The 954,531-nt window shown below is 49.4% G+C and overlaps 371 protein-coding genes across 371 annotated transcripts; 181 read left to right on the forward strand and 190 right to left on the reverse strand.

Annotated features, from left to right (window-relative positions):
- Positions 1-2,219: 2,219 nt before the first annotated feature.
- On the forward strand, positions 2,220-4,595 carry N7525_010167 (uncharacterized protein; the record flags this gene model as incomplete). Its single annotated transcript, XM_002556621.1, has 4 exons — positions 2,220-3,131; positions 3,193-4,063; positions 4,121-4,491; positions 4,548-4,595. 4 exons carry the CDS (start codon positions 2,220-2,222, stop codon positions 4,593-4,595), a joined length of 2,202 nt encoding a protein of 733 aa, XP_002556667.1.
- Positions 4,596-6,429: 1,834 nt separating this feature from the next.
- N7525_010168 (uncharacterized protein) lies at positions 6,430-9,534 on the reverse strand (the record flags this gene model as incomplete). The annotated part of the gene is made up of 10 exons (XM_061214996.1): positions 6,430-6,675; positions 6,721-6,825; positions 6,874-7,566; positions 7,619-7,690; positions 7,741-8,032; positions 8,086-8,156; positions 8,204-8,274; positions 8,324-8,554; positions 8,898-9,147; positions 9,262-9,534. 10 exons carry the CDS (start codon positions 9,532-9,534, stop codon positions 6,430-6,432), a joined length of 2,304 nt encoding a protein of 767 aa, XP_061067508.1.
- A 463-nt stretch (positions 9,535-9,997) lies between these two features.
- N7525_010169 (GNAT family N-acetyltransferase) lies at positions 9,998-10,790 on the forward strand (the record flags this gene model as incomplete). The annotated part of the gene is made up of 3 exons (XM_002556624.1): positions 9,998-10,043; positions 10,096-10,436; positions 10,485-10,790. The coding sequence occupies 3 exons, from the start codon at positions 9,998-10,000 to the stop codon at positions 10,788-10,790; spliced, it is 693 nt and encodes a 230-aa protein (XP_002556670.1).
- Positions 10,791-11,432: 642 nt separating this feature from the next.
- Positions 11,433-13,238, forward strand: N7525_010170 (uncharacterized protein; the record flags this gene model as incomplete). Its single annotated transcript, XM_002556625.2, has 2 exons — positions 11,433-11,626; positions 11,681-13,238. The coding sequence occupies 2 exons, from the start codon at positions 11,433-11,435 to the stop codon at positions 13,236-13,238; spliced, it is 1,752 nt and encodes a 583-aa protein (XP_002556671.2).
- Positions 13,239-13,343: 105 nt separating this feature from the next.
- Positions 13,344-14,944, reverse strand: N7525_010171 (Zn(II)2Cys6 transcription factor; the record flags this gene model as incomplete). The annotated part of the gene is made up of 4 exons (XM_061214997.1): positions 13,344-14,117; positions 14,172-14,437; positions 14,485-14,861; positions 14,922-14,944. 4 exons carry the CDS (start codon positions 14,942-14,944, stop codon positions 13,344-13,346), a joined length of 1,440 nt encoding a protein of 479 aa, XP_061067509.1.
- Positions 14,945-15,516: 572 nt separating this feature from the next.
- N7525_010172 (uncharacterized protein) lies at positions 15,517-15,828 on the forward strand (the record flags this gene model as incomplete). The annotated part of the gene is made up of 1 exon (XM_061214998.1): positions 15,517-15,828. One exon carries the CDS (start codon positions 15,517-15,519, stop codon positions 15,826-15,828), a length of 312 nt encoding a protein of 103 aa, XP_061067510.1.
- Positions 15,829-17,498: 1,670 nt separating this feature from the next.
- Positions 17,499-20,784, reverse strand: N7525_010173 (glycoside hydrolase family 35 protein; the record flags this gene model as incomplete). The annotated part of the gene is made up of 5 exons (XM_061214999.1): positions 17,499-18,288; positions 18,345-18,504; positions 18,558-18,851; positions 18,904-19,900; positions 19,984-20,784. 5 exons carry the CDS (start codon positions 20,782-20,784, stop codon positions 17,499-17,501), a joined length of 3,042 nt encoding a protein of 1,013 aa, XP_061067511.1.
- Positions 20,785-21,404: 620 nt separating this feature from the next.
- On the reverse strand, positions 21,405-23,103 carry N7525_010174 (elongation of very long chain fatty acids protein; the record flags this gene model as incomplete). The annotated part of the gene is made up of 2 exons (XM_002556629.1): positions 21,405-22,247; positions 22,315-23,103. 2 exons carry the CDS (start codon positions 23,101-23,103, stop codon positions 21,405-21,407), a joined length of 1,632 nt encoding a protein of 543 aa, XP_002556675.1.
- A 1,092-nt stretch (positions 23,104-24,195) lies between these two features.
- On the reverse strand, positions 24,196-25,856 carry N7525_010175 (uncharacterized protein; the record flags this gene model as incomplete). The annotated part of the gene is made up of 3 exons (XM_061215000.1): positions 24,196-25,539; positions 25,602-25,688; positions 25,755-25,856. The coding sequence occupies 3 exons, from the start codon at positions 25,854-25,856 to the stop codon at positions 24,196-24,198; spliced, it is 1,533 nt and encodes a 510-aa protein (XP_061067512.1).
- Positions 25,857-26,971: 1,115 nt separating this feature from the next.
- Positions 26,972-28,441, reverse strand: N7525_010176 (uncharacterized protein; the record flags this gene model as incomplete). The annotated part of the gene is made up of 2 exons (XM_061215001.1): positions 26,972-28,208; positions 28,287-28,441. 2 exons carry the CDS (start codon positions 28,439-28,441, stop codon positions 26,972-26,974), a joined length of 1,392 nt encoding a protein of 463 aa, XP_061067513.1.
- A 754-nt stretch (positions 28,442-29,195) lies between these two features.
- Positions 29,196-31,083, reverse strand: N7525_010177 (cation:proton antiporter; the record flags this gene model as incomplete). The annotated part of the gene is made up of 7 exons (XM_061215002.1): positions 29,196-29,639; positions 29,697-30,231; positions 30,296-30,416; positions 30,467-30,517; positions 30,568-30,693; positions 30,778-30,984; positions 31,047-31,083. The coding sequence occupies 7 exons, from the start codon at positions 31,081-31,083 to the stop codon at positions 29,196-29,198; spliced, it is 1,521 nt and encodes a 506-aa protein (XP_061067514.1).
- Positions 31,084-32,097: 1,014 nt separating this feature from the next.
- Positions 32,098-33,173, reverse strand: N7525_010178 (glycoside hydrolase family 43 protein; the record flags this gene model as incomplete). Its single annotated transcript, XM_002556633.1, has 2 exons — positions 32,098-32,723; positions 32,822-33,173. 2 exons carry the CDS (start codon positions 33,171-33,173, stop codon positions 32,098-32,100), a joined length of 978 nt encoding a protein of 325 aa, XP_002556679.1.
- Positions 33,174-37,798: 4,625 nt separating this feature from the next.
- N7525_010179 (GATA-like domain-containing protein) lies at positions 37,799-38,059 on the forward strand (the record flags this gene model as incomplete). The annotated part of the gene is made up of 1 exon (XM_061215003.1): positions 37,799-38,059. One exon carries the CDS (start codon positions 37,799-37,801, stop codon positions 38,057-38,059), a length of 261 nt encoding a protein of 86 aa, XP_061067515.1.
- An 867-nt stretch (positions 38,060-38,926) lies between these two features.
- On the reverse strand, positions 38,927-39,725 carry N7525_010180 (uncharacterized protein; the record flags this gene model as incomplete). The annotated part of the gene is made up of 2 exons (XM_061215004.1): positions 38,927-39,232; positions 39,297-39,725. 2 exons carry the CDS (start codon positions 39,723-39,725, stop codon positions 38,927-38,929), a joined length of 735 nt encoding a protein of 244 aa, XP_061067516.1.
- Positions 39,726-40,306: 581 nt separating this feature from the next.
- On the reverse strand, positions 40,307-40,798 carry N7525_010181 (Hsp20/alpha crystallin family protein; the record flags this gene model as incomplete). The annotated part of the gene is made up of 1 exon (XM_002556635.1): positions 40,307-40,798. The coding sequence occupies one exon, from the start codon at positions 40,796-40,798 to the stop codon at positions 40,307-40,309; it is 492 nt and encodes a 163-aa protein (XP_002556681.1).
- Positions 40,799-43,786: 2,988 nt separating this feature from the next.
- Positions 43,787-45,001, forward strand: N7525_010182 (uncharacterized protein; the record flags this gene model as incomplete). Its single annotated transcript, XM_002556636.1, has 1 exon — positions 43,787-45,001. One exon carries the CDS (start codon positions 43,787-43,789, stop codon positions 44,999-45,001), a length of 1,215 nt encoding a protein of 404 aa, XP_002556682.1.
- Positions 45,002-45,268: 267 nt separating this feature from the next.
- Positions 45,269-47,512, reverse strand: N7525_010183 (pseudouridine synthase PUS7; the record flags this gene model as incomplete). The annotated part of the gene is made up of 2 exons (XM_002556637.2): positions 45,269-47,252; positions 47,304-47,512. 2 exons carry the CDS (start codon positions 47,510-47,512, stop codon positions 45,269-45,271), a joined length of 2,193 nt encoding a protein of 730 aa, XP_002556683.1.
- A 1,347-nt stretch (positions 47,513-48,859) lies between these two features.
- On the forward strand, positions 48,860-49,158 carry N7525_010184 (uncharacterized protein; the record flags this gene model as incomplete). Its single annotated transcript, XM_061215005.1, has 2 exons — positions 48,860-48,923; positions 48,992-49,158. The coding sequence occupies 2 exons, from the start codon at positions 48,860-48,862 to the stop codon at positions 49,156-49,158; spliced, it is 231 nt and encodes a 76-aa protein (XP_061067517.1).
- A 362-nt stretch (positions 49,159-49,520) lies between these two features.
- Positions 49,521-52,493, reverse strand: N7525_010185 (Hsp70 family protein; the record flags this gene model as incomplete). The annotated part of the gene is made up of 1 exon (XM_002556638.2): positions 49,521-52,493. One exon carries the CDS (start codon positions 52,491-52,493, stop codon positions 49,521-49,523), a length of 2,973 nt encoding a protein of 990 aa, XP_002556684.2.
- A 798-nt stretch (positions 52,494-53,291) lies between these two features.
- N7525_010186 (uncharacterized protein) lies at positions 53,292-54,820 on the reverse strand (the record flags this gene model as incomplete). The annotated part of the gene is made up of 2 exons (XM_002556639.1): positions 53,292-53,653; positions 53,704-54,820. The coding sequence occupies 2 exons, from the start codon at positions 54,818-54,820 to the stop codon at positions 53,292-53,294; spliced, it is 1,479 nt and encodes a 492-aa protein (XP_002556685.1).
- Positions 54,821-56,889: 2,069 nt separating this feature from the next.
- Positions 56,890-58,533, reverse strand: N7525_010187 (uncharacterized protein; the record flags this gene model as incomplete). Its single annotated transcript, XM_002556641.2, has 4 exons — positions 56,890-57,151; positions 57,225-57,745; positions 57,816-58,254; positions 58,304-58,533. 4 exons carry the CDS (start codon positions 58,531-58,533, stop codon positions 56,890-56,892), a joined length of 1,452 nt encoding a protein of 483 aa, XP_002556687.2.
- A 434-nt stretch (positions 58,534-58,967) lies between these two features.
- N7525_010188 (uncharacterized protein) lies at positions 58,968-61,017 on the forward strand (the record flags this gene model as incomplete). Its single annotated transcript, XM_061215006.1, has 2 exons — positions 58,968-60,431; positions 60,490-61,017. The coding sequence occupies 2 exons, from the start codon at positions 58,968-58,970 to the stop codon at positions 61,015-61,017; spliced, it is 1,992 nt and encodes a 663-aa protein (XP_061067518.1).
- Positions 61,018-61,502: 485 nt separating this feature from the next.
- On the reverse strand, positions 61,503-63,678 carry N7525_010189 (uncharacterized protein; the record flags this gene model as incomplete). The annotated part of the gene is given in 7 exon segments (XM_061215007.1): positions 61,503-62,641; positions 62,691-62,837; positions 62,849-63,039; positions 63,099-63,266; positions 63,320-63,389; positions 63,459-63,493; positions 63,569-63,678. 7 exon segments carry the CDS (start codon positions 63,676-63,678, stop codon positions 61,503-61,505), a joined length of 1,860 nt encoding a protein of 619 aa, XP_061067519.1.
- Positions 63,679-64,099: 421 nt separating this feature from the next.
- Positions 64,100-64,366, forward strand: N7525_010190 (CAZyme family AA5; the record flags this gene model as incomplete). Its single annotated transcript, XM_061215008.1, has 1 exon — positions 64,100-64,366. One exon carries the CDS (start codon positions 64,100-64,102, stop codon positions 64,364-64,366), a length of 267 nt encoding a protein of 88 aa, XP_061067520.1.
- A 131-nt stretch (positions 64,367-64,497) lies between these two features.
- N7525_010191 (uncharacterized protein) lies at positions 64,498-64,905 on the forward strand (the record flags this gene model as incomplete). The annotated part of the gene is made up of 1 exon (XM_061215009.1): positions 64,498-64,905. One exon carries the CDS (start codon positions 64,498-64,500, stop codon positions 64,903-64,905), a length of 408 nt encoding a protein of 135 aa, XP_061067521.1.
- A 1,221-nt stretch (positions 64,906-66,126) lies between these two features.
- N7525_010192 (uncharacterized protein) lies at positions 66,127-66,324 on the forward strand (the record flags this gene model as incomplete). Its single annotated transcript, XM_061215010.1, has 1 exon — positions 66,127-66,324. The coding sequence occupies one exon, from the start codon at positions 66,127-66,129 to the stop codon at positions 66,322-66,324; it is 198 nt and encodes a 65-aa protein (XP_061067522.1).
- Positions 66,325-66,536: 212 nt separating this feature from the next.
- On the forward strand, positions 66,537-66,887 carry N7525_010193 (uncharacterized protein; the record flags this gene model as incomplete). Its single annotated transcript, XM_061215011.1, has 1 exon — positions 66,537-66,887. One exon carries the CDS (start codon positions 66,537-66,539, stop codon positions 66,885-66,887), a length of 351 nt encoding a protein of 116 aa, XP_061067523.1.
- Positions 66,888-67,508: 621 nt separating this feature from the next.
- Positions 67,509-68,498, reverse strand: N7525_010194 (uncharacterized protein; the record flags this gene model as incomplete). The annotated part of the gene is made up of 1 exon (XM_061215012.1): positions 67,509-68,498. One exon carries the CDS (start codon positions 68,496-68,498, stop codon positions 67,509-67,511), a length of 990 nt encoding a protein of 329 aa, XP_061067524.1.
- A 1,316-nt stretch (positions 68,499-69,814) lies between these two features.
- Positions 69,815-70,672, forward strand: N7525_010195 (SDR family NAD(P)-dependent oxidoreductase; the record flags this gene model as incomplete). Its single annotated transcript, XM_061215013.1, has 2 exons — positions 69,815-69,945; positions 70,018-70,672. 2 exons carry the CDS (start codon positions 69,815-69,817, stop codon positions 70,670-70,672), a joined length of 786 nt encoding a protein of 261 aa, XP_061067525.1.
- Positions 70,673-71,987: 1,315 nt separating this feature from the next.
- On the forward strand, positions 71,988-72,836 carry N7525_010196 (EXPERA domain-containing protein; the record flags this gene model as incomplete). The annotated part of the gene is made up of 4 exons (XM_002556644.1): positions 71,988-72,192; positions 72,259-72,422; positions 72,479-72,713; positions 72,766-72,836. 4 exons carry the CDS (start codon positions 71,988-71,990, stop codon positions 72,834-72,836), a joined length of 675 nt encoding a protein of 224 aa, XP_002556690.1.
- A 761-nt stretch (positions 72,837-73,597) lies between these two features.
- Positions 73,598-78,775, forward strand: N7525_010197 (uncharacterized protein; the record flags this gene model as incomplete). The annotated part of the gene is made up of 1 exon (XM_002556646.2): positions 73,598-78,775. One exon carries the CDS (start codon positions 73,598-73,600, stop codon positions 78,773-78,775), a length of 5,178 nt encoding a protein of 1,725 aa, XP_002556692.2.
- Positions 78,776-79,244: 469 nt separating this feature from the next.
- Positions 79,245-82,250, reverse strand: N7525_010198 (DEAD/DEAH box helicase; the record flags this gene model as incomplete). The annotated part of the gene is made up of 1 exon (XM_061215014.1): positions 79,245-82,250. The coding sequence occupies one exon, from the start codon at positions 82,248-82,250 to the stop codon at positions 79,245-79,247; it is 3,006 nt and encodes a 1,001-aa protein (XP_061067526.1).
- A 401-nt stretch (positions 82,251-82,651) lies between these two features.
- N7525_010199 (uncharacterized protein) lies at positions 82,652-84,370 on the reverse strand (the record flags this gene model as incomplete). The annotated part of the gene is made up of 3 exons (XM_061215015.1): positions 82,652-83,411; positions 83,468-84,043; positions 84,096-84,370. 3 exons carry the CDS (start codon positions 84,368-84,370, stop codon positions 82,652-82,654), a joined length of 1,611 nt encoding a protein of 536 aa, XP_061067527.1.
- Positions 84,371-86,767: 2,397 nt separating this feature from the next.
- On the forward strand, positions 86,768-88,052 carry N7525_010200 (uncharacterized protein; the record flags this gene model as incomplete). The annotated part of the gene is made up of 3 exons (XM_002556649.1): positions 86,768-86,859; positions 86,920-87,201; positions 87,254-88,052. The coding sequence occupies 3 exons, from the start codon at positions 86,768-86,770 to the stop codon at positions 88,050-88,052; spliced, it is 1,173 nt and encodes a 390-aa protein (XP_002556695.1).
- A 3,249-nt stretch (positions 88,053-91,301) lies between these two features.
- Positions 91,302-92,234, reverse strand: N7525_010201 (ankyrin repeat domain-containing protein; the record flags this gene model as incomplete). Its single annotated transcript, XM_002556651.2, has 2 exons — positions 91,302-92,090; positions 92,169-92,234. The coding sequence occupies 2 exons, from the start codon at positions 92,232-92,234 to the stop codon at positions 91,302-91,304; spliced, it is 855 nt and encodes a 284-aa protein (XP_002556697.2).
- A 289-nt stretch (positions 92,235-92,523) lies between these two features.
- On the reverse strand, positions 92,524-94,770 carry N7525_010202 (uncharacterized protein; the record flags this gene model as incomplete). The annotated part of the gene is made up of 1 exon (XM_061215016.1): positions 92,524-94,770. The coding sequence occupies one exon, from the start codon at positions 94,768-94,770 to the stop codon at positions 92,524-92,526; it is 2,247 nt and encodes a 748-aa protein (XP_061067528.1).
- A 1,005-nt stretch (positions 94,771-95,775) lies between these two features.
- Positions 95,776-98,577, reverse strand: N7525_010203 (ATP-dependent Clp protease ATP-binding subunit; the record flags this gene model as incomplete). The annotated part of the gene is made up of 1 exon (XM_002556652.1): positions 95,776-98,577. The coding sequence occupies one exon, from the start codon at positions 98,575-98,577 to the stop codon at positions 95,776-95,778; it is 2,802 nt and encodes a 933-aa protein (XP_002556698.1).
- Positions 98,578-100,696: 2,119 nt separating this feature from the next.
- On the forward strand, positions 100,697-102,358 carry N7525_010204 (uncharacterized protein; the record flags this gene model as incomplete). The annotated part of the gene is made up of 4 exons (XM_002556654.1): positions 100,697-100,759; positions 100,823-101,011; positions 101,303-102,136; positions 102,215-102,358. The coding sequence occupies 4 exons, from the start codon at positions 100,697-100,699 to the stop codon at positions 102,356-102,358; spliced, it is 1,230 nt and encodes a 409-aa protein (XP_002556700.1).
- Positions 102,359-103,251: 893 nt separating this feature from the next.
- Positions 103,252-105,273, reverse strand: N7525_010205 (uncharacterized protein; the record flags this gene model as incomplete). Its single annotated transcript, XM_002556656.1, has 1 exon — positions 103,252-105,273. The coding sequence occupies one exon, from the start codon at positions 105,271-105,273 to the stop codon at positions 103,252-103,254; it is 2,022 nt and encodes a 673-aa protein (XP_002556702.1).
- Positions 105,274-106,231: 958 nt separating this feature from the next.
- On the reverse strand, positions 106,232-106,582 carry N7525_010206 (uncharacterized protein; the record flags this gene model as incomplete). The annotated part of the gene is made up of 1 exon (XM_061215017.1): positions 106,232-106,582. One exon carries the CDS (start codon positions 106,580-106,582, stop codon positions 106,232-106,234), a length of 351 nt encoding a protein of 116 aa, XP_061067529.1.
- Positions 106,583-109,737: 3,155 nt separating this feature from the next.
- On the reverse strand, positions 109,738-110,872 carry N7525_010207 (autophagy-related protein 27; the record flags this gene model as incomplete). The annotated part of the gene is made up of 3 exons (XM_002556658.1): positions 109,738-109,933; positions 110,018-110,525; positions 110,608-110,872. 3 exons carry the CDS (start codon positions 110,870-110,872, stop codon positions 109,738-109,740), a joined length of 969 nt encoding a protein of 322 aa, XP_002556704.1.
- Positions 110,873-111,588: 716 nt separating this feature from the next.
- N7525_010208 (tubulin-binding prefolding complex subunit GIM3) lies at positions 111,589-112,309 on the forward strand (the record flags this gene model as incomplete). Its single annotated transcript, XM_061215018.1, has 4 exons — positions 111,589-111,606; positions 111,684-111,815; positions 111,886-111,953; positions 112,117-112,309. The coding sequence occupies 4 exons, from the start codon at positions 111,589-111,591 to the stop codon at positions 112,307-112,309; spliced, it is 411 nt and encodes a 136-aa protein (XP_061067530.1).
- A 610-nt stretch (positions 112,310-112,919) lies between these two features.
- Positions 112,920-114,979, reverse strand: N7525_010209 (Hsp70 family protein; the record flags this gene model as incomplete). The annotated part of the gene is made up of 4 exons (XM_002556660.2): positions 112,920-113,119; positions 113,172-113,610; positions 113,659-114,591; positions 114,653-114,979. The coding sequence occupies 4 exons, from the start codon at positions 114,977-114,979 to the stop codon at positions 112,920-112,922; spliced, it is 1,899 nt and encodes a 632-aa protein (XP_002556706.2).
- An 810-nt stretch (positions 114,980-115,789) lies between these two features.
- On the reverse strand, positions 115,790-117,134 carry N7525_010210 (uncharacterized protein; the record flags this gene model as incomplete). Its single annotated transcript, XM_002556661.1, has 2 exons — positions 115,790-116,903; positions 117,013-117,134. 2 exons carry the CDS (start codon positions 117,132-117,134, stop codon positions 115,790-115,792), a joined length of 1,236 nt encoding a protein of 411 aa, XP_002556707.1.
- A 773-nt stretch (positions 117,135-117,907) lies between these two features.
- N7525_010211 (proteasome assembly chaperone 4 family protein) lies at positions 117,908-118,699 on the forward strand (the record flags this gene model as incomplete). Its single annotated transcript, XM_002556662.1, has 2 exons — positions 117,908-118,132; positions 118,451-118,699. 2 exons carry the CDS (start codon positions 117,908-117,910, stop codon positions 118,697-118,699), a joined length of 474 nt encoding a protein of 157 aa, XP_002556708.1.
- A 3,771-nt stretch (positions 118,700-122,470) lies between these two features.
- N7525_010212 (transcription factor domain-containing protein) lies at positions 122,471-124,822 on the forward strand (the record flags this gene model as incomplete). The annotated part of the gene is made up of 1 exon (XM_002556663.1): positions 122,471-124,822. The coding sequence occupies one exon, from the start codon at positions 122,471-122,473 to the stop codon at positions 124,820-124,822; it is 2,352 nt and encodes a 783-aa protein (XP_002556709.1).
- A 2,332-nt stretch (positions 124,823-127,154) lies between these two features.
- On the reverse strand, positions 127,155-129,343 carry N7525_010213 (uncharacterized protein; the record flags this gene model as incomplete). The annotated part of the gene is made up of 4 exons (XM_002556665.1): positions 127,155-127,345; positions 127,424-127,500; positions 127,571-128,592; positions 128,672-129,343. The coding sequence occupies 4 exons, from the start codon at positions 129,341-129,343 to the stop codon at positions 127,155-127,157; spliced, it is 1,962 nt and encodes a 653-aa protein (XP_002556711.1).
- A 2,430-nt stretch (positions 129,344-131,773) lies between these two features.
- On the forward strand, positions 131,774-132,541 carry N7525_010214 (uncharacterized protein; the record flags this gene model as incomplete). The annotated part of the gene is made up of 3 exons (XM_061215019.1): positions 131,774-131,883; positions 131,959-132,129; positions 132,193-132,541. 3 exons carry the CDS (start codon positions 131,774-131,776, stop codon positions 132,539-132,541), a joined length of 630 nt encoding a protein of 209 aa, XP_061067531.1.
- A 290-nt stretch (positions 132,542-132,831) lies between these two features.
- N7525_010215 (uncharacterized protein) lies at positions 132,832-134,111 on the forward strand (the record flags this gene model as incomplete). The annotated part of the gene is made up of 4 exons (XM_002556667.2): positions 132,832-132,933; positions 132,995-133,424; positions 133,487-134,007; positions 134,064-134,111. The coding sequence occupies 4 exons, from the start codon at positions 132,832-132,834 to the stop codon at positions 134,109-134,111; spliced, it is 1,101 nt and encodes a 366-aa protein (XP_002556713.2).
- Positions 134,112-134,460: 349 nt separating this feature from the next.
- On the reverse strand, positions 134,461-135,557 carry N7525_010216 (heme-dependent oxidative N-demethylase family protein; the record flags this gene model as incomplete). The annotated part of the gene is made up of 3 exons (XM_002556668.2): positions 134,461-134,878; positions 134,955-135,077; positions 135,130-135,557. 3 exons carry the CDS (start codon positions 135,555-135,557, stop codon positions 134,461-134,463), a joined length of 969 nt encoding a protein of 322 aa, XP_002556714.2.
- Positions 135,558-138,439: 2,882 nt separating this feature from the next.
- Positions 138,440-140,501, reverse strand: N7525_010217 (MFS transporter; the record flags this gene model as incomplete). The annotated part of the gene is made up of 6 exons (XM_002556670.1): positions 138,440-139,095; positions 139,162-139,209; positions 139,270-139,645; positions 139,705-140,118; positions 140,180-140,370; positions 140,447-140,501. 6 exons carry the CDS (start codon positions 140,499-140,501, stop codon positions 138,440-138,442), a joined length of 1,740 nt encoding a protein of 579 aa, XP_002556716.1.
- Positions 140,502-142,477: 1,976 nt separating this feature from the next.
- Positions 142,478-145,057, reverse strand: N7525_010218 (alpha-amylase; the record flags this gene model as incomplete). Its single annotated transcript, XM_061215020.1, has 9 exons — positions 142,478-142,556; positions 142,939-143,191; positions 143,241-143,463; positions 143,532-143,552; positions 143,604-143,627; positions 143,683-143,991; positions 144,087-144,277; positions 144,339-144,752; positions 145,039-145,057. 9 exons carry the CDS (start codon positions 145,055-145,057, stop codon positions 142,478-142,480), a joined length of 1,533 nt encoding a protein of 510 aa, XP_061067532.1.
- A 761-nt stretch (positions 145,058-145,818) lies between these two features.
- Positions 145,819-146,598, reverse strand: N7525_010219 (DUF3632 domain-containing protein; the record flags this gene model as incomplete). The annotated part of the gene is made up of 1 exon (XM_061215021.1): positions 145,819-146,598. One exon carries the CDS (start codon positions 146,596-146,598, stop codon positions 145,819-145,821), a length of 780 nt encoding a protein of 259 aa, XP_061067533.1.
- Positions 146,599-147,718: 1,120 nt separating this feature from the next.
- Positions 147,719-148,835, forward strand: N7525_010220 (putative mitochondrial phosphate carrier protein (Mir1); the record flags this gene model as incomplete). Its single annotated transcript, XM_002556674.1, has 4 exons — positions 147,719-147,766; positions 147,827-147,897; positions 147,963-148,382; positions 148,451-148,835. The coding sequence occupies 4 exons, from the start codon at positions 147,719-147,721 to the stop codon at positions 148,833-148,835; spliced, it is 924 nt and encodes a 307-aa protein (XP_002556720.1).
- A 1,683-nt stretch (positions 148,836-150,518) lies between these two features.
- On the forward strand, positions 150,519-151,631 carry N7525_010221 (zinc-binding dehydrogenase; the record flags this gene model as incomplete). Its single annotated transcript, XM_061215022.1, has 2 exons — positions 150,519-150,782; positions 150,804-151,631. 2 exons carry the CDS (start codon positions 150,519-150,521, stop codon positions 151,629-151,631), a joined length of 1,092 nt encoding a protein of 363 aa, XP_061067534.1.
- A 544-nt stretch (positions 151,632-152,175) lies between these two features.
- N7525_010222 (DUF3237 domain-containing protein) lies at positions 152,176-152,718 on the reverse strand (the record flags this gene model as incomplete). The annotated part of the gene is made up of 1 exon (XM_061215023.1): positions 152,176-152,718. The coding sequence occupies one exon, from the start codon at positions 152,716-152,718 to the stop codon at positions 152,176-152,178; it is 543 nt and encodes a 180-aa protein (XP_061067535.1).
- Positions 152,719-153,158: 440 nt separating this feature from the next.
- On the forward strand, positions 153,159-155,157 carry N7525_010223 (uncharacterized protein; the record flags this gene model as incomplete). Its single annotated transcript, XM_061215024.1, is given in 8 exon segments — positions 153,159-153,179; positions 153,254-153,322; positions 153,348-153,472; positions 153,536-153,619; positions 153,631-153,842; positions 153,883-154,059; positions 154,110-154,471; positions 154,534-155,157. The coding sequence occupies 8 exon segments, from the start codon at positions 153,159-153,161 to the stop codon at positions 155,155-155,157; spliced, it is 1,674 nt and encodes a 557-aa protein (XP_061067536.1).
- Positions 155,158-155,813: 656 nt separating this feature from the next.
- N7525_010224 (SDR family oxidoreductase) lies at positions 155,814-157,227 on the reverse strand (the record flags this gene model as incomplete). Its single annotated transcript, XM_061215025.1, has 5 exons — positions 155,814-156,143; positions 156,205-156,479; positions 156,534-156,717; positions 156,785-157,067; positions 157,124-157,227. The coding sequence occupies 5 exons, from the start codon at positions 157,225-157,227 to the stop codon at positions 155,814-155,816; spliced, it is 1,176 nt and encodes a 391-aa protein (XP_061067537.1).
- A 691-nt stretch (positions 157,228-157,918) lies between these two features.
- On the reverse strand, positions 157,919-159,867 carry N7525_010225 (uncharacterized protein; the record flags this gene model as incomplete). Its single annotated transcript, XM_061215026.1, has 7 exons — positions 157,919-158,171; positions 158,241-158,430; positions 158,478-158,723; positions 158,830-158,899; positions 158,990-159,409; positions 159,473-159,553; positions 159,628-159,867. The coding sequence occupies 7 exons, from the start codon at positions 159,865-159,867 to the stop codon at positions 157,919-157,921; spliced, it is 1,500 nt and encodes a 499-aa protein (XP_061067538.1).
- A 421-nt stretch (positions 159,868-160,288) lies between these two features.
- Positions 160,289-162,342, reverse strand: N7525_010226 (flavin-containing monooxygenase; the record flags this gene model as incomplete). The annotated part of the gene is made up of 7 exons (XM_061215027.1): positions 160,289-160,419; positions 160,463-160,653; positions 160,710-160,797; positions 160,856-161,304; positions 161,377-161,634; positions 161,688-161,756; positions 161,813-162,342. The coding sequence occupies 7 exons, from the start codon at positions 162,340-162,342 to the stop codon at positions 160,289-160,291; spliced, it is 1,716 nt and encodes a 571-aa protein (XP_061067539.1).
- Positions 162,343-162,976: 634 nt separating this feature from the next.
- On the forward strand, positions 162,977-164,926 carry N7525_010227 (acyl-CoA dehydrogenase family protein; the record flags this gene model as incomplete). Its single annotated transcript, XM_061215028.1, has 11 exons — positions 162,977-163,120; positions 163,222-163,427; positions 163,497-163,524; positions 163,580-163,632; positions 163,695-163,717; positions 163,748-163,839; positions 163,921-164,163; positions 164,228-164,289; positions 164,375-164,421; positions 164,492-164,556; positions 164,618-164,926. The coding sequence occupies 11 exons, from the start codon at positions 162,977-162,979 to the stop codon at positions 164,924-164,926; spliced, it is 1,272 nt and encodes a 423-aa protein (XP_061067540.1).
- A 253-nt stretch (positions 164,927-165,179) lies between these two features.
- On the reverse strand, positions 165,180-167,976 carry N7525_010228 (Zn(II)2Cys6 transcription factor; the record flags this gene model as incomplete). The annotated part of the gene is made up of 6 exons (XM_002556680.1): positions 165,180-166,022; positions 166,090-166,692; positions 166,753-167,509; positions 167,566-167,723; positions 167,790-167,817; positions 167,891-167,976. The coding sequence occupies 6 exons, from the start codon at positions 167,974-167,976 to the stop codon at positions 165,180-165,182; spliced, it is 2,475 nt and encodes an 824-aa protein (XP_002556726.1).
- A 536-nt stretch (positions 167,977-168,512) lies between these two features.
- Positions 168,513-170,459, reverse strand: N7525_010229 (uncharacterized protein; the record flags this gene model as incomplete). Its single annotated transcript, XM_061215029.1, has 5 exons — positions 168,513-168,684; positions 168,751-169,401; positions 169,474-169,655; positions 169,714-169,803; positions 170,031-170,459. 5 exons carry the CDS (start codon positions 170,457-170,459, stop codon positions 168,513-168,515), a joined length of 1,524 nt encoding a protein of 507 aa, XP_061067541.1.
- Positions 170,460-171,706: 1,247 nt separating this feature from the next.
- N7525_010230 (uncharacterized protein) lies at positions 171,707-173,029 on the reverse strand (the record flags this gene model as incomplete). Its single annotated transcript, XM_061215030.1, has 1 exon — positions 171,707-173,029. One exon carries the CDS (start codon positions 173,027-173,029, stop codon positions 171,707-171,709), a length of 1,323 nt encoding a protein of 440 aa, XP_061067542.1.
- A 981-nt stretch (positions 173,030-174,010) lies between these two features.
- N7525_010231 (alpha/beta fold hydrolase) lies at positions 174,011-175,430 on the forward strand (the record flags this gene model as incomplete). Its single annotated transcript, XM_061215031.1, has 8 exons — positions 174,011-174,332; positions 174,418-174,520; positions 174,579-174,713; positions 174,777-174,852; positions 174,903-174,977; positions 175,033-175,224; positions 175,285-175,312; positions 175,363-175,430. The coding sequence occupies 8 exons, from the start codon at positions 174,011-174,013 to the stop codon at positions 175,428-175,430; spliced, it is 999 nt and encodes a 332-aa protein (XP_061067543.1).
- Positions 175,431-176,327: 897 nt separating this feature from the next.
- N7525_010232 (terpene cyclase/mutase family protein) lies at positions 176,328-178,604 on the reverse strand (the record flags this gene model as incomplete). Its single annotated transcript, XM_061215032.1, has 6 exons — positions 176,328-176,612; positions 176,684-177,321; positions 177,377-177,645; positions 177,712-177,842; positions 177,895-178,398; positions 178,458-178,604. The coding sequence occupies 6 exons, from the start codon at positions 178,602-178,604 to the stop codon at positions 176,328-176,330; spliced, it is 1,974 nt and encodes a 657-aa protein (XP_061067544.1).
- A 3,254-nt stretch (positions 178,605-181,858) lies between these two features.
- Positions 181,859-184,122, reverse strand: N7525_010233 (polynucleotide adenylyltransferase; the record flags this gene model as incomplete). Its single annotated transcript, XM_002556685.2, has 8 exons — positions 181,859-181,912; positions 182,055-182,172; positions 182,227-182,341; positions 182,391-183,012; positions 183,062-183,273; positions 183,331-183,705; positions 183,765-183,913; positions 183,974-184,122. The coding sequence occupies 8 exons, from the start codon at positions 184,120-184,122 to the stop codon at positions 181,859-181,861; spliced, it is 1,794 nt and encodes a 597-aa protein (XP_002556731.2).
- Positions 184,123-184,607: 485 nt separating this feature from the next.
- N7525_010234 (homoserine acetyltransferase family protein) lies at positions 184,608-185,959 on the reverse strand (the record flags this gene model as incomplete). The annotated part of the gene is made up of 6 exons (XM_002556686.1): positions 184,608-184,690; positions 184,744-184,823; positions 184,892-185,039; positions 185,096-185,205; positions 185,263-185,758; positions 185,815-185,959. The coding sequence occupies 6 exons, from the start codon at positions 185,957-185,959 to the stop codon at positions 184,608-184,610; spliced, it is 1,062 nt and encodes a 353-aa protein (XP_002556732.1).
- A 612-nt stretch (positions 185,960-186,571) lies between these two features.
- N7525_010235 (flavin reductase family protein) lies at positions 186,572-187,618 on the reverse strand (the record flags this gene model as incomplete). Its single annotated transcript, XM_002556687.2, has 2 exons — positions 186,572-187,433; positions 187,560-187,618. The coding sequence occupies 2 exons, from the start codon at positions 187,616-187,618 to the stop codon at positions 186,572-186,574; spliced, it is 921 nt and encodes a 306-aa protein (XP_002556733.2).
- Positions 187,619-189,180: 1,562 nt separating this feature from the next.
- On the forward strand, positions 189,181-192,480 carry N7525_010236 (Zn(II)2Cys6 transcription factor; the record flags this gene model as incomplete). Its single annotated transcript, XM_002556688.1, has 4 exons — positions 189,181-189,296; positions 189,365-189,414; positions 189,459-191,705; positions 191,765-192,480. The coding sequence occupies 4 exons, from the start codon at positions 189,181-189,183 to the stop codon at positions 192,478-192,480; spliced, it is 3,129 nt and encodes a 1,042-aa protein (XP_002556734.1).
- Positions 192,481-192,764: 284 nt separating this feature from the next.
- Positions 192,765-195,421, forward strand: N7525_010237 (uncharacterized protein; the record flags this gene model as incomplete). Its single annotated transcript, XM_061215033.1, has 2 exons — positions 192,765-192,854; positions 192,956-195,421. The coding sequence occupies 2 exons, from the start codon at positions 192,765-192,767 to the stop codon at positions 195,419-195,421; spliced, it is 2,556 nt and encodes an 851-aa protein (XP_061067545.1).
- Positions 195,422-196,142: 721 nt separating this feature from the next.
- Positions 196,143-196,890, reverse strand: N7525_010238 (RNA recognition motif domain-containing protein; the record flags this gene model as incomplete). The annotated part of the gene is made up of 4 exons (XM_002556690.2): positions 196,819-196,890; positions 196,690-196,762; positions 196,521-196,627; positions 196,143-196,365 (listed from the first exon to the last, which is right to left on the reverse strand). The coding sequence occupies exons 1-4, from the start codon at positions 196,836-196,838 to the stop codon at positions 196,143-196,145; spliced, it is 423 nt and encodes a 140-aa protein (XP_002556736.1). The 5' UTR covers positions 196,839-196,890.
- A 540-nt stretch (positions 196,891-197,430) lies between these two features.
- N7525_010239 (thioredoxin family protein) lies at positions 197,431-197,801 on the forward strand (the record flags this gene model as incomplete). The annotated part of the gene is made up of 2 exons (XM_002556691.2): positions 197,431-197,453; positions 197,504-197,801. 2 exons carry the CDS (start codon positions 197,431-197,433, stop codon positions 197,799-197,801), a joined length of 321 nt encoding a protein of 106 aa, XP_002556737.2.
- A 396-nt stretch (positions 197,802-198,197) lies between these two features.
- N7525_010240 (multicopper oxidase) lies at positions 198,198-200,109 on the reverse strand (the record flags this gene model as incomplete). Its single annotated transcript, XM_002556692.2, has 3 exons — positions 198,198-199,254; positions 199,332-199,809; positions 199,866-200,109. The coding sequence occupies 3 exons, from the start codon at positions 200,107-200,109 to the stop codon at positions 198,198-198,200; spliced, it is 1,779 nt and encodes a 592-aa protein (XP_002556738.2).
- Positions 200,110-201,276: 1,167 nt separating this feature from the next.
- Positions 201,277-203,817, reverse strand: N7525_010241 (putative homeobox and C2H2 transcription factor; the record flags this gene model as incomplete). The annotated part of the gene is made up of 1 exon (XM_002556693.1): positions 201,277-203,817. The coding sequence occupies one exon, from the start codon at positions 203,815-203,817 to the stop codon at positions 201,277-201,279; it is 2,541 nt and encodes an 846-aa protein (XP_002556739.1).
- Positions 203,818-206,783: 2,966 nt separating this feature from the next.
- On the forward strand, positions 206,784-209,708 carry N7525_010242 (sugar porter family MFS transporter; the record flags this gene model as incomplete). Its single annotated transcript, XM_002556694.2, has 10 exons — positions 206,784-206,856; positions 206,906-207,010; positions 207,066-207,294; positions 207,348-207,398; positions 207,451-207,771; positions 207,820-207,891; positions 207,939-208,387; positions 208,436-208,577; positions 209,048-209,555; positions 209,607-209,708. 10 exons carry the CDS (start codon positions 206,784-206,786, stop codon positions 209,706-209,708), a joined length of 2,052 nt encoding a protein of 683 aa, XP_002556740.2.
- Positions 209,709-209,813: 105 nt separating this feature from the next.
- On the forward strand, positions 209,814-210,068 carry N7525_010243 (glycoside hydrolase family 3 protein; the record flags this gene model as incomplete). The annotated part of the gene is made up of 1 exon (XM_061215034.1): positions 209,814-210,068. One exon carries the CDS (start codon positions 209,814-209,816, stop codon positions 210,066-210,068), a length of 255 nt encoding a protein of 84 aa, XP_061067546.1.
- Positions 210,069-210,091: 23 nt separating this feature from the next.
- N7525_010244 (uncharacterized protein) lies at positions 210,092-210,472 on the forward strand (the record flags this gene model as incomplete). Its single annotated transcript, XM_002556695.1, has 1 exon — positions 210,092-210,472. One exon carries the CDS (start codon positions 210,092-210,094, stop codon positions 210,470-210,472), a length of 381 nt encoding a protein of 126 aa, XP_002556741.1.
- Positions 210,473-210,891: 419 nt separating this feature from the next.
- On the forward strand, positions 210,892-212,326 carry N7525_010245 (putative oxalate/formate antiporter; the record flags this gene model as incomplete). The annotated part of the gene is made up of 3 exons (XM_002556696.1): positions 210,892-211,162; positions 211,220-211,312; positions 211,410-212,326. The coding sequence occupies 3 exons, from the start codon at positions 210,892-210,894 to the stop codon at positions 212,324-212,326; spliced, it is 1,281 nt and encodes a 426-aa protein (XP_002556742.1).
- Positions 212,327-213,954: 1,628 nt separating this feature from the next.
- Positions 213,955-214,918, reverse strand: N7525_010246 (uncharacterized protein; the record flags this gene model as incomplete). The annotated part of the gene is made up of 3 exons (XM_061215035.1): positions 213,955-214,074; positions 214,156-214,637; positions 214,714-214,918. Coding segments are annotated over 3 exons (807 nt in total), but the record flags the coding sequence as incomplete, so codon positions are not given.
- A 486-nt stretch (positions 214,919-215,404) lies between these two features.
- Positions 215,405-216,758, forward strand: N7525_010247 (Zn(II)2Cys6 transcription factor domain-containing protein; the record flags this gene model as incomplete). Its single annotated transcript, XM_002556698.2, has 2 exons — positions 215,405-215,566; positions 215,616-216,758. Coding segments are annotated over 2 exons (1,305 nt in total), but the record flags the coding sequence as incomplete, so codon positions are not given.
- A 262-nt stretch (positions 216,759-217,020) lies between these two features.
- On the reverse strand, positions 217,021-218,449 carry N7525_010248 (uncharacterized protein; the record flags this gene model as incomplete). The annotated part of the gene is made up of 2 exons (XM_002556699.1): positions 217,021-218,229; positions 218,279-218,449. 2 exons carry the CDS (start codon positions 218,447-218,449, stop codon positions 217,021-217,023), a joined length of 1,380 nt encoding a protein of 459 aa, XP_002556745.1.
- Positions 218,450-219,749: 1,300 nt separating this feature from the next.
- N7525_010249 (threonine/serine dehydratase) lies at positions 219,750-220,949 on the reverse strand (the record flags this gene model as incomplete). Its single annotated transcript, XM_002556700.1, has 2 exons — positions 219,750-220,558; positions 220,616-220,949. 2 exons carry the CDS (start codon positions 220,947-220,949, stop codon positions 219,750-219,752), a joined length of 1,143 nt encoding a protein of 380 aa, XP_002556746.1.
- A 588-nt stretch (positions 220,950-221,537) lies between these two features.
- N7525_010250 (carbon-nitrogen hydrolase family protein) lies at positions 221,538-222,475 on the forward strand (the record flags this gene model as incomplete). Its single annotated transcript, XM_002556701.1, has 2 exons — positions 221,538-221,604; positions 221,658-222,475. 2 exons carry the CDS (start codon positions 221,538-221,540, stop codon positions 222,473-222,475), a joined length of 885 nt encoding a protein of 294 aa, XP_002556747.1.
- A 765-nt stretch (positions 222,476-223,240) lies between these two features.
- Positions 223,241-226,523, forward strand: N7525_010251 (uncharacterized protein; the record flags this gene model as incomplete). The annotated part of the gene is made up of 5 exons (XM_002556702.2): positions 223,241-223,670; positions 223,726-223,943; positions 223,999-224,318; positions 224,524-224,713; positions 224,769-226,523. The coding sequence occupies 5 exons, from the start codon at positions 223,241-223,243 to the stop codon at positions 226,521-226,523; spliced, it is 2,913 nt and encodes a 970-aa protein (XP_002556748.2).
- Positions 226,524-226,861: 338 nt separating this feature from the next.
- Positions 226,862-227,382, reverse strand: N7525_010252 (uncharacterized protein; the record flags this gene model as incomplete). Its single annotated transcript, XM_002556704.1, has 3 exons — positions 226,862-226,928; positions 226,993-227,150; positions 227,224-227,382. The coding sequence occupies 3 exons, from the start codon at positions 227,380-227,382 to the stop codon at positions 226,862-226,864; spliced, it is 384 nt and encodes a 127-aa protein (XP_002556750.1).
- Positions 227,383-228,143: 761 nt separating this feature from the next.
- N7525_010253 (aminoglycoside phosphotransferase family protein) lies at positions 228,144-228,944 on the forward strand (the record flags this gene model as incomplete). Its single annotated transcript, XM_002556705.1, has 1 exon — positions 228,144-228,944. One exon carries the CDS (start codon positions 228,144-228,146, stop codon positions 228,942-228,944), a length of 801 nt encoding a protein of 266 aa, XP_002556751.1.
- Positions 228,945-230,493: 1,549 nt separating this feature from the next.
- On the forward strand, positions 230,494-232,264 carry N7525_010254 (putative MFS maltose transporter; the record flags this gene model as incomplete). Its single annotated transcript, XM_002556707.1, has 4 exons — positions 230,494-230,712; positions 230,762-231,240; positions 231,296-231,633; positions 231,684-232,264. 4 exons carry the CDS (start codon positions 230,494-230,496, stop codon positions 232,262-232,264), a joined length of 1,617 nt encoding a protein of 538 aa, XP_002556753.1.
- A 423-nt stretch (positions 232,265-232,687) lies between these two features.
- Positions 232,688-234,311, reverse strand: N7525_010255 (MFS transporter; the record flags this gene model as incomplete). The annotated part of the gene is made up of 7 exons (XM_061215036.1): positions 232,688-233,206; positions 233,263-233,429; positions 233,498-233,592; positions 233,650-233,935; positions 233,989-234,048; positions 234,108-234,162; positions 234,219-234,311. The coding sequence occupies 7 exons, from the start codon at positions 234,309-234,311 to the stop codon at positions 232,688-232,690; spliced, it is 1,275 nt and encodes a 424-aa protein (XP_061067548.1).
- Positions 234,312-234,659: 348 nt separating this feature from the next.
- Positions 234,660-235,523, reverse strand: N7525_010256 (class I SAM-dependent methyltransferase; the record flags this gene model as incomplete). The annotated part of the gene is made up of 1 exon (XM_002556709.2): positions 234,660-235,523. One exon carries the CDS (start codon positions 235,521-235,523, stop codon positions 234,660-234,662), a length of 864 nt encoding a protein of 287 aa, XP_002556755.2.
- A 634-nt stretch (positions 235,524-236,157) lies between these two features.
- Positions 236,158-237,007, reverse strand: N7525_010257 (sulfotransferase family protein; the record flags this gene model as incomplete). The annotated part of the gene is made up of 2 exons (XM_002556710.2): positions 236,158-236,864; positions 236,917-237,007. 2 exons carry the CDS (start codon positions 237,005-237,007, stop codon positions 236,158-236,160), a joined length of 798 nt encoding a protein of 265 aa, XP_002556756.1.
- A 446-nt stretch (positions 237,008-237,453) lies between these two features.
- N7525_010258 (cytochrome P450) lies at positions 237,454-239,104 on the forward strand (the record flags this gene model as incomplete). Its single annotated transcript, XM_061215037.1, has 4 exons — positions 237,454-237,492; positions 237,553-238,668; positions 238,721-238,887; positions 238,945-239,104. 4 exons carry the CDS (start codon positions 237,454-237,456, stop codon positions 239,102-239,104), a joined length of 1,482 nt encoding a protein of 493 aa, XP_061067549.1.
- A 483-nt stretch (positions 239,105-239,587) lies between these two features.
- Positions 239,588-240,732, forward strand: N7525_010259 (NmrA/HSCARG family protein; the record flags this gene model as incomplete). The annotated part of the gene is made up of 3 exons (XM_002556712.2): positions 239,588-239,836; positions 239,894-240,047; positions 240,107-240,732. The coding sequence occupies 3 exons, from the start codon at positions 239,588-239,590 to the stop codon at positions 240,730-240,732; spliced, it is 1,029 nt and encodes a 342-aa protein (XP_002556758.2).
- A 973-nt stretch (positions 240,733-241,705) lies between these two features.
- N7525_010260 (uncharacterized protein) lies at positions 241,706-244,782 on the forward strand (the record flags this gene model as incomplete). Its single annotated transcript, XM_061215038.1, has 2 exons — positions 241,706-244,022; positions 244,106-244,782. The coding sequence occupies 2 exons, from the start codon at positions 241,706-241,708 to the stop codon at positions 244,780-244,782; spliced, it is 2,994 nt and encodes a 997-aa protein (XP_061067550.1).
- A 2,394-nt stretch (positions 244,783-247,176) lies between these two features.
- Positions 247,177-248,460, forward strand: N7525_010261 (uncharacterized protein; the record flags this gene model as incomplete). Its single annotated transcript, XM_061215039.1, has 1 exon — positions 247,177-248,460. The coding sequence occupies one exon, from the start codon at positions 247,177-247,179 to the stop codon at positions 248,458-248,460; it is 1,284 nt and encodes a 427-aa protein (XP_061067551.1).
- A 465-nt stretch (positions 248,461-248,925) lies between these two features.
- On the forward strand, positions 248,926-249,951 carry N7525_010262 (uncharacterized protein; the record flags this gene model as incomplete). The annotated part of the gene is made up of 2 exons (XM_002556715.1): positions 248,926-249,253; positions 249,329-249,951. The coding sequence occupies 2 exons, from the start codon at positions 248,926-248,928 to the stop codon at positions 249,949-249,951; spliced, it is 951 nt and encodes a 316-aa protein (XP_002556761.1).
- Positions 249,952-250,061: 110 nt separating this feature from the next.
- N7525_010263 (aspartate/glutamate racemase family protein) lies at positions 250,062-250,742 on the reverse strand (the record flags this gene model as incomplete). The annotated part of the gene is made up of 1 exon (XM_002556716.1): positions 250,062-250,742. The coding sequence occupies one exon, from the start codon at positions 250,740-250,742 to the stop codon at positions 250,062-250,064; it is 681 nt and encodes a 226-aa protein (XP_002556762.1).
- Positions 250,743-251,117: 375 nt separating this feature from the next.
- Positions 251,118-252,274, forward strand: N7525_010264 (putative ubiquitin-conjugating enzyme; the record flags this gene model as incomplete). Its single annotated transcript, XM_002556717.1, has 4 exons — positions 251,118-251,179; positions 251,231-251,325; positions 251,381-252,138; positions 252,194-252,274. The coding sequence occupies 4 exons, from the start codon at positions 251,118-251,120 to the stop codon at positions 252,272-252,274; spliced, it is 996 nt and encodes a 331-aa protein (XP_002556763.1).
- Positions 252,275-252,490: 216 nt separating this feature from the next.
- N7525_010265 (uncharacterized protein) lies at positions 252,491-252,808 on the forward strand (the record flags this gene model as incomplete). Its single annotated transcript, XM_061215040.1, has 1 exon — positions 252,491-252,808. The coding sequence occupies one exon, from the start codon at positions 252,491-252,493 to the stop codon at positions 252,806-252,808; it is 318 nt and encodes a 105-aa protein (XP_061067552.1).
- A 13-nt stretch (positions 252,809-252,821) lies between these two features.
- Positions 252,822-254,660, forward strand: N7525_010266 (uncharacterized protein; the record flags this gene model as incomplete). The annotated part of the gene is made up of 3 exons (XM_002556718.1): positions 252,822-253,136; positions 253,189-253,619; positions 253,676-254,660. 3 exons carry the CDS (start codon positions 252,822-252,824, stop codon positions 254,658-254,660), a joined length of 1,731 nt encoding a protein of 576 aa, XP_002556764.1.
- A 283-nt stretch (positions 254,661-254,943) lies between these two features.
- On the reverse strand, positions 254,944-256,989 carry N7525_010267 (GMC family oxidoreductase; the record flags this gene model as incomplete). Its single annotated transcript, XM_002556719.1, has 6 exons — positions 254,944-255,176; positions 255,233-255,836; positions 255,902-256,438; positions 256,509-256,725; positions 256,775-256,894; positions 256,946-256,989. The coding sequence occupies 6 exons, from the start codon at positions 256,987-256,989 to the stop codon at positions 254,944-254,946; spliced, it is 1,755 nt and encodes a 584-aa protein (XP_002556765.1).
- A 461-nt stretch (positions 256,990-257,450) lies between these two features.
- N7525_010268 (putative CUE domain protein) lies at positions 257,451-258,887 on the reverse strand (the record flags this gene model as incomplete). The annotated part of the gene is made up of 1 exon (XM_002556720.1): positions 257,451-258,887. One exon carries the CDS (start codon positions 258,885-258,887, stop codon positions 257,451-257,453), a length of 1,437 nt encoding a protein of 478 aa, XP_002556766.1.
- A 763-nt stretch (positions 258,888-259,650) lies between these two features.
- On the reverse strand, positions 259,651-260,433 carry N7525_010269 (uncharacterized protein; the record flags this gene model as incomplete). The annotated part of the gene is made up of 1 exon (XM_061215041.1): positions 259,651-260,433. One exon carries the CDS (start codon positions 260,431-260,433, stop codon positions 259,651-259,653), a length of 783 nt encoding a protein of 260 aa, XP_061067553.1.
- Positions 260,434-261,194: 761 nt separating this feature from the next.
- pex7 (putative peroxisome biosynthesis protein (Peroxine-7)) lies at positions 261,195-262,383 on the forward strand (the record flags this gene model as incomplete). Its single annotated transcript, XM_002556722.2, has 2 exons — positions 261,195-261,395; positions 261,495-262,383. The coding sequence occupies exons 1-2, from the start codon at positions 261,232-261,234 to the stop codon at positions 262,381-262,383; spliced, it is 1,053 nt and encodes a 350-aa protein (XP_002556768.1). The 5' UTR covers positions 261,195-261,231.
- A 501-nt stretch (positions 262,384-262,884) lies between these two features.
- On the reverse strand, positions 262,885-263,713 carry N7525_010271 (DUF1014 domain protein; the record flags this gene model as incomplete). The annotated part of the gene is made up of 3 exons (XM_002556723.1): positions 262,885-263,398; positions 263,467-263,567; positions 263,657-263,713. The coding sequence occupies 3 exons, from the start codon at positions 263,711-263,713 to the stop codon at positions 262,885-262,887; spliced, it is 672 nt and encodes a 223-aa protein (XP_002556769.1).
- Positions 263,714-264,111: 398 nt separating this feature from the next.
- Positions 264,112-265,308, forward strand: N7525_010272 (GPI-anchored transamidase; the record flags this gene model as incomplete). The annotated part of the gene is made up of 1 exon (XM_002556724.2): positions 264,112-265,308. One exon carries the CDS (start codon positions 264,112-264,114, stop codon positions 265,306-265,308), a length of 1,197 nt encoding a protein of 398 aa, XP_002556770.2.
- Positions 265,309-266,167: 859 nt separating this feature from the next.
- On the forward strand, positions 266,168-268,767 carry N7525_010273 (cell division control 45 family protein; the record flags this gene model as incomplete). The annotated part of the gene is made up of 2 exons (XM_002556725.1): positions 266,168-266,920; positions 266,971-268,767. The coding sequence occupies 2 exons, from the start codon at positions 266,168-266,170 to the stop codon at positions 268,765-268,767; spliced, it is 2,550 nt and encodes an 849-aa protein (XP_002556771.1).
- A 405-nt stretch (positions 268,768-269,172) lies between these two features.
- N7525_010274 (uncharacterized protein) lies at positions 269,173-270,752 on the forward strand (the record flags this gene model as incomplete). Its single annotated transcript, XM_002556726.1, has 3 exons — positions 269,173-269,950; positions 270,021-270,484; positions 270,552-270,752. 3 exons carry the CDS (start codon positions 269,173-269,175, stop codon positions 270,750-270,752), a joined length of 1,443 nt encoding a protein of 480 aa, XP_002556772.1.
- A 395-nt stretch (positions 270,753-271,147) lies between these two features.
- N7525_010275 (putative JmjC domain protein) lies at positions 271,148-272,761 on the reverse strand (the record flags this gene model as incomplete). The annotated part of the gene is made up of 1 exon (XM_002556727.1): positions 271,148-272,761. One exon carries the CDS (start codon positions 272,759-272,761, stop codon positions 271,148-271,150), a length of 1,614 nt encoding a protein of 537 aa, XP_002556773.1.
- A 579-nt stretch (positions 272,762-273,340) lies between these two features.
- N7525_010276 (GTP-binding protein Obg) lies at positions 273,341-275,077 on the reverse strand (the record flags this gene model as incomplete). The annotated part of the gene is made up of 1 exon (XM_002556728.1): positions 273,341-275,077. One exon carries the CDS (start codon positions 275,075-275,077, stop codon positions 273,341-273,343), a length of 1,737 nt encoding a protein of 578 aa, XP_002556774.1.
- Positions 275,078-276,111: 1,034 nt separating this feature from the next.
- N7525_010277 (uncharacterized protein) lies at positions 276,112-276,759 on the forward strand (the record flags this gene model as incomplete). Its single annotated transcript, XM_061215042.1, has 1 exon — positions 276,112-276,759. The coding sequence occupies one exon, from the start codon at positions 276,112-276,114 to the stop codon at positions 276,757-276,759; it is 648 nt and encodes a 215-aa protein (XP_061067554.1).
- Positions 276,760-285,023: 8,264 nt separating this feature from the next.
- On the forward strand, positions 285,024-287,024 carry N7525_010278 (MFS transporter; the record flags this gene model as incomplete). The annotated part of the gene is made up of 3 exons (XM_061215043.1): positions 285,024-285,120; positions 285,206-286,109; positions 286,202-287,024. The coding sequence occupies 3 exons, from the start codon at positions 285,024-285,026 to the stop codon at positions 287,022-287,024; spliced, it is 1,824 nt and encodes a 607-aa protein (XP_061067555.1).
- A 1,263-nt stretch (positions 287,025-288,287) lies between these two features.
- On the forward strand, positions 288,288-291,517 carry N7525_010279 (Zn(II)2Cys6 transcription factor; the record flags this gene model as incomplete). The annotated part of the gene is made up of 4 exons (XM_061215044.1): positions 288,288-289,118; positions 289,187-290,468; positions 290,523-290,575; positions 290,636-291,517. 4 exons carry the CDS (start codon positions 288,288-288,290, stop codon positions 291,515-291,517), a joined length of 3,048 nt encoding a protein of 1,015 aa, XP_061067556.1.
- A 969-nt stretch (positions 291,518-292,486) lies between these two features.
- On the forward strand, positions 292,487-295,384 carry N7525_010280 (uncharacterized protein; the record flags this gene model as incomplete). The annotated part of the gene is made up of 2 exons (XM_061215045.1): positions 292,487-292,583; positions 292,641-295,384. 2 exons carry the CDS (start codon positions 292,487-292,489, stop codon positions 295,382-295,384), a joined length of 2,841 nt encoding a protein of 946 aa, XP_061067557.1.
- Positions 295,385-296,174: 790 nt separating this feature from the next.
- On the reverse strand, positions 296,175-296,834 carry N7525_010281 (LURP-one-related/scramblase family protein; the record flags this gene model as incomplete). Its single annotated transcript, XM_002556735.2, has 2 exons — positions 296,175-296,452; positions 296,504-296,834. 2 exons carry the CDS (start codon positions 296,832-296,834, stop codon positions 296,175-296,177), a joined length of 609 nt encoding a protein of 202 aa, XP_002556781.2.
- A 1,123-nt stretch (positions 296,835-297,957) lies between these two features.
- On the forward strand, positions 297,958-299,592 carry adB (adenylosuccinate synthase ADE12; the record flags this gene model as incomplete). Its single annotated transcript, XM_002556736.2, has 4 exons — positions 297,958-298,055; positions 298,112-298,180; positions 298,296-298,747; positions 298,882-299,592. The coding sequence occupies exons 1-4, from the start codon at positions 298,016-298,018 to the stop codon at positions 299,590-299,592; spliced, it is 1,272 nt and encodes a 423-aa protein (XP_002556782.1). The 5' UTR covers positions 297,958-298,015.
- Positions 299,593-300,150: 558 nt separating this feature from the next.
- On the reverse strand, positions 300,151-302,302 carry helA (putative DEAD box RNA helicase HelA; the record flags this gene model as incomplete). Its single annotated transcript, XM_002556737.2, has 2 exons — positions 300,151-301,864; positions 301,932-302,302. 2 exons carry the CDS (start codon positions 302,300-302,302, stop codon positions 300,151-300,153), a joined length of 2,085 nt encoding a protein of 694 aa, XP_002556783.2.
- A 2,532-nt stretch (positions 302,303-304,834) lies between these two features.
- On the forward strand, positions 304,835-306,007 carry N7525_010284 (NAD(P)/FAD-dependent oxidoreductase; the record flags this gene model as incomplete). The annotated part of the gene is made up of 1 exon (XM_002556738.1): positions 304,835-306,007. The coding sequence occupies one exon, from the start codon at positions 304,835-304,837 to the stop codon at positions 306,005-306,007; it is 1,173 nt and encodes a 390-aa protein (XP_002556784.1).
- A 727-nt stretch (positions 306,008-306,734) lies between these two features.
- N7525_010285 (MDR family NADP-dependent oxidoreductase) lies at positions 306,735-307,769 on the forward strand (the record flags this gene model as incomplete). Its single annotated transcript, XM_002556739.1, has 1 exon — positions 306,735-307,769. The coding sequence occupies one exon, from the start codon at positions 306,735-306,737 to the stop codon at positions 307,767-307,769; it is 1,035 nt and encodes a 344-aa protein (XP_002556785.1).
- A 432-nt stretch (positions 307,770-308,201) lies between these two features.
- N7525_010286 (CybS family protein) lies at positions 308,202-309,175 on the forward strand (the record flags this gene model as incomplete). The annotated part of the gene is made up of 5 exons (XM_002556740.2): positions 308,202-308,340; positions 308,443-308,460; positions 308,635-308,701; positions 308,801-308,920; positions 309,010-309,175. 5 exons carry the CDS (start codon positions 308,202-308,204, stop codon positions 309,173-309,175), a joined length of 510 nt encoding a protein of 169 aa, XP_002556786.1.
- A 495-nt stretch (positions 309,176-309,670) lies between these two features.
- Positions 309,671-310,498, reverse strand: N7525_010287 (nucleotide diphosphatase; the record flags this gene model as incomplete). The annotated part of the gene is made up of 1 exon (XM_002556741.1): positions 309,671-310,498. One exon carries the CDS (start codon positions 310,496-310,498, stop codon positions 309,671-309,673), a length of 828 nt encoding a protein of 275 aa, XP_002556787.1.
- Positions 310,499-311,570: 1,072 nt separating this feature from the next.
- Positions 311,571-311,906, reverse strand: N7525_010288 (uncharacterized protein; the record flags this gene model as incomplete). Its single annotated transcript, XM_002556742.1, has 1 exon — positions 311,571-311,906. One exon carries the CDS (start codon positions 311,904-311,906, stop codon positions 311,571-311,573), a length of 336 nt encoding a protein of 111 aa, XP_002556788.1.
- Positions 311,907-312,442: 536 nt separating this feature from the next.
- Positions 312,443-313,302, forward strand: N7525_010289 (uncharacterized protein; the record flags this gene model as incomplete). Its single annotated transcript, XM_002556743.2, has 2 exons — positions 312,443-312,560; positions 312,614-313,302. The coding sequence occupies 2 exons, from the start codon at positions 312,443-312,445 to the stop codon at positions 313,300-313,302; spliced, it is 807 nt and encodes a 268-aa protein (XP_002556789.1).
- An 821-nt stretch (positions 313,303-314,123) lies between these two features.
- N7525_010290 (Zn(II)2Cys6 transcription factor) lies at positions 314,124-315,882 on the forward strand (the record flags this gene model as incomplete). Its single annotated transcript, XM_002556744.2, has 3 exons — positions 314,124-314,816; positions 314,872-315,015; positions 315,064-315,882. 3 exons carry the CDS (start codon positions 314,124-314,126, stop codon positions 315,880-315,882), a joined length of 1,656 nt encoding a protein of 551 aa, XP_002556790.1.
- Positions 315,883-316,854: 972 nt separating this feature from the next.
- Positions 316,855-317,916, forward strand: N7525_010291 (uncharacterized protein; the record flags this gene model as incomplete). The annotated part of the gene is made up of 1 exon (XM_002556745.1): positions 316,855-317,916. One exon carries the CDS (start codon positions 316,855-316,857, stop codon positions 317,914-317,916), a length of 1,062 nt encoding a protein of 353 aa, XP_002556791.1.
- Positions 317,917-319,299: 1,383 nt separating this feature from the next.
- N7525_010292 (uncharacterized protein) lies at positions 319,300-321,244 on the forward strand (the record flags this gene model as incomplete). Its single annotated transcript, XM_002556746.2, has 3 exons — positions 319,300-319,331; positions 319,384-319,588; positions 319,640-321,244. The coding sequence occupies 3 exons, from the start codon at positions 319,300-319,302 to the stop codon at positions 321,242-321,244; spliced, it is 1,842 nt and encodes a 613-aa protein (XP_002556792.2).
- Positions 321,245-321,649: 405 nt separating this feature from the next.
- N7525_010293 (uncharacterized protein) lies at positions 321,650-324,567 on the forward strand (the record flags this gene model as incomplete). Its single annotated transcript, XM_061215046.1, has 6 exons — positions 321,650-321,893; positions 322,007-322,932; positions 322,982-323,725; positions 323,781-323,847; positions 323,901-324,050; positions 324,128-324,567. The coding sequence occupies 6 exons, from the start codon at positions 321,650-321,652 to the stop codon at positions 324,565-324,567; spliced, it is 2,571 nt and encodes an 856-aa protein (XP_061067558.1).
- Positions 324,568-324,787: 220 nt separating this feature from the next.
- N7525_010294 (uncharacterized protein) lies at positions 324,788-326,031 on the reverse strand (the record flags this gene model as incomplete). The annotated part of the gene is made up of 5 exons (XM_061215047.1): positions 324,788-325,345; positions 325,406-325,700; positions 325,760-325,807; positions 325,853-325,871; positions 325,929-326,031. The coding sequence occupies 5 exons, from the start codon at positions 326,029-326,031 to the stop codon at positions 324,788-324,790; spliced, it is 1,023 nt and encodes a 340-aa protein (XP_061067559.1).
- A 650-nt stretch (positions 326,032-326,681) lies between these two features.
- N7525_010295 (NmrA-like family protein) lies at positions 326,682-327,638 on the forward strand (the record flags this gene model as incomplete). The annotated part of the gene is made up of 1 exon (XM_002556749.2): positions 326,682-327,638. One exon carries the CDS (start codon positions 326,682-326,684, stop codon positions 327,636-327,638), a length of 957 nt encoding a protein of 318 aa, XP_002556795.2.
- A 17,128-nt stretch (positions 327,639-344,766) lies between these two features.
- N7525_010296 (putative GPI anchored protein) lies at positions 344,767-346,004 on the reverse strand (the record flags this gene model as incomplete). Its single annotated transcript, XM_002561731.1, has 2 exons — positions 344,767-345,067; positions 345,124-346,004. 2 exons carry the CDS (start codon positions 346,002-346,004, stop codon positions 344,767-344,769), a joined length of 1,182 nt encoding a protein of 393 aa, XP_002561777.1.
- Positions 346,005-346,973: 969 nt separating this feature from the next.
- Positions 346,974-348,104, reverse strand: N7525_010297 (intradiol ring-cleavage dioxygenase; the record flags this gene model as incomplete). Its single annotated transcript, XM_061215048.1, has 3 exons — positions 346,974-347,244; positions 347,308-347,789; positions 347,868-348,104. The coding sequence occupies 3 exons, from the start codon at positions 348,102-348,104 to the stop codon at positions 346,974-346,976; spliced, it is 990 nt and encodes a 329-aa protein (XP_061067560.1).
- Positions 348,105-348,783: 679 nt separating this feature from the next.
- On the reverse strand, positions 348,784-349,940 carry N7525_010298 (maleylacetate reductase; the record flags this gene model as incomplete). The annotated part of the gene is made up of 2 exons (XM_002561729.1): positions 348,784-349,331; positions 349,415-349,940. 2 exons carry the CDS (start codon positions 349,938-349,940, stop codon positions 348,784-348,786), a joined length of 1,074 nt encoding a protein of 357 aa, XP_002561775.1.
- Positions 349,941-350,374: 434 nt separating this feature from the next.
- Positions 350,375-352,675, forward strand: N7525_010299 (putative phenol monooxygenase; the record flags this gene model as incomplete). The annotated part of the gene is made up of 5 exons (XM_002561728.2): positions 350,375-350,503; positions 350,635-351,601; positions 351,659-351,681; positions 351,741-352,194; positions 352,287-352,675. The coding sequence occupies 5 exons, from the start codon at positions 350,375-350,377 to the stop codon at positions 352,673-352,675; spliced, it is 1,962 nt and encodes a 653-aa protein (XP_002561774.2).
- Positions 352,676-354,539: 1,864 nt separating this feature from the next.
- Positions 354,540-357,527, forward strand: N7525_010300 (karyopherin beta; the record flags this gene model as incomplete). The annotated part of the gene is made up of 7 exons (XM_002561727.1): positions 354,540-354,638; positions 354,731-355,537; positions 355,601-356,226; positions 356,282-356,831; positions 356,891-357,128; positions 357,187-357,295; positions 357,347-357,527. The coding sequence occupies 7 exons, from the start codon at positions 354,540-354,542 to the stop codon at positions 357,525-357,527; spliced, it is 2,610 nt and encodes an 869-aa protein (XP_002561773.1).
- A 1,384-nt stretch (positions 357,528-358,911) lies between these two features.
- Positions 358,912-359,650, forward strand: N7525_010301 (40S ribosomal protein uS8; the record flags this gene model as incomplete). The annotated part of the gene is made up of 3 exons (XM_002561725.1): positions 358,912-359,044; positions 359,330-359,399; positions 359,461-359,650. The coding sequence occupies 3 exons, from the start codon at positions 358,912-358,914 to the stop codon at positions 359,648-359,650; spliced, it is 393 nt and encodes a 130-aa protein (XP_002561771.1).
- A 176-nt stretch (positions 359,651-359,826) lies between these two features.
- On the forward strand, positions 359,827-361,293 carry N7525_010302 (uncharacterized protein; the record flags this gene model as incomplete). Its single annotated transcript, XM_002561724.2, has 4 exons — positions 359,827-360,039; positions 360,093-360,421; positions 360,548-361,135; positions 361,206-361,293. The coding sequence occupies 4 exons, from the start codon at positions 359,827-359,829 to the stop codon at positions 361,291-361,293; spliced, it is 1,218 nt and encodes a 405-aa protein (XP_002561770.2).
- Positions 361,294-361,765: 472 nt separating this feature from the next.
- On the reverse strand, positions 361,766-363,497 carry N7525_010303 (uncharacterized protein; the record flags this gene model as incomplete). The annotated part of the gene is made up of 2 exons (XM_002561723.2): positions 361,766-363,163; positions 363,231-363,497. The coding sequence occupies 2 exons, from the start codon at positions 363,495-363,497 to the stop codon at positions 361,766-361,768; spliced, it is 1,665 nt and encodes a 554-aa protein (XP_002561769.1).
- Positions 363,498-363,868: 371 nt separating this feature from the next.
- Positions 363,869-365,500, forward strand: N7525_010304 (phosphatidylserine decarboxylase 1; the record flags this gene model as incomplete). Its single annotated transcript, XM_002561722.1, has 1 exon — positions 363,869-365,500. The coding sequence occupies one exon, from the start codon at positions 363,869-363,871 to the stop codon at positions 365,498-365,500; it is 1,632 nt and encodes a 543-aa protein (XP_002561768.1).
- Positions 365,501-366,102: 602 nt separating this feature from the next.
- N7525_010305 (Auxin Efflux Carrier superfamily) lies at positions 366,103-368,040 on the forward strand (the record flags this gene model as incomplete). Its single annotated transcript, XM_002561721.1, has 4 exons — positions 366,103-366,364; positions 366,419-366,585; positions 366,649-367,877; positions 367,971-368,040. The coding sequence occupies 4 exons, from the start codon at positions 366,103-366,105 to the stop codon at positions 368,038-368,040; spliced, it is 1,728 nt and encodes a 575-aa protein (XP_002561767.1).
- A 396-nt stretch (positions 368,041-368,436) lies between these two features.
- On the forward strand, positions 368,437-368,919 carry N7525_010306 (uncharacterized protein; the record flags this gene model as incomplete). Its single annotated transcript, XM_002561720.2, has 1 exon — positions 368,437-368,919. One exon carries the CDS (start codon positions 368,437-368,439, stop codon positions 368,917-368,919), a length of 483 nt encoding a protein of 160 aa, XP_002561766.2.
- Positions 368,920-369,591: 672 nt separating this feature from the next.
- N7525_010307 (uncharacterized protein) lies at positions 369,592-371,514 on the reverse strand (the record flags this gene model as incomplete). Its single annotated transcript, XM_002561719.1, has 2 exons — positions 369,592-369,643; positions 369,698-371,514. The coding sequence occupies 2 exons, from the start codon at positions 371,512-371,514 to the stop codon at positions 369,592-369,594; spliced, it is 1,869 nt and encodes a 622-aa protein (XP_002561765.1).
- Positions 371,515-372,299: 785 nt separating this feature from the next.
- Positions 372,300-374,600, reverse strand: N7525_010308 (uncharacterized protein; the record flags this gene model as incomplete). Its single annotated transcript, XM_002561718.2, has 7 exons — positions 372,300-372,686; positions 372,748-373,144; positions 373,205-373,408; positions 373,463-373,620; positions 373,676-374,007; positions 374,064-374,180; positions 374,240-374,600. The coding sequence occupies 7 exons, from the start codon at positions 374,598-374,600 to the stop codon at positions 372,300-372,302; spliced, it is 1,956 nt and encodes a 651-aa protein (XP_002561764.2).
- An 819-nt stretch (positions 374,601-375,419) lies between these two features.
- On the forward strand, positions 375,420-377,574 carry N7525_010309 (nonhemolytic phospholipases C family protein; the record flags this gene model as incomplete). The annotated part of the gene is made up of 5 exons (XM_061215049.1): positions 375,420-375,548; positions 375,601-375,683; positions 375,742-376,006; positions 376,062-376,185; positions 376,277-377,574. 5 exons carry the CDS (start codon positions 375,420-375,422, stop codon positions 377,572-377,574), a joined length of 1,899 nt encoding a protein of 632 aa, XP_061067561.1.
- Positions 377,575-377,842: 268 nt separating this feature from the next.
- Positions 377,843-378,488, reverse strand: N7525_010310 (uncharacterized protein; the record flags this gene model as incomplete). The annotated part of the gene is made up of 3 exons (XM_002561716.1): positions 377,843-377,893; positions 378,008-378,354; positions 378,419-378,488. 3 exons carry the CDS (start codon positions 378,486-378,488, stop codon positions 377,843-377,845), a joined length of 468 nt encoding a protein of 155 aa, XP_002561762.1.
- A 990-nt stretch (positions 378,489-379,478) lies between these two features.
- On the reverse strand, positions 379,479-381,152 carry N7525_010311 (cytochrome P450; the record flags this gene model as incomplete). Its single annotated transcript, XM_002561715.2, has 3 exons — positions 379,479-380,648; positions 380,702-380,919; positions 380,972-381,152. The coding sequence occupies 3 exons, from the start codon at positions 381,150-381,152 to the stop codon at positions 379,479-379,481; spliced, it is 1,569 nt and encodes a 522-aa protein (XP_002561761.2).
- A 1,802-nt stretch (positions 381,153-382,954) lies between these two features.
- On the forward strand, positions 382,955-385,168 carry N7525_010312 (uncharacterized protein; the record flags this gene model as incomplete). The annotated part of the gene is made up of 4 exons (XM_061215050.1): positions 382,955-383,715; positions 383,770-384,289; positions 384,347-384,490; positions 384,548-385,168. 4 exons carry the CDS (start codon positions 382,955-382,957, stop codon positions 385,166-385,168), a joined length of 2,046 nt encoding a protein of 681 aa, XP_061067562.1.
- A 263-nt stretch (positions 385,169-385,431) lies between these two features.
- N7525_010313 (putative 26S proteasome-associated ubiquitin C-terminal hydrolase) lies at positions 385,432-386,544 on the reverse strand (the record flags this gene model as incomplete). The annotated part of the gene is made up of 3 exons (XM_002561713.2): positions 386,495-386,544; positions 386,351-386,445; positions 385,432-386,251 (listed from the first exon to the last, which is right to left on the reverse strand). The coding sequence occupies exons 1-3, from the start codon at positions 386,534-386,536 to the stop codon at positions 385,432-385,434; spliced, it is 957 nt and encodes a 318-aa protein (XP_002561759.2). The 5' UTR covers positions 386,537-386,544.
- A 2,024-nt stretch (positions 386,545-388,568) lies between these two features.
- N7525_010314 (putative C6 transcription factor RosA-like) lies at positions 388,569-390,477 on the reverse strand (the record flags this gene model as incomplete). Its single annotated transcript, XM_002561712.2, has 4 exons — positions 388,569-389,676; positions 389,730-389,957; positions 390,014-390,319; positions 390,368-390,477. The coding sequence occupies 4 exons, from the start codon at positions 390,475-390,477 to the stop codon at positions 388,569-388,571; spliced, it is 1,752 nt and encodes a 583-aa protein (XP_002561758.1).
- Positions 390,478-394,301: 3,824 nt separating this feature from the next.
- N7525_010315 (CVNH domain-containing protein) lies at positions 394,302-394,724 on the forward strand (the record flags this gene model as incomplete). Its single annotated transcript, XM_061215051.1, has 2 exons — positions 394,302-394,434; positions 394,528-394,724. 2 exons carry the CDS (start codon positions 394,302-394,304, stop codon positions 394,722-394,724), a joined length of 330 nt encoding a protein of 109 aa, XP_061067563.1.
- Positions 394,725-396,940: 2,216 nt separating this feature from the next.
- On the reverse strand, positions 396,941-399,943 carry N7525_010316 (putative importin beta-2 subunit; the record flags this gene model as incomplete). The annotated part of the gene is made up of 3 exons (XM_002561709.2): positions 396,941-397,042; positions 397,102-399,714; positions 399,842-399,943. 3 exons carry the CDS (start codon positions 399,941-399,943, stop codon positions 396,941-396,943), a joined length of 2,817 nt encoding a protein of 938 aa, XP_002561755.2.
- An 822-nt stretch (positions 399,944-400,765) lies between these two features.
- Positions 400,766-403,752, reverse strand: N7525_010317 (uncharacterized protein; the record flags this gene model as incomplete). The annotated part of the gene is made up of 3 exons (XM_002561708.1): positions 400,766-402,691; positions 402,757-403,475; positions 403,539-403,752. 3 exons carry the CDS (start codon positions 403,750-403,752, stop codon positions 400,766-400,768), a joined length of 2,859 nt encoding a protein of 952 aa, XP_002561754.1.
- Positions 403,753-404,603: 851 nt separating this feature from the next.
- On the reverse strand, positions 404,604-406,196 carry N7525_010318 (DUF803 domain membrane protein; the record flags this gene model as incomplete). Its single annotated transcript, XM_061215052.1, has 7 exons — positions 404,604-405,054; positions 405,112-405,403; positions 405,461-405,621; positions 405,673-405,763; positions 405,817-405,907; positions 406,032-406,101; positions 406,183-406,196. 7 exons carry the CDS (start codon positions 406,194-406,196, stop codon positions 404,604-404,606), a joined length of 1,170 nt encoding a protein of 389 aa, XP_061067564.1.
- Positions 406,197-407,786: 1,590 nt separating this feature from the next.
- Positions 407,787-410,355, reverse strand: N7525_010319 (uncharacterized protein; the record flags this gene model as incomplete). Its single annotated transcript, XM_002561706.2, has 2 exons — positions 407,787-409,217; positions 409,273-410,355. 2 exons carry the CDS (start codon positions 410,353-410,355, stop codon positions 407,787-407,789), a joined length of 2,514 nt encoding a protein of 837 aa, XP_002561752.2.
- A 428-nt stretch (positions 410,356-410,783) lies between these two features.
- N7525_010320 (coatomer subunit delta) lies at positions 410,784-412,508 on the forward strand (the record flags this gene model as incomplete). The annotated part of the gene is made up of 4 exons (XM_061215053.1): positions 410,784-410,786; positions 410,844-411,287; positions 411,341-411,537; positions 411,605-412,508. 4 exons carry the CDS (start codon positions 410,784-410,786, stop codon positions 412,506-412,508), a joined length of 1,548 nt encoding a protein of 515 aa, XP_061067565.1.
- Positions 412,509-413,832: 1,324 nt separating this feature from the next.
- N7525_010321 (CeGAL family transcription factor) lies at positions 413,833-416,803 on the forward strand (the record flags this gene model as incomplete). The annotated part of the gene is made up of 5 exons (XM_002561704.2): positions 413,833-413,925; positions 413,981-414,240; positions 414,309-414,420; positions 414,479-415,254; positions 415,312-416,803. 5 exons carry the CDS (start codon positions 413,833-413,835, stop codon positions 416,801-416,803), a joined length of 2,733 nt encoding a protein of 910 aa, XP_002561750.1.
- Positions 416,804-417,927: 1,124 nt separating this feature from the next.
- Positions 417,928-419,531, reverse strand: N7525_010322 (uncharacterized protein; the record flags this gene model as incomplete). The annotated part of the gene is made up of 2 exons (XM_002561703.1): positions 417,928-418,694; positions 418,751-419,531. The coding sequence occupies 2 exons, from the start codon at positions 419,529-419,531 to the stop codon at positions 417,928-417,930; spliced, it is 1,548 nt and encodes a 515-aa protein (XP_002561749.1).
- Positions 419,532-420,469: 938 nt separating this feature from the next.
- On the reverse strand, positions 420,470-421,726 carry N7525_010323 (uncharacterized protein; the record flags this gene model as incomplete). The annotated part of the gene is made up of 1 exon (XM_002561702.1): positions 420,470-421,726. One exon carries the CDS (start codon positions 421,724-421,726, stop codon positions 420,470-420,472), a length of 1,257 nt encoding a protein of 418 aa, XP_002561748.1.
- A 2,430-nt stretch (positions 421,727-424,156) lies between these two features.
- On the forward strand, positions 424,157-425,350 carry N7525_010324 (fatty acid alpha-hydroxylase; the record flags this gene model as incomplete). Its single annotated transcript, XM_002561700.1, has 2 exons — positions 424,157-425,145; positions 425,197-425,350. 2 exons carry the CDS (start codon positions 424,157-424,159, stop codon positions 425,348-425,350), a joined length of 1,143 nt encoding a protein of 380 aa, XP_002561746.1.
- Positions 425,351-426,255: 905 nt separating this feature from the next.
- N7525_010325 (putative RNA splicing factor (Pad-1)) lies at positions 426,256-428,102 on the forward strand (the record flags this gene model as incomplete). The annotated part of the gene is made up of 4 exons (XM_002561699.1): positions 426,256-426,899; positions 426,956-427,264; positions 427,315-427,791; positions 427,844-428,102. 4 exons carry the CDS (start codon positions 426,256-426,258, stop codon positions 428,100-428,102), a joined length of 1,689 nt encoding a protein of 562 aa, XP_002561745.1.
- Positions 428,103-428,751: 649 nt separating this feature from the next.
- ptcA (type 2C protein phosphatase PTC6) lies at positions 428,752-430,491 on the forward strand (the record flags this gene model as incomplete). Its single annotated transcript, XM_061215054.1, has 2 exons — positions 428,752-428,812; positions 428,885-430,491. The coding sequence occupies 2 exons, from the start codon at positions 428,752-428,754 to the stop codon at positions 430,489-430,491; spliced, it is 1,668 nt and encodes a 555-aa protein (XP_061067566.1).
- Positions 430,492-431,126: 635 nt separating this feature from the next.
- N7525_010327 (CDP-diacylglycerol--inositol 3-phosphatidyltransferase) lies at positions 431,127-432,185 on the forward strand (the record flags this gene model as incomplete). Its single annotated transcript, XM_002561697.1, has 3 exons — positions 431,127-431,313; positions 431,377-431,753; positions 431,817-432,185. 3 exons carry the CDS (start codon positions 431,127-431,129, stop codon positions 432,183-432,185), a joined length of 933 nt encoding a protein of 310 aa, XP_002561743.1.
- A 1,821-nt stretch (positions 432,186-434,006) lies between these two features.
- Positions 434,007-435,821, reverse strand: N7525_010328 (sugar porter family MFS transporter; the record flags this gene model as incomplete). Its single annotated transcript, XM_002561695.1, has 4 exons — positions 434,007-434,279; positions 434,335-434,776; positions 434,835-435,286; positions 435,354-435,821. The coding sequence occupies 4 exons, from the start codon at positions 435,819-435,821 to the stop codon at positions 434,007-434,009; spliced, it is 1,635 nt and encodes a 544-aa protein (XP_002561741.1).
- Positions 435,822-437,928: 2,107 nt separating this feature from the next.
- N7525_010329 (uncharacterized protein) lies at positions 437,929-438,399 on the reverse strand (the record flags this gene model as incomplete). The annotated part of the gene is made up of 1 exon (XM_002561694.1): positions 437,929-438,399. One exon carries the CDS (start codon positions 438,397-438,399, stop codon positions 437,929-437,931), a length of 471 nt encoding a protein of 156 aa, XP_002561740.1.
- Positions 438,400-440,821: 2,422 nt separating this feature from the next.
- On the forward strand, positions 440,822-441,721 carry N7525_010330 (uncharacterized protein; the record flags this gene model as incomplete). Its single annotated transcript, XM_061215055.1, has 2 exons — positions 440,822-441,138; positions 441,205-441,721. The coding sequence occupies 2 exons, from the start codon at positions 440,822-440,824 to the stop codon at positions 441,719-441,721; spliced, it is 834 nt and encodes a 277-aa protein (XP_061067567.1).
- A 1,047-nt stretch (positions 441,722-442,768) lies between these two features.
- On the forward strand, positions 442,769-443,224 carry N7525_010331 (uncharacterized protein; the record flags this gene model as incomplete). The annotated part of the gene is made up of 2 exons (XM_002561691.1): positions 442,769-443,139; positions 443,197-443,224. The coding sequence occupies 2 exons, from the start codon at positions 442,769-442,771 to the stop codon at positions 443,222-443,224; spliced, it is 399 nt and encodes a 132-aa protein (XP_002561737.1).
- A 1,114-nt stretch (positions 443,225-444,338) lies between these two features.
- Positions 444,339-446,737, forward strand: N7525_010332 (J domain-containing protein; the record flags this gene model as incomplete). Its single annotated transcript, XM_061215056.1, has 6 exons — positions 444,339-444,368; positions 444,424-444,508; positions 444,569-444,795; positions 444,869-445,526; positions 445,583-446,521; positions 446,589-446,737. The coding sequence occupies 6 exons, from the start codon at positions 444,339-444,341 to the stop codon at positions 446,735-446,737; spliced, it is 2,088 nt and encodes a 695-aa protein (XP_061067568.1).
- A 1,014-nt stretch (positions 446,738-447,751) lies between these two features.
- N7525_010333 (cation-translocating P-type ATPase) lies at positions 447,752-451,061 on the reverse strand (the record flags this gene model as incomplete). The annotated part of the gene is made up of 3 exons (XM_061215057.1): positions 447,752-450,398; positions 450,475-450,740; positions 450,816-451,061. 3 exons carry the CDS (start codon positions 451,059-451,061, stop codon positions 447,752-447,754), a joined length of 3,159 nt encoding a protein of 1,052 aa, XP_061067569.1.
- Positions 451,062-453,963: 2,902 nt separating this feature from the next.
- Positions 453,964-455,747, reverse strand: N7525_010334 (MFS-type transporter sphD; the record flags this gene model as incomplete). The annotated part of the gene is made up of 2 exons (XM_002561688.1): positions 453,964-455,415; positions 455,475-455,747. 2 exons carry the CDS (start codon positions 455,745-455,747, stop codon positions 453,964-453,966), a joined length of 1,725 nt encoding a protein of 574 aa, XP_002561734.1.
- Positions 455,748-456,694: 947 nt separating this feature from the next.
- N7525_010335 (5-aminolevulinate synthase) lies at positions 456,695-456,874 on the reverse strand (the record flags this gene model as incomplete). Its single annotated transcript, XM_061215058.1, has 1 exon — positions 456,695-456,874. The coding sequence occupies one exon, from the start codon at positions 456,872-456,874 to the stop codon at positions 456,695-456,697; it is 180 nt and encodes a 59-aa protein (XP_061067570.1).
- A 248-nt stretch (positions 456,875-457,122) lies between these two features.
- On the forward strand, positions 457,123-457,302 carry N7525_010336 (uncharacterized protein; the record flags this gene model as incomplete). Its single annotated transcript, XM_061215059.1, has 1 exon — positions 457,123-457,302. The coding sequence occupies one exon, from the start codon at positions 457,123-457,125 to the stop codon at positions 457,300-457,302; it is 180 nt and encodes a 59-aa protein (XP_061067571.1).
- Positions 457,303-459,054: 1,752 nt separating this feature from the next.
- N7525_010337 (Zn(II)2Cys6 transcription factor domain-containing protein) lies at positions 459,055-460,251 on the reverse strand (the record flags this gene model as incomplete). Its single annotated transcript, XM_002561686.1, has 3 exons — positions 459,055-459,844; positions 459,911-460,008; positions 460,060-460,251. The coding sequence occupies 3 exons, from the start codon at positions 460,249-460,251 to the stop codon at positions 459,055-459,057; spliced, it is 1,080 nt and encodes a 359-aa protein (XP_002561732.1).
- A 2,191-nt stretch (positions 460,252-462,442) lies between these two features.
- N7525_010338 (D-arabinono-1,4-lactone oxidase) lies at positions 462,443-464,191 on the reverse strand (the record flags this gene model as incomplete). The annotated part of the gene is made up of 1 exon (XM_002561571.1): positions 462,443-464,191. One exon carries the CDS (start codon positions 464,189-464,191, stop codon positions 462,443-462,445), a length of 1,749 nt encoding a protein of 582 aa, XP_002561617.1.
- Positions 464,192-464,647: 456 nt separating this feature from the next.
- N7525_010339 (putative gelsolin repeat protein) lies at positions 464,648-470,227 on the reverse strand (the record flags this gene model as incomplete). The annotated part of the gene is made up of 3 exons (XM_061215060.1): positions 464,648-464,897; positions 464,955-469,971; positions 470,071-470,227. 3 exons carry the CDS (start codon positions 470,225-470,227, stop codon positions 464,648-464,650), a joined length of 5,424 nt encoding a protein of 1,807 aa, XP_061067572.1.
- Positions 470,228-471,066: 839 nt separating this feature from the next.
- N7525_010340 (ADP-ribosylation factor-like protein 2) lies at positions 471,067-471,884 on the reverse strand (the record flags this gene model as incomplete). Its single annotated transcript, XM_002561573.1, has 6 exons — positions 471,067-471,198; positions 471,267-471,347; positions 471,411-471,556; positions 471,603-471,619; positions 471,668-471,778; positions 471,826-471,884. The coding sequence occupies 6 exons, from the start codon at positions 471,882-471,884 to the stop codon at positions 471,067-471,069; spliced, it is 546 nt and encodes a 181-aa protein (XP_002561619.1).
- A 1,075-nt stretch (positions 471,885-472,959) lies between these two features.
- Positions 472,960-474,788, forward strand: N7525_010341 (GNAT family N-acetyltransferase; the record flags this gene model as incomplete). The annotated part of the gene is made up of 2 exons (XM_002561574.1): positions 472,960-474,596; positions 474,659-474,788. The coding sequence occupies 2 exons, from the start codon at positions 472,960-472,962 to the stop codon at positions 474,786-474,788; spliced, it is 1,767 nt and encodes a 588-aa protein (XP_002561620.1).
- A 562-nt stretch (positions 474,789-475,350) lies between these two features.
- On the forward strand, positions 475,351-477,852 carry drs1 (putative ATP-dependent RNA helicase DRS1; the record flags this gene model as incomplete). Its single annotated transcript, XM_002561575.1, has 2 exons — positions 475,351-477,111; positions 477,166-477,852. The coding sequence occupies 2 exons, from the start codon at positions 475,351-475,353 to the stop codon at positions 477,850-477,852; spliced, it is 2,448 nt and encodes an 815-aa protein (XP_002561621.1).
- Positions 477,853-478,192: 340 nt separating this feature from the next.
- On the forward strand, positions 478,193-480,726 carry N7525_010343 (putative C6 transcription factor; the record flags this gene model as incomplete). Its single annotated transcript, XM_061215061.1, has 6 exons — positions 478,193-478,264; positions 478,317-478,387; positions 478,457-478,835; positions 478,896-478,977; positions 479,032-479,818; positions 479,877-480,726. The coding sequence occupies 6 exons, from the start codon at positions 478,193-478,195 to the stop codon at positions 480,724-480,726; spliced, it is 2,241 nt and encodes a 746-aa protein (XP_061067573.1).
- A 667-nt stretch (positions 480,727-481,393) lies between these two features.
- N7525_010344 (uncharacterized protein) lies at positions 481,394-483,219 on the reverse strand (the record flags this gene model as incomplete). The annotated part of the gene is made up of 4 exons (XM_002561577.2): positions 481,394-482,050; positions 482,118-482,536; positions 482,614-483,033; positions 483,135-483,219. 4 exons carry the CDS (start codon positions 483,217-483,219, stop codon positions 481,394-481,396), a joined length of 1,581 nt encoding a protein of 526 aa, XP_002561623.2.
- Positions 483,220-483,959: 740 nt separating this feature from the next.
- N7525_010345 (putative TIM barrel metal-dependent hydrolase) lies at positions 483,960-484,943 on the forward strand (the record flags this gene model as incomplete). The annotated part of the gene is made up of 1 exon (XM_061215062.1): positions 483,960-484,943. One exon carries the CDS (start codon positions 483,960-483,962, stop codon positions 484,941-484,943), a length of 984 nt encoding a protein of 327 aa, XP_061067574.1.
- A 348-nt stretch (positions 484,944-485,291) lies between these two features.
- N7525_010346 (uncharacterized protein) lies at positions 485,292-485,719 on the reverse strand (the record flags this gene model as incomplete). The annotated part of the gene is made up of 3 exons (XM_002561579.1): positions 485,292-485,348; positions 485,421-485,485; positions 485,548-485,719. The coding sequence occupies 3 exons, from the start codon at positions 485,717-485,719 to the stop codon at positions 485,292-485,294; spliced, it is 294 nt and encodes a 97-aa protein (XP_002561625.1).
- A 2,111-nt stretch (positions 485,720-487,830) lies between these two features.
- On the forward strand, positions 487,831-489,598 carry glr1 (glutathione-disulfide reductase GLR1; the record flags this gene model as incomplete). Its single annotated transcript, XM_002561581.2, has 3 exons — positions 487,831-488,210; positions 488,271-489,106; positions 489,162-489,598. 3 exons carry the CDS (start codon positions 487,831-487,833, stop codon positions 489,596-489,598), a joined length of 1,653 nt encoding a protein of 550 aa, XP_002561627.2.
- A 1,353-nt stretch (positions 489,599-490,951) lies between these two features.
- N7525_010348 (cobalamin-independent methionine synthase II family protein) lies at positions 490,952-492,269 on the forward strand (the record flags this gene model as incomplete). Its single annotated transcript, XM_002561582.1, has 2 exons — positions 490,952-491,210; positions 491,302-492,269. 2 exons carry the CDS (start codon positions 490,952-490,954, stop codon positions 492,267-492,269), a joined length of 1,227 nt encoding a protein of 408 aa, XP_002561628.1.
- Positions 492,270-492,860: 591 nt separating this feature from the next.
- pbs2 (mitogen-activated protein kinase kinase PBS2) lies at positions 492,861-494,774 on the reverse strand (the record flags this gene model as incomplete). Its single annotated transcript, XM_061215063.1, has 2 exons — positions 492,861-493,253; positions 493,311-494,774. 2 exons carry the CDS (start codon positions 494,772-494,774, stop codon positions 492,861-492,863), a joined length of 1,857 nt encoding a protein of 618 aa, XP_061067575.1.
- Positions 494,775-496,015: 1,241 nt separating this feature from the next.
- N7525_010350 (uncharacterized protein) lies at positions 496,016-497,071 on the reverse strand (the record flags this gene model as incomplete). Its single annotated transcript, XM_061215064.1, has 5 exons — positions 496,016-496,416; positions 496,472-496,540; positions 496,589-496,672; positions 496,736-496,812; positions 496,872-497,071. The coding sequence occupies 5 exons, from the start codon at positions 497,069-497,071 to the stop codon at positions 496,016-496,018; spliced, it is 831 nt and encodes a 276-aa protein (XP_061067576.1).
- Positions 497,072-498,601: 1,530 nt separating this feature from the next.
- N7525_010351 (alpha-keto acid decarboxylase family protein) lies at positions 498,602-500,554 on the forward strand (the record flags this gene model as incomplete). Its single annotated transcript, XM_061215065.1, has 3 exons — positions 498,602-498,616; positions 498,674-498,809; positions 498,876-500,554. The coding sequence occupies 3 exons, from the start codon at positions 498,602-498,604 to the stop codon at positions 500,552-500,554; spliced, it is 1,830 nt and encodes a 609-aa protein (XP_061067577.1).
- Positions 500,555-501,796: 1,242 nt separating this feature from the next.
- On the forward strand, positions 501,797-502,149 carry N7525_010352 (uncharacterized protein; the record flags this gene model as incomplete). Its single annotated transcript, XM_002561586.1, has 3 exons — positions 501,797-501,931; positions 501,982-502,043; positions 502,101-502,149. 3 exons carry the CDS (start codon positions 501,797-501,799, stop codon positions 502,147-502,149), a joined length of 246 nt encoding a protein of 81 aa, XP_002561632.1.
- Positions 502,150-503,126: 977 nt separating this feature from the next.
- Positions 503,127-504,494, forward strand: N7525_010353 (anaphase promoting complex subunit DOC1; the record flags this gene model as incomplete). Its single annotated transcript, XM_002561587.1, has 2 exons — positions 503,127-503,610; positions 503,677-504,494. 2 exons carry the CDS (start codon positions 503,127-503,129, stop codon positions 504,492-504,494), a joined length of 1,302 nt encoding a protein of 433 aa, XP_002561633.1.
- Positions 504,495-504,757: 263 nt separating this feature from the next.
- Positions 504,758-506,168, reverse strand: leu2A (3-isopropylmalate dehydrogenase LEU2; the record flags this gene model as incomplete). The annotated part of the gene is made up of 6 exons (XM_061215066.1): positions 504,758-504,990; positions 505,061-505,688; positions 505,774-505,869; positions 505,920-505,985; positions 506,038-506,058; positions 506,118-506,168. 6 exons carry the CDS (start codon positions 506,166-506,168, stop codon positions 504,758-504,760), a joined length of 1,095 nt encoding a protein of 364 aa, XP_061067578.1.
- A 2,017-nt stretch (positions 506,169-508,185) lies between these two features.
- N7525_010355 (HIG1 domain-containing protein) lies at positions 508,186-508,476 on the reverse strand (the record flags this gene model as incomplete). Its single annotated transcript, XM_061215067.1, has 1 exon — positions 508,186-508,476. One exon carries the CDS (start codon positions 508,474-508,476, stop codon positions 508,186-508,188), a length of 291 nt encoding a protein of 96 aa, XP_061067579.1.
- A 1,713-nt stretch (positions 508,477-510,189) lies between these two features.
- N7525_010356 (uncharacterized protein) lies at positions 510,190-511,221 on the reverse strand (the record flags this gene model as incomplete). Its single annotated transcript, XM_002561591.2, has 1 exon — positions 510,190-511,221. One exon carries the CDS (start codon positions 511,219-511,221, stop codon positions 510,190-510,192), a length of 1,032 nt encoding a protein of 343 aa, XP_002561637.2.
- Positions 511,222-511,549: 328 nt separating this feature from the next.
- On the reverse strand, positions 511,550-513,182 carry N7525_010357 (aminopeptidase P family protein; the record flags this gene model as incomplete). The annotated part of the gene is made up of 2 exons (XM_061215068.1): positions 511,550-512,925; positions 513,071-513,182. The coding sequence occupies 2 exons, from the start codon at positions 513,180-513,182 to the stop codon at positions 511,550-511,552; spliced, it is 1,488 nt and encodes a 495-aa protein (XP_061067580.1).
- Positions 513,183-513,623: 441 nt separating this feature from the next.
- On the forward strand, positions 513,624-515,358 carry N7525_010358 (SSH4 family protein; the record flags this gene model as incomplete). The annotated part of the gene is made up of 3 exons (XM_002561593.2): positions 513,624-514,107; positions 514,168-514,473; positions 514,529-515,358. The coding sequence occupies 3 exons, from the start codon at positions 513,624-513,626 to the stop codon at positions 515,356-515,358; spliced, it is 1,620 nt and encodes a 539-aa protein (XP_002561639.2).
- Positions 515,359-516,528: 1,170 nt separating this feature from the next.
- On the forward strand, positions 516,529-518,261 carry pdeA (3',5'-cyclic-nucleotide phosphodiesterase PDE1; the record flags this gene model as incomplete). The annotated part of the gene is made up of 3 exons (XM_002561594.2): positions 516,529-516,594; positions 516,775-517,460; positions 517,511-518,261. 3 exons carry the CDS (start codon positions 516,529-516,531, stop codon positions 518,259-518,261), a joined length of 1,503 nt encoding a protein of 500 aa, XP_002561640.2.
- Positions 518,262-518,381: 120 nt separating this feature from the next.
- On the reverse strand, positions 518,382-518,819 carry N7525_010360 (uncharacterized protein; the record flags this gene model as incomplete). Its single annotated transcript, XM_061215069.1, has 2 exons — positions 518,382-518,538; positions 518,572-518,819. The coding sequence occupies 2 exons, from the start codon at positions 518,817-518,819 to the stop codon at positions 518,382-518,384; spliced, it is 405 nt and encodes a 134-aa protein (XP_061067581.1).
- Positions 518,820-518,990: 171 nt separating this feature from the next.
- Positions 518,991-520,229, forward strand: N7525_010361 (uncharacterized protein; the record flags this gene model as incomplete). The annotated part of the gene is made up of 1 exon (XM_002561596.1): positions 518,991-520,229. One exon carries the CDS (start codon positions 518,991-518,993, stop codon positions 520,227-520,229), a length of 1,239 nt encoding a protein of 412 aa, XP_002561642.1.
- A 374-nt stretch (positions 520,230-520,603) lies between these two features.
- Positions 520,604-522,554, reverse strand: N7525_010362 (amidase; the record flags this gene model as incomplete). Its single annotated transcript, XM_002561597.1, has 3 exons — positions 520,604-521,727; positions 521,780-522,363; positions 522,427-522,554. The coding sequence occupies 3 exons, from the start codon at positions 522,552-522,554 to the stop codon at positions 520,604-520,606; spliced, it is 1,836 nt and encodes a 611-aa protein (XP_002561643.1).
- Positions 522,555-522,753: 199 nt separating this feature from the next.
- gwt1 (putative GPI anchor biosynthesis protein Gwt1) lies at positions 522,754-524,303 on the reverse strand (the record flags this gene model as incomplete). The annotated part of the gene is made up of 2 exons (XM_002561598.1): positions 522,754-524,148; positions 524,208-524,303. 2 exons carry the CDS (start codon positions 524,301-524,303, stop codon positions 522,754-522,756), a joined length of 1,491 nt encoding a protein of 496 aa, XP_002561644.1.
- A 416-nt stretch (positions 524,304-524,719) lies between these two features.
- Positions 524,720-526,384, reverse strand: N7525_010364 (DEAD/DEAH box helicase; the record flags this gene model as incomplete). Its single annotated transcript, XM_002561599.2, has 1 exon — positions 524,720-526,384. One exon carries the CDS (start codon positions 526,382-526,384, stop codon positions 524,720-524,722), a length of 1,665 nt encoding a protein of 554 aa, XP_002561645.2.
- Positions 526,385-528,942: 2,558 nt separating this feature from the next.
- On the forward strand, positions 528,943-529,755 carry N7525_010365 (bZIP transcription factor; the record flags this gene model as incomplete). Its single annotated transcript, XM_002561601.2, has 1 exon — positions 528,943-529,755. The coding sequence occupies one exon, from the start codon at positions 528,943-528,945 to the stop codon at positions 529,753-529,755; it is 813 nt and encodes a 270-aa protein (XP_002561647.2).
- A 676-nt stretch (positions 529,756-530,431) lies between these two features.
- Positions 530,432-531,868, reverse strand: N7525_010366 (acyl-CoA dehydrogenase; the record flags this gene model as incomplete). The annotated part of the gene is made up of 3 exons (XM_002561602.1): positions 530,432-530,798; positions 530,860-531,708; positions 531,774-531,868. The coding sequence occupies 3 exons, from the start codon at positions 531,866-531,868 to the stop codon at positions 530,432-530,434; spliced, it is 1,311 nt and encodes a 436-aa protein (XP_002561648.1).
- Positions 531,869-532,154: 286 nt separating this feature from the next.
- N7525_010367 (uncharacterized protein) lies at positions 532,155-533,592 on the reverse strand (the record flags this gene model as incomplete). The annotated part of the gene is made up of 4 exons (XM_002561603.1): positions 532,155-532,624; positions 532,834-532,944; positions 533,000-533,375; positions 533,446-533,592. 4 exons carry the CDS (start codon positions 533,590-533,592, stop codon positions 532,155-532,157), a joined length of 1,104 nt encoding a protein of 367 aa, XP_002561649.1.
- A 1,314-nt stretch (positions 533,593-534,906) lies between these two features.
- On the reverse strand, positions 534,907-536,652 carry N7525_010368 (Major facilitator superfamily domain general substrate transporter; the record flags this gene model as incomplete). The annotated part of the gene is made up of 3 exons (XM_061215070.1): positions 534,907-535,140; positions 535,215-536,305; positions 536,361-536,652. The coding sequence occupies 3 exons, from the start codon at positions 536,650-536,652 to the stop codon at positions 534,907-534,909; spliced, it is 1,617 nt and encodes a 538-aa protein (XP_061067582.1).
- Positions 536,653-537,364: 712 nt separating this feature from the next.
- Positions 537,365-539,493, forward strand: N7525_010369 (uncharacterized protein; the record flags this gene model as incomplete). The annotated part of the gene is made up of 6 exons (XM_002561605.2): positions 537,365-537,497; positions 537,551-537,792; positions 537,857-537,967; positions 538,025-538,485; positions 538,549-538,897; positions 538,963-539,493. 6 exons carry the CDS (start codon positions 537,365-537,367, stop codon positions 539,491-539,493), a joined length of 1,827 nt encoding a protein of 608 aa, XP_002561651.2.
- A 74-nt stretch (positions 539,494-539,567) lies between these two features.
- Positions 539,568-540,019, reverse strand: N7525_010370 (Dabb family protein; the record flags this gene model as incomplete). Its single annotated transcript, XM_002561606.1, has 3 exons — positions 539,568-539,661; positions 539,722-539,950; positions 540,001-540,019. 3 exons carry the CDS (start codon positions 540,017-540,019, stop codon positions 539,568-539,570), a joined length of 342 nt encoding a protein of 113 aa, XP_002561652.1.
- Positions 540,020-540,358: 339 nt separating this feature from the next.
- On the forward strand, positions 540,359-542,551 carry N7525_010371 (fungal specific transcription factor domain-containing protein; the record flags this gene model as incomplete). Its single annotated transcript, XM_061215071.1, has 3 exons — positions 540,359-540,439; positions 541,391-541,543; positions 541,598-542,551. 3 exons carry the CDS (start codon positions 540,359-540,361, stop codon positions 542,549-542,551), a joined length of 1,188 nt encoding a protein of 395 aa, XP_061067583.1.
- A 141-nt stretch (positions 542,552-542,692) lies between these two features.
- Positions 542,693-543,367, reverse strand: N7525_010372 (SIMPL domain-containing protein; the record flags this gene model as incomplete). Its single annotated transcript, XM_002561608.2, has 1 exon — positions 542,693-543,367. The coding sequence occupies one exon, from the start codon at positions 543,365-543,367 to the stop codon at positions 542,693-542,695; it is 675 nt and encodes a 224-aa protein (XP_002561654.2).
- Positions 543,368-543,566: 199 nt separating this feature from the next.
- Positions 543,567-544,568, forward strand: N7525_010373 (uncharacterized protein; the record flags this gene model as incomplete). The annotated part of the gene is made up of 1 exon (XM_002561609.1): positions 543,567-544,568. One exon carries the CDS (start codon positions 543,567-543,569, stop codon positions 544,566-544,568), a length of 1,002 nt encoding a protein of 333 aa, XP_002561655.1.
- A 335-nt stretch (positions 544,569-544,903) lies between these two features.
- On the forward strand, positions 544,904-545,965 carry N7525_010374 (uncharacterized protein; the record flags this gene model as incomplete). The annotated part of the gene is made up of 2 exons (XM_002561610.1): positions 544,904-545,551; positions 545,603-545,965. 2 exons carry the CDS (start codon positions 544,904-544,906, stop codon positions 545,963-545,965), a joined length of 1,011 nt encoding a protein of 336 aa, XP_002561656.1.
- A 153-nt stretch (positions 545,966-546,118) lies between these two features.
- N7525_010375 (fungal specific transcription factor domain-containing protein) lies at positions 546,119-547,291 on the reverse strand (the record flags this gene model as incomplete). The annotated part of the gene is made up of 1 exon (XM_061215072.1): positions 546,119-547,291. One exon carries the CDS (start codon positions 547,289-547,291, stop codon positions 546,119-546,121), a length of 1,173 nt encoding a protein of 390 aa, XP_061067584.1.
- Positions 547,292-548,550: 1,259 nt separating this feature from the next.
- On the forward strand, positions 548,551-549,624 carry N7525_010376 (Ldh family oxidoreductase; the record flags this gene model as incomplete). Its single annotated transcript, XM_002561612.1, has 1 exon — positions 548,551-549,624. The coding sequence occupies one exon, from the start codon at positions 548,551-548,553 to the stop codon at positions 549,622-549,624; it is 1,074 nt and encodes a 357-aa protein (XP_002561658.1).
- Positions 549,625-550,457: 833 nt separating this feature from the next.
- On the reverse strand, positions 550,458-553,718 carry N7525_010377 (serine/threonine-protein kinase; the record flags this gene model as incomplete). The annotated part of the gene is made up of 2 exons (XM_002561613.1): positions 550,458-552,374; positions 552,435-553,718. The coding sequence occupies 2 exons, from the start codon at positions 553,716-553,718 to the stop codon at positions 550,458-550,460; spliced, it is 3,201 nt and encodes a 1,066-aa protein (XP_002561659.1).
- A 2,941-nt stretch (positions 553,719-556,659) lies between these two features.
- On the reverse strand, positions 556,660-558,248 carry N7525_010378 (senescence-associated domain-containing protein; the record flags this gene model as incomplete). Its single annotated transcript, XM_002561614.2, has 2 exons — positions 556,660-557,555; positions 557,612-558,248. The coding sequence occupies 2 exons, from the start codon at positions 558,246-558,248 to the stop codon at positions 556,660-556,662; spliced, it is 1,533 nt and encodes a 510-aa protein (XP_002561660.2).
- Positions 558,249-558,706: 458 nt separating this feature from the next.
- N7525_010379 (Ser/Thr protein phosphatase superfamily) lies at positions 558,707-559,525 on the forward strand (the record flags this gene model as incomplete). Its single annotated transcript, XM_002561615.1, has 1 exon — positions 558,707-559,525. One exon carries the CDS (start codon positions 558,707-558,709, stop codon positions 559,523-559,525), a length of 819 nt encoding a protein of 272 aa, XP_002561661.1.
- An 892-nt stretch (positions 559,526-560,417) lies between these two features.
- N7525_010380 (uncharacterized protein) lies at positions 560,418-561,309 on the reverse strand (the record flags this gene model as incomplete). The annotated part of the gene is made up of 7 exons (XM_061215073.1): positions 560,418-560,489; positions 560,546-560,560; positions 560,623-560,724; positions 560,874-560,906; positions 560,966-561,067; positions 561,191-561,223; positions 561,283-561,309. 7 exons carry the CDS (start codon positions 561,307-561,309, stop codon positions 560,418-560,420), a joined length of 384 nt encoding a protein of 127 aa, XP_061067585.1.
- Positions 561,310-563,390: 2,081 nt separating this feature from the next.
- Positions 563,391-564,132, forward strand: N7525_010381 (uncharacterized protein; the record flags this gene model as incomplete). Its single annotated transcript, XM_061215074.1, has 5 exons — positions 563,391-563,468; positions 563,605-563,706; positions 563,769-563,783; positions 563,876-564,067; positions 564,124-564,132. 5 exons carry the CDS (start codon positions 563,391-563,393, stop codon positions 564,130-564,132), a joined length of 396 nt encoding a protein of 131 aa, XP_061067586.1.
- A 466-nt stretch (positions 564,133-564,598) lies between these two features.
- N7525_010382 (uncharacterized protein) lies at positions 564,599-565,330 on the forward strand (the record flags this gene model as incomplete). The annotated part of the gene is made up of 2 exons (XM_061215075.1): positions 564,599-564,634; positions 565,007-565,330. The coding sequence occupies 2 exons, from the start codon at positions 564,599-564,601 to the stop codon at positions 565,328-565,330; spliced, it is 360 nt and encodes a 119-aa protein (XP_061067587.1).
- Positions 565,331-568,212: 2,882 nt separating this feature from the next.
- On the forward strand, positions 568,213-568,535 carry N7525_010383 (uncharacterized protein; the record flags this gene model as incomplete). Its single annotated transcript, XM_061215076.1, has 2 exons — positions 568,213-568,335; positions 568,404-568,535. 2 exons carry the CDS (start codon positions 568,213-568,215, stop codon positions 568,533-568,535), a joined length of 255 nt encoding a protein of 84 aa, XP_061067588.1.
- A 539-nt stretch (positions 568,536-569,074) lies between these two features.
- On the reverse strand, positions 569,075-570,363 carry N7525_010384 (uncharacterized protein; the record flags this gene model as incomplete). Its single annotated transcript, XM_061215077.1, has 3 exons — positions 569,075-569,539; positions 569,591-570,051; positions 570,087-570,363. The coding sequence occupies 3 exons, from the start codon at positions 570,361-570,363 to the stop codon at positions 569,075-569,077; spliced, it is 1,203 nt and encodes a 400-aa protein (XP_061067589.1).
- Positions 570,364-571,823: 1,460 nt separating this feature from the next.
- On the forward strand, positions 571,824-572,797 carry N7525_010385 (uncharacterized protein; the record flags this gene model as incomplete). Its single annotated transcript, XM_061215078.1, has 5 exons — positions 571,824-571,877; positions 572,040-572,129; positions 572,183-572,194; positions 572,248-572,481; positions 572,789-572,797. 5 exons carry the CDS (start codon positions 571,824-571,826, stop codon positions 572,795-572,797), a joined length of 399 nt encoding a protein of 132 aa, XP_061067590.1.
- A 736-nt stretch (positions 572,798-573,533) lies between these two features.
- On the forward strand, positions 573,534-574,211 carry N7525_010386 (uncharacterized protein; the record flags this gene model as incomplete). Its single annotated transcript, XM_061215079.1, has 4 exons — positions 573,534-573,623; positions 573,802-573,891; positions 573,943-573,951; positions 574,002-574,211. 4 exons carry the CDS (start codon positions 573,534-573,536, stop codon positions 574,209-574,211), a joined length of 399 nt encoding a protein of 132 aa, XP_061067591.1.
- A 661-nt stretch (positions 574,212-574,872) lies between these two features.
- N7525_010387 (uncharacterized protein) lies at positions 574,873-575,913 on the reverse strand (the record flags this gene model as incomplete). Its single annotated transcript, XM_002561623.2, has 3 exons — positions 574,873-574,911; positions 575,065-575,793; positions 575,851-575,913. 3 exons carry the CDS (start codon positions 575,911-575,913, stop codon positions 574,873-574,875), a joined length of 831 nt encoding a protein of 276 aa, XP_002561669.2.
- A 1,041-nt stretch (positions 575,914-576,954) lies between these two features.
- dus3 (tRNA dihydrouridine synthase DUS3) lies at positions 576,955-579,259 on the forward strand (the record flags this gene model as incomplete). The annotated part of the gene is made up of 3 exons (XM_002561625.1): positions 576,955-577,157; positions 577,211-579,115; positions 579,178-579,259. 3 exons carry the CDS (start codon positions 576,955-576,957, stop codon positions 579,257-579,259), a joined length of 2,190 nt encoding a protein of 729 aa, XP_002561671.1.
- Positions 579,260-579,464: 205 nt separating this feature from the next.
- Positions 579,465-580,169, reverse strand: N7525_010389 (M24 family metallopeptidase; the record flags this gene model as incomplete). Its single annotated transcript, XM_002561626.1, has 1 exon — positions 579,465-580,169. One exon carries the CDS (start codon positions 580,167-580,169, stop codon positions 579,465-579,467), a length of 705 nt encoding a protein of 234 aa, XP_002561672.1.
- An 811-nt stretch (positions 580,170-580,980) lies between these two features.
- N7525_010390 (putative BAP31 domain protein) lies at positions 580,981-581,899 on the forward strand (the record flags this gene model as incomplete). The annotated part of the gene is made up of 4 exons (XM_002561627.1): positions 580,981-581,001; positions 581,158-581,292; positions 581,350-581,453; positions 581,509-581,899. 4 exons carry the CDS (start codon positions 580,981-580,983, stop codon positions 581,897-581,899), a joined length of 651 nt encoding a protein of 216 aa, XP_002561673.1.
- Positions 581,900-582,144: 245 nt separating this feature from the next.
- Positions 582,145-583,919, reverse strand: mdm12 (ERMES complex subunit MDM12; the record flags this gene model as incomplete). Its single annotated transcript, XM_002561628.2, has 3 exons — positions 582,145-582,325; positions 582,381-582,455; positions 582,679-583,919. The coding sequence occupies 3 exons, from the start codon at positions 583,917-583,919 to the stop codon at positions 582,145-582,147; spliced, it is 1,497 nt and encodes a 498-aa protein (XP_002561674.2).
- Positions 583,920-586,186: 2,267 nt separating this feature from the next.
- N7525_010392 (uncharacterized protein) lies at positions 586,187-586,478 on the reverse strand (the record flags this gene model as incomplete). The annotated part of the gene is made up of 2 exons (XM_061215080.1): positions 586,187-586,242; positions 586,331-586,478. The coding sequence occupies 2 exons, from the start codon at positions 586,476-586,478 to the stop codon at positions 586,187-586,189; spliced, it is 204 nt and encodes a 67-aa protein (XP_061067592.1).
- A 2,890-nt stretch (positions 586,479-589,368) lies between these two features.
- On the forward strand, positions 589,369-589,677 carry N7525_010393 (uncharacterized protein; the record flags this gene model as incomplete). Its single annotated transcript, XM_002561630.1, has 1 exon — positions 589,369-589,677. One exon carries the CDS (start codon positions 589,369-589,371, stop codon positions 589,675-589,677), a length of 309 nt encoding a protein of 102 aa, XP_002561676.1.
- Positions 589,678-595,656: 5,979 nt separating this feature from the next.
- On the forward strand, positions 595,657-597,538 carry N7525_010394 (zinc-coordinating transcription factor SFP1; the record flags this gene model as incomplete). Its single annotated transcript, XM_002561632.1, has 3 exons — positions 595,657-596,000; positions 596,102-597,161; positions 597,227-597,538. The coding sequence occupies 3 exons, from the start codon at positions 595,657-595,659 to the stop codon at positions 597,536-597,538; spliced, it is 1,716 nt and encodes a 571-aa protein (XP_002561678.1).
- A 1,511-nt stretch (positions 597,539-599,049) lies between these two features.
- N7525_010395 (transcription initiation factor IIA large subunit) lies at positions 599,050-600,631 on the reverse strand (the record flags this gene model as incomplete). Its single annotated transcript, XM_061215081.1, has 4 exons — positions 599,050-599,119; positions 599,167-600,125; positions 600,359-600,460; positions 600,614-600,631. 4 exons carry the CDS (start codon positions 600,629-600,631, stop codon positions 599,080-599,082), a joined length of 1,119 nt encoding a protein of 372 aa, XP_061067593.1. The 3' UTR covers positions 599,050-599,079.
- A 676-nt stretch (positions 600,632-601,307) lies between these two features.
- On the reverse strand, positions 601,308-603,161 carry N7525_010396 (WD40 repeat domain-containing protein; the record flags this gene model as incomplete). The annotated part of the gene is made up of 1 exon (XM_002561634.1): positions 601,308-603,161. One exon carries the CDS (start codon positions 603,159-603,161, stop codon positions 601,308-601,310), a length of 1,854 nt encoding a protein of 617 aa, XP_002561680.1.
- A 606-nt stretch (positions 603,162-603,767) lies between these two features.
- On the forward strand, positions 603,768-606,013 carry N7525_010397 (Kelch motif domain protein; the record flags this gene model as incomplete). The annotated part of the gene is made up of 3 exons (XM_002561635.2): positions 603,768-603,951; positions 604,004-604,084; positions 604,164-606,013. 3 exons carry the CDS (start codon positions 603,768-603,770, stop codon positions 606,011-606,013), a joined length of 2,115 nt encoding a protein of 704 aa, XP_002561681.2.
- Positions 606,014-606,444: 431 nt separating this feature from the next.
- Positions 606,445-608,092, forward strand: N7525_010398 (uncharacterized protein; the record flags this gene model as incomplete). Its single annotated transcript, XM_002561636.2, has 4 exons — positions 606,445-606,698; positions 606,771-607,243; positions 607,302-607,887; positions 607,954-608,092. 4 exons carry the CDS (start codon positions 606,445-606,447, stop codon positions 608,090-608,092), a joined length of 1,452 nt encoding a protein of 483 aa, XP_002561682.2.
- Positions 608,093-609,278: 1,186 nt separating this feature from the next.
- On the forward strand, positions 609,279-609,800 carry N7525_010399 (uncharacterized protein; the record flags this gene model as incomplete). Its single annotated transcript, XM_002561637.1, has 1 exon — positions 609,279-609,800. The coding sequence occupies one exon, from the start codon at positions 609,279-609,281 to the stop codon at positions 609,798-609,800; it is 522 nt and encodes a 173-aa protein (XP_002561683.1).
- Positions 609,801-610,152: 352 nt separating this feature from the next.
- N7525_010400 (uncharacterized protein) lies at positions 610,153-611,418 on the reverse strand (the record flags this gene model as incomplete). Its single annotated transcript, XM_002561638.1, has 2 exons — positions 610,153-610,814; positions 610,875-611,418. The coding sequence occupies 2 exons, from the start codon at positions 611,416-611,418 to the stop codon at positions 610,153-610,155; spliced, it is 1,206 nt and encodes a 401-aa protein (XP_002561684.1).
- Positions 611,419-612,905: 1,487 nt separating this feature from the next.
- N7525_010401 (EthD domain-containing protein) lies at positions 612,906-613,516 on the reverse strand (the record flags this gene model as incomplete). The annotated part of the gene is made up of 2 exons (XM_002561639.2): positions 613,293-613,516; positions 612,906-613,223 (listed from the first exon to the last, which is right to left on the reverse strand). Exons 1-2 carry the CDS (start codon positions 613,440-613,442, stop codon positions 612,906-612,908), a joined length of 468 nt encoding a protein of 155 aa, XP_002561685.1. The 5' UTR covers positions 613,443-613,516.
- A 226-nt stretch (positions 613,517-613,742) lies between these two features.
- Positions 613,743-615,456, reverse strand: N7525_010402 (Zn(II)2Cys6 transcription factor domain-containing protein). Its single transcript, XM_061215082.1, has 2 exons — positions 615,147-615,456; positions 613,743-615,080 (listed from the first exon to the last, which is right to left on the reverse strand). Exons 1-2 carry the CDS (start codon positions 615,422-615,424, stop codon positions 613,919-613,921), a joined length of 1,440 nt encoding a protein of 479 aa, XP_061067594.1. The 5' UTR covers positions 615,425-615,456; the 3' UTR covers positions 613,743-613,918.
- Positions 615,457-617,150: 1,694 nt separating this feature from the next.
- On the forward strand, positions 617,151-618,904 carry N7525_010403 (uncharacterized protein; the record flags this gene model as incomplete). The annotated part of the gene is made up of 3 exons (XM_002561641.1): positions 617,151-617,362; positions 617,432-617,756; positions 617,819-618,904. 3 exons carry the CDS (start codon positions 617,151-617,153, stop codon positions 618,902-618,904), a joined length of 1,623 nt encoding a protein of 540 aa, XP_002561687.1.
- Positions 618,905-619,687: 783 nt separating this feature from the next.
- Positions 619,688-620,962, reverse strand: psoB (hydrolase psoB; the record flags this gene model as incomplete). The annotated part of the gene is made up of 1 exon (XM_002561642.1): positions 619,688-620,962. One exon carries the CDS (start codon positions 620,960-620,962, stop codon positions 619,688-619,690), a length of 1,275 nt encoding a protein of 424 aa, XP_002561688.1.
- Positions 620,963-621,315: 353 nt separating this feature from the next.
- On the forward strand, positions 621,316-621,819 carry N7525_010405 (uncharacterized protein; the record flags this gene model as incomplete). Its single annotated transcript, XM_002561643.1, has 1 exon — positions 621,316-621,819. The coding sequence occupies one exon, from the start codon at positions 621,316-621,318 to the stop codon at positions 621,817-621,819; it is 504 nt and encodes a 167-aa protein (XP_002561689.1).
- A 384-nt stretch (positions 621,820-622,203) lies between these two features.
- On the reverse strand, positions 622,204-623,267 carry N7525_010406 (zinc-binding alcohol dehydrogenase family protein; the record flags this gene model as incomplete). The annotated part of the gene is made up of 2 exons (XM_061215083.1): positions 622,204-623,026; positions 623,092-623,267. The coding sequence occupies 2 exons, from the start codon at positions 623,265-623,267 to the stop codon at positions 622,204-622,206; spliced, it is 999 nt and encodes a 332-aa protein (XP_061067595.1).
- A 570-nt stretch (positions 623,268-623,837) lies between these two features.
- On the forward strand, positions 623,838-635,971 carry nrps14 (PKS-NRPS hybrid synthetase psoA; the record flags this gene model as incomplete). Its single annotated transcript, XM_061215084.1, has 5 exons — positions 623,838-630,256; positions 630,326-630,642; positions 630,701-630,738; positions 630,790-631,396; positions 631,449-635,971. The coding sequence occupies 5 exons, from the start codon at positions 623,838-623,840 to the stop codon at positions 635,969-635,971; spliced, it is 11,904 nt and encodes a 3,967-aa protein (XP_061067596.1).
- A 461-nt stretch (positions 635,972-636,432) lies between these two features.
- On the reverse strand, positions 636,433-637,369 carry N7525_010408 (uncharacterized protein; the record flags this gene model as incomplete). Its single annotated transcript, XM_002561646.1, has 2 exons — positions 636,433-637,041; positions 637,112-637,369. The coding sequence occupies 2 exons, from the start codon at positions 637,367-637,369 to the stop codon at positions 636,433-636,435; spliced, it is 867 nt and encodes a 288-aa protein (XP_002561692.1).
- Positions 637,370-639,259: 1,890 nt separating this feature from the next.
- Positions 639,260-639,475, forward strand: N7525_010409 (uncharacterized protein; the record flags this gene model as incomplete). The annotated part of the gene is made up of 1 exon (XM_061215085.1): positions 639,260-639,475. The coding sequence occupies one exon, from the start codon at positions 639,260-639,262 to the stop codon at positions 639,473-639,475; it is 216 nt and encodes a 71-aa protein (XP_061067597.1).
- A 341-nt stretch (positions 639,476-639,816) lies between these two features.
- Positions 639,817-641,518, reverse strand: N7525_010410 (putative MFS allantoate transporter; the record flags this gene model as incomplete). Its single annotated transcript, XM_002561647.2, has 4 exons — positions 639,817-640,856; positions 640,912-641,196; positions 641,249-641,279; positions 641,339-641,518. 4 exons carry the CDS (start codon positions 641,516-641,518, stop codon positions 639,817-639,819), a joined length of 1,536 nt encoding a protein of 511 aa, XP_002561693.2.
- Positions 641,519-641,858: 340 nt separating this feature from the next.
- N7525_010411 (amidase family protein) lies at positions 641,859-643,895 on the forward strand (the record flags this gene model as incomplete). Its single annotated transcript, XM_002561648.2, has 1 exon — positions 641,859-643,895. One exon carries the CDS (start codon positions 641,859-641,861, stop codon positions 643,893-643,895), a length of 2,037 nt encoding a protein of 678 aa, XP_002561694.2.
- An 87-nt stretch (positions 643,896-643,982) lies between these two features.
- Positions 643,983-647,156, reverse strand: N7525_010412 (putative DNA repair protein Dds20/Mei5; the record flags this gene model as incomplete). The annotated part of the gene is made up of 5 exons (XM_061215086.1): positions 643,983-644,378; positions 644,462-644,872; positions 644,932-645,997; positions 646,357-646,412; positions 646,470-647,156. The coding sequence occupies 5 exons, from the start codon at positions 647,154-647,156 to the stop codon at positions 643,983-643,985; spliced, it is 2,616 nt and encodes an 871-aa protein (XP_061067598.1).
- Positions 647,157-647,326: 170 nt separating this feature from the next.
- On the reverse strand, positions 647,327-650,015 carry N7525_010413 (ubiquitin ligase complex subunit HRD3; the record flags this gene model as incomplete). The annotated part of the gene is made up of 3 exons (XM_002561650.2): positions 647,327-649,725; positions 649,793-649,924; positions 649,979-650,015. The coding sequence occupies 3 exons, from the start codon at positions 650,013-650,015 to the stop codon at positions 647,327-647,329; spliced, it is 2,568 nt and encodes an 855-aa protein (XP_002561696.2).
- An 892-nt stretch (positions 650,016-650,907) lies between these two features.
- N7525_010414 (DNA-directed RNA polymerase II subunit RPB1) lies at positions 650,908-656,349 on the reverse strand (the record flags this gene model as incomplete). The annotated part of the gene is made up of 4 exons (XM_002561651.1): positions 650,908-655,752; positions 655,815-655,885; positions 655,958-656,114; positions 656,221-656,349. The coding sequence occupies 4 exons, from the start codon at positions 656,347-656,349 to the stop codon at positions 650,908-650,910; spliced, it is 5,202 nt and encodes a 1,733-aa protein (XP_002561697.1).
- An 824-nt stretch (positions 656,350-657,173) lies between these two features.
- Positions 657,174-658,870, forward strand: N7525_010415 (Set1-mediated histone H3-K4 methylation subunit Swd1; the record flags this gene model as incomplete). Its single annotated transcript, XM_002561652.1, has 5 exons — positions 657,174-657,243; positions 657,303-657,364; positions 657,434-657,522; positions 657,592-657,732; positions 657,799-658,870. The coding sequence occupies 5 exons, from the start codon at positions 657,174-657,176 to the stop codon at positions 658,868-658,870; spliced, it is 1,434 nt and encodes a 477-aa protein (XP_002561698.1).
- Positions 658,871-660,001: 1,131 nt separating this feature from the next.
- N7525_010416 (class I SAM-dependent methyltransferase) lies at positions 660,002-661,341 on the reverse strand (the record flags this gene model as incomplete). The annotated part of the gene is made up of 2 exons (XM_002561653.1): positions 660,002-660,896; positions 660,953-661,341. 2 exons carry the CDS (start codon positions 661,339-661,341, stop codon positions 660,002-660,004), a joined length of 1,284 nt encoding a protein of 427 aa, XP_002561699.1.
- Positions 661,342-661,365: 24 nt separating this feature from the next.
- Positions 661,366-661,590, forward strand: N7525_010417 (uncharacterized protein; the record flags this gene model as incomplete). The annotated part of the gene is made up of 1 exon (XM_061215087.1): positions 661,366-661,590. One exon carries the CDS (start codon positions 661,366-661,368, stop codon positions 661,588-661,590), a length of 225 nt encoding a protein of 74 aa, XP_061067599.1.
- Positions 661,591-663,373: 1,783 nt separating this feature from the next.
- N7525_010418 (WD40 repeat domain-containing protein) lies at positions 663,374-665,229 on the forward strand (the record flags this gene model as incomplete). The annotated part of the gene is made up of 6 exons (XM_061215088.1): positions 663,374-663,683; positions 663,943-664,042; positions 664,186-664,252; positions 664,308-664,696; positions 664,846-664,972; positions 665,077-665,229. The coding sequence occupies 6 exons, from the start codon at positions 663,374-663,376 to the stop codon at positions 665,227-665,229; spliced, it is 1,146 nt and encodes a 381-aa protein (XP_061067600.1).
- Positions 665,230-665,863: 634 nt separating this feature from the next.
- On the forward strand, positions 665,864-666,649 carry N7525_010419 (uncharacterized protein; the record flags this gene model as incomplete). The annotated part of the gene is made up of 1 exon (XM_002561656.1): positions 665,864-666,649. One exon carries the CDS (start codon positions 665,864-665,866, stop codon positions 666,647-666,649), a length of 786 nt encoding a protein of 261 aa, XP_002561702.1.
- Positions 666,650-666,847: 198 nt separating this feature from the next.
- Positions 666,848-668,267, reverse strand: N7525_010420 (tRNA guanylyltransferase; the record flags this gene model as incomplete). Its single annotated transcript, XM_061215089.1, has 8 exons — positions 666,848-667,060; positions 667,128-667,232; positions 667,284-667,372; positions 667,443-667,618; positions 667,697-667,741; positions 667,796-667,927; positions 668,111-668,200; positions 668,254-668,267. The coding sequence occupies 8 exons, from the start codon at positions 668,265-668,267 to the stop codon at positions 666,848-666,850; spliced, it is 864 nt and encodes a 287-aa protein (XP_061067601.1).
- A 372-nt stretch (positions 668,268-668,639) lies between these two features.
- Positions 668,640-672,176, reverse strand: N7525_010421 (Fibronectin type III domain protein; the record flags this gene model as incomplete). Its single annotated transcript, XM_002561658.2, has 3 exons — positions 668,640-671,563; positions 671,625-671,818; positions 671,875-672,176. The coding sequence occupies 3 exons, from the start codon at positions 672,174-672,176 to the stop codon at positions 668,640-668,642; spliced, it is 3,420 nt and encodes a 1,139-aa protein (XP_002561704.2).
- Positions 672,177-672,652: 476 nt separating this feature from the next.
- Positions 672,653-674,981, forward strand: N7525_010422 (putative lipin Smp2; the record flags this gene model as incomplete). The annotated part of the gene is made up of 2 exons (XM_061215090.1): positions 672,653-673,085; positions 673,147-674,981. 2 exons carry the CDS (start codon positions 672,653-672,655, stop codon positions 674,979-674,981), a joined length of 2,268 nt encoding a protein of 755 aa, XP_061067602.1.
- Positions 674,982-675,741: 760 nt separating this feature from the next.
- N7525_010423 (putative transcription initiation factor TFIID, 31kD subunit) lies at positions 675,742-676,614 on the forward strand (the record flags this gene model as incomplete). Its single annotated transcript, XM_002561660.1, has 1 exon — positions 675,742-676,614. The coding sequence occupies one exon, from the start codon at positions 675,742-675,744 to the stop codon at positions 676,612-676,614; it is 873 nt and encodes a 290-aa protein (XP_002561706.1).
- Positions 676,615-677,389: 775 nt separating this feature from the next.
- Positions 677,390-678,000, reverse strand: N7525_010424 (uncharacterized protein; the record flags this gene model as incomplete). The annotated part of the gene is made up of 2 exons (XM_002561661.1): positions 677,390-677,646; positions 677,832-678,000. The coding sequence occupies 2 exons, from the start codon at positions 677,998-678,000 to the stop codon at positions 677,390-677,392; spliced, it is 426 nt and encodes a 141-aa protein (XP_002561707.1).
- A 411-nt stretch (positions 678,001-678,411) lies between these two features.
- On the forward strand, positions 678,412-679,397 carry N7525_010425 (rRNA-processing protein UTP11; the record flags this gene model as incomplete). The annotated part of the gene is made up of 2 exons (XM_002561662.2): positions 678,412-678,524; positions 678,618-679,397. The coding sequence occupies exons 1-2, from the start codon at positions 678,429-678,431 to the stop codon at positions 679,395-679,397; spliced, it is 876 nt and encodes a 291-aa protein (XP_002561708.1). The 5' UTR covers positions 678,412-678,428.
- Positions 679,398-680,324: 927 nt separating this feature from the next.
- N7525_010426 (uncharacterized protein) lies at positions 680,325-682,547 on the reverse strand (the record flags this gene model as incomplete). The annotated part of the gene is made up of 1 exon (XM_002561663.1): positions 680,325-682,547. One exon carries the CDS (start codon positions 682,545-682,547, stop codon positions 680,325-680,327), a length of 2,223 nt encoding a protein of 740 aa, XP_002561709.1.
- Positions 682,548-682,772: 225 nt separating this feature from the next.
- N7525_010427 (uncharacterized protein) lies at positions 682,773-684,554 on the forward strand (the record flags this gene model as incomplete). The annotated part of the gene is made up of 1 exon (XM_061215091.1): positions 682,773-684,554. The coding sequence occupies one exon, from the start codon at positions 682,773-682,775 to the stop codon at positions 684,552-684,554; it is 1,782 nt and encodes a 593-aa protein (XP_061067603.1).
- Positions 684,555-685,255: 701 nt separating this feature from the next.
- On the forward strand, positions 685,256-686,213 carry N7525_010428 (uncharacterized protein; the record flags this gene model as incomplete). Its single annotated transcript, XM_002561665.2, has 2 exons — positions 685,256-685,826; positions 685,906-686,213. Coding segments are annotated over 2 exons (879 nt in total), but the record flags the coding sequence as incomplete, so codon positions are not given.
- Positions 686,214-686,693: 480 nt separating this feature from the next.
- On the reverse strand, positions 686,694-689,439 carry N7525_010429 (histidine biosynthesis protein HIS4; the record flags this gene model as incomplete). The annotated part of the gene is made up of 3 exons (XM_002561666.1): positions 686,694-686,893; positions 686,965-688,521; positions 688,584-689,439. The coding sequence occupies 3 exons, from the start codon at positions 689,437-689,439 to the stop codon at positions 686,694-686,696; spliced, it is 2,613 nt and encodes an 870-aa protein (XP_002561712.1).
- A 1,546-nt stretch (positions 689,440-690,985) lies between these two features.
- Positions 690,986-691,457, forward strand: N7525_010430 (GFA family protein; the record flags this gene model as incomplete). Its single annotated transcript, XM_002561668.1, has 2 exons — positions 690,986-691,315; positions 691,371-691,457. The coding sequence occupies 2 exons, from the start codon at positions 690,986-690,988 to the stop codon at positions 691,455-691,457; spliced, it is 417 nt and encodes a 138-aa protein (XP_002561714.1).
- Positions 691,458-692,564: 1,107 nt separating this feature from the next.
- N7525_010431 (glycoside hydrolase family 47 protein) lies at positions 692,565-694,265 on the forward strand (the record flags this gene model as incomplete). Its single annotated transcript, XM_002561669.1, has 4 exons — positions 692,565-692,788; positions 692,838-693,885; positions 693,938-694,112; positions 694,180-694,265. 4 exons carry the CDS (start codon positions 692,565-692,567, stop codon positions 694,263-694,265), a joined length of 1,533 nt encoding a protein of 510 aa, XP_002561715.1.
- Positions 694,266-694,639: 374 nt separating this feature from the next.
- On the reverse strand, positions 694,640-695,347 carry N7525_010432 (uncharacterized protein; the record flags this gene model as incomplete). The annotated part of the gene is made up of 3 exons (XM_061215092.1): positions 694,640-694,750; positions 694,925-695,044; positions 695,126-695,347. The coding sequence occupies 3 exons, from the start codon at positions 695,345-695,347 to the stop codon at positions 694,640-694,642; spliced, it is 453 nt and encodes a 150-aa protein (XP_061067604.1).
- A 1,533-nt stretch (positions 695,348-696,880) lies between these two features.
- Positions 696,881-697,228, reverse strand: N7525_010433 (uncharacterized protein; the record flags this gene model as incomplete). The annotated part of the gene is made up of 1 exon (XM_061215093.1): positions 696,881-697,228. The coding sequence occupies one exon, from the start codon at positions 697,226-697,228 to the stop codon at positions 696,881-696,883; it is 348 nt and encodes a 115-aa protein (XP_061067605.1).
- A 1,661-nt stretch (positions 697,229-698,889) lies between these two features.
- N7525_010434 (uncharacterized protein) lies at positions 698,890-699,350 on the reverse strand (the record flags this gene model as incomplete). The annotated part of the gene is given in 2 exon segments (XM_061215094.1): positions 698,890-699,090; positions 699,105-699,350. 2 exon segments carry the CDS (start codon positions 699,348-699,350, stop codon positions 698,890-698,892), a joined length of 447 nt encoding a protein of 148 aa, XP_061067606.1.
- An 845-nt stretch (positions 699,351-700,195) lies between these two features.
- On the reverse strand, positions 700,196-700,444 carry N7525_010435 (uncharacterized protein; the record flags this gene model as incomplete). Its single annotated transcript, XM_061215095.1, has 1 exon — positions 700,196-700,444. One exon carries the CDS (start codon positions 700,442-700,444, stop codon positions 700,196-700,198), a length of 249 nt encoding a protein of 82 aa, XP_061067607.1.
- Positions 700,445-704,073: 3,629 nt separating this feature from the next.
- On the forward strand, positions 704,074-705,057 carry N7525_010436 (uncharacterized protein; the record flags this gene model as incomplete). The annotated part of the gene is made up of 3 exons (XM_061215096.1): positions 704,074-704,314; positions 704,380-704,842; positions 704,868-705,057. The coding sequence occupies 3 exons, from the start codon at positions 704,074-704,076 to the stop codon at positions 705,055-705,057; spliced, it is 894 nt and encodes a 297-aa protein (XP_061067608.1).
- A 671-nt stretch (positions 705,058-705,728) lies between these two features.
- Positions 705,729-707,393, reverse strand: N7525_010437 (uncharacterized protein; the record flags this gene model as incomplete). Its single annotated transcript, XM_002561673.1, has 1 exon — positions 705,729-707,393. The coding sequence occupies one exon, from the start codon at positions 707,391-707,393 to the stop codon at positions 705,729-705,731; it is 1,665 nt and encodes a 554-aa protein (XP_002561719.1).
- A 732-nt stretch (positions 707,394-708,125) lies between these two features.
- N7525_010438 (uncharacterized protein) lies at positions 708,126-708,427 on the forward strand (the record flags this gene model as incomplete). The annotated part of the gene is made up of 2 exons (XM_061215097.1): positions 708,126-708,136; positions 708,196-708,427. The coding sequence occupies 2 exons, from the start codon at positions 708,126-708,128 to the stop codon at positions 708,425-708,427; spliced, it is 243 nt and encodes an 80-aa protein (XP_061067609.1).
- Positions 708,428-708,571: 144 nt separating this feature from the next.
- N7525_010439 (superoxide dismutase) lies at positions 708,572-709,321 on the reverse strand (the record flags this gene model as incomplete). Its single annotated transcript, XM_002561674.1, has 3 exons — positions 708,572-708,679; positions 708,738-709,214; positions 709,274-709,321. 3 exons carry the CDS (start codon positions 709,319-709,321, stop codon positions 708,572-708,574), a joined length of 633 nt encoding a protein of 210 aa, XP_002561720.1.
- Positions 709,322-709,767: 446 nt separating this feature from the next.
- N7525_010440 (uncharacterized protein) lies at positions 709,768-710,174 on the forward strand (the record flags this gene model as incomplete). The annotated part of the gene is made up of 3 exons (XM_061215098.1): positions 709,768-709,862; positions 709,893-710,112; positions 710,136-710,174. 3 exons carry the CDS (start codon positions 709,768-709,770, stop codon positions 710,172-710,174), a joined length of 354 nt encoding a protein of 117 aa, XP_061067610.1.
- A 1,668-nt stretch (positions 710,175-711,842) lies between these two features.
- Positions 711,843-712,816, forward strand: N7525_010441 (oxidoreductase, short-chain dehydrogenase/reductase family; the record flags this gene model as incomplete). Its single annotated transcript, XM_002561675.1, has 3 exons — positions 711,843-711,958; positions 712,030-712,344; positions 712,402-712,816. 3 exons carry the CDS (start codon positions 711,843-711,845, stop codon positions 712,814-712,816), a joined length of 846 nt encoding a protein of 281 aa, XP_002561721.1.
- A 439-nt stretch (positions 712,817-713,255) lies between these two features.
- On the forward strand, positions 713,256-715,139 carry N7525_010442 (putative general amidase; the record flags this gene model as incomplete). Its single annotated transcript, XM_002561676.1, has 3 exons — positions 713,256-713,564; positions 713,625-714,918; positions 714,982-715,139. The coding sequence occupies 3 exons, from the start codon at positions 713,256-713,258 to the stop codon at positions 715,137-715,139; spliced, it is 1,761 nt and encodes a 586-aa protein (XP_002561722.1).
- Positions 715,140-715,674: 535 nt separating this feature from the next.
- Positions 715,675-717,310, forward strand: N7525_010443 (uncharacterized protein; the record flags this gene model as incomplete). Its single annotated transcript, XM_002561677.1, has 5 exons — positions 715,675-715,768; positions 715,820-715,928; positions 715,989-716,104; positions 716,174-716,416; positions 716,472-717,310. 5 exons carry the CDS (start codon positions 715,675-715,677, stop codon positions 717,308-717,310), a joined length of 1,401 nt encoding a protein of 466 aa, XP_002561723.1.
- Positions 717,311-718,072: 762 nt separating this feature from the next.
- On the reverse strand, positions 718,073-718,546 carry N7525_010444 (uncharacterized protein; the record flags this gene model as incomplete). The annotated part of the gene is made up of 1 exon (XM_002561678.1): positions 718,073-718,546. The coding sequence occupies one exon, from the start codon at positions 718,544-718,546 to the stop codon at positions 718,073-718,075; it is 474 nt and encodes a 157-aa protein (XP_002561724.1).
- Positions 718,547-719,351: 805 nt separating this feature from the next.
- On the forward strand, positions 719,352-721,127 carry N7525_010445 (HET domain-containing protein; the record flags this gene model as incomplete). The annotated part of the gene is made up of 1 exon (XM_061215099.1): positions 719,352-721,127. The coding sequence occupies one exon, from the start codon at positions 719,352-719,354 to the stop codon at positions 721,125-721,127; it is 1,776 nt and encodes a 591-aa protein (XP_061067611.1).
- A 1,269-nt stretch (positions 721,128-722,396) lies between these two features.
- Positions 722,397-723,171, forward strand: N7525_010446 (C40 family peptidase; the record flags this gene model as incomplete). Its single annotated transcript, XM_002561680.1, has 2 exons — positions 722,397-723,103; positions 723,162-723,171. 2 exons carry the CDS (start codon positions 722,397-722,399, stop codon positions 723,169-723,171), a joined length of 717 nt encoding a protein of 238 aa, XP_002561726.1.
- A 538-nt stretch (positions 723,172-723,709) lies between these two features.
- Positions 723,710-725,446, reverse strand: N7525_010447 (putative pyridine nucleotide-disulfide oxidoreductase; the record flags this gene model as incomplete). Its single annotated transcript, XM_002561681.2, has 1 exon — positions 723,710-725,446. The coding sequence occupies one exon, from the start codon at positions 725,444-725,446 to the stop codon at positions 723,710-723,712; it is 1,737 nt and encodes a 578-aa protein (XP_002561727.2).
- A 1,399-nt stretch (positions 725,447-726,845) lies between these two features.
- Positions 726,846-728,014, forward strand: N7525_010448 (Hsp20/alpha crystallin family protein; the record flags this gene model as incomplete). Its single annotated transcript, XM_061215100.1, has 2 exons — positions 726,846-727,288; positions 727,333-728,014. 2 exons carry the CDS (start codon positions 726,846-726,848, stop codon positions 728,012-728,014), a joined length of 1,125 nt encoding a protein of 374 aa, XP_061067612.1.
- Positions 728,015-728,257: 243 nt separating this feature from the next.
- On the reverse strand, positions 728,258-730,323 carry N7525_010449 (uncharacterized protein; the record flags this gene model as incomplete). The annotated part of the gene is made up of 7 exons (XM_061215101.1): positions 728,258-728,437; positions 728,493-728,620; positions 728,679-728,753; positions 728,813-729,436; positions 729,511-729,600; positions 729,660-729,973; positions 730,088-730,323. The coding sequence occupies 7 exons, from the start codon at positions 730,321-730,323 to the stop codon at positions 728,258-728,260; spliced, it is 1,647 nt and encodes a 548-aa protein (XP_061067613.1).
- A 1,626-nt stretch (positions 730,324-731,949) lies between these two features.
- On the forward strand, positions 731,950-733,500 carry N7525_010450 (MATE family efflux transporter; the record flags this gene model as incomplete). Its single annotated transcript, XM_061215102.1, has 2 exons — positions 731,950-732,490; positions 732,599-733,500. 2 exons carry the CDS (start codon positions 731,950-731,952, stop codon positions 733,498-733,500), a joined length of 1,443 nt encoding a protein of 480 aa, XP_061067614.1.
- Positions 733,501-734,366: 866 nt separating this feature from the next.
- Positions 734,367-736,009, forward strand: N7525_010451 (agmatinase; the record flags this gene model as incomplete). Its single annotated transcript, XM_061215103.1, has 6 exons — positions 734,367-734,968; positions 735,023-735,244; positions 735,293-735,510; positions 735,571-735,663; positions 735,723-735,873; positions 735,922-736,009. 6 exons carry the CDS (start codon positions 734,367-734,369, stop codon positions 736,007-736,009), a joined length of 1,374 nt encoding a protein of 457 aa, XP_061067615.1.
- Positions 736,010-736,305: 296 nt separating this feature from the next.
- N7525_010452 (Zn(II)2Cys6 transcription factor domain-containing protein) lies at positions 736,306-737,765 on the reverse strand (the record flags this gene model as incomplete). Its single annotated transcript, XM_061215104.1, has 3 exons — positions 736,306-736,783; positions 736,859-737,649; positions 737,697-737,765. The coding sequence occupies 3 exons, from the start codon at positions 737,763-737,765 to the stop codon at positions 736,306-736,308; spliced, it is 1,338 nt and encodes a 445-aa protein (XP_061067616.1).
- Positions 737,766-738,136: 371 nt separating this feature from the next.
- Positions 738,137-739,133, forward strand: N7525_010453 (RTA1 domain-containing protein; the record flags this gene model as incomplete). Its single annotated transcript, XM_002561568.1, has 3 exons — positions 738,137-738,290; positions 738,357-738,599; positions 738,682-739,133. The coding sequence occupies 3 exons, from the start codon at positions 738,137-738,139 to the stop codon at positions 739,131-739,133; spliced, it is 849 nt and encodes a 282-aa protein (XP_002561614.1).
- Positions 739,134-739,338: 205 nt separating this feature from the next.
- Positions 739,339-742,716, reverse strand: N7525_010454 (ankyrin repeat protein; the record flags this gene model as incomplete). Its single annotated transcript, XM_002561567.1, has 1 exon — positions 739,339-742,716. The coding sequence occupies one exon, from the start codon at positions 742,714-742,716 to the stop codon at positions 739,339-739,341; it is 3,378 nt and encodes a 1,125-aa protein (XP_002561613.1).
- A 1,070-nt stretch (positions 742,717-743,786) lies between these two features.
- On the reverse strand, positions 743,787-746,519 carry N7525_010455 (uncharacterized protein; the record flags this gene model as incomplete). The annotated part of the gene is made up of 2 exons (XM_061215105.1): positions 743,787-745,898; positions 745,968-746,519. 2 exons carry the CDS (start codon positions 746,517-746,519, stop codon positions 743,787-743,789), a joined length of 2,664 nt encoding a protein of 887 aa, XP_061067617.1.
- A 1,121-nt stretch (positions 746,520-747,640) lies between these two features.
- Positions 747,641-749,157, forward strand: N7525_010456 (aminotransferase-like domain-containing protein; the record flags this gene model as incomplete). The annotated part of the gene is made up of 3 exons (XM_061215106.1): positions 747,641-748,126; positions 748,171-748,625; positions 748,707-749,157. The coding sequence occupies 3 exons, from the start codon at positions 747,641-747,643 to the stop codon at positions 749,155-749,157; spliced, it is 1,392 nt and encodes a 463-aa protein (XP_061067618.1).
- A 1,574-nt stretch (positions 749,158-750,731) lies between these two features.
- N7525_010457 (glycoside hydrolase family 55 protein) lies at positions 750,732-753,633 on the forward strand (the record flags this gene model as incomplete). The annotated part of the gene is made up of 2 exons (XM_002561563.1): positions 750,732-750,987; positions 751,043-753,633. 2 exons carry the CDS (start codon positions 750,732-750,734, stop codon positions 753,631-753,633), a joined length of 2,847 nt encoding a protein of 948 aa, XP_002561609.1.
- A 1,961-nt stretch (positions 753,634-755,594) lies between these two features.
- On the reverse strand, positions 755,595-757,029 carry N7525_010458 (cation diffusion facilitator family transporter; the record flags this gene model as incomplete). The annotated part of the gene is made up of 2 exons (XM_002561561.1): positions 755,595-755,836; positions 755,898-757,029. The coding sequence occupies 2 exons, from the start codon at positions 757,027-757,029 to the stop codon at positions 755,595-755,597; spliced, it is 1,374 nt and encodes a 457-aa protein (XP_002561607.1).
- Positions 757,030-757,941: 912 nt separating this feature from the next.
- Positions 757,942-759,067, forward strand: N7525_010459 (uncharacterized protein; the record flags this gene model as incomplete). The annotated part of the gene is made up of 3 exons (XM_061215107.1): positions 757,942-758,130; positions 758,294-758,331; positions 758,917-759,067. 3 exons carry the CDS (start codon positions 757,942-757,944, stop codon positions 759,065-759,067), a joined length of 378 nt encoding a protein of 125 aa, XP_061067619.1.
- Positions 759,068-759,621: 554 nt separating this feature from the next.
- On the forward strand, positions 759,622-760,292 carry N7525_010460 (uncharacterized protein; the record flags this gene model as incomplete). Its single annotated transcript, XM_002561559.1, has 4 exons — positions 759,622-759,670; positions 759,718-759,890; positions 759,949-760,080; positions 760,140-760,292. 4 exons carry the CDS (start codon positions 759,622-759,624, stop codon positions 760,290-760,292), a joined length of 507 nt encoding a protein of 168 aa, XP_002561605.1.
- A 267-nt stretch (positions 760,293-760,559) lies between these two features.
- N7525_010461 (uncharacterized protein) lies at positions 760,560-761,348 on the reverse strand (the record flags this gene model as incomplete). Its single annotated transcript, XM_002561558.1, has 1 exon — positions 760,560-761,348. The coding sequence occupies one exon, from the start codon at positions 761,346-761,348 to the stop codon at positions 760,560-760,562; it is 789 nt and encodes a 262-aa protein (XP_002561604.1).
- A 415-nt stretch (positions 761,349-761,763) lies between these two features.
- N7525_010462 (lytic polysaccharide monooxygenase) lies at positions 761,764-762,633 on the reverse strand (the record flags this gene model as incomplete). The annotated part of the gene is made up of 1 exon (XM_002561557.1): positions 761,764-762,633. The coding sequence occupies one exon, from the start codon at positions 762,631-762,633 to the stop codon at positions 761,764-761,766; it is 870 nt and encodes a 289-aa protein (XP_002561603.1).
- Positions 762,634-763,863: 1,230 nt separating this feature from the next.
- N7525_010463 (NADP-dependent oxidoreductase) lies at positions 763,864-764,883 on the reverse strand (the record flags this gene model as incomplete). Its single annotated transcript, XM_002561556.1, has 1 exon — positions 763,864-764,883. The coding sequence occupies one exon, from the start codon at positions 764,881-764,883 to the stop codon at positions 763,864-763,866; it is 1,020 nt and encodes a 339-aa protein (XP_002561602.1).
- A 753-nt stretch (positions 764,884-765,636) lies between these two features.
- N7525_010464 (class I SAM-dependent methyltransferase) lies at positions 765,637-767,176 on the forward strand (the record flags this gene model as incomplete). Its single annotated transcript, XM_002561555.2, has 9 exons — positions 765,637-765,678; positions 765,739-765,785; positions 765,841-765,951; positions 765,987-766,028; positions 766,078-766,191; positions 766,248-766,273; positions 766,329-766,515; positions 766,573-767,001; positions 767,053-767,176. The coding sequence occupies 9 exons, from the start codon at positions 765,637-765,639 to the stop codon at positions 767,174-767,176; spliced, it is 1,122 nt and encodes a 373-aa protein (XP_002561601.2).
- A 687-nt stretch (positions 767,177-767,863) lies between these two features.
- On the reverse strand, positions 767,864-769,402 carry N7525_010465 (VHS and GAT domain-containing protein; the record flags this gene model as incomplete). The annotated part of the gene is made up of 3 exons (XM_061215108.1): positions 767,864-768,640; positions 768,694-769,191; positions 769,244-769,402. The coding sequence occupies 3 exons, from the start codon at positions 769,400-769,402 to the stop codon at positions 767,864-767,866; spliced, it is 1,434 nt and encodes a 477-aa protein (XP_061067620.1).
- Positions 769,403-769,811: 409 nt separating this feature from the next.
- Positions 769,812-770,522, reverse strand: N7525_010466 (putative haloalkanoic acid dehalogenase; the record flags this gene model as incomplete). Its single annotated transcript, XM_002561553.1, has 1 exon — positions 769,812-770,522. The coding sequence occupies one exon, from the start codon at positions 770,520-770,522 to the stop codon at positions 769,812-769,814; it is 711 nt and encodes a 236-aa protein (XP_002561599.1).
- Positions 770,523-771,221: 699 nt separating this feature from the next.
- On the reverse strand, positions 771,222-773,960 carry N7525_010467 (fused D-mandelate dehydrogenase faamily protein/uL22 family ribosomal protein; the record flags this gene model as incomplete). Its single annotated transcript, XM_061215109.1, has 10 exons — positions 771,222-771,371; positions 771,441-771,628; positions 771,872-772,085; positions 772,253-772,342; positions 772,650-772,835; positions 772,914-773,195; positions 773,251-773,360; positions 773,435-773,666; positions 773,721-773,819; positions 773,874-773,960. The coding sequence occupies 10 exons, from the start codon at positions 773,958-773,960 to the stop codon at positions 771,222-771,224; spliced, it is 1,638 nt and encodes a 545-aa protein (XP_061067621.1).
- A 92-nt stretch (positions 773,961-774,052) lies between these two features.
- N7525_010468 (uncharacterized protein) lies at positions 774,053-774,298 on the reverse strand (the record flags this gene model as incomplete). The annotated part of the gene is made up of 2 exons (XM_061215110.1): positions 774,053-774,243; positions 774,280-774,298. The coding sequence occupies 2 exons, from the start codon at positions 774,296-774,298 to the stop codon at positions 774,053-774,055; spliced, it is 210 nt and encodes a 69-aa protein (XP_061067622.1).
- Positions 774,299-774,634: 336 nt separating this feature from the next.
- Positions 774,635-775,920, forward strand: N7525_010469 (NAD(P)-dependent alcohol dehydrogenase; the record flags this gene model as incomplete). Its single annotated transcript, XM_002561550.1, has 2 exons — positions 774,635-774,691; positions 774,748-775,920. The coding sequence occupies 2 exons, from the start codon at positions 774,635-774,637 to the stop codon at positions 775,918-775,920; spliced, it is 1,230 nt and encodes a 409-aa protein (XP_002561596.1).
- A 249-nt stretch (positions 775,921-776,169) lies between these two features.
- Positions 776,170-777,044, reverse strand: N7525_010470 (SDR family NAD(P)-dependent oxidoreductase; the record flags this gene model as incomplete). The annotated part of the gene is made up of 3 exons (XM_002561549.1): positions 776,170-776,441; positions 776,492-776,922; positions 776,989-777,044. 3 exons carry the CDS (start codon positions 777,042-777,044, stop codon positions 776,170-776,172), a joined length of 759 nt encoding a protein of 252 aa, XP_002561595.1.
- Positions 777,045-777,280: 236 nt separating this feature from the next.
- Positions 777,281-779,706, reverse strand: N7525_010471 (uncharacterized protein; the record flags this gene model as incomplete). Its single annotated transcript, XM_002561548.2, has 5 exons — positions 777,281-777,730; positions 777,785-777,818; positions 777,873-778,158; positions 778,224-779,515; positions 779,606-779,706. 5 exons carry the CDS (start codon positions 779,704-779,706, stop codon positions 777,281-777,283), a joined length of 2,163 nt encoding a protein of 720 aa, XP_002561594.2.
- A 474-nt stretch (positions 779,707-780,180) lies between these two features.
- Positions 780,181-781,110, forward strand: N7525_010472 (putative 2-deoxy-D-gluconate 3-dehydrogenase; the record flags this gene model as incomplete). Its single annotated transcript, XM_002561547.1, has 3 exons — positions 780,181-780,309; positions 780,368-780,583; positions 780,661-781,110. 3 exons carry the CDS (start codon positions 780,181-780,183, stop codon positions 781,108-781,110), a joined length of 795 nt encoding a protein of 264 aa, XP_002561593.1.
- Positions 781,111-782,291: 1,181 nt separating this feature from the next.
- Positions 782,292-784,154, forward strand: N7525_010473 (ferric reductase family protein; the record flags this gene model as incomplete). The annotated part of the gene is made up of 1 exon (XM_002561545.1): positions 782,292-784,154. One exon carries the CDS (start codon positions 782,292-782,294, stop codon positions 784,152-784,154), a length of 1,863 nt encoding a protein of 620 aa, XP_002561591.1.
- Positions 784,155-784,675: 521 nt separating this feature from the next.
- On the reverse strand, positions 784,676-789,199 carry N7525_010474 (pleiotropic drug resistance family ABC transporter; the record flags this gene model as incomplete). Its single annotated transcript, XM_002561544.2, has 1 exon — positions 784,676-789,199. The coding sequence occupies one exon, from the start codon at positions 789,197-789,199 to the stop codon at positions 784,676-784,678; it is 4,524 nt and encodes a 1,507-aa protein (XP_002561590.2).
- Positions 789,200-791,201: 2,002 nt separating this feature from the next.
- Positions 791,202-792,038, forward strand: N7525_010475 (uncharacterized protein; the record flags this gene model as incomplete). Its single annotated transcript, XM_002561543.1, has 2 exons — positions 791,202-791,737; positions 791,831-792,038. The coding sequence occupies 2 exons, from the start codon at positions 791,202-791,204 to the stop codon at positions 792,036-792,038; spliced, it is 744 nt and encodes a 247-aa protein (XP_002561589.1).
- Positions 792,039-792,399: 361 nt separating this feature from the next.
- Positions 792,400-794,038, reverse strand: N7525_010476 (clathrin-mediated endocytosis regulator UBX3; the record flags this gene model as incomplete). The annotated part of the gene is made up of 2 exons (XM_061215111.1): positions 792,400-793,839; positions 793,904-794,038. The coding sequence occupies 2 exons, from the start codon at positions 794,036-794,038 to the stop codon at positions 792,400-792,402; spliced, it is 1,575 nt and encodes a 524-aa protein (XP_061067623.1).
- A 554-nt stretch (positions 794,039-794,592) lies between these two features.
- Positions 794,593-797,401, forward strand: N7525_010477 (PAN-complex poly(A)-binding subunit PAN3; the record flags this gene model as incomplete). Its single annotated transcript, XM_061215112.1, has 9 exons — positions 794,593-794,665; positions 794,797-794,862; positions 794,928-794,979; positions 795,046-795,188; positions 795,245-795,342; positions 795,486-795,896; positions 795,962-796,106; positions 796,160-796,315; positions 796,371-797,401. The coding sequence occupies 9 exons, from the start codon at positions 794,593-794,595 to the stop codon at positions 797,399-797,401; spliced, it is 2,175 nt and encodes a 724-aa protein (XP_061067624.1).
- Positions 797,402-797,665: 264 nt separating this feature from the next.
- Positions 797,666-799,511, reverse strand: N7525_010478 (fasciclin domain-containing protein; the record flags this gene model as incomplete). Its single annotated transcript, XM_002561540.2, has 2 exons — positions 797,666-798,352; positions 798,405-799,511. The coding sequence occupies 2 exons, from the start codon at positions 799,509-799,511 to the stop codon at positions 797,666-797,668; spliced, it is 1,794 nt and encodes a 597-aa protein (XP_002561586.2).
- Positions 799,512-800,019: 508 nt separating this feature from the next.
- On the reverse strand, positions 800,020-801,066 carry N7525_010479 (intradiol ring-cleavage dioxygenase; the record flags this gene model as incomplete). The annotated part of the gene is made up of 2 exons (XM_002561539.1): positions 800,020-800,290; positions 800,348-801,066. The coding sequence occupies 2 exons, from the start codon at positions 801,064-801,066 to the stop codon at positions 800,020-800,022; spliced, it is 990 nt and encodes a 329-aa protein (XP_002561585.1).
- Positions 801,067-801,599: 533 nt separating this feature from the next.
- N7525_010480 (uncharacterized protein) lies at positions 801,600-803,608 on the reverse strand (the record flags this gene model as incomplete). Its single annotated transcript, XM_061215113.1, has 2 exons — positions 801,600-802,930; positions 802,996-803,608. 2 exons carry the CDS (start codon positions 803,606-803,608, stop codon positions 801,600-801,602), a joined length of 1,944 nt encoding a protein of 647 aa, XP_061067625.1.
- Positions 803,609-804,773: 1,165 nt separating this feature from the next.
- On the forward strand, positions 804,774-805,361 carry N7525_010481 (U6 snRNA-associated Sm-like protein LSm7; the record flags this gene model as incomplete). Its single annotated transcript, XM_002561537.1, has 3 exons — positions 804,774-804,951; positions 805,094-805,165; positions 805,234-805,361. 3 exons carry the CDS (start codon positions 804,774-804,776, stop codon positions 805,359-805,361), a joined length of 378 nt encoding a protein of 125 aa, XP_002561583.1.
- A 485-nt stretch (positions 805,362-805,846) lies between these two features.
- Positions 805,847-809,711, reverse strand: N7525_010482 (uncharacterized protein; the record flags this gene model as incomplete). Its single annotated transcript, XM_002561536.1, has 3 exons — positions 805,847-806,791; positions 806,846-809,490; positions 809,561-809,711. The coding sequence occupies 3 exons, from the start codon at positions 809,709-809,711 to the stop codon at positions 805,847-805,849; spliced, it is 3,741 nt and encodes a 1,246-aa protein (XP_002561582.1).
- Positions 809,712-810,377: 666 nt separating this feature from the next.
- Positions 810,378-812,707, forward strand: N7525_010483 (CCAAT displacement transcription factor COY1; the record flags this gene model as incomplete). The annotated part of the gene is made up of 2 exons (XM_002561535.2): positions 810,378-810,507; positions 810,555-812,707. The coding sequence occupies 2 exons, from the start codon at positions 810,378-810,380 to the stop codon at positions 812,705-812,707; spliced, it is 2,283 nt and encodes a 760-aa protein (XP_002561581.1).
- Positions 812,708-814,404: 1,697 nt separating this feature from the next.
- Positions 814,405-815,215, forward strand: N7525_010484 (uncharacterized protein; the record flags this gene model as incomplete). The annotated part of the gene is made up of 2 exons (XM_002561534.1): positions 814,405-814,668; positions 814,724-815,215. 2 exons carry the CDS (start codon positions 814,405-814,407, stop codon positions 815,213-815,215), a joined length of 756 nt encoding a protein of 251 aa, XP_002561580.1.
- A 760-nt stretch (positions 815,216-815,975) lies between these two features.
- N7525_010485 (rRNA 2'-O-methyltransferase fibrillarin family protein) lies at positions 815,976-817,278 on the forward strand (the record flags this gene model as incomplete). The annotated part of the gene is made up of 4 exons (XM_002561533.1): positions 815,976-816,042; positions 816,178-816,362; positions 816,431-816,616; positions 816,754-817,278. The coding sequence occupies 4 exons, from the start codon at positions 815,976-815,978 to the stop codon at positions 817,276-817,278; spliced, it is 963 nt and encodes a 320-aa protein (XP_002561579.1).
- Positions 817,279-818,142: 864 nt separating this feature from the next.
- N7525_010486 (SDR family oxidoreductase) lies at positions 818,143-819,111 on the forward strand (the record flags this gene model as incomplete). The annotated part of the gene is made up of 1 exon (XM_002561532.1): positions 818,143-819,111. One exon carries the CDS (start codon positions 818,143-818,145, stop codon positions 819,109-819,111), a length of 969 nt encoding a protein of 322 aa, XP_002561578.1.
- A 358-nt stretch (positions 819,112-819,469) lies between these two features.
- Positions 819,470-821,139, forward strand: N7525_010487 (mitochondrial processing peptidase; the record flags this gene model as incomplete). The annotated part of the gene is made up of 5 exons (XM_002561531.1): positions 819,470-819,619; positions 819,675-819,800; positions 819,857-819,934; positions 819,995-820,689; positions 820,749-821,139. The coding sequence occupies 5 exons, from the start codon at positions 819,470-819,472 to the stop codon at positions 821,137-821,139; spliced, it is 1,440 nt and encodes a 479-aa protein (XP_002561577.1).
- Positions 821,140-821,795: 656 nt separating this feature from the next.
- Positions 821,796-822,722, forward strand: N7525_010488 (2EXR domain-containing protein; the record flags this gene model as incomplete). The annotated part of the gene is made up of 1 exon (XM_002561530.1): positions 821,796-822,722. One exon carries the CDS (start codon positions 821,796-821,798, stop codon positions 822,720-822,722), a length of 927 nt encoding a protein of 308 aa, XP_002561576.1.
- An 83-nt stretch (positions 822,723-822,805) lies between these two features.
- Positions 822,806-825,619, forward strand: N7525_010489 (tRNA (cytosine-C5-)-methyltransferase; the record flags this gene model as incomplete). The annotated part of the gene is made up of 4 exons (XM_061215114.1): positions 822,806-822,829; positions 822,897-823,090; positions 823,173-825,272; positions 825,334-825,619. 4 exons carry the CDS (start codon positions 822,806-822,808, stop codon positions 825,617-825,619), a joined length of 2,604 nt encoding a protein of 867 aa, XP_061067626.1.
- Positions 825,620-826,552: 933 nt separating this feature from the next.
- Positions 826,553-829,914, forward strand: N7525_010490 (glycoside hydrolase family 35 protein; the record flags this gene model as incomplete). Its single annotated transcript, XM_002561528.2, has 7 exons — positions 826,553-826,687; positions 826,744-826,820; positions 826,889-827,191; positions 827,250-827,631; positions 827,686-827,820; positions 827,867-828,539; positions 828,590-829,914. The coding sequence occupies 7 exons, from the start codon at positions 826,553-826,555 to the stop codon at positions 829,912-829,914; spliced, it is 3,030 nt and encodes a 1,009-aa protein (XP_002561574.2).
- A 488-nt stretch (positions 829,915-830,402) lies between these two features.
- Positions 830,403-831,047, forward strand: N7525_010491 (uncharacterized protein; the record flags this gene model as incomplete). Its single annotated transcript, XM_061215115.1, has 1 exon — positions 830,403-831,047. The coding sequence occupies one exon, from the start codon at positions 830,403-830,405 to the stop codon at positions 831,045-831,047; it is 645 nt and encodes a 214-aa protein (XP_061067627.1).
- Positions 831,048-833,627: 2,580 nt separating this feature from the next.
- N7525_010492 (uncharacterized protein) lies at positions 833,628-834,053 on the reverse strand (the record flags this gene model as incomplete). The annotated part of the gene is made up of 1 exon (XM_061215116.1): positions 833,628-834,053. The coding sequence occupies one exon, from the start codon at positions 834,051-834,053 to the stop codon at positions 833,628-833,630; it is 426 nt and encodes a 141-aa protein (XP_061067628.1).
- Positions 834,054-835,085: 1,032 nt separating this feature from the next.
- N7525_010493 (uncharacterized protein) lies at positions 835,086-836,475 on the forward strand (the record flags this gene model as incomplete). Its single annotated transcript, XM_002561524.1, has 2 exons — positions 835,086-835,779; positions 835,859-836,475. 2 exons carry the CDS (start codon positions 835,086-835,088, stop codon positions 836,473-836,475), a joined length of 1,311 nt encoding a protein of 436 aa, XP_002561570.1.
- Positions 836,476-837,600: 1,125 nt separating this feature from the next.
- On the reverse strand, positions 837,601-838,023 carry N7525_010494 (uncharacterized protein; the record flags this gene model as incomplete). The annotated part of the gene is made up of 2 exons (XM_002561523.1): positions 837,601-837,939; positions 838,006-838,023. 2 exons carry the CDS (start codon positions 838,021-838,023, stop codon positions 837,601-837,603), a joined length of 357 nt encoding a protein of 118 aa, XP_002561569.1.
- A 1,215-nt stretch (positions 838,024-839,238) lies between these two features.
- On the reverse strand, positions 839,239-840,149 carry N7525_010495 (DNA-directed RNA polymerase core subunit RPB5; the record flags this gene model as incomplete). Its single annotated transcript, XM_002561522.1, has 3 exons — positions 839,239-839,764; positions 839,885-839,967; positions 840,054-840,149. The coding sequence occupies 3 exons, from the start codon at positions 840,147-840,149 to the stop codon at positions 839,239-839,241; spliced, it is 705 nt and encodes a 234-aa protein (XP_002561568.1).
- A 303-nt stretch (positions 840,150-840,452) lies between these two features.
- Positions 840,453-842,166, forward strand: bfr1 (putative nuclear segregation protein (Bfr1); the record flags this gene model as incomplete). Its single annotated transcript, XM_002561521.1, has 3 exons — positions 840,453-840,563; positions 840,727-841,893; positions 841,951-842,166. The coding sequence occupies 3 exons, from the start codon at positions 840,453-840,455 to the stop codon at positions 842,164-842,166; spliced, it is 1,494 nt and encodes a 497-aa protein (XP_002561567.1).
- A 704-nt stretch (positions 842,167-842,870) lies between these two features.
- N7525_010497 (putative integral membrane protein Pth11-like) lies at positions 842,871-844,559 on the reverse strand (the record flags this gene model as incomplete). The annotated part of the gene is made up of 2 exons (XM_061215117.1): positions 842,871-844,119; positions 844,198-844,559. 2 exons carry the CDS (start codon positions 844,557-844,559, stop codon positions 842,871-842,873), a joined length of 1,611 nt encoding a protein of 536 aa, XP_061067629.1.
- Positions 844,560-845,246: 687 nt separating this feature from the next.
- N7525_010498 (histidinol-phosphate transaminase) lies at positions 845,247-846,661 on the reverse strand (the record flags this gene model as incomplete). Its single annotated transcript, XM_002561519.1, has 3 exons — positions 845,247-846,297; positions 846,360-846,530; positions 846,579-846,661. 3 exons carry the CDS (start codon positions 846,659-846,661, stop codon positions 845,247-845,249), a joined length of 1,305 nt encoding a protein of 434 aa, XP_002561565.1.
- Positions 846,662-847,533: 872 nt separating this feature from the next.
- On the reverse strand, positions 847,534-849,583 carry N7525_010499 (fungal specific transcription factor domain-containing protein; the record flags this gene model as incomplete). The annotated part of the gene is made up of 6 exons (XM_061215118.1): positions 847,534-848,008; positions 848,084-848,337; positions 848,423-848,848; positions 848,898-849,058; positions 849,113-849,247; positions 849,298-849,583. 6 exons carry the CDS (start codon positions 849,581-849,583, stop codon positions 847,534-847,536), a joined length of 1,737 nt encoding a protein of 578 aa, XP_061067630.1.
- A 1,088-nt stretch (positions 849,584-850,671) lies between these two features.
- Positions 850,672-855,328, forward strand: N7525_010500 (putative ABC multidrug transporter; the record flags this gene model as incomplete). Its single annotated transcript, XM_002561517.1, has 5 exons — positions 850,672-851,724; positions 851,787-853,325; positions 853,384-854,331; positions 854,386-854,619; positions 854,681-855,328. The coding sequence occupies 5 exons, from the start codon at positions 850,672-850,674 to the stop codon at positions 855,326-855,328; spliced, it is 4,422 nt and encodes a 1,473-aa protein (XP_002561563.1).
- Positions 855,329-856,758: 1,430 nt separating this feature from the next.
- N7525_010501 (DUF1115 domain protein) lies at positions 856,759-857,637 on the forward strand (the record flags this gene model as incomplete). Its single annotated transcript, XM_002561516.1, has 1 exon — positions 856,759-857,637. The coding sequence occupies one exon, from the start codon at positions 856,759-856,761 to the stop codon at positions 857,635-857,637; it is 879 nt and encodes a 292-aa protein (XP_002561562.1).
- A 545-nt stretch (positions 857,638-858,182) lies between these two features.
- N7525_010502 (phosphatidate cytidylyltransferase) lies at positions 858,183-859,805 on the reverse strand (the record flags this gene model as incomplete). Its single annotated transcript, XM_002561515.1, has 2 exons — positions 858,183-859,736; positions 859,791-859,805. 2 exons carry the CDS (start codon positions 859,803-859,805, stop codon positions 858,183-858,185), a joined length of 1,569 nt encoding a protein of 522 aa, XP_002561561.1.
- A 336-nt stretch (positions 859,806-860,141) lies between these two features.
- Positions 860,142-862,901, forward strand: N7525_010503 (baculoviral IAP repeat-containing protein; the record flags this gene model as incomplete). Its single annotated transcript, XM_002561514.1, has 4 exons — positions 860,142-860,279; positions 860,343-860,639; positions 860,692-860,801; positions 860,852-862,901. The coding sequence occupies 4 exons, from the start codon at positions 860,142-860,144 to the stop codon at positions 862,899-862,901; spliced, it is 2,595 nt and encodes an 864-aa protein (XP_002561560.1).
- Positions 862,902-863,118: 217 nt separating this feature from the next.
- N7525_010504 (U4/U6-U5 snRNP complex subunit SNU23) lies at positions 863,119-863,763 on the reverse strand (the record flags this gene model as incomplete). The annotated part of the gene is made up of 1 exon (XM_002561513.2): positions 863,119-863,763. The coding sequence occupies one exon, from the start codon at positions 863,761-863,763 to the stop codon at positions 863,119-863,121; it is 645 nt and encodes a 214-aa protein (XP_002561559.1).
- Positions 863,764-864,318: 555 nt separating this feature from the next.
- Positions 864,319-864,777, forward strand: N7525_010505 (uncharacterized protein; the record flags this gene model as incomplete). The annotated part of the gene is made up of 1 exon (XM_061215119.1): positions 864,319-864,777. The coding sequence occupies one exon, from the start codon at positions 864,319-864,321 to the stop codon at positions 864,775-864,777; it is 459 nt and encodes a 152-aa protein (XP_061067631.1).
- Positions 864,778-865,496: 719 nt separating this feature from the next.
- On the forward strand, positions 865,497-866,255 carry N7525_010506 (blue light-inducible protein Bli-3; the record flags this gene model as incomplete). Its single annotated transcript, XM_002561511.1, has 3 exons — positions 865,497-865,703; positions 865,759-866,167; positions 866,233-866,255. The coding sequence occupies 3 exons, from the start codon at positions 865,497-865,499 to the stop codon at positions 866,253-866,255; spliced, it is 639 nt and encodes a 212-aa protein (XP_002561557.1).
- Positions 866,256-867,284: 1,029 nt separating this feature from the next.
- On the reverse strand, positions 867,285-868,816 carry N7525_010507 (transcriptional regulator SPT3; the record flags this gene model as incomplete). Its single annotated transcript, XM_061215120.1, has 3 exons — positions 867,285-867,290; positions 867,343-868,170; positions 868,223-868,816. 3 exons carry the CDS (start codon positions 868,814-868,816, stop codon positions 867,285-867,287), a joined length of 1,428 nt encoding a protein of 475 aa, XP_061067632.1.
- Positions 868,817-870,123: 1,307 nt separating this feature from the next.
- On the forward strand, positions 870,124-871,135 carry dph5 (diphthine synthase; the record flags this gene model as incomplete). Its single annotated transcript, XM_002561508.1, has 3 exons — positions 870,124-870,258; positions 870,356-870,480; positions 870,538-871,135. 3 exons carry the CDS (start codon positions 870,124-870,126, stop codon positions 871,133-871,135), a joined length of 858 nt encoding a protein of 285 aa, XP_002561554.1.
- A 534-nt stretch (positions 871,136-871,669) lies between these two features.
- Positions 871,670-873,707, reverse strand: N7525_010509 (putative MFS transporter; the record flags this gene model as incomplete). Its single annotated transcript, XM_002561507.1, has 2 exons — positions 871,670-872,802; positions 872,867-873,707. The coding sequence occupies 2 exons, from the start codon at positions 873,705-873,707 to the stop codon at positions 871,670-871,672; spliced, it is 1,974 nt and encodes a 657-aa protein (XP_002561553.1).
- A 1,600-nt stretch (positions 873,708-875,307) lies between these two features.
- N7525_010510 (uncharacterized protein) lies at positions 875,308-876,000 on the reverse strand (the record flags this gene model as incomplete). Its single annotated transcript, XM_002561506.1, has 1 exon — positions 875,308-876,000. One exon carries the CDS (start codon positions 875,998-876,000, stop codon positions 875,308-875,310), a length of 693 nt encoding a protein of 230 aa, XP_002561552.1.
- Positions 876,001-876,301: 301 nt separating this feature from the next.
- On the reverse strand, positions 876,302-878,201 carry N7525_010511 (uncharacterized protein; the record flags this gene model as incomplete). The annotated part of the gene is made up of 2 exons (XM_002561505.1): positions 876,302-878,002; positions 878,052-878,201. 2 exons carry the CDS (start codon positions 878,199-878,201, stop codon positions 876,302-876,304), a joined length of 1,851 nt encoding a protein of 616 aa, XP_002561551.1.
- Positions 878,202-879,083: 882 nt separating this feature from the next.
- Positions 879,084-881,310, reverse strand: N7525_010512 (arylsulfotransferase family protein; the record flags this gene model as incomplete). The annotated part of the gene is made up of 4 exons (XM_061215121.1): positions 879,084-879,370; positions 879,438-880,932; positions 881,003-881,131; positions 881,194-881,310. 4 exons carry the CDS (start codon positions 881,308-881,310, stop codon positions 879,084-879,086), a joined length of 2,028 nt encoding a protein of 675 aa, XP_061067633.1.
- A 2,601-nt stretch (positions 881,311-883,911) lies between these two features.
- On the reverse strand, positions 883,912-884,930 carry N7525_010513 (sulfotransferase family protein; the record flags this gene model as incomplete). The annotated part of the gene is made up of 3 exons (XM_002561501.1): positions 883,912-884,350; positions 884,421-884,697; positions 884,786-884,930. 3 exons carry the CDS (start codon positions 884,928-884,930, stop codon positions 883,912-883,914), a joined length of 861 nt encoding a protein of 286 aa, XP_002561547.1.
- A 2,284-nt stretch (positions 884,931-887,214) lies between these two features.
- Positions 887,215-889,141, reverse strand: N7525_010514 (AP-2 complex subunit sigma; the record flags this gene model as incomplete). The annotated part of the gene is made up of 6 exons (XM_002561500.2): positions 887,215-887,316; positions 887,430-887,660; positions 887,743-887,772; positions 887,838-887,877; positions 887,932-887,990; positions 888,554-889,141. The coding sequence occupies 6 exons, from the start codon at positions 889,139-889,141 to the stop codon at positions 887,215-887,217; spliced, it is 1,050 nt and encodes a 349-aa protein (XP_002561546.2).
- An 848-nt stretch (positions 889,142-889,989) lies between these two features.
- N7525_010515 (IST1 family protein) lies at positions 889,990-891,389 on the reverse strand (the record flags this gene model as incomplete). Its single annotated transcript, XM_002561498.2, has 2 exons — positions 889,990-891,174; positions 891,369-891,389. 2 exons carry the CDS (start codon positions 891,387-891,389, stop codon positions 889,990-889,992), a joined length of 1,206 nt encoding a protein of 401 aa, XP_002561544.2.
- Positions 891,390-891,544: 155 nt separating this feature from the next.
- N7525_010516 (uncharacterized protein) lies at positions 891,545-891,875 on the reverse strand (the record flags this gene model as incomplete). Its single annotated transcript, XM_061215122.1, has 2 exons — positions 891,545-891,801; positions 891,854-891,875. The coding sequence occupies 2 exons, from the start codon at positions 891,873-891,875 to the stop codon at positions 891,545-891,547; spliced, it is 279 nt and encodes a 92-aa protein (XP_061067634.1).
- Positions 891,876-892,334: 459 nt separating this feature from the next.
- On the forward strand, positions 892,335-893,425 carry N7525_010517 (putative transsulfuration enzyme family protein; the record flags this gene model as incomplete). The annotated part of the gene is made up of 3 exons (XM_061215123.1): positions 892,335-892,487; positions 892,543-893,369; positions 893,410-893,425. 3 exons carry the CDS (start codon positions 892,335-892,337, stop codon positions 893,423-893,425), a joined length of 996 nt encoding a protein of 331 aa, XP_061067635.1.
- Positions 893,417-895,597, reverse strand: N7525_010518 (Zn(II)2Cys6 transcription factor; the record flags this gene model as incomplete). Its single annotated transcript, XM_002561496.2, has 4 exons — positions 893,417-893,484; positions 893,840-894,519; positions 894,582-895,059; positions 895,123-895,597. 4 exons carry the CDS (start codon positions 895,595-895,597, stop codon positions 893,417-893,419), a joined length of 1,701 nt encoding a protein of 566 aa, XP_002561542.2.
- A 1,385-nt stretch (positions 895,598-896,982) lies between these two features.
- On the forward strand, positions 896,983-897,315 carry N7525_010519 (uncharacterized protein; the record flags this gene model as incomplete). Its single annotated transcript, XM_061215124.1, has 1 exon — positions 896,983-897,315. One exon carries the CDS (start codon positions 896,983-896,985, stop codon positions 897,313-897,315), a length of 333 nt encoding a protein of 110 aa, XP_061067636.1.
- A 709-nt stretch (positions 897,316-898,024) lies between these two features.
- On the reverse strand, positions 898,025-899,437 carry N7525_010520 (SUN domain-containing protein; the record flags this gene model as incomplete). The annotated part of the gene is made up of 1 exon (XM_002561494.2): positions 898,025-899,437. One exon carries the CDS (start codon positions 899,435-899,437, stop codon positions 898,025-898,027), a length of 1,413 nt encoding a protein of 470 aa, XP_002561540.1.
- A 1,870-nt stretch (positions 899,438-901,307) lies between these two features.
- On the reverse strand, positions 901,308-903,791 carry ppm1 (protein C-terminal leucine carboxyl O-methyltransferase ppm1; the record flags this gene model as incomplete). The annotated part of the gene is made up of 5 exons (XM_002561492.2): positions 901,308-902,281; positions 902,323-902,604; positions 902,986-903,142; positions 903,205-903,384; positions 903,435-903,791. The coding sequence occupies 5 exons, from the start codon at positions 903,789-903,791 to the stop codon at positions 901,308-901,310; spliced, it is 1,950 nt and encodes a 649-aa protein (XP_002561538.2).
- An 864-nt stretch (positions 903,792-904,655) lies between these two features.
- Positions 904,656-909,926, reverse strand: N7525_010522 (ubiquitin-protein ligase RKR1; the record flags this gene model as incomplete). Its single annotated transcript, XM_061215125.1, has 8 exons — positions 904,656-905,177; positions 905,239-905,538; positions 905,596-905,969; positions 906,019-906,435; positions 906,490-907,337; positions 907,393-909,118; positions 909,176-909,569; positions 909,627-909,926. The coding sequence occupies 8 exons, from the start codon at positions 909,924-909,926 to the stop codon at positions 904,656-904,658; spliced, it is 4,881 nt and encodes a 1,626-aa protein (XP_061067637.1).
- Positions 909,927-910,272: 346 nt separating this feature from the next.
- On the forward strand, positions 910,273-912,819 carry N7525_010523 (TFIIH/NER complex ATP-dependent 5'-3' DNA helicase subunit RAD3; the record flags this gene model as incomplete). The annotated part of the gene is made up of 4 exons (XM_002561490.1): positions 910,273-910,289; positions 910,341-910,797; positions 910,848-910,964; positions 911,023-912,819. The coding sequence occupies 4 exons, from the start codon at positions 910,273-910,275 to the stop codon at positions 912,817-912,819; spliced, it is 2,388 nt and encodes a 795-aa protein (XP_002561536.1).
- A 266-nt stretch (positions 912,820-913,085) lies between these two features.
- Positions 913,086-914,346, reverse strand: N7525_010524 (alcohol dehydrogenase family protein; the record flags this gene model as incomplete). The annotated part of the gene is made up of 5 exons (XM_002561489.1): positions 913,086-913,143; positions 913,195-913,239; positions 913,294-913,345; positions 913,396-914,174; positions 914,228-914,346. The coding sequence occupies 5 exons, from the start codon at positions 914,344-914,346 to the stop codon at positions 913,086-913,088; spliced, it is 1,053 nt and encodes a 350-aa protein (XP_002561535.1).
- Positions 914,347-914,970: 624 nt separating this feature from the next.
- N7525_010525 (DNA-directed RNA polymerase I core subunit RPA190) lies at positions 914,971-920,229 on the reverse strand (the record flags this gene model as incomplete). The annotated part of the gene is made up of 5 exons (XM_061215126.1): positions 919,979-920,229; positions 919,417-919,914; positions 916,681-919,363; positions 916,364-916,585; positions 914,971-916,308 (listed from the first exon to the last, which is right to left on the reverse strand). The coding sequence occupies exons 1-5, from the start codon at positions 920,161-920,163 to the stop codon at positions 914,971-914,973; spliced, it is 4,926 nt and encodes a 1,641-aa protein (XP_061067638.1). The 5' UTR covers positions 920,164-920,229.
- A 212-nt stretch (positions 920,230-920,441) lies between these two features.
- On the forward strand, positions 920,442-922,199 carry N7525_010526 (U4/U6-U5 snRNP complex subunit PRP3; the record flags this gene model as incomplete). Its single annotated transcript, XM_002561487.1, has 1 exon — positions 920,442-922,199. The coding sequence occupies one exon, from the start codon at positions 920,442-920,444 to the stop codon at positions 922,197-922,199; it is 1,758 nt and encodes a 585-aa protein (XP_002561533.1).
- Positions 922,200-922,482: 283 nt separating this feature from the next.
- Positions 922,483-924,498, reverse strand: N7525_010527 (RNA-binding snoRNP assembly protein NAF1; the record flags this gene model as incomplete). Its single annotated transcript, XM_002561486.1, has 1 exon — positions 922,483-924,498. One exon carries the CDS (start codon positions 924,496-924,498, stop codon positions 922,483-922,485), a length of 2,016 nt encoding a protein of 671 aa, XP_002561532.1.
- Positions 924,499-924,678: 180 nt separating this feature from the next.
- Positions 924,679-926,621, forward strand: N7525_010528 (dolichyl-P-Man:Man(6)GlcNAc(2)-PP-dolichol alpha-1,2-mannosyltransferase; the record flags this gene model as incomplete). The annotated part of the gene is made up of 4 exons (XM_002561485.1): positions 924,679-924,734; positions 924,789-925,461; positions 925,512-926,306; positions 926,367-926,621. The coding sequence occupies 4 exons, from the start codon at positions 924,679-924,681 to the stop codon at positions 926,619-926,621; spliced, it is 1,779 nt and encodes a 592-aa protein (XP_002561531.1).
- A 502-nt stretch (positions 926,622-927,123) lies between these two features.
- Positions 927,124-928,630, forward strand: N7525_010529 (heme-dependent oxidative N-demethylase family protein; the record flags this gene model as incomplete). Its single annotated transcript, XM_002561484.1, has 5 exons — positions 927,124-927,319; positions 927,391-927,493; positions 927,553-927,605; positions 927,673-927,796; positions 927,865-928,630. 5 exons carry the CDS (start codon positions 927,124-927,126, stop codon positions 928,628-928,630), a joined length of 1,242 nt encoding a protein of 413 aa, XP_002561530.1.
- A 249-nt stretch (positions 928,631-928,879) lies between these two features.
- Positions 928,880-930,883, reverse strand: N7525_010530 (exonuclease V; the record flags this gene model as incomplete). The annotated part of the gene is made up of 2 exons (XM_002561483.1): positions 928,880-930,315; positions 930,445-930,883. The coding sequence occupies 2 exons, from the start codon at positions 930,881-930,883 to the stop codon at positions 928,880-928,882; spliced, it is 1,875 nt and encodes a 624-aa protein (XP_002561529.1).
- Positions 930,884-931,228: 345 nt separating this feature from the next.
- N7525_010531 (Mpv17/PMP22 family protein) lies at positions 931,229-932,372 on the reverse strand (the record flags this gene model as incomplete). The annotated part of the gene is made up of 2 exons (XM_002561482.1): positions 931,229-931,661; positions 931,783-932,372. 2 exons carry the CDS (start codon positions 932,370-932,372, stop codon positions 931,229-931,231), a joined length of 1,023 nt encoding a protein of 340 aa, XP_002561528.1.
- Positions 932,373-932,920: 548 nt separating this feature from the next.
- N7525_010532 (MFS transporter) lies at positions 932,921-934,823 on the reverse strand (the record flags this gene model as incomplete). Its single annotated transcript, XM_002561481.1, has 2 exons — positions 932,921-934,372; positions 934,458-934,823. The coding sequence occupies 2 exons, from the start codon at positions 934,821-934,823 to the stop codon at positions 932,921-932,923; spliced, it is 1,818 nt and encodes a 605-aa protein (XP_002561527.1).
- Positions 934,824-937,827: 3,004 nt separating this feature from the next.
- Positions 937,828-938,757, reverse strand: hhtA (histone H3). Its single transcript, XM_002561480.2, has 3 exons — positions 938,679-938,757; positions 938,439-938,546; positions 937,828-938,364 (listed from the first exon to the last, which is right to left on the reverse strand). Exons 1-3 carry the CDS (start codon positions 938,701-938,703, stop codon positions 938,087-938,089), a joined length of 411 nt encoding a protein of 136 aa, XP_002561526.1. The 5' UTR covers positions 938,704-938,757; the 3' UTR covers positions 937,828-938,086.
- Positions 938,758-939,452: 695 nt separating this feature from the next.
- N7525_010534 (histone H4) lies at positions 939,453-939,884 on the forward strand (the record flags this gene model as incomplete). Its single annotated transcript, XM_061215127.1, has 3 exons — positions 939,453-939,462; positions 939,528-939,803; positions 939,859-939,884. 3 exons carry the CDS (start codon positions 939,453-939,455, stop codon positions 939,882-939,884), a joined length of 312 nt encoding a protein of 103 aa, XP_061067639.1.
- Positions 939,885-941,766: 1,882 nt separating this feature from the next.
- Positions 941,767-943,237, forward strand: N7525_010535 (BTB/POZ domain-containing protein; the record flags this gene model as incomplete). The annotated part of the gene is made up of 4 exons (XM_061215128.1): positions 941,767-941,831; positions 941,881-942,007; positions 942,072-942,620; positions 943,136-943,237. 4 exons carry the CDS (start codon positions 941,767-941,769, stop codon positions 943,235-943,237), a joined length of 843 nt encoding a protein of 280 aa, XP_061067640.1.
- Positions 943,238-947,701: 4,464 nt separating this feature from the next.
- On the forward strand, positions 947,702-949,841 carry N7525_010536 (stress-regulated transcription factor RPN4; the record flags this gene model as incomplete). The annotated part of the gene is made up of 2 exons (XM_002561476.2): positions 947,702-949,652; positions 949,712-949,841. 2 exons carry the CDS (start codon positions 947,702-947,704, stop codon positions 949,771-949,773), a joined length of 2,013 nt encoding a protein of 670 aa, XP_002561522.2. The 3' UTR covers positions 949,774-949,841.
- A 2,169-nt stretch (positions 949,842-952,010) lies between these two features.
- N7525_010537 (uncharacterized protein) lies at positions 952,011-953,735 on the reverse strand (the record flags this gene model as incomplete). The annotated part of the gene is made up of 1 exon (XM_061215129.1): positions 952,011-953,735. One exon carries the CDS (start codon positions 953,733-953,735, stop codon positions 952,011-952,013), a length of 1,725 nt encoding a protein of 574 aa, XP_061067641.1.
- Between the last annotated feature and the right edge of the window lie 796 nt (positions 953,736-954,531).

Consider the following 954,531-nt stretch of genomic DNA (forward strand, 5'->3'; position numbering starts at 1 on the left):
AGTTGTCTTGTAAGTGGATTGACGGATTGAGTGGTTTGCAGCAAGTGGGGAGGGGAAGCGGGACAAATTGGACGAGATTCCGAATTGTATGAAGTACAGTATAGATAAGATTTGCATAGAGGTGAGTGTGCTGTAAGCACACAGCCTACCTAGGTATCATGAATATCTCCAATCTGAGAGGGGACTTGGATCCTTTGAGATTCAGCCCTGGAGTGGCGCCGTGCCAATAAGCTGAACCGTACGACGCGAACTCCCGTGTCAAAATAGTTGGCCTCGGAAGGCCATTAGAATGCTTCGGCATTGTACGCTTACCGATAAAAGTTGAGCTAAAGCTTATTTGGAGTCGGCGAGGTACCTACCTAGGTAGGTAGGATATATATTCCGCGAAGTAGCAAGAGCACGAAAATATATTTAAGTTCCATGTCCTAATTTTTCGAAGACATAGATATGATCACGCCATGATATACGGCAGAAAGTAGGAACTCGGCCTTAGTAGTGACATTGAATAATGTCTCGGATGTTACCTCCATGTCCATAGGCAATAGGCATGTGGTGATATAAAATGTAAACGAGGTGGATTAGAGTGGACCACCACAAACCATGGAAACAGCTTCCCAAAGTTCGGATTAAGCGGGGAGCTCTTTTTATGAATTTGTCAAATTAGGGCTTTAATCTTTACATAAATTGGAAGAAAATTAGAAGAAAAAGTACGGAGTATAGGATAAGCACAAAGTACTTTTTTTTCTCTCAAGATATTTTGAACGCATGTGGATTGAACAAGCCGACAAGATAGCGTCACACTTTGGTGCAGGCGCAAATCGCGGGACGCGGTGCCAGGCCGATCGGATCCCCAGTCATCTACTTCCGTACTCCGTACGAGTAGGTAATTCCTCCACGTTCTCTGCCAAAGGTTGCCTTGCATCAGTTTTTAGTTTGACACATTTTGTAAGGTACAAAGTACGTACAGAGTATCGAGGACCTTGGAATAAATGTAATATTTTTACTACGGAGTACAGGTTTGGAATATTTTGGCTTAGAATAGAATGACTATGGAGATGTCTAAGAATATCAAAATGGAGCATTAAGGGGAGAACTATGATTGGCACATAAATTTGGAAGTCCCCCCTTTTATCCTTTTATGAACGGCTTCAGGAGATGAATTCAATGTTGAGGTAGTAGAAGAAAAAGTAGAAGTACATAAGATATAGTATAACTAGTATACGTTAAACAGTAAATCGTCAATAAATAATAGATACTATGTACGGAGTATGTAGACATAGTGGATTGTAAGTCATTAAATACATGGAGAATGTTGTACTCCTGTATCATGCAAAGAGACGCATAAGCATAACTTAAGAAATGCAGGTTTTCTCTCTTTCTTTTTTTTTTTTCTCTCTGCCTATTTTATTTAGTATTCTACAACAGTCTACAACATACTATATTGACCCTTTTACCATTTCAATTTTTGATTCAATTCAATTCTCCATTTTGGAGTACCCGGACCTAATCTACCCCGTACCGTCCACGTCCACCATCTCTCCGGAACATCCCCCCCCCTCCTATTTTCCCTTCTCTCATCTTCCCTTTCTCTCTTCCCACTCCTGAAGTGAACACATACCAGTGTTGTCATTTGTAGGGTTCTGGGGTTATTTCTGTTTGCTCTCTCTCTCTCTCTCTCTTTTTTTCTTGTACATGGCTCTCCTATTCTAGAGACGTCTCATCATCCTGGGGATCTCTCCCTCTTTTTTTGCCCATCTTACCTCCTTTCGTTTCTTCGAACTCGCCTGGTTTCGAGTTTCATTCTTCTGGCATCGAGCGTCCTTTTTTTCTTTTTCTTTTAATCGTTGTATCACTATAGCCTATGTCCACGTTACTTTAGAACAGGTATCGTTTACCCCCTGGCTGACGCGGTCCCTTATCCTCCCAACGTGCACGGCAAAAGAAAAAAAAAAAAAAAAAAGCAAAGCACGACCCCTTTCCTTACCAACTCCACCTTTCATACCGCATTGAACGTGAGAGTCCTTATTTTACTTTGTGATGGATAGCTGACAGCTCCTTGGTCACAGCATCCCATTTCGTTCCTCGGATCCCTATTTGACGCGAACACATCTCGGGCTCATATTCTATCTCCTATTTTTTTATTTGCGAGTTGCCTTTGATTACGATCCTGGACAGCTCGTGATTTCTACCCTTTTGACAATTTGCCGGAAAAAAACAATATGGCAGCGTTGGTTCAAACAATCCCGCAACAGAGTGGCACGGTACCGGTGCTTCAGACGCGTCCTTCATCCTCATCAGGCACCTTCTCTTCTCCAACCCAGAACCAAGGCTCTCGTATCCAGACGATGTCTTGGACATCATTCAATGCTGGTAATTCCGGGAGTTATCGAGCAGGCCACCAGGTTGTGGCTCCTTATGCCTACAACCCGAATATGGGCCAATCCACCGTCCAAAATCGGCAGTCTTGGACACCACACCTCCGGCCAGAACATCGCACCTTTTCCGCACCTACTACCCCTCAAGTGCCGGTGAATCCGACATACACCGGTGCCAGCCCCCGATCCCCCCATCTTGCAGCTGGTTCTGTATCAAATTCATCCAACTCTTCCTCCCGTTCCTATGTTTCCAAGGACGATAGCGCACTTCCCTCACGACAGCCGAGGAGCGACCAGCCGCTCCGTCCCCTGTCTACAGCCAACCTTCCCTCCCCCTCCATCATGAACATCTCCTCCCCGAAACCCTCACCGAATCGGTATCGTCGTACCCCTCAACGAGCGGAAGGCGCCGTGCCGTCATCCCCTGCTCCCCCTCCTATTCCGACCGTGATCGTCGATGATTTTGGTGGCCCCCGACCAGCTCGACAAAACGCTCACAACCGGGTATCAAGTGTGGATGATTCATCTCATGTCGATAGGGCCCAGCCTGAACGATATAGACGACGAAGCCTGGGCAATATGGATGCCACAGCGTACCCAAACCTGTCGCTTGATTTCCCAACTCCATCTTCCTCGCCATCTCAATCGGGATCCTACGACTTCATCACATTCGATACCAATCAACGGCCTGCTTCCGCTCACTCTCAGCGGGACAGCGTGGGTAGCGTTCATTCGACACACTCGTCGGCCTCCTCGGTAGGATCATTTACAAGGACCCAGGAAAATAATGCAGGAGCTAACGGTATCTATTTTACAGGCACGAGAAGCGCCGCCATCGGAGTCGAACTCTGTCTCTAGCAAGACCGGCAAGGCAGAAGAAAAACGCACGAGCAAGCCGTCGCCTTTATCGCAGCCCGTGTCGACCGAACCCGAAGCCCCCAAAACCAACCCTCCAGCCGAGACTCAAAAGAAGCAAGCACCGCCTACACTGGATTCCCCCGCCGCGAAGCGTCTCACCGATTTGAAAAATGATACGAAGCGCCCTGGGAAATCACGCTTGAGACGGGCTTTCTCGTTCGGCAGTGCTTCCGAGCTCCTGAAGACATCTGCACAAAGCAATGCTGCCAAGCGGGAAGCCTTTGCTGCTGATCAGGCGCGCCGTGAAGCTCTAAGGGAACAATTGGGCCCAGAACAGGCCGCCATTGCCGAGCAGCAGGAATTGAGCGGACTAGGTGAAAGCATCTACTCCCATCAAGGCCACTTCTTCACCGGTTCCACCGATAACCTGTCAGTATCATCGACCGCTTCGTCGGCGTCGATGATGCTTCGCAAGATGGGCAAGGGCATGAAGCGCTCCACTCGCTCACTGGTTGGCATGTTCCGTCCAAAATCGGTGGCCAGCATCAATTCTATGGAAAATGCGGGCCCCGAAGTTCCACCTCCGCAAATCACCGTGGTGAACGTCGAAGCAGAACGGGAGAGTGTGGCTGTCAACCCCGATCCAGCAGATTTACCCCGTGGGGCTACTGTCTTCCCCAAGGTTGAGGGCAATGCATCGGAGGTCAGACGATCCGCTTCCATTCGGGAACGAGCCGCATCGGAGAACTCCCAGTCGCGTAAGAGCATCGTGGGAGGAGACCGAGAGCGGGCGGAGATCTTGGCGGCGGTCCGGAAGGGCATCTTGAAGAGTGCGTACCTCCACACGAATATATTTAACGTTTTGGCGTATTGACTAACTTTGTTAGAAACTCACTCGGACTTTGGCGTCTCTTCGCCTGCGAATGCATTGACTGGTGGTGACTCGCCGCACTCCAGTGCTCCTCCCACACCCGATGAGTCGGCACGATCTCCAGCTCAGCAAAGTGATTCGGTGAAGATTGCCGGCGAGGACTACTTCCTCTCGAACGCAGGGCGGTTCTCGTCTTCTGAAGCGAAGAGTGCACCCATCACCCCGTCAGCTGTTGGCGGTAGAAATATCGTCTTCAGTCCTCGCATCCAGTTCCACGAAACCTGGCCTAGCGGCGAGTACGATCGACGTGGAGAGATTGCCACTTGCAATCGTCTCACCCCGTTGCTTGCTCAGCAGATTCGGGAGGAGATTAATAACTTTAAGATGGTGAGTTGCTTGCATTTTTTTATACCTCAAGTGTGCCATTACTAACAGCAGTACAGGAGATGGAAGTTCACGAGAATTCCAAGATCTACACACATTTCATTTGAGTTTTGGGCGGGAGTTTCTTGCATCGCTCAGTGGCCTGAAACTGGCCATCTCTGGCCATGGTTCTATCAACTGAGCCTGCATTCTTGTCTAGACATGCATCAATTCCGGCGAAATAAGGTGTTTGATGATTTTTTTTCCATCGCTTGAACAGAAGCTGTGCTGTCCGGGCGGATCTTAATTGATTCTATGGATTGGTGTATGCTCTATTCAGAGCGATTTGACCAATACACGCTTCCGGTGGATATTCCGCCAACCCAAAAACGGTGCGGCTCTCTTTTCGAAAAATCTCGGTCTCTAGACAGGCGCTGCTAGCCCCTGTCCATCAAAAACCTAAGATATCCCTGCACCTCGGGGATCTGTCTTGGGCCTTGATCTAATGAATGTTCCTCCTACCATCTAATCGGTATGGCGGTGCATATTCCTCACTTCTCTGCCGTGATTTTTCTTTCCAACTCTGTTCTTTTTTTTTGCTGCATCTGTGCATCTGAGTCATTGTCATTGAGTATTATGGGAGCGTGGGTTACTGGACTGTTTTGTTCTTTCATTTTATTTTTCTCTTTATTCTCCTGTCCTTCTAGCACATCGTTCCTCATGGTCATCTCTAGGCCCATTTCATATCTATCACTAAGCTCTGAATCCAATGTCTAAGCCTTGTTGCATTCTGTCTTGACATCTCATTTTTGGTATCTCTTCGGCTGCTGTGTTGGTAGCTATGTTTAATGGGCGGTTCTTGTCTGCACAGAGTCAATTCATGTCGTCCTTGTGGTTATACTTCCTTCCACTGTTACTGTAGCTTGTAGGCTGTTCTTGATGACCTGGGAGTAGGAGTAGGCATGCGCTTCGTATTGGTTAAAAGGTAATTGCGAGGATTGCTGGTTGTAATCGTACTAGAAATATAGATGTTCTTTCTCCAACTTCTTGAGATTTTGCTGCTCGCCTGTATGCAGGTGACCTAGCAAGATAATGATACCATCAAAGCAGATATAGAATATACAAGTGTCACTCGAGAAAATTTCTAACCATTTTGGCTTCTCCCATGGACAAATGGTACATTTAATATCAGTTTCTACTAGTAGGAGCCAGAGATGACTTGGCCTTTCACTATCGAGAGCTCAAAACTCACGGATTTTCGAGGTCGTCAGGTTGTCAGGTGGGTTATAAAAGGTGAAATTCTACTAGTAGGCCATACTAATGACTAGTACTTCAGAACTTAAATTTTCTTGCTCACTTGAGATATTATATTTCTAGTAGTTACTAGTAGCTACTAAGAAGACTCACGAGAGTCGCTCTTGAAAATACCTGAACAACGTCTGCTCTTAGTTAGGACAGGATGTACCCTAAGGGCACGACCTTGCAAGTACCATTTTAAATAGTACATTTTATAGTCTTTCTGCATTCTTCAGGCGGGAATGCCTTCTCGGTCCGATATGAAGAACAGATCCCAGAGGAATGAAGGGATCGGGAAACCGAGAATATCGGGATCGGAAGGGTAATTAGTGGAATCTGCCTTCTCATACCATTGATATCATGATAGGAATAGCATACTTCTATTAGAATGCGTGGTCGAATGCAGTGAATCGTGGTTGATATTGGATTCTCCACCTTTGAATCTAATAAACCTCAATATCCGAAGACATTCCTGGAAGTCGTTCAGCTACAATAGCCGTTAGACCTTGGGACCAACCCCTTTTTTTAAACCTATCATGCTGTACCCTGATGGTCCTTCGGAGCAGACTTCAAGTTACAATCCATGGATGTCTTGTATATTGCTTAAAAACTCAGGTTAATCAACAGGGCCCCTCTCAGCTAGGAGTTGCACTCTCGACAATGCTATCAATACCGAGATAGTGCTCTCTCTATGGCCATCTCCTGATACTTATTCGCTGTCTTCTCCCGAAGCTTCTTCCCCCAGATGATCAGTGGGACATGTAGAAACCCCATTGCTGTTGCCCACACCCCCATGACGATACACATGTTCTGCACGCCTTGAGCGTTCATCCATGGAACGATAGCGAAAGAAATGGCGATGCTGAAGCAGTTTCGGATAAATGCCACTCCAATGAACGCCTCTCCAGTAAGCTGAGAGAATTAGATAGGAAGGATGAAGGATCCAGCAAGACTAACCGCTTGATAGCTGTCGATCAGTACACAGAGTGCTACATCACTGACGCCTCCAAGGCCGAACCCGAAGATGGCGCCGCCCACTGACGGGTAGATCCAGTGCATTCCCTAACATCGTCAACACACCATCAAGGCAAACCTGAACAACCAACATACCTTTGAAGCGGTCACTCCGAACATGATAATCCCGCCGCCCATCGACACAGCAGGGAAGTGGTTGAGCTGAAGCCGCATCTCGGGTTCATAGTAACCGTAGTTCCTTCGAGCGAACCAGAAGACAGTTCGGTCAGAAAGCGCACCCCAGACAGATCCAAGGATACATCCGATAAAGACACCAAGACCCATGTTTCCAACGCCAACTGTTCCAAAGTTGTACGGAGGCTGTGTGAACACGATAGAGACGAGAGAAGCCTGTGCAGAGATCCAGCAGAGGCAGAATGCGTATGTGAGGGCCGTGTACATGACAGCCGGGAAGCGGAAGAGAATGAGGATGGAGTTGCAGACAAATTGTAAGAGACTCTCGTCAGACTTTGTGACGAGCCGCATGCGTTGCCGCCAGGTGAGAAGCGGGATCTCTGGGTTGATAGAATGGGTTGCGTTGGTGACTTGAGGCGTGATTGGCTCTACATCCTCAGATGCTGAGCTAGGGTTCATCTTCTTGACTGGGTTTGGGCGTTCTGGAGAGGCCTGGAGAACACGAGCTTCGATACGTGGGATGTACTTGCTCTCTTCAAAGAAGAGACAGAAGTAGAGCAGCAGCACGGCTTCGACGGCGAAGGCTACCCAGTAGCATAATCTCCAGTTGCCATTTGCTGCCATGTATCCAGCAATTATGGGGCTGAGGAAGCTCTGGCTCTACTCAGATAACGCCTCATGTGTCTAGGGATGGACTTGGACTTACTCCGATCATCACCATAACCATGTAAGCTCCGTTCGCTGTTCCACGCTGGTGAACGAAGTACATATCCGCAATCTGACGAGCTAAAGTCAGCAGAGACGACCCAGTAGAGAAGCGTTACCTACCGTCATCTCAACAATAGTTTCGTTTGTCGCACTAGCCAGACCGAAGATCAACTGTGAGATGTACAGTTCAGGAAGACTATTCATGCAAGCTGACCACACGGCAGTAGCGAGGATGAAAGCAGATGATAGAATGTACATCGATCTTCGTCCGTATTTTACCGCTGGAGGGATGAAGAGGAGACAGCCGAGTGCTGTACCGACAAAGTTGATAGCTTGAGCAATGTTGAGTTGCCTGTAGTTCCAGCCAAATTCAGGGATCCAGAGGACCCAGAATATGATAGGCATGGATGTCCTAGAATCATTCTTGGCTAAGGGTCCTGGTGGGAGTCTGAAAGGATCGCTTACTGCGTGAAGATGATGGCTGTAAGAGCCAGTGTTGGAATAAAATTCATCAACTTCCGAGATCGACTCCAATTCTTCAATAGTCAGTTGCTGCTATGGAAAGGCCGTGAAGCTAAATTACCAATGGGTCATTCGGGTCATCAGAGGGCATGGGCTGTGGCAGGAGCTGCGATGCCTCGACCTCGCCATGTTCTGATTTTGCGTCAATCTGTGCCCAAGGGCTGGAAATGGGATCACGGACCTTGAATGAGACGGACGGTGCCAGGGGCTATAGTGAAATCCGGGGGAGGGGGTTGAATGTGTCGAGTCATTGTGCCTGGGGGTAAGAACGACGAGAGATTCTTCTCAATAAGCAGAAAAGGACTGCTCTGTGGTTCCATGGCTTCTAAGTGGTAGCTCTTTTGTAGTTGATTATCGCAAGGTCGATATCTCCAAGACCGATACGCGTCTGAATGGGCGACGGCACGGCCTACTGAATGAAGTTAGCCTTATCATCGGCGTAAGGTTTTTGGCATAGCCAGTTAGGATAGTATGCTTCCAAGGTTACTACTAGGCACGCCTTGGCTTATTACGCATCCTCCCTAACTAATTGATATAGGGTTGACTATGCGGGGAAAGCGGGGGAATCGTGGCAGATCCAGACCTTTGAGACATTCTCCATGCTAGGAGATATCCTACGCGATTGGTATTGGAATGATATTCAAGTTGACACACGGCAGAGATCATTCCAGATTAAACCTTCGCAGTTAGCGGATACGAACTTGATTCAAAACACTAAATCTTCTGTAATACCAGAACCAAATAGTTCTATCTACCCACGTACACGTCCTCGACCTTCTGCCCAGGAAAGTTTGTCAACCGCCAGCAGTCAATAATGGCTGCGTCTCCGTACGATTGCAAGGCCCCAATAGCCACGATCCCGTTCATCCAGTTATAGGGTCCGTTGCCCGCCGCCTCAAACGTGATATGTGTAAAGTACTCCACTTGGTCCTGTGAGTAACTGGCATCCATCGACTCCTCGAAATCAAACGTCACTCCTGGGCCGGGTCTGAAGAGACCGCGGGCCTGGACAAAGATGTGGTTTCGTCTGAGGTCTTAATGCTGTACCTGGCGTCAAGTTTGTAGTAAATCTGTACATGTTTGGTATCGAGTCGTGGAGTTCGAGTGAAGACTGCTTACCTTTTTCGAGTGGATTTGCTGGGCCCAGTCGGCACCGCTATTCTCCATGACGATGCCTTCTATACCGGGTCCTTTAGCGGTGCCGGACTGAACGTGGCCGATAGATCGACTAACTCCAGTACCCATGACATTGGAGATATCGTACCCATCTGTTGGGTGCATCTTGGCAACAAGACGGTACACAAACTCCAGTGACGGTGCTTTCATGGAAGGCACCTCGGGATACAAGGCATTGCCAGGGCTCTCGCGGACCTTGCAGTCTTCTTTCGTCATTTTGTCGACGTCTACCAATGTGTGAGGGTTCTTGCTGTTGGGAGATAAAGATAGGTCAATACCTGCCAGAGCCTTCGGATAACTTTGTCATTTATGTACATTGATACATTGTCAACAGGGAACCCGAATTCCTCCTGTACCTGCTCACTACGATAAGACACAACGTTCATCATTTGAACTAACGCACTCACCAAACTATACGCGTGGCACCACCTTGCAAATCGGGCCTAGTGCCATCCCTCGGAACTAACTTGCCTATTTTGGAAGGTTGTCGCGCGCGGGTCCAGATGCCTGAATCAGTGACCCAGACAGAGGCCTCAAGAGTGAGGTCTTCATGGTTTGGTTTGGAGCAGACTTTATAACACTGAGCGGCAATGGCTGGCAATGAATGGTATTGAACTGAAACTCTTCTTTCCTCCTTCGATCTCTCAACCAAGGCATCAACTCCATTGCCTCACGAATTATGGCTAAATATGCACGGTCGGCACAAATGCGACCTTTGAAGCTCGGTATGCTCACTCACCCTGATAGAAACACTGAAGTCACTGACTGTTCGACAAGACTCCCAGTCAGTATCAGCTGCTGCAAAGACTCTCAGCCTTTCCTTTGCCTCAGATCCTCTCATCCGCTGGCTCAACCGAAACCCCAACGGCCCAGGCTGGGAAAGCCTCGAGACTGCCCTGCAGCAATGGCAAGAGGCGCGGGTTCGCGAGTATGCTGTACGCGGGATTGGGATGGAAGCTGTCACTGGGGATGAAAATCCTATTAGTCTCGGCGTTTGTTTCTTGTTTCCGCCTAAATCGCAATATCGGTGGTTAAACCCTCTGTGGTGGCCCGCCCACTTGAGAGTGCTCTGGGACCAGTACTGGGTGAAACCGAGCGAGCCATTTGCAGATCAAAAGGTAACATGAGATGATAAGTCACGGATATGTCGATTAACTCATTGATAGCGAGTTGAAACCATGATGGACACGCATTATGCATCTGCCAAACAGATAGAAAGCAGATATCCTCCTAACTCGCTCTACTATCTGGAGATTGCAGCAGTCCGTCCTGACACGCAGGGAATGGGAGTGGGCGGGTCGATCATGAGATGGGTGATCGACCAGCTTGGTGATTCGCCTTGTTTTTTGGAATGCACGAACGAGAAGAATATCGGATTTTATGAGAAATACGGGTTCAAGTTGGTGGATGAGAAAAAGCTTATGGATACGACTTCCCCAACAAGTACCACATTTTATTACATGGTGAGGTAAAAAGACAAGTTGATGCTGCTGCAATGATGGTTTGGATTGAATTATATACCGGAAGGGGGGTTGTAAGGTTTACTACTGTTGAGATCATCCCATCCTACAAATATAGCTTGTTATGGTGGCAGACTGAGCGCTTGTTTGCCAGTGTAGGCCTCCATAAAAGGCCCTGCTCCCCTAGTTTGAATACCGAGAGTTTCTTCCTCTATCTCCCTGGTAGCATGTAGCCTCAAAAAGCTACGTACATGTCATATCATGATGATATTGAACAAGGTTCAACTTGTTCCGTGTCCCAAGAGCTCATGTTGTCCCGTAGACAATGTCAGGGACAACCCTTATCTGACTATTATGTTCCCGGTAGGTAAAAGAGCGTCATGCATTTCCCACTCGGCTGATCGACTTGATATATTCTCGGAAGATGCTGGCTTGATCGTCCCTGTGGTTTTGCGCGCTCCTCTGGTTACTGCATTGGGGTTAGCGCTATTCGCCGTAGATCGATTTGGCGATACTGCTACGAGACGAGAAAGAGGGGGGTAAATAACGTATCTAGGTTGGTAGCTATAGATAAGGTGTCATTCACTGCACCATCTTGGCCATTGTATCTTGACCAGACACTCCTGTCCACTGCAGCCATTCAGACTTTTCGCCATGCCAGCCAGCAAAACTCCCACCGGCAAGACAAAGCTCTCGATCGAAGGCCTGGGAATTGTCGAAGGTCTCAGCTTCCCAAACAACGTTCATCAATTCTGCGGCATTCCCTACGCAACATTATCCAAGAGATGGACGCGCTCTCAATTGAACACCTCATGGCCAGGCAACTTCCACGATGGGACAAAGCTAGGGTAATACTACTACCAAAAAGGCTCAAATGCGCAATTATCACTGACAGTTTGCAGATCCAGCGCACCAAATCCACCCGAATACAACGGCCCTGAAGATCCTCTCGTCCCAGTTGCTATTGCGCCCCATTTTGAAGAACCAGTCGAAGATGAGCTCAGCTGTCTTGTCATGAATATCACGACGCCGACAACACATGCAAGCACAAAACTCCCAGTCATGGTCTATATCCACGGGGGCTCGTTCCTCTTCGGCGGTGCAAACAAGGGCGTTTTCGATTGCGTCAACTTTGTCACCCACGCCGCAAATCGTCACACGCCAATCGTCGCCGTCAACTTCAACTACCGTGTTGGCCTGGGAGGCTTTTTGGCTTCTTCTACAATCAAGGCTGACCTAAAACGCGACGGCTTTGAAGGCGTGGGTAACTTTGGCCTCTACGATCAACAGGTTGCCCTCCATTGGGTCAATCGTTACATCGCCTCCTTTGGCGGCGACTCAGGCAACGTCACCATCTACGGAGAGTCCGCCGGAGGCATGAGCGTGTCTCATCAGATAGCTGCAAAGAGCCCGGCGCCTTTCCATCGGGCCATCGCAATGTCTGGTCATCTGAACACCATCCCTACATGGACTTTAAGCCATCACGAGAAGCGCTACTGCGCACTCCTCAAATATCTCCACATTGATCCGGATTCTCCCTCGGCACTTGATCAACTCCGCAACGTCCCCCAGGATGTTGTTTCCCGTGCGACGATTCATGTAGAAGGTATCTTCAACGCAACTGGTAATCCATGCGACGATGGCGTATTCCATGCTGTGACACCATCTTTTAACGCCATCTCCTCACCTGCTTCCTGGCTCAAAGGGTACATGGTTGGAGACACACTCGATGAAGGCATGATCTTCTACGAAAGCTTCTGCGAAGACAGCTTCTCTACTATCCGAGCTGGAATAGCTTCACGGGTTGGCGTAGATGCCGCAGACACCATACTCGAGCTTTACGGAGTGACACCAGATTTGCCCAAGGACGAACTTGTTAAGTGCATGGAAGACATGGCCGGTGATGCGGCATTCAAGGCCCACAACTGGGTGGCAGCTCACCGATCAGACATACCCCAGACATTTGGGTACCACTTCGATCAAGCCTGCGCACATGAGAGTTCCTTCAAAGGGCTCGCATATCACGCCCTCGATCTGCTATACCTGTTCCTTAATTTTGATGAGCACATGACTCAGGGTCAGCGGGAGCTTGCGAGAACGATGGCCAACCACTTTATCGATTTTGCCCACGGTAAAGATCCCTGGCCCCGTGTCAGCAACGGTGCCTCTTGGATACGGTATGGCCAAAATGACATTCATAAAGTCGTGACCGAGGCTGAGGATGAAAGGGTCCGCAAGTACTCCCGAATGCAAAAGATCATGGATATGGGCATCTACCAAGAGTTTACGTTGGCGATAGATGACATTTCAGGCAAGAGACATCGAATGGGCACGTTCGAGTGGAAGCCTGATCAAGCAGGTTATGTAGCAAGGGACATGGAGGTTTTGGATGGCGTGCAGTATGATGTCCGGCCAGTTCTGGGGGGTGAGGTTAGAGCTGGAGAGACAGTTGCAGCTTAGCAGTGTATCCTTGATCAATGTTAAGAAAGACCCAACCCGGCATTACCGGCTCCTACACTTATCAACCTATTACCAATACAACTGTGAGTACAGTATGCTATTAAACTAGTATAAATGGAGTTCTATGTTTAACTCAGCTGCAAACTTTGTAGCCAGTGCAAGCTTCGCCGTCAGACCTTGTCCCTTTCCCGTTTCCCACACATTGGTGACAATATCTAAAGCAACTCTCTCCGTGCTACCATCTATCCGCTCCTGGCTATCGTCCATCAGATGCTGAAAGGCCAAGCGCGTTAGCCTTCGTTGCTGATAATTCTCGGCAAACAAGCCAGCAACGAACAGCGGGTAGAAAATGGCCCGAGCGAGGGGTTGCCGAAAGGTGAATGCCCCTGAATCGACTATTGCTTGGAGGGATGCAAAGATTTTCATGCGAACAACTTCAGATCGGGGCATTGGACTTGCAGCTGGAGGACTTGTGTTCTGGTCATTGCCCAGGAGTGCCCGATTGTGAAGAAGGCCTGCAAATCGAAATGCTTCCCACAGATGGATCTGAATGAACTCTTCACCCAACTCACCCGCCCATCCCAGGAGACCCTCCTCCGCTTCAGGCGATCCTAGACCTGCAAATAGGTTGATCAACGAATACGGCAGGCCCGAAGTCTCCTCAATTCCAACCTGTCCTTTTGAGGCAACATGTAACTTCCATATCTCCATCGATCGAGTGATCCTGTTGAGTGTGAAGGACGGAATGTCTAGGAGAGCAATCACTTCAAGTAGATGGTCTTCTAGGGGAGATCGCTGAGCTGCGACCAGGATGTCCCGGTGTTGGAGAACTCCATAAAGCCCCTTTAGGAGAGGCGTCCAGATGTATAGGGAGTTGATCTAGTTATAAATATTAGCATCAGGGTTGAATCTCTGCTTTAATAGACCACTTACACTAAGACTACAGAGAAGAACTCCAGTTGCAAGTGTCGCATCCAGTTCCAGCTTTTCCGGCGTGTTCAAGTCGTCGAAGTAGTGTGATAGAGCAGACTGCATATATATCGGTGTCAAGCGTACCATCTCAGTATCCAGGCTTGCTTGATACGCGAGACAGACTTGTCTCAAAGAGACACAGCTATTACACAAAGGCAGGATATCCGATTTGAAAAGACCATCCTGCCCATCTCTTCCAGTGAGGGTCTGGTAGCCTGTGGTGGAAACTGTCCACTCCATTAGCTTCATTATGGCAGAGTAAAAGTAAACTCACAGTCCTGCATTAATCGGTTCGATACTTCATCGCTCGGCAAGTTATCAGTGCCAGCTTGACCATTTGATTCGTATTGAAGATATAAAAGATCAAGCTGATCAGGCGAGGGAACCTGATACAAGTCTGATAGTTCCGCGCCAAGGTCAAGCGAGTCATCGGGGAGAACATCGACTACCCTACTACGCCTTAACCTCCGTTGAGGCCGCAACTGCCGAACTGGGTTTAAGACCATGCCAGTCTTTGGAGTTGTCGTGTCAGAAGGGCCCCATATCAAGCGGGTCTCGTATCCTTCGCAGGCCATGCCAGCTTGAGTGCATCTCTCACATACAGGACGGGTCTCGTCACATTTTTTATGACGTCTTTTGCACGTCCAGCAACTAAACCAGTTGAGTATAGGTCCTGAACGAGGTATATCAGGGGGTTTAGGATTCACTTACCCACGACGCGACCGCTGGATCATGGAGGTTTAGCGACAGAGAGTCAATTGAGTCACTCGGTGTTTATCGCGGCCTGTATATTAGTCAATGGATGTTGAGAGCTCCTGAGGAAAGAAGAAGTAGTCAGTGTTGTTCCAAGGCCCCTGGAGGATATCGAGGTCTCGGTGTTATCAAAAGCGGGGGAGTGCGTCGGCACATGGTGTACGGCAGTAGCCGCGCCATATTGTCGTCGACAGAGACAGAATACATTGCATAAGCCTTAGCTATATAGGAAGCTAAATGGCTAATACTACTGCTCCCCGAGCTTCGTATATATAAGCATGCCTTGCTAGATAAGGATAATCGAATATAACTTACCTACTCCGTACCCCGGGTACGTTTCAAAACAGAACCTTGATTATATGAAAATTCAGGCGGGACCCTACTAAGCATTGACCAGTAACCCTACTGAGCACTCAGGACCCCCCCTGGTCTGTGGTCTGGAGGAGGTGGATTGTTTGGATGGAGTGACCAGGTTGGTCATGTGACGTACCTCTATATTTACTGCAACCCCTGTGCATTCTCCAACCTCTCCTGATTACATGGTACCGCCAAAATGTCGCTTTACCTCTGGCACTGTTACTCCGCTGTGCGGGCGGCCTGGAGATTCTGTATTGAAGGGACATTCGCTATTTTATCTGGTGTTTTCCCGTTATTCATCAAAACCTATCCGTCGGACCCTCAGAAACCGAATGATCTTGAGTCTAATAATACTGTCGGCGTGGACTCGAGAACATCTGAACCTGTTACCTATACTGTACGGCCACTATTTCAGTCTAATTTGAAAATAGTGGGCATAGGAGCTTCCGGCCAAGTCTACGAGGTTGACGAGGAGATAGTCCTTAAGAGTTGTCGCATTTTCGAATAACCCGGTAGTGAGGCCTCTGATAGCGACCGATACCACTATGCCTCAGACACCATTTTTCACTCTAGCTTATTGTAAGATGAGCGGTTTGTGTTACGACTACTACAATAGTGGCTATATCCTTATATTGCGGAAGCTATCGACACCGATCAAGTCGAGGGGATTTTTCTCCGCAGATATCAGCCGTTGCCGGAGGGTGAGATACCTATATAACCCACTCGAATTCGATAGTATCGCTATATCGCCGACGCTCTTTGCCACCTTTATAAGCTTGGAATTGCTTATAGAGATGTGCGGATTGACAATGTCCTCTTCGATAATTAGGGCTCGGCTGTTCTTTGTGATTTTAGTGCCGCTAACCTATTTAGTCAACCAAATCTGATTATATCGGATCTTCCGCTTCTAGTCAACGGTCCTTCGCCGATCCTATCCGAGGCAACTGATATGTTCGCAATAGGCTCGCTCCTATTCCAAGTTGAATATAGAATCCGACCTAAGCTTTCCGTTGGAAGGGATGGTGAATTGATTTTGCCTAAAATACAGACTAATCACTAAGGCATTGATGCGGTTATTCGAAACGCTTGGCTTGGACACTATAATAGCACCTCGGAGATGCTAGAGGACCTTCATTTACTTGACGCCCAGATTGGCCAAGGTGTTGATGATACCGAAATACACTCAGAGCCAATTGCTTCACTAAAGGAGCGGGTCAAGGCATAGCGAAAAAGTCGTGAGGACAGTATTAGTAGGAACCTCATACTATCCCTGTTGTTTGATAACTAATATGGTTCATAGGCTGTGTGCTCGATGGTATACCATCAGGAGATCAGCTGCAAGTACTAGCAGATTGCTATGGCCTGGACAAAGATGCCGAACTACGTTTCACTACCTATGATGTACGCTTGCATGGGAACTAATTGTAGGTTTGCCCTCTGCATCGATGGCTCTGTTTGTCTCTTAGAGTGCTCCCACTCTCCGAATCAAGATCCACCTCTTCAATCCAGACGACAAAATGCAAAGGGAACGGCGGTTCCTGGTCGCCAGTCCAAAATAAATAAACGTTAGAGTGCTGGGAAGAGATATTCCAAAAATAGTGCCGGTCCGATAAGGGGCCCCATTGTCGCAGCAGCGTTTCGTTTCCTACCGTTCGTGCTCAATTCTTGGTCCTTCCCGTCGAAGACCGGCTAGAGTTCCTATCCTGGTTGTTCGAGGGTGCTTTATCTTATTATATTTCTACGCCTTTAAGCTCAGAAACCACTATATCAAGATACATCGCAAGCCAAGTTTCAGACATCATATACGACTGTGACTAGCTAAGCGCAAATACCGAACTGGTTGATGCCCAATATACCCTTTATACGAGAAAAGGTTTACCATGGTCTGTGGAAGAAGAGTATCTTTATTGGTGAAGCTTAGGGAAGAACAGAGCGCTATTTCCACGTCACCGCACCGCTATATATTTCTGTCGGCATTAATAATTTCTGCTATTACCGCACCGACTGCACCTTGCTATGTGGCGATGATTCTCATGGTGCCATCTTTCTACTACGGCTATGTTGTCGCTCTCGGCTGGAATATAACCGGAAATGTGTTATATGTGTGCCTCGACTTTCCCATGTATAACATGCGATGCAGACCTAATTTCATCACAACCACCTTTTAAGCTACTGAACTCAGGCATATTTCACCCTCTCCTCAGTCCATCCAGGCCTCAAATCCTTAGTATCCCACGAAGCAACATCCAACGAACTATCAGCCAGATAATTCACCCGCCAGTCAATCCCAATACTAGCCCCCTCCTCACTTTGCGCCCAAACCGCCACACCAATCGTATTCTCCCCCTTGTAATCCAAAATCCCCACAGGAACAGGATAAACAACCTGATTCCCAATATAAGGATTATACCTTCCATACTGGTACCCATTAACAAACAACTGAGCCCGATACTCCGTCGTCGCCCCAGCGGGCGTAGAAAGAACAAAGGAAATAGACACATCAGTGTGCGCAGGAATATCGAGGGGACAGGTAGTACGGAAGAAGCGAACCGTTGCGCCCTCGAAGCTAAGCACAGACGTTGTAGAATCCTTAGCGGATCCCTCTTCTCCCCAGTCTGAGTCGTCAAAGCCGGGTAGATGCCATCCAACACGCTCGGCGAATAGTCCGTCTTCGTTGTACACGCCGCGCACGGGGTCCAGATCTGACTCCCCGCCCGCGGTCCCGGCTAGACGCCAGTGCGTGAAGCCGGAATCCGAGCCGAGAAGTTTTGCATCCATGATGCCGCGCGGGTTGAGGGCGCCGGTTGTTTGGTCGTGGCCTGTGTCGTCGTGGACGATTAGGAGGACGTTTGGTGTGTCGGTGTGTAGGGTTGCGTCTGTGAATGACAGGGAGAGGTTTGCTTGGGATGTGGTTGCGTTGCCGAGGTGGGAGGCGAGGAATTCGCCGTTCAGCCAGGCGGACCAGCCGCTGTAAGTAGTTGGTCAGTATTATATTGGGTTGATGTGGTTGGTTGTGGAACTTACAATGCAGATCCTCCTTGGACGTTGATGAAGGCTCCTGTCGCAGTTCCGTTGAAGTATCCGCGCCACAGACGGACGCCGTTGTGGAAGCCGTATTGGTCGGCGTAGAGGACGGGTAGACTTGTCGGGGTCCTCGGATTTAGAGTCGTCATGTGGTTGGCATCTGCGAAGATCAGCTACTTGTTCTCGTGTGGTGCTTGTATATCAGTAACTTACCAACCCACGCCGCACCAGAATCATCATAATCTGCGAACCGCTCTGGCAGACTGTCCTTAGATTTCCATGAAGCCAAAGCCGGCAGCTTGATAGATTGCGGGGCATCGAGTGAGCCCTTGAGACTGCCGTACTCGGTCGAATGGGTGTCAACCTTCTTCCCATTCCAGGTCACAGACTTGACACCCTTTGGCGCAAAGACGTCCAGTGTTGTTGCGTTGACGACATCGCCGGTTATCGCTAGCTTGGAGCCTGACAGCTTAGCATCGCGGACGAGATACGGGCCCTGGATGAGAACTGCAACGATAATTAGTCTTTTGAGCATGAGAGCATGATAAAGAGAACGTACCACTCTCTGTCTCCGGCACGAATGGATCATTTGTGAGTGCAGGAGCCCAGAAATCATACGCCGACGTTCTATCAAGCAAGATAACTCTAACACCGTCGTCAAATTCAAGAACAGTCATGCCGGCGGATTGCGTGAGCGATGTCGTCAGACCGCCATGTTCTTTGATGAACTTGACCCGCGAACATCCCTGGCATTTCTTGATAGAACCCTTCTTGGCTCCCTTGATAGAGAACTCGCCCGACTCACCAGTCGGGACCCAGAGAACCAGTGTAGGCTTTTTATCAAAGACAGCATACGTGAGAACCTCGGCTGTGGAGTACAGCAGACTCTTCGAGCCGAAGGTGAAGTCCGTCACGATAATCTTCGACTGATGCCCATTCAAGCGAATAGTGCTGGCATATTTAGGGACAGTCAGGACACCCGCCGAGGTATTAACCTTCAAATGGAACGGCTCGTTCGTCGAGATGGAAGTGTTTGAGTGGAAAGTAGCATAGAACGCAGAATTCGTCTCCGGATTCCGGAGCTCATAAGCCCTCACAGCGGGGTTATCAGTGTACTGCGTTCCATTACCCATCAACTCAGTCATGGTAAGATCCTTCGCGGAGCGAGTGAACAATGCCAGCAATTTGGTCTCATGGTATTTCGACCAGATAGACCGGTCCTCTGAGATTGGTGCCGAGTAGTCGTAGCTGGAAGCCGTGACCGGCGCAGCCATGGCACCGGGGTTTTGACCACCAAACATCATGTACAAGGACATTGCTGTCACGCGCTGGCCAATGTTCCAGCGGTAGAATAAGTTTGCAAAGTCGTCGCCGATATCACCGGGACAGCCGCCTTCAGGTCCTCCCCAGGGGTTATACGAGCCGCCCTGGAACTCGGGCATGAAAGCAGGCATGCTGGGCTGGGATTCTTGGAAGTAATCGTGGTATTCCAGGACCTGGAAGGGCACGTATGCGCCATTGGTGGAGGTGCACTGGCTGATATCGCAAGTCCAACACTGATAAACAAGGCAATTAGTATTTGTCTCTCTTCCCTTGTTTCACCGTCTTCTTTTCAACGGATAGACGTAAAGGCACCTACCGAAGGGTAGGAGTCCAAACCAGCAACATCAACGTTCCCACCCGCATCAGACCAATCCTTTCCCCACGAGTGCGTTTTCATATTAGGATCATTTACGGTCAACGGCAGGGTAATACCATTGTCACGAGCATTGGCCTTGAGCAGCTCCATATAAGCAATGGCCGTCTCGTTCGGCACACGCAGGGTAGGATCACCCAGCCACTGATTCCCGTACTCATTCTCTATCTGATAAACGATGGAGTAATGGCCATCAGTCACCTGGTAGCGACTAGTGATCTCCGTGACTTCGGTAAAGTACGGCGTCCAAGCATTTGTATACCGGGTATCGTCATTGCGGAGGGTGCCGTAGTCACCCGTAGTCACCCACAACGGGAAGCCGCCAGCATTGGCTTCAGCGTTGACGTACGGGCCAGGCCGGACGATGATGTACATGCCCAATTCCTTGGCGAGCTCGAAGATTGGGGTGATATCGCGGGCGCCGGTTGTGAAGTCCACCGTTGCATTATTGGGTGCGTGGTATGCCCAGCTGGAGTAGAAGGCGAAGGCTGTGAAGCCGGCTGCTTTGATTTTCTCGAGGATGTCGCGCCATAGTGCTGGGACGGGGATGCGCCAGTAGTGGAATTCGCCGGAGAAGATGAAAATGCGTTGGCCGTTTATTTGGAAGCTGTAGTGGTCCCATTGCACAACCGTGTTTAGGCCGTTATCTTGCAGTGGCCATTGCGTGACGGCTTGATCTTCTGCTTTGGATGAGACTCCGAGACAAGCTAGGAGGACTAGCAGGCAATTGAGGATGCGCGTCATTTTGGGTCGTGGACCGCACTCTGACTACGCGAATGCTTTGCAGCATTCCCGGGGTGACCATGATCAATTTATGTTTCTCAATCACTGAATTTAGAGTGAATGCGGCGTATACGGGGTTCAAGCAATCGGCTGTTAATTTTCCCTTTTCGGTGTGGATTTGTGGTATCTCCGGTGCTTGGCCGGGGGTTTTTCCTCCATTCATGTTGGGGGAATTATTCGAGATGTGGACAGACTCTTGGAGATAACACCATCTTCTCATTAGACAATAAACAGGTCAAGGGCGATAAAATATACAAAGTAATATATGTTCAGAGAGCAAAAAGGCCGAGAATACAAAGACGCTATAAAATCAAATCCACTGCCTCAAGTCACCCCTGGTGTATGTATATAACCCGGATAGCCGAGGCCAAGACCCCGAGAGGAAATATTCCGGAGGGCATTTCCCCGGATATCCCCCATAGCCCGAATGCGGGCCAACACTGAGTGATATATTTGCCAGGAAGTCCCGAACGAGTGAAACACAAGCTATCGAATATCATAGCTGAGCATCTAATCATTTTTTTAAACCCCAAAACTCCAAATTCATGCGGTATAGGAATACTCCACTTTCAAGGTTACATTTAGGCATTGTTATCCAATACCCCAAATGGGTTCTCGCCCTTCGTGTTCGGGCTGGAGGAAGACTCCTTCTCGGCCTTTTGCTTCTTAGCGCCCTTCTTGGTGGGGACCTTAGCAAACCCCTCTTCAGACTCCGACCGATTGACCGAGGCCGAGGCAGTCTTGGCCTTGGAAGCAGCAGCCGAGCGGGTGCGGACTGGGGAGGCAGGGGTGGCGGCCTTCTCGGCGATCTTCTGAGCCTGAGCCTTGATGACCTCATCATCGGTAGTAACCTCGCTGTTTTCGCCCTCAATGGCAGCCTTGCGGATTTCACGGCTCAGACTCTTCAGAGCATCCATGCCGGCCTTCTCAGCGGCCTCCATGTGCGTGGGCTGCTTCACTCCTGGGTCCTTGCGGTTCAGGTAGGAGCGGACGAAGAAGCGCGCGAAGAGGTAGGTGAGGGGAAGAAGGTAGGAGACGTTCAGCCAGATGGCGAATGCCTGTCCGGTGGTGTCCGCACAGGTCACCATCTGCTGGGAGTAGCCGGATTGCTGGACAGGGGCGGCGGTGAAAGAAGTGCCTACGTTCTCGGCAAGTCCTTCTGCGCCCGCAGCGCGGAATGCCAGCTTCTTCAACCAGGAGATCGAACCAGCCTCGGCGGTGGCAGAGGCGGCGGCGGAAGCGGCGTTAGTCAGCTGCTCCAGCGCGGCGCTACCGGACGGGTAGGGGATAGTGTAGTGGACAAATAGGTAGGCGGCGGCCATGTTGGTTCCGAAGACGAACTGGGTGATCTGCATGGTGGTCAAGCTGCGCTTGATAGCGTTGGGGACGCGAATGCGTAGAGCCGTGAGGGTGTAGTAGGTGTACTAAAGCAAGGAAAAACGTTAGTAACTTCGCTTACTAAATTCAAAGCAATGCGATTGTCCGACTTACCATCATGGCGTGAATGGCAGAGTTAACCAGGCAGAAGATCCAAATCGGAGCTGCCATGTAGCGGATACCAGCCCACATGCACATCATAGCTCCTGCGTGGTGGTAGGTCTGTAGGGTGGAGCTCTTCTTTCCCTTAGCCAGAATGATCACGGTGTCCACAACCTCGTAGAACTTGGACAGATAGAAGAACCAGCCGAAGTAAGCCAATCCCTGGTTCCATAGACGGCCGACATCCGTGGGGTCTGGCATGCCGTTGGTGAGGTGGAAGGCAGGGTTGGGAATCGACCACTCGTCAGTAATGGGGCTGTATGTAGCGGCATTGCCATAACCGCGGGGTCCATTGATCTTGCACAGAGAGTCCACAACTCCAACTAGTCCGTTGCGATCGTCGGTATCCGGGAAAGAGCTCCGGAATGCCAGGAACATGCCCACGAAGGTCCATGCGGAGTAAACGGCTAGGAAGACATTGTGGAGAACGACGAACAGCTTGAACAGACGGGTGTTGCTGAACGCATACGGCTTATACCCGCGGCTCTTGTTGATGCGGTTGATCAGAACGACAGTGATCGCATAGACACAGGCGATTGTGATTGGTAGCCGGACGTCCAAAACCTGGTTATAGAGATCGTTCGGGATGTTGAATGGCTGCTTCCATGTCGGAGTGTCAACGTGAGGCGCGGGGATGGTCACTGGAAGCTCCCGAGGAGGGAAGGCGAGGAGAGAGGCGGGAGGGAAGGCAATGCGAACAGTCGCCTCGCCGAACTCGGTAGGCACGTTGATATCGTGCATGGTTATCGCCACGCAGAAGCGTCAATTCAACGCGTCAACTGGGCAAAAGTGATATAGAAAATGATATACAAGAGATAAGTGATTTTAAAGAAGAATAAGGAAAAGCAAAAAAAAAAGAAAGAAAAAGAAAGAAAAGAAACGGTTGAAGTGTTGAAGTCCAGTGGATCCACCAGATAAACTGCCCTTTAAATTTCTCAACAAGGGCAATGACCGACGATCTCGATCCGCCCGCGTTTAGTTTGTTGGGAATTCCAAGGCTTGGCCATCAAACGTGCCGAGGTTAGTATCGCCACTTGCCTATAAGAGTTACATCTTTGAATGTTGTACGGAGTACTTCATATGTACATGTATGGAATAGACATGTAATAGTGAATCAATTCTGTCTCTCAATCCAGATGCAGGAATTGATCTTCGAATATTCCAGCTGGTGGGCGATACTGTAATCGATTTACCTTATAATTAGGATAATTCTTCAATGCTCTTTTTTTTAAAAAGAAGCTAACCGAGAGCTCCGGACTGGTTGTAACATCTGGACACCTCCAGTGTATGCCGTAATTTGCCCTGCAAAGCCCTGCACAGCCTTGTCTCGGGAGAGCTGGGGAAAAACCTGCTGAGTCAGCTGGGCAAAGTTCGCTGTTCCCCGGAACATTGTCACCCAAGGTTTGACCGTGGAAAGTTAAACCGACCGAAAGCTTGGAAGCTCGGAACCTTCCAAAGTTGGAACCTTGGAAGGGATGTGGTGACCTCAGACACTTAGCTATCACTGATCAGCTTCTTGTTGGGGTATTTGAACTAATAACTGTCCCAACAACTCGATATGAAATCGGATATCAAACAGCCGAGTAGGATCACATGCAGCCTCGGTCTTACTGTATATTCAACGTTGAATATGCGTAACCCAAGCATGAGTATAAGACTCACCAGCATAGACAGGGACTATGATGTACAACTATTGCACACCGTACAGATCTGCACATATCGTCATCATGATCAAATTGTTCGATTTCCATCCTGTTTATGTTGTAAAAGAAAAACACGCATCGACGCCAGGAATGCACAACCTACACATATACACGGCTAAAAGTACAGTTCTTAGCGGGGCTTGGTGTTATGGGGAACTGGAGGAGGCCCCAGAGGTGATGGTGACGAAGCGTCAACAGGGGACGCCCGAAATTCAGTCCGCTTGGGTGGAGGTGGGGGAGGGGCCTTCTTGCGTTGGGCTTGAGCCTGAATATCGGGCTCTGTGGGTGACCCCGCTGCAGAGTTCGACTGGGTCATGGAGACGGGACGAGAAGGTGGGCGTGGAACCCGCTTGTTGGCTTCGGCGGAGAACTTACGGTCCTCCACAAATGTGTTAAAGCGTGATGTAACCCCACCCCACTTCTCTTTACCCATATCGATCTTGTCGGCATGGCGTTCACGGAAATCTTGCACAGACGATGTGCCCCGCGCAGGCTCCGCCGGTTCCAAGTTCATACTAGTAGAAGTATTCGACGCGGGCCGGGCCGGTGGGCTAGGCGCTGCTGGAGAAGAGCCAGTGAATCGTGATGCGTAACCGCTCAACTTCTGTTTCCCTGAATCGATTGAGTCCGCGTGACGTTCACGGAAATCACCGTATTTCTGTTTTCCGGAGTCGATGGTATCTGCGTGGCGCTCGCGGAAGTCGCCATATTTCTGTTTGCCGGAATCGATGGTATCTGCATGACGCTCACGGAAATCACCGTACTTCTGTTTCCCCGAATCTATGGTACCTGCATGGCGCTCGCGGAAATTCTGGACAGAAGACGTGCTGCTCGCGGAGTGCGGCTCAATGTTCGCCGAGGCCTGAGTAGGCTGGGTAGGTACTGATGGAGAATCCGAGGTGCCCATCTGGGAGAAGCGCGACTGCAACTTATTGACAGGCGTATGTGCAGGTGACGACGATTTCTCCTGGCCAATCCCAAAGCCAGGAACGGAGACACCCGCGTTTGCTAGGCGGGACGTAGCATCTTGGTTGATATAATCGTGGGAGAGTACCGGGGCAGGGGAATAAGCGGGGGGCGGGTCGGAGACCGGGGATCCATTGCGAGCAGGAAGTCGTGGCGGGGGCTTTGGTGGCTTTGACTTTGAGATTGAGCTTGTCGAGGCGGAACTCGCAGAGTCCAGTCGTCGGACCGGTGGAGGAGGGAGATTGTCTGTAGAAAGCCCGCTTGTGTTGACGCGATACGGGACCGGAGGCGGGGCGGGCTTTTGGAACTGTTCCTCCTCTGCTTCGGCTACCTCCTGTCGATGGGGGTCCTGGATGTTGGCCTGATTTGGCGCAGCAGCTGCTCCGTGGTACTTGGTATGTTTGGGAGGAGGCCCAAAGGCAGACGGGTCTTTCAAGGCTGACAATGGTTGTGAGACATGATTTGAGCGGTCGGAGTTGGACTCATTGCCCTTTCCCATCCAGCCAGCCTAAAAGTGAGAGAAAGTTAATATCGATGGCGTAGTCGTGGATACACGAAGAGTTAGCTTACCACTTGGCCCCTAAGACCCCCTTGAGATGATGAGCCCTGCCCAGAGCTGGAAGAGGAACCCTCTTTGCCCTTTCCCATCCACCCAGCCTAATAGCAAGTCAGCATCAATGGCCGCCCGAGTCGTCCGCAGGAGCGAGAGATGAGTGAGCTTACTACTTGGTTAATGCCTTTGAAATCACCACGCCAGCTCTCCTTCCCACCTTCCTTGCCTTCAGGATGCCAGCCGCCTTTGATAGTATTGCGTAACCCACTCATGTTGTTGCAGACCTTGGGAGTGCGGGGATGCAGATGCTAAGTGGTTGGGGAGCTGTGACGACAATAGTCCCCACTTTGTCACGTGTAAATTGTACCTACATATGTAGTAATTGATTTACATGCATGACCCCTGGCCCCGGGTGGGGGTACCTACGTAGTCTACAACATACGTAAGTGGGGTACCGTAAGCGCGCTCCCTATACTGTACGGCATTGATGAATATATTTGATCATTGAACATTCCGAGAGGAACAATTCTGTTAACAGCTGTTTTCACGTGCTTCAAGTCATCCATGGATTTGATTGTCAATCAAGTAGGCGGTCTAAACAGATTCTGCCAACCTCTTACCAAAAGTGAAGGCGGTATAATTCTGCCAAAACAGGGGGTTATAATGAACTTTAAGGGTAGTCTATTCGCCCTTCGGGGCATATGGTCAACTGAAAATATACAGAGAAGATTAGCATGGCCCCTGCACTAAGGATGACACGCATAATCAAAGAGAAGCTACCTATTTTTTTGTCCTTTACAGATCCAAAATTGAGTTTATAGGGTGTGGGTCCAAATACGGCATATAATTGGGTCTACGGGATTTGGAGATCACGTGAAATGCATATTCATTGGTCAGGGTTCGAAACGCGGGTCCCGCGATTTTGGAATTATTTGGAAGGCGGTCTAGCGGCAGAATATGCAGTGGATATTCATTCCTGTGACATCACCCGTTGCTCGTTACCTCGGTTATGTATACACCTACTAAGTACAACAATGTTAGTTCATCCACCAAGCCGAATCTGTCGTGAATAACAATGGAAGGTATCTTGGTTTCAAGCTACCCGAGCCACAATTCACAGGCCCAGGATTCGCCTACGGATATGAGAATTTGAGAAACATCCAGGAAGTTGGCACCCAAAATGCCTTGAAAGAACTGCAAAGTGAAGGGTGGCTGATTCCCCACACTGCCTAATGGGCAATTGGAGTTTGGCATGTGGTAAAAAAAGTCTATGCTAGGAAGTGGCTAAGTGGCCTTCAGGATGGGGAATTGACTGGGTAGGAAAAGAGAATCTAAGAATCTATTAAGTAAATGTATTTACAGCGGGATCGGAATTGACGAAACAAAATTAGTCAAGACTTTCTTGGAGAAATCGTCGAGTAAGATCATTCTCAATCCATTGCTCAATTAGCCCAACGCTATCGCCGACAAGGTGGTCGTAGTTTGCGCCCTGTGGGATAAACATAGACTGATGCGCCACGACTTCGTCCATGCCCTCCATTAATATCGGTTCCCAATGTGAGTTATCGTTGTGCTTCCAATGATGTGACGGTAAGAGGATAAATTTGCGAAGGTGTTGTTTATTAGGGTCTGAGGACTCCGTGGTCGTGATGGAGCTGTTCTCGGTTGAGAGGGAAATACTTCCTGAGAGAGACTGGTTCTCTATTTGGTCGGTTGAGGGTGAGGGAAGCGGTGCTGGACTTGTATGATCCGCCGGCGGACTATCCTGGTCATCGTTGGCCGTTTGGTCTGACAGGGAAGAATGAGAAGTGGTGGACTTCAATTGATTTCCCTTTATTGTCATGTTGACCATGGAAGTGGTTACTTCAGTTCCTTCGGAAATACTTGGCGTATCTGAGTATTCGTGCGAATGAATTTTCGCTGCATATCCATCCCGATCAATTTCGACCTCCCTTGTGTACTCTTTGTCTTCCTTTGCAGACTTCTTGGCCTCCTTCTTCGCTTTCTTTTCAGCTTCCTTTATAGCCTTCTCAGCTTTCTTCTCGGCTTTCGTCTTGGACTTCCGTGGCTTGCGACCAGTGCTCGTGGTATAGTAATTGACAAAACGTACTCTCCAGGGACTGGACTCAGCAGCTTCCAGCTCCATCAAGTGCCGGTACCGCCGACGAAGCTCAGAGTAATCATTGACACAACCAGCAAATTTGAAAGGCGATACAACGCGATTGAAGATAGATCGTGAGAGATTGTCGGTATTTTTGTTGACAAAATGCATCATCCCATTGAGAAAGCCACGATCAACCAGACGCACATCATTCATAAATGGTGGGTCAAAGTTGGGATTGAAAGGGGCGGGTTTGAAGGCTGATCCCAAGTCCAGAGATTCTTGTTCTGTCGCAAGGTTCTCTTCATCTTCCGGGTCCTTTTTGGGTATTAAGCCCATGGTCCCTGTTGCGATTACGCGGGGATGGATCCCCAGAAAAGGGACATCGAATCCTGCCACACCCAAAATTCGATGCTTTGGTTTCCCGTCTTGTTGTAAGCGTGCAACGTCTGCAGCTAGGATTCCGCCGAGACTATGTCCCAGCAAGATAACATCAAGATCATCTGCCTCATGTGGTGATAGCCTGCAAGTTTACACATTAGCATATGTGGCTAGTTAGCAATGTAGGAAAAAACAGCCTTCCTGCGGCGTGATCACATACCAGGCGCTGAATTGATCCACAGCTATTTGCATCTCGCCTTGAGACTTGTATCTGGGATACATGCGGGTGTAAACCACATGAGATTCAGCCAACGAGACCGTTAACAGATCATGAACATGTAGTGGAAGGTCAAGGAAGCTAGCTTCTGATCCCATGAAGCCATGGATATAAATCAGTAAGAGCCTGCGCTTTTCTGTGGTCTGATATCTTCCGGGGCGAGGCAGAGACAGGGTGGAATGAGAGCCATCGGTGCAAGTACGAATATTCCCCTCCATCTCTATCTCCGTCGCCAAATGAGGCAGGCAAGAGAGAGGCTGAGATAGGAAAACGAAAAACAGAATTCCCTCCTTGGGTATTCCCAGCCTTAGAACCTTCTAAGGTTGAAATGCGGGGGGCTTCCAAGGTTCAAATTGCCACGGAAGCTTACTAAGTCAAACAGTTGGCCGGGGTGGAGGAATCATGCTCATGTCCACATGAATTAGCGCTAGAGAGAGTGAAAATATCGAAGAGTACAAGTTCTTTTTCAGGTTTCCCATGTCTTTCTCATTGTCTCGGGTATTAAAACATCTGCTGCCTATGTACCGACATAGGTTGGCCTCGTACTCGTATTTGTTAACCGTCTAAGCCACAGCAACGCATCCATGGATTGTACAAACAAGCTTAATCTTTACTTCCTCACCTTATCCCCCATCAAACAAGGGTTTACTTCCACGTTTTCAGAGTTTTCAGGGTATTCGGCTTATCATTCACAGATATCAAAACACTATGCATACTGTTCCCCATAGCACGTCCACATTCTATGTACAGCCATATCGGACGGGTAATCTTTTATGTCTCTCCCGTTAGCATGTCCATGTTGTTTGTACAGCCATATCCTTCCGCCTGACATGTACTCTTCGCGCAAAACGTCTAGACCTCTCCCTGCCCACTAACACCATGACACGAGACAGCCAGAGGAACATCCTGCACTCCCCAATCCCCTCCTTTCAGCTCGTGCGCAAAGAATCGAACTAGGAGACCGACGGTAACTGGGCCAATGATGGTGTTCAAAAGAATTGCCCAGACCCCAGTGTAGAAACCTGCGTCGCTAACGTACGGAGTTTCGTTGTGTCCGATTTCGATAATCAGAAGCCCAATCTCACCGCGTGCTACCATGGCAGATCCTAAAAGTGTTGCGGCCAGCCAGGCCCGTTTCCACTTCTTCCCCTTGTCCTGCTCGCTTTGCTGTTCATCGCTTGGATTGTTGCCCTCGACTTTGGGTTCTCCATGTGTTTTCTGCTCTTCGTGTGGCTCTTTGCGAGATTTACCCCCCAAAGTGAATTGCCATACGGGGACCCAGATTCCGACGACACACTGGATAGTCATGTTAGCTCGATTGCTGAGATAAGGCTTTCCATAGTATATGTATACCTTTGCAAATGTCATCAGGAGGGTGTAAACAATCCCTTTCCAAATACGTTCTCCGGTCCACAGCTCCAAGAACGGAATCGCGAACCCGATACTTGAGAAGAACAACGGTTCCATCAAATACTGCTGGGGTCCCAACAGGTATTTCTCAAAGGTATGAATGAAAGTGGGGCTTTTATCCGCCTCGCGCTCGCCTTCCTCGCGGTTCAGGACAACAAATGGTCCCTCGGGGTGCTTGCTCGGTATGTATGTGAGGAATACACCCGCCAAGAAGGCACCGAATAGGACAGATGTGCCAGTAAAGCCAGCAATGGCAATGAAAGCCGAAAGAACGAGGGTCATGAGGATGATGTTGGAGATATGGTCGTAGCGCGCAAAGCGGTGTTCAATGAACTTTCGGAAGAAAGGCGCAAAGACCCATTTTGTGACGATGGGCATTACGAGGGCCATGCCTATCGATGCCACTATGGGTCGCCCAATGAGCCAGCCCAGGTTGACATCGCCGCCTCCTGAAAGTTTGCCCAAATCGCCAATCACACTGTGTAGATATAAGTAGTTAGCTTGACGAATTGACCTCACCTCAGTCCAGATAAGTAACACACCTTAACATAATAAGTCCCACAACATCGTCGATAACAGCCGCGCTCACCAGAACTGACCCTACTCGGGTCTCGGCGAGGTTGACCGATCCAGACGTGGAGCTGATCACAGCAAAGGTGGTCCCTGATATCTATCAGCAATAGTCAACCCAGAGCTTCCGAGGGATAATTTACCGAGCGAAGTAGCGGAAAGGGATGCGCCGATGATGAAGGTCTCAACCGCACCTAGTCTAGGTTAGCTATGTACTATAGAAATTGGGTAGATAAAAACCAACCATATCCAAAGCCAAGGTAGAGCAAAAGGTATGAAAGACCAATAGGGAATACAACACCAGTTGTGGCGCCTATCATACTCAAAGTGAAGTTCTGCTTCAGCAAATCCACACGGGCGCCAAGACCGCCTAGAATGAATGACATCAGTGTCCAAGAAGCCAAGAAGCCAAGAGCCAAGCAATCAAGCAGGCAAGATGAAAATTTTCACTTACCTTCGAAGATAATTAGAATCAGACCAACATATCCAAGAGTGACAAAAGTCTCTTGCCAGTGATGTTCAAGGATATTGGCCAAGGGTACTCCGTAGATGATGCCGACGGCGATCTGACCGATAATTCCGGCCTGAATTACCGCCGCGGACACCCATCTTGCAAGGGAAAGGAAGAAGAAGAAAGAAACGACGATGAGGATGTCGACAGCTGCAAGAGTTGATCAGTGAGGAAATGAGCAGAGATCAATTGGCATATGCTTGGGTACCTACTTCCGGGTTCGTGGTATGGGAGGAAACCACCGGCCATGCTCAAGTTTTGGTTAACCTAGTACCAAGACTGAAGACGATTGAAGAATGAAGAGTGAAGAGAACAAGAATAGACAAGATTAAACAAGAATAAACAAGATTAAAGAAGAGAAGATTGGGGAAGGGAAATTGCCACTAAACTACCTAGGTAAGAGTTAAGAGTGATCCTCATCACTAGTGTAGGCATGGGTGGATTCAAAGAAGCTATTGGATTGCCGGAAACGAGAATTCCTCCACTCAGCCCTACCGAGGTACTCACCTATAATAATCGGTACGGGGTATTACATCGCAGTTACCTCATGCCCGATTTAATTCGTCCGGTACCTTTTATATGTGAGTCACTAACAAAAGGTACATTCTGCATTTGGCAGGTGCAAACGTTTGCATTTGGGCCGCCCAGCAACTTAACCGAAAGGGGATTAGATTGCTTGGCGTCCCTAACACATGGTACCCAGGTATACAGGTATACGGAGCATTTTCTATGTTGTATAGATTAATACTTTTTACATGACAGCCTATTTAAAAAGTCTGGCGAATCTATACAACTAGGTGATTGAGAGAGGGGTATATATATTCTGACTTACACTAACATCATTTTCGATAGTTACTCAGAATATGGCAGCCTTTGTATTTATTTTCATCAGCATTTAGCAGAGTCATTTGTCTTCCTATACGTGCATCCAAACGGCGCCACTAGAGCCAGGAACCCCTGATGGCTTCGAAAGCGCTTTGCGCACAGAGTATTATTCGGGCATGGATATGATACTGATGGTTCCTGTCGAATAGTATCCTTACTTCAAGAGAATTAGCAAAATAGACAACTACATTGTAAGATTTGACGCAAACCTTGCTCATGAGTTGCAAGTTTTTGTTTTTTTTTGTTTTGTTTTATCTTTATTTTTCCATAAAACGACGTGATACCTACATAACAATCAGGGGCACTCTCCACCATGACAACTGCCCAACCCATCCATTCACCTCAGCCAGCCGTAACTTAGGTACTTCTGAGTGCGGACTATGAACTCGGCTCCTCAAGCACCTGCGTCCACGGGGCCGCCTCGCCAAAGTTTGGTGTCCCATCACTATTACTCCCCACCCGCTGCACCATCGTATACCGACTATCATCACACGCCCCTTCACTATTCGTCGTCGCATGGAAGGCAGTCCACACCTCCGTTCCATCCGGACTCTGGAAGAAGCTATTATGTCCCGTGCCGTAGTTCCCGTTGCTCGAGGCCAGTAGACATCCATCCGATTTCGTCCACGCACTCGCCTGGGTGGGGTTCGTCGTGCCATCCCAGGTCAGACTGGCTAGGCAGTAGTATTGTGTCCAGCAGTAGGAGGCGGAGTATACGATCCGCGTCTGACCGTTTGTGTACAACGCCGCGGGACCTTCCTGCACGGGGGTGCCGTGGATTTCGAAGTCTTCGGTTGGTTCCGAGATGACGGTGATGTCGCCCGTAACGGAGATGAAGTCGTCGCCGAGCTTTTGCATGCAGAGCGACTGGTAGGTGACGCCATGGAAGCAGGAGAAGACGAGGAAGTTGCCGTATTCGTTGAAGCGGACGATAGTCGCGTCGATGCCCCATTCTGTTGTTAGCTGGGCGCCGTAGGACCACGAGTCCCAGGGTGTGCTACCTCCTACACCTCACAGTTAGTTATTCAATTCTCCTCTCGTTATATGAAGGAATAGAATTGGTGGTGCGGTCACAGGGAAGGGGCTAGGTGGGTGTCCATACCAGCTAGAACGTGCGACCTCTGCCCATCCAGATTATCCGCATTCCCGGCAGTGTAATAGATGTACCATTTATCGCCGAGATAGTGCAGCTCCGGGGCCCAATTGTTGCAGCATCGCGAGGCCTCCTCGGTCGAATAGACGACCTTCTTCTCGCCGTCCTTCAGACCCTCGATGCTGGTCGCCCGGGTAATTTGCACGTCTGCCCATGATGTCGTCAGGAGGTAGTAGTATCCGCCCGAGTAGACGAGGCTGGGATCGCTGCCTCCGGGGTTTCGGATGGGGTTGGTGAATGCGGAGGCGAGGGCCCCGAAGGAGACGATCGTCTTGATTAGTGAGGAGATGATGCGCACCATTGTCGTAGTCCGGTCCAGTTGGGTTCTCAATGCTGGCTGGATCTATTGATGTAACTATCAATCCCTCCCCCTCTTATATATCTTTCTCCGTGTCTTTCCAAGACTGCCCAGCCATTACAGCGAGCCTTCCCGCAGAAGGCGATGGACCCCGCCGGAAAGTAACCATTCGCATCCATCCGTCCTCACCGTGAGGCGTGGCGTCGCTACATATTCCCCCGCAGACCCTCATCCTCTACCGTATTAAGCCACCACTCAGTACGGTTTTCTTTGGCTGGGGACGTTCTTTCAGCCCCGCTTGGTTTAAGACCCGTCCAAACAGAGTTGCTGATTTGATACAGGTGGTTTCACCGGGGAGACATTTCATTTGGGTTTCTAGTAGGTAGGGAGTCAGCCAAGTCCGGTGGCACGCTCTACGTTTGTGGACCATGCACGCTGGGCTGCGGGGTTATTAAGGGGGACTCTCGACTGTCCACATCGGAGGAACTTCGGTCAATTTATTGGTTGAGAAGTGTTAACTAGCCAGATCATATATACATATCCCAGTACATCCGTTCGACAGGAATGAAAACATCTCAGGCTCGTCGAGGTCCGTTCCGTCCACTGCTGATATTGTATTGAAAAACCACATCACTATTGGGTTTTCCAAACACTCTGCCCGAAATATAAGAGTGCTCTACAACCACTTTCTGGGAACTGCGAAACTAAGGCTGAAAAACAAATCACATTAATGGCCAACCGCCGTTGGTTGGGATTTTATTAATGACGGGGTCTAAGCCACTGCTTCAAAGATAGGAGCCGGTATAAAATCACGCAAAACGAAGGGCTCGATGTATGAGATCCACAAGCAGACTCGAAAAAGAGATTAAAATCGAAGCGACCCGGGGGCTCATAACTAACAGAAATCAGATGTATGGCGACCGTGCCGGAAATTCACAGTGGTAAAACGTTCGATGCCTGAGGCATCAACATATGATAGAACCTACTTAGGTACATGTCTGGTAGCTCTCTCTTTCCTTCTCTTCCTTTTCTTTCTTTTCAATGGTAAGAAGGCCGCATCATCCTGTTTCTTAACATTATGAAATTGTACGTGCTTTTCCGAATGGAGCCAACATATGAAATGGCACCTGTCATGTCCCAGTGGATAATCCTGAGCACAAAGCAACCACTGATGGTATTATATTACAAGATCTGCAAGTCTCACATTTCTGTAGAAACATCGGACCTAACTTTGACGGCGTTGTTTGCCCAGATTTTGAAATAATTATTGCAAAGTTACAATGGAGCTTCGTTCCCGCCGACTCAGACTTTGCACGCAATTAGTGCATCTCCCTCGATCACCACGCTGGAACTATTTTTGTGAAATAGTCGATTTTATTTTCCGACGCCACCTGGATGCACGCTGAGCCCCCTTCGTAAAGTCAGGCTCGATTCTCTGGAGATTTTTGATATCTATCGGCTTCGCGGGTCCATTGAGAACTACTGGAAGTTCAGGTATAGCTGGAGGAGGTAGTAGACTTGGTCCGATCTTAGGATGTCCCGAGGTTGAGTAGGTTGTCGAATTGTCGACTTGGTCTTCCAGAAACGATGTAGAAGATCCGTTCCGACTTTCGATCTGAACACGTGGGCTTGTAATAGAACTATCAACCGTCCATTCTTGGTCGGTATAGATTGTGAACTCTGCTGGATCCAAGCTGTATGGTGCGGACGTCAACGAGGAGTCTCTCCGTCGCTTGAAGTTTGGGCTTCTTTTGAGTCTGACCTGCAAAAGCCGTAAGAAAGTGATTGGATTGAAGACAAGGGATGCGATGGAAGGTACATTTGATAGAGCATGCGACTTCTTCTGTCGTCTCCGAAAAGTTAGACTCCTAGCAGCTGAAATTAAACGAACAAATAGATCCAGAGCCATTGGGTAGGAAAGTGGACGTCTCGTCCGTTGTGCGCGGAATGACAACGGCGATAATTCATCATAGAAAGGTTCTGGCAAGCTTCTACATTATATATTGGATTCTAAAACCTTATGTATAGATCTGCATGACAAGAAAATAAGACGATTCCATTATAAGTCTAACGTTATTTATGTTCTCATCGCGCCCCGTCTTTACTCTTGCCATACCGTAAAGATGCCGTCCCTGGTCTTGGGTGGATTGGCTATAGCAAAATTGAGTGATGTTGGAGCTATTGCTCTAGGAATGTAACTATTCTTCCCCACGCGTAGGGTGTCATATATGAGTCTAATAGCGGCCAATCCGATTGGCTGGGTTTCAGATTTGTCCAAAACTGGATACCGCAGGGGGCTTTTGGCAGGTAACATTTGTCCAATAGAATGTTGTTAAGGGGTGGAAAAATCAGCCGCCAATCAGGGAGCTGGCTCATTTGTCTCTAGCGGGCGATGTGACACATTTGCATACTTCGCACTGCTTGCATATGTTTGACCCATACTAAAGGATACGAGTTTAGCTTGAATGTCGAGGTCAAAATGATCTATCCTAGGAACAGATAGGGTTAACGAGCACGGAGTAGGACAACCCGCCTTGGCCAACGTCGACTTGAATGCTGATCGAACAATTTATTCACACAATTTTGGTCTCTTCCCTTAGGTTATTATTTTTTTTTTCCTGTTTTCCTGTTTTATCCCCCATTTCATTACTTACCTCATCCACATTCTTTAGCGCGGAATTCATATGGCTTATGCCTTTTCTGACGGAATGGTCCCTGATTTTGCCTAGACCACACCGGCTTCCACCAGTTTCATGATGCACATGTTCTGACGATAGATGACTATGTCAGCTTCCGAGTTCAGAGCCGAAACTGGTATCTCAGTGCAAGCGGGTGATACCTGCAGTGGAGTGAAATAGTATTATCTATAGCACTTGTGAAAGTATTGTTCCCTTCAAATTTTGCTCTACATTGCATTTGAATCAAGTATAGTCAGTATCGTATTACTTCCAAGGTTCTTCCAAGACGTAGTATATTACTGTTTGATCTTGATGCCTGTCTTTGTTTTTTAACAAGCTTTGTTTGCCAGTTTCTCAGGGTGTGGTTATCCTGCTTTTTCCATAGATTTAGGAAATAAAGGGAGGATAGAAATTATGGTAGGGCGATATAATGCAAGACAAAACAGTTTTATCCACCATCTGCCTTTACACATTTTCTGACAAAGGCTTTAGGAAAAAGAAAAGTGTAGGCTTCCCTCTCTTCCTGCATATGCTACATTATGGTACACGCGTGTTAGGTGGCTCAGAGGGCACACTTTATATAAGAAAAGCAGTGAAGACAGATAACAATACCCAGAATATCACCCAAATAACAACCACCACAAGTTTCTGGAATATTAAATATGCAATGAAATTGCCCAAAAGACAGATCAGGGTGTTGATCAGCAGAAGAAGAAAAGTCAATTCATGTCTTCTAGGGACGGAAATGTGTGCTTCATCTATCATGTCATCCATCCCAGTGGACGGCTTCTATTACATTTGATTCGTTAGCTTGAAAGAGCCAGGTGATAGTAAAAATTAGTCCGAGGATTTTACCGAGACAGCCCGTGAAGCTCGAAGGGTAATTGATTGTACAACAACCGTCGACTCCAACAGTTCTTGCTCTCTGAGACTTTTTAGGTGAAATCTGTTCTCGATTAAACAGCATACCCAAGTCGCAGCCGGCCCTTTTTCTTCTCACTCTGGGGATTTTAAGCCGTATTTATACTTCGGTTCAGAATTCGACCTAATTATGTATACGCATACCGAGACTCGATATTCTTTTTAAATGCAGCAATTTCCCTCATGATAGAGAACTCAAAGTTATTCAGAGATTTCAAAATGTCCATGATGGTTGACCACAATCGTGCTGCTGACATCGTTTCATGTGCTTCTAGGGCTGTCTAGGCTTGACATAGTAGTTTCTGTCCATTCTTCATATCTAATCCAAGGCTGCCAAGGTTAGTAAGGCCCCAATACTACACAAAATACGCGGCTAAAACCTTATATTTGACAGGTGCATCAAGTACGAAATTCTGGAAATTAGCTAGTCTTCCCACTTCCTTTTTAGCATTTTAGCGGATTGGTTGCCTTCTCTTTTCCAAGCCCTTTCCTGCGAGATATAGACGTTCCGCTTTAAACTCCAAGCATGCTTTCAGCTCAAATATGGCATTGGTATCAAGCTCGGCAATGGTTGGCAATGATCCGATCCCTTCAATATGCCGCAAATGTTTGCTGGAAGCACGGGCATGCTGCGGTGCAATTAAACTTTTCTTTTTCCGGCTGCTTTTTCCCCCTTCGAAGAAGGTGTAAGTCAACTGGCTCTATTATTTACTTTCCAGTCTACGAGATTTCAATGGATACCCCTTGTTCTCCTAACTGGGTAACTAGGGAAGAATGAAGCCAAACCAATGTACCGGCCGATTAGAACATTCTTCGGATAGAAGGCGTCAATGAGAAACACGTTCGTAATCTTATAGTCGACCTTCCGCACCGTTTTCCCCTTGCGTATAGGACCCTGACCCACTCTCCTAAACCGTCTAGGCCCCGTAATACACGTCGTATCCCAGTTTGGGTGAATTAAGCTGTCACCTAGTGCTTAGGCTTAACCTAAGTCTATCACATATTCAAACATGTTAGAAAGTGCCAAACATGACACGAGTCGCCTTCGATGATTCCATGATCACGCACCAAGCCACCCAGAACGTGGACTATTTGTCTCTTGAATGGAAAGACGAGGATATATGGGACACCAGAAAATACATCCGTCGACAAAGGGCTCAGCTCAAGAATTACCGGCGGCTTGAGAACGCCCTCTGGAGAGCATGGGCAAAGCAAGGGAAAGGGCTGCCATATTTCCCATCGCGACTCATTCAATGGTACGGAGCTGTCATTCAACGTTTCGCAAATTAGATCATTCTCGGGCTCACATTTTTCATCTCTCTAGGGATAAAGACACCGATATAACTTGGCTTTTCGGGCCTTGGAAAAGACACGCTGGCTTACAGCCTTTTCTATCTCATTCTCAATTGCAACCAGGGGAACCTCCAAGTGTGTCTCTCCCCAGAACAGATCAAGCTCTTAGCCAGAAGAAGTTTGACCCCAATCCGCCGAAGAGTATTCTAGTTCCTTCAAGGCCGTTGTCAATATGCAACCCACCCAACAAGAAGGTATGTCTTGAATGAGAAGTCTCCGGATAGGACACTGATTAATATCGAAGGCGCAGATTTGTGTATCGCACATGCTTCTAACGAGACCAAAATGTCGCCGAGTTCGATTTAGCCGTGAAGTACAACAAGTCCTCTGTCTCTCACGAGCCTTTCCCTATGATTTCATATCGGGACATAACTTGTCGGACGAGCGGGTATGCTCATCTTCGTTGTTCGAAATCTATAGAAGTTGGCAGAGCCTGTTACCACTGCCACCCGCGTGGTTGAAGCCCCCCGAGGGTCCTTTCCAGCGGTCTTTGTCCTTAAACTCGCCTTCCTTTTGCGAAGGCCAAGAGTAAGTCCAAATCACAAGGCTTTTATGACTCTATCGCGGACTTAACATAGAGCTGACCTTGGCCGTATGCAGGTGCATTTTCGCATCGTGATTTTCTGTTATGCTAGCCTAGCCAGTCATTGCCTATTACCGAGAAAAATGACCATCGTCGCCCAATACCGATCATTCCTATGAAGAAAAGAAATTCTTATTCGTACATCTTTCCGGCAGTCACGCACTATCCAGGTCGGGAAAGAGACAATCTTATACATAAAACAACCGTCCATTACTATAATCTCATGCTCGCTTCCTTTTTTTGGGACCACTTGCGCCCTGCTTGTTCCAGGCAGCCTGGCCAAAAAGCGCGTCAATACTTTGCTGCCCCTTCTCACGCTGATCAGACTTGACTTTCTCACTCGCCACCACAGGAGGCAGCCCCTGAACACGCCGCTCCGCATCCTGCAGTAATTCTATTTCTCTCTGCCGCTGTCCTTTCACCGTAGGAATCGACCAGGATCCCGAGGTCACTGACTTATGCGCCAGTTTATACTTGGAGCCAGTCAGGTGGGTCTCGTAGGTATTAGCGTCGGTTTTACGTACGTGCTGTAGGATGTAGGATGTTCATTAGAAACAGCCGTTCCATCATGTCTAGTCAATATGCTCTTACCTGGTGCCCAACAATCAACCAGTGGTATTCCGTCCCGACAGGTGCACCGCTGCCCTTGGGCGCGTTCCGTGCTCGTCGCTTGTTGGTTTGATAGTCGATCCGCCAGAGATCGGGCTCTTCCTTGGTCTCTTTCCATACACCTGGATCGTAATTCCATGTATGCGAGCCGCCGATTGCCATGCCGGAATATCGCTGTCCCATATGCATCTTCAAGTCGTTATATCTCCCACCGAAGGCGTATGTTTGTTTCGGCGATGATACCACATTCTCAGCTTGCCCGTCCTCTGTCGCGGCATCCTCCTCATCTAGCAAGGCAGGATCCATGGAGTCGAATCCAGTGTTTTGGGAGTCGCTGCCGTCGCCGGGGTCTTGGAGGTTGTCATTTGAATCTTCTGTGAGATCAACATCTTCAATGCTCTTCTCGGACATGTTGGATTTTCTGACTCGCTTCTAGGTATGGGAGTATGAGAATATGGAATGCATATTTTTGATACAAAAAAGACTGATGGTATTGCTGAGCCTTTGATGTTATATTGATGTCACAGGACAAACAATGCTGAATAAGACGACCCTACAGCCCTGGAGCGCCCCCGGAGATGGGGATTGCTTACTCTGCAACGTCAAAAGGTCACAAAACACGTCCAGTGAATACATATACCTTTGGTAGTATCTCGGTAATACGAAATCCGGGGAAAGGAAATTACTGATGCGCATGATATGAATACAGATATGAATAATGAGCTGGTTCGCATGAATACGATTCATTCAAGGAATCGGAATTAGCGTTCACTATATAATATAAACCGCGAGGATAATAATATGTCGATATAAGAATTAATATTAATAATGATTTGCGAAACAAAACTCACATAGCCGAAAATACAGCGTTGAACGACATATCGATCAAAATACAGGATTGCAATGTAACATGGTCAACTTTCGTAGCTCATTGTATTCCATACGACCTCAGTGAAAGATCTCTGAAATAACATGGAAGAAGTTGCGAGAGATTACTCAATGGTAATCTTCTTAGTGACCGAGGTAGAGGCCTTAGGCACAAGAATAGACAGAATGCCATTCTTCAAGCTGGCCTTGACGTTTTCCTGGTCAACACTAACCGGGAAGGAGAAGGTGCGCTGGAATTCTCCGACCGAGCGCTCGCTGGCCCAGAAGCGGTGGGTAGGCTCAGACTTCTGATCGGCCTTCTCGACCTCATTGCCTTGCGCCATCTCTGGGCCATAGTGATACTCGCGCTTAGAGTGACCCTTCACCATTAGAGTCTGGGGGTCAGCGAACTCGATTTCGATATCCTTTCGCTCGAGGCCAGGTAGCTCGCCATCGAGGTGGTAAGAGTCATCGCTTTCGCGGACGTCAAAACTTGGGGAGAATGAACGAGCTGTAGACTGTTTACGGCCGGAGCGGTGGACATCATAGTCGTCGAGAAGACGGAAGAGAGGGGCGAAATCGCCCGCACCTGGGAAGCTAGAGTGCAAGAGAGACATTGTTGATTGGAATAGTATGTTATGGGAACTATAAGCTGTGATTCTTTGCGATCCTTTGCCTTGGTGAATTCAGATTCTGTCAAGCAAGCGCCGCGCTTTTATGATGCTTGTGGCAAACATCAGGCATCGTATCGAAATCTTGGCCCGCCGACTTTTTTATTCTAGATGATTCTCCTAGTGTCAAGTCCTTTCTATAACACGATTTCTTCTCCATTTATGGCTTTGAGATGACGGACGAGTTCCAATGGTTGCATGTCCACGATACCACAGAGAGTGACGTCATCCGAACGGCGGAAATAGTAAACTGGCCGGCACTTCGAGAATGCTCGAGAATAACTGGGAAAAAAATAGCTGAAGTCAGTGTCAAAAGGAATTTATTTTCATTATTCTTTGTACATTTGCCGTTGGACTCTACCCACATTCTGCTCGCACATACAAAGCTAAATGATGGGCCTGGCAACCCCAATATCCAAATAAACATGCTAGGGAAAATATTTCCGTATATCAACTACAAGTATTGTCTCGGTGGGAGATGAAACTTAAGCCGTCGAAATCCTCCCAATTCTATATAGAGATTAATAGGCACTAGGAAAGTCATCCTCAAGCTGATATCGTCTGTTTCACAGATGTCAAAGGATGAAGAATATGTCCGAACTTGAGCCGCGAAATTGTCAAAAAGCTATAGTCATCTAAATAAGCCAGACCATGTGGATTTCGCTGGCTATTTGGAGCTGTTGGGAAAAACCATAGAAATGGAAGTGCGAAGCATGTCATGTTATATGACGCTCCAGCACTGTATAACAGAGGTGGTAACGATCTCTAGTTATATCGGCCAGTCGGAAGTTGACAATGTCGACAGTAGACAGCTGATTTAGAAGCTTGGCCCTTTTGGAAATGTCGGATCTAAAGAACAGGTTTGCTAACCTGCTTGGATGATGGCACAGTAGGGACGTAACCTTGGAATACACCCTAGTACTACGCCACCCTGAGTGTTACGGTAGACGTTACGGTAGGTGGATGACTTATCCAAGGTGCACACAAAACTCATTCCATTCTGCTGAAGCGATGAAGATACGCGAATCTTTTAATCATCCGGGTCCGATCAAATGCGCACTCATATTCCTTCAGCATTCCACAGGCTTCTCTAGATAGTTCAGTTGCGGGCGCTAACTTTCGACATATTGCGCCAAGTCCCGTGGAATTTGAACAGGCTGCGTCGAATTTTGAATCCTCCGGGATGGACATCGTAGGAGGTGTGGGTGGGCTATCACCATTTAGCTCGTTCGTGGGTGGAGATTGATACAGAGTGAATAATTGGGATAGAGGGAATGAAGTGCCCGTTGGGTTGCTATAAGGTAGAATGAACTCAGCGATCAGTATATCATTCAAAGAGATTGCTGGTTTCTAGCTCACTCTTCTTTCTGGTTAGAAGACATGATGCTATTGTTGAAGCAATTGAGTCGACATCAGTCGTGTTTACTACAGTATTCTAGGCCGGGCCACTTCGAGTAGTTATACATTTCAGTTAGGAAGACTTTCGACGACCAACCTTGGAAGAGACCTCGTAACTCAAACCAACGGGAATCAAGATAAATCAAGATTTAACCGATCAAGTGATCACGAGTGAATATTGTACGAACTAACCAGCCAATGAACAAGTCCGCTTTTATCGAGCGTTTATTGTCTTGACATAGACCAATTATTTGGGTCACCTCCTTCAGCTTTGGCGTTTACTGATGAGATCATGGCATGTTCTAGAATCAGCCATTTTGCGATGTTTCTCAGGTAGGGCAGTTGAAGATACGGGATTCCCACGAACCAGCAATATTGGTTTACTTAGGGAAGATCATGAATAAAGACGATGTTGTTTTCCTAGCATACCCAAGGAGACAAAGAAGGGACCGTGAGCGCCTTTATAAAGCGGTGGCATCCCGATCGGGAAATTCAGATCAGATTGAGGGATTTCTACAACTGGGTCACTGAGATGTATATATTCCTGATTCACAGTATAGTCTTAGTTACACTAGTATTGTAGCTGTAAGAATTATTTGAGACTAATATCTACTTTCACAATAGCCTTAGCAGTATGGTCCCAACCCTGGCACCTACTACTTCTATAGTCAGTCCAGTCAGTTCACATCAACATATTCGGCTTAATATAAGTAAATACTTTGTGGCCTGGTAGTTAAGCCATGGCCAAATCGTTGCATAATTTTATGTAGGTTATATATACAGCACCGAAAATAGAATGGAAGCTGTACTCTCGATTCCAGACGAATCCTTGTCAAATCAGCACACTGGAATGCAAAACCGTATATGCTGTCAGCATCGTGTCAAAGCAACGATCCAATAATAAAATTCCCTGTAACATAATGTAGAACCTCCAAACTCCCCCCGCCTAGAAACTAAACAGAAAGCAGTTAGGGCTTGTGTTGATCCTACGTGGCCCCATATTAGCGTGAACGGCGTAAAAATAGAATCTGAGAGCCTCATGGAAAATGAAATTCCAATGGTTTGTACACATCGTAATAATTATTGGTGTTATTGATTTAATATTTTCTTTGAAGGCCGAATATGTCAGTTTCAAAGAGATCAGAATCTGAGTAGTATGGACTTTCATTGACGCCGAGTCTACTGCATGTTGAAGCGCTTCTTTGTTAGAGCGTCTCATCTTGAGGGCAGTGCTTCGACCCCCCACTTTGGGGCTGTTGTCTGTGGTCTGTACACGGTATATTGTCTGTGAATGTTCGCTATTCTTCCGAAGATTGGGATTCTGCATTTCCTGCTGCCTCCAACTTCCCTGCTCTCGAACCTGGCCATATTTAATTATTCTATAAGACATCGGCTTACCTAAAGTGGTTATTCAATGAGAGTATCCTAGCGCCAGCGTCTTTTGTACTATCTTTCGTGGCGGTTCTTTGTCTTCGCTTGGGAGCCTTCACATAAGGCAGTGCCCCGAGTATCCAACTTCAACCCACCATATCTGCCATGAGATTCTTGCCATTTGCAATGTTGGGCACTGGACTGGATGATGCAGATATCTGGGACTCCATTGGATCGGAATATCCGACCTCGCAAGTGGCATCAGTGGACCAGGATCTGGTGGTCACGACAACACCTGGCGGAAACCAGAAGAATGTTGCAGAACCGTCAGGCTGGGTAGATCCAGCAGTACCAGTGACAGGTATCTTTCCTGGAACGGTATCATGGCACTCAGTCAGCGAGTTGACCACATACCCAGCACCGAGTGAGACATCGGCTGTCGATAGTATCAGCCCAGAAGCCAGTCCAACGAGCATACCGGATACAACCTCATATAATCCATCGCCAACACCAACACCCTCGACCACACCGTTAACTTCAAACCTATCTTCTCTCACGTCCACCCAACCAACCACAATCTCAGCCTCAGCCTCAGCCTCAGAATCAACCTCAGCAACCAGCGACCCAACCACTTTCTCCGGCGGCCCATCAAAAACAACAAAAATCGCCATAGCAGTCCCAGTCTCAGTAATCGGCCTAGCTCTAATCCTAGCACTGCTATTCTTCCTCTTCCGCCGACGACGCCGCGAAAAGGAACGCAACGCCCTACCACCACCATACGACATAGCAACAGGCCATCGAAGCGGAGTATCAACACAAGAACTAATGATATCTCCTAAATCCCCAACGCCAGAACCGAGACGTTCAGTCTCGACACCGGCCATGTCTTCGACGGTCACGGCCACGTCCATGCCCACGCCCCTGCCCCGGATCCCGATTATCAGCATCTCGCCCTCGACGGAAAGTCGGGGCCGGACGCCTACCCCCGATCCCAGTCCTGGACCGGGGTCTGTGCACCGCATGTCTATGGCGCATGGCGCTGGTGACTCTGAGGCGGAGATTGGGGTTGCCGTTGCTGTGCCGATGGATCAGAGGCGGAGTGCTACGGAGCAGGATTTGAGGGGTCGGGTTGCGTCTGTTACGTCGTCGAGGGGGCCGTCGCGGTTGGCAAGGATGCCGTTTGAGGATTTTTCGGATGATGAGGTTGGTATTGGTATTGCTGTTGGTGGTTCGGATGATGATGATGATGCTGTTTCTGATGTGTCGGATTTGGAGGGGCGGAGGAGGGAGAGGGATTTTGATCAGGTTTCTGTAGTGTCGTCTTTTGATGAGGTGTCGCCGATAGGTGAGCAGGAGAGGAGGCGATTCCAGGGGGTTTGAGGATGTCCACAAGGTGATATGATATAATGAGGCTAAGCTTGGTCTACAGCCCTCTTTTACGTAGTTTCATCTGGTTCTGGCGTTTTGGGTTAGTTCAATGAGGGTTTCATTGTAATAGCTTCAAGTTGTGTATCTTTGTGTGTATCTCAGACTATGTACTTGAATATGACTGGAATGATATCCGGATCACAGTACTAGTCATGGTATTGGCGCTTTGAGGCCATGTGCAGTGTTAAAATGAACAGTTGGTGCTGGTTCCTGTCCCAATTATCGTCCACCAGCGAAGTCAGCCTTGTGGGCTGTGGCCTTTCCGTGCGTCAATTCCCGAAGAGCCATGGTGGCGTACTGGCTTGATCCCAGTTGGAACTTCAGGATAACAGCCAGCTTATCAGCTGGGGTCTCATCGGCCACGGCGGTATCGGCAGCCTTATCCTCCCCCATCAGCTTTTGCAAATCCGTCTTAACGAACTGCTCATCGTCCTTGGAATAAAGCTTGACGTCGAAGGAGTAGTTGTCGGTCATCATGCGGCTGAAAATCTTGCGGTAACTGCCGCTAAGGCTGATATCCTTCCACTGGCGGCGCATGTTGGATGGGTCAAGGCCGCCACCATGCTCGCTTCCCATGAAGCGACGGTAGAATTCCTTCATTTCGTTTTCCGGGTAGATAATGTCATATCCAGGCTGGGGAAGCACCAGGTCAAAGATGGTATATTTGCCACTGGCCGCCTCTTCCGCTGTCAGGGCACGCGCCCGCATGAACATGTCCTCGGCCGCAACGGCGCTGTCCTCGCCCTGAGGGACAACAATGATTTCACCGTCAGCGTCGACAGTCTCGGCAGCCTCGGCAACAGAGACAGTTTCTTTGTCGCGGTGTTCTTGGATAATGACGAGATCGCCTGCCACCACCCGGTCGCCGTAAAGGCGCCAGCGCTCGCTCGCAGCAAAGTTCCAGACGAGCGACTGGTATGCATGCACGTACATCAATCGCAGGTTACGGGGAATACTCTGCAGCGCACCCAGATAATCCTTCTTGTTCCTGCCGAGGTGGCGGAGTAGATTGTTTTCAGCGGAGAACTTGCGCGGCATCTTTTGCAGAGCGTCCTTGACGTTACCGCCGGTCTGGAAGATATTGATGGCCATGGCGCGATCCTTGTCATCAGAGCCGATGTTAAGAGTGGACATTTTCCCCTCCATTGCTGCCTGAAGAGACTTAGGAGAATACTGCAGAATCGCATCGCATGCGCCCTTGTAATCTCCCTGCAGCATCTTGACACCGACCACGTCCGTACGGGTTGCGAAGGTTCCGAATCGCTGAAGACCGTAGTAGTTGAAGTATCCCCGCTGGTAGAGGTTCTTCAAAGACGTAGCGACAACCTCGGACGCCTTGGCAATCGCAGCCTGAGGTTCACTCAGGCTCACGCCAGGAATTTCAACGTCGCGTAGAGTAATCACGAACTCATTGCCCTGCAAATCACCAAGCTCCAGTCCGTGCTTGCGGTGCTCAAAGTCTGTGATATAAGCATTGCGGAGTTCCGAGTTCACTGCTGCAAGCCGACCGGGGTGAGCGCGCACAGCACAGGCACGCTGCACGGTCACACCCCGCCTATCCTTGGTTCCAGCGAATTGCAAAGACTTGGGGTTCGTCTTCAATGAGCGGGCAATAAAGCCAATGACTTCCATCGTGTCCTTGTTCTCCTTGTAGATGGTGAAATGCAGGTATGGCCCACCGAGTTCTTCCCAGTTGATTCGGTGGCCCTGGGGCCGGCCATTGGCTCGTCCTGCGGTCGCACCGCGCTTGAAACGGTTGTTCGCCGCGGCGATTGACATAGTTCCATCTGCATCGGTAGAAGATTCTAGCTGAGAATTGAAAATGCGACGGATAGCCTGGTGGATATTGGTGCGAAGCTCGCGATCAAACACGGGAAAGGTGACAGTTCCAAATTCACTAGGTCGGCCCTTTGGCTTAGACATAGCAACCTTGTGGATAGAAATGATTTCCGCGGCATTCTGAGCACCAAAGTATTCCTCCAGAAGAGCGTGGTCCTCTTCCGAGACCTTGAACTCACCTGGTGTTTCCACCTCCTCGGCCGGGGCGTCCTCAGTTCTCTGCGCAGCAGTGGTTCCCGCCTCAGGAGCTTTTGGCGCAGGTGTAGGAGGCGTGGACTCGTTGGTCTCGGTGGTCATATCGTTGAGTCGGAGGTGGACAACTTCGCCGGTGGTCATGATCTCGTTGACCATAAAATCCGTGTATCTGCCCATGATTATTAGAGGAATCCTGAAACGAAGGAACATAATAGCTCACCTCTTCTTCAGAATACCTGAGAATCCCTCAGTGTCGTTGCTCACAAACTCCGTGATACCGACTTCGACTTCCTTCAGAGCCTGCGCATCTGCGACTGCGGCGCTCGGGGTTTCGGTCGCGCCATTGACAGCGACAGCGACCTCAGTTGAGCCTGCATCTTCTGTCTTCTGTCGCTTGCGCGGAGACTCCACGATATCTGGTTTCTCCATAATTGTGTAAATCGTTCCTAATGGGTGGGGTTGGATGGAGAAGGTTGAGCTTCAGGAACTTTTCTTTACCGATTGGGTTTAGTGTGACAGGGCCCAGTGTGGGGTAGCCCTACTTACCGCATTGGGACGGAAGACCATTGATTACTTCACTTTCACATTCATCCAGAGCTGCCTACCTCCAGGGCTAGGTAGGTAGCTTACTAGCTCGAGTTATTAATACTACTCCTAAATCAAAAATAGTTGTCCCAAACGAAGCAACATATTCCTGATACATTCAATGCCCCAAATGGGGGATCAACGTATTACAGCAGCGATGTGACAGTTGGCCGTCAGTACACCGTAGAAAGAATCCCAATGAATAATGGAGTAATTGATTGCGAGTTATTGTAATAGTCGCACGTGGACACTTCTCATGCAACTACTACCATGTTGACTGAGTCTCGTGTTAATAACATCCTCAACTAGACCATTGTCACCATGCACATGTCTGTTGCTCCAATTTATGTCTCAGACCATTGGGATAAGGTTAATTGACGAGGAATCTGGCAAGTTGTCCACGATGACTTTTTCCTCGAGTCCATGAAAACTAGTTATATTGGAGACCAACTGTTTCACATGCTCCAGTATCACACCCTAGTTGTAGTGCTAGATATTGTTCCTCTAATATTCTATAGATTAATGGCCACGCCTAAGTCGAGCACGCTACATAATCTTACCTCAGATCGGATCGAGGCTTTTGCAAAGTAGCCAGATGAGTTTTAAAGCAGATATAATTTCTTCTAGGCATCTAGGCAGTGTATTTAGTAACGCTGTGCTAGCTCTGTTTATTAAACAAAGCCGAATATAAACCAGTGAGCAAGACAGGAGAAAACAAGCCCCAGTGTGAAGCGCTGAAGCGTATATTGTATTCAAAACATGCGGCGTCTCTCAAAACCTATAGCATGGCATCACTAAAATATACAGGAGAATCCCCCTCTCCAGGATACTGCTAGAAGGACTACAAGCCAAAACCAGAACACCACGAATTCTAAATCAGACGCTCCGAACAGCGCAAGCGACTGGACGCTGTGTATGCAATAAACCGAAGAAACCCACTCAATCTCCGATCTCAGCTGAGAAGCTTTACTCATCAGACTTGTGCCCTGGAAGTTGAGGTCGAACATCAAGATATAAATTGGTGGTATTCGCCCGCTATTCTGGGTATCAGTTCTACAAGAATCAACCTTCCATCTTCAGCAAGTTTACCTCTAAAGCCATTCGGTGAGACTCACAACTATCTCGCATTCATAGTGTATGATAATTGAGCTAATCACTGACTCTCATTGCCCAATAGCTCGATCTAATACAATGAAGACCAACTTCCTCATCGCATTCTTCAGCTTGGCTCTGGCCGCTGTTGCTGCTCCTACCGGTATGTCATATATCACCAGTCATCCCGGCGATTAACTTGGAACACTTCTAATTGAGTAATCATAATAGGCCCTGGTGGACTTGGTCTTGGCGGCGCTGGTACCGGTTCCTTGGGCGGTGGCGGCGGTGGCGGCGGTTCAATCGGGTCAGGCCTCGGTGGAGGCTTTGGCGGTGGCTTCGGCGCTGGTTCTGGTCTTGGAGCTGGTCTGGGAGCCGGTGCTGGCGATGGGTTCTAAAAGGATCTTTTGGGGCTGAGCTAATGCACTCGGAATTGTGTACTCCGTTGAGGTAGTGTCCTGAGAGGATGATAGGATGATAGAACTGGTAATGACAGTTTCGGCCCTACTTACTGCCATCCATGATATTGGCGAACTCAGTAGAGGTCTTTATTGTAAAACAAAACAGGGGGAGCAGAGATAATGAAACTGCTAACGCTCAGCCCAAACTCCATTGTGATTCCTTTTCTTTTCTATCTGCCAGGATGTGTGTACATGATACATGGGTTGCGTTAGGATGGAGTGCTCTGTACGAGTCAAAGTTGGGAAAAAAAGAAACAAATGTAAAATGCATAGTGAAATGGAACAAGGGGATGTTTATTTTACAGCTCATCTTTGGGAAGATCCTCCTTCTCCTTGGGCTGATCCTTGCCCTTGCCCTTGCTCTTCTCGGACTCGGGCTTCTTCTTTTCCTTAGTTGCCTTCTTACCATTGCTGTTGTTCTTCTTCTGCTGGCCGGCGTTTGCAGTCATCCTCTCGTACATGCGGTTAAGGATGCGCTCGAACTCGCGCAGCCGTGAGTCGACCTCCACAACGGTCAAAGCCGGGTCGTCAGACTCGGAAAGCGTCTCTTGCAGGCTGAGCTGCGTTTCGAGCCAGGGGTTCGTGGACTCGTAGGCCTGAGTGATGGCCGCGAGGTCGGCGGGAGTGAAGAGGGAGTACTTGGGGCCTGTGGGCTTGGCCGGAGCAGCACTCGTAGTAGATGTGGTAGAAGATGAAGAGGCGGAGTATGCGTCTTCATCGAGGTCATCGAGACGCTCGTCAGAAGCGGTTGGGGCCGGGGTCGATGTGCTGGTTTCGGTGCTGGTTTCGGTGGCGGAAGCGCTTGAGGCTGAGAGGGAAGAGGAGTAGATCTGCTCGTCGTTGTCGATCTGGTTCTTGATCAATTCCTTCATGGACTCGGCGTTCTTGAGCATGTCCTTGAGCAACTGCACACGCGCTGGGCGAGAAGAGCTCTCCTTCATCCGCTTCAGTGCAGGGTTGACGATGGCCTTTAGGTCATTGAGCTTCGACTGGAAATCAGCAGTCTTGGCGTTGTCGCCCTCTTCGTAGAGCCAATCGCTGGCCTTAGAGACTCTCTCGGAGAGAACAGTCAGCTGATCCGGCTTTACAGCCTTGACGAACTCTTCGTTATCGGCAAGGTCTCGGCTACGGTAGATGAAAGATTCCAATTCATTAAGAGCTTCTTCGCGCAAGATGCGATCGTGGTCCGAATCATCGAAAGCAAGGAGGCGGCCGTTGATGCGACTGAGCTCAGCGACTGATGGTGCCGGAGTCCCGAGAGCGACGGACTTCAAGCTGATCGGGATAACTTCAAGCTTAACCTGAGGGGTGGCCTTTGCGTCCTTCTTTGCGTCCTTGGTGGATGTGGTGGTCGTCTTGGAACTGGCGGAGGATGCAGTGGAGGACTCCGACTCGGGCTCGAGGGTGATCGATTCACGAGGTTCGCCATCTTCGCCGAGGGGCTCCTGCTCATCCTTCTTGCCGAGGCCGAAGAAACCCTTGACGTCTTCAACGATTCCTTTCTTCTCAGATTCCACCTCGCAGCTAACGGTACCAGCCATAACTTCGGGAAGACCGTCCACAGGGCTGAGGCGGATCGTGAACTTCGTGGTAATGTTTGCAGTAGTGCAGCCAAAGTTATCCTTTAGCTTAGCAACAGACGCAGTAAGGTTCTGGGTCTGGACACCGAGGATGGGCTGTTCCTCATCCTGGGCAAGATGCTGAGCGAAGCTGAATTCGAAATCCTCCAGGTTCTTCACGGTAACTTGCTTCTCGGGACCGACCTGGGAAGTGGCGGTGAACAGCTTCTGGTTTCTCTGCTTGCCGTCTGACTCCCACTTCAATGAGATGGGGTACGTAGCGGCATCACCGGTGCGAATATCCTTAACACGGAAACTAGGGCTGAGAGCAGCTCCCTTAAAGGCAGCACCAAACACAGCCGCCTCATCAGCGTTGACATTGGTTCTGATCTTCTTAGAAGAGCCGGCGAAGTTCTCCAATTGCTTCTGGACGAACGGGGTCCGAATGGCTCCACCGTGAAGCACGACAGATTCAATATCGCTCAATTGAAGCCCGGCCGCCGTCAAAGCCTGCTCCACTGGGGTCCCAATACGGGCGACATGCTCAGCAGCCATCTTCTCAAAATTGGCACGGGTGAGCTTGTACTTGAAGTTGACATTCTCGTCGTACAGTCCCTCGAAGCTTGTCGAAGTCTCGGTGTTGGCGCTCAGAACCTGTCGGAGCTTCTCAGAATCCTTCCAGAGTCTGGACATAGTCTTTCCATGCGCCTTAATTTCAGCTGGAGTAACCTTATCCTTGAGCTTCTTGTCCTCAACCAAGTGGGAGACCATGTCGTTCACAATGAGGTCGTTTAGGGCGTCACCTCCAAGTGATTTGTCCCAACCAGACCCAACAACATGAACTTCCTGGATAGTCTTGTTGAATTTGCCAATATCCTTAACCTTGCGGCTCTGGAACCGTAAAACACTCGCGGTCGTAGATCCAGCACCCATGTCATACACGATGTGGTATTCGGGCTTCTCGCCATCAGAAACGCTGGGGAAGGTACGGCTGGTGGCGTAGTTCAGACCGACAGCCAATCCATCGCTGACAAGAGCCTGAATCCTCAGACCCGCCAGTTCAGCCGCCAACTCGAGGCTGCGCTTCTCCTCCGCGGTGTAGAATACAGGGTAGGTAATGACGACATCGCGGACATCGGATCCCTTTCCAGCCAACGCATCAGCGTTAGCCTTGATCTGCTTCAACTGCATTGCTAGAATCTCCTCAACCAAGAAGGCCTCCTTCTTCTGCGCCTCTCCGAGTCGGTTGCTGCGGAGAGCAACAGACCCACGACCATCAGGGGCGGTCTCCAATTTCAAGGCGGGGAACCTGTTCCAATATGTCTTGACTGCCTCCTCATCGCCATCGTTAAACGGAACACCCAACAGAGTCTTCAAGTTGATGTAAACGTCATCCGGGTACCGAGCGGCGAGGGCGAGCGCATTACCACCATAGAACCGTTCGGGGAAAGGCGCATCGCTCTCTCTTGTAGGCTTGAAAGCGACAGCAGCGGACTCCTTGCGCTTCGAATCTTTAGTGAGGACGATCTCGAGCGGAATGCCAGGTTTCACGAGAGCAGCCTTGAAATATTCCGTGCCGATGTCGATACCCAGGACGGCCGATCCGGCGGCAGAGGCTGGCCCAGCGAAGCTGAGGAGGAATATGAGGAATGGGAGGACCATGAGGGACAGCATTGGCGAGCTGGACAATTGTCGGCGATTTAAGAACGCCATGATCTATGTGTAGGCTCCGGGCTGCGGGAGTCAGCCGAATTGCCGATTCAAGGAGTTGCTCGTAATTTCAACAGGGAATATTTACCCCAGTGCGCACATATATAGACAAATTGACAGATATTCAACGACTCCACCGGTTTGCCGAATAGTGCGTCGGGTTCGGGCTAGCTTTGCGCCAGATGGATGATCGGATGGAGCTATGGGATAGCTCAAGACTGGTGTTGGGTTGGGGTTGAGGAGTGGGGGAGATGAACATGAAAAGAAAATTAGAAAAATGACTCAAAATTAAGCCATTTGAAAGCAAAGGGATACTGTGGCCACTTGGCGGTAACGTAACTTGAAGCCTAAAAGAGCTGTTGGATGAGGACACGGGTCATCATGCAAACACGATGTCTGATGTTTGCACTGCTTATCGTTATCGCATTATGTCACAGCCCTAATTTCGAACAGGGCTGAGTTGTATACCAAACGAGTTGTGAACGTCCTAATTTTATAATCGTGAAGGGAGACGTGGGCTTAATAGAAGTAAGTATGGATTCAGGACTGATGTATATATGACTATAATTAAGGGTCCATAACCATGGACAAGGAGCGTCAAGTCGTGAATAAATCCGTTAATAACCGTCATCCTGGTGCCCTTCAAGACCGGATATGCCCAAAACATTTTTTTTTTCTCTGAATATTCGGGTAATACTCTCTTGTTTCATATGGAACATCCATAGTTCGGTTTCTCACCAGCCACTGCGTAAAGCATTGACATTATATCTGGTCTGACCGATCAACTTCGGCGTAGATCAATTAGAGCAGAGCAAACAGGAGAGCCAGGCCAGGGATGAAGGCCGCAGCAGATTTCTGGAGAACTGGAGCACTGTTGAAAGCAGGTGAGGAGAAAGCAGGGGGAGCGGAGGTGGAAGAAGTGACTGGGCTTGACTGTGCCGGGGCAGTAGGCTCAGTCGCTGGGATATTGGGCTTGGTATCTGGAGGAGGCACCACCACAGAAGTTGTGGGAACAACAGGGGGAACAGTGGCCTTAGTGGGAGTGGTTGTGGGCTGAGTGCAACCCGCAGTGCAGGTGGAAACCGATGTCACGGTGATCGTGCTGGTCTGGGTCACAGGGCGGGTGTAGGTTGATGTGCCGCTTGTGATAGTACTCCAAGTCACTGATATTATTAGCAATTAAAATTGACAGAAGGGTCAGGCTTTTACTTACCCGGGCAGGTGATAGTAGTATATGTGGTGGTCACGGTAACTGGAGGAGGAGTGCCAGTGGGGGTCTCAGTCTCGCAAGAAGTGGTAGAAGTGGGAGGGGGCGCGGTGGGAGTTCGGGTCTCACTAGGCGTGGTGCTAGTAGGAGGGGGCAAGGTAGGAGTGTCGGTCTCACAGGGAGTCGAGCTCGCAGGTGGAGACGAAGTGGAAGTGTCAGTCTCGCAGGGAGTGGAGGTAGGCGTCACAACCGGGGGCGTAGTAGGCGTGTCGGTCTCACACGGGGTGGAGCTCGCGGGAGGAGGAGAAGTGGGAGTATCGGTGGGAGTATCGGTCTCACAAGGGGTCGAGCTCGCAGGGGGAGACGAGGTAGGGGTGTCGGTCTCGCAGGGAGTTGAGCTCGCGGGAGGAGGAGAAGTGGGAGTGTCAGTCTCACAGGGAGTAGAGGTAGGCGTCACAACCGGAGGCGTAGTACGCGTGTCGGTCTCGCAGGGAGTTGAGCTCGCGGGAGGAGGAGAAGTGGGAGTATCGGTGGGAGTATCGGTCTCACAAGGGGTCGAGCTCGCAGGGGGAGACGAGGTAGGGGTGTCGGTCTCGCAGGGAGTTGAGCTCGCGGGAGGAGGAGAAGTGGGAGTGTCAGTGTCGCATGGAGTGGAGGTAGGCGTCACAACCGGAGGAGTACTAGGCGTCACGACTGGGGGAACAGTAGGCGTGTCCGTCTCGACAGGTGGAGTCGTGGTATCAGTTTCACATGGGGTGGAGGTAGGTGTCACACCCGGGGGCGTAGTAGGCGTTACAACCGGGGGAATAGTAGGTGTGTCGGTCTCGCACGGGGTGGAACTCTCGGCAGGCGGAGTAGTCGGTGTCACGACTGGGGGAGCAGTAGGGGTGGACTCAACAGGCGGGGGAGAGGTCTCTGCTGGGGGACCACCGCCACCGTGCCCACCATCTCCATGATCGCCATTTCCGTGGCCCCCATGGCCACCACCCCACCATGGACCACCGCCGTGGTCGTCACCGCCGCCGCGGACAGCGATGCGAGCTTCACCAGCATGTCTCGGAGCAATAACCATCCCGGATACCAAGGTCACGGCGTAGAGCAGAACGATAGGAGTGCCGCGCATCTTGGCTAGCAAACGAATGATTGTTATGTACTGGAATATATAGGGCTGATATGTTCCTGGAAACGAAGGACGATAGGAACCGTAGCGAGAGAGTTCCTAAACAGGCAATATCGACAATTGAAATATTTGCAGGATCGAGGCAGGGTGCAGAGGGGGGAGTAGAGCAAGTTTATATGTGCCTCTGGGATTAGGTCTTCTCAGAGCTCCAATTCCTGTTTGTCTGGCTCAGTCGATAGCTCCATTCTGTTGACGATTAGGCCAGTGTGGACCATCCGGTACCATGTTGGGCACTCAAGATAGACGAAAGTCAGAAAAAGTGGCGCTCATATTCTAACATCAACCAGAACCAGCATAGGCGAGCAGTATTCAGCAGTCGGCCCGGATATTCCCAGCGATGTGGCTGGTCATGGATCTGGATGCAGAGGTCATGACCAGCGCATGTACACGGGCCCAGTTGACTAGACGACCAGGTGCTAGGGTTAAGCCAATGATAACTTGACGAGGTCTCGGATATTGGCGTTTAGCGTTCCGACCTGGAAAACCTGAGTTCAACCATTCCAAAGTCAAAGTATTCAGAGCCCGGTGTATGAGACCACCCAATTGACTCTGATGGTGCAGATCGGTACTTGGCAATGCGGGAGATGGCTGTGATTTTCCGTCATCGTCCACGGGTACTGAGTACACTCCATATTCGGCTATGCTTCTGCTGGTTTCTGTTTTCTTTTGTCCCTTGCCTCTTTTCTTTGTTTCACACTCCATATGGGTAGCGATATAAAGTCTGGTATGAAAGTGTCTCTTGCACACATCATGAGACCGCGCTATAAATAGCTCTTAAGTTCAGCCACAACCACATGTGTCCAGAGAAAAGTGTGGGGAAACCTCACGAATAATAAACGTGGAAATTTGAATGAGGTAGGGAATATGCCCAGATCAAAGTAAGTGATAACTTGGAAACCTCGGAACCCTAGCAAGGCATAAAAAGATCAGAGGGCAGCGCGGTACCGGTAACGCCCGTCTGCCTAGGTGGAAGTCTGGACTTGAGTCATCTGGGTGTATACCAGCCTAGGCGATGATCGTAAGCTTTTGATCAGTGAATGTGAATCTGTGTTAGTGAATGTGAGTCAACTGTGTCGGTGCGGGGATACGGAGCAGTCCCGACGCAGGGATGTGCCCCTGTCTAATGCAGCCCTGGAGGTGACGTTATAGAGTACATCAGTTGAAAGTCTATACGGAGTAGTCCCTGGCCCTTTCTCTAAAATTAGGGATGGCGCATTATGTATACCCAGGTAGTACTTGGTGATGTCAAATGTGTTGTCCTTGTTTTCGCTCTCTTCCTCTTTATTTCCCCCTCTTTCGATATTGATCATTTGTTTTTTTTTAATGATCGTTCCCTACTTTTGAAGTATACAATACCCATGGATATAGCAGAACATTGAATTCGTAGAACTGCCTGTTCTTCCACGGCCTCTATGCACTTGTATTATTTCACGGTAGCCGCACAACTATAGAAGCCTTCATAGACCTCGAAAATATTGCCAGCCTTCTTCCAATGTTTTCTCCAAGGTTTAGAGGAACGAGGGATCCATGGTACGGAGAATGCGGGGGCATTGTCACCAAAGAAATGATATCTGATATGTTTTCAGAGTACTCCGTATCCACGATCAGGATATGTCTTGAACTCTCCAACCCACGGGGTCTTGGAAAAGCATGATCCAGGAAGTCCCTAGTCTTCTCAATTGTGGTTAGTGCGCTGAGGAGGCTACTCCGGTGTCCCTTGCCGTATTCCCGTCCAACCATACCTAGGTGGCGCACATATCCCAGTCGTCACACCCCAACAGACAACAATGAAAGCTTCTACTCCGTACATGTGGGGTTATAATCTATACAATGTGACCTTAAGCCACTAAATCATTCTAGGTCTTTTCCTGCGGAATCATTATACACTGGTGGTATTGCATACTCTGGATATTGGGCCTGTGTAATGGGAGGCAATTATCACCCCAAACCGGCTAGATACCTTGTCATTTTGATTGCGATGATATCAACATGAGTACATACAAGAAGTGTGTTTAGTCGTCATCATCGTCCGAGCCACTGCTCCACCCTGTCTCGTAGTACTCTCGAATCTCCCCAAGTCCATTTACCAAGGCCTCGCGCTCATCGACCGACATCAGGCGAGCGGCAGTTGCCGAGATAGCCTTGATCCTCTGAGCCGTTCGTGTCGAGGCGGTCAATGCGGTAAACACGTTTACTCCAGTACCTACCTCGGGGGCGGGGAACATGTCATGCGGGAAACTGTCAAGGATGGGCATGCTGAGTGGCGTGTGGAAGCTATAATAATGGTATAGAATGTGAGTATCCTGGCTGAGACAGGCAAAGTAAGTGTGCAAAATGGGGAACCTACCTCTGTAGCATCGACTCTGAGTTGTATCTTCTGAGTTTGCGAAGGTGCCCAATGTCGCTGTCCTCGGTGGACTCACTGTCCCTTTCGGGTTCGTCTCCACGAGTTACCTGCACTTGGTTAAAGATATGAGCGCCCTTGTTATACTCGCCGTCATAGGCGAAGTCAATGTCAAATTCAATTGCAGCTTTGGTCGGCCCATCTTCATTGGACGCTTCCTTGGTTTGACCGCCATTGATTTTGATCTTATTAATCGAAGATTGCAATTCGAAGATGGTGTGCGTGCCATCTTCTCCAGCGAGAGAAGCCTCGAAATGCTGATATGGCCGCAATCGAGAGGGCAATGTGACCGTCTCAATAGCTGAGGCTACCAAGGCAGATTTTTGCCATTCTGATTGGCGATCGACATTGAGATAACCGGGCAGCTTATGCGGAACATCGATAATTGGGGAATACAGTGATGCCAGTGGGGCAATGGCGTAAAGTGACCTGGCCTTGTTCGTATCCTTCTTGAACTGGTGATGCTATACAAAGTTCGAAACTTAGCCAACCGAGCTCGCAAGTCTTCAAAAAGGGCATCGCTGTCTCACTTACCCGCTGTGTTTTGGTGCCGTCCTCAATAGCCCACACCCAAATACTTTTCTTTCCGAATTCATCCCTCAGTCTTTCCATATACTGGGCAGCAAATCCGCCCCAGGCATCATCTGACCCAGAGAACAATTGCAGCGCCCGGAAGTGATCACATTCTTCAAGGAGAGGTCTCAGGTCACGGTCTAGAAGGTCATGCTCCTTGTCGAGGTCTTTGAATAACTCTTCCCCGACATTCCAGTCCTCAAAGGGCATGGTCTGGGAGTTTAAGTCGTATTCATTTAGCTGGACAATGGACCTTGGGTGATAATACACTCTATTGTAGTCTGACCAGTAGCGAACGGACTCTGATGTCAGGCGAGGTGCTGGAGTGCCCAAATCCAAGCTTTTCTGATATTCGCTTTGTTGAATTGGAGTTTGTTTCTGGACTATCTCTGCTCCATCCCTGCCATATGTTAATTTGAAGAACGTGTCTACCAATTCTACTGGCATACCATAATCCTTGACCAGCTGTGGAGTCTTCACTCAGCTCGTAAAGTGCATTGTATCTGCGCAATGTTCCGAATCCACCCTTCAGATCATAGATTACTGTGCGTGGAGTGTAAGTCTCAGAGCCATCCGCTCCAACACCTGGTCGAAAGTGAACGTCATGATCAACATCGGACTGTTCTCCTTCGGTATACGTAAAGTATGATTCCTGGTTATATATCAGAACGAAGTTCATATCTCACCGTAGATGACAGTACCTGCAGATTCCAAAAATGTGTTGCTAGATAGTTAGCCCGCTGGCCAAGCTGAAGCGTCACAATTTCATGCATATTGATGGATGCAAACGACCCGTCCAGTGTGGCCCCTCAGTAAATTTTGATATCGACAATGTCTAAGGACGCACAGACGTAGCCAAAACATGACGCTAGGCCTGATGTGGGGGTGTACGGCACGTGAGTGCCTAACCATATTGGGGAAGGTGCAGAGAGTCACCAGGGCAACAGTCACATGATCCTTCCAAAGAGGGCAATAAACATGTTTCTGTGGGTGCGTCACCACACTAACTCCACAACGGTGATTTTCCCTCGTGAATCTCCTTATTCCTGTGATGATTCCTTAACCTTGTGATCTTCATCGGCTGGATTCATCACTTGTTACCAAGCATCTGCGATGGAGTCTCCAACACGTCCCATCCCGAGCCCCTCAAAAGCCCTGCATCCGGTTTCGCCGGAACGCATGAATCAACATAACATACCTGCCTCTCCCTCACTACCTTCCGACCTCCTCACACTACACAACAAGAGCACCCGAGGTGTTTCAGAAGTACAAGCCAAAGTGGCATTTCTAAACGGCCTCTCTCGAGGCAGCCCTGCCAACTCTGCAGGAAACAATGCCGCTCTACAACGCGCTATCCTGGGCCGCGAGGAAGCCGAGTCTGCCCTAGCCACCGCACAAGAAGATTTATCTGAAGCACAGACGCGAGAGCGCCGGATCAGTGAACGCCTCGAGTCCTTGCTGGAAGAGTTACACGGAACGAAGGAACGCCAGGCCCACGAAAGATCAATTTTCGAAAAGGAAATCCGAAAAGCCCGCAAAGAAGCGTTTCGGGCTGGGTCAACGTTGGTAAAACTTCAAGAAGAATTGAAACACTCGAAATCAGAGATCAAAACACTGAAAGAGGAACTGGGAGCAGAACGAGAGGCGAAGGACAAGGCCAAACAGGAGGCATTTGAACGTGCCTACGCTCTGGCTGGTCTTACGGAGGAACTTGAAGTCTTGAAAGAGAAATTCCGCGCGCTTGAAACGGATAACCACTCGAGCACCCTCGAAGTCCGCGCTCATGAGATCCGGAAAGAAGACTTCGGGAGACTGTCAATAGCAGAAGGCGACCTCGCATTTTTGGCCACCCCACGCAGACCGAAACGAGCTGCTGCGGGATCTGCCCGATCCCCAGCTCCGACACGCGACGAAGAGCACGCGGAAGCCACTCCTCCCAAGCGCCCACGTTTGTCGGACTGTGCACCAACGACGGAGAGTGAACGACCCGCATCCGAAACCGCTGTTGAGCAGGACGAGGAGGATTTGTTGGAGGAGATTAAGGACGAGCTAGTTTTTGAGCGTCGTCGCAGAGTGGCAGCCGAAGAAATGGTGCATTTCCTAAACATTGAGTGCCAGTTCGAACGCTGCTCTTGCAGGCTTGCTGAGAGCCAAGGTCGTCGCTACATCTACGACGCTGATTACTATAACAAATTCCAACGACCTCAGATCGAGGCGGAAGAGAAAGCTCGTGCTGAGCAAGCCAGCATTCAGAAAGCTAGTGTGCACCAAGTCCATCCTCACCCAACCAGCACCCCAGAGGCTAGCCCTCCCCCTCCTCCACCTCCTGTCCACCGATCTCCTATTCACCAGGCTACCAGTCCCCAGGTGGGATCTCCTCAACACCGCCAGGAAGAACCCGAGCCAAGTCGTACCCCTCTGGCCGCGCCACCTGTTCCTGTCCACCAACACATTGCGCCTGCTATGAAGGCTGAACCTGCGGACCTCCACAAAATGGAGATGCCAGCCGAGCCCCTGGTTACGTTTTCTCCGGAGACCGGCACATTCACGACATTCCCATCTCCTCTCCGAGACAATGTCAGACCTCCGCGATTGGATTTCTTCAAGGCACCTGATCTCGCTGAACCCCGCCCAGACGTCCACGCTCGTCATATGGACGCCTCTGCATCAACCGATCAACAGGTCGACTCGTCCACCCCCCTCAGGGGAGCCGGCCCTGACCAGGATGGCTCGTCCCACTCCATCAGATGGTGCTGCTGAACACTCACGTGCACCGCTGTCCGTGGAAGCAAGACCGTCGAGACGTTTCGAGAGAGAGCCCCATGGACACCGCCAGCCCATCAATCCCCCAAAGAGAGCTCCTTCCCGACAAGAGCCACAGTCTCAGCGCACTTCGCACCCTGGCGTACCCGATACACCCATCGACCGCGAACAAGCGCTTGCACAGATCAGAGCGCGACGAGGCCGTACCCATAGCAAGCAGCGATCAGTCAGTGCCAGCGAACCTGGCCGCACAGCTAGGGCCTCAGCAGGATCCAACCCAACCCCTGCTCGGGGACCTCGACGCCTTCCTAACCCCAATCTTCGGGCTGATTCGAGAACCGAGAATGAACTTGGTGAGCGTCGAGATATGAGCGCTCCTGTTCGGATGTTCCGACGGTAATGAATGCCCTGGGATGTATGTCTCATGATGCATATTTATGTCTTTCTTTTGCATGGTCTGCTGTCGTTTCCTCTAATACCCCCCGGCGCTGCATCATTTTGTCTTTATTTCATTGCATGGCGATTGGAAGCAATATGTTTTGTCTGTTTTGTGTTTGGATCTTTTAGCTCCGATATCATGAGCCTCAGTATACTATGGATTTAATTTCCCAACTGCCTGTCCTTCATTTGATGCAATCTTGGCTTCAGTGTCTGTCCCTCTTTATACATTTCATATGTCTTACTTTTCTTCTACTGTACATAGATTTCGATTGCTGAGAGTCAATTCTATCTGATCATGGTCACAATGTTTATCCAATCCATATAAAAACATGTATATTGACCTACAATGTATAATATATGCCTAACAAGAAACAAGATCTCACGAAGATCTTCACAAACGAGATCTCAAAGATAAAACAACCCTAGAGAGAACCAGCCTCTTTTTTACAAGACCGAGATCCCGCAGCATCTAATCCTCGCACTATCAACCTTCGCCGCACGACCCCACCACAGAGAAACCAACTCCTCCACAAACACCCGGTCCGTCGCGCTCCACACATCAAGCCCCATCTCCGCCATATCCGCTACGGTGATCGTGACAGTGTCATGGGAACCGCCATCCCGCTGACCAGCTCTCGACCTATGATTCGCAGACCCGCTCACACTTGACCGCTGCCGAAGCAAAGGCGAATTCCCCTCATCGCCGTGGATAGACTGACGAGACATGGACAGCGAAGCATCGGTATCATCGTCTTCATCGATATAAGGCGCATCATTATAGGCGTCATCATCGAGGTCGCTATCATAGCGCGCGATGGCGCCAGCCAACGTAACGAAGATCTGTGACGTCAGGCGGCGGAAGTACGCGACCAGCGCGACTTCGGGCGGTTGCTGATCGTCGTGGACGGGATTACGGGGCGGGTCAGAGTGGGAGGTTGGGTTGTAGGGTGGACGGGCGAGACTCTCGACGCTTGCCAGAAGGCGGGAGTCTTGTTCTATCTGGTGTTCTTCTTCTTCCTCTGACAGGCCGTCGCGGTTCTCGCCGGCGGAGGCCCACCAGATGAAGGATGTGTAGGCGAGCCGGGTCCAGGAGATAGGCTCGACGACGGGGCTGGAGGAGTATGTTGAGTCTGTGTCTGAGGGGTCTTGTTCTGGGGATGTGGGGCGGTCGTTGGAGAGTTGATGGAGTCCGCGGCGGAGCATTGAATAGCGCCGGGCGTCGCGCTGGGTTGCTTTTAGTTGGATCTCTTGGGTTTGATTGGGTTTGCCGCCTGTGTTGTGGATTAGGGAGATTTTGGGGAAGGCTCGCTGGGCTGTCTGTTGTGAATAAGGTGCGGGGAGGGTGACGAGGAGGTCGAAGAGGTCGGGTTTCAGGGTTAAGACGGTGTCGGTAGAGCAGGCGATCCAGCTTGGGTCTGTTTCGGGGTCTATGATGCTGCGCGATGGATCGAAGGAGGAGAGGTAGGGAATATCATGAATGCCAACGTTGAAGAGGGGACGGGGGCGTAGTGGTGGTATGCGATCGGCGGGGAGTAGCTGCAGGAGGGAGTTTGGCAAAGAGGCTAAGAGAGATAGATCATATACTGGAGCTGAATTAGCAGTAGGTCAATTAAAATGCCCATAGACGCGTACCGAAGTTGCAAGATGTGTGTACAGGAGCCTCGCCCATGAACAGAATCCGCTTGCGCAGCAAAGCTGCCCTGTAGAGGGGGAAGATCAAAGGTCCGAAGCACTCCGTGAAACCTGGAAGCGATGAAGCGGGGTGGAAGGGCGTTAAGGCTGGCTTGAACGTTTCCAGTACCATTGCATCGCTGAAGGCGCGGTTGCGGCTCGAGTGACCTGGCCGCTCGCCGGGTCGGAATCGAATACTAAGAGGCGAGTCGAGGGGGAGTCAGGCGCTGAATAATCGGTTCCTCCCACCCTATATGTGTCCCAATAATCACACAGCGGCTGCATATCCAACATGTTCTCGGCGTATTTCCTATCGAGCACCGGTGTCAGTCGGGATCTCGGTCATGGCGCGTGCTTGATGATACGAACAGCGTCAGTTCCTTGAGCCTTGGAGCGTGTCGCCAGCTTTTCCCAAGCCTTCCGGTGCTGAGGGGCACCAGAACTCCGATCGCAAACATCTTCGCGTTGCGTTCGGCCTCCGTAGCGGGATGGTTGAGGAACGCGCTGATACCGGCATACTGTTCATGGACGAAGTACCTAAAGGAGCGCGTCAGCAAGATCGGATCCAAGGCTGCTGAAGACGAACATACACCAGATCTTCAGTGACATTGTGCAGCCCGGAGGGCAGTGACTTGTATTCCACAACCCCTTCAACCTCAACTATTCACTCGGGAGTCAGTACTGCGGGTCGGACTGATTGCAGCCGCGGCTAGAGAATTGATTGCTCACCTCCCGGCGCAGTTCGCTTCCACGAGACTACATATCTATTGTCGCAGAAGGTTAGCGATAGGTTCCTAAGCTTAAGAGCTATGATGCCCAGGGGAAAGAGAAGGGATTACCCGGTCCTGATATCGAAGCTGATGACGAACAAGGCGGCAATGGCTGGTGGCGACTCCATAGTGGAATGTGAGACGTCAATGCCCAGAGGCCTAGGAGATTCAGATACCATTATGAAGAGGAATCATGGGGTGCGACGCCATACAAGCAGTGTCGGGGAATCACGGTAAGTTGAGGGGGCGAGCCTCGCAAAGGGGACCTTGGCTATGCGGAGTTAGTGCCTGAGGCAGCGTATCGGGATCTATAACAATCATTCGCTGTCTGACGCCTCATGGCTTTTCCCTTACAGAAATATACCTCCGCGGTCTCAATGTCGCCCAGGGACCGGTCTTTGAATTGATTGTGGAATTTTAAATTCTAAGTCGGTTTAGTCCCTAACTCAACTTCGATCGCCCCCGGTCTACCATCTCTATAGGACCAATGCCACCATCCATCTTAGCTCTTCCCCACTGGCAGCTTCTTTGCAGATAAGTCGTAATATGCTGAGGTGCACAGGTAACCTGGGATATACTAGAGTTAGTGGACTTCTGAGGATGCTCAAGCTCCGCATAAACCGTCCATCTAGCCAAAGCGTACGAACCTTTTCTTGGGCCACTAATGCCGCCCACATTATCACGATCGGTGAACCGGGCGAGGAACCGAAAGTTGAACCGGCCGGAGGAGGCACTATGCATCGTGAACGTGTGTTCCACACTACGGTCGTTCTCCCCGATGGAAAAGTCGCCTCTTCGGCGGCCAGCAGTTCGGTGTTGCATTCAATGAGGAAACCGTCCAATTTATTCCGGAACACGACCCTGTAACAACACTTTCACGGAGTTGTAGCAGAACAATGTTGTGAGAGTATACCATACTGTATCAATCCTCCTCCTCGATGGCCGGGCCTTGAACGCAGGTGGTGGACTCTGTGGCAATTGCACAGCCAGCCACTACGATGACCAGATCTTCACACCACCCTACCTCCTTACTCAATCCGGTGAGTCTCGACCTCGTCCTGAGATCCTCTCTGGGCTGGAAGATTATGCCATGGTGGGCAGTATCTGAGATTGCAAACCTCCATACTGTCAACGCTGATCAATGTCGCATTCCACTCAAACTCAGGGTTATATCATTCTCCAAGAATATCTACGAAACTACCCTGCCAAAGGATTCGGGTATTCTCATCCCCGGATACTGGATGTTGTTCGTTATGGACGAGGCGGGCGTGCCTAGCGTCTCGAAGATTATGATGATTGGCTTGGACAAAAAGAGGACCATCCAACCTGCACAGGATCCGCTAGGCCTGTTGGAGGCACAGAGCAGCAAGCATGAATCACCCCTGACCTTTCAGAAATCATGGTAACCAACATTAGTTTTACAGACGCCGAGTCATTCATGAGCATCGGGTTGCGGAAACGAAAGTGGTTTTGAAGCAAGCTGGCTATTTTGGACAGGTCGGAAGTTGACATAGCGTCGCTTTAGATCTCTTGCAGTGCTTGACACTTTCGCATAGCTGTAAAGAGTATAGTCTGAAAGAATTCCTCACAACACTGGCCATACTTTAAATGTGGTTTTTTTCTAGCCTTAAGGATAGAGGAAAGATGTTGGGACATAAATAGTCTACCAGGTATGTTTTCCGATATTCTTTCCATGCCATTGCCTCTAATTAGATAGTTATCACAAACTGCAAAAGATTTTGGTTTATCTATGCTAGAGAACCGCGATTATACTCCCAGCCGATAACCCGTACTGTGTTAGGGCGATTGCAACCAGGGCAGGCAGAAGTCAGAAATCAAACGAGGGAGAGCAACGGGATGAGCCATCAGGTTGCTTAGTGAGTATCTCAAGGTCGTAACATTCCAAGTTCCCAAGGTCATTACACCATATTGTATATTGAGCGTAGACTAATTAGATCGAGAGGAGCAGACATTTGAGGAGCTATCCCCCATACTAATTTTGTGAAATGTTCTGCTGGCGAAATACGATATGGCGCACTGGCGGCTACATATACACTGCCGTACCGCCCACATCAAAGGTTATATAGTTATACCTAGGTAGTTATAGAGAAGTCCGTTTCACGAATGTTATGCATGCATGTGGGTCTGCATGTGGGTCCAGGCATCGACCCCTTGTTAGTGTAGATAGTTAGTGTGGGAGCTCGCTTCCTTTCCTCCCAATACAACTCTCTCCTCTCTGCTTTCTTGGCCCTACACAGTAGCGTCCAACAGGTTATTACCCCTCACTTTTCAAGAGCTATCATCTACAAGTAGCAGATTGCATTCAATTTAAATTTCACCTATTCCGTGCAGAGAGAGTCGCGGATAGGAGTGCAGATCCAAAACTGGCGGGTACTTTTTTTGGGCCCCACAACACCCGAACCGACCGAACCAATCAGAGATTTTACCGGGTATTGTACTCCACAACAACCTTTTATCCACCCTTTTTATCCTTTCCGATTCGACGATTAACCCTTTGCTTCGACGAATCACATCGCTTCATTTCATACAACAATCCTCACATTGATCCAAACCAAGCAAAAACAACAACGTCAAAAGATCCGGGAATACTGTCGCAGGACACAAGGATGGAGGACGACAACGACAACGGGGGTGAGGGTCCTGGATGGACCCTCACCCACAACATGAGACTAGCAATCGGACCTGGCGCACCGAACGATCGCAACTGGGATGACTACATGGATGCGATTCACACAGCAGGAGACCAAGGATATAATCTTCCGGCATTGGAAGCTTTGCATTGTACAAGCTGGAACCACAGTTAAAGGACAAGGAGGACTTTGACTATTGGTATGGCGGCGTTGTCAGAATTCTCCGGTGCCATGGTCTCCAGCGTCTGATCGACATAAATGTCGAGAGGCCAATGAGAGACTCTCCAAACGCACAAGCATGGGTGGAGCTGTCAATGCAAGTTGCAACATGGCTTGCACATTGTATTGTTCCGGAAGTTGTCCAAGATATCACTTGTAAGCTCCACATGCGGGGAGAATTCCATGGAGCTCTCAGCGCGGCGATAATACGATTTATCAACACAAAGTGCACGGAGTTTTCGACAGCAGATGAATTCATCGACGCCGTTAAGCAGAGATACAGAACGGCAAACAATCTGAAAGCAGACATCTCTCCGTACGTGGCGACAGTGATCATGGCATCTCAACTGCAGGAGATCCCGGAGCTCCGGATTTTAACTGAGATCCGAGATTACGAGGTGAGAAAGATCAAAGACCCGGCGAAAGAGAGCTCAGCCAACGACTTTTTCAAGTACTGCGCAGACATGCAGGACAAAATCAGACAATTCGGAATTGATAGTGGCATAGGAGCGTTCTGAATTATCGGCATCACCCCTGATGATTTTGCGTGCAAGGTTATTCGGACAGGGCTATGAGGTAGTGCATGGGTCCTTTAGCTTGCATCCGACTGTTGATCATACATAAGGGAATTTGTCTGCGCGGCGACGGAGGATTTCTGGCCCAATGGTAGTTAGTTTTGAATTGCTCTACCGGTGTTGTAAACCACATAGTACCTACAAATAGTGGTCCCACCCATGGATCGACAAACCCTTAGCTCACCCAAGCGCGGCGAGGAGTGAGCATCTTCACTTTTGTCAGTTAACTTATTTAGGAAAGATAGTTGCCTCAGTAATTGATCAGTCTAGTAGCACATGAAGCTTGGTCTGCTCCCAGTGCCTCATGAAATATGTCCTTTTTCTGGTCTTTTTAGATGTCTAGTTATATAGGTATTTTCCTCACACTATCCCGGCGCACATTGCTGGCAAGAACCTCACCAAAAAAACCACTATATGTTGAGGAGCTATCAATAAGAGCGGTACAGACAGGCGGGCCAACAATCTAAGAACAACAAGAAGATACAGTAGTAGCATATCTTAGCACGCGTTCAAACACATGAACGAGGCTGCAGTGACAAGGGATTGTAATTATTCATGTACATATCAGAGAGCACCTTTCTCCGGTGTGGTCTCGAGTAGTTGACTAGAGGCCGCTGGACCTCGGTGAGGATGATCTAGAGGAGTTGTAGAAGACGTTGTTGCCAGACAGCCTTGGTTATAGCCGGTTGATATTTCCGCGTTCGCGATGTTGTCCGGAAGCGGGTCAAGGCCACTGTAGTCTTTCATGCTGAGGTCAATAGACACCATGGCGCCCTGGGTGACCCTGAATATCGTCGAAAATTTACTGCTATAAGAGCCGTCGGTTGAGTGGTACAGAAGGACGCCTGCAGTGACACAGAGCGCAGTGACGCCGAGTGCGGTGCCGTAGGCGGCCCAGAGAACCGATCGGGTGTAGATGTAGATGTTGCGGTAAGAGTTGATGGTCACATTCGTGTCTGGCACTGCCTCCACTGTGTAGTTGGGTCTATTATGCATGTTTAGGGCGCTGGGCAGGCTTAGCATACAGATTGATAGTACATACTGGAACATTTCGGAGCCCATGAGCGAAAACGTGATGTTCTCGAAAAGTGCTTCAAGGGCATTTGATAACCGTGAATAATCTTTCGAAGAATTGACAGATCTCCCCTTCCAATAATCCATGAATGGATTAGGATCAGATGCTGTGGTAGATGAAAAGATATCCATCTCTTCTGTTTCCATCAATGTTGTTGATAAGATGTTGGTGGTCTGCTTCATCGAATTCACAGCGTTCACTTCAATACCAGATTTATTGTACGCGAGATGGGTCATATTGGTACTAATCGATTCAATCAAAAGATTACCAAATGCGTCCATTATAGACTGATAGGACAGATATTCCATGATACGAAAATTGTGGGCGATCGAATTATTCGAAGATACTTCAAGTTCGTCGAAGTTAACAGCACCGTGAAGGTAGGCAACTCCGTTGAGAACTGCTTTATCTGTCACCTGAATCGTCTGGCCACCATTGACGTAGGTAGGGTTGGCCTGATACGACGCATTGTGGAGCATACAGCGTAAAATCATTGGATCTTGTACAGCTCCGGCCACGTTCTCCAGGACTTCACCATGTTCGGGACTTTCTATGGCACGCGGAAAGACAGCAACAAAATATAAAAATCCACTAAGCACGACGATTTGATAGCTGGGGGCTCTATTGGCAGGATTGTACCTTGCGCCGCGACACTATTGACGACCCTTTGAGTTTCCGGCGTAGGGCCCCTATACGCGCTAAGCCACATCTCCTGCCTAATTGGGTCTCTGAATGGACTATTGACCAAAATGAAACTTGCAAAATTCGCGCTCGTGAAATCGACACGAGGGATTCGTTTCAACGCATACTTATTGAAGGGAGCCAAACGCACGCTTAACGTAGCGGGCGATACGATCGACACCACAGGAAGAAGCCAACAAGTTAAAGCAAGAGCCATGCTGATCGGGAAACGCTTTCATAATTGTAGATTGAGAACTGTAAAGGCATTCTTGAGAAGCGAGAGTAGATCATCGATGATACCAATTCGGGTTCTTCTATTTTGAATAGACTTCCAAGCAAATCGGTCAAAGACCGTGGAGACCGACACTCCCAGGGAACTCTTCACTAGGAAAGCAAACAATGTACCGAGAGACAGATAAACTTTCTGGGAGGATACGATTAAAGATGAATTTAACAAAGCGAGGGGCCGGGCGTTTAACACAGGTTTTCCATTCAAACTCTGATAAAAGGTGTCATGCCCAACAGCAAAGGCGACCGCGACCAGAAGTGAGGACACCATCAGAATCACAGCGTAGCATTTCAAGGTGAATGGAAACATCGCCATATTCCGGGGAGCATTTGAAAGAACGGAGAGACAAGATGAGATTGAATGGGCCGATCAGTCTGAGCTTTGCCTAGGTGCTGTGAGCTACTCAGGGTCACTCAGGCGGCGCAGTGACTAACTCACCATCCACCTGCGCAGGGGCTCCGGGAGCCGATCACTTCCCTTGTCAGTTTACCATCACCTACAACTTCTATAGTCAATCGAAGTTACGATGCTACTCCATAGACTTAAGCCGATCGTGGAATGTGGGTCACTTTTTACGCGTTAGCGTGCGAACCTTAGGATGAAGTTGTGGAAGGAAAATGCCAACTATTCATTGTTATCAAAGTCAAGTCAAGGTTAAAAAGAAACGTCGGATTTAAGATTATCACCGAAAACGAGGTCACGCTATATCTTAAACCCCACCATTCGGTGTTACCTGTTTGGCTTCCCTTTATAAACCTCTTTCGACCTGTCATTCAAAAGTGTTCCAAAATCTATTCCTCTTTGACTATCTGTCCTTGAACTGTCATGTCTACCCTCGAGTCTTCTCATCTCCCTCTTCAGGGTAGCACGGCTATCGTAACCGGGGGTTCTCGAGGTATCGGCGCAGGAATTGCAATCGAACTCGGACGACGCGGGGCCGATGTAAGCTCTTTCCCGTATTGAATGTTCCCGATTTGCTATCTGAGCCTAACAGAACTCCATGTCATACTCATATACTCCGCTCCTAGCAGCGAACACTTAGCCCAATGCATCGCGGAGAGGATCACCTCACTCCGTCACCATCCCAGAGCCCTCTGCATCCGCGGTGATCTCGGCGACTGCCAGGCCCCGAGTACTATCATAGATACGGCTATCAACTGGCTCCGAGCGAACGGGAAGGAGGAGAAGATCCACATCCTTGTCAACAACGCAGGGGTGGAACTTGCAAAGTCCTTAGGTGACATCACACCCAGGGATTTCGCCTCGGTATACGATGTGAATGTTCGCGGGACCCTGCTCATGACTCAGGCCGTCTTACCCTACCTGGCGACCAATGGCCGCATCATCAATCTCTCGTCAGTAGGCGCTCGGGCGGCGTTCGCAAACCTCTCAGTATACTGTTCGTCGAAAGCGGCGATCGAGGGGCTGACGAGGTGCTGGGCTGCCGAACTCGGGCACAATGGCACCACCGTTAACGCTGTCAGCCCCGGGCCTGTCCAATCTCAGATGCTGGATAACATCCCGCAGGAGCTGGTGGAGGCGCAGAAGAAGGCGACGCCGGTAGAGCATCGTGTCGGAACTACGGAGGAAGTGGCGGACATTGTGGCGTGGCTGGCAAGCAAGGAAAGTAGATGGGTTACAGGGCAGACGATTAGTGCAAGCGGTGGATGGGCTGTGTACTGAATGATGAATGTGCGAAGGACTATATAATAGCCTATTCAGAGATAGAAGCATGTGAAAAAAAGTACAGAATGCAGCGCTGGAACCATTTAACTAATTTGGAATCTATTAGTACCTCGACTAGTTACCGTTTGTAAACAATTGAGCTACGACTTCGAAACTCAGCATTGGTTCAACTAGATAGAGGTTGAACAGTCCCAGGGCGACGGTGTAATAGTCGTTGACAGCAAACCGCTCTGCTACCAACTATACTATTTATAATGTCTCGATCACGTTGCGGGTATGGGATGCTACTGCCGTAAATGGTAGTATTCCTTGAAATTCACTCGGGCTTGGTTGGAGACGCCATTACAGGTATAATAACTAATGTTCATCTCTCCCCCACCACGTATGTCATTTGTTTGTCTGCTGCTAGATCACTTCTCTTTCTTCCTTCAGGGATAGTTGCCTCGGTACTTAATCAACCTAGTAGCATGCGAAGCTTGACCTGCTCCCAGTGCATCATGAAATATGTATATTTTCTGGTCTTTTTAGATGTCTAGTTATATGGATATTTTCTCCTTCTTCTTAATTTGTTAGATAGATGGTAGAAAAGTGCTATAAAATGGTTAATTTGTGAAAGGGAACCTTCGTATATATAACTTTCGAGATTTCAACTTTATAATATCTCGGTTCATACCGAATCAACTTCTATAGTTCATAAAATACACATATCACACTAGCGTATGAAATGTCCTGCAAGCAACATACGACATGGTGCACTAGCGGCTATACCCAGCGAACCCAAGTTCAGCATGAAGCTACAATTCATGCTACTGAACGTAGGTTTGCGCCCTGGGTTGAGCCATACAGGCATCTTGAGTCCGATTAACCCCCCGTTTCTGGCGGATTGTTAAGAAACCGAGCATATATGATATCTGTGATTATAGTTAACTAACTAGTTACCTAGGTAGTTATTACGGATGTTAAGACATCTAAGGCATGTATTGACGCCTGGGGCACGCAAACACGCGAAAGCAATGCTTAAAGACAGACACGAGATGCAAGCATTTCGAGCTTGTGTAACTCGGTCTTTAATTTTGCCTGATCAAACTAGTTCCCTGATTCTCTTGAAATAATTTCTTAAATGCTTCATCTGTGGATCTAGTTAAACTTCGATGTTAAGCTTGTTATTGGCCGAACTCAAATCCACCCCTTTCAAAAGCCAACACATTCCGACCTCTCATTTTCCATCTCTGTCTACTTTCTATATCTTTTTTTTTTCTAGGTGATATTAACAGTCTAGACCTGGTCAACACTCTCAGGGCCAACTGCAACCATGCCCAGTCCTCCATCCCACCCATACTACCCCCTCGATGCCAATGTTGTGGGTTATGAGCCCAACCAGGCCCCAGTGTTACAGCTTCTCGTCTCTGCCGGTGGGGCATGTACTGTTCTTCTTAGTGTGACTTTCGCGTTGGCCAGCTATGTGAAACCGAAACTGCGCATGGCGGATCGAATCGCCATTCTGTGGTTTGTGCTCTGTAAGACGCCAATCGAGCAAAGATCAATTTGAAGGTTGAATAGTTATTGACAATGGGGATATCTAGCTGGAACTTTGCACTGCTTCTTCGAGGGATATTTTATGGTCCACCATAACCATATGGCTTCTGCCCAAGATCTTTTTGGGCAACTATGGAAAGAATATGCTCTATCGGATTCCCGGTATATGACCTCGGACACGTTGGTGTTATGTATGGAGACAATGACCGTGGTGAGTCCCACAACTATATACAAGACCAACAGGATTCACCGCTGATTCCCACAAAGCTCTTGTGGGGACCATTGTGCTTTGTTGTTGCATACTTGACCGCAACCAGGCATTCTCTGCGCCACCCAATCCAGGTCATTGTGTGCATGAGCCATCTGTACGGCGACATGCTGTATTATGCGACCAGCTTGTTTGACGAGTATGTCCACGGGCGACCATATTCCCGACCGGAGCCGTATTATTTTTGGCTGTATTACTTTTTGATGAACTTCATCTGGATTATTGTCCCCGCGTGTATGTGCACTTCCCGGATGGATGTCCATTGTATGCTGACTTTGTATAATAGACTTTCTCTATCAGAGCATTTCCACCATCTCGGCTGCACTCAAACAGTCGGAAAAGGACAAGACTAAGTAACACCTCTTTCGTCATTCCTGGAATAGTGGCGGGTCGAGGCGCAGTGGAGAATCGGGCTAGAATTGTGTTGGCGCGAAATATTCAGGGAATTTGGTGTTGGGATTGAGGAGATGCGAAGGTCAGAAGGGGAGAACCGGTCAATGTATATATAGTATATAGAATCATATGATAGCCCTACAGAATGACTTGACGAGGATATTTCCAACTAATCCATTCATATTCCAGTAATATCTACTCGGTAGGTGTCGATTTAATATCCCACACCAAGTACTCCGTACCCTATGACGCTTATGCACAAGGGGGGGGCCACCTGACGCGCAACCCGATATTAACCAATATTGTGGTCTCCCAGCAGTGATCTATTTTTCTTTTCATTTTTCCCATGTCATTTCCAATACTCACCAGATCAAATCACGGGGGGTACTTAAATAAGAGCCTACAATATACTCCGTAGGTTGATCCGATCTGGTTTCCCGGCAACCAACTTAGTGCGGGAGGGGGAGGCTTATCGCTGGTCAGCCGCTCAACCTTCCAAGAGGGTCTGACGCATTTGTTTATGATCCCTGAAGGATTTTCCTGCGATCGTCGAAAAAGCAAATGCTCCAAATTTGTTAATTCTTGGGGGCTTTGGTAAGTAACTACTGTGTCCACAGGTCGAAGTCAACAAACCCCCGTGTTTTTCTCGGGTACCTGCTTTGACAACAATACCTCGAGAGAGCTCCCTACTAAATGTCGGCCTCTGGTTTGCTCTCTAGGTACCGATGCCATCTCCTGCGACGACACAACGTCCCTCCAATCGTGGAGGAACTGCGAAGTCCACGTCAAAACCGCTGGATATCGGAGAGCCGCTAGGGCTACACGACACGAACACGGTACGCTCGAGAGTGCGGAAATGGCAACAACAAGGCGGCGGGGTCGTAACGGTAGACGACCCCTACGCTGAGGATGAGGAAAATGACGCGAAGCCAAAACCAAAGCCTGCTAAGGTCAAGGTGGGGAAGCTGGAAAAGCTAGAGAAGCTAGACAAGCTAGAAAAGCCGAAGGACAAACCTCCGACCACAAGGAAGCGCAGTCACAGCACGCCCCGCAAGCGTGTGGTGAGCGACGAGCATTGGAAACGAACGCGAAGTCGAGCCTCAACCCAGTCTTCGTCGCGTAACCTACCTCCACCTAAGCGCATAGCCGAATACACCACAAACGAAGGGCAGCCTAGGTCTTCACGGGGAAGACACGACAAAAACGAACTCGAAGATGAGAAAGGTCGCGATCGTCCTCGATCTCAGGTGAAAGGAGGCGCTGGGATGAGGTCCAAATCTCCGACGCGAGACACCAAGTCCGCGGGTGCACGACAGAACATCGATACCATCACCGAGAGCGACTATGAGACGGACCATCCCGGGTCTGTGGAACCTTCGGAGCTCCCGGACAGACTCAGAACGCACTCCCCTCCTCCTGAGGATGCATGGGCAGCAAGCGAGGCGGACTTCTCTGAGCTGTCAAGGAGACGCAAGCGCGGCCCAGCAAAGCCTCCCAAAGGTGGTATATTCGCACACATGATCGACGAGTCCAGGAAAATGTTTGGGATACCCGAACCCGAGCCGCCGCGACCTACACCTACGCCGACTACGGGCCGTGGAGCCAAAATCGAGGCATGGCTTTCTGACACACCGGATCCTTTTCTGGATGAAGCCGTATCTAAGAGTGATATGCCAGCGCCTCTGGATCTGAAATCAGGCCGAGCCAGACGATCTCAAAAACTTGCAGACGGAGAGCTACAACCTGGGACGGAATCTGAACCATCAACGATCAGCGAGCGCCCGAAGAGCTCCGAGTCACGCCCGAAGAGTGCTGTGAGTAGGCATTCCAAAGGAAAGGACAGCTCTTCTTCAATCGACAAAACACCAAAGGCACAAGATCGCGACATTGCCTCGGAATCAAAGAGGGCTAGCATAGATAAGAGCTCCAAGACATCTGTCAAGAGCAAAGAGGACCACCATGTCGACGACAAGCCTTATGAGGATAGTCTCGCGCCCTCGGAGTCCGATTTACAGCCATTTTCTGACAACGGCTCTGAAGTATCGGGCCTTAATCCGCCTGTACCGCTGGGCCGTAAGAAGCCATTCCCGGCCACCGGATACCATCGTTTATCAACGATTGCTTCCACGGACACGTTGAGCACCACTCTGACAGAGGGAACTGAGCACTTACCCAAGTCTACCCCCACTGAAAAGCCTAAATCGAAACTGTCCGAGGAAGCAGAAGAAGCAGAAAAGGACGACCACTTCGATCCAGACTCGCTACCTGTGGTCTCCTCGCAACTGAAAAGACGACTTACCACTCACAATGACCTCATGTCTGTGCTATCTGTTTCGGCTTCGCGGAGCAGAAGCACCCGGTCGAACCGGAGTATTCGCACCAACAAAAGCCGACTGGCACACGCCACAGTTGAAGATTTGCTCTATGAGCTTTCGGGTGATGAGACGAAGTATATGCGCGAGCTGAAAACACTAGTCGGGGGTGTGATTCCGGTCCTCTTGACTTGCGTGTTGTCCCGTTCTGACTCGGCCATTGCTGCAGGTCTGTTTCGACCGTCTTTGGACCCTGAGGACGATGTGAACTTCTCAAAGCCGATTGTTAATATGGGAGTGGCGATCGAGCGCCTCAAGAACCTGCACAAGCGAATCCCGCAGGATAACGCGGATGCATTGCTTACATGGGCGCAAGGTGCCCAGAGAGTCTACCGCGAGTACTTGAAGGCGTGGCGCCTTGGATTCAAAGATGTCATTGTCAACCTGGCCCCTTTGGAAGAAGATGAAGTCACGAACGATGCCGACACAAAGAGCCTGGATGAAGGCTTGGAGCGAGATGAAAACGGCGACATTGTAGACAGCGACGGGGAGAAGGTCGACGTGGCTTATCTGCTGAAGCGGCCATTAGTACGTCTTAAGTACCTGGCAAAGAGTTTCAAGGGCATCAATATGCTGGAACCGTCCCCAAAGGCTGAAGAAACGGCTGCCGCCTATCAAAGCCTCGTTATCGATGCCCGAAAACGCGTCCGAGATGAAAGAGCGAGGTTGGAAGATGATTCTGCTGCCAGTATCGACCCAACACGCACAAGAGACCCGATGACCTTGGGCGTCCTGCACGGGATCGGCATTGACCAGACTCGCCATGTCCGAGCTCGCGATTTCTTCAATCTATCTTTGTATCACTCAAGTGGACAACTTGTGGATTGTCGAGCCGAGCTATTATACCGAGACAACCCCTCGAGCAAGGGGCCTGGAGGTGATCTTTTGATTTGTGAAATTGATCATTCGGATCGCTGGCTTCTTTTCCCTCCTATGGATCTGAGATGTGTTTCAGCCCGCAAGGGAGAATCGAAGCATGAGATCGTGGTCATGCTGCGCAGCGCTCCTGGAGATGAAACCAAGTACTGGCAAGAATTGATCTCGCTCCGCATTGACGAAGAAGAAGTTGGGGCTGAGTGGGTCTCGTTGCTCGGATCTGACCCTATTCCACCATCAATTTGTCGAAGCCAAAGCTTTATCAGCCGAGCGAAGCAGAACAAGGCTCGGAAGCCCCCTGCCATTGGTTCTCCGCCCAGGCCAAATGATGTTGATGTCCCCATCGGCGAGAAGGCAGCCGGCAAACGACGCTCATGGCCCCCCAAAGAGCACTCGTCTGAGCCGAGTACGGTCGGCTCTGTTACTGATGCTAGGAGCTCTTTGTCCTCAATCGTCACTCGGGAGACTGATTATACCACTGGAGGATCTGAGCTATCCCCAAAGCCAATTCGCCCCGATCTACCCCTTCTGCCTTCTACAGCTCCCAGGAGCTCGCCAAGTAGCCCGGAAAAGACTCCCACCGGACTCAAACGATCCAAGGCGAAGAGACTTTCTCGCTATGGTGACAGCCCGGCTTCTGAGGCTGCCTCGCAGCAGACTGTTGTATCTGATAAAGCACCCGAACACAGCGAACCTGCACTTGCCTCCCCTCAAACCCCAAGTACGCCAACGGGAGGAAGATTTTATGGCGAAAAGGAGGAATCCCCAGCGAGAGCATCACCGAGGGAAAAGTCGCGTTCGAGGATTCCTCAGCCTCAGAAGACGCCTGTCAGGGAACCCGAGCTTGAATCCCCTAGAGTTTCTTCTGTTCCCTCGGCAACTCTTCCGTTGATCCCCAAAATCCGAACTTCTAGCAGCCAAACCCACCTTACTACACCCACAAGCATCGGCCCCGAAGATGAGGAAGATTATCCTCCACTCGAATGCTTGCCCAAGCAAGAAGTTCCAGAGACGCCAACAAGAACTAGGAGAAGGAAGTCTCGAAGACGGCCGAAGGATGACGATAGTCCTCCCCCTCCCCCGCCTCATCGCTCGCCTAGCCCTGCCAATGGCAAGCGCTCAACTCCAGTCTTCACGTCCAGCAGTGGTGGACTCAAGCGACGTGGCTCCTCCCCCCTGAAGCACGAATATGAACCCTCTACAGCTTCAGACTACTCAGAAACCGACTCGGATGCCTCGACAGTCCGCCACTATTCCTACTCATCATCCGAATACTCAAGATCAGGTGGCTTCACTGACTCAGAAGATGATTACTCCTCTATGTCTGAAGATGAAGAATATGTTACTCCCAAGCCAAAAGCACCAGATGCGGATACCGACGCCAGTTCTCTGTCGCCCTCTAATTCTGTGTCGCAGAGCGGCTATCGTTCTGTGCCGGTACAGCCCACCAAGACTAACAAGACCATTGCGTCTGTTTTTGCCTGGTCCGACAAAGGCAGCTGGGAGCCTTTGCTTCCTGACGAATGTAGCATCATTGTTGGCCCTGGCCTGATCGAAGCCTTCGCCTTGGGCTCTGAGCCTGATGAGAACTCGGATTCCGTATCATCAAGGCCCCTCATCTCTCTTGAATTGACACCGCTCGTTCCCATTCGCCGCGGCACCGCCATCGATATCAGTATCCGCTCTCCTCCCACTGAGCGATCCAAGATCACATCTAGCAACAACATCATGTTCCGGTCACGCAACCCTGACGAATGCGACGCCCTATATGGTCTAATCAACCAATCAAGAATTAATAACCCAACATATATCGCGCTCCAAAACGCCCGCGGCCCATTCAACGGCCATGTCTCTACCTTTGAACCTGCCCCCAAATCCGGCGGAGGGCTGTTTGGCTGGCCCCGCCGCAGAAAGAGCTATCGCGCGTCGAGCTCCCCGCGCTCTTTAGCTGAAGGATCCGAAAGCAGCGTGGGAACCATGAGCAGCGCTTTCTCCGCCCTGAAACGCTTCGGGAACAGCAGCAAAATGTTCAACATTGCCCGCTCGACCGTCGAATCCCGCACTGGCCGCGAAGGCAGCATCTACTCGGGCTCCGGTGATTCCGGCAACGGCCCATCCTCTAACTCGGGCATAGGCCGCATCGCCGCAGCAGTCAAAGGCGCCGACGGCATCGGTCTCTCAAACGCCAAGGTCCGTCTGTACGCCCGTGAATCCGCCTCCAAGTGGCGCGACATGGGCGCCGCCCGTATGACCATCATGCCTGCACCACCCAAGAATCCCTCCCGCCCTGGTACTGGCCTCAGCGGCCGCAGCGAAGGCAGCTCCCCACAAGGTGATAATGACAATGCAAGCGGTACTTCACCTCCCGCATCAGGCTCCGCCTCCCCACGGGGCGCCATCTCGACCGAGAAGCGCATAGTCATCCGTGGCAAGACACGCGGCGAGACCCTGCTCGATGTCTGCCTTGGCGAGAACGCCTTTGAGCGTATTGCCCGCACGGGTATTGCAGTCTCCATTCGCGAGGAGAACGAAGACGCCTCCATCGCGCAGAAGGGCGGCGTTGCTACTGGCTCTGGCAAGATATTTATGATTCAAATGAAGAGTGAGGCTGAGGCAGCTTATACCTTCGGGCTTGTTGGCAAGCTCAGGTATTGATGAGTGATGTGATGGATTGATGTTGGGATTGGGACTGGGATTGGGTGTACTTGTGAACGGGGTATGGATATGGGGTATGGGGGGTGTATTGTTGGCTTTTTCTCTCTTTTTACTTTTCCTTTTCTTCTTATTTTTTACATATCTTCAATCACTATTGGTTCTTTCCTTTTGTACATTTAGACTCAACTGAATGATATCCGGGCTGTGGAATAATGCAACCATGTCCAAGCTGCCTCTCTTCTCCGGCCTCTGTTGTGTAGTTATATGTTATGAGATCTATAACTTCAAACATATACCGAGCCCTTCCTTTTGGATACTACTGCTCGACGAATTAGCTCTGCATGTTCGTTTGAGGTCTATTGATGTCATTTTAATCTTATATACATGTATGATATATAGTCCAAGTAAATGAAAATGTATCACAATGCATCGTCCCAGATGTCATTCCAACACTCCAACATAGAGCTGTCTAACTCTTTATTTCCGCCCCATTAGTCTTTTTGAAAACATACCCAACCAAGTTACACTCATCCTTCAGCATAGAAACCAGCACATCGTCATCAATGGCAGCCTCAAGTTCATCATCTTCAACCCCAGCCGCAACATTTGAATCGGATTCACCAGAAAGCAGAGTTGGGTCAATGTGTGAGTACTGAGCCAAAGACTGGTGCATCTTATCTTTTGGACTCTTAGTACCGCCCTCTTTCTTCGTAGCCTTCATTCCCTTCCCAACCATCTTAGCACGAGAAGTGCCGTCACGGATAGACTGCTCTTGTTTCTCCATATCCACCTCGGAAGCTTTAACAAGAGTACAGGGTTTCGGCAGCGAGTCATCCGAATCATAATCGTCATCCCCATCATCAAGATCAGAAGGCGGATCCGATAAATCCTCGATATCAGACCCACCCCCACCATCAACAGTAGCAGGTGTCGCAGCTCCAGACGAAGCCTCAGAACCAGCCTGGACACCCCGTCCACCACAGTGACAACCCAACAATTCATGCGTCTGACAAGCCCTGTCCTCATCAAGTCTGAACAAATCCCTCAGCTCAGCCACCGAGAACTGCGCCCCACCATTACTGCTACTCTTTTCCTGCATAACACTATCCGCCAGACCAAGCTTGGTAACCTGTCTCTGCCAGATCTTCTCCTCGAGACTGCCCTTGAGCAGGATACGGTAGATACGACAGGGTCGTTTCTGGCCGTCGCGGTGGATGCGCGCCATGGCCTGGATATCCGTTGCCGGGTTCCAATCTACATCGAAGAGGATAAGGCGGCTTGCGCCAATCAGGTTGAGACCTGTTCCGCCCGCTTTTGCGGATAGAAGGAAGGCGAAGCAGGAGCTTGCTGGGAGACGGTTGAAGTCGTCTACCAGGCCTTGTCGTTTCTGGGCTGGTGTGCTGCCGTCGAGGCGGAGGTAGGGGAGGCCTAGGGAGGTGAGGAGGGTTGCGAGGAGGGAGAGGGTTGAGGTGTAGTTTGAGACGAGGACTATCTTCTCGTCTGTTTTGCTGCGCATGGTGTCGAGGAGTTGGTCGAGAACGCGGATTTTTGCGCTGGAGGAGGGGGATAGGTGGCGGTGGAGAGGTTGGGGGATGGAGGCGATGAGGGCGGTCATTGTTTCGTTGGGGGTGTCGTCGTTGTTTTTGGCTGTTAGGAGGGAAGGGCTGTTGCTGAGCTTTTTGAGGATTGTTATCAGCTGCAGCGCACTTTCGGCGTTGCCCATTGCGCTTTGGAATATCGGGGAGGCGAGGACAGCTTTGTATATGTTTGCTTGAGGACGGGTGGGTTTGCAGAAGAGGACGTATTCGGTCTTTGGGGGGAGGTATTTGGCCAAGATGTCTGCTGTTCGGCGGAGCATGAATTGCGAGGTGAGTTCTCGAAGCTCTTCGCCTCTGGACTCTCCTTTCTCGATGTCCTTGCTCGTTGCTTCTGGCTGTCTGCTGCGAACGATTGGGGTCTCGAACTCTCGAATGAAGGACTTGAAACTGCCAAGTATCCCTGGGTTAACAAGGTCCACGGCTGCAAAGAACTCTCTCAGATCATTTTGAATTGGCGTGCCAGAGAGGATGACTCTCTTCACGGCACTGAGCGATTGGATCGCTAGGCCACTCTTGTTCTGCAATGTCTTGAGCCTGTGGCCTTCGTCCGCGATAATGATATCAACTCCAGAACTATTAGCCAAAGCTTCCTGGACGGTTCTGAGCTTCTCATATCCAACAATCATAATACTGTAGGCCCGGCCCTTAGTGAAATCCGTAAGACGCTTGCTCTTGTCATCGAAAACAAAAACTCCAATGCGCTCATTTCCGAGCCACTTGCGGAACTCCTTCCGCCAGTTATTGATAAGAGTGACAGGACACACAATCAGTGCCTTCTTAATAACCGGCGGGGCTTCAAAGACAGGATTCTGCTTAAGCAAAGTCCATAGCAGTGCAATAGTCTGCAAAGTCTTTCCCAAACCCATGTCATCCGCAAGAATGGCACCTTCGCCATTAAACGACCGCATTCCCATCACACACTCGTATAAGAACTTCACACCCTCACGCTGATGCGGCCGCAAGTTCTTGGCCAAGAGAGGATCAACGACCACATCCACAACCTGTCTCCCTTTCGGCACAGACTTCGGCCGCGGCATAACCAACGCACCAACGGCCTTAGGGTCATGACGTGGAACGACCTTCCCCACAACCTTGGGAGTAACGGTATTCGAAAGCAGCGGCGCTTTATACGCGGCAAATGTCGCCGGTGCTGTTCCAGGGTTCGCATTGGGGTTGGTAACTAGAGCCAGTGAGCGCTTGAGGGATTGTGTCCGCTCAGCAGCCGTAGGCTTGCGTACGTCACCCTTCTTTCGAGCGGGGAGAGCTTCTTTCTTCGGTGTGGGCACTGGGTCCGACGTAGAGGTAGATGCTGGTTTCGCGCCTTCCAGGAACATTCTGCCGGAGAGATATTCTTTACGCGACATTTCAGAGTCTATTTCGACCTCTTTGCCAGAGATAGACAGTGTTGTTCCCGGCTCGAGGCGGGCTTCGTGCACCTTCCGTCCCATCTCCTTCCCGGCAATGTCTCGTAGGTATACACATTCTCCGCGAGTGGAGAGGATCCCGTCTCCATCCCATGTTTTGTGCTTTTTGGCGCTTGGTTTGCGCCTGGCTGGGTTAGCTGATTCGGTGTAATTGGTACTGGTCCTGTGACGGACCAGAGTTCTGAGGACATACCAGAGAACATTGAAGTATCTTTCATCCGGTGTATCATCTTTGGTCGATTCACTGACTGATGACTGTGTCGTACTGTCTGACCCTCGATTGCTGACTTGGAGCGGCTTTCGACTGGCTATTGGTGTTGATTGCACATCCGTGGATGCTTGTTCGTCTCCGAGGCGCGGCTTTTTGGTAGGACGACTGGGCTCGCTGGTAGTGTCTGTGGAAGAAGTAGCAGGATTCCTAATTAAAGGGGATTTGAAAGGTTTGAAGACCATGATTGAGTTGGTCTTTTTTCCTTGATCAAGATGGCGTTGGGATGAGGACGCGACACGGGCGCGGGACGCGTGGTCACGTGAGTTAATAGATCACTTTCGTACAGAAAGCTGAGTCTAGAACCAGAAACATTTGATTTGGTTTAAATTTAGCATGGATACCGGCATGGGAAGTGTGCATATTAAAAGTTGTTTGGACAAATGAACATGAATTATGTCTTCACAGTAGCTGTCTATGTATAGGTTCGGGAAAAGCCCGACAAGAATAGAAATGTACAAAAGGTGTATATAACATTAAGTCGCATCATAAAAAGAGGATTTTAGATCCGCGCAGCGAAGGAAGAGTCGTGCCAAGCAAAATTGTGTACGGAGAACAATCGTCCTAACATTCCCGCCGAGGAGATTTACCGAGCATCGTCGGCCAGGGCCTTGTCGGTCAACGGGACATGCTTCGGGCCCACATAGGAGCCCTGGTGGATGAACCACCAGATGGTAATGAAGATGGACAGACCGCCAGTCATCAGACTGGCATAGTTCATCGACGCGGCATCAGTAGGGAGAGCGTAAGGGAAGCAGAAGATGATGGCGAAGGCGATGATGTAGGTGCAGGCCAGGGAGTTGACGACGTAGCCAATTTTGTTGTTCATGAAGAAGTATCCAGGGACAAAGGACGAACGGCGGGTCAAGATGTGAGGGAAGATGGCCATGAAGTACGAAAGACTGGACAACTGCACGAAACATCCCACAAAGGCGCTGAAGGCGGTGGTCGAGCCAAGGTAGATGCACGCCAGGATGGTGATAAAACCACCGCAGGTCAGGGTGGCGTTGAAGGGGTTCTTGAACTTCAGGCTGATATGACCAAGCCATCCCGAGAATGGAGTAGCGCCGTCACGAGAAATGGTCCAGAGTGTGCGGCCGGCAGTGATGTAGCAGCCGCAGGCAGTGATCAAGGTGGGTAGAAAAGCGACAACCAGGAGACCGAGAGCGCCGCCACGGGAGCCGGTGGCTTGACGGTAGATCTCAGCCAGGGGGAAGAAGGTGCTCGTGCCGCGCACCGCGTCGAGGTCGTTAACGGCATAGAATATTGCGATCATGTAGCAGATACCAGTGACAAAACCGACACCCATCTGGGCTAGAATAGCCTTGGGGATATTTCGACTCGGCCTGTAAGTTCAAGTCAGCATTGATAATAGATGGGATGTGGAGATAAGGACACTGACTTTGGAATTTCCTCAGCCAAGTGAGACGAGCAGTCAGGGGTGCCAACACTGTAAGCACCGTTGAGCATACCAGCGACAAAAACGAATCCTTGCTGGGTATAACCGGTTCCGTTATCCCAAGTTGCCCACACAAGCTTGTCGGTGGCATATCCAGTGCCGTTCACATGAGGCATCACAACACACACAATGATGGTAACGAACACACCAGCTAGAATGAAGAACATGCCGAGGTTTCCAATGTAAGGGAGGAAGCGGTTCATAAACAGCACAATGCAGCAACAAGTCCAGGTGCAGAGGAGGAAGCTGACAAAGACATTCCATTGTGAGGGCGCGAAGCCGGGATGCATCAATTGATACATAGCCACGGTCTGCTGAGCCAGAATCAGAGACATGGATGCAGCACCGAGCATCCAAGCGAGGCAGTTCCACCATCCAGCGTAGAAGCCGCACACGCGACCGTACTTGCTCCCCGCAGTGACAGTCGCCCAATGGTAGACACCACTAGCTGAGGGCATACCCGACGCCAATTCCGCAATCGATGCGGCGACTAACCAGTAACAAACAGACACAGCCATGCTAAATAAGGGGTTAGCTTTAGTTGGTTAGACGGGTAGGGAGCGCGATATACAATTCATAGATAGTTCCTGCAATTCCACCATTGCTCAAAGCCGTAACAACACTACCACCTTGGGCAATCCATGTGTTTCCGGTGGTCACAGCCACAGCACAGATACTGATTAAGCCAAAGTTGCGCTCGAGTTCCTGGCGATGGCCTGAGGCGTTGACCAACACTCCATCAATTGGGCCATCATCGTTGGAATAATCCGACGTAGGTGCGACTTCCTTCTCAGGGACATATCCGGCCTCCTTCTTCGGCGAATAGCTAATGTCGCTCCCAGACATTTTGGGCGTATTTCGGGGATTTCCCTTTAGGCACACCAGAATACTCCTTGACGACGAGTAATGAGTTCCGATATGCACCTCCCAAGAAAGCACCTCCCAGGCGTATTAAAGAACGATATGGGAAGAATAGGTGAACGCAGATGTTAAGAAAAAGGGAGCAAAAGGCGTGCAGCCCACATTATCATGTTACGGCAAAGCCGATCAAGTCGGCTCGACAATCCATGTATTCCTCCCGACCCCACCCTTACTTTCTCAATCTCCAGCCAATCAGCTTTCATGGGGGCACATCATCCGGTGGCCAACTGGGCCATAGTGGGGCCACCCCAGAGTTTCTATTGGGCGAACCCGGAGGCAAGGATGGACATTGTCCTCCAACGGAAACTCTAGTAAACGCGGCTGCACCTTATGGTTGCATTGCGCTTAACCCAGAAGGGGAGCTTCAGCAGAAAGAATTTTCTATTCCCTTGGTAGGCATTCCATCTTATTCCTTCTATCAAGTTGCTTCTTTTTAGGGCTCTTTGGCGGGTCAATTGACCCCAGACTGCTTAACATCATCCCCTTCATGATACATTACTCTAAATAGGTGTCCATCTGGATCCTTACCTCGGGATCCATGGACGGATATTTTATGGCATGATACAGAATACTTCGTACCCACATACAATATACCCAGGATGCACTACTACTAGAGACTTCCTTCGAGACTCCCCCCTATTGATTCGACATGTTATTTGCAAGTGAGACAAGCCAAAAAGAAACTGGTAATTATACGAGCACTGCATGTGGGCACAAGCAATCTATGTTTGTCAAGCTAGTGCGACCAGGGTATGTCTCATATAGGGCATAAAGCATGCTATATAGGGCTAGAGGTGGCTGTAGTTCAGCCTCTATACCCACTCAAGACCTTGAACCAGACCATCCTCCGGAAGTATAGTCCAGCTGAGTGTGGATAGCACAGACAAGGCGACTCCGATTTTAGCCTCTGATGTACTCCGTACTCCGTAGTGGGCACGGTGATGCATGTAGTAGTAGACTTCGTGGAGTTGATGTTTCGCCTCTAAATTAATTAAGTACTACCTCCCTACCTATATTAATCCGTATGACTAATTAATAAAGTTACAGAATTAGTTTGAAGTATAATGTCCTGTACAGAGTACGAAGTACTCCGTACGATGTTGGCAGTGAAGAAACTAATAAAGCCTCTTGTTCCTTCAGGCTCCCTAGAGTTTAGCGTAGAGTAAATTTATGACACATATCTCCGACCGCCCCGATCCTTCGAACCTGACTATATAAACCAGTTCCCAATATTTCGATCTCTAGATTTCCAGTTCATGCAAGTTCTACTCCGTACGGAGTACTCCGTACAGCATATCTAGAAGTCGCCTCTGGTTCCACCATAAAAATATTAAGGAGACCTCCGTTCCGAGTAAGGATCCACTCCCATCTCCACTTTTCAAAATCCCTCAAAAAGCAAGGCTCAGGGCCAATCAGAACTTCATCCGCGCATGTTGCGGTTTACCCCACTTTTCACGCTTGTAGCTAGTGGCAAACTCAGAATATCTCAATGCCCGATCTAGCAGGTCTTCGTCTGTCTAGTCTCGAGTGAAGTATAGCCGACCGTAAACTCAACTATACGAAGCTCCAATAGGTCTATGTTCTTAGACTTATGCAGGGCTTGGATATTGAGTTACCTAGATACTCTTTAACAAACCTTCAAATGTTGGCATCTTGGTTGATCGCCCTCTCAGCTCCTCCACTGTGGACCTATCCCCCGGATGGAAAGAGCTATGTCTATCTTTCGCTTCGGTGTTTGTCTTGGTGATTGGGCATAACAATATAGATGTACTCATTTGGCGTCTTGCCTAGTCAAGCAGGTAGGGAACAACTAGGTTCATTATGGATCTAAGTGGTAAAAACTCTGCCTACTAAAATTGGCGGGTTAATGGGCTCCTAAACTGTAAATCAGCTAAATTAACAGCGTTTACAGGGATTAGAGGAAATTCCAGAGTGAAGCAAAGTATGGTAAAGTGGACCAATGACAAAAACGGCACAAATTATAAATGCAGCATTGAAATCAATTTCCCAAACTAAGCCCATCCAAGGTACACTCGCCATCAGATACCCCACTGTCCAATCGGTTGTTAGTGCTCTATCTTTGAGTGATTGGGCGTTTCTATTCTTTGCATCTTACCATACTTAACATTCTATCAAAAGGATCGAACACAATTTCCACCCCTGTCGTACCATCGGCATATGCATATGCAGGAATCGGGACTTGGCTGGAACTCTATACATAGTATCGCATATCCCGGCTAATTTCATAAAATGTGAGTGCGCCTCTCAACTCTCGTTTCTCCCTTGGATCCTGTTAACATCTATTCGAACAGGCCAGGGGCAATGTCAGGCTTAGGAGGTCACTTCGCGGTGGAATTCGCCCGTGAAACATGGGCTCTGTATGCCGTCGGCATGTTGGGTGCAGCCTTGCGATGGTACGTATTAACTGAGTATCCCAATATACAAACACCCACTAACTAAATATCTTTCTATAGGCTTGCTCGTATTCGCCGTTTAGGCATTCGCAATCTCCAGATCGATGACTATATTATGCTCTTCGCAGTACTTTGGTATACAATACTATGTGTTGCTTTAAATCAAGTCGCTTCTGGTGGCGGGTCAAATCTCATGACCGAGGAGGACAGGAAATCGTTAACGGATGAAATTATCGGCGAACGAGTGCGCGGTAGCAAATGGGTCTTTGTGTCGGAGCATTCCTTTATTCTTTGCGTCTGGAGTTTGAAAGCATGCATGCTGGTGATCTATGCGCGTATCACGTATGTTGACCCTCGATATCTGGAGCCTGTTCTTTTCGCTAACAACCAACAGTGAAGGGTTGAAGCAGAGACGCTGGATCAACTATCTCGCAATTTACGTTGCACTAGGATTTGTCGTGACTGAACTGTCGCTTTTCCTGCTCTGCCGCCCATTATCAGACTACTGGGCCGTCGTCCCAACACCGGACTACCAATGCTCGTCCTATCAGTACTATGAGATCGTGCAGGGCTGCATCTCAATCTCTGCCGACATATTCATGCTTCTCATCGCCATCCCGATGCTACTCCAAGTCCGGGTCCCGCTCAAGCAAAAGATGATCCTGACTATCCTCTTCGGCATGGGAATCTTCGTCATCGTCGCCGCCATCCTGAACAAGGTGTACTGTCTCGTCCCGTCCCTAATCTCTTACGTCTACATGAACTGGTACTTCCGCGAAGCAACCGTCGCCATCCTGGTCACCAACCTCCCTCTGATCTGGTCACTGCTGCGCGACGTCTTCCCCGCCCTCAAGAGCTGGACCGGAGGCTCCAAGCGCGGCACCGACCGCTACAAGTCCGGGCCCTGGACAAGCAAGGGAGGCTCCAATCTACCTCCCTATGGCCAGCCCAGCCATACCCGATCGGGAGACTTCGGCATGCAAGAGTTCGAGGGCACCACTACAGTTACCCCGCAAAAGGCGACTGCTTCCGATGCCAGTCTCAGCGAGGGGCGCGATGCGAGCAGTGACGATGGCTCGGCTCGCGCTTTGCGCATTCGTCAGGATATTACCGTTACGGTGCAGCGTGACTCGCGGCCGTCGGATTATGACGCGAATACTTCGCAAATTACCCGTGCCCGCGAGGAGGTTTAATCGAGTACTGTTATACTGAGAAAAGTCTCATTCTTTATTATTTGTCTTTTACGAATCCACGAAGTCCCAAGGGCTTGATGCCCGGTCCTGTATTATTGTGTTTCTATTTTGTCTGTACATATTTACTTCCAGACCCTACGTACTTTGGTTTCTCTATTTTTCCCCGGCGATTATGGAGAATACCTGTTTCTTAGACATAGAGTCTTTTCTCCTTGCAAGATATCTTACAATATACTAAAAGTTCAAGTCCATGAATTGCATACGCCACTATAACTACAATCTCCACCGTCATTTCCACAGAGCATCTCATCCCAAAACTAGAGCCTCTGCTCCTATACGCGATGCCCACGGCGAGTGGGTTGACCACTTTTCAGACAGATAGAACCTTGGAAACCATTCCATCACAGCCCGCTGATCTCCCGGTACTTTGCATCAAGAGCTGCCGATCTTATCCAGGGACATTCCAAGCCGGGAAGGGATTGGCCCATGGCATTGTACAGCCGAGCTTAGCCCAGGTTCTTTGGCCCCTGCAGGGAGGGGGTTGGGCGAACCGGCGAACATAGCTCGGGCGCAATGGGACCTTCCCAGAAAATCATGTTGATGTTAATCACCTTATCCTTAGTTCTGACAACAGTGCCTGGGCCGAGCATTATGTGGCGTTGCTGGTCTGCATATGCGATGCACAGCTAACTATGCCGGACGCTCTAAGTTATTTATTATCGTCATCCTCCGTGCGGAGTACTCCGATATACAACATAAGAAGATCGCGCAAAACTATAAAAACATACAGCGTTGGGCACCAACAGCTATGTTGTACAATATAATGTATCATATGTTGGTGACTGTCCCCGAAGACCAGAGTCCGAAATCGGTGAAGTCGCGACCCCAAAAAGGAAAAAAAAAAAAAAAAAAAAAAAAAGACAAACCGTCGTACCAAGCGAACATGGTTCACCATCAAGGTTCCCGCTCCATAACCAGTCGATCGACACATCAGCCTTGGGAAAGCTGGTCAAAGCCGGCTAGAACCTTGGAACCAAGGGAGAGTCCACTTGTGCATCCGCGGATGCTTTGCTGACATTTTACGCTGGTACCGTGGACGCGCACAAGCTCTGTCTGGATCGGTTGGGGTCGGGGCCCGAACATTGCGCTGGATTTTCGCGGGATCTGCGTGGAGAGAGAGATATGACGTGATAAGGGGGGAGCGATTATCAATTGCCGTCGGTCATATCGTACGACTTCATTTATGTTTACTGATGTACTCCATAGCGATGGGAATTGCAATGGATACCTGCAATTTATGTAGGTATTATTAGAAGGCTTTAAGTGTGGAATATCAAATTGTCTCATTTGGAAGACCTCGGGACTAAGCCGCGTAAGTCCATCTGGGCACTAAATCTGAGTTTCAATTGAGTTTCGGCGACCTAGCATCCCATGGTCACCAATCTTGTTCGTACCATGTACGGAGTACCTATGTTGTATAAGCTGGACACCTCGTTCTTCTAGATGTCGCTTAGAAGCAGAACCACGTGTATTCAGTCTCATTTTTGAGTGAATGGACGATCATTTATCCCTATTCCAGTAACTTGCACGGGTAATCCTCGGTTCCTGAAGGATTGATTCACTTAAATGTTAGTCTAACGGGCTCGACTAGGACGGATTATACTCGGTACTCTATACTCCGTACGGCTTACAGAGTACTCCTGCTGTAATTGTACACAGCTGGGTACAGTCATAAAGTGGGCCCTAAGCCGAGCACTATATTGTATACGCATAACACCCACAAGTTCATCTTTTCCCGATAAGGAACCTTGGAAGTAATTTCTTTTCTTTTCCAGCAATTACAATTTCTTGCCTCCGCCGGATTGACCCGCTCGACCCCACTATCAACTCCGAGACCTGCTCTTCGATCGCAGGTATGTTTGTGAACTCTGGGCTAAGGTTTTGGCCCCCACTCTATCTTTGCATACAAAGTATATCCTCTCGCTTAGATGCACTTGTCTAGATAGCTACGGAATGCTCGCCGAAATAGGATTGTTACCCGACACTGTAGTCTTCAGGTACGAAGTACAAAAGTATATATACTTATTTGTTTGGTATATGTTGTGCATATGCAGGACAGGCAAAGGATAGTCAGTGTATACCACAACACACATGGTGGCGAAGTGCAGGGCGATTTGCCTTCGCTCTAGCTGCATCTCGTAGGTACACCGACTGCCACTAGCGGGATGCATGAATAGCCGCTAGGAACGGTGTTTGATTCGCCGTTGCGCGCAGAGTATAATATGAGACATTCGAGAATCACCTTTCGGCAGTCCCTTGCAGGTACGGAGTATATACCCTGTATGGCAGGTTGCATCGCTTGAGGCTAGTACGTAACAAGCTCAGGATGTCTCGGCTCGATTGTTAGCAAAAGATGTCAGTAAATATCATTTTGCATCTATTGGACAATGCCAGATCGTCCAAATCTCCCACTTTCCTTGTCTGCTGGTCAAGATCCAAAGGTTTACGGAGTATATCACGAGCAATTCGCACCCTCAAAAGTACGGAATTTTAATCTCTGTCCCTCGGCAATCCGGAACCTAATGTCGCTTTTATGCAACGCGTACTCCGTACTCGAACTATTGAAGTCTCAAGGTAGTATTTACTTCAGACTTCGGATCCCATGAATGGATCTGGTCCGCACAGGGAGCCCTGGGGACCCTCTTCCCTCGACACAGAAATTACAGGGTCCTTGGGATCTAATGTACTACGGTAGTTGCCAGCGCATTTAGCCAGAGGTCGTACTTTTTCAATCCTGGGTTGCGGTGGATAATAAGGCAAAATACTCGAATTCTTTGTTGGTTCATTCACGTACCATACGACAAAATGTCATATATATCCCAAAGATGCGGGCATCAAATGCAAAACTGACACCTCGGTTGTTATTGCTGGAGCCATGCGGGGATCGATGTTGAGACTACTCGTGCCTTGTCAGCCATCGGGGCTGGGACACTCTAGCTCAACGGTTTCTCTTTCATCTCTTCCAACATATTATCCCCTGCTAACCAGTCATTTGCTCATTCTGGCGTACATCATCTATCTCATTCAACGTAACATCCTCCTCAAAATCAAACAATTGCTCTTCATAGACGCGGAATCCACCTCAGTCCAATCAGAGGACGACAACGGCATAGTGGCAATTTTGCTGAGCCAGCTTGATGGCCCTGATATACTCAATCCGGCCATTCTTCTCGATCAGCACCCCCTCGTTCAAGAGAAGTTGTACCATGTCCAATCGGCATGTTCAGCAGCACCCTCAAGAGCTGTTCTTCCATACCGCTCAGCCCTAGGGGCTTGGACGTTAGCGCCAGCATCGAGTAGCTTGTGGGAAATTTCAATGTAACCCCGAATTGCGGCAAACTGCAATGCCGTCGCCCCTTGGCGAGAAGCTGGGGCCTGGTTCACATTCGCACCGACTTTGAGCAAACGGTCCCAAAGCTCCATGTCCCCTTGCTTTGCAGCAAACTGCAACGCTGTCACCCCTTCGTAAGATGGCGGTGGCTGTTTCGCATTTGCGGCGGCTTTGAGCAATAAGTCCACAAGCTCCATGTTTCCTTGCTTTGCCGCCTGCTGTAACGGTGTAGTGCCGTCACTTTTACATGATGGACTTTTGGCATCTGCACCTGCGGCCAAGACCATATTCACAACTTCCAAATCCCCTCCTTCTACCGCGTGCCATAGAGTAGTATGCCGGTACAGGGATATTCGTACAGAAGGGGTCGTCGCACCAGCTTCTAGAAGCGTCTTCATAACCTCCATGTTTCTCACTTCACCGGCAAGACGTAACGCAGTATCCATAAGTGCCATTCCCTTTGGGTTCGGCAGTCCGTTGTTGATACTGGTGTAGGCTGCCAGGAGGATTTTGAGTTGCTCAATGTTTCCATGCTTGATGAAGAATTCCATATACCCCAATCTGTCGGCATGATTAACAGCACTATCGACCGTCAACACAGTCCGTAATAGTGGAACATCCTGTTCTTCCAAAGCAACCTTCCATGACTGATGAATTTGGACTCATTCCAGCTTCCAGGATTGTTTCAATGGCTTGGAAATCGCAAGACCTGACTGCAATTTTACTGCAATTTCAAATAGTTTCTCTGCAATTGCATCGGCTGTGGCTCCCTTCAGAGATACCAAACTCATGTTCGCGATATTGAGAACCCCCGAGATGCGGAGAAGACCTAGGATGGATTTATCTTTCTTTTTCATTCCTTCGGGATAGAACCTTGTTTGTGATGTGCCAGGAGATTATTGGACGAACGATATGAGTCGACGGAATGAATTCCTCCAGGTCCAACTTCCTATTGTTGCTGACCTGTCAGAAACAATCCGATGCTAGTCGTCAAATTCTTCGGGCATGGTGACTTTCAGTACTCCTGTCACTCGAGAACTGCTCTGAAACAGTTTGAGAGAGCTGGTGGCAATCGTGGGATTACTCCTGTGTCGCCGACCTCAAAGACGGGACATACACCCAGGGCAGGTCAGGAATCCTTGGCGGGGGTATTATCTGACCCGACACAAACGAATGCGCCCTGACGGCTTTCCCCAGCCCGATCCCAATCTTGTGGAACACTCCGTCCTCCAACACCTTGACAAGCAAGCAGCCCGGTCCAGGATGATTATGATACGAGCTTGGGGTCAACGCAACCACTGTGTCATCCGGAGGCTCTGATATGAGTCCGACCTGCGGCTCTGAGTTAGCCATCTGCAGCAATACAACGGCGTGTTTACCCTGATTGACGCCGAGTAGCAGCTGCAGAATGCGGAGTCTTTGCAGTATCGCCTGTGGAAAAAGACGTTTGACTTCCCGAGAGAATTCTTTATCCGCCAGACGCCCGAGTATGGGGGTTGCCCACGAGGGAGCCAGTGACAGGAAAGCAGCATAGGCACCCGGCGAAAAGTCCTTCAAGTCACCGTTTCCCCCCTTTATGCTCTGCGTATGTTCCGGCAGACCCCAGGCAGTTGCCAACCGGAGGTGCGTTTCCATATCCATGTCCTGGAATGGCGTTTGGGTCATCATCCACTCCTTTAGAGCCCCTTCCAAGGCCGTGCACATGACGCCAGTGACACTGCAGACGCGATCGCATCCGACGTCCTTCATCGCCACCCCATCAACCAACTTAAGCCTATGCGTTTCCTTCGGCGCGGTATCGGGTTTCCTCCTCGCTCCTATAGATATAAAGGGCATACCGGCCAGAGGGTCCGCAAACATAGAGTATACCGAAGCCCGCTCGCCGAGATAGAGTAGCGCCGAAAAGTCACTTTCGAGTAGAGCCTGCTCCCACGTCTCGCCCAAGATTTGTCCCGACTCCATGCGGTAGTCCAGTATGGGCCATGTCCGTTGTAGCATCCCGCTAACGCCCATCGCGCGGTCATTTTCGACTGTGCAGGACCGTGACCGCACGGCTTGTGCGATGTGCCAGAACCCGACTTCGTCATGTTGATATAGCTGGCGCAGTTTGAGGATTTTGTAGACTTCGCTGCCGTGCAGCTCGTGTATTACTTCGATTGACTCAATTGCGCCGTTTGAAAGAAGCCGACGCGCAGTTGCCTCAACGAGGCCGACTAGGCGGCATAATGTACTGCAAGATATCATATAGCGCTCCGGTGTACATATCAGAAAGTCCTTTGGAACGACAGCCTCCTGTAGCGTCCAGACACGTCGAAACCATGGCGCGCGTTCGACTTTGCGCACCTTCCGAATCCACCCCAGGGCCTCCGGACCACGCATTTCGTCTGTCGCTTTTCCAACCACTGCACTCGGATCCAGCCCATCAGCCGCACCAGACGCAGAATTCATAGACAAACCGTGCCTATCCATCCTAAAAAAGCCATTAATTCCCTCCAACGAATCTAAAACATCCTTCGGCCAATCCTCATCACACTTCTCAAACGCATCATCCATCCAAACAAGACACCCCGTCGCATTACGGAAATACGGCCCCATTTCCGCAACCTCTGCCTCCCGCTTATGAGGGCTAGGATCATACTGGTCCAGACACAGGATATCCATCCAAACATAGCGTTCACCAACTAGCACGCGTGCAGCTTCGAGCATCCGTATCAGCTTTTCTTCGTACCGGATTGGAATCGAGCCCGGCACGCCGTATGGCGTGCCGTCGAGTTCTATACCTTGGTCACCCCATACGTGTGAGATGGTTGCGTATCGCATCTTTTCTGCTAATTCCGAGAGAGTCGATGTTTCGATGACGCGGCGCGTGACGAGGTCGTAGAGGAAGGTTGGAAGGGAGTATCCTGCGTCGGGCGTCCAATCTGGAGCGAAGATCTTGGGACCTAGAAACTCAGGTGGGAATAAAGTCCCGCTCGCCCATTTTCGACGTGCCTCGCTAACCAACTTGTCGTGCGGCGGGGGCGAGCCCACCCCTGGTGCTAGAGATGTTGTACCATCGTCATCAGTGTAGTCGAAGCAGCACCAGTGTGAGGGATAGTTGGTTATAAGGGCAGGGCTGACTTCAGGGAACTCGTCTTCCTCTTCGTCCGCCTGCGGCGGCTTCGCGTTGGAGGGGTTGGAGTTTGGGGCGCCATCGGGCGTATCATTAGCGGGTGTCTGAGCTGATCCCTGTGGCGGCGGTTGTGGTTGTGGTTGAGATTCAGATTTGTGTCCGGGCGTCTTGAAAATACGCCGAAGCCTATCTTTGATTCCCAGTTGCCCTGCCATCGTGTAATGGAGTTCCACGGCCGCTTCGCTCTGTTACCATAGAGCAGGTCTGTGGTGTTTATAAAGCCTGCGTCCCCCACATCCTGCTCAAAAGCCAAGGCTATACACAGCCCTCAACACGAGAACCTAATGTTCGCTGCCGCCTAATTAGCTGTACTGAGGCCCAAGCCCGGATCCTCTTGGCACCAAGAGACAGGAAAGACTGGAAGCTGCTGGAAGACATCATCTTGGATGTTGTAAATCGAGACTTCACACAGTAGATGATATGTAGGGACGTATACGAAATTAGTTTCGTTTCAATTCAGACGAACAGGCGTCAAATGGGGCTTCATTCTGTGTACATACATGTATACATAATATATATCCTGCTCTTTTCAGGTAACAATCAGAACGTCGTATCGAGAAATACATCGCTGAAGTCCAGAAATATATATCTCAGTGACCAATGTATTATTCAATGTATTATTCCTCTAAATATTAACAAGTGCGTACATACCATATAAAAAGCACCAGGCTACAGGGGGAAACTCATACAGACAACTGTTGTTGAAATATCATGTTGTAATTTATCGCTTCTACTATGTGTTCTGGGCTGCGCAGCTCGTCCGGAAATACGTTAGGCTGGAGAGGGGGGGCGGTTTCCCTATATTAATCCCCTATATTATACAATAAGCTTAAGAGTACCTAGGTATCCATGGATTTGCTTTGGATTTCGGAATAAAAAATAAACTTGTATTAACATGATTCATGCCGAGGATTATAAGCCTTCGACTCAAATATGTAGGGACGTATCCACCCATCAAAGACTACATAAGTACATGAAAGGAGAATGCTCGAAGAATAGCGCTAACGGCGTGCCAAAGTAAGAAAGCAAAACCGGAAAACAAAGCCAGAAAAAGTCGTGGATCATCATATATCATATCATCACTGAGTATGTTCAAATACTTTTTTTTATGTGAGGTTCGCTTTATGACAAAAAGGAAACCTTAGGAAAACCAGATCTGTTTAATCATCATAGAGATCGGGCGAGGCGGGATTATCATCCATCTCAGCATCGAGATCATCCTCATCCATCATCTCATCATCGCTGATGTCACTGTCCTCACCAATATCGTGGTTAGGCAGGACATCGATGCGACTGTCGCGCATGACGACACGGGCGATCTCGCCATCCTTGATACTTCCACGCAAAATGAGCACAGCGAGACGGTTGAGGACTTCGCGCTCGATGAGTCGGCCCAGTGGACGAGCACCGTAGGCTGGGGAATAGCCTGCTGCGCCGAGGTAGTCCTTGACTTCCTCTGTGCACTGGATAGTGACATTGCGCTCGTTGTGATCGAGCCGCTTCTGTACCTCGGCGAGACGCAGGTCCACGATCTTGCGGATCTCCCGTCTGGTGAGACGGTTGAAGATGACAGTGCTGGAGATACGGTTGAGGAATTCCGGCAGGAAGTAGTCGCGCAGTGCGTTCATGACCAACTCGCGAGTGCCGGGGTCGATGCGACCGTCCTTGGTGGTGGGGCGGGCGAGATATTGGGCACCCAGGTTGGACGTCATGACGACGATGCAGTTCTTTGCGTCGACGATGCGGCCCTGGCCGTCGGTGATACGGCCATCATCCATGAGCTGTAGGAGGACAGTGAGGACTTCCTTTGCGGCCTTCTCCACCTCGTCAAAGAGCAAAATCGAGAATGGGCGGCGGCGCAGGTTTTCAGTAAGTTGGCCACCGGCGTCATGGCCAACATATCCAGGGGGTGCACCGATCATACGGCTGAGCGAGTGTCGCTCCTGATACTCGGACATGTCGAACCGGATCATTGCCTTTGGATCGTCGAAGAGGAATTCGGCAAGAGCTTTTGTGAGCAGTGTCTTACCGGTACCGGAGGGGCCACAGAACAAGAAGCTAGGGGGCGCGTTAGGGTTACTGAGGCCTGAGCGCTGCAAGCGAATAGCGTTGGAGACGGAAACAACGGCTTCCTTCTGGCCGACAACGACCTTGCCAAGGTATTTCTCCATGTTGAGCAGCTTGTCCTTTTCGGTGGTCTTGAGTCTCGTGACAGGGATACCGGTCCACCGGCCAACGATTTCATTAATCTGATCAGGACCAACTGCGTCGGCAAGGAGTGCTTCGCCAGCGTCGCCTTGTTGAGCACGACGTTCAGCATCGGCCCTGGCCCGGTCAGCCTCTAGACGCTCGATGAGGGCCTTGGTCTCTGGGATGGCGTAGTATTCGAGGTCAGCAGCTGTCTGGGTGTCGCCCGAACGTTCGGCTTCGTCACGCTTGACCTTGAGAGAGTCGAGCTTGATCTTGGCCTCCTGCACTTCGCGGCTGCGTTGCTTTTCACTTTCGTACTTCTCGCGCATCGGCCGGAGCTCCTCGCCAACATTGGCGGCTTCTTGCTTGGCAGCCTCAAGACGAGCCTTGGATGCGTCGTCCTGCTCACGTGAAAGGGCGTGAATTTCGATCTGAAGCTGGCGAGCCTTTCTCTCCAGTGTGTCGAGAGCTTCTGGCTCAGACTCGCGAGTGACTCGAACTGCAGCTGCAGCCTCATCAATCAAATCGACCGCAGAATCAGGTAGTCGACGTGCCGTCAGGTAGCGAGACGCGAGAGTGGCAGCGGTGACGATCGCGCCATCCAGAATGTTGACACCGTGGTGAGCTTCGTACTTTTCCTTCAGACCACGAAGGATAGAGATAGTCTCTGGGACGGTAGGTTCCTTGACAAGGACCTGTTGGAATCGTCGCTCGAAGGCCTGATCTTTCTCAATGTATTTGCGGTATTCAGAGAGAGTCGTGGCACCAATGCAGTGCAGCTGGCCGCGAGCCAGCATTGGCTTGAGAAGGTTGGCAGCGTCCATACCGCCCTCGCCGCTAGATCCAGCACCCATAAGCAGGTGGATCTCATCGACGAAGAGAACGATGGTATCCTTGGAATCTTCAATTTCCTTGAGAACACCCTTCATACGTTCTTCGAATTCACCGCGGTATTTGCTGCCCGCAACTAGAGAACCAACATCGAGAGAAAGAAGACGGCATTGAGCCAAGTTGGCGGGAATATCGGCGTTGACAATGCGGCGAGCGAGACCTTCGACAATGGTGGTCTTACCCACACCAGGCTCACCGATAAGCACAGGGTTGTTCTTCGTGCGTCGACTGAGAATACGAATGACGCGACGGATTTCCTCCTCTCGGCCAATAACTGGATCAATCTTGCCCTCCCGAGCCAAGGAGGTCATATCAATGGTGAATTTCTTGAGGTTCTCATTCTCGCCTTCCGCATCGGCGGTCTTGGAGTCGACCCGCTTTGTACCACGAATTTGCTGGATAGCAGTGTCGATCAACTTGAGGTTGGGAATATTGGCATCGCCGAGGGCACGTTGAACCTGTGAATCTTGGCAGACAGACTGAATGAGATGATCCACCGCAACGAAGCTGTCCTTTTGGGTCTTTGACAAATCGGTGGCCGATCGAATGACTTTGGAGAGTTGGGGAGAAACACTAGGGTTCTCTGGAGGAGGGTCTTGGCTCGGTAGGCGGACCAATAGCTTCATGAGAGATCGGTCAAGGAGCTGAGCGTCGCCGTGAGCTCGTTCGACCACCTGGCGGAAGAGAGGCGCGGTTGCAGAATCGTGGGAGGAATGGGCACCGGAAGGGGTCTGTTGATCTTCCGACTCATCTGGGGAAGGGTTAAGCAATGCGACTGCGAGGTGAACAGGCATAATCTGGGATTGTGAATATTGCTCGCAGAGGCCGCTGGAGTCCAGCAAGGCCTTGTTGGCCCGATCTGTGAACTGGACGCCGTTCATCTTGAACGGAATAGTGGGGTAATATCAGTAGGTGTAAATGCTGATGCTCGAAAGATGGGATAGTGGCAGTAGTGTAAAGAGCAGAAAGTAATTGAGCAAGTAAATTTGAAGAATATGCAATTTGAAACACGATGATGCAAGTTCATATACTCCTGGCGCGTGGAGTGCCCGAAGCTGCCATTAGGTCCATGTCGTCACTACTGGCTTCCACCGCCTTCCAGAAGCTGCCTGACGTTGCCTGACGTCGCCTGACAGCGCAGAGTATCCGCCCAAGGCGCCGGATAAACCATTACTCCGGGATAACTATGGACCACATACATAGTGTAGCATGTCACTCTCTACTAAGATACAGTCAATGACACTTGCATTCTGCTATACATACATTTAGTATAGCTAGTCTATTACCGACTTATTATTTCAGCTAACAGGTTATTTTCCATGCCACCATTTTATTCAATACGCCTTGTTTAGGGTAACGGAGAGTATCCGCCTTGAGCAGATTGTGACTGACACGTGATATATCCATGTCAAGCCACGTGAAATGAATGTGAACCACGTGACCTTTACCGTTTGCTGACCTAAGCCCTATCCGTTCCGAGATGAGGTCAACAGCCTCGGATTAAATCGCGCAAACCAGCAAACCAGAGCCCTTGGATGGTCAGACTCCCCCACGTTGGAGAAATGATTCGGTGTTGATGCCACTTTGAGCTTGCGTGCCTTGCAGTGGGGCATTGAAAGAACCCACGCTCCTGTTACCCGCAAAAATCAAGATGTGAACAATCTGTGTTGGTGTTTATTATGTGCCACTGACGCCTGCCTAGACGACATTTACATAGCTAGCTCCAGTTACCTTACCTTGAGCTTACCTTCTGCCATCCGTCGCTTCCGTTTTATATCATGTTCCACGATAGCCGACAAAAAATGTTCCCCAGCTAGTCAATGACGTCAGGTGGGACATCCACAGAGCAATGAGAATGCGAAGAAATCGATCTCCAACTTTGCCCAGGATCAGACCCCCTGCAAGTATCTACTCAAATTCGGCCGAGGGATTTTTATATACGATTTATCCGTGCTTTGAAAAGAAATCGCCCACCGTTTAGGAAGCAAACTTTCACCGGGCTGCATGGAAGAGGAGCACCGTCTCAGCCCAGGAGCTAAGAGACGACTGGACCGTGGATTGTGGACACTTGTTCCAGGTCGACGCATCCAGAATTGAAGATCGGTCCACACAACTGTCCACAAGTTGTTTTCCCATTGGTTATCTCCTCACGGGTGGTGGTCTCTGGGCTTTTCTTTTGCTTTTGTTTCGTGTTTCGTAGCTGGTGAGGGGGGGAAGAAAAAAATAGAAGCGGATAGGCTCCTGCGGGGCAGAGAGGGGCAAGAGGCTTTATGGCGTTCATGATCTTGATGTTGCTTTTCCGACCCTTACCTAGGAAGCACGCAGAAGCTGATACTGGACATGGATTCGAGGCTTTTTGGTTTCCATATATACATCGTATACATCGTATGCAGTACTACATGTACTGCATCTATACGGAGTACTACTACAACAATACTACTATGTACTACGAGGAGAGATCATGCTACCATACTATAGCTTATGCATAGAACCATCGGGCTACCTATGCAGGCAATTCGTAGATCTCCGTCTGGCCTGCCGGATACGATATTCATAAATTATTTTTCAATATTTCCTTTCCATGGTTAAGGGTCATAACCAACTCTGGTAACTCTCCGCCTCCCGAGGTTTCCTGAAAAAGAAAAAAGAATAAAATAAAAGTTATTTTAAAACCTGGTGCCTATGTCATTCGTTCATATAAAGAGTTTTAGCCCCCCCTCCTGGATCCTTTTTCATTCTCACGCCATAGTGACTGCAGCTGAGACCTTCAAAAGGCTCTCACATTCGCTGGCATAGGACACTTGTGAAGTGTTGACCCGCCATTCAAAGAAACTTCCTGACAGCTTTATCGGCTGGATTTGAATTATCCTTGCTTTAATTGATCAGAGATTTGATCCACTGCAAGTTTATTTACGATTACCTTTCATCACTTTTCCCTGAGACAAATCTGCAGATCGCAGTTATCTTGGGTTAATATCAAATATTGCACGGCATACAAGGATGTCAGACAAGCCGATCTTTGTGGCTACGCATCCGCGAGCATGCTCGACGGCCTTTGAGCGAGTAAGAACTCCCGAAAGATTCTGATGTCCAATACATTCCAAACACATATCTAACGGACTACAGGTCTTCATGACTCAGCGGGATACTATCCAATGTGTCCATGAACCATTTGGTGATGCATTTTACTACGGTCCGGAGCGCCTCTCTAGCCGATTCGCAGGCGATGAGCATGCACAAGAACGCCTGGACAGTGGATTCGCCAATTCCACATATAATACTGTGATGGAAAGGCTCGAGCGAGAAGTTACTCAGGTCCGACCCTTCTTTCTGCGAAATCTCTCGCGTTCTTACACACCCCCCTCGTAATGCTCCTCGTGTTCTCCCCTGTGGATCGAACACGAGGGAAGATTCCTTGCCTCATTACGTGTTTTTCTTTTTTGGTTTATTCTACACCGCAGATGTAGCCCCAGGCAGTCTGTTCCCCTCCCCCCTTCTCTACAACTGTAGATCACAGACTGGCTTCGAAATATCGAATGATCATGGAGATCCGCGCCGCGGAATGGAATATTTGTTCTTTTCGATGGGATACTTACCTTGTCACAGGGAAAGAGAATCTTCATCAAAGATATCGACCACTACCTGCTTCCACCGAATGGCCAGCCCGCTAGCATCGCCCCGTCTCTACTGCGCGTTAAGCGAGGAGTCGGTACCAACGGCGACTCGCACACGGCCAACGGTGTGAACGGTACCAACGGTACCCACGCCAATGGCCACTGCGCCACGTCAAACGGTCACGCCAACGGGGTCAACGGAGCCTCGAACGGTACCAACGGCGCGGCGAACGGTGTGAACGGTCATCACGAGATGAACGGCCACACTAACGGTGCGACCAACGGCCACACCAATGGGACTTCCAAGGAGCCCTACCCGTACGACACACCCACGGAGCCGGGCAACCCAACCGTGATGCCGCGCGAGCTGCAAGAGCAGTTCCACTGGGCATTCCTAATCCGTGACCCGCACTACAGTGTGCCGTCATACCTGCGGTGCACGATCCCGCCTCTAGACGATGTGACTGGGTTCCACAACTACGACCCGCTGGAGGCCGGGTACGATGAGCTGCGTCGGCACTTCGATTATCTGCGTGACAGTGGATTGGTCGGGCCCCGGGTTGCGACGCGTCCGGACCTGAGCTCCCAGACTAACGCACAGGCGACTACTGGTATTGAGGTTTGTGTCATCGATGCGGATGATATGCTCGACGAGCCGGCCAAGACCATCGAGGCTTTCTGTAACAGTGTTGGTCTCCCGTACCGCCCGGAGATGCTGACGTGGGATACGGAGGAGGAACATGCTGTTGCTCGGAATGCGTTCGAGAAATGGCGTGGATTCCATAATGATGCTATTGAATCGAGCGCTCTGGTGCAGAGAGCTCATGTAAGTTTTTGTGTCATCTTCGTTCCGGTGGAATGGGGATACGAAGGTATTGGCGACTTGCGCTAACACTGTTCATAGAAGCGTGCTGTGAAGACTGAGGAGGAGTTTGACGCCGAGTGGCAGAAGAAGTATGGTGAGAAGCGGGCTGCTCTCATCCGCCAGACAGTTGACGCCAACATGGCCGACTACCTGTATCTAAAGTCATTCGCCGTCAAGGTCTAGAAATGACTGGAATGGGAGGAAAGGAAGGGGAGCCGATGGCACCTACCCCATATTATTTCTTATTGTCTTTGTGAGACACGATAACGATAACGAACTAGTCCGGATGGCGCTATCTCCACGAGGATTGGCTGATGACGATGACGATCTTTGCATGTGTTCTTTCTATTTGTTCTATCTCGTTATTGCTATTTGCGGATTGCTCGAGTGTAGCTGGCTTAAGATGAGTATGTTTCAAGGTGCCGATGTCTTGTTAGCCTGGTGAGGCCGGTGTTTACTTCCCATTCCTTCCTATTTAGGCCATAGCCCAGTAGCCCTTTCCCCATCTTTCCTCCTTCCCCAATATTCCCCCGGAGGTCCGGAAGAATCGACTCGTTTCCACGACAATGCCCCCGAGCAGTTGCTCATGGATATCCACCCGTGGACGACTACCAGCATTTGCCAGTCTGGCTGGAGTGTTATAGGTCCGAAAGGTGATTGAAGTTGATTGGAAGGTCTGCCTCGCTCTTTGAAGAAACCATGGACTATTCACCACTGGTTTCACCTACTACTAGTCTGTTACAGGACGGGAGGGAATCCAGATACTTCCCTTCCCTTTGCCTTGGGCAGCTCCTGTTATTACTTGTTACTAACCATCTATTGGGGAGAAGGTGCCTTAAGCACTACAACTACTCGGTAAGCCCAAGGCCGAGCGATACTCTCTAGACAGGAATGTCGCTACAAGAGCTACAATCCAGACCCTAACATTCATTCGGATATCCACGTTAACAGAAGCATAATATATGAATACACCACTTTACGGCGCAAACATGACTATGGCCTGTTTTTCAAACACCAAAGTTAATAGGTAAAATGCCAAGCCAGTAGCACGGCCGTCTGGGGCAGTTCCACCTGCCCTATTTGTGAACCTTGGAATTAGCCTTGAGGGCACTGTTCGGCACGTACAAAGGCATCGAATCTTCCCAGATAGAATCAGTAAGCACACGCTTATTCGAGCCATCAGCATTCATAACGACGACCTGACCATAAGGTTGGAAAGTATCATCATAGAGAGCACACTCATACTGGAACCCGAACATGCCGGAAGAGAAAGCGATTCGACCGTCCCAAGTCCAGACAGCATGGGCATCATTGGCACCACTGCTCGTGAGAACCCTGACATCAGTTCCATCAGCACGCATTGTGCAGATATCGTAGTTGTAATCACTAGTCTTGCGGGTGAAGACGATTCTCTTTCCATCGGGGGAGAAGGAAGGCAGGTTATCCCACTCGGTGCTCAAGACGGAAGTCTTGCCAGTTTCCAGATCCAGGAGGCGGAGCCCAAGCTGGGATTTGTCGCCCAGAGTGGAGTTTGCTCCCCAAATACGGAAGACGATCTTCTTGCCGTCGTGTGAGAAGCTGGGGAAGCCGGAGTTGATCACGCTGCTGTTGCTGCTTAGGGTTTCGTTACTCTCGGTCAGGACTTCCGAGTACGTGCCATTGGCAGTGGCCCGTACAAGCCAGCCGCCGCCGGTTGCGCGGCCTTGGAACCAGAAGCCTACTCCGAAAGTGAGCCAATTGCCATCGGGCGACCAAGACGGGTTGAAGGCGCCGGCGGTGCCCATGGCAACTGACTTTGCATCAATAAAGCCGGATTCCATGACGTTGTAGACTAGGCCCTCGTTTGTTCCATTGTCGTTGAAGGACACAATGGAGGAGTTTCCAAGCTGCTTCTCGGTCATGGCCATTTTGTTGGTGTTGGAAAGCTGTGGGAAGACGTCTGTAAAGCGGTATTCCCACTCCGAGTCCCAGCTGTACAGCTTCTTGCCCATAGGACGGACAGTCCAGGAGGTCTTCTCATAGACGACCTTCTTGCCATCTGGAGACCAGGCAGGAGAGCGGATCACCTCACTAGAGGTGTTTACATATCCACCGGCAGTGGTGTGGAATCCTTCGACACCGGCACCCTTGGCGAAATAGGCGACAGTGTTGTCAGGGATATATTGAGGGAAAATCTTGACACCCGCTCCTTCAGCTTCCACGCGACGGTCAGCACCTGTGGCAAACTCCACCGAGACAAGGGTAGAGTTGGCAGAGTCGATTGACTCAGGACGGTGAGCGTTCCAGGTATTCTCGCGGGTCATCTCGTAGAAGACAATACGCTCGCCATCGAGCGACCACTTGGGCGAACCGAGACAGTAACCGGGCTTCGACACGACGGAACGGAAATCAGATCCATTAGGGCGGATAGCGTAGATGGACAGCTCCTGTGTATGTTCCCAGCCGGTCACACCTTGGAAGATCGGGTCACCGTGTCCGTACCAGCCCGAGTTACGGTCCGACGAGAAAGCAATCCATTGGCCGTCGGGAGACCACGACGGGCGGAAGTAACCATTAGGAAGAGAATCATCGGCGGCGGTCGTCGCCGTATCAGTGAGGTTCCATTTCTTTCCGCTCTCCAAATCCATGACCCAGATGTTGGCCTTGAAGCCATTGGCGGTGGACACATAAGCGATTTGTCTTCCATTCGGAGACATGACAACTCCGTCTTCCAGTGAGGAGGTTGCTACCAACTCCTCAAGGTCCGATCCGTCTGTCCGGACGCGGTAGATATCCGAATTACCGTCACCGTTCCGCTCCCCGGTAAAGGTGATCCATTCTCCATCGGGAGAAAAGGTGGCATGGTATTCGTAGATAGGGTTTGAGAGGAGAGGTCGTTCATCAGTGCCATCAACATTGGCAACATACAGCTCTGATGTTCCGGGAGCGATGCGGTTCATATAAAAGATACCCTTCTTGTCGGACGGCGCCTTGCGCGGTATGTGCGTGTGCGGTGGCGTGCTTTTCTTTTCCAGGCTCATCTGCTCTGCATATGGACACAGGGCCAAAGCTGACGGCAAGGCAAGGCCTAGCAGCGTAATTGAAGCGGTAAGACGCATGGCGAAAAGGGGTGAGTGCACCAAAACAGTTCAAGGCCTGGGGGTCATTATTTCTGGCATTGCTATACTTATATATGAAAATTCTATAGGGGAAAAGGCCTGAAGGACCGATCGTTTCCCTCCATGGTCGTAGCGCAATTCTTTCGTCCCACAGGCCCACCTTCTTGTAATGAAGTCCGCGTTATTAGCGGGCCTTCATCTTATCTGATGAATCAAGCTAGAGACTGACCACTGAGAAGCCCTGCACAATATTGACTCCTCATCTGATTGGCCTTTTCGAATGAAGCTGCGAGTTGAGAAAGACTTCAAACAAGGCAATGATCGTCGTGGCTTGAGATGGATGGAGAAAGTCTCTTCCGCTGGTTACCGGTGGCATTGTTGTCGTGCCTGTTTGGGACCTGGTAGACCCTGTGTGGACGAGCATCGTTCGCCTGGCGCGTCCATATACACACACAACAATGTCGAACGATGCTGTATGCAAGAACGAGCCGATCCTGCAGTTTCTACGCATAACTGTCAATCCTGGATACGGCAAGTAGGGCTCGGATGTAGGAGCGAGAAACCGAGTGCCAAGTAACTTGGCACGGAGGATATACCTCTGGTCTTGCACCATATCCTGCTGACCCAGGTAACTCCGCTTATTTCGTTAGTCGATGTAAGCCACTGAACGTCCAAGCTCGACGGCCGATGCAATTTCCCGGTATGATTATCTTGAAACATACGGCAAAATACGCCGCTTTCTGCATGTCAAATAGAGTACCTAGGTAGGCTTTAAATCCGTTGGATATACTCGGAGTCCGAAGATCGGTCGGGGCTACCGGATTCAGGGCGTGGAGTGTTGATCAATGGTGGAGCAGTCTTATTGCAGCCTTGGCACAGGGCTTGTGTTTTCGGTCGCCAATACGAACTTGGTTGACGACAAAGTACTCCTGGGCTGTGTAGCGGATTGACAAGGCATTCAACTAAGATCACCAGGATGAGTGAATGAGCCAGATAGCACTGGAGTTCCATCACTCCGCCTAGCTCCATCCTCGTCGGCAAGATTCGGTCGTAGTGCGAATAGGAGTGGAAGGCGGAATCCAGTTCCTTCAGAATCGTATTCGAACCGATTGACCGTTGCAATATATAATCCTAGCAGGATCACCTTCGTTGAATGGCACACCATTCTCGATCCAAAGAACAAACGATGAATTTCTTCGTTGAAACTGATCGTGCGTCTATCATCCGCAGATGCAAAGAGCAGGAATGACGGCACATCCCTGCCCTGGCCTTGGGCATGAAACATCTGACGCGCTGTGAAGGCTTCCATGTCGCGCGGAACCTCCAGGCCGGGGCGCGATTAGCTTAAAACGTGGGTTCCTCGCTCGGGTCAGAAAAGAGCGAATAAAGCACACATTTGGTACTAAGGCCGCGCCGCATCGGGCTCTGCATCGGTAAAAAAAATGGTGCATTCCGGGATATTGGCAAAGGAAACTGCATGCGTGATTCGATCGCGTCCGTGTAGCGGTCCATCGCAGCAACCGTACTATCAATCTGAGCCGCGCAGTATGGGTGCCAACGCCATAATCTAGTTTGGTGTCGCGAATCCGCTTCTTCATCGGACAAGTCTCTCTCACTCCGTGGATCGGCCGCGAATTTTCCCATTCAGAGCATATGGATCCATTGGGTAAGAACCTCTCTAGAGGAAACCACATATCCCAATGTTCAGCAACAGGCTCGATACTTTCTGAATTCTCGATGGTCAATGGAAATGAGGCATGATGGTTCAGCTGGTCGTAGAGGACACTAAGACAGTGGGAGCCTAGATCGGGAGTTGTGTCGTAAATGACCGCAAAACGCTCTTTATCTTCGAAATAGTTGTCTCCGAGGGGGAAGACTCGTCGGCAAGTCCCATTCGAAGCCTGCTCACCCAGTAGAAGAATCCCGGCGTCAAAAAAAAGACCATAGATTGAATCAAGGAATAAGTTTAACGATGGACCCAGCCGAGCGCGAATGGTGTCAATATTCTTGTTCGGCTGGTTGAAGAACCATGGCTCGCTGGCTAGGGAGTCGAGGGTCAAGGATGTGTTCTGGCGTGGTGTTCATGATGAGGGTTGACGGGCAAGGAAACAGACTGTGACACTCACTTAGGACTTCTAACGTTTCATCTTTAGACCCCGTTCACCGAAGAGTAACAGCGTCTCTATCCTCTTCGGGAATCCGGTTTCAATAGGGGTCAACGGCTTCCCTTCGTAGCTTCTAGTCTTAGGACTACCACCTCACTATCGATATTGACCTGTTTAATTGCCTCGACATCTTGCAACATAGTCGACATTCTCGACATCTCACTTTAACAAGAAGTGATCTATATCCGCTTTTATAATAGTGAAATCATACGGAACCTCCAATGCTAAATTCTTAGATCTTGTCCCTCGCCTTAGATGCGAAGCTAACTGGGAATTGTGGAATAACGGATAGAGATTGTATTAAATGGTAAAGACTTTTTGTACTAGGCTGTCCTCATAGGATAAGAAAAACGTCCTACTTCATAGCGACCTAGGTATACACTAGGGTACATATATAAACTATAGACATCCAGATCAACTACCAATAAATACTAGGCACTACACACCCGCATCGTAATACTTATAAACAACTAACTAGGAAATGGTAAAAGGAACTAAGTGTACAACGGGCCCGAGCGATAGAGAAATCATATTTCTGCATTTCCATCTTAAGAATTCTGAGGAGGTTCTTGGTATCGAGTGTGACAACCAAACTCTTGAACTGCGACCTCAGTGGTAAACATTTGAACCCTGGTGCATTCACATTTTGGACCAAGTTGTAAATTAACAATTTACCACGGCGAGCATGAACTTGTTATGATCCGTATCGCGTGCGGAAGGTCGTGAGATCCTCTGCTCCTGGTGTCAAACGGATGGTATGGAAGCCTTGTCGAATGTAACTTAGCCTTGCTAGTGCGCTGTAGAACCTCATCAAGCAAGGGGAGAGGATAGCAGTCTTTCTTTGTGATCGTATTTAGCTTCCGGAAATAAACACAAAAACGGAGGCCGCCACTGGGTTTCTTCGCCATAAGAAACGGGCACGCGTAGGGAGATGCACTCAGTACAATGAAACCTTTGTCTAGGTTCTCAATGATATACTGCTTTGCGGCTTTCAGTCCATCGAGGGATAGTTCACTGCATGATGAGTGCCTCCATCGGGATTGCTCTGCTTAGGCTGTAGGACACATGGGTAAATCGTTCTATAACTGTAACCACCAACCGCCTTTTTCAATTTGGTCATACCAACTCGAAACCTTCCCTCTCCTTCGAAGGTGGGATAACTTCCTACTACCTCAACATGTTATAGAAGATCACTCCACTGTCTGGCAAGTAGCCACAGCCACAAACAGTCCTGATAAGAGTCAGGCTGAAAAAACTCAAGACGCTAGGGAAATATTCAAAATGGCCGACAGCCACCGTTTCAGGTCTGGCCTTTCAAGCCTTCATCACTCCACAGACTGTGGGCGTTGGAAAAAGCAGACGACACCGAGAAGAGTCGCCCACCGGGAGCGCGGCATGCCAGCAACCATGCGTTGCATTATTCATCGCCTATGTAGTGTCCCAACCAGAGCTTGGCTGGGTTTCTGGCAGCTCCAAGCGTTGCGAGGAAGCTGTGTCTTTGAATCGCAAGAGCTCACACAAGCTCGATGATACCGGCGAATGAGCAATATGGAGACCTTGAGTAAAGGTACATATGTAAACATGATGTGGAGATGCTCGTGCCGATCATCGAAATCTGCTGGGTATAATTGTTAGTAAAAGAATGGCAGTGAGGCTGTTGCTTCTGGTGCTGACCTGTTATTGATGTGTGTCTTCGGTTCCCATTAATATAAGACTCTCCCAGACGAGGAAGTGCTTTAGGATAGTGTCATTCATTCTAAGTGAACAACATGGCGAAAAGTACTCTTGAAGTGTGCAAGGAGATAAAAGTGAACAAAGAAGGGAAAGGGATATGTAGACCAAGTATTTATATAGTGACTGATACCATATGTCGTTCGAATGACTAGAAGTACCCTGGAAGGCTTGCAAGGAGGATGAAGCTAAATGGAGAAGGGACTGGTAATGAACACCAGGTATTTATAGGGGACCTGAAAAGCCAGGCTGTAAAACAGCAATGCTCACCTGAAAGACAGACGCAATGTGTCTGAGAAATGATAGAGCGTCCTATCTACCGACATTCTAGGAAGCTCAAACAACTTATAGTGTAAAGGATGCGTAGGTCGTAACAACCGGCCTTGAAATCATATCATTCGTTACGGCCAAGCATATAAACTCCTCCTCTAGCGCCATACAAAACATTTGCAGAATACCTGCAAGGCTTGGAAACCCCGGCCGAAACAGCCCAGTAAGGAAAAGACACTGTATCTTCGTCCAAAAGTACAAAAGACTATAGAAACCAATCTATCGAAGCCAAGTTCCTTCATACCGCACTGTAACCGCCCCGCGAGCCCGCTCCTTGCAGAGTATTGACCACACGACGGAGCCAGTCCTGGAAGATGTAGGGGATATCGCGGATGGTGTCACCATGAGGGAGCAAGTCCCAGCCACGGGCGCCGTAACGGTTGTAGTTGAGCCAGGAGCCGAAGATGAGGTAGGCAGCAATGAAGAGGAAGGCACTGAATAAATTAATTAGCAGGACGTCCCAACACGGAAAAGCAGACACAGGAAAACGAAGCTCCTAGGAGCTAAGGAAAACTCACATGATGATCAACCAGGTAAAGAAACCCCAGCTCTTGGAGCTAGGAGTATCGCCCTTCTCCTTCTCGTACTCATCGCAGGCGTACTTTGTGCGCCAATCCAGTCTCAGGATATAGGTATCGTCATCCGACAGACCAGCACTCTTGATTTGCAGACTACTGCTGCTGTTGCCCGAGGACACACCACCTCCCTCACCTTCCGCTCTCCGTCGTCGCGCCTTCGCTTCCGAATCCTCAATTGTATCCAGGCCCTCCAGTCCAGATCGCTCGTGGTCGCACTGGAACTCAATGATAGCGCCTGCCTTCTTACCCTTCTTGTCTCCGGAATTTTCCTTGTATGTGCCACCTTCCAGCTTAACGCGCAGACCCTCGGTCTCAGGGTCGATGTCCTTCAACCGCTTCAGTTCTGGGCTCTTCGAGGCTTCGCCAGCGGCCTCGAGGTCGACGATCGGGAACGGGAAACTATCAACTCCACCTCCGTCATTCTGGGCTCGGTGCACAAATGCGCAAACTAAAACAATACATCAGTTAGCTGGTCACTCCAAGCAGAAGACCACTTCAACATGGTCGCGTCATCTCAGCCTGGAACGTACTGTTTTTGTTAGTTCCGCAATTGCCGTACTTGTCGTACTGGGCAGAGCTCTTGAGAGTATTGCAAATATTCAATCGGTATGTTGTGCTCGTCACGTTGTCAGGTGTCTTCGCGGTGGTATTCAGTACGTGGACGCCTTTTAGGGGACTGAGATCGTATTTGTGGTCGCCGACATTGATGTTCGCGCAGTCGAAGCCAGACGCGGATGCCAGGCTCGGTAGGAGGGCGGAGAGGAGGAGTGAAACTCCATTTGGTTGTATTCGCATTTTGAGTAATGTGGCGCTGGCTGGGTCGCGAAGGGTACGAAGGACGGATGAAAGCTGGGATAAGGCTTTCGCGCGGGATGGAGCTCGATAGCTCAGGTGGAGATGGTCACGAGGACAGGTTTACACAGGACAAGTGTGACCAGTACAGTTAAAGCGAGATTGGAGAGATCTGGTTATTCGGGTTCGAGGTCCCTGTGGAGGTTGAAAAGTGACGATGACGGGGTTGTCCCTGCGGAGGTGTTTCGTTTCTCCGGTGGCGGTGTTTTGGCACTAAAAGGTGATGCCTACCCCCCAACTCGGAATGAGGATGCCTCGAAGTGCTTAAAGCTATTTCTGGAGTCCTAATGACTTTTATCCAAATGATCTTTTTTATTCCTTCGAGAAAGTAATAGCTATGATGTCACCCAGGTACCCGATGGCGTACCCAACCCGATATATGGCATGTACAGAATAATGCAAGCAAAATAGAAGATCCAATACATCTGAAAAAGAAGCAGAGAGAAGACCTGATGATACTCTTGCTCCGTATATAAATATGTACTGTATAGCTCCCATATATCACCAGCTCATCGCCACGCACGGACCACCCACTCAAACCCGATATCAAACGCGCAAGCCAACCAACCTGCAACGAGGACAAAAACAAAATCCCATACACAAAAGAACAGACAAATTCCCAAAGACCAACCAAATAGCTCCCCACGCAGACAGCCAAGATGGTGCAGCCGCGTATGGTAAGCCAACCCCCACCAAGCTCAAGCGACAAACCCCGCCAAAGCCCACCCAAGCTAACCGGAAAACCAACGCGCAGCTCACAAAGGCGGACGAGGCAACAGCCAATGACGAGAATGAAGTCCGTCGCGAGGATCAGGAGAAGATTAACCGGTTCAGTCGATTGCATCAGCGCGAGACTGTGCTTGAGGAGCAGTTGAAGGGGAAGCAGGTATGGAGTTTTCACGTCTGAGGATTTTGTTTTCCGCTATGTCTTGGATCTCTTGCTAACTGGATTGCAGAAGGATAAGGAGGATTTGGAAGAGGTCTCGATGGAGTTGGAGCTTGCTGATGAAGACGAACTTGTGCCGTAAGCAATACTTTCTTCTCATATGCTATTCTTCTCTTTTTTTTTATCCGTTTTGATATCTATTCTGGGTCTTCTCTGCTGTTTCCCCTTAAGGAGACCTGCGAAGAAACCGAAAACCGAAAAGAAATAAAAGGAAAAAAAGCCATAACTAACAACACCCCAGTTACAAAATCGGCGATTCATTCTTCCAACTACCGCTATCAGATGCGCAGGGAATGCTCTCCACATCAACGGAAAAGATCGACGCAGATGTCTCCAAGCTCGAGGACTCACTTGGCGAGCTGCGTGAGGAAATGCAGCAGCTGAAGGTTGCGCTGTATGCGCGGTTTGGTCGCAGCATTAACCTCGAGACTTGATTGGGATGGATTAGATGTATTACCACCTTACTTTTTCGTCTCTTAGGACTTGTTTCTCATTCCTTTCTATCGTCTATGTGAAAAATGGAGATGGAGGGTTGACAATCTTCAATGTCTAGATTGAATATGCGGAATGGATGAACTTGATGATAGGTCAGATGGCGTGGCATTTTCTTTGTACCTACTCATAATCATGAGTACATGGAGGTGTATATTTGTAGATAAAGCGGGATATTATAAGTCAGATGAGGGCCACAGCTCGTCAATATCATTCAAACGAAACATAGTCAAGAGGTATCTAAGAGGGCGAGAAAGAAAAAGAAAAGATAAAAAGACAAACAGGAACCGCCAAAACAAGTAGGCAAAGACATATGGCTCCACAAACCTGTGGCATATATTTAGGGACGGCGCAGGGCAAGAATCAACACAGATAACGCCTATGCGCCGTAGTGATGCCCAGTCATCCAGCAAGGGGTGATCCAAGACCAATATGAGGGAAATTCAATCAATAAAACTTAAGCTGATAATGTCATGGGCCTCGTCCAGGAGGAATGTATATACGGCGGGCGTATTTGTGTTTTCGTATGTGTTTCCTGTGTATAATAGTAGATCACCGGAACTTGGCACGGCAGCGGCCCATGATCTCGTTTTGGCAGACTAGTTCGGCGCTGAATTCACTCCCGTCTAGCGTCAGGTAGATATCGAAGTAGACACGATAGAAGATGCCCTGGGGTGTGTCCATGCGCTCGAAGTCGGTCTCGAGGTTCTTACGAGACAGATCGGATGTGAGCGTGACGACTTCCTTGATACCTAGGGAAAGTATTAGTACTTGATACAAGGAAAATATCATCCCTTAACTTACGTGGATCCTTGGTGTACTCGGGGCAGACGTCCTCATCACAGGCATACAGCACATCCTCGTACATGAGTGTGGCGCCAGGTGCAACCTGACGGAAGAAGCTGACCTTGACTGGTTCGCCGATTCTGACACGCTCTCCCTTTTGGACGAAGATCTGACGGGTGTACTTGCATCGATCGCGGCCATCCAAACTAGGCACACGGTACTGTTCTGGGTGGTAGCCTTCCTTGAATGGCTGAAGCGTGGCCATAAGGTAGTGCCGACGTGCTACGCGGTGTGTGATGACCCGCTCAGTGATACCTGCAGTGACTGCACCCTTGACTATGGCAGCCACAGAGTCCATCGGGCGGACCACTTTTGTCTGATACTGCGGCGGCACATGGAGCTTGATCTGCTGGAAGAGGTATTCTGAAGCACCAAATCCGCCAACGACCAGAACGTTCTACAAAATGTTAGCTTTGCACTGAAGACTAGGCCGAGATGCTCTTACCTGGAGCAGACGGTTCTGTGCTTGAATAGCGATAATCTGGTTGCGGACCAACTCGAGGATACGGTTCACGACAGGCTCGAAGCACTGAAGAATCTCCTCGTTCATGAAGGTCATGTAGCCTTCCTCAATGCCGGCATCGGGGAAGTCAGCCTCGATACCGACGTCCACTGCCCATTTTTGACCGTTGTTACGGAAGTCGGCCTTGATGCGGTTCTCAAAGTCCATGATACACTTCGCGTAGACCTTGCCCGCGGTCCGAGAGCCATCCGGCAGCTTCATCTTACGGATCTTCGCGCGCAATATGTTACTGAAATTCCGATTCAGTGCTGTTGAACCACACGAATCACCAGACCCGGCAGTGCATTCCATCACACTGAAGGGCTGCTCTTCCTCAACCTCATACGCAATCAAATCCACGGTACCACCACCGCAATCCACAATCAAAATAGCGTCGCCCACCTTCAGGTTCAGCAGACCGCTCTTGGCACAGAACAAAGCCGCTGCCTCGGGCTCTGAGACTAGGGTGAGGCGGTTATCGTTCTCGTCGCGCAGGAATCCAGCCTGGATAGCAGCGGTTCGCGTCGCAGCCTTGCCAGCATCGTTCCAAATAGCCGGTACCGTCAGGTAGTATCGGATATTGCGTTCCTCACGTGTAAACACCTCTCCCAGAGCCTTTTGCAGCTGAGCGCGGATGGCTTGTCGTAGTTTGAAGAGGTAGTCGGCAGCGACATCGATTTCGGACTTGCCCGGGGGGAGGGGAGGCAGGTTGATGGGGTCAATATAGGTGTTTCCGGAGAGCATCAGCTGTAGCTTGAACCACTCAACCTTCTGTACTTGGGGCTTGGGGTATCCGGTCGGGGCAAGAGCGTCGGCGATATCGGGGCCCCATCCTACCACCTTTTGGTATTGGTCGTAGTAGAGGACGGTTGGGATCTAGCAGAGAAACCCGTTGTTAGACTCGAACTCATGAAGTATAGTTATTAGTCACGCTCACCTTTTGTTTTGCGTGGGTTCCGGCCCCGGGCCATTCCGTGATGATATCCTCGCTTGCCTGGTTGTTGGTCGCGAATGCATATGCGACACCCGAGAAGGTTGTGCCGAAGTCAATACCGACAATCAGTTGGGCCTTGCTCCGACCCCCACCCTCGACCTCGGCCGCAGGGTTGCGCCCTGGATACTGAGAATTAGACAGTGAGGGTGCAACACTAGGAGCCATCTGCTGCTGCATGCCATAGCCCGGCGGGCCATTTAAGGGAGCATTTGGGTATTGGAGGTTTGTGGTGATGGGCGGGGGTTGCTGATGTTGTTGACCGTGCACCATTGGGCTGGTTGGTCGGTTTGTGTAACTTGGCGGTCGGCCTAACTGTTGAGGCTGTTGATTCATTGGGAGACTTGTTGTTGATGAACTGTGACCAGATGGGGGTGGGGAGCTAGGGGTGGGAGGGACAATCGGGTTGGAATTAGGAAGAGGTTTTTTGTTCCTAAAGCCAAATGACTTAAATCGGGAACTCATGAGATCCATGTGAGGCGACAAGAAAGGGAAGAGTAAGGAAACTGGAAGGGGGGGGAAAAGATGAAAGAGGGGGAAAGTGAGGCTGAGGTGAATTGTGGAGATCAAAGAATGACAATACTTTCTCCGTTGTATATACAATAATTTACTGATTTAGTAATTTGTTTAGAAAGAAAATTAGAAAATTCACACAAAAAGAAGAACTGATGATTTTAAATTTCCGAGAAAGTGTTTATACGCTATATTTAGATAGATATAGTTCTTGTTTATAAGATATATACTCCGTACGGGGTGGATATAAAATCTCCAAATTACCCAAATTACTATTTTGCCCTTCAATCTCACTGGCTTGGCGCCCAGCTCTCCGCGGGGTAGGAAATACATGTTCTTTGTGAAATACGTAAACTACTATATATGTATGAAGTATGGAGTACGTTGAGGTAGTATATAGATGTTTTCAATGGCTCCCATGTTCGATCCATATTTCTCTGGATCATTAGGCTCCTTCTTTGTTCTGAGTTTTTGGCCCCCAAAAGGTGAAATAAAATTGGAAGAACACAGCCTTGTTGCGGGCACCTGTGTCTCCGACTTACAGGGGTCCGCTTTCCGACCAGCCCCCCTTTAAACTGCCACTTTTCGCATCACCCAGTGGGAAGGCTGATAAAGATTTTGAAGCATGCTGTTGGGGTCCTGGATATAGCCGCAAGCCTTCCGCTCTCCGCGCTTTTCGAGACGGAACCCCATGCGCTCCACAAGGGTCAGCACTTCTTCCTCAGATAACTCGACATTGCCTGGCTCGCCAATCCCGGCCCCCTCGTATTCGGGACTGCTTCCTTTACGGGGGTGACCGTCATCGAAATGCCACAATAGCGGACCCACGTTGATCCAGAGCCCATTTGGTTTGAGGCTGTGTCGGATCGTCTCGATGTACCGAATAAGGTTTGGCGCCGTGTCAATAAAGAAAACAGTCGTCACCGCGTCAAACGCCTCGCGGTTGTTCGGCTGGGTATACAACACGGTGAAATCCGCTGCAGACATGGACATAGTACCTAAGCGACGACCAGAATTGGCAGCCTCCTGCATGGCGAATCCGGGGTGCACGTCGGGGATCATAACTTGCTGGAGTTGCTGTGCCCGTGATTGGAGATTGGAGAAATGCAATGCAAAAGGATGAAGGGCGTGTTTTGCTGGTCCTTCGGTGTGGTTCAGAACCCAGCTACTGGCCAGGAGCTGGTGGTAGGAGATCTCATTTCCCTCGGCGTCATAGCCTGCTATACAGATTTCGAAAACTAAACGGCCGAGGCCAGCGCCAGGGACAAGAACACGGGTTTCCTCTCCACTATCACGCCGTGTCTTGAACTCCTCGTCGAGAGCCTGGAGAACGGGGTCATAGCAGACTTCTCTCTCGGGTCGTCCTTCGAGACTCCAGTCACGATAGAACTGGCGTATAGTTGAGTGAGCTTTGTTGACATCTGATGAAGTTGCTATATCATGCCAATTTTGAGTAGGATCCGTTCTGTCGGGGTTTGCGGGAAGACCAAAGGACTGGAGACCCACCGCCAGAATTGCATCGGCAATATCGGCGTTGGTATCAATGGCATCGTCTACCTTATTGAAGTTATCAAGGATAGAGAATGGAGGCTCCGAGAGCATCTGCCAGTGCGCCGAGGGCAAGGCATAGAACGCTTGCCGTCGACGATGAGTAGTATTCATATGCGCTGTCCGCCGAAATTGTCTGTGGGCGGATTAGCCATTGCAATTGTACGTAGACAAAGGTTTCTATCTGAGGCAGAAGCTACAAGCCCAAAAAGACATGTGTTGGAATCAACTGTCTACCCACATACCTGAATGAGTCAAATGCAGCAAATAGCACCCTACGCTCCTCGGGATCAGCGAAAGGGTTGAAGTCCCCTCCCCAGCTGCTCTCCTCCTCCCCGGCCTGGGGCTTTTGTTGTTCAGATGCCATGCGGAGGTTGTCAGGCTAGCTCCACGTTTAAGGGTAATTGATGCTCAATGCTACAAGGCCACAAGTCCTATGAGGAATTGGCAGCGACGAAGAAGCAATTGTTGAAAAGGAGAGAAGAGAGTGACCAGTGAAAGTATATGGAGGGGCAGACAAAACAAGTTGGGCAATCCTTACAAGGCCAACAACGGTTCCCATTGGGCCAATTGACTTTACCGCCGTGCTGTCCGCCTTTCCTATGTAGATACAATGGGCGTATAGTTAGCTGAAGCCTAATTACATATACCCAGATATAGGGATGTATATATATGTATCTAATCATGAAACGCTACGAGGGCGAGTTAGGTAGTCCTTCATCTGCCTCTATTTGGTAGTTGCAGTGCGTCTTTTTTATATCTATAGACAACGTAGGAGATCTTGAGATATTGCCTATTGATCCACATGGAAGCAAGATCTGTGCAGTACAGAGAAACTAACAGAAAAATGTAATCAAACGAGAGTACTTCCATGAACTATCTATTATATCTCATTGGAAAAAGAAAGAACGAAGAGGCAAAGAGATGACCGACCAGTGATTTTCTGCCAGCAATAACAACTTGGGAGCCAATAGGAATTAAGTCGCAAGTGGCTGTTAGTGCCTACCGTACCCACCCAGGGCGGGGATTCGATGTTGAATATCCCGACTTTCAACACCTTGCCTAAATACAATTCTCGCCTACATTTTCTTTTCAACAACATTCCTATTCCTTACACTGAGGACCGGCAAAACAACAAGTATGGCGTCTGAAGCCGCACCAGCCGGTCCTTCGGCTGAGCTAGCTACTCCTAGCGTCAAGCCTCAAGAGATCTCGTTCACCTTGCCCAAAGCTTTGCATACAACAGCACATGTTCACTTGAACTTCTTGGGTCATTGTGCCATGGTATTTCTGGCTACCTCATCGCCAGGTGATTCGGGCGGCTCTATCAAACCTATGGGAAGTTTCGTCTACGCGATGCCTGATGTAAGTCCTTACCTGCCAACTTTGCAATGCTTTGCCATATTTGAAGTGAAGCAATACCGTTTTCTATGCCATTCTGTATGGATGGAGGCTGGAGTCATTCGCCCCTTTTTTTAACAGCGCAGCTCCCAGGACGGGTCCTTCCTTTGCTGTTCAATACTGCAATCTGCCACACACATCCCAATGTCAAAGCTCTAATTAGGCAGTAGACTTGGGATAAGCTGATATCCCGATCCTCACAATTGCACACTAATATTTTTTTTTCTTTTCTTTTTCAGTAAAACCGTTTGAGATACTAGGACATGGCTGACGTCTTCTTAGCGCACTTCATCCAAGTCGACAATCTCAACAACACTCTACACATCAGCATCTAGCATTGAATACACAAACCGCATAGCCAAGATCCTGGCTCGACGGTTTTCCATCCCGGTCTATGTTGGCTGCAGTATTGACCCACACGGCATGGGATTGGAAATCGCAGAGGAAATGGAAGGCTTGACCAAGATCGTCAACGTGATCATGGAGAATTGGGAAGAGCACAAGCAGAAGAAGGCTGGAAGTGCGAAATAAACGTCTGTCGAACGAAATATGCAACTTATGTTTCAAGCGTCCATCGATCAAAATCACATACCTAATTGAAACCAATCACTCATTCGCCCAGTTTTGACCGAGTTCTTCTTCGTCTTTTTTTTTTTTTTCTCACGCAGACACCTTTTACCGTCACTGTTTGGCTGCGGTCTGGAAGAGTTCATGGTATGAATTAATACCGAGGTCACGGTCGGCAGCAGAATAGGTCATAAATGAGCTTTTACAAATGACCGTGAAGGCGGGAGGCAGCCTCCACTACCTACTTCAACCCAGCTCAACTTCTCATCGATCTCAACCGAAGTCAATATCAACACCGACACTAGCCTTAACAGCAGTCTAGCCCCACAAAAGAACACCACAGACCTCTCGGGTATTGGTCAGTAGATCGTCAGTACGCAAACTGTGCGGGAAAGTTCTTTATCGGCTTGTTGCGGGAGATCCTCGCAGCCCATACGGCCTAGTCCAATTCACGGAAAAGGCACTGGAATATGTACAATGCGATCGTACACCCGTGCCTGCGGGCCTGCGTTCGGTTGGGGAAAGTTGGTTGGACTGACATGACATGGATATAGCTGTGTTCGGTTCATAGGATATTGTGTCAACAGAGCTACGTGCCTATGGGTGGCGTTGACGCCCTCGCGTCTTCCCTCATCTGTGTTTGGTTCCCTTCAGCGCATGCGTTATACCAGCATCAATGAGCATCAGCACATGCATGTTATGATATACTCCGACGGACATCCACAGTTAAAAATCTCACCTGACCTTGTTGAATCTGAGACACCAATATAACTAAGCTTTAACTGAGTCATGTGAGGTTCGCATGCACGTTAACTCCACCGGAAAACTACTATGCACATGTATGTGTGCTTACGGCAGATATTACCGTTGCATCTATTGTGGACATCCATGGATTACAACTGTGCATAACATATAGGCAGTCGCATAGCCTCATATTTCGTTCCCACCAATCCTACAATGAACACACAATGAACAGAAATACTAAAAACAAAATTCTGCCCACGTTACAAAGAAAAGAACATTCAGCATCCCCCGTCTACTCGGTAAACATCCCGAAACATCTCAGATCCAAGCAAACCCCATTTGATCTGAGACAAAACCGCGGACTAGCACACGGAAGACATCGGGAGTCTCGGGTTCACAACCGTGACAGTTGTTCAGCAGAGCAAATCGGAATGGCTCGGTTAACGGGTGTTTCATCTCGATCGTTGTCCCGCTGTGGGGCGTTGAGTCAAGGACACGCGGACGTGAACAATTGTGATCATATTATTTAGATTGTTTTAGATTGTCTACGGAGTATGTACTCCGTAGTTGGAGTTACAATGTTCGTGGACATCACATCATCTGTTTCTTTCCCAACAGAGAGCCACGTGTGCATTGGCTGAAAGTGGGGGGAAAGGGTCAAGGCAATATCGTACTATTGCTCTTTCACCTCGGGACCGGCCGATCTGCGTGTCTTTATCGTATACAGCTAGCGGCTGCGAGCTGAGAGTCGAGTACCGTGACACGTACATGTATACGAAGTATAAAATTAGAATTGGATTGATAGTCGCCACATGGAAGCGTTCCAATTGGAGCCCTCTCGGTAAGAGGAGATCAAATCAAAACGCTGGATAGGCCAACAGTGGAGGAAGTATGGTACACCGCAAGTTCCGAAATCCAGGAAAGACACCAGGAGCTATTGACTAGCTTCAAACTAGCCTTGGACACCAACTGGTATTTTCTGCAGGTATCATTGGGGGGTAGTAATCACCGGCAGGTCAATGCTTTACACGTGCCATTTCATGAGCCCCTGCATACTGTATGGAGAATAGTTCCGGCACGAACCGAGTAAACTTCCTTTAGGGTTAAGCGTTTAGCTGCATGGCACACGGCCCCTGTATTCCTGTATTCAAGGATGGACGTGTCGGTCTTTGTCGGTCTTTGCCGAGTTGGGATGATAGACGGTTTTATTTTATTTATTTCTATTATATTTATTAAATTGACATCCGAATTAAGTTCGTCGGCAAAGTCATGCGAGTTGTATTAGGGTCTCGGAGCGACTTCCTTGAAATCTCTAACCGAGGGGTGTGCGGGGAAATGTCAAGTCGAAGGCGACATTGGGCACAACTAGCGCAGTGCTGATTCTGCAAGGGCCAAGTATCACTGGCGATACCCGGTGAGACTTGAGCCGTGGGATTTCCCTTTCCTCGCTTGGGAATGGTGGAACCCAGGTGGATGTCATCTTGGATTTCACTTTTTTTTGGTAGGCTTTCAGTTGCCCTGTCTCCGAGGGAAACGTTTAAACTTAACTATAAAATTAACTCGGATCGCGGACCTTCCCCGTAGAGTGGAATCATCGGCAAGTTCTGTGAGCGAAGTACGGAGTACGGAGTAATGTAATCCCAATAGTATCCAAAGCAGACCTCACCGGGCAATGATTAACAAAGGACTACGGAACAGCCAAGCGGCTGAGGGCTGTCTGTGCACTATGCCGTACTGAGGCATGATCTTTGCTATTTTTGCTTTTTTAGCTTTCGTCTTTTTCCCCTGCACAGCATTCGCAGTCCACTGTATCCACCAGTAAAACACATGCATGGGAGTAAAGCGCCAGTGCTATTGCGCAGGATATATTCTCCGTATATTCTCCGTACTAAACCCAGATGGGATGGAGCCCCGAACCTGGGATACTGATAATCAAAGAAAGGGCTTGGCAGTATTCCCTGAGGTTGGGCTATTAGTTTGCCTAGGACGTTATGGAGTACCTACGGATATTCCAAGGTTCGGAGTCAAAGCGATAAAGTACTCGGCTAAAGCTCGGAAAAACCAGGGGTTGACAGGCGAAACCATAGAAAAGAACGGCCAAGGATAAAAAGCCGAGTCAAAGGGGAAAAGTCAAGAGCCAAAGAAATCCGGGCCAACGCATCCGATTCCATGTGGTCCCGGTGCACTTCCGAAGTCGATCATCAGGGCTTGTGCAGAGGGGCGAGATCTTCGTGGACCGCGTATCCTCTTTTGGTTTTAGATATCATATCGTATTACTCTATTGACATTACACCATCACTATATATTAGGTGTCCCTACTCCGTATACATTTCCCAGTGGGACTATAGAAGCCAAGTTTCCTAACCTTGGAAATATCTGGACATGTCTTTCTTTCGATCTAACACTGCCGATCCTCTTCTGTATTACCGGTATAGGATATACATGTACTTCTGCACTAAGAGAATATAGTAAAGTCTCGGCTGAGATCCGTTGAAGATTCCTTAAATTCCATATATTCTTATGGGCCACTGATGGAGTTAGGAAGATCGTAATACTCTTCTTCGTCGATCTATAGTTCGCTTCTTTTTTTTCCCTTTTCCTTTTCCTCTTTTTCTTTTTCCTTTCCTTTTCTCTTTTCCTTTTAACGTTGATTTTACATTCCCCAATCTCCCTTTCTTCACAGGATTCTTTGATCTTCATCTTTCCCAACCTCGGCATTTGCATACATCGTCCCGGCCTTCTGGGCTTACTTTCTTTGTTCTTTTTTTTTCCCTCCAATTTTCTTATTTTCCTGATTTTATATTTCCCTTTTCTACTACGAACAATGGCTTTGCAATCTTCATTCGAATAGCACCTTTTGAAGGAAATTCGAAATATTGACGCCTTGAAACCGTGGCGATAACCCTTATCTTACGCCACTAAGATTCTCACCCCGACTCTTAATTTGTTTCCCCCAATATTCCTCCATTTTGCTGGAGGAATAAATACAACATGCAACCTCATTTTCGTGGTAACCAAGGCTATGAACTCCCACCCGTGCAGTCGGTGACGTCGGGCGCGTTCCCGGCTCCCGCCTTGCTTTCCGCTCCGCCGAGCAGACCGGACAGCGGGATGAGAATGTCTCATTTGTTACAGCCTATGCCCACAGCTGCGCCGGCAACATCGCCGTACCAGCGCTTTTATGACTCCGCTTCTGGCTCACCAGGGGAGACTGCACTTCCTGATGCGCCGCCAATAAACTCAGTTCCAGGTCTCTACCAAACCAGCCCCGGACATGGCCAACAGTCCGCCGCGCAGTTACAGCAAAAGCGCGCATATCGCCAGCGTAGAAAGGACCCCAGTTGCGATGCTTGTCGCGAGCGCAAGGTCAAATGCGACGCCTCGGAGTCGTCCAGTTGCACCGAATGTAACAATCGCAGGGTCCGCTGTCAGTTTACCAAAGAGACGAATCGCCGCATGTCATCCATCAAACAGGTCCAGGATCTGGAAAAGCAGTTGCAGAATACAAAGCAGCAATTACAGCACTTGCAGACGGGCATGATGCGGCCGGATCGCATGGTCGATGTTGATGAAGGCGTCTCGCAGCCGATGATTAAATTACCTGAGATCGAATATCGACCTGTGCGCCGTTCGAAGGCGCCTATCGCACAGGATTTCTCTGATGTGCGGTCTAATCTTCGCCATTACGGTCGTGGCATTTTGAAGGTGCCCACCCCATACCGCCAACAGGCTGCAGAGTCAGTGGTGACTGCGGATGCGCCGGAGCTACCGCCGAAGAATCTAGCCGATCATCTACTCGCCCAGTATTTCGGTTGCATTCACTCGGTCCTTCCGGTGCTCCATTGGCCCGCATTCATCGCAGAGTATGAAAAGGTTTATCGGTCGGGGTCGTTGTTGGGTGTCTCGACTGAATGGGCCGCTGTACTGTTTGGTGTATTTGCCTGCGGTGCCATCCACACGAACGAGGCGGATCGGGAGGAGGAAGGCAAGAAATACGTACGCACGTCCTGCGGGATTATTGATGTTTGGCATGACGTCTTCAGTTTGGATCGGGCTCGTGCGGCACTGCTGGCAAGCATATTTCTCTACGAGGTGAATTCGAAGTCGGCTAGCTGGGTGTGGATCGGCTCGGCAGTGCGCGTGGCTCAAGAGATTGGGCTGCACATCGACTCCGGACCGTGGCCTGCTGTGGAAGGGGAAATGCGGAAGCGAGTTTGGTGGGGACTATACGCCTGGGACAGATTACTTGCGCTTGAGATGGGGAAGCCAGTGTTGATCAACGATCAAGACTGCGATATCGATCTCCCATGTCCTGTGGACGAGCAGTACATCACAGAAGGAGGCAAGATCCCAGACAGCCAGCAAACTACGCCCTTGCTTGCTACGATCCACGTCGTCCGGTCCATCGGCCAACTCACACGCACCCTACGCTCAGCAACCATCAGCCCCGCCACCCTCGAGACCTTTGAACTCCACTTCAACACCTGCCTGGCAACATTCCCCTCTCAATTCCACCCCAAGACCGACCAAGACCTCGACCCCCGCTCCCTCGCCCCGGTAATCTATCTCCAAAACGCCCGCCTTCTCCTCCACCGCCACAACATCTCGCCCTTCTGTCCAGATATGGTCCGCACTTCAGCAATGGACTACTGCGTCTCCACAGCCCTCGACACAGCAAACATCCTCTCCCGCTGCATGCGCAACTACCCAACACACCCAGCACCGCCACCCATCAACGATCCCCGCTCCCACTTCGCCTCCTGCGCAAGCTCCCTCCTCTGCACACACATCTGGCGCTGCACGCTCCTCCTCCTCTTCCGCGGCGAATACGCCGCCGCACTCGCATGCGTACAAGCGCTCTCATCAATCGGCGACGTGCGCACCGTGAACGCAGCCTGCGGGCGGTACCTCGCCTTCTTCCTACGACGTCTCCTAGTCCGCATCCGTCCAACCGAGGGCCACGTCCCAGATCTCGACCGCGACGAAGAAATGATGGCGTACGTCTCGGGCGATATGCAAGGGACCAGCGACGGTAGCTGGGTATGGCACGGGTCCGAGACGGGATCCCAATTGGAGGGGATGGGGATCTCGACACCGACACCCTCGAGCCGTCCGACGGAGATGGAGACGGACGCGGAGTGGGCGGGGTGGGAGTGGATCGAGAAGACTGTGCAAGATCTCTTTACCGAGCAGCATCAGCAACGGCAGATGGCTTATGCGCAGCGGGATGTTGCCATGGGGCAGCCGAAGCTGGAGCCGTCTTCTTCTACTCTTGCGCCGGAATCGGCTTCTGAGAGGTCGAGTTCGGCGCAATCACGCATGACGATTGCTAGCATTATTTGAAGCGGGTGTATCCATTTGTGGTTGTGTTGTTTTCTCTTTTTTGCCCTTTTTGTCTCTTGGTTTCATTGCATCAAGCACACGCCGGATTTGCGATGTTTATTTTCTCTTCGTCTCGATCGTCTCACCTAGGTCACCAACTATCGCATACCGCTACGTCGCTCCATCTGGGTTGTGTGTGTATGGCTCTAGACCAGCTCTAGAGGTCCAGACTTTATACGGGCACTGTCACTTGCCTCCGATTCTTCATATCTTCCTTGCAGATATTGCATTGCCGATACCCATGCCCAAGTACTTCAATGTTGTTCATACATAGCCTTTGTCTTTATGTATATATTTCTGAACGGATCGAATTTCGGCCGTTTCAAACTGCATTTGCATATATTTTTTACTTCTTGGATTCCTATCGTGGCCGAACAATATTGTCATAACCCGTCGGCTCGGGAATATAGAAAGCTCTAATGCTGCAGGTCCGTTTCAGTTTTATTTAGGGTGATTTGGTGGCTTTACACATATGAGACATAAGCTGCGTGTCAGCATAGGTCAGTCCAACGGCTGAGCTAAATATGTACACACTATCCAAATCCAGCCTAGTTGGTATATCTGCATGTTTTCCCATGAATCATGTCACTCTGTTCATGGCTAAAAGCCTATTTGAGCAATCAAATCGGGCTTAAATCTCCCCACATCGCATATAAGAATTAAATTTATTGATCCATTCAGAGTAAAGGTATTTCCCTGATAGACACAAGGTACGCCGCAGCGCAATATCAAAAGCCCTATCTAATACATCTAATACACCCACCAAACCAAGAGTCCGTACACCGAGCACCAGGCAACCCTACATGTCTAGACCCGACCAACCTGGGTTGCGGAGTACCACACCCCTCCCTCCTTCCCGTTAGTCGCCCATCATCTTCGAAACAACAACGACCTGGAGGTGGTCATGCAGCACCACCAGTCGTCTTCTTCAGCTCGTCAGTGGGGAGCTTCTTCCAGCTGCCAAAGAATCCAATGACAGTGTGTTGACATGCATGGTATGGTATGTCTTTATGCCTTTGTCCCTTTGTACAGACTGAGCTTTTGCTTTGTCAGTTTGATATGTCAGTTTGCCATTCCTTTGTATACAGCCTGCTTTTCCATAGATTCATAGTATGCATCTTCTTCCCGATTTTCCCTCCATACTAGTTCTCACTAGTAGTCCTCCTTCGTAGCCTCAACACAGTGGCAACACCAAAGGCGGCAATCGTAATCGCAAACACAGCTTTTAGACCAACCATGTAGGCATCGACAACGATGGGAACTTGCGAGGCCGTAAATGCTTCTCGGATTTGCGTTGCACCGGTCGAAATAGCCACCGCCGGGTCAAGCTCGGGTAGATTTGTGGTAATTGCTTTAACCAGCTGATTGCTGAAGGCGCACTGTGCTGCTGAGAGAAAGAATGCTCCGCCCACAGTCATCTTGAATTGCTTGATGCTGAGAGTTTTGGTATATATACTCTCCGTGCTGTTATCTCGTAAAGTCAACACCGACTAAAGGTGACACTCCCACATTCATTTATAGATCAGCTCGACGAGCCATATCCCAAGCTCCTCAGGCCGCTGCCTCGGAAGATTTAATCCAACATCTAGCTTGGACTTGGATCACTATACGGGGAGACTTCTACAGAGACGTAAGGTGCATGGTGGAATGTGAGACGAGATTACTGAGTAGTTGTTGAAACTAAGTTGCAGGCTATGAGGTTTGACAGTATATTTGAGAAGAGCAACTATATTGTCGTTGTCGGGGTAGATGGTGATAGACGTAGGTTTTGGGCATGACCTCCCAACTTATCAGTACATCCTCTACCATGCCAACACTGAGCCATCGTGGTCGAGGAACTTCCCACTCATCTCCGTAGTCGCACCGTCGATTTGCCAAATTCTCAGCCACTTCAATCACATTTCTCTGTCTGCACCCGAGCACACATACCACTTTCTTTATTGCACGCGCACATTCATGGCCAAGAGGGATGCTTGAAGATGAAGATACGTACCCGGGGTTTTGTGCCCAAACAGACTTGCGGAGTTTTGATACTCGCCTACTCGCCCTTGGGCAATTCTAAGTTTTGACTTCCAATGTCCGACGCCTAGCGGAGGATACCTTTATTTCATGCCTCCATATTCCGCAACCGTACGCACACGACGAATGTGTAATAGTCTAGATCTATATCCTTAGTATGGCTTTCTGAGATCTGACTCTGGTAGTAGGAAAGAGTAAATACAAGACCTAAATCTATACACTCATGACTGTACAATACTACCCCAGCTTGAGAGCCACCTATTGATTTGCTTGCTCAATAATAAGTCACCTGGTCTCCGTATAAAGTGGATCCGGTGTGAGGTTGCTTCACGATACCAGCTTCCACCAACTCATTGATCAGATTGAAGACCATCAGGTCACAGCCGTGAGGTGCGATGAAATCTACCGCGACAGGCAGATATTCCTGCTGAAGGGTGATGGTGGAGTTGTAGAGCGCTTGACCAACTAAATTATGATTGTGATTAGTTATAGCTCCAGTTTAAAAGCCTTGGAGGCTTCGTATAAGTAATAGGGTGAACATACTCGGAATGACCATATCGGGCACACCAGCAAAGTTGGCAATACGAGACGTAGCGAATCCTGTTGGAACACCTGGCATGCTATGTGATTCCAATGAGTTAGCAAACAATCCTTTCAATATCCTAGCATGTGGGAAAGAGAAACACAAACCTCCGGTAAGCATTGCGGTAAAGCGGTGTCGCTTCGGTTCCAATGTAAAGAATCAAACTGTCTGAGCAAGTCTCCTCGTCGAATACCTGGGCAGTTGTGTTCCACCAGTTGGTGAAGATGTTCTTGTGTTCTATTTCAGTCTCCAGCTGCGACTCTGGATATCCAAGTCCCCAATCCCAACGGGACAGAGGCACGGGGTCGATAAACGGCATGCGACCTCCATTGGCAGCCGCATAGTCTGAATATAGCGGTGCAGCAACCAGGGGATACTGCTGTTTCGAAATGAGGATAGGGTAAGTGAGAGACAACATGCTGTCGAGGGTCGCATTGGCGGCAACAGTCGAAGGCTTGGTGGATTCCCAGAGAGAATTGTAATCAAATGCAGAAACATTTGCACCTCCCAAAAAGGACGATAGCTTGTCGACAAAATCAATCAAAAGACCCTCTGCCGGGGTCGAGGCATTAGTTGGGAATTGGATCGTCTTGATAGACTTGGGGTACTTGGTGTAGTATTTCAGGCCTGCATCCTTGTACAGCACCTCCGAAGCAGCACGCCACAATTGCACATCTCTGGTCAAGAATCCGGCCGTGTCCAAAAGCGGAGACATGGGCATGACTTTATCCAACGAGACCAAATTCCACGAGGGCCGGTTGCCGAAGCATCCATTCACCTGCGACGGGTTGCGAATCGAGCCTCCGGTATCACTTCCTATGGCCAAATCCAACCAGTCGTAAGACCCGATGCCAGAGCCAGGACCGGACGATGATGAGCTAGGATCTTGGTACCCGTCACCGCGGGCATTGAAGGGGGAGTGGTAATCAACCCAATCAGCAGTGGCGGTCTCACCGTTGGCGAATTGACTAGTCTTCATCTTTCCGACGATGATTGCGCCCGCGTCAATGAGGGATTGGATTGCGGGGCCGGTAGAGTTAGCAACCGGGTATGTTTCGTAGTAAGCGCGGTTGCCACAGCCGGTTTTGACACCCTTGATATCATAAATATCTTTGACACCGAGACGAACCTAATGAGTAAGTAAATAGTTAGTATGGCATGTCTCTTGCATAAGAGCCCCTGCTATGTGAATAGCGGACAATACATACACCGGCCAAAGGCTTATCGGCTGTCTTGGTGTAGTACAGCCGCGAAGGAACACCAATAGTCAACGACGCATAGCCCTGCAAGCTTGTCGGTAAAACATCATACTCCTCATCACCAACCGACACCAATCCCTGAGTGAAAGACCCCATCACATCGGAATATAATAGGTAGGCTTCGAAAACGGCTCCACTCGATGGGTCCAAGAAATATGGGCCAGCAGGTAGAGTTGACGATGAGGTCACTGCCTTTGATCTCTTGGTACCATACGCAGATGCATATCCCAGGATTTTAGGGCCCCATGAGGAATGGGTTGACACATTCTCCGAGGGATCCTTGGAGGTACCATTATACTGAACGTAAACATTGTCAAGGAATCCAGCATTGAAAACATCGTCAGCAGCCTCGTAGCTGCTCACTAATGACTCAAGGATTGAGCTCGTCAGTTTTGGGGCATCACTCCGGATGACCGTCAGAGGTTGCAAGCCATTGAGTTTGCCGAATACGTGCGAATCAGCTTTCAAGGTTGCTACTACTGTGGGAGGAACGTAATACGTGTTCCCATTCAGCTCAACGGTTTGACCCTTGGGAGTGACTGTCGCGATGGTGGTGGCAGAGAGTGACAGTAGGGCTAATAACAGAGCTGGTAGCCCGTAGGAACCAGTAGGGGAGAGCATGATGATTGACCAAGATAATCCACACTAGGGTTGTTAGTTCGCGAAAGGCACTTGTATCAAGAGCCCGGACATAATCCAGCCATATATACACGTATCGAGGGCACTTTCAGCGATAAGGAGATCTGGTGAAAACGTGTGACCAATTTAGTGTACCTGATTATAATGAACCGAAAGGGATTAGCCAGGGGATTAGTTCTCTTAGTACGGAGTAGAGCTGTCGGCGATTATCAGGTAGCCCGTTTCTTATCTCTCCCCGGGTATATTTCGGCTGATAGTTGGAGGGTCCATGGTTACGATTGGCTTGGGGAAACAGACTTAACTTAGTCAGGTTAGTTAAATCCACATCCACGTTTTCGTGAGGCGCTAGTGCGTTGGGGGAGTCCGATGGCATCCGATGCTATCTACCTGTCTGTTCTGCAGCCAGGATCATGGCCGTTATTCTGAAAATCAATTATGCCATTCGACGTCCGTAGTATACGAAGTAGTTTTCTGATACTAGTGTTTTCCTAGCGTAATAGGCATTAGCTCGCTGAAGTAGATAATATATTGTGTTCGTGCTCCTTCCGTTTTAATATCAACGATTAATCTACGTTATATGGCGCGTTCGATGCGGTCCGCAAGTTCTTTTAGAGGGGTTTTTAGTAGACCTGTTTTTAAAATAAAGTATACAGTCATAAAAAGCCCGGAGCTTAGGAACGGATAAGCTCTAAGCAGAGTAGCCCCTATCACCCTTTAGCTACGAACTTGCTACCCCCGTTCTTACTTCTCTTACCCCGGTTTCTAGGTCCCATCTATATCACCAGATGCTAAGAGCGTATTTGAAAACCTTGAAAATATTGTGATACTTGGGTAATTTTGAGTTTCTCGAATCAATCTTACTTGCAGTTATAGCACTACTTTTCTAAATAAATAGCCTTATAATATACTGTGGTTTGTTTGGTGCATAACTTGAATTCATGCTCGATTGGTCATTATTTATTTCTCAACTGGAACATGAATCACGAGATGGGCTGGACATTGAAGTAAAGGCCGGATTTCTATACGGTGAGCTCTCCACAGTTTGCGCAGATAAAGTCCAGCACGCTTCCTTTCGTACATATGTAGGTTTATATCAAGAAATCGTTTGTTTGCCAGAACCATGCCTTCTGGATACTCTGCCACCTTCAGGTGAACCTCGTTCCCTCAAGCGTTTGAAGATATCAGTCTCTTCGGCCGATAGATTCAATCTCCATTTGGAAATATCTTGTCCTTGACGTCGGTACTTGGAGTGGTAGAGTCATCCGTGATCTAGTCAGATAATCAGATAGTAGGAGTAAACGAAGTGTCTCCAACAAGGAGTTTATTAGACTGGACAATTCACCACATATGCTAGAGAGAGAGCAGCAGCTCAGCCGATCAGCCCTCCACCTGCAAAAATCACGGGTCTTACAGTTTTCAGGCGGTCTACGAAACGCAGACTCGATAATTTTCGGTTTTGGCTCTATCTCACATCTGCATGGAGACGGTGAGCAGGGGCTATTTTTCCAGCAGCTCTCCAGAGTTGTTCAACCACGCACGGAATGGGCATACGTCTCAGCCGTGACCAATTGACAAAGGAGAGCTACACAGAAGTTCCTCCTATGGTGAAAGAAACAGAAAGTCAATCATTCCCCAACACATTCTACCGTGATTTGGGTGTAGCTATATCGGGTATAACATATTACATAGACTAGTTTTTATCTCGCTGTATATTTCTTATAACCGCCTTTTTCGTCATCTTACCTTGGGAAGAAAACAAGAGATCAGCAATATTCTAGCCCCGCTCAGCTAGAACAGACAATATATGATTGTTCTTTAAATTATAGCTATCAAGCTGCTACACATCTAGTTGTTCCCCATAAAAGAACGGTTTATGTTCCTTGTTTTTATAACGTCGAGGTCCGACCAAATCGTAAGAGCAATATAGGTAATAACTCGGGGATACAGGGCCCCGCGTACTTGCATAACGTTCATTGGTGGGATCAGCATTTATCTTGTCCGAATCGGATCACCGTGTTGGAAATTTTGAGCCTAAAAGTTTGGCAAGTCTCGGCATTTCACGTTCAGGCATATGATACCTGCCATCTGGTGGATACGCTCACCCAACATCAATATTTTTCAATTATATAGGTAATCCAGTTGAGCGTACATCACCTTCAGAATCATATCGTATGGAACAGATCATTTATATGGGCGTTGTTTGTGCGATCTGCGGGATGTCATCGCAGCTAAGAGACTAGTTCTGCAGGCTCCTCGGAGGGGTTTGCAGACCTCAGCTGCAGCTCTGCATCCGACCTCCTCTCTTAAACTCGCTCGTTTTATTAATTTCCTCTCCCATTGTATTTGTTTTTCTTTTTTGCTTAGCTTCCAGGCTCCCGCGTGTTTACTCTTGGGCTTGGCATAATCGTCAGTATGCTGGCTGTTCCATACGAGGCCGGACAGACCCTACCCCAGAATACGACTGATATCTCACGGCTATGGAAAGTAGTAGCAGCCTTCTTTGCAGCTCTACAGCTAGTCGGGTGAGTTTGAGATCACGAGAGATGAGCTTGGCCTGAGAATTGAAGATATCTAACTATAAGGTTCTGTGTGGCTAGGTATATGATACTGGCTGTGGTAGTCGGCTCTCCTCCGCAAGAGTTGCAAATCAATTCCACAGTATCTACTATTATTGCATTTGTGTTTGTCGGTGCGTCGTACGGTGTATCAGCCCTGATTACCTTCGCCCAGCGCCACCAAGTACTATTCCTCCTCCACTCGATCTTCATGTAAGTATTAATCCATGGATGGAAGCTGCGTCTCTTCTGCCACCCATTCGCTAACGGTTACAGCCCATACTCAACGACGAATCTGCTCGCGCTCCTGAATATCCTGTTTCATATCCATGGGCGAAACCTGCAGATGAACACTTTGCAGATCGTGAACATATGCCTACCCGCCGCGTTCTCTCTCTGTTATGCTCTTGCGGGGATATTGGCGTATCGAGGGTATGGACGTCACCGAGCGGAGGAAGGCATGCCACTACTCACCGACGAAGAGATGCAACGGCGCCAGTTGCTTCGCTTATTGGGGGAACGTAATACCAGTGCACCGTCACCCGATCTTGTGCGAAGCACTTATCGCTTCGATTTGCCTGGGGGTGAGAGAGCGCAGAAGGGCTGGAGTTATTTGACTCCTTGAAGGAATGCTACAGCGTGGGAAATATCGGGTGTAAGTATGAAGAGGGAGTGGTACGTGTAATTTAATGTGAAATATGATTGAATAAATGTATTATTGCCAGCACGTGTAGTTGTGCAATGTATGCAATGTGAATAATGTCGCTGTTGAAGCCCCGGTAGATGAGAAATCCCCTTGGACCTCGGCATTTTTTTGCAGTGGCCGACCGCATTTTAAAGTCCAGGGCACCGTCATCCCTGAAATTCATCTGGGCATTAACCTCCTCATTCAGACCTCTCTTCAATAAAATTACAATGTCAAAACGCGTGACGATTTTCGATCCGCCCGAGCAGGATCATTCCAAGGCTCTTATCGAGAACGTACTCGATCTGACGCCAGTGGTGGACCTCGGCCCAGTACGACATCCCTCTTCTATCACAAAAAGAGTCATTCTAACAAATCTCTCTTTGTCTCTAGGATGTCTTTACCAATACCCGCCCGCTATGGCATCCCCCCGGAGCTCGAGGCATCTACGGCGGTGCCGCAATCGCACAGTCCCTATCAGCAGCCATGCGGACGGTCCCGGCCGACTACGCCGTCCACAGCATGCACTGCTACTTCGTACTCGCGGGCGATTCCGAAATCCCAATTCTATACCACGTCGAGCGCGTACGCGACGGGAGAAGCTTCGTGACCCGAACCGTGCAGGCGCGACAACGGGGGCGACCGATCTTCACCACCACGCTGAGCTTCAGCCGGGTCGGCAGTGGAGGTGAGAAGACACTTCACCACGCCGTATCAAAGCCCGACGTCCCATTGCCGGAAGAGGCCGAGCCGGGCAGTTTGAAAGCGCTCAGCAATGCGGGCGGCGGTCCATTTGAATCAAGGAAGGCGGGCATTTTGAACCGTACGTCGCTAGTCGGAAACTCCATGCTGTGCATGTGCTAATGGCCGTCGTTGAATCAATAGGCACATCCCCCAATCCAGAAGATAAGAAGGTCCGAAGGTACATTCGCGCCCGCGGCGCAATCTCCGAAGAGGGTGGTTACCAAGCACACCTGTCGGCTCTTGCCTATATCACCGACAGTTATTTCATCGGGACCGTTTCCATTGTCCATGATGTCCCGCGCTTTTCCTCCCCGGCTGAACTTGAGAAACTTCTCAATGCGCTTAAGAACCCGTCTGATCTTGACGATGAGGATATCACGCGAGCTCTGAGGGAGTTGAAGGAAGAGGAGGCTGCAGAATTGCGGCGCCGTCTGGAAGGGGCGTTGAATAGGGCCACGGGCCCAAAGGAGGTAGATCATAAAGAGGTTGGCATGATGGTCAGCCTGGACCACTCAATTTACTTCCACAATCCCCGGGCATTCCGGGCCGATGAGTGGATGTTGTCGGAGATTGAGAGTCCGTGGGCTGGTGAAGGACGAGGCTTGGCTATTCAGAAGCTTTGGTCCAAGGATGGGGTGCTTATTGCTACTTGCACGCAAGAGGTATGTATTTGCTTTTATTCTCTCTATTCTGGAGGCCAGTGCTAACTCGATCATAGGGTGTTGTGCGTTTAAAGCAAGACAAGCCGCCACTGTCGAAGATTTAGAGAGCTGCTATACCCCTACCTAGGAGTTATCTCCTATTACTTTCTCTTCTTTTTACATATCTTCATTATAGATTTGGCTGAGTCCCTAAACACCTGTGATTTTCTTTGTATTGAAGCTGGTCATTCTTAGGTATAGTTCTGCCACATGAACATGTTATAATTGAATAGAACTTGAACCCATCAATGTAAAGCCCTGATAAACCATTTGTCTAACTGAAGACACAGCCTTTTCAGTTAACCAAAAGAACGCGAGCAAAGAAAACAACTTTTGTGTTGTTAATCAAAAAGCCGACCCAGTTTTGATCTTCCAGACCCAAAATGCGAAAAGAAATGATATCCAAAAGTCTGCTCAGACATCAGTGCTCCCATCCTTATCCTCATTGCCACTCTGTTCCTCGCCAACCCGTTGGCGATAGTATTCCAAAACCTTAACCCCCCAAACATCCCTCCCCTTATACTCCCCCACATAATCAGGCCAACTCCTCATTTCCTTGGCAAGATTATCCAGCTCAGCCATTGGAAGCTCATCCAGCGGGGTGAGATACGTCTTCACGCCGAAGACGATCGCACCTGTCCGCGGCAGTCGACGGAAAGTCTGTCTCTCGCGACGGATCAGGATATCCGATGGCAATGGGCTGCTCAGCTCTTTCTCGCAGAGGGAATCGGGCCGGTAGAGGATCTCAGTCAGGCTCTCGTTTGGTCCCTTGACTTCTACAAAGTAGTTCGAGCGTTCCATTGGAGAGGCTGGGGTTAAGCGGGCGAGGAATCTGGTGGTTGGTTAGTTTTATTGTTTTCTCTGATGGTTGCAGCCGTTCTACCTGGTCTGATGTGGAAATCACTTACTTGCTCACGGAGTTGCCGACTTGTTGGTGCCATAGTGGCACGGGGCCGTGCAGTTGAGAGATGGTCCAGCCAATTCTCTGGTTCACTGTCCACCCCGTTGGGAAGAGACTGGCGCTAGCTGCCCTGTATTGGAGTTAATATTGGAATTGTCTTCTATATGTGGGTCCGGACGTACAGGTAGAATTCCCCTTCCTCGTTCATCATCAAGATGCTTAGATCTTCCATCGTGAGACGCACAGCGGCCTCGAGTGCCTCGGTTAATCCCTCGTTGGAGTCGCGCCCGCTGACGGTGAATTTATCGCCAGTCATGCGATTATCGATCATCTTTCGGCCGTTTTGGATTGACATCCCGAACATATTGGGGAATCTCTCGCAGAGAAAGTCTGAAACTTCCTCCAATGCCTCCTGGCAGGGTTCAATTGACTCCGGCAAACAGCGCAGAACCTCTTCTCTTTTCTCGTGGAGCAATTGGGTCCGCACCCGGTGTTCGTCCATATAGTTCTTGTCGAGGGTGAGCCAATTCTGGGCGTCGAGTTTGCGAATATCCATCATTACGCGGTATCGTTCTCTGCCTTTGATGGGCTGTACGGGGTACGGTGCCATACGCTTGACGTCGGATGGATTGGCGACATCTTTTGAGCAACGTCCCCCTTTCAGCCTTTGTGATAACCACTGGAGCAGTTCTCTTTGGTGTCTAACTGCGAAAAGAAAGACGAAGATTGGAATCGCAACTAGTGAGAAGGTTGTCATATTTTCCCCATTGAAAGGTTTCACGTATAGATCAGACAGCCTTTATAGAAACGAAAACGAATAACCAAGAACGCTCAATGTCAAAGGCAAAAGGGGAATAGAAAAAAGGTGAATATGATTGACTATGACCTAGATTAGACGATCTAAATATGATTTCAAGATGGGCTATGAAGTCACCATCGGAAGCAGGCAGCAATAGAAGATCACCAGACGATAATTCCAAGTCAGCTTAACTAGTCCCAGGCAAAAAAAAAAAGAGGATCAAAAGATATGGCAGCTGCATTCCACATGCCTCATTGAGCGAAGTTGTGCCTGCGGAACTGCTGTGATACGCCCAGGGATTCCCCGCAAAAGAAATAGAGGAGTCCACCGGGGAAGTAATTGCCAGCCACATGATCTCAACCCATTTGTTTTAATCATATTTATTATATTTATTTTTCTAAAGGTTGAAAGTTGAAAGGGTGGGAACTGACATTCAGGGCTGTGCACGATCAGCTCTGAGGGTGTATGAGTGGAGATGCTTACAAGTCAACCCCCTCTAACTGGCTGATAATCTCTTACCAGTCGGACAAGAGCGCGTGGGAACGACCTGGGCCCATAGCTGCTTGGCTGATCTCCATAAGGGCCACGATCTAGCCACCTCATGTCGTGTTTAGCTTCAATCGTCAAGCTCGTTTATACCGTCCGTGCGTCTGAACAGGGCTTGCTGGGGAAATACAATTCGCGAACAATTACTACGTAGGCTACGGCTATCCTCGGAGAGACGATGTGCAGCCGATTCGAACGTAAGAATGCCAACTCATGTTTGTGAGTACCCAAAGTCCGAGAGTACCGGATGTTTGATCTGGGGTCACGCAGGTCCGGCTTCAGGTGTTAATCATTGCTAGAAGTGTTGACTGGTATATTGGACCTGACTGGCTCGGGGATGGGCCGGGGACCCGATCTAGTTCAGGTGCACATCACATCCAAGCTTGGTAGATGGGCACATGGAATTAGTCTGACGTATCATACCTAAGTACCTAGGGTAGTCATACTCGGCTGTCTTTTTCTTTTTTTTTTCTTTTTTTCCCCTTTTTCCCCCAACGAGTCCGGACTTCGTCATATCCGCCCTGATCTAAAGACATCTGGATACCAGGATTATTCCAGCTTCGTTTGTCCCTTTAGGAACAATGTTATTAAAGTAAAACCTGTCTCACTCTTCGATCACCAGGCCAAAATCCACCAAAGTACCCTTTTTAGAGGCTCCACAGACTCCATCTGGGGTTCCCGCTGCAACCGCAACCCCCCCCCTTTCGCGCAAAGCGCGTTTGCCGCTATTAATCTTTTGCTCGGACGTTAAACCACATAACTTCTTTTCTATTGGGTCTCGACTTTAATTTGGACCTTTTTTTGAACTTTGAACTTTGCCTGATTCCCTTTCGCCGTCATAGCTCCTTCTCTGTATTCCCACACAGACCATGACCAGGATTGCATCGATCTACAAAGTATAATGGATTTTCGCCACTTAGGATCTTCGCTTTGCGGATTTCATTCGAAACTACTCCGTACCTACAACATAGGTACTCCGTAGATGACTGGGCAATGCTGTGCATAGTACTGCACTCCGTACTCCGCACAAAATCCTTTGCTAATTGACTAGTGTCTATTCTAGTACATCCACACAAGCCAATCAATGCCCCGAGTTAGATATCCAAGACTTTACTAGAGTCTGGACCTCGACTAGATCCTTCAACTCTCAAATCCTTGAAGTCTTCACCCTGGATCTGTGGATAGCAATTAAAGTGCAGACCAATGCAAGTCACCACTCGGGGCCGCAAAGTCGTTTTTTTTTTTCTTTTCTTTTTTTGTTACCTGTCTCTTACGCACAGACGTTTAGATCACCTGCAGCTGTTCTCGCCGGTTGGATTGTATATTAGGGGGATCTCCCGTCTACCCTTTATTCTTTTGCAGGAGTAGCGCTCCAGCCGATAAATCCTGCAAACTACATCATATTGACGGGGATAAAGAACCCAATTGGGGTTATGTGTGCTTGACAGGGACTTTGATGGCACAGCATACATATTGTTGAATGGACTACATTTTTACTCATCACATGGTTGTTTTGTGATTCAGTCAGTCGTTGAATGTGCTCGATTTGAAAATTTAGAGCAAGGGACATTGCTTGGTTTGTCGAAGCAAGTAGTCTAGTCGTAATTTATTCTTCAGTTTAGATATACTCCACACCGAAAGATGCAATTGAGATTCCCAGGTCGTTCCAGGGCTAAAGAGAGTAGGGTGGAAAACATGAGTTCATTAAGACTATACTAAAAATTATTCTAGGGTCTTCCTAATGGAAGATATCATAGTCAACCTGAGTATAAGCAGCGCTCGCCAGATGCAACCTCTATTCCCTGGTAAAAAAAAGTATAGTGAGACGCCTTAAAATGGGGGAGCAAAAAGCAAAATGGAAATGGAAATACAGGCACCTGTGCGTTTCTCCCCTCTCGATAGGAGCATAGTTCGAAGCAGCTGGTGGAGGTCCTGTGTTGCTTAAACATTAGAGAATAGGTATATGGTAATGTCACTCGCCTCGTGGAAATAAAATCAAACTTTTGAATCGACAACCGATGGAATCGAAAAAGAGAAGGGGAAGGAATGACCCAACACGCGCGAATGAAGCCGTTTTTCGTCGAGACAATATTCGATAGGTGGATCGTGGGTGGCACACAGCCTCAGCCATCAATAGCCGTCCATCTTCAACAAATAATCGACGCTTTATCCGTCCGAGCAGTATCGATTCTGGTCATCGAAACCCCAGTGTTACGGGAAGGGATAGGCTCGAGTGTATCATCATCATCCGCGAGACACTCCTCTCTCTCCCACTCCAACCGCTCAGCCTCTTTGATGCGCTTGAGCTCCTGACAGAACTTGCTGTTATCTCTGATACGGTCACCGTAGCGAATAAAAGCGAACGGGATAACAGAGACGCCCAAACTGAGGAAGGCAATCAAACTGCAAGCCCAAGGCACACCGAGCCGGTTGAACATCGGCTTAGCCGCGAGCGGGAGCACAGCACCTAGAATACTTCGCGTGCAGCTTGCGGCCGACTGTGCGCTGGCGGAGAGGGTCTCGTAGGCATCGGTCAGGTAGTTCAACATAGCCATGAAAATTAGCAGGTAGCCCATTCCGAACGGGATGCCGGAGAGGAAGGGTACGACCCAGTGGATGTTTGGTGAGGCTGTCCAGCCTACCCAGAAGAGGGAGATCACGTATAGGGGTCCGCCGATACAGGCAAGAGGGAGTCTGCGGTATTCCTCGATAAAGGCCCAGCTGGCATTGCGGGCTTTCGCTCGGGCTAGATAGCCGTCGTACCATAGGAAGACGCCGCAGGCAAGGATGGCGCCGATGCCGACTGTTGGGTGAATTTTAGAATCTGCTGCTTTTGGATTTGGAGAAATTGTTGTTTGGATAGACTTACTAGGTAGAAACATCAAGCCAGACACACCGGGGCTCATTTTGTAGATACCTGCATGATGTTCGTTAATGCGTGTCTCCAACGTGGTTCTAGCTGGAATAGGGCACCGACCTTGGAAGATGATTGGATATGCCTCGAAGTAAAGGTAGAAGATTGCATATGCCAGAGCAAGATACAATGAAGTTAGAGAAACGATGTACTCATGAATAATCATGCGGAAGGGTCGTGAGATCGTGATAAGAAGCATTTCTCGCAGATTGCGACTCTGAACGTCCAACGGCGACACAATGCTTGAATTGCCCGTGTCTTTGCGTAGCTTGTGGGCACGACGCTTCAGAATGACCGGGGCATAGGTTTCAGGCATGAGAATAACCAATGGCAAGGTAACGCCTGATAGAATGAGTCCAATCCAAAAGCACCAACGCCAACTGACAACCGCCACGAAGCCAGATACCCAGGGTCCGATGATTGGCCCGAAGGTTGTACACTGCGAAGCAATTAGCTGTCGGACTCAACAACTCTGTCGAAAGTATGCGGCAAGCTTACAGCCATGAAATAAGCCATTAGACGGCCTCGCAGTGTGGGATCGTCGTGTACATCGGCAAAGAGTCCGCCGACAGTAGCGATAGGCGCTGATGCAACCATACCATTGAATAATCGGAAGACAAGCAGGGATGCGTATGAATCTGCGACAGCGCACGCCAGCGTGAATATCATGAATAGAACGAAAGCGATGAGCAAAGGGGGCTTCCGGCCAAAGTACTCTGAACTAGGACCCCATAGCAATGGTCCTAAAATGTAGCCGATGAGAAAGATGGAGATGGGCAAGACGAGCGTTGTTTCGTTGGTGATGTTGAACTCTTCGGCGATTTGGGGGATGGCGTTGCTACAGATTGACGAGCCGATAGTACTGTTCATTACCTGCATGACACCAGCTGTGAGAACAAGGAACTTCCTCCCCTGTTGGACACATCAGTGCTCTTCTCTTCGGCTCGCTTGTATTAGACACCATCACACATACCGTTCTCCAGTTGACAGGATTTTCTGGGTCATTGGGCCCGAATGACACGATTGTTTTGGAAGCCACTCGGCGGAATCTAGAGTATGAAGGGTTTCCATAGCGTTCTTGGATGGGCTCATGGTCGACTTCTGAGCCTTGATCTTCAGAATCATAGGAGTGTTGTGACCCATGAGAGGAAGGCACTACGTGCTCTATACAACAGTTTCAGTATGTTTGAATCCTAAGATACAAGGTAGCACGCATCGACAAGGCAAATGGGCGACTGACCTGTTTTTGACATGACCTCTTGCACATTTTCCTCGACAGCCACATGGTCCGACATCTTGACGACCTTGGTTTATCAACAGAGTCGACAAATTGTGCACTAGATGAAGATCTAGGCGGAAGGCAAGAGTTATAAAAGGTTCCGGAAAAGGTTCAAAGTTGAAAAGGCTCCACAAATTGCCAGTGGATGTTTGACTCAGTCAAATAAAAGTTGTGTTCAAAGTTCGATGTGGATTCGACTCCACATCCATAGAGCAATCTCTGATTGTACGCCCTAACTTCGACAATTTGAGTCGGGACGCGAGGCCTGTTTGGCAAATATAGTATAGACTAGCATTCCCTGTCAAATTAGGTATTTGGTGGTGTTGATCAGTTGATCAGTAGACCTGGCCCGGGTAGAACGGCTTTTCCCTGACTGTGCGGGCGAAAAACAGGAGCCAAGAAGCTGCGAATTGCTAAAGTGTATGAACCATCATAGGGGATCTCGGATAGAAGACCGATTCTCAGAAACTTTGATAGAGTAGCACCGGTTGCCTACGACACACAAACGCAATCCAAGCTCAAATTTCGAAACAAGTATCCTGACCGCATGCATCTAGTCATTTGGAAATTGGATTCTTCAATGCTGGTGAGGGATGAGACCCTGTCGATCAATCGATTGGCCTTGCAGGAATTGCGTCAGACAGCTTTCCCCGTCATGTAGATCAGGTCCAATGGGGCAGGCTCAATTCGGCTGACGAGGACTTGTTCCCATGATATTCGTAATTGGGACAGTGGATCGGTTCACCCAATCGGGCGATAGCCAGTTTTTAGTATGAGGAAGCTCCTTGTAGTGGGGACGCCAATGTTGGGCACAACGGGTATTCCGCACAGTGCTCGACTTATTGTGTTCAGTGTTCTCGAGGATGTATCCGAATGCGCTCCACCTGGAGTAAGCGGGCAATCCCGTTTCAGGGGTATGCTGTCTCGTTCAAGATATTGGCCTTTGCCAACTGGGTTGGGCTGGGATGTCGGCAAAGCTAAAATCCGCCGTCATTTCCGGTTGCGGGCTGACTTCGGCTTTCTAGCCGATATGCCCTGACCGCCCGGAAGGCACGAGAACAAGAATCTGGATGAGTCTCTGACAGCCAAAAAGCCTCCCGGACAATATATTTAGAAAGAAATTATGCACTGTGAGTACATGTGACCGTTAAACATTTTGGTCAAGGGACAAGAGATTCCAGGGTTGACACCTGACCCCGCCTGTCACCAATTCTGCCTCAGGCATTGCACGATATATATAGCCAACGAGCCACCACCCGAGGACCTCTGAGGACCATTTAACAATTGTAGTATTCGGGCATAGAGACGAAACTTAAAGAACAGACAGCTGCATTGAGAAAGGGCCTAAGCGGTTACTAACGGACGTGCCTTTGAATAAATTGAGCAGAATCCGTGCCATATCTCATTGGATCCGACGCAGAAAATATAAACAGAGAGGCATGGGAGACGAAGGTCAAATACCAACGCCTAGTAAGTCATCCGTAGAAGGAAACAGCCAACTCAAACTATTCCAAGTCTGGGGAGTTTGCCAATTCCATCATCTGATTTGGGCTGAGCTTGTAATGCTGCCGCAAACTGTCCATGAACTCAGTTATAACTACTGGTTGGTAGGCAGCTCGGGTTGCCTGTTTTCAAGTACTTACGGACCTCTAGTTATGATTGCCGTTGCGGTCGATCTTCAAGAAAGACCTCCGACTGTGCCTGAGTCTAACCACTGGACTCCAGACTGCAGGCTTGTTGGCAATCCGTCTTTCACTAAAGCAATTACGGCAGTCCCATCTCTCGTCTTTGCATATGCAGGTGCTTCTGGTTACCCTAATTGAACTCTATCCTTTACTAGGAGCATATTGGTTGTCGATATACCACAGGGAACTTATCAGTCTCTGTGAACGGAAATTACTTGCCCCAGTATCAATATTCGATTTGTTAATGATTTCAGACGGGGGTTTCCCATCGCAGCAGACATGCGCAATCCCTCGCTTTACTCCAAGTCTACGACGCTGCGAGCGCAGCGGCCGCTTCGGGTTCTTCTGCGTGGTCGTGCGCTGTCAACTCAACTTCATAAGCTTCGCTAATGCAGATCATAAGTGCCTAGATTTTCATTCTTGCGCCCCTATACCTTCAAATCCAATTCACTCGTAATATAAAATGTCCAATGCCAAATTCACTCCCTACGCCTCTGCAAGATAGCAAGGCGAGAAGATTTCATGTGCAGTAGGAGCCTCAAAAATCCTCAAAAATCCGTAAACACTGCTAATTCCGCTAGCAACGTATTATGGCTTGACTTTCAACAAGCACAAATATTAGAGCTCGATATAAATAAGTGTCTATCCACATATGACCACAAGGATATTCTGACACAAAACAATTAGAGGCTGTATATGTTCTCGTTACTATGTAATGCCTAGTTAGTTTGATTTCTGAACACCGAAATTTTGGTGGATGAAACTTACAAAGACCGATTGATTCCATTTCTCCCTTCCGCTTGAGAGTTCACCCAAGCACTAACACTCATAGCGGCTACTGGGAAAACTCCATAGCCGCAGTTATTAATGAGTACCGCCTCATTTCGGTGGCCGAGAATATCAGTCCACAATTCCCCAGCATGTCTGTGACCGACAAACATGCGCTTGTAGGATGCACCACCGTTGCTAAGGATGCATGCAAGACCGAACGGGTGTTTATAGTTTCCGTAGCGAACAAATCCTGTATAGTTGTAAGCATAACAATGCATATTCAAGGAAGCTATACTGACCAATGCAGTTCCGTCTATTGAAGTAGTCCCGTTGTTCCCCGTGCGCATATAGCTTTCGGGCGCGCGTGAGGATGGGAAGTGTTCCGCTGCATGATGGCCCAGGTTGGGGCTCGGGTCCACCGTTGATTCCATAGAGATCTCCGTAGAAAATGCATGGTTGGCCTTGGCTTCGAAGGAGGATTAAAGAGTATGCAAGAGGTTTGAAAAATGGTGCAATGATAGTCTGTCAGTGTGTTAAATTATCTACCACGCTCCAAGGCTGTCTGATAGCTAAGCTTTGAGCGATCTCACCTCTAATGATTGTCCAGGTTGCTGTGGGATTGTAAGCTCACAATAGATCCACAGGAGGAGACTTTAACATACCGTATCATGGTTCCCAACAAAAGTCTGACGGTGAAAGTGAATTAGCGGCAAACATTTCCACAAGATAATTAGGTCATACTACTGCATGCGACGGCATCTGTTCTACCAACGTGCCCTTGAAAATCTTCCGTAGATCACCACCGGCCATCTTGGAGATAGCTGCGAACCGGCCCAAAAGAGGCACATCGAACAAGGAGACCTCATAATCCATTACTTTGAGGTATTCCAGGAGTAGACCAACCTCTCCTCTCCAATACTCTCCAACTAAGAAGTAATCAGCACCAACAGTATTGCGCAAATGTGTCACAAATTCTTTCTGGAAAGAGGCGGAATAATGCTTTGCTGCATCGATTCTCATTCCACTGATCGGTAATTCGGTGCCGATCCACTCCCCCATTTTAATATATCAGCTCGAACTTCTGAATGGGAATGGTCGAGATCGGCGAACATCAGGTAGTCGTAGTTTCCGTGCTCATCACTCACATCGCTCGCCCAGTCTTTGTTCTGTCCCAGTATCTTGTATATTGCATGTTGCTGGCTCGCATCGTCCCAGTCCACGCCAGTAAAATGTTGCCAGTGATACTTCATGGGGCTGTACTTCTCACCACGTCCCGGGAAGTCGAACCCGACCCAACCGGCGATGGTCAGAGGTTGGGATATTTCATTATTCCGATCTGCAAGGTTTTCGGCATCCATAAGCGCTCTCATAGTCTATCCGTCACCGGGGAGAAATACCTTCTGGGTCCATCTTGACGACTGTGAATTTCTCAGTCGAATCCGCCCCAGCCTTCTGGTTCAAAACAGTATCCCAGTAGATCCCAACGTTCATATCCTGTGCAGTCTGTACCAAGCTCTGGAGATCTTCCTTTGGACCCCACCGCGTCGCTCTGGTCCCCTTCTGGTCAAATTCCCCGAGATCGTACAGGTCATAGATATCGTACCCAATTCCAGATGGGTTCATCCCCTTGCACCCTGGCGGAATCCAGATGTTATCGATACCGATGTCTTTCAGGTCGGGGATTGCTTTGCGGAGACGCTGCCAATGTCGTTGGTCGGCTGGCACGTGCCATTCGAAGCCCTGCATCATGAGTGCGTTTTCTGGGGGAGACCACGACTGCTTTTCATCAAGTCCGGCAGTATCTACTCGATCTTGAGATTGTTAGCTTATGACATGGAAGGCATGAAGGTAAGGAATTGGAGAACCCTCGATCTCTCGCCACCTCTGGGCCCTTCTCCGGATCTTCAAACAGCAGCTTAGGAATGACAACATTTGACCGAGGCGTGGCTCTATCACTGAATTGGTGGTATTGATGTGATCCTGGGCCAGATTAGGTCTCATTGTTGTAGGAAGGAAGAAGAATAGCATCAAATCCTAAGTATGTCATGGTCTCTGAAGGTCAGGGCTGGGCGGAACTAACGAGTGACACTGACACACCCTGCTGTGCGAGATACATTGTCTGGTAGGCGTTCAAAGGGCTCCTTGTTGTGTTTGAAAAGCAAACACGCTCTAGTTTTGAAAGATAAGGATAAATGCTTAAATTAACATATTCCTATACTATGAGCTGAGAGTTCATACGTTCGTCTGCCTATTCGCTGTCACGGCTACATTATGTCAACTCTCCCAAACACACCCATCCCCAGTGAATTTGTTTTTGTACAAATAGTCAATGCGATGAATCAGTGTCACGGATATTTGACGCGTGGATCTCGACCTACAATACATATAGTTAGAGCATGGAAGATCCGTACTATATTGTACAGTACAAACACTCGGATCGTGGGAAGAATGACCAATTACACGACTCGTATGAGTGACTAAAAATATGACTAACAAAGACTGGGCGACTTTGGAAGACTGGGCTTTAGAAGTATGATTCGTGGAAATACAGTGTGGGTGGTGTAAAATGACTAATGAGCCTTGGAAGCCCTGGAGGCTGGGACTCTGGGACTTGGAAATGCCTCAAAATAGCCTTGGCGATGGCTGCGATAAAATCGGTAACAAATTGTACAATTTAAATACGTGTCCACAGTGGGGATGTGGCTAGTGAGAGGCAGGATGCTGTTGCGGCCAACATGACCCTTTCATAATTTCTTATGCTATGTATTGCTTAAAGTAGACAGTTCCTATGTATATTGTAGAGATCTTTTATATTGACAAAGCTGTGATGAAACTCCCCATGAAACTCCCCACGTCTTACTTATCGCGTCTCACTTCTCACTTCTCAATCTCCTCCATCATCCGCCCCGTGTCCCTTGCTGTTGTTCTCACTTCGTCTCCAGTCTCCACTTCTATTGTCGCCAACTCTCCGAACCTCTCCTTCCAAAACTGCCACCTCTCCTTACAAAACCCATGTTGACCTTTCCAGAGCGGGCCTCCTTTGCCGAGGGCGCCATCGAATCCTTCATTCCACTGATAGATGTCGGCCCCGAGGATACTGATCCAGGCAGCAGCAGCAGGAATCAATGCTTCCAGATTCCCCGCAGAGGATTGGTCCACTGGTGTTTCCAGTGCATCGCGCAGGGTTATCAGTGCAAACCATGAGTAGGCAAAGACAGGTTCTTTTGTCGCCATCAAACGTGCGGTGAATTTATCCCGGTTGATAATCCGCGAGATTGCCTTTTGACGAGCGTCGGGAGGTCCAGCAGGTACACTTGCATTCCACTCATCGCGGAATTGCCAGCCAAACATCGGTAGGTCTTTCCAGACTTGCATATCGTAGAGCAAGATGGGCTCTCCATTTGATGTCTTCGCGTCTGGTAGTTTCGACAGTTGGACTAGCACGTTGACGAGTTTATCATGGTGTTCGGGGTACTGGTAGGCGCACTTGAATATCAAGGTCCATAGGCTGGTGATTCCCCCCTCGAGATCTGACTCATCTTCCAATGAAATTGAGGCCAAATATTCAGCGGCTTGCTCTGCAGATACATTGTCGCTGAACAGGTCTTGCAGAATAGCAAGTTGAGGGGCAAAAATATCATCTGTGATGGCGACCATTCTCGGGGTTGGATAGGTTTTAGTATATGATCAAGGAATGTTGTAATTTTCTAGATTCAAGTTCCAGGAATTTAAGTGTCTCTTATCACTCGTGAATGTTGGCCATATCAGACCTCAATATTCCATAGCGACCTCGTGGCCTTTATCTGCCGATCTCATTGGTTCTGATTTTCCAAGGTTGCATAGCTTCAATGTTTTAGTAGATTGATCACCCTAAGCACGCTAGGTCGGGGTCTTACAGCATTGTATTAGGGCCATAACTACATGCAGTTTCAAAAATGCCTCGGTTTTTTAGGGAAATCGATTTATACCCTGTTTACGTATATCGACTTGAGCCACCCTTACTTTGTCTTCAATCACTAACCTAGATAGGCCAAATAGTATATGAAAGGCCGATTGTGTCGTGAATTATAGAACAATGATTTTCTGCTAGAAGATAGTCTTAAACTATGCCTATATCTCATATAGTTCCAAGGTTAACCATGTACACCAAAATACAGACAATAGATCATGATGGCCGCAAATGACTACCCTAATATGTCAGAGTAATACGTGTCCACTGTGACGTAGGGAGAGACGTGTGGCTGGTGAGCAATCTTCCAGTTCCAACGTGGGTCTGATATCGCAATGATACGGTCTCTATACCCGTAAGCAGTGCAATATAACCTTTATCGGCAATTCAATACCAATTCCATCAGCCTTGAATAAGTCCAAGTCCAGGGCTAGCTTGAATCGTAAAACCTATCAAATCCCTTTGGAGGTTCCTCATTCCGCCTATTTCCGGCAACGGGTCCCCAACCACCAATATCCGGAATGACGTCTAATAGCCAACCTCAACTTCAACTTCAAATTTATAATTGGAACAGATAACTACCTCAATATAATACGTAACAATTGACCATGTTATAAAAAGGATAACAAAACGCTATGCGGTTGACCGGGCGATCGGAGTTTAGTGTGGCTGCCGAGCGGCTCCCGCATTGGCCGCGAAAAGTTTTCGGGTTCGGCCCCATCCCTTTCAAATCCTTTCTTCTTCTCTTTCCACTCTCTAAGGCTTCAATTGCATCCCATCCTCTCCTCTCTTTAACGTTTTTCTTTACGTTACTTCACATCCGTCAAAATGGCCACCCCCGCCGCCCCCAAGCAGGAGATGAGCGCTCTCAGCCTCGTATGTTTTGAACCCTGAATCTCCATAATACTCTTAACTGACTCGATTCTTGCTTCCCAGTACTCTCGTTTCGCTTTCGCCGGTGCCATGTGCTGCGCCATCACCCACGGTGCTGCCACTCCTCTCGATGTGTAAGTTTCTGAAACTATCGCCAGCGCGCGAGGAAGAATTTCCGCTCATACCCGGTCCTCCACAGCGTCAAGACCCGTATCCAGCTTGACCCCGTCACCTACAACCGCGGTATGCTCGGTGGTTTCCGCCAGGTCGTCCAGAACGAGGGTGCTGGCGCTCTCCTGACCGGTTTCGGTCCTACCGCCGCCGGTTACTTCCTCCAGGGTGCCCTCAAGTTCGGTGGATACGAGTTCTTCAAGCAGCAGTCCATCAACGCCCTTGGCTACGAGACTGCCAAGAACAACCGCACCGCCGTCTACCTCGCCTCCGCCGGTGCCGCTGAGTTCATTGCTGATATCGCCCTGTGCCCTCTCGAGGCCACCCGTATCCGTCTTGTCTCCCAGCCTACCTTCGCCAGCGGTCTCCTCCCTGCCATGAGCCGCATCCTGAAGGAGGAGGGCATTGGTGCCTTCTACTCCGGATTCGGACCCATCCTGTTCAAGCAGTAAGTTTTTGCTTCCCCTAGTTCGGCTTCTTTCCCTATGCAATTCCCACTAACTCGACCGTCCACAGGGTCCCCTACACCATGGCCAAGTTCGTCGTCTTCGAGAAGGTCTCCGAGACCATCCTCGCCAGCGTCAACAAGGAGACTCTCTCCGACGGTGCCAAGACCGGTATCAACCTCGGCTCCGGTCTCATCGCTGGTCTCGCCGCCGCCATCATCTCCCAGCCCGCCGACACCATGCTCTCCAAGATCAACAAGACCCAGGGTGCTCCTGGTGAGGGTACCGTCACCCGTCTGATCAAGATCGCCAAGGAGCTCGGTATCCGTGGCTCTTACGGTGGTATCGGTGCCCGTCTCTTCATGGTTGGCTCCATCACTGCCGGTCAGTTCGCCATCTACGGTGACATCAAGCGCATGCTCGGTGCCACTGGCGGTGTTGAGATCGGTAAATAGATGACTCGAGTCTAATATGCTCGGGAGGATTATAGAGACTACCCTTAGAATTCCTTTTGTTTTACGCCTTGTCCATCCCCCACACACGATGTACAATATTTTGTCTCAGTTTCCTTTCAAGAACAAGCTCGCCTTTTGTCACATTTACAATTATTTCCATTGATGTCGTAATGGTAGCCGTTTGGTTTGCGTATTGACGCCTTCCGTGCAACCCAATTGAGTCTTGAGGGGCAGACTGAGGGATGGCGGGAATAACTGCGAGACCACCTGGGCAACAATAAGCCTGCACCTGATTAATACCTAGGTAACTACTGGTCACGACAGCGCCGGAGTTTTCATCCTGGCCTGGGGTGGGGTGGTATTATCCAAGGTCGAGGGGGGTTGGTGGCATCAATCCCTAAAAATAAAAAAAGATGGGACCGCCGAGCGAACGGCGATCAGTTTGGTTCCAAAAATTGCGTGGGATACAGTATGGATGGATTTGGGCCATACCTATATATATGGGGAGGTCCAATGGGAGCTGGCGTAGCCAGCTCCACCATTGGCCCGATCCCCAGTGCTTCAGACATGCACACTTCCTTTTATATTCGATTGGGACAAACAATAGGGGCTTTGAACCCTGGGCACTATGGGTTATGGTCTCCGTATAGTCGTATAGTTAACTAGTTAACTAGTTATGTTCCTGCATCCATACTAAACTCACGATTAGATCTTTCGTCAAACTTTGGAAATTGACAACTCTCTATCCAAATACTTACATACTGATATAACTGACAATATATTACCTTAGGTTTGAAATGATTGAAAAAATGGGTTACAATATAAAACTCATTAAGAGAATGGGTTTCAAACTTGGTCAGTTTTGGTGGGAACATTGAAAATATGTAGAGTGTCTGTATGTACAGCAATTACCTAGGTAGCTATACGTACTTATCATCGTTTCGCTACACCCGAAAATTGATTTTCTAAATCTAACACTCGAGGCAATTGACCCACACTAGGCTATAAATTAATGATTGTTGAGATTATAAATAGTCTAGGAACGTCGCGGGTTGGGTATTATTGGGGGGTGGGTTGGTTGGTTTATAAATGTCGGTAGTAGCTAGGTCCGTTTAGAAAGAGTCTGAGAAGTCAGCGTCGGTCTAGAGCTTGATAGTATAATTTTATGGCTCGATTATTGTCTTCTATAACTCATATGGTAGCTTCATTTTCGTTGGGGACCTGTACTCCAGAGCCGAGTATGTAAGGACAATTCCATCAGAGGTGCACACATTTATACCTCGCCGCTTTTGACCGCCGACTACATCCGAGCACATCTTGAGACCACCCTGCCCAGTTCAAAGCAAACACTGAGCATAGACTGAGCCGAGAAGTGTGTATCTCAGAGAACAAGCATAATTCTCGGCAGTGGAAGTAGGGCGCCGATGATCTCCATCGATCCTGGACGGAAACCCTCGGAGCGGAGACGGAACAGATGCGGAATGGAGCTAGAATGGGAAGCCACTGTGGTAGGAGAATTATGATATTGCCAAACTCCGGGACATCATAAGCTGACTCCGGCTGCGGAGCAGCTACAAATTAATTGTTTATATCTTAATCTGGGCACCGTTGAGTGTGGATTACTCTTGAACCTGTACCTCCATAACCTGCTGGAAGGAAGCCTTCACGTTCTCCGTTCCGTCCATGTCCTACTCCGGCAAATACAAGGCTGCGGTAATCACCGCGGCCCGCAAGCCAATCGAACTATGGGAGTATGACCATATCGATCCTGGTGCTGGATGCATCAACATCGCTGTTGTTCGTGCCGGTGTATGTGGAACCGATCTTCATTTATGGCAAGGCGACAGCGAATATGAGGAGCCTTTTATTATTGGACATGAGGGATTAGGCCGGGTCATTGCATTAGGAGAGGGAGTGAAGACCGACCATAGTGGGATGCCAGTCGCGGTGGGCGATGTCGTCTACTAGAACCCTATTCGGCCATGCCACGCCTGCTATGAGTGTACGATTGAGCGTGACCTCACCGGCTGCAGGAATGGAACCTTCGTGTCTCCTGCCCGCAATAATATCACCTGGGCGAGCTATACCCAGGTTGCAACCCTGCAGCAGAACAACAACTTTTACCGCGTGGATCCGAACGTTCCCCTGGACGCATTTATTGCGCTTGGATGTGCCCTGCCAACCATGCTTAAGGGGCTAGAGAACATGGGCCCGATTACTCGCGGGTCAGCGGTGTTAGTTCAAGGCTGTGGCGCCGTCGGGCTGGCCGCCATCTTTCTGGCCAAAATCGCCGGTGCGCGAGCCATCATTTGCATAGAAGGGAATTCGGAACGCCAGAAGATGGCTGCACGATTCGGGGCCACGGAAATTCTGGATATGAGTCGCGGGAAATACACAACCGCCAGCGCGCGTTCCCGTCGGATCCGGGAGATCGTAGGACCCCAGGGCCTGGAGCTAGCGATAGAGTGCAGCGGACACGCAGCAGCCGTGACCGAGGGACTGTCTCTGTTGGGCCGAAATGCACGATACCTCCTTGTCGGGACGTGGGCAGGCGCTGGAACCGTGACACTGTCTCCATTTGAGGTGGTTCACAAGGCGTTGAAAATCATTGGAACGACATACGCTTCTCCGGAGAATTATTATCAGGCGGCACGACTTGTAGAGGCGCACTTTCGCGAATTTCCATTCGCTGACTGCGTCACTCATCGGTTTCCTCTCACTCATGTGTCTGAAGCTCTCGAGATGGTGGCTGGGGGGACAGCAGTGAAGGTTGTCATTGAACCGCAGGAAGAGTGATAGTTGTTTAAGGGGCAAGAACGGAAAATGAATGGTACGGTCAATCAATCAATCAAAGTTCAATTAACCTGTTGCAGTCTTAATAGTTGCGTATGACCATACGGGCGCTTCATTCGTAACCCGTAAACCCATAAGCCCATGCCCATACCCATACATACGAAATACAATATATTGATCGCTATGGAGTGCACCCTCCATCTTCTCCATCTTCTCCATCTCACTCTCCACTCTCTATCTTCATCCTTGACACCCCCGCCCCTCCTCCCTCAGTTTCAATTAATACTGTGGTTTCTATGGTCAATTGATTGGCATGGTTGTCGACTCTGGCGGAGTTTCTCGTTCTATAGCAGCATTTGTCGGCAGCATTTGTCGTCATTGGTTAATGTCCATTGTCTTCCACACCTGAATGGAACGAACTGTTTCTTAGATCTAGATATCCTTCATTGAAACCAAATAACTAGAGTGCCATAGGCATTAGACCTTTCCGTATCACTCTTCAAATAAATCTCCCATATGTACATGCTAGTAACATCAACACATCTACTTAGATGATTGCGTAACAGTCAAAAGTTCCATACTTCTCTACAACATTCACCTCACCCACCTCTAGGCACTGCACCCCATTCACCCACTGATATGCTGGATGCGCTGTTTCCATGTGTGGTCCACATTTAATCTTCACCTTCTCCGGCATTTTCCCATCTAACACATCCTGATAACCGGTGGGTCCAAAGTCCCCCTTCCCCTTGTATGTAAACTTTATGCGCGCACCGTCATCTGTGAGAATCACACAGCGCACTTCATGAATCGAGCTCCCATCTGGTCGGAGGGTGACATAGTCGTTCCCATCACGAATAAATGAACCGTTGATGCGAGGCCCTGAGACGCGGGTTCCTCGTTCCGTGATGATCATGGATATTCCGTCGGCCCCGTTGCCGATGATGAATGGGGGGTCGTCTTCGGGGAGTTGCATGGTGTAGGTGAAAAGGTACTCAGTTTTGAATCCTAGACGCTTCTTCAATTCTGGGATCTTCAGGGTGCTGGTGTGCCGAGGGACGTAGGCTGGCGGAACTTCAGGGAGTGCCATGTTCAGAAGCAGACGTGGGAATAATTTACAGCGAGTAGAGGCAGTTCGCAAAGATCAGGCGTTTATGGATCTCGTTTCGTGTTGGGGTTTTCAAGCCCATTTTATCCATCCCTAGAATTACACTCTCCTCGAGCGTGCAGCTTTCCGACGGCATGAATGTTCCGTTTTGAATTCGCTGACGTATGGAGCACCAGAATCCTTGCATAATTTTTCTGTAGTGAGAAGATCCTGTTCGATTTGGTTACCCCAGCCCCAAAAGCCGCTCGGCCGTAGACCATGCGTAGACCATTCCGCCCAGTTCCGATGTATGTGCCGCTTCCCTTTTGTTGCTCTATAAAATCGCGCTATATCGGGAAACCTACATTGGAACATCTAAAGAACAGAGGACCACAACTGGGCACAAAGAAGAAGTAACAAAAGCCAGACTACCATTAGACAAAATGGGCATTGAAGATCTTATGGTGAGCTCATCCCATTTTCCGTTCTCGCGCAAATCTAGCAAGATGTTTCTGACCAAGCCATTTTTTTAATTTAGAACAAGCGGATCCAGTACCACTATACTGAGGGTGTGGACTGGTCATATGAAATGTGGTATAGGTCGCCGGTGAGTTGATGTACCCGTTGGAAAGCCGACGTTGTCAAGGCTCTCAGTGTTAATTTTGCATGCAAGGACCGCCTCTCTCGCGAACCCATGGGCCGATGCGGTGCTCCTGAGCAGTCTACATGGCACCGTGCTAGACGCAACTAAGGAAGGGTGAGTACTACCTAAATGCGCTTGATAGGTCCTTCGTAGGGCGCTAAAATTGTTGTCTCGCAGACCTACAGCCGTCTCCCCTCCAGGTGGGTGTGACTTAGAATTTAGCGTCATGCAACACTCTCTCCCCAGGGGCCATTTAGCCCAGTCAGATACAGACTGCTTAAATGTGAACAAAAAATCACTGCCCCGCATGGCACGGATAATTCGTCGGCGCTGCCTGTTTTCGTGTTCATTCATGGCGGCGGATTTCAGATTGGGGCCAACTCCTGGCCTCAGTTCAATCTTGGTCGATTTGTGAAGTTATCAATGCGAATGGGCATGCCAGTCATAGGAGTGACTATCAAGTACGAGCCCTCACGTCTAACATGTCCGCGTCTTTGATGCAAAACTGATGAAGTGACATCCAGTTATCGATTGGGACCATTCGGATTTCTCACCTCCGAAGAACTTCGGCAAAGAGGCTATAAGGCCAATAATGGGGCTCCGAGATCAGCGTGTTGCTCTACAGTGGGTTGCACGGCACATTGCAGACTTTGGCGGGAACCCAGATAACATCACAGTCTCGGGGATGAGTGCTGGAGGAGGTAAGGCTCGTTCAAGATTTATGCATGAAAGCAGACTAACCCCTAGGCAGCTTCTGTAATGTACCATTTAAATTCAACGCATCCTTTGTTCACACGAGCCATTGTGATGAGTGGTAATTACTTTCTTATCCCCCCATTACCACTATCAACCCATGAGGGGAACTACAAGAAAGCAATCGTGGCGTTGGGGCTGGCAGACGTCCCCGCTGATGAGAGGATCCGTGCCCTTATGGAGACACCGGCTCACGAGCTCGCATCCTGCCTGCCGCCGTCTATCATTGCCGCTCCTGCAATTGATGGTGATATTGTTGTGGAATATCCCACGTTTCAAGATCTCGCCAACCCTAACAGTCACCAGCCCAAGGGTAAATTTTGGTGTCAGGAACTACTCATTGGTGATTCGCAGATGGATGTAAGTTTCCTCGCTTTGCTAAACAATCCCTCAGTCTAGATGGACGAACTCACGGTATAAAGGGGAATATTATCCGGGTTCTCATGCCAGGCGCCGAGGTGTCCTGTGCAGAAAGGTTCATCGACATCCTCGAAACTACTCTGCAGCCATATCCAGGCTTGGCAAACAAGATCTTACAACAATACAGCATCTCGCGCGACATTTCCGACGACCAAGCCTTCTCCCATATCCTCGAATACTTTAATGACATCGCCTTTTTCATGCCGACTCTGGCTACCGCTCAAGGCTGGGCCGGAAAAGCATTCGTCTATTATTTCAATCAAGGCAATCCGTGGGATGGTCCGAGCAAAGGCCGAGCCGGCCATCTCCTTGACGTCGTATATCTGTTTCAAAACTTCCGAGAGTATTTGACCGCCGATCAACAGGCTCTGAGCCAGAGTATGGCAATGGATTTTCTCAAATTTTGCCATGGACAATCTCCATGGAGGCCTGTTCAGTCGACTCGTTTTGAGGAGGGCTTTCATGCTCGCGTGTTTGGGTCGCGTGATGGCTGCAATGGTGATGTGCGCGATGTATCTTACCCATTTGGGGATGAGGGAGATCGCAGGAGTACGCTGTGGGAGGGTGCATGTCAGGCTTCGCTTGATGAGCTGCTGAAGGTGTTCCATTTATTCCGTGGGTACTGAGGGGCAAAATATATTGAAGAACCTGTCTACCATATGAGTCCTTGACGCCACACCCGAATATATATGTTTTTAAGCTCACCTATATTATAACGAGACGTTTGATTTCTACTAGGGAATATAGATATTCGACTGAATTCTTTTTGAAAAAACATCATTTTCTTCCTGGATTAATAAAAATCTAGGCCTTAAAATCTGGACTTTTACAGTCGCGTAACTGTTAGACGCATTTAGGCATAACTGTACGAAACACTTCTTTATTAAGTGTGTATAGTTTGTATAATGGTGAGACTACAACTAGTAGGCTTAGAGAAGCAGAAAGGAGAGAGTTGTATTGGGAAGGAGGGAAGCGAGCTTCCACTACAACTATCTAGACTGCCTGAGGGTGTAGTCCTAGACTCACATGTCCAACATATGATATGTATCACATTAGGAGTAGCATTTTTGGAAAAGGAAAGTGATATAAATACAGAAACTGCGACTACGAAAAGTCCACTGTCTCAGGAAAATGCATAGAGAGCACACAGGACTAAAGAATTGTAGGTCAGTGAGCATATTAACAGCGACGGATCAACGATTATAAAGCTGGTATACATTGTACTTGTCTTGAACTCTTTCTGGGGCGGACATGGAATTCAACACGCAATAAATCTGTCTAGCTAAGAGGTAAACAAAGCGGCTCGCGATGGTAGAACCCCTGCGTTTTCAAAAGCTTGATAAGTTTCAAACCAAGTCTCCATCGTGCTGTCATGTCTCTTCCAGCCGAACATCCGCGCCTTATTCACAGACGAAATGGTCAACCAGGACTTCCCTGTTGCCCAGCTAAAAAATCCCCAGGTGCCATAGTCGAACGCCCCGACACTTCCTCCATACTTTTGCACTAGTCGCTCCCACACTTCGCGCTTGTCTTTAGCCCATTCTACTAAGTCGACTTCATTGGCCAACACAGTGGCCTGGCCCCGAGCTTTCTCAAATTGGGGCTCCGGTGCCTAGATTTCCAGATTATTAGCATCCATGGACGACCCATGCATGGGATGAAGGGAATGGAACAAGGGTAGAAGGTACCTCGATTCCTAGAAAAGCTGCGAAGTCACTCCAGATATGCTTCCAAACAAAGACATCGCCATTGGTGTGGTTGAAGATCTCATTTTTGCAACGGTCCTCAGACACAGCCCAGACAGTGAGGTCTGCTAGACTTGGCGCGTAGGAGTTGTCGTCAATGGTGTTCCAGAAGTATTCATTTCCAGGAAAGATCGCTGCCTGGTTTAATTCCCGACAGATCAGCATGTAAATGGCCACCGTTACCACCTCAGACATTCCATTTGCTGTAGGTGTACGTTAGTGACGTTGGATTGAACGGGGGCGTGGAGGGCACATACCCTGTGGCGAATATCCAACAATGGCGTTAGGGCGAATGATATTGTAAGACCACGTCTTTCGACGGGCCTGCAACTCTTTCAAACTATCCTCTTGTGGGAAGTAGAAATTATGTCCCCCGTCGTCATATCGGGGGAACCACTCCTCCAACGGCACCTTGACGGGTCCAAGATGGACGCCGTAATACTACGCGCCCATGTTAGTTTGAAGAATAATTTAACATGAATGTAGAAATATAGTAACATAGCCTTACTTTACCGCCAGTCTGCAGAGAGACGCGCTCCAGCATAGGGCATGCTCTATCCACTGCGTTGAGGAAGTTATCGAACAAAGGAACATTCTTCTCACGAAGCAACTTGAAGTCATCACTGTGAACATATGAGGCGAAGAATGCATGGGTCACATAGCCGCAGAGTGGCTTCATTTTCGCAACGATCTCATCCACAGGATCGAGGAAGTCCAGGGCAACGAACTGCACACGAGAATCGACGAACAGAGTCTTGATTGGACGTCGGGACGTGATGATAATTTTGCTCCTGTTATTTATCTCAACATGGATACCAATGCAAGATGTGGGAAGAAGTCTCCCTACCACTCATCCTTGGGTTGGCGTACAAGGTGGTCGATAATAGCGTAACCTGTAATGCCATTGGCACCCGTGACGAGAGCTGTCTTCCCGAATCTGGGAGAACTCATTTTCGTGTTGGAAGTGCGTAAATTCCTAATACTTACTATGTATTGTTTTCCAAGGTGTGGGAACTCATAAAAAATATGTTTTATATGTTGGGTTACTGCGTGGGATTCCGCAGCCCGCGTGTGGGACGGTGATATGCGAAGCGGCTTGTTTAGATGCCGTCTCTGCGGAACGGCAGCGACGTGTGGCATAGCGGAAATGTCTACGTAGGTACGAACTGGTCCGAACATGGCCGCCTGTCCCGTGGAGAACTGCGATGGGGCTTTGATTCCGCTAGATCGGCGACCGTGGCATGAGTGCTTTCGAGATAGATACGTGGACGACTGACTTCACTGGCGGCTGGATATGCCGACCTGTGAATTAGTATTGGAGATTAAGTACGCAGCGCAGATGATGTGAATTGTCTTATATGTTGACTCAAAAGTGTGGATGTAAAAGATCTGACGAGCAAGCAAACGGATAAAACTAGACTACACAATTTTTCGTCTTATGTACTTTGAATGCTCCCGGTTCCCTTCCCTGCCTTGACGGGAATTTTAGAAAGCATAAAATACAAATGCAACTATATTTTAGTTTGTCGCTGGCTCGTTTTCAGATCGGGGAGCTGATGTCGGAGAATTTTACCAGATGCACTATTGTGTCGAAACAAGTCAGACAGGTGTGTTTTAGGGTGGGCCCCACGAGTTTGGTGACTTACTTGCGAGGAATCGCGGGAATGATGTGCACGCCGCTCCGTAGCCACTTGTATTTGGCTACTTGGTTATTCACGAAAGCCTCAACCTCGGCTTGTAGCTGCCCTGGCTCAGTTTGCGCGGAGTCGATTGTGATGTACGCCGCTGGATATTCAGTTTCCTGTTCTGGGAAGTAGACTCCTTTGACGGCGGCATCGCACACTTTGGGATGGCTGAGCAAGATAGACTCCAAGTCGGCTGGAGCCACCTGGTGTCTAGAGTTCCCAGAACATAGCGTTAGCCTTGTTCCCAAAGATCCGAACACACAGCGCGAAACAACGTACCCTTTCACCTTGATAAGCTCTTTGGAACGACCAACAAGGAATACATAGCCCGCCTCGTTAACATATCCAATATCGCCAGTTTTGAAGTAACCGTCGATAAACGCGTCATTTGACTCCGTGTTTTGAACGTAGCCAGACATTAGATTCGAACCCTGTATCAGAAGCTCACCAGGCTTATTCGGCTCACACTCTATCTCGCGGTTAGGATAAACTACTGAACGAATCGAAGCGTCATACCTTCCCCTTCCGAATCCACAATTTTCATCGACATGCCTGGGAGAAGTCGTCCCACTGTGCCTGTTATCTCTACTTCGTCCTCCCTCTGGGAAATCACGCTTGGGCTAGCCTCAGTCATCCCATACCACTGAGTGATATTGCATCCCATGCGTCGCGACAGTTCGCTGGAAACAATCTCCTTCAAGGGTGCAGCAGCATTGATGAGGCCACGCAGAGATGAGAAATCCGTGGTGCTGGTGGTGGTTGCTTGAAGCAGTCTCAGAGCAATGGGGGGGGTACAATGTTGATATGGGTAACTAGCAACTCAGTCAGCTGGCGCTCCCTTGCAGCGAAAATATTTATCATGACTTACTCCGGTCTCGCGGGATGGCGTCCAGCAGCAATGGCAGTTCAAAGTTGGGGAAAACTACAATCGGGATGCCCTAGCGAAAATTATTACCGGGGTTGGTGTGATACAGGGATACGGGAACACGGAGGACCCTTACTTGGCAAATATATTGACAGACAAATACACCCAAGCCGAGAATGTGGAAAAATGGCGTGATGAGGGCTGCAACCGTCTGGTGGTTTTGGAACATTTCCGGTAGACGCTGTCGGTGTTGAAAAATATTTGTGATGATGTTTTCATGGGTGAGATAGACCCCTTTCATCGGCCCTGTGGTACCAGAGCTGAAGCATAAGAAGGCTAGGTCGCTTCTTGTCGTATTAGATCGTGGCTCCACAGTGTCGGACTTTTCTGCGCCGGTGGCTATGATATGTCCAAGATCAAAATGGATCCAGGGAGCAGGATGGGAGCTATCGGGCGATAGGACATAAAGATCTGGTGAGTAGTCCAGCTTTGCTCGTGAAAGTCCGTCTGTGAGTGTTTTAGTCAAGTGCTGATCTACTAGGACGACTTTGGGCCTTGCAATGCGCAAATAATGGAGAATTTCCTAGCGGCACTGAATAAGCAAACACCGAATCGACAGAGCTGTCATCTTGCTTTCATAACTAACCTGCGCCTGATGTAGAGGATTAAATGCCGAGACAACACCTCCTGCAGCCAGAATCCCATGCACAATGACTGGGTAATTATTCTGCACGTACCCAGGACATGTTAGTGTATCAATTATAGCGGTCATCCGTGTGTTGATCGGGTAATTCCTCTCACACTGTTCGCCGCAAGAATTCCGACAACTGCACCACGAGGAAGGTTGATATCCTGGCAGAGGTAGTTGGCGACTCTTCTCACAGTGGCTCGGAAGCTGCTATAGTTGTACACAGTTGCCCCAGAAACCCCGTCAATTATAGCAGGCATATCAGGTGGAACATTGTTCACGTTGCGCTCGAGCAAAAGCTCGGGTAGAGTTGTCCCTTCTGGGTACTCAAGGGGTTCAGCAGTGTACACCATGCTGCGCGGGTTGTTGGATCCGAGAGTTAAAACAGCTAAACGCTGAATAGCAGATAATCCATTTGGGAGCTAACTTGGAGTTTATACTCCAGTAGAAGCGATCTTTCCCAGCCGTATCGGCAACGACTCGGCTTCTCCATTCCGCCGATCAGTTCCGCAGAATATTCCAAACCCACCAATGAAAGGGCCACGGAACAATGGTCCACAGGCTGGGAACCACTATAGGTTGGAGACGAAGGACTACCTTGATTGAGCCTCAAGCCTCGAGCCTTAAGAAAATGTACACAAACACTACAGCGCGGCCTCGAGGGAGCGTCCTATATTTCAACAGGTAAACAACAAAAGAAGACAAGCCAATCCCGAGCTTTATCTTTGGTAAGTTGAGGTCGACCTCTCGTTTGCATAACGCAATATTCTAAGGTTATTTGACATAATAGGCTAAGTCCTCCATCCGCACTTCACGCTGGGTCGTCCCATTGCCCATAAATCGAAAGCGGTTAGGGGAATCGTATTCTATGTCAAAATCCTCAACCCGGAAGCTCTCAAGTATTTCTGTCATAAGGTTAGCCATGTGGATAAACGAGTGGAGATGTACCAGTCGTGGTATCGATGGTATAGTTACCTTTATAGTGGATGATGCTACCCCCGTACATGGCAGTAACAGGGCCATCCTTCTTTCCTCCTTTGAACCAGCTCCGACAGCCTCCAGTCCAAACGGTGCGCTTCAATGTTTCTTGTGTATACACATTGTAATCATCTAGTGCATCTGGTTTGACACAGACGCTCCTAAGTACCGCGGTTAGAGTGCACTATAGAACGGTGAAACAAGGGTTGTAATGTACTTGATATTCTCCGAGACAATTTTCTCACACCACCGCAAGATCCAATCTGCAGTAGAATCAATCGCAGCGAGCAAGGAGCCGTGTGCAACTATACTAGTGAGCCCAAGATACACAGGAAGCAATGGTCGGGGGCAGCGAATACATACTTGGACAATTTGGCCCGTTGAAAATAAAGTAGTTGGGTTGCTCTGGCGCACACATTCCAAAATAGGCGTTTGGTTGCTTCTCCCACAGCTCCGCTAGGTTGCTTCCATGGCGTCCGATTAGTTTCCAGAAGGGGGAGAAGCTGACGTCAAAGCCCGTGGCACAGATGATGATATCGAAGTCGACGATCTCACCGTCAACAGTTCGAATTCCATTCTCAGTGACCCTCTGGATTGGGTCAAAACAGCAGCCGACGTTTCTCTGCTGTAGCGCCTCAAGATAGCCCTCTCCTGGTGAGATGCGACGACACCCAAACTCGAATGTGGGGATCAGTTTAGCACAAAGCTCTGGATCATGATTGAGACGGTCCTCCATGATACGCTTCGACATAGTATTGGCTTCGAGCTGACGCTCCGTCCCTTTGATGAGTCCCATGAACAGATGGTTGATGCTACATGATTGGCACTCAGAGTCAGCCACAATGGACAGGTCAGCCTTCACGGGGAGAGGTGGAAAGCATTACCCGTGTTCAATATCCTTTCGAAGCTTTAGTAGTTCCTCAGGATTCTCGCGAAAACTCTTTTTTTGCTCTTCTGAGTAGCAAAAGTTTTTCCCTTCTGGTGTGAAGTCGGCAGCAAAGTTGGCGGCAACCCAGGTCGGGGATCGGATATAGTTCATCACACTTTTAGCCGTAGGCTGGACCTTGGGAAGAATCTGGATTGCGGAAGACCCATTCCCAATGAGGGCTACCCTCTTTCCCGCCCAGTCTATGGACTTGTCCCTATCTCACACGTCAGAATGGATGGACATTCAGAGCCTGTGCATGTTACGTACCAGGATGCGCTGTGGGCGACTTCCCCACGGAAATCGTGCAGGCCTTCGATATCTGGCCAGCGCCATTTACTAGTAATAAAGATCAGCATCTGAGAATAAGCTCTAATGAAGATCATGAAGCTCACTTCAAAATTCCAGAGCCGTTGATCAGTACCTCTGCTTCTTCCATGGAAACCTCGTGCCCCCTTTGGATCTTAACCTTCCACCGAGATACCTTTTCATCCCAGACAGCCTCGACCACTTTGGAGTTAAGCTGTACTCGCTCCTCAAGGCCATACTTGATGGAGGTCTGTTTGATATACTGCCAGATCTCCGCCCCTTCGGCGTAAAAAGAAGACCAATTGGGGTTTGGTTCGAAGGGGAAAGTGTAGACATGGGCTGGAATATCACAAGCAACCCCTGGGTACGTATTCTCCAGCCAGGTTCCACCAATATCGTGATTCTTCTCGTAGATAACCAGATCTACGGCGTCTCGAAGTTTGAACTCGTACTTGAGCTTGTATGCAAGCATCAGACCCGAGAATCCGGCCCCCACGCAGATGATGCGGATTCTTTTGGGATTGAATAGCGGCTCATCAGGGGCTGGAATCCAGTTCAATGGGACTGGGTGGCCTAGGCTGTTGTCCTTTACACCGTTGGAGCTGTGTTGATTCATGGCTATTTCGTCAGTCTCCTATGAAGTAAATTGATCTATGTTTAGTAGGAGGTTTGGTAGATCCTCAACGGGCGGCTCTTTCTGAAATGATATATTCTTCCGATGCAACCTACCAATACGCTGCGTGTACCATTGATCGATTCCTTCGGCAGAGTGCGAATGTGGCATGACTACCCCGGCGCTGGACGGAACAAGGACGGTGACCTGGTTCGCCTGGGTTACCCTGTGACTTTATTCCGCCGCGGAACTGCAAGCCGAACAAGAAGAATGAACCGACCAACACCTTCCAGGGAGGCCAGATTTCACTCTCCTCACTCCGTTCAGGTAAGAGCTGGCCAGTATTCTCGGAAGGGTATTATTCCGACACGGAATCATCGTCAGCCTGGTTGTCACATTCGGCCCGAGAGGGACGGTGGAGTAACCCCCCAAGCATTTCCCCGGAAGGGGGATGGGGCCCACTATGTAATGCTCTCAAAGCAGGACATGTTTCCACAGGTTCTGTTAAAAGTCCTATTTTGTTTGCGTGTCCTTTGGGAGATACACACTCCGCTGAGCACCGTTAATCACATTTGAACTTTCAAACACTGGCTTTGGACTTTCTTCTTCAGCAGCATTACCTCGTCAAATCTACAGTATGGGAGCAACGAGAGTAGAGACCAAGGACTTTGGCTCACAAATCCCATATGCGGAACCACCATGGCTTTGCGGTCTTCCATCCCCCTATATTCGGGATTCGCATCGCAAGCTGCAAAGGGCAATGCGCGACTGGGTTGAGAAAGTAAGTACAGCAGCATTTGCCTGGGCTTGTTTTACTCCTTGGCCTTGATAATACAGCATCTTACCCCTTGGCATCTTAGAACCTCATCTCGAACGCTTCAGACTGGGAAAAAAAGCAGCAGGCTTCCACAAGATCTGTACAAAGCCTGTGCTGAAGCTGGTATTCTGATGCCCATGGCAGCCGGCGCCACAATACCACAAGAATGGCGGAACTCGTATCCAATTATGGGGGATATCGAAGCAAGTGAATGGGATGGATTCCATGACTTCATCATTCATGATGAAATGACGAGGGTCGGAGGAATTGGGTAAGTAGGCGCTGTTCTTCGGCTCCCTCCTTCGACGCTGGGTTAGCCTATATTAATTTCCATTACTAGTATCCCAAATGGCCTCATTGGGGGATTGGTGCGTATACTATTGGGAATAGTGGTATCATCGCAAACTGATAGGTCGGTCATAGACCCTCTGCATACCAGCACTCAAAAAACACGGCAAGGGTGCAGCAATTGACAGGTACAGCAAGACTTGCCTCTTCCATGATTAATGTGGGTGGGATAGTGACTAACCATAGACAGGATGATTGGGGAAGCGCTTTCCGGTTAAAGTCAATTCTCACTAGCCATAACAGGACCCGAGGCCGGGTCTGATGTCCAGGGTATCACAACTACTGCTGTTCTCAGCGCGGACGGAACCCAATATACCGTTAACGGACAGAAAAAGGTACCCATATTCGACGATCCTAGGCTGTAATTGAGGCGCCGTCCTCTAATGAGGCATTTTAAGACTAACCAAGCGCTCCAGTGGATAACGGGAGGGACGTATGCGAAATACTTCCTCACCCTGACTCGAACTGCAGATCAAGGGTTCACTCTCCTGGTCATCCCCAAGGATTCAACAGTCACCGTACGGCCAATGGAGATGTGTGGATCTGCTTGCGCTGGCACAGCATTTGTTGAGTTTGATGACACCGTTGTCCCCGTGACGAATCGTGTCGGCGAGCAGGGGGGAGGCCTCGCATGCGTGATGTCGAATTTCAACCACGAGGTCCGTTCCTGCACTTGAGTATTTTATATTGTTGTGTGGGATAAGTCTGACTAAACTGATCTAGCGGCTATTTATTTCTTTCCAGGCTATGCGCTGCGCACGGATGTGCCTGGAAGACGCAATATCGTAAGTACTAAGTTCATTCCAGACATACCTCCCGGGGAAAGCCGATAAATGAGACATCTGATAATTCTGACCTTCGAAATTCCAGCCACGCTATAACCCGCGAGACATTCGGGCAGGAACTGGCTTCACACGGTGCGATGACAACACCCCTTTAGATAGACATAACCCCACTCGTCAACTGCACATACTGACACTATCCCAGCCGTTGTCCGCCATAAACTGGCCAATATGGCTCGTGAGGTGGAGGCCCTGCACAGCTGGATCGAGGTAACTCCACATTTCTTATGCAACAGACCGAAGCAACATCTAACCTCCGTGTCAATGATAGACCCTCGTATATCAGCTCGGAAATCTTAATGAGAGGGACTCCATTGCCCGGCTAGCCGGCCAGACGGCTCAACTCAAGGCTCACTCGGGGATTGTTCTGGAGCGTGTAGTTAGCCAGGGAATTCAGCTTATGGGAGGACTGGGATTAACCCGGGGTGGTCGGGGCGAACGGCTAGAGCGAATCTGGAGGGACGTCAAGGCTATTACGATTCCCGGAGGAAGTGAAGATATCCTCCTCGATTTGTCCATTCGCCGGGCCATTCGCGGGCTTACTAGCCCAACGGAGCCTCGAAAGAGCGCGAAGATTTGATGAGGCGCTCGAACGGTGGGGCTGCGCCGCTTGCATGAGCGAAGGTTTCCTTTTGTTAGTAAAACTTGGGTTCGGTAGATTAAAACACGTCTGCATTTCTAACGAAACGTTTTACTTCATGTTGATGGTCCATGGTGAAATTATTTAGAGAAACCATAAGAGGAAAAGCGAATAGATAGACAATGAATTATGCATGTCAGTCGCCTTATCACCTGCCGGTACGGAAAAGCGCTAATTTTCTGGCCAAGTGTGATTATATTTCCCATGGAGCCTGTAATCCGCAATTAATAGCTGCAGGAATATCATCATAGATGCTGCCAGAAACCTGCATCCAATTCTTGTCAGAGACAGACGTCTCGAAAGGATAATCTGCCATCACCAAGTTTTCCATATCAGGCGCGAAAGACGTAAGTGACTGGAATTCGGGCGCAAAACTGGGAGAGCCAAAGAATTCATATGGCGGAGGGACGAGCGTGTGGAAATAAGATGCCTCCCGCTCAGACACATGGCCAGGGTTATCTGTGGCCCTAGTCCGCTGGGTCGCACAATCAGGCTGGTCATGATGATTGCTAGTTGGTGTAAATCTTGTCCTCTGTTCTGGGAGTGACGAGGCATTCTGTCTATTCCCTCCCGAAGGGGATTTATCAGAGGTTATGTTTAAGCCACTGTTGACAATATTACTTTCACGGCTATTGGTATTCAGTGGGTATGAAGCCCTGAGGCTATTTTGGTTGATAACCTCCGCCATCATGTCCGTGAAATGCTTTATAGACCGCAGAGTCTTTCCCGATACCCATGTCTTTTGGCAGAATGTGTTCATCATCTGCGCTGCCTGAACGACGGAGTGGGTATGTCTGGACCGGAAGATGGGGACCTTGATGATGAGGCCCAGGATGGTAGATGAGGCGCCAAGGAGATACTGGAGGAACGGGAAGGTATATAAACGGTACGGCTCGAAAGTCTGCGAATAGAATGCTACTATTCGGTCAGCTAGTGAGATGCAGACGGCCTCGTTGTCGAAGTTTTGGATCCACGCAGTTGGCGAGGAACGGCTCCGCATGGGTTTGCGGATGAGGATGCGTAACCAAAGCATGCGCTGTTTGAAGAGGCGGAGGAAAATACGTTAGTTAACAACTGTATGGAAAGATTTGGGGCTACCGCACAATGTGAACCAAGAACTTATTCTTCACCTGCCACGGGCGAACGGGCGTATCCAGAGGGTGGTGCTCATGAGGATGCATTTCATCGCAACTCAAGCTTGGCGGTATACCTTGCTTCCACATGGAAAGAAGATCTTCAAATGAGACAGTAAGGGCAGGCTCTGACGCACGGTCCATGCACTGTGCCTGGTAGAGTTCGTTCCACGCCTTGCCCACTATTTTCGAGTATCCTATCATCGAGATGAGATAGGGGATCGGCGATTGGCAATCAACATCCTCGTTGTTGTCCATGGGGGACTGCCCGTCTCTGGGAGAAGTGGATGATCTGCGATATAAACCCTCCAGTGCTGTCTCTGATAGGGCTACCGGCAAGTTGGTGTCCGTATTTATGTCCTGGATCAGAAACGGCTGCCCAATGTCCAGTGCGACTCGCCGGTCAAGATTGTACAAGCACCACCAGAGACGTCGTGAGGACTCAGCAATGAATGGAGATGCCGTCTTGACAACTACCTCCCTATGTAATCCCAGATGTTGTGCCTGCACGATGGTCAGTGACAAGACCTTATGCGCTCGCTCGTTGGCATCAAGTCGGATGAGATAAATTATCTATGAAATGCATTAGATCAGTTTTTTAACCCTGCGGCACCAGTCGGGAGGATACCATACCATGAGGGTCAAAACTTGCAACCGCTGGAGACCCAACGAAGTCTCCCTTAAGGGATCAATAATCCCCCCAATACAGTCAAGGGCAGCAGTATAGAAGGCCCAGCCCGAGGATTGCGTCCCCTCACTTGTCTCAATGCGGACTGAGGTTGTGCAGCGACCAAGAGCCAGGCAGATGAGAACCTGGGCAACCGAGTCTTTCCCCGCAGTACTGAGCTCATTGTGACCCATAAGTTGTGCGTAGGACCTTCGTAGTGAGGGGAGGTGAAAAAATGGATACAGCGGGTGGACATCCTCGCAGTATAGGTCTAACAAAATGTCCCATTCGGCCTTGTCCGGCCGCAGGTGGTGTTTGGTGAGAGTTTGAAGGACCCACTCGCGGAACGAGCTCGAGCTGGTTGCGGGCACTTCATTCAGGAGCGCAGAGGCTGGACTGATTGCTGTGGTGGTATTCTTTGCTGGCAAGCCCAACTCATGTAGGCTATGTTCGACCTGTTGCAAAGTACGACTAATCGATGTTTCGCCCACATAGCTAGACTCGTCCGTAGGCCCAAAGTCAGGATCTGCTGTTCCGGCTCCAGAATGGCGAGGGTCGGTTGTTTCTTCCTGGTCGGCTGGTTCTTCGCTTCGCGGACTCTCTGCACGTTCTACACTTACCCTTGAGTTAGGGTGGTTCCTCAGACTGGAAATAAGCTGCTGGAGCTGTCTCTCAACCCCGGAAACCCTTTCAATCAGGAGAGTAGTTGTGCAGTCGACGGCACTTGACGAAGGAAAGCTCAGCAACAGAACATAAAACCAGGAGAAAATTGTAAAAACCTTGATGGTTCGTCTTCGTCCTCTTCTGTGTTTGATAGTTCCGCTTCCTGTTGACGTTTTCGTTTCTTCCCCAGCGAGGCACGGTTGGTGGGCACGTAGTCCTTGACGCATTCACGATCTTTAGAGCGACACGCTGCACACGGGGATTCGCCATCACACTAAGACCCGAACAAGGTCAGTCTTGGCCTTGCTAGCTGTGTTGTCGCAGCTTGCCTGTCACTCACTTTAATCTTTCGGCGGTGACAGTATTCGCTATGATGAACGATAAGCATTTGTGGGTGGTATGCTGTGGGGGGAAAGGGAACAGAACAAAATTAGGACTCACCAGGCTTTAGCCGCATACTTGGCCCGCTTGCTGCGAGTGGAAGCATCAACGGTTGCACTAGACTTCTCAATTGTGTCGACTTGCATCATATGAGTCGAGTGGAGGGTGAGCAGGGTAAACAATGAAGAGACTGAAACCCCGAGGTCAGCAAGGGCAGATATGTCAAGGTAATACTGAGGTCGGGCGGGGCGCGGGGAATCAACGGAGTCTACCTAGGTAATGGTTGGGTTTCCTAGCGTTGCCCCACAATTTAGGTAAAAGCAGGGGAAGTGGCTGGGGAATAGATGTGGGGGAGGGAAAGAGATACCGAGGATGTGTAAATGGAAGTCCTACCTAGGTAGGTACCTAGGTAGGTACCTAGGTACGCACGTACTTCCTCAATTGGAAGGCACTGGTGATCGTCCTGTGGAGCGCTCACTTGGCCGGGTTCCGCTTACTACGCTCAGTCGGCTCACCGACCCCTCACATGATCAGCAGCGGAACTCGACGGAATTGCCAGACGGAACTACACGGAATCAACGAAGGGCCGCGGCATCCGCATTTACTACTCAGATCAGTTTACGAGTCAAGAAAATGTTTGTATGGCATCAAATTACAAATTACAACATCTCAACGAATTAAGTCAGTGGAAAGTCTCCTCATGCACAAGCACAAGGTCCAAGTCCTCTCCCGACACCTCAACCGCCAGCTCAATCAAGCTTGGGGAGTCAGTAACATGAGCAGTATGGACCAGAGACCCGTTATGATAGACCCCGTAGTGGCCAATCGGCAGAGCACGGAACTGGAGATTTGCCCTAACACACCGCGTGTTAGAAAAGCAGAAAGGAGGCAAAGCTCAAATGATCTGTCAGAGTACTTACCGCTTTGAGCTTCCGTCCCATGTTCGCATTGTGACGGTCATCATCTTCAACGCTTGGTCCCATGTGCCGCGGAGGAAGTCAACCCCGGATGAAAGGTCAATGCCATCAATGAAAGGTGTCTTCTGTACTTGCTCCGGTGTCCATGGGTCTGTCCACATTTTCCTCTGGCCATTGAAGACGTTCAGACGTGCGTATCCGATCGCCCCATTCCCGGTGAATGGATCAACCTCCACCCAATTACCGTCCTTGTCACATTTGGTGGTGTTGTCGGCATAATGAAGTCCCCCATTGGTCCAGGTCGGTTGCATATAGCGATCCGCATGGTTCAAAAGGCCGCTAAGGGTGGGTTCATCGCCCACCTCAGAAACCCACTTAATAACATACCCAAAGGTCGGACGGGAGAAGGGAAGATCCTCATTCGGGTATTCCTGTGCGCCAGGTCCCTGGACATATTCGAATGCTTCTTGGAAAGTTTCCCGACTAAACGGGTCCGCTCCCTTTTCATTGGAAATGTCCCTTATTCGTTGTGCTACTGGGCTGGCGTTGAGGTTAATTCGATCCGGATCAACCCTGGAAAGGAAGCCGGCAGCTTGCGATGGGAATGTCTGCCCTGCCATTTCCGGATTCCAAGAATTCATAAAGGCTGATGCCCTGGAGTCCGGGGTTAGTATCAACTTTCATTTTGTCTTTCCCTCGGCTCTCTTTTTGAAACCGGAGACTCACCATGCGGTAGACCCAATGTCGCGGCTTGTCTTTAGCGTGCCTTGCTTAGGCGAGTACCAACTGACAAAGAGACCATCGTCTTGCTGTATTCCCTTGGACTTCCACGCGGTGCTGTATTTCTGCACGACGTCCGGTGCCACCTCCGTTCCGTCATGGATGTCATTGTATCGCATAGCGATAATCTAATTCAGTCTCTATCAGAGGGGCCTCTCGAGAGTAGCGCATTAGGTTTATTCATACCGGGAATTGGTTACACACAACAAAGATGCTATTAGGTTCACAGCAGACACCAAGCCATTTTTCATGCTCCATTTGCACAAGTATGGCCTTCTGCAGAGATTGTCGAGTATATTAAAAGCTCTCGGGACCCATTCCCCAGAAGATGGGGTTCCAGTGGAAGGTAAGCGCTCCCGACTCGTTATACCTATCGTCGTCAAAGAGCATGGTATATAAGGAAACCATAAGTAGAAGATGGCCCGAGTACTGTATTACGAGGAGGATGCCACAGTCAGTGTCTGTACAACGACATGTTGGATCAGAGTCCGCATGAGACACACCATTATATTTTCCTTCACAATAGGATCTGCCCAAGGCTTCCGTAATTCACGGATGTCCGGATCAACAAGCTTCCCACTGTGGCTTGTCAAGAACCAGTACCCCCAAACATCTCGATGGAGCATTCTCTCGATGAGAGCAGCTAGCAGGGGCTTGAAGATTGATCGGAGCCGAGGTAGCCGGTGATAGTGAGCAGCCCCTGCCGCGTAGGTCATGGTCGCCAACTGGTAGCGGAATGCATCAACCCATTCTTGGCCGGGTTCCTGCCCACCCATATGGGTCCATTCCCCGGGCTTCCCGGTGGCGAGGTTATGGAAATGGCGAAGGTGCCCTGCCTGTTCACGACTGAGTTTATCAAACCTGTCTGTCATAGAACAGGGTAGTTGTGAGGGAAACGCAGCCTGGGCCCCGGTGGAAATGCTGGCGCTCATCTTGTAGGAGGAGCGGCAACTACTGAAAATGGCTTTGTTGATGGTAGATGAATGATGACAAGCGATAGGTCTTGTATATGTACCCAGGGAGTTGATCCCCCTCATGTCGGAATCGATCTCCCGATGTGTTCCGCTGTCTCCAAAGGCTTTTAACTACGCGGCACCACGCCTAGTGCCGCAGTTTCCGGTCGGTCAAATCCTAAAGAGCTATTTGGCCACAGGGTCGGCCTGGTCGCCAGAAGCCATGCACATAACTATATTATGACGGCCGCTCGACCTTTCTCGACATGTTGTACACTCCCGGCACGGCGGGGAACTGATGATTCAATTATCCCCTGCCGAACGGCCTTGCGTGGCAGCTGGCTTGTACTGAAACGGGCTATCAAGGTACAACATTCTGCAGTCAGCTACACCTTCGATGGCAAAGATGAGACAGTGGCTCTCGTATGATAGAATAATAAACACCCGTTTCAGAAATCCCACCCCCACACAGTACGAATGCCCGTACAGATCAGGATATATGCGACCACCACCACCACCACTGTACCTTCTTCGGTAACATCTCGGGAATGGGAAATTGATCCAGAATATGTCTCGTGGCCAATTCCTCGCCGAAAATAGCGGTGCCTCGGTAATTCATGCTAAGAATTTCGTTGCCGAGGGAGGTTAGTCCATACGTCGCATGTATAATTACACCTACAGTGTAGCGTTTCATATGATCCAGGACGTTATTCACGTATTCAATAATGTCAAAGGAATGCCTTCAAGATTCAAGATCTTGCGAAGGTTTCAGGACATCAACAGTGGTTGTGCTGACACACTGCCCAATGGGAGCGCCAGATCTTTTCATATTGGGGCGAACATGGACGTCAATCCCGTCAGTGCTGAAGCTGCAGCAATATAGAATTGGTTCGCCTGTATGTACCACTCGGGCTAGCAGAGATTCCATCGGTGGTACCGGCTAGTTTATGCCCATCGTAGTAACAACAAGACCCAACCGATAAGGTGCAGGTGTACTCCGAACCACTTCAAACTATTCGTGCGGGTACAACTACTAGGTGTGAAGCTGTTATGGTCTTGATCCATGGGGAGCTTCCGGTGCTTTTGAGTTGCCTAGTTCGAGTCAGATGTCTACTACCTTGCGCTCTATCTAACGTCGCATGGCGAGAGCGAGATGTTACAAATTTACTGAGGGCTTTAATTATAGCTTTTTTATTGTTTGGCAATGATATACAAAGTGGTGGTGATTAAGACACGGTTGTTTCCCACTCTCTTCCAATGGCTCTTCTCAGACGACACGCAAATACCCTGGACAACCCAAGTCTGCCCAGCCGTTCTAGTTGATCAATCACCAAATGCGCTTGACACTTTGCATTGTCTTTGAACCCTGCCTCCCATACCAGGTCAACCTCGATTCCCTGATGTCCTGTGGTTGGCGGATCAGGGTTATCGGCTGTCAGACGCCAACATGAAAGCCAGATCAACCCTGCCTGAAACAATGCATGAGGGACGTGGATAGCTGGCTCGGCACTCCGTGGGATATTTTCAACATGTCTCTGAATGATAACGGCATGCAGCATGCATATCCGCGCATCTGCAGACATTGCCCATGAGCTGGCTCTACTCACTGCATGAGCTTCAGGCTGGGGGTCGGCATTTTCGACGCACAGAACTTGGTCAAGTAGGTTGCAGTCGGCGTATAGTGAGAGGTACGAGCTGTGCCACAGAATTTTGAGCGATAGTGGATCCGAGCCTTTCGCCAGTTTGCTCTGACGGTATGACTGCCACCATTCCTTTAACAGATGAGACAAATCCTGTATAGCAGCATGCTCAGTACTGCGGACCAGTCGCGCATCAATGATCTGGCCGTTGATACTTTGTAGATTTCCATAGGCTGATATGGACGAGTTCATGCTTCCTAGACTCCCATCCCATTGTATATGACACCGTTTGTACAATGTAGCCCAGCTCTCCGCTGTGGGAGCTATGAAAAGGTCGTCAGATGTGGTGAAAGGCACATCAAGTGGCAGGTGCCGAGCGAGTGGTCCACGATGGAGTAAAGCTGCCAGTTCCACGTCGTTAATTCTGATGACATGGTACGCCCGCGCCTGTTGCTCTGCCACTGCCCATCGACACCAAATCTCATTTAAGTCTTCGCCCCCATCTAATGAGCGTTTGATTTCAGTCCCTCCAAATACTGCTGGTCGCCTTCTAGCAATTGTTCTTATTTCTGCCGTTATCAGGCCTTGCAAACAGTCAGCATGGAATAGATCTCCAGGTGTGGCCGAGTGAATTGCGCGTTGCACACACAATATGCCGGCATAGATATTTGGGAATGGATCCTCATCATCCGAATACAACCCCTTGAGCCAAGATTGCAGAGTCACACTTTTCACCCAGTTGAACATTTCAGTTCCGATCTGGATATCTTGGTCGGAGCCAGCGAACTGGCTCCCAATAGAGCACAGAGCGAGAAAAAGGAGCGCATTTTTTGATGCTGCTTGAAACGAAGCCTGATGGATAAAGAGTATTGTAGGGTTGAATCGAGTGAAGTAGAGATTCGCAAACATATTTAGGCGGCCAGCTTCTGGCCAGGTTTGCCCCTGGGACGGACCTGCTTTTCGAAGGAAGACCTCAGGACGAAAGCTCTCTGTTGCAAATTTTTTTCAGAGACAGTAATGGTAATAGCCGGGCTTTTTTACGCCCTTCTGGATGCCGCATTTGATTGGAATCGTCAGAGTCTTCCATGATATTGTAAATCTCACGTTCCGTCTGCACAGGGTCTCCCATTCCCCCCACTGAGAATTCCGGTTGTAGGAGCGCTGAATATCCCATGTGAGGAACCTCTCCAGCGTTACTTGGATCTGGATCAAGTATTTTACTCCAAGGTGAAATACTATCACCCATATCCCATGCGTGGATATCCCCCAATGTTGAACCGGTAGTGTTGCGATCGGGTGAAGGTATAGGAAGCGCATCAAAGCCATTCGTCAGTGGAGGAAGCTCGAATTCAGTGATGGTGACCGTCCCAGAGCTTGCTTCCCAGCCCCCCAGGTCGGGTATGGATTGAGGCGTCGGTATTGACGATTGCTGGTTGAGATCGCCAAGGTTGGATAAGTCTCCATGTTGTTTGGCATGGCGACGAAGCGAATCACTACATCTGTCAGCAGGTGTCCGGCCTATTCAAACTCAGCAGAGCACAACCTTCGAGTATAGTACCGGCCACAGACTGTACATACGAATGGCTTCTCCTTTGTGTGCGTTCGGAGATGGCGCGTCAAGTGTTCGGTCTTGGAGAAGGTCCGGTTACACATCCAGCAATAACGCCCCCGTCTCTCCCTGTCAGGGCGATCTTTAGTTGCTAAATATGCCATAGTACTTCACTCATAGCTAGCGTCATCGGGGTCAGCTAAGGTTGATATGGGCAGAGCCTCTACCGAATCACGGCCGATGCTTTCCCGCGGCGGAATCCCGGCGGCTGCTGCAATTCCGTCGATAAAATAACCATCATCTTCCGTCACCCCATCACCACGCCGCCTTCGCAAGCTGTAATGGATGAAGTTATCATGTCAAGTCCTCTTCTCAAGAAGTCATTGGTAGTACCAGCCACTTATCCTCGCGCTCCAGCCACGGTCCAGTCGCCTGGTGTGCAACTGTCTATCGCCGTCAACGAATACCGACCGAGCAAAGTGGGCTCAGGGGCAACTCTACTTCTCACACATGGCACCTCATTCTGCAAAGAGATGTGGGAGCCATTGATTGAATTCTGGTTCCGAGTCGATAGCCCTCTCAGGCTTCAGGCGGTCTTTGCTATTGATGCGGTAAACCATGGCGACAGTGCTGTGCTAAATCGAGGTCTACTGGGCACCTCAAGTGAGTAAGCCTTCTTCCAATGATTCCCCGTCCAACCATCAGTACCGAATGTCAGTTGATACTAATTGCTCCTTGTGCGACATAGTGTATTGGCCAGACCACTCGAGAGATATCCTCGGTGTTCTGGAACATCTTGGAATAACTGGTCCGCTGATTGGCATAGGACATTCATTCGGAGGAGGTACACTGTGAGTGATGCACGCCACGGCAGGCATGGCCAATGGTTAACTGACTGACATTTCATAGGGCACACGCCTCTATCCTGTCCCCAAAGACATTTGATGCCACTATACTCGTGGAGCCTATCCTTTTCCAGATGAAGGAACAGACCACTAAGATAGCCAAGCTCGTATTGAATCGGCGGGATACTTGGAAGAACTTGTATGGCAGGCGATGGCAGAAACGCCCACCCCCTTCTTTATCAGCCCTAACAGTTGTATGCAGAGACGATGCTTGTACTGCGATTTCGAATAGCAAAGGGTTTGCAGATTGGTCTTTGAACCAACGAAGGCGTTATGCTGTAAGCACCTCCTCAAGCAAATTCTCGACTCCTCATTGACGATGCCTCAGACATTTGCTACACATGATGTCCTTATCAACTCCCAGACCGTGAGAGCATTAAAGACAAGCAAAGAGCAGGAATCGGTGCGATTCTACCATCTTCCCTTTGTTCCAACATGGATTGCATATGTCTAACTAGCGAGAGACACAGGCCACATACCTAGCGGGGCCACATCCACAGATTGTTGACCTTCTATCTAAGTCGCGGGAACCTCACTACTATATCATGGGCGGGAAAAGCTTGGTATTAAACGAAGATTGTCGAGCTGTTACCCAGACCTTGTCCCGTATTCATGGTGACATGGCTGTGGTGCAAGATGGAGGTCACTTGGTAAGAGAAAAGCTGTAGATTGGCTTCCTTGAGAGCTCTGCTGATTGTTCATGTCCATAGTTGCCAATGGCGCACCCTGCTGAACTTGGTATGTTTGCTTTTCTGTTATTTCGGTGTAAGTGCTGACTATCTGAGTAGGGAGTGTCCTTGAAGGTTTTATTGCCAAGATCCTATTGCGGATCTCTCATACTCAGTCTAATTTGTGATCACAACAAAAGTTGCACTATATAGTGGTCGCCATGGTTTCCAGGTCTCGTAGAAAAGTGCGCAAGGGCCCAGAGCAGTTGAGCACCTGGTTTGGTCGGCCAACCGGGACAGTGGGAATTGTACTATAACGACAAGACAGTGCTGTCTAATCGTCTGGGGCATTTCTTTTCAGCTAGGTAGTACCTTCACTCTGAACTTGTCTCCTGCGATATGGAGGCTTCCGACTAGAGCAATCAGATCAATTTAGTCCCTACCCGCTCAAAACCAGACTCGAGTCAGATTCGAGAGAATTGCCCGGAGTACTCATAGGTAGCAAGCATACCTTAGACCACCTACTCAGGGCAGGGGAACACGTGCCCTTCCGTCCCTTCCGTTAGTTCCGTCCGTTGAGTGCCAATCGGAACTGTTGTAAGTTCCGCTGCAGACGGAACCAGACAGGGAATCATTAGTAGTACTGTATGAAGTATTGTATGTTGGAATCCTCCTCATAAGCTTTGAACTAGTCCTATGACGCAGATCCCGTTGCAAAGTAGAAGAGAACATACCCCACGGCCTCAAGGTCCTTTCGGGCCGAATAGGCTGATGGGTCGGCAGTTTCGAAGCTACCCACTATTATCTGTGGTGTTTGCCACTATACTGGTCTAACTATAAAGGAAGACGGTGTAAGGTTTTTGTTTGTCTGAATTACATTCATATATAAAGGAGTCTTCTGTCTGACTTTTTGAAAAGTCGGTTGATGGAGCGGGTATCTATCAGTCTGTTTCGAATTAGGGTACGGAAACAAATAAGGGCCAGAGTCTGCGCTACATCCGAACCGGTAGGCAAGACAGACCTATTGCTTGTAATCATTCACACAGTTAAAATTGGGACTCTCGTATATGCACAACTTGAGCAAGCTATTTGAAGTTGGGGTATTTCTTTGCAAACTTGCCCAAAGCAAGAGTCGTAAAAATGAACTTATAGTTCGGGTATGAGATAGCGCAGCTCTTGTTGAAGATACCTTCAATACCTTCCTGCAGCCATTCCCCATTCGCCTGTTGCCTCGACATGATTAAGCGGATTCCTTGGGCAATTGGCTCAGAATTGGGATAGTCGACGCTCAGAAGTGCAATAATCGAAAATGCGGTTTGAACAACTTGAGACCCCGTAGGATGCTCAATATACTTCATCTGTTCGCAGCTCTACACGGGATTTGCTTGTTATCCTCTGAGCAGGCCATGGAATAGTTGGTTCTTCTGTGCGTAGTGCTTACCTGGAAACTTTCTGACCATCCACCATCCTCTCGTTGCTTGGAAAGTAAGAACTCGCACCCTTTGCGAACAGAAGTACTGTTTGCGTAATTTTCGCCGACCGGTCTCAAGCACTCCAAACCGAACATAGTCCCGTATGTGAAACAAACCCCCCAGCTTCCGTACCAGCTCCCATCAGGGCGTTGTGCGTTCTTGATATAGTTCACACCTCGATGGATGAATGCTTGAATCTCAGTCCGCCGGTAACCAGGCCAGTACTTTAAGAACAATGTCAAAGCAGTCAACACTGCACTTGTGCACTCTGGATAGTCGTACTCAATCATAATGCGTCCAAAGACCTCGGCTGTGTTCAACATCTCCAGATATTCGCTTCCCCTAGTGGGCTCATATGACGCGCAGCCGCCTGAGCTATTCTGGTAAGTGAGCAAAGTGTCCACAGCATCAAAGATCCGTTGGTCTTCGAGTAGCTGGGGATATCCATCGGCCTCTTTTTGCAGTAGGATGACCGCCTTTAGTGCCTCTGATATACAATCGCTGACCCCATATCCCTGGTCACAATTACTGAATGCCCAGGCTCCCTTTCGGAAATGTCGATAGCAAATTCCTTGGTTGTTGCAGTTCTCGCGAATCTGTTGTCGGTCTAGAAACCCGAGCTCCCGGGTCAGCATAGGCTTCCATTTACATCTTCTGCTAACCCGGTGCAGACACAGCCTGAATCAGAAACGCTGTATCCCAGCACTGTACACCATTTGTACCATTGACGAACATCCCTTCTTTATTCACCCATAGGAATTCTTCCATGCGTTCTCGGTGACGACGCACAGAATAAGAATCAGGTCCATCGCGAATGTAACAAACAAGGAGATTCATAGGTGCGTTGTCGGATGCCAGATCGGGGTAGTCCGAGTTCGCATCCTCTATATCTACCAACTTGCTGACCCAGTCCTCAGCACGTCTCGCCAGACTGTTCGGTCGCAGGTATGGAGTCCAGATATCCGCGAGGAATAGATTGATTGAGTTGAGCAGTCACGTTTTGGGGTGGTAGTTATCGGTTAGAGCAATGTTATTACGGTGTGCAGCCCAGTCAATGCTGTCCCATGACTGAACAAACAACTCCCGTCGTAGGGCTCTGATAACGTCCGTCTCCGGGGCCGTCCATCGCTTCGACCAGATCCACGACATTGGCAGGAAGACTTGTCGGATATGCACCCACTATCTCCATGGGGCCAATGGCACCCAGTCTAGCAGCAGCCAGGCCTTCTGGGGGAATAGGATTGACAATCTCCCAATCACACACGCCTAGGACAGCTAACCAGAATTTCGACCAGTGCGGTGCATTTAAGGCACCCCCTAGACGATGAAGCAGACGCCGCGCTTGAATCATAACCGGGTGCTCGGCCTCCACACCGAGAAGTCGTAATACCGTGTAGTTCAGGGACGTGCCGAACACGGTACTGTCGCCCTCGGTGTGCAAACCCCATCCTCCATCCACAGGGTTCGCGTGAGAGACCAGGTAGTTTATAATCTCCGCTGCATATACTGGAGGGATATGTGTATCGGTCACCATCCATGCGATCACAACCCCGGGTAACAGAAACATCGGTCCGCCATATTCGCAGCCCCAATTTCCGGGCGGTAATTGTTGTTTAGAGAAAAAGGTCAAGCAATTGGAGACGGTTTCTAATGGAGAAGTGGCAGGAGGAAGTTCTGGAAGACCCTTTTATCACATTAGTTTGGGACAAGCAATGGTAACGGATCATTCGCACAGGGATATACCAGCGGAAGCCCTAAGTAATACTTATCGGCTAGTGTCTGAGGCCATTTGGCAACGGCCTCGTCGTCATCGAGGTAATGCCACGTGTGCTTTCCGTCCTCGTCGAGCATGCGCCAGCGTGTATAATCCGTCCTTTGTGCTTGACTCATGCTGGCCAGACAGGTGAGCACAAGAAATCCACTTGAAACTGAGGCAATTATTCTTCAGACCAGAGGATGGAATTGGCGAGGGGAAAGAATGGGCCTTTTGGCGAAGACCAGGCAACAGAAGGGTGAATCAAAGACAAGCACGATGTGAAGTGGTGTGTAAACAATTTATGGGTGACCGTTTGGACAGTAGCTTGGCCCCCAAACGGCACAAACAAAGAGATGTAATGTAGTCTAGTCTGCTCATACAGAATTTTAATTACACTACTTTTCCTCCATAATCAGGGGTAAGATATAGAACTCACCATCGTACCTACGTACTCATCCAATTCCCAGATTCGGTTAGAAGACAATCTCCCGCGTATCCAAGGCCCACTGCCCGAAGAATTCTGCATCGCCGTTGGTTCGGGTATCTTCCAAGGTTGCGTTGGTACAAGCCCCGTTCTGCCCCGCACGGCCATATATAATACTTATGCTCGTGAAATCATGCTCTCTGTCGTGCCTTTGATAGTGCTGGATGCGAAATCGTAATAGCATCGAGGATTTCACGATAGTTGGGGCTCGTCGGATACGTCTTGGTATTGTAGAAGCGCGTTCTAAAATAAGGCATTCAGACATAGACTCCCCTAGGAAGGGGGTTTTGACGTGAGCACCGTAAACCCCTATGTTGTATGTATGCTTGGCCCTATCGAACATAAAATGAACTGTCCATGCCTCAAGCATTGGGGATCGGGCCAGTGGTGGAGCTGGCACCAGCTTCCCATTGGACCTCCCCATATATATAGGTATGGCCCAAACCATCCATACCGTATCCCATGCCAATTTTTGGAACCAAACTGATCGTCGTTCGCTTCGCTCGGCGGTCCCATCTTTTTTATTTTATTTTATTTATTTATTTTTTTTTTTTTTTTGCCGGGGGGGGGAACCCCCTCCCCCCCCAAAAAGAAGGGAATAAGAGCCACTTGGCCGCAGTAGCCTACCCACTACTATGCATGCAATCCAACGGCCATTCTGACCACTTTGTGGACAACAATGAAGAAAAACGAAAGCCAGAACGCCAGAACGCCAGAACGCCAGAATGCCAGAATGCCAGAAAAAAAGTGACCGACGCAGGGATCGAACCTGCAATCTCTTGATTCGTAGTCAAGCGCCTTGCCATTGGGCCAGCCGGCCGCCTTGTTGAAGAAAATTGGGTCGGCTGTGCTATATGAGGGGGAGCATCTTTTAAGGCCGGCTGACCACATTGGGACTTTTGTACGGTTGTTTTCGGAGGCCATTCTCTCGAGTAGGTATATCAGACCAATTCGGACAATGTCAGATACTCAAAGTTCCAAGTGTTCAGACCTGATGGAGAAAATTAGTTTGTAGCATAATTCTTGCAGTTGCTAGCATTTGAACCGCTATATTTCTTGCTTCGGATTCCGAAAGGGTTGATCTAGTATAAATATATAACAAGGTCCCCATATTCGAGATATTCCACTACGACGATGAAAAAGAAAAAAACTTGATCAGAACCTTTGTGTCATTGGAACTTTGAAGGGCTTGATCGATACTACAGCTGTAATACTAGACGAACTAGCACAACTATCATCGCGAGTTACCAGAATGCCTCCCATTAAGACGTAACTACCAAGAAAGCGATTAGTTATGCCTGGATAGTAATAGAGCGTCTAGAATATATACTCCTTAGTGAGAATAACACACATACCAGCTCGCATAGCTCAGTTGGTAGAGCGCGTGACTAGTATTGTCTAGTCTATCACGAGGTCTGTCGTTCAAATCGGCATGTGAGCATTTTTTGCTAATTCTTTTTTTCCCGTCTTCCCAGTCTCAGATTGTATACGAACCATGACTTAGGTTAATTAGCTTGCTTGTTGACTTCTGTTTCAACTCAGACCTAGAAATTCCCATTCCTCTTTTAACCCTCGGGTCCAATAAAGCTCATGAGTGTCTGACGACCGAACGCGAAGAAAGTAAGGAAGTATTTATTTTGGTTCCTCTACGCTGGACGCTTTTTCAACTACCTTGTTACCGTAATGATTTTAACTCTCCAGACTCGTTTTGAACACGAAGCAGACCAAAGAGAAATACCGCAATGTTGAAGTATACATTCTTTCCCCTGTGCTCCATGGAGACCCCGTATAGTTTGCGCTATTTGATATACACGTTCGGCATGGCTTGAAAACTAGTAGAAGATTACCTACTGGCTAACAAGGAAACAAGATACGGCCAAGTTTTGCTACTAACTGCAAGGCCACTAATAACTCCGACGAGGCGCCAAATGGACGTAGAAAGTAGTGACGTTGAATACTAGTAAGCCTTGCGGAAAAAGAATGCGATGTCAAACCATCGATGAAGTGGAAGAATGGAAGAAGCGTAACCTCCCGGGGCCACGATATAGTGTTGCAGGTACTAGTATCTAGCTATGTATACAAGAGTAATCGGCCGTATGTACCTACATATGTACCTAGGTAGGTAGGTGTGGCCGCTGACCGTCCAAGACGGGAGACGGGCTTTAACAATCCGATCCATTTGGCCTGAGATAATATCTGGGAGACTGTATGTAAGATAATACTCTGACACCTATTTGAATGTTGTTCTGGTCAAAACTTTTTCTTCTTGCTGCTATAACCTTCTACAAGGACGTATATAGGGCTTTCCTACGTATAACCATGGATGATAAGGATATATTGGTTAGAGGTCGAAAGGAGAAAATATCAAAGAGCAGGACATTTTGTGGATTATGTGTAGCCCACATACAGTGGGACACGTCCTTGAATTTAACTATCTGAACTATCTGTAAGATGGCGAATGAATACGCCCACCTGGGTGGAGGGAAGCCGCTTGTTCCACCGAAAACGAAATGCTACACCGACCAAATAGACGAGATAATGAATAAATCCGGCCCATACATATATGCGCCGTGAGAAATATGCCCAGTAAGAGGTGAAGTGGCAACGGGCGGGGAGAAAGAAAGGTGTCTAGTCTAGCTGTTGGGCAAGCAACGTAAAAGACAGAAGACAAGACGAAGAGAAGAACGAACCAACCTTATGCTCCGAGAGCAAGGGACGTTCACTGTGGAGAAAGGTAACACTCGAAGATGGCGAGGGGTTAGATGTTCGATCTGATGGGGGCAGAACTGCAAACTGCAATATTAGGTCAGAGACCACAAGCAATCTGAGGCTCTGATATCAATTTGATGTTGGGGACCAGCCCCGGCGGGATGGAGGGGGCGAAGGGAAGAGAGAGGGAGCCGTTCAGGCGGGAGTTGCGGAGGTAACTTGGCGTTTCGCGGCTCCTTCGGTTGGACCCTGGGAATCGAATTTGGTATTAGTCATTCTTAGTTGTCGACATCCTTGGGGGGGGTTATTTTTCCGCATGGCGTTGGATCACGGGTTCCAGGGTTTATGTTTCGCCAGATTAGGCCGATCTCATCCGCTTCGACACACTTACGTCCAACTCGCTGATGCTGCGTTTCTGGCCGGCTGTCTCTGACCGTTTGGTGACTTTCTTCTTCGGTCGAGACGCCCGGGTCTCACCGGGCTGGAAGACATCATCGGGCAAATCAAAGCTAGTGGGCTTTAGATAAAATCCACGCGAGTCACAAGGGATAGGAGGAGCTTACCTGCGAACATGGGTGACAGCCAGCTCCATGACTTCTTCCTGATATCCTGGCCATGAGGTGCAAGTTGACTTAAAGATTTGTGAGTCGGTTGATATATCGAGGGATCGCGATTGGCCTTCGAGAAAAACGTTAGAAATGTCATATAGGGGGAGTGGTGCGATTACCTGGCTCCAGAGGTTTCAGCTCTAGACCAATGTAATAAGTCGTCGTGTACACAGTCTGGCCTTCGTTATCGACAGTCCCCTCGACCGTGCCCTCGGCCGGCCCCGGTACCTCTGCATTTTCGAGGGTGTTCTGGACCGCGGCTTGGTGAGCGGCATCCTTAGTCTCATCGGTCATCGCGGTCTTTGTGCCCTTAGCCTGATGTTGTGTAGACCCATTCTTGACAGCTTCCATATCTTGCTCATTCTTGATGAGATGGACTCTCTCAAATCCCTTAGGGAATGGGTGGGCCACTGCAATAATTGGCTTGCGATCTAAAGCGCCAACGAGGTGACGCAACTTGGACTCAACGAGACCTGACCACACGGATTCGGCCTCCTTGGTCTTGCTGGAAGCGGTGATGCTGAGATAGTATTTGTAATCGTGGGTGAAGAATGTGTGGCGCGCGAATAGATCATGCCACGAGAGCTGCTTCATGAAGATCTTGTCTACCATGTCACCACCTCGCTGCAGTTCCCTGAGAATGACAGCCTTGGTGGACATACTGATGTTGTGCGTTGCGCACATGGAGGGATACGCAGGAGTGATGATGGGCATGAGGTGGAATCGATCACCGTGGTAAATCTGATAGTTCTTAGCAATACCGTCAGCGAAAGTGGTGCTTTGTGCGTACCTTTGGGTTCCAGACTTTTATCTGGAGGGGCCCATCCTCAATCTGTTTCAATAAGACAGGTTGAGGCCAATTCCACTTGTTCATGATTCTGAAAAACTTTCCCACAATAACGGAGCCAGTTGCTTGCGGGTATAGCTGACAAACCCGAGCCACCAGCATCGCCCATGCGACACCACCAGGGAATCCGACAATGTTCGAGTAGATCGCTCGTCCTATACAGATGATTAGATGATTTGAATGGTGATAAAGAAAGAGGATACGACACTTACGCTGCGCCCAGAGTTTGATTGCACGCAATGCAAGGCGGAATGTCTTTTGTTGGGGGACGAGCTCCAGTATTTCATCTGTGACACGAGTTCCATTTAGCGATCTCACCTCTCGTTCATCCAATCCTCTGAGATAATCATTATTCTTCAAATCCAGATTCATCGGGATAGATGGAATGACGAGGCGGGCAAAAATCAGATCGATACTGATTCCACACAGCTCAAGCTTGATGATTGGAACGAACGCATCGGGCACGGGAGTCATCTTTTCAATAGCCCCCTCGGAAGCCATTCTTTCGAGAACAGGGGGAAATTCGGCGAAGAAATCATCAATCAAGACATGTTTAGGCCCAACGACTAGCGTATCGATATCGGAGCCTGCAAGCCATCATCGTCAGTACGGACACGACAAGATTCATACATAGCTGAACACTTACCTGGTCCGTATACACCCAGCCTGTAACTTCCATAGGTAAAAATTTTACCCCCAGAAGCCTCGACAGCAGCAGGGGACAGACCCTTCTTGCGACTGACGACTTGGACAAATTCCACTGTGACGCGCTGTAGTAACTGGAGCACTTGTTTTCTATTCCGCAATCATCAGTTTCGGGGCTCTGGCGCTATACTTGTCGAAATGCGAACACACCTCCGTTCCGTTTCAGTCGGTAGCTCGAAGTTGTTTTGAGCCTTAAGCTCGGCAATGAGATCGTCGTTCGCCGAAAGTTCATCCTTAGTCGGCAAGACGGTCGAGATCGGAGGTGTAACACCCCATTGTCGGACAGGTGGCGTGGCCATTGTGGGGAGGAAGCCGAAATGGTAAGATTCGAAATATAGTCTCACAAAGCCGTGCGAAGATAGGGATTAGATAACGCGAGCAGACTTGTCGATGAAGCTCCGAGGCAAGCAGCCTAGGAAGAAATTAGGTGCTGCTGAGGGAGCGAGAATAATCAAGAGGACAATACAACTCCGTGAGCAAAAAGCGAAGAGAAGACAGAAACAGGGAGAGAAATGGAATTGAAGAAGGAAGTTGGTCGCCGTGCAGGTTCATCGGCGCTTCCAGCGCCAGGGCAGGCGCTTACTCAGCATCACATGATCGGTACCTAGATATCTACATTTTTGGCGACAACGAGCTAACATTATATAATTTTCAGCCATCAAAAAGGATCTCAAATTTAACTGACTGAAGCCATACAAGGAGGCTGCATTTTGTGTTTTATAACTTTCTTAGGTAATTGAACGTGCTCCAGAGCTTCTCGGGCCAGAGAATTGGCGCTATTACCTCAGTTGTCTGCGAAAAATTGAGTGAGCTTGCTATCAAGCCATTTAACATCCTCCATGTTATCGCCTGGACCTCCTGCCCAATCTATCCACCGAGTTAGCTTGGTATATATTTGGAATTTGTGTTGCTAAACTCACGACCCCAGATGGAAGGGAAGATATCCAATGTTCCAATCCCTGGCTTCATACAAGCAACTTCATACTCTGAATCTTCAGGCCTAATGTGATGTGATTCTCAGCTTAGTCTCAATTTGATCAAGTGGAAGGATGGACAAAATCAACTTACGGGAAGTAAAGGTCAGTTTTTGACGGCAAAACCAACGCTTTTGCTTTGATGGATGCCATCGCCTTTTCAAAGTCCCCATTGTATGGTTCTTGCTGCGAGACGTCACCATTTTGCCAGGTCTGTATTAAAACCAGCAGATTCTCGGGTTCTTGAACGCACTTGTCAGTTCCCTGATACAACCACTTCATTGGGATCAAACAAAACCTTTAGAACAAGCCCATTTCTCCCAGAAGTTGACCATGAAGTCTTCAAGTCCCTGAAAACCCAGCACAGTTTCATACAACTTGTGTCGGTAGAAAGCCTGACTGAATCCCCTGTTTCTGATGGGTCAGATGAGGGATAAAAGTTAAAGTCAACACATAATTTCTTACCATCCAGCATACACACGGCCCAATGCCTTGAGACTAACATCCTTCTCTTCAGCTGTCCAAGCATGCGCTTCTGCGGTTTCCCTATTAAGGCCAATCTCCCCGGATCCCGCAGATCGGCTCTTCTTCACCGCAATCAAGGAGCTTTTCACACCCTCAAGGAAGACCTGGTTGTGAAGCGAGGTTTTCGCAGCCGTACAAAAGGGGACCACGAGATCCATGAAGTCAGGATACTGCGTTGCCCATTGGAAAGTCTGGGCCCCTCCCATAGACCAGCCAACAACGGCGCGCAAATGCGTGATGCCCATGTGCTTGGTAACGAGCTCATGCTGCGCCCGCACATTGTCGTAAAATGACACCTTTGGGAATGGCCCAGGGCTCGGCTGGTTGGATGGAGAAGAGGACTGACCGTTTCCGAACAGGGCTGGGACTATAATGAAGAAATTGTTGGGGTTCAGGAGCTTGTCGTCTCCGATCAACCAGAAGTTGTCGGACAGAGCTAGAGGCAGTATTAGACCAGTATTGGAGAGAATTTGGGATAGTATCTAGATATACCTCCGGAAAACCAAGTTGGGTAGACGATTGCTGGAGATTTGGGATCGCCGAATGTCTTGTATGCGATATGAGCATCCTTGATCTTCTCGCCGCTCTGGAGCTCCCAGTCTCCAAGCTTGAAAGTTTCGTATTGCTCCTGTGACATAATCGCACTTCCTTTTTGAATTTCAGATGAAAATAAGATGAAGAAGTTTGTACTTTTGCTGAATGGGCATTCTCCGATTTATAGTTCTACAGTTGGAGATACTTATCAACCCCGCTCTGCCCTCCGCACGAGACACGGTTTGAGCCGGACATGCTTATCCTCCGTCAATTTGGTACATACAAGTATCTATAAGCGCAAATAATTTTATCGAGCGCTTGAAGCTTCAAGGTTCGATGAGATGTCTAGGTACATAGTAAGAGTGTCGCATCCATGGATGGATAGATTCAAACTAAAATTTGGCCAGGCACTTTCCGAGCCAGGCAAGAAATGGGCCCGGCCCCGGCCGTGCTTACAAACTTTCAGCTCGGGATCCCAGCGCGGTGTACATCCTTGCCTGCATATATGTAGGAAATTCACACATATATTGATTAGGTGCCTAGATATCTTTGTAGTTAGGTGCTGTGTAGACTTAGTAGACTTACCATGAGTTTGTATATAGTGCATCAAAGTTATACATGCTGATTTGCTTCCGGTTGTATGCTCTAAGAATCTATATACTCGTATTCAACCCAAACCTTATCCGACAAAGCTCCTAGAGTCCAAAACAGAGCTCTAGAATTGCGGTCTAGGGATCTCCATGGCCTCCGTGGTTCGGCCATATGAGATGCCACCTAGACGACTGATAGGCTTAAGGACCTTCAAATCGACGATATTCCTTTCCTCATTGATAGCATCATCCCTAACCCAGAAACGAACGCCCTCAATAATAGCAAGCACACCCGTTTTCTTACCTGGGGTGACCCGACTCTCAAACTCCTTCAACTCGACAAGCTTGCCTTCGATAGAAAGAATTGACTCCTTGACACGGGCAGGCTTCACAACAGAGGTAGGTGCTTGATGCAGGCCGGAAGTCTCCCACTCGGAAACACCATAAGGGGCATTGATGGCAGTAGAGTTGGCTGCTTCAACGAAATGCTCCGAGATAATGTTGATAACGCACTCGCCAGTCTCATTCAGGTTCTTCAATGAATCCTTGGCTCTCTCCATCGATCCAGAAAAGCCAACTGTAAACAGCGGCGGGTCGTGGTTGATGACCTGTGCGTAGCTGAACGGAGCGAGGTTTGTAGTCTTGCCATCTGCAGACTGGGTACTGACGAGTGCGATCGGTCGTGGGACCATTCCTGAAATCAGGAACTTATAGTTCGAGGCCACAGGCCGGCCCTCTTCATGGGGGTCGATCTCGACGTGGTCTTTCTTCAGGCTCTCGCCACTGTCGTTCGCACCATCACCTTCCTTCCATGTGGGGTTTGGGGACTTGGTATATGTGACCTCAGCGTCCTGGCGAAAGTCTGGACGCGAGGCTTGGGTTTTCACGAAATCCGGGCGGACATTCAACATTGTGTAGGTGTGACCAAAGAATCGGGTGGGGTGATTAGGTCGGAATGGTGCGCGTGTTGTTGCGAGACGACCAGAACTTGAGATTTATAATCAGCTATGCTGTTCAGTGTGCATGTAGGCTGCCCCGCATAGTGGTGACGATAAGGGTCACCTCCGTCATGCTTGCTAGAAATTGCCTAGGTGAGGACAGTGAAATACTTACCAAGATTGCAATAATGAGAGCATCCGAGTATTTCGGAAGGCAGGTTGAAGCGGAAACATGGGGGAAATGGAGACAGCTCTTTGACTTCATGAAATTCTTACCCAAATTCTTATCGCATTTACTATCTCCGGCTCAAGCTTGGAAGCTTCGGTTGCAAATTAATGCCACGACTGGATGTACTGATAATTTGTATTGCCACGCGCTAGATACCACACTGACTCATATAAACTGCGTGGATATACCTCCTCTACCGACTGTCGGGCCGACTCCGGGGATATCTCCGGGGGAACAACTTTATGCCCTGGACCTCGGGAGAAGTCAACGTCATGTTGCTTTTCACCCGTCTGTACTAGGGCTCAATTATCCCCAATCTGTGTATTGTCTAGAGCTTTAAACTGATAGCAGACATATAACCAGGTAGACCCCAGGGGGTAGTCACCTCTCTGAGGACGTGAAAAAACTAAAACTATAGAGAGAAGTACGTAGTCCTATTTGCATTCTCTATTCCTAGAAACCTCAAAACGAGACTCAGTCGAGAATCGCACACAAAAGGAAACACCTGAAAGGGTTTAGACCAGATCAAAAGAAGTAAAAGAAATCATAAATGGCCGGCTAAAATGAACCGTTTAGAAGCCTTCACCTGACCTTCTGGAAATTGCCCATGTGGACCCTTTCAGTACACCGTACTTATATGTATTTGTATTCTACAATCCGTCGGGGAGGGACTTCCCTGTTTGGGAAAATCCCTAAGCCCTGAGGAATAAGCTTAAATGCAGCTAGCAGTTTGAATGACCTGTGTTAAGTGCCAAGGGAATACATATGTATACAAACGTACCCTTGCTCCGAAAAATCGAAAAATCGAAAAATCGAAATTCCAATTTGATATACTCTGAAAACGTGGAGTGAAATACAGCCAAACCCACTCTCCCCATAAAGCTCCATATGGGTTGGAAGTCTGGACTCTACATACTCGGAGTTGGTGCGATGAATTTCAGGTTATTGATTCTATTCCTTGTTCGTTTAAATAATTCATTAAAGTCCACTGTTTTCTATTTTCGTCTTCTATTTATTCTCTACATATGTATTTCTACTTCAAACAGTAAAGTGATTACAGTATATGATATATTATATGACATACTATAAATCACAAGGATCGCCCCAGACATCCCATGACCGATTGTCCCGAACGGGGTTGGCGTCCACGGGTCTGTTTCCGGCGTAGCGGTCAAGGGGAAAACCGACGATGTTTTCGATCAGAACATTACCTTACACAAATACATCGTGAGATTTCAATGTTCCAAAAGGGTTTTGGAAATGTAAATGTGCCCTTGGAGTGGCGTAGTACAAGCGAGGGCAATCACGCGGACTTAACTCCCCTCTTCCCCAACTTTTCTCCCTTGAACACTTCACCACTTCTTGATCCCTTATTGGCCTTGAAATATTGGCCCCCGTTTATTTCCCTTCCTAATGAAGTTTTCGCTATCGCCCACCTTGCCTACTTTCTTTCGATCCTCCCTGAACCTTAGTATCCAGACTCCGCGCCGAGAACCAACCAACTCACTGAAGCTGGGAGTGTACAGGTACCCAATGGGTCGAGGCCACGGGTAATTATTGGCTCGCGATGAGCCCTCCTTCTCCCAACAAGAAGAACGGCGGCAATCCTTCTGCTCCCAGACAAATTCGCTTTGTCGCAACCGACGGGCAGCCGCAAACCAAGCGCCGCCGCGTTAATGCCGCGTATGTGGACCCCATTGAGTATGATCTTTGTTGGTCAAGACGCTGACGTCACTTCCGTTTTGGTTTAGTTGTTTAACATGTCGCCGGCGCAAGATTCGATGTTCCGGTGAACAGCCAGGTAGGATGCACAGTGTGTCTCGATCGCGGGTATCTTGCTGACAGGGTATACGAGGGAAGTGTGCAAGACTTGCTCCGACTACAAGCATGTCTGCCTCGGATACACCGAATCGACCGCACACCTGCGAACGCAGTCCGACTCCGCATCTCGAGCGCCACCGCGTCTTTCCGCTGCGAATGAATTGACAAGCCAGCGCACTTCCCGCGCAGTCGAAAGCAGCTCCCCCGAACCGGCGCCCACAACGGTAACCAAGGCCCCCGTGGATAAGCCCACCAAGACGAAAGCACCCGGATCAAATGAACCATCTTCTGGTGATGCTTCCTCACTCGTGAACAAGGAATTGGATGCCCAAGCTGTTGGGGACAGCCCAGCGAGTGGTCGTACCTCTGTGAGCTCAGGGAATCGCACGCATGTCCCATATTTTCGATACTTCGGCCCTACCGCGATTGTACCGGGGTTTAAACAAATGGTTGTGCAAGTAAGAGGTTCTCGCAAGAGTAATCCGTCCACGTCCTCGGACTCTCCCTCTCCTCTTCGGAGCCCCAAACCGTCCGAAATTCCCATAAGACCCCTCGCCACTGCCACGGATAATCGGGACAGCCGCGATGCAAATATCCCGTTTTATGACCGAGATGATACGCTTCCAGTCTCGAATCTTGTATCCCATTTGTGCGAGCTCTTCTTTGCCCACCTGGGCTGCAGCTTTCCTTTCCTACAACGAGAAAGATTCCTCCAGGATCTCAAGGAGAAAAAGGTCGACACAATGTTGGTAGACGCAGTGTGTTCGTTGGCTGCGAGATTCTCAATACATCCATCACTTGGTCCTCCACAGGCTCCTCCTATCGATCGCTCGCAGCCGCCACTCGACGACAAAAAGTGGGATCGTGGTTTGCCATTTGCTCATCGTGCGATGAGCGCTCTCGTAGATTCACTGCCATGTCCAACTCTTTCTGCCGTCCAAGCCTGCTTATTGCTCGCCTATGAACAGTTTGGATCGAATCATGACAGTGGACTGTGGATGTACCTCGGAATATCAATTCGCATGGCGCAGGATCTTGGACTGCAGAAGTTCCAAGGTCTCAAATATAATTACGGCAAGAGCGGCGTCACACCGAGCGAAGTGATGACAGGTCATGCTGGGAAACTAAGAGAGGAACAATATGATGATCTTGACGTGCATCTGACACCCAAGACCACTCCGCAGCCTTTGGTTGACGAACGTGCCCGGGAGCGCGAACGGGTAGACTCATTCTGGAGCATCTTTTTCCTAGACCGAGTCATCTCCTCGGGTACCGGGAGACCAGTGACACTACGCGATGAGGATATTGAACTCTGCTTCCCTCTCCAGTCTGAATCCCAGCTACCAAATGGGTGGCCTGCGCCTTTCCCGCCGCTTATTCGGATCATCCATCTGTACGGCCGGGTGACCGACCTCATTAATGGCATTCAGGATGTCAAGCTTGTCACACCGGACACGTTGAAGATGCTGGCTGGGATGGAAAGTGATCTCACCGGCATCTACCAACGCTTGTCCCCAAGACTTCATTTCAACGCAGCTAATTTTCAAGCCTACGTCAAAGCCAAGGAGGGAACCAATTTCATTCTTCTCCATTTCTGGTTCCATACTCTCATCGTTCTTCTTCATCAACCGACGTTGTTAAATTCGTTTGGTGGATCAATCCAACATCTCTATCCGAATAGTCGTGAGCTATCGATGTCATCTGCCAAAACTATTGCCGATATCTTATCCTTCTCGGAGCTTGTCGATGGGAAAAGCTTCATTGGCAATCCTTTCACGAGTCAGCCGATGTATATTGCGGCATGCGCGTTCCTCATGGAAAGTGCTTACTATACGTCTTCATCCTCAGGGGTTGGGTCACACCAACCTCGGCCATTGTTGGCGAATCAATCCAGCGGGTTTGTGATGCCCACTATGGAGTCTTCAAATGGGACAGAACGGAAGTCGACGGCGAAGCATATCCTGCTTGCCTCTGCCGCCAAGGAGAATTACCAGCGGTGTTATAAGGCTTTGAAAGCACTAAATACGTATTGGGAAGGCACTGGGTATATTTTGACAGTGCTGGATCAGAAGGCCAAGGGGATTGTTGATCCTCTCCTTTACGCCGTGGAAGATATGGAAAATACCGAAGGTATCGTCCCTGGGCAACCTCTTGGACCATGGCGTGCGGGCAAAGCATCGGCAGACTCTGGCTTTGACCCAGAAAGACCAGCCGGGGTCGCGGATATCTCATCTGACGGGAAATGGTCACCACATATTGATCCGAGCCAAGGTTTGTTGGATCCGTTAATATCCATGATAGACATACGCTAATGGCTTATCCCTCGACAGCTATCGGATGGGCACTCACAGGAGCAACGAATTCTTCACAGCCCAACTTGAGTTTACTTTATCAGATGTCCACGACCGAGCCGGAGTCTACGTCCAATAGACCGACATACTCGTCGCAGTACAGCCACAGCTACCCAGTCATACCAACAAATGCCGGTGAAGGACCAAGTTCCACATACTCGCAATCTATTGCACCAGCCAGGGCTCACGAAGAAATGACACGCTCACTCACCACAGCAAATGCTAAATACCCCAGTGCTCAATCCAGAACAATGCGCACCGACCCCTCTTATTACATGAGCATGGATTCAGCATATCCCGGATCAGACACGCGAGCAACGCGCCCCGTACAGACAGCACATTCTACTTTCCCGGAGATGCTATCATCTGAGCTACCAACTTCACATATGGATACCCATCCCTCCGCCTATAATTACTCGATACCTCAACCGACAGCCGAACACCAAGCCAGAAGCCAAATGGGGTCTCGTGATCCAGGTGCCGATCTCCAGTCGACCCTGGATGACGCGAACGGGATGATGATCGGGAGTCATGAGGTCGATATGAACTCCATCCACCATCAAGACTCTTTCCCGTTCGCCAACGGTGAGATCCTTCCATGGCTGGAATACCTCCCTCAGGATGTCCTTAGTTTCTTCGGCGACCACCAAAATTATCCGCTTATGAGCCCTGATGATGTGTCACGGCCTTCGTAATGTTTGATGTTCCTTACTTTTTATAGTACATATTTATATTTTTGGGGCGGTTTGCATTTGCCTGTGTTCTAGCGACCGAGTTCTGCTTTTGTTTATATATTTCATACCGAGATGTGCTTTCCTGGCGTCGGGGGGGATGATATCCTTGGCCAGCACTTAGACCGTCTTGTTTTTGGTCGTGTATTTTCAAACCGGCACGTTTGGCTTGGGGTTTAACTGCGGTTATTCTCAATAGACACAAAAGAATATTTTTCTTGCAGCATTGATTCCTAGATCCCACCGGAATGTCACGTTTCAACATCTACGATGTGCTCGAGTCCACCCTGTGGCTTGATGATCGACAATGTCAGTCGGTTGCCCGGAACAACGGGGCGGTGAGCGACTTGTAGACTTGTCAACACACGTTGAGTGTCTTGGATTCCACGTTGACACAAAGGGACAAGATATGCGGAATCCCATTTTACCAAGTCTCTAGATCCTCGTATTCCTACAGGCACCAACTCGGAAGTCTCAGAACGCACCCTCCCGCCAACCATTGCATGAGAATCTCATGGCACGGTTAAATGACGACAGTCAACAAGACGTCGATTGCACAGAGATCCTAAGTCCACAACCATTTGCCCCTCCAGGCAAAGGCTTCCTCGTATCCTCCCTCGAATCCAGCAACGGACCCTACCCTGCCGATAATGCCCACATGTCCTCCACCCAAGAATATGAATACAACTCTTCCTCCTCCTCCACCCGCCATTCAACGAGCGACGTATTCGGCCGTGAGATGGACGATGAACTAGAGCAACTGAAGTCCAGAGCATCAAGTCGCTCATCACTATCCTCTGTCCCAGCCTCCGTCCTCATCCACCCAGTCGACAGAATGAAACAAATGCCAGACATGGACATACACGAAAAGATATCCGGCTACAGAGTAGAACAGTCCGAAGCGAGCTTCGGCGACTTCAACGACATCCCCGCCAACATCCGCACCATCCGTCAGCGCGAAGCTGCCTTCCGAAAACCGAGTTCCGTCCGGGCCATGCAGATGCACACAGAAGACGAAGCCGACGAGGACGAGTATCTAACGCCCCCGCGCCGACGACAAGGCCTCCGATCACGGTCACCTGGCCCCTCGCCATTAAGACGATCACCGTATTATTCGCCCAATGCACCAAAACAGCAGAAGCCGAGGAAGGAGGCTCCACTCGTGCTGCTGCACTGCACCCTGCTCCCGCCGTCCATCCCAGTACCTGGAGCATCGGACCCCAGAAACCAGGATATCCTGGAAGACGAGCTACCGACAGAATACTGGAAGCGCTGGCGGCGGCTGCAAGACCGGGTTGGGTCGGGCGTGCTGCGCGATCGCGGCGTGCTAATCTCTCACCCGGAGGATCTGTACGACATTCTAGAGGAGCGATTGTTGGAGAGCCTCGAACTGCAAAGACCACGTTTACAGAATGGACACTTCGTGGGTCGGGAAGATCATAGCTCTGGCTCTGGCTCCGAGGGGGACTTCTCGGATATCGGAGAGAGCGAGACGGACGGCGAGCAGGGCGATGAGTGTCCTGATTGTGGGGGCCATGTGCGGCACGGAGATAGTAACCGCAAATGGGAGATCCGGGTGTTTGCCGCGAACGGGCTGATGCGCGCTGGGGCGTGGGCTGCTGCATGGCGTGATATGGAGAAGGTCGATGTCGAGGTTGGGCTTTGGCTGCCTTCCGATGTGCGCCGTAGCTTGGAGAGGAGGCTTGCGGAGGAGCAGATGGCGGTTGTTGAGCATGCCCAGAGTCAGATGCCACAGATGCAGATGCAGATGCAGATGCAGATGTCGCCGCTGATTGATGGTGGACATCAAGTCCCACCGGAGATTCTGCAGTCGCCTAGGCAGAGCCACGCTCGTATGATCAGTGATGTGGGTTCTTCCCGGTCTGATGAGGTGGCGTCCAGGCAGGCTTTCCCTGAAGCTGGAGCTCGGCTTAACCATGCGCCTGAGCTTGGACGGGAGAGGAAGGAACATGAGGTTGCCCTTCCAACTCTTTTCGTGAATTATATCCGTGTTCTGGCCTCCGACAGGCGCAATATTGCTCTGCTTCTTCTTAGTGTCTTGGTGGCTTTCCTTGCTATCGGGTCTCGTCAGCAGCAAGTCCCCGTCTACTCCCATCTTGGTCCTTTCCCACAGGGCTTGTCTCATGAGACACTGCCCTCCTCGGCTATGCCGAGTTTGAGCGAGGCTCCACCTGTGTCTCCTTCTGTCTCCCCTGCGAGCTCGGTTAGTGTGAGTGATGCAGTAGTCATGAGCTCAGTTGAGTTCGTGCTGAATTCTGAGTTTGTGGCTGCTAGTGAGAGCGAGGTGAGTTCAATGTCTGAGATAGTAAGGTCTACTTCTCTGACTGTTGACTCTCCTGATTCTCATGCTCAGGCTACACACTCTGTGGAACCTACAGGGACTCCAGCATCGTCCCAGCTGCTGGAGACTACGCAGCCTCAGCTTGAGGACAACGTGGAGACTTCTTTTCACCACACCGTGGACTCTCCTATTGTGTCCCCAGAGTCCTCCCTTTCTTCCACTGACTTTACCGAGTCTTCTGTTCTGCCGGCCGTGTCTATTGAGACTACGCAGCCTGAGTTTGAGGACAACGCACAGGACCTTGTGGATAGCACTGTGGACTCCTCTGCTGTGTCTGCAGAACCATCTGCTTCCTCAACTGACTTCGACGAATCTCCTATTCTGTCTGACATGTCTCCAGACAACGAGCAACCCCAGCTTGAGAGCGAAGCAGAGTCATTTCCAGATGAATCTGTTGAACCTCCCACTATGAATGCAGAGCCTCCTTCCTCCACTGACTATATCGAGTCTCCCGTCCTGTTGGATGTGCTTAGGGAGACTACACAGCCTGAAACTGAAGGCAAAAGAGATGAACAATATGAAGAAGACGAACAAACAGATTGATCTTGGGGAGGTACCTAGTTACCCCTATTTCCCCAACCTTACGACCATGACTGGAACGATATCAGGCGAAATTTTTGGGTTCTTTTATGACTTTTACAATGTTACAATGTTCCTCACCATTTCGGTGACTTTTGCTGATTTAGCCATAGCCCTTCATTAGTTTATTTGAACTGTTTATATTAGCGAGCTTCATCTGGTCTTTCAACTTCCATCAGTTGTATGTATAATGCACGTGCACTGACATGAAACAATGCCAAGTCCCTAGACTTTGATATCTCCACTTTCGCCCCCACCTGGGCAGGTCCGCTCGCTTATGTAGTGATCGTCCAATAGATTAGATATTGGACATCAAATATTGGACATTAGATTTGTTAAATCTGTTATATTATGCACAGCACTCAAGTGGAGAGTAACTAAATATACAAGCCAGTCTTTACATGTAGCCTAACGTCTGTGCCCAAGACAATGCGGGGAAACTGGAATCACATTGAACCCTGTACGTTGTTACATCTCGCACAAAGCAGATTAAAAGGAAACAGAAGTGATGGAAGGCTCGATATTATTGATTATCGATTAAAGGTTAGTTGAACGAGTTCGATTTTGTATTGGGCAGGATCAAGTGTCACCCAGCGAATTTATCCGTCAACCCAGCATAAGTCACAACCTTCGTAAAAAAGTGCTAATCACGTCCAGACCTTCATAAGCTTCGTGACAGGAACATCTAGTAATTGCCGCCGTAACCGCCCTGACCACCTTGGCCACCGTACTGACCACCACCGTAGCCGCCCTGGCCGTAGCCGCCCTGGCCACCGCCGTAGCCACCACCGTAGCCTCCGTTGCCTCCGTTGCCGCCACGGAAACCGCCGCCGCCGAAGCCGCCGCGACCACCACCACCGGCAGCGCGCTCAGTAGCCTTGTCAACGCGGATCTGGCGACCGTCGAACCTGGAAAAGAGATCGCTGTTAGCACACGTTCAACTGGGTGAAAGAGACTGTTTATGTCGCGTTGGAACAGATGACACTCGTGATGCGCGACTCGTTCCAGCACGACTTTACCAGTCGCTTGGAGTGCAGGAAATATGATGGATCAGCTTGCTTACTCTTGGTTGTTCATGGCGTTCATAGCGGCAGTAGCCTCATCGTCGGTGGAGAAGCGGACGAAACCGAAACCGCGGCTGCGGCCGGTATCACGGTCCTTGACGACGGTCTAGAGAGAGAAATGGGAGTCTTAGAGGGATGCGATCAGTTATAGGAGTCACAGCGACTCACAGCATCCTCGACAACGCCGAATTCCTCGAAGCGCTGGCGCAGACTGTTGTCGTCTGTGTTCCAGGAAAGACCGCTAGAAAAGGACAGTCAGCACGTGGTATGTTAGATATCCTGTTGGATCGCCCTTACCCAATGAAAAGCTTCGACATTTTGATGGAAATGGGGAGAGATGGAGAGATGGAGAGAGGGGGAAAGGGTGTTAGTGTGAAGAGGGGCACAGCCGAGCCTGATCTTAAATACAACCCGGGACGGAACAACATCACCCCACAGATTCCTGATTCCTCGTTTTTCAGGCTCATTTATTTTTGTCCATTTTGATATTTTGATATTTCGGTTTTAGGTATTTGATGTGATTTGGCATCTGAAGTGTATACCTAGGTGACTTTATGTATACTTGTTTGGGTAATATGTTTACTCTTGTAGCTTTGTCATACATAGTGGACCCATATCCCCACGCTGTCGATAGGAGGTCTAGTGTGGACATAGTTAGATGCACTTCATACAACATATGGCACCATGTTAAACAGTATATTATTCACCTATAAATAAGAAATATATAACAATTGAACAAGCAAGCATACCAATAGTATGACGGTGAAACATGACATTCAGAAAACTTCCCTGTTCTCGTCATGAGGTCATCCGATCTAGATCACCCCACCCGTGGATCTTCTCTATAAAACCTTTTCTTCCACTTAAAATTGAACTTCTACAATCTATACTTCCAAGACAATAACCAACATGCCTGTCATTGAACTCACTAGGTAACCCCCCTGCCCTCCCTTGCACAAACACAAACTAATACCCACCACAGCAAAGCCGACTTCCTAGAGAAGATCCTCAGCTCAGAAGACCCCGTCCTCCTCAACTGCTACGCCGATTGGTGCTCACACTGCAAAGCCATCGCACCAAAGATTGAAGAATTGAGCAACGTCTACACCCAGGTTAAATTCTACAAGGTGGATGTCGATAAGGTCGAGGATGTCGGACAGGAACTAGGTGTACAGGCTAAGCCTACATTCATGCTATTCAAGGGCGGAGACAAGATCACTGAGGTTGTTGGGGCTCACTTGCCTGCCATTGAGGAGGGGATCAAATCTCACCTCATTTGAGTGATGAGGGGGTGGTCGGCTTATTCTTGTCGTATCCGCCATGGTGCTTGCGTTCGTGGAATACATGCATCCGGTGATCTAATACACTATCTAGGTAGTCACTTTGTAATACGGGCATGTCATCAATCAGACAGCTACTATCTGGTCATTTTTTTTAATTGATGCAGCGGTTTTATTAAAGTATAACTCATTGTTGTAGTGCATTGATACAGTTACTGCTGAACATTGGGCATTGCATATCCCATTATCCCATGTACATTCACGCAATACACTGTGCAACCTACTACAAAAAGCCGAAGTGAACACCAGAAATGCTTTGAGAACTCCAACATATATACTACCCCGACATCTATCTCCCATTATACCCGCGTCTTTCCGAATCCCATCTAGACTCCACTAAAACCCAGCAGCAATCCTATAAGGCAGCGGGACAGTAGGCCAAACATCAACCCCATCCAACATTGCCAAGACCATCCCACCACTCTGATGAACCTGAATATGACAGTGCATTATGAATGCACCAGGATTAATAACATGATACCTAAGTACCGTCCAAGTCAAACCCGTCACAGCTGGCAGTGTATGGAATGTGTCACGATACTGTGGCGTCTGCAGATTAAAGTTACCAGGAACAGCCTGAACAGCTTCCGCGACCGAATTCCAAGTGAAAGTACCATTTCCCTGACCGATGATAAAATGTTTATTCGAGTGCTTGTGGATCGGATGCGGAGGCTGCAGGATGGTATCCGTCTGAAGGATCAAGTCGATCCAGGTATTATTCTTCGTTCTGATGATCAAGTCACTGGGAATGGAGTTCTGGTTGAAGAGCAGAGGCTGTGCTTCCTCGAGCTCGAGACCATAGCTGGTATTACCGAGTCTCCAGCGGAAAGCAGTGCCGACCTGGTTGATATGCAGGAAGAAGGTTTGTGCGATATCGTTTGAAGGGACGATTGCTGGGAACGGGACGACGCGGTTCTCGTCGAGGAAGACGGTGTCTGGCCTGGCGGCTTCGTTGTTGATTTGGATCCACGGGTTGGACGGGCGTTTAAGCTGGCGGAAGCCTTCGTATCGCATTATGGCGGTTGTGTTGAGGATCTGGTTTATGCTGGCGCTGACCATGCGCACGGTGTAGTCTCCGGCTGGTCGGTTGAGGGGAATCATTACCGAGTAGCGGTTTGAGTTTGGGATGGTGAGTGCGTTGACTCTTCGGGGCTGGATGTATCGTCCGTCTATGGCGTAGACCCACATGTCATGCTCGTCGATTGAGAAGGTGAGCTCTAGTAGACCGGCTGTGCTGGTGAGATCCCAGCTTACGTATTGGTGAGCTGCGTTAACATAGAAGATCTCTTTGGGGCCCTGGGATGGTACACAGCCTTCGAACATCATTGGCGGGATGACATCGTAGTTGTGTGGGAAGTCGAATACTGTATCGGTGATGTTGGGTGGGAAACATCTAGTGATGAAGTTAGTTAGTTTATCGCCGCGACCACCAGTAATAGTCATTGGACCATGACGGAACGATCCACTCACGCCATGTCTGTCAATCTTAGACCATCACCTAGACTTATTTTCTGAACCTCTGTTGTCAGGGCGTCGATCTCAGCACGTGGCAGACAGGTGATGGACCCTTTGCCATTGATGAGCAAAGCATTGGCACAGAATGAGTCCGCTCCGGAGGCTAACTGGGCAGCCCAGATCTCCTCCGACGTGAGAACACGCCACTCCGAAAGCAAGACGGGACAGGTCACGCTCTCTGCGCGGATCATGGCCCTCAGCTGAGTAGGATTGGTTGTGATAAGACTGAAAGGCTTCTGCACCGAGGGGGCGGGAGTGATATAGATTGGTCCAAAAAGCCCATCTTCGAGAGAGCCACGGTGATGTGCATGGTACCAGTAAGCCCCGTACTCGGTTGCTGTCCATCTATACAGGAACGAAGAGTTTGGTCTAATTGATCTCTGCGAGACACCGGGGACTCCATCAGACCAAGGAGTTCCTATTTGTTCAATTCCTAGGAGATACCAAGTTAATACATGCCAAACACGACCAAGCTATCCAAGAGCTTACCATGGAAGTGTATAGTTGTATTGAACGGGCACCGATTATCAACGAGGAAATCAACAGTGTCACCCTGGTTGATCCGCAGCGGGGGAGCAGGAAACTGGCCGTTTGTTGAAATCACTGGCCTAGATACTCCTGCGACGGTTCTGTTCGACCACGTCAATGTAACTGGAAAGAATACCGTAGCCGCAGATGCCCATTGAACGAGGCATAGAAGCCAGAGGCACGGGCTTCCTAGAGGGAACTTCATATCTGAAGATGACAGTAGAGTGGCAATCTGTACCAAAATTAATGGCCCACTCTTGATATATTATGCTTTCTACGGGATTCCCACCCTTTTATGTGGGCCTAGGGGGAGTCATGGAACATTACGAGAGCATATGCATCCCGAGCTTTCCTGCGAGTCGATCACATCAGATGCAGGATTTCCGTGGAAGTCTCTTCCTTGCAAGCTCGTAAAGAAGAAAAGCAAATGAATGATCTGTCCATACTTTTGTCGGGGACCAATCTAACCCGTCGGGGAATGGGCGGAGGGGAAATCCATCCGAGCACCAATATATTGATCTTGGGTCTTGAAGCCTGCTTCGCAGCTAAGCCAATAATCCAAGGCAGAGGAATTAGCTCGTATTCTTTCATTTCAAGCAAGGGTCGTGATTGGGAACAGCAGGCCGACTCCGGGCGAATGAACGGCTCAAAGTTCAAGATACCCCATTCAGATGTCGGAGACAGTAGTCCCGAAGAGTAGCTTGGCAGTGCTGTAGGGATGAACCTCCGAGGAAAGAGTTTGCACCTGCTTATGTGTAATCATGGAGCCCTAAGCGGGCAGGTCTAAGACAGGGAACACTTTGCGCTTTGGCACGTTGCTGAGGTGGTATATCCGGATCGAATGGCGCATGCTGGGTGCAAAGTTTCCACAGATTTGGTCAGAGTTTCGGTACTCTACAGGTCACACGAGGGAGAATAAATATCACTGGTCTGATCAAAGAACTGTCGGTCTCGGTCATCATCGGACTGTGAGTCAGCCAGTCGCAGATCAGGTTTCATCGAAAAAGCGTCGGCCGAAACCGCAATCCCGAACTTACCACGGAGCCACGTGCCGGTAACTGAATCAAGGTACCAATTTTCAGGATAAAACGAGAGCCTTAGGTGAGGAAGAGTAATATAGGAGAACTGGGGAGCCTTGTATTCCAAATCGAACCACCCGCCACAAGAGTGACGCGTGGAACCTGCCTGGATGGAGCTAAGGTTTGAAACCAGAGGAAGATGGAAAACGCCAATTGATTTCTGGTATTGTCGAAAAGGAGATTAACATCAAAGTTATATGCTATGAAATAAGAAATATTGCACGATTTTGTAAAGTCGACTTTTCTTGCCATGTATGACCCTACATGGCGGAAGTAGATAGCCACCAAAGACATCAAAAGTTGCTATTACCAAAGTAGCCTGGCATGTCATCATGGGTGGCATTCGATGCAGGAGGGTCGTCCACTTTGGAATTGAAAATACCAACCTGGCCTGAAGCAGGCACCTCACCCATACGGGACGGGGAGATAGGCTGACCAAGTAAGTCTCTACTTGGCCATCCTTGTCCCCCAGAGACTTTTTGACCATCTAGATGCAAGCCTTCCAAATCATCCGGGTTGATTTCACCGTAGCTGTCATTCAGTCGTTGTAGGAATTCCGGGTCAAATCCCATTTGTACCAGAGGGTCAGCTGCGCCTTCTCCAGGCACAGACGCAGTAGTCGGAAGACTACTAGCCCAATCCGTAGAGAAGGATGGATCAGGACCAGCTGACATCATCCCTGCACTGCCAGCGTAACTGCCTGATAAACTGCCCGGTCGGCTAGGCCCGGCAGAAGAAAAGCCGGTACCAGGGAAGCCGTGACTGCGAATACTAGGACTAGAGACTGCGGGGCTGTGGAGGGGTGCCCCGTGGCAGACTGTTCGCGCTAGCACATTGATCTCCCGGGGTGCAGCCCGGAGGCCACCATTGATAGCGAATGGGGGCTGCATGCCCAGGTCAGCAAACTGGATTCTGTCGTTGTTCACGGGAGTTTCTAATCCACAATCGCGCTTGAGGACACCCAGCCAAACAATATTATCTGCACAAGTCTGGTTCCAAGGATCGTCACATCCATAGATGACACGGCGAGCTTCTGCTTGTATCATCTGATCTGATGGAACAACGCCTTGTGCCTTTTGGTTATGGATGTATGTAGTGAGTTCGCGAGAAAGGCGATGGTAACAATTGATATCTGTAGGGACAGGAAGTCTAAGTATGCTGCCATCTCCTTTAGCTTGCTCGGTGGCCCAGGGATCAGGCGACCGCCATTCATAGTCAATCATGTACGGCGGAATAGCGTTTTCCACGCGAGCTTGAATCTGCGGGTCAAAGCCCCAGTCCCCTTGCCATTGAGCCATGCTGGCTCCATTTTTGAAATGACCGGCCAAATGGTCCACTCGATCTTTCCATGTTTGGAAGACGGAGCCACAGAACCCACAGCGGGATTTGATATCTGTAATACTGCTTTGCCATTTCTCCATGCAGGGTTGGAACTTGGCATTGTGCATCAAGCGGAGGTGTTGGTTGAGATGATCCTTCCGGTAAAATGTTCTCTCTTGCACAGTCTTCTCTTGGCAACTGACGAAGTTATGAGTTTCTAGGTGTTCATCGTCTGGATTAGCTGCCAAGCAGAAGACACAAAGAGGTATACCGTTCTGTTCAAATGCACCGCCCTGGGGAGAACAAGTCCATTTGTCCAAGATTAGATGCATGGACTTCTCGTGCCGCTGCCAGTCATACTTAGCAGGGAATGAGTCGGTACAGAAGGTACATTGGTAAGGACGAGCAGATTTGGCCTTCGAATGGGCGAGAGTATTGACAGGCACTGAGGGTTTACGGCGGCGACGACGTTCTTTGCGATCCATTGAGCCAAAGGAAAGAGAGGATCGATGAGAGAAGGCAGAAGCAAAAGAGAGGTCGGAAATAGATGAATCAAAGCTACTGGCAGAGGCGGTGCACAGTTTATGTTCGGAGCTGGCATGGCTTGACTCATTGTTACTAGACTCAGGGCGACGGGGCCTCACGTGACTCGATGGGCCCGGGTGTGGACGCGAGGGGTCGAATGGAGGATTGGCCAGGGCACGGGTAATATCGCTGATCGTAGCCGGTTCGTTTTCGGGGGGAGAGTACTTCCAACGTTCAAGGGGAGTCATAAGGGATACGTTGACGGATTGCTTCATGGGGATGTCCATAGCTCCTGGAACGGGGGAACTGGTCCCAGGCGACGCACGAACTTTGCCGCGCCGCCTGGCATTAGCGAACCAATTGGCGATTTGCGTCCGAGTTAGACCAGTGAGTTGCTTCAGGTCATCTCTCTCTTGCTCGGTAGGGTAAGGGTTCTCGTTGTGGTCTCTGAGCCAGCCCTTCAGGATGTTGATTGCCTTGCGCGAGAATCGCGCTCCACTTTTTTGAGAGCGAGCATCTGGATCATTGGTCTTGTATGAAACTGATTTGAGTGCTTTCTTTCCCGTCAGGCTACCTGTAGGGACATAGGCATTCTCTGACACGCTATGCAATGTCTGGAGGAACTTGCCAGGCGTTTTGGCATGGGTAAAACTGCATTCACGCCAAAGCGAGATACAGCAAGTACAGCCATGGTTCATTATACCACGTTTCGCAACAAAACAGTCCAGGCCCATTCGTCGACAGAAGTCGCATGGTTCCTGGGCCCGGAACATGGGGTAGACCCCGTCGGAGTCTATGGCTTGTCCGTCATTGACTTCGGACTGCCCCGGTACCGGGTCATTGGAGAACTCCAATGTCTGATCATGAACCAGCGAGTTGAAGTTGGCTGCCTGTTCTTCAGCTTCGTCGAGTTCAATATCAATCGAAGCGACATCGTCGTCTAGTTGATTAGAGGCATGGGAGGCCCCTTCGAAGTCGAAATACTCCATGTTGTGGACAATTCCAATGGGAAATGCTGCGAAATGCTGCACGGAGAACAGCTTTCCAGGACAGGATCAACCGAATGATGGAACAATAAAGGACACGGTAGAAAGTAGGAGAAGAGTCGGTCAGACGAAAACTGGCCGAAAGTACCCTTCCAAGGTTGGTCTGGGGTAGAAAGGCGGGTGAATAATCAACTCGGGTGGAGCTCTATGACCTTGGAACTCGAGGTGGGCACCATTCAGCCGCTCAGATTGCCGGTGACTCGGCATGGACCGCTCAGAGACAAACCCCGTGTGGCTGGAAATTTCTTTCTTTTTTTTTCCGCGATAAGCATCGCAGTCACGAGGAATAAGAGCAAAGCACATGTTTGCGTATCCACCGCATCGTCAAACTCCGACAGAAGAAGTAGTTAATTCGAGGAAGTCCACCCGGAGTAATCGGAGAAAGGCTTTGAGTGGACAATCCCAAGTCGAAATCCAAAATGGATGCGTCGACACGCCCTTCGAACGACAACGCTAAGCCTATTTAGGTTAAGTTCGGTCAATGTGGGGGTGTTGCCAAGCCCTGGTGATTCATCTCTCTCCGCGATATCGGACGCTTGTTTTTCTCTTTATATATGTGTTGTGTAAAAAGTACACCTACTATCTCGTCTATGAACACGACATTATACGAGTAGAGGCATATATTTTAAACTTAATACAGGGCTGGACCTACACTTGGAACGGCCGAGGTCCCCATAACGAACGCCATCACCCACGAACTATATATAGACTGGGGTGGTTGAATCTCAGATTTCCCTTTCGGTGTCATGTTGGATGACATGCTCATTTATTGGCAATCCTCTATCAATGCTCTTACTCGAATACCTTTCCTTGCTCTTGGCTCTCTCGGCCACCTCGTTCGCTATCCCGGTCTGCAAAATCACACCTGCTCATTTGTCATGACCTTCTCATCATGAGTGGGGCCTGTTAAATCGCTCTATTGGAGGTGTCCCGATCAAATTGATCCCGGTTGTCTCATCTTGCTGTTGCAACAACCAGTTTAATTCGCCAGAGGATTGTACGAACCTACGAAGTAAATTGTCATATGCAGCATTTCGCTCCACCTTGCCAGAAAGGATTGACTTTACAATCTGGACGAACAACTCCTGCCTGCCAAAGGGTGTAACCGGCTACATGGAGGGGGGGAAAGGGCTACAGCATTAGTGGCCTAGCACAACCTATGGTAAGTGCTACGATAGAGAAGCATATCGTTACGGCGATGAAATGGGCCTGTCAAAGGAGTATTCGGATTGTTGGAAAGGAACAACACATGGTCTTAACAGTGGGTATATTATTTCGATGATCGGTAAAATTATAATGAAGACCTGTTTTGCGCCGCCATGGCGGGGGTGGAGGTTAATATAGCAAACGGTTCATGGAATGTACCCGAGGTTATTTCTCTTATTCCGGAACCTATGCGCTTGGCAACATTACCGAATGCATTGAAGAAAGCTCAATAGCCCTAAGCCTCAGTCAGGTATTACCTAGCGTCATAGCAGTGATTGGGTTTATTAGTTTCAATACAACTACTAACTATATAGATACTATTGTCAAGAAGCTAGCAAACCGGATCAACGATATAAAAATTTCGAACTAGCATCTCCCCAGAGTTACTCTTGAACAAAGATTACTATAGCAAATACTACGACTATCTTCTTTCGTTTAAGCACAAGTATGATCCTTCAGAGAGTTTGTGTTATGGTGAATGCCCTGGTACCTATGTACCTATTTGATATAACTCGTGTTTGCTACATAGTTCAAGGAAGGCTTAGGGGCCTGCCTTGTTTTCTCCTAATACAACTCTCTCCATTTTGATCTCTAGTAGCTACACCCCGTAGTCCGTCACAGTTTGTCTGGAGTTGTGAGACATTGATTTCTGGAACAATGACCTGACGATTGGTCTACTATGCTGAGTGGCATCGTGAACATGGCAAGACTTCCTTTTGGAAGTAAAACCTTTGGGCTGGGCTGTTCCCCCTTTTTTTTTTTTTTTTTTTTTTTGCGTATGAGATAAGAATAAGAAGGGCACGGTCTGTTCTCCGGGTATCTTTTCCTTCCTATCATTTCCGCTTCTTTGTGCTTTTGTACATGGAGACAACACAAGAAGGTCGAAATCATGTGCGAACTGCCGTATAGATGTTTCTATTGACATGTTAGAGGAGTGCTTCGTAGACAAAATTCATTATCCTAGTGAATTCGTTCTCCGGCTGACCTGCCTTAAGTAATATACTAGCTGGGGTAGTCCGAGACAGCTCTCCCCATCATTCCAAAATCAGGCCACAGGATTCTGGATAAATTGCAGGATAAAAACGCTCGTTTGTCATCGCAGTGCCAAGTTTTGGGCTTTACTTGGGCGCCGAGGAATCGACACATGGTGGCGTTTTTCATTGTCTGCTTCAATATCTCGAATTTATACGTACTCGGACTCTGTGAGACTAAAACGTGTGTTGCATTTTTGCATTTCGGAACCAGATCAAACCCCATCATTAGCATTATGAAAACCTGAGGTTCAAGGAAATTACTACTATAGGACTTGGAGACAGGCATACATATTCACCGGCCTTAGGTTTTGTATGGTAATTTGGACTTGTACTGGAAGTACAGGGGTGTAGTGGGCCAACGGAGAGAGTTCCGTGCCTCGGGAAAGCCGTGGGTATTGACATTTGCGGTCACATAGATCTCGTATTGTGTTACTACGTAGCGCCAGTCCTTCGCCCTTACCTTGTCTATTCTCTATACAGATAGCAGACGCCACCAGAGGCTTATGATTCAAGTTTATGTCCACGGGTGTATTATCCTTCGATTTTATCCTTTTTTCCCGTCCGGCTATTCCATTGTATTAAACCTACAAGGATGTATAACACCTATAAGACCTACAATTCCCTACCCCGTTCAACTTGCAGAATTCGACCCACCCTCGATCGATCACCATGGGGAAAATCTACACACTAGGACTAGCAACATTTGCTGCAACGGGCAGCTTTTTGTTCGGTTATGATTCTGGTATTTTGGTCTCACTACCCACGCGTCGAATATGGGACTGATATTATAGGTGTCATGACCGATGTGATCGCCTCGCATCACTTTCTGAATTTCTTCAATACGACCAAAACATCCACAATTATCGGCGCGATCAACAGCACATTTTCAGGCGGAGGTTTGTCCTATAATATGGTATTTGCAGAGTCAGACAAGAACTGACAGCGACGTAGCGGCCATTGGTGCTCTCATGGCGGGTCTAACGATCGACCGATTCGGACGTAGAATGACAATCCAGATGGGTGCGTTACTGGCGACTGTTGGCGCTATTCTCCAGTGTGCTGCTCAGAATCTGGTCATGATTTTAGTTGGACGAATTATCGCTGGCTGGGCAGTGGGTGTGCTCAGTATGTCTGTTCCGGTTTACCAAGCCGAATGCGCTCATCCAAAGACTCGTGGCTTGTAAGAACCTTCAAGCCGGAAAAATGATATCATCTCACACATAACGCGTGCAGGATTGTCGGACTTTCACAGCAGATGATTGGTGTTGGCTTCATCGTCAGCACGTGCGTTGTCCCTATTTTCTTCCCTTTCGACTGCAATACTTATGCCTATCAGGTGGATTGGATACGGTTCCCTTCATGCACCCGACACCAACTCCTTGCAATGGCGATTCCCACTCGCGTTCCAGGCACTTCCTGCATTCATGTTGCTCGTAGGAATGTTTTGGCTCCCCGAATCCCCTCGCCATCTCATCGAAAAAGACCAGGAGGATGAAGCGTTGCGCATCCTGAAGCGCCTGCACTATGATGGCTCGAACATGGAATGGATACAAACTGAATTCACCGAAATCAAAACCACCATAAATGCTGAACGGGCCATCACGGCTCCTGGGTGGACAATCATGTTCAAGGTACCACAGTGGAGGACTCGGTTGTTGTAAGTTGCCCACACCTTACTGGATGTCCGGATTCTAAATTTCACCAGGCAAGGAACATTGGTGCAGGTTTTCTCTCAAATGACCGGCATCAACGTTATTAACTACTACCAAAATATCATGTCAGTTCTCCAACATTGACATTTGTTCAAATATTAACCCACGATAGGTATGAAGCATTAGGCATTACGGGGAATCGAGCCACCCTTGTCACCGGAATTTACAACGTCGTCGGTCCCGTGGCAAACCTCGTTTTCATCACTTTCGTCCTCGATCGCATCGGCCGTCGCCGCCCCCTACTCTTCGGTGCCGCCGGAATCACCATTGCACTTGTCTGCGAAGCAGCCCTGAATTCGCAGAACGAGGATGGAACAAAGACCGGCTACAGCATCGGTGGTGTATTCTTCCTCTTTGCGGTAACGGTCTTGTTCTCAATGTCCTTTGGCTCGATTGCCTGGGTGTACATGTCCGAGGTTATGCCGATGCAGATTCGTGGTAAGGGCGTTGCATTTGCTACAGGTGTTGGTAATTGGACGGTTAGTACGCTATGGAGCCAGGTCTCACCCATTGCGCTGGGTAAGATTGGCTGGAAGTTTTATTTGATTTTCGCGGCATGGAGTATGTTACCCCTCTTACCTGTCCGTGCGGTGATACTGACGAGCCTAGATGTATGCGTTACGATCCCCACAATCTTTTTCTGGTTCAAGGAAACCAAGCAGAAGTCGCTTGAGGAGATTGACCTTCTCTTTGGTGGAAGAGCACTAGGCGCTCTGAACGATAATCTCGATTCAAAAGCTTTAGAATTGGAGTCTGCTGGGACCTCTCGACAGGCGGAGAATGTTACTGTATAGAAGATATCCAGCAAGTTGCGTGGTGGATATTTTTATGAGCTATTTAAATTTCGGAGTGTCTATGGGACGCTGGAGTGAGTAGGGGATAAATTGGAAAGTTGACAAGGAAAAGGCAACTATACCGATTTGCTACAAGTTTGCACCATTCGTAGATCTCCTTCCAAGGTTCTCTTTTCTGTGGAGTATCTCCGCATTTTCCCGCATTTTCCCTGATGACCTAGTGGGATACCGACCACGGTTACGCTAAACCCAAGTTGATACGTGACTTGCTCCGGCCCATTTTGGGTTGACAATACCGTCAATACGAGTAAAAACAGCAGTTTACGGCGAGCTTTCACTCATACGTCCTCTTGTTTGCTTCCTCTCCATCTCTCTCTCCCCTCCGTCTTTCTCTCTCAATCCTTAGTCTCTCACTAAATACATACAGCTATGATCGAATCCCTTCAGTCTCCGATGCCTATACCCTGACCGGCATTCTCCGTGGCGAGTTGGACTACAACTACCGGGTCGGGTACTCAGCGACGCGGGTGCCATCGACCTGGCTTGGAGCTCCTGCCCGCTGGCACCGACATGGAAATAGGAGGCAGATCATTGTATGTCTCCTTCCTTCATTCCACATCTGGTTTACTAACACATCACAAAGCAACTTCAAGCGAATTCCGAGCCTCGTCAAGGATGGAAGATTGGATATCAAGACTGTGGATCAGGCGGTATCACGACTCCTCCGCGCCAAGTTCGAAATGCGGCTGTTTGAGAACCCATCCCCCGCTGCTTCACAAGACCAGTGGCCTTCTTTGCTCCATACTGATGAAGCGACTGACCTGGCTTGTACAATAGACCGAGGATTGATCATGCTCCTGGAGAACCACAGCACTCTTCTAAAGAAGACGAACAAGATTGCCATTATAGGTCCTATGGCCCATGGGTATATGAATGTGAGTACGGAAAAACCAGACCCTGTCAGTTTACTAACGCTTCTGTCGCAGTACGGAGACTATGTTGTCAAGAGAAGCCAGAACCGCGGAGTGACACCTCTTGGGATACGTGCTGCTGTTGGCGAACCGGCCAGGATCACATATGCGCAATGATGCGAACGGTGGAGTAACGATCAGAGCGGTTCCCACAAGCCATTCAAGCAACTAAGGACGCGGACGTCGCGGTAGTGGTTCTACTGTTATCCAGAGTGCCAGCACATGTTGGATCCCAGGACCGGCGAACACGTCGATGTCAACAGCCTCAACCTCGTTCGTGCCATCTCCGACACGGGGAAACCCACTGTCGTGGTCTTTTCTTCGGGCAAACCCATTACAGAGCCCTGGATTGCCAATAGCACTGCCGCCTTTGTGCAATCGTTCTACCCATCTGAACAAGGAGGAAATACTCTGGCCGACGTCCTCTTCGGGCAACTACAATCCCTCTGGTCCACTATCTGTCAGCTTCCCACATGATGTGGAATCTTTCCCTATGTACTATGACTATCTCAATCCAGGTCACGCAATTGAAGATTCCGGACACGTTGATGCCAATGGAACCATTGTCTTCGGACATCAGTACGCCGCAGCTATGGTATCCCTTCGGATACGGTAAGGCATACTCGACTTTTGAGTATTCGTCTATACCCTTGGATAAAGCAAATACCACGGTCAAGGTCACACTTATGGCCAGTGTCGATGTCACGAATACTAGCCCCGTGGATGGAACGGAGGTTGTGCAGCTGTACATTGTGGACACCATTACCAGTGTCGATGTGCCTAATCGCAAGCTGAAGGCGTTCAAGAAACTTTATATCAAGGCTGGTGAGACGGCTACCGTCAGACTTCCAGTCTCCATTCAAGAAATAGGACTGGAATAGAAAGATGAAGTATGTTGTGGAGCCGGGCGAGTTTGCCGTGCTGATCGGAAGAAGCGCGACGGATATTGTTGGGAATGCCACATTTACGTTTCTTGATCGACTACTTCAGACAGTGGTGCTTTTGCAATTGTTCAGCAAAGAGACTACTCTGCATAATATCCACATCTAACAAGCTACATAGTCAACTATGGAGACCCACTATCTTCAACTTCCCTTTCAGGTTAAAGCATTTAGTGGAGCCGCCCTACGATAAGGCTTTTTGCTGGGAATTCGAAATTTGAAGGACATTGAACCTCAACTTGGCAACGTTCTAACTCTGGATAATTCAGCGAGTATCTGTTCCAACAGACTACGTATCCCAATGTGGTGAATTCCATACTTCTTTCGGACCGCCAACCCTACTTCCCGTCATCTTGGAAATGGAACAGGAGATCGACCCTCAAGCGCGCGATTCGCCTAAAATCACATCTGAGTCAGATCATGATCAATACCCCGAAGGCGGGTTGAAGGCATGGTCTGTGGTCCTTGGTGCTTGGTGTGCTATGATTCCCTCCATGGGACTTTTAAATAGCCTAGGAACTCTTCAACCTTGGACAAGTACCCACCAACTCAAGGATTACTCGGAGTCAAGTATTGGCTGGATTTATGGAGCCTACACGTTTTTCCTGTACTTAGGTGGTGTCCGATTTGGTAACAATCATTCCCACCATACCGAGTCCAACAGGAACTAACTATGTACCATTACAGGTGCAATCCTTGATTCCCACGGACCCCTATACGTGATACTCCCTGGGTCTATTGGGATAGTGCTTTCATTAATATTTTTGAGCTTCAGTCATGGTGTGTTTACTTTCTCAATACTAATCGATGCCATTCCCCCGACGTATCACCGTCGCTGCGAACTCCTAAGAAGAAACAGAGTCTAACTGTCAGCCAGAATATTATCAGATATTTCTGTCATTCAGCGTCCTCGGCGGAGTATCCGCCAGTACACTTTTCGCACCCCCGTTGGCGGCCGTTGGCCATTGGTTCAATGTTCGACGCGGCTGGGCAACCGGCGTAGCCTGCACAGCGGGAGGCGTTGGAGGTTGCATATTCCCCTTGATAATTCTTTTCGCGGCTCCTCGCATCGGCTTCGCATGGGCGATTCGCATAATTGCTCTGGTATGTGCAGTGACATGTTCAATTGCATGTCTCACAGTCCGAACCAGACTTCCCCCTAAGAAAGCAGGCCCGTCGCTCGATTTCAGAGCTCTCAGGGATATCAAATACGCATCCGCGACGTTGAGCGTCTTCCTTGTTGAATTTGCGGTTTTCATTCCCATCACATACATCACCTCCTACACACTTCATGCGGGCTTCGATGAACAGATGTCATATGCAGTTCTTGTCTTTCTCAACCTCGGTGCTGTGTTCGGACGCTTCCTTCCGGGCCTGGTGGCTGATCGATTGGGCCGGTTTAACGTCATGATCATGAGCTCCTTTATATGTTCCCTGTTCACACTCACCCTTTGGCTTTCAGCGGATCTAGTCGAACCCCACAGTTTGGGGATGGTCATTAGCTACGCTGTGCTGTTTGGCTTCTGGAGTGGAACAGCTATTAGTCTTGCACCAGTTTGCATTTCTCAGGTTTGCGAAATTCAAGATTATGGGAAGAGAGTCGGGACGACATGGACGATAGTCAGCGTTGGCACCCTCATCGCTATCCCTATTGCAGGTGCTATCCAGCAGCATAACAATGGGGAGTACTATGGGCTAATCATTTTTGGTGGTGTTCTGTACATTTCGTCTACGATTGCGTTCATCGTGTCTCGTGGCATTTGCAAAGGATGGGCCCTGAAGATAAAATTCTAGATGCTTTTATATACTATTCCCATTATTTGAACCCATCTGAGGTAAATGCCTCCTTACTAACTAACCTCGAGCCTTGTGGGCCTCCCGGTCGATCCATCTCGCAGCCGCCGTCGACCTTGTACTATGCCGAAGGGATTCGGGTCGAAGAACTTTGTGCACATAGTCAACAGCTCGTAGTCAGAGTTGCGTATCCCCTCAAATGCATGTCATCAACGCCGTAAAAGACAATCCACGACCCATCAGTTCGAGAACCATCTGTGAAACTGGTCGCCGCTGATTCTAATTCCGCGAATATGGGCACTGCTCGAGATCTCGGTATTGATACTCGAGGGTTGTGGTGGGGTACTTGTTTGCGTGTTTGCGTGTTTGTTACAACCTGCCTCTGGACTGGCGAGTTACACACTAGTCTAAAGGACCACTATATCTGAGCATTACGCTCTTATTCCAGGCTCCGATATACAACATATATAGTGCGTGTCATGACATTGTGGCACTTATAAATGGCCTTTTCTTCACATATTGAATGAAGCAGATTTTTATTCATGGCTCTGCCTTAGTACCGAATTGAAAAGTCTTACCTAGTAATAAATTTCATGGAAAGGAAATAGAAGAGGCCGAAACTAATAGAAATGGGTGCACAAGAGCCACTCCACCCGGATACTCCACTCCACAAATGCCGATAGTACATTTTCGGGCCGATTCATTCAACAATTGTCCGATATGGTGTAGTGGCTAACATCGCCGTCTCTCACACGGCAGCCGGGGGTTCGATTCCCCCTATCGGAGGCTCGTGATATGTTTTTTATATGTATGCATTGCATACAAAATCCATATTCAAGTTGTCAATTCGTTGCAGACAAGCGTCGGTTAAATTTCATCAAAGTGGCGATTTTCTTACTCTGCTTAGGAAGGAAAATTTTTAACTGGAGTAAAAATAGCAGCAGATAATTATGTACCACTGTACCGTAATGAGCTATATTACAAAGAGGATTTAATGCTATAGTAGCGTTGGTACTTAGCATGGTTCGCATGAATGATTCGTACTTTTGTATATGCAAGACAAAAACCTTATACGACTATACCTATATATGTATGTATGCACGCACCTACTTACTATAACCACCTGCTTGCTTCTCTTTGTCGCGTGTGCAAAAAGGTGATTGATGCATTTGGTACGGGATTCAAAAAGATAAATAATGGTTGTCTCCGATAGGGGGAATCGAACCCCCGGCTGCCGTGTGAGAGACGGCGATGTTAGCCACTACACCATATCGGATGTTGTTGGAGGAATCTCATATTATTGGCCACATAAGCCAGTCAAGGATCGCACCCACGACACGGTATTGTTTTTGACCCTTCTTGTTTAGCTCCACCGGTTCCTGTGCTCGCTGTGTGGTTGTATATAGTCCCCTGTCCTCCCCCTCCATCCAACAGCCCCGGTTTCTTTTTTCGCCTTCCTTTCTCCTATGCCTCGTAGTTGAAGGACTTTTGTCATTAGCTCGTATCACCGAGCTCCTAAGCACCGCCACCACTTTTCGCCGTATGACTCGGCGGTTCTACGAGTTGTTTTGGGATCGAATTTATACGAAACCTCAGTTGCGGATAGGGTTGTTGGTTCGACGCTTACCTATCCGGGAAACAACGTGCTGAAACGCCGTGTTTTGGACAGCATCAGCCAACCCATAGCTAAGGTGACCGGCCGGCAAGGCACAAGAGCAGGAGGTGTCGTAAGAGCAAACCCCATCACCCTGTATCAAAAAGCCAAAGCAATGTCATGGTCAGTCCAAACACCTCCATATGTTTAGTGGACTAGGTCTCTGGGGTCTCACCTCAAGACAATAATCTAATGCTTTGCCACTTCGATCCACATCGGTTGAGAGCTGAGGCACTGTACTGTTGTTTTGAATGGCGGACGTCGCAAACATTCCAACCGATTCTGCGTGGTCTTTCTGGGCGGTACCGTTCACGTTCGATAGCTTATTGGGAATGCGGTAAGGGTTCCCAACGAGAATAACCGACTTGACCAAGCTTAGCGCAGCAGCGTCAAGTTGATCAAGTGCGTTGAGAATCAGGGTTGCGCCTTGGGAGTACCCAAAAAGTGCATAGCTCTGACCAGGGCAGTCACGAAGACCTTGATTTATGACATCCAGCACAAATTTCTCACCACTAGTAGTGTTTTGATCAGGACCTGCTGGATATTCGACAGGCTGGCTGACACCGCCGGTTGTGTTGGCAAGTATGTCCTTGATCATAGGGTAGAACATGGTCGAGACCCCCTGTGGCTCAGCCGTACCACGAGCGTCAATCAATTCTATTTGTATGACAATGATCAGCATCGTGATATAAATAGGATCGAGTTCGATTGGCGATCCACATGAGGTCCTTACTGTAGCTCGCGCATTTTCGAGCCTCTTCGGGAGCAGTGATATTTGCATGAGGCAGCGAAAGAAACTCAGCATGTCCACAACGGCATTCGAACGTCTTCACACGCGTCGCACATGTAGTTTTGTGAGGATAGGCCGGCGAGTTGGCAAAAACCGGGGCCAAAGCGGCAGATAGGACCAGAACGGAGAGTGAGATAAGCTGAAACATGCTCGTTGGTGAGATAATAGGAAGATACTAAACTAATTGAGTCTCGGCAGGGCATGCTTCCAGTATATATAGCATGTCAAATTGCCCTAAAGATAGGAGCAAGAGTATGCAGATAAAGCCCCTAGGTGGGTAGTGGAGACGATTGCCGATCACCTTCGTATTCCTTTCTACATGAAGGCAAAAACTCGAATGAGACCTGGTCCCCTTGAAATTTGAATCATTGGTTCCATTACACATTATTACACCTGAGGATCTGAGGATTCCTTACCGAAATTGATTAAATATACGAATCCCATGTAGAGGGTGGAGATCCATAACGATGTCGTATTCTTCTCCTAGTCGAACTACAATTCGAATTTCAAATTTGCTGACCAGCCTTCCAGCCTTCCAGCCCTGCAGGTGGATCTTTGATTAATAACAAGGTTAATATCAATATCATGTCCGTTATGCCCAGGTGGAACAATTTTGATTTTATATTGTGACAGTCTAATACCTCATTACGTCAAGACATACTCGGAACTTAGGCACCGGGCCTTGTACGCTCTGTCAGCGGCCTTTCTCTGTCGCTTTACCAAGACTTCGCTGATGCGGCGCTCTCATCGGAAATCCCGCCATGGCTGTGCGGAATGCAAGACAAGACGGGTCAAGGTACTACCTCACGTCTTTCTACTCAACGACCGACTGCTAATCCCATTAGTGCGACGAAGCCCGGCCCTCATGCACAAACTGTAGCAAACGGTCTACTAGTTGCAATTATGGCTCATCTGCCCCGTACTTGTGGCTGAGCGAGCCATCCGCCCTAGGATCTCCAACATCCCCCCTCAACTTGGGGCAAGAAGTCGAGTATTTATTCTCGACACCTTGTATCATGAAAACTTCCCAAGCATTGTGCGACCATAACAATACTCGCCGGCCTTCTCCTTCGGGCCTTGATCTAAGCGACCTCGAGCTTATGCTTCAGTGGTCAAGCAAGACCTACTTGGCGCTCTCTCGAAACGAAGCCACCAAAGAAGTCTGGCAATTCCTCGTTCCTGAAGAGGCATTGTCTCATCCATTTCTCATGCTTGGCATATTAGCTGTCTCCGCTATTCACCTAGCAGATGCCAAAGGCGAGAACATGAAAGCAGAATGCATGAAGAAAGCTCTGCTTTATCAGCACCAAGCATTGCTGGTATTTCGGGAGCTTCTCAATGATATCAATCGAGACAATGCCAAAGCAATATTTGCATTCTCAAGTATCCTTGCTATATTCTACTTCGGCTTCCTGCGCCTAGAAAATGTCATTAATCCCTCTTCATGTATGGATAATTTATTCCAGGTGCTGACATTATCAGAGGGCGTGCAAAAAGTCCTGAGAATCTGTGGACTTTCAATCCAGGAGAGCAATTTCAGTCCTATTTTCGTGTCGGCCTCGATCGAAATGGAATATCCAATCCCATTACCATATGAAGTTCGATTGGCCGTGGACCGACTTTACACAGCAAACACCGCTTACGGCGTCCAGAATTCGGACCACGATACTGCTGTATACCAAGAGGCTATTATTATGTTGGAAGATGCATTGAATGCAGTTCATCGAGACCAGGTTCTTACCAATGCTGCATGTCGCTGGGCAATAAAGTGCCCTCGGCAATTCTTGCGAAGTTTGCAGGAGCGGGAGCCAATGGCATTAGTCATCCTCTGTTTTTACTGTGTTGTCTTGCACCGTCTAAGGCACATATGGTGCTTTGAGGGGTGGGCTACGGCTATTCTGAAATCAACATTGCCAGTATTGGAACCGCAGTGGAGGCACCTGGCTCATTGGGCAGCCACGGAAATTCTAGGAGAAATACATTTCTGAATATCTGAGTTATTTACCTGGGATCCTTTTCTCGAAATAAGAACACTATAACGGGCTTATGCTTGAATTTGCAGGTACGATATGCTGACCTCCTAAAGTCAGGCACGGAAAAGGATAAGGAGATCGCAGGGCTGCGCGCGCCAATCAACGCGTTGTAGGGTGAGCTTTCTTTGGTATGGCTTGCTCATAGAGGCGGCACCTTTGACCCACTTTACGAATCGATGCAACTGAAAAGTTTTGTGTGTAGACTATGTGTTGCTAACTATTGAACCCTCAAGAGAGTCAATGGATCGGTCAAGTCACTACCTCTTGCCCTCACCCACACGTCGACAATTTTCGCCGCGTCTGCATCGAGATCGGAGTCCACCACAAAGTAGAAGTTGTAGAATGAAGTTGCGACACAGGCGTGATTTGGGTAGAGTTTCACTACCTGTCCAACAGAAAGGGGAACACTAAGTGAATTCGCCTCTTTGTCTTCCCAAGCAACGACGGAATGTTCCTGGCTGATACGCTCCACAATTAAGCACGACTGCGACTTGGAAGGTGATTGTCGCCAAGAAGACAACTTGGCCCAGCCAGGGTAGCTAGGGCATGGCTCCCTTCCCAGCGCCAATGTCCCGGCCGCAACGAGAGCCTCAGGTTGAGATCTTTCGCCATCGTTGTATACACTGCAGACTTCTGCAAGCACGGAGACCGCAATCTCTTCTTCGGGGGTCTTCAGTTGCATACTCGCTTTGGTTGACAATTGTTGCATGTCAAGAAGCGGGTACACTCCAGCATGCAGCTCCACCTTGACCTTTGCATCTATGTCACTTCCAAAAGGAGCACGCAGTATATCTCTTAGAGTCCTTATTTCGGGTCCCACTTCGCCCTTTTGCAGAAGATTCTGCGACGACAATGCCTGTGGAGTCGCTCCCACGCTGATGACAAGCTGCTTTTGTAGGAAAAAGTCCGAGTGGAGTGTGACTGCTTCTTTGCAAGAGTCAATTTCATTAATCAAATGCTTCATTGCTTCCTGAGGGGTCGTCCCTGCGTAGCTGAGACTACTATGCGAGTAGACGCCGAGGAGCTTGACATGACCTTGTTTTTCGGAATTTGCCAGCTTCTCGAGCAGACCTTCCTTATTCAAGGCGGCGGGCGGTAGTCCAGCTCTATGATAGCCTGAGTCAACCTTGACGAAAACTGACACCGCAAATTTGGTAATTGCGGAATATTGTGGGAGGTAGTCGACCTGGTCCGGGTGATCGATCATTACCGAAATGCTGTCGCGTCCAATTTCTAGGGCGATCTTCGCCAATCGAACCACCTGCGACGGTACCAGTGGAATGCCATAGAGCACATTGACGCGACGCCCTTCAGCCTGCAGTTTCTTGAGAAGAGGTACCAAACTTTCCATTTCGAGGACGGTCGATGCAATGAAATTTCCATCAAGGGCCTTGTCCCCAATTTGCATTTCTGCAATTTCGGACGTCTTGATTGATTAGAGCCTTGTAAAGAGTGGTATAAATCACAGGACTTACTTTGTGAGACTTGACATGAGCCCGAAATCCAACGTCAAGCTCTCTCACTGTTCTAATCATTGTTTCGCAATGCCTTCTGATGATCGCTGCATCGAGGACAAGCGCTGGTTTCGGCACGCCAGCCACATCTTGGCCGATATAGAAGTCTTTCAGTCTCTGCTGAGATGCCATGCTGGATTTCTGCGTGTTGGAGATATTCGTATCATTTAGCAGAGTCATCCGTTATATATTGCCTTCGAATAGAGCTACTGTACCTTGAACCCATTCCTCCGATATGATTGGCTGTTGAATGGCGAGGCAAAATCCATAGGACGGAAGAACGGCAGACCACTCGCTCCCGCGCACCCGATGGGGATGGCTAGCGGGGAAGCCGAAATGGCGAGACGCTTTCATTTGCTTTTGCCTCGCTAAGAAAATACCTCATTTACCTTCGCGGTTGGATGGACTTGGAGAAATTATTCAGAATTCATTGGCCAAAAGCCATCAAATCCGACTTGTTGGCGATGTGTGGGGCACGGTTTCGACCTGGTACATACTCCAAGATATTGAGTCCACGAGAACGAGCAATATGGTATGTGATAATCGGAATCGCTAGTCGTCCTGATCATTGGTTGATTTACCAAAGGTGGAAACGGTTCAAGTTCTGTGAAATATCTACCTTTTTATATTGCGCAAAATACCCATGTTCTGACGCAGGGTGCTCCTGCACAAATGCCGATTCTCTCTTAGTTAATTGTTCACAACGACGTGGTCTATGTCTCTAGAAGATTGGGCATGATTCCCTCGACAGGAAATCCGTAGAGGGCACTGTAGCTGATCGCACGGTGACATATGCACAGTACGCCCTTTTATCATCCAATAGCTCTAGCTGTGATGATTTCGGCAAGGACCAAATCTTCCGCAAAAGACTTTTTCTATTCTCAAAGCTGTAGGAAGGAGGTTGGACAGTCTGGTGAGTCACTTTGCGTTTAGACGAATGACATTTTTAGCATAGTCACAATCCTGCAGATCAAAGTCAACATGTTCTCACCAACATGTCTGGATCCAGCACTATAAATGAGACATATGTCGAGAACATGCCATCCAGATTCATACCCGTGAGTTTTGTTTGCCCAACGAAGTTTGGCTATAAATTGATAGTCTAGGTACGCACATGCGTTGATGTTCAGGAGTTACCTTTTGGTTCGTGGCGTTGAAATTGAGTGCATGGCGGCCTTAAAAATGGAAAACTGTTGAATAGACGCCCCAGTAACAAGTCAAAAGAAGTGCAGACTCTTAGTAATATGACGACTGTTGTTTGATGTTGCCATGGGGTTTTAGGGATAATTTTTGGTCTAACATTATCCACTCATTTTTGACTGGTTACTTGAAGTTCTACAGCAGAACCGATGGTATTCTGGGGATTTAGAGCGACATAAGAAAGACACGGTTATAATCGTGAAGAAATTGGTGTTTTATTCGAAATTCCCTACTACTTCTCTCCATAAAGACGACAGATTGCTTCTACCGTAGTATTGCCTCCTGACAAAACCACACCAACATCCCATCCCTTCTCTCCTCCTTCCTTTTCTACAATTTGTCGAAACTCCTCATCGAATAGGATGACTGCAAATGGCACAGCAGCACTTGGCTCGATGAAGACCTTCAACCTTTCCAGAATAAGCGCCATTGCCTCTTTGATCTGTTCTTCGGTAACAGCGAAGACCCCTCTAACCTTCTTCTGATCAGAGATAACGGTCCAGCTAACTTGCCCAACGGGTGTTCGAAGACCATCCGCAATAGTCAAGGTACTGACTGTAGAGATCCGACTTCCACAAGCGAGACCCCGTCGGCCATCATCGCCGCCCTCGAATGACGGCTCGGCTCCGAAAACGTAAGTGGAAGGTTTGCTCGAGAAATAAGTAGCGGTTCCAGCGAGCAAGCCTCCTCCACCTAGAGGTGTGATAACAGCATTCAGCGTCGAATCACCCCTGAGAGTGGTTTCATCACCGGAAGCTTTCAGTAAGTCCTCCACTTGCTTTTCAAGCTCCAGCCCCGCGGTCCCTTGACCCAGAATGATATCAGGGTGGTCGTAAGGAGGAACCAGAATAGCACCCGTCTCCTTGATGACCTCTTCAACCATAGCCACGCGTTCTGGCTCAGTTGATCCGCTGAAAAGAACACGAGCGTTGTAAGCACGAGTCCCAGCTATTTTGGATTTGGTGGAGATCGAAGGCATCACGATATGGGCAGGAATGTTCAAGGTGAATGCTGCCAGCGCAAGAGCCTGAGCATGGTTGCCTTTTATTGTCAGAATTTTCCCGGTCGACGATTCAAGTTAGGAGAATGCTCCCTTACCAGAACTGTGCGTTGTCACGCCGCGCTTGCGTACCTGATCAATCCCCAATTCAGAACAGAGTCTCAATACGGCATGAAATGCGCCCCTCGCTTTGAAAGCACCAATTCTCTGGAAATTTTCACATTTGAAATAAAGTCGAAAGACTGGCGTCGCAGGCTTCTGCCCTTCAAAGGCCGTACCTTTGATTGCAGATTCCTCCTGGGCCGTAGAAGCAATGCGATCGAGGGTCTTTGATCTAAGTACCGGAGTTTGGTGGATGTATGGGCTGATCAGAGGGTACGCAGCCCTGATTGAATCGGCAGTGAGCGGAGGGCAGGTCTTATGGTCCGCCATAATGTATTCTTATACAGTGGCACACAATGAAGGAAGACAGATATCGGGATTCCCAATGGGGTTGCGTATGGATACAGTGTCGACTCTTGTAGAATATGACAACTGAAGCATTAATGAATTGTCCACACCTAGGACGACCCTCAATTGGGGTACACGGTGGAAGTAACCTGATTTGTCTCCAGCGGGTGTGGGAGTACCAGGTAGGCGGTTCAAAAAGCTCGTTCCCGCGCACCGCATCGGGAAGGTGGAAATTTGCGCGGGTTCCAGAGTAATCATTCTACTGGCTGCATCGGACTAAGCCGAGCCCGGAGGAGTTGCCAGAACCAGGTTACAGGGTACGATACTAACACACAGGATCTATAGACAGCGCTAAACTGTTTGCCGCTTCAAAAAAGTTTGGAGTCATATCCGACAAAACGTCATCTCCACTCGCGTTGGGGAATTACTCCAAACACTTACCCCGACGAAGAAAGGCACTGCACGTGAGGATGGAACCCTCACATACTTGAACTTTAGAGAGCAATTGAGGTTCTTGATTAAATGACCAACATTTAATTTTCTTGATATTACATACATCGGAACGTCAACATGTCACTACTTGGTGACGAAATTCTCCAACAGCCACTCAGAGTAGCTTGTATCCAAATAGCAAGTGGTGAGAGCAAGTTCTTCTCTCGTTGTTGCCATAAAACTAACCTGCTGGTCCAGGTCCCAACAAAGCTGATAATATTGCTAAGGCGAGAGAGAAAATCTTGCAAGCGGTAGCCGCAGGCGCTGCTCTTGTTGTTCTTCCGGAATGTTTCAACTCGCCATATTCCACAGCAAAGTTTCACGAGTATGCTGAGCCGTTGTCATCATCCCCCGACCCCACTGAGGCACCTACCTTTGCTGCATTGGCGCAGGTGGCCCAGGATGCTGGCGTTTTTCTCATAGGGGGGAGTATTCCAGAGTGTGACCAGGCCGGCAAAATCTATAATACCTGCACGGTATACTCTCCTCGAGGGAAATTGCTCGCATCTTATCGCAAGATGCATCTATTTGACGTCGACATCGCTGGTGGCATGTCATTTCATGAATCAGATACCTTATCCCCAGGAAACGAAATTATCATTGTGGATTTGGACGGGTATGGAAAAATCGGCATCGGAATATGCTATGACATGCGATTCGCAGAACTGAGTACGATTGCAGCCCGGAAGGGTGCCTTCGCACTAGTTTTCCCCTCCGCATTTAACACAACCACTGGACCACTTCATTGGGAACTTCTTGGTCGGTCTCGAGCAGTCGATAATCAGGTCTACAGTGTGCTATGCTCGCAATCGAGGGCACCACCACCTTCATACCCTGCCTGGGGGTATAGCATGGTCAGCGATCCGATGGGTCGAATTGTTGCCGGGACTAAGGAAAGCGAAGATATCATATATGCGGTATTGGACCCTAGTGTTATCAAGGAGTCTCGCCAGGCGATTCCTATTAGCTACCAGAGGAGATATGACGTGTACCCAGATATTGGGAAGCTCGTTTGAACTGCATGTAAAATCAGGATCGAGCTTGAATTGATCTAGTCATTTGCGTACCCAGTGTCAGCAGAAATTAGAACGAGTAAATGATTCAAAGTAGTTGAGTAAGGATACCAGGTATGACAGTAAGCCGATACATTATGGCATTGTATGCAAGGATAGGGCTGTCCTAATCTAAAAGAATACATAGGCGTTACTAAGTATCTTCCCACAGGGCTCCCTCTTTTCCCACCACAACTGACCAAATTTGAACCCTATTCTCTCAATAAATTTATATTGTAAAATCTTCTAAGATAATTTCTGATAAAAGTTTATATCAGATTAGCAAAACATCTCTTTTCGAATCGCCCAATATATATGGCTATCGAGTGGTAACTGATTAGAATCCAAATGTCAAGATGAATCCCAATTATATATAGTGGCTCCTATACTAAACTCGCGGTTATAATCTTTTGTCTAACTTTGAAAACTGACAACTCCCTATCCAAAATACTTACTGATATAATTTATAATATATTACTTTATATTTGTAATGACAAACAATTAAAATATAGAATAGAAATATGTTACAATATAAAATCATTGACAGAATAGGGTTCAAAGTTGGCCAGTTTTGGTAGGAAAATAGGGGGTGGGAAGATACTTGGTAACAGGGTCTGTACAATGCCGTGGACTTCTGTATAAATTCCCCACTCACTCCCCTTACTCTGCATTGGTACAAATTTCACTCCATTTATTCCGAGGCCATAGTTCATCTCACCATTGCTCAGGATGTCCGCACCATTTTACATTGGGCAACGTTTGAAGGGAAAACTAAACTGGTACAACATTACGAAGCATCTCAAGATTGTATTTGGCTGGCAAGGTGTGCGAATTGAGGCCCGAGAATTGACAACATGCACTAATTCCGAAAGATCTCAAACCGGTCAGTCAGTGGTCATCAAAAGCGTCCGTCATTTTCGCCTGGAAAATGAGCGAGATGTTCTCAAGCAATTCCAGGGCCGTAGCCCGTTCATACGCCCCTTGATTGATGAAATTATTGAACCACAAGATCCGCCAGCCATCGTTGTGAAATTCTTGGATGACCACCTTTTAAACGCCACTACCTCCAAACACCTCAGCAAACACGAAATCAAATATGTTGCTAGGCGGGTCCTCCAGGCATTAAGTGTGTTACATAGGGATGGTTTTGTGCACACTGGTTAGTATAACTAAATCTGGTATCTAAGCTAAATTCTGACCTTGTATCGTGACAGATATAAAACCTGACAATATTCTTGTGAACTACCGCACTGGAGCTGGGAGTATACGCTTCACTGATGTGCAGCTTGCAGACTGTGGAAGTACAGTTCCTGCGTGTTCTAAGTATGCAAAAGACGGTGATTTGATAGGAGCGCCTATATGGCGAAGTCCCGAAGCCCAACTTCAAATTGGCTGGGATACTTCCACTGATATATGGTCATTTGGTGCAATGGTATGTGTGTATACAAGACATGCTTTTGTCATTGGATTCTAACTGCCATTTTTAGCTTATCACTTTGATTTATGGTAGTAACTTCTTCATGTTTAAGCCGGATGCCTCCGCTGATCATTGTGAATATGCGCTGGGAATCCTTACGAAACAGTGCCAATTCTTTGGCCCATTTCCTGTCTCTTACAAAGAGATCGCTCGCCCCAGCACACTAAATATCCTTATGGGAATTATGGGAAGCCTCCGTGGGAAACAGAAGCCCTTTGAAAATATCTCAACGGAGGAAGTTTCGAGCGAGGACAAGAAGTTCATCCTAAAGATCATGAAGCTTGACCCTAGGGATAGACCTTCGGCTCAGCAGCTTCTAGATGATGAATGGTTTGATTCGGAATAGAAATGCGTACTCTTTTACGCATAAACCAGTGCATGAGTGTGTTCTATAGTTTTGGTGATTGTCTAGATGTATGAGCTACGACCCCACTGATCTCAACACGAAGATTCGCAGGTTAAAATTGGGGTAAGAAGCCTGGGCGGGGTCCCGCGGCAAAACTTTCGCAGGACCCACCGAAGCCGATTGTGACAGTGTCGACACTCGTAAAAGTCGCATCCTCCCCACAGGGCCCCAGAGTACCCAGGACTCGTCATCCTCGGATGCTCCTCCGTGCATTTATCTCGACGAAGCTATGTACAAGCCTGCTCCACGACGCCCCAAGAAGACGAGCATCGTTCGTTCCCGGTCTGGCTGCAAACCATGCCGGCAACGCCGAGTGAAGGTACGGTTCACCAGGCTTGATTAGATGCAAAAGTCCGCGCGCTAACATCCCACAGTGCGACGAGAAGCAGCCCTCATGCACCGCATGTATTCGCCGCGGAGATAAATGTGAAGTGATAACTCCCGGATTCGACTTCCGCGATGGCGTTGTGCTTGATGCCAAACCACGAAGCGTCCGCCTCAATAAACCAAAAACGACACACAGCAAAGACCTACCTGCCCACGGCACAACGACTAATGATGAACCGTGTCACTATGGGCCTGATGATTTTTTAATTGAACCCAACCATCCAGACAATGCTCCCACGCCTGCGCCTCACCCAATCCACGATGAACGGCTCTCATGCAGTCCGCCGACGCCCCAATCTCTGACCAGGACTTTTCTGTCCCCATTGCCAAGCCAAACCATAAGAAGGTCTCTCGGTCGATCAGAAAATGAGTACTTCTATCTCACGCACTGGGAGAAGTCTTGTGTGCAATCACTTCCGTCATCCCAGACACAAATCACTGCCATGGCCAAGGAGCATGCACCACTAATGCATGCTCTTCTGGCTCTCTCGGCTTGCAATATGAGTCGATCGTCGCCAGAAGGAACTAAAGGGGGGACTGAAACATCATCTTCACAAGTCGTATATCGTCCTAAGCGCGATTACCTTTTACCAAGCCAACACTACTACGGTTCAGCAATCAAGCAAATCGCAAGAACCATCGACAAAGGTACAACCAGTAGTACATCACACATTCTGGCTGCGATGGTTCTATTATGTTATTTTGAGTCCTCGATGGGAAACTTTGCGAGTTTTGCTTGCCACGCCCAAGGCGTTGACACGTTCATAAATACGCATCTCTCAACAATATCATCAGAACCCATAGGTCGTGAACTAACTGCGGCATGTGTTCTAGCGAAGTATCACACTTGGTGGCTCAGAATGAACTTTAGCTCATTCTCATTTCAGCTCAGTCAAGGCTCGCTTTCTCTGTCTCCGGATATCTCGAACATGCTTCGCTCAATCAATGCAAGGCGAGTTATAGTCACGTCTATTTTGTGCGAATCATATCGTGTCAATAACATCGCTCTTCTACAGCTGGCGCCTTGTGGAACGCAGACCTCAGGTGTTACCGTTGAAGAATGTATTGCTTATCTACGAATCGAATCAATGAGGCTCGATGAATGGCATGCTGGAGTTTCTCAGTCCGAGCTCCCCATCGAATCATTTTCCGGCCTTATGGACCACGGTGTAGGGGGCATCCGTCCCCTTACCTTCAGATCACATTATTTCGCAATGAACTACGCCTACTATGTTGCTTCCCGAATCATGCAATGCACTGCGCTGCTTCATGAATTGAATTGTGCGCGCGGTCCATCAAACGGCCCTGAAAAGAAGGAAGTCAATTTCTGGATGACTTTATTGATTCGCATTGTGTCCGGTCTCAACAAACAGGATTGCCTCAAAGGCAATGTCTACTCGATCGGAGTTTCCAGTCTCCTTACTGCTTGTCTTCTTCGGTGTCAAAATATCACGATCGGGCGATGGGTCGAGAAATGGTTGCATGAATGGGGTATATCATCCATTTTCGAGGAGGGAAGTTTCCCGGTATTTCAGGCCCTAGAGACTATTCGGCTGATCAACGAGGAGAAGGCGGCCGGTAATGAGATTTACGCTATCGCGCTGCCCGAAGATGATGGCGGTGGTACCGGAAAGTATACGTCGTATAATAGCCAGCACTTCGACAAGATTATAACGATAGGAAGAAGAGGGATCTCCGGACGGTTATATTCCGAATTGGTCCCAATCAACATGGAGAGTTAAGTACCTGATCATCATTTTGCGGGCAGACTTTCGCGCGAAAGTTGGCAGACATAACCAGGTCAACCGCGACTACTTCAAAAGTAGAATCAAAAGTTTATGTGCAAATTTCTTAACAAACTATTTGCTCGTAATCACGACAAGAAAACAACTCTGTTACACAAGATGAACCTTTGGATCTGAGTCGACCACTACACGGGATTCCCATCGAGAAGGGCATTATGACCTGAACGTCCCGAAAACCATACAGCATATAAGACGGGCCCGGGAGATAGAAAACAAAGCAGGTTAGAACGATTTTCAATATACAACATAGTAATGCCTAACATAGTATCTTCAAATCACAGGAGCGCAACACACTTCATCTCAACGTCGGTATACTCAGGGATCGACTTAACGGCGACGCAACTATTCCATGATTCGCGTACTATTAAGTCTCTGTCACATGCTATGGAAGGGGATGTTTACTTACGTTCGAGCTGGCTTTATCTCACCGAACCACTGCAAATAGGTCTCGTTCATCTTCTCGAAATCTCCCATATCGGCCAGGAAAACATTAACCTCAACCATTTTCTCTAGGCTGGATCCGGCTGATTCCAGCACTGCTTTCAGGTTTTTGATGCATTGGTTCTAAGGTAGAGTCAGGTAAAGTGTTTTTGGATGAATACATATAAGTCACGGGTTTGTTTGCTCGATAACGTACTGCACGGTCCTGCACGGTCCCCGAGACGATCCTGCCAGTAGAGTCCTTCGGAAGCTGACCAGAGCAGAAGACAAAGCCGTTTGCAACAACTGCTTGGTTGTAGAATGGTCGAGGAGGAGGTGCCTCCGCTGTGTTGACTGCTTCGCGGCTAGAAGACATACTGGCTATGTTCCCTGAAATGATGAGAGTAAATTTACTCTGAAGCCGGTCGTCCCTATTCCGTTCTTATGTTTGACTGAAATCGCGTCATTGGGGTAACCCCAAGCTGACCATATGCCTTGATCCACAGCTGCATGGGCTTCAGTGAAGCCGGGGGGGCAGTCGACTTGTCTTTCCACATCTGAATCCGCCGGAGCACCACTGTGGATAGTAACCCTAAGAATTGGAGAATTGTCGTCAACATTTACACTCTCAGCAATTACTCCAAGCCACAGTCATTGCCCTTAGCGGAATCCTGTTGTTCGGCCCAGTCTCTCTTTGTTGGAGTATAGTTCCATGCGCTCTGCTTCGCTCTCGCGCACCCGATATGGCATGTGGGGCGATGGGTCTGGGACCCGCCAACGTGTGTTGTCGGCAAGGCTATTCATAGAGACACAATACGATAGAGAATCAATGGAGAAAGCAACGTATGTATTGGGGTGGACAGAGAGGAGAAAGAGAGAGAGAGCACAGGCAACTATCTAGGTCCTATTATACATATGCTGCCTTAGACATCTAACATAATATCCCGTATTAAAAGTCCAATTCTAGTATACAACCAGCCCCTATAATTCGCTTTCAAAAATACGGACTTTCCAGGGTCCGCCACCCATATGAAATATGAAAGGGATCACCCAAATTACAGTTTCTTTTACCCATTCATCTTGGCCCTTGATAGCCAGCTTTAACTTGCATATCCGCCATCATATAAAACCACCACCATGCCAATATCCGAGCGAATAACATCTCTTTTTCTCCGAGCTCGGCTTTGGTTGGGCGAGAAGCGCTTCGGCTCCTTAGGACCGAGCGTAGTGAAAGTGAGCGAAACCCGAATAATCAAGGGCCCGTGTGAGTCGGCAGAGCTTGAAGGCCTGAAACACGTTGCACAGTACACTTCTACACCTGTTCCGAAAGTTTATCGGACCTACTATGTTTCTGGACGTCTTTTTATCGAAATGGAATACATCCAGGGGGTCACGCTGCAAGCTATATGGGCTAGCCTCAATTTATCATCCACTAAAAAGCAAGCCATTGTTAAACAGGTTGCTACTTACATCGATCAACTCCGACTTCTCGAGCCGCCACAGAAAGGAGTTGTTGCTTCAGCAGGACTAGGACAATACCTTGACTACCGTATAGGGTACAATCCTTTCGGCCCCTTTTTCAACAATGAAGAATTTCATTCTTTTCTCCGCGGACACATCCCATTGGAGGATTGTACACAAGTGTATAGTGAATCTGTCACGCAGTGCCATTCTCGCCAATACCGGACCTTTTTCGCGCATGGAGATCTTTGCCCACGTAATATCATCATACGCAATGGCGATATTGTTGCAATTGTTGATTGGCAATTCGCTGGGTGGTACCCGGAATATTGGGAATATACAAAAGCGCATTTTGCACTTTTCGACATGCCGGACTGGTATGCCGAGTTTCAGAATGCTGTGCTTAGATACGATGATGAATTGGTTGCGGAACGTGCTCTCTGGGAGCAATTTGATCAACCGGGAATGCTGCGATGAGGATTCGAGGTTATTGTAATTGGAGCAAAGATAGATAGGCAAGGCTACACTGTCGTTGAAGCGAAGAAGCAAACAGATACACTGGACGCATCACTTGAACATTGAATTTGGAACGTTGTTGGACACTACTGATTCAGGGCGTCGACTTCATTCTTTTTTGGAATATCATCAGCACCGATCTGTTAGCGCGTCTTCTTCCTTGGGGACCTCCTGATCAATTTGCATCAGTTGTAGACGCTTATGTGGGTCTCTTATGATGTATTGTACAATTGAATTATGTTTCTTCGTTTCCTGCGCTAATAGCAATTGGTACTCCCCAGCTGAAAATTGGAAAGATGGGCTGGTGGCTAGTATGGAAAGGACGGTCAACCGCACTTCAAGCGTGCATTGGACTGTATCATTTGCCATCTGCCATGCAGATAGCCCCCCACTGTGGAGTATGTCGTATATAAGCTTATGTTTTGAAGGAGCTAGGTACCTAGGTAGGTTAGGCGCTATTCTGGAGTTACCCGTGGACCTCATGGTTGATTATTAACTAGCAGCCGCACTAAGGGACGGCGGTTTCTAAAGTGGGGTTCTCTTTCTTACTTTACTCTTTGGCCACAAATTATGCGCTGGACTCTACCTCCGTCGCCAAACGCCACTTCCTTCTCTCCACTGGAGGAAATTCAGGATCCGTACGGGGTCAAGGCGCGGGGTAGTGACCGTCCGGGGTAGAACTCGCCGAGCCCATAGCGCGCGGATGAGATGACACCGAGCCGTGTCCGACTCAGAGATCCGTCAGGTTCTTTCAAGATCGATAATATTTATCTTGGGTCATGCACGTCCAATCGCACCCTCCGGCTAAGCATGGTATTTTACAGAGATAGAGAGATCAAGCATCATGAGCATCAGACTTCATGTTCGGAGACCAGCGTTCGAAGACATTCTGAATGGCTCACGTCTGCTAAATATTCGTACTCCGAGTCAAGCACTAGCGCTTATCCTCTCCCAGCTCCTTGATTAAATTTACTCGCTCATTATAATAGGCTCGACAGAGCTGAACCCCCTGACAGGGAATCAGGGGGGTCGGATTTCAGAGTGTACAAGAAAGAAACTTGGGACGGGGGCACAGGCAGGACTCGCACTAACTGAACGAGGATCCTGGACACTCCCCCTTCGATCCAAAGCAGGAAATTATCCGGCGAATAGAACGCCACATTTCAACGCAAACCACCCCATCCAGTCACGAAATTGCCCTTTCAGCATACCCCGCAAAGGAACCATACCATTCCGTCCCGGCTAGTATCTATCGGGACTAGTACCTGTCAGATTACTTCGCTCGACAAGATCCCGCCATAATCAAGTGACACTGCTACCGTAGTGCCCGGATAAATGACCCTCGTGATTGGAGATGTTGGGTTCAGGAGGTCAAGCTCCGGGACAAGCTTCACTCAACTGAGCTAAGATCAGCACCATCACGAGCGTGTCGTCGCAGGTATAAAAGATTGAAACCCCCAGTCGTGCCTGCCTCTCTTTCATTCACCCGTTTCTCACAGAAATCGTCAACATGAATAGCGGTATCACTGAGAAGCAGACCTCAGCGGAGGAGGTCGAAGCGCAGCCCAACTCCACGGGCGGACCTGTTCACGATGTCGGCGAGAAGGTCGACTACGACAGAGCGGGTGCCATCGAAGCCGAGGTGCTCGAACATAATATGACTGTGCTCGAGGCCGTCAAGGCCTATCCCGCTGCCAGTTGGTGGGCATTCGTGATGTCGTGCACCATTGTAAGCTCTTGTCCATGATAGGCAGATCATTTCTCTAACGCTGCGATAGATCATGGAGTCATACTGTGTTTTCTTAATGGGACAGTTCATAGCGACAAAGAAATTCGCCGAGGACTTTGGTGTACTGAGCGAAAAGACAAATGAGTGGATTATCGAAGCTTCATGGCAGTCAGCGTTTCAGTGTAGCGGGCCAATCGGTGCCTTCATCGGTGTATTCATCGCAGGCCCCATTACCAGTTCGATTGGATATCGATGGGCAACCATTGGCGGTCTCATGTTCTTGAACGCCTTCATCTTCATCTTCTATTTCGGCAACAGCCAAGGGATGTTTTTTGCGTCCCAGATCCTGGAAGGCATCCCGTGGGGCATTTTTATCGCCAATGCACCCGCCTACTGTGCCGAAATTGTACCAATGAGACTGAGAGCTCCAGCGACGCAGATGTTGCAGATGTTCTGGGCAATCGGGTCGATTATAGTCGGCGGTATCACTTACCACTACCAATCCAAGCCTGACTCGTCATCGTACAGGTTCGTCCACTTCCATTGATGCCTTCGAGTAGCATCCTACTAACAGTCATTCCAGAGTTCCCATTGCGCTCCAGTGGATGTTTCCTACTCCCCTCGCTATCCTACTCTTCCTTGCGCCTGAATCTCCATGGTGGCTCGTACGAAAGGGCCGTCTGGCTGAGGCAGAGAAGGCTGTCAGACGGCTTGGACGCGCAAGTGCCAACGATAATCCCGCTGACGCAGTCGCAATGATGCGTCGCACTATTGAACTCGAGAAGACTGAGAAGAAGCCCAGTCTCGTTGAACTGTGGAGAGGTACCGATCGCTACCGCACATTGATTGTGTGCGGTGTGTACGCATCTCAGAATCTAACAGGCAATCTAATTGCTAACCAAGCGGTTTACTTTTTCAAACGTGAGTCGAGCCATTTCCCGCAACCTCATAGCAGACTAACACCAGCTCAGAGGCCGGCATGGCACCCGATACCGCATTTGCACTTGGTCTCATTACTTCTGCCCTCCAGTGGATCATGGTCATGCTCTCTTGGATCCTCACCACATACCTCGGCCGACGCACCATCTATGTCTACGGTCAATTCATCAACTGTGCATTCTTGGTCGCGCTCGGTATTGCGGCTTCAGTTGGCGATAGTACGGCTGCTAGCAATGCACAAGCATCACTTGGCTTGATAGTATCCGTCCTGTTCTGCTTGGGACCCGCCCCTGCCTCATGGGTCATTATCGGCGAGACATCTTCCGTTCGTCTCAGGCCACTGACAACCGGTATTGGACGAGGTGCCTACTACTTGGTCAATATTCCTTGCATCTTCCTTTCCAGCTACATGCTCAACGATGATACGGCGAAGCTGGGCGGCAAGAGCGGCTACGTCTGGGCTGGTACCGCCTTTTTCTGCACCGTCGTGTCCTGGATCTGGATCCCAGAGATGAAGCACAGATCCTTCCGTGAGATCGACATTCTGTTCCGGCGTCGTGTCCAGGCCCGGAAATGGAAAAAGACGGTCATCGATATCCACGATGACGAGTAGATGGAGATTGCTGTTCGGAGAATCCTGAGTGGTACTGCTTGTGCAGGAATAGGCGGTAGCGTTGAGTTTTCTTACTAGATACTGACAGATAATTATTTTCAAGATGAGTTAAAAGGTGAGGATCATTGCGGAAAGTGCTGCATCCTCTACCCTCGTTGGAAATGGCTGCTACCGTACCAGGGTTGCTTTTGGCATATCCGATAGAAGAGACTAATACCACGTGGTCCTGACAAAGTAGGATAGCTGAGTCTGGTTTATGTACATGAGCTTTCTACTCTCGCCTCGCTCGGACCGAGCGTGGCCTTTGAGGTCCGAAGGTTAGAACTTAATATACATACCGTACTACCGCTCGGTCAGTCTTTGTTCGTATTCTGATTCGAAAATTCTCATTGCTAGCTTGCTAGCCGAATATTGATATCGGGTCTACGGATTGACAATCAAGGACAAGAGACCAATGAATGCTGATGTGCCACCCAATACCAGAGTCATACCTCCCCAGCCAAGGTATAACCTCGCATAGCCAGCGATAAGAGGCCCAACAAACTGACCGATTGCAATGGCCATATTGCAGAACGCATAGCCCGTGCCCATTCCACTCCTTTGGTTGGGGTCGACCCCACGTGTCACCTCAATCTCCCGCACAGCATCAGACACCTCAGCCATGACCTGCGCCTGGGAGGTCGTCAGGAAAAGGCCGGCCCCAGTCACCAGTGCGATGAACCCAATCTGGTGGCTAGGAGACGGGCCGTCGGTTATTCGGAGGGCAACAAGTGGGAAAAAGGCCAAGATCAGCTCGATAGCGATCGTTCGACGGCGCTTCCAGTCACGACCGTATCTGCTCAATGGGATGCTGAGGAAACTTGGAAGAGATATTCCCAAGAAGACCAGACCCGCATTTGTTGAGGACCATTTGTATGCCTCCATAGTGAATAGCGGTAGGGTCTGGGACATTGTTAGATACCGAAGTTCGCTGCAATGCCAAGATATACACAACATACTGTCTCGAAAGCGGCAAGGATAGACGAAATTGTGATTTCACTTAGCACTGCTGTCATGAAGCGCATATCCACAAAGTCGCGAAGATGCAGAGAAGCTTTGGAGCCATCCTTCGGAGGCAGTAATGGCGCCTCTTCTCCAGCCAGAGGTGGCAAGCTTTCTTCCCGATCTACTGAATGGTTAGAAACTTATCTCCCAAACATTATATCGCCCAAACTTCGGTCAGACATCATTTACTACCTTTCTCAAGTATCATTATGCGTAGTATGACGTCGCATATCAGCATAAAAACTGGAAACGCGAAGGCCCCGTGTACACCAAAGTGATCGAAACTGTATTCTTATGAGCACATCTCCCCAGTGGGTCGTCAGTGAAAGTGGGAAGCATACAGAAGGCCTCCTATGACAGGACCGGAAATCACTCCCCAGGTGTATGAAGTGGATACGAATGCCATATATTCCCCTCTCTTTTCAGGGGAAGCAGTGTCTGCAACGATCGCGAAACTCAAGACACCTACCACTGCCCCCGACAGACCCTGGCACACTCGAGCAATGATTAGAAGAGCTGGCGAATGTCCGAATAGGAAAACCGAGGTCGATACTGCGATTGCGATGTATCCGAAGATCAAGGGGGATTTGCGGGATTGAATGCGATCGCTTATGAGGCCGACAAGTGCTACTCATAATTAGCTGACAATTATTCTTCAACTGAATCTCATGAATACTTACGGGATGCGACAAGTAGGGCCGCTCCGTATGCTGCGAGCAATATTGATGTCCATTGTTGAACTGTGTAGCTTATTAGTATCCTGGAAAACTTCTGCGATTGCGTGTGTAGATCCTCGTACTTTCATCGCTCGATGTTATGTTGTTCATGAGTAGGTAGGGCAAGATAGGAATGACCTAGAAAACATTTTGTCAGTGTCAATAAATGCTGACTGTGACCCAAGAGGTTGTACCATGCTGTAAACAAAGTTATCTGTAAATGTCGAAAGGCACATTGCCACTAAGACAAATCCCCCCGACGCTCGCAGCTCGCGAAAGCGCCCCATGCTGAACCCAGGATGATAACCGGATGATATGAAATAGGTTAGCCAAAAACACGTCGCAACTGAGGAAGGAGCTCCGTAGGCGACGCGGATTTTCTAAGGATTAAGAAGTAGTGGTGATGAGGGAGACTAGGGAATACAATATGAATGATCCACAAGGTGACATTGATAGACGCAGGGGGGCGGATGCAGACTCTAATAGTTGCCTTGGCTTCTTTCAGCTCATACATACGAGTCAGCCGCACCGTAATAAGGGGTGGATGGGGACAGTAAAGTTTACACGTAGGTGATCATTGAAAGACAGCCGTCTTGATCCGCAGACAAACAGCCTAACTAGAATGAGTCTATTCTCTAAGCCGTTGTGTTGAATACATAGAATGTCTCATGAGCCCCCCTGATACGTTCAACAAAAGTCACTCCCGTCTTAGACGAAAGAGACACCAATTCGTCTTCCTCCCACTGGCGCATCTTCATGGAAATATTGTTCTTCTCCAAGATAGTTTGATCCTCGTTATTCCCGGCCTCCAGGTCAAACTTGACGTACTTGATGTTACCTTCTAAATCACCTCGATGATTCGATTCTCGGTACACGATATGAGGGAACATTGAGCTTTGAATCTCTGTGACACCCTGAGGCTGATGAAATGCGATGTCCTTTTTCTTGTGGAGGAGAGAGCCGTCATAAATTGAAACATAGGCTCGTCCAGTTCCCGGACGTAAAACCTTGGACACCTGATTGAGGAATGTTTCTGGCTGACCATATTCAGACAAATGACTGATGGATCCGATGGAGAATATCAGAAGATCAACCTTAAGATGCACCCTCTCACGCATCACGGCCTCCAGATCAAGAGCAGAGCCATTGATCCAACTGACATGCCCTTTCAGAGGCCCTGTAGTGATCCTTTTGGCCTTGTCCAGCATATGCTGCGCATTGTCAACCCCCAAGACTTCGGTGTTGGAAAAATCGGCGTTGACCTCGGTGGCGTTACGTTCAAGACCATGGAGAACACGTCCCGTACCTGTTCCGACATCCATGATGACAAAAGGATCATCAGGGGTAGACGGTCGCGAAGCTTTCAAATCCTGGTAGGTCTTCCAGTAGAAGGAGGCGTCATCGACGGATTGCGAGGTCGGCGCGACGATGTCGTAGTAGTCGACCAAATAGGGCGAACTATAGAGATCATTGGGTCGGTCTTGGGTCGAGACAGTCATCTTTGAGAGTATTGAATTGTATGAAGCAAAGCTGCAGAATTCGAGACAAGCAACAGAAATAATAAATAGGAAATAACAAAACCGCAGTCTAGGAAACCGAACACACACCCCGCGCAGTACAGAGTGCTTCACGACTCTTCCGTATCCTCATCAAGAAATACGGAGTACTCCGCAAGCCCCTTCGCATTAGCTTCATGACGAGTGCAATCTATCACACGAGGTAATTGCTTTTTTGTGGCTTGACGTAGCTTTTGTTATGATGCATGTTGAAGAGGCTGGCTGAAAAGGGGGCGATCAGCCAGAGTGGGGGGGCATTGCATGAAAGTGTGATGAACCCCCAACATTGAAAACCCAGCTGGCCACAACTCGACGCATGCACCTCAATTTGACAGCTCATCGACTGCATTTTGGGGTACATGGGCATCACCAAGGCACATTCGTTCATAACCAAAGTTAATTTAGCTCTGATAACTATTTTACATTATAATTGGACACGGAGTACTCCGTATACTACCATTCGGGAAGAGGAAAGTCTCTACGTATATATCTCATGCTCCACATTGGCGCTCCACAACGCCTCCACTGTTATTCACTAGCTGAGTTACTTCGTACTGCGTGCTGTACGATAGTATATTTATGATTTCAGGAAAGAGAACCACAGCCCAGCCGCGATCACGGGAACGAACACAGCCAGCCACGGCTTGAGCATGCCGGTCAGCATTGCCGCATCGGCCTCTTCTGCACCCTGGTTGAACTCATTCGTGTTGTTGACCCTGGGATATGGCTTACCCGGCACAGGCACGCCGAGAAACGCGCATAGTGGTTCCCACCCATCACCAAGCCGGAGCTCCAGGAGCCGGTCTGGGTCAACCCCATTCCGCACCCGGTCATTATGTTGGAGATAGCGATCCATGGTCTCAAGGCTGTGGTAATTGTTGTTGCAGATGACCTTGTAAGCCGTTTTGACCATGCGCATCTCGGGCCCAAGTCGCTTGCTGTCGAAATACTGGAGAACTTTCAATAGTGGCTTTTCCAGCCAGGGAATGATGGTGCCATGGATTGATTTGAACCAAGAATCGGCGGATCGGGTGGTGAGGATTATTTTCGCGTCGGGATACAGCTTGTGAAAGTCATCCCAGAAAAGGCAGGCCGGAATATCCAACAGCGCATCGTACGGGCCTCGCAGTTTGTCAAAATCCTTCCGATCGTACGGATGATTTCCGCCGAAGAAGCGGCAGTTCATAGCCTCCGTCCATTGATTATACATGCGACTGGGATCGTCGATGGGCTCGCACATGTGCCATGGGGTATATCCTAGTTCTTTCAATGCCAAGTACAGAGCTGGAAAGTTCAGTCACAGTCTCAGGAAGGGAATCATGGGCAATAAGCTTACATGCTGTGCCAGTGCGCGAAAGTCCCACGACCACCAGCCGTAAAGGGGTCTCGGGCTCATATGGTGGCTCCTTATCGATCAAGCGGCCCATAGTCACGATGTCAGAATCGAAGGGAGGGATTTGGGGAAAGATTGAGTTGGTAAAATCATAAATGAACATGAGAGTTATAAAACTTTTTGTGAAAGAGGAATAATTGGGGGGCATCGTCCATACGCATCAATAATTCCCTGTAGTAAACCACCGCAAAGACCCACCGATACGGCGACCAATCGATCGGAAATTATTTCGCTGACGGTCTGCAGGAGGGCGAGCTGAGCTGCGGTCGGTGCTCAATATGGCGATCGATGGGGTCAATGTTTGCAAAATATGACAGATACATCAGTTAGTATGTGCAGTGTACTCCGTACTCCGTAAGGTACCTGAGGCATGAGGCACTCAACAGGGTCGTCACATTTATAACCACGCCGTGTTGAAGTCAGTCCTGTTTGCTCTGAATACTCATTTACCTCCACTCTACGTGAATTGGTACAGCAACAATGCAACTTCTGGAATGGGTAGTGGCTCTCACTGGTCTGGTATGGCACACTCAAGGCTCTTTCACTCCTTCACTCGAGCAATCAACTAATCTCGTCCAGTGGATAATCTCTCATCTCTGCCTCGCCATATACAATGTGTTTTTCCATCCTCTACGAAATTACCCCGGACCGAAGCTGGACGCCGCGACCGGGCTGGTTTATGTTTACCACATGGTGAGAGGAAACAGTTGTAAATACCTCGCCGGCCTCCATGAAAAGTACGGGGAAGTTGTTCGAGCTGGTCCCAACGAGATTTCATACATGACCGTGTCGGCCAACAAGACAATCTTCGGGAACAAAACTACCGAGAAAATGTCCTTTGAGAAAAACCCCGCCGTGTACATTCAGGGCGAAGGCACAGCACAGAATATTCTCTTTGCCAGCACTGGAGAACATCCGCGATTCAAGAAGCTCATGTCCCCAGCATTCTCCGAGCAGGCAATCAAAGAGCAGGAGCCGACGATTCAACAGTATACTAGTATCATGATTGACGCATTAAGAAACAACCGATCGGGAGAAGCATGCTATCCCGATGCAAATGGAATCGCAAACATCGGAGCTTGGTGCAATTTCCTCATTTTCGACATTCTGAGCTGCCTCTCCTTCGGCAAACCCATCGGCTGTCTCCAGATGGCCGATTACCACGAGTGGGCCAATGTGATCTTTGGTGCCATGAAGCATTCCCATTTCTTGCAGTGTGCCCATCGACTCAAGCCCTACCACCGGCTCCTCGAAAAATTGATTCCCGGAGATATCAGTGGCCCTTACGAGACGCACATGCAAAACGTGCGAAAAAATCTACGCGAACGCGAGACAATGGAAAACCTTGCCCGGGCAGACTTTGCCTCTTTTATCCCCAAAGGGATGTCCGAAGACGAATTGGTCGACAATGTGAACATTCTTGCTACCGCTGGTAGCGAAACGACGGCCACCACGCTCTCTTCACTTTTCTACTATCTGACACATAACCCGGACAGTTACCAGAAACTGGTCGACGAAGTCCGATCGACTTTTTCGAGTGAGGAGGAAATTACTTTCAATGCCGTGGCTAGCCTAAAATACCTGAAGGCCGTCATCCAGGAAACTTTCCGAATTCACCCTTCAGTTCCGGTCGGGCTGCACCGTATTACCCCTAAAGCTGGCAGCTACATTGATGGAAAATGGGTACCTGGTGGGGTAAGTACCAGTCATGATCCCCCGATGCGGCACGCAGCTGATACATGCACAGACTTGGGTGTCAGTTGCCCTCCTCGCAGCTTACAGATCACCGAGGTACTGGAAGCAGCCGGAGGATTTCCTTCCAGAGCGGTGGCTGGAGGACCCGGAATTTGCTTCGGACAATCGTCAGATCTGGGCACCTTTCTCCATTGGCCCAAGGAAATGCATTGGAATCAAGTAAGTCCCCTGAGCTGGCCAGGCTGGGAATCATTTGCTGATCAGATTCCCACACAGTTTGGCGTATCTGAATATGCGGTTGATCGTGGCCCGACTGCTGTGGAACTTTGACTTCGATCCGCAGCCCGATAATGTTGATCCACACGAGCTGAAGGAATATGGGGTTTGGCAGGGTCAGGTTCCACTGAATCTGAAGATCCGCGATGCAAGGGCGTAAACGAGTGGGGTGTAGATAAGCAATAACGAAAAACGAGTTGATTTGGAGACTGTGTTTGGTATGCAGAAGAATGATGCATCACAGTATGGAGCAATCTAGACTTTCAAGCCAGCTTGGGCTGTTGTATGTATCGATTGTGCATGTGGAGCAGGTACCGTGCAGGATGCATGAGTGTAGATCTCAATATGCAAAAATAACCTCCAGGGCTGAGGACTACGGGAGCTGAGGAGCTGAGTATCTCACCGTGGCGCTATTAATTTAACTTTTCTATACATCAATAATGATAATTGGAAAACATGCATATGCATATCTACAAACTTAGCACATTTTCCAGGTCACTGGAGGCAAACGAAGCGCAAGCCATTAAAAAAAGCGCTGGAAGGTCCGAGAGCCGAGAGCCCAAAGAGTTCCATCAACAGAGAAATTCAGTCATAGAACGAAAATTATTCATACCTACATACCTACCAAATTTCAACATCAACAATGGACGTCAAGATCATCACCATTTTCGGTGCCACCGGGAACCAGGGAGGTTCGGTGGCACGGTCATTGCTGAAGAATCCAGCATTTCATGTCAGGGGAATCACTCGCAATCCCGAGTCGAATGCAAGCAAAGCTCTTATCTCCCAAGGTGCTGAAATGGTCCAGGCGAATGGTCTTAGTCCCGACGAGATGAAAGCGGCCTTCCGGGGGTCCTGGGGCGTCTTTCTGAACATCAACTCAGATGACAAGGTTCGTCTTTAGCTTGCAAGCCCTGATGGAAACATACTAAATATATCACTACCGAAGGCGTTCACCAACCCAGAGAGCCCAACTGAGTTTGACATGGGTAAAATCATCGTGGATGCTGCGGCATCCGCGGGAGTGCAACATTTCGTGTTTAGCTCTGGTCCTCCATGCTCAGAGATGACCAATGGCAAGGTGTCGATGAAAGCTATGGACAGTGAGTTATGATTTATCCCTTCCTTTTTCCCTGCCAGACTTTTACTAATACTCTTCTAGTGAAGTACAAGACCGAGCAGTACCTCCGAAATCTCGGAGTTTTCAAGTCGGTGCTTCCACTTGGTCCAGGGTGGTTTTTGGAAAACTTCCTTAGCAAAGAAGTGGCGCCTGTTTTTGGAGGATTTCCCTATTTCCCAAATGACGCGGGACTTCTGGTTTTCTCTACTCCCTGTTGGGGTGGGAAGGAAGATGTGCCCTGGCTGAGTATCTCCGACGATTTTGGAGACATTGTGCAGGGTGCCTTGCTGGATCCAGAGACCTGGAATGGCCATTTCATACATGGACTCAGTGACGTCCGGAGCTTCAAAGAGCTTACCGGGGACTTCCAAGAAGTCACCTCGCGCAGGGCAACTTGGTCCCCTATCCAGCCTTCCTGGGAGGAATTCCAGACACATGGGATTCACGAACTGGAAGATGTGAAACTCATGTTTGGCTTTACGCAACTAACTGGCGGCAAATACTTCGGTACCACTACGGAATCTCACACCGCTAGTAAATTGAAGAAAGCAACAGCCGTGGCGTTGGGGTATCCGGAGGACAAACACGGTCTGGTGACCGTAAAGCAATGGTTCGCAACTCGATTCGGAAATGCCACTTTGTGCAAGGACAATGGAATCACTGAGTAAGATAGGGTACGGAGTACCAGAATCAATGCGGAGCCCTCGGCTTGGATAATTTACAATATTTCGTTGGATTTACGTTGCTTAGTTCTCTATATACCCTCCTGCGGTGCCTTATATCCAGTAACCGAAGGACCTTTACTACGGGGATACTTTCCGGGAAATGGGTTACAAGAAGTAGCCATATGCAGGAAAGAGTAATCAACACTAGAGAGAACTATAGAATTGTCGAGCTGCCTAGAAACTGTATACGCGATGATCAGCGCAATACGAAGGGATGGTCCCATAATACCTCAGCTCACAGCTCCACAGGGCGTAATAATACATATCAGTAGGCATATTGATCGAATTCAAATATCTAGAACAGAAGAGCTGAGGTGATATATGCACCCAGCAAAGTCAATTAACAGGCTTGCATGGCGCATGCAGGTGGAGAAGACCACATCCGTGAAATGTGATGGGAAATATAGTGCGAGGAGAAGCTGGGTGACCCGCACGGAAGTTTGTCCATACATTTACTGACGTATTAGTTGCCTTCATTTCTATCGGAGTACTCCGTACTGAGTACAGCAATGAACGTGTGGAGCTGCATCTATCAAGTCCCTCAAGTGGGTATAAATATATCGCGCATGAAGAACGACTGCTAGCATTTTCAGAGCCTCGCGCATCGATTCTACGCCAATAAGATGCAGTACCTATATAGTTTCAGATTGTGGGACTCAGACTCATCATTTTCCATTTTGGAGAACAATGGCTGGCTGAGCTGATAATGCAGGCTTTTCAGTTTACGTACTGCAGCTATTGACAAACTTTAGCTGATTCTACTGAGCTCAGCTGCTCCATGCAGTGTTGCCTCGGTTCTGATACAGAATATTAAGGAAATAAAACATATACAACATAGACATATAAAATTCAAGGATTTTGGCGCATCACGTCTTCTATTATCAAAGTCACACCATATTCTTAATCTTTTATACCAATGCCTTCCGAAGTTCTGTCGTATCCGGAAGAATACGACCTGGTAGTACACCAGGGCCGTGGACTTGGTCAGCTCTTCGAGACCAAAGCGAGGCAATCACTCGATTCTGTGGCGTTGATTGACGGCGGAATTACGCTCACCTACGAAGAATTACACCTCCAAGCTCTACAAATCTCCCAGAAACTGTTCAAAAACAACCTGCAGATTGAGGAGCCCGTCGGAATAATTTTGCAGCATGGCTGGGCAGATGTTGTGGCTCAGATGGCAATCATCTACGCTGGAGGAAGTTGTGCGCCGATGGACCCAGCATTACCAGACGTGCAAATCGAGGGTCGCCTAGACAAACTTGGAGCCCGCTACGTATTGGTTGACCGGGCGAACATGAGCCGAGAGATTCATTTTCAGCAAATCAATTTGGATGATTATCCAATTTGGACACCCGAAGATGCCTGGGAAGCAGAAAAAGAGCTCCCGGTCATCACCTCACTCGAACATCGAACACATTTGATTCACACATCGGGCACAACAAGCGAGCCAAAGGCGGTCCAGATTGCTGCTCGCTCAATCTTGCAGGTTGTATATCATGCACCATTTGAGCCTATCGATTCTTCGGATACTGTTGCTCATGTTAATAACACGAGTTTCGATGTGTCGCTGTTTGACATATGGGTGCCTCTCTTACGTGGAGCCCGGATTGCTGTCTTGAGCAAGGTCATCTTACTGGACCTTCCAGCAATGGCAGCGGCAATTAAGGAGAATGATATTACAATCATGGCCACGACAACCGCCCTCTTGAACCTCGCGGCTTCGACTTATCCGCGTGCATTTTCACAACTCAAGATATGTTTCATTGGAGGAGAAGCCGCGAACGTGGCTGCTATTGAGAAGATCATGCAGCAAGGTCCGCCGCAAAATCTGATCAATGCGTACGGCCCAACAGAATGTTGCATCTTTTGCCTCGCTCATAAAGTCACACCGGAGGACGTACAGCGCGGCAGTGTCAGTATTGGTAAGCCAATTGGCAGAACTATTGCTCGCATCTGTGATGAAACTGGAGCACCTGTTTCGGATGGAGAGGAAGGAGAACTATGGATTGGCGGAGCTGGCGTGTCTCCTGGATACGTTAATCGACCCGAAAAGAATGAGTCAGCTTTCGTCTACTTGCCGAACGAGAAGAAAGCCCAAAGATTCTATCGCACGGGAGACAGAGTCAAGAGGCGCCCTGATGGGCAGATCGATTATGTGGGACGACAGGATCATCAAGTCAAGGTCCGCGGGTATCGCATTGAGCTCGAAGCTGTTGAGACCGCAATGCTCCAAACTGGGCAGTTCTCCGAGGCCGTGGCATTGAAGGTAGAAGCAGGTGGTGATGCAGGCTCTATTCTTGTTGCATTTGCTGTGGCAACCTCAACTAAGCCCCGTGCAATGGTCAGTGCCATTGGTTCACTGAAGAATATGCTTCCTGACTACATGGTCCCGCAAATTGAGTTAGTATCGAAAATGCCCCTCAACAGTCACGCAAAGATTGACCGCAAATATCTTGTCAATTTGTACCGTGAGCGGTGGGCAAGTTCCAACACTCTCTCGACCAAGCAAATCAACACTGGAAGTACCCAGCAGCAACTGGCAAGCCTTTGGGTAAATATACTTGGGCTCTCATATCTGCCGCAAGATCCCGATACTGATTTCTTCAAACTTGGGGCGACATCCCTCCAAGCATCGCTTCTCATCAGCCAAATCCGAAAGAACCTGGGAGCAGATGTCTCACTTCTCACGCTCTACGACCACTCCAACCTCGGCGATCTGGCAACAACTATTGAAAAGTCGCAAGATCGCATCGCCGAAACTGTTCGCCATGAGGAGAATACCTGGATCGAAGACACCCATGTCGCGGATGACCTTGCTCCTCCATCAGGACCTGCCCCTGACTGGCGCCGGGATACGGAAGGTCGTGTGTTTTTCACAGGAGGCACTGGCTTTGTAGGTGCTTTCCTTCTGGCCGACCTCCTTCGCACTCGCGAGGTACATCAAGTGGGATGCTTGGTGCGTGCTGCAAATCCGACGATAGGTCTCGAGCGTATCAAACGAGCAATGGGAAAATACGGCCAGTGGGAGGAACGCTTCGTTGATAAATTGCTGGTCCTCTGTGGGACATTGGAAGATGTTTACCTCGGTCTCGGTTATGAGCGTTTCCACGAAATTGCGAGCTGGTCGAGTGTTATTTTCCACCTCGGCGCCCGTGTCAACTACACTCAGCCATACTCCCTTCATCGCCCTGCCAACGTCATTGGCACGAGAAATATTCTGCGACTCGCATGTGCGGGGGTCGCACCAAAGCAGTCCACTATGTCTCCAGCATCTCCTGCTTTGGCCCAACCGGATTCGTGACGGGAACTAAAGTGATCAATGAGGATGAGCCCCTTCTCAAGCATGTTAAGGCACTTACCTATGACCACGGGTATGCCCAATCTCAATGGGTCGCCGAAACCCTGCTGAGGCGTGTGATGGACCGCAATTTCCCCATTGCCATCTACCGCCCCGGTTTCATCACTGGTCACAGTAAAACTGGAGCCTGCAATCCGGATGACTTTTTCAGTCGCCTGATTCATTCTTGTGCTGAAATGGGTTGTTACCCTCTACTCCCAAATCAAAGGAAGGAATTTGTTCCGGTTGACTATGTCAATGCCACGATTCTACACATCGCCTCGTCCGCATCGTCTTCACTGGGTCACGCCTACCATATCGTTCCGCCTAGTCGCAATTCGTCGATCGACATGAATGAGACAATGGACCTCGTCGGATCTGCATCTGGATCTACCATCAAGGGGGTTCCGTATCAAGAGTGGATAGACATTCTAGCTGAGAAATCCCCCGCCAGACTGCAGCCGCTTCAGCCCATGCTCGCTGAAAAAGCGCACCAGGGGTTGACCAGGTGGGAGCTATATGAGAATATGCCTGTGTATGACACCACAAACACAGATCGTATGTTGGATACTTTAGAAGGCGGTCTTGAGTTTCCGGTCCTCGATCGAGGACTCATGGACAAGTATGTGTCATACCTCTCGATGCAGGTATAATAGATTATACTTATCACACTTCCCTCAAGCATCTATACCAGAAAATTCCATTATGCGTTTCGTGCTATAGCTCGTGTTCCCCGCTTGATTGGAAGCCGGCGGGCTGTGAATTTTGCATGAAGTGCTCGGTCCCAAATTTCTCAGTCATTGTAAATCCATCGAGGGATCCTTGGTGGTTAGTAGAGTCTTCGGACAAGGAGTTCTGCGCCTTTCTTGAGGACTTCCTTGGACATGGTATTGTTAGACCGGGCCTGAGTATCCTTGATTGCAGGGAATGTATTGTAGCGATATCATCCACAAAGCCTTGAATCTTCTGAATCTCGTCCACTCTGTTTGGTTCCTCAGAAGTCGGTAGTAATTGGTATGTGTCACGGAGTCCGTTCGTGGTCGCCTCGTGAATTGGAGTAGTTCTAGGAGCGAGAGGCCGGTAGATCTTTACCCCAACCACATTTCACGGAGCGATGGGTGGTAACAGATGATGTCTAAGTATCGAAAACGCTCGGCAAAGCTCGAAATTCTGACGTGTCGCCTAAAAGAGAGAGAAAGCGAGGAGAGCTACTGCTATTTCCAGGTGCAATCAATCACCCATAGATGCCTGATAGATCAGAAATATACGGCCTCGAACCTGCCTCTTCACTTTGCGCATGCAAAAAATGATACACGCAGGGTATCTTATCCAAAAAGAATCTCACGATACTCCGATAGGGGGAATCGAACCCCCGGCTGCCGTGTGAGAGACGGCGATGTTAGCCACTACACCATATCGGAGGGGATTGCTCTCTTAACTTTATTCTGACCCCTTCAGCTCAATGCTCTTTGTTCCTGTGCGTTCCTGTGTGTGGTTGGTTCTATATAATCCCTTCTATAGCCCCTTCAAATTGTCGCTGTTTTTCGCCCGCCCACATTTCCTTTGTTGAGAGCAATATTGTATACTAGTGGTACAATCGCACCATAGGAGCTTTAACACCCTTCTATCGAAGAGAGGGTTGATTTTTTTTGAACGTAGGTTACGGTTGAAGATATATTGGTGGTGTAGGAGAGGCTTGGCTACCATCGATACCTTCTTGGCGTGAATCGGAGAAAAAAAAGTACCCGGATTAGCGTCATTCGAGTGGCTCACTACGGCAGCCGGAATGGGCCAATGCCAACAATGCTAGACCCACACCATGTGGTAGCTTGGCACGATGTCGATGGAAGTTATCACCACATACGATCCACAGGGAGCAAAAGAGAGGGCCAGAGCAAGGATAGAAATTATTGGATAGTTTAGAGCTATTAAGGGAGGACGAAGCAGGATGCCTAGAGAAGTGATAGCTACCATTTGATCACATGACCATCCACGTTATGACTTATATATAGTTGTGTTCACTTGTTTTCACACTTTCTTACTACTGACGGCTTTTTCAATTCGAAAGCAGAGAGCGCTGGTTTCCGAAGCCGCTCGAGTTGGGAAAGGTGGCGCTCAATTTCAAATTTATCCTGAGACCTCAGCGAACAATCAATCGGCTAACTAACCCTTACTCTGTTCACTTTTGACCAAAATTACGAACTCCCTGGTATTACTAGGTTGGGCAGAACAGGAGTATTCGATCGGAACATTGAAGGAAGAACCTCAATAGAAGATATTGGGGTTAGATAAATGCTGGTGATGAGCAACTAATGCCATCTAACACCAACCTTTCGTTTCGGATACACGCAGTAATAAACAGCAAAAGTAGCCAAAGTTTGCTTGGCTACTGCCCGCTTGGGAAATTAAATCTATCTGGGAATTGAAGTTGGGAATCTCCATTTTATACCGGCAAATTAAAGGCGAACTGAAGTCAAAGTCGGAATATATATATCCACGTGATGTCGTTTCCTCTTCGATGGCCGTTCGGGAGATCATTTATCCTGCTTTTTCATCACGTCGCGCACTGCAGTTATTCCTATTACACTATCCACCAAATCCTAACCCGACCTAGATCGTTTTTTTGTTGAGCATATCCTCGGTATCTGTGCATGTCTATTGGCCTTCAACCCGAAGCAAATCTTGACATGCGACATCGACCTTGTTGGACCCAACTAATTCCAAGCCGCCCCGCGGTTTAAGCAATGCCATATCTTTGTGATTGATCAGATTGTCAATCGTTTAATTCAAATTGAACTTCTCCCGATGTCCACAAACCCATTGAATAATACAAGTGCACATAAAGGTACCTAGGTGACACCAGCTATTTTTCAGGCATAAGCTTACCTGGATAAGACTGCCCAAGCTGCACGAGGAGGCGCATAAATTGCGACCGAACTTTACCAGAATGCAGAAAATGCATTTCTCGAGGGCTGCGATGCCCCGGCTATGGAATCGTTCTGAAATGGGGCAACGGTGTCGCCAGTAGGGGCAAATTGACAGGAAGAATGCTACCAGTTCGGGAATCCGCCGGTGTGAATTCCAACATTCCTGAAGATCGTCGGAATGATTCCACGAATCAAATTCCAGCCCTTGAGGAGAACCCCGCATCAATTGATCGTGGTTTAGGGCTGAATATCAACCCCGCGACGTTAGAATTGATGCAGCATTTTCAACAAAACATTGCAAGGAAGCTTGCTTGGGTAGACGGCCCAACGAATCCATGGCGACAAGTTATCATTCCTCTCGCTTGGATGTCACCAACAGTCCTTTGTGCTGTGCTGTCTCTGTCATCCGAAGACCTTGCATTCAAATATGCACACGATCACCCTCGACAGAACGATCTACAAAGCATCTCACTTCGATTTCGAAATAACGCCTTAGCCTTACTGGCAAGGCAGATCAGCTCGCTGAGAGAGCGGGAGACACCACAAATTGAAAACCTCGACCCGAACGAGATCAGCTATACTCTCGCCTCAATGCTCCTACTATACAACGTCGAACTTCTTAACGCAGAGCCTATCAAGTGGCGAATGCACTTACACGCAGCTCGAATTATCGTCCAATGGAGAGAACAGGCTTCTTCTTGCGCGTCACTCAACGAAATCGACACATTCCTTTTCTACGAACATTACTACGCTAGTGTCTTTGCGGGACTCACAACATTTGATCCAGCGGATGAGTTCACAGGGGAACAGTTTGAGAACTCCAACGATATCACCATCTTCAGTGACTTTGTGCGTGTCATTCATCGAGTGACACGAATTGAACGAGTTGCATATGATCAAGGGTCTTCTGTAGACCCAACCCAGATAGAGAACATTATTGGCGAAGTGGATGCAGCAAGGCAGAGGATGGCACAATTAGGCCAAAAAATGCATCTACAGGGGTGCCATGCCCAAGACTTCCAGCATCTCGTTTACATCTTTTACCACGCAAGCCTGATATACAGCTATCAGGTATTGAAAAACGACTCATCGGGTGATTCCAATATTCGAGCTTCCCGAGACTCGATCTTGGATCATTTGTACTCTCTCTCAAACAGGGAAACATTCGCCCATGATCTTGTCTGGCCTCTGTTCATCCTGGGGACTGAGTGCAGAGGACTTCCGATAATGCAAGAGATGGTATCTCGGGAAATGGAAGCTGTCATGGAAGTCAGCGGCGTACTCGATCGACGCAAGGTTTTGTTCTTCCTCCAGCATTACTGGTCACTCGATCTGGATCGCAGTGTCACATGGTTTTATCTTTTGAGGGAGATGATGCCTGGTAAAATGATGTTGATTTTGTAGAAAGAAACAGACTTACATCCTACGATCAGCATGAAATCCCATTCCAACTCGATTCCTGGCCAATTCTTATCTAGTCGTACAACGTTTACTGCTCTTAAAAAAGTCCAAAAAATCCTCTGACCCGGGATCGAACCAGGGACCTCAAGATAACAAGTTCCATGAGAACACGTCAATTACAGTCTTGCGCTCTTCCAGCTGAGCTATCAGAGGAATTGATGTGATCTAGCTGACGATTAGAGACTCATCAACTAATTGCTAATTGCCGGAAGTTGAGCAATTTCACTGTGAATTTCTTATCAGTGTAATCGGAACGTTAGGAATTGGCATGTGAAACCGGAGATTTTCGTTGAACTATTTTAGTTGTTTTCCTGTTCGTTTGATCCCAGTTTATTTTTTCAAAAACGTATAGGCTTACATATGGGAAATAATTAACTGTCAACTTCAACTTCAAACACCGCAGTGCCAATGGAGTACTCGGGACTCGCTATTTTCCCCATCCCGGCATCCATTCGGCGTCGATTGCCCCGCCTATATTCGTCCCGGGCCGTTCCCAAAACCACCGAATCAACCGGGGATCAGCGCCGCGGACTGGCATCTTCGTCCGAACCTCATCTGCTATGTCACAGCCAATTCTCGGCGTCAGTAACACCCGAGCTCCAGAGACCTTCCACTGCCAGCGATGACTTGGACTCGTTCGACTCTGGTTCCGTGGGATCAGATAGTCTTCGGGAGGATATATCCCCGGCGAAATACGAGACCGAGTCTGGGCTGCGGTGGAATCGAGTCGTACCTGGTGAGTACTGAGCCCTAAGTCCTCTTGGGTTTGTTATAAAATATTTCTTGCACACCTTCCACTGACTTTGTGAAGCGTTCAATCTTCTCCGCAATGCGGGATATGAAGCCCAGCAGCCGCACCCTGATGCCCGTCTGGCTCGGTCTTTATATATCAACGCTTTGGTCTACCTTCTCGATGCTTTGCCTCCCGATCTAACTACGGAGGAAACTTCCATGCTTCAACGCCATATGCCAGAACCGGTCAAAGTTGGGTTGACGACGTATCCCCAACCGCATGGGTATATGGATGGCACGAATCGTAACGTAACCCCCCAGCCAAGATCATATCTGCATAAAGTTCTGGCCTCGACGATTGTGCAGCTGTTCATCCTATTGCGGTTCCTTCTACCATATGCAAGGGTGTTGTTGCGCCAACTATATGAGTACGAACGGACACATCGCATTACTGAGCGCATCATGACTACGACACTGGAGGCAGCTGATGGGTTGGGGAAAGGCACTGTTAATATTGGAGCTGCTGTTTGCAACTTCAACGAAGGGCGGGTTGGCGCTGCTCTCGCAAATTTCGCAGCTTGGTGGATGGAAGGTATAGCTGGAGGGATATATGAGGGGGTTGGTGAGGGGATGGTACATTTGGGTCTCTTGGGGAAAGAAGCGGATTTGGATAGACTACCTTTGCAGTCAATGAGTATGTAGATGGATCATAGACATGGTTTAGATTAGATTATGTCCTAACGAGGGCGAGACTTCATATTTATGAAGGTTGGACCACCGAGATAGATATCCAAGGCAAAAAGCTGTACTGCTCAATCTTTGGTCGCAAAATCGAGAGCTGCATGGGATAGAAGTCGTGTTGTATCGACGACCTCGACGCCGCAGTTTTGTTCCGTAAGAACAAGTGGCAGCTCGGTACAACCAAGGATGATAGCATCACAACGTGTGGCAAGCTCCTTAGCAACGCGAACCAACTCACTTGTCGTAGTTTCCAGGAAGATCCCATTAATCAATTCCTGCACAATAGCATTCATGACGATTGCCTGGTCAGTGTCGGACACATAGACAGCAGCCATGTCCCTCTTTTGTAGCGGGCCATTGTAGAGACCGTTTTTGACCGTCCACGTTGTGCCTAGGACCCCGACATTCTTGTAACCCTGTCTTTTGCAGTGATTTGCAGCTACATCGAGGATACTGAGAACAGGGATGTTTGACTGGGCCACGATGTCATTGAAGGCGACGTGCGGAGTATTGGCACTGATGATGGCAAACTCGGCGCCTGCTTTGGCGGTGCGGTTGATCGAGTCGGCTAGAAATGCTGCCAGGGACTGGTTGTCGCCGGACTTGAGTGCTTGTTTCAGATCTCCGTAGATAGGGGTATGGGTGACGATTTGAGGGTAAGCAATGCCCCGCCGCGCTGCTTCTCGTCCGATTTCTTGGTGGGCAATGACCCCGCCTTCAATGGTTGGGATGCAGATTCCGATGGTCTTCATATTGACGTTTTAAATGGGTTGGAATGGATTAAGAGGTGGGAGAAGTCGAAAAGCGTACGGGGTTTAGCCTACTTTATATATTAATGAACACTGTTCGTATGTACTGAATGCGTGAAATACACTCGGATCTTTTCAGAAGTATACATGTATCCAGCAAAAAAAAAAGCAATAGAACAGTGCCCATTGGTTCACATTTTATTGGCTAGTCATCTTGAATTTAATAAAGGCTGTCAAACTCTTGACCCATACGTATAATATTAGAACTCCCAAGCCGTTGAATGTCTGAGGTCAGATGTAGATCGGCGATAAGCAATCGATAAGGTCGTCAACCCCCGGAGCTTCCCAACCTCCCAGGTTTCCTCTGCTAAAGTAAACATGTCGACCTCCAAGCTGCCCTGCATACCTTCACTTCGAAAGCAGCAGCTCCACTTGGAATTGTGAGCCTCTTTACCCCATGCAGACCAGTCTGCATACTGACTTTCACACAGCGCGAGCTTAAGACGTGCAGCACCGCCAGGGGTTTATGTGAGCCTCGCGCCCGGGGACCCGACACTCTGGAATGGAGTGATTTTTGTTCGCTCAGGTGAATCCAAACTTATTATTTACTGTGCCACGCGTCGACTGACTCCCGTTTGTAGGCCCCTATGCTTCAGCCGTCCTCCGATTCCAACTCCGGTTCCCGGACACCTATCCCGACCTTCCTCCTCTAGTCACCTTTGCGACGGACTTGTTCCACCCATTGATCGTACCCCTCACTACATATACTTTTAGCACTGGCTCAGCAAGTGACAATCCCGTTAGCGCGACGGACGACGAACGATTACCGCCTGGTGGATTCAGTCTGCGCCATGGATTCCCTCATTGGTTTGGTAGGGCAAAGCGGAGCGGACTAGCATCGGGAAATACGTCACGGAATGTAAGCGGTAATAGTGCAGGTGCTGCGTCGACAGGACATGCGAGCTCTGCCGACCCCGTTACAGAGGGCGATGAATCGAATGCGTCAAACCCTCCAGACACTTCAGCGGCTCGTGAGGACGGCGGCGTAGAAGCACCACGTTTGGCACAAGCACCTGCTAAGGATCAATTTGCGGAACGAAGGAATGTCGTCCCAGTGTCGGAGATATTGGGTTACATTCGGTCGACGTTTGATGACGAATTGGTTTTGGATTCGCTGCCGGTTGAGGTTGCAGGGAATCCTGGAGCATGGCATGCATGGCAGGCGCATCGTCGAGGAGGGCCCCGAGGACAACTGAAACGAGGAAGCCCACAGGCTCGCCTTCCGGGGGATTGGCACTGGGATGGGATCTGGGTTAGGAGGGTGAAAGATGAGATTGAAAACTCTCATTCTGAGCCGATGCTGTTTGGAGGTGCTGCTCGTGGGGGCGTGGATGAAATGGTATGTGACCCTTGACTCCCCAGTGATGAGTTGTACTAACCACAACTTTTTCTAGATTCGGTTTTCGCGGCTGGATGATACAACCTTGAACTCAGTCAAGGAAAAGATGGCTGCGATGGCAGGGAACGGGATATAAGTGCTATTATGATACCCAAATGCTACCTACCTAGGTACTTTACCCTTTGAATGTTCCATCCGACTTGATGAAGAATTCCAGGGATGGTCCGTTCACGAGCCATGGAACTGGCATCGTCATTGCCGTCTTAGTCGTCGGCCTGGGAAGCGGCAGGAGCAAATGGCTTCGATGTTGTTTACTTCTTTCTCCTCTTCACATCAATTATATCCGAACAAAATGACCTATAAGATATCCTATGATATTAAAAGCTCAGCTTTAATTATTGCATTGATCCTTGTTCCTATTGTTGTTCTCGTCTTCGTTGTTGTCATCGCTCTTGCGTGTTCCAATTACTGGAGCATTCATTCCCTCAAAGAATCGTTCCTGTCGTGCCTGTCGTGCTTCTGTCTCAGGAAGCAGCAGAGACGCAAGAAGATCCCATCGGACTCAGAAACTTGTCCCGTCACGCCCCAATCGACTTCAGCTCGTGCGACAGAGGCTTCAGATACTCGGATCGAGTTTAACCGCCCTGTCACCAACAGAGAGCATATTTAGACCTCACGACACCATGGAGAACACACCAACTACGCCGATCACTGTGGTCAAGCGCCGGACACCATGCATCACACACATACACAGAGCCAACTCGACATCTAGCTCTCTTTCGAGTATGTCATACCCACAGATCCCTTCTCGCCGCTCGTCCCTTTCTACGAGCGTGGATTACGATTCAAGCGAGCTTGCGACATCAACCAGAACCCCATCTCTCAGTGATAGTCTTTACAATATCGATGTTGTTAAAATTCGCCAGGATCATGCTGCAGCTTCCCGGGGTATCCGCAAGACTGGCCTTGATGCGACTGCAGACCCATTTGTCGATCAGGTAATTTCTGTTATGATTTCAAGAGCCTGTCCTTACTGACCTTTTTCTTCAGACACCGTGCCGCCGTGTTGATCGTCGAAGAGGAGTCATGACTGAGAGTGGGTATCAACTAGCGCCACAACTGCTTGTTCGCTGGAGCTCCGGGTCTTATGGCTCTGTAGAGCCATGTGTCTCTTCGAAATCAGCCTCGGCTTCTGGTGCAGTGGAACCTCCAGCAAATTCGATTTCAAAGGACAAACCCAGAATGGATAGTGCCCGATCTTTATCAAACATGCTGCGCCCAGGGTCATCCGGATTACTTTGTCCGTTGGAGCTTCCTGTCGCATTTGCCACCATGAGATCCTACGCAGGTTGGCCGTGCATGGGCACAGATTCGATGTCTGTATGGACGTCAGTAAATGTAACTGCTGATGTTGAGCCTATTTCCCTGCCTGAGGTCTCGAGTCTTGCGCCCCTTGACATTATTATACTTCTGGACAACTTGTGAGTTCCATAGCCTTACTCGTAAATGGAAATAGGTTTCGCTGACAATAAAACAGGGAGCAGTTTTCTGTTAGCCTTTTGACACCAATGGTTCTGGCATCTTCTATTCTTGCTTCCAACTTGGTCGCTGAAAGTGACAGAACAGCCATAGCATGTGTTGACGGAAGTTCTAGAAATGGGTTCAAGCTATTGCTCCCGTTGGGGTTCCACTCATTCGAGACGTTGAGAACTTCTCTGAATGAATTTTCCCTCCGCCGGTTGAAGAAGAAAACGAGAAGATCCCCCGACGTGGGTAATTCTATTCGACAAGCATCTCGACTCTTTCACCCCTCTCCCCGAGCAGCATTTTGCCATCTGGTATTTATTTCTGCGTGCCCCCCAGAAAATCTGTCTATATCTGGGGTGGACAAGGCTATTGGTATTCATACAATCTCCCCTCAGCTTCGTTTCCCTCTTGGCACAGAAAACCATCCACTTGGCTGGCACATTTTCTATGATGCCGATGCAGACGATCCACGATCCTGCGAAGTCCATTTCATGCGAAGGGTCTCCAAAGTCGTTCGGCAGCTTCGTACTGGTCTCAGCCCTGGGGCCCTATCGGACTTGAACCTGTTTGTTGAGCAAGGTCACGGATGCCGGTTTGAGTCGGCAATGGAAGACTGCCATCTGGCGCGTTTACGACCAGGAGAGACATGGACGTTCAAAGTGAAAATCAGTGTGCCGATCGAGTTTTATCAGGAAACTCACTTGATTGAGCACCCCGGGCTCGAAGACTTGATCCGGCAGATCAACAGTGTTATAAAAGCATATTCTTCTGAGCCGGCTGCCCAACATGTTCTAAGCGCCCGCCTGGAGCATCAGCACTCTTTGCTACCGAGACCGCATACTATTTGCCTGGAAACCCACTGCACCATCTCGCGCACCCCCGGTGTGCCGCCCCGTCTTTCTAATGATCATCGCCAGGTCTCAGCCTTAATGTCGTATGAGCTCGATGATGATGCTATCAGTATCAGTTTGGGATCTGCAAGCGAAATCAGTTGATCAACAGTTTGCATTTGTTCTTTTGGGGTCATCACGCTATTCTTACGGGCCTTACGGTTTATTTGCTCTTGACTTGACTTATTCTTTATATTTGTACCTGTATAGGAAGGCTCTCTCTTACTCTTGCTTACTCTTGAAGTAAAGTTTCAATCGGATGCAACTCGCTATTTGACTCATGAATTGAAAATATTCCTTGTGTCGCAGACCAGTAGTAACACTGGGTATTGCACAGACCAGAAGCAGGTATAGCCAAAAAGGTCGCAATTGACATAGACGTACAGTATCAGATGCGAGGATAGACATTGCCCGCCATGCGCCATGTCTCTTTAATCAAATCCGCACATTTCTCTCCAATGCCATAAGCCGGCATCTGGGTGTGTCCTCCATGCAACGTAGGCATGACACTGCAATCAGCAACTCGCAAGCCTGAAACACCCCTGACCTGCAATTTCTCATCGAGAACAGCCATGGGATTATCCTTCTTGCCCATAGCACAAGTACCCGCCGCATGGTAACCTATTAACACGTCAGTAAATCAAAAGCCCAACCGCATCGGATACTCCCCAACTCACAAGTAGTCGCATGCTGCTTCACATACGGAACCCATTCCTCCCTCGATTTATAAGTATGATGATTCAAATTCGGCGGCCAAGACCCCTTAACAATATCCTTAGTCCCAGCACCCTGCATAACAACCTCGTTCCCAAACCGACAAGCCTCACTAAGAACCAACAGATCAAGTGGATCATCCAGATAATTACAATCAACAACCGGGTTCACTGACGCATCCGCCGATTCAAGAATCACCGAGCCACGAGACTTCGGTGCAAATAGCTCTGCAATCATGGAGAACGCGTGCTGGTTATTGATCGGGAATTGGTCGTATTGCTTCGGACCACCGTAGCACTCTGTCGTGAAGAACTCGATGTTCGGTTGCTGTGACGTGAGGCCCATGGGATCACGGCCTGGTTTGCGTGGGGCGTTCTTCCACAGAGGCTCGTCTTTTAGTCGGTCGTCGAGGCGCGCGAAGGCGAAGCTGCCGAAGGGGAAGGTGGATAGGAAGCCGGTTTTGTTCTCTTTCCATTGTGCGTAGGTTCGGTCGAAGTTGTCGCCGTGGTAGACGTGGTGGTCGGTTGTTAGGCCTTGCCTTTCGGTTTCGTAGAACATAAATACGATCTGGGGAGTGGAGGGTTAGGTGGTTCATGTTGGTATTTATTAGTGGTTGGGTAGGAATTACTGACGAGGTGGTCCATTAGGTTCTTGCCCACGCCTGGTAGATTGACCAAAGATGGAATATTATGTTGTTCGAGCTCTGCCTTGGGCCCGATGCCAGATCGAAGGAGGATTGCTGGACTGCAATAGGTGCCTGCGGAGATGATGATCTCCTTTCGAGCGTAGTAGGTCTTGGAGCCGCCATCTGAAGTCTGCGTGACTACGCCGGAAGCGCGAGTCTCGTTTGCCTGCTTGTTGAATATGATTTTGTCGACAGTGGTATCAGTCTTGATGGTGATGTTCCCACGGTGATTCTTGTTGGCGACGAAGTCTGCGCTTGTTGTCCGCAGGCCCTGGTACACCGTGCGAGGTACATGGCCACATCCCTGTGCAACATCGCCAGTGCTGAACATGTCATGATGCAAGGGCATGCCTTGCGAGACATAAGAATCCATCAAAAGCTGGGAAATTGGCGCTAGATCATGCGGCTCCGTGTGAAGCGGACCGGAGTATCCGTGACTCTCTTTGTCGGCCTGGAACCACGCCTTTGGGTGAAATGTTTCCGACTAGTCATGCTGTTAGCACATATCCATACTCGGCATTTATCGCCCTTGGGCGTGAAGTATTGCGACCTACCTTTCGCATATACTTGAAGAACTCCTCCCCACTCCACCCGTCTAGTCCCCAGTCATCATAGTCCTGCTTGTTACCACGAATGCAAAGCGTGCCATTGCACCCACTGGATCCTCCAAGGAATCGGCCACGGCTCAGCTTCACTTGGCGATTGTCAACTCCCGCCATTGGAGGAGTGACGAAGTTCCAATCGGTCTCGGCATCGAAGTTGTTTGACCACCTAATCTGTCAGTGACGAGGATTGCATCAACTAGGCTTTTGTAACTCACCCGCCGGTCATATGAACATTCTCCAGGTCCTTACTGTGCTGTCCAGCCTCCAACAGCAAGACTTTGACCTCGGGGTTTTCAGCTAGACGACCAGCAACCACACAGCCAGAGGTCCCTCCACTAACTCATGGTTAGCAAGATTATAAGCAACTCTCTGCGTAGGTATGTTACCCGCAGACAATATAATCGTAAGTACTATCAGTTCCAGAAGTCATAGTGTAGATTCCAGATCACATTTGCATAAAGATGGCAAACGAAGATCATCAAGGAAGGGCATAAGATTCAAGCTCAGCCTTTTAGACCGCACTTTTGCAATGACCGAGCCTGGGCGGAGGGGATTCCGACATATCTTCATGTTGAGGGGTAACCTTGGGCAATCTTAACTCTTTCTGTACACAATTAGAAACATATTTGTCCATCCACATACATTAGGGGGACGATCCGTTGATAAGCTAGTAGCATCTGGCATATAATTGGTCCAAATGTTGGTGTCAGACGGCTGACGCCAAAGGGTGGAGTGCGCGGAATTGGCAGTCCACTTTCCGCGTCCGAGGCCACAGTCTCCAAGCCTTATTTTTGCGGGGAGTTCAGCTTCATCTTATACGTTGTACTACATGTACTACATGTACTTTGTATACCCGAGGTCAAAAGCAGGATCGTACATGAGTCTCATGACCTATTGCGAGGCCGAGAAATTCTCCAAAGTGGGAGCCTTGTCCAGGATGGCTTTCTTTCCCCACACCGGATCCCCATCATCATCAAACTCGGCCCACTGGAAAAACGAACACCCTTCTTTTCCAGGTGCAAAGCCGGCATAGCACATCCACATGTATCTCCCTCGCGTCTCATTCTTGCGTTGTGCACACCGGAGAATGGTGTGTTCGCCGCACTTGCAACGTGGAGTGTAGCGTGGGTGTAGAGAATCGCGATACCAACGATATGTGATATTGATACGTCTGTTCCCAGAGAGCGGATGTGGAGAAATTGTTTGAGCCGGGGCGATAGAGTGTTTCCATTCCTCTTGCATCTCTGCGTGCATAATGAGGAGAGAATTGTGCGGAAGATGGATGGAGATTTGACCTTGGGCATCAGCGCGTGCAGCTGATGCGGTCTTGTTCCCTGCCGCATTTGAACCTGGAGTAGTCTTGTCCGCATCGCGATCTTCCTCCGCAGTCTCGTCGTCGTCTCGAGCTACTATACGACGGACTCGGAATTCGCGAGCCACGCCCAAGCTCAAGCTTCCTATCACTGGGTGGGGTCCGAGATAAGTCAGTTCGTCGGAGTGATATCCTACGCTTTCGGTAGGCCCGTCGTAGCAGTTTACAAATGCCGCATTGGGTTGCCACTCCTTTGGTGACTGGTACTGCAACTTCTTTCCGTCGGGATAGAAGTCTCGAATCCGTTTGTTGATCTCGCTGTTGACGGTTTTCTGTACTTGGCGTGACACTGATCGTAGCTGCGGTGTTGCCTGGCGCACATTGGACCGATATGTGCCACCGTAAGTGTATTCCGAGGTCTGTTGCCGGTGCTCTTCGGGCGTAGAGACGTACACAGCGTGCGTATGAGGACTCTGGACGGTGCGGTTGAAGAGTTGGAAGTCGTACCGAGAAAATTGTTTGGATTCATCAAGTAATTCAAGCAAGAGTGCATTTGCTTCTTTAGCGGGTAGGAAGTTGTGGATGATAGTACATGGTGTGTAAGTGGCAATATCTTCGGGCGAGTAAAGGTGTAGCGTTTTCCCCTTTTGTGGAGGCGGAAGCTTTTTCTTGCTCGCAATTTCATGCAAAGGTTTCATGCTCCCATCTTCAGCTGTTGTAAAAACATGCGACGAGAGAGATGTTTGCATGCCGAATGATGAGGCAACAGCAGCTCGCTTTTTGCCGACGGGCGTGCCTGCTGTGGGGACTTTTGCAGAGAGGAGTCCAACGACATTCTCCACGGACCCTTCGCAGGATACGAGTATATCCAATAGCTCATCCTGTTTGATAGTCGGGAAGAGAGATAGCAGTATTGCTAGCTTGGTATCAGTGTCTTCGCGGGGATCTGATGACTCGTGCTTGGCCTCGCTCAAATTTGAGAGCCGTGAACGCTTCCTGGAAATGAAAGCATCCATGCTTCGAGTCTCATTCTCTGAGGCTCTGAAAAGTGATGAATGGGCCTCGGGATGGATGCTCAAGGTCATAGATAAGCCGCATGAATCACGATAAAATGCTTATCGGCACATGATTGTCGTCGAAGTAACCAATCAGATTGCGTTTTCATAGTGCAGGTCCAGGGCCTCCCCAATTTAAAAAGGTCTTTCATGCACCTGTCTACATGTACTTATAGGAAGGTGGTGAGGTTTGCTAGTGACATATGTGTCTACGGAAAGTACTACGAAAATGTCACCTCATTGGCCCCATTTGCTCTTGCTCTACTACGGCAACTACGGTCTGTGGATTTATCTACTAAACAAGAGAAACAAATCCGAGATAGGAAGGAACGTTCGTGTATTCTTTTGTATTGGAAGAGCATTGGGGCTCCCGGGAGCGCAACCGTTGGACTCGATCTGGGAAACTCTCTCAGTCGTGTCTGACACCTGCTAATCATTGCCAACTCAGATCAAGTTGAATCCAGTACGAGGTAGGGATATTGGAGCCTCAGTACCAGACAAATCTGCTCAATCAATTCTTGCAGTTTTACTTGAACAGCCCTTCAATGACGACCGCGCTTTTTACCACCAATACACAACCTGCAGAACATGCAGAACCTTTGGAAATCAACAAACTAACATGGCATGGATACAGGCCGCATAAGCAACAATTATTATTAAGAGATATATGTGAAAATAGTGTGGAAATGATCCAAAGGGCCAGCTTGATACACTCCAATACATGCTAAAGGCTCCATTTGCCCTCTCCCAAGTACACCTTTCCCTCCCGGTGATAGTTAACCAAGCATTTCATTTGCCGAAGCCCATCAAAGACCTCTACTAACGCATCGAGTGCCACCATCGTCCACCCATGGTAACTCCCACGCTGTTCCCGAAGAGAATCAGATACACATTCCATTCCGGGTTCCGCAAGCGGGTGATCACCAATCCTCGAATCTGGGAAATTCTCCTCAACAACCTTCACCCAACATCCACCCACATTTGCATCACTCTCGGCCATCGAGGAAAGATCTAAAACACCTTTCAAGTGCGACAACGCTCCATCATCTAGCATCAAGCATATGCGCAGTCTGCTCGGGAGCTCTGTTTCTGGTAATCCGAGCGACACCTTGAACTCATGAAATATTTGTCGGATCTCTTCCACATTCATATCGGCGTACATTTCTCGCGAGTTGAAAATCTTGGTAGAATATGTGTTTGTGAGGATTTCGATTTCTTCATCGGAGCCTATCAACGTCCGACGAAAGGCCCGGGCCACGGAACTGTTCAGGTAACGCATGAACACAGGGAGAAGACGTTTGGTTTCGGGGGCATATGAGGTGCGGTAGACGATAGGGCCCCATGATAAGGTGAGAAAATCGCGTTCTGGGCCTGGCGGTAGGGACCTCAGGCCTGGCAATGATCCGAGTCGGTAGACTTCTTCTTTGAGGAATACACTGGCCGGGGATGTATACTGCTTTGGTGCTGGCGTTGGGTTATCGCCTCCCAGTGGGACTGCGACTTCCATATTGTATTGTTGTGAGCTTATCATGGCGGTTGACTTATATACTAAGAAGAGTGTATATTCCGTCAGAATTGGATCGAGCAGGCAGATTTCAGAAGAGGCCAATCATGGCGTCATTCCCATACTTTGCAGAGGCTGAGGCGAAGTATTCTGGGGTGGCTGAACTTGTACCTATCTAACATGATTGGCTCAAGTCTATGTTATTGGATGGGAAGCTGGAGTTCTTGAATGGTTCCTTATTACTGTTGCAATTAGGGCTGGAGCTGTATGGCCCCCGTTGACGTCAACGATCACGAACATCATATTATTCATCTCAACCATTGATCTACCTATGTAAATCAGGTTCATCTTGCTTGAATTGAATCTAAGCAGCAGCATTTAAGAAATGGAGTCTGTAGGAAATATGTTAGTATGAACAAATATATTGGTGGACATGCTATGTAGTGGCTTGACACTAAAATCATGAGAAAAGCTTAAGAAGACAAAGAGGAGGTGAACACCAATTAAATCAAGGTGATTTCAATATCGAAATGCAGATATACTACATTGCAGGTACAAAGTACACCAAAAGGCGAATGTGAAAGTACAGAAAAGCCGTGCCTGAAAACCAAGGAAGGACCTCGGCCCATTTGGATCCCCGCAATCCCGAGATCATACGCGAATCCGAACTTGACATCTCCGTGACCGTTGACAATTGTTTTGATACCCTAGCTCGTTTGAAGATCGCCTTTCTTTTCTCTTTCCCTTTCCCTTTCCCTTCCCTACCGCCTCCGAGCGACCGGCGCTGGTCAGTTGCTCATCATGCTCCATTACCGCACACAAGGATATAACGGTTGCGCTGTCAAATACTCCCCATTCTTTGACAATCGCCTAGCTGTTGCAAGCTCTTCAAACTTTGGCCTAGTTGGCAATGGCCGCCTGCATATTCTAGAGCTGACTGCCAATGGAATCCAACCACTAAAATGGTAAGTGGAATGTTCGCAGACCCCGCGGCCGCGGAGTGTGCAGGACAGTCGGGGAAAAACAACATAATTCTAACCATTTGGCGCTATCGCAACCTCCAGGTTTACAACACAAGACTCACTATATGACCTCGCATGGTCTGAAATCCACGAGAACCAAGTCCTCGCCGCATCAGGCGACGGCAGCATCAAGTTATTCGACTGCACAGCGAACGACTTCCCAATCTCAAACTGGAAAGAGCACGCGCGGGAAGTATTCAGCGTAAGCTGGAACCCCGTCGCAAAGGACCGTTTCTGCTCAAGTAGCTGGGACGGCACAGTCCGCATCTGGTCGCCACATCGCCCACAGTCCCTCCTCACCCTCCCAACCCACAGCTGCACCTACTCCGCATCCTTCTGTCCACACAGTCCAGATATTATCTCGTGCGTGACGTCAGACTCATACGTGCGCGTTTTCGATCTCCGCACCCCGGCCTCCGCCTCAAACCACCTCGTCACTCAGATCCCCATCCACGCCGGACCCCCCGCGCCCGCAATCCCCGGCCAACCGGGTGGCCCTGCCCCGCCTGCTGAGGCCCTCACCCACGACTGGAACAAGTACCGTCCTACCGTTCTGGCCACAGCCGGTGTTGACCGTGCCATCCGCACGTTTGATATCCGGGCCCCGCAACAAGGGCCGCTGTCCACTATGCTCGGACATGAATATGCTGTGCGGAAATTGGCTTGGTCGCCGCATCTTTCTAATGTCCTTTTAAGTGCTAGTTACGATATGACTTGTCGAGTGTGGAGTGACCGGTCAGATGTGGCAGGCGGGGATATGGATATGATGCGCGCTGGTCCAGTGGTTGGCGCGGAACTTGGACGCATGGGTAGACATACTGAGTTTGTGACGGGTGTGGACTGGTGTCTCTTTGGAAGTGAGGGCTGGTGTGCTAGCGTTGGCTGGGATGAGAATCTGTATGTGTGGGATGTGCGAGCTACGATGTCATAAGATATTCGAAATATCAACCATTATATATCGCTCTGGCAGGGTCCAGAAGCTTGATACTTTTTTACCAGGCGTAACAGAGCTATGATAAGTAGTGATCTACCAGAGATGTTTGTTTAATATATTGGGTTTCCTGGTAACTCGCTGTGGGAAGGACAATGTCTTGAAAGGGATATTGATCATTTTATTTCGTAAGTTTATGTCGGAGAGGCTAAAGACACAATGCATGGTGCGATGTAAGGACAAATGTGTCATGGTTGTCTATTCTCCAGGCTTAATGCTTAAGCCTTTGATTCGAACTCTGCAGCGACTCAATGACTCGAACGGCTGGTGTTCCTGAACCGCACGAAAATGACACCAAATCAAGAGATACTCAAAATCTTGACAACACCATCCATGATGAGTATTGAGGGCATGGAGACTTAGGATCCACGGTCAGTGAGACAATATCGACACATTGCCCACAACTTCCCAGTAATATAAGGGATCCAGCGCCAGACAAATCTATTTGCCGCCCAGTCTGCTCTCGACCTTCTTGCGCTCACTCTCGCGAAGCGCAGCAATCTCTTCCTTGGAAGCATTGACAGCTGCATGCACCTGGTTGAATGGGTTCTCCTCGCTCTTCTCGAATTCCTTCCGGCAGAGATCCATACGCTGGTTCCGGCGCAGACCGGGGTTTTCCTGTTCAATCTCTGGCAGGCGTCTCTCCTCAAATGCGGCATATGCGGCCTTGAACCGACGCTCCGGGTGTCGGTCGATCTTAGATGTGTCCTTCGAAGCTAGAGACAGGGCATCTAGTGCGTTATCGATACCCGTGGCGCTGAGAGAAGATGCCTTCTTGCTTCCTGCAGGAGCATCATCCAGTTGTGAAAGATCGAGACCGCGAGTCTTCTTTTGTGCGGTCTTGGCGTTCGCGCCTTTGCCTTTGGCTGGTTGAGAGGCTTCTTCCTCGGCGAGTAGGGCCTCGCGCTCGGCCTTCTTGCGGGCAGCCTCGGCTTTCTTAGCTTCGGCATCTTCCCTATAGATTGACGGTGATTAGCTCGATGCTCGAGAATATGAGCTCATTGGGAGATTGAGTCCACATACTTCTTAGCATTGGTCTTGGACCCCTTCGCCCATTGCTTTTCCTCCTCTGCAGCCTTCTTCTGGTCCTCAGCGGCCTTCTTTGATGCTGCGGCGTCGGCTTTCTGTACGGTACTGTCAGCTTTTATCCAAATGATCTGGTGCTTGAGGGATGTGGCAATAATAGCGGGGGCGGGGTTTGAAAAAAACATACACGAGCGTTGCCGGCGGCCTTCTTGGAGTTCTCACCTGCTGCTTTCTTGCCTCCCATGGTGAAATATGATGTCCAAACTAAGCACTGCACGGTATCTGAGGAATGGATGTGAAAAGAAAAAGGTGGAATCGAGTTTCTACTATATGATCTGATCTGCGGGACCAATATGCCGACTCCGATGAAGGCGGTGACGCTATCAGCCCGTGCGTTACTATCGATGCCTCATTAATCTGGCCACAATCGGAGGTTCCCCAGCATTTGTAATCTCGCCTGGGCCGCATCTTGAAGCTGTCTGTCTTCTTTCAGCCATTTGTGCCGTGGCCTTGATATGTCCCTATGATTGGTATCTGTGGTCTCTGATTTGATTTGGGCTTTGTCGCTGCTGATTTCACATTTACCGGCTAGTGATACAAGCAGTGTTCCTCCCCCTTACTATGCCCTGATCGTCCGTCACAATGGCTTTGCTCTTCCGCTTTCTACAGGCGTTCGCTGTACTGCTCCTTGTTAGCACGGTTGCCACTGAGCACACCTCTAACTGGGCGGTACTTGTATCTACCTCTCGCTTCTGGTTCAACTACCGCCACCTCGCCAATGTCCTCTCACTATACCGAACCGTCAAACGGCTCGGCATTCCCGATTCACAGATTATCCTCATGCTCCCCGATGACATGGCTTGCAACCCCCGAAACGCTTTCCCCGGCACCGTTTACAGTAATGCAGACCGCGCCGTTGATCTATATGGCGACAACATCGAAGTGGACTACAGGGGGTACGAAGTGACCGTGGAGAACTTCATCCGACTCTTGACCGACCGCCTCGACGAAGACGTACCGCGCAGCAAGCGCCTAGGGTCCGACGCCGGCAGCAATGTGCTAGTGTACATGACCGGACATGGAGGCGACCAGTTCCTAAAGTTCCAGGACGCCGAAGAGATCGGCGCGTGGGATCTTGCGGACGCATTTGGACAGATGTGGGAGAAGAAGCGCTATCATGAGCTGTTGTTCATGATCGACACCTGCCAGGCCAATACGATGTACACACATTTCTACTCGCCTAATATCGTGGCGACAGGCTCCAGTGAGATCGACCAGTCTTCCTATTCCCATCATGCGGACAACGACGTCGGCGTCGCTGTCATTGATCGCTGGACATACTATGTTCTTGAATTCCTTGAGACACAAGTGACGAGTGTCACGTCCAAACTGAACCTGGGAGACCTATTCGATTCCTATGATGAGTCGAAGATCCACTCCCAGCCGGGTGTCCGGTGGGATTTGTTCCCTGGAGGCGAGCAAGAAGGCCGCCTGCGGACGGTGGTCGACTTCTTCGGCAATGTCCAGAACGTGGAAGTTGAGAATGCCAATGCCACTGAGCCTGGCTCTCTCAAGGAAGATTTGGCTGAGATTGCGCGCCTTGTGGAGAAGTGGCAAAAGCGTGATGAGGAATATTCAGCCATACTTGGTAATTCCGCTGGGAATGTCACCGAAGACCTGCCTTCGTCCTCTTTGCATCTGAAGCTGAAGAGCACTGTCGGGACGACCAAAATGGCGGAATACGGCAGCTGGGGCAAGCGGCTAGTTGGCATCTATGTCGTTGGTGCATGTGCCGCTATCTGGGTGGCTGGTTCGATTCTCGGCCGCTCGTCTGTTTAATATTATGCCACAAAGCACCAGGCCTTCTTTTCTTTGGCAGCAGTCTTGAGTTCCTCCCCGGACTCATGGATGCCAGGCCATAATTTTTCACTGGAACGGAACGGTTTTGGGAATATAGCATGTCCATGGCGCAAGGCGTTACCTCTGTGATTATTGAATTTGAAAGATATAATCTGATCGAACACCCCATGGGAAACAACTATGCTTTTGAGACCCGTAACCTACGACAAACCAAAAGATGCAGGCTGGTATTGCAGACCTTGGAGCGACCATTGAAAAACTCCAGATGTCAGAACCCGAAGTCTGTCTCTGGTGGACCTACTACATTCAAAGTTGCGGAAAGGTGATGGTGCAGGTGTGATTTTGGAGCTCCCTCCGCATATCAAGGATATCGCCAATGCTTTGCCAGCTGAGACCCTGAAAGAACCTGACTGCTTTGGAAGAGACTGCGTGGTAGAGATTCGAACAAAGGATTTCGCGTGGTAAGACTAAATTAGAGTATAGATGAAAGATCTCGCGTAAAGTACCAATTTGCATAGGGCAAGAAGGTGAACCAACCGGTATTTTTGGAAGATCTATACCCATATTCAATTCAAGGAGTTAAGGAGTAAGACATTCAGATAATGAAATATCCAAGTAATAAAAGAAGCGGAGCAAATATCGTCGAGGTGATGAAGAGGTATGGAATCCCGGCACGTGCCTCCGACGCGTCGCGCTTGTCCACTTCCCCGGCGCTATGAGAGACTCTTTGCTGCAAGGGCTTCACCCCAAATAACCACCTCACATTTCTGGGTTTATTCTTACAAGCTCTCTTTCTTCATGAGCTGTCGCATGAGCATATGACAATCCCCAGCTGGCCATGTATCTCCCTCGGCAGCTCATCTCACACCTCTACCTACAACTCCTCCGATCTCACCACCCACTTTCTCCACCCGTCTTGATTCTCGTGGCATTAGAGCCAGACGCGCTATGTGCCTGTCGAATTCTCACGTCTTTGTTAAAACGCGACTATATCCCTCATAAAATCCAGCCCGTTGCAGGATATGGCGATCTGTCGCGTGCGGGGGAGGAGCTAGTCCGCCCAATGCAGACCACCAATGGTGGCAGCGGCGGAGTTGTGGTCTGTCTCGGTGTAGGTGGTCTGGTTGATCTAGGCGAGATACTGGCTTTGACCAATCCCGAGGACGAGGTGGAAGATATGGGAGGCGTCGAGATCTGGGTATTCGACGCGCGACGGCCGTGGAACCTGGGGAACGTCTTTGGTGGACAAGCTGGGATGGGCCAAGCCATGGCTGAAATCGATGCTAATGCGCGACGGCGAGGACGTGGGGTTGACAAAGGTTGTATCACTTCCGCTTACACTTCTAAGAATGGTGGGATCATCGTATATGACGACGGAGACATTGAGGAAGAGCTTCACAATGAACGAGAGGCATACTACGCATTACTGGAAATGCCAGAGGTGGACGATGACGATGATGACGCGAGCGACGACGGGTCCGAAGACGAAACGCGGACAGGGTCAAAAAAGCGCAAGTCCTGGTCAGGTCGCGAGGACGATGAGGATTCAGAAGGAGATGAGCCGCCCCACCAACGGAGGAGAAGCAATTCAGTAGGTTTCCGCATTTCTACGACCCGACAATGGACTAATGCGTGTTATAGGGCTCCTCTATTGCCTCGATTCCGACTCGCCGCCAAAAGACTGGAATCAATTCTTCCAACTCGTCGCGATCTGTGACACCGACAACTGACTCGCCATCTCCAGCCGAGGCAAAGCAACCCTCAGCGAGGTCATTAAAGAGACGATTGATTAATCTGAAGCGAAGACACGACGCTGTTCTACAATCGTACTATGCGTCCGGAACCTCATACTCCGAACCAATTTCGTCCCTGATCTACTCTCTGGCATCTGAGCTTGGACGAGATGATAACGACCTGTTGTGGCTGGCTATTGTCGGTGTCTCCAGTCTGGAACTCAGTGGTCGAACAATGACTGGAGTGGGTATTTCAAACACATCAGAAACAGGAGGCTCAGCAGGCTGGGGTGGCCAACGTGGTGAACACATCCGTCAAATACTTCGCGATGAAGTGCATCGTTTGAACCCGCCTGATCCTCTGGAATCAAACCGTGACATTCGAGGAGAAATCAACGGTGTCATTCCAACAACCGCTAGATCACCCACCGATACGTCGATTCGTCTTTCTCCTGAACCGCGATTCCTTCTTGTCCGGCACTGGTCACTATACGAAAGTATGCTTCATAGTCCATATCTTGCACCGCGGCTGCATGTCTGGACTGAGAATGGCCGCAAACGCCTGCACAAACTTCTGGCCAAGATGGGAATCAGTCTGACCCAGTGCCATCAATACTATACCCACATGGACATGGAATTGAAGCGTGTATTACGATCACGGCTGCTCAAGTACGCCCCTATGTATGGCCTAGATGGACTCGTACCAGCAGAGGGATCTGGGAGTGCGAGTGCCCGTGAGGGCTGGGGATTTGTGCGTTGCTGGGGCTGGAAGGCGTGCCTCTCTGCCACAGATGTGGGTGTTATTGTGGGTGCAATGCTGGAAGTTGGGCCACATGAGACTTTGGCTTCTTGGGACGCCAAACGTCTGCCACGGGCACGCGATGACACGGAGAACAGTGGAATCACAGGCGAATCTGACTTGGCTAGTCTGCTGCCTCGGTTCTGGAGTGCGTACGACGCCCTTTCATTAACGTCCGAATCACCCACGATTCTCCTAGAGTCTCTACCCCTGGCTCAACATCTGCACCGTGCCATCCTTCGCACTGGTACCTCCTTGCTTTCCAAACATCAAATCCGTCACCTTCGAGCGTTCCGCATCGCTGTGGTCAAGGATGGACCCGACGTCAAACTCTTCACGAATCCTGGGGCCTTGACGAAATTGGCCCTGTGGATCGCCGAGGCCATTCGAGTTCAAGAGAAAGAGCGGGGTGACTCAGTCAAGATCGGCCGCAAGAGAGCAGCAGGAACTCCTCTCGTCCTTGCTGGCCTAGACGAAGACCGTGATCTCTATGTAGTCGTCGGCACCGGCGGTGGCGGCGGTGTTGTTGACTTCGCTGCCATGTCCAAACGCCAAGAGGAGCGCAAGAAGAAGAAAGAAGCTAAGGAAAAGAAACAGAAAGAGCGATCAGAGCGCCGATCCAAACGAGCAGCGGAGCGTGCCGAGCGAGAAGAGGAGACTGGCGCCGAAGACGAAGATTCGGAAGAGTCCGAGTCCTCATCGGAATCGGAGTCCGACGACGAGGAAGATCCCCGTGGAAAGAAACATCTTCTCCGCAACCGGTTTGGTATTGCTTTCCAGGAGGTAGTCCAGGAGACGAATGCCCGTGTGCGCATCGACAGCTTCGAGCATTGTGTTGTCGAGGTCCAGAAGGATGACCTTGGCGGCTTCCTCGAAGCATTGAGTTTCCGCAGTGTGGTGGGATAAATCCCCTCTACAAACAATCACGCAGTCTACGACCTGTCATCTTTGTTTAATTTCTTCGACGCATGGGATGGGAAGGATATATGGGAGGGGATACTGGACTCTGAAACTGGCTACATGCATAATGACCGTTGCATGGCTTTCTACGCTTGCAAGCATTCAAACGCCCTTCATTCTTGCATCTGTCTCCATGGCGTTTATGGTGTTTCTTGTTGTGAGGAAAACATGTTGATTCTATCTAGTCATAGTTGCATCAAATCTATGCATTTTCGGCCTTCTCTCCGAGAGCTCCCCGCACATTCCCCGCTTGTTGATATTCGGAACTTCAACCGCTTTAAATACGGCTTTGGAACCCAGACTCAATTAACAAATAGTAGAGAAATAGGAAAGACAACCCAATTCCTCACCATGTCGCAGCACGACTACCCCGTTCTCCCCCACGAGAGCACCCTCGCCAACCTCCCCGCGGAGTATCCCACTGACGCGCAAGAGCAAATCACCGAAATCCTCACGACAGCCCCGATCAACCGGCTAGTGGTTCTAGACGACGACCCAACGGGAACACAGACCTGCCACGACATCTCCGTCCTAACAGTCTGGGACATCCCAACACTAACAGACGAATTCCAATCCACAAAACCAGGCTTCTTTATCCTCACAAATTCGCGTGCTCTCCCACCAAAAGAAGCAGAAGCACTCATCCACGAGATCTGCACAAACATCGCCCAAGTCGCCAAAACAACAAAGCAAAAGGTCGACATCGTCCTCCGCAGCGATAGCACATTACGCGGCCACTTCCCCCTCGAGCCGGACGTCGCGCAGTCGGTCTTCGGCCCCGCAGACGCACTTGTTCTCGCCCCGTTTTTCTTCCAGGGCGGGAGACTTACCATTAACGATGTGCACTATGTCACCGAAGGCGACAGCCTCGTCCCAGCGGGCGCAACACAGTTCGCCAAGGACGCAACCTTCGGATATAAAAGCTCCAATCTGCGGGACTACGTGCTCGAAAAGGCGCCCGGTCGGTTCAACGCAGACCAATTATACTCTGTGACAATCGAGGAGATCCGCACCGGTGGACCGCAGGCCGTCTGCGAGAATCTGCTTGCTACACCGGTTGGCGGGGTGGTGATCGCCAACGCGGCTGCGGAATCTGATATGCACGTCTTCGTGGCGGGACTGCTACTTGGTATGTCAGAGATCCATTCTGCTCTTGCTTTGACTAGACTATGTAAGCCTGATGGCTAACACATACCCAGCTGAATCTAAGGGCAAACACTTCCTATACCGCACAGGTGCGGCCTTCGTATCAACTAGGCTCGGTATCCGTTCTAAAGCACCCATCTCCGCTGCCGAGCTTCACCTGCCCTTACCGCGCCAGACGGGCGGGCTTATCATTGCCGGATCATATGTTCCTAAGACTACAGCGCAGCTGAAAGTATTGACGGATCGCCGCGGCGCATCGGGTCAGTTGGCAATCATTGAAATAAAGGTTGAGGAACTTATTGCGTCGCCGGAGACTGCGGCACAGACTGTACTGCGCGTTGTGCAGGAGACAGAAGCGCATCTGCGGGCTGGGATGGATACGCTCGTTATGACGAGTCGGGCGCTTGTGACTGGCAGCGATGAGTTGTCGTCGCTGAAGATTGGATCTGTGGTTGCTGAGGCATTGGTTGGTGTTTTGCAGCGGATTGAGGTGCAGCCGCGATTTATTATTGCAAAGGTATGAATGGTGTATTTTGGTCCCTTGGTTTTGTCTGTTGGTGTACTGGTGCTGACTGTCTTCTTAGGGCGGGATCACATCCTCGGATGCTGCGACTAGGGGCTTGAATGTAAAGCGTGCTACTATCGTTGGTCAGGCGGCGCCTGGTGTGCCTCTTTGGCGGTGTGACGAGGAGACTAGTCGCCATCGCAGTGTGCCTTTTGTTGTCTTCCCTGGAAATGTGGGTGGAGAGGAGACGCTTTGCGAGTTGGTGGAAGGATGGAGTTAGATATAGATTGGCTTCGTAGATGGAGATCCATGGGCACTTCTCTATTCCTGCTTGCACATGAAGAAGCCCTTTGTATAGTTTATGTACATACCCAAGGACATCCAAAAAGACATCCAAAAAGACATCCAGAAACACGCCAGTATCTTCTTACATATATCCCTAATATCATTTCGGGCCAAATATATGGGATAGTCTTACATGGTCACGGATAGAGGCCATAAGTGGCTAACTATTCTTATGCATAATACTCGAGATATTGCAAATAATATGTAGAATACCGTACAGTTTGATTGTGTCGGGATCTAATAGCATATCTTCTGACACCATTTGCAAAGTAACAGTACATCTATACCATCGAGACCTCATATCATCATGAATCTTTCAAATCCGTTCTCTTACCCCCACCAGAAATTCACACTGATCCCAGCCCTCAATCCACGCACATAGTGCCACCACCCAACAGGAATGTAAAGACACTCGCCTTCCTTGAGAACAGTCTCCACATAGTCGGCGTCCATGAACCCAGGCCACATCTCTTCCCATTGCTCATACTCAGCAGGGGAAGTCTCGATAGCAGCCAGGTCCACCTTGGAAGTGTTGGACATGTCAACCTGTCTGCGAGTAGTTGGTAGTGCCCCAGTTACAGGATCTGGGTCCGCCGTCTCATCAACAGACGTGACCCATTCTGGTCCCCTTGGGTGAATCTGAGAGTCAGGTGTATGTGGCGAGTACAACCGGATATACTTAGTACCCACGACCTGCGCGAGGATATTGTGATGGGGGTCGTGGTGAAGAGGGGAGATCGTCCACGCGGGTCCGATCCAGGTGTTGATAATCGGGTCGCTAGGTATTCCCATAAGCGAGCCTGCATCCGAACTGTGTTCGGCAGTGTCATGTTCATTTGGTGCTGTGTCCAACTGGGGGCCATGCGAGGTTTCAGGGGCCTGTGCTTTAATTTTCGCCTCGCGCTCCCGCTGTTTCTTCTCATACACTGGTGTGCCCGGATCTGGGCCCGGCGGAGTGATATAGCAGTAATCAGGTACACTAATATCGTTGCGCAAGACGGGTATTTGAGTAAGTAGGTCATGTTGTGCCATGTATGCTGTCTCTCCATCAAGATTCGTGACCTTGGGTTTGTCTTCTGGTGTCCCAGTCGGGGCTAGCTTCCCTTGCCATATGTACTTGTCCACAAACTCTTTGAACGGGATAATCTTCTGTCCCCAGTCCTGGTCGGTATACGACCTTCCCACCTCAATTGGGACCAATCTGCGACCCCCAAACGTGCGATCCCACCAGTAGTCCCGCGAAGACCATGGACGCGTCGAAATGGCCGGCCAGTGGTCCATTGCATCTTCTATCACCAGTGGGGTGCGAGTGTTTTGTATGTGGTGTTCGATGGAATCGAATGATGGTGACGATAATCGTGGGATAGGATGGTCCAGATGGGGGTTACGGATCGCATTTGGGGGGAAGAGAGGAGGTGAGAATTTTCTGCGCTTCGAAGTAGGATATTCTGGACTGCCAGCGTCGTCGTACTCGAATTCTGGTGATTCTGTAGCTGCCTGCAGCGTGGATAACAAGGATTCCACCAGCTTCTCGCGGAAGGGGGCTCCAGACATGATCAAGACGTTATCAAGGATCGCCACGACGTCTGATAGCCATGGCGCGTCGGGAGAGAGCTTTGGATCAGTTGCTGCATTCTTTATGTCTTGAATGAGTTCCGGAACAACTAGGTGTTGGGTCTCAAATCTGGCTTTCGAGACCAGGCCGCATTTCGTGATGATGATGACGCAGGCCTTGACGATAGACGCGTCCGTGTACAGGCGATGCCAGCAGATGTGCACATCCTTAAATGGAAAGGAGTGTAATTTCGAGTTGGCAAGCTCAAGTGCTTTCTCGGTGTCGTTGAAAAGAAGATCTTGAGGGTTGTCGCATTGGAGGATGGGGTCGTCAAAGCTCGGCTCGGCGATAACGGACAACGCGTCACTAAGGACCGATGAAAGAGCCATGCCTGAGAGGGAAAGGTGAAGGCGAAGGGAAACAATGAAGAAATGAAAGAAAGAGATGATGTTAGAACCCCAGAGGTAATCCCAAAGTGTGCCCCCCAGGTATGGTGTTCAGGTGAATTCGAATTCCTCCAACCGCGTCCGAAAGAACACCCTCCAGATCATCAAATGGAGCAAAAAAGAATCCGCCATTTTTTTAATTGTCCATAGCACCTAATATCTAGAACTAGGATGTTACTTGGAGTAAAACCAAAGCCATATGGGCGGATTTTATAGATTGTAGGGGGATATTATAGGTATTGATATTCACAAGTATAAGATGAAGGCTTAGCCAAGAGTCTTTACTTCACGAATGAAGGCACGTCCCCTATATTATATTCCCTATGAAGTTCTAGGGACCTAGTTAATGTGATAGCCCTAATATGGGGGGAAAGACAACCAAATAAGATACTAGAGAAGACACCAGAGAAGACATGACAGCTATAGGAGTGTGATCATATCTTTTAATATCGGCCACCGATGTTGGCCTTGTTTATTATATAGTACAGTTCATAGTCAAGGGAGCTTTCTAACGTACATGCTTCATTCGAGAAGCTCCATCACCAATTTGGGAATTCGAGACACACCCTCGCCTCTTTTGGCACTGACCGGAACGACACACACTCTCTCCTTCCAAGCCCTTTCATGACCCGATGGGTGCTCAATCGAACCATCCTGGACACCAGACAAGTATTTCTGCAGAGATTGGAATTGGTCCTGTGTATTTTCCAGGTCTGCCTTGGTTGCCACGACAAACCAAGGTTTCAAATGCAGAGGTGTCATCGCCAGTGGAGGCAACGAGCCGTCGCGCTTGGTATTCGATGCCGGGGCAGGTTCTCGGCCAAGTATCTGTTGCCGATCCGCATTTTCATCGAATGGATTCCATTCAATGAGGTCGTCTTCCTCAGTAGAGTCGGGATCTGCATCGCGCATTCGCTCATACTCTCCAAGTTCGTGCCACAGTTTCTGGAGTTCCTGTACAGGGTCGCCGCGACTGAGATCAACTACAAAGGCCAGAATCCCGGCTCGGTCGATGTGTCGGAGGAACCCGAGACCAAGTCCTCGGTCGAGATGGGCGCCTTCCACCAGACCCGGAATGTCCGCAATAGTAAAGTGTGTGCGACGGGCCTTCGACTCAACTAGAGGACGACCCTTCATGTCGTCGGTGATGACTGTGCCAATACTGGGAGAAAGTGTCGTGAACTCCCAGTTACCAATGCGGGTTCGACTGTTGGTCAACGAACGGAGAAGCGTACTCTTGCCGGCGTTCGGTTTCCCAACCAATCCGACGTCTGCAAGGAGCTTAAGTTCAAAGTCGAGCTCTAGCATCATTCCACCTTCACCTCGGCTTGCGAATTTTGGTCGTCCCATTGTGCGTGTGGCAAAATGGGGATTCCCCAGCCCGCCAATGCCACCGGCAGCCAGAAGCATGGGTTTATCCATGGGTTTTGAAAGGTCCAGCCAGATGGGTGACTTGGGTTCCATGGCTGCTATATTCTGTCGCCGCGGATGTGATTTCGGGAACTGCACCATAAGGAAATCAGACGGCTTTGCGGCGGGGTGTAACACCCAGCGGTCGTGCCGGATAGGGTTGAACTCCGCCTCTTCTGTTTCTTCAAATCCTTCTTCGCGTTCAACTTCAGGATCATCGGGATTCCCCCAAACCTCTTTCTCCTCTTTGGAAAGATAGGAAGCTTCTTCCGCCGCCTTGATGCGGGCCCACTCCTCCTCGACCGGATCATAACGGCTCACCTCTCGCACCACAGTGCCGACAGGTACCTGAAGGAGGACATCCTCGCCTCGTTTTCCACCCTTGCTTTTACCCTGCCCGTTTCGGCCCCTGCTAGCTCTGATAATACCTCTGCGGGCCAGCTTGTGAAGACTCGTCAAGCCCTCGACAGTCTGGATGTAGATACCGCCTCCGCTGCCACCGTCGCCGCCGTTCGGGGGTCCCTCTTCAACGTATTTCTCGCGCAGGTAAGCAACACAGCCATGTCCACCCGATCCAGCATGTACTTTCACCCGGCATTTGTCTTGAAAAATGAACCGCGAGTACTCTTCCGGAGGAGGGTCCAGATGCGACAAGTCTGGTGTTACCTCGTCAGGTACAGCATTTTTGCTGAGATGAGGCGCTGTTTCAACGGCGGCATTGGTGCTCTGAAATCGGTTCCGTGTGATACATGGCTTTTGAAGGTCTTGTAGGAATAATCGGCTGCAACGGGCTCGTCTTGAAAGGAATGGTCGTACGGGAAGGGAAAAATAAACTCGGGGATGCGCCATGCTGTGTGATTGGCGGCTATCTCTCGCTCATTCTGCAAATGCAGCTGTTTCAACTCCTGAAGTAGTCCGGTCAGGATTGGAGCTTCATAGGGCGCAGATATACCGGTTTTTGGTGAATTGTCAACAGAATGAGATATGACTTCAGCGGATTTCTCAGGGAGCCGATAAGATCACATGATGATAAGCCATTTATAGTATCCCCATTGGGTGTAAAATACTTGCCTATAGTATATCTTTTCTTAATGTCCATTTTTGCCTCTACTTTCCCCTAATCCAGCTCCATGTTTTATATTTTACGTATCCAGAAATGGGCTTTGTAAATATCATGCAGCGCAAACCTGACTTGATATTCAGAAGGATTCGCCAAGGACAAACAAGCTGATCAAGGCAAAGCCCGACTCTGCGTCTTACCGTTTGCTTGCCACTACCTGATCAAATCCCTACATTGAAATATTAACTATTACAAATAGCCGTTGGGTTTCCACATCTGATCCGTAGGGTCACAACAGCTACCCTGGTTACATCTGCACGTTGCCGCTGTGACTCCCCGATCCCATGACAAAGTGACCAATGAACATATGCGGACTCTACTTGTGTCGACTAGCTCATTTCAATCTTGCCTAATTGTGACTCGACTCTTTGTCTAGTTTTTTCTAGTATGTTGTTGAGTCGCTGACATGCAGCAAAGGGGAGTCTGTGGAAAAAACGGTGTGGTGCCTTTGTTTGGTTGATTACTATATTGTTATTTGCTTTTTCACTCTGCCGATATCTTGAAAATCCCTTTTTTCGGTCTTTAGTAGGAATAGTTGTGCTAAGCTGTAAATGGGAATATCGAAAACAGAAGCGCAGTGAAGAACCTTGGGAGCTATCAATATGCATCCATGGATCACCAGCATGACCATTACTCGGGGGCTGGTCATCAATTTGAACCTTCTGAGGTCGCAATGACTCAGTAACATCTTTCCCTTTTCTCGCCCCTGCTTATCTGCAGTATCTCTACCAGAAAGAAATCCGTCACAGTGAGCCCGAACTCGATGTCCACATACCAGAGAAACCGGGATACTTTCCCAAGCAACGTCTATACCGCCGAGAAAAAACTGAGCATTGAGCAGTGGATTGAAGATACCACGAAAAGGATTGAGGGGCCCACGATTGCACTAGGGTTGGCCATGCCCGAGAAACACCTAGGCAGCTTGGAAGAGCGGCCTGGTACGGACGGACTATCGGGGAGAGTGGATAAGCTCGTGGAAATAATCGCAGTTTTGAGAGATATTTTTAAAGAGGTAGTCCACAGGCTAGGGGAAAAGCTCGAGGAATCTAAAGCACAGGAGAAAATACTTGAAGAAAAGATAGCTAGCTTGCAAGAGCAGCTCAGCATGCGGGACTCCTGTCAATGCAACAGCTTTAAAGGCAGGCTCGCTATGCACGAAAGACTACTCAAGGTTGCCGACCAACAAATAAACACACAGCAAGAGCTCATAAAACATTTGCTTGAAGCACAAGTCTCAGCTTCACAACAACTTGCCCTTGTTACACAAAAGCTTTCACAACAATCTGAACGAGATATCCAGCAGCCACAAGTGAAAGAACCCGAGGGACAGCACTCTAATACGGATGCAGTCAGCAAAAGTACAGATGCTTCTGATTATGTCCTTATCTCAGAAGATGAAACAATTAGCTGAGCTCTTTGGCCTTGTGTTTGTGTCTTTGCAACATGTGGTTTCCGCGGATTCGGTGCTTGCTCGAGAAAGATACTCCTAGCTTCGTTTTATTAGATATATTGATATTGCTCTAACGGTCTGGTGATATTATCATTATCTTCTTCCCAAGATTCCTCGACGGATTCCTAGTTGGCAGCGGCTTAACCCTCGCCGAGAGCGCCAAAGAGAGCTTCTAATTGCCCCAGTAATCCACTCTAGAATTGATTCTGGTGGCCTTTGCATAGCTTTGTACCTGCCAATATATAAGATTGGCTAGAATGAGAGCATTGCTCTTATATGAATCCCTATGTGTATCTTCTTCCCGGAATAGTGTGGCTTTCAACCATGTATCATTTTGAACCAAGTTCAATCAAAAGAATTATGCGTAAGCCAGGGCGAATCTAGGATATTGATTTTGAACATTGTGCTAAGAATGCATCCACCCTCTGCCTGTTGCCTTCGTCTACGTCGATCGAGATAATTATAACCCCCAAATTGACATACTTAAGTCCACAATGTCTTTATTTAGGCGTCGAAAGTGGACGGGTAGGAAGGCAAGATACATGGACTTGCATATCTTTATGTGCAATGCCAGTGGACGATAGTAGTACTGGTAAGTAGCAAGTAACATAATACGACGCTGTTAGAGACTAATGATACCTAGACAGCCAGGCTTACGTGAGAGATGATTTGAAATCTGAGATTTGGAATTGAAGCCAGTTCCATGCAACCGGATAAGAGTACATCTTCGCTGTATTAACTAATACCATATTTGGTATATGCGGAGTAACCCATGTGGTAGATGTATCATCGAGAACGATATTAAGGTGCTTATTGGTCTATTGGCCCTAGCTCTAATGTCAGGTCTATCACAGAATCTGTGATCGGCTGTCACATCTAGGGCGTACATGCTAGGAAGGCGATCAAATCTTGGCTTCTGGGCGGCAAGCAAAAGTACTAGATGGCGAAGTCCGCTGTACTTTTGCTGGGACGTTCAGCATTCGAAGATCATGTGGGCTTTGTATGGGGTAGTTCGTATCTGGACTCTATCTGGAGATGATCGGTGGCGGTACTTTTTAGAAGTTCGTTCACGATTCAGTAAACTTTGTGAATGGAGGTGTTCATGCATATAGCCTGCCTTTTGGGACTGAAGCTGGCATCGTATTGGTGATCCTCGATGGAATTGACTTTTACTACTCCCCGAGGCCGTACACTGCATATTGACTAATAATATGTACGGGGTACATAACTCGGGTTATACATGGATAACTCTCGTTAAAGACTTGAGGTTGTAACTTATACTGCCCTTTAGATATCATTTCGCAGTTTGCGTGGGCCAATTATGCGTATAGCACCCTGGGGTAATATCATCCCTATTAAGGCAAGACAACTGAACATTCGGAATCAGCAAAGTACCAGCTTGTGTCAAGGACTTATTAAGGCCGTACAAGCAGCCACTAAACTTTGGCATCCGCTACTTGGAAAATAATGGCACAGAGTCCATAGCGAAAGGGGTTATCGCTCGAAGTCTAGGTCCAATAGGCACCTTTGGCGTTTGGTTTTATTTAGGTATGTTGTAGGCGTATCGATCTAGGTCAGGTAAGGACAAGAGGATGTTGCCTAGTCCAAAGTTATAAATGAAATACAGTAGAATATAGCAAGTGTTGGATAATCGACAAATCACCAGGCAAATGGACTTGGCATATTGGAATGATATCACTGAGCTTCAATTGATTACAGCTTCTACCATCGCGGAACCCACTTACAAGAGGTAAGACAACACGTGACTGCGATGTAATAACTTTAGTTATTTGGTGTCTAGACCACTGCAGGGGAATTGATCTTGATCACATCAGAGAGTCCAGTGTACATGAAGTAAGGCGACAAAGTACGTAACAAATGTACAGATCCAGCTGAGAGACCAAAAGTCCGCGGAAATCGGCTCACCCGGTATATTGCGGGGCCAAAAGAAATCAATAAAAAGTCCCAAAAATTGAAAGAAGCTCCATCAGAAACAAAGAAAAACGGGAGGCAGGCTCAACAGGAACAGGAATGTTCACATGATCACAAGCAGAATCGATAGCGTGAAAATCCTTGCGAAAGACAAGATGTGATTCGTGTCCACTCGCGGAACTTTTGTTTCGCACCCGTCACCGCGGCACCGGATCCCTGCCTTCCGCTCGCCACAGGTGGGGATCAGGGAGATCGTTCCTGTTGGTCGCGGAAATAGAAAAAAAAAAAAGAGAGATCGGACCGTAATATGTGTACAGAGATAATACCAACCCATTTCTTTACCTTAGCCCCTCTTGGGAGAAACATCGGGAGACACTAATGTACTCCATATATCCTTAACTTAGTTCCGTGGAACTGGACTTGTGGTTCCGTGGTTTCCCTGGCGGGGATCCCGAGAAAGAGGGCGATTTAAAGATTTTATTGGTCCGCGGAGATCCCGTTCAGCTGCCGGACCAGCGCCATATTTCAGCTTTTCCCGGGACACAGCTAGTTAGTTATGGAGTAAAAAGGACACGGCAAGGAAGCTGAGACAGCTGGGTTCCGATCTTGACTGTCAAAATTTGCTTCGTACATCTTATGCATTATGCGCGGGTACTTTGCTTCGGATACGCTTTGCCGATTCTACAAAAGTACACATGTCACTCACACGATGCAGGCTCCTCGAAAACAACGTTTAGATTTTCAATATTCTTCGGGATCTAATACAAAGCCATAGAATCTGGATCGGTAATTGTAATGTGGCGCTTTGGTAGTGTCGAATGGCGACCAGTGCAGACAAATTAAATTGAAGATTCAGCTATCCATGGATGGACAATGTGATTTTGTAGTACGTTTGTATGCAATCCCAACGCTGCTAAGCAAGGTTCCACCGTGTCTAGAATTAAGGGTAGCGAAAGTCCGACATGGATGCTATGATTCCGATCACCGATCTCCAAAAAGAGGCAGCCAAAAACACTGTGTAACCGATTAACCTCAAATCAAAGCTTCTGGGCTCGATCGATCAGGTAGACTGCAGTAAGGCTACCTGTTCCCGTCTAAGGTGGCATTCAATTTCGTACTTCGTATACATCGCAAGGACGGCACGACCTGTGGCGCATTGTTGAGATAGCAAAACCACAACCCGATTCGACCGGAATTGGGGAAGAAACACGCATCTATCCGAATCGAGCGGGTTCGCACTTGCAATGACAATGGAATTAGAGTGATCTGCAATGTACATCACCTACATCCATATGGATACAACCTTTTGTATGCTGTACGACCATCGACCATCGAGAGGGGTATGTTCGTTTGAACCCTTGTTTTCGTCCCTCAATGTAGTGTGTGCCCCTTTTCCTTGTTCCCATCGAGTTCGATGTCATCGAAGATCTAGATTTTGAGTGACGGAACATCCGGCCCACGGGAGTAGCCACAAAAGTGATACATCACACTGAATTTTCTTCCCGTCAACCATCACAGCACAGGAAGGGAGGCCGCACCAAAAAAAGAAAAAGGAAAAAAGAAAAAGAAAAAATCCCACACCCCAGTCTCTGGAGCAATCTTGCCCGAGGACTCTGCCCAATTTGGAATTTAGATAGGTCCCAAAAAGAAGCTTTCCTATATGCCAGGAAGCATTTTCCGATCGCCGACTGGAATTATTTTCGCCCTTTGGTTGTTGAGGAGCAAACAGCGCCACACTTCAGCCATTCCGGAATCTTGCGACTGTCAGAACCCGACAATATGGTGCGGCAGCTGCGGTTCTATGTGGACCATGGACCCCTGTGTCTGGGTTGGGATGGTTAGCGTTGTCTCCAAAATAATAATAAATTTGTTGTCACAATCGCCTGACGTATCCGAAAACGCGGCTGTATCCCCAGGAACATCGAATCTTGCCAAGTAGCACATGTTCGTGGTAGTCAGGTCTGTGGCCACAAGCCCCTTGGGTCAAGTTGGTACTGTGGCGGTCTTTGGGAGGCGGGAGTGTACGATTTGGGCGTCGGGGCTGCGCGATAGACTAGGCAGAGACAGACGCTGCGGAAGCCAAACCCGCCCCCTTGCTATTGGTCTCGGTCGGGAAGTGTTGAGGCGTATTGTTCCGATGTGATGCAATATCTTGCTCACTTTGGAATGAAGGAAATATCAAGGGCATCGTGAGGAATGTGGTAGAAGCTGGAATATGATCTCATATGAAATTAAGCACGGATCGAGCCTGACACCGCAGTATGTATGTTGTACTCCGTACGTTCGGGTCGAACTATACCGTGCCGCAAGGTGACTAAGTAGTCCGTAGGGCACGGCAAGATCTCCGAAGATCGAGCGAAACCTATCTAGGGTGTCATCATGGATAAGTCGGGTGTCGTCGAGCATGACTTCCAACTGTACAGCATTTGTTGGCTTGTGACGCGCTTCACCGTCTTTTGCGAAGCTCTTTGTTTTGGGCAATAATGACCGCGGATGTCTGGATATCGATATGGGCTACATACGCAATGTCGGCCCAAATCGAAAGGCCATCGAAAATCCTCGACGATCATAGTCGGACAGCTTACCGGCGGTGCAGACGCAAATGATGGGGCTGTGAGAACAATACCCCATGTAGGGCTCGCAGTCTACCTCACGGGATGCCAGGGACGAGTACCCGAGGGAGAATTTGAGGCAGACGTCAAAGCATCCTCTGCAGCAGATAATCAACAGAATGCAGCCAAGAGACACACCGCTTGATACCGGTTACTATCAGACCCTAGGTTGTTGATGCAGACAGGGTGACTTCATCTCTGTTTCCCCTCCTCCCATTCCAAATTGGCGAGAATCGGAAGAATAAGCTAGCAGGGGTTTTCTCTTCCCCCACCATACATGGATGATTCGGTTGGCTGCAGCGTAGAAAAATGGAAGCTCACTCACATGATCTTCGTCCCGATTTCAATCGCAATATGTATGAAACAAAAGAAAAGCAAGCTCTAATTTCCGGCCGTTGGGTCGCAATCCTTCTTCCGAACAGTCCGAATGGATATCAAGGTAGACACGACTGTCGCTGACGGAGCTGCGACAGTGCGTAGTCGCGTGATGCATGGCATGGGAAGATGACGGGCTTTGTTTCCTGAACGACAGTCACCGCTACATCCGTGTCAGAATACATCGGGCTCTCCCAATGTTGGGTTGCGACTCGCGTATCGGACGTCTCCACGATTGTCATTGTTCAAGCGATCCCGCATGCCATGTAGCCAATGGCCCCCTTCGATAGAAATGCATGCATTGCGATCGACGTATCTAGGTATTTCATGCATAGAAGGATTTGTCAAACACCCTGTCAGACCCAGGAGCTTGTATTAGCCCATTGTCAGCAGGGCACGGTCACCCTGCTGGCTAAGTGACTTGGTTTATTTCGAGGACCCGAACGCAACATCACCATCTGGCATATTGTATGACTGGTGCAAAAAGGTCAAGGGGAATTGCAGGTTGCAGGAGCCCCAGTCGTGTTTCCAATGTCTCGCTCACACCGTTTCTTGACTTTCCTCCTTTGGCATATCCTCGTTACCAGGTGCACCCCTGAGAGGCTCAAGCCGCTAACCCATACTTGAACTATGACGTTTTATTTATTTTTATGTTTTTCCTTTTCTCTTTAGGTGGCTTCTCACCGGCTTTTTATGCACTCCCTCGCGTGGCCCTAGATAATTTTTCTGTCGTACTGCAAGAATCAAATTAGTCGCTTTTTCTCCCACGGAGTATCAAGTACTCCGTATATAGAAAGTATATGTTGACATTGTGTTGCATACAAATAATAGTCCCACTTATTCCCAGCCCCTTGGGTCTTATGCAGTCCCTTCTTGTTGGGTCGGTACTTTACCGACTTTTAGGTAGATTCCATTTGCATGAAGATCGAAAGCCAAAAAGTTATCTACAGAGTACAGAACACTGCGCACGGAGTACACTGTACAGAGAACAAGAATGCATGGAGTAGTTCGAGCGGGATTACGGCTCGGGTATCCGCTCAAACTTCGCCACAATGGCTGATATCCTCTTGGTTCGTTATAAGGGGGTGGGAAAGGGGCGGCATTGTTTTCCCCTGTCGCCGATCGACGCCTAACGGCCAATAGATGGGGCTCGGGAGTGTCGGTGAATTTCTGACAAGCTCAGCTGATTCAAATGTTCTCCGGAGTCTTCTCGAAGGTCTCAAAAATCATAAATCCACAATACAGAAGTATATTTTACCTGGTACGGTGTGTATTCCACAGGACGATCATCGGATGGAGAGTTTCAATAGCTTTTCTTTTTCTATACTGGGTCAACTCCATTGGCTCCATCTGTAACGTACCGGGATGGTGGGATTAAATCGAGACACTTCGAATTTTGAGTTCTGGGGACTCCAAAACGGCTTTTTTTTTTTGACATTCAACAATGAGACAATAGACGGGACGGCGCTTAATATTGGCTAGAGTTTCCTTTTAAGATGGTACATTCGTACTCCGTACTCCGTACACCGCATCTTACTCAGAGTTATATATCCTAAACATGGTTTACCTACGATTTCACCCAATCAGCTGGTTCCCAACTTATTAGAAAGTACTCCGTACAATCCTCCTGATCATCCCGACCATCTGGGAAGAGTGGGTAATCTGTTAGCCTTCCCATTCCGTTGAGTGGAGAGTATGACGATATGATGTTTGGTCTGAGTTTCGGAGTACGGAACAGACATGGAGACAGAAAAGGAGAAAAATATTAAAAAAAAATTAAAATTAAAATTAAGAGGATTTAATTAGCTCCTCGATCTGACTATTTTTTCAGTCTACATCAACGGGAGGACGGAGTAGGTTCATACTAGTATATCTCGGGGAGGCGCAGAGGTACCGCGGAGCTATAAGGCGAGATCTATCATCTCACTAATTTACACTAAAACCATAGCTCTGGGAACAAGAAAAAAAGTCGATCTTCCTTACCTTATACGGGTGAAGTATCCCTTAGCGCCCCCTCCTATGGAACTAAAAGGCCTAATGCCGTTCCCCGGGGGCCCGGTGGTCAGGACCGTGGGTCTCGAGGAATCACTTTGGTATGTATCAGAAGTCTTTTTTACCCTTTTTTCTTGTTGGATCTGGGGGATGGATCTGTCGAATCAAAGATGGTACCTAAACTTACTTTTTTAATTAAGTATGTATTGTGTTTCTGTGTGTTACAATCCAAAATCTGATCTGATCAATCCCTATTAGTCCTATTAGTCCTGTTCATCCTATAAATCCTATAAACCCTATAAATCCCTATCAGAACATGTTTCCTTTTTTTTTTTCCTATACTAGAGTCTCTTAATCCCGGACAATATATTAGTATAGACAAGAATATCCAAATCAAATAAGTCAATACATCAACAATATCAAAAATATCCAAAAAGAAAAAGGAAAGAGAATGACGATGTACCGATTTCTTCCCATTGGTTCCACCCCCTTTCCTTACCTCCCGGGGGATTCTTCCGCTTCCCCCTACTCTTCTTAAATGGAAATGTCAGGTTTCTACAGATCCACATACAATAAAGGGTTTTTATTTTATTTTATTTTTTTATTAAATTGAAATTGAAATTGGAAATGAAATTCAAAAAAGAAAAATAATTACAATAATAAAGAAAATCCCGACCCACTTCGTTCGTCTTTATCCTGAATGTTTGCCAACTGCATGTACAGCTGTAACCGAAATGTCTAGTTGTGATGCTGAACGGTTGACGTTTTAGTTCTTTGGCGCCTGATCATTTCTATAATTTCGAGATTTTCGATATTTTCTATAATTTCTATAGACCTATCCACTGTCAAACTACTTATTATAACATCTTCCCCTTTCCCTCATTTTTCCTTTTGCTCTTCAATCTACTCTTGACATCTTCCCTCTTGGCTTTTATAGATCCTTTCCTTCTTGAGTACCGAACCCCATTACCTCTCTATAAACTCTCCGGAATCCCTTGCAGTTGTCTCATACGCAATCTTCCACCCTACCTTATCGGATCTTGATAGAATTTCAAACCGCAGGGGGAGCAATGCTGAAGCCCTAAAATCAAGAGACCTGCTCCTTGCTCCAATTACCCATTACATTCTCTCCCTTTTACTCTGGGGAAATTAAGGGAGACAAAAGCACCATTTATCCGGTACTTTGTTCCTACTCTATTTTTTTTTCTGAGCTATACAATCTAAAAGGGAAGCGGGGAGTCTTGAAGCCTCTCTGTGAAATCCCCTTGTGTCTGCTTCCAGCTCTTCGACCTTCCAATTCTCTCCAACTTCACAATGTTCCAACGTCTAGCCTGTTCACTGGGCCGACGCTCCCGCAATGGCTCTAGTGATGACTTCTCTACATTCCCAATTCGGCAATTATTTGTGTTAGGTAAGTGTGGTACTTTTGTTCTGCGAACTATGAGAAACAAAAGATATGGCAGCCGCAAAATGCGCCGCAAACCGCATCTATACAGTGATCTTGATTGCTGACGAAAGTGATGCAGCACTTGTCCGAATCTGTGAACCAATTGCTTTCATGTCAATTTTCCCATACGTGTATCACATGGTCGAATCCTTCCATGTGACGGATAACGACCGCCAAATCGCCCTGTACGCCGGCATGATCACCTCCTCATTCACCTTTGCTGAGTTTTCTGCGGGCATGTTCTGGGGCCGCATGAGTGATCGGATTGGTCGTAAGCCAGTCCTGATCATGGGCCTCGTGGGCACGGCCATCAGCATGGTGGCATTCGGATTTGCGCCCAACCTGGCCACGGCGATGATTGCGCGCGCACTGGGCGGCATGTTGAACGGGAATATCGGGGTTCTCCAAACGACGGTTGCGGAGATCGTGACGAAGAAAGAGCATCAGCCACGAGCTTATTCGATCATGCCTTTCGTGTGGTGTTTGGGATCGATCATTGGACCGGCTATGGGCGGCGCTTTGGCCCAGCCCTGCGAGAACTACCCGGCCCTCTTCGCACGCAGCTCGCTGTGGGATAAATTCCCGTTCCTGCTGCCTAACCTCGTCTGCATCACTGTGCTGGTTTGCGGGATCGTGGTCGGTTTCCTGTTTTTGGAGGAGACGCACCCGGAGAAGAAGCACCGTCGTGACCCCGGTCTCGAACTCGGCCACTGGTTGGTCAACCGGTGCTGGGGCTCGCGCGTGCAGCTTCCCGATCATTCCGACGTGGACGTCAAGGAGAAGTACTTTGATGCACCGCCTGGATACGAAACTGCCGAATCATCGCCGTGCCTGCGTCCCGTCGATGACGGCGTCTCTGCTGATTGTGACTTGGAGGGGCAGAAGAGCCCCGCGCCCAAGGCCTTTACCCGACAAGTCATACTGGCTATCGTTGCTTACGGTATTCTTGCATAGTGAGTTGGCTCCTCTCTCCCCGCTTTTCAACGCCACACCCTTCTGCCCGATACGTTTAAACCATTTACTGACGTGCATTGCCCTATTCCAGCCACAGTGTTTCCTTTGATCAGCTGATGCCGGTTTTGCTGAGTACACCAAGATCCGATGATGACATAGTGCTACCCCTCAAGTTTACCGGAGGCTTGGGAATGGCCACGAAGACCATCGGGTTTATGCTCGCTGTACAAGGCGTGTACTCGATGATCGCCCAACTGTGGCTGTTCCCATTTGTCGTGAAGCACTTTGGTACTCTGCGCACCTTCCGCTTTGTTTTGCTTGTATGGCCCCCTCTCTACTTGGCCGTGCCCTACCTTGTCCTTCTTCCGGCCAAGCTCCAAACATTGGCCGTCTATGTGTCTTTGATCAGCAAGATTACATTCCATGTCATCGCTTTCCCAGCCACTGCCATTCTCTTGGCCAATGCCGCCCCGTCTTCCAAAGTGCTGGGCTCTATCAACGGTGTTGCCGCCTCAACTGCTAGTCTCAGTAGGGCCTTTGGTCCGACTATCACCGGTCTTCTCCACTCCAAAGGTCTCGGTAGTGGATACTCCGTGCTGGCCTGGTGGGCCTGTGGTATTGTCTGCCTGATCGGCGCCATCCAAAGTTTCTGGATGGAAGAATCCCCGGAGCCTGAGCGCTTCAAGACTCGTCAGCCTGAGGTCAATGAGTCCGAGATGAAGCGAGAAGCCCTCTCGGACTTTGGCAATCAGGACCAGGACTCTGACTCTGGCGAGTTGCCGGAGGAAGAGCAGCGGTTGCTTTCATTGCGCTCTAGTGTCGACCATGACTTCGACATTTCGCAACTCAACTTGAACGCTGTCGACGACTTCCCCAAGCCCCAAGCCGATGTCAACCACGATACCAATGTCTAAAACTGTGAAAGTTGCCTGTTTTGCAACATCACCTTTTCCCTTCTCTCCGTCCTTCTGGAAAGGCATATTCATTTCAGCGCTGAGGCGCATCGCGGATTTCTTCCTTTCTTTTTCTTTTCTACTTTTTTTTTCCGTTTCCTTTTCCCCTTTTCATTTTTTCCCGTCGTCATGATACCTCATTTTGCTATTTCATTCTCATGGCTTTTTGAGACCGGGAAACGGCGCAATTATAGATGGTTGCATTGCATGTGCAGAAGCATAAAATTTGGGTCTCTTCTTTTTTGTCTTGGAGCATCAACAGGTTATCTTATGACTATACTCATGTGCATCTGGGAGGTTAATTGTCTTTTTGTTCTCGCTTTGGATCCGGGTTCTCTCGAAGATCGTTTGTCGGTTAGAGTATCTTGCTACAAACTCGCTCAATATTAACGGCCGTCATCTTCTCGTCTTCTCTATAAACGTTGGTCATCTCCTAGTCTTGTAGTCTGATATTTCCGTGGCCTACTCTCCTGGTCCCCTAGTCTGTTTCACTACAGGGCCAAGCACATAGTGTTTCCCGACGGTGTTCGGTTAATTAAGCAATTAATCCCTCGCATTAGCAGGGTTATAGGACCAGCCGCATGTTCCATAAATTCCCTCTTGCCGCTCACCCTGTTCTATACGCATCCCCATACATCCCGTGTCTTAGGTATGTCGTACGTCTGACAGCGGGGAGTGGGGGAGGTCCACCAAATCCCCCAAATGAAGCTATATGAGATTCAAACTCCAAAATCCAGGCAAAAGTCCCGTTGAAGTCCCACAAGAGCCCCGTCAAAATCCCATCTAGGTCTCATTATAGCTCGGCATGTCAAAATCTGGGGAACCCGAGATCCTCTTCCCGAGGGCAACTCAATTTCCCAACTCCACCACGCTCGTGCGCTACATGGTTCCTTCTCTTCCACATATTCTCTCAGGTTTCGTCTCTGGGCTGTGTTGAAATTATTTCCCGGAGAATAGACTAAGGGGTTTACAACCTGCTCCCAGATTCCGCGTTGTGGGCCACTCCCTCTGTGATTTTTGCCCCGATTGGCACGATCCACTGGATCACGACAATCTTCAATTGCCGAAGAAAGCACTATCACAGACGAACATCAAAGGTACTTCGCGGTCTTATCATGTTGATGTGGCCTGGGGGAGATAAACCGCACTTCCCGACCGCAGTCCCCGCAAAACTCCACCAAGAGATGATCGCGACTCTGCGGCTCTCGTCTTTTGGTTCTCACAATGCCTAATATCCCCTCGCCGCCATCGCCAGTCTCTTCAGGCAAGAAGAGACCACATCCCTCGGACACTCCGCCAACGCAAACCGACCCCGCGACCAATACCGCGCCCAAACCCTCCGCCCGGACGGCCGAGCCCTCCATCTCGCCCGCCCATTCAACCGCCGCCCCCGCCTCGTCCGCTTCCTCGTTCCGGAATGTCTCCGCCTGTAATCGTTGTCGACTGCGCAAGAACCGCTGCGACCAGCGCCTCCCGCGCTGCCAGTCCTGTGAGAAGGCCGGCGTGCGCTGCGTCGGATACGACCCTATCACAAAGCGGGAGATCCCGCGCAGCTATGTCTATTTCCTGGAGTCGCGCGTAGCACATCTTGAGAAACAATTAGCGGATAACAATATTGAGTTTAAGAAGGTCGTCGCTTTCGACGAGGAGGAGGCTATCAAGGTCGAGGCTGATGGCGACGCCTCGCAAGCTCGTTCTGGTCCTGACGCTCAGGCCCGGGAGGGGTCAGCAGAGAAAGCACGGTTGAAGAACACATCGAAAGAAGAAGTTGATCGACTAGAGCACAGAGGAGAGGGGGATAATCGCGGTGCGGACGATGACCCGTCTACCGAGGATAATTGGCGTCTACAGAATCTGGTTTCGAATATCGGCATGGTCTCTGTACAGGGTACTTCCGACCCGCGATATCTGGGGTCGACATCGGGCATTTCGTTTGCCCGTGTTGTCTTCGCTGCGGTGAGGAGCTCACTCCCCGGTAATATGCCGGAGCGTGCAGCGATTCGAACGAGCGATCGATTGCCTCAGAGTGCTGCTGGCACTGCTGGGGGAGGGGTAGTATGCGCGATTCCTTCTTCGGGTTGCAGACAAGACCGATGATGAAATGCGCGACTTTCCCTGACCAGGAGCTAGCTGAACGACTGGTTGATCTTTACTTTGAACACGCGAATCCTCAGATGCCGATTCTCCACCGGGGAGATTTCATGGAGCTGCTGGATAAGACATATTTGTTGGAAGAGAAGAAACGTTCTCCGCGTGCGCTTTATGTGCTGAATATCGTGTTTGCTATCGGTGCTGGAATCATCTTTGAGGATAAACCTCAAAGCTCGGATGATGAAAATCGCAGCAGTCGTGGCCGGTCCTCGTCTGGGACGAAGAGACCGAGACTATCGAGTCATCAGTACCAGCCGGAGGAGTACCATGCCTCGGCAATCGTCCATTTGGAATCGTTCCTCGGTTCGTCCTCCAGCGAGGGCTTTGGTGGATTGGAAGAGCTGCAGGCAGTGCTCCTTCTAGCCAGCTTTGCCCTATTGCGACCCGTCGCACCGGGTCTCTGGTATATCGTCGGTGTAGCCACGCGCTTAGCCGTCGACCTTGGGCTGCATTACGAGGATGGAGCGGGCATTGACTCTGCTACGAAAGACGGCAACCAAGCACAGTCACGGATCGATGCTCGTGAACGTGGACGACGCGAATGGGTGCGCGATATCCGTCGCCGGTTGTGGTGGTGCGTCTACAGCTTTGACCGTCTGGTAGCTACGTGTGTTGGACGGCCATTTGGCATCAGTGATCAGGCCATCAGCACAGAGTTCCCGTCTATGATGGACGACAAATACATCACCAAGTCCGGTCTTTTGACACCACCGGACGGGGCCCCTACATATAAGCATGTCGCATTCCACTATTTCAAACTACGCCTTCTTCAATCCGAGATCCACGATGTCCTCCAATACCAACAGACGCGCGCTGTGCGGAAGAGAGGCCCTGGTGCATCTATTCTTCCGCACGCTGAGCTTTCCTCTCCTTTCCTTCAGGGCTTTGACTCGTTCCGCTCGTGGCGCTATGATGTACATCGTCGGTTGGTCGAGTGGCAAGAGACTGCCCCTATACGGCCGGAAACAGGCGTGAAATTCCCCATTGAGCTGCTTGAGTTGAATTACTGGCAAGCTATCATTTTGCTGTACCAGCAGAGCTTGACGGTTCCTGCTGAATTGGCGGGAGAGCTTACTCCTGCAGATGACGTTTCTAGTCCGTCCTTTTCTAATCCCGATGAAGGTGACGAGGAGGATCATGTCTATCTCAATGTTGCCGAGGCTGGTCAGAAGGTCATTCGTATCTATCGCCAATTGCATAGAGTACGCTTGGTGAATTATACCTATCTTGCTACGCATCACATTTTCATGGCTGGTATGCAGTTGTTCCTTTGCGCTCTTCTCGCTTTGTTACTCACACTTTTTATAGGAATCTCCTTCTTATATGCCATTTGGCATTCGCCTTTGGTTCGAAGCCGCCTAGTAGGTACCACCAGCCCTGGAATTTAGGCGCCGGCTTATTCTAACGTTCCATTCTATTAGACCCTCGATGAAGTCGACTTCACCGTTCTCGCCGCAACTTCTGTTCTGGGTGACCTGATGCACAAATGTCCACCTGCGGAAGCATGTCGGGACGCGTTCGAGCGCATGAGCAAAGCAACCGTCCAGATGTGCCTTTCAACAACCGGTTTCGGATCACAGGTAGACATGAGCCGTATCTACGCCACATCAAACACCGGCAGCTCACTCCACCCCGGCCGGCCGCGACAGTCTATGGACCAACGACACCCCGCAGGCCAAGGGCATTCCCGGCGAGCGACACAAGCACGCGCATCCCGTCCCATCCCCAAGTTCGACATGAACTTGGCTGATCTCTTCAACGATAATACCCCCTTAGCCGACCACTCTCGACCAGAAAACAGACCCGGAGGGCCTTCCTACGCCCAACCAGAAACGATGGCCCCCAACTTCCCAGCAGACCAGTCTTCCCGGTCTTATGGACAACGCAATCCATCGATGGATTACTATCTCAAGTACGAGAATCCAAACTCCCCACAACCGAACCCGCAATTTTATTACTCGAACTCGCCGCAACACAGTGGCTCCCCCGGTAGCAACGCTCAAACTCATGGTTTGCCGTCTGCCGACACAGAGGCTCCGCAAGGCATGAGCCTTGATTTCTTGGATTTTGGCTCGGGCGATGCTGAAGGCCAGGGTAATATGGAAGGCGAAGCCAATCCTGATTACAATATGCTGGGTGTGCCATCATTGGGTCACAACCTGGGCCAAAATGTTGGAATAGATCTTGGCTTTGGTATGGCTATGGACTTCCAGCATGACTGGAGTGAGAATCCTAATTACGATCTTTTGGAGGGCTATTTCTTTGGTGGCTCTGGGGCTGGCGCACCTGGAGGGGATGTCTAAGATGTCTAGTGTTGTTTCTCCTGGTTTATTTCTTTTTGTTCGTCTTCTTTTACATTCCTTTCATTCCCCTACCCTGCCTCTTTCTTTCCATTTCCTATAGGCCTGGGCTTAGCAAGGGTTGTATCATTCGGCGCGATTATTCTTTTTCCCCCTAGTTTTGGTTACCATCTATACATGTATACCCAGATATAAGACCTGCAAGGAAAGGAAATAATTAATTCCAGGGTTAACAATATCAAGAATCGTACTCTGTATAGTATGTTGTATGTTGTAGTTGCCTTGCATTGATATGTTTGGCCTCGGGCAGCAACGTCAAAACAAACACTCCCGCCTTTTATTTTTTTTTCCTCAACCCAACACCCGTGGACAATTCCTGAAATGTTCTCCATTCATTGATGACACTCACCGCACAAAAGAACCCTGCAGCCCTGTTGGCTGCTTCACTCCGATCTGCGCTTGGACCCAACTGCCTGATCTCGACATCAGGTGCCCACTCCGATCTCCGATTTTCTATTCAAGTCACTTCTGCCTCCCTACACCCCGCTTCACTCTCCTGGTCTCACTGAAGACCATCTCCAATCGCAAACCCTCAGACAGATTCCCGAACTGTCTCTCCCAAGCAGAGCTCTCACTAGCGCTTTTTGAGTGGACCCTGCGGCCAACCGAGACCGCGGAGCATACAAGGAGGCTCTGCCCTTTCTTTTCTTTCCCACTGAAGTGAACCCAGTCTCGCAACATTTAGCGGGTGGGGCTTTAATTTTGCTAGGATCGCAGGACATAGCATTTTTGTTCTGCGTGCCTGGTCTTGTTCAAAAGGCCCTGCCTTCGTGCAACGTGCTTTTCACCTTACTCTTGGGCTGATCTTCTATGACTGGACATGCGTGGGACCGCCGATTATTTACTTGAACATCGATTATGCAATTCGAACTTATCATCACTGTATAAGTTCGCCGGAAACTCACGAACAATATGGTGAAAGCAGACGTGCGCAAGGATTACTATGCGGACCTTGGGCTCCAACCCAGCGCGGAGGCCGAGGACATCAAAAAGCAATTCAGGAAACTAGGTTAGCTTTGCAGAAGCTATGTCATGAAATTGGGGTCATTGCTAACTTATAGGAAAGCACTCAAGTACCACCCGGACAGGAACCCAGGACGAGAAGTCGAGTTCAACGCGAAATTCCAGGCCATCCAGGCCGCCAATGAGATCCTCAGTGACCCCTCGCAACGACTGAAATACGACACCGATCGTTTACGCGCAGGCTATGGAAAATACTACGGACCACCCAAGGCAAATACCCAGCGCAAAACACAACCCCCCACCTACCCTCCTCGCCCTACACCAACTTCGACGTCTACGAATTCACAGTACGCGAAGGCGAGCCCGAGTACTCCATCAGCTGGCGCTCGACGATACGCATCTCATGCACGTGCCGGTCCGCAACAGTTCAAACAACAGGATAATGCGCAAACAAGGGCTGATGCATTCCATGGCTTTAATAATATGAGAGGAGGTCAGCCATCTGGATGGCAGGGCTTCGATCCTTCAACTGGCCGCGCCACTGGCGGTGTCCCAGGTCCTGGGGCACAGCGTCATCCCTTTGGAACCTCTGCACAATCTACCCGGCCCAAGTCTGCCTTCGAGGCCCACAATTCCCATTCCAACGCTCAGTCTTTCAAGAAAAAGCAGGGATTTGCACCAGGCGTGGCTGGAGGAGATGAGCCGATGGCCCGCAACACTTCTGCCTATAGCAATAACAGTCGAACCGAACGGATGAGCAGCCAATACTTCAAGCCTGCTGTTCCCCCAACTGCGAAGAAACCAACCTCACCTGAGCCGTCTCAGCCCAATCCTCGCCATTCATACACCCCGGAGTTCGAACGACCCAGTAGAAGCTATGCGCAGGCAGGCAAGGGTGAGAAGACTTTCCTTTCAAGCACTGGACTAGGACGTTCAGCCACCATGCGTACCCCCTCTGGTTCCCATCAAAACGCGCATACAGGTAAAAGTCCAGCTTCTGTCCGATCTGGGAGATACCGTAGCGCCAGCCCCTCTCCCAGGCGGAATGCCAATAACTATGACTCTACCAGCTCGAGTGAGGGGGAAGAGCCTAGGCCAAAACCGAAGGCTGTGCCAAAGAGCCGACTTGGACAGCATCAAAAGTTTGCCGACTTCCGCAACCCAGGAACAGCAAGCCCCGGAAATGGTATGGACTTCGACTCCTTTCTCCTCGCAAATGGGTTTCAAGCCGTCGAGCTACCAGATGGTAGCTACGAACTCCATTCGCTGTCTCGGAAATCCCCCCTTAATCAACGTACTCCTGCTGACAAGGACGGCCCCAAAGGACACACCTCGGACAGTGCTGCTTTCCCAAAAAGCTCGTACCGATCGGACCATCAGCCCAACCCATCGGGTTCTTCCTCTTCTGTCAAGTATGTTCGATATGCCTACTATCAAGCCGCTTCGCCCTATCTGACAGAGACCGGTTTTAGCACTGACCCGCCAAACAATACGGAAAGGCCCCAGTCTGCTGCGTATGAACGTAGCAGCACAAGTTACTTGCACAAGAAGTTTTCTGCAGACGATTGGCGCGATCATTTGGATCAGTTCGATTTCATAGGCTCTGCCTCGCCAAACAAGGAGTCACTTCCGAGATCGCCTGCCTCGCAGAATCGGGGCCGTACCAACTTCCGAAACGGAACCACACAGGCATCCTCGGCTGGATCGCCAATTCCCAATCCTTTCGGTCCTACTCCGCTGTATCAAACTGCACAGCAACAGCAACAGCAACCACCAACACCCTTTGCACAGGCGAAGTTCTCTGCAGATTCATGGTCTGAACAGCTTCGAAATCTCTCATGGACTGTACCGGAGGTCGACAAAACTAGACAAACGGCAAGTGCTGCGCCACGTAGTCCAAAGAAACAGAGCAGGGCAGGCACCAAATTGCGAAGCGCTCCCCAGCCCGCAAGCGTTGCTACCGAAGCAGATGAAGCTAAAGAAACTGTCAATGGCCAGACTCCTTCTGAACCAGCCTGGGCAGCAGCACCGGACGTTGAGGAAATGGACCTTGACGAGGACCTTCCTACTCCGGGTGTTCCGCCGAATGTCCCAGTTGGGAAACCAAGCAGTGGCAGCTATCCTGATTTGGCTTCTCAGGCTGTACCAAATGTTCCTCCGGTCAAGAAGTCTAGGCCTCCTTCGGGCACCGACTCCCGTACCCCTCTATTTAACCTTGATAATCTCCGCAATACTGTACCATTGACGCAGACCACCGGCGGAGGCATCGAGAACCTTGAAGACTTCCACACCACTCTTCCCTTCGAATCCCAAGCAAAGCAGCAAAAGACCACAACAGACGACATCCGCCCCCGCGCACTCGAACTACCAAACCCACCCAAACGACCTTGGGCCCCGAAACCAGTCCCCCTGAGCCCAACCTCTAAGCAGCTCGTCCTCCCACGGGACAAATGGAATTGGTATGTCTCTGCAATGGGGGCATACATTCACGAATGGAACGCATTCAATGGCCGCATGCTCACACATTTCAATGCGCGCCAAGCAGCGAACTTAACCGGTCTCGCACCGGGCTGGATCAGTGCCGTTGGAGACTCTACCCGTCTCAAAATAAACGGCACAGACGACAACGACGACGGCACTACCAAGAAGGATTTTGATGACTATCATATTGATGAATTCCTCGTCCCTGGTACCAGTAAGGGCGGCTTTAGTGCTTATCTCCGTGGTATTGAGGAAGATACCCAGGTGCGTAAGCATTGGGAAGTTGCCTGTGAGATGCATCGAGACTGTATCCTTGACCTTGGACGATTGAGAGAGTGGATTCGAGATGGCGGAAAGATGGTTTGAGTTTGGTCACTATAGCCTTTCCATGATAATTGGAAAGCTATTACTGAAGCTGCGTCTTCGTCTTTAGTATTGACGGGCTCGGCATTATTTGATCTCACCTGTTTCCTGCCTTCTATCGTCTCCATTCTTGTTTCTTTTTTTCACTTCTATTGATGTCTTCTACCTGTCTTTTTTGATCTCTCTCTCTTTTGCGATGCATAATGACTGGTGTTATTGTGAATACCCGGGATTTTTATTACATCTGCATAGATATACCTGACACTTTCATCGGGTTTCTATCATCTGTTTCCTCTCATGGATTTGTTCAAGTAGGATTGGATTTGTACCCAGGTACTAGGAGGGTTTATGTGATTCAAACTGAGCCAATGTATAATTATTCAAATGCTTTCGTCTCATTCCAGATGGTCATATATTCAGCCCCGGCAGTGCTCCCAGAGTACTCTGTGCACATGCTTCAACCTCGGAGACGTCGGTAACTTCAATGTTCTGATATAGCTAGTCACTGTCTCGCTCGAACTGCTTTTCATAGAGGCATTTAAATATCAGAAACACGGCGGACGACTAATCTTTGAAACGAAAAAGCCTCGCTATGAGGACTTTAACTCTGTAGTCGAGGCCAGCTTTTATCGACCAGCTTTTATAGTTTGGTTGTTCAATATTCATATTGCGGGAAACCAAATGGCCCTGAAATATATGCAAAATGCTCCAGCGGTTGCTCCGGGACGTGCTAAGAAAGCTGGTCCAGCTAAATTGCTCCCGGACCGGTGCTGCCATGTCCAACCCAGTCTTACTACTGGCCGCCTTCATCGTTGTTCTTCTCATCAAAACATATACACAAGGCGGCAATGAGTGCCGCGTCCACACCAGGTGCAATAACGACGGCGTACGTCTGCTGACCAAACACAAGGTCGCGGCCGCTGAGCAGTTTCCGGTCAATGCGAGCCACTGTTTGGCCGCTCTTATCGTCGACAATATCAGCACTTTGATCATACCAGCCTCCTTTCATCTTAAGAGCCACTGTTTTACCGCGACTATCAGTGAAAGTGGCAGTGGCCTTGGAGCCGAGCACTAGTGCAAGTCAGCAATGTCCTTTCATCATTTCGGATGCTCAGAACGTACACGCAAGACTACTCTTCACCTCACACATCTTCTTGTGATGGGTGTCTTCGAGCGCATACGTCGTATGGATATGTAGATGCTCCTTGACAATATCAAATAGGTGATTTCCCTGGGCGTCCTCGACCTTCTTGCGACCAGAAAGTGACATCCAGGCTCCACGCACTTTTATAAGCGGCGCCCCATTGGCAAATTTGATTTCGAAGCTGTCCCCAGAAACGGAGAACACCTTTTCTCTTAGGACTATTGTCTGCGGCTCCCTCGAGACATATTGTTCGAATAGGGCGATAGGTTCGGCGACAGGGTCGAGATTGCGGTGGCCCAGAATACCCATGGTGATAGGTAGATACGACTATAGTAGATGTGATTAAAGCGTTTCCGGAGATAAATCGATAATCACATGAAAATCGACCGTGAGAGGGGCACAGCTGAAGCCGATTGTCTCACATCATGTGATATATAACCTGTGACGTCATTTAGTTTCCGATGTTGATTGCGTGTCTTTGCGTGTCTTTTGTAGCATGTACATGTATCTAGCTCAGTACCAGCATTACACCTTCCCAAGTCCATTGCCCAGAGTCTTGAGCCCCTCGAAAAGGATGAGTCTCTGCGCGATATGCTAGGCCACGGTCTTGTTAGTGGCTACCTGACCGTCAAGCCGGCAGAGTCGGCTCGCTTACTATCTATATCGGAAGAAGACTGTGGCTTTTGGAGCGGTACTAGGAGATTTTCTATGGTATTGTTCCAACAGAGGCCATTTGATTTTGGTAGTTCCTAACAGACTAGGTCAAAGTGGACAAGTTCGATGGCAAGACTGGAACTTCGTCACTTCTCCTATAGTAGGAATTGATAATCGCCTAGTTTAGTTAGTTTAGTTTATAGCCGATGCCTTAAGAGGATCCAACGGGTGCAATATTAGAATATAACTAGCACTTTTCCCATCTGAGCAGATGGACTACTAGGTATGGCTGACTAGTTAGAGGGTGGAGTGGAGAGACCCTGAATTGATTACTGGCAATAAGAGTAGTCAGTGACCTCCCACCCAAAGATATTAAAATCCAAATTCCATTACAGGACTCTAGCACATGAAAATAAAAGGAGATTCATACATTTACTGCATATGCGACAAGCATGGGATATATTCCAGCCCTTGCCCTAACCCTTTCTGCCTGAGGCATAAAGTATAATTAAGGCTGCAAGGCACCAAGGCTGCAAAGCCCCGCCACCCCGCCGGATCGGTGACAGCGGGCGTTCGCGGAAATAGGTCTGACTCACTGGGCAAAAAATGATCAAATTCGTAAGAAAATAGCTTGTTGTAGTGTAGTTAAACCGCAAATCCCGAGAATTAAATTGTTCCTGACCGAATTCGCCCAGAGAAAACTCACACCGGCAAACCTGATCTTGGCCCCGCTATCGGCTCCAGACATATTCTCTTTCCACTTCGAACTTACCCCACCATCCAAAGCAATTGATCGTGCATAGGTCTGAATTCGTGACTTTGTCAAGCGTGCAATCATGGTTTCAATCGTTCTAGGAAGTCAATGGGGAGATGAAGGTAACGGCAACGAAACCCCAACACAGAGACATTTGACATACTAACGAACGCAACAGGAAAGGGGAAGATCACGGACATGTTGTCGCAGGATGCGACACTTTGCTGCCGTGCGGCCGGCGGACACAGTACGTTGAACTCGCTTTGCATTCCCCTATACCCCGAATTGTTAAAAGTTCTCAAACGGGCCGTTGCAAAGCCCAGACAGTGACTGACCAACCGGCCTTTTTCAATTGGATACAGATGCCGGTCACACCATTGTCCACGAGGACGTCACCTACGACTTCCACATCCTTCCCTCCGGTCTCGTCTCGCCAAAATGTATCAACCTGATCGGCGCCGGTACCGTCTTCCACGTCCCCAGCTTCTTCAAGGAACTCGCCGCTATCGAGGCCAAGGGTCTGAAGGGCGCCGCCCAACGCATCTTCGTCTCTGACCGCGCACACGTCTGCTTCGACCTGCACTCGGTCGTCGACGGTCTCGAGGAGAAGGGTCTCGGTGGCCGCAAGGTCGGCACAACCGGCAAGGGCATCGGTCCGTGCTACAGCGACAAGGCCGCACGCCGCGGTGTCCGCGTCGGCGAGATACTGGACGAGGAAACCTTCGAGCGCAAGCTGCGCACCTTGGACACCTCATACCGCACACGGTTCGGAGATCTGGCATACGATGTCGAGGAGGAGATTGCGCGGTTCAAGGTACGCATGAAACCCGTCCATTTCTTCATTCCACCACTGGATGGCAAAGCCCATGGCACGCGACAGCAGAGGACAAATCCTGGATTTTCCTCCATTCGCATCACATCGCAACAAACATCGCTGACAATCTCTAGGAATACCGCAACCTCCTGAAGCCCCACATAGTCGACCAGCTCGAGTTCCTGCAGGAGCACAAGAACTCGCCCAACACACTTGTCGAAGGCGCCAACGCCCTCATGCTCGACCTCGACCACGGCACATACCCATTCGTGACCTCGTCATCAACCGGTCTGGGCGGAGCCGTGCAAGCGCTTGCCCTGAACCCTGCCAGCATCAAGTCCGTGATCGGTGTGGTGAAGGCTTACACGACGCGCGTTGGCTCTGGACCTTTCCCCAGCGAGCAGCTCAACGGAGACGGCGAGAAGCTGCAGCAGGTTGGACGCGAGTTCGGCGTGACTACTGGTCGTCGTCGTCGCTGTGGCTGGTTGGATCTTGTGCTGTGCCGCTACTCTCACGCTATCAACCACTACACCGCGCTGAACTTGACTAAGCTTGATATCCTTGACGACTTTGATGAGATCAAGGTTGGTGTTGCTTATATCCTGCCCGACGGAAAGCGCACTACTGGTACTTTCCCTGCGGATCCTAATGTCGTCGACAAGATCCAGGTGGAGTATGTCACTCTGCCTGGATGGAAGTCGAACACTATGGGTGTTAAGCGTTACGAGGATCTGCCTCCTAATGCTCGTGCTTATATTGAGTTCATTGAGCGTGAGATTGGTGGTGTTCCTGTCAAGTGGATCGGTACTGGTCCTGCCAGAGACCACATGATCGCCCGTGATTAAGTGCATTGTTTCTTTTTGTTTGGTGTTTTCTCTTTTGTACTCACAGTTTCTTGCATATTGCGATATACTTGGGATGTGTGATATTGTGATATAAGGTTTCTTTTTTGTCCCATATTCAACGATTTAGATGTCTCGAAAATGGATCTGGTTAGAGGCGGTCAAGGGTCTTTCCTGTTTATTATTATATTTTGGTAGAAAGATGTTGTGTCAAGATTAAAATTGAGTCCTGGATAGAATAATAGTGTACATGAACAAAGTATGAAGGTCAGTTCTTCGTATCCAGAAAAGAATCCCGCAGAACAACCAAAATGGAGTATAAGACAAAGAGCAGAGAAGTCTAAATAAGAAACACAGAGCACCCAGGGGTGTATAGTACACGAAGACAGTCCGAGAAAGAGGGATTGGAGAACGCCGCCCAATGCTAGAATGGTTGCTTCATCTTTTCACTTTTGGCTGATCTGGTCTCACCAGACAGCAACATTGCAGGCCATGAAAATGCCAGACTAGTTATAATTGCCAGCATGGCTGGCAAGAGTTGATCTCCGATTCAACTAAAACTTAAAGCCGGAAGTCACCGTCGAAGGAATCCTCGAAAGAGCGGCGAGGACGAGACGGGCGGTCACCACGGTCACTGCCACGAGAGAATCCACCACGGCTACCACGGTCACCACCGCGGGAGAACCCACCGCGCTCACCACGGGAGAAGCCACTACGCTCACCACGATCACCACCACGGGAGAAACCGCCACGGTCACCGCCACGAGAGAATCCACCACGGTCACCGCCGCGAGAGAATCCACCACGATCACCACGGTCACCACCGCGGGAGAAACCGCCCTCGCGTCGCTGGCGGGTGCCATCACCCACACTGACACCGTCAATTCGACTGAGACCCATCTGCTGCATCAATCTGGGGTTGAGCTCTGGGGGTGATTGCATATTGTATCCTGCAATGAACATCTGGTTGAGTGCCTGGATGGCCTCTCTCTTGCTGTTGAAGTTTCCAGTGGAGGTACCAAGCTGGCCCATGTAGGACTTGACCTTGGTAGTATTGTCACACTGGGCCAGACCCTCGGTAATCTGGCTCACGATCTTGCCAACTGGCGAGTCGGTAGACAAGGGCTGTGTAAGGTCTGCGTCGGCGGATTCCAAAGCTGTATCCACCTTCAATGGGAAACCACCCAGGCGTTTCCTGTAGACATCTGACTCAGCCGGGTGCATGAACAGCCAGCCTTCACCTTCCTTGCCAGCACGAGCTGTGCGGCCGAGGCGGTGGATGTAGGTCTCACGGTCCCGAGGAACACCAATTTGGACGACGTGGGTGACATCCGGGAAATCCATACCACGAGCGGTGACATCCGACGAGAACAAGATGCCCTCACGAGCCTTGCGGAAGTTGTCCGCGCTTTGAGTTCGGAACGCCTGCGTGAGGCGTGAGTTAATCTCGAGCATTCTCATGTTGCGCATCGAAGACTGGCGGAACTCCGAGGAGCGGGCGATGGCGTTAAATGCATCAGCGGAAACCTTGGTCTCAGCAGTGGAGTTGAAGTAAGCGATGGCCTTGAAAGGTCGCAGGTCCTCGCCGTTATCCCGACGCGCTTGCCAGTTCTGAGCAAGCTCGAGAAGGGCAGGCAGGCTGTTTTCAAGACCGCGTGTGTAGACAACCTTTTGAGGCACCCTCTTGTGGGTGGGGATTTCATCTTCACGAACGGTGTTGACGTGCTTGAAGTCGGGCTTCAGGGTCTGACGGACCATTTGCAGAACTTCTCTGGGAACGGTGGCCGAGAACATGAGCGTCTGGCGGTCCACCTTTGTGGGGTCGGGAAGCAGCCTCTGGATCTCTGCAATATCAGGAGCAAAACCCTGGTCAAGAAGGCGGTCTGCCTCATCGAGAATCAGAGTGTTCAGCTTGGGGGCAGAGACACCAGTCCAAGGGTCCGAGAGGATGTCCTTAAGACGCCCGGGGGTACCGATGAGCAGGTGACATCCCTGCTGTTGGATCTTTGTAAGACCGGCACGCTTCTGTGTGCCACCGACAGCGGTCTGGACAAGAAGACCAGTACCAAACGCAACTTTTTTGGCCTCAACTGCGATCTGTTCCGCGAGTTCGCGGGTAGGGGAGATGATAAGAGCACGGATTTCTGAAGCAGCAGCTCTAGTTGGCCGGCGGCCAACTCTGGACATATCGACACTTGGGTCATTCAAAATGTTCTGAAGAGTGGGTAGAAGGAAAGCAAGCGTTTTTCCGGTTCCTGTTTTGGCCTGGGCGAGGCTGAAAAAAAAAAGGTAATGAGTTAGCGAACCATTCAATTCCAAGGCAAATCCATCAACAAACTTACATATCATCACCCTTGACAATCTGGTTGAGAGTAAGAGACTGCACCTCAGTCATAGTCTTGAGGTTCATCCGGTCAGGTTGAATGATGTTCTTGATAATCTTATTGTGAATCAGATTCTCCGCCGCTAGGTCGGAAAACTCTGTGATTATCGCAGGCTTTGAGGGCTCGGTCTCTTCAACAATTGCCTGCGCAGTAGCCGCAGACAGCCTCGGGAAAGAGGAATGAAGCGATCTGGCCGCAGCAACAGATGAATGGGTCGAAGGAGCTTCCCATTTCGGCAGGTGAGTAGCCAACCGTACTGAGGTCGAGCGAGGCGCAATAGCGCGCAACGCACGGGAAACGCCAAATCGGCGAACTGTTCCAAGCATCATGATATAATGCTAATGGAAAAAAATGGATGGGGAGATGATAAAATTGCAAATTGTACTTGGGGCGCCCCAAGGAGAAGCGCAGAAATAATTATGGGGTCACATGATTCTTATCGAGAGATAACATCCCCAGATAGGGGAAAGTAAACAATTGTGGCAAACACGGCAAACACGGCAAACACGCTAAATCTGCCAGATAGTAATCGTGACTAAGCATTCACCTACACCCGTCCCGCGTGTAGGTGAGCCAATGCCTAAACACAAACCAATGCCTAAACACAAAAACTTCATGCGTTCAATTTCAGACCTATTTTTCAGCCACCATACTATCTATATTTACATATTTGAAGACCTCATCTTCTACATCAAGATAATCTCTACCTCCTGATGCCTCTTCTTTTTCTTTGAGAGCTTGGTTGGCCCGAAGCCAGTAGTCTCGAATCCTTGCGTGCGCACTCTCATTCCCAATGTCCAATTTTGTTTCCTTCGTACAGCGTCGATGAACCCTCGAATTGCCTGCAATTGACGATAATGGGGACTTAGAAGCACCCTTTATAATACGCTTTGATCTTTTGACAGGAATTTTATGGCTTTGCATCTTTTTAATCGTCTGCTTTGCAAGGGCTAGGTCTTAGATAGCTTGCTTGCCGCCACGAATTGCACGGTTTATATGCTTTTGAACCTTCGGAAGGTCTGGTTCGTCGTTTTCGAATATCGTTTAAAGCTTATTCTCAATTTTTGAGAACCTTTGATCCGAGTTCGGCGGCGAATTCGTGACTGAGCTAGGAATTTCCGCCTCTGGCGAAGGTGTATGACTATAGATCTCAAGCACTAGTTCATCTTCCCAGCTAGGATCAATTTGATCACAGACAATATGTGGATTCTAAGGCCAAATACCAGTATTATAGAATGATGATTTGATAGTTCGTGATTTGAATGTGTCTTTACGAACAGTTTTAATCAACCGAAGAAAATGCCGTTTATTATTAACATCTCCACCCTATCGGACGATCTTATTATTCTTCTTTCGGAATTTCTATTTAAGGACCGAGAATGGCTTGCTATCGAGAGGCTGGTATCGATGTGTTAATTTCGGTATAAACCACCAAGGTATGATATTAAGGGATTGGCAAAGGTATTCGAATTCCGGGGTTCCGTGAGAACCATAGTTATCCATAACCAAAACCCTAGGTCTACCTTTGGCAACTCGCTTTTTAGTGGTATAATAGAAGTCTAATAGCCATTAAATCGCAGTTTTATCATCCGTCCAGCCTTTAGTAGTTGGTTTAATGACCCTATAATTAGAAGGGTCATTATCGCCGTCGAACCAATCTTCCATTTGTTTAGAACCACACATTAAAAACTAGGGATACATAACCCAGCCATCGGCCGAAATGCATTCAATACTAGTGATATTCTGGCCTATACCACCGGTCGCAATCGTCTTATTTTCACGGGTAGAAGCGACGTTTTCCTTAGTTCCAACGCCTAGCTGAAAGCCAGTTTTATCCCAGTTATAGAGTTCGTGGGCCTGAATTTTATTCTTTTTAAGGAATTGGCCAAAGACCTTATACCAATGAACCAATTCACCATATAATTCGGCCTCGATTCTCGCTTTTTCCATAGGTTTTTGCGTACGGAGAGTGATATACGGTGGTAGGCGCGCGATAAATTAGTAGCCGTACATTTTACTAACCTGCCGGTCGGAACCGCAGTGCTATAAAATGCGATTTGCAGCGCCCTCAATGTCTAAAGCAGTCGGTGGTGTATATACTAAATTAAGCAGCTCAATCCAGCGAATCAGGGATCTCTCTTACGACTGATTTAGTGCTTTGTTAGTGGCTATACGGCCATTTTTACTAGGCGTGCCGTTACTTCGATTCCGAAGCTTCCACTTTGAGACGCCAAAATGAGAGGCTGCGGCCTGAATACTCTTGAATTGGCCTGATTTATAGGCTTCAACGGCATTTGAAAGAAGAATCTCTTCTTTCTCGGACGAAATTGGCATAGTTTTGGTGGTAAAAAGTAAGGACAAAAATTGAACGCATGAAGTTTTTGTGTTTAGGCATTGGTTTGTGTTTAGGCATTGGCTCACCTACACGCGGGACGGGTGTAGGTGAATGCTTAGTCACGATTAGAACTTGAGCTTTGACCAGTTCTATCAAACGAATCAAACATATCAAATTGGCCAAGAATTCAAGGTTTGCCCAAACCTTGGACACTCTGGAAAAAGTCAACCAATCAAAACAAATTACCTTGGAAAACCCTGGAGACCCGGGGCCGATAATGGGCCGGTCAGCATTAAGGTAGAATTAGAAATACAAATTTTGCTGACCAAGGCTTTTTCATTTCCAAGGTTGCTGACAACGGTCAATATAAGGAGCACGCGTCTCATCTAGGCAAGCCTACTGCTAACCCTGCATATACGCGCGGAGAGCAGATCACATCTGTCACATAAGACATCCCGTTCTCCCAAACAAAACAAGAAAACTCACACTTGTCCGTTCCACTGACGAAGTGCATCGACTCTATAACATGGCAGCTATCGACGTAGTCGTTATTGGAGGCTCGTTTGCAGGCCTTCATATCGCTCACTCTGTCCTTCGTGATGTACCTGACGCGAAGGTTGTGCTGATCAACCCCTCAACCAGCTTCTACTGGAATATTGCCGCCCCACGTATCGTCACCAAACCCAAGGCCTTCCGCCCCGAGCAGTACTTGCTCCCAATCAAAGATGCTTTTGCAGGCTACCGGCCCGACGCGTTCGAGTTCCTTCCTGGAGTTGCAACTGCTATCGATGCCGCTGCGAAGTCGGTCTCCGTAACCCCCAACGAGGGCGAGCCCAAAATACTATCATATGATTATCTCGTTATCGCGTCGGGCAGCACCACATCTGCCACTACCGGCTCGCTCACAGGCACATCCATTCCATTCAAGCAGTCGGGCCACAATGACATGGAGCAGCTGATCGAATCGGCACAGGAACACATTGCTGGGGCGAAGGAGATAGTTATTGGCGGTGCAGGCCCTATCGGTGTCGAGCTGGCTGGAGAGCTTGCTGAAGCAGTGGAACAAAGTGGCAACGCCGGCAAGGTCTCCATCACGATTGTCTCAGCGACAGATCATGTACTCCCGATGCTCAAGCCATCTGCCAGCTCTGCTGCACGTAAGCTGCTAGAGCAGAAGAAGGTCAAGGTCGTGACCTCAAAGCGAGTCATTGGTGTCGAGACTCCGGCCGACGATAGTTCGACTTGGACAGTTTCACTGGAAGGCGGAGACAAACTTTCGGCTGACCTCTATATCCCCACTACCGGTGCGACCCCCAACAACACTTTCATCCCAGCTCAATTCCTGGACAAGGACGGCTGGGTGACAGTGAACAAAGAGATGCGTGTTCAGTCAACCGACGGGTCAACTCTGCCTATCTTTGCTGCTGGTGATATCACCAACAACTCAATGCGCCTCAGTTTTAAGGCCATAGAGCAAGCGCATGTGGCGGCGGCCAACCTCAAAGCCGCAATTGTAGGTGGCACTGCCATCAAGACCTACGATCAGGGCGAGAACATTCTTATGATCGTGCCTGTTGGCGAATCTGGTGGCACGGGTCAGCTGTTTGGATTTGTGCCTTTCAGCTTCATGGTCAAGATGCTCAAGGGCAAGCACTTCTTTATTGATAAGGCCACTGGCGCACTCGCTGGCAAGGCTTAGGTGATATATCTCCAGATGTGTAAGGTTTGAGTGTATTCAGTTTCGCGCATTTTCAGGGTTTAGAATGCTGGTCCATATTCCGGCAGTGGCTGCATACTCATGTACTTAATGCATAATTTTCCTATCCAGGAGTGTGAATGCCTTTCGAATGTCTTTACAGCAGAACAGGATGGTATATACTTGGCAACAGATACAACCTTGGAACGTACCACCTCCCATACCCGCTGTATCCGAAAACGGCCAGCTCCCTCGTTGCTTAACAATCACCGTTTTAATCGGGTTGTATAATAATCAACAATTATTTCACTTTGTTGAGCCGAGGGTCACGGTTTTCCTACCCAAAATGGCTGTCTCCGTCGGCCTGAGGTTGCTTCAATTCGTCCGTTCCCCACTGTTTTTTTTTCTCTCAAAACCTGGTTCCGTTGACACAGTTATGAGTTCATAGTACAACTATTGAACGTAGCTAGGAGCATGGGTATATAAATTATGCATATCAAAGCAGAAACTGCAGAAAGTGGAGTCTATCGACTGGAGCATCACCATCTCGAGAAGCTTCTCCGGGATCCGCCTGGTTTATAATTGAACAGATGGACCAACAGAGAATTGTATTCCATCCTCGGTACAGCCCCGCTTTGATGAGCGACAATCGTCATATATAAAGAGCTCCCGCCATACTTCGGCAAATTTCTACTTCCCATCTTTGTCTTTCCTACTACACATCTACATAATGTCTGCCAACAAGGTTCTTACATTCAAGAAGATCCCCCAGGGATATCCCGTCGCTGGGCAGGACCTGGTCGTCGAGACCGCCGCCTATGATGCCAACGTTGCCGCTCCCGACAATGGCGTTGTCCTGCAGTCCCTCTACACCAGCTTCGACCCCTACATGCGTGGCCGCATGCGCCCCGCTGAGATCAAGTCATACGCCCCCGCCTTCGCCCTCGACAAGCCCATTGACAGCCGTACCATTGGTAAGATCGTGCGCTCCAACAATGCCAGTTACAAGGAAGGTGACCTGGTCATTGGCCACGTCCCAATCCAGCAGTACATCGCCCTTGGCGAGCAGGAGCTGGCCCGCATCCAAAAGTTGGACAACCCCCTTGGCCTCGAGGACATTCGTGTCTTCCTCGGTCCCCTCGGCATGCCCGGTCTGACCGCATACTCGTCTCTGTACGAGATCGGCAAGCCCAAGAAGGGCGAGACCATCTTCGTCTCCGCTGCCAGTGGAGCTGTCGGCCAGTTGGTCGGCCAACTCGCCAAGCACGAGGGTCTGCGCGTCATTGGATCCGTCGGCTCGGACGAGAAGCTCGAGTACATCACCAAGACGCTCGGCTTCGATGGCGGCTTCAACTACAAGAACGAGAAGCCCGCTGATGCCCTTGCTCATCTCGCTCCCGAGGGTATCGACATCTACTACGAGAACGTCGGTGGAGAGCACCTCGAGGCTGCCCTCGATGCTATGAACAACTTCGGCCGTATCGTCGTTTGCGGTCTGATCTCCCAGTACAACTCCGCCCCCTACCCCATTAAGAACATCCACAATGTCCTCGTCAAGCGCATCACCATGCGCGGCTTCATCGTCGGTGACAAGGGAATGGGTGATATTTACGCCAAGGAGCACCAGGAGAATGTGCAGAAGTGGATCAAGGATGGCTCGTTCAAGGTGCTCATCCATGAGACCGAGGGCATCGACAACGCTGCCGAGGGCCTGATTGGCATCTTCCACGGCAAGAACTTGGGCAAGGCTGTCCTGAAGTTCTAAGTTCTTATGAGACTGATGAAATAACGAGATGCCTGGCGCATTGATTTTTTTTGTTGACACATTGGGAGGTATCTATGTAATACCTCGGTTAGGACTCCTCAGTATGTACATGTACTAGTAGGGATAAAATGGATACCTCTCAAAATAGCCAAATCACACATATGTTGCACATGAAATATAAACGGTCAATAAAGACAATATTAATCTGTAACCAACAAAGTCCATATACTACAAACGTAGGAAGAAGATAACCGCAGGGCTAAATGTTTCTCACCAGAGTGTCGGCCAATTTCGGCTGGGCGGACAGCAATCGACCAATCAACTGGCCCGTAAAAGGATGACATACCGAGTCGGACTCCCGAGGTCTCCAACTTCATCCGCTTGTGTTCGAACGGCGTTTCTGCTTCTTCACGATCATACTCTCCACTCACAATGGCTTCATTCGCGCGCTCATCTCTGCTGCGACAGACTCTCGCCCCCCGGGCGCCCTTCCTCCAGAAGAATGTCGGCGTCTCGCAGGTCGTCGCTTTCCATGCCTCCGCTAAGAAGCAGATCCTGCCCCCGTTGCCTCGTAAGTAGAGCTCCTGCCATAAGTCTTACTGCGATGTTGCCAATGGATAGATCTATTGGGTGTTGTTTAGAGGCAGTTGCTAACGTGCTTTTTGCGATACAGAGTCTGTTCAGGGAACCAGTATGTGATGTCCGCGCCTTTCCTATCCCGACCCTCGCTTTTCGATGGTATTGAGTACCTGCAATTCGTGGAGATATGCGGTTTCCGTTGTTATCAGCGCTCGAACAATGCCTACAGCCGAATCGCAGATATCGCCATTATCTGGTAATCTTTGATATTGACCTATCCCGATAGTGAACGACCCTGCTCCCATTCCCGAAACCCACCCCTCCGAGGGCAGCTACCACTGGTCTTTTGAGAGGTTTGTGCTCCTTTTTGCGCGCTGCAATGTCGACCTATATCACCCCTTCCGATAACCCCGGCATTTGCGGAAAAAATACCCGACTAACATCCACCTCAGACTGGTCTGCGTCGGTCTGGTTCCTCTCAGCTTCGCCCCCTTCGCCGCTGGCTCCCTCAACCCCGTCATGGACGCCATCCTGTGCTCTCTGCTTGTCGCCCACTCGCACATCGGATTCCAGTAAGCGTCTCCCCGCGCTATCCCGCCATCCCTCCAGATCTACCCCAGATCCGCAACCCGGAAATCGCAATCTAACATGTCTCTACTAGGGCCGCCATTGTTGACTACTTCCCCCCTTCCCGTGTGCCTAAGTTCCGCGCCACCTGCAACTGGCTCCTACGCGCGTTCACCCTCACCACCGCTGTTGGTCTGTACGAGTTCGAGACGAACGATGTTGGTGTGACCGAGGCTCTGCGTCGTATCTGGACGGCATAGAGTGCTGTTGCGGTTCTTCTTTTAGACATATTGTCTTTCTATTTCCTTTTTTCCCCCTGATTACCGATTTGGTTCTGGTCTACCCAGGCGTTCTGTTCCGCCTCTGTATATGTCGTTGATTATTTTTCTTTTGTCTCTCAGTCCGAAATTATTGATCGGTGTCGAATTCCTGCTGCTCGGGGTTGTTTGTGAGCTATAGAAAAAAACGGAATATAACCTTGTACGAGAAGACAACCTTGGTGCTTTCTGTTTCTTTCTGTATACCATGTAGATCTGCAGCCGGATTTTGTGTACTCTCTGCACGGTACATCAAAACATGCGGTAAATGGTTAGCAGTAGTACCATTTAATATGAGCATGGTGTTTCTACCCACCCACCAGACAGCATTCTTAAACAAATTCTAATCCTTTTTCATTCTATCCTTCCAAAATGGAATTGCAATGACACAGACAAGGCTAACGACAAAGACATCCTAATACATCATACCAGAGACCCTCACTCGTCCTCATCATCCCCAAGCAACTCCTCATCGTCGTCCGCCCTCTGCATAACAGTCTCAATGACCTTGAGCGTTGCTTTGAGCGGCAACCCAATAACATTATCATAACTGCCATCAATCTTCTCAACAAGAATAGACCCAAGCCCCTGCAACCCATAACCACCAGCTTTATCCGCGCCCTCACGGGTGCGCACATAAGCCATAATCAAATCATCAGTAACATCGCCATCAAACCGCACCGACGTTTCCTCAACTGTAGTTTCAACCGCATACCCCGGGTCCCGGGCACTAGCCAAAGGAGCCATAGCCACAAGCGCAGTGTAGACCTTGTGGTCTCGGATATCACGCAGCGAGCGCAACATGGCCATGTGGTGTGCTTCGGAGCGGGGCTTTTCGAGGATCGAGCCGGTGGATGGGTCGACGACGACCGTGTCTGCGGCTAGGATTAGAGCTGGCTCGCCCTTGATTTCGTTGTTGACTTCTTGCTCGTAGACTGCTTGGGCCTTTTTCGTCGCTGTTGCTAGCACGTACTCGAATGGGCCTAGGCTTTTTGGTAGGTCTTCTGCGGCGTTGGAGGGGATGATTTCTATGTTTGGGAGGCCCAGGAATGACATTATTTGTTTGCGCCGTGGTGATTGTGAGGCGAGGATTACGCGCTGGCTGCGGAGGCTGTTTAGGACTGGGAGGTTGAGGGGTGGTGGGCGTGGGAGTGGTGCCCCGCGGTTGGCTTTCGGGACGGGCTTGTCGTAGGCTGGGGGCGGGTCGGATTCGGTGGTGTCGAAGTCTTCCATGTGAGATAGGAGGGATTCTTTGGTGTCCGTCATGTTGCGCGATTTGGCGTTTGCCTGGTGTTTCGGACGTTGGTTTTTGGTGTTGCGGGCAGCGATCCAATGCGGGGAATCAGGTGCTCTCTCCGTTCGCTTGTTGAGGCAATGGCCTTTGTGTGTAGTCGACCGACCTTGCCAGTATATGTAACAATATTCAATTTGGAATCCCGGCTGTCCACGAGGTCCTGGAGGTTCCGGGTTTGTGTAGAGTGTGGAGTCCGCATTTGCTTCACCTTAATGGGGCTCGGTTTCTCTGGCAGATATCAGGCGGTAAGCCGATGCTCTCGGTATGCTATGCTCGTTGCAACCCCTAAACACATGTGCAGTCTATATTCAGATATCGCTCCTGTCACCGCTGCATTGATTATTTAATTCGCCTGACTTTCCGAGCCTGTAAGATACACTTCCTTGTACAGTCTGGTTGGCAACTTAAATGACTGCAATCTATTCTCCGTAACCCTGTCCACGTGATACGGCCGAAGTACGGCTCGGTCAAATATTTGGTTGAAAAGGATGTCGCCGTGGGTGCTCAATCAGAGCTGAAAAGAACTTGATTTCAGGCTAGCTGTTGGGAAAGAAAAACGCCCCAGTTGCTTCGCGGCAACAGCCATGACCATATACCTTCTGGTACGCAGGGGCAGAAACAAACCAGAAAAAATAAAAATAAAAAAGCTTGAAAATGTACAATAATAAAAACAGAGGAAGACAAGAAGTACAAAATTTGAGGCACCGTATTGATAGTTGTTTACTCCACCAGGTACGGTGGAGGATCGTGATCGACATCAAATCATATGCGAAGACCAGATCTGTTCAGGCAACGAGAAAGCCCCGCAATTGATCATTTCCAAGATCTCCGTCCGTATTTCGTAATACAAGGGTTGAATAGAAAGACAAGAAAAAGAGATTCGTAGTGTGGGTATAGAGCCATGTGGCCCAAATTCGAGGAAAACCGCTCGGACCTCGGCACATGCCAGCAAACCCAGATCGATCCCCGGCATCGACCAGCGGAGGGGAACAGGGTCTGCAGGATGCTGAATCAAAGCGCAATGAAATGCCGAGGGAAATAGAATCACGTTGGGCGGAAAGAGTCGTCCACGCGGCCACCTTTGCTCTCGATCTCTGCGATAAGATCGTGGCGTTCTTGCAGCTTCACGTGAATAAAGTCCACAGTCTTCTGCAGAACAATGCTCTCACTCCGGCCCTGGCCCTCCAAACCAGGCACCAGTTCAGTTAGGCGATCGAAGCCTTCGCGAATGGCCGCGCGCCGCTTTTGCTCCGAGGCAATGTGATTGCTCTTTTTTTCTTGATCGGTAAGGCGAGGCTTGTCCTTGTCCTGGGTAGATCCCTGCTTGGATGTCCCATTCGGCGTCGAGGACGACCGATCATGGTCATCGTCTGGATTCATCGTGGTGGTCGAAGACTGGAGGATTTCGAGAGGAACTGAGGGCGTGGGGTAGATGCGCCGGGGGTATAGTTCGGGGCTCGTGGTTTCGATTGGATGGGATAGATCGCTATTGTTATTGTCGAGCGTCTCCGTCTAGCCAAGGCGTAAATGAGAGAGGTGATTGTAATGGGTAGGCAATGGGAGAATGTGAGAGGAAGAAAGAGGGAGTAGAGAAACACGGGAAAGCGCTAGGAAGCGATAAGGCTAAAGGCCAATGCGGAGTAAAACTGGAGGCCGAGAACGGGGCCTTGGCAGCCTCTATGTTGTAAACGTCATAGAGAGGGTCCACTGAACATCTTGCCTTCTCTCTTTTTCAACGTCAGTTTTGTTCTTGCACCCCGGACTTGTAGGTCAATTTACTATTCGAGATCATCTTCCCCTTTATTGGAATTTTGACCAAGTGAAACAATTATCTGGTCGCTCATCGCCAATCTACAACCGTCTATCTAACTCCAACCTTTCGAAGTTACCAACGCCGCGGTAGTGCTTGTACCACCATGGCCTTCGATCCGCTGCGCGGCTCATGCTCTTGTGGTCGGATCGAATATCAAATCAATATCCCGGACGATGTGACCGACCATGCCGAAGTATACTTCGACAGCAGCCGAGACAATCGTTGGTAAATCTAAGCTAGGCTTGTCGATCTCCCGGCTAATATCGAGTCCTAGGTCGATTTCACGGAACGCCTCTTTCGGCATGGCTACGAGTGCCCCTCGACTGGTATCAATCCCACACGCAGTCCTTCTTCCCAGATGAATCACACTCTTCCATTCGCCGCGTTCATTCGCCCCGCCATGCACCCCAAACCCAACGTGTCTTCTGTGGCTACTGTGGTACACCCTTGACCTTCTGGACAGAGGAGCCCATCGAAGAATCTAATTTTATGTCTGTCACAATTGGCAGTCTCCTAGTGGATGACCAGCGCGCACTGGATGATCTAAGATTGCTTCCACGGGACTTTGACGAGGAAGCCCCCCGTGCCGGTGTCTTGACCACATCTGATCTGGCATCACCCCCGGAGAACGCTTCCTCTTCGGTCATTGCTTCGTCATATACTGCTTCTCCTAATATCTCAAGGAGTCTGCAGCGCGGTAGGACGGGAGGGATTCCTTGGTTCGAAGAGATGGTAGAAGGGAGCCGGCTGGGTCGTTTGATGCGTTCTCGGCGGGGTATGGGCGTCAGTGATGATCAATCGACTTCAATTCAGTGGGAATTCAGTGAATGGCATGATGATGGAACCGGCACGGGTGGGTTCCTTCAACAGGATTCGGACTCAGGCGGGTACTTTAGAAGAAATAGGAAGCGGGTGAACCCGGCTGATGCTGAGGTTGAATCTGCACCGAAGCGCGCAGGGTAATACTTGCAAGTCTCTATGGATGCGCCTTGAGCTTTCGATGCTCAATGTAATAAAGGAGAAACTAATGCTAGCGCTTTTTCTCTTTTCTTTTCTTTTCTTTTCTTTTCTTTTCTTTTCTTTTCTTTTCTTTTCTTTTCTTTTCTTTTCTTTTTTTTCTTTTGCATATTTGACTACTACGGAAATTAGAGGACGGAGAGTGACAAGAAGACAATCCAATACTGTACATATCACACTCTGACTAAGTAACATATGTTGTAGTGGCCAGAGCTAGTTGACCTCTAAATTCAACATTCTTCGGTGATTATTCAACATATCATACCTACCTAGGGACCTCGGGATACTTAGTCACAGTTTCTGGGCGTGGCTGTCAAGGATAAGTCGCATACCTCACTTTTGGCCGGGTTCTTGGGACTGTATACCCAGTTCATGGGATATCCTGGCGGGGACTTCTAATTAACTCATAAGCCTACTTGTGCAGTAGTCGGTAATTATGCTAGGATCTTCGGCGTTCTGATTCTATCCAGGCGCTAAGATATATATTACCAGCCAATCGCCTCAGACACAAGACCACGGTGCTTTCAGTTTTAGTACACCTCGTACTTCTTTGCTTGCCATATCAGATGTTATATGATGCAACTCCAAGGCACCCGTGTCATAACATATAACATTGAAGTGAGATCGACAAGTGGAAGGTTTGGGTCGCAAAGCATACCCGAAGCGGTCAAGCGCAATTCAGACAACGTGGGGGCTGAGCAACATCTTTATGACCATCCTATTTTTCTACCAGTGGAGAATATACAATACATTGTCAAGTGCTAAACATGGTATACTGTGGTAAACCAAGCAAAGGATGTGGCGAGTGCAGGTCCAGGAAGATCCGATGTGACCAAGCCCAACCCGCCTGTTCGCAATGCACCAGGGCCAAGCGGGACTGCCCCGGATATCGGGATCAACTGGCGCTAATGTTCCGCGACGAAAGCAAATCAGTAGTCCGAAAGGCGGCTGCGGCCTCGACACATAAGAATAAACGAGCAGAGCGATCGCCTCGCACTGCAATCCCAGAAGGGAACCCTGTGCGGCCTGAGCTTGGCACCGAGGTGGTGGAGCTGGACTTTGACTTCAACACTGATCCACAGCATGTCTATCTTATGCGACAGCTCTGGAATTGCCCGTTGGAGATCCAGCCCTCACAGGAGCTCGAAACCACCAAATATGAAGCAATCTGTTATTTCCTGCGATCCAATGCTATCCCCGGCAGTCTCTGGACTAATGAGATGATCTCCAATTTTTTGTTGCAGTCCGGGGGCCCTGCGAGTCAGCAAGCCATGAAGGCAAGCGTGGTTGCTACTGCCACGGCTATGCTCTCGCGAGTAAGAGGATTGCCGTCGCTTAATGATGTATCCCGTCGGGAGTATGGATCCGCTTTGAGATTGCTTAACACCACTCTAGCCGACGTGGAGGAGTCGAAGACAAATCAAACGTTAGGCGCTGTTATATTGCTTGCCATATATGAAGTATGGGATCTTGCATTCATGACCCCTTAGATGGTTATTGACGCCCTGTTTATAGCTGATTACATCGAGAGCCCCGGAGGATCTTCAGTGTTGGACCAACCATATCAACGGGGCAACAGCCCTGCTCGATATACGAGGCACTGATCAACTTAAGACTGACGCAGGTCTTCGCTTGTTTTTGTACCTTCGGTTTCAGATTGTGAGTGTCATCGGTTACCCCTTCGATCCTAAGCTAACACCTCAACAGACCATCAGTTGCCTACAACGAGACGCACGAGTGCCTGAATCACTACTTGAATGCACGAGACTCGCCATGTTTCTTCAGCCAGCAGAAGCTCACGGCAATCGCCTAGTCATGATAATTGGCAAACTATCGAACCTTCGCGCCGACATCTGCGCCAATATGTACAGCGACGATCGGGAAATCGTATCAGCAGCGTCGGCCATCGAAGCCGATTTAATTGCGTGGCTGGCAGCTCTTCCCCCGGAATTCAGCTACACCACGCATATAACCACTCCCTTTGACTCTGCCTTCCAAAAGAGATTCCGAGGCATATCGCCATACGACAACCAATACCACGTGTACCCCTCCACCTGGGCCTGCAGTTCTTGGAACCATTACCGCAGCGCGCGAATCATCGTCAGCGAAATAATCCTTACCCGCATCCGGAAAATATCCGACAGTTCCTCTATGGCCTCATTGTCCGAAGAGTTCCGCCTCCAATGTAGGACACTGCGATCTACGATCCGGCGGCTAGCCGTGGAGATCTGTCGCAGTGTTCCGTTTCACTTCAACGCCCACCAAGTAGAGCGGGAGTCTAATCTCCCACCACCAGAGAGCTATCTTGGGGGTCTTGTGCTCCTCTGGCATCTATTTGTGGCTGGAGTTGTTGAGGATTCCGGACACCAGCTGCACCGCTGGGTGATCAAGTGTTTGGAAATGATCGGAAACACGATGGGTATCGACCAGGCGCTGGCAGTGGCGGATATCGTCGCTGCTGATCCTGGAGTTTTACATCCTGTGACCGAGGAAGAAGACCATCAGCCAAGTGTCCTATACGTTTGATCTGATGAGGCGACATCCAGTTTAATCGGCCTATAAGGGCAATACTTGGCAAGGGGGTATACGGCGACCGATATTGTTGTTTCTTTCTTTCTTTCTTTCTTTCTTTCTTTCTTTTCTTTACTTTCTCTTGTATTATGCTGCACCAACAGCGTCAATACGTGTCTAATGATTTGTGTCTTTTTGTGTTATAGCCTGGGGTTTAGGAATAAGGCGCCGTCTTCGTAGGCGCCTGGTGTTTTGATTATCATTATGACTCACGAAGTGTCTCCAACAAACAATCAAAGCAAAGATAAAGCCTGTGCCATACCTAGGTAATCAGTCATAGCTTCCAATAACATTCCAGAAAAGCCCTAAGAATGGGTCTTCAGTTCATCCTCGTGGGAACGTCGACTACGCTGCGCCCTGTGCACCTGTGCAGGATTGCCGTGCGGGGCTGTGTTCGCTCCGCCACCAGTCACAAAGGACCCTGTCTGCGCACTTTGAAACTCACGGGAAATGCGTTGATATGATTGGTTAAATCCAAAAGCAACATTGAAAACCCGATGATTCTACTTGACCTAGCTGGTGCCCGGCTCCCAAGGCATACGCGAATGACATTGCCCCTCACTTGATACTCTTGATACCCCTGTCAGCAGTAGGGCTGCAGTGGACTAAATCTGCCTTGTGATGAAATTATGCGCCTTTGACAGACTTTGGGCTGACAGTTTCATTAAAACCCTTGTCTTGACTGTTGACTGTTGGGGGTAAATCTTTGGTCAGAAGTGTGCCTTGGCCCATGTCTCTCTGCCCTATACCATCCATTCTTTGTATATTGGGTTCCACAGCTGAGCCCCTGATAGATGTCAGACATGTAGATATAAAGAAGGTGTTTCCTGGGTCAAACCCTTTGTCTGGAGCATACCATTTAAGGATATCTGCTTGGGATATATTCCTCACCTGCACTTCATCTTACGACATATACAATCTTCAGCCATGGGTGCTTCCGAAAAGACATCGATATGGCACGCCTTCTCATCCCATCGGAAAGAACGCAAAGAGCAAGCAGGGACAACTACCACCAAAACCACACCGACGCATTATCCATGGTCCCGAGGCCGCACCACTAGCCCCAAGACATCAAATGTCCCATCAGACCTTCCGCCACCGTACGAAGAAGCCCAAGTCCCAACAATCAAAATCAGCGCCCCTGAAGAACTAGAATCCGATTCCCAGTACGCCTTCCTCGGCGAATTCCACACCATCTTCCTGGTAGACGACAGCTCAAGCATGAGAGGCGAACTTTGGCAAGAAGCGAAAGAAGCCATCGCAGCGATCGCGCCAGTCTGCACAAAATATGACCGCGATGGAATCGACATCTACTTCATCAACCACCGACCAAAGTCCAACACCAACATCAACACCAACTCCAGTTCCAGCTATAACTACAACTCCAACTACAACTCCAACTCCAGCCGACGTTCAAAATTCAACGCCGGCGGATACCACAACATCAAAACCGCAGAGCGCGTCAACGAGATCTTCACTTCTGTCAGACCCTCTGGTGGAACAGGAGTCGGCGGCCGACTACATGATATCCTGGACCCGTACACGAAGTTGGTGGAAGCAAGGGAGACAGAGAGACGAGCGCAGAGGGACGCATCTGGCTCGGGCTTTTTGGCTAAGCCGGTAGACCCGGAGGCGGTCAAGTCGGTTAAGCCGATTAATATCATCACGATTACGGACGGGGTTTTCACAGATGATGCGGAGAGTATTATTATCAAGACGGCGCAGATGCTGGATGGGCCTTCTTGTCGTGCTATTCCGTGGCAGGTTGGGATTCAGTTCTTTCAAATTGGGAATGATGAGATGGCTCGGCGGTACTTGGAGGAGTTGGATGAGGATCTTGGGAGTCGGTGTAATAATTTGCATATGAGGGATATTGTTGATACTGTTTCTTGGAGGAATCGGGCTGGAAAGAGGTTGGAAGGGGATGGGATATTGAAGACTGTGCTTGGGGCTGTTCATAAGAGGTTGGATAGGAAGAAGGTTAGGTAGAGTTTAGATTGCCTAACTTGTTACTTTGTTACTGTCTATGTTTTATTATCCTCCAATCGCATTATGTTGAGCGAAAGTGACATATCGTCAGATTCATCCGATTAATCTCAGGAACCGCCCAGGTGGAGAATTCTCGGATGTTAGCTTCGAATCTCCAGGGCCAATGAGAATCCCGAATTTATTTCGTTTTGAGCCCTTGCAGCACACTGGTGATGTCGCAGTGCGTGTTTGTTTTCTAGAATCAATATAGTACGGAGTACATATATAGCCCATACTCTATTCTAGTATACCCTACTCCGTACTCCGTATATATTCGTGAATAACTTTAACGTCAACCAAAAACTAACCTAATCAGTCTAATTAATCTAACTAACCGAATTAATCAAATTAACCTAACCAGTCTAATCCACATCTAATTGTGCGCACCTTGCATGGAGATCGACGAACTACAATTGACGGGGCATCGGAGAATCCCAAGCCACCCCCAGGTGAAGACCCGAGTGAGAATCTGAGATCATATTCTTTTCTTTCTCACTTTCTCCCATTCTCTCATTCTCTCATTCTCTTTATATAAGAACCTAAATTCTCCCGGCATCGATCAGCACGGATTATTGAAAACTCCCAACTCCACCTATTTCATCATCTGGTGATCGTCAAAAAGTCAACCCCCGCGCCGATCTCTTAAAACCTCAAATTGCCTCTCAATTCACTTCTCCCTTGATTTTCCTCACTTTCAGCCTATAGGGCTTCTCTTTCTACCCTTCCTATCTTTGTTTCAACCTCAATTTCCTCCCGTGTTTCAACTTCCCAGCCTGCAGCGCTAAGAGGCCTCTTAGCGCCGGACCCCCCTACGCAGGAACATTCCCAACCCGAGTGGTCGGGCGCTTCCTCCTTCCGCTCGCTCATTGGCCGACCTTGTCGCCTGGCCACTGCGGGAAATTGGGGGAATTTGACATCGCGGTTCCTGAAGCCTGTTGATTTGGTTTGGGCCTTGTGTCCAGGCCATGGCTTTGTGATTGTCCAAACCTGAAACGAACCGTTTATTCTTAGACCTGTCACTCGATTCTGAAACAGGTACAACGTGCTTTGAACCGGTAATTATAGCACCGACTTTGTGGAGTTGGCTTTGTGTGAGCTTCGAAGGTTGTGTTTTGTTATTTAAGCTCGGAGTCCCTTTCTTCTTTGGAGCTGTATAGACCACTGTCCTTTTTGTTGCCTTGCATTTATTTGCGTGTATTCTACTGGGATTCTGTCTTTTAGCATTTTCTTTGGTTGCTATTTTGCATTGTTGTGCATTCTCTTTCTGGGTTTCTTTTTATCTGTGCTATTACCTCCTCTGCTCAGCGATCTCTCTTTTACTTTTATTCTTCTTGCTGTCTTGCGATGATCTCGACTACCCTCATGACTTTCCTACTGTGAGTGTCCCCAAAATGCAATTGATATCTCCATGCGCTGACCGCAGTTCAGTATTACAAAACCGGAGGTCCGGTCGGTCAAGCTACTCGGATCTTGGGATAACTTCTCTAAGCAATATGTCATGGAAAGAGACACGCGAGCCGGTCCCGGACACTGGAAAGGATGCCATACCTTTACGGATATGATAGGCGACGGACCAGACAAGACCCAATGGCGAACAGGGGGTCTGAAGATGGGTGGTACTTACTGGTATTATGTGAGGCTCACATGCACGCATACGAGATAAAAGAGCTAACAAGGAGAACAGTATTTGCTCGATGATGATATAGAGTATTACAACGAGGCAGAGCCAACGACCACTATGTGCCCGCTTCTTCCCGGGCAGCCCATGAATGTGTTAAATGTCCCTATCATTTTACCTGACAGCCGCGCACATGGACGCTCGGCGAGTGGCAGCTCCCAGAAGTCCGACAATCTTCGCACGATGAACCCCGAAGACAAGTTTATGAACCCACGGAAGCCGCCACCCCAGCCTCAGCCTGTACGTCTTCAGACATCTGCAACAGTCCGCCGCGAAGCGAGTCCCGCACACTCTGAGAGTAGATCTCCGATGGCCGGAATACACCGAAGTGTATCTCAGCCCCACAGTGCCGCTCGCAAGGGCCACAAGAAAGATTCACGTTCTATGTCACCCCCGAGGGCCAGAGCCCTTCTGGCTGCTTTCAGGCAGCCCGCCGAGGCGGATAGGAAGTTCGAGCCAGTGCAACAAGTGAATGCTTCTAAGATAGTGCCACAGCAGAAGGAGGTTGCTGAGCATCGCCGCAATATCCCTGGAATCAAGGTTAACGCTGGAATTGCGATCCCATCCTCGAGCTCTTCCGACAAACCCGGCCCGTCCACCATTCAAAGTCGCCGTGCGATGAAAGCAAGTGCCGGGGAAACAACCCCGGGTCGTCTCCTTACAGTGCAGACGCGTCCGGAGCCACGCAAACTCAGTCCTTCTCGAAGCGCAAACGGAAACACTACGGAATTTGACGAAAATCGTGCGATCAGAGAAGCGCTGAAAGATATCGCCAGCTCCAGTGAATTGCCCACTCCAACTGCCGGCTTTACCAAAGAAAAGAGGCTCCCTACACTCCCAAACACGCCATCTTCAGTCATGGATGAGGCAGTTCGCGCCATCGACGAAAGAGACAAGGCGATGGATGACGAGATCCCGCGCAGTTATTTCTCCAGCATGACAGCAACGACAATCGACACTACCCACTCCCGCTTCGTGCCTGAATACAGTCGGTTCTCGGAATGGAGTACTGACACTGAAACCGACTACAACCCGCACGATTCGATGACATCGGCCTCGGCATCCGACCAACACCAGGATGAGTCTTCGGCCGAAAGATGGAGAACACCAGACCTCTCCCAGTCAGGCGATGGTGCAACGAATACCGACCCAAACACCCCTCACCTCACTGTCTATTCCAAACCCTCGTCTCCGAACTCAGCATCCGGAGAGCTCCCTCCCTGGAGCGTCAATCTCCCCGAACTCACCGTCTCCCTGTCCACACCTGACATCGACTGTTCCGGGCTGGGCATCGACAACATGGACGAGGTGGAAAGCAATCCCAAGCGACACGCTGCCCTGTTTAGCGCCCTTGAATCCATGGAAGCCCTCGCGATGTCGCGTAGCCCCATTGGCTCCCCGATCCTGCTCCCCCAAGGCCCTAAAGGCTCTGACACGGATCAAGGTATCTCTCCTGTAGAGCGAAAAGTGAGCGAGACTTCCCTTGAACGCATTCGCTCCCGTCGCAGCAATGCCTCGTTCCAGGGGAATGCTACCATGCAGGAGTTGATGGATGAGCTCAGTTACCTGAAGAATCTGATCCAGGCTGACATGGACGGGGCTCCATTTTGATGAGAGACTGCCTCTCAAATACTTCTGTCTCGTATTATTCTCATGTTCTTATTATCATATTGCTGGCGCTGGTCGTCGGTATTGGAGTTTTTGTACTCCGCAAATGTATCATTTAGCTCTTAATAGAGACGAAATCGTATCAATGGAAATACATCAAGAATAAAAGCACGTTTCCAATGTATAAACTAAACTAGTTTTCAAGTCGATGCAAAACTCCTGAGTGACGTTGGTTGAATCCCACACCAAGATCGAAACAAAACACACGCGCCAAGAATCCCTCTGTATCCACCACCCGCGACAGCTTCAAAAAGCACAGCGCCACACCTCAATTCCTTGAACCCTTGATGTTTCCAAAAATAAGAATGGGCTGAATCTGCCATTTGTCTCGAGAAAGAAACACCCACAATGGCAGCCGATGGTCCCCAACTGACCCCCGTCGGGGAAAAGTCCCTACCAGCAAAATGCAAGGCGCAGTCCGTGGCGTACTGTCCCACGATGGACCTGATAGCACTGGCGACCGAGGACGAGGAACTGCGCGTGTTCCGACTTAACGGGCAGCGAGTATTCGGGGGTTCTTTTGGTGGAGATCCGTACCTAGGCGAGGATGAAGAGGATGGCGAGATTAGAGGGATGGCGTGGAAGGGGAATGGTGAGTTTGAATTTCCTTGTCGCTGTGCTTCGTTATATGTTATTTTCCTATAATCTGATCTTACCGGTCTTGCTTATTGATATCACGCGCGTTATTCACTAACGCTATACCAGGTCACCTCCTCGCTGTCGCGTGTGGAGATGGCTCGCTCCGCATCATCAGTTCGTACACCGGGAAGACGGTGCACCACTACCAGACCTATCAGGGCAAAGAGGAACAACCCAATCCCAAGAACCCAACACCCAAGGCAATGTGCGTGGGGTGGGGTGTCAATTTCACCGATAGCAAAGCCGCACAGCGACATTTGCATGAATCAGCGGGCCAGCTCTCCGTCGATGACCTTCTATCCCCGGGAGTGTATCCCTCCAAGGCAGGTGCCATGCTCAAAGCTGATTTACCCAGGGAGCTTGCTTTGCTGGATATTGAGAGCTCGCTGCCAAAGCTGAGCACCCTGCCTGCAACAGGAGGCGAGGACGATGTTTTCAGCTCGCGGGCCTCGCTCGACGCCATCTTCCATTCTTCCAAGGATACCAACGACTCGGTTAATGTGCTCTCCGTGGGGTTTGATGATGGTACTGTCCACCTGCGCATCTTTGATTGCTTCGAGATTGGCTCTTTCCCTGTGGGAAGCTCCCCCGGTATCTCTGACTCGTGCCGTATATTGCGACATGCTTCGCACCCCTTGAGCTCCACGCATGCTCTACTGACATCGCCGGTTAATGGAGGTGCGCGTGGTCCCCTTGAGCTTGTTACGATGGACCTTCGCTTTATTACGAAGTCCGGGAGATACTTGTCTCTTCTTGCATCCAAGACCACCCAGCTTCAGAATTTGCTCCGCTATATTGGTCAGGTGCAGCGGCAGATTGAGATTGAGTGGAAGAATGCCCAGGAGCTTCCTGCGCGGTTCCTGCGCAGTGTCAATGAGGAATTACAAGAGAAATGCCAGTGTGATTTTATCACTGCTATCTATCACCTGGTGGTTACTGGTCATTGCTTCGAGCCGATGAAAGAGTTCCTTACGGATATTGTCGGAGAACGGGTATGTGAGCCTGGCAATTTGGGAGGTGGTGTGCTAACGAAGGAAATAGGGCCACAAGAGATGGGATAAGGCTGTCTCGGGTGGCTACGAGAATATTCGGCGACTGACACACGAATGTCTCCTCCCGGCCTTAGAACGCAGTCAAGTGCTTCTCAGTCGATTAGTTGGGTTGTCTAGATTCCACAAGCTGAGTGATGTCCTTGGACTGGACACTACCAAGCTCAATGCTATCGTGGAGACACTTGATTGTCTTCATCTTCTTGCGCACCGTGTTCTCACGCATGCCAATGAGGAACTGGGCCAATTTGCTGCTTTCTCTAGATGGCTTCGTTACGAAATCCACGTTCTCAACAGCGAGCCCTTATCCCAGACACTGGAAGAGCTACAGGAGAAGAGAGACTTATTCGATGTCCCTCCTACTGTGAAGTATATTAAAGGCGCACTGACCAAAAGTGCTCTGCGGAACTTCATTCGCCAACTTCCTATGATCGGAGTTGTTCAGCCCCCTGCCCCTCCCACTGACAAGTGGCTTCCCGGTGGCCACGGCCGCTCGTTCTTCGACACTTACAAGTCACTTCTTCAGCAGCAACGCGAGTCCCGGGACAAGGGTGGGGATGGAACATCGGTCGAGACGCCTAAGCTTAATGACCTGACGAGGCGCCTAGGCATCCAGTTTGAGAAGGTCTTTGGAGAAATTGCCTTGACTCAACGCAGGGGTATTCTCCATCGCTCGCCTTTGACCCTTCACTCTGATTGTGACCAAGGGGTCACCGACCTAACTTTCTGCTACGAGGTGCGTGTGAGACTGTTGAATTTCCTCTTGTTCCAAATGCTAACTTGCGCCACAGGATGCCACTGAAGGCCAGCCTTGCTCGATATACGTCGCTACCCGATCAGTCACATCAAAACATCAAGGTTCGTCACACAATCACTCTTCAAATTCCAGTTGCTTATATCCTCGGCACTAGTATATCTCTACCGCGTCGTCCTCAACTCCGTCGGCGGCGTCAGTTCAACAAGAAGTACATCTCTCGCAACCCTCGACCTCCAAAACGGCGAAGTCCGCCAACTACAATTCGTCAGCGACGACACAATCATGATTCTCTGGCGCGACAGCAGTAAGTCACTCACACATTGCGTTGTCATATTTCTATTCTAGGTTCTATATGCACAATCTAACAATCTACCCGAACAGAAGGATCCTCCCATCTCCTCCACTTCCCCTTCCAGCCCGCTCCTACACAATCCCAGAGCGAAACAACCGACCCATCACCTTTAGTGCTTGACTACGTTGAATGCGACAGCACGCCATCCGCTTCTAAGCCTACTATCTCAGCCACGACGCTAGACGTCTCGCCTGAATCCCCTTACGCAGGCGTCCTTATACATCTCTTTGCTCCACATGGCCCTAAGGCGCGGCCTATACATGTCGATGTTAATGGACGGAAGGGACGGCGCGCTATTTGTGTTTTGTATGGAGATGCTATGCGGTACGAGGTTTTGGACTTGGATGCTGCGATGATAGAGGATGAGGAAGAAGATGAGGATTATCAAGAGGGGGATGAGGAGGAAGATGACGACGATGACGATGATGAGGAAGTTTTCGGTAGTGATGAAGAGAATGATGAGAATTAGGATCACATTAATACATGACATGACTATATATGTGCTAGTAATATTGATCTGATTCCTTGGTTGTTGGTGGTCGCACGACTTCTAGAAACAAAAGCCGGCGTTAACTGCTGGTGTGGCAACAGCAGTAGAAAATCGTGAGGCGTTTTGTGCGAATGGAAGTGTGCCAATCATTCTTCCGTAGCTATGTACCTCTATACTCAAAGCACAAATGGTGTAAATTCTAAAACTCAAAGACTTGTAATATTTCTGCGAAATTCGATATCCAGTCTTTCTGGCGGTCATCGTCCAAGGAAACCCACTTCTCGTCCTTCGCACCAGCCTCCCATTCATCTCTGGTAACAGCATTCCACAAGGCGCAGTTGCTTGGCAGGGGGAACTGGAGTTCGCCTGCAGTTAGCGAAGACCAGGCATTAGCATCAACATGGATTCCATCTCTTATGCTCGAGCTGCTTGCCTTCCCGCAAACTTTGTACAAGGCTATGTTAAATCGTTTGATTTCCTCAGTGCCAACCCAGACGAATGAATCCAAGTCACCTTCGTCATACTTGGCCAGGATGTTTGGATAATAAAACATGCCTAGTCTTCGACAACTTCGGACAAGAGCTTCGAGTAAACCCAGATCAGCAGGGGAGAGAGAGATTTTCAAGTCGAAATCGATAGCATCCCGGTTGCTGATAACGAAAGAGAAGATGATATGTAATAGCACAGCCTGGTATGTTGGTATTGGCCAGACACAAGTACAGCCAGCTCTAGCTGCTTCCGAGGCATCCCATTTCTCCTACCAGCAGGGTCTTAGCAGAGCTGGCATATTATGGGAAATATTATTTGTAACGCGAACCTTTTGGTCTCGAAGAGCCGAGTCAAGTTTACCGTGAAGCTCCACCGCCGCTGACTGCGCCGACTGTTCCCTCGTAGCCCACAGGCCTATAACAACCATTGTCTGAACCAGGAGGGGCGTTTCCTGGCGTATGTCGAATGTTGCTTTGTGGATAAACGGCCAAGAGGGATGGAAAGCCTCAAAATAAAGACGGATGCACTGCTCCGTCTTCTCTGTATTCTGTAATCGTGGCTGATCATGCCTCACGCTCGATGCACGATGTGTTCCGGATCCGGGAGATTGGTCTTCTACCGTGCTAGTAGGGTCGTCGAAAGAGCACGGTATCTTGCGACGTATACATTCATTACAAGGTACGCCTCCTTCGCAGCGAGATTTCCCTGCGTGACAGCTTTCACAAGCTCGCTGTGCACGCTTGAGAGGTTCAATTATTCCATGACGCTGACGGACATGGCGTCGAAGTGTGTCACTTAAGACGAGTTAGAGTGGGTGATTGCGAGGCTTAGTGTACAAAGAGGCTAGATACCTTCGTCCGAATTCTCGGCCACAGTTCGTACATGGAAAAGCCTGCTGCTGAGAGTGTTTTCCTTCGTGGCGGTGCAGGTGCTCCTTGCGCCGGTAGCTGGCATTGCAGCCGGGAAAGTGACACCTGAAGGTGGGAGAATTGACCTCAATCGGCGATTGCAGTGGGAGGTCTATTTCATTGCCTAGGCTTGCCATAAGATAGTCAAAAACTGGGACGTGATGAGCGAGATGTGCCCCCGGGTGATGTGCTGATATCAGTCCCGTGAACCGGCGAACGCTATTGGCTGATTAGGTCCACTATAATTTTGGAGTGTACACTGGTCTTCATTCCAACCTACGAAAGGGGGAAATGGCTTCTAGGGATGCTATAATGGAACGCCTACGGTTTAATCCTAGGCCACAATGTAAGTTAAAATAACAAGAAGAATATTGTAGAGAAATAAAATCCTTGTCCAACATGCCGCTACATCCGCTGTACATCGGCCCCCAACCGGCATCCCGCCGGTAACCCGCCGGCATCCCACCGGTCTCCCACTCCTCCCCTGTTAGTTAGTATATCCCCTTTACTTAACGTCATGACGACCAATTTACTCATATTTTGTCATTTAGATCCACCATGAGTCCCAAAATTACAAATTAGCTAGACCGGACACAGGTATAAGTTTACAGTAATGCACCTCGATTGTTGGACACAGTTACAACACATCTGACAATTTGTTCGAATAACATAACCTTACATCTTTCTTGACTTAACATGTCTCCTACCATTCTCATCGTCGGTGCCACGGGAAACACTGGCCAAGCTGTTGCTGAAACCCTACCGAGGTTGCTTCAATCAAGCAATGCTTTGTCTGGACACCGTGTTATTGCTCTTACTCGTTCTATGAAGAGCCCAGTGGCACAAAAGCTTGCCAAACTCCCTGGAGTCGAAGTGATAGAGCAGAACTGGGTTGAAATCACATCTGACTGGCTCCGCGAACATCAAGTAACCAGAGCGTTTATCGCATCACACAATGAACCAAATCACTTCGCCGAAGAGTCGACATTCCATATTGCTGCCTTGAACGCCGGTGTTGAATACGTCGTGCGAATCTCAACCACTGCTGCAAACGTCCGCCCGGATTACCCCGCTTACTATCCACGTGCACACTGGGCGATCGAGGCTCTTCTTAGCTCGCCCGAATTTGCCAACCTGCAGTGGACTTCACTCCAGCCCAACGTCTTTTCGGGGTTCTACTTTTCAAGCGCCGTGGAATTGATCAAACAGTACCGCAAAACTGGAAAGCAAGAAACTCTCAAATTGCTCGCATCGGAGGATGCGCCTGTCGGTGTGATCGACCCTTACGAGGTTGGAGTCTTTGCGGCTCGTCTCTTGTCCCAGGAGGAAGTTTCTGTGTACAACAAGGCCAAATATGTTCTTAATGGACCAGAAGACGTTACTGGGAGACAGATAGTGAAGATGGTCGAGCAGTATATTGGTACGCAGGTGGATCATGTCAGCTATAAAGACATGTCATTCCTTGACCTGCTTTATGAGCACAAGTTTGCCCCAACTGGCCAATCGAAAAACGTGATACTTTCCATCAGACACGCCCCGGAGACAGCGTGGGAAGGAAAGTGCACAGCTTCAACCACGAGCAAGGAGGTATTGGAGCTTGCTGCGCCTAAGGTTACACCTGCTGAGATGTTGAAGGGCCTTCTGGAGGAGTAAGGAAACATATCAATTGTACATGGGTGATTTCGAAGGTCTCAAACCACCTGGTTCCTCTTTCAGCCTACTGCATATGTAAACTAATAAGAAGTTTGTGTTGCTCCTTTAACTATAGCATTTCCCAGATCACAATGAGAACATCCTTTCAAACACGGGAAGACCATGTTATTCTGCCTAGTTGAAGATAGGATGTCAAAGGTTCTATCTAGCGCTGTCGTAACCTATCAACATGGGCCTGGTGAATCAGTTCAAGCCGAATCTAAAGACCATTGCTATCACTAGCTCAAAGACGATGTTTACCAAAGTCACTCCCAATCCAGACACGGACAGGCAAACTAGTGAGATATAAAATGACAGAATTTACTATGTCTCCTATGATGCTACATCAGATTTATTCCAGGTGTAATTCGGACACTGCCTTAGGATCCCTTGGACATGATTGTGAAGAAATGGCTGATCTTCTTTGAAGCTCATTACAGGTAATGAGTCACATGATGTTCCATTTGTGCCATTGAAGCAAGTCTGTGATTCCTTATGCGCTATTTTCTTGGTGTAAACAAGTGCTTATAGCCCGTAATCTGAGACACACTTGGACCGCATCATTTCAACCCCACATTAAAAGTAGGGTTCCAGTAAGGACAATGGAATACGTACTGTAGTTGGAAGACTAACAAAAGAGGAATGAGCAAAATATTGTATATCGAGCTAGTATCTCCCCATAGTCAGATGAGTCGATAGATATACGGATCATGTTGACCATGGCCTTGTAGTCAGATGCAGTAGGCAACGAGCAATAGTGGCTTAGATGATCCCTATCCACATGAAAGCCAGCTGAAATATAGGCACCTGGTTGAGTTTCACTGGTAAGGTCAAATTTGAAAGGGCCAACTTTAGTCTGAGACAGCGGAGTGGGTGATTTAAGGAGTTTCACAATATGTCCGAGCTCTCGAGTCGTTAAGGAAACACACGGACATAAATAACCAGAACCAATATGCTTTGCGCAAGACCTTCGCAACGCTACCTAGGTAGGTCCGCGAGTGACCTTTTACTAAATCCCCTTCGTAGATAGAGTTTCAAACACATTCCGCAATATCTCCAGGAGCGATTCTGAAGCCGAACAAGTAGTTAGTTTCGTGCCGCCTTATGACTACTCACACATAGTAGAGTGAGGTAGAAGCGTGCAAGTCGTGGGTATTCAAATTCTTTTTCTTTTAAAATGGCACCGAAGAGGTCGAATAAGCGTTTACAGCTGAGAGACAGACATCCCTTATCGACTAGAGGGAGGTGTTCGTAGATATTATATAGCACGCTCTCTTGCAGAGAAAGTATCTTAGGACCTTTTCCTATAGATGAGAGGGGGAATGTTTTTTTGCAGAAACCCCAGGCTCGCTGTATTCCTCTCCATATCCGTTGCTTCTCATATTGGTTGTTCTAAGAAGCGACAGCTAGTATCCAACTGTGTCCCCGGTATGCAGTCTTTTTTCCACCTCCTAATAGACAACGTAATCCCTCATCGTTATCAGGATGACTCTGGTCAAGTCGAGGTAGTATGCCAGGCAACTTTTGATGTGGCTCATCTTTGAATCCCAGTCCAGTAATGAATGATATTGGTTTCCAGGTTGAGTGCAGTATATGTGCAAAGCTTATAAAAGCTGAACGGGGATACTTCGTCGAGGGAGGAGTTTGACAACCAAGGTCTAATGACCATGACGTTACATTTACAATGTTTTATCACCTCAAGTTCCTCGAACGGGTTAAGTGGCAAGCTTAACTCACTATAGAAACCTTTATCACCACGGTACAGGTAGAATTATTGATAAATAGGTCGCCAGGACATCTCATTCCAAAGAAAGGAAGAGTTGCAATGGATAATAATAATACAGCTTACCAGAACAAACAAGAAACAACATTCACAGGAAACATCCATATGTAAGAATACAACAGGGAGAAAAACAAAACAAAAGAAACCTAAACCAGACCAGACCAGACTAGACCAGACCAAAACACATCCAAGCGAATGTTCTCACTGATAGAGACAGACTACAGAGAAAAGGTAGTGTGCTCTGGAAAATAGATAGATGCGTGAAGAAGAGAAGAAACTATCTACAGGTGAGCTAGCTAAAGTGTGAGGGAGCATGTGAGGAGGTCACGTGACCTCTAACACCCCCCACGACAGAACACATAACTATCTGACCTACATAGTTAAAAACCACTCTTCTCCTAATGAAAAAACCAGATATAAATTAGTAAAAACAAATGCTTTCAAACCACAGATTTAACCCCCATTTTTGTATATAAACCGAAATCAAAAATCCTTCCGGTATTCATAGAGACCAATCTAGGAAAGCTAGCGGCGAAACATGATTTTGGTAAGGGGTTTGGTTATCCTATCGGCCGCTATCTGCGCTATTAGAATTTTTACGAAGCATACAGATCTAGCGGCGACTTCTTCGCGAAGCCGGTGAAAACGAATTGCAATATGCTTTGTTACTACGTGAAACTCGGGATTTGAGGCTAAAGCAATTGCCCTATTGTTATCTACGTAAATCGGAATTGGCTTTTTCAAAAAACCTTTAATACCAATTTCAATAAGTAGTTGTGTGAGCTAGAGCGCTTCTTAAACGGTAAGTGCCTCGGCAATATATTCGCTCTCTATTATTGATAAAGCAACGTAGGGTTATTTCTTACTAGTCTAGGAAATTGGACCGCTAGCTATCTTAAAGATAAAACCGGATATAGATAGCCCTTTTTCGCTATATAGACTAGCCTAGTCTATATCACAAAATCCGTAGAGAGTAGAATTAGTGTTAGACTCGGAGCCTACTAGGAAGAAAGAAATTGCCAGGTTTTTTAAGCTAGCGAGGTATCGAAACACCCTTTTTAAGGCTTAAAAATACATTTCTCTAGGGTTCTTCGTATATCTAGTAAGCTTGATTATCACAAATAAGATATCTAGCCTAGTTAACATTATTAGCTAAATCAAAGTGCCGATTTTTATCTAATATTCCTTTATCTACATTTTTGTAGCGGTCCTATCTTTAAAAGGGGTTAAAACCGCTCTCTTATCTATTAGGGTAGCGATAGTATTACATTTTTTAAGACTAAAGCGAGCGAGAATCTAGTTAATATAGTCGGACTAAGATAAATAAATCTCACCACTTTCTCTATAGTGCACGTTAATAGCTAGGTATCTCTCTAGGATCCCTTTATTAGAGATATCAAAATGCCTAGAAATAGTAGTTTTAAAATGCTCAATTGTATCTCCGGATAGAGATAGGACTAGTAGGTTATCAACGTACACTATAATATAGAGACCGTCCTTTATAAAAATTGAATGGTCTACTTGTATACGGTGGAATCCTATAGAAATCAGAACGTTATAAAGTAGCTAATACCACTCACGAGGACTCTATTTCAGTCTATAAATAGTTTTTTAAAGCAATCTAATAAATTGATTAGTAGGATAGTTATCTTACATACCCTCGGGAAGTTCAATTTCAATAGGTTCTTTCAGCTCTACGTAAAGGAACGTAGTTATAATATCGATATAGTGTAAGAGCTAGCGTTTAGCTATAGCAATAGTAGCAAAGATTTTGAACGACATTGGCTTAGTAACGATAGTGTAAAGATATACAGTTATCAGGTGTAAGGCCTATCAACCGGGTAAGATACGAATGGCGGGGAGAGGAATGAAAGTGTATTGTCTCTATGTGACAAGACTAACTCTTATCCCCAATCAGGGGGGCCCCGGGGGGCCCTAGGATTAAAAGAAAATCCCAGTGCGCTAAGAAGCAGGGTCGATCACCTAGCGAACCCCGCACGCATTGATTACGATACATACTACGTATATCCTGTCATTCCCTATTTTATGATTGAAAGGACCTTTATCCTTTACAATTATTCCCCCTCCTCTAGCGTAGGTGTCCCTACCTGCGGTTGGACGGAGACTGTTAAAGGAGACCGCTCTTCTTTGTCTAGGTAAACCCTTTCTAATATAGGTGTCTCTTCCTATAGTGAGCCCGAGGCTGTTAAAGGGAACGGTTTCTTTATCTAGGCTAGATACAAATCTCCCCTAACGCCCCGAGTCTCTCTCGTATCGGTAGTGATCCGGCACTATAGCTATAGCTCCTCTTACTAATATCGCTTATAAAATTATTCGGCCTCGTTACCTCTTCTATTTAGGTTATTTCCGTTATACACTAAGCACGTACGAGACGGATACGGATACACTATTTAACCTAGCTTACTACGAGTTTAATAAGAGAATCTCGGTCCTCTATAACTATTATAATAGCAAAAACGCTATTTACGAAATAGTGAGGACCTTATAATTTAGCTACGATACGGTACTAATTTATTATAGTTTCCTATCGGGATATTACGAGATATAAGGGATCTAGTATATATTTTAGATTAGGCGAGCTTTTTCTTTATAGACTTTATAGACTAGCCCGAAGAACTACGTCTCGATATCTTAGAGGCTAGTTATAATTTAGCCTCCGCTTTAGATAGTTCTCTTAGGGTATATTGTTCCTTTTATAGTCTCTTAGGGTCGAAGAAGGTCTAAAAGGTGAGTTACTACCCCGTTTCGTTCACGATTTGTTACTAATCCTTTATAAGGCTAGGCGTATAAGGTATACGCGTATTATTACCGAACGTCGGGCGGATACTATCCGTATAGATCTATAAGCGCTAATAGCGGCTAGGGGACGATATCGTCTTATCGGCCTTTATCCCGAAGACCCCGGGTATATAAGTTAGATAGTAGCGAAACGGCGGTTTACTAATATAGTTACTAACCGTATTAACTTCTAGATAGGTTAAGATACACCTATTCTAATAGAGGATTACCCGATAGAGCTTAACTTAACCGTTATATAGCAGTTTCTATAGTAGGAAGGTACCGATTTAGCGGTATCTCTAAGTTTTTTACCCGTTTAATAGAAATAGTAGGAGCGAGTCTACTTTAATCACGTCCTCGATTGTAGCTTCCTTTTTAGGATAATTTATCCTATTACGTAGGTAACTAGACTTATTTATCCTCCGCTCTTTATCTTTCTTTCTCTTCCTTTCTATCACCTTATCACTTCTATATCCACTTCGTGATAGTATTATTTCGGTTATATTTCGTATTAAGATTATTATAATACCTTTAGTCCCTAATTCTCCTTATAAGTTACGTAACCCTATTCTCCGGGTCCGAACCTAGTGCCTCACTTACTTACGCGTCTCTATTCGTGATTAGCGCGAAGGAGATCCTATAGCTCTTTAGCCCTTCTTAGTAAAATACTTCGCTACTATATATAATAGCAAAAATTGTTAATATTATAACAGTCTCTATAAGCCCTATAAAACGGTATATTATCACGCACGTTACTATCCCGTTTCGTGACCGTTTTAGACTAACGTTACCTAGGTCCCTAAGGGGATCGAAGGAAACCGAGTGGAGTTACTTATATATTTATCCTAGGCCGAACAATTTTAGTTAAATACTAAGGGAGGTTTTAGCCCTAGCGAGGAAGGCGCGTCTAAGTTCCTCCTTCCTTAGGACCTTATCGACGGTGTCGTAGTAAGTATACGACACTTAGTCGTGTCCTTTAATAGCTTTACTAAATCGTATCGCCGTACGTATTCGCTTACCGGTACTAAGCTATCCTAGGTAAGTTTCGCTTATAATTCGGGGTCGTTTTATTATTACTAATTTATATAGTTAACTAAGGATATATATACTAGGTAGGTGTCTTCTCGCTCTTCCTTAGTGGTCCCTAGCGACCTTTTTACCGATTTTACTTCTAACTAGGCTAAGTTTACTATAGAGGGTTCCTATTACCCCTATCTACACATCGCGGAGGAGTCGGCTAGGTCTTAGTACACTAGCGTCGTTACCTTCCGCTAAGATATATAAGACCTAGTCGGCTCCTCTAAGCTAGGGCCCGCGGTTAGTCCTTTCCTTAAATTATACCTAGAGGGTTTCCCCCTCGATCTATAGGTGTAGCGGTGGTTTATCGGTATCGTTTCGGAGAGGTTTTAGACCTAGATTTCTTTTATTTTACTTAGTGAATTTCTTTTATATCTCTCCGTTAGCTATAGGGTAAGATAGGGTCGATTTAAGATTATATATATATCGCTTCGCTATTAATATAGTATATAATCGGCTACTTCTAATCAATTTTATTTTCTCTAGGACCTTTTATATCTCGCGATAACTTTTAGTATATTCACTATTACACTCTCGGGTACCTATTAATTATATTCTAAGGGCTAGCTATACTATTTTATTAGATAGTGTAGTTCGTCTTCGAACCGCTAGTTATCCTTTATCTCCTCGACTTCCTATTCGTCGTTATCTACTAGCTCTAGTAAAGGTAATTGCTTAGGTTTACCCTTACGTTAATACTATAGTTATAGTAAAGATATAGGAAATACGTTATAAATCGCTACGTACTAGCTAGGGAGTAGTAGGCGATACGCTTACTTTCCGATATATTTAAGGATCCTAAAAGGTCCTATCTATCTTAGTGATAGCTTCTTTATCGTACCTTCTTTTAATTGTAGGTTTTTCGTCGAGAGGGCTATAAGGTCGTTCTTTTTAAATATTATCTTTTAGTAGCGTTTATTATAATAATTCGCCTATATCTTAGTGGCTTTTCGCTATACTTCCTATAGCTTTTCGCGGAGCTCTTAAAGCTTCTTAATTCGCGATACTACTACCGGTGCCTCTCTCTCTACGCTACCGTCCTCGGCGCGTATTTAGAAATTAGGATTATAGCCTAATAAGGCCTAGAAGGGTAAAATTCTAATTATTATATTAACTCTATTATTATATATAAATTCCGCTATATATAGGAGTGTAGGCTATATCTTCTATTACTCGTTAATAAAACACCGAAGGTAGTATTCGAGTGTCTAATTTATCCTCTCTATTTAACTATCGGTCTAGGGGTAAAACGCTATCGAATACCTCAATTTTATCTAGGATATATAATATAGTTTCGACTAAAATCTGCTTATAAAAACGGATCCCCGGTTAGATACGATACTATTTAGTAGGCTAAACCTTAGTTCGATATCGTGATAGAAAAGCTCGGCTAATTCCGAAGTATCTATCGTTATCGAAACTAGGAAGAAGAGGCACTATTTCGAGAAATAGTCTATAATCACTAGAATAGTATCTACTATCCTTCCTTTCTAGATCGATTAAGGTAACCCTATAATAAAGTCTATTAATAGTTCGATAAAGGGCCGGGATAGAATTAGTAGAGATTCGAGCTTACCGAAAGGACGATACCTTAGCGTTTAGGCGGTTTAATATATTATGTAGGATTTAATATATCTCTATATATCCGCCTATAGATTCACCTAGTGGTATTCTCTCCTTAGGAGTTCCTCGGTTCTTACTCTACTAAAGTGGCCTATAGTAGGGTTATCGTAATATAATTATATTAATTTTATATAGATACCCTCCTTTCCCGGTATATATAGACGTCCTCGGTACTATAGTAATCCTAAGGCGTCGACTAACTAGCCTTTACTACTAGGTTTCGAGATCGATACGTTACCTTTTCGGCGGTTCGTCTCTAGGTTATCCGATTAGAGTTTTCCCACTTATTCGAGAATATCTATAGTGTCCGTACTAATAGACTAGATTGCTACTATTATAGTATCTATAACGTTAAATAGAATATTTAATTCGTTATATAGTTCTCGCTATTTAGACTAGTTATCTATTTCTATACTCGCGCGATTTACTACTATCTCGGTAGTTACACTAGACCTAGGATCTCCCTATACGGTCTCTTAACTAAGTCTAAACTAGAATTCTAAGTTATATTTATCTAAATTATACTCGTGATCTACGTCTAGATCCTTAGCTTCTAAAATCCTTTAGATAGTTAGAGCCGTTTCCTCCTCGGCCTCTCTTAGGTCTAGGGGTTAATCGTCTACAATTCGGTTTTAAATCGGGATCGTTAATTCCTCTCCTATAATTACTTACTCGGAGTTAGGAATCCTAGAAAGCCCGTCTATAGGGTTTGTCTTTCTAGGCCTATACTTTATAATAAAGTTAAAAGGCGTGAGAAATATACACTAACGCGCCTATCGGCTATTAAGCTTTTACTACGTTATAAATATATATAGATTAGTATAATCTAATAGCACCTTAATAGGATACTTACTACTATCTAGATAGTGTCTCTAATATTAGAAGGAATAAACGATAGCGAATAGCTCCTAATCCGGTGTTGTATAGTTAAGTTCGGGCCCTAAGAACTTTCGGGACTAGAAAGCGATAGGATACTAACGCCCTTCTTTATTAGGTTAGGAAAGCACTCCTCCTATTCCTTAGTTCGACGTATCTATTTCTAATCTAATATATTTCTCTAAGTCGAAATAGCGTAATAGAGACGCCGACTAGAAAGCCCCTTTTAGGTTCCGAAACGCTACCGATTCGGTCTTATTTAGTGTCACTTAACCCGGTTTTTTCCTATTTTTACTCCCCTTTATTATAGATATAAGAGGTAGGGAAATCTAGGAATATCCTTTAATAAATCGATAGTAGAAATTACAAAATCCTAGAAAAACTTAGACGTTATAGTAGCTCTTTAGTTCTTACTATTCCTAGATCACGCGGATACGGCTCTAGTCTATTTTCACTCCCGAACTATCTACGATAAACCCTAGGAATTCGACCTCCTTCTAGTAGAATATACACTTCGAAGGCTTTATATATAGCTCTACCTTCCGTAGCCTTTCGAAAATCTAGCGAAGCGCTATCGAATAGGACTTATAGTCTTTAGTAAAAACTAGGATATTATCTAGATATACTATATAAATAACGTTAACTAGCCCTACTAGCGCTATATAGATATAACTTTAGAAAGTAGCCGGCGTATTAGATAGTCCGAATAGTATAACTATATATTCGAAATAGCTATATTAGGTTCGGAATACCGTTTTCTATTCGTTACCTTCTCGTAGTCGAATCCGGTAGTAAGCGTCTTTAACGTCGACCTTACTAAAGTATTTTACCCCGGAAAGTCGGTTAAGGATTTCTAATATAAGAGATAGAGGGTAGCGATTCTTAACCGAAACGCGGTTAAGTCCCCGGTAATCTATATATAAACGTAGTCCTCTATCTTTCTTTAGGACGAATAGGATTAGCGCTCCCGCTAGACTTTTCGACGGTCTAATCCGTCCCTTTTTGATATTATCTATAAGATAAGCCTATAGTTCTTTAAGCTCCGTTTATAAAAGGGGGTAAATCGGACCGTAAGGTAGAGTTTTACCTTCTTTAAGCTCGATAGTATAGTCGGAAGCTTTTATCCTCGGTAGTGTACCCGCTTTTTTATAGTCGAATATATCTCGATACTCCTCTAATTTAGGGGGGATTCGGTCTTAATTCTTTGCCGGTACGTCGGTGTCTTTGTCGGGTAGCTATACCTCCTCTAGTATCTTAATTAGGGCGTAAATAATAGCTACGTTCTTAGATTACTTTATAAACTTATAAGGTTTCTAAAGTTCGAACCCTTTAACTCCGAACTACTATTTATCGACACTAGGTCGTAGGATAACGTCGAATTTATTAATAAAGGTCCTTAATAAAAGGACGGGGCTTCCTTCTAGCCTCGAGTCCCTATCGATACCGATATAGGGTCGTTTTACTATCTTTTCGGTGCCTCGAGAATCTCTTATTATAAATAGTACCTAGAATACACTATAGGTACGGAGTCTATCTAGGGCGACGCCTTTTAGCGTTAGGGATAAGAAAGGTATAGCTAGTAATTTATTTTTAATAGTAAATTCCTTACTAACTATATTATATTCCGCGCCGGTGTCTAGATCTATATACGTTTCGCGACCGTCTCCTAAGGTGATCGGTATATAAAGGCGTACTATAGTCCCGATTAGCGGGTATTAAGCTAGGGTATCGGGAATTAATCTAGCTCCTCCACTTTTCCCTACTATCTAGTTTGATTTACTCTTAATACTTAGATTAGGGTTCCTCTCTATAGGCACTTATTTACCTAGTGATTCTTATCTTAATAGATAAAATAGGTACCTTCCGGTATCGAAACGGTACTATTTCCTTTCTTAGTAGTCTAGGAGTTTATATTAGGGTTTGTCGAATTTCGTGATCTTCTATCGGATCCCTATCCTCTAGCTCTACCTCTAAATTAGCTTCTTCCGCGAGGCTATCCTCTTCTATAACCTCTTAATATTTCGGTATAGGGGTGATTCGGTATCGAACTATAATAGTTTCCCCGTTTACGCTTATCGTATCGTTAGGGTAAGTAGTCTTTCTTTTTCTAATATATAAAGTGGATATAGTAAAGGATAGATACTAATTTTAATATCTCGTCTTAGTTTATAGGAAGTAATCCGTTACTATTTATAATTATAATATCTCGGAGGGGTTTCTATAGCTTTATAAAAAGCGTCTAGGCTTTTTACTCTTCGGTCTATTTCGGTAGGTAATTCTCTAGCGATTCGAGGTAGTTTTCGAAATTCCGAGGGTCTTAGTAAGGCCTTATTATCGCCTCTTAGAATAGGATAAGGATATCGGTGATAATATTATATAAATTTCGAAGTAATATTTTCGTCTATTCTCGGAAGGCCTCCTAGTTCGATACGTCTTCGGGGTACTTTCGTTTGTAAATCGCCCACTTACCTTTATATATAGTATAGAGGAAGTTAGTGGCTATAAGGACTTTCTAGGCTCCTAAGATATATTTCTTCGGGGCTCCTCTAAAGAGTGTATTAAGGTCGTTTAACTAGTCTTCTCTCTACTTAATACTAAAGTTCTCTTCGAACTTACCGATATCCCGCTTAATCTCTCCCTTCTAGCTTTACTCGCTCTCTATAGAGGAACCGCGATCGTTTCGAGGTCGTTTCGATAGTCCTACTAGTTCCTAGAGCTTTTTTTTATTTTCCGTAACCAATTTTTTAGCTATAAGGATTCGTTATTATAAAGCCGCTTTTGCTTTATACTCTATAGCCTAAAGCTCGAGTCTTCGGATCGTCTCGTTAACGAACCGGTGGTTTTCCTCGAGTGGTTTATCGTTCGGCTCGGGCGAGTTTCTTTAGGTTTAGGTCTCCCTTAGTTCCTCGCCTAGGGTAGACGTTAGTGATTCGCTACCGATCCGACTTAGATACTCGGGCGCTTCGGTGTTATTTCGTAAGCCGCTATAGGTAACTAGGGGAGCTATTATATCTTAGGCAGTTAAAGAAGAAGAGTTAGAATTGTAAAGATATACAGTTATTAGGTATAAGGCCTATTAACCGGGTAAGATACGAATAGCGGGGAGAGGAATGAAAGTGTATTATCTCTATATAATAAGACTAACTCTTGTCCCCAATCAGGGGGGCCCCGGGGGGCCCTAGGATTAAAAGAAAATCCTAGTGCGCTAAGAAGCAGGGTCGATCACCTGGCGAACCCCGCACGCATTGATTACGATATATGCTACGCATATCCTGTCATTCCCTGTTTCATGATTGAAAGGACCTTTATCCTTTACAGATAGCGTAAACCTTGTGAAAATCAAGGTCTTTCACTTACCGGAAACCGCGAGCTACTAAACGAGCTTTATAGGTCCCGTTATATTTAATTTTGAAGACCTAGCGAAGCGTGAGAGGTTTACGGCCTTTATCTCTTGCTTTCGAGCGAGAGACAACTCTCTAGGTCCTATTTTTATTATAGCGGGAGAGCTCTTTATATATAGCTACTAACTATTTGTCTTTTTCCGCATAAATTATTACTTCTTTCTATCTATTAGGTTTAAAACTAATATCCTACGGTTTCAATTTAGAAGGTGCGTACTACTCTTTAGAAGTAATAGCGGCAAAAAGCTTTATTAAGATATCTGGGGAGCTAGTAAGAAATTGCAATATATTAGTATTAAAGAAAGTCCTAGAAACGAGACTATTAAGATAGGCCTAGGAGGGCTTCTTTAGTCTAGTTAAACGTCTTAGGTCTATAGATATATTAATAGGGATAGACGAAGATAGTCTGTATATTATATCCCTAGCATTATTATTAGGAATCTAGTCTATAAAGGAATAGTCTTACCGAGAAGAAATCTATATAGTATCCTAACTAGTATAACTAGTAGTAGCTTCCTAAGAAGAAGACTATATCCCTAAACTACTATTTTATGCCTCTACTCTCGAACTAATACTACCCGCTATTTTAACCTAATTATCGTCGATCTCGAAGGTATCTAGATTTAGAAGTCGGTCTTCTATTTCCGAATAAATCGGGATCCCACGATTAGGATATTCACGAAGTAGAGCGGTATCGGATAAATCGAGGGGAGGACTCGCTAGTCTAAAGAGGTCTATATCGTCTATATCTTCGACCGTAGGAGGGGGTAGTGAAAGGGTTATAAAACGTTAAGGAATAGCCTAAATTTTAGTGCGAATAGGGTCTTTATTACGTAGAAACGGATCACTATAGTAGTCGTATTTATTAAGAAAATCAATTAGGATATAACGGTTAGAGAGAGATTAAACTATACTACCCTAACTAGCAATATTAAGATCGTAGGTAGGATTAGGAAGATCCTTTAGTGTTAGATTCTTATTAAAAATAATATTTCGAGAACGAATGATCTTCTTAGTGCGGATATTATATAATATATAGTTATCTCCTTTATTATAAGCAATAAACCGAGCTTCTTCTATATAAGGATCTAGCTTTATAGCTCGCTTCTCTTTAGGAATTAGGAACTAGCACTAGCACCTAAGGGCGCGTAGATTAGACAAATCTAGCTTCTTTCTATAGAGAGCTTTATATAGCGATATACTAATATAAGAGGTATAAAGTCTATTTATAGTGTAGTTCACACTACTAAAAAGATAACCCTAGAGGTATTTTAGAAGCTAGTACTTAGTTATAACCGCTATAAGGGGTTCTATAAGATAACGGTTTTTAATTTCGGTAACGCTATTTAGCTACTTTATATATAGGGGGGTAGGGTCCTATATAACACCGCGAGAAGAGAGATAGATAATAAGGGGTTTATATTTAGGAGTATTATCACTATACACCTTCTTCACTATAAAGGAGAATTGAGTCTTTAAATAGCCTTCTAGCTATATAAATTTCTCTATAACTTTAGCTCTAGATTTTAGTAAGAAGAGCTAGGTAAACCGGGTAGTATCGTTAGTGAAAGTGATAAAATAGTGCTCTCTACTATAAGATATAATTGAGATAGGCCCCTAGACGTCGAGATAGATAAATTCACCGGGTTTAGACCGGATAGATCTAACTTTACTAAAAGGTAAAGTATAACCTTTTCCCTTAATATAGGGAGTATATAGGAAAGTGACGCTAGAACCCGGCTTTAATATAATCCTATCTATATAAATTTCTATCTTTTTTATATAGTCTTCGCTAGTATAATATACACGTCGGTAAGTAAGATCTATAGAGATAGTAGGGATAGTAGAACTAGGTCTTCGCACTATAAATATAGAGTTTAGCGAGCCGGTAAGAAGACTAAAATTATAGTCTAGTATAGTCTTAACCTTATTAATACTATTGTAGTTTAACTAGTAGTGTTATCTTTCGTATATAGTATAACTAATAACAGACTCTATACTAGTAGTATCTTAATACTTAAAAGTTATAAAGCCACTCTTAGTCTAGATTCTAATATTATCCTTATCTAAGGCAGATATAGAAATCAAACTAGATTTTAGCTCTAGAGCTAACTATACCTTTCTTAACGTAAGAGAGGGAAAGGTATTAGTCTAATCCTAGTTTAAAAGTTATAGGACGATATCTCTATAGCCTTTAGTGTAAAAGATATCACCTATAGCTATAGAGATAGGCAAAATATATTATCTAAAATTAATAAAAACAGACCGATAAGGGGTTATATATATACTAGTACCGGAATCAATCATCTATCTAGTGGTATCTCTACCGGAATTAGCTATTAATCCTTCTTTAGACACTATATACACCCCCCTAGGGATATAAATCCCCCTAGGGACGTTAGTTTAAAATAGTGTATTAGTGAAAAGGTTATTATAACGAAAGAAGGGGTCTCCCGAGGAAGGGCCTTACTAGGGAGGAGGAGTAGGGTAGATAGTATTAGCTTACAGTCTCTACTACTAAGGTAGGATCGAAATCACCCTACCTTAGCTATTAACCTAGCCTATAATCTAACTAGGTTATAGAATAGAGATTTATTAGGGTTATTAGAAACTAAATTACTACTATTAGATAGATTGCTACTATTAAGGTTATTAGTAGATAGTATTAGTAGATCCGCTAGCTTTTAAATAATAGTTTCGGGTATAATAGTTCCTAAGTGTATTATATATCTTATACTAGATTAAATCCTTCTTATCCTTTTTATTTAAAGACTACTTATCTTTATTATTAGATTTAGACTTATTATTCTTCTTCTTATCTTTCTTAGACGAAGTATTAGAGTTTATATTCGAATTAGTATTCGAAATAGTGGATAAGTCCTTCGTAGATATTGTATTAGCTAAATAGTTTAATAAACTAGAATTTAAAGAGTTTATAATATAATTAGAACCCTCTATTATTATAAAGTTATAATAAACCTCCACTATAAAGTTAGGGTCCTTTAAATCCGGTCTCAAATTTTAGATAAAGGTATAATATTATAGATTGCCCTAAATAGCCTTAACGAAAAAATTGAGGACTATATCTAGTAGTATAACGGAGTTTCGTTACTAGATTTTAAAGAGAACTTCTTTAAATTTACGTACGAATTCTATAGGATTATTATTTTTATATTACAAATTGATAAGGATCTTAAAGCGTTTGAAATTGCCTTACTATAACGAGGTACCGTACTCCGCACGAAGGTACTTATATATATCTTATAGGTTATCAATGTTTTATATATAAGAAGTAGGAATAGCTTTAAGGGTGCCGAAAATTTAGTTATAATAATAAATATTAATAGAATCCCACTTATTAACGAGGACTTAGTATTCCTTTATAAGCTCTTTATTCTCTTACTTTTACTTTCGAATAAGCTCTCGGATAAGAGCTTCGGAGATAGGAATAGGTGGGGTATTAGTTCCTAAAGTAAGAGTAGTAGTAGTTATATTATACTAAGCTAGTTCTCGTAGGGTATCCGGAGATTTATCACTAAGGTCCGGTAGGGTAGGTTTAGTGATAGTGCCCTAGATAAGCTTAATATAGATCTTATTATTTCCCCGAAGGGATATATATAACCTATACTACTATTAGGCGAAATTGGATTCACCCTTAAGCTTTAGCACAATTTTTATAATATCGGATTCCTTCTATCGATCGAAATCGTAGGGAGTCGATATAGTGATAGTCGATAGGTATCGAATAGTTATAACAAAAGGGTGATAAGGTTAATAAACGGTCTCGGAACGGTCTTTAATAGTCGTAAATAAAGTAGAAATAATATAAATAGATAAAATCTATATATAGATAAAATAGTGAGTTCTAATTGGTCCAATTAGAATAAAAATTGCTCGGAAGCGGGGTATAGATCAAAGCCTCGATCTAGAAAAACTCTGCTATAGGCCCACACAGAGTTTTCTTGGCGTGACGCAACTTCGCCAAGAAGTGAGGTAAAAACGGGGAATTGAAGCTTATTGTAAGAAAGAGGCTTCAATAACAGGCGCTCATAACCTGATAGAGACAGACTACAGAGAAAAGGTAGTGTGCTCTAGAAAATAGATAGATACGTGAAGAAGAGAAGAAACTATCTACAGGTGAGCTAGCTAAAGTGTGAGGGAGCATATAAGGAGGTCACGTGACCTCCAACACTCACGACTCGCTCTCAACGCGGAACAGACCAAAACCAAGCTAATAAGAAACTAGCATTTCGAACCCCGCGACCTAGCAGAGCCTCTGTAAAGTCTGCTCCCTCTTTGGCTCTAGGAGACTGTGTGGGTATATGGACACCTGGGGGGGGGCGGGATACCGTCGGGTCGGTACCTCAAAGACTTCTTCTCTTATTTTAGGTATTCCATTTCCGCATTCGGTGACAAAAGTTCTTGTGACTATATACCAGCACTCTTAGTTAGTATATGACCTTTTCCTTGAAGAGCATTTCGAGTAACTCACCTCGCGTGGGGCATTCATGGAACCAAGGCCAAGCCCACCACTTCTTCTCGTTGGCTTTTCTAGTCTCCTTCCCCCGTTTCACGTTGCGGCGTTGAGCCCGCCCGAAGATGGATAGACCACCGACAATCCGAAGCCAAGAATGCCGGGCCCCCCAAGGACCAATGTCGCCCGCTACGCCTCACAAACCAGACAGACATTCGCACTCGCGCTCTACTGCTTCTATAACGAATCGACCCTATACACGCTACGTTGGGATAAGGCAAACATATCCCACCCCGTGGACTTGGCGCGTTAGCCCCCCTTGAGGGGTGGCACGTATGACGAGTTTGATGAACCAAGCACATTGGCAGATTGTGAGTGGACCAAGATAAGGTTATAGTGGTGGTGTAATTGTCGGGATTGAGCGGGTGCAGAACCCAGAATTTTCTGGTAGCGAGGGTTAGAGGAGGAAGAAGAACAAGAAGAAGAAGCTGCAAGAGACTAGTTTATATACTAGCTAGCAAACATATGAAGCCTCGCAAATAAGGCATCAAGATACCTAAAAAGACGATTAGTTAAAAAGACTTCTAAAAAGACTACTGAAAAGATAACTGAAAAGTCTACTGAAAAGTCTACTCAAAAGACTAACTAAGGGTAGTACCGCCGCTTATAGGGCCGAATAATCTTGTTATAGGAGTTGAGATAGTGTAAATCGACCTAATAGAAGTTGATATTAGGAATTAACTGCTAGAATTTGTGATGTGGAAGGTCAAAACTTTATAAAAAAATTACGGTATGGCATACGTTGACCACTCCGCCATACTGCCACCTGCAGCAGGAGATTGATAGATAACGCCATTAAATACGAATACCTCGCAGTATAGGATGATGGCACTGCTCTGAATCATACAAAATGGCAAACCCCCAAACTAGGTAAGCAACCGAGTCCTCTAGATCGACGCAAAACAAGCTAAGGCTTATTTCCGACAAAGATAGGTAGGGTTCGAATCCGAAGGACAAACCCCAATGTATCTAATTCAAACTACCCAACTTATCCTACTAAATACGATATAGCAGGGATCCAAACCCAAGCACATCAAAGCCACCCGAGGTCGACCCATAATTTCCACCACCGCCCTCAACACCGTCTGTGGAATTCGCATTCACCCAGTCACGGTAGGCATTGGTCCAATATGAGTCGAGGCGCTTTATCTGGCCGTAATGGGCAGAAAGGAGCTCGAATCCCGGGCGAACAGTTCCCCTCGCGTTTTTTGAAATGACAGTCTGATCTCCCTGGTAGCTTTTGTACAGAGTGTAGGGCACGTCATACCCGACATTGTACTTTCCGACATATTCGGCCCTAGATTCCCCAAGTCAATGATCGTCCCAATCCAGAGATCCTTTTAGAATACTGACGCATTAAGAATTTCGTTGCTGTATTCGGCGAAGAGATCATCTCCCTGGTTGAACGCCTGCTGGGCTATGACACCAAGAAGCATCATGTCCAGTGTCGAATGGCCCTGGTCTCGGCCAGCTTCTTGCCCCTGTGTCAGGACCTTGTTTGAGCCTGGTTCCGTGTAGTTGGCAATCGCAAAAACAGGGAGAGCCCCGTTTGAAGGCCCTGTGCGGACATAGTTCAACGCGTAGTCGTACATAGTCTGATTATCAGTGAAGATACCGATAGCGAGTAGAGATGCGAGATTGCATTGGTCCCAATTGGCGTAGTAGTGATAATAATCTTGACCGTTATGTTCTTCCATGAAACGCGTGTTCATTGGGGCGAATACATTCGTCAGCATGGTCGCAGTGGCAGTCTTGTCACTGCTGTCCCAGCCAGAATAATCAGACATAAGCTCTGCCGCATTGGCCATCTGGTACCCATAGATACCGGAGGCCAAAAATTTGTCGCTGGTGCCGCCGATTTCTTTAAGTGTGACAGCCCATGAGTTCAGAATATTGATCGCGGCGTCTGCGTAGCTCTTGTCGTCGGAAATTTTCCAACGTACGGCAAGTTGGTATGCGGCTGCGGTGTCTTTGTACAGGGATGGGTAGTTCTCCCCATCGACGCCGTTGTTGCCTCGATACACCGTCTCTTTGGGGCTAGGCTGGTAGGATGACTGGGCGTACGGGCTCGCAGTCAGTAAAGTCCACGTGGTATTCCAAGGTTCATCGCTCTTGACGACATGGTTCTTGATACGCTTAAAATCTTCTGCGATGTGAAGCGCCCCAGGGTGAATAAAGGCCGCTGCAGACAACGAGAAGGTGAGAAAAGATAGAAGAGACAGAAAGGCCGGCATCTTGAGGGATGTGAAAGATTTGAGCCAAAGTACAAGAAAGCAGCTTGACCACAGTGCGTATGGCCAAATGTGCAGTGCTCACGCTTTGAATAAATAGTCGAGATTCCTCCGAGATCTAGTCGAATGTCCCCACGCCAGGAAACCCCTGTATGGACGTTATTAGTCAAGCGCAAAAACGATTGGTATAGGAAGCTTAACCCTGACACGGTTAATTTACGGCGAGGGCACATAAGTGCGTCAATAATGCAACGGGTGCAGAGACGGGCGACGGGTAAATGTCGAAAACTGTCCGGCCTGACGCGCGTCCAAAAATCGTATCGTTAATATATCTGGGTGTTCATTTAAGAACCTTAAAAAGCCATTGAAGTGTTCGCCAAGAGGTGTCTGAAACGTTAATATAAGTGACCATAGGTTCGACTTTGGCCCCAGAGCCCCCTCGAGCTCAGATGTCTCGGGTCTCCCCTGAGCTACTGGCCTTCCACGGAGGATCTACGGAGTACCTAGGTAACGGTTCGACGTGGCATGAAGATGACCCACTTTATTATGTATCTGATGATCTTTTTGATACAAGCAACCGGCGTCCGGGTGAACGAGCGGCATTGTACGGAGTACTCCGTACAACAATTCCGTACCCCTTTGGCCGTCGTATCCGTGACAGGTAGATGTGGGGAAGTCCACGGGTGCTAGTGGGGCAGCGGGGGTGTGGCGGCCCGGGGAAAACCTTGGAAGCTGGCCCGGTGACGAAATGTTATTCTATGTTCGTGGACTCTATCTAGATGTTTGACGTCTCTGTCGACTTGAGACAAACTGTATAATAACGCGAATCTTGTCTTTTCTGTCTGTCGTACTTTCCATAACTCATTTGAATTTAAATCTCCAGCATGCATTTCAACAAGATCGTCCCGTGTCTCACTTTGTTACATATATCAACCGGGTCACCCAGGGGCACTGCACACAAACAAGGTTTATCTAATCCACATCAGGAATTGGCAGACCATCCACGATTTTGACTTTATAGCCCAAGTTATCCATTGCTTCTCTCGACTTCTGGTCGCGGAGATATGACGTCTCATCAATTGTCATCAAAACAAAGTCGTAGGTTAAAATAGCGTGTCCTTCAGGCACACCGTACTTTCGGGAGACCTCAGCGCTGGCTTTGCCAACGTCTACCACAAGGGAGTCTTTGACACCGAACACGGCATCGGAGGTCTCATAGGGATCATTGCGGATGTAGAGGGCACTAAGTAAAGCATGATCAGTCTCAGTCCAAATAAAATAACACAGACAAGATGATAACCCGTACGTGATGAGGTGGTCATAACCCAATTTTTCAAACATGAAATGCATGTGTGCTGGACGGTATGGGTGGCGGCGAAGCTTTTTCAGAAGTTGACCAACGGGTCCGTCGTGAGGAATGGGGTAGGGTACTGGGGTAATGGCCTTGAACCAGAAGACGCCGTTACTGTCACTGCGCATGATACAACGGCCGTCCGGACCGTCACGATCCGGATGCTGCACATCATAGTGACCCGAGGAATCCGTCTCCCAGATATCAATCTTCACATCCTGGATAGGCTTACCATTCATGTCCTTCAGTGTGCAGACAACAAGAAGCGGCTCGCCTTTAGTATCGTTCGACATCAAATCGCCTTGGGTCATCTCCTCAGCCTCGTGGGTGTGGAATGGTCCGAGGACGGTACCCTCAGTGGATCCCTTGGGCTTCGGGTGGTCGATCGAGTCGACTAGGATAGAAAGTCCAAGGACGTCAGAGAGCAGTATAAATTCCTACAACGAAAAAAAAACCATGGTACATTAGATATTCTTGGTCTATGAAAAGAGCCATAGACCAGCACTTTTACATACCTGTCGAACATCACTAGAAATCTGGCCAACTTCCTTCAAGAAGTTCAAGCCAGTTATCCACTCGTTGCTGCTCAATCTGGTTTCAAGGGCAAAGTCATGCAGATGATGAACCAGCCTCTCCAGCACATACTTCATCCGAGCATCTTCGCACAAAGAATTAATCTGAATGACATTTTCCGTGATGTTTTCCGTCGTTAAATCTTTCATGGGAGGAATGTTAACTTGAGAGGGGTCCATTGTAGAAGGTTGGAAGTTATTTGTTGTAACGTGTTTCGATTGCCGCAAATTGCCATAAGGGGAAGAAAAAGGCTTGAAAGTATCGACCAAGGATGAGATGATGAGATGAGGCAAGGAAGTAATTGACAATTTGTTAATTTTCCCACAGTGAATTGGTAGAAATTGAAGTAGTAGGAAAGGTTGAGGGGGCTTCTAGCTATTCATATAGGAAGGCCTCGCCCCCTTTCCCTCCAAAAACCATCATATCATTCAACAATATCGTCTACGTGAGATTAAGTTACTGCCAAGTGGTAGAAGAGGAAATTTGGTAGTTTAGCATATCCGTATTTCCGTGATGCATCATCATGGTGGGTCCATTCTGACTATCAAGGCGATGAAGACTAACAAGCCCCATAATTTCCCCTTTCGTCCAGATACTAGTATGAAAGACGTCAGGCGAAATATTACCCAGCCCTGTCTCTTTTTGAAGTCCTCCACCGTAGTGACATTAGCCAATGGCCAGTGCTGGTTTATTATGCGAGTGTAGCAAGAACGTGGAACAAGTCGGCCAGTCATTCATTTATAATATTGGAGAGAGAAAGGACATGTAAAGCTTAACCAATTTACTCCGTATGCCTTGGAGTAGGAAGCAACACTTTGTTATTCACCTAATTAAACTCAAGTACAGACATCTGTTGAATTAAAAATCCGCCTTTGCTGGTTCACCGGCCCAAACCCTTCGTATCAATTCTCTAATGGCCTCCTTTTCGATTTCTCTAGGATTCCAGTAAGAACTGCCAGCCACAGCCTCAGCAGCCTTCTCAATATCTCCCTCTTTCAAACCGTAGTATTTCAAGTCCCGCTTGACCTGCAGTTTCTCTAGCAAAACATTCAGTCCGTGAATAGCATTCCCATTGCTTTCCGGCAAAGCCTCTGCTAGCTTCTTCATCGCCTTGGGGACCACAGTGGCGTTATAAGAAATAGCGTGTGGAAGTACGGCAGTATGTGTCTCGGCATGGGGAAGATTGAAGCTTCCACCGAGCGTGTGGCAGAGCTTGTGGTGAATGGACATGCCCACACTGCCTAGACAGGTGCCGCAGAGCCATGCCCCGTACAGGGCGAGGGAGCGGGCTGATCGTGACGAGGGGTCCTCAACAATCTGAGGCAGAGCAGATGCAAGGGCACGAATCCCCTCGACAGCCATCAAATCAATGATGGGATTTGTGTTATAGGCATAGAGGGCCTCGACTGTAGGTGTAGGCAAACGTCAGCTCAATTGACCTGCAGAAATACAATTGTATCCCATTTAAATGCCGCAAGACGCAACTAACCTGCATGAGCAATTGCGTTGATACCGCTTGTAGCGCTCACAGCCGACGGTAAGGTCATGGTCAAATCGACATCATAAATTACGGTGCTCGGAAGTATCTTGGGATCTGATTGAGTTCTCTTCACCCCGTCAATAGTTTCCCCAAGGATCGGAGTCATTTCACTTCCAGCATAGGTTGTGGGGATGCAGATATGCGGGATTCCGACTCGGAAACTGATCGCCTTGCCAAGCCCGATGGTGCTGCCTCCTCCTATAGAGATAATTGAGTCGGCACCATTGGCCTTCGCGTAATCGAGTGCCTTCTCCGTGACATGTATCGGGGTGTGCATGGCCGCATCGCTGAACACGCCAGCGATATTACCCTTCAGGAGTCCTCTCACCAATTCTGTACATGCCAGCTGCCGCGGCGTCGCGAGTACCAGCGGGGCAGAAATATTCAATCGGGCAACCTCATCCGGCAGTTTTTCAAGGGTACCGCTGCCGAAGACAACGCGGCCTGGGTTTGGATTGTACTCAAATGTGTCCATTTTATGTGGAACGATTGAATGAACAGTGTGGGATTGAGTTATTTGGAAGAGTAGGGTCGTAGAAATAGAGAGCGGTTATTCCGCAATGCCGACAGAAGCATAGATCGGTCACTGTCATTTGCAAGTTATAGCCGACAAAAATGGAGTACCAGGATTATCAAAGCATTAATAATTTGGACGCATAGCACATACGTACTCGAGACCCACAACACTAGTAGGTGAGCTAGGCTTACAATGTCGGCGAAAACGCTGATCGGCGTGATATGTACATGATAGTCTACAAATCGGATATATGACTTATCGGATGTATACCTAGGTAGAGTGCGGAGAAGCTTATCCCCACAAACAATGACCACATAAAAAGTCCGGGGTGGTACCTCTAAGCCAGCTTGGCCATCCCAAGGAAAATCGAAAGTCGAAAGATCAAAATTGCCATGCCAGTCTTTACTGAATGTTCCACGTCCTCGCGGGAACTGCGAGTGCTTCCTTCTTTTGCACCTCCGCTTCCCCGACTCAACCCAGAGTTTCGGGACCAAGAAAAATACGAGACCGTCATTGTTGGAGTACGTATTGATATTGATCTGTGAAGTGGCATATTTACCCCCTTCTGTCATACACCTGTTCCTCTGCGCTTTTTCTCTATTCGCAAGAGTCTTGCAAATCGAACTCATCGACTGAAAATTGACTTCCATAGGCTGGTCCCGCAGGGCTTATGCTGGAACTGCTCCTGGCACGCTACGGTCTCAGCGATGAATCTCTTCTCTGCATCGACTCGAAGCCCGGAACCTTGAAGTCAGGGCAGGCCGATGGACTGCAGCCACGCACGCTAGAAGTCCTGAAATCTCTTGGCCTCTCTGACGAGATCCTGACAGAGGGGTGTCAGATGTGGGAGGTCGCTTTCTGGAATCCTTCAAAGGACATAGAAAAAGTCATAGAGCGCACTGCAATCATCCCTGACGTTGCCGTTCCTGCTCGATTTCCATTCGAAGTCACAATCCACCAAGGTCGGATTGAACGTATTCTTGAGACAGATTTGCTCAGATATTCGAAAAGGGGAGTGTTGAGAAACACCAAGCTTCTCAACGTTACAATCGATGAAGCTGGTGACGCGAACTTTCCAGTAATGGCCGAGATTGAGACAGATGGACAGCAACGAACGATTCGCACGAAGAGGCTGGTGGGTGCGGATGGGGCCCATTCGGTGGTTCGGAGGAGTATGGGCCTTCGTCTAGATGGAGAGTCTCTTGATCATATATGGGGTGTGGTTGATCTGGTTGTTGACACCGATTTTCCTGACATCAGAAGGCGGACAGCCATTCATTCGCCGGCAGGCTCGGTGATGATCATCCCGCGTGAGCGCATAGCCACTGGGGACTTCCTAACCCGTTTATATGTCCAGATCCCCGGAGATATCAATAGGGACGACAATCAAGGTATGGAAAGCCCACAGCAACCCAATGATGCCCGAGCCCGAAGAAGCAAAATCACTCTGGAAGACATCTTGAAGTTCGCAACCGCAGCATTCGAGCCGTATTTCATCAGACCCAAAATCAATGGAGCTGTGGATTGGTGGGCTGCTTATCAGATTGGTCAACGAGTGTCGAACGATTTCACTGTGAAGGATTCAAATGGAATCAACCGCGTTTTCATTGTTGGAGATGGTAAGCCAATACCCGCTCGCCTCGGTCCCGCTGTCTAGTACTGATCCTATCTTGTAGCTTGCCATACGCATAGCCCCAAAGTATGTGCCCTGAAGATGTCTTCAATAATATATGAAACTGACAGTCAGTCACAAAATAGGCCGGCCAGGGTATGAATGTGTCGATGATGGATTCCTACAATCTTGCCTGGAAGCTAGCATACGACGTTAACGGTCTCACACCAGCCTCAACAAACAGTGACACTGTCCTCGATACCTATCATGTCGAACGACACACGATTGCTCAACAGCTTATCGATTTTGACCGCGCATTTTCTTCCATGTTCTCGGGAAAGATGGGATCTACGGAGAAGGAAGTTGGAGACCTCACTCACGATCGATTTCTGGAAGTCTTCAGCACTGGAAACGGCTTCACTAGCGGTTGTGGTATTGAATATCCAGACAACATTTTCGTGCAAAAAGGCTTCGATGAAGGAGTTGCAAACCCTATTGAAGGAACAGGGTTTCTTTCTGGCATTTTGAGGCCGGGCAGAAGGTTACTGAATGTAAAAGTCAGAAGGCACACGGACGGGAACCGTCGAGACCTGCAAGATGGTCAGTTTCGCCGCCGTAAAGGCAGCTTCTTTTTCCGTGCTATAACCAAGCTTTGATGAGGATCCCGCTAACTCCTCATCGGTCGTTGGCAGATTTTACCTCCACCGGTCGATTTCGCATTCTGTGTCTGACATCGGATGACCTGCTTGAGCCTGCAGGAACATCCGCTCAAACGCTTGATTTTATTGGCATATCGGTGATCCCACGATTCCCACCATCGATTATCGAGCAGGTTGTCATTCACCCAAAGCAACCTAGATTCTTTGAATGGAATGATATTCCATCTTCGGTCAAGCAGCATTCAGAAATGTCATTTTACGATGGCTACACCCTCGATGACGCATACAAAGTGTTCGGCGTAGATCCAGCTCGTGGTGCGCTGGCTGTTGTTCGCCCAGACGGATATGTTGGGGTAATTGCAGCTCTGGGCAATGTTTCCAGGATAGAGAAATATCTTGAAAGATGTCTGAGAACTGTTTGAAGTATCACGGCTACTTGTCCTGTCTGATTGACTTAGACTGACGAGGCTTACATGCATTGATCCATTGGGGGTGCTATCTGAGACGTTGTCTGGGCGGACGACCCTTCAGCGCAGCGCGAGCAGACTCTACGTTCGTGTTGAGCGCTACGATACTGGAGATACTAGATACTACTAGCATGGGAAATTTGGAAAGAAGAAAGGTGACAATGAATCTGTGGAACGGAGGCTGTATATGAAGCCTCCGTGGACAAAGAGAATAGCAAACTAGCAAAAGGCTCAGTCTGCATATATAAAGAGACAAAAACATAAAGACATCCCATGTATGTCAACACTACCCCTCCCCAGACTGAGCATCGAAAACATTATAGAAAGCATAAATCAATCTGGTTTATATACATAGGGATTATTATCTTCCCACACCCTGTTTTCCCACCAAAACTGACCAAATTTGGACCCTATTCTCTCAATAAATTTATATTGTGATAATTTTTTAGATAATTTTTAATAAAAATTTATTATCAGATTAACCAAATATTTCTTTCCGAATGGTCCAATATGTACATGTATGGCTATTGAGCGGTGACTGATTAACGTGTAAATGTCAAGATGAATCTCTATTATATATAGTGGCTCCCATACTAAACTCGCGATTAGAATCTTTTGTCAAACTTTGAAAATTGACTACTCTCTATCAAAAATACTTACTGATATAATCTATAATATATTATCTTAGGTTTTAAATGATAAATATTAATAGATAATAATAAAAATATGTTACAATATAAACTTATTGAGAGAATAGGGTTCAAAATTGGTCAGTTTTGGTGGGAAAACAGGGTCTGCAGTAAAATCGTAGAAAAAGGCAGCATCTGAAGCTTTAACCCGCCGCCTCTATCTCTTACCTACTAACTAGCAGTTTTCGTAGTCGATATCACGGGAGCGATGAAAAGAGGCTATCGCATGGTGGGAAAGAGACCTTGCCTTTGTTTATGTAGGTATATCTTTTTCTTCTCGTTATAATCTTTAAAAAGGATAAGTACCACGCGGCAGTAGACTCATCATATAAGAATGTGGCAAAAGCCATAGATCGTACAGGGCACTCTACTGGTAGGGCTTTACTACCATGATACTTCTTTGTGTGAGTCTTGATACAGTTGTGAGACTCTTCAGAAATCCAGTGGAGATTCAAGCGCGCAATCTGCATTAGCTGGACACTCAGCACTAAGGATCCCCGAGCTACAAAGTGCAGTGAGAAAGAGGTACTCTGTACAGAGCTGCAAATTTTCGGAATCATTAAAATAGGAGCATGTTCTCGAATTTCTCAGACCTATCACTTTTTTTTTTTCATAGCCAAAGTCCTCGAGCAAGTGAGTCCCACCGCCTGAGGCAGAAACTTTGGAGATCACGTGAACCTGACTAACCCCGCCAATCAGAAGGCGACCCCCGTAGAACCTCACCCATTGTGGTCTTTCTTGCTTCGAATCTTTGTTTTAGTCTCTTCACATATCTTGCACTTCTACAGCTATTCCCATCTTCTCCAGACTTTACCACCTAAAATTATTTGTGTGTTGAAATCTGGGCGTGCACTCAAGGCACCTTTTCCTCTCTCTGCCTCTTGTCGCGGAAAGACCTAGTGCATGCCGCCTCGTCATATCCACAAAAACACCCGTCCCTTCTTCCCACCTCTTCCACAGGAAATCCTCTTCCCACCACTGCTTCTACCGTGGTGATCACCGAGTGTCGAACCCTTTGATTGATCCGGGTCCAGAGGGGTTTCAAATACTTTTTTTTCTAATCCTTTCTCCACCTCTTTTTTCCTTCTTTTTTCTCTCACCACCCCACATCCTTCATTTCTTTGCACATCATGGACGCCCGTCAGGTGTTGCAGAGTACCCTCGCGCCAGATGCGGCTGAGCGTAGCAATGCCGAACAGCAACTCGCCCATGCCGCGGAGGTTGACTTCGTATGTATCTCCCCTTTACCCCCTCTCGTCCTACCACGAGTCATGAAAGGTTTCCCTAGGATCCAAATACTGATACTTCTGTCGCCTGATAGGCCGCCTACCTCGTTACCCTCGGCCAAGAGCTCGCTAACGAGAGCAGCCCCGCTCACATCCGTGTCGCTGCCGGTATCGCTTTGAAGAACGCTTTCACTTTCCGGGATCAGGCCAAGTTGCGCGAAGTGCAGCTCCGATGGGCCCAGAGCATCAACGCCGAGACCAAGACGCAGGTCAAACAGCTTGCACTCAAGACCCTGCATTCACCCGATGCTCGCGCTGGAAATGCCGCCGCCACACTGATTGTTTCCATTGCCGCTATCGAGTTGCCGCGTGGTGAATGGGCCGACTTGATGGGCATCCTTGTCCAAAATGTCGCCAGTGGAAACGACGCGTTGAAGCAGTCTTCTCTCACTACCATCGGTTACATCTGCGAGTCGCAAGATCCCGATCTTCGCGCCAGCCTGACACAACACTCCAATGCTATCCTTACTGCGGTCGTCCAGGGTGCTCGGCGCGAGGAGCCGAACATGGATGTCCGTTACGCTGCTATCGCCGCTCTCAGTGATGCCGTGGATTTCGTGCGAACCAACATGGACAACGAGGGAGAGCGCAACTACATTATGCAGGTCGTCTGCGAGGCCACCCAGGCCGATGAGGTCCGTGTGCAGGCTGCTGCATTCGGCTGCTTGAACCGCATCATGGGATCCTACTACGACAAGATGCGCTTCTACATGGAGAAGGCTCTGTTTGGCCTGAGCATCATGGGCATGAAGAGCGAGGAGGAGGAAGTCGCCAAGCTCGCCATTGAGTTCTGGTGTACTGTTTGCGAAGAGGAGATTGCCATCGAGGATGACAACGTTGAGGTATGTGCCAAGCGCACGAGTCCGAGTAGCTTTGGCCGTTTACTGACGTTATGTTTCTTATAGGCTCAGCAAGAGGGTGTCGAGGCTCGTCCTTTCTTCGGATTTGCTCGCGTCGCTACCCGCGAGGTTGTTCCTGTCTTGCTGCAATCTATGTGCCGACAGGACGAGGATGCTGGTGATGATGAGTACAATGTTTCCCGCGCTGCTTACCAGGCTATGCAGCTTTACGCCCAGTGTGTGCAGGGTGATGTCATCCAGCCCGTCGTGACTTTCGTCGAGGAGAACATCCGCAACGAGGACTGGCACCGTCGTGATGCCGCTGTCGCTGCTTTCGGCGCTATCATGGAAGGCCCGGAACCTAGCGTTCTGGAGCCTCTGATCAAACAAGCCTTGTCTGTTTTGCTTGGCATGATGGAGGATAGCTCCATCCCCGTCCGGGACTCCACTGCCTACGCCCTGGGTCGCGTGTGCGACTGCTGCCCCGAGGTTCTCGACCCCGAGGTCCACCTTCAGCCGCTTATCTCGTGTCTGTTCAACGGCCTCGCCAACTCCCCCAAGATTGCCAGCTCCTGCTGCTGGGCTCTTATGAACGTCGCAGACCGATTCGCTGGTGACGATGGCTCGCAGACCAACCCTCTGTCGAAGCACTTTGAGGACAGTGTGAAGTCCCTACTGACTGTGACCGAGCGGTATGTTTTCCCTGAGTGATATCATTTTGATTACTTTCATCTAACGACCGTACAGACAAGACGCCGATAACCAGCTCCGTACTGCTGGATACGAAGTTCTCAACTCCTTTGTTATGAACTCTGCCAATGACAGCCTGCCCATGGTTGCCACTCTTTCGGATGTTATTATCCAGCGCCTTGAGCACACTATTCCGATGCAGCAGCAGGTCGTTAGCGCCGAGGACCGTATTCTACTGGAGGAGATGCAGACTAGCTTGATCAGTGTCATTCTGGCCATCGTCCAGCGCTTCGAGGGCGAGATCAAGCCTCAGGCTGACCGTATTATGAGCGTGTTGCTTCAGGTTCTAACTACCGTTGGCGCCAAGTCGAGCGTGCCGGATGTCGTCTTTGCCACTGTTGGTGCTATTGCCAGTGCTCTTGAGGACGATTTCATCAAGTACATGGAGTCATTCAGCCCGTTCCTGTATAACGCCCTGGGCAACCAGGAAGAGCCCGGTCTCTGCTCTATGGCCATCGGCTTGGTCAGTGACATTGCTCGTGCTTTGAACGAGAAGGTCCAGCCTTACTGTGACACCTTCATGAACCTCCTACTCAAGACTCTCCAGGTGAGATTGTTCCTCTCAGATATACCGTCGTTGACATCCAATGCTAATCTCCCAAACAGACTTCCACCAACCAGCTCAAGCCTGCTATTCTTGAGACCTTCGGCGATATTGCCCAGGCCATCGGAACTAACTTTGATACGTACTTGGCGGTCGTTGGCCAGGTTCTCCAGCAGGCCTCCAGCGTCACCACCAGCGCCGACCTCCCATACGACATGGTGGATTATATTGTTTCTCTCCGTGAAGGCATCATGGATGCTTGGGGTGGTATTCTTCTGTCCTACAAGGGCACTCCTTCGAGTACGTTGCTCTTTACTCTCCACATAGATCCGATGTCAGCATGCTAATTAGGTCGCAGTAACCCAACTCCAGCCTTTCATCGAGTCTATCTTCCAGCTTCTTCACATTATCTCCCAGGAGAGCAACCGCAGCGAAGGTCTGATGCGGTCTTCCATGGGTGTTATTGGGTATGTCTTCGCCGCTTCTAGTTTCGATTCCATATACTAACTATTCACCAGTGATCTTGCTGATGCCTTCCCCAACGGCGAGCTCGCTGCCTACTTCCGCAACGACTGGGTCACCGCTCTCGTGAGAGAGACTCGCACAACCAGACAGTACAGCGAGCGCACAATTGAGACTGCCCGCTGGACCCGTGAGCAGGTCAAGCGCCAGGTCAACATTGGTGCTGGCATGTCGTAAAACCGTCGCTATGCCTCACGCGGTTGATTACCAGTGCTTCTGGTCCGATTCCGTCGCCCAAAGCATCTGCCACTCACATCGGCCCTGTTGGCCTTCATGCCACAGGCCCTTGGGCCGCTTGAGCCCACACCAAATTGGTGCTCCTGATGTGTGCAGGGTAGCTGTCCCGTTCTCGACGTTGTCGAACCCGAGCGCTTGGCGATGGCCTCAAATCCCTCTCCCCTTTATTTCCCAGCACAGGACTCCCCTCCCATCACTTCCTTTGGTCACGAACTCCGTTCCTCCAAACCCTTTGCTGGTACTCCATTTCCTGATGACACATGTTCGAATGAGTTACCCTTCCCAATTCCTGTATGGCCCTGTCTGAGTTTCCCTTTTCTTCTTGATACAACCCCTTTTCACCTTTCCCAATCCCCCTTCTATGTTGTTTTTAATTAGACAAGACCCCCTCCCTCGCATCTTATAGCATTGCGACTCATGTAGCCCAAGAATTCATGTATCCCCTCCCCATTCATGTATCCCTCCACCTCATGTCACCCCCTCCAGAAAAGAGTCCTTGTCATGAAAAAGCTGTCCCTGATTTCATCTCCCTTCCTCGTATACGCCGATATTTGCCCACCACCATGCTATCACGCTGGAGACCATGTATAGAACCACCCGTCTCAGCCTTGCCCACGGATGGAATAAGTGAATGATGTGCCGATGAGTTAGTAGTAGTAGTTGGAGTAGAGACGTCTGTATGATTACCTTTTGAAGTTTCAATGGGGATTTTTGTTTTTGCCTTTCATTAGTACATATATGATGTAAATAGAGCCCTAAAGGCCCAGCTGCATTGTACATTGCAGGTAACTACACGTATGTACATAGTTCTATAGCTACATATGTAGGTAGAAAATAGATGATGCCTTCCAAGCTTACATACCCACATAGATGCATGGATAACCTTGGAAGCATGAATTCTTATCGTCACGTGGCCGATAAGGGCTACCTCGCGTCACAACCCTACCCGCGCACCACCCGAAAACCAAACTTTCACCGATCGTCGAATTCTTCCGCTTCATCCATCGACGACCATCTCTCGAGGTATGTGTTATGCCCTCCCCAAAACAGCCTCTCAGCTAGTCTGGGGATGCAATCATCTTGTCTAGATTGCTTCCATGTGAATTATAGATAATTCCCAGGAATCGCGATCCAGGAAGCCAAGATGATACGCATCTCCCAACTCGGCACGGGCTGAAGAACTCCTTGCAATGCAAAAAGGGGCACTCTTTGCGCTCGAAGACTAGTGGTGGCTGACTTGAACCGCCTTCGTCGAACAGATACCTCATAATCTTTACTTTTAAACGTTACGATTTGAGAATCTCGATTCTACTAAACCGCCAAAATGGTCAAGACCTCCGTCCTCAACGATGCGCTTAACGCCATGAACAACGCCGAGAAGGCTGGCAAGCGCCAGGTCCTCATCCGTCCTTCCTCCAAGGTCATCGTCAAGTTCCTTGCTGTCATGCAGAAGCACGGTACGTCGATTTTGAAATTTTCTTTTCGTCTTTTCATATCTTTTTCATGCGTTTTCTTTTTCATTGCTTTTTTTCCCTTCAATTTCCTGTCTTGAGCATATTTGTTTCCACCCATTCGGGCTGATAACTAGGCGGCCGGTCTCAAACAACCTACGACGTCTGCCTTTTAAGTGTCCGATATATCAATTTGTGAAGATCTTACACGTTTCCAAAGCGCTGTTATGGCTTTTTCAGTATTTGACGACTTTTAAATTTTCACAACATGCTGACTCTTTTCTTTCTCAGGCTACATTGGCGAGTTCGAGGAGGTCGATGACCACCGCTCCGGCAAGATTGTCATCCAGCTCAACGGCCGGTACGTATTTACATACATCCATCAGTACAAATGGAACATGAATCTAACTTTCATTCTCCAGTCTCAACAAGTGTGGTGTCATCAACCCCCGCTACCCCGTCCAGCTCCGTGACCTCGAGAAGTGGGCTACCCAGCTCCTTCCCTCCCGTCAGTTCGGTTACGTTGTCCTGACCACCTCCGCTGGTATCATGGACCACGAGGAGGCTCGCCGCAAGCACGTTGCTGGCAAGCTCCTCGGCTTCTTCTACTAGATGGAGTCGTTCTAAAAAAGAATTGAGAAAAAGTTCTTGCTTTGACTGGTCATGCATGGCGTTGGTTGTATTGGGCTGGACCCTGGAATGTAATCTGGACTTTGTAGCTGTGAACAAAATACCCCCTGTTCCGCACTTTTGATGGTTTGCAGAGTACATGGTTCGCTCGTATATCAATGCTAGAAGATTCCGGTCTGCAATGTCTGTACCCTCCATTTTCTGCTTCTCTTGTAGACCGGGACCGAGGTATGCTTTCACCGCCCTCGGCGCATCTGCATTCTGCCTTTCCCCCGCAACGAGTCCCAGTAGGAAGCATATATGTACATAGTGAACAACCCCAGCATTCATACGCCATGCCTTTGGACACGATATATCTGACTCGTCACGGGGTATGTGCTCTATGCATTCATCTCTTGTGGGATTGTAGACCTAACCATAGCAGCACCGCCTCAGCTGGACCATTGACTTCCGCACGGGTACATACAGGGCCCAATTCCCCACGCCGACAGGAAACCCAGCAGACCCCGCGCTGACCTCGCACGGCGTGCGCCAGTCACACGAGCTGGCAGAACATATTGCTGGCCCTGAATTTCACCCAAAGCCACTCCGTATCTACTCGAGTCCCTTTTACCGCTGCCTTCAAACCATCCAACCATCTGTTGAAGAGCTGAAGAGGATATCAGCCGAGTCTGGAAAGAGCCAGCCAAATGGCCAGATTGGGTCGATTGATCGGCATGCGGAGCTGGATGTACGAATTGAGAATGGGTTAGGGTAAGTAGTATACCCTCTCTATATACTTATACTTCCTTCCATCCTACCAACCAAACCGTTCCCCTCTCACCCGAAAAACAGCACTTTACAAGCACCCCATTACCAGGAAAGCTAATTAGAATCTAGGGAATGGTTCGGTGCAACAGACTTCTTCGACCACCCGCCCCACCCAAACGCCGAAATTATGTCCACCCATTTCCCAACCCTCCTCACAGAAGCCAGCCAAACCTACAAACCCCTACTCATCCCCTCAAGACGCGGTGAGACAATCGCGCAGCTTCACAACCGCGTAGCAACAACCCTGGAAGGCATAATTGCCGACATCGACGCAGAAGTCTCCGCCCTAGAAGCAGAGCTGCCACCAGACCAAAGAACGAGCAAGTCCGTCCTGATCTGTGCGCATGCCGCGCCACTCATTGCCATGGGACGAGCTCTTACAGGCCACATGCCGCATGACAGTTCCGAAGATGACTTTAATGTTTTCACGGCTGGTTTGAGTACATTTAAGAGGAGGGAGGCTTCTACTCCTAGTGCTGCACAGAGCGGCGATCAGCATGAAAGTTCGAGTGAGGAGCCGCTTGCTGAAGGTACGACATTTATTCGTGCGTCGGGATCCGTGCCGCAGTGGAGGAATGGACGTGGTGTTGGGGGTGGGTGGGATTGTGTTGCGAATGGGGATTGTAGCTTTTTGAGTGGTGGTGCTGAGCGCGGGTGGTCAGTTTGATTCCTTTCTTTTCCCTTTCCCTTTGATGTCGTGTCAAGATATTAATATGGACTCCGGCAGGCACTTTGATGGCGAAGAAGCCTTTAATACGGGTCCCATGGCTCCGCCCTCCGAGCCACCTGCGAATGTTGCTGTCACAAAGTTGTAAGCCCATGATTTACGGAATTATACTGGGGCAGTGGCATGTGGTGAATAGAGCGAGGACGTTGTTGCATCTTTCTGAGATCATCAAGTATCGGTGATTTCAAACAATGACCACAAACCGGCAAGTTGAGCTATCATGATCTATTACTGCAATGCTCAACTGATGCCTCACAGGATGGCTCTCGTTTTCAACGAGCCTTTGTTAGAGATACAGGAGAAAGGCAACATAGACATAAAACAAGATTTCTTCCTAGCCGCCTAGAACTGTATATAATGTACATAATAGGAACATATAGTCAAAGCGATATGGACAATTGACTTGAAACAAAGGGTTGATCGCCTTGCTAATTTGAATTTGTGGAAGACATTGTTATGGGTATCACTTTGGTGCACTTTAAGTTCAACTATAGAAACTAGATGAAAGACGCTACCGCTAATATAGAGATGGATATAGAAAGCAAATATACCTCTATGGATCAGTTCTCTGCTGGACCCTGTTCAAACTGTGCATGCGCAGCAGGGGTCTCCTCCTGTTCAGCACCTGCATTCCCTGCGCCCTCCGCCACACCAGCTTGAGCCCGTTCCTGCTCCTCTTCCTGACGTTCCCGCGCCTGACGCTCTTGCTCAGCCAAGAAAGCTTGGTCTGCCGCAGTGCGAGCCTGGACATGCCGCTCACCAATACCAGGAACTAGACTCGCAAAAAGGAAAACAAGAGCTCGCTCCACACGGCGTATCTGGTCCCAAATATTGAACCCCACAGCAGTGTCATTGGCTCCAGTTTGAGTGGCTCGATCTGCCGGGCCACCGGCATGGGTGAGGCCCTCGAGATGGCGTTGGATGGGGCTAACAATCGAAGTCGCAAACTGCCGCGGGATATTTGTCTCCGAAAAGAATGTCACAAGCAAGGCAATGCCGACGAAGATGTAACGCCTCCAGGTGCCAGGGGCGCTGGTGAGGTAGCAGAAGAGCCATAGACGAGTGAACAGCCAAATGCGGCGGATGTGTCGTGCCAGACCGGCGTGTTCGACATTGTTGCCTCTGCGCTGTTGGTTGAGCATTGCTTGGCGGAGCGCGTTCTGGACCACCGCTACGTTTTGGTTGAGTGCTTGAGGTGCTTGAGGTGCTTGAGGCGCGCCGGGCTCGTTAGTGGGGGCTATATTGGGCGAGCCCGCCCGCTGCGCTGTGGGTTGGGTTACCCAGGGTTGTCTCACGAGATGTCTTTCACCCGTCGGCGAGGCCAGCATGAAGAATTGCATGGAGCCTGGTGCGAACGTGTTCGAAACGCTTTGGGTAATGGGGGCTTGTACTGGAACGCCTGCCTGCGACTGCTCTTGCTGCATATATTCCATTAGACGGGCCCGTTGTTGAGCATCAAGAATACGGCCGACCAGTTCCGCAATACCAGGTAGAGGAAGTTGTCTTGCAGGTCGTGCATCTTGAATCTCAAGAAGCTGGTTCCGTATACGAATGATATTCCCTATGGATGGCATGATACGTCGGTCCAGTTGTCCCTCAATCTCCTCGATATGTCGTCGTAAAGTGAGAACGTGCTGAGAGACATCTGCGCCATCGGCTTCAGGTGCATTTGTAGTTGTTGAGTGCCGGTTAGGTGAAGAGCTGTTGATATATTGATTGATTGTAACGTGTGCAGAAGTTGGAGTGGCACCGATTGTCCTGGGAATGCTAGAGTATGATGGCACATTGGATACGGTCACTGAAGCGTCAGAATTGGAGTGATCCAACCATGTGGAAGAGGAAGTGGAAGCTTGAGCAGAGTTCCCGAGGGGCGAATTTTGCGGTATCTCGGAGCCAGGAGCTGCTTCTCTGTGTATTGGCTCAGGTGGCAACACGAGGTGCATACTATCAGTGCCATTCTGGAAATAGATACCGTTCAGTTAGGCTGAAAGGTCATGTGGCGCGGGTTAGGAGCAAGTTACTTACCTCCATAGATGAGACTACTGCTCTGAGTGTTGCGTCATCGACAGTTAGGGGTTTCCCTCTGTAGATGAGTCTCTGATGCGACGCTTGAGGATTATTCGGAAAGGACTGTTCGATCCGGCCCTTGAGCTGTGCGATTGTGGAGGAGAGTGGAACGTTTTCGAGCGTAAACCGGCTTGGAGGGGGTAGAGACTGGCAGAGTATGTGAAGAGTGATTGTGCTCGGCGCGTCTCCCTCTACCATGGGCTGGGATGGTGATCCTGTTGCCATTCCTTCAGAGCTGTAATTGTTCGCAGGCTAAAAAGCCGATATAGAGCTGATCTAACTAGTTGCTGATATCTGGCATCAATAGATCGATAAGCGATGTCGATGTCGTAATGTCCTCTGTAAGACTCTATAGGAGCCAGGAAGGAAGTGGAAAGAACGATACAAGACGACAGAATATGCAAAGAGTCAGATTCGCAGAGACGCTCATTTATAATGAAATGGATTTAGATATCGAGAGAAAGACAGGCCATTGCATCTCCACGTGCAATTCTGCCGGGCGGTCAATCGGCAACAACATGTTTCCCCATTTCGGAAAAAAACGCTCTTAGGCTTAGGGGTCGATTTTAGCGCTCCAGGCCGATGGATTAAACATTATGGCCAAGCGCCTTTTTACTTCCTTGTCTCTCCTTCATTGCCCTCCGGCTGCCCCTCGGATAGGCGCTGCGTCGATGGAGGTTCTTTCGTTCCGGGCCACGGCCCGTCACAAAGCCAGCCTCCGGCATTTTTCGTCTAAATCATGGAGACCATATCACAAGGACAATAACTCCGAAAATAACAGAGGAGGATTTGGCTCAAGGCTCGGTTTCGCTCTGCGCAATACCAAAGTCGAATGGTATCCCATCCCCGTCGGACTCGGAATCGGTTTGCTAGGGTTGCTATCTTTCTACAAAACACAACGTGCGGAACGGGATCGGCTGGCTCGCGATGCAGCCGGCGATGAATGGGAAGAGGGAAAACGGCCACCTCCTCGTCCGAGGATCAGCCTCTCAGGCCCATGGCACGTACAGATCATGTCCACTCTCCCCCTGAAGGCCATGTCGCGTCTATGGGGTCGGTTCAACGAAATCGAACTTCCTTACTACCTCCGCGTTCCTGGATTCAAGCTCTATTCTTGGGCCTTTGGCGTCAACCTTGAGGAGGTTGCTGAGCCCGACCTACACACCTACCCGAATCTGGCGGCATTCTTCTACCGTAAGTTGAAGCCTGGCGTTCGGCCATTGGACCCCGACCCTCGTGCTCTTCTGGCTCCCTCCGACGGCCGAATCTTACAATTTGGAATGATTGAGCGGGGCGAGGTTGAGCAAGTCAAGGGAATGACATACAGTCTGGACGCTCTACTAGGATCAGCTACGCCTGCGCACGCTGACCACACCAATCGGCTCACGGACCAGGGCCGGAAAGAAACCCAAAAGGATGTTGAGAACATGGCTGCGCATGAAGAGTTTGCGCGCATGAATGGGATCTCCTACACTCTCCCGAGCCTTCTCTCGGGAGAAACTGATGCTCCCAAACGACGTGGTTCATTGGATGCTTCAACGGTATCCAAGTCAACCTCGGAAATCCAGGTGCAAGAGGACCTGGCCCGTGGCGATGGGACACCCTGGTACGCGCCCAAAACCGCAGCCAACCATGCCCTGTTCTACGTTGTGATCTACCTAGCACCCGGTGACTACCACCGTTTCCACTCTCCCGCTCCCTGGGTGGTCGAGAGCCGCCGCCACTTTGCTGGCGAGTTATACTCGGTTTCACCATATTTGCAGAAGCATCTACCCGGACTATTCACCCTCAACGAGCGAGTTGCACTCCTTGGCCGATGGCGGTGGGGTTTCTTCAGTTACACACCAGTCGGAGCCACCAATGTAGGCTCCATTAAAATCAACTTTGACTCGGAATTGCGCACGAACAGCCTGTTGACTGATACCGCTGCGGACATGGCAGCGGCCTTGGCTTCTAAGCGAGGTGAGCAATATCCTGGCTTTGTGGAGGCGACTTATCGCCACGCCAGCCGAACGCTTAATGGACATCCCCTGCAACGTGGAGAAGAGATGGGCGGGTTCCAACTTGGCAGCTCAATTGTACTTGTGTTCGAGGCCCCACTTGGAACTCGCAAGTCTATTGATGCCGGCTGGCCTGAAGATGCCCCAAGTGATGGGTGGACTTGGAGTATTGAGAAGGGCCAGCGCATCAAGGTAGGCGAGAAATTGGGCTTCGTTGGTGAGACGTAAAATGCATGTTGCACAGCCCCGGTGCCCAGCCGACAGCGATAGCTTATTGTGGTCTTGGCCTACAACATACGTGTTTTGTAGGTCTGTTTTCTTGTACTATACCAGTCCTTTTTCTCGATTGTCAGGGGTCTTGAGCATTTAGTTTTTAATCACGGTATTTTTTTTTTTTTCCTTTTTCCTTTTTTCCTTTTTCCTTTCTTTTTGATCTATCAACTGAAGGAAATGTACTATCAACATCGACATTTCCTAATTGGGATCAGCACAGGCCAGGTCTTGGCGTGATGCTATCGCCTCCCAAATGCCGTCATCGCTGATTGCCCCTTCAGCTCCTCCAAGTTGGACAAGATGTTACTATCTAGGTAGGGTCATGTAGGTACAAGTCAGAAGTAGTAGAGATTGACATTTAAAATCACCCATCTCATATATCACAAGTGAATGCAGGTCAAATGCAGTGAAAATAGTCAAAACCTTCAGCCAATGTCCACCAAACAGCTATCAACGTGGGCGAGACTGCCCAGATGCCAAGCTTCCATACTCTAAATCAAGGATTCTCTCCTTTTAAACTTCTTCTCGTGTTTCTCCCCCCATCTATCCTTCTCTTGATGGCCATCTTTAATTCACCCCGATCATTTCAAAATGTCAACGCTATTGCCCAGGCCCCAATGGGCGTCAACAGCTTCTTCATAAGCGCCCATGAAAGTCATCCCCCATTTTTACAATTAGTGCTGCTCGTCTTCTCAGCTGTACTGGAAGTTGTCTGCGTCAGCCTCCCTGGTTATATTGCTGCCCGTCAGGGCATGTTTGATGCCGATGCCCAAAAGCTGGTGGCAAACCTCAATGTGACTCTGTTCACCCCTTGCCTCAGTATGGATTGCTCTCGTGGGATATTTCTATAACATAGCTGATTTTGTTCGACAGTTTTTACCAAATTGGGCTCGCAACTAACCGCCGAGAAGCTGACGGACCTGGCTATCATCCCGGTTATTTTTATTGTCCAAACATTCGTCTCATACATCTGTTCCTTCGTTGTCGCAAAATGTTGCCGCTTCAAGAAGCGGCAATCGAATTTTGTGGCCGCCATGGCGGTATGTGATGCGCCATGCCATTTGGGAGAGTTGAATATCTAATTCTAACGACACTCTCTATAGGTCTTTGGCAATTCAAACTCTCTTCCGATCTCTCTGGTCATGTCGCTCTCACAGACCCTCAAAGGCCTCCACTGGGATCGGCTCCCAAACGACAACGATGACGAAGTCGCCGCACGTGGCATTCTATACCTGCTCATCTTCCAGCAGCTAGGTCAGCTCGTGCGCTGGAGTTGGGGATACCACGTTCTCTTAGCGCCTAAGGACCGATACATCGAGGAGGTGGAGCGCGAAGAGAGTGGCCAATCAGTCATCGAGCAAGGTCAGGCACGGTACAGCGACAATCCGGACCAGACAGATCCGGACGAACCGCTAGTTCGCACACGCAGCTCTGACGATCTACTCCATGCCCACGCAACACACACCGACCACCGGTTCCCATCCGGCGACCAAACACCCGTGTCAACGCGAACGTATTCATACTCGAAGCTGTCCTCCGCCCACTCAGACGACGACTCAGACAATGCACCGTCAGCGATTGGACCACCACCCGCCGGGCCATTCCTCCCCCGTCAAAGCTCCCAAGGCGACATCCTTCAGTTCCCTGATGTCGAAACCACCGCGCGCGAAGCCGAGGAAGCCGAGAAAACGTGTTTCCAGCGCTGCAAAGCATCTCTGCGCAGGTCGCGAGACCGTCTGAGCCAGTGGCGAGAGAAGAAAACTAACGCCCTTCACGCGCGTCTTTCACCAAAGGTCCAAAAGGGTCTAGCATCAGCCTCGCTCGGACTGCGCCGCTTCCTCCATGGCTTATGGGACTTCATGAACCCGCCGCTGTGGGCAATGCTAGTATCAATCGTCGTTGCTTCCGTCCCAACGCTCCAGCGTCTCTTCTTCCACGAGGGCACCTTCGTTCGCAACTCAGTTACCCGCGCAATCGAGCAGAATGGACAGGTCGCCGTGCCGCTGATCCTGGTCGTGCTCGGCGCGAACCTTGCACGCAATACCATCCCCGAAGAGGCGCTAGCGGACGTGGAACATCCGCGCGACGAACGCAAGCTTATCATTGCTTCACTTGTTGCGCGCATGCTTCTCCCGACTCTTATCATGGCGCCGATTTTGGCGCTTATGGCCAAGTTCGTGCCGATTAGTATCCTCGATGATCCGATTTTTATTATTGTCTGCTTCCTGCTTACGGGTGCGCCGTCAGCATTGCAGTTGGCGCAGATCTGTCAGATCAATAATGTTTATGTTGGTGCTATGTCGAAACTCTTGTTCCAGAGTTATGTTGTCTGGTAAGTCGTTATTCGTCATATTTACAGAGAAAGGACACTAGTCGTCGATCTCATGCATCGATCATTGCTAACCTGGCTTCTTCTTCCTTCCAGGATCCTCCCCTCAACCCTTGTGCTTGTCATGTGCGCTATGGAGGTCGTCGAGTGGGCCGCCTCTTCGTAGACTCTTTGCTTTGCCGAAGCTTGTCTTTCTCTTGTAGTGCTTCTTTTTTCCGGGGTTTCTATATTCGCTCTCTTTGGACATTCTTGTAACTACCCGTTCCTTTTTCTCTTTTTGGGGATTGGCGTACCTAAGACATTATTCCTTGTACACAGACTGTACTTTTCTCGGCCTATGGACCTATCGTGATGTCTATCTGTATGAAATTGTATATCATTATTTGCTATAGGGGTTTTTGGGGTGGGCAACCTACTTGATGAGGGCCTGTATAACAAAATGAACAATCCACAACATCTGACTGCATCTACACCTTAACTTCTACACAGCTGCATGAGAACCCACCCTGCATCAACACTTCCCCCCACCAAAGGAACCCGAGTCCATCAACACCCCATCAAAATGGCAAAATCAACATCAGACATCTTCATGAGCATAAAACCAGAGCACATGCAAAACATAGCCTCAGGGTCCAAAAACCACGAATACCGCGGCTATCTCCTTCCGTCAAGCATCAAGCACATCTGGTTCTACACCACAAGCCCTATCCAACGAATCGAATACATGGCTCGTATTTCTTCGGGTAAAATCCCAGGACAAGTTCCCGACGACGGCGGTATTGGCAATGCGGAGTTCAATGCCGGGTTGAAAGAATCCAAGTACGGATACGAGATTCTCGCGCTGTGGAGGTTGAAGATGCCCGTTAGCTTGAAGGAGGCCCTTGCTGAGGGATTCTTGAAGGGCGCGCCACAGAAGTATTGTTGGGTTTCGTTGGATTTCTTGGGGAGGTTTCCGTTGGATGGGCAGGATTTGTTGTTTTCAAGGACGGATGGTGTGCAGTTTATGGAGGAAGATCAGTGTGATAGACTGGATTTGGCGGGTTAAGAGTACTTTCGTTCTTTTGATTTCCACGACTAGAACACATTTACGCTTAACAACTGCTGCATACTGTTCCTTTCGCAACAGCTCAAGCTTGTCTGGACCCGACATCATCTACCGCTGCTAGTGCGCCATATCGTATTTTTCTGTACCTTTCTTATGACCTTGGATATCTCAACTCTTACAATATCCAAAATTTCTATAGTATCAATTTCTACTATTAATCTCTATCAATTTCTATTTCTGTAGCCAACACGAATACTAGTTCTATGTTCTGCTGGCAAAACACGGCTATACACTGCTGTACATCATCAGATAGGTAGGCTATTTCCCGATTGGGCCCCAACAGAGTCTTCGAGCATTCCGTATCCCACGAAGCGTCCAACTAGGTCCTTCGATGTACGACAGTAGACCATGCCGTAGCTCTTAGCGCAGAAGCAGAAACTCATGGACATTGGCTCCATTCCGAGTGGCACTCAGACTGCAGGCAATAGGAATGTGTGCATGTTACATACCAGTAGTCCATGATAATGGCCATTTCATTACATCTTACAATTCAGAGATGTAGTGGCACTGTTGTGTCTAGGGCTGGGATTGGTCCGATACCCGTCGACCGGTTTCATGGGGCTTTCTTAGAAAACTGACTGTGATAGATAGACATGACCTGCCACAGGGATTCTACAGCATAAATCCTAGGTTCTCTCTCTGGTCATCTTGCACACGGGCGTACCTGCAATTTCACGTTAGCAGAGTCAACATCGAACAGATGCTCCATCAACCTTACTCCAAGAAAAGTCGAAACATGTAAACGTCTATATCATCATTTCTGATCGTCCTGGCCGCCCAAGACTGGCCCTCTTCGCCGATCGACCGAGCAATCTGCTGACCCGCAGGGTCTTCCTCGAAAAACCGTATCAACTCAGGAATCTCATTCCCGTCTTTGTTGATCGGTACGTAGTGGACCCATGGGACCAAGACGTCCTGATGCCACTCCCGGAAGAAGGTCAACTTGAATGGAACACTCTTGCTGCGCATGAAGGCGTAAAACCTCCCACTGTAGGCATGACCATCCATATCTAAAAGATACCGGTATTTCCAGGCCTCGCTCGCAGGATCTGGTTCCGCGATATCGTCGAAGAACACTTCCTCTTCATCGCAGTCCTCGTCGCAGTCCACGATCTCTATGAAGTGGGTATTGAAATATCCCTCGATCTGGGATCGATTTGCAATTTGGACGTCCCAGCCTTCACCCGCGATACAGCTTGAATCGCTTTTTGGCTGCATTAGATACTGGGGCGATTGTGGATGGGTCAGGTTTCCGATGATGCGCTGGCGTTGCAGGTTGCGCCAGGTGCCGTTCCGACTATGTCCTCCGGTAGTCTTCCCGCGCCAGTACAGCTGGTGTATCTTGTTCTCCCATTCGACTGAGGTTTCTGGATCGAAATCCGATATACCTTCGTAATAATACGGTGAGGGAACTGCGATGTCCTGGAATGAAGACGGACGGGACATAGAAAACATCGGAACCAGCTCGTTTGTCACCTTGAAAGAGTTTGGGTGATCAAAAACCCCCAGCCGATGTCGCAGTGATGGGTTGTTGCACATATCACTAGCGGCAGTCTGGTTGGACACAAAGCCCAGAGGACCCACTGCATAAGCGCTTGAGTTGTCTGGCGCGTTACTATCCAGCGCCCTGGCAGGTGTGTCTAGTGGGCATGAAAGCCGTGAGTAGAGCCAGGTCTCTTGGCGCTCGATGTTGTTGAATCTGGTCGTGAAGACCGGCACTGGTGGGATAGGGTCATCCATATCACCTGGCGAGAATGCGTTCAACAATGACGAGTTACCATCGAGCCGAGCGTGAGCTGCATAGCCTTCAGTGATTAGCTTATGCAGCTCCTCGTGTGGAACTACCACTCGCGGTTCGTCGTGTACGTTGAATTCCATATTCATGTCCGGTAACCATTGGGAGAACTTGTCAAGAATCTTCATTGTTGCATCTCTCTGGAATCCGCCTTGGCCATTGCCCAAATGGATAGCTCTGCCGTCGCGAATCGCAATGCCCATAACGTGGTTATCATACCCAAGGTCCTCTCTCACACGCGAACGAATCGTGCTAGGTGTAAGCCCCCAGAAAGGCAGCAAAGTGTGATATATCGTATCAAATTCATCAATCAGGAGTGTGTTTCGCGACGTCGCAAACGCATACCATTCATCGAAGTGCGGAGGTGGTGGCATCTTATATCGTCGTCGATATTCCGCCACTGCCTCGTCCAATGACTTCGACTGGTGCCCCAATGTCTCATTAAAAACCCATTCAGCATCATAGGCAAGCCGAGCGACTGGATGTTGACAAGCACGCTCGTCGATGAATGGATGCGAGCAAATATACCACAAGGCCAACATAGCTGCTATCGCCAGCCCAGAAATAGTAAAAGTTCTCTTTGAATTTTGCGAGTAATAATACTGAGACTTATGTCGAGCTCCTTGAAGGAGCTGGTATTGCTGTTCCCTCCATGTCCCCGAACGAATGGCCTCAGCCATAGTCACAACGCCGAGTTGCAGGGACTGCACCCAAGACCGAACACAACGAACCAGCTGCATCTTGAGGCAGTACTATAACTAGTTGTATGCACAGTATCGTCCCAATTAGAAATGCATGAAAAAAGTTCAAGGGCAAATTGCCGCCGCAAAGCGCGAAAACGCGAACGTGGGGCATCGGGGGCCGGCCTGTGGGCCAGGGATGGGGCATCCTACGGAGCAAAAGTACTGAAACCGCTGGGACATTGCACCTCAATAGAAATTTTCGTGTCATCGGTCGATGGTTGATGGATTTTTCCAAGGATTAGAGCCCTGGGGACACCAAATGACAATGTGGCCCGAGATCACCTCAGTCACCTCAGGGCTGCCCTGGACTATCAAGCGAAAAGTCGCCATTTGAGGCTCTGGGGATTGTCAATATAGTCCCAAATTCGACTGACTTCAACACGAGACCTCCTTCTCTTCGGGATTGTCTTTTGGAGTACGGAATACTCCGGAGCTGATCAGCTGTTTTCCCATAGGCTGTGAGCCATCTCCTATTGCCCCTGAGGATCGTCGCTCATCTCGGAGAATCTCCGCTTCGGGCTAAGCGTTGGGTTGGCAAAACACCAAATTTCGAATATTGCCAACATCCATGTTCACGTACTCGAGAGCTTCGGAAGTGGGTCACAAATGTGTCTAATCCTGAGAAATCCAGGATACATCGCAAGACTCGTCGCTCCATAAGAGTCAGTATGTATAACCCAAAAAATTCATCCAGAACTGATGAGAAACTAGGGTCTGAGTGAAAGTGACAATGGGTTGGCTAGTCGCAAGGCCAGAGATGGTCGAGAGATGGTCGATAGATCTCAAAAGGCAGGACATGATTCTCCGCTGTCAGCGTGCGCATTCAATCCCGCCGGGTCGCCCTGCACATCAATCAACATGGCCATACCCGTCGCCGAATGCCAGAGCATATGGCAATGGAAAAGCCAAACACCGGGGTTATCCGCCCGGAAACGGAGAACAGCATAGCCGCGACTTGGGATCTGGACTGTGTCACGTAAAGCAGCCCGGGATGTGTCGTACAGACCGGTATTATAACCAGTGCTGGGGTTATTGACGTCATCTGTGTGATTTCTCAACGCATCTGACTCAGGTCCTAGGTGTGGTGGGATTTTGTCAACGAAAGGATTGTAGGAGCCCCAGCCAAATTCGGCTTGGTGGACTGCGAGTACGAAGAAGTGGTGGCCATGCTGGAGTGGATATTGATTAGTGGACTGTCGCCAATGGGTAGGAAGAGAGGAGTCTTTGTACCAGGTGGAAGGGGTGGGATCCTTCATCTAGATTGTTGATTACCAGGTCTATCCATACGGGCTCCGGCCCCGTGGTTATTGCGAATTGGTTCGCGTCCCATTTCGCCCGTGGTATAGAGGTCAATGGAACGGGCGGATCTTGCTGGGGCTTCCAGGTAGTCTGGTTGAAGTAACCGAATGGTTTGTTGGAGTGTCGTGCCATCTTTTGGATCTTTGTGTAGACCACATGTGTTTGCTGCGCGATGGGAGGGATGGAACGGAGAATAGACGGCGCAGAAGGTGCTTCTCCGATGTTGAGATAGTTCGCCTTGAGCGGAGGTCCGTCGACGGCATCAGAACGGTAGTTGATGGCGAAGGTTTGATCAGGCGTCAACGCTGGGTTGGCGTACTTGAAGGAACTGGTGAGACGTTAGCAACCACCCGATCACTGATGTGGTGCTCGGCAAACTTGTTCATACTCTTGATCGAACTGAATCCTCATGTGTGACTGCTTCTCAGAGGTCTGCAATAATGGCCGAAGAATGAAATCCATGCGTTGCCCCGGTAAAAGTACACCGATGGAATTTACATTCCTTTCTTTGGAGCGTGCCACATCGACACTATCCACCTGAAGCAGGTCCAGGAGATGGTTATCGAAAACGAGACTTATCCCGGCTAGAGCTCTGTCAATTGGTTAGCTAATAACTGCTTTGGCTTCGATAAGCCCTAGGACATACCCAGTGTTGACCACGCGGATTCGATATGACGCATGAGGATCGAGGTTGATAAATGAATTATTCACTTGCTGATCAATGCAATCCACCGGCCTAGCAGGCACCGCCATCATGCAGTCGAAATGCCCTACCCCATTGATGAGCATGGAATCGGGAACAGGCTGATACCAGTGTCAGATAGCTTTACAGAGATTGGAGACAGACTTCGAAACTCACCTCATTTCCAAAGTTCCCTGGGTCCATATACCATTCAAGAACATCACCCGCGGTCCGATGGTACCAGTCCCCGACGAGAAGCAAAAGTTCTCTGTCATAGGTGTATCGGGGGAGATTATCGCGCCTCCGGGGCATTAAGCTGGAAGCGGTCGATTTAGAAGCTGGTGCATGGACGACTAGCCCACCATAGAGGCCATCAGCCCGCGAGACCCCCGAATGGGCATGGTACCAGAAAGTTCCACTCTGATCGGATGGGATCGTCAAATTGTAAACAAAATGTCCTCCGGAAGTGATGGGACATTGTGAAATCCCCACTGCACCATCCATGGCATCTATGTAAGTTAGTCCCGATGCTTTTAATCGAAGATCGACAACGGCAGATGCTTACTAGTCACATGTAGGCCGTGCCAATGGAGAGCAATTGGTTCATCCGGCAAGGCACTGGTAACATTGATGATCAAGGTGTCACCAGGGCGGGCCTCCACCGTGGGTCCAGGGAAAAGGCCTAGTTCGATACCCTCCGGTCAGTTCGACGAACGATACCAGTCAGTCCCTTCTACTGACCATTGATGAGATAGACCCGCTTCAATACGCCGTCTGGTCTGCGAAATTCCGAGGTCACACGCCAGTCCAAATACTGAGTCGCGGGCGCCCGGTACACATGGTCCTCTGGGTGAAGTTCTCTCCGCGGTCGAGCAATGATGGCCTCATCCTCTTGAATATTTTGATGATGGCGCCCGGGTAAAATCAAGGGCCCGAAAAAGATGGATGACTGGAGCAAATACATCAATCCGATCAACAGGCATGCAGCCAATGAACAGCCCGCGATCGGCCATGGCCGCCCTGACAGCCCCGGCATTGGTCGAGGGGCCAATAGCTCCGAGATAGGGGCGGTTTTCCGATCTCGACTGTACTGCCTCTGCATGGTTTGGCAACGAACAGGAGTATAGCCCATTCAATTTTGGAAATATCAGATAAGTACGGAGTAAAGAAGGTCAAGTACCAAGTGAGTGCTGGAGGAGAGGACACTCGGCGCTATGACCTCATGCCTTGCTGCCAAAGGGATCAACGTGATGCGTCCTTACAGAAAGACATGCAACACACGTGCTCCTCCTGGTCAATCAGAGCGAAGATAGAATAATTAATGGTTCCAAGGTTGAATTAAAATACCCAAGCGCAACTCTCCCGCACATTACTGAGTGGAGAGAGGACATGGGCTAACCTTGGAAAGTACCTGTGGCACCTTGGGCTAAGCCCAAAGTATACAAGATCGTTCTTGCCGAAAGTCTGTTCTTGTTTAGCGTGGGTCCAACCATGGAACCGAAGTTCACGTGGAGACACCTGCATATCAGATTGGATCAACAATGCACCACCTTCTCTCCTACTATAACTGAGGTCGACTTATACAGGCTTGCACTATTTTCCATTATGCATGATCGGCGCCATGCATCACCAAGAATGTCACCCTATCCCTGTGTTTACACCCCATATTTCGATTCGTCCTTTCCTTGGTCTAGTGCTCCCATGAAGAAATAACGTCTGCAAACCTCGGGATGTAACGAAGCCTCAAAGCTTGTGAGGGGTCCGTAAGTAGGTACATACACCTACCTACATTAGGCAGGTAGCACTACTCCTCCCTTAGATTTATCCGCTGTCTGCATGCCTCGTTGGGGACACATAAGTAGTGGGCTCTTCTCTGAGTCGAATTCTTTCCCCTCATTCATTCCTTTGCAATAAGTGAATTATGGCTCTCAATTTGCTATTGTGTATCGCTATTGCGATATCTCTAGGAACGAGGCTCGTTTCTGGTGGCTCTTTAAGTGACATTGAGCATGTCGTCATCTTCATGCAGGAGAATCGCTCGTGGGACACGGTACGTTTTGCCTGTGCTATGAACCGTTTAAACCGTGCTCACCAAATCGCAGTATTTTGGGACTATGCCTGGAGTCCGCGGCTTCAACGATCCCAATGTACAGGTCAACTCCGACGGAAACTCGGTCTGGCACCAGTAAGTGCCGGGCACCGGAGCTCTAAGAGAAGAAATCGGTTCTAATATCCCGTGTCAGACTAGTCGAGCCGGCCCAGTCAAACAAGACCAAGACCTTGTTACCCTGGTATCTTGGATATCAAGGTGGCGACTGGCATGATGCGATTCAGTGCATGGTCGCAGGGAGCAACGGCTACGAGGAGAACCAGCAATCCCTAAACAACGGGTTGAACAACCATTGGGTGACTAGAAACACACCCTGGAGCTGGGGCTACTTGAAACGGCAGGATATTCCCGTTCAATTTGCTATTGCTGAAGGTTGGACATCTGGAGACATGTATCAGGTGCGCTGCCAGAGTCGATTCTAAGAAGAAGAGCTGGGGACTGATCTGCAAACAGGAAAGTCAAATCACTGCCACCAATCCCAATCGAGTTACTTTGGTCAGCGGCTCTATCAATGTCCCTGGTAGTCCTCAGGACAAGGACCAGGGAGGCGTGTATATTGACAACAATGAAGTACCAGGTATGTATCGTCAACTATATCTTCTGTCCATCTTCGTATCCCCTAAACCACCATGGTCTAGCTGCTCCATGATCTGACCAACATTGTACAGGTTGTGATGACCACGGTATTAACTGTTACCCACTCAAGTGGAAGACTGTCTATGACTTTTACGAAGAGGCAGGAGTCTCTTGGCAGCTTTTCCAAGATACCAACAACTTCGACGATAACCCTCTGGCTTGGTTCCAGCAGTTTCAAACCGCCTCTAAAAATAGCCCTCTGGCCAAAAAGGGTATGTCGTTTGTTGGTCTTGATTCCTTCTATCAGGCTGCCGCCAACGGCACATTGCCCGAGGTCAGTTTCATTGTTGGTCCGTCCGAGCTTTCTGAGCATCCGCCATACATGCCAAAGGATGGAGCCTGGCTCCAGAAAAAGATCGTCGATGCCGTCACCAGTAGCCCTAAGTATAACTCGACGCTTCTGATGATCAGCTTTGATGAGACTGGTGGCTTTGGCGACCATGTCACCCCCTTCCACTCCCCTAAGAACACCCCGGGAGAGTGGATGCAGGACCCCCTGGGTATGTTCTCGGATATCTTTGTGGGGCCCGGTTTCCGAGTACCGTTCTATATGATCTCTGCCTGGACCCGAGGAAACCGCGTATTCACTGAGCGGGCAGATCATAACTCTCAGATTCTCTTCGTTGAGGAATGGCTGACAGCACGGGGATACAAGAATATCACAACCGATCAGATGGTTTCATGGAGACGGAAGCACATGTCTAATCTAGTCAACGCGCTTGATTTGGACCATCCGGACTACTCTCTCCCGGATCTTCCGGATGCCGGGACCCTGGATACCAACGAAAAGGGCGAGTATACCGGTACATCTAACTGCCAGGCTCGTCACAAGCAGACACGTCCGGATGTACCATACGGAGAACAGAGCAACGTAACGGATGTCAATACGCTGTGGTTTGAAGAGGGTTTCAAAGAGGTGGTCGGCTACCTCACCGAGGGCCGATACCTAGTCTTTGAGAAAAATGGAGCAGCCATCACAAATCCGGCCAGGGGCAACAGCCTTGTAACCAGCGACACAAGCCATCAGCACAACAATAAATCCCAGCGTTGGGTAATTCACTACAACGACGACGAGGAAAGCCATACATTTACGATCTCCAGCGCACTGGATGGACGATGGATTGGTCCCGATGGTGCTTTGCTTCCCAAAAGCCAGAGTGCAAATGCAGCTCAAGTGCATTTCACCTTCTTAGGTGGTGGCCTTGGCTATACCCTGCAGTTTGTGGGGAAAGAAGGGTACATTGATATTGACAAGCACGGAGACTTGAATGCTGAAGGCACTAAACCTACCAGTGGCTACAAGGTCTTCAGCGTCTCCTTCCGGGATTAGATGATTAGAGGTTGATGTGATGACGTTACGGAATCCTGCATGGTTACCTAAATATCCCGAGGCTGGTGCCTGAGAACCAAGTACCCATAATATCTTAGCAACAAGGCTTGGGTCTTATCATCAGCCCGGAGCCTGAATCCAAACACAATATACATATGCTCCAATTTATTTGTGCTGTCGTACTTGGTAAAGATATGGTAGTGACCTGGCTATTTATAAATAAGATAGTACCCCTCTTCAACCAAGTTCTAAATCGAGCCCAAGACATCTATGCACGAATAACCGTAAATGGACCAGCAGCGTTGAACAAGCTAGGCATCTGCATAATATTGATTAGCCCCTGGAATCAAAGAAAAGCCAAGATAAACACAGCCCGAAAGCACATAGTCCCACCCCAAGAAAAAAGCAAAATCGAAAAAAGGAAGACACATACCTGCGGCGCCGTTGAGAGAGAAGTTCCAACCCTCAGATACCAAAGCGAGCCATCCTTGACTTGAGGCAAGTCCTTCGGGATAGTAATGTCCACGCCACCCGCCTTCTCCTTAATACCATCCGTGATCTTGATAGACTGGTCGAAGGAAATGGCGTCCAACTTGCGCACAGGGCTATTATACAGCCACACGCTGTAGTCGTCGCCAGGGTACTGGGTCAATGGGTCTGGGCAGCGTCCCGTGGGCTTCCGGTCGAAGTTGACACGCACGGTTTGGCCAGCGGAGACGGTTGAGTTGTCGGGGATGCCTTGGTAGACGTTTACGCAGGCGTAGTCGCGCTTACCCCAAGCTAAATCATTCAAGAGAAGGAACTGTCAGTTTGGAATTTTGCAGACGTGTATAGAATCACATACGCAGGTTCTTGTCGAACAAGGCAGTGCTAGTTCCCACCAGGGAAGCGACGATTGCTGCGGTGAACTTCATCTTGGAATTTTTGGTGGTTCAATGATAGGTAAGAGGAAGAATTGCGGATGAAATATATTCAACGATAATGGGAGAACCAGGGCCTTATATGCAAAATAGGAGCATACTATGTCTTTGTCTGCAATATTGTGCCACCGACGACACAATGACCCCCTAATTATAACTTTGGGCTCTGAAACCTGGTTTATGGGATCCGAGTGATCATGTTTCACTCGGTCTCTCCACATGGACTTGGATTAAAACCCCGACTGCTTGGCGTCATTGGCGTGAGGAGTGATCGGCATAGCCGATCTCCGTCCGGGGACGCGAGCTACGGAATTTGTGTATATTGTACCTAGTCCTCCGTATACATAGTGGCGTACCTAGGTATATTTCTATGCTCAGCTAAGCCTCTCTTTATATATATAGTATTGCCTCTTGCTTTAGTTGCCTAATGGAGGGCCGTTTCATTCTTCTGCGGATTTTGGTCAGGAGACATCTATCTATAGATCTCCATATTTTTAGTTGCTCCGCATAACTTATTATTGGGCTTGCCTATCCACCCTCTATAGTGCTAGTATTTGGTTGTCTCAGGGGAAAATGCCTCGACAATAATGGCCATGTCGATACACAGTCATCTGATAGCCCTGGCTAGTTATTAATTTGCCTTTTCAGCCAATTCATCTATTTTTCGGTTTGTTCTTTCTGTCTCTTCGCTGTTCGAATTCTCTAGACCAGTTCACCTGACATCTGGGCAGAAGCACTTGGCTGCATGAAATGTCTCATAATACGTCCAGCCATCAACCCTCACCGAACTTTGGTTGTCCAAGAGCTCGTTCTTGTAAACTCATGTACTGTGTTGCAATGAGATTTTATTGTTATATTGCATTGCAACCAATATAAATGCTGCCCAGCTGAATTTTATGTTCTTGCTATTTTCACTCGCATCCTCATTCCATCCACTGGCTTAGAAGTAATCTCCAGTGTCTGAACTATGTTAGTAAACGCATCTTACTTCCGGCCCTGCAGGTAGCCCTGTCGGGTACTTACATTGTACAGCTCTGACTGGACTTCGTATTGTCCGTTTTCCTTCTCAATCGGCGCACCTGATTCATCCCGCTTGGTCGCCCCAAGTCCTACCTTCTCCCAGTTATATCGCCGTGTCGCACATGCCAGAATCACAAGTGCTTCGATATTCGCCAGCTCTTGTCCAATGCAGTTGCGTGGTCCACGCTCGAAGGGCCGCCAAGCACTCCCAGGTATGGTGGAGCCAGTTTCCAACCAGCGCTCGGGAATAAACTGGTCGCTCTTGTCACCATACACGGCTTGGTCACGCTGTATTATACTTTGGCAGTTGTAGAGCATGATTCCGTCCAGACACACATCTTGACCATCTGGTAGTCGAACGCTCAAGCCAGTGTTTTCGGCGGAGAATCGGGCTGTCGCAGCTGGTGGATACAGACGAAGAATCTCCTTAACAACGGCAGAAGTGTAGATCATTCTTTGGAGAACACTCTCTCCATGTTCTAAGATTTGTTCTCGGATGTGGGTTGGGTGCGAGGTAGGACCAAATATATCTTCCAGTTCCATGCAAACACGGCGCAAGACGTGCGGGGTCCGAGCTAGTTCGTAGAATGTCCATTGTAGCAAGATGCTTGTTGTATCGTGGCCAGCAAATAGGAAAGTCTTAAGTTGATCGCAAATCCGGTCTAGCACTTCGGGCGTTAACTCCTGCGTTTCGGCCAGACTTAGAGCAAGCACGCTGCGAGACGAATTTTGTGAAGTCGACCGCTCCTCGAACTTTTCCTTGATACACTCTTTGATATGCGCACTAAGTTGACGAGAAATTAACTTTCTCTGGAGCGGAAGTATAACTTTCCATCCACTGTAGCCGGAACGCCAAGTTGAGGCGAGTTTGCGGAAGAGTCGAACGATTGCACTTTGCTTCTCTTCTCCCAGTTGAGCATCCAGATCAATATCCATGGTGACCGCGCCGATAATGTCGAATGTCAAATTCGTACATAGTTCATCCAGTGGAAACTCCTCGCCAGTGCTGGCGTAATGATCAAGCTTCGTCAAGAAAAGTTGTGTCTTATCTAGAATGCATGGCATCAGGCTGATGAGATGCTTATGCGCAAATCCCGGATTCAACTGTTTGCGAAGGCCTTTCCACTCTTCTCTCTAGACTTCAGTTAGTATAGCCTATATGCACCTCAATCGACCCTTCAGCCTACCTCTGCAAGAACAATCGAGAGTGGACCCATCAGATCCCTATACCAGTGCGATGTGAATGACTTGGGGGGACTGAACGGAAACAGCTTCGAAATTTTGGATATTTGCTCTGCAACATTATGGTCGCCGATCACGCACATGGGATGGCTCACGGGTCGCAAATCGACGATGAATAGTGCCGGCTTGCCGAGATAATTGTGCATAGCTTTGAAGATTTCATCTACCAACCACTGTCAGTTTTATATTCCAAGGTGAATTGTGGATCACCCGACCAATGTGTATATTTGGCCGATTTGCCTTCACGAGTTTGTCGATTGTGGACAAATGACCCCATAGTAGCGATGGTGGAAGCTGGGGCAACCAGGCATATTGTTCTGTTCGGTAATATACGAGCTTTTTCCAAATATAGAAAAGAAGAAGTGGAATGATCGTAGCAACCAGAGTCCAGGCCATGATATGACCAGTTATAATCGTGGTAATTGTAAAGTCTTGCGGTACCTGCAGGTCAACCCCCGACACTAGGATCGGGTTTTAGTTTGAGCGAGCTACCACCTCGCTTAAATTGGGATAGAGCATTTAGCATTTGGGATAACAAAAGCACTACGAAGATTACTAGCTACGGTCGGGACGTCGAAATAACCTTTCCTACAAGACCACAACAGGCGTATAGTGTATGCCAATCCCGCGATCTTCAAAGAAGTTCATGTATGAAGGACTACGAAGTCCTCTCTCACTGTTCTATTGGATTATTGTTGGACGGACGGCAACGTTCGATTATGTCCAGAAAAGCCTCCAAGATAATGGAAATACTGCTATGATTTATTCGATACCTGTTCTCATACCTAGGTAGGTATATGTATGCTATATATACATATGTAGTTATAGATCAAATTAGGAATATTTGAATACCGTAGACCGCTTGATACGGTAATTTACCAAGCTTCCCCTCATCCCCCTTCCACCTCCAACCTGACCTCTTCTCTGTGTCAACACATATATACTGATGCTCATAACAGGAGTCTGAGACTCTGAAAATGCCGAATTTTCCAGCATCCACATGTTATATTATGTACTCCGTACTGGATAACATGCTCCAATGTTCCCACTAGACCGGAGCCGAGACCAAAGAAAAGCTTCCTTTGGCGTCAGCTCATCTCCCACATGCGACAAATTGAAAGCCATGAGCGCCATGTACCTATATTATCGACCGATATCGCCCAGGCGGTTCCCTAACATTGCGATGTTTCCTCTTTCTGCAACTGGTTCCGGTACCGAATGCCATGGCCACATACCCCCATGCAACGGCATCAAGTACGATCTTGAGTGCGAGGGACTTCCCAGATATTCCCAGATATTCTGAAACCTTAGGATGATTCTTCATGGGATCCCACTGGAACATTGAAGCGTGGCCATAAGTAAAACCCAGGAACCAGGAACGTTGTCTGCCCGATTAGCCAGGCACCAAAAACAGTCACCTGAGCGATAAGCATCCAATTTTTTCGCCACTTTTTTCTTCGAACATGTTCCCCCACCATCAGAGACTAGATCGCCCAGGACTTTCTTTTCAGTGTCCTTGGTGCTCTACGCTTACTCTGAAGGTTCTTCTCACACGGAAACTTCCCCGGATTTCGTCATTTTGAATCTGTGGGTAGCATTCCAGGGACCAATCCTGACTAACTTGACCGCTGGGACGTTTCCGTTCGCTTGTCCACCCGTGTGGTTTTAAGGGGTCCAATTATTTCCCCCCACCTCGGTCTCCCCCTTTTTTGTCTTAAAGAATCATCGACTGGGCACTTTTTGGCTAGAAACAGCTTTCGCAACTGGTCGCGTGCTCAAAGAGATAAGCCCTTGAGCCTCCGTGTCTTGGCTTACCCGTGGAGCACAAACCATTCAAAATCCACAGGTAGGCTCCCATCTCATTTTCCCAGCACGTTCCTTGTGCGGACCCTCGTGTAGATAAGGAATCCATGTATCGCTGTGTGTTCTTCCTCCATATAAGTACACGTTGTCCCCTTGTAATTCCGTGGGGCAACTCGACTCGCCCCAGCAGCACCCCACTCGAGTCCTTTCTTAATCCCAACCATACTAATTCCCAACAGATTCATCTACTACGGCAACAGACTTGGATATCAACTCTTTGACCAAGGCCTTGCACGCAAGTGGAACCGTTGCCGGCTTCCCGCCAGACGGAACTCATCTGAAACAGTACCGGGCTCACATGTCCCCCAAAGCCCATTACGCAACCATCATTCACAATGCCTTCTCTGGAAGATCACTCGAGTTCCAAGCCTCGCGAGGACCAAGAGCAATCCATCAGACCCGAGGAAGATCCCCAACAGGGCCTTCTCTTTCACCAAGTATACGAATGGCTTCACCATGAGAAAACCAGACGACAGAATCGTAAAGCACGCAAAGCTGAAGCAACCTCCCATGCAACAAACGGAAACGAGTCAAATGAAGAAGATGGCGTTTTAGAAAGACCCAGCTCGAACACTTCGAACACCTCGGAGAGCACCTTCTCCCTGGATAAACTGGAAAAAATCCTCCTCCAATATGCGACTACCCGGCCTAGAAGTGCAATGGGCTTGCCCCACAAGCAACCTGTCAAACGGCAATCTCGACATCGTCTTAAAGGCCTGCGAAGAGGCTCGGCTTCCGAGTCTGAACTCACAGATGTCGATGGGGCCCCGCCAAGCGTGGAAGCTTTCCTTGACAATACAAAGACGCTTGCCTACACCGGGGGCGCTGCAGTAGAAGAGAACCCCGACTCCAGTGCGAGTGTGAAACAAGCAAAGGATGCAGAGGCTTGGGTGGTTTTCAAGTCCGAGATTGTGCGCCTTGCGCACACCCTCCAGCTGAAGGGCTGGCGCAGGGTTACGGCGGAGTTGGCAGGAGATATTGAAGTGGTCCGACTCAGCGGTGCTCTCACAAATGCCGTGTATGTAGTTGGACCGCCGAAAAACATGCCTCCTTCAAAGAGCGATAGCAACAGTCTGGTTTCAAGAAAGCCCCCGCCGTAAGCAACGAATTGCCCTCCCCAATTTGGAGACGTATCTAACTGGATTTACAGGAAGCTTCTCTTGCGTATCTACGGTCCTCAAGTTGATCATTTGATCGATCGAGAGAATGAGTTGCAAATTCTTCGTCGCCTCGGAAAGAAGAATATTGGCCCACGCATTCTCGGAACTTTCATGAATGGCCGGTTTGAAGAGTACTTTGAAGCTCGCCCACTCACTCCCCAGGAGCTGCGGATGCCTGAAACGGCTAGGCAAGTTGCGAAGCGCATGAGAGAATTGCACGATGGCGTTGAACTCCTCGAAGAAGAACGTGAAGGAGGACCTATGATCTTCAAGAATTGGGATAAATGGGTGGACCGTTGCGAGCAAGTGACAACCTGGTTGGACAAAGAAATCCAATCCCCTCAAAATGAAGCTAAAGCTGCATTGGAGCCATGGCGTCGCCGCGGCTATGTCTGCGGCGTAACGTGGGACGTGTTCCGCAAAGCCGTGGAAAACTACCGGCGTTGGCTGGTTGCCACCTCTGGTGGAACTACCGAAATCAAGCGACAGCTAGTGTTTGCGCACAACGATGTAAGTTTTCAATCTCCTGACCTTTCCTCAATATGTTATTGACTTGTCGTTGTCTAGACTCAATATGGCAATCTACTTCGCATGGAGCCGGCCACAGAGTCACCGCTTCTTCTGCCTGCAAATGAACACAAGCAGCTGATCGTTATCGACTTTGAGTACTCTTCTGCCAATACACGGGGGCTCGAGTTCGCCAACCACTTTGTAAGTCAACTAGCCCAATCACCAATCGCCAATCCAAATGGATGTTAACTGGAACAGACCGAGTGGTGTTACAACTACCACGACGAAGAGCGCTCATGGGCTTGCAACAACCGCAACTACCCCACGTCAGAGCAGCAGTACCAATTCGTATCAACCTACCTTACCCACCGGCCTCACAGCACCGGCGGACCTATTTCACCCCTGTCCTCGCCGACCATTCACGCTCGCGCTCCTGTTGCGGTTGCACCATTGGACTTGGACGAGGGGTCTGATAGACCCAGTTCTCGGCTTTCGCAAAACGAGCAATCTAAAGAGAGTGAACTTGACGCTGAGGTACGATTCCTCATGCAGCAGACCCGGATGTGGCGGGCAATGAACTCCGCGCAATGGGTAGCTTGGGGTATCGTCCAGGCCAAGGTGCCTGGAATGGAAGAAGGTATTGCTGAGATGCTTGCTGCTCGCAACGGGCCAAGCGAAAACGGCAATGGCGACGACACTAAGACGCCGCCTGTGGACGCAGAGATCGAAGAAGATGAAGGGGACTTTGACTACCTGGCTTACGCGCAGGACCGGGTCATGTTCTTCTGGGGTGATCTGCTGTCACTGAATCTGATCAAACCAGAGGAACTGCCTGCGCCTCTATTGGAGCACGTCAAGTCGCGGCTTGTCGCATACTAAAAATTGAAGGAGAATCAACGATAATCTTCAGGACGGAGACTTGTTCATACACATCGTCACGACTTACAATGTGGACGCCAGTACATAACACTCCGTCAAATCGGTGATTTATCACACCTACATGTATCTACACTATAGCGTTGGGGTTTCAACATCGTCATCGAATACCATATCTTGTTTTATTTGATTTCGATCATCCTAATCATCTCACAAAGGGTATCTGAGAAATGTCATTGTAGAAACATCAGCCGACGTCCAACCTTCTAGCGGCCCATCTCAAGCCTCTTCCTCGTCTCCCTCTTCGCAGCCTCAACCCACTCCCCATAAGCCTTCCCCTCAGGATCCTTCTCCTTAACCCCAACAACCCCCTTCATGATCTCCCCAATGAACCCAACGAAATTACACCGTCTGAGCGTATTCTCCCACTGCCACGCAGCCCTCTTCCTCTCCTCCCTCTCAAGCGTCTCCACATCCCCAATCTCCCTCGCCCTCCCCCTCGGATCCTTCACAACAGCCATAAGATTGAAATGCGTCTCCTCAGGAGGATACCGCGCAATACGCCTCTGCAAAACCTCAATAACCTTCTCAGGAAACTCCCCAGTGCCACACGGCCCATGGCTAATAGGATACGGCTGCAGACCATCAAGCTCGTACAACGTCCCATTGACAGGCGTGTACGCAATGAAATGGTAAACATCCGCACCCTTCTCATCATCCTGCGGCCGCGCCGTCTCATCGGCGAACGGGCTCGCCCGCGCAAAGCTATTATGCGCGGTCCGGATACTTTCCGAGTTCGAGAGCGCTTCGCCGCGCAGTTCCGGCGGGAACCCCGTTGTAAAGTCTTTGAAGGAGCGTAGCTCCTCGCCGAGCTCGATTGCTGGCTGTGGTGCGGGCGGGTTGTCGTGGTTGAGAATTACGGAGAGGATGGCTTGTGTGCCGCAGGCGTTTTGGATTGTCTGCGCGGCGAAGAAGAGGTTGTTGTCTGTGGCGGTTTGGTCGTAGGTTCCGTCCAGCGGGGCTTCGGCGCGTGCGCCGGCTGCTTCGCGTGTCCATTTGAAGAGGAAGATTACGCCGTAGACTGGGCTGTTTTGGAGGGTTGGGGTTAGTTTTGGTTTTGGGTATTTTCTTTGGGGGGTTGGGATGTGGTCGAATTAAGGGTTCCCGGACGTCTTCTTTGCTTACCCTAGTGACCGGATTGTGTCTGCATCTAGGGAGATGAGCTCTTCGAATTGGGTGTCTTTTACTCCGAGTGTCTCGATCAGAGAGGTGAAGAGGCCCTGGGTTGTGTTAGTATGCCGCTTGGATGGATCGTGGGGGTGGTGGTACCTCATCTGACTCGATAGTGCTCCAGCCACCGACATCAGCCATTTTGACTGCGCTGTGATGGATGCTGATGAGGATTGAATGGAAGATGTTGTGTTGTCGACATCGAGGATGCTTTCTTCCCCAAAAGGGAATGCGGTTATGTCATTGTCACGTGAAGCTTGGTTGGTAGCCTCAAGTCACGTGCGCCTCCACTATAAAGTAGATGTTGCTTGAGTCTTTAACATATTGGGGGCAGCACACAAGAAATAACTATAAGACTGCGAGTATATTGAAGCTTAAGGGTCAGGAATGATGATTTTTTCTGTGAGTCCCAAGGTCTCACTCAGAGCAAAGATGCACCCTAGATAGGGAAGACCAGGGAGTATACAACGTTGATGGATATGAGGTCAATAGAAGTGATGAGTTATACTTTCCTCGATTTTAGCGGAGGAGTATATCTCGAGACCTGGCAAATAGACAGAATATCTCGAAAAGGAGTAATAAAAGTAGAACCAGCAGCCACCCTACTGTCCCGGAGAGTTGATGAGCAGAAAGAAAACGAAGTGAACAGCCGAACATCCCCGACATTCAAACCAAAAATAGTCCCAAGTAGATCCAATTGTAGATGCAATCGAAATCTTCCGATTCCAACTACATACAGACTAAGTTGCATTGACCATCTGTTAGTGCAAGGACCAAGAGAGTGCTATCGAAGACGCGGATATTCAAGATATTCAATATTCCCATTCTCCGACAACAGGAGTAGTATTCCCCACAGAATAGTGTAGAAGAGCTCTAAGGTCTGGTATGCAATGGGATAAGCTGAAGAAAAGATAAATATAGAAAAACACGAGGGGGGGACGATCGTTAACTTTAATTTCCGTGTGACGATCTATAACCACAACGGTGATTAATACGATGGGGAGATAATAATAACATTTCAACCACGTACATTCCAACAAAGCCCAAAGCTGAATGAAGGAAAGGTAAAAGGAAAGCATCCCATCTCCCAAAAATAGACAACACTCGGCACATAGGGCTGCAGCCACTGCAAAGCAACGATGTCATACCACATTGTCGATGCATGAAGAAATACGGAGTCCTACCGGAGTAAGAATCGACCTCGGATCCCAAAACACGCTAACCCCTCGACAGTCTTAGAACGCTATACTTCACATCTGATATACGAATTCCCAAATCCTCAGCGGAACCAAATCGGTGCTAGCTCGGGGCTTGCTACCCCATCGGGATGGATCGAGGGAAGCCATGCGGGCGGCCGAATACGAGGTCTGGAGAAATGTGGCCGGTGGGGTACCAATCAGAGGAATGGATCTGTAGTCTAAATTCCCTTAATATGTGTCCCGTGCTTTTTGGTTGCTTCATCTTGTCTATTCTTAGGATGGGGTTCTGTGACGATCGTTCCCGTGGGGGCTGGTACCTGTCGATCGATGTGCGGTGAGGTGCAGGTGCATTCTTCGGTTATGGAGAGTGAAGGGTTGCTATCTTTAGATATGGGGGGTATTACATGGTGAGGTAATGATCTTTTTGTTGGGGGGTTTGAGGTCTGCTTCCGAGATCGTTGGGATGGGTATAATTCTAAGGCTATAGATCCGACTAACGAATAGACACATTACTCAATGCACAAGCGGACACTTCAAGTCAGATAAACAGGAGATTTGATAAAACCAGGGTATATAAAATCAATATCAAAATATCAGTTTGAGTCAATTCCCTCCGGCTTGCAACTGCAACCGGGTATAAAATCCAAACCGGACATAAACAGACACAAAACCACACATCAACGCTCATGCTCAGCACAAACAAGGTCCAAATATAGAAGGAAAGAGTTGAGTGGCGAAAATGAAACACTCGCGTATAACGATCCAAGAAGCACATGTTCTCTGAGTCCAATTCCCAGTAGAACATAGCTCCGTAGCCTTCGTATTTCCAAAGAAATGAGAGAGATCAAATTCCCTCCTGGTACCCAATAGCCAGAATGCGACTTTCCAACCCTGCTCAGGGAGGTAGTCAAAGATTTTCCCATATTTAAATTTTTGTTTCTTTTTCTGGTATAGAACCCAGCACAGCCTGATAATCAAGTCCAAAGTGAAGTGGGAGCAGCCAAGCCCGGCATTTCAAACGGATGTGTCTGTGGATAGACCTCCATATTGAGACCGAGTGTGCCATCCGCGCGCGGCAAGCCGGCGCACATCACATCGCCACCATACGGTGGGGTGTAAGCCGCTGAATGAGGAATAGAAGCATGAGAATTGGGATGGCCATGACCCAGATCCGACAGACCGATGTGCACGTCGTGGTTATCGAGGACCTGTGGGGAGGGCGGGTACAGGGAATGGGAGGTTGTGGCGGAGGCATAGCCGTCTTGCATGGGGAAGCCAGAGTTGGCTATAGCGACGGCAGGAGGGGAATGCAAGGGCGGGGTATAAGCGGCGTAAGAAGTCGAGGCGGAAGCAGGCGAGGAAGAGGTGACGAGCGGGTACTCGTGCATATTGTGGTGGAAGGGGCTGGGTGGGCCAGGGGAGTAATGGTCGACTGATGAGCGGGGGGACCAGGGGAGGGGGAGGTGGCTGCGATAGCGGGCGACGACGCTGCGGGGCAAGTCCATGAGTTCCAGGGGTAGACGCAGGTCGGTGTTGAAGGGGTCTGCGGCGTTGTGGGTTGCTATTATGCGGTATATCTCTTCGATGGGACTGATGAATAGGACACCCAGGTATGCGCCGCCTAGCTCAGGGAAGAAGCGGTCGAGAGCGATGCCGACGGCGAAGAATTGGGCTAGAATTGGGAGAGCGCTGATATCTGATTCGCTGCTTCGGAGCATGGATGGTGGGAGCCAGAAGAGCCAGCGGCGGAGGGTTTGGATGCTTTCGAAGGATTGTTCGGTTGTTTGGTTGGGGAAGTCATCACGGAATTGCTGTGTGAATTCAATGAGTTCTCCTAGGCGTTGGAAGTGCTCAAGGTTGTGGGAAATGCGTTTCTGTGTCATTCGCAGGGCCTGGATCGTTTGGTCCAGATGCACCATGTCTTCATCGAGTGGTTGATAGACTCCGGCCATTGAAAGATCTGTCGTGCTCAGTGCTCGTTGAGTTTCTATCAACTGTGCAATATCTGACTCTTGCTTCCAATATGGATGCATGGATTCTAGGACGCTAGAGATGCCATGTTGCAAAGATGCCCAACTTTGACTGTCCTGTTGTCAGTGGGGGGATTTCCAAGGGGGTAGACCTGTAACACTCACTGGTCTGTCGCCTGCCATGATAAAAGAACGGAAGCCGCGAGAATCGCATCGCAGTTCTCCTTCGAGAAGGATCCCAGAGCCGTCTGAAGCCCCTGGAGAGCCGTGACTTTATGACGGAAAGCCAGCTGCTTAGTCTCCTGATCTCGCGTAAGGAAAGCAAGATGAAACGCCGAAAAGCTCAAGATAGAGCTCATTACGAAGTCGCTGCCCAGCGAAATAGCCAGGAAACTATAGAATGCCACCCGTCAGCAAAGACCATCTAGCAAAATCCGGAGTGTACTCACTTGGGCATCTTCTGCGCCCACACAGTGCAACCACTTAACCCTCGACGATGCAAATCGATAGAAAGCCCAATGATATGGTGAACCAAGCGCAAATCAGTCCGTGACAAGCCAGACCACCCAGATCGCGGGCACTGCAAGAGCTCCGGATATGGAGGCACGCCAGTGCGATGCCAATTATCTATTTCCATTTCGATCTCTGGCGAGATGAGGAGGTCAGGGCCCCGGCGTGGCGGCGAGGGACTACCACCTTGAGTGGCAGCCGTATCTTGGTAGTCACAACGGCAGTTGTGCTTTGTGCAATTGCGGCTAGATGCAGTTAGTATGTGTATATTGATATAGATTGAAGGAACATACCATTGTGGGAAGGTTTCATCGCATCGAATATGTCTTCTCTTGCATGTCTTGCAGCCGTTACGGGATTTGGTGTGGCTCTTGCGTGGTGGACCGCCGCCTGGACCGACCATTTTGAAGACGTGAAAGATGGGGACTGGAGTCGCAGACTCCACAGGTGAATTTTCCAAGGTTGTGAAAGAGTTGGTGATGGGCAGGTATGCCCTGTAGTTATAGAGAAATGAGAGAAGCTCTAGTCCAATCTCCAAAAATAACTTTGGGGGCCGTTGAGATTTGAAGAATAAGATGAATTAAGCACGTGGAGAATACGAGCCCAGCTCTGGAGATCTTTAAGTGAAGATTAACAGAGAGAGGGAAGGGGAAGTAGACCTCGGGAGTATGTAGAAAGGAAATACTATAACGGTTGAAAGTCAGCCAGATATCTGACTTAAATTTCACTTTCTCTTTCCTATTAATATTTTCTAGTTATTTTCTATTATTTTCCAGTGACGATCGAGATTTTGAGCCTCTGGGTACAGGGGGGAGTAAGCCAAGGAAAAAGTAAAGAAAAATGGAAATAAAATGGAAATAAAATAAAATATGTAAAGAAATAGGTCAAAAATACCTAAGAAAATAAGAAAATAAGAAAATATGTGAAATACAATATTAAGTAAAAAGATTATACTCTGTAAGTAGAAAAAGAAAAAAAGAAATACCCAAAAAGGACGGTCTAATATAGCACTCGCTCATTTCGGGTGGACCACATGGGTAGCTTATATAGCTGCCTTCATAGGCTAGTCCATTCCACTAGCATGTGAGCCCGTCTGACAGGGATAGTCCATATTGCATTGTTCCATGTGGAAATTATTTTCTTTTTTTCTTTTTTTCCTTTAAACTCTGGACTAAACTGTTGGTAAGAACCCATCTAACCCTAAAGATCCTCTGGTTCCAGTTCTACGGAGCACAGAGATCCTATTACTTTTATAGGAGATGATGACCAGTCAAACGAAAAGAAAATAGTTCGCGGCTCACGGGTGAATTACAAGCTGATTCATGTGTCAATTTCTTTTTGCTTTTCTTGCTTTTTCCCCCCTAAATCTCATCCCGCGTTCCAAGGACATAGTTCCAGCCAAGAATATGTGTATATACGAAAGAAGCCTATGATCAGACCCCCAGACTTCAAAAATGATAAGAATATAGAGAGCAATAATGGAGGAAAATATAGTAACCGATCGACCTTGTTGCCTCGCAAGGCTCTCGATCTGGGAGGACCCTGGATTGTGGGTCGCTGTCAAGGGACACTGTTAACCCCGTTGGGAAAAGGAAAAAAAGAGGAGTCAATACTTGCGCTATCCTAGACGCCCTAGACGCATTGGGAGTGTGGCTCTCTGGCTCTTCCACTCGCTAAGATTCAAGCTTAGCCTGACAGGCGGAAGTCGCCCGTTTCTACCCGCCTGTGAGTCAGATGGGAGATTAAACGGACTTGGTAATCACAACCGAATATAGAACAGGAAATATAGACGACTGTCCGGAGTAGAGGTATCGAGAAATGCAAAATTAAATAAAACCACTTCGTCTTACACTTGGACCCTGGAGACTGGAGGCAACGTACGAACGTTTTGTCCGCAACCAAGGGGGTGTAAGACCAATCTATCGGGATCACCGCATCCACATCTCCATTTCTCTCTTTTGCGTTTTCCTTTTTACGCCCTTATCCTAACACCCTTGACTGACCTATTGCGATCGTTGCCCCAGGTCGGAACTACCCTATCTCTTTCTCCGGTGAAGTTACCACTGGGCTGGAACGTATGGAAACCATGTCTGGTAAGCCTGAAAGTGTACGACGTCAATCGGCCCAAAGTGGGAAATGAACCCCTGATGGTCTAGTCTTCAGGTGTACAGGGATCAGAGAGACCTGTGAGCTCAAAATGATGATCACAAATAAAAAAGGGAGAACCCAGGGTAATTCGTGGAATGGGCCTCATTCCTGCAGGGCCCAGGGGCTGAGTCCAGGATAGAACGGTGGGAATGTTGAAAGGCAAAAGGGCTGTTCGCTTGGAATCGCATGCACTCTAGCCCAAACTGGGCAATTTAAGGCCAAGTCAGCATCTTGAGGATGTTGTTGTTGTATATCTACCTCCGAATTCCAAGAGGTGACTCCCCTGGAACTGTAGAAGTGTAACATGCATATTTATGTGACACCGCCAGATTGGGCCTGGGGGACCACGTTTTCTGGGGATCAGACGTGGAACAAGGTATGCGTTCTAAAGTCGGTGTGTGCCACCTTCTGATCTGGACGGGGTCTTCTGTCCGACCATATTTACGTACTGCAGTCATGACGATGATTACTTCCAAGGGATGATTTAGCTCGCCACACGTGGCACCATAGTCGCACAGAGATTATGATTATATCATCATTTCTCCCTAGGTAGTCTATGTTTGACAGGTTTGACGTTTCATAGACGAATACGCTGCCTTCCTTTCAAGGCTTCTAAGGCTTGGCTTCTTGGCTTCTCAAGATCCCAATGACCCAGGAATGCTATGCGGGTCACCGGAAATGTTCGGGCGACGCTATTTTTCTCCGCAGATGTGAAGGAACACAAAATGAGAAACGTCCAATCAGCAACGACGAGTCTCGCTTGTTCGCAACATCAGGCCAAATGTGGTCTAGGTTGGGGGCCAAAAGTCCCGGGTGGATTGCCTTTTGACTCTGATCAACTTTATTATTTATCTTTTTATCTTATTTCTTTTTATTTTTCCCACTCGATCTAACCTTTTTGCGACAGGATATCGCCGGAATTGACGGGAGCTTCTTAGTGTTCAATATATAGTTTGCTCGTCTACTTCCGCGGGGTACCCTTTTCCTAGTTCAACTGCAAGCACATCCCCGTGATCTTAAAACTGTGGTAAGCAGATCGACCCAACCTTGGAATCCAAGCGCTCCTACCAGAAAAAGAAATAAGAATCATGGAGCCCCCCAGTTCTCTACCGCTAAATCAGAGACACAGCCCGTGGAAGTGCGGTACGCTAACCAACTCTATTTCGCCAAGACTTGGGCTATCCTGGACTTGTGTGGGGACTTTGTGGTTTTCTCTTGTAGATCATAGATCAAATGAACTACCAGACTGCTGGGCTGGTCTAAGAGCCCATTAGGTCATCTGCACGAATACACCTTGTACATATTTCCACATTTACATTAAATGTCTTCCTGCAATATGAAATACCTTGAGTATGTTGTATGTAAGGCACGTCTCTCAAAGAGCCAGGACACCTCAGAATTTAACTAGATTTCGAAATGTTTCCGAAAGCCTTTTCCTTTAGGAAAAGAGAAATCGCCATGTGAAACAGAGATCGACGGCAATCTGGATTCTCCGTACTAGTAAGTTACCTACCATGGACCTGGCCCTGGAGGTATAACATCCCAACCAAATAGAGTCCTTAGCGTCAACTCTGTTTCCAAGCCACCGCCATCCTACCATCTTTGTTAAACCGATTGCCCAACTCCTGAGACGAATGCCCGACAAGTTGATACGTGGAACTGTGAGGCCGCCCTTGTTTGTGCATGAGATCATTATGACCTTCCCCTTGGGTAAAGGTCACACTCCCTTCTAGACAGACCGCCTGGCTGTTGAGCAACATGACTTTCATGGGCATATCATACATAGATGTGCTATATACAATCAACTCCCCGGGTGTAATAATGAGAAAGACATGATGGCAGAGCCACCCGCCTCCACGATCCCAGATGGCCACAGTAGACATCTACACAAGATCGATGTCATTGGAGGCAAGGGGCAATAAATCTATATTGGGCATTCTTCCATATCATGAGCCTCCGTTACGGGGTTCTTCTCTACTTCTACTTGTATATATATTAGTTGATTCATCTATATTTCACGAGGCTGAACAAGTACCCGTATACTGCATCTGATTATTATTCCATTCCAACACTGTCAAGATGGGCTTCCACAGATCATCCAAGGGCATCAATATTAGGGATAAGCATATCCTCACTGCTTACTGCCAGCGGCCCTCCGGGGAATCCAGATATTCAGAGTTAGATCTGAATGAATTTATTGGAGCAAAAAGGGGTAAGGGTAATTTCCTAGCACCATGACCGAGATCAGACCCATATCCGTTGCTTCTGTGCTTAACCCGAAACTGACATTGACATGCCAACCTAGGACAACTGGCCTGGGGCTCCCACGACTTCTCGAAAAGTTCACACGACGTCAACTTCCAGCTAGAAGGCCCTGAAAACAATCCCATTCTGCATGCACAACTCGAAGATAACGAAGGACACGTCCGAGAGAGTCAAATGAACTTGGCAGATTGCATCAAAAATGAAGATGGCCATCTGAGCTTCATGGAATGTTTCTAGTGGCAGGATCAGTGTTGTCTCATATCATTTTGTGATATAGAGGAAATAAATCATTGATTTAACCATTAGTTTCCTATCATTTGAAAGTGTCAGACGTCGTAATATCTACAATTCAGGTAACTCTTAGGTAACAGTAGCACACGTGGACAAGTCAACGCCCGAATATTACAGCTGAGGCTGAAAATATTATCTCCCGGGCGAATCTCATCCCCTAAGCCAATAGCTCTAACCTACCAAACACATTTCCAGACCCCCTGAGAGCATTGTATGCATGAAGTATGGCCCGAAGGAAAGCCCAGTCCGTAATAGGTATTTCGTAATATACCCATTTAGGGCAGAGACGATCAATCACGAGAAGTCGGAAATCCCGCCGAAAGAGCCAACAACAACAAACAGACTGAGTCCAATCCAACCGGGCACAAGTCCACAATAGCCTCAGTCATCACATATCTGCAAGCCGCAAAAGGCATAGCCCAGGTTCTCTACAGCAAAAATGAGAAAAAAGAAAGAAAGAACCATAACCCGACGCACGCCCAGGGCCTCGAATGAGCGCATTACGCGAACCAGGCGCCCGGGACGCTGTAGGTACATTGCACCTTGCATCAACGTCTGTCATCGACACATGGGGTTCTAATCACAGGGTGGGATGTGGGGTAGGACATACGGTGCTTCGTGAAAAAGAGTAGTTAAGGGAAAGGCTCGCGTCTTGGTATTTCGGGTTTCTGTCTGAGCGGCCAATGGGGGAAAGGGGGACTTGCCGAGTTAATTATAACGCGCCAATTAGGCGAGAGCCGGGCCTTTAGGTTTGTATATTATTGGGTCTCTTGCTCTTTCTGTTTTTATTTGGGTTATCTGGTTATCTTACTATTTACTAGTTAACTAGTTATGTATTTACTATCGAGGTTAGTGTTGTATTTACCGGAGCTTAGGGCTTGGTTGATCGCGGTTAGCAGAAAGGGGAATGTGATTTCGGATTCTTCCCTGTGTGATGTATGCGATATGCATCTCTCTGCTGCTAGGTTATTAACGGAAGGTGACTAGGTACAGGCCTCGGGAGTCCTCCGTACTCCGTACAGAGTACTTCCCATGCATGCTCTCTGCATCCAAAAATAAATCTGCAGTTCGGAGATTACTCGGGCCTTGCTGATCTTAATCTTGCCTTGCTTTCTCTCCATCCACTCCATATTGGTCTCAGGTTAAGCAAGTCGATCTTGGTATGTGCTCTTGACTTTCTGGGGGCACAGATCGAGAGATGTGGACGAAATAGGTATGAAAATGCGTTGGCAATAGCGCGTGATCGACTTGCCCAGCTTTGTCTTTTTTTTTTTTTTTTTTTTTTTTTTTTTTCTTTTCTTTTTTTTTTTTTCCCACAGGCAGATCGGATTGCTATATTAGAAAATCATAGAAGCTAACTGGTTGTATTTAGCTAGAGGTCGCAATGTTTAGGCCATACTTGGCCAATGAGTATAACAAAAATACTAAGGACGATTTTATACTCCATGGACAACCCTGGCAATCCCCAGTTATACTTGGTAGAAATTGTTACAATCTTACTACCCAATGAGTGTCTATTGTACATACGTAGTCAGTGGGACAGCATGTGTGATCTCTCTCATACTATATATACTATCCCGAATATAGCAGGGAAATCTAGAAGCACGTTTCAAGACGCTTCTGAAACGAGCAAAACACATGCTACAGGGTACCTGCCCGCGTTGAAACGCAGCATACTAAAACTACACACTTCGGGCTTTCAGAAATGTTTAAGATCTTCACGAAGATCTATCTAGGTATCTATCTAAAGGGGATATGGATATGCCACGCAAAAAACCCCCAAAACCAGCGCTGAGAAGACAAAAAAAAAAGCAACCTATGAGCCCTAACTTGATGACTATGCACAGTGAATGCAAAATAAGAATCAAGAAAGCAAAACGAAATAGAAATCATAAAGGGTCATGCGTGCCCATCTTGCAATCATGGGATGTAACGTCAAAAAAACAGCTAAATCGCAGATGCTCCTTCCCATGATTTTGCCCTCCTTTCTTCCTCCTCTTTCTATTTAACGCGAAATTCTGGCCGCTGACCCCCTACTGATCCCCCCCGGGACCCCCTCGCCTCTTTCCTCCAACCTAACCCCCGCCCGATTTGAGACAGGAGTGCACGTAAACCAACATCCCGGTAGCCGAAGTCGGAGCAGAGATCACCAAGTTCTCTACTTAGACCTGGTACACGGTGCGTAGTGTCTGGGCCACGGCTGGGGGTAGCTGGCCAAGGAAGTTGCTGAAGTCAGGGATCAAGGCCTTGTATCCCTGGAGGACCTATATATACGTCTTGATTAGTGGGATGTTATTAACAGCCAAGGGAAAAATGATCTTACCTGTTGGAAGGATAACTGGATATCCCGGTACTCTTCCTGTGCCAGCGAGCGGGCGGGGAACGAAGCAATTGCCTGGAAGTAGTCGAGCAGGCTCGACTCCATAGCTTGCGGGTTCTTCATCACCACCTGGTTAAATCCGAGGAAGGCGGAAGCCTTTTCGCGCGTGAAGTCAATCTTGTCCATTGACTTCAGGAAAGGTCCGGAACACTCGCTCAAATGGGGCGCAATCTGGTCCGCGCAGCAGAATCCCAATCGTCCCAACGCCATCGCGGCGTTTTCGTTCACCGAATCGATGATTTCCTCGTTGGTGATAATCGTAAAGAGCCCTTGGTACAGTTGCTCCGCATAGGGCAAAAGCCCGGCGTTCTCGTGGACGGCGATCTCGCCGCACGACCAACAGGCGTTGTTCAAAACACTGAAGCCCGTATGGCGATCGTCGTCGCGAATCAGGTCCAAGTCAAGCTGCTTAATCAAAACCGGGATAAGGGTGGGAAGGAAGGGTTTCAATTGAGGGAAGATGCTGATGGCGCAGTCTCCTAGCAAAGCGTATGTTGATTGACGGACTTCATAGTTGTCATCCTGCATGCAGTAGCGCATGAGCTCGAAGAAAGATGGCTGTGAAGTACTCACGAGCTCGCCGCTCTTTTGTGGGTCGATGGCCTGAATGATGGCACTAAGAAGGTCAATGCTAGTAACAAGGAAGTCCTTGTCCGGCTCGTCAGCCGCAGGGTGTGTCGGTTGAATGGAAGCTTGCAAGTTTCCGTAAATGATCTTTATGCAGCGCATGAAAAGAGGCGGCGCAAACTGGGCAAAGGCGTCGCCGTAGGCGGCAGAGATGTACCCGAGGCATTCGAGCAACGGGAACAGCTCTCGGGAATCATCAGAAATGTAGTTATAGCGGCCGATGAGGGCAGGCATCAAGATCTCAATTAGATGCGGCCTGGCAAGCTCGCTCATAACGCATTCAGCGAGCGTCTGCACGCAATCGTAAAGGATGTACATGTTGCGGTCCTTGTACTTATTGAAGCACGCCACAAACTGGCGCAAGATAGGCTCACAGTAGGGCGCCAGGTTATCCTCCGACTTCTCCTCCAGACTAGCGAACGCCGACGCAGCAGCTTCTTGGACCTTCTTGTTGTTGTCCAACATGCGATGAAGTATACCTTCCATCATGGGCTCAAAGAATTGGGCTTTTTGAGCGGGGTCGCGGAGATGGGCTGCCCAACCGGAATAACGGGCCAAGCACCAGCAAGTGATTTGTCGCACAACAGGCTGGTTATCATTGAGGAGTGAGATGAGGTAAGGGACCAATTCTGGGAGATGGGGAGTGATAGCATCCATACAGCCGTCCGCCACCGCACCTAGCGTAAGAACAGCGGCCTCTCGGTTCGGCCACTGCTCGTGGCGCAGGGTTTCCGTCAGATATGGCAGAAGGATTTCGAAGACAGGACGGTGGTAAACGGTGGAGAAAATATCGAGCGCAGCAGCAGAGCACTTGCGCAAAGTCCAGTTACCCGAGGGGTCATCTCCAAATTCCGAGTCCTCAATTTCACCTTCACTTAAGTCATCGTCATCCTCCGTCTGTTGCTCGAGTGCGCGAGAGGATTCCGGTTGTTCACCTGGCTTGGACACATTCAGACGGTCACCCTTCGATTTGGCAAATTGTGGCTTTAGATCCTCAGCGCGGTCCTCGGCGTCGGCATCATCTTGCTCGTCCATCAGTCGAGCCACTTCATCCTCATCATAGATCATGTTTTGCAGAAGCACGGGGATGATCTTGGGCATGTATGGAGCCAGTTCGGCCTGCAATCGCTCTTGCTCTCCAGCTCCAATCCAAAACTCAGCGGCGTCAAGTGCAAGCTCTGGGTCGTCCTGAGATTGCTGCTGCATGATGATGTAGTTGACCAATCCTTCCATATGCGGGGCCAACTTTTCCGGCGCAGTCTCAACAAGTTGGGAGAACGACTGACACACCATTTGCCGGACTGTGGTGTTTTCATCACCGGCAATTCTGAACAATTGCGAAAGAAATTGGTCAAGCGAATTCACCAATGCCTGGGGTTTGGATGGCAAGAAAACGTGGATGGCGTTGAGAGCAGCAATCCGAATGCGCGAACTCTCCAACGAAGTGAATTGCAGCAAACTGGGAATGATGATATCCAAAGGACGTTGGCCCTGGTAATCACGGTCCAGAACCTTGCGATTGTCCTCACAGACCTTGCACAATGCATCCATTGCAGCTTCCCTCGCCGACATGGGGACATCTCCATTGGCATTAGCGACAGTAGTCAACAGATCATTAACAATCTCAGGCCAGGCCAAGAGGCCACCGTGAAGCACCATTGCGGTGATAACGTTACCGGCAGCTCTCGAGACATTGCGGTCGGTGTCGCGTAGTGTAACCAGAGCGGCGGATTTGATGAAAGCCAGACTTTGAGGGGAGATCGTGCTGTAAGCAAGGGCAATCTTTGTCTTGACGTTTACGGCGGCGGCAAATCGAACAGTGGAGTATTCAGTCTCGTTGATTCCTGCCAGGGGAGCAGATTGCGGATTGGAAAAGATGTAGGTGATGTAGTTGACGTAATCGGGAGAAGAGGTCGCTTGCGCGAGCATCTATTCACCCCCAAAAAATTCAAAGGTTAGTTCCCATCTTGGAGTAGTGTATGTGCGGCGACCGTAGTCGAGAGGAAGCTCAGTAGGACCGAAAAAAAGAAAAAGCAAAAAAAGAGAAAGACATTACCTGTTCAGCGTTTGCTCGGGCTGGAAGGTTAGTTCCATTGAGCGAATCGCGAAGGTAGCCAGCCAGCTGCCTCAATGGCTCTTGCTGAGGTTGCCAATTCATCTTGTCCTGGTGAAGAGACTCGATGCGACAGAAGTCAAAAGTGCGAGTAGCACAGGAGCCCCGCCGAAAATGTGGGAACGGGCCCCCTTCGTTTCCCCAGATCAAGGAAACAAGGCCGAAATCTCCGATCCGCTAAAGCAGATCCAGAAATGGGACGGAAAGTAATTGACCAAAGCAATTTTGCATGAATAAGGAATCAAATGAAGTTGTTGGAGACCTCTCAGACTGAGGGGTGTTGTTGTATGTGCTGCGGGCAGAAAAAAGGGACTGCTGAAGATGGTAGGCGGTCAATATATTGGGAGTACAACATCGACTGGAAATCCAAGGCGGAGATGGGGATGGTATATTCATCGGAAGAATATAAGCCCGAGGATGGGAGATGGTTCTGAGTGTTGGATGAAGTCGAAATTGAAGTTGAATTTGGGAGGCAGAGGAAGTCACGATGGAAGGAAACCGCGGGGGTACCACCGCAAAAGCACATCAGATATACATGGAAGTGACTCAAGGTTGGTCTATCCCTTATCACTTGGACCGGTTCATATTTGCCTTTGCTCAGTACTCAAGCTGTCCACGCTATGTTATATTACCCTACTAACAATAATAACCTCTCTAAAATACTATAGCATCATGCATGATCTTACTCTTGTATCCTAGTCCTATTTCGCGATCGGTGACAGTTACAAACCATGTAAATGCAGAAAGACACCTAAAGAAATATCAGTGACCCAAGACCAAGCTATAACCTGAGAGTGAAAGCCATGTAAAAACGCAAGACGCAGAAACGCAAGCGATCTTCCAACTCACTCAATATCACAGGCCCAATCACGCCCAGACCATCTTCTTAAGATCATAAACCAGATATTCCAACCATCCAGTTCTCTTCTTAGCATCTGCCAAAGAGATGATATCAGACTGTTCAACCACAGAGACCGCCTCAACATCCCGACCCTGACCCGCAAGCATCGCCCGCTCGATATCCAAACAGACCGAGCGAATGCGGTCCATCTCTCGAATGGTCCCAGCGCTCGGCCCTAGCCGCGGACTAGCCGCTGGGTTCGATAGCGGCAAACCTTTGAATGCGACGAATCGCGTCGTCGCACGCTTGCTACCCCGTAGCCAGGAAACAAGGTCCCATTCACTGTCGGCGTTGGTGGTAGTCTCGAGCGTGTTGAGATCGACATCGCTCTGCAGGGATCGGGTATTCACACGGAGAGCGTTTGCGTCGCCGTCACGGTAGACTATGACGAGACCGACGTTGGTCGCCTCGTCGGCTTGGCTATCTGTCAATATGGATGTGATGTATGTACCGTAATGGATGCGCGAGATGGAGCGGAGGTCGATACGCTCAAAAGACAGGACTTTGTCAGTCTCCCAGTCGAAGCGACAGCTGTAAACTGCGGCGTCGGTTAGGAGAAGGACTGATTCCTCAAAGGGCAGGGTGCGAAGGGTGTTGGGTTGGCGGGGTGTCAGCATGGTCCAGCCGCCTAGGAATTCTTCAGAAGGGCTACTGATAACAATCTTGCAGCTTGTGTCAATAGCGTTCTGGCGGAGCTTTTGTACTGAGATTCCTGGATCGGTGGTCTGAAGCTGGATAGCGAACTCGTCGAAGACGTGGGTCGAGACATTGCCTAGGAGGTAGTCGATACAAGCCTGAGAGAAGAAGTCGTTTACGATATTGTTGTAGTAGCGGGAGAGTGTCAGTCCAAGATCGTTGAGGGCGCCCCTATAGTCTCGCTTGCGTGTACGGGTGTAATCCCCCTTCAGAGCTGCGGTCGATGAATACTGCTTGGAGATGGCATCGCCATTATCTGCCCAGAGCGTATTGAACCATTGAGTAGAAGAGTCACCACCAATATCAATGTCAATACCTTCATGTTCCAATTGACGCTCGAGAGCCCATTGACCGAATGCACACTGGGCAACACCGGTGCGGTCGAGACAATCCATGCAATTGGTTCTGATGATGCCCTTTTGGGTTTGCAGGATATCGTTGTCTGCGACGATGGTGTAACAGAACTCATTGAGTGTATCTTTCAGTCGCTCAACCAGGCGAGATACGTTTTCAAATTTCATGCCCCGGCACTCGCGATGGAAGTCGAACCATTCAAGTTGTAATGGCTTACCATCAATTCCACCGGCGGCATTGAAGGACTCGGTATATCGCTCATATTGCTCTCCTAGCTTCAATTCACCAGCCAGCTTGTCGATAAGAGAGACAGCTTGAACATTTCCATACCGTCGACTGAACTCTCGGAAGTGTCTACCGAAGGCAAGGAGGTTCGTCTCCGCAGAGTGATGGAGTGCTGGGACTGGCTTCAAGGCATATGGCGACTGAGAGAAATAAAGAGGAATGGAACCCCGGACTTGCAAATATGAGTAGGCAGGATGAGACGGAGTCCATTCCGGAACCGAGAGAATCTGCTCGGTTTCCACTGTGTTCGCTGTGTTGCCCTCATCGTCGACGCCACGACGTAAGTAACGAAGACCTGGTCGCTTGACAGAACGTCGAGAAATGAGAGTCAAAAGATATTCACGCTTGCTAGCATTAGTCTCAACAGCTTCGGCCTCGTGTTTTTCACCGAGGATTCGGCCTTCTGCGAGTTCCACTGAGTCCTTCGAAGATTGTTCCTTTTCAGCACCAGCAATTGTGAATTCTCGTTGGCCGACGAAGCCTTGGATCAAGGGCAGAACAAGACCATGGGCCCCATAATCAATGAATTTGTCCATCAAATGCCTATTCCAAAAATACTACTAACGAGTCAGCCACCAAAGCTTCACAGAGGACATACCACGAGCCCTCAGATCACACATACCAACGGATCCACAACTTTGTGGAGGGGGAGCTGATCTTTCCGAGCTTCCTGCATATGTAAAGAGCGCGTGAGGTCATAATCATATGCAAAGAAGAAATTATGCGATGCAAACAAGAGTTTCGTGTAGCGAAGCAATTTCGGTAGCAACTCCGCAGCCTGGCCAGATTTAGACTGGTTAAGCTCGCTCTGAGCCGCAGCGTCTTCAGGCAGAGCTTCATCCAAAGCTTCAAGCTTTGTCTCGTTGGTGTCACCCGAAAGGCTGGAAGCTTCGTCAAAGGGAGGCTCTGACACATCCTGCTCTAGACCTCCGGGCCCGGGCAAGCCCAGGTTTTTGCGCGACAGCCAATTGGCTGCAAATCTACCGAAGCGGACTTTCTTTGCGATCACGTCTTCCGCGATACTCCCGACGCTTGTGCCGCGGGCATGAGATATATCGCGAGTAGGTGATGCGGGCACACTGCCGATCTCCGCCTCCGCCTCGGCTCTGTCTGTTTCGTTATCGGGAATGTCATCTTCGTCGGAAGACGAGTCGATGGTGACTTCTGCCTGTGATGATTCTTTCCTGGCTTGTGTGATTGCGCGGGAAGCATCTGCTTGGGATGAGATGGGAATGATCGCGACGTTGGTGACGGCGTAGATGGGGCGGCCTTGGATCTGCGCTACTTGCTGGCGCTGTGTGATGGAAACGAGAAACGAGTATGAAGCGACAGATAAAAGACCTGTAGCAGTAGTTCCCTGGGATTAGCTTCTTATTTCAATTTACGCCCAGTCCGTCAACATACCTACGAGACCGCAGGCCTCCAGGACATCCTTTCCGTTGAGGGGCTCCGCGGCGCCAGCGGGCAACGCAGTGATTTTGTTCGTCTTATAGTCGATGCGGATGGATGAAGCCTCATTGTTGTTACCGGCGATATGCCGTGGCCCGCTGGTCTGAGCATGTAGAATCAGGCCGTCGACTGCAGCGACAATGGCCAATTTGCGCAATAAAGCGGGCATCGCGCAAGTTCCCCGCGTTCGAAGGGAACAAGATCACACACCTGCCCCGATGTTGACGTCTATAGACCCCTCACAAAGGCAGCCAAGGACAGGCATTCAATGGATAATTTGGAGATGTTGGAATTGAAATTGAAAAAGCAAGAATCTCGGATGGGCATGTTCCATAAACAGCTGACCTGCAAATACATCATCATCATCATCGGCACAGCCCCACCGAGATACATCGTCCAATTCTGCAGAAATTAAGCTATAATCTAAGAATATACACTTCTACTAGTATATTCCATGGATCTATTAAAAGGACCCCTAGACTATTAAGAGCCTAGTTTATATCTATATAAAGTGGACGTCACGTACTCTATAGTAGGGTCGAGTGTTTTATATAGGCCTACGGTTTATGCCTGGTTTTGGCATTTTGGATACTTAGTTCAATTGCCTGGTTTTCGAAATCGGCTAGGAGACATGAAAGAATGTTGCCGACGTGAAGGTCTAATATAGGTATTCCAAGTATAAGCATATGTTCAAGACTCTCGCCACGCCAGATCACCCATAGAGAAAAAAAAAAAAGAGAAAAACAGGAAAAACAGAAAAGAAAAAGACATCAAATCCCAACCATCCAGAGAAACCCAGAGTCATATCCAGTCGTTCATACAGGCATGTCCAGTGCCTGATGAGTTCGCCCGAGTTTCAATGCAACTCTGGCATTTTCGGGGAACAGTAAAATTACAAGAGGAGATCAAGCCCGTGGGAGGGAAGCTTGCCAGCAGTCGAGTGTGTAGAGAGGAAGGAGAATCATTTCAAAGACCTTGTTATAAGGCGAGGGTTGGAATCAGACCTTGAGACACCCGCGATCAGATCTGACTGTTCTGCTTGGTGTGCATTGCAGTCTGTGCTTCGGTGTGCGGGAAAGTCGGACCTGGCTCCCCATCACTTACTTCGGTCAAGGTGTTCATGCCGATCCCGTTTTCCGCATCGTATGCGTGGATGAGGCCTTCGCGGTCGCTGGCTCCGTTGAAATATGCACTCGAAGAGCTTCGGCGGGACTGCATTGAGCGGCGGGTTTGGAAGCTCGCCATGCCGTCTGTTGGCACTCCATCCTCGTCAAGTTTTGAATTCACCATGGTGTGTCCATCAGGGTCATGTCGGGAGAGGTTTAGGAGGTATACGCCGGTGAAGATGACAAGGAATCCACAAAGTAGAGATATGGTGTTAACAGCGTCGGTGGTGTTGAATCCCTTGAAGAGGATGAAGGAGGCACAGAGGGTCGCGGTTGTGAAGGTGACATAGTAGAGTGGGTTCACGCTGTTGAAAGAATCGTATTAGCCTCGCGCATTCATCTTCATTGAGGTCTACACTCACATCGAAGTCGAGAAAGAGTTCAAAGCTTTGTTGAAGTAGTTCATCTGCGTAAGGATGCAGAACCCGGTCACAATGGCAAAGACGTAGGTGGATGCGTGGACGAATTGGTTGTTGCCCCCAAAGGTTAGTTTCACTGCAATACCAAAAGCCTTGACGGACATAACAGAGACGGATCCAACAGTGGAGCAAATCGAGATGTAGATGAGCGGGTTCTTTTTGCCATAGACCGGCGCAACCCGGTAGATCATAACAGTCGAGAAGACCGCAACTGCGACACAGTATAAAAGGAACCCTAGTCGCAACGTCAGCGGTAGTTTTCGGGCGCCGGGCACCGATCAAGTCTTCGTACCTGGCTGAACCGCATATCCAAGAATCTCATCGACTGTCTCCACCTGCTTGTCTGGAGGTGCATGGAGAACGATGACGACCGATCCCAGCAAGCACAGCGCACAGCCTAATTTTCCTAATACGCCAAGTATCTCGTTGAGGAAGTACGAACTCAGAACCGCACTATGCCATGTCAGCATGAGATTCTGCACGCCGTTGAGGAGAGATCCCTACCCGATCAGAACACTCAGCGCACCCAGGGGCGTAACCAGGATGGCAGGCGCAAAGGCGTACGCAGCAAAGTTGGCGACTTCACCAAGAGCCACTATGAGCCGGTTAGCTTCTCCGGATGTCAAATCTGGCAATTGGTGTCCGTACGTGTCACTATACCACCCCACCACACGGGACTCTTCAAATATGAGAATCCTTCGCCCTCAAACCCATGTCGTTCGGAGGCCTGCATCAAACCCTGTATTCCGACGCATTAGCGACTCCGCCCCGATGATTGTTGCTTTAGACCGAAATCCCCGCGGCGTTTGTCCAGCGCATCCAGGATCCAAGTGCCCGCTTCCCGGGAAGATTGGCACACCAACCTTTTTGGTGATAACGAAACTCGTACCGATGGCCATGGTCGATACAATGGCTAGAAGAAGCCCGACATATCTATAAGGGCGCAGCGCGCGACGACGTTAGCACTGACCAGCTTGCCCTCGGGGGGCTCGGAGGGAGTTGAGAGCGACATACTTATCTGGAAGCATTTTGACGTGATTCCTATCTTAGGAGCCGGGAGCCCCTACTGTCGAAAGACCTCCAGCGCCGGCAATGCGTCGGGGAATGAGCGAGAGACTCGGGTGAGCGAAGGAAGGGATGGTAATTGGCCAGGGACTAGGGGGAAATAAAGGGAGCGAATGAGGACAAAACAGAAAAACGAGCCAGCCCGAGATTTCTGATGAGTAAGGAGGATGTGTAGAAGGTGATGGCCAGAAGCCAGAAGCCAGAAGCCAGAAGCCAGAGATGTGCCTGCGTGCGGTGGGGTTCCGTTTCAAGCCCGATCGGGGGACGCGTAAGAGAACAACGGGGCTAGAGGTCTTGGAGGCTTGGGAGGGCTTTCAAGTACCGAGGTGGTTTTCCTTTGCTTTAGGTAATTTTAATCTTAATATCCCTTTATATTCTGAAGATTTTGTATATGAATATGCATACATTTATGTAAATGTAGAACTTGAAATAGAATAGGTGGCCATAACTTCAGATGTCTACTATTTAGTGTCCGTGTACAGAGTACGGAGTACAACTATTTACATCCAAGTATACATATTGTACACATGTGCATACACAATACTACCATGTGTCACTGACGTCTATGTGGTCATAGTTCAGGATACTCGTCCGTGTACCTATTAGTACTAGTATGTACTAATAGTATCTTTGTCGAAATCAAAATCAAATGGACCCTGAAATGAAGCCAAGATCGGCGTTTCAGCTTCCCTCCGAATGCGGCATGGATTTCTATACTTAGCCCGGAATCCCCAGAGACACCAATTTGGGTCCACAATATGACATTCCATTGTGTGGCTGAATCAATGTAAAAAGTATATGACTACATAAGTATAAATTATACATATTATACATATACCTGCAAAGCATGCAATACCGGTCCCCGATATCCCCGGAATGTTCCTCCTTCGTGCCCCATAATATAAGCGAGGATAGGCACTTCAAATCTGGGGTTACAAGGTCGGACATACGTCTCATTCATCTACTGAGATATATTTACAAGTACACATAGATATGAAGAAGCATGTGGGGTAAAAATTCATTGGTAGAATACTACACACACGTGGACTAACCCATCGCGCCGATACGCCAGATCCTAAGGGAAATGCATTCGAAAAACTCGCCCAAATGGGCACCCATCAACACCGAACAAAGATTTTGGCCGAAGACCGGCAGTGGTATCTTGAATCGCAATGGCAGGGAAAGAGTAGAAGAACAAAATAAGAAGAAAACGCAAGAATAAATGACGAGCAATTGGATGATGTGTCGAGAGCAACTGGAGTTTGATCCAGATGTAGGATGGAAAAAAAAAAGAGATGGCGCATGCCCCAAGAGGTTGAAGGCGTGCACACGCTGGGGGAAGGGGTCGAACATACCTGTCTTTTGGTTAGTAGTCGAATAACACCGCGTCGAGGTCTAGGTCGTTGCTGGCAAGTATGGTTATTAGTATGGCGGAGGGGTCATGAGTCATGTGGAACGAGCCATCGAGGGTTAGACTCGTTGGACACCAGGCATGACAAATGAGAGACTGTAGAAAGGGCTCCAGGAGAAAAAGGAAAAAGCGTGAACGTGGTTTACGAAGAGCGACGACGCTTGGAGTCAACGGTGGTTTCCACCAGGTCCCAGTCTTCTTCATCTTCGCGAGACCGTTTGGCGGAGGAATTTTGGTTGTTTTGGGGGTCTGTCAAGGAAGGGTCTGTGCCAACCAGCTCTCCAGCCTCCGATTCTTCAAAATGGGTGTCATAATCGCCAAAATGATTCTCATCAAACTCGTGGTCATCGGCACCCTCGTCATCAGCTGCAACATGAGCGTCGAGTTCATCCTCTGGCTCGTCGTAGTCTATGCCCTCGAAGTGATCAAGAGCATCGTCCTCTGTATCTCTCCGGGGAGTCTGCATCAGGTCTACAGAAATTCCAAGTAAATCATGTGCAGGCTCTGGAGTTTGCTCCTTCTTGTCAGAGGTGTCATGCAAGCCACTGTCAAGCGGCGGCGCCGGCTGGTCATGAGAAGGGTGGGTGGTTTCATCCCGCAGGAGAATTTCCGAGACAACTTCATCTGTCGGCGGGGCATCTAACTCATCTGTGTCCTCTTCATCAAGAACAGACGCCTGATCAGCTGGTCCTTGTGCATTAACATCAGCATTTTCACTGCCAGTGATATCTTTTTGGAAAGCTTCTGAATCATCGACTGAGCCGATGTCTTCTTCGTAGTATTCCTCAGCTCCCAAGCCATCGTTCTCAGGGTCCTCTGCGTAATAGTTCTCGTCGTCATTTTGATCTGTACCGGCATCCGCAGCAACGTCCAGAGGGACATGCTGGGTATGCTCTTTGATCTCGCTTGCGCCTGGCAATGCAGCTACCGTGGCAGTGGAATCACTCAGCCTGTCCTCAGAATCATAGTGCTCTTCGTTCGTATCGCCATGGCCATGATCGTATTCTTGATCTTGGTCGCTTTCGAGATGGCGAGACTCATCAAAGTGGTCTGACTCTTTGTTCTCGGGCTGGGCTAGACGAGATTCAGACTCAGGTGCAGCCTCGGCACTTCGCCTACTAGAGGCACGCCGATCCTCATCCTGCGCATGGACAATCCCTGGCTGGGCGTCAAGGACAACTTCGGGCTGGACCTGAGACTGTTCACTATCTAGCGCCTGCTCTTTTCCGAGTTCTGGAGCCGTTTCCGATTCCGCGATTGAAAGCTCTCTTTGGGCCTCATTGGTGTAGTAGACTTCGTCTTCATGCTCCTCAGCCCCATGAGCACCAAGATCCTCGGAACCTGCCTCCGCTTCATCATATTCACCCCATGACTGAAGTTCGGAATGAAGTTCGGAAAGTGTCTTGCCCTCAATTGCGGCGTCATTGAGATCAGCGAGCTCAGCCGGGAATGCACGCTTGGTGCTCAGTGTAAGGTAAAGTGCGTCGGGCTCGGTAGTGCCATCGTTGCGACAAAGTCTAAGGTAAAGATCTAGGATCTGATGTAAGGTTACTTGGGATGTATGGAATGAGTCCTGATAGGATAAGTCAGTACACTGTCCGGTGGGGGATAATTGAGGGAGTGCTTACCTCTGTTATTTGGATACCAAGGGTGTCAATATCGATGACCAAGACTTCATTGCCTGCCATGGTCTTTTGAAGCACCTGGCGCAGAGCCTTGAATATTTCACCAATGTTTTCATAAGCTAAAGCTTCGTCTTCAACAAAGAATGTATCCGCCAAGTCTCCCTCAAGGGGAGGGAACAGAGCGACCTCGCAGTCCTGGTAAAGGATTTTGACTGGGTGAAGAGATTCATCAATGAATGTGACCTGTTGGAGAGATTGATCCGCATCCTCCTGATTCCCCTCAGACACAGGCTGCGTTTCTGGGCGCGCAGTGTCATCAACATGGGAATCTTTGGCGGAATGTTTGGTTTGACTGGTCTCCGGGTCCTCGTTGGGAGCTTGCGTTACCTGAGCCTCCGACAGAGAAGATTGTGATATCTCATTACTCTCTCCACTAATCTCTGCCTTTCCATTATGGCCACCGGCTTCGGGACTGATGACATTTTCGGATGGTTTCTCAGCAAGGTCATCCACAGCCCTGCCCGGCTGGGCCTGAGTGACTGCGTCTCCAACACCGGAAGCATGAGCTTCGTCTTGAACTGGAGCACGTTCCACAGAGCCACTTGAGCCTTGAGGTGCTGCTTCGAGAGGTTCCGCAGGTGTGGCTGTGGAATTCTCCTTAATGGGGCTGGCAGCGTCTTCATTGCTGCCCGCAGGTTGAAGATGAATGACGGGGGCGTCAATATCGACTTCTTCGGCCTGATCAGGTTCAATCATTTCCTCTTCGTATGGCTCTTCATCGAATTGCACGTCAATATCGTTGTCTTCATCAACGTAGTTGTCAGCGTCGATCATCGAGCCTTCGGACGGTTCCGCCATGTCGGCATCGTAGATCGCGTCATTGTTAACTTCGTTAGGCTGAGAGGTATGTGTAAATTCATCTGCGCCCATCATGTCACTGTCCATGTTCGAGACATGGTCCTCCATGAGGTCGATGTCGATGTCAAAATCGTCAGCCTGCCCTTGGTAGGGCGAGGCCATCTCCATAGAATCTCCCGTAGCTGGTACTTCCATTACTGTGTATGCGCTCAAAGGTGCGGTTGTCATAACAAGACACGTAAAGACGTGGTCTGGGGGTCGTAGGTAGTATTGGAAAGTTCAGCAAAGATGTTCCATGAAAACGGTGGAAATGCTGGTTGAAAATGAAAGAAAAAAAGAATGCTCAGCAATACGCAGAGCGAAATGCTACGAGTAATAACACGAGAAACGATGAACTGAGCGATGGTGGAGTGTTATCAACGCGTAGGAAAAAGATGGAGTGAAGAGAAATGAAAGTGTCTGGTGACGACTAAGCGAAAGGAATGCACGGGCCAACTGCGGCCGAAGTGAACAGAGTAGCTCCCTACCGCTGCCAACCATCAACATCAGGGTATACGCTTCTAGTCAACCCTACGCTTCTCTATCCGTTTCTATACTCTTTTCTTTAATCACTCTTTTATTGTCATCTCTGTGCCCTTTTTGTGCTGTTTTTCGCCATGGTAAGCCCTTGTTCAGTCCTATCCGCGGGGGGAATTGAACTAATCAACACACAACAGGTCGTTCTCGCAGCGTCGATATGCACCCGCGGAGGTAAAGCGGTCCTCTCGCGCCAGTTCCGGGAGATCTCTCGGTCCCGAATTGAAGCCCTTCTAGCCTCCTTCCCCAAGCTGGCGGACTCCGGAACCCAGCATACCACCGTCGAGCAAGACAACGTGCGCTTCGTGTACCAGCCATTGGACGAGTTGTATATCGTGCTGATCACCAACCGTCAATCGAACATCCTTCAAGACATCGACAGTCTCCATCTCTTTGCGCAAGTCACCACCAGCATCTGCAAGAGCCTAGACGAGCGGGAGATTCTTCGCAATGCCTTTGAGCTCCTGAGTGCGTTCGATGAATTGGTAACTATGGGATACCGGGAGAATCTTTCTCTCTCTCAGATCAAGACCTTCTTGGAAATGGAGAGTCACGAGGAGAGAATTCAGGAAATCATTGAGCGGGTATGTTGTGGAATCACCGGCGAGATTAGTTCACGGCTGACATACATTGGTAGAACAAAGAGCTGGAGGCCAGCGAGGAGCGCAAAAGGAAGGCGAAGCAGCTGGAAATGCAACGCAAAGAGGCTGCTCGCACAGGTCGCGCCGCCGCCCCAAGAACTCCATCCTACCCCGTCTACACACCCCCAACGCGCCCCTCCGTGCCTGACACCTATGATTCATATGAGGCCGAGAAGAAACAGGCCTTTGCCAAGTACGTTTGGTTGATTCCTGATGTTATTTAACCTTTGCGAAACTGCTGCTGACCGCGTGATAACTAGGCCCATTCCCACTCGCGGCAAGGGCATGCAACTGGGCAAGAAATCAAAGGCAACGGATATCTACGAGAAGGTCCGGGGTGATATGGGCCCCGAAGTCGAAGAGGAGAGCCCATTGGCGGCTCCACAAGCTTCGGCTCCGTCACACGACATTCCCTCAGCCCGCGAGTCTCTCAATGTGGACCGGGAGCCCATTCAACTCACAATCGCCGAGACCATCTCAGCCACCCTTACCCGGGAGGGAGCCTTGAAGTCTTTCGAGGTCAAGGGTGACATGCAGCTCCGTATCAGTGATCCCTCACTCACCAAACTCCGGCTCGACTGCCAGGCTATTCCCACACATGGCGCACAGTTCCGCACCCACCCTAATGTCGACAAAGCTCTCTTCACCAACTCTTCTGTGATCCAACTGAAGGACACTACCAAGCGCTTCCCCGCCAACAACTCCATCGGGGTCCTCCGATGGCGTGTGGCCAGCTCGGCTGACAATACCGACATTCTCCCCATCACATTCACCGTTTGGGTAAACAAGGGCTCCGACTCCACCACCGTGACCGTGGAGTATGAGCTCACCGGCGAAGATAGTCTCCGCGATGTGGTCGTCACAATTCCATATGGCACGACAGAACCTGCCGTGTCTAGCTTTGATGCAGTCTACGAGGTCTCCGGGGACAGTCTGGACTGGAACCTGGGCATTGTTGACGAGTCAAACGCCTCTGGCAGCTTTGAGTTCGAGGCGATTGATGCTGATGAGAATGAATTCTTCCCGATGAGTGTCCGCTTCGCCAAGAGCAAGCCTTTCGTGGATGTCGACATCAACGGTGTTTCCCTACTGGACATGGAGGGTGAAGGTGTTGCGTTCTCAAAGGATGTTCGAAGTGTTGCGGAGAACTACCTCATTGAGTAAAAATGGGCTTGGACTACTGTATAGAGTTCCTAATGATGTTCGGATTGTGTTCTTTAATTTCCAAGATCGTGTTAAGCCAATTCCTTTCCATTTTCTTACAATAATATAACCTCCATACAATGTGTACTCTGTAGTATATTTCCACATCCAGTTAAGTCATCGAGGCCTGACAAACAAGGCCATTAGGCCCGTTTTAAATACAATCATCCGAACGTAATGGAACGTCAGGATTATAGACTCGCAAATTAGCTCAATATGTCCAAGTCGGGAGGACGTTGGTGAGAATTGCCGTCAAGCTTTTCCCCCCTTGGGGCTTATCCATCCACTTTCCGAATGAGGTGTCCTGGCCTGAATGCCAACCAGGGACGAACCAACCTCAAACGCCGGTGCCGCCACAGTCTAACGTCAGATTGACTTCGAAGCCCTGGGTCTGGGCCATCTAGACATTATTTACTATTTACTATTACCTAGGTATACTATTGACTACTGATTCACTTCCATATCCCGGTGAAGATGGCTCAAGACTGCGGCAGTTCAACGTGGTTCATGGGCTTGAAACACACAAGCCCAGAGTTTCAGAAACAGCCCTGGGAAAATGAGCATTTCTCTGGTCGAAGCTCTGTTTGGATCCTATCTCACGATCCTTGGTCACTGTATCGGAGTCCAGAGCTAGTCGGTACTAACAACCGAAAGCTGACCCTAAGAAAAGAGATGGATCCCCGGAGGGAATCTGATGGTTAAGCCAATACCTCCTCTCTGGAGTAATCAGATGTAAGCCCACAATAGGCATGTTTGGTTGATGGCAAATAGTGTGATCAATAACCAGAAGAAGGTATTTTGCTCATGAAAACGTTGGACTTTCGTCCCATGCCCTACGAGGAGACTGAGGCAAAACTCGCCAGCTATTCCTTATTTGGCGGGTGGCCAATGGTGCGCGTTTACTCATTACCCTAAACGAGCATTGGATGTCATCACAGTATCGACTTGGACCAGCTCACGATTCCCAACGGTGCCCTAAACCCGAACCCTTTTTTCCCCCTTCTTTCCCCGGTCTATGCTTCTCATGGGTCAAATCCTGGGGTGTTTTATAAAATCCAATGAACCTTCCTTCTCGTCTCACGTTATATTAACTATTTGACTTGACACATGTCACGGCAGCAATTGCTGACATTGTCATTTCAATATATATATCCAGAAGCTCCTTGGGACCTATACACATTGCCTAAACTCAATTTACTCAAGTAAGTAAAGCATGGAACTCTCGTAGTTAGGAATCCCACTGACATTTAGTCAACAGCTTCATTATATTGTTTCGTGGTTCACAATGAGTAATATTCCATTTCCCTCGTGGAATGATCAGAGCCTCTTCAAATTATCGTGCGCTGATGCAGACACATGTAATCAGATATCCAGTGTGGTAAGTGTGAAATCATGATCGTTCCAAGAAGTATTATCTGATAAAGCATCTCTAGGATAACCCAGTTCCTCACCTCCAACGGGGTGAATCTGAAGTGGGCACCAAGAAGATGGCCATCCCGCGACTAGCGGAAGGAGCCGAATCTACTGCCTTCACCTCTCCTGGCAGGTTCCATCGTCGACACGTTCGTCGAGCATGCGAGTCGTGCAGACAACGGAAGACGAAATGCACCGGAGACAAATCCGGATGCCGCAATTGTCGAGAGGCCGGAATCATCTGTTGTTACACCGATGGCAAAAGGGAGAAGTCCAAACGGTACGAGCCAATATAGCAGTGTACTGGCGTGGTTGCAAAAGCTGACGTCTTCAATTAACTGGGAAAAGACAGTTGGCAAGCTTGTCCGCAAAGGTGCAGGCATATGAAGATGTCATTAGCAAGCTGAGCAATCGCTTTGGCGTGTCTGATGAGCAACTCGTGAACATTGCCCTGGCAGCGGTATGAAATTTTGACCATCCGGTAACCTATGTTATCTATGTTATCTAATATCAACCAGGAATCAGCACCTGACTTGGAAGTCAACCCAGAGGCGTGCCTTTCAGCAGCTGGTGAACGAAGAATTTCATGGCATACAGGTTCTGAGCCACCGCCCTCCCGAGCATCATCCGTTAGTCCCCTGGAGGCCGGCGACCAAACAGAGGAGGACTTCAATAGAGACGAAACTGCCCGAGCAACGGGCTTCATTGGAAAGAGCTCTGAGATAACTTGGCTCCAAAGGCTTAGCAAAGAGGTCAACAGTGAATGTGAGGCCTGGCCTGCAACTCTTCCCAAAACAGATGACGATAACGGTCTGCCCTCTCCAACTCTGACGCCTCGACCGGAGAATCCAAGCGAGCCATGGGTAGTGGCTTCCAACTATTACCTTGATGACCTGGACATTCCGACTGCAGATCAAAGTGATATGTATGGAGTACCATCACGGGAGATGGCAGGCAAAATGCTCAATGCCTATCTGACTTCGGTGCATCCTTCCTTCCCAATCATTGGGGTTTCGACCTTTGTCCCCCAGTTCCAGGTCTTTTTCAGTCAACCATCTCTCAAGCCAGGAAACAAGTGGCTCGCTATACTCAACTTGATCTTTGCCATTGCGGCTAAATATGGCCAATTGACGAATTCGGACTGGAAGGAAGAAGATAATGACCATCAAATGTACTTCTCAAGGGCGCGGGCCTTGAGCTTGGAAGATCAAATTCTCCATCATCCTGATCTACAGCAGTTGCAGGTTGAGGGGCTTACTTCATTCTATCTGATTGCATCAGGACATATCAATCGGTAAGTTGACGGCCTCTATATCCTGGTAGTATATACTCATGGAGGTGGTCTATGCAGGGCCTGGAAACTTTCCGGAAGTGCAGTTCGAGGAGCACTGGCTCTTGGTTTGCATTTGCGCAACGTTGGTGCGAGCATATCGGACACTTCCAAGGAGATACGCTATCGGGTGTGGTGGTCATTGTACACATTGGACCATCTACTTACTATCATGACCGGGCGTCCCTCGTGTATCATTGACAGCTCCTGCACTACACCAATGCCTGTTCCTTTTGATGAGAGTGATTTCCAAAAGGACGAGGTGGCTCGCCTGATAGGCACAGCTACACTCCGTACATTTAACGGTTCCGAGCGGGTACCCACCAACAACAGCGCAGAGGACCTAGAATCAGCGGCTGATTCTGATTCAAACGAGGGAGAGACAAAAATGAGCCGAGCAGAGTATCTCAAGGGTCTTCCGCCTTGCACTTCGCTTTACTTCCTGCAGTTGGCGTCTTTGACTAGCATCTCGAAGCGGATGACCGTGAAACTCTACAGCCCCGAAGCGTTGCAGTCCCCATGGGCAAGCACCGAGTTTACCATCAAGAGCCTAATGCTTGAGATTGATTCATGGTTCATGAATCTCCCTGCTGCATACGACTTTACCTCAACACAGACATCCCAATGCCCCATTAGCCAGCGAATGGGCCTCGCCTTTCTGTTCTACAGCACCAAAATTGGAATCACCCGGCCGTGTCTCTGTCGTTTGGATCAATCCTCTTCTGAGGAAGACAAGACTTACGAGTTCTGCAACAAAACCGCGGCAGAATGTGTTGAGGCGGCATGCCACATGCTTACGCTATTCCCGGATACCCCAGACGCAGTACTGCTATACCGCATGTCACCATGGTGGTGCACATTACATTACTTGATGCAGGCAGTTACTGTTCTTCTGCTCGAGCTGGCATTCCGGGCCCAGCACGTCCCCGAAAAAGCGACGATGGTCTCCAAAGCTGCAAAGAAAGCTCTGGACTGGCTGTCGACGCTATCAAAAACCAACATGGCGTCAGAAAGAGCCTGGAAGCTCTGTGACGGATTCCTCCGCCGCTTGGCACCACATATTGGAATCAACGTGAATGATTTCCCTACCACCGAAGAAGCAGACCCTCTCTTTGAAGTCCCTGATACCACAGACTCCGCTCCGGTGGTAGAGGAGCCAGCAGCGGATGATGTGGCGTTTGACCCGTCCGCAACTATGCCTGCCGCAGTAGCGGTTGACGCTATCTCCGCCGAACTGGACTCAATCACCTGCTCCCCGATGGACCAGTCGAACACTCCTCTCGTTATGCCAGAATCAAACCCTCCTCTCAGCATACCAGAACCCTACGGCCTCGAAGCGCCGGATCTACTCGACCAATTCATCAAACAGGAGAAGGATCTCTCGGGTCGGAGCTCGTATGATGAATGTTTCCCTTACGACCCAGCCACGGGCCAGATCACGGGTTCTTTCTTCCCATCTGGTCCGAATATGGAACTTGATATGGGGTATTTCTGGGGTGATCCGGTGTGTTGAACAATTGGCATCTATACGGATGGATGGGACAACATGGGGAAAAAAAAAGCATATCAGAATGGACGCAGAATCAAATTGGAAAAAAAAATCTCTGCTGTTATCTGGATTCGGGTTCTTTCTTCTGTCGCTTCATTTGCATGCCATCAAAAGAAAGAGAAAATCCCACACCTGTCTTCATATAGACACTATAGAGAAAAGTGATTCTTGTTTCTCTGAACTTCTTCCACCGCACCATCTACAAGTTGCCATTCGATACAGGGATTCATTACTTTCTGGTAGCTGGCTATAAATTGCCTGGTTGATACTTTAATGCTTCATTTCATGTTTATTGGCATGTGAAGAAACATTATCTACGATACTACACTATGTACAGTGATAACCTACTTCGATCACTACAATCCAAGTCCATCGTCCACATATACTCTTTCAATGTTAAGCTTGTCCCAGAACCAGATCATCCAGACCCATGTACTCCCCAAGTCTGGATATCTGCTGGAGCCAGCCGGAATCCACCCCTGGATAGAAGTCTAGACCGGTCGAAAGTGATTCTTTTCCTTCTTATTCTCTTGGATCATTCTGTCGTATTTTCGGGTTCGCCGCTAGGGAGGCGACGGATTCTGTGATGATGGTTCTTCAGTCACTGTGACGTGAGTACCTGCGAGTTGGAAATCGACTGAACTGGGCAACTAGACATGTGCTCTTTTGTGTGTGTCTACTCCGTGTCAACATAGGGAGTAGTTGCCATTGAAAAGTGTCTTTCGCCGGGCCCACACATTGATAATTTATAGGAACATCTTTGGCACCTTTTCTGTCCTCAATTGGTGAAAGAGAAGGCCCGGTACTATCTCCACTCGATGACTGGTTCCAGTGTAGTGGACAAGATTGATAGTTCAGTGTTGACTCGCTTATGATCAGGACACAGTCTAAAGCCAACCAGTCAGTGTTAGTGAGCTTCTAGAGTTTGGGAATGACAAGGTCTATCATTTCTCAGGAATGTCGTAGTCATAATATAGTAGGCTATAGCATGAAGTTGTAAACCGGGCCAGGGGCCACCACGAGGGCTCTAAAATGCATGGGTTGGGGTAGAAATAGACTAATGGTTTATATATATGGTGATTGGAACATCAGCCTGAGCCCGCCGCACTCCAATCCCTCCGAGCAGCAGTAAACAACAGCCGTCCGAGTTCTTCTTGGGGCGTGGAACGGGTGACTTGGTTTTTCGACGGTGCCGAAGGATAGTACACAGCCGTAACTCTCGCAAAAGAAATATCGACAGTGTGTTTCTTGCGCGTGAAGTCTGCCCATCGCGTCCATTTCGATGGTCGAGATGGATCTGAAACGGCGATATCCGAGATCATGGGGGTGATACCAAGGAGTCCGCGGTCATCCCAGACGAATTTCTCGATGCACTCCAAAGCAGGCATAATTCGACGCCGCACGCCGCAGCCGGTATGAGCTTCGTCGATTGCATAATCAGGATATTGTTTGATAGAGGCGATGACGGCTGTAATATCGGATGGCGGGCCTGGGGGTTGGTCATTCATAGATTCGCCAGCCATGTGATCACCATCGTTGGGGGTTGAGTCGAAATCCGGGTCTATCAATGTCGATCCTAAAAAGATCGTTCTGGCGCGCATGGAGAAAAATCGGACCATTTGGCCGAGTTGGAAGAGGTCGCATTGGCTAGCATTGTTGAATCCGCCTCGGCATTGGAATTGACGAGATTGGAAAAGCGCATGTGCAGACGCGGTGAAGGCCGCGCCCAACGTTCTCTTCTTTGCTGTGGACCTTGCACTGTCGGTTTCCTCCATACCCCCGTAAACTCGAAGAAAATGAGCCTGTAGGTCGGTGATGGTGTTCAAAACATACTGACGTCGACAATAGATTTCCTCTGCAGAAAGCTGATTTAGCTAACAGGAACTGACAGGGGTGCCCCCGGAAACCCACCTTCTAAACCATTTGGTAGATATTTCCAGCGCAGAGACTCTTCTTCGGGAACATCTAGCCCGTTTACCCAGAATCTGGAGCCCACAACAAGCAAGGCATGGGTCATGATTCTAGTGAGTCTTGAATCATTTAGGAAGGCGGATATGAAGATGATCTGTCGAATCCGATCTTCCTTCATTGACAACAGAGCTGCATTAAACCTGGCAAGGAGCGTAGGCTTGGACTTGCCATATAAATATCCAATTCCCTGTAGAACATCCTGGATGGCACGAGGAGAATTCATTGAATCGGCAAGATCGATCATTCTTGCAACAAGCGATGTAGATTGTGTCTTCAACTCATTTTCAAACACAATTCTTTCGGTTTCATCCAAAGAGTCAAGGCATAGAATCTTCAAAAATAACTCGATAGCATCTTCTCCGCACATGCTGGTAGAGTGGACGCTGGGAAGCCTGACCGTTGGTAGCGCGTGCTGCAAGGCTGGACCTGGTATTTTGGTTTCATTCCAGGCTAGCTTTTGAGCACTGAATTGTCTTCCCTCGGAGAATTTGGTGGGGTCCAGTAGCGCTTGAAAATATGGACTGTGCGAGGTAAGATGCTCGCTTGCCACCTGCCATTTGCGCCTAGCGGGTGACGATGAAGAGTCACCGGGAGCGATGTACTCGAGAACCAGGTCCCCATTCGCAGAGATAACTCTGATGGGTAATTCCTCGTTATTCTCTTGGAGATCATTTTGACTAGAAAGCCCACTTTGATGGCCTGCAGTTTTGGCTGGGTTCATGACTGTCGAGTTCCCCCAAGGTCTCGGTGGTTATGATATGGCGTGAAGCTGTGGGTGCGAAGGAACACATTGGACGTAAGATAATCAAGGGGATTCTGTCCGAAGAGCTGTGTTATGTACTGTCATAGTAAAGTATTTTTCAGTCTCAGAATGTGTTTATGGAAATGACAATTGGTGTTCGAGTGAATGGAGCCAACTGTTGGGCACACACTAATCGGATTTCATGAAAAGACTTTTTAAAGATAAAAAGACAAATAGTGATGTATAGAGGACACGAGAGAAGAGAGAGCAGGATGTCTACAGAGCTGAAAGCACTTCCACTGTTGATATCCATGCCCACCTTGGCCGTCTAGGGTGGAGCCGACCTCATTCCCACAAGATGACTAAGAATAGGCACGTGTAGTAGCCTGATAATTCAGGTATAAATAGCGAAGAAGCCCTTCGCCACCTTTACAGTTAAGAATCAGGGCTTTACCAACATGGGGGGTATACAAAAATCAGGGTTATAGAAGAGATATATATCCAGATAGATGATGATTTTAGTTTATTTAATTTAATAGCGCTTTGGTTGAGATAAATGCATTTAAACTTGATAGGTTTGGTTAGGTCCACGGGTCCACGGGTGCCGATGACGTTAACTAGTTAACTAACTATTTATGAACCTCGGATTTCTAGATTATTATATCTCGGAGTATATAGAATTCATGCACAAGTTAGGTCAGCGACTTATCTGTTCATCAAATTCATTGGTATACGTATCAGACACTTTTGGTGAAATACCGACACGAGCGAGGCTTGAGAATATTGGCAGGTCACAAAGTAAAACAAGATGGGTACATAGCGTACATACTCAGTCCAAATTTGCCAACATTGGAAGATGAGGATCAAAACTCGCTAATGGCCAGCTGGTATGCAGAACAAGTGCTCTCTGTGTAACATCATGCAATAATGACCACTGGAATGTGCATGATGTTGGGGCCCGCCGGTTTCCCCTTACCAGAACCGGTGGCTTCACGCTCTTGTCGGTTCTGTTCCCGAAGATCGATCGCTTGTCTGACTATATAGTATAGGTATTGCGCAGTGTATGAAGTTTCAGTGTCAGCACCAGATGGTGTAATTCCATCAGGCTTGAAGGTCGGATCAAACTCAAAGCCGAGGCTAAGAGTGGGTGATATAAGAGAGAATACACCAAGTGATCTTCGATGTTCATTGAGGTAAGGCGAGGTAGCAAGTTTGGCAGCGTCGATGCCTACTTGGGCACTCCCGTTGCCATCGAATAAAGCCAACTCAAAAATATCATTCCCTCGGTGATTCACGAAGAAGGGCTCGCTCGTCGCGAACCCGATGACAAAGTCAGAGTTGGCACACGCGGCGATTATCGTACTTTGGCGGAATTCGGGGGTAAATGCAGTTTCAATGGTGCTGGGCAGACAGAGTGCAACGCTGCGGGCCAGTTGCGGGGGAACTGGGACACCGTCATCTGCGTGAAGGTGTGCGTGCGGAGTCACAGACTCGGTCGTGACCGAGATGGTTGACGATTTCCGTAATACCGATCCCGTATTACTCGGACTAAATTCTTTCCAGCCGTTGCTTGTTTCCGTGGAGGGTGTGATGATTTCCAATTCCTCGCCCGAGGAGTAGTTATTTATCTCGGCAGAGATCTCGGTTTGGATTATCTTTGCAGTGGTTGCAACTGCCTCGCGGGCCGCCAATCTCAAGGTTGGGATCAGTATATCATTTTCTTGTTGGTCCACTGGAGCTGCGGGGGCCCAAGAGGTGGCCAGATTGGACCATGTTGCCGTTCTCAATGGGCCACTGGTGTAAGACTTCTTGATCAAGTCTGCCAGAGCCTGCCTTGTTTCCAACGGAGCATCCGCTCTGCCCATGAAATTTACTAGAGGGTTCAGAATCTTGCTTCCTTCCCACAGTAGAAATCTATGTTTCCTGGACAAATACTGAAGTTGTTCGATGGTGTCGCTGGACCAGTCATCGATGACATCGGCTGGAATCTGTAGTACGGCGATGTACGGGCCGATATCTGCGGCCAGCCGCAGGAGTGAAGCTGAATCAATGTGATTGACAGAGGCGTGGGCGACGACTGGCTGCCCATAAGGAAGGGTCTTTTTGGTAGCCGCTAATGTCTGTAGGTAGGCCAGAATTGGGTTCTCGGGGCACCAGTCCCCGGCGGTCGACATTGTGGGCTGTGGAGAAGGGAGAGTGAGCGTAGAAGGGTATATCGTATGGGGGAGAAAAAGAGAAGATTACAAGTACAAAAGAGATGAGAAAAGAGAAGTTAGAGAATGTGGGAAGGAAGAGGGGCCGAAATCTCCACTACTAACTAGTGCGATGTCTAATCCCTGCTTCAAATTGGAATTGACCATGCAGAGACTGATAAATAACCCATAATAGCGTTCTAAGTTATCGTTCCGGCCATAGCCCCGCGTGCCGCGTAGGATAACACTAAACTCTCAGTGGAGCCCTAGGCCGAGAGCCGGGCGCATACAGAGGTTGTCTCGCACTGAATCTTAAGTACGGAGCAGGTACTCGATATGTACTAGTATATTGTACTTTGTATAGATGCTAGGGTGGCCTTTGGCCCAACTTAACAGATCTTTCCCCTCTGGAAGATCTCGGGGTTTGTTTTGACCCTAAAGGATCGGACTTTCTGTTCCTGTCAGGCTGAGGTTATGGGGCTCGTCTCCATTAATGGAGTTAATATGGGGTCTGCCGATTTTCGTGTTTATATTAAACCGATCGACCGGAGTGGCAAACAAGAAACCAGTCTGATAAATGGGCCCCCAAACTTAGGAATCAGGAAGGATTGCTGAGAAACCCGTCGAAGGAGCTAGCTGCTTAGGCTATTGAGCGGTTTAGCGGTTTAACCTGATAAATCTAACCTGTTTGGGTATAGTTGGCCTATCTATTCCCGTTTCGGTATAACCTATGCGATGGCCTTCACTAACTATATTTGGCCAGCCAGAACTAATCTGGAACAGTCGAAGTACCGTATCTGTCCAACATTGAAGGTTGTACTTGGCTACCTTAGGCTATCAAGTACAAAATGTATGAACATGCTACATTTATCGATGGTGAATAGTACCTCTAATTACCTCTAATGCTCATTTCTAGCCACACTTCCTTTTCATGCTCAGTCGCTGGCTCCACCCCGGGGCCAGCATGACCTTCATTATCTAAGGGAGACTACTCCAATAGCAGGATCTTTCTTCCCTTTGTCAAGCAAGATCGCTTACAATAAAATGGGCTCTCATGCAGTGTGTCTCTGATATCTTTTTTTCTTTTTCTGTCTCATTCTGATGGCTTTGCCAGTCCTCCTTTTGGTACGCGCTCTCTTTGTGGCCTGTTCCTTAGCACCCACAGCTACATTGCATTGGTAACTTCTTGGCGGTCGGTGGTCACTATTTTTAGCCAAATTTTGAAAATCGTATCTCCCTAGTTATACTCTTATACAAGAATGTCTAGGAGTATCGAAGTCCTTGTGGTCACTGGATTGTAACCACATTCCGAATCAAGTTAAAATAAGGTGCCACGCTTGTAGGCGGCCCATCCAACAGTTGCACTCACATTCAATTGAGAATACTTGGACTAAGCATGTCAGGCTGCTAGGAGAAAGCAGAGGCAGTGCTAAACTTTTGATACATCTCATCCAATTACCAAACTTCTACTTCCGCGCAACCGTTTATTCTTCTTACCTGGGTACGGAATATGTACCCTACAATCCTTTTTGTCTTTTTCTTTAATCAAATATCAACATCCAAGACACCTTCATTCGACTCTCTGCTTTTTGACTATAGGGAAGGAAGGTCATTCAATATTGAATAGGGTCGAATGTGGCTATTCAACTGATCTCGCTTGCTTAGTATTCTTCACATGTGATAGATCATGCTTTCTGATCTAGGTCTATTTATTTGTTTTGTTTTTGATTGCATCTTGCTACTCCATATCCTCTCTTACATGACAGGATTTGTTTGAACAATGAACACTGTCAATTTTTTGATAATTTTGGCTCCATACCTTGTTTTCGTTTGCAAGTCGTATCAACGCAACTCCTGCTTTTTATAACCACCATATTGTTGATCTGCTGCCTAGTGCACGCAGTCGCCCTGGGTATGAAAACAGTGCCGACAAGCAAGGCAAATAGACCACTGGGGCAATTATTAGAGGGCAACTAATGATGTTACCTATGTGAGCTAAGCCTGGACCGCGATTTCCTCCCGACCTCCTCAGCGCCTCGTCAATGCGGCTAAGATATGAAAGCCCCACCGAGATGGAATCAGTTAAATACGAAGTTATGTACATAACTACGTCCATAGCCCGGTATTCTGCACCTTTGATCTCTCTTTAAATATGAAGTTATTACCCTGTACATATATCAATCGAAATCCGATGTGGATCCTGTTTAAACTCGTGGCCTGATCCAATTGTAAGTCGAGGATTCGAAATTTTCCAAGGCTCCGGGAGCGGGCGGATCCCTGGCTCTCGTCTTTTGGTGTCACGCCACGCCTCCCCTGATTAATTCTTATTATTGCCGCCTCGCCTTTCGGATTTTCATCTCCCCTCCTACCCCCCCTATTTTCCCTATTTTGTCTCTCTACCACCTTTCCGCCATGCCTGGGAGAGTTCTGCCGACGTTTACCTCAGCCGAAGTCCAATCTCACAAGACCGCCAAGTCATGCTACATCACCTTGGGGCCTAATGTTTACGATGTCACCGATTTCCTCGACGCGCATCCCGGTGGTGGCGATCTGATCCTAGAGTATGCCGGCCAGGATGTGACAGACATCCTCAAAGACGAGATTTCCCACGATCACAGCGATTCAGCCTATGAAATTTTGGACGAGTACCACATTGGGTTTGTATCCGATGTCTCTGCGCCTGGCAAAACTACCACCACGACACCGACAACCGTCATCGAGACGGTGACTGAAACCAACTCTGGTCCCGTTTTCGCAAACACTGGAATGTCGCGGGAGGAGGATCTGTCGATTGACACCGACTATACCCAGGACTTCAAGACCCATAAGTTCCTGGACTTGAACAAGCCGCTTCTGATGCAGCTGTGGAACAGCAACTTCTCCAAGGAGTTCTACTTGGAGCAGATTCATCGGCCTCGCCACTACCGGGGAGGGGAGTCCGCTCCTCTCTTCGGCAACTTCCTGGAACCTCTCAGCAAAACTGCATGGTACGTCGTGCCAAGTATCTGGTTACCATGTGTTGCCTATGGAATGATGGTGGGCGCTGCTGGCCTGGGTAGCACCGCCGCAGCTGCCTCCTACTTCACCGGCGGCTTGTGTCTCTGGACTCTGATTGAGTATGTGATGCACCGGTTCCTCTTCCACATTGACCACTGGCTTCCGGACAACCGTGTCGGTCTTACTCTGCACTTCCTGCTTCATGGTATCCACCACTATCTCCCGATGGACAAGTATCGTCTTGTTATGCCACCGACACTATTCGTGTTCCTAGCTGCTCCTTTCTGGAAGCTGGCACATGCGGTCTTCTATTACAACTGGTACGCGGCTGTGTCGGTATTCTGTGGCGGCGTCTTCGGGTATATTTGCTATGATCTCACCCATTACTTCCTGCACCACCGCAAGTAAGTTGAGTATATCTCTGGTACAATGAATCCACGCTAACATTGATCTAGTCTCCCGTCGTACTACAAGGAGCTCAAGAAGTACCACCTCCAGCATCATTTTGCCGATTTCGAGAACGGTTTTGGCGTGACTAGTCGATTCTGGGATCGGGTCTTCGGCACCGAGCTAGTGTCCCCGGCCCCAAAGGGTTCGAAGGCCCAGTGAGCACAACGAATTCAAGCATTAATACAGGGCTGTCACTGGTCCTCAAGTCACGATTTAACGCCGAGTACGATCGAGTCACTACTCTTCGGTACCCTTCAAGTACATTGGCTACTGTGGAGTTTCTGGTTGGTCTCAGGGTTCTACTTCTCGTACAGTAGACTTCGTCATGTCATCTCTTGTGGTGCTAGATGCAAGGGGGAGTTGATTATTCTTTTAACAAGCATCACTTATCAGTGTATATGACCCTTAATCATAATGCGAGAAAATATTATCTATATCTACATACTGTCTACTCCTGCTAGATATCGCTACTATCACTTATGTGGAGTTTTGTCTACTCACGCGTAGGAATTTGTCACTGTTATAAAGATAAAGATGATCTAAAAGAAATACCAACCCTTTCAAAGCCCTCAGGTAGACCGGGGTAAATGCCATTGTGGAGAAAAGCAATGCGGATTCCACCACGCTATCTGATGTCCGGAGTACGCAGGTATCCATTTTTAAGGTTGGGATCCAGGTCGGGTCCCTCTGGCAGAATCAACTACCCACAAGGCGGCGAAAAAAAAAACCTCGCTCCCACGTGATCTCAGAGCTCACCGCCCGGGGGCCCTTTTGGCATGCGACCACCCAAAGTAATTATAAACTATATCAACACTCAGTGCTCTAAACACGTTCCTCGAAATTTGTCGCGTTTCTTGCGCGGACTCCGCAAGAAAGATCCGGAAAACGCATAGTCGGCCCGGAAACCAACGGAAGATTCCGTGGATCCATCATCGCATCATAAGGGTTCGAAAAACCAACTCTTCGTCCTCTGCGTCCCCTTCCGCTATCTGACCCCCACAAAGTGACAATTTCCCTACCCTGGTCAATATCTTTACCCCAATCGACACAGGCTACCTCCCAAAATGTCTGGACTTGATGTAGAGGCTCTTCTGGAGTCTACTGCGGCCGCCTCGGCCGCCTCGGCCGAACCCCCAACCACTTCGGAAGGCCGTGATGACCACTCCCGCGCGGACACCAGCGAGCGCCGCGATCGTTCCCGTGACAGACGCCGTCGCCGCGACCACAGCCGCGGCCGCCGCCCCGACCGAGACCTTGAGGGCGATGAAGTCATGAAGAGCGACACTGCTAGTGCTAACGGAAGCCTTAGAAGCCGAAAGAGGAGCAAGAGTCGCGAGTCTGAGCGTCGCCGTCCTCGCCGTGACCGTGACGGCTACCGCTCCAGCGGTGACTTTTATCGTGGTGGAGGTCGCGCTCGTTCCCGCGCTCGTTCCCGTTCCCGTTCTCCTTATGACGATCGCCACTACCGGCCCAATCGCCGCCAGCGTGAGGAAGAAAGACGACCCCGCCGTGACATTGACACCCGCCGTGGATCTCCTAGCCGCAAGTCCCCAGAACTGAATGAGGATGAACGTGACAGACGTACTATTTTTGTGCAGCAACTTGCTGCTCGTCTGAGAATCAAGGATCTGTTTACCTTCTTTGAAAAGGCCGGCCCCGTTAAGGATGCTCAGATCGTGAAGGATCGTGTTAGTGGACGCTCCAAAGGGTATGTTTTACACATGATTACCTTATATAAGCACTTGCTAATGCCTATCTGTGTAGTGTCGGTTATGTCGAGTTTAAGAATGAGGAGTCTGTTGCCGCCGCCATCCGACTCACTGGGCAGATGCTCTTAGGAATTCCTATCATTGCGCAACTGACTGAAGCGGAAAAGAACCGCCAAGCTCGCAACACCGAGTCTACCTCAGGTCACCACCACACTGCACCATTCCACAGACTCTATGTCGGTAACGTCCATTTCAGCATTACTGAAGAAGATCTCACCAATGTCTTCGAACCATTCGGCGAGCTCGAGTTTGTTCAATTGCAAAAGGACGAAACCGGTAGAAGCAAGGGTTACGCCTTCGTTCAGTATGTTGTCCCCCCATGTTCCTGGCACTTCCAGTAACTGACTTAACCAGATTCGCCAACCCCGAACAAGCTCGTGATGCTTTGGAAAAGATGAACGGATTTGAACTTGCTGGACGAGCTATTCGGGTTGGTCTCGGCAATGATAAGTTCACCCCCGACACGCACGCCAATCGCCCCTCTGGTGCTTCTACAAACCAACCAAACTTCCAGGGTTCTTCGTTCTCCGGCCAGGGAGGTCGTGGTGTTCAAGCCGGAGGTTCCAACAGCTTTGACCGCGCCGGCGGCAGGGAACCCGAAAAGGGTGCCGGTGCTAGTGCACTTGACGATACAGATGTTGCTGGTGTGAACTTCAACAACTACTCTAGGGATGCATTGATGAGGAAGCTTGCACGAACAGATGACCCCCAGCCTTCTGTCGACGACCGTCAGAAGTTCCTGCGACCCAAGACCGAGACTAAGCCGCTTCCCATCAATGTCAACATGGCCAGTCGATGTGTCTTGCTTCGCAATATGTTTGACCCCGCTGAGTAAGTTTTCCTGCGCTTCGTCATCAGAGAATGAACGCTAACTCCTTTACAGAGAGACCGGTGAAAACTGGGTCAAGGAGCTCGAGGAGGACGTCCGCTCCGAGTGTGAGAAGAAATACGGTCACGTTGTTCACATTTCGCTAGATGCCAGTTCCCAGGGAGATATCTACTTGAAGTTCGACCGCGTTCAAGGTGGCGAGAATGCCATTAAGGGCCTCAATGGCCGATACTTTGGCGGAAAGCAGATTACCGCCCAACCCGTCGTGGATGCCGTCTACAGCAGTCTCTTCTCCCGGACCAAGGCTATCTAGATGCTCTTCCCTGAGTACATCCACCTTTTTTACGAAATCTAACCTGGCACGCAATCTGAGGCAGATCCCCCTAATGTCTTGGACTTAATGGACGGCTCTGCTACCCGGTAGGTGCCACTCTTTCTGCGTTGCGTCTTTCTTGTTTTTTCTTGTTTTTCTTGCTCGGCCACTCCCGTGTGCTGTTGTCTCTTCTTTCGTCCATTCCCGTGGACCTGGATTTGAAGTGGACCTTGCTACCGATATGATCGTTCTAGCAGTGATTTAGCATCTTGTTGCGCTGGCTTTTTACTTGTGAATGAGTCCTTTTACTTGTGAATGAATTACATCAAATATGAAATACCTCTCCCTGCTTGTAGCCTACGGAGTTCTAAGTAGATTCCAAGGAGATATCCACTTCATTCTAAAAGATCTTTACAGGGATCGTGTAAAGACCTAAAGTATCATGACCGGTGTATATGTTGTATAGGTTCTTCTATATATTCAAGTGCATCATGCATATCCTGAAGTGGAACCCCTAAGGAGCTAAGTCCTACGGAAAGAATGTGCCGGTCCAAGTCTTCTTATCTGCCGACGCTCGGGCCAGACGTGTTCTCCCCACAGTCCTTCCAACCCTCTTTTTCTCCCTATTTCCTTGTAATCCAATGGACCAATGACTCTCCTTTCAGCGAGGCGAGTAACAGGCCGGGTCTGGACCTCGGCCGACTGTTACAGTATGTGTGACCAGAGCTACCTGCTTATCTGCAGCTGCAGGCCATGAAGATCCTTGATCTAACACAACCCAGGCTTCGCTCTCCTTCGTCGAGCGCGATGCTACAGTACAGAGTCTGTGCCGCCCGGTCAGTCGACGTTTAGGAAACAACCACAGTTCCGCGATTATTTCGTCACCCATTTGCCATCGTCTTCGCTTCATCCGGACCCCCGTGGTCCGTCCTCGCCATTCCATAAGCTCCCTCGCTCCGCCTCTATACCTCACACCGGAGATACTCCACGATCACCAGCTGCCTTTCAAGCTTTAACAGACCGCGAGACAACAGTCGTCCGGATTCCACTTCGCAATGCGAAGCACCATTTCGGCGCCGTCACCTCCCGTGGAACCCGTCCCTCCAATGAAGACACGTACCAAGCTGGCGTCATTGACATCCCCGCCTTTGCGAAACGGGCTCCAACTTCAGTGACGATTCGGCGATCTAATAAGCATGATCCTTTGGCCCACCCCCGGGAGTCGCGCGGTGCAGAGACAGCCAGTGGAGACCCACAGGTTTTCTATTTCGGTGTCTTTGATGGCCATGGCGGATCCGAGTGTAGTTCGTTCTTGAGGGACTATCTGCACGAGTATATCCAGAACGCGGCATTTGATATCGAACTTCGATCCAGCCTACGACCTGGTGCCGAGGTGCCACCCACTACGAGCGAACTACCTGTGTTGCAAGAGGGTGACAGACGCAGAATCGGAGACTTGGAGAAATACCTTGTGCAGACCTGGAGACGGGTAGTTGGTGGCTACTTCAAGAGATTCAAGCCGCCGCATTTCGCCTACACTGGCACCGAGTCCACCGACCCGGGTGTTGAGAACCACATCTCCATCGAGGAAGTTGTGGAGTACGCCTTCCTACGTGCGGATCTAGACTTTGTCAATGCTCAAGCAGCTAAGCGAGATGACGATCCAGTCCGAGCTGAGAGACCTCTGAACGAAGATGAAATTTTTCACAGGCCCAGCATGACCCGATCTCCCCAGATTGGCGGAAGCGCCCGGTTCAAGGGTGGCAGCACCGGAAGTGTCGCGATGATCTCGACCCCGACGCCAACCCCGTTCTGGCATCCCGTCGCCCCATCAAGTCTCCTAGTTGCCCATGTCGGCGACACGCGCATGCTCCTCTGTTCAACAGAAACAGGCGACGCCATCCCCATCACATCAAACCACCACCCCTCCTCCCCCATCGAGGCGTCCCGACTCCGACGATACGCCACGACCTTTGTAACAGACTCGTTCGGCGAAGAACGCATGAGTGGGCTAGCCAACACACGCGCTTTCGGCGATGTCCAGTCCAAGCGCATCGGAGTCTCTGCGGAGCCTGAACTAAAGCGCATAGAGCTTGGCCCGGCCGAGTTCTCGTTCTTGGTTTTGGTATCTGATGGCATCAGTGGGACACTGCTTGACCAGGAGATCGTTGATATCGTCAAGGAATCCAAGACGCCGGAGGAGGGGGCGCGTGATGTGGTCAATTTTTCGACCGAGGTCACCAGGGAAGGTGACAATGCTACCTGTCTTGTTGTTCGGCTCGGTGGTTGGGAGCGTCGTCTTGAGGGCGGCGTTGGTAGTATGGGTACCAAGGAGTCTCGCGAATGGCGTCGACAGGATGCCACTGATCCGCGCAGGTCACGGACATGAATGAGTCTTATATATTTGGGGTGGTTATGTTCTGTACATATTTTTTTTTTTTTAGGCCTCTAGGCTGGTATATAATCAATGTCTATAAAAGCACGTTCTACTGGATTAAATCCATATTCACAGGGCTATATACCGTAGATGTAACGCAGATCAAAATTTGAACTGATGTGTTTCAAGTCCAGTCCACCTGGGCAGTTATTATGTTTCATATTTTCAAAATATCACGATCATCTCCAAGTGGACCGCGTGGGGAAAGCTCAAGTCCAAGGTTCCGCGTAACCCGCAGGACATTCCACAATTTCCTTTCATCTTTTCATCTTCTCACCTTCTCATCTTCTCATCTTTCATCCCTTTCCTTTTTATTCTTCCTTCTTTTCATCTTACACCTAATAACCTTGGTTTCAGCGTGTCGACAAACGCTTATCTCCCCTTATCGTTGAAATTTCTCCTTGTTCCTGAACACCTCCTATCCTTATCCTGAGTTCGCTTTATTCTTATCTCGCTGACACGGTGTGTTTTCTCTTGCTGTATCTGCATTACAACCCGGAGGCTGACAGCAGCTAGACTGTCCAATATCCATACATCTCACCCGACCTATACGAGAAACAGTTCGCCAGTCATCCCTTTCACACACAATGAGCGCAAGGACACGGCGACAAAAGGCTACCCTCGCCGCTGAGGAGAGCGAAGATTCACCTAGCAATGGCTCCGTGTCGACACCTTCAAAGCGCGCCTCTTCGAAGAAGAGGGCCAGATCCGCCGCACGGGAAGAGAGCAAAGAAAGCAAGGAGAACATCTTCCTTTTCACCCCGAATCTTATCGGTAGAATGCCCCGCTGATGTGGCTTTAAGCTTCGATTTGACATATGGTTTAACACGGTTCCAGGATACTCCCGAGTCGTTTTGACCTTCGCCTCCCTATACTACATGCCCCTCCACCCGCGGACCTGTTCCTTCCTCTACACGGTGTCCTGTCTGCTGGACGGTCTGGACGGTTATGCAGCACGATACTTCAATCAATCCACCACCTTCGGTGCAGTGCTGGACATGGTGACCGACCGCTGCACCACTGCGTGTCTCCTAGTCTTCCTGAGCTCCGCCTGGCCCCGATGGGCTATCCTCTTCCAGGGTCTCATCAGCCTGGACATGGCCAGCCACTACATGCACATGTACGCTACTCTAAGCATGGGCGGATCCGGCCAGAGCCACAAGAAGGTCGATCCTAGCCGTAGCTGGATTATGTACCAGTACTACACCAGCAAGGTAAGACCCTGCCGCAGCGAACTGATTTTGCATCCTCGAAGCTGATCCGCAATATTTTGTTAGCTCGTCCTGTTCATCTGCTGTACTGCCAACGAAGCCTTCTTCATCGGCCTGTACCTCCTGTCCTTCTCCTCGCCGACCCTATCCCCTTCGCTTCTGCAGCCCGTCTCCGATTCCCAGCTGTCCTCCGCCCAGCCCGGAAACCCTGCCCACCCCGAGCCGGCCAGCCTGTTCGCCAGTCCCTGGAGCGCCGGTGCCCTGGAGATGGCGCGTGCGAACAAGCTCGAGAGCACCTGGCCATGGATCATCACCGGCGTATCGTTCCCCATCATGGCCTTCAAGCAGTTCGTCAACATCGTCCAGATGGTGAACGCCAGCAAATGGCTCGCTGAGGGCGATCTCGCTGCCCGCAGAGCCAACCGCAAGAAGTAAAGGGCTGGAACTATGCCAAAGCTAGACGATAGCTAGTCGAAATTTCCGTTTCCTACTTGTCATGCATGTCTTTGGAGCTACGGTCTGTGTTTTCAGGGATGCGCAAGAAGACAGCGCTAGATGGTCCCTTCGTCGGGGAATGCTTGGTCTGGTAGTTGGATCCTGTTCATAGGCGTCTTGGACAGGAACGATGGCTTTTGGCGGCCAGGCATGGTCCGGATTCTAGGACCCTGTACAGTACACACGCGGGTTGTGTTGCTTGTTTCTTTTTTTGCCATTTGCTTTCTCTTACTCTTCCCCTTGCCTTTTCTTTCCGTTTATTTTTTCTTCTTCGCTTCTCGGGCTCTTTTTCTACGGCCTGGTTCTTCAATCTTTCCCTCTTTTACTCATTGCCTCTGTCAGACTTTCATCATTGTTAACGCCGTTATACATCATTTAATGCATTGTTTGTGTATTTGACCTTAGTTATGACTGGAAGGCCTGGTCAATGATAGCTCTGGAACCTTCAGATACTTGATATTGTGGATCTCTTGTCGACCTTTGCCCAACAGAGACTCGTCCCTTTGATTTTAGCCATTGCACTTTTGAAGTCCTTGTTTTAGGTCTAAGAACCTCGCATACATGTATAGACACAGGGTTCTTTGCCATAACCTGCAGGCAGTAATGGATATTCAGGTCTGAATGTGTGTCATCACACCTACCAATTCTACAGTTCAGTCCCTGTACCGTCTAATCCGATCCATTTATGTACTCAAAAGTATTCAAGATTTGCTCTCAGGCTGTCCAGAGACGTGAACCCCTTTCCCCACATATGCTTTAGCAGGTCTTGTACTCGTTTTGCGGGCAAAATTCTGCTTTCATTCTGCGTCAATTTTGGGAATTCTTCAGGAAACTGCTGATCCGGGAAGTGATGCTGCAAAGACTCTATAAGGTCATTGCGATTAAACGGGCCAGCAAACGCGATCAAGCGTTCATTAGCAACCTCAAGGTGCAGCAGAGCAGCAATGTGCAGCCGCGCAACATCCTCGACATCGACGAAAAAGACTATATCTCTTGTTAGAACGCTTTTTCCCTCGGGTTTTCAGATCTACTAACATGGTGGGAAGTTATCGTTAATCTCTCCCGTCTTTTTCGGATCATTGTTATAGACAATGATTGGGATCCCGGATGAGGATGGGTAGTTCTGATTTTGGACATCAAGGGTTCTTCCAAACAAGGAGGGAATGACTGCAACAAACTTAGAAATACCTATGTACTCATCCATCAACTCACAAACTAAACACCAGGATGTTCTCACCTGAATTTGCTTTTAAAAGACGGGTCTTTGCGAGCTAGCCAGTCCCACATCGCCTGCTCACTTCGACCTTACTAGCCGCGTATACGGTCATTGCCCTTTCTTGTAAATAGGACGGGGCTCCAGAACTGCGACTGGCGAAGAGGTCAAAACAAAACGGAGTACACTTTGTTGTTCAAGGGACCAGCCCAGTGAATCGTGAATCTTTTATGGAAAAGAAATGTTCGAGATCTAGATCCTGATAGAATACAGTCTGTATATATGCGAGCCTTGGTTGAAGATCAGTTGTACGAGACTTCGATAGCCAAGGCTGTGTTGATACAGATGTATCCTTCGGCTACGTTTCTCCTATTGACCCATACACAAAGACCATGGCATATTGGGTGTTGGACAAGGTGGAACAACTCGGAACTTCTCCTCTCATTCTTTACAACAGCTTCCGATGAAGTGGAGGTGACCGGGCTAACGGGATACAAGGTCTACGTAGCAAGCCCAACTCACTCCCAAGGACCGGACCGGACAGCAATCTAAACACCCTCCTCGTGGACGACCAAGCCCTTCTCGCCAGTACCCATTGTCTCGGCAAAAGTGACAGTGGGCTTCCACTTGGCCGAGGTACGCGGGGTCGTCTCCTCCATCATCTTGTCGACCTGTTCCAGGGACAGGCCCTTGGTCTCCGGAATGATGTAGTAGGAATAGACGAACGCCGCAGTGCAAAGGCCACCCCAGATGAAGAAGACGGACGATTTAAGGTCGCCCTGGTCTTTGTTAACCATATAGGGGGTGATGACGGCAATGATCTATACGCGAGCGAGGTCAGAACAACGGAACTGGGGAAGGAGAGCGGAAACGTACGGTATTCCAGAGCCAGTTCGAAGCAGTCGATAATGCAACACCACGAGAACGGATGGGAAGAGGGAAGATCTCGCCAATGACGATCCAGGCTCCAGGACCCCAGGTGGAGGCGAAGAAGGAGATGAAGATGGCGATGAACGCAATCTGGGAATTGACGGCAGGAATGTTGTTTGCCACGGATGTGCCATCAGGGAGAGGGTGTGTGTGGTTAAAGCCGACGGTGACACCGATGATGCCGACGAGGAACTGGCAGACCATCATACCAAATGCACCGTATATAAGAATCGTGCGACGGCCGAACCTCTCAACGGTGTAGAAGGAGATGGGAGTGGACCCGACATTGATTAGGGTGAAAATCAGCGAAATGAGGAAGACGTTGTCGATCGCACCAGTCGACTGCAAGAACGGGGTGGAATAGTAGAAGATAAAGTTGACACCGGTCCTGGAGAAAGTCAGATACCCAGTCTGTCATCACATTGATCAGGCTCTGGAGAACTTACCACTGTTGCATCATCTGTAGAGAGGTACCCAGAATGGTGCGGCGCAAGTTCGACTTCTGATCCCGAAGGCCACCCGTGAAGCAGCTGTACCAGCTGGAGACCCAGCCGCTGGTAGGGATGATCGAGCGCTCGTATTGCTCGTTGGCCACAATCTCTGTCAGTTCGGCGTCGATGAACGCCGAGTCGCGCGGCTGGCCACGAAGCCGGGCGAGGGAATTGGCCGCATCATCAATGCGACCCTTCTTGACATAGTAACGTGGCGATTCAGGAAGGAAAAACAGGCCGATGGCTAGGACCAGAGCCCAGGCAAACTGGATGGCGATAGGAATACGGTATGCTCCAGTGTCCGACCGGTTCTCGGTGGCGTAGACTACGCAGGACGCAGTCAACATACCGATGGTAATGCAGAACTGGTATCCAGCGACGAGGGCTCCACGGATTTTCTTGGGACACTAAAACAAGGAGGGGCACGGGTCAGGGTGATCTCTACCGAGAGCCGGAAATGATTTTGGAACGTACAATTTCACTCATGTAGAGAATGACAATGGCAGACTCGAATCCGACGCCGAATCCGGCAACCAAACGACCGGCAACGATCAAGCCTAGAGCATCGTCGCCGAGGCCAGTACACATCTGAATGACCACACCAACCATATAGATCATACAGCCGAAAATGACAGTCCACTTTCGGCCAATCCACTCCGCCATATCACCTCCAATCAGGGCGCCAAAGAAAGTACCGGCAGACAGAATAGACACGACGAGAGAAGAATTCGAACTAGTTAGAGCAGTAGCTTCAGGGCCTTCCACCATTTGAATGAACATGCTCGAACCGCTGACGCCGTTAATGTAACTAGAGTCATAGCCGAAAAAGATACCGCCGAACGAGGCAAATGCACAGATCAGGTAGGCTTTCCAAGTAACCGGTGCCTCGATGCGGCCGGCATCAAAGGATGGCTCAACGACAGAAGAGCGACGTTCGGACATGATTGCAGTGTTAAGAGAGCCAAGGCACAGACAGACACACAGGGAAAGCTCGTGAACGGGGGAGGGCAAGGGGTTTTATAGGACTCCCGGACCCCAGGAAACAGATGGGTCATGTCACTAGCTACATATGTACATATAGTTAGAGAATGGGGTAACAGATAGAAAACAGGGTTACTAGCATTACCATGGCGTGACTCCGTATTGAGCCTACCAGAAAAGACATTTGCTATCGAAATCTCCGAAGGCCACGCTAAGTGCTTCGGCACGGAGTAGAGTACTCTATACTCCGCATTATGACCTCTGGCCTCGGGTACAGACACACTGCGTATAGCCCTTGAAGTCGCTTATTGGTGATCCGGGCCGCCACTTTCGGATATGCCGGTATTATGTCCTTGAAGATTTTGCCGGGCACCTAGTTCTGGGCATGCGATTAGACTTTTCCATCACTGAAGTACCGAAGTGCCATGAGCCCATCCTGAGACTCCATCTTGGCGAAACCTTTTGGTTCTCGCAAATGAAGATGGTGTCGGCAGATGTGAGAGTCTCTGACGGAAGATTGACTGACTTTTCCCGGTGTCATGGGTGATGTTGAGGTGCCTAATATGTCCATGCACCTAGGTCAAGGTGTATCTAGGGCTTCTCTCGAGCCTAAGTTGTACAATGTATGGTTTGACATGTGGCTTACGATGGTTACATTACTTGTATTAACCACCAGCGAATTAAAATCCAGTTATCTATCTTGAGAATTTCCGTCAAATCCCCACTAATTCCCCGCCCCCGGCCCATGGCGACACCACGGACCACTCAAAACACAGCAACTTCGTGAATCTCCGCAAATAGCTGATCTGGGGCGTAGAACCTCGGGATTAGTTGAGACTTACTCCGTCCTCAGGCGTCCGTCCACGGACCTCTTAGCCTCTTAGGATTTCAACCAAATGGCATCTTCACATACCGGAACTGCGTACATTCCAGTCTACAATGTACATAGACAGGTCTCGGTTGGTTGACACCTTCCCCAGTGTGGAGACACTTTGAACTCAACCCCATATCTCTCCGTTGTATGTAGACATGTACTCCGTACTCCGTATCCGCGCCGAGTCGGCCGGTTCCTGCATATCGGGTGTGGAGGATACCATCCACCTTAGTCTGAATTAGTATTTCGGTGAGACTGTATTCGCTCGTTCTGGACAACTGCCAAGGCATTCGGAAATATGTAATTGACGCCACAATTTCGAGCTTGTGCTTTGACAATACCAGACATAGTTAAGCGTGAGTGGTGCAATGGTCCTATTTTTCTCTGGGCATCGAACAAGGCGATTTGTGTGGCTTAACCTGCTCCGAAGTTCTGCCAGCAGCCTTGGCTCCATACAGGCCGGACACGTGGGAAGTGCAATACATAAACCTTGGAATGTTTGCCTCCCCGGTTTCCTAATCCGAGATAATGGGTCTATGTTGTATGTTGTACAACGCAGCAATCCGTTGAAATTTCGGGTTCTAGAGCCCCATCCCCATAAAATACACAAATACGCAAAACCGTTCCAACTGAGACATTCGAACGCAAAACCTCTCCACACTATTGCTCTGTCCAATTTCCCCCAGGTGTCATAATCCACTGGGAATACTGAAACCTACGTTTTAGAATGCAATTCAACATTTCCAAAGTATCGCATTCCCCATGTGTTTGTTTAGGGTAGGCCACTTGCTTGGAATACGTACCTACATTGGAGGAAATCAACCTAAGTATAGGTTAGTTATCTGCCAGCTCTTTGATATTTTAGCTACGGAAACCAGAAATGAAGATAGAGACAATGTGGATCAGGAGTTTGGTTTAGGCCCGTGAAAAATTAGGACGTACCCCACGTAGTACATAGCGCGTAAGCCTCGGTTTCCGGCAAAAATACGTCCCATTTGCTAATACTTAGTGCGAATCCGTTGCGCCTTGATTGAGAGGCTCTTGCAACTTCCCATCGTTAAGTTTACATAACGAAGTTGTCATGTCTAAAGTAACCAAACTCGGTCGCTCATCCACTCCAATAAGGAGAATATTACTAAGATACCCAAAATCCTCACTGGACCAAAACATCAAGCTATCTGTGGATGGTGTCACTCAAATGACAGCCATAAAAGCCGAACCGAAAAGAAGGGCAATCAGTCCGAGGCCAGACTTGGAGATTGGCTGGTTCGTAATGGCAGCGTTCGGGGAAGTCGAGGCAGCAGGCGAGGCCGTGCTAGTAGCGGTGCCCGAGGATGTGGACTTAGAGCCCGTAGTGGTCGAATTTGGATAACCAAGAGTGCAGAAGCCGTATAGTCCGTAGGCGTTCTGGTTATGGATGCAGTCCCCAAGCTTGTAGGGGTCTTGCCCATTGGCGAGACAGTAGATGCCACAGCCGTCCGCATACTGGGTGACCGGCGCGCCATTGCAGCACTCTTCCATCACTTTGGTCATGTTCCCGGCGGGCATGGACGCACAGGCCGGGGCTTCCTCGGGAATATGCCAGAAGATACCGCGATTGCGGGTGTTGCAGGCATCTCTGGTTCTGTTTATGGCCGCCTGATTGTCGGTAGATAAGAAAGCCATTTTGAATGGAGATTTGGGAGGTAGATTTGAACAGATAAATAGAGACGTAACTTTGAAGGGTCAATTTATAAACCTATCATAAATTCATCACACACATCACGTGCATTTCTCCTCCAGTCAAACCCTGTTGAAATCTTGAGATCGTCGGAGAGTAAATATTTCGAAAGTAAAGGGGTTTCTAGTGTCTAAAGTGGTGAGGATCTCCAGAGCTTTCAAGGAAGGTTGCCCGCATTTTTAGGTTTTGTAATGTATAGATGCGGCTCAGGCGGGGCGGACATTTCTGTATTATGTGATCTGATTGGTGCGTACCTACCTAGGTAGGTAAGACAGGCAATAAGAGAGATAATCATAAGTATAGAAGTCCTCTCTTCTATTATAGAAACTGGACGTCGATCAAGATTTCGGACTCTACACGCCATCGGGACGTTTTATTTAAGCCATTCTTTATCATGTCCCTGATTGACTTATTGTCATTGCCGCGTTTGGTCAATAGTGGTAGCCTAGAAGGCTTTATCAAATATATGGGTATACTGGCGTCAAGCTCTGAATCTCAATTTGCATCTGTCGTGCTTGGCGAGATCAGGATTAATGGGAAGGTAAGACCTAGGAAGTTTGCAGAAGTTTGCAATTTCGAAGCACTTGACCTGAGTTACATATACTAATTTTTCGCAGCCCTTGGAGATTTCTCAGGCTTTCAATCTCTTGTTTTGAACCAACGGCCAGTTGTTAAAATTGTTAAGGCAGATAGCTCCGTTGTCAAAGAAAACGACAAGACAACTCCAGATCATATCATTATTCAAGGTACGCTCAAGTTAGGTGCAGTACTTTCAGCCGCGATTCGAGGCGGAGCGCCATTTAAAGAAACACCCGGTCTCGTATGGCCATCTCTGGTGAGGAGGGAGAGACCGGGATAACAGGTCCTAGGGCCTTTATTAGGATTGTTGGTATAACCAGCTTTAGGCTTCACAACTTCGACACCGACAACGTGGAAGACATTACGCTTAAGGAAGGGATTTTTGCCCAGATGAGCCCGATCAATAGGAATATTGCTCGTGTTTTATGAGGCAATTGCTGTAGGAGACCATAGTGTTCTTTGTCATTTTGAGGACGCTGTTAGTAGGCAGGAGTTCATTCAGGAAATTGATGACCAAAATATAAGGCGTGTGGCAAACGGCTTGTGATGTTTAATCTTGAAGACTTTGATCAAATCGCAAATCTTTGTTTCAAATCATACTTGGATGCCAGTTGGAATGAGTGTCTCTTTCGTATTTTATATGTAAGTTGACAATCTCACAGAACATACTCCCAAAGACAAAGATTACCGATAGCCGTGATTGGCGAAGAGGGCCCACAAGATAAGCTCAAGATGTCGGATGCCTGTGTGTCTAAGGCATCACATGTAGATAGAAAACCATAACTAGTTTGCTCCTCCTTTCTCCCTCTTCTTCCTTGGTCGGTCCACCCCGATACATACAGTGCTTTCTCTATTGATGATCGTCTGTAACGTATGTCTACGAGGTTATGAGCCTCTCTCTTTGCTAGCTGGACCACTAGCAACTCGTCTCCTAAAGCTTTTACCTGGACTCGAGAACTGTCGATCCCGCCCCGTAGTGAACCCACTTTTGTGCGTGGAGAATCTACACGGCCCGCGGAATCAGAGACGAAAAGGCGTACTAGTAGAGGAAGACTTGGATATTTTCGTAGCATAGTGCTTAGTCACTGCCCTAGGGAAGGAGTAGGATCAGCGACACGAAAGAATAGGATGCTGTATTATCCCAGTGGTTAGGCTTCTGGGTGATAGGCATTGTAAGCTAGATGTCGGATTAAGCGGCATCTCCTTTAAAATGAAACGGGCAGTGCGTCGGGCTGAAAGCAAATGTGTAGTAGTCGGTGGGGGCTAGAGTAAAAGAAAGGGGGCGGCGATGAGTGTAAGATAGAGAGGCAGAATGATAGAAAAGCGAGAGAAAGGGAGGAGGAGCAGCGAAGACGGGTCTTTCATGTCGGCGGCATTGAAGGTAGGTTACGTGACAGCGTATTGGGGCGCTAAACCCAAAAGGACAAACTAACCCGATACAGTAATTCACAGGTCCCGCGCCGTCTACAAACCAAAAACTGGCATCGCAACCTCGGGTTCGTCGCTCGTACTCGTGTTCATACCTCCACGGAGCGCCGATAGACTTTGGGAGCGAGCATAAAGCCCCTCCCAACAAGGGCCCCATACATAGTACACACCGTTGATCTCCATATATCACCAGTTTATACGCGTTAGTCGGATCTCCCGGGCCTGTCTTGAATCGTTACCTCGCCACCATGCAGCTACTTATAAGTTTGCATCTCTCAACTCTAAACCCCGATTAACTAGTGCTACTTTTAGACCTACATACTCAATACTCGCTTCTGATATCCATATTCCCTGTTCAATATGGGAGAACATACCGAATATATAGCCAGACACATCAAAACAGACCTTTGTTTCGGGAAACGCCTGAATGTCGACAACAGCGCCCAAATCGAGTTTACCAAGGGTAAACAGGAAAATAAGCACAAGAAAATGCAGGTACTGCCCGAGAAGCATAATGTGCAGGTGCGGGATATCCGGGGACAGGAATCATCCTACACACTCGACAAGAACGGCTTCGTATACCTGTTGCATGAGATGCCCGAACTCGCCAGAGTCTCGGACGAAGAGTATGTTAAGGAGACGATCATCCCGGAGACGGAATCATTAGTTCGCAATATGTCAGTACCAATCCTAGAATAAATATGTCCGTCTCATGGTTCGAGAAGCTAAACCGGCGCTACCAGGACAGTCACATTCGCGCATCGGGTTCGATGCCTCGCAGAAGATGGAGCCTTGCTCGCTAGAAACCGCGCCCCGGCGCACAGTGTGCACTCGGATTTCACGATCCGTGGCGCACTGCACAATCTGGAGACGGTTTTTCCAGACACGCGGGAGCGCAAGCGTCTCCTCACTGGCCGAGTGTTGATTATCAACGTCTGGCGGCCGTTGAAACCCATCCAGAGAGATCCCCTCACGGTTTGTGACTGGAGCTCTGTTAATATCAAAGCTGAGAGTATCCCCACTTGTGTGATACTGCCAAATGGGTGGAATGAAGTCGGGCGGTATGCGTTTAGTCCTAGTCAGAGATGGTGTTATCTCAGCGCTCAACAACCCAACGAACCTCTCATTTTCACACAGTTCGATGGCTCCAAAGTGGACGAGGGAGGCTTCACAGTACCGCATAGTGCATTTGTTGACCCGGAATATAGTGACTTTGCTGCAAGGGAGAGTCTAGAAATTAAGATGTTTGCATTTGTTTAGTATGTGTTTGTTCGGTTTGTTCGGTTTGTCTCAGGGGACAAAGGAGTATAAAGAAGTTTCAGTCTTCAAGGCTATATTTAGTGTCTTCACAGATCAGGCACTCCGTTAATTATGAGGTTAACTAGTTAAATAATCTGGGTCAATAGTGAATTTCTTTCATCCCGAATTCCGAGAAAAAAGGGTTTCCCCCTAAATTGACTCAGTTCTTTATTGCCTACGGAATAGGAGGGCTTGGAGGCATCTGAAATTTTCTCCACGTTGAACACGTTGCACACGTGTGTTAGATGCAAGGTGTAAAAAATTCAAATATCCCTTGCTACCCAGGTACCCAAGAAATTGGCTAAACAGCCCGGAGACTGACGAGGCCTCCGGGACCCTGCATGACTCGAATGGGGTGCAGTCATAGGGTGATTTAGGGTGAACCAGGGCGGTTTAGGGTAGTTTAGGGGAAAGTCGGGAAGCTCTTTGTTGCCTGATGTGATCGCCGTCCGGTCCGCACGGCACTATTGAGGAAATCCGGCATCGGCCCTTTGTTAATTTTTCCATCTCATGACATGGCAATATGGAGTCATTGTTTCATTTTCAATTTTTTTTGTTTCGTATTTTTTTGGCTTCGATTTTGCAATCTCCTGACCTTATGGCTCATACCTAGTTATGAGGCTCATTTCTAAAGCGAATCACCTCATTTTAAAAAGTAGCCTAAAGTTTAATGATTACTCACTCTCGAGGTCCTCCCGAGGTCGAATGACGCGATGGTAAAAATGTATGAGAAAATATGATCCAAACCAATTGGGAAGCATTAAAGCCGTAAGGTGATCACACAAGATCTGCTTCGGGATGGTCCCACCGAGAAAGTGGGTCTTCCATTTTTCTCCTTTACGTGACTCACTTGGCAGCTTCCAAGGTTCTATATAAGACTGCTGCATACTGCATTCCGGCTTCCTTTTTTCTCTCAGTACCTCATCTCATCCTTTCCAGGAGGTGATGGTCGCTCCCCTCTATATCAAAAGTTCTTTATTTCTTTGAATCTCTCTTCGACTCCCAAGAATGGGCCAGAGGCATAACAGACGCCGCACTCGTCGTTCAAGCAATCGCGCACCTCAGACTGTTCTCGAACAACCGGCCTTGCCCGTGGCAATCCAATCAACCCCTCGGACACCTCAGAACAGATTTTGCGCACTTGTGTCTGCCGACAACTCTCCTGACGCATGCATTTCACGTGGATCTCCGGCGGTCACCCTCGCCCCATCATGGCACAATGGGTATACAGCCTGGCAGACCCGTGAGCGCCCCTCGCGGCTGGAATCAGGTGGACTGGAAGAAGCACAGTGTCGTCTGTTCGGCGGAGAGCCGGGCGACGATGTGAGTCTCTGTTTCCGGATGCTTGAGTACTTCGGTGGACTCGACTACATCGACTCGTGAGTATCAGTCGATTCCTGATTCACCTGAAAACACCAATCCTGACATCTCTACAGAACGAGTGGCCATGCCCTTGGAGATTGAATGTCTGAAGTTCCCGTCTGGAAACCTACCCGGATGGATTGTTTCGCCACTTTTTTCAGTCACCAAAAAGAATCAAACACCAAAACGATTTTACGAATTTGCGATGTTTATGAAATCCGCATTCGACAGATAAAACACAACAAAACACCATCGAACCTAAACCGACAACGCGACGCCCTGCGTCTTCTGTCGCTCACTGCAAATGCGCCTACACCACACCGAAGTGGCAAGAACGCCATATCACACGGATTATACCGGGTCCCCGACTTGCAGCAATGAAGATATCTCCCACGAGGTATTGGATTGGTCCCTTTTGACCCTGCCGTGTGAATTTCTGGTCCATTGATTCTATCGCACACATGACAAAATGAGTCATAGGCATTTTCTGGCTGATACTTCGTATCCATGCTTTGTCTGGATTGGTTGAGTTTGCGTCCGACTTCGAGTTGTTGATGCTTGAACTCCTTTTCTGGGCGGACTGGGGAAGTTTCTGTTGTCTTTGTTATGAGGGGAGAATTGTGTGCGATGGATCTGTTCTGTCAATAAACCTAAACTGAAAGGAAATGAATAAGGCTGCGGCATGTGGGGTCGATTGGATATCTTGATCATGACTGTAGCTCCTTTGGAGTGTATTTAGTCAGTTTATTGCAGCCTTGAGCTCATTCACCAAAATTTATGAACACAGACATACTGTGATCTTCAAAAAAGCCATAGAAAGTTATCGTAAATCGTAAGATGGAACAATAATGGACAGTATACTACAGGTGTAGATGCTTGCCCAGCTGCGGACCTCAAATTTGTCCTTTCACCGCCTAAAATGCTCAAAGGAAACTGCCACGTATTGAGTCCCACTTCGGGAAGGCGGTAGGTGGACCCTGCTTGAGGACACGGTCATCACCAGGTCAGGAAGTGCGATATTGATTCACCCTACCTCACTCCTTTGTTTCTTGTGAGCCAGCGTTTTGGGCTCTAAGTAGGCTCTTATTTTCTTTGCACAATTCAAACGCATTCTCTTGACTGTCCAAAGTGGCTATTGTCAACAGCCCTGTGCAACACGATCTTTAAATTCCGCGGCCAGCGGCCACCGCTGTCTGTATCCTGAACCCGCCGCAGGATGTCGTCAGACTACACCTATGATGAGCAGGTAAGGATGGGACATGAACCGATGAAGACACAGTAATGCTAACTTGGGCTTTCAGGGACAATTCTTCCCCTTCTTCATCCTCACCTTGACCGGCCTGGTCACTCTCCCTCTCACCTATAATCTCCTACGACCGAGCAAAGGTGAGTTTTGGAAAGGCTATACCATATTTGTTTCTAAGCCCTAACCGCTTTATGTTACAGAGCTTGAGAATACCGCTCCCCGCATCAAATCCGACTTCAAACCTGAACATGCGGACCTTATCGACGCGCAGAAGCGCAAGCGCCTGCGCAAAGAGCGCCGAATCAAGCGCATTATCACGGTTGTCGTCGGATATGCCGTAATGGCATGGATGGTTTACTTAATTGTCGTCACTGCCAGAACAGTGGTGAAGGCATACGACCCTTATGATATTTTAGGTGTCTCGAGGGTGAGTTATACAGATCGGGGCGTGCTTGCCCAATACGCTCAGAGGATCTCAAACCGACTAACTTGGAAAACAGAGCGCGGATGAGAAAGCCATCTCCAGACACTACAAGCGCATGTCTTTGATCTACCACCCCGATAAAATCCGCCCCGATCCTGCTAAGAATGAGACTGTTGAGATGCTCAACGAACGCTTTGTGGAGCTTACCAAGGCCTATAAAGCTCTCACTGACGAGGAGGTGCGAAACAACTACCTCCAATTTGGCCACCCCGACGGCAAGCAGAGCTTTAGCATCGGTATTGCCCTTCCCAAGTTCATTGTTATGGAAGGCAATGGAAAATACGTCTTAATGGTGTACGGTGCTCTTTTGGGTGTTCTGTTGCCCTATATCGTCGGCAAGTGGTGGTACGGATCTCAGCGCTACACAAAGGAGCGGGTTCTTGTTGCCAGTGCCGGAAACATTTTCCGTGAGTACAAGGACGATATTACCGAAGGTGGAATCATCAGCGCTCTGTCGTCTGGCGAGGAATTCAATGATATGCTCAAGGGTGCTCGGGCAGAGTCTGGCCTAGCCAAGCTCGAGAAGCGGGTGCTGGCAGATGATAACTCGTTCCTTACGGCTAAAGACCGTGAGGCGCTGAAGCAGTTGGATAGCTCCTCTCGTCGGAAGGCTTTGGCTTTGCTGTGGGCTTATCTTGGCCGAATTGACCTTGGTGATGCCTCTCTGGATGCTGGTAAGAAAGATTCCTTAATGATCTTCTGAAACATACCACTAACTGAACCTCCGCAGAAAAATATGAAGCGGCTCCTGTCGCCCTTGCTCTTACTGAAGCTTTCACTGCTATTTCACTCGCATTTGGTAACCTTGGGCCGATCGTCGGTGCTTTCAAGACGTCTCAGAACCTCATTCAGGCTGTGCCCCCGGCCTCATCACCACTGCTGCAACTTCCCAACTTCACCGATGCCATTGTCAAGTCCGTAGAGGGCGAGGATTCAAAGGAGCACTTCACCGTTCAAAGGTACATGGAACTGCCAGAGGCTCAACGACGCAGACTTACTGTCGGTGCTGGCCTTCTCTCTGAGAAGCAATACACCGACGCCGTGTCTGTTGCCAAGCAACTCCCCATGCTGCAACCCGAGCGCATCTTCTTCAAGGTTATGGGAGAAAAGGTGATCACACCCAGCAGTCTGGTACAGCTGGTAGTCAAAGCCCGCTTCATCCCGCCAGGCAGCACATCTGTGCCGCCAGTGAACCCGCTAGACCTAGAGGACATCGACCCCGACGAAGACGACCTGGAAGCCCTGATGGGTCGCAAGCCAGCCAAGAACCGCGCTACTAAGATGGTCGACGGCAAGAAGGTTGAAGCGAAGATTGAAACCATCCAGCCACCTCTGGCCCACGCACCGTACCTGGCGCGCGACCACTCCCCGCGCTGGAACATATTCCTAGCAGACGCTAAACAGGGCAAGATGGCCGTGCCGCCGTTTACTTTTACAACATTCGACAAGCCGATCTTCGACGAGTCCGGCAAGCCCACCTTCAACGTTCAGACCCTTAAGATGCAGTTCCAGGCTCCCCCGCAGGTCGGCGACTTCACCTTCATCCTCCACATGATCTGTGACAGCTACATGGGTCTAGACAACACGGCTCAAATTACTTTGCACATTGACGACCCTGCCAAGGCAGCCGCTGTTGAAGAGGAAGACGACATCAGCGAGCCAGACGAGGGTAGGTCCATCTCAGCTAATACCCACTAAACCACTCGTTTCGTGTTTTTACTGACTCTCTCTCTTAGATTCAATCGCCGGCCAAATGCAGGCGATGAAAACAGGTCAAGCACCTAAGAAGAAGCCTAGGGATTCCGACGACTCCAGCGAGAGTGATACCGAAGGCGACGCAGGCGATACCAGTGACACCAACACAGAGACGGAAGACGAGGATTGATTCCCTTTCTCATGCATTGATTGATTGATTGTACTCACAGCTTGTGTGGTGTGTATGTGTGACAATGGACTTTGGCCTTGCCCTTGCCCTGGGCTCAGGCCTACTGTTGCCAATAAGGCGTTCTGGGGTTTTGTCAAATTCTCTTATTCATCGGGTATGGAGTGACTTAGGTATGGCGATGTGACTTGAATTCGCTGTCTACGAACTCATTGCTCTTCTGGGCAGTGAGCTAGTGTAAGCCTAGGTCCTCTCCACTATTATCGCGATACAGTGATTCCTCAACTGGGTTATCTTCAGTTCGGTTTAAAATAGAGTCTGGATTGAATAAATGTATTACTCTTTTTTAGCCAATCTTTTTCACCTGTGGCCCCATCTGCAAGTATAGTCGGCCCCTTACGGAGTGTGCAACCGTATGCAACCCCTATCTTTGACGAGGATTTAAATAACGCACACCTGACCACCGAGTAGGCTAGCATTGGCCAAAAAAGTAAGTCTAAGTGTCTAATTAGTTGATTCTGACCAGCTGGCCGAAAATGGTGGTGATTGGCATGCGGTCGATTGGCCACCAAAAAGACCTCAAAATGTCAACCCTGATAATCTGACATGCCAGCCCTTACATGTCACCAATTCAAGTCCCCTCTCTTCTTAGGCTACGCATCCCCTTATGTTAAATCATCTCTACGGTTTATCCACTGCAAGTTTCCCCTCATACTTGTTTTTATTCTTAGTAAAGACCCAGCAATGGAGCTCAGTCGAACTAAGTACATGTTTGGGTGAGAAAGCAACCCCTGGGGGCAGTGCACTCCCCGAGCCCAAACTGCCCACAATCCATTGCAAATTCCTCCACCAGATTTCCCTCCTCTTGCAGATATCCCTCCTCCCCCACATATCCATAATTTCCATATAATGATGTTCCGTTTTCCAGTAAGTGTTTTCCCATGATACGTGCGTGCTAAGACAGTGTGGCGGTTTGTTCCCCAGCCCCGGTTGATGTCGGGCCAAGGAAAGCATCTGTTAGGGCTGCTCCGAGATCTGTTCCAAGGGGGTCAACTGCGGGTTCTTTCTCGCCCTGCGACGGAAGAAGACTCGCTTAGCCCATTTCCAGGCTTCGACACCCATGAAGAACAGAACCGCCTCGACAGCCACGATACCCCATTCCCAGGTGATGGGCTTGTGTTTGAAGACGACGTCGTTCAAAACGGGGATGTAGAGGATAGGGAACATGGTGATCCATCCGGCCATGACGGACCAGAACAGGAACTTGTTGCGCCAGACGTCGTACATCCACTGGGTGAAGTATTTCTTGGACTTGGGTTGCATGCGGAAGAACGAGCGGCGCAGATTGACCATCTCCCAGGCCAGGAACAGCGCGAACCATGTCAGGCACACGAATGTCGTGGCACGTGCTCGGAAGACCAGTTCGCAGTCTTTGATCTCTTCGGACCACTCCTTGTTGCAGCCGCGGGCTAGGTTACCGTCGCCGAATCCCCACATGCGGATGGAAAATGCTGTCAGACAGAGCGCTGCGGTCCAGACACCATACACCAGGATGTCGACGATAACTTCCCAGGTGAAGATTCCTTGCTTACTCTGGGGAGGACGGTTCATGATATCAGGGGCAGCCACCTCCATTCCGAGACCCATGTCGGGCATACCAGATGTAATCATAATGATCCAGAGAATTTCGACCGGTGACAGAGGGAAGACGGATTGATTATCAGCGTCTTTGAAAGCTAATCCGATGAGCAAGGTGCAGGCCTGAGCGATGTTCTCTGACAAGAGGTGGAGCACGAATTTTTGAATATTATCGAAGATACGACGACCTTCTTCGACCGCATTCAGAATCGAGGCGAAATTGTCATCCGTGAGGATAATATCGGATGCATCTTTAGCCACGTCTGAACCAGCCTGTCCCATAGCGATACCAACATCGGCGTGCTTAAGCGAAGGAGAATCATTCACTCCGTCTCCAGTCATAGCTGCAAAGCGGCCACGGCGGTGAAGAGCGTCAATCATACGAACCTTAGTCTGGGGGGCGCAGCGTGCAATGACCAAAGGCAGAGTCGGAAGCGCATCCACCTCTTCATCGGTGAGTTTATCGAATTGACTAGCAGTCATAACCATAGCGTCCGCGACATCAGCTGCCACTGCGTTGAAATCGGCAGGAAGGATTCCCACTTGCTGAGCAATTGCTTTGGCAGTGCCAGGGTGATCACCAGTGACCATGTGGACGACGATACCAGCCTGGTAGCAGGCTTGGATTGAGCCAGCTGTCTCGGGGCGCGGAGGATCATACAAGCCGATAAGTCCCAGGAAGCACAGATCTTTCTCCACGTCTTCACGGTTCAGGTCAGCATCTTCGAGCAGTTGTGTCTGGGCAGTGTACGGGCGATGAGCTAGAGCCAGAACACGAAGTCCGAGTTTGGCGAGCTCCTCCATGTTCTCGATGATCTTTTCGCGGTGGTGGTCGGTCATTGGCACGGGGGTAGAGGAATCTTGGTCCCAGATAATAGAGGTACACGAGTCTGCGATGCGCTCGACCGCACCCTTGGTGAACACCATTGTCCGGTCCTCCTCTGGTGTGATTTTGTTGAAAATCACAGACATCTTCTTAACAGTCGAGTCGAATGGGAATTCAGCTTTTTGGTGCCACACTGTACCGTCACCCTTCTTGATCCAGCGGTCGCGGTTCCAATTGAATCTCGATGCAAAGACATGGATAGCAATTTCCGTGGGTTCACCCCGTGCGTTCCATTCGCCTTCTTCGGACTTATACACGTGAGAGAGATTGGCCATCGAGGCAACGTCCAGGAAGTCTTCGAGCTGGCGGTTTCCTGAGACCATGCCTTCTGCGTCCTCCGCCATACCTGGCTTCTCATGATCAAATTCCGAAGGAGGAACAGCGCTGAAGCTCACATCTCCAACGGTAGGATTGAAAGGCTCGTTAGATGGGCCGACGGAGTACGTTCCTCGAGATGGGATCCATGCCTTTTGGACAACCATTTTACCCTGAGTCAATGTACCGGTCTTATCGGAACAAATATCTGTGACGGCACCGAGCGCCTCCAGCGAGTCCAACTTGCGAACAATTACGTTCCGCTCGACCATACGTTTAGTACCCACTGCCATAGTGATAGTAAGAACGACGACAAGGCACGCCGGAATCATACTGATACCGGTTGCAACAGCGTACATAATGACTTCGTTGTTGCTGCTGAATTCGTTTGCAGCCATACAGACAATGGCAAACACGACGGCAATTCCGAATAGTAGACAGGCCAGCTTTGACAGCTTCCTCTGCAAGGGCGTTCCGATATTGACACCGAGGAATCGACCGACCACGTCCACCGAGGTAAGACTCCAGGCTTGAACGTACCAACGCTTCTTGGTTTCGCCGTTGGGACCACGCTTAACCTGACGACGCTTGTTGCCGCTGGCCCGTAGTGCGAGGGCAATAGATCCGATTTCAGTGAACATGCCTGTACTAGCGACGACACCTCGGGCACGACCACGAGTGACGGTACTAGAACTGTAAGCGATGTTAAGGCGGTCTCCGGGGCCAGTATCCTCTTTGAACGTCGAGTCGCATTCCTTCTGGACGGGAAGAGACTCGCCAGTTAGGAGAGCCTCGTCGGTTTCGAAGTTGACTGCTTCAACCAGGCTGATATGCGTTAGCAAATTGTCCAACTGCCTTAAGTGGCTTCGAAATCGCAGTTGCAATATGATAGGAAACTCACCGAATATCCGCTGGGACGGTATCTCCCGTCCTAAGCTCGATCATGTCACCGGGAACGATGTCCGACGACGGCACGGAGAATGTCTGTCCACCTCTCGAGACAGTTCCGGTCGGGGACGAGAGCGAATGCAATGACTCCATAGTTTTCTCGGCGGCGTATTCCTGGAAGAATCCAACGACGATATTCAAGACAATGACAGCGCAGATGACTCCGCCCTCAATCCACGACCGAATTCCGAAGCTGACCGCCATGGCCAGAATCAACACCTATCACCCACTGTATTAGATTGAGCCTGAGAGACTTTCGCGATATCAACGAAAACCAGATAGAGGGGGTCTTACTAGCATCATTGCGTTGGCAACCTGGCGCACGAGGATCTTGATCACCGAAACGCCTTCGCCTTCATCCAGTTTGTTGGGTCCATATTCCTGCAGACGACGACTGGCCTCCTCGGGGGATAGACCTTCGTCTAGCGCAGTGCCGAGTTCCTTGATGACGGCTTCATAAGGGAGGGTGTGAGCTGGCTGGCTCAGTGGGCTGGCGCCCGACCCAGCGATGGGGGGGACGTCGTGCTTCTCGTCTGGCATTGGAGATTACTCTCGGGTGAGTAGATATCGGTGATGACTACCGAGCTGTTTGCCCGTCTGACTCCTTTGTTTTGGGTCAATCACCGGATAGTTGGACAGAAGTGTTAAGTATAGCTCTCAGAGTGGGGAGGGACGTGGTACTTTAGTTTCCAAGCGAGTGCTCAGATCAGAGTCTGCTCGCGTGAGAAAAATAGTGTGTGGAGATGTCCCAAGAGCCTTGGCCTTTGACGTCTAAAGTTTGATCCCCGGAGTAGCGGCGCACGTTGCACGATTCATTGGAAGAGAAGGGGTGATGGTCTTGGCGCCAAGGAATTAACCGTCCGCCTCGTGTCTAATAGGCATCCCACTGTAGTGGGGGCCCCTCCAAGCGGAATTAATGGGGTCTAGAATGCCAGCAATTACTGCATACAGGATCGTATCTGCAAGCGCGGAATTGCCAAGATCTGACAAGGCAAAGTTGCCAAGATCCAGGATGTTGCGGTTGCGGAATATTCCCTTCCTGCCCACGTTTACTCCGTACAGGCTTTCTCCATCAGAGTGCAGTCTTTCTCCCCAATTAAAATTTTGATAATCCATTAATCTAATTGATCTAATTGCCGATTAGATGGCATTAATGGACTCTTCATGGAAGTGGCAAAATCTCTGCGAACAGGATCAACCCTTGGCGCCAAGAGCTAGCGCCAAATCCCCTTGGCAGGAGGAAAAAGCCGGGGCACAATAATCCGTTGTCGGTCTTTATCTCCTCTACCATTAAGGACTTCGATATCCGACCTATTTGGCCGAATTTACTAGGGTCAACCGAGGCTCCGCACAAATCCTACAATTAAGACGGTGGGTCAATTTTGACAGGAAAAAGCCGTCACGAATTCCAGCTTTCATCATGGAAGACTAAATTATCCAAGACTAATGTGTATATAGAGTTCTCCGGTTATGGGCATCAACACAGGAAGCAGATCGATATAGGGCTGATCATAAAAGTTGTATGTGGCTGGGGTCTGTTCGCATGCAATGTGATATCATACACCATCGCTCTCGTATTCCAAAAATGAGTGCCAAGAGAGACTTCCCCTAAAAGGGGTTAGATCGCTATGGGCCAATTGTGCAATCATGATGCGATATGTCTCTAAGTACTCCATAATCAATAATCTTGTTCCTTTTTCTAAAACATGCCAATTCAATGTCTCAATAATATTAGTTTGGATTCTCCTTCTTCCCTGAGAGATCGACACTCTTGCGAGTCGTGGCAATTCCAATACGAAGTCATATGCAGAAATTCGGAATGGGCGGTGGCGACTACAAGGACACAACAACTCTAACGAGCATTGCCTTGGTCATTCCCGATTCAATATGTACGATCTGGTTCAAAGTCAATATTTCGGAGGTCGTGGCCTATCGTTGCTGCTGGGGTATGCATGGATGCATGGATAGTGAAGGCGCGGCCTCCCCAACCGCGTATAAACCGCCCCCTCAATTGTCTCTTCCTCGGAGAAATTTCCCAGTAAGCGGAGGAGGCGAGAAAAATGTACCCTGGTCTTGAAATTGATCGTAACAATTCTGGAAGAGGGAAAACCGGTGAGAACTCGTGAGCAGATACCCCAGGGATATTGCCTGTATACTGCGGTCATGGCGGTGATCGCTGCGTCAACAGTCAACACGCGAGATTGAACATGAATGCACGATAACGCACCTGTATCTCTACCCCTTCCTGTTCGATGATAGATGGAGATGAAGCTTTCTAGTCGACGTGTGCTGCGCCGGGTCAAGGTGAAAAGAAATGTATAGTGTCAAAATAGGCACCAGAACCATGATTAAGGCGCGTTAAGAATGACAGAATAGTCTCCTTTCCAAGATTATCTCTTGTAGTGGTGTTGCTCTATTTCTGTTCCCCGAGGCTTTCCTTGGTGTATCCTCGCTTTCCCTTATACATCCCCCGCATATACGTAGGATATCGCGTCGGTTTATATAGGATATGGCCTCGGATTTTAATCATCCTTACCGGTGGGATATAGTGCATAAGCGTAAGATCCATGGACGTGTACTCCGTAGCGTAAGCCTGCATTCGACATAGGAAAGTATCTCAATATCAAGCGTCCGAGCGTCTGCGATGATAGACCTGGGTAAAATTGACATTGTAGCGATAAACCCAAAGCCTAAGCCTAAGCCTACTATCTTTCCTCCGATCACCGACATAAAAGACTAATATTCCTGGACTCATCCATGGATGGCTATTATCACAACAGAAATCCTAGGGCGATACACTTGAGGCTATCCACATCCAATGGAAAAGTAGTGATCATCTTGTTTTCATGGTCCCCTTTTGGCCCGAGAGCCCTGCCTAACCCCTACTACTTACTGCCAACTCTGAATCCAAGGTATCCTCTTCCATCTACAAGTCTGACAAAGCAATCGAGCAACATGTGGACGGGTGTAAACCTGCGACGCTATTTCCAAATTTAAAGCATAGCCACGCTTCCAGATCACTGCCAGACCGAGTCATGCGTAGAGCCAACCTTGAACAAATCTCCCATATAGCTGGTAGGTGTAATGGTAGACTCCCCAGCACACTTCAGCTATCTCTTACCATTTGTCCTTGATGAGATAAGCGCTTTCAAGGCACAACAATCAATGGTGATAGCAATATCCTAAAAGAATGACAATGGACGGGGGAAACATGAGGAAGACAAGTTGCATTCATGCTTCAACGTTCGTGTCCAGACTTTCTGTGTGATCCCATAGCAATCATAGGGCACATTGGCGTAGACTCGGGACTACAACCGTTCTACGAATATGAGGAGATATATCGGAATGTTTTGGAAATTTATTGACTTGATAGATACATTAAACAGACATGGTATAGATACATAAGAATTTATTATTATAGAATTGAACAATTCAACTCGGACTAGTCCTCAAAGCGCTGGTTCCCAAGTCCCTGGCCCTTCAGGTTTATCTCATCCAGGAAGATTGAACTCACCAAACCCAGTGCACTCAGGCCTGTCATCACATAGAATATCGTGTGGAAGCACTTCAGATAGACACCTAATACCTGGGCCAGCGTTGATATAGGAACATGTAGTGATCCCAAAGAGCCAATGAAGCTCACAGCATTGGAAGCATCTTTCAGAGGCGCCAAGGCTCCCGTCAGGCGAAGTGTAGTATCAGTGACAGTCCTCGAGAAAACATTGTTGAAAATTGACGAAGAGATAGTGAGGCCGACAAGACCACCAAACATGCGAATAGTTAGAAACTGCCCAATAGCTAGGCCTGTGTCATCAACATTCTTAACGCTCGCTTGCATCGGAAGAATGTTAAGGCGTAATAGCGCAACACCCTGACCCCAGAGAATAGGAAGCCCGTAACACATAGATGCTGAAGAGCCTACTTCGTAGAGGGCTAGCAAGCCGGATCCTAGCGTAAGGATGACCCAGGAAAGTCGTAAAAGCCACACATAACCTCCGAACAATGGTACTAGCATCATTGAGACGGCGGCCACTAAGACGCTGACAATCGAGGTAGGCAATAGGTATACGGCGGATAATATTGCGCTTTGGAGCTCTACAGCTTGGTAGAGTAAGGGCAAGTATTGTAAGGGGGAGACTAACACCGCGCCGTGGAGGAAGCCTCCTAGTAAAGTCACGTTTCCGGTCTTCGAGTGGAAGATACGATGAGGAACGATAGGATCTGTAGGCTTTCCCTCGTAGAAGCCAAAAGCGACGAGCGCCGCCACCCCCAAGAACATTGGAAGGAGAGTCTGCCAGGAGGGCCATGGATATAAGGAGCCCGCCCAACTCATCGGAATAACTAAAATCGAGATTCCGACGATAAGGAGCGCCATTCCAATCCAGTCGAGACGCTTTAGATTTCCAACGAGCGTGGAGTCGAGGGGAATAGGCCGAAGTTTGAGAAAGATGATAACCAAAGGTGTCCCAATTCCGAGCCATGGGAGGTTGATCCATCCGATCCACCTCCAGGAGGCATACGTGGAAAATAGCGCCCCGACAGTAGGACCCATGATGTTACCCACGGCCGACGGAATGGCCATTAAGCCTAGATATGTCGAGCGCTCCTCTAGTGTTGTCATATCTGCGAGGATCACCTGCACCAACACGTCGATTCCGCCACCACCGAGACCCTGGAGGACTCGCCCAACAATTATGGTGCCCATATTTTGCGCCGTAGCAAAAACGATGGAACCGATGAAAAACAATCCAATGGATATATAAAGAGGGGGTTTGCGACCGAACTCGTTGGAGATGCTGGCCCAAACTGGTTGCATTACTAGACCACAAAGAGTATAGGCCAGATTTGCCCAGAATGACTCTAGACTCGAGGCCTTTAGTTCACCTGCAATGGTCTAGTAATAGGGATGAGTATTTGGGTAGTACGCGGATGGGAATAGACGCAATGGCTCACTGGAAGGGCAATGCTTAGGCATGTCGCATCCAACTGGAACACGAAAAGACTCGCTGCGAGCCCTATGAACGCGAGCTTGAAGGAAAGCGACTTTGGCTTTTTGGTCGTTGATTCAGCATCATGTTGCTCATGTTGCTCTGTTGGGGAGTGTGTATCCCTGGTCTCAGTCACTTTCTCCACGCCATCGACTTCCAAGTTTTCTTCCAATCTCGGTCTGTCTGGAGTAGCAGAGGTCTCGGTAATTGGGCCAGAGGTGGCCTCGGAATGGATCATAGTGCTTCCTGAGCAGATTGACTATGGCGCAAGTGCCCAAGGGGAGAGACAGGAGATTTGAGAGGTTGATTGAGTACAAGGTAATGGGGGGACAAAAGTACCTATAGAGACAACATTGGACGATAGAATCCGGATTTCCATTTGTCGGGGTATTAGTTCTTCCGGCTGGTGCCTACATAGAGATTCTGGACTGGACTTTCTTTACTTTCTTTGTTCATACGCGAGATTGGGAGCTGAGACCGGGACGGGGCCGGGGGGCCGCACTTGTGGACATAAGCATCCCTAACACCCACAATCCTGAGGTCGCCGTTGGATACATAGAGCTAGTACGTACTAGAAGGATTGGAAGGAAATATTAGCTTCATTATGTGGCTCCCACACGTCGGGACGGCCCAGCCCATCCGAGTCCGCTTCTAGATGATCCACATTCTAGGCACTGGTTACTGCAGCCTTTACCTAGGTACGTACGCATTCAACTACCTACGTAGGTATGTAGCGCACTATAAATACCCTTGGGTTACTTTTCGGCTTGCCCAGACTATACCCTGCCATTGTTGGGAATTCTTATTCCCTTTATTGTATGGCTTTGTACTCCATAAGGCTGAGCTGCTTACCTTCCGACATTGACTTATTCTACAGCCATAGCTTAACTAGTGGGTATATTCATGTTACGAGACGATATCCTATCTCTCTTTTTGTTTGCCACACACTTACCGTGAGAGTAGACTACAAGTAAGACGATAACACCTAGTTAAGCGAGACAAGCAAGACGTAAGTAAAGCAATACTAAGATACTAAGAAGTCAGGTAAGACAAGATAAAGGAGTGCTATGAAAGCCTCTCATACATATAGCTTGTCTGCGTGAGCTAGTGTTGCTGAATAGTATGCGAATAAGTGATATTAGAAATGGCCGACGGCAATATGCGCAAGGAACACGAGTCAGGTCTCTAGCGCCAAGTGCTTATAGGCACTCCGCAGGTGTGCAGGCGCATAGAAATGTCCTTCTCAACACTCAACTGGCTAACCAACCCTGCTCCCTTAGGACCTAGGATACCAGTGGCATGAACCTCATCGGCAATGAACACGGCATTGCCGAGAGGGCACATCTCCTTGGCCACCTCAAGCATCTCCAGCAGCGGCAGATGTCACCATCCATACTGTACACACTCTCGACTGGAATAAGAACGGAGCGAGAACCGTTGGCAATCATAGGCTGTGAGTCTAAAATACTGGAAATGGCATCCCGGAGAGCATCCACATCGTTGTGTCGGAATTGAATACGGCACTGCGCCAATTAATGCATCATGCTATCGTGTGTGCTAGCATGCACTAACTCATCGTATACAATCGCATCTCCTGGTCATGGAACCGCACCATGTATGGTGGTGTTTGCCTCGTATCCACTCCCAACAACCAGCGCCGTCTCAGCCTCAACATCCTCGATAGCCGTAGTTGCCGTCCATCAGGCGCGAGCCACCTGAGTCCATCGCAAGTTGGGTTTGCGGCCAGCTCGTCAAGGAATGGTACGACGAATCTCACCGGCTGTACCGAGTGATAGCATATCATTGGAGCAGAAGTCAATGGAGGTGCGGAGCTTCCAGGCGGACTTGTGGTTTGTGAACATGGAATGATCGACACGGCGTAGATCGAGGGCTTCTTCCAATTGCGATAGAATGTGGGGGCATCCTTTGTGAAGGCCCTTAATCTTCTAGCTTTTAATCCAGTCTGATAGCAAAGTGACCACCGACATGGTGGAGTTTATTAGGTCCGTCTGTTTACATCCTGAAGTTGACTTATTATCCCATATTTCTCGGAATACGTAGTGGTTATTTCATTGGTAGGCTCTATCTTATTCTACAGACATATCTCAGTGGATATCACTCTTTTTGTTTTCTACATACCGTAGTAAACTACAAGCTAGACGATAATATCTAGTTACGCGGACCACGAAAGACATAGGTAAAGCCATAGTAAGAATGCAGCTAAGACAATATAAAAGGAGTGCTCTTAAAGCATACCATGATACAGCATTCAACCTGGTAGTATTTTATTGCAATGTCCTATGTCATTCCCTGTCCTATATCACACCACATCTCCAGGTATATGCAACGGTAGATTGATAGATGTATCTACGTCTACATCTACATAGACCCCAGTACATCCACAAAAGTACATGTATACGGCAGGGTACACAAACACCCCCAACCCCAACAAAGCGCATGTCCTCATGTCTCACAGACAACCCACCCCCACGCACAGTCCACAACTCCTGTCTGAACAGGCAAGACGACACACGCACTTGCTACGATCTCTGATCTGATCTGATCTGATTTGATCTGCGCGCTCTTAACCCTTTTAGACCTTTGCCGCGGCTGTCTTTCTTTTCTAGGTTGATGCTGGGTGCATCTGTGTCACGTCGTGCATGTATTGTACTACTGTATGACCTGGTGCGAGATCTAGATCTGGTGTGAGGCAATTCTCGGGTCTTCTTGTGTTTTTTCTAATGGGGTCGGGTTGGGGTTGTAGGTCAGCTTGTAGGTCAGCTGGAGGGGATGTATCGTGTACGGAATACAGGAGTTTTCATCCCATTAGGACTTGCTGGCCACTGGCTGTTGTCGTTGAGTCGTTGATATTTTTGGAATATGACCATGACTGGAATTATGACTGACCTTTCAAACCTGGGAATATCTATTGTGGGATCTATTCGTTGAAGGGAAGACAATACAATGCTAAATCATGTAAATATCTCATTTTCAGTAACTTTCTATACAAAAACAGGGACTACCCAAAAACTAGTGCTTTGCTAAGAAGAAAAGGAAAAGACCAAAGGTATAAGAACTCATACCTAAATTGATAGGGCGATATTCTTTCAAACTAGATACCAGAACGGAAAGAAAGCCCAAATCCAAGACCCATAGTGACCATCCAAAGAAACACCTGGCTGAACCCGAGAAGTAAAAGAGAAAAGGTAGAAAAAATGACTGCCCAAGAAGGATTATGGTTCAATGTGCCAGACACCTTCCAAGTCTTATAATCCTGCGTAGATGCCATGCTCCGTGCTCCGATGAAGTGTTCAAATTCAAGATGTGGGGGGTATATAGTGAATAGGAGAGAAAGAAAGAGAGCCGGAGAAGAATGTAAGTCAGAACGAACCGAACTCGAAAAGAAGAAGTGAAATGGTAAGAAGTATAGATAAAAGTGAAATGAAAGAAAGCTGCTCAACAGCTTACGCCAAAACCCAAACCGAAAAAGGCCATGTATCGCCGAAAACAAGAGAAACAGTCCATCGCATAATACCAATTCAGAATTATCCCTGAGGAAAATTCCAGCCGGGCGTAAACCCAGGATAAAACGCCGAGTCATGTGTCTGGAATTGGAAGTCCCCCATCATGTCTGTAGGGAGACTTCCCGCAAGATGATGGGGATTCGTATGAGATTCAGCCATAATGCCAGGCTGTAGCCTCGCCAACACGGGTTTAACATCCTGCTGGGGATTGGGACAGCATCCATCCAGGACGTACGGGAACGAGGGCTCGTGGTGCGCATGTTGATGATGCGATAGCGCGGAAGGCGCAGAGGGCAAGTCAACATGGGGCGCGATATCAGTGCCCATGTCGGGCGCAGTCATGGACGACCGTTGCTGCAGCGCCATTAAGTCGTGGTACCCTGCGTCTGGATAACTGTAGCTAGTCTGGTGGACGGGCTGGAGATCCCACTGCCAACTCGTGGAGGTGGCGGTACGGCTGGACACGGAGACGGGTGTTGGGATTGAGCACGGTGGGCGGGAGAGAGTTGGCGAGGGCTCTGGGGGTGTTGCTGGCTCTGGTGAGGGCTCTGCTGTTACGCTGCATTCGGTGGATGTTGATAGCAGTCGTAGGTAGCGCAAATCCTCCGAGTCTTCCTCTGGCTCGTCGGCGTTTTCTTCCGCTTGTTTGATCAGCCCTAGACGGTCGAGGATTGCGTGTGTTAAGGGGTGTCCATCTGGGGCTTCGACGAGGGGATCGCCTGGGAAGCCTTCTTTGTTTATGCAGAATTTGTAGAGTTTCTGGAGAGCTTTTACGACCAGTGAATGGTGGGATTCGAGCATTTCGACAAATCTGTGTGTGGTTTGTCTATGAGCTTTTGAGGATATGCCTGGCTTGAGGTTCTGTGCAGGTACTCACCCTCGAGAATATACTTTGGTCTGAGTGGCCTTTCTTTCCCGGAAGAGACAAGGGTGGTTGTATACCGAGCAGCGGTTGCAAGGTTGTTTCCCATCACACTAAGATTGGTTAGTCGGATCGCCATCCCCATGCTATATCAGTCCACATACCTTGGTTTTCTTCACACGACAGCGATCACAGGCCTTCAAAACATGCTTACGCTTCACCCGGAAGACGCGCTGGTCGCGCTTGTCCTCGCCAGTCCGGGCCCGATGCTCCAGTTCCGACAACGAAGCCACAGCAACAAAATCGTCAATGCCATGCGGGAAGCCCTTGGGGCGAAGCTTTGGCTGCCACGACATGGTGGATTGTATCATATTGGAAACTCCACTAGAAACCAAGCAAGGGAGGTAGATACTGCAATGCAAGAGGAAGGGTGGAGAAAGAGGGAAGACAAAGAGCAAAATCTCAAGATGAGGGAAAGGGAGGAAGCTTTGGCCAAAGTAAAAAAGAAAAACAGAAGAAAAAGAAAAGAATCGAGCAGGTGGGGTGGATGATAATGAAACGGGCTTTCAGCCGCCAGGGCCAAACGTTGATATCATGACATGATTATGAGGGGAGATGTCCCCGCATCAGCAGAGAGGATTGTTCAAAGCGTTCGAGGGTGACGAGGGTGACAGGTGGTAGATCCTAGGGTATGTAGGCATGTAGGCATGTCGGCACGTAGGCACGTAAACATGTAGGCACTTAGGCGACTGTTTAGGTACCTAGAGATCAGTACAATGACACGGTCCGAGCCGTGAGTCTGTGAGTCCGTAAATTGGCGAATTCGGCAGAACAGAGTAATTGGGCAGGAAAAGAGGGAAAAGACGAAAAAGAGGATCAGAACATTTGTCACACGATTTTCCCCTCGCTGACACTGCACGTCAGAGACACACGTGCCTGGAGATTGGGAAAAAGGTCTTTGAGAGGTGAGAGGAGCATGCAGTGAAGAGCAGTGACGAGGTCAATGCGAGATGGAAATAAAAAGAAAAGAAAAAGGACCTACCTATCTAGCTAGGTATCTACCTAGGTAGGTATCTAGGTAAGTAGTAAGTAGTAAGTAGTATCCTTGCCAGCTGCACCGAAACGTGGTACAATGTGATATGTCAGAATGGATGTTCAACTTGTCAGGTGGCTTTCCCTCTTTTTCTCTTTTTCTCTCTTTCTCTCTAAGAATTGGAGTTGGAAAGGAGAGAACAATAGGAAAGACACCCATGTTGTACTTTGATACAAAGCGGGGTTGATACTATTCCCCTTCTCCCATTCTCTTCCTTTCTTTTCAGTTTCTTTTTAGATGACTCTTCTGATTTCGTACAATCCTACCCCGGTACGGCCTGCATTCTCGCACAGAATGTTCAGATCCAAGCAGCCCTAATCCGAACAGTCGTCTAGGCTAGATCTTTGCATTGATCTTTCCTGTGTCGGTGGTATCCTAAGTATACCTACGCAGCACAGTGCTCAGCTCAAGCTGCAATAACGATACAGTGTGTCACTGATCTACAGAGTACACTCGGTCTGTAATTCTCCCTCCCTCTTCCCATCCCTTACAATATCGTCTGAACATAGCATATCAACCCTGAATCCCGGGTTTGCCACTGAGTTGTCTTGACCGTGGAATGCAATGAAGACCATGGATCTATATGGGAACCTGTGCAATGCGTGGATATTGGTTTGTCGAGTACTCTGTACATGGAACCATCTCAAGGTCTCCCAGCTGCACCAAGGCAGGGAACAGGGAACAAGGCACAAGGGTCAAGGACAGAGAGACGGACACACTGCGATTCTTTCTCCCCGATCCCATAGAAATGATATGAACAATTCCATGTAAGGATTGGCCATAATGTGTACAAGAATGGAATGGACTATCGACTATTGATTGCGGTATGCATATTTCCAAAAGCAAAAAAGCAGACAAAGCTCGCCCTATGGAACGGGCTTGGTATGAGCACCTGCATCGAACATGCAGAGTCAGAGCCCACTCGTTCACCGACAGATCCCAATTTCCAGTGCGTAGAGACCACGAGGCCATAAGATTTCTCTCCCTCGGCCTTGGCAAATGGAAAATGAGGGATGGAAAAAGCAAAACAAGGGTAGAAGCAGGGGAAAATACAATATGTAATATCAGACGGATATGCTCCATATAGGAAGGAGATCTAAAAGCCCTCCTCTTTCTTGGAGAACAGTTGGCGTCAAGGATTGAAGCCTGAACATCCTCGGATGTCAGATTTGCCAACCCAACCTTGGAATGTAATCAACAATCAACCCTAAATTGCTTCCAAGGTTGGAACAAAAAAGGGAAAAACGAAAAAAGAATGAAAACGACGAAAACGACGCGGGAAATCACCCAAAATAGCTCTTAGAGCCAATGAGCACCAACACAGCCCTGGAACGGACCAGTCAGAACAAGTCACAGATCAGCAGATGCAAAAGCAACGGAAGAATCAGGACTCTGGCAAAACCCCGAAAAATAAGAGATTGTTTGCCTTCGACGGGAGCCTGATTTCTCTCCTCTCACACCCCTGGTCCGTCGGGGAGCAAGATGCTCGCTTCACCCCTGGCAAGCAAATCAAAGCTCTCCTCGCTAGTCGCCGTACCAGACGGACTAGACGAGTGGTCTGGCGGTAATGGATACATGCTCTTCTCCATGTCCAGCGCACCAAGGGAGTGTTGCTGAGTCTGAACCTGCCATCGGCGATCCCCTACCCATTCGACGCCATCGCCCACGCCACTCATGTCCACCCTGCGACATTCATGCTCGCGCTCCAGGAGGGGCAGTCTCTCCCCCTCACGTGCTTCGCTTCCCTGCCCGAGCTCCAAGGGCAGGTGGCGCCGATGCCATTCGCCCACGAACATCCCGTCCGCGTCGACCTCTGAGCGCACTTTGATCCACGACTCCATGTCGGACCCATACACGGTGCCCATCTCTTGTGGGTTCAGCGTGCGGAAATTCTTAGCCCAGTGCGGCTTCGCGCCCATCTCCCGCATCAGCCATTCGAAGGCTTCGTAGTAGCGTTCTTTGCAGGGCGGGTCGCGGAGGTATGGGCGATAAAGCGTTGCGTTGAGGTAGAGCGTCGGGCCGTCGCGACACGTCGGGTCCAGGAATGGACGGGGCTTGGTGTTCAGCGAGGTATCCGAGACTCGCACTTCGACCGGACAGTGCACGTACAGTCCCTTGGATGAGAAGGGGATGCGGGCAGTCCCCGTGTCGCCGTTCAGCCAGGCGGAAAGCCGACCGATGGCCTCGGGGCCCTTTTCCAGCGGGAGAGCCCATTCGTTAACGAACTGCGAATAGAGGCAGTTCATCAGCAATCCCTCGCGCGCGGGCTCGACGGCCTCGGTGACGGTCGATCCAGCCCGGAAGCCGTACTGCATACCAAAGACAAACCACTCGACCCACGGCAGGATGCGCGGGACGTACGTGGACAGAGCGAGCAGGTTATGGTAGATGTGGTAGCCTAGCGATTCGCCGTAGAAGCCTTTCGGGGGAGCGCGCAGCGGAAGGTCGGTTTTATCAGCACGCCAGACAATAGCGCTTTTCTCATAAGGCAGCCACCAAACGCGCACGAACTCATGTGTTGTCCACAAACCCGTCGACCATTCGTCCAGCACACGAGACAGCGAATACCGCTCCTGGCGCCAGGCGATATTGAACGTGCGCGTCGCCTTGAAGGTGACCTCGACGACGATTCCGAGCGCCCCGAGCGACACCAGTCCCGCGCGGAACAGGTCCGGGTTGTTTGTCGGGCTGCAGCGGACTAGCTGGCTATTGGCAAGAACCAGGCCGAGTGAGTCGATGCATTCCGACACCAGGCCGTGGCGTAGAGAGCTGCCGTGGGTGCCGGTGGCGATGACGCCTGCTATCGACTGGCTGTCGATGCTGCCCAGGTTCTCGAGTGTCAGGCCATGTTTTTCCAATTGTGTTCCCAGGTCGCTCAATCGGATGCCCGCTTCGACGGTTACTGAGCCGGTGGTTGGGTCAACGTGGAGGATGCGATTGAAGTCGTCGAGGTTGACAAGCCAGGACGAAGTGCAGGTTAAATCGGATGGCGAGTGGCCACTGCCGACCGTTACGATTCTGCGACGACAGCGACGGGCGAGAGTCACCAGCTGTTGGATCTCTGGAATGGTCTGTGGGCGAATGTACAACTCCGGGCGCGAGAAGAATGTCTTGGCCCATGTGTGATGTAAGTGATCGGTCGTTGAGCGGAACGGTACCGCGGGGTCGAGCTTCGAGAGCTCACGAAGGATGGAGGGGTCCATGACTCAAATATTCACATTGCCATTGGGGGAGAGTAGAATGTAAGAAAGGAGAAATTTACGAATGCCCAAAGAGATCGATGATGGCGACACCCCAGGTCGGATGATTTTTCCCTTTTTTTTAATCTCCGTCGCTCCGTTCTCCGTTCCCGTCCTTATAACTAAAGGCCTTTAAATATCCGAATGCTTAATTTGAATAAAAAATATTAAATAGGTATCGGTATGAAACTTGGATTCTTAGAAAATCATTGCCTAAATACACCCTCAAATGCGAAATTCCACCTATCTACATCCCCCCGATTCCCCAGATGCTCCAGTTCACTCTATGGCGCAAATATGGCACAAGTACACAGGACTCCCGAAATGCTCTGTAGAGCCCGACAAAAATATGCACGAAGTTAAAGCAGAAGCCCGCAAAAAAAGGATCAGATAAAAAAAGAAAAAAACTCAAGGTCTCCCTCAATTCTCTGGTGACCGAATCGCCTCGATAACAACATCAAGAGAGAACACGAAAGGCGCATGCTGGGTGCGTGGGTTCCATTTACGGAATGCGCTTTGGCAGCGGTCGGGGACGCCACCGAGGGCCACGAAACTTTTGGGAATGAATGGTCGGTCCTGGAGGGATGTGGCAAGGATACCATACTCGTGCGCGAAGACCACTGCCGAGGCGAAATCGGCAGACTTCTGTGAGGCTTGATCGCCGATAATACTATGGGAGGGGTTAGTACCAGTTTATTGGAGGGCATTTTGATACGGTAGCACTCACACGTAGATCTCAAAGAAGGTGTCCAGAACGTAAACGTCTTTCTCGGTGATATCTCGGTAGCAGAATGGCTCGATTTCTTGAACGCAATCGTTGGCCTTGACCACTGGTGAACTTGAGCCCGGACGGCGGATATTCCAGAAACGAGTTGGCGGGTTCAGTTCGTGGTCGACCCGGAGCAGTCGCGTGCGGTAGTGGTTGTATTTCGGCTTGAGCTGCCAGTGATCTTGGCACATGTGCGGCGCAGCCTCCCTGGGGCCTGCGAACACATCGAAGAAATCCTCGGGCTCTTCACCCTCGTTGACTTCTTCGAACTCTCCAGTCAGGCCTAGGTCCATGCCGATAAGTCGGGCTGCGCCGGTCTCTTCAGGGCCACTACCTTTGCCCTTCCATAGGTAGAGCTTGCCAAAGGGAGCAGAGACAACGTAAGGGAACCCGGAGCAGAGATTGCGCAGTGAGTAATCCACTTCATCGAAGGTCATCTCGCCCAAGTGTTTCCGGCCACAAAGCATGTAGAGAGCCGACGAATTGTGGCGAGAGCTGGATCCCCGACGCGTGATCATGATGCCGCCAAGCGCTTGGATGAACCGGGTAGGTTCATTGCCCTGCCGAATGACTTGCAACTTGGAGCTATTATCACGAGCGATCTTGCGTGCGAAGGGTTGTTCATTCTCCACCGAGGATTCGGGGACGTCGTCTCCGCGCCAAAGGTATACTTCCGAAGTGCTACTCCGTCCGGTCTCAAATGTGTGCACGCAGAGATACATGCTACCTTGGTATAGGATGTACTCCTGGTGGGAAGGAAGTTCTTGACGCCTCCCATCACCTGTGAGCTCCCATATATGTAGCTTCATGGTCCTGATCTTTATATCGTCCGGTTTACGCATCAGCATTAGCTGCGGATCAATGTCCATCCGGTTTCGAGCGTGGGGGAATGTCTTGAAGAAGCCGGCAATTACCTCACGTGCCTCACTGGCTTGCGCAACCAGTGATGGAGCCGACATCTTTCTTGAAAGTCTGCGCGGATCGGTTGGCTTGTGGAGCATAACATCGCCGTCTTTAGGGGGTACTGGCGGGGAGGGATGGCTCATGGGTCGTGAGACGGAACTGCGTGCTGACTCGACGATAACCCCGGGGATGCTCTTCTCCTGATTCATAGGTGAATCCATTTGATTCTCATTGTGACTGGTTCGGAGAGGGGACGGCGACGAGGACGCAAACCGGTTTTGCTGGCCCCATTGTGGCTTTGGCGTTGCAGGCAAGGGGGACGAGGGAGAATCGGACTTCGGCGGGACAGGCGGTCCGCCTGATGGACTCACCTCTCCAGGGCTTTCGGGTTCCCTGGGCGTCGCCTCAAGATCGGCGGAGGGGAAAATGTCGAAATCCGATGTTAGAGAACGTGTCTGAAGTGCTTGCGGGAATGCGCTTTCGGGCGTATCGCATTCAAGGGTATCCTGGAGAGGAGTGTTTACTTCCGGAAGTTGCTCGGTGCCTGTGCTGTCTGAACAGGAGTTCGTGATGTCAGGAACAGGGTTTTCATCAGGCTGCGACAGGTGCTCTGAATCAATGTCCAGGGATTCAACAGGGATTGCAGGAGTCTGTGACGGGGTGGCTTCAGAGCATGAAATAGCACCAACCTCCTTAGTATCATCCCGAGCGGACGGCGTCGAGGCATCAGATGTCTGGGGAAGTCGTCTCTTCGGGCCTCTAGCACGACCCTTTGTCATGTGGGTGAGAGGCGCAGATGGCGAAGCAGGGTCACTCTGTGCTGAGACAGGGGTTGGCAGCTGCTTCTTCGGTCCGTCAGCGGCGGGCGCGCCACGAGAAAGAAGGCCAGCTAGCGCAGGATTGATTCGGCCCGCCAATTTGCTTTTACCTGCCGGACTTGGAGTCACAGTAGCCTCCTCGACAGGGGCCGGTGGCCATTGACGAACTGGCCGGAGTGTCTTGACTGAAGGCTCCTGCATCTTCACTATGCTGGGCTCGACTGGCGCCACAACTTCGCGCGTGTCCTCCTGGTTTGTTGAAGATATCGCCTCCGGTGTTTGCCTGTGGTCGCTCGCCGCCGGAATTGCTCCCTCTGGCTCATCAATCGGATCATCAGCAGGGAACGGTGACAATGGTTGTGATTCTTGAGATGCACGCGAGGCATTGGTATCTTTCAAGGGCCAGCCCGGCTCATCATTGGCAGGAGATGGCGACAATGGTTGTTGTTCCTGAGAAGCTCGCGACGGAACAATGCCTTTGAGAGGTGTATTCGGGGACGACAATGGTGGTCTGTCCTGCGAGGCTCGAGAACCAAAGCTTTTAGTAGGCGATATCAGCGCATCCACAGGTGGTTGCTTGATGCTATTTGCCCGGGTCATATTTTGTCGCATAGCAATTGCTTCTGGTACGACCTCGGCTTGTTTTGGCGGCGCATCCTGCTCTCCAGCGGTATTCCGTCTGATGGAGCCTCCGCCGGCTTTCATTTCATCTTTGCGTGACACAAGGCTCTTCCTAAATTCATCGACTCGCTCTGTCTTCTTCGGTCCGCCGGTAGCGTTCAAAGCAGCTTTACCTCGTAGTATATTGCCCTTGAGCTCATCAGGGGCAACATAGTTGCGAGTTTCGGTCTTTTTGAGGCGCCCAAATACATTCTTGAATTCTGGTTCTTTGGAATCTCCGTTATCTTTGACAACTTCTCGTTTCCGTAGGTTTGCTCGGAAGTCCAGCACGGGAGATTGTGGCTTCGCCTTGGGTGAAATGGGTCCGCGCGAGGAAGTAGAGATGGAAAAGTTTGGTTTGGGGCTCAACGAGTCGGGAGGGGCCCTACGAGTGGGAGTAGATTGAGGCTCAGACTCTTCAGACGCGGGTACTTTTTGCGATTCATTCTCCATTTCAGCGGGGGAGGCAGGCTTATGTTCCTCCGCCGGTGCGCCGCCTGATAGAGCATTGAGAGCTTCCTCGACAGGAGTTGGAGAAGCTGAGGTTTCCTCTTTCGTTTGTCCGACGTCAGGGCTACCGAGAACCGACGGAGATTGTGGGACTATCTCCTTCGATTTGGCTTCAGGGCTTCCAGGGGCTGACGGACTAGAAGTACTCGGTTTCTTGAATGACAACTCCGATGGAGATTCAGGGACAGTCTCCTTGCCAGGGCTTCCAGAGACCGAGGTACCAGAGACACTGGGTCTCTCGAGTGGGGATTCTGCCGGAGGCTCGGAGACGGAGTTCCTGTGGAGTGATGAAGCCGAGCTGATGGACTTCTTGAAAGGGGAGGGAGACTCGGGAACTGTTTCTTTGAGCTTGCCTTCAGGACTCCCGCTGACTGACCCTCCAGCAGTACCAGGCCTCTTCAAAGGGAATTCCGAAGGAGGATCTGAGACTGAATTCCTGTGAAGTGATGAACCGGAGATGCTAGGCTTCTTGAATGGGAATCCAGATCCAGATGGAGACTCGGGAACTGCCTCCTTCGCAGGGCTCGCAGGAAGCGACGGACCCAAGACACCACTTTTCCTCAGAGGGAATCCCGACGGAGACTCAGGAACACCATCCTTAATAGGGCTTGTAGGAAGGGATGGACCAGAAACACCAGGTAGCTTCGTTTGAGTCCCTGGTGGGGGTGTTCGCATCAAACCGATAGGAGTGACTTCCTTGAAATTGTTTACTCGTCCCAAATCTACGCTACCTCGCGACTGCCGGTCTTTGGCCCAGTTGGGCTGAGAGGGGGGTCTGGTGGTCTGTCGTGGTAGCTCTGGTCGGTTGAGGGCACTCTCTAACCAAGAAGCCTTGTTGGGGCTCCAGCGCCTGGGATCCATGGTTTTTGAGACAAAGGGACCTTGGGCTTCGCTGCCTTCTGCGGTAGCAGAGCTAGCAGAACGAGAATGACCAGTTCGGAATGATTTTCCTGGACTGGTTTCAAAATTCACACTGTCTCTATCCGCAGGTGTGGTTGGTCGCTCAGTTGTTGCGGTGGCTGCCTCACTGTGGCTGGAGCCTGGTCGTTGCAGGAGAGTTGAAGGTTCACGTCCAATTCGCCCCAGAGTTGGAGGGGTCATTTCACTCAAACTTGGACCTGCCACACTGCTGCGATTTGACACAATGGAATTTGACCGCCCAAGCCCCTGCGGAACTTGTGCACTCCACCTTTTTGACACACTATCTGATCTTCTCATCATAGCACTCTGAACGAAGCCTCCCAGGCCCTTGGTGGGTGAGGTCGACCGCGTTCGTTCTGGTGACAGCCGCCGCTGGGCTGGAGACGGCGACACAGATTCCTCGAGGGAGGAATCATTCTGTCGAGGCTCGAGCTTCGGAGTCTCTGACAGGTGCACTGGCGACCCCAACCCAGCCGAAACCGATGATACAGAGAAGCGATGGCTCATGTTGCTATCGCGAGAACCGGTTCTCGGAGGCGACGATGATCTCTCTTCTACTGCCTCAAGTTTATCTAGTTCGGTACTCGATTCTTCACCCGCTTCTGGCTCTTGATGCCCCACGCCCACGTCTGTTTGGCTATCCGTCTGTTCTTCCTTCGCACTGTGCGCTAACGACCCAACCCCACGGTCCGGTGATGGAGGGAGCACAGGAGCATCCTTCGATGGTCGTGGGAACCCAAATTGGAGTCGAGATAGTGAGTTCTCGTCCGATGCCGTAGACAAATTTCTCAGGTGGCTTGCGCGAGTTGGTGAGCGGGTTGGGGATGTTGAACCGGGCGACACGGCGAAATCACGCGAGGGGCGTTGCTGCCATGACAAGGTCCCCGCGCGGCTGCGGGACAAGGGTGAACGTGTCCGCGTGGGAGAATCCATTCCGAAATCTGGGACCGATCCCCGCCGCTTGTCGGTGTTGGAGACCTCCATATCTTGGCTCGACTCCACGGCGCTCAGGGTTGGCTCAGGTGCTGGCGTTTGCGGTGTTTGCGGTGTCGGCTCGAGGTGTTCCGGGGGGTCGATGGGCCGGGGACTAATAGAGGAAGCACTCAGTCGCGCAACATTGAGGGTGGGTGAATCGTCGGTAAGGGCCAGTGATCGTGCACGTTCTATTTTTGAGTCATCCGGATATCAGCACATTGTCGACCTGCAGCAAATGGTGTGATTATGCGGATATTGGCCGCATCAAGGGGAAGAGGGAGTATTACCAGCTCTCCGAGCTTGCCTTTCCTTCCGGCCCTGCAGGATCTCCTCCTCTAGCTTTTTAGTGCGCTCGTCATCTTCCTTGTCGCGGCGTTCGCCTAGTTCCCGGATGCGCTGAAGGAAATCATTGACATCCTCGGAACTCTCGTTGGGTACAGTCATGATCTAGGACTGACGTTCATGCACGCCTCCTAGAATGAAACAAATGAGGAAAGAGTTGGAGAGTGGAAGAAGGGCTGTGTTCTCCGCCCTGTTTAAATTAAATCGGGCCTGATGATCAACAAATTCATTGGGTCACACATCATTTTTTTTTCCCTTGTATTAAAGATCTTTTTGATTCAATTTATGCTGCTTTTTTCATATAATACGTTGTTTTTCCTCTCTACAATATCATGGATAGATGCATTTATACAGACCAAACTGGAATCAGTCAGTTGTTTACTCCCATTATTTATGTGGAGGGCCCCGCAGTTTTTCCTCCGTTCCATGGCTTTTTGGCTGTTTCTTTCTGGTTCTCCCTGGGGGTTTTCTTGGTTTTTCTTAATAAGAAATTTTCAGGGGCTAAAAGCCGGTGAACTCATAGTTGGATCATATGTGACTGTTTTAGTTGGATATATCAGGTTGTGCCTTGCATATGCTAGGTTGTACTCCGGAGAATGAAACACTTTAACTCTCTGGCTTCTGGTTTCTATTCTTGACTACAACATATATAGCCTATCGGATATGATCTGGTTCCTTTCCTTTGAATATTTACTACATTTACTAGGCCTTTGGAACATGCAAGCAGTATTATAAAGGGTATGTTGCATACCAAGAAATGCACCACTACTCTCGATTTTTAGAATATGGCGGCACGTCACTTATATAACGGGTGAGACAATACGGAGTACAGATATATGAATAGATCTGAGATCTAATAACCTATGTCATATATTAAATAGCTTGTAAGCGTGGATATCAACCTTGGAAGAGAAAATACAGGCCGATTCCCCCCGATCTCTCTAGTAAAGGAACAGTCGATCCTTGGCGTCTTGTACCACCCATTCCAGACCTTCATTCAGATTTTCGCCCGTCATTGCACTGCATGGCAAGATAGTCCACTTGTGTGTTTTGATTGAATCCAGGTCAAGACGCTGCAGAAATATCAGCCAAGTCCAGCAAACGGCCTCACCCGAACTCTAAAGGGAGAACCTGGACCTACTTCTCGAACCTCCTGCTCGCTCATGCAATGTTCCACATCTGTCTTATTCAAAAATACCAGCAGACTAGCTCCTGTAAGTCGCTGGAATGGGTTCAGTTGACCCGTTCAAGATTTGCGCATTGCGGGTGGGGACGTCATCCGTACCTCTTCAAGAAGCAGACCCGAGAGCTCCTGTCGACAATCGTCAACCCGGAGTCGATCTGTGGCATCGACAACCCAGACTAGCGTGTCGGTCTTTTCAAAGTAGTTTTTCCAGTAGGATCGGAGTGTCTTTTGTCCTCCAACATCCCCTAGTACTGTCAGTACGGTTCCCCAGAGAGACCCGGATTGGCTCACAGATGTTGAGTTTGTATCTGCGCCGAGTTAGCAGAGCTCGAGATATTAACAAGATGGGAAATTACCCCATAAAGTCAATTGTCTTGATGATAAATCCTAGAGTCGGGCTGACTGTCGTGACATCCTCCTTCATAATTCGCTTGACGATGGTCGTCTTGCCGGCATTATCAAGACCCCTGCAATCATTAGCATCTCGATCTGAACGACTGGTCAGAGTCCATACAGCATCAATATACGCATTTCTTTGTCCTTTAAGCGGGCTTTTCGAAGTATGGACAACATGGTTGCAAAAATATCCTGCTTGGTGTTTTGTTCGGGAGAGTTGAAAGGGGAAAAACTGCTGCAAGGCTCAAGACGGATGGATCGGCCGATATTATATTCCTATCCTTCCCGTCAATTCCACGTTACTCTATATTCAAATCTACCTATCTGGATGTCAGGCTGGTGTATTTTCGCCTATATATTGATGGTTTGGTTTTTTCAATAGGCACTATATCGGACGCCAGGACACAGCATCGACCAGTAGCAAGGCGATCCCGGAATTCAATACTTTAGATCACGTCAACCGAATCCATACAAGCCTTCAGAATGTGTATGTATATATATCTACTGCAAACCAAAGACTGGAGACCACGCTGTCACGTCAAGACTGTATATTATTGGTATGGGCTTCATCTTGACCTTCCTAGGTATATGCTTATCCAGATATCCAGTATCCAGGTTGGCAATTGCAAAATAGTCTTCGAATGGTTTTTTTTAAACCGATTGTTTAGATAGGAGGGAAACACAAGAATACAATCGGATAGTAGGAAGTGGTGAGGGGGTTGATGTTCGACTTCTCGAACGATTCGAGGTTTCCCAGTCCCCCAACCTTTATAATCCTGTCTCCTTCTTCCCCCTCATCTCTCCCTCGTCGCCTTTCCGCTCTCATCCTCTCCTAACTTTGTCTCTTGCACGTTCGATCACTTCGATCATTTATTTTCTCAGTCCGCGTACGCGCAACACGGACCGCGCTCTACAGTCGTCTCACCGGCGAACTGACTGTTACGCATCCGATCATTTAGGTATGCTTGTTACCAAAAATTTTCCGTCACACCCTTTGAGCACAAACACAAAGCCACCCGCCAAGTGACACGCTTGCAGAACAGGCAGAGTTGCAAGCCCTACCCCAAGTGGGTTCATGGAGCTTTGCGACTGCTTCCCCGTTCACCAATGTCACATGATGGTGAATAAAAGCGAGAGGATGACCTAAAATAGACCAAAGAAACACTGTGACATTGATATTCGAGGATTCTGACTAACCTGAAGATATCTACAGAACTCCAATTCAATCCTGCGTGACCCAAGTCATATCAAGATGGCAGAAGAAGCTGAAATTCCTGCGCTATTCCGCGGTAGAAATACTGTCAATCGAAAGCCGCCCAAGAATTTCAATAAGCCAAAATCGACAGTGTTCCCGAACGGCTCCAGCGCAGCCATGCTTCAGGCTTTCGAATCCATGGATGAGATGGGAAGGAACAAGCTCATACAGAGCATAGAGAATCTGAGCTGGGCACAAACTTGGGACTTGACCAAACAGTTTGACAAACAGAGGAGAAAGAACAAGCCCGTGCAACAGCCTCTGTTCGGCATGGAAAACGAGAGTCACTCTTGCCCTGAAATGCTTCCCGCAGCGAGGGATGGACCTGGCGTCGATCAGAGAAGCAGTGTCTATAAGTTGCTTGCAAAGCCCAGGACTGCCGAAGGCGTTGAGGAACCTGAGCCATGGACAGCTGACCCACCCGACTTCATTCCTGGCGAAGAATATGAAGAAATCGAAAAGTTCAAAGGGTCCAGCAGTGCGGAATTTCGGCACAAGCGGGATGCCCGACACAGGTTTCAAACCAAGGCATACGCAAAATCTCGCCGTATCTTCCCAGCCGTCCAGAATGGCATCCTCACATTCACATCGAAATACAACGAAATTGTTTATGAGCCTGATCAATCTCTCATCGACGGCTGGACTTTGGATATCCAAGAACAGGATGATCAGTGGGACCAACTCAAACACAGAATTTCTTCGTTTGATCTTCCCAACGAGATTGTCAGAGAGCAGTTTCGCAGCTGGTGGGATCAGCTTCCGACAGGCCGCCACGTTGACATTTATCACGCCGCCTTCTTTGACGGAACCGCGATGCCCGATGGAGAGTGTGCGATGTTCCTCCCTGACATCAAGCATATCCCCACTCCTAGGGACATGAAAGACGAGCTGACACGCCTTCATTGGCACGAGACATCGGAAGGCTACATCTACAACCTGGGAAAGACCAATAAAAGACGACAGAAGAAGGAACAGGAAGAACAAGAGCATCTGCGTCGCACCGCGGCTTACCGTGCTTGGCTAGAATTACCACCAGATTCAAAAGTTGTTCCACCCGGCATCTATTTGCGTCCTGCAGAAGAATGCGATGCTTCTTCTATCCTCGAAATCATGAACTGGTATGCAGAAAACTCAGCTTCGAGCAGTGAAACCCGAGCTATGGAGGTGAATGACTTCACGGAGCTTCTTCAATATTGCCGAGAGAACCACTTCCCCTTCATCGTCGCTGCCCGACGTCCACCGAAGCGCTTGTGTCGCAACCAGATCGACCCCGTGATTGGCTACGCCTATGTCGAATTCCATCGGCACGGCAAGAGTGCTGACAACCACATTGGTGAGCTGCATGTCTTCGTCCAAGAGGGCAGCAAGAAGCAGCACATCGGACGGGCACTTGTTGATATGATCCTCTATTGCTTTGGTGCGACCCCTAGACAAAGTGACGACTATGAGTTCGACCAAACTGGTACAGTGCAGTATCGCGCGGGCTATGGCCGCCCCCTTAGAGCAATGGTCTGCGCTGTTGCAACATCCCCGGAGGAAGAGGAGAATGTCTGGATCAAAAAGTGGTTGGAGAGGGACTTTGGCTTTAAAGAACAGTGCGTATTCGAGAATGCGAGAGTGAAGAATGACAAGAGGTATGCCTTGTCTTTTCTTTTCACTTTCATGTTGGACTGTACTTACTGACGCACATTCTTAGTTACGACCTTCGATACATGTCCCGTCGAATCGGGGGCCCACATGTGAGCAATGGGCATAAGAACCGACGTCAGGCTCAAGCCCAGCCCCAGGGGAGTGGTACCAAGTCTGCGATACTCAACTACCTGTGATGAGCCTGCCATGAATGTTGTGGGGAACACGGACGGAGATCATCTTCAAAGAATCTGGCGACAGGGAGAGAACGACGGTCTGGAGAAAAAGGAAAAAGCGAAAAAAGTCGAAAAAAAAGAGACTAATGACAGACAAATGGTCTGTGTCTAGGATGTTTATATCCAGGATGTCTCACCAAAAAAAAAGATTGAAGGGGCGTGCGGGAGATATTGAGCTGGGAACAAATACCAACTTAAGCAGCTAGTCAATTGAAAATGTATGATTATGTTAATTCGTTCTTGATGATAACATTGGAATAGAACATGATAGTTAAGCAGCCAAGGAAGCCCTGGAGGTTTCAAGGTTGGCATCTCGATCGAAGCAGATTGATTATGTCATCAGAAATTTTCTTGTCACCGCCCGGGGAACTTTTTTTTTACATGTTGATCCATTTCTTCTCGGCGAGATTGAATTACTTGCACAGTGTTTGGGGTTCTGGTATTTTTTTACTAAGACTGTTTGAGAGAGTGTGGAAGACATCCAGCTACCAAACATTCACTGGAATTTGCGCCAGCCTCCAAAATGGCTCCTCAATCGGCGAAGCGGAGTTCCGCCAAAGACGATGATTTCGTATTCACGCTCTCTGACGATGAGAACGAAACCCGGTTCGAAGGAGAAGACGATGACAACGAGATGCAGAGTGATAATGCGCCGGCAGACAACAAGAAGCGCAAGCGCGAGGTCGAATCCGTCAAGCCCAAAAACAAGAAGCAGAAGCAACAGGAAAAGCAGCAATTGAAGAACGCCAAGAAGAACAAGAAGAATGCCGAGCCCGCCCCCGAACCCGAGTCGGAAGAAGAGGAGGACGACAATGCTGCAGCTGATGCAACGGAAGATGACGGCGTCTTAAACCCCGAGTTCGAGTTCGATGTTGGCGGTGTCGCGAACCGTGGTGTCACTGAAGGCTTTGATGGCTGGGGCATTGATGACAACGAGGAGAAGCGTTCCGGAGACAAGAAGGCTGTCGATATTGACGATATCATTGAGCGGAGGCAGGCCAAGAAGGATGAGGCTGCTGCTAAGAAGCAGAAGAAGAAGGCTGCCGAGAAGGAAGAGAGCGCCAGCGCATCTGAAGACGACGCTGCATCGGGCGACGAAATGCCCGTTGACTTCGATGACGATGAGCTCATGGCGGATGACGCCTTTGGAATGGGTGCGAACGGCGAGGAAGAGAGTGATGCCGAGGGCCCTGAGCCTGGCTCTGGGGATGAAGACGAGGAGGACGATGAGGATAAGGGCGAGAACGAGGATTCCGACGACGATGCTGCATCCGACAACGACTCTGTCGCCACACCCGTTGGTCACCCCGATGACATAGGCTCAGACCGAGAGTCCGATGTAGAGAGCGAGGTGGACGAGGAGGAAGCAGAGAAACGCAAGGCGTTCTTTGCCCCCGAAGAGAAGGTCGACACCAAGGCCAACATGGCCAAGATGACATTCCAAGAATTCAATCTTTCCCGCCCCATACTTCGAGGTCTCGCCGCCGTTGGATTCACAGACCCGACCCCCATCCAGCGCAAGGCGATTCCCGTTGCTCTGCTGGGCAAGGATATCGTCGGTAGTGCCGTGACTGGTTCAGGAAAGACCGCTGCCTTCATTGTTCCTATCCTCGAACGTCTGCTCTTCCGTCCCCGGAAGGTCCCTACAAGTCGTGTTGTGATTCTGATGCCCACTCGTGAGTTGGCTGTTCAGTGTTACAACGTTTCCGTCAAACTGGCCACCTTCACAGACGTCACATTCTGTCAATTGGTTGGTGGTTTCAGTCTTCGCGAGCAGGAGAATGTGCTCAAGAAGCGCCCCGATGTGATCATTGCCACCCCCGGTCGTTTCATCGACCACATGCGCAACTCGCCTAGTTTCACAGTCGATACCCTGGAGATTCTGGTTCTCGACGAGGCCGATCGTATGCTTGAGGACGGTTTCGCCGATGAGTTGAACGAGATTCTCACCACAATTCCCAAATCTCGCCAGACCATGCTGTTCTCTGCGACCATGACAGACTCGATCGACAAGCTTATTCGTGTCGGTATGAACCGCCCAGTGCGCTTGATGGTCGATTCCAAGAAAAACACCGTATCTACCCTTGTTCAAGAGTTCGTGCGTCTCCGCCCCGGACGGGAGGACAAGCGTCTCGGTTACCTTCTGCATCTGTGCAAAGAAATCTACTCAAAGCGCGTTATTATCTTCTTCCGACAGAAGAAGGAAGCTCACCGCGTTCGTATCATTTTCAGCCTATTGGGCTTGAAGGCAGCAGAGCTACACGGTAGTCTGAGCCAAGAACAGGTATGTTAAACAAAATTACGTTCTATATATGAATAAGGCTAACTTCCCACACAGCGTATCAAATCCGTCGAAAACTTCCGAGATGGCAAGGTTGCCTTCCTTCTCGCTACCGACGTTGCGTCTCGTGGTCTGGATATCAAAGGCGTCGAGACTGTCATTAACTACGAGGCTCCCCAGAGCCACGAGATCTACCTGCATCGTGTTGGACGTACAGCCCGTGCCGGCCGCTCCGGTCGTGCGTGCACAATTGCCGCCGAGCCCGACCGCAAGATCGTCAAGCTTGCTGTCCGCGCAGGCAAGGCCCAAGGCGCCAAGATCGCCAGTCGTGTGATCGAACAAGCCGTTGCAGACAGCTGGGCGCAAAAGGCAGAAGAGATGGCTGACGAGGTGGCCGAAATCTTGCAAGAGGAGAAGACTGAGAAGCAGTTATCTCAAGCCGAGATGCAATTCACCAAGGGTGAGAACCTCATGAAACACGGTGCCGAGATCATGTCGCGGCCGAAGCGAACGTGGTTCGAGACCGAGAAGGAGAAGAAGGTTTCTCGCAAGCTGGGTGCCGTTGAATTGAACGGTCCCAATACCAAGAAGAGCAATGTCAAGCTGAGCAACAAGGACAAGAAGCGTCTCGATGATAGACAGATGAGACACGATGGTAATATCGGGTGGAAGAAGGGCAAGGGAGATGCGGAATCTGCTAAGGATCCCAAGAAGGGCAAGGGCGGCAAGAAAGGGAAGAAATAAGGGATCTATGAATGTATACAATTGAATACCATGCAAATAGCATTTGAAGCATATCTAATTGGCTATACTGGCTACCTACAACATATATACAAAAAGTAGAACACCCCCTATCCTATATAACCTATATAACCTCTAGTGGGGCAGGGCTAGATAACTCCAAATCTCCAAATCTCCCACCAATGAAAGTATTCAAGCTGATTCGACGTCAACACGATCTCATTTTCTAAACTTGATCCCCACGTTGGGGCCAAAAATCTTCTCTCCTGTTTTTAATCTTCCTCCTTTTTTTCATTTTGACCTTTTTTGGGGGGTATATCTCCAATTGGGAGCTTATTCTGGAATGGCTGAGCCTCCCAAAACTAGTCTCCCCCGGAAGAGCGCCTTCTCATGCGAGGCCTGTCGCAAACGCAAGGTGCGGATCCCCTCGGACGAAACCCGAGATTGCCGAGCTAACTGCTTGCCAGGTTAAATGTAACGGCGCTAGTCCGTCGTGTTCGCGATGCGCCGCGCGCAACGAGCAGTGTGTGTATAGCTTGTGAGTCGATCCTTTTTATTCTATTTCCTCGTTCGCGGTCGCTGATACCTCTTTTTTGCCCCCACAAAGAGCCCCGACGTTATCGTACACGAAGCAGCTGGAGGCTAGGGTTGCGCAGTTGGAGGATGCGTTATCCAAGCGCGGTGAGGGGGAAGAGGCGCGGAAGGCGACAAGATCGCCGTCATCGGCTGAGTCGAGCGCGAGCGGACCGAAGATAAAGATCGATCCCGATGCTGAAGATCTCACCCGGGCATTTGATGGTCTCAACGTGGAAAATGACGGTCGCGTCTCATTTCACGGGCCGACTAGTTTGTTCCAGCTGCCTAGTAGGGTGTTGAGTGAAACGGCGAACACTTCGCATTACGTCCAGGAATTGGAGGGTCGCAAAGAGCGGCTTGTTAATAACGCATGGAGGGAAAGGGCATTCGAGCAAATGGCTGCTATGCCGGTATGGGTCATGGTGGATTGGATTGTTTGAGGGATGCGTATGCTGACACCACTCCTGCAGGAGCCTTTCCAGTATCTCCTCGACTCGCATTGGTGCTGGATCCAGCCGCTGTGGAATTTCGTCTACCGTCCTGCATTCACACGTCTGTTCGACCTTGCCATTTCAGACGACGTATGACACTAACTTTCCCCGATAGGTGACATGAAAATCAACGGGGCTTATTACTCGGATGTCTTATTAAATGCCATTCTCTCTCACTCAGTACGGTGGTGCAAAGCGGAGCCTCAGGTTGGCCCGCTTCTGGACTCCTACGACGGCGGTGCACAATTCTCCCATCGCGCATTGACTGGAGTGTTCGACTCCCTGAAAGTTGGTTATGCAGGCATTCCCACAATTCAGACATTGCTCCTTCTCAGTGCCCAGGAATGCGGACGTGGAAATCGGACGCAAGCTTGGCTATACAGTGGCATGGCCTTCCGGCTGCTGGACGACTTGGGTATCTCCATTGACAGCCGGAAATATTCAGGATCCGCTCATCTGAGTGATGAGGACATTGAAATACGGAACCGTCTATTTTGGAGCTGCTATTTCTGGGATAAGGTGGTTTCATTGTACTTCGGCCGGGCGCCGACAATGCAGCACTCTCATGTTAGCCCGCCACGCATGATTCTCGATGATACCGCTGAGATCGAAATATGGACACCTCATGGAGTGAGCTTCACTGACGGTGCTCACTATCCGCCGACGCAGGCGCATTCAACGTCATGTTTCATGAAGATGTGCGGTCTGGCGGAAATCTTAAACCAGATTCTGATCCACATATATGACCCAATCCGCCGAAGCACGGACTCGGAGTTCTTTGATTGTGTTCAGGAGCAGGCCAGGAATCTGGGGGACTGGTGGGATGAGCTACCGGACTACTTGAAAATGGCAGCGGTAGACCTTCCTCCGTACTCACCACCGAGCCATATCGTGATTTTGAAGTATGTGCTCAATCCTGCGTAAATTATAACGCAATGCTAACTGAACCTTTCCTTCTAGCTGTTTATACCACACTATCAACATCCTTCTCCACCGACCAATTCTCTGCTCTCGCGGGCTGTTCAAAGCCCGCCCCGAGGCACATGACTCCAACCATCTTGTACAGTGCATGGCATCAGCAACATCAATCCTGTCTCTCTTCGATCTATACCGCCGTACATTCGGTGACAGCCACGTCGTTCTCTCTCTTGCATACAGCATCTACACAGCAGCATCGATTTTCTTACTCGAGATCCGAGCCCTGAAGTACGCCGCACCGGGAACACTAGACAAACTCAAGTTCTGCATTTTCGCTCTCGAGAGAGTCAAAGCCGCCAACCCAGTTATCACAACAGCGCTTAGTCTCATATCCCTGGAGCTCCAAAGACTCCAAATCAAGATACACGGAGCAGCCCCCGCTCCAATTCCTGAAACTGAACAGGAACACCCCCAGCATCATCAATCCCCACCTCAGCATCACCCTCATCCCCACCACCCTCAGCACAGCCAGTCCCCGTCAGCAGGCAGCAATCCATCACGCCACGTGTCTCCAGGCCGGCACCACCACCAACCACAAGCATCGATAGCCACGCAAGTCCACACCACCAGCCCGGAAAACCCACCCCTGATGGGAACCTACAATACGTTCCATCACCCAGGACCAGGTTTCAACATTCCGCACTCGGGCGAAATGCCCCAGCTGCCGCCTACGCACTTGCTAGGCGGGATGCCGAATGCCGTCATGACGATGGACGATCCCGGATCCTATGAAATCGCGCCTGAGGTATATGAGGCATTCTCGTATGCGCAACCGATTACGACGAATATGACGCCTGTATTTGAGCAGGGCTGGGGTGGGCCTTCTCAATGATCTTGTATAGTGTTACTCGGACTTGGTTTTGAAGCTGGGCTCATTTCTCCCACTCTCTTTATGCCCACCGACTTGATTTTGTTTTCATGATTCCCAAATGCATATACAATGTAGCAGCGGCCTCAGAACCAGGGTCAGTCCGATGTAGATATATCTCTTCAACGGCCAATGATATAACAACATGTATTCCCAGGTGTACATCCGTGTACGCAACCTCGTTTACAAGTCTGCAACTTCTCCAAATTCACTTAACTTTGAACTGAAACAAGTTTTGTTTTCCCATGAAGTGAAACAACCGGCTTGTGTCCGAAGCCCGCGAACATATCCTATCGACCACCAGAGTAAATAGTGAAAGCTATCTAGTCTCAACGTGCGAAATCATCATAAGCTTCGTCAATTACTAGGAAGAGAAGGCAGCTCTATGGTTCCTGGCTGTATAATTTTGGTCACGGAGGCGTTGCGCTCGATTTCAACAACTACTACTGTGAGGTGGAAAGAAGATCTAGTTGATATGCAAAGCAGACTGGATATCTTGAAAACACGAAAATCGAAAGAATGGAATCGCTATGAAAGTCAAACATGGGGCCAAATAATAACACAATGGGGTATCAGTAAATGACAAGCATATATATACCAATGGAATGTCAGGAAACAACGAAAAGAACTATCACAAGGCCGAATCAATAGACTTCAAGATACGACCATCCTTCGACGCAACATTCTGCGGTATACCAGTCGGCGAAGCAACATCCCACACTGTTGGCTTAGCTCGCCACCGCAGATACCACGGCCCGTCAAACAGATCTCCCATCCGCTCGATAGGCACACCCTTCGTTTCAGGCATCCAAATACCAAGGATAACCAGCCCAGAAAAGCAAATAAGCGCCCAGAAGAGATAGGCGCCCCAGACATCAAGCGACACAAACATGTTCGGGGTAACTCGCACAACAGCAAACTGGAAGAACCAGTGCAATGCCATACTAATCGCGTAACTGACATTGCGGATGCGCGTTGGGAAGATCTCCGTGCCGTACAGGTAAGGCACTGTGCAGAGGCCGATGGACCAGCCAACGGCGTAGACGAAGACCGAGGCGACGGCTGCGTTAGAGGCGTCTCTGTTGTCTGCTGAGCCTGGACGTAGGCCCATGTATATACCCATGTAGATGTGCGCGCACAGCTGCAGGCTCAGTCCAGCGAGCGTGCAGCGGCGTCGGCCGAGGAGGTCGATCAGACCCCATGTGAAGGCCATTGTGAAGACTAGCTTGAGTATCCCGTAGGCGCCGGAGGAGACGAGGGATGTTGAGTCGCCTGCTAGGCCGGCGTACTGTCCCGCATATGTTAGTGCTGTGTTACTTGCTGTGACTGATGATTACTTGCTAGAATTGACGTACCTGGAATATGTTCGTTACGTAGTATGTGATGCCGTTCCCGCCGGTCCACTGAGCAATAGTTTGCATAGTAATTAGCAGCCAGAAGCGCTGTCGGTAATTCGGGTTCGTCTGTGTCTCTTTGAATATAGTCCAATGAGAGACAGATCCTAAGTCTGTGGCTCGCTCCCGCTGCCGGGCATCGATAGTTGCGAACTCCTTTGTGATTTCGGCGTCATCGATAGCCCTGCCACGTAGCCGTGCCAGAGCCTCCAGCCCTTCCTGATGAAGCTGTTTGGAAACGAGATATCGAGGCGTCTCAGGGCAAAGGTAGGACAGGCCATATGCGATGCCCACAGGAATCAGTGGCACAGCCTGAACTAGGCGGTATTGAGTTCGCGAGGTCGCCATGTGGACGCTAGCACCATAGTTGACAAAGAATCCTGTAAGAAAGCGTAGCGAGTCAGATCTGGGGCCGAATATGTTTACAATGTACGGTGTACAGAGGGTCAAATCTCACCCATGGCTAGAAACGCCAGTAAGAATACCATGTATATCCCCACCACCAGACCTCTCGTCTTAGCAGGGGCTATTTCGGTCAAATACAATGGCGCAGTCACTGTTAGGCCGCCGGCTCCTAATCCGGCCCATATGCGACTAAACAAGAGCAGTCCGTATATACCGGATGCGAATACTTGGATCAATGTTCCCGTTGCCCACACGATGCATGCTAGCCGCCACGCCGCCAGGCGCCCGAGTCGATCATTGAGATCGAGGACTATCAGAGCACCAAATGCTGCGCCTAGCACGTTGAAGGAGGAGATGTTTGCTCTTCGGTTAGCTAGCTCTGCTTCGTCGATCCATCGGTGTTTAGTGAGGTTATAGTCGGACTTGAACGAGGGGAGGGAGACGCTGGCGCTATAACCACCCTCGTCATAGCCTGTGGAGGACAAAGCGAGTTAGCATATGTCTGCTTGTATATTGTATATTACCGCCGATCGTTGTCCGATAAGCTAGTCCAATAGTGGGGGGTGTTGATACCTTTCGGAATCCCGCCACAGGCAATGACAGCAATCACCAAGGCGAAATAGGGATTGGTCGACCATCGTGACGTGGTCCCTTGCATGGCCCCGAATATAGTTAAGCGAGCTGTGGGGGCATATGAACAATAAAGCCGATGGAATGTGATCTCTAGGGAGTCGACAAAAGAGGGAAAGACCGGGTGTTCGGCATCCGAGCTAAATAGGAGTTCGGTCAACATCCGAGCTTTGTCCGTCTGTCTTGTCCTGTGTTTCCCATGTCTTAGGATTTGAACAACCAATTGCTACAATACATAACCGATTCTGCATATTGCTTTATTGCTTCCTCGTATTACGATGACTTCCATGTGACTCCATACTTTAATGTCGGATCGCGCCGCAGCTATCCACTTTTTGGCTCCGCTTGACGGCTCTTCAGCTCATTTAACAGGCCCAGATGGCGGCTTAGGGACTGGAAGGTCCTCCCTGACGGACAACTTCCGAGCTCAAAATTTTCCAGCGCCTGGTCACCAGCATGTGCGTGTTGTGGAGTGGGTCATACAAGGCCTGCACATCGTATTCGATACAAAATGTGCTCTTGGGAAACAATGGGTGCTTTTTATTAAAAGCCCCTGCGTTGAAGGCATTTGGATCAACATCGACGGATGTTGAAGGGTGCAACCGACATGGTACTTCTTACGTCCTCCTGCCTTAGAGTGAGATCGCGTTGCTGGAGCTGCTCTCTTGTGAGTATCCCCCCAGGACTTCATTTTAGCCTTTTTTCCTATACCTGTACCTACCTGATTACTATTGGAAACCCGCCGCTATATGTTCAGATCCGTTCGGGATGCTTACCGCTGCTCAGGCCAAATCCAATATACGCCGCGGGCCTCCCTCGATATCGTTTGATATCATTTCCACCCGCGTGGAGCAACGGCCATATGGCTCGTCCGCAAGTGTATCGCTGAAGCAGAGACTTCCCCCAAAGTCCTGGGATAGTCACATGCATGTTGTGGAACCTGAACGGTTTCCTGTCTCTCCTACAGCGGTATATAAACCCACCCCGCATACGTTACCCGAAGCTCTGGTCTTTGAGTCCGAACTGGGCGTTGAGAATCTCGTCGTTGTGCAACCGTCAGTTTATGGCACGGACAATTCATGTTTATTAGATGCGTTGCGAAGACTTGGTCCCTCACGCGGCCGAGGAGTTGTCGTGGTTGACCCTGCTACCGTTAAGCCGGAGACTCTAAACGAATGGCATATCCTTGGAGTCCGTGGACTGAGGATCAACCTTCAATCTGTAGGGAAAGTGATGGATAAGTTCGAGTTGGAGAAGACCTTACTCCAGCATGCTGAGCTTGCCCGGCCTCGCAACTGGATCATCGAGATATATCTTCCCCTCGATATGGTCCCGATGATAGAGTCGATCCTGCCGCGACTAGGCGTGCGCATTTGCATCGACCATTTTGGCAGCCCTGATCTGACGTCGTGGGCCGGTGATGGTGCCACTTTCAATCCCTACAACCTTCAAGGGTTCTCGTCCTTGATCTCCCTGCTTCGCGCTGGGAGGACATACGTTAAGATGTCTGCGCCGTATCGACTCAGCAAAGACGACCAAATGCGTGATCTTCAAGCTATGGCACGCGAGTTCTTGTCTGTTGCACCTAACAGGGTCATCTATGCCACTGATTGGCCGCACACTCGATTCTCTAGCGTTGATATTAGTCCATTCACCGAATGTTGCTTGGAATTATGCGCGACCAAGCCGGGGCTAGCGGAGCGTCTGTTTCGCAGGAACACCGAGGAGATGCTTGGGGTAGACTCCGATTGACGTGGCTGCAAATATCATAGCTATATAGCATCTTTCGGCGCTGGGGATATGGAGTTTAATGGTATTTCTTCTAGTTCTGCTTGATTCGTGGCATTGTTTATACGGCTTGACCGGTTTACCTATGCTGTTATCTCCTAGGCCCAGCCTTCTAAAAATTAGTCTTAACACATTATCCTGGGCAGTACACACGTCATTTATATAAGCGCCAGTAGTGAAGTGTGATATATGCTCGATGTCTATTCGGTTGAAATTATTGACATCAAAACGTCAAGGATGAGCTAGTTTCTCATCCCGGCAAGTCATAACGCGGGTTGTTTGTGTCCAACTGTCTTCGTACCCTTCTCCACTCTAAACATCTGCTGCATCCTGGAAGATAACATGACCGGTACAGATCTTCTTCGGGCCCTGGGAAAAGTAGAAGAAATCAGATTAGCAAACTCCGGCAGCCAATTCAATCTTGACTGAAACAAAACTCACAATAGTATAGCAGCAAGCTGGCCGAGACTGATCCTCACACAGCTGAGGCACCTTCAGTTGATCACCTAGAGTAGTAAGGTGTTAGACAAGCACTAGTGATCAAATATCACGAGATTGCTATACATACAGTCCAGTGCTTCGTTTGCCTTCGGGTTTCCCCGTGCAGGCGCCATATCACGGCAGCAGTAGGGCTGCTGAACCATGCCGGTGTTATCCTCGGCGAATTTACAGTGCATATTGATCTTTTTGGCCGAGACCAGGGACAGAACGGCAGCGAAGGCGAGAGCTGAAACACGCATTGTGGCGGTGATGGTATGGTAGCTGGTGGAAGATCGATTGGCGTGATATCGAGGTGATGGGAACGTGTTTAGGAAGATCGGCTCATGTATACCCCCAGGGAAGGATTTTTCTAGGGCAAGATTTTTGTCTAATGAATTAGGACTACGAAGGAGAACTCGAGCGGCCAGATGCCTTGCTCCATTGGCCAGCAAGGCGGGTTCCTAGGTTGTGTTTTGTTTGACCACCTGCGCAGGTATGAAGGCTGCTCTAGTTGCTTTCATTGGTGGATGGGAGGCATGGTTGGTATCTCCTTGCATTCTTCATTCCCTATGAATATGGAGGTTTCGGAGTGTTGCGGTTTATGCTGGACAGGGGCTGCTCTTCATGCAGTATGGCTAGGGGGAAGCAGTAATGTAGATCATTGCCGTAGAGGTCGCTGTATCTCTCTATGAGTGCATTATGCGACCCTTGATAATGGGTACTGTCAAGGGATGAGAGTTTGGGACCTGGATGAGAGGTTGTCCTGACCAGGTGTATGATGCACATTACATAGATTGCAACAAATTAGGGCTATATTTAGATGGATCCGATAACAGTATCGCATCAACCTTGGAAAAGCCCAAAGACTTGTCCAGTCCACTTTATAATCGGAAACTGCCGAGGCTTATGCAGGTGCCACGTGTAATACTTGGATGTTCTCACTTGCCAACCAGAGCCCACGGGGGTTTGATGTTCAAAAACTAGAGCCCACGAGGTTTAATGTTCGAATATGGTTGCCTGACCAGCGTGCCAGTACTCTCCGTAGTGGACTGTGGGCTCCCTTTCTATTTGTTGACTGCCCAAATGCCTTCCAATGTTGAGTCAGGTGATGTTTTGTTGAGGCCCCAACGCGGTTACCTAAGCAGATAAGATCCATCCATGGATGGATAAACACACCGCCCGGCCTCTCTCATACTCCCAGACCCCCTCACCTTCAGATCTCTAGACACATCACCACATTACTGTGCTATTGTACGTCTTTGAAAACCATGAAGCGCAACTCCTCGGCACCCGCCAATATGGAACGCTCTGTCTACATTCCTCTCTGCTTCTGCCTCATCTCTTTTGCCGTTATCGCCTATACCCACTAGTTATCTGTCCGCGATAGCGTTCTGCCCCAACAGTGCCTAGGCGAAGATGAAAGGATCTCCTGCTGTGGTCATGGATTCTGAAGTCTACGGTGCCTCTCCTCCCGAAACTCTCATCGCTGTCTCGTCTCGTAACACAACATACGAGTCAATCTCCACCGATCACCACAACGTCATTTTCAACACTGAAGACTGCCCCTCCGTCGCAAACAGAATGTGACGGGCAGGGTAGCATGACCTGGTGTGGATGGAAAGACTGCAAGCCATCGCAAGATACCTTCTCGACCTCTCTACGCAAACATTCAGACACCACCATCCCTCTTCCTTCCACGCCCCCAACTGCTGTCTAGTCATTCGGCCAAGAGACTGGCTATCTCACTCCAGTTACACGTTGTGATATGGAGCCAAGATATACGCCTGGACTCGATAACCTCTTCCTTTACGTTCATCGCGTTTTGATACCCTTTTCCCTGTTACTATTATACTCCGACATATTCAGGTAGGGCCGCGGCTCTTTTCAATCTGAAACATCTTTCAACAATCATTGGCCTTCGTTGGCTTTGATCAAGTATTGGCTTATTCCGGTGCTTCAACCCTGGCTCTTAAGTTATGAGTTGTCTGATCGACATCGTTTCCTTCTCTGCTACCTCGAAATTGGATTCTGGAGTGCCGGTCACTCCCTGTCGCTCTTTTGTGAACTCCTATACCCATACATATAACCTATGAATTTCATAATCTTACGTCTTTTTGGAGTAAACACAATGTTGATTTCACGTGCAATAATAAACCAAAAGTATCAAGTATTGCCCTCCCAGGTGCCTGTGGTGCCCAGGTGGGATCTAGATCGGATCACGTAATCACTGCTGAGAAATCGCCGTCGGTGACGGAAGAACCAAGAGCATGAACAAACCCCGATATCGTCACCACAGCGGTTGTGTCTTTTCCGGCCCCTCTCACCTCATCCTGTATATAATTGCTCCCTCTTCCCCTCTTCCCCTCTCTCCATGCTCTCCCGCTCCATCCAATCATCCCGGATTAGCTTTCGAGCCTCTTCATCTCTAACCCGGTCTTCCGTCGGGCAAATCCGTCCTGGTCGTTTGACCAATCGAACTCTGGCGACCATCAACTCTCCCCGCTTCACCCCTGCGGACCCAATTGCTACCAATTCTCGTCTCTCTACAATCTCTCGACACTTTTCGTCCTCCGCCTCTGAGAACCAACAACCTTCCAATATGGCTCCCGTCGAAACACAGCAGTATGACTACATCGTCCTCGGCGGTGGTAGTGGTGGCAGTGGAAGCGCCCGCCGCGCAGCGGGTTGGTATGGCAAGAAGACCCTGATCGTGGAAAGCGGGCGATCTGGCGGTACCTGTGTCAACGTGGGGTGAGTACAATGCGTAATGCTATTATACTGGATTGGCCTTTTTTTCCTGACAACATTTAGATGTGTCCCTAAGAAGATGACATGGAACTTTGCGACCATCAACGAGATGCTCCACATCGGAAAGAGCTATGGCTACGACATCCCCGATAACGTTGCTATGAACTACACCCACTTCAAGAACACCCGTGACGCCGTCATCAAGCGGTTGAACGGCGCCTACGAGCGTAACTGGGGCCGCGAAGGAATCGACCTAGTCCACGGTCGTGCTGGCTTCGTCGAACCCCACACTATTGAGGTCCAGCTGGCTGACGGCTCTGGTACCGCCCGCTACACAGCACCCCACATCCTGTTGGCGACCGGTGGCCGGCCCAACATCCCCTCCGTACCTGGCGCCGAGCATGGTATCACCAGCGACGGATTCTTCGAGTTGGAAGAGCTTCCCCCGAAGATCGCCGTTGTCGGTGCTGGCTACATCGCCGTTGAGCTTGCTGGTGTCATGAACGCAGTGGATGTCGAGACTCACATGTTCATCCGCGGCGAGAACTTCCTGCGCAAGTTCGACCCTATGATCCAGAAGACTATGACTGACCGCTACGCGGCTGCTGGAGTCAAGCTCCACCGCGGCCATGGTGGTTTCAAGGAGGTACAACTCATCCGCGATGGCAAGGGCAAGGATCGTCTGCTCAAGCTCATTGGCCATGATGGCACTGAGCTCGAGGTCAACGAGCTCCTCTGGGCTGTGGGCCGTGCCCCCGAGGTCGAGGACTTGCACTTGGATATTCCTGGTGTCAAGCTGAATGCCGGCGGCCACGTTGTGGTTGATGAGTACCAGAACACCTCAGCTGCGGGTGTTTACGCTCTCGGTGATGTGACCGGTCAAGCTGAGCTGACCCCTGGTAAGTCGCGATCTCCATTTTTCGTTTGAAGAAATACACTGACTCAATCCCACAGTTGCCATTGCTGCCGGTCGCCAACTCGGCAGCCGCCTCTTCGGCCCTCCCGAATTGAAACACTCCAAGATCTCCTACGAGAACATTCCTACAGTCGTCTTCTCGCACCCCGAGGTTGGCTGCGTCGGCCTCACCGAGCCTGAGGCCCGCCAGCGCTACGGCGACGATAAAATCAAGGTCTACCACACCAAGTTCACTGCCATGTTCTACGATGTTGGCTTGTCCCCCGAGGAGAAAGCCAAGAACCCCACCGAGATGAAGATCATTTGCGCCGGTCCCCACGAGAAGGTTGTTGGTCTGCACATCCTTGGTCTTGGTGTTGGTGAGATGCTGCAGGGCTTCGGTGTCGCTATTAAGATGGGTGCTACTAAGCAGGACTTTGATAGCTGTATTGCTATCCACCCTACTAGCGCTGAGGAGCTTGTGACTATGCGGTAATGCTGTCCCAGAAGAGAAAAGTAGAGGTATGTGTGAATAATAGTCTAGAATATTCCGATATTATACTATTTTAATCTTTCGTTCTTGGGCTAGTATATTAATGGTAGCTGTGCTGAAGGACTCGCTTAGGGCTTGGAAAGAATGGAAGTCACGCTCAACACATAATATGTAGCCATGCCAGTGACGGATTTAATAGGTCAATATCTTGGTCAGACACTACCGATGAATTTTGAGTTATCAACAATCTAAAGTAAAACCTACAGCATACATAGGTAACTCTCACATTTACTTGCCCATGATCGACATAACCCCGCAGCCCTGCCCAGGTGGGATTGCGATGAGTAATCCCACACAAAAGCCCTGGAGCCCGTAGACTGCCCAGGTGCCCCGCAGACAAGATTATATTCTTTCATCTGATCATATCGCACTTTCCATCTGAACTACGTCACTGGCTAATTATCGTGCCAAACACCGCAGAACAAGCAGTTGATTAGCAGGCAAACAACCCGACAATTTGCAGTATATACACGCACGTGCGCAATCGGAAAGAGAGGCGGTCTGATTCTGCTGAAAAGAGGGTGTTATAATGAACTTTAAGGGTGTTCCTTTCGCCCTTCGGGGCATATGGTCAAATGAAAATATACAGAGAAGATTAGCATGGCCCCTGCACTAAGGATGACACGCTCAATCAAAGAGAAGCTACCTATTTTTTTTTTCTTTTACAGACCCTTCATTAGTATTGTAGGGTGTCAGCTTTTTTAGCTCTATTACGATGCCTTTGCTACTTCATTAGGACATCACGTGCAACTATAGACGGTCGGTGTTCAATTTGCACTATGCACGAATGCAGAATATAAATGGAATATTTACCATCGCAATATTTTTGGTATCTTTTTATTCGGCAGTTGTAAGTGCATAAGGTTGTATGCAAGAATAGCCTCTGCAAGCTTTATAGCTTATGTGGGGCTTTCTTTGCCGTTGGCCTCGGGAGGCGTCGGCAAGTTGATGGCCACGTTAATTCTTGTCGCTATCCAACGAAGATAATCATAGGAAGATTAGTATCTACATATATACACATTGAGCAGACAGATGACAGTCACAGTCTCTCTACATTTAGAGCCTTAGAACAAAAAGAGGAAATATAGACAGCCACAAGTCTTCTAAAGAGCCCCATTATTAGCACCACATTTCAGCCCCGCATAATACGAGTCCCCACATGGAGAAGAGATGGGGAATAGTATCGGGATATCCCCTTGAAAACTACTCAGGACTACTTTTCCCAATTGAATCATTCCTGTACCAAGCAATTCTCCTGGGACCAACAAGACAGCTTTTTACCCAACTACATACAACATGGCGAGCAAGCTTAACAGAACCCCACCCTTCCGGGCCGAGCAAATGGGCTCCTTGCTACGTCCAGCCAACCTGCTCGAGGCGCGCGAGAAGATCACCAAAACCGGGATCTCGGCCGAAGCCGCCGGACTTCCAGCCATCGAACAAGAAGCCGTCCGCGAGGTTGTCAAGATGCAGCAAGACCTCGGGTTCAAGGCCGTGACGTCTGGCGAGTACACCCGCACCCGATTCTGGGGATTGATGTGGGATGAGTTCGAGGGTAAGTGATGCAATAATGCCGACATCTCCCTATCTATCTATATTACAAACAACAACCGTGCAAAGAAAACAATAAACTAAAAGAACCCCAGGAACAATCCGACTCCAAAACGCCGAAGCCTCAATGTTCAGACTCTACCACCCAGACGTGGTAAGCCTACTCGAAAAAGAGCGCAAAGTAATGCCCGGCGAGTCCGTGATCGCAGGCAGCAAATTATCCCACAGCGTCTCAGCCTCCCGGTCCAACCTACACGAACTACAGCTCGTGCAGGCATCGCTGCCGCAGAGCGAATGGCACAATATCAAACTGACGATGATCACGCCTGCGTGGTTCCACATGCGCTACAAGCAAGGGCGCGCATACACGGCGGACGCCTATTCCAATGACGCGGAGTACTTCGCCGACGTCGCGAAGGTGTATCGAGCCGAGCTGGCGTCGCTGTATGCGGCCGGTCTGCGGAACGTGCAGTTCGATGATCCTGGTATGGCGTATTTCTGCTCTACGGCGTTCCGGGAGGGATGGGAGAGCGATCCCGATAATGAGGGGTCTGTGGAGGATTTGTTGGATGCTTATATTAAGCTATACAATGATTCGATTGCTGGGTTGCCTGCTGATATGCACACGGGTATTCATCTTTGTCGGGGGAATTTTATTGGTGGGCGGCACTTCTCCGAGGGGTCGTATGATATTATTGCGAAGAAGTTGTTTGAGGACTTGGATGTCGATACTTTCTATCTGGAGTATGATACTGAGCGGGCTGGGGGCTTTGAGCCGCTGAGGTTCTTGCCGAAGAACAAGAATGTTGTGGTTGGGGTTATTAGTACCAAGTTGCGTGACTTGGAGGATAAGGAGGCTATGAAGGAGCGTGTTTACTCGGCTGCTGATTTTGTTGCGGAAGGATCTGGGGAGACCAGGGAGGAGGCCCTCAAGAGGGTTTGCATCAGTCCTCAGTGTGGGTTCAGTACTCATGAGAGTGGGTATCCTCTTCTTGTTGAGCATCAGAAGAAGAAGTTGAGTCTGGTGAGGGAGATTGCGGATGAGATTTGGGGAGAGGCTTAAGATGGGGATTCTGATTGACATGGGTTCTTTTCCAGTTCAACAGCAGAGAACCTTGGTGTAAAACGTACGTTCTGTATTCAACATGGCTTTTGGTGGTATGTGGTTGCGAAGTTTACTAGCAAATCATTAAAATGAAATAGTTTCAATTAAAAAAGAAATTGATAGACTACAGTGACTGCATCTACGAAAATGATACCCAATCCAGAATGCGTATGCGGCCAAGTAGAGCGCATCTGAGACAAGGAAATCACGGCACAAATGCAGGTAAATTCGGAAACATCAGGTAACATGTATGAAAATGTGTTCCTTGCGCTTGGCGATATGAAGGGCGGACAGCAAATTATCCTTAGGTTCAGAAAACCAAATGCTCGTAGATCCAGATGGTATGATTTGTCAAAGTAGTCTCAAATCACACGCGGGTAATGACCATGCCGACGGTCTAACCACGCTCCAATGGATCCCAGCGCCAGAACATTGGCGTATTGGCCTGGTGGAACCAATAGAGATGCAAGTCGTGGTAAACGGCGCCTGCGCCGTGGAAGTGCCCCCGGAGAAAGGAGGATGCAATATTCGAAATAGCCGGTGGCAAGCTCAGATATTTTGCGACGGGGCGTGAAGACCACCCGTGGAACTGCCCGTGCCGACCTGATCTAGGGCGACGGCGTGAAGCGCTGGTTTCTCGGAGACATGAAGAAGGCCCTCTTCTTTATGTTTCATTTGCTTTTGCACCCACTCAGCCACTTCCTCATCCGCCGTCATGGCGGATGAAGCGGCATCGCCGGAGTCAGACTCCTCGGGTAGTGGGGGCCTGTCGCCACCTGACTCGGTTGGTGGTTGCATGAGAGGGGCTAGCCAAGGGTGTCGGAGTAACATGTTGTAAGTTGGACGATTTTTCGGGTTCTTGTCGAGGCAGGCCCGGACGAATGCGTGCGCTTCTTCCGAGAATCCCTCTGGTAGAGTGGGGGGATCTCCGTGGACGATAGCCTAAGATGGAGAAGATGAGAATGTTGGACCTGGAAGAACTATTGTCAGAGGACTCACGTGTAACTGGCTGAAAATGTTGTTAAATGTTTCCGGTGGGTATGGGTATCGACCCATAGCACATTCGATGATGGACAAGCCTAAACTCCACACATCGCTTTGAACGCTGTATGTACCCGCACTCGGCGCTCCCGACTGTTGCATCCCACCTCCGGCGATTCGTTCAGGTGCCATATAACTCTGACACCCAATATTGGTCTTCGCAATACTAGAGACCAGATTTCCGCTGACACCAAAGTCGCAGATCTTGACTTGGCCCTTGCTATTGACAAGGACGTTGGTTGGCTTCACATCGCGGTGAATAATATTGTGGTCCTCCTTCAATGATTTCAATCCCATGATGGTGGACAGAGCCACCTTCTGTAGAATGTTCTCGGGAACACCGCCTTCGTAGAGCTTGTCGATCGAGCCGCCATCCATGTACTCGACACACATATAGACGGCACCTTCCTGGAAAAAGGCTCCGTAAAAATCGATGATGAATGGGGATATACAGCGGTGTAAAATGTCCAACTCCATAATGATTTGTGCAAACTTGGCTTCGTCCAACTCCAAGCGAATCTCCTTCATGGCCATGACCACGCCTGAGAGTTGATTCGGCCCAGATTCTGGACTTTCGTCCTGGCCCGGAGGACGACTGACAATCCCACCCAACCCCAGACCTGGCTTTCGTAGATGCGGGCGAGAGTGCCGAACCTTGTAGACCGTTCCATAATTACCCTTTCCCAACTCATCCAAGCGATCTACTTCATCCAGCGATATTTTGAAGCTGTGGCCTGACGAAAATTCGACTCCACCTCCGTGTAGAATAGCTTTGTTTTTGAAGCTGAGAGTGCCCTCTTTCGTGTCAATGAACTCGGAGTATTTGCTGAATGCAGACTCCCCATTTTTCTCGCCCTGCTTCTCATCGTTACCTGCGGCAGGACATGACGGACCATTGACATCTGATAGCTTGAGATTCGGCTTCATGCGCTTCGCCGCTAGCCCTCCCGGTCGAGGCGAAGGACCAGGGCCAGCGGCGGGGGTTGGGGAAGATGACCAATTTTGCGGATTAGGCCGTGCGGCAGCCGGGGGAATGCCGCCAGCAAGTGCGCCGCCTGCACTGCCTCCTTGGGCCATGGGGATCTGCCCCGTCGAAGCAGCAGTGTGTGGCTGTGGAGCGCCCTGGCGAGATAACGAGAAGGCCTTCATCTTTGCCATAATGTCTTGATTTAATACACCGGCTCCCTGCGCGCTCATTGAGGGCTTGGGGTGTGGTGAGGTCCCAACGCCCCGCCGCGCAGCATTGACCTGACCCAGGTGTGTGGACGAGGCAGATAAGCCGGTCCCCGAAGATTCGCGGGAGGGAAGGACAACGGGGCTCGAGGTCTGTCGGGGACACGGAGGAACCGTAGGGTCGCTGGGAGAGGGAGCATCGGCTTCAGGTGCGACCTCCTCAGGGGCAAAATCTCGTCTATCCGCCATGGCGAGATGAAGGTGGGCTATCGGGGAAGTTGAGCCGACACCAATGGCCGGTGTAATTGCTGTAATTATGCCGTTTTGGGTCTCGCTGCACCGAATGGCAGCACTCTAGGAAAAGCAAGCGAAAGCAAAGGCGACAAGCGAAAGCGAAAAAAAGGTGATCTGGTAGAGGGAGAAAGGAGGGGCAGAAATGGCAGATGGAATCGCAATGTGAAGTCACTTTCGGGCCGTGATAGAACGTGGGGAAAACCGATTTCAATACCGTATTGTATATTGTATATTTCCGGTATATTCTGGTCTATTCGGTCTTTTTCCTTTTCTCTCCTTCTCTACATTCTTGATTTACAGATAATTCCTTTCTATATCATCATAGTCTATCTACACTGTCTCTCTCTACTGTTGTGTGTACGGAATCGAATCTCCAACCGGGCCGCTACACCAGCCAATCACATGACGCCAATCACATCAAAGCAGGTTTTCTCCGTGTTGTCCGCTTGTCTGCCGTGTTTCGATTAAAGAAAGTGGCTTACGGAGTATATCATTTGATATGATCTGTGTAGCTGACGACAGCCTGCATCCCATTGATTAGCCGGTTTTTGCATGTCATCTGTTCGCCCATTCGAATGGCCATGCCAAGATGTTGCCCGGGTCTGACAACCTCAGTTGTGAGACTTGGAAAGCAAGCCCTTTTGAAATCATCGTATTAATCCGGTACGCTCTGTCATGACCCTGCACCTCGCTGCGAGTCGTTGACTCATTCTACTCCACTGTTCTCCCGAGCATGGCCGATTGTTGGCTCGGATAAATGGTCGCATCGGGCCCCGACAAAGTTTGGGACCTTGTTTCCAAGTTGGGGAATCAGCTTAACCTACCTAGGTAGAGCACGTTCCTCTAACCCGGGATGAGATAAGGTCCCATTGGTCAATATACTTTGCTATGCTCTGTGCATGCGCTCAGTATATCGCTACAGTGGCGAACGAATGAAGGTATCGAAATTGTACCTGAAAACAGACCTCCGGGGTTTGGCATAGCGGGGCAGAACGCCTTCGGGCACGAAGCGTCTTATTCGAGGTCTTACCCCGAACATTTGAAATCGCCTTCGGCGAAATATTCATTGCCCACTCTTTTATTATCAAAAACCAGCATCTTATTGCATATTCCCACTTTTCATCAAGGTTGGTATTCTCATTACAAACTTGTTTGATTTAAGCTTCTAAATCCTATCATTCAACATGTTCCAACTTTCACGGCAAGACATATCCCCCGTCAATAAGTACATCACTTCCGGTCATGAAGGTAGATGCATCACTGGCGAGGTAGAGATACAGTCCCTTGATTTCCTTCACATGGCCTTGCCTTCCTAGTGACGACATACGGTATGCCTCCTGGAGGGCGGACGGGCCGGCTCCCATCTTTGTATCGAAGAAGCCTGGCGAAACTATGTTGACTCGGGCGAAATCCCGCCACTCACGGGCAAGTGATTTTCCAAAGTGGGTGACGTACGCTTTGGTCGCATTGTAGACAGGCTGGTCAGTAGGAACGTTGACAATGTGTGCGCTCATACTCGAGGTAATGATGAGATTGCCATGGCCTTGCCGTGCGAATACCTCACCAGCATATTTAGCACAATACACAATGCCGTCAACTAATTCTCGGTCAATACCACGATATATTATCTTGTGGAAGGAACGGATCCATACCATTCACAGACATCTGCTTCCGGTACTCTTCCAGAGACTGTTCCAAGATGGGCTTCGAGATCGCCATGCCTTCTCCAAATCAGCTGCCATACATCAAAGCTGCCGTGGAAAACTAACCTGCATTGGCAACGAACACATCAATCTTGCCGAAATCGGCCACGACCTTTGTAATTGTCTCGGATACTCGAGTGGACTCCGAAACTGCAGGTGACAGCTTAGCATTTTGTCGCACTTATGAGAATGAACCTCCAAGTGCCCGCTTACCATCGACCTTGTAAGCGGAAGCCTTTACATCATGCTCCTTTGCTAGGACCTGGGCTTTTTCGATAGCGACGTCATTTCTGTTAATATGGTTAATAGATTACATAGGAGACATACAATGAATAGAAGGAAAACCTACGAATTATACCACAGGGCAACATGAGCGCCAGCTTCAGCCATAGACTGTGCTATCGCATGACCAAGTCCATCCGCAGCCCCAGTAACAACAACCACCTTTCCGTTCATTTTAAACTGCTCCAAAACATTTGAAGGCGTATCCGGGAATGGACGAGGGAAGCCCTCCCGGCTCTGAGCGCAGTCTTCAATGCTCATAGACATCGTATATGTGTTTCGTAGTGGTTGAGGTTTGGAAGCACGATGGGAGAACCCCTCATTATAAAGTATCCAATGTGGTACCCCCGTTGACCCACTGTCGGTGCAGTGTTGCCCGAGACGATCCAAGGCCAAGCATCATGTTGTATTTACGTGACCTGGGTCTTTCAATTGATATCCCGTGATCATCAAAAAGAATTAAAGAGACAAAAAGAGCTGATCCAAGAGTTAGTATATATGAAAATGATGGAAATAAGAAAGTGGGGAATGCGGGATCTTTAAAGTCTACTATATCAGATTCACTCTAGGGAGTTTATTCTTGCGATTTGTTGGTCTGCACCGGACGAGTGGTTTGATTTTCCTCGTGCGACACGAGACCGACGAATATGTTGGCGATTTGGAACCTGGTGTAAAGGAGGATACGTCCGTAGGAGACAATTTTGTCGAAAACTTACATCTATTGTTTCCTGCGCCGGAGGCTATCTCCGAGGCCTGGGCCTCGGTTGATTTTAAAAATGATGATCAAGAGCGAAGATCGGGCAGTACCACTGAGATCGACATTGGAGGTCAAAACTAGAGTTTTCCACAGCTGCCTAGAGCTATCAGAAGTTGCGCTTCAACTCTGGATCTCTCAGATGCACAACCTCGTCTGTGCTTATCGCGGAGGCTAATAGTAGGAGATGTCACTACTGCAATGAAAGGCTGGGAACAGGCCAACCGAGATGATATAAAGGAAATCCGTTGCGTTCGTCAATCGTATCTTACGAGTGACTAAAATCTAGGGTGAGACTTCAATCATCCATCACAGTTCTCTAAAATATATGCTAGTGATCAAGAACCTTGAGGAAGAGATACTCCCGGATGACCTCTATTCTTAGGGAACAAAACCATTCCCGCCGATATCAAGTAGAAAGTCTCTGCTAGCTATTATTCAAAAAGTAGTCCAATACTCGAAGAGTTATAAATTACCTGGTAGCAACCTAGAATCTCTGAACGCGTACCCTGACAACTACCCTCGATCCTACCATTTGTTAACCATTCAGAAGATACTCAGGAGATTGTGTAGTATGCTGAATACGGTCATTGATGGGGTTACTCGTGGTCACACCATGCTGCTAGAACATGCGCGCACAAATCCGAACGGGAAAGATAGTAAGCATGGCGAACTATGAGTTCTCGAAACGTACCTACACTGAGATCTGTGACACCAAGGGAACATTAGGTTTTGGTATTGGTTCGATAGGGTACCACAGCTATGCCGATCTTGCGTATGACTCTCTATCAGGTAATCGATTAGCACGCTTCGGGTGTGCCGTACACCTCACAGCCCCATTGAGCATAATCAATTACCGCGAATGTGTTAATGCCTGAGAAGCAGATACTCTACATCCGATTGTTGGGAGATCAATCCAAAGCAGGTTCATGATGGCGCAATGTGTCTTAGGTATGGCAGGTGTGGCTGGTGGGAATTTCATATAAAAGCCTCGGAGTGAACAGTACTGGGAAATATTCTACACTAACAAAGTTTGCGCCACTATGCATCTTGCTGAGGTATAAAGTGATATGTGAACCCCATTCATCGCTACATGGCTAATACATCTATTGTAGTATCTGTTCCGCCGAATCCACGAGCTTGGAATTCGATCCATCTTTGGCGTCCCCGGCGATTACAATCTAGCCTCCCTTGACTACATTGCTCCGTGTGGTCTCAACTGGGTCGGAAATGTGAATGAACTCAATGGCGGTAAGTAGATACACATACTTTCTACTTTGACCAAAACGTACGAGTCTCATTGTTGTATACACATAGGCTATGCCGCCGATGGCTATGCCCGCATCAAAGGAATAGGCGCAGTCATGACCACATTAGGTGTTGGGGAGCTGTCAGCCATCAATGCCCTAGCGGGATCATGCGCCGAGCTTGTACCGGTCATCCACATTGTCGGATACCCCTCAACGGCTATCCAAGAAAAGCGGCTCCCGATGCACCACACCCTCGGGGATGGCGAATTTGGGCGATTTGCCAAAATGAGTGCCGAAATATCCAGCGCGGTAGTCGTTCTGAAAGAACAGTCAGATGCGACTAGACTCATCGACGAAACAATCCTCCAGTGCTGCCGTTCCAGCAAGCCTGTCTACATCGGCTTTCCAGTGAATCTGGTCAAGGCAGACGTAGATCCATCTCCGCTTGAATGTCCTCTAAGTCTCGAACAACCCAGCCCCAATCCGATGGCAGTTGAGGACTATGCCGTGGACCTGATTCTCGGCCGTATTCGGGCAGCTCAGAATCCGGTCGTCATTCTTGATGGTCTGGCCGGAAAGCCGCACAGCCTGAATACAACGAGGCTATTCGTGCAAAACTCGGGAATTCCTTGCTTTATTACGCCATTGGCCAAGGGCATCATCGACGAGACCTTGATAAACTTTCGCGGTTTGTACTCAGGAAAATCTTCAGAACCTACCGTTTTGGAACAGGTCCAATCCTCCGATCTAATCCTAGAGATCGGACCGCGTCCAACAGATTTCACCACAGCCGGTTTCCAGACCGAGATGCCTCATATCGAGACCATCAAATTCGAACGTCACATAATCCAAATGCAGTTCCAAGGGATTCTGGGGGTCGGCATGAATGGTGTGCTCGAAAGACTCAGCAATATTCTTAATCAAGGCGAAGCAAGATCAGTCTCCACGGCCTCCACGACCTCCGCAACCTCCACACCTCCCCGCAGTCATAGCGGCACACCCGATGTACACGGAACCGCCTCACCCGTGTCAAGCCCACCCAAAGAGAATGCGGACGGCGAAGAGCTCATGGATTTCGAGGGTAACGTTGTCGACAAGTCTCAGCCATTAACCCAAGACTGGATCTGGCCACGAATGGCTTCTTGGCTCCAAGAAGACGACATCGTATCCGCGGACATCGGAACCGCTGCCTTGGGCTCAGTATGGACTCGATACCCGCGCGGAGCAGTTCCACTAGTGCAGTTCCTTTGGTCTTCGATTGGCTATGCCGTCGGCGCAGCAGTGGGAGCCGCCATTGCCGCGCGCGAAGACGAGAAAGAATCTCAAGGCACTCGGCGTCGACGTACCATCCTCTTGACGGGCGATGGTAGCCTCCAAATGACTGCGCAAGAAGTGAGCACCATGGTCCGTCGCAATCTGGGCGTTATCATGTTCGTTGTCTGCAACGAGGGCTACACGATAGAACGGTTGATCAATGGCATGGATGAGGAATATAACGACATCCAACCTTGGGACTATAAGCTTTTGCCGGCTCTTTTCCAGGCCGCTCCGAATACTGCTCGCACTTACGCTGTTCGGACTAGGGCTGAACTGAATATGCTGCTCGACGACCCATCGTTTGGCCCCGCTAGTCATTATGATGAGAACAATCCTCCTCCCTTGCGTATTGTTGAGTTGTACATGGACAAGTACGATGCGCCGGAATGTCTGCATAAACTGGTTGACGAAATTGCGAAGTCAAGGTGATTTGTCTTTCGGTCAGTTATTTAGGCTTGTGTTGCATGTTTGCCTCGGGCATCAGTATTAGATCGAACCCACCTAGATAGACAGATAGCTCTCTTTCTCTCTCTTCCCCTCTCTTCCGGTCCGTCCCTTTGGTTAAAAATCAGATGCATTGTTTCTCCGTATTGATTATCTCTCGTATCGTGATTCCATGGGTTTGTGCTTGAGTCCCTCTGTCTTTGGATTCGTAAACGGCGGACCTCCGGGGCTGTGAATTGCCCTTTCCGGTTAGTTTTGCCTTTTTGGGTTTATGTAGTGTCCCGATACGCTGTCACGTAACCTCCTTTGTCACCTGCTAGTAGTTCCAAGGTTGTGTGATTTGCCTCTCGAATGGAACCCACCCAGTTCGGAATAACTCCAGGCATGGCCATTCGCCGAATCTTTCATCTCAACAATACGCGGGCAGGGGGTGTTGAAAGAGTGGCCGATGATGTCGCCGAGTAGAGGCATGTTCAATAAGTCCAATTGGGAACGATGTCGGAGGAGTTCCGGGTCTCAGAGCTGACTTACGGGAAAGATGTTAGTTACAGGATGGACGTCCAAAGTTACGGGTGGAAAGGCAGCAGTTTCTGGCCTCAAAAGCGGTCATTTTCGCCAATCCCACAGGTCCTCATATTCTGTAATTACATTTCGGTAAATACATAGGTTGAAAATGAAGACATTAACTGATTATTTAGACGAACATGTCATAAAAACAGTAGGGCTGAAAGTGGAATGCCAAGATCCTGCAAAGCTTGACTAAAAGCTTGGTGTCTCCAGGGCCTCAATGTTTCCAACTTCACATCCCACATGGCTTTTATACCTACCTAGGTACATGCTGTAGGCATGTATATATTTAATAAAACACCACAGCCAATACCGAGGTAAGGCTTTTTATTCTCTACTAACCATACCCTCTCTTGCTTATTGGAGCCAACGCATAAGCCGGCAATACCTCTGCCAACCTCAGCCCCACAGGCCTATAATGTGGCTGCCTGTGTGCTGATGGACTGCCCAGTACGGTCTGGACTGGAAAAGAGTTTTACTGCTACTAGTATATAGTACGGAGTCCGGAGTACTACAAGTCCCTTTCGTTTCAATAATAGAAACACACGGCCCCGGCTTATTTACCTTCCCATTTCTCTTTCACGTTTCCCCTCGTTCCTACATATCTTCTTTCTTCTTCGTCCACCTCCCTCTTTTTCCAAGAATACAAAATAATCCAAAATGTTCGGCTGGTTCAAGTCTTCCAACGACCCCAAACCCACTCAGGAGCCTACTTGGGATGCGACCACTATAGCCATGGAACAGCCCTCTAACGCTGAGGCCATGTCTCCCAACAACGTCGTCTCCCAGCAGCCTGTATGCTCTCCGGTTATTCTTTGCTAAGATTACAACTAATTGGCCTATAGAGCCCCGAGTCCATGAAGATGGAACTCCGCGGTGGCGGCGGTGGTGATGTCTGCTGTGGAATGTGAGTCTTCCCATGTTACTTCGGTGTAAGGAAGATGGGCTAACATATTTACAACAGCTGCGCCGGTATCGCTTGCTTCGAGTGCTGCGAGTGCTGCTGCTGCTAGATATCTCGCGAAATGATATATACCGATGTGATGAGCGCGTTGGAATGGAACTTGGCACCTGTGAATAATGCAAGCTAGAATGGAAATCACCTTGTGCAATACGATATTACCGATGAAGAGCTATTCGTTTTATAATACGTGGCGTATCACGATCCCTATTTGACTGTAAAGTGCATCACGCGGCCTGGTATCATATCGAGGTACTAGTTGGGGCTAGTTGTATACCACGGATCTGTTGGAGGAGAATCATTGCCTCAAGGGAATATCCATGTCACTTCGAGATGTTATGGCTAAATTATGCATGTATAGTTGAACTAAGAAATAGAGAGAAAGTTGGTGCGTTCTTAAGACATCTATTTTTTATATATCTTGGAAGAGCTAGAATAACGGGAGCAAAATGAGCGAAGTCTAAATTCCTGAACTGATCTTCTATTTTAAATCGAGGCTAGACAAGCAAAGCGGACATAACCTTGGAAGCATTGGCCATCAGAGGCCGTCAGCTAAGGGAATTCATCTAGTCCGCATATTATGAGAGCTCGCAAGCCAACTAGTTAATGCCCGCTGATATGTGAGGAATTTATAGAAGATTCTTACGATTTGAAAGGTGTCACTAAAAATACGTATATTGGAGAATGACTGCAAGCGATTGCCATGGTGGCCTTTTTAATCGCTAAAGGGACAGGTATCTAGGTACGGGTGTAAATGTATGGCACTGATGCGCAGGTCAAACTGCAAACCGTAAATAAAGGCATTAAACAGCATACAAATGTCATAATCCCAATGGTTGGCTATAGCATGAAAACGTATTTACATAATTTTTAGAATATTCAAAACGTATGGGAGAATTCAATAGGCTGTTACTTGCCAAAACGCCCTCGTAGCTTCCAAGCCGCGCTAACCGCAAAAGGAAATGGAGCTCCCCTCGATCTGCGCGTAAACATCAACTCCTACTAACTTTGCCTAGGTATGGAACAACCATGCCTCACTTGCGTCGCCAACCAAACCCGCGCAGCATAGTACCCAATCAAGACTTCAATGCCCCGGGAGATCTCCGAGCACAGTTCCAGACCCCGCCAGCGCGTCACACTCCCACCAACCCAATCCATCGACACCAACCCCCCTCCACCGGTCCAAATGGTGTCACACCCGACCCAGTCGCGGTCGCAGGACATCCAGCAGCACCAATAAATCCCTTTACAATATTTGGAAGACAGAGGGTAGAGCAGCCACCGCCGCAAATGATGGATGACGACGACTTTGATGATGATTTCGACCCGCGCGGGCACAGCATGCAAGAGCTTGGGAACGACGGGCCACTTGACTTCGACGATTCCTTCGCCACTGGTCAGGATATTGAAGGGCAATTTGATGACTCCGATATTGACGATGAGGAACTGGAAGAAGAAGTCGAGGACCAATTCGAGGACGAAGAGGACCCCGACCACGAGATGCACGATCGCGGTACTGATCCCTGCATAATTTCTTCATGCCTACGCCTCCAGACTGTGAGCTAATATTTCTGTATAGAAAAATCACCCTCCCCTTTACCACCCAACTTGCGCGACATCTCATCGCTCGCTTCCTGGACCGTCTCCACCTCCAAGCCGGGCTGCGGCGTCGCGGCCCTCCGCAACCCTTCCCCGTCACAATACTGGCAATCCGATGGACCACAACCACACACCTTAACCCTCCACTTCTTCAAACTGGTAGCTGTCGTGCGTATCCGCGTATATCTCGATTTCGAGCTCGACGAAAGCTACACGCCCACGAAGATGGTTTTCGCAGCCGGCATGGGCGGCAACGACCTCATTGATTTCGCAACTTGGGAAGGCGACGGACCGTGCGGCTGGGTCGATGTGCCGTTGGAGGGCGTCGGCGGTAGAAACGGCGGGTGGGTGCGCAACGACACTGGGAAGTCCAAACGCCGATCTACTAGTATGCGTCGGCGGACAATTGTGTACCGCAACTGTGACAACCCTGACCATGAGCATGATGATGAGTGCGATCCGTTTTATGAGATCGATGAGCCTGATAGCCAGGACGACGAGGATGATCCCTACTCTGGGAATGTGCTCAAGGCTATGGTCATCCAGATGCGTATTATGGAGAACCATCAGAACGGCAAGGACACCCATGTTCGTGGATTCCAAGTGTTTGCTTGCGATGATAGTCGACGTCGGATGACCGCTGCGCCCTCAGCTTCTGCTGATGCTAGGCGCCGCCGTCCCTCCCTGCGTGGGGCTTATGATCTTCGTGGACGTACTGCAAGTGAAGATGCTGATACTGGATTTACTACCACCGGCCTAGACGAGCCGGAATGGATGGGTGAGCCAGTGATCCGATAAGCAGGGGCTTCTTACAAGGATCAAGTAAAATACCGGCGTTGGGTGGTTTACAAAATGCTAACGGAGGTTTTGTTATCGGAGTTTCAATGTCTTCATGATACCCAGTTCCAATTTTTTTGCATGGGTTTGGGTCTGCTAGTGAATATCATTAGGCATGTTCGTGCCAGTGAAATACATGTTGCATCTTAAAATGGGTATTCATATTTTTAGTTTTCTATGCTAGTCATATCTCATATAGAAACATCGAAGGGGCTGCTTTATATCTACTTAAGCAGCTTCTCCAGCTCGGCGGCGACGGCATCGCCAACTTCGGTAGTCTTGGCTGTGCCGCCAATGTCGCCGGTGCGGACACCAGCCTCGATGACGTTGCTCACAGCCTGCTCAATGACGCGAGCTACGTCGATCATGTTGAAGGAGTACTGCATCATCATGGCAACAGACAGGATAGTAGCAATGGGGTTGACGATGCCCTTGCCAGCAATATCGGGGGCAGAGCCTGTGAGTACCAGTTAGCCATGGCCAGAACCAAGATTGGCAGTACGCAATAGAGATGACAGAACACTTACCGTGAATAGGCTCGTAGATACCGTTGACACGGCTCTTGCCATCAGGAATACCACTCAAACTGGCACTGGGAAGCAGACCCAGAGATCCGGGGATAACACTAGCTTCATCGCTAATAATATCACCGAACAGGTTGCTAGTAACAACAATACCGTTCAGCTTACGGGGGTCCTTGATCATGAGCATAGCGGCCGAGTCAATGAGGTGGTGACCAATGGAGACCTGGGGGTATTCCTTCTCCATAACCTCGGTGACAACCTTGCGCCACAGACGGCTGGTAGCGAGGACATTGGCCTTGTCCAAACTCCAGACGGGCAGGGGCGGGTTGTGCTGCAGAGCGAGGTTGGCGGCGAGACGGATGATGCGCTCGATCTCCTCGCGCGAGTAGGGCTCAGTGTCCATGGCGTATCCGGAGCCATCGTCCTCCTTGCGCTCACCAAAGTAGATACCGCCCGTCAGCTCGCGGATGATGTTGAAGTCAACGCCGCGGCAGATGTCGGCCTTGAGAGGCGAGCTCTCGACCAGCGAGGGCGCAGCGAAGTTGCAGGGCCGCAGGTTGCCGAATGTGCCCATTTCCTTGCGCAGCTTGAGGATACCCTGTTCTGGGCGCACGGCGCCGGTGCCCCATTTCTGTTGGTCCGAATGGGTCAGTAGGCTTATTCTTGGTGTTTGTGCGGGGAGGAAGGAAACGGAGGGGTTGGGGATGTAGACGTACGGGACCTCCAATGGCACCGAGAAGAACGGCATCGGCATTCTTGGCGGCGTTCAAGGCCTCGTCAGTCAAAGGAGAACCGGTGGCATCGATAGAGGCCTGTAATAGTTAGCCATTGAGCTTTTGTCGCGTGGGCGGAGTATACTCACACCACCGAGCAGGTGATCCTGCAGGTTAAAAGTAACACCACGGGACTTCTCAATGACGCGGAGGATCTGAAATTCAATCAGTATGTCTACACCGTGCAATCCCAGCTTGCAATGTTACCTTGACAGCCTCAGCGGTCACCTATTCTCTAATTGTCAGTCCTGTGTTCAATTTCCCCGCGAGAGCTCTCAATGACATACCTCGGGACCACAGTGGTCACCACCGAAGACGACGATGTTGAAGGAAGACATTATGCAGTATATGAAGAGAAATGATTGACTCAATTGGCCGTGTCAGGAGCTTTCAGAATATAAGGGCGGGTGAATTTCAAGGTACAACCCCGCCAACTCCGACATCGGCGCCCGATGACATAAACCCAATCATCGGCGTCGCTTATTCACGGTTACATCGATGAAGATATACCATTCGTTTACCTGTTTCAGCTTTGTTTTGCCCTTGATCCTAGAAAGTTGCTCTTTATTCCTAAGCTTACACTTATGGTGTGGTCTTTCCTGGCTATCTACAGCAAGCAACTCCTTTGTTTACCTAGACAACGTTGATGATTCCAGCGACTACTAAGTCAAGTATACCAAGAGGCTACGGATCCAGACCAATCATTTACAGATATCGCATACATTAAAATCTCGCAAAGCTTGTCCACGGGCCAAGCTATTTCTGCCCACGGTCTTGAAGCCGTGAAGCAATGTCTCTGACCTGCGACTTCATACAGGGGCGCCGTTTCAAATGAGGGTCTAAGTCCTCTTCATGAAAATACTTTCTTGGACACCCGTGGACGACTGCCGATTTCGTTGCTCTCTATTGCAGACTGTATCCCGCTCTTTGCGACAACAGCGTCCGGAGACTGTCAGACTGCTGCATCTGCCCTGAATCGATTTTTAAACGTTATGGGCTCGTTTGCCAATACAGCCGGTTCACCAACATATTTGAGGGTCGAGGCTTGATGGTCATGAGGGCCGAAGTTGGGACCTTAATGAGGGAAAATCAGCGCCTGGCGTATACTCAAACATATATTATTCTGACTAGTGTGTGCCATAGACTCCTTCATTTAGCAACCTTGGAAATTGCAGGGCGGCTTAGATCTAGCTGGAGGGCCTGCGGGCTGGTTGCATGGTCACTAATTCTGGAAGACCGCCTGTGGACCTGGGCACCTGCGCACCACTGATTACTGATCTTAGGTGGAATGTAGTTGTTTCTTCCATCTTAAGTGTCTTTCTCTCGAGATAGAGCAGTGTACGCCTTACGGCACTGGCCCATGTTCAGACAGGCGCTCAGTTATGAGAACCTATAGCTGCCGGACAAAGGATAACTGGAGTGCTATTACCGACTTTCATAATGTATATTCTATGCCTCCGGCATTGGCGGATATACATATCAGCCGGAAGGTACACCCCTGGGACAACGGGAAGGAAGCATCAGGCCGTTCCTTCTTGGCTTAATATGGAAGCCACGACCTTGTGACTATCCTCAGTGCCGCCTTTTAGGTTACAAGGTTATACATTCCGAGATGACTATATAATACCATTGCCAAGGTTCTACGCTCATAGGGTCCGGCCCCGGGGTCCCTGGCCGCTTAATCTTATGGTCAACTCATTACAAGCGTAACATTTACTCAAAAAAGGCCGCTTCTCGCCTTGTTATTATCCACTACCAATATGGATTCTTATCCCAATAGACTACATGTAGTCATTCATGCTTGCGTTATTATCGTAACTGGTGCATTCAATCATACACTTCATCCGGCGTTCCAGGACCACATCCATATTCCCGCTGAGTTTGACTCATTGGCACCTCTTGAAGAATGATTCATTCTTGAAAGAAGAGCAGAAGATTGTTAGACATGCCGAAAGTGATCCATAACGAGGCAGAATGATTACAAGATGCTTATACCTACGGATCTCCCGATATCAGAGCTTACACTACTAACTGCCGACTATAATAGAAGGGATATCTGCTCTCAGCATAATATAAACTCAATTGTTTTATTTATCGAGATACCGTGAAGTAAAGACTTGACGGAGTAGATATAGTAACGTGAAAGGGAGATCGTTGTCCTGCTAAGTGAGTAAGTATGATGGAGAGTGGAAAGGAATGTTTATAATTGAATGCTGAGGACAATTAAAATTGCACTCTAAGAGCTGACTGTGACTGATTTGGTGCATCTTAGTGTAGGCTTTTATATACAATACATATCGACATCTCTATACATATTTCCTCCGTCTATGGTCGCCCTCTTGGAAATTCCTAACCTTAGTTCCCTCCATCAGACTGCTTGACAGGTTCCTTCCTCTGAGCAATATATGGCTTTTGTCGGTCTGCCATGTCTAGCGCAGCCAACGAGACAATGACAGCTAGTGTTAAACCCTGTGCGTAGACACGAGCCTGCACAATCTTTTGTTTGCCCGTCAGGTGCGGGTTGCGGCCGACTAGAATAAAGGAACCGACCATGCTGGCAACAAAAGTAGCACCAGCCAGCTTGTATTTCTGTTCCCTTACCCAACTGAACAGCTGCTGGGACGTACTTTGTTGTTTAGACTCCATTGTTTGGATATATTTGGGTCTGTCTCGAGACTGGGAGAAGGGTGATCTATGAAGGGAGTTGTTAGTGATATTCTCTGTCGAGGAGTAAGGTAGGAGCCCTTACTCTTTATGATCAATTTCTGTTTAGGGGGTTCTTAAGGGTCATAAACACAGCGAGTTTAATAGAGCCTTGTTATCTCTTCGGATCCGACTGATACGATCAATCTCCGATAGATACGAGGTTCGGTCGGTAAAACTTTTCGCCGCAACGATCTTTCTCCACTTTCTCCACTTTCTCCTTCGCTCTAACCGTATTCGGTATCGATTCATACCCGTGAGGTGTCCAGCGGAGTTCTTGCCGAAATCGAAAGGACCATGTTTATATATTGTAGACTGCAACTGGAATTCCAGGAACAACAAAATTCGACCTCGGCCCCCTTTTACTTATATTTCCTCCAAGGCCTTCGTTTCTGCTCGGCATCTTATAACTCATCCTAGGTGCTTTATATCCATCATCTAACAATAATACCGATATTCTCTTTCCCCACTCTACGGTGAGTCTCCTATAACCTACTCATTTTGCCCAGTTACTGATGAAACGGCCTGTATAGCCATGTGGATTACGCGCGGAATCTCGCTCATCAATTTTGGAGTTGCCTCTTCAGCATTGGCATTCCAAGTCTTCGTCTTATACCCATGGCACCATCAGTTAGATGATGAATTCAAAGCTTTGAAAAGAGAACACCAGCGAGTGCTGCACCAGCTCGATATACGAAAGCCCCTGTGAGGATATAAAGGGCAAACCGGAACCGTTGACCTGGACCTGATATATGTCGATGGAGGCGACGAAGGCAATTCCTGCTTTCCTGCTTTGGTTGCTGTCATGGATGGAGTATTTGAGCGTTTTCTTTATAGACAAGTCCAAACCTGCTTGCCTTTTGGCTTAAATACATAGACAAAGAAATCTCAGATTCATGTGAAGAGGATAACTGTAATTAATCGACATGTCATTGATAATGACTGCCTTACGTCTTGCCCGTCATCTTCTATGTTGTCCCTAGCGTTTACCCCCACTTATAGCCTTTTAGTTGTACTATATAAATTAACCATATATCAATAATTACCCTCATATAGCAGTATAATAATGCAAGCTACCCATGGATGTATAAGGAAATGCAGGACGCGGGTGCGAGAAATTGCCGGGTTACGAAAGGCCCAATTAAAGTGATACTGCGGCATTAGGATGGTCAATTATGTTAGTAAGTCCTTGGCATCCCCGAGGTCGAAGCTTCCATGGCCAACTCCAACTATAAACTGCAAGAGTTGTCTGCAAACAGAGAAGACTTCATTGAGTTTACAAACCCTAGTGGACGTGGCACCATTGGTGTCGCTCCTCACCTTATCTCCGAACAAGAGATTGTTTGGTACGAGCAAACCTGCCATCACTGGGTGGAGCTTCCATGTCAATGAACATGGGGTTGTTGAGTGTAAAGGGAACAACGTCTATGCTCCACTGAACTCTGGCAATCACAAAGTGTTTACGGACTCGAAGCCCTATACGGAGCGTGAAGTCAAGGTTATGCCGCGGTTTGATGCTGTTGAAGAGTCCTAAATTCACAGATCCTATACAGCAGCATCCTCTTCATGAGGTTCTATCTTTTGCTTTGATGTTCCCCTCGTGCATTCGTTTAGCTGTACTTTCAGAACTGGCAATTGAACTCCCAAGATACTAAGCTAATGCAAGAACATAAACTCATTCATGAAAGATAACCCCCGAAGATATCCATCTAGATAGTGCTCGGCTCGTTCGTCTTTGAACTTGAGAAGCCGCTCCACACCGTACAGCAACATCCCGATCGCCTTCTGCGACTCTAGTTGCTCTTTTGTTATTCTCCCAACTCCCTGGGTCGCAAGACTAGCTATAACCCGGTCGTAAAACGCTGCCTCGAGTTCCTGACGATCCTCTGTGTCTTGCCAACCACTTAGGGTCATAAAACCGAAAAGACTATCTATGAAATGAAAATTTGACCCAACTGGGAGGTATAGAGCACCATCCCAGTCTAGTACAGCTTGAACCCGGCCTGTGGAGTCGTCGATAAGGTAATTGAATGGGGCGAGATCCTGGTGGGTAAGTGTGATAGGGAGGACGGCGAGATCGCGTAGCCGTGGTAGGAGTTTGCTAATATAGGCGGAAATGCTGTTTCTAAGAGCTGTGCTTCGGAAAACGTAGTTATTGACCTTATGACGAATTGCATCAAGAGTAGAGGTAAGGTCAGATATAGTAGTGTCGGGTGTAGTAGTGTTCGCCTTAGCTCCCCGAGTAACGAGGTCTGCAAGGTCTAGGACAGTCACCATCTTCTTCTGGAGCGGCAGTTTATAGTCCTGAGTTAAGACATTGATATACGGTGTCCCTTCCGCAAAAGGTGATGTATAGACAAATAGCCCTTCGTACATGCCCCGGTATGTTACCAAGGGTACAATATATCCATGAATGCGGCTAGCTTCGATGACTCCAAAGAGGTCTTGCTTGTCGCTTCGGAACTGGACGGCAGTACGATGATCGGTGTGTATGGAGTGAGTATGTAATATAGCGGTGTAGCTCATGCTTCCCTGGAAAGGGCTGGGCTGAACGTCTACCTTGTCGGTAGTGTTGGGGAAAAGGATCGGGGCGATATGGTTCAAGACGAACTGATGACACGATGCCTGGGAGAGGTTTGGTAGTGGCTCGAAGAATTGAGCCACGACGAGTGTCTGGTAATCGTCCATTGTTAGGGCGTACCCACTCTGGCATAAAAGTTACACTTTCTGGCGAACGTGAAGGCAAGGAGTTTGATTGTGCTGTGTACGCTGCTGTACTGTCGTCGTTCGAAGGGAGGGACGACTTATTGCCCGTATAACAAGGAACAATTGGTCTTCAAGTTGACAGAGAGGGGAAGGAAAAAGAAGAAAGTCCTAGGGAGAGCCAGAGATCTCTATTTTAGTAAGGCGGTGAGTATTCTACTACCCCGTATCAGTTCTGCCAAAACATTTCTCAATCGTCCCAATGAATGGATGTGTCTCCCGCATGCCGCTATTTATTGTACTAAGCTCTACTCTATGCGGATCCTCTAATAATGGCAAGCATTTCCTCGCCCTTTGGCGCAGTAGTGAGATTCTCGTACCCAGTAGCAGTCACAAGAATATCATCTTCAATGCGCACTCCACCAATATGGACATATTTTTCCGCGACATCGAAATCAATATACCGGGCGTAGGGCTGGTGGCGCGCGTTAGCCATAGCTAGAGGAGAGAAGTAGAGTCCTGGCTCAACGGTCACGACCATTCCCTCTTCCAGCAGCGGAGCGGAGAGAGTGCACGGCGGAAGACAGGTGGAGTTCAGGATCGGGCGGTATTGGAGCTCATCGGACCGCTGAATAGCCATGATTGACCGCTCCGATACATCGTGGACTTCAAGACCGACATGATGACCAAGTCCGTGTGGGAAGAATACTTTGGATACGCCAGATTGACGGAGCTCATGAATCGTGCCGTTCTTGAACACACCCAGAGCCAGGAGACCCTCGATCGCGATGTCATGGGCTAGATTGTGGAGAGATAGATAGCGTGTCCCTTTCCGAATCAGTCGGATACACTCATCTTGCATGCGCTCTACTAGCTTATAGATATCCCGCACGTAGTCGCTAGGCCACTCGCCGGTAAGCGGGAAGGTCCGCGTCACATCACTCGCATAGCAGTTCCACTCCGCGCCAGCATCGAGACAGACGAGAGGTTTCTTGTTGAGAGTTTCGTTATTTCGGTCGTAGTGCAGGACAGCGGCGTTGGGCCCCGATGCTGCGATAATCTGGTATGCCTGGTTCCGGGCGCCGTGCGAGATACAGGTGTTCAAAAATGATCCTTCGATCTGGGACTCATTGGACATAGACTGGATACTCTCCAGGATTCTCCGATGAGCAAGTCCCGAAACTTTGTTGGCCTGGCGGATCATCCGGATTTCATATTCGTCCTTGACACCTCGGGCTGTGTCCATAGCAGGCCTTAGCTGTTCCAGGTTCAAAGGCAGATCTTTTGGCAGATGCTCGGGCTTCTCCGAGTCATGAATTAGGTACAGCTCGCTGCCTTGCTTTCGCTCGTCCAGCCACGCCTGCAGCTCATATTTGAGCGAGGCGTGATACCGTACATGGCCCACATCATATCGGTCTTGCGCGTCCTCCCGTGAGAGGGTCGGTCCCATCCAAATAGCACGGTGGAGGTCAAAATCCGGGACATAAAGAGATAACAGGTCTTGTTCAATATCGTACGTCAGGGAACAGTCGGGCTCGTCGACCCCACTCAGGTAGTAGAAGTACCGTCGTTGTCGGAATGGGCGCGATTGATCGGAGTCGCGCAGATTAATTGTCGGCTGTCCGGAGAGGAAGATCAAGCCACTTGAAGCTCCAAGCTTCCGGGCGACGTTGCGCGCATGGTGCTTGGCTGGTCAGAGCGGTCTGGTCAGCTCGAGTCTCAGACGACCACCGGTCGCAGTTCAGTGGAGTAGCAAACAGGTATGTGAGGCAAAGGAGGATAAATGAAGGCATTCCGACCTTGCGATGTGCACTGTAGGGAGAAGTGTACCGACCTGGGTATTTATCGCAAGAGGTAGGTGTCACCACGCGGATATTATAGGAGTCGAGGGGATTGATCATGATGTCTTGAGCTGCAGACCCCTGGGCACCACTATCTGCACGCATTCTTAAAAGAAACTAAAACTCAACAAAGAGAGGGAAGAGGGATCTCAAGTAAGGAGGCAGGAGAGAGGGGAAGAGGAGAGAAGGGCTTATCCTGAGTAGGGATAGATAGACCGTATCAGCCCCAGTGTGACCCCGACTGCTATATTACAGCTATTTCTGAGGTCAAAAGCCAAATTTTTGTTAGAGACATAAGATTCCTTCAAATATTCCAGAAAACAGGATCTCCAAATCCAGGAACCGACTCATACATTGCCTTGCATTGTTAGTTATAAAGCTTCAGGTCCTGGGCCGAAAACGTCTTAGATAACCCGCCCATTTCACCTGGGCACCTGGGCCGCGCCCACTTATCTCTCTCACACCTCCTCTTTACCACCCCATCTCAATATTTCCCCATCTCTTGACTTTTTCTCTTTTTTTGTTCTTTTACTTGACGCATGAACGATGCAGGGTCCTGAGGCTCCGAGCCCCGGTGCGCTCGCAGGCCTGCCATCAACCCTGAGCACAGTGATAGGCAACCCGACGACGTCACCGATTGGCTTTGTCTCCTCAACGCTACCATTACCAACACCGACACAAAGCGATACATCACTTTCGCAGCAACAAATCCAAGCGAATCTACAGAATGTCATCTCCTCTTTGTCGATGGAGTCCCATCCCGAGCCTATGCTGGCCAGTGGCAACTCGAGCGGCTCAACCGGCAAAGGCATCTTGATTGGGATCTTGTCTGCGTTCGGCTCGGCTGCCGTCGCATTTATTGTTCTAGCGATCTTTTTCTTTTTCAAATATACCCGCCAGGGGCGGATCATGCTCGATCGCATTGGCAGGCCCGGTGAATACGACGACGAGCAAGCGTTCTTGCGCGAGGAAGAGGCGGCCCTAGAGTCAATGGATGACTTGGCGCGATCGGAATATTTGCGAGCAAAAGGTAAGTCTGGAAATGAACTTCCATGTCTGTCTCTTCGATCCTTTTCCTAATGGGCTGTAGCTTTTATCCAAGGAAACCCCCCCGAGTCCGTGCAAAGCGACATCTCCCTATCACAATTCCTCGCGATCCAAGAAAAAGGTGTATCTGCCTGGGAATTCCAGCCAGAGCTGGAAATTGCAAACTGCTTTGTGGAAGGACGAACAGAAATTGAGTTCTTCGACTCGGAGTGCAGTGTGCAGACCAACCTGCCAATCCCTAAGCAGAATGATGTCTACTACTGGGAGGCGAAGATATACGATAAGCCTGACTCGACCACAATCGGCATCGGTGTGACCACGAAACCATACCCCCTGTTCCGAATGCCTGGTACGTATTACAACTCAAGTGTCTCTCCCGAGAAATTCGCGCTAACAACCGCTAGGCTTCCATAAAACCTCTGTTGCCTACCAATCTACGGGACATCGCAGACTCAATCAACCATTTAATCCCACCCCATACGGGCCTCCACTACTTCAGGGCGATGTTGTTGGTGTAGGCTACCGACCTCGATCTGGCACCATCTTCTTCACACGGAACGGCAAGAAATTGGAGGACGTGGCTCATAACTATCGCTCACAAAACCTCTTTCCCACCATCGGTGCTAACGGTCCTTGCACTGTCCACGTGAACTTTGGCCAAATGGGATTTGTGTTCATCGAAGGCAATGTCAAAAAATGGGGCTTGGCCCCCATGACTGGCAGCCTCGCCCCGCCCCCACCCTATGGCAGTGAACAAGGCAGCATTCTACTCGAGTCAGGCCGCGAGAGTGCGGCTCAAATCTCCCAGCGCGTTTACCAAAATGCACACTACGCGGCCTCAGGCTCGAGTGTTAGGATCCCTCCGGCGCCCAGCCCAGGACCTTCTCGATCACCAACTGACATTTCCCTCGCTCAGCTGACCCACATCCCTTCTCATGAAGATGCTGGCGAGGGGTCCAGCCGTTTTGCTTTGGCCAATGCAGAGGACAACGTCGCGGCAGCTCCTGATAGTCAAGAGCCAGACGCCCCGCCGCCAGAGTATTCTAGTCCCGACGGCAGTCGCAGGGGCAGCGATGCCTCTGAAGAAAGTCCACCTAGCTTTAGGGATTCTGAGCACCCCGACTCTCCATCAAATCACTCTGTGGATTCCGGTGGTCAATTTCTACCAAGTTACCAAACTGTGGTGGAGAGAGACTTGAACGAACATAACTCAGAGGCCAACGATCGGTCCTGATGCAACATCTATTCCCCACTTTGCTTTTGAACATACCTCATGGCGCATGAGAGGCTTTGTCTGATCATTTCTTTGTCGTTTTATTTAGCGGGTTCACGGAAGGCGTTATAGCAGTTGGCGAAGGCAGATTCTTGGTTATTGTGGTATGTTTTCTGTCTGGATTGGGATGGGCTTTGCGTCCCTATTGTCCCTTGCCCTTGGGGAGTCATTCAATGAATTCGTTATAAGGGCACCGTCGTTTTGCCATCGTTGCCCTTGTTGACCGCATACCCTCTTTATGTTAAATCTGTACATTTATTTGAAGTCAGGCAGATCTATTGACAGGTCACATGCTGATCCACTACACAATTTGACAGATGGAAGGCTATAAAGAAATGTACTCCGTAGGTCTCACTATGTTAAGATGAACATCTGAATTGGTAATCCTTTGAAGGCGAGATCGTAGTGTGGATGGAGGTCATCGATAAAATTACTCATACACCATCAGACGTTACCTGCATACGTACGGAGTACTTTACCTATAAATCTCCATCTGATATCTCAGACCCCAGATCTTCATTCCGTATCCGTGGCTCCATTGCGGTCATACCCCACTAGAATCCACTTGGTCCACTCCCGGCGTCTCCGACCAAACCTCACCTTAACAGAGTACTTTGCTGAAACAAATATCCTCCAATCGGCACTGCAGTTTACCTGCAGTAGTGTATCTTACGCACAAGGCGCCCCATTGTGATACGGAGCTGGGGAAACATCTACCCCACGAAATCGGAGTTCTCTTATCTGCACTCTGCCGACCCAGCCTCCAGATTTCTGTCGCTTCGCGCGTCTCTATCTCTCTCGCCGAGGAACAGCAACTCTGCTTCCTAGAGATAGGCCTATCCTATGTATGGCACATGGTACCTAAAGGGCTGTTAGTTCCGAACATCTTTGAGCAGTCCGAATCACAACCCGTGTGCGCTACTATCGCGTTGCGACGTAATTTCTTTTTTTTTCCCTCAGTCTTTATTGGCCGCCTCTCATATCCCATATTTCGATTATCAGCCAGTCTATTTGAGCCTCCGTGAAACATTTCTATCATTGAAATCAGCCTACTATTGGGGATTAGGCGTACTCAGGCAGCTTCACTTGCTCTTGGGCCGTGACAAGTCTAGTTTATTGTTCGTGTCTCACATGTCCACGAAGGGCGAGACAAGTGGAACAATGGCTGAGGAACCAGCATTCCACGTCATTGTCTTGGTAAGTCAGGACCCGTTGATTTGTTTCGTGTCTGTTGCAGAACCCGTCACGTGCCGGGCCAGGTATCCAGGTCTGATAGATATCTTGGCGATTGGATGTTGCTTTCTCAACTTGCCTGATGGCGGGTTCTAGCAGATGGAACCCTGCAAATTCTACTTCGCTGGATGCTGACTACCTCAGGGCCCGACCGGTGGACCCCGCGAAGATAGCGTCACGGGCATTCTTGTCCGGTCAACGTCAACGAAATGGTCTTCCAACTCTGTGGTTGCCGTTGATGCGGGTACCCTTCTCGCAGGCATCATTCGATTACTGGAGCGATACATCCCCGAATACAGGGATGATCAGGGGATGATGACAAGTGGGCCATTTCAGGGGCTAGAGCTGCCCTGTAGCACAGCACAGGCAAATGCAGCCCACGTATTTCGCGAAATCATCGGTGCTGTTCTCATCACACACCCTCATCTAGATCATATCTCAGGGTTGGCCATTAACACTCCAATTCTCGAGGCGGGCAACGGGCCAAAGCCTGTGGCTGCTTTACCATCTGTGCTATCCGCTCTGAAAAACCACATGTTCAACGATGTCATATGGCCTAACTTGTCGGACGAGGATGGCGGTGCTGGTCTGCTCACATATCAGCGATTGGTGGAAGGTGGAAACCCTCGTTTCGGTCGTGGGGACAGTAGAGGCTATGTCAGGGCGTGCAATGGCCTACTGACAAAGTGTTTGAGTGTTAGCCATGGGCGGTGCAAGCAGCGATACCATCCGGAAAGCGGAATGCATCATCGAGTCGGGAGTACCGTCTTTTCCGATCACCAATTGATGCTTCCTTCAAGGGCGATTTCAGTGGACCATACCGATGGCAGGTAAGCTAAGATTCACAATCTTCCAACGAAACTCCTTAACCATTCCCCAGCTTCTATTCCCCCGCTCGCTCTCCACGTCTACTCCCCTCCAACTCCAAAGAGCCAGTGATGGCAACAGTGGAGAGTTCTGCTTTCTTTCTGCGCGATCATCACACCGGCAGCGAGATCATCGTGTTTGGTGACGTCGAGCCCGACTCGGTCTCCATGGGAACCCACAACAAACGGGTATGGGAAGCCGCGGCCCCGAAGATCGCCACGGGGAAACTACGAGCGATCTTCATCGAATGTTCTTACAATGACAGCACCGACGACTCATATCTATACGGCCACATGTGTCCACGACATCTCGTCTCCGAGCTCAGCGTGCTCGCCAACAGAGTTACGGAAGTGCGGGATGCGACCACGGGAGAGAAAAAGCGCAAGCGTGAGCCCCCCGCCGAGACTGGCAGCGAGCAAGTGAGCCCTCGATCGAAACGGACTCTAAGCTCCTCGGCCGACAAAGGCAGGACCCCCGAGCCGCCTGCTGAGCCTCGATCACATCCGAGCGAGTCATTTGAGACCCCTCAGATACCCAGAGCGGACATCGCAGATACTACGGGGAATCCGGACTCTGGGACTTCGGTTGATACTACTCTTCCTCTGGAAGGATTAAGGGTCTACATTATTCACATCAAGGAGAATCTCACTGATGGGCCTCACCCTAGGGACCAGATCCTGAGAGAGCTCCAGGATCATGGTGAAGCAGCCCATCTGGGTTGTGAATTCTTTATCCCGAATCCTCTTGAGGGAATATGGATTTGAGACTTATGGGTATCACTAGGAGGAGGATTTTTGTTGGTTTTTGGTGCAGCGTTCTCTTCGTCATTCAATGTATATTAATCCGGGTTCATTTCTCAGTCAACGAATATTCTTATTGCATCTTTACATTCCATGTAGACTCCCGTAGAATTGGTCTGACCATGGGGAATCACCGGCGATAGACAGAATTTGATATTTGAAGTCCGAGTCGGCTTGGCTTTTTACATTCTGGGTACCCATCTGTCTACCAGGCTTGGGGTTTCTTTCCATCTCAAAAGCGCTAGATAAATCTATTCTTCTATATGAAATATACCTATCTACATTTGAGCTGGGTGTCTTTATATACACCCATTGAAAGACCTGATAGCGAGGCGCAGTCGAGTGCCAATAGCAGCTACCACCAACATAAAGCTCAATAGCCTCGAAGTATTGCAAGATCTCCTTTGAAGTGGGTTTCTCCAATCTTTCCTTCTTGAGCTTCGCAGCCAGGGACTCTTGTTCGACGATAACACCAAGAAGGATCATCTTTGCCGCATCCGCTGTGATATTGTGCTCCTTCATCAGAACCACTACTCCGTTTCTCATTCGATTAGTCTCCCAGCTCGTTCACATGACCAGGCTCGTGTCTCTATTTAGGAAAAGCGAAAATCATCCTCACGTCGGAATTAGTCGCCCGACCACGTTAGAAGCAGCACTTCATACAGATCACTCGTTTTGAGCCTTCATTTTGCCATGATTAACCCTCAAGACAGATTCTGGTCTGAAGGCCAGAACTACTGCGGCCCGAGCGAAAACCCCACCACCGAAACATATTGCAACGTCTGGGATTGGGATCAACTTCGGATGGTCAAGGTCAAAGGCACCGCCAAACTATTTCCGCCCGAAGAGGATAGGGAGCTCTCAATTTTGGCGCGATTCGCCGATTATCTATCGCCGGAAGTTCGCGCTATCACAGTCGACGACGATGGGCTCCTTACAGGGGTTTCGACGAATCCGGAAGAGGACGATACTCTATTTCTTGCATATATTCCTTTCCCACTCTGTGGATCGCTGGCCGATTGCCGTACAATCCAGTACTCTAAACTCCAAGAGCTCGACAGGCTTGGTCCGTTCATTGATCTTGTATCGTACGAAAACGAATCTGGGATCTCCCAGAAGGTTGTTTTCAAGTTCAACGTCTTGAACAAGCCTCTGAGACTACAAATGGCCTGGGATGAACTCAACATTCTCAAAAGTCTACCGCCGCATCCTAATATCATACCATTTGATCGCGTTGTCCTTGAAGACCAGGAGTCTCGGGTGATTGGGTTCACAACGAAGTACATCCCAGGTGGAACACTCGCCAATCCAAAGATCCCTTTTCGATTCCAGTGGTTACAACAGCTTACTCAAGTCGTGGATTTTCTCAACCTAGAACTAGGGATCATGCACCAAGATATCGCACTCCGAAATCTGCTGATCGATCCTTGCACAAATAGTATCGTTCTCTTTGATTTTGATCGGGCTGCATCCGGGAAGAAACGGCTATACGAAGGTCGAGATGACGTTACTAGTGTCGTCTTCACACTCTACGAGCTTGTCACGAACGATACATCCTTCTCGGATATCCCCCACTCGGATCGACATATAGACATGGTGCAAAGTATCTCAGAATGGATTGTTAGTCGCGAACTGGACTCTGAGGTGTCAAAATTTCGCAACTTTTTAAGCGAATGGGTAGCAACACGAAGGTCCGGCGGGGATATGGAACGATACCTCAATGCACCACACCGATTTACATGGCCGGACCTACCAACAGCGCCCGACTACAATGTACCATTCGAGATGGGCACAACCTGGGATGGAAAGTCAAACTGGATCACTGGCCATCGGTCTAGATCCACCGCAATGGAGATGGGGCAGTATTGCTTTCGCTGGGAGAGGCCACCACAAAGCCGCTCGTCGATCGACGCTGAGAATAGTGTAAAGTAGTCAACGATGGAAAGCTATTTGTGAATGACAGTGCTTAGTCACAATGAACCAAGATGCCAGCCTCATACCACAAGTAAATTTAGCCTTAAGTAAAGCGAGTGTGATTTGTAAAGAGCAGGATCTGCTTAGCTATTTAACCTATGTTGGGCTTACAAAGTAGGCGAGTGATGCGGTGGCTACTACACAGAGAAAGTAAAAGACTAAATGAATGTACGGGAAGGGAGTAATTCCGGCTGACAACAGAGAAGCTTGACTAGGACGTATCTTGCTGAGTCGAAGGAAGGCTTCCCTCGTAGCTCGTAAATAAATACACGGGAATGTACTATATGACAAAAAGGTCAACCTGCCACGATTGACTACAATCTCCCTTCTGCCTACTTAGACATACTCTCCTTGGTCTGTGCAATGATATCTTCCCACACAGAGGCATCAGAAGGAGTCCGCAGACCCTTACCCGCCGAGGCAGTTCCATTTTCCTCAAGCGAAGGACCGCTACTAGGCAGGTCCAAGATAGGCTCTCCATCTCGAGCAAAGGCGATCAGATCCTCCTCGGTACCCCACTCGCCCATAGCCATCACACCGATAGGCACACCGCTATCGGGGTTGTAACCAGCAGGACAACTGATAGCAGGACAGCCAGTAAAGTTGGCCAGCCAAACATATTCCATATTCCGTACAGAGGATTTGGCATCCGACAAACCGCGAGACAGATCGGCCTCACCACCGTCAATATGCCATCCAGGGATGGGCGTTGTGGGCGAGACGATGAGCATCCCGGGGTGAGCCTTGAAGAGATGCGCGAGATGCGTCATGAGGAGATTGCGCAGCCGCTGAGAGGCGAGTAAGTCCTGTGCGGTGATCTGGTACATGCCCATAGAGACAAGCACCTTATTGGGGGCTGTGAGCTGCCGGATCTTGCTTGCATCAACTCCAGATGCGATCTCCGCCATGATGGTAAGAGCGTGGGCACGCTGACCCTCGGGCAGATAAGGGATTTTGATATCGATAACATTGTAGCCTTGCTCGCGGTAGTAGTCGAGCGCCCGATCAAGCACAGCGCGCACAGGGCCCTCGGCGCGGTCAATCCAGTCGCGGACGATACCAATTGTCTTCGTCCTCTTGGTATCAGGGTGCGGGGGAGCAGGATAAGGGAACTGCGATGAGATCGGGTCTTCTGAAGGTGGTGCCGGAGTGGCCATGATGCGATAGGCGAGAGCGAGGTCATCGATGCTAGCAGCCATAGGACCGATTACACCAACAGTGGGCGCGAGACTTTGGGATGGCGCGCCAGACACACGGCCATGCGACGGCTTCAGGCCCCAGATACCACAGAACGACGATGGGATACGAATTGAGCCTCCGCCATCTGCACCAAGCGCAATAGGTACAAGACCCGCCCCGACAGCGTACCCAGAGCCACCAGACGAACCGCCACAATAGTACTCTTTATTATGGGGGTTCCTAGGTGTTCCATAGTTGGGATTGTTGTTATTTGTGTCTGAAGAGTGTTAGCTACTGCAACCCGATGATGACCAATAATTGGAACTCACCTAGTCCAATCTCATGCATGGATGTTTTTCCGATGATTATAGCTCCGGCGTCCAGCCATTGCTTCACACACCACGAAGTCGCATCAGTACCGTGCTTGAAATCCAGTTTCGAGCCTAGCGTGCGCTTATACCCGGTGAGGTGCACCTCATCCTTCACTGCGACCGGCACGCCGTCGAGCGGACCCAACGACTTGCCCTTTTTGTATCGCTCCGTAGACTCTTCCGCTGCTGCACGGATCAATTCGGCTTGAGACTCCAGGAAAGCAATTGAGTGTTTCCCGGGCGGCTGGGTATCACGTCGGACCAGAGGCAATAGCGTCTCGATGACAGCGGTCGGGGTCAGCTCTCCTGACGAGTAGAGCGCGTGGTAGTCGGCAGAAGTATAGTATCCATGGTCTCCCTTCCTGCGATCCACAATTGCAGACACCGATTTCGCTGCGGACTCGGCCTGGCTGGTATTGTCGACTGGAATGACGGTTGGATCGTAGCGGCCGGCGTACTGGCTTAGGTGGGGAATTTCACGGATGACACTGAAGCCGGCATTACGCCAGAAATGGCTTTGGATAAAGCCAACGTTATGGATTCTGACATAAGTAGCGGGGAATTAGCACGTTGCGATCGTTCAATGGAGCTCTCCTGTAGCTTACAATGTAGCCCCGATGGCTAGGGGCGTGCCGCGGAAGACCGGTAGGACTTGGTCTTCATACTTGTACGGCACTTTGGGACCCTCCAGGGCTGGAGGGTGATTAAGAAAAGACTGTTCGTTGGAGGGCATAGTGTTGATTGCAGAATTGGTTTGCGCGCCTCTCCGGCTCATATATTGTTCCTCCGATGATATCACATGCCGCGGCTAAACCGCAGCAATGCAAGGTTTATTTATTCTCCGCATATGCAGAACATATGAACTATCGACATATTTTATATGCAACTTTTTAAAATTGGATAATACTACATCTATGAGTGTTATAATATATCTACAAGCTCAACTTAATATTGTACTTGTCCATCCCCAGAGCAGCACCAGTTAGCACAGCCGCATAGACAATTAGAATGCCCATGGCCTGCGGGGTATTGAGATCCAAGGTTGGAATGCTCAGGTTCACTGCTCCTGTAAGCAGGTTCGCGATCAGGAACACTGCAAGGCCACCGCGGTTGAAGGCATGTAGAATACGACTGGTCGCAAAGGAAGTCTGCTCTGCCTCGCCTTCGGTGCTAGTGGCACGGTGGACCGCGGGGAAGAACACAGTCTCGGTCAGGCAGAAGAGGAAAAGCTGGACACTATTGAATGCTGACACCCAAAGCACATATGGCATGTTAGCCAACCGACGCGACACTGGGATGTTGGCACCATAGCCGAATGCGTAAGTGGAATTGAAGAAGAACATTGTAGACCAGAACATTCCCTGCAGAACCAAGCGCATCAGAACGGAGTTCCGTGCCTTCTGGGGCGATTTCGTGGCCGAGGTACCGCGAGGAATGATGCGGACTCCAACACCCCGTCCAGCGAGGAAGATTGCAAAATATCCAATGAAAGAAAATATTCCCTCACGGTTCTTGGATAGCAGATCTGGGCCCCGAGGAGATACGAGAATGTAGCCCTTGAGATCCGTCGACTCCAAAGCGACTTGGTAGAGTACTGCAATTCCAAGTGCAAGCACCTCGTAGGAGGGGACCAGTGTAGTCAAGGAGTCGAATAGCTCCACGAAAGGAGGCAAAAAGCCAAGCGTGAAGAAAAAGTTCCAGTGCACGCCATATTCCGTCACATGTTCCGCATAGTCCAGTCCCTTGACACTCCACAGCCGGATGAGGCCGAGCACAAGCAGAGGAATGGAGTGTCGAGCCGAGCCAACCAACCTCTTATGCAAAGCTAACCGTGGAGACTTCGAGTCGCGGCCCTTCAGGACCGCGCGCGCAGAGACTACTCCAGCGGAGAACACAAAAGAGCCCACGCCCAAGTCCATTAGAGACGTTCCCCAGTTCTCCACCTTAGCAAAACGACGTGGGAACGCCCGGAAGTCGACTGCGAGAATGGCTACGCAGGTGACAATCATCATTGCCGCGCGGTACGTGGTCAAGAATGGGTGAATGGGCAATGCCTGCTGTTCCCCCTGGGAGCTCTCATATTTGGCCTTAGGTTTGCGGGGGGTTTTGGCTTTTTGGGGTGTGCGCAGGCCGTTTCGGGTAAGAAATAGGAGGACCGCGGGGGAGACGAGGAGAATGTTGAGGAGAAGTGGTGCGGAGGAGTAAGCGGTCGTCGCGAATAAGATGGCTAGTACATTGAGGATGAAGTCGGTCGCGAGTGCCGCAGGGCCGTAGGGTGTGAAGAAGGATAAGCGGGACTGGAGCGCGGACCAAAGGAGAACGGATGTCTAGGGTTGTCACAGGTCAGAATGTGTCAATTGCAAGGTAAAGTCTCGAGGTTTCTCACTGAAGCAACGAGTGTGACTGCATTGATCTCGAGGATTGTGCTTCCCGCAAGATTAGACACAAAGGCTTCCTTGCGAGCTTTGTAGCTCGGATCCATATTGGGCAGTTATCAATATTGATAGCTAATCGCCCTCAAGGGTTCGAATTAAAAGAATGACGTGGTGGAATGGTAGAGCATTGAAGCTCTAAATGTCATGTCTAGCCGCGATCACCTGACCATTTACGGTCTTAAATCCCAAGAACAACTGTCAAGATCACTAATGACACTGTGTCAATTATGTCAAAATATTGTGGAATAATATCTAGATGGCTACCCTTATAAATGATTTAAAGCTATGTTGACTACCGTGGCTAGCTTCGAGGTTGAGCTTTACAATCAGGACGTGGGCAACTGTTCGGCAAGTAATTTTGATTTCGATTAAGGAATTTTATGTAGCGGGTCATAACGTAAGTCTAGTGTCTATGGATAGTAACATTTTAGCACGCTGTGCTTGACATTAGTATGCAAAAGAATCATGATCTAGGCTTTCCGCGTCCACCACCCCCACGGCGTGCTCCACGGCCTCCGCGGCCTCCTCCACGCTTCTTCTCGATACCCCCTCGGTCTCCTTGGCCAGCTCCAGGGCTAAGTGCATCACGACTCTTGCCACCTCGGGAAGAGTTGCGGTATCTAGAAGATCCGCTTCGGGCCATCTCGTTTGGGTCTGCATAGGTGAAACCTGGAACGCCCTTCAACCCCATCTTGCCAATGATCTTTTTGTCCATTGGGGGAGGCTCTGGACATCCCATGCCCTTGACAGCCATCTCGTTGGCGAGTTGCACAAGGCCAGCCTTGTCGAGACGAAGCTGCCTCAGAAGACCAGATCCAGCGAAGAAACCAATGAAAGACGAGTAGGCACGTTGCTTCGACTCTTCATCAATAGTGTACATGGCCTGCATGACAGCTTTAGAGCATGAAGGAGCGCCAGCATTGATCGCTTCGGTATCGGGGTGGGGTTTGATAGGCAGGTGGCGGTTGTTCTTCATGAAGAATGACTCGCCCTCCGTGAGGAGAATGATAGCGCGGCCGTCAGCGCCAGCACGGGCAGTACGACCGACACGGTGGACGTACTGCTCGCCATTTGATGGCAAACCAACCTGGATGACCAAGTCGACGTTGGGGAAATCCATACCACGGCCGATGACATCTGAAGCGAACAGGATTCCGGCTTCGGCTTCCTTGAATTGATTCGTAGTTCTTGTGCGAGCACCCTGGTTGAGTCTGGAGTGGATCTCGAACACCTTCAAATGAACCATACCCTTGCAGAAGACCCCTGCGAGGAGGGAAACCATGTGTGCAGTCACGCCGAAGACGATGATTTTCGAGCTGGTCTTGATTTCATGCTTGAGCAGGGAGGCAAGTGTAGTGAAGGTATCTGCGACAGACGGCATGAGCACGTGGTACTGGGGAACTCTCTCATGCGTTGGTGCTTCATTCTCATCAATGGTAGAAATGCTAGTGTAGTTTTTCTTCAAAACGATATTGACCACATCCTTGACTTTGGGTGGGACAGTGGCTGAGAAGCACATGCCTTGCCAGCCAGTGCTCTTTTGTGGGATGAGCTGGAGAATTCGCTTCACATCAGCAATAAAGCCACTCTCGAGCATCGTGTCAGCTTCATCCAAGACCAAGGTTTGGATGTTAGACAGCTTCTTAGCGGTGGGAGTTTCAGATAGGTAATCGCACAGGCGTCCGGGGGTGGCGACAAGAATGGAAGGTGCGCCCTTCATGAAGCGCGAATGAGCAGATGCTCGGGCCGTTCCACCAACTGCGACATGGCACTCAAGAGGAGTGGGAAGTTGCGATGTTAGTTCATCACACGCCTTTGCAATCTGTTGGGCAAGTTCTCGGGTTGGGGTAATGATCAAGATGCCGACCTTGCCTTTGGGCGGCGCGGAATCACCTTGAAGCAGACAGTGTAATGCAGGCAACAAGAAAGCAAGGGTTTTTCCTGTTCCGGTTTTAGCCTGGACAAGACAGTCACTGCGCCAATTTGGAAGTTCTGTCAGAACACGCTGCTGGACAGGGGTCATGTTGGTAAACCCCATCACGTCAAGGGCTTTGAGGAGCTTGGAGTCCAGCTTCCCTGCCATGGTTGAGTACAACTGGGTGTCATTGCTGAGTTGAAGACCTTCCATGACGGTCAATGTTTTATATTCCAAGAAAAACTGCAATTAATTTTGATGAAAATTCAAACTCGTAGTGGCGAATAAATGATTGTTAATGCTTGTTGACAAAACAAAACAAAGAGGAAGTTTGGATGAACGTAATCTTTCTTTCCTTGCTCCTTCTAATTTAGCGAGAATCAGACTTGATGCCTGATGATGTTGGATCAATACAAGTTTATCTTTGACAAAGAAGAGATTTGTTGCCAAGCATTTAAGATTGTCCCAAAGTCTGGTAAGCATTATCTGATTGGCTACTGAGAACCCATTATTTTCGCTTGATATCACGTGTATTATGGGTCAGTTCCTGAAAAAGTAAGACTAACCCCATATGGTAATTTGCCTGATCAAGTGGTGTCCCTAGGTACAACATAGGTATTTTCGAGTGAACATATATGAATCCTCTATATATCAGAGGTCCAGCCCAGTAGTAACACTTTGTTGAATTAGTTGGATGTTATCGCTGTATCTTCGGCACTTCTCCCTGATGAGCGTTTCTTCATATTACCGGAAGGCTAGTCGAAACGGCAGAGGCAACTTCCTAGACACAGGCTGTGTGATTATTTATAGGTGAAAAACGTGTTGTGATTTATAGAGTAGAATGATCTGGAACAAAGATAAAGCAGTATGTCAGAACTTACCTCGAGAAAAGCGTACGGAGTGTTTGGGGGCCATCTATCCTATCGATATGATTCGCCCGGCACCTGGGCAGTCCCAGTCGATCACCTAATATGGGGCGAAGACCGATACGTAGGTACTTATGTCGCACCATATTGTAGTAAACAATCTCCGATAACGTTCCTAGAAAGCTCCTCGGCTTCGCTAAAGGACACCACAGCCACAATATAACGTTTTTCGTACACCATGGCGGTACCCTCATTACCACCCGTCATAGATGCGGATCGTTTCTAGTCGAGTCAAGTAATTTTCTGCCTGTTTTTATTCTCACAGACTACATGTATAGGACGAATCATATTTGGGCGATTGGCCACTATGCATCGAAACCGAGAGCTATTACTCCGTAGAGCTCACGGTGAACGACTTAAAATCGGTATTAGATCCGTATGATCGACCGGGGGGTCACGGACCGTTTCTAGTCTAGAACCAATGCGAACGTCCGCATGCACATTGCCTATTAAACGCTTGGGCATACATATGGTAGGGCCACCATTTCCAAAATAACCGTGCCCGATTCCCCACTTGCATACCTCCACATAGATGGTGTCGCCTATTGTAAGTTTCAGGAATCATTCATCGAACATTGGTAGACATTGTGCTGCTCTCATGACAGGTTTCGTAAAGTGAGCAATGCGCAACATTCACAGATGCTTGGTTGATCCTCCGATGATCTATATCCTCAGGGCAAAATCCCCTGAGTGGCCAGCGGGATCATTAGAGGATCAACATGTACGGGAGGTCATCTGGCTTTTCAAACTTCGGTTAGAGCGGACTGTGATGCTCGAATAGGAAATTTGCAAGAGTCCCCGGCTAAAGTCCCCCAGGATCATGGTGAAAGTAAAAGCCATTGGTGAGTCAAAACATTGCGGCTACATATTGTCGATCAATGCTTTTCAAACAGCCGCTGATACCCTTCTTCTCGAGGTATTAGCTTGCCCACACCACATGCTCATCCTATCCAAATAATACCCGAGCCCCGTGGTTCCCTGGAGGAGCCGAATACTCGGGGACCATCGGCGTTCGGACAGTGCGGGCCAAAGGATCTTCGCCGGCCTTTGCTTCGTACATATCTCCACCAGGAAGCGGATCACCACCGATGGTCTGTGAATGCCTTATGGAGCAAGGTATTTTAGTACTCTTATATCGGTCAGCCCGCAATCAAAAAAAAGAAGAAAAGGGGTAAATAGTAAATGCTCATCATTACGGCACGCGGGTTTGGGCCAACAGAAGGCTTTTCATTAAGTTTGACCCCATTCATCTTGGCAGGAGTCGTAAAAAGCGGACCTTGCGATTGGGGCTCACCGTAGTGGCTAAAAAGAGGACACTATATCCATGGCCCGTACGGAGTACTCCGTAGCTATCCACACAGTTCGTCTATTTCTCCACGCTTATTGGGCGCTTAGGCGTCGGCTTGAGGTCTCTCTTTCGCCGCATCGTCGGGAGATTTGCCTGGCCTGTTAGTCAACCTGGAGAAAACGATATGAGTGCTGGGGACAATATTCTGGTATTGTCAAGGCCACCCCATTGCTGAGAAGGTTATAACCACCTCCTGAAAGCATCCATGGGTATACCTCGCATAACATCTTATTTTCCTCTGCCCCGTATCCTCGTTCAAGCTAATCTCGCCCTGGATTGGCACGATCAGTCACGTTCTGGCTTGATCCCTGCTCGGCTCGGAAATAGTCTCGAGCCACCCACTCATGATCTTTCGAAACCAGTGATCCACAACTTCCCCTCATGTTAGGCTCCAGTGCTGGGTCCATGGTCGCCAGCGGGGGGTTCTCTTCGAAAGGTTCTGGGCAACAGAAGGGAGTCCTGCGTCGAGTGTCGGGAGTGGAAGGAAATCAATAACCATGAGCTCTCAAGACGAACCACCTATCAAGAGGCGTGAGTCTCGATCAGGGACAAGGAAAGTCTCAACCCTGTCAGCGGAACAACTAGAGCGAAAGCGTGCCAACGATCGAGAGGCTCAGCGGTCCATTCGCCAACGCACCAAGGGGCATATAGAGCAACTTGAGGCTCAGGTATCCACGCTCCAGTCACAGATTGCCAAGATGCGGGTCCAGAACGAGCGGTTCGATGAAGTCGTGCAACACAATGCTTTTCTGGAGAATGAAGTCATCCGATTAAAGCATCAAGTTGCTTCTCTGACTGGCCGACCGGAGTTTGCATCAAATAACGAACCGATCACTCCGCTTCGGGGTGAGTGGTCGGAACAAGCCTCGAATAGTGCATTACCCGACATCCCAACAACGGAGGCATTATTACCGCCACACTTCGGTGCAACATCCCACACTCAAAGACCATCGGACCTTTCAGCACCACGTCCAGTGTCTCATCAACATGACTGGCAACAATACCCGTCCACAAGATCGCCGTCGCTCGCAGCCTCCGATCCCGAATTCCCCAGTTGTATGGAACCGTACCCGATAGATGGTCGAATGCATCAGAGACAACCCATCTGCCCACCGCAGCAACAATCCGGATCTTCTTTCTCTCAATTCGCTTACAGCAACCGGTCACTTTCCATGTCGAGTGCCAGTCCCGTTCCTCAGCCAACTCCCGCCCGAGTCTACCAATCGTCCACATCAACATACCCGCAGCCAATGCCTCCATCGCAACAGACGGATCCGACATACGAGTATCCATGGGTGCCTCCCTCGTGAACATTGCATGTGCCAGGCAACCGGGGCGGTCCAAGGGCCTTGTAACCTTGGTGGAAACACATGTCTTGCGAGCTCATGCCGATCCGGTCTCACAGCATGTAATTTCCGTGCAAGATCCTTGGTACGAACATTCATACTGATAGATGCTATAGATCTCAGAGCAATGCTTGTTCTCAGACTCCGAAGTCGACGCGGAAATCGCGTTCGAAACTGACGTCCACACAAAAATGGTACCCTTGGAACGGAAATAGCAGCCGCGCCGAATAAAGTAAGCTGTGGGTGCAGCCTTGGAGCTCGGTCCCACCTTTGGTCCATCTACAAATGCCCGGTGTGACTTGCTGAGAGGTCGGGAAATAGACTTGGACTCCACACGGCAAGATTATTGTTGGAACTGGATATCCAAACAAGGCAGGGCACATTGGCATCATTGGGGCCATTATCTCCGCTGCTCTTTTACTTTCTTGTATACACAGTTTGACATTTATACATCTTAGTTAAGCGAATGCGAAATGGTCACAGGCATGACCAATGATGGCTCTTCGTGTTCTGTATACTGGAAGGGAATGATGAATAAACACCCAAAAGAAACACGCAATACGCCGCAGTGTGTATCCATAGATGAAATCAAACTATTTATAAGCAAAGCCATTTAGGTAGGTATTCAACGCCATCTCGTCTAGTTCGTGTACTGCTTCTGGAGAAGCTTGGCAATGGTCTGCAACTGGATGTTGCTGGTACCCTCGTAGATAGCGCCGATCTTGCTATCGCGGAACATCTTCTCAGCAATACCCTCACGGACAAAGCCCATGCCACCCATCCACTCAACAGCAGAGCTAGACACCCGGCCGGCGACCTGGGAGGCGTACAGCTTAGCCATGGCGGCGTCCTGGACGAAGTCCTGGCCAGCCTCCTTCTTGCGAGCAGCGTTGTAGACGAGAGCGCGGGCAGCGGCAATCTCAGTGTAGGCCTGCGCAATCTGGTGCTGCATGCCCTGGAAGTTTCCGATGAGCTCGCCAAATTGGCGGCGGTCGTTCCAGACGTATCTTTGGTTGTGGTCAGCCGATCGAATTCATATGCGGGTGTAAGATGGACAGGAAATCTCACCTAGCGGCGTTCTCCCATGCGCCGAGGGCCAGACCGGTCATTTGAGCGGCGATACCAATACGACCCTCGTTCAATACGCTGATGGCGTACTTATATCCTTGCCCCTCCTCGCCGAGCAGGTTGCTCTTGGGGATGACACAGTCATCAAAGTTGAGCACACAAGTGCTGCTAGCACGAATTCCAAGCTTCTTCTCCTTCTTAGCAATTGAGAAGCCGGGGGTATCCTTCTCGACAATGAAAGCAGTGATACCCTTGTAACCCTTGCTGGGGTCAATGTTGGCAAAGACAATGAAGACACCAGCCTCCATAGAGTTAGTGATCCACATCTTAGAGCCATTGAGTTTATAACCATCGGCGGTCTTCTCAGCCTTGGTCTGGAGCGCGAAGGCATCAGAGCCAGACGCAGGCTCGGAGAGACAGAACGAGCCGACAGTGCCGGTAGTCAGCTTGGGTAGCCAGGTACGCTGGGCCTTGGCATCACCGTACTTCATGATCGCGGTGTTGACGAGTGTGTTGTGAACATCAACCAGCACGCTGACGCTGGGGTCGACGCGTGCCAGCTCCTCGATTGCGACGATCGCCGCGGTGAAGTTCATCCCGGCACCGCCAAACTCCTCTGGCACCTCAATGCCCATCAGGCCCTGCTCGAAGAGCTGCTCCACAACCTTTGCGTCCATAGTCTCGGCTTCGTCCATTTCCCGCACCTTCGGGCCGATCTGCTCCACTGCGAACTTGGATACCGAGTCGGCCATCAGGGATTCCGTCTCGGACAAAAGGGTGATCGGCGTCGGGGTGAGCTCGGAGAGGTCGACCTCCCGCCGGCGGGGGGTGGTTGAGAATGCATATGCGCTGTAATGGGTAAAACTTGTTAGCAAATACATTCCAATAGCATGCGCTCCTGGGCTAGACGGTACCTCTGTACGGGCCGGCCGGCAGCAAGTCGCTTGCCCGCCAAGCGGACTGAGGGGTTACGCGACAAAGGCCGCAACGCGCGAATAATAGAAGCCATTGTGAATAGAGGGGAAATAAGCTCAATGCGTGAGAAAGAAAAGGATGAATGAGAAAATGACCTCGGGAGGGAGGTGAAGGTCATAATCACGAGGGTGTCGCTGAGCCGAGGTCGGTTATCGGCGGCGTTGGGGATCCGCGGGGATGTGGGTCTTTCCATTCCTTAACCTAGGTTGATCAGGACGAAGGGAACACTTACATTCATCTACAATACAAAATATGCCATGCTGGACATGTCCATGCAAGCATCAGCCAAGAATATAACACACATTTGATAAGTCAACACATTAAACGACCTTTCGGACATCTTGACGACGCCCATGGATCGAACCCTTAGCAGAGATACTACAATCTCCTGACGGCGGGCTGACCTGACCCTCCACATCCTCGAAACGGGTCTCAATTTCAGTTCTAATCATAACATCCTTCGGCCCATTGACAATGTGTTCCTCGCTTCCATTCGTCCCAGCAGATGTGCTGAGCTCGATCCAGTCCGGATTATCATCGTCAAATGGCTTCCTCCCCCCGTATGCGTTGGACTGAAAGTTAGAGTGGCTCGTCGGGTTGGACTTGTTTGTGCCATATGCTGCAAATCCGCTCGAGTTGCGGTACTGGTAGGGAGTCGAGGGTTTCTTCGAGGTGAAACCCAGTTGCTGCAACACCTTTTCCATGAGTGGCCGGATAGGTGGTACGCAGCCGACGATGACGACAATCCAAGCTTCTGTCGAGGCCCAGATGAGGAGGTCGGATTGAGCGTCTATTGGGAATATGATAATTAGCTTCTTTTCTTTTTTTTTTTTTTTTCAGGACGGAATTTTGGATTGTGACTTGCACGTAATATCTGTTGTTTCGGTCAATGCCTTGAGCTCATACGTCTTGACAGCGGAGCAAACTGCCGCTCTGCAGTCGAGGAAATGTTAGCTCGGGGCAAGTTGAAATATTTTGTGGGAAATGCTTACATCCAACCCAATCCCATGAGGATGGACAAGGCGATCTTGATCCGCAGCTTCATCTGGAGCTTCCAAAAGAGATGAACTGGATACAGTGCCAACAGGATGTCGCTAAATGCGTTGAAGCCTAAAAGGTCAGTATCATCTAAACTCTTGACTCTCGATGTGACGTGCAAACTCACTAGCCTGGAAGAACGAATAGTTCTGATTCATTTTGCGCCCCGGGTCGCATGTTCCTTCTACACTATCATCCCACAATTTGTGCATTGGTCTACATTGACCCAGGATTGTTCCGAGGACAGCGATGTTAACTGCTCCAATAAAACCACCCAGAATAATCAAGAACCACGGCTTTTTCTCGTGACGACCACGAATCTGGACAAGGAAGGCGAGAATCGCCAGCTTTCCCAACATACTGGCTGCGATCGCTAGTAACTGGAATACCCATGACCAGTGCAGCGCTGTGACTATCTGCGCGTCTGACAGACTATCCAAGTGACGGCCCATCCCAGCATTGACTGACAACTGCAGGAACACCTGAGCAGTGCCCTCGGTCGCCTGTCAGAAAAGCCGCTCATTAGCACGTGCCATGGAATCGAGACTCATGGAAAAGAGGCCAGACACTCACAACCGTCAAACCAGCGACAGCAAAGTCCCATCTAAACCGCCCAACGAATTTCCAGTTGCTCAGAAACCGAAGGCCGAAAAAGAATAGGCCAATGCATGTTTCCGTCCAAGAAACGGCGAGGATAACCACAGAATTATTTCCGACCATTTCTGGCCTTCAGGGAGGGAATGCGTCCACACGTCCTCGCACAGTATAGGGCAAGATCAAGAGAAGGTGCAGAATAACCAAGTCAGAAATGGATGCATTTGCCTGATATCACCAGCATCCTGTACAGGCCACTCAAAAACCACTAAAGGGCATTCCGTTCCCAGAAAAGTCTCACGCGATGAACAGGGTTTTAATTAAACCATCCATGGCTGCCATTGGAGAATTAAGAATTACAATTTGGAATCTTCCAAACCAAGCGCCCAGAACATACCACAACCCAGAAGGATTACGCTGAAGGATTTTCTGCCCAGGTACGTCCAATGATAAATTGCGTGGTGGTAATAAACCAAATTTAATGATTTAATATCTGAGTTAATTAGTCAATAACGCGGTATGTTGATGAGAACTGGAGAATCAAATTTTCACAATTCATCTAAGCCAATCCCTGGGGCCTCGAGCTAAACTGCAAGCTGGCGACTTCTTACATGGGTTAAAGGCTTCCCGGTCGATATTTGGCTTCTAACAATACGTGGAAATTCTATTTTCGCGGCAGATTTCTAGCCTTGCATTAGTCTGGTCGAGTCTGGTCTTCTGAGGGGAGGGGGGAAGGTAGGAACGAATCGAAATTATATCGCTGCCTCGCCTATTGGCCTCGGAGGAACCGAAGCGGCCCAAGCAAGATATGTGGGTTTAGCCACCATATAGCATGTGGATCTTCTTAAATGAATCTAGATTGAAATGATTCATGCAAACAAGCGAGAAGGCGACGATCCATTCGCACAACGGTAAGTCTGAGATATAACCCAATGAGGACAAACCATGGTCGACCTTTTGAATCAAGTAACTTTTCCAAAACGAACGCTTGTCTACCCAGGTAATTGATTTGCGAAAAAGGTGTGAATTGCCCTGCACAAAATCGGAGACTATGCCATTGTACCTAGGTAGTCACGGCCAGCTCCGTATACGGAGTACTCCAGGGCTATTTCCCCAAGACCGGGGCAGTGGGGAAGGAAAAACATATTCGGACCCTGTCTTTCATTTAGGGCCCGTCTGGGACCATTTACACCATTTACACCACAATCTAACCGACAGCCGAATAAGGTTACTTAGATTAAAACCACGCGTCGAGTCATCGACAATCGTGCCGCTCTACCGAGTTGAATTCGATAAACTTCGTTCATCTTGGCACTTTGTCTGAAACTCAAAAGACAGTGAAATAAAACAGATTGTATACAACATATATTAAATCTACATAAACTCGGTTTGTGTCTAATCTCAGGTATATATCAGAATGCTCCACCTATTCGCCCCCAACTAGACAATACCAGCAACCCGGAGAAGATCTTTCCGGTGTAACCAAATTCGGATCTCCTTGCCCTTGAGATAGAATGGAATACAGACCAAGTAGACCGCGACATTGATAGCCGCAACTGTCATGAAGACACTCAAAACACCACTGGAAGTGATAAAGTCGTTGATCACCCACGTCCAGATCCACGCGATGCAACTCTTTAAAGCAGCAATGGTGACCATGATCTCAACGGAAAGCTGAAACCCCAAAAAAGGAAACGATCAGCAGGTGTACTATACTTTGTCCAAGCTAAAAAAGCCAAATTCCTTACCTCTTTGTGGCAATCCAGGGCGTAGTTCATGCCAAGCGTGGTTCCCATTTGACTTCCTACCGACAGGATACCGGCCCCCACAACAGGCATTGCCCAATGCATTTGGTGCTCATAGGAAAGCCCAAACCAAAGCGCACCGAAGAATGTGAAAAATGCCGCCAATAGGCAGGTCGGTAGCCGCATCTCGGGCTCGCGAATACCATTATTGCGCTTGGTGAAGAAGGTGGCAATCCAGTCGCCTCCTGGACCGGAGAAATAGACACCGAAAAGAGAGCCAACGAAGGGGGACAGGAAGAAGAGACCCTGGCCATTGGAATTGAATCCGTAGGGAGGTGGTGCAAAGAGCTGTGCCACCGACGCCCCAAGGATCACATTCCAGCTAAGAGCCATTCCATAGATACAGCACGACCAGAGGACGGTAGGATAGGCCACGAGCACGAATGGACGCAGGAACACGTGGAGGAGATTCACACTTGGGTCTCCGCTGTTCCAGAACTTGAGTTCTTGCACAAAGGTCTTTTTGGGAACTGCAATCGATTCCTGAACTAACACCTGGTCTTTATCCGCATTGACTGTGGTGGTCTGGAATGGATCTGGGCGGGGCCCGTCGAACTTGGTCTCTGGCATGAAGAAGAACATGGAGATTAGACTGGCACCGACAAACATGGTCACAATCCAGAATGCCCAGTCCATCCCAAGTGCCTGCACGATGAATCCAGAGAACATAGGTCCCAGCTCATTACCTCCCAGGACAGACAGTCCGTAGATGGCGATTAGCTCTCCGCGGTTATGCAGGAAGAACATATCAGTCACTGTGGACGGGACAATTGACTCGATGGGCGCCTGGAATGCGCCCAGGAAAGCACGCCCAACCAGGAAAACAGTATAGGTTTTGTTGGATGCAATGGCCAGCCAGATACAGGCGATGGCCATAAGCAAGTTCGAGAAGATGTAGACAGGACGGCGGCCATACTTGACGGCAAATGGCATCCAGACACAATTCCATACACCCTGGTTGATCAAACAAGCTCCGTTCGCATAGGTTAATTCCTGGAGGGTCTTGCCGAAGGTGGTGGACAGTTGCATCATACCTGTGCTAATCAGCATGGCTCAATATTATCCATATGGCAGATGACGAATACATACCAGCTGCCATGATAGGACCTGTAATAGCGCCCATGAATGCGAACCAACAGCCGTTGAAGAAAGTCAGGCTTTTCTTCGTAGTAGACCAGCTCAAAGGATCATTCGGATCGTTGATCGAAGGTTGCGGGACCAATAACATGCGGCCGTCGCCTGTTTCACGATGCTTCAGCTGGTGAAGCCGCTCAGAAATGCTTCCATTGTCGCTACCATCGAACAGTATTTCTGTTCCAGGTGCGGCATGGAACTGTTCTGCGGCTTTCTTCTCGGACTCTTGTTGCGTTCTGTCCGACATGTTGAAGATGCCCAAGAGGGTCCTCCAAAATATGAAGCAGAAAAATAAGGGCGAGTGTCAGGAACAGGAAGGGGAAAAGAAAGAACGACTTTGAACACTGCGTCGCGTGGAACAAGGCGGAAATGGAAATATCCTTTTTAATACATGGGAGTATAGTACATAGTGGCCATTCCCTTTTAGTCTGAAACATATATCAAGCATATAGTACTAGTAGTAATGTACTCCGTACTCGAAATCCAAAAAAGACCTTGATAAATCCTTCGGGCCTCCCTGTATTTTTGAGAGCCAATCATAAAAATCCAGGCTAACGACGAGCATTGCGCTATGCAGGGATATATGTGGGTGTCGTAATAACGGGCTCGGTGCGTGGTGAAAAACTAGTGAACTCCTCTGCATCCCGCCTACTATATTTGATGTGGATTCTCTGTCTTTCAATCTACACCTATCAAGGTTTTTACCATAATTTTGCATCCACTCAGGAATAAAGGCCTAAGCATCTAGTCTCAACACTAGCAAATACATTTCGCTTCTTTGATTGGCGATAATGAAGCATTGCATGTTCTGGCCGACTTCGGGACTCCCCCTCCACTCGGCTCCTCCCACCATACATATCCCCAGCATAAGTCGTGCATTTGGAAAGTGAGACCAGATGAAATTGCTCCCTTCAAGTTATTCTAGAAGAGATTAAGTCAAAACACATTGGGCAAAGGCAATGGCTCCGTCCCGAGATTTTGCCTCCCACCAGAGTGGTGGCTCTGGCACTTTACCAAGTTCTGTGCCAGTGCTCATTGTGGGCGGAGGCCCGACTGGCCTATTACAGGCGCTCCTTCTATCTCGACTTGGAGGTATGACTATTTAAGGAGTCGACACGAAAGCCTTGTTGACACGCTTCATGTAGTTCAATCATTGATCATCGAGCGTTATCCCGAGCGCCTAGCTGCTCCAAAAGCCCACGCAATCAACCCACGCTCTTTGGAAATCTTGCGTCAATTTAACCTAGGCGAGAATCATGTTCGCCAGCTAGGCACTTCGCGAGATGATAGCTCCTCGGTCAATTTTCTCACCAATCTCTGCGGGGATGCGATCGGCAGCCTTCCGTATGAGCGAATGGATCCTGCAGTGTTGGATGACACGCCAGAGGTACGTACTCGTTCTCTATAGTGACAGAACAGTGAGGAAGGCACTAACCAATTCAAACGTATAGATGATCCATAATATACCCCAACCAGCCTTAGAGCAAGAATTGTCCAACTTTATTGCAAAGGATCCCAACGTCACCTTAATCAAGGGATTCAGTATTCATGGTGTGGAGCAAGTAAGTACATAGGCCATTTTGGTTACTAACGAGGCAACGCGGTTGACTGAAAGCCAGACCGGAGATGAAGTCGTAGCGACTGTTGAGGAACGATCAACTGGAAAACTCCATCAAACAAAGTCCCGTCACCTCATAGCTTGTGACGGTCGTAGAAGCAAGGTCCGCGAACTGCTCGGTATCGAGTCTGAGAGCGAAGACTCAGACCAGACAATGATGACCATTCATTTCAATGCCAATCTGCGACCTGTCGTTGGTGACCGTGTCGGTATGCTGTACTGGATAATGGATCCTATAGCTGCGGGCTTTATCATCGGGTATGATCTCGATGGAATCCAAGTACATATCAGCCAGGTAGACGTTGAGCAGCACCCGGTCGAGTCATGGAGAGAAGATATGTGCAGGGCCAAGATCCGCGGTGCTATCGGTAAAGATGATGTTCCGTTTGATATCCTGAGCTATCGCCCTTGGGTCTTCCGGCGGCAGGTTGCTTACACATTCCAGCAGGGAAATATCTTCCTGTGAGTATTTAGGGTTGGATATTGACCTTGTGATTTCCTTGTTAATGTTTCGGTTTCTTTCAGTGCTGGAGATGCCGCTCACTCATTCCCCCCAACTGGTGGACTAGGCCTGAATTGTGGCCTCGCGGATGTTCATAACTTGGCTTATAAGATTGCCTTGGTTCACCGAGGAGTGGCTACACCATCTATACTTTCGACATACACTGCCGAACGACGCGGTGTTGCGGATTCCTATTCCAAGCAGAGCGTTAAGAACGGCAAGGAGATCTTTGCACTGTTGCAGAGCCTCAAGACCGCAGGTGTCGAAGATGTCGTGCAAGCGCGAAAGAACATGATGTCAGCGTTGGCGGATCCGGGACAGCGCACACAGGTTGAGGCTGGTATTGAAGGACAAAGGGAGCATTTCGATAATGTAAGTGACTTCATCTTGGTTGCCGCTTCCTAAAAGGTAGACCCCGCTCACACTGTTTCTCACAGCTGGGGCTTCATATTGGATATGTGTATGGAGCTACCAAGCCGCCTGCTCATGCTTCCCATTATACTCCGAAATTTGTGCCTGGGGCGCGCTTGCCTCATGCTTGGATCAGCTTCCCGGATCAGACCTCCCCGGAGACAGAGGCAGCCAAACGTTCTTCGCTGCCTCAAAAGCCAGTCGATGTCTCTTACGTCAGGGAGCTTGACCTAGATCAGGCTCGGGCTTGTCAGTGGAGTACACTGGATCTCTGTGGTCCTGACTCTTGGACTTTGATTTTGGGGCAGGAGCAGGAAATTCCGCACATTACACTTTTACAGAAGCACTGTAACATGATCGGTGTACGTCTTAATATCTGGCGCCTCGGTGTGGACTTTGAAATCGTCAGGCAAAGCTGGTTTGCTGATGAATTGGTCAATGGTGGAGGGGTTTTGATTCGCCCTGATCAGCACATCCTAGCGAGAGTCTCTGCTGAGACAAATGGAGAAGACCTGATTATGGAAGTGAACAATCATCTTGGAATTTCGAAGTGCTAGAAATTTAATCGAGAATCATCATAGATATATATTTCACCCTTTGTCCATTTCCCAAATATGTGTCATTGGATATATCAAAACCCAAGCAGCGCCTCATCAACTTGGTCGGTCTCAAAGTCAAACCGGACTAGATCCTCCTTATAAGGAATAAAGTATGTGCTTGTGACCCTAAATAACATAAGTTCCCCTTATTCATACGGATTTGACGTTTTAAAGAATACCTCTTACCTTTCATGCTCACTGCTAGCCTGGTACTCAGCCAATGCTGCTCGATCGTTGTGGTAGCTCACTAGAGCGTATTGAAATCCTTTGCTTTTTTCGATTGGGGTTGTGATTGATGGACCTCCAACAACAAGCCTCTGACCTTTTACGCAGGGCAAGGATTTTAGTGTCTTTATTTGGGAAAGAAACTCCTGCTTCACTTCGTCTCCGACGTCCGCGCGGAATTTGAATAGAACTGTTTTGAAGTCAATTAAGTACTTGGTTAGTTTCGGGGCTGAGCCATACCGATGTGAACGAGAACCATTCTGAAACGTATCAGTTTTAACAAAAATAAATTAATGCGATGGACTTATAGAATGGCTAAATCGAAATGTAGTTCTCATTTAAATGACGCGACGGATGCCATCCGTCCCTAGCGGAAGCTTCCCGCCTTGACCCGAACATCATCGACTCCAGTATTTTCCTCTTTGCGAAGACTTTTCATTCTGATGGGCACTGTTAATTCTAACTTCTCTTTCTCATATTCATGAATCGGCAAATTCAACGCTCATAAGGGACCCTGTCAACCCTGTCATGGACTCTCCACGGCGGTCTCGGAACCGCGCCGCGTGTGTGAGATGTCAGCGTCGGAAAATCCGATGCCATGTCTCGCGAGATCCGCGAGATCTCCGAGATGACGGAGATCTTCCCCGGTGCGCATCGTGCAGAAAGGCTAATGTTGCCTGTATGAACGATGGAAAACAGGAGGTTAATCGCACGTACGTATTATTACCTCCGAGTCACATGAATACTTCCTCCTCGTTTCTCTTTATCCCTTTGATACTAAGAGCTGATTAGGTACATTGCAAACCTACAAAAGCGAGTGCAGTGGCTAGAGTCATTGGTAAAGGAACGGAATCCAACGGTCCGGCTAGAGGATGGCCCGCAACTAGACCTATCAGATATCTCGCAACTCGAACCAACGGAGGGAAGAACTCAACTTGAGTCTACCATTCCACAGAGTGCCCGCATAGGCCGGTCAGCAACACCTCACCATGAACAACCCGGGTCAGCAGATCGGCAACCATCTCGAGCACATTCAAGACCGGCCCACGAAATTGGGCTTGTCTCTCTTTCCTCAGGAGAGCCGAGGTACATCGGTCCCTCAAGTGGATATTTCCTAGCAAACCTCATGTTTTCAAGTGCTGGCCGACGGCCGGGACCATCGGGGAATCATGGCAACGCAAATAAGCCAATGTCGCTTTCATCTGAATTTTTCAATAGCCCAGCGCCACTCCCAAGTCGCAAAGAAGACGCGGAGGAGCTTACTTCAAAGTACTTTGCTTCGGTACATCTCGTGTACCCGTTTCTACACCAACCGACCCACATGACAAGGCTCCAGAGAATGTATAGCAATGAAGTCACCCCCAGCCCAGCGGATGCCTTTCACGTCTACATGGTTCTCGCAGTAGCAGCCTCGGATCTCTCTAGGCGATTTAGAATACCTCTTCCAGCCGAGGGGTATTACACAGCAGCTACCCGGTATTTCGAGCGTGCATGTGCTGATGGCTCTTTGGAAGGATTGCAAAGTCTGCTCTTACTGATGGTATACGGACTTCATAACCCCTCATGCGACATCAACGTCTAGAGCCTGAATTACCAATGCTTGGGCTCCCTAATTGACCTGGGCCTTCAGCGTGACGTTCGTGCATCATCGACATTCTCAATATCATTCTTGGAGCAGGAAATGCGAACTCGCATCTTCTGGGTTGTATACAGCTTTGATCGTACCTTGGGGACTATGATGGGTCGACCGATCGGTGTGAGAGATGAAGCGTGCGAGCTTCGGGTATGTGCTTCGATACATTTCTTCCAGGGCCGATCTTAGCTAACAGTACTTCAGCTCCCTTCAGATGTCTCTGATAGTGATCTCTCCGACTCAACTTGCGATGGAACATCGCCAAATCCCACAACTTCTCACATGACATTTTCTATCCACCTGTTCAAACTTGCCCGCATCAACTCTGAGATCAAATATGTTATGCATAGCATCTGCAGAGATCCTCCCCGATACGCGTACCCCCCAGTGCCCGACATCCATCTGTGGCAGAAAGAGATGGTCGAACGCCTTCAGACCTGGTTTGCAGACATCCCACGTGGAGCTGGAGACGATGCTATCACGAAAATATGTGAAACTAAGTATCACGAAATGATGATACTGGTGCTAAGGCCTAGCCCCGGGATTCCCGAGCCATCGGAAGAGGTGCTCGCACGATGTTTCCAGCATGCTGTAGATCTTCTCCGCGGGTTTGGAGAGCTTTACCGACAGGAAGCTCTCTTATACAGCCGACTCATTGTTCACTCCGTCTTCTTGGGTACGCTGATAATGCTACACTGCTTATGGAGACTGCCCCATGTTGCATCCGAGGTGCAGATTGATGAGGTGGTCGCTGACACGAGCATAAGTCTAAATATCCTAAGCAGCATTGGGGAATACTGGGCTGAGGCTAAGCGCGCAAGGGATTGCATCCATGAGTTATCTGGTGCAACTGTTCAGAGGCTTATCCGGATGCGAAACTTAGAAGCCCCTTCAAGCTCGACCAGAAGCAAGAACCAATCGACTTCCGGCACAGGAAGGACACAGAGAATTCAGACTTCCAATGAGGGAATGGAGCTGCCTTCTACACTTCGTGCTGACTCGGGTGTAGAAAGCCTCCCGCTGAACTCCTTCATGGATGATCACGACCACGCTGATTCTATGAATTGGCTGCATGATTCCATGCCCGGGGGCTTTATGGACTTCAGCGGAGCTCCGGACTTCGACACCCTCATGTGGGAGGTCTTTCATGCTAATTGAGGATAATAGAAGATTTGGATATAATAATCCGGATATGTCACGTATTCAAGAGATCTTGATAAAACCATTTAGCTCAGGTGTCACTGATGCCTGTGGGTCATCGGCTAGGTTGAAAACGAATCGAGTCAAACACCTCACATCTCATGCAGCCTGAAAAGTAACATTGACCTGGCTTTCGACGTCAATATCCTGAGGCGTAAGATCTAGCGGGGCAGGGTCCTCCCCAGGGTGACCACCAAAACTAGGAGCCATCATCAAGTCTCTGTGGGTAGCCCTGTAGGGGCTCATTCCATGGTCGGTAATTTCCACGACCGAGACCTGGCGTCCAAGCACTTCTGAATAGTCATCGGCTTGTTGAATAGCATCGCGCAATGCCAATTTGCGCGCATTGGAAGCCAGTTGTCTGCCAGTTTCGTCGGTGAGACTCCAATCCAGGCCGTCGATCTCCACCTTGTGGTAGCCTAGCAATTCTTCGATCGCCTGGTTCAACTTCGTGAAGTCGCGGAAGACAGCTTTGAAGGATATACTCGCATAGTGCAGATTTTGCACGGGCTGGTCGTGTTTATCTGTTGACTTTGTCCAGGTTTTGATACTGGTGGATGAGAATTTGGTCAGAGGGGGGTCGGGATGATCGTCGGACCAGGAGTGAAAGGTTGATTTGAACCAGTTTTGTAGGCTAGTCGATAATGATGCCACTAGGGAGGCGACTTGATCTTGCTGGGGGCCATTTCCCTTTACTGAGAATCTGATGGTGCCACGTTCTGGGGCGTGGGTGACGGATGATTTGCCCGTGACTATGATTGTTAGAGGAGCCATCATGGGTTGTGAAGACTCTGGAAATAATTTGCAGCTGATTATAAGAAACCCCGTATCAGCCCTGAAGGCAGCAATCTCAGAGTCAGTGATCATCACGTTGCCCAACGCCAAGCCCCAGTGCGGTGGGGCTGTTGATTCCTCTCGTCTTATCATTTTCATCTTTCAGTGACATCTCGACATATAATCTCCTAGATTACCGATGTCTCAATTACCATTCAGCAAAGATGCATTCATCGACAACGTGCTGGATCCCGCTCGTCTTCTCCCAGCCTCTGCTCGAACGGATCATAAACTCGTGAGCCCCACGGAAGAGATCCAACGATTCTTGAAGAAGGACCTGCTGGTCAATAAACTAAATAAAATCGACCAATATCTATGGCTGGCTGGACAACCAATACCGCCCAAGCCTCTAAATTACCAGATTGCAACTTCGCGGAAAATTGCCGTGGACGAGAGAATTGACATGCATATGGTCTGGGAGCACTCTTGGCGTATCCATCTGAAGCCACTACCACGTTATCTTCTCGATCCTCAGTTCTGGGAGTCGCATCTTGTCTGTAAGGGACCCTGTTGTGCTTCGCCAGGCGAACCGGTTTGCCAAGAGCAGGCGTGTTCGCGAGAGCTATACAAATGCGCTCTTGGATTCTTATCTTCTTATATGGCCCTTGTACAATTCGAAAGTGATTTCCTCATTGCACAAAACTACCATCTATTGCCGGACACTATCGCCTGGGATATGTGGCTCAAGCTGAACCAGCAGTTGTTGAAGAACGATGTGACCAGCCCCGGGAATATCAACTCGCGGTATTTGTTTGGAGAGCTGAGACTGTCGCGACTTAACCAAATCTACGCAATCCGCCATGCTAACGTCTTGAGCGGCTATCAGTTCACCTACCAGACGTACGGTGAGCTGTTTTACGACTATTTGACTCCGCTGACTGCGGCGACTATCTACGTTGCCTTAGTGTTGACGGCGATGCAAGTTGGACTGGCTACCGATCGTTTAGGCTTCAATTCACCATTCCAGGACGCTTCCTATGGATTTACAGTTTTTGCAATCCTCGGACCTCTGGTCGGGGTTTTGTTGGTCGGGATTATTGGGGGCTTGGCCTTTGTCAATAATCTGATAGTGTCGTGGAACTTTCAGCGGCAGCAATTTGCCCGGTATGAACTGTTGGGAGTGCGAAATACACTTCCTTGACCGAGTACACAACCGGAACACTCATACACAGCGAGTCAACGCTTTAGAACCCGTGGGCCTTCAATCAATATTCCTCAAAAATTGTTCGACAAAATCAGTTTTACAATGTTGCAATAGTCTATCTAGACGCACTATTTTCTTTATGATTCTTTCCAAATCTCTTGTCTTCTCTTTCAGGGCCTGGCCTTGAGACCTGATGAAGGGGATTGATTGCCGTACACTTAGCCGAATGTTCGGCAATATTCATGATTGGTTGATTTGCCGCATTACAGCATTATTATATTATGCTCTTCTCTGCTCTCTCAACCATTTCTTCTTGTACGAACTCCGCAAATATGGCGAGCACAGTGATTATCACCGGCGCAACCGGCTCGCTCGCACTTGAAGCGGTGCAACAACTTCTGTCATCGCATTCCTCCTTGACCATCGTTGGCACTTTACGAAATGCATCAAAATCCCCCAAAGGCCCCCATTTGCTTCGACTGGAAGAGATGGCCCATCAGTATCCTTCTACCAAGCTCCTGATCAAAAGCGTGGATCTGAACTCTATTTCAGAAGTACGAGCATTCTCGAACAAGATTGCTGGCCTGGTGGAATCTAACGAGCTTCCACGCATCTCCGCCATCATCTGCAACGCGTTTACATGGTCTCTAGAAGGTCTGCAATTTTCGAAAGATTCAATGGAATCAACATTCCAAGTCAATCATCTTTCGCACTTTTTGCTGGTTCTCAAACTTCTGCGGAGCATGGATCCCGAGACTGGTCGAGTGGTCATGCTTAGCTCTGAAGTTCACGATCCTGAACACCCCAACGCTTTTTCCAAACTGGGTGCAGAACTTCCCTCCGATGAGAATCTTGATTCGTTGATCAGACCCGGCGCAGATGAGGCTGGAACAGAACATGACATGGGCTGGCGACGATACGGAAACAGCAAGCTGGCCAATGTCATGTTTATGCGGAGTTTAAACCGACGGCTTCAACAGGTAGTAGCAACTTTCTCAGAATGCAAGAGGATCCACTAATTCCGTTTCTAGAATCCACAATTCAGCAAGATCACCGTGACTGCTATGGACCCAGGTGGCCTTGTGGACTCCCGGGCCCATGACGCCCAGCGCTCATCCACTCGTGTCTTGTTTAAGCTGCTCGCATTTTCGCTACCAGTGACCAGGCTTTTCACTAACAGGCTTCGGTCAAATTCCGACTCAGCCCGAGATATCCTAGCGTTGGCTTTGGCCCCTGAGTATGCATCTGTCAGGGGCCATTTCAATGGAACGAAGCCTCAGCTCCCTGCGCGTGTAAGCGAAGACGCGGGAAGATGTGAAGCTATGTGGGAAGCTTGTTGGAAGTGGGTTGATATGAAAGAAGACGAGACCTGTATTTCCAAGAGTTACCCCTGACAGAGTGGATATAATGAGTGCAGCATATTGTGGTGATCCATACAGATAGAGCACTGTGTAGTCGGATATTATTAAGGCCACATAATGTTCCAAGGTTATGGAGATTCCAATAGCAAAAATATCCCTTGCAACTAGTATATTTTTCTCCATATCTCAGACGCTCATAGGACTGTCAAATAAGAAAGAAGACCAATCTATCGGCCAATCATTGCTATCCATGGGTAAAGTGAGAAGCGTATCCGGTGTTTCGTTTACGCTAGTTTCTGCAGACCTTAGCAGCCCAAGCATAGGGCAAAAGCTAGAGGGGAAAGGGAAGAGCTGAGCCAGTTGCATTTGCCCAGGCACCTGAACAGCACCCCAAGTACTTTCGGTTTGAGCGGGAAACGCATCTGCGCGCATGTTGTTGAATCCGTCGATCTTGCTGAGTGCCAAACCAGCGGAGGTATGCTTCTCACTCATAATTTTCAGCACATGTTTGCTGATTCTGAGCTCCTGGTCTCGGTCTGGGTTCAATACATCATTGTCGGTGAAGGCCCGTGGGATTCCGGCAACGAGATTAGCCCAAGAATGGATTGGCAACAGATATTTGACGTCCTCGTGATACAGGATCTCTTCATAGAGGCGAGAAATGCAGGACGAGGCGACCATTGAAGCGTACTTGAACAATGAGGGGTTGTGCCGGCGGCCGAGAAAGCACGCCAAGATAACAGTCACCAGGTAGAATATATGGAGCTCAAGAACAGGGCGGCTGTACGGTTGTCTAGTTTCGATATGGAACAATTGCATTTCGACAGGGAACTCTTCTCTCAACAGTCTTAGTCCGTCCAGGCTCAGATACACCTGCTCTGGTGAGGCGTTATCAAGTCTGGCCAAGTCCTGGACCTTTTTAAGTTTTGTGCAGAGATTTGTCAACTGGCAGAAAACGTGCGATCCGAGATCGGGATCTTTGAAGTCACTGGGAGCAGGCAGTGGCACAGAGGTTTCCAAGGGAAACATTGCAGGACGACCACAGCAAGCCGTCTGCATAGTATCGTTGATGAATAGATACCACCACATTCTGCGTGCTCTTCCAGGATCCTCTAATTTGTTGTATGTCTCCTTCTCGTGCAAGTGCAACTGAATCGCGAGTCGGATTGCCATGCCAGCCCATTGCCACGGGTTGTCCAGTACTATCGCGTCAGGAGAATATGGAAGCCAGGTGGTGAGGATGCAAAGTGCGCTGAGCATATTCAACGGAGCAAGGTCATGGTGCAGAAAGAGCAATGTTTTGATCCTCCCGTAAATGGCAAATGTGGTCCACTCGGCTGGTCCTGCTGTTTGACGCATGGTACTCCCCGCGAAATACAGACATTGCTGTAGCAAATTAGAGGTTTCTATCTCAGATTGTCCACGATCTAAAACAGGGACGAGGTAGAACAGCTCACGGAAATAGAAATCAGTAAGTGCTTGGGCGATGACGAGAGGTGGAAGGCGACAAGATTGGCTTATGTCTAGACTGAGCTGGCCTCCATCAATAGAACTCGGCTGTTGAGAGCCATTGGCATTTTCATGTCCCAAAGAGCTTATGTCCCGGTGTCCAAGAGGACGAAAAGGTGACGGTGTGGCTTCTGCTGTGGTATCCTTTGTCACAGATGGGACCACGCGACTTGGCGACAGGAGAGTTGTATCTGACAAAAGAAGTGAAGAACGGAGGGCTCTCCTTTGCTCTCGAGTCCCAATGCGAGGTCTCCCAGGTCAGTCTATAGGATTGAAGGAATTTATAGCATTACGTAGCCTTACTGACATATATGGCCTGTATACTCGCAACGGCTGCAGCTGCCACTTGGCCGACCTTCTAAGTTGCAACGGACCTTCATCGCTATTAGTCTTGATAGTACCTAGGTATATATTCATGAATAGTACCTAGGTATATATTCATGAATAGCAACGCACCTTCTGACTGTGGCATCGGATGCAGACAGCACGCGCCCTACGTTGCATTTTGGATGGTTTGGAGATTCTATCGGCAAACGGTAAACGGCAAACGGCAAAAGGGGGAAGGAGCGATGTTTTTGCCGAACGGCAATTGCCGCCCACAGCCGAAAATGATGTCATCGGTCAACACTGAATACCTCCAGGGCTATCTAGGCAGGTCGCATAGTTATACCTAGGTATGTCGATGGACAGTCATCTTTAATCGAAGAAACCAAATTTCTCAGACCGGCTCTTTCCTGGACAAAGATCTGAGCAACATATCTTTTTGATCGTCATGGAACCTGTCCGAATGAACTCTCCAGCATCTAGTTTCCCTTGACAGCCATTGAATGTGAATATCATGAATCTCAAGCCATTATCAATTCCAAAGCATATATCCATTACAGAACAAAGCTTCCTCTCGCGAATAACCAACGGAATACTCCGAAATGGGACTATACATAACTTCCATACCCATGTGCGGCCCCACCCCGCGTCCTTCGCAACAGATCCGTCCCGCGTCTATAAGAGAACCTCAACAGAACTCGAGGTCGTCAAAACGGCAAACTACAACTCCAAATCTACCTGTAAAACAATCAAAAAGCCAGAGCAAAACCACACCCAACTCCAAAATGCCAGACCAACCCAACAAACTCCAACAAATGCACAACATCAACCACACAGACCTCCAAAACTTCGTCAAGCAAATCCTCATCGCAAACAAAACATCACCAGAGCACGCAGAGATAGTCTCCAAATGCCTCGTATCAGCCGATCTCCGCGGCGTAGACACACACGGCAGCAACCGAATCCCCTCATACATGGAACGGATCCGACAAAACGCACTTGACCCAAGCGCCGTCCCAACAATCAGGCAAGTGACGCCCGCCGTCGCACAAGTCGACGCGCACAACGGGTTCGGCTTCGTAGCCGCGCACGAGGGAATGAAGCTCGCCATCTCGATGGCCCAGATTTTCGGTATCGGAATGGTCTCCGTCAAGCACTCGAATCACTTCGGCATGTCGGCATGGCTGGTGCAGCAGGCGCTGGAGGCTGATATGATGTCGCTTGTATTTACGAATAGCTCGCCCGCGCTGCCGGTTTGGGGTGGGAAGGAGAAGCTAATGGGTGTGTCGCCGATTGCGTGTGGAGCGCCGGCTGGAGAAGGCAGGCCGTTTATCTTGGATATGGCGCCCTCCATTGCCGCTCGCGGGAAGATTTATAAGGCGCTTCGGCGTGGGGAGAAGATCCCTACCGATTGGGCGCTTGATAAGGATGGGGCAGGGACGGATGATCCTGCTGAGGCTTTGCAGGGTGTTATGCTGCCTATGGGTGGGCCGAAGGGGTCTGCGCTATCTGTTATGATGGATGTTTTCTCCGGTGTGCTTTCCGGGTCTGCTTTTGCTGGCCATGTTACCAATCCATATGATCCGTCGAAGCCAGCTGATGTGGGGCATTTCTTGGTGGCTATTAAGCCGGACTTGTTTATGACTATCGAGGAGTTCAAGGGGAGGATGGATTATCTTTATCAGCGGGTTGTTGATTCGGAGAAGATGGCTGGTGTGGATCGAATCTATTTCCCTGGGGAGATCGAGATGATCACCGAGGAGAAACGGTTGGCGGAGGGTATTCCTTTTGCCACTGCTGAGATTGAGAGCTTGAATAAGGAAGCTGACCTGGTAAAGGTTGAGCGTTTGAAAGTATAGACTAATCCGCGGTGAGAGCAAAGCTAATATCAACCTGGTTATGCTACATCTACATCCTAGCTAAGCAGCTTCAAGGTAGATATACAGTCCTTCGCCTAGTAAGATATTATCGGAGCTTCAAGTCAAGTAGAATCAATGTACTGACCACACTACTGGTCCTAGAAATAGAATACCGAGAACTAGCAACAAAACTGGAACGAGGCCTGCACAACTAGCCGCCAGAAACATCCCGCCTTAGAGGAAAAAGCCACACATTAAGATACACGCACATGAACGAAGCATGGGGAATGATCCACAGAAGAATGCGAATAATGTCACAATTGCATTATCGTTGACAGAGCCTCCCATAGAGGAACAAATAAAAGCTAAGAGGGAACAATGAGAAGGGAAAAAATAAAAGTTCACAAGGATAATAAAATGCTCTGAACAAGAACATGAGGTCTCACTTTACAGCCAGAGATAATAGTAACAGTAGAAGGGAATGCAAAATCACATATGGGGGTAAAACGGGGAGAACAACAACAGCAAAACATTAGGAAAGGAAAATGTAGCTAGACAAAGGAAATAAAGAAAATGCTAGATAATTAATCAAACACCCGACGGATGAAGAGGAATCGCTCCATGCATAAGAAGGGGACAAAAGCAGGGTATCACGGGGTATCCAAACAACCTCGCTGCTCTTTCAAGCAACTCAAAAGAAGCATCAGAATGATAGGGTTTGAATCTGCTTCCAAGATCAAAGCTCAAACCGCAGGGGTGCTTGATCGATGCAATCTCAGCGGTCAGTCTGTTTGAGAAGGAAAATTGCTTTTTATCTATTGTTAAACCGCATATCAACGGTCATCGCCGGCGCGAGACTTGGCACGTCTCCGGAAGAAGTCCATGACCTTGCGTGCTGCCCCAGAGCTGCCGGAATGATGAGACCCATCACGCTCATATTCATAGGCGTCAGCAAATTTGCGGTGGTTTTTCTGCAGAACACCCGGTCCACGTCCTAATCGTCCAACCTGCATCGACTGCCTAGGGGCGCTGTCATACGGGCCGTTGTAATCATCGTAGTAGCTTGGCTTAGACGAGTGGTTTTGGTGACCAGGGCGGTCTGCCGAGTTCTGGTAGACTTGCTCAGCCGAGGGAATTCCAAAGGAACCACTCTGGCGATCAAATTGAGATCCCAGGTCTGCAAACTGTCGATCGATCTGAGCCTCGTAGCTAAGCGGCTCAGGCTCGGTACGGACATCCTCGCCAGGTCCCTCGTCAACTATTCCCATGGCATCTTGCGTGCCATAGCTTGTCGCTCGAGAACGACCCTGTGCCTGACCTGCAGGGCCTGTGGCGGGGCGTTGCGGGGAACGGGGGTCGACGGGGCGAGGGATCTGCGAGGTTTCTTCGGGGGTCTGAGCCCGTGTATTAGAGAAACCCCGGAAAGAAAAGGATTGCGGGAGTAATGAGAACCGACGAGGACGGTTTTCCGCGCCAGACTCGCTTGTCTTGCGGTTATGGGGGTACTGCATCGAGCGGCGGGAGTCGATAGACATCCTGGAGTTATCTCTCGGTAGAGGCTCCTTCATGCTGACAGGGGGGTAACGCTTGTCCTGCTTTGTACGAGTGGCATTAGACTGCGTACGGCCACCCAATATTGAGCCTGAACGGCCGAAGAGCTTCTCGCTTAGGCTAGAAACAGTATTGGATCTCTTGTGGCCCTTTGGCGGCTCTTGTCGAGGAGTAGTATTGAACGTTGCAGGCAACTGCTGGTTCTGGGTGCTTGGACGACCGATGGATGTGCTCGATGCCTGCGCAGGATCCTGGGCAAGAGAAAACTGCCTGCTCTTGGGCTGTGCTAGGCGGCCTTCTGTGTTGGTTGCGGTAACAGTAGGGGCCACTGGCTGTCCATAGGAGCCGCGTGAAGGTAAACGACCAGTGTTCCCAAAGGAGTTTATAGAAGCACCGGTGGCTGGCCGAGGTCCTTGGGGCATCGCAGTCGTCTGCGGCCCAGTAAGTGCTACGTTGTCCGAGGTCGAGCGTGGGAAGTGTCCGGGAAGCGGCTTGTTGAGGTTGGGTGCCGGTGCATCTGAAGGCTGGTGCGTAGGCTCTGTCGGCTGCTGTGCTGAAGCCGCAATCTGGGTCTCAGATGGAGCCGGGACCCGGCTGCGTGATGCAGACTGTTCCACCGGGGGTTCTCCTCGGGTCGTTTGTGATTGAGGAGCAACATATTCGACTTGTACCGTCCTCCGCTTGGCATCGCGCGGGGTCCTGGACTTTTCGGACGGCGGGTCTTGAGAAACATCTCCAGCATGATGGCTCAAGCCACCAACAGCAGGAGCGGTGTTCTGGTGTGTCTTCGGTGGTTCGCGTACCGAGGCACTGCGGACGAGAGGGGGTGCTTCTTTTTGGGTTTCTGGAAATTTTTGTAAGTGACCCGAAGCCTGACCACTTGCGGCAGAAAGCAAGTCCTTACCAGACGGGATAGTTGTGTTCGCAATGTCTACAACGTTTGTCGTGCTGCTTGTGATATGAGAGACAATGTTCGAGAACTCGCTGAGCCAGCTGTGGCGGGCAACCTCGAACAGGTCTGCACGTTTCCGAGGATCGGGGACCAGTATCCGTCTTAATAGGTCGCGCGCATGTGGTGTGACATATTCTGGGAATGTGAGAGGAGTAGTGACAATATACTTGTAAAGAAGATTTATGTTGTCACCATCTGGGTTCGCTGGGTCGTCATCGAAGGGTAGGTATCCCGCCAGCATGGCATACTAAATTTCACAAGCAGGTTAGTTGAGTCAGATCCTGACGGGTGTAGGGTGTAAACATACCAAAATAACACCACAGCTCCATACATCCACCTTTCGGCCTGTGTATAAGGAATCGCTCACGACAAGTTCTGGGGCTGCATAGCATGGGCTTCCACAACTGGTCTGCATAAGATCACCTCGCCTTAGCCCATTTCCACCGACCTTGTCTAACCGCTTCCGTTTCACATATTCTTTGTTGGTCAAGTTATACTCGATCTCCTCGTCTAGAGGATCCAGCGGGTCGAAGGTGTTGGCGAATCCGAAGTCAGTAATGATGATGTTGCGATTTCGATCGAGTAGCAAGTTCTCCAACTTGAGATCGCGGTGCACAATACCCTTCTTGTGTAGATAACCAACTCCGGAAACCAGCTGAGCAAACAGTCGGCGTGCAGAGTTATCCTTGAGATATCGATTATTCAAGATGTAATCAAACAGTTCACCTCCTGACGCATATTCCATGATGATACCAATGTGACGGTCGGTTTCCACCATTTCGTGGAGACGCACAATGTTGGGGTGCGCCAACTCACGTAGAATAGAGATTTCGCGGTAGATTTTCGGTAGTCTGCTAGGATTGGTCCCCAGTGTGTCTCTCCGGATGAGTTTGATTGCCACCTGAATGCTGCCATCGCGCTTCCATCCCAGCTTGACCTTTCCAAACTCACCCTCGCCGAGGGTTTGTCCGAGAATGTACGAGCCAAAGGTGGTTTCCTTGCGCTTGATAACGTTTCCGTTATTGTAATCGTGGCGACTTCGAGGCCCACGAGCCTCCTCCGCACCATCGGTGCTAGTCGCACCGTACCCAGATGCAGCAGCATTTTCTGTGCCAGCTGGTCGCACCTGTTCTCTTTCTTGGTCCACAACATGGTCGCTGGGCAGCAAAGAATTGACCTCTGCGCTTGGTTCTTTTACAAAGTTCCCCTGGCCAGATATACTGCCCATTTCTGACTCGGCGGGGTCCGTGACTGGTGGATCCTTCCTTGACTGTTGTACTTCGCGAGAGGTCTCCTCGGGCTGGTGCCTCCGTGATCTGCCATTTCGGTCGTCACGCGTGCGATCACGGTTTTCCTTTCGATCAGACCTGCTCTTCCCTTGTCGAGAGCTACTCGTTTTCTCCGTAGAGGTTCCGTTTGGACTGCGGCGGCTGTGGTGTGTGGAAGAGGTCCTCGGGGGAGGAATGGGCGGTGCACCTAGCATGTCGGGATAGGGCGCGCGCACATTCTTCTGGGCGGGAGATGATGTGCTGGTCAATATTGCTGAGGCATGAGCGGGGAGTGGCACGGCCTGCTGATGAGAAGTGCTCATAGCCGAAAAAGCTGTTCGGGACCGGCCTCAGAAACGGCTAGTGGAAATTAGCGAACTACTTAGCAAATAGAATGGTTTGGCGAAGGACGGATACGCGCTGTGAGGCAATTTGCATCATGGCTGGTAGCATACCTTTGTGCTAGTAGATGCGCAAAGCCTTAAAGAGACTTGCTGTGTGACGGTCCGAGGGCAGCTTCTGTGGCCACTCGTTGACAAGATTCTGGTATCAACTGCGATTGGTACAATTGGCGCGAGGGAGCACAATGTCCTCCCGGCGGTGTTTGGCAAAAGTCGGGGGGTTGGGGCGACCGGTCGCACTCGCCAAATGACTATTCAAAGCGCAATCTATAGACATTGGGATATCTGTCAGCTTGAAAATTTCCCCGGATTCTTATCGATAATCGCCAAAAATGTGCCTTTTGCCCAGGAATGGGGGGTGGGCAACTGACAGCAGGAGATCGATCGGAGGAATGGGGGGGGGGGGGGGGGGGGGAAACTAGCTTACGACCAATCGCGCAAAAAACCGTTGGATGAGGGTTGAATATCACCAAAGACACCAGGTCGCGACCTTCTCCAGGTCTAAAGACGCGTCGAAAAACAACAAGTTTCTCGAAAAACGAAAGGGAAGTTAAAGATACCTGCGCTGCAGTACTCCAGAGTCCCCCTCTGTCCAGACCCACGACCTGAGGTTTGGCGTCGCACTTTGTCCGATAAATCGAGCAAACGCGGTAACAAATGTCTCAGACGCGATTGCGGACCTGATCAACAGAATTCTGATTCAATTGCAACAACAGTTGAACATTGTCGAAGATAGGATACTGAGGGGCGGACAGGGGGCGCGAGGGGAGGAAAAAGACGGGAAGCACCGGTCGGGGTTTCCGAATCGAAAAAGGGGGAAGAATATACCCCCAAAGAACAGAATCAAAGAAACAAAAAGAAAAACAGACCAAAAGAAAAAGAAAAGCCCAAAGGGTAGAGGGAAAGGCCGGATGTGAAGGTGAAGAGGGAAAAAGAGGAGGTGAGATACGAGTGGTAGTTTCTCTTAGTCTGGGGGAGGCGGGTCTTTGGCTCTTGAGCCTTGGATGAGGGTTTGGCTGATATGAGCACTTGGATACATATGGAATATGAAATTCTATTTAATTACATATACTCTATAAGTTTACGATGAGAGAGGCTACTTCAATATCATACTAGTATTTATAATATGTCAACGTTTGTTAGATCTTCTGACAGAAAACCCAGACATATACATAGGCCCGAGGGCAGCTACCGAAGGGCTTTGGCGATGATACATCCAGGATGGTGACGACAAAGACAAAGACAAACTGCATATGTAAGTAGTGTGCGCGTATAACTAGAGAGTGGATTCAATATTAGTTGCCCATATATTGCTATATTGATCGTGAATCCCTTGCGCCAGTGCTAACCTATGCTAAAAAGGGCTCGAGTCCCGAGATCCTCGCATGTGCTAAAGAAGGGAGAGGAGTGTATGGAGTTACAATGTGCTCTGTGGGTTCAACAGAAATAATAATAGCATGACCAGGCGCTAATATTGTTAGAGGGCTCGGTTTCATGAAAGGAAGAAGCAAAAAATAGGGGGTTGCACCGGCTGTTTCGAATACTCATAGAGTGGACACCTCAGGACGATCGTCATTATTAACCACTCAAAATAAAAAAGTTCAGATCTCACTTTTCTCTCCTTCTTCATTGGTTTAGCCAAATTCTTTATACAAATAAATTAAATCAACTTGATTGATTTGGAATTTATGAAATTTCATGAAATTTCACTGGTTTTCAGATTAATCCAGTGAGATTCAAAAGATCCAAAGATTAGCTGTGAGAATGGCGTGCAGTAGTTCAGCTCCTTAGCTTAATCAAGCTGACAATTAGCGCCAGTATACAGTTCTCGCTTCGTGTTTTAACTCTTTGAAGCTCCGGAGTAGTATATGCAAATTTAAGAGGGGCCATAGCCACCCGCACGAACCCTGGAACCACAGCCCGACCACGGTAAGAACAGCTAGAACCATGGTTGGATCCCGATCTAAAGCAGATCTTGTTCGACCTCTGGGACCTTGAAATTTCATATTCACTGAGGTGCAACCTTGAAACATTGAATGTTCCAAGGTTCATATGGAGTACATGATGCGGTTCCTGGATAGTCCGGGCTGCAACACTAAACCTTACTCTATCTTTTCATGTACTCTATCCACTTACCCACAGTCTCCATTTAAATCTATCTGCATGCAGTAATTGATGCTAAACTAAATCTTCGAGACTTTTTCTGCTTTTTTTGACAGCCCGAGTCATCGATACGCCAGGCATAATGTCAGACCTTTGATACCATCATTTTATCCCTGATAACCCTCATTGGGTAAGGGGCTTAAGGTGGGCCGTGGACAACTGTCAAGCGATGCGCTGGCAGTCTTCGCCTCTACAACGATGTACCATCATCCAATCAATATCAGTCAGATCGTCCAGCGGAACCTAGGCAACGCATATGAGCAACCCCTGTCCAATGGTTATCATCGCCGTTACCTACATCGAGCCCAACCACCCTCACCTCGAATTTCGTCTGCTGACTCTACTCCGTACACAAATCAAATCGCGGCTAGAAAAGACGGTCAACCCTGCTCCCCCTATTTGGGCGCTGTGCCACCTAGCCAGAACCAAGTTCCGTCCAATGGTCCTTGAAATAAATCTGGCGACAGATCTGTGCATAAGATGCGGTCGGAACATTATGTGTGGATATGTCGTCACTACCTAGGTATCGAAAAAGGTAAAATAGACAAGACTCAAGAATTATCAAGCCTCAATCAAAGCTTGCAAAAAGCGAGAAATGCCTGCCGTACCGAAGTCACAAAATTGAAATAACCCAAACATCTCCGTAGTCGAGATCTCGCTCACCCCACTGTAACTGCCATGCGCGCCAGCCCCCAAATCTTTACCGCTTACCCCCTGGCGTGGATGACCCGCCGAGGGACATTGTCCCCGACGCACCATATGCAGGAGGCGGTGTGGGGTTAGGCGACGCGCGCCGCACAACAGGGTCTCGGGCGCTCAAGCCAGAGGGGCCGGAAGCAGCCTCCACAGCGTTAGCTGGAACCTGTCCGCCGTCACCACCGCCGACGACAACCTGTTGGCCGTCGCGCATTCTTCCAACAACCATGCCCTTGGCAACAGACTTCAAAAGCGCGCGGCGACTGACACCCGTGGCGTCGATGTAAACCAATCCAACGTTCTTGATTCCGCCTGTCAGGTTGGTTGCGACGGAGCCTGCTTCGTTGCCATAGCGGTGTCCGATCATGGAGCTGGCGGCTCCGGCACCGGAGAAGAGCATGTTCCGGGCGCCCTGCTCGATGCCGTCGGCCAGGGTTGAGAATGCGATCATTGATTTGTTCAGCACACCGGGCTTGTAATCGGATGGCGGGTTGCGCCTGTCGACGCCCTTGTTTCGGCCGGATTCTTGCCTGCGCGCTAATGACGCACCTAGGTTCTGTGCAACCTTTCCGACCTGTCCGACCGTGCGAGCAGAAATATCAGCTGCTCCGTTGGATAGAGTGCCGACCTTACGGATGCGCGCGTGAGTAGCGTCTGAGAACTTTAGAGGCGTGGGATTCGGCTGCGTCTTCTTTTGGAAATTCTCCGCGCCGCTCGCGATGGCACTTGCCAGATACGTCGATCCGGTCACGAGCAGACGAGATGCTGTAGCTGAACTCTGGACCAGTGTCGAGTTCTTATATGCTGGGTGCCGGGCCATTGCCAGGTATTCTTCGGAGACATTGCTGACACTGACTTGGTTGCCTCCACCTTCTGCAGGGATTTCAATACCTACCGGTCCTGTTTGCGATATAATGGTCAGTTGCGATTGGACTTTATGATAGTTCAACACTTACTTTTAGAACCAGGCTTCACGTCGGCATCCTCAACGACGTTGTAGCCATCCCCTAGCTCTCCAACCACACTGCCGTTTTCTTCATCCACGAGTACAATTCTCCCATGCGCATCTGCTTTGTTTGTATCTGGGGTCCCGACATAACCCTCGCCGGGTGCGTAGTCGGCCGGGTTATAAGCAGTATGGTCCTGACCTTTCGGGTGCGGGGTGCGCTCGAGGAATGCAGTGCACTGCGCAAGGATGGATTCAAATGTATCAATGTCATCCTGGGATACGTTGCTGGGACCTGTGCCAATGCTAGGGAACTGAATGCGAATGAAAGCGCCAGCATCGGGACCCATGTCCCAGCGGGGAATCAGATAACTGTCAGGAGGTTGGTGAAAGATCTGTGTAGTCGCTGGTATCGCAAGGTCGAGCTCAGGTGGGAGGTATAGATGAAGATAGAAATCCTCTTCCGGTGAATCTTCAGGCCAATCTGTCCCAGGGCCAGCAGCAGGGGTGTTGGTGGGGACCATTAGCAATGATAGCGTTTGAGGACCGGACGGCGTGAGGTCCTGCTCCTCACCATCTTGAATATGAAAAGCACGGATGTTATTGACGCTGTATAGCAGCCGTGGATCGTTTGCTGTGCTCGACATCGTGTTGGTTGTTGTCACGCTTAGGGGCTTGTGTCTTTCGATCTTGTGAAGGTTGCCCGCAATTTAAAGTGCCGATAATACGGTTATGACGTCGTGCATGTGACAATGGTTGATAAGCTGGTAGAAAGAGACTTGGGAGCACCTCTTAAGTACAACAAGCGAAATGAGGATTGTTGAAATAGGAGAAAGAGATAAATCTATTTTCAGACCTTAGCCAAGGAGGGGTTCTTATGAGATCATCCACTGGGCACCCGTGGACCTATGCCCAGCGCTTAGATAATGGAGGGATGACCCAAAAAGGAGGCTGTGTTACGCCACACCATATCAACACCGCCACCTTCTACTGAGCCACACTTGGCGGGTCTTTGCAACTGCAACTGGTTGGTTGATATCCCGCAGACATCTATCCATAACATAAATCCAGAAGCGAAACCTGCCGCACGCGTTGTAAGGCCGCGATGTCCACATTCCAGATATTATCAGATTTACATCTAGAAAATCCCCCTTCCTACGATGTGTTCAAGATCTCGCCGAAAGCATCATACCTTGCCCTCCTGGGTGACATAGGAGTTGTCAAGGATGCAGGGTTCCTTACATTCATGGAAACCCAGTTGCGCCAATTCCGGATTGTTTTCTTCCTGTTAGGGAACCACGAGCCCTATTATTCAAACTGGGAGGAGACAAAGCAAGTCCTCCATCAATTCTCGGCGTCTGTCAATCGTCGGCGTTCAACAGAACAAGATGAACGCTCAGGAACTCTGGGTTCTTTCGTCTTCTTGGATCAGACTCGCTACGATATCTCACCAGATGTGACTGTCTTGGGGTGCACACTCTTTTCGCGTGTGAGCGAGGCCCATAAGGAGCACGTCAGCTATGGCCTTAATGACTTTTACCACATAAAGGACTGGACTGTTGACGATCACACAGCTGCTCACGAAGCAGACTTGGGGTGGTTAAATGGACAAGTTTCTCATATCACTTCCTCTGAGCCTCATCGCAAGATCGTGGTTTTTACGCACCATAGCCCAGTTACTCAAGATCAGCGAGCACTTGATCCAAGGCATGTAAACAGCGCGCTGTCATCGGGCTTTGCCAGCGATCTCTCGGGACAGGAGGTTTGGAAGAGCCCACTAGTAAAATTATGGGCATTTGGGCATACGCACTTCAATGTCAGTTATATTGAGGAGGGTACGGAGAAGATGGTGCTCAGTAACCAGCGCGGCTATTACTTTTCTCAGGCACAGGGATTTGATGGCAGGCTAGTAGTTACATTATGATACCATACATTCACAATGAATTCGCTCCGCATGGAGTGAGGGTATGATACCATTAATTGGATCACACAAATCTTTGAACATATTTCACTACAATTTGAGACTTATCTTACCCTACCTTCTCCCCAGTACCGTCAACCTATCATATTCATTGGCAATCGCGATTGGAAAGGTATCATATTCTTGCGCCATATATTATAATGCGCCCGAAGGCTACTAGTCACTGACACTGCGAAGAAGTGCAAGCCCGTCGCTGGCGGCCCTCATTCCCACAATCAAGATTAGCCGTCTCGAAGGTGGGCGCTGTGGATGTGTTGCACTACTACGTACATCCACCACTTGACTCATTGCTGTCGATATTTTTGCACCATGTGGGGGGTCGAGCACTCCGATCCTAACAACCGGAGAACTAGGATCCCGGATCCTGCTTCCGGATGCACTGCGGGATTTCGTCCGGTCCCGCTCCGGTTGGTTTGACGCAAAGAATGGAGATTTCCCCTTTATCGGACTCGGGGCGTCAACTTCCGAGCTTGGTTGCAAAACTGGTGGATTCGAACTCGAACTCTGATCTTCCTTCTTGGACAGATCATCCATCAGCCCACTGGACCCTCCCTACTGCCTATCTCGCTCCTCGTCCTCAACGACCACACAGCTGAGTTGGAGTCATCAACGCTGTACATACGCCCAGTGTGCCATTCTAGAGTATCATGTTAGCATAATCCCACGCGACAACGATAAATTCGCACCTACAGCACTCGCGATCCCGACCAGGCCTTGAATGGCCATGACTGTCGGACAGTTGGCCATGATATGGCCATGCTGGTGGTAACAATGGCACGTGCGGGTTGCCTTCTACCTTTGCTGGCACGCCGCTTGCAAAGGGGGCTACCATATTCTAGGCAGCGCCGGCCAAGTTGGCCAGCTGGGGCCTGGTGGTGGGGGCGGGCCGTGGGAGCTCGAAAGATTCCTATATTTGTTAGTGATGCTCACGATCTTGACCGGCGTGATTATCGTAATACGTACCGACAGTGTGCCGTCCTATAGTATCGTCATATTAGTAGAATTCCAAATTGTCATGACAACAGCAGGCTTGCACTTACAGCCCGGCACAGTTGGACGAGGCCCATAATCGCCAGTGCCGCTGGGCACTTGGCGTGAAGGTGACCACGCTGCTTACAGAAGTAGCAGCTACGAGTCTCCTTCTATATCATCATATAACTGATTAGCACACGAAAATGGACTTGCCCAAGGCTTCTAATTTCAAGGACATAGGGGGTACTAAGTGCTCATATCCCCTTTACAGCGGAATGAGACATAGCAACTCCCATATCAATAGGGGACGGGTACGTACCTTAACACCGCCGCCGCGGCCGCCAGTGCCGTCCTATATTGTCATATTAGCAGAAATCCAAATTGCCATGACAACAGTAGGCTTCCACTTACTGCTCGGCATAACTGGACGAGGCCCATGATGGCCAGTGCCGCTGGGCACTTGGCCCGAAGGTGGCCACGCTGCTTGCAGAAATAGCAACTGCGGGTCTCTTTCTATATCATCATATAACTGATTAGCATATGAAGTTAGGCTTGCCTAGGGCTTCTAAGTTCAAGGATATGGAGGGTACTAAGTGCTCATAGCAACTCCCACATCAATAGGGGACGGGTACGTACCTTAACACCGCCGCCGCGGCCGCCAGTGCCGTCCTATATCGTCATATTAGCAGAAACCCAAATTGTCATGACAACAGCAGGGTTCCACCTACTGCACGGCACAACTGGACAAGGCCCATAATGGCCAGTGCCGCGGGGCACTTGGCCCGAAGATGGCCACGTTGCTTGCAAAAATAGCAGGTCCGGGTCTCTTTCTATATCATCATATAACTAAGTAATGTGACAAAGCAACACACATGTGAATGGGGGGTGGACACGTACCTTAACGCCATGTCATGGTCATCGCACCCAGACACCCAGTATAGAGCAAAAGACCCGGGGTATATTGATCCCGCATAAACAGCATCTGAGCCTACCCCGTTCAAGACAACAGTTTGTTTGGGAAGCCCGTGATCAAGGACTCAATCGAGCACTTGTTGAAAACAAGTTCTCCCTGTCCTTCCGAATCCTGATTCTGGGAGGCAACATGTTGTTGCTTGGCATGGTTATCGAGATGGCGAGGGTAATACTGAGGACGGTCGAATCATAGGGTAAAAGTATTCCCCAAACGCGAGATGGAGGCCACTTTCAGGGGTAATTTCTCTTCTCGGGTCGCTTGTCGAAGAGGATCATGGCATATGCGAACCATCTGGAGCAGCGGGCTTGCGAAGGGGTCTCTCGAGTCTTGGCCATACTTTATCTCCTCCTCTATCTTCTCTTGCTAGACAAGAACCTTGTCGAGTTGAGATAAAATCTCGCGGCGCCGGACGCTAGAGAGTGACCGCAGGCGCGCATCCGCAAGGAGAAACGTTTTCTAACTATGCATGGACGAAAGATGGACGGAAGAACGTGGGCGTACCAAAGATAGATGGAGACGGAGGGGGAAGATGGAAGGAGGAGGGGTAGAGGGCATCGGAAGGAAGGAGCGAGGACTATTGCTGGTAAAAGGCTCAAGTGAAATAGACCTAAAAGAAGTTTAAACGGCGATAAGGCAGATAGGTAAGCAGAAATTGATAAAAGTCAGACCGTACTTATTTGTTCCTATGGGCTTCGTCATAAGTGTCAGCAACTTCGATATCCATGGAACTCTCGACCTGCAAAATAGTTGACGGAATGCATGAGTATAGGTTCACTGATGAGAACGGGGACCCTCCCGAGAGCAGCACACACTTTGTGACACGAGTAGTGGTCTCTATGGTATCATATTAGAGAGAGAGGTCTGTAGAGACGTCGAAATGCATTAGAAAGCGGAGTTCGATATTATGGGTTGAATCGTTATAAGGGAGATCCACATTAGTAGATATCTGAAATGAGCAATATCTGAATCTGAAGTGAGAGTGGCAATCTGCCTAGTCTAGAACTTAGCTCCCTCAACTCTTGAATCAATCTCACAGTGCAAGATGCACGTCGAGATCTCTAATAGGTTATCTAACTATACTATAACTATAGTAAGTGTAAATAGATCATTATCATTCTATACTATATAGTAAGTGTGAATAGATCATTATCATTTAGAATCCTACTAATAATGTATGATACTATAGGACTATGCCGTAACCGTATGTATAATATGATGATTACGCCGGTCTATAGTATAAGTCTAGTATATTTACTTTTATAGCGTGGGTATAACAATAAGAATATGTAATAATTAAAATCAATCAAAGCAATGACTGAATAAAGAAAAAAATCTAATAAGAAATGGGAGGGTAACTATTAAGTGGATAGTTAACTATAAAGTCAAACTAATTGAACAGTTAAGAAAAAAGTAAAGACAAGACAGGAGAAAATAAAGGGAAAACTAACTGAATAAAGAATAAAGAATAGTATAGTAGTAACTGAATAGAAAGTGGAAAACCCCTATACTAAATAAAGCAAAGTAAGAGCAAAGTCAGAGCAAAGTCAGAGCAAAGTCGGAGCAAAGTCAGAGCAAAGTCAGAGCAAAGTCAGAGAAAAGTCAGAGAAAAGTCAGAGAAAAGTCAAAGAAAAGTGAAAGAAAAGTGAAAGAAAGAAGAGATCAAATAAAGAAAGTATAGTACCTGGGTATGTAGTACTTCGACAGGAAGGTGTTGTTATATTTTACTCCCTCCCTCGATTTTTTTTCCTTTCCTCTTGTCTCCTCCTTCTCCTTCTTTAGATTGAAACAATCCATCAATTCATCAATATATATACCTTCGTGAAACATTTCTTCTCATTTCTTTTCTTTTTTTCTTCTTTCAATATGGCAAGACCCGCAACCAGTGGTGCGGGTCGTGGAGGTGGTGGCGGTGGCGGTGGCGGCCGCGGCGGGGGCGTGAAGGTATGTACACGTGGGAGTTACTATGTCTCATTTCGCTATAAAGGGGATATGAGCACTTAGTACCCTCTATGTCCTTGAAATTAGAAGGATTGGGCAAGACCATTTTCGTGTGCTAACCAGTTATATGATAATATAGAAGGAGACCCGGACCTGCTACTTTTGCAAGCAACGTGGCCACCTTCGGGCCAAGTGTCCAGCGGCACTGGCCATCATGGGCCTCGTCCAGCTGTGCCGAGCGGTAAGTGGAAGCCTATTGTTGTCATGACAATTTGGAATTCTGCTAATATGACGATACTATAGGACGGTACCTTGTCGGTACGTACAATACGGTAATGGCGCCGAGCATTACTAACAAATACAGGACCTCGGGAGTCGTTTGAGCCTCCCGCAGCCCGCCCCGCCATCAGGCCCCCGCCGGTCAGAATGTGGCTCCCCGGGCCAACGCCGGCCGTGGTGCGGCCGAGAATGCCGCCGGCCTGGGCAATGCCGCCCCCGAAGCTGCCCAGAATGCCCCCGGCCCCACCCAAAATGGGCCCGGCCTCGTCAATGCGGCCCGCGGCCCCACCGATGCCAGCCGTAAGGCCCTAACCCGCCGCAACGTAAGTTCGACCCTATGTTCTATTTTCAACACGGAGTACTAACATTTGATACATAGTCTGTTTAAGCGGCCAATGACCCAGGGCAGATACAATGGCCCTACCTACTGTTGGTAGGTTAGGTCCATAAATCAGATAGCCCGTCTCTAATATCAAAATTCTTAGTTCATTGTTTAAACAACCTTATTGAAAACTACCGTAGTATTACATTAGAAAAGGGGGTCTGTAGAGATGTCGAAATGTATTAGATTCAATTCCTTGGCTTCAGAGCTCCATTTTCTAGGGATTTTAGGGGCCTAAGGCCTCTAGATAGCCATGCGGAGCGAAGTAGGCGTAATCTCTCCCACCCGCCATACATTCATCTTCATACGCCCACTGCCTATCCCCACTGCCACGCCTGCTTGTCTGCTCGCCTCGAGGTAATCCCCACGCCCCAAAACGTATGCTACACCATGCCCAGCGCCATACCCAACGCCATACCCAGCACCATACCCAGCACAGTACCCTACCCAGCACAGTACCCTGCCCAGCACCATGCCCAGCGCCATACCCAGCACCCTACCCAGCACCGTACCCAGCGCCATACCCAGCACAGCACCATACCGAGCACAGCACTATACATATGTACCAGCACTATAGTTCTCCCTCTTTTCCTTGTCTTCCTCCTCTCCTCGTGCGAGACAGCCAATCCACGCAGTGTTCCCTCCATTCCTTTTGCATCTGGATCGCATCTCCATTACCTTCCTAGGGGAACTTATTTTACGTAGATAGGTACCTTCCAAGGTTGGTACCTAGGTAGGTCCTACCACGTAGGTAATCCTTACATCCGAAAAAGGAAATAAAAAGGAAGTCGAATAGCCGTAGTTTCCAATTTAAACACTCTTCGACCTTTTCTTCTTTGACATTTTGTCTCTCCACCTTTCTTCCCTCCACTGCTACCAGCAGGTTGGCCACTTCCATGCCGACTGCTACGTTGAGATATGCAGCGTCGAGGAGCGGAAGCCGCGCGATGAAAAGAAGAAAGCAGAGGAAGACGAAAAGACTGCCAGGGAAGAGGAGAAGCGTAGAAAGGACGAGGAGAAGGAGGAGAAGACCTGTGTATGTGACATCCACAATCGTCCTAAGAAGAAGATGTCCACGTACCAATCGGCTTCGATACAGTCTCGAATGAAATTTACCTCCTTTTTTGCTAAACCACCGGTACCTTCCGTTCCCTTGTCATCAAGGCAGGTCACCGCCGAATCCTATGAAGCTCCTGGCGTATAGAGGCTGGCAATACTGCACAAGAACTGCTATCTGCACGGGCCATCACTGCTCCTTTGCCCAAGGAGGAATCTGCCGACTCCTTTTGCGGAACTTGGGGCGTACCGAGACCGGCAACGGGAAAAAGTTTGTGCTCAGTCCAGATATATATTTTTCGTAGATATGACATGTCTATGGGCCCCTAAAATTCGCGAGAAAAAAAATGTTTCGCTCCGTCTCATTTAATTCGTCACCGTACTATCCAGAGAACAGGCAATTGACCTCAAAAGGTGGACAGTATAGCAATCCTAAGCAAATTCCCAGCAGGCAAGCTCTAGTTACCCATCGAAGATTGGAACAAAAACAAGAGCGGTAAATCGTATACGGAGGGGCGGGGAAGGCCGGCAGTTTCTAAAGGCCACATGATAAACCCTTCACCGCCTTTAAATTACCCTCGGAATTATTTTCATTCGTTATTCATCATTGCTAGTTACTAGGTACTCCGTACGTAAAGTCAACCTCAGTAGACGACACAAAAAGATAATTTTTGTAATCGATATCGTAGAAGTATTATTTCTCTGATGTCGGAATGCTGTGATCTTGACTACAAACAGGGCTGCACAAATAGTGCATCCTCCAACTCGAGTTAAACTCGAGCCCTAATAAAATTGTAGTTTCTCAACGACTAATTACTTTATCCAAACTGTAAACAAATAATTTCTTAATGTAACCTCGGCATATGTCCTAGAGTCACCTCGTGAATTAGTTTCATCGAAAACTAGCGGTTAGGCGTCCATCTGTAGATCACAGTGGGAATATGCAGCGTCCCACGCGGGCCACGCCACCACATCCCAAGCAAGTTAACCTGTATGGAAAGGAAATCATTGAACTCTTAGGACATGATCAATATGATATGTATTCATCCAAATGATACTGCCGGCAAAATCCAAAGTAGCGCAGTGGCTCTTATAAGCCGCCGTAACCGGACCTTTCGGATGCAAAAAATCAAATCTGAAACAGACAAAAAAGTTGTGGACAAGCGGCGGATTGAACGCCGGACTTCTCGCATGCAAAGCGAGCGCTCTACCACTGAGCTACATGCCCATTTGAATGAAATAATGATGGCTTTAAAGGTATATTTTGAGAAGAACTGGAGGTTTGGATTTGGGGTGGAAGTATGGAGGATGGGTGTTGGTTGGTTGGATTGCATAGTAAGAATGGATATAAATGGCTATCTAGATTACTAATCAGACGCTATCAATCCTACTTTAATCGCTAAACGACTTTTATGGAATATGATGGGAGAAAAAGAGATATGATCGATACATGACCAGGGGAGAAATTTACCTTCTTTGCAGGAAAGCAGGTCCTGGCAAACGAAGACGGACATCGGGATTCAAAACAGAACACGCTAACCATATACAGCTAGCGTTAATTGACCTGTTATTAGCAATTAATATTGACAGTCCTGTATGGAGTATAGTATCATTATGATCGCGTATAGTGATATATCCCACTTAGTTCTTGTATAATGATTACAATAGTAGGTTAAGCACCAGCATAATAAAATAGATTACAAAGCCAACGCTAGAGGAATGCACATTTAATGTTGAACAGTGCATTCCTCTTTCTATGCAAATTTGAAGTGGACCTCGGGAGTTAAATGTGGTGGTGTGGATTCTGCCGGACTGTTCCGCCTGAGGGGGTTGTCTTGTCTTGCTGTTTGCACTGTTTGCAGAGCATCGAACGACCAATACTCTGATCCCACCAATTCCTTTCCTCCTTTCTCTCCCCCACCTGGACTTAGCATTCTGAATGAAATGCAGTCTTTTTTCCCCTGAAAGACATGGCTGGTGGCATTGAACCACAATTTGGGTAAAGTGAAGAAGTGGGAGGAGCTGTAACTATAGGGTTTTTGACTTTACACTAACTTGCGTTATCCATGGATGCAGATGGTCAGCTGACTATGTATACATGTAGTTTAATTCCCAATGTATACCTAGGTTTGCTCTATAGCAGATGGTGGATGAGATGAAACTAGTGCTTGCTCGTAAGAACCTGGTATTGGGGTGTTTATTTCGGTTCGTTTAAGGCAGTTTCTGTCTATTTCAAGTTTATGTACGGAGTAGCGCCAAGGTGGTTAGGTGCACATGCGTGCCTGAAATGTAATGTTTCCGATTATTTACTGCTAAGAACTTTGAAGCCCATTTCTGACAAACACCGCCAAGACCATTTTCTTCAACGGACTGTTGTGTCCATGTTGCTTAAGGTTCAAGTTCGAATCTTTGAATATGTGTTGACAAGCATGGGATGTCTTTGTGCGTTTGTCTCAATGCAGATTGAGCATTTGCTTAGTTCATCTCGTTTGCCATTCTCAGAGGCTTCATATACAGCCTCCTTTCCATAGATTTGTTATCACACTTTTCTTCCCCCTTCATTTCCCTGGTAGCATGTAGCCCAAGAATATGCTATTAGCATAGTAGATTTGGATCATAGAAGTGGCGATGCTATTATGTAGAGTACCATAATCTGTCAAACCACAAAGAAAAGGAAGGGGGAGCCTCTGCTCCAATTGAGATTTAGCTATAGAGATCATTAACAAGCTATAAAATAACTATAATGCAGGGTCTGCTAAGAAGAAATAAATGTATAAGTCTATACGAGATCCAACTTTATAGCCCTACTACTCAAGGTAGATATAGACCAGCTGGAGTCTCATGTAGGGCAAAATTCTGTTAAGAACAACTACCTAAAGGGGACTGAGACTATTGAGGGTCTCTATTAACATGGAACTGGGATTAGCTTTGACGCCAATCCTATCGGTCTGCAGGTGGTCCCGGAACCTCTCCTTCACGGTCATAGACTTGAATGTTCACGAATGTTCGCCTTGATGAACGTGCTCGACAATGCCAGCTCCTGTATTCTCAGGGTCACGCACAACTCCTCCTTACTCCTCCACAACCAATGCTCATCATCTTCCTCGCGGTACCCTCAACTGGATCCTTGACGATGGTGAAGTTGTGCATGGAGTGTGACAACGTTCCGAGCAAGCAATCTGCTGGTATGCGGGAGACCGATCCACATTTATTTTCAACAGACCCTCATGCCTCTGCTGCTTGAAGGTCAATTCCACGTCCTGATTATTGTTTCAGTCACAGGGTTCGTATTCGACAACGAAGTGGTTGGGTTTCCATTCGCCGTAGCGGTGGTGTCTCGGATTATGCGATAAACTGGTCAAGGCATGTTTGAGTCAAACCCACGATGCCGGGATAATTTCATCTCCTGGTTGTTCTGCTGTTAGCACAGTAATGACTGGGACGGTGTTATTTCAAACGGTGTAATCAGGTGTAATCAATTGGATTCCTGTTGGATCAGTGATGGTCGAATTGGGTACAGACTGTCACCCGAGCTCATCTTCGCTTCATCCTGAGACCAGGATTACTGTACCCCAGCACCGCGTTAAGGTGTGAGCTCATCACTGGGGGGCGCACCGTAGCCTGGGAGTTTCCTCGTCAGACTTTCGTCGGCAGCAGTAAAAATAAGTAAGGTTAGCACAACTATTTCTGAACCACTATGAAAAATACATATTAGTGTATATTCCGAATAAACCTAACGATAGATTTCTTTTTTCCACGTGGCTTTGATGTTTTTCCTTTTTTTTTTTTTTAGTTTCCGACATCAAATTTTCCGATAGAAGCAGGAAAAGCAAGAAAATCCACATAGAAATAAACAGAACCCGAGACTTAGCTTGATACTCAGAAAGGCTCTTCACCATTTCCGAGGAACGGGGGCGGCGCCAGCTTGCTCCTGGCCACGCTGCACGCAGATCGAAATCCATCGCAGCCCATCGATATGAAGCTGCTCCTCGTAAGCGTTCAGTGACTTGCTAAACGGCCTATATTCGAGGCTATGCTCTCTCCGGTAGTGCCCACGGACAATACTCTTCTGGGTGTATCGGGTCACCTTCTTTGAAGAGCAATCGGGATGCCGGCAAGATATTTCCCCTCGGTAGATTATGGGATTCTCAACGTCGATGCGAGGAGCGTTATGGAAATCAGCGGGGTCAACACTCAGATATGGCTTCAATCCATTATCTGATCCCATTGGCTGTTCTTCGACTCCTTGCACTCGAACCATGGTTCCCCGCTTCTTCCGAGTGATGGTTGCCACCTTGGTGTTCTTCTCACTGCCTGGGTTCTGGGGACAGCTAACCTGGACATGTCGGTCTCGAGTCTAGGGTTCGGAAAACTCCTTTTGACAGAAAGGGCAATGTAGCCATTTAACTTTCTGTTCTTCACTACTCCACTCTCGATGCGCTTTCGCAGTATGGCTAGTGAGGTTTACAAGACTCTTGAAACGCACACCGCAACCACTGCAGTTCCACTTAGCGTAATCTTCTGGGCGAACGAATGAGTTTCGACGGAAGGACAGCCCATTCAAATCCTGCTTCGCTACAGCCAAAGCTGTCTTGGAAGCTTGGATACCCTTGTAGTACTTAGCAAAGGCTTGGAGCGAAGGATTATCATCAGTGGCTTCAATGTCTTCACGCAAGACTTTATATGCGTCCCGAAGTTTGACATCGCGGAAATAGCGACATCCATCATTGAGATCTTCAAGATAGAACCGGAGGGTGACATCAACCCCCTCGGCTTCCTCAATAATCTTCACCATGCTCATGTTATGAGTTGTCAACCCGTCCCAGCCAGATATCACCCTAATTACCCCGCAGTCAGCATCAGTGCTCTCTGGAAAACGGCAGAAAGCTTTATCAATACTTTACCATCTGTTGGAAGTTGACGGTTTGGACTTTGGAAGAAAGGAATAAAGCCCATAGAACGACTGTCAAGGCTGCCATATTCCTGCAAATGCACTTGCTCTACCCAGTGAAGGAACTCGAGTAACCACTCCTGTTTCACCTGGCGACTGGGAGCTGCGCTGCTGCGTGCAATGAATATGATGAAAGGACCTGTACGGGTTGAGTGTGGTCCAGCCACGGTGGAGGACTCTTCGTGGGTCTCGTGGATTGCGTTTAGCTCAGAATCAGCGTTCTCTGCCATCTTGACGTATATAGGTATATAGTGTTTAAACGGTAACACTATAACACTGGTGGAGTCGGAAAACTTAAAGGAGAGGTGAAAAGGATGAGAAGAGGAAGGGGCGGGGCGGTGGGGGGAGGGTGGTGTTGGTACGCGTTACATAGGCCCCAAGGCAGCCTTCTGCTATGCCTACGGGTATGAGCACACGCTATACACCCGACCTGTTGCGAATTGTAATATGAGATTGATTGAAGAGTCTAGATAGTTAAATTTTGAGTACGAAGTTGACAATCTCACTTCAGATACCTCTCACTTCAGATACCTCTCACTTCAGATATCTCTCACTTTAGACACCTCTCACTTTAGACACCTCTCACTTCAGATATCTCTCACTTTAGATATCCCTCACTATCTCTCTATCAAAGAGGGAAATATAAGGAGACACCGAGCATCGAGCTATTTAGTACATGGTACTAATTAAATAGTCGACAGAGCTAAATTCCACGCGTTATGAAATTTGACTAACACTACCACACAAGTATAATAAAGTGGACCCCCCGTATAACATTTGCTTTTGAGAGATACAGTAGTTTTCAATACGGGCGGTTTAAACATTAGATTAAGAATTTTCAGTTGCTAGACGGGCTGGTGATGTACTGTCCAACAATATCACTCCTTGAGTATTGACTCTGCCGACTTACCTTCAGCCAACAATACTAAGAAGTAAGTAGATCAATTTTAATAATTTTACAAATAGGTTGTCTGTTATAGCCCTGCAGAGTGTTAGCTTAAGTATTAGCCGTAAAGGCGTCAGCCATTATAGTCAGGGCCGATATAACGTCTGATAACGTAGTTACTCCCGAATTAGTCTCTACTGGGGACCTAGTCCGCAAATGCACATATTTTCGTAGTTTACATTTCGCGTAGAAAGCTTACTATGCTGCATAAGAGACTAAATCCTTCGCTAACTAATGCGGTTCTCAATATAGGCTTAATAACCCAGGCCCTAGAATGTGTAGGATGGCTAGGTAAACGCACTTTTCTAGAAGGTGTAAAGAAATAATAGTGAGGCAAGCAGACAAGAATGGGAATCTAGCTCAATACACCTACCTACAAATAGGAGATAAATATGGAACAATAGCTAGGCGACTGGGAAATAATGGAAATCTTTCATATAAGATCCAATAAGAGAATGTCACGCACCGTAGAGTAGATTGTTAAGCAGAGGTGATAAATGTGAGAAACCTTGGAAAATCTGAATAGGTTGGAAACTCTATACAATAGTAAGTGGATGATAAGAGAAAACTGAGTAGGAAATAATAGAAACCTGAGATTTTATAGGAAGGTGTTGTTGGGTTTTGTTTTCCTCTTCTCTTTCTCTTTCTCTTTCAGATCGACAAACTTGGAATTTAAGTGCTTCCACATAGCACTCTACCTATTGTCGTCATTTCTTTCATTTTCTCAATTAAGAAAAAACCAAAATGGCCTATGCTTCTAGCACGGCCGGCGCGGGCCGTGGTGGCCGCAGTGTGCGGGTACGTATCCATGCCTCTGTTGACAGGTCACAAACAATCCAGCTGTGTCTCATTCCGCTCTAAGGCCCTGTGAGAGCTTGGAGGCCTTTGTCTCCCCGGGGCTTGATCCTAGGAGACCTGGGTAATTCTGTCTTCGTGAGCTAATCAATTATATGACAATAGGAGGAGACCCGCACCTGCTGGTACTGTTTTCAGGCCGGCCACTTGAAGGCCAACTGCCACATTTGGCAGTTGGTACAGTCCTGCCAGACTGTAGGTGTATATTTGACATTATAGTTTGGAATCATGCTAACGTGATACTGTAGAACTTGGCCGCCGTATGCATAGCATAGCCATCCTAAATGCGAGCCTAGCTAATAAGTAACTACAGAATGGAATGAGTCCTTCCTACCGCCAGCATCCTCGCCGCTTCCGTGCCCCCCGCCCAGGCGCCTCTGCTATTCCTAGCGCCTCTGTCGCCACTAATATAGCTACTTCTCCAGCTGGCGCCGCCAAGGTGGTCACGGAGCACACTACCCATGTAGCCGCTGCCGGCCTCAAGTACCCTCCCGGCCTCATCGCCCGCGCTCAAGCCCTTTTGGCCAAGCCTCGCAAGGTTCGATACGTAAGTGCATCTCCTATATTCCTTATTTCACTTTCCCTTCTGGGTATACTGTGCGTGGGTGCGATGATTTGGGCAACTCTGTTACTGTGCACTTTCTCGGTTCGTCTGGGTTCCGCGTACGGCTCAGATATGGTCGGATGGGCCATATGCATACCAAGTCATTGAATGCAGAGAGCAGCAGGTCATTCCCTCCGTGATCGACCAGTGCGTTTAATACACTAGGCATCATGATCACGTTCAGTTCTGATGAATTTTACCTTCTATCGTTATTTTCATGAAATACAGAATACTAACTTTTGCACAATAGTCTATCTAGGCGTTACCTAGTAAGATCGGGCCCATTACACCAATGGGAGACTTTATGGATCATGCCGAGGAGTGATTATGACCACAGAGACTAAGCCCGAGCGGCAGTACCACCCCTACATCTAGCTATGAGAAGAATGGACTCTACTCTGCAATACCGCCCCTCATCTGGCATTCCCCTAGATATGTTCAACTATAATGCTATCGCCCTCAGGCAGCAAGTCGCGGTTCAGAGGCCTAGTCCTAGACGTTACGCCTAAATTAGATATCTAACTCGTCTAGGTTCCCTCGGTGCGACCTATTTTTGGGGGGAATACTCTTACCATTATAGTGTACTCTAGGGTGAAGGTCAGTAGGAAGCTACACTTTTATATAGAGAATTTTAGGAATAGTACCATTTTCCAGACATACGAGGAGCTTCGAGTGACTCAAAAGTCGGATAACGGGACAAGTTGTGTCTTGTCGCTTTGGCGGACTTCCACGTCAACGAGCCCAAATACACGGAATAGGAAGCCAATAGTAAGAGAAGAATAAGAGAAGAATAACAGTAACCTGAGGTTTGATGGGAAGGTGTTGAGATTTGATTTCCTCTCTTCTCTCTCTTCTCTCTCTTCTCTTTCTCTGTGTCTTTCAGATCAACAACACTTGACCTTGTATTTTGATCTGACGAATTGAAATCTCCTTCGCTCTTTCTTTTTCCTTCATTTTTCCCCCCAAAAAATCAAATATCACTTTACTTGGCCAAAATGGCCCTTTACGCTAGCGTGGCTGGAGCGGCCGGTGCGGGCCGCGGTGGGCGTGGAGGCCGTGGTGGGCGTGGAGGCCGCAGTGTGCGGGTATGTGTCCATGGATATATCCCCTGTTCCCCTGTTGACATGGGTGTCACAAACAATCCAGCTCTCATTTCGCACTGAGGTTCCTAGGAGAGTTTGGAGGCCTTTGTCTCCCCAGAGCTTGATTCTAGAAGACCTGAGTAATTCTGTCTTCGTGAGCTAATCAGTTATATGACAATAGGAGGAGACCCGCACCTGTTGGTATTGCTTCCAGGTCGGCCACTTGAAGGCCGACTGCCATGTGCGGCAGTTGATTCAACGCCACCGTGCTGTAAGTGAAAATCTGACATTACTGTGGAATCATGCTAATGTGATGCTATAGTGCTTCAGCGTATGAATAGCACAGCTATCCTAAATGTGGGCCTAGCTAATAAGTAACAGACCCTATCCCGCCGCCACTCTGGCCGCCGCGCTGCCGCCCAGCGTGTTACTACTACTCCCGCAGCCCCAGCTGGCACTACTCTCGCTGGCGCCGCCAAAGCCCATATCGCCAGTGCAGCTGCTATCAAGCTCCGTTTCCCCCTAGCCTCCTCGCCCAGGCTCATGCTATTTTGGCTGAGCCACGCAAGAACATCTCGCGTCGCAACGTAAGTTGGACCTCATATATAACCCTTATTATCCACCTCGGCTTGTGAACATATTGCGCGTGGGTGCGATGACTTCGGCGGCCCTGCTACTATGCACTTCGCTGAATGCAGAGAGCAGTGGTCATCGCACCCATCCCCGTGATCGACTGGTGTGTTTGATAACTAGCCATCATGATCATGTTCAATTCTAATGGATTATTCTTTTTCGTTTTCTCTTTTTGGAAATGCAGTGCACTAACGTTTGATGCAAAATAGTCTATCTAGACGTTAACAGGCCCAATTCGCAGACCGACCATTGCTCGTGTCACAAAGTGTGTGTGGATACGCCGGATCAACCAAGCCTTTGGCGTTGATGCGACAGATTTGGCATAGCTTCATTTGAGATCCAGATTCACTGTGCTCAATTTAAAATGAAAAGGCTACGAGGTTCAATGCCTTGACTTAGGAAGAGTCCTTTGAAGTACTTTCTTGTTGAATTCGGATTTAAACCCATCACTAAATCCAGAAAACACCCCATTTCCTTGTAGCTGACCTCAATTACTCCGGCGGCACTTCGACTAATAAGGTCAATTTGAAAGCCAACAGAGGCGAGGATGCCTCCGCCTTCGTCGGACACGGCCCACGTCATTGCGACCAAATCGAGTTTGACTCACATCATCTGGAGTCTAGTTCATGAAGGTGTATCGGCGCCAGGGCTCAGGCACCTGAAATAACATCACCCTCCGATAACTTTCAATTAGACACAATGGATCTTGAGTTTAATATATATTTGTGCTTGACCGGAGTACCTCCTCCGCCGAAGAAAATCTCCCGCTCCAACAACCTAGAATAACATCACCACGAAAAATATGAGATACATCAGGAAATTGCAAATTCCGAAATCGTTTCTCGACCTCCGTATCTGCAGCACGTCGCTGCTGCGCTCGCATAAGGATTTGGATATCAGATGGAGCAATGCCCTTAAACTCAATAGGATAGAGTTCGGCATATGGGGCCTTCCTAGTGACAAGTTCAAACAAAGTAGAACCTAGAGCAAAAAGATCGGATAGTACCGTATTCGGTTGTGCGTAGTCCCTTGGCAAACAATGGGTTGCCTTCTCATACCCAAGGGCAGGATGCTCGGGATACTGGGATGAGTTAAAATCACCTAGGCGTATATTTAATTCATCATCGACGAAGAACTGGCGTAAGGCAAGGTCTGAGTGGATCACTCTATAGCGATGGATAACTTCCACAGCCTCAATAAGTTGTCGGAACCACTTTGATTGAAGCTCAGTAGAAACCTCATTCTTCTGACAAAATTCAGAGAGATCGCCTTTCGGATAGTACTTGACGTCAACGAAATCTATCTTTCCCCGGGAAGTGCACTGAGCAATACGAGGATGATCGTCTATCATATTGTAGATAGTCGCCTCGCGGATAATGGATTCCATATCATCTTCGCCTTGACTGCGAGGCGCTTTTCTGATAGTTTTACCGTCGAGCAGGTAAACCTCAGCAAATACACCAATCGCAAGAAGCTTCTGGTTGCACGTTCGCTCGATGACTGGGCTATGTTCTAAGGTAGTTATCTGATATTCGCTTCTCTGTAAATCAGTTAATAGAAAAGATCACTGCTAGCTTCAATCACTAGGCAGGCTTACACCATGAGATTCCTCATCAGTAATTTTAGATTCATGAAATTGGAAGCCGCCAAGGGTGGCCATTGTACCAGTGGCAAGAATAACTTTCTGCTGATGTCTAGGAGAGTGTGCCAGAAAAAAGGCCACATCTTCAAGGGTCGGAATGAAAACAATGCCCTGGTGTGATAAGCGCTAGGGTCACGTGATTATCCATGTGACATCACGTGGAGTTTCCCGATGTTCACTTCGGGGCTATGGGCCTGGCCTGGGTAGGGATCCAGGGCTCCACCTGGAACTGGGGCCAACCTTCTTTGCTGATAATGATGGAAGCAAATGGAAGTATATGGTGACTAGAATAGAGAACAAAGCTTGTATTTGGACAGTTTGCCAAGCGGGGGTTGGATGCAAACAGGCGGTGATGATATTCAGGGTGGTCGACGTGTGGTCCGCTCTGAGCGCTTTCTCCCTCCAGCTAGTGCCCTTGGTACATCTGCTCTGGTCCAGCTTGCCTTGGTCCCAATATAGAACCCCAAGATTGTTGACAGTGTCGAGGGTCGACGTGTGGTCCGCTCCGAGCGCTTTCTCCTACCCAGCTAGCGCCCGCTAGTACATCTGCTCCGCAGCAAGAAGAAGTTGACAGCGCTACGGCTACAGATCAGAGGAAGACTCGGGAGAGCGAGATCTACAAGAGAGAGAGAGAGAAGGACCAACAGAGCATAGTCGATGATGCTATCTGAGACTAAACAAGAGGAGGGAAGATATCTCTCTTTTTTTAGGAGAGAGAAGGCGAAAATCGAGAGGTGCTGCCCGTCAAAGGCACGGAGTCATGTCTCTCCATCAATTTTGAGCCTAGACAATCTGGCATGTTGCTTAGGGAGGAATTTAAAATCTAACACTTAGAAGACATTTAGAAAGACAGTAGAAAGATTATGTTTGTGACGAGTGAGTGGGGATGTGGTATTTGAGTTTGCGCTTGCCCCTTATAGGAAAAGGTCCCGTTCATACCAAGCCAATTGTATCGAAGTCAAACAGTGCAAACATTTCGCCTGGATGCGAAATTTTGACCGGACGTACCAACAGCAATTGCGAACTTTCGTAGATAGCTCGCTCTTACCCTGAAATACAATGGAACCTGAAAATATAAAGGTCCAAGCCTCAGAGACCAGCGTTGCTGTTCCTGACATGGAGGTCCCGAAACGCGACGCCACAGATGAGTCTTCCCACCCGAGCGTGGAAGAGCACCCAGCCAAGAAGGCACGACTGGACGAACCTTCCAAACCCGCCCGGGTAGATATGCGCGATAGAGGAATCGCACCAGTTAAAGCAGAGTATGTCTGTCTGTCCCTCATTTATCGCGAAATACTAACTTTTGCCTATTTAGGTATCGCATCCAAATCACGCCGAAGCCTCGCCCTGCAGATGAGACTAGCCCCGACGATGCCGCTGAAGCCGCTCCCCATGATGACCGCGATGGTGGCAAGAAGGACAAAGGAAAGAAGAAGAAGAACAAGGGCCAGAACACAAATCGCAGCTATGGTACATCTAAAGATGCGAAGGGCCTTTGCAGCACAAGAATGTTTGCGAACGAGTTTGCCGCTGGAGAGTGCCAATATGGCGAGAAGTGCCGATTTGAGCACGATTTGCGTGTTTATCTGAAAGAGCACAAGCGCGAGGACCTTACAACCATGAACAACATATGCCCCGTCTATGAAGCGCTAGGAAAATGCTATTCCGGTTGGAAATGTCGCATGGTTGGTTCGCACTCGACTGAGAGAGAAACGGAAGACGGCAAGAAGGAATTGATCTTACTGGAGGATGCTGAACGTATGGAGAAAGCTCGTCCTCGTATTGCTAACGCGACACCGGACGGAATTGTCAACATCATTTCCAACGAAGACAAAATTTCACTTACAAGAAAGCGTGAGGAGACTCCTCGAGCCGATGCCTACACCACATGGACAATTCAAGTGTCTGCAGAATTGGAGAAGGCAATTCACCAGCGATCCACCACCCGCGAGAAGGGTGAGCTTGTTGAACCGGACGAGCAAGCGAAGATCGACATGCAGGAGAACCGTGCTCAGTTCCTTGAGCCTCCCTTCATGCCGTCGGAGAAGCGGCGCATTTACTTCGGACCGGAGACACCCGTTCTGGCACCTCTCACAACCCAAGGCAACATGCCATTCCGAAGACTCTGTGCAGATCTGGGCGCGCAGTTCACATACTCAGAGATGGCTATGAGTATGCCTTTGATCCAAGGCTCAAAGTCTGAATGGACCCTGTTGAAGGCACACGAGTCGGAAATGGCACCACCAACCGTCATCCCAGGCGACAATATTGTTCAGGGCTATGATAACTCCAAGGACTGCAGGTTCGGTGCCCAAATTGCTGCTAACAAGCCATGGCAAGCTCTCAAGGCCACTGAGGTGTTATCAAAATTTACGCCCAACCTGCGCGTTATTGACTTGAACTGCGGTTGCCCTATTGAGCTTGTATTCCGTGATGGAGCTGGTTCGGCTCTTCTTGACCATCACTCCAAACTGGAGAAGATGATTCGCGGCATGAACACTGTCTCGCAGGAGATTCCCATTACCGTAAAGATCCGCATGGGAACCAAGGACAACCAGCCTACCGCGCAGAAGCTGGTCGAGCGTATGGTTCTCGGTGGATACGAGTCTAGTGTTCTGGACCTCGGCCCTCCGGGTGCCGCAGCCATTACCCTACACGGACGTAGTAGGCAGCAGCGCTACACTCGACAGGCAGACTGGGGGTACATCTCAGACTGTGCAGCTCTCATAAAGCGCCTGAACAAGAAGCAGGATGCACTCAGCGACACCATCCGTGAACCGGATGCCCGCCATATGCCCAATGGTGGCAAGACCTACTTCATTGGAAACGGCGACTGCTACTCCCACGTTGACTACGACGACCACGTTAACAATGCTGGTGTGGACTCTGTGATGGTGGCACGTGGAGCTTTGATCAAGCCATGGATCTTCGAGGAAATCCAGACCGGCCAGTATTTGGACAAGTCCGCGACTGAGCGTCTAGCTTATATCGAGAAGTTTGCCAAGTACGGCCTCCAGGCCTGGGGTTCTGATGAGCACGGTGTTGGAACAACCCGTCGCTTCCTGCTAGAATGGCTGAGCTTTGCCTATCGCTATGTCCCAATCGGACTGCTGGAATACCTCCCTCCCAACATTCAGGACAGACCTCCTGCTTGGCGCGGCCGGAATGAGTTGGAGACGCTCATGGGCAGTGGCAACTACAAGGACTGGATCAAGATCACGTAAGTTTCCTCTTGTCAGCCTTTTTTTAGACTCATTGACTAACCATTCATCGATACGACAGTGAAATGTTCCTGGGTCCTGCACCCGACACCTTCAAGTTCGAGCCCAAGCACAAGTCGAACGCCTACGAGGCCGAGGGCTAAATAAAGGCATGTATATGCATCTCGCATATCCTAAAATTGTACATAGAATCATCACGAATGCATTGTCTGGATGTCTTAGCAAGGCGCTCAATTCTTTCAGGTGTTAGAAGAAGGCCTTGGTGAACTATTTTCGCCGCATCAAGCAGATCGCATACGCGAAGGGAAAGCAATCAGCGAGACATAGTATGTGGCCACCGTCAAAAGTCTAATCGACCGTCAGAAGTTGCTCGTAGAAACCACCAAATCCGCGTGCACGATCATGAAGATGAATTTCCAGAATCCAATGACGCTTGAACCCGTCACGGCCTGGCAGGCCCATCGAGTCATTATTGCCCTTGGCGATATAGAGGGAGACTCTATCCCGCGGAATGCGTTCATGAGGGAACGACCCAACCAGATGGCCCGCAATATCCGCGCCGAAATCCCAGCCCTCTTGTTTCGCAACCTGGCAGGAGACATTGTATAGCTCGTCGCCCGACATATCTGGGTTTTCGCGATATCTTGCCTTGACTGTATTCCAGATCGGTTCGAGGGCATCCCGCAGCTTCTGCTTATTCGGGTCATTTCCTAGGATGAAAGTGCGCCCAAAGTCGGCTTCCCAGGCTTCAAAGACCGGCCCCAGGTCAACAACAAGGATATCATCGGGCTGGATGACACGGTCCGGAGGGTTATCGCTGAACGGGCTTAAGGTGTTTGGTCCACTGCGAATGACTCGTTTGTGCCAGTGGGTCTTGATACCATGGCGATCGAGACCTAGTTGGTATATTTCTGCATTTAGAGTCTTTTCAGTGATTCCTGGTCGGATCAAATTGCGTTCGATCTCCTCGAAGAGAGCAACGGCCTTGTCTTGGGCGCTTCGAAGCAGGGATGCTCTTTCGATCTCTTCGGTGCTCAGATTGTCGTGCGCCATGGCTTTGAGAGGAAATGGAAAAACAGTTAACGTTGAGGGATTCAATTATGACCGTGTAACTGTGTAGATTCACATATCAAGTCCCCTCTCGACTACCGACAGCTCACAGCTTACCAGACTAACCCATGCAGTAGCCGAAACTTCCCCACTTGGGGAATCCTTTCCCGGTAACTCACTGAATACGATGTACATAGTTGCATATTACTCTGCTCTATTTGGCCGAGAAGTGTAGTAGTTGGAGAAACGATAACTGTATTATGCTGATAATTGCATTATCAGTTATACAATGTAGATCCCGTCCACGGGTGATGACGACATATACTAGACTGTAGTGTTATACATAGCAAGAATATTATTATCGATCGATCATGCTGGTAGAGTCTAGAGAATTACAATCAATTCAAGATTTAGCTTACATACCCAAGTCAATTGTCTCAAGGAACGAAGTCAATACCTAGGGAGATCTGGGGAATCTCCAGGGCTGATTAGGGTTGATGACAGCATCACGTGCAGACCCTCCGAGGCCATGACGTCTTCCTCCGAACCTGAAAAACTTCCCCCATAAGACCACCTCGTCTTTTGATTTCCCCGACCTTCAATTGCCTCGACTATTTGGTCCAAGGAATCTCTCTTACTTTAGTCTTTCTGTGTTTGTGCTTGTTCACTACAGAATTGCTGCTTCTCGCATTTGTTTACCTTACCCCCTAAGCTATCCTCACGAAGCTCTTGTGACCCCGCCCCTTTTGATTAGGCCAGAAACTCGATTTTAAAGTGTCGCTAAAGTGTCACTTGGTTGATAGTACACGGCACAATGACTCTCTACTACTCCCTTGTAAGTCTGACGAGCTCCTTCCAAAGTTGTTTCTTGTGGTGCTGCTCAAGGATCGCTGCAGCCTGGTGCCTGAAACTGTCCATCCAGCCCAAGCTGCCAACATCATATCTCCAGATCCTGCGCCTATCGATGGACTAACGCAGTTCTCTTATATAGGTGTTCCTCCTCCTGGTGTTCGAGATGGCCGTATTCTTGGCCCTCGTCATCCCTCTTCCCCACACCATTAAGCGCAAGCTGTTTGCCTTCATCTCCGAGAGCCCGATCATCGCCAAGCTGCAATATGGATTGAAGGTATATTGCCAATTTGAGACACCAAATTTCCGTTCATACTACTAAACTGGCCTCCAGATTACCTTCATCTTCATCCTCATTTTGTTCATCGACTCCGTGAACCGCGTGTACCGTGTGCAGCAGGAACTGTCGGCCTTCACTAAGGACGGTCCCGGCATGGGGTAAGTAGCCAATCCTCAGATATTCTAACGAAATTTCTAACCATTGTTATAACAGAGCCGCCCACCTCGGTACCGACCGCATGGAGGTCCAGGCCCGCAAGTTCTACTCGCAGCGCAACATGTATCTCTGTGGGTTCACTCTGTTCCTCTCCCTGATCCTCAACCGTACCTATACCATGATCCTCGAGACCCTCCGTCTTGAGGACCGCGTCCGTCTCTTCGAGGGCGACAAGAAGGCCGGTGGAAAGGACTCTGCCCGTGTCGCGGAGGCTGGCTCAGTCGGCGAGATCGGTCGTCTTAAGGAGATCATTGAGTCCAAGGACCGGGATATTGAGACTCTTAAGAAGCAGTGCGAGGGTCTGACTCGCGAGTACCACAATCTGGGTGACCAGATTTCCAACGAAAAAGGCGAGAAGAACGAGAAGAAAGACAAGAAAGACCTGTAGAGGGTTGCACTATCCGATTCGGCTTGACTCAAAATGTTGAAGTCCAAGCTTTGATGAACTTTCACTCGTGCACCTTTTGCCTTTGCTTTGAGTTAAGGGCTCGTCCGCTTCAGGGACTTGGGACCCTTTCGGCAACAAAATCGCTCGACACATTCTGGACTAAGCTTTGTGCATAACTACCTTTCTCAATGTGGACTCTACTGTTATGTAGAGGGGAATGTGGAATACAGTTGGTAGGAGTTCTCTTATCGCTGCACTCCTTTCCATGTAATATCTTCTAAGATTTTTCCGTGGGATCCCATAATGCTGATTCTATAGCACTTATCATATTCAATCAATTTTACCCATCCGTACCAATGGTTGATATGTTGCGAGTAGAACTTGCGGGCTTGGACCTCCATGCGGTCGGTACCGAGGTGGGCGGCTCTGTTATAACAATGGTTAGAAATTTCGTTAGAATATCTGAGGATTGGCTACTTACCCCATGCCGGGACCGTCCTTAGTGAAGGCCGACAGTTCCTGCTGCACACGGTACACGCGGTTCACGGTGTGAGGCCTGATAACCGCAAGTGTCTCGGTGCTCAGTGTATAAAAAGCTAAGGTCCGGAGCAAGAATTGTCATGTCCAGGGATCGTAATTTATTCGTGAATTTACATAGTACAAGAAACCAGCCGACTACGGCTGGATCGCTTGATTCGAATATTCAAACCAGGAATGTCCAAAAGCTAGGATATACAAGCTCCTCCTCAAAGATCCTTCGAACTTGCGCGAGTACGAACCGCTCGACCTTCCCAACATTCTTCAAGACCTGCTTCCCATCTTCCTTGCGACCAATCTCACTATCCACCCGGATCTCCTGCAATAGCCCACCCTGCCGCTTCAGTTCCTTGTCCTTCTGATCGCCCCCGGACCGAGGCCGTCCATCATCACTGGGATTTTGACTACCCTGAGACTGTTCCGATCCGAGCAGGGCATCCGCGTCCTCCGCAGAAAGGAAACAGAAATGCACTCGCTTGCGGATATATGCAACAACGGCAACTCCGTCAAACGTGATGCCCGTAACATTCAATTTCAACGGCAGCCCCACGAAGCTAGGCATCGGGTAGTCAAGCAGGATCTCCGCTGTCAGGGACATGCGCACGTCTCCAGCATACTTCGCATGGCAGAGCACCTGGAAGTCCTCTGGGCGACGTTCACGCATGCGCGGCGGGATGGGTAGCGAGTGACCCTCGGCGGCGGGGTCGTCTGATGTCTCTATTGAGGGCTGAGGCGCGTCGGTGGGGTCGCTGGTATGCGGGTTTGACCCGCTGCTGCCGGAGTGGCCAAGGGAAGGATGGGAGGGGAGTGTGTTTGCAGTCGAGGGTCTGGAGGTGGAGTTGGTGGTATCCAGGTCTGGTTCCGCGAGGTGGTGTGGTCCAGCAGGGCGGGCTGCTTGGGACCTGGGTCCGACACCCATACCTGAATCTGACCATCCGCTCGCAAAAGAAGTGCCACCCGCTACGGCGGCAAGGGGTGTCTGAGTGCCTGATAGACCGCCCAGGGAACGCATGTGGTATCCTAATGTTGATGTACCGCCGGGGATCCCAGGTGTACTGGCGCGTGGCATGAAATGCGGGTTGAGGTGATCGCCTAGTGGGGATCGAAGCGCAGATGGCTGGAAGCCTTCGCCGGGGTATGGATGGTGACTGAAACTATGGAGGTTATGCGCAGTTGGATTGTAGGTCATGTCGTCTTCGTACGGAGATTCGTGGAGCTCATGCCCGAGCTCCTCTGAGGCGACGGAGGTGTCGGCATCGTCGGCTTCTTCCTCGTAGAAATCTGCGAACGGTTCGCATATGTCTTTTACCTCGAGATCTGGGGCGATGGTCCCGAAATCGAAGGAGTGGACCTGGACCGAACGAATAAAGCGCGGAAGCGTGATCTCCTGGAATTTGTCATGTACGAAAGACCGGATTCGCTCTGCCAGGGCTTCCCCGTCCGGGCCAGAGGTGGCAGCTGCCCAGTCAACTTCGATTGACATCACATATGCAATGTTATAGCTCTTGATGCTTCTTGCTGGGAAACAGAAGTTGGGGAGCCTGTGACGGTATCACCACGTGATACACATGATGACATCTTGGCGCATCCATCGATAAGAACTACGGACTATTATGAGGCAGTAATCGACAAACCGCTGGGCAATCCAATGCTTCATTATGCAATATGTGATATGTGTTTTACTAATATATGTTGCTTTTTCTCCAGGGCAGTCTTGCTTTTGACGTATTGAATAGTGTGACGGCAAACGATCGCTGTTCTTTCCACCTAATGTAGGAGACTTCGCAACCGTCTTGAGGCTTTAGAAGCCAATGCAAGAATAGTCTTCACCGGACCAAGGTATGAATCGGAACGTCACTTCGGTACAGATTGCCGGACTCCGGGAACTAAGATTCCATCTGGTCACTCTTGATCTCAGGCCCAAATCATATCTCCAACCTGTTTCGCTGGATTTAGCCAAGCACAGTGCCGACAAAGATGCGGATTGGCCGACAAATGAGCTTTGACGTGGTCTGCGCGGCATGGGGTGAGCCCTGTTTGGGTATTTTGCCGCGAACTCTCGATCGAATCTTTTGATTTCTCCCACATCGACCCGGTTTGATATGATATGATGGGGAAGGGACGACACGATCGCAGCCCCCCGACGCGAGTATCTACTCTTTGAAGGGATGTGACAAGAAACTGACAACTACGTATCGACAAACCAACGAACCTAGGGTGGATATTGGTCGATTCAACACTAAAAAGTAATCAGCTGATACAAATTATATGCGGGACTAGTGCAACCCACGAGGTGTCTGTGCAGCCTATCGCTTACCTTGTACCTTGGGATCGCAGCCGCGTCTAATGTCATTAGCATGTCCTAAAACATACTGACCAACCTGCAGATCCCGAACCTCCCACCTGTTCGGGGGCTGTGCCTTGTTTCTCGGCCTTTCCCTTTTGTATGCTGGGCTTGATTCGACTTCGTGTCCTACGATCAGAGGATGAAACCAATTTCCATGCGCCTTTTACCCTTATAGCTCTGACGTGACTGGTTCTTGAGGGCATTCATTCCTACCATCCAGTGCTCGATCGACACCACAGAATGCATGACATGACTCGCGTATGGACAACGTGGTCAAAGCCCATTCTCGCCAATAGGGAATTTACGCATGTCCGACTTTACCGACAGTAACGTCACATCCTCGCTAGATCCCCATGACAGTCTTGTTTTTCTGAGAGGCCAAGAGAAGGTCCTGCAATGCGTTAAAGAGGGCCACCATACCCTTCTGACGAGAGTGTTTCTAAGTTCCAAATACCCAGAACACTTTGGACTGTTTGAAGTCTTCGTTTCCGTCTACTTTTCTACAAACAGATAAGCATCGCGGAACGTGCGCCATCCTTAGCTTTGGCCCCCATCTTGCACGCTCTTTTCCCTCTTATCGCCACCCCGCAGGGGTATTTCCGGGCTCCGGTATTGGTCGTATAATCCAACAAATTCCCTTGCCACCAACAGGGGAGATGTGCCTTACTGGTTGTGTTGGGTTCGTGAAAATGCGGGATGCCGAAGATCTTCGAGGTAGATCAACTGAATTTATATCTGGACGATAGTGAATAAATATGGTATGACGCGAAGAGAACTGCTTCCACCTGCTATGGCGTTGGCTTATAGATAATATGAATACACGTCGGCCGCCAACAGAAACACATACATTAACTACAACTCAGTAGATCAAGACAGAGGGAACTTATCGACAAACGCGTAGGGTAATAGATCATTGAGGGCAATGTGACTGTTGTATGCCAATGAAGTTCTACAAAGCTGGACATATTGTCCTTCTGCTTGATACTGCCGTTTTATATTGGAATTCGCTTGCGTCAGCCATTGAAATAACCTTGGAAGACTTGAGTGGGAAAATAAGAAGTAAAAATATCTTAAATCAAGGCAACATGATATATTGCGTATTAAATACCAAACTCTGTGGTCTCTCAGCTTGTCCACGAGACCATATTGTCTAAGGAGAGGAAGATCCGCGCACGCGTAGATAAACGATCAACAAGGAGAACCACAGGCAAAATAATCACAGGGAAGAAAAAAGGTCAGGAAAAAGCCAAAAAGAGATCCCGGAATTCCAGACATAGGAAACTGTCGCCCAGGTCCCAGAATAACCGATGCAAGGCAACAAATGAGATTGCTCCCAAATAGCAGATGTGATACAGTGTTATTTTCTTCTATCTTGAAGCAGACACAGACAGGGCGCCAATCAATCAAGGATCGCAGGACATAGCGATGGACGGCCTCGGGTCCCCGAGTAATCGAGTGCCTATAGTGTTTTGTTAGCCAAGCCCTATGCAAGCGGCGGCTGTCGCGATATGAAGGATGCAACTCACATCCGCGGTCATTTTAACCACCGTGACGAGGGCACCGGAAGCCAGATCGTGCACGAGGCTGCTCCTTCACGCCCTTGCACTCAGGAGTTCCTTGTTTAACACAAGGGACCACGCCCTCTTCTTGGTACTTGCAGCCGCAGGCGTATTCAAAGATGTAGATGGAACACATATTGAGGGTCGAGCGAAGAAGTCAAGTTGCGGAGGATTCAGAAGCAGGTGATGCTGATTGAAGATTACTGGGTTTCGAAGGAGTCTTCAACTCTAGATGTTGTTTGCTGTGATGAGAAGCAAGAACGGGATCAATGCCAGGCTTTATAGCATTTGATGGCCACATCAAGAGAAGTGAATTAACTGCGCAACTGAATAGAAAAGGAAATAGAACACACCATCAAGAGTCGCAAAAAGGGTTCGGTCCTTCCGTTCCCCTACAAGCGCTGTAAATCACCCAGCCAGATGCGCCGTATGCAGGCAGTGACTTGGTGGTCACTTGTTGCGCAGTCAAAAAGAAGGTTATGGAGGGCACAAAAATTGCATACACATGCGCCATATCTAGGAAATATGCTTCCACCAACAAAAAGCAGCGTTTGTGGTAGGTGGGCCGCTGGAGCGTGGTGTGCCCCCGGGAAGAGTCACGGTTATTGACATGGGGTTCGCGAGCAGCAGGGGTTGGTCAAGGCCACCGAACCCTAAGCATGACTATCGTTGCAAGTTCCAACGCCCGCAGGCTGTAGGGAACACTTGACATCACTCTAAAAGCGCTGCAGCCAGTGTTAGGACTCACGTCCTGGGCGCCAACAGTGACCCTCTCCGGATGACACCTCATAGGGCCAGTGCTGCGGCGGAAGCGTGGGTCAGGAACATAGTTCACCCTGTCTGACAAACCTCTATGATCCTGATAGCTTACCTTAAAGGCATGGCTTATACTGGGAGAAAGGCACCTGCCACAGCTTTCTCATGATGTGTGTACCTAACTGTAGGCGGCGCAGGAGATGTGCCTAATTGAATAATGCCGGTGAAATTTGGATGACTCTTCTTAGATTCTGATGTTGGGATACTCAATGTGACTCCCAAGAACTGTAGTCCCCGCATACGACCCAAAGAGTCTCGGCTCTGGGCCTTCATGATGTACGCAGGGCTAGATAGGCAGACCGCTGAAAGAAGCATCGGGAACCAACCGAAATTCAAAGAAGGCGGTGCTCCAAGCAAAATTGCACACCAAGTCAGTCTCGACAAGGCAGGAGATGACTTCACTGACTCTGTTGCAATAGGCCTCGACTTGTGAATGTAGGCGAATAAGGCTCATTTCTATGGCGCAGTTGGTGATAGCCGCAAGTTCTGCGCGATTAAAATGCGAAATACTGCACAGTGACAAGGCCTTTTTGAAAAAATAAAATTGTGGTTAAGCGAGTAGAGGATAAGAGCGATTCCGAAGCCAAGAAAAGTCAGACGTGCTGTGGTATAGTTTGGTCGGTGTTGGCCGAGTTGATATTGGCCATAAGGCGTTCTTTGTCGAATCTAGCGCGATCTTGCTGCAGGGCCCAGGATAAAAAGAATTCAACGTTGGCCTATCAATTAATTCTAGAGCGTTAATTCTAGGCGACAAGCACCAAGTTCCTCAGCCAAGGCACAGTAGCGTTCATATGGATTCGACTGAGGCTCTCCCCTTGCTGATGCGCCGGCCCACTCGGGATATTAACTCCGGGCGAGTCGAGACGCGCGAAGCTAGTGGCGGCAAGGCACAGCAACGCAATCGACAGGTCGAGGCCAGTCGCTGAGCAGTCTACTTTGCCGCTGTTGGTTTGCGTTTTTCAGATATTGCAGAGAAGGGAAAGAATAGAAACACAAATTACTTCATTAACGTTTGGATTATGCTGCATGGGAGTCCTACCACGTGATAAGTGTTCCCAAGGTTCAACTTCAAGGTTAAATAAACTTAGGAAGGAACCTTGGAAACAAATTTTTCAATTTTCAATTTCAATTTCAATTCCTATCTGTTCAGAAATTACCCAGCAGATCAGTTTGAAACAATCTGCTTCTCACATGCTTAGTGATGTCCCGGGGTGATAATTACCCGAATCTACGGAGTACATAGACAGCTTCGGTTAACAAGATCTCGATTCCCAATTCTCGATTCTGGGGAAATCTGGAAGATGATGTCACTTTCGTGTCTTTTTCCCCTAAAAGGGAGTGAAATGTGCGTTCTCGGGTCCCTAAGAGAAAGGCCGGGGAGATCAAATATCCCAGCATAACGGGTGGTCCTAGCGCCCATGCAGCGGTTAGAATGATTGGCGAAGAGAACTATCGACGAAACAACTCGGAACAGGTAAGTCTTTCCCACCCGAAACCATTATTAACACTCATACCGCGTAGCTGTGGATGCATACGGAAGCCTGTGAAAGCCATGAGTTTTCGTATATTTGCCCCTCATCCTGGCTGTTGATCTTCCGAGGTCCTTGAGTTTCGGCTGGCAACGGGTCTCTCTAGGCAAAGCATATTGCGCGATGACACAGGGCTTAATTTGCCAAGTCAACATATTTTTCATGACCGCTGGGAATGACTGTCAGCCGCCCAGACTCTGGTGCGACAATGCCAGCGCCAGGAGAGGCGAAGTAGAAGCATTTAGGAAAAAAGAAAGGGTGATAGTCGGTCAATAGTGAGCTCTTGGCTTTGATCCCCCCTTTTTTCAGCCAAGACATGTGAAGCTCTCCAGCATGTTTGGGATTTTCCTTTATGGGATTTAATGGGTGATACTGGCGGGGAGTGGCTTATCTGCATGACCGCGTATCCACTACTCCGTACCCCCGGCCCAGATATGATGTGCTGGATGCGTTGGATCGGCGTGTTTCGGGCTTAGTTTTCATTGATACAGCATGCCCCTCATTCTCCAGGGTCCCTCTTGGCTTATCCCGGTCTGGACTATATAAGTGAGGTCGAAATTCCCTGAGATTTCCCACTTTCATCCAAAACAATCCGTCTACAACTTTCTCCTCCATACTCCAAAGATCCCGTCTTTAACCGAGTCACTCCCACACACGAAGCCTTCAAAAAGTTCCCTCAGAATGTACACTTACACTCCCACCCACCGTTTCTTGGTCCTCTCTGCCACTGAGTCTGGCCCCTACGACCCCGCCAACAAGTTCCTCGTCTTGTCTCCCACTGAATCTGGCCCGGATCCCCGCGTCTGGGAAGACCAGCCCCAGATTGAGAACAGCTCAATTGAGGAAATGCCTGTGTTGGCTCCTGCCAACCGTGCTCGCACCAATAGCTCCATTTCTACCAACTCTTCAGTCTCCCTCAATGACCTGACCGCCACCCTTCCGAGTGGTTTCCTCTACCTTGGTCATGGCAAGAAGCAGCTAGGCGCCTAGTCACTTCGATCTTCTTTTTCTCATCTATATTCCAAGATATATTACCATCACAGCAACCGACGCATCATTGAGCTTACCATTTGTTTCCTTTCCTTTTTTCCTTTTGCAATCTTCGTCAATTGAGCGACTCCAATCGGGAGGTCTGGGACCACCCCATCATGGGATAGGGCAGGAAAATCAATAGGGGTGTTTCTTTTTGGCGTTTTCAAATTATCAGCTTTTTATTCCAAATTTGTTTACATTATTATGTCTTTCGCTTCTGGGAAGCATACGTATAGCCCCATTCGGCAAGCTAGCAATCAGAACAAGACTCTAAACCGTCTGCATGACTTTTTCCCACTCCACTTTTGCCACCAAATTGTGCACATTGCATAGCCCACCTGATCAAAACACAGGTTGTGTTAGTACTCCGTACTCCGTAGAGGAATCCCCACCCCGCCGGACGCGAGGGAGACTCCTAAATTCTTGCCAAGTTTTGCCAAGATGATGATTTTCCGCCAAGCCTTGTGCATTCTGATGCTCCCGCCTTGGCCGGGAGGGCAGGGATTGACGGTTATCGCGGACCATGTTCCACGACCAGGCAACAGTGCCCATTGTACGTCGTGGATGTGTATACACACAAGCAGCACCTATTTTTGGGCATTGTGAATCCTGCCAAGCCCCCCTGTTGCCAATCTTACTGCGACAGCTTATCAGTTTACAATTGTTTTGTTTTCTTCTGTTTTCTCTCTTTACACGTTGATCCTTTCATTGATTGGATTGGCTTGTTCATATCGCAAATCATCTAGGTCCACAATTGCCAGCTGGATTTTCCACCCCCTTATGTTTCTCCGGTGAGACAGCCACTTCATTCCCCCTTACCCCTCATCTGCTTATTATTTACTTCCCCACACGTTTCTCGGTGAAGAATCTGGGCGTTAAGGCGCACTATTTAGCCTAGTCAACTAGTTAACTAACTACTCTATCGATAGTTTTGGGTGATGTACTTCAAACTCCTCGTGTCCAATAAGACCCACTAATTGCAACCACATGACATATGGTATGTGAGATGGACTCTGTGAAAGGAGAATTAGCCGAATCGGTTTTCGGATTCCGGGCTGCCCAGAAATAGGTACTCCGTGTCTCTCTAGGTACTTAGGGCTTGGGCTAGCACTAAGGTTCTCACCGGTCGATTGCGAATATGGCTGGCTCTGTGAGTAATAGATCTGTGTTACCATGTACTTTTCTTTTGATAACCTTTTTTCTCCTTAATATGCCTTGTAAGCGAGCCCTTGTGCGGGCTACGTGGACCTTCCAAGGTTATTTTGAACTTGCTTAGGAACTGTCACACTTTAACTTGTCAAGATATTATCCGTTTATTATATTTAGTGCCAGACCATTGAGTCTTGGGAAACGGGCGATAATTGCGTTCCTCCGTCTTGTGTGTCACAAGATATAGCCCGACGCCATTGTGTTCATTTTTATTTGCTTGCCAGCCTCACATAAGATTAAGAGCGACCTTCTTCCCAATGTACTTCTCTTGCCATCGTCCAGAGCCAGTATTGCTATGTGCGCTAACTCAACTTGAGCATCGTACAGACCATTGGCGCCAGGAGTCTGGCAGACATGTCCACTCATTTCGTGGTAACGACATCCTCCTCGCCATCCTTCTTACCAACCACATAGTAGTTGGGACGCTTAGGGCATCATTCCTGATTATGATCACGTCTTAATCGCGACTCCCTCATTAGCTATTCCTTACCAAAATGCTTAACCCTCGAATGAGGCACATTCCAACCTCGATAAGCCTCCACTAGATAAGGTTTCATTCACCTTGCCATCCCACTATACATTCCTCTAGACAATATCTCTGCAAACAAATCACACCCCCATGAATAAAAGGGACATGATTCAGGCAGTACCGCACATGAAGGTTGACCGCTCACAATAAACCTCGGTTGTATTCCTCTTTACAAGAGATCAAGTTCCCAACGAGATCATATTAATCTCTCTCTTTATTAGTCCCAAAACTCGGCGCAATGAAAAAGCTGGTCTAACTGCATACTTCCAAGCTTGCCCGCCACATTGCAAGCTACAAGATTTCCGTCATTTAGATACTACAGAAACAGCACCCTGGCAATAGTAACACCACTCTGCACCGCCCCTCCCAGATATGCTTGCCACTCAACGGAAAGGATCTAATAATTGGAATCGTCTTTCACCTCTAAAAGATCTTTCCGGAGTCCCCCAAGCAACCGCGTCGCTGCAGACATAGAATTCAAACACATAAGACGTAAGGTTGACGATAAACCCTTGAGAGTTGGATACAACTTCGGGTCGGAATCAAAATTGCCCCAGGTATCTTACTACTATTCCCAAGTGTCGCATTGTAGCATAAATAGTCATGTTAGTGCCCGTTCTCGGCAGATTGCCCGAATCAGCACGACAGACAATGTGGGTTTGAAGCAACCTTTCGAAGGGAGATGGATTCAATATCTTGGCTCTTGATTCATGTCTGTTATTCTCTCTATCGGCTAAAGATTGAAAGGGCACGTCGAAGAAAGGACAATAGAGATGTGCCAGCATCTATCTTTCGTCTATACAGTATTCTAGAGTGCTTCTATCTATGGGTTCTCCCTAACTGATCATGGACTTTGGAATATTGCAAAGAGCAGATCGTATCGATATATATTATTGCTCATGAGTCATCCTATAGACATAGAGCAACCCATTTCCCTTGCAAATACCGGAATAGTCGTGATATTCTTAAACAACCATTGCACCTTTTACACATACTCAACAATAAGACTAACAATGTTCTAGCAAAAGTAACTATATCGGTATGATTCTCCGTAAATTAGCAACGCCATTATGTGGTACTGCTTCATTACCCCAGATGACGATGTAGGCCGATACACCAAGTCTAGGGGAAACTCAACATAAAGAGCGATAGTATACGGGCGAGATGCCTTGTAAATAAGGGCTCGAATTCATTGTCTATGGATCAGCCTCCAGTAAAGGTCATGCGGGTTTAATAGTCACTTTGACTATATGCTGGCCTGTGGCGTCCTCTATACTTCGACTGCCGGCATTTAGAATCTGAGCCTGAGGCGGTTTTGATATACAGATATTGTAGACTCATTGGAGCTGGAATCGCTGTGTTATGGTCTTTGCACGGTTCTCGTAAATGAACCCAAGGACAAGGGCTTATCTCTTACGGTGCAGTGGATTGAGTTAACCTTGGAAATAATGACAGTATGTATTCGTTAGCGCCTAGGGTAGGACCTCGAAAACTGTGTATATCTATTAGCATTCTCGGAGTATTCGGAAGATGGAAACCTGGAAGTTCTGAGTTAGCTTAGGTCACTATATAGACTAGTCAGCCTAGGAATTATGATGTGATTTGGAACGTAGTTTATATGTACTCTGTATTGCATTGATCGTAATATTTACTCTCAGTTATCCCATGTCGTGCATCTTGGGAAGTAATATGCTATTTTTAGCTACTCTGGCGGAAGAAGTCGAGATAAGCGGGGTACTGTTGATATTCGGGCTGTGTCCCTCATATCAGCCTGAATCTGACAGTCGATCTAGAACTACAGCGTACGACGCTGTCATCGTGACTTAATAAAAGTGGTGCGGGGGATAATATAATCCATGACACGGCCTGTTTTGGCCTATGATAATCCCCAGTGTTATCGAATAAGACCTGGATGCTGTCAGAAAAACAGGACACCTGCACCATCCACCTTCGATCACACAGTCAATGAATCGAGACAAGGTTGTTACACTTGCATCATGCCATTGTGAGACGCATCATACAATATACACCTAAGGTGCCGAAAAATGGCTAAAGTCCGATCAAAATTGCTAAAGAAACGTGGACTACCCGGCACAAAACGTGGGAGGGACGATACTTAGGGAAGAACCTCCTTCTGGGGTAAATATGCTATAGAACTGGAGTAGACTGGAATATGTGTACTTTTAATTACTCTGCATGTATATTACTGTATAGCTCGTTCTCCCCAATACATAGAAAACAGGTTGATGGGGCTCTCGAAGTCATTGGGAAACGATAATACATGATGGTATGATCTGCCAACGTTGAGTATTAAGGCTTTTAAATAGACTGTTCAATAATGGGTGATCCCGAAATAACCCCGACGTAGATCTTATGTGTAGCATTCCAACGGCCTAGCTTATAGTTTTACCCTTGTTCTTTATACCTAACGGGGATAACGGGCGGACTCCGAGTCTCGGAGGTTTCATATTGCCCGGAATACGCGAGTTTTCCGCCAATATGAATATTAGTACGGAGTATTTATTATAATATATAATTATACCGAGGTACAGGGTACATAACCATAATACATATGTAGGTATTAGCCTACTCCGTACGGAGTATTCCTTTGAAACTTGGGAAAACAAGGCGGTGTGCCGGAAAAGGCGCTAAACAGATGGAAGGCTGCCCAACTGCTTCTGCCGCGTTTCTAGCGCAAAGCCAAGACCCGCGTGTTCCGACTGAAACTTGAGAATCGCCACTCATTTCCAAGATTGGAAGTTATAGTTTTCAGATCAATTTCCCGGTAGCTCTTGAAACAATATAAACCATAGAGTAGAGGGGGTTTTAGAATGTCAGACTACTATGTTGTATATTGTACTAGCCTCATCACCAACTCCCAGTTATTGACACACTTTGAAAGGTTATGCAATGACGAAGTGTTCAAAGTCGCCACTCAGATCTCTTATCTGAGATTTACCCCTTGCAGATGACCCCAGATTTTACAGAGAATCTGAGTTTCTTCAACGCCTCGATCTGTCTATCGCTTCACATTTATAGATCTACTTATTACGATTCCCAGGGAAGATTTGTAGAAAGTGGAGAGTCTTCTTCACAACCAGAAAAAAGTCGACATGGCAGGAGAAAGTGTTGGTGCTCCACTTACGGCGCCGGGAGGCCGGTATAATAATAATAATAATAATAATAATAATAATCGTTCCACCTCGGATGGAGTATAGGTATCCAGTCAGTCTAGCTCACTACGTAACTCAACATAATTCAGCTATACTACTTGTTCAGAACAGCAGGAGATATTATCCCCGTTTGTCCGCAACCCAAAAATTAATATCACCATCATTGACTCGGGGACTACTTCTGTGTAGAGTTAGGTATAGTCCCCGATTGAACCAAATTAGTCATAAGATACAGTACACTAGCCGTTTCAGGTAATTTAGTATGTTACGGATCATGACGTTGGCATCCTGCAAGCGGTGTGTAGAGGATACGCCTAACTATACTGCTAGATACGCTTTCAGGTACTCTGGTTGTTATTTCAATGACTAGACCGTGATAGACAAGGATCGTCGAATTAACCCGTCAAATTCTATACTCTGTAGTTAGCGCTATAATATCGAAATATAATTACTCGCGTTCCGGCTCAAGGCCAAGATTCGGTAGGGAAACAATCACGTGGGGTAAATACCGTAACGGCGCTTGTCCCAAACCGGAAGCGTTGCCATCTCATACCCCCGTCTTCATGAGCCCTTGCCCCTGCTGTTTCTCTGACTTATCACTCTTCGATTGCAATATTACTCTCTCTGTACTGTACTTCTCCTCTCATTCTTCAGGTTATTCTTAAAAAGGCAAGAAAAGGGAGCTGTACTCCTCCAAGTGACTCGACAACTTTCTGCCAAAGCGGGACATCATCCGAGGGTGGACTCCTGCGTGTGAACCCGCCCAAAAACCGCCATCCACTCAAAAGTCCACTCATCGAGGGGCACCGACTGTCTCAAAGTCGCATTCTTATTCTCTTCGGATTTTATCTGTGTGAGCTTCGCGCTTCAACGCCGGACTCGAAGAAACCCTGTCATCCATAAGCCCCTCGGGTTTTGGCGTGACATCGCGCAACACCGGACAGGGAACTAGGATATCGATTCGTCAAACCTCGACTTGGAATTCTTACTATCTTTACCAAAAATTCATACTACCAGTTTGTCACGATGACTGGTGCTACGCCTATTGATATTTCCTCTCGGCAGTCGACCTCGGTGTCGCCCCCGGGTCAGCAGGCGTCCAATCTGACCTCGGCGCTGCAAAGAGCGGGCAACGGCGAGCGCACAGGGAGCTTTTCACATCTCCCCGGGGGAGGACTCGGCGTGTTCAAGGCCCCGCCACCTCGTAAGGATTCGATCGGCGCAGCCACGGCACAATGGGGGAACGGGACGAAACCTATTACGATGTCGGGATCTGCCCGCGACAAAGGTCGCCGCGAGTCACTCGCAGGGAGTTTGGTGGGTGGCATGAGCTGGGGTGGTGTATCTGTCGGTAGTTGGATACGTGATGAGTGAGTGGCCTGTCCAGACCCTAGAAGCCGCGGGGGAACCCTTCACCGTGTATTGCTATTGTCGCACTGCATCAAGAGCTGACCAAGAAAAATTTCCGCAGTATCATAATGACTGGCACATCACCATTTACCTTCCAGTCCCCGTCTTTCCATTCGTCGTCGTATCTCCCGAAGTTGGAAGCGAATTTTATGCGAGACTTTTCGTGCTGCGGTGTGACGTTACCGACGCTCCATGACCTATTACAGCACTACGAAGAAGCCCATGCGACCAAGTCGCCCAACCAGGGCCATCGGCCGAGCCAGGGTGAGAATCGAGCTGCCTTGGCGGCTGCCGCAATCGCGCAACAACAGAACCAACAGCATGGCAGCCAAGGACGTGGTCTGCAGCCCGACCGGACCCTGGACATGCAGCGCAAATTGGGCCAGAATCCATCACCATTGCAGCACGCGGATCTAGACACAATCGACGACATGGAGTTGGACGACGCCCTAGGAGACGGAGATGGCTCAGGGTCGCAGATGTTCTCTTCTCAGCTGCATGAGGGTGGACAGGGCGCATATGGTAACTCCAACCAGCAGCAGTTAAATCTGGGTATGCTTCCAAGCCACCAAGGATTTAGCACACCCTCGCAACCTGGTACACCGATCGGATCTGGACGATCAATTTCACTGCAGAACAATCCCACTGTCTCTTCCGTCAACACCCCGACTTTGATGGCCAACCCGCTCCAGAATTCGCAGTTCCGAAATACGCCCGATTCATCCGGACCAGGGACCCCGGCCGAAATCGACGAGAGCATGATGGGTGGATTCGGTGAACTCAGTATGCAGAATAACACCATGGGCCAAAATCAGAATCAGTTTGGCCGCTTCAATGGGAACAATAATGACATGGTCGATCTTTGCATCGACGAGCCGGCCAAGCGGCTGTTCAGCCCCAGTGGTGGCATGGGTTCGCCCAACGCCCACTTTAAGCTCAGTGGAGCTCAATATGGCCCGAATAGCGATATTGCACGACGGATCCGCGAACAACAATTGCTGGCTGGTGTTCCCGACACCACCGTTATTCTTCCCAACGAAGAACCCAAGCCGTTCCGATGCCCCGTTATCGGCTGTGAGAAGGCATACAAGAACCAAAACGGACTCAAATACCACAAAGCTGTAAGTTCGACCTGATATTCACGACATTCGTCTTATTTTTCTAACCACTCCCTCTTTCATTCCAGCATGGCCATAATAACCAACAACTTCACGACAACGCCGACGGCACGTTCTCAATCGTCAACCCAGAGACATCAGCGCCGTACCCTGGCACGCTTGGCATGGAGAAGGAAAAGCCCTACCGCTGCGAGGTGTGCGGCAAGCGCTACAAGAACCTGAACGGACTCAAGTACCATAAATCACACTCACCACCCTGCAACCCGGATTTCCAGCTTGGAGGCCGTAACCTCGCCCTCGGCGGTGGAGTCATGCAAGGGCAAAACATCAACGTTGCTGGAGCTGGCCTCCCCGGAATTGGCGAAGAAGGCCTTCTGTGAACCCGTGAACAAATATGTCATTATGTCCATACATAATTCCCAATAATTGACGCGAACGATCTCGACGGCTTTCGGGGGTGAGAGCACTCCTGCACACACGATGTCATGATTTTGAATTGGGTCCGGTGACTTTGGAGTTATTGCTTTTCTTTTTTCTCGCTTCAAAAATTGTTCCCTCCGGCTTACTTATTGACTGGGCTTTGTCATGCCCCTTTACTTTTCGTTTCTGCTGTCTGGTAGATCCTACTGGCATGATCGGTTTACTTCCACGCTTGATATCCCTCGCCGTTTCCAGATCCTATCTACTTGGCCTGGTAATAGAGCAATTCTTGAGCGATCAAGATCAAGATCAAAACACCCTTTCTCAGCAAAGAGCTGTCTAGAAGAGTCTGCTTGCACTTGCTTGCTTTTACTCTGTTCATCTTGTTTTGCTTCTTTATACGGCATTCGTGTCTTCCGTGGGAGACAAACTAGGGGAATCGGATATCTCCCGAATCCACACATCTTGCTACTCCTCTGTTGTTGCTGCGTTCTTGCAAGGACTGACTTCGTGCCTTGTTTCCATTCGTGTCCCCGTTCATTGCGTTCACCTGTTTTCGCTCATGTGCCTCTTCCAACGACGACAGTCGCAAATTCGAAAATGCCGCCTTGAGCGCCTGGGACTGACCACCGAAAGATTTAATGGGATTTGGCAGGGTTTATCTGGAATCAAGTGCGAGGTACGAGGTTCTGGGGTTGGTCTTCCCTCTTTCACACCCATTTGGTGTTCGCCTTTTCTTCCCTGCGTCTCTCCTACCTATGTAGGGATGGGATATGGACTGGATCTAGGATCTGGGTATCTAAAAAGTGCGGTTTCTCGGCGTCGGATCATTGTAGATATGGATTTTTTTGATACGATTTGGCTCTTTTTGCCCATTGTTACTTATCTTCTTTTTTTGTCTTGCTATTGATTTATTTTTCTCCACCTCGTTTTCGGTTACGTTTGTTATTGTAGATCCGGGTTCTGGACTTAGGTTTGGTAGACTAATAGCACCTACTATCCAATCAATGGCGGTTTTGTCTAAACCTCTAAGCGGATGGTTGAAGATGAAACTAAGCCCCGTGGAAATTGTTCAGAATCATAGTTTCATTTGTGCTACATATTCCGAAGCCAGCAAGACCGGCCGGTCATTTAAGCAAGTACAGAACCAACCTCGGAAGGCATGGCTAGGAGCAGAGAAGCATGTAAAAAGAAGCAAAAGCAGAATCCATCCACACTTGTAAGCGCCGTGAGCCATTGGAAGCTCAAAATCAAAGAAAAAGCGGAGCAAAGACTCGGTTGCCGACCATGTCGATATTTGGGTAGTGAGAATCATGAGAAATATTTCGCTTGCACAGACCGTTTCGAGGGCATGATTGAAAAGACGTAGGGATTGGTTTTCGTTTGTGCTGTGGGAAAGCACATGTAGAGGGAAAAAAATGTTACAGAACGAGAAAAGAGGTTTCGTCAATGGAAATCAGAGGACGGGTTGAGAAAACACGAAGTGATGGTGTCGTTTCGACTACCATTCGAATTCACCTTGACCCTTGTGGAAGACATATCTAGTATGATTAGTATATGCTAATATGGAAGACTGGGATCCACTTACTCTTTGCCTCCAGTGGTCAGGATGCCATCCTTCAAGGTGCACTTCCACTTGTTCTTCACCCGCTGGACCTTGTCGTATGTGCAAAGCATGACCTGGCCCTCCGATTCATCCGCGTCGTGGTCATCAGCAACCAGGTCATCGGGATCATCCAGGTCTGAATTAATGGCGTCTTCATCTTCCTCCTTGACATCGTCTTCTCCGCCATCGAACTGGCCAGTGACGCGAGGGGCAGATGAAGTTGACTCGGCGGTAGTATTTTGGCTCAGGGGTGCGGTGAGAGCCGCGCGGCGAGCGACCTTGGAAGAGGACTCGTGCTCTTCCAAGGGACGGAGGAGACCTCCACCCTCATACTGAGACATGCGCTGCTTGAGATGCTCGCGCAGAAGTCGGTCACCTTCTCCATTTTCGGCAGCTGCTCTTCGACGTGCTACCTCTGCCTTCCAGTCGGTCATCGGGTCACCTCCACCATCAGTCTGTCCTGGACCCATGTGTGGGTAGGTCTGTTCTTGTTTGATTTGTGGCATTTGCGCGTGGGCGTTAGGGTGCATCTGAGGGTATCCTTGTCCAGCTTGGGCCTGGGCTTGCATTTGGTGGACCGAGTTCGCGGCTGCGGCACCGTATTTCTGCTGAAGCGCATTTGCAGCACGGTCGCGAGCCGACTGAGGATTGAGACCATGTGGTGGCATGGGTGTGGTCATGTGCGGCATTCCGGGTTGGCCGTTGGTTCCTGGCTCGGTTTTGATGCGAGGCCCACCCATAGGGGGCATGGTGTGCGAGGGTCCAGCTTGGGGCATTGAAACAGGCGGGGGAACATATTGCGGCTGGGGAGGAGGTTGTCGGGGAGCGTTGGAGGGGACAGTAGCGGTGGGGAGGGGAACAGAGTGCTGCTGAGGAGGCTGAGGAGCAGGATCCCAGGGGAAATGAGCGACATTCACAGAAGAAAGCTTGTGTTGCCAGGTCTATATAGGTAATAATTAGCAGCTTGTATGAGATAATCAAGTAATCTTGGCGGTCTAAAAGCGCCTAAGCGGGTAAGGCCGGGACATATAAAGGGAAGACTCATAAGCCGGTGTTCCCCCATAAGCACCGCCTCCCGCACCACCTCGACCATCCCCGCTTTTGGGGAAATCATCCACACCAGACTTTTTGACAACACAGGACAGGTATATAGGTAGGAAAATATGGTACTAACCTCGCGGAGATCATGCAGAGTCTGCTGATCGACACCGCTTTCCTCAAAGTCCACCTGGGAGGCATCACAGACCTCCTGGATGACCTTCTCGAAAACCGCACCCTATGAAGCCATAAGTGTCAGCTCTCATCTCAGATCAAAGAAACCTCAAAGGCAAAATTAGAAGAATATGGTTACAGGTGAAGAGCAAGGACTCTGTGCGAGCAACGGCTGAGGATAAACAGGGCGCTTGCTGGAGAAGAAGCTGGGACTTACCACTTGCTGGTTAGACATGACTGCTGAGCAAGAACACTTTGATGAGCTGGTGGATGGTTATGCGGAGCGAGCAAAGAGCAGGCAATAAACGACTGGCGAAAGGTATTGGGTAAGGATAGTCTGGCTAGGAAATAAAGTGCTCCGTCGCAACTATCAAGTTGCCGAAGTGCTGGTCGGTCACACCAACGAATGACGCAATATCAAGCAATTCGTGAATGCCTATCTTTCACACGAATAGAAAGGAGAAGAAAAGCTCTAAAAGACAAGTTCCACAAGTGCAAATGTCAGAGGAAAACGAGACGGTGAGTTTCGCGATGGGGTGGTAAAGGTGAAAGTCACGGCTCTGCGGTCGAAATCCCACTGTATCGCCGAGGCTTAGTCATCGACGACTAACCCGGGCACTTTTAAAGTAGAAACTTGAGTAAATCGAGAGATTAGAGACAAGATACAGATAAAATAAAAGATGATGATAAAATGAATTAAAGCAGCTGTAAGAATGGCATTTAGACAATTTGTACAGCCAGTTTACAGGAAAGTAAGTACAAAGAACACCATCAGAACACCAAAATCATCACCAAAAAGAACCATTACACCGAAATTAATGTCCCAGCCCATCAATGCTTTCAATATCACCATGAACCAGGGTATCCAACGAGAAAAAAAAAATTGAAAAATGAACACATCTTGCAAGCGTCTAGCGGATGGTCATAGACTTAGTCATCTGAGCCTTGCTGCCGACACCACCCTCACGAGCAGAGGAGGCACTGCTACCAGCCTTGCGCTCAAAGATCTTCCAGAACTTCAGACTCTCGTCGGCTGCAGTGGTGGCCAGCATCTGTCCATCAGGGCTGATGGCACTGTGGAGGACGCGAGTCTCGTGAGCAGGGATCTCAACGTTGCGCACCAAAGTTGGGTAGCTCCAGATACTGAGAGAGTTGTCGGGGAAGCCGCTAGAGCTGACAATCTCGCGGTAGTGGTTGCTCCAGCGCAGGGAAGTGACCTGGGAGCCAGTGTCAATGCTGTTGGTGCGGGCACCGGTGGTGGTGTTCCAGAAGTGAATGTGACGGTCATAGGAACCACCACCAGTGGCGAGGAGGTTGGATTGCCAAGGACACCAGCTCAGAGCCTTGACGGCGGCGCGGTGGTTGGTCTTGGTGAACTTGGGAGCGCTCAGAGAGCGAGCATCCCAGATGTTGACGAGGTTGTCGTTTCCACCAGTGGCGAGCTGAGCGCCGTCAGAGCGCCATTCGAGACCGCACACCTCAGAGGTATGAGAGACGAGCTCTGCGGTCTTGTGCTCTGCGATGCGAACATCGTGGTTGAAGACAAGCCCGCTACGAGCTCCGGTGGACAGAGTGTGCTTGTTCCAGCCCATAACACCGACGCGGGAGTCGTGGCCGTACATGCTGCGAAGCTTGGAACCTTCCTCAACATCCCAAATCTGGACCTCACCGGTTCCCAAGCCAACACCGACGTACGCACCGTCCCCGCTCCACTTCACGCTGCTAACGTATGTGTCGGGGGAGGTTTCCAAAAGGCAGTTGACAGAGCCAGACTCAGCAGACCAGACATAAACGTTTCGCTCAAGTCCAATAGCGACCTGGTTGCCAGAGCTCCAATCGAGCAAATTGAGATAGTAGTCATCCAAAAGACCTGGGGCATCCAAGACCCTTTCGGGTGCAGTTTGAACACGGCGACGGAACTGGGCAGCTGTGGATTTGGCAGGACGGAGAGGACGGTTATATTGAGCACGAAGATCAATGGGCTTCGATGACTCGGGAGGGGGAGGCTTAAAGGCAAGAATGCGAGTGTTCATGTTCACCCCACAGGCTTCAGCCAGAGAGGATTTGTAAGCCACAGCATCAGGAGCCGGGCGAGTATAGGTAGAAGGCTCATTGTCATCCAAACCCAAGTTCTCCAAAGCAGCGGTAAGGTCATCATCCGATGCACGCGCACCAATGTCAAAAGCGCTGGCCGCCGAGGCGAGTACCGATGATCCATCAGCTCCACCGCTCTTAGGGCGTTGTTTCTCCTCTGGCTTTGCGGCCCCGCTAGTGGCTAGACCTTCACTTGCAGTGCGGTTGGGAATAAAACGGTCACCCGCGTTGTGCGGAATACGCACAGTTGTCTTGCTGGCACGAGCCCGGCTAGGAATCTCGCGGCGGGCGTGCTCTTTTGAAGGAGTGTTGGCTGTTGTCGCACTTGTGCCGGTCAAAGTCCAGTCCGAGACACCGAGCTCCAAGTGCTTGGGCGACTTGCGGGTGCGGGTGCTGGCAATGTTCGACTTGTTCGCCTTGGGAGAGTCACGGTGGGTGGCGCGAGCTGCTTTTGAGATCGACTTGGCAAAGTGGGCGGAGAGGTTTCCACCGTATACTGACTTGGCTTGGCTGCGGCCGGCATCAGACTGGCGAGGAGGGGTGAAGGGTGACGAGTGGCCGCTTGCGCGAGGGTTGGGCGAAGGGCTCAGAGGCATACGGCCTCCAGCAGTCTTGGAGGAGAAGAGTCCATGGTGGCTCTTTACTGGAGTCGATGCAGTAGCAGACGCCATATTAATATATGATCAGAGTAGGTGTATGGGATCAACCCCAATAGAAGATGCAATGCGAATTGATGCAGAGGCTAATGCGAGATCAACCAACAGAAAAAGTATGCAGACAATTGATGATAGCAAGATTGAGAGATGTAGAAAAGGAAAAGGAGGTTCAGGAGAAAAGCGAATAAATAGAAGGTACGTTAGGTAGCTACTATACTGAAAAGCATGAGGCTCTCCCCATAGCAACGGTTACCTGAGCTACATAGCACACTAAACCATATTGGGACTGGCGTTGCCATACCGCGCTTGCCCTCTTTGGTGACAATTGTCTTGGCATTAATTTCAATGACAGTCGTCTTTTCAGTAAGGAACAAAGAAGGTGAGAGCCTGTACCAAATATATCTTCTATCGGCCATAAAGGAGAAAATGTCGTGACCAGTTGTTTTAAAGTGCGGATCCAATCCAATCCCTTTTTCGCCACTGGGATGGCGCATCCCATCTCCTCTTTGCAATCCCCCACCACGTTCCTCTCAGTACCACCCAGACCCACCACAACTTCTCCCCTGGCCGGGATCTTCGAGGGTCTTAAACCCGATATCCTGTTGTACTCCCTCTATAGCAATGCAGGACGCCTACCTAATGCCTGCAAGTCAGGCTGGCGGTCGCCGGACGAGCGCGGACTATCGACCCAGCATAAAAAAGGCCCAGGGCCATGTCCCCGCGTGTCTGGTCAATGCCTCGGTGACGTACTGCAGCAATGATCGCATTTATGCGTTCGGAGGGTTTGACCAATTTACCGATGAAGGTTGCCATTCTCCTTAGCCTATATTTTCTAAAATGGCACTGATAATTTTTAGTTTATAACCACGTGCTCAGACTGGACTTGGAGACTTTGCGCTGGGAGCTCGTTGACAACTACGGCGACATCCCCGGAGTTCGTATGGGTAACGACTCTCTCTTCTCATTCGTCCATGTTGAATGATGAACACTCTAACTAGAAATTTAAATTTCCGATAGGTCACACGGCGACATTGTATCAAGGGGATAAATTGATTGTGTTTGGAGGCGAAAATGAACATCGCGAATATCTCTCCGACGTCGTCATTCTTGATCTCAATACCTTCACCTGGACACTTCCCGAAATTCGTGGGTCGATCCCGCGTGGTCGAGCGCGGCATGCTGCCGTCATTCATGAAGACAAGCTTTTTATAGTGGGTGGAGTGACAGGCATAGGAGGCGTGACAGGGGAGAAGAATGTGATTTTGGATGACTTGTCCTATCTCGATCTCCAAACATGGACCTGGTCTCGGACATGGAGCTTCACTGCTCGCTTCGATCATACAGCTTGGGTTTGGGGCACACGGCTGTGGATATTTGGTGGATTGGGTCCGAACATGGAACGGACGACTGATATCTGGTGGCTTGACCTTAAGGGATCCCCCTCGCTGGCCGGAAACACTACTCCCCAAGGTAGCGTCATCTCCCTGGACGTCAATCTTTCTACGGCTCATCTTCCAGACTCTATATCTAGCAGCCCTCACCAAATGTCGCCCCGCTCCGGAATCTACGCCGCCAATTCGGGGAGCGTGCAGGTACGCAGTTTGAGCCGACGCAAGCCAGTTGCGCCTGGTGCCATATCTTGTCTTAGGTTTGATTCTGGTCCCCATGTCCCCTCCCTCTTTTCTGGTACTCATTTTCATTCATTTGCCTCTGGTGTCCTGCTCGATCTAATCACGCCGTCGGAGACCGTACGGTCGCATGATTGTAACCTGTCGGCTCTGGACCTCAACTCGCTGCGCTGGCAAAGGCTGGCTGATGGCCAAGAGATCTTCCGACCTGGCTATCGATGGCACTACTGCACTGTCAATGACGCGGGGACCAAAGCATGGCTCTTGGGATGTAGCCTTGATGTTGCGAGCGCACCGGGAGGTAGCGACGAGAATCATATGAGTGAAGTCCTGACTATCGATTTGGAAAAGTATGGTTTGCTAGGTAACGGCCTGTCGGCAGAACCTTCCGAACAAGGCGCACCTTGGACGTCTGATCAAATTGGCTGCTCCCAAGTTTCCGGGCTTGGGACCGATCTAGCCGCCGTTTTTGACAAACCCCCTGAGTCCGGAAGTGGTACGGACTTTGTTATCACCGCTGTTCGTGACGATCATGACGGGTCTGTATTGGAAGATGTGGGCGACACATCGTGCGTTTCCCCAACCCAGGCCCAGCCGACCTTCGTGGAACACAACCCCTGGACCTCCGAGCCCATCCATGTCCACCGTATCATCCTCCAGCTCAGGTGGCCACATTTCAAGCGTCTGTACTCCGCCCAGATGGCTGAGTACCACACTAAGCGGATGCACATCCCCGAGCCTTATTCTGTTGTACGCGCGTTTCTCTATTACCTGTACACAGACAGTATCGCCGGTCATCCAGACTGTTGCTCGAGCGCTATCGACGTGGCGGGTATGCTTGTTATGGCCAATCTTTATGACATGCCGAAGCTTCGCCTGCTGTGCGTCAATAGATTAAGCCAAGAGCTCGATGTGGACAACGCGGCCATTGTCTGGGAACGTGCGGGGCGGACCAATGAGCATTGGTTGATGCGCCGAGCAGCACAATTTTGCCTGACATACTGGGGCCGTGTGGTACGGACAGACGGTTTCAAATCGCTCAGCCACCGGAGTTTGATTCAGCTTTGCGAGGTAGTGGATACAGAAGGTCGCGTCTTCGCAGGGCCTGAGTTGGAGATGGTCACATTCGGAGCAGATGGCCTAGGTGACCGAGATAAAGGCTCTCGAATGCGGCTGGGATCTACTGCAGACGAGATGTCCGAAGTTGACCCGGACGACGAAGGGATGGAGATTTCATGAATTGCATGAACTGCATGAAACGCACGAATGGGGCACGCATTATATTCCGGAGTTCTTTGCGGGATCATTTTCTATATTAGGTTGTATTGTATTCGCATCTACCCATTTCTATAACGAGTTTTGAATATATTCCTTTTCTTTCAATATGGCCGGGCCGTTTAGCCGCTCCAGGGCTGGCGATTTCGAGCCAATTCGTTGTCACGAGGTGTGGAGCCTCTCGACGCTCTTGACGCGGACTTCACTCCGGATCGCGGAGGTCATTCCTGTCACGATAAGGAGCTCACCATTGTAGTCTCACGCTTGCGTTTCAACAAAATAAAAAAAATAGAACAGTTTCAAATCACATAAATATCGATGTGCGCTCGAATTCAGGACAATTTGGTTGGCACACAGCTATTCCAGCTATTCCCTTGATTGACATTCATTTCACCATGGGATCCACCGAGCAATCCACTCTTCCCTCCGATTTCCTCTGGGGCTTTGCAACTGCCGCATACCAGATTGAGGGAGGAGTGAACGATGATGGACGCGCCCCGTCGATTTGGGATACATTCTGCAAGATCCCCGGCAAGATCGCCGGCGGCGGAACTGGAGATGTAGCTTGCGACTCCTACCATCGCACACATGAGGATATCGCCTTATTGAAAGAATGCGGTGCCCAGACATACCGATTTTCCCTATCATGGTTTGTCTCTATGCCCATCGGTTCGAGCTTCAATCCTTATATCGTTTGCTAACCCCAGCTTGTAATGTATAGGTCGCGCATTATCCCTCTCGGCGGCCGGAACGATCCGATCAACAAGAAAGGCATAGAGTTCTACCAGAAGTTTGTGGATGACCTGATTGATGCGGGCATTACCCCCATGATTACTCTCTACCACTGGGACCTTCCGGATGAGCTTGACAAGCGGTACGGTGGACCTCTCAACAAGGAGGAATTCGTCGCCGACTTCGCACGCTATGCCCGAGTGGTATTCGAGGCCTTTGGATCCAAGGTCAAGCACTGGATCACTTTCAATGAGCCCTGGTGTGTCAGTGTTCTTGGATATAACAATGGTTCCTTCGCCCCGGGCCACACGAGTGATCGCATCAAGAGCCCGGTGGGAGACAGCTCGACTGAGCCGTGGATTGTCAGCCACAGCTTGCTGGTTGCCCACGGAGCCGCGGTGAAGATTTACCGCGATGAATTCAAAGAACGGAACGGTGGTGAGATTGGCATTACGCTGAACGGTATGTCCCCATTCTCCCCGCATTGCATAGAGCCTTTGTTAACCATATCGTCAACTAGGTGACTGGGCCGAGCCCTGGGACCCTGAGAACCCCGCCGATGTGGAAGCCTGTGACCGCAAGATCGAGTTCGCCATCTCATGGTTCGCCGACCCGATCTACCACGGTAAATACCCAGACAGTATGATCAAACAACTTGGTGACCGTCTGCCAACCTGGACCCCGGAGGACATTGCTCTTGTCAAAGGCAGCAATGACTTCTACGGCATGAACCACTACTGCGCGAACTTCATCCGCGCCAAGACGGGAGAGCCGGATATTAACGATATCGCGGGTAACCTGGAGCTCCTGCTCGAAGACAAGAACGGCGTGAGTGTCGGGCCGATCACACAATCGCCTTGGCTGCGCCCATCTGCCATTGGGTTCCGGAAACTGCTCAAGTGGCTCAGTGAGCGGTACGGCTATCCCAAGATCTACGTCACCGAGAACGGGACTAGTGTTCTGGGTGAGAACGATATGCCGCTCGAGGAGTTGCTCAACGATGAGTTCCGCGTGCAGTATTTCCGGGATTATATCGGTGCTATGGCTGATGCTTATACCCATGACGGCGTCAATGTGCGGGCTTACATGGCTTGGAGTCTTATGGAGTATGTTTTAGACCTTGTTCCCTTGATGGTTTTGGTATAACGTCTGACTAACTTGTTTTTTTACAGCAACTTCGAGTGGGCTGAGGGTTACGAGACACGCTTCGGTGTGACTTTTGTCGACTATGAGAATGACCAGAAGAGAATCCCAAAGAAGAGTGCCAAGGAGATTAGCCAGATCTTTGATCGGTTGATCGAGAAGGCCTAAGATGGACGCGGCGCCCATTAACATTTATGCTGGTGGACTCCAGCAACTGCCATGATACCTGGATCCTATACGAAGTTTTGAATGCACATGATATTTGATTTTCCAGTAACTCCCCGAGCCGTGTAGCTCAGTACGCAATACAGCAAACTTGTGAGGATTGGGGAAGTTCAAAACTGTCTATCATAGGAGCCTTAGTTATAGTATGTCATCGGGACTCTCAAGGAATCCTGTTATTTCCTTTTCTTTCAGACAACCTGATGTTAGCTGGCTATTTCTGGCTATTATTGAAAATTCATGCAGGGCATGTTGCCCCCATTCAGGCGGCACAAGCAGGCCATAACTACATGTCTACTAGTACACAATGCGGTTCGTATCAGACTTCCTAAATATTCCAACCTTTGCCATCTCTCTCTGCGTGTCTTCATATCAGTGAAAAGAACATAACTTACATATGTAGACTTGTACACATATCTCTGCCAATCTCCAAGGGCTCTGCAGATATAACAATATAGTTGATAGACATTCTCCTAAGCTAACTGAAACTGGTCGAGCATGGATTGGTTTAGACAGAAGCAATTCCAATACTCATAGTGAGCCCATAATCCGAGGTCTTCAAGCGTCCAAGTCTGTCAAATTAGTTTTCTTAATGGATACTGTATTCTCTTGTTATTCTCTTGTTATTCTCTTGTACCTGCCATAATGATGGCACCGATGATATACCTGGACACTCTTATAAACTTTCGCCATATTCGTTCTCATTCATATACTTTTCACCCCGGCCGTCATAACCTTTGTGTTCAGATTGTGCGGCCTAGCACATACGGACGAGCCGCAAATTATTTGCCCGGGGTTGGTGTGCAAGTTAAATCATCATCGAAGTCCACTGAATTTTGGGATTGTCCTCGGGCCAGGCAGATTTTTTAAGCGGAAAAAATCACCCACCTTGACAAAATAGACGCCAATTGAAGCATTCATCCACCTTTTGCACAACCATCCAACCCGTCGCTCACGTGCTCGCTGTGGATCTGGCACTGCATCCTAACGGGCGCTATCCTTCTTCAGTCACACTATCCTAGGGGATCGTTCTGTTATATCTCATTCCCCCACGCTTATGAAAGTACTTTCAGGGACTTCATTGCTGTGATTGTTCGTCATCACTCCGCTCGCTAAGTTGGGCGGTGAAGAAATGGATATATCTCGAATCTCCAAGCAGCTTTCGCCAGCACCTAAGAGATTTCCAGACTGCTGCTTGGCTATCTCCAGCACCTTGATCAGCTACCTTGCTTCTCTCCTCCCAAAAAAGCCCGCCTTCACCCTTTCAATCGGCAGCGGATCTGGTCTCCTCGAAGGTCTGATTGTCCATTGTGACCAAAATGTGTCAGTGGAGGGTGTTGAGGTGGATTCCACTATTAATCGGTACATCGCCGAAGAAGATATGAATGTCGTTGGCGGAGGTTGGGGCCTTTGGTCTGCCGCCCAACAGGCTGCAGCGTGGATGTTTGTCTACCCACGCGATCCAAAACTCATCACCAAATACATTGATACTCACGGTGACACTGTTGATTTCATTGTCTGGCTCGGGCCCCGGGTCGATTGGTCAGACTATGAGCCGCGGTTCTCTCAATCTCCATTCTCTGAATTGAGTTTTCCAGATCAGATCGGATTAACACCATATGAAACTGTGGTTGTTGCTAGAAGAGCAACTTGATTTGAAGCAATTCACATTGTGACTTTGGAAGATCATGCTCTACGCCTAGTGAGAATTTTCCTGTTTTCTATGGTGTCCCAATACACCCATACTTAATGACCACCGTCCCAGAGACCATACATAAAAAGCCCATCGGGTCACCTTTATTCGAGCAAAATGGCGCTACAGTAAAAGGCGTCCCAAAAGAAAATGCCCAAAAATGTTCTACGCTGTAGTCCTGGACAGAAAAAGCTAGTATTGGTATTTTTGGAACAGGAAAAAGACACCTGAAGAAAAAGAAAAGATAAAGAGAATTCCCAGGCCAACCAAGAGAGAATCGACCTTGCAGCACACGAGACAAAAGAATGGAATATCAACAACCGTATTTTTCCATAATAGCCCTGAATGAAGGATCCCGCAGAAGCTGTGTTGCGGTCGGACGTTCCTCTAGATTGTAGGTAAATACCTTAGACATCATAGCGTGCACAAGTTGTTGCTCAACTGGATCAGCGTCAGGGCGATAGTATGCAATTTTTGATGCAAGGTTGTGGTTTGGATCAGGCGTTTGATCCTGATCGTACCAAGAATCAAGGGCTCCATCATAAAGGCCCTTCCACTCCTTAGGTAGTGGTCCTAAACTTTCGGTGATACTGGTTATTATTCCACCCTTAAAGGCACTATGGAAAGGCGAAAATCCAAGGTAGAGCACGGCGAAGATAACCATATAACTCCACATATCGCAGGCAAAACTAGGCTCTTTCCCATGAAGGCGATCTGGGGAGCAGAATTGCGAAGGCGGACGGCCACGTTGAGTTATAGGGTCACCAAGTTTCTTCGCCAGAGCGAAGTCACCAAGATAGAATTCATCTGTGCGTAAGTTCTCGGGAATTTCGACGGGCCCAACAAGCTCTCCTTGCTTCCAAAGGTCGACCCATGATATGATTTGCTTCATTGGCCGACCAAGTGCTTCATATTTAGCACTCCTATCGTGGCTGAGAGGAGCCATCCCCCACATACAGTTGCTCTCATTCAAGTCTGTAGAATATCAGAACACGGACAACTAGGAAAACAGAGCAAGAGGCAGTTTTCACTTACCACGGTGTACAATCCCGGCATTGTGTAAGTTTTCCAGCGTCTCTAGCAATTGTCGAGCAGCGGACATGCGAGTGGCCATAGACATTTTGCTCTTGTTCAACATAAAAGGGCTAAGGCAGGGACCCATCAAGGGAAACACTAGCACCCTATGATGACACTGGTTTCCGGGAACCAGAAAAGTCCCAAGATAGGTCACAAGGTGAGAGGTATCCTTGACGTTCTGAATGATTTCATCCTGCATGCGGGTTTCGTTGTCGCTCCATTCCCCTAAAGCCATGACTTTGAGGGCTACATCCTTCTTATCCTGAAGGTCATGGGCTATCCACACGGTAGAGCCACCGCCGAAACCCAGTTTATGTTCAACCAGGTATCTCTCATTGAGTACTTCCCCAAGACAAACAGGATAGAAAACATGTTGAGTTTTCTTTATGTCATACTTTTGCCAAGGCTCGACAAGCACTTCCAGGTCAGTCTCCTCGTCATAATCTTTCACATAATCGCCGAAGTCAGCCGTGTCATCAGGAAGAAATCCAACGCCAGCCATTTCAGGTGAGTATCTATCGATACCAGAGGGGTGAGGGGGGCGTTGATGGTGGAGTTATCCAGGGAGCAAGGGGTGGCGTGGTGGGTGGGAAGGAGGGGGGGGCTGGGCCCAAACCTGACATGTTCGCAGACCAACCATATGCCAACCGTTGAGAATAATAGGGCGTAGAGCATAGTTACATAGTATACGGATTTAATCCCACTGCATCGGCGCTTTAGTATTTTAATTGAGACTGCTTTCAGTCAGTTTTTGCTTCTTCTTGTTGTTGTCACTTCCTGTCTTTTCTCACCGAGTCTTTCTGATTTCTTATGATGGAGGTATACGAAAAGAAGCATAAATATATGCTTCTTTCCATATATGAAGAAGATAGACAAAACATTCATTTACTCTCTGTAGTATATAAAATTGGAATTCCTATTCATAGTATCTTTCATATACTATTTTGGATCTCAATACATGCTATGCAGAACGCTGTTTTCTGTATTCAACAATATATATGGCCAACGTGGCCATACATGTTAAATCTCCCTATATCATATAGCTTCTTCCCTATATATGTAATCTAGGTGACGGTAAAACTGCCGCCTCGGGAAGTGATCGGCTCCCGGAGCACAGGGTGAGTTAGTCACCCCGCCGCCCTGAGCAGCTCACTGAGCAACCTGATCGCTCACCTCAGTGCTCAGACTGATCGGCCTGTTTGATCTCAACTTGCATCATCGTTCTTTCAAAAGCTCCGACGATATCCGCACTGCTGCCTACTCCTGGGAGCGATGACTAGGAATTGGCGCATTCTCCCGTTGCTACAGTGACTTTCACACTGTAAACTTCCAGTTGGTCGGCTCAACGGTGTCTTTCAGCTTGTGTGAGAGATTGACCATCTTATCACCTTTACAATTCACCATCCACTCTTCCCTTTAACACGTAGGCTCTGTCCCGCCGTCCATTCAATAACCCTAACATAGATTCGCTTGTTGTCCCAATTCTCTATATCCGGGGCTGGCTCGATCCCAGGACCATCGTATACTGCTACAATCGGGCAAACATTCTATCGTGCTATGCATAGTGGAGAAATAAATCACCGGTATCAGTATGATTCCGAACAAGGAGCCCGCCACCCCGCTATATGGTCAACACCATGCTATTGTTCCTAGGATCACTTCCTTCAGTCGACCCACAACGAGATTAAACGAGTTTAATTGGCCACAGCAAAGGGCTAAGAAGCTGCACCGATAACGTACGTGGTCTCATTTCTATATTGCCTTACGACGGAGCCAAAAACTGTGCCGATCACGGTATAAATATTCCGGGTACTAGCCGCTAAATCATCTGAGCAAGGAATGCGAGCGTAGTTTCATGGGTTTTGAGATTTATGTACATAGTTCCATAGATCAAAACATAGCTTGCAAACAAATAGACCTCGGCAATTGAAACATATAATAAAAACTACACTAGCAAGGTTCGAAGATTTGCTTAAAAAAACAACATTTTCACAGCGTAAGTTCAATAGAAGACGCCTCTTCATAGCTCTGATACTGCGACTTCCCATCAACCAAGTTCACCACCTGCTGATCCGCGATGTAGGTTTCCACCCATCCAAGTTGGGCGACGACACCCTCCTTGCTGATATAAGGCGCTTCGATTGCCTGCAGAGCAATGAAATCTGGGTCGGTGGACACAGTCACCAAGTCCGCGATGTCGCGGAAGTAAAACTCAACGGTCGCGTCGTGGGTGTCGACTGTCCAGCCGTTTTGCAGACGCTCGCACGCGGTGCTTAATACATTCCGCACTGGTGTTGGGGAGAAGTGCTTTTTGCATGTTAGGTTTGACTGCCATTTGGGGGTGGGGGATTATGTTGTAATAGAATGGTGACTTACGTAGCTATAGCCCTGTAACTTATGGCGTCGATGAATCGCCACTGCTTTAGGGATATACACCTCTGTGATGAAGCGGTGGCATTCTTCCTCGGAGGCAGCTGGGTTCCGATGGTGGGCGAGGGTCAGCTTTAGAAGGCGTTGCGGGGCCATGTTGGATTAGACAAGGATGTTCTGGGGGCTTCAAATGGTTTCGTGGCTTTGAAATGATAGGCTCGGGAGGCAAGTCACTCATGTTCTCTTTATTTTATATCCGTCTCAGGTTTAATTTACATCTTATCCAGCTGGTCATACAAGAGGGAGGGCCTTGTAGGCAGAAAGACCTCGCCGGTTCCTGCAGCGCCCGCCGAGTTGTGCCCAGTGCTCGGTGTTAGTTCGCCGATTCGGTGAAGTCAAAAAAATGATTACAGACAGCGCCGATAAAATGCAAAAGCTCGCAGTCCTCTCTTCTGTCTAACATAATTCATCGTTCATAACTAGAAAAGTGCCGAGCGCCCCTCCGTTGCTCGCCTAAAATTCGACACGCGCAAAACAACCATGGCAGTATAAACGTCGTGACTATCTTGGGGATGACGTTGTCTTCTATATATCTATATAGACATTTCCGATTGTATTCGCCATCACCAGCGTTATTCACGCGATTGTCGACCTTTATGGCAACAGCTTTGCAATTGTGCTGCAGCCTGCATTAAGCGGCTTTCGTGTTCCTGGACCGTCTTCATCACCATTTTGATTGCGTTATTCTCGCTGGATGGACTAGACGGTCGACTGGTGTCGATTTCGGCGTTCTCGCTAGATACAAAAGGCGCCGTAAGTTTGTCCACCGAGTCCCCCAGGCTGTCTAGTAGTTGCAAGGCTGACTGGATCACTAACCCAATGTGACTCGCTGGATCATCGACGGAAAACACCCCGATTTGTAGCGAGGGCAGTGGAATGGGCATGCCTTTGGCCAACGCAGCACCGAACTTTTCAGCGGTCTGCGAGAAAGTATTATAATAAGCTTCGATCAGCCGCATGTACGTAGATAAGGCATGCAACAGCGACAGTTGGTCGAGCCTTGTTCCTGGCTGTAGTGATTCCGTATCTGAAGTTCCAGGCGTGCTTTGAGGCGTGGCGATAAGCTGCTGGAACCGCGAGGAAAAGGTAGAGGATGCGGAAAGCGGCATTTGCCAATGCGTATTCTGCACAGCGGGCGACTGAGCTGAGGAGTTTCTATTTACTCGCAAAAGCTTGATCAATCGTTGCGTGAGAAGGAAAATGATGTCGATCGTACATTCTGATGACGAAGGGGAATTGGAGCTATCTGGTTCGGTGGTCATCAGGGCTGGGTTATATAGCAGGGGTTTCATCGACGTGAGCCGAATTAAGTCAATGTCGAGCTCCAAAAGATCTTCCATGAATTTTTGTAGAAATTGAGTCTGTGAACCGATCTTGCGATGGGAAGTGGGTCCCAACGATCGCTCCGATTTCTGAGACGACAGTGGCGGGATGTCCGGGCCGATTTTGTTTCCAGACTTGGGCACAGTTGGCCCGGGAAACGATTCGAGTAAAGAGAGTTGATGATCAGTGATTTGAGCGTAAGGAGCCGTATTGTGGGCAGGAAAACGTGAGAACATGCTAGATCCCGAAGGTGCTCCGGGAAGATTTAGAGGCGGTGTCAAGCTTTCCGGGAAGGAAATGTCCTGGTCGACGCCCATGCATAGGTTCGACGGCGTCGGCTCGGGGGTCTCCGTACCGGAAATCGGGGTTCTGTCGACGGTGAATGCTTGACGATTATCTTCTGCATATTCCCTTAGCAGCAGACCCCGGTATTAGTGGTCAGACTCCGTGTGTTCTAGGGGGTCAGGGGTACTCAACCTGTTCAGCAAGTCAATATCTCCCAAATGCGCATTCGGTGAATAAGGCATCTGGGACGCCAGTCCCATGGCCAACGGCCTGTCGCTGGTCCATTTGGATATGTGGGAACCGTTACGGCGATCCTGATGGGTGGGCCGACGCCCGCGGTTCGAAGGACTAAACAAGCAATTTGCGCCCGCTCTCACACAGCGGCTGCATTCCCCTGACTCGTTGCGGTGACACCGTAGTTTGAGGTCATGACAGCGATCGCAAGCCTGTCGCGATGGTTGTTCGTACATTTCGAGAGCCAAGCTCAAAAAATATTGGGGAGGGGGGGGTGGATTTGAGTTCAAGGCGGTTAATCCGGGTCGGACCGAAAGCTTGGGCAAAAAAGCGAAGGGTTTGGGTACACAAGTACATACCTAGGTAAGTACACAAGTACACGAGTAAGTAGAAAATCAATACGCAAATCCGAGGGATGTTAATATATATAGCCTCACCAACATAACACTACTAAAAAGAGTAACCTATTTTGGCATGGAAAATGATTTATGGGATATTTGCTGGGGGACGCTGCTAACCCTGAGATTTGGGGTAGAGGGTCCCTATGGCTCTACGAAACAGGACGCGCTAAGTTATGCAAGCCTCATCCTGAACGGAGATTGTCGACGTAGACCCTGGATATTGATTGCGATTTCGGAAGCGAAGCGAAAGCGAATTACGTATTCCATAAGTGTTGCCTTCTGTTGATGTCACGTGTATAACGTGATTCATATTATGGCACCAATACCGCTGCCCTACCCGTAAGGCGTCTGTAGATATATGCAATAAATTACATGTATGTATTCGATGCTGCAATTCGTGCACCTGATCGATGTATGGAAAACGTGGCACTCGATCTGTATGCAGCATTGTTCCGGCCGCAACTCCATCTGAAATGCGGGGTCCTATCTCGATATCGACTTTAACCGTTCTCAGCTTCTTTCCCGTGATGGTATATATTATTTGTACACGCTGTCATGCACTGAAGCCACTTTCAGAGTTTTAATGATTACTTCAAGATTGGCGGGCCTACCAGAGTTGCCGCAAAACCGCTAGATCTTCTGCCCGAAGCCAGAGAGCTGGATATGAAATAAAGTAATACAAGCAGTGGTCCCCAGTACCATTGTGCTTTTACTCGTAGTCCCTGCAGCGCCTCCCTCCTGACCTCATCCGCTTGTACAAAGGCTCAGGTGCTCTGACACCATATTATATGATTAAATATATATCCATAGGGGGTTCATGATTTAACCTGGTCGGAAAACCACATACTTTAGTAAGCCTTTAAAAGTGTAAATTAGGAGGCCCCGGGGGCACATCACAACGGTCTTGACTGTTAAGGTGACTGATTGTAGAAGCATATATATGTATGTATGTTTTCACACTACCTAATCATTAACATTAAAATATTAGAAAGAAAGATGTACTTCCAAAGTTAGTAAATAAGACCATCATTAATCGGCTTTAGAGAATTCTAAATAACCTATTTTAACGCACATGGATCACTATAGAAAGCGTAAATGTAAATGCAATGCAATAGAAAAGAGGCTTACTACGACCTCGGAGTTTAATGATTTGCTGCTTCCACCTGGGAATTCCCCTTTGCGTTACCGCTCCGGGAAGGTCCAGTACTAGGTACAATAGCGCTGCAAGGGTAAGGTATTAGAGCGACCAATCCCACAAGCATTAAGAATGAAGCACATCTCAATATCTACACATGTATCCATGGATTGACCCCACAATCTGTAATCAGATCTAGCTTACCAAATATTCGGCGACCTAGGACCAATCACAGGCCAGACCGCTCAATGGGGAAGTTGACATACAATGACCGAACCCATTCGGCATCGGCGATGTTGACAAAGAGACCTCCTATTCTTTGAAATCAGTTTCTGACCATGGCTATTTCCTGCAATCAAAACTTCGATTTCTGGCTTCCGTACTTCTCAATCAACTTTGACTTTGTGCTCCGTACTCAACGCCAACATGTCCAATGCTTCGGACACTAGTACCCAGTCTGTCGAGAAGAAGCAGGGTAGAGGATGGCGCTTCTGGGCAATTTACTTATCACTATGCGTGTCAATCCTACTAGCTGCGGTCGAGTCAACGGTCACGTCGACCGCGTTGCCGTTCATCGCGGATGAGTTGCATGCAGGCAAGAACTACGTCTGGTTTGTCAACTCCTTCTTCTTGACGAGGTAAGTCACATACCATCTTTCAACCCGAGTCAATGAAGAAAGTAAATTAACAATACATTCAATGGCAAGTGCTTGCTTTCAGCCCCTTTTCGGACAGACTGCGAATTTCTTTGGTCGACGATGGTTGATGATCGGCTCGGTGGCCTTGTTCGTCCTCGGCAGCGGCATCAGCGGCGGCGCGATCAATTCTCCCATGATGATTGCTGGGCGATCAATCCAAGGAATTGGGGGTGGCGGTATCAATGTAATGATCGATATGATCGTTAGCGATATGCTTCCATTGCGCGAGCGAGGAAACTTCATGGGTATGATCTTCGCCGTGTTCGCCGTCGGCACCTCCCTTGGTCCATTTATTGGGGGTGTTATTGTACAGCATAGTTCCTGGAGATGGGTTGTAAGTATCTAAGCCCCGTTTATATCTGAGAGAATGGCAAGGCTAACACGGTTTGATCAAAGTTCTATCTCAACCTTCCTATTGGCGGAACGGCGATCATCTGCCTGTTTTTCTTTCTCCATGTCAACTACCAAAAAGAGCCATGGCAAGAAAAAGTCAAGCGGATCGACTATATTGGCAACGCACTTCTCATGACTTCTATCGTCTCTATTCTCCTCGCTCTCACCTGGGGCGGTACTACCTACGCCTGGTCAAACTGGCGGATCATCGTCTGTTTGGTTCTCGGTCTCATTGGTATGATTCTATTCCACGCGTTTGAGGCCAGTCCATGGTGTCGGGAACCTATGATGCCACCACACATATTTCGACACCGTACTTCATTCGTTGCCTTGGTTGTATCCTTTATCCATAATATGCTTACCTTCTGGGTGATCTACTTTGTACCGGTTTACTTCCAGGCTGTGAAGCTTTCTACCTCTACTCGCGCCGGTGTACAATTTCTACCTAGTGTGATTCTCGCTGTGCCGACTGCCATTGTCGCAGGTGGCCTCCTTACTAAATGGGGCCGCTATAAGCCTATCCATATCGTCGCTACGGCTGTGATTCTCCTAGGATTAGGTCTCTTTACTCTCTTCGATGCCCACTCTAGTCCAGCAGAGTGGATCATTTTCCAAATCATCACTGCAATTGGCTTGGGTCTTCTGCTCACAACCACTCTAGCTGCAGTGCAGGCTCCCCTAGAAGAGAAGGATGTTGGACTCGCGACGGCGACATGGGCGTTTATTCGCAGTTACGGTGCTATCTGGGGAATTGCAATTCCAGCTGCTATTTTCAACACCGAGTTCGCGCGCTTGTCGGGCCGTATTTCAGACCCCGCTGTTTCGGCGCAACTTGCGGGTGGAGAAGCTTACTCTCACGTCTCTTCAACTTTTATTAAGTCACTTGCTCCTCAAGTTCAACGGGAGGTAGTCAGTGTGTACACTGATACCCTGAAGCTGGTTTGGTATGTCTCGCTAGCTTTTGCTGCTCTGGGATTCATCATTACCTTCTTTGAGAAGGAGATGACACTACGGACCGAATTGGAGACGGAGTATGGAATCAAGGATGAGAAGGAAGGCAAGGAAAACGAAACCGCCGCTGAGGTATAGACAAGGGTGTTTGAAGATTGAAGATGAAGGGTTGGATAAATTAGAGAGTGAAGTTTTCGGGGTACTGGTTCTATATAATCGCAGATCTTGTTTTGAAAGTTCAAATCCCGAGTACAAAGGACACATAATTAAGGAACGGGAAATTTGACTTATCTGTTTTTTAATCATGTGAAAGTCGTTTCTAGCGAAGACTAAAACCAATGAAGCCCCGGGGCCATCAAATCCTTGTCGTGAGCTTGGCCTACACCTCCTGTTTATGAGTCTTTACCCACTGCCCTGTTTACCACCAAAAAGTGCCGATTTCAGGCCTATTTTCCTCTACGAATTCAAATAGTAATGAATTTTTTGTATCAGATTAACAAAATATTTGCTTCCGGATCACTTAACATAAATAGCTGTTGAGTGGGAACTATTTAAATTCTAGTTTCTAAATTGAACCTCAATTATATATAACGTAGCCCCATAGTTAACTTTTGACAAAAATCAATTCCAAAACTTTAAAAATTAGCAGCTCGATACAAAAAGTACTTGCAGATATGATTTATATATATCTTGCTTTTAGAATTGGCAAATAATTAACATGAAAATAATTTGAAAATAAGTTACTATATAAATATATAGAGGAAAAAGGGCCTGAAATAGGCACTTTTTGGTGGTAAGTAATTCGCCGGCTGTTTTCTTTTTCTACAAAGTCAAAGCGGTCCTCAAATCTTTAAGGGAAAGCGAAATTTGTCTTGTATTGTGAATTTCTGCGAGTAAATATTTTCCCGTGACATTATACAACTATATGCTCCGGTGAATCCCAAATTGCCGATCCAGAAACGCAAAGATCCGATGCTGCGCCAAGCTAAAAGCGCCAACCTTTGCCTGGAGTCCCCCCTCGGCTATCTCCTTGCCAACCCAGAGATGTTTTTGACTCTCGGAAAGATGCTTCAATCGGCTAAAAATCTTGTTTGCACTAGGATCCTCTGTCGCGTAGATAGATGCTGCAGCGCCGGTAATCATGACAGGACACTTGACCTGGTGAAGATACTCACCACCATCGGCGGTTTGTAGCGTAAAGTCCTGCATTCGTCGCATAGCATCTGCTGGAGTTTTCATTCCCATGGCCCACTGTACTTGGTTCAACTCCCATTTAAGCTGAAAGTTGAACCTGGAAAGCAGGCCCAAGGTACCATTGAAGACCCCATCGCTCAGCCAGCCTGACGTCCAGGAATTAATGAAAGGAGCTGGCATGCGGGTAATAGCCACTTCCCACATGGAATAGAACGGGTCTACGGCAATGCAGGCGGAGATTCGTGGGTCGGCTGCGCCTCTCAGCGCATAGTAGCCTCCCAAGGTAGCGCCGTGGAGAGCAACTCGGGTTAGGTCGAGCCCGAGATCAGGATGTTGTGTGGCAAAGCTGTAAAGGAAGTCGAGAACTGGTCCTGTGACGGTTTCCCAGTCAGGTCGCATATATGAATGTGCTTCTCGGCGTAGAACAATGCCTTGGCCGGGTCCTTCAAATATGAGTACCGCGTACCCGAGATCCGGGCCAGATGCTCCGCCAACGAGATAGAGCTCTTCGGCAGTCGAGTCTAAGCCACCGGTCGTTATGACGATAGGGGCTTTCCCACCCGGTAGACGCTTAGAGGCCGGAGGCAGGTATAGATAACCAGGCAGACGAATGCTCTCGTACGGGATCTCAATCTCGTATACGGGTCCTTCCCGTAGACGTATGCCTTGTTTGAAATTGTGAACCGAGCGCTCCGCAGTATCAAGAATGCGCTTGTCAGGTCGAGAGTTCAGCATAAATTGCGCGGCGCGAAAGTAGTTGGAGGCACGCATCAGAGCTTTATGGCGGGCGACTCGGTTCCCTTGCTGCTCTGCCTCGTGGGCAAGTCTTTCTGCTCGCAACCCTGCCTTCGACCACGCATTATACCAGCTTTCTGGATTTTGTTCTCGAATGTCCGGCAGGGCCTCGAGGGCTTCACCAATTTCACATCCACCAAAGCTTGTGGATCCGAGCAAGCGGACGAGTTCGAAGTTGAAGAAGGTGTCTTTGAAGAATTGATACATTCTGGAGAACAACTCGAAACCGGAATGACAACACTGAGAATGCAGTCAGCGCGCGACATGTTAAACATATTCCCTCCAGGGCTATATCATTTGATTATATAAGATTCTCATGGTTTTGCACTCGTGTCGACTAATGGATGGGGGCCATTGGCGATTCGGCATCCATCCTCGCCGAATCAATTCGGGTGCATTCATAACATCGCCGAAACCTTTTCTTTTCGAGTGACAGAAAGTGCAAAAGAAAATACCAGATTAAGATCGGATCGTATGATAATGGCCAGGGACTTCTTAAATAAAACTACGCGCAAGTGTCAGCAGCCCAGTATCCGCAGAACACCCATACTCACTACGCCATGACAATCGAAACCCACAACCTCGGCCTCAATCTCCTGAGATTGGCCCCTTTGGTCCTTTCCACTGCCTCTTTGATGTGCGGCGTCGACCAAGCGAACGCACTCCGGCCTTTCTCGAAGCCTCCTCTCGCCAAAACCGGTGGATCTGTTCTCCCACACTGGTTCTCGGGGTTCTTTGACACCACCATCTACGCCGTGGGTCTCTCGTACCCGCTTGCCTTTGCCACAGCTCTTCTAAATGCGGGGAAGTACGTTGGAGATCTTGATGACACCACAAGATATCTCTATTGGGCTGGGGCGGCTTTCTCGGCCGGCCACTTCCTCTATGGACCGGGTGCGATGCAGATCATCGCACGGATGTGCGACAAAGAGAATCCGGGGGTTAAGAACACTCAAACAACCCATGAGTGGCTCGATATGAACTTCACCCGCATTATTACTGTTGATGGACCCGCTTGGATCATGTACTTCGCCGCTGTCCTTTCGGCGGCTTCCTTTCCTTGAGCTGCGGGAGGATAGCGCGAAGTTGGGTTCGTTTCTGCAATTTACCTAGATGGGAGATAGTGTATTGAGGGGAGAATATCATCGTGAAGGGATTGAGTTATTCCAAAAGATAGAAAATACCTGGTGTACACGTATTAATTGAGCGTATACGTGTTCAGTTCCACATTTCCATTTCCTTTTGGTAAATCCTCCACCGAGAAGACTGGAATTTCTCGAAGGCAAAAGTACGATACTATGGGAAGTAATCAAGTAAAAATTGGAGATTGAAAGCCCAGGTGGATGTCAATGAAGACGTTATTAATCGGTTGTGTTTACAACGTGTGGAAAATCGAAGTCACGCGCCCGGATCAAAATCAAATTCTTTGACTACTCTCCAACATTGTACTACTCTCCAACATTGTACACTAGCTTCGACGCATGAACTTCTCCTTTCTTTAGCTTCTCCAGACCATCGGCCACCCCCGCCAGCCCTCCACCCATAATAGTCGGCTGGTGAGGTCGAAGCTTTCCTTCTTCTAGCATTCGGTCAACCTTAGGATACCATGAAACACCGAAGGAATAATCAGCAGGGGTTGGATCTCGGTGGAAAACGCCCGCAAACCCCACTTCATCGCCGGTTAAACTGAATGTGAGAATCCAATCCGCGAGAATCTCCGGTCGTGAGCGCTGCACTCGGTCAGGAAATGGGTCGAGCGACACATAGCGTGCGCCCGGTTGACTGCGCAACGCGTCATAGCAGATGGCCATGCTGCTCGTGCTCGAGATACAGTCCAAAGCGTGTCCAAGATCATCATGAGTATATGCGCGAATGTCCTTGCCGCATGTGACCGAGTGGTAATCGAATGCCACTTCAGCCCCAAGGTCGTTGACCAGGCCGAAATTCTGCGGCGAACAGACCGCGATGGCTCGATATCCGGCGTGCTGCAAAAGTTGAATGGCAATTATGCCCGACGAGGTTGCTGCTCCGTAAACTAACACGGCAGGCGAGGAAGGCGTCACCTTGCGTTCGGCGAAGGAGAGGCCGAGGGTCTTGAAGAGGGCCAGGCCACCAGTTGAGGCACTGATTCCAAGTGTTGCTGCTGTCTCGAAAGAGGTTCCATCGGGGATCTTAAAGAGCAAGTCGGCCTTTGCCACAACATATTCGGCGAAGGAACCATTTGAGGGGCGAAGAGGATTTCCCCCATCACCCAACCACAAACTCGATCCCCTGCATTCCATACCCGTTGGCTCTTGGGGCCGGCAGGACCTGCGATGGTTCCTGAAAAATCACACCCACTGACAGCTCCTGGGGTACTGGAGTAGGCCAATGTCTTCCAGTCCACCGGATTGAGAGCGACCGAATGAACTTTGACCAATACCTCGTTGTCACCGGGTTGAGGTATCTCGACATCGGAGTCGATTCGGACCCTGCTAGGGCCTTCTGCGATAATAGCGCGTTGTGTGTGCATGGTCAAGTTTATCGAGCCCGTTTGCTAAAGGGGCTCGTCAACTATTTACCTCGATGTGGTGAGCGAGACCTCCCCACACATGGCTCCGATTTTATCATGGCCATTCTCCCGATATGCCGTCCCACCGACCAGGGGGCCAAATGAGATCGGCCACCTTTCTCAATCTAGTAATTGACTCGTTTGGTCTTAGTCTCGGTCTTGGGGGCTGCTTTATGTCCCTACGTCCGAAAATTGCACCAATCGGGAATTTCTCGTGTAAAGCACGTCCTGAATCCACTCCCCTCGTGCGGAGGCAGATATACGCTTCGGCGATGTGTCGTGCGTGCTTTCTCAGCCCGGTGCCCAGGAGCTGAGTTGATAAGACGAGGCTATGAATAACTAGTTTACAATCTGCGTAGGATACCGGATCGAATCATTCGCTTCACTTTCTTTTGATATATTGTCGCTCACCGAAGCAATTAAAGCCTGTTGAACAAAGATAAAAACAAGTAGGTCGAAAATTCGCGCCATGGTTGAAGAAAGCTAACTGATTTGGGAAAGATCGGAGATACAGACGAACTATAGACCAAAATGAGTGGGACAAACGAGCCCATTGCCATCATTGGAACTGGCTGTCGATTCCCAGGCAACGCCAGCTCTCCTTCCAGGCTATGGGATCTTTTGCACCACCCTCGGGATCTCTCAAGAAAGCCTCCATCGACGCGTTTTAGCGCCGATGGCTTCTATCACCCCAACCCAGAGCATCATACAACGAGCAATGTTACCCAGTCCTACTTTCTCGAGGAAGACCACCGTCTGTTCGATGCGACCTTCTTCAATATCACTCCGAAGGAGGCGGAGGCAATTGACCCACAGCAACGACTTCTCCTGGAAACGGTGTATGAGGCCATGGAATCCGCCGGTTTGACTCTGAAAGGCATGGAAGGCAGTCATACGTCAGTCTACGTGGGACTCATGTGCAATGATTTCCACGACATCCAATTCCAGGACCCCGACTACCTCCCGCAATACATTGCCACAGGTGCATCTCGGGCAATTATTTCGAACCGGGTCTCTTATTTTTTCGATTTCAAGGGACCTTCAATGACGATCGACACTGCATGCTCGTCAAGCTTAGTGGCAATCCATCAAGCTGTCCAGAGTCTACGGTCCGGCGAGAGTACTGCTGCTTGTGCCGCTGGCGCTAACTTGCTCTTGAGCCCGGAGTACTATCAAGCAGAATCGAATCTGCATATGCTTTCTCCTTCTGGCCGGTCTCAGATGTGGGATGAAAATGCCGACGGATATGCTCGGGGTGAAGGGATTGCGGCCATCTTTCTAAAGACTCTTTCTCGTGCCCTGGCAGATGGAGACCACATTGAGGGCATCATCCGAGAAACCGGCGTGAACTCGGATGGTCGTACTCGAGGCATTACAATGCCTAGTGCTGACGCTCAGCTTTCTTTGATCAGAGCCACTTACAAGAAAGCTGGGTTGGATCCCCTGAATCCAGATCAACGCTGCCAGTACTTCGAGGCTCATGGTACCGGTACACCTGCAGGCGATCCTCTGGAAGCATCCGCCATTAGCCGAGCTTTCTTCAACGAGGAAAGTCACGACGGAGAAAAACTTCTTGTCGGGTCGATCAAGACTGTCATTGGTCACACAGAGGGCGCCGCCGGCGTGGCAGGAGTGATGAAAGCTATGCTCTCAATGCAAAACGGCATTGTTCCCCCCAACCAGCACTTGAGGTCACTTAATCCCAACGTGAAACCCTGGTATTCCCATTTGGAGATTCCAACTGTACCGCAAATCTGGCCTACAACTGAGGCCCACACGCCTCGACGAGCAAGTGTCAACTCTTTTGGTTTTGGTGGTACCAACAGCCACGTCATTCTTGAGCGTTATGACCCAGCCCTTCATGGGAAGCTGCAAGATAAGGAGCATGCTATGGATGGAACCATATCTGAGCGTCCGTTTTCCATTCCAATTGTCCTATCTGCCCATACTGAGCAGTCTCTCTTCGGTATGCTCCAAGCATACTCGGAGTATTTAAAATCGCACGATTCGGTAGACTTAGAATCCCTTGCTTGGGCATTGCTTGAGCGTCGCTCTCTCTTCCCCGTCAGGGTTGCGTTTTCCCCTGGTTCTCAGAAGGACGTTATCGCGCAGATGAATGCTGCAATCCAGCGCGGTGTCGACTCGGGCACTCGCCTGAAGATTCACGATATCGAGGCTGGTCCTCGTATCCTGGGAGTTTTCACTGGACAAGGTGCTCAGTGGGCCACTATGGGTCGGGCTTTGATTCTTCACTCGCAACTCTTTCGACAGACAATACTGGAATTGGAAAGTCATCTGTCTGAATTGCCACATCCGCCTTCGTGGTCACTGGAGAAGGAAATTATGGCGCCATCGTCATCCTCTCGTTTGCAAGAGGCTGCTTTGTCCCAGCCATTATGTACGGCCGTCCAAGTCGCGACGGTCAACCTCCTACATGCAGCTGGGGTTTCGTTTCACACTATTGTGGGTCACTCTTCTGGTGAGATTGCAGCAGCCTATACCAGCGGGTACATAACTGCCAATGAAGCCATTCGGATCGCCTATTACCGCGGCTATTTCGCTAGTCTTGCATGTGGCTCGGATGGTCAAAACGGTGGAATGCTGGCCGCAGGCCTGAGCCTCGAAGAAGCGAAAGAATTCTGCAACCTTCCTCCATTCAAGGGTCGCATAGGGGTGGCTGCAAGCAATTCTGCATCCAGCGTTACACTTTCCGGTGACCTTGATGCCATCCTGGCAGCCAAGAGTGCTCTGGATACAGATGGGAAATTTGCAAGGGCACTGAAGGTAGACACTGCGTACCACAGCACGCATATGCATCCGTGCTCAGAGCCCTATCTGGAAGCGCTTGCAGCTATCCAAATCAAGCCAAAATCATCCAAGCCAGGGTGTGCTTGGCTTTCTAGCGTAAGCAGTGACAACGGGCGACCGATGAAAGAAGACCTTTCGGGCCCCTACTGGCGCGACAACATGGTGAAGCCGGTTCTTTTCTATGAGGCCGTCCAGGCTGCGCATGAAAGGCGAGGACCATTTGACATTTGTATCGAAGTGGGACCGCACGCTGCGCTCAAGGGTCCGGCAACACAGACTATCAAAGAAGCTGCTGGCCATGCACCGCCATACCAGGGTGCCTTACATCGCGGAAAAGATGATGTCGTTTCTTTTGGCAGTCTTTTGGGATTCTTGTGGACGCATCTCCCTGCAAGTGCCATCGATGTAAATGGATTTGCAACAGCCATGGGCGATGATATTTCCCGACGACGCATGTTTCCCAAAGACCTTCCATCCTATCAATGGGAGCATAACCAGGTCCACTGGAGAGAAGGACGTCTTTCCACGCAATACCGAAACCGGCCTCCGTTCCACGAGCTTCTAGGCACGAGACTTCCTGGTGATGTCGATGAGAATCCTCGCTGGCGCAACATACTTCGAGCGGATGAGGTACACTGGCTTCGTGATCACCGCTTCCAGGGTCAGATAATTATTCCCGCAGCAGCCTATTGTATGATGGCAGTGGGTGCAGCGCAGTCCCTGAGCAAGAACGTGCCAATTGAAGCCATTGAGATCACTGATTTGGATTTCGAAAATGCTATAACCGTCCCAGATGGCCCGCCTGGAGCCGAGGTACTCTTCAACCTCCACCAGACACACACTCAAGATGGCTCAAACAAGTCTGTCATCCAGGCAGAGTACACCTGCTTTTCTGGCCCTGCTGACGGCTCGGCACCGTTCAAGAGCATCTTTACTGGAAAGTTGTCTGTGTTTCTAGATTCATCAATGGGCACGGGCCTTCCAGCCAAAAGCAAGATCCGTCCCATTTTGTATCCCATGAACGTCGATGATTTTTATGACCAGATGAAGAGTATTGGACTGAACTACTCCGGCTCGTTTCGGGGCATTCAAGCGGCACAGCGACGCCTGTACAATTCGACAATTCGGATTGATCCTCCAGAAGAGGGAGACGGCTCGTTTCTCATCCACCCTACCACCCTTGATGTGTGCTTCCAGGCAATATTCGCCGCATATGCTTCACCAGATGACGGGTCACTCCAAACATCTTTTTTGCCTCGCAAAATTGGCCGCATTCTCTTCACTATCCCTGAGTGTCAGGCCAGCCTTGCCGCAAAGTCCAGTGTCAGCGTTGATGCCGTGGTGACAAATGTCGTGACCGCGAACACTTTCCAACTGCCGGCTTTGTGCGGAGATCTTCACGTGTTCAACGAGAAGACGGGGCAAATGCAAATTCTGATCGAGGACCTATCAGTTAGCTCCTTTGCTGTTGGCTCCGAGAATGATGATCGTCAACTTTTCCTCGAGGACCGTTGGGAACTGGACATCATGAGTGGTCTCAGTGCTCGCCGCAGCAGGGTTGATATCTCTACAACCCAAGCACCTACGGAAGCATGCGAGCGTGTTGCTCACTTTTATCTTAGAGAGCTTGTCAGGGAAGGCACTTTGTCCCGCATTGTAGCCGAGTATGAGAATCTCGTTCAGTTTGCGCGTGGTGTCGCTTCTCAGCAACCAGCAAATGATGCAATCAGTAAAATCGCATGGGCAAGCGACACCGAGGACGAAATTGCCAATCTAGTCAAACAGTATCCAGACAGCCATGATCTGAGATTGAGCAAGGCCATCGGAGAGAGACTCCCGTCTATTGTGAGTGGCGATTCAGGTTGGCAAGACGACCAAATTGCGGGCATCTTTGATCAGGCCCTCGAATATGGCTCGACTCTGGCTTTGGCCTATCGCGAAATTGGCTCAGTCGCAAGGCAGATTGCTCACAAACATCCTCGAATGTCGATACTGGAGGTAGGTGCACACGCAGGTCGAGCAACAAAGCACATCCTTCGAGAACTAAACGGTACTTTCTCAACTTACACCGTTGCTCACACCACCTCCCCGAACTACTTGGCGCATGTCCACGATGATCTGCCCAGTCAGGTTTTGCTGACAAGTCTAGACTTCAACGAGGATCTTGAAGCACAGGGCTTTAAGGGTGGATCATTCGATCTTGTGATTGCGGTCGGTGTGACACCTATGTCTCTCCCCATCCGTCAATCCCTCTCGAGCCTTCGCGAATTGTTGAAGCCCGGTGGTTTTTCTGTTCTTTTCGAACCCACTGGAAATGCAATTAATTACCCCTTCACAATGTCTCTTATCCCACAATGGTGGTCACTCGAAGATGAACATCGGTCTGAAGCAAAGACGGTCTCTCTAGTCACCTGGAATCAACTGCTGCGCCAAACACGCTTTTCAGGTGTTGATGCGGTTGTCAGCGACAACTCAGAGCCTAAAATGTCTGTAATTGTGTCTCAGGCCACAGATGAGACTGTTCAGTCTCTTCGAAAACCACTTCATTCTCGGAAGACAATAGGTACTATTCCTGGGAAGCTTTTGATTCTCGGTGGGAAGTCCTTGGAGACGTGCCGATTGATTGGTCAACTTGAGATGCTTCTCGAGTCTTACTTTCACTCTATCTTGACTGTAGAGTCTCTTGACAAGTTGAAAGAAAAGTCTTTGCAAGACGTTATAGCTGTTCTGTCTTTGAATGACCTTGATGCTCCTTTCGTGAAGAACGTCACCAAAGATTCCTGGCGCAATCTCAAACTGGTGTTTGAGCGTGTTCCTAGTGTCTTGTGGATCCTACAGGGATATCGAGAAAGGAACCCTTATCATGCCGCGTCCCTGGGTCTTCTTCGCGTCATTGCAGCGGAGACACCGCAACTACACCTACAGTGCCTAGACATTGGGAATACCGATAGCCAAGAGTTTTTTCTCGCCGAATGTCTTCTTCGCTTGGTGATTATACAAACCAAAAAACTTCGAAACTATCCAGCTCTTCTCTGGTCTGCAGAGCAGGAACTGGTTTTGGAACAAGGCTCTTTCCTGTTACCTCGGGTCGTGCCCGTGGCGGAGCTCAATGATCGTCTCAACTCCGCGAAAAGGCTTCTACAAAGAAAAGTAAACACTTCTCTGGTCGAGGTTGTACTCCACAAGGCAACCCTGGGCAGTGGTGCCACTAGGTATACCGCGGTCAAAGGCTTGAAGCGAAGTAGTTTCATCTCCCCTGAGGTCAATCATAGATCTCTACATCTGAAGGAAAGCTCATTGATCGCCGTTCGACTTGCAGACGACGCCTCCGTCTTTGTAGCACTCGGGTCGGATCTGGAGAATGGGGCTCAATACTTAGCCTTGATCCTTCAGAATGCTTCACTTGTGAATGTTCCCACATCATGGACGTACTCCCTTGAAGTGCCCTCCGCTTCAAGCATCTCGGTTGAAGTCGCCTTGAGATACTTCGCCGCTCGACGGATGGTAGACTTGGCCTCCTCATCTGGCTCCACCGTTTTCCATGGACTCGACAACTATCTTGCCTGCGTTGTCTGGGATATGGCGCAAGCGGCCGGAAAGCGGATCTTTGTGGCTTCTGATGGACCTCATGACGACGCTCTGTCGCCTCATATCCCTCAACTCTACGTTCACCCCCGTGCATCCAAGTCGATGCTACGGTCGAGTCTTCCCAGGGATACAAATATGCTCATCGACATTGCCGCCAGTGAAAAGTGTCTGCAACGGTTACGGGCTGTTCTGCCCCATAACTGTATCGTACTCTCATCCGATGCTGTTTTCAACGACAATGCCTCGCAATGTCCCAACACACCGGAAGACGTGTGGAAAGACCTGATCGCAAGCGCGGGTTACATTGCGACTCAAGATATTCCAAAAGTGCGACCAAGCGAACTACTCCAGGAGGCCCCCGTGAGATCTCCGCTGACGACAATCGATTGGAGTGGTGACGAAAAATTGTCCACCCTTGTTCAGCCGCTGAATTCCTCCAAACTGTTTTCTAGTAACAGGACTTACCTTCTTATGGGGTTGACAGGAGAATTAGGACAATTTCTGTGCAGGTGGATGGTGAAAAATGGTGCTCGTCACATTGTCATTTCCAGCAGGTGAGTATTGAAATTTCTCTGAATGATTTGAGGAGAAACATGGAGGATTTCATCTAACAGAAGTTCCAGAAATCCTCAAAGGGGCACCCGATGGGAGGCCGAGCTTCGCTCATTGGGAACTGACCTGCACATTGAGCCCTGCGATGTAACAATCAAGTCCGATGTTGTTCGCCTCGTCCAAAAACTCAAGGATATATTGCCTCCGGTTGCTGGCATTGTGAATGGAGCCATGGTTATGCGCGACCAACCTTTCGCTGACATGGATGATGAGACTTTCCGCAGGGTGCTCCAACCTAAGGTTGATGGATCTAAGAATCTTGATGAAGTATTTGGGGATTCCCCATTGGATTTCTTCATCATGACCTCTTCGACGGCTGCTGTCATTGGTAAGTCAATGTCTGTTCACGCAGTGAGAACCTTAATGTTCACCCTCACCCTCACTAGGTAATCCCGGACAAGCGAACTACGCCTCAGCCAATCAGGTACGTGATTGTTTTCTGTAAGCATTTTATGATACTCAAGATTTCTCTTAGTTTATGGTTGGCCTTGCTGCTCAGCGCAAAGCGCGGGGCGTGGCCGGCTCCGTCGTCGACATTGGAATGGTCATGGGAATCGGTTACATTCGCCGCAGCGAGGAGAAGGGGACATATCAGCATTTCCTCGGAAAGCAGAATTTGATGGCAATCTCCGAGCACGACATCCGGGACATTTTCTCCGAAGGCATTTTTGGTGGCCACCCGACCATGGGCGATCGCTCCCAGATCATGACCGGCCTGGCCAAGATCGACCTATCGGATACCAGCAAGCGACCAAGCTGGATTGCCAACCCACGCTTCTCTCATCACAGCTTCGAGTCCAATCTAAAAAGGACACTGGACACTGGCTCCGACGCATCGCCCAAGACCAAGCTTCGCAAGGCTGACAATGTCGAAGAAGTTTCGAGTATACTACAAGACATGTTTTCTGCTGAACTTGCAGTGACTTTACAGCTACCGCCAGACAATGTGAACAAGTCTATATCACTGCTCGAAATGGGAGCAGATTCGCTTGTGGCAGTTGAAATTCGATCATGGTTCTTGACAGAAATCGGACAAGATGTACCTGTCCTGAAGCTTTTGGGAGGTGGAAGTTTTGCAGACCGTAAGGCTCATTCTGGCTCTTGCCTGAACTGAAGATACTAAGTTTTCTATAGTATGTGACGAGCTAGCAGTTGATATTCTTGCTGAGAACGTCGCTGCTCGCGACCAGCTAGCTAGGGATGAGCCTATTCCCGAGCCGCATGAAAACATTTCGACTGTTGACCAGGCACTACCGAACAATTCAAGTGAGGTTGGGGATGATTTCAAAGACAAGATACCTCTTGGGACGAGCGGCTCGTCCGATGAAAGCTCAGCAAATGGCGACACCCGAGCACAACAGACCCCCGATACATCCGATAATGAGTCTCTGAGTGTGGGCAAGCCTGTTATGCCACCTTGGTTGCAAATTGATTCCATGTCTTATGGACAGTCCCGTATCTGGTTCCCTTCTATCTACCTCGATGACAAGACCACATACAACTGCACTACTTCCTATCGTCTCAAGGGACCATTGGATCTTGATAGACTGGAATCTGCACTTCAAAGAGTCACACAAAGACACGAGTCTTTCCGCACCTCGTTTCATACTGACAGTTTCACTGGGGAGGCCAAGCAAGTCATTCTGAGAAAAAGCAAGTTCAGGCTTCGTGTCCTGGGATCGACAAACGACAAGAGTGATGTTAAACGTGAATTCGACAAAATGCACAATCACATTTACAATCTTGAGCATGGTGATACTTTCCAAGCCTTTCTCTTGGTCCATGCTCCGGACTATCACACCATCATCTTTGGTTATCATCATATCATCATTGATGGTGTTAGCTGGCAACTCACCCTTCAGGACATTGAGCTACACTATACCTCGTCGACAAAGCCCTCGAGTCCCGTTCAATACTCTCTGTTCGCCAAATTGCAGCGACAGACTGTTACTAGGGGTGCCTATTCCAAGCAGCTTCAGTTCTGGAAGAGTCAATTGCATGACCTACCGGAACCCCTTCCTTTGTTCCCCTTTGTAAAGACCGGTTCACGCAGGGAGATGACCAACTACGCGACCATTGACCTTATGCAACCCCTTGACGCTTCTTTGACGAATAAAATCAAAGCTGTCAGCAAGAAAGCAAAGTGTACGACCTTGCACTTCTATCTTACGGCCTTCCAAGTTATGCTTCACCACTTCCTCGGTGTCGACGATCAGTGCATCGGTCTTGTGGACGCCAACCGCAATGACCCCAATTTCATGCAGACGATTGGATTTTTGTTGAATTTCCTGCCGCTGCGTTTCAGCCTTGCAAATGACCCGAGCTTTGAGTATCTCGCTCAGCAGACTCGCACTTCTGTCTACGCTGCACTTGGGAACTCGGACATCCCGATTGATGTTATCCTCGATGGCCTCCACGTTACTCGATTGACTACCTCTCCTCCGTTGTTCCAAACAATCTTCAATTATCGGATGGGCGCCCTCAAGCAAAGCTCCATTGGTGATATCGCCCTTGAATGGCATGACTACAAGGACACGCGCACTCCTTATGATATCGCGGTCTCTGTCGACGAGAAAGACGATGGCACCGGCGGTTTCTTGTCATTGGGTCTTCTTGAATATTTGTTTGATCGCACAGGTGGCGAGTTGCTGATGAAGGCCTATGTACACATTCTCGAGCAAGCCGCTGCAGACCCGACTATGCGGCTTAGTGACTACACCCTGTTCCCGGAGACTGCATCTGAAGAGTCGATTTTACTGGGCATCGGCGATGATATTGAGACTACTTGGCCTGACACGCTGTCTAAGAGAATCAATCACCTGGTTGAGACTCAGCCAAATTCACTTGCATTGAAGGATCCTGTAGGGAGGATTCTTACCTATCGTGAGATGGGCGATCGAGTCAACGCCATTGCCGCGGCACTCGATACTCTTCCTGCTGTGCAACCTGGATCGCGCATTGGAGTTTGCTGTCAGCCATCGTCGGACATGGTGTGTGCACTTCTGGCCATCCTACGTCTTGGGGCTGTCTATGTGCCTCTTGATTCCAGCATGCCTGTCGAGCGTCTGGCCTTAATTTGTGATGAGGCGCAGCTGAGTGCTCTCGTCAATGACAAAGAGACCGCCGGTGTTGCTCAAAAGCTCGAGGTTGGAACCAAGGTCGACCTTACATCTTTGCCGAGTCGAATTGAGAAGATAATCTCGGACCGCAGTGAAGCGGCGTTGAATGCGTTCATCATGTTCACTAGCGGGTCGACTGGCAAACCCAAGGGTGTCCAATTGACGCATGCCAACTACATGACCCAAATTCTGGCTGCATCTGAAAGACTGGGCCTGCAACGAGAGATAGTGCTACAGCAAAGCTCCGTGGGCTTTGACATTTCACTTGCCCAGATATTCTACTGCCTTGCAAACGGAGGTACACTCATCATCACCGACACTCAGAAGGATCCCGAGGCACTGGCCACGTTGATCGGCCGTGAGAAAGTAACGTTTACGTTGTGTGTTCCGTCAGAATATTCAATTTTGTTGCGACATGGCAAAGAGGCTTTGGCATCGTGCACATCCTGGCGTATTGCGTACGCAGGTGGCGAGGCATTCCCTCTTGGTCTTAAAGAGAAGTTCCGTGACCTTCATCTCGACAATCTCGAGGTTTTCAATGCTTATGGTCCGACTGAGGGAGCTATCGCTGCCACCATAGGCGCGGTCAACTACCGAGCCATCAACGATGAAATAATCCCTATTGGTAGGAGACTGAACAATTACGCAGCTTATGTCGTTGATGATGATGCAAAGCCTGTCCCAGTTGGCTTTCCTGGCGAACTACTCATCGGTGGGCCTGGTATCAGCCCTGGATACTGGCGCAAATCAGACCTTACGAAGCAGAAATTCATCGCAGACTTTATTTCCGGCTCTGATAATTTTTCGAAAGGTTGGAAAACCCTCTATCGCACAGGGGATAAGGTACGCCTGCTCGAGGATGGATCTTTGGTCTATCAAGGCAGAATGGAGGGAGACTCGCAGGTCAAACTCCGAGGAGTGCGCATCGAGCTGGAAGAGATTGAGACTGCACTTCTCAACACCGCCAGCGCCTTACTTTCCGATGCTGCAGTTGTACTCAGAGGAGAAACAGAAAAGTTCTTGGCTGCGTTCGTTGTCTTCTCCGATGGGCATAAGCCCCAAAACTCAGCCGAATATCTTCGCTCGCTACGCTCCGCGCTCTCTCTTCCCTCATTCATGAAACCCGCGATCATCAAAGACCTGACGCAGCTTCCCATCACGGCTTCAGGAAAGCTTGATCGCCGCGCACTAGGTTCCATTCCTCTTGGTGACATTGCTGGTGCCGAGGTTTCCGCATCATTGACGGCTACCGAACAACAGTTGAGTGAAATTTGGGCAATGCTTCTGGTCGATAACGGTGAAAAGCTCAGAATTGAGAAGACCTCCGACTTCTTCTCGGTTGGAGGCCACTCGCTCCTTTTGCTTAAGATGCAAGCCGAGATCCGGGACCGTCTCTCGAGCGATCTAACCCTACCTGAACTCTTCCAAAACAACACGCTCGAGGGCCTTTCATCCCGCATTGATGCAAGCGGTGCCAACCACTCTGTCCAAATTGATTGGGAGGCGGAAACGGCTTTGCACTCCGATATATTGTCCACAGTGGGTGCGACATACCCACCAAAAGACACATTGAAGCCCAAGACTGTCCTTTTGACCGGTGCAACCGGTTTTCTGGGTCGCGCCTTATGTAAAAAGCTGTCCGCTAGCCCTGGTATTGCGAAGATTGAATGTCTGGCTGTCAGGAACCCCAAGACGGCCCAAAAGGAGTCAAATAAGATATTCTTCCACGCCGGAGATCTCAGGTCACCTTTCCTCGGACTGTCCGAGAAAAAAGCAAAAATGATCTTCGAATCGGCCGACCTCATTATCCACAATGGTGCCGATGTCTCGCACATGAAGTCATATCAATCACTTCGCCGGCCGAATGTTGAGTCCACCAAGGAGCTCGTCCGCCTCGCAGCCAAGCATAAAATCCCCTTCCACTTCATTTCCACAGCGGGAGTTGCTCAACTGAGCGGCAAGGAATCATATCCCGAAGTCTCTGTTGCAGCCTACCCGCCGCCTACCAACGGAATAGAGGGCTATGTGGCATCGAAGTGGGCCAGCGAACGATTCCTCGAACGCGTCGCTGCTGAGACTGGAATGCCTGTGTGGATTCATCGACCCACCAGTGTCACGGGCGATGGCACTCCGTCAACGGACATCGTCCACACTGTGCTGCGCTATTCTCGGCTGTTGAAGAGCGTTCCGGAACTCCCAGGATGGCGTGGATACTTTGATTTCGTACATGTTGACTCTGTCGCTCTAGCAGTTGTTGAGGCAGCCCTGGCTAATGATTCCTCCATGGCCGAGGACCCAGTCTATGTTCATCACTGCGGAGAGACGGTGATTCCTATCCAGCAATCACGCGTCTTCTTGGAAACAGAGCTTGGAGAACCGGTTTCTACTACGAGTATCTCCGACTGGGTTGCTGCGGCCTCGGCTGAAGGAATGAACCCATTGGTGGCAGCATTTATGAATATGTTTGTTGACGGGGTTGCACATTCGCTCGTTATGCCGCGACTGATGAAGGGGGACTCTGGAGCTGGCAATGTTTGAGCTAGGGGTTTGAATCATCTCGGGGCGTACGAAGACCCCACCTTTCGCTTGATATGTGTTGTATTTAAAGCCAGAATGGAATCTATTGTTAATCAGACTTGGTGATTCCTGGGCGTAACTCAGCATCCTTGAAGATATTTAGTTAGGATATGTATATACTCACCGTATTTGAGTCAGGGATATTTGATTGCTTCAGAGGTGTAGAGCATGTAGTTGTGAGGGCAACAATGACTGAGCGACGTTGATATGTAGTTGGCGCGTTTGGGGCGGTCAATGCGACCTTTTAGGGTTAGCGCGGTCTGGCGTGTCAGGGTATGAATCGAACTGTAAAAATCCAGTTCGTGTCACTCAGAGGATGTGCTATTTTTGCAAACTGCATTAATAAAATTGTACTAATACACTGCCTCTAACCACCAGATAGAGCCATTGATAAAACAGACTGAGTACCCTGCTAGAGATTATTAAGACATGTCAGAGAGCTCCGTCCAGGGGTCCGGCGTGCCTATAACGCGATATTGAGTTATAAAGACATCCTTGGGTTTTGTCCAGTCTAACCTGTCCTCCTTGGTGCGCACCAACGACTGCCACTTCTCCCGTTTGCTTCTCTCTCCCTCCCAGGCAAACAGACCATGGGCCCATTTTCCGCCAAACTCCTCTCCCCTCTTGTTCTTTTCTTTGGCCCATTCTACATGGGTAGTACCCTCAAGGTCAAGGTTATTCTCGCCCCATTCCTCCGAAACATTGGTACCGTCAATTACATCACAAAGCTGGAGCATGTCGTTGGTGTCTAGACAGCTTTGAATAAAGACATCCAGCTTGGGATACGGCAACCCTCTGGGACTGCGTGTGAAGTTGGAAGGGTCGCAGTCAATATGCATATCGATTGAAGGAACGAGGAAGAAGTAATGATTGGTCCCTCTGCTTTTGAACCGGTGGTATGTGTGGATTAAAGACAAGGGACTGTAATGGGGCCACGGTTTGACTAGGCGATACTGGGTTGCATATGGTTCTGATTGTAGTAGTTCTGCTGCCTGGCCCACGAGCTCTGTTGAAACGCAAATTTCCCAGTCCTGAAACATGAGACAGACCATGTTAGCCTCTGCATAAAAAGGTAGGAGACAGAGCTCCTGAGTGACTTACATCACGAAGTCTGCCAGCACCATAGAAGACAAGGGCAGCTATACCAACCAGACAGCAAGGGATATCATGCTGTTCCAACACCTGAGTAACAGCAAGAGTATCATCCGTGCCATATCCATGATTAGATGCGGATTCATTGCTGTATGTGGACTCAGTGTCCGAGCTGTCTCTGGATTCATTGGTTTTGTCATCACTATCCGGCCCGGCCTGTGAAGCAGTGTCCAGAGAAGACAGGGGATGAAGTTTCAGCCAACTCATGATTGTCCCAATAGGAGAATATCAAAAATGACGGTAGTGTTGTGACTTGTTGAGCAATATACAATGGAGCACCCCTACTCACCAGAGAGGATTGCAGTGGATTCTCGGAGAAGTGTCTGTACTCGGATGTTGTCTGCTGAGGGGAAGAGACAGAGGGAGTCGATTAGCCTAATTGCACAAGGCCCAAGCAGGTATCAGAGCCTTCAAATAACGGTAATATACTCTAACGTAGCCTTGAGTATCTGAGTGCTTGAGTGCTTAACTAGTTATCAAATATGTTGGCGGGGCGGCATATGGGGGTTCCTTCCTCTCTTGATCGGAGTAACCATTTTTCCTCTTCCGACATATCAGTTCTCGTCATCCGTTCAGTACCGCGTAATAAATCAATAACTATCTAGCAATCTGGTGAACCCATGTTGACGCTCATATGTAAGTGTTGAATTCTGCCGTCCCCGGCTGAGCCATCTACTTAACGGGACCTTCGAATCGCACAAGAGCGACGGAAGCCGGCAGATTGGTGCCTCCCGCAATGATAGCGATGCTTGATAACCTACGTCTCTCTAGAATCAGCGGCCTGTGACAAGGTCTCCATCTGTGGATTGGTTTAGGGGTATGGGTTCACCCACCGCCAGGCTTGCGAGGCTTCTGAACACTACCAATAAGTGGAGAATCAATGTCCTGGAATAGGACTGCCACCACTGGATCGCGATCGGTTTCCAGCCGACAAAGAGAGCATACCAACATCCATGGATATAGTATAATGTGTATAATATGTATAACACAACGCGCATATGAGGAACATACCTAGCCTACATGAAAGCTGATCCAGAGCAAACATTCTTCTTATTTGCTAAGTTTAGAAAACTCCATTTAAAGGACTCACCTTCATCCTCTTCCAATTCTCTCTCTTCCACTTTCCTTCGCTTCACTCTTTTACCCAATTACAGCCGGCAGCTCTCATTTTATTTATTTATTTTTATATATATTCAGATCTTACACACTGGAACTGAATTTTGTTGTCCTCGCCTACCCGGAAGGTAACTGAAGAAGTTGTACGGCGGCGCAGCACTTGGCCGAGCTCTTAAGTGTGAAAAGTGTTTCTAGGCGCTGCATCGACCATAGTGTTGTGTCCAGGCGTCTACCTGATCTGCTTCAAAAAACCAGTGATCAGCAGCTTGAGGTGACAGGTATACAGTTGGTCGCTAAACAGGGCCATAAGGTCCCAAGCGGCCTGTACGCTGGATCAAGTGTCAAGAGTGTTCCAGGACCCTGTGTGGAGCCCAGTGCCCTCTTCAAAGAGACTAGCTGCAAGAAGCTCATTAAACGTCGATACCTCGAAAGGTTGGGGTCTTCCTACAGCAGTTAGAGGACACAGATCTTCTACCCGCGGGCGTGAGGTGGCTCCATCTCTCAATACCGTCCAAATCTCACTTTCCATCAGGTACACAGCACAAATCCATAGCGATATCGCCTATACTAAAAGCCTATAGTAACCCCTACCTAACAAATCGCGGGGTGATGGTATTGCACAGCCAAGGACGTACGGCGAGAGGTGCATCGATTGCGAGCATTTGGTCGACGGACTCGAATGTCTAAACTATAAAGTCTAGGTCCGGCAGATGGGGATAAAATGACCGCAATTTCTTGAGGCTTCCCCTGGCTCTAAAGAGCTTGGACCGGTGAAAGGACATTCCCGACATGGCGGAAAGATCACACTTCATCAAATGGCTGGATATGGTATAAGGTCTCCAAAGCGCAATATAAGCTAGATAAACGTCGTACTGCCACATACAGACACACAAGGGCAGAGATTGAGGAGGCCTGGTTAGGGTTGTGGGAAAGAGAAATAGCGAGATTGGATTGGCTGTCTCGATTAAGCAGAGCAATATCATGTATATCCCCGCGGCAGAGCAGAGGAAAGCCCTGGATGCGTGGATCGCGAACGAGCGCCAGGAGACCCAGACTGTGGACGTTCCCGGCTGGGACGAGATGTGTCGCTGTCGCCTGATTGACCCAGAGGCCGTGACCCCCCTAGTTCTAGATCAGATAGTTGACGCTTACATTGATGCAATTGAACCATTTTCCAGACCCCTCTGTTTATTATAGTAATTCTAAATCTAAGTACGTTTGGGACAAAGGGTAAAGCGGGCGTTGAAGCTAATGTGAGAAGTCGAAAGACCAGTCAGTCTATTCAATATATGAAAATTGCGTGTGAAAAAGCACTATACCCCAGGGAGCAACTCCGTCATGGTACTAGGGGGTACGGCCATATACTCTTATAATACGAGAATTAAGTCTTTAATGCTCTTCATTTACCAGCGGGAGGGAGGCCTTTCAGTTCTATGTCAGAGTTTGTCAGATATCTTCTACTCTTAAACAATTATTGGCCATTTCCTACCGGTCCCCCAAAGTAATTCTTGTATTAAACCTAAGACGCGAGACTAACCTCAAAGCGCATACCTAAAATGCTTGGACTCCATATCCGTCAAATCCTTAAATCCATCCAAGATAGCCTGAGAGGTAGCATCCTCTAGTGTCTCATCAGTATCAGCCGCAACCATTGCAGCATCTCTCCTTCCATTCTCCCATTTCATCGACATATATGCTACACATGCAAGAACAATTATACCCGCATAGCAAATTAGCAGGCCCAGCAGACCCGAGTAATAGCGCGGGGCCTCGTTAGCAAAGAAGATATTTGCACCGGCGACATTACCGGCTGCATAGAGCGAGAACCAAAGACCATTAGCGACGGCACGCTTAGTATGGCCGGCAACGTTGGTGGCAAGCAAATTCCATGAAATAATAACAGGTGCACCAATAATGTACTGCAGCCAGGTGCATCCGACTAAAGTCCAGGGATGGTCAAGGCTGGTGAAGCGGATACCCAGAAGACCACCGAATGGGATCAGACAGACGACTGCGAGGACAATGCAACGTGTATCTTTAACGTATGTAGCGATTATGCCACAGATTGGAACAACCACTGCTTCGATCGCACCAGTAGGTAGCTGGAGGAGAGTAGTGTAGATCTCGCTGAAGCCAAAGCCTTTGATCAAGGCTGATGCAAAATTTGAGGCGCCACCGTTAATCACACCGCAGGCGATGCCGACTCCCGCACAGCAGAGGACCCTGACATCGTATAGAATCTCCAGTGCCTGACGTGGTTTGATGTCCCGGGTCTTCACACCGATCATGTTCTCCGCGACGCGCTGCACGGCGATCACGCGCTGTCGATGGGTTAGGAAGCGGGCAGAGCTGGGTGAATCGGGCATGAGCCAGAGGAAGATACAGCCACAGAGGAAGTTGAGTAGTCCGATGGTTAGAAAGATTAACTGCCAGCTGTGGAGCGCGGTGTTATGCGAATGGCCGAGGCCGAATCCTAGTAGTGCTCCTACCATCGTAGCCATGCCATTTGCGCTGAGCCAGACAGCCATACGTAACGGCTGTTCGGACCGTTTGTAGAACATCGATGTAAGGTTCATCACTAGGAAATATGTAAGTGCTTCCCATATCTTCGGGTTGCACTGTGGGCTACTCACTGCACGGACTGACTCCGGCCTCTGCCATGCCCAGGAGGAATCTCAATACTAGCATTCCTGCATAGTTCTTCGCTCCAACGTGTGCGACAACGAGTACACTCCAGATCAGAAGCATACCGCCCATATACTTTGCGATTGGCAGTCGCTGGATCAGGAGGTTGGCTGGGAGGGCCCAGAATAGATAACCGAAATTGAAAATCGCTGCAACCCAAGAATATCGTTGGCCTTCAAGACCGAGGTCTGGGATTAGGGAGTATGCCGACGCATAGTTAAGAGATAGTTTGTCTATATGGGCATGTTAGTTGTAGAATAGCAATGGCGAAATGCCTTTGCATACCGAGGAATTGAATAACATAGGTCAAATAAAGCTAAACCACGTCAGACTGTCAGATAGAGCACTCATCGAGATATCAAAGCGATCACGCACTATCGGCATAATCCTCCAATCGATAATCCTCAGTACTTTGGCGCCCTCAGTCTCCAGCTCCTCGGCAGTCAGCTGCTCCGCCTCCCGGTACAGATTCGCTCCGATATCGTGAGTCTCGCCGAGTGCAACATCTTTCTCCGCAGTGGACTGGTCCACTTTTTTGTCGTTGGCGTTCATCATAAGCGGGGATCAAGTTGAACAGGACAGAGAAGTTCCTGTATCAACGTCCAGCGTCCCGGCTAGGTATTATATGTAACCCGTGAGTATAACTTATCAACGCCAAGGAGATAAGCATCATTCCAAGGTTTTTTCTTTATCGAAGGTTATCTCTGGCCTTGATTGAGATAGGAGGAGCGGCCAATAGTCCGCATACAAAAGTGTGGGGAAGGCGGACTATTGTCCGCTTTACGGGGTATACTTGGCCCTCACTAGATAACTCGAGGAATTCACTCTATGAATTATATTACTCGCATTTCATTTGCAGTTCATTTGCATTTCAAAGAAGCCAATACCCCTAATCATGGCTTATCAATCCCAAGACTTCTCGCTACTGGACGCCAGTATCTCCGAGCTCCAATCAGCACTTTCTTCGGGATTGCTCTCTAGTGTGGACTTAGTGTCACGATACCTACGACGAATCAGCGTCTACGATGCAAACAATCTAAAGCTCGCCGCCGTCCCAATCCTAAACCCATCCGCCCTCGACGAAGCAGCCGCTTCCGATGCCCGGCGCACAGCAGGTCTGCCAGCCCGTCCATTGGAGGGTATCCCCTACCTCGCAAAAGACAGTATAAAAGTTAAGGGCATGACCGTTGCCAGCGGATCGCCTGCATTTGAAACCCTCATCGCCAACGAGGATGCTGCCTGTGTCAAACTTCTCCGCGATGCCGGCGCCGTGCTTCTCGGCCGGACGAACATGCCCGCCATGGCATACGGCGGTATGCAACGTGGGTGTTATGGGCGTGCTGAAAGTCCCTACAATACTGCGTATCTGGCCGCGGCGTATGCGTCTGGCTCATCAAATGGATCGGCTGTCGCGACGGCGGCCAATTTCTGCGCTTTTTCTCTAGGCAGCGAGACTGTTTCTTCCGGTCGTTCGCCGGCGTCAAATAATGCCATTGTTGCATACACGCCCTCGAAAGGTCTTCTTCCTCTCCGTGGCGTATGGCCACTCTACTTGACCTGTGATGTCCTAGTGCCTCACACCAGGACTATGATGGATATGTTCCAGGTCCTAGATGTTCTGGCTGTATCCGATGAAGCCCCAATAGGAGACTTCTACCAGGAACAGAAATTCATCACCCTCCCTTCAATAAATACACTCCGACCGCAAACCTTTTCAGAATTACAAGATGGCACATCCTTGCGCGGGAAGCGCATTGGTGTACCGTCAATGTACATCGGAGGCGATGACTTCTCTCTATCAACAGTTAGCAAAGTCAACACCCGACCCTCCATAATCAAGCTATGGCAGAATGCCAGAAAAGTCCTCGAGTCCTGCGGTGCAGAGGTAATCGAAACAGACTTCCCACTCGTGACAACCTACGAATCAAACGCAGACAAGGGCCAGCTCGTCACCGTCGCAGGATTACCAGAAGGCTGGTCTGCATTAGAGCGGAGCGATCTCGTCGCGCATATCTGGGATGACTTCCTGATTAACAACGGCCAAAATGGTCTCAACACTCTTGCCCAAGTCGATCCGACGACTATCTTCCCACTTGCGCCGGGGTCTCTGAAGGGGGCACCCGATGCGGCTAATGCGCTGCGGTGGCATGAGATGGTTGAATACCCGCACCGGAGGGCGGCGTCTATTTTCGACGTTCCCGGTCTTCAGCAGGGTATTCAGGCTCTGGAGAATGCGCGCAAGGAGACCCTCGAGGACTGGATGGATGGGCTTGGGCTTGATGCTGTGGTTTTCCCGGCTAATGGCGACATCGGGGCTGCTAATGCGGACTGCGATGAGGCGGCTTCTCTGTTTGCTTGGAGTAATGGCGTCAAATACTCCAATGGGAATAGACCTATACGCCACCTTGGTGTACCTACTATCTCTGTTCCTATGGGTATCATGGATGATACGGGCATGCCGGTTAATCTTACCTTCGCTGGGAAGGCATATGATGATAACAGTCTGCTTAAGTATGGGTTTGCTTTTGAGACTGCGATGAAGGGCCGCGTTCAGCCACCGCTCGTGACGGCTCTTGACTCTGATTTCATCAAGGGTGGTCAAGACCTTGGGCCATGGGCTTCTCGATCGATCTTTGAATTAGTGGTAGAGACTCAAGTGAAGGAGATTCACGACTCCACGGTTGTGGTCCGGGTCCATGGATCCATGGTGCCCAAGGACTCCCAGATGGAGACTATGGAATGCCATATCAACGGTCAGGCAGTCAAGCCGGCCATGGATGGAGATAGCTGGTTTGTGACAACGTCCTATCCCGCAGCGGAACGTGATCAACCCTGGAAGAGGTGGTCGAGTCCCGCTTTAACACAGACTATCGTGGTTATCACAGCTCGTACTGAGGATGGCTCGTCAACGGGCAAGTTGATCTTATTATGAAGACCTAGTGCCGCCAAAAAGAAATACAATCTTTGTTCCATTACTCGATTACATAGCACTCCTGGGATAAGTACAAAGCTCTCATATTTACAATACCTCTTTGAAGTCATCGTCTAACAGGCTCTGAGGTAACCTCCTCCCATACATCATATCTTCAATCATCCCCAAGACAGCTCGGTGTAAATACTTCTTCTTCAAGTCCTCCAAGTGTAATCCAGCCTCTTCCAGTGATATTGGGGCACTAGAATTGGCTTCAAATGTGCCAGCATTCCACATGATTTTCTGTCGTATGAACTCAAACACATTCATATACGGCGTTGCATCCTTCCATCGGTCGACGAAACCAGCCAGATTAGCTGCACATGTAGCAATGGCTTGATGGGTGTTCTGTCTGATACGCTGTTGATCCCGAATATCAGTGATGGGGGTTGTCGCCCAGACAATGTAAAGCATCATGATTCCTGCTCGGAACTGGAACACAAGCTACCGATGAATTGATTGTTAGTCACGCCAAATCACTTTGAACATATCGCGACAGGAAAGAGAAACAGTGTATTGACACATACTGCAGACCAGGTACAGCACATCACATGTCCTTCTTCCTGTAAGAGACGGAAATTCAGACAGACTTCCGCAATCGTCGCGAGTATTTCCTCTGTTCCGTCCATCTCGATGAAATCACGCTTCTCGTCTATCAGGATCAAGAGGCTGTAAACATACAGCTTTCGCATCCATGTAGGATGGAGAAAGCCATGTTGGTCATTGTCCGACTCATAATGTGGAATCTCTTGTCGCCATCTATCAAGAGCAGACTTGAATGAGGAGTTGTAGCCTTTGCCATGTCTAGCGAGGGGATTCCGGGCCCGGTTCTCACGCGATCTTCTGATCCTGGCTTGGATCTTGCGTAGTCGAAACAAGTGTCTTATAGCGGGGTTTGTGCTTAGAGTTGGTTGGAGCGTATCTCCCAGGGCGCACATCTAACTTGAGAATTAGTGATCGCGAAAATACATTTAGAACGCATCTGGAAAGGACTCACATCATCGTCAACGACCTTGTAGGCAGCTGATACTGGTCGATCCCACCCGGAGACAATGACTTCATTGAGCATATAGCACGTAATGAACATGTTCTCGGTCAAAACTTCGCTAGACTCAGTCATGGACCCATTGTCGCCGCATATCGATACGTGCTTCCGGATCTCTGTCATGGCAGCTGTACAGAAAGGTAACACAGAAGACACGATCGTTGTGATATCCTCGGAAGAGGGAGAATGCATAGCATAGAGTATCATGAACAGTGAGGCTTGGATTTGTAAGACCATAGATGAATGCCCGACAACATATGGATAGTATCTCATGGCCGAGGCATAATACTCCTTTGACCGGACGGAGTGCGAGCGATCTCGCTGTAAAGTATTGCAAAGTGATGCACCAATAGCATACACCATCTGGAGAAAGAAGGATTTCCATTCTTCCTGCCCATCCAGGATTGCTTCGGCATGCCATGATCTCCAAGCTGCTTCGTTCAAGAAGGGCCATTCACGGTGAGTCACGGAGAAATACACATTTGTGTGGAGCTCCTTGAGCCAAGGGGAGTCATCATCGGTCAAAGGGTATGAGGGCGCCAAGTCAATCCACGGAACGTCGAATGTCGTCTCTGGGAATAAAGAAAATGTGTCAGGCGAGAAAGAGAATGGGGACGTTTGTGGTGATCTTTGGCTGCTGTGCTGCAAGTCTGACAGAAGCATGAGAGAACCATCATTATCTGCTCCGACGCTATTCTGATCGGCCATCAGGTAGTCTGTATCATTGCCTGGATGATTGCGACTGTGGTCTAGTTCTTCAAAGTCCGTCTGAACCCCAGCATCACATGTTTGTGTTTCTGTAACACGCTCCAACTCCGCGAGACGGTTCTCGAGCTGTTTCAAGTATTCCAGCGGGATTGTGATGTGATCACCCGTTTTCCGAGACCGAGCAGGCAAGCATTCAGCACCCTTACGACGACATTCGCCACAGGAAGGTTTCGCATGGTCACATTTCCGCTTGTGTCGGAAACAGCGAGCGCATGCTATTTCTTTATGCTTCAGAGGGCGCGACATGCAGCTATTGGGAACATACAGGGAATGAGGAAATGCGGGGAGACTCGCGATAACGGGATTGATCTGCGGTGCGATATCAGTTCTTTATTAGGTGGCTGGAATAGGAAGGTCTATGCGATTTTGATAAGAAATGATTTGTTAGTTATATACTCCGTATACTGTTCCCTGTTAAGAAATATAACATTGTAAGAGATCATAGGAGAAGATTATCAAGTCAGGGCAACCGTAAAGTCCATAGTCATCGCATCAGTCATAACATCCATAAAGCATTCATACTCCCCAGCCCATAGAGAACCCCACTGGATCAAGAAGTCAAGCAGTGACGATCAGTTTTTGATCCATTTTTGAGCCTTGGTATCATACCCAATCAGCTTAGGATCAACATGTAGAACCTTGAGCATGAACTCCATCGTGAACTCCTAACAATGTCAGCACACAGATTCCACCCGAGACCACAACAATATCACAATACGTACCTCATCCTGGCTTTCCTCCTCTCCGTCATTCTTGTTCAGTGGACGATCAGAAGAATCCTCAGCGCCGTAGTTATCAACATCTCCATCATACTCGTCAATGTGCTCCCGCTCATGATTCTCCTCATCAAAATTCCAGCGAGTCGCATCACGCTTCGACCGTTCTCTCCAAGCTGCCATTCCCCCCAAACGATTGAACTTTTCCTTGGTATCGACGAATACCTCATCGGCGGCGTCCTGGCTGGCAAGTCGCCATTTGGTGATGAGAGTTGGTATCTCGATGTACCTGGGATTGGTCTCGAGGTTGTGGGCTTGCGTTGCCATTTCGAGCTCCCTGATGAGTGTGTTGACCTTAGAATTGATCTCCCGGTACTGTTTCTGTACTTCTAGGATCTCTGGGTCGGTTGTTTTCCATGATTCTAGGGGGAAGGGGGAAAACATTGCCAGTATGCGTTTTCGCTTAGGAGGTGCTGGGGTTGTTGCCTGATCTGGTGGACCTGACATTGGGTTGGAGTTAGGTTTGGTACCACTCTCTGGGACTTGTGTGTCCTCCTGGGTATTGGGTGCGACAGACTCAGACGGCGTGCCTTCTGTGTTGGTTGGTGCGGGTCTGCGTAGCGGGGACTTGAACGGCTTTGAGAGAGCAGTAGCTGCGTCGATGCGACGACGTTTACTAGATGGCTTGTCCATCGTGCATCAACCGGATACAGACTTCAAACGTGCGATGGATTCAAGAAAGAAAAAGAAAGATTAAAAAGTTGGAGTAGGCAAGTGAGATGCGGAGATGCAAGTCTTATCGATAAGCAAACTTGGATTTTATCTACAAAAGGTCACGCTGAAATGCATACACTGTAATCTCCTCAATGACCAACTCCTCCTGCCACCCATTGCCCAAAATCAGGATCCCCAGGCTGAGGAAATAACCCACGGTCGTTGGCGTTCCCGTTTCCATTCTGCGCGTTGGCATTAGCATTAGCATTGGCATTAGCGTTCTCATTCTGTCGGTTGCGCTGCTGCTGTTGACGGAAGTAAACCAAGACCAACAGCAGAGCAGCCAAACCTACAATGAGGAGGCCCTCTAGTATTCCCTCGTCGATATCGAGGTCTAGGTCGTCATAGTAGCCATCCTCGTGGCCTTCGGATTCCAAGCCACGATATTCATCATCGTCCCCCCGTTGTAGTTCGTAAAGGTCTTCGTAGTAGCCCTCCTCGTCGTTCTCGATGAAGGCCTTGACCCATTCCTTTAATGTACGACGGGGTTTCGACTCTAGGGATAAATGTAAGTAAGAAACTAGAAAGACGCGAACAGGGTAAGTGGGGAGCAGCTTACCTTCCTCCTCGTGGATGGGGTTAATGTTTCCGTTGGTGATGCGATTCCAGTATCCTCTAATCCGCAGTTTGATCAAGCTGAGCTTCACTGGCAGATACGCTTCGGGGCTGAGGTCAAGAGCCAGGTCATAATACCGCTTGGCCATGTGGAAATCCTGGTCTACTGCCACACCATTCTCATGCATCCAACCCAGATTCCAATAGCCCTGTGCACTGTGATGGGCTTCAGCGGCATTATGGTAACAAGTTGAGGCCTTCTCGGCGTCAACAGGTGTACCCGTGCCAGACAGGTAGTAGTCACCCATCTTGACCAGGGAGTCGATGTTGGCTTGCTTCGAAGAGCGGGTCCAGTAGATCAACGCCAGTCGCGCATTGCGCATCAGGGAGGACCGAGCCTTCTGTGTCCATGGAAGGATAGAACTGAGCGACAGTACAGAGCGATGCTCATCAAGCAGATAAGCCACATTTGCCTGTGCGTTCTCATAGCCCTGCTCTGCTGCCATCATCGATGGGATGAGTGCAGCCTGCTTGTCACCAGATTCGTAGGCGGCGTTTGCCTCAACAAAGGCTGAGTGGACGATCTCCGCTTTTTCCGCTACCATTTTATAGTAGGCGGCGGCCACGCCACAGTGCCGCTGTCTGCCAACGCCGAAGTTGGCCATCTCCGCTAGGTAATAGTATGCCTCCATCCACCCCCAGCGGGCGGCAAGCTCGAAGTAACGTGTTGCGGTTGCCACGTCTCCTTGATCCAAGAATAGAGCGCCCAATCGTGATTCTGACGCTGGGGAGTCCTGCTCTGCTGCTGCTTTGAAGTAGTGGGATGCCTTGAAGCCATCCTGGGGAACACCATAGCCCTTGAGATACATCAGACCCATCCAATGCTGACAAAGAGAGTCCCCGTTCGCAATACCCCTCCGGAACCATGTGAGCGCAGTCGGGTAGTGTTGTTCAACCCCCTCTCCGCGAAGGTACATCAGACCAATATGGCCTGCAGCCTTGGATGCCAACTTATCCAGCCCTGCAGGGGGATTTGAGTTGACGGACCCATCCTTGTTCCAATATTTCTTGGTAACGACCTTGAAATACCTCATAGCACGTCGGAAATTCCGCGGCAAGCCCCGGGCACCCTCGAAATTCATCTTGCCGAGGGTGTATGTAGCCTTCAGTTCACCCTTCCGGGACATGAGGTCCAAATACTCCAGAATATCTTCCACGCTAGCCTCAGGAGTAGCATTTGTAGGGTCCCGCGCGTTTTGACCCGAGCTTGACACACTGGCCCCTGGACCGTAAACACCACCTTCTTCATCTGCCCAACGATAAGATTCTCGAACCATAGCCCTGCCACCAGGAGGACCTGAGCGGTAGTACTCGATCGCCTTGTCCGCAACCTTCTTGTAGTAATGGATCGCGTGGTCACAGTCCTTCGGCGTTCCAATGCCAGTGTGATATCGGTACGCAAGTGTCATCTCTGAGCGGATGTTCCCTGCTTCCGCTGCAAACTCATGGTACATCAGGGCCTTTGCCTGGTCCGGTTCGACCGCACCACCGATCCCCGTCGCATACATGAACCCGACCATGTTCTGCGCTGTATTGTTTCCGTCCAGCCATGCCAGTTCATGGTACCAGCGGAAGGCCTCTTTGAAATCGCGGGGGTGGGAGAAGTTGCCATAGAAGTTCATCTCCGCTAACAAGAACATCGCGTCCGGGTCTCGGTCTTCGTCTGCAGCTGTTCTCAGCTCCTCCACTGCTCCTGCAAGATGTTTGTTCAGTTTCCGCTCGGGTTTTTCGGTCGAAGGGCCATTCAAGAATAGCAGTCGGACTGTTTGGCGGCCATAGTAGACGGCAGTCCCTAGTAATCCTCTCGACTTGTCGGGTTGTAGGACTGGGTCCTTTATTGTGCGCAGGATATCCCAGGCTTTCTCAACTCGCTCTATTATCAGACGATAAAGGCAATCAGTATCAAGTGTCGGTCGATAAGGCGGAGGCTGTCTACTCACGAGTCATGTGTCGCGGCTCTGCTTCCCCTGTCTGGAACGTAAATCCGTGATCTGCATCGTGCTCAATAGCCCCGGACGCTGTTTGGTCAGTGAGACGTTGACCAGGCCCAGCCGCACATGTCTGCAATAGCACTGGAAAGGGATGTCAGCTTCTATTTTCAGTCCAGCAGGTGCGGGCAGACTTACGCAGGGCCGATAGAAAGTGTGAGAGCGGCGTCCTCATAATGCCTGCGAAATACTGATGTAATGTAGGGGTTTGAAGCACATTGCGACTCTCAGAGCACCGTGAATCACAAAGGCGACAGAGTTGGGAATGGCGATATGATGTAGTTCCAGAGTACGGGCCACTTGGCTTGACGGAGCTTCATTTTGCCGAGGGCCAATCACTACATCGTATACTTATCGTACCTGCGTACTCCATACAATAGTATGCTTTCTATGTGCAGGCATATTTCTAGTCCCATTCAAGATGTTCTTCAATCTGTACATGATATCAGGACGGAAGCCCTTCATAATCTAAACTGCGTTAGACTACCCATCTAGTATAAAGCGGTCAGAATCTAATCTACAAACATCCGTGTTTTCTCTAGCCAGTACGAGGAACAGGAAAAAGAATTGGAATTTCGTAAACATTGTTGGAATCTACTCGACCCCTTTGGAGGGTGTGTACAAAGCGGAAAGCAGCAGTCAAAATACATCCCGGGTGCGCTTTCCATGCAATAAAAACGATTTGGGCAATTCCCCGAATGGCAAGCAAAGTCCACGCTCCTATCTCCCAGCATCCATGGACAGTGTCCTCGGTTCTGATCGATATGCGGTCTTCGCATGCACGATGGGGGAGTAGTGCGCCGGGAAGAGCAAAGCAGTCTCGAAACAATGGCGGCTGAAACCAAACGCACGTGTTGTTGGTTAATTGGTTTAAAAAAAAAAAAAAGACTAAACAGATACAATGAATGGGAGACAATCCCCGATATCGTGAAAAAGAAAAATTATCAATCATTTCCGAGATGTGTAGCGCGAAAAGATCTTTTTTGTTTAGTGGTTGAGGAGCAAGTTGATGATGGTACAGGTGCAGAACACGAGCCTGAGAGAGGCAGGCCATCTTCATACCATGTTCACTGGCGCGGCGACGTAGGGCTGTACGCCGGGGATGTCGGGCTGTAAGCTGGAGAGGTAGGGGACGTCGGGGAGCCAGAGAAATTGGGAGAAGTCGGCGAGTATGACTGGGGGCTCGTAGGAGACCAACCAGGCGAAGTTGGTGTGTACTTGGGAGAGGTAGGGGATGTTGGGGACAGGTGCCGAGCACCGCCAATCGCAGGACTGGTGGGACTGTAGCTCGGCGAAGTCGGACTGAACGCCGGCGAGGCCGGACTAAAGCTGGGGGAAGTCGGACTGTAGTTAGGCGACGTCGGCGAGAACCCAGGCGAAGTTGGAGAGTATGAAGGAGAGGTGGGCGACGCTTGGCCGTATGCAGGCGACGTGGGCGAGTAGGCCGGAGACGTGGGTTGGAACGTTGGGCTGGCAGGCGAGAAACCGGGAGAGGTCATCATGCCGATGCCAGGAGAGGTCGGTGAATAGCTTGAAGACGGAGAGTATCCTGGAGACGTCGGGCTAGTATTGAAGGGACTTGTTGGAGAGTAGCCGCCGGGGCTGCGAGCCGCGGGACTGAATCCACCAAAGGTACTAGTGGTAGCCTGGTACTCGGTAAGACCTCCAGTAGGCTCCTGGCCAATCTGGTGCATAGGCGAGAAGGTCGAATTGGGGTCGCCACCAGCCATGTACGGTGAGCTGGCCATGGGAGAACCAGTGTCATACTGAGTGGCAGCACCGTCGGAAATGATGGCATCCTTCGCGCCGACCGCGCCCATAAGGCCGTAGCGTGCATTGTTGGACACGACGGTGTTGAGCAAGCTCTGGTCCAGGTAGACGTCGAACTCACCCGTTCCGGCGGGCGCCATCTGTCCAAGGATCAAGTTCTCCGACACACCGCGGCAATCGTCGAGCTCTCCGAACGCAGCAGCCTCAAGCAGAATTTCAACTGTTTCTTCGAACGAACAGCGCATGAGCGCACCATTATCGGCACGGTTAATACCATGACGAGTAACAGGAGTCAGATAACCACGAACAGTCATGACATCGACCAGCAGAGCCAAGTGACGGTGGTTAACGTAAGAACCGTCAAAGGCAAGCACGAGGGTCAATTCACGAAGGACAGCTGTACGGGCAGCCTCAATACCGAAGACCTCGAAAATTTCAATAAACTGGTTGGAGTAAGTGCGCGAGGCGTCGACGCCCGGAATCGCAAGAACAGCAGCCAAAGAGGATCCGCTGGTTTCCAGAACCCATTCCTTGCAAAGAGGGTCGGACTTGCTGGTGTGGAGCGTACCGTCCTCGACGACTCTGACCTTGCTCTTCTCGTTGATGAATGCACGATCAACGCCAGGAACACCACGAAGGGTCAAAGTGTCCAGCAAGTGCTGCTCAAGTTTCTTCAAGGTGACGTCGTACTCAATATCTTCGTCTTCGTCATCCTTGTAGTCTTGGACCTGACGGATACGGATAACTTGCTCGTCGGCGTTGTTATCACTGAAGATGACTGCAATATCGCGAGGATAAGCCTGCTTGATTCTTGTGGCAACGTCTTGCACCGTGAGACCCTTGTCAAGAAGCGAGCGGCGGCTGAGAACAATACGGAGCAACCACTTCGACTGCTGAGATGCGTCGTCGGCATTATCTTCAGGAATGATGAAGTATGATTCCACCATATCCCTATCGTTCTCGATAACAGTGGACTGGATATCGGGATCGTAGTAAATCTCCGTCGACTCCGTCACAGAGCGCAGACTTGTGTGCTCCACAAGACTTCGAAGGAGTTTGGCGCCCTCCTTATCGTGGGTCTTCACACCTTCCTGGTACACAGTCATGGATGGCGTCTTAATGTTCGTGGCAACGTTGAGAATTTCCTTCAGACGTGGCACACCAAGCGTGACGTTCTTGGACGACACACCAGCAAAGTGGAAAGTGTTCAGTGTCATTTGAGTCGCGGGCTCACCAATAGACTGGGCCGCAAGAACGCCGACCATTTCACCAGGGTTGGCTGCCGCACGAGCGAAACGGCTTTCGATAGCACCCAACACATGCTGGAATGCAAGCTTGTTGAGCGAATAGTCTGTAACGAGGCGGCGGAAAGCGAGACGACTGCGCAGTTGCGCTTTGAACAGCAAAGTCGCGTTAACCTGAGCCTCCTGCGAAATGGGATCGTTACCACGAACAATCACCAAGCGATCCAACAGCTGTTGGACTTGGGGAATGACCTCAGCAGGGTGCAAATCACTGATTGTACCCTCGCGAATACGGAAAGTGGTTCGGGCCATTTCCAGGATACGCTGAACATTGATGGGAAGCTGCATCATCTCCTCGTCCTCTTTGACCACAGTGCGCAGGAATTCACGGTCTTTCAGAATGGCCTCCCATTCCTCATCAAAGTATCTCTGTACCTCGATGTCACCGGCAATTTCATTGGCTTGCTCCAGAATTTCTGGGCCAAGGGTTCGCTCGGGGTCCATAACATCAACACGGAATCGCTCCAACAGCTTGGCATCGGAACACTTGATGTGATCAACACGCTGGTTCTCAATGTGGGCACCGTCGAGACCATCCTCTCCGTAGATGAACTGAATGATATCTCCAAGGGAGTTTCGGACAGTGCCATCATATTTGACCATGACTTCCTCAAGGGCCTTGACCAGCTTACGCTGGATGTAACCAGTTTCGGCAGTCTTGACAGCAGTATCAATCAGACCCTCACGACCAGCCATGGCGTGGAAGAAGAACTCAGTAGGAGTCAAGCCACGAAGGTATGAGTTCTCAACGAATCCACGGGACTCGGGAGAGTAATCGTCCTTGGTGAAGTGAGGAAGGGTACGATACTTGAAGCCGAACGGAATACGCTTGCCTTCCACGGACTGTTGTCCCACAAGCGCAGTCATCTGCGAAATATTGATTGCTGAACCCTTAGAACCGGAGCGCGCCATTTGAATAGCGTTGTTCAGATCCTTAAGACTCTTTTCGGTGGCATCACCGGCTTCATCACGGGCGTTGTTGAGAGCACGAGAGACCTTGCTCTCGAATGTCTCACGTACATTCATACCAGGAAGTGCCTCCAATGTGTTCTCAGTGGCACTAGCCGTAATCTCCTCGACTTCCTGTTTTCTGTTCCGAACAGCCTCCTCGATCTTGTTGATAGTAAGTTGATCGGGAATGGTGTCACCGATACCAATACTGAAACCGTTGTGCAGCAACCAATACCCGACGATTGTTTGGGCACCAGTGAAGAATTTGACGCAAGTATCAGGACCGTACTCGTTGAAGATGGTGTGGATGACACCACCACCACTGGCACCGACCGTCTTCTTGGAAAGCATACCATACATCAGCTGTCCACCGTGAATCAAGAGACCTCCATCATTGAGAGGACTGAACTTCTCGGACAAAGGCGAGCCGTCCTTGTCAACGCGCAGAAGGTTAAGGCCTGAGGGGAAAGCCATACTTATCATCTGCTTTCCAGTCCAACGGGGGCGAGGCTTAATGATTGCAGGAGGGGGAATGGCACCATCCCAGTCGGGGACCCACAGCATGAGGTTCATGACCTGGTCTTTGGTAAGGAAGGTGTCACGGCGGCAGATCTTGTAGATACCACAGAGTGTATCCTGGACAATACCCATCAGAGGACCGTTACGCTGCGGAGAAACAATGTTCTTCGGGACCAAAGTAAGCTCAGCGAGTTCAGCGCGCGACTCTTCACCCTGAGGGACGTGCAAGTTCATCTCATCACCGTCGAAATCAGCGTTGTAAGGACTGGTAACAGACAAGTTCATCCGGAATGTGGAGAAGGGCATAACGCGGACACGGTGACCCATCATGGATTCCTTGTGCAAAGACGGCTGACGGTTGAACAGAATGTAATCGCCATCGTCAAGATGGCGCTCGACCTTCCAACCATACAGCAGTTGCTGAGCTCCCGCGCGCTTCGCGTGACGAAGATCAATGCGTTCACCGTTATCACGAACAATATATCTGGCACCAGGGTGAAGGTTGGGTCCGTTGGCAACCAGCCTCTGAAGTTTCTCAATATTGTAGGGTGTGACAACTTCCGGGTAGGTGAGAATACGAGCAGTCGAGTATGGAACACCGACCTCGTCGAGTCTCAAATTGGGGTCACCTGTGATAACGGTACGAGCGGAGAAATCGACACGCTTTCCCATCAAGTTCTGACGTAAACGACCCTCTTTACCCTTCAGACGACTGCGAAGAGCCTTCACAGGGCGGTTTCCCTTTTGCATCGCCGTGGGTTGACCAGCAATGTCATTGTCCATGTAAGTGGCAATGTGGTATTGAAGCAGAGATTCGAATTCACGAATGACATGCTCTGGTGCTCCCTCCTGCTCACAGCGTTGAACATTTTGGTTCGCACGGACAATTTCCGCGAGCTTGTAAGTCAAATCATCCTCACCGCGAGCGCCACTTGTGGTTCCCATCACAACGCTAGGACGGACGGTCGGGGGAGGGACAGGCAAGACAGTAAGAATCATCCACTCGGGACGAGCGTAGTCATTGCTGAGACCCATAATGCGGACATCTTCCACGGAGATGTTTCGGAAGATGTTCAAGGCCATTGTGGGCGTAATGACTTTCTTCTCCGGTTGAGCCATCTCATCCTCCATCATAGCCTTGCTGGGCTTCCAGGTTCCAACCAAACAGATGCCTTCCTTCCGAACGGTGGGCTGGGCGTTACCACAGCCACCATGGGAGCGGCCCTTCTGGGATTCCTTCGAAAATTCCTCATCATCAGCGGGTGCGTCGGCTTCGCATACCAGCACATCCTTGGAGAGTCGCCAGATAGCGTCAAAGCGTCGCTTGGGGTCACGGAAACGGAGGGCTTCTGTAAACTTGGAATCGGCCTGATATTGACGTTAGCGAAGTGAACCAGTCAAGATTTGCCATCCCAGTAGGGATGACTAACCGTGTTGGCCTTGATCTTTCCACAATTGTGGCAAACTGTCTCCAACAGCTTCTTGATTTTAGTCAAAAAACCTAGAACGGGGCCAAAAGTTAGCATGAGCAGGAAAGATAGAAGGCGGAAACCGAGGCAAATCTGTTACGCACCAATATGGAAGACTGGAGACGCGAGCTCAATGTGACCGAAGTGTCCAGGGCATTCCTTCGGGCCCTCTTCGCAAGTCTCGCAGTTGTATTGACGGTCGATCGTACCCAGGCGAGGGTCGTTGATACCCTTAGTCCGAGGTCGTTGACGTTGATCATCCTATAGGTCACTCAGCAATCAAGTCTTCCTAGCGCATCAAAAAAATGGAACATCGTCCAAAAAAAAAACATCCGCTGGCGAAAAAAATGAATCAAGAGTTACTGACCAGTGTTTCAGGATATTCAATGTGGACCACACTCATGCGCTTGATCTCTTCGGGGGCAAAGAGACCAAACTGAATTTCCTTGATGGTGCGCAGAGGCGCCTTGGAATATGGGAAAAACACGTTAGACATGATGGCGAATTTGTGGTGACGAAAAAAGATTGATGGAAAAAAGGCGGAGATGACCGGTCACGTAGGCGTGCAGTAAAACCGGTAAAAGCGAGGAAGGCTGGCTCGTAAATGTCGCGAAAAAAACGAAGTGAAAGACTCGCTCGTAAGCTAGAATTCAGATTTACACGTAGCGACGATGAAAAGAAGGTGGTGTGGAAGCAGCTGGCCGGCTGAGGCCTTGGGCAGCCCTTGCCACGAGGGCGCCGGCGACCTATAGGTCCCGAACGTCACGGAGCAGAAAAAGAAGGGGAAAAGGAGCGCGGCAAAGAAGATCGTCTTCGCAGTATCTCGAAGAAGTATCGCGATGGAAAGCGCGATCCTCCTGGGTTGTAGAGGCGACGGGTGGATGGCGTGTCGGGGAGATGAAAGGGTGATGTTCTGAGGTTGCCTCACTGTGATGGGGCTTGAGTTTTCCCTGCACGATGTCTGCCGTCTAAACGGACCTCACCGCTTTGGCAGAACTGTGGATACCTTCCCCAATGTGCAGGCAACGGCAGATTGAATGTACCTTTTACTATGGGAAATGAAAGCGGTGAATGTCACAGGCATCAATGTGAGGCAGCGACCTGGGTTTGTTTTAGATGGGCTATTGTCACCGCCCTAAGATTGTAAGGATATTGACACCGGCAGATTATTATCATTACGGAGGACCTACCTCAGGCGTTTCACTATATTCTGGAATCCACACTGAATGCTTGAACATCTCTTATTATCCTGGCCTATGTAAGCGGCCGAGGATTCACTTTGAATTCAAGTTGCACCTCGATCTACATGCACCTAGCGCAATGAATCTCTCACTCGTGGATCCATTTGTACTGGCGCAAGAATACCCGGATACTTTGACTGAGAAACTGAGTATGTGATACGAACGCTTGCCAACAACAAACACTGCTGACCGAGTCAACACGCCATAGGCAGCGGCCACGCGACATGTTTGAGCTTCAACCATAAAGGTGACTACCTTGCCTCCGGACGAGTTCGTGAACCCCAATACCCAAGAAAGCCATATTCATGAAACAGGGCCGAATGCTAAGACATTCTCTAGGTGGACGGCACAGTGGTAATCTTCGACATTGAAACCAATGGCGTTGCGCGCAAACTGCAAGGCCACACGCGACAGATCCAGTCTCTGAGGTACGATTTCCCCAGATTCAACAAACGCCGATCTACATTGATGAAGGCCAATGCTGACTCCATACCCAGCTGGTCCCGCGATGGCCGCTACCTCCTCACCTCTTCCCAAGACTGGAAATGCATCCTCTGGGATCTCAAAGACGGCTCACGAATCCGCACAGTCCGATTCGAGGCGCCGGTATACATCGCCGAGCTACACCCATTCAACCAGTACAGCTACCAGAATTCCCCCACTATGCGTCAATCCATACCAAACTAACCCCTTCTGTTCTCCAGCCTCCTATTCGTCGCATCCCTCTTCGAAGACCAACCCGTACTGGTCGACGTCTCCAGCACAAAACCAATCAAACGAATCCTCCCCTCCGCCCCGCTCCGACCCCAAGCCCCAACCGGCGAAGAAGTCGACCCAGCCGTAGCAGCCAAACAAGCAGCACAAGACGCGAAACACTCAACGTGCGTAACCATCTTCACAGCCTTCGGCAACCACATAATCGCCGGCACCTCCAAAGGCTGGATCAACATAATCGAAACCCAAACCTGCACGACCATCCACTCAATGCGCCTCTGCAACGGAGTCGTCATCCTCCTCCGACTAGCCAGCAACGGCCGCGACCTCCTAATCAACAGCTCAGACCGCGTAATCCGCACAGTGCTAATGCCGGACCTATCCCAGCTGGGAATCGACCTGGAACCATCCGCGATAAAACTACACGTGGAGCACAAGTTCCAAGACGTAGTTAACCGACTCAGCTGGAACCACGTAACATTCTCCTCGACCGGCGAGTTCGTCACCGCAACAACATTCATGAACCCGGATATCTACGTGTGGGAACGCAGCCACGGGTCACTAGTCAAGATCCTGGAGGGGCCGCGGGAGGAACTCGGCGTTGTGGAGTGGCATCCGAGCAGACCGATGGTTGTTGCGTGCGGACTGGAGACCGGATGCATATACACGTGGTCGATCGTGTCGCCGCAGAAATGGTCGGCGCTGGCGCCGGATTTCGGCGAGGTCGAGGAGAATGTGGAATACATGGAGGCGGAGGATGAGTTTGATGTTCACCCTGCCGAGCAGGTGCATCAGCGCCGGCTGGATCAGGAGGATGAGGAGCCGGATGCTGTGACGCTTGACTTGGTTAAGGGGGATGGGGATGATGGCATTGAGCCGTTTGCTATGCCTGTCTTGATGGATATTGAGGATAGTGATTCTGGGGAGGATGTTGTTGCTGTTGGGCCGGGGACTATGCGGCGGAGGACGCCGGGGGCTGGCAGGGAGGGTGTCAATGGGGATGCGGAGAAGCCTGCTGCTAATGGGACTTCCCGGGGTACGAACAGGAGTCGGCGGCGATAGTTGACTTGTCTTCTTTTGTGTGTGCGTGGCTTTCCATTTTCTGACTCCATCTCGTTGTTGGAGGGCTGGAGTAGCGTATTTTGCATAGTGGCGTTCGTTTCTAGGGAGATTGGTTGGTCTACAATCCGGCGTTGGGAGGAAAAGCTTCTGGCCGGTTTGATTTCTACTGCAGCCAAGAATGGCTCAGGTGCTACTATACAAATATATATCTTTCCAAGTGCCGAGATCTTCTTTATAGACAAGTGTCGATGGTAGGCGATCGCAAGAGCTAATAGAACCTGCAATCGTAACGGAACCAACAGCTATTATAATGTCAAACTGGACATGCTGGCGCAGTCCTGCAGACACCTTGAAGCAATGCAGGGACCAATCGACCATCACTCCAAAATACATAGGGAAATATATAAAAGATAAGAATACAAAGAGCAAAAGTTGATTCCAAGACATATTTACTCGTCATTCAGGCACATAGCAAATGGAAGTGTCAGAAACCAAAGGAAGGTAATCTGGGTATATATCACAAGCCGAAAATATTCGAAATGGATGGCTAAAAGCCCAAAACGCCAAGAGATGCAAAGTCCAGCATGCAAAGAGAAACAAAGAAATAATAAGGATAGAATGGAGTCGAAAGATAAGAAAACAAAGGTCATGACCCGAGAGGGCCGTGGGTGCATACAAAGAAAGAATCACATACACATCGTGTCAACCGTCAATCCCCCAAACCTCCCTTAAATCGATTAAACATCCATAGTCCTGTGGGCTGTCGGGGTTGGGACCTATAAGGCCAACATTTTCCAGAGGTAATATCTCGGCTCCCAAACAGACCCGGACGCAGAACAAAACAAAAATCTAAAGCTGTGCTGTGAAGCTGTTGGCTTTGGAGCGAACATCTAGTTGCGGCCACTTGCAGCAGAAGCACATTCAATATAACGTGGCTAGTGCACACTCTGGGCCAGCCAAAGTCTATGAGTGGCGACCCGGTCTATCTTGAATCTGATAATCAAGCGGGTATATTTTTCGGGCGATGAAGCCAGGACTGTCGAGATCTCCTTCAAATTGAAGGAGCTATCCGGCGGTCGATTGCTATGCTTCACCCAAATCTGTGCTATATGGGTAGAAGAATTCACCAGTTTATTCCTCGACTGGTTTTCGCGCTTGATAGATGTGCAGAAGGTTGTATGTTTTGATCCGTTTGTCGAAAGCCTCCTGTTTGACGTCGAATGCAATGCGGTCAATCTGCTCCCTAGTCCAAGAAAGCACCCGACTGAAAGGAGCCAAACACATTGGCTGGACGCTCTCGGAAATAGCCAAATTGTACCAACGCGCCACCTTCTGCTCGTGGGAATCGGGATGCCATGGATTCATAGGCAATCCCACAATCTGGTGGTCAATCTCGGTGAAGCCCGCTTCTTGCAAATTCCGGATCGTCTCGTTCGAACTGTGGGCCAGGGGCCGCATGGTAGCTTCAGTTGCGTGCTTTAAGGTCGAGTACCAGTTAGCCATAGCACGTCCCGGTTCGCCATCTTTGTCCTCAACGCGGGGTCGGAAATCAATTTCGACCTGCTCAAACCAGCCGCCCGGCTTGAGGTGCTGGAAGACTCGTCGGTAGAGACTGGGCCAACTTGCGACACTGCCACATCCCATCTGCATATGGATGATATCCCAGGAATCCTCTCCCATTGTCCAAGGCGCCTCGAAGTCGAACGGGGCATAGAAATCGCAGTTCTTTGGGGTATTGGTCGGTTGTATTGGTGCAAGGTCAACGCCGACCACGAAGGAACCCGGGAACTTGTTTGCAACTTCGATGCTCCATATGCCCGTTCCACAGCCCAGGTCGAGAATTCTGGACCCCGGGGGATGTGGTGCATAGATCAATCCATCCTCGGCCCGTGCCACCGTGAACAGTTTGTGGAATATGTCGAGACGGTCCTGTTCTTCCTCGTCGCATGGGAGCGGGTAGATTCCTTTCCGATAGCCATGGTACATTCGGCCGTTCTCTTTATGATTCGGGTATTTCTCGGGTATCCTGTTAGGATAGAAGTCAGTCATTGAGTTCACACAATTGCGTATAGAGCGACATACTTGCGGTCGGAAATTATGATGGGAGAAGATCGCGATATTTGAGATGCGTTCGAGGCGTGGGATGCCTGTGTGGCCACCGAGCCATTGCTAGTGAAGCGAGCGTTCCTGCGAGGGTCTTTATCAACCGGATCTCTGTCGATCAGGGTGTACAAGTCCATCGCGGAAGACGGTTGTCGTGATCGGGTCCGATCACTCGCCACGGAGTGCGAGTAGTACCTGGAATGGCCGGCATCGCTCCCTGGGGTTGACTCGGACTTGTATCGTTTGGGTGGAGGTGGGGAACTTATGGGAGGTAGGTGTCGCAGCCTGGAATCCCCGTTCGTAAACATCTTCGGCAGCGATGTGCGGTCAGGTGCGGGAAAGGAACCAGATGACTCTCGGTAAGACATGGTGTTGATATCGGCGATCAATCAATGATCGCGCAAGATATCGAAGGCGGTTGTGAATTGATCGATCATGCCAGTCATAGGAAAACACGAAAGGATCAAGGCAGCTGCGAGGCAGCGAGGCAGCGAAAGCACACGAGCAAGTGCGGGTTCAAGGAGACCACAGGGATTGCACGGTCGGGTGAAGCTCAGGGATTCGAGATTCCCAGGAAACTCCGAACTCAGCAGTTCAATATCCTCGGCTCTACTTGAAAGTGAAAGGAGAAGGAGTTAAAGGTGAAGCTGTGCCCACGCGGGGTATTAAAGAATGAAATGGCACAAGGATGAGAGAAGGGGAAAATAATATTATTAGAAAGAAGGTGCAGAATTCGGTGCAGAAGTACGGAGTACAGTGGAAAAAGGAAAAGTACGACCCGCGCTACCGGTAACTAGAGGTTGGGAATATTTCCCAGGTTGATTCGATTGGACTCTATACGGGTAATCCGATGAATATACTATATACTATATATTATATTATATTATACATATTTTATGTGTACAGATGTAAATATCCCAATAAGCTATATCAATATCCTTAATTTCCTCTAATAGTCCTTGGTTATTGATATAAATCGAATCAGAACTCCGAGCTAGATCGACATGGACCAAAGGTGACCCACGCCCTAGCGGGGATGCGGACCGTCTGGGCCTCTCATTTCCAAGGATTCCCGCTTGGGGGCCCAAGGGAGTGGTAGAAGGCGTCTAGGGACTTTGGGAGAAAAAGTTAGAAGGTATAGGTTGGAGTACTATATACCTAGATTAGGTAGGTAGGTAGGTATTATCTAGTTATATAGGGAATGGAATGTATACTTCAGTCACACAAAGTCTGCATTTCTCTTTAAAAAGAAAAGAAAAAAAGACCTTCCAATTTGTCCTGATGAATCCCCTCACCGTAACCCAAAGCCCTGGGTCCCATGGGTGCGACATTTGAGCGAATCAACTAGTCCAACACCTTTTAGCTGCATATTAGCTGCACCTTGGCCCTGGTAATCATTTTTCCTTAGGCCATTTGTGATATGTAAGAATGACCCTAAGACCATCACACTGGGTCATTGGCACATGTACGGAGTACTTTCTTTCTTTTCATCTATCCATGTATCCTCCGTACTTAATGTATAATGATACCTTACGTATATACCTGTATCATGCATTATACGTGTCGACATTCCCAATGAGGGCACCTGGGTACATATGTATTTCCCCCATTGGGTACTTGGCTTCCCAGGACACTGGTTCCACCCCGGCTCGGGCGCTGATTGAAAAACATATTATAGTCGGGGGGTCCATACTAGCCTTCTTATAGGTACAAAGAAAAGATGGCGTCGGGCAAACCCCGAACTGCCCAGATGGTCTCCTTACATGACACATACTCTGTATGAATAATATCCGAAACTGAATATTTTACCGGGGTTTGCCGCGCTGATCTCTCTAGTCCGACTGGTCATTAAGAGATATTGATCGTCGTAGGCCCAGGCTCAGTAATTTCTTTGTACCTATTTTGTATGTTGTAGGTACTGACAGCTCATGGATTGGGTTCAGTAAGATTGCATGGTGCATTCAATCCATGTTTGGTACTAATATCTAGCGTATATTGTACTCTCTTTTTGCCCCTGATTCTTGGGAAATGACCTCTCCTTTCCAAGTTGACATTTTATATTAAACTTTGTTATATATTATACGCAAGTTGAGTACTCCGTAGGCAAGTGTACACTCAGGCTACAGAACCCCATACATTGATGTACCACGGGAGCCCCACGTAGGAAAATTTCCCATCCCGAAACTCATCCAAAGGCCCTGGAACATTTGAATCGATTAAATTGCTATTGCTACAATACGTAAAACTCAATTATCGTCCGGAGTACTCCGTACGGAGATATTAATCAATTCAGATTAATCGCTGCCCCTCACATCAGCCACAGCCACAGCCCCGAGGGATCAATATCTCTATATCAGATCCAGGAAAAATCCAGCAAAACGGGCTTAGCTCAATTCCACAATGCACACCCTCAAAGCAGTGGCCTCATCGACTCTCTCCCTGCCGGCAGATAATTACATCTACTCCATCGTCCCCTCAGCACCGGGGACATTCGCTGCCATCTCATCAGATGATTCGCTGCGCGTGTTTGAGGCCGCCGATCTCGATCGCGGGTCTGTGGTTTCGCCCGCTACGCACAAGGGTGTCACCGCGCTGCAGAGCTTCGGCTTAGGCGAGTCGCACCTCCTGGCTACGGGTGGCCGTGATGGGAAGGTGAAGGTTTGGGATGTCCGGGCTGGGAATGGGAGTCCGGTTGTGGAGATGGAAACGGGTGAGTTTGTTTTGGTTAAGCTTTTTATTATTATTATTATTTTCTTTATGGTTTGATGTGTCTATTGCCTGTTTGGGTGGTCTTCGGGAACTTGCTGGACATGTGCATTTTGTGTCTTGCTGCATTTCCGGTGGCCGGTTACTGGGTTTCGGGGAATTTATCGGCGCTTGGATTCAATGATGCTCTTGGCTTGGGCCTTTTTTTTTTCCTTTCAAGGTTGTTAAATGCAGATCTGCTAATACATTATCTATGTGTCTAGCGAAGAAATCGCCTGTTCTGTCTGTGGCTTGTAATCCGGAGACAAACACTATTGTTGCCGGAACGGAGCTTGTCTCTTCACAGGCGGTTGTTGCATTCTGGTAGGTTTCATCTTATTCGGTTTCGATTTGAATACTGGGCTCGGAAATATATTCGATCATTGTATCGATATGTCTTTCCAACCCTAAGACAAGAACAACTGTGACTCTATTATCAACCCGCAGTCCCACTAACCAACAAACAGGGATATCCGATCCCCCCAGGAATTCCGCCTCCAATACACAGAGAGCCACAACGACGATATCACCGAGGTAAGTGCATCTCCATTCTAAGAACCCAACAATCCCTCCAGTCCAATACATGCAGCACCAGACTAACCCATACATCGGCACCTTGCCTGTTACCGGTGGTACACAGCTCCAATATCACCCGACGCGCAGCAACGTCTTACTCTCCGGCAGCACGGACGGACTAGTCAACATCTACGATACAACCGTAACAGATGAAGACGAAGCCCTCGTGCAAGTAATCAACCACGGCTCCGTACATCATGCCGGGTTCCTATCGGAGCGCACCATCTTCGCCCTCAGCCACGACGAGCACTTCTCCGTGTACCCGGCCACAGACCCGGACGATGCCTCGCAGGAGCCCGAGCCCGTGCATTTCGGTGACGTGCGAGAGCCACTAGGCTGCGAGTATGTTGCGCAGTTGTGTGTCGGTGCGCAGGGGCCGTATATCGCCGCTGGGAATAAGATGTATGTTTCTTGTCTTTTTGTGTTTGTGTTTGTGTTTGTGTTTTGTGGGAAGAATAGAGCATGCACACGTTCCTGTTGTGCTTGTGTTTTTTGTTGGATTTTGGTGATTTTCGTGGGCTCGTGGGTGTTTGCTAACTCATGTCTTGCAGTGACAACCGTCTCGATCTTGTCCCACTTGTTTCTAGTCCGTCGTGGAAGCTCGACCGGGATAATCTGTGGCGCTTGCCCCGTGCTCATTGCGAGGAGGTCGTGCGCTCGGTGTGTTTGGATGAACAGGTACGTTTTTCAGGAATAGTTCTTGCTATGTGTCATATTTGTTTGGCTGTTCTTGCCTGTCGTTCTTTTATGGCCCTCGCTAATCCAACTATCTTCTCGGTCAGAGTCAATCAGTTTTCACTTGTGGTGAGGATGGCTTTGTGCGAGCATGGAGGCCTGTTGGGGAGAGTGAGGCCCCGGTCCAGTCCCAGTCCGGGTCTGGGTCTGCAAAGGCTCGCCTGAAGGAGAAGAAGAAGGATAGGTTCAAGCCATACTAGTCTGTGTACTGCGGGTGAATGCATCTGTTGCTGAACGGTTGTCTGTTGTGTATCAGTGGGTGTTTGGGTGGTAAAAATAGATAGTACTGCACTTGGATCATATGAGTTTATGTTGTTACATATTATTCGAATTGTAGCGTTAAATAAGTTGGTCGTTGTCAACTTTGAAGTTGGTAGTATCGGATCAATGTAGGTTGGAAATATATTCTGAACTACCTCTGTTAGGGTATAAATTTCGAATTTGAACGGCATCCACTTTTGAACGCTACCAATTGAATCTGATTTATATTGTCTAAATTCTGCCTCTCTAAAGTACCAAAAAGTAAAAGAAAAAGAATTAGAACCTCTATAGAATGAATAGAATGAACGAAAACAAAACAAAGCCCTGGCAAGTACCCAAACAAAGAGCCGGGTTACTAAGCTCCAGGGCTGGGGCTTCCGTGAAATCTTATCTCCAACTTTTTTTTCCGTATCGAAACTTCTCCTCCTGCAAGGGACCAACTCCCTCAAACTCCCTCTCCGATTCCACAAGATAGATATAAAAATACCAAGTTCACAACCGAAACACCCACGATCCACAAAACCCAACCCTCTTGCCCACGGAAACACTACATTACCGAGGGCAAACACACAAATGGACGCCCAAGCCTACCTAATCAAGCACGGCTGGTCCGGCCCAGGCAACCCACTGAACCCAAACAAACGACCCGGCGCACACAGCGGACTAGGCCTAACCCGACCGCTCCTTGTATCGCGCAAAGCCAACAACCACGGCGTGGGCAAGAAGACAACCAAAGACCCGACAAACCAATGGTGGCTACGCGGATTCGAAGATGCGCTGAAGGGCGTCGGGGACAACAGTTTCGAGGCGAACTCCGCGCGCGAGAACAACGCTCTGACGAGCGAGCTCTACCGGCATTTCGTGAGGGGAGAGGGCTTGGCTGGTACGCTTGAAGGGACGGATAAGAAGAAGGAAGACGAGAGCGGGACGTCTACTTCTAAGTCAGAATCGAAGCGTAAGCGGGAGGACGGGGACGAGGGCGATCGCAAGGCTAGGAAATTGGCTAAGGCGGCGCGGAAGGTGGAGAAGGCCGAGAGGAAGGAGGCGAGGCGGGTGAAGAGGGCTGCGAAGGCTGAGAGGAGGGAGAAGAAGATTGCTGGGAAGCTTGCGAAGAAGGCTTTGAGGGAGAAGAAGAAGACTGCTTCTGAGGAGGATTATCCGACGCCTACGTCGATGGATCTGGAGTCTGATCAGACTGCGGCGGACATGACCGAGACGGACGAGGCTGTTGCGCGGTTAAAGGAGGCGGCGAAAAAGGAGAAGAAGGAGAGCAAGAAGGCTAAGAGCATAGGAGGCGACGAAGACCCGAAAAAGAGATCTAAAAAGGAGAGGAAGGATAAGAAGGAGGCCAAAGCCTGATGTCTCCATTTTGTTATAATCATTTTGATATTGGAGCGCTTCTCATGCATGTCGGGACCATGTACAAAATTCTGCATACACCAGTTTTCTGTTACGCCATATAGAAATCAAGATACCCTTTTTGTTTGGCGAAATCATGACCATTGAAACCATGAATATGTACAACATAATGTCTTTCTTTTTTGTGTTGGAGGTAAACTAGGCTGGTAATTTTCCAGGATTGCCTGATAGAATCCAGGGTCGTTTCTCCCAGAACTCGTCTTTGATGATATCGACATGGTCGATGACGACCTGTGCTTTTCGGCGCAGTTTCCGGATCTTGTCTTGCTGTGACCTCGACTGCTTAGACTCGCTCACCGGTGATTCTTCATCTGTAGATGGTTTTGTAGGTTTAGGTTCCTCCAGCTCGTACTGTTGAGATAAGTTAGAATGGTCTGGAACAGAACGAAAAAAAAAAGTCATATGAATTGGCACATACCTGGCGATAAAGAACAGTGCCCTTTTTATAGATCTCCAGCTCGTTATTGTAGTTGATTCCAAACCGCTTGAAGAGAATCTCATTCTTGTCTGCAGACACAGTACCCTGATATCAAGTCAATTGCCTGTACTTCGAATTGAAAGAATGATAGCCTACCTTTAACTCTTGCTCGGCATCTGTGTTGCTCATTCCCCCTTGCAGAACCATCGTCCAGAAGGTAGTGTTGTAGAGGTTATTGATATGACCTAGTCATCATGGGTTAAATACGAAACCAGTGGCGTTGAGAGGCCATATCACCATGAAACAGTCACTTACAATCAACTTGCCTCCAGCTCATGTAGTCACGGAGGATTCGGTTATTAGGGTAGATGACTGCGCGCCCATCAAAAGATGGCAGATGTGATGGCAGGAGAAGTCTATCAGGGAAATATTCGCTCCACTTGTAAATGTAGTGTGCTGTGAACGTAGAGACGATGGTGGTCACCAGTTTTCTGGACGGAAGAAGTCCTGTCAATGGGCGTTCTTGCGAATTACACCGCAGGCGATAGACGGAAAGAGGAAATACTCACCCATTGCGCCGCTCGAAAAGTTGGCAGTTGGGGTGGAAGACAAAACTGAGGGAATACTGTCAGTAATTGGAGGATAGCGATGAAACGAGCTGAACATACCTGTATTCATCACTGACTCCGTATGCGATGCATAGGTCCGGAAGCTCTTTCATAACCTCAACTGCCGCGGCATTCATCAGATCTAGTGCCCGGCGGTCATTTGGTTTTGCGAAAGCGTAGTGATCAGAGAGTCTATATAGGTTAGACTCCGAATACAGAGATGAATGCATTGTTGGACCAGAACAGCAGTCATATCATCGTATCTTAGTGAAAGATATGCATAGACAGACGGATATATAGATGCCTTTTTGCATCTTGCATGAAGAATTCTCATGCATAGGACATCGCCGCAAGCAAAGAGAGATGGAAACTCACTTGTGAAATCCTCGTCCATCAATGCGGACCACAATCCACGTATTGGGGAGCAGCACATCCGGCTGCTCGAAGGACTTGACGTACTCAAACCTGTGTTCTTTTTAGTAGCTGGACTGAGATCCCTGGAATTTCCCAATGCATACCTTGAGTTCGCCATTTTTCTCTACTGGACTTTGATGTTAAGTGATGAATAGTTCTGGAGAATTGAAGTTATCATTTTTGTGCGGGCGATTTCTGCCCGCCCGCATTTGCCCCAGTCACTCGAGGACTTTTCTTATTTTGAGGACTTGAAATGATTTGATGGATAAGAAGAATAATAGAACACTGAATGATTTTCGTGAATACCAGAGGCCACTACATGGTCTAGATATAACCAGGTAAATGCTATACAGAATCAAAAAGTCCGTAAATAAACTAGTATGTCGTTGAGATGCACATGAAAAACTCTTCAAGGAAGCAGGATACTTTAGAATCTAGGAAATGAAAGTGAAAGGACAGAACCAAGATGGCCTATAGATACACGAGAGAATCATGAGTTCTCAATCTCAGGAATCTCTTCATCGCCAGTCTCGCTGGCTCGCTCGCTAGTCTCGCTGGCCTTGTCAGACTTGCGTGATTTGCGAGAGAAGAATCCCAGGCTGCTGCGGGTTGAGCGATCGGCAGATGCCACACTTGAGACTGTGCTATCCACACTCTTGCCGAGCTGCGCTTCACTGGCCGCATCCTCGTCAATATCACCTTGCGAGGATTCACCTTTCTTAGAGAAGAGTCCCGAGCGATCCTTCCATGAGCTGAACTTGCTGGAACTGCCCTTGCGCGTGATCTTGCGGATGAACGACTCCTTGGAGGCATTGTCCATGGAAGTCCCGGATGGCATGCGCTCCAGCGATTCGTATGAATCACCAGTGAAAAGGGACAGGGAGCGAGATGTACGAGACTCCGAAGGAGACCCATCGTACTCGTGATGATTAAATGGACTGTCGGGATCATTGCGCTTGTCTGTGTCTATTTCCGACTTCTCTCCCGTGAGAACCGCCGTGAAAGCCGGAGCGGCGGGATTCAACTTTGGGGTCAGCGGTCGATGAGACGATGAGGGACGAGTGCCGATCGGTGCCTGGAGGGGCCGATGGTGGCGGTCAAATGTGTCCTCCACGAAATCAGGCTCACCGGTCAGACCGAGTGGAAGATGACCTGACGACCCATACTGGAATGAAGGTCGCCGAGAAGGAGCCCGCGACCAATTGGATGGCGCCGCCCAGTCAAATCCAAGCGGGCTGTTGCGGTGCCCGGCATTATCAGTCGATGGCCACCCGAAATGGCGATTATCTGTCGAGGGGTGCGGAAGCTGGTTCGGCGTGTCAAATGAGGTCGACGAAGGTCGCGGGGATAGAGAACCGCGTCGAACGCCACCAAGAAGCGATGACGGATCAATAGGATCATGCCGAGGACTGAATTGATTGTATCCACTGCTCAGATCGGGATTCCCACGGCTACCAGCACCACCGAAGCCAAACTTGCTGGATGAGAAGATATTTGAGAAAGCAGCTCGCCGGGAAGGCGCATGATCCGAAGAGCTGTCCATGGTGACACCAGCCGTATTGCTCCGAGGGAACAATGACATCGGGTTTGCCCAATTACCCGTATAGCTCGATCGTCGCCGGCGTGCACCGATTGGATCCAGCTCGTCAATATTGCGAGGGAAGGATTGACTCTGGCCGGGTTTCAAAGAACCCAGCATAGGGGATTCATCTGCCAGGGTTTTTCCACGAGGCCGATGGAAACCGAAAAGGCCAGAAAGCTTTCGGGACGCGCTTTTCGGGGCTTCCCCGGCAGCAGACAAATGAACGCCTTGCGAATCGTCCTGCCGATTTTGAGTCTCTAGTGGGCTGGCAAAGATACTGCCGGCTCGACTGTCTGAAGAAACAGGCGACACTGGGCCGTGGCCGAAGCTATCCAACGGAGTACTGGATGCCTCCGTAGTTGCAAATCTTGGACGAGTTACAGATCGGGGGAATTCTGGTGATTCCTCGTCACCAAGGAGATCGGATGGCAAGAGGGCATCCGCACGGGGACTCATTTGCGGGTTATTGAAAGCAACTTCCGTATCCGAACGCATGACCTCGGGGGGATCAGACAGGCCTGGAAGGGCCATACCGTTGTTGATATTGAAAAATGCAGAACTCGGAGGGAACGTAGGTGAGTGACCGGACTGGTTGTAGTTGACGCTACTTGGAAACGACGTTTCCGCTCCTGGGAAGTTCAGAGGGGAAGACATATTGCTGTTGAGTGAGCTGCGATGGCGACGGGGCCGAATGGTGGCAGTATTCGACATATCGAGATCTAAGGTTGGGAAGGCGAAGGGCCCCGGGCTGCTGGGCCGTTGGGCTGTGAGCCACTTTAGCCGTTCCTGGGCTTCTTGATATTGTTGCTGGGCTTGCGCGTGCAGATTCACAAGTGTGGCGTAACGTGCGTGTAGGTTGCCCAGCTTGTGCTCCCACTGACGAGCTCGCTCGTTGTCGATCCGGTCCAGCTCCTTGCCATCCTCACTGTCGCCTTCTTGTAATCCCATTCTTTCTTCTTCGAGCTTCTTAACTCGCCCCCCTTTATCCTGAATCTCATCATCGATGGTCTTCATCTCCGCTTGTTCTTTCGCGATCTTGGCTCGGACCTCATCTGCGCGTACCCTCGCTTCTTCTTCAATCCTGGCCTTATCCTCCTTTGCCTGTACAGCATCCGAGTTCATGCGTGAAATCTTCTCCTGCCATCGCAAGATGTCGTTCTTGCGCTTCTTGCGCTCCGCCTCTTTTTGCTGAAGAAGTCTCATGCGCTTGGACTTCTCGCCCTGCACGGTCCGGTTGACGCTCTCTAGCTTGTAGACATGCTTTTTCAAGTCGCCACTTGCTTCGTCCTTCTCCCTGACACGCTTCCGCAGTTCACTGCGCTGTTTTTCGAGGTCCCTCAGCAGTGCAATATGTTCTTCTTCCTCCTCTGTCCCCTGCTTCTCCACGTTCTCGTTCTCGTGCTGTAACGATTTTAAGCGGTCTGCCAATTGCTCCAAAGTCTCATCTTTGGCGGTTTTTGCTCTGCTTTTGAGTGTTTCTTCGAAATTGCCGTGTGAAATGTCCGTAGTTCCAGTGGCGGGCGAAATTTTCCGTCCAGCCGAGGGCCGTTTCCCCGGTAGTTGGCCCGCACTATGCTCGCGAGACATTATCGGGGCGGATGGTGTTGGAAGGCCTACTGTAGACCTCGGGATCGAAGCGCGGACAACTGGACCTCCGGCGCTGCCATTCTGCTGGGCTTCGGACAGCGGAAGAGATTTCGTTCGGACATGGAGGATCGCGCTGGGGGTCTGAAAGTTGGCGGCACTAACGGAAAGAACACAAATATGATAGATGCTCCCAGGTAATAGATCTGATATTTCCACTGCTGTTTCTGCTCGTTTGGATTCACCGACTAGAGATCGTTATTAGTGCTGTGTTTAGTGGGGGGGGAAAGAATTATGCGTATATTATACCTTTCACATTATTCACCTGAATGATATGCTTATGTATTGAGTTGTGGAAGTCAGGTTGTTTCCAAGCAAGGCGGATTTCACGGGCTGTGATCTCTTCAAGGGTGACCTCTGGCGGCGGAGGAATGTCGAGACCGAGCTTTTCCACTAGGACCTCATTTGAAGTCTGACAGACCTGCCATGCACGGTAGAGAAGCCTTCATACACTGGGTCAGCCGAGCAAAGCAAACGCTGGAATAGACAAGGGACTTACCAGATCAAAGCCCACAAGATCGAGACGGCGAGAAAGAGGGCCATGACACCTCGCACTCTCACGCGAGGAACCACTGCTGGGTAATCGTCGAATGCAAAGTATAGCGGCTCATACATCCCAACGTCTGTAACCCATTGGACGTGGGCAGCGGGATACAGGAGAATTGCAAGGATCGCCAATGCTCTCCGGAGTGGGCGGTGGGATAGGCCCCACGTGACCCAGAACTTTAGCCACCCCAAACGGGTTAGCGCCAAATGGGGATCAGCCGCTACGGGAACCTCGGCATTCCTCGAGGCTGACATAATCAGAATTGTTGGGCGTTGAATGCTGTTGACGAAACCAACAATTGTTGGAAGTGGTTATGTACGGAGTAGATCGGAAGTAATTCTATGTATCTCCTTTATCCCCCAGCTGAGACTCAATAAACCCGTTTTCGTGGCTGATATTGTGCTGATAGTATCCCGTGACAATGGTTATGTAGTTGTCCATTGTCTCCAAGTGTCAGTCACATGGGCCTTTTAACTTCCCGATTCTCCAAAAACCTGTCTCAGTCCTTTTTTTGGACCGTTCAGACCTCCTTTTTGCCTTTCTGCATTTCTCGAATTTGCCTCGGATAGGCCTGAAACTTTACACAGAGTCGTTGTCAAAGGTGCTAGGCATACATCTGGCGGGATGCAGCTCTATCGCTCTATAAGTGGTTCCGTCTCCAAGACATGGAATTCTATCAACCCGGCCACCCTTAGCGGGGCTATTGATGTCATTGTCATAGAGCAAGAAGATGGTATTTACAGTTTTCCGCGAGGCGACATTCACACATACTGATCTGGCTTATCTCTTTCAAGGCACCCTCGCTTGTTCGCCCTTTCATGTCCGATTTGGCAAGTTTTCGCTCCTGCGTCCATTTGAGAAGAAGGTGGAGTTCAAGGTGAATGGCGTAAAACAAGAATATGCCATGAAGCTGGGGGAAGGGGGCGAGGCATTCTTTGTCTTTGAAACGACCGATGACATCCCCGCATCCTTGCAGACCTCGCCGTTGGTGTCTCCAGCAGCCAGCCCGAGACCCCAGAGCGAACCGGATATTCTCCCTTCACTACAGGAACCAGATTACCTCGACTTGGACAAAGGAAGCGGGGATGCATTGTCAGAAGGCGCAAAAACACCACCGGCGATGGCGATGCCATCGAACAAGCTACGGGCAAACACGGATTTAGGTAGGACGGATCTCCAACTCGTGTTTCGATCTAAGTTGCTCGTTACTGACCGTCTCAACAGGGACAATGACACCCTTATCGCGATCTCCCGACGAATCTGACGTGGCTCGTTCACAGCACGAATCCTTATCCTCTAAACCGCCACTGGATCACACGCTGTCGGACAATGTGCTTTCGACCAGCTCTCCTCAATACTCCCTGTCCGGTCGATCTGCAGATGGGAATGGCGAACCCTGTGGCATTGATAGCGAGGGCGAAACACACCCGCGCTCTCGTAGCCCTCCTCTGTCTCCCGAGGAAGCGGTGTCCCGTGCCATTTCGTTGTCGAAGAAGCTGTCCGGTTCCAATATTCCGTCCCATGTCACCGAAACTGGAGATCTAATGTTGGACATGACTGGTTACAAAAGCAACGAAGAAGACGCCCTTCGCGCGGAGGTTGTTGCGCGTAAGATTCTTGCTGAAGAGCTTGAAGGAACCTACGACATCGGCGCACTGATTGGAGCCGATGAACACGGCAACCTATGGATATACAGCAGCGAGGAGTCCAAGGAACTGGCAGATAGGAGAGCCACTCTTCACTCAATGCGGCCGAACATAGGAATCAGCGATGATGCTATCTCCGACCCAGGATACCACAGCGAAGGCGAACACCCTGTGTCGGAGCCATCATTAACTACGCGCCATCACCGAACCAAATCAGATGTCCAACCCGGCTTTCCCACACCCCCTGACTCGCCCTTGCATGATTCTTTCCCCGAAACTCGCAACTATGCAAAGACACTCCGCTTGACAAGTGATCAACTTAAGGCCTTGGAACTGAAGCCCGGAGCCAACACAATGTCTTTCAGCGTTAACAGAGCAGTTTGCACTGCAAACATGTACCTGTGGAATGGCAACACCCCGATCGTGATTTCTGATATTGATGGAACTATCACCAAGTCGGATGCGTTGGGGCATGTTCTAAATATGATCGGACGTGATTGGACCCACGCGGGAGTCGCCAAATTGTACACTGACATTGTCAACAATGGGTACAACATCATGTATCTTACGAGTCGGTCTGTAGGCCAGACAGATACCACACGGGCCTATCTTCACGGTATTTGCCAAGATGGATACAGACTACCAAGAGGTCCAGTCATCTGCAGCCCGGATCGCACGATGGCCGCTCTACGGCGAGAGATTTACTTGAGAAAACCAGAAGTTTTCAAGATGGCGTGCCTGCGGGATATTCTCAATCTCTTCTGCGGCAAAGAGAATCCCTTCTACGCTGGCTTCGGAAATCGGTTGACAGACGCATTGAGTTATCGTTCTGTGAACATTCCGTCTACTCGGATTTTCACAATCAACTCTAACGCTGAAGTGTCCCTTGATTTGCTTAGTCTCAACAAGTACAAGAGCAGTTATGTGACGATGCAAGAGCTTCTGGACCATTTCTTTCCACCAACCAGCCTTCTTGTGCACGATGGGGGCGAGGAATATACCGATTTCACGTACTGGAGGAACACGCCGCATGAGCTCGAAGACTTTTCGACAACAGACAGCGAGGAGGAAGATGAAGATGAGGAAGATGTTGATGAAGACCTGGCAGAAGAAGATGAAGATGGTGACGATGATGGGGACTATGATGAAGACTTGAGCGATGGTGAAGGCAGCGAGTACCTCGACGAGGCTGAGTTGGCCGAGGAGGATCTTGGCGCAAGCTACATATCGCAGGACTCAGCTGCCTTGTCCAACCCAGCAGGCTCAATAATTGAGTCGATGGAAGGGGATCTCGGTGTGGAAGATGGAGCTATCGGTGAAGAGGAACTGTCTCCCATCGCCGAGAAACCACAAGAAGGAAGCGAGCCGAGCACGACCTCTCTTCCTATCCGGTCCAAGATGCCTCAACCTTGAACATACATTCATCGCTATGCCTCTTTGATAAGGGAGCGATCCCTTGGCATTTCTTGCGTCATAGATACCCATCTTTGCGAGTGCTTTACTGAGTCGGATTCTGCATTAGACTGCCCTGACAGCGATACATTCACGTTCAACACTATTGCATGCAGACCTGGAGTTGGAGACTGCATTATACACGGCCACCTGGGCTGAATCTTTCTACTTCACGGCATTCATGGCGTTCATGGCGTTTCTGCATTTTGTTTTTGTTTTTGTACATTCATGGCGCACATACTCGGAGGATTGAATAGATCATGAGACTAATGGGATGTAATGAATGAAACAAGTGAATAGACTTGTCCAAACGCATTGAATGGCTCAATAAACTATCCTTGCGTACACTCGAATGTCTACTGAAAGCATTATTGACCATCTGCCAACGTGGTCTTCATCTAAGTACCTACAATATAGGTCACCGTCCACGGGTGGACGGGCTGCAACGTGATTACCTAATCGTGATATTGGCCGAAGCCCTGGAGCTCATGCTTCTTTTCGGCCTCATTTAGCCATCACTTTCTTTATCTCCATCCCCACACTGAACGCTGCTCGCATCTTTGGCTGTTTCCTAGCCCCTGAGCATTGTGCTAGGAATGCTACCCGACTACATTTTCCAGGCCGTTTAATTATCACTTAATTCAACATCTTGACCACTTTCGCAACATCGCAATTCGCTCTTTGCCTCGTGCTTGATCTTTGATCAGCAATCTAAGACAAAATGGCATCACCAGGCCAAACACAGGGCTCAGCGCCCACAACACAACCTCTCACGCCACCCGCCGAATCCTCCGCCGCGAACGGGGCCCCCGCGCCCGCTGCAACAAGCTCCCAACCCCATGTCCCAGCGGCAGGACCTTCAACCACAGCACCACAACCGCCAGCAGTCCCCGGCATATCAACTCAAGACAGCGGAAAAACGCGACGACCACGGGACGTGCGGCTGGTCCACATGCTCCTCGCCTCACTCGGCGTGACCTCTTACCAGGACCGGGTGCCCCTCCAATTGCTCGACTTCGCCTACCGCTACACTGCCAATGTACTACAAGACTCCGTGCATCTCGCGACGGAAGGATACGCTGCGGCAACAGACGGTACAGCGGGAATGAAGGGGTCCGCCGAAGTGAATAGTGTTTCTCTGCCCGCATTGCGATTGGCCATTGCCTCCCGCTTGCACTTCCAGTTCCAGACAGGGCTGCCGAAAGAGTTCCTCATGGAGGTCGCATCGGAGAGGAATAGAATTGCTTTGCCGGGTGTATCTCGGGGCTTTGATCCTGCTGCCGGCGCTAATGGCGCTGCTCCTGCGGCGAATCAGAGTGTTGTTATTGGTGGTATGCGCTTGCCTCCTGAGCGCTTCTGTCTCACTGGACTGGGGTGGGATATGAAGGATGAATGGGATAGTGAGGGCGAGGAAGATGATATGCCTGATGTGATGCAGCAGCCTGGGGCTGGGATGGGTGTTGGTGGTGATGGGGCTGAAGATAATGAAGACGAGGATGATAATGATGGAAAAATGGAGGATCTTTTCGGCGAAGATACCACTATGGGCGAGGCAGGCGATGGAGATGAGGACCGAAACATGACTGATGTTTAAGGGAGTGCATTTACGTCCGGGGTTCTTCTGCCTTTGGCCTTGGGCTGGTGGTGTTTCTGGCGCTTGGTGTTGTTCTCCTTTTTGCTTTTCTCTCTAATCTACGATAGGACAGAGTCCCGGTTTTTACCATCATGAAGAGCATCTATTTCATGGCTTGTATCTACAGGTTGGGGTTAAAATTCCCTTGCCTACGCATGAAGGCAAATAAACCGATAAAGAAGACATTCTTCTGGTCAACTAAACCAAGATATGCAATCGTCTGTGTGTATATTGTACATAATTCAGTCCATCCCATCGCTCCGCATTCGGGATGATTATGCAATGTAATAAAGATGCCCAGCAAAACGCCTGCTTTGTTTGCCTTTGTGCGCCATGAGGAGAGAGAGAGGATGTAAATCCGAGTCTGGCTTGGCCAAGAAAGTCGAGGGCCGACCTGCCCAGCTGGATCAGTCTGATATTTGCCTATCAAACTGACGGCGGGAAGGCCGAGTTGAGCCGCCGGGGCTGTGAATTATGGGCCGAGTACTTTGGGACATACAAGGCGCAGCCAATCATGCCAGGCATGTTAGGTAAGAGTCCAACAGACTCCTTCCCTCGCCCAAGCACTCAGCCACTCAGCCCAGAGACGAAGGTCTTCGCCCTCGACCTCGGAGAAAACGCAAGAAGCAGAATACTCAAGACGCCGAAACCCATATAGACAAGAGATACTCACACAATAAACGAAGACAGCGAGAGAGAGAGGGAGGGATACATGGAGTAAAAATGAAATCTCCAATCACTTCCCCGCCGCTCGCGTCCGCGCTTCATCCTCACGCATCATGCGAATAACTTCCTCACGTCGCTTCTCCACACGTGCAAGTTCCTCCTCGCGCGCGCGCCGCCGGTCCTCATACCCTGCAAACCATTCCTCACGTGCGCGATCCTCTTCTTCCGGCTTCGCGTGCGCGACCATGCATGAATTCATTGCGAGACGTTGCTGACGGCAGACCCATGTTGCAGTTACGGTGCGGTTGACGGCGCACTCGGCGAATGCTATATCATGATTGGATTAGTTCGTTGTTCCTTGCATCTTCGAGGTGTGGGGAGTGGGTCATGGTCATGAGAGCCGGAGTTTGACCTCCATTTCAGACTCATGACCGGCTTTTGCAAGCTCAAAGGTATGCATTATTTGTAAAGAGGTGATGAATTTTGCGTAGAAAGCAATGCAAATTGCATACCTTTAATTTCGGGAGCGCAATGGGCGCGTACTCGCTTGTAGTACAGCAGTTTCACTTCTTGTTCTTGGGGGGCTGAGAGCGGAAGTGGGTTGCGAAGATTATATTGTTTGGGTGCGCTCTTAGGTGCACTTGTTGAAGAGGTGTCGGGGGATGTGGAGGAAGTAGCCATTGGGACTGTAGGTCGATCTCAAAGATCGGACTTGACCGGGTTATGTGTATGGGCTGGTCGATCGGAGAGTTTGCTTTGAGGGGGATTGGTCCCGGTTTTCGAGCGACGATATGTGAGTTCTGCTGCTCCAGAGCTCAGAAAAATGAGTCGAGAGAGGTAGAAGTAATCGCGAGAGGGGTTTGTCGAATGGTTTGGTAGAGAAGATCGAGGCCAAGTGGGAGTGTTGATTGCGAGAGAGCCGGGCTCGGGCGGAGAGAATGTTACTATTGGCAGAATCAGAAAAAAAAGTTCTCCGACTTTGCATCTCGACTTTGACTACACTCTTCTGCTGGAGGCTTCTGCGTCTTTTGGGCTTTTAATTTTTATTTTCTTCTACAATTTATTGCACTCTACTATCGTCCCGGGAATTCTCAATACCGAAACTCAGCATGTCGTCCATGCGCAACGCCGTCCAACGGCGGAACCACAAAGAGCGTGGCCAGGTTCAAGGCCGCGAGAAATGGGGTCTTCTCGAGAAGCACAAGGTTAGTTCCTCGGGAGGAGCTTTTGGGATACCTATCAATTATCCAAACTTTCTTTCATGCCTACTGTCCAGACGAGCGTTCTAACTTCAACAGGATTACTCGCTCCGTGCCAAAGATTACAATGCCAAGAAGGCTAAGCTGAAGCGCCTCGAAGAGAAGGCGCGGGATCGCAACCCCGATGAGTTTGCCTTCGGTATGATGGGAGAAAAGAACCGGACCCAGGGTCGGCACGGACGTGGAACAGGCACAGGACGAGACTCTGCCGCAGCGCGGGGACTGAGCCACGAGGCAATCAAGCTGCTCAAGACGCAAGATAAAGGTTATCTTCGGACGGTTGGCGAGCGGGTGCGCCGCGAGATCGAGCGCCTGGAGCGCGAAGTGGAGCTGCAAGATGGCATGAACAAGGCCCTTGGCAAAAAGGATGGGAAAAAGGGCGAGGAGAGCGATGACGAGGATGACGGCTTCGACGACGATTCCGATTTCGATTTCGGAGCCCCGGTGAAACCGAAGCCAAACAGGGTGGTGTTTGCCGACGATCGGCAAGATCAATTGGCAATGAAGAAGCAGAAGATACAAACAGAAGAACCTGCTATGGATCCAGAGGAGGAAGATCAGACATCAAGCAAGACTCGCAAGACACCCAAGCAGCTTCAGGCTGAGCGGCAAGCACTTGCGGATGCTCGGCGGGCTCGCAAGATCCGGAAACGAACCATTGAGGCTCGTAAAAACAAGCTAATTGCGTTGCGCAAGCAACACGCCGAAATTCAAACTGCAGAGCAAGAGCTTGATTGGCAGCGGGCCAAGATGGAAAATTCCGTGGGAGGTACCAACAAGGACGGAATCAAGTGGAAGATCCGTGAGCGCAAGCGCTGAGTGTTTTCGCTTCGGAGTTTATGAGTGATGACTCGCAATCATCTTTTTTGTACATATTGATACCAACCACCATAGAGGCAGTCCGGCGCATACAGTAGCATCCAAGGAACCCACTTCAGTCCTGGCCATCGACTCCTGGGAAAGATCGATAATATCAATCGCCGTGTCAGGCGATAGCTGGAAGACCTGTGATAAGTCATCGTTGCTTATACCGTCCCATAAAGTACTGTGTTGGAATAACCTCGAAACCGGCTTCTATTTCTGGGATAGATTTTATTAATATAGACTTGTCTCCACCATAGGTTATCTTCCTCTCCAATCAATGCCCCGGGTCGCCTTTACAGACCTTGAGCTTCGATAAAATGAAATAGGAGTTATATCCATGGCACTATTCATTATGAGATGATAGACCCAGCAGCAGGGGACTGTAGCTCTACGGGTATTTCAATTCATCTACATCTAATATACTGTATAAATTCGACGAATCCCACTTTATGTGAATCGGACATCTATGCACCTCTCGAGAACGGCCACAACCCCATGAAAGGTACATACATGCATTGGTCCTGGCACGACAAACTTCAAAGATAGGCAGGGAAAATGAAGCTATTCCCGCCCATACAAACCCTCAGATATATCCAATTCTAGGCGCTGAGGCTAGGTCTACTATGCAAATCTGGTATTTATCTTATAGGAGGTTCCGGATAGGTTCATATATGGTATTTTGAGAGAGAGGATTAAGGATCTCGCCTTTGTAAGGTTTAAGATCAATGTAAAGAGGAATTTGATCGACGAAGGGGGGTTTAGGCGGTGGGAATAGATTCAAAAATAGGAGAATTAGACAGTCGGAAGGCTTCAAAATCTAGGATTTGACTCGTATGGCGGGAATAGCTTCAATTCTATAATATGGGGATTTGTGCGGGTGCCTCAGTTTACAATACACTGTATAGAGCGGGGTGCAAAGCGGTCTGGCTTCAACGTCTTCTTCACTTTTCTATCATCAATCATCCCAGCGAGGTTCATTTGGTTGATAGCCTCGGAGGGATCCTCTTGCATCACCTTGAGCATTACACAGTTGTCAAGGTGCTTGTAGAAGTCCTGAGCATCTTCGAAGGTCTCATTGCAGACAGAGCAATTTCCGCTGGTCTGGTTCATACCCATGCTAGTGGGGAGATTTGGCCTGTTAACAGGCTGAAGCATTACCCCATGGACGGTGATAAGGTGGCGTTTGAAAACATCCACCCGATTAAAACTCTTTTCTGTTGGTGTCCCATAGCCTGGACAAAAGTCACACACCAGGTTGCCCTTGTAGTGGGTCAGGGCGTGGCGATTCATGTCATATTTGCGGGCGAACCCCCTGGTGTGGTACTCGCACGATACGACCGGGCACTTTTCCATCCGCTCAGGATTGTGCGTCAAGGCGTGAGCTCGTTGGTCTCGGACGACTCGCCCACATTCGGGACATTGCCCCTCAGCGCCCGAATCGTGCGAGTTATCAGAATCCTCATCAGAGGAAATTGCAGCTTCATCGTCATCTTCCTCAGATCGTGGCAGCGCAAAGAGCGCCAGCTCTTCCAGATGCCGGCCCACGTGTCTTTCAAGTTGCTTCCCAGATGGAACCGAAGATAGACAGAGTGGGCAGTCCACATGTACACCTGGACTTTCGGATATGGAATGTTGGCTCTGCAGATGAGAGAACCATTCCCGGCGGCTTTCATACAGCCGATGTGGCGTCGGACAGTTAGGGAAGACACATAGATATGGCATCAAATCATCAAAGACATGGCGGGCCCAGGCCCTCCGGTTCACGATGCTAATGATCATAAAACAATAAGGACATTCAAATGGAGCTCCTTCAGCCGATTCTTTCGGAGGAGAAGGGAGAAATGTCCCTTCTGCCCCGTTTAATATGGTTTGAGCATAAGATGTTTGTGAGGCGACAGTTAGGAATTCTAAGTCGCCCTTTGCCGCTAGTGCAGTTTCCACGAATTCCGTTGCGACTGTCTCTGATAGTTTAGCTGATTGCCCGTCTGTCTGGTCTTCCATGACCTGGCTGAGTCCCTGACCGAGTTTGGTGCGGTGACGCTCACGATACCGCATAACGGCTCGACGTTGTGATATTGCCAGCCCAAGACGTTTCAGAATATCTTCCCCTGCTTGCGGATATTTCGATGTGACATGTAGCCGGTCAAAATGTTCAAAAATTACTGCATCTGACCTTTTGGTGCCAAGAAGGCGATCATGTCGAGCTGGCTGCCGGATGACCATGGACATCTGGTACAGGTTGTTGATAGTATCGTTTAGAGCATGATATACAGACTGTATTTCTGTTTGATGATCGTCATCGTCTTCATCCTCGCTTAGATCTGAGAAATCGTCATCTTCGGGTGAGTGATGTAAAACATCGTTGATATCTTCCGTAGTTCGCTGCAGCCGCTGAAGGACGCGAAGTGTCTGCTCTTTGATGTGCGATGCATCTCGTAGTCGATGATCTAGCGATGATTGACCGGTCTGATGTGCCCCAATATTGGCAGCCCAAACCCGCAATCGTCCCAGTTCATCTTTCCATAGCGCTGGTGGGACTTCCGACGCGAACGATGACAGGTCTTCGGAGACGAGCCGACCTAAGTCTTTGAGACATTGAACCACGACGGAAGATATCATTGTAGTGGAGGTACTCGCAGCTGAGGCTGTCGTCATCATTGTCTCGGGTAGCTCTTGATCGTCAACTGGCTTTTCTGAAAAGGCCGCTTGCTCATCGAAATCTGGTTCAGTGACTGGGGATGCGCCTTGAGAAGCGTTTCGCCCTCTCTCAGATCTGTCTTCAATAACAAACTCTTCAATTGAGGAACCAGGTCCACCGAGTGGTGTGTGGTGGTGGGAAATCTCCTGGCTCGGATCCGCTTCGCGTTTCCATCTTGACATGGGAGTCTCTAGTGTATCCTGAAGCTGCTGAAGTCCGGATTCAAATGAAGCGAGGAGATCGGAATCGGAATCCATCTGAGATGCTTGTCCTAAATCGGCCATTTTCCTTTCCCCCGGTTGGAGCGTCCGTTGCTGCAAAATAGGACTGGAAGCAGCGACGAGGTCATGTTGCTGCTGCTCTCGCTTTGGTTCTGTGGGTTTCGGACCTTCCATCTTTCTGAACATCTTTTGTGCAAGTGCCCTTGCACTCTATGAGACTTTTAGCCAAGAACAGCATCTGATTTTGCGAGACTGGACGTTCGAGGTTGGTTTACTCGACGGGGATGCCACTGCGGGGCTGCGTGGAGTTGGAGTTGGCCCCCGCGCTTACACCGCATAACCTCTCTGCCCAGTTGGCCTTTTGTGCTTCATGCTATTCATCTCTTTTCTAGCTCGACTCGGCGCTCGAAGATGGAGGCTGCAGGCGTTGCCCTAGCAATTCTCCCACTTGTCATCAATCAGCTTGATAATTATGTCCAGGGTCTTGAGGTTATCAAGAGCTTCGGAGCCAAACGCTATCGCAGGGAACTCGAAAGCTATTCTTCAAGCCTTGGAACTCAACAAGCCATCTTCGTCAATACTTTGGAGCGGGCCCTCGATGGAGTTGTCGAATACGAAGATGGGCTGGACGAACTGAAGAACAATTCCCTTGGGAATTTGTGGAAAAGGAAGAATCTGCAAGCGAGTCTTCATGAAAAGCTAGGGAGAGATTTCTACCCTTTCAATCAGATGATGATAGAGATTGCGACTCTCTTAGAGGAGTTGTCACGAAAACTAGGACTGGACAAGAATGCCGCGTTGGTGAGTATATCTTGGTTCTCCCGAAGTGGATATCCAGGGCTAATCAACACCTTGATCATACAACAGAACTACCGGGTCGACCAGTCCGCCATCAAGAAGGAGGTCAAGAAGTTCAGAGACATTTTTTCGAAAAGCATCTATCTCGATCTCTTCGCTCGAATCGACGCAGCCAATAGAATACTGAATACCTTAGTGGAACAGTCCGATTATCGAACCACAATAGAAAAACGGAGAATATCAAAAAAACCCTTATTGCGCCAGAGAAGGGCTCAGAAATCAGCTCGCAGTCTGCATAATGCAATAATACGGGGCAAGTATTGGAAATGTGCTTGTCTCGACCAACACTCAATTCATTTTGTTCTTGACTATCCATCAGAGGATATAAATGGTGGGTCTAAAGAGTCCTCCTGTTGCCCTCGCTTTCGAATGATTTTCCCTTCCGGCAACTCTATAGATCTTGCTACGGGATGGTGCGAGATTGAAGCTGAATCTGCTACTATTCCATCGAACGTGGATCCTTTGGACCGATTTCCCCATCAAGGCAATCAGAAGAGAGCCCCCTTCGCTAAACAGAAGGCCAAAGTGCAGTTCGCATTTGATGAATCATCCGAAGATGAACAATCCATGATCTCTGATATGCCTTCGGTGCCGCCGATTGTAGACATCTGCTCAACGCTGTCTACCGTGGGGACCAACACCAATGGCGAGACAAGCGAACTTATTGGGTTTATCTCCGACGAAAACCACCGCCACAATATGTACTATGTTCGGAAGCTTGCCGGGAATTTGAGATCACAATCGCTCGCTGAACTCATTGCGGCTTCGAGTGATTTCTTCAAGGCGCCTGGTAGCGGCAGCTTCCTTTTCACATGGGGCCACCGTCTCCGCGTTGCCGTTAATCTCGCCTGCAGTGTGTTCCAATTCCACGGAAGCTGGCTGAAACCCCAGTGGAGATCACGCGATATCATGTTTACCAAGACTTCATCTGGGGATATTGATAAGCCATACGTCCGTTGGAACGTAGGCAGTGATTTGGATACCTGGAGCATGTGCAGAGACAAACCAACATTCTCACTCATTCAAAGCGAAATACTGTTTCCCTTGGGCCTTGTTCTGGTCGAACTTTCTTTATGCCAGACGCTAGAGGCATTACGTATACCGGAGGATGACGATCGAGTGGAAGCATATGTGAATCTAAAGACTGCAACTCGCCTCTTGCAAGTGGTGGAGGAGCAAAGCGGTGCAGAATACGGAAAGGTAGCGAGACGATGTCTCCTTTGGCCTGGTACCAAGGAATCTACCCTAGAAAGCGAGAAGATGCAAGATGAGATATTTCAACTCATTATCTCGCCATTAGTCAAAAACCTGAGGAATTTCGAGGGTAGGGCTTGATATTGAATGTATCGAAATAAAATCAGATATAAGGCCCAAAATCATAACTGAAGCAGTTAATTGTATAGTTCAATATAGCCTTATATTCATCGAATGTCCTATATGCTCCCTGCCTTCATTTAATGCCCTCTGGAAAACTGTACGTATGTCGTTGCCCTAAATGTGGAGTAACCCGAAAAGACCCAAGACCCCGAATATATTGGATCTGTAAACCAAAGGAGATTCAATACACATATAATAGTTAGAGGGAAACGAAGGCTAGATCAAGCCCAATATCCCCAACCTACCATGTGCGTGAGCGGAATTGATTGCCTAGTTGGGAAGAAGCGTTGGAATGAGGATGAAGGAGTTTTGAAAGTGCGCCATGTCCGATCTTCGTGCTAACACTTCAAATGTTCTTAATCGCAGTCTCTAACATCAAAATTGCGATACGAAGTACCCTGATAGTCCGTTGTCGCAAAGAGTCTAAAACGTTCAAGTAATCACACCATCGCTGATAGGACAATCTCTCTAATCTGCCCGCGGAGACATCCAAGCTTAATAATCATTTGCCACCCCTCCAAGGGAAGGTTATCTTCTCAAAGTCTTCCTTTTTCCTGCACTTCACATCTCATGAAAAAAACAACAATGGCTCCTTCATTTATAACCATTGATGCCAACGATATGGACGTGGATTTCTCCACGACCAAGCCTGTCCAGGCCAAGCGCACACTCCTGCTGGCACCCCCTCCATCGCCACTCAAGAGGATAAACTCCGAGACCTCTTCAGCACCTTCGACCGCTCAACCACAGACCTACAAATGCTCGACCGACTATCCGCAGGCGTCGTCTCCCTCCCCGCAACAACCTACGACCTCGTCCTCATCCTCACCGACACAGACGGCACACGCCGCTCCGAGGCGCTGCAACTCCTCACTCGAAATGTATACACCACCCTCGTGCCCGCCATGAAGGCCGGCGCCAAGCTGCAAACCCAAGACTCAGCGCTCAATGCCTCGGATGCCATGGAAGCCGTCCTGGCCGGCCTCGTGCAGTCCGATAACGGCTTCGAGAAACCAAACTTTGAGCCCTCCGCCGCAGTCCCTTTAAAGTTCGGCCTGAAGAAGAAGAATAAGCCCACGCCAACCGCAGTCCCTAGTATCCCGACAGGATTCGCAGCGCCGATGGGGATAGACTCGCCCGTGACTAATCACGACCGCGATGAGGATGACGAGCTCATTAATGAAGATACGCTCCTTTCTGAGGAGGATTTAACAAGACCCATAATGCCGCGTATGTCAACGCCCACTCCCTTCCAAATATTGCACATTGTCATTCCTACAGGATCTATATCAGCTAACACAATCTTCAGCTCCAGAGTGCCAACCCAAGACCGGTCGCCGGCGACGCGCCTGCAAGGATTGCACATGTGGCCTAGCCGACAAACTCGAGGCAGAGGATAAGGAGCGCCGCGCAAACGCTGATAAAGAATTGAACGTGATGAAGCTGGATACGGGTGACTTGAACGAGCTGGACTTCACGGTCGAGGGAAAGACTGGTTCTTGTGGGAGCTGTGCTCTGGGTGATGCCTTCCGCTGTGACGGTTGTCCTTACATGGGTCTTCCTGCCTTTAAGCCGGGCCAGGAGGTTCAGATTCTGAACGATGTTGCGCAGCTTTGAGAGAGGATCTCTACTTTACGACGTGGGCTACTTTTTTTTTTTACTTTGATGACGGAAGTGGGGGTATTCGGTCTTTGCATTGGGTTTTCTGAGCCTTTTTTTTTTGGATTGGTTTCATACAAAATTATGCTAGGGGCGTCTGGTTTTCATTAACTTGGGGAAAATTATTATTTATTCATTTTTTACTGTCTGACCTTGACTCACCTGAAGACTGAAATTTCAAGTGGAGCCCAACGTCATGTCTTAGATCTGATAGTGGGATGATCGGCCTTAGTATACATATGCATGCCGTTCATCTGCCGAATGTGACGACTTACCTATTTACTTGGAATATTCTATTGATTGGTTTTATATACTCAATTTTAAGCCCAATGATAACCAAATTGCTTTTTAGCTACATATGCATCTGTGTTCATAGCACATCCAATCATGACAAAAACCGAAAAGAAAAAGAGAAGAAAAATATATGGCTTACCTGACCTATGACTGGCTCTTCTTCATGTGGGCAACACGGATGCTGACGGCACGCTTGTGCGCCTCCAAGCCTTCCACAGCAGCGAGGGTCTCAACCGTCTTGGAGAGACCGAGCAGGCCATCGGCGGTCAGGTTAGAGCTCGTGATGTGCTTAAGGAAGGAGCCGAGGTTGACACCCGAATACTGCTTGGCGTAGCCGTAGGTAGCTGGAAAGGGATATGTTAGCAAGACTCAAGCAAGAAGATAAGAGGGAAAGCCGCTGCAGAGAGACACTTACGCAGCGAGTGGTTGACTCCGGCGGAGTAATCGCCAACACTCTCGGGAGTCCAGGCGCCGATGAAGACACTGCCGGCGTTCTTGACATCCTTGACAACAGACTCGGGGTTCTCGACCTGCAGGATCAGGTGCTCGGGCGCGTAGTCGTTGCTAAGGGCCATCGCCTCGTTGATGTCCCGTACGACGAAGGTGATCGAGTGCGCGAGGGAGCCGCGGACGATATCCATACGGGGCAAGGCCTTGGCCTGGGCATCGACCTCGTCTTCAATGGCACGAAGCTCGGCCTCGTTCAAGTCAACGGCGATGAGGATCACCTGTGAGTCAACACCGTGCTCGGCCTGACTGAGAAGGTCAGATGCAACAAAGGCCGGGACGGCGGTTTTGTCGGCGATCACGAGGACTTCACTGGGGCCGGCGGGCATGTCGATGCTGACGCCTGCGGATGTATCGTTGGACACGAACATCTTTGCGGCCGTCACGAACTGGTTGCCGGGACCAAGGATCTTGTCGACCTTAGTAATGCTCTCGGTGCCGTAGGCCATGGCGGCCACGGCCTGAGCACCACCGGCCAGCACGATGCTCTCAGCGCCGACCTTGTGGGCGACGTATACGATTTCGGGGGAGATGCTGCCGTCCGAGCGGGGAGGTGAGGCAAGGACAATCTTGTTGCAGCCTGCCACCATGGCGGGAACACCCAGCATCATGGCAGTGGAGGGCAGCACAGCTGTACCACCGGGGATGTACAAACCAACCCGCTCAATGGGGCGCGAGAAGCGAGAGCAGACCACACCGGGCATGGTCTCCATCTGGAGGGCGTCGTTGCTTCCCTTCTGTGCGGAGTGGAAGCGGTCGATATTTCCAATGCTGATATCAATTGCCTCCTGGACATCGGGGGACAGCTTCATGAGCTCAGCGGGGAATGGCGCGTGGATAACGGGGGAGGTGAGTGATGTAGCCTTCTCGAACTTGTGGGTGTATTTGAGAACTGCAGCGTCGCCGCCATCGCGGACATCCTGGATGATTGGCTTCACCAGGTTGACAATGGCTTCGTTAGATTTCTGGGAAGGACGCTTAAGGTACTCGCTGACCACCTGGGGAGTAGTGGAGGCGGTGATAACACGCTTCATTTCGATTCGGGATGTGAGATCCTCAACCGGGGCGGGCGCGGGAGCAGGAGCAGGCTTTGACTCGGGCTTGGCCAGACCAGCCTTCTCAGCCCAAGGTCCCTTAGCGTCACCCTTTCTACGCTTCACCTTCAAGCTCTTGAGGTCAAGGTTGCGCTCGATATCCTCCAGGCTAACACCGGCAGCAGTGCACTTGGTCAGGGCAAAGTAAAACAGGTCGGCGGCCTCGAAAGCAACCTCCTCCTTGGTCTTGGCACGGCACAGCTCATCAGCCTCCTCCATGATCTTAGCATCGATGAGCTTGGGCTCATTGAATAAACGCGCGGTGTATGATCCAGCCGGAGCATCCGCCTTGCGGGCGTCCAAAGTCTTCTGGAGACGAGACAGACCAGAAGATGCACCGAAGCAGGTTTCAGTACCAAGGTGGCAGAATCCTAATGAGTCACCATGGTCAGTATACATATATCGTCCACCAACGTAGATAGCTGGTTCTTACCACGTCCTATTTGCTTCACAACAAAGACCAAACAGTCGGCATCACAGTCGAAGCCAATGCGGATCAACTCCTGTACATCGCCGCTGGACTGGCCCTTGTACCAAAGACCGCGCTTCCGGCTTTGGTAGACACCGGTGCCAGTACGCAAGGCCTCAACAATGCTCTCGTCGCTGCTCCACACAAAGCCCAGACAGGCTCCCCGCTCATCAGTGACCGAAGTGGCATATAGACCATTGGCCTGGTCAGTAACAGCGGTCGACGCAATAAGCTTAGCGGCAGAGATCTGGCCAGCCACATCCCGCTCAACGGTCAATGCCTGTGAGGGAACGACAGCAATCGCACCCTGCTTTGTAACTTGTGTAATAGCATCCTCCGACAATGTCTGAGTACTGAAGGTTGTGAAGAGCCGTGGGGAGTCCGAGCTAATCTTCAATTTCTCGGCGGCGGCGGAGATGGTGGAGGGTGAAGTGCAGACGCTAGCTTCGCTGCGCTCGGCATTGGCAGCAATCCATTGCTGGAAAGTATCCAATTCGGAGTCTGACAGGGCGTTGACAAGCAAACGGGACGAGGGCACGGACTGTTCTTCGGAGAGGGTGGTCAATTGGTCCAGGTTGATCAAGATCTTGGCGGCACCAGCGTTCAGGATATCGACGAGATCACCGGCGGAGGAGATTTCAGTTGCGTCGACGAAGACATCGAGGGTGCGGAAATTCTGGCGCAGGAATTGCTCTGCCTGAGCGAGACTCGAGACCTTGATCAGTACGCGGCCGAAGTAGGCGATCTGCTTGAGCGAAAGTCCGGAGTCGGAGGCGGGGGAGGAGGAGGGGTCGTGGGAGATAAGGAACGGGGTCGCCATGATGGGTATAGCAGTAATAGAGAATAAAAAGATCAAAACGATTGAGGAGAATTATATCCCCTAAAATATAAGACCCTTTTGGATTGGGGGGGAATTGTGAAGGAGAGCGATGACTCCAGCGATGAATCCCTTGGCCTTTTTTTTTCCCGGCCCCGCTGAATCATCGGCTCTATCGTGCCCAGAGCTTCTGATTAGTGATTCTATTTTGTGATCTACCTAGGCACATACTTGTGATATGTCTCTGCATTTCTTCGTTTCTGAATTCTCTAATGTGCTAATGTGCCATTATGCAGAAACCCAATCATTACATGGCCATAGATCATCCATGGTGAAGTGAATGGTGTGCAGGCCCACGCTGTTGATGCTAATACAATCAGAACAACCAATGATCCTCCAGCGGAAGTCTGGCTTATCGGCTGGCTAGCACTCATAGGTACTATTCCTATGCCAGGACCTACGTTGCAATGTTGAGCGATCAATGTTCAAGCAATCCATTCAGATCAAGGCGAGCCATGTTGTTGCTGCAGCAAGAGGAATGGTGTTTGCCTCCTCCCATGAGATGTTTGTAGGAAGCCTGCAGGAAATGTGCTGATCTGCGATGGTATATTGACTATGTTCGCCCAAATCAGGTGTTTCCCTAATTACTGTGTCAAAGGTCATGTCGGTCACGGCGACATTGCTTTTTCGGGTTATGACTCACCCCAGATCAGTCCTGCCTCAGTGTTACCCCTATCAAGTACAGTGACCTTCTCCTAACTCAGTGACTTCTCCAACAAATTCACATCCGAGCAGGGCTTCTTTGACGAATGCGTTTACCAAAGCATTGGACTCTAGAGCAGCAACACGGGTCGAAGGAGGCAGAGTATCAGATCATACCGTCTGTTAGGCTCCGTGCTACATGCGACATTTTGACATGCATTTGATCAGTGATGCCTCTGCAATCTCTAGGTGATGTGCTTCTTTGGCCAATTTGTGTTGTCCTTATGGGACTCTCACAAGCACCGACGTGTTGGATGATCCCATGGCGAAGGATGTGGAGACTCGAAGGCAAGTATTCTCGATAAAAAATTTATTTGCTTGAACATTTCCATAAGACATGACATGATGCCGAATTGATATCGAATTGAAAATGCATGAGGCGCCCGAGGCAACTTTCAAGTGCATAGGGTGCCTCCACATCGATCGCTAAGATGTAAGTAACTGCAAGCGCCGTGACTTATTCGATGTATCGTGAAGCTGGAATATCGAAGGGGCAAAAATATATATGCTGGAACGATTAGAGACCATAACATCATCGGGTCAATGTCCGTGTCAAATGCAAGGTCCCGATCAGATGAGAACCGGTAAAACGACGCTGGGAAGGCGGGTGTATTAGGGATCAATGCCTTCTCGCTGAAAATGGCCCCTTTAGGACTCCGCCATTTTCATCAGGTTGACGCCTAGTGCGAATACGAGAATAAGCAGGCTTAGCGTAAGTCCATCAGTTAAAAGGCCCTTCAACCCCAAACAGGGACCTTGTGAGAATCAATACCATTCCAATATCAATATGTTCCCACCCACCCCCACCGACGAGAGCAGCTCCCACTCCGGTAACTGCCACTGTGGTGCCGTGAGGTTCAGCTTCACATTATCACCGCCCCTACACGAGTACCCCACCAACACCTGCAACTGCTCCATCTGCACGAAGAACGGCTACTTGCTTGTGTACCCGCTCACCAAGAATTTCACCATCGAAAGAGGCGAGGATGTGCTAAAAGATTATCGCTTTGCCAAGCGCATGGTGAGGCATCAATTCTGCGGAGAGTGTGGAAGTAGTTGCTTCATCCGTCCCCCGCCAGAGGGGATAGAGGGAGCCCCTCCGATCACTGCGGTCAATGTAAGTCGAATGTTAAATGTCAAATGTTATGGTGGAGCTACTAAAATTATGTTAGGTACGACTGCTACAGGACTTTGACGTTGAGAAACTGATTCTCAACAAAGTTGATGGAAGGTCATGGGCGCCAGAGTACAAAGTCTAGATCAGTTCTTTGCTTGATCCTATGATCTCATGATTTGGATTAAATTGATGATTTGACTTAGCACTGTCTACCTAGGTAGTGTAGAAAAGGTGGCAGATGATATAGAGAGCAGATGACGAAAAATTATATATCGTAGAATCCCGCAGCACTTACGCTTTGGTAATTCCTCACATGGACGCAAGGGAATTATCCGGGTGCACATGTTGTATTCTCAACCGAAACTTCCGAACTACAAGTACTTGCGACAAGTGGTTGGAGCCCAAATGCGCAATGTCGGCACGGACCTAACTATATAAGTGCTCATGATTGATATAAATGTTCCTCGGTTGGGCCAAGTCCATCAGGATCTCAAAACCTGGAGAAGATGACTTTAATATATATTGACGGGTCAGACACTTCAGTCTGGTGACAAAATACGTTGAGGGGTATGTTGCATGTCAAAGCACTTGGCTGTTTATCAGTCCAGCTCGTGCTAGTCAGGTACGTCCTAGACATCCTGGCCATGAGTATCCGAAGACAGGCGTCATGTTTTCAAGTGGTCGTCTGGCTTGGTCACTCGTATAGTTATGGTCTCTGATAATCCGAGTCAAAGGTCGACAATGATCGATCTAGAACATGGAATAGTACTCGAACATTGAATAGATCTAACAAGATCCCAATTATGTGAGAATCTTGGATTAAAGATACATACTTCGGCCACTTGCATTCTCCGATGCGCGCCAATAGTTGGTGCCCTTGCAGAACCCCCCTGCGTCTTGTCCGATTGGATCCTTTTATTTTTTACAGGAATGACATCCCATGTATAATGCACAATTCCAATTTCATGGTGACCAGAATGCAAGTGACAGGGGAAATAGTAAACAAATCGGGGTCGCGTGTCGGCCTGCCCGCGTGCTGCCTTCCCCTTTCGCTTCTTTCTTGACGACTGCAACCTCACTATATCCTCATTCCGCACTCCCTTCATATTTAAAAACTGCGTTGACCTGTTGCATTGCAGTCCAGGTGGTCCTTCGTTCGCAGTTGAAATTATCCTTATGTGTGCCCCTTGCACCGATCGAGCCTAAGGAAACCCGTATATCTATACCCAACTACATCCACCGCGTAATCATGCGCATCTCCTCTCTGTCACTTCCTCTGGTGCTGAGTCTCGCCGGGTATGCTACTGCCTATCCCTACTCTGGATCAGAGGTGATCCTGCGCCGCCAATCAGATAAACAGGCCAAGGCCGATGCTGTGAAGGAGGCCTTCCAACATGCATGGAATGGATATGTGAAATATGCTTTCCCTCACGACGAGTTGCACCCCGTGAGCAATGGCTATGGTGACTCCAGGTGAGCATGTTTGGTTATCCAGTTCGCAGCAAGAACTGATATGGGATAGGAATGGATGGGGAGCCTCCGCTGTCGATGCACTTTCAACCGCCATTATTATGGGTAACCGGGACGCTGTTCAAAAGATCTTGGACCACATCGAAACTGTTGACTTTTCGAAGACCAACAGTGAGGTCAGCCTGTTTGAAACCACTATCCGATACCTCGGTGGCATGTTGTCCGGCTATGATTTGCTGAAGGACCCTGCAGCAAAGCTTGCTCCCAAATCAAGTCAAGTCGACGCTCTGCTTGCTCAGTCCAAGAAACTTGGCGATGTCTTGAAGTTTGCCTTTGATAGTCCGTCCGGTGTTCCCTACAATAATCTTGACATCTCTTCCAAGGGAAACGATGGCTCCAGTACCAATGGTCTTGCAGTAACTGGAACTCTGGTGTTGGAATGGACCCGACTGTCTGATTTGACTGGCGATGATGAGTATGCCAAGTTAAGCCAGAAGGCCCAGTCATACCTTTTGAACCCTCAGCCATCAAGCGGAGAGCCATTCCCCGGGCTGGTGGGAAGCAACATCAACATCTCCAACGGCCATTTCACCGACGGAGCTGTCTCTTGGAACGGCGGCGATGACTCATTCTACGAGTACCTGATCAAGATGTACGTGTACGACCCCAAGCGGTTCGAGTCATACAAGGACCGCTGGGTCCTCGCAGCCGAGTCGACAATCAAACACCTTCAATCGCATCCCGATCCTCGCCCCGAAATCACCTGGCTGGCCTCATACTACAACGGCCAACAGGGTCTGAGCTCACAGCATCTGACTTGCTTCGATGGCGGCAGTTTCATCTTGGGCGGCACCGTGCTGGATCGGCAAGACTTTATCGATTTCGGCTTGGAGCTCGTGAATGGCTGCGAGGCTACTTATAACCAGACTCTAACCGGCATCGGACCAGACTCGTGGGGCTGGGACCCGATGAGAGTGCCGTCCGACCAGAAGGATTTCTACGAGAAAGCCGGGTTCTACATGGAGAACGGTTCATATAATTTGCGCCCTGAAGTGATCGAGAGTTTCTACTACGCATACCGCGTCACAGGGAACGAAATAGTGAGCCAGTCTTTCTTCTAGTGACGTTTTGAAGACGCTGACCCGTATATAGTACCGCGACTGGGTGTGGAATAGTTTCAAGGCGATCAATGCTACCTGCCGCACTGACTCGGGATTTGCTGCTGTAAGCAACGTGAATACAGCTGGAGGTGGCGCAAAGTACGATAACGAGGAGAGCTTCCTTTTTGCTGAAGTCATGAAATATGCGTACCTCGTACATGCAGAAGGTAAGTTGCTTACCTTCCTCGCCATCTTTCTATTTTCTGGAAACAATACTAAAGGGGTTCGGTATAGATGCTCCATGGCAAGTTCAGAAGGGCCAGAAGAATGCTTTTGTTTTCAATACCGAGGCTCATCCCGTGCGCGTGGCACACACCTAGTCTATAGGATAGTTGGTTTATCACTACAGTATGTATACAATGCATGCATCAAGCATATATTACCCTTCTGGCATTGGATTTGATGTAGGTAAAGAAAATTTTTGTATCTATCTGAACCGTAATCATCTTACGTACTACTGGCCTAGAAGTGCTCACGCCTTCAACCCAGACGGCTCTCAAGTCTAGCAGGTGTCGTGAGAAAAGGATGGACTGTTCGTATATCGCATTAGAAATTATATACCGGACATTGTAACAGCAGAGATTAAGCATTAAACATTAAGCCATTCCACTACACCCCAGTAAAGGGCAAGGGGCCTTTTGATAAGCCATACACTTCAAATTATAGCGCATATAGAACCAACGGCTAGTGACGATCACGCGTCGAAAGCTTTTTTGGCGTCTAGCTGTTTTGCAGCCTTCCGCAGCCTATGGCAGGCAATAGAGGCACGCACACAAAGGACGAGGTTGAATAGACTGAGTGAAACCTTCCGTCAGATCCAGAAACACAACATAAACGAGAAATACTAGACTCACATTCCAATAAGTATCATAGAACACCCCAAACACTCAGCCCCGTACAATGGGCCCCTCGTACCATGGCGACTGGGGTAATAACCACCAAGATTGTAAAAGACAAGCTCGTGCAAGTGAAAACAGACTGTGATAATCTGAGCAATGAAAGCGATGCAGTCGAACGCAACGATTACACCAGGGTGAACAGCGCAGTTGCAGAAGACGACGATGAGAAAGATGGTGGACCAGACGAATCCGTATGAGGCCTGATGATAGAAGATGCGGAGTCAGTAAGTCTTTCCCACAACAACCGGGGAAACTGTTATAGTCGAAGTTCTTTGACTCACTGTGCCCAGGTTGAGGCTAGACCATGCTTCTCCTAGCCCATCGGTGGAAACGACTCCTTCATGATGCTGCACCATGGCCCAGGCAAAGCAGATTATAGCTACCATAGTACAAAGTACTGTGCCAAATCGAAGAGAAAGAAGCGAAAGCCATTTCTTCTCTTTCCTAGGTATTGCTTCGATGCAGAAAGAAGGGGAGGATTGGTGGTTCAAGGCCGTAGACATGGTTGCGAGTGGTATGTGATATTAAATATTATGGGAACTGTAGAGAGAAGAGACGGGATGGTATGGAAAACCCCATGATTTAAGAGTACTTATAGAACAAAAACACGTTCATATGTCATGCTAATCATTGCCTTTTATATGCCAACACAGCCCTCGACATGCGGTGGCAATGCCAAGGGCCTATCAAGATGACCCCACATATCCCGAGCTGACCAGTAGACTCGATGAACAGTTGCGGGGTTTATATGCAGGGCCCAATCTACATCGGCGGCCCCCAAGCTGAGCCTCTTACCTGCCCATTCAGCAAGTCATGCGTCGTCGTTACTATGTAATCCGCCCTAGCCGTTTTATAAATAGCGCCATACCTTTGGTTAAATTAGCTAGGGCCCAAAGTTATCATCCTAGCTACGTATTCCATATCTAGCGTTATACAACGATAATTATAGCTTTAGAATCGCGCAACTAATACGTTTTAGCTTACTTAGATATAGGACTAACTACGACAGCTAATATCACTATTAGGGCGCATTTAGTTAACTAGACTAGAGATAAACTTCTTATCGGAATAGACGTCTTAGGCCTAGAAGGAATTTGTCTACACTTTGACCGAAAGACTCTCTACTTAGGGTAGGCTTTAGGGTAATTTTGAAATTTCCAAACTAGGTATAGACTGATCATAGCGAGATCGGTCGGACCGTCCTCTCCAACAATAGCGGGCCTAGAACCTCTCGATTCTTCCTAGCCCTGAAGGCTTTGTCCTTTTCCTGGCGTCTGTTCCATGATAATTCCGCGATGAGAGCGGAGATAAGAGTGATCCCATTAACAGATCAGGCCAGGGTTGGTGATCTGGCCATTTCAGATTGAGGGTACTACGTTCAGCGACCCGTCCTTTCTCACTCAACTTCACCAACAATTCGAAAACAGAGGATGTGGTATTCGAGGCCGCTGTATTTCTGACATTTTGGTGTGCTATATCAGAACATCGTGTTAGCCAGAGAAACGTGAACCGAACACGGGGGGCTATACTGTGTTGATTATCTGAGGTTTCTGAATGGTTAACATCCCATTCCTTCACGGTTGCTAAGAGGAGGCAGCGGACAACAGCCATGGGGTGTTCGTTGATATTAAAAGGCAATTCCTTTGGAGCTTTGTCTTCAGGAGGCTCATTTACCCTCTGTCTCATCTTCTTCTTCCTGGGCCATGTCAACCGCCCGAGTCTGACTGTGGCCTGTCCTCCACGCTAAACCCACCCCTCTCTAGCGGGAAAAAAAGCTGAACTTTTTATAAAGAAAGCTAAAAGGCCAGAAGTTAGGAAGGTATGTCAACGTCGATTGGAGTTCGTGAGACAATGGAGGTTAGGAAACTTACAAATTAAGCCGGGAACAAAGAGAAGGTGTGCCCTGTTTTTAGCGCGGCGTTGGCCTCGAGGGCCCGGCGGCTCGGCCTGGTTTGGGTGTTAGAGCCGCACAAGCAGCACTAACCGTCCCCCGGATCTGGCTGTGACATGAAATCTCCAAGCCCACTTGCAGGGCTCTAAGAGCCACGCAGGCTGCGAGCTCGCACCAAAATGCGCATCACCAGTGTTGTATACTTCCGGTGCCATTTACCAAGGCCTGAGTGGCAACCATAATCTGTCGTTGGAGCAATTGATCTGCCAGATGGTAGGTTGACAGAGCGTGGTGGTGTCACTAGTAGGATGGACGATGAGGGTGGTTGTTGACCAATTGATCTGGCAGATGGCAGGTTGATAGAACGTTGGTGATAGCTGGGTGGGGTGGGCGATGGGGCTGATAGCAATCCTGTCGAGTAAAGCAACCATAGGGCGGAAACCTCATTTCGGGCGTTGACAATTGCAAGGCGTCTTGAAGGTCCTCCCTTCATTGTTTGTAATGTTCAGTAACGTAACAGCATTTTGCTGTCGCACAGTGTCGATCCATCGTTGTTAGGCTGATGGTCGTGACACCGATGACCTGTTTCAGGATCTTGTGTGGTGTCTCCTTGCTCTTTACCACTCTTGGAAAAGGAGGTCTCCAAATCTGGATTGTGTGTGGTATTTCCTGGAAGTCGAGAATGTCATTATTCGACCCCAGGGTAGCCAGTAAGCAAGCTTTATTGCCCAAGAGTGCGTCAGAGTTAGGCCTTCGCGAAGCTTCCCGCAGGTAAGAAAGAATACACCCTCCACCATCGAGAAGTCCAAAGATTCGTCCAGCTCATAGCCCGCTTTCTAATTTCCGCTGCGTTGACTGAAAAATGTGATAGCGTGTGGATTGTCCGGACATTGACCCACCGAGGCCAAGTCAAGAAAAAGGACGTCGGGACCACTATGGCCCTTTGCGGTTGATGAGAGACTTGGAAAATATCATGGTGCCTTATTAGGCACTCATCCTGTGCCGTATTCAACCTTGCAAAGCCACGGCCGCTGATCCATTCACTATATATGTATTCCGCGCGACTCTGGGGCTTGTGGTGCTAGATAAGTAATTAGCAGATATACCAATATTTAGAGCGCGGAATGGCTTACCTCACGGTTCCCCATCAGCATAGTGGGTAGGAATATGGCCAGCCTGGTAACAGGCTGCTCCCGCATGTCCTGTCCCATTTTAGACGCAATGTCCAGGATGATGGTTGTGTACGGCAAAATTCCAGTCCGATTCTGCCAACTGGCTTATGGTGGTGCCGCACATCAGGGGTCAATCTAGCCTCGCAGAAGGAGCTGCGACTGCCCCTACGGCCACGGCTTTACCATGGCCAGGGCAGTCGTGAGACCACCTGATGAGTGTGGGAACGATAAAAGTACCAGTGGCAGCCAAGTCCCCACTGGTGATGATCAATGAAGGTGAGAGGGAGAGGAAGAAAGATGGGAAGTACGACGGAGTTCGAAGTAAACGAACTTTCCCTGGGGGTTCCTGTAAATCAGGCAGGAACGACGCACTTCCACTGTAGTGCTTGCTTTCCTCATTTTGTCTAAATGATCTCATCTATTTATCATCTATCATCGCCTAGGCAACTGCAATGCTGTTGCGCATATGAGTTGTGTCATCAGATGCAATTCACGGATATCCAACTTGCTGCTTGATGTAAACTGCTTTGATTTTGAGAACTAACCGAGAGGCGCTCCAAGTATATTGCTTAGGGCTTGTACTTGCACCAACAATTTGAGGGGATTTTCAGAATCCTGTCACCATATTCCTCTATTGCTAGCTAAGGAGTCACTTGGTTTTTCTTATATTTACATGAGTTTCACCTGATCATCCCCAAGTCATTCAGTAGTAACCTATCTCCATTTCCGCGTGTATCATCCCTACTATGCTTCAGAAGTAGAAGATTGACGACAAGCACAACGTAATTTGGCTTCACATACTACAATCATTGAAGCCGTGGTATCACTTTCCTTGAAATCGGACCGTCTGTCCTCCAGGCTGCCTTGATTTGAAGGCCAAATCAACTGTACTCCCATACACTCCATATTGGCATGAACTAGACCAGATCGTGGGAGTGATTTATCCGAATAAATCTCCTCAAATGGAGAGCCGTCGATATCTTCAAATAACCTTCTCATTTCCCCGCCATCTCCCATCAGCATCCACAGACCATATAGTGCACATGTCCAACGCTTCGTCCACAGGGAAAGTTTCCAGATCTACAATCAGCCATGCTTCAAGACCCTTCACGTACCGTAGTTCGTTATCCAGCTCCTGCTGTTCAACGTCCTCCGCGGATATACCTTGATAGTCCACCCATGCCTGGAAATGAGCACGAATGGCATCGATAGACGCCCCGTCAAGTTACGATCTTCCACAGTAGTGGACAGGAGTTTGGCACAAATTGTCTCAGCGCTGATAGGTGACCGGGAGCGCTGTGCGAGAAACCCTTGTTTAATATGGACATCAATGTATCTAATAGTGCGTGGAAATAAAGCATCGGATTCGGAAGAGTAGGTGGTGCGATATATGACATATCCCCAGCCCGGGAAGTCGAGAAGTCCGTTGCCGAGCTCGCTCATGCTTGCGGGTGGATGGTAGGTGTGCTGGAAAGGGTCAGACTAGAATATGGGCTCCCAAGGCAATAAATAAGAACCTTGGATTTTATTATGGCCTAGTGGTATGATTTTACAGAGTGCCGCCGATTGCCAAGGTACTAATATCAAGGCCATATAAGGCCAACCGAGTTTGCCAACAGTCCAGTTTTGTTGATCGCTCGCTGGTCAACTAAGCTATCTTGCAAGGTTAGAATGGAATTTACTTTATTCTTCTTTTTCATTGGAAATATCGTCCCTCAAACGACAAGGTATCGACTACATGTAGGCGGTAGAACAGACCACAAGAGCGTGGCGGTTTGAGCCAAATATAACAATAACTAGGTGCTTCCCAATTGTTTGACTCATCTATATCCATGCGTGTTAAGACTAGGCGGGTTGCTGAGGGGTCGTTTTCTACATTATGTACTTGCGATTTGAGTCTATATCCTTTTCATTAACTCCCAGTTCTAGTGGACAGCTCCACTTTACTTAAAACTACATCCCTTTGTATTATTGTTTCCTATTTTTAGCGCTTTCTCCTAAAAGCGCGTGATCAGACACCCTTGAACATTTCATAAGTCAAATATTAATTGAGATACCCATATTTAAGTTAAAGCAACCGCCCTGCCTCAAATCGAAATGAAGAGAAGGTGGATGTTTGCAGTCAGAGCATAGAAGTCGCGAAGGAGCGAAAAGTAGAAGCCTCAAAAGTAAACCGAGGGCATACAAAATAAAACATATTCCATTCAGGCCAATTCAAGAATTGCCAGCAGCACTTCTTACATGGCGCTAATGTGCATAGAACATGTCTACTTAGACATATAGTTCGCTCAACTTCCAGTATTTCCACCCTGGACTTCCTGCGCTTTGATTATGACCAAGTCAAGCAGCATTTTGCACGCTATATCCAGATCCTCGTTCGAAGGTTCTCGTTTAAGACCATCCGGGGTAAAGGACACCACAACGTCGATACGACGTAAATCACACTCAAAACTGCGAAAATCGCGGCATAGTGTAAAGGTTTTCTCCCAGCCATTCACTCCATTCTTGATTGCAAATTCCATCACGATATGGCACATATTGGCTATGATACTCAGAACTATGGTGATTCCTGAATATGATTTGGAAATGAGTAGGCGCGGATATGGTTAAGAGTCAAGTATCTCAAAGCCAAGTAGAATATATAAGAGTGGAAGGGTGCTTCAGGTTGAGTGTTGATGGCTACTCGAAAAAGGGGAGGATGTGATCGAATATTTAAGCCCAACGACCGGCTTCACCATTTACAACTCACATAGACTAGTGTATATGTTCCACTTGTTTCTCTGCGTGTGTTGTTCAAAATCCAAGTGCGAGGCGGATACGTGGGCAGTGTCCTCTCACTGCTTTACTTATGCCATCGAAGGCGTCCACGTATGAGTTTTCCCTAATTTCGGAATGGTGTATAAAAGTCTGCTAGTATAGTGCGCTAATTGATGCATTATAGTTCCCTCCCCGTTGGCTGATGTCCCAAGCTCGAGTCTTCGTTCCTAACTGGTAGTTTCGATTGCTATTATTTCCTTTCATATCCACCATGTTCAACAATTATGTTACGGTTTTACTGTTAACTTCAACGCAATTTACTCATTAGCGTTCCGGTATCGCTAGTTATACACTGAGGCCGTGAAGTACATTTAGTCTCTTAGGGAGAAATAGATAATACTAGCTGTGGAAACCGCTTGTCTAGGTCACTCAACGTTTACAACAAAAATCAAAAATTAAAATCAAAATGCCAACTATTATTTTACGACATCTGTGTGATTTTCGTAGTGCATGACTGAAAGTCTCAGCCCAAGTAGAGATGATATTTACATCAAGCCAAAGAAGTTACCCGTGTCAAATTAAGATGAAAAGTAGCTGAGGGCTTACGCCCGGTCCTCGAACGACGGATTGCTATATAAAAGAAACGAGATCCCCGATCTACACACGCAGGCTAAAGAATTGCTTATCAAAATAGGCAAAACCATCCCAAGGACCTCTGTCTTCGAACACGATGGTCTGTCGGTTCCCTAATCAAGTTTCTCCCATCAGTCCTGTGATCGTGTTGATGTAAACGGCGGATGTATCTCTCCCCTCGTCTTTCCCCTCGTCTCTCCCCTCGTCTCTCCCCTCGTGCCTCTCGTTCCTGTCTGTTGTAATCGAAAATGCGCTGTACATCCTCCAGCACACGCAAAATACGGCCTTCCGAAGGCATAGATATGGATATGGGACCACAGATATCAGATCTGGAATTCCATTCCAGATAATCTTGGTAGTCGAAGTCGCTGGACCGGTCTGGTGGGTCACAGTTTGGGGAACAACATCCGGAAGTTCGCCCGAAGCTCATTTGGGCCTCACAATGAGTAGTGGCATAATAGTAGCATATATGGAAATGAGCATGCCAGAGTGGGTAACCGTGACTGTAGACCTTTTGGCTAACCTGGACTAAGCACATGTTGATTTGAGGATCAGGACTGTGATCTTATCAAAACCCTAGCTGGACAAACCGTACGCTTGAATAGGAGCAAGGGTGGTGCTAGGGCACGCAGAAGTAAACAAAATTAAGGAAGAAATGAAGTCTTCTTCTGATTGAATCTTGATAGCTGACGGAGGGAGGGGGAAGATGGGGATGTGATCGAGTATTTAACTTGGCCTAACTATAGTTGTCGTTTCCTATACATAAGATAAGATATATAGCACAAGTTTCGAATAAGATGACCAATAGCTCTTACATCTACGACCAATAGATATTGTAACTCGAGATATTTGCTGTTTCCAATTCCGGTGCGTGACGGCCGGTAGGCAGCGCCTGGCCAGGTGAAGTTATCGTGGCGTCGGGTCGTAGTTTGTTTATTATTTCTTTTTATTTCTACTATTTTTGATATCAGGGGGTTACTCTTGCCAAACAGTTGTGCCTGGGATAGTTACCTGTTACCTGTAAATACCATTAATCGGAAAGTACCTACGTAGTCTCTAAGAGGGAGAATAAATAAGCACTGGCTTCGATAACCACCGGCACTAAAGATAAAACACAACCCGAGTCACATTTCTTTAGTAAGGGTCCTGCGAGCCGTCTTCCCCGTCTTGCCAACTAAGATTCACCGGTACGACATATGCGGGCTGTCAGTGGGAATACCACCTGTAATATGTCACCACGCTGATTCCTAACACTGGCATGCGGCTTCTTGGTATCATCCTCTCTATCTCTCTATCTTTCTCCCGAGGCTGGTGTAGTATCTCGTATAGCATCTGGTTCCGTCTCTGTCTCTTCCTTGTTGTCTGTTGTAGTCTCTCGATTTCCCTCGCCCACCGTCTGCTTTCTCCCGATCTCTCCAGTCCTTCCAGTACCTCCCTTTCTCTGTCTTGCATTCTCTCAGTTTCCCTCTCTCTTTGTCTCTCCTTTTCCCTCTGTCTTCGTTCATTCTCTCCCGGTTGGTTGTGCCCCAGATCTTCTGATAAAGCACGCAGAAAGTTGGCCCTGAATTCTTCCGATATACAACGTCGCACCAACAAAATATACTTCTCCGTAGGCTCAGGCCCATCTTCGGAGATAGGGCCATAAACGTGTCTGCCGTCGAAGCTTTGATAATGCCGGAAGTCGAAATCTATGGACGTGACTGGTTCTTCACAGTCTCGGGGGCAACATCCGGGATAATTCTTGTAACTGATTCTGAGGATTCTACAAGAAGTGTCGTGATCATGGCATATATCAAAGTGCCCATGCCAGAATCGGGAACCGTGACTGTAGACCTTCCTGCTAATCCGGGCGAAACACATACTGATTCGGAGAACCAGGGCTGTGATTTCCTTATCGCAACAGGGCTTGGAAAAAGGTACACTTGAATAAAAGCAAGGTAAAACAAAGTTAAGGAAAGGCAGCAAGAGATGAGGTCTGCCTCTGATTGAATCTCGATAGCTGCTTGAGGGAGGGGATGTGATCCAATATTTAACTTGCCAATATTGCTCGGAGGGCTATAATATTTATCTTTCTCTGCGCTTAGGCGCCATGTCACAAGTTCGTGAGCATGGGTAATATCAGTTGGGTTTACGTGTCCAAGCGATGTTATAATTGAAAGTATTTACTACTTTCCGTTGCGCAGTGTCCCACTCCTTGCTTTTTAACATAACAAGTATAACTCCATAGAGGGCGTCCACGTATGGCTTTCCTCGAAGTGGGAATGGCAAAAGCAAAAGCAAGATTCCTTAGCACAGTGTGACCATTGCGGCAATCGTAGCTATAGATATTAGTTCCTTTGCTATTTTTCTTTCTAGTTCTGCTGTTTCTGATATCCGTGTGTTTACTTGAGCGAAACACTGTGTTGGATATTGGTCTTTAATCGTGAAGTAGTCACTGAGACAGGAAATAAACAAGCACTGGCTCCGACAATCACCTGTCGAGGGCGCACTCTATGCTTCAATACCTGCACTAAGAATCAAACACAACCCAAGGCACACTTCTTTCCACCTGTTTCAAAGATGATAGGACGAGATCTTCGGTCAACGCCTGTAGGTCCACGTCAGCCTCACCATGATAATGAGTCTAATAATCGAAGTGAGACTGGGCGAGATGATACCAGACAAGGTGAGGCGAGCCACGAAGTGACAATCCTCCAGGGCTGGCATGGCAGCTAACCAGTCAGCTCCAAAGCAACTCCTGACTCCTCACCCCGGACACCCAAGACCTCTCGACAACATGAGCATCTCGAGCTTTGACCCACGCCACTACTCTCTCGATGGACCCAATGAAGCTCCAGAAGGCCACCACTCATCCTCAGTATCTCGTGGTCGGAGGGTCACCCGCACCAGACATGACACGCATTCTCGCCAGTCCACACGACAGCGCAGCTCTGCAAACGAATCATCCCAACACGCCCCACCTCCACCCCAAATACCTCGAACCCCAGCAATAAGAACACTACGGGAAACATCGCCAAGTTGGCAACTCTCAGACCCCGTTCCAATACCACCGCGACGACCTACTGACGGAAGTTCTCACCAGCATCCCCCACCCCCTCCATCTCTGGTAGCTCTTGGGATGAATATGTCTCAGACGATACCGTCACCAGATACCGGACCATCGGAGCACAATATCAAGCATGGATAGCAGGCCCAACCGCAACAGAATGCCCAATCCGACGATCAAGAGTCACCTGGACGGACCTAGTCGACCACCCGATCGAAGAGTACAGCTTTGAGGTATATCTCAACGAGATAAGATCAACCCCCGAAGAAGCGGGGAACCTCGAATTAGCTGGGCTGTCGATGGGAGATGTTTGGCGCTACGTTTTTCTGAGGCGATATGGATACTGGGATGCTGGACGCCAAGCAGGTTATACCATTTACCAGCACCGTACCGGGCTCGGCGCTATCTTTGTTGAGAACATTACCAGACGATTCGGACCCTACTGGGCGCAAGTCGCTCAGGCGCAGTACCAGCTTGACAATCACATCGATACCCTCAGGTATGTTTATTTCATGAACGTTCAGAACCTGTGCACATGGCCCTACGTGGAACAGCATTTATACCCTCGTCATGGCTTGCACTGGTATGATGACTATGGGCCCCAGTGCTGGACATATGGTTCGAGAGAGTATCAGGAGCTCCTGGGAACGAAGCTGGGAAGGGGGTGGCTCGTCTGGTTCTGGGGGCTTGGCCGAGAGGAACGCACCGCATTGAGACAATTTATACGTGGACTTTTATGGGGAACTTACAGATGAGGTTTGATATTACGCGAATTTGATTCACTTGCGAGCTCCATCAAGCAAAGTGGTATACTAATCCAAAGTAAGGCCAATTATGGAAAGAGGGGAAGCGCTAGCCCCTGCGGGCGGTTTTGACAGAAGCTCGAAGTAAGGCGTCTATTGGCCATGACAGGGATTAGCGCCATGGTAGCCAATATGCATCCAACTATATTGTAACGACTTAGGCCCCTATATAATGTATAGTATAGTAAGGCGTATGAGGCACCCATTGAGAACAGTGCGTAATCCAGTGGACAAGAGAGAACTTGGGGATTTTCACACTCTCGTACCAGCCAGCTCGACTTAGATATAATACTATCAAATAAGTTATGGATCAGCACTGTATCACGACCCCTAAGCACTATTCTCCGGTCATATTCACATCCAACACGGGCACGATAGGACTTGAGAGGGGCGTCCATGGCAGCCAGCAATTTTTGACTGCGCTGCACCTCATGATTATGCATTGGGCATTTTATATAAAGGGCTCAGTGATATACAGGTCAATATTATGAATCACGGCATATATTCGGCGTACCTCAAGCACATGCACCTCAACCAATGCTCAAAAAGTCGAACACGTAATCGTAAAACAGAAAAGAGACCTCACTCAGTCCTCTGCCGACAGAAACACGACGATTTGATAGGCACATCCGCCCAGGCTAAATTACTCTTCAGTTGCGGTAACATGGCACGCGCCTCATATTTCCGACCCATCTTAACCAAGCACTCATGATACCCATGCGAAGCCCATACATTACCAGGGTGTCTCAAAGCTCGAGGCAAAGATGTGTCGACTCCAAGGTCCGCAGAATATACAGCCGCAGCCTCCTCAACACGATCCTGTTCGAGCAACAATGCCCCCAGCGCATGTCTAGTGGGCTGCATCCAGCCCCACGGCTCATCATACGGCAACGAATCATCCCTCTGAACAGCATCCCGGAGATATGAAAATGCAGTATCGTATTCGCCACGGCGATACGCAATCTCGCCATCGAGCATCGCCTCACCAACACGGAGAATATCGACACAGCGGTTATTGAAGATCGTCCGCGAAGCCGGCACAAGGTTCATTGCCCGCAAGAACCGTTCTCGTTCTTCCTCTGCTTCCAAAATACGGCTGGTAGCAGCATACGCTATGCCCTTTGCATAGTGCATCATAGCAGTGGTGACACAGTACAGCTCCGCATCCTCCGGAGGCTCTGCGGCAATGATCTCCTCCCAGCGGCCGAAGCGCAAAAACCCATGCATCTGCATGGCGCCAAAGCCCTCCAACCAGTCTGCCATCGGTGGGGACTCGATCCGCAGGAGAGGCTCCGTTATTATCCGCGCGAGCTCGGCCCCAGACTCAAGTGCGACCTTCGACCGCCCACCCAGCATAGCAGCATACATCCTGAAATGATAATCGTGTGCGCGGTACAAATTATAGAAATGGCCCAGGGGCTGGTTGGCAAGGAATTTCTCGTCTGCACGGATCGCAGAGGTATTATCTGCCACTGCGCGTTTGTACTCGCCGCACAAGACGGCGATATGGGAAGGCATGTGCTCCAGATGGCCAGCATCTGGCACAAGTCCACGCAGATACTCTGCTATCGGCAGGGCAATTTCAGGCGTCGGGGACATTTCCATCAGATGGATGTAGAGATGCAAGATACCTGGATGATCGAAGGATTCGTCTCGTTCCAAGACTCGATCAAAGGCTTTTTTCGCCTCGAATGTTTTTGCTCCTGGCGTGGCTTCGCCGGTCTTCACGTCCCACAGACCCCAAGGAGTCAGGTTCATCAGCGCATCGCAGTACAGCGCGGTCACGTCGAGGTCATCCGGGTACTCATTGTACACTGATGTCATTGCCTCGGCATAGTCCTTATCCCATTCCGTGCAGTCTTCTACGGGCTGCTCTTGGGGATACCGGTGCTGCAGTGCATCGATAAGAGCATTCTCCAATGGGGTCGCGGTGGGAGCGTGTTCCTTTGCCTCTAGGATTGCGCGATGGGCGCGAGTCGTGGTGGCGGAGAGATCTTCGCCGTCAAAGAATTGCCATGGCTTGTTATAGTTAGGCCCTAGGGACAGGGCAATGCCCCAGTATCCCATAGCGCATGTCGGGTCGAGCTCGACGACCTTTTCAAAGCATCGGGTAGACTCTTCGTGATTGAAGGCGTAGCCCCAGATTAAGCCCCGACTAAACCAAAGTTGGGCATCTTCATTTGCTGTACTCACATTCCGACGATAGTCACCCAGGTTATAGTACTCCTCAGGAGATGGCTGGTCCATTTTGTTGATGGTGGGTTGCGTGTTCACATGTTGTGGTGGATGAGGGGTTCGGTTGCCCAACGCGGCCCTATCCCGAACTCGCATTAACCGTTTCGATCACATTGGACACCGGGATAAGCGCCCATCGTGAAACGAAATATATACTGGGAGTTATTTATAAATCGTGGCAACTCAGGAAAGTGCCTGAGGCAGTATTTTATTTCTGAGGCAGCAAGGCAGCAAGGCAGCAAGGCACCCACCAGCCCCACATGAGCAGATTTGAGGAAATCCACTTTAATGTGCTCACTCGTGCTCGATCACTCTCACCCTGAGCACCTTGGGGGCCTACTGAGAATCCTATTTAGATGTTCCTTTTGTCCTTTTATCCATTTGTCCCTTTTCTGTCCTTGTTACCTTCAACATCTATAATCACTTGTACATAAACCCTCCTCTTCTCTCATTTAAACTTCTTGACTTTTATAGATCATGTGTGGGGACACCAACCGCCCAACATTCGGAGGCACTATTGCCGTCCTATTTCCTCGAGGGACTCATCAGAGCTCGAACACTTTAGATACATCATTATCTTCATCGCCAGAATCAGTATCCTCGTTTACATCATCATCGTCGACTGCCTCAATATCATCATACTCTCTTTTCTTCCGCGACACGGATGCAAGTAAAACGAGAGCAATCTTCCGAACGGAAGACGCAGAAACATATCACGCACTCAGAGGATGTGGAAATGTCGATATGCGCATTGAGTGAGTTGGATGTCTTATGAGTTATATAGTACGGGAAAAAGGCTTACATTTTATGTCAGGAAATTTGGTGATCTCTCCTCTACAGCTCCATCCACAACTCCTCTTCACCAGTTCCGCTTGAATATGGGACAGGACAAGAACCACAGTACAGTGAATCCGACAGAGTTCGAGTTCGAGCTGCCCGAAAGGCTGGACCTGGGCGTCTCGGAGAAGGGTGTCATTGGCCGACAAGTGACAGTCAGAGAGCAAGGGGGTTCCATCCTGGGGATGGGAATTGTGGGATACAACTAAGGTGACGAGCCTGTACTCTCTACAAACATACTTCATAGACATAATCGGATTCATCAATCATTTTGCATGAGTTGGAAATACTACATTTGTTTAGTGGGAGGCTCATTCAGCTAAATCAAAGCGAACCCCGGTTCGATGAACACCTCACAGCTTCAGCGGGTTCTCAACGCCAGCAGTGTAACGCTTCTCAGCTTCAGCCCAGTGAATGATCTTCCAAATCCCCTCAACATAGCCAGCCTTGTTGTTCAGGTACTGCACGTAACGCAATTAGCAGAAAATACACACAAAGAATACATGAGAGCCGACTCACCTGGAGGTAGTAGGCATGCTCCCACATATCCACACCGAAGACAGGCACATCAGGTGCATTAACAGGGTCCTGGTCCTTAGTCGTAACGATCTCAAGTCGTCCCTTGGCACCACCCTTGCTCACCAGCCATCCCCAGCCACTCCCCTGAAGACCGAGCAGCTCGGCGCCAAAAGCCTTGACAAACGCTTCATGCGAGCCCCAGCGGGAGACGATGGCTTCGCGCAGAGCGGGAGCACCAGCGATGTCATTCGCAGGTGTACCGGGGGGAGTCAGGTTCTTCCAGAACAGGGAGTGATTGATATGGCCTCCACCGTTAAAGCGAAGCTTTTGTTGCAATGAAATCAAGGTGGGGACATCATTTGATGCTGTTGCAGAAGCTTGGGCGGAGAGCGCTGCGTTCAGATTGTTGATGTAAGTTTGGTGGTGCTTCTGATGATGCAGCTCCATTATCTGCTTGGAGATGACGGGCTCCAACGCCTGTTCATTGTTAGCTTCATGGCGCCAGATTATGAGGATCTCAATCCGATGAGGCTTACATCGTAGGCATAGGGGAGAGGAGGCAGTGTGTGTGTTTGAGAAGTCATAGTGTGATTGTGGTTGTTAGTGTGCGTCAAGGGCAGAGAAGAGTGAAAAGGAAGATTGGAAGATTGGAAGGTGTAGGCAAGAGATAAACCACCAAGGTCCCTCTGGATACCCCTCCTTGAGTGACGTGCTAGTAAGCATCTTCCAAGACCTCGGGGGGCCACCAAGGTGGATATCCACCGGTAAGTGCGAACGGGAATTGGGATGAGTTGGATTGAGCACGTTTTCGCCAAAGTTGCTCTAATCTGCTCACGGTATGCTTCCAAAGCAATAGCTGAACTGATTCCTTTGCCCACAACATATAATGTTCTGTAATATGAAATTTCCATTGTCCATTTGAAGTGTTGCCAAAATTATATAAAGTAGTCCAACCTATCTATATTAAACTAAAATATGTGTTATATCATTCAATGATCTTCATCATTCGGCGGCCAGGGATAACGGGGAAATGAGTCGCGGAAACTGGCTTTTTATACCCACAGCGGCCCTGGAAACACACCCAACACTGACTCTACCAGACGGAAATAGTGTGAATTTTGATAAGTACGTATTGCGAGAATCAATATTCTACAGTGAAGATAAGGATGGCATGCAGCGAAGGACACGCCAGGAAGATATGGAACCATCAAAACCAACCCCGAAGAAAACAAAGTCACCTCAAAAGATTCTCTGGACAACAGAGAGCTATTTCTGTGAAGAGGTTACACAAATTAATGCCGAAGTAGATGAGAACAGGGACCTTTGCCAGGTTGGTTCAGCTGCTAGCGGACAACGGGAGCACCAGACACGCATAGTCTGTATCCACAGAGGTCATAGAAAAAGCGCTTCTGGTATCCAAATGTCGCCGGTGAGTAGCCCGCATGTACATGCTTCGTCCCATACCTCATTCTGAGGTTGGCTATTTCTCGGTTGGCCGAAACGACGCAATGATCGGACGTCACCGAGGTTTAAACAATAGAATAACGCGAGGATTTCAACTGAGATGAGCGTTATATCTAGCCTCGTTATAGGAAATGCCGTAGTAGGCTGCAAACGAGGATTCTCATTCACATTCCCTCGGTTTCGCTTCGCTAAACATGTGCGAAATGGGTTATGTGACCATAACAATACTCCCCCCGCGTGTAAGTGAATTTCTGTCTTCCTTGCGACTGTAAGCTATCCTCTAAACCAACGCTAAAGACGCTCTTGTTTCGAAACAACACTCTGATTCCGGCTGGAATTACTGCCTCTCGTTTCGTGGTTAATTCTTCGCAGGACGCCGGATCGTTCTGGAGTGGGCAGAGGTTCCCAGAGAGAAAGGCTTCGTGCCAGAGAGGTTGAGCCTTTCTGCGGGGAACCATGACGATCCAAGAATTGGGTTAAGAACCCACTCACCAGGATAACACCACGATATGAGCAGGTTCAATCCCACACCTGTTTGAATTGCACAGTAAAAGTCCCCCCGAGCTAGCCTTGGGACGTTCTCAGCCGAGCCTTTACCATAAAAAGCGACCGGAACCTACAAAACAAGAACAAGTTGACATCTGATCAAAAGTCCGGTTTGACCGAGTATACAATTGGGGTGGGCCGCAGACCGATCGCCTTCGGCTAGGTCTAGGTGTGAATGGAACCGAGTTCGCAAGTTGCCATTTCTTCCTAACCTCAATTCGAGTTCGGTTCCAGCGATGAAGGGAGCGCGTTCTAGTATAGGCGGAGTGGATTCTGTTCTAGCAATGGAGTGGTCTCGTTCCGTTTTAAGGCCAGTGGCCCTTGCTAGAGTGAGATGTCCACAACCGCAACACTTGATCATGCATTTCATTGACATCGCAGAGATCCGTGACCCGACCCATACTTGTATAGAAGTAGCCACAATGTGGACTAGCACGTTAATAACCAGGGACACCTGCCAACCTTGGAATCTGTAAAAGCCATTTTTTGAAATGGAGTTCGTTTGAGTTGAAATTGATGGAGAGAATTTGGCAACTTCCAGGAAGGATAAGAGCTAAGGGAGACTAACCATGCATGCGCCACTTCCCTATATGTCCTGCCTTTCACTCAGGCACTCTCTCTTTCCTCGATTGGCTAGCAGGGCTCGCACTCAAATCCTGTCGCTTCTCGGCTCTCTTCACGACTTCTTGTTGGCCTACTTTACCAGGTCACACATGGGACAGGAGATAGTGAGATTAGCTCTCTCTTCCACCCTGTTATCTTCTCTTGTCCCTGCCATTTTGAGGTTATTAGCCTGCAGCGTCTTTTATGCGTTCTAGTGATCAACCGAAGCAATGACAACGATAATTAACAATTTGAATTCCAAAATATGCGTCGCTTATAGCTAGGTAGAAATCCCCAAGGCCCCGTTATGTGTATATTATTAATCCCCGCAGGTTTCCAACTTTGGTTCCCCTAGGCCAAGCGGGGTCGGGGAGAATCAACGGGCCTCGGTCATTTCGGCATGTACAAATACAAATAGCGAGTCTGAAGAACAAAACCCCATTTTTCCTCAATTCTCCCTTTCAGCATAATTGAATTCCAATTGCCTTCATAATGTCCGCCGAAGAGCAAGTCAAACTCTCCAACTTCTCCAGCATCTTCTCCCTTGAGGGCAAGGTCGCTGTCGTAACAGGCGGTTCTCGGGGACTAGGATTACATGCAGCCTCGGGGTATGTATATTACTAACGCTTTGTTCCAATATTTGCCAATACCGTACATATGTATTCTCACATTTTTGCAGTCTCCTTCAAGCCGGCTGCTCCAAAGTCTACATCACCTCCCGCAAGAAGACAGCCTGTGACGAAGCAGTCGCAGCTCTCAATGCCATCCCCAACAAGCGGCCCGGCGCACAGGCCATCTCTGTGCCGGCCGACAGCTCCGACATGAAAGAGCTAGACCGACTTGTCGCTGAGGTAGCCAAGACCACAGACCGTGTTGATATTCTCTTCGCCAATGCCGGCGCAACATGGGGCGAGAAGTTTGATACCCACCCCGAGAAGATGTTCTCGAAGGTTATGGATTTGAATGTGAAGAGTGTGTTCTACACGATTCAGAAGTATGTTATTAGCCTAGCTGAAATCAGGGATAAAACTCGATTCTAACATCGAACCAGGTTCACCCCTCTCCTCACAGCAAAGGCAACCCTCGCAGATCCATCCCGTGTCATTATCACCGCCTCTGTGGCAGGTATTGGGATTGGCGCAGTTGGCGAGAACGCAACACCTTCTTATTCCGCTTCCAAGGCAGCTGCTATCCACCTGGCGAAGAACTTGGCTGTCGAGCTTGGGCCACGTCATGTTTTGACCAATGCTATTGCACCGGGGTTCTATCCCTCGAAGATGGCTACTGGACTTATTGAGGCAAAAGGTGGTATGAAGTATCTTGAGGAATTCTCGCCGAATGGTCGCCTTGGAAAGCCTGAGGATATTGCTGGTTTAGTGGTCTTCCTCGGTTCTAGAGCTTCGAGTCATCTGAATGGAGCGGTCATTGCGACAGATGGTGGAGCTGTGATTAAGGGAAGACTCTAGGCCTTCGTTTCATGTTATTAACAAAGCATGTTCCATTCAAATAAATCGCAAAATGCTAACCTGACCGACGTTCCAACGTCAACCCCATCAACGACTTGAAGCTAGAATTTTGAGAAAAACTTCCACTTTCCTAATCCATCACAGGACCTGATGAAAATCTACCAAAAAAAAAACGGTGTAAAATAGACGTGGTCTAACCTGATTAGGGAATTTTAGACCTTGACTAGCCAAAAAGACACATCGCTCAACTGGGTGCATCCCAAGTCTTCCCTATGTGTATATGTAGGCTCCAAGATGCAACCTTCCCCGGTCAGCCAACAAAGGGGAACCTCGGGTAACCACCTACCCCAACATTTGGGCCGAGGCGGCTTTTCTCCACACTCCCCGCATTAAAAACCACCTCTCTCGACCTCGATGTCTTTCCCCTAACACACCCACCATGGCCTCTCAGGAACCCCGTTATGTCGCAGTTGCCCAGCGCAAGCAAGCTCAGCTTGCTGCAGCTATCCCTTCTGAATGGCGGCTGCCCGCACACATCATTCCTGAGGGGATGCTCTCGATCTCCGAGTCGATAACTATTGGCCCAAGAAGTTACCAACGAGTCGGGGTGATGGATATTCCACGGACATGTGGCCTACTTACATCCAAAGAATTAGAAATAACAGAGAAATACGACGTGCGGGGTCTTGTGGCGGAGATGGCACAGAGTCGGTTGAAGGCCGAGGACGTGGTGCGCGGGTTTTGCAAGGTGCGCCCGCATGTTGACTGATGCCTCCGATCGTGGTGCTAATATTTATGGACATTACAGAGAGCAGCCATTGCCCAACAGCTTACTCGCTGTCTAACAGAACCCCTCTTCGACCGCGCCTTGCAACGAGCCCGGGAGCTGGACGATCACCTCCAGCGCACAGGCACCCGGATAGGCCCGTTACATGGTCTTCCCGTGTCAGTGAAGGACACATTTAATATAAAAGGCGTGGACTCAAGCATCGGGTTGTCTGCCCTGGCATTCAAGCCTGCAAAAGCGAATGCCCCACTAGTAGACCTGCTGGAGTCTCTGGGCGCGGTAGTGATCGCCAAGACAAACATACCACAAACACTCGCAACATTGGACAGTTGCAACCACCTTTTTGGACGCACGCTAAACCCTCTCAACCGGAAATGGACTGCCGGTGGCAGCACTGGTGGGGAGGGCGCGTTGATCGCTATGCGCGGGTCAATGGTCGGCTTCGGCACAGATATTGGCGGTAGCATCCGTGTACCAGCTATGTGCCAGGGTATCTACGGGTTCAAGCCGAGTAACGGACGCGTGCCATATGGAGGGCAACAGAGCGGCCAGATCGAAGGTAAGGGCCGGATAGGGTTGCAAGCAGTGGCTGGTCCGTTAGCTCGCTCTGTTGCGGATATCAACGCCATCATGGCGGAGATCGTCCCTCGCGCGGAGCTCTTTGGCGAAGACTGCATTCCCGGCTCATGGTCGTCCCAATCAATACCCCTTGCTCTCGCTGCACCGCACAACTTCACTATTGGTGTTCTGAAGACAGATGGTCTGGTCACACCCCTACCTCCGATCACCCGGATTTTGAATGAAGTCGCCAATAGCCTCCGCCGTACTCCCGGTATCGATGTCGTTGATATCCCACTTCCACCCGTCCTACCTAAATGCCAAGCCCTCGCTGGCCGGCTGATGGGCATCGACGATGGGTCCCACATGCTTGACCTTATCGAGAGCATGGGGGAGGAGCTCATTCCGTGGCTGCAAGGCCGAATGAAGCGTGGAAAGGACTTGACAGTGGTTCAATTGGCGACGCTACAGGCCCAGCGTGCTGAGATCGAGAAGGAGATGATGAAGATGTGGACGTTGTCATCACAGGCTTCGTATGTCGCCCGACGTGTCGACGCCATAATTTGCCCTGTAGCGCCCCACCCAGTCCCGGAGATCGACCGCTACAACGCCGTTGGGTACACATCGACCTTTGTGCTGCTAGACTACCCGGCTGGCTCGGTTCCTGTCCGCTCGTTTGCGGAATCAGATCTCGACATCGGACAGGCAATGGATGCGCCAGTGTTGGGAAGCTGGGATAAGGCGAATCGGCAGCTGTGTAAGTTTCGATATCAACACTTGATATACCGTTGTTCTTTCGCTAATTTGCGTCGTTTCACAGGGGATGAGAAGACGGTTGACCGCCGGGTGTACCTCGGGTCACCTCTCAGTGTGCAGGTTGTTGCCCCTAAGCAGCACGACTATCAGCTTTTCCAGGCAATGGAGATTGTTGATCGGGCTGTGCGAGGACACGGCAGCTCAACCAGTGCGAAGCTGTAGTTACTTTGACGTATCTGTCCATAGTAAAGTGATGGATTTGTTGAAATAGTCATAATTGAGGGGCCAACATCATACGAAAACTTGTGATAAGTGAATATATAAGAAACGTGGGAAGCCATATTCAAAGGATTCGTCGGCTTGATATGCTTTTCGGGCTGATTCGGACAATTTGAACCAATCAGGTTGAATTGCCCAGAACATAGAATGGCCGATAAGCACTGCAGCTAAGCCTTGACAAGACGAAAGCCAATGTCGCGGCTCTTGTTATGGCCGCCATAGTTGAGCTTTTGCCTTCTCTGGACTGGCGTCACTAAAAGAATAGGGGAAAAAATAGTGAAAAAAGAAAAGGAAACTCCTTCCGTACCCCCCGAATAAACAAGCAGGAAAAGAAAGGAAAAGAAGGATTTCAGATACATGTAGAATTTCTCCGGGTCTCTCATTTGTCTTACAATGCAGTGTCTGCCGACCCTGCCTACATAAGTGGACTTGCCTTCCAACCAGCTTATTACCCATCACCTTCATCATATTACCCAACATGTCCAGCGACAAGAAGGAACCGGGCTACGTCCTGGGCACCGAGACTGATGGAACAGACTCGTTCGAGACCATCACTGCTCTGGTCGCCGCAGGTACGGGTTGCGCGTTATATGTCGGGGTAAGCTGACATTGCTTTCGTCCAGACCACGAACATGATATCAAGCTTCGGACTATGTCGTGGCAGAAGACGGCCTGTTTGCTTGCCGGCGAGCAGGTCTGTTTGGCCATCATGGCACAGTCGTGGTCTCTCTCGTGAGTACCCATCTCATTCAAATACCTATTTAATGAAGCTGACAGGAGTATTGTCTTTAGTGTCCTCGGTTGGGTTCCTGGTATCATTACTATGGTCCTTTGCGGACTCCTCTTCTGGGTCACCTCGATCACGATGCACAAGTATATCATGAAGCATCCTCACATTATGGATATTTGTGAGTCTGCGGCGCTCCAGATATCCCATTCCTATTTGAAATGAAAACTAACGGTTTCATTACCGACAGGCGACTTCGGATACCACGTGTTTGGGCAGAGCAAAGCTGCCTACGTCTTCTCCGCATTTATGATGCTTGCGAACAATATTCTTCTCATCGGATTTCACGTCTTGACAGGCGCTAAGGTGCTGAATACCCTCTCAGACCACTCATTGTGCACTGCGGTCTTCTCAGTAATTGTCACCATTATGGGAATCGTCTTTTCCATGCCCCGGACCTTGCAACATGTTAGCCTCATGTCAACGTTCTCATGTGAGTCGATAGATCCCCCGCGGCTCTCAATTGGGCCCCGCTGACCATTCTGCAGCTGCCTGTATGGCTCTCGCTATCATTACTTTCCTCGTTTTTGCCGGTATCGAAGACGCCCCTTTCTACGGATCGAAGGGCGACTACCCGACAGAAGGACCCGTGAAGACCTACGCCTTCCCTCGACCAGGCACCACATGGGTTGACTGTATGAACGCCGTGATGAACATTACCTTTATCTGGGTCCCCCAAATTCTGTTCCCAACTTTCATCTCAGAGATGGAAAGGCCACAGGATTTCCCTAAAGCACTGGGCGTTCTCGCCGCGATATCCGCCATCCTATTCATCGTCCCTTCCGCCATTGGATTCCACTACCTAGGCCAATATGCTACCGCGCCTGCCTTTGGCAGTCTAGGAGTTGTCTCATACAAGAAGGCGTCATTCGGCTTTGTGATCGTCCCCACCCTAGTTATCGGCGTAATCTACGCCAACGTAACCGGGAAATTCATCTATACACGCATCCTCGGAAAGTCACGACACTCGCACAGCCATACCGTGATTGGGTGGAGTGTGTGGGGGGCAATCATGGTCGGGATCTGGATAGTCGGGTTCGTTTTCGCGGAGATCGTTCCCAGCATGGGTGATTTCCTTTCCCTGCTCAGCGCGGCCTTTGATTCGTTCTTCGGGTTCATTTACTTTGCCGTCGCATACTGGCAGCTAAACCGAGGGTCCCTTTCCAAGAATCGGGGACAGACTGCTATGACTGTGCTCAACGCTTTCATCATGGTTGTTGGACTGTTCTTGCTGGGCCCTGGGCTGTATGCAGCCGTTGAGGCCATCATTGCTGACTACTCGGGCCCTATCACGCCTGCCTTTACTTGTGCCAATATGGCTATTTAACGGGAAGTCGTCGAATAGCTTGTTGTGACCAGATGGGTCATTTGATGCTATTCTTATGTTTTACGATAATCCAAGGCCAGCTGGTCACTTCAAAGGAAAAGGAAATGAACTGCAACATCACTGGCCGGTGAAAACATAGGTTCCCGTCTATCCTGTATTTGTAGACTCTCTGTGGGCGGTTGTTTGTTCGTCGTGCGCAAATCTGCCGCAACCCTCCCTCAATTCCTACCTATCTCACTCTCAACCTCAGGTCCCTTCATCTCTCTGCACTATTCCCCCCTTCTAGGATACCCCGCGCTCACTACTATCCATTTCGGTAACATATTAATTAATCCATTTTACCAGACAGAGTCCCTGACGAAGAGGCCAATGAATGATGTGTTAGTTGCAGGCTGCCTTAGAAACGAGGCTTCGATGCGCACTCTTTCTCGGAACAAAAGCGGCAGAGTTCAAATGAAGACGACCATAGCGACATTGTTTTCGACGCTACAAAGATATAATAGAGACTGGACATATCAGACTCCACCCGTGAAAGACTGAAAGGTCTTATGCGGGACGGCTAACCCTCAGCTCGACTCTCTCCAGAATCTCCCTCCATTCAACCTCCGTCCTCTCACTCGCTGAGGAATGTGCCAACATGATCATATGCATACTCGTCGCCGCTAACGTCGGCTTCTCCTCGCTAATAACAATCTCATTTAAAGAGAACCCGTGAATAATCCCTGACACCCCCTCCACAGGCTCCGGTGTACGCTCATGCCTTCATTGAATCAAGCCCGCATTAATCAAAGTCGGAATAGCCTGATCCTCAATCCACTCTGTGCATTTAACCAACGGGCGACGAGGCTCTCCAGGCTCGTAAAATGCCACAGGATCCCAACTCTTGACGGGCTCCGTCCTCATCGTTACTTTGTTGAAAGCCTTCTGCTTCGGTGGCGCCGGGATGGACTTGAGAATATCATTCCAATTTTTGGGATAGTTAAGAGCCCTGGTGTGTCCGATGAGTTCCTTTGAGAAGAAATTCTCGTCTGTTTCTGGGTCGTGGTATTCTGCTGCCTCGTAGTGCATGCCTGTGACAATGTCACCGGTGACGTGGTGCTTGATGCCGCTGCCTGGAGTTTGTGCGTTTGTTTGGACGAAGAGGATGGTGTGGTATCTGGGTGATGGCATGTCTGGGTCTTGGATTGCTAGTTTCAGTTTCACTTTGTAGACTGGGAAGATTTTGGATGTTGACATTTTGAGGCTGGGAGTTGGAGATGAAGATGATAACGATGATGAAGTGGAAATCAATGCAGTTGGTTGACTTTCGGAGCTGAATGTTTGATGCTGGCAACCTCCGGTTCTTCATGCGTTTCTCCCCGCTTTTTCCCTTCTGGCAAATGGGGTATCGCGGAATGCACCAGGCAAATTAGAAATACTAGGGTGTTCCTCTACATTCCGAACCCCTGCCAGTATATTGTTTGATCAAAGAAAAGGTCGGTAGATAAGGATGTTTGAACTTATAATGTTGAATCTCCAGGTGCCTTGGCTTCGTACCTTGGCTTTGTTCATTAGCTGGAGGTGTTGGTGGGCTTGGCACGATTATTGATGGAAATTCACTGGGCTTTTCAACACGCATTGCAATAGGCCATAGCATGGGGGGAACGCAACTGTGAGACTTCAGTCTTGTAAATGGGAACTGACAGCTCTAGGGCCCATCTGCCCGTGATTCATCCAGCGCTCTTGAATGGACCAACTCTCCTTGACAGTGGATTTGCTCCGCCTACCTGCAAAGGAGAACTGTTGCCTGCGCGCAAACAAGCCACCATCTTTTCACCATACATGAAATCCTTGGAGGGGAAATTGTAACGTGGCTCCAATAACAGTGAGCTGACAACAGGATACGCCCCTTATAAATCTAGAAAGCCCAAGTCCCGTCTCCAACCTAATCCAGTTTCCACATCAAAGTCTCTTATCTTGTCCATACATTGCCATCTGGTGATATTCAAAATTCTATTATATTTGGGAATATAAATATTCAATACCTGCTCCAATCGGTAAAATGGACCAATGTCGCAAAAGGCCCTGGTCAGTTGTCTCGACCGAGAGAGACCAGAACAACACCGTTCCTCCAGATCGTTCAGATCGTCCGGATGCACCCCCAGAACTCTGGAACCCGCATTTCAACTATGGAAGAATTATGGAAAATGAGATACGACTTGTCACACTTAAACAAGGAGTGGCGGGTTCTCAAATCGAGTGTTCTCTCAGCTCGACGACACTTCCGCCTCCGTATCCTTACCATGCACTGTCATACTGTTGGGGGGAACAGAGGCAGCAAAAGCCCGTGCTCTTCAATTCTCAGCCTTTCATGATCTCCGATGAATTACATGCTGCGCTATCCTGTCTTAGAAGACCAAGTATGGATTTGACCATTTGGGTGGACTATTTGTGTATCAGCCAAAGCAACCCGGAAGAGAAGCAACACCAGGTCGATTTGATGCATGAGATCTATGGAAAGGCTGAAAATGTCATATCCTGGTTGGGTGAAGGCAGTAATGACTTGGTCGATAAGCTCATTGAGCACAAGGAGAATCTTCCACTGGTATATTGCAGCCTGGATCCCGCAAATTGTCTCCAAAACCTTTTTTCTCGAAAGTACTGGAGCCGTGCATGGATTATCCAAGAGATGAGGTCTAGTCGCCCCGGTTGCTTGAAACTGCGTTGTGGCATGGGAGAGGAGTCATACGACAGTGTCTTGAAAGCCGCAAGAGAGTTATGTTCCATGGCTGATATCCATCTTGATATGTCCGGCACACAACAAACACTCTACACACCGGCTGTAATTCCGGAGCGAAACCTCACGATTTTACCCCCCGACGGGGGAAGAAACCAATTTTCATTTCGGGAATTCCTCGACATGTTTTTGGACCGTGAATGCTCGGATCCCCGTGATAACTTGTTTGCATTCAAGCATTTGTTCGAGAACCGGTTACATGGAAGGATTATGATTAACTACGAGGAAGACAAAGAAGTGGTGATTCCGCGCATTTTTGCAGGACTCATAGAGGAAACACAAGACTTGTATATTCTAACTATACGAACTCGCCAAATCTCCAGCAGGACGGAATGGCAGAAGAGATTGCCTTCATGGTGTCCCTTTGTTGGGACACCGTACAAAACGCCGTGTATACCCAAATTACCCGACCAGATTTCAGGAGTCGGTCAAAGGGGGAAAAAGATTTCTTTCGTGGACCATGGAAGCCGTCTGGCCTTGAAGACGGACGGTACAGTCCTTGGACAGGTCTTGAAAGTGCATCATCCCACTTGTCTTCCTGCGGCTTTTCAAAAATTCCAAGACGACAGCGACGCGGAGTCGGCATCAAACCAAATCTCGGAATACCGCGAATTCCTCAGAAGTTTTGATATCGACGGTTTTCCTGAGCTGCCTTGTCGGTCGATGGCCACATCACCATCCGCACATGTAGCGGTTGATGGTCGCCGTAAATTTAGCCGGGAAAGGACATCCGACTTGGAAGATTTTGCACGCCGTGTCACTGGACGGTCTATTTGTGTTTTTGAAAGGAGGCGAAGAACCAAGAGGTTCAATTGGGGGGAAAGGGCAAAGGGACAAAAGAAGGCATACAGGGATATTGCAAGTGCTTATGTTACAAATGAGGCTCAGAAAGGAGACCTCATTTGTCTTCTGTCCGGACACCAAATGATACCGGTAGTACTCCGTCGCGAAGGTGAAATCTACCGTGTGATAGGAGATGTATCAGGTCGATTCACTGATCACGTCCGTGGATACAAGAAACGTGAGTTTTTAATTTGCTAGAAGTCTAAAATTATGATGGAAATGCCTACCGTAACTATGGATTTTATCAAGTTCCTGCGCTTAATATTGTACGATATAACAACCTGGGCGTTAATTCACGGAATAGGCCAGCATTTTTGTTATGTATGTCTGATGCCCTAGGCACGAGCCCTTAGTAGCTAGTTATATAGTTGTTGGGAGCTTCCTTCCCTCCCAATACCACTCTCCCCTCTCTGCTTCTTTCGTCCCCACACTGTAGAGCCCAACAATTTTTAATGGAACTTATAGAGAAGGAGAGAGAGAGACTGAGAGAGAGGAAGGAGGTAAAAAAATTGTCGGATTAGATGCAACATACCGGCATACCGGAGTATCCATTGATCCTAAGCATTGTACCTAGGTACATAGGTATATGTAAATTTCTAGAAAGGCCGATACAGCAATACAGAGAGCTGAACACCATTGATTGGACCCTGGCATTTTACGATACGGCCTACGCTGACAAGATGCACGTCTGCCCGCCGGTCTCTCCGCTTTGGGGATGTCCAATGCTGAGCATTTGAGCTGCAGAACGTGTGCGGAGGCTGTTGGGGAGCCGCTAGCCTATCCCACGGGCGGTTGGCCCTGTCAGAGTGACTGGGAGTTAGGGCTTCCAGTTTATCCCACTGGGGTGGCTGTACTCCACAAATAGAAATCCAAAACGACTGGCTTCAATCTCAATTTTACTCAGTGGTCAAAAAGCGGCAAGAGGTAAGAGGTAAGCACTATTACCGAAAGGGAAAGGTCTCGAGTGCCAAGCATTGCCCGGTACATGTGTATGCAATGCCTTTTCTTCCCCTTGGGATTTGGGGGCTGAAGTATGGTTGCATACGCTATAAATAGTACTTCTCGTGTTCCCCGTGTTGTTAGTGGCCTCAATGGAAGTATGGACTCAGGAACACGAACTTACGAGAAGGATCAACAAAATATCCCGCTAGTGCCTAGTTGATCTCTTGAGTTTGTTATTTTTATGAACAATCTTAAAGATATCCGTTCGTTGGGGTCTATAACGTGAGTTTCACAGCGACGATCAGAGGCTGGAATACGAGTGAAGACTCGGTTCCTGCTGCAAGAACAATATGAATCGACGATTAGCCCATTGAACACGAATAGTGGAGCAAATGAGGGATAGATGCCTTTGTAGCATAGTGTGACTGGTTCTCTATAAATGCTTTGATGTCCATCGCTATCCGGATGCAGTTTCTTCAACTCGGTCCTTCCAAGCCACAGGAAACAAGAACTTTGCATCACGTCATGCATTTCATTTCCCTCGTCGCATTCTCCCTCACTACCGCTATAACAGTGGTCAGCGCCTACCCCATCACCGGCGACAGCGTCAACTGCCGCTCCGGTCCTGGGACAACCCATGCGGTCGTCAAGTCATACAAAAAGGCCCAGGATGTCACAGTCACCTGCCAAACCGCCGGAGAATCAATCTTCGGCGACAACCTCTGGGACAAGACATCCGACGGTTGCTATGTAGCCGACTACTACGTGCAAACCGGCACCAGCAACTACGTGACGACCAAATGCAGCAGTGGCGGGGACAACAGTGGAGGCAGCACCGGCACCGGAGAGGCCATCGTCGCTGCAGCCCAGAAGGAGAAGGGCCTCCCATACGTCTGGGGCGGAGGTGGTTGCAAGGGTCCTTCTGGCGGTGGCTTTGACTGCTCCGGTCTGACGCAGTATGCTATCTGCCAGGCATTGCACAAGACTATCCCCCGTGTCTCGCAGGACCAGTATCACTCCAACTTGGGCAAGCGGTATCCCCGTGCGGAGGCGAAGGCGGGTGATCTCTTGTTTTGGGCTACTGGTGGTGATTGCGAGAACGATGTTGTTCATGTTGGTATATTTATCAATGACAAGTTGATGATCAATGCTGCTCGGACTGGTACGCCGGTTCGTGAGCAGGCTATTTGGACTTCTTCTGGTGGGCTGAGCATCTGTCCTTATGTTATGAGGTACGTACCTAGGTATCTCGTTCTCTGGTTCCGGGCTGTCGCACTAACTGGGATATAGATTTACTTGAGCTTTGGATACAAAGTAGTTGGCTCGGGTTTCCTAGGTTCTTTATCCACTTTTGAAATAAATAGCATTGATCAATGATAGTCAGATTTTTATTTTGCACAGTTGAAAAGGAAGGAAGTACCTAGGTAACATGACATTGGTGGCCAGGGAAGGTGCGTTGGAATTCCGTTGGAGAGTGTCCATCTCAGGAAGGTACGCGGGGTATAAAAGGCCTCCCCTCTTCCTCTTCTCTTCTTCCTCTCCCCGACCCTCTGAACTACCATCTCCCGTAGCCCTCAAGACAGTGTAGGGAGACGGTACCGTTGCAACTCGGTGCTTGACCTGCTCACAGATACCAACATTGTTGAGGTCTAGTAGGTTCGTAACCAAATCGAACCGGGCTTCCTCGTGTGAATTCTTGAAGTTGGCTGAGCATTTGATCCATAGTCACACAGTCTATGTAAAATGCGCTAGACTTTCAGGGTTAGAACGTAGATATTTTATTCTCGCATGCATTCTGCCTAGACAGTATTAAGACATAATCTCTGTCCATACCATCTTCAAAACCGCGAAATATCCCGACCAAAGAACCTATTCAACATCCACCTGAAAGCCACACGCAGTTTGTTGCGCCAGCTGATGGACATGCTGATGTACGCCGTCTTCCAAATGAGTGACGCAGTACGTCCCTTGATACCTTCTGGCAGCAAGTTTCTCGCACCACGATCACCGTTGTGGGGTATTTGCATCAATGCGCGTTCGTTACCGATGTACGCCATCGTGCCCAGGTCACGGAAAGAGAACGGCGGGGTCTTGCCGACGTCATTTTTGTTCAAACGATCAGCTAGCCACTTCGCTTCTTGGCTTGTGGCCTGTGCCGTTGCAGGTGGAGCACCGTTCTCCGGCATGGCATTGTCACCCAACGCGAACACATCCCGGAGAACAGCGGTCTGGCCTTTTTCATTTTGCAGCTGTACGCGTAGATACCCGTCGACGAGGAGGGGGCCATTTTTGGGAGCCTTCTTGAATGTCCACGACGCTTTTTCGGCATCTGCCGGTGCAGATGATGAGCCCTCGATGTTATGGACTGAGTCTGTGGGGAGTTCGTCAACTGAATCAAGCGATTCGGTGATGAACTTGGGCATGGCATTGCCCGTTACCCACACACACATGCCAACGCCCAGCTCGCCATCTTCTTCGGTTGTAAGAGTCAGACAGCGCTTGGGATCCATATGGTATGGCGGAGGTGCACCAGGCGCGCCCCAGCGCAAACTTTTGACATGGTGGGACGTCTTGATATCAATACCCTCGCGCTTCATAGTCTCCATCGCATACCGTGAAAGCGACTCGTCGAACATCGAAAGCACCTTGGGCGCAACATCGTACAATGTGATCTTCGGGATTCCACTCAGACTCGGGTATAGCGCCATCAGATCGGAGTAGATGAAGTCGCGCAGCGAGCCCGCAAGCTCAATACCGGTTGGACCAGCGCCGACAATAGCGAAGCTCAGCAGCCACTTTCGCATCTCTGTGGTAGTCGACGGCAGGACGGCGAGCTCGAAGCATTCTCGGATGCGCCGCTTGACCCTTTTCGCGTCCCCGATGTCTTTGAAGAACATCGCATTCTCCCGCACCCCCGGTGTTCCAAACGTTCGGCTGACGGCGCCTACGGCAATGACAAGCTTATCGTAGGGTACTTCGAACATTTCACCCTGCTCCCATTCAAGATATGGTTGCATCGGCTGCTGATTCCTCGACTCCGGGCCTTCCTCGGTTCCTCGGTGCTCTTCGAGCGTGCGAGGTGACTCAGTGACACCGCTCTTGACGACTGTTGCTTCGCAAAGAACGGTCTTCTTTTTCAGGTTAACTGCACGTGCAGCTCCTTGGATGAAGTTGACTTTGGAGCGCGGATCGCGCACGGGCTCGACAATGTTCGAGAAATCGAGGGATCCGCTGGCCGTATTGGTGAGGAGAGGAGTGAAGACAAAATATGACCGAGGTGACATTATGAGCGGTGCGTAGGTCTTTGGAGAAAGCCTCCGCGAGAGGGTGTATCCACCCCAGCCAGATCCAAGGATGAGGACTCGTTCTCTTTTATCGTCAGGCTCCTGAGCTGCCGCAGGTTGTTGAGCTTGCGTTGCAAGACATCTCCGGCCTGGTGTATGAAGTGTCGGAACAATGCTAGAAGACGATATGTATGTAGAATGAGGACGGTGGGCAACTGAAGGTAAGGGATTCCGTATACGTAGCGCATGGCGCCCCAGAGGGAGCATCGCGGTCAATGGCCGGGTTTCCATGACAATGCAGGACTAACTCAGCTGTGCTAGTGTCAGTAGATCAAAGGTGATATGTTTAAAAGCAAACCCATTTCAGCACCATCGCCTGCTATCTAAATGCGGCATTGGTGCCCATAAGGTTTACTGCTCCTCTGACACATCGATGACTTCATCGTCGGTAGGACAAGGAAAGGAGATATCCGGAGCGGATCTTGGGACTGGCCCACTTCGCAGGATCCATAGTTCATCGGATACTCGTGCTCCCGTGAATATGTTGGGAATTGAGAGCTGTTGTTCCTGCTCCGTCTATCAAGCTCGTGCGGAACCCTTCGGAGCAGTCGGTGAGAACGAACTGCACGTGCCGTCGGAAACGATCGGGACATTGAGGCACATGCTGTTCACATGGAATTGAAGATTTAGACAGACGTCTATCAGCTGTAAGTGGGTTTGAAGATAACTTGTGAAGAAGAGGGGAGAACAGAAAGATATTATGGGTTCAAGGGGAGTGTCGTATGATGTGGTTGAGCTAGGCCTTGGCAAAATCACATGAATTATCTAAATGTAATACACAAGTTATTTCAAGGATTTCCGATATTCCAGCGGCTTGAGATTTTGGTGCTACCCTAGTTTTCGAGGCAGAAAGCCTACAACAAGGTCCCGGGTTGTTCTCTCGCGTTGTCTTCAACGGGTCCGCGGATGCCATCGTGTTCGAGGGTTTGGACGGCCAAGCTTCTCCAGCACTGCGGAAACACCCCCGAGTCGAGCCTGTTCCGGTTAGAATACGTCTCGATAGTAAAGGAAATGGCACGAGATTAATCGTACTCCTCCTGTCCGTTCGCATCAAAGATTATAATCCTGGCTGGAGATTCTGCCTTCACTTTTAAGGCGGTGGAAAAAGCGGTAACGAACAGTGCGTAATTATGCCACATCTTGTGTGGCGTTATGTGGCGCATACGTGTATGCCATGTGGCGCATCCCCGGTCTGAGTCAGAATCTCGGATTTAGGGGACGATTCCCTAATCAGGCTTGTCCTCTTTAGCTCCGTTGTATACTTCCACCCCATTGATGTATCTTTATTTGCTTCTTCGAGTTTGGGGTCCTCGTGGCTTCGGACATAATGGTCGAATGCATCGTTATCAGCGATATATTGCTACATCGGGCCCAATTTTCGGCCCTGAACCCTGATGTCGAATTGGTGTGATGATGCACATGGCTACAGGACTGTGGTACGTATACTTCCAGGATGACGGTCAACACAGCTGCCTGGGTGTATAACGAATTATTTATAAAGAGCAGCATGTGTAGCAGAAAAGGTATCTTCCACTTTTCTTCACTTTTCTTCTCTCGCTTTTCATATATTCCCAGCATCTTTTTTTTTTCTCTTGCAAGTCACATATTTTACATCAATCTAACATTCAAGATGGCTTCCATCCACCGACTCAACCAACCTAGCAATCCTCGGGATTTTGTCAACGGCAATCTAGAGAACCATCCTTTCTTTGCTCCTGACGGCCACCGTGGACACCACGGTCATCGTGGACGTCGTGCATGGGATAACGCCCAGCAGAGTAACAACACAACCGGGGTTGCTCAATCAGGCAAGACCACAAAGCCCAGTGATAACATAGGGAAAGATGGAACATCAGCATCGGACTTTGACTCTCCCGACAACCACCGCCACCACGGCCACAGCGGAAAGTGCAAGAACAAGGCCCATGGATGTCCCGGTCACCATGGACCAGACCTTTTCCGCGGCAAGGGCGGCAAGGGGAAGCATGGCCATGGCCCTCACGCTGGGCCTTATGATTTCCACAGTTACGACCATGATCACTACCACGCAACCGGCGCCTTCGGGGGCCCTGGGCATGTACATGGTAGAGACACAGACCCTACACTTATCCATACAGCTTCCCCGGTCACCCCCACAACGCGGGGCTCTTTGGTTTTGGCCCCCGTAGACAAGGTAATTACCACAAAGGAGGCCCTGGTGGCCGTGACAGACACCATGGCGGGCCTTCTTTCGGCACTCCATTCGAGTTCCTGCACCAGCTCAGTGCAGGACTTGGTTTCCTCATGAACGGGCCCACTGCAGAAGGTGTTGACTTCGCGCCCTCCGTTGACGTCTTCGACTGCCCCGACAAGTATATTGTGCATGTCTCACTGCCCGGAGCTAAGAAGGGCGACCTCAGCCTTGACTATGAGGCTGACGAGTCCGTTCTGCATTTGGCGGGTGTTGTTTACCGGCCCGGTGTCAATGAGGATCTGCACAAGGCTCTTGTAATGGAAGAGCGGGGTCAGCACGTCGGTGTATTTGAACGCGAGGTTCGTCTTGGGACTCGTGTTCCCCCAGCTTTTGTTATTGTTGATCAAATCTCGGCAAAGCTGGAGGATGATGTGAACGTTACTTTGCCAAAGATTGTTCAGCATCCTGAGGTTGGGAAAAAAGAGGTCTTTGTGGAGGATGGCGATTTGGAGAATGCAAAGGAGGCCTTGGTCGTCGATGAGAAGACTTTCTCTCCGGTGGAGTCCGAAGGGAGCGATGTTGAAGAGGGTGAGGCGAGGGAGTTTGTCAAGGTTCTTGTGCAGTAAGACGGGTCGAATTTGTGCGATTCTGGATTAGTCGAAGTCTTTATTTCACCTGTCGTTTAACATTTCTCAAATTTTCAATTGCATAATCTAGCTGTATCTCCCCGGGGGCTCTCATACATGTGAATAGTACCCATTAGTCGGAACGAAGAAAGGCCTGGGCTTGTTGCGGGTTGTGTTTGACTGATATAAATGATACACTAAGTTGTTCACATGTAGGGTTCCGTAGAGCAGACCACCATCAGATCAAGGGTCCATATCAAACTCCGGATTGACCCATGAAGGCTGCGGTGCTTTTGCACGCATCCAAGCCCCAAATTTATGCAGAACTCCAAATCCCACGCACCCACCAGCAAGTACAATAAGTCCTTGGGTAGTGAATGTCCAGGTCCAACCAGAAGACTCTTGCCAGGAGGCGATGAAAAACTGTATCATATCTGTATCAGCATACCTTATCAGGAAGAAAGATTGGACAACGTACCGGATTGATAAAAGCACTCAGGTTCAGAAATACGGCGTAGAAAGTGACCACGCTCGTAGTTTGTAATGGGTAGCAGTCAACAATGTAGCTAGTAGTTACAGTATTGCCTACCTGAATGCCAGCCGCAACTAGAGGATTATCAGCTCTGCATCGAATGTTACATATATACCGGAAAATACCACTCACACAGAAAGAACGCCACCTGGCCTACTATCCAGTGGTAGTTTTTGTCGATACTAATTCCCCAGACAACCAACCCAACTGTATTAAACATTCATGTCAGTCAGCTCAACATACATCGTCTGGGAGACCATACACACCAGTGGTGATCAATATAGCCGGGTACGCCAACCACAACCGCATCTCTGGAACGCGGATATTTCCATTCCTTTTCGACAACTTCTCGACAATGAAGTCACTTAACCGCCCAGAACACCCAATCTCCGAGAGTAGAGTCCCAAGGAACAGCCCGAGGAACAACAGTCCCTGAATAAGAGGAGTGTAGGTCGCATAAGCTGCCGGTATCATCGTGATAACAGATAAAACCCACCAATACCAGGCGAAACAGTACCCGACAACTGCGATAACTACTGCGGGCAATTGAAATGTCAACACAAACCGAGTGATTGAGTCCCACAGCTTGGGATGGCGCATGCCGGGGATAGGGCGCCAATTGATGAAAGGTAGGTTCTTTGTCCGGCATAGTTCTGATGATAAGGCTTTTGCGGGGGACATGGACGTGGCCGTGTCATCCCCTCTTTGCTTTTCAATATCACTGGGAAGAGCGATGCTGCCATCAAGCCAAGGCATTTGCTGAAGCATCTTGTTACGGGGGTAAAGGGTCTCTGGCATGAAGAAGAGTTCGAGAAGTAGCAATAATGCAAAGAGGATTGCGTTGAACCAATTTATCCACGAGGCACTCACGAGGTTCAAAAAGCCGCCGACTGGAAGTATATGTCAGCATATTGCACATCAGCATATTGCGCATCAGTATCCTGAGATATCCGGACAAACTTACAGGTAGGACCTAGAAGCAGACCAGCATCAAGTGCTAGAACCCACAAGCCAAGCTTCTGACCACGCTCATAATCAAAGAACAGATCGTTCACTTTGTCAAACTAAACGTCAGATGTGAATCTTGTCTTAAGATGAATGATTGAGACATACCGACTGCCATTCCGACTATAGAAGCTGGGCTCACCCCAAATCCTTGGAAGAAGCGAGCAGCCATATATCCCGAATAGGTATCAGCTACCGCAGCGCCGATGGTTGAGACCAGTGATATGGTTGTTCCAACTAAGAATACCACCCTTCGACCGTAGATGTCACCAAGCGATGACCATATAAGTGGTCCGACGGATAACCCTAATGCCGGCACGGCGACTGTCCAGTTGACTTGCGAATAGTTGATCGAGTATTGATCTTGAATCTCCGTAAATGAGGGAACTGTGGTGGTCGTGAGGTATGTGAATAGGAAATATCTAACAGAGCGTAGTTAGCAAGATGTCAGCAAGACATGTAGATTGGTTGGTGTCTTATTTTCTGACAAGTGTGAAGCAAAATAAAGAGATTCTCGGAGCTGATTCGGTACCTACTTAAACATAACGATAGATAATATGCCATGTTTCTGGAAGCTTGACCAGTTTAATGGATCTAGAGAGTCTGCAGTCGGTTGAGGGTGAAGTCTGATTCCGTTCTTGTTGACTGCTGCAATGTAGAGAATTTCGGTGCCCTGGTCCACAGGGGTATGGGTTGTGTCAGAGTCATCGTTTTTGGTGTCTTTTTCTCTAACCTCGCGTTTACCATCAATTTCTTCTGCGCAAGATGTCATCTTGTGGGCTCTTTTATCTGAATGCTTAGCTAAGAGTATAGAGGGCAATGCTGGTATATAAGTATGATATTGATTGTTGAAGCCCTGCCTGACACCTCGATCTGGGTCTGGGATATATAATACATATATACTACCCAGGTAGAGCAGCTGGTTATCTCTCAGCATGTGTTGAAAATACCCTTCGGCTGTCTACTGGCCTGGCTGCCAGGGTAGAATCTCCTGATGCAAGGGCCTAGCTGATAAGCACTACATTAGGTTCTATAGGATTTTACAATGCACATTTGAGCCTATTTCAGCGGGTAAATGAGCCTTTTATGTATTGAAGCCCCGGCATCGTATAATTTGACAATTTTATTGTTTCTACGAATAGTTATTTGGTAAAGTCATATAATCTTTATTCACGAGGCACGCAATTAAACAGTGAAGTATTTGACCATTTCTTTCTTCGGCTTTTGTGCGCATAGACCCTTTAGAATGGTATTCCATAAGTGCCGGGACTATCATTGCCGCAAAGAGCCCGCCACTATCAAAGTGACAGAGCTAGAGTATGATAAGAGCTAAAGATAAGGGCGACAGGCAATTAGGCATTGGCCGCAGAGTGACAACTCAATTCTCCGATGTTTAAATTCTAAAAACCATGTAGACCTGTTGTGTCTACCTTGGGGGAATGTCTGGGGTACCCCACGTTAAGAACCGATGGGCTCTCCAGGGCTAGCAATATGGATTTGCTAACACCATAACCACCCTCACTACTCCGTAAAGTAAATCATTTATCATCAAATATGGTCTCAAATATTTTATGACATACTCGATGTGCACCTAGTTTATCCCAAGTCACACAACTGCCACATGTATGATCAGCATTGGGGTAGACGATAACATATCCGCGGAGGAAAAGTCATTAGCGTGACACCATCCTTTTAGCGCTATCAAAGTCGCTTTCGCACTGACAACGAGCATCTTTCTCTCTAGTCAACTTCCGCTTTGGGGTAACAACTAGAGAAGACCCATGGACTTCAGGGCTGGTCCCGTTCTTATCATTGATAACAATAAACAGAAATATCTTGACCAATGTTGGAGATCAAGACTACCTAGGTAGACCGACTTATTCAAATCCATATACTCCAATTTTGAAGCCACAGAAACGTGGCTCCAGCACGCCCACTTGTTGTATACCATACACCAGGTCTTCCCAGCGTCCGAGATCGGACTTGAACTTGAGATACTCGACCAAAAAAGAATAGCAGTGGAGCAAAAATACACATTTCATGGAAAATATTGCTTTTATTGTCTCATTTATACCAGATATGTATTATGTATCCATTGTTGAATACACAGGCAGCCAATTTGCTGTATCACTGATAGATTCGTTGATATACAAACTCCACGGCCGTAGCATAACCTTCAGAAAAATTCGCTCTTTCCGAATCAAAAGCGATTTTCCGACTAGGAGTGTTTGCTTCCTCCAAATCCCTTGCTTAACAGGCGGACAAAACCACACCCTACTGTGCCCTTACTTCTAAAAGCGATCACATCGCCAAATTGCTCAAACCGGCCAAAGTCCGAGATATCGAAGGCAAAGTCAGATCTACCACGAAAAGCACATATTGTTGCAATTCAATCACCATGCCGGGCCCCTCCAGCAACAGAGGCTCAAACCACCAACCGAATGAATATACTTCCCTCGTCTCTAAGCCTATTGAAGGTGGGCCACCATGGAACAACTCCGAGGAAAATGAAGGCCCATTCTCACGACCTCTCATACTCGACGAGTTCTGGATCTTGCTGAAAGACTCAATTCCTGTGATCATAGCCTACACACTACAAAACAGCCTCCAAACAGTATCGGTCTTGATCATCGGTCGCTCATCGCCGGAGAACCTCGCAGCGAGTGCATTCTCCCAGATGTTCGCGATGGTTACAGCGTGGATGATCGCTTTGGGAGGTACCACGGCTATGGATACACTCGCCTCCTCCTCGTTCACAGGAAGCTCTAATAAACATGATTTGGGAATCCTGCTACAGCGGGGTTTCTTCGTCTTGGGTCTTTTTTATATACCAGTCGCTGTCTTGTGGGCTTTTTCAGAACCGGTGTTTTTGTTTCTTGGACAGGATCCTCAACTTTCGCATGATAGCGCGAGGTTCTTGACTTGTTTGATTCCTGGAGGTATGGGATATATTTATTTTGAGGTTATGAAGAAGTATCTCCAAGCTCAAGGCATGTTTTAGAACGGGATTCATTTGGGTACGAGGACTAACCACGACCACTGTATAGGAATCATGCGAGCTGGAACATACGTGCTGCTGATTATATTACCATTAAACGTCGGTCTCAACTTCCTATTCTGCTACACATTTGAAATCGGCCTTTTAGGCGCACCTCTCGCAACTGGCCTCTGCTACTGGCTCTCATTTGCATTGCTAGTTCTCTACGCACGCTTCATCAACGGCTCAGAGTGTTGGGGCGGGTGGTCTTGCGAGGCATTCCAAAACCTTCACACATTTGCACGACTCGCTCTTCTGGGCATTGTGCACGTTGGAACAGAATGGTGGGCATTTGAGATCGTCGCTTTAGCAGCCGGGCGTCTGGGTACTGTCTCACTCGCTGCCCAGAGTGTTATTATGACAGCCGATCAAGTTCTCAATACGATCCCTTTCGGAATTGGGGTAGCGACATCCGGCCGCGTCGGTAGCCTACTAGGAAAACGGGACGATACTGGTGCGGCGCGGGCGGCACATATCTCTGCCGTTCTGAGCATGGTTTTGGGCGGTGTTGTGCTGGCTGTTCTCATTGGCACGAGAGACCAATTTGCCAAGATCTTCAATAATGATTCGAGTGTTGTGAGTCTCACAGCTGAGGTCTTGCCGTATGTGGCGCTTTTCCAGATCGCCGATGGGCTTAATGGGAGTTGTGGGGGGAGTCTGAGAGGAATGGGACGGCAGCATGTGGGTGCCTTGGTTAATTTGGTGAGTTATTACTGTGGCGCGTTGCCATTGGGAATCTGGCTTGCGTTTCACGGTTGGGGGCTTAAGGGTCTGTGGGTTGGACAGTGTATTGCTTTGTATTTGGTTGGTGTGTTTGAGTGGATTATTGTTGCGCGCAGTCGATGGGACACAGAGGTGCAGAAGGCTTTCCAGCGCATGGATGTACATGAGACTTTGGAGGATGGGATTTAAAGGAGAGTATATTCGATTAGGCTATAAGTTCACCTATACATAAATTGATCTTGGTAGATAGGAATTGAATTGAATTATTGTTGAGTATATTGATTTACAAGTCTTGTTCGACGTCTCCCGCTACACTCCAAGTCTCGCAACACAGACGCGTTTAATAACCGTCCTACTGTTATTTAACCGTTCTACTATAACCAGCATTACATTTAGTATATTGTTACAATATGCTATACCAGCGACCCTACATATGTATTATCCTCCGTTGTCGGACAAGCAACCCACCAGATGCTGGATTTTTATAGATCGACAACCACCAATGACGACCGACCGATAAGCCATCGCATATACTAATAGAATACATCCCCTATCTTCCCCAACTCTACTGTTTATCTCCCGTTCCCATCTCCCCCGGCCTTCCATTTTGGGATGGAATAGCTTTTTCTTGCATACTGTATGTATGTCGTGGCCAAGCCTTGACACCACATCCCCCACCAACCGGTTATTAGCCTGCCATCAGTTCCTCAAAAGGGAAGTTACTGGGAGTGGGAGGGATAAACGCTGCCTAGCGGTGGCAATTGTATTTTCAAGATTGACTCCAATGTTTAGCTGATGGGTGCAGATAGTAAGAATTGCCGAGTTCTTGTCAATCGTGTCTGTATCGGGGCAGTAACGGTAGAGGGTTACTATCGTATGGCGCTGGTTGTTGCTCTGTATACGGTGAATTAAACTGGGGTGTAAGGAATATCTTAGAAGGAATGACATACATATATCATGGAAGGCCCTGCGTTTTACCACCATAGTCAACCAACTTGTATTCACTTCGATACTTTCGAATTCTTCTATACGTAAACCCAGGTCTTGAAATCACAATGATTGCCTCCATCGCCGGCTTTTTTGCCCTGTCTGCTCTCGCCACAGCCCATGGTGACCATGGGCAGTCCCAGCTTGCTGGTCCACACCAAGGACTTTGGTACAACACACTCCCAGGAGATGGTGGCACGCAGGTGAACGACCCCTTTGAACTCAACTCAAGAGAAACAATCTCACTAAACGAACAAGGCCGACTCCGTATTCTCAGGGATCTCAACTTTCGGCCGCCTGCCCTATTACCCATGTCTGGCCAGCGACGCCGAGAAATACGACATCGCATTCCTAGGTCAGTCAACACCGGCCGGTCTACAGCAAGATCATACAAATCCCCTATTCACACTTCTACCAAACAGGTGCCCCCTTCGATACCGGAACCTCCTACAGACCCGGCGCCCGGTTCGGACCCAGCGGTATCAGACAAGGCTCTCGCCGCCTCAATCTGTAGTACGTACCAACCCCAACAAAGCAGAGATGCTTTCACATGGCACGACGGAAGCTCACAAAGATTGGCCTTCAGCGGTGGCTACAATGTGCCTTTGCAGGCGAACCCGTTTACTAGCGATATGCGGATCTTGGATTGTGGCGATGTTCCTGTTACATCGTATGTTTACCTTGCGACGGGAGATCAAAAGACAAGAGACTAACCCCCACATAGATACGACAACGCTTGGGCAATCCGGCAAATCGAAGAAGGACACAACAGCATCCTGATGCGTAAGCCTTACCTTGACGCGAATAAACCGGGTCTTTCACGTGCTGGCAAGACCCTTCCTCGTGTTATTACTCTCGGTGGTGATCATACCATCACACTGCCCTTGTTGCGGAGTATCAATAAGGCATATGGGCCTGTGACGGTGATTCATTTTGATAGTCATTTGTGAGCACTCTTAGCATTACAGTATGGACGAATAACTGACGTGATTAGGGACTCATGGAAACCGAAGGTCTTCGGTGGCTCTCCTAGTGAGGTTGCAGCTATTAATCACGGCACATACTTCTACCATGCGGCGATGGAAGGATTGTTGAGGAATGATACTAATATTCATGCCGGTATCCGTACGACACTGTCTGGTCCTTCAGATTATGACAATGATGGGTACTGCGGGTTTGAGATTGTTGAGGCGAGAGAGATCGATGTTATTGGTATGTTATCTTGTCGATTGGTTGCCGATTGGCTTCTTTTTGTGCTCACGATTGTTTTAGGAACGGACGGTATTATCAAGAAGATTCGAGACCGCGTCGGAACTGACAATCCAGTTTACCTCTCTATTGACATTGATACTCTGGATCCTGCTTGTAGGTCTTTTCTGGAGATGTCTATTGTGGCTTGTTCTGTTGCTAAGAATACAATCCAGTCGCACCGGCTACTGGCACGCCAGAGACTGGCGGGTGGTCCACGCGCGAACTGCGAACAATCATCCGTGGTCTTGACGGGTTGAACTTCATTGGTGCAGATATCGTTGAGGTCGCGCCGGCATACGATACCAATGCAGAGTTGTCGACGATGTAGGTCCCTTTGAGCGGAAGATATGATAAAGACTGACTTGTCTACAGGGCTGCCGCCGATGTGCTATATGAGGTCCTTACTATAATGGTCAAAAAGGGTCCATTGTCTATTGGGGAGGACTCTCATGAGCTGTGAGGGCTTGTGGAGCTGGTGGACATGTCATTGTGGTATTCGGAAGCGCAGCTTTGAAGCTGATGTAGTTAGCTTAGTTTGAGGAGAGAAAGACAACATCGGAAAGGAGGAGTTCGAATGTCCGTTCCATTGTTTCATTTGCTGCGATTCGAAATTGTTTACCGTGGATGAATTAATCGCTGCTCAACATGGAGAGGAATATATACCAGTTTTGCTCTTGCTGCAAAGCCCTGTAGAACAAAGTCTCTGTAACAATATTACCCATCAAACTTCAAATTATTAAACAGGGTAGATCGGGGTCATTTCCCAAAGACCCATCTTCTCGGCCATACCAGCCACTCCCTGAAGCTGGGATGAATCTTTATCTCAATTTCCTCTAACAATTGAAGTGAAGTGCCTTTGAGGAGCCAGGAATCATTAATAGTATGAAGAAGCACACACCAATGACCCAGCATGACCAGAGCTGCAGGATGGCATGCCTCCATATCATCTCGGAACTGTTTGGAAAGTGAGTATGCCCACAGTAGAACCATGCCAGTCTCCACGTGGGGCCCTGCGAGCTCTATCTGCCGAGTCGAGTGCTCAAAAAACTTCAGTGACTTCTTGTAGTCTGTTCGGTAGTTGTGAGGACGCGGTGGTTCGTCCGAGACGGTCAAGTTCTGGCGCGGCTGTGTTTGTTGCATTTGAGGGAATGGGTAATCATCAATAAACTGATGGAGTTGTGATATCCGAACATGGATGTCCGGAGGAAGCAGTGATTGCTGCATGCTCGCTGGGCTGAGAAGGGGTCAGTCGGTTCGGCTCAACAATTATCATGTCCCCGATCTGGGATTGCGAAGACTCCAATCTCACCTTGGAATGAGCGTTTCATCTTCAATCCAGACACAGTTTACAATCGGTGCCAGCTGCGTTCTCCTCAGAGAGGGTAGCCACGGCTCCATGATAGTCTGCAATCCCGTGACGGCGGAAAAGAGCTCCACCATATTGGATATCGGAGCTGGCCAACGGTCCTCACCCAGTCTAATCCGCGTGGCACATATATATAGCGTAATCATAGAAGCAAAGCAGAAAACAGGCTGCCAGTTGCTAGGGTCGATTGGGGAGGAAATGAGCTCTCGAAACTCTTTTAGCGCAGCTGCTTGGTGATAGGAGGACGCCTTGATGTTATTCTCTTTCTGGGTTGGGAAGAGATAGGCACGATGTAAAGCAGAAATAGCAAGGATCCCGTGCATTAAATATTTATTGGAATATCCCTCCACCGGGACAACAACGCGCCAGATATGTCGTGCGTCTTCGCGGATTGTCAGAGCGTTGCATGTCACGGTGCAGTAATGGTGCATGAGTTCAAGATCCGATGCCCAGTCATCCGTATCCAAAGCTGGGATTTCACCTGGCGAGTCGGCCAAAAATTGTAGTAGACCAGATCTACTCTCTGCCTTAGGCTGCTCGTGACCCAGAGCTCTCGAGTTCCCGGCGGGGGTTGCCGGATATGACTCTACGTTCAATGGCGACGGCACGTAAGGCGGCGCCAATGACTCTGACCGAGTATATGGAGTTCCAGTCGGAGTTGATACACCACGCTCAACAAATGAGCATTGAATTGCATGTTTGGTGCAGTTTGTACATGGGTATTGCTCATCACACTACGCTGGTCAGAAAAAGCTGAAAACCCAGGGGATATTCGACGTACTTTTAGTTTTCGTGCCTTGCATTGTGGACAGCCATTGCGCGACTTCCGATGTGATCTTCTTGGGCCCATTATCAAGCAGATATAACAGTTGAAATGGGGAGAAACATTGAATCCTATGCGAGTGCGGATACGGTGATGCGGAAACGAATACGGAAACGGAGACGGAAACGAATTCGACCGAAAAGCCCCCACATGGTCTGTCTAAGCTGCGTAAAAGCCCAGACGTTTCCCAAATGATAAGAATAACGCTCGAATCAATCCATTCAATTACAAGGTCGTCTAAAATTTATAGTGGATCGCGGAGGAGCCCCGTTTCGAAGAGGCTAAGTATGGGCTATGCTGATGGCCCTCGATGGCTCTTGCCCACGTTGATATAAAAGTCCTGTTTCCCCAATTAGCATAAATGAAATAAAACTTCCTAACACTCATATCCTCTCAACATGTCCGACCAACTCAATATATATGGGTACAATCCTTCTCTTCCCGCTGCTGTCATCTTCATCATTCTCTTCAGCGCTACAACTGCCCACCACGGCTATCAGCTCACCAAGTCACGATGCTGGTACTTCATTCCATTTGTGATCGGTGGAATATGTATGTTTAGTTGCTTGTTTACATGCTCGACCGTATAGAGGCACCACTAACTCTCAATTCGTGCAGTCCAGGTCATAGGATACATCTGTCGAGCTGCATCGCATGACAACTTCTATGGAATCCCACTTTATGCGATGCAGTCCCTGTTCATCCTGCTCGCACCGCCGCTGTACGCGGCCTCAGTCTATATGATCCTGGGGCGAACAGTGACCTACCTGCAGGCTGAGCCCCTGAGCATGGTGCCAGTAAAGTGGATGACGAAGATTTTCGTGACGGGTGATGTGTTTTCATTTCTTTTACAATGTACTGGTAAGTAAAGCCCCTTTCAACAAATTAAATGATATCCCAGCTATGGAATAGGAATGTATAAGCTAATCACATCTCATCTTAGGCGGCGGTCTCATGTCCACAGGAGGCTCCATGCGTAACATGGGCTCAAACATAACCATCGGTGGCCTCGTCGTCCAGCTTCTCTTCTTCGGCTTCTTCGTGATCGTCACAACGGTGTTTCACTTCCGCATCTCTCGTCAACCTACCTCCAAATCACAGTCAGATCGTGACCGCACCCGCGGTGATGGCTGGAAACAGCGCAACTGGTTCACCATCCTGATCGGATTATACATTGTCAGCTTCCTGATTCTGGTGCGGTCTGTGTTCCGCTTGGTCGAATACGAAGAGGGTTACGATGGGTACACCATGACCCATGAGGTCTTCATGTACATCTTTGATGCGCTGTTGATGTGGATCGCCATGGCCGTTTTGAATGTGTATCACCCCGCCGAGATCTTGGGGGATGGGAAAGGTGGGAGCCGGGAGTATTCAGATGTGATGCAGCTAAGCTAGACAGCAATTGTTGTGGCTCCTAGGGGTGGCGCACTTCACTAATAGGAATCTTTTTCAATTCTCGTCAAATTTTCCTCATTTCTCATCAGAACTTCAATTACTTTTAGCGCTATATAGAAAACGGGTATATCCAACTTTTGCCCAAAGATCACAAAATGACAAACTATAAGACAAAATATCGGATCGTTACATGCCATAAATCATATTATCGTGATCTGTAGTCCTGACTAGACCGCAGATCGTAACTTTTTCGCACAGTGCCATTTTCTAATCCTCCGACATAGAGATCAGGTCGCCTTGACGCCCCCGTGCCGCGTGTAGAAACAGGTAGCAGACTACCGCCGTATCCAACATCGATGCTCCTCCGCATTCGCGACAAACTTATCATTTTCTCCATCTCCAACGCCTGGAGGGTCTCCTCACCCCGTTCACTTTTCGCAGGAACCTTTCCCCGGTTAGACAGCCATCGTCGACTACCCACACGGAAGAAACCACCAATATCATCAACCGTGAGAGCGACCCAGACAAGCGGGATGGAGATTGCGAATCCAATACCAAATGTATACTTTGCCACATAACCGAGATTTAAGTGCTCGAATTCTTTCAGGTTGATCGTGAAGATGGAGGCGATAAACGATAATGGCAGGAAGACAATAGTAACAATAGTGAAGACCATAATTGTCTTGCTCTGGCGGGTTGTACCAGCCGCCTGATCACGCGCAAAGCGGGCTTCAAAGGCATTGGCATGTTTCTGTTTGAGATCGAGTAGATCCGTGATGGAGTGGTAGATTCGCTCAGCCTGCTTATCCATGCGGTCGATATCCTTCAAATGCATGTCGATCATGCGCTGCTGGTCTTTGAACCGTTTCTTGACCTCAAACTGTGAACGGTGCTGGCCTTGGTACGTCTCGCAGATGACTTCTTGGAAGTCAAGAAGTACATTGTTCTGATGCTCCAGCACGGTCCGGATCATGTTCAGCTCGTCTCGGATGTCTTTTGTCTCCGCCAGGAGATTGGTTTCCTGCCCGATGTCCAGGAGCCGGTCCACAAACAGTGGCTGGCCGTCCTCATCGCAGTAGTTGCTGCTTTCGTCTTTATCGTCAGTCCCATTGCAGGACTTTGGCGGCGAGCTGAAGGAGCCGTTCAGCTTCCGGTGGCTTTTCAACCAGTCAGATGCCTGTCCGGAGGCGTGGTTGAATTGGTTAAAAAGCACAGTCTCTTTGTCTGTAGCTATACCAATGGATGACTCGAACATATCTAGGAACTGGTACTCCTCGTCGCCCAAGCGGTGGCGGTCGAAGACTCCCGAGCATCGATTGGTGATTATCATGGCTAGATCATAGACAGATTTGACAGGGTCTCGGGTTTTGGAATTGATAACCTCAATAACCCCATCCAGCACATTAAGAGGGTCATTCTTGGGCTGGTCCCATCTCTGCGGGAAGGCCGTTACAATCAGATTCGTGCCTAGAACCCACATCCACAGTTGATCCACCATGAATATCTTCGGTTCTGCCCCCATCCCGGGGCTTTTTGTTTGGTACCGGTACACCACTTGATCCTGATCACGGCTTTGGGTATCGATATTTGGGTAAAAAAACTGGTCCAGTGTTCGGCGGACATGGAGGGAGGTCGATGAGGAGGATAGATGTGCGTCGAAGAGCATTTCGTCTCTGGTGCGCCTTCGCTTCATCCCATTGGATACAAAATCCAGCGTTTCCGCCCGTGAGATTGCATCCTGCATCTTCTGCCTGCCCTCCGCGGTCTCGAAGTGTAGATACGGCATGAACACGCAGACATTACATGCCGAAACCAGAGGGTGAGGATCTTTGCAAAAAGTTGATGACCTCGACGGTTTCTCGCTCTGGCCCCACGGTGACTTCCCTTTGGTCTCCTGCTTGGGGGTTCCCGGTGCGCTGCCCGACTTGCCATTGCCACGCTTCTGGTTGTTTTTGTTCTTTTTCCCATGTGACCCTGCCCCTTCATCGTGGAAGTAAGAGTCCGCCTTGTCAGGCTTGCCGCCTGTGCCTTTTTGCTTGCGGGCAGCGGTATCCATGGCCTTCACCTGCCCATGATCAGACACAGGCTCCTCCGAAGTCTCCTCTTCATACCGGCGCAGCATCGTTCGCGGCGTATTCTGACACAACGGCCGCATGAAGTGCGAGTGAGTTCTCTGACCCCGGTGCTGATAGTTAAAAGACTTCTCCAGCCCCTTGAACCCATCAACATCATGGGCTCCCTCCTCAATAAAAGACTTGGTAAGCAGAGCTTCCACCCACGCCATATTGTTCGCCGGTAAGTGAATCCACCGGAAATCGGTCACACGGCTATCAAGAGGCAAGGTGGTAACAGCCTGTTTTCTAGGATTCTCCTGATCCCTCCCATAAAGCAGATTAAACACCGACATGCGCTTAACCCGATTCTCATTATGAAAGTTCCCAAAATCAACAACAGTAGCATCGAACGCCGAACAAGCCTCCTTAACATCATCAGACAAACTGTCGACATTGTTAAACGGCGCAAGCAACAGCACAATATCCTTCCGCTTGAACTGTGCCGCGCGCAAAAACGGCGTACTGCCAAAATTATCCCTAACCCGACGCTTTAGATCAGGCCTCTCGAGAAGACACTGCACAACCGAGGTATGACCGCCCTGCGCAGCAAGATGCAGCGGCGTAATTCCATTTAAAAGCTGCGCATTGATATGCGCGCCTTCGCTCAGCAAAATCCGCACAATCTCCTCACACCCCTTATCACATGCATTATGAAGCGGCGTCCAGCCACCATCACTAGCAGCATTAACAGCCGCCTTGTGCGCAATCAGCAGCTGCACGATATCCGCACGGTCATGAGCCGTAGCAACATGCAACGCAGTCTTCCCGCGCAGCTCAACAGCGTCGATCACCGCTGGTCCAGTCCGCCCCTCCCCCTCCCCCTCCCCAGCATTCCTCGTCAGCAACATCTCCGCCAGCCTCCAATTCCCCGTCGCGCAAGCCCAATGCAACGGCGTACGTCCAAGCTCATCTTGCCCCCCAGGCCCATCAATCGGACACTCCGTCCTCAACAACAACCCCACAACCTCATCCCCCCATCCCCATCGACAAGCCTTATCGGCAGCGAGGTTATGCAAGGCATTCCGACGGCGCAGATCGCGCTTTTTCACGTCTGCGCCGCGCATGATGAGCAGGTGCAGGATATCGGCGTGGTTCTTCCATGCTGCTGTCATGAGGGCCGTGCGGCCTTCTTTATCGGCGGAGTTGGGACATGCGCCGTGGTCGAGGAGGAGACGGACGATTTCGTAGTGGTCGCGCTCGACGGCGCGGAGGAGTGGTGAGGCGCGATTGGAGGGGACGTCTGTTTTCGCGCCGAGGGTGAGGAGGTATTCTGTTGCGGCGACGCAGGCTCGTTCGGCGCTGCGCATTAATCCGATGCGGAGGAAGTTGTCGTTTAGTTGGTTGTACTCTTGCGCGAGGGCGAGTGTCTTTTTGAGGGAGTCGATGTCGTTTGATTCTGCGGCGCGGAGGAGCCGTGGTTCGAGGCGCTCGTGGCTGTCGCTCGTTATGCTGGAGCGGGAGGGTGGCATGGTGGGCAGAGGTGAATTGAGGTGAGGCGATGAGGGGAATTGCGAGGATTAGAGTATGTATATATAGTTGTGTATAGGGTTCATTAATTCATTGCCGGCGTTTTGGGTTGAGTTATTGAGGCTCTTCGAGTTTTTCCCCGGTAAAGACAAGGTACTTGGGGATGGATGGTTAGACAAAATTTGAAAGCTAGACTTGAATCAAGCTCAAGCGACACCAGATGGCCCTTTTCCTGGTCCGGAAGGATCTGCGGGCGTGAAGGTCCTTCTTTTCCTTGACCCCTACTCCCACGAAGGATTCCGTAACCCACACGATAAAGGAAATGAGGCTGTGTGGCTGATCCCTCTCGTATCGCCTGCTTTAGCGGGTTTGACCTCGGCATATGCATGGTTTACAGTTTGACCGGCTGAATCCTTTGATTGGAGAGACGGACACTTCTGTAAAAGTACAGGTAATCCAGGATATGACAACCTTGGAGGGTCCAATAGAGTAGATGGCCAGAGCGCTGGTGTAAACAAAGAAATTAAGAACTTGGTAACTCAAGCCAGAACCATGGATCCGGGACAACTCAATGGCTACCTAGGTACAACACTACAAATACAAACACTACTCAATCGAGAAGTAAATAAACCCTCGTACACTGAATTGTACAAACATTAGAATCTATATTTCTATCGGGCAGCTTCCAGCGTCACAAACTACGGGAAACAGGGGGGAATCCGAGGCGAAGAGAGAGGAAAAGCAGAAAGAAAAATTAGAATGACAAGGTGAAAAGAAAAAGAAAAGCCCCTCCTCCGGAGATGCTGATGCCGATATGCTGATAATTATGATGTGCTTCTCCATGCATGCTGCCCCCGATGAATTAAAAAGTTCTTGCTTTTGTTTTCGCTTCCCTGTGCATCGCGCCGATCCCTCCCAGTAGTTCATGTCACAAAATGCGCCTATCAACAGAAAAATGAAACGGTCAAGAGTATGGAAATCAGAGTCACAAAACGAGTTTGTATTCTGAATGTGCAGGCCGTCTCGTGTCATAGAATCTAATCATAGAGAAAAGACACAAGACAAATGGTATTTAGTGCTTCTTCTTGTCCTTCTTCGGGACTTCCTTGAGAATATCGTCGAAACTCATGTTCGGGTTGAACCGACTAATCGGACGCGTGGGAGGCTCAATGGGAGCAATGCCTGCGGGAAGGGGCAAGGCTTCCAATCCAGGGTAGAATGAGTGGCGATGCTCAGCTCGTTGGGCAGCGGCAGGCGAGCGGGTTCGTGGAATGGCTGGAGGGGGCGGGGTGAGCCCACCGGGGACCATCATAGGGTTCGGGTACGGTTCCGAAGAAGACCCAGCCGACGATTGCTGGGCCTGGTAAGGTGATGATATAGAGGACTCCTCATCGTCGTAGGCGGCGTCTTCCACCATTGGTGGATCGAGAAGAGCGCCCGCCTCGGCCCACTGCTCGGCGACTTGCCAGCAATGGCTGCGGCGGTATACACCTTCCACGCCGTTAATGACTACGTCAGACGGCAAGCTAACAACACCAGCACCACCTGCAACTCCGAACCAGCTGCGAGCAGTCTTGGTGTCGTTCTGAATCCAGGGAGCACCACCACGTGGGGCAATGCAGAGGAAATACTCCACGCCTTCGTTGTAGTGGACATCAGGAACATCCACCACCAGCATGGGGAGGGCTTGAATGACGGAGTATAGGAAGATCCACTGGCCACATCGGAGATCGGTAATGTCATTGATATTCCTGCCGTGCGCGGAGCGACGCTCGAACTGCATGAAGCTCTCAATGAAAGGAGTGGGTCGCATTGCCTCCCGGGTATAAGATCCCATCAGGACAGCGTTGATGTCGGAATCCTTGAGCTTCTTGACGCTTTGCTTGGCCTCCTTCTTGGCGTCAAGCGGTTTCCGATGCAAGGGCTGCAGCGAAGGCATCTGTGGAATGTCGAATGGAATGGGAGGAAGCACTGGTGGTGTGCTACGGTCATACTCGGAGAGAACCTGTCGCAAGGCACGAACGGTCATTTGCTTTGGATCAGACGAATCGGCAGAGTCACTGCCCGCGCCCGAAATATCAATTGTACGCGTCGTCAGGGACGTGCGGTCAACCATCAAATCGTAGAGATCGGTGAAGTCGTGGTACAAATCCAGAAGGAGAAGACGGTTAAGTCCGTTCTCCTCGAATTCGTTCTTCTTCGACCGAGCCTTGGGGGGCCACGATCCGTACTTCTGCCGGTAGTACTGAATCGTAAAGCGGCGGAATTCCTGGAAGCCCGTCCTCCAGTTCTTGAAGCGCACCACCTTGCTTTCCTGCGAGGTAGTCGAGTTGGCGACACCCGAGAAAACAGACGGGAAATCGAAATCCTCGAGTTTGCCGTAGAGACCGCGCAGACGGGTGTCAAGATCAATGAATGCGCGCTCCATGCGCTTCTGCGTGATGGGATGGATGAAGGTATATTTAGGGCTCCGCAGTTGCTTGAGCTCATCCAGCTTTCCAACACCATGGACAAAGCCCTCGACATAGAGCGGATAGTAGCGCAGACGCTCACCCAAGACGATAGCCTCGATCGTCTTCTCTCTGCTTCGGCGGACATCTGCAAGGCGTAATTCTTCACAGTAGTTGCTGAAACTAGTGGTGGCAGTCTCACCAAAGTTGGATGCATCCAAGTTTGAGAACTCGAAACGGGCCAAAAGGACCGCCACGTCCATGAAGATGGAGAAAAGGGTGGATGACTTGGGTGAGGCAATCAAAGATTGGCCGAGCAGGAATGCGAAAAGGTTGCGGAACAAAAGAAGAGTTTCTGTATCCTCCGAAGTGAGCCTTGCTTGCGGGTTGGACACGTCGCAGTTCAGTGGAATGGGGAGATAAAGATGAAGTTCCTGTAATTCCTCGGGTGTATCTTCGAATGCCATTCTTTGGCTTCCCGCACTGTCGTTATCGTTGTCGTTTTCGGGCTGACGGTCCAGCGGCGACATAGGCGGAGACATTGGTGGGTTCAGTGATAATGTTCGGGTTGGTTGCTCGAGGACGCTCTTGCCATCGTTGCCGCGGGCTAGATAGGTGAGGGAGGGGGATTCGGCAAATATGGTGGAATCGACCTTGAAAGATGGAGCGCGGCCGGTATTCTGGGGGAACAGATACACATAAGTGTCACCTTGTTCATTCCACAGTTCCTGGATCTAAAAAGTGACGAAAAAGAAAGATTAACTTAGAGCACCTCAAAACGGACTGAGTTCGCGTATGCATACCCGTTCTCCTCTGGACAATGGTCCCAGATCATAAACGACCTTTTGGTCCAGTCCTGCGATCCAAGCAGCCGGAAGCATGGGACTTGCGGGAGTTGGCCGCTTATCCATTGAGCTGGCGCGCGAACGACCGGGCATCCAACTTCTGCGCTTCGACGGTGTGCTGGGGCGAGAATCCGGGTTCGATCCAGGGATACCCAACCCTGCCGAGCTGGAGGGCCTGCTCATATCACGACCTCTGCTCTGCGGACGGCCAACGGGTGAACTGGGCGCGCTGTTTGCCAGATCTTGGTTCACCGCCAGCAGTGAAGGTGGCGGGGGTAGACTCTCCATATCGAGGCTATCGGGCATGGTTCTGGGCTCCGAAGAGAAGACGGCATTGGGGGTTGAGACATGGCGAGTGGGTTTTGAGCTGCTCCGGCGTCGCTTGTCGATGGGATTTTCCGAACTCAAAACTGGGGAAGACGCGGGCGAGGATTGGGAGTCCCGATCTTTGGAACCCAGCGAAAACAGAGATGAGATCCGCTTCGCCGACTTAACGGGAGCTGACAACATCCTTGATACAGATGTTGGAGGATAATTTTTGTTCGGGGAGGAAGGCGACCCGGAGGTAGAGAAGTTCAAGCCCGCATGGGACTGTAGGAATGAAGTGTTGTACTTGGCAGGTGATGGGAGGAGGATTAGGGGGGGGTGGAATGGATCGGCAGGAGGGATTGGAAGAATGACAGGAAACTTGGGTGTCCTTAGGGAATGGATGAGGCTAAGCTGAGATCCAAACAAAAAAAAAAAGAAGCAAAGAGGAGAAGCTCAGGAGATGATAAAAATAAGAAAAAGGTAAATATCGGAGCCTCCCATTTTATTTGACTTATTTTAGTATTTAATAATATAATACAATATACCTAGGTAATACCTAAGATTCATATAATACGAAGGGGGGAAAGGGAAGAAAAAAGAAGAGACGGAGCACATTCGACCCGATGCCAATAATAGAATGAGAGGTTCCCTGGCTGTGCATGTCTTGGATGTGGACCCAATAAAATAGGAGAATAGGAGTAGGAGATTTATATACATCTGTCAAAGAAATAGAAGAAATATACATGATCATATTTACAATTCCTTTGTATACGGAGTGAAAACTTGAGTCAAAATATCACATCAATTATATCAATTAGATTATCAGAGAAATAACTCGATTTGGAAGTAGAAGCCTAACATTCCTCCCCTTGGGAGTATCCAATTAAATCCCACATATAAAACACGATCATACCCGCTATGATCCGATATCACTCATACGGACTGGGGGATACAAGTCCATACTAGCCTGGTATTGCCAAGGCACCTTCTTATGACATGCCTCGATGTTCTATATATATATATATATCTCTCTCTCTCACACATGATCTGAGTACCTTGCTTAAAATCGAGATATATCTAAAATATAGTTACAAACCCAATATCTGTATAGCTCCCCCAATATAAACAATAATACAGCTCCTGTTCCCGTTCCCCTGGAACCGTTCAATTCCCGATCTCGGATGCATCGGTGCCCACCTGTCCAGGCACTTCGCCACATCCCACCCGTGGAAGCCCAAGCTCTTTACCCAAGCACCAAACTATTAGTTTTAACCTATACATAAGTAGATGATATTCATGATCTACTTAATACCCAATTCGTCATGACTATCGACGTTTCCACCAAGACCATTGACCTCCAAACCGGCTGGCCTAACCCCGCCCTCCTCCCCGCCCCCATTCTCCGCCACTCCGCCACGACCGTACTATGCAATCCCTCCATCTCAACCCCAGCCCTCCTCTACGGCCCCGATGAAGGATACGAGCCGCTCCGCACAAACATAGCCGCATGGCTGAGCGATTTTTATCAGCCGTGCGAGCCCGTCTCCTCGAAGCGCATCTGCATCACCGGCGGGGCCAGCCAGAACCTGGCATGCGTGCTGCAAACCTTCACAGACCCAGTCTACACGCGGAATGTATGGATGGTCGCACCGACGTATCACCTGGCCGCGCGCATCATGGACGACGCCGGCTTCGCCGGCCGCCTACGCGGGATCCCCGAAGATGACGAGGGCATCGACATAGCGGTGCTGGAGAGCGGTTTACGCGCCGCGGAAGAGAATGCCCTGCGCACTGGGAATACCGAGCCGGTAGGACAATCCTGGGCCCATGACTGAGCTGGCATGACTGGCAGTCACCGTGCCATGCCACTGTGCCATCATTTATTGAGTCCCGGACTGACCCTGCCCCTCTTTCCCTGCAGAAACTGAAACCGCCCAGGCCCTGGCGCAAGATCTACAAGCATGTCATCTATGCTGTGCCGACCTTTGCGAATCCCTCGGGGAAGATTATGTCGCTGCGTAGACGTGAGGCGCTCGTTCGTCTCGCCCGTCAGTACGATGCGCTTATCGTTACGGATGATGTGTACGATTTCCTTCTGTGGTCGGCCAAGCCGCAGGGAGAGGGGAATTTCGGTGACCGCGCATGTGTTCCGCGCATTGTCGATGTGGACCGCTACTTGGACGGTGGCCCACAGGATGAATGGGGACACGCACTAAGCAACGGCAGTTTCAGCAAACTCATCGGGCCTGGGGCCCGCACCGGCTGGGCCGAGGCGTCCGAAAAGGTTGCCTATGGATTATCACAAACGTACGGGCCACCGGAATGACTGGACTGACCAACCCTTCTTCTCGGATCCGGATTCGCAGACTGACCCGATATCGCTTGCAGAGGCTCTTCCCGATCGGGCGGCGCTCCTTCCCATTTATGCGCCGCTGTCATTGACCAGATGTTCCCTACAGTCATACCAAACCACATCCGCGACGTCCTACAACCGAAATACGCCGAGCAGTACCACACCTTGCTATCCGCAATCCACGAGCATCTCGTTCCGCTGGGTGTCACAGTCCCAACGCCTGCCGCGACGGCGGGTGGCTATTTTATGTGGATTGGACTACCAGCGCCTTTGCTCGCCGCCGACGTAGTCCGGCTAGCGCAGAGCGAAGAAAATCTGCGCGTATCTCCAGGTGATGTTTTCCAGGTCCCGGGAGACCCGCATGTGACTGAAGGGTTTTCGGGTCATCTGCGTCTCTGTTTTGCGTGGGAAGAACCACGACACTTGACCGAGGGCATGCGTAGGTTAGCGCGTGTTCTCAACGGTATGACTCGTACCCATGACTAGGTATTGTGGCGTTGGACTTTGGATTCCACGCCACGTCGGAGCCACGCCAGCTGGTTCATAGTACGGTCCGTACCGTCCACTAGGGACGCGTGGCGCTAAGTAGACAATTTTAAAACGTAGTCTTGCCAGCTCATACAAGTCTCTTGAGTTGGATATTGGGTACACGAGTGTATATACCTGAAGCTCTGCATCGGGCATTTGCACTCTGCAAACCTGAGAGTTGGCCCCCGGGGTCCAAGGTTATTTTTGGAACATGATTAGTCAAAGACACACACCTGGGCAGGACAAGACCATGTAATTCCAGAAACAGGGGGCATAATAAGACCCGAGACAGTTTCAACAATTTCAAGGATCAAAGGGGAAGCCAATCCCGAGCGGGTCCTGATCCTCTCAGGGGGGAGCAAAGCTTGGCCTTGAGACTTTCTCCCCCTCTTCCCTTCACTATGACCAAACGCCAACCCTTAAGTCGACCTTGGGGAATTCCCGATGTGTCGTGGCCTGGTCATGTTATCACATTGCTTTTTCTTTGTGATCCGTCATCAGGAATCTTTCCAAGGTTCAAACACCCCCCCGGAATGTTCATCCATAACTTTGGGACGCGGAACGCCCCCTGACAACACGCGGGGGATATACTCTTTTGACTCGAGGCGTCGAGTCTCGTGTGACAATGTCTACATTACACAAACACAGACACATACATGCATTTTGAAGCAAACGGAATAAAGTGATATCCATGGATTGTTCCATATCAGTTCTGGGAAATCGGAGTTATCGGGACTATTGAATTCTACATCCACTCCGTACTCCGTATTGAACAAGGGGCCCCACTCGGGTCAAGGGCCATAGTGATACGCGACAACTTGCAATGCTCGTCCTATCCCCCTGTGAGCATATAACACTGCATCTCAGATGATTGGAATGGATGACCCGGCATACCCTGTTTAGGTTATGAATCTAGCTATATAGCGCGTAGACCCAGATTTAACTCTGTTTATTTCCTCCGGCTGTTCTGTTCTACAGACGAAATTGGCACTCAAACACCCTAAATCGTGATTCGAAACACTCACTGCCGCCCATTTAGCCGAATTGAGCTGCAAGACTGATCTTCAGTTTCAACTCCAGACTATCACGTTTCAAGCTTCTACCGCTGTCGCGAGACCTGGGAATCTGATTGGCTGGGTGTGGTGGACTTCAGGGCTGTGGTGCGTTTGATTGGCTGAAACGGGGAAGTTGGCCAACGCTGGGCTTTTATAGGTATGATTCCCATTGATTCCCATTGATTCCCATTGATTCCCATTGATCCTGAGTCCTTTGTTTCTTTTCTTTCCTATTCATTCTCTTCAATTCATTCATTCGAGACATACTCTATTGTTGTCATTTTGGGAAGGAACGGTGCATCTGGAGATTGACTCTCTAAATCTTCTCTTGCTTTCTCCCTGCATATCGCTGCTGGTCAAGCGTTGGATTCGATTCTTATTTTGATTTCCGCAGTACTGGTTACTGAATCTGCATTCCCTAGACATCCTTTTCTTTCCCCTTAGTACGCTGCTGGTCCAGCGTTATCCATTTTCAATATGGCCTTCTTACAGACCTCCATCGCGATCTTCGTCGCGCATATCATCCTTTTGCTCGGTTTGCCTGCCTCTTTGGTCGCAGCTGTGCCAGTTAACGTGCCCGTCTCTCCCGTTAACAATGTGTTGGCCACCACCCAAAAGACTTCCGCCGCCTCAAGCTACTGGGTCGCCAATGTTGAGCGCCAGGGTGTCGTCCCCTTCGGCAAGAGCGCCGACTACAAGATCTTCCGAAACGTAAAGGACTATGGTGCCACAGGTCAGTAATTCGTCCAAGCTCTATGCCCTCGGCCAGCCTGCTAACTATATAATAGGTGACGGCTCCACTGATGACACTGCGGCCATCAACAAGGCTATTTCTTCTGGAGGCCGTTGTGGTAAGGGCTGTGATTCCTCTACCACGACCCCTGCTATTGTCTACTTCCCTCCTGGTACCTATGTTGTCTCGAAGCCCATCGTCCAGTACTACTACACCCAGATTGTCGGTGATGCTGTCGAACTGCCCATTATCAAGGCCTCTGCCAAGTTCGCCGGGATGGCCGTGATTGACGCCGATCCCTACGAGGATGATGGCTCCAATTGGTACACCAACCAGAACAACTTCTTCCGCGCTATTCGCAACTTGGTCATTGATCTGACCAGCGTCCCCGCTGGCGCTGGTGCTGGTATCCACTGGCAGGTCGGCCAGGCCACGAGCTTGCAAAACATTCGCTTTGAGATGGTCAAGGGTGGTGGTGAGGCCAACAAGCAGCAGGGTATCTTTATGGACAACGGATCCGGTGGTTTCATGGCAGACTTGACTTTCAACGGTGGTAACTACGGCATGTTCCTCGGTAACCAACAGTTCACTACCCGTAACTTGGTCTTCAATGACTGCCAGACTGCCATTTTCATGAACTGGAACTGGGCCTGGACTTTCAAGTCGGTCAAGATCAACAACTGTGAGGTTGGCCTGAATATGTCTACCTCGCCCTCCAACCAGACTGTTGGCTCCGTGTTGATGCTGGACAGCAAGCTCACCAACACCCCCACTGGTATCGTTACCGCCTGGACCCAGAAGAGTATTCCCGTTGGCGGTGGTAGCTTGATTTTGGACAATGTGGACTTCTCTGGCTCCAAGGCTGCTGTGGCTGGTGTTGATGGCAATGTCATTCTGGAAGGTGGCTCTGTCGTTGACCACTGGATCCAGGGTAACACTTACACCCCATCCAAGACTGTCAACAAGCGCAGCGAGGCTCAGCCTGAGCTGGTTACCGTTGTCGAGACAGTCACAGAGACCATCCTCGCCTGTCCCGCTTCCCACGGCCTTCCCAGCGCCAGCCTTGCGGGCAGCGACGTACCGGCCCCTGCGAAGACTGCGTCACTTGGATCCGCTCCCGCTCCTTCGCCTGCACCGGGTGCTGGTACCAGCAGCGATGCTGATCGCTCTGCTGAGTCTTCGGTTGTCGATGAAGCCCCTGAGCCCACTCCCGTGGCTGCTCCTTCTACCGAGGCCCCTGTCACTTCCGCCGTGCCCGTTGGTTCTTCGCCCTCCAGTGTTGTTTCTGCCAAGGAACCTGTTGCGTCGGTCACCTCCACCGCTGCATCTGCTGAAAGTACCAGCAGCGGCTCTGAAGTTAGTGAGGGCCGCCAGTCTGGCAGTGATAGCAGCACCGGCACTTGTGGCGCCCCGGGTGCCGTTGCCTCTGCCCGCACCCAGAGCACTCTGAAGACTGCTGACAAGCCCGCTAGCCTGCTCAAGGGGGGTGCTATCTTTGAACGCTCCAAGCCTCTCTATGAGGACGTCGCAGCCTCCTCTTTCATCAGCGTCAAGTCTGCTGGCGCCAAGGGTGACGGAACTACTGACGACACTGAGGCCATCCAGAAGATCTTCAACAGCTACAAGGACGGTCAGATCATCTACTTCGATCACGGCGCCTATGTCATCACCTCCACGATCAAGGTTCCTAAGAACATCAAGGTCGTCGGTGAAATCTGGCCCATGCTCATGGCACACGGCAAGACCTTCGCCGACCAAGAGAACCCCGTCCCTGTTTTCCAGGTCGGCGAAAAGGGTGACACCGGCTCCGTCGAGATGAGCGACCTCATCATCACCACCAAGGGCCCCGCCCCTGGTGCCATCCTCATGGAGTGGAACGTCGCCGGCACTTCCCAAGGTTCCGCCGGTATGTGGGATGTCCACTTCCGCATCGGTGGCGCCGCCGGCACCGAGCTGCAAAGCGACACTTGCCCCAAGACCCCGAAGCAGAAGACCACCCCGAAAAAAGAGTGCATGGCCGCCTTCATGCTCCTGCACATCACCAAGAAGGGTAGCGCCTACCTCGAGAACACCTGGTTCTGGACCGCCGATCACGAGCTCGATCTCAAGGACCACAACCAGATCAACGTCTACACTGCCCGCGGTGTACTCATCGAGTCGGAGAACGCCAACTGGCTGTGGGGTACATCCTCCGAGCACCACCAGCTGTACAACTACCAGATCTCGGGCGCCAAGAACGTCTTCATGGGCCTCATCCAAACCGAGACTCCGTACTACCAGTCCAACCCGACCTCGCTGGTCCCATTCACTCCGCAGAAATCCTGGAACGATCCTGACTTCTCGAACTGCAAGACTAACTCCTGTCGCAAGGCATGGGGTCTGCGTGTTCTCGGCTCCTCGGATGTCTTCGTCTACGGTGCCGGTCTCTACAGCTTCTTCGAGAACTACACCCAGTCCTGTCTCAACTCGGAGGATTGTCAGGAGAACATGGTCGAGGTGGATTGTTCCGATGTTAAGCTGTACGGTCTCAGCACTAAGGCTGCTGTGAATATGGTTACGTCGTCCAGTGGGAAGGGTCTTGTCCCTCAGAAGCCGAACAAGAGTAACTTCTGCTCGACTATTGCTCTCTTTGAGCAGCATGCTTAGATTATTCTTCTTTTCTCCAATCATCTTTTTTCTTTGTGTTCTCGTTCATTGTTGTAAACAATACCATTTAACTTTTTTTGTATTTCTCCACTATTTTTTCCTTCCAAAGCTTCCTGTCTTTAGGACTTGCATATGTGTGTGTAGGCACCTATTAAAATTTTCTTCTGCATCGCATTCACACTCTGGAGGTCTTTGCTCGATACCATTTGCAGTTTCTCATGAATGGACCATTTAGACACTCTTCCCTTCTGGTCGTATCGTCTTCCTTTCTGTATCGATGTGACTAGAGACTATGCCATGGAATCTGACTTACAATCTTCGCCTGTAGTTCCCCGTTAGCTGTCAAATTGTAGTATGTTACTCGGTTCTTTGTCCCAGGCGTTGTTGAAGTGAAAATCTCGACTTGGAGACGATTTCTGCTTCGTTCCTGAGGCAAGGAGAAAAATGGTCGTTCGACCCCCGGCGGACTTGCGAACCCAACAAGTGTAATGTAGACAAGAACATACCATCTCATTCGAGCAAGCACTGGAGAGCTTGTGACAGAGGGCAAAGATTCCCCAGCCCGGCTACGGAGAGTGCTCAGCGTGAAAGGAACCAGTGTTGGCAGTCGAACACCCATTTACTACGGCAGTTGGGCGACCTGCAGGGTGAATTGACTGACGCGTACACAGGCGCGGTCACTGGGGTAGAATTTTTCATGTTATGTGTTTATACGGGTTACATTAGGTTGTCAATCAGATTAGAAGATCATAAACAGTTTGATTTTCTATTGCAATCTATCTAGGGACTTGCTTGGTTTCACCAAAGGCTACTCATCCTGAACACCACGTAAAGGTGCAAGTCTTGTTCAGGTGTTGCACACAGGACCCGTGCAACTGGGTAGGATCAGGGGGGAGGAAGGGAAAGGGGAGGGGAGGGGAAGGTGCCTAGGTAAGTAACAAACACACAAATAGACAATAAAGAGAGAAGAGACGTACCTAAGTGGCACTTCAGATCGATCTCCTGATGATATTGCTCGATGGAGAACCTAGAGAGTACAGTCTGTTTCCACAGAGGTAGAATCCCTGAAACCTGTATTGGTACTTAGAGGATTCCTAAGGGTTTCCCAAGAGCTCCGTTAGGTTCTTAGAGAATCTTAGGAATCCCCAAGTGCTCCTTTAAGGCACACGGCCCACATGCTTCGTGCCATTCACAGCCTTAACTAGGCCGCATCAAAGAGCCATCAGAGCCCTCAGGGTAGCAACCGTCACTGGGACAACAGAGGCCATATGTTGGAGATATGACTCTCTGGAGCTGAAGTGGACCGTCACCTGCCGAGGGACGCGGGGGGGGAGGGGGAGGAGTTGGAAGAGAAAAAAGAAGAAGAAGAGAAAATCTGGGGGGAGGGGGTATTTATAGTTTTTCCAGTGGCTTAAGGACAGGAAGAAACTGGGGGTGGGGGACGAGTTTTGACAAACAGGGAAGGCACCTACCGCGTCACATGGAAAGAGCGTTTGTCGAGTCATAATCACTTACTTAGCATATGTAGGTATGGCTGAGACATCAGGATATCTTCCGTCGGATCCTCTCATCCAGAGAGTCCCACAACAGGTTGATATTGCTCGATTGGGCACTACCAGAAACTGTTGATAGTCGACACCATACTGGTCAATGCCTAGTCTCTTGGAGCTGTTCTTTAGGCTGTCCTTGACCCGGGAAGTCCCCTCGAGATTGACAATTGACGACTATTGTAAGACTTCAAACACGGCAAAGAATGTATCAGAAAAGAAACTAGAACTAGGTTTCCAATGTATGATGTGATTCCTGGTGAAGTTCATCCATTGCGTAAAGGAAATGAAATAAGAAACAGCCAGACGACGCTCTTCTAAACAAAATGCCACTGGATAAAATCAACGCAATGAGTGTTCGACTTAATACTGTCCAAAGTGAGAAAGCCCGCCCAAACTCCTATGTCAAGGTCTCTAAAGCTCCTTTTTCAGAGAATGTTCCGGCTTGTGAGTAGTCTCATAATCAACATGTACATAAGCACGCTCAACATCGGGAAGCGACTCGAGCTTAATCTGGAGCTCCTCGGCGACATCGTGGGTGGCACGCAGGGATGCCTCTGGGTCCATGACGACATCCACCTCGACCAGCAGGCGAGGACCAGAGGTGTATGCACGGACGGTATCGATGGCAGTGATGGCAGGAGAGTGGGTCATGGCTGATGGGAATGTTAGTTTTCAACTCAGAACTGAAAAGGACCGAAAGGGAATGAACCATACAGATATAAGTGATAAGCTGCTGCATCTTAGTGTCGGCAGTAACGCCGATGAGCAACTCGAACTCGCCATAAGCGGAGTGCAGCCACAGAGCACTGACCAGCACGGACAGAATGATAGCACCCATAGGATCGATCCACCAACGCAGCTTACTACCACCGACGGAGGTCAGAACACCGAACCCGTTAATAAACAGATCGTTGCGGTGATCCTCCCACAGGATGCGGATCTGCGAGACCTGGTTGCGCAGGGCCCAGCAGTACAGGAAAAGGACAAATTTGGTGGCAAAGGCGACGGCGACGGCAATGACAGCAGGGAGGTGGAAAGACTGGGTTCCTTCCTCGGAGCCCGAAACCAGTTCACGAATGGAGAAGGCGATGATGATGAAAGAAACGGCGGTCATAAGGAAGCAGAAGCAGATGTTGCCAGCGGTCTCGATGCGGGCCTTTCCAGCAGGGAACTTGCGCGGATCGACGCGATTGACGGCCTTGTTGCAGAGCAAGAGGGTCAGATTGGACATGGGGTCGAAGACCGCGTCGGCCATTGTGGTGAACAGAGAGAGCGATCCGGACGAGACGGCACCGTACACCTGGATGATCGAGAGAATGATATTCGCGGCAAAACTACCGTAAACAGCAATCCGGTACTTGAGACGGTTGTCGACGCTCAATTCGCGGGCGGCACGTCTGTGCTCCTCCACGGGCTTCAACATGCGCTCGATGTTTTCATTTTGGGACTCGTAGAAGCCCTGTAGCTTTTTGGTCACGAAAGCCTGTTTTCCAAGACGGGCAGTGTCTTGCACTATGGAACCCACTTTCCGGCTTTTGGAATCCCGTTTCCGCGAGGTATTGGCCTTCATCTGCCGGATCTCATCCTCGGTCTTCAGCTTCGAGGCAAGCTGGAACGGATCGCTTTCAGGCGTGTAGCGTGGCGGAGGTTGACCTTCTTCATCACTGGAACTACCATTGCGGTGTTGCTGCATGGTGGTGAGCTCGTGCTCAAGGGCGGTTGTGGTCCCTTCATTGAAGGATAGAGGCATTCTGTCCCGGTGTGACGGTGAGCCGCTATGGGTATGATGCAAATTCTGAAAGGCATGAGGGTGGTTGGAAAGACTTTGACGCAAATGTTCCTCCATGACGAACGTTGAATTTGATGAATGGGACTTGGGATGAACGAAATGCAAGGGGAGAAATAAATTCCTGTGGCAGTGCTTATCTGATCGCGGATCATCCATCCCCGGGGCCCTGGAAGGCCCACCTTAGCTCCTTGGCACCTCCGAGGTCGGTGCATCTCGCATGTACAACATCCAATACATACATATCTAAACGTATATACTGCTGCAAGGATTGATATTCTATGGTAAGTCAGACAACCATGCTAATAGTGCTGGTCATTGGGCTTTCTGGCTCATGTGATGACTCATCGGACGGACGAACATTGTGCTGCGCTATTCAGGTCTTTGGTACCCATAACGTGCAACGCACGACAAACGGAAACAAATAGGAATCGATATTTAGATCGTCGGGGCAAGAGTGAGTCAGATCGTTGGGACGACCAACCACCACATAGGCATTGTGCTGCGCTACGCACGACAAACGGAAACAGATAGGAATCGATATTTAAATCGTCGGGGCAAGAGTGAATCAAATCGTTGGGACGACCAGGCATATACACATTGTGCTGCGCTACGCACGACAAACGGAAACAGATAGAAATCGATATTTAGATCGTCGGGGCAAGAGTGAGTCACATCGTTGGGACGACCAGGCATATACACATTGTGCTGCGCTACGCACGACAAACGGAAACAGATAGGAATCGATATTTACATCGTCGGGGCAAGAGTGAATCAAATCGTTGGGACGTGAACAAACAAGTACATAAAACCGTCGGGGCGACCCTGGACTCGCGCAACGCAGCCTACTATAGGTTCTTTGGGTCTTTCTTAGTTTGTTTTCTTTCGTTTTCTACTTCTCGATTCTTCTTTGTACCCTACCCATTTCTCCAAGCCACTTTCAAATTCGTTCTTCGTCTTGCTATTATCAAAATGGCCAAAACCAAAGAATCCACCACCCCCAAGGCCAAGGAGGCCAAGGAGACGAAGCCGGCTAAAGCAGGTATTGCTAAGAGAACTCCAGTCAGGGCCTTGCCTGTCAAGCTGTCCCGTGCCAAATCCGTCGTTCCTAGTGAGGACATGCTCTTCATGTGGAAAATTATGCAGGTGTCTGTGATGGAAGTAAGTGTCTCAGTTATCTTGACTATCTCTGTATTCACTATGTGTCTAGCTCTATTGTATCTCTGACTTGACCGTGTGTTTGCTTTCACACGTCTCTCAGATATCTTGACATGTCTGATTGATATATGATAGTATTCCGTGTACTAACTGAATTGTCTTACAGATCGACTCCCTTCATAGGCTCCGGGGAGCCTCCTACGTGTTAGACCAGTGTTAGACCAGTTATAGATTGGATACATGATTTATAAGTCTCTTTATAGAGTCTCTATATCATAGCCAAATACTGGCGGAGAGAATATCATTTCAAAGAAGCAATTCATTCAAGCTGAAACTGTTGACTGAAATAACTGTTGAACCGTTGGGAGGTTCTCGAACTCTCTTAGAATGTCCGGCCTTGCCGAGGTTCGCGTTGGCGTTGGCGTTCGCGCTTCCTGGTTTCCGCTTCCTCGTTCATGATCACCTTCGTCACCATTTCTCGGAGTTTTCGCAGCTCAGTGAGTTGCTGGTGCAGTCTAATGGCTTGCTCTTCAATCTTCGAGGCCAGAGTGCTCACATGGCCTACTGACTTTCTGTAGCTTTCGATCGCGGCACTTCTGTCTTCGGTCATAATTGCTGTGCTCATCTCGTGCATACCCTCATGGACATGCCGGGCTTGAACAGATGTCTGATGACAGTTTGCACACGACTCCTCCGCCGAGTCGACAGCAGAGTTGAATAATTCAAGAACCGTCTTCGCGAGGCTATTTTGTGCGCGCGGGTAGGATACCTTTCGGCTGTTGCTTCCAGCGAGTCCTCCGGCAAGGGCACCAACAGCTCCGATACCAACAAGAACGTTGACGGCTCTGAGTCCCCCAAGAAGGACATCGACAGCACTGAGGCCGACGAGGACGTGGACAGTTCTAAGTCCCCCAAGAAGGACGCCATTTGCTCTGAATAGGTGGAACGTGATTTCGGTGGCAACGCAGGCGGAGGACGATGTGACAGGAGAACATGACTCCGGACGACATCTTATTTTTCATGATTTCCACCACCATCTCGTGAAGCGGCATTGGTCCCTTACATGTTTGGGTGCACTTCGATATGTGCCCGTTAGTCTTGTTTCGTGACGGCAGCATCCTTGCGATGTCTGTGACGGTCTGATTTTTTTTCCCGGTACAATCCGATGAACTTAACAAATCCGATCTACTTGATTCCATAAATAAAGGTTCTGATAACCCTTGTGTAGTACAAGTTCAAATAGATATTGAAGTTGTAGAGATGTACGACTGTGAACTTTTAGATGAGAACCCTACCAGGTACCGATGAACCTGACATCTTGTCCAACAATGTGTCCAAGCAGATGCCCAGAAATGTCCAACTTGGACAATTCAATAAGATGACCTCATTCCTGCATGTCCATAGATCCGAGCCCCTCATTTATTTACCCCGCCCCCCTTCCAGTTCATCCCGAGCTCTACATACTTCTCTCACCTCAACATCACCCAATTCATCATGTCCAACCCCTACTTTGATATTGAATACACCTCGTCTGGTGGCCAGGGTAAGTCTGCACTCTATCTCATCTGAGTAACACTAAACTCCATGCAGTGGAAAACTGGGGTCGCATCGAGTTCAAACTCTATGACGACGTCGTCCCAAAGACCGCCACCAACTTCCGCAGCCTAGCCACAGGCGAAAAAGGCTTCGGATATGCAGGCTCTGCTTTTCACCGCGTGATTTCCGGGTTCATGGCTCAGGGTGGTGACTTTACTCGCGGAAATGTAAGTCATCTCTCCGCGGGGAAATCCGAGCGCCGGCTAACCTCTACTCTCTATTCAGGGCACGGGCGGAAAGTCCATCTACGGCGAGAAGTTCGAGGATGAGAACTTCAAGATCAGACATACCAAGGGCGGTTTACTCTCCATGGCGAATGCTGGACCCAACACCAATGGGTCTCAATTCTTCATTACTGTGAGTCGGAACCATGCTGGAAGAAATAGATGGGAGACGTTTTGTTCTGACTATATTAGTTCGTGCCAACTCCTCACTTGGATGGAAAGCACGTTGTCTTCGGAGAAGTTGTTTCCGGTCAGGATATTATCCAGAAGATGGAGAGCAAGAGCTTAGATCGGTCTGGAAAGACTGACGGTACCATTAAGATTGCTGCTTCTGGAACAGTCTAGGCACAGTCCAGGTCATCATTGGGAAATGCTGCTCTCTTCTATCTAAGCGGCTTACTGAATATCAATGCGGACGTGAATTCGTCCATCGTCTCATCGATCCACATGTCCCATTCTTTCTATATCTAGACTTCCATCAAGCCACGTAAGATGAACAATGCAAGTCCCAAGGCAGGGCAAGTATTTTGGTCGCATACACTGCGAAATCAAGAGCAACCATGCAGTAACAAAATCCTATACATACACAAGTAGACCTACCCTCCAGCCAAATCATTTCACAGCAACCATAAACAACCTCGGATACTTCAACAACACCCTCCCATCAACAGAAATAGGATAAGCATCCCGCAGACGCTTCAAATAATCCTCTAAGAAATCCACCTTCTCTGCATCCTCCAACGGATCCAAAAACGGTCTCAATCCCGTCCCCTTAACCCACTCAATAACCGCCTCATGACTCTCAAGCGAATGATAATAACTCGTCTCAAAAATCTCAACCCGGCTAACAAACGGGATAAGCAGATCATAAAGCTCCTGCGGCGACTGAAACCCATCTCTCTGCACACCAGCTAATTTCTCCGCCCAGGGACCCTGAGCAGCCGTCTCCGCCATAAGAACATGCGAAGCCTGGTCCAGATTATGCGGGACCTGGAGTGCGAAAACAGCGCCCTTTTCCTGGGGCTGTAATAGTCTTTTAATCACTGCAATGCGCTCGTCGGCTTTCAGCCACTGGAACACCGCGTTCGAGAAGAAGAGGTCGACTGGCGTCGCTGGGTCCGGCGTGTAGGTGGTCAGGTCTGCGACCTGGAAGTCCCGGTCTGGAAGAACTTCTTTTGCTCGTTTGATCATGTCTGGGGATGAGTCCAGGCCTGTTATTTTTGCTGTTGGGTATTGCGTTGCTAGGACTGTTGTTGAGTTGGCTGGGCCGCAGCCTAGGTCGATTATTCTTTTTGGGGATGTTAGGGGAACGTGGGAGAGGAGATCGCGGGCGGGTTGGGTGCGCTCGCTTTCGAATTTGAGGTATTGCTTTGCGCTCCAGTCCTTGGTTTGTTGGGACATTGTTGTGGTGAAGCGTCTGTAGACTGGTTTTGAGATTGGGATTCTCGGGGCGTGGGTGACTAGTCTGGTTGCTGAGTTCAGGCGACAGTGCATTTTTTAGATGATTTAGATAATGGAGAAGATGTTTGGCTGTATGAGGAATACCTGCTTTTATATTGATATCTTAGTTATGGTTAATGAGGTGAATCCAGGAAGTGGCGATGTCGGATGTTCGGTGATATCTCCGATATCGCTATGAAGAGCGTTGCATTGGAATCCAGGACGATGAAGAATGCATGGTAAATGACATTTAAATTACCTATATATCTAGCTACTAGCTAACGTAGGAGATGAAGGTAGATCCGAAACTGAACACGATATGCTTCCGAATTATGCCGCCCACTTTTTAGTGGGCCATTTTCCGCACCCTCCGCATTTAGTTACCCATCAGGTTGCCCAAGAGGGCCTGGAGCCAGGTCAGGACATCTGTGGCACTATCAGTGGGAAAAGGCAGATCCGAAGCGCTAGCGGAGGGAACAGCGCTGGCGGTAGGGGCTTGGGACGCAGCGGAAGTAGCCGATTGACGGGCAGTGGTAGCGAAAGTAGTAGGCTGAGCAGCAGCTGTGGTGGGGGTCTGAACAGCGACAGAAGGGGCTGAAGTAACAGCGATCTCCGTAGCGCTAGAGGCCGATGAGGCCGACGACTCAACCGGAGCCGCGCCACCAGATCCACCGAGAGTGAAGTCGACACACGACTCGTAGGTCTGGTCGATGGATTCGGCGAACCAGTACCACTGCAGCACACAGTCACCGGCTGTGGCACATTGGCTTCCGAGATCATCGGGGATAGTGACACTGAAGTTTGTCTCGTCATCGGTGACACCGGTGGCGGTGGAGGCGTACTCATCCCAGGAGATCAGTGGCTTGCCAATGACCTTGTTGGAAGCGGTGTCGACGACGGAGACGTTGGCGACACCGGTGTGGGGGGCGCGGATGTCGACGGTGAAGTCGACCTTCTGTCCTGCCTTGTATGACTGGACGTTGTCCTTGTTGTCGGCGAACTTGTAGCCCTTGCAAAGCCAGATATCGCACTCCTCGGCTTTGTAGTCGTTCTGGCCGGAGGCGATCTGCAGCTCGCCTTGGATGTTGCCGTACTTGTCGGAGCCTTGGTTGGACAGGACTTGCTGGCCACAGGCGGCTCCCATTGCGGTGCCGGGCTGGCGGGCTTTCGGGGTGGTGACGAAGCCATGGCCGTTGACCAAGGAGACGATGCTGGCGATAGCCAGGGCGGAGGTGAATTGCTTCATGTTTGATGAGTCGGGATGTCGAGGAGTGAATGGAAATGATCGGTAAACCGGACCGATGAATGAATGTATACTTGGTGAATGAATGTCTGCACGGTATCAAACCGGAGGGAAATGAATGTGGATGTGAATGAAAATTCAAAAAGGACTGCCCAGCATGTTGAACTGGTCTGTCGCGTGGCATGCGGCTGCTTATATAGTAGCCACATTCAAAAGGAGCTCTATCTAACCTGCACGGGACATTAATCAACCACAAACACTAGACTGACACTTGTCAGAGACGTCTTCGACATCAAGTAGGGCCGAATGCATGTATCACACTGAAACACATCGGATATACCCAAGGGACGGCGCTCCCCCACCGGGAGGGGATAAATGAGACCGGCGGCAATGTTAGCTCGCATCATATCGGTAAAATAGGACCTCGGAAATAGGCCCTCGGGGGCATATTGAACTAGGCTGGATGATTCTCCCGAGACGAGGCCGACGTTCCTGGGGCTAGGGTTGCCAAGCCTGGCTCCACGCGCCGAACAGGGATGCGCCGAGTTTCATATTGATGGGACCTGCACCGGTGCCAATGGGGAGGCTGACAGCTGAGACAGCGATTTTGATGGACGCTTTACGTTAATTAAGAACGTGGAGATCGAATAGACTTGACTTGGCAGGTTCTGCTCGGACATTTATCCAATTTCATTCCAATTTCATTCCAGGATTATCGCGAGTCTTTGATAGTCCACTCTTGAAAACCAAACTAAATCCGATGAAACTGACTAGTTATACTAGCTACTTCTCGATATATCAGTTTCAGGGTGAAGCCATATTGAATAATATCACATGCGCGATCCTGACTCTTTCGTTCGCTTTCCAACCTGTTCCCAGCATTGGGCATTCCCACATATGCAATGGATATCTTATACACATCCCAGAGCACAACTTCAGCCTGCCCCCTTGCAGCTAGATACAAGGCTCAGATCTATTGGCACCGACTGAAAATGTTATCCAACCGGAATGCTGCTCTCAACAAGTACTTTATTGAGCCTGCTTTGCATTTCTCCCTATCCCTAATTGGCTCTTGGATACTTATAATGTCTCTTACTCTCGGTCCACCAAAACTTGGTGTATATTCCCAGGTACTTAGGGCCAGAATCCAGAAATGACAGTAGTCTTCTATTTCTCCAGGGCTGGTGTCTCCTGCACTGCAACAGTGCCCAAGAAAGCATCACTCTTCATCCCTCAGCTCCTAGTGATTCGATTCAGCGACAGATCAAAGACAATCTTCCCCTTCGCATGTCCTCCATCCAGTCTCTTGAATGCCTCTTCATACTGCTCAAGAGGCCAAACACTATCTACCAATCCCCGACACACCCCCTGTTCAACCAAGTTCGAGATCTCCTCTAACTGTCTCCTCACAGGCTGCATAACAAAGAACAAATCTTTCACACTTACCCCCTCAAACCCATCCGGACAGACCTGCAATGGTGGCTGACAGATACTCAGCACAACACCACCATCCTTAACAGTCCACCACGCATCGCCAAGAGCCGTCCCTCCAACACAATCAACAACAACATCCACCTTATTAGAAGGCAACTGCACGGCCCACTCCCTCAAGTCCACAACCCGATAATCAAGCACCTCCTTCGCACCAAGCGATCTCACAAGCTCCACATTCCGAGAACCACACGTCCCAACCACCTCCGCACCAAGCATCGTCGCCAACTGCACAAGCCAAATACCCACACCACCAGAAGCCGCAGTAACAAGGACTCTCTTTCCCGCCCAAGCAACCTTAGCAGCCTCCAAATCCATCTCTCCCCCATTTTCATTTCCGGGGTTACAAAGAGCATGGATAAAAAGAACCTGCCAAGCCGTCTGCGCGGAGACAGGAACCGCAGCAGCCTGCACCCAGCTTAGACGCTTCGGCTTGTGCGCCAGCTCATCCGTAACGGCGATGGAATACTCGCGCGCATTCCCTGGTCGGGTATAATTTGTGCGCGCGTATACTTCATCCCCGGGTTGGAAGGGCGAGTCTGGTGGTGCTGAGATGACGATTCCCGCCATGTCCGGGCATGGGATTAGAGAGCGCGCTGTTGGCGGGGGGAAGTTCTTTGGCCAGAGGAGTTCGCCGGCGCAGGGACTGCAGGCTTTTATTTGGATTAGGTGTTCTCCCTGTTCATGATTTGGGGTTGGGACGGGTGTGTTTGTCAGGGTGAGGGTTTTGGAGGAGGCGGCTTGTTGGATGATGCTGCGCATCTTGGGGGAGTGGGGTTTGACATGTTTGGAATTTGTAGATACGTTGTTATCTTCTAGGAGGAATGGGTTAACTGCCCAGATGTGTCTTGTTTATATAGTTCGAGTGTCGGTCATCCGGATCCCCGCATAACCTATTTGATAGCCTATCTCCCACATAAGCCATAAGCTACGGATACGGAGACATTTATTCGTTCCAAGGGTTAAAAATCAGGATTGACCTAGATGCAGCAGGCTCCGTATTCCTGTCGGCAATCATAACTAACCATAAATGCATCATGCCATGTGTCGTCTATGTTGTACCTATAAAAGCGATAGATCCTGATTTTAACCACATTTTTGAGTGATCGTCAGAAAAATTCCCTCAATAAGCCTTGATATTCGTGGACGTACCCTCTTTTTCTTTACGAAAAAAGGAAATGGAATGGGTTTTAGCCAGACTAGGTGGAAACTCTGCAGGATGTCTGTGAAGAAGCACTTCGTAGGGACACTTCCTACTGGTTAGAGACTCGTACTTTTGTCAATTCACATGCAGCGATACCAACGAGGTCCAATCCGAGAGCCAATACCAACCGGAATCAGTTTCCACCCCACAATGCCCACATATCAAAACACCTCTGAAGCCCAAGCCTATGACGGCGCTGTGTAGTTCCCAAAAGGGCCTTTGACATGAGAGCGGGGGTGTTGTCCGATTTCCCCGTTTTCGAATTCTTCACCTCTTCTCGACTTGCATTTTCTGTACGTCGGTCCTCTACAATGTATAAAAAACGCACTGAGCCTGACGATGCTATCGCCGTGGTATGTCTCAATTGTTCTTTTTTGGTTTTCCGACGTGTTTATGTTTTGACAAAATATTAGGATTCCACGACCCATCTCCCGACCCTTTACGGCGATGACTGGCAATCGTAAGTTATTATCTCCTTGTATCAGAAATAAAAATAGTCTCTCACACAATCTCAGGGAAACCACCTCGATCGGCTCCTCGCTGTATCGCGGGCTAGAGGAGAATGGCCGACGATATCAAACATTGAGCCACAAAGAATATCTGTACGCTTGGATTTCCGAATCAAGGTATATATCCTGCTTACCTAGGTACTTCCTATCAGGATCCCATCGGATGAGAAGCAGTTCGAAACATACGAAGCTGGGTAAGTGGAATCTTCCTTTTTTACCCTTCAATAACTAACACGATCGCAGCCACTTGGTCGCCCTCATCATGGACTCAGACAGCGACAACCCCCTTTTCCGGGCGCCTGTTAAAGACCCCAAAAATATCCTCGATCTTGGCACAGGTCTGGGTAGTTGGGCCATGTATGTGGAAAGAAAACACCTTTCATCTCCGAGGACCACCACTCACCCTCTTCTAGCGATGTAGCCGACATGTTCCCATCAAGTGAGTCCAGAACCCTCCAATTCACCCTACATCAACATATTAACCAACATCCCAGCGACCGTCCGCGGAGTCGACCTCTTCCCGCCACCAGTAAAATGGATGCCACCAAACTGCATCCTGGAAGTCGACAACATCGCCGAAGAATGGACCTGGAACGAACCCCAAGACCTAATCCACATGCGCATCATGATCGGAGCCTTCGATGACGCAGAATGGACACGCGTCTACCAGCAATGCTACGAGTAAGCCACTAACCTCATCATCCTGTCCCATCCCATCCATCTAACCCAACCCCAAAGCAACATCCGCCCAGGCGGCTGGATCGAACAGCTAGAAGCAAGTCCCTACATCGAATGCGACGACGGCAGCCTACCAGAAGACAACATCCTGCACAGTTGGGGACCAGCATTGTCCGCATGCGGCAAGCGCGCCGGCCGTCCGCTGGAAACAATCGACATGATGCAAGATGCCTTCCGCAAGGCTGGGTTCGTGGATATCCATGAAAAAGAATACAAGTGGCCCATCGGACCGTGGGCCCGTGACCAGAAATATAAAGAGGCCGGCACGGTTAACTACCAGCATTGGATGTCCGGTATGGAGGGCTGGGCTATGTGGTTGCTTTGTAAATTCGGGGCTCCGGAGCCGTGGTCGCAGGAGGAGGTTATTGTTTATGTGGCGAAGTTGAGGGCTGAGCTGCAGAATCCTCGGTATCATATTTATGAGCGCGCGTATGTTTTCTCTTCTTGGATGTTTGTGTGCATTGGGCTGATGTTTTACAGGCGACGTGTGTGGGCTAGGAAGCCTTTCCCTGAGGAGGTTGCGGCGAGGGAGCAGGCTGAAACGAGATCTCAGGCTGAGACTGAGACTAATGAGAGTGTTGATATCAAGAGGGAGGAGGAGTAAAAGGTAATGTACTTTCATTGCCGAGGTAAATGAAACGGGCTATCGCCTGTTTTGATGTCAGAGACGAAGGGAGGTAGTCGTTACTGCGGTGTCGAATGCAGGTTGACGACATGTCTGATAATGCCTGGAAAATTAGCCAGCCTTGTATTGGCCCTTTGTGTTTTTCCTGGAGACTGTTGTAGCTGATGTGTATGACTTCCTACCGATGCCATTCAATCTTTTTCTTGTATGCGCGCCATGTACTTAACTCCGAGTTAGTTGCACACACGTATCCTGATACAGAGGGACATTGTCCTTCACACGGTACAGCACTGGATCACGATAGTATAGAATTCCCAAGTACCTATTTACCTGGAAGATATGAGTACCTAAGGTACGAAACGAAGGTGCACACTCGCTCTCCTGTAAGTCAAACATGCTGCTGCAGGTATTCGTAGTAAAAGGATAATAGATGTGTGGTGACAATGTGCGAGGTATCATGGCAAAGAGCAGGAAAAGATAGCCAAAAGAGGACCAAAAGAGAAAGCAAAAGCTATGCGCTTGCAGAAATAGCCAAAACCACAACCAGAGATGAATATAGAAATATAACCAAAAAGGAAAAGAGTCCAGGCGCTGGGCGACCAAAAAAAAAAAAAAAAAAAAAAAATAGACCTGCTAGCAGCGATCACCAATTGATACTGCGTGACACTAGCGCTCCTTCTCAGTGGGCTGGAAGCGCACGCGATCAGTCTGGGGCTGCGAATTACCCTGCAGTCGATTCCTCTCCTGATCCGAGTCATTCGTAGCATAATCATCAGCGAAAGGATTCCGCACCTGGAAGTCCTCAGAGTTATATTCATATCTGCCGGTAGTCGTAGATCCCGAGACGGGATGAGAACCAAGCGGGCGGCCACCAGTCATAGACGTAGAAGGTAGCTGCGCCGCGACGGGTGCAGGGGACTCAGGACTCTGTGTTGAGGTCCCGGCTGCCGCCGCGGGGGGAGGGAAGAAAGTCGTAGCGCCTGATGCGGCAGCCTGCGACGTCGGCGAGGGGCTATTCAAATTAGACGAGGTCGGCGACGAAGACGCTCTAAGCTTTCGCGCCTTCAACATGGCACGCTGCTGCTGCGACACCGCCACGGAGATCTCGTCGTTCGTCTCAATGAGCGTCAACAGGGTGTCCTCATCCGGAGCTGGGTTGGTCGAGTGGATATATCCTTGGATAATACGCGAACCGGTCCGACAACGGTCAATAAACTCCTTGATGAGGTCGTTGTCTTCCAGCTCTGCTGCCGGCGTGGACTGGACGAACTGCGTTAGCAGCTTTGCCGAGTTGCGCGCCTCCTCGATGCGGGCTGCTAGTTCCACCGGCCCGGGGAGGGTGTTTGCCGGCGCGCGAGCCTGGCTGTATGGTTGCTGCTGGTGAGGGTAAGCCCTGGGCGGGACTTGCGGCGGGATAATGGAATTCATTGGGAAACGGTCAATCTGGGTAGGTTAGACACCTTGGAGGGCGCGCAGAGAGACTATGATGTGCTCACCAAACCGTGGGAGGCTTTCGTCTTCTCCTTCCCCCACATTTGCAACAGGAGTTTGAGATCTTCATCCCATGCACGCTGTTGCTCAAGGGTTTCCAGATACTGGCGGAGATAGCTCTGCACGTGCCAGTCGCGTCCTGTACGCAGCAGTTCTTTGATGGTCGTCACAAATTTGGCATCGAAGTTCCGCGTGAAGGTGTGGCCCGGGTTATCAACCAGGATGCGCATGAGCATGACCGCATTGTACTGGGTGTGATTCGGGGTGCCGGCGGGGTCGCTGAGATACTTGCGGATGCGCAGGGCCGCTTCTTTGGCGGCACTGGGACTCGACTCGGCGGTTTCGACGATTCTGGGGAGGTGGACGAATTCGGTTCCTTGCTGGAGTGTGCAAATGCGATTGTCAGTCTCGGTAAGGGGGGTTGTTGTCGTCTCCGAAGCACATACCGCGTCGCGCGAAGAGCCATTCGAATTCACATTTGCATTCGACTCGCAGAAGGCAGTCTAGAGAAGGTGTCAGTGTCTCTTATTTAATGTCTCTGAAATCAGCACAAACCAATTCTTTCAGGACAATGGCTTCTGGTGAATCTTCAGGGTGTTCGACACTGTCGCTCGAGCCTACGTTCAGGTACAAGTTAGCGAATTTGCGGGGAGCCGTGGAGACAGTGAGACACTCACTTGAGCGCCTGCTCAGAGATCCCAGGAAGCGCTTCATGGTGATCGTAGAGTCTCTTATTTTTTCAGGGGAAATCTTGAATGAAAGAAAAAGTTCAGCCAAAGAATAATTCTAGCCGGGGGCCAGTGCCTCCCTCGAACTAGTCTGCAGGGAACTAATAGGCCTCGCTAAAGGCCGAGAAAACAGGAGAGATATATATTGTATTAATGTTAAGATCTCCAGCGGTCAAAGCCACACATTCCACGCACGCAGCCAGGTGTTTTACATTGCCAAGCTGTTGCCATCCAGGCTCCAGGCAATTCATCTCATCCATTGCTTTATTCTGGTGACTCAGCCACGTGCTGGCGTAGACAGTACACGATCAGAATGTGCGTTGACCATATGTTTAGAAGTACCAAGTACTTGACACTACTCATACTCCTCACATATAAACTTATCACCCCTCCCTCTACTCTGCTTCAACAGCATCAGCCATCTGCCCCAAAGTCTCAAACCGCCAATCAAAGATCGGGTCCCCTCGATTCCCCATCAAAGCCCCAGTCCTCTCAATCCAAACCGACTTAATGCCGACCTTCCTCGCAGGCTGATGATCATGAAACTGACTCTGCGCCGTCTGCAGAACCTGCCCAGGCCCAACCCCAAACTCGCGCTGTACAGCACTCAACATATACTCAAAGTTCCGTAGATCAGGCTTGTAACTGCCAATATCCTGCGCGGTAAGAATCATATCAAAAGACACGCCCTGCAAGCTGCCGGCATTGGACTTGGCGAATGAAGCCCGGTCCACGTTCGACAGCACCACTAGCTTGTAGTGCTTTGCTAGTCGGCGCAGAGCGTCCACAGTGTCTGGGAAGGCTGGCCAGGTTCCGACGGAGTTGCCGAATTCGCGGCTTTCCTCGTCGGTTGGCGGGTTGAGGCCTAGGCGTGCGGCCAGAGTGGGGTGGATTGCTGATAGCAGGTCTGAGTATGGAAGGTCCGGGGTTGCGGTTTGTTGGGCGCTTTCGAGGTCGTGGTAGGTTGTTAGGAGGTGTTCTCGAGTAAATTGGGTGGTGCTTTTTGAGAGGATTGGTTCTAATGCGGCGATGATGCCGCTTTCCCAGTCTATTAGGGTGCCGTAGACGTCGAAGCAGAGGAGCCGGTAGTCTGATAGGTTGGTCATTTTGGTCTGATCTGGGTAGTATATGTATATAATGGGAGTAGATTGAGATAATTGAGGAATTTCCAAAATGTATTCTGTTCTGGGCTACTTATACCCCCGCATGCAGATCTCTGCTTATATATAGATGGATGGTTCCCTTGGCATCCATGGATGTCCCTAGATAAGGATTGTCGGGGACCAGAAGTGGTGTAGGCAGGGTTTCCTTGAGATTCCATTGTCAACTATCCCCTCATATATAGTGGATATAGAGGTTAGCCTGTAGTCCAGATACGCCATATCCAGTAATTGCTACAATGGATCGAATGCATATTAAAACGGAAAAAATAAGACCATATTATATGACCGGAAGATTGGAACCTCGACAGAGGTGTGCAGCTAGACAAGACAGAAACGGAAATCATCTCTATCAAAAGAGAAAACACTCGATAGAGTCATGGAGAAAGAACCACGTTTGTATCATGATTGGATCGGGAAGTACAGAATCCTATTTCCATCACCCTGGGCCATATCGTTTAAACTTTTTATTGGGTTCTCCTCCGAGTGTTGGCGCCATGACCTTAAAATCTTGTATGATCCGGTATCGATTCCGTTCCAACATACACAGCTGATGCACAGAACTCCGATCCTTCCCGTCCACCGCAAAAATCTTTTCACATTGCGTAACCACACGTCCCCTCACACCTTCTTATGGCGATCCGTTTATGCCTCGATGAGAGCACGGCGGATCTGGGTGCCACGCTGGCGGGAAGAGAGGCGGACCTGCTTGTCGGTGCTGGCCTTCTTGACCTCCTCAGCAGCCTCGGTGAGGATGAGCTCGATGTGGCAGGGGTTGGTCATGTAGGGGTTGATCTGGAAAGAAAAAAGGTCAGCATTTTTCGGCAAATACAAACTCAAGCGTAAATCCTAGGAGAAACGTACACGACCGTGAGCACGGTAAGTGCGGCGGCGACCCTTGGGGGCCTGGTTGACCTGGATGCGCTTGATGATCAGAGCGCTGGTGTCGAGACCCTTGCCGTCGGCGTTGGCCTCAGCGTTCTTGAGCAGATCGATGATGTGCTCAGCGGACTTGACGGGCCAGCGGGCCTTGGAGACACCGAACTGCTTGCCTGTAAACCAAAAATTGTCAGTCGATGTTCGACTCCATTCATAAATTTTCATCCAGATCGTAGACAATCCACAGCATCGCCAAAAAGCCAAGAAATCCATCCTATCGTTTCGTCCATGTTTTCCTCATAATTGCAACGTATATGCCAGTGGCTGTCGTGTATTTGGCGATGCTGTCCGTCCTCCCCACAGTCCATTCAAAACTCGGATCCATCCGGAATTTTCTTCAAAAAAGGGCGACTCACCCTGAGCAGTGCGACCGGTGGAGCCAGCGTAGCGGCGCATGGGAACGGCCATGGACTTGTTGGTGACGTTCTCGAGGAAAGTGAGGGCCTTGGACAGCTTCATACCGTTGACGGCCTGGGCGGTCTCACGGGTGTTCTTGAAGCTGACACGGAGGTAAGAGCCGCGCGCGCGGGCGCTCTTGGCCTCCGAGATCTCCTGGGCGGCGTAACGGACCTGTGAAAAGCATCGCTCGTTAGCAATGGTATCGTCGTTGGGTGTTGGTGATATTGGCGAGAGTCGACCCGGCGATCGGACATTGAATGTGCATCACACGAGTGGCATTTCGTAGAGAATGGGATTCCGAATGGGCATTATCGTTGACAGGAACATGCAGCACTCACCATCTTGAAGGAGTTGGCGAGGGGGGTGTGATGGTCCTCGGTGGTGAGTTGTTGTCGCTTTTCGTCGTCGTCCGGCTCTCGCTTGAGCCACTAGATTTGGTGCGGTTTTTTTCGCTCTTGGCGCTCTGGCCCTAAGCGAGCCCTAACGCTAGCCGTTTTAGGTGGTTTCAAGGTTCCAAGGCCCGGGGCTCCTTTTGAGTTATGTCAGACATTAGTCATTGGGATTCTGCCCCACATCTCAGGTGTCAATATGTCTACAATCAACCAAGGTGAACACCTTCTACCCTTGGAAGCTGCATACATACTCAATACTTGATGATTGAACAGAACAAATTTAATTTTCTATAAAACCACATCTATATTGTCCATATTTTGCCTATTTCTTCTGCTCTGGCACCTGTGTAATAAGCTCACCCTTCTCAACAGCCGACCGCAAGTTATCGAGTACCAAAATCTCCATCTCCTTCTGAGTCTCATAAGTCGCAGTACCAATATGTGGTAGCAACATAACGTTAGGGTTGCTAACAAGCCCGGGCTCAATTTGTGGCTCGCACTCATACACATCCAGACCAGCAGAGCGCACCTGTATAACAGCTAGTCAGCCGGGATTGTCCGAAGATCCATCATAGAAGATTCAAGTCCAATGCGCAGCATTACATACCTTTCCAGAGTCAAGCGCCGCAACCAACGCCTTCTCATCGATCAGCGCTCCACGCGCCGTGTTGACAATCACCACGCCATCCTTCATCTTGGTGAACTCGGTCGCACCAATGATGTGGCGCGTGGATGCGTTCAAGGCCAAGTTCAAGCTAAGCACGTCCGCGTTAGCGAGCAACTCGTCAAACGAGACGTATGTCGCATCGCCTTCCAGCTCGGCTGGCAGACGGGACCGGTTGTGGTACTGAATCTTCATCCCGAAGGCCTTGGCGCGGATTGCCATTTCCTGTTCACGGTTAGCTGGAGTCAGATGGTGAACTACCTGTGTCTGTGCTACGTACCCGTCCGATGCCTCCCATGCCCAGAATTCCGAGGACTTTGCCCTTGGGGTCGTGGCCCAGGCTGGTTTTGTACTCCTTTCCTCCTGCGGTGATGGGGCCTTGCCACTTCCCTGTTTCATTGACATAATGGTTAGTTACTGGTCACTAGGGGAAGATTACTCCTTTCTGATTTAGAGCCACTTACCTTCCCGGAGAGCAGTCATGGGCACATGAGCCTGGCGCAGAGCGCCGATCATCAGGAAAATGCCAACATCGGCTGTCGCATCGTTCACAGCGACTGGGGTGCTGGACACAGCGATGTTCTTCTCGGAGCAGGCGGCCACGTCAATGTTGTCGTATCCTGCGCCGTTGTGACAAATGTACTTGAGGGATTTAGGTAAGACTGCGAGCATCTCTGCATTGAATGGACCGGTGTACTATGCGCTGTAAGTAAGATAACTTGGAAGTGAAGGAGTCAGGCTGATGTGTACCTTGGTGGAGTTATTGGACCGATAGAGCGCGACTACATCATCATACTTGCCGGCCTTGCAGTTTGCGATGAACTCTTCTCTGGTTCCGCTGGGGAATTCCTGATATCGTCTGCTTTAGCGGGATTCGATCGCGGCGCAATAGAAATCGCTTACCTTCAATGTCAATAGAGATGAGATGCTCTCCCACTCTTTGCGCGCGTGTGTGATTTCTCCAATGAGGAGAGCTGATTGTGTTGCCATGTTGTTTCTGCAAAAATGTTAGATGCGCCAAATGATGTCAGCGGGTTTGCCTACACTTATGACCTTGGAATGTTCTGAGGTTCTATAGTATATCAAGAGGACAAGACGACAAGACGACTGAGGGGATGAAGCGAGGAGATTAGTAACTTTCGGAATGAAAAGAAAAGAGAAATTACAAGAGTCCAGGAAGTCACAAAATTATTGGAGATCCCCGCTATCGCGGAACCCCCATGTCGTGACGGGGGCTCCTCCGACGGTGTCTTGGATAGATATAGATCAGATCCTATACATGTATATTATATACTTTGTCTAGATCAACCATATGTCTCCCAATCCATTTTACATTTACCTCTCTCTATACAACTTTATTGACTTGACTTATTACTTCTTCTCTTGTTTAACCTCTTAACAAAGTGCAAATGCACACATGCGATCACCCCCACGTCGGGTATTGAAATCCCCCCTTTCATCCAATAACCGACAGCGGAGCACCTCCGGGCCCAAGTCTTCCCCCCACGACGACCAAGTGGGGTGTTTTGCGTCTTTTGAGGGGAAACGGGCCGAGTTGACTCCAAATGCCGTCAGAGCTCGGATTTCGCTTCGCTATTTACTTCGAATCTTTCTTCTGCTCTCTCTAAAACTTCCTACTCCTCGCTACACTGTATATACACATCATGGCAAACACAACCACCACCGCGCTCGTTCTCCACGGCGCCAAAGACCTCCGCCTAGTAAGTAAACCAAACACAAAACACAAATCAAGAAACCAACCCTAACCCGAACCCAGGAACAACGCACCATCCCCGCCCCATCAACAACAGAAGTCCAAGTCGCCATCCGCGCAACAGGCCTCTGCGGCTCAGACCTACACTACTACAGCCACGGCCGCAATGGCGACTTCGTTGTCCGGGCACCAATGTGTCTAGGCCACGAATCCGCCGGCACGGTAACAGCCACCGGCAGCGCCGTGACAACCCTCAAAGTCGGCGACCGCGTCGCACTGGAAGTCGGCCTCCCATGTCGCACCTGCGCACTGTGCAAACAAGGCCGCTACAACATCTGCAAAGCCATGCAATTCCGCAGCTCGGCAAAAGTCTTCCCCCACCTCGACGGCACGCTGATGGAGCGCACAAACCACCCAGCGGATATGTGCCACCCGCTCCCGGACAGCGTGTCCGATGCCGGCGGTGCGCTCGTCGAGCCGCTCGCCGTCACGCTGCATGCTGTGCGTCGCTCACACCCGCCGAGTAAGGAGGAGGTTGCGATGAACCGTGCCGCTGGGGAGGAGACTCCGGCGTTGGTCTTTGGTGCCGGTGCGATTGGTCTGCTGCTTGCTGGGGCCTTGGCTGCTAGTGAGAATTTCTCGCAGATTGTTGTTGCTGATATTGATGCGCGGAGACTTAAGATCGCGGAGGAGATGGGCATTGGGCTTAAGACTGCTCTTATTCCCAGGGCGGAGACTCCGCCTCCGGCGAAGGACGCGCCTCATGCTGAGCAGACGGCGTATGCGCTGGAGAACGCGCAGAAGGTTGCTGCTGCGTTGGTCGAGGCCGTCGGGGCTAGGGATGGCCTTGTTGTGAACGGATTCAGTCGTGTTTATGACTGTACTGGTGTGCCGGCTTGTGTGCAGGCTGGTATCTATGCTAGTGCACCTGGTGGTGTGCTGGTGCAGATTGGCATGGGGAACCCTATCCAGACGCTGCCTGTTGGTGCCGCGGCGCTGCGCGAGGTGGATATCATTGGTGTGTTCCGTTACGATGGACATGCGTACCCTGCTGCCATTGCGCTGCTGGCGAGTGGGAAGATGAAGAGTGTTGAGGAGAAGGTTGTTACGCATAGACTTAAGTTGGAGGAGGGAGAGCGGGCGTTTACACTTGCTGGGAAGGGAGTTGATGAGGAGGGGAACCCTGTTGTGAAGGTTATTATTGAGAGCAGACGGGGCTCCAGCGGCTCTCTGTGAATTCGGTGATGGCGACGACGGTGATGATGATGAATTGTGTTTGGAAATACCCGGATTGTGATAATAGAGCAAAAGGATGGATATACATATGGGGTTGTATACGTGGGGGGTATGAGATTTATGAACAGCTAAATTGCATCTACAAAATTGAACAATGGCGTTGATAATAGTGATAACTTGTGAGACGCAAAAGACCAATGAGATATATTTCTACTTCTTATACTATTCTTCCTAATATTCCCGGGTTGCTCATTTCAACCCTCCAGCTAGCAAGAGGCTCTGACCCGTCATGTACCCTGTTTTCACAAGCATAGTCACAACATTGGCCGTCTCCTCGGGCGTCCCAAGGCGACCAAGCGGAATACCAGCCGCTACCTCAGGGATAGCCGCAGCATTGGGGATCATACCGGTGTCTCCAATCATGGCAGGTGCCACATCGTTAACACTGATATTGAATTCAGCCAGCCGGGTAGAAAGGTTTTTCATCATGCCTGTCAGACCACCTTTAGAGGCGGCGTAATCTAAAAGAAAGTTAGCTTGATCTTCCCCGGGAAGAAAACGAGTGACATACGACATCCATTGATTCCTCCGCCTTGCGCAGCAATCGAAGACATAAACACAATGCGCCCCCAATTCTGGCTCTTCATATGCTCCACCGCCCCCTTGACGAGAATGAATGAAGCGCGCAGGTTGACCTGTAAAGTATAATCGAACTCTTCGAGAGAGCAGTCCCAGATTTGCGGGAACCGCTTCCCGTGCCCAGCGTTCGAGATCAGGATATCGGGTCGGTGGCCGTGCTCGGTGTCGATCTGCTGGAACATCGCCTCGATGTCGTCAGCGGAACCAACGTCCACTTTATGGATTGAGATGCGGAGCTTGTTATCGGCGTATTTGCTCTGCAGATCGGTCACCAGCGCGTTCATTGCGGTCAGGTTGGTGGCGTATGTCAGGGCGAGATGCACTCCATGTTCGGCAAGCTGGTGTGCGCAGGCAGCTCCGATGCTACAAAGTCCATTGTGAGTTATTCATTCTCGGTGTTGAGGTAACTTGAGTTGGGATAGAGCTTACCCTCCCGATGCACCGGTGATAAGCGCAAGTCGGCCCTGGATCTCGTTGAGTGACATGATGCGATAGAGTTGATGTGTGTTGACGATATGCAATGATCCAAGTACAGAAGTAAGCCCCCAATCCTCCAAGTTTGATCTGGCAAAGCAAAAAGGACTGCATTGCTGGCCTCGGTTACCCCTCGGGGCCATCTCCGAGGGTAGCCCCCCGCAGCCCCGCATCATTTGCCGTCAGATTGGGGTGTGGGGGTATCACATCGCACGAATCATAGATGAACAAAGAAATTCCCGATCATTTAAAAGAGGAGGCTGCTGCTCATATCCCCCATCCAAGCAGACGGCTGCCAAGACTGCGAGCGTGGCTCCCCAGATTGGTACATATCAGAGGCATTCTGGAACGCATCCAGTCCCAACAACCCACCAGAAATCTGGTCTCCGGATACATAATCGCCCACAGCCTCCAGATCCAGCCAGGAGAAGTCATTTGCGGGACTGAATTGCATGTATCCCGGGTCTGCGACTGGGTTCGGAAGGGCTGTTTGCAGTGGGAAGTCACTATTTGGCTGTGTCTCTTCGGTTGGATTTGACGTGGACTTGGGCTTCCACAGAAGCTCTAGAAGGCGAGCATACCGCGACCCAACGTCGTCCGTGCCGGCGCTTGCTTGTTTGAGGACTTCGGTGGTTCGGATGACTAGACCTTGGACTTTTGCTTCTTCTGATGGGACCATCATCCCGAAGGAACGAGCCTATGTATCAGTTAGACGGTATATAGAAGAGGAGGAACTGCATAGGGTTCTTACCTTGTAGAGGAAAACGGCAGAGTAGATGCCATATCTAAATCGCATGAGCTGTTTGATTCGATATAATACGCGATGAAATGAAACTTACAAGTAGAAGCGGAGAGGCATGAAGTGTAGATGCTTCTCAGGATCTACCAGATCCACAAGGATCGTCAGGTATGACTTGGCCGCATCAACAGACTCATAAATGAATCGTGAATCCTGCATCGAGGCGACATTCCTAAACGTTGATCGTAGATTTTCTCGCTGGCCTTGTAGATCGGTTTTCGGCTTGACTAGCGACTGCGAGATCGCAGCTTGGAACGCGAAAGCAGTTGTATATAGACGCAAATACTCGTACGACAACTGCAATGTTGCCCGCATAGGTGGTGAGCCTATTGATATGTTAGAACCAAGACATACCCAGATGCTCAAATAATAGAGAAAAAGGCCGACTTACAGTTTAATGACCCCCAAAGTGACTTCCACCGCAGAATCGCCAGACGGAAATCATCCACGTATTTAACATAGTCTCCCATCAACATCATCTGGTTACTAGTACGCATCCCTGAATACAAAACCTCATGCACGTTCCCATAAAGTTGCGTAAGATCCAACATAGCCTGAAAGATCTTCGCATAGTCCTCGTCGCCCTCATTAACCGGCTGAAGCGACGGGAAATCCTGACTAACAAGACCAGTCATAGGCCCCGGCCCACGAGACCAGAAAGCACGTCCAATACGCACAGAAATCAATCGATCAGAGACATAGCAGCTCGCCCAGGCCAGCCGTCGACGAGCCTCACTCTCCTGATCACCATAAGGATCCCCACGGAAAGAAGTGCGATCCATGCCGATGAAATACCCCGAGCGCAACGCAAGCCCGACATGCATCCACGCGGCGCGGTCTTCCTCTCCACGCCCAACTCGCTCAATGCGAGGCCGCAGTCCCTGCGGCTCCCACTCGGCAAGTAACAGAAGCGCTTCGACCGCTTCAACATCACACTCCGCGCCCGCGGCGATGCCGGAAATCAGTTCGTGCATGTACTTCGAGCAGTACTCGTGAATCTCGGGCTGGTCGACCAAGTCCTTGGAGGCGATGGTCAGGACTGCGGTGAGTAGGTGCTTCTCATTAGTGGCGAAGGCGTCTAGAGCGGTGCGCGTGAAATACTTCCGTGGCACGAGGGGAAGATACGGATGGAAGTTCTCCGCGTAGCGGGAGATCAGTTGCCACACCGTTTCCGGGTCTAGAGCGCACGATTGAACGAGTCTGTAGGCCCTGATGCCGGTGGTTGGGTTGCTAAAGTCCGAGACAACGCCGTTGCGCAGGCTGTTGTATACTGGGAACGTGGTTGGCTCGGACCGAACATGGTCATTGCGGACCTCCGGGGTTGTCCCCGTGCCTTCTGTGGCGATGCCGGTCAAGCATTGCCAGGCGTCTGATGGATTGCGCGGGACAGATGATATAGAGGTGTCGTCTTCCTCGACGGATGCTGAGGCTGGAGCTGGTGGGTTAGGTGGCAAGAAGACTACCGGGCCGGGGTAGGATGCCGATTGCACTCTGCGGTTTTCCGAGTTGGTTGGGCTTGATGCTTCCGAATCCTTCCCTGGTAAATTATCGGCTGGTGTAAAGTTTTTGATTTTATTCTTTCGGATTCGACGGCCTCCACGATTTGAGCCGCCGAGTATGCATTCACGCTTTTCGCGCACGCAGCGCGTGCATGGTGGTTTACCAGGTTTACCGTTGGAGTCTCTGCATGCGATCAGCGCGGAACAGATCCGAGAAAAGATAATAAGAGCTGAAGCTGAAACAGGAAGAACAGAGTAAGAAATATGGTCTTACAGGTCACATCGAGACTTGCGCTGTCGGCAATGCAAGCAGGCTCGAGAGACGCGTTTGGCGATATCGCGCCGCGAGGCTTCTGAGGGGGATTCTTCCTCCATGGCTGTAGTAGAGACATTGAAGAGTACGAAATCAAAGTCCGGCGTCTCCACAGAGAAGCCCGACCCTTACTCATCGTGTCGATGCCGTAGACGCCTCCCATGTGGGGGATGCGCTAACGTTGGGAAAGGCTAAATGATTTACCTACTTGACCTCCACGGCTCTTTACATGTAATTATTTCCCTTTAGAAATATTAAAATAGATTGTCTAGCATACTAGAGTATTAGATATGTCTTATTCTTTTCTTATACGCTATTTAATAGCCATTCAGTCATGTTTTCAGGTGAATAGGAAAACCGGCAATAGCCGACGGCTAATGACATCGGCTATAGGAATTGCCCGGAGCAACCCCGCGTTCTCATTTGGGTGGGATGTGGGATGTGGGATCGCTTTATTTGGAGCTCCTCCCTTTTGGTTCTTTAGTTCTTTTATTTCAAAACTCCTTTTCATCTTCATATCCATACATATATTCACAATGGCAGACGTAATGTCCCTCTTCTCCCTAAGCGGGAAAACCGCCCTCGTCACCGGTGGAACACGAGGTATTGGCCAAGCTATGGCCTTCGCCCTGGCTGAGGCCGGCGCCGATATTATTTTGGTTCAGGTAAGTCACTGAGTCACTTAGAAAGAGTTGAGAGAGCATGTGCTAACATGTTAAATAGAGAGACACCACCAACACATCAACCAAGGACGAGATCATTAATCGCCTTGGGCGTAAGGCATGGATCCATGTTGCCGAACTGTCAGATCGGCAAGCCGTCAAAGGCATCGTTCCCGCATTGACTAGCCAAGGGCTGAAGCCGGAGATTTTGGTGAACTGCGCAGGGATCCAACGGCGACACCCGGCGGAAAAATTCCCCGACGAGGACTGGGACGAGGTGAGTCGAGAGCCCCAATATAAACCAATATAAATCCCGCCCCTTGAAACACTATGTCTCATTGGAATAATACATAGGTCCTGGAAGTCAACCTATCCTCCGTGTTCATTTTGTGCCGAGAATTCGCCGCCTATCTACTGGCTCGGGATGCCTCTGAATTCCCACAGGGTCACCGAGGCTCCATCATTAATGTTGGGTCCCTGCTCTGCTTCCAGGGTGGAATTACCGTCCCCGCCTATGCAGCATCCAAGGGTGGCATTGGGCAGTTGACCAAAGCGCTATCGAATGACTGGGTCGCCAAGGGAATCAATGTCAATGCCATTGCGCCCGGTTATATTGCTACCGATATGAACACTGCCCTTATCAACGATGCTGACCGCAACGCCGGTATTATGGCACGTATCCCTGCTGGTCGATGGGGTAACCCTGAGGATTTCAAGGGTGCCGTGGTGTATCTGGCCAGTCGGGCTAGCAGCTATGTGTCTGGCGAAATCCTCACAGTTGATGGAGGATGGATGGGACGGTAAATGTTTGAAAAATGAATATAACGTATATTATTTTGAATAAATTGGACATATAATCTTTTTCTTTGGCTTAGATTGTCTTATTGTCTTCTTGTCTGGTTTATCGTCAGATGTGGTCGGTGCGTTGCCCCTCGACAAAGCCACTGTCTGACGATAAAACACCGGTCTGAAGAACCACACACATGTGAATATCTACGGGTTTTGACCGGCTGTTCTCCGGGAAATTGAAAGCCTACATAATTAATAATGTCTCAGACTTCCTAGGCTCTCATCCAAAGGCGTCACGCCCAGAATCGAACCTGGATCTGCAGGGATCGTCAGCAAATCACACCCCATCTGAAGGGGACACTAGTCAGCTTGGAAACACCGGCGTCCTTGGTGTCACTAAAGGAGTTCTCCCGATAGGTTTCTCGGTCATTTAAACGCCTTGAACACTTGCCAATCAGACCATATATGGCCATACGGGGGCTTTGCACAGACCTGACTCGGGCTCCCCCATTTATCTGTTTAAATCTCCTTCAAAGTCGATCTTTCATTTCCATTTGCATTTGCTGCATTTCTTCCGGTTATTCCATTCATTTAGCATTGAAAGACAGTCGGCCGGTCTCGATTGTTGACACTCTCTTTACTGAACTTGGGATTTACTCCCTATATCTGGTCTGGACTGCCTCTACATTGTCCGATCCCATCGAAAAGGGGAAAAACGTGCCCCCTCTGCTTACATTCCTATCGACATTTTGAGAGTGAGCCTCTACCAAGTTTCGATTCTTGGTGACGTGCTAATTTCTCTCGAATTCCAAAGATCCGGGTTATTTTGGGTCGCCTTGTTGACTTCATTCATACTGAAACAATCCGCATTGTTCATTGTCCTCAAACCAGCCACAATGTTCCCATAATAAGGCATTGTCTTTGTCCGATACAATCAAAGAGGTCTCTCTATCTATACTCACTTTCGCCAACCCTATAATCCATCCCTGATCCACCGTCTTCGACTTCGATTCCCCGCAAACGCCCACTTCCAACGTCTAGATTCATATTTCAATCTCAGCCGCTGAACAGCTTGAAACATATTCCAGATCCTCATCTCGACTAGGGGGTTGTGCAACGTCCAGAGTACAGCCTTGCATGTTTCCTATCCACACCGCAACATCTTCCTTTCTTTCTTCAATATCTGCGCCCGTTCAATGGCAGCAACCCATCCGCATATCGCGGCACGAGGGTACGGGTCGAACGCCACATACATATATGAGTACTCCAGGGGCCTGGGTGGCGTGGACGTCCCCCGCGATGTGATCTTCACTCAGATCATCTACACTTCCCTGGCCATCGTGGCATTCATCTTGTTCTGTGGCCGAGTCGCCCAGATCAGCCATGCATATCTACGCCAAATCACTGCGTCTAGCGCAAACAAGCAACAGCAGACCTTCTGGGCCCAGGAACAGTCAACATGGTGGTCCAACATCAAGAAGTACATCCTATACGCCCCATTAGGAAAGAAGCGACACAACCGGGAACTACAGCTCTCCTCCGCTGTCAATGTCGGCACCTTACCCTCCCGACTACAGACCATCCTAGTCGGGCTATACTTCGCCAGTCAACTCGCATACTGTCTCATCCTGGACTACAGTGTCAACAACAAGGCAGCATTAATGGCCGAGCTGCGCGGCCGATCCGGGACGCTGGCCGTCCTCAACATGATCCCGCTCTTCCTCCTCGCGGGCCGAAACAACCCCTTGATCCCATTACTCCACATCAGCTTTGACACATACAACCTCCTCCACCGCTGGCTGGGCCGCATCGTCGTCTTTGAGTCAGTCGCACACACAGCCGCATGGGCCGTCAATGCCGTCGACGAGGAAGACTTCGCCCGCATGCTTATCCGCGTACGTGACACCCCCTTCTTCCTCTGGGGTCTGATTGGCACAGTCGCAATGGTCTTCCTCTGTCTACACTCCCCCTCGCCCATCCGCCACGCCTTCTATGAGACCTTCCTCCACCTGCACCAGCTGGCCGCAGTGTTCGCCTTCCTCGGCGTATACCTGCACCTGCAGATAGACGATCTCCCACAGCAAAGCTGGGGTCATACAATCGCCGCAATCTGGCTAGGCGACCGACTCGCGCGACTCTTCCGCCTCGTCCACCTCAACATCTCAACCTCCAGCACAACAACAATGGTCGTAGAAGCCCTCCCCGGCGAAGCCTGCCGCGTAACCTTCCACCTGCCCAAACTCATCCACATCGAACCAGGCTGCCACGTCTTCGCCTACATCCCGCGGATCTCATGGTGGATGTCGCACCCATTCTCAATAGCCTGGGCCGAACCCAGCACGAGCAGCGCATCAGCCTTCCTTCCCTCCCCAACCCAATCCCCATCAACCCAAGGCAAAGGATACACCGACCTAGAAAAACAATCCAACCTGCCCGCCAAACCCGCCAAGCCCTCCACACAAGTCTCCCTCATAATCGGCGCCCAGAAAGGCATGACCCGCCGCCTCTACAACCTCGCCAACGCATCCCCCTCAAAAACCCTCACGCTAGGAGGCTTCATCGAAGGCCCCTACGGCTCCCACCCAACAAACCCCTCCAGCTACGGCACAACAGTGCTCTTCAGCGCCGGCGCAGGAATAACCCACCACCTCCTCCAAACCCGCGCGCTCGTCACCGCCGCCGCGCAGAACACCGCCGCAACGCGAAAAGTCTACCTGATCTGGTCTGTCCGTTCAACAGACCACCTCACCTGGGTAAGCAGCTTCATGGACCAGATCCTGCGCCTGCCGAATCGACGGGATATTCTCGTCGTGAAGCTTTTCATCTCGAAGCCGCGTCGCGCGGCGGATATCGTCAGTCCGTCCGCGACGGTGCTTATGCATTCTGGTCGCTGCAGGCCGGATGTTGTTCTTGATGAGATTTTGCCCGGTAGGACGGGTGCGACGCTCGTTAGTGTTTGTGGGCCTGGGGCTTTTGCTGATGAGGTGAGGTCTGCGGCTAGGGAGAGGATTGGGAAGGGGGCTGTGGTGGATTTTGCTGAAGAGGCTTTTACGTGGTGAAGCTTCGTTTGTGGTTTGTATGCATTCGTTTCTTCTTCTTTCTTTTTTCTCCCTAGGGAGTTCCTTTCTTGTATACAGCTTTTTTTTGTTAATGCATTCTTTTTCTTCTTTTCGGTTGGCGGTTTGCGCATATACCTTTGCTTGTTGTTTAACGGTATACACTATCACTAGCATAATTTCCAGTCTTCTCTACATACATTTGGTAACGTTTTATTGAGAACTTAGAGGGGATTTGGTCTACGTTTCTGGAGTACACGAGATGCTTGACTGAAGAGTGTAATAAACATATGTAATTGAACAATAGGCTCTATGCTAGTAGTGTATGTATTATCTAGGGCGGCCCCATCTGCAAGACCGAGTATAATATGTAAACAATAGAATGTCCAACAAGAGCGGAGGGATTAGATTTGACGGTCTAATGCAGAATGATTTTTCTTTGGGTGGAAACAGTAGCCACCGCAGGCCTGTTCAGTGAAAAAAAAAGAAAAGAAAAGAAAAAGACAACCGCGAAATGGTATAAATCAAGCAGTCTTGGTCTTCTTGCTGCGCGTTCCCTTGGGCACACGAGCAAGCCAGTAGATACCAACAGCAGCAAATATATTGAACACGATGAATGCCCACATTATACCGAAGTTGCGCCACGCGTCGCTCTGGTAACTCAGCACGCTCGCGAGGAAAGTATCCGTCTTATCAATGCTGCAGAAGGTGCAGTCGCTAGTGGCGTTCCCGTTCACGAGGTAACCGCCGCGAGGGGGCGAGATCACGGTTCCATTTGGTGCATAGAGTCCGTTGATGTAGGTGTTCATGTATTCCATACAGGTCTTGCCGGCAGTAGGCTCGAAGTGGAGCATCTCGACGGGCTCACAGAAGACGTCTGCGCCGGATGTGCCGGTTGACAGCATTGCGGAGACTAGATATGTGAATGGCGAGACGCGGTACATGAAGATCCAGAAGCCGGGCATCTTGTCGGGCGTGGCGAGGACACCACAGAAGACCAGACACAGGGAGAAGAGCAGGTTGGCGAGGTTTCCTCCTGTTTCGGCGAGCTCGATGCCGGCAATCATCATGTGTGCGAAGGTGCAGGTGAAGATCATGAAGCTCAGGATGAGGAGCCACATCAAGGCGCCGCGCTCGTGCAGGTCGTCGGCGCTGGTGTTGCGTTGGAGCCCGATGGGGTAGTACCAGCAGACGAAGATGAGGACGGACATGAGGGCGTTCCAGGGGAGTTCGACAATGATGTTTGCGGACATGAAGGCTTGCCAGGAGTATGATTTGGAGGGGCGTTCGCGGACTTCGTAGAGAGAGCGCTGGGTGACGAAGTGTGGCATGATTTGTTGTACCAAGTTACCGAAGACTGTCATCAACATGAAGACACTGAACATCTGGTTCTGCAGTCCCTGCATACTGTTCTGTGCGTGGAAGAAAGAGAAACCGACGTAGAGAGCTGTGAGAGTGCAGAGCGCAATCTTGGAGTAGATATAGACTGGGGTTCGCCAGTACTGGCTGAACACGCGGACGAGACATTCCCAGAGTTGGACGCTGAACGGTGCGGCGAATTCGTTAAAGCCGGTTGGGTCGTTGTCGTTTGTGGCAACGGGCTTTAGAGAGAGGTTGGACTTGAGCTCGGCGAGGTGGTTTTGGACTTCCTTGCGCTCAGGACTATCACGCCACACGGCAGGCCAGTCGATCTCACTATGGGTTCCGGGGGCGGCTCCAATGACCTCAAGCATCCACTCGGCAGGGTTGGCCTCGGGAGACAGCTTGGGTGCACCGTTTCGTTCAAAGTAGTTGGAAAGCGTCGAGGACTTCTCACCGATTTCTCCGAAATAGACGGTCTTGCCACCCTTAGCGAGGAACAGGAGACGATCAAAACGCTGGAAGAGCATAGCAGAGGGCTGGTGAATAGTGCAGAGAATAGCCTGACCGTGCTTAGTCAAGGTATCAATAAGATCCAAGATAGACCAAGATGTTTGACTATCAAGACCTGAAGTGGGCTCGTCCAGGAACAAAAGCAGCTGTGGCTTAGCAGCCAGCTCGACACCAATAGTAAGACGCTTACGCTGTTCGACGTTAAGACCTTCACCGGGGACACCGACGATGGCATCCGCATAGTGTTCCATTCCAAGAAGCTTGATCACTTCCTCGACGTAATCGAGCTTCTCTTGGCGAGAAACGTGACGCGGTTGACGGAGAATAGCACTAAAGCGAAGAGCCTCGCGGACCGTGGTAGTGTGGAGGTGCAGATCTTGTTGTTGGACGTAGCCAGTCTTACGCTGGAAAGACTGGTCGCGAGGACGGCCATCAACCAACATCTCACCAGACACAACACCCATTGTCACACGCGTGGCAAGGACATCCAGAAGGGTGGTTTTACCGGCTCCAGAAACACCCATAAGAGCAGTGCAGGTACCGGGCTTAACCCAGCCGTCGACGTGGTCAAGAATGCGACGTTCCTCTTTCTTGATTTGGATATCGTAACACACGTCTTGCCATTGGAAGATAGCAGTTTGTCTCTGGATTGCGGCAGTGGTTTCTTCGCCATCGGAGCTAGCACCATCCTTCTTTTCGGCAGAGGACACGGCGTGTGTCTGCTCGACGTCATCGGAGTTGCCAGAGTGCTTAGGCGCGTGGCCGCGACGGAAAAGCAGAACCTCACCCTTGGACTTCGCCTCGGAGATGTACTCGGTACCGATGAGGTAGGTGGCCATGAAGAAGACCATGAAACCGATCATGATTCCCAAATTTCTCCACCTGTGACTGTTGGAGTACTGGAAGCTTGCAGTGTAGTAGGCCTCGCCGTCGATAAAGTCCTGGCCGGCTACGGCTCCTTTCTGCGAGCAGATCTTGTTGAACCGACCGACATCCGAGTAGCCGTCTCCCACCGGGATGAAAGAATCCGGGTTACACTTAAACTGGCGACCGTGGAACTCGTTCACGATCAAGGTTTCGAAACCGTAAGCAATCGGGTCAATATAGTTCATCCAGCGAGACCAACCAAGCATGTTGCGGGTTGGGATAGTGAAACCAGTGTAGATGACTAGGCCGAGGATCAGGATAGCGGCGGGCACCAGAGCCTGAGATAGAGTGCGCGAGTAAGAAGCGATCGTACGGAAAACCATGGACATGGTCATAGTAGTCACGAAGGAGAAGAGTAGGAAGGTGAAGAAGGCGCCGGGGGTTTGGCGAAGACCAGTCATGAAATAGAGCGTGATGTTGAAAGTGATAGCATTAAGGATCTTATACGGCATGTCACACAGCATTGACGAGATTGCTTCGGCAAACGGATGATACATGGCGTAACGAGCTTGCTTTTCGACAATAGGACGTTGCGCGTAAAGGGTCAGAATCTCCAGGGCACTGGAGAAGGAGTTGAGCAAGACGGCGAAGAAAAGAAGGGCACCACGAGAGTAGAAACTGGTCACGTCATCAGGCAACTGGAAGAAAACTGAACCGATAATCAATGCCATAATCGTGTTTCCAATCAAGGCGGATATAGTCAAACTGTAGTCACCCTGCAAACGCTGGAACCCACGTGTCACACAGATCTGGACCTGCTCGGTGACAGATAGGGTGTATGGAGACTTGACACGCTGACCCTTCGACTGCATAGCCTTGCGAGACTCGACAAACTTATCGAGAGACTCGCCACCGATCGGGTACTGCTGATCGTAGTCGGCGATCTCTTTCTGAAGCTCCTTGTACGCAGCGCTGTTCTTCCAAGCGGTGGCGAACTCGTCGGGGGTACGGGGGACCATGTTCTCAAAGCCAGGCTTGACAATTCGCTCAGCAGGGCTGGTGAGAGAGGTCAAGAAATCGGCAGTAGTCTGGCGCTCGGGACAGTCGAAGCCCATGTTGGTGAAGAATTCCTTGGCCTCGGTGGTGCGGCCGAAGTAGATCTGTCGGCCCTCGTATAGCACAGTGACCTTGTCGAAAACATCATAGGCACTTTGAGATGCCTGGTAGATAGCAACTGCACAGGTGGTGCCTGAGTACTTGGACATCAGGTTCAATGTCTTACAGAATTCCAGGGCATTGGCACTGTCTAGACCACGGGTACTGTTATCCCAGCATTGAAGAGGGCTGCCGCAGAGGGTGGCCTCGGCGATACTAACACGCTTCCGCTCACCACCAGAGACACCTCGGATGAAGTCGTTACCGACCTGGGTGTTGATAGTGTGCGACAGACCAAGCATGGCCATGACGACGTCACGCATGTGCTCTGCGTATTGGTCCCGACTGACACCAGGCAAACGGTTGCGCGGGGCACGAGCCATAGCAGCAAACTTCAAAGTGTTTCCCACAGAAAGCTGGGGGAAATGCACGTCGGTTTCGGCAGTGTAGATGGCCTCACCGCGGAACTGGTTTCGCATCTGCTTATCGGAGATTCCTTGGTAGTTCAGGTGAGAGTTGCCATCCTTGAAGATACCGTTCATCTCTCCTGCGATGGTCTTCAAGAAGGTTGAACAGCCAGACCCAGGACGGCCGAGAACGACCAGCATCTCGCCGCTCTTCACTAGACCATCAAAGTCGCGGAGAATCTGGATCTTCTGCTTGCCAGTTCCAGTCATGGAACGGAACAAGGCACCAATTTGCAAAACCGAGTTGGCCACATCCTTTTGGTAATCCGTGGGGCTGCCAAATCCGTGCACGCTGAGGTTCTTGAATGCTAGGCCAGCCTGACGCTTCGGGTATCGTTCTGGATCGCGGGACTGGATGGCAAGGAGGTTCTTCATCCAATCCTTGGCCTTGAAGTTTTCGCTGTGAGGGTTCAGGGTCGAGTCTTCATGGGTTTCGATGAATGGGTTCTCTGCATTTTGGGCTGAGACAGAGAAGCGGGTTGACTGGCGTGTGAGTTGCTGGGCCAGGCGGGTAACCTCGACCTCGGCGTAGTCCTCATTGCCAATCTCGCTCTTCTCGTTAGCGGTGTCATCGGTGCTGACGCTAGCGGTGGGGTCATGGCGGCGAGCTTCCATGTTGGCGACATGGGATTCCTGCGCGTCTTGGGTGCCGGTCATGTTAGGGTTCAATGTCCCTAGGAGCGACATGGTGACCTTCCACGGTCACTGTCGGATTGATAAATGAAACCGATTAAGTGGGGTAATATGGTAATATCCCTAGAAAAGATGAATAGGAGAGGTGATCACCATCAACGGGATGGGATGTGTATAGAGATAGTATAAAAGATTAGGGTTCGACTAATAAAAAAGGAACGGAAGGAAGTCAAGAAATCAACGAGCGAAGAATTTGAATTAAGTACGAATATGAAAAAGCAAGAAAAAGTAAAAAGGGTTCAAGAGATCTAGAGACTAGAGATCGGGACTCGGAAACATTGTATCCTGTGTCCGGAAAGGAAATAAAAACGGGGACACCCGTTGAAACAGACCCGGGGCGGAGCTGCTGACTTTCCGGAGAATTGCAATTTTCTTTTCGTTTCGGTTTTTTTTTTCTTCTTTTTTTCTTCTTCTTTTTTTTTTTTCAAAACTCTAGCCCTTGGCGGCTTAGTGCCAAGAAGTAGCAATACTATATTAGGCTAACAATGGTCATGTTGGATTCATTATAAGCGAAAGTAATGTATTATACGGAGTACGCCAAAGAACGAACACGAATGCGATGTCCTGCAAGTACCTGTACCAATGTACATAAGTACATATACCTACATAGATATCCATGGATGTACCTAGGTAGCTATGTAATACTACAGCTAAAAAGGGATGTCGGGTATATGTACATGCCATGTTTTCTATCCACGTGTGCACGGGTACAACATCAACCCTTCCAGAAGGATGTCGGGACCAGCACCTTCCGTCCCACAGACAGCCCTGGAGGGCTCGGATGCCCGGGCACAGTGCATCCGAGGCTGACTCAGCTATGTCTGGGTCCACGGGGTATCCATGGACCCACCTGGACATTGATCTTTGAACGCGTAAAAACTATCTTATCTCCGTCCAATTCCCCCGTACTTAAGCCCCCTCCTACCCCTAATCATATTATGACTGGACCAAATGAACGGACGAAATCGGCCGAATGGACCAGATGCCCATTTCATCCGATTCGAGGCGTCTTGCATCTTGAAATCTCTTGGGAATCTCACCGGGATGCCAGGATGTGGCACTGTCAGAGTCAGATAGGCCACCGTAGACCTCCCTTGCATGGGGCTGATATGCAGTCTGATGGTCCGTCCATGGACTGATCAGTCCTTCGGACGAGTCTAGCCGGAAAGGCACCAGGCTACAGTGGTTTTTACGCCTTACCGAATATGGTGTAAGTCGAGGTCACAACGGAAAGGCCACAATTATGCGTGGATTTGCGGGGTAGAATCGTGGCATTTCCGTATAGTGTAACAACCCATCCATCAGCCTAGGGCTTAGGTAACGAATAGTAATGTCAGAAAACTTTTGATTTAGAGAGTTCCCAACAAAGCAAGCCAAACACAAAGGAGTGAATTGTCACTGTGTTTAGAGTAGAAATCATAATTAACGCGAAGTAGTGGGAGCGTAACCGAAATATTATACACCTCACGATTGTTCAACTAGATATGTTGTACGAACATTTGGCATCGAGGAATCGTTATCCTCTCCACTACAACTCCGTAGTGATACGCACACAATAATATAGGGTTAGCAAATCGTTATCTATTTCGAGATTAGTCCATAGCACGAAAACATTCGACACTAAGCGACCGTCTTAAAATAGCTTGACTTTATAGGGCGGGCTAGATTCCGGCTGATTAACTCTTACGAAGTATACCTTGGTACCTATGCTATGTGCGTCTCAAAATAGACTGGTGTCCTACGATAGACGTAGACTAGTTAACTACCTAGGTAGTTAGGTGTATAATGGTAATTCAGGCATTCTAGTTCTCTGTCGGTAAATATCCAGGCACCGGAGGCACTAATCAGGCCAAATTCAGGCCAAAACGAGCTGGCCGCTATGTAAACCAATGACCACCAAATGATCATTTGGCCCATTTCACTTCTTCAGAATTTCCCCTTCTTTTCCTCTGCTGTTCTCTCAGAGCTCTCTTTCCTTTTTATCTTCGCAATCTAGATGACTGATATCTCTCACATTTTCAAAGGCACTCAGATCGCCCTTCCTGGCTCCGCAGCTCTCCGGCTGAACGCGAGTATATGGGTGATCGACGAGAAGCTTTATGAGAATAGAGTCGATGGAGTGCGTGAGCCTACTTCTGATCCCGACGAACAACCATCCGGTTGGGAGGCTAAGTATCTATGTCATAACTACCATTCATATAATCAGGCCTTTATGAGAGTCTACTGTCAAGGTCCTGATGAGGGAACAGAATTCCTTCTGCCGGAAGTTCGAGCCCAACAGGCAAATCCTCATTTTGAAAAGCAGGAAGCTAAAGCTCGGAGGAAGTTTAGAGAAGGTGGATGCAAAAGTGTACCTTCACTACTTGGATATAGCCAATCCGTGCAAGGGGAACACGGACCTGTACCTGGAGGATATATAACCTATCTTGTTTGGGAAAAGGTCCGCGGACAGGTCCTCACTCCGGAACTCTTCTGGTCATTCGAGCGACCAAAACGTGATCTCGTTCGCCGAAAGTTCCGGGCTGCATATGAGTAAGTGCGGAGTTAAGTCCTTACATGCTCGGCCAACATGTCGACGACCCTGGCATGACGACCCGGCATAAGATCATGCTAACGCAAAATCAGGGAAATGTCGTCCTTTGGCTGGGGTCCAGGAGGGGAGGATATCACAAAGATTATATGGGCCAAAGAATCCGCCGATCTATGGATCTCGGGGTTTCGCGGTTCGTACCCAACTGACGAAAAGTGGGAGGATTGCATCCTGGCTTATTACCACTTGATCAAGCCACCCGCGTCCGGCGTTTGTGAGAACCTTGATGAATGGGAATGGTGATACAGGTTTCTATTGAGGTCCTGGTTGCTATGCAAGCTAATCGCTAAGGTGCTAATGCTAGGATATGCACAAGGACCAAGTGAGTTAAGCCATAAGGTTCAACATAAATTGGGCTGCATAAATCTCTATAACCATCCGATACGGAGTATCCCTGTCTGCTCGGTGGAGCAGACAATTTCCAAATTTGAATCTGACCACACGTAAGTCAGCCACGCAGGGAAAAGTGAAATAACGATCGAATCATAATAATCTAAGTTTGTACATTGGATATTGGAACGGGAAACAGAGCGGTGTGCCAGTAGTCGTGGTCCTCCCAAGGAACCCCCACAAGCAACATTTGAATCATAGAGATCAGTCATATTCAAGACATGTCGGTCACAGCCTCGTCATCAGCTGCATCTTCATCTTCATCCTCATCCCCATCAATCAGTTCCACCAACAGATTGCCGCCACGGCCAATCTTCTCCTTGACTGACCCTCCCTCGTCAACGGGATACACCACCCGAGGCATCGGTGAGACAAGTCGGAATCCGTATTGGTGCACAAACCCCTCCGGCGCACTCGCCACGCGCTCTGTCTCCTGCTCCTGTAAGACGTCGTAGCACTCAACCACCGCGTAGATTTCTTCAATATCCACATCGGGCGCAAACTTGCGCATGATACGATCGCCGGACGGGAGCCGCACGCTGATACGAACGGCGTCCTTGACATCTGGTCCGGGCTCCGCGCTAAGCGATTGCCCGCGCCAAAGCTTCCACTGGGCGAGATTGCGGCGCCGCTGCTCCTCAGCCGCCTGTCGGCCAGCGGCTTCCTGTTCTTCGCGTTGGCGTGCCAGCTCCGCTTCCCGGCGCTGGCGCGCTCGTTCACGGTCGATCGCCAGCGACCGCTCGTAGGCTGAGTCTTGCTCTTCGCGGAGGCTGCGCGAGGCTTGTTGCTCGGCGCGTGAAGATCGGAGTCGCTCCAGCGGCTCGCTGTTCGATGTCACGACTGTCCGGAGCTTGTTCACGACCTCGGATGGCGTAGTGAGACCTGCGATCCGTCCTACGACAGACATGGCGGTTGACGAGACATTCGGTGTATGGACGACAACCGCCGCAAAGGGGAATTTGGTGCATTTCAATGAGTTGGCGACTTGGTATGCTTCGGAATCTTGTACGTTGCCGCCCCACACCAGCAGGTTGTTCTGGGGGTCATTGATGAATTCAACGACCTCAGGTGCCAGTAGAGTATCACGAACCCAGCTGCTCGTATCGTCATGCTCCGGAGATAGGAGAATGACCAGTAGGTACTTCAAGTCGCGATGGGCTTTCTCCAGCGCCATGTTGTATCCATTCTCTAGGAACGGAATCGGATTAGATTCATATTCTTCCTCGAACTCGCGGATAAAGCGAGCGGCAGTATCCTTGGGGCCGAGGGCTCGACGGCCAGTGGTATTCCGGCGAGCGCCTTGCAGCGCCGGGTTCGCCGTCCTGTTGAACAAGCGTGGCAAGAAAGGGAAGAGGACACCAAACAGGCGGAATGAAGTGCAGAGGAGTCGATACACCAGATTAAATGGAGAGAGGAGTAAACTGAGAATGAAGGGAGGCCGGTAGATTGGATGGTCTCCTGGTTGTGTGTCAACTCGTGGAGCCAGATCTGTAGCTGTGGCACGAGTAACTTGCGACAAGTGTTCGGTCAGATCGTCGGTCATTAAATTCTGGGTTCGGCGGTTGGGTTGGGGTGGAGGTGGGCGATCCATGGCAGCGCGAGCTTCTTCAAGGGGGTCCGGGCCTTCCCCATCAAAGAACTTGGATATGGCAATCTAGCGTGCGGGGATCAGTTAAACTCCCGTACACTTGGCCAGGAGCCGGGGAAGATAGACTAACCTGCAGATTCCATTGCGACCGGCGAAGTAGCGGAATTGCCTCTGAAGGTTCCTGGCTGGTGACAGCCATGTACATTTCTAGCGTAGACTTCTCGCTATCGGAGAGCTGGTCCAGGTCAACCTCCGGTTGTGACATCTTGCCGTAGAAGGGCCGTAAGCCATAAACTCAGAGATATGGGCTTTATCAGAATAGAGTACAGTGGGTGGCCATGAAGAGTATTATCATTTGGGGATGACCATTGAGCACGTGCAGACAGTCCAATATGTAGATGGGTAAGAGCGACGTGACGTCGAAGCTCTAAGTGGCCTCAAGATGAAGCTCCCATTGATGTTCTGACCGCCTGGTCCGTGCATATCCCCCTTCGCTCGAGTTCGTTTCTCGCCCCGCGTCTTCATTTCCATCAGTTCTGTCGCTCTTAATCATTCCTTGGGATGAGAGACGACTTCGGTCTTATTCTTACACCCCATTCATGCCTATTTTTATCGGCTGAGATACCGCCCGACGTCCGTGGGCTCTCCCGGAATTGACCCGCCAACCGCGTGGACCATTGGTGACTTGAATTCATATAGGATCAAAGCAGGGGAATGCGGTTTTCACCCAATAGCATCCTTTGTTCCCTACCGAGTCCGGTTTCAATGGGGATCTTTTTGCGCTGATCCGCACCATCAAGTGGATATCAGCCAGATATCATGGCGTCTGGCGGAAAGCCTCCATTGGAGGATGCTCGTCGGACGACGGGATCACCGAAAATGAAGAGCCGCGGTGAGTGTGATTCGAAGTCAAAGACTTGCATATCACTTCCTTCTCAGGTCTGAGATGTGCAAGCTGTGCTGGTGATGAATTCCGAATTCAAGATGGACGGAGTTGCTGACAACAATGATTCTGCTTGACAGAGAATGCGAAAGACACATTGTGCCGCAACGTGACCATCTATGGGCGATGCCGCTATGAAGACAAAGGTATTGGCGAACCTTGATCACGGCCAGCGAGGGTGGTGAAGCTGATTTGGAACACTTGTATCCAGGTTGTGCTTTCAATCATGACCCGACGAAGCTCAATGCAAACCAGTCGGATAGGTGCGATACAAGGTCTTCAGACGAAACTGGATGAATTTTACTAACAAGGACTGTCTCGTTTGATAGCAAGAAGCGGTTCAATGTCGACTCACCTAGTTTCACCCCATCATTGCTGTCTGGGAACGGTGTATCAGCACCAAAGAAGTCCACCGCTATATCTCCAAAGGCTGCTAGTGCAGCTCCTTTTCAACCTCGAACAACCTCATCACGTATGTGCTTTGTGCGAAGAACAAGGGAGGTTCAAAGGCACTGACGTTAGAAAAAGGTTCTAACACGAGTACACCGACAACGCGGTCAGAAGCAGTCCAAGATTGGGCGGTAGCCGATGTCCAGGAATTTGTTCCCCAAGGCTTCGAGCACGTGGTCAGTCGCCCCTGCCGTATCATTTGATTCCCCTCGATTCTTTTATACTGCTTTTTTTTTGTTTTGTTTTGTTTTTAATCATCCCAATCTCTCCCACTGCCCATATTTTTATCATCATCTCTAGCAACGCAATGGCGCAGCAGGGTGGCTTGTCTCCCGAGGCAGCTGAATTTGACCCCCGGCGCACTGATGATGACAGTCCGGGTGGCTTGTCTCCCGAGGTAGCTGAGCTTGACTCCCGGCGTACTGATGATGACAGTCCCCCCGGGTTCTTCTCACGTCATCTGCCTCGCCAGCCTCGCCAGCCTCGTTATTGGCCCAAGCACTTCTTCAGCGACAGTCGTAACCGTGCTAATCCTCCCGTACAGGCACCTCTCCAGGGCAATGGAAACGGAGGGATCACACCGGGGGGTGCATTTGATCCTTTTGTGACTACCCCGACCCCCATGACTCCTGGTGCCGTTGGTCCTGTTTCTGCAAATCCTTATTCCCACGACCCTACTGGCGCGATGGGAGGCGCTTTCTTTGCGAGCCAAACTGGATTCCAACAACCGGTACGTTTTGGTGACCAACGGATCCTTCTCCTTTTTGCTTCATATAAGTTCTAACAGCCCAATAGATCCAGTACCATCTTTATGCCCCAATTGGCCCTCACAGCCAGAACACATTGGGATACCAGCGCAACGTGCATGATCTCTTTATCCCCAACGACTTGCGCGAAGAACTGCAGAAGAAATCCGCAGCCACTCTCCAGACTCTCCCTAGTATGTTGGACCGCAACTGACAATAATTTGTGCTCATGCTGACGGACTTGAAGACACCCAACTCCCTGCCCAGGTTGACTACTTCCATTCACTTGTCCCTCTGGACCTCAATCATCAGAAGAATGCAGCGACCTTTGGCTACCCAAGCTGGATCTACAAGGCCCAGTCTAGCAAAGATGGCACCTTCTATGCTCTTCGCCGACTTGAAGGTATGTCGATCTTTCCATCTCTTCTTTTGCTGTAGCTCCAAACTAACCTTAATAGGTTTCCGCCTGACCAATGAAAAGGCTATCCGTTCCGTGCAAGCCTGGAAGCGTGTCTGCAACGCTAGTGTGGTGACCATTCATGACGCGTTCACTAGCCGCAGCTTCCAAGACAGTTCTTTGATCTTTGTGACTGACTATCACCCACTGTCCAAGACACTTGCAGACCAGCATCTAAGCGCTGGAACCCGCTTCCCCGGACGTCACACCAATGCTCATATTCCTGAGCAACTTCTCTGGGGCTACATGACCCAGATCGCCAATGGGCTCAAGGCTATTCATGGCAATGGTCTTGCTGCCCGAGTGCTTGAGCCCAGCAAGATTTTGCTTACCGCTAAGACTCGTGTCCGCATCAACGCCTGCGCTATCCTTGATGTGGTGCAGTTCGATAACCAGCGGACTGTGGCTGATCTCCAGCGACAAGATCTAGTCAACTTTGGCCAACTGATCGTCACCCTTGGCGCTAACACGCCCACTGTTGCCCACAACCCTACTAAAGCCATGGAGCATTTCACCCGTGCCTACAGCTCTCAGTTGAAGAACTCCGTGTTCTGGCTCCTGAACGGACTGCAAAAGGATCAGGAGCGAACCATTGATACTTTTATCGCTGGGATCTCATCCCAGCTGATGTCGACGTTTGATTCCGCACTCCACCTGGATGACCAGCTGAACTCTGATCTCGCCCGTGAGTTAGAGAATGGACGAATTGCGCGCCTGTTGAGCAAACTTGGCTTCATCAATGAACGTCCTGAATACGAACTTGACCCGCGCTGGTCGGAGAGCGGAGAACGCTACTTCCTGAAGCTCTTCCGCGATTACGTCTTCCACTCGGTGGATAGCCAAGGTGACCCGGTGGTTGATCTTGGCCATGTGCTGACTTGTTTGAACAAGCTTGATGCGGGAACTGACGAGAAGATCCATTTGGTCAGTCGGGACGATCAGAGTTCTTTCATTGTCAGCTACAAGGAGGTCAAGAAAGCTCTCGAGTCTTCCTTCCAGGCTCTTATGAAGCCCGCTAGACGAATGCACTAAGTCTCCGACACTTTTTACACGTGGTAATCGTCATGGATTCTGGCTGCTTGCTTGCTATTTTTGAGCGCCTGTTTGACGAGGATGCCTCTGGTCTGGCAGCTGTCAACTAGAGGCATTACTGAGGTGTCTCAGGGGTTAACTCAAAGGTTACATCTTCTGTTCTGATTTGCAAGCACCGATCTCGCTCTGCCACTTTTATTGAAACACAAACATAGGAATGAAGAATTTCAAATTGTTTTCCTGGATTGTAAGCTTGTAGCCCTCTCACAGTTCCCCAGTCATCTCATAGACACAACCATCCAACCTCTCCACAAGTTCCTCAATCATCAGTTCTTCCTCATCTTCGCCTTCCTCTTTGTCCTGAATCTTCCTCGGCGGAACCAATACCTGATCCAAAACATGCATCGCCCCATCCCTCGCCAACAAGTCCAGTCGTTCGACCCTACCAAATCCATTAACTCGCATATCAACCTCACCAAACCGCTTCTTTACATCAACCGCCAAATCCCTCTCCTTCAATAGAGTTACAAGTCGCACATTCGCATAGTCTTCCTCCACCCTACCAACACACCCACCCTCACCCTTCCCATTCCCACTATCATGACCAGAAAACCCATGAGCTTTGCCATCACTACTATACAAGACATCCGAGTAGAGCGTCCGATTCGGCACAATATGATACTGCATCAGCGCACGCAGACACCTCTCACCCTGCCGCGAGAAAAGAAACCGATTCGCCTGCTCCCCAAGCCGTCTAAAGGCAGCGTTAGTGGGCGCAAAGGTTGTCCCTCCCTGCCGCTGCGCCGGGTCAAGGTTGTGAGCGAGATTCGTGCGTGCTAGGGCCAGCGTGAAGGTACTGAAGTCGGCCGGTGCTTGGTGCAGCATTGTGCGTGTCTCGGGGGGTGGATGGAGGGGACTGGTTATTATGTGCATTATGCCGTTTTTGGTTTTCTAAGGTGAGGTTAGTACGTACATACACATGATACGATGTCGATTTACCCACCATGTCAGCTCCAACAACCCTACTCCTCCGGTTCAACATCACTCCGTCGTGGTGCTCTCGGACAACAATCCTCTGTGGCAGATTCGATTCCAGGGCTCGCTCGGTCAGCTTCGTTGCTAGCGTCCCGTGGCTCGCGATATGCTGAATGGATAATCGATCAGGGAGGATATGATACCGCAGCAAGCTGGACATGAACTTGGGACTGGGTGCATTTCGCCCGCGTGGAAATTCCTCTAGGGCTTGGTTCGTCAGCGCAAAGAAGGTGTGGTTTTCTGTCGTGCTGTTGAGGATGTCGATTAGGTCGTTATCGTCGGCGATGAGCTCGGCGAGTCGGGATGTATGCTCGTTTGTTTTGATGAGCTCCCATGTTGTTTTGTCTGCGTGGCAGAGCGGTCCTGGACAGGCATCGATTGGCCGGTGGATCGGATAGCGTCGGTGTCTGTTGCATGATCTGCCGTCGCGGTCGTATCTGCATTTTCCGTGTCGGGGGTGTGGAGGGTACCATCTGTCTTCGCTATCATCTCGGTGTCCAGGCCATCCTCCGTGTTCGGGCCTTCTTCCATGTTCAGGGCCTTCGTCGTCGTCTGGCCATCCCCCTCGTCTGGGGCAATCATCACCCGGCCATCTCTCGTGCGGATCTTCGTCGTATCCGGGCCACTCGCCGTGCTCGGGATCTTCGTCGTCATCGGGCCAGTCCCCATGTCTTCCCCAGCCTCCGTGTCCGGGCCAGTCACCGTGCTCGGGATATTTATCGTCATCGGGCCAGTCCCCATGTCTTCCCCAGCCTCCGTGTCCGGGCCAGTCACCGTGCTCGGGATATTTATCGTCATCGGGCCAGTCCCCATGTCTTCCCCAGCCTCCGTGTCCGGGCCAATCACCGTGTCTAGGGTATTCGTCGTCGTCACGCCAGTCCCCATCTCTTCCCCAGCCTCTATGCCCATCTGGAGAAATGCCTTTGAGCCTTGTCTCGCCGTCTGCTTTAGACAACTGATCATCCGCGGCTGGACGAGTCTCAAAAACTATTTCCGCAAGGACACTCTCATCTGGGATGACAAAGGCCGAGGCCAATGGAGCTGCCACAGACAAGAAAAGGTAAGTGGAACGCATAGTGCCGATATCGACGGGGAAATCGGAATCAGATGCTCGATAAGGCCATGGTGATGTGCCCTATATAGACGCAAAGGCCGTCCTGTCGAACCACCTCAACTATTTTGATTCCTGGTTGTACCAGTGGCATATCATTGGCCAAACTACGTCGAAGAACCTAACTGAGACCTGTTCAGTCCTCGCTCGTCCGGTTGTCGTACCGTGCACAGACTCGAGAACACAACTTGGATCAACAAGAGCACCAGTCATCGCCGAGAACATGTTACATATTCCAATCAAGACCAGAATCCAGCTGAATACAGACATGGGTAATACTTGGCAGTCTCGGCTCCGGGACTAGCTTGCTTCGTCGAGGTTTTGCATTCAATACCATTCTACGTAGTAGGTAGTTATGTTCTCGTTATGCAACGAAAACCGAGCAGGCTTGGAAGAACTGAGATGGTTTCCTACATAGCCAAACTCATACAAGTGATATTTCTCATGAACACTTTTCTTTCGTAAATAGCATTTAATCCAGATCCGGCACAGGCAGCCCATTGACAATCTTGACTTTCCGACCTAGTTTGTCCAGCGCGACCTTGGAGTTATGCGCACGCAACTTGCTCGTCTCTTCATCAGACACAAGCACAAAGTCATATGTGAGAAGAGCATGGCCCTCAGGGACGTTATATTTCTTAGCAATTTCGGCATCTGCCTTGCCAATATCCACAGTCAAGGAATCCTTAACGCCGAAGACAGCATCGGAAGTTTCGTAGGGGTCGTTGCGAAGGTAGAGAGCACTAGGATAAAATTAGCCATGATAATGTCCAAAAACAAGTCGAAACCCCAGAACATACGTAATCAAGTGATCGTAACCCTCCTTCTCGAACATAAAGTGCATATGCGAGGGACGATACGGATGCCGATGCAACTTCTTCAACAACTTCCCAACAGGCCCATCATGCGGAATGGGATACGGCACCGGCATAATAGCCTTAAACCAAAAGACACCCTCCCGATCAGAGCGCATAATACACCGCCCATCAGGCCCCTCCCTCCCAGCATACTGCACATCATAATGGCCCGTCGAATCCGTCTCCCAGATGTCAATCTTGACATCCTCCACAGGCCTCCCCTGCAAATCCTGCAGCGTGCAGACCACCAACAAGGGCTCGCCCTTGGGATCATGCGACATGGAATCACCGGCGGGCATTTCCTCTGCGTCGTGCGTGTGGAAGGGTCCCAGCACGGTTCCCTCCGTGGAGCCCTTGGGCTTTGGGTGGTCGATTGAGTCGACCAGGATGGATAGACCCAGTACGTCGGACAGTAGAATGAATTCTTGTCGTACGTCTGTGCAGATTTGGCCCACTTCGGTTAGGAAGCGGAGGCCGGTCATCCATTCGTCGCTGCTGAGACGGGTTTCGCGGGCGAAGTCGTGCAGGTGTGTTACTAGGCGCTCGAGGATGTATTTCATGCGCTCGTCTTCGCAGAGACTGTTAATTGTGATCACATTGTCGGTGATGTTGTCCACTGTCTGGTCTTTCATTGGTGGGATCTTGACTTTGGAGGGGTCCATGGTGTATTTTGTACTTTTGAAGTGGATGGTAAATAGTTTAGTGCGAGAGTCCGGGGTCAAGCTGTTTTATATGTTATAGGGGGTTGGTATGACTTCCATCAGGAGATACAAGTCCCAAATGGAAACCTTTTTCACCCCGCAAATCCCCACTACTTCTCCTCCCGTCGGATGTAAATGTCGGATTTATATGCCGGAGTTCTGAGGATATACTATGGGGGAAACCTATCCGAAAGGTCTTCAGGGCAGAGTATATATCCGGCCAAGCCTTGGTATTACAACAGTAAGGTCTAGCATAATTATAATAGCCAATGTTAAGCAAAATATGTACTATATTACAATATCTTGGCAATAGCAACGTATACGGAGATATGATATGTTTACATAGTTATTCAGAGAAGAGAAGGTGAAAGAGTAAAAAGGAACGCTAATCAGAGGGATATCTAACATAGTACTCCCACGCCCAACCCATTTTGCCAATATGCGAAAACAAAAGAGAACAGAGAGACTGTACACAATTCAATAGAAAGAATACTTTACGCATGCACCATACGTCGATCGCGATCACGATCAGCCTCCCGCTCACGTCCTCGGTCATAACCACCTCCAGAAACCGGAGCTGAACCAGGAGCTGGACTCGGAGCAGGAAGAGCACCCCCGCCACTGCCCGCACCTGGGTGCTCTCCACGCTCCCTCTCCTGAACAGCCGCAGCGACCCGTGTGTGATGATCCACTGTATCCAAAATAGCCTGTCTGAGCCGCTGATTGGCATCGGGATCCTCATCCTCCGGGCGATCCAAAACACGGCCAGCAGGGATATGAGGGCGGTCCCTCTTCTCTGTCTCACTCACTGCCCGTCGCGGGGAATTATCATTTGAAGGGAGCTCCATCGGAACGGTAGACCCAGGAGCCAGGTTCGGGGCCGAAGGGGCGGACTCGCGTCGGTGCTGATAGTAGTATGTGGGGACCTCTGGCTCAAAGGGCGGTTGTCGGGGATGCTCACGCTCGGCGGAGATTGGGGGAAGTGGACCCATACCGAACTGAGGTGGGGTAAGGTTGGCGCTGGTGCGGTCTTTGTCGGAGCGCTCGTGGGATACCGTTGATGTGGTGTTCCCCGCCCGCATTGCTGTGATTTCTTCTTCTTTGACGTCGCGCCAGGAGCACTTGGCGTGTTTCTTCGTGCAACCAACGCAGGCTGTGAGATTCTTAAGGCAGTCCATGTGGAGGCGGCGGCAGCGGTCGCAGGGTGGGATTACACGTTCGCCGCGCTGGAGCTCTTCCATGCGGGCTACCATTTCTAGCTTGTAGGGCCCTCCGTCGTCTTTTTCTTGATGAATTGATTTTGGTGGCGGGAGGAGGGATGATGGGGTGCTTGGGATGGCGACTGTGGTTGCCGTCGTGGGGTTGTAGAGGCTGTAGTCTGCTGGGTCGGAGCCACGAGGCCGAGAGAGTGGTTGAGGATTGACTGGGGCTGTTGCGTCGTCGTAGCCGCGGGCGTGGCGGTCAGCCGTTGTGAAAAACCTCTTCATCAAATCGGCACGGGTTGTTGGGGAGGCACCTTTGATCGATTGCCCGTTGATCATGGTGACATTATCGGTGTTGGATTGTGAGAACATGAATTGGGAGGCTAGAGGGTTCTCCTCGGTGTGCTCGCCTTCAGGACGTTGAGCGTTGACAGCGACGAAACCAGATGGAGAAGGATGAGATGATGCATGGCCGTTTCCTGGGCCATGACCGTTGGCATCGCGCCAGATTTCGGTGACATTTCGGGACTGGGAATGTAGAGAAGCGTCGTTCTCTCGTCGGGTGATAATAGCATTGCGGCGATTCTTCAAACGATGGTTAAGCTGTCTCGCTCGAGCAGAGACTAAGCACACAAAGAATGTCAGCGAACAGCCCCTAAGCTGATATATGTATATAGTGATTGCTTACCTTGATCGGCCATCTGAATTATATGTTGCAAGTTCTTCTCCAGAATCTCCAGCGCGCCCAGCTCCTTTTCCTCATCCTCGATGATAGGCTGGGGCGGGATCATCTTCTGCGGCATGCCGGAAGCAATCAAAACGAAATCCTCCTCGCTGATCTCCACGCGACACTGCTTGGTATAGAACTGGCAGACTCGCACGCCGTTGCGCGACTTCTCCAGATTGAACTGCTCGGGCTTATTCTTCGCAAATTCGACGACATCGAGCCAAGTCACCGTAGGTCCGTCTTTGCCATGGGATTTCAACACTTGCGGGGGTCCGTCGAACAGGCGCTCGAAGCGTTTGATCAAGATCGGACCAAGCGGGCATGCGCCCAGATTTCCGGCGATGCTCTCGTGGCGGTGTAAAACGCCGTCGTATTCGCCGAGCAGATGGATGATCGCGGGCATGGTATCGTCGACGGAGACGAGCGGTAGGTTGTCAGGGTATTGTCGTGCCAGGTAGTTAATCTGTAGGTGGTTCGAGTGCGTCTTAGGCACTTTCGACGACATGCCATGATCGGCGGTGGGAGACCGAGGCCGTTTGTGGGACGACTCTGCCGTTTGAGCGTGGGATTCCATTGTGGGTGGGAGTGGGAGAGACCCTATGCTCTACACTCGGGAGTGGTTTTCGATACGGTGGAAAGAGATTGGAGATTGGGAGGAAAGAGACAAGTCGCGGAGAGGGTTCGATAAGAGCGCGAATTACGGAACTTGCGCGGGGATGAACCGGGACTTGCGCATAGAGTAGACCGGCAGGTAATCCTTTGGTAAGATTCGAGCTACATTCATGAAGGTGAAGAAATGAAAAGAGAAAAGTGCAGGGCACCTCTAGAGGGACGGAACAACGCACGGGGAGTGGAGAGGAAAAACGTGATCTGGATTTCCGTTACGGGATTTGGAGAATCCTTTCCTATTCTTTTTACAAGACTTGTATTTTCTCCTCTTTACGGTTGACGAATAGTGTCACAGCAGAAATTCCAATCGCAACTTGCACCGTGTGAGGATCTCCCCACTATAAAGTAGTTACCTGGTGATCTTGAGGAGTCCTCAGCGGAGTCCCGCCGGAGGGTTCCGCTGGCCTGCGATACGCTGGTTAAACGGATGTACGACGGTTACGCCTTGCCTATAGTCTCACATATCTTGCATGCAGAGGGAAGTCTACAAAATCATAATCCTAGATCGTTCTATAAGTCCTCCTAATCTCTCAATCACTAAAATTAAGCCTTGAGCCTTGTGGGGAGATCTTTAGTTTCGCTGATGCCTGAACGGACCAGCGGGCTGAAACATTTCCCGGGAGCTCGGAGGAAATCACAATGATAATGATCTGGCCTGGGACCAAATTACTTGAAACAATCGACAAAGAGATAAGTAAATAACGCACATAAGTACATGCAATTGAGAAAGGAATGTCGAAAAAGCCCTCAACATTGAAATGTTCAGATTAGAGCTGATAAGATACCCGTAAAATACTGGTAAGATACCTCCGAGCGGGATCCCTCGTGGCTGTCAACTGCAATAATACAGTGGTAATTGGTAATCTCCATACCAAGGCGGAGGACTACCATGCCTGAGGCCACTATCAACCTAAAAATCCCTCATATACGCGCGCCCACCTTGCTTGTACCTTCCGCTACCCCCACGGAGATACAGAGATACCAGTCTGTGTCCCTCGGATAGATCCAATCTTGCTTCCCTCGTCTAATATCTTCCTTCCATTCTTTTAAATCCCTCAATTTCACAAGCCATGTCTGAACGAGGCTCATTCCGAGGCGGTCGCGGTCGTGGAGGCCGCGGCGGACAGGGCCAGCAGAAAAGTGGCGGTGGTGGCGGTGCACAGGAGAAGCCCAAAAAGGAAAACATCTTGGATCTCAACAAGTACATGGACAAGGAGGTCCAAGTGAAGTTCAGCGGTGGTCGCGAGGGTATGTTGGACTGGTTTCTTCTCATATATCACTTTTTTTTTTTTTTTTTTTTGCCTTTTACGTTTTGCTTCTTCTTCTGCTTTTGGTCTTTCCTGACCTCTCATTGCCATCTATGGACTATATATGCTAACTCTAAGGACAGTCACCGGTACCCTCAAGGGCTACGACCAGCTGATGAACTTGGTCCTCGATGAAGTTAAGGAAACCATGCGCGGTGAGTTCCGACTCCCTTGCTTGAATCTAATCTCCATATCTCTGCTTCTTATATACTAACTTCCACAGATGAGGAGGGCAACACTACCACCCGCTCAATGGGTCTGATCGTCGCCCGTGGCACTTTGATCGTACTGATCTCTCCCGCTGACGGCAGCGAGGAGATCCCCAACCCTTTCTTGCAAGCAGAAGAGTAGAGAAAAAGGCACTCTTTCTGACGTATTATCTTCTTTCCGGGTTTCATTCATTCCGGATCTGGATGTCATTTCGGGAATAGACATCCTAGGTCTGGTTGGAGCTTCAAAAGACTACACACCTTAATGTCCCACTGGCTTTCGGCGTGCGCCGGAACATACGCTCATCAGTAGCTACGAAGGGAACGAACGCAATATGATGGTTTTGCTTTTTTTTTTTCTTCTGTCGACTTGGAATGTGCATTGTGGGACTGCCTACTGTTGTGGTGCAGTCCCGTCTTTTGTCTCTTCTCTCTATTCACTGAAGGAGATGATGGATTTGGGAATCGGCTCATGATACATAGCGCCAAAAACCAAACAAGGATATAACCCAAAAAATAAACAAAAGTCAACACGAAAGGTATCCAATCAAACTGCGTAGGTATCATAGATTAAAAGCCAACATAACATATTCACATACTATCCTGTATACTCCCCAGATCATCGCTCTACTGGCCCACTTCCCCAGATGTTGGCCCCACCGTATCTCCAAACTCAGCGGAGTCATCAGAAGCACCATCACCAGGGTCATCAGCTGCCAAGGAAACATGCCGTGGCTGTGCATCCTTCAGCCTTCTTACACCCTCTGCCTCCTCAACCCAGGGACCAACCTTCTCCATGCCATCGATATACTCGGCACCAATGCGCAGATTGAGACCCGCGCTAAGGGCACGCTCGATGCGGGTCTCGCGAGTCTGCGACACAAGGGTGCGGAAAACGTGCACGAAGAAGCCGCCGAGAATCTCAACGCTCCAGTCCTCTGGAACAAGATCTAGGACCTCGCGGACATCGAACCATGCTGCGAAACGCGCGAGGAGATCGCTTGTGCGCTCGATGCGGTCTGACAGATCCTCGATGTGCAGGAACTCGTCGAGCAGGTGGCGGAATAGCGTTGACTGTAGGTTGTAGTCCGCTAGTTCTGGCGGGGTGCCTGTTGAAGAGGAAGAAGAGCCGCGCGGACCGCCGAAGAGACAGTACCGGATTGCGGAGTCGTAGTCGCCTAGCCCGTGTGTGAGGAGACGGAGGGCCGGACCGTGGTGGCCCTGTAGGCCGTCGAGGATAATGCATTCTGAGACTAGCTCGTTCTGGAATGGCTCGATGCGAGTGAGGACGTTGGGAATTGAGTAGCTGATTCCTGTTGGGAGGGGTTGCGAGGTGAATTGGGAGCTGGATATTCCACCCAGCAGCTGAAGTAACCGGAGTCGAGATTGCCACCAGGGCTCTACGGGAGTGTTCTCGATTATGAAGTTCAGGTAGGTTGGTTTGGGGGCGCGCAGAACTCGATAGGTTGAGTAGGAGTCGGCCAAAGAAGCTCGTGCTTCGGGGGATGACTCGAGCACGGAAAGTACCGTGTCTAAGTAGTACGAGATCAGGTCGTCGGCATATTGCGTGTACTGTATTCACAGGTCAGTTAGATGTGCATGAACTAAGGCCACAAGGAGACTCACATTCTTAGTAAATACCAGGTGCTCTAGGTAGACCTGAACCGCGTTCGGAGCTCGCTCCTTCAGCAAAGCAACAACATCCGCCGGTTCCAGTCGAACACGGCTGGCATTGTCTGCGAATACCTGGATGCCCAGGTTGGGGTTTCGCCCAGCCAGCCAAGAGCCATACTCTTCAACCAGCTGCACATCCTTAATCTTGACCAAGTACCTGCGCATCTGCGTCTCCACGCCATTCGCGGAGACCTCTCCGCCAGCGTCAGTCTCCCCGTCGACGATTCGTCGCCAGGTTTTGAGGACATTTCGAGACATCTTTTGGCTTTGATACAAACGGCTTAGTACATAGAGCCGCTTGTATGTTTCCAAGAGCATCACTGCTCGATCGAAATTGCCTTTCCAATTGTCAACCAGCCTATTCAACTCAGGCCGAATTGGCGACGCTGCCCGCTGATCCTGTGTCAGATAGGCATCTTGTTCCAAGGTCAGGTGCAGCAGCGCGGCATCTGTGCTATCCAGAACATATGTCTCATCGGTGATACTACCATATCCCCGCTTCTGCTGCCAGGAGAGAAGGAACCGTTTCACCATATTGAGAACAGGACTGCGAGCAGCGTCCAATCCAGACGATTGGACACCTATCTTTCCGACTTGTTCAATGTATTTTTCCGCCATGCTTGCCAGCCCAGCATGTGTCCATATACCCTGAGGCCCCTGCAAAACCTCACATCGCAACAGAGGAATGAATAGCAATGCCAAACGCGGGTCGAGGTTACCTGCCAGTAGCGCTTTCTCGGTGCCATCGATTGCCGTGGCATTGCGGTCATCTGGCTGCATGGAGAGAAGGTCCCCATAAAGCATAAGGCTAGCCTTTTGTTTCACATAGCTCAATCCGATGAATTCGGCCTCGGTCTTTGGCTCGGTGTCCTGTACGGAGAGCAACAAGTCCAGAATGGCATCCCTACGCAACACAATGCGCTCGCTCTCTTCCGTCTCCTGGGCCTTCTGCAAGGTGTCCTCTAGCTGGACTATCAACGGGTTCTGCAGTACGCGCCATATTTGAGATCCTGACCACACGACAAGGCTGCTTTGGACCTTGCCCAGTCCATGTGCAAATTTTGCTTCTTCTTTATTCCGTTGAGCCTCCCAGCCCTGGCTTGCTGAGCCGTCACTCTTCTTCGATCCCTCGGAGTCGGTCAGTTCTTGCGAATCGAACAGCTCTTTCTCCTTTTGCGAGTGTTCTATGGATGCCTGGGTTCTTGAATCTGCTATTGACACATGCGGGGGCAGCGTGGGGCTTTTGAAGCGGACCATCCGCAAGAGCTGCCCGATTTTATTGAGTCCAAGATGGCTAGGGCTGAGGGTTTGCCGGAGACCGACTTGCGTGGCTCGTGGCTCCCCAGGAGATGGTATCTCTATCCAACTCTTGGTTCGCTCAGTCTCCCCTGGGTCATCGTCCCAGCGTTGGATTTCGAGTCTGGTTCGAGACTTCCCAGCGTCTTCGTCTTCGATCACAGCGAGAACAAACTCCTCTTTGGCACCTCCACTAGTCTGGAGCATTTCATCATCCACATTTGTATCAATCACGACCGACTTTGGGAATCTGTGGAAGTTGATTGTTCCCCGAACGACCTCACCGTCCATGTCGACAAACATCCCAACTCCAGGTTCTGTTTCCTCGGTTCCGGTCACAAGTAAAAATTCAGATGGCGTTGGGGACACCACATGGGGCTGGAGACGCTTCGAGCCTTGCTTTGTTGGCGGAGGTAAAGGTGGTAAGGGCTTCAAGCTGTCATTAGTAGGAGACTTATTATCTGGCTCCTGGTCACTGGGGGGCTTGGGGGAGCTCCTCGCCTCTCGCTCCTCCGAGCTTGATCTTCTGGGTTCCCCGGTAGATGTGAAAGGATCGGGTGTCCCTGACGGCGATCTATCTAGCTGGGCCGCTTGTGTCTGCGGTGAAAGCATTCCCACGAAGGTATTCAGACTAGTGCTTCTGCCATGCCCCGAAGCATCACTCGGTGGGGAGGTAGGGTAAGAGGAAGAGGGTGAACGTTTGAGCGGAGTTTGCGGTGCTGGGTTCATATCTTCCACGTGCCCCGACTCAAAGACCTCATTCGAAGAGGATATTGGGAAGAGCGGAATCTTCTGCTGGTGTGCCACTTCAAGTAATGAGTACGAATGAGAATCCGCAGCACATGCGATCGTTCCTCGTCGCGCTGCAGTTAAGCAACCAGGGAACTCGATCTTCTTGATCCGTCGCGCCTCATCCCCAATCTGGACCAGCATGATCCTGTTCTGCACAGCAATCATGAGAGTCGGATCCTCGCCTTCTTCTGCATCCCAGTTGAGGTCCAACCCACCGATCCAGCGGCAGTTATTGACCTTTGTGGCTCCAAAAGCCGGACTGAGCTCCGGCAGCATGTAGAATGTAACAGTGCCATTGCAGAGGACACATGCCTTGTTCACTGAGGATAAGACAGCTATTTGTCGAACACCTTCTTGGTCACTGCCCGGTGGAGGACTCTGGGCGAACAGGATCGGTAATCGGGATGCCAATATGAAGGTAGGCTCGGCGGCTTCGTCCGGGGATGCTGACGGGAGGCATACGAAATGCAAAATCTCGGCTGCAGAGGTACCAATATATAGATTTTCATCTGTGCAATGCGAGTTAACTCGGAGTTCTTCGAGCAGGCAGCACCTACGACCAAAACAGATAAAGCTTACTCCAGTATTCAACACAGGTGATGTAGACGTCGGAGCTATTCTCGGTCGCTAACGGCACGTCCTCGAAGAGGGAATGTAACAAATAAGGTACAGTCCCTGGCGGACTGACCTTGCGCCTCTTGCGGGGACCAATTCCATCGTCTGAAGCCATGATGAGGCTGTAGTTCCATGCATCTCCCCGCAAGCTTGGAGAGTGACGATGTGAGGGCGGTCAGTAGCTGGGGCCAAAGCTCAGGGGGCCACAGTTGATGGCCGAGGACAACGGCCACAGTGGGGGCTTTTTATCTGGCAGAATATGGTGTGGTCTAGTTATAGATGCCTTTTAAGCTGCAATCCTAACTTGTAAACTTTGATGCTAAAGTTGAGTTACCCCAGAAATGAGTTTATTCTAGGATTGCTTGCTTCTTTCTCTTTCTAATGGTTCTTATTGGCAACTTGAAGCTTTAAATGTGATGCTAAAGTAGGACATCAAGGGCGGTCAGTAAAGCGGTCAGCTTAATCTACATGTGGCCGTTATCTCCTACTGTATATTGTAAACGGGTGCCTCGGGTGAATTGCTGTCATCTTGAAACAATACACTCATTGTACAGCCTGCATGTTCAAGGTCACTGAACATCCTCTGGCCTTTGATACTCACATTCATAAATTTGTATCCAACACCAACCCCAGGATCGTACGTTGTACACATAGGGTCGGAACAATATCGGCCCGTCCGCCGCGTGTCCTGTTCCTCGCGATAACAGGTCTCCATCTTCCCCTTGGTGGACTGCTATTTGATGTGGGGTGACAGTGCAGACCCTTGGGGTTAGGACCGACAATGGATTCATTTGCTATTACAGAGGGTTTGGTTCCTCAGGACCAACATGATAGTCAACCTGGATCACCCATGTCCAGCAAATTGACCGAAGAGACCAACAAGTTCCAACGCGCCATTTCAGCCTGGAGAGGTAATTATTATCTCACATGTTGCCGAGTCTTTACTGACATATAATAGGGATTGATTTGGCCAACACTATCGCGAAGCTCGATACAACCGCTACGGATCTCGTTGAACAGCAGCGTGATGCACTCGTGCAAAGAAAGGAACTGGCGCAGAAGACGAAAGACTACAAGAAGCTAGATGACGAATCTAAGCTCACAGAGTATAAATCACTACTAAAATCCTATCAGTCCTTTATCGATCTCTTGACCAACCAAGGCAAAACGTCATCGTCCTCCTTCTTACAACTATACTCTTCATTATCCGAAGCTCCGGACCCCTACCCACTCCTAGAAGCTTCTGTCGACTCCCTTTTCCTGTCCGAAGATACAGTTCCCAAACTGACCTCAGAACGAGATCAATTGCAGAAGTCGGTGGATCGTCTTACCAGGCAACAAGAGGAGACAGAGAAACGCCTGCAGGAGGAACGTGCTGCGCGGAAGAAACTAGAGGAAAACCAGGAATCAAGAGCTAAGGAGATCGAAGCATCGTGGGAGGCTGTCTTGACAGAAAAGACAAACAACTGGGCGGCAAAGGAGAAGACTTTGGAAGAGAAAGTGGAAAACCAGGATCGATTGATCAAGGAACTCAAAGCAAGCTATGAAGTCTCCCAGCGCCTGGGTGAGGGCGAGAATCAGGGTGATGATAGTGAAGGTTCCCGGAGCGGCGCTACTGCAGCTGAGCTTGAGCTCGTCTCTGCCGATTTAGAGAAAACAAGCTTGAGATTGGCTGACGTGGAAGCACGCAATGAACAAATGCGGTTGGAGCTAGCTCAGGCTGCATCACATGCATCTGGTCCGGTTTCTGTTGAGGACGACCCCGATTATCTACGTCTCCAGTCAGAGAACTCCTCCTTGCTTCGGAAACTGGATGCTGCACGATTTGACAAAGACTCAGAACGACACACCTGGGAAGCTAAACTGCTTCAATCGGAGCGGACAGCTTCAAAAGCAGCAGTGGAAAGGGAAGAGTTGCGTGCGCGGTTAGCAAAGGTAGCCGACTATGATGAGATCCGCCGGGAGCTGGAGATGATCAGGTCAATTGAATTTGCAGCTGGTGATGATGATGAGGCGGGAGACGGTGCTGGAGAGGGTGCTACAGTTGACGCCAATGGTGAGGGAGCCAAATCCAAAGACAAGAATTCTCTGGAGCAACTCCTTATGGCCCGGAACAAGAAATTGACAGATGATCTCACTCTCCTGCGAGTCTCGCACCGCGATATCCAAGGGCAGCTGGAAACACTGCGAAATGAGCTTTCGACTTCAAAGGGAGAGCTGGAAAAGTCACGAACCCTGTCAACTACTCTTGAAAATGACCTTCTTCGGGTGCAAGAGGAGGCTGCAAATGCATTCCCGTCCTCGGCGATGTCTGTTGCAGGAACCTACAGCTCGAGATACCCCCACTCTGCTCGTCGGGGCGCATCATCGCCCACCTCGTCCATCATCTCTGGCTTTGACCAAAGTGCCATGTCTGCGAACACCATGGAATCTATCCGTGCAGGAGAGGCCGTTGGCGGCGGCTCTGGCCTCCTACCTATGATTCAGGCCCAACGAGACCGCTTCAAGAAGAAGAATGCCGAACTCGAAGAAGAGCTCTCAAAGCTATATGCCACTGTCAAGTCCCTCCGTCAGGAAGTTGCATCGCTCCAAAAGGACAACCTGAGTCTCTACGAGAAGACTCGCTATGTCTCGACCTATAGTCGTGGTCAGGGTGCCTCTACATCTGCATCATCTTTTGCAAACACCCCCAGCTCAACTTCCGTTTATACCTCTGCAGACACGCCTTCGGGTCTGTCCCTCGACCGATACCAGAATGCCTACGAGGCTCGTATCTCACCGTTTGCTGCGTTCCGGGGCCGTGAATCAACGCGCGCATACAAACGCATGAGCCTACCAGAGCGGATTGTCTTCTCTCTCACACGAATCATTCTTGCCAACCGGACGAGTCGGAATCTGTTCGCTGGTTACTGCTTTGCACTCCATCTTCTGCTTTTCACTGTGCTCTATATGATGAGCACGACGGAGATTGAAAAGCATAGCGCTATGGGCGCCGTCGGTAGCGCTGCTGCTGCTGCTGCATACGGTAGTGGCAGTGGAGCCGGAGGGGGCACAGGGAGTGGTGGCGGTCAGCTGAACGGTGATGACTGGCAGCAGGAAGGTTTCAACTAATATTCCAAGATTTTGTCTGATGTTTACACAGCGAAGAGCTCCGGAGTTCTTTTTTTTATTTTTTATTTTCTGTCCCCTCTTCATGACTGATCATAACTCCTGGCGTTTTGGGTTAAGTGTTACTCCACGTTGTACTATTCTGGGGTGTGGGTCGAACTGCATCGTGTGTAAATTTGATTTCTGGCAAATATCATGTGTCTGTGACCAATATAGTGAGATGATTGTAGATTTCGGATCTTTCCAAGGGATGTCATGGGTTTAGGTGAAGTTTTATAAACGAGTATCCGAAGTAGACCCAAGCCGTACGTATGGATCCCCTTCCAATGCTATGAATGCCCCTACTTGGCCTCTCAGATAGGATGGGGCTTTTCCTGAGCTTCTGTCTACAAGTATCAACGTAGTCTGTCCCCGCGAAATCGGAACCTTTGTTATAGTTTCTTCCCATGCGCGTAGTTAAACAATCTATCAGCACAATACCTAGTTGCCTGGCTGACACTCACTCACTCACTCCATTGGATTGATTGGTCAATTGGAAAGGATATAAAAATATATGTCCATAGAGCAGCAGTGCCACCAATAGGAATATGTAGAAAGACAAAAGTATAAGAAGGTCGTGCTCCGAATGTGGTGCATTAGTGTCGGAGAATTATAGACGACCAGATATATATATCACTAGTGGCTTGCCCAAGTCAAATAGACACGGACAAAAATGCCGACGGTTGATTAGAACAGGTGTCAGCAGTCACATGAATAGGTGCTAGCTATAATAATAACGAAGGTCAGAGCAACTTTGTGTAAGATGGCGTTATCTAGGCGCTGGTGCGCTGCAACCTGGAAGGAAGTAAGACGGGGAAGGGAAAGTCAACCCCCGCCATGTCAGCCTCCGCATTCCAGGCAACATTCCTAGATATATTGTAAATAAGCTAAATATTTAGGACTATGACATGGTTGAAATTATGAACAAGCTCTAATTTGATAAGTGCCGGGACCCATGTCATCAATGCCTGCAACGATTTCTCCGAGTTCTGCACAAATCGTAGGATGGATGGACCTAGCATGGATGCACTCCGCACACTAACCTGTACCGGCAATGATTTTGCATATCCAACCGCCCAGCGCACATGGCACTGTTCTTCAGTCAGATTTATTAATAGCACCGGGGAATTTATAGATCACCACATTGGCTCGGTTCAAGCTGCGACAACCGAACCGCCAAGGAAAACCCCGTTGTTTTGCTTAGCGCGTTGCTATCATGACTTTCAATCAAATTCGTTGGCAGCTGACGACGAATCAGAAGCCAAAGAGACTGGGAGGGTCAGCCCTGGGCGCGTCGATCTACCAATCAGAGTCCGTGGTCGAGCTTTAATCCCTGCTAGTACCTGCAGGTTGCATCGATCGCTCTGTTAAAATAGCACAACATCGTTTTGAGTCGGACCTGTGTTACTATCTTTGATATATGCTTGAATTGAAGGATAGTTGCAAGTACCACATCTATATGTATCCTGCCCCTCGGCCCGGCCACTTTATCATGTCAATTCCTCCCTTGTCATTCCTTTCTTCAACACGCTTACCCTCTCATCTTCATACCCGACCTGCATCAAAGGCTTGCTGGACAATCCTTGATCAATCAGAAAGAAAGTCACCGCCATTGACCGCCCCTCTATTCCTCTGCCTACTAGCATACAGACATAGTAGCAATGCGTTTTGCTTCTCTCATCGTCTGCTTGGCAGCAATATCGCTTGCTGCCCCAACACACTTCCTTGACGATGCATACGACTGGTCCGATGAACTGGCAGAATTCTATGGAAAAGTTAGCCAGTACATCAATACCGCAAGACACAACATTAGAGTACCGGGGGCTTGCGAAGCCTCTAAGATTGCTCTGCCCTCCTATGCTTCAGGAATGACCAGCCCGTCAGGTCTAAAGCCTAGATACGTCGCACTTGGACGGGGCACCCAGGTATGGCCAGCTCTTCAGATACCTTGCTGAGTTACGTCGCTCATTATAAAACTAGAACTATACATGTGCGGACTCTACTTCTAAATCCTCACCTGTGGCGGTGGGCGCTGTCGCAAGACTCTACAATGCCACATGCATTGCAGCCAACTACCCCGATCTCCTGGCAAAACTTCCCGACTTTGCCTACAGGATCCCCCTACCAACCAACGAATACGCCTCATTCCCTCCAGCCAACCTTGTATTGATGGGTCACCACTTCTTCACCGATGCAATCCCCGAGTTCAACTTGAACACTACACCCCAAAAGCAGAATGGAATTGTCATGACAAAGAAGGGAGGTGCAATTGATGCACCCCCAGGTGCTGTGTCAGGGCAGTACGGTGCTGTGCCTTGGCTTTACCTCACTTCCACCGATGGCACGGTGGGCAACTACAAGAGTGTTTATCGAGTCAATACTGCCGCTGGGTCTCCACCAAAGACCTGCGAGGGTATGCCACCCACATTTCAGATGCAATACGCTGCAAATTACTACTTCTTTGGGGAATAGTTGATTGTTTTCGTTATATTTGTATATACAGAAGGGGTAACTTCGGTCGGAGGATGTGATTTTTCTATTTGCGGGGCGGGCTCTGTCTTACTTTGTTATTATTATTTATTCAACGACAAATCATGAGCTTTTATGACCGAGGAATGGATTGCTATTCTTCATTTTCATCAATCGTAGTGTTACGTCTCATCCATGTCTCATCCACGTCTCAGGACTTATTCGCCAGTAGCACACCGTTTTGCGGTCTGCAGAAGAAAACTTACTTTTGGTCAATCCAATTACTTCACTGACAGCTTGAAATACCATCAAAAAGGATCAATACCAGTGGCTTTTCTTTTGTTTTCAATCACAATATGCCATCTCAAACAATGCAGGGCTTGACAGGTCACGTGCCAGATATGCAGATGAAGAATTTCACGTGACTTTTTCACACGGAGGATACGCTAAGCCCAAGACGGCCTAGCGCCGTTCTGATTTTCTGAAAGATCCCAAAGGCGCAAAAAAAATCTCGACCGCATCAACGAGCAGCATCGGTATCGATCCGCATCCGACAGATAGTTAGCGGCCAATTCTGTTTGAATTGATTGATCCCACTATCTCAGATACGTTGCCAATTTTTTCTCAATCTTTATCGACTCCCACGGAACTTTTATTCCAATTTTCAACTACACTCGGTTTTAAGCACTCGGAAACGACAGCTTAACCTCCCTCCCCCTTTAACTCCCTTTACAACCGAGTTTTATTTCTCAAAACACATACAATGTCTTTCGCTCCTCGTGGACGTGGTGGATTTGGTGGTGACCGCGGTGGCCGTGGTGGTGGTCGAGGTTTGTTCAGTCTAGTCCATATTTCGAAGCAGCAAGCATGAAGGCCCAAAGTCTCGCTGGTGATTCTACCGCACCAATGGCCATGATCCTATTTCTTGCTGTGACATTACCGTTCACCTCGCTGACTCGTTGAAGGTGGTTTCGGCGACCGTGGTGGCCGTGGTGGTGGCCGCGGAGGCCGTGGAGGCTTCGGTGACCGTGGCGGCCGTGGAGGTGGTCGCGGTGCCCCTCGTGGTGGCCGTGGAGGTCGTGGTGCTCCTCGTGGCCGTGGTGCTCCCCGCGGTGGCGGCGGTGCTCGTGGTGGTGCCAAGGTTGTCATTGTAAGTGTTGAAAATTATCATGGACATGGGTATCAGTCACTTACGGAGTCTTTTTTTCTTGCAAACAGGAGCCTCACCGTCACGCCGGTATCTTCGTCGCTCGCGGCGGCAAGGAGGACATGCTTGTTACCAAAAACCTTACGCCTGGAACTGCTGTCTACGGCGAGAAGCGCATCTCCGTTGAGGGTCCCGCAGCTGAGGATGGCGCTGTCACCAAGCACGAGTACCGTGTCTGGAACCCCTTCCGTTCTAAGGTAAATTCCCTTTTCCTGAGACATGGCATCGTTGGTGATTTTATTGAATTTTTCTCGGAATTACTCAATATCAACCCGATAGCCATGGCTGTCTGTTGCTTAGTCCTTTCTTTCTGACGTCTTTTTCCATTTTCTAGTTGGCCGCTGGTGTTCTGGGTGGTCTTGATGACATCTACATGAAGCCCGGCTCCAAGGTTCTCTACATTGGTGGTGCCTCCGGTACCTCCGTTTCTCACGTCGCTGATATTGTCGGACCCACTGGTAACGTCTACGCCGTCGAGTTCTCTCACCGCTCTGGCCGTGATCTGATCGGCATGGCCACTCACCGCACCAACGTCATCCCCATCGTTGAGGATGCCCGTCACCCTCTCCGTTACCGTATGCTCGTGCCCATGGTTGATGTCATCTTTGCCGATGTTGCCCAGCCCGATCAGGCCCGTATTGTCGGATTGAACGCCCACATGTTCCTCAAGGCCGAGGGTGGTGTCATTGTCTCCATCAAGGCCAACTGTATCGACAGCACAGCCAAGCCCGAGGTTGTGTTCGCTAAGGAGGTCCAGAAGATGCGTGAGGAGAAGATCAAGCCTAAGGAGCAGCTGACCCTCGAGCCTTTCGAGCGTGACCACTGCATCGTCGCTGGTATCTACAAGCGCACCGCATAAAGGTTTTAATCTCTAGTCTCTGGTCATGTCCATTCCCTTTTGATGTTCCCTCGGCGTCTCGTGTTCTGTGATGTATCGAATGTTTTCCACCTTTCTTGTGACAGGTATTTCCGCCTATGTACTTTTGGCTGCGTCTTAAAATTTAGTTTTCCTTTTCGATGAATTTTACACGCTGGAATGTGTCATACTGAGTGTCTTGATCTGTGGTGATGAGATAGCTCTGGTTAGCGTATGATATCCGTACCTGAGTTACAACCAGTGGCCAATACAAGCGATCCTGGTCTTGCTAACATTCGCCGGCAGCATTCGAGCAAGTATTTTATATGTAGCCTCCAGTCTTCAAGGGTTCTAAGCTTGTTCTGCAAGTGTGATCTGACGCCCGATATAGACCATATATGACGTAGCCTTAGAACATCCCTAACAAAAGAAACAACAATTTTACTAACTACTACTATCGTCTAAGAGTGAAAAGGTTCGCTCACATATTTCCCTAGGTCATCTCGCGGTCCCAATCTCATTCTCGGACTTGCGCCGGGCCTCCCGGGACTCGGGTTTCTCACCGAGGTTTGCACCAAGAAAATGACTCGGAATTGATGCGTGAGACCTGAATTAAGCGATCATGTTTGTGGGATATGATAATACCATTGGCTAAAGGGGGAATTATAATGACTGAACGAGCGTGGGGGAGAGACACAAGTTCCGCTTCAACCCCGCAAGGTGTGTCACTATATAATGGGAACACGTCCATTTTCCGTTCTACGTAGTCGAATATACTCCTATTTCATTGCACCGCCCTCCTGTCAATAACGAGACTGAGCTGCTTAATTGACCTAACTACCCCAACTACGTTATCCTATACCCATCATGTCGATTCTCATCACCGGTGCGGGGGGTTATGTCGGCCAGGAACTGGCGGCGTCCCTTCTCGAAAGCACACCAGCCACGACAACCGTGACAATCACCGATATCGTTGAGCCCGAGATCCCAGAGTCAGCTGCACAGCACGCAAGCCGCCTTAGCTGTGTCAAGGCGGACCTCACCTCCACCAAAGAGGTCGACGAACTCATCAGCGCATCCAATCCCTATGAGACAGTCTACATCCTCCACGGTATCATGTCCGGCGGCTCTGAGGCCAACTTCGAGCTGGGAATCCGCGTCAACCTCGACGCAACACGATACATTCTGGACCGACTACGCGCGACCATGCCCGGAGTGAAGGTGGTTTTCACATCATCACTGGCAGTCTATGGCCTTGCACCGCCAGGATTCGTCATCGACGAGACCAACTTCCCACCCATGCCATCTTCCTCATATGGATCGCAGAAACTCATTATTGAAACACTGCTGAACGACTACTCGCGGCGCGGATTCTTGGATGGCCGGTGCGTGCGTCTGCCCACGGTGACAGTAAGAGCTGGCAAGCCCACACAGGCCGCCAGTAGCTTCGCTAGTGATATAATCCGCGAGCCCTTCCACGGTAAGAAGGCTATTCTGCCTGTGGCCAGGGAAACGGAGATGTGGATCTGCTCGCCGCACACTGTTATCAAGAATTTGATTCATGCGCGTGACGTGCCCAAAGAGGCATTTGGAGACTCAAGATCCGTTAATCTTCCTGGGTTGAAGGTCAGTATTCAGCAGATGTTGGATGCTTTGCTCGAAGTTGGTGGTAAGGAGCGTCGGGCTCTCGTGGAGGAGAAATATGATGCTGCTACCGACAAGATTGTGCAATCGTGGACTCCTCGATTTGATACTGCTCGTGCTTTCAAGTTGGGTTTCGCAGCGGATATTTCGATGGAGGAGAACATTAGACAGTTTGCCAGCCGGTTTGTATGAGACGGAGGGCATGCAGCCAATCATAGGCACGAAATTGGATGACCGAAATGGAATGATCGGAAAACAAGGCGTATTGGAATGACTCAACATCAAGCAAAATCGTATTTTGACACGATAAAGATCGATAAAGACAATATATAGGCCTATTTAAACAGTATTATAGCCCATATCACGAATTGATGCAGGGTAAGGAAGTATTCGGGATGTCAAGGGCGGTTTGGAAAAGCGGGTTATGTAATTGGCTGAGCTGGGCGAACAATTTCAGACTTCGGAACCTCAACCTCAGGGTGTCTCCATCAGCTCTTTTCTCCATCTCTCCCCCTTCTCCCCCTCCCTCCACCTACACAAGTCGTTCTCAATGGCTTCTCGGCGCCTTGCTTTCAACCTGAACCAGGCTCTCCGCACTCGTGCGGCCCTGAAGTCCATCCAGCCCGTGAAGCGTGGCTTTGCGTCGCCGGTTGCGTTGCCGTCCACCACCCAGTCCACCACCCTCTCCAACGGATTCACTGTACGACAAAGCAACTCATCTCAATGACATCGCAATTTAGCTAACTTGCTTCTAGATCGCCACTGATCACTCGCCATGGGCTCAAACCTCGACGGTCGGCGTGTGGATCGATGCCGGTAGCCGGGCAGAGACTGACAAGACCAATGGAACTGCACACTTCCTTGAGCACCTTGCCTTCAAGGTTCGACCACACAAACCTCAAACCACGAAGCGCTTTTATCTGATGAATATGTCTAGGGCACCAACAAGCGCTCCCAGCACCAATTGGAGCTTGAGATCGAGAACATGGGCGCTCACCTCAACGCCTACACTTCGGTACGACCCGGGAAACCACCCATCAACGTCTACCAAACCAAATACTGATCGCGACTACAGAGGGAGAACACTGTCTACTACGCCAAGGCCTTCAACAACGATGTCCCCAAGGCCGTCGACATCCTCGCCGATATCCTTCAGAACTCCAAGCTCGAGGCTGGTGCCATTGAGCGTGAGCGTGATGTGATCCTGCGCGAGCAGGAGGAGGTTGACAAGCAGCTTGAGGAGGTTGTCTTCGACCACCTTCACGCCACTGCTTACCAGACCCAGCCCCTTGGACGCACCATCCTCGGCCCCAAGGAGAACATCCAGACCATCACCCGGGACAACCTGACCGACTACATCAAGACCAACTACACCGCTGACCGCATGGTCCTGGTCGGTGCTGGTGGCATTCCCCACGAGCAGCTCGTGAGACTCGCCGAGGAGCACTTCGGTGGCCTCCCCAGCAAGCCCCCTACCTCCGCTGCCTTGGCCCTCACTGCCGAGCAGAAGCGCACCCCCGAGTTCATCGGCTCCGAGGTCCGTCTCCGCGACGACACCATCCCCTCCGCTCACATTGCTCTCGCCGTCGAGGGTGTTAGCTGGAAGGATGATGACTACTTCACCGCTCTGGTCACCCAGGCTATTGTCGGTAACTGGGACCGTGCCATGGGCCAGTCGCCTTTCCTCGGCAGCAAGCTTAGCTCCCACGTCAGCCACCACAACCTCGCTAACAGCTTCATGAGCTTTTCCACCAGCTACAGCGACACTGGGTAAGTTTTGTTGTCGATAATCCATGTATTTGATCGAAAACATGCTGACTTGATATTAGTCTCTGGGGTATCTACCTTGTCAGCGAGAACCTTACTCAGCTCGACGACCTCGTCCACTTCACTCTCCGTGAGTGGTCTCGCCTGTGCACCAACGTCACCTCCGCCGAGGTCGAGCGTGCCAAGGCCCAGCTTAAGGCTTCTATCCTCCTGTCTCTCGATGGCACCACTGCTGTCGCTGAGGACATCGGTCGCCAGATCATCACCACTGGCCGCCGCCTGAGCCCTGAGGATATTGAGCGTACTGTCAGCCAGATCACCGAGAAGGACGTCATGGACTTCGCTACCCGCAAGCTGTGGGATCAGGACCTTGCCATGAGCGCTGTCGGCAGCATCGAGGGTGTCCTCGACTACCAGCGCATGCGTGGAGACATGTCCCGCATGATCTCTTAAGTTGTTCTAGAGTATGATCGCGTGTGAAATAGCTGCTGAATGCTCCAGGAAAACTGGATTTTTGGCGGCTTTGATTTGAATGTACTATCAATCATTGCCTTGGGCTGTTAGATCCCAAATTCGTGTGTGAAATAGCAATTAATGGTTTGCCATAGTAGACTATATAGTTTGCTGCCTTTGCAGCAAACAGATCAATTATCTCCTTTGTTTGTTCTATTTCTTCCAGTGCACTGCGAAGTTGCTTTTCCCAGCGTATTGTCGCCGTGGCCGTCGCCGTCGCGATTGTACTTACCTCCATCGCCCAGTGTGCTTCATTCCCGCCGCCCTCTTCAACGTTAACCACTTGCGTTAACCACTTGCGCTTCCAAGGTGTCCTATACATCAGAACCCCAGCTTCTCTTGTTTCCGCCATCTCACATCTCTTCAAATTCATCGTTTACCCTTCGCTTGCTCTATTCCGCCGTGATCGAAATCCCAATCCATAAGTATCTATCTAGGTACTTTTGACGATTGACATCTCCCCTGGCTCAGTCCAATTCGTAACTCTTGTATGTGGCCTCAATATCTTCATTTGATGATTAATTTATTATCACTGCGTTTCCGTACTGTTTCCTTATAACTGACATGGATGTTTTAGTGACTGAGGTTCTCTCGTGATGGGGCGATTTTCCACCTTGCCAGCCGAGTTGCGGCTGCTAGTTTGGGAGTTTGCGCTCCCAGCGCGAGTCGTTGAGATCGGAGAACCGTCCGATCCAGATATCTTACCAGAGGAAGACCTCAGACAGGCATGGATCCTTAACAGGAAGTATCCAGCCATGGCTCATGTCTGTAGGGAATCCCGCCGAATTGCTTCGGCCAAATTCAAGCTCCCCAGAGGTGTTGCTCTTGCGCCGGATTGCATGACGGACAGTCGATGGTGGTGGAATTCTACTGAGATTATTCACTTCAACGCTCCTGAGATTATCTCACACCTGCAAAGATGCAGACTGGAGGATGACCTGCTCGACTTGATGAAAGTCCCTATTCTGTGCAAAAAGGTCTCTATTAGTGCGGACGTCGTCCACCCTTTCTTGCGTTTCCGTAATAGGTCTGATATCCCAAAGTCGTTGGTATGGGAAGTCATTTCCTCGATGGAGACATGTATTATCTCCCTGCACACTGTATGTATCCGAGCCACCAACGAGCAAGCTCGAGAGCTGGGCCTCTTTGGCAACGGTGACGAGCCAGCACAGTTGATCGACCCCTTTGACAGGGCAGCTATCACGCGATTCAGACGGCTCTGGATGGAGACAGAACAGGAGGTATCTTCAGTCAAATTCTTCGAAACGATTGACACCGACAGATTCCGTTTCAGAGTTGATAGGTGGCTCGCGGAGATGTCAGCGGAGTACATCGATTTCAAATGGACCAATCCACCATTCCCGACTCCAGGACCGCAGATAATAACTGAGTTACTTCGCCGGTACCCAGATCAAAGACACAACCAGGACACCAAACAATATCTCGCGGAATTCCCCACTCTGGACCTGAGGATCATGTTTCGACTCTGCCCACCTGCGGCGGTCGATCATGTGATTACGTAATCATCCCGCATCTGATCGGGAGATTTTTTGAAGGCATTTTTGTTTGAAGTACACTTTCCAGTAACTCTTACCACATCATAACTATGGGAAAACGCGGCGGCAAAAAGGTAATTTTATCTTCCATACGAGCTATGTGTGGTGTTTGTTGTACTGACCGTGTCACCTTTCTTGCAGGGTGGTAAAGGCCGCGGCGGTGGTGGCGGCGCAGGCCGTACGCGCGCTCAATGGCAAGATATCACTAGAGAGAATGAGAAGTTCGAGCGTTACTACAATGAACCCGAGTTCCTCCCGGAAGAGGAAAAGGAGCTTTTCTGGGCTACCATGCGCAAGGATCTTCCCAACAGCTTCCGTTTCACCGGTTCTCGAGGGTAAGTCGCAACTGGTCTTTTTTTTGCGACTCGCGCTTTGGGAGGTTTCAATTGATATTAACTGCTGTGTGACTTTCGTTAGACATGCGCTGGCTGTTCAGCAGCGTCTTATCGACCACCATATTCCCGAAATCACTTCTATCAAATACGAGGACGAATTCGTCGAGCCTCCCCGCCCAGTTTCATGGTACCCAGATCAGCTCGCTTGGTCCATGACCACCCCTAAGAACGTTATCCGTCGATTTGCGCCCTTTGCTTCGTTCCAGAAATTCCTTGTCGCCGAGACCGACGTCGGAAACATCAGCCGCCAGGAGGTTGTCAGCATGATTCCTCCTCTCCTTATCGACGCTAAGCCTGGAATGACTGTGTTGGATATGTGCGCTGCGCCGGGTAGCAAGTCTGCGCAGTTGATGGAGCTGCTTCATGCAGGCGAGGAGGATGCCATTGCACAAGTCACTGAACAGATCAAGAGCGGCACTGCTGGACCTGAACCCCTCGGCCCCGAAGGACTGAACGACGACGGCCGCAGCACCGGCCTGTTGATTGCCAACGATAGCGACTACAAGCGCGCTCACATGCTTATTCACCAGATGAAGCGCCTGAGCTCGCCCAACCTGATCGTTACCAACCACGATGCCACAATGTTCCCTTCCATCAAGCTGCCTCCTCTGCCCACTGCCGACGGCAGCAAACCCAAGAACAGATACTTGAAGTTCGACCGCATTCTGGCAGATGTTCCTTGCTCTGGTGATGGTACCACACGCAAGAACGTTGGTGTCTGGAAGGACTGGACCCCTGGCAATGCTTTGGGACTTTACAGCACTCAGTCTCGGATCTTGGTTCGTGCTCTGCAGATGCTGAAGGTCGGCGGACGGGTCGTCTACTCAACCTGCAGTCTGAACCCTGTGGAGAACGAGGCTGTTGTCGCCTCCGCAATTGAACGCTGCGGTGGCGCTGCCAACGTTAAGATCGTCGATTGCAGCCAGGAGTTGCCCGGTCTCAAAAGAGCCTCCGGTTTGCATAACTGGAAAGTGATGGACCGAGAGGGCCGCATGTGGAACAACTGGCAGGAGGTTGAGGAGCATCGAGACCAGGAGGGCATCAATGGTCTTGCCAGACTTGCAGAGGGCATGTTCGCCCCGACAGGCGAGGCCGCCAACCTGCCCCTTGACCGATGCATGCGTGTTTACCCACACCAGCAGGACACTGGTGGTTTCTTTATCACCGTCCTTGAGAAGACCTCCGAAATCAAGGCTAAGCCGGAGAGCAGTAATGTTATCCCCAAGGCTTCCGTTGCAGCTCTCGCTGCAGAGCTTGATTCTAAGAAGAATGAGACTGACGGAAAGCCCCTGGAGAAGCTTGAGTCACTGGACGAATTGGTCACTCCCGACCAAGGGGCCCAGGACGAACTCGCAAAGAATGCTTCTGTTGCTGAGGCCGCCCATCAACTTCCGTTCTCTGCTACTCTTAACCCAACCCCTGTCTCTCCCGTAAAGCGGGATGCAGACGACCTCGAAGAGGAGCTTCCTGCTAAGAGGACTAAGCTCGACGATGGTAGAGAGGTCCTTGTCGGTGATCGACCCGTCCCACCCCCAGCGCCTGCCGTGGGAACTGGCATTGACACGCCTGGTAACAGCACACCTGCTCCGTCTGCGGCTACTGCACAGCCTTTCAAGAAGAAGGGTCCCCGTCAGGAGGAGCCGTTCAAGTACCTTGATCCCAACCACGAGGAGCTTGTTTCCATCTACGAATTCTACAAGCTATCGGAGCGATTCCCCCGTGATCGCTTCATGGTTCGCAATGCCGAAGGTCTCCCCACCCGCACAGTTTACTACACCAGTGCCTTGGGCCGGGACATTCTTACCTGCAATGAAGGCCAGGGCATGAAGTTCGTTCACTGCGGTGTGAAGATGTTCGTCAAGCAGGATGCGCAGCGTGAGAATGTCTGCAGATGGCGTGTTCAGACCGATGGCTTGAAAATCGTCGAGCCTTGGCTGGGCCCTGAACGGTCCGTCGTCCTGACTAAGAGGGAGACTTTGCGTCGCCTCCTTGTGGAGATGTTCCCCAAGGTCACCGACGATGGCTGGAAGGCTCTGGGCGAGATTGGCGAGCAAGTGAAGGATATTCCCATGGGATGCAGTATTCTTCGCATTCAAGCAACCGGTGGAGAGGATGGTCTTCCGTGAGTTTTCCCCTTTACATTTATTCTACTAATATGTGCATCTTACTGACATAAGCTACAGTGAGGCCATGGTTCTGCCATTGTGGCGATCCCTCCATTCTTTGAACCTTATGCTTCCCAAGGAAGAACGCCGTGCCATGTTGCTGCGTATTTTCAATGACTCTACCCCTCTGATCAACACCACGCAGAAGCAGAGTGGCGAGACTGAGCCGACCGCCGAGGCTGAGGACGTTGCATTGAAGGAAGAGAATGCCGCGGTTGGACAGGAAGCGCAGGACGACATGGATGAACGTGAGACATACACCAAAGATGGCGATGAGGAGGATCGCTTCAACACCACTGTGTAGATGGTTCTGATTTTACATGCTAATATGGGGATCTCAATGCTGTACCAAAAAGCCAATATCATGAATTCCGTGCCTTTTTTTTTTCTTTTCCTTTTCGGTCTACTCTCGGTAATTTCCCGAGTGAACTGCATCGGAGAAACGTCGGTAGACTTTGATATCACAGGGATCGTCGAGCCCCCACAACTTCCCCGCAGGAAAATTGCTTACTTTTGATTCCGAGCTGGTTAAAATGGATATCTGGATTAAATGGATTAAATGGGTTAATATTGAATTGGCATTTTCGTAAAGGGATCCTCTACATACTCCGTATAACTCCATAAACCGAACTGAGATAGTGTGGAACCCTGCACAAAAGGAAAGACAAGTATCCTGCCATCTGATATCCGGCAAAGGCACAAAATGCAACCTTGGGAGCTGGGGATCTTCGGTCCGGTTACTGGGGACAGTAAGGGCTTATGGCCGTGGCACTTTTGGCTGACACTGGAATATATGCATATTGACATTGCCTCTTATAGTAGACAGATTGTTGAACATTTTCAACAGTTAGAATTATGGGAAATCCCTTTTGTTTTATTCAGAACAACTCCCACTTCTTCCACAATACCCAAAATACTCATGGCCGCAGATACATGCTGTAGACCTCTCCGCATATGCACCACGGAGCATCCGGGTCACCCCTCAATTTGTCTCGGAGAATGACGAAAGGCCTGGCTTAAAAGAAAAGAGGGGGGCTTTGCTACGTTAATGCAAGTATAGCAATTGCATGTTAGCTTGATTCGTGCTAATGATGCCCCGAGTCTCCATACTATATGAATGTCGCAAACCCCTAGATTAAATATTCTTGCAATAAAATTAGACTTAAACCCAAGTGCTCCTTCTTCCCTCTGTCCACATAACCCCCACTTCACCCCTGTGTGAACTGCCGAGACATTTATGAAGCTCTCGTCCTCTTGGGTCATTGCCTGTCTGGCGGCCCAGGCCGCTGGTGCGGCCATTAGCCATTCGGTGAATGGCTTTACTATCACCGAGCACCCGGATCCTGTTAAGCGCGACTTGCTCCAGAAATATGTATGTTATGTTTGGCTTTTGGATTTGGATGGTTGTGCTGACAAGCACATTTCTAGGTCACTTGGGATGACAAGTCTCTCTTTGTCAATGGCGAGAGAATCATGCTCTTTAGTGGTGAAATTCACCCTTACCGGTAAGTTAAAAGGCATCGATTAGCTTTTACTCTTCTAAAGAATTGGAGACTGATTGAGACCCCTGCAGTCTGCCTGTTCCATCTTTGTGGATTGATGTGTTCCAGAAAATCAAGGCTCTAGGATTCAGCTGTGTTTCTTTTTATACCGATTGGGCCCTGTTGGAAGGTAAGCCGGGTGAGTATACTGCCGAGGGAATCTTCGCTCTGGAGCCGTTCTTCGACGCTGCCAAAGAGGCTGGCATCTATCTTTTGGCGCGCCCTGGTCCCTACGTCAATGCTGAAGCATCGGGTGGTGGTTTCCCGGGATGGCTTCAGCGCGTGAACGGGACCCTGCGAAGCAGCGATGAAGATTTCCTGAAGGCAACAGACAAGTACGAAACTCTGACATGATACAAAATTGGAACCACCGTGGATACTGACATTAACTAGCTACATGGCCAATGTTGCCGCAACCATGGCCAAGGGTCAAATCACCAACGGAGGCCCTATCATTCTCTTCCAACCTGAGAATGAGTACAGTGGCGCGTGTTGCGGATACGAAGATTTCCCGGATGGCGCTTTTATGCAATACGTGCAGGACCAGGCTCACAAGGCTGGAATTGTCGTGCCTATTATCAGCAACGATGCCTATGCTGGCGGTCACAATGCCCCTGGAACTGGCGAGGGGGCTGTGGATATCTACGGACATGACAATTACCCTCTTGGGTTTGACTGCGCGAAGCCTTCGACCTGGCCAGAGGGTAAACTGCCCACTGATTTCTATACCACACACATGAAACAGAGTCCTTCTACTCCATACTCTTTGATTGAGGTAAGATATATGGATATCTCCGTGTGTATTATCAATCGTTTAACTGGAGTATAGTTCCAAGCTGGTGCCTTCGATCCTTGGGGTGGTGTCGGGTTCACGAAGTGTGCTGCCCTCCTGAACCATGAGTTCGAGAGAGTGTTCTATAAGAACAACCTCAGCTTCCGAGTTGCGATCCTCAACCTATACATGGTATGTTCTTGATCCCCTATCATGGTCTCGATTCTAACCTCTATAGACCTTTGGTGGTACTAATTGGGGTAACCTGGGCCACCCTGGTGGATACACATCCTATGATTACGGTTCCCCGATTACTGAATCTCGCAACGTCACCCGCGAGAAGTACAGCGAGCTGAAGCTAATTGCCAACTTTGCTAGAGTGTCACCGGCATACCTTGTCTCGACACCAGGAGCCTTGACCACTTCCAAGTACACCACCTCGTCTGATCTAGCCGTGACTCCCCTGCTCGGAGGCAACAAAACGGCTTCTTCCTTCTTCGTCGTCCGACACTCCGACTACTCGAGCCAAGAGGCCGTTGACTACAAACTCAAGGTTCCTACAAGCGCCGGTACCGTCACTATTCCCCAGCTTGGCGGAAGCCTTACTCTCAGTGGCCGCGACTCCAAGGTTCATGTCGTTGACTATGATGTGGCGGGCACCAACATCCTCTATTCCTCTGCTGAGGTGTTTACCTGGACGAAGTCTGGTAAATCTAAGATTCTCGTGCTGTACGGCGGCCCTAATGAGCACCACGAGTTGGCTGTATCTTCCAAGTCGAAAGCCTCGGTCATTGAAGGGTCATCATCGAGCATCACCACTAAGCAGGTGGGCAAGGCGGTTGTTATCGGCTGGGATGTCGACACCACTCGCCGTATTGTGCAAGTGGGTGATCTGAAGATTGTTCTTCTGGGTAAGTGCTCTCTCAGATACCTGCTTCATCATTACTAACTAAGCTACTAGATCGGAACTCTGCCTACAACTACTGGGTCCCACAGGTCCCAACCAAGGGAACAAGCCCTGGATATAGCTCCCAAAAGGCTGCCGCATCATCCATCATCGTCAAGGCCGGCTACCTCGTGCGGACTGCTTTTGTGCAGGGCGACGACCTCCATCTCACTGCTGATTTCAACGCCACCACCCCGATTGAGGTGATTGGCGCCCCACCCATGGCCAAGAACCTCGTCATCAACGGCAAGGAAGCGCAGGTCAAGGTCGACAAGAATGGCATCTGGTCTAGCAGCGTCGCTTACAACGCGCCGAAGGTCGAGCTGCCGACTCTGAAGAGTCTGAAGTGGAAGTCTATTGATACTCTTCCCGAGGTCGAAACCTCGTACGATGATTCCGCATGGGTTTCCGCAGACCAAGCCACCAAAAACAGCCTCTTTAAACTCAAGACTCCAACCTCGTTATTCGCCTCTGACTACGGCTTCCACACCGGAACCCTTCTCTTCCGTGGCCACTTCGTCGCAACGGGCGATGAGAAGACTTTCTTCGTGCAGACCCAAGGCGGCAGCGCATTTGGCAGCTCCGTCTGGCTGAACGAAAACCACATCGGATCATGGGGTGGAATTGACACCGACGACGACCACAACGGAACCTACACACTACCAACCCTGAAGAAGGACGAGTCTTACGTGCTCACGGTGGTCGTAGACAACATGGGCCTAAATGAAAACTGGGTCATCGGCGAAGACCAGATGAAGAACCCGCGCGGTATCCTAAACTATGAACTGTCCGGCCGCTCCGCTAGTGACATCACCTGGAAGCTGACCGGCAACCTGGGCGGGGAGGATTACCTAGACAAAGTGCGTGGCCCGCTCAATGAAGGTGGTCTCTACGCCGAGCGCCAGGGCCTCCACCAGCCCCAGCCGCCGAGCCAGAGCTGGAAATCCGACAGCCCCTTCGACGGCCTGTCGGCGCCTGGAATCAAGTTCTACAGTGCAAGCTTCGATCTGGACATCGAGGAGGGCTGGGATGTTCCTCTGTACTTTAACTTCGGGAACTCCACCTCGTCGCCCGCGGCTTACCGTGTTCAGCTCTATGTTAACGGGTATCAGTACGGCAAGTATGTGAACAATATTGGTCCCCAGACGAGCTTCCCTGTTCCCGAGGGTATTCTCAACTACCGGGGTACCAACTATTTGGGCTTGAGTCTGTGGGTGCTTGAGTCGGAGGGGGCCAAGTTGGAGAGTTTCGACTTGATTCACACTACTCCTGTGCTGACGGCGCTGAAGGTTGAGTCTGTGGACCAGCCTAAGTATGAGAAGCGTAAGGGGGCTTACTAGGTGCTGTCAAGTACGTAGATAAATAGTTCCGAGAGTATACAATACAAAGAGAATGAGTCAAAGCACTCATATCCTAGTGTTATGAATATACCCTGTAATGATAATTAGACTGACCAAAATGTCCGAAGTATCAAAATGTAGGGCTTCACAAGGTCATCCCCACTTCTCCGCAGATCCCAGCCACCCCCAACCTCCTCTGTTCTTTGCTTGGACATTTGCTTGCATTTTTCTTATTTCCTTGTGCTTTTCAGCTTATCATCTTGAAAGAGCTTCGGACATTGTACTCCATACTCCATATTTCCCATAATTCCAAACAAAACCCACTCTGACACCGCATATACCACCAAACCCCACAAGCGCAGTTCAGCCCGCAAGCTGACCTCAAGTCACCCATTCGCTCGAATCGAGATACCCAAACCCTCTCACAATCGTCTCGACATCTACCCACCTTACCAGCCAAAAACCAACAACTAAAAAGATCAGACACCATGTCGTCCCACCCCCTCGAAGCCCTCGACCTAGATCCAACCAAACCCAACCTCAACCCAAGAGACCTAAACCCAAACCTCCTACACACAGACACCTCCCTCCAAAAGCGATACACAACAATCTCAATCCCGTCAACCTACGGGCGCCTCAACACAAGCCCGGCTGCAGGCACAGTAGTGGGGATCGTACTGGGCAGCGTCGCAGGCTTCGTACTGCTAATGTACGTTCTCTTTCTGGCGGTGAATCCAGGGGGCGTTGCGCGAGGCGGCGTCGCAGCCCCAACCTCATCATCGATATCAATGTCGATGTCCATGGACGAAGAAGAGATCGTGGATGTGCGCAGTCAACGGGACTCGGCCGCTGCGCGACGGCGACGCGACGTCATCGAGGTCGCCGAGGAAAGGGATAGTTTCCGTGATAGTTATCGGCGTCGTCCGTCGTCGAGACATGATCGTATCATCGTAGAGGAGTCTTTGGCTACTTCTACCACTGGCGATGACGATGTTATTGAGGTTGAGGAGGAGGAGTCTAGTGTGCCTTCTGATGTTTCGCCGCGTCCGCCAAGGAGGTCGAGAAGGGGTGGGGTTAGACATGTTGATCCCCTTGCTTATGGTGGAGGTAGTGATTATAGTAGTCAGCGGTGATTTGGGATTTGGTGTTTTGTTTGGAGGTTTGAGATGCGATACCCTTATGTGTTATGATTTATTCTTTATTGATTGATAATGTGGGGGAAAGTGTTCCGTATGCAAATGGCTAAAATGAGTACATAATGAAAGCAATAAACGCACGGCTAGTTCCATCCTGCTATGGTATTCTCTAACGATCTAGACATCAAAGAGCAACCACGCCAGAAATTCAGCCGCACCAAGACCCATAATAATACTTCCAGTAATAGCAGGGGCACTACCCGTTGAGACAGAACTTAGACTGATATCCGAAGATGAAGTAGATAAAGCAGTAGCGGTTGTAGAGAGCCAGAGAAGGTGGGCCAGTCTTGGGTTATTGTCTTCGCATAAGAAACGATCGCAGTAAATGCGTAGAGTCCAATTCTTGAACGATCTTAAGGAGGTTGCTGTACCATGCCATAATCCTGCGTTTCCTGCGACGAGCATAGAGGATACGAAGGCAGTATCCTGTCTGAAGGAAGAGGCCCACGCGGTTGGTTCAGCGCTATTCATCGCCTCTGTAACCCATGTAGGTGCTGAGTAGAGAGGTTCGAGAATGGGATTATTGTGACCTCGGATGCAGCAGCTAATGCTGTAGCGAAGAAAATAAGCAGAAATGCAAACCACTACTGATGTTAGTGTAAGCTTGAACTGAACTAAGCTTTTACCAGCCTGAGTGGCAGAGTGAGACTAGCTCGGAGAAGGTACAGAGTATCTGTACAAAGATTCCACTTTTACCTTCTGAGGCCGAGCTATAAAGTTCTTTATTAGATGAATAAGGCCCTATATTGTCCATATCAGGATTCTATGTCCGGTCTTTGAAGCTTGCCCGAAGTCGTAGTTGCATTTATACTAGTGAATATTAGTGAGTACTAGCGATAGCTTTTCGAGAGGATTTCGAATCGGCAAACCTACCAGAGGTAAATAAACTAATAATTTACGAAGTGGGAGTTTCCGTAGGATCTAGCTACCTATTTGCCTATGTACTTGACTTCCTCTGCCGGCGTTTCCGGCTTCGTGCTCAGACCTTGCCGCCTTTTGCTCGGATATAACTGAGTACGCCCCTGCCCTGAGGAAGTGGCAATCAGTGAAACACTAAATGCAAAACGCTAGGTAGTCCTCTGTTGACCCAAGTAGTAACACGCAAATAAGGTCATGTGATTCATGTGACCCTAGGACAAAACATACAACGATATAGATAGTTTCGTCACCTCTTTCTTTCTTAGCTAGAGATAAGTATTAAACAAATTACTGGGAGTCTAAAAATGTGATGGCGCGGTGGTCTGCTTTATGGTTTGGGATGTTGTTGTATAGCGAGCCTCGAGCTCTGCCTTCGTTCCTTTCCAACATTTTCTTGACCTATTCCCAAACTCGAAAGGTTAGGATATGTCAAGTCCTATCAGCCTTCGACAGGGCTGGGTCAATCCAAATCTCTTGAACGGAAGCCCCGAGAATATCATGAGCGGCGATCTCTTCCAGCCGATGAAGACTACCACGCGTGACAAGCAAGGAGATGCCATTATAGTAACGATTTGCGAACGACTAGCGAGTTGTTAGAGTCTTTTTGATAAGCGATTCTCAGTGCGCACCAAATCTGGGGTTTCCAGATGGCCAAAGACCTTGGCCAAGATTCTAGGACTTAGCGGATCGCTAGCTGATATAGGGGCAAGTTTATCCACGAAGGGGCAAGAGTAATTCGTTGGAGCACCTGAATACCTGCTACACCCCATATATCCGTTTGACCGCGTCTATGACACGGGGCATCCTTTTGCAATTCCAGCCCTCTAGGGAAATGAATTTATAAAGGCGTCCGGCTTCCCGCAACGGGCCGCACAGACACCGGTGGGGCGACGATCTCGATTGGAAATTTGCGCGGAAAGGTATGGACCTCGGGACTACCTACCTACCTAGGTATATTGCCTAGCTAGGTATATCGTACGGCCTGGGCGGGACGGACCGACAGTGAGTCCTGAGGAAGAACGCGCCTCCTGAGGCCGAACTTACTTTAATTCGGGGTTTATGGTAAATAATATATGCCGTCGAACATTCCCTCGGCTATAATGGAGCATCCAATAGCGAATTTGGCGGTGTTGTAGCATGCAATATGTTGTATATAGGGATAGTTGAAGACGGGAGGTCTAAAGGATAGCATGTGATAGCGTAGGTGTGTGTGCTCTTTCGCCTTTCGGTTTGGTTTGGTGCTTTTTTTTCCCGCTACTTTTTGGCGAAAATGACCCGTGACAGATTCAAACGGCACTAACGTGTAAGACATTCTTCCCATTGCATCGAGAGGTGGTCCCGAGATACAAGCACTATTTGTTCCTGACAGATGTATCGCTCTGCCTCAATGCGACTCGCCAGAACTGAAAATTGAGGAAAGTTCGTCTACTGAAGACTGCTTGGCGCAGGCATAAGCTTTCAAAGAAAATTCTAAGCGTATAAACGTGCATATATTTGGCCCCCACACACCACCCGAGACAGTTTAGGTAGCGCCGGGCCACCATAAGCCCTATACCCGAACTATATACATCCGTATTCCAAATTCCTGAAGCGATCTCTTTAAGTGTGGACAAACTCATAGTTGATATAGTTGCTGCCCATAGGCACATGTGCATACCCGCCGATCTTGCCATTGTTCTCACACTGATCGATAACGGCTTGCAGATAACCAGCAATGCAATTGCAGTCCCCACACATGGCCGTCGAAGACGACGAGTCATCCTGGCACAGAACGATGTTGGCGGTACCAGATTTCACCGAAGAGTCGTGGCATCCCGAGCCATGAGGCTGGGCACAGCCAGAGTCACCGCAGGTATCTTTGCCGAGGCCGGCGATTTGGCGCCAGTAGCCCATCGCATCTTCAACGTCTTTGGCGTCGAGACTGCCGTCGGTGGTCTCGCAAGTGACGACCGGGGTACCGCAGTCGGCGCGAACGCCCATCATGAATAGAGCGCCGGCCATGAAGAAGGTGGACTTGAAAATCATCGTGCTATAGGTGATCAGTCTTGTTAGTATGTCTGGCAGCTAGGTCCCGGGGCCAGGTCTCCAAAATGCGAACATACATGGTATAATACTGGATTCCGAGAGCAATATACAAGGCAGGTTGTGAAGTAGAGATGCTCGCTTTGAGGAGAAGATTGGCCCAAAGATTCACCGTGGAACAAGGCCCTTTTATAGCTGGACTTCATGACCTGTGCATATGCCTTGCTTGGTAACCATCTCTGATCGGAAGACGGATGGACTGGACTCCGCTGAACTCTCGCGATGCTGACGCTGATGCTGGTCGGTAGAGGAAGCGGGGTTTACCTATCGTAGAATCCTTTCAAGTAGGCCCCCACGAAAAGTTCATCCTGTTTATATCCAGTCGGCCAATGCGTCGTCTCGCCAGGCACACAAGTGTATAGGAGTCGTGCATAGTATCGCAGGCTTTGACCCGAGTACAAACACTCAATAAAAGACCTCAAGATTGAATACATGCACCTTTCACTTATTTTACTGCGATGCTGTGCACAAAGTGTCAATGGGAAGGTATTTTGTTCCGAAAGGACACCAGGAGGGACACTAGCAAGCCAGAACGGAGAGCGCGAAGGCCCATGTTTGCTTCAGACCCACGGTAAGCTAGGTGATGTAACCTTCGCTTGTCGGATTCGTTATTCAATCCGCTGATCATGAGTTCGGGTGCATAAGTGAATTTTATGCGAGGTTCGAGTGTATCCATCTAATCTATTTCTCGTTCTCTCCACGACAGGCAGTGGGGAATCATGCAAGCCGCCTACGTCTATTGGCAACCTCAGCTGAATCTAACCGACTTCTTATTATGACGGTGGGTCATCTACCGGGGCCATTGGGGCCATATGTAGATCGGTTATGGGGGCTATTTGACCCCGAGACTGGCAAGTTCCATGTCAATCACATTCTCGTGTCTACGTCTACGATTTTCGTATTGCATTCTGTCTCCTGACGCTTAATTATTGCTTCTGTTTATATGTACTTGCCCCTCCAAGGGCCCTACCTGATATGAAACCATCAGCTGCTGCTGCAGGCTCCCGTCTGCTCCGGATCTTTCTCTACTTCCTTGCACTTTTTTCTCTCCTCGCATTCTACGCGCGCACCATTTCGTCTCGAGATCCAGGCTCGGTATTTTTTAAGGCTTGGACTGCATATGATGCCTCTTATTCTTCAGTGAGAGCGCACGAGGCGGACGATTATATTGAGTCTGTGAACAATGCCACAGTGCGGTCTACGCCAAAGGCCTCATCACAGCCCGGATTATGCGTTGGTATTGCATCTATCGCCCGAAATGGTGTACGATATTTCAAAACTGCCGTAGGAACAGTCCTGGAAGGTTTAAGTGAAGAAGAGCGCGCCGACATCCATCTTATATTGTTCATTGCACACACGGATCCCTCTCAGCATCCAGCATACTCAGAGCCGTGGCTTCATGAACTGCCGGACCAAGTGTTGCTATACAACCCCGCAGAGGTAGATATTGATCGCATTAGATCCCTCGAGACAGACACGGCGAAAGTCTCCGGGCGTGAAAAGGCTCTCTTTGATTACACATATCTGCTGAAAGCATGTGAGCCAGTCAATGCCCCGTATACTGTCATGCTCGAGGACGATGTCTTTGCTCTGGATGGATGGTACCATCGTACGCGCGAAGCTCTGGCATCTGCAGAGAAGCAGACCAAGGAAATCGGGGCATCGAACTGTGGGTTTCCCAAGGACTTTTTCAACCATTAATGCCACCTTTGCAGATCCTTCGTAACTGACGTATCTGTTTGACCTAGGGCTCTATCTCCGTCTCTTTTACACAGAAGAACTGCTCGGCTGGAACTCAGAAGAATGGCCAACCTATCTTTTCTACTCGATCCTTACTGTTGTATTGGTCGCTTGTACTTGCTTAGGCATCAGACGATACGAGCCTCGATTAACACCGCACCTCTCCAACGAAACCATCCTCCTTTTCAGCGGCCTCTGCACACCTCTCCTCATCGGACTTTTCTTTGCTACCGGTCGCGCCACTATGATGCCAATACCAGACGGTGTTCATCAAATGCCCCGGTTTGGCTGCTGCTCGCAAGCCTTTGTGTTTCCCCGCTCGCGTGTTCCAGACCTTACCGAACTGTACGAAAGGAAGCGCCTGGGGTATGTCGATATGCTTACGGAGGAATTTGCAAATGAGAACGACGAGATCCGGTGGGCAGTCACTCCTGTCGTGATGCAGCATGCTGGAAGAAGAAGCTCCAAGGGAATGAATAATGATCCATATACACCACTCAAGCATAAAAGCAAAGCCGAGTTGACGGAGGTTGAGAAGCTCTGGAACTTCAGGTTTGAGACACAGGATGCGGAGGCATTGCGAGAGGAGCATGTCCTTGTTAATGACCACGTTCTTGGTTATTGAGAGCTTGCAAGCGCACGGGTACTCAAATGATATTTCAGAGGTCCCACTAGTTATATATAAGCCTTCCCGCTCCATCGAATTTACTTAACGTAATCGGTAAGCGAGCTGCGCACGCAAGCGAGCTGCGCAGCCCAAAACACATAGTAAACGTGATACTCTATTTCAACCACTAACGCTTTTATTCAATTCTACTATTTGCCGATAGCAACCGATAAGCATTGTTAGTACTATATATCAATTTTGAGTAAATCGAGAACTTGCATTGTTATGGTAACGAAAAATACATTGCTGAACTCTAGGATATCTATAGATATATATATATCTCAGTCACCAATTTATCAAATTTCTCGAAACTCCCTAAAGCGACGTAATATTATATATAAACCAATAAACCAAAAGGAAATGTTCCTATAAACAACCGTTGTTGAGATATCAAGTTGTAATTTATCGCTTTTACTATGTGTTTTGGGCTGCGCAGCTCGCTTGCGTGCGCAGCTCGCTTACCGATTACGTTAGTCTATTATTACTCAACAGCATCCTGGTTGAAGATCCAGAACTGGAATATTCGCTTGTAGGCAGTTGTGTTATTCAGATAACCTTTTCTTAACCACGCAGGTGCCATGCGGTCTCTCCAGAAGACGTAGATCACGCCATCGAAGCCGCTCGCCAGTATATCTATGAATCACTTCGTGATTTATCTTCGGACCGGGTTGTACGTATACATGTGCGGCAAAGATGAATTAGGTAGATCATAAACCGGGTCGACTGTAAAAAAAGGTAGTGTAAAAAATAAAAGCTAATACAATTGAGCCCTAGCCCCCAGGATCCAACAACGCCATATCCTGTTTTGCGCCAGCGATAAGTAATGAAAACCAAGGATATATGCGAGAGGAGCAAAAAACAATCAGACCCTGAGACCACCTGTCATCCCAGGGCTCACAAGCCAGCACCAGTTCCTGAGTGCGCAAAGCCAATCTCAGGAAACGCCAGCCTCTATCTCTCAATGTTCTTCTCAAGAGAATAGTGCGTGCACGGCATATTGACAGGACGAGACGCTCCAATACCAACCAAAACCCAAACCAAAGTAGCGTGGTCGCGTGCTAAAAGCCTAGACCAAAAGTAGGCCTAGAACAAGATATCCAAACAGCAGCAACAGGCCATCGCAGCCATGATACCCGCGCAGATGCCACCTGCGCCACCGCCGGAGTTCCCGCGGTCATTGGCATAGTATCCCTGCTGTTGAGGGGGGTAGCCGCCCTGCTGCTGCGGTGGGTAATACATTGGCTGGCCTTGGGGGTAATAGCCCTGCTGGTTTTGCTGCGGCTGGCCGTAGCCTTGCTGGGTTGGGTAGTAGCCCTGTTGTTGGGGCTGGCCGCCGTAGTAGTCTCCCGCGGCGCCTTGCGGTTGTTGGTAGTATGCGCCCGCGTCGTGGGCCTGGGCGGGGTAGGAGGGTGGTGGGCTAGTCTGGAAGGAGTTAGTATCTAGAATTTGTGTTTTAAGGATGCTTCCGACTGATTGCTTTGCACTTACGGGTTTGTTGTAAGACATGGTGGGGAGTGAATGCGGAGTTCCCGAGGATGTCAGACTTAGCGTCGATTGGGGAGATTGCGCTGCAAATGTGGAGGTGGATGTGGATGTGGCTGTTCCTCGGACGGATTCGGTGTGTACTCGAGAGCCACGAACAGTAAAGAGAGGTTTGATAGAAAGATAGAAGTCAAGAGGGAGGAAGCGCCGGGATCGTAAAAGAGTTGCAGCCCTGGAGTGGCGCAGTTCCTGGCTTAGTCAACCTGTTTCCAGGGTTCCGCGTTCCAAGATTTTTCCTTACGCGGCCTCACTTTTACTATAAGAACTTTGAATAGTAATTTAGATATTGTTGAGGCTAAACAAGGACTGGGGAGAGCAAGAAGATATATCGGCTTTCAATCTATCAGGAGAAGACCTTTTATAGAAGGCCTGAGCTAGCAAGCAGAAAGGCTCTGCCTAGCACCAACGGATATCTTTCATAAGTAGGATTTTCTCGGTATTATTTATAGCTAGATGGATAATAAATGACTATATAAATACAAGAATGAGAATAATATGCACTACCTACTACAATATAGGCATGTCAGGCTTGTCACTCTTAGGTCCAACGGCAAGATACTAGAAGACTTTTCAATGTGTAACCAGAGACATATATAGGCAGCCACAGTATATGGAATATCCCCTGGGGAGTATCATATATGCACGTAAGCAGACACTAACCACGATTTACAGCTTCCTCCTCACCTAACTCGACTCGAAATGACAGCCATTCATAGATTGGATTCATCTAGACATACAAAGACACGGCCATTATGTAAATCACAGGCAAACCCCCTATCGCAATCCCCCAAAGCAGGAGAAACTTCGCGCCTATACGCCATGCTGCCCATAATACAAGGGGGAGACCAAAACTTTTTTTGTGTTTGTTGGATGTTCGTCGATGAGTAAAAAAGATAACTCCCAAGTGTCCACTTCTGTCTGGCATCGGCTGCTCTTTCTCGGCTGCCAATTGGGTATTTCCTGCAGAGCTGCATAATATGGAAGGTTGTCATACCAGAGACAGTGAAGTGGACTTGATGCGATTCGAATTTGCGAGGTTCACAGGAACCGGGGGTTGACTCCCTGCAAAACCTTCCAAATGAAAGAAAAAGAAAGAAGATGAGAAAGATCAAGAGCCGATCCATCAAATGGTCGCATATCAATCTTCCTGTTCTATTCTCCACAACATTGTCTTCCAGCTTAAATGACCCAGCGGTAACTGGCATAGCGACCCGCAGTCTCAGACTTGCGGATGATCTTAACGACCTGACCACGGCGCAAACCAAGATAGCGGGCGACAGGGTCGGAGATCTGTATGCGGGGAAGTTGGGACTCCTTCAGACGATAGCGCTCGAGAAGCTTGGCCTTCTCCTCGGGGCTAAGCAGAACGTGCTTGGGGACCAGCTCGTGGCGGGTGATGTTGACGAGTAGATCCTGTTCCTGGAAGTGCTCACAGATACGACCCGGGACTCCGGAAAGCAGGCGCACGGCAGAGGGTGAGATTGGTGTCTGCGTGATGAAGATACCGGTGTGGAAGTTGTTCTCGTCGACAAGGTGGTTGAAGGCGCGCACCTGCTTGGTACCGACACCTGAGGAGTCGGGGCAGAAGTCGACGTAGATCGTGCCGCAGTCTGGCTGGGGGTTTGGGTTTGCTTTGCTGGGCAGTGCTGTGTACTTCATCTTCATGGTCTCGGTGGGGCGGGCTTGGATTTTCATCTTGGTGCGACTGTTGTTGCGGAACAGTTTGTTAGCGATGCGTGACCTCAATGATGCGTGTCGGCATTGCCTAGCTCAAGTTTTCGCTATCTGAAGAAAATGGGACGGTGGACGCAAGGATTTCGCATACTCAGGGTAGCCCAGAGGGTCAGAATATTTTGCGCGGAAATCTTCTAGCGGGAGTAGCAGCTCGTTATCAGACACTTCGTAGCCCTGTTGTGTCGCCGATGGTTAGCCTTGGGTAAATGACATTGTAGGAGAGACACTGAGAAGTCAGGGACTCGATTTGGAGTGCCTACCCGGTCAGCGAGCAGTTCATAGACTGTTCTAAAGGTGCGCCAGAGCCGAGTCATCTCGCGCTCGGCCTCCATGGAGTGTGCTGAATCCCCATCCATGATGGAGCGAAGATTTGATGACTGAGATAGAAAAAGAAATAAGAGTTATCTCGCCAAGAGAGTTTAATAAGAAAAAAACGGGATTAAAAGAGCTCCGGTGGAGAGATAAAGATGAAGTCGAAAAATCGGCGGGAACTTTCTGCCAGCGACGCTTAAGCGGAGAAACCGACCGAACCATTTTAATTATTCCAAGTTTCCCCTTTTCCCTTTGGTCTCGTTGGTCTATATAATCCCTTCAGGATCCTCAGAAGGCAATTCCTCTCTTTCCTTCTCTGTCTCTCTTTTTACATCCAATTCGTCGCAATGGCTCCTACTGCTGCGGAGCGGGTTAAGCCCACCAAGCCGGACGAGGCCGCCTACAAGGCCAGTCTCGCTGAGGCCGAGAAGGAGCACGCTGCTGCTCAAGAGAAATTGGTATGGATGCCTCTTTTTCTTTTTTGGAATTGTCGCTTGAGCTCTCGTCTGACTCTTGAGTCGCGGGGATGATCCCCGACCCACCCTGATTGTTAATTGTCCTCGTGTTCATTATTTACTTGCATACCATGTCCTCGGGCCAATGACTGATATGCGCAAACAGAACCAAATCAAGGCCAAGTTGGACAACGCGAAGCCTAATAACCAGGATTCGCCTACCGTTAAGAAGCAGCAGGAGCTGCGCGCCGAATTGTCAGCCATTCGTCAGAAGCAATCAGGTTTCAAGTCCAGCCGGTCCTCCACCCAGGAGAAGATCAATGCCTTGGACGCCAACCTCAAGGCCCGCATTGCCGAGCAGAACAACTCTCGTGGACGTTTGTCATTCAAGAGCGTCGAAGAGATCGACAATCAGATTGCCCGCCTCGAGAAGGAGGTCGACTCTGGTACCCTCCGCCTGGTGGATGAGCGCAAGACTCTCACCGAGGTCTCCAACTTGCGCAAGCAGCGCAAGAGCTTCGCCGGTTTGGATGAGGCGCAGAAGGGCATTAACGACATCAAGACCCAGATCTCTGAACTGCGCAAGACCCTCGACAACCCCGAGGCCAAGGCGCTGAGCGACAAGTACAGCGAGATCCAGAAGGAGCTCGATGCCATCAAGGCTGAGCAGGATGGTGTCTTCAAGAACCTGAACGCTTTGCGCGATGAGCGCACCAAGCTGCGCAATGAGCAGCAGGAAAAGTACACTGCTATCCGCACTATCAAGGATACCTACTTCAAGGCCCGCCGTGCTTACAAGGAGTACGAGGATGAGGCCTGGCGTGTGCGCCGCGAGCGCCAGAAGGCTGAGCAGGAGGCCTTTGCGCGCGAGAAGCGCAAGAAGATCGCTGATAAGAAGTTGGAGGAGGCCTCTCAGCTTGCCTACGCCGACGAGATCCTGACCGCACAGGGTCTGATCCGTCACTTTGACCCCGCTTATGACTTCTCCTCATTGGGTCTGGACGAGAAGAAGGATCAGGGCAGCAATTTCCGTGCCGGAGTTGGCCGCACTGTTGAAGCTGCTGAGATCAAGGGAATGAAGGTTGTGCGCAAGGATGACGAGGAGGACTACTTTGTTGGTTCCGGTGGTAAGAAGGGTAAGAAGGGCGGCAAGAAGGGTGGTGCCGCCAATGTTGAGAGCACCAAGTTCAACATGAACGTTGGTATCATTGAGGACTTCGCCAAGGTCAAGATTGACCCCCCTATGAACCAGTCGGATGTCCCCGCATCTGTGGAGAAGCTGGCTGCTAAGATCACTGAGTGGAAGAAGAACCAGGCCAGCAAGACAGAAGAGGTAAGTTTTATTCTTTCCAAAGTGGTCGCTTGTGATCAGCTGCTAATTACCACATAGAACATCAAGAAGGCCCAGGAAGAGATCACCCGCCTCGAAGAGGAGGAGAGCAAGGCCACGGCTCCTCAGACCAACGGCCGGGCCACCGATGCTGCCAAGAAGCCCGCCCAAGAGAACGGTGCTCCATCGGCGGAGGCTGAGCTGGCCCAGGAGGAGGATGCCGTGGCTGACGCTCAGGATGAGCTTAAGAAGGCCACGATTGAGGAGAAGGCATAGATTTGACGAGGAAGTTATTCGTAAATGTTGAATGTGTCAACTTACATGAAGTCTAGCGTTTGTCTAGCATTCTTGCTGCGCCTTTTTTTATATATATTTTTTTTGTCGTTTGGCTCTTGCATATGCATTATATCTAAGATTCATAAATGGACAGCTGGTTCTAAAATTCATATAATCGAAGCCTTCTTTTTTACCATCCAACCTCAGAAAGGATCTTAGGAGAAACTTCCTAGTCGTACTTTGATCAGGGTTGTATAGCATCATGTGATATCGAATTACTTCCAAAAAGATGATCCCTCAGTTGTATCTTGTCGTAAATGTATCCATAGATGTATATATAGGTAGTAGTTAGGTAGGGTACATTATTAGCAAGCCAGGGCTCCAAAGAGACAGAGTGCTAGCCATGCCCAAGCCGTCGGAAGTATCCAAGGAATCTCGGGAAGTAACACCTCTAACGCCAACACTGATAATCGCACGAGGGGGAATAGACGAGTGGAAGCAGGAAACAGTAAATAGGGAAGAAGACACAGGATGCGACATGTGTACATAGTCTCCCAAAACCAAAACAAGAGACTCCAGCCAAATATCCCATGTACAGGAGACAACAAGCCTCGGCCCAAAATGTCCAAAAAAGAAAAAGAAACAAGAAAAGACAAACAGCCATCACATCATATCACATCACATTGCGTCTACATTGGAAGTGGTCAATGATCACGTCGTGCCAACAGCCCACCAACATCATGAAGCTCGACATCAGCATGAAGCGTGGCATCCGAAGAACCAGACATCGAAATCAAACGATTACCAAAAGCCGCCGGCGGAAACGGCAGTTCCGCAGGGCCAGAATCTGGCGGCCGAGGCCTATTCGCAGCAGCGCGTGGCCCAAAAATCCCCACATCCTCCAGGAAAGCCCTACTGCCCGCACCCAGACGGCGCTGCACACCCTCCACCGGCGAGGACAGACACGTCTGGGCGCGCACATGGTCCGACGCAGACTCCGGGAGTGCTCTTGTCAACAAACCACCGACATCTGAGAGCGAGACACGGCGCGTCTGCGATGAAGGGGAAATCTCACGCGGGGACTGGCTTGTGCGCAGATACTCGTGCGGCGAGACCTTGCGCTCGAGACTTTCCGTCGCTGAGATACGATCGTCGTCTGAGTGACGGGTTGTTGCGAACGACCATGTCGGATCGAGGGTGCCGGTGCGAGCGACTGCTAGTGGGATGTGAGCTGGTGGGGCTGTTGGAGCTGGTCTAGGTAGACGTGTTTCATCTGGATCTGGGATGGTGTACATGTCTGGGTCTAGACGGATGCATAGGCCAGTTGCTAATTCTGAGTCTGAGCCCCATTGGTGTTGCATGACCGTGTTTCTGCGGATGAAGGATTTGTCCATGCTTTCTGAGACGGAGGCGGAGCCTTGGGCGCGTTTGTATTTTAGTTTCTTGATGCCGCGGTCTCGGACGAAGGAGCCTATGACGAGGACGTTGGAGACTGCTGTTGCGGCGAGGATTTCGAGGGAGGCGAGGAGGGAGCGGTAGGGTTGGGAGCCTTGGTGTTCGATTACGGAGGGGACGCGGTAGGAGGTTATGCCGACTAAGATCAGAGATAGGCAGAAGAGGGTTGATAGGGTAAGTCTGCGCTTTAGAGGCATTTGTGCCATGAGGATTATGGGGATTGGGATGGCCACGAGCAGGAGGTCGGTTATCACATCGCAGGTGCCCATGGTTATTAGGTTGACGTAGCCGGTGCGACAGGTTGGGCCTGGGTCTGGGATGACCTGCCAGTAGTGGTGGAAGGGCTGGCATTCGGCTAGGGTTGCGATGACCACGGCTACTAGAGTTGAGAAGAGGAAGTAGGAGATGAAGCGGAGGAAAAAAGTTGTCGATCGGCGCCAGGAAAGCCCTGTGACTCGCTTTAGGAATTCGCACACGGTCACTTTGGCCGTCCAGATGCTATAGTTGTGGGTTGTGAGTCACGTTTGAACTAGCAGAATCCAAGTTGCAGACGAGGGTGAATTGGGTACGTCTTACAAGATGGCGTAGAAGATACGTGCGGCCAGAACCAGCTTACTGCCCAGTTCTCTGTTCGATATCTCCTGCTCTGTCAAGCCTGTGGTGGTGGTATTGTTGGTCCCCAAGATGAGAACGAAATGCACGAGGACCATGCGAATCACCAGGGGAATGACACTGATCATCATGACCTTGTCCTCGGCGAAGAAGCGCTCCACGCGGATATAACGACCACATAGACGCACAATGATGATAAGCAAGGAGAATATGGTAGCCCACCAGCTCATCATGAGTGTCGGATTGATCTGGGCTCTGGTCTGCATGGCTGGTGAAGTCTCGTGATAAATGCCACGCGCGACCAGCGACACGGCCATGGAGGCCATGGCTAAACAAAAAAAAAACAGCAGACTCGCAGAAAGCGATTCAGAAATGCGATTTACATTGCTATAGAACGAAAGTGTGGGGTGTAACGGGTATGGGGCAAATTGCGGAGACTAAGATGCAGACGATCTTAAGATGAGATGCAGAGATGCTTAGGAGAGAAAGACAATATAAGATGAAATCGGGAGAGATAGGGGAAATTAATGAATTAATTAAATGGCCATCCTTAAAAGGAAGAGGGGAAAAGATCATGAGCAGATAAGCCAAGCCTCCATTTCATCCTGCAAACAGCCAGTGACATTCGACTGGCTAATCAGGGAGTTAGGAGTTAGTTACTGTTTAGATATGGGGATATGTGCGGTGAGTGATAATATTCGATACAAAGAAATCACAATAGCTTTTTAAATATACAAACTCATTATTCCTCCAATGAGTAAGTACCATATACCAGGTATACCCTGTTAGAAACGGAGAAGGGTCTTGGCTATGTATAAGGGCTGTGTGTACACGTGGACTATTACTGCTTTGAAGATAATCCATGTACGGGGTACTACAGGTACAGATATAGAAAGGTAAAGGCAATAACCCATATGCCTTAAGGAGTACTCAGGACTATCTATTCCGTAGTCCGTCGGACCAACCTTGGGACTGTTTATCTTCCCAAACCTTACCATTAATCGCGCATGCACTCATCCAACCACAGCTGCCGCCGAGTCTTCCCGCCTCTTCTCATCACGAAGCGACTCAATTCCAGCCCCAGCACGCAGCCCATCCAACACAACCCGTAACTCCTGAAGGAACTTGGTCACCTCCGCCTCCGTACCGACCGTGATACGGAGACAACCCTCACACCCAAGCTCCTTCCCACGGAAGCGGACCACCACCCCACGCTTCTCCGCCATAGCCTCGTAAGCCGCAAGCGCAGTCACGTTACTTGGTCGGTCCTCGGCGTCCAAAATCTGCACGAGCAAGAAGTTCGCATCGCTCCCGCCAAGGAATTGCCCCACACCGGGAATCGTAGGTAGTTCGCGGAGCAAACGGTCGCGTTGCGCGATGATCTGCGAGCGGAAGCTGTGCATCACTGCCATATTTGGCGCTGTGAGTGCCGCCGAAGCAAGCGCGCTTGTCGGGCTGGAAATGTTATAAGGGGCTTTGAGGCTGTTGAGTAGACGTGCGACCTCCGCGCTAGCGTAGGCCACGCCGAGACGGATACCAGCCAGACCAAACGCCTTGCTGAGTGTCTGCATGACAACTAGGTTGGGCCACTCGGTCACCCACTCTGCCAGGCTGGAGCCTTCGGGCGCAAAGTCGATATACGCCTCGTCGACCACCACGATGCCATTCCATGTTGGGTGCTCGAGTACCTTGCGGATGTCCTCTTTGCGGATCAGATTCGCGGTCGGGTTGCCCGGCGAGCAGATGTAGGCTAGCTTGATTGTTGGGTCGGCTGATAGGGCCTCGTTGACTTTATCGGCTTGTAGGTGGAATCCGTTCGTAGCGTCGAGCGGTACCTTGACGATCTCGACGTCGTTTACCTGCGCACTGACGCTGTACATACCGTAGGTCGGGGGACATGTGAGGATCTTGTCTTTTCCAGGGACGCAGAAACAGCGTAGTAGCGCGTCAATGGCTTCGTCTGAGCCAACGCCGCAGAACATGTGCTCGGGGAGGAGGGTCTTCGGGGTGTGGTGGTGGGTATTGCGGAGGTTACAGAAGAGCTGCTTCAGCTCAATCTGGTGACTGAGAGACGTATTGTTAGTCGAATTGGTCTGGGTAGAACGCGACAGTGGAATTTCACTCACGGATCGGGGTAGCGGTTCAGGCCGAGGAAGTCAATCTCCGGCTTGGAGGCTCCCGTGGCATTGCCAGTCGGGGAGGTTTGCAATGCTCCCTCGCTGTTCAGGGCAAGACCAGGACCGAAGGCATTCTCGTTGGCATCGAGGAGGACGTTCGTCCCATCATCTTTGTAGTCACTGACTCATTAGCTCGCCGATACCGGTGATTCGGAAAGGGCAGCATACTCTCTGGCACATCGGTAAGGCTGCAAAGCCAGGATATTAGGGCGGGCACATGTGGCCAAATTAAACGGAGATTTTGAAGCCATTGTGGTGACCTTCCAAGGGAGGAATGTGAGATGAGCGAAGTTGGTGGGGAGTCCCAGGTGGGGGATTTTATCGGAGCTCTATGAGTCAAATGCCGATCTATACACTTACGGGCCTTTTTTATTTGGACCACATCTACTCTCTTTTCCCCCATCAATAATAGTAAGAAATCTTCATATATATTCTATTCAGGTGCCTCCGCTCGAGTATAGACCCTATTGCCACGATCACACATAATATGCCTAATAGGGCTATAGTTCTCTGCCTCGAGGCAGAGAACACTTGAGACAGCCTCTGAAGCAAGAAGCAGCGACGAGCACACCAAAGCGCAATCGAGCAATAAGCAACATTGCTATGTCGCTCACCCCTTCCCGAAGATTCGTTTCCACCACTGCTTTTTACCACCCTGGCGCGGCGTCCTCTTATAGTGGAGTATGCGTAGCGGTTTTGGCCAACCGCTTTTGAATTGTCCGTAGTGTATGTTGGGCAACAATCTTGTCCCTTTAAACATATAGCGAACCCCTAACTCTGTTATCATGTTGGCAGTTTAGAGAAAGCCAAGGGAAGAGGTGAAGGAGAAGGAGAATGAAAAAGAAATATGTTATACCAATGAGAAGGCCTTCATGTATGACGAGTCTAGCCTAAAGCATCACCCTACTACATACCTAGTAGGTATGTACATGTATGTAGGTGGCTTGCGCGTACATCTAGAAATACGAAAAAAGGGTACCCAAAAACACGCTGGAGTATATTTATACAGAATTCCTAACAGGTATGTATCATTTTGTGCAAAACAGACCTTGTTACTAAACCCATATTGTCACCTAGGTAGCCCTGTAAGTAGGGACACCTGCCTAGGTGGACAGAGGCCGCATCAGTGGACAAATGGCAGATCACTCCCATCCAACAACCCCATCATCTGCTGATTAAAAGAAATCCACCTCCCAAGCCAAGGTTCCTGCCAGTCACTTCCCTCATCTCGATTTTGTTCAACGACACCCATACCTGGGGAAACCGATGTCAACCCATTTGCCTGCAGATCCTGAGAGGTATATGCCAGGTGTGGCTGTAGTCCAAGAGCACTCAAATGCGCATCCACCTCGCTTCTCAGTTGAATTTGTTCTTCCTCCATTGCCGAAGATGGGAAACCCAGCTCTGTATAGCGTACAGCGACATTGTAGAATACCGAGAATAGATGATGGTGCTTGGCGATCGTACTGGAATGCTGACAGGCGCATTCGATCGATTTGAGGAACGTGTGCATTTGGCTTAGGTCTTCTTTGTCCCGTGTTTCGATACAATGGCAGAATAGGACGATGAAGGGCGTGAATGGTGTAAATAGAATTGTCCTAGGAATCGACATGAGTATTGAATACGGGCCTTGGTGAGAAGAAGCTGAAATAGCCCATTGTGTTTATACATACCAATTCACATATCCCGATAGAAGCAACGATGATTCATGCATTTCAAAGCCCCGGACTATTGCCTTGTGGGCTTCCAGAGCACATCTAGCAGAGGTGATGCACTCTGGGCCAAATGTTGTTCTAGATCCGGGATCTGGTGGCATGGCTCGATAGATGAGAGTTAGAATTGAAAGACGCAGGACTTCGTCGGATGCAGCTATGAATTGGATCTGCTCCTTTTCGTGAACGTTGCTGGTTGCTTGAGCCCAGAGTTGCTAAATTATACAGGTTGCGCTGGTCAGCATATGTTTTATACGCACCATAATTCAGTGTGTAAGCATGCGGACGGGTGGAACGCACATTCGCATCGCGCGCCTCTGCGTGATATTTGTGAAGCTTCAGCGATAATTCAAGTGCTCGGCGTGTCCGCACATCTCCAGATGCACCGAGTGCCTGTGGTGAGTAGAGCTGTTCGTAAATACTGCCAGCTAACCCTGCAAGCCTCACTAGTTGATATGCGTAGGCAGTGACATGGGCATTGGATGTCCGCAGATCTTCCGGTAAGGGATCCTCGATATCGCGATCTAGAATGAAAGAGGATCGACCAAGCCGGACAGATAGATTTTTCTCAAAGAAGTAGATTATCCAGAAGAGACATCGCTTCTGCTTTGGTTTGTCGGAGCCGTTCAAGCGCTTATGGAATCCAAGAGAATAAGAGCACTGGTATGCCGCGTTTGCCAATACCCCAGCCAGGGACGGGTTGCAGACGTGGATCGCATAGGTAACCTTGAGGTTCGATGTCAGAGAGTGGTTTCAAAGGGAATGCCGAACATACACCTAGCACAAGAGCGAGAGTCATGTCATAGCTAGGCTGGATGTAAAGTGTCAGTTTCGAAAGTGCAATCTCAACATTCTTTTGGCACATTGAGCCAAGAGTGCTCTGTTCATCATTCTCCTCCACGCCAGCACCCCGAGTATCAGTGCCAGAGGCCAAATCTGAAAGCCAAGTTAGTGCAAATGTTTCCACGAAAAGAGAATGCATTGACCCACAATGTAGAGCTGCATTGACAATGATGAAGTCTGTATCAGAGTAGTCCGAGTCAAAGTAAACCTTCAAGCACAAATCCGACAGACTTCGTGGACTAAGAAAGAAGGACAAGCCAAGGAAAAAGAAATTCCTTTCATCTGAACGCAGAACATTAATATTTACCAACAGATCAACGCGAGAGACATACCCTGTGATCTCCGCAAAAGCTTGACAGCAGCTTTCAGGGGAGGCATTTGATACTCCAAAGAAGCTGGTGCTGTTAGAAGGGGGAATAACCGCATCGACGAATCATGCCGTTCACTAAGTACAGTTCCAATATGGCGTAGCGTGTCTAGTAGTGTTTCAATCTCTTGGTTACTCCCTGCAGGTTGTCTCGAGCCAACAACCGTGTGCGCAAGGTCAATAGCAAATGTAGAATGCGCCGTGAATGAAGAATGGCCTAGCATGGCATCGTCTATGGCTTCATGTGGCATCTGCTGATTGGGCCTCTCTGCATTGACTGGGCTTGCAGATGTGGTCTGCGATCGGCTGGGACGAGGAGCAACACATGTTTCTAGGCGGCTGGAGGATGTATCTATTGTTGCTCTCCCTGAATTATCTGCGATCAGTAATTCGACGAGGTGGTTCAGTCGACCGAGCCTTTTGTCAATTTGGTCAATCTTGTCCTCGCTAATCAAATTTTGTGAGTATACACCACGCAATTGTTCGACCAGAAGAAGCTTACAATTGCGATGTTATCAAGACTCGCGAGCGCTTTTGCCTAGGAGGACGATTGGAAATTCTGCAGTCTGAACCTGTAGATCGGCAATTTGAACAGGGAAACGTCTTGTCACAGCGGACCTAAACCAGTGAGCTATATACCAAAGCCTGAAATGTAGATATCACCTTTCGCTTCCGACATCGATCACACTGGAAACAGTCAGTTGACGATTTATGACTTGGCAACCTAGACCTACCGCTCGTTCATTTCCAGAAAGCTGTTCTGTCATATTGAAATATGCTGTAGACAAAATGATAGAATTAAATTATAAAAATAGACTCATAAGTAGAAACAAACGTCTCGGAGCCCGCGGACACCGACCGTAGCCTCCGTCCCTCGGGTCGCGGAGTTCCGCAACGCGAGCCCTCCAAGACTGCTTCTGAGTCCATGAAATGTTGGCTTGGCCTCTTGGTTTGGTTGCTCTAGGCCCACCCTTGCCACTATGTCCCACTATTGATGAAAGCGCTAGGCAGTCCTTGAGCTCCAATACGGGTCCGGAGCCCGCGGGTTCCGGTGAGCCCCAAAGGAGGATGTACGAGGCATCCTGCTAGCGTTCCCATAGCCAGTACACATACTGGTACATACTGGTAAAAGGGGCTTCCAGCCCTATCCACGGCGATTTTGCTGGCCGAAATTCCGAGCTTGGGTCCCACCGAAAGGTCTCGAGCTGGACCTGTTAAGAGTATGAAGCTTGGTATAAATAATATAAATAATCCTTCTTCGGTCTCTTCTTGCTTTTGGTCAGACTCTCCATTCGACCTCACATACGACCTCTTACAAGTTTATCAGGGCTCTACCAGGATGGACACGACTCCTGACTCCCCCACACGGGGCCGAGACGACATCAGTTCAGAAGGTCGAACACGGACAAATAGCCTCGAACCTGATTCTGAGGGCAAGGACCCATTGCCGGGTAAACAAATCAACAGCGACGAGAGAGTGGCGGACCTGGCTCGCACACTGAGCGAGAAGAAATCCTGTCACGAGCTCCCCTTTGAACTGAGAAAGGGCAGTGCTCTCGACCCGCAAAGTCCTCGATTCAACGCCAGAGCCTGGGCAGAGGCTTTCTACAATGCCCGATACAATGGAAATGATAGCCCTCCGCCGCGTGTCGCCGGTCTTGCTTTTAATAACTTGAACGTTGTCGGTTATGGAAGTCCGGTGGATTATCAGATGAGCGTCGGAAACGCGGCGCTGAAGCTGCCGACCCTCGCGCAACAGTGGTTTGGAGGGAAGAAACGGAGAATCAACATCCTGCAGAACGTTGATGGATTGCTGCTTCCCGGCGAACAACTCTGTGTTTTGGGCCCCCCTGGCTCGGGCTGCTCAACCCTCTTGAAGACCATCGCAGGGGAGACCCACGGGTTTGAGGTAGACCCGGCGTCCTACATCAACTACCAAGGCATCACCGCGAAACAAATGTCGAAAAACTTTCGCGGCGAGGCCATCTATACTGCGGAAGTGGATGCACACTACCCTCAGCTCGCGGTGGGTGACACCCTTTACTTCGCCGCCCTTGCCCGTACCCCCCGCGAGATCCCTGGGGGAATGAGCCGTGAGGAGTACGCCACTCACCTACGAGATGTGATCATGTCTACCTTCGGTATCAGCCACACTGTGAACACCAAAGTTGGGAATGACTTTGTTCGCGGTGTCAGCGGAGGTGAGAGAAAGCGTGTCACCATTGCTGAGGCGGCATTAAGCTATGCTCCTTTACAGTGCTGGGATAACAGTACCCGGGGCTTGGATAGCGCGAATGCCGTGGAGTTCTGCAGGACCTTGCGGACACAAGGGGATGTTTTTGGCTTGACTTCGTGTGTCGCCATCTATCAAGCTCCCCAGGCGGCCTACGACGTAAGCACAATACCAGACATAGGAGTACGGGACTTGCCAAGGTATACTAACATATCTGCTAGATCTTTGATAAAGTCACGGTTCTCTACGAAGGAAAACAAATTTATTTTGGCCCCGCCCAAGAAGCCAGAGGGTATTTCACTCGACTGGGATTTGTATGCCCTGAGGCCCAGACGACGCCTGATTTTCTGACCTCAATGTCGAGCCCTGAGGAGCGCGTCATCAAGCCAGGTTTTGAGAACCAAGTGCCGAGAACCTCGGAAGATTTCGCACAGCGATGGAAAGAGAGTCCTGAACGTCAGGCACTTCTGCTCGAGATCAAGCAGTACACCGATGAGCACCCATTCAATGCAGCGGACTTCGACCGCTTTGCGTCCTCCCGGAAAGCCGAGAAATCAAGCAAGCAACGGCTAAGATCTCCATATACTTTGTCCTATTGGGGCCAGATTCGCATCTGTTTGTGGAGGGACTTTCAACGGCTCAAGAACGATCCTAGCGTGACCCTCGCGATGTTGATTGGAAACTTCTTTGAGGCTCTGATCATTGCCAGTGTGTTCTACAACCTTCCCAAGGATACATCCTCGTTCTTCTCCCGGGGAGCCCTTTTATTCATGATGGTTCTCCTAAGTGCCTTCTCCAGCATGCTCGAAATCCTTGTCTTGTACGAGAAACGAACAATTGTGGAAAAGCATGCGCGATATGCGCTCTACCACCCTAGCGCTGAGGCCATCTCGTCGATGATTATGGACATGCCGTACAAGATAACAAACTCGCTGCTCACCAATCTCGTGCTATACTTCATGCCAAATCTACGAAGGGAACCTGGCCCATTCTTCTTTCTCCTACTAGTGTCCTTTTCTATGATGATGGGCATGTCAATGTTCTTTCGCTTCTTCGCTTCCCTAACGAAATCGATCGACCAAGCTCTTGCCCCCTCGTCCATTATCCTGCTTGTCCTTGTGCTTTACACGGGATTTGCCATTCCCGTGAGCTACATGCGTGGCTGGGCGTCGTGGCTGCGATGGCTGAACCCGGTCTCGTATGGATTTGAAGCCGTGATGGTCAATGAGTTTCATGGACGAGAATTCCTCTGCACTTCATTTGTTCCGTCCGGACCAGGGTACGAGAATGTATCGGGTGAACAAAGGGTTTGTTCGACAATAGGAGCGGTTCCGGGCTCAGATGTCGTTCAAGGTACAGATTATGTCCGCTCCTCATTTGGATATGAGAACAGCCATCGCTGGCGGAATTTCGGGATTATCATCGCCATCTCTATTTTCCTCGCAGTCTGCCACTTGGTTACCACCGAGCTGGTATCATCTGAGCGTTCCAAGGGTGAGGTTCTCGTCTTCCGCCGTGGTAAAGCTCAGCAAGCCCGATCAAAGCGATATCAGAGCGACGAGGAGCAAAGTTCAAGCGCCGTGGTACAAAATGAGAAGCCCGCCAATGATGCGACTGGAACCATTGCCGGGGTTGAGAAGCAAACTTCAATCTTTCACTGGGAAAATGTCACGTACAGTGTTGAGATCAAAGGCGAGGAGAGGCGCATTCTGGATCATGTTGATGGATGGATCCGGCCAGGGACATTGACAGCACTCATGGTAACCTAATCTGCCCCACACGCATAGGCTGAATTGCAGACTAACAATACTATTATAGGGTGTCTCCGGTGCGGGTAAGACCACCTTACTGGACGTATTGGCGAGTCGCACGACTGTCGGGGTTGTCGGAGGAGACATGCTTGTCGATGGTCGACCCCGGGATGGCACTTTCCAACGCAAAACCGGATATGTTCAACAGCAGGACCTGCATCTTCACACGACGACCGTACGGGAAGCGCTGGAATTCAGTGCCTTGTTGAGACAGCCACCTCAGTTCAGCCGCGCCGAAAAGTTGGCCTACGTGGAGACAGTCATCGATCTTTTGAACATGAGAGAATACGCTGAAGCTATAGTCGGAGTTCCAGGTGAGGGTCTCAACGTCGAACAACGGAAACGCCTCACAATCGGCGTCGAACTGGCTGCGCGTCCCAAGCTGCTACTTTTTCTCGATGAACCTACCTCTGGCTTAGACAGCCAAACCTCTTGGTCGATTTGCAACCTTATGGAAACTCTGACAAAGAATGGACAGGCGATTCTTTGCACAATTCACCAACCGTCTGCCATGCTGTTCCAGCGCTTTGACAGACTCCTTCTACTCGCCAAGGGAGGCAAAACAGTCTATTTCGGAGAGGTCGGTCAAGGAGCAAAAGCCCTTATGGATTACTTTGTCCGCAATGGCGGCTCTAGTTGTCCTCCAGGCCGCAACCCAGCAGAACACATGCTCGAGGTCATCGGAGCTGCACGCGGAGCACAGGCAACAGATATTGACTGGCCTGCCGTGTGGAGAAACAGTCCTGAATACCTAGCAGTGCGAAGTGAACTTGCTAAACTGCGCGAATTGGCCAACAACTTGTCACCTGTATCGGATCCAGGTGATAAATCTAGCTATGCGGAATTTGCAGCGCCTTTCTCTGAGCAGCTCACCCATGTTGGACGTCGTGTATTCCAGCAGTACTGGCGAACTCCTTCCTACGTTTATTCCAAAGCCTTGTTGACCATTGGAAGTGTAAGTATTTGTTCGCCTGCTTACAGTTGATGATGTCTAATTCTATTTCACCAGGCTCTCTTTATCGGATTCTCTCTGTTCAAGGCGGAAAATACCAAGCAGGGTCTACAGAACCAGATGTTTGGTGTCTTTGTCTTTCTGTTTGTGATTGTCCAACTTGTCCTCCAAATCCTCCCGTCGTTCGTCACACAGCGCACGCTCTATGAGTCCCGAGAACGGCAGTCAAAGACTTATATGTGGCAAGCCTTCATTTTATCCAATATTGCCATCGAGTTCATGTGGAATACGGTAAGTCTTGCCCTTGTTGTAGTCAACTTTCTTCTCTCGCTAATGCGGTAACTTCTATAAGGTCATGGCAATCTTTTGCTTCCTCGTCTGGTACTACCCCGTCGGCTTTTATCGCAATGCAGAGTATACAGACGCGGTCCATTCTCGGGGTACCCAAACAATTCTGGTTATTTGGGCGGCCTTCCTCTTCGCCAGTTCATTCGCACACATGTTGATTGCAGGCATGGATAGTCCAGAGATTGCATCAAGCTTTTCCAATATCATGTTCATCCTGATGTACGTCTTCTGCGGTATTCTCGCCGGTCCTGCTCATCTGCCACGCTTCTGGATATTCATGTACCGGGTCAACCCCTTGACTTATATGGTATCGTCCTTCTTGTCTGGAGCCATCGGCGAGGCTCCTATGCATTGTGCCGACAACGAAGTTCTGTCATTCGCAGCCCCAGCTGGAATGACCTGTGGGGAGTATATGCAGGATTATATTTCCGCGAACTCAGGATATTTGCTGAACCCCGGTGCTCAGGGCAATTGCAATTTCTGCACCATGGGGAACACCACAGAGTATTTGGAAAGTCTCAGCATCCAATTCGGCAACCGATGGCGAGATTTTGGTCTCCTGTGGGTTTACGTTGTTGTCAACACCATCGGAGCCATTGTCTTCTACAAGATTTTCCGCGTCCCGAGGAGTAAGAAAGGCACGAAGGGATAGAGGACCTGCTAATATTTTCTTATTTTGGTTTGTGCTCTCCTGAGTTTTCACTCGTGTACGCTTACTTCCATGTTTTTTTCTTTTCTCAACTGTCTTTAATCTTGCGAATCCCTTTTTTCATAGAGACCTTGATAGGTCATGGTTGATTTACAGCATTGGACTCGCTCCGGTTTGAAAGTTTTACTTTGTTAGACAATAGAAAGGTTATAGACGAGTCGCTTTCACAAATTAACCCTTTTTTCGGCCATTTTCTGCTGTCTAATAAACTGGGAACGGGGAGAAGATAGATATCTACATAACCAGACGTCTAAAGAGACTACCCAAAAAGACGACTAAAAGGACGTATAAAAAGACTACCCGAGAAGACCACGGCTGCATAAGTGGCCATCTATTCTTGTTTTATGCCTCTATAAAAAGGCCTTCTTTTGCTAGTTTGAATAACAACAGTTTCTCCTCCTCCATCTCCCCAGTGCATGTCCAGGGTATCCTATAAATCTCCAACAGCACATTCACCGTGCCTACCCTACACAGGTGGATGCTTTCCCAGGGAGCACCTTCCTCGTGACCTTCCGAGGCTGCCTTCCAAAGCTGGACTGATCTTCCAACCCAACACATCCTTACTCTCAAATTCCTCCAGTTAGAATCTGGGAACTCAAACAAGGTAAGTGCTAGAGAATTCCCCCTGGATGGGATCATTCTTTATGTCATGTAGAGATGCCGACTCAGAGTCGGAAAACTAACCACGCCTGTGACGGGGACCCTGGCCCCCATGGGCGCGTCAGCAAGCCAGCAACCAGGGAAATTGCTCGATTATCCGGCCCCATTATTAGCAACTATTGTTACCTCAGCGGCCGAGCAGAGACGGTTTTCATGAATTCAACGACAGACAATCGGGGTCCGGTGGACCGGACAGGTGTGCAGCTAAGGTTATGCTGTTACGCTTGTACACCTTTTTCCACTGCGTATTTTTCTGCAATTTTTGCGAATGATGCAACAATTAAAGGAAATACTCAAAACAAAGACATCCCACTGTCATTTTCAGATCTCCAATGGTCGACTTCGCCTCGGGAGTATATGTACAGCCTCCACCTGGGTAACAGGGCTTCTAGGTTGGAATGGATCCATCCCCATAAGTGATTACATAAGAGGTTGTCTCCGGGCCGAGGTCGGCCCTGAGTGCATCCAAGATAGGTAATTTCGAGACCTCAATCGGTGAGGTCGAACAAAAGGTGTGCCAAAGAAATCAAGCGTCCGATTCTCTAGGTCACTGTGCTCTGCCAGCACGTTTACTTTCGACGCCTACAAGCCAGAGCCACAATTGCTTATCCCACACATTTCCGATTTGAACATATCAAAAGCCGCAAATCACTCAGCACTCAGTTTCACGCAAGCTCTTTGATATTGGCGGCTCCTACGTCTTTAGCGACGAAATGGCCTATAAAGAACCATCCCTCTTACCGGTGGATATCATGGAGGCCCAATTGTCCGCGATTGACCTCCTAATGGCGATGTTCCCGTCCCCAGACGAGCTGGAAATCCCCGAATCCACAACACAGTGCGTCGAGAGACTCCGCGACTGGTGCGAGAATCCGACCTCTACGCCTCCTAAAATTCCCTCAAGTCTCTCTCTCACCGTCTGTCTACCAATTGCAGATGGAGACAGAACAATACAAGTCAATATTTCTGTGCCACTTCAATGTGATAATCCAGAGACACTTGACCAGTCACCGTCATTGGGATATTCCCTTCGACAACCAGAATGGATGTCAAGAGCCGAAGTTGCTGGACTGACTGCCTCAATACCGCAAGGCGATGATGCTTTAGAGGCATTTGAATACATCCAAGCAGAAGCCAGCCGCTTTCTTGAAGACAAGCAGTCTCAGACCGTGGCCCCAGAAGATATAGACAGAGGGCCAACTGTCCGGGTCTGGTTCTATTTTCCGTCCTTGTCAACCCGCAAAAAGAGGGATGATATGGTCAACCTCGCACCGGGGTATGCTCTGACGGGATTTGTGCTTGCGGGCAAGCCGGGCGTATTGTGTCTTGAGGGGGCTTCGCCTGATATCGACTCTTATATGAGTTTTATCAAGACGCATTCCTGGGGTGATATTCCTAGTCATCAGAAAAAGGTCAGCGAGAGGTTTCGAGAGACAGAGGGTGTTCAGAGGGTGTTTTCTGGGATGGAGGAAATTACGGACTCGCTAGGAGAGCGAGGTGGACAGCGGGCTAATCGGGGTGATATGCAAGCGCTGGAGGCGTGGTTAGGGAGTAGAGGGCTACAGGAAGCATTTGAAAAAGTCATATTCTAGGTGGCCATGTAGTCCGCCCTGCTATCTGCTTGGTAGCTCCGGGTAGATTTTCTTTCAACCTCAAGGACATATCAAGCCAATATCTGTCTCATTCGATGATACCTGGGTACACTCAGTATGTAATATCGGCCCTTTCTTAGACTCTTTTACAGCACACTTCTCGATATCACGAATGAACAGATTCTATATATTACTACATTGATCCCTGGTCTAACAAAAAAAAAAAAAAAGCTTTGGTCTTTTTATAGCACGAAGGGTTTAAACAGCTCCTGCTTGAGGGATAACACACACAAGGGTTCACAGTTGCGTATTAGAGAAGAAAAAGAAATAAGAACAATAGAAATTGAATCTCCTTGGTGTATTCCACAAATGAAAGGCTCTATATAGTCCTATGTATATATTGGGCGTGATAAACATTTCCTGCCGATGCACAGATACAAGATACATCGTCCATGATTTTGATACACGGGTCACAAAAATCCACAACGCCTCCATATGCCACATGCCTGCAACTCAGGGCTATTTGTCAATTACACTTGAGTCACCTATTCTTTCTTTGTCTCCTTCGGCTCCGAGGACTTCGGTGCTTGGGTGGGCTTCTTCGCTCCAGGGGGTGTTTCAAGTGCTGAAGCGGCTGCCATCTGGGACTTCTTGTGCTTCTGGCGTTTCTCCATAAGGTAAGTCCAACTTTTACCAAGGCCTGCCGTGAACGGTGCCTTGATCGTCTGGACAGTACTTGGCCAACGGATTGTCTTCTCAATGGACTTGGAGACCTCCTCCTGAAGGTAATCATCTCCAGCAATCCGTCGTTCGAACGAACCGCCTTCAGGCCGGCGAAGAACCTCGTCCGAATCCTTGCTCTCCTGCATCATCTTATTGAAATCGGCGCCCGGAATTCCAAAGCGAGATTGATACTGGAAGTACAACTTTTGCCGGAAAGATTCAGGCAGACGACGAACCATGTTACCACGCATCACTGGATCCATATCTTGCGCCATGGCTAAGATGGCGTCTGGATCATCGATCCAATCTTCGTTGCTGCAGCGGGGGTCCTGGAAAGTGACATTGGGCAGATTTTCAATGAGTGGTGCATAGAGTCGGCGGAAGTGCGCCATTTGTCCGGAAACAATATTTCGCACCTTTCCGGGGTCCTCGGCGGGGAGGGCCATGCGTAGATCTCCCATATAGCTCATACCTGCGATTGTGCTGTATAACTCGAACTCACTGAATTTCTCTGGCAGTAACAGCAGTGCAACTCGCAAAGCAGACAACAAGTTCATTTGGTTAGCCAATCGCACCTTCGGGTGGTCCCGCAAGATCTTGACGGGCTTTTGCAAACGACCAGCGAGATACATTGTGTCCCACTGGGTGAGGTCCCGACATAACGTATCCAGGTTTACTACACCATATTTGATCATTGTCCCGTTTACGGTGATATAAGGATGGAAGTAGACCCCCGCGCCGAAGCGGTCCTGTACTTGGGACACCGTGTACGACCCCAGCGAGCCCAATCCAGAATAATGATCACGGTGTTGGTGTATATTGATATCATGCCAATGCTGGGAGTATGAAACTCCGAAAATGAAATCAATCATCTTCCCGGAGCCCTTTTGCATATTTTGGATGGCTGTGGGTGCTGAGGGGTGCAGCGAGCTAGACGGAGCTCCGCTTCCATTCTGTGGAAATACACCCGAACCATAGGCAAATGCATATCGAATTGGTGCTTTGAACTGCCAAAGGATCATTCGCAATGCCTCCTTGAAATCCTGGTTTATGATCATGTGCTGGTTGACTCCAAAATCCTTAGAGGGAAGTTCCGAGAAATTGGTAATTGACAAGTCTGGATTCTCGTCCCAGTTTTCGGGTAACAGTGAAGATGAAGACGTCGAGAATGAGGAGGATGACTTGTTGGTGGTCACCTTGCATAGCAGATGCGATGTCGAAGCGCTGTTGTTTGCGGAGGGTCGGCCATTGTAGGGAGTAATCGAACGACAATTGAACGACAAAAAACGAGCAGAAGAAGGAACAACACGTGGAGATGAGAGAAGGGTGCGAGAGCGCCAGAGGGAGCTGGGGTTAGCTCCACGAGAAGCAACCATCTAAGCAGATAAGTTGTAGCGGGATCATCGGGTACAGTGGGGGATCTGACATACTGTTACTCCCGGCATGATTAAGGTTCGGATAAAAGGAATCGGGGCGCGTAGCGCAGTAATGGAATCAAGTCAAAGGGCCCGCATAGAAAGCAAATGAGTGAATTGAAGTGAAGTGAATTTGGGCGCTCCGTCAACATTTCCGGCTCTGACGTACTCCCCGGTTCTAATTCGGGTGCTGAGTAAGGGTCACGTGGACGCGTGTGCAAGGGTGCATAACAACCAAAAGTAAACAGACGCGGAGGACCAACAACAACGGCTCTTTCGACAATATTCACCTACTTCCTCCGCGAAAGGTCTCTTTACATGTCGGGAATTAGTATCAGTTATCTTTAAATCCTCTGATACCTCGCCATGGGCTCTGAAATGGATACCTTTGCGGCCCGCCTAGCCAGCTTCGACATAGTGCTGAAGCCGGAGAAGCGCAGATCTTCCGGCACAAAAACACCCAAAGCCATTACATGGCCGCACCAGCGACCTTCACCAGCTGAGGTATGTAATTCCTCGGAGAGATTAAACGCCAATTTCAAGGTGATTGACTTGTTGGGATTCTAGTTGGCGCACGCCGGATTCTACTACAAACCATACGAGACAAATCCCGACAACACAACATGTTTCGAGTGCCACCGGGCGTTGGATGGCTGGGAGGAGGACGACAATCCGATTACGGAGCATCTCAAGCATGCGCCTGACTGCGGATGGGCTATCATGATGGACCTCCAACAGAGCAGCTCCAACCCCGCCTCGATTGAAGACCCTACGGGTGACCGGATCACACAGGCGAGACTGGCGACATTTGGCGCGGCATGGCCTCACGATGGGAAAAAGGGCTGGGTATGCCAGTCGGACAAGGTAAGGCATAACTTCACAGTATTCATGTTATTTTGGCTCACAACGACGATAGATGGTTGAAGCCGGATGGTATTTCTGCCCTACAGACGAGAGCAATGACTTGGCCAGTTGTGTCTATTGCAAGTTGTCTTTGGATGGCTGGGAGCCCAAGGACGACCCATTGTGGGTATTCGTCGCTCTTTCCCAGTTGGACAGTTGCTAACTTAGCCCAGTGACGAACACTATCGCCGCTCCTCAGATTGTTCGTTCTTTGTCTTCGCCCAGCCTCCAGGAAAGAAGAGCAAATCCACTCGTGCTAAGAAACCTCGGGTTTCTAAGGCGTCCTCCCGGCTTTCAACTCAATCTGTTGACCCAGTTACAACGGAAGCGCCCGATATGGAAATGGATGACTCGATGGACCAGAGCATCATGTCCCAAGCCGCCACAAAATCCAAATCCACAAAGAAGGCACCCAAGAGCAAATCAAGGGGGACCAAGACTAAGAAGGAAGAGTCTGTGGAGGTGGAAAACCAAGCTGAGGCCGACATTGAAGAAGTCGCCCAACCAGAGCCTACCAAACCCAAACGTGCAGGCAGAGGAAAGAAGAGGGCCAGTGAGGATATCAAGGATGAACCCAAACCAGATGCCCTGGAGGAGAGAGAGCCATCGCAGCCGCCAGCACAGCCCCCAGCGAAGAGACGCGCTACAAAAACACGGAGCAGCAGCATTGCTCGCAACTACAATCACGAAGACAGTGATTCCGCAATGGCGGACGCAGGGCCAGTGGACGGCGCTGTTTCGGAAGAAGAAACCAGTAGAGGTCGCAAGCCCACGAAAAAGAGAGCGTCCAAGGCCCGCAAGGTCTCTGATGTGCCTGTTGCATCCAAAGCCACGTCAAAAGCGCGAGCCCCTCGTGACTCAGAGATCGAGGCGGCAATTGAAGCAGGCCTCGAAGCAGATATCCCCGAACCTGTCGAACGCGAGCCAGAGATCGAGGCTGAGCCAGCAGAGCCACGGGCATCGAAGAAGACAAAATCGAGCAAAAAGTCCAAGGCTGTGGCTAGAATTCCTGAACCTACCAAAGCTAATCAAGTAGAGGACGTCAGTGATCACGAAGACCATTCCGATCCTCATGTGGAACCGGTTGATGACGAACCGGAGGCACCTGAACCGCCAGCCCAAAAGGCCAAGCCGGCCAAAGGATCCAAGAAAAAGGGGACAAAGAAGACTAAGACTGAAGAGGCGATAAAAGCACAGTCGCTAGAGCCTCGAGAATCTTTAGAACTCAGGGCTCCCGACGTTCACGATGATCCCGAGCGTCATGACTCTTTCGTCTCTGTTGAGATCGTCAGCAAGGAGCCGGAGGATGCACCAGAGCCCGAAAAGCCAATGGCCAAGGCTGAATCGAAGAAGATTTCCAAGAAGAAGGATGCCACATCAACTAAAGAGAAGAAATCCAAGAAATCCGAGAAAAAGGAGGAGCAGGCTCCTGTTCATGAACGACCAGTCGAAGAACATCGTGCCGAACCGTCGGTCGAAGAACATGATGATGAATTTGAGACTACGGATGATTTGCCTGACCAGCTTGAGATGGTTAAATCTCCCCAGGAGCCTTCCCCCACTCCACAAGAAATGTCTCCCGAGCCACAATCCCATCGAAAGACACCCAGTCTACCGCCAAAGACCGCCAAACGGTACAGCGATATTCCCCACGAACAGCATCTTGCAGAGACCCTAGTCCAAAGCCAGACCTCCCCCCACGAAGTGCATGAGTCTCGGCGGGATTCAAAACGCTCTAACCGGGCAGTTTCACCACTTCCGCCAGCTCACCAAAACACTCCCTCACTATCACCTCAGTCATCAGATGCGGAAAACAGGCCTCCATCGTCACGGCCCTCAGCATCCCGCCCACCAGTTCATTCAACACCCAAGCATCCCGAGTTCCGGGTGCCTCTGGCAGCTAGTACCCCATCGCCATCCAAGCGCAATGCCAATGGCGGATTCGGACCTTCTGGCCACCCATGGACACCGGTGGATATTGATGAAGTTCTCTTTGGGGAAGCCAGCGACAAGGAAAACGCAGATCTATCTGGACTTTTCAAAGGCGTGAAAGCCGGCTTGACTAGCCCAGAGAAGAAGATGACGGTACAAGAATGGGTCGTGTGGAATGCAAAGAATGGCGAAGAACGACTAAAGAGAGAATGTGAACGACTTGTCGGCCAATTCGAGAAAGAAGGTGGCCGAGCAATGCAGCGACTCGAAGCTATCGAGTGCATCGACTGAATTAACAGTCATAATATGTTTTCGGATGATATGATTTGCATATTAGGCGTTATGCTAGGTGTTGGAGAACCCTTGTTAGATTTTTAGCTTGCAATTTGAATTTTGGAAGTGCGAATATTGCACATGAAGGAACATGATCAGTAAAAGAACAAAGCCTGGAAAATATGCCAAAACACCATGGGTATCAAGAACAGAACGCGCACCCCGAGAACAACGCTCAAGAAATAATTCCCAACCGACCTTCCCAGCTATCGTCCTCCTCCCGCTTAACCTTATCCTTCTTCCGCTTCTCATTGCGTTTGCGCCGCTTCTCCTCCCTCTCCTTAGCATCGATCTCCTCCCGTTCCTTAAGGCGCTGCCCTAGATCAAGCTGCCAAGCCTTGCGCTCTTCCTCATCCCTCTGACGCTTCCGATGCGCAAGCATTCTCAACCGCAAGCGCACGTCCTCAACCGTCGCCCTCTTCACCTCGCCACTCTGCCCCGTCGCAATCAAATGTTGTTTGCTGTTCAAGTGCTCCACAAGCTGCAAGTTATCCTTGAAGGTAAGATCACAGTCCTTGCAGTAAAATCCGGCGCTGCGGCCGCGCTTGCCCATCCCCGCGCCTGCGGGCACAATCATCGTCTTTCCCACCATGGACGCGACGTCCAGGCGTTGGTTTCGGGCTGTGGTATCCTCGAGCATGCTGTAGTCGACTGGTGCGTGGTATTTCTTGCCCAGTAGCTTCGCTTCGTAGCGGGCTTTGCCTTCGGCTTTGCGCTTTGCTTCATCGTCTGCCGCTTTTTTGGCGTATTCTTCACGGTCCCAGGTTTTGCGGAAGGCTGTGTCCGACACCGGGGTGCCGTAGGCGTTTGGTCCTGACATATTTGTGATTGAGGTGGATAATTGTTTTGGGGAGATGTAGTGGAGGTTGGTGAGTGGCGATCTTTAAAAGTTGGAGCTTCCAAGGTTGAGGTCGGTTTGAGGCCGATGTTGAAGATTATGTCAGCGATCCTGAATTCCACCCGCCTAAGGTTGGAATAGTTACAATAGCTAAATACATCTTCAAATGTTGTCTTTCCAAGGGTTATTCTAAGTTTTCCAAAGTTGTTTATTGTCGATGTTGTAGACCTAATTAATATCAAGGACTTGGTACTTCTTAGGCACCGTTACAAGTAGGGATGATTTTACGACCACATCATCTTTAACTACATGTATACGTAGCCCCCAGGAGGCTGGAAACAGGCAATTATTTGGACTAATTGAGCATTTGATGATCTGGATAAATACGAGCTTGTTAGTGTTAGTGGCTGTAACTTCAGGCAGCAGTTTTCGGTTCCGTTCGTATAAGGCGAGCTCGTATAAGATGAGCAATATCCGTCACATCGAATGTACACAATTGAGTTACAACCAACAGCCTCAGAAATCAAGTTCAAAAAAATGGAGCCATCCCAACACCCGTCAAGCTCTCAGCCCATCAGCGCCAATCTAACGACCCTCCCCTCCGAACTCCACCTCCAAATAAGTACCTACCTTTCCTACCCAGACGCCCTAGCTCTGAAACACAGCAGTCGCCACTTCTACTCGATAGTGAACACAGGCGTGCGGCTGAAGGTTGACTGGCTCCTCGAGCGGTTTGAGCGTAAATTGGAATGCCCCATGGAGAAGTGCTCATTCAGCACTGACGAGTCCTTTTGCAATGGACGTGTGCGCGGCATTATGGAGCGTCGTCGGTGGCATCTTGAGTGTCGCCCGGTCAGGAATGGCTGTCTGCTTGTGAATGGCCAGACTTGCCGCTCGGATTTGGTGCCCGCTTGGTTCAAAGTGAAAGCACTGGGGAAAAGGAGAGCTGTCAAGGTGATGGAAAGCTGGGGGCATGAAGGTCCGCTATCACTTTAGCTCTATCTTGTTCTCGTCCGATAGAAACATCGGCTGATATCTTGTTGCATAGCATTTATAATTGGCATTATGGCTGTTCTGTTTAATTTGCTGTGGCATCTGGCCCAGAGGTGAGACATTGTCCTGCATGGCTGCTTGTATGTGGTTTGGAGACCTTGCTGATTCAACTCGCCAGTACTTGGCACCTCGATAGTAGATTGAGAGGAAACTGCATTACTGCTCATTGAGAGCAGAACTCGGAAGTTAGTTAACGATGCCGACCATCAACCACGAAGTCGAACTGGCATGTCCCAATGTATGGACAGTGGCCTCTTTGGCATGAGAATGACTTGACACGCGACCTAGCAATCTCACGAAAAATCACTCATGTTACACTGTACACAACGGTGTTTCCAAAGCGCATTTTGCATCGGCATGATGTAATGGAGATTCGCAGAATATTCGATGCGGAGAATCCAAATGGATCATGTCGAGGCACATCCCCACAGAGTCAGAGGTGTGGAGTTATGATCTCCACAGATTGCAAGCTTTCCATGTGCTGTGATGCAGTGAACTTGAATTTGACCTCATCTGAGAATCCCAGCCCTAATCAGGATCTTATCGGTGACGTCACATTGACGACCGTGTATACTTCCTACATGTATATATAGCTTCGCCCTCTATATTGCTCAGACTCTCTACCTTTAATATATCTTTCATCATTCGAACATTACACAAAGATGTCTACAGCAGATGCCACTATCAACACCAAGACGGGCAACCACCCCGTGGACCCCTACAAGACCCAGAACTTCGAAGACCCTCCTCTCCCTGAGAAGATCGAAGACCTGGTCGAATTTATCTCTCAAGTTAAATTTGGCATGTTGACAACCAAGCAATCAGAGGGCGACTATCTGGCCTCGCGATGCATGGCGTTAGCCGCAACTGTATGTCTTGAGCCACAATTAAAGGAGAAACATGCTAATCCATTACCCAAACCAGGAGAACGGTGGCATCGACCTCATATTCCACACAAACCTCTTCTCTGGCAAAACAATGGATCTTACTGTGCACCCACAAGAAACAAACATGTCCTTCCTCGACCCTGTCACCGGAGCCTGGGCCTCCATCTCAGGCACTGCGTCAGTGGTTGGTGATCCCGCCACCGTGAAGAAGTACTACTCGCCCACACTCAAGGCATGGCTTGGCGATATGGGAGATGGTGTCCATGACGGTGGACCCTCAGATCCCCGGATTGGCGTTATTAAACTCCAGGCCAAGTTAGCCACGCATGTTGTCCCGCACAAGGGCCTGCTTGGACGTGCTGTTGAAAGTATTAAGGGTGCTGTCCAAGGCAACGTGCCTCATGTCAATGGCATTCGAGAGTTGAGTATGCAGGAATTGGCTGAGTGTATGTTTTCTTCCTCTTTTGATATTATGAATACGTGCAGCAAATATGCTAACTAGTCTTTGTAGGGCGCCAGACGCATCAGGAATAAGTGTACTTCACTCCGAAGGAAGAGTACGTCCTCATTTCTATAAGGTATATAATGCTTTAATGAAAATGACATCTTCCAAGCTTTGAGAGATATTTTGATCGTACCGGAATGTCTTTCTATTTTGTCATATTATGCATTAAGCCAATTAATTTCCCCGTGTATTCCTTATTGCTTTGCGATAACATGACACTCTTTCAATTAGGAAGAGTGAGCCCTCTCGCCCACATGTAATCATAATCAGGCATAGCAGCTTGCACCCACCCACAAGCTTCGCCGCTCCTGTGCCGCCAAATTCCTGTCTCCATTTGACATTTTCCAGCACGATACCAGCCACAACTCTACCCTGCCTCGCTCCATCAGATGTGTGGAGCGTGTCTTTTATTCTGAGGAATTCCGGGTCTATATTTTCCAGTTCGTCGCTCTCCATCGGCTTCCAATTGAACTTCAACTTCGAAGGATCGAGGTCAACAAAGTTACAATATTGGATCACAATTTCGGGGGCAGTCATGATATCATCTACATCTAATACGATCGGTTGCCGATTCATATCATACTTGTGGTCCGGCTGTTTGTCGTCCAGTCATACATCATCCTGGACTAGCGTATAGTCATATTGAATGCCAAATAGCATCTACTATCCTCTTGGAAATTGTCTGCCGATCCGTACCAAGAGTCTCGCGTAGCTCGGTAATGGGATAGAAAGAAAAGAATGGGATTTCTAATGAGAGACGTTGGTGATACTTGTCGCAAAAGTTCATTCTCTTACAATTTATGTGGAATTGATCGGCCAAAGCAACTACATAGACCGAAGATACAGTGCACACGGATTTAGGAGAAAGGTACAACGTAAACTATTCAGACACTAAAGTAAACAAAGAGTGAATTCAGGAAGAAGACCCAAGGGAGCTTAACACCGTCGCCATCAATTGAAACAAGGTAAAACTGGGTATCGTCCCCAAACTCCCGCTGCAATGCACGTAATTCATGAAGGGGCGTCAATTTGGAATTGACGCCGAAGTGAGAAAGGATTTAAACCTGGTGACTTTGTTAGCATAAGAACATACAGATAATGGTAATGTAGACCCACCAAAGCTAGACCGTGGTGGAAAGGAACACGGCCGTTGTGTAGCAGCATAGCGATGGACCTCTGGGGAGTAGCTTGCAGCTTGCGGAAGGCCTCGCGAACGTGCCGCGGCTCAATGGGAGTGCGGCCCTCCTCGGGCGGGTCGAACAGGCCGGTCTCGCGCTTCCGCTTCTTGAGGTTCTCACCAGCTTCGGCGCCACCGCGACGGTGCTTCTCGTTGTCTTCGCGCTCCTTAACTTTGAGTGCCTCCTCGGTCAGGGTCTGGACGATCTCAAAGGTGAGGAATCCGAGGATGTCGACGATGTCATCGTTCGGCTTGGACTCGGTCACGACGCCGAAGCCTGCCCACTCGCGGAAACGCTTGCTCTTGCGGTAGGTAAAGGAAGCCTGGCGACACTCGGACCAGAATACATACTCCTCCTTTGTCATGTGGCGGGTGCGTTCATCGGCGGCAGCAAGACGCTGGAGCGTCGCATAGTTCTGCTCCTCCTCCTCTTCATCTTCTTCGTCCTCACGTTCGGGGACCTGGACTGAGAAGAAGCTGTTGACATCCCATGCAAGTCCGACCTTGGCGCGCTTATTCTTGGGCTTGGGGGCCACGTCTTGGGGCCCTGCAACAACACCAGCCGCATCGTCGGCGGCAGCGAAGTCGGCGGCGTCACCACCACCCTTGTCGTCAGAGTCCTTGACATTCTTACGGACGTCCTTCCAGGACAGGAAGGTTCGCAGACGGGAGACCTTGGCCTTATCGTGGCGAATCAGGAAAATTAGGTCGTCAGTAGAGATCGAGCGAACTCCGCGGCGGGTTGCCAAGGCAGTACTGCGGGTCAGCTAATTTATCGTTAGTGACAAGGGTCCTTCAAGTAGAATTCGTAGTACTCACAATTTCGACCACTTGTTGGCGGGTGATGTCTTCAATCAAAGTGGTAGTCTCAGGAGACGGCTCTGCTGTTTCTCCGGAGACAAACATCATCTTAATGTTGTCGTTAGTGAATGAGCCTTCAAATATGCTTTCCTCCATCTCATGATCTTCCTGGCTCTCGCTAATTGTTGGGCTGGTCGCAAAAGTGAACGACTTGAAGATGTGGGTGGAAAGCAAGTGAACCCGAAGGCCAGGCAATCCTTCAGGACCATGGATCTCGGTGTAATACTCGTAAAAGTACTCTCCCATGGAAAAGAAGTCTGACTCAGAATCGCCCGACAGATGATCTTGATGCGCATCAGTGACATCTCCGACAGAATGCATGGAAATATCGTCAGGGAAATCCACGCCCGAGTCTGAATCTTCCCAAGGAGCATTGATAGGAGAGGCCATAGTACAATCACTCTTGACAGGGGAGGCCATATCAGCATCACTCATGGTCACATCATAATCATCATAATAGCTCCGCATCAGTCCTTTGTTTCGTGCAAGCTCTTCGCTACCCTGCGCCCAGTGCTCAACGATTGATCCGGCGTCCAGGTTTGGAAAAGACATGATTGGCGAATGAGGACGCAGTGAAAGTGTTCGATAGAGTGGGTGGATGAAATGTAAAGGATGCGTAAGAGGCTAATGAGAAAAGCCAAGGCACAGAGGGTTCCTCTGGTGATAGAAAAGATGAAGAGCGACAGGTGGCAGGTGGGAGGTGGCAGGTGAAGGTCGGGTGAAGAAGAAGTGAGATACCCAGACACCTCGGCAAACCGATAGGCTGAGTAGTAGCCGTCATGAAGCCGATATCGATAAGAAGCTCACTCGTGACACTCGTGACAACCGCAAATATCAGAATATAGAGGAGAAGGCACAACCATCTTGCCAATTGCTCCTAACCCCAGGAACTTTGAAATCGTCCTTGGTCTTCAACCCGGTATCCCTCATTGATCCATGCCAAAGCTTCGATATTGATCACCAGTTGCAGATAGGATCCAGGCAATTTCGAGGATTGCGGTTTTGTTGCTCGACGTCAAAGGCTGAAAGGTAATGCTGGACCCATTACACGACGTGAACACATGTTTTAGACCAAATATCGACCTTCGCTACGAATTGTCGGAGATGACAGGAACAAGATGGCGTCGTTTCAGCAAATGAGCATATTCGCAAGGCGAGTGAGATGTCGCAAGCCCAGACAAGCAAGCCCAGACAAGCACAGCCGGACCGCCCGTGGACATGATGTTTGCAACCCGCAAAGGCATCAACATTCGCAGGATGACTTCCTCCTATCGGATTCAGAGAATCGAGGTGGCTGTGGCCCTGTCCCCAAAGATAATGTGTTTGCGCCATGCAATGGCGTGTCGCAAAGCCAGCCGACAGTCATAATATGGTCAGAGGCCTTTCGAAGCCTCATCAGACGATCAAACTGAGATATTCGAGAGCCAGGGAGATCAAGGGACGAAAACACCAAATGAACCAGAGAACGGGGAGGAACTCACCTGCTGTATCTCCTGCCGATACTTCGGAGTTCGATCGGAGCTCATGATGAATGACGGTAATCCTACAGGGAGAAATGACTTTTATAGTCTATATAAGGCTCACACTGGTACTCAAACAGTACGAACGAGCCGTATTGGATCGATGCAATGCAAATTGGGAGAAGATGGGCGCAAGGAGGATGAAGCTCTGGACGTTCGGGGAGAAGCACAGGCCGATCTGGGGGCGATAAGCGATAGCCGGATACTCTTTAATCCGGCGGTGTCGGAGTATTCTGCCGGTATCGCGGGGCAGCACGGCTGTTCTTTTTTTTAACTCTTTGTTATACAGTGAGATCTATTGCATTGTTCAATTGCATAGCCTGAGTTACTACAGCCGATATGCTCCATCTAGTTGGACTCGGTCTCGCCGACGAGACGGATATTACCGTCCGCGGTCTGGAGATTGTCAAGCGGGCCGAGAGAGTCTATCTAGAGGCATACACAAGTATTCTTCTTGTCGATAAGGAAAAATTGGTGAGTTGAGTTCCCAGCCTTTATTTTCAATCTTATATTTCAATGAATGATTGCATATCTTTTGCGCAGATGGACTGATTGAACGTACTACCAGTAGGAAGCGTTCTATGGCCGCCCCGTCATTGAGGCAGACCGTGAACTGGTCGAGACCGGCAGCGATGACATCCTAGCCGACGGCGACAAAGTCGATATTGTGTTCCTAGTAGTGGGAGATCCATTCGGGTACGGTCTTTGTCACTTCCCCTACAAGATCCATAGCTAAAATCATCCCACCAATAGCGCAACAACACATACCGACCTCGTCCTCCGCGCGCGCGAACTTGGCATTGAAACCAAGGTTGTCCCGAACGCCTCTATCATGTCCGGAATCGGCTGCACAGGACTCCAGCTCTACAACTTCGGACAAACAGTCAGCATGGTTTTCTTCACTGAGACCTGGAAGCCGTCGTCGTACTACGACCGTGTGCGCGAGAACGTTCAGACCGGCCTACACACACTAGTCCTGCTCGATATTAAGGTCAAGGAGCAGTCGCTAGAGAACATGGCGCGCGGACGCCGCATTTTCGAGCCGCCGCGCTACATGACTGTCGCGCAGTGTGCGGCACAGATGCTGGAGACTGAGGAGGAGCGACAGGAGGGTGTCTATGGGCCGGATAGTTTGGCTGTTGGTGCCGCGCGTGTTGGCGCTGCTAATCAGCAGCTTGTTTCTGGTACGCTTAAGGAGTTGTCCACTGTTGAGATGGGCGCACCGTTGCACAGTCTTGTTCTTCTTGGTCGGAGGACGCACGATCTCGAGAGGGACTATATTCGCGAATATGCGGTCAATAAGGAGACTTTTGATGCGAGCTATGCCAAGGGATATGGGGCTAGTTTGTGAAGTTTGAGTTGAAGAGAGATGATTTCAAGATTAAAATACCTGATAAGTCTTTTTAAGTGGAGTTACTTGCTATAGATACACTGAAGTTTGGAATAATCAACTTCGCAAAAGATAGTATGTGGTATATTGGCTGTCATTCAATTTGACCCAGCGAGGATCAACTGACCAGAGCAGAGTCTGGATTTTTCTATTCTAGCAATACATACATGGGAAGACAAAGTGAAAATGCGCAATATAACGAATGTCGCAAAGCAAATGGTATCCAAAAAGCCGAAATGAGGAAAAAGCAAATATGCAAGCATGAAATCAAAAGGTTCAATATGCAAAAACACCACTGCCCACCAGTACAGCAATGAATGCAAATGAGGAATATATCAGTCGGAGACATTGAGGTGACCTGCACCAGCAGGACAGGGAGATCAAAGCGTATCAGAACCAAAAACCACCCAACCGACACCTTATGATATGCAAAATGTTGAAGCAATGTACAGTTCAACTCTTGAGAGAGAAAAAAGTCGCTCGTATCGTATCACATCAGATCTCTTCTTCCTCGCCAGGAAGAAGAATCTCATGTCCAGAACCTTCATATACGAAGATAGCTGCAAGGCAACCAAACACGGATACCAACGCAATCAACCACCAGGCGAAGCCGACCATGCCAATATCAAGGCCATATCCGTACCAGGCACCGGAAAAGATAGGTCCAATGGTACGGAAAGCCGATGACACGGACTGGCCAATTCCGTGGATTGTGCCGAGGACCGATGGGTGCGGCGAGCAGTTATTCAGCAGGATGATGGAGGTGGGAAGAGTGAAGGTTCGAGCGGTAACCTGGAAGAAGAGGACGATGATGATCCAGAACCAGACCCAGGGGCCGTTGGCTTGGCCGGGAGGAGGAATTGTAGATGGAGCCAGCGAAATATAGGGGGCAATGAAGTATGCGATCGGGAAGAGGGAGAGGAAATACTGGTAGCTTTTGGCTGTGCCCAGACGGCCGTTGATGGTAGGGTAGATGGTGAACTGAAGGACCATGCCAATCACACCCAAAATGGCGGTTGCGAAGCCAACGCTCTGCGGCAGCATGCCGAGTCCGCCAGTGAAGGCGAATGGCAAGCTCTGGGCGGGGCTCGCGGGGTCATTGGCATCATAGCGAGGAGTAGACAGGAAGAGCAGCCAGAGGTTGTTGAAGGCACCCATTTGGAAGTCGAAGAAAGCCTGTGCGCCGAGTGTGCACAACACATTCTTGGTCCAGATTTTTCGGAAAGGCAAGACACGCTGCATTCGCACAGGCTTGTGGGCCTTCTCTTCGAGCTCATAACTTTCCGAGCGGTCCTGGGGCAGCAAAGGCCCGTCCTCGTCGTAGTCGCGGAGCGGAATTCGTGTGTACAAGGATGATGAAGGGGGAACAACTGTCTTCACGCCACGTGCGAGGATCTTTTTAGCAAAAGCACCCAGGCCAGGCTTGCCCTTGCAAGATGCCAAGGTCTCTTCTAATCCATACGCAACCAAAGCTGCAGTTGAAGAGAGGAAACAGAAGTTCGCGATCATTGGCAGCGCATAAGGGTAAGTTTCGAGCCACTGCACTCCGTTCGCGCCCCCAAAAGAAGAATTGGGACCAAAAAGACGGGGATAGCTCTTCACGGGATCAGCCAACATGCCACCCATCACTGCGAAACTGGTTAGCGATTTGTCGCATAGTCGCGAACATCATTGAAAGAACGAGATACTCACCAGGACCAAACAAAGACGCTATGTTGAAACCAATGGGCAAAATCAAGAAAGCCCGCGAGTGATACTTCTTCTCCTTGACATTCTCCGCAATCATAGTTCGAATAATACCAACGGTGCCGTTGATGGCGCCACCAAATGAGCGCCAAAACACGGCCTGCGCGAACGACGTTGAATAGGCAACACCCAAACAAGACACCGCAGTGCCAACCAGACCAACAAGTAGAACGAACTTGCGACCACCCCACTGAGCATCGGCGACACGACCCCAGGGGATCGCTGTCGCGAACTGAGCAGCGGTAAAAGCGCCCTGGAGAATTCCCGCCTGGGTCGCAACATCCGAGTCGGATAGGTTCTGGTCGAAGGACTTGAGCTGATAGAACATGTAGGCTTGTAGCGAAGCGACCTGCAAGAAATCAAAAACACGGCAGAGGCCTAGCAGCGCCAATTGACCTTTCCGCGGCAGCGACATCCACGTTACGAGCGCGGGGCGCGTTGGCGCCCGCGCAGTCGGGAGCCCATTCTCCTGCGGGGCCAGTGTCTGTGGCTGGCCATGGCTAATAGAGCGGGCGCGCATATGCTGTGTCTTGCGATCACCACCCAAATCCATCGAGGTATTCCTTAACATGTTATCATCGATGGTGGGCGAGTCGGGCGAGTCGAGCGAGTGGGAGGAGGAGCGTTCTTCAACGCTGGCGAGGGAGGTGTTAGACTCGCGTCGGCGGCGGCCTGTGTTATCGGAGGATTCGCCGGTGCCTTGGGTGAGATGGAAGCCGCTCGACCAGGATGTCGTACGTCCGTGGCGGGCATTATTCGCTTTATGATTTCCGGACCTGGCAGGCATTGAGGAATGTACTAGTGTAAACCAAGGTGCCGTAAGGATCAAAAGTAGTGTGACCCCTTGGGTTTCATGTAATTTTCCGTTGGGTGGTTTCGAAGCTTGATGCGAGTTAATTATGATTGGCTATGTAGAGAATGGAAAGAAGAGAGAAAGAGTGGTAATTTTTATTTTACTTCTCTTCAAATTTCCCCCATGTTGTTGTACCGTCTCCAGGGGATTTTGCCGATGACGTCCTTTCTCGGCACTTTTATTTGAGGCCCACTAGGCCCGGGGAATGCCACGGGTTAACTACTTTGTACTCTGTACGCAACCTTCGAAACATTTCTATTTTTGTATTTCGATCATAACAATATATTGACAAAGTGTTCATTTTGTTAAATCAAATCCCTTAATATAAGTGAACGTTCCATATGATAGATAGCACTCTCTCTGATACATAGATTGACAACGACACCGGCTTGCGACGACGGCTCCACATCTCCCTGCCGAGCCTTCCTCCCTTGGGTCATGACTGGCCGGTGCGTTTTAACGGAAATCTTGGCAGGTACGAACCGTGGTGGGGATGTGATATTCTAGCTTTACAGTAATTTACAGTACTTAGATTCATACATACAGATACGTACGTGCCTTATGGAGGAAATGTATGGATGTATGTATTAATCTTTGGTAATTGTTGATGTGGATCGAGCCTTCCATTTTAAGCTTTACCACATTAAATGTGACAATAGAGTTATTTACGGGGGTATTCCAAGGTTATTTATTTCAACCTTGGGAGTAATTATAAATTACTAGTTAACCCAAGCCCTGTTTCTATATTAGCGCCGACAGTTCATGCGTTTCAGCCACATTCCACGTCAGTGGGAAAAAGCCACTCTGATACATCTCACGTACAATGCAAACGTATACCTCCAGTCCACAGCTTATCGCAAGGCTGGCATACTCGACCCTACAAGGCAAAACTAGGCGTCGATATGTTGCATGTTGCATGATCACGGCTACATAACTTCCGAAGTGGACACAGTACATCGTAGGTTTTTACATACTTCGATCGACATAGAGATAGACATTTTACAGACTGTCATATATGTCAACTGTGGAACGTCGAATTTAACAAACTCTAGAAGAAGTTAATTTGAAGTAGGAATGCCCAGCACGGAAGTATCGAACAGCTCCACCTTACTCCAGAGGTACGTGCATGCGGTGCGTAGCAGTTAAGAGGACCTGTGAAATCGACGCGAAAATGACCGCTTTAGGCGCCAAAAAACTGTCTTCCTCCCAGTAACTTTCGCGAGCGAGTTGCCGCTTTGACGACGGCAGTCTCTTCACCCGTCAGTTTCCACGTGGGCTCCATGAGCATGGCCAAGGCGAAAAATGGTCCTGCGGCAGCCTGTCTTCCTTGATCCAGACACATACACAGTCCAGTTCTGCCGGTGACAGGTTTAGAGGTACGTACCCTCACGCCAGTTCTCGCCGGAGAGACGGGCTCGGCGTCATGGCTAGGGAGATGTCACGCCGTTCAGTGACTCCATCCCAACACCGGTTTAGCTCCTATAGCCCCATATACTGTTCGAAGTGACAGTAATGCAGTGCTTTAACGATGCATTCAATCGTTCCTCTCATTCATCTTACTAAAGAAAGGACTCGACACATAAAACGGCCGTTCCACAGGCTTCTCATCATGGTCAGTCTCTCCACCCGCCTTAGGGCCCAGAAGCGACTGCATTCGAGCCCGAAACACTTCATTCTGAGCCAACTTCCCAACAGGCTTCATTGTACTCTGTTCTCTATCCGCAAACTTTGCATCAGGCTCCCCTTCATAAGTCGACTCCGGACCATCTATCCATTTCTTCTTTCCCTGGAGACACTCATTTTTCATTTCCTCGGAACTTTTGTTGATCATACTCTTCCAGAACTCCCCTTCTCCGGGAGAAACAACACCGGCATGCTCAAGCATTCCAACAGCACCAGCAACCCAGTCCTGGCAATTTCCGACCCCGAATTCGGGGATGTTAGATTTATCATTCCCAAACGCAGCGATCAGGCTAGCAGCTTGTTGTGCCTCCTCAGGAGAAAGAGAAGAGAGCTCGCAACGACCTTTAAGAACAGGGTCTTCGAGTGGCTGTGTCCGTGGATCATAGATGAAGTCTTCGTCTGTGGGGTTGCGGATATGGTGCATTTCGCAGGTGGAGGAGCCGTGCTTGTAGATGGCGACTCCCATGTGGGAGGGCCCGTCGCCTAGTTTGGCGTCGCCGCGGCCGTAGATATTCATTGAAAGACCGTGAGTGGGAGATTCCATGGCTGGCGTTGATAGAATAAAGGGGCAATACTATGTAGATGTAGATGTCTAGCCCTGGAGTTGTCGGTGGTTATGAAGCTATAATTGTCCCAGAGTGAGCGGTGTGGGGATGTAGGTAACATAAATACCAGACACATGCAGTGACATGGAATATGGCTGAAACGCTTACACTCTCGGCGCTACCTATTGCCGCCGGTGTTCCAAGGCTGGGTTAGTACCTGCATGGGTATCACTTCAATTTTCTTCTTTTTTGGAATAAATATCTTGTACGGAGTATTATCGCGATGGAAAATCCCCTTTATTAATTCCATACAGTCCCAAACACCCTTTTAATTACGCTATGCTCAACATAAAAAGGCGGAACAAATTTCTCCACCATGCGATCCCATGAGGTCTTCCAGGGTGAATTATGCAAAGCACGGTAGAACTCCCAATACTCCGGCCAAAATCCAGCTGAGCCCCAGTCCACTAGAACAACAGTGCCATCAATCCGAACAATGATATTCCCTGGATGTAAATCCCCATGTGTAAACAAAATCTTGTGATTTTTGAGACCTCGGACCGTCTGGTGCAGCATGTACTCTCCGTTGAAAAAGTTCGATTCGATGCCATGTTCGCCTTCGCGCATTTCCAAGGGCAGTCGATCTCGCAAAGCTTGGACGATCCCTTCATCGAAACTTTCCTCGGATGGGTATGGTCCGTAGCTGTAGCTAGTGTAGTCGCCGTAGCCGGCCTCGAAGATGCCGTCTCGACAGGGTGATCCATTAAGTCCACCGATGAAATCTCCTGGGATCTCCCGCATCTGGTTCACGTAGTCCCGTAATCGCTCTAGTAAGCGATTTTGCTCAGCCTGCGAAACACGGTCCCAGTATTGTTCGAGTGGCTCGCCCACTTCATATGACATAACGATGTATCCAACGCCGTCAAGGATATATGCACTGAGAAGCTTTGGCGTTGCTATGGTCGTACGGGTAGATGCCAAATGTAACGCTTCGGCTTCGGCCAAACGAACACCATGTCCGAATTTCACAACCGTCTCCGAATCTGCGAAAACAAGACGCGCCCCCATTTTGTCGGGACAAAGGTTGTCTGCTGTCTGCAAGTCACCAGGGTCGAGTATGATAGAGGGGGGTCCAATGGTTTCTGAGTAAATTAAGCGTAATTTTTGCTCCTCTGTTTCCAGGCCTTCCTCCAGGTCTTCAGGACTGGTGCGGCCAATATTCACAGCGGAAGCTGTGATTTCCTTTTCCACCCAGGTCTCCTCTATATCAGCACTTGCCGCTGCGCTAGACTCTGGAGTCTGGAGACTGGTGTTCTCCTTTGGAACCCTCACAAGGCAGTCACTACGGAGTAAATCACATCCCGCAAACAATTCCACAGTACCACCATATCGCGGTGGAATCTGTGAGCCAAGATATCGACTAAGGTCCTCTGGGTCTTTCAACAATACCGTGTCTCTCAAGAGAGCTTCATCTATATCAAGAGATGCGAGGTATTCATCCCGAGGATTGATGATATATGCCTTTCCCAAAATATTAGGATAGTGATGCCGAAGGTATGTCACCAATTCCTCGAGGGCCTTGCGAATCTTTCTCTGGGAGGGCCGCTCTCCTTTCTTGGTGTGCTGGATATCCCTCATCTTGAATTCGATCACACAGGAAGCCGAGTAGTCATGTAGGTCAGAAGTAGCGGCTGCTTGCATGAAAAGCACGGAGAGCTTTTCCATTACAGCAAGACCCAACCTCGCCAACCCTGCAGATGTCATCAGGCTTTCGTGTAATGGTGCGTATCCCTTAATTTTCATCTCATCGATTCTGACCCACAGCACATATTGACCCTCATTCAACGTTATATGGCACAGGTCCAAGTCTGGAAGGATGGATTCTGCTTCGGCAAGGTAAGCCCTCGGGTCAAAGAAGGGTCTCCGGTCTAAAGTTCTCTCAAGTGAGGCACTTGCCCTGCACACTTGGAGTGCTGGGATTGCAGAATGGTGTCTGAGAAACTATTGCTAAGTTAGTGACGAACGTCAGTGGTGCCAGTAGTCCAAATACCTTCTCCAAGATCACCTCCAGTACCTGCCACTCCGCGTGCTTTAAATCAACCCCCCAAATCTCAGTGTTGCGGGATTTTTTCAAAATAGAAGGAAGAGCGTCCCGAAAATGACTAGTCAAAGAACTTGATTCCTCCAATGAAAGAGACATTGCTAACAAGGCGTGCTAAGGACGAGTGCAGTTAAACTGGTATCCAAATTTTTGATTGTAGGTCTATCAAAGGCTTAAATACCGTGCAGGAAATCGAGTAATTACTACTTATTGCTGGGAGAGGGCGTAGGTAGCAAGGCTATATCTCTAGCCCGGTTGCCTAGCGATGTGTTGCGCCGTGTGGGCCTTTCGAGGCTGACCCGGGCGGAGCAGGTGGAGGCCCGGGGCTCTAGTGGGCTTAGTCACTTAAATATCGATGGATGGATATGATTGGTTCTATCACATCCACGCCCAGATGTATAAGGATACCTCTTCCAAAACCACTGTCGATTCTAGAGGACAAGGACCTGCCCATGCGACTTTTGGAAAGGACAGAATACGACAACGGGTTGGCTGTCTCAATTTGGACAAATTTGTGAGCCTCAGTGGCAGCAGTCAACGTAACAGGTAACCGCCCGAAGGGGATTTATCTCATTTTGGAACCTCATTGTTATTGTTGTTGCTGTTATTGTCCTTCCTGCTACTGCCTTTGTGTCTTGAAATTTCAGCCGTGTGATGTTTTGTTCGCTGGTTTTGTTGATATTATCTTTCAAGTCGTCGGAGTCAAGTGTTTCTGCCAATGTTTATATACGATACAAACCAGAGCTCTCTACATATATTTGATATATAAAGCTTACGGTTTACCTCAGAGTTATTGTCTTGTAAATTGAAATAGATAATGACTGGAAAGAACAAGAACGCGTCACAACCCAGTTTCAAGAGCGATATGCATATGTATATGAGTTATATGTTATGTTAGCATGTATGTACAGCGCTGAATACTTAGTGGTATAGATGCAAAGATGAAGCAAAAAAGAAAAAAGAGTAAAGAATGAGGAGCCACTATTCGTTGCGCTCTCTTTCACGCCTGTGACTGTATAGACGCCGCTCACCGAGCGGGAGATAGGAAGTTGCTTCGTCCTCTCCGAACCATCGCCGCCAATTCCACCAGGGAAGATCGGTGGCCTGTAAGGGAGGGTGTTTCCGCTCAGGCATATCATTCATCAACCCAGAAGACTCCTGATCCTCCGATTGATTTAACGAATGCCTGGTATAGTATCGATGTCCGAGGAAGGCTCCAGCGAAGAGCGGGATCACCACGAGAAGAACGGTTCCCCAGGCAAGTAGACCTGTGACATTGTCAGTTTGCTTCTTTAACACTTGATGGGATAGAAAGTATCTTCTGGATATACTCACGGCCAATGTCCCACCCGTCCGAGTAATTCGGAGTACTGGAAGGACTGGGATAGCTCGAGGGATGGGTCCAAATATTGGAGCCCGGGTTGTTGGGGTCAATCCACGGCACGGTATTGACACCTACTGGCGGAATGAAAGGGACGGCTGCCTCTTCGCCGGGATATCCATATCCTTGTGCATCGAAGCAGGTAGAGTCGGTGCAGAATTCGCTCAGCTCGGACGAGGGCACGAAGGTATACTTGGTCTCGGACTCTCCCAACACAATGCCCTCGCGGTCCACCGCTTCAACCTTAGCCCAAAGGTAAAAACTGGAGTTGGTGTATTCCGTCTCGAAGCCGGTTTTGGCAATCTCGTCCAGCAAGGTCCAAGGTCCAGTCATGTTCATCGCTCCCCAAAATCGCCATTTGTTGACGCGGGTTGCGCCGTTCCAACTGACATAGAAGCTGGTGGGCGATAATCGTTCCGCGCTTCGGGAGTATGTCCATAGAGCAGGTGAGTCAGTTGGTACACCGTCCCATTCGAACTTCATTGCGCGGTAGTTCATCACGGTGTCTTTAGCGAAAGAGCCCCAGAACAGTAGATTGCCCGCCTCGTCGTGCTCGGATACGAACGGGTTATTTCCCCATCCGATGAAGGCATTTCTGTTAGGGAGCATCTGCAGGTTTCCCTGGCTGGAGCTCACTAGGTCGTGTTCAATTGGGACATAATTGCGAATCTGGATGGCCGTTTTTTCCTCGTGGTCGATCATGATGATCATGCCCGCTGAATAGGTATGGGTCTTGTTGAAGCCGTTGTAGCCATTGTTGTAAAGTGAGAGGAAGGTGTGCGTAGCATTCTCATACAACCACCGGGCATCATGCTGTTGCGAGAAGCTAAAATTGATATTCCGGAAAGAGGGCTGCGCGCCGTGAAGCCTCCACATCACCGAACCGTCCGTACCGGAGATCTTGTAGACGGCCGAAGTATGCCGCGACGAAATCAGATAGTCACCGGCAGCATTCTTGTCGATGGAGTTGATATGGAAGTAATCCCAAGGCTCATGCACGTTCAATCCTGTTCCGGAAGTGTCTGTATGAGCCGGCCATGTATAGCTCGAAGATGGATCAACATGATCGAGAGACCGCCATTCAAACAGGACCTTATTGGTTTCCACCTCCACCTCCTGGAAAACACTTTCCATGATCCACCCTACGCCAGTTTTGACGTTCCACGGTGTCATGTCGAATTGCCGTTGCTGGTAGATGGTCATGAGAGCGGTCTTGCCACCGTTTATAGGACGGAATTCGTGCATGTCGCTCGAGGCCATTCCTCCACCCGGCTGAACTGATCGCACGACTCGGTAGTTTTTATCCATGATGATACCATGTCCGCGGCAGTATCCTTTTTGCTGGTTGCCCTGGAAGAAACATAGATGATCCGCGCCGTTATACTTACACACGTGGAGGCCATGGGCGTTGCCTGGCCCCGAAATACCCCAGCCGCTCCATACTAATTCCTAGTGGTCGCATAACGAGTTAGCGCTTTCCATCGCGGACGACTCTCAACCCCGCACGATAAAGACCCACCCCTGTGTTGTCGTAGATGTAAGGGCCGGGGTTCTGTAGCTCGTATGGTGTGATGAATATGTAGCCCGGGCTGAGCTTGTCTGGATTGGACTTTTCGACATTGAAGACGGGCGGGTATATGTCGGGTCTCTTATCTCGCGATAATAATTTCAGTCAAAGAGCACACTTAGGGGTAAGTCAATTTCACTGACCGATTTGTAGAAGAAGGTGTCCTCTCCAAGTGCGCTATCAATGGCGCACAAGCAGAGAATACCAAGAAAGAAGAGCGCTGGCCCAGTCCTCAACGAGGAAGATATGGAGGGGCCCATGGATCCTTAACACCGCTCCCGACGCGAGATAAAAAGAGAAAAAACTAATGTGTAGAGCCAAATAGAAAGGAGACCATGCAAAAGAATGTATAGAAGAGAGATTATATTGAAAGTAAATCATGTAGAAGTACAGAGAAAAGAAAACGCAAGCCAAAGAGAAGAGTCAAGACCAAAGATGGCAAAGAGGCACAAGTGAGCCAACAGTGTACGAATCCCTCTCCACCTGTCAATGCATACTTTTTGCAGATGTAGTGGGGCGTCAATGAGGCCGATCGTCTATATCCATTGGTTAACAGCCATTTAAAGCTAGAAACAGATATTTAGTCAAGCGTAATTCGACCAACACCCGGTAGTGCCAAGATGTCCAGTCTTACTAAAATTTGTGTTAAATCTGTGGGGGAGTGTTCGGCAATTGGTTACTCGCGCAAACTCGTGGTAAAATGATCATCATCCCCCCTCATTAGCATGATTTTCTCCAAAGATTTCGATCGTCTAACTATTGCTGCGGAAAACCTTGTTGTTTTCTTCTTCCCCCCTAATACCTGTAATCCAGATAATGTGACGGTACGGGTATTTCTCAGGGGCCACGTCATGGCCGCAAGACTAAGGTGATGTGGCTGGCGCTAACTAGTCCCGAATACCATAACTCCGAGATACTGTTTCGTATGCTAGTCTTCAATTCTTGTCTAGGTTCGGAATGAGCCTGACACTTCAACCATGTAACATGTCTCGGACACGGGGCCATGGATAAACACTCTGTTACCTGCCGGGCACTAGCCAAAATCAGGTGGGCAGCTGTTGGAACCCCAAGTCCGCGTAGGTGACTTATCCTGTTCGGGAGGTGTAACCACCGGATCGGGCTTCCAAGGTTCCCGCACCGATAAAGCTAAAAAGCTAAAAGCCACGTGCATGTGGCTGAGACGAAGCATTTGTCGTTGCGTACAGTGAATTGGAAGTGCGGGATTGGGCAAGGTATAGCGGTGGCGTATGCTGCGTCGTCAGAGCATACGCGGGCTATGTTGGTACATGTGCATTAGATTTGAGCCTGCAAGTTCGGCATTATGGACGTTTAGTATCCATAATTTAGAAGTGAACACCGGACGAGGATATGGATACTGTCGTACCACAGGCAACACATGCCGATGGATCATTTGAGTTTCTTTGACTTTCTATGCAGCATTTTCAGCGAACGGCACTCGTATGAGATTCTCCAGGTGCCATACCAGACGCTATAAACCATTCAACACTTGAAGCCACAGCTGATAGATAAGATATTAGATGGAGTGGGATCTTCTACCCCTCGTATAGGAGTTATAGAGGACCTATCAGGTGTCCACGACCACAGCTGAGAAAGCTCTCTCATGCTGCAAACGCGGCGCAATCCCCAGAACCACCAGTTCATACCCGAATAGCCCCGAAGATCAAAGCTACCAAATGTCGCCGAACCACTCAATCCCAAAATAATCTCATCGACGAACAATGAACCGAACACAACACTGCAGGTGCCGCTAGTCCACGTACGCCAACATGAAGCCTAGGCTTATATTACGTATCTCCGTCAAAGCTTTGGATCCTCGATCTAAGCCTTCTAAGAGAATCCGCTCCGGAGCCCAGAATTAAAGAAGTGATCTAAACGAATAGAGAAAACCTTGGCAGCAGTATCAGTTATTCCGATATTCCTTACAGGGGCATAACATACGTAACAATAACAAGTAACTTACTGTATCGCAGGTCCGCGTAATCAATGTGGATCCATTTCCCCATCGACCGCCAAGCCACTGACGGAGGAATATCCACCGCTCTCCCTCCAATAAAGTGTGGCTGGTACGTTTCCTCTCGGTTCTTGGTTTCGTACGAGTACGAGAGTGGGGAGGGCTTGAGACCGGGTGTGGACGGTGTGGACGGTGGACTTAGAAGGTGTCAATAGTTAGTGTTTATTTACTTGCCGAAGCTGCTATATGTACACAAGTACAAATGAGGCAATGAGTGAATTCCTGTACTTGTGTATGTCTATGCAGCGAAACCTCAGAATCAATTGTTCATTCGTATACGTCTTGTAGCCTTTGGTTGGCTTGTCTGATAAATTGCTCTACTCCATATGCGCCTTGCATTGACCATGATCCTTCGAAAAAGTCGACGGTAAGGCTGTTCGTAGCCAAGGTTTTAGGCGCCCCTTGCCTCTAGGCACCTGCCCGTAATGCATGGTGATGACAGAACCTCGGGGAAACGGCCCCGGGGGTCCGTTGGGGTGTATCCCCCATTTGAAAGCTGGGCATTCAATGGTTTGATGCGCTCGTGCACTTGCATAAGGAATGATGGTAAAAATAATAGAAGAAATAGTATATACTGTTATATTACCGGATTTTGTTCTCCAAGACGCCTCTCATTAAACCAATTATGAGAAACTGGAGATGAAAAACAAGGGATCGAGATGATATATGCAGTGGTTTGTTCCAAGGATAACAGCAAAAAGCAACAACGACCACCGGGTCTGGCGACATACTAGATGCGCCTGCGCACGCTAGCAGCCAGCAAAAAAAGTTGAGATATGGGGAATATGAAAGAAGGAAAAAAGACGCCTAAGGTGCAAGGGCGAGAGTTTTAGCGAGGAGAGAAACGCTTAAAAGCCAAAGTAGCAGCGAAGCCAGCGGCAAGCAGCGAGCCACCAATAGTGACGGCCTGGAGGGCAGCATTCATCATCTGGTGACGGTTGCGGGTGCTGCAGCGCTTGTAGAAGTCGGCCATGTCGTTGCCGCGGGGGAAAGGGGTATCAGGGATCTCCTCCTCGAGGAACTCGCAGAGCGGGCCCCAGCCGTCGTTGATGTTATATTCGAGCAGACGCTCAGGGGGAACCAAGCTGCGGACCTCGGCGACGTGGTCCTCGTAGACTTGCTTGCCCTTACCGGGGAAATCGCCGCGGAAGAATGTCTCGAAGAACTTGTTCAGCATGGGGTAGTACATGCCAGCGGCCCAGCTGAAGTTCGACACGAACTTGTGCTCTGGGTCTGACACTCGCCAGTAAACGGTCTTCATGACGGAACTGGTTGTTTGTTAGTATTGTAGTTCTTTAGACCAGAAATACCGATCTATAAGATGTGGCTGTGACTTACGCGTGCCATGGGTCGACATCACGGGTGGTCAGAATGACCTTCGCATTGGGGTAGGCCTCGATGAGCTCCTTTGCAAAGGCACAGGCAGGCCAGTCACAGACAGCCTGGCAGTCACCCAGAAGCTGGTCCCATTCCTTGCGGCCGAACTCGCCGACTCCGTTGTACTTGGCGTTCAGAGCATCGTGCCACATCAGGCAGTCTGGCGGGTTCTCAACACTTGCGCACATCATGTGGTAGCACTTGCCATAGCCCAGACGCTCAAAGGCCTTGCGGAGAGCTGTCAACTAATAGTTAGTTTATATGTTTCTTCCCATCGGACCTGGTATATACACCAAGTCCAATGCAACACAGCGCATCATACTCACAGGCAGTTCCAGTACGACCAACGCCCAGAGCAAGGACCTTCATAGGCACTGTGCGGTGGCACTTTCGGCGGTCAATGTTTGTGTCATTGGTGAAGATGTCGGTCACGGGCTGAGGAGCCAGATTATCGGAAAGCATGAGAGACATGGTGGGATGTTTATAACCTCAATTGTAATTCGATATGGTTGAAACTTTTATAGAGGGCAAAGAGGTGTAGATAGTATAAACGAAAGGAAGTAATGGAGCTGGATAAAGAAAGGACAAGACTTATAGAAAAAGTCTAGAAGGGGGGTTTTTAAGAGATCGATATGGAGATAAGGGGAAGAGTAATTGAATAAATACCAAAATGCAAAAAAATAAAAAAAGGATCAGCTAAAAAAGAGTCCAGACTTGGTACTGAACTGATCTCCAAGGGAGATAACAAATTGAAGCGAGTGGGCATCCGGTCAGTACCAATGACGAGGCCCGAGCCACTTTTTCCACAGAGAACTATGTCTCCCAGTGGCAACGTTCCCATTATAGTATTCTTGGCTTTTGGCCCTTCATTCCTGAAGTGGATTGTGTATAAAAAGTACCTGTATGTTGTACACTTTAAAAGTCAACGGAAGACGACGGGATACGTACCTTGAAAAGTCATTGTATAATGTATACATATTGTATAATGCACGGCGTGTAGAGAGACGTCACAGGCTGACGCACAGGGATGTCAAGGATTGTCAGGGGTGAACGTTTTGTGGAGTTGTGTATGGTACTGTCCGTATGGTATGGTTTGTATAGTAACGTGCGCAAAACATCGGATAATGGAAAATTACCGCAAGTACCAGTAATTATTCCAAGGTTGTCTGCCGTGCCAAGACCGATCCACATACACTTCGAAATTCGAAATATTCTTTGATCAGTCTTTCCGGCAAAACTGACGATCCATGCAATGTCGGTCATTTGGTGGGGCTTTAAATGGGAACGCGTACACCTTCAACTTGTGGAGAGTATTTCCGAATGTGAAGGCCCGTGGTTGAATACACCACATACAGCAGACATTGTAGGCTCATCACTATAGACTCATCTACTATGTATGAGCCTGCAACGTCGTGTTGTACGGAGCATTCCGTACTCCGTATATCATCTCTTATCCACACAGTGAAAGCAGCTCGAATTGTGTCTGCCAAGCGTGGCCCACAATGTTCCAAGCAGATCATCTCGCTGTTCCGCCCAGGGGAATATCGTTCCAGATACGAGAATCCGGCGCGCCCGCTCCATCAGATTGATTGAATTTGGCTCGTTCGAGACTGCAGTGGCGAGCTCCACATGTCAAGCCTAGTCTAATTTCCTCTCAACACCGCGGAAAGTATGTATAAGTTTCAGCCAGTCGGTCACGATGGGGCCCTTCTCCTGGATCGTCCGTCCACGCTGCCTATCACGGGGAAGACACTCTGCCCGATGTGTCGCGGACTTAAAGCCGTCGTCACCCAGGTACCGATCAGGGGAACTTGGCGTTGGGCATGTTAGAAACGAAATTTGGCATGGTTTTCATCGACAGGGGACGGGGTAATGTCTGAGGATTTCCGCAGTTCTGCTGTCACGAATCAGTATTGTCACGGTTGAACTGATCGTCCCGTTGTTGCTGAGATATTTTCCATTCGGGGAAAGTATACTCGGAGACCTGGGGTCGAATCAGGTATTCGTCACGTGTGCAACAAATGTGAGCAGATTTCTGTGAGGCTGTGTAGACAGTACGATATCATAGTCTATGATGGATGAAATTGTTCCAGAGGTTCCACGTGATATAACCTGGAACGTGCATGGCCAGTCAAATGTAGTAAAAGCAAAGGAAAACAAGAAGAAGACTGTCTCACCAAAGCAGACCCTTTTTAAGGGTCAGCAGCGACACAGCTCCTTTAAATGTGCTGTGCCAAGACCCTTAGACCAACGCTCGCCATCGATGGCTATGATCACCTCACCAAGCCACGACCAATTGGGGAGCGCCTCTATACAATGGAAACAGGGCTGAACATTGCAATCTAATCTGAGCTTAAAGCTCCTTGGTCTATTAAGCCAAGATTGCGCATTCCGTCTCCGCCAGGCATCCACCGACGGCAGTGATTTCGGCAATCGGTGACAACACAGCTATATCCCGAACCACGACCCGAGCGGTTCTCTATGGGGACGCTGGCGGAAAGAGAATACGAGCGAAATGCTTGGCAGCAAACAGACTGAGGTACCCCTAAGTGGTGGCATGAACTGTACCGACGATTTGATATCTCCAGAATAAGCCTCCCTAATATGAACATGAACAGCACTAATATTGTCTGAAAGCCACCGATACACCTGAAACTCCATGCAAATGACTCTTTTGATCTGATTTGTCCAATGCAGTCGGGTCCGTAATCGGCAACGGTCCCATATCGTTCCCGAATCCGAGTATCGTTCACTTCTACTCCAACTTGTCCAGATGTTCCAATCGCGTGAGAACGACCTGCTTGCTTGTCTCTTGAATCTCGCCTGCGAGAAAGACTTCGTCCAGGATTGCGTAGACCTATAAATCCGACGCACGTGGTCAGTATCATAGCTCATGCGACTCTGATCCCACGCCAGCCTCGGCGCATGTCGAAGAGCGCATTTATCGCTAGCCTAGCGTCTTGCACGCACCTTGTAGAAATTGAAGACCAAATCCAGCTCGCACACATTGCCAAAGAATTGGTCCAGCACTTCGACAAAGAAATGGATAGCCTCGAGATAGGCTAACTCGTTGTCATTCGCATCGACACAGACGCAAAAGAACAAACCAGCATATCTTCGGTAGACGACCTTTGTACTCCGACGGAACTCAACAAAGTTGGACTGGTATTTCTGATCTCGGGGGGCGACGAGGCGATGAACCTAGACAGTTGTCGGTGGTTAGTTGAATGGGAATCTCGGAGCAAGTGCGGGTGCGGGTGCGGGTGGTATTGTTTGGACAAACCTCGCCTTTCAGTTTCACTTTTTCTTCGTCCTGTAAGCCGGTGTCAGCTCGAAGATTCAATTCTGTATTGGCAAACAGGTCCTGGCAACACTCACACTGTACGGTGAATACCATTTCGCCAGGCGCGTTTTCCCCCTATACCGTCATCAGCGTTGAAATCGAAATTGACCGGGGCGGACATCCACTCACTGGCGATTCTGAACCAGGATAAATGAGAGGACCATTGCGATAGAAAGCCAGGATGTTACCTGGTCAGCATTTATGAAACCACTCAGGGGGAGTGTTGCGACAAGCTTTGGATGGTCTCCGCTGCTCCCGTTATCGAAGCTCCCCTCCCATATTGCCCGAACTCACCGCCCAGATCGGATTCTAGGTATAGAAAATGGAGATGAAATAGAAGCGCATATTGGAGAATTATAGCTAATTATTCTACTGAATCTTCAAGCAGTTTCGTTTTCCATGAGACATTTAATACATCAACTGAACTAGTATAACAGTATTTCCAAAACATAGAGTATCAACAGACATAAAGCGTAGAATTCGTTATAAACCCCCATCACAGCCCGGTGTAACACATGTAACGAGGCAACGAGTGACACTGCGTGACGGAATAAATCGGGCTGGTTTGCCATGTTTCATAGCGCCTAGCCACAGCTCTCACCCCGAGCTCATCCGATTCCAAAACCTGGTCAGGCGACTCTAGAAATACTCCATTAGCAACCATGTAGATATAGCAGTGAGATTGAGAGGAAGTCCACAAAACAAAAAGCAAAGCAAGTAAACCAGAAAATAAAAGAAAGGAACCACATACCGTATAGCTCTGGGGACTAGAAGGCTCTGTATTTCTATTCCCCTTCTGACTCTGAACCTGACTCTGGCGCCGAGTCTGGCTCTCGTCCACAGAGTCCTCCTCAGACTCGTAATACTCCTCGTCCTCAGAATCAGGATACCACCGTTCAGGATCACCATTGTAAACAAGATACCAGCCGATCTTCTCACCGGGGGCTAGGCGATCGCGCAATTCCTCCAGCGCCGCCGTCTGGTCATCCGTCAACCCAGAGCCCTGTTCCACGCAATCCTCGATATTCGCTCCGCCGCCACCATCACTCCCGTCCTCCGGAATCTCCAGAACCCGCGTTGAAACATACGCATGGTCCTGGCTGACGGTGCCGCTTGTCTCGTCGGCGGGGTCATACTGCTCGATAAACGACAGCTCCGGTAGCCGGTTCACGAGGTCCGCTTGTGTTTTGTGGAAGGATTCTGCAATGAGCTCGGTCGTCAGCGGTTGCTGGATGTATTCCGCTGCTGCTTCTTCGAGATTGTGGAGTACGATGTATACGCGGATCCCCGTGAACCCGGCGCGGGGCCAGCGGAAGCCGTGGAGCATATAGACCGGCATAGTATTTGGGCTTTTTCTTTGGGGCCGTTTTCGGGGTTTCGGGAGGGTTGTCGCACTGTCTAGCGACCGCTAGCTGGGGAGTACGGTCGGTTTTGCAGGGGATTCGGAGGTCATATTAAGTCTGTGTCATGGCTGTGGTTTTTCGGGGCGGGTGTATCGAATCGATGCGATTGGGTTTTGCGGGTCCCCGTGCGTAGCTCCAACGGGCAACGGGAGTTTCGATCTGTACTGCTTTAATGCAAATGTTGCTTTAATGCCTCAAATATTGAATAGAATTCGATATTGGGGCAGTATATGATTAGCCTGTTTGATTTAATTTAGGTGATACAATAACTGAAAACCCACAGGTCTGGAGAAAGGTGTGTCTTGCTTCTATCACGTGGCAGATTATTAGTTCGTCGGCTTTATAGATTGGGGTACAATATAGGCCGTGTGTTCTTTATTATCCCTAATTACTACGTTGATCTATATCTTCTTTGGCATATAATATGTCGAGAAACTGCTAATTCCAATGTAACATCATCTCAGATTCGTTTGTCTTCAACGTTGGAAGTACAGACTCTCCACCTTCGGAGTTCTGCGTGAATATGACCTGTCATATTCGGGGAACCACCTGGTCTAATTTAAAATCTGGTATTTCACGGATAGCCAGTCAACTGAAATTAACACGAGTCGTTTAAAATGAAGAGATGTGATGCATTATGCGGGGCTAGAAATAAGACATTCGACCTAGCGAAGCCTTGTCCAAGGCATAGGAAAGGAAACCGACGTGAAAACTGGCTAATGGCTAAATTCAAGGCGCCTGCGTGCCGAATCCTGGTAGATATTGGGGTAAGTAAGCCTCTCAATCATGGTCTCCTCTTCAGATCCGCGAATCTCCGCGTCAGTTCATCCAGCTCGGGTATCCCATTGTTATTACTCTTGCTCTTGGGGCCACCATCCTCCTTTGAAACAGCAGCGGCTTCCCCCTCAGTTCCGGGAAGCTTGACTCTGGGGTTTGGATTGTCCGTTCTGGGAGCCGGCGGTGCAACGCTGACAGGACTTCGCCCCGCAGCGAGTCCACGTGGAGGCGTGGCTTTGGTCAACTCACTGGTCTCCGAGGCACGCCTCGCTTCAGATAGATTCGGCGTTGAGGCCGAGTCTCCTTGCTGCTTGCCAGGAGTTTGCGGTAATTGGGGTTCCTCTTCGTCACCGCCACCATCACCACGATCGTCCTCAAATTCTTGCGGCGCATTTCCCAGCTCTTCTTCGGCTCCATGCCACTCAACGCCGTAAGCTTTCGCAATCTCTCGTAGGTAACTCTCGACAAGTTCGTGTCCCGGAGGACGCACACGCAAGCTCTTGACAAGCCGATCAGGAACCTTGACAGAGTCGACCTTATTATCTTGCGCCAGAGTCATAAACTCCTTGCCGTATCGCTCACCCAACATAGTGCGAAGCATAGTGAATTCGCGCACCTCGTGCGGGAAACGATGCCACGCGTAGAAGACCACAGTAGCAGCCTCGTCAAGTGCAGTATCCATGTAGGGGTTATCGTCATCCGCAAGCCCATCGCCAGAGTCCTCCGCACTACCAGACGTTGTAGTGGGCGCAGGCCGCTCAGCCTCCTTCTTTTGTGCTCCACCTCCCAGCCAAGAGAACCCGAATCGCGAGCCAGTGCTTTCCCCAGCACCCCCAGCACCCTTAGCACCTGCGGTGGTCGATACCGTAGCACCAGCTTGTTCTTGGGTGCGCTTCTTGAGCAATTCCTTGGCGCGAAGTCTGGCGCGGGTCCCTTGGTCGCTGAAGGCCATCTGATCCAACACGTTTGCGCGCGCCAGCAGCAGCTCACAGTAGAGCTCGACCATCTCCATTACCTCTACTGCGGTATCGGTTGCAATGACATTTTCGACTCGGATACGCGCTGATGCATCGCGGCCTTCGCTGAGGAGCTGGGAGAGTTCGCGGCGTTGGACGACTGAGGAGGCTGTGTCTTTCTTTTGTAGGAGGCGGAGACGGGGGATAAGCAAGCGGAGGGTGGAAACTAGCCTGGTCTTTGATTCCATGTCAGTCATTTGGTTTGTATATCAGGCGCGCATGGGAGTTGCAGAGCAGGCAGGCGTTATATAGACAGTGCGGGGTAGCCTTGTGAGCTCTAGGTAGCGAGATCTAGGGGGAGTTCCCCGATCATGGAATGCGTATGCGAAAGAAGAAAGGAAAAAGAGAAGAATAGACCGTGAGGGCTTACCGTTTGGACCGAGGGAGGCATTTTGGCGTGATGAGTTGTTAGAGGAGAAGATGTGGGGGAGAGGCCGATGGGGCCGAGAGACCTTGGGATCACCACTTTATCGGGTTGCCCTTTGTTTTCTCACATTTGAAACTTGAAGATTCCACAAAACTCAAACAATGGAATGATATGTTTAATTAGGCATTTGGTGTGATTTTCGGTGTTTTCGGGGTTCTGGAGGTTCGGGGAGTTCTGAGTGACCACATAGCTCTGATATCAGCGCCTTGTTTCGTGAGTCTCTCCTGCTCCAACGTATCGGCAATAGTCCGTTTGAAATCTTTGGTGTAGAGAAGCCATTTGTTGATCTCCTTTGTCTGTCTGTTGCAGCGGGCTGTGATCTCATCTAGCAGCAAATTGAACTCAATCGAGGCCTGGAAGCTCGCAGCGGAGCACTCTGAAGATCATCAGGATGAATGAACTCGATACCTATTTAGATGATGACTTACCCGGGACACGGTCTTCCTCCATAGTGGGGAAGCTGCGGGTGTTTAAGGATGTGTTGGATAGGGAGAGAATGGGATGGGATGGAGAGATGGGGAAACAGGTATCTTCTTTTGTAGAGACTCAACGCATATCGATGCTACCCAGGTATACTAAGGGCTTAATTCTACATGTAGTGACCTTGTGACCTTGACGGCTCTGGCTATCAAAAGATCTCCGCCTTTTGTGTCTGTACTCTGTGATCCTTATAGCTTCAAGGTGATATTAGAGAATACATTAGATACACTAGATACCTACAACAACAATTTTCATGGTTTTTTTCTTCGATGCTTTGCCACTCTATACTTGCGGGGATTTCCGTTTTGGGAAGTTGACGGGAGTGGGTCTCGACGGTGATAGGGCCAACTCTGGAAGAGCGTCAAAGATATATAAAGACCCTCGATCTCAATTTCCTCTTCTCAATTCACAAAGATCCTAATAAACAAAATGACCTCTAACAATGCCCACCCTTCCACCAAAGCATTGCATGCAGACGATGTCCTAAATCTAGTGACCGACGTCGCACCCCCAATCCATCTCTCTACAACCTTCAGATACCCCAACGATCCAGACCAACTTGTCCCATCCGAAGATCCGGTGGTAGGTCTCAGCCAACACACAGCCAACCATATCCCCAACTAACAGGCCCGTCTAGGATGAATTCAACGGCAAGAACTATGTCTATTCCCGCGAGTTCGCGCCAAACGCGACTCGCTTCGAATCAGTGCTCTCGTCCCTACTAGGCGGCCGCGCAGTGAGCTACTCAACAGGATTAGCCGCCCTGCATGCTGCTCTGACACTGCTCAACCCCCGCCGAATCTCCGTGGGCGAGGGATACCATGGCAGCCACGAAGTCATCTCGGTAGTATCGCGTCTGTCCGGGCTACAGAAACTTCCCCTCGACTGTCCCGCCGAAAGCCTAGATGCCGGCGATGTCATCCTACTAGAGACGCCCGTCAACCCGCTGGGAACGGCGTTCAGCATCGAGGAACACGCGCACAAAGCCCATTCCCGCGGCGCATTCCTCATTGTCGATAGTACGTTTGCACCGCCTGGTTTGCAGGATCCGCTCCTCTGGGGCGCGGATATCGTCATGCATTCCGGATCGAAGTATTTCGGCGGACATAGCGATATGCTGTGTGGTGTGCTTGCTACCAAGCGTGCCGATTGGACGAAGCAGTTGTTTGAGGATAGAATCGCGCTTGGCAGTGTGATGGGTAATATGGAGAGCTGGCTGGGGATCCGGAGTCTGCGCACGCTGGAGGTTCGGGTTCAGCGGGCTAGCCAGAATTCGGCTAAGTTGATCTCCTGGCTTCATGCCGCTATGCAAGCTTCGTCTCCTGCTGTGGGCAGTGAGGAGATGATTGTCCAGTCTGTTCTAAAGAAGATTTACCATGCTAGCTTGCAGGACGAGCCGTGGTTACAGAAGCAGATGCCGAATGGCTTTGGACCTGTCTTCTCTATTGTCTTGGACAATGAGGAGTTTGCGAAGGTTTTGCCAACTAAGCTTCACTTCTTCCAGCATGCTACTAGTCTAGGCGGGGTTGAGTCTTTGATTGAGTGGCGGGCTTTGTCGGATCCCAGGGTCGACCGGAAGCTGTTGAGAGTTAGCGTTGGACTCGAGAACTGGGAGGACCTGAAGAATGACTTGCTCCAGGCATTCAAGTCGCTCTTGGGGTGACAGCAAACTTAGCGTGCTAGATCACATCCATGGGCAAGAATAGTCGCATGAGCGGCCTGGTCTTCTCCGATAGTCTGTTTATGTCTTTTTGGTGGTCTCTTAAACGTCTGGTTATGTATATATCTTGTCCCCTACTCAATTTGTTGGGTGCGCAGAACAGGAAAGGGCCAAAAAAGGCTTAATTTGTGAATGCGACTTTTCTATGTATAACCTTTGATGAGAGATCTTGGTTATATTCAACGCTTATTATATTATATGAGAAGACAGTCACGACCCAATCGGCCAATATCAAATATCCACCGCGATGAAGTCTCCAAGCGTTCTTCCTGGTCCCAATAATCTTTCAGGATTTTCGCTGCATTGATGACGTTCAAACATCTCGTAGCAGTCCAGAACTTCTCTAAAGATTCGACCAAAAAGTCTTTCTGGGCCCGAGACCGACACTCCAAGCCCGCCACGAAGATAGCCCACAGAACACATTTGAAAAGCGCCTCATCATCTTTCAAACTATCAATCAGACCCAACAGCTCAGAGACCAAATCATCCTGCATTGTGGTGGAATTTGTGAGTGCATCAAGAATGCGTCTCCCGTATAGCAAGGCCCCGGTCTTGAATGCCTGCGATAATGTGCAGAGATTATTGATTTCGTCTGGCGAAGACCGTCCCTCTCGTTGGACACTCGAAGCCCAGGCGTAACTGTCAAAGTCGTGGAGAAGTTCCATCATCGCGGTGGTGTTTGTTATATGTGTTTGGAGAGCAGCGCTGTCCGGCAACTGTCCTGCAATGGCGTCCCTCTCGTTGGAGAGAAATTGTATCGCCGTCAACAGGAACTCCGGACATCCAAGGAAAGACTGTTCAATTTCTTCATGCGGTTGCCTCTCTGCTTGGCCGTGAAATATGAATTCTGACAGTAGTTTTGGTCGTAAAAATGTTGCTCCCAGTGTTTCGATTCTATATATAAGTCAGTCTCCCGCATGGCTTTTATACCATCCATTGAGCTTAGCGTAACTCACAAATGAATCTGGCTGGAGATAAACTCCCAGATCTGCTGTACCGTTTGGCCAGGTCCATTATTAATCCCAGCTTGTGCTTCCAGCAGCGGCCGGTGGGATGTAATCAAACTCTTCGCACCCTCGAGATGGAAATTCCAGCCTTCACTTCCGGATTCGAGGAGATCAAGGAAAATAAGAAGAAATATGCTAGCGACAGTTGTGTCGCTTTTCTCTAGTCTTCCGTCGCTAAGTACTCGAGAGAGAGCTTCCATAGCTTGATGTTTGAAAAGTAGCGCATCGCGATTGGCATTAAAGCGACCAGCGGATGTCGGAGCTTGAAGTTGATGAAACGACTGGCCTGTATTGGCATGATGTCGCGCCGCAAGAGCAAGTATGCCCTTCTGTAAGACCGGATCTTTCAACCCGAAGGAGATCAGACTCCGGAATGGATTTCTGGCGCTGTCGTATACAATGAACAATTTGCATATGCGTTCGTTATCTGAATGCGGTGTCAGCTATTAATATCCCCGGTGCCAGAGCTTCCTTTGCATGTGAATCTTACAGTAGTCTATATAATATTTCGATGTTTGATCCAGGTTTGCCATAGACGGGTCTTGCAAGGTAACCGGCAGGGTTCTACTGCCAGCAGAAGCTTGGACCAGTGCGCGAGACGATTTCTTCGGTGTCAATATCGCGGATCTCTTAATTCTAGAAGTGTGCACAGGAGTGCCATCACCTTCATACGAATGGCCCTGCATCTTTCCACGAATCGCCACGCCCTTGACCCACCTCAGCGGTCTTTTGTCGAAGCATTCCATGCCGGCTCTCTCGCACTTGGCGCATGGTGGCCCGGACTGATCGCATTGAATGCGGCGGTTGCGACATGTCCAGCATGGATCGCATACTGTCTCCATTTGGATATGGCATAGGGAATGTGGAATGTGGCAAGGAAAGGTATACGACTCGCGGTTGGGCAGGCCTCGGAGTGAAGATTTGCTGACTGAGCATACCCGCCGACGCCGCCTTTCCGTGACCATCACGATCAGTGCGGTCCTGAACCTACATATATCTTTTAATCCATCAACTTCACAAATTCAGTCTCATACTCGGTGTCTTTTAATTCTGCTCTACTAGAATATAGAGAGAAACACGAGGGAATGGGTAGAAAAAGAGACCAAATATTCCAAGGGTTACTAGAGATGATCTTTAGAGTTAAATCTATACAAAGTAGACGCCACTAAGAGGCTAGTCATAGTCAGTCCTTATGAGTGGCTATGCCTGCTAGGCATGAATAGATTTTTGCTTTATCCGCGTCCTTCCAATTTATATCATATGACTCCGATATGGATACTCCCTCCAATTGATAATCCAGACCTTCAACCCCCATATTGTATCATATGGTAATAGATCGTTGAATCCAATTCTGCGGGTTCGTAGCAATAGATCTGCAAGACTGCCAGACCAAAAACAGAGATATTGTACAGCTCTGGGCGGCAGAAGAACGAAGGCAACGATCAATTCCACCACTGGACAGGACTAGCAACCTGATTGCAAAGATACACCTTTGGAGCCGTTGCAAAAGAAAAAAGGATGGATATGGCTGAGCTGGAGTATGCACACCACACCGTAGCCGTCCAGCAACAGTGGGGCTTCTTGGAGTCACACCAAGTCACACTTGACGAGTAAATGAGATTAGCAACGGAGATACCGAGATATCTGAGACATGTAAGACCCAAACAAACGGAGTTGCAGCAACCCCAATCCTCGAATTGCTGCATCCAATGCGGGCCCGACGACCCAGAGAGAGCAGGCGCCGTCGAGCCAATCAGGCACGGCAGACAGCAAGATCAAATCAAGGGAAGCGAGGACAAGCCACTATAGTAGATTAGACCTGGAAATTGGGGGCCGAAGAGCGGTCCTTGAGAAAGAGAGATGCTTACTCTCCGGTCGAAATCCTCAGGGCCGTATAATTAGAACATTTAGTCCATTCCGCATGATCCAACGCCGATTTTAATTGGTCGACCCACTGGTTATTGAGCCACGCTGATTGGTCTGCTCGGTTCCTGACATCATTGGCGTGGGAGTCTGTGGCCGCCATGCCTATTTGGGAAGAATATCACAACTGTATGGTCGGTTTTAGCAATCCCTTCGCGTTTCAGTTCCTTAGCTGTAGCCGGGAGGTTTTAGCGTGTAGGTTATGTTTACTTATATAGCTGCCAGTGTTCGCACACTAAGTGTAGTCTACTGTTCCCTACCTCTATAACCAGTCCCCTGACAGATACTTCGAATCGACATTAGTATACCAATAACAAAGAATCTGACATTGACACCTTCATTTGACTACAGTGCGTTTCTATACAATCCCACACCATGGCCCTTATGTCCAATAACTAACAAGACCTTTTATCTTCTTCAGACCATAATGCCTGCCATCCCGCCCACAATAGACGCAAAAATCACACAATCCTCCACAATGGGTAACACCGTCAGCTTGCTCAAGCGGAGTGGCATGGACGACCCCGACAAATACCCGCTCTACATCTTCCTCATCATCGCTGGCTGCATTGTAGGATCACTCATCGGGTTCAGTGTATACAGTATGTTCTACGGCCTTGACGACTCAGACAAGTTCAAGGACATGTCCAACGAGCAACGAAACTACATGCGCGAGACCAGACAGCGGAATTTGAACATGCTGGCTGTTGAGGCGAGGAGACCTGATATGATTGTTCCTATCAGGGAATCGAATGTTTGAGTCGCTTGGGTTTGGCGTTTGGGATTGGGATATCTACATGTGGATTGAGGGCAAGGAATTGTTGGATCTGCCTAGGTATATTCTATGTATGTTAGATGCGGGCTCTGAAAGTAATGATGCATGTATATGGCGTATCATATACCGGAACTTATTATATTCGGTCTACCAAGTATGTTGAGAACAGTGGAATGCTCGACCTGAGGAATCAAAGCGAGGACGACTGGTGAGAGAGCGCTCAGTATATTCTATGAAGACCTAGCTGGGGTCGCAAAAGACCCCAGTGGTAAGGATTGACGAATAAAAACAAAGAACACTATTTTTCCAATGTCCAACCAAAAAAGACATGGTTGGTTTCAGCCTCAACCAGCTGTCATATGTAACCAAAAACAAAACCCCTTGCGTACCAGAAGCAATAAAAGCGAATATTCAACAAGCTGAAAAGAAGAGATCAATGCTGAGGAGCAAAGGGATATAAAAGTCATGAAGCAGAGTAAAAAAGTCCAACGTTGAGCGTCGTCAAGAAAGGGCATCCAAGGGATGTGAAGAATCATAAAAAGGGGGATTATGTAGAAGAATTAAAAAATGTGAAAGAATCTGACAATAGATGCCCGCGGAGTTCCAATTGGATTGATTACCGCGGGCAGATATAATGCGGAAAGGATGCCCCAAGGTGGAGTCTGTACACACCCCGTACATATATGCAATATGATTAGACGTTCATGACCATGGCGGCAATGGCGCCGAAGGCCAGGGTGAACATGGAAACGGTGGCGCTGGTAGCACCGCCAGTGGCGGAAGATGTGGACGCAGCGGCAGCGGCAGCGGTCGTCGTGGAGGCCGCTTGGATTTCAGCAGAACCAGTCAGGACGTGCGGCTGGTAGGTATAGCTTAGTGTCGGGCTCGACTTGGGCAGGCGGGTGCTGGGGCTAGTGACGCTCAAGGCGGAAGTCGTAGAAGAGGTGGAGCTAGCAGTAGAGGTGGAGCTAGAGGTAGGAGTCGGGGTCGAGGTGGAAGTCTCCGAGGGAGTAGAGGTAGAGGTGGGGGTCTCGGTAGTGCTAGTGCTGGTTGGAGTAGGAGTGGGGGTCGAGGTGCTAGTGCTAGTGCTAGTGCTGGAGCTGGAGCTGGAGCTGCTAGTGGAGGTAGGAGTGCTGGTAGAAACCTCGACGGTCTCAGACGAAGTGCTGCCACTACCCTCCTTCTCGAAGACAACAATGTGCGCGGTGGAGCCCTTGGGGACGGTTACAACGCAGCCCGTAGCGCCGCCAGCGCCAACGAAGGGCTCACCGATCATCTCGTTGACGTCGTTGACAGCAGGGTCGATCTTGCAGGGCAGGCCGTTGCAGCCGCCACCCTCACACTCAATCTCGATACCGAAGTCAGGCTTGACAGTGCGGAAGGGGGTGGCGGGTTCCAAGTAGATAGGGTTCCAGCCGATCTTCAGGTAGGTCTCGCCATTGTCATCCATGTTGGCACCAGCGGTGTACGGAGACCAGTTACCGACGGGGTTCTCGGAGGTACCCCAAACACAGCCTTCCTCCGCAGTGACACCTGGAGCATTAATGTAGTAATGGGCAGCAGTGGAGCACCAGTAGGACATGCCAGGCACGGCCAGGTCGGCCAGCTCATCGACCATGGTAGGGATAAGCATGGCCTCGTTTCCGGGCAGCACAGTCTGGCAGAAAGAGACAGACTTTCCGGCCTTGTTGTGGGCCTTGACAGGACCAGCGGCCGACTCACAATAGTCGCGGTCGGGGAAGGGCTTGTGGATTTTGCCGTCGTCGTCACAGTACAGACCACCTCTCATAGACATAGGGTAAGAGTAGGACGTCGCCTTGGGATCCCACTGCATAGACACTTGACCGGGAGGACAAGCGTAAGGGCAGTAGTTGCCAGGTTCGCAGGGCTCGTCGGGGCTCATAGCCCAACCGGCGTTTTGCTCATGCGGGGTGACTTCCACCAGGCCAGCGTCAGATGGGAACTCGCACTTTCCACCCCTCTTTCCCAGAGCCACATCACGAGTCTCGTGGTGATGGTTGTGGCCATGGCTATGTTTCGCGGCTTCAGCGCTCGCAATGAGGGCAACAAGCGCCGCTGCGCGGAATGATGCGATCTGGAACTTCATTGTGTCAGGGGGAAAAGACTTGGCAGATTGATAAATATCAATAAAGAATGAATGTATGAAGCGAATGGCTAAGTCAAACGAGTGACAAAAATATACGGCCGATGGCCAAGGACAGACACAGTGCTCACAGAGAATGAAGGTCAAGACGAGAGAAGGAAAGAGATGGGGAAAAGCACCAAGAAAAGGGACACGGCCTCTAGGGTCCCGGCTCAGGTCCACGAGTCTGCTAGCCTAAAAGAGCGTTAGATCTGGGATGATGTGCGCGCAATTCCGGCGTCGAGCAAGTAGCCCCGACTTTCATGAGCGGCTCGTCCGTGATTGCCCATAATTCCCATAATTTCCATAATTGCTCCCCCAAACTGGAATTATGGGCGTAGCCTTGGACCCCCAAAAAGCTGTGCCCCTGAAGCAAAACTCCACTAGTGGGCAGCCATATGGAACCGCTAGACACTTAGTGTCAGGGGCAGTGAGAGCCTGCAGCCAATGATGAACGGCATTACCCCGATGGTTCCTGCTTGGCAGGGGCAGTAAGGCCAATAAGCTAAGAGCTGTGTCTTTGTGGAGTTGTCCCGCGAACTCTTTCAACGGGAAAAAGATAAAATCAAAATCCTCAAATGAAGAGAGTGGAGGAGAGTGGAGGAAGAGGAACGCGTTGCTCGGCGCAACGTTTGAGAACCTTCAGGGCTGAAGATCTATCACATGACGTCTCAACATCCAACCTATGACCTTTGAACTTGCAGCCTTGCAATAAATCTATGGATGCTGCATTGCAAAACAGACCGAGTGAGCCTGGAGTACATCGGACATTCCATACCAAAGGAAGAGAACTCCATCGACGCACCCGAATAGGCCAATATACCCAAGCGGGAGAGATTGCCCTTTTAGCCTAGTACCCGTCAATCCCAATCAAACCCACCATCCTGCACCGGTCTGGACTTGTTGATCATCAAGTGGACTTTGATAGGCGCGGCATCACATGGCCGAGAGATCCGAAGTCTTTAGAACGTGTTGTTCCGACTGCCTAATGTGTGGCTTGGTTAAAGCTTGGCCTAGGAGAGATGGGGGTTTTTGATAGCATACCAAGAGATCGACAAGATCACCACTGTGATCACTCTGACCACGATCTCCATTCGCTGCTATGTACAAGACGCACCAGAGTTACACAAATCGTAAAGTACGGATTGTGAGGAATGTCCTGTATCGCCCGTGCCTGTAATTGGTAGGAATATCAATGCAAGAAGCATGAAGCTGATTTAGTACATGATGCAGGTGTCGAATGTGTATCCTCAATGGCTTGGGCTAATTATATCAGATTATTCCAAGTCCTTCAGGGCTACTCTGTACGTCATTAATGATAAAATACATAACAAGTGACTCTTTATACTACTTCAGACTTTGCTCAGTAGGGAGATATTTGTCAGATAGCGCAGCAGCCCTAAACGGTAGGTATCTTGCATCAGCTTCGACCACATCCTGCTGCAACGGTTGCTAAGAGTGGATGCCGAGAAAGGCAATGCATCACGCACCGATAAATAGGATATCTTTTGAGTTCGCTGCAAGGACTGCGTTCCTCGCATGGTGAATATCCACTCGGCCTATCACCTGGATTTTGCGGGGCCCCAGTGCATCTGACAATATATGACAGGTCGCATTGAAGCGACCACACCGTTATATTGTATAGATACTCAAATTGTCTTGCTGATGGCGAGCCTCGTAAACATGCACTTGAACCGGAGTAAGGGTGTGAAGTACAGCAGTGTAATCTGCTTCGTAGGGGCTTCTTGGTGATTTTGGTTTGTATTTTCAGATGTGCATCATGGACCTTCGTTATAGAGCTGTATCATCAGACATCAAATATTCACAAATGAAGCTACTCGCCTCGCTGACCCTCTAAGTCCTTCCATCCAGCAAAAGCTGCAACATCATCGCGGTCTCTCCATCCCCACGCAATGCAATAATGCTGTGCAAGCAACTGCCACTCCTCCATCTCATCGAGCATTTCTAGCCCAGCAACTCTTTCTTTCTCATCCTCGTTAACCCACCGCTTCCAAATAAACTCGATATCAGCCGCAGCTTGGCCATCACCAAAGCCCTGATCTTGGAAGCGGTCTCGCTGCGCCGCAAGCGACGCATACCTAGAGAGAGTCTTGAGCTGGATCCCCCGGGCCGCAAGGTTCGACACCATCGTACGACCAAAGGCATCATTCGGCCGAATAGGCTCATAAAGAACCAACCCGAGCGGAGCGACATTCACCTGCGCCTCCGGCAAGTCGTCGCCAGTTCCAGGTACTACACGCCCATGACCAAAAAGGCGCTGCGTGAAGAACGCAACCACCTGCTCCGCTTCAGCCGGCGATAGATAGATTAGACAGCACTCGGAGATCAGCAAAGTCGGTAGTCCCGTTTCCACGCCTGGCAGTGCTGCGGTGGGGTCACTGCATGTCGACAGCGACCGCAGGTCAACCGGGTGGACATGGTACGAGGGCGAATGGAGCGCGTCCCCGGCCTCCGACACGGTAACTCGAGTATCCTTTTCCAACGAAACCCGCGACGAGTCAATCCCCAGCGCGTTCTGTAGCACAGGCGCCGATCTAATCGCGCGGATCTTCTCCGCTGTGTTCACGGCGAAATCGAGCTCGTGGTAGACGAAGTCCGGGGTTTGGCGCGACGAGAGAAGCCGGAAGACGCGCGTGTCCGACCCGGCGCCTAGAGATATGATCTGTTTCTTGTGTGTATTTTCCGGTGAGGATGGTCCGAGGAAACGCGCCACGAGCTGGTCAATGGCTGTTGTGCGGGCGTAGGTTCCTGGTGCGCGGGAGGTGTCCCAGTCAGCCACAGGCTCTCCTGTCATTTGGGATAGCATAGTCTGGGAAAAACGGACTCACCTCTGTTTATAATTGGCAATCGCCGCGTCGCCGACCCGGGAGGTGTCAATGCCGCCGCGTACGCATCCTCTAGGTATCCTAGCTCGACGGCGCTGAGGCGGGACACGCTTGCGTCATTGTCTGTGCCTTGAACGATGCGGTCTTTTCCAGAAGGGAATCCAGTTTCTTCTGTGCGACCTATGCCGCGGCCTCGACCTCGGCCTCGTCGGAGAGTGTTGAGGTTGGGAATGTGAGTGGCCATGGGGAATGGAGGAAGCTTGGAGCTCTTGGTGGGGTAGCTATCTGCCCAAGTGGGCATGGATTTGGGTGTCAATCTTATATTTCTCCGGTCTTTCCAAATATTAACATCTTCCAAGTTATTTGAAAATAGTCTATCTTTGTCAATTTACTCCAAATATCCTCGCCCCTACGCCTTGTTTAATCGACCCGGTAACTACACTAACCTTGCCCAGGTGGACGGTTGTAAGATTCACTCAATGGAAGCTCTTCATGCTTATAAAACCAGTGAATTATGTCCAGCAGTAAAAACAGTTGCAAAAATGTACTGTAAGCACCACCTAGTTATCACAGTGGTAGGCCTATATAGCCTCTCCCAAGCACAATTCCCCTGCTAGTATATGTTTTGGTAGAGCTGCTACTAGATCCGCACCTAACCCAACTTACTCTTGACAAAGGCAATAGCCTGTGCGCCATACTCAGCTCCGTAGCCCTGGTGCGTTGCGCCGTTACTGCCATTGCAGCAGTATGGGTCTGGGGCGTCGCAGTACGATTGGATCTTACTAGCCGACGGGCAAGAGAAGCCAGAAGGACGTGCGTCGAACTATATCTCGAGCGTTAGATTCAAAGCTCCCAAGTTCAAGGGGAATATAGGGAAGTCCATACGCCACCAGCAGCACATGTTCCAACATTATACGGCAACCCTGCCACATACAGTGGATCACCCATGAAGATGGCTGCCTTGACCATGTTGACGGCGGATGTCGACAGCTGGACGGCAGTGTTGGTGTAGCCTTGGTTTGGGACGCCGCCGCCGCACAAGGCTGCGTCGATGATTTCACCACCCTGAAGTATCGTAAGAAGTTGGTCTTTCGCGAAGAGAAAATATAGCTCACCTGGGAATATCCGACCAGAACAAGCTTGGTTGATGGACACTGCTTGTTATAGGAGTTCACAGCCGAGGCGACTGCCGCAATACCCTGGGCAACTGAGTTCGAGTAGCTCACGCCACCGCAAGATGATTGTCCACCACATGCAGGGTAGCTGATGGCCTCGGCTGTGGAGCCTGAGTAGGCGCTGAGGAGGCCATTGACAACCGTGCTGGATGAGCCGTATCCGGGAGATACGCTGGTCTCGCGTGCGCCAAAGATGTGGACGCTCGGGCAGTCGATACGTTTCTCGATGTCAGATTCGACCGGGACAGCGAGAGCGCTGCCGGCAAGGAGGGAGAACGTCAAGATATTGGAAATCATAGTGCTAATGGATATCAATCAGAAGTGCAAGCTAGTTGTTGCCTTGGATTTTAGCTGGTGTGAAAATGGATATGATGTTCGAACTGAGGAGATAACGGTTGCTTTATGTAGATGTAGGATGTCCCCTTCTCAATTGGAGAAGACCATTGCATTTTGCCGTGTAATAGGTCAGCAAGAAACGAAAATTGTTCCTTTGGACCGAGGGGAGGTTTTTGCCTAATGGTCATTTAGAGTATGAAACCTCATCTGCGTCGTAGCAAGGTCGGCAGTTTCAGCCGTGAAGAAATGGAACAGGAGCCACCCGGGCACGCAATTAGGCTGAATCAACCGATGTATAGGCTTGGACCAGGCTAGAATGGCTCAAACTTGACGCTATTGGATGTGGGGTTGGAAATGTGGCATCCTGTGCCATTTCTCCGCGTTATTATAGGCAATAAAATCGTCAGATCTTTCTGGGGTATGGAATGGGGGTTCTCGCTCTAACTGACTCTGGACGAGCTATAATTCTTCACGTACATCTCGGCAAAAAAGAGCTATATCGATTTCCAGAGCCCTAGCTAGGTATAGAGATCTAACTGTAATACTGTGATTATCAAGAGACGCTCTCAGCATGGACATCAAAGATAGTCAGTTCAACTTCCCAATCGGGAATGGCTCGAAACGTACTTGTTTCATTGGTCTCAGCTATAGGATCAAGTATGCAGGGTGCTAAATAGGTGGTCCTTTTATTCCTGCTAGAATCTGAATTGCTGAAAATACGATCCTGATGATTCGTTCACGGCTATCGGGCCGAACCCGAGGGCCCTGCCCTGTGTTTGTCATGTCATGTCTATTTTCTATGTACAAGTGAACTTAACAAAGTATCTAAACATACACAAAGTTGTTTCGGCAAAGAGGACAAGTGCTCTGGTTGCTGCTCTTGAACCAGCGGAACAGACAGACCGAGTGGAAGGTGTTCTTGCAAGTGGCACACCGCTTGTTCGGTGTCTGCATGTCTGTTGAGATAACAGAGTAACAGATAGCGCACTCGCTCTGACCCTTCAGAGCACCTTGCACATTTCGTCGGAAGGCCAATAATCCGTCAACCAGGTTGCCATTGGCAAACATGATCACTCCCTGGATTGTCAGCAGCCAGCTCTTCCATTTCTTCTCGTCCACGAGCACGCGACTGCGACCGACAACCAACGCCGGTTGAAGCGGGTACGCAGGTGGAAGAGTGATAGAAATAGCAACAGGAGGCGACTCCTCATCGACTGGAATGCTGGCAATGATTTCGCCCGTCTTCGGGGAAATCTTCACCTCCAGTGCGCGTTCTTCGTTTGCATCCTGTGTGGCAATCCAGTCGGTCACACTCTTTAGTGCATCCTCAACGACGAGGGGGGAAATCTAAAATCAGAATTAGTTATAATTTCTCGTCCAAAGGGCCTCACCACCGAAGACCACTCACGTATTTTTCTGTCCAGGCTTCCACCGGACCCTTGATGCGTTTCTTGGTGTCAATCCACCAATTCTTGGTCATGTTGGCAGAATATCTCAGGCACAGATAGTACAAATGTACCAGAAGCCATTGCGTTTCCTTTTCGGCACTCTCGGACTCATCCGGTTCAAATGATCGAATATCAAGTTTGGATGCATCGATCATCTTTCCCTGTGATTTCTGAAGGAAATCGAACGTGAACTCCAGCAGTGGGATGAGGATATTGTTCTCTCTGATGCTCGACGTGTAGTACTCTTGGACAGGGAGCGACTGTCGGACTGTTAGAAAGTTCATTCTATAGTTTGTCATGGAAGAGTCAAAACTTACAGCATTTGAGAAATGGTCAAACGTCACCTTCCAGCTAAGAAGATACGCCCGCATACTGGTCCACATCTTGTCATCTCCGTACCCAGCAGAGATCATTTGCATTGTCGGGGGTTCAAGCAATAGAGACACGAGCTCATCAGGAAGGCTGACTGCAGTCTTGGATAAGGCGACCTCAAAAGATACCTTCTCCTGGGCATGGGGAATATAGTGATGGAGAATTGTGTAAGCAGTTCGCTGAACTGCTCGACTGTGCGCAGTCAGAAGGTGGAACGTTTCACTGACATCCTCCAGCTTGTCAACGGGAATAGTGTTAATCAGGCGTCGTAATAAGTCAACAGCAACATCCCGAGGTTGGTGGAATGTGGTTGAGGAATCTATGTTTCGTTAGACAGATCAGTGATGAGAGGAATCTAATGTGCTTACCGAACGTGTCAATAGTGGAGGCCAGCGCATTGTAAAGACCGATTTTCCGGTCTAACCAAGCATCCTGGACGTCGTCATTGCTGTCGTCACTTTCCGAGATAGATTTCAATCGTGCGAAGAGTCTGAAAGATGACACTAGTAATGGTAGACCCTCTTCGCCTCCATTGGTTTCCCGCAATACAGAGTTTAGGATGCCCATGCTGTCTTCCCAATGAGATCCATAGATCTCCCCGAGAGCTGGAAGGACAAGAGAAAGAGTCTGGATCACTTCGGATTTCAAACCGAGAGACATTGAGTCGGACTGGAAACATTCAATCAAATTCTTGGCGAGGAAGACTAGTCTCTGTGTCGGAATAGTGGAGACAACATCTTCTTCCCCAGACAATAGGATATTCAACAGAGCTAGCTTCCGCAATCCTGTGAACAGTTAGTATTGGTACTATATTTGCTAATCTGTTGTCAGACACTTACCAACTTGGGAAGGATCCTGGGGCTTGAGTCCAGTGGAATCGGCAATTAGCTCATTGCAGAGTCTGTTTCCGATGGTATTTGAAAGTATGGAGCTTCGCAACACCGCGAACCAGGATGCTGAGCGTATGAGATTTGCTGTTCGCGCCTCTCTGCAGATCTTTGCAACGTCCTCCGATGATTTTGACTTCTGCAATGAATCCGCAACAGTCATTATCTTGACGAAGGCTTCGCCAACCCTATAATCCAAGGGGTTTGTACCCTTTAGTTCCTCTAGTCTGGTTTCCCAAAACTCGACAAACAACGAAGAAATGGTCTTCTCCGGTGCGAAGCTGACTGGTTCACTGTCACGAATCCACTCACCGACCACCTTGCGGCCAGCAAAAACAATCTCCATGTACTCTTCTCGCTGATCAGCCAGCTCGAGACCTGAGATGCCGTTGCAATTCTCAATGCTCAAATCGTCATCCATAAGTTGAATTGCCAAGGGCAAGAAATGGAACAAAGTCTCTAGGTCCGCTTGGCCCATATGTTTCAGTAAGTCAGAAGAAGAGAGAATGTCGATGGTGAAGATTGCCAGGCGGAATGCAGAAGAGCGATGGTCTGCATCGCGAGGAATAGTCAGCCATAACCCCTTGAAGGAGTCAGATAGTTCACGCTGGATCAAGTGAACGGCGCCTCCTAGTGGACTCGTTATAGCAATGGAGGGGCGAGGTGGAAGTTGGAGAAAGGGGGTCAGGGATTCCTCCCATGCACGACGAGAGGGCAAAATATCCTTCACGGTACTGGTTGCGCCTTCAGCCGTAAGACCTGGCAGCAATTCCTCTGCGATAGCAAGAAGTGATTCAATCCTGAACCAAATTTAGTACAATTTCCTGTAAACCATGATGATAATGGAGCACTCACGACAATGATTCTTCATCCACATGGTTGAATCCATGTTGGAGAATTTCGATGCCCGACTTGGCACTCGTGTCGCCAACACCAGATTCTTTCAATGATTTCAGCAGAGCTTCTGCCAAGCTTGCCACTTCTTCAGATGGTGATTCAGTGAGGAAAAGTAGCTTCCCTGCTAACTTCGATCCATGTGTTCCATTTTGGAACCCCCGAACTGATGATGGTGCGGACTTTCCGATATGAGAAAGCCCATGCAAGGCATCAAAGACTTTATCATCTGAAGATAACGCCTCGATCAAAGATAAAAATATTTGATCCATCAACTCGCCGTGTGATGATTTGTTTTGAAGAACTGCAATGATGATAGGCCAATGAGCATGACTACCTTGGCAAGCTTTGTCAAGAGCCCGCACAACAAGTGAGTTAAGCTTGTCTTTGTGCTCAGCATCGTTGAAATCGAGAGAAGAAAGTAAGTTTTGGAGTACATGCACATTGGACTGCTCTAGCTCCAAGGCCAATGCTCGCTCAACAACATTCTCGAAACTGGACGCGAATCCATCCCACTCCCGACATTCTAAGATGATTGTAATCAATCGATTAGCAGACGGTGAAATCAAAAGCTCCGGTGCATCATTTTGCACAAAGCTTTGGAGGCCCTGTGACTTTTTGGCAACATATGGCAGGCTGCGAACACACTCCGCCACCGTGGCGGCCGCCCCATATGGCTTCCCATTACGGGTGCGCAGGACTTCGAGACAACCTTCGAGAAGGGAAGTGCTTGCTCTTTGAAGTACCTCAGATACTTGAGACTCGACCTCGGTATCTGCGGCCCGTGAGAGAACAGCAGACTCCAAATCGAAGAGGCGTTTGGATTGGGCACATATTGAGTCTTGAGATCCACGGAAGTCCTTTGACTGTTCTGGGGCTGATAGCTTCACAGCTTCCAGCAGCCCATCGGAAAGGGATGTACACAATGATTGCAGTTCCTGGGCTTGTTCGGCGGAAGCCAGAGTGGAAACATAATCCACACAAGTTCCTTCGGCTAACTCAGCCGGAAGTGACCATTGTGTCAGCTCTGGGTCCATTCTTACATACTGCACCACCAAGGGAAACAGTCTCTGCGCGATGAATTCGGATTTTTGCTCCTGCGGGACGAATGTTGCAAGCCATGTTCCTATCTGGGTATAGGATTTCCATCCGATAGCAAGATTTGAGCGCGGTTCTTCTCTGGAGTTGAGACCTTCTTGTAAAGCCTCAGTCAAGGTGATTGCACTGGCAGAAGTGATCCCCTGGGCAGCAGTGGCCTTGTCAACACCTGCTAGTACTTCTTGGGGGATGATTCGAAGCAATTGGTCTAGATTTGACCAAAAGTTAGAATGTCCACCCTCGGACCCTTTCTGCATGTACTGGCGCAATCTCTTCGAGGCAGAAGATTTCCCAGTGTAGTCATCTGTCCATATTTGAGGCCTTAGCGAAGATAATAAGAGGAGGGACTCTGACAATTCGGTAGCGGACCCGATTTGCTGGAGAGACAAAGATTTCCCAATGACGGCTGAGCTGAGAGTCTTCCAGTCAATCCACCCAGGCTCCCGCGAAACCGCAGATCGGAGCAGCATGTATATGGACCGGCGAACATATGGATCATCGTGGTAACAGAGAGCCCACAAGTTCTTGCTGGCTAACAGGTTCTCGATTTCTGTTATGTTCTTCTGTAAATCTTCATCGGACGAATTGCCTAGGCGCATTGAATTGTTAGATAGAAAGTATTGCAAGGTAGACACGCTTAACATACCTAGTACGCGATTGAAAAGTAAAATCGCGGCTCCGGCAACACGGGCATATTTCCCCTCGGCATCATCTCTCTTCACTGTCCTTTCATCACTCAATGTCAAGGCTGTTTGGTGAAGAATGACATCATCCACAAAGTCCAAAATGGAGGTTTGGTAGATCTTCCAAACATTGTTTCTTTTTTCTTCGGTTGAAAAGACTTTCGTGAATGATTCAAGGGCGGCACGGTGGACTGGCCTGTCGTTATCGTAGATTCCTGCGATCCATGCTCCGATGACCTTTGGTAAATTGGGCACGATGCGCTTCCCAACAAGACCAGAAATTGTACCTTGTATCGGGTGAGCCACTTGGCGTACTCGGCGAGACAGATCAATCGAGAGTCTGGGATAAATTCTGACCTGGGGAAAAACATTGTTACTACTTGGTGTTTGTATATAGAAGCAATCTAGACATACCCATGCATCTAGAAACCCGTCATCTAGAGTTCCCTTCTTGACTTCCACTCTTGATATATGGTCTCGCAGCTCCTCTAGAGCCTTCAATCGTGTAATGTCATCTTTCTTTAGTAAATTTTTGAAGGCGATGACCACTTGTTGGTCCGCAATGCGAGAAAGATCTGGAGGTGCTGCAATGTATGTGAGAGCAGACGGGTCCTTTCCCTCGCTGGAAAGACCACCGGGAAAGCCCCCAAATGCCCCGAAGGCACTGGCAGCAGCGCGACTGCTGGAGGCCTGGGACTTGAACTTTTTGCTCATGTGGGGTATGAGGTCAGCGGGACAAGCAAGTAGTGGGGGAGGAGCTCAAAATTGAGGATTTGGAAAGGCGTCAGAGAGAGCAAGAGAGTATCGCTGTGAATACTAGGTGAGAGTGTGATTTGGACGCTATATCACTCTTCCATCACGTGTGTGTGTGAAGGTGCAAGCACATTCAATATCGGATCTCCAAAAGAGACCCTCGGGACCAAGATAGCCATCACGTGAGTTTCTGTCATCGCTGTCCCAAATAGGACAAGCGCATAGGCGGAGCCGCGAAAGATGAGAGCGAGCTCTCTTCTCTTCTGATCCTTTGCCCTCTTGCGCTTTGCATCAGAGCCCAGCCAAGATGAAGTTCTTCATTGAGTATGTCCCCTGCGTGTGATTTTATCTTGTCTCCAAGCTGACCAGTCACAGTGATCTTCCGGTGCTGTTTCCGTATCCTCGCATCTACCCCGAACAATATGCCTACATGTGCGATCTCAAAAAGACCCTCGACGTCGGGGGTCACTGTGTGCTGGAAATGCCCTCGGGGACTGGAAAGACAGTTTCGCTCTTGTCGTTGATCGTCGCCTACCAACAGCACTACCCAGAGCACCGTAAGCTCATCTACTGCTCCCGAACCATGTCGGAGATCGAGAAAGCTCTAGCGGAGTTGAAGGCTTTGATGGAACATCGTGCTAAGGAGCTGGGTCATGAGGAGGAATTTCGTGCGCTTGGCCTGACGAGTCGGAAGAACCTCTGTCTTCACCCTTCAGTAAAGAGAGAGAAGAGTGGTACCGTGGTCGATGCCAGGTGCAGAAGCTTGACGGCCGGGTTTGTCAAAGAGAAGAAAGAGCGTGGTGAAGATGTTGAGCTTTGTGTATACCATGAGGTGGGATTTTGTTATCAACAATACAACATTGAACGAACTAACAGGCCTAGAACCTTGACTTACTCGAGCCACATAACCTCGTCCCCCCAGGCGTTTTCACACTGGACGGGTTGTCAAGATACGGAGAAGAGCACAAACAATGTCCCTACTTCTCCGCTCGGCGTATGGTAAGACATCGAGCGACTATCGCACACAAAGTGACCCATTTCTGACAAGCTTCATTAGATGCCGTGGTGCAATATTATTATCTATTCTTATCACTATCTTCTCGATCCGAAAATTGCGGAACGTGTATCCCGAGAGCTCTCGAAAGATTGCATCGTGGTATTTGACGAAGCGCACAATATTGACAATGTCTGTATCGAATCGCTCAGTATAGACCTGAGCGAGGATTCCCTACGAAAAGCAACTCGGGGTGCAAACAACCTGGAACGCAGGATCGAAGACATGAAGAGCACGGATGAGGAAAAGCTCAAGAACGAGTATTCAAAATTAGTGGAGGGGCTGCAGGAAGCTGAGAAAGCTCGGGATGAAGATCAATTCATCTCGAATCCGGTCTTGCCAGATGACCTACTAAAGGAAGCTGTTCCTGGTAACATCCGCCGGGCCGAGCATTTCATCTCTTTCTTGAAGAGATTTATCGAGTATCTGAAGACCCGGATGAAAGTCACCCATACCATATCCGAGACACCACCTTCTTTCCTTACTCACCTAAAGGACCTTACCTATATTGAACGAAAGCCTTTGAGGTTTTGCGCCGAGCGTCTAACGTCACTTGTACGGACGCTTGAACTTGTCAATATTGAAGATTATCAACCTCTTCAAGAGGTGGCCACATTTGCAACACTGGTCGCAACCTACGACAAGGGATTCGTTCTTATCCTCGAGCCCTTCGAATCCGAAGCGGCTACTGTACCAAATCCCATCCTCCATTTCACGTGCTTGGATGCCGCTATTGCTATCAAGCCGGTGTTCGATCGTTTCAGCTCTGTGATCATTACCTCGGGAACTTTGTCGCCGTTGGAAATGTATCCGAAGATGCTGGGGTTCACCGCTGTTCTACAAGAATCATACAGCATGACACTCGCTCGACGATCTTTCTTGCCCATGATTGTCACTCGAGGCTCAGATCAAGCACAGGTTTCATCTTCCTTCGGAATTCGCAATGATCCTGGTGTTGTGCGAAACTACGGCAGTCTAGTGACAGAGTTTGCTCGCATCACACCCGACGGCGTTGTCGTTTTCTTCCCCTCTTATCTCTACATGGAATCAATCATCAGTATGTGGCAAGGTATGGGTATTCTGGATCAAATCTGGAACTACAAGTTGATTCTCGTCGAAACTCCTGATGCACAAGAATCTTCACTCGCCCTGGAAACCTACCGTACAGCGTGCTGCAATGGGCGTGGTGCGATCTTGTTTTGTGTCGCTCGTGGCAAGGTTTCCGAGGGCATTGATTTCGATCATCATTACGGTCGTGCAGTGCTGTGTATTGGTGTTCCCTTCCAATACACCGAATCTCGAATTCTGAAAGCTCGTCTCGAGTTCTTGCGCGAGAACTATCGTATTCGGGAGAATGACTTCTTATCTTTCGATGCGATTCGACATGCCGCCCAGTGCCTAGGTCGTGTCCTGCGTGGCAAGGACGACTATGGAGTCATGGTGTTGGCGGATCGTCGATTCGAGCGAAAGCGCCCCCAGCTCCCCAAGTGGATCAACCAGGCAATGTTGGACAGCGAAACCAATCTTAGCACTGATATGGCTGTATCGAATGCGAAGAACTTCTTGCGGACCATGGCCCAGCCTTTCAAATCGAAAGATCAAGAAGGCATTTCCACCTGGGGCTTGGCTGATATCGAGCGCCATGAGGCAAAGAGGAGGACGGAGGAAGAGCGGATGATGAGAGAAGAGCTGAATAACGGGCACGCAATGGACGGAATGGTCCCGTCCGCATCCCGGATCGTCACGGATGAATACGACGACAACATTGACCAGGACCTCATGATGCTCGACGCACCATAAAACAATCTTGTTTGTTCTTTACATAATGACACATCTACTGGCATGGGCAGGCGTTTGGAATTGGGCATGGTGCTATCCAGCACGGGGTTTCCAAGGACAGAAACTATTAACCTACAATTGAAGACAAATCTCTTAAGCAATCATCCATGGGATACAGTCCAAGTATAGAGATATCTCGATCCGCTTGAAATACCACGGACGTGGACCATCAGGATCAGGCTCAAATAACTCCTGGATTTCCGATCTTCGCTACTAAGTAGGTCTCATCACTTATCCGCCTCAAAGATCACCTTGTGTGCCCGCATGTTATCGAAGTCGTCATATCTACCGAAGAGTCAATCATAGGACGTCAAGATCTGAACGAGAAGAGCTTACGCTTGAACTGCCTGCGAGAGTGGACGGATATCTTGAGACATGAAGCTGGGAATCATTAGATACTCGCAAAACAACAAATATTAGATTAGCCAAACTCACTTGAGGGTGTCCTGCTTCTTTTCGAAGAGGTCCATCGCCGGACCAAAGATACCTAGCACAATTGAGCAAGACAATCCAAGTAAGATGTGGAACCAGACATACTCCGTACAGGGCATCGGCCCATCTGTAGACGAAGGTTCTTTCCATAAGCTTCATTCCCAGTCCACGGAATATCCTGATTGTGTACGCCCACACTCGATATACGGCCCCAGGGTCGTAACAACTCGAACCCCATCCTGAGAGCACTACTATGTCCGACAACTTCGATAACGATGTCCGCTCCACGACCGTCAGTAAGATCCTTTACCCTTTGGCGCAGTCCTTCCTCGTCCTCCTTGAAATTCCAAGGCTCGGCTCCTAGACTCTGCGCAAGTGCTAGTCTGGAAGACACACTATCAATTGCAATCAGGGTCTTCGGCTTGTAATCGAGCGCACTAATAAGTGCGCAGATACCGACAGGGCCACAACCAAAGAGAAGCACCGTGCTTTTTTGGATCTCCTCTGGCGTTGTGCCAGAGAAAGCATTCAGAGAAGCAAAGTACCCAGTCGGGAATATATCGGCCATAAGAACCAGCTTCTTCTCGTCGATTGAAGCTGGCACTTTGGCAAGAGTCGAATCGGCTAGTGGAGCACGTACGTACTCGGCCTGTCCACCATCAAGTGCAACAGTACCGAATAGCTGGCTTCGAGCACACCGAGAGGAAAAGCCACGCTCACAGTAGAAACATTCCCCGCAGCTCGCAGTGAAGGGTGAGACTACTCGGTCTCCTTTTTGGAAGTTCTTTATGTCTGATCCAAGCTCGACAACTTCGCCTGTAAACTCATGGCCCATGATAAACTCCGTGCCGGACTTTTGGTGGCCGCGAAAGACATGGAGTTCACTACGCGAATATGAACCGTTGTGCGCTGTTAGAGACAGGTCTTGATTTCTTACCTGCCACATAATGCACTGTATCGCACTTTCAGGATGACATCTGTTGGATCTTGGATCTGGGGGATGGGCTTTTGCTCGACGGCTACCTTCAACGGGCCCTTGAAGACGACGGCTTGCATTTTGGCAAACTTTGATCTTCCCTGTGGTTTGTGCAGGGTATATTAGGAGGTTTGATGAGGTTGCAGCTGAGATTCAATTATCGTTCAAGTCACAGGGATATGCCTAGTCCGGCGACATCGCCGAGGGACCTCGGCAGATCTCAGATTTACCCAGGCGCAGCAGGGAAACGAGTATAAACTGCATTTCGGCATAAAGAGATACAATGTGTTCTCTTGAATTGAGATTTGGACTGTTCCAGTGGCAAAGCTGACCTTCACCGTTTCAGTGAAGAATGTATCAAAGCCGTTTTTGATCGCGGGGGCTTTTGCGGGGTAATGGTATATGTTGTAGAGCCCTTGAGGTAGTCCGAGACTATTAGGTACATATGGAGAATCAAAGAAGTATAGGCCACGTTATAACATCATTACTTAGGGAAGATCTATTTATCGAACTAGTCAAGATGCTAATATGAACAGGACTTTTTGGTTCCGCTGCACAAAGACAAACTCCAGATCATCGACACATCAAAGATGAAGCGAAAACAAAAAAAAAAACGAAAAGAATAACAAGAGCTTTGCATAAATACAATATACACATGAGGGAAAAACAAGAATACACATTTCAGAACTCCGTCCAGTCAGAGACTATGCTACAGGAGCAAGAATGTCGAACGAACCAGTGCCGACGGTGCCGACACGGCCAACAACAATTCTGCTACTAGGACTCTTGAGGTTATCATTACCCCTCTCGAGCACAACGTCCTTCAGGGCACCGACAGTAGTCTCGAAACTGGCCCGAGCGAAAGCAGACGAGGCATCCTTGACCAAGCCGTTACGACTGAAGGCCTTGAAGCTACCGGACTGTGTCATCACATCACCGATCAAGTTCAAGTGACGGTTGTCAACGGAGATACTGTGACCCTTGAAAACGGCATCCATTTCGCGGACGATGGTACCACGAGCAGCTTCGACACCGTACAGGTTGAGCATGTCGTGGATGGAGTTGGTGTAGATCGAGTGGGGCTTGATGATATCCTGGTAGTCGCGCATGGCGAGAAGGTTGACACCCTCGGTGACGATGTTGGCGGGATCACCCTTCGCCTCGTCAGCCTCGACGAAGACACAGTTGCCCATGCCGGGAATACACTGGATGACGGCGAGGTGGAGAGCCTTCTCAACCAGGGGAAGGAGGAGAAGCTTAGGGGTCTCGACATCGTACTGCAGTTGGATGGTGCACGTGTTGCCCTTCTTAGGGTCGAACTTGAACTTCGTGATCTCCTCAAACTTGCCCATGACATCCTCCTCGCGCGCCTTGCTGTCTTGGGCGGTCTCGTCATCGGAATCATCCTCGGAGTCAGAGTCGGAGCCGTCCTTCATTTGCACGTCACGAGTGGCCTTGGCAGGCTTTCTGCTTTCATCTTCGTCTTCTTCTTCGTCAGGGCTGTCTTGGCGTCTGATGATATCCTGCTCGCCGTCGTCGGGTTCTTCGTAGGAGACCTGGTTGCCCCTGTTCTGAGCGCTGGCGGCCCGCTTGGCATCGTCCTCATCATCTTCATTGTCGTCGTCGGCTGGCTGGGCCTCGGAGTCGGCGCCTCTCGGTGCCTCCGCGATTCTACCGACTGAAACACCGATTTCAGGCTGAGAAGTCGTGCCCTTGACGCCCTTCTTCTCTTCGTTGCGCTTCTTGAGCTCAGCCTTGGTGAGTCTCACCAACCGAGGGATGAGCTTGGATTCCAGAGCAACCAGAACATCCTTTGTCTCAATGGCGTATTCCTTGGTGTATTCTTCAGACGGGAAGAAGTCGATCTCGATGTCGTAGATCTTAGCCTTGGAGTGGCCAATGCCCGAGCCAATGCGTTCCCTGACTTGCACCTTGTCAACGAGTTCAGCAATGCTCAGTTTGCTGATAGCCTTGGCGAATTTCTCCGAGTCCTCTTTAGAGATCTCCTCGTTCAGAAGAAGAGTCATCGTAGGCGTCATAATCTTGGCACTTGCAGTCATAACAATTTCACGTAAACCGGGGGATACCCAATGTGACGTTCTTTGCCGAGTGGCCAGCCAAATGGAAGGTGTTGAGAGTCATCTGTGTGGACGGCTCTCCGACGGATTGACCGGCCATAATTCCGACCGCCTCACCGGGGTCAATGATGGACTTCATGTACTTCATGTTCATCAAGGCCTCGAAGGTCTTCTTGGTAACCTTGCCCTCGATGTTCTTCTTCTTGTCTTTAATGAGCTTGTTCTTGTTGACATCCGCGTACTATTTTCAAAAGTTGTTAGCATGGCAAAGAATATTGGGGAAGAGATAGCGAGTCCATACCTTCTTTAGCTCCTGGGCAAATGCTTCAGATGTACTTCCGAGGTTTCCTCCAGGGGGAAGTGAGACAATACAGGGTCCACAGCATCAATCTTTCCGGTCTTGCGGACCGCTTTCATAGCATCCTTGTGCCAAGTCGTAACATCCTCCTTCGCCAATTTGTGGTAATCATCTGCTTGGACTTGCTTGGAAATGGAGATGTGGTTCTGAGCAAGGAAGTCAAAGTCGTTCAGGTGCACTTGTTTGGTGATATCGAGACCGTCCTCTCCGTACAAGAACTGAACAACGGAGCCATCTGACGCTTCACGAACAGAGGAGTCGTACTCGGCCTTGAGGCCTTCCATACCCTTGATCAAACAACGTTGCAGGTAACCAGATCTAGATGTCTTGACAGCAGTATCAATCAGGCCCTCACGACCAGCCATGGCGTGGAAGTAGTATTCTTGAGGCTTGATTCCGGTCAAGAAACGACCAGAGACGTAACCACCAGCCATCGGGTGTGTTTCGAAGGCCTTGAATGACGGAAGAGTCTTTCCACTGATCATGAGTGGTACACGGCGACCTTCAAGAACCTGCTGGCCGAGATTACAAGAAATCAGGTTGGCGTTAACGCCTGATCCCTTGGCTCCAGATATCGTCATAGACTGCATTTGGTTCCAGGGGAAAGGCTTAGCGAGGCCGGATGGGAGACACGCGCTGGTGATTTCAGAAGAGAGCTTGGCAGACCGGGCGTTAGAAACGCTATCCAGGCCACTTTGCTTGTCGTCATCGCGAAGAACCTCCTCCAGTCGGCGGTTCAACTCGGCGGTCTGGTCACCAGGAACCTGGTCCAAGGTCACATACTTCAGAGCAACTTCGCGACCCATCTGGGGAGCAGTGGCCAACTTCTCCTTGCGGATACGGTCACCTTCCTTGGTCAATCGAAGATCATCGATACCACAACTGAAGCCCCGCAGGTTCAGGACGCGAGTGAGGAGTCTTCCAAGGATACCGATGAGCTTGCCAGCAGTGCTGTATCCATAAACTTCATGGACGGCATCAATGAGACCGCCGGCGGTGGGACCGAGCTGTTTCTTATCGAGAATACCACAAAGGTACTCTCCATCCTGGAAGATAACCTCATCTTCTTCGTTGCCCTTGCCCCATCGTTCGCCAGGGGTTGAAGACTTGCTCTTCAAGGTCAAACCACCTCGCTCTGGGGGTTGGATGTTCTTGAGGATTGTCGTGATGATCTGCTTTCCGGTCCATAGGCACTTAGGCTTTCGCATGGCAGGCTCGACCAGTTGGATCCGGTCACTGACGATATGCGAATGTTCTGGTCTCAAGCAACTGTACAACAACTGGTGATAATCCTCCTCGTCATAGAAGCTGTCACGGCACGTAACCCACGTTCCCATGGAAATATGATCTTGAATCAGACCTCTCAGCGGTTTGCCTGATGTGGCAACGAGATACTGGTGGTCGGCGTCTGCCAACATTCTGGCTTCGGCTTGAGCAAGCTCATTTTGAGGGAAATGCATGTTCATCTCGTCACCATCGAAATCGGCGTTGTAGGTGTTACAATTGGCGTAGTGCATGCGGATAACCCGCTCATTGGGAAGGACACGAGCCTTGTGACCCATTATGGAGGGTTTGTGCAGAGTGGGCTGACGGTTCATCAAGACGTAATCACCAGTGGTGAGATGACGGTAGACCTTCTTGTTGCGCGAACCTTTCTGGCGCCAATTTGACGGCGCGAGTAGTTGGTTGGCAAGAGCTGTCCGCTCTTCCAGGTTCTTGAACTTGAGGTTGATGACTTGTCCATTCTCGTTCTCGATGGAAGAGGCTCCAGGGTATTTGTCGGGACCGTTGATAACAGCCTCCTTCAACTCCCAGAAGTTGTGGTTTGTCACAGGTTCAGGGAAAGTCAACTTCTTGGCGAAGACAAGGGGTACACCAATCTCGTTGGGTTCGATGTTGGGATCGGGTGAGATAACACTACGAGCAGCAAAGTTGACACGCTTGCCCATCATGTTCTTTCGGAAGAGACCTTCCTTCTTCTCCAGAATCTGCTTGATACCGTTCGGCTGTGATAAGGCAGCTGATCCGGTGACCGAGGTACGATCGCGGTCAATCAAACCGTTGACCACATCTTGGAGTTGAACGATAGCTTGAAGGAGATCACTGTAGTTCCGCGCACGGGACATGGTCTTCTCTTCCTCGTTTTGGATCTCCTTGCTGATTTGGTTGATGGTGTCACAGCCCTTCAAAATCGCATTGAACGAAGTGTTTTGCTGTGCTTCCATGACTGTTCCGGCACCCTGCTGGACTGCCGGGCGGTACTTGTTTGGCGGCACCAGAATACTCTTGATGAAGAACGTGTCTGCCGATATAGCTTTCACTCCCTTGGGCACAGGCCGAGAATTGTAGACAAGCTGCAGGATCTCACTTTCCTTCTGGAAGAGAAGATGAAGAGCTCCATAGACTTCGGAGGAAGACATGAATTCTTGACCAGTGGATCCTTGTGCCTCCTGCACGACAGCCACACCACGGCGGATTTCCTCTTCGGCTCCGTGGACCTCAGAAACAGTATTCTTGGACTTGGCGTTCCTTTCTTGCTCGAGAAGGACCATGGTATTCGGTGCCTGGAATCCTCCTTGCAGCATTGCAAGCTTCTGCTTCTCGGGTAATTGCTTTCGGAAAATTTTGTTGTAGCGGTCCTTTTTATAGGAGGGGGATACTCTGCATAATGTTAGCCGGGGAAGCCAACGTCAGGGTCGAGGAATATAACGTACCCGCTGCAGCCGACACATTTCTTGAATCCGTTGATATCCTTGAAGAAGGCTTTGATCAACTCCCGTCTGGCTTCTGCGGCAATAGGGTTCTGTCCGCCAGGCATCAATCCGTCCAATTTGCCCTCCTTCTTGGCTTCGCGGATGCGCCGAGTGACATAATCAGCCCTCTTTTGCATGTAGTCATCATCATCGGGATCGTCTGAGTCGTCCGAATCGTCTTCCTTGCCCTTGGTGGCCTTTGATTTGGCACCTTTGACGGCTCCCATCGCATCGACAACAGCGACTTCGTCGACCAATCCATATTGCAGAAGGCGCAATTTGCAGGTGTACATGTTGACCTGGTTGCGACCCATCTGCAAGCGAAGACAGTACACACATTGTGCTCGCAGGAGGCGGAAGATGTGATCGAAGAAGGTGACATTATAGAAGGGTACTGGCAGCTCAATGTGTCCAGGATGTCCGGTACAAGTGAAAGAGTTCTGGCGACAGGTAGTGCATCTGTAGAATAAGAAAATCTCTCACGTTAAAGATTGAACAGTATACTGATCGATTCAAGACTTACACATGATCTCCCCAAGCTCCCATAGCAGGGTCTTGAAGACCACCAGGAACAGGATTGTTAAATGAATCCAAAGTCGGAGTATTGTGAATTCTTTTCACCGAGAGAGCTTTAATCTCTTCCTCGGAGTAGACATTGAAGTCGACCCCATTAATGGTCGAGGCGACCGGGCGCGCAAAAGTTGCCATTGTAGCCTGCAGCTCCTTGAGCAACAGAAAACGCTGGCGCACGAAATCAAAGTGCTCGGATTCAGACCTCCAAGTGCTTTTAGTTCTGGAGCGAACTTTTTTTTTTCCGGAGGAGCAACTTCTTTTCTGCCCGACTCCACCGCCTTACCCTTTTTGGGTTTCTGCGTGGACTACTCTTGTCATGCACAATTCCTGCTGCTTGTCTATCCTTCGCTCATTCCACGTTTTTCTATTTTCCTATCGCCTGGAGACCGAGTGCGTGTGAAGCCATCTACATCATGGCCGACGCATCGGGTAACGCGCTGAAGCGTCCTCACCCTGAGGATCAACACGACAACTCCCAGAAGAGGACCCGCTCCAACCATGGGTCCCCAGTACCAGGTCAAGGAGGTGCTGCCCCGGGCAAGCCAGATATTGCGAAAATCATGGCAGAAGCAAGGGCAAAGGCAGAAGCTGTGCGCGCTCGTCTACAGGCGCACGGTGGTGTGAGAGCGACACCAACGCCGCCAGCACCTCCAGGACCTCCAGCACCACCCGCACCACCCGCACCGGATTCTGCAAGTCCTCCCCCGCCACCACCTGCTCCTGGGATGTCGAAGCTAGAACAAATGAAAGCTCGAGTCGCTGCAGCTACTCAACGAGCCAGCGCCCCCTCTCAGCCACGACCCAGTGCACCCGTACCGTCCTATCAACCACCGGCGCACGACGACGAGGGCATGTCCAAGGCTCGCGGTGGTCTGGATGTTGGCCTTCATCCTGCGCTTCTCTCTGACACTACCCCGGAATATCGTGGTGCGAATGGGCGACAGACCAAACCAAAACGTGCCGGTGGGCCCCAGCTTGATCTGTCTGGTCCATCTGTCGAGGAAATCAAGAATAACCCTTACTTCGACCCTGCTATCAACCCCAAAGCAACGATTGCAAAGCCCCGAAAAACGCGAGAACTCCTTTTCAATCAGAAGGGCAAATACATCCAACAGGCAGCGGCACTACGCAGACAGGCACAGCTGGAAGCTATGAAGAAAAGAATTGCAGAGAAATCGCGACAGGCTGGACTTGACGAGGACATCGATGTGGAGAAAGCGTTCCTTGTTCCTGCTCCGCCCGCTGTAGAGTGGTGGGATGCAAAGTTAGTTGATGGCAGCGACTATGACGCAATTGATCACCAGGAAAACATCAAACTTGATACCCTCAACAGCTATGTCCAGCATCCTATTGAGCTGGAACCTCCGCAAGAAAAGCACATGCCTGCGCAAAAGCCCATGTTCCTTACGCCGAAAGAACAAGCCAAGGTTCGGCGGCAGCGACGCATGGCAGATTTGAAGGAACAGCAAGCGAAGATCAGACTGGGACTTGAGGAAGCACCGCCTCCAAAGGTCAAGAAATCCAATCTCATGCGGGTGTTGGGAGAACAAGCTGTGAAGGATCCCACGGCTGTGGAAGCTCGCGTGACCAGGGAGATCGCAGATCGGAAGGAGGCGCACGAGATGGCGAACGAAGAGCGCAAACTGACTAAGGAGCAACGGCGCGAGAAGTTGGAAGCTCAGAAGGAAAAGGACGCCTCTTTGGGTATCTTCCAATCTGTGTATCGAATTGACAGTCTGGCGAGCGGCCGGAACCGCTTCAAGATCGGCAAAAACGCAGAGCAAAATAATCTGACGGGCATGTGTGTCATGCATCCACGGTTCAACCTGGTGATTGTCGAGGGCGGCCAGCACTCCATCAAAAATTACCGAAAGCTGATGTTGAACCGCATTGATTGGACCGAAAACCCTGGATCTGATCGAGTACCTGCAGACAGCCCCGAAGCTAAGGTTTCCTGGTTATCCACTGAAGATGATAAAGGAGAGCCTCGGGACTTCAGCGCGAATACATGTAATCTCCTATGGGAAGGTCAGACCAAAGGCCGGGCCTTCAGGAAATGGTTTGGTGCTCGTATCTGTGAAACAGACTCTGCTGCCAAAGCAGCCCTGTCCCGAGCCAAGATGGAGAACTTCTGGACACTGGCGAAGAGTGCCAAGCCAGCTGAATATTAACGTTTCCTACGGCTGATAATCAAAGTCTAGGTCTATTGTACTTTTACAGATAGCGAATTTGCTTCATAGCCATTATCATTCATATGCATGATGCTCCAAGACTTTTATTGTCTACTGTCCCATTAGGCACCGTAAATTGTTCAAAACAGACACTCAATTAGAGCTATGAAAAACTTTTAATCGAACACAAAATTTCCATGCCCACATAAACCCCGCTCCGTATGCAAAGCAAATATTTTGTTACTAGGATATCACAGAAGAACATATATGGAAAACAAAGTTATCAGGAAGGAGGAGGACCCTGGTTCCCGCCGCTCAGGTTTCGCAGCAGATCCAGCTGGGCTTTAACTTGGTCAAAGTTCATAGCTGGAGTTTGGGCCTGGGAAGGCTGATGCTGTTGCTGTTGAGGCTGGGGCTGTTGGTAATGCTGTTGAGACTGTTGGTAAAGCTGCTGGTGTTGCAAAAGCTGCAGGAATTGTTGCTGCTGTTGTTGCTGCAACATAGCCATGGATTGAGGATTGAATTGAGAAGCACCCTGTTGAACGTTCTGGAAGTTATTGGGTTGCGGCTGTTGAAAGGCCGGATATGGGGAGAACTGGAAGGGCATCGGTGGCTGCGCTCCACCTTGGCCGAATTGCGGCTGTTGCGGGTTCTGGGCTTGCTGTTGTGCGTATTGCGCATACGCGGCGAAGGGCTGGGGAACCCCGTATGGCTGCTGTGGTTGCTGGTACATTGGCTGGCCGTAGGGAGCAGCGGGCTGGGCTTGAGGTTGAGGCTGAGACTCCTGGGTCGAACCGGTGGCCTGCTGAGGCCGACGATCCTGGTCCCACTCCCTTCCTCCGCGTCCGCCTCTGCCTCGTCCTCCGCGTCCACGGTCACCCCGGCCGCGGCCTCTTCCGCCACGGAACCCGCCACGCTCGTTGCCTTCAACTGGTGGCTCGCGAGTATTCATCATCTCGTAGAGGTTGGTAGGGCGGGCAAGAGGGGTGTAGCCCTCCTCAGCTCCGGCATCATCGTAGTTGAGCTCGGTCTGGCTCAATTTTGAAGGTCCTGGGGCTGGCTTCTTGCCTTTGGGGCCTTCTCTGGCTTCCTTTCGCTCCTGTCTCTTCTGCTTCAGTTTCCGCTTGTATTCAGCTTCCGCCTCATCGTCAGAGAATTCCATCTCTTCTTCGGCGATTTCCTCGTCATGGAAGTTGGAGGCGTCACTTCCCTTCATGCCCTTGAGCGGCTGGGTGAACACGAAGGTGGAGTGCTCCTCAACATAGAAAATATCCTTGCCCTTGACTAAGCCTTTCTCCTGAACTTCGGCGGCTGTGGCGAACGCGACGGTATACAGAGGATTCTCCACTCTGCCCAGGGTCTCTGCTACTACACCCGTGATCTGGCGATCTTCAGAGCAGAGCAAGGAGCCCGACTCGAGTACCTGATATTCTCCAGAGGTATTGGCCTCGATAAGAACATTGTTGTCGATAGCCGCATGAACTTTGCCGAGGAACACAATCTTCATCTCCGGGGTGATATTAACGTCAGGGACAGGCAGGATCTCCTGTTCGATCTCGTTGGTGGTCCGCAGTTGTCCGCCTGGTTTTCCCTTGCCGTCTCCCTCGTCATCAGAGCCACCTTCCGCCCGCATGAGAATCTGTGCTTGCTCCTCGGGGCTGAGGATGGGGTAGTCTTCATCGTCGCTATCATCGGAGTCCGAGGAATCAGAGCTGTCTGAAGATGACTCGTACGGGGAAGAGTCAACCTCCCACTCAGGGTGCTCCTCTTCGTTGTCGTTGCCAGCCTGGCCAGTGGCTTCGATCATATTGTGCTCGCGGGTATATTGCCCGACATCCATAGCTTCGCCGAGGGGAGCAGTGGGTTCAATTTTAATTTGGTTCGCCTCTGTCTCCTCCTTAATAACTGCCTCGGTGGGCTCGGCCTGAGAGGTGTGCTGGGTTTCCTCTCGCTTGGTTTCTGTTTCGGACTCTTGGTGGTTCACATGTTGATCTTGCTCTCGCTTAATTGTGTGTTCGGTCAACTGCGAGCCAGTTTCTTGTTCGGAGGGGTGGTGGATAAGGTTCAACCCGGGGATCATATTGCTTGGCTTGGAGGAAGTGGAAGGTTCAGCTTCACTGTTTCCAGCATTCAAGCTGGTTGTACCCATCTCTGGTGTACCTGCAGCCAAGGGAGTGTTATAGAAATCGCTGCCGTTGTCTGGGGTCCCTGCGATAGGCGTCTCGATAAGACAGGGTTTTTTCGGGGCAGGGCCTTCCCCAGCACCTGTGTCATTTGAGGGGTTCTGATGTCCGTCCATACTGAATCTTCAATACAAATATCTATTGAATAAAAACCAGTTCAACTCGAAAGATCAAAAGTCGGACGGGAAACTTTTTTTATTTTGCCAGACTCCGCATGGGCGGTCAACGAGGTCTTATCGGTTATCGCAGCTCTGTCGCCCTTCAACTTACCTGCATAGCTAACTCCAACTTGCAAGATGGCAGGGAACGACAATGCATTGGGTGATGCCCATAAACCTCGGACAAAGAAGCAGTATGTGTATGGAGCTTGTGGGGTCAAACATGAATGAAGCTAACCTATGCATAGACCCCCACCAGCTCCCTTCTACATTCCCCTCAACATCACTCTCTACCTTTGCCTAATTGCCAACACTCTCGCCGCAATATTCTCCCCAATTCAAGATTGTGATGAGGTGTTCAATTTTTGGGAACCTACACATTATCTGCAACATGGATATGGTCTTCAAACCTGGGAATATTCCCCGGTTTATTCTATCCGGAGCTGGCTCTACGTGTCCCTCCATGCTGCTGTAGGCAAGATCGGGTCTTTGGTGGTCCACAGCAAGGCAGCTGAATTCTATACAATTCGCCTATCTCTTGCATTTATGTGCGCCGCCTGCCAGACTCGACTGTACTCTGCGATATGTCGTACACTCAGTCCCCGCATCGGTCTCTTGTTTGTCATGATCATCACACTGAGCCCTGGCATGTTTCATGCTTCGACCGCCTTTTTGCCCTCTAGTTTTACCATGTATATGTCTATGCTCGGTCTAGCTTCGTTCCTGGATTGGAAGAATGGCCGGAAAACAGCGCAGGGCATCATGTGGTTTGGGCTGGGAACAATTGTTGGGTGGCCCTTTGCTGGTGTTCTCATTGTCCCTTTTTTGGCTGAGGACGCTATTGTTAGTTTCATGTCTGGATCTGTTGGGTCACTAGTGTACAATGTCTTTGATGGCATCATCCGTTGTTTGTCAATTCTGGTATGTGACATTCCACTTGGTGTCAATGTCTTTACTAAGATGTATCACAGGCTCTTGAAGTTGCAGTTGACTACGCTTTCTTTCGGAAGCTCGTCCTCGTGCCTTGGAACATTGTTGCATACAACATTTTAGGAGGAGAAGGTAAGGGACCGGATATCTTTGGAACTGAGCCGTGGAGTTTCTATATTCGAAACCTCTTGCTCAACTTCAATGTCTGGTTTGTTCTCGCCATGCTATCCGCGCCCCTTCTGCTTTTCCAGATCGTTTTTCGATCACACACTACCTCCTTGCAGACCTCATTGCGGTCCATGACCCTGGTCGCTCCATTCTATATGTGGTTCGGGATTTTCTCAGTCCAACCACACAAGGAAGAGCGGTTTATGTACCCAGCATACCCGTTTCTGGCACTCAGCGCAGCTTTGAGCTTCCATATTATCCTGACCTACCTTGGCTCTACTAACCAGAAGGAACTGATCGGCCGCGTACCAACTAAACTGAAGGTTGCAGCAGCCATGTCGGTTGTCCTAGTTGGTCTGAATGCCGGCATGCTGCGCACTCTAGGGATGGTTACGGCTTATAACGCTCCGTTGAAGGTGTTCGAGCCCCTACAGAGTGTGGATATCGCGCAGGCAGGAGACTCGGTGTGTTTCGGTAAGGAGTGGTATCGCTTCCCGTCCTCATATTTCCTTCCCAACGACATGCGCGCCAAGTTCATCCGAAGTGAATTCAGAGGACTACTTCCGGGCGAGTTCCCAGACGCACCGAGTTATCTTGGGCGTCTGGATGGTGCCTCACAGATCCCGTCTGGCATGAATGATCTCAACATCGAGGACCCTAGCAAATACGTAAGTGTCTCAGTGTGGCATTGGAGCGATTATTCTGTCTCTTTGCTGACTTTATAACAGACGGATATCTCTCAGTGTTCTTTCCTGGCTGACTCTTACTTCCCTGGTCACGATGCAACCGAGCTAGAGCCTCATTACCTCCTAGACAAGGCGCAGTGGGAAACGCTTTCCTGCGCGAGCTTCCTCGATGCGTCTCAAACAGGTCTGCTGGGTCGGTTGATCTGGATCCCTGATTTCCCAGTCATCCCGGCTCGCTTCCGACGCAAATGGGGAGAATACTGTCTTCTCCAACGAAGAGTGCCAGGCCATATATAGATTCCGGAACAAAAGCCTCTAGAATAATTATGTAAGATGAACACGGGATTCGCTCGCATCTAATGCAAGCAGATAATCAACACATGAGGCTATCAATACAAGTGTAGCGTCATCTTTCCCAATCGGGACAAAATATCCCTATGAACTTTTGGCTTTTCTCCGCAAATAACCCTCACTCCGCTCCACCTGACACCAACAACAGACAATCCACGGACAGAGATCATGCAGTCCCGGATCTGAAAGCTCGAAAAAGACGGCGTCCCCTCTTCCCCAGATAAGATAGTGTCTATCCTCAGCCACAATGAATATGTCGGCCGAAGACGTCCTATCTCGTATCGGATTAACACTGTATCTCGCATGACAGAACCATCTACGTATACAGTTAATAACCTTCTCCGCATTTTAGACTTGATAAGGGCGGTCCGATTTGCGCTATAGTATATACTAAAACAACTTTTTATTCCTCGAGCTAGGTACTGTCTAGAAGTAACTCGCCACAACCATGTCGATAGCTGAATCCCTATGGGGAACTATCTTGTCGGCCCCGACGAAGAAAGTTGCGGATGCCTCTCTCATCCTCAGTATCTGTGTCTGGCTTGTTATCTTGGTCTCCCGCAAGTGGGCAGCCAGAGCTTCGAGAAGTGATCTAGAGAAACCCACTGCAGCTGTGAGAGGGAAGGTAACCAGGCCACCGGGTGGTAAGTAAATGAGGGATATCAGCACATACAAGAATGAGGAAGACTCACTGGCTATTGCTGCATACATGTAGAATGGACTCCATCGGATTTCAAACGGCCAACAGCAGCCCCATACCCAGAATGGGATGTCCACTCGACAAAGCCAATTTCCTACCGGCCATTTAGATATGGCCCGTATGTTGAACAAATCCATTGAAGGATATTTCTGGCTGTCTTCTAACCTTTTCTGGCAGGAAGTACTACATCACGCTGGGTCTAAGGAGCATGAAATGGGACGAATGGATCGGTGGGTTGTTCTTCGATAGTCAGATCCAACCAGCCCATTGACCATTGACCTTATACCCCGAACACAGAGCTCGACAACCATTATCTGAAATACCATGCCGACAAAGCACGCCGCATCAAAGAGCGCGGGAAAAAATGCTGCCATACAGCACCAGAGGCAATGGATGCTGCGATCGAACTACTGGAAGAACTGTAAGGGCAATCAAAGCATGCCCATGCCCACCCATTTCCAAGAACCCCCCTAACACCCCTCCCACCAGATGCGCCTACCTCCCCGAAAGATACCCAAGCATGTTCACCAAGACCACAACGGGAATAACCAACAAAGTAACAAACGAAACCTTCAACATAACCCAACGCCCACTCCCGGAAGACCCAATGGCGACAGCAGCGCGGCTCGTCCAAGACGACCTAGCGCTCATGATCGAGCGAGCAGACGGCGAATACTACCTTTTAGCCGGGGCGATCCTGCTAGCGGGGTTTTGGCGACTGAGCGACAAATTCGGGATGCGACTATCTGAAATCCACACATCAGGCGACGTGCCGCAATTCAAGAGCAAGCTGGAGAAAGGGATGGTGAATTTCTTCCGGCGCTTACGGCCCGAAGAGCCTGTTCTGCGGAATAACTATTTCATTCAGGTGGACGATAACCTGGCGTGGTCGCATAGTATTGGGTCTGAGGATGCGGAGACGGTGTCGTGGAATACGGCGGAGAAGAACCGCGCTATTGAGAATCATTTCTTTCGCTCGGAGAGGCAGTCGCTGAGGAGATTGCCGAGATCTGGCGCGGTGGTTTTTACCATTCGGACTTATTTTGAGCCTATTACTGCCATTGTTGAGGAGCCTTATGTCCCTGGGCGTTTGGTGGATGCGATCAGGAGTTGGGGGGATGATGTTGGTCGGTATAAGGGAAAGGAGAAGTATCAGGATGTTTTGTTGGAGTATTTGGATGAGAAGCATAGAATGCAGGTTGAGGGGGGTTTGGAGCTTGAGAGGGAGGATGAGGTTAGGAGTTATCCTCTTTGAGTGCGATGTGGTTATGATTTTTCATGAATGATGTGTTTTTGTTTGTTCGATTATTTGGATGTTTCTTTCCAATATCATGGCTATCATATGCAATTAGTGCGATGTCCGGGCTTGATCTCCAAGCCGTGTATCCAAATGACCTTGACAGGCACAACAGATGTAGTAAAAGGGCATGCTCAAAGGGGACCAACTTCATATTCTTACACTCGCTGAATTCATTTAATGTAACTCAGACTCAACCAAAACAAATCATATATCCGCAATGGGCCCAGCTCTTCGACCTCCACCCCGTCTCGCGTAAGCCATCTCACGCTCCTCGCGCCAGGAGCATTCATCACGGAACTCGCAGATCCGACATTTCCACGCGTCCATGATATCCACCCCGCGAGGATCTCGCTTGCCGCGCCACCAAGTCATCTGGTCACTGAGGTAGGAGGTGAGGGATGTCGGATCGAAGAGGAAAGATCGGCTTCCGATAAGCTGTCTCTCTTGGTCTTCGTTGGCGGCAGACGAGAGATATCTAGCTGTGAGCACCGGGGAGAGGAGGGTTGAGTATTCTTCCAAAAGCTCTGGCTGGGAAGTTGAAGGGATAGATGGTGCGATAGATCGCGTGTCGGAGGAATTTTCGGGAAGGAATGTGAGACGGAGTTGTTGTATCATGAGTCTCCAAAGACGGGAAAGGTTGTTGTGTGTTAGGAGCATGCCGGTTGAGTCCTGGCTAGCAGTAGGAGGACCCTCGTTCTGTTCGGACTCTTGGGAAGAGAGAGCGTCGAAGAATTGGTCGTTCAGGCCGCCAACCTCCGAGACGAAAGCGTTCGTGAACGGTTTCTCGGCGTCGAAGTCGTAACGAGCGGCGAGGAGGTCAATAGTGACATCGTCGCTCGTGATCAGCCGGTTGAGCATATGGTAGTAGAGTTGCAGCTGAAGAAGAGTAGGCCGAAACCCTGTGCTTTTGACACTCGGAAGTGATCGGTTACCCTTCGTCTTCACATCTGTCAAATAAATCCGGGGCAGATTATAGACCTCCGCAGGGAGTTCCTGCTCAACGTGCCCAGTTTCCTCATCTCCATTCTGTCCAAGGTCAGAAAGCTTCATTCCGCCTTGCGAAGAAGAAAGCAAAAAGTCCGATAAGGACATCTGATACTCCGGCAGCGCAGCGCGCGACGCTACAACATCTGCATAGTACCCAGCGGCAGTAGCCTCAAGCTCCGAATCAGGACACTCATAGGACAACTGATCAATAATGCCATTGACAAATTCCCCATCGACAACGCCCCAAACCTCAAGCTCACGCGTAACGCCATACTCGCGCAGCATGCGCAGTCCCTGAATAACATTCCATATCCTAAGGCCCCACGCGTCCTCTTTAGTCGTGATTTCCACGGGGACTGTAGTGTAGATCTCGTCCTCGAGCGTTTTGTGCATGGAGCTTCCCTTTTTCATAGCAGCAGTCCTCTTCTTCCGCCCATGTTTCGTCAACGTGAACCAGTACTGCAACTCGCACCAAGCCGGCGAGACCAGATCAGTCACCGAGAACGCTTTGTTGGGTGCTTGCCGGAACCGTTCAACGGGGGATCGAGTATCGAGCGCGGCCTCCGCGGGATCCTGCTTTGTCCATTCGAGCGCGCGCGCTGCGTTGCGCTCGCGTTCTATTTCTCGGCCCTCGGTTGAATTAGAGTGTTCGACTAAACGCTTCGAAGAAGATGTCGTCAGCTCAAGTCAAATTGGATGTAATGGGTTCAATAGATCTCTTGGGAAAGTGTGGATGATCAACCGCAACGGGGAGGGGGAAAGGTAAAAACGAATAAGCATACCAGACGGGCTGTGCCTGTTGTTGTTACCAGCGCGCGGATTTGACCTCCCCATTGCACTCGCACTCGCACCCCATCTAACCGTCTGACCTGGTCGAGGCTGCAACTGCCGCCATAGCGAACGAGGCCCTTCCCGGCCCAACACCTTAGGCAGCCGGACGCTAGGTGGCTCAACGCCATCCTCGATGTCTGCAACGAGTGCGTCTAGAGCTGCCGGTTGCAATGACTCGAGATCGGCGATTTCTGGGGATTTTGGTGCGGTGATGGGTTCGACCGGGGTTGGGGTCGAGATCGAAGTTGGTGTCGAGATCGAAGTGGCGTCGGCGTCGGTCGCGTGTTCCGCGACGGCTTTGTTCAGCAACTCGTTTAACAGATCCTCTTCATCTGGGGTGAAGTCGGATCCGTAGTCTGACTCATCCTCATTTCTCTCTGGGCAGGACATGCCTGCGACTGGAGGGGATCATCGGGTTGATGTTCGGGTGCGTCATTCCAATGTGCCTTAAGGTGAGGAGTAGTCGTGAGAATCCGGTTGTTCTTACTGGCTGGCCATCACATACTGGATAATTGTAGAAATATTGAATATTACATAGAATCAGAATCATAGAATCATAGAAATTTGCTGCAAATTAGCAAAAGAGAAGTCTATTGGTCTAAGTAATTGCTCTTGGTATCCCATGCATCGCTTTGAAACAGAAAAAGAAACATCCCCAGCCAATATTCGGCAGGGTTCTATAAATCTATACATCCAATCGCCTCAACTGTCCCTTTAAGTCTACGTCTCATGCATTCAAGCAGTCCCAGCTGATATCATATTCCCCCCGGAAACAGCATGCAATGCGCCAACACTCATCCCCTCTGCCGCAGCAAGCGCCTCAGCAGCCGCAACCTCCTTAGCAGCCTTCTGATTCAACCAGCTCAAATAGGTCTGCCAGCCAACCGCAATGCACCCAGAGAAGACGTTCCGGAACTGCGCCGGCACATACATAAAGCTGAACGCAGTAACAGCCGGCCAGAGCTTGACGCTGTTTTGGATGCTAACGGGAAGAGCCTTCTTCAACCGCTCCCACGTTTCGTCGAGCGTCGCACCAGCAAGAAGAGAGTGCATACCAAAGAAGTACGTGTTGAATACGGGAGTAAAGCACGTCTGCTGCACAACAACCTTGGTCAAAATCGACAGGAACTTGCTCGGATAGTTGAAATGGTTTCCGAGGAACATGAACCTAAGAGCGGGTTATATCAGTTAACATGTACATACGCAAACAGATATCCCCGACACGGTAACAATAGGTAGAGACCATTTGCCGTCTGTCGCACAACCAAACCGCACATCACAGAACATACCAGTTATAAGACGGAATACTCGACCCAGCACCAACACACAAATGCCGCAGCGTCCTAAGCGGATCATAACCCGCGCTCACAGTGCCCCCATCCCCCTGAACCGCAACGCCATCTCCCGAATCTGATTTCGCAGGCGCAGGAACCTCAGAAGGGAACAGCATCTGCGCGCTCAGATCCCCACACAGGTAGATAACGATCGCGCTCCAGAACTGCGTCGTGTACGGCTTTTGCTCCTGCACGCGCGCATACCATCTTCCTACCTTCCCCACCGGACCGGCCTTTATCACCTCGCGGAATCCGCGACTTCGCACGGGTGTGGTCGTTGCTCCGGCTGCCGCTGTAGCGGGGGTTGTGTCTGGCAGCCGCGGTGGAGGTGAGGTTTTTGAATGGTGCGAATGGGATGAGTGTGCAGGTGTGGCATTTCTGTCGCCGGGTGTCTTCCCTGCGGAGAAGTCGGAGTTGTATCGGCGTTGTGGGCGTGCTTGGCGCAATACCTGGGGTTGGGATCTGGGGGTTATCGGTCGGCGGAGGGTGGAGGTTGAAGATGAGGTCGAGGCCCTGGATAAGAGGCCATTTCGGAGGGGGTTCATGTCCAAGACCACATATATTATTTACAAAGTGAGGATAGTCCAATATTGAAAGTGAAAGTAGAAAAAGTTGTCGGGAATGACAAAACAGTGAGCTTTGAAATCCGACCTCGGGGATTGTGGCGATAAGGGCCGAAAAGCGGGTGAAATTCCGAGGCAAGGGCCGGATGCAGGTTCCGATTAGGGTTGGTTTATTGTAAAGATTTACTATATTCATAGAAGGCATACATGGAAGGGGTGTTGTAAGATGGACATTTCAATTGATATTTCTATAAAATCAAACCCAACTCCGGCTCGATACAATGCATCCCATAAAAACATTAGTCGGATGAGGTTGCCCTCAGTATGTATGGATGATATGAACGGGTATCAAAATAAAAACAAATATAACACGCAAAAATGGTACTTTTTGTGACATGAGGGGGAAAGAGGAAGAGGAAGAGGTCAATAGAAACTACGATTAGAGTGACACAGGCATGTACAGGTATGACAATGCCCGGACAAGAGATGGTAAGGTGAGAGGGGATATAAACAAGCTGCTCAGCAGCCGTCTATTTGAAAGAGTCACGAGTGTGGACACGGTCAATGTCGTAAGGGTTTCCTTCATAGGTAACCGAGCGAGCCAACGAGCCAGCAGTGCGAGTGGAAGCGACAGAGTGCGCACGGCTGCGAATGCGCTCCGTAGAAGGGAGTTCCTCAACACCGTCCTGGGACTCGCTGGAGAGCGAGCCTTCGGGTGCAGGAGCCTCTGTGCGGTCGTATTCCACTTTCTCCTCTTCCGCCGGCGCTGTAGTGACCTGTTCCTGGAGCTTGCGCATGAACGCATCGGACTGGGCGGCGAACTTGCAACGGGTGCGGATCGCGGGACCGTACTTGTAGAACAAGAATGGGAATGGCACGCAGGCGAGCGCTAGGAAAGCCGGGATCGACGATGCCCAGTGGATCCCCAGGTTCTGATACATGTAGGTGGTGAAGAGAGGGAAAGCGGCACCGAAGAGGGAACGGATGACGGAGTTGGCAGCTAGCACGGAGGCAGCGAAGATGGTGTAGGAGTCAATGAGATAGTTCATGATGCTGAGGAAGACAAGAACCATTCCGAAGCCAAAGGGGACGCCAGCTGCAATGCTGACCATGAAGTGGATGGAGGGATAGTTGGTCCATGCGAACCAGAATAGACCGATTGGGATTGCCACGGATGCGACGAGGCAGGGCGGGAGGCGTGCCTCAGGCGGTGCGAAGCCATTATGTTCATCGGTTACCTCGATATAGCGCTTGTTGTCCCAGAGCGAGTAGGCGACGGCAATCAACATGCCGATCATGATACCGAGGAAGGCGAGGCCACCAACACCCTGGTTCCAGCCGCGGGACTGCTGGTAGACAATAGGGAAAGCGGCAAACATCATATACAAGGTACCGTAAACAATAGCCATGTAGAGAGATAGCAAGAACACAATAGGCTCCTGGAACAAAAGAACCCAAGGGCGGGAGAGTGACAGTTTGAACGACTCCTTGAGAGAAACCTTGCCTTGGTCGATTTCAAGCTTACTCCGGTAGACCTTGCCCGACAGCTTTGAGAGCCTCTCCGCACGGCGGCGGAGAAGCACGGGCGCATAGGTCTCGGGGATCGTTAGAGAGCCTATAATCCAAACCGTACCAGCAAAGACGGCAAGGAAACCCATGACCCATTGCCAGCCACCGTCACTCATACCAATGAATCCACCAGCGATGGGGCCAATGATAGGTCCGAGGAAAGGTGCAGCGGCGAACAAACTCATGGCAACACCTCGCTGCTTAGCGGGAAACATATCCGCAATGACACCACCTGCGTTGGTCAAAGGCGAAGATCCAAAGGAGCCGGCGAAGAACCGAAGGATGATTATAGACCAGGCATTCTGAGAACCTGCGACACCGGCATTGAAAGCTGTGAGGGCGGCATAGGTGGTAATGAACAGGACTTGGCGACCAAACAGCTCACTCAGTGGGGCCCAGAGCAATGGTCCGATCTATACCCAAGAAAATAACGTCAGTATGCATGTCAAGCAGATTGCGCAAGCTCGGGAGCCAATGACTGGAGAGTGGAGGACTTACGGCGAAACCGAGAACGAAAAGTGAAACGCCAAGAGTGGCAAGCTCTTGTCCGATGTTAAACTGCATCATAATCTCTTGAATACCGCCGGTATAGGCAGATGACACTAGTGAAACAGCCAATGTTGCGATGGCTACAATCATAGTAAAAGTCCATTTCTTCACCTCGCTGAAGTTCATGGGATTGCGAGGGTCATCGGGGATCCATGTTACTGCAAAAGGGTCCTCGTCTGTTCCTGAACCGGGGTATGGGTGATCAATGATCTCTTGCGTGACGACGCCCTGATCAAAGACCAAGCGCCAGAACGGGATTTTCGTTGGGGCAGAGGGCTCAATCTTGTCGATCTGAGGCTCTGAGTCAGCTGCCATGGTGGGCAGGTAGTGAATTAAGGTTGTGGTATATAGGTCTCGACAGTATTGGAGGTCTTGGAGGTCGGGTATGTGTCTAAGGTCAAAAGGAGGGGTGAAGCTTTGCGGGGGGAAAGATCAATGCCGAGGGAAACCAGTGGATTGGAGATGGGCCTCTAGTTATATACAAAAGGGGGGGGTTGTAGGATTATGAATACGATATATGCAGATAAAGTACGGATAAGTGGAATCCGGTTCTCAGGGAATAGGTGGGCCCCGGACCCGGACAAGATATTTTTGAATCAAAATCTGACATCTGGGCCCTTTATATAATTTTTATACACTTTAGTATAAAGATTTCATACATTTCATACTGATTTATGTCAGTCCACTTCGGTGATATAAAGGCCATACGTAGTACAAAGATGCATACCCTAGGTACTCCGATGCAGACTCAGATGCAGCCCTGGAAGTAAAAGTGCTCTTATCTGTTTGCAGCCACGTTGTTATGCCACGTGATTTATGAACGTTTTATGTTGAGCTCTTCGGGTACGCGGCATCGATCTGATTGGTCAACTGGGCTGCAAGTTACAACATCCCAGAGGTCCTAGCGTTTCTGTTCTAGTCTATTCTAGAGATTAATTTCGTTCTCTTCCTTCTGCTCCGTGCTCCGTGCACAACATATAAATAACGTACAAACAAAATTAATAAGCCAATGTGCACACATGGACATCGGGCCGTGCATAACCTTCGGAGCCCACATTTGGACGTTCCGCATGGGACTCGGTACCTTGCCGAAACTACCGAAGCTTCAACAAATCTAAACTTCCCTGGATCGGGCAGCTTAAGGGTAATCTCCGGTGCACGTACAAAAATGGGGTTTATGATTCTTATGACCGGCGAACTCCGTGCACATACTTCGTACCAACCCGTGGATGTTGTGATTGATTATTAAATCCTCGAGATCAGGCTTATGCATGGTGGAGCTACTAACTATGTACAATATGTATAACTAAATATTCTAGTATTTTCTAATTCAGCCCCGGGTTGAGTACCTAGGTCGGCAATGAGGATGCTATTTCCGACGCTAACGCGTAATTTGCTTATCTCGTACATTTCAAATATCTTTGAAATCTGACCCAGGCTAGGCACCAGCGCTGTGCTTCGCTCCATCGATTGTTGTGTTGGTCGAGTTCACCTGGGGGCCATCAGGCCACCCATGGGCTAATATCTGCCATATTATTAGACACGTGCGGACTCGAAAGAGAAAAGGGATGAAAAATAAAGGCATAATCAAAGACATCTCCTGGGCCCAAGGTTCTAATTCCAGTTAGGAATCAGTTATATGCATGGATGTGTCTTTTAAAAATATGTATATATTAGGCTATAAAAGGCTATATCTCCAGGGTTCAGCCAAGGTTCGGCAATACTGGGTAAAACTACACGCGGGTGGCTTGCAGAAAAAATCAGTTCAAGGAGAAGCCGAAAGCGAAGCCACCCATTCTACGGAGTACGGGAGCTAGAATTTTCTACGCTCCCTTGGCGCCTTCCTTTTTTGCCTCAGGCCAGGTAATGTGGATCCCAACTGGGAATAGATACATTTGCATCCAGATTATATAGTCTTGATCTTGGTACTCAAGAGGGTTATACGTGTCAATTCATATCAGTAGACGTCTCTCGGCTTCGGCTACTTGGTTCTCTCATTTTAAAGATTTTCTAGTCATATTGGTAGTAAGATCAAAGAAACAAAACACGCGTTCAAGTCACTTTGTCCCCACTAAAAGCTGCATGACAGCTGGGGGCACTTAAACGGCCATCTAGCATGTGGTTCAGCCTTGCAAGTAGAGCCTTGCAAGTAGAGAACGATTTAAACACCGCACCAAATAAATCACCTACGTAAGAATCAATACACGCAATTTCAGACTGTCAAATACATCGTACTGGAAACGCGCTCGAGTTGTCTATCATTTACATACTAGGGCTGATACCAGCACCGACAAATGTGTTCATCTGACCGTGCTCCCTATTTTGTTCTCCGTTCGAAGACTGGTCACACGTAGAAATCCAGATTTATTGGGGGATATTCCTCGTAGTCCGAAGAGCAATGAGTCATTCTGATGTTCGCCCATGGACCCTACAGTGCCTATGGCGTGTTATGGCTCATTATGACTCAGTCCAAGTCCAGTTCGCGGATTTTATTTGGAGTCAAGTGCTTGTGTGGCGACCGGATTCGATTATGGGGTCTGGTCGGGGCTTTTGTATGGCGAGTATGAAACTAGTCGGATACCCGAGTTCAGGTTGCGTGCTGTTTAACTCCTTTCGTTTTCACTGCTTGGTTCACATTGTATTGCACAATTTGATTGGAGACTCCCAGGCTCCATCAGCCCAGCTAATTGTTAGGTCGGAGTTAAGTAACGGTGAAGTCATAGTCAAGTTTCAGACGAGTCACATTGAATGCACATGTATGTGCTTTTGCATGGTCAAGTCCCAGTACAAGGCGGTGGCCCACGTTCTTTTGGCTGTTTTTTCCAGGTGGGCAAGAATTATTTCAAGCTCAATGTCCAATGTCTGTTTGTTGCTGCCTAATTATAGAAGTCTCGTACATGTATGTACTAAAATGTTTGTCTCTTGTTGCGCAAGGAAACCTTCCGGGAAAGTTCGGGGTGTAATCGAACCACTTGTATTCATATTGGCTTGGAAATTATCATGTGCATATATAGGCTATTCAGTTGCCGTAGGCTAAATCAGTTCCGTCTCATTCTGCTTAGGCAGTGTTGTTGAGTGTTGGCAGTATAGCCCTGAAGGGATGGGTCACCAGTTTGGATGGGGTATCGCCAGAGCTTGCGACCGTCGCCTGACATAGGGCCGCGAGAACACAAAATCCCAAACAGAAGGCAGAAGACCGCCCCAAGTCCAAGCGAACCAATAACTACAGAAGGCGCGTCAATTGCAAATATTTACAGAATTAAAGATTACCGTTTACAAGGAAGAAAAGAAGTGATGAATCATAGAAGACTGCATTATAGCGTCTTGTCATGAGATGATGCGCGCTAAGGCATCATGTTAAAAAGGGAGCCCCCGTAATGTACATGCCCATGACTGACCCATCAATCGATGGTGAGCAGTAGCATCGATAAAAAAGCAAATTGCGAAGCAACCCGGTGCCGAAACCCATTGATATTTGAAAGCAAACCCATCATGTATCGCCAGTAGTCATGATAAAAAGATAAAAACAAAACCCCATGATCGCCTTTCAGAAAACCAGCTCGTTGAAAATAGAGAAATTACGAGCGCTCGCCACGGAGACGGCGGGCCAACTGGATGTCCTTGGACTGGATGGTGACACGCTTGGCGTGGATGGCGCACAGGTTGGTGTCCTCGAAGAGAGAGACGAGGTAAGCCTCAACGGACTCCTGGAGAGCACCGATGGCAGAGGACTGGAAGCGGAGGTCGGACTTGAAGTCCTGGGCGATCTCACGGACCAGACGCTGGAAGGGGAGCTTGCGGATCAGGAGCTCAGTGGACTTCTGGTAGCGACGGATCTCACGGAGAGCGACGGTACCTGGAGATGGACTGTTAGAGATGGTTCCCGGGTATACTTGATGGACGTCTTGTTCGACATGAGCTAGAACTTACCGGGCTTGTAGCGGTGGGGCTTCTTGACACCTCCGGTAGAGGGAGCGGCCTTGCGGGCGGCCTTGGAAGCAAGCTGCTTACGGGGAGCCTTGCCACCAGTGGACTTACCTGTTTGAGACAGTCAGTAAATTGTTTCTTATGAACGCGTCACCAAATCCTTGCCTCAAGGCCATCTGACTAATCAGAAGGCGACAGCGAGGTAGAAAGGGTGAATAAAATATGATAAAAAGAGATACTTACGGGCAGTCTGCTTGGTACGAGCCATCTTTGATGATAAACTTGATGAAAAGTGGTTTTTGTTGATGAAAGAGTTGGTTGGCGGAGGATGGATGTAAAAGGGAAGAGAGAGGTGGGTGGGGGAAGAGTATTTGTAGGAGCCGGGAGGGGGGGAATTGATCTGGAAGGGAGCCACGAATCAGGGGAAGTAAGCCGATCTGGATCAGTCAGGAAAATCTGCGCGTAGGACTGGGGACTGCGTAGCGTGTAGCCCAAAGACTGAATTGCGGTGAGCTCTGATTCGCTGAGCTGGATCAAAGTGCTGGTACTGCCAACTAAGCGAGCTTTAGACCAATGAGAATGCAGGATCAAGGAGTATAGAATGCCAAACCCTTGAATTCTTGATCTTGCACCCAACCTCCTTTGGATAGACAATCAATGCATTCTGAAGTATTTGGCACCCTTTGGAATGTATAATTGTTCCATTTCTTTTGTAGATTTACATTGTTGGTGGTGGATTATAGTAGGATCAAAGATGGGCCACGGCAAAGTCGGCGTGCCAACTCTGGGGTCTCCCGGTAGATCAAGGTTGGTCTGTGATCCCGCTCTCTCATTGGTGGACGCAATCCCTAGCGCGTGATTTCCCAATCCTCGCAGATTCCCGTATCATACAAATATCCTCTGTCTGCTTCCGTTTCCTTTCCCTCTTTTTCCATCAATTCCAACGACAACCTCTCAACTACCAACTCCACATCTCCTCTTCTACAACCCTCCTTTTTCTTTTAATCCATATTAAATATGTCTGGCCGTAAGTTACTACCCCACACTTCCATTTCTTCAACAAGAAGCGCGTTCTAACGCGTCTTATTTCAGGCGGCAAGGGTGGAAAGGGTCTCGGCAAAGGTGGTGCCAAGCGTCACCGCAAGATTTTGCGTGACAACATTCAGGGTATTACCAAGCCCGCTATCCGTCGTCTCGCACGCCGTGGTGGTGTCAAGCGTATCTCCGCTATGATCTACGAAGAGACCCGTGGTGTCCTCAAGACCTTCCTCGAGGGTGTCATCCGTGATGCCGTTACCTACACTGAGCACGCCAAGCGCAAGACTGTCACTTCTCTTGACGTTGTCTACGCTCTCAAGCGCCAGGGCCGTAAGTTTTCACGCGTCTTACCATTCTTCAACGCGTCTCTAACCTTTCTCCGCAGGTACCCTCTACGGTTTCGGTGGCTAAATCATTTGTTCTTTTCTTTTCCGGGCTGGTTCACGGTACGACGGGACGTTGGGGTGTTCTCTGATTTATTTTACTACAACTGTCATGGGTCTCTGGGTTTGCTTTTCATAACACTCGATTACCAATATTGCGCGTCCATAGTGTGCGCTTCTGAGCTTTTCTGTATCATAGCGGCCTCCAAATTACGGCTGGCACCATGGACATGGTGGGATCGATCACTTAAGTGCGATCCGATACGAATACAATTAAAACTTGAAACAATTATGGCTCTTCGGTCTCGCTTGTAGTATACCTCGCGTCTTGTGTCTTAGCGTGTTGTTTATTTGCTTGGTTTGTGTTTTGGTGTTTGGTACTCTATTCTCGGCAGCTTGTGCTTGGTCATTTGACGTTTGCAGTTTTGAGTCTCCGTGGCTTGGGGTTGCTTGACGCGTTGTTTTGTCTGTCTAAGTAAGGCCTGTTTTGCCATGCTCAGCATCAGCCCACCATGAGTTATGGATCTTGATTAAACCTCTATTACAGATCCAGTGCTCCTACCTACGTATTTCTTAACCTCTCTAGATGGCTACTGTATTCCATCGTGTGCTATGCTACCGTTGGTTTCTTTGGTGCATCCATGACGTGTACGGGAGAGGATACACACATGCCTACGACAACCTCATCTTAATTTTCCATAGACCACCTTTAGTTATATGTAGTATGCTTGGATCCCCTCGTGAACTGGTCATTTGACCGAGGAGTTCAATCTGACTTGGGGTCTGTATTGTGTGGTTCGGGCTATATGTGGGCGGTACAGTACAAATATATATCGAACCTTATAGTAGGTATGGACCCCCTGTCAAGACGTGGAAAGACATAGAGCCCACATAGAATGCACAATCAATTACTAAACTACACCATCAATAGTATAAGTGCTCTACTTATAGCTGTACAGACCACACACTGTGGCGTGGTGTGCAAAGACCTGGAGATTCGCCACCCGCTTGGCGAAGTTGAACCCCCGAAAAGGGCAGTTCAACTTTACTTGGCGCTATAGAACATGATAAATCCCCACATGACAACGAACCGATAAAGCATGTATTTCAACTGGATTGCTGGAAATATGTCGAAAAGCCAGGGTTAAAATTATTATACCTCCTAAATACAATGAAAGTCCATTGTCAGATGAAGACCTAGTTGAACCCCCCAAAAAGGGAGTCCAACTTTCCTTGGCACTACAACTACAATTCCATCGTCCCGGAGACATGCCTGAGGCGCTCTTTCACACCACGACATAAAAAACAAAGATCCAAACAAATTGTGCTCACTCCGCTAGATAATAAATAATCAAAGCGAGGAAGGGTGGCAGCTGATTTCCCACGACCCCGGATAAGCTCTAAGACACCGACAAACAAACAGCAAATGCAGGCAGCAAACATCAACACGTATAATCCCAGGTACATGCGAGAGTACCTAACCACCGTTTACTATTTGCCGGTAAAGGCTATATGCATACGGATACCTAAGATAGCATTCAAGTTGGTCAAAATACCCGACCACTGCCTGGTAACCCGACGGCCCATTCACACCTAGCAATTTGAATCTGGATGAGAACAAAATTACGAGGAGCCCCAATGAATGACCCGAAGAAAACACACAGAGAACATTAAGGAAGACGGTGAGTCGTCTGAAACGAAGGCCTAGTGTAAGGCCGAAATGCAGGCAAACACCCCTGGACCTGCATGGATTCCCAGGGTTCAAGTCACCCGAAGGAGACAGGAGGGAACACATATGTACCTCTTTCCCCCCTCTTCCTCCACATCGTGATCATCTCCACCACCCGAGGTCATAATCCAAAAGAGAGCCAAGCATCAGCACCACCAAGCCTTGTCATAACTTTGTCACCATGAAGAAAAAGACACCATTAAGAAAAAGTAGACCGTTCAAAGAGCTTCTCAGGGGCCTAGCAAGGTACCGTGCTACCATGCGAGTGGTAGGAAAACCATTAACGATATCGCAGCATACACCTTGACCCCAAATACAGCGACCTTACCATTGTGTGTGGCGACAAAGAATACGCCGTGCACAAGTGCATAGTCTGCCCAAGATCGAAGTTCTTTGCCAAAGCTTGCGACAGTGGATTCGAGGTAAGAACCACATCGAGATGGCGGGAACAAGACCAAAAGCGTTGCACCGGCTAATCAAACACAGGAATCGGTCACGAACAGGGTTGTACTAGAAGAAAAGCCGGACCTAATCGAGCGGATGATTGAGTATCTCTACACACTGGACTACCACTTGAAAGTTCACCCCCCAGAAACAGAGCTTTCTGGACACCCAGATGGAGAAAACGCGGAGGATAGCCTGGAGGAGCTTGGTGACACAGACGAAGAGGCAGCGACCGCGTGCAATACACTGTCGCTTCATATCCTGATGTACTCGTTCGCCGACCGACTACTCATCCATGGGCTCAAGGCTCTCTCAAAGGACAAAGTTGAGAAAGAGCTAGCTTTGGTGCGGCTGGACTCAAGCACGTTCCCGCACATCATCTCTGGGATATACAGCTCGACACCTGAAAGCGACCGAGGTCTACGGGACCTCGCACTGCAAATGACAATGGATAATCTCGTGGCCCTGAGATCTGCAGCGGGAACTGGGGAGGAATCCGGACCCATGGCTTTTCCAGACTCATTGGCGAAATCCACACCACAATTTTCGTCCGATCTGGTTGTAGAAATGATGAACAGAACGGTAGCCAAGGTACTAACCCTGAAGAAAACCAGAAAGGCTGAAGCGAGACCTATATAAGAGAAGGGAGTTGGTATAATCCAAATTGCATTGGAAGCGAATTGTAACCGCAGTTAAACCGTATTTATGTAGGTGACCAAGCTCGGGTCAACTGCACAAAGAAAACCACAATCAGCCGCTGTACATGCTAGGAGGTGAGCAGAAAGCGACAAATCGAGACCAACAAGCTGGTATCAGACCAATGGAGACAATGCCTATGTAAAACCAAACCAGCGGCTCGATACCCCAGGCTGACTTGGCTGACGCTGTAACACCCGATTAACACCACAAAGACTGAACGAATCCATGTAAACATGAGCGCAAAGAAGGCCGGCATTGACAGGGTGAATTGAGACCGAGATAGAGGACATAGGATCACTCTGACCACAGCATTCGACTGACGGGGGTTTGAAGGTTCCGAAAACCCCATGCTGACCGTCAAACTGATATGGCCTTGCTGACCTCTGCATTGCTCGCCTCTAGTGAAGCCGATGAGATTTACTCTTCTCACTCCGTCCACCCTCGCCCGGCGAAATATCTGTCAATCTACCCGGCCCACTATTGCTGAATCCCCTCTACAGACAGCCTAGATGCTCCCTAGAAACGATTCCTGCTTGCCGAACGAGAAGACAGACTACGCTGTACGCCGAGAAACCTCCGAAAAGCGACACTACAAACAGTCGATGAATAAGTGGATTGGGGTCTGTTTGGGAAACATCCATGGGGCTGCTAAATACTGAAAATGAGCACGATGGAATCAGGCATGTTCATCCAGGGACCTCCGGGTTATGAGCCCGGCGCTCGTTCCCCTGAGCTAACATGCTGGAACGTTGTAAACCAGTATTGTCTTTGACTACATTAGCCAGAACAAATAAGGCAGATTTCATAGTGTCCATTTCATATAGAAAGATCGATCACTCTAAGTTTTACTTGAAGGGCCACATGTCACCACTGTAAGGCAATAAAGTAGTTTGTGATCATCTATTACCCTTCTCTGGTATACTGATATAACAGTCCCGGGAACTCATATATAAGAGCCCCATACTCTAAACCAGCGCCTCTAGGGATCCTTCTTTGGACGCCGAAATTTCCAGTATTTAGTTACCTTCTGCTGCCTGTTTAGGAAATGCTGATGCCTTGCAGGTTGCCGCCTCATATCAAGATGGCATCTTGCAGTGTCAACCTATAGGCTCATTGCTATCCGTGGCGTCCAGCTTAACATCGGTGCATAATCTCTCTATTGACTGTAGCTGAGAGAACCTCGATGTAACCACATATCCTTGTGTCACCAACAAATGTGGTACAGAAATGACTATATCTATCTGTGGGCACTGGCCTCATTCTCTATATTGTCAAATACATACGAGCCGAACTCCTATCTATTCCAAGGGCCAGCTACCTAGGACATTTTAAGGGTCTATCAAAAAGACTATCGCAAGAAATCGACTTGAAGGCTGGGTCATCGGGTGCTTGGTCATTGCTGGGCCCCTGGTTTCCAGTTCTATATAGTATAGGTATTAGGTACCAGCGAAAAGTATAATCATATTTATTCCAAGGTTGTGTACTATCAGAAACATGTGGCATTCTGGAATGCAGAGCTAGATCGTGTCTAGCTTCTGAAATTCTAGAATGCACGTGTACATAGATAACCGAGTAAGGAGTCTGCCATCCCTTGCTTCCATGAGCATAGCCACAACCCTTTTCTCAACAAAGCTCCTTGGAGCCTCCTTTCTAGATTTTGCTGACTCAAGATGACGAAGCACATAGTATTCCTACCTGGGTAGGCATACGCGGCTAGCCTTGAGGATCTATACCAGACACGTGATAGCCCTTTGAAGTTGCCAAGGTGTGAGTCAGAACAACCAGTCAGTACTCATGACCCCAAAATGACAAATATCGGGATAATCAATAATCAACTACGCTAAGATGTGTAAAGTGCCAAAAAAGAAAAAGAAAAATTTGTCTGAACACAGATTTGAAAGCAGGAGCATGGTCCTCCGACAATGTCGGCGGTGCCCGGAGGCCGGTATTCCGGAACGAAAATAGAAAGCTTCCAGAAGAATTCGAAGAGCAACGCTTTACTGAATGCAGGACTAGCGGCATGCACAAGCCACGGAAATTTCTTCTCGAACATACCAGAAATACCGAATACGATTACGTGCAGATCGTGGCTGCACTAAGTGTCCGTATGGTAACAGGTTAAACCGGCAAGTTGAACGGCGTAACGGCAGTACCGAGAAGTGGCTGTGCAGCCATAGCTGTGGCAGCCAATCATTTACATTGAAAATTTTTTCACTCTGCATTAGACTGTTACTAAATATGATCCTGCATGACCATCTCGCAGACCATCACTGAGAAACCCGGATTAAGGTGCTGACATATGTAGAATTTTTTCTTGGTCGGCATTGCATGCCGGTGAAAATTTTTTTCTCCGTGACTTTTTGAGTCCTTATGCAGGGGCCCTCTCTTGGTAATGAGCGACAGGATCAATGTCTACCCAATTGAAAAAGAGGATATGTACATTATAAACGAGGATGCCTTCGGTAGGCAAATCCGTCAATAGATCTACTATCCCACTATATCTAGGTGGGCCCTTGGATCTGGATACTTGGATCAGCTGAGGCTGGTTTGCCACTTCCCCGGACTCTGTAGGGGCCACGTTTTGGTGTACACTTAAGGAATTCGCCAAGATAGAAAGGGAGATTAGTCGGGAACTGGGCCAGACTGTTCGGTAAATACGGCAGACCCCGGACCCGAGTTGGCGTGTCCAGACCGAGAAAGTCACTTAGCCCCGAGAACGTGCCGGTCGGGTTTATCTTGCGCTAGTGGACTTCGAAGGGAAATCCCTAGAGACCACATGGCACCCCTTAGACTATTGTTGCTGCCTTATGTTTTTGCCTCCAAACAAGATATAAGCTGGAGAAGTCGGGTTTTGCCGATGTCGTTCGGTCTTTGGTCTGCAATCTGATACTCTGGAATCTAGTGTCTTAGCCATGTGCATATGCACGGTTGAAGGATGACAGCGCTAAAACAGAAAATTTCGAATGTAACCCGCAGTACAACATACATGGCATTCTTACCACGCTACTCATGGTGTTCCGCGTGCTACAAAGCCCGCGCTAACGATTTAGCTGATCTACAGGGATCCGAGAGCACTAGGAAAATATGAAAACACAAAATTCAACATTGATACTCCAATTTAATACTCCAATTTTCATTCCCAACACTTTTTGAGTCAAAAGGAAAAACATATGATTCACATGTGATCGAGTCAACGAATCATCGAACAATGCAGACCAGAAAATTAAGGCAATCAGCCCACAGTAAGGAGACCATGTGACCATGATGTTAGAGCCTTGCGCATGGGATTCTTGTGTAGCGTAACAATGATAAACCCAAATGGGCATTTCCCGCCGAGCCTATGCTAGAGCTAAGACCTGTAGAGACAAGCGCTTACACCTGGGACAAATGTAAGACATGGGAAGTATACGTCCGTGGACGAGAGCCCTTCGCTTAAGACAAAAAAAAAAATAAAATAAAATAAAGATAGAAAACCCGTGGTGACTCAAGATCTGGGATCAGCTGGTCATTAGATTTCTATATACAAACAAGATCCACGGAGCCGTGTCCAACTTCAGCTTATCATGCCATTAGATGTATGGTCAGCTGACTGTCGCGTCTGTCGAACTACGGCCGAGCGGAACCCGCCGATTGGCGCGTAGTGGGGAGACATCGCAAGACAATCCCAACACAATCGGAAGACAGTTGAGAGACAATTACTTCACAGCCACGATTCTAAGTATTCGAGTCATGGAATCCGAGTACCAAGAAATGAGAAGAATGTGGTCTGCACGTTGTAGGAATGAACGTTCTGACGGCCGAACCATTGGGCACCAGCCACATGGGTCCATCTCGATGTGGCTAGTGTGTCTACAAATAAAGTACTAACTGTGTCTGGACAAATAATTAATATGCACGGCCGAATACTCTTCGGGTGTCAATTATCCATTTCAAATGACTTCTGACTCACCGGAAATAGTACGGAGTACGGAGTAGATCAGGCCGAATCAATTCCCAACGGACCAAAATTTAGTATGCGAGATGGGGACAAAAACAAAACTAAGGTGTGGCTCAGCCCTAGGGATATCTCGGCATCTCCACCCCCATTTTCCTAATTTTGGCGCTGGTCACCCGAGTGCAAATCGAAGCTAGTTCTAGATTATGCGACGGAAATTTTTTCTCCCTTTTTAATTTTCTTCTCTAAGCGATGTACTGTAAACCTTGGCTGAATGTTTTGCCCGGAATTCTCATAAAGAAATTTTAAAAAAGCAATAATAATATTATTAATGTAGATCTTAAACAATTCCCATTGACGCCCAAAAAGCCCAATCATATAGAAATATAGGTATGGTGGATCCTTGTGGCTTTTTGTATATCCTGTAAGCCACAAACTTCACAAGGGAAAGAGTGAAAGAGATCCCCAGATCAGATCAGTGGGACTCGGTAAAAAATGGCGTATGTGGTGATACGAATCCAGTCCCAATTTGGACTAGCGTTGGAATTGGGTACAAAAATAAAAATAATAATTACGCCGATTACGCTAAATTGGTCAATACGGTAAATTCTTGTTCGGGGAGACCGAGCTAGTGAGGTCATCTAGTACAGAGCGCTCTTTATTAATTCACTCCTCCCGACCTCTTTCAACTTCATTACTCATAAAACACTCTGACTCTTGAGATCATCATATCAAGTAAGATTTGCTTTTCCTCCGGTCGAGTCATTCTCCAGAACCAAACTCACACCAACCACAGTCATCTCTATTAAAGTTCCAGCCCTCTGGTATTTCCATTCGATCAGCCTCCCGACGTTTCCAGACTCTTCGCTACTTGAAGCTTTGAACCAAAGTCTCAAATCCATATTTCTCCAAACCCACGGCCACAATTGATCAGGAAATCTTAATCGGATTTTGTCCCGCGGGTTCTATAAAAGCTCGCCTTTCCCCGGTGGCGAAACCTACCCACTTTCTCTGACGTCCCCAACACCGTGATAACATAATGCTTATGTACCCACGTAAGGGTCTCATCACCGATCCATACAACCCAGAGGACATCATCATACAAGACGACCAGTACCCACCTGATTTCTATTCCGAGAACGCCTTGCACTACGATCAATCTCGCTTGCAATCACCGTTCCAGTGCCACCCCAGTGTACAGCTCTCCCCGCCATCTTCCGCGCCTTCCTCGCCTACTTTCTCCTCTCCGACCTTCTCGACTTCTTGCCCGCAGACGTCTGACTATCAGTCTTTCGGGGCTCCTTCGATGACCCCGGCGCCTTCATATAACCCGTCGTACGACATTCAGGGTTCCAACTCATCGTCGCACTACTTGCCTCAACATCCTCAACATCCTCAGCAATATTATACGCCCATGCTGGTACAACAACCTCTCGCCAGTAACCAGGGTTGGGATAGCAACCTGCAGTTATTGAGCCCTGCGCGCATCCCATACCCCGGTGTGCAAAAGAGATCTTCACCCTCAGCGTCCTCGCGCTCAGCCCCCTCAGGGTTGCCAGCCAACAACTACCACCGCCGCTCCAACAGCGCCAACAAGCCGTTGCCCACCCCGGTGCAAACACCTCTTCAGAACTCATTCCTTGCGACTCCCTTCCAAAGTTTCGATCCCTCCTCTCAAGATGGTCAGAATGCCGAGGCCGAGTCTGCCATGAGAAAAGCGATCATGGACCAGCAGAAGCAGTCACCCCCGCAGCAACTGCAGAACGACTACTCGTTGGCTCCATCGGTGTCGACAATGAGCCATAACTCGCCGGTGACTCCGCAGACTACCCTCGACGAACTCGACGACGCATCCAAGTCGATGACCAATGGTGAGAATCGAATTCCTGATATTGATAGGTGGATGGACCAATACTTACGTTTCGACGCACCTCCAGAATACAACAGCGCCAATGGTGCTATGTCAATTGGAGTCCCCAAGCTGAACAGAACCATTTCCGATATATACCAAGACGAATTATATAACCCCACCATCATGGCAGCGCCCCAGATGTCCAAGCCGATGGGACAAAACCACCTCAACCCGCGCAATTTTATCGCCGATCGCCTACAGGCTGCTAGTCAAGGACACATGTCTGCTCGTTCGCAATCGCCTGCCAACAGACGGGGTCGCTCTCCTTTCCGCCCTTCTTCCCCGTTCGCTGGTGACATGGGCAACAACGCTCTCCAGCAACCCCAGATGGCTACCAGCATCCCTATGAACGGAATGAACATGGATCAGACCTCAAACACTGGAGATATTAAGACTATGTCCCCCAAGGATGCGGTCTTGGATTTCCATGAAAACGATGATGCCATGCCTCCTCTGTTCCCCCCGGGTCAGGCTGATTTCAACCTGGGCGATGCGCTTGGCTTGCGACGCGATAGTGGCTCGATGCGACCGATGGAAGCATTCCCTCAATATTCGGCACCCAGCATGGCCCAGCCACAATTCGCATTTACTGAACCTCAGATGCATCACCCTCAGAATAACCTCTTACCGCAGAGTACCGAGTTCCCGTCGCTCCCAACAGTGGAATCTACCGAGAGCTCGCCTCCAAGTCAAATGAATATGTCAATTACAGAGGGTATCCCTCGTCCTGCCAACACATCGTCGGATGCGGGCACCTACACTTGCACCTACCATAACTGCTCAGACCGCTTCGACACCCCCTCCAGACTCCAGCGACACAAGCGCGAGGCCCACCGGCAAACAACACCGGGCGGCCACCTTGTCAGCCGCGACACCTCGCTCCGCAACTCCCAGGCTGGTCCGCACAAGTGCGAACGCATCAACCCGTCTACAGGCAAAGCATGCAATTCCATCTTCTCCCGGCCCTACGATCTTACGCGGCATGAGCATACGATACACACCGCCGGGAAGCAGAAGGTGCGCTGTCATATCTGTAACGAGGACAAGACCTTCAGCCGAAACGATGCTCTGACAAGACGTAAGTTATCTCTTCTTTTACCCCTTAAGTTGATCATACACTAATTACATTAATTACAGACATGCGAGTGGTTCACCCTGAAATCGACTGGCCAGGCAAGCAGCGCAGGAGGAGAGACTGAGAGCGCCTTCCACGTCATAGTCACCGGATCGGCATGCCGAACGTCATAGGTGGACCCACTTGTGATCCACCAAAAATCTGGGGCTGCGTCATCATGACGATTCAGCTCCCTAATTCTCATGAACTCTCTGTATCACTATTCGGATTCCGATTTTGTTTATTATGTGTACGATTTTACGTTAATGATTTGATTTGCATGCGGTCCGCCCTTTTAGCATTGGTTGGTGTGTTTTTTCTTTTGGGCTATTTTCTGTCTATGCCTTTGGCCCCGGAAAAACAAACGGTTTTGGTGTTGTACATTTTTGGTTGTACATGGTGTTGCTGCATTTTTGACCCCAGTACAGTGTGTCGCTCTTGTACTATAGTACATTCCTCTTAAAAAAATGTATATTAGCTTTTGGATATGACATGAATTCATTTGGAAATGATCTATCACTCTCCACACTCCACACCCCACGATAATGATTACCTGGAAACGGGTGAAACACTGCACTCAAAACAATCGAGGGATGGTCTCGAAATCCTTCGCTCCCCACTTGCATCACACCCGCATCTTTACCCACTTGTATCAGCTATCTTGACTGTTCAGCGTCGATCTCTAAGTTCTATGTACAATGTATAGCAATATCATAGGTACTCCGTACATTTTCAGAATATTGAATATTGAACATTTTTTCATTGAATATACAATAATTGCAATTAATTAATATCTCTAGGATGAGTTCCGATTCGCGCTGAAAATATATTGTACTCCGTATTGCATCAACAATAGTCATTGCCTATAAATATCTTCAGATGTTGTACATGCCTTGTAACAAGCGAGTCGTGCAAGTATCCCATATGCCAAGAGTATGATCCCATCATTGCGTAGACACCAAGAAAGCCTTGAAACGAACCCGAGCTCATCCAAACTCTGGCCTGATAAGAAGCAATTTGGCTACCAGCATCCTGGTACCCGGTACTGGGATACTTTGGATGGAATCTGTGGGGATGTGGATTGGGATTGGACTGTCGACGTAGTTGTTTACAACAATGTACAAATCCAGCCCCCATATCAGGATTTCGTCCATGTCCATGTCCAACTAACGGAGTTGCTTATTTTGGTCTATGGTTTTTGGCACGTGGGGATTGATGCGCATGTGTCCCCGTTGTATCACCCTATCTTTACCAGCTACGTATGTTGCTGTCATTGTCTTTATTGTCAGCGTCATCAACAGCAACTAAGTCCTATTCAAGCTTTTGTATTTAGAAACTATATTGATCTGCAGGTCTGGGTTGGTATTTATCCTAAATTTACCATATACCGTACCAAACAAGCGACTGTAAATATACATATCTCCAATTGCACACCGTTAGAAGTGATAGGCAATAAATGATAGACAGGGTGTTATACATAGGTGGGTCTGTGGCTTAATGGTTGTGGGTCTTCAATACGCTCGTTGTATTGGAGTGGGGGCAGTCGAAAGGTGGAGTGGAAGGGTGGATGTGTGGCTGGGGAGGAACTTAATGAAGCTGTACGATGGTCATGGGAATCTGATCTGTCTTGTTATATGTGGCTTCTTTCAATTGCTTTCTTCTCTATTTCTAGTTGGTTCTTCGCGATGCCCTGTCAGTGCACTATCCCTTGCATGGTACCTTCGAGGGAATCACATGAGATGTAAAACGTGATGTGGTATGGTCACTCTATGCTTCGTACCGCCCGGCAATGTGAGAGCCATCACAACAAACAAACTACCAGCCACGGAATACCCCTAACGTATTATCTTTTCTTAAATTGGTACCTCTCCCTAGCTGACTTCAAAGGTAACACCATTTCAGACTTTAGTGGTCTTTTGCAGGATCTGTATTCTTGTCAAATTATTCAGTATATCTTGGGTAGGGTAATATAGTAAAGGACCTTAGGCTGGCGGCCTTAGTCTAAATCGCCAGCCTTGGAAGGCCGCAAGTGATTATAGCCAGCTAATATTTTAGCGACACCTTGCCGTTTAAGTAGATGTTTAAGTAGATTGAGCTGATAGCGGTTGGAATGTTCGGCATGCTCATTTACTCTACATGATGGCTGTCTATATCGCCCGTGCCAGAGTACTTTCCAGCCCTAACTTCAACCAACTTCAACTTACTTTTTCAACCATTGCAGATTAATCTTAGAGCTGTCTAAACTACTATTTCGGTATCGACATAATGTAAGTTGAGAGCCCATGATCCGAGAATAGAGCTGTGACCTGCGCGTGCACACACCTATTTCCTTGTAGGAATTGGCCTTTCCCCAGCCTCGTCCTGCCCGAGCTGGGCCCATCTTGCCAGCCATTCAATTCCCTCTGCGTGTAGATGCTCGTCGAATTTGTTAAGATGCCCAGGCGAGGACGCTTGATATCGGAAGCGGTGACTTTGCTCATAATGCGTTCGCAGCTTTGTTGGCTGTGAATATCGTTTGAAGTGCTCGCACTTAGGATATCTACAAAATAGTTCTCCCTTGTATACGATGTCTTTTTCCATGCCGTTAAGATTTTCAGGATTGAGTTCCAGACGTGGTAGATGTCTCGCGTGTCTCTCTGTTAGTTGGTAATAGGAAAGTATTCCGTTGTCTGAGCCCTTAGGCAGAGCCTCAGGGGGTAGGAACCGAACTTTGCTTCCTCCTCGACAACGCTTTAGTTTCTTTGCTGGGGGCTCTTGCTTGGCCAATGTCTGTTGGTCAGGAGGAGGAACCTGCAGGCCTGCCGAACACTCTCGAGCCACCGTGGTTCCCTCTTTGAGCAGACACGGTGTATCAATCACAATTTCACAGGCTAGGGTCTGTTTGGGCCGGTTTTGGGGGCAAGTCTCTTTGACATGTCGATCCCTATGGTCCTTCCGCGAGAATAGATACCCACAGAACTTACAGCGCAAATCCATTTCAGGATTCTCGTGTTTCTCGTGCTTGTGGTGCATGTGCCGGTTCAGGTCAACAGAGGTCGGGAATGGGATATTGCAGTCGCCACAGATGTGTTTTGATAAATTGCGAGATTCCGGTTGCTCGTTTCTGACGTTGGTCAGCGCACGCAACTCGGTCGATACGACAGAAATATCTTCTTTTATAAGAGGGATAGCGCTAAATCTCCGAATGAACAAAGCAGTCGAATCCTTGAGCGAAAAGTCGTTGTTCAGATCCTCTATATCAAACTCGATTTCACCTCTGAAGACCGAGCAGACCTGCGCGACATTGACTTCGAAGAATTTCTTTCGCTGCCAAATAGATTCCTGGGAGTAGATTCGAAGGGTAATGCGCTCTGCCCAGTGAGAAAAGAGGTTGTAGAAACTCATTCGATCAGTCGTTAACCCATCCCAGCCGTTGACAACTATGAGCAATTCCCCCTCATATTCTTCAACCTCATTGCGTAGGCTGGCAAAAAACGACGATACTTCTCCCGTTGGCCGCAACGGGGTATTTGATGACTGAACAAAAGTGAGAAAGCGACATTCGGATTGAATTTTGCCGTAAATTTTTTCATAGAAAAGCTTAGTCCATTCTAGACTCCAGAGAAGATAATCGTCTTTTTCCATGCGACTTCCACTAGATGATCGGGCCACAAGCGCAACTACTCGCTTTCTCGCTGGAATTTTGATGGCAACTTCCAGAAATTGGCTTCGAACTTGATCCATGGAAATAGCCTCCTTTGACTCCCAGTCCACATCGGGATACCACTGTTCCAAGTCGGGATGGGAATGAACTGCTTCAAGGAATTGCCAGTATTGAATGGTATTGGGTATGTCGGTATCCAATGACATCAAATGCGCGCGGGTGTGTTTGTATGCCTGGTTCCAGCGTTCAAGGAACTCTGTCGCCGTGAGATCAGGGTTGTACACGCAGCCAATCCACTTGCTCCATGCCATAGAATTTAGTTCTTCGCTGGCAAATCTGTTTGGACTTGGTTGTGTTTCATCCAGGCTGCGTGACGTCTGTTGTTTTGATTGATCGGGAGCCATGTTGGGAAACCAAAAGTAGCGGGAGGAGGACCGCAAGACAAAAGCAAAGCGGTGCGTCGCAAGACAAAGTCACTGTAAAGAAGAGTGAGTGCTAGAGCGATAGACCAATGTGGGTAGAACATGCTTGCCTCTCCAGGATATCTTTTCTTCGTTGGCCTTGGGTCGGTTGAGATACGTTGACGGTCCTTGACGTTCAAATTGAAAGAGCATAGCAAACTAGTAGACCAGCGGTGAATAATTTGGAAGAGAAGTACCACTCTTTATCGTATTCGTTGAGATAGGCTACCTGCCGGTGCCTGGTTTATCAAGTTTCCGCCTTTTCCAGCTAACTAGTTAGCTATATTAGCTAGTTTCTGTTGTTTTTGTTGATAGAGAATCAATCTCTCTTTTCTCTCTCTCTGCTCCTAGTAGCCAGACTACATATGGCCGTTGCATCGCCAGTGGGCCAGAAAAACTGTAAAGCGAGTCCCGCAGCGAGTCCTTTGTCTCGCAATATTCCTGTATGAAACTGAAAATGACAGAAAAGCACATCAGCGTGCACCAGTCTTTTGCACCCACTCTCACTCGGACTATTCCAAATACCCTTCTCCTTCCCGAACTTCCAGACCCCCAGTAAGCCCGCTGGACTGAGAACATGGCCCCAGGAAACAACACCCAAGCTCACTTTCGCATAATTTTCACGCTCAGGATGGATGGACAGTCATAGCCACAGAGCCCAAAGAAGTATCACCAGGGCCGCTAATGGCTTCTAGCAATTTCTCTGTTGAAGCGTGGCCGCTGTGAGATATGGCTATGA

The sequence above is a fragment of the Penicillium rubens genome, assembly GCF_028828025.1.
Source record: "Penicillium rubens strain IBT 27055 chromosome Unknown utg000004l_segment0_segment0, whole genome shotgun sequence".
In the NCBI taxonomy this organism is placed as follows: domain Eukaryota; kingdom Fungi; phylum Ascomycota; class Eurotiomycetes; order Eurotiales; family Aspergillaceae; genus Penicillium; species Penicillium rubens.

Excerpts from the sequence above, each read along its gene's own strand:
- N7525_010402 (XM_061215082.1), bottom strand. The coding sequence starts at position 615,424 with ATGTACGAACAACCATCGCGACAGGCTTGCGATCGCTGTCATGACCTC. Across the intron at positions 615,081-615,146 it reads GATATTGACTTGCTGAACAG|GGAATATGCAGAAGATAATC; the intron begins GTTGAGTACCCC and ends TCTGCTGCTAAG.
- hhtA (XM_002561480.2), bottom strand. The coding sequence starts at position 938,703 with ATGGCTCGTACCAAGCAGACTGCCC. Across the intron at positions 938,547-938,678 it reads TCGTACCAAGCAGACTGCCC|GTAAGTCCACTGGTGGCAAG; the intron begins GTAAGTATCTCT and ends TGTCTCAAACAG. Across the intron at positions 938,365-938,438 it reads GCCCCACCGCTACAAGCCCG|GTACCGTCGCTCTCCGTGAG; the intron begins GTAAGTTCTAGC and ends GTCCATCTCCAG.